This window comes from Caretta caretta, chromosome 1 (genome assembly GCF_965140235.1).
Source record: "Caretta caretta isolate rCarCar2 chromosome 1, rCarCar1.hap1, whole genome shotgun sequence".
NCBI lineage: Eukaryota > Metazoa > Chordata > Testudines > Cheloniidae > Caretta > Caretta caretta.
Genome location: NC_134206.1, coordinates 303,406,442 through 304,559,874, shown reverse-complemented (window position 1 = coordinate 304,559,874; position 1,153,433 = coordinate 303,406,442). Strand labels below are relative to the sequence as shown.

Here is a 1,153,433-nt window from a genome sequence, read left to right as displayed (position 1 = left end):
ACATTGTTTACACCTTACCTATCTTTAAAAGTGAAAAGTTTTAAAAAGTTCAATGAATAGAAGATTGTTGGGGTGGAATAGATCTGGACAAGGAGAAGAAGTCTAGAGATGAATGTGAGAAGCGAGGGGCATATGCTTTTTTGTTACAATATTTTGTTTGCTGTTGAAAAAAAAAATCCAGAACACTTAACATTGTTGGTTTTGTTAAATAAAACAATTTAAATGTCTGTCTGGTGATGTTCTCCTCCTAATACAGCCTGGCAAGAAAATCCTCCAAATATTAATGATTAACCTGTTGAATTGGAGATAGTTCACCTCCCAATGACTTCATAAAGATCTGATTCTATTATCTTTGGTAAATGAAATAACCAAACAATCATTTATTTTCTGATATAGCCGTAAAACTCATCTGAAAAGTTTTCAAAATAAATCACCGTTTAAAAATATATAGCGTGTACCTTCAAAAAATAAAACCTACATCTCTGAGTTGTGAAGAATATGTACTAAGGTTATAACAACCAACAAGAATGCACTTGTATGTAGAAAACCATGATTAAATCAAGTCTTCCTGACTAGTGATTTAAAATCATGATTTAAATCAAATCCACCCTGCCTGCTGTGCTCTTGCCCCGAACCCTACATTCCCCAGGGGAGCCCACAAATATGTTTGGTGCCGGGCCCACGAAAAGTTAATCTGGCCCTGGGGTTAGGGTGGGAAGTTAGTTAGGCCTATTACCTGATTCCTCACTGTCATTCTCCAGTGTAGTAATCCTATCCTGTTCCAGCAGTGAACATGGTCCATCAAATCCTGATCTTGACAGCAGCAGCGTCTGGACACGGTATAGAGCAGCCATCATTTAGCTTTTTGTAATCCCTGTGTGGAAAAGTGCATGGTTATAAAATCTGTTCAGTATTATTAATCCTCCCTCCCCATTCCCTTCTTTCCTATCCTATTCCTAATTCCCTAGTTAATAAAGAATTGATTGTTTAAATTGAGGTCTCTGTGATTATTTCGGATAAGCTCTGATAGATGAGCTATACTGAGGGAATCTTGGGAGACTTCTCTTAGCTCCCTGCAATCTTCTGGAAGTAGGGTCCTGAAGTCCTGAAATAATAAAGACTGCAAAACTAGTATTCCCAACCCACATATCATCTTCCATTCATTATTGAGTTGGTAGCTCCCACTGGACCATAATAAGAGCTTTCAACTACCACTGGCTAAATTTTCAGACAAGCACGTGATGGGTTCGGTCACAGAGACCCCCTTGGGACTGTTCCCTGACGTGCTGAATTTACCTCTGAGCCCATTTTCCCTGCCAGCTTGAGACTCCAGATCCCTACCTTGTTGAGCCAGACATGCTAGCCTGCTGCAACACAGACCCCGGTCTGGTCCATGCCCCCAGAGCTGCAGACTTAGGTGACTTGCTGAGCAGTTTTTGGTTTATCTCCAGCACCCAGACACCCAGTTCCCAATGGGATCCAAACCCCAAATAAATCCATTTTACTCTGTATAAAGCTTATACAGGGTAAACTCATAATTTGTCTGCCCTCTATAACACTGATAGAGAGATATGCCCAGCTATTTGCTCCCCTGCCCCAGATATTAATCACTTACTCTGGGTTTAATAATAAACAAAAGTGATTTTATTAAGAATAAAAAGTAGGATTTAAGTGGTTTCAAGTAATAACAGACAGAACAAAGTATATTACCAAGCAAAATAAAACAAAAACACACAAGTCTAAGCCTAATACATTAAGAAACTGAATACAGGTAAATCTCACCCTCAGAGATGTTCCAATAAGCTTCTTTCACAGACTAGACTCCTTCCTAGTCTGGGCCCAATCCTTTCCTCTGGTACAGTCCTTGTTAGTTTCAGCAGGCATCTTAGGTGAAAAGCAGGGGCTCTCTCATGACTGGGACCCCCCTTTGTTCTCTTCCACCCATTTTATAGCTTTGGCACAAGGCAGGAATCTTGTCTCTCTGGATCCTCAACCCTCCTTCTAAATGGAAAAGCACCAGGTTTAAGATTGATTCCACCATTCTTCCTGGGCTGGCTTACATGAACACAGGAACGCTTTCAAGTAAACAGAGCCATTTACAACCAATTGTCCTTGTCAATGGGAGCCATCAAGATTCTAAACCATCATCAATGGCCCACACTTTGCATAATTACAATGGTATCTCAGGAGTTACACTTTATATTTCTAGCTTCAGATACAAGAATGATAATACAAACAAATGGATGAACACACTCAGTAGATTATAAGCTTTGTAATGATACCTTAGAAGAGACCTTTAGCATAAAGCATATTCCAGTTACATCATATTTACACTCATTAGCATATTACCATAAAACATTATGGAGTACAACGTCACACGTGTGCTTTCTCCTATGCTACCCCCTCATATTTGGGAGGCACTTGCCACAAATCTCCCCAAAACTACCTCATCTCCCTTCAAAACTAACCTTCTGTAATGCTGTCAAAAACAATTTTTTTTGACAAAATGGTTAGGCTGCTAGTGTGCTGAGATTACCCCCCTATTATGCTGATCAATATGGTCTCATTTTTGCCTTGTAGTCCCCCTACTGGTTGGTCTGTATCCATCTGTTGCCTCTTGTCTTGTCCATAGGTTAACTCTTTGGAACACAAACTGACTTTTTGTTCTTCACTTGTACACCAAGCCCAATGGGGTCCTTGTCCATAACTACATCGCCTAGGAACTATGGTAATACAAATATTATATTATTGACAACAGTCAATCCCCTACTACTCTATCTTCCCCGAAGTGTTTCCCATCTCTCCACCATCTTCCACCTTGATGCACAGATTCGTAGGGTATTTGTGTTAGTAAAGTGTTTGCAAATCTCATGGTCAGTCCCCTTCTCAAATGGGGAGAGCATTTCCTGAATCTGTCTCACCATGAAGTAGGAGGGTGCTTTATCATAGATTGCATGGCGGGGGGAGGGCCCCACTGGCTAGTCCCTGCCTCAAGTTGCTAGCATGTGACTCTTCCACTTCACTCCTTGCAAAGAGGAGGACTGCTGCTATGGGAGATCCAGGGGAGCTTGTTCACATAGTCACTATGATTGGAGAGCCACCTTGTTATTCCCTGCTTCCAGAAAGAGGGAGCCTCTCTTGTGGTAGCTGCATGTCAGCTCCCTCATACCAGCAGCCTTTCAGCTACTCACATTCTCCACTGGGCTATGCCAACCCTAACTTCACCTTGCAGGTACATAGTAGGTGCATCCTGTGACGGTGACCCCCATAAGGCTTTATGGAAATATGCTTATGAATGTATATATGATATAACTGGAATATGTTTTATGCTACATATGCCATGTAACATATCTCTGTTAAGGTTATGATCTATGAATCTATTAATCCCATTTGTATGCATGTATAATTTTTGTATTTGTAATTATGAATATTGGCTGTGTACTTGCTACATTTTTAAGTAGCCGTAGTAAAGTATTTGGTCAGTTTCTTGAGAAAGAAATGTGCAAATTAAGTGCCCAATCATAGCACTTAACGAACTATGGATCTTGGAATGCTCCAATCCACATAAGAAGTCTACTTGAGGACATTCAAGGTAACATGTTAACCATGGCTGCTACCTGTAAGTTCTGAGTCATGCATGGACATGTGACTTGCCCATGTGACTCCAAAACTCCATCTTGTAGAGGGGATTGTACAGAGGGGGGGGAGGGGTGTCCACCCACAAGAGAGAGTCTACTTCAGCCCTGGGGAGACCCCTCCATTTTGTCTTCAGCTGGCTCAAGAGATAGCCTCTCCACCCCCAAGGATACCTGAAAGAAACTGGAACAAAGGACAGGGGGTGTGAGTGATTGCTGGACCCAGACTAGAAGGAGACTAGTCTGTAAAAGGAAGCTTACTGGAACACCACTGAGGGTGAAATTTTGTCTGTATTCAGTTTTCTTAGACATAGATTTGTGTTTTCTATTTTATTTTGCTTGGTAATTCACTTTGTTCTGTCTGTTACTACCTGGAAATACTTAAATCCTACTTTCTGTATTTAATAAAATCACTTTTTACTTATTAATTAACCCAGAGTATGTATTAATACCTGGGGAAGGGGGAAAACAGCTGTGCATCTCCCTCTATCAGTATTATAGAGGGCAAACAATTTATGAGTTTACCCTGTATAAGCTTTATACAGGTTAAAACGGATTTAATTGGGGTTTGGATCCCATTGGGAGTTGGGCATCTGAGCGTTAAAGACAGGATCACTTCTTAAGTTGCTTTCAGTTAAGTCTGCAGCTTTGGGGCATGTGGTTCAGACCCTGGGGTCTGTGTTGGAGCAGACTGGCATGTCTGGCTCAGCAAGTCAGGATGCTGGAGTCCCAAGCTGTCAGGGAAAGCAAGGGCAGAAATAGTCTTGGCACAGCAGTCGGCAACCCCAAGGGGGTTTCTGTGATCCAACCCATCACACCCCCAATCCCCTTTAAATCATACCCCTGTGATATCTAACCTCTGATACTGGCTACTCACAGAAATTCCAGATCCTCTGCACCCAAAGGAGCAGTGTACCCCAATTTACCATTTTTACTTTAAACCACCACTCCTGTAAGCTGCACTGCTTTTGTGATCACTTTTAAGATAAAAAGAAGGTTTATGTAAGAAATAGAGATTTAACTAGAAACAGAGTGGGGGATACAAAAGGTTACATTACAAAACAAAATCACAAAACGCAAACCTGGGTCTATACTTATCAATAAAGTAGATTTCCCACTCTTCCCACCCCCAAAGTTCAGTTTGTTGCATAGCTGACTTCTTGACTTCTCAAGAACCAGAATTCAAACCTTCATGAAAACACCCCCACTTCACAAGGAGTTTCCTCAGTGAATGGATATTGAGTATTTCACCCTCCTCTCTGTTGTCCTGAAAACAGTCTTTTGTTTCTATTCACAGACCAGGCGAACCCATCTTGATGTAACATTTTTGTTTTGTTTGGTTTTTTAAACCGTTAAGTAGTTTTGATCATTTGCTGTTGCCTCTGATGGTTTCTAATTCATTGTCTTGTACAGCACAAGGCTAAATTATTGAGCCTTGCATGTCATCCTTGTCTGGCCAGTGATGCCAACTGCCCCTTGCTCAAATGGACCACCACCAAGATGCATTATCTGCTGGTGAGTAATTTCTACTCCAAGTCCATAAATCATACATTCAAAATAAATACAGTACTCTTTAAATGTTACCTGTACATACATCTCACAATGATTATAAATCTTGTGACGCTGCAAGCTTTCTGTAGATATTTTACATGTTATTCTTTATGGATAAATATCCTGGAAGACATATGTTTGGTGTAGTAAGTTTGTCAGGTCTGAAATGAGTTGTTTGCAAAGAACAGGGGATAACAAGGGGTCTCCGTGTCAGTCACCAAAAGAGACTGAAACTTCTGTGTGCTTTTGCACAACATGAATAATCCACTTTAATAGTCTGTCTTAAACGATGGTACGGCAATAGCATTTTAAACTAGTTCCCCTCTGTAGTAGAGCAATAGAAAAGAGTTTGTTAGTGGATGTCCTTTTTGCATATGAAATTCCATTTAAATCCCAAACTTAATATTTCATATCTTAGCCTGTGACTGACTCATCAGCACAGTGCACCCCCTTGCAGTAAGACCCAGCGTTGAAGCAATTCTGCCTTCTTTGATCCTCAGAGCTCCCATGGCCTGGTGTCTTGGTTTGGCTTTCTGTAGTCCACCCCGCCGAAGTATCAGTGTCCTGCACCCACACGACATCATCAAAACATTTTCTGTCCCTCCTGGGCTCCTCTTCAATCCCACTCTTCTTTTAGAGTACAGCGCTCCTGGATTTCTCCCTGGTGTCTCTCAGCGGAACTAAAGACTCAGAACAGAACTACACTTAATCCACTCTGCCCATCCTGGGCTTGAGCTTTTAGTCTCTGTCTGGGGTCTCCCCAGCTCCCTGTTTCTCTTCCAGAACATTAACCCCCAGGGCCAACTACTTGGGGTCTTGCTCCTTTGTCAAGGTGCAGCACAGGAGTTCACTCCCACTCCTGTAGCTTCTGTCTCTCCCTGGTCCTGGCCCTTTGCAAGCACTCCCTTCTCAGGGGAGGATCCCAAGGCCTACTCTCTCCCTAGGCCTCTTCCTCACTGCTTGAGCACCTCCCTTTATGAAGATGACTTAGTTCCTCCCCAGCTGGATCTGCTAATGATTTGTATGTAATACACACCCCAGGTGCCACCAAGTGAGGGCTCATTTACCGCAGTCTCCTGTTAACCCTGTCCACGCTAGGGTGGGGTATATGCCCATCCTATCAGCAGACTTAGTTACTAGTGAAATACTCAGAAGTGATAAGCCTACTGTTTTAATGATAATCTCAGCCTGTTACTTTCCACAGAGAAGAAAACCAATTAAGCATACCGTAACCCACACACTTTCTGGTGGTGTTCTGTCCCATTGAGACCACAAAGAGAGAGAGAGAGAGACTGACTGCTCTACAGCCTTAGCTAACAGCCAGCCAGCGACTTGGCTTTTAGCTCATACAGTAGAGGCCCATGCACTAAGCTCCAGAGGTGCCCGCTGACAACCAGGGTCTGTTGGCGGTACAATAGCACATTTCTTTCTATACAGTCAGCCTGTTTTTTCAGACACTATTTCCTCTGTCAATGGAGGAATGCACACTAATTTAGTTTTGTTTTCTAATGAGCCATAGAGAAGAGCCTCTTGAGAGGGATCATATTTTATTTTTGTCTTTCTTCCATCTGACCCTCCCAAACCCCACTCACCCCTTCTATTTTTGTTACTTTGAATTTCTCTCTAGTATGACAGCAGGGCACGCAATTTCCTTTGGCTAGACAGATACGTGCCCCAGAGAATAAGCATATCGGCTTTTGACATGTACCATGCAGCCTGCACCACCATGACATGTGTCCTTGATATCAGATTTTCAGCATAATTGAACTGTAGGCGACAAGGTAACAAGCTACATTCTGCAGCAGCTATGCTATTAAAATTACTTCAAAACATTTAAGTGAATATTTCTCTCTTTTAAAAGAAGATGGTATCACAGACTGACTGGCTGTAACTCCACATTAACCTACTCACTCCTGAAAAGTACAAGTCTAATTTGGGTAACCATACAAATGAAAGCCTGATAAATACCACTAAGACAGATTTATCTGCTCTGATGTTTGTGGTGAAAATGTACCTTCAATCTCAGCAATGCATAAAAAATAATCCATGGGGGAAGCAATTTTTTCCTGTCTCATTTCAAAACGTCTTCAACAATAAGAACCCAATGGTTGCTATATAAAAGTGTCTGGAGCACTGGGCTGGGAGAAACATATTTGGCAGGAGGGCGGTGGGTTTGGGGAGGTGTTTTGCTCTCCAAGAATTATGCCCTTGGGAAGCTTTTATTTGCAAAGGTAAGTGCTGGTGTTCCTGTAGCAGCACTTACTGATACACAGGGGAGCAAAGGCATGACATGCTCCCAGATACACTTTATCTGGAGCAGAAAGCACTGCAGCAACACTAGCTCTGCCTCACATTTTGTGCTCCCAAGTTCAGCCAGGAAAATTATGTCTGCGTTCTGCATGGGAATGCTATAAGGGAAGGAGCAACTTGTGCCACCTTCCTCTTGTTTTAACACTCACTCAGAGATCGCATAATTTAGGGTATGTCTCCACTACAAGCTCGGGGTGTACTTTCCAGCTTGAGGAGACATACCTATGCTAGCTCTTATTGAGCTAGCATGCTAAAAATAGCATTTAGCCATGGCAGCATGAGGGACTAGCCAATTGGGGTATATACCTAGCATCTCATGCCACAGGGGCTAAAATTCACACCTCCAGCTCAAAATGTAGACATACCCTGCCCACAGTCTCAAACAAAAATTTCTCAAAAGGAAACTGGAAAAAAAAATATCAGGCCAGGTTGTTCTGTAAAATCATTCTGAAAGTGTGTGACTGATGTGACTTGGAAATTATTGATTGCAATTGAATGCAAAGGACCGGATTCTATACTTACACTACTTTACACCTGAAGTGACACCACTGCCTTCAATGGAGCTACTGTGAATTTAAAACAAGCCTAATGAAGAGATTTCAGGTCCTTGTAGTATTCTTGAGCTTGGTGCTCGTGACTCACGGTGACCTGGCTGAAAACACAATTTATGACACTGTCACCAGCAGCGTATGGAAGCCCCCACATCACATTAAAAGTTTGAAGCATCCATTCACTGCAAATTAGCACCCACAGCTTATTCTTGACTTAATCCAAACTATCCATGTTTCTGAATATGAAATTTCTAATTCTATAAGTATTGACTTCTGCCAACGTTTCTGTACTTGCAGTTAAGCCAGAAGTAGAATAATAAGAACCCTTCTCATAGTATTTCAGTAATTTTGCCTCCAGTCCCAACCACAAACAGAAACTGCAGAGGCACATGAATGAAATATTTTTGTGTTAAATTCATAGAGCATTTTCTGACTTCAAAAAAGGTTTGGTCCAAATTTTATTAGGTAAAAGTTTGGATCAGTTCTTATTTTATCCCAGCTGATTCTCTCATCTCTAGGCTCAGCTGTTTAGTCAGTATTAAAACAGGATAGAAATTGATTTAAAGTTGGTGACAGTGCAGGTATCAGAAATAGTTATTTTTCCACAGCTGACAGCAGTAAGCTTTGGAATGCCAAATATAAGTAAAAACTTTAGTTTAATATACCCCATGATTTTTTACACAGCTTTTGAATTTTAGGATTGCTGTGCTGAGCAAAATGGGTGCTCAAGACTTCAAGACATAAACCACTAACTGCCTAGGGATTGAATTTCAGTGGAAGTTTTCCATGAGGGGAAAAAAAGTGCATGATCATGCTCTATATATGATAATACAAACAACAGGCAATGAAAATAGGTCATAAGGGGAGAGAAGGGAAGGAAACAGACATTTTAGAAGAAAAATTCAGAACCTTAAGACCTACCCAGCATTTAAATAAAATATTTCTATGCTTTGAAGCTAAAGGTCAAATTCAGGAATGACTTTATTTAAGGAAGTCTAAGGCCTGGTCTACCCCTAAAGTAGACCTAGCTACATCACTCAAGGCTGTGAAAAGTTTCACGAGCACCATAGTTTCATCAACCTAACCCCTGGTTTAGAAGTGGCTACGAATTCTTCTCTCAACCTAGCTACCACGTCTCAGCAAGATGTATTCATTACATTGATATAAGCATCTACACTACACCCTGACAGCAGCACAGCTGCGGCACCATAGCCATGCTGCTGTCGCGTCGACATGGCCAAAGTGAGTCTAGGGGGAATCTAAGGCTGTCTATACTTGGAGCTAGGGGTGTGATTCCCAGCTTGTGTAGACATACTTGTGTAAGCAGTGTCAGGATGAGCTCCACCCTGACATCTGGTGGTGAGGTGTGGCAAGTTGTGGAAAAGAACTTCAGGGGCTGATCTCATTTGCATAGGCACACCCACCACGCCTCGAATGAGACCATAGCTGCCCAAATGGTCACTTTGGCTGCTGTGGGATCCCCAGTGTCTCTGTTATTGGGGCAGGAAGAATAAATTGTTATTACCCTGATTATGGGAACGGTGCTTGGAACTGTACGTGGCCTTTTGTTATGATGGAGGGATTCACCATCAACTAAGTAGCACTCGCTAGGCAAGGGTCATGGGTTCCAAAACTGTGTGAAGGGAGAGAGGCTGGGGACAAGTATTAATACTTGGTGGCATGGGCCCCTTGGTGAGGGCCTTACATGCTAATTGCACTTTCTCCTCTCTCCACTGTAGAATATCAGAGCTAATTTTGATTTCATTAGAAGTCTAATTATAGGCTGCTGAGCTCACTTTGGGCTGACAGTGCACCAGCACTGGGGCTCCCCTACTACAAGCTGAATTCACCTAAGAGCTGAAATCACTGAGTGTTGTGTTAAGTAGTGGGGGAGCCTGAAGATATATTGTGGAGCAGTTTGCGGGACGGCTGGTGAAGCAGTTCGACGCGGAGCAGTGTGTGGATGGTAGGAGCTGCTTGTGGGCCGTGGAGCTGAGCGAAGGAGTTCGTGGGGCAGCTGGCGGAGCGGAGTGCAGCTGAGCGAAGGAGTTTGTGGGGCGGCTGGCGGAGCGGAGCGCCACTATGGAGCTATGGGGCGGTCAGCTTCAGATCACGTAAGGTGCCTCTTACCCCCGTCCCATTTCCACCCAGGTTGGGAGGTAAAGCTCCGCAGATAAACTTTCGAACTCTGGGGCTGCCCTGACCAGGGACAGAGACTTTTGGGGCATTGGACTTTTGGGACTTTGGGTGATTTGGGGTTGCTGGACTCAAGAACCAAAGGGAAAAGGGCATGCCCCAATTTGCTTGGGGTGGGTTTTTGCTCATGGGTTTTATTATGAATCCTGTTGGTGGTGTTTCCCAAACATAATGCCACATTGTTTCTCTCTGTTATTAAAAGGCTTTTGCTACACTCAGACTATGTGCTTGCGAGAGGGGAAGTATTGCCTCTTGGAGGCGCCCAGCGGGGGTGGTATATATTTGTCCCAGGTCACTGGGTGGGGGCTCGAGCTGGTTTGCATTGTGTTATTGGAATGGATCCCCTAGATATTGAACCCGGCCCTTGTTGCTGCCAACTCTGACGGGCAGAAGGGTTACACTTGCATGAGCTCTCATTCTAGTGTGTTAGCTCAAATTACAGTGTAGCCACAGTAGCAAGGGCAGCAGTGAGCAGTGACATGGGCTAGCCACCCCAAAGTCCACACCCCCAGGATCCAGGCAAGTTTGTACTCAGGGCAAACAGTATAGGCAGGGTGAATGGCGGCATGAGCTACCACAGCTGCACTACCTTTTTAGCATGCTAGCTTGATGACAGCTAGTGGAAGTGTGTCTGTACACACTGGGAATCACACCATGGGACCCGGAGACCCTCAGTATGCCTATATGCATACTGAGCCACAAGTTAAATAAAAGATAGCAAAATCTACAAGAAAGAAAGTCTACAGGATTAAACAAACAGCAGGCAATGTCCTGTTTATGCATAAAGACAAAGAAACACACTGGGTCCTTCACCGAGGAGGCAAGTTGGCAGCACGTCAGTCTCATGAAAGGAGTGTTAAAGCCAACTTGACTGTAAAAAAGTTGCAAATGTTTCAGGTTAAACAATATTCTGTGAGACATGAGTGTGTCTTGCTATTTAAATCTAAGCTCCAGAATGCATGTTATGGTTGTTTGAATATAACCATTTGTTTCAAGTAATAGCAAGTAGACATTAGAATCTCCAGGCTTTGTTAAATAAACATATACCTGATTTCACTATAAACACATCTCAGCTGTTAGTAAAGCAGAGTGGTGATGTGAAGTGGAACGGGTAAGCTTGGATATAGTGTAAATACTGCAAGGGTCCAGTAGACCAAGAGCTAGACATTCCAGGGAGATGTTCAGAGGGCTTGAGAGTTGGAGTGTGTCTATCACTAACCTGTACAGTAACAGCGAGGCCTGGGAGGGAGTGCTTGTGATGCCCTTGACATTGATGACTGACCCACAACTGGCATACACAAGACTTCCTCACTTGAATGTGTTAGAAATGTTAAGAATGCTTATAGGAATTTAATAGAAATTGTAACAAGTAGAAGAAACTAAAAGTATGTATATTAAGCTTTGCTATAGGTATTAAGGTTTGAGAATTAGCATGAGGTCTAATTATTGGCTTAAGTTTGCATAAGTTCTTGACCTAATGTTATGAAATGTAGCAATACGTGCTTTGGAACAAATGAGTGAACCACAAAAGAACAAACGCATATACTGCAGAGTTGCATAAATATTTTAGGTATGTTTTGCAATAAGGTAAACATGGAGCTAACTGCATTGATAGATCAAAACTACTGGGAGAACGATTGAGTCAGTGACTTGTGTCAATGGTTAGAAATCTAATTATAGTCAACCAGAATACCACCTACGAGCAAAGGGCACAAACATCGGTGGATGGAATGGGAAAAGGTGGGTAAGATATGACATTTTGGGGTTCATCCAAGCCAGTAAGGGGTTGGATCACCTTTGCCTGGTACTCCTGATGTCTTGTGGCTGTGCAGCTTTGGTCCAGAACTCTGACCCCAACACTCTGCAGGTAGCCCACAAGCCTCGCCCTGTTTACTCCTTGCAGGCTGACCTTAGTACCCTTCCAGCACCACGTTTGCCCCCAAACTGTCCTACTGCAGGGTTCAGTCTCTCACTGGACCCTCCTAAAAGTGTTAGGCTTGCTGCCTTTTCAGAGACAGTAAGATACTCCAACCTGTTAAAAAAAACTTCACAGAATTTACACACACTGGTGATTTATAATGAAAGCAAAGCAAGTTTATGTGATACCAAATAAAAAGGTAGAAATTGTTACAAACAAATAAAAGTGGGGAAAAAAAATCTATCTAAAATGTAATCTAGCATGATAGTGTCTTTGTTCAAGGTGGCTTCTCTCACCCAGTCTCTTTTCCACATATTACTGGCTGGATCACTCAGAGCCATAAGGCTCTGCATCAAACAAAAACAAACAAAAACCCTCCTTTTGTGGCCTGGTCTCTGTGTTCTGTCCTGTCCTCTCCACTCCACCAACTACCTCTATATTAACCTCCAACTCCTTTTGTCAAGGTTCCTCCCCCACTCTGAACTCTAGGGTACAGATGTGGGGACCTGCATGAAAAACCTCCTAAGCTTATCTTTACCAGCTTAGGTCAAAACTTCCCCAAGGTACAAAATATTACACCCGTTATCCTTGGAATGGCCGCTACCACCACCAAACTAATACTGGTTACTGGGGAAGAGCTGTTTGGACGCGTCTTTCCCCCCAAAATACTTCCCAAAACCTTGCACCCCACTTCCTGGACAAGGTTTGGTAAAAAGCCTCACCAATTTGCCTAGGTGACTACAGACCCAGACCCTTGGATCTTAAGAACAATGAACAATCCTCCCAACACTTGCACCCCCCCTTTCCTGGGAAATGTTGGATAAAAAGCCCCACCAATTTGCATAGGTGACCACAGACCCAAACCCTTGGATCTGAGAACAATGAAAAAGCATTCAGTTTTTACAAGAAGACTTTTAATAAAAAATAGAAGTAAATAGAAATAAAGAAATCCCCCCTGTAAAATCAGGATGGTAGATATCTTACAGGGTAATTAGATTCAAAACATAGAGAACCCCTCTAGGCAAAACCTTAAGTTACAAAAAAGATGCACAGACAGAAATAGTTATTCTATTCAGCACAATTCTTTTCTCAGCCATTTAAAGAAATCATAATCTAACACATACCTAGCTAGATTACTTACTAAAAGTTCTAAGCCTCCATTCCTGTTCTGTCCCTGGCCAAGACGACTACAGACAGACACAGACCCTTTGTTTCTCTCCCTCCTCCCAGCTTTTGAAAGTATCTTGTCTCCTCATTGGTCATTTTGGTCAGGTGCCAGCGAGGTTACCTTTAGCTTCTTAACCCTTTACAGGTGAGAGGAGCTTTCCCCTGGCCAGGAGGGATTTCAAAGGGGTTTACCCTTCCCTTTATATTTATGACACCTTTCAACTCTCTCTCTCTCAAAAAAAACCTCTGCAAGCCTTCTTCAGGGCTGTTCCATGTGTTTGAAAGACGCTTCTGAAATTTTTTTTTTTAAATCAGGTCTCCACCCTCATCTCATTTGAATCACACCTAAAATTCCACTCTGAAGCACCGCGTAAAAAAAAAATCACATTATTCATATTTACACATTTATACCTAATCTGAGTAACTGCATAATCATATCTCCATAATTTATGTCCATCCTTGCCTCTCCTCCTCTTGGTGAAGATTATATCCTCACTGGTCTTAAATCCATCATCTGCATTGCAATCTCTTCCTGCTGTGAAAGCACCTAGTACAGCTGATGTTATGAAGAACAGATACACAATAAATCAGTCACAGCCTCTTTGGTTAGGTGTAGCAGACACACTGTGGGTCAGTCTCCCTATAGATTTGCTTAGAACTACTTGAACTTACACCCACTTACCAATGTATAACTTCACACCTGTGCCACTTACACATCACCTTTGAATTTGGTCCAGGTAGTCTATTCTACTTAAACATTGAGCTGCAAATAGATTTTTTCAATCCAGGGCCAAACTAAAAATATCCCAAAAAAGACAGAGTTCTGTTTCAACCAAAGCTGATATTTTTAGGTTTCTCACCAAAACGGGGTGGGGGGGGGCATTCTTTCACACTGAACCAAGTGTTTCATTTGGCCTGGAATGACATTTTTTACTTTGGGTATTTTTTCCCCTCCCCACTTCAATTTAGTGAAATTTCTAAACAAAACTCTTTTTCATTTTGAAATGTCAAAATTTTCTGGCCAAAGCTATTTACCAAAATCATGAATATTTTGGCAAATTAACTATTTGCCCCTCCCAACCCCCCCCCCAAAATTGCCCAACTCTAGTTTAAAGAGCCAGATGGTAAGAGTGAAAAGTAAGAAAAACAGCTAACAGGAGGGTGCTAGAATTTGTTAAGTTACGTTGCCTTTCACTATAGTTTACGTCTTTTTATAGCATATGTCATGCAGAAATATAGGAACTGTCATACCAGATCAAACCGTCAGTCCAGCATTCTGTCTCTGGCAGATGAAACAACCTGTCCTACAGTTTGAAGAGTGAAGGTTTATAGCCCTTTTAACCATTATCTTTAATAATGGGAGTTCTCCATAATTCCTCTGTAAATGGGCATAAGTGAGTATAAAAGGGAGTCTTATTTGCACTTCCTTATAATTTACCTTTGATTTTGGCTCTCAGTTTCTCTTTTGATGTATGTATCTATCCCCTTTTATCATGATAGGAGTTAAACACATACACATCAAGAGGAGACTATTCTTTTGATTAGTTTCCCCTCAGTGACCTACTCCCACAGCCACTTAGATTTCTGACTCACCCAAGAATATTCTATTCTTCAGGCTCTGTTTTTATTTTATAAGCAATTCATCACTATTTTGTGTGGATTAGACTTTCCAAGACGAAAGCTTCAGCATTTCATTAATCTGCCCTAAAAGGCCCTTTCTATTTGGGATTTGCTCCCATTGTAAGACCTTGTTCTGTTTCAAGACTCCAAGATTTGCCTCAAATTCAAACAAAAGCAGGCATGTAAAGTTGTATTCCACTTGAAATTCCTATGCATTTTCTACGGCATTTGGTTGTCTATTCTAACCACCACTTTTTGCCTCCTTTTCTTTGCACTGGGAAGACAGTTTGGATTATACGTCTAGGGTTTAAAAACCAACATATTTCCTTAATTGGCCTCTTGACACTTTTTCCAAATCTTTGTCTTTCAATTGCACAGCAAAACTGAGTTGCCCTGTGTCTAGAGATACTTGGCTAATGTCATTTCCACTGCTTATAGGACAAAACTCAATGTTAAAGAAAATGTAATGCTCAGTTCTGCAGCTTATACTGTATAAGGTGTACAGAGGTCACACGAATCGCTCCCTGGGCTGAGGAAACTATGCCAAGAACATCCTTTTATTCTTAAGAATGAACATTCTGCAATCACATATATTGTGTCAGGACTTACTGCCATTTCTCCAGTCTAGACAGTTGTCAGGCACCAAACAATCTCTCAGATACTACAGTGATAGGTGCAGTATAAGAACCTAACAAGATAGATTTGATATTGTCTTATCTAGTGAAGCAGCAAGTTGATCTCTACAAAATATGCTCCAGTTCTCTGGTATTATAAACGTAAGCAGGGTCTGAATGAATTCTCCCGACAGCAAGTTCAGGGGGGAGAGACTTCAGGAGCAAACTGTACTAGGTAGGTACTCTATGTAGGTATCTAGCAGACAGGAGTTGTGTAGTTCCAAGTGATCAACTTTGGCTGGTGTTGGGTTACAAATCATTTTAGTATGGAATGCAGGGAGAGCAAAATGTTATCAGTGTTATCTTCATTATATGACAAAAGGGGAGCAGAACTGTGCTGAGCTTGTCCCGATTGAGGGGTCACCCTAAGCTGAAAGGAACTTGTGTAGAGGCTCAAATGCCAGTCCCCTGTGAAAGAAAGAGAGGTGGGGACAGATATCCCAGCCAGGAGGTGTGAACTGTCCCTAAGGGTCCCCATTCTGATTTAATATGTTCCTCCCCACTATTCAAAGAGAGCTAAATAAGCTTCATTAGGAGCCTTTTGTTATGTTAATGTGCTCAAATGAGAGCTGAAATCACTTGTAGTGGGGCAGTATTTCTGCCCAGCCTGCAAAGAGCTGAAAATTACTAGGAGACTGATGTGCAGAGGTCACAGCAGAGAGGCAGGTGACAGCAGAAGGTGACTGACAGTTGACTGGTGAGCAGAACAAGCTGCTGGTCTTCTTCCCCAGATGAGAGGTGAACTCACACAGATGCACCTCTGAACCCTGGGTCCTTACTGACCAAGAACAACCAGAATAGGAACTTTTGGTTGTAGAACTTAACATGAGGCAGAAGGCACTGTCCCACATACTCGAGGGTGGGTGTCCTGCTCAGTTTTAGGATTATGAATTTTGCTTGTGGCATTTTCCCTAATTAATGTCAGGTGACTTCTCTCCTTTCATTAATTTTTTTTTCTACACTCAGACTCTGTGCTTGCGCGTGGGGAAGTATTGCCTCTCAGAGGTGCCCAGTGGTGGTGTGTAGTTTTCCCAAGTTACTGGGTAGGAGCTCGAGCTAGTTCTGTGTTGTATCGATGGAAAGGAACTCCTAGATATTGAACTCAGCCCTGGCTGCTGCCAGTGCCACCTGGCAGAAGGGTTACATAAACATGGGCTTATAGCCCTCAGTTCACCCATTAGGCTTGTGTCTGGCTCAATATTGCTTCCGCATGCTGATTTGGCCTGATTGCTTCAGCCTGATGTGACAGAAAGATTGGCTGCTGACATCACCAATGCATTCTCTCCTCAGGCCTCACTTTGAAGCGGTCAGTTAAAATCAGCATGAGGGCGGCAAGCACTAACGCCCCGCAGGGCCCCCCCCACACACACACACACACAAATATTTCTGTAGGCCTGAATGAAAGCTGAGTCAGGGATAAAATACAAATCAGACCTGGACAGGAGTACAGGGAAATTTCTTTTAAAAATATGTAAAAGATGTGCATTAAATGTGGCTTTAAAGAGAGATCAAGTTGGGGATCTCTAGCCTGGAGGATGGGGAGCAGAGGCTGATTTTTAAAGCAATCTAGCATTAAAAAAGCTTGTAATGGGAGCCAATCATATGACTAGGATAGATGGCAGAAGTAATACTGTATTTATTAAACATACTAGTTCTATGCACTTCTATAGCATCTTCCATTCAAGAATTTCAGAGCACTTTGCAAACGTTGATGCGGGTGAAGTAGTATTATTCTTCTGACTTTGCAAATTGTGAAGTTGAGGCAGAGAGAGATTCAGGGCTTGACTCTCAAAAACTCTGAACACCTGCAGCTCCCATTCACTTCAAGTGAAGCTGTGGGTGCTTAATACTGCTCAGAGTCAAAGAAAAACCTGCAGATGGCCCATGTCCTGGGACCCTGCAGGATGGGAGGGTCCTAGAGCTTGGACTCTAACCTGAGCCCAGAAGTCTACACAGCAATGAAACAGCCCTGTAGCTGGAGCCAGCTAGTACAGGCCAGCTGAGGCCATCTAGTTGTTGTGTAGACATATCCTCGGTGGCTTGCTCGAGGACTCAGTACGTGGAGTGGTCTGAAGAAAAAAAAAGTGTGGGTGGGGTCTCATAATAGCCAAAACAAACATCAGGCTTTTGGTAATACAGTACTTACAATGTGTTCTTCAGTGACGCAGTTCAACTTTTAATTTTTTATTTTGGCAGGTCTGTGACCCCTTGTGATCCCACTCATTTTAAGTTCTGCAAGGATCCATAGGAAAGTCTGTAGCTGAGCTGTGAGGAGAACCCAAATCTCCTGTGTTCCTCTCTTGTATCAGCCACAAACCCAAACTCCTGCCTATTGTCATTTTGACATTTCTATGCATTCTCTCTCCAGCACGAGGCTGGAGTGAGCGCTTCTCAAGCAGTGTCAGAGTTCAAGTAACTCTGATTAAATGAACTGCATTTACAGAAACTTCAATTAAGTTGATTTTAACAATCTGACCTTAGAGCAGGGATTGTCTAAGCATGGTCAACAGGACCAGTGCAGCCCATAAAGTTTTACAACGCAGCCTACAACTGGCCTTAAAAAAGTAAATCTGTGAATACTTTCATCTTTAATGAAAAAGAGCAGCCTGCAGAGACGATAGGTCCCCTTATAACACTTCATGCTGATCTGAGCAGGATGAAAATGAAGATTTACATATTGGTACCTGTAACCTCTGCCAGTCTGTACCTAAGATCAAATTGGAGCATTATATTTTGGAGCCTGTGCTTGCTCTGTGGATATCATTATGAAGCATTGCGTGCTGGGACCTGTAGTTTCCAAAGCCCACACCTGAGTCAGTAAAGATTAGAGAAACTGAAGTCTGCTCCATGCTATACATTAATCACTTGTATAGAGAGGATCTTATGTTTATAAATTATTACTTTGATGGTTGTGTGTATCGTGTCAGTTTACTGGAATCATTTTGCTGTTAGGGAACTGAACCACATCTTCATAACATGTTGAAAATGCAAGTTTGAACATTAAAGGCTCCGTTATTTCACATTAATGTAAAGCTAGGCTGAATAACCACCTCTAATAGGTTTCTGATTAAGACACAGAAAGCAATGTAATGAGCACAGGGTCTCTGCCTTTATTCGTGTCTCCTCCCACACACTTGTCTCATTCCTGTGCCCCTTTCCCAACCGTCAGAGAAAGGGATGTCCAAACCATCAGCACTCAGTCTAAGAAAGCATCACTCCTGCACCTATAGGAACAGGATTAGAAATACACTTTGCACATTTACTAACGCTCTACTCCTAACTAGAAACATCATGAAAGGAAGGATGGTCCATAGGCTAGGACATTAGCTTGGCATTTGGGAGTCCCACGTTCAATCTTTTGCTTTGTGAGAGACTTCCTGTATGACTTGGGACAAATCATTTAGCCTCTGAGCATCTGTAAGTATATTATGGTGATAATAGCACTTCCCTACCTCACCAAGCTGTTGGGAGAACAAGTACATTAAAGATTGTGGCATTTTTATAGTAATGGGGGCCACATAAGCAGGTAAAAATAGATAATCTCCATGATCCTTACAACTCTCCTATGAAGAATGTATTATCCCCATTTTACAGGTTGGGAAAGGAGGCTTCTGAAAGAACAACTTGTCTAAGGTGACAAAGGTGGGCACCAATATTTCAAGGAAATTAAGGAGAATTGTAGAAAACTACAGGACAAGGTTTATTTTTAAAGGGACAAAACCAGACCAAAGACCAAGCCATCCATGGTACAAGAGCACACTTTTGTACTTGAGTGTGTTTTCCTTTGAATGATTACAGCTGACATACAAGATAAGGCACATTCTATACTGATTTGACAGGATGTGTGACAGGCACAAAATAAGGGGCATTCCTTAAAATAGGTGGCTATGCTAAATACCACATAGTTCAGTGACAGGATTTGGATGCAAACTCAGGGGTATCTGGCATTGAGCCCTGCGCTTAGTCCACTAGACTCTGCACTCTCAAAAAGGTTACTGGTACCCTGAAGAGTTATTCAAATGCTTCAAGTTGCACTTAGCTGCTCTGACCACTTCCTGTCATACACCGAACCAGCTCACATCAGAACCAGAACTAGAGATCTCTGCTTTGTTAAGAACTTAAGAATGGGCCTACTGGGTCAGACCAAGGGTCCAGCTAACCCAGTATCCGGTCTTTCAACAGTGGCCAGTGCCAGGTGCCCCAGAGGGAATGAACAGAACAGGTAATCATCAAGTGATCCATCCCGTCGCTCATTCCCAGCTTCTAGCAAGGCTAGGGACATCATTCCACACTAATAGCCATTAATGGATCTATCCTCCATGAATTTATCTCATTCTTTTTTGGACTCTGTTATGGTCTTGGCCTTCACAACATCCTCTGGCAAGGACTTCCACAGGTTGACTGTGCGTTGTGTGAAGAAATACTTTATTCTAAAACCTGCTGCCTATTTATTTCATTTGGTGATCCTTGTGTTATGAAAAGTAGTAAACAACACTTCCTTAGCTACTTCCTCTACACCAGTCATGATTTTATAGACCTCAATCATATCTCCCCTTAGCCATCTCTTTTCCAAGTTGAAAAGTCCCAGTTTTATTAATCTCTCCTCATACGGAAGCCGTTCCATACCCCTAAACATTTTTGTTGCCTCTTTTCTGAACCTTTTCCAATTCCAATATATATATTTTTGAGATGGGGCGACCACATCCGCACACAGTATTCAAGATGTGGGCGTACCATGAATTTATAGAGAGGCAACATGATATTTTCTGTCCTATAATCTGTCCCTTTCTTAATTATTCCCAGCATTCTGTTCACTTTTTTGACTGCCGCTGCAAATTGAGTGGATGTTTTCAGAGAACTATCCACAATGACTCCAAGATCTCTTTCTTGAGTGGTAACAGCTAATTTAGACCCCATCATTTTATATGCATAGTTGGGATTATGCTTTCCAATGTGCATTACTTTGCATTTATCAACATTAAACTTCATCTGTCATGTTGTTGCCCAGTTACCCAGTTTTGAGAAATCCTTTTGTAGCTCTTCACAGTCTGCCTGGGTTTTAACTATCTTTAGTAATTTTGTATCATCTGGAAATTTTGCACCTCACTATTTACCCTTTTTTCCAGATCATTTATGAATATGTTGAATAGGACTGGTCCCAGAACAGACCCCTGGGGGACACCACTATGTACCTCTCTCCATTCTGAAAATGGACCATTTATACCTACCCTTTGTTTCCTATCTTTCAACCAGTTACCAATCCATGAGAGCATCTTCCCTCTTATCCTGTGGCAGCTTACTTTGCTTAAGAGCCTTTGGTGAGAGCCTTTGCTTAAGAGGCTTTGTCAAAGGCTTTCTGAAAAATCTAAGAACACTATATCTCCTGGATCCCCTTGGTTCACATGCTTGTTGACCCCCTCAAAGAATTCTAGTAGATTGGTGAGGCATGATTTCCCCTTACTGAAACCATGTTGACTCTTCCTTAACAAATTATATTCATCTCTGTCTGACAATATTGTTCTTTATTATAGTTTCAACCACTTTGCCCAGTACTGAAGTCAGGCTTACAGGCCTGTATTTCCTGGTGTAAGCGGGGGAATAGTCCCACTATTGTGGGGAACTTCCTGGCTTCTGCACTACCCCGGTGAAGTGGGCTAGCGAAAGGATCTGAGTCCTCGCTCCCACTTACTTTACCCAGTGGCCTCCCTGCCCTTGAGGACTCCCCTTCCACTCTCCTGTTTGGCAGAGTCCTTGTACCCCAACAAGGCTGGGCCCAGGATTCCTGGGGGGCTTGACATGCAACCCTGCTGTGGTCACCTAGGACAGGGGTTAGGGTGTCCCCACTCCAGGGTACTTTCTCTGCACTGGGCACTTCTCTGACCCACTGACCATTACATACAATTTAAAGCAAATGCAAGTTATTCTTTTTAAAATTAATTGATGATTAAATAAGGAAAAATGGAAAAGGATAAAGGAAACACATCAACCTGCTCTGTGGCAGGGAACAACACAAACAGTGTCTCTGGAATGTCAGGGCAGTTCACAGTCTCTTCCTTGTAAGTCCCAGGCCTTCTTCTCAGGCCCTGGCTGTGCTGTAGGGATGCTGTGGGTTGGACACTTGCTCTGGTGATGGCCACATGCTCTCAGGCTCCAGGTGATAGAACCTTTCTTCCCAGTGTCGCCCCCACCCTGTCAGGGTTAAAATCCAAGCCTGGCCTGCAGAGCCTCTTGGCTGAGGTGTCTCCCTGTGCTGGGCCCCCTCGCTCTCCCCAGCTGCTCACCGCACTCAGCTCCACCATTCTGTCTCAGCACTGCTGCTGCTCTGCCTCCAGCTCCCTGGGCTGCTTCTTTGGCCCCTCTGCCTCTGGTTGCTACCAGGGCCGATGCAACCACTAGGCAAAGGAGGCGGTCGCCTATGGCGCCAAGTGGTTGGGGGCGGCAGTGGAGCGGAGGTAAGCTGGGGCAGAGGGGCGGGGGAAGGGCCACCTGCAGCAAGTAACAGGGGGGAGGGGGAGGCAGTGCACAGGAGAACCACTCCCTGCCCCAGCTAACCTCTGCTCTGCCTCCTCCCCTGAGCACCACCCCACTCTGCTTCTCTCCTTCCCAGGCTTGCGTACCAAACAGCTGATTGGCACCGCAAGCCTGGGAGGTGGGAGAAGCGGCGGCATGCTTGGGGAGGAGGTGGAGCAGAGGTGAGCTGGGGCAGGGAGCTGCTGCACACGGCTCCCTGGGCCGAGGGGAGGGAGGCAAGGTGGAAGTTTCGCCTAAGACCTTCCCCTTTTAGTACTGGAAGCTAGCCAACCAAAACACCCCCACTGAATGTTAGTAAGTGGACAACAGCTCCCCTTACACTGGGATCACCTCTGGAGCCCTTTTTAAAAATTGGCATTGCATTAGATATCCTCCAGTCATCTGGTACAGCAGGGATCGCCAACCTTTGGCACGCGGCCCGTCAGAAAAATCTGCTGGCAGGATGGGATGGTTTGTTTATCTGCAGGTTCGGCTGATCGCAGCTTCCACTGGCCACAGTTCGCTGTTCCAGGTCAATGGGGTCTGCGGGAAGCGGCGGCCAGCAGATCCTTCGGCCCACACCACTTCCTGCAGCTCCCATTGGCCTGGGACGGCGAACCGTGGCCAGTGGAAGCTGCGATCAGCCGAACCTGCAGATGCTGCAGGTAAACAAACCATCCCATCCTGCCAGCAGATTTTTCTGACGGGCCGCGTTCCAAAGGTTGCCAATCCCTGGGTTACAGACTACAGTTAGTAGTTCTGCAATTTCACATTTGAGTTCCTTCAGAACTCTTGGGTGAATACTCTTGTTGGAGGTGATTAAAACCTAGAAGCAGTCACAAGAGAATGTGTATAGTCGCTGGGTTTTTTTTTTTAAAGCCGATGATTGGTCTTTTTACTTTATAGGAGCCCTTTAAGTGTTAAAAAATGGGGTTTAAGGTTTAAAAGAAAAAAAGTCACATTGCCTACCAACCAAAGGCCTGCTTCTGAACTAGATTATGCCTTTTGTCTATTTGTCAAAAAGCTTAGTAAGACCTACTTGGGTCTGGGGTGGAGTGCATCACCAGTCAGCAAGCAGGCAGAGAGAGAGAGAGTGAATGAAGCCTGGCTCCACCTCCTCACACTTATTCACTGGTCAACTAATCTGTGCATGAGACTACCAAACTAACTAGAAGGACCTTGCTAGCATGCTTGTCCAAGATGAAAGAATACAAACAAATGCATACATGTAAAATAAATTTGATTATAAATACTCTTTAAGATATTGTTAGGTAATATATGGTGTTAGTAGCACAGGGAAAGTATTTTAAATAGGATTTTCATCTTTAGAGTCCTTTAAAACCCACATATATATCCTCAATTGCCACTCCATCTTCCAGTTTTCCTCGTCCTCGTAAAGAGATATTGCAGCCATTCAACTCAAAATAATGCCAAAAGTGGGGGAAGGGGAGGGGGGTGGAGTAGAGGCAGAACTGCAGAAAAAAAATTCCAGGAGCAAAACACACTGCAATGCTAAAACAGACACACTGAACAATGGATTATACTTCCTTGATTTGTATTATCTGCACATTCTCTATATTTTGATCAATTCATCTTCATCAGAGCACAGCAGCCGACTAGACTCTGCGTGCAGATCTCCCCACCAGAGGCAAGAAGCCCTTGGGGCAGCTGGGCTCCCAGTGGCAAGTTGCGCAAAGTGCTCTGGTGTGTATGCACACCACCAACAGAAGGAGGGTAGTGTGGACACCAGTAATTATTGCAGTGGTTGTTAGTCACCCTAATATAGGTCAACTTAAGATTGTAGTGTAGACATGCTCTCTTAGCTGTGCTCCACAGAGGCAACCTGGTGCAGAGGCATTGCCTCTCTGCTGGCCCAGGCCTTTCTACTTCCCCGTCTTTCTCTGCAGTCTCTCCTTTATAGTAGGCCTTGTTTTCTCTGGTGGATGCAGCTGTGAGTGACTGCCTCCATGACTGGCAGCTGTGTGTGGCTCTCCTCCCCCTTCTGTCTATGCTTGGTATGGGGTTTGTAAACCCCATTACACACAGTTTCTAAAATTTGAACCTAAAAACAATAAAAGTTCCTCCCCACATGAAGAAACTGATCATGAAAATTAATTTGGCCTCATCATTTGAAGCTTTGCATTTCTGTGATGTACTAAGTGGGAATAGTTTTCTGTTTTGGTAACTCTTATAGGACAATGTTAATGTAACACACAATTGAATAGGACAGAAATTGCTTATGCGTTGAGAAAAAGTAACTGGTGGCATGCATTTTAACGCAGCCTTTCACACCCATCTTTTTTAGCTGTGGCATGACACTTTCAACTGAATGTGCCATCTTACCAGCAAGAGGGGCTGTAGCTCTAATGCTTTTTCCAGAGGCACTACCTTCTTCAACCGCCCAGCCAGGGCCCATCTCCGTACCCTCACTGGCCTGGCCAGGTTCTTTGCTCAATCTCCCTGAGCTTCAGCATGCCTCCCCTCACCTTCCACTGGCCCAACTGCTCTTCCAGCCTGCCAGTCACCCAATCTTCACTCCTCCACAGAGCAACTAAACTACCAGTCCCTGCTCTGCTGCTTGTCTTATATAGGGCCCTTCTGGCCCTTTATTGGTCACTCCAGCAGCCCCTCTGATTGGCCACACCACTCTAGGCTGCCTGGAGGACTTCTCACTGCTCTATTCTGGGGCAGGGTGATGCAGGGCCAAGAGGTCTCCAGCAGGGGGCCTTCATAGCGAGTCCACCCTGCCACAGGGCACTCACTTGAGTGCCTCCTAGCAGCTGGCTGTGATACTGCAGTGCTATTCTCACCCCTGGCACCCTCTGTGGGCTGCCAGCCAACCTTGGCAGGTCTTCAGTCCCATGACTCACCAGCCAAGTCACAAAGTCAAAACGAACCCCTTCCAGTGTATTAAAGAGTCCAGCAAATACAACAGTCCATTCCCTTTGAGAGGGTCTTCAATACAGCTGTGGGCCCTTTAAATTCAGCCCATTGTTCAGGCCCAAATGAGCCCTGCTTCCTTTTGTGGTTTATGCTACTTTACCTGTGGGGGAACCCAGGTTCACTCACTACTCTAGGTTATAACCCAAGGACCCTATAAACAGCAACCAGGTACTACTGACCTCAATCCTCTACTGCTAGTTCCTAGAGCCTCTTCCTGCCTGGCCCCTTTTAGCTTCACTCTTATCTCAGGGTTAAGATTCTTAGGTATTTGTTCAAGCTTTCCCCCACTCCCACCTAAGTAAAGCACAGCCAGAAGTAAACTCCAGCTATCCCTCACACTTCCATTCTTGCCTTCTGGGCCCAGGCATGAACTAACTTCCTAAGCCCCTGCAGCTCTTTTTAACTGAGTCTGCTCAGCTCCGATTGGCTGCTTCTGTTAGGCCTCTGTAGGCATGCATGGAGGACCCACATTCACTGCTCCTTTCCTGTCACTTTGTTGCTCCCTGGGGGTGGAACGTAGTAGGACAGTGGAGCCTCCTATAGGGAGCTGCAAAGGCCAAGTAGTCCCTGTCACACTGATCATCTGCCAATAGACAAAATGTTCTCATGGCTAGATCTGTGCACTGAGATCCACATATGCTGAAATTTACATTTCTAAACAAATTTTTTTTTCCAAAGGGCAAGATCTGACACTTACTATCTTCATAATCCCAAGGTTTATTCACAATGAAGCTGAGTTTAAGAAAACGTATGAGGCTATTGCAGGCATTACATATATTTGTTTTAATATATACATTTTGAATAATTCAATTTTCATTGATTTTGTCCTGCATAAGAATTGAACAGAACACAAACATGAAAGAGGAAATGTTTCCAAAACAATGTTATCTTCTGTGTAATTTTGGTGAATGCTAGGGCTGACAAAGATAAAAGTTTTCTCTCAAATATTCTTCAGTGGCAGAGGTACCAAGTTCCATTATTAAGAGAATTTGTTTGGTTTCCCAAGCTATGTTTCCCCTGCTTTCTTTATAACTGTAAAAGGGTAAATAAAATCCTGCTTACAGATGCACATGTGGAGAAACCAGTTTTCTAAGTGAAATAATTCAACATTTTTAAACATATCTAGAGGAATAAATTCAGTCCCAGCTTCTGCCAACATAACCCACAGATGCAGGCCCCATTATTACATTAAACTGGATCAGTTAATGTTGGCCTTTTTCCGTTTGTTTCAAATGACATAAAATAAATACATCAATAAGTGACACCTTAGAGACTAACCAATTTATTTGAGCATGAGCTTTCGTGAGCCACAGCTCACTTCATCAGATGTTTACCGTGGAAACTGCAGCAGACTTTATATACACACAGAAATCATGAAACAATACCTCCTCCCACCCCACTGTCCTGCTTCAGATCAGCGGCACTGCTATGGGTACCCGCATGGCCCCACAGTATGCCAACATTTTTATGGCTGATTTAGAACAACGCTTCCTCAGCTCTCGTCCCCTAAAGCCCCTACTCTACTTGCGCTATATTGATGACATCTTCATCATCTGGACCCATGGAAAAGAAGCCCTTGAGGAATTCCACCATGATTTCAACAATTTCCATCCCACCACCAACCTCAGCCTGGTCCAGTCCACACAAGAGATCCACTTCCTGGACACTACAGTGCTAATAAACAATGGCCACATAAACACCACCCTATACCGGAAACCTACTGACCGCTACTCCTACCTGCATGCCTCCAGCTTTCACCCTGACCACACCACACGATCCATCGTCTACAGCCAAGCTCTGCGATACAACCGCATTTGCTCCAACCCCTCAGACAGAGACAAACACCTACAAGATCTCTGTCAAGCTTTCTTACAACTACAATACCCACCTGCAGAAGTAAAGAAACAGATTGATAGAGCCAGAAGAGTTCCCAGAAGTTACCTACTACAGGACAGGCCTAACAAAGAAAATAACAGAACGCCACTAGCGGTCACCTTCAGCCCCCAACTAAAACCCCTCCAACGCATTATTAAGGATCTACAACCTATCCTAAAGGATGACCCAACACTCTCACAAGTCTTGGGAGACAGGCCAGTCCTTGCCTACAGACAGCCCCGCAACCTGAAGCAAATACTCACCAACAACCACATACCACACAACAGAACCACTAACCCAGGAACTTATCCTTGCAACAAAGCCCGTTGCCAATTGTGCCCACATATCTATTCAGGGGACACCATCACAGGGCCTAATAACATCAGCCACACTATCAGAGGCTCGTTCACCTGCACATCCACCAATGTGATATATGCCATCATGTGCCAGCAATGCCCCTCTGCCATGTACATTGGTCAAACTGGACAGTCTCTACGTAAAAGAATAAATGGACACAAATCAGATGTCAAGAATTATAACATTCATAAACCAGTCGGAGAACACTTCAATCTCTCTGGTCACGCAATCACAGACATGAAGGTTGCTATCTTAAAACAAAAAAACTTCAAATCCAGACTCCAGCGAGAAACTGCTGAATTGGAATTCATTTGCAAATTGGATACTATTAATTTAGGCTTAAATAGAGACTGGGAGTGGCTAAGTCATTATGCAAGGTAGCCTGTTTCCTCTTGTTTTTTCCTACCCCCCCCCCCCAGATGTTCTGGTTTAACTTGGATTTAAACCTGGAGAGTGGTCAGTTTAGATGAGCTATTACCAGCAGGAGAGTGAGTTTGTGTGTGTATGGGGGTGGGGGGGATGTGAGAAAACCTTGATCTATGCAGGAAATAGCCCGACTTGATTATGTAAAGAGTTGTCACTTTGGATGGGCTAGCACCAGCAGGAGAGTGAATTTGTGTGGGGGGGTGGAGGGTGAGAAAACCTGGATTTGTGCTGGAAATGGCCCACCTGTTGATCACTTTAGATAAGCTATTACCAGCAGGACAGTGGGGTGGGAGGAGGTATTGTTTCATGATTTCTGTGTGTATATAAAGTCTGCTGCAGTTTCCACGGTAAACATCTGATGAAGTGAGCTGTGGCTCACGAAAGCTCATGCTCAAATAAATTGGTTAGTCTCTAAGGTGCCACAAGTACTCCTTTTCTTTTTGCGAATACAGACTAACACGGCTGTTCCTCTGAAACCTATCAATAAGTGAAATAGTCATTTAAAAATCAGAATGCTCTGATAATTCACTAGTTTTCAAGGTGACCTTAATTTTAAGAGTTTGCCTTTCAAAGCTTGGAAATTCAGAATGAGTACTCTTAATTCAAGCTTTTGTCCAGTATTGCAAGGGAATGAAAATAGTGCATGGTTATATAATACATTACATGTCTGCAGAGATCCTGAGGGCGGGCACAATATTGTGAGGATATTGTAAGGCTTTAAAAATATGTAAAACTATATCTTTTTTGTCACTACAGCTACTGTTCAGACTGGCTGTCAAGTTCTCAAAAAAAAATTTAAAAATCCAGAACTGTTAGGGGTAATGTTGAAAATTATTGCAGCTTTTTAAGTGTTTCTCCTTTCACGTCATTATACAGGCATTAGACATCTATGTGACACTACTTCAAAATATTTCAACACGCTTCAAGGTATGCCAAAGTTTGCCTAGATTTGGCAATTCAGAGCAGCCTTACTGCATCAGTTCAGAGCAGCCTTACTGCAGCATGAATTGAAAGACCTGATTCAGAAGTCCCCCAGAGACCTATTATCTGTGGATCACTGACACAATAAACCAGAACAGCTTTAAGGGAACCACTCAGGCCAGTCATGTCACTTCATGCACTGTACCTGGGGAATTTTTAATCCATTACTCATTGAAACAATTCGGAGCTGTTCCAGACTGTACTTATGGAACCTTAGGTCGACAAATCTGCACATGCACCATAACTCAGCCTACTAAAAATCCTGCTTACAGATGCATATATGGAGAAACCAGTTTTCTAAGTGAAATAATTCAGCATTTTTAAACATATCTAGAGGAATAAAATCAGTCCCAGCTTCTGCCAGCATAACTCACAGATGCAGGCCCCAAACTGTAGATTCCCCTCCTCCACTGCATCAGTACAAGTCCTGCTCCTCCTACTGCCTACAGCTAACCCTTGCAATCTAAAACGGAGCCGCTGGCTAGGGAGAAGGGTCCCCTAGGAGATGCATTTATTCAGTACACTACCTGGAAAGCCTCTGTTGCAAAAGAAAGGTGCTTTTCCTTGATAAACAAACAGGGAGGGCCATAGTATAAACATCTGCCCTCCTCCAGGGGTAAATCATTGAGGGGTGCAGGTGAAAACACACCCTGTACCAGCAGGGTGAATTTAGCCCACGGGCTTTAACTCACATTTGGAAATATGCACTACCAATTATTAAAATGCTGACACAATGTAAGCTACAGCAGCACAGCATTTTACTTAGGCTAATATAGCAACAGTTATCAACATGATGATTGTTCCCCATTCCTCCAGTTATGACATGAATCCTTTTTTCCCCAAACTATTTCTCCACTCCACAGAAAGAGGTGTTTTTATTAGCTAGTGTCAAGGTTCCTCCCCCACTCTGAACTCTAGGGTACAGATGTGGGGACCTGCATGAAAAAACCTCCTAAGCTTATCTTTACCAGCTTAGGTCAAAACTTCCCCAAGGTACAAAATATTCCCCCCGTTGTCCTTGGACTGGCCGCTACCACCACCAAACTAATACTGGTTACTGGGGAAGAGCTGTTTGGACGCGTCTTTCCCCCCAAAATACTTCCCAAAACCCTGCACCCCACTTCCTGGACAAGGTTTGGTAAAAAGCCTCACCAATTTGCCTAGGTGACTACAGACCCAGACCCTTGGATCTGAGAACAATGAAAAAGCATTCAGTTTTTTACAAGAAGACTTTTAATAAAAAATAGAAGTAAATAGAAATAAAGAAATCCCCCCTGTAAAATCAGGATGGTAGATATCTTGCAGGGTAATTAGATTCAAAAACACAGAGAACCCCTCTAGGCAAAACCTTAAGTTACAAAAAAGATACACAGACAGAAATAGTTATTCTATTCAGCACAATGCTTTTCTCAGCCATTTAAAGAAATCATAATCTAACACATACCTAGCTAGATTACTTACTAAAAGTTCTAAGACTCCATTCCTGTTCTGTCCCTGGCAAGAGCAGCATACAGACAGACACAGACCCTTTGTTTCTCTCCCTCCTCCCAGCTTTTGAAAATATCTTGTCTCCTCATTTTGGTCAGGTGCCAGCGAGGTTACCTTTAGCTTCTTAACCCTTTACAGGTGAGAGGAGCTTTCCCCTGGCCAGGAGGGATTTCAAAGGGGTTTACCCTTCCCTTTATATTTATGACAGCTAGATAAATAAATAATGTTTTATAGGTGTAAGAGCTGTCTCTCCTCACTCAGTAGGAACAGCTGTCTTTTTTATTTATAAGTAAGGTTTCATCAGTCTCAGACATATAAAGCCAGGCTGGATATGGTTACATTTTGTACCATTGTGGTCTTAAAGTCATATATCAAAAGTTATAGATTGTGTATATCCTCAAAATGGTTTCCCCAGCAATTTTATTTTTGGGGTTCCTTTTGCTATGGCAACAAGAAATGACTGCTTATTTTACTGCTTGAATTAATAGTCCATGATCTGAACCATAAAAGCAATAGTTAGATAATATGACTGCAAAAGGGTAAATAAATGTATGTTACACAAGCACAAGGTTTTGCAAGAGTTCATTCTCCGGTGCAAGGGTAATAAATAAGTGCATCACTAATGAGTATTTGTATCCCAGTGCTTATAATGGAAACATTGGCTCAGTTCTAGTCTCAGATACAGGAGAGCATAATAGTGGGTTTGGCAATCTTCTGTTATGTGACAGTTGAGTCAGCCTCAGCTTAGAAAGGCCTGAGAACCAATTTCACAATGTAGGGTGACCAGATGTTCCAATTATACAGGGACAGTCCCGATTTTGGGGTCTTTTTCTTATATAGGCTCCTATTAACCCCCACCCTGTCCCGATTTTTCACACTTGCTGTCTGATCACCCTATCACAGTGTGCCCTTCAAAACCCTTTCGCCCACTCTTGTCCTCAATTCCATGGGTACAAACCACAGTGAAGCCAAGGGGAATTGCTTCTGTGTAGCTGAAATAGAATTGGGCCTTTGACACTCATCTCTAAAGAAATCCTACCAACACTTAACTCCGCTAATCCATTGCTTTTGTTATATAATTGACAAGATACACAACAATGATATTTTAAGACTTCTTTAAACTAGGGACAGACCAAAAACAGAATCTTCAATCTAAAATCCTTCAGATTTCAGAATAATGTGGGGGTTAGATCTGGTTTCCCAGATCTGAACATACACCTCTGATTTTGCTCTACCAGTAAGTTGTCTACCAGTATTTTCTCGTTCCAGTTTAGACACAGCTAAAATGTTGTGAACACGGCTGATCTCGTGGGGTTTCGATGATTTGGGATGGTGGAAATCTCACAACGTCAGCTGATAAATATGTTTTGCCATTTGGGGCCAAAATCTCAGCAGAATGGTGCTCCAGATTTTAGCACCATGTACTCTAAACCTTAACTGGATCCAAGATTTGGCCATGAACCTTAGCTCAAATTTAGTCTGGATCTGAACATTGCCTTCTCAGGCCATTTCTAGTTTAAACCATTTGACATAGAAAAATACAAGTGTGATGGGGTGTATAAACCCCACACAGGTGATGAGGGGCTAAAGAATTTCCATAGGCAAGGCTGGCCCTGCCCCTCCAGACCTGTCAGTCATGTCAAGGGTGGCTTAAGGGCTTAAAAACAGGGAATTCCCAGGAGTTACTGAGAAGCTCTGGGAGAAAGCAGGTGGTGTTCCCAGAATTGTTGAACAAGGCAAGGAAGCATGTGGGGATTGTTCAGGATATATAGGTCTCCTATGATTCATTTTGTTCAATGTACTTCCACTTTCCATTGTTTCTCTCTGCTGGCTTGGCTGTCTCTTTCTAGTCTCTAAGGTGCTCCTCATCTCTGGCTCTCTCAATATTAATGGATGTCACGATGGTCATAAAGGGACACAACACTTTGAATTTCTCAGACAAAATGGCGGATATTGTCCTCTTCAAGAAACGCACTCAGACCTGATAACTACAGGAACTGGTTGAAGGAATGGGAAGGAGAAGCTTTCTTGAGCTGTGGCTCCAATGTCACTGCTGGGGTAGCTGTTCTCTTTTCCTGGGGGGTAGGGGCAGGGAGGTGACAAATCCGCTCTGTGAAGGAGATTGTGCCGGGCTGGCTCCTCCAGGTAGAGACACATATTGGCTGTATTGTTTTTAATCTTTTTACTGAGGTGAGATCATGTCTCCTTTCTGCAGACACTTGCCCGGGCCATGCTTGGCTATGACCCTGATACTGCTAATGTCCTGGGAGGGGTTTTCAATTGCACTGTAGATGATATATTAGACAGGAACCATGAGAAGCCAGGGAACTGCATTTCTCCTGCAGACCTTTGGACTAATAGATGTTTAGAGGTTCTCTCACCTTACTGTGATGCAGTACCCTTGGTTGAAGGCTACTCCCAACAAGGACTCAGGGTCTAGCTTGGATCACTTTTATACCATGAAGACTAATGTGAATATGTTTGTTTGGTCTTCCATGTCTCCCACTCACTTGTCAGATCATCCTTATGTCTCTGTCAGTGTGTCTCTCCCTCTTCCCACCTGTATTTTCCACTGGTGCTTTAATACAAAATTATTACAGGACTTGAATTTTACCCAGATGTCGCTATGTTTTGGGAGCATTGGCAGCAGCGCTGGCCCCTGTATGAATCCCTGAGATAATGGTGGAATGTCAGAAAAGTCCAGATTCAACTGTTCTGCCAGCAGTATACACAGGCTGTCACACAGTCCATGCATCAGGCAATGAGTACCATGGAACAAGACATCTTGGGCCTTTCTAGCAAAACTTGATGTGGAAAGCCTGGTAAGAATCACCAAACCTTAACTGAGGTGCTTCTTGGCAGAGAAGGTGCAAGGAGCCCTGGTTCAGGCCCATTTTACTCAACTTCATGAAATTTACACTCCCACAAGTTCTTTTTCACATTGGAGAAAAAGTTTATGGACCGTCTGCAGATTATTTGACTGACCCTGCTGAGATCCAGAAAGCAGCTATTTCTTTTTTATAGCACTCTGTACTTCCCTCAAGCCTGTGATGTGCTGGCAATGGAGGAGCTGCACCAGGGGCTACTGTGTCTGACTGGTGAGGAACAGCAGTGCCAGGCTACTCACTATCACCGCAGGAACTCTCTGTTGCAGTCCAGCAGGTCTCTAAGGGCCAGGCCCCAGGTATCGATGGGCTGCCATTTGAATTTTACAGACATTTCTGGAGCATATCCAGGAGAAAGAGCTGCCCCTATGAAAAAAAAAAGGGGACCTCTGTGAGAACTGGAGAACTACAGAACTGGAGACCTTTTTCTCTTCTTTGTTCTGCTTACAAGAGTTTATCCAGGGCTTTAGCTAACTGACTGTAGGATTGTCTGGACTCTTTGATACACCCTAAGCAAAGATACTGTACTCCTATACTTTTGATACTTTGTTTTTACTGTTAGCAAACTTTGTAATCTGAATGTGGGACTTATCTCAGTGGACCAAGAGAAAGCCCTTGATAGAGTTAACCATAGTTTTCTTTTAGAAACATCAGAAGCTTTGGGGATTGGGCCAGTGTTCTCTTCATATATTTCTTTATTGTACCATAACATTTTTAGTGTCCTAAAGATTAATGGGGGCCTTAGCTGCTGCTTCCCAGTTCGCAGAGGCATTTGTCAGGGGTGTCTTCTGTCTGGGATGCTATATGCTCTTTTTTGGAGCCATTCCTGCACCTCCTCAGAAGCCATCTGCCTGGCCTTTCTGTGCCAGGGGTGGCGGATGCTTTCCAGTTAATCTGTCAGCCTATGCTGATGATATCTCAGTCTTTAAAACATCTTACAGTGACGTACAGGCACTTTGTGCTTGTTTACAAGTGCATTAACAGGCATCTTCTGCCCGCATTAACTGGGCTAAGAGTAATTTGATCTTACTGGGCTTGGCAATGTAGCTGTCCACCTTTGTTGCCCCAGCAATTGCAATGTGGCTCCTCTGGGATTAAGGTTTGGGGCAGGGGGCGGGGCAGTGTCATTTTGGACCTGAACAACATTTGTTAAGGAACTGGGAGGGGGCCAAGGAGAAGGTGTAAGGCTGCCTTCAGAAATGGCCCTGGCTCCTTCCTAGACTCTCCTTGGGAGGACAGGTTTTGATTGTCAACAACCAATATTGTGGCCTCAATATTGTGGCACCAGTTGTGTGTCTGGGCCCTCCCTTGGGCCTTTTGGACCAGATTCAAAGGCCAGTAACAGTTTTTTGAATACTTACTACTGGTTGCACCCAGCTTTGCTGTTCCTGCTATTAGATGAAGGAGGCCACGGGCTCATTGATTTAATCAGCAGGGTGGAAGTACCTAGCTTTTGTGTCCTCCATCATGCTGAGGGAATGGACTTTGCTGTCACCTATTTTTGTTAAAAGAAAAGGAGGACTTGTGGCACCTTAGAGACTAACAAATTTATTTGAGCATAAGTTTTCGTGAGCTACAGCTCACTTCATCAGATGCATTCACGGATGCATCAGATGCATCACACAAATAGGGAGGAAACTCGCAAGGTAGCCCGGGAGGGGTGGATGGGGAGGGAAGCACCAGATGGGGTGGTGGATGAGGGGAGGAGGGAAGGACAAGGGCACACTACAGTTCAAAACTTATTGAATGCCAGCCTTCCGTTACTTGGGCAATCCTCTGGGGTGGAGTGGCTGGGTGCCCATAGCCTCCTCTTCCCTCTCCCCCCCTCCCCGCATCTGGGTGAGGAGGATATGGAACTTGGGGAAGAGGGCAGGCAGTTATAAAGGGGCTGCAGCGGTGGTCTGTGCTCCTGCTGCCTTTTCTGCAGCTCCATCAGACACCTGAGCATGTCAGTTTGCTCCCCTATTAGGCTCAGCATTGCATCCTCCCTCCTCTCATCACGTTCATTTAACGCTTTCCTGGACTCTGCCATTGTTTGCCTCCATGCATTCTTCTGAGCTCTTTCAGTGCGGGAGGACTGCATGAGCTCTGAGAACATGTCATCGCGAGCGTGGTTTTTTTTGCCTTCTAATCTGCACTAGCCTCTGGGATGGAGATGATATGGGGACCGTAGAAACATTTGCAGCTGCAGGAGGAAAAAAGGGGAGAGTAGTATTTAACAAGATACATTTTAGAGAACAAAGCGAAGACTATGTCACACACTGAATCAAGCGATTCACATTACACAGTACAGGTGCTTCACCTCCCCCCCCGCCACCACGTGGCTAGTATCAGGGAAGAGCCTTCTCAGACAAATGCGAACAGCTCAGCATGAACAGGTCTCCCCCACCGCGTGGCAAAGTCTTTTAGAGTACCTCCAGGAGAGCTTCATGGAGATGTCCCTGGAGGATTTCCGCTCCATCCCCAGACACGTTAACAGACTTTTCCAGTAGCTATACTGGCTGTGAATGCATCCCAAGTCTTCAGGGCAAATTAATCATTAAACACACTTGCTTTTAAACCCTGTATTATATTTACAAAGGTACACTCACCAGAGGTGCCTTCTTCAGCTTCATGGTCTGGGAGCCCGCCTTGGAAGGGTTGGGAGGGTATTGGCTCCAGGGTGATGAACAGTTCCTGGCTGCCGGGGAGAAGAGATTCTCTGCTTTCCTGCTGCGCGCTATCCTCTACCTCTTCCTCCTCCTCATCTTCCTCATCCACAAAATCCTCATCCCTGTTGCGTGAGACTCCCCCCTTGCAGGTGTCCATGGACAGTGGTGAGGTAGTGGGAAGGACCCCCCCTAGAATTGCATGCAGCTCATCATAGAAGCAGCATGTAGGGGGCTCTGACCCGGAGCGGCCGTTTGCATCCTTTGTTTTTTGTTAGGCTTGCCTCAGCTCCTTAACTTTCATGCGGCACTGCTGTGTGTCCCTGTTGTAGCCTCTGTCCATCGTGCCCTTGGAGATTTTGGCAAATATACTGGCATTTCGTCTTTTGGAATGGACTTCTGCCTGCACGGATTCTTCTCCCCATACAGCGATCAGATCCAGTACCTCCCGTTCAGTCCATGCTGGAGCTCTTTTGCGATTCTGGGACTCCATCATGGTCACCTGTGCTGAGGAGCTCTGCATGGTCACCTGTGCTGATCAGCTCACCACACTGGCCAAACAGGAAATGAAATTCAAAAGTTCCCAGGGCTTTTCCTCTCTACCCAGCCAGTGCATCTGAATTGACAGTGCTGTCCAGAGCGGTCACAATGGAGCATTCTGGGATAGCTCCTGGAGGCCAATACCGTCGAATTGCGTTCACACTATCCCAGATTTGACCCAGCGAGGTCAATTTTAGCACTAAACCCCTCATCGGGGAGGAGTACAGAAATTGATTTTAAGAGCCCTTTAAGTCGACAAAACAGGCTTGGTCATGTGGATGGGTGCAGGGTTAAATCGACCTAACGCTCCTAAATTCGACCTAAACTCATAGTATAGACCAGGGCTAAGTCTCCTGGTGGCTCCAGGCATTAGCCTCTCTATGCCTCTGTTCCGCATCTGGAAACAGGGATAGTTGCACTTCCCTACCTCACAGGGGTGTTGTGATGATAAATACATTTATGCTTGTGAGTTGCTCAAATACTAAGGTGATGGGAACCATATAAGCAATTAAGATAAATAGAATAGGAGTACTTGTGGCACCTTAGAGACCAACAAATTTATTAGAGTATAAGCTTTTGTGGGCTACAGCCCACTTCATCAGATGCATCGAATGGAGCATATAGTAAGAAGATATATATATATACATACAGATAAGTTGGAAGTTGCCATACGCACTGTGAGAGGCTAATTAGTTAAGATGAGCTATTATCATCAGGAGAAAAAATCTTTTGTAGTGATAATCAAGATGGCCCATTTAGACAGTTGACAAGAAGGTGTGAGGATACTTAACTTAGGGAAATAGATTCAATATGTGTAATGACCCAGCCACTCCCAGTCTCTGTTCAAATCCAAGTTAATGGTATCTAGTTTGCATATTAATTCAAGCTCAGCAGTTTCTCATTGGAGTCTGTTTTTGAAGCTTTTCTGTTGCAAAACTGCCACCCTTAAATCTTTTACTGAGTGGCCAGAGAGGTTGAAGTGTTCTCCTACCAGTTTTTGAATGTTATGATTCCTGATATCAGATTTGTGTCCATTTATTCTTTTGCGTAGAGACTGTCCGGTTTGGCCAATGTGCATGGCAGAGGGACATTGCTGGCACATGATGGCATATATCACATTGGTATATTCAAGTGACACCATCATAGGACCTAATCACATTAGCCATGCCATCAGGGGCTCGTTCACCTGCACATCTACCAATAATTAAATCAGAATTACACACCCACTCCCCCTTCAGAGTAGAAATATTTTAAAACTTATTCACAGTAGAAGTTGAACCTACAGTGTGGCTCAAGCCAACCTGATGCACCAGAGAAAGTAATTTGCACACATGAGGCAGGACTAGGGCTCTATGGCAAGCCATTTTCAGGCAGCTTAGTGACAGAGTAACTGGGTAGCCCATGGTGACATGGTGTGGCCATTGAACCCAAGCTGCAGCCATGTACTAAAAGTTTCAATCCTGCCCTTAGCAGCTTTTCTGAGAGTGTGTCTTGTACACAATAGTTACTCTGTGCTCGCAATATGCAGGGGATCTTTTGGGAAGTTTTGCCCTGAGAGCAAAGCTTCTGGTTTAAGAGATGATATTTCAAAGTGCTCTAAAATCTACATGTGTACTCAGATTTTTTTGAAAATGCTTGTGTCTCATTGGAATCAGAGCTAGAGATAGTACTACAAATTTGGGGTGGTGTGTTCCAGGAATTCCTCAGAGACAGATCCCCCAATGAGGAGCTGTTTTTACTATTCAAATTGCTCTAAAACTCACATACATAGTGATATTGTCGTGAAAATTGGTAGTCCAGAACAGGGTTCGGGGCAGAGTTTGTGGTGTCAATTTGGGGTAATGTGGTCTAGAGCTTCCTGAGCTACAGTCCCCCTAAAGAGAACTGCTTATAATATTTTCAGATTCTTATAACTTTTTTGGTGCAGAGCTAGGGAAAATGTAAGGTCTCTGTGCTTACCTTGACTAGCTATATATTAAGGCAAAAACTACAGTGTCTTGTCTCCACTAGGATTTTACACTGATTTAGCTATCTGGAGTAGCCAGAGTCTACTATATTCGGGTGACCCTGAGCTGCAGAACAGCTACTAGGGGGGATTGTTCCATCTAGTAGAAGCTGGGGCAGCCTCATGGCTGCTCTAAATTGTGCAGGGGGGCTGAACAAGCCCCCAGGTGCTCCCAGGATTGAGGGGTTGAAAACCCCTGGCCTCGGATGCAATAAAGAAATTACATCACAGGATCAGCCAGAGAATTTCAGTGCTCAAATATCATTCTCTCTAAAATACTATTTCTGGATTGGAATTTCTCCTGTGTACCACTAGTGCATTACATTTTGGTTGATACCTCCACAACAGCACTTTTTAATATTTAAATTGTAGTTTATTTTCGTTTCCATCCAATTTTCATCACTATAGAATGGTTAATGATTCTGTTTTGAAATGAAAACAATTAATTTGGTACTTACTGAATGTACTTTACTTTCTTAATAAAAAAAATACTTACCAAATTGTAAATGGATGTTTTCAATATTTAAATTCCTTGACAGAATTACAACACAAATCTCCAAAGACGCACACATTTGGAAGGAAAATGTTCCAACCAAAATTCACACTAGAATCAAGAAAGAAAACATCTCACTAGAAATCCAGCTGAAGAAGGACTCCTTCACATAGTATTTACTCCATTTTGAAATGTATTTTAGTTACTTTTAAGTATTTGAACAGTAAATTCTAGAAATAAAGGAATTGTATAACTTTCAAAAGGAGTTTTTATTCTAATTTCATTTTACATGCTAAATAGCATAATTCCTGCTTCAAGAAAAAAAAGCACTGCAGAGTTAATTTGGTGCAGTATATAGTTTGGGGCTGAGCTCTCTGCATAATATAATCATTTGTGTTGGTTTTCACACTCCAATAATTACTGAGTAAGCCACAGTTAAACATAACTCTTGCCAAAAGTACTCTTCTTGTGGTAACCAAATAATAGTTACTCCACACAAGTTAAAGTTCCACAGAGGTATACTCAAAATATGCCATGAAGTACAGAATTTTTGGTGAGCACTTTGGGTCACAGACTGTATCTTCCTAAATAGCTGATAGATTCCTGTATTTAGGAAAGAAAGCAGTTCAAAAATGTGATAGGGTGTAGAGAGGTGACTGAACCTTTGAACTGAATTTCCTTAGGAATAAGAAAGAGAAAACAAAGGGAAAGTAGCAAGTTCTTAGCAGCTGGAAAAGAAAGTGGTGTGGGGGGGCAGCCAGTTGCAAAACAGCCACTTTAGAGCTGCAGCTGTTTGGTTCTGCCAAATGTAAAGGGCCAGCCTTAGAGAGGCAAGCTGGGGGAAAAGATCACATAAAATGGTAACTACAACAAGAGTTGTCAACCCAGTAATGAATCATAAGGCAAACAATGTTACAGAGCAAAATAAAAATAGAGAGAAGGAATCCTAACTAAAAATTCCATAGTTAGAAGACTATTTATGGCCCATATAAAAGTACAGGTGGTGTGCTGTCTCCAGAATATTACAATAAATGATAAGGAGGCTGGGAATTTCTTGCTGATTATAGCTCATGAGGGAATAAACAGCAACAGCAAAAGAAATTTTGATATATCAAGAATCTGTTCAGAGAGCTAGAAAGAGAACTAAAGATAAAACTGATGTGATCTCAGAGATCCTTCTGGAATTTCGTGCAAGCAAACAAAGGCAGAGACTGATATTGGGGACCAGAAAGTGGTGCAAAGAGAAGACTTCTGGGAAATAAGCAAGCAGGTTAGTAAATCCAGATTTCAAATGGTCAAGGTATAATTGTTACAGCACTCCCTAGAATTGACAAGAGAAATACTTACTCTTAACTACTGCAGTGCTACTGGATACCAATAATTAAATCAGAATTACACATCTAGGACCAGAACCTGAGCTGGTGTAAGTCATACTGAGGATCTAGCACCTTATCCTTTTTATATTTGCTCTCGATTCAAAAGAGGCAAGGAATTAACTAAAAACAGAGGTTCCAATTCTCCTCTCTCACTGCGGAAAATGAGGAGTAACTCCACTGAAGTCAATTACTCCTGATTTTCATCAAACAGGAGAAAGCGTTCCTCTTTGCTTCACTGAAGTCAATGCAGTGATATTGGTGACAGCCCGTGTGAGATGAAAGTAAGGTCCAGAGGTTTATTTATCTATTTGTCTAAAGAATCATAAATCTTTAGTGAATGATTTTATGGCACTAAGACTCTTAAAGAAAAACCATTACTGAAGTGTAATCTTTTCAGAGAGATTACAATGCTCTCTGAAAAGTAACATGAAATTGTCATTTTGAACAAGAGTCCTCTCTTCCTAGATAAGTTTCTCATTTAGGGATAAGAATAACACTCAAAACATGATCAGAGCATTACCCCAATTGCACCGCTGCAAGTGGAAATGGAACAGAAGTGCGGCAGCCGTGGCAGACACATAGCCATGACAGATCAGTTTCAAAAATTGGCTGTGCCTGTTGCTAATTCAAGCCAAGATACCATCTCCAAACTCTTTAATAAAGGGAGGTTTCAGAGTAGCAGCCGTGTTAGTCTGTATTCGCAAAAAGAAAAGGAGGACTTGTGGCACCTTAGAGACTGACAAATTTATTTGAGCATGAGCTTTCGTGAGCTACAGCTCACTTCATCGGATGATTTCAGTGGAAAATCCAGTGGGAAGATTTTATATACACAGAGAACATGAAACAATGGGTGTTACCATACAGACTGTAACCAGAGTGATCAGGAAAGGTGAGCTATTACAAGCGGGGGGAGGAGGGGAAGAATTGCCACTTTGAGGTCTGTAATCGAGTGACCAAAGAGATTGAAGTGTTCTCCAACTGGTTTTTGAATGTTATAATTCTTGATGTCTGATTTGTGTCCATTTATTCTTTTACATAGAGACTGTCCAGTTTGGCCAATGTACATGGCAGAGGGGCATTGCTGGCACATGATGGCATATATCACATTGGTAGATGTGCAGGTGAACGAGCCTCTGATAGTGTGGCTGATGTGATTAGGCCCTATGATGATGTCCCCGAATAGATATGTGGACACAGTTGGCAACGGGCTTTGTTGAAAGGATAGGTTCCTGGGTTAGTGTTTTTGTTATGTGGTTGCTGGTGAGTATTTGCTTCAGGGTGCGGGGCTGTCTGTAGGCAAGGACTGGCCTGTCTCCCAAGATCTGTGAGATTGATGGATCATCCTTCAGGATAGGTTGTAGATCCTTGATGATGCGTTGGAGAGGTTTTAGTTGGGGGCTGAAGGTGATGGCTAGTGGCATTCTGCTATTTTCTTTGTTGGGCCAGTCCTGTAGTAGGTGACTTCTGGGTACTCTTCTGGCTCTGTCAATCTGTTTCTTCACTTCAGCAGGTGGGTATTGTATTTGTAAGAATGCTTGATAGAGATCTTGTAGGTGTTTGTCTCTGTCTGAGGGATTTGGAGCAAATGCCGTTGTATCATAGAGTTTGGCTGTAGACAATGGACCATGTGGTGTGGTCTGGATGAAAGCTGGAGGCATGTAGGTAAGTATAGCGGACAGTAGGTTTCCGGTATAGGGTGGTGTTTATGTGACCATCGCTTATTAGCACCATAGTGTCCAGGAAGTGGATCTCTTGTGTGGACTAGTCCAGGCTGAGGTTGATGGTGGGATGGAAATTGTTAAAATCATGGTGGAATTCCTCAAGGGCTTCTTTTCCATGGGTCCACATGATGAAGATGTCATCAATGTAGCACAAGTAGAGTAGGAGCATTAGGGGCGAGAGCTGAGTCAGCCATAAATACTGTAGGGCCATGCGGGTACCCATAGCAGTGCCGCTGATTTGAAGGTATACATTGGCCCCAAATGTGAAATAGTTATGGGTGAGGACAAAGTCACAAAGTTCAGCCACCAGGTTTGCCATGACATTATCAGGGATACTGTTCCTGACGGCTTGTAGTCCATTTTTGTGTAGAATGTCGGTGTAGAGGGCTTCTACATCTATAGTGGCTAGGATGGTGTTTTCACAAAGATCACCAATGGATTGTAGTTTCCTCAGGAAGTCAGTGGTGTCTCGAAGATAGCTGGGAGTTCTGGTAGTGTACAGCCTGAGGAGGGAGTCTACCTAGCCAGACAATCCTGCTGTCAGGGTGCCAATACCTGGGATGATAGGGCATCCAGGATTTCCAGGTTTAAGGATCTTGGGTAGCAGAATACCCCTGGTTGGCGTTCTAGGGGTGTGTCTGTGTGGATTTGTTCTTGTGCTTTTTCAGGGAGTTTCTTGAGCAAATGCTGTAGTTTCTTTTGGTAACCCTCAGTAGGATCAGAGGGTAACGGCTTGTAGAAAGTGGCGTTGGAGAGCTGCCTAGCAGCCTCTTGTTCATATTCCGACCTATTCGTGATGATGACAGCACCTCCTTTGTCAGCCTTTTTGATTATGATGTCAGAGTTGTTTCTGAGGCCGTGGATGGCACTGTGTTCTGCACGGCTGAGGTTATGGGGCAAGTGATGGTGCTTTTCCACAATTTCAGCCCATGCACGTTGTCGGAAGCACTCTATGTAGAAGTCCAGTCTGTTTCGACCTTCAGGAGGAGTCCACCCAGAATCCTTCTTTTTGTAGTGTTGGTAGGCAGGTCTCTATGGGTTAGTATGTTCAGAGGTGTGTTGGAAATATTCCTTGAGTCGGAGACGTCGAAGATAGGATTCTAGGTCACCACAGAACTGTATCATGTTTGTGGGGGTGGAGGGGCAGAAGGAGAGGCCCCAAGATAGACGGCTCAAACAGTTCAACTTGCCACTTTTCTTGCAATTATGTCCAACAGCTGAGCACTTCTCCTTTACCCATTCATGCTGTTTCCCACAATAAATGCATCTCACCATGGGTATGGAACCCTGGCTAGCTGCTCTCCTTTGCTTTTGTCTCCCTGCATGTACTTCTGGTGGTACTGTGCCTCCTAGGGCTTTCATTCTTTCTCTTGAGGTTTCTGCTGCATGCACAATGTCTAAGTACCCATTTAATGTGAGATCACTTTCCTGGAGCAGCTCCTCCTGCAGGTGATGACCCAAAGCTCTGCAAGCTATCCTGTCTCAAATTAGAAAGTCTGTCAAAATTACATGTAGCAGCCAGAGTGTGTAAGCCTGTAATAGGGGTCTATCCCCACCCCTTTGGATAGGTCTCTACTGAAAAACCTCTGTTGTACCAGCTTCATTCTACTTTGGAAAGCAATAGGTCCTCAGGGCTTCTTAGACTGCTGTGAGGCTTGAGGTAGTGGTGAGCTTCAGAGTGCTGTCTTCAGCACTCTGAAGCTCACCACTACCTCAAGCCTCACAGCAGTCTAAGAAGCCCAGAGGACCTATTGCTTTCCAAAGTAGAATGAAGCTGGTACAACAGAGGCTTCTCTTTGTTAAGCCCCAACAAAGTAACGTAACAGTTTAACTTTCTGCTGTTGTCCTCCTGCATAGCCAGGTCTGTGTACAACTCAAACTTCTCCTTCCATCAGGTCCATCACTGGACTAGGTTTGTGTCAGCAAAATCCAGGACTCCAGGGACTTCAGACCAAGTTTCATGGCTCACACTGCCAGTTGCTGCCAGAACTCACACTCAGACACATTTCATTCACAAAGCGTGAAGCTGAATGCGTGTTAAGTTGAACAAGTGGCACTGTATTAAACCCCGTGGAATAGACGGCTCTGTCCATGTGTCTGACCTGTTTCCAGCCTCACTCCCCAGGTTCCACTGCTGTCCTTTCAATAACAGTCCCTCCAGGGAACATGGGCCCTCTAACTCCTGTTCCACTGATCATCATACAAAGCAGGGCACAGAGAAGGCCTGTATACTTTGCTACACTACTATGTATAACCCAAGTTATCTAAAGAATTGTACACATCAATAGGTAATGGATTCAGCACTTGCTACTTAAAGACTCTATTACCTGTATTTTATATAACTCCATTGTAATTGCCTCTTTACATTTATATAACTGACAATCATCCTTTGCTTTTGCTCAAAATCTACTTGACAGCTTTCCTTATCTAAAACACTACATGGTTCATACTCAGTGCTGAAGATGTTTTGCCTAGAAACTGATCACCAGATAAATTCATTACCACCCAAAGATCCTGAAAATGCAGAGAGGTTTTGTGGTCATTTAGCAAAAGTACCACTGTGATACTTGGCTTGTTCCCTAGTCATTCATAGGTAGGTCTTATAGATTAGAAGGGATCATTTAGATATTCTAGTCTGACCTCATGTATAAAACAGGCCATAGGACCTCCCTGAATTAACTCCTTCCTTTGTGAATGAGAATACATCTTTTAGAAACCAAATCCAGTATTGATATTTATTCACTTTTAATTTCCAGTGGTGGAGAATTCACCGCAGCCCTTCGTAAATTCTACTGGTTAATTACCTTCGCTCTTAAAAATCTCTGCCTTAGTTCCTGTCTCAATTTGTCTAAAACTTCCAGCTATTGGATCTTGTTTGCTAGACTGAAAAGCCCATTATTAAATTGTTTCCTATGTAGATACTTTTAAACTCTGATCAAGTTACCCCCAAATCTTCTTATAGTCTGGTGGGTCTGTCCACCAACTTGGCGACAAAACAGTCAGCCCCACCCATCTCTGTTTTAGCCTTCTGGGTAGGCTCTTTTATTCTTCTGCTGCACATGTTCAAATGTATGAAAAAGTAACAGAAGTGGCAGCCCTGATCTGTATTGATACTGCAGAGTCCTCTACCCCTGAGTAGCTCAAGAGTCATAGCCCTCCTCTAGCCTCAGGAATAACACAGGATGGGGAGGTGTGAGCAGATGGTAGACCAACCAGCCTCTATTTGTCTCCCCTAGCCCCCTCCATTGCAGAGCTGGGTCCTCACTTATATCTTCCAGCTGGGAATCAGAGCCAATCATTAGCTGCTGCTTAGCTGGATCAGCAGGATCCCAAAACCTGCCTGCTGAGTTTCACCTTAGGGCAGGGCTTGCTGCTCCCTGGCTCTTCAGGCCCATAAAAGGGCAGACCACCCTGCTACACTTCTCTTTGTTAAGCTAAATAGATTGATTTCCTTGAGCCTATCATTAGAAGATGTGCTTTCTAATCCTTTAATCATTCTCATGGCTCTTTTTTGAACTCTTTCCTATTTATCAACATCCTTCTTGAATTGTGGACACTAGAACTGGACAGTATTCAAGTAATGGTCACACCAGTGCCAAATACAGAGGAAATACACCCCCCCCACACACACACACACATTCAATACTCCCCTATTTATACATCCCAGTATTTTATTAGCCATTTTAGCCACAGTATTCCACTGGGAGCTCGGGTTCAGCTGGTTATCCACCATAGAATCACAGAAGTGTAGCACTGGAAGAAATCTCAATAAGCCATCTAATCCAGTCACCTGCACTCAAGGCAGGACTATATAATAACTAGACCATCCCTGGCAGGTGTTTGTCTAACCTGTTCTTTAAAATCTCCAATGACAGAGATTCCACAACCTCCCTAAGGCAATTTGTTCCAGTGCTTAAGTACCCTGACAAGTAGGAAGTTTCTCTCAATACTTCTCTAGTGACAAGCAGCAAACCCCTCCAGGCACTGTTATCACTCAGCACAACTGCATGTGGAGCCCCACACTCAGTTAGATTGGATGAATGCTCCCAAAGCCACTCATGAATCACCCAGAGAAAGTCACTAGCCAATTCCCCCCAGCTCTCCAGCCTTATACCCCACAGCTGTACAGTCTTGCTAATGTATTACCTGATCCACCCTTCCCTCAGTGTGCAGTGGTCATGCACTAGCCTTTGTAACCTGAACTGAGATTTCCCAAGCACTTCAAGCAAAACATAGTGTTTTAGGTAAAGTATAAAACAGATTTATTAACTACAGACAGATTTTTAAGTCATTATAAGTGGTAGGCAAAACAGGTCAGGGATAGTTACCAAAGAAAATAAAAGATAAACACACAAACCTATTTGTGATGACGACAGCACCTCCTTTGTCAGTCTTTTTCATTATGATGTCAGAGTTGTTTCTGAGGCTGTGGATGGCATTGTGTTCTCCACAGCTGAGGTTACGGAGCAAGTGATGCTGCTTTTCCACAATTTCAGCCCATGCATGTCGGCAGAAGCACTCTATGTAGAAGTCCACTCTGTTGTTTCGATCTTCAGGAGTCCAACCAGAATCCTTCTTTTTGTAGTGTTGGTAGGAAGGTCTCTATGGGTTAGTATGTTGTTCAGAGGTATGTTGGAAATATTCCTTGAGTTGGAGACGTCAAAAATAGGATTCTAGGTCACCACAGAACTGTATCATGTTTGTGGGGGTGGAGGGGCAGAAGGAGAGCCCCGAGATAGGACAGATTCTTCTGCTGGGCTAAGAGTACAGTTGGATAGATTAACAATATTGCTGGATTAAGGGAACCACTATTGTGGCCCCTTGTGGCAAGTAGTAGTTTAGATAGTTTAGTGTTCTTTTTCTTTTGTAGAGAAGCAAAGTGTGTGCTGTAAATGGCTTGTCTAGTTTTTGTAAAGTCCAGCCACGAGGAAGCTTGTGTGGAAGGTTGTTTTTTTATGAGAGTATCCAGTTTTGAGAGCTCATTCTTAATCTTTCCCTGTTTGCTGTAGAGGATGTTGATCAGGTGGTTCTGCAGTTTCTTTGAGAGTGTGTGGCACAAGCTGCCAGCATAGTCCGTGTGGTATGTAGATTGTAATGGATTTTTTATCTTCAGTCCTTTTCGTTTGCATTTGCAGGGGACACCATCATAGGGCCTAATCACATCAGCCACACTATCAGAGGCTCGTTCACCTGCACATCTACCAATGTGATATATGCCATCATGTGCCAGCAATGCCCCTCTGCCATGTACATTGGCCAAACTGGACAGTCTCTATGTAAAAGAATAAATGGACACAAATCAGACGTCAAGAATTATAACATTCAAAAACCAGTCGGAGAACACTTCAATCTCTTTGGTCACTTGATTACAGACCTAAAAGTGGCAATTCTTCAACAAAAAAACTTCAAAAACAGACTCCAACGAGAGACTGCTGAATTGGAATTAATTTGCAAACTGGATACAATTAACTTAGGCTTGAATAGAGACAGGGAGTGGATGTGTCATTACACAAAGTAAAACTATTTCCCCTTGTTTATTTCCCTTACTACTGTTCTTGTCAACTGCTGGAAATGGCCCACTTTGATTATCACTATAAAAGTTCCTCCTCCCCCCCGCTTGTAATAGTTCTCTCTTGTTACAGTCTGTATGGTAATACCCATTGTTTCATGTTCTCTGTGTATATAAAATCTCCCCACTATATTTTCCACTGTATGCATCCAATGAAGTGAGCTGTAGCTCACAAAAGCTTATGCTCTAATAAATTTGTTAGTCTCTAAGGTGCCACAAGTACTCCTTTTCTTTTTAATAAAGAGAGACACTGAAAGGAGAAATCAAAAATTTTAAGTGTGAAAATGTGTTTTACAGGAACTGAATTAAAACTATCAACTTCCATAAGATAGAATATTAGCACTTAGTGATATGTCGACTTGCAATTTGTCTTTCAAAAGGGAGGGAAATATGTCTGCATTTTAAATGTTTCAACGATTATTCAGGCTGGCATATACCTTTGTGTTTTTTCTCTGAACTGAGATAGCAAAGTCAACAGTAATATTCCTGGGATTCACAATAAGGCTGCGATCACCAGGCTGCCCACTTTCAGAGAGACTACAATTTACCATGTTGACATTCTTACTAGTGGTGTAGCTGTTCCATCTCATGCAGAAGGAACATACTGTCATGTTAGGGTTTGACAGGTCTGAGGAAAAATTGCACTTAGATGGCATCTTGTATGCAAAACACACTAAGATATCTAACCCACTTTTGCAAAGAGCAACAGAAACATTTTTATGACTATTGACAATGCAGTCAGCATAATATGGATTTTCTTTACAGCATTTTGTCTTTAGGAAACTTTTGGGAAGTTTTAAGATTAAAAATACTGTTTTTCTAGTGCCTAGTCAATACAGAGAAATTAAGGACATTGATTTCCAAGATCTGAAGGCTCATATTTTCTTGAAATCACTTACTCCTTTCAAATGTGTTTTGGGAGCAACAGATTGAACCCAAGGAAGCTTTTCTTTATCCTTCCTGAAAGGTTTTCATTATTTAAAACCTTTCATCCACAGGTTTACTGCCCAAAGTCTAAAATGCCATTTCCATTTGTCCTCTTGATTATCTGAGAAAAGTTAAGGAAACTCAAGCTTATTTATTTTGATTCTGGCATCTTATTAGAATGGCACAAGCCATTTTCAGCCTAGGCTGATGTAAAAGAATGGCCTTTTCTGCTTTACTCTGTCTTGGAAGAGACTAATCCAGCCTTTTTCAGCATAGGTTTTATAGGGTTGCTTATTTGATACATTGCATTGCTATACCATGAGGATAAATATGTTGCCCTACTGAATGCCATTTTCTCATTCAGATGCTTTGCATGATGTCTCTTCAACTAATTGTTTGTCTTGGGTTATCACTGGTGTGATCTCTAGCATCATTTGTTCAATGTGTCTCTGCATTGCTTGTTTTCTGCTTTTGGTTACTGAACGTATCTACTATTTAGACTGTAGCTGAAAGAACTTGCTGGTAATAAAGTAATAGTACTTGGCATTTATATACAATGGGCGCCCTTATAATTTGCTAACAAACCTTGCTAATGCAGTATCTAAAGCAACTGTCAAGTGTTTAAGGATAACTACTTTACAAAGTGAGTAGGCATTATTATCCCTCCTGATAGTTGGGGTATCAGAGGTAAATTAGTAGTAAAGTGATCTGCTTAAAATCCCATAGCAACTTGGTGGCAGACCCAGGAATGGAAGGGACCCAGAGTCAAGAATATGCCCAGTACTGTAATCCACTAGACCAGAGATTCTCCTTTTCACTCACAACAAAAGCCTACAGTTTGTAACCTGATCCAATTTTCCTGACACTCTTTCATTGTTTACTTTCTATGGTTAATGACTAGTGACTGTAAAGGCCATTTGTGTAAAGGCACTCAGGTCCTGATTGTTCGATCTGCTTCCACAGGTGGAGAAGATCCAGCGGATCCATCCATGGAATCATCTTTCTTTCCTAAGACATTGCCATAGCTCTTCCTCCATAGCTCCATGCAGATGAGGTTCTAGAGAGCCAACCCGTCTTGAGCCAGGAACTAGAAGATTAAGGCCCCAGTTGCTCTCCTACTGACATTTGTAGAAACTGAATTTTATTTTTTGTGTCTGTAAGTACTTGCACCAGAAGTGCTTGCACATTCAATCAAGAAACAATACAATATGACTTATCTGATCAACCACAATTCGCCAAAAAAGCTCAGGTAGTGAATCCTTGGTGAAGACTATTCATGATCTCAGAAAACTAAAAAAAAGTGAGCATGACCAGTATTGAATACATTCTAATAACCTTGAGAAAGTCATAGCCTGCTTTCTGTTATTCCACTCGCCAAAAAAGGGCTAATTTTGCCATAGACATTATTGGTTCTGAGTAATTCACTTAGCAAAGCTACCATATGTCATTCGCATAGGGTGCCAGTGCAGTGGTCTACAAGTGATGATGACAGTCTATCACGAAAGTACTCATCTACTTTTAAAATGTCATTATTATTTAAGTGGTGTCATGCACGATAGTCTATCACACCAACAATTTACTCTGCTTTATAGTAACCATAAACTTTCTTCTTAACATGAAACTGGATAAAACTGCATTTATTTTTGTGTTATGTGGGGGAAACAGAATTTTCAAAACCAGTTTTGAATATGCTCCCAGGATTTTCCATTAAAATATATATTTTAAAAGACTTAGGGCCACATTTTCGTCTACATTAATTTACACTATGCCACATAAATGTAATTTACTCCCACTTTAGGGCCCCTTTACACTGCCACTGTAAATGACAATCAAGTCCTTAGGGCATATACTGCCTTAGATCTGTGTGTTAAAATCCAATTGCTGTATGGATGAGATGGTATTTGAATTGATCCTACAAAGGGCAGCAGCACAGACTGCCACTAAGGTATTGGACAAGTCATCAATCTTACAGTGGTGGGTTTTCAAACAGGCCCCTTAAAACTCTCTTTGAGGGAATCCTGTCAGGCTGGTAGCACCCAGTCTCCTTTTTCTCTTCTAGTACAAACCCCCATTAGCTATGCAATGATTCACTGATCTTTCCCACCACTGGCAGTTTCCTACCAGATGTTGCTCTTATGTTGCATTTGGTGGTGGTTTGAAATTCCAATGTGGATCAAAGCTAAATCTTGTGGATCCCTGGGAACACAATGGCTGAAGACCACATGGAAAGGTGTTCTTCACTCTCCATATTTTATGGGCTGAGAAAAAAACAGTTTCTGAGTGACACAAACTGTCAGAGCAGGTGGACTTTACTGCCTTTAGATCCAATTACAGCATCTGGAAAGGGCTTGTTTCCCCGCAGGAAAGGAGGCAAGAGAGACTGTGTGGAGAGATTTCTAGAGAACAGGGAACTTTGGTTTGCCAGGATTATAGCACTCAGGAACACAGACCTGACTTGAAATGGAAAAGAAATAAGTATTTTCCATACTCATGTTAATCTCCCTTTGACTCCACAACTGTAGCAAACTGTCATAGTCCCTGACAAACCCCATAACAGGCGGCAGTCTCATGGCTTGTAAATGCTGGCCAGATTTTCCTAGGAGACTAAGAGAGTTAGTTGGCTAACAATGAGAGGTGGGTGCTTAACAACTTTGAAAATCCTAGATGCTCTCTATGCCAACATGGCTCTGAATATTTGATTTTACAGCAATCATAGGTCAAAATTTATTTCTGATGTGCTGCGAGGAAAGAGTATAGGTATCAATTTCCTTAATACAATTACATGCAAAATAATCAGCAAACTACACTTCCACACACTGGGATTGTTGCATGTGTTATCCCAAAGAGAGTCTCTAGCAACTGAAAAAATGGTCAGGATTGGAGTTTCTCATATCTTCCCAAAATCCATTACTAGGTGGATCCTTGTGTGCGTTACATGATTAGATCAAAAAGATCTCTCTCAAGTTAGTCTCATGTCAGCCATTGGTTTGTGAAATAACATTATCTTGCATCCGATGAAGTGAGCTGTAGCTCACGAAAGCTTATGCTCAAATAAATTTGTTAGTCTCTAAGGTGCCACAAGTACTCCTTTTCTTTTTGTGAACATTATCTTTGTTTTTCTGCAACTTTGGTTTGCTTGCTCAATATGCAATTGAAAGTACACGGTGGTGCTAAACTCGCCAATAACATAAAGAATGGAAAAAATAGATTACCCCCACCACCACCACCACCACACACACACACAAGAAAACAATGGCGATTTATTTGTCCAGGTTGGCGATAATGAAGAAATAAACTTTTGCATCGCTTCAGTTGGCATTTTGCTTGAGCAAAGACTCCAGGATCTGGCCCTACATAGCGGTGGTAGGCAAGTAACTTTTAGAAACTACACAGCCGTTTCCAATCTGCTATGTTTGCCAATAGTGATAATTCTCATTCTCACAACAGGGCAAGTAGCCAAGGCTAACAGGGACATAAACTCTGACAGTTAGGGGTGCTGCTTTTTGAATGATACAGAAGGTAGATTCTGCTTGTCTCTGCTGGATATCAGGTGGAGGATAATGATCTGATTAATCTTCTCTAAAACAACAGAAGATAATCTCAGTGAGCATGATGAATCATTGTGTTCTGGCTCCTTTATGTCAGCTATGCCAGCACAAAGGGGTCATAAGGCCCTAGTATCTGGCCACTGGACAATTCCCTTAGTACGCAAAGAATCCCCACATGGCACAGAGTCCCCATAACAGATCTATACTGCTCCCACTACCACTTCCAACACAGGGGTATTTAAGGAGCATGAGCAAGTGCAAGAAGCTTTGTGCTCCAGCTGTTCCTAAGTGCCTGGACAGCCTTGGTGACATAGACAGGTGCAATTTAGAGCACAACTGAGGCTGTTTTAACCCACTCTGGGGGCCAAATTGGTATAAAGCCACCTACACCCTACCTCTTCAGGTCCTGCACCAAAAGGCATCTCAGCTGCATCCAAGAATCTGTCCTAGTTTCCTGCTCAACCTTCTTCCTCTCAGTAAAATAGATTCTAGTCTCCAAAGGCATGTAAGCTATTACTGGGCACAAAATAGCTACCTCATCTAACAATGCAGTTATTGAATTAGTATTATTAGTATAATTAGTACTATTATTGCAAAGTACTTTGAAACATCCAACATAGGAAAACAGCTTTCGATAAAACCAAATTCTATTGTGTGCCATTTTTTGTTCAATTGTTTAACAGTGAAGTTCTTGAGATACTTGTATCAAGATAACTATGTTAAACTCAATTGGCACAATTTGGAGTAACAAATGGATGCTGTTTCTTCTAATATATTTCTATGGGTATGTCTACACTACGAAATTAGGTCGAATTTATAGAAGTTGGTTTTTTAGAAATCGGTTTTATATATTCGAGTGTGTGTGTCCCCACAGAAAATGCTCTATGTGCATTAAGTGCATTAACTCGGCGGAGTGCTTCCACAGTACCAAGGCTAGAGTCGACTTCCGGAGTGTTGCACTGTGGGTAGCTATCCCACAGTTCCCGCAGTCTCCCCTGCCCATTGGAATTCTGGGTTGAGATCCCAATGCCTGATGGGGTGAAAACATTGTCACGGGTGGTTCTGGGTACATATCGTCAGGCCCCCCTTCCCTCCCTCCCTCCGTGAAAGCAAGGGCAGATAATCGTTTCGTGCCTTTTTTCCTGAGTTACCTGTGCAGACGCCATACCACGGCAAGCATGGAGCCCGCTCAGGTAACCGTCACCGTATGTCTCCTGGGTGCTGGCAGATGTGGTACTGAATTGCTACACAGCAGCATCAACCCATTGCCTTGTGGCAGCAGACGGTACAGTACGACTGGTAGCCATCATCGTCATGTCCGAGGTGCTCCTGGCCACATCGGCCAGGAGCGCCTGGGCAGACATAGGCGCAGGGACTAAATTTGGAGTGACTTGACCAGGTCATTCTCTTTAGTCCTTCCGTCAGTCCTACTGAACCATCTTATGGTGAGCAGGCCGGCGATACGGATTGCTAGCAGTCCTACTGTACCATCTTCTGCCAGGCAGGCAAGAGATGAGGATGGCTGGCAGTCCTACTGCACCATCTTCTGCTGAGCAGCCATGAGATGTGGATGGCTTGCAGTCCTTCTGCACCGTCTGCTGCCAGCCAAAGATGTAAAAAATAGATGGAGTGGATCAAAACAAGAAATAGACCAGATTTGTTTTGTACTCATTTGCTTCCCCCTCTCCTCCGTCTAGGGGACTCATTCCTCTAGGTCACACTGCAGTCACTCACAGAGAAGGTGCAGCGAGGTAAATCTAGTCATGTATCAATCAGAGGCCAGACCAACCTGCTTGTTCCAATAAGAACAATTACTTAGGTGCACCATTTCTTATTGGAACCCTCTGTGAAGTCCTGCCTGAAATACTCCTTGATGTAAAGCCACCACCTTTGTTGATTTTAATTCCCTGTAAGCCAACCCTGTAAGCCATGTCGTCAGTCGCCCCTCCCTCCGTCAGAGCAACGGCAGACAATCGTTCCGCGCCTTTTTTCTGTGCGGATGCCATACCAAGGCAAGCATGGAAGCCGCTCAGCTCACTTTGGCAATTAGGAGCACATTAAACACCACACGCATTATCCAGCCGTATATGCAGCACCAGACCCTGGCAGAGTGATACCGGGCGAGGAGGCGACGTCAGCGCGGTCACGTGAGTGATCAGGACATGGACACAGATTTCTCTGAAAGCATGGACCCTGCCAATGCATGCATCATGGTGCTAATGGGGCAGGTTCATGCTGTGGAACACCGATTCTGGGCTCGGGAAACAAGCACAGACTGGTGGGACCACACAGTGTTGCAGGTCTGGGACGATTCCCAGTGGCTGTGAAACGTTCGCATGCGTAAGGGCACTTTCATGGAACTTTGTGACTTGCTTTCCCCTGCCCTGAAGCGCATGAATACCAAGATGAGAGCAGCCCTCACAGTTGAGAAGCGAGCGGCGATAGCCCTGTGGAAGCTTGCAACGCCAGACAGCTACCGGTCAGTTGGGAATCAATTTGGAGTGGGCAAATCTACTGTGGGGGCTGCTGTGATGCAAGTAGCCCACGCAATCAAAGATCTGCTGATATCAAGGGTAGTGACCCTGGGAAATGTGCAGGTCATAGTGGATGGCTTTGCTGCAATGGGATTCCCTAACTGCGGTGCGGCCATAGATGGAACCCATATCCCTATCTTGGCACCGGAGCACCAAGCTGGCAAGTACATAAACCGCAAGGGGTACTTTTCAATAGTGCTGCAAGCCCTGGTGGATCACAAGGGACGTTTCACCAACATCAACGTGGGATGGCCGGGAAAGGTACATGATGCTTGCATCTTCAGGAACTCTGGTCTGTTTCAAAAGCTGCAGGAAGGGACTTTATTCCCAGACAGAAAATAACTGTTGGGGATGTTGAAATGCCTATAGTTATCCTTGGGGACCCAGCCTACCCCTTAATGCCATGGCTCATGAAGCCGTACACAGGCAGCCTGGACAGTAGTCAGGAGCTGTTCAACTACAGGCTGAGCAAGTGCAGAATGGTGGCAGAATGTGCATTTGGATGTTTAAAGGCACGCTGGCGCAGTTTACTGACTCGCTTAGACCTCAGCGAAACCAATATTCCCACTGATATTACTGCTTGTTGTGCGCTCCACAATATCTGTGAGAGTAAGGGGGAGACGTTTATGGCGGGGTGGGAGGTTGAGGCAAATCGCCTGGCTGCTGGTTACGCGCAGCCAGACACCAGGGCGGTTAGAAGAGCACAGAAGGGCGCGGTACGCATCAGAGAAGCTTTGAAAACCAGTTTCATGACTGGCCAGGCTACAGTGTGAAAGTTCTGTTTGTTTCTCCTTGATGAAACCCCCCACCCATTGGTTCACTCTACTTCCCTGTAAGCTAACCATCCTCCCCTCCTCCCTTCGATCACCGCTTGCTGTGGCGGTTCAATGACAAGACAGCACAGAGCTTTAGCAAGCAAACGGCTGGTCTGCTAACAGGCTTCTGCCTGTCAGCTTTCCACCTTCCCCTTTATTCTTTCTCTCCCCCCGCGCATTACATTCTCCAACAGATAAAAGGAATACACTGGCTTTGTTTAACATTCTTATTTACCAGTTTGTATCTACCGCATTCCTTGCTCTCGGGCCTTGAGCCCAGTCCTGGGAGGCTTCCCACGGTTCATGTCATCTGGGCGAGATTCCAAGGTTGATGCCCTTGAAAGGAGCTGTGTGTGCACAGGTCCAGCACAACACTCCGGGTGTGCCCTGAATGTTGCCAAGCGCATAAATCTTGTATGAATCCTACAGCTTGCAGAGGCAATAAACTCATTGTTGCTTCACATTCACACATTCTTTATTCATTCATCACACAAATAGGGGGATGACTACCAAGATAGCCCAGGAGGAGTGGTGGAGGAGGGAAGGAAAATGCCACACAGCACTTTAAAAGTTTACAACTTTAAAATTTATTGAATGCCAGCCTTCTGTTTTTTGAGCAATCCTCTGTGGTGGAGTGGCTGGTTGGCCGGAGGCCCCCCCACCGCGTTCTTGGGCGTCTGGGTGTGGAGGCTATGGAACTTGGGGAGGAGGGCGGTTGGTTACACAGGGGCTGTAGTGGCAGTCTGTGCTCCAGCTGCCTTTGCTGCAGCTCAACCATACACTGGAGCATACTGGTTTGATCCTCCAGCAGCTTCAGCATTGAATCCTGCCTCCTCTCATCATGCTGCCGCCACATTTGAACTTCAGCCGTGTCTTCAGCCCGCCACTTACTCTCTTCAGCCCACCATCTCTCCTCCCGGTCATTTTGTGCTTTCCTGCACTCTGACATTATTTGCCTCCACGCATTCGTCTGTGCTCTGTCAGTGTGGGAGGACAGCATGAGCTCAGAGAACATTTCATCATGAGTGCGTTTTTTTTTCTTTCTAATCTTCACTAGCCTCTGGGAAGGAGAAGATCCTGTGATCATTGAAACACATGCAGCTCGTGGAGAAAAAAAAGGGACAGCGGTATTCAAAAAGACACATTTTATAAAATAGTGGCTACACTCTTTCAGGGTAAACCTTGCTGTTAACATTACATACATAGCACATGTGCTTTCGTTACAAGGTCGCATTTTGCCTCCCCCCACTGCGTGGCTACTCCCTCAACCATGGCTAACAGCGGGGAACATTTCTGTTCAGCCACAGGCAAACAGCCCAGCAGGAACAGGCACCTCTGAGTGTCCCCTGAAGAAAAGCACCCTATTTCAACCAGGTGACTATGAATGATATCTCACTCTCCTGAGGATAACACAGAGAGATAAAGAACAGATGTTGTTTGAACGCCAGCAAACATACACTGCAATGCTTTGTTGTACAATGATTCCCGAGTACGTGTTACTGGCCTGGAGTGGTAAAGTGTCCTACCATGAAGGACGCAATAAGGCTGCCCTCCCCAGAAACCTTTTGCAAAGGCTTTGAGAGTACATCCAGGAGAGCCGCGAATGCCAGGGCAAATTAATCCTTTCACATGCTTGCTTTTAAACCATGTATAGTATTTTAAAAGGTACACTCACCGGAGGTCCCTTCTCCACCTGCCAGGTCCAGGAGGCAGCCTTGGGTGGGTTCGGGGGGTATTGGCTCCAGGTCCAGGGTGAGAAACAGTTCCTGGCTGTCGGAAAAACCAGTTTCTCCGCTTGCTTGCTGTGAGCTATCTACAACCTCATCATCATCATCATCTTCTTCATCCCCAAAACCTGCTTCCATGTTGCCTCCATCTCCATTGAAGGAGTCAAACAACATGGCTGGGGTAGTGGTGGCTACCCCCTAAAACGGCATGCAGCTCATCATAGAAGCGGCATGTTTGGGGCTCTGACCCGGAGCGGCCGTTCGCCTCTCTGGTTTTCTGGTAGGCTTGCCTCAGCTCCTTAAGTTTCATGTGGCACTGCTTCGGGTCCCAGTTTTGGCCTCTGTCCTTCATGCCCTGGGAGATTTTGACAAAGGTTTTGGCATTTTGAAAACTGGAACGGAGTTCTGATAGCACGGATTCCTCTCCCCATACAGCGATCAGATCCCGTACCTCCCATTCAGTCCATGCTGGAGCTCTTTTGCGATTCTGGGACTCCATCATGGTCACCTCTGCTGATGAGCTCTGCATGGTCACCTGCAGCTTGCCACGCTGGCCAAACAGGAAATGAGATTCAAAAGTTCGCGGTTCTTTTCCTGTCTACCTGGCCAGTGCATCTGAGTTGAGAGTGCTGTCCAGAGCGGTCACAATGGAGCACTCTGGGATCGCTCCCAGAGGCCAATACTGTCGAATTGTGTCCACAGTACCCCAAATTCGACCCGGCAAGGCCGATTTAAGCACTAATCCACTTGTCAGGGGTGGAGTAAGGAAATCGATTTTAAGAGCCCTTTAAGTCGAAATAAAGGGTTTCATCGTGTGGACGGGTGTAGATTTACATCGATTTAACGCTGCTAAATTTGACCTAAAGTCCTAGTGTAGACCAGGGCTATGATTGCAAATTTTGCACAGATATATCATTTCAAACGACATATTTCATAATCGCAAACTCCATACTACGGTTGCTGGGAAAAAATACTATTATTCCACATCCCAGCCACTGTCCTAGGATTAATCCAAAAGAGAGTTTTAAAATCAAATCACTATTATTCTCAGGGATTCAGCTAATATAATACTTTAGAAGTAAATCCAGGTATGGAAAAAGTCAAAACCTGACTGCTTTTATATCTGCTTGACTACATTTCAAGTAACTCCTATGTTGTTTCAGTGTTTAAAGTACAGTTTGGTGATAATCTTGCATTCAAATAATATGAATGATAAACTTGTATCTGTATTCTTATGTTGGAAATAGTTTTATTTCCATTACCCAAAGCCAGCTTTATTTCCATTAAAAATAAATCTGGCCCTATGATTACTTTTAAATAAAATATCCAAAGCTATGTTGATACAAGAGACATTTGCAAGAGGCCACAAGACTTCTGCCTTAGAAGAATTGTCATAGGAGTAAATTATCTTTATACTATTTCCCCGCCTTTCTGCAGTTTTTGTTAGGAGAATAAATGTGTCTTACACTGCATTTTGCCCTGGCTATAGTCTGCAACTTGAATGAATGATCACCAAACTTTTAATGCTTCAGTACTGTGCATGTTTATTCCCATTATATTCTCCCTTTTTTTTCAATTTTGTGAGAAAAATTATAACAATAAAGAGAAAATAGCAGACCATTTATCCATTCCCTTGACACTCTTAAGACTGTGACCAGAAAAGAAAATGATATGAAAATAATTTGTCCTTACACTAAATATAGTGATGAGGAAAGAAATAAGTTTAAAATTAATCAGTTTCCTGAAGAATATGAACCCTTGGTCCATCTTCAGTGCTCTTGACTGCACTTCTACATGTAGCATTATCATCAATTAAAGCTATAGACAGTAATAAAATATTGACATCCGCAACCCTGATGTGAATTGTTAGGGCATGAGTCTGCTTTTGGTCACCACAAGGCTGTACAAGGAGTAGAGAGTTGGTCGTATTTTTTTTCTTTCTTTTTTTTACAAAAGCACAGGTTTAGAAACTATACAATCTGCAAGTCCATGGCTCTGAAATCCAAGGATAGGCATTTTTCTGCTCAGTATACAGTGTAGCAAAATACCTTGTTCGCCTCAGTAGGCTCAGTCCTTTTTAGCCTTGGAAACTCAGGTTTGGGGCAAGGCGAATCCTCATAGGTGGCACAGGGTCCTGCTTCTCCTCTCCTCAGTCAGTCCCTTGTGCTTGTTTTCCTTCCCTTCTGGGGAGAGAGTGTAGTCTCCCTACTGGGAAGGTCTGGTGTCTTTTTGCAAACAGCCTACTGGCAACTTCCCTGCTCCTCTCACTCCCTCACTCTCCCCCCTCCTACCACCCAGGGGAGGGTTTAAAAACGTCCCAAGTAGTTGGAGTCAGCTGAACCGAATTGGTTCCCTAGCAATCCCTTTTCCAGATGAACCTTATTGCCCCGTGGTTCTCTCTCCTCAGTGGATAGGGGAGGGGCCTTTTAATCCCCTGGGGCTAATTACTACTACCCTTTTGTAGCTGTTTGTCCTGGGTTTACCACATATTCTCCCCCCCCCAACACTACGGGGTTGGGCTACTTGGGTCGGCAAACAGTGCACTCTCGACAGGCCATCCACATTGCCATGTTGGATTCCAGACCTACGTTGTACTCTGAAGTGGAAGGGTTGAAGCAACAAGAACCATCTCGTCACTCTGGCATTTTTGTCTTTATTTTGATGCATCCACTGCAGAGGGGCATGGTCCGTGACAAGGGTAAACCTCCGTCCCAGTAGATAGTAGCGGAGGCTTTCTATGGCCCATTTTACCGCCAGGCATTCTTTTTTGACAACGGCGTATTTCCGTTCCCTAGGCAGGAGCCTCCTACTGAGGAAGAGGACGGGATGTTCGTCATCCCTGACCATTTGTGAAAGTACCACCCCCAACCCTACATCAGAGGCATCGGTTTGTAGGATAAACTCCTTTTTCCAGTCTGGAGCCACGAGTATGGGGTCAGTGCAGAGGGCCGTCCGTAGATCTGAAAAAGTGTCTTCAGCCACGGTTGTCCATCTTACTATGTCTGGGCCCCGAGCTTTCGTTAGGTCTGTTAATGGGCATGCCCTAGTGGCAAAGTGGGGAATGAACCATCTACAGTACCACACTAGTCCCAGGAATGCCCTGACCTGTTTTTTTTGGAGTGGTCAGGGCCACTTCTGTATAGCTTCTAACTTGTTGAGTTGGGGCCTCACCACGCCCCTCCCCACTATATACCCGAGGTATTTGGCTTCAGCTAGCCCGAGCGAACACTTGGAGGGGTTTGCCGTCAGCCCTGCCTTCCTCAGGGTATCCAGCACTGCCTCCACCTTCTCCAAGTGTGTCTCCCAGTCGGGGCTATATATGATAACGTCGTCGAGATAGGCTGCTGCGTACTTGCCATGTGGTCGCAACAGTTTGTCCATGACCCTTTGGAAAGTAGCGGGCGCCCCATGCAACCCAAAGGGGAGGACAGTGTACTGATATAGTCCCTCTGGAGTTGCAAAGGCCGTCTTCTCTTTGTCAGCCTTGGCAATGGGGATCTGCTAATAGCCCTTGGTCAGGTCAAGGGTAGACATAAACCGTGCTTTTCCCAATCTGTCAATTAGCTCATCTCTCCGGGGGATAGGGTACGTATCAAACTGGGACACCTCATTCAGCTTTCAGAAGTCATTGCAGAACCTCAAGCTGCCATCCGGCTTAGGCACTAAAACCAATGGACTTGACCATTGGCTATGAGATTCTTCAATGACTCCTAAGGCCAGCATTTTCCTGACCTCTGTCCTGATCTCCTCTCTTTTGGCCTCCGGGATCCGGTATGGCTTGATGTTCACCTTCACTCCAGGTTCTGTGGGGATGTGATGGTGAACCTCAGTAGTCTTGCCTGGCTTTTCTGAGAACACATCCTGGTTGCATTTAATCAGGCTGATCACTTCAGATCGTCGCTCCGGAGTCAACTCCAGGGATATTCCCACTTGGTCGGGCTGGTTGCTTTTAGGGGATGGTGCCCCTACCGCAACCACATGCGTATTTCCGTTCCCTAGGCAGGAGCCTCCTACTGAGGAAGAGGACGGGATGTTCGTCATGGTTTCAGCAGGTTTATATGGTAGATCTGCTCCAGCTTCTGGCGAACCGGCTGTTGGATCTTATAGTCAACTTCTCCTATGGCTTCTATTATCTCATATGGCCCCTGCCACCTGGCCAGGAGCTTGCTCTCTGCCGTGGGTATGAGCACCGGTCTCCCACCTGGAACTTCCAGATCGTTGCTTGGCGATTGTAGTATGTCTGTTGGGCCCCTTGGGCCTTCTCCAGGTGTTCACGCACAAGGAGGGCGACTTGGGCTATCCTGTCTTTCATTTGCAATACATGTTCAACTATGCTTCTCCTGGAGTTCGGCTGCTCTTCCCAGCCCTCTTTGGCCATGTCCAATATGCCCCTGGGTTGGCGACTGTACAACAGCTCGAATGGGGAGAATCCAGTGGAATTTTGGGGAACCTTCCGTACAGCAAACAACAAGTATGGCAGCAGGGCGTCCCAGTCTTTCCAGTCGCAACTAACCACTTTCTGTAGCATGTTCTTCTATGTTCTATTGAAGCGTTCGACAAGACCATCAGTCTGGGGATGATAGACTGACATCCTGAGGGTCCGTATATGGAGCATTGTACATAGGTTCTTCATTAACTTAGACGCAAAAGGGGTCCCTTAGTCCATCAGGATCTCTTTAGGTATCCCTACTCTGGAAAAAATCCGGACTAATTCTTTGGCTATGGTCTTGGACATGGTGTTCCATAGAGGTACGGCCTCGGGATATCGGGTGGCATAATCTAGTATGACCAGAATGTACTGATGACCCCGGGCTAACTTCTCCAGTGGCCCTACTAGATCCATAGCTATTTGCTCGAATGGGATTTCAATAATTGGTAGAGGTACCAAAGGGGCCCTTAGGTGTGGTCGGGACCCATGTAACTGACATTCTGGACAGGAGGTACAATATCGCTGGACAGCCGCATAAATGCCGGGCCAAAAAAACCTCTGCAGAATCTGATCAAGGGTCTTATCTACCCCTAGATGGCCCCCAAACAGATGGCTGTGGGCCAGATCGATCACACCCCTCTGATGCTTCTGTGGGACCAAGAGCTGTTCTACGACTTGCTCTTGGACCTGGACTACTCTGTATAGCAGATCACCCTTAATCACATAATATGCCCTGAACCCTTGATTCTCCCCTCCACGGGGACCCCATTTACCTCGACTACTTCTTTACAAATATTGCTGTATATTGGATCATTGGCCTGATCCTGACCAAAATTCCCAAGTGAGGTCCCCATTTGACCAAACTCAGGGGGATCTACCTCTGTCTCCCCCTCGGGGAAAACCCACGGGGAACAAGGTCCGGCTATTGGGTCATTGAACTCCTGCCCCGCCCCGCTGTCTGTTGAGCCTCTTTCCCCTACAAGCGTAGATTTCTGGTACTGGGTCAAGATCCTCGTTCCCCTCCTTTTATCCGCCCTCTGTTCCCTCCAAGTCTTCTGGGGCTTTCCCAGCAGGGAGAACAAATCCTGGCCAAATTCATGGAAGGCCGCAAGGCGGGGGTTATCTATCTGGGCCACCCCCTGGGTCCCGGTTCATTATTTTCTTCCACCTTCTCCTCAGGGAGCAGGCTATCAAACCCTGGGAAGTCTCATCCGATAAGGACTGGGTAGGGGAGTTTCAGAACTACTCCCACTGTCACCTTAGTAGGGTTTCCAAGAACTTCTATTTTTACGGGGATGGTCGGGTAGTAACTGACATCCCCATGCACACAGGATATTCCTGAGCGTTTGGCCCAGGATAGTTGGTCCTGCCCAACCAGCTTTCCTGAGACCAGCGTGACTGCACTTCCCGAGTCTACTAACGCAGTGGTCTTTATACCATTCATCTTAAAGGGTCTAGTGTATCTATGAGGAACCATCACAACCCCTACTAGACTTATTAGATCACATGGTCCCCCTATATCTCCCAGTTCGCATTGCATGGGCTCTTCTAGATTTGGGCATTGGGCAGCGATATGCCCCAATTCGCCACATGCATAACATCAGTACCCTGCTTGGGGCAGCCCCCGATTTTTCAGGCTACTGTGCTTTATCCCCTGAGCCTTTCTCCCCCTGTTCTCAAGTCGCTCCGAGAGCTGCTCTTCGGCCTCCTTCCTCCCCTCCATAGTCCGGCCTGGTGCTAGGGCAAACCGGGGCCTCGGCGCAGAGACTTGTCTCCAATTCTGGCACCTTCCTTCCCTGGTGGTCCACGAAAGTTCTTGGGCTGCTAGGTGTCTCTCTATGAGGGCAACTAGTTCATCATAAGAGGAGGGATCTTTTTGGCTGACCCACCCCCGTATGTCCGGCAGCAACCCCCTCATGTACCTGTCCAACATGAGGATTTCCACTATCTTCTCCGGCCCCTGGGTCTTGGGGCGGAGCCACTTCCGGGCGAGGTGGATTAAATCAAATAGCTGGGACCTCGGCGGTTTGCTGTCCCGGTATTTCCACTCATGAAAGCGCTGGGCCCGTATGGCTGACGTCACACCTGACCTTGCCAGGATTTCCGCCTTCAGCTGAGGGTAATCCATAGCTGTCTCTGTGGTCATGTCGAAATAGGCCTTCTGGAGCTCCCCACACAGAAATGGAGCCAGGATACGTGCCCACTGGTCTTGGGGCCAGGCCTCCCGCAGTGCTGTCCTCTCGAAGCCAAGGAGATATGCCTCTATATCATCATCCATAGTCATCTTCTGTAAATAGTTGCTTTCCCTCAGCGGCTAGATCCCCTGGGGCCCATGCGTTAGCGTGGTCAGGGCTTTTAACTGGTTCACTACTTCATTCAGGGTGGCTCGATCTTGGGCCGCCTGGTTCATCAGTAATTGATTCATCTCTTGTTGGACGCGTACTGACTATTGCTGGGCAAGCATCTGCACCCTAAGCCGCAGTGCATCTTGTTGGGCCGCAGTGGCCTGTACCAATGCCTTCACTACATCCTCCATTTTTTTATTTTTTTTTTTTTGTGATCTACCCTGCCGTGAGATGGTTTGCCACAGAGCCTTACTCACTCACCACATCCCACTTCTGACACCATGTGTGGCAAAATACCTTGTTCGCCTCAGTAGGCTCAGTCCTTTTTAGCCTTGGAGACTCAGGATTGGGGCAAGGCGAATCCTTATAGGTGGCACAGGGTCCTGCTACTCCTCTCCTCAGTCAGTCCCTTGTGCTTGTTTTCCTTCCCTTCTGGGGAGAGAGTGCAGCCTCCCTACTGGGAAGGTCTGGTGTCTTTCTGCAAACAGCCTACTGGCAACTTCCCTGCTCCTCTCACTCCCTCACTCTCCCCCCTCCTACCACCCAGGGGAGGGTTTAAAAACATCCCAAGTAGTTGGAGTCAGCTGAACCAAATTGGTTCCCTAGCAACCCCTTTTCCAGCTGAACCTTATTGCCCCGTGGTTCTCTCTCCTCAGTAGATAGGGAGGGGCCTTTTAATCCCTTGGGACTAATTACTACCCCCCTTTTGTAGCTGTTTGTCCTGGGTTTACCACAACAGTAAATGTCACATGTTACACTGCTCTGCTTCACTGCTCTTAGGACAGACTTGGGAGGGGGGAAGATGCTTTTTCTGTGGACAAAATTCTTTTGTATTAAAAAAGAATAGTCAAATCTAATTGTTCATAAAAGTGATGTGTTAAAAACATTATTATTATTTTACAATAACCCCTAATGCCACCATGAAAATCAGTTGATGCTAATGAATATAAATCAAAAGTTAGGAATTGTAGAAAATTGATAAGGAAGCCAAGGTATACAATGAGAAACCTACGGCCAGCAGAGTTAAGCACAAAAAGAAGGAGTTTTTAATATATGAGCAACAAAAAATCCTGATAGTGGTATTGGTCCATTACTTGATGGAAATGGTAGAATTATCAATAAAGTGCAGAAAAATCAGAAGTATTTGGGGAAAAAACAGAAGATATAGTCTCATCATATGGTAATTATAATACTCTTTCCATTCCACTAATATCTCAGGAGGATGTTAAACAGAAGCTACTAAAGTCAGACATTTTTTAAATCAGCAGGTCCAGATAACTTGCATCCAAGAGTTTTCAAAGACCTGGCTGAGGAGCTTGCTGGATCATTAAGTTGTTTTTCAATAAGTCTTGGAGCACTGAGGAAGTTCCAGAAGATTGGAAGACAGCTAATGTGCCAATTTTTTAAAAGGGTAAATGGGATGACTCAGGTAATTATAGAACTGTCAGCCTGACATTGATCCCAGGCAAGAAAATGGGGCAGCTGATACGTCTCAATTAATAAAAAATTAATGGAGGGTAATGTAAATCAACATGGATTTATGCAAAATAGATCCTGTCAAACTAACCTGATTTTTTATGAGATAACAAGTTTCATTGATTAAGGTGTAATAGTGTTGACATAACATAACAGTGTTGCATTTGACTTGGGACCACACGATACTTTGATTAAACAACTAGAATGATACACAATTAATATGGCACACAAATGCATTAAAAACTGCCTAACTGACAGGTCTCAAAATATCATTGTAAATGGGGAATCATCATCAAGCAGGTTTGATTGCAGTGGGGTCCTGCAGGGATTGGTTCTTTTGCCAGCCACTATTTAACATTTTTATCAATAACCAGAAAGAAAACAGAAAATCATCCCTGATAAAGTTTGCAGATGACACAAAGATTTGGGGAATGGTAAATAATGAAGAGGACAGGTCACTGATGCAGAGCAATCTGGATCACTTCGTAAACTGGGAGCAAGCAAACAGTCTGTATTTTAATATGGCTAAATATAAACATATCCATCTAGAAACAAAGAATGTAGGTCATACTTGCAGGGTGAGGGACTCTATCCTTTTTGTGAATAGAATGAACAACAACAAAATAAATTTAAAAAAGAATGGTGATCCTTAATAAAATATATTTAAAAAAGAATCCACCAGAAGAAAGAAACTGTTGTTTGTGTTATCAGAATAATAATGTGAAGTGTAGGTGAGCATTAATAACTTTGGCAACAAAGCGATAAAAGCAGGTAGATATATTTAATATGGAAAGTATGATAGCACTATTAAGAATATGCACATACCAGAGTCAGGGAGTTTCCCCCTTCTAATTATGCAATTGATAGTATGAATAAAGGAAGTAACTTTTATTAATTAATTTGTATTCAGTACAGAAAACTAAAAGCTATGCCCAAAGACAATGCATTTCACATAGCAGTGAAAGAGTTTATACCTACTGCAGGAGTCCAATATGGTTAGGCGGATTATAAAAATAGTCTTTAAAGACCAGAACCTCTGAAAATCTGGGTTGCACTTTCTGAAATGAGGGAAAGACACTGCAGTTAGAATCTCACATCTGTCTTCTTGAAACCAGTCATGAGCGAATGGTTTGTTTCAGTAAGCATCTTTCTCCAAAATTCTTTGGTATAGAAACTTGGCTGGAAATACATCAAATAAATACTTTCCTATGAGGTTTCAAGACCATGTTGATTCACACATCTGGAACAATACCACGAGATTACCCAGGTCCTCAAGAAACCAGGCAATGGAGAAGTCATGAAAATGAGTAAAAGAAGAAAGAACTAAGCATTTGAACTCAAAAGAGCAACTCCAAGTACTAAAGATATAGGAGGAAAGTATATCTAGAGAGGAGAACAGGTCTCTATATCCACCAAAAAAATAAAAAGTGATCCCCTTCAGATATTTCTTACTTCTTAGGAGGGAATTGTTACTTTTTTATAGTGGCAAATACAATATTCTAATAGAGGGACATTCACTCCTGTGCACAGGGTCTGAACAAGGGTTATATACACCTAAACCCCCACTTAAGGCCTATCTTTGCTGGCTCTGCATAAAGGTAAACTTAATCTTGAATAGAGAAAAGCAAAGCACATGCCCTAACCTCCTTTCACTGGTGGTACAACAGAGATGAATTTGACCCCAGGACAGTATCTCAGGCAGAATTGAAGGGGGAAAAACAGGATTACTGGGAAAAGGGGAAATTATTGAGGTGGTGATGGACTTTAAGAACTTCGCAAGCTATGTTTTCCTCTGGGTTGAGGAAGTATCTGTATTAATGACATTGCGCTACAACAATTCTAGTATTGCAGGCCTGATTGTGATTTACACTAAGGCCAGTTTGTCCTGCTCTGGCAGTGTAAAGGGACCTAAAATGGGTGTAAATTGCATTTTCACATTAAGGCTCCTTTACAAGGACAAAAAGGTCTTAGGCTTTGTCATCACTGCAGTCTAGCCTCCCCCTGGGCAAAGGTGAGTCATCTCACTTCAGTTTAACTCGACAGAGCACAACCGCACTGCAGAAGAAGCAGTTGAGTTCCAGGTACCTGCTGTCATACCCTGCATCCGCATTGGTGCTATATCCAGTTGTGAGAGATGTAGCAATATGTGGGGTGCATATCCCTGGATGATTCTTGGTGTTACAACTCATTGAGCTGCTCTATACTCACTTTCATAGGGGCCAGGGCTTTGTGGGTTGACTTGTCTATCTCCTCTGAGGATTCTGAATGAAAATAGTGTGGGCCCAGGAAATGAATTTCCTTGCAGGACCCAAGCTGATGTACGGTCACCTCTTTGTGTTCTAAGGTCTGGATCCCACTCATCCTAGGCCCCAGGACTGGAAGCTATTTTTTTATGGAGGCAATGTTACTTTCGCATACCTCTGAGGAAGCTGCCACGAAGGGATGGTGGCCAGTGTTTAAGAGATGACTTTTTGGGTGGAGATGACAGCAGTAGTAGCTTGCTGTTACAAGCACAAAGAAAAAAATGTTGGCACCATGAAGACATAGAAGTGTGGACACAGCTAATGCTGGCTTTCATGTCACACCTCCCGTATACAGACCCGCAGCTATGGATCAGGACCATGAGCATAGAGTGATCGTGATGGAAACATGGGATGACCAGAAGTGGGCCCAGAGCTTTTGTTTGAGGAAAGCCACATTCCTGGAGCTCTGTGGGGAGCTCATCCTGGCCTTGAAGTTCCAGCTGAGAGAAGAAAAAATTATCTAGAAGACTGTTGCTATTGCCTTGTAGAAGCTGTAACTATTGTTACAGATCTGTTCATAATCCATTCAGGGCTGGCAAATCCATGGCTGGTTCAGTCGTCATGGAAGTTTGCAAAGCAATTATTGTTCTACTGCCGTGGTTTCCAAACTCGTTCTGCCGCTTGTGCAGGGAAAGCCCCTGGCGGGCCAGTTTGTTTACCTGCCATGTCTGCAGGTTCGACCGATTGCGGCTCCCAGTGGCCTCGATTCGCTGCTCCAGGCCAATGGGAGCTGCTGGAAGCGGCATAGGCCGAGGAACATACTGGCCGCCACTTCCAGCTGCTCTCATTGGCCTGGAGCAGCGAACCGCAGCCACGATCGGCCGAACCTGCAGACATGGCAGGTAAACAAACCGGCCTGGCCCGCCGGGGCTTTCCCTGCACAAGCGGCGGAACAAGTTTGGGAACCACTGCTCTACTGCAACCCAGGGTGGTTACACTGGAAATTATCCCTTAAATAATTGTGGGATCTGTATGGTGCAGGTGCCTTTGATGACACATATAGAACCATTATATTCCTACAATTTGGAGTGACTACATTCACAGGAAAGAATACTACTCTATTATTATGCAGAGTCTTGTAGACTACAGTGGCAGATTCATGGACGCTCACATAGGCTATACCAGCAATGTGCATGATCCCATGGTGTTTTGCAGGTCTGGGATAGTTCTGATATTTCATTCCCTCCTATTGACACAGGCCTTGTCTACACTGTGCCACAGTGCGGACTACAGGAGCGTGAACTGCAGAGCACATATGAACTAAAAGGTACCTAGTTCATGTTAACATAGTCCTGACTGAATGAGTTCCAAGCTTGGCTAAAACATATTCCCAGAAAAGTAGTGACTAGTTACCAGAACCTTACCACTCCCCAAAGTGTTGAGTTTATATAAAATCAACCAGATTGAACAACAGGACAAGATAGGTATGCCAGCTTCTCATCCAATATTGAGTCCGGTTTAAGGTCATGATTCTAGACTTCAGAGCTTTTAATGGGGCTGGAATTTCTACTGAGTGAAAAATGCTACTTTATTACTTCTCAAAAATGGAGCAACATCAACTGGGTATTATGTTAAGGCAACTACATGTTGCCTTAACATGCTGTCCAGCTCTGGGGTGTTCTTGGTAGTACCTTTAAGGATTGTGTTTGTGCAAGCTATATTTTGCTAAGGCCATGGGTGCAATGCTTTTAACTTTTAAATCTTTTGCACTCATGCAATGCTTTTCTATTAATAAATTGCTACTTTTACCAGTAAATTTCTATAAACAAGTAGTCAATCTAACAAACCTATGTGACACTGAGCTGGAAAGGGTTAAACAACCAGCAGGCTAGGTAACCTAAAGATCAGCCTTTAAGAAGATATTAGAGAAGTATTGAAATAATAAACAGGGCCATTTCTTGTAGATCGTTATCAAAGCCATGTAAGTAGACTAAATCCTTTGAAATGTAAACCTATATTGTCAGAGAATTAGAAGTAAATACTGATTGTATTTTTCTGTGTTTACCTATATCGCTTAGGAATTTAACAATGTGATTTAATAGCGTGTAGATGCTAAACTTCGGTTCCTCTCTGTAATATTTCATTACTGTGTTCTATTGATTCAGAGATCAAAAGGGAATGTTAGCAATTAGATTAAACATGTGGTGTAATGATATCATTGTCTTTATTTCTCTTTGAAGTTTGTAGTAAACTAGCTGTGAATCTTGGAATGGTTAATTGCTTTCTGCTAGTCAATGCAACTAATTACCCGTGTATTCACAGGAAATAGGAGGTTTACTTCAAAGCAACAATGTGTGTTACCTATTTTTCATCCAAGGAATGCCTGCTATGTTATCTGCTGTCAAGAGGCTATCATAGCCAGCCAGAAATATATAAAAGAACTCTAGGGCCTGATCCTGTCATCTCAGATCGGCTTAAATTTTGTTGGGGAAGTACAAGACACAAGACTGAGGTCACCAGTTGTGCCCAGACTACCTGCTATTTCTCATGGAAGAATTTGAACAAACTCTGCACATGGATTGACTATTGGACTTGATGGAATTGATTCTAGAAGAACCTTTTACAAAAATCAGCTGCTCACCATCTCTGCTATTAAATTGACCTAAGGACTTTATTCATATCTGTATGTATAATGACCTTTTAACCATAATAACTCTTTCTTTTCTTTTTTTAATAAACCTTAGATTAGTTCATAAGAATTGGCTGTCAGCGTGTATTTGAGTAAATCTGAAATATTCATTGACTTGGTGGGTGATGTGTCCGATATCTTGGGATTGGTAGAACTTTATATATGGTAGATAAGATTTAAAATAATCCTCTCCGTATTTGACTTGGCTGCCTGAGTGCGAGCCAAAGGCTGGATTGCTTAAGGGGAATTGTATTTTTTGCTTCTGAGTAACTAGAAAGGTATTATAGAAGCTGTTTTGTTGCTGGCTTGATGAATCTAATTATTAGAACAAACTACCAGTTTTGGTGATTGTCTGCCCCATTCTTTGCTGTTTGCCCTGATTGAGGAATCTCAGCGTGGCCTCTCTAGTAACCAGGGTCACAACCTAAATTCAGTAATAAATTGATAGCGCTAGCACAGAAAAGATATATGTGTCTTAAATGAGTTTAGTCAGCAGATCACAGAGTTAAAAAGCATTAATTCATTCATTGCTTGTCTCACGATGAGGCCAACTGCTAATAAAGGCTAAGTAATGTATCTTTGTGTAGCTTTAAGAGCTTCAGTGAAACATAATTGCTAGGTCTCATCATCTTCGAAATGTCAGTTGTAGGAACTGATCCAGAGATGTATATATGTATTATTCAAGTTTTCAGCATTATCCTGACCTTAAAGCAGATTGTTTTTTAAAAATAAGAAAGAAGAGAAATAAGTACACTTCCAGGAATAAGTGATCATCCAAGAACTAATGGGGATGAAGAGACTTAGTGCAGAGTTTTTTCAGATGAACATATCCATTTATTCATCGCCACATCAGGTCATCTGTTCAGTAGTGCTAGCAGGTCATACATCTTTCTGAACCTTACAGTACCTTGAAAGAGTTATCATTTGCCTTTCATGTGGATGGTAAAAACATAGCAATTATTATACCATCTGAGACTTCATGAATATAACTAAATGCTGTAGAGGTTACTAAACAGGCATGCTAGCTACCTTTCCTTCTTGAGCATTGTTCACACACCAAAATTCACAAACTATTTTGCTATCAAAATGACTTAAGATTTTTAGTGCAGTCATAGAAGAAAAAAGGAACTTGCATGAACTGAGAGCCTATAATTTGAAGAACATTTTAAATAAAAGTTTCTGATATTTTCAGATACAAAAGTGAGATTTAATAAATGCAGCCATCACAATGACTCAGGGGATTGCTAATGAGCTATGCAGCTTCCCACCTCTAGGCTTGCTTGTTCAAATCTAGGCAATTCAGTAGTCACGGAAAGTTTTTGAACTAATTCAAGCTATTTGATGGTCTATGTAAATAAGTTTAGATGGTCTCCATCCAGGGTTTACATCACAAAACACACCAGAAAAATTAATCCTTTGCTCCCTTTCTCCATTGCTGTTGACAAAACCAATCTAATTGTCATTTGTTACTCCACCCTTTGCTTCCCCCCAAAACATACAGTTACATTATATCTTGTCACTTCTTTTTCCCTAACATCTCAAAAATCCAACCTTTCCTCTCCACCTTGACTGTTAAACATTAGTCCATGCTCCAGTCACTTCCTGCTTTGGCCTCTGTAACCTCCTCCTCCATGGACTCCTTGAAACGCATATCACTCCTTTCCAATTGATCCAAAATGCTAAAGAGGTCAATCCATAAGGGAAGCAATGTCTGAAACTATCTGTGCAGAGTTATTGTGTTCTAAGTTAGACACCTCAGAGTAGAAATATGCTTTCTAATTGCCTGCAATTTTGGATAAATATGAGACTACATTATATAGGTTCCCACTGGTAATGAGAAAGTCTGACTTATTATCTCTATTTATACTGCAAGTCATAAAAGAGCCAGAATAAATTTTGAATCCCTCAATGCTTGAGACTTTTAGAAGACATCAGATACAGGCACAGGGAGCCTCTAGCTACTATGACTGCAAGTAATTAGCACCATTTATTAGATCCTCCCAAGCCAAAGCTATACAGTACAATTTACAGTGGGTATAAACAGACAGGTTTGCAATTTTAGTGTCAAAAGCATTAGAGCATAGGGGCTCAAATGACGTCATTTCCAAACTTGGTAATGTACAGCCAGCTCTATAACTTCCCCCATTGAAAGAAATTTGACCCTTCTACATCCTCATAAACATTCTATATTAACACACATTTTCAAATGGGCTTCAATTTATCCAAATTTAGTGGCTGATTCAGGCTCAGTCAAAGTCAGTGAGCAATGGGATCCAATTACTTGAGTGAAAATGAATAAAATGGAGACATCTACCTAGCTGATTTGTGAAAGCAATTTTTTAAAAAAAAAAATCAGAGGTGCTTTATGTGGATACAGATGCACATGTAATTCCACACTTCTGATTCAAAGCAGATCTATAGAGTATGCATTCACCTTACTGCAACTGAATGAACAAAGTCAGGTGTCTAAGGACCTATACTCATGCTTTTGCAGTAATTGCATGAACAATCACAACAGTTTGGTAGGCAAATGCAGGCATGTAATTTCACAAACACTTTATCAGCATGAAAATGGACTTACACACACTGAATATCTAGCCTAATTCTCATCAAAAGATGGCAGTTTCAGCCACATAGTACACATTATCTTACAAGGCACTCGCCCTGATCCAGTAAAGTACTGAAGTGGCTAACTTTAAGCATGTGAGTTATCCCATTGGCTTCAGTAGCACTATGTACATGCTTGAAAGGAAGTACAACTTCACTGGATGAGGTTCAGGCTTCTCTGCACCTTGCAGGATCAAGCCCTCAGTGCAGACTCCCATGGAAGAGTATTTGTAGAAGAGTGCACCCGCTGCTGGCACACCCCTCTTGTGCCTGGGCATGGCAGGATCTGCCCCTCTGGTGACCCCCGTTGGCAGTCACTTCAGCCCTGAAATGGTCTGCTTCTTCCTGAGACCCCGTCCTCCAACCAGGTCATACATAGACAAAGCTGAGCCTGACTCCCCTTAAAGGGCCAGGCAACCTGAGACGGTACTACATATTGCAACATTAATTTTTGTAGCATGTTGGGTTTTTCTTGGAGGTATTCTATCCAAGTACTGACCAAACTTTACCCAGAAATGACTTCTGAAAACTGAGATCACTGCCTGAGATTATATGATCAGAGGCCATACTTATGGACACGTGACGAGAAATAAAACATTTTAGCCTATGAAATATATAGTTTTTCTCACTCTGTCTTTGTGGAAAAGACTTATTCTCAAGGGTAATGGCATGACAGTCACCAAATAACCATCTAAATTCAGCAGCCCTTCTCCTTTTTGTGTTCTAACATCTGCAAAATAAAATAAGTCACAGGTGATCCCTCAAGAATTTGCCACTGAACTTTAATAATAATTCTAGCAATATATATCCTTGATGTGGATATCTGTTGTTCTCAAACTGTCGTCTTGATGTCACAACTGGAACATGAGGACAGACAATACTAGATTTAGTCATTACAACATACATCTTCTAAAGAGTACTGTTGATGAGTGGTCTTGCGGGAAATTCAATACATTCAGTGTGTTTACCTCAACAAAGAGAGTGGGATTTCACAAAAGGGCTGAACATTTGGTTTAACTCTGTTTCCATTTAAATCAATGGGCATTACCACTGTGGGCTTTTGAAAATCCCACTCAGAATGTTGATTGTCAAATCTAAGATTGACATACCATTATTTCCTTTTGAACACAGACACAAATCTACATTTAATTACTTGGGCCAACTGACTGTGGCATCCATCATGTTGAAAAACAGAATAATTTATTACAAGAACACTTTGTATACAAATTTTCTTAAAGACAACTTATAGTAAGTTTGAGGAGTAGCATGTTCCGGGGGTAGGAATGAGAAGACATGGGTTCTCTTTGTGACTTTGCCACTGACCTGTAGGATTACCAGTTTTGACTGGATGTATTCCTGGAGATTTCATCACATGACATAATCTTTAATTAAAGAGTAATCTTTAATTCCTGGAGGGTTGGCTATCCTACTGACCTGCTGTGTGGCTTTCATCAAGTTATGCACCATTCTCTGCCTCAGTTTCACCATTAGTAAATGGAGATAATACAAATAAATAATATACATGAAAAGGTAGAGGAGAATATCTGCCAAGCTGAAGAGAAGGAACAACTGTAGGGAGAGCTGAGCTAGTTGGTCCCTTTATTTCTATCTCTGTGTGAAGAGTAGCATATACCTACGCCAACCAATGGAAATGCCCGAGGAAGGAATTTTGCCTTAAAGAGTAAGCAAAATGCCTTCCCTGATTTCCTTCCTTGCTCTCAAGAACTGGTAAACTCCTATAGGACATAATCAGTATGAGATTGGTGTTGATGGCAAAACAAGGGCGGAGGTTGACCTCACAATAAGATAATGAGACAGATTGGAAGTACCAAAATTGACCATGGAGTATTCTTAAAATCATAGTGTGGCCATTTAGTAAAGCAAAGGCTGCAGCGAGAAAATAATCAGAGTGGGAACAGGAATCACATCCTTTCCTCAGTGATCAGTGTTAATGGAGCCATAATAGTATGAAAGAATTCCTTATGGGAAAAAACAAAACAAAACAAAACAAGCACCCTGATCCATTTGTACCAGCATCAATCTTATTTACAGAAACGGTGCTCAGGCGCCAGTCTGCCAGTCTCATTCAGTCAAGACTTATTGATTTCCAATGGCAATTTTGCCTGAGTAAAATTTAAGTTTTAGCCCAAAGTAAATCAAATAACACAGGTACTAAAGGTCTTTCTGAGCCCATATCATGCTACCATGATGTACCTCCATTAACTACAGTGGAGTTACCCCTGATTTAGGGCCTGATCCAAAGCCTGTTGAAGTCAGTGGAAAAAATCTCATTTGTCGCAGGGTAGGCTCAAGGCAGCGTGGCCTAATGGCCGGAGTCAGTGTAGCAGCCCTTTGGTGTCAGACAGCGTGGCCTGACAGCTCAAATCAATAGGACTACCCCCTGTGGAATAGAATTGCCCTTCGTGGCAGGACACTGCAGCCTAGTGGATGGAGGGGAGTGAGTCACCACCCAAGGGTGGCCAGCAGCTGAGGTAGGGGGACCCATGCCCTTCCTACTCCACTGGGTCTAAGCCCAGGACCTGCCTGCAGCAGGGGTAGCCATCACCAGGTCAACCGGGATCGTTCCAAAACACATTGAGTCAAACCCCAGTTTCATACCCAGATCAATGTGTAGTTCCCCTCTGCTGCTTCCTACCTGTTTTTCCACAGCTGGTGGGCTGCTGTCCTTTCAATAACAGTCCCTCCAGGGAACATGGGCCCTCTAACTCCTGTTCCACTGATCATCATACAAAGCAGGGCACAGAGAAGGCCTATACTCTGCTACACTACTATGTATAACCCAAGTTATCTAAAGAATTGTACACATCAATAGGTAACGGGTTCAGCACTTGCTACTTAAAGACTATTACCTGTATTTTATATAACTCCATTGTAATTGCCTCTTTACATTTATATAACTGACAATCATCCTTTGCTTTTGCTCAAAATCTACTTGACAGCTTTCCTTATCTAAAACACTACATGGTTCATATTCAGTGCTGAAGATGTTTTGCCTAGAAACTGATCACCAGATAAATTCATTACCACCCAAAGATCCTGAAAATGCAGAGAGGTTTTGTGGTCATTTAGCAAAAGTACCACTGTGATACTTGGCTTGTTCCCTAGTCATTCATAGATAGGTCTTATAGATTAGAAGGGATCACTTAGATATTCTAGTCTGACCTCCTGTATAAAACAGGCCATAGGACTTCCCTGAATTAACTCCTTCCTTTGTGAATGAGAAATCATCTTTTAGAAACCAAATCCAGTCTTGATATTTATTTCACTTTCAATTTCCAGTGGTGGAGAATTCAGCGTAGCCCTTGGTAAATTCTACTGGTTAATTACCCTCGCTCTTAAAAATCTCTGCCTTAGTTCCTGTCTCAATTTGTCCAAAACTTCCAGCTATTGGATCTTGTTTGCTAGACTGAAAAGCCCATTATTAAATTGTTTCCTATGTAGATACTTTTAAACTGTGATCAAGTTACCCCCAAATCTTCTTATTATCTGGTGGGTCTGTCCACCGACTTGGGGACAAAACAGCCAGCCCCACCCATCTCTGTTTTAGCCTTCTGGGTAGGCTCTTTTATTCTTCTGCTGCACATGTACAAATGTATGAAAAAGTAACAGAAGTGGCAGCCCTGACCTGGATTGATACTGCAGAGTCCTCTACCCCTGAGTAGCTCAAGAGTCATAGCCCTCCTCTAGCCTCAGGAATAACACAGGATGGGGAGGTGTGAGCAGATGGTAAACCAACCAGCCTCTATTTGTCTCCCCTAGCCCCCTCCATTGCAGAGCTGGGTCCTCACTTATATCTTCCAGCTGGGAATCAGAGCCAATCATTAGCTGCTGCTTAGCTGGATCAGCAGGTTCCCAAAACCTGCCTGCTGAGTTTCACCTTAGGGCAGGCCTTGCTGCTCCCTGGCTCTGCAGGCCCATTTAGGGGCAGACCACTTTGTTAAGCTAAATAGATAGGCTCAAGGAAATCAATCATTAGAAGATGTGCTTTCTAATCTTTTAATCATTCTCATGGCTCTGTTTTGAACTATCCTATTTATCAACATCCTTCTTGAATTGTGGACATTAGAACTGGACAGTATTCAAGTAATAGTCATACCAGTGCCAAATACAGAGGAAATACACACACACACCAACTCAATACTCCCCTATTTATACATCCCAGTATTTTATTAGCCATTTTAGCCATAGTATTTCACTGGGAGCTTGGGTTCAGCTGGTTATCCACCATAGAATCACAGAAGTGTAGGACTGGAAGAAACCTCAATAAGCCATCTAATCCAGTCACCTGCACTCAAGGCAGGACTATGTAATAACTAGACCATCCCTGACAGGTGTTTGTCTAACCTGTTCTTAAAAATCTCCTATGACAGAGATTCCACAGCCCCCCTAAGGCAATTTGTTCCAGTGCTTAAGTACCCTGACAAATAGGAAGTACAGTCTTGCCCTGGTAAGAAGCCTGACCAGTGTAAATGTATTACCTGATCCACCCCTCCCTCAATGTGGAGTGGTCATGCACTAGCCTTTGTAACCTGAACTGAGATTTTCCAAGCACTTCAAGCAAAACAGTGTTTTATGTAAAGTATAAAACAGATTTATTAACTGCAGACAGATTTTAAGTGATTATAAGTGGTAGGCATAACAGGTCAGGGATAGTTACCAAAGAAAATAAAAGAAAAACACACAATCTAAATCTTAAACCTTATTACACTAGGCAGTATTTTGATGAAGTATTGGTGATGGATGTTACAGTTCTTAATACACAGGTCTCTCAAGCCTAGACCAGTCTCCTCAGTTGAAGTTTTTGTCTTCTCTGCATTCTTGTTGCTTCCAGTATAGGTGGGGGAGGAGCAAGGCCAAGGCATGATACCACTGTCCCCTATTTATATCCTCAGTCCTTGTGCCTGGAAAATACTAGCCTGGACATGTCCTGGTAGGCTTTGTTGAGTCACAAGGTTGAGCAATCCCCTTGGTGGTCTTGTGCAACTGAGTCCTAGAGTTGAGCAGTCCCCACTGTGTGGTGCTTGGGCAGCCATCATTGAATAGTTAATCCCCTGATTGCAACTCCCCTGCTGATTGGTGGTCATTGAGCATCCTCGCAGGAGTGGTTTGCTGCCTTTGTATGTCACTACCAAACTTACAGCATATTTCAGTGACAACCATACAGCTAAATCTCATAACTTCATACACACTAATGATCTATGTATTTTAATACAAGGGGTCTCGGCAGATCATATGATATCTTACATGGCATACTTTCTGTGAAATATCACAACCACATGTGAATGATCAATATAAGGGTTAGAGTGTTTTGAAGTACAGTGTATCACAATACCACATCTGCTTCCCCCCATCCACACGGCTTCTTACCCTGACAAAGAAAGCTACTAGGTTGGTTTGACATGATTTGTTCTTGACTGTTACTTAACACCTTATCTTCTAGGTGTTTGCAATGATTGCTTGATTATTTGCTTCATTATCTTTCCGGGTACAGAAGTTAAACTGACTGGTCTTTAATTCCCCAGCTTGTCCTTTCCCCCTTTTTATAGATTGGCACTACATTTGCCCTATTCCAGTCCTCTGGAATCTCTCCCATCTTCCAGGAGTTTTCCAAGACAATCACTAATGGTTCAGATATCTCCTCAGTCACCTCCTTCTAGGATGTATTTCTTCACGCCCTGCCGATTTGAAGACCTCTAACTTGGCTAAGTAATTTTTAACTTGTTCTTTCCCTATTTTCCCTCAGATCCTACCTCATTTTCATTCGCTGTTTAACATAGTGACTGTCAATCACTACTAACCTTTTTGGTGTAAACCAAAACAAAAATCATTTAGCACTTCTATTTCCACATTTTCTGTTATTGTCTTCCCCCCTGTCAAGGTTCCTACCCCACTCTGAACTCTAGGGTACAGATGTGGGGACCTGCATGAAAGACCCCCTAAGCTTATTCTTATTAGCTTAGGTTAAAAACTTCCTCAAGGTACAAACTTTGCCTTGTCTTTGAACTTTATGCTGCCACCACCAAGCATGTTAAACAAAGAACAGGGAAAGAGCCAACTTGGAGACGTCTTCCCCCAAGCCCTACACCCCCTTTCCTGGGGAAGGCTTGATAAGAATCCTCACCAATTGGTACAAGTGAACACAGACCCAAACCCTTGGATCTTAAGAACAATGAAAAAACAATCAGGATCTTAAAGAATTTTAATTAAAGAAAAGGTAAAAGAATCACCTCTGTAAAATCAGGATGGTAAATACCTTACAGGGTAATCAGATTCAAAACATAGAGAATCCCTCTAGGCAAAACCTTAAGTTACAAAAAGACACAAACAGGAATCTACATTCCATTCAGCACAGCTTATTTACCAGCCATTTAAACAAAAGGAAATCTCTCCCATTTCTTGCTAGATTACTTACTAACTTAACAGAAGTTCTGAAGAGCATTCCTGACCTGGTCCCAGCAAAAGCATCACACAGACAGACCCTTTTTTTTCCTCCCCCTGCCCCCCCCCACTCCCCTCCAGCTTTGAAAGTATCTTGTCTCCTCATTGGTCATTTTGGTCAGGTGCCAGCGAGGTTATCCTAGCTTCTTAACCCTTTACAGGTGAAAGCGTTTTGCCTCTGGCCAGGAGGGATTTTATAGTTCTGTATACAGAAACCCTTTACCCTTCCCTTTATATTTATGACACCCCCTCAGTGAATAATGGGCCTACCCTGTCCTTGGTGTTCCTCTTGCTTCTAATGTATTTGTAGAATGTTTCTTGTTACCCTTTATGTTTCTAGCTAGTTTAATCTAATTTTGTGCCTTGACCTTTCTAATTTTGTCCCTACATACTTGTGTTTATATTCATCCTTAGTGATTTGTCCTAGTTTCCATTTTTGTAGGACTCTTTTTTTTCTGAGCTTCAGATCATTGAAGATCTCCTGGTTAAGCCAGGGTGGTCTCTTGCCATACCTTCTATCTTTTCTGTGAAGTGAAATAGTTTGCTCTTGTACCCTTAATGTCTCATTGAAAAACTGCCAGCTCTCTCAAACTGTTTTTCTCCTTAGACTTTCTTCCCATGGGATTTTACCTGCTAAATCCCTAAGTTTGCTAAAGTCTGCCATCTTGAAATCCATTATTTTTATTATTCTGTTTTCCCTCCTACCATTCCTTGGAATCACAAACTGCATTATTTCATGATCACTTTCACTCTTAGCTAGTTCCTCCCTATTTGTCAAAATCAAATCTAAAGCAGTCTCTCTTTTAGGTGCTTTCTCCACCTTATAAATAAAAAATACTCTCCAATGCATTCCAAAAATTTGTTTAATTTGTGCCCTACTGTATAACTGACTTTATCTGGTTAAAATATGACCATGTAGATCATTGTTGCAATTATATAACAGTAGTAGCAACAAATCTTGTACAAAATCTGTCATGTAAGGTGTCAATGGAAAAGTTATGATTTGCTGAATATGATTATCCTATTTCTATGCATGTATCATTTTCATATGTGAAATTATGAATATTGACTATCTTTATTTCAAATGTGTTTGCTCCTCAGTAACATGTACAAAGTAGCTTACATCCAGTCTAGCCAGCACATTGTGAATGAATCAGTCAAGCTGATAGCCCATCAATGAATACAGTGGGCCATGGAAGAAGCTTATCCCCACCTGATGGACTTTCCTGTGGACATTCTAGCCAGAATATGGGTAATGGCTCCTGCTATGACTTATCGAAGCATGCAAGGGCATGTGACTAGATCATGTGGTACTCCATCTTTGTGACTGTACTTTTCCACAAAATGTGCTGAGGGCTTTGCTTAGAACAATTAAGTTCCCTTCACATGGCGGAAGCTCTAAAAGGCCCTGGAAAGATCTCCATTTTACCTCTTTCCTGCTCTGATATCTGGACTATGGACTTATACTAATGGGCACATTCTAACCAAGGGACTGAGAACCTTCCACTTATTTGGAAGCAACCAGAGACTTAACAAGTCAGCAGTTTATACTTCAAGCCTGGTCCAATTTGCGATTGTATATATTTGATTTCTTTAAGCAATTTAAACTCTCATCCAGTGATGAGCTGCCAAAATCTTAATAACCAGTTCCCTCCTCACCCCACAAGGGGGTCGTGGTCCACCCCCCACCCCTGTCCCCTGACTGCCTCCAGAACTGGGCAGGAGGGTCTTGTGGGCCACAGTAGTCAGTGCCCACCCCGCCCCTAAGAGCCAGAGGGACCTGCCGGGGGCAAGGTGGGGAGTCCTAACAGTGCTTCCCTGGGGCAGCTCCCAGGAAGCATCCGGCAGGTCCCTCTGGCTCCTAGGGGCAGGGGAGCATAGCTAAGGGAGGAGCAGTCGCTCCCCCCACTGATCATATCAAAAGTGGCACCTTAGATGCCGACTTCCTGGGTGCTCCGGGGCTGGAGCACCCACAGGGAAAATTTGGTGGGTGCAGAGCACCCACCAGCAGCTTCCCGTCCCACACCCGGCCCCAGCTCACCTTACCTCCGCCTCCTCCCCTGAACGCCCTCCCTGCTCTGCTTCTCTGCCCCCTCCCCTGGCTTCCTGCAAATCAGCTGTTCGCACGGGAAGCCGGGGAGGGCTGAGAAGCAAGCAGCAGCTTCTCTGCCTCCCTGGGTCTGAGTGCGGTGAGCTGCGGCGGGGAGCGGTTCCCCTGCATTGCCCCCCCCAGGTTACCTGCTGTGCCGTGGGTGGCCTCGTGCCCCCCCGCCCCAGCTCACCCCCACTCCACCTCCGCCTCCCCTGGGCCTGAGCACAAAGCCGCTGCCTGCTTCTCAGCCCCCTGGCTTCCCATGCAAACAGCTGATTCGCGGGAGGCCAGGGGGGTGGAGAAGCAGAGCAGGGTGGCGCGTTCAGGGGAGGAGGTGGAGAGGAGGTGAGCTGGGGGCGGGGCAGAGTGCTGCCGGTGGGTGCTCTGCACCCATCAAATTTTCCCTTTGGGTGCTCCAGCCCCGAAACACCCACGGAGTCTGCATCTAAAGTGCCACTTTTGGCCGCTTGTTAAATTTAGAAGCCATTTTAGAACCAAGGGACAACTGGTTCTAAAAGGGCTTCTAAATTTAACAGCCAGTTCTAGCAAACCACTGCGAACCGGCTCCAGCTCACCACTGCTCACCTTTCTTTTCTCTTATAAATAAACTTTTAGATATTAGATACTAAAGGATGGGCAACAGCATGATTATTGGGTAAGATCTGAGTTATATATTGACCTGGGTATGTGGCTGGGATCATAAGAACCCTTTGGTTGATGAAATTTGGTTTTAAATAACCACTCATCATTAAGTCTAGTGTCTGGGTGTTGAAACAAGAACTAGAATACCTAAGGAGGCTCTGTCTGACTTGTTAGCCAGTGTGGTGAGACAGAAGTTTACTTTTGTTGCCAGTTCGGTATATCTTATGGAAAAATAACCACGAGTTTTGGGGTGTGCATGCCCTATTTCTCAGCAGTTTGTCCTGAATTTGGTATTCTCAGTTGTGACGCACTGAGGCACGGTGACAATTACCATGACCCCAAGTCTTTTTCGGAATCACTGCTTCCCAGGATAGAGTCCCCCATCCTGTAAGTATATAGCATGCATTCTTTGTTCCTACCTGTGTAACTTTACATTTAGCCATATTGAAATACATAGTGTTTGCTTGACCCAGTTTATCAAACGATCTAGATGGCTCCGTATCAATGACCTGTCGTCTTCATTATTTACGGCTCCCCCAATCTTTGCATCATCAGCAGACTTTATCGGTGTGGATTCTGTTTTCTTCCAGGTCATTGATAAAAATGTTAAATAGTGTAGGGCAGTGGTGGGCAACCTGTGGCCCAACAGCCGCATGCGGCCTATCAGGGTAATCTGACTGTGGGCCACAAGACATTTTGCTGCTGATGACCATCCGCAGGCATGGCCCCCCCACAGCTCCCAGTGACCGCGGTTCGCTGTTACCGGCCAATCGGAGCTGCAAGGGGCCGTGCCTGCGGATGGTCAACATCAGCAAAATGTCTCGCGACCTGCAATCAGATTACCTGGGTGGGCCACGTGTGGCCCACGGACAGCAGGTTGCCCACCACTGGTGTAGGGCCAAGAACCAATCACTGCAGAACCTCACTCAACAATGACTTCATTTACAATTATATTTTCAGACCTGTCGGCTAGCCACTGAAATTTAAAGAATGATATTCCTAAAGTTCAGGAGGAACCTGGTATGGTAAGTGTAATTTTGATTAGCCTTGTCACCTTAGCTAGTGGGCCTCAGAATTGTTCTCCTTGTTCCCTATAAGCAGATTTATTGCATCCTGCAATGTTGACAGGTACACACTGTGCTGCTCTGCAATGTAAACCATATTTCTTGTAAATTTCCACACTGTATTTGTTGACACCATCACCTATAACCTAAACTTTTCAATGTTTGTCACTTATTCCTACACAGTAGATGTGAGGTGACTGCACAATGGAGTTGTAATTCAGTCGATTACTCCCAAGAACAATAATAACCAAAACAACAGGGTGCAAACCCACTTGTACCTTTTCTAGGGGAAGGGCAGGGGAATATAAACTCAGAGTGGCAGACTGAACAGAGTCATTTGCTTCCTCTCCCAACTGCTAAGCAATTTTAATAAATTAAAGACAACTGAAAAAACTGGGCAAGTAAGTTGGGGGGGAACCTACCATCTTCCCAAAATCTGGGAAGCCTGTCAGGTTGTTGTGCAGGCAGGAACACATGTAGTTGCAACAGAGGTGTTTTTTTAGAAATCTGGAAGAGACTCAGATAGTCAGCAATACTTCCAGGTGTAGTGAGACCTCCAATGCCTTCCATCATAGCACCGTCTTTAGCCTCAGAAACACTTTTGAACACCAAAAAGCTCAAGAAGGCCTGACTTGTCAGGAAGGATGATCCAGCAGTTCAGACCCTACTTTAGAACTTGGAAAAGGTGGGTTCAGTTCCTAGCTCTGCCACTGACTTCCTATGTGACTTGGAGTAAGTTATTTTGGCCTCCTGATGCCTCAGTTTCCATCTGTAAAATGGAGATAATAGCACTTCCCTACCTCACAGGGGTTTTGTGAGGATAAATACATACAAGATTGCAAGGCATTCAGATATTACAATAGTGGGAGCCATATAAGTACCTAAAATGGATAGAATTACAAACTTGAATTGGAAGGCAAGGTAGACAATGGCAAGCTCCATTCTTGGTCATAAAATAATGGAAGAACTATTCTGGCTTTTTCATCACCATAAATTATTAAACCTGTTGTGACGCTGACTTGTCTTAATTAGAATTTTGGTTTTAACCTTTTGCATCATGGAGACTTGTTGACCACATCAGTCACCAGAACAACCTTCTTTCACTTACAACTGGCAAAGACTGTGTCCTTCCTATAAGATGATAGTTTAGCCTTGATCATCCATGTCTTAGTTCTTGGCTTAATAGCATGCCTTTTCAATTCAACTATTGTAAAAAATTCTACCTGTGACTGTCTATGAAGACTGCTCAGAAACCCTAACTACTCTAGAATGCAGATGCCCCTCTCCTGAGTGGTGTTACTAAAGGTGAACACCTCCTTATTGATCTATTGCATGTTCTGGCTCAAAATTGAGTCTGGGAAAAACGACTTCATATATTTGTATGAGGATCCAGGCAACAGTAAGGACAGTGACTTGGCGGTGATGTCACTTCCTTTCATCTGTTCTGCAAGGCTTTTCTGGAAGCAAAGGATGACCAGATGAATGGAGTAGTGAAATGGAGTAGTGAAAGTTTCTGGCTGAGGGTATCTGGGAGGGCTTTATTTTTTTGGAACAAAGTTAATTGTGATTTTGTAGTTTTTAATAAAGATTGTACATACATCCATAATGACACTGGGTTAGCTCATTTTAATATAGGGAAGGATTCAAAAGAGTAATCCTATGTCCCCTACATAGTACAAACAGCTACACCATAATGAAAGTATTCATTTTTAGGGAGATTAAATATTAGAATATTGTGTGTGTTAGAATTGGCCTTAAATTTAGGCTTTCTTTTTAAAAAAACAAGTTTTAACCAAACATCAATAAAAATGTGTCCATCCATTCTTTAAAAATGCCAATTGAAACAATATTTTTGAACACACATCCCTCTGCAGCGTTTGCAAGGTAGACATTGCAGCATTGTCCTACACAATGCAGCAATCTTGCAATGTACAGCCTTGCTACAAGCAGCATTGTCCAATGGAGAAAATACAGAAAAAAATGAGGACAACTAGTTCCTATACGTGACTCTTTCATAGACTTGCTCGGTGACCACAAGTAAATCACTTAACGTTTTTGTGCCTCAGTTTGTTTTTAAAGGAGCTATAATTTTCACCTTTTAGAAGTGCTTTGAGATCTCTTGATGAAAAGTGATATTTAATTGCTAATTAGTATCATTATTATTTATTATGGCTGGTGCATGAAACTCTGAGTGAAATTAATGACAAATTGGCTACAGCCAACAGTGAAACTAAGTGCTCTTATCTCAACTTGGAGAAAGAAAATAGGACAAAACGGGGATTGACCAGCATGCCAAGAAAACTAGATTTTTAAATTATTTCAATTTTAATAAACAAAGGCATTATTATTTAGGGTTTAAAATATGTGTCCCTTTAAATGGCTTGTACTAAAGTCAGGATTTTTTAAAATATTGATATTAAGAACTGCCCCTGGATTATGACTTCCATATGTACTTCATGTCTTTTAGCCCTCCCCTACACTAGCATTTTTGGAGAATTCCCCCAACAATACATTACAATCAGGGCAGCTGCACTGGTGGTAACAATGGTGAAAGTACTAGTGAAGACAGGGCTCTGTGGGCATGCAGAGTTATGCATTATCTTTCCACCTCCCTTATTCTGTGCCCTGTGGTTTGGCACCCTTTTTTTTCTTTTGTAGAATTGGGTCTAAAATCCCTGATTCTTCAATCTGATCCTCAAAGGCAGACCTCTATGTCTGTTGGGGCCTTGTGTTTGTGTTTCTAGGAGGTACCAAACATGCTTTTGGGTGCTGCAGAAAGAAATAATTATGGTAGTATTAATAGCAGCAATAATTTAATTCTAGTGATCAGGCAGTAGCAAAAAGTTTCTATGTTTTAATTATGAACGCTGCAGAGGAATAGTTAGGTATTGATTTAGGAGATTACACAAACAGACATAAAACATTTGCCTGGTATTAGTTTTTATTAAATGAAAATTAATAATAAGCCACATCACTATTAATCATAGATTCGAAGGTCCTGGTTCTTCTGTCGGTTATACAGCTGTAAACCAGGAGCAAAAGTTGGTGGAGTTACACTGATGCAAGATCCAAATCAGGTCCTAAAAGCTGTATAAAGCAACACAAAGATTAGTGGATAGCAGATGGAGTATAGATATATTGACTGCTGTAGACTCAGTCGACAATCTGAATTTCCACTGGAAGCAGAATGCCTGAAATTTTATTTTATTTTTTATTTTTTTAGAAATCTGCCCTTTATGTGTATCTAAAAGGTTAACTCTGATCTGCTCTAATGCACTGTGGGAATTGTAGGCAGCACAAATGCTGGGAAACGTAGTCAAACTGTCTTCCTCTTTTTCTTTCTTCCTCTAATGGCTGCCTCCAGGAAGGTAATGCACATACGCCTGGCTTCTAACGCAGGGTGAGACTATAAACTTTGTAGATTAAAGAGATCCGGGGCCGTTCACAGCTCAAGCTCCCCCTTTGCTTTCGGACCCAGAGTTCATATTTTGTGCAAAGTTGTCTGCAGAGAAGCCGATTTTATTTGCCAGTCACATGTTGCTGCACATGACTCTTAAGCTCTGAGAATTTTTTTTTACTCCCTTTACCGCCTCTTCCTCTTTTCCCTTCCACTGTCTATGGCTAGCAAAGCTTTTACATTTCCATGAACAGAACAAATAACTCTCTTGATTTTTGACAGGTGATGACTGAGTGGAGTTCATTGCTTTCTAGATTCCAATGCTAACCAAAAAGGAAATATTAGAGTAATTATAGAGGTTAAGGTAAGTTGCTGTTAATTATTTTAATAGAAGACAAAAACTTGTAGATAATTTACACTGTCCTGTTTTCTCAATCTCTGTGCTCATCTGCCCTTCAAACTCCAGTGTTTGGACACAGGGAAGGGAAATCTGGAAAGGTGTAAGCACAGGGGCAATTTCATTCAGTTTTAGGTCCACTTTTTTAGTGGATGTTAATTGTGGCAATAACATAAATGTTATATCACTGATAAAGCTAATATAATGCATGGATCACTCTAGCAATGCAATCCATTAGGGGATAATTATGAGAAAACTGAAGCACAGTGAGATTTTAGTGACTTGCCCCAGGTCATATAAGAATCTTTGGCAGAGCCAGGAAGAAAACCTAAGGGCTTGTCTGCTTGGGGGTATTGACCAGAATAGTTCCCCATGTGGACACACTTACTTCAGAATAAGAATGGGTTTTTTTTCCTGATTTAGCTTGATCCACTTTGGAAGTAAATTAAAGCTAAACTGGAAAGGCTTCTTATTCCAGAATAGGACATCCACATGGGGACCTATTCCACAATAACTTTTCATTTTAAATTCCCACCCACCCTTATTCCAGAATAATTTCCCTAAAGCAATGTCTTCACTGACCAAAAAGGTGTGTTTTTTCCTGCATTAGCTATCCTGCTGTAAAATCCTAGTGGAGACAAGTCACTTTAGTGTTACTGCGAGATAAACTAGGTAAGATCAACCCTGGGTGAGGAGTTCAGTGCTGACCTTGACTAGCTTCCTCATGTTAAACGCTATGGTGTCTTCACTTAGGATTTTACAGAGAACTCTCTCTGGGTTTTTTATCTTACTCTAAAGAAAATCACTTTTTGTGTCAGTGAAGACCAAGCCTGAATCTCCCAAGTCTCATTCCTGCTCTGTGGATCAATCACACGACAATACATTTCCATACAGATTTGGTGATCATAGAATATCAGAGTTGGAAGAGACCTCTGGAGGTCATCTAGTCCAACCCCCTGCCCAGAGCAGGACCAATCCCAAGTAAATCATACTCCAGTCACATCCAGTGATACTCCAGTGACATCTGTTGATCTAGAGTTCTTGGAAATAAATTTAAAGGAAAAAACCCTGTCATGTTCCTTTTTGTTTTATTTTTAGATACATTTGAAGTACCAGCTTGTCGTCATTGTTTAACCTCCCTTCCAAGACCACCTGATCAGCAACATGGCTTTTCTTGGGAACGCCTCACAACTCTTTTTGGTGCTCCTTTCACTGGTGATTATGCTGCCTGTGGTTGAAGCCCTGGACACTGGAGACGCAATTGCTCTCTTGCTAGGTGTAGTTCTAACTATCATTGGATTCTGTGCCTGTCTAGGCTTGTATGCAAGGAAAAGAAATGGACAGCTATGACTTTTTAAAGAGATGACCTGGTCAAGCATAATCCTAAACTCTACTTGTTACAATTTAGGGTTTAAAACTGAGCCTCAGTTCCCGACAACTTTCAAAACCATGGAGCACAATCCTGCAAATCCTTCTTGCTATGCCATCCTTGGTAATAAAAACTCTTACTGGTAGAAGGGGTTTACAGGATCTGTCTTCATGACAGTAGGAAGATGATTATTTCATATTCCTTGGGATGAGGGGTTGCATTAAAGTAAAGATGGAAACAAGCTATTTGAAGAAAAAATTGCCCAGGTTCATTCACAGTGAAAGTTCATATACTGAATGTAACATTTGTACAATTCGATTTCCGGGGCTAGTCAGCAGGAAGGCAGCCATAAACCTCCTACTCAGGATAATAAAGATTTGGAAATATTGACGCAGTTTTAATATGATAACTAAAGAATAGCCTACTTAGACATCTGTGTGAGTGCAGATGTTCTTTCTAATTAGAATTAATCCCCCTGCAACAGCTCACTTCTGCTGTAATCAGGCTGAGACATGGGCAAAATAGACAAATGTGCAAAACCTTTTCTGTATTTTTATCTGAGAATGTGCGTCCTCTGTAGCTTGGATTCATGTTACAAATTAGAATCAAATTTAATCAATAGCTATGCTTAAGGATTAGACCATGATTTTTCTTTAAAATGTGTATGATATATAGGAGAATATATGTAATACATCGACCAGTCAAACAAGGAAAAGATTTCTGAAGAAAAGATGGAAATGACCAAATGTTTTGTGAATATATCTGTTGGTTCATATACATTTATGTTTTAGTTTTCTTTGAGATGCTCACATTTTTGGGGTTTGTTTTGCAACAATGAAGACTTACATATATTGTTCAGTGACTGGTTCTTTTAATTCTGAGCAGTAGGGGTATTAGAACCAGCTGCTTATGTAACTTTTCCCCATGTGATCAATAAACTCAGTAGATTCTTTGACGTCAAAGTGCCAGTGAACAAGCCCCCTGGACATTCTTGAATGTGCACTGCTCAACACTTGAGTTTACACCCCCTTTCGCTACTCACTAAGGCCTAAATTCTGAACACAGTTGTCCACCTGATCTCCGTGCAAAACCAGAGCTGAAGCTCGTGCCAAAAAACAAAACTAAAGCTGTGGTTAGAATCATACTCCAAAGCTAGAGTGTGTTTCTCTGAGCTTCAGGCATTCACCACATGGTATGTTTTGACTTTGATATGCTTTGTACTGCTTGGCTGGAGGGCTCTGCTGAGAGAGCAACATAGTTGGTCCTGCCAGGCTGATAATGGTGAAGTAGGATCTCTTATGCGACACCCACCCTCTGCTGCCACCAAAGGGGACATCCTTGTAGCACCCTGATTGTAGTCATGGTTTTGGCCCCAAATGTCTGTTAGCAGCTGGCATCTAGCTGCCCTAACTTGACAAAGGGGGTGTAGGCCTGCACAAAGCAGCAGAACGAAGAGTGCAAAGGTGAGCTTTACACCATCTGCAACCTCAGCGCACACACACTACATGTTTAGGAAGCTCAGAGCAACTGGGCTGGTGTTTATGGGAAGCAATAGAAAAGGCTAAAACAGAGATGCAAAGTTGTGCTTTTTACTACCTTTCTCTCCTCCCTTCCGCCACCCCTCCTTCCCCTTCTCCCAATGTCTCTATCAGAGTGGGAGCATAGACAGGGATAAAATGTTCACAAGACTCACTTGACAACCACAAATAATCAGGCAGGTCATATTTTGACATTTTGGAGTTGTAAGACTTCCAAATGCCATTTGTAAGTGCTTTGACCCTTATTTCCTTCTTCTGAGGAAAACAGACAAGAGAGGAGAAAACGTAATTGTTAACGCCATGGACTTGTCAATTTTACTATTCTTCCCTTGTAACTGGGCTTCCAGGTACCACACAGGGCTGACATCACAGGAACAAATACAGCTGCCCCATTAACATCTGACTCTAGGGAGAGATACCCTTTGATTCCATGATTCCCCAGCTCAAGTGCTGTATGGCAATGCAGCTCACAAGGTTGTTCTATTGACATGCAGGTGTTTCTCTAGCTTCCCTAACATGAACCCCCCAGCCCCATTTCTACAAGTCTATTTCTGCACACAACAGAGGCAATGTAATGAAATTTGCATTTTAAGATCAAGGGCCCAAGAGAGGGGAACAAAGTGCTTAAAGCAGCTGCCATCCTCCTGGGCTTGCAGTGTGGGGCCACTGCCTAGCAGTGATGGATGTCCTGGGCATGACCAGGCAGTAGAGCTGATGCTAACGAGCAAATTTCATTGCAGCTAGCTTTTCCCATACACCTCCATCATCGCTTTAACAGGAAATCTCTGATAGCTGGTTCTTACAAAGGAGTTTCACACAATTACGCCATAGCTTTTCCCTGTAGATTAGCACAACCACCACACAATTTGTGTCATGCTATGGGATACCTGGAGTTTTATTCTTTTGCCTGTAGCGGCATGTGCCTAGCTAAAGGACATTCACTATGCATAATGGTGTATTTACTGGGTTATAATGGAAATTAATTATTGCTCGAGAATTAATTTATTAATGGTTTGGCCATGATGTGCTCTTACTCAATCTTCCTGTTTTTCCTCAATTTTTAATAAACTCTTTCAAATAGATTCTACTGTTAATTTGATGATTCAATTCTTACAAGCGGGCAGGGGGGAGGATGAGAGAGAAGTGACTGAAAACTTTAAATAGATGATTCAGCTCTTACAAGAAGGGAAAAGGGAGATGAGAAAAATAATCTGATTTAAACAGTTCAAATAAAGTGGGTTTTTTTCCACATTTTAGTTGATTCAGGGCATCTAGGTAAGTATATTTTAGGTTTACTTGTCATACTGTATGTTTGTCTTTGTCCTATTGCCAAGATACATCAATAATATTGCATTTCATTGTCCACTACCAACATCAAAGCAATTTAAATCCCCTTAAAGGCATGATCCTATTCCTTTGAAGTCAACAACAAAACTCCTCTTAAGTTCTGTGGGCCCTTAATTGGCCGTTGGTTCCTGGGAGACTCGAGTCATTTTTATAAACTGTCAATTTCCAGGATAGCAATGCATGGCTTTCTTAGTAAAAAAAACAAAAAACAAAACCCAGCAAGTAATGGCAGCTTTTCTGATCAGATACCCAAGTAAAAAGACTATTATACTATTTCCAAAGAAAATTATACAGTAATGTTTTATAAATATTATGAGAGGTTTTATAAAGCAATACAAAACAGGTTCTTGCATCTCAGCATTCCACGGTGAAAACTGTGGTCTAGTTATTTAAATACATTTTTTGGGCCTCAGTTCAGTGTGTGGGGGCAGTTCCCTTTCTGCACAGAACAAGTTGTCATTAGTATTTGTTTCCGTAGTGGAGAGCAAAAACAAACTGCAGCCTTGCAACACCCACCTCTTAGTGCACACAATCTACCCCCTAATTAATGTAGAAAGGTTAGCAGCCAGGAGCTAGCAGCTTCCAGCAGGTATTTTCAATCTGCCTTAGCAATAGTATCGCTCAAGATCAGCAACTCCACCGACATTTAACAATCTGCATGAAGCCCACCCTGCAGCTGGACAAGACAGAAAGGCCTTCACTCCTAAGGACCGTCGCTGGGGCAATAGCTTCCAGTGCTACGTAAGACCTAAGTATTATTACTCTATGCTTTACAGGAGCCCTTGAATATTGGATGCAAATACTTCAGCTCACTTGCTTAGCACACTTGCCTCCCCTGAGGTGATAAAATGGACTACGCCACTGCTGGAGCCTTTTGCCACTCAGATAAGCATTGCTGCAACTGCTTCAACACTTACAATAATGCTTTGGACAGCACCTTCTATATGAAAATCCTGTCCTGAACATTAATGAATAAAGCCTCACAATGCCCTTTTACAGATGGGGAAACTGAGGCACAAAGCAAGACTTGGCGTAGTGGTTCATGGGAAGTATGCGGCATAGGTTGTAATGCTGGCAAAGGTCACTGGAGCAAAGAACGCTTTGGCCATGCCACCTCTTGTTTATAGCCCACACCCAACATGCCGCATCCCAAGGAGCACTCACAGGGTACTATCCCTCTGGTAGCCCAGGGACTCGTGCCTTTACTATTACTTGGGGATGGTGTGGGGCTCCTAACTCCTACTGGTTCCCTGCATAGTGTTGCTTACTTGGGCTTTGTGGGAGGGAGGTGGGCTGACTTCACTCTTGATTTATAACAAGACAAAGCATGACTAAATAGAAGAACCATAATAAGTCTATTACTATGGTACAAGTGGTAATTATTACACTACAATATTGACAGTTCCATTCGCATCATAACTGACAAAGGGTTTTTGGGTGGTGGAGGGAGAGCTTGGGTCTGATTCCCCTCTCTGTTACACAAGTAAATTAAGAATAACGCCACTAAAGTCAATTGGAGCTGTGGGTTGTTCAGCACTCCTGAAGATCAGACCACTGATTTTAGAACCCAATTTGGCAAAGCAACTAGAGACACATTTTTAATGGTATTTAGTCCCATTCAGAATAATAACTAAATCCCAATAAAGATTTGGGTAGGTGCCTACTGGGATTTTCAACAGCACCGGGTATCTAAGGCCTATTGAAATAAATCTTCAAATCCTTTAGAAGACAATGTTTTAAGATTCAAATATTTAATGTGACAAGAACACTTAAACTGTTAGCATATATCGACAAGGGTGCATTTATGAAAAAAACTTAAGCAGCCTTTAGTTATTTAGGCCTCTTGACATGCATTGAAAAGTGATTAAAATAGACTGCTTACAGTGCAACTCTCTCAAAGTGCAAGCTAGGGAGAGTACCACAGTTCAGTGACATCTCCTGAGTCTGCACTCAGCTTCCAGGAGAGGGAGAAGTAGAAACCATTAGAATCAAGGATGAAGTTACCTGGCCCAACATCCACCATCAGAACAAACCAGGCCCCTGCAGCTTTCAGGGGGTCTGGGATGGTTGGGGTGGGCGCTTGGGTTCCCAACTAGGTTTTCTAGCCTTTCAGCTACAAGGGTGGGATTGGGAAAAATAATGGCAGCTCTCCAAAATGCCATTCATTCATGGCATCAAAATGAACTGTAATTCCCAAGAGACTGTGCAGCCCACAGACCCAACTTTAGTCTTAAGCCAAACTAGAGCTGAAAGAAATTTTCATAGAGAAATGTGCTTTCATCAAAATATATCTGTTTTAGGTTCACAACATTCTGTGAAATTAGAACAACTTTAAATAATTTCTGAACTCAATGACATTTCCCCCCAAACTTTCTTTAGAATTAGGATGGTTGTGAAAATTATGCAGCAAATGCCTGTGCTCACTTTTCATACTTTTAACTGGGTTGTTCATGATTGGTCATAAGTCACATGGTATGAGTTCTTGTTCTCGGATTGGCTGAGCCTCTGCAGGTGATCTTAAGGGTTAGTAGAAGTCATTTTGACTAATGTCCTCAGAAAGCATGTCTGAACTTAATTCACTCTCTCTGAGTGTAAGTGGCAAGGAACAATTTACTGTTCTGTAGTATAGTGTTGTGGAAAGGTCATTCACAGGCAACCTCCAAAACCATCAAGGATTTGAGGAGATCAGTGATCTTGAGAAGACTGCAGAGGGGCAAGCACATCTACCAAAGATGCAAGGGGGGGAGTAGCAGGCCATCTGTCCTTCCTCACAAGAAGAAATTGCCAGGTCAGGGTGATGGGAATTAGTAAGCTTTTCCACTGCACATGTATAGTAGTCAATTTTCAATCATTCCTAACTTAATTAACTAATCGTGTTAAGTACTGATCAGAGACCTATAGTGGTTGCTGTTAGGATACCACATAGTAACATTTGCTTCCTATTGTAATTATGGGGGAAACTGTGAATCCCAGATATCTTCGTATAATAACAATTGGCAAATAGTGACTTTTTAATTACAATTTGACTGTAGTCAATGAGGTCCTGCTCAAGAAGCCAACTGAGGTCAATGGGAGGCTTTCTGCCTATTTAAATGAGCACTAGATCAGGCTATGTTTCCCTGTCAAGTTGTAGGTGTCACAAGTTCAATGCTTTTTTGATTTATCTAAAAAAAGTGGAAATAATTGTATGAAACACAAAATGTGTGGGGTGGGAGTGGCGGCTGGGTTGGAGAGGAGTGGCAGAAAGGTGGTATCATTTCCACAGGACTCAGACTTGGCTCAAGGGATTTTCTTAAACTCTCCACCCACAAAAATTCACTGCCGGGAGATCAAACCTGGACAATGTAACGGCAAACTCAGATGCATACACAGCAAGTCAGTTTACTTGTACCTTTATGGAGAATCAGCCTGTATTAATGGTGAACAAATCTAATCACAGTGAAAGTCTGTAGGAAAGCTGGCAGCAAAAGCTGTGAATCTATTCAGTCATCATGTCAGACTATGGGGAAACCAGATGTGCTTGCATTCTCCCACTGAGTCTAGTCAGCCTCAGTCCCTGTGGCATTAAACTGTTATGGAAAAGGGAACAAATACAGCATACAGAGACTAATCCTTTTTTTTAGGCTGGGATTTTGAAGGGGCTTATGGGGGCTGAGGGCTTAACTCCCAATGAAATTCAGTGCTTCAGTTTAAACCCTGAAATGCTAATATCTCATTCCTGACAAAATCAATTTTTTTAAAATGATAAAGGTTGCCAGTCTTGTCCTGCATCCAGAACTCCTACTGATAGCAGTGGAATGATCAAGGGCAGAATACGGCCCTTCACATGTGCCATCTGAATCTTCTATTTTTAAAATCTCAGGGCCAGATCCCCAGGCAGTATAAACCACCATAGCCTCACTGAAATGGCAGTTATGCTGCTTTACATGAGCTGAAGATCTGACCCTCAGCCTTTAAATTCATTTTGGACAGCAATCGCACGAGGTCTGATTCTGATTTTATGCTGGTGTGTAACACCATTGACTTCAGTAGAATTACTCCTGATTTGCACTGCTGTGAGATTGGAGCTGGCTCGTAAAAGAGCTACTACTATTTCTCTCTTATTTCTAATTTGACCTACATTTCTACACATATTAGAAAAAATATTTCCCCTCACATATGCACACATTTCAGAACCTGTATATTCAGTTTCAGTCTAAAAGTTTCCCCCCTTCCCAGGATTTTTCAACCGAGAAGGTAGAAATAATCAGAGAAGCCCAGTATCAAAAACATCTCACTAATGTCTATTGTAAGTTGACCCAGAAATATACACAGGTACATGGGTACTGCATATAGATGTACCTTACATACTCAAGCTCCTTTTCTGGGTTATATTTACTATACTCTCAATAACAAGCCAATTTTATTTTAGAGCTTTTCCACATCACTTTCCTTCACTCAGTCTACCTGACGTTCTCTTCATTAAATCTGCAAAGCTTTTTTATGAGCTTTCTTCTTTTTTCTTCCAACTCAGATGTAATTTAATGAACTCCCAGTAACAAATAATCATGTGCACTTCATTCCAGATGGATGAACAAATATGTTATTTAAGCAGTGGATTATAAACGTATTGTACACAGAATCAGTACTCACAGATTCCAAGGGCAGAAGGGACTATTATGATCACCTAATCTGAGCACTTGCATAACACAGGCCACAGAATGTCCCCCCAAAAATTCCTAGAGCGTATCTTTTAGAAAAACATTCAATCTTGATTTTAAAATTGTCAGTGAAGGAGAATCCACCACAACCCTTGGTAAATTGTTTCAATGGTTAATTACACGCACTGTTCAAAATTTACACCTTATTGCCTGCTTGAATTGTCTAGCTTCAACTTCCAGCCATTTGTCTGCTAGATTGAAGAGCCCATTATCAAATATTTGTTCCCCATGCAAGAATTTATAGACCGTAATCAAGTGACCCCCTAAAACTTCTTTGTTAAGATAATGGATTGAGCTCTTTGAGTCCATCACTATAAGGCATGTTTTCTAATCCTTTAATCATTCTTTTGGCTCTTCTCTGAACCCTCTCCAATTTATCAACATCCTTCTTGAACTGTGGGCACCATTGCTGGACACAGTATCCCAACAGCGGTTGCACCAGAGCCAAACACAAAGGTAAAATAACCTCTCTACTTCTACTCAAGATTCCTCTGTTTATGTATCACAGGATCACATTAGCTCTTTTGGCCACAGCATCTCACTGGGAGCTCATGCGCAGCTGATTATCCACCATGATACCCAAATGTTTTTCAGAGTCACTGCCTCCCAAGATAAAGAGTTTCTTCTGTCATCAATTTCCCAGGGATTTACATGCTTAAATCCCATTAGATTTTATGGGAATTAACCATGTAAGTCCCCTGTGCATCCAGGGGAGTACTGACCCTCCGAGTAGACTGAAAGTCTAGAATACCAGGAAAGCGTGATCACCTTATGCACATCACCTTGTTAAATTAATAGTATTTTTCAAGATGAAATCCTAGGAATTTGAAATTGTCCGGATGCAGCAGAGTTGTCAAAATGCTACCTTAATGTATTATGGATTCAATTTTTAATAATAATTAATAATTAATTTAATTAATAAATTGTCAAATAACAGGCTCAATCATAATGTATTAATCAAAGATTATTAATAGAAAATCAATACATCACAATACAGAAAAGAAGATTTTATGTTACCAAACCAATCTGGTGTAGTGATCCCACCGCTCGATCCACTCCCAACTAACTCCAAGAAATTTTCTCCCTTATATACTATGTTCAAGATAAAGAAAATTCCTTTTCCATAACTGATCTACCCAGGAGTTCCTTTTATGATATCTCATATTTCATAATCAATAAGCTAAAGACAACTGCAACCAAGTCATTATTACAGAAAACATCTGTGACAACAAGCAATTCCTATTGAGCTAAAAAACCCTTTCAATAACTCATTATCTCATCAATCACAGAACACATCTGTAATAACAAGTATTCCTTATCAATCACAAATGGTCATTTCTTGGTTTCCTGGACTTTTGGTCATATTTTCTAAAAGTTAGTGGGGTCAGAGCAAGAGATTACACACCTTCCATCATTGATTTAATACATTCTATCATTTGGTCACACTCTAAGGTTCACCCTAAATACAGCACTTTTCGATTATAGGTATGGTGCTTCAGCACTTTGGTTCATTCACAAAAGGGTTCTAGGAACTTTCTGTACAAAGCATGATGGGAGTTTAATATCTACTAACAAATGTATTATTCTGCCAACCAAGCCTTAAAGGTTTAAGACAATAAGAATTGCTTGATCAGGTGTTGTGTATGATTTAGCACACAAGATAGGTTCTTGGATTTAATGGCATAGGATAGGTACAGTATGAGTGGGAATACACACGAGCTTTGTTATGGGCAGTAGTAGTGAAGCCCTTTGTACACAGAGAACTCTATATACAGTTGTAAGCAGAGTCAGGATGAGCTCTACCCTGACATCTGGTGGCGAGTCATGGTGGGTTGTGGAAAAGAACTTCAGGGGCTGATCTCATTTGCATAGGCACACCCACCCTGCCTAGATGGTTACTTTGGCTGCTGTAGGAGCCCCAGTTTCTCTGTTATTGGGGCAGGAATAAACTGTTATTATCCTGATTATGTGACTCAAGGACAGTGGAACTGTACTCGGCCTTTTGTTATGATGGAGGGACTCACCATCAACTAAGCAGCACTAGCCAGGCAAGGGTCATGGGTTCCAAAACGCAGTGAAGGGAAAAAGGTTGGGGACAGGTATTAATATGAGGTAGCATGGGCCCCCTGGTGAGGGCCTTACATGCTAATTGCACTTCCTCTTCTCTCCACTGTGGAATATCAGAGCTAATTTTGATTCTATTAGGAGTATAGTTACAGGCCGTTGAGCTGAATTCACTTTAGGCTAATGGTGCACCAGCACTGAGGCTCCCCCACTACAAGCTGAAATCACAAAAGAGCTAAACTTACTAAGAGCTGAAATCACTGAGTGTTGTGTTAAATAGTAGGGGAGCCTGAAGATATATTGTGGAGCAGAGCAGTTTATTGGATTCATGGGGCAGCTGACAGAGCGGAGCCCCATGGAGAGGTGGGGCAATCAGCTTTGAACCACATAAGGTGCCCCTTAACCACCACCACCCCATCTCCACCCAGGTTGGGAGGTAAAACTCTGCAGATAAACTTTCGAACTCTGGGGCTGCCCTGACCAGGGATAGACACTTTTGTGTCATTGGATTTTGGGTGATTTTGGGTTGCTGGACTCAAGAACCAAAGGGAAAGGACACGCCCCAATTTGCTTGGGGTGGGTTTTTTGCTCATGGGTTGTGTTATGAATCCTGTTAGTGTTTCCCGAACATAATGCCACATTATTTCTCTCTGTTATTAAAAGGCTTTTTGCTACATTCAGACTATGTGCTTGCGAGAGAGGAAGTATTGCCTCTTGGAGGCGCCCAGCGGGGGTGGTATATATTTGTCCCAGGTCAATGGGTGGGGGCTCGAGCTGGTTTTGCATTGTCTTATTGGAATGGAACCCCTAGATACTGAACCTGGCCCTTGTTGCTGCCAACTCTGACAGGCAGAAGGGTTACACAGTTGTTGAAGGGCTGGGGTTTTGCTTTTTATTTTCTAGTGATGTAAAACCATTTTCTGTTTTTCTCTTTGTAACAAGCATACTCCGAATTCTCAAGAATTAAGCCATGAGGAAGAAAATTTAACTGAAAGATAATTTTTTCATTGTGATTGGTTGATCCGTGCCAACTGCTTTCAGTAACTGCTTATGGTCTTATTACCAGAACAGGTAAATGTACAGGTTACGTGAGAGTCAGAAATTTCTATAAGGTTTTATTAGTACATATGTTTCTGTAAATTCCCATAATATGTGTGTGTGTAGAATATTTCCTCTGGATCATGGTAATAAGGAAAGCTCTAAACAAGTGCTTCGTGCAAACAGTCACTGAGAAAATTCTCACACCACCTGCCAGTATAAGCATTTCACTTTCCCCACTATGATTATGGGACAGACACCAAAAAAAAAAGCTATTCCCAAGAAACTGTACAATTGAGCTGTATTCACATGAAACCATTCATTAATGTCAAATCAAAGTCTACTGTACTTTTTGTTTCCTTTTCTTCATTTCAGCTTGTTGAAAGCGATTGCTGTGATCACAAACCTTCCTTTCATGCTTTCCAGCATTGTTCTAGTTCATAAGCCTTAAAGAGTGACTTGGCATGTAGGTTTTTTCATTAAAGAGAATGTTGGCATTTTTTTAATCACACACTGTCAGGTTCCTGATTTTAATGTACTTTACTGTATTCAGTTGTTAGGAGCCATGTTTGAATATACATATGGCCCTGTTTCAGCAAAGCACTTAAGCGTATCCTTAAGTACAACATTAAGGATGAACTCCTGGCCAAAGTGAAGTCAATAGCAAAATTCCCATTGACTTCAATAGGGCCAGGATTTCACTGTAATGTGAAGCAGTCATAAGTCTGAAAATGCCATCATTAAGGTAGCCTGTATAATGTTTACTCTGCCCCATTATAGCTCTTGAAGGGTGTTCCAGCCACACTTGCTAAATCAGTCCACACAGGAGCCTGACTCTGGCACTGCGTCCCTGCCAAATTTCTGGTACCCATCACCTCCTGCAGATGTGCAAATGTTGTTCAAAAAAAAAATCAGAAAAAAATAGCAGAAAGTTTGCATATTTTTCACTCTCTGTATTTGAAAAAGATCTGAACCATTTTATCTGATACTTCCGGGGGGGGAATCCCTCTTGCATTGAGAACAAACTTTCCACATTTTAGCCAAAACAATAAAGATTTGAGAAAGTAATAAGAAAATGAAAAGGAAAATTTAGAATGAAAATGCTTGGGCAAACCTAACTGTATGCAAAGATACATACTTCACCATTATGTGAATATATATGTGTGGGCAAGGGGGTATAAAATGATTAAATATTCTCTGATACCTCAAGTTTACAAAGCATGACATAATGACACATTACATAATAGGGTATGTTTTACTGGGAGATCGCTACAAGTTGTGGATGTGCTGTGAGGAATCAGCATGTTTGATCATCTGATGAGTGTATTTATGGCCAGACGCATGTCCCAAAATGTCTGAAACTGTATTATTATGATTATCACTAATTATTAGTATGTAGATCGCCTTTTTACATTTCATTTTTTAAGTTACTGAATGTGTCCCAGAGACGAAATATATTTAAGAATAGTGAAAATGTGTAAACAGTAAATTCCTTTTTCTTGCTCCCTCCTTGTACACTAGAACCATCCCAAAGAGTCCTTCTTCCTGTCACTCAATGTGCCCGTGCCGAGTCAAATTCTACTTTCAGTTACACCTCTGCTTGGCACCTTCTGCAATTGTGTGCACTTGGGTAAAGTCAGTACTGTTAACCCCAAGAGTTTACAAGCCCCCCCCAAAAAAAATATATAATATTTGTGTCCAAAACCACTGGAGACTCTTTATATTGGCCTTATGGTTTCTGAGCCTTTAAGCCTCACATTGTCCAGATTTTCTTTGCAACCATGAGGGCTAGAACCTTGCCCAGTTTCCACCCAAAAAAATTAAGTTTCTTGCAATATCACAACATCCCAGGTGCCAGGACTTCAAGAAAAAGACCAAATATTGTGAGAGTTGTGATAAAAGCACAAGAGTGAGCAACAATGAAAGTCATGGTAAAATACTACCATCTCTGGTGAGTTGAGTATTCTTATTTGGTAGCATTTTACACTCACTTTCCACTGTGTGTGTGTGTGTGTGTGTGTGTGTGTGTGTGTGTGTGTGTGTGTGTGTGTGTGTGTGTGTGTGTGTGTGTGTGTGTGTGTTACTAGAGACTCAGCTGTAATTTTGTATGTCTACACTTCAATCGGGCCATGTGATTGCAGCCCATGTAGACATACCCAAGCTAGCTGTGACAGAGCCAGCTCATTAAAAATCAGCGTAGCCATGGTGCTGCAGGCGGTTGCATGGGATAGATGCCCCAGTATGCGCCCAGGGTCCTGGGAAGGAGTGTACTAAGGAGGCTATCCCACATTGCTGTGGCTATACTGCCATTTTTAATGAGTTAGCTTGATAAAAGCTAGCTTGGGTATGCCTACACATGCTATAGTCGCTCCTCCAGATTGCAGTGTAGACATACCCAATGCCATTGGAGTTACCCCAGGATAAGCCACTGTAACTGAGGGTACATCTACACTGAATAAGAGGCTGTAATTGCAGCACATGTCGGCATACCCAAGCTAGCTTTAATCTAGATAGCTTGTGAAGCCATGGCAGGACAGGCTTCAGCCTGGGCGGCACAAGCCTGCCCAGGACCCTGGGAACGGATTGAAGGCCGTGCTGCCTCAGCTTTACTCATATTGGTACCCGAGCTAGCCAGATCAAAGCTCACTCAGGTATGTCTCCATATGCTGCAACTGCACCTAGGACTGCAGCGTAGATAGTAGAATATGTAGGTTTTATAATACAGAAGTATTTAGCTAGACACCACCAGAAACCTGCCATATTGCTCCTGAGTACCAAGGAAAGAATATGGCTCAATCTTTATTTACCAGTTTGTAGTTTAAAAGATCAGATCTCAGAACTGGGCATTTTGAGCCTGATCTAGTGCCCACTGCAGCCAATGGAAGGATTTCCATTGATTACATCAGGCATAGAAACCGGCCCTAACCTGGCACTTGGTTAATCACCATTAAATTACGTAGCTGTAGCTAAATTTATGCTAATACTAGTCCAATTAAGCAGCAGTTATTGCCATTCACTATTATTAGGCTAGATTAGTTTCCTGGGTGAGGGCCTAGTAAAACAGTTATCCCTTTATACCATGCCCAAATGAAATAGAAGATGCTGTACTATCATATTACATTTCTGTGGTCTTCTTGGAGCTGTGTGGATACAGTTCCTGATGTGCCATCTCAGCATTTCTCCGATGGCTCCACCAGCTTCTGCAGAATTTAATCTTTCATTGTTTAAGAGATGTCTAGCCCTCAGCCAAAGAGATTCTCTTGTTTTCTGCATTCCCAACAAGCATTGTAACATCTAAAAGTGTCTCTCCTTGGTTTGTGTTCTAAATCATCACATTTCACTCTTCATTCTGTTTGCAGAATATTAAACTATAGCTCCATGTGCCAGATGCCAAGTCTGGGACAGCAGGAAAGGCAGGCCTTTAACATGCAAGTGGTTTGTGACATGTCTAGAGCAGTGCAAAGGAGTGTCCAGGAGAATTCCCCACTATGTAGATCCTAAAACCTAAAGCCGCAACATAGGGGATACACAGGGCTCCCAGCTGGTACTGGACCCCAACATCCACATGCTGCCAACAAAGCTGTGGGGCTTGATTCTTCATCACCCTGGATCTTGTGTGGTCGTTTACACCTGTGCAAACTGAGTGCCGTATAGAGTGGTGTCCTCCTACTCCTGCATTGCATTCCCTCTGCAAAGGTGTCAATAACAGCAGAAGGTAATGGGCAATCGGGTCTGTAGTGTTCTTAACATCCTGAAAATATCAGACAAACTGCCAGGGAACTCAGTTTTATCTAACACCTGGATCTGAACCACTGGCACCACTGAGAGTCAGGGTTTCTAACATGAAGTTTACACCTCCAAGCCTTTGCCATGAGTGGAACCTTAAAGCCCTACCAATGCGGTGGGTGACAGTCTTCTCCTGGTAAATTGCCTTCTCTGGATACAGAAAATACTATTGCTAAATAGTCCTTTTCCCCAGCGACCTACAGTCCCTTCCCTTCCTTCTCTGTGATATCCTGACCCTCTCCTATTCCCTGCCACCCCTCACCAGGGTTGTGTGGAAGGCAGTAGACCTAGGATATATTCCCCCTTGCAGTGATGATGCATGTGGGCGCAGAAGAAGCCAAGCACCACAGCAATCCTTTGGAGCAGGGAGTACTCCCTTCCTAATTCCCTCCAGTGAGTAAATTGCTCAAAAGGAGATGGGGCCAGGCCCCCACCCAACCTTTGCAGCTCCCCACCCCCCCGGCCCCAGCCTGCCAAGCACACTCACCAGGAGAAACACTCAGCCCCTACCCCAGTACACACTAGGAAGCTCCAGAGTAGGTTGAAGTGTAACATCTCCTCTGTGTGTGGTGTAGCTATGTGCTGCCCCAGACACAGGACTGTTTAGCCTCCAGTTTTTAAACAAAGCTCTTTCTTCACATAGTTAACTATTGTCCACTGGGCCTATAGTGGTGTCACACTTTTGTCCACTAGAAGTCAGCCTGTTCGTGTCTCACAACTATTTCTAGGTTCCTTTTTTAAAATCTGTTTTTGTTTCAGATTTGTCACCCTGCTACTCACTGTCAACGAGGTTTCACTGGCATCCGGGCTAGTAACAAATGAAGCACCACCGAATGCTAGTGACTGGCACCCTGTAAGGCCATGACACTGAAGAGTGTACCAGCTGCTCTCTGTTTCATCAGTGGCTGGCTTACTTCCAGCTTTGACTTCCCATTTAGCAAGGTAAGCCCAGTGCATTTAATAGTCTCTGAGTAAGCATTTCATTGAAAACTCAATGTTACATGTGGCCTAGACAAAAAAGCTGTCAAACATAATAGCCAAAAAGGGGTGAGGTGGGCAAACGGAACACAAAACAACCAATTGCACTGGTCAAAAATGAAAATTTTTGTTGACCATCTGTTTCTACAGTTAATAATTTATGCCTTTAAAACCACAGGGACATATCCTCAGCTGATGTAAACTAGCGCAGCGCTGTTGAAATCAACGGAGCTGTTAGATTGATTGGCACTGGCTGGCATAGTATGTAAGTGAAAGAAGATGGGGTGAAATTCTGCCCCACACTCACTCATTCCTGTGCTGTGAAAAGACCAAAGCACAGCAGACCCACTGTGGGGGTGAGAAGGAATGGGAATGTGGACAGGTCAGTGGAGATGTGTGGGCATGGCCAGTGTGTCTGATAGGGTTTGTCTACACAGCATTGTAAACCCTGGGCTGTGGGACCTGGGCTTGCAGACTCTGTGTTTTCAAACCTGTGTTTGAGCACCCATACTGCATGGTAAACCTGGGTTTACAATTGCTGGACCCAGGTCTCACAGGCACATTAACGTGTCCACACTGCACAATGCAGACTGTCTGACTCAGGTCTGTGGCTTGAGCTGCATCCACACTGCAAAATGATAGGGCTTGGACTGGAGTCTCAGCGGACTTGGGCTCTGACCCTTTCCGCTAGCAGGGTTCTAGGACGTGGGTGATTACAGTCTCAAGTCAGAATGATGGAAGCAGCCAGGTCTTGGGCTCAGACCTGAATCAGAGCCAGGATAAGTGTGCAATGTAGACATAGCCTGAGCCATGCATCAGTCCTGTGGGAGTGATGTCACTGGCTGCAGTCACTACAGCCTAGTATCTGCAATGTAACTATGGGGAAGCTCCAAGCCCAGTCTATTGCCCACTTTCAGCCACCCATTTTTTCACATCACCTATGAGACAGACTTTGGCCATGTGTGATGACTATCACCTCTGGGGATCTGGTAATGAACTCAGACCTGTGTTTTGCACAAGTTCTTTTATCTGTATCTATACAGGTTATGGTGCTGAACCCGTGATGGTATACACACATTCCTGTGTGACACCGAGAACAAAGCTAACCAGCGAATCAAATATATTTATAGCACTCGAAAGCCATGTTCTAATGAAGCTTATACTAAAATATGTATCAGTAATTGGATTCATTAAACTTTAGAAGAAAACAAATGAAATAAATGAGTCACTCCTGCTATAAGTCTATTTTTAGTATTCATACGTGTGTTTCAGTGTCTCTCGGTTACTGAGTATGATACTGTGAAGAGTTTGTAGGGTTGGGGCAATTTTATTTTTCTGGGGGGGAGGAGGAAATGGTAGGGGGAGGTTTTCCTGAGCCTCCTATTCCTCCACTACATCTTTAATTACCAGTGCCTTAAATAGACTTTCAGACTGAGGGGACTAGATGCAGCATGAATGCTGTTCTGAAGTTGGTCCACAGGGTTCACTTGAGGATGATGTGAGGGTCTTACTTCTTCCCAGGAAAGAGGTATGGCCTTCGTACCAATCGACATCCCTACAAGGTTAGGCACTCGAGACCTCAGTGCAGATCCTACTGCAGAGCAAGCTGGGAATTTTCCATCAGAAAGATTTCCCAACAGAAAATGCCCTTTTTTGCAAAAATCGATTTTCCTTGGGGAAATTTCAGTTTTGCTGAAAAATGTCAGTTGGACGTTGGGAAACATCAAAATGATGGCTCCCCTGTTCGGGGCTTGGAAGTCTCTTGTGAATTTCACTGGTGTGATATTTTTAACTTAATCTTCTAATAATTTAATGAGGTAGGCTCCAAAAGCCATATGCAGGCATCTGCCAAATCTTAAAAAGTACAGCGCACTCAACAACTCACACTGCACTTGTATTTCTGACATTTTGCCCTGATTTAGGATGATTTTTTGTTTTAAATGTGACATTTTTATGGAAGTGGAATTTCCAGTTTCCAACTAGCTCTATCCTACTGTTTTGCAGCATGTTGAGCCATCACTATGCATTGACCATGTTACCTAAAGATAAAGGTTGGAATAGGATTTGCCAAAATGGGAGCCTACGGTTAGGCTCCTACATCCATGTTTAAATATATAGGCATCTCCCTCAAAAGTGCTGAGCACCCAACAGCTCCCATTGAGCTTAATATGAATTGTTGAGTGCTCAGTACTTTTGAATCAGGCAGGTGCCTGAATATGGATGTGGGAGTCTACCTCATTGAATTATTAGCAACACAAATACAAATATTATAGCATTTTAAAAACCTTTACACATCTAACTGATCAGGAATCCAAAGTGGCCACTACTACAGAAATGTTGCAAAATTTGGCTTTTTTTTAAGTGTTGTTATTATTCACTTCAGGCCAGATCCTCAGCTGGTGCAAATGTCCATTGCTCTGCTGACTTCAGTGGAGTTACACCAATGCGAAGATCTGGATGGCTGTATCTTTTAAAGACATGAATTTTGAATTATCACTCCAATGTGGCTTTGAAATCATTAACAATTCAGTAACTTTTCAATAAATCACAAGTGAGTTACAGACATTGTGGGCTGTTGAATTTTAAAGTGTCTATGTTGTATACGGACACAAGAAAATAAATACTTTGTGGAAAATAACAAGCCTCGTCCTATGTGTGATACTCTGACCTTTCTGCATTTATGCATAACTAAGAGTATGCTGTGAACTAAAATCAGGGCTTACTCTGTATGAACAGGAAGTAAGCGACAAAGAGTTCTCCCTTAAATGTTTTATCTCAATGAAAAAAAAAGTTGCCAAGGCAGTTTTGAAACATTTTCAAGAACCTCCTTAAATATTCTTGAGGATTTGATCCTATATTTATTTTAAAAAAAACCTCTTCATATTATGCAATTGCAATAAACATGTATATAAATTTCCCTAGTGGACATGCATGTAAAGAAAGTAAAGGAGTCTATAGGTAAGAATAACTTATGCTCCTGAAGTGGAGTACAGTAAGAGATTTTTAGAAAATAGCACAGGATCCAGTTGTGTGTTGCGTGTAAAATGTTTGCAAAACAGCATCCCTTCCTGAAGCTTCTACTTCAGATATGTGTGAGACATGTGCCTGGAGAGAGACACTCTCTTTGAAGTATGTCAGACTGTAGCAGAGCCTTGCCTAGGCATTTCAGCTTAGCTTACAATAATACACAAAGGCTGAAAACAGAGATTTGATGCCAGAATTTAGCCCACTGTTTAAAAAGTGTCCTCGTATTTCAGCAATCTCTCCCTTGCACATTAGGGGCCACCTCACTGTCTGACCGTTTGGGCCTTGTCCACCTGTCATTTGTATTTGGATAAGTTCATCACTATTAGTCCCTCATGCTCCAAAACAGGTCTTTCATTGTAAAGACAATGCACGTACACACCGACACCACAGGTGTTTTCCTTACACACCTCATGCATTTACCTTGATTTACATCTTCCCTGCCTTCTGCTGCTTGCATAGTTTTAGGACAGAACTGGTAAATTTTACTACACGCAAGCAAGAAGTATGGCAAACACAGTATAGTACAAGCAGTGTGGGATGTATGGGGCAGTTGGAGTGAAATTCATCCCTGTAGCAAGGCACAGCACAAGACCATGGCACTGCTAAGAGCTTACAAATACCAATCAAATACAATAGGGGTGAAATTCACCCCTGTGCAGAGAGCCCATGCAGGTCTATGTATCACATTAGGCCTGATTAAATATTATTTCTACATTTTAAACTGGGGCTTCAGTGGTACACCGAGTTTATTCTGGCTTTCTGCGCAAAGATAAAATTTCTCTTGGAAGAATTCCATGAGTGGTTTGAAAAGGATATACTTTTGATAACAGTCTTTCACAGTCCACATAAGCAGTAGATACACCTTGTGCTGGCCCTCTGCACTGAGCTGGGTTTTACCCTTGTGGAGCATCTGTGCTATTCTGAAGAAACCCCACAAAACTGCTCTACAAATTGCATTATGGAGAATAAACAGACATCGCAAACATCCAGTTTTCAGGAACATTAGCCAACACCTCAGTTATCCATATAAGCATGGGAATGGTGGAATGAATATTCTGCTGTTTGTGTATTGATAATTTATAGCCATTGAACTGAAATCCTGATCCCAGTGAAGTAACTGGGAGTTTTGCTATTGATTTCAATAGGGCCAGGATTTAACTCCCATGTTTTGATCCTTTGGCTCCATCTGTCATCTTTAGCAGGTTTCAGAGTAACAGCCGTGTTAGTCTGTATTCGCAAAAAGAAAAGGAGTACTTGTGGCACCTTAGAGACTAACCAATTTATTTGAGCATAAGCTTTCGTGAGCTACAGCTCACTTCATCGGATGCATACGATGAAGTGAGCTGTAGCTCACGAAAGCTTATGCTCAAGTAAATTGGTTAGTCTCTAAGGTGCCACAAGTACTCCTTATCTTTAGCAGGATCTGTCTTCAGGCCCTGATACTGTCTCAGTTTCCACTTCTTCCCATTTAAGCAGACTTCACATCGCAGATGGTTTTTTCCCAATAACTCTCCTCTTTTCAGAAATCTGGTTTATTAACATTAAGCTCAAAACAATGTATCTTCCACTCACCCTTCCTAACTGGCTCATACCTTTGATATTGGGTTCTTAGTTCGGTCCCTGCTGAGGCTTTCCTCCTAGCTGGTTCCTGCTCCTTGTAGACTTCTCTCCCAGGCCTTCCACCTAAGAGCTCTGGAGAGTTACTCAGCCTAGGCCTCCTCCCTAGCCCTTTCCTGACTTTCTTCCCACTTTTTGATGGACCACTCACTCCCAGATCTGCTCTTCTTAGAGTCTTCCCAGCCAGCCAGGTTCCTAGTCACATGATGCTGGTACTTTGGTCCCTCTACTGAGGAAGCAGCCCAACCCCTTAAAAAGTCAGCTCACCCTGTGACAAAACATATTCCTCCAAGCATTGGTGTTTGGATTCTGAAATTACACATGTGCAATAAGTAGTGTTAATCTGCATTAGACCATCTTTTTTTATATATTTTCTTACTGTGTGAACACATTACCAAATTGTGTTCTATGAATAAATCCTACCAGTGCGCATATTATAACAATTATATTCAACAATGAGTTATACATCAGCCGACCTGCTTCCTAATCAGAATGTTGAAGATACAGCTGATATGCTATTATCAAAAGTACATCATTTTCAAGCTATTCAGGGAATTCTTCCAGTGTATTTGATCAGTCTATTCAATTTGCCAGATCATAGCAGGCATTTATTTGTCTTTAAAGTTTTTTTAACCATAAGTATAAGAAAAAAGTATTGTTTAACAATACGCTTGGGAACATGTATTTGAATACAGAAAATTAGCTAAGGTGACTATGGAGTAACAATTGTACACCTTGAAGTGATGTAACTTTAATAACGTTTTTAATCACCCACAGAGTCAATTATTGAAGGTTAAAATTAACCCCGTGTGCAGTGCACACACATGTTCTATGCATAAATTGAGCACCAAAGTCCTCAAAATGGGACCGAAGTTGTATATAAGCTTTGTGCGGGCTCTCTTCACAAAGATGAATTTCATCTGAAGTGAATAATACACATTAAGGAGTGGGTTTTTTTGTTTTGTTTTTGCTTTAAATAACCACACTTTTCAGTCGCTGCAGTCCCTTTGGGCCAGACAGTACTCCCACTGAAGTTAATGGATTTTGCCATTGAATTCAAGGTCACTTTAAAAGTGAAACAAATCCCAAACAATTCTGACAGCAGATTAACAAAAAGGACTGCAATCTACTAATGTCAAGATAACTGTATTCTGAAAGGCCTGAGCTACAAATAATGAGCTCAACCCTACAAATCCATCCTAGAAAGGGTTCCCTTTGACTTGAATAGAAGTTCATCATGCGGAAGACTTGCAGGATCAAAATTTCCCCACCAACAATTAGCTGTTCCATAACAGTATTGAAATAAACTAAATTATTTTTGGTAGTTGTTTTTTTTTCCCTATGCTTCTCCCAGATAATCTTGTATAAAATTAAATATGCCAGAGGGCAAAGGGATATGCTCTATGAGGTTTAATCCAAAATCCTCATGTTTTTCTGGTTTTAAATATTGCGATTGATATCCAACAAGTAGAGTGAATTGTACACCCCACAGGGAGAATGGGAATAACGTATTGCAATAGCCTTTGGTCAGCAATGCCATCTCATAGCACTTGCATTTCATTCCAGCGGTTCCCGGCTGGGACATCATCAGACCCTTGCCATATGCGGAGCCTTACAGCTCTATCATCAGTTTAATATTTCCATAGGCACTGACACACACACTGCTGTTTGGATGCTCTGGGGACGCGTTACTGCACTTCCTAAACATTTGGGGGCGGGGGAAATGGTGGCCTGTCGCCTTACCATGAACCGTGCTGTTGTCACTGTAAGGGGCAGGGGCAGTCCTGCAAGTTTTTCATTGAAATCCTCAAAACTTGCTGCAGGACAAACAGACCTACAGTGAGGAGGGAGGGGGGGTGTATTTCCCCATCACCCCTCTGCACCCCTTCCAGCGATTGCCCTTGGCTTGGGGCCCCTCGACCCTTGCTAAAGAGCGAACCAACTGGGTACGGTGTGAGAGCCGGAGACCTGGGCCTCATCCCCAGCAGCCGCCAGCGACAGACCTCTGCCTCCTAAGGGGCTGCAATGTACCAGCCTGCAGCCGGCAGGAAAGGCAGGCGCCTTCCCGGCCCCGATCGGCGCGGGGAGGGGCCAGCGCGAAGGCATGGGCGCGGAGCTGGCCAGCCGAATCCCCCGCCCCGCTGGCTGGCCCCGGCTCCCCACTAACTCCGGCTGGGCAGCCGCACAGGGCAAGGGGGCTCAGCCGGGCGGCGGCGGCGGCGGCGTTCCTGGGAGAGACACTGTGCCGCTGCGACAGGGGAGGACGAGGCTGGGAGCTGAAGGAGGCGCAGTGAGCATGCGCCGCCAGAGCCACTGACTAGGTTCTCGGTCCAGGTAGCAAGGCAAAAAAAAAAAAAAAAAACCAACCACCAACCCCACGAAGCAATTTATAGCCCGCCGACGCTGTAGTGTGTGTGGCTCTCCAGCACCAACAGGTAGGAGGAGAGGGGCTGGAGGGGCGGCGTTGGGGGGCACAGTGCTGGTGCGGCTGCTGGCTTTGCGGGGAGGGGGGAGTGAGCTGCCTCCCCCGGGTATTTTGTCATTCTTATTATTTTATTATTTGCAAACTAAACTGCACCATGGACGTGCCCACAGACCATGCATCTTCAGCCGGGCTCCGTCTGAGCGGCCCAGAGCCGGGCAGGCTGGGCGGGCGCAGGGCAAACGGGGCTGCAAAGCACCCGCAGCACCCAAGGCGCCCTTGCAACCCAGAAGCAAGGCTCCCCCGGCCTCGCTGTGTAGGTGTGTGCATGTCGATCTAGCTGTGTGTCGGGCAGAGAGGGGAAGGAGGGGGAAACTGAGGGGAGAAGGATTTCATGGGTTTAAAACGTTGCCACGATCCGATCAGCCTCTGTTTACACAGCAGTAATCAGGCGCTTTGTGGATGGTAAGAATGGAAGGATACTGGTGGAATTCAGTGTGAATCTCCTTTGTACACCCGAGGTGGCATAGGAAGCACCTCATGTGAATAACGGAGGAGCCTGATCATACTTGCAGTGGCTCTTGTCCCTGGGCTTTGGAAAAGCAGCAGGCAATTTTTGATTGTATTTTATTTTTTTTCTTTTGCATGAAATGTATTCAGTTGCAATTCAGCCGGAGAATTGGTGTAAATCGTGGAGTCCTAATTAACTAAAGGAAGATCTGTTCATTATACCTTTATTTAAGCACAGCCAGAGACAGCCCTTTCAATGGAAGGGAATTATTTCTTGGGTGTGTTTCCTTTCTCTCCTTCCCCTCTCCCCTTCAATGTTTACATTTACCAGGGTTTAATAATAATGTTGGGGCTTTAAAGATAATGTTGGGGGTTTAAAGATTTGTAATAATAAAGGGGGGGGAGGCAGAAGAAGGACGGGGGGGAACCTTTAAAGCACAGTGCTGTTGTCTGTCTAGCATCTGTGTTTATTTCAAACCTAAATGACAAAATCATGGTTTACAGGGGAAAAAACAGTGAATACCATTTTCTTTTACAATGTGCATGAGCTAACACTGTGATTAATGTGCTTTGGTGACTTGGGTTAAAAAGCATAAATTCTGCAGGGTTTCTTTGGGTATGATCCATATCAACACAGCAGCTGCCTCTAAAACATTGACAAATATGTAGATGTAAAATAAATGTAGGTAATGTGCAAATATAAGTGGCCTTTTAGGATTTTTTTTTTAAGATGCCAATGATTATTTCCTGGAGTTATGAACTGGGGATCATTTTATTCATAAAGCCTTTGAGGCATGAACTATAAAATTGTATATTCTACCAAATATAAAGTGTATACCAAATATGATATGTTTGATCAGTTCAGGGGCTATAAACAAGCCAAATCTATGATATTACAAACAAGTCAAAATGTTATACAATAAGTATGCAGGTCATATAAAAAATGCCTCATGGTATATAAAAACAAATAGTGCACAGATTTACAACTTGATTTGGGTCCCCATAAATTAACATCTTTGTTAGCACTTTCTGACATCATTACTTGTTAACTTAAGAACTGATAGCTCACTTTTTTTTTTCAGATATTTTGATGGCATGACAAGTCAGAAAGAAGAAAAGAGGATGTACTGTATGACTAGACACAAGATCTGTTCTGTTTGTGGATTACATTTGCAGTAAGATGTATGGATCTATTTTTCCCTTGTTCTTATATATAGATCATAAGACTTGACTGAGGCAATATCCATATCATCCATCCATCTATGGCGAACTACAGCCATGCAGCTGACAACATTTTACAAAATCTCTCTCCTTTAACAGCCTTTCTGAAACTGACTTCACTGGGTTTCATAATAGGAGTCAGTGTGGTGGGTAACCTTCTGATCTCCATTTTGCTAGTCAAAGATAAGACCTTGCATAGAGCTCCTTACTACTTCCTGTTGGATCTTTGCTGCTCAGACATCCTCAGATCTGCTATTTGTTTCCCGTTTGTTTTCACCTCTGTAAAAAATGGCTCTACTTGGACGTATGGGACTCTTACTTGCAAAGTGATTGCCTTTTTGGGGGTTTTGTCCTGCTTCCACACTGCTTTCATGCTGTTCTGCATAAGTGTCACCAGGTACTTAGCTATTGCCCACCACCGGTTTTATACAAAAAGGCTGACCTTCTGGACTTGTTTGGCAGTTATCTGTATGGTGTGGACCCTTTCTGTAGCTATGGCTTTCCCCCCAGTTTTAGACGTGGGCACCTACTCATTCATTAGGGAGGAAGACCAATGCACATTTCAGCATCGTTCTTTCAGGGCCAATGATTCTTTGGGATTTATGCTTCTTCTTGCCCTTATACTCCTAGCCACACAGCTTGTCTACCTCAAGCTGATATTTTTCGTTCATGATCGCAGGAAAATGAAGCCAGTCCAGTTCGTTGCTGCGGTGAGCCAGAACTGGACTTTTCATGGCCCTGGAGCCAGTGGTCAAGCAGCAGCTAATTGGCTGGCTGGATTTGGAAGGGGTCCCACACCACCAACCTTGCTGGGAATCAGGCAAAATGCAAATACCACCGGCAGGAGAAGGCTACTGGTCTTAGATGAGTTCAAAATGGAAAAGCGAATCAGCAGAATGTTTTACATTATGACATTCCTCTTTCTGACCTTGTGGGGTCCCTATTTGGTAGCCTGTTACTGGAGAGTTTTTGCAAGAGGGCCTGTCGTACCAGGGGGATTTCTAACAGCCGCTGTCTGGATGAGTTTTGCCCAGGCTGGAATCAATCCTTTTGTCTGCATTTTCTCCAACAGGGAGCTGAGGCGCTGTTTCAGTACAACCCTTCTTTACTGCAGAAAATCCAGGTTACCAAGGGAACCTTACTGTGTTATATGAGGGAGCATCTGTAAATCTTTAGCCTTGTGAAACACTACCCTTTATCTGCTAAGCAATTGTGGCCTGTAGCCATGTCTTGAGAAGAAAACCAAGAATGGGAAGTCAGCAGCTATAAGGATTTGGGCAACATTCTGCAGTCTTTGCAATAGCTCACCTATAATCCTATTTGAAACCCAAAAGTGTTCCTGCTGACCACTGGTGAAGGTTTGTAATTAAGAACAAAGGACTGAACCACTGCCCTGAATTCCTTTATGTGGTTGAAATCTAGATAAGGATTGCAGATGCTAAGTATCAGTGCTAAATGCTGTGTATATCACTACATAAAATAAGACCATCAAAACGATTAGCATTGGACATCTTAATAAGTTAAGTTGATATGAGGTTAATGTGTTGATAAAACTAATTTTAGACATCTGAAGACGTTTAAAACATTTCATACAATTATTGTTTTGCAAAGACTGAAAATTGGGGACTCGTAAGTACCGTAACTAATTAAAGATGTGCCATGCATTATTGGATTATCACACTGACAAATCTGTTTGCCTTGTGAGTGAGTTTTGGGGAGCATTCCAAAGCAGTATTTTTGTTCAAATTAGACTTTACTCTTTTTTTCCAAATATATTACTCTTTCTAAGTACCATTTCCTTAACAGTGAAATTACTAGCATTCAACTGTATTCTGTGGTTTTTGCTGATTTGGTATAAAGTTTATTGGCATCTTATTTATGTTTTTTAAAAAGCTAGGTATCAGTCTGTTAGGCAACGTTAGCCTAGGTAATACCCAGTCATAATTGAATGGTCATAATTATACAGAATAAACACATGTTGCCTTAAAGGGTTATCTAGTATCTTCCATTTTGTTTAGCAATGAAGCAAATAAGCAAGGAAAATTGAATCAGTAACTCTGGTCAGTCATTTGGGAGTGCATGAACGATCACATAATCCTCTCTTTCTTTTTTACTGCTATGGTTCCCAAAATCGGTACGCACATCACTGGGATGATATGATATTTTTTCTAGGTGTGCTGCCCATTCTAGTTTGCTCTGAGAAACACAGGCAGTTGATGTATGTTTATATTTTAAGACAGCTGTCATAGGGAGACCGCAGCCTTGGTATGATATCTTGCACAATTTTTGAAGCATTTATTCTACTGAAGGCACAGTCTTGTTTATACTTTCTGCACATTTTGGTGTATTGGTTGTTTTAAATTCTTTAAGTTTTAACTTGTGGAAGCATATAATATGATTTCTAGTATTTTAGAAATACATTAGAGTCTGTGAGTCTTTCCTTCTTTAAGGTACAGATGTGTGGATTTCAATATAAAGTTGCATTTGCCAAAATTTACCTGTGTAGCCTGTTAATTTTCTTGGAATAAAATTTTACATTTTTTCCAGTTTTATACAGTTAACCTTTTTTATTTTGTCAAGTGAGCTAGCATGAGATTTGAGAATGTAGCCATTATGGATTATTATTCTTTGCAGTCACTGTATTCGCAAACTGTAAATGCATGAATGATGGGGAACACAGGATTGATAAATGATATTATCTACAATAGCACTGTTGTGTAGTTTATCATAATTATCCCTCTTATCTATTCTAAGATGTCAGTTATATTTAAAGGTACAACACAGTATTAGACATAAACTTCACAGTTTAATTTTGGTAAGTGTATACATTTGAAGCACAACATCATGAGTCTGTCAGACATAAAGAATGTTGGTTTTCTTAAGGTTTGAAAGAAAAGACTAGTGGTTTTAATTAAATATTGGTGTACTCTGTCATTGTAGTTTTATGACCAGCCGGGTAATCCAAATATACACAAGCAGCAGTCAGTAACTGAAATGCTTAAGTTTGTATGGTAACATTATACAGTGTGTATGTAGCAATTCAGAGAGTTGTGTCTATATATGATCAGACAACTTGATCACAGATTTTTAGTGAGCAATCTGTTTATTTGACCTCACTTACACTTTATACCAAGGTTGATTGGTTGAGAGACATAGTTTAATATACAGATTTGAAACAGAAAAATCACTACACTAATGATTTGTCATTGGACCAGGAATATTGCAGATCATAATTTGAAATGGGACCAAGAAAATTCTAGCAAAAAGGCTTTTTTATTACACTGAAAAAGGCTTTGAAATTAATATGGCTAAAAATTTGTCTAAAATAGCAAAATGGAATAAAAAGTAAATTATATGTTGAGAAAAATTCTGGAAGTTGTCCCACTTAAGTTTACTAAACAGTTGATTGGCAATAACTTTAGTCTGATTTCTATAAAATAGTAACCTTTACAAGGAAAATTGATATTACATATTGTAATAAAGATGTACATACACATAAAACTGTAAATAAAGTTATAGTAGTACATATAATAGGTTCTGAAGATTAGCCAGATAGTTGTCAAGTAAGATACTTTCAAAAACTGCAGATTCAGGCCTGGGCGTGGCTCCTAAGAAAGTCAATTGGTATTTGCTCATTAACATAATTTGGTAGCAGAAGCAGACCCGAACATTTCTAGAACGCTCTGATTCTGGAGTACTAAGAAGGCTGTATTTACTCTGCAGTGGGAAAAAAAACTATTTAAAATTATTTCCCTGGAAATTTTGCAAACAGTAAAGATGTTAATTAAAATAATAAACAACAAACAAGTCTGAAAGCAATTTTTTTGCTAAATATATTTCTTTTTGACATTAATATCCTTTGTTATACAGTTTGATACAATTCTTTGGACTTTAACAAAACATACACAGTTGTGTTATTACTTGACAAGAAGCCAGAACTATTTTCAAAATTACATTATAAGAAGTCCTATGTCAGAGCTACTTCCTTTTATTCTGTCCCATTATAAAGGAACAAGGGGACATTCAATGAAATTAAAAGACAACACATTAAGTTATGTTTTATGCAACATATAATTGCTCTGTGGAACTCACTGGCACATGATGGTATTGAGGCATATATCTTAAATAAGATTTCTATGAGGATTATATGCTTACATGAATTAAAATAGCATGTGCAGGTATTGTAATTCTTGTCATTTTGATCCTGGTTAATGTATCAACCTCATGCTTCAGGATATAAATTGATTGGGCCAAGAAGATTCTCTCCATATTACTGCACAGTTGTCAGAGTTCCTTGTGGGGGCTTTTTGCTTTCCTCTGAAATTCAGGGTTTAGGCCACTGCCAGAGCTATGATAGTAGACTAGAAGAGTTACTGGTCTCTTCTGGTATAACAATATCATCCTACTGTACAGCTGCATGTACCTTTTATTCTCACACATTTAACTTAAAGTTAGCCGTTTTCATTTTAATCTTACTGACGAAGTATCGGAGGAAATCAGCAGGAACAGGCCCCTTCAATCAAAGTGTCTCCAGCCCCACTCCCTTCCTCCCCCTTAATTGCCCCTCTGACCCCTAGGCAGCCTCCCTATCCACCCCATTTCCAACTGCGTTGTTTCATTTCCTTAGTTTCTCTCTGCTCCAGTTCCTGTGCTCTTTTAGGACCATCCCACCCAGTCCTCCACCCTTCTGCCTACTCCCATCCAAATAGTGGATTCACTTGCTGCAGCAACAGGCCCCAGCCATCTGGATTCCCTTCCTGAAGAAGAAGATAGCAGGCAGTAGGTTCCCTGCAGGTATTGCTAGTTTCGGAGCTGTCATTTCCCATTTCCTGGCTAACAGGATCTGGTCTCTGTGCCATGGGGCTTCATCCAAGAAGTAGGTGAACCAGAAAGGAAAAAGTTAAAATAAAAGTAACTTTTTTCCCCAAAATAAAGGAGACCATAATTATTGTTCTGTTGCCCAGGAGACATCTGATTTGTGAAGTCTTAGTTTAAAAACACGTTAAATGGATAACAACATCTAGCTAGTAAATGAAAGCAACATTTTGTACAACTACAAAATATTCTTATAAAACAGCTTTCAATCAATCTTTAGACCTGGAGGGCATAGGAGACCAGTGTGGTGATCCCCTTTGAAGTGTGTTGTGTTTGTTCACTTGCATTGTCTTTGCTCTGCCTTTTATGCATAAGAACATTTACTTTTATTAATACAAGTCCACTGCTGCAGCAGCATGTTATTACTGATGGGTAAAGAAGCTAGTTCGATGACTTTCACAGAGGTGAATTAGAATGTGTATTTTGACTAGAACATTTGTTTTTTTATAAATGTTGACTAAAAGTTTTGGGTTATCAAGCCATTACATAGTTATACAATCTTACATACCAGATAGTGAACTTCCTTCTAATTTATATTCATTGAGCACTATTTAAGTGCATGTTACAGCATTCCTCTAATTGACTTTTCAGAGGAAGAGGAAGGATGTTAATCCTAAAATATTGTTCTCCATTATTACAAGTCAGTATAAAATCCTTTCCTACTAATTACTGAAGTGACTTTCAGTGAGAAGAGTTCAGTGGGCTCAATTTGATGAGTAAGGGTCATAAATTTCCCTCCATTGATGGGACGATATGGCACTGTGCAATGCATATCCCAGTCCCAAATCAAATAGCTTGTATAATATACAACGATTTTCCTAGAATGACTTGGAAGTATCTCATGTGCTTTATATCCAAAGAAAGGGAGCTTCTGGGTCACAGAGAGTCTTTGGCTAGCTAACATGGAGAAAGCATGTGTTTATGTTAGAGATTGCCTCATGATACATAGCAAAGTTCTTTTTTTTCTTATTTAGCTAAATGGTATCAGTATGTAAAAAGATGTTGACCAAAGAAGTGATGCAGTAAGTAACTTGGATCTTTCTTTATTATCTAAACAGGAAACATGGTCTTATGGTAAAAACAATATTTAATCTTTTGAAATTAAATATATCTGGTTATCCATGTAATGCATACAATTGAGATACACCTATTAACAGAAATAATAATGATCAAGATTTTCAAAAGTCACTAGTGGTTTTGGGTGCCTGACATGAAACATCTTAAATGGGCCTTCTTTTTAAAGGGGGGGGGGGGGAAGGGTCTGAATCTACTGAAGTCAAAACCTATACAAATAGTAGGCAACCTTCTGTCTCCAGAGGTTGTGCCTAAGTATCCCCAAATGAAGTGAGTAAACTTCTGCTCCACCTTTGTTAGGAGGCCACTTTTGTTAAGCAACCAAATCTTGTTGATCCCTTCACTGGTTGCTTAAAACAAGTTTCACTTTAATGTAATATCTAGAAATCCTGAGTGTGAAATAATATTGTTGACTTTCTATTGTTGTGTCACCATTTTGTTGCACTGTTATATTTAAAATCTAAGTCAGAGAGCAAAGATAATGACAGAAGAAAGGAGTGAACCATTGATAGAATAAAGACACATGCTTCATGCAATCTCACTCTCCTCACTCCCTCTCTCATTTTAAATGAATGTCAAAGCTACACATTCAAGATCAGCTCATACATTCTGTATTCAAGCAAAACTCCTACTGAAGTTACAACGGTTTTACTTCAGTGAGGAATGCAGGTTTAGGCTTTGAAAATATATTAAAAATAGTCCGGAAAAGTATAATGCACAAGCTCAGGTTTTCATAGCAATGAAAAATATGTTATCTCAGTCATATTACATGTTCTGTATATTAAAGCGTGCATTTAAAAGCCTAACAATCCCAACTATCAAGTACCAGCATGTATGTGCTGTATGGGACTTTAACGTTGTTATGAGAATCTTATGTTTTTTCTGACTCTTTATTTTAACCTTGCAAATTCAGGGCTTGCTAATGTGAATAGTCAAAGAGGATTGTTCACAATAAAAAGCGCTACATTAGTGAGTGTTAGCGGGTCAGGCCCTTAAAATGGACATGGATTGAGGCTGCCCTGGCACAGGTGTGCAAGAGGGAGAAGAGGGCAAGGAAGATTTCACCTACACCCTCATCCCTTGTGCAATGGCCAGCCACAATCCCAATCCTGCTGTTCCCATGATGACATTAATTCGTATGCAGAAGGCCAGCACAAGGCCTGTGCCCCAAGTAAACCCTGTTTTGAGGGATTTACGAGGAGCATAAGTCTGGCATTAGCTCTCTGGCTATTGGTGAATGCTAATCTCCCCACAAAGCAACATCAGCTTTCCCAGTCAGCCAGTGGCAATATGCTCTGCTGTCTGTTGAAAAGTTGAAGAGTGGATGCTTTGTGTCCTCTTGTATCCTTGAAAGTGCTGGAGAGGACTGCCATCTTCGCCTGGTCCTGCCCTGCCCTGCCCTGCTTAGCCCAGCACCACCTGAGCAGCAGCTATATATGTATTTGCTTTTACATCTAACTTCTTTTGCATGTGTGTGAGAGAGAGATGATTTGCCTTTTTGGTTTGGTTTGTTTTATAAAGAGTACAAATATGTATATCTATGGCACTAACTCTCGGGGTATGCGGTGGTGAGTGCATTTGCACATTTCGGTAAACTTCTGCTCTCTTACATACACACACGCCCTACTTCTGAGACAGCAGTATTGTGCCTTTCCTTCCCTCACAGGCCATTCTCTGTAAGGGCTCCTCAGCTTTGAAACTTGCTCCCACTTAGGCCAAAACATTTCTTGTTTGTTGCTCTTAAGGGCATGCTTCCTTGCCTGGGAGAACTCTGGTGGGAGATCATAAAGATCAGAAATACATACTTAGCTGCTGGGTTATGGTTTATGGTAATTACCAGGTGCAGCACCCAGAGCAGTCTGTTTGGTTCACTGTAATTTCATCGGTCAAAGGACACCTACAGCAGAGGATAGTGCTCCTTTTGATGCAATGAGTATATACATGGAAAGTAAACACCAAAAAGAAAAAAAATTCCGTAGGTTTTCAGTTTATCTACTCTGATATAACTGTAGCACTATGGACATAACATAACGACGAGCCTAACAAAACGAAGTTTTACTGAGATGTAATTGCTTGCAACTTTTGGTCCAATTCTGTACTTGCTTCTCAGTAAAGATGAGAGATGATGCAAGATCTTTGTTATTTCAAAATAAATAAATAAAAATGTTCAGGCTTTCCAATCAACTAGTCCTCAGTGAGGACCAGCCACAGAAGGACTTTAAAAGTTCAGCCATTTGTTAATTTATTTATGTGCAAAGATAGTCTGTTGATTTGTATTCAATGTGTATGTGTGTGTGTACACACAAACAACTAAATGGACTTAGCTCAAACTTTCCAAAATAATTCAGTTTAGCTGAGACCAAGCATGGAAGGTTTGAGCCCAAAAGGAGGACATATGAGCAAGTAAAAACAGTTGTAATGAAAGGTGAGGGGCAAGCTTACCTATAGCTTGCTAATGTCTAATCTGTAAGTGATATTTTCGGGCTGTATTGTGAATCCTCCTGCTCCCCTAATTGGATGCCTAAGTGGGTGTAAGGGCTACTTGCATTGCCAGAGGCTGTGAGTGAGGTGCGGGGAATGGCACCACCTAGCTGCTCTTCCCCATCCTGCACAGGTGTGTGGGGAACGGCTGAAGCACAGGGGGAAGCAGAATTTGCACTCTGCTTCCTGCTTTATTCCTTGCTAAGCCATGCCATCTGAAGCCTTTCTCCACAAGCATTCTTAGGTCACAAAGCAGCTTTTTCAAATGGAATTTTTGAAAGTTTTCATAGAAAACATTTCCGAGTCAGTAATTCTCTCTGGAATTTCAATGAATTGTTTCTACTTTTATTAAGAAAAATGAAAAGTGTGATTAAATAAAATGGGTGAAATTCGTCCCTTTTTGCACCTCAGTGTAGGGAATGTCCTGAGGGTTGAAAGATGGAATCCATCCCCACCCTCTCCAGCTGCCATATTGCAGTCGCTCTTGTATTCCAGCTCATAGGCACACACCACACCTTTGCATAAGTGGGATCCAGTGACCTTTCCTAACAGCCCACTCTTATTTAGGGGTGAGGTGAAACCAAGATACCAAGACCTCACTGCCCAGCTGATCTGTCTTTGTTCCTCCCAAGAGGCACGTCACAGGGTGTAAACGGCAATGTGATCTTTGCTTAGTTCTTTCGTGCTGGGGTGAATTTCACCTATTTTGAATATCTCTCGTTAAAAGCTCTCACCACATAAGTCATCTCCACTCATAAAAGTAAGTGAATTTGTCAGGAAGAAGAGAGCATCACAAAAGAGTAGCTGGCCCGTAATGAGTCACAGAACTGAAAGACTAACTGATAAACACAATCATGGTCAGGCACGGCAGTGTGGTCGAGAATTGATAAAATGCTTTAGGAAGCAATTAAATACATGCTGATACAATAATTATTACTAAGACATTTTATTTAAAGGTTCAAAAGCTTGAAGAAATTGGATTTCTCCTTTTGACGTTTCCTTTACACAAATACCTTCCCTCTCTGCGAGATCGGTTTGGCTAACGGGGACACTTTGCATGACATTAACATCTCTTAAACCATGCCATCTAAGGACAAATACTAACTGCTCAATAATGTATTACTTTAAAGCTCAAAAGAGACAATTCCTTCCCAGTCAAACTAACTACAATGGGAACAAACCTCCTGATCTAAAATAACACACGTAAGGCATTAGACATTGGCACTGACACCCTGGGTGTTGTCAGAGTTAGCAAGGATGGAATTTTACAGAGTCCAGACAACTGACAGAAGAAGTGGATTAAGCTAAACCAAATTAAGGCCACTTCAGTTCTGAACGAGAGTGACCGGCCAAGAGTTTAGGGCAGTTTAATTGATCGACTTTAAATTCACACCTTTACTGAATTCTGATTAATTTTCTCAAGTGTCTCCCGGTAAGCAAGCCTAGAGTGTCTAGAAACAGGCTATTACTAGGGGATGTTACTATTTTTTAACAGACTATAATGAAGTATAATTGACATAGGTGCAGCATCACTGCTTTTTGACACAGTTGTGTTAAAAAGTCAGTTGATATGACCTCATTGAAATTATTGGCAAAACTCCCATGGATTTCAAAGGAACCAGGATTTCACCCGTAACGCCTGACGTTCAAAGATGCTGAGTGTTGCTACGGGTGTAGGTGCAGGTGCCCAGCACATCTGCAGATTGTGTCTGCAGGGCCCCATACAGCCTTCATGGAATTCTGTCAGTCTTATCTGTCTGTCTCGGATTTATACTCTGTCAGAGTTCCTATTACTATGATTTATTTGTAGTACCATCAAGTTTAGGGGATCCCTGCCTCAAAAAGTTTACACTCTAATAAGACACAAGACTATACCTGGATACAAACAGATACACAGGGGAGTACAAGGAAACAGTGCGCTAATATGGGTCATCACACTAGGCAGTGGTCTCAGCACACCAGCAGCCTAGGCATTGTCAATTTTTTTTGTAGGCCTCCTGGCAAAGGAGAGTTTTAAATTGGGTGGATAAAAAGGCTCCTCCCAGGCACAAGGGGCAACATGGGAGAAAGCACAAAGGTTCTTGTTTGAAAATGTAACCAGTGGGCGGTGTAGACTGGCATCATGGGCCAACCAGAGACATGACTCAACATTGCAATACTGAATGAACAGTGATAGGTAAGGTAGATGCTGTGAAGATCCTTGAAAGTAAAGTCAAACAGCTGAAGTTGGATGCAATAGAGAAGGGGGAGCCAGTAGCAGAATGACTGGAGCGGAGCTGATGGGTGATGCTGAAAGGGACCAGGTGATGGTTGGGGAGATGAGAGAGAGTAGTGCTTGGCGAAGACCAAGCCAAGTGGCCTTATGGTGAGTGGGTGAGTTGCACCAGAGCTGCAGGTTTAATGAAAAGGTGAGGGCGACGAAAGATGAAGAGGAAGAAGCAGTTAACAGGTCAGATGGGCTGTTAACATGGAAGTTGAAATCACCAGGGGTGAGTGGGGGAGATTGTGAGAAGAGGAAGAGATAGAGCCAGGAGTCAAATTCAGAGAGGAAGGCTGATGGGAAGGAGTTGGGTGGATGGTAGATTATAGCAGTATGGACGGGTTTGGGGAGAAGAGTGGTTTTTGAAAGAGTGGAAAGGAGGACAAAGAAGGGTTGGAACCATCAGGAATGGGAGAGAAGAAGCCCAACACCTCCACCATGGACTGGGAAGTGTGAGAGAAGGAGAGGCCTCCATAAGAGAGCACAGCTGCCGAAGCAGTGTTGGACAAAGGAATCAAAGTCTCTGTGGGAGCCAAGAGATGTAGGGAGAGAGAGATGAAGAGGTTGTAGCTGACTGAAATATTTTTAGATGGGAGTGAGCATTCCAGAGACAGCAGGAGAAGTAGAGGAAGGAAGGTGAGGGATGGGCATGACATTAGAAATTGTGGACCTAGAGATACTGGTGGGGACAGGTGTAGGCGGTGGCGGGAGGGAGGGCCAGGGAGAAGGAGGAGGATTCAGATGTAGGATCAGGATTGGGGCTGGCAAGAGCAGCGAGGAAATCGGGACGGAGAGGGACAGAGGAACTGGAAGAGATGGCAGGAGCTGTAGAGAGGTGAGGATGGGGATGGGGAAATGGAGCCAATGGGAGAAGGAAGGATGGAGGAAGAGGAGGACAGATGCTATGATACAGACAAAGAGTATGGTGAGAGCCATTGGGGAAGGGCAGGTGGCCAAAATTAATTTTAAAAAAAAATCATCCAAGTTTGAAAAATGCTGGGAGGTGGGGGGCAGGGAAAGACACTGGGACAAGAGTGGCTTCCCAGTGCTTGTAGCAGCTCCCCTTCCCAGGCAGCTAGAGTGTGTTGCCTCAGGAAGGGAGAAGAAGATGGCCGAGAGGGAGAATCTGGGTGGGTGGGAGATTCCTGGACAGGACTGGCTCAACAGTGCTTGAAGCTGCTCCCCCTGCTAGTTCTATATTTGACCTCAGGAGTTTTGGGGGTTCAAGGAAGACAGGATTAGATCCATTATTTACTTTCTCTTTTTTCATTTATTACAGCAGGGAATTATATTTCTGTTCTTGCTTTTTGATGTGGTATGAACACTAGTCTACCGACAAACTACAGGTTCTCGGATAGGTGTTCCTATATATTTAGAAGGAGCTAGGCCTGTAATTTTGATACATTTCAAAGTGAATGATAGCTTTTCAGGGCAGTGAAAGTGCTATGCATTTTTGGTGCAGCTTGAAAGCACCTCGGCGTTATATTATCATTATTTTGTATAACAGCAACAGTATGGTCCAGTGAACTGATCATTGGGATGGAAGCCAGCAACTCCTGGATTCCAACTGCAGCTTTGCTACTGACCTAATTTCCAGTGTGACCTTGGACACATCACTTAGGCTATTTTTGCAGCTGTCCACTAATTTTAGGCATCTCAGCTTTTGGGTTCCCAACATGAATCATGCAGGACCCAATTCCCAGGAGAGCTGAGCACCCATAACTCCTGGTTAAGTTAATGGGATCTGCAAGTGTTCATCACTAGGGCTGGTTAAAAATCTCCTGTTGAAATTATTTTCCACACTGTCTGCTTTCCATGCAAAAATTCAGCTTTTCAAAACCCTTTTCAGATTTGGTTTTTTGGACTAAAAGTCAAAATTTTCTATGAAGAAAACCTGATTTTCCAACCATCTCTGCTCACCACCTCTGAAACTCAGGCCCCGAGGTGCTTCAAGTTGGTCATACAAAAAATGAGTGGACCCTTCTAAAAAATTTTGGTTTTAGCCTTTTTTTGTATCTCAGTTTGCCCAATCTGTAAAACGGGGATAATAAAACTTATTTTGCATGGGTGATGTGAGAATTCATTAGCTAATATTTGTAAAACTCTGAAAATAAGAAGTATTTAATACTATCAATGTTATTATGGAATATAGATGATTTGGGATGTTCCGATAGTCCTGTCCTGTAAGGGGGTTTGTCAGTAAAATATGACAGCAACCTCATTAAGGTTGTCAAAGAATTAAAATGTATATATTGCTTACTCATCTGTCACATCATAACTGAACCACAGTTGAATTCCTGACCTCTGGGATAATATAAGCTTTTGCCGTTAGAAAAAACCTGATATATTTGCATAAGCAAAAGCTTTTGGAGTAAAAGTGCTTTTATAAAAGGAGAGGCAAAAAGCATTTCTGAGAGCTAAAGACAGCATTGATCCATGGTGAAATGCTCAAATATAAAAATATCTCTCACGGAAAAATAAAAAATAATTCTTCAGTGGCACCGCAGGTTTTCAGCACATTTAATAAAGCCTTTCTCTCGCCTGAAGAAAGATGGCAGCAGTTGAAGTAGCTGAAATAGAGATATGGCCTCGATCAAAATGAGCTGTTTCTGAGGGCTGAATAAGTAATCTGCATGATTTAAATTATTAAAAGCCTTTTTCAGGTTTCCAGATGTGCTTGCAAAAATGCAAGCTGGCAATTACACATAGTTTTGGCAGAGTCATCTGGACAACTCCATATCTGGAAAATTGTTATAAATAAAAGCAAGTATCAATACCTGATTTTTAAAAAAAATTATAAATACTCCTTTACCCAGGCAGCTATGCTCTCGGAATTTAGAAGGATTTGAGCCGCATTTTTAGTATTTTAATATTTGAAGCAAGATCATCGTGGTGTTCTATTAAGAGCCAGACCTGCAAAAAAATGTAGATTTTTATAGATAATCGGCCAAATGCAATTACTCAGTTTTCAGTCTGCCTTTACTCAGGCCTCTCTCTCTGAGATCCTCATCTCAGTAAGGTCTGAGTGAAATCTGAATGGAGGCTGAACAATCATTCTCCCTTTGTGCATGGACCTGAAACCTTCTGGGCACATAAAGCAGTGAATCATCTGACTCTGCAGCAACATCCCCTTCTGCCCGGATGGTAGAATCCTCTTCAGGTCAGGGGTGGTAAGGAGGGCCAGTAGCAGAGACCGGCAATGAGAACTCTGACTAGAAAGTAATGCAGTCCTAAGCTGTATTAGCTTTCCTGCAGCCCCCTGCATGTAATGAAAGCCCTCGTTGGGGGTGGGGGGAAGTTCTGGGGGCAGCCAATGGGAAGACACTCTGGCACTGAGGCTCTTGGAGAGGTGCTGCCAGGCAGCAGAAGAGAGCTGCAAGAGACCACAGAGCTGATGTGGATGGTCCTAATCTCCTGTAGATCCTCAAGATCCATGTGCATTTTAGAGGTTCCACAAAGTTTAGGGGCTGGACCTACTACTTCTGCCAGCCTCCAATGGAAGAATTTGAATGAAATTCTGTCTGAATGAGCTTACAGTGTTTTGCTGTCCCATGCCTCCTCTCAAAGGTCTTACCACAGCAGGACTTCAAGATTTGGCCAACAGGGACTCTTGTCTCTGAGTTTGCAGTGTCTGGTACTTACTCCAAGTGATTATGCTAGATTCATTCCATGGGTTCTGCCAGCACCTGCCACAGAACCCAGGTTTCAGTTCACTTGCACCTGAGTGTGCACCAGGAGTCAGGGGTTCAATGGCACAAGCTGACCACAATCCCCACTGCTCCAGGGGAGCTAGTGTGGCTGGCTCATCCCGAAGTGTGGGCAGAGCCAGCCAGCCAGGGTGAGGGGCCATACTTGAGGGAGATGAGTGATTCAGCAGCTCTCCTGTACAGCCATTGCCAGCCTGCTCCTACAGAACCTTAGTTTGAGCTGAAAGCTACCTTCCTCTAGCAGAACTTCCAAGGGAGGAGGGCGTCAGCACTGCCTCCTGTCCTAGGGATGAGTTCCTCCTTCCCTGCCCACCATGCAGCAAAAGAGGGAGATCAATATTGCATCCCATTAATTCTGCAAGGTGAATCTGGCACATTTTTACCATAAGCAGGAAGTTTCTTTACTGGATTTAAAAAAAAAAATTGAATTGAATGACCTCATCAGCTTTCGACAAATCTTGAAAGTCATTTTATGTGTATGAGCAAGTCAGTTTGTTTGTTGCAAGGACCCAGTCGAGAAGTGTATGTATCCAAGGCCATTGTGGAATTAAGACTGAGGACTTTAAGCAGGTCTGCATGTGAATAAATAGCATTCATCCTCCTGATGCCCGAAAGGTACAAAGGCAAATCCCACAGAACCAACGCTTTCAGCACAACACTGCCCTCTGGAGCATTGTGAGTCACTCTCATCAAATACCAAACAAAGGAAATAAGAGGGGAAAATACAAGCAAAAGGCCTTGATCTCTGCTGTCAGAATGAATAGCACAGTAAGACAGGTAGTGCAAACAAATACTGCAGAAGCTCTGGAAATATAAAGACATTCATCCAAGCCACGCATACTGACAAATGCATTTCAGCACTCTGGAAGAAGCAGCATGAACTTGGGCATTTTGGATGGTGGAGAGAGGAACCTGCAGCAACATCAATGCTTTTAATTTGGCTTAAAGGTCTTTTGGCAGAAAACTAACACAGCAAAATCAAAGCCCAATCTGAAAAAAAAAATTGTTCTCCCAAGCCCAGTTTCGATGCAGCCCTTTTACAGCGATGCATCCCTTCACAGTTTGATAGTGTCTGTGTCGACTCAAAAATGATATGTTAGCTTGTGCCAGCGAGAGCTTCCCAAAATAAACCTCATCAACAAAGCATTAAATAATAATATCACCTTTTCCTTGAAGTTTAGGTATTCTCTGTGATGTACTTATGAACATTTTTTAAAAGGAACATAAATTATTGATTCTCTATCAAATCTGTCTAACCAGTGAAGTGCATGTAGATTGCAGCCCAGTTCTAAGATGTATTAAGGAATAAGCCACAGCTGCAAACAGAAATCATGAAATTATTAAGATCATGTGAATTTCTTGCGCTTATTCAGGGCCTGATCCTGCAAACGCTACCATGAGCAGTAACACTGACTACAATATGATGTCCATGGCGCTGCTCCCAGTAGCCGACACCACACTCAGGCCGTGGTGCTGGAACTAGGGGTGCTCGGGGTGCTGCCACACCCCCTGGCTTAAAGTAGTAATAACAAACACCAACTACGTGGTTTCCATGGTTTCCAGCATCAGCACGCCTACTATAAAAATTGTTCCTGCACCCTGGCACTCAGACCAGGTCATCAGTATAACTACGTCACTCAGGGCTGTGAGAAATTCACACCTCTGACTGACATAGTTACACTGACCTAACCCCTCATGTAGACAGTGCTGTGTCGATGGGAGAGCTTCTCCCACTGATAGAGCTACAACCTCTTACAGAGGTGGATTCACTAGGCCGACGGGAGAAGCTCTCCCGTTGGTGTAAGTCTTCACTAAAGTGCTACAGCAACACAACTGCACCACTGCAGCTTTTTAAATGTAGACCTGCGCTCAGTAATAAGTGTGTGCAGCACGGGGTCCTAGGATATGAGAACCACATCAGAATATCTGTTTCCTCTTCAAACATTCATACGTTAATTATTAGGGGGATAAAAGATTATAAATAGATATTAGCTGCCAGCAGGAGGAAACAAAAGCCCAAATAATGGCTTGTGAAGAAATGGCAGGATGATTCTGCTCTTACCTCAGTTGAAACAGAGATCATCGGAGGACTATCAAGCTAAAGAGGATGCATAACAATAAACAGGAAAGGCTAAAGAGATGGAGCGTCAGTTTCTTACAGAAAAAAAATCATTCTGGTGAGAAGAAGAAAACTCTGTTCTGAGCAATGCACTGAAGGTCTGATCCTGTGCCCAGTGGGGTTTTCATAGGCTTCCGGGGGCCCTGAATGAGACCCTAAGATACCTGTATGATGAAAGGAAGCAGACAAATGTTGTTACCTCATGAGATTGAGACAAAAATAACAAAACTCCCATAGGTTTCAGTTGGGCCAGGATTTTACCCACTGTGGTGATGTTTCTAAGGCTTAAAAATCAAATGAAAGTAATTAAAAAAACAAAAAGCAATTGTGACTTGAGTAGTTTTGTGGGAGAAAAGAAGAAGGATCATAATGTTCCTCTGAGATTTTGGCTTAGAAATAGAAGAGTAGAAGCAAAATACAAAGGACTCATCAGGAGCATCATGTGCTTTACCTCTCCCTGTTGAGGTATTGTCTCCTGCATGGTGGGAGAGAGGCACAATAGAGTTGACTGTGCTGACATCCCTATGCCAGCTGCATGTCTGCCTGATGGAGCTGAAGTAGTGTAAAGCAACAGTACTCCAAAATTAGAATATGGCCCTTTGCTTTGACAACAGTGTAGACAAGGCCTGTACCTTTCTGGTATTGAGATGCTCAGAACTTTCTTTTAGGAGCAGTATTGTTTTGCGGTCAGTCTCACCAGAATGAGCAATCACATCAACTGGAATGTATTCCACTGGATTTAACTACATTATCTCTTTGGCTGTGCTTTTAATTTATTTTTGTTAGTTTGATATGATTGTACTATTATTGTTGTGAAGTACAGCCAGCTGGCTGAATGGAGTGCTATGTATACCACAGGAGAAAAATGTGCATGTCCCCTGAGCCTTTGGGAACATGCGAGGCCCTGCAGAATGGGTTGACCTTCCCAGGAAAAAGGATTGTCCCCTGCTCGTGGTCAAAAGGAAAAGAGTGCTCATGGTGGAGTTGCTGGAGTGTGGGGGAACAAGTTGCTCAGCTGCTGCAGGGGCGGACAGACGAGAGGACAGGATGTGGGAATGTATTGTTTACTCATCTCGTTGTAACTCATTTATTGGATCTAGTTCTGCACCCTTACTTAGGGGCTATATTGATCCATACCCTCACTTCCAAAGGAGAGGTGTGGGCTCCTGCTCCTAGCTAGCAGGGCTCACTCTTTCAGTCTCTTGCTCTCTTGTTTTTAGTTTCTTTCTTTAATGAAACCATGCAGAAAGGTAGGTGGGTGAGGGGGGAGCCCCTGTGACTAATCTCAGATCTGGGAATGGCTGGATGCTGACACATTCTTCTGTTGGCTCTGGCTTGTTGTTTGAGGGGGATATTTTCCCCATTCTAGTTCAATAAATCCATAAATACTTCCTGAACGTTAGGACTAGGTGCCTGTAACAACTGAATAACCTCATTTTTAGCAAATATGCAACAACCCATTCAGCCAAAGGCAATACACAATACATTGTAGAATACATACAGGAACAGGGTGACCTTGACCAGCTATGTTCAAGCAGCACAACATCTGTCCTTGTCTCCACTATGAGAGCAGCGCTTTTCACAGTATTTCGGCACTGGAGCTCAAAAGTGCAGTAGCTTGCAAACGGGGGAAAAATAGGAACTCCAAACCAAACTTTTTCATATTAAATAAGCTTCAGCTGAGGTTTGGTTTGCGATTTGGGGAATGGTTCAGACTGACTCTCCTTTTGACTGAAGCAGCTTGCCTATCTCCCATCATTAGTCTGGAAGTGTCAAGTACAAAAGGTAGAAATTTGCAATGCAACAATCCATGGCAACACAATCCCGCCTTTCTTCCTGGGATTTCCTTTGCAGGCCATCTTGCAATCAGTGCAAGCTGGTTGGACTTTGAGCACTATGTAGCACCAGATGCAATGATTTCTCACAATAACTGACCTATTGCAACATGCCACCGGTACAGTGTCCTTTCCCCAGCTGTGGCCTGTAACAGACGTTTTGGAAGAAGATTAACCTGGCAATATTTTATTTTCTGGTTCATTAAATATAACAGCAATACTGGCAAAGCTTCCACCTGATGAAAGGTTTGGACTCCAGAAGAAAAAGTTGACACAACATAGGATACTGTATCCTTATCTAATTTAATTACAGCTGGTGCACTTTTGAATGGAGATATTAGATGTCAAAAGCAAAGGCCAGTTCATAACTTTGAGGGCAGGTCTATGTTAGAGAGCTTATTCCTTCACTCTCCCACTTCCCTGGTCCTTCTCACATGAACAGAGAGCAACAATACCTGAAGTCCGAAGGTGCAAACAATTCGATGTTTATTGGGGTGAACTTCCAGCAAGCTTAAATACAAGCTCCTTTTTCCTTACTTTCGAATCCCAACTTACTTCCTCTTTGCCCCTAATTTATATAGTATTATTCTTAGCTATACCTTAACCAATCATTCTACTGAAATTTAACTAACCAATCCTAACATATTGTAACATGATTAGCTAACCAATTATATCCCACCACCTTAATTAGTTTACACCCAGCAAAATTAATTATACAGCAGACAGAAACAATCACAGAACCAGACAGAAACCATGCCAATAAACAATAGCAAAGTGGGAACTATAATGACAAAACAATACAGAAGTGAGGATTTCACATCCCAGCTATTGATAAGTGAGTTCTTGCCAGACAGGATGCTATCAAACTAAGTTTCCTTTTACATTTTCTAGGCACTTCCTTTTCTCTGGAATACAATCCTGTCCTGATAGTGCCTGACAGCCCAATAGCACCTTATTTCAATGTGACTAGTTTGGAATGTGAGGATGTGACTGTTCGCTTCCTAGCTTATGGCTGCCTCTGCTGCTTAGCCAAAGGCCTTAACCTAAGAACAGGGCCTCAAACTGTCACAGTAAGAGAAGGCCCTTACACCAGCAGACAGTGATTTTGATTCTTTCTTTTATACTTCTAGAACTAGCCAAGTGATAAGAATACCCTTAAATTCTTAAAGTACAAGCCTTTGCAGACAGGCCTGAATATCTATATCCTAACAGTCTACACTTAAAATGCTGCATTGGCGTAGGTGCACCGATGCAACTGCACTGGTGTAGCACTTAAGGGAAGAGGGTCCTATACCGAGAGGCTGTGTACATGGGGGATTAGGTTGGTATAATTACATCACTCAGGGGTGTGGATTTTTCACTGATATAAGTCTGAAGCGTAGAGTAGACCTGGCCTCAGCCAGCAGGGCTGTCCCAGTTCCCAACCATACTATTATAGAACCTTCTACTACCAACATTTCAAACAGCTAGGCCCTCTTTTGGGAAAGCTTTTTAATCTCCCATTTTAAACCTTCATTATTCTAAATGTTGAGCAGTCTGAGGGAAGAGCAAATGGATCATCCTCTTCATGGCTCCATTGCAATAAATCAGGAAGACTCACTGAAGCACAGGGGCTAAAGTGTCTGCTGTTGATGGCCCATCCAGTTTTAAAATGTCTGTTGTTCCCAGTTAACATTCAGTCCACTTGACACTGAGCTAGGTTGATCTGCAATGGCAGTTAGCCTCGTCTGGTCACTGCTTAGATATTTTCTTCACTGTTTTAATATATTTTCTTTTTTTGACATAATTTTATTTGTCTTTATATAGGGCCTTTTATCCTAAAGGATTTTAAAGTGCCCTGCAAACTATTAATTTACACCACTATACAGCTTTGGAGCTGAAACAGAGGGTGGTGCACTGGTTTGAATAGTAGCCCAGGACGAGGGAGATCTGGGTTCCATTTCCAGCTGTGCCACAGACTTCCTGTGCAGCCTTGGGTAACTTGCATAGTCTCTCTCTGCTTCAGTTCCCCTTATAATAAAAAAAAAGCACATTTCTTCATTTGTGCTAAGGCTTTGCCCTCATAGAGCGAGAACGATGGTTAAAACCAGGGCTAATTCCAAGTCGAGGGTGAGCCTAAGGCCAATATTTTCAAAGTCCAACTGGGCTCCTAGAAAGGGAGGCATCCAAAATCAGAGGCCACTTTTGAAAAAAATGTGACCTAAATATCAAAGTTAAGGTTTGGCCCAGAAGCAATTTGGGAAGTATAGACATTTATATTGGCTGTAAATGGCAAGTCAAATCAAACCTCTTTCGTACTACTTTGCCTCATTGTGAAGCTATGACATTTGGAGATGTCCTTCGCCCCTTGGAAAAACCACTGCGCTACTGGTCTGGAGTTTAATCCACAGTATGGGAATCATTTAGCTGTCAACACTTTGAACTCCTCCATAAACAGCTTTTGATGACTGAAATACATTTTTCTGTCACTGACATAAAATTGTTTCCAGTAAAAGGCACAGGGTTTGGAGGAGACAAAACTTACACTTTTAATTTCTTATCTAAATAACTTGGGATTGTCTACTATGTAAATAAATTATTTAATATCCAACCAAGCTTGGAAAGAACAAATTCTATTTGTTCTAAGGCACTGGGAGGTGGCGAGGGTTGGGGAAAACAGATCTGAAGAAAAATAGATACTATTAGTAATGATTCCAACATGGAGCATGTCTGCTTAAGCCATAAGGAGAATAGTTTTAAATGTATTGTTTACTCGTATCTATCTTAAAGACAGTCACTTATAAATTCATTTAATTTGAATTCCTACATGGCCTCTGCAAATAAAAAGAATGAATAACCAAATAGAAAATGTTCTTGCTAACTCCCAGCTCTAAATGTGATTCATTATTGAAAACATTACCATTAAAAATGAATTATTTCTACAGAGAAAATAGAAGAGAGAATTTTTTACAGGAATCCATACTACACAGCTCTGAAAAATGTTAATTTCTACTCCAATTTGCATGCCTGTGTAACATATCCTCAACAACAAACATACAGACATCACATTACCATCTATACTTCACTGTAGCCTTTGATTTTTATTTAAAGTGATTTAGTGATGTTGTATTACACCACTGTGAGTTTGGCTCTGGTGGCTACAGTCTCAAGATCAACAGTTACCGCTGCGACTCGTTTCAGATCTAGAGCTTCTAGGAACACATGAAGACCAGGGAAAGTAATACATACAGTCATAACAACAATGTCTAATATCTTTTATTAATTTAATTAAAGTTACTAACAAAGTTATGAATATCCAAGCACAGATAAATCCTACATATATCCAAATTAAAGCTACAGTCATACTCACATCGTCCTAGATAGTATTAGGGTCTGATGAGGCTCGCATGGATTGATTACCAGTAGAGGGATGGTTCCTGCTGGAGTTTTCCTGTAGGGAGCTCAATTTTACCAATCTGGCCATCCTTTTATAATGTGATTCTGACTTTACCTCATATTCTATGCACGTGCATGGAAGTGTCAACTCTCTTTCTCCTTATTTATATTGTGTCCTCCAAGAATATTGGGGTACACCATTTCAATAGGTTGTATATAGTTCCTTTTATTCTCATTAGTACTGACACACATAACCTGTATCCTGTGGTTAAGGCACACGTTAGAAAAAATGTGCCTCTAGACCATTTTCTGATCAAAAATTAATCTCACACAATTTTTTCACAATACCACCCATTGGCATATCTTTTTCGGTAATCTTATGGTGTCAGGTTATTCTTCAGTCACTTACTTATGTCAAACATTTCTTAACGCTAAGACCTAACACAGCTAAGCTAAAATCATACAAGCCTCAGCCTTGCGTTTCAGCCCCACTTATTTAGATACCTAATACATACTTACCTCCTCTAACTACTAATCAATCTTATACTTCTATAATCCTATTACACAACACTCAATAAATGAATGATAAAATAATCAACTACAGCTCACATGCAAAATGGGGATAGAACCCAAGACATTTGACTTCAAAATATAAGCTTCTATTTATTGCTTAATCTAAAGAAAATTCTCCTGTTTGACTATAGTCAGCGCCAATTTGTCACTGCAACTACAGAGCCACAGAAGTTCGCAGGCCTCACAGCTGCAAAAGCTGCTCCATATTATGAAGCAGAATTACTTCCATAGAGGTAGCCACTTAATGAGAGTTTGAGCCTTACACTGCTACCTAAACCTACCCCTTGCCCAAGAATAGAGTCTCTGAGAGCTCTGCTCAATTTCCATATAGAGAAATCTGACCTTCAGAGTGTACTTCTAACTTGCTCATTGCTACCTTTGATGTCCTACCTGAAGATGAGTTCTTACTTGGCTGACTACAACTTGTCAGTCAAGACGACCTGAAGAAGAGCTCTGTGTAGCTCATAAGCTTTTCTCTTTCAGCAACAGAAGTTGGTTCAATAAAAGATATTACCTCACCCATCCTGTCTCTCTATATCTCAGTCAGTCAGGGAAGAATTCTTAAGGGAGCCACAGAGATTAACTGGAGCAGGGTCTCTCAGTCAGGGAGAGGGGAAGCCACCTCAAGCCACAGTAGTTCTTCCCTACCTGCCCACACAAGGCAGAAATTCTGATTAGAGAAGAGGAGGGACCCTGGCCACCTTCCATTAAGGGTATTGCCCCAACAGTGATGGAGAGTGGATACAAATATATTGGCATCTGTTAGAAAGACTGGTTATAAAACACATACTGGTTAAATTGTTTAACAAGTTACCTCTATTAGGGTTCTTACTGTTCTTTGGGTCTATGTTCCTTAACTAAAATACAGACTTGGAGAATTATGATGAATCAAAATAGCTTCTAAAGCAGATAAGAACATTAAAGATGGTTAGATTATAGTGTTCACAATGTCAAAACTGAGCTCAACATGGGATGTTACAATTTTCAAGAGATGATAAATCAGTTCAATTTAAGGTGTCATCACAATCTTGCAGTCTAGGCAGGTAATTTTGGTACTAACATAGAACCATGGATCCTTACATATAGACCCTTATTTACTTCCAGTTAAGCTTATGGGCCAGTGGAATTATTCAGCTTCTCTTATCAGTTCAAGCAAACAATTCTAAGTCGAATTTAAAATTTAGACAAGTTATTTAATTATCAAGCAATGTCCATTTGCTTCAAAATTACCCCTTCCCAATGTCATTCTCATAGCCACACTTTGCCACATATACACAAAAGACTAGGACATCGTAAACCCAAAATATAACACACAGGTAATTATTTTTAAGTTATTCCAATTTATCTGAATTTCACCAGTACTATAGGCTTTGATGCCACTTTGCTGAAAGGTTCAGACAGTGGCAAAATATTTAGCTTACAAGCCGATTCAAAGCTTCTTCCTATTTTTATCTAGGAAGCTGTAGATTCTCTTGGCCACAAAATCTGTGTGAGTTCTAGACCAAAGTCTTTGAAATATTCAGGGGTTCTTTTTCATGTTGCTGTACAGAAGCACAGTTTTCTGTTACAAATAGTACTGAGTTTAGTTAGTGTGATGAATTTTCTCCAGCGTCAACAATCTTAACTGAGTCAGTGTAACCTCCAGACAACTAAGACCAAATTTGTTAGTGAAACACAAGCACACATCATACATTTTAGTCACTCAGAGTGGTTTTAATTCAAGTACAAACTCTTTGAGAAGCAATTAGCTTGATATAACCACATCGTCAGGTAGATAAACAATACACGTACAAAAGTCATTTTTCTACGATCAGTTGGAATTGGCATGAAGGTAGGTTCTCCAGCTTTAGTGACTGGTTTCTCATGATGAAGTTCATTCCAGTGATTCAATGAAGGTGTTATCACACCTGTTTTCCCCTTCTGTTTCTGGATTTCAAGGGGTCTCCCTCAATAGGACTTTAAAAGACAGAGTAAATAGTAAACAGTTAAGTTGTTACCAAGCAGGGAGCACTCTCACTGCTAGGCAATGAGAGTTCCACTCACAGTCTCTCTCATCCTAATGTCTGGCTTCTGGGAGCAACATATTGAACAACACAGGGCATTTCATACAGTTTCTGCTGGGCTGCGTGGCCTGGTTCCTCTTCTTGGCAAAGCTGATGTAGACCAATCAGAAAGTGACCCATGCTTCTGGCAAAGAATTGAAAGGTCTTTGAAAGCTCAGGATATGAGTTGTGTCCCTTCTGATCACCCAATAAGAAAATGAGGTGTCTCTTTTATGGCTTCTTGAACTTTGTGTGGCCTCTATGCTTTTTGCATCAGCACTTTCAATTTCTGCAGAAATGTCCATTTTGAAGTGAGAACAGTGTCTTTGTGTAACATCTCTTCATGCTCCTTGATGGGATTGTCCTTGTTTAGTCTTTCATCATGCAGCACTATAATTTGATTCATTTGCTTGGTCAATCACCAACAGGAGATAGCAGTTAATGAAATTACACAAAACAGCCATACACACTGTCATAAATATAAAGGGAAGGGTAACCACCTTTCTGTATACAGTGCTATAAAATCCCTCCTGGCCAGAGGCAAAATCCTTTCACCTGTAAAGGGTTAAGAAGCTAAGGTAACCTCGCTGGCACCTGACCCAAAAGGACCAATGAGGGGACAAGATACTTTAAAATCTGGAGCGGGGGGGAGCAAAGGGTTCTGTCTGTCTGTGTGATGCTTTTGCTGGGACCAGAGCAGGAATTCAGCCTTACAACTCCTGTAAAGTTAGTAAGTAATCTAGCTAGAACATGCGTTAGATTTTCTTTTGTTTAATGGCTGGTAAAATAAGCTATCTTTTTGTAACTTAAGGTTTTGCCTAGAGGGTTTGAATCTGATTACCCGATAAGGTATTTACCATCCTGATTTTACAGAGATGATTCTTTTACCTTTTCTTTAATTAAAATTCTTCTTTTAAGAACCTGATTGCTTTTTCATTGTTCTTAAGATCCAAGGGTTTGGGTCTGTGTTCACCTGTACCAATTGGTGAGGAGTCTTATCAAGCCTTCCCCAGGAAAGGGGGTGTAGGGCTTGGGGGGATATTTTGGGGGAAGACGTCTACAAGGGGGGGGGGGGTCTTTCCCTGTTCTTTGTTTAAAACGCTTGGTGGTGGCAGCATGTGGTTCAAGGACAAGGCAAAGTTTGTACCTTGAGGAATTTTTTAACCTAAGCTGGTAAAAATAAGCTTAGGGGGTCTTTCATGCAGGTCTCCACATCTGTACCCTAGAGTTCAGAGTGGGGAAGGAGCCTTGACACACACAGCTACATTTGTACCAATACTTGATTATTCCCTACACTTCAGTGATAAAGTTACTAGGATCACTTCATTTGGAAAACTCTCTCTATGCAACTGCCAATCATACAGTTAATGAGCCCTTAAGTTCCTTTAGGCCTTATAACATTTTGGTTGGTTCACTACAAAGATTGACACTTCACACTGGCTTCTCAACATTCCATTTGAATGTATCAGCTTTTAAAATACCAAACAAATACTTTGTAGACATACCTTTGTTATAGATTAGTTATATATCTTATTGATCACATTTCTGTTTAAAATAGAAAGTGTGGTCCAAACTATTTGCAATATTTTGTTATCAGGTTGCCTAGGCAATGAAAGTTCTTCAAACTAAAGGGATCTGTTAGCGAATGCTTTAGATAGCTTCAATTTTCTGATATAGTTTCATAAATCTTACTGGACACATTTTATATTTATTTTATCTAATAACATTATATCTTATACTATATCAAATATTATAGCTTGATCTACTCTATCTCTCTTACAAATTTATAGGCATAAAGCATATTGTTATGATCTGGGTGATTGTTATGAGTTGAGTTAAAATACCATTGAAACTGATAGGTGTGAATTCACCCTTCAATTCACATAACTGTAAACATAAGCCCGACCTAATGTGAAAGCTGTGTGTGAACACACCCAGGAGCGTGTCTGTGTGTGTGTACAGAGAGAGCTCACAGAAACTGAGGTCAGACAAGAATAAACAGCATCAAAGAGGTACCTTGAAGGAGCAGCTAAAAAGCATGTGGTTGACCCCTGAAGAAACCTAAGGAAAGGTTTTTGCGTCAGGGTACAGACTGAAAAGTGTGCTCTTGAAGATGTGAGGAAAGGAAGCTGTTTCCTGCTATATGATTCCTTCTGCCTTCAGAGACACAGGACTTTGTACATTCTTTTAAAAATAAACAAAATTGTATCAAATAAATACCTGACTACCAACAATTTCTACTCCCAACTGGAACACCGACAGGCCCCAAACTTTGACTAGCCTCTCAAGTTGCAAAGAGGCAACAATACTAAATAGAAGAAAAGGGTGAAAGAGGAAGGTACTCCACAATTCAGCAAGAGTTTGTGATTAAGCCTCTCTAGTTAGTTGTTTACAATTACTCAACCTACATTTCCTGTGAACCACAAAAGAAGCATCTGACGTTTGACATGATTTAAAAGCTTAGACCTAAGTTATACCAAGATTCAGACCTATGACTGGATGTCCATAGCATTACTGACTAACAGATTTATTTGGGCATAAGCTTTCATGGGTAAAACAACACTTCTTTAAATGCATCTAAAGAAGTGGGTTTTTTACCCATGAAAGCTTATGCCCAAATAAATCAGTTAGTCCCTAAGGTGCCACCAGACTACTTGTTGTTTTTGTGGATACAGATTAACATGGCTACCCCTCTGATACTGTATAGCATTACTGTTATTGAAAAGCTCCATGTTTTCTGTATCATCACTACACATCTCGTTCACATGATGAGAGTGGGAGCTCCCTCCATCTGCACCCCTCTTTCACTGCATTCATTAACAGAATGTGTTTGAGCCCATCCCATGCAGTGATTAACACAGCAGTATCCCTCTCTTTTCCTAGCAGATATATGATACTAGTTCTTTAAAGGATTGGGTAGAACCAGATCTGTCCCTCCATGTCCTTCTGGGACCATGGAGCTGGAATTAGGTGGCTCTAGGTAATTAATCATTTTAACCAGGTTGTGTGGACCCAATGGTAGATGGAGGGACAGACCCAGAACAGGGAGTAACACCTACATTAATACCCCAACCCTACCCCCCGAGCAGCTCTTGGGTACATGAATGGATGCCTTGGGGGTGAAAGTGCGGCGAGGATTGTTTCATTTGTGGACCTGGCCAGCCTTCCCTCTGAACAAATTGTCCTAGTGCACAGCTGGCTTATGTGCCCAGAAGGCCACGTACGTTTATTTTTTACTATGACTCTCAGATGCCAGTAATTTTTAAGCCTCATAAGGTCTCCATTGGACAGCTACTAGATAAGAACATAAGAACATAAAAATGGCCATACTGGGTCAAACCAAACCATCTAGCCCAGTATCCTGTCTTCCAACAGTGGCCAATGCCAGATGCCCCAGGGGAATGAACAGAACAGGTAATCATCAAGTGATCCATCTCCTGTCACCCATTCCGAGCTTCTGGCAAACAGAGGCTAGGGACACCATTCCTGCCTATCCTGGCTAATAGCCATTGATGGACCTATCCTCCATGAATTTATCTAGTTCTTTTTTGAACACTATTATAGTCTTTGTCTTCACAACATCCTCTGGCAAAAAGTTCCACAGGTTAACTGTGCGTTGTTTGAAAAAATGCTTCCTTTTTTGTTTTAAACCTGCTGCCTATTCATTTCATTTGGTGACCCTTAGTTCTTGTGTTATGAGAAGGAGTAAATAACACTTCCTTATTTACTTTCTCCACATCAGTCATGATTTTATAGATCTCTATCATATCTCCCTTTAGTCGTCTCTTTTCCAAGCTGAAAGTCCCAATCTTACTAATCTCTCCTCATATGGAACCCATTCCATACCTCTAATCATTTTTGTTGCCCTTTTCTGAACCTTTTCCAATTCCAATATATCTTTTTTGAGATGGGGCGACTACATCTGCACACAGTATTTGAGATGTAGGCATGCCAGTGATTTATACAGAGGCAATATGATATTTTCTGTCTTATTATCTATCTCTTTCTTAATGATTCCCAGCATTCTGTTCACATTCTGTTGACTGCGGCTGCACATTGAGTGGATGTTTTCAGAGAACTATCCACAATGACGCCAAGATCTCTTTCTTGAGTGGTAGCAGCTAATTTAGACCCCATCGTTTCATATGTATAGTTGGGATTATGTTTTCCAATGTGCATCACTTTGCATTTATCAACATTAAATTTCATCTGTGGTGGCTAGAGAGCTGCAGGAGGGTCCCCGGCCACCCGCAGGGGCTGTGGAGCTGCAGGAGGGTCCCCGGCCACCCGCAGGGGCTGTGGAGCTGCAGGAGGGTCCCCGGCCACCCGCAGGGGCTGGAGAGCTGCAGGAGGGTCCCCCACTGCTGTGGTGGCTGGGCTGCTGTAGGGCGCCAATGTCCCAGAGGTCGCAGAAAGTCACAGAGTCCGTGACTTCAGCAACCTCTGTGACATACTTGTAGCTTCAGACATAAGCAGACTAAGCAGTTGCTTAGGGCCTCAAGCAACGTAAGGGAGTCCCCTATTCACTTTTTATTCTGGGCATGTCTACACTACAAAGTTAAGTCAATGTAAGACAGCTTACGCCGGCCTAACTATGGAGGTGTGCACACTGCAATGCTCCTTCCGCTGCTTTAACTCACCTGCTACACCAACCTAATAAAACCACCTGGACGAGAGGCATGGAGCTTTTCGCAATTTAATTAGAACGACACAGTGTCAAGGTAAACACTGTTGCGTACATCAGGTTAAGTGGCCTCAGAAGGTGTCCCACAATGCCCACCGTGACCACTCTGGTCACTGTTTGAACTCTGCTGTCCTGCAGCCAGGCACACAGGTGAACACCCCTTCCCCCTTTAAAGTCCAGGGAAGTTTTGAAATTGCTCTTCCCCTTTGCTAGGCTTGGAAAGCAACTGCCAGCTGACCAGGCTGGCTCCACGCAGCAAACACGCTCCTGCCCGGAGTACACAGGCAGTGGTGGATCTCCTGGGTCTGTGGGGAGAGGAGACTGTGTAGGCACAGCTCTGCTCCAGCCTCAGGAACTTGGATCTCTGCAGCAAGATCACTTGGGATATGGTGGAGAAGAGCTATGACAGGGACACACGGCAGTCCCACGTAAAAATCAAGGGGCTGAGACAGGCGTACCAGAAGGCAAAGGAGGCAAATAGACACTCTGATGCGAAGCCACAGGTGCCACTTCTACAAGGAGCTGCATGCCATCCTCAACGGTGACCCCACCTCCGCCGCCAAGAGCCCTGTGGATGCATGGGGGGAGCTGGAGTCACTGGCCACTGGAGTGAACCCAGAGGACGACGTGCTGGACAAGGAAGTGTAGGTGGAGGAGGAGGGTGGACAAGTGACAGGGAGATCCGGTGGCATGGCAAGCCAGGACCTCTTTTTGACTCCTGAGCAGTCTAGCCAGTCCCAACAGTCCCGCTGCGCTGAGCCTGATGCAAAGGAGGGAACGGCTGGTAAGTACTCAGTCTGCTTCAATACTGCAGGAACACATCTGGTCATGTACTGCTTTTTTAATTGGGCTACAAGAGATAGAAACTGTTCCTGTGTTGGTTATTTCACTATCTATTTCTCATTATCCTATACGGCTAGACAGAGGGGACCCTGTGGAAAAGTTTGTTTATGCACAACAGGCTATCCCGTGAATCCTCCATAGAGATCTCGGGGACAGTTTCCTGGAGGTAATCTCCAATCCCCTGCCAAAAAAACAACAAGAAGTCCGGTGGCACCTTAAAGACTAACAGATTTATTTGGGCATAAACTTTCATTGGTATTTGAGGAATTGGTTTTTTACCCACAAAATCTTATGCCCAAATAAATCTGTTAGTCTTTAAGATGCCACCGGACTCCTTGTTGTTTTTGTGGATACAGACTAACATGGCTACCCCCTGATACTTGAATCCTCTGCCAAAGGTTTCTTGGGAGGTGTCAAGGTTCCTTCCTCACTCTGAACTCTAGGGTACAGATGTGGGGACCTGCATGAAACCCCCCCAAGCTTATTTTTACCAGCTTAGGTTAAAACTTCCCCAAGGTACAAACTTTTACCTTTTCTCCTTGAACCTTTATGCTGCCACCACCAAAATGTCTAACAAAAATAACAGGAAAAGGAGTACTTGTGGCACCTTAGAGACTAACCAATTTATTTGAGCATGAGCTTTCGTGAGCTACAGCTCACTTCATCAGATGTTTACCGTGGAAACTGCAGCAGACTTTATATACACACAGAGAATATGAAACAATACCTCCTCCCACCCCACTGTCCTGCTGGTAATAGCTTATCTAAAGTCATCAACAGGTGGGCCATTTCCAGCACAAATCCAGGTTTTCTCACCCTCCACCCCCCACACAAATTCACTCTCCTGCTGGTGCTAGCCCATCCAAAGTGACAACTCTTTACATAATCAAGTAGGGCTATTTCCTGCATAGATCAAGGTTTTCTCACATCCCCCCCACCCCCATACACACACAAACTCACTCTCCTGCTGGTAATAGCTCATCTAAACTGACCACTCTCCAAGTTTAAATCCAAGTTAAACCAGAACATCTGGGGGGGGGGGGTAGGAAAAAACAAGAAGAAACAGGCTACCTTGCATAATGACTTAGCCACTCCCAGTCTCTATTTAAGCCTAAATTAATAGTATCCAATTTGCAAATGAATTCCAATTCAGCAGTTTCTCGCTGGAGTCTGGATTTGAAGTTTTTTTGTTTTAAGATAGCGACCTTCATGTCTGTGATTGCGTGACCAGAGAGATTGAAGTGTTCTCCGACTGGTTTATGAATGTTATAATTCTTGACATCTGATTTGTGTCCATTTATTCTTTTACGTAGAGACTGTCCAGTTTGACCAATGTACATGGCAGAGGGGCATTGCTGGCACATGATGGCATATATCATGCCAGCAATGCCCCTCTGCCATGTACATTGGTCAAACTGGACAGTCTCTACGTAAAAGAATAAATGGACACAAATCAGATGTCAAGAATTATAACATTCATAAACCCGTCGGAGAACACTTCAATCTCTCTGGTCACGCAATCACAGACATGAAGGTCGCTATCTTAAAACAAAAAAACTTCAAATCCAGACTCCAGCGAGAAACTGCTGAATTGGAATTCATTTGCAAATTGGATACTATTAATTTAGGCTTAAATAGAGACTGGGAGTGGCTAAGTCATTATGCAAGGTAGCCTGTTTCTTCTTGTTTTTTCCTACCCCCCCCCCCCAGATGTTCTGGTTTAACTTGGATTTAAACTTGGAGAGTGGTCAGTTTAGATGAGCTATTACCAGCAGGAGAGTGAGTTTGTGTGTGTATGGGGGTGGGGGGGATGTGAGAAAACCTTGATCTATGCAGGAAATAGCCCTACTTGATTATGTAAAGAGTTGTCACTTTGGATGGGCTAGCACCAGCAGGAGAGTGAATTTGTGTGGGGGGTGGAGGGTGAGAAAACCTGGATTTGTGCTGGAAATGGCCCACCTGTTGATGACTTTAGATAAGCTATTACCAGCAGGACAGTGGGGTGGGAGGAGGTATTGTTTCATATTCTCTGTGTGTATATAAAGTCTGCTGCAGTTTCCACGGTAAACATCTGATGAAGTGAGCTGTAGCTCACGAAAGCTCATGCTCAAATAAATTGGTTAGTCTCTAAGGTGCCACAAGTACTCCTTTTCTTTTTGCGAATACAGACTAACACGGCTGTTCCTCTGAAAAATAACAGGGGAAGTGCCCACTTGGAAATGTCTCCACCCCCACCCCACACCCCCAAATATCCCCCCAAGCACTACACCCCCTTTCCTGGGGAAGGCTTGATAAAAATCCTCACCAATTTGCATAGGTGAACACAGACCCAAACCCTTGAATCTTAAGAACAATGAAAAACAATGAAAAAACAATGAAAAACAATGAAAATCAGGTTCTTAAAAGAGAATTTTAATTAAAGAAAAGGTAAAAGGAAAACCTCTGTAAAATCAGGAAGGGAAATACCTTACAGAGTAGTCAGATTCAAAACATAGAGAATCCCTCTAGGCAAAACCTTAAGTTACAAAAAGACACAAAAACAGGAATCTACATTCCATTCAGCACAGCTTACTTTATCAGCCATTTAAACAAAACAGAATCTAACGCGTATTTAACTAGATTGCTTATTAACCCTTTACAGGAGTTCTGATCTGCATTCCTGCTCTGGTCCCGGCAAAAACAACACAGACAGAGAGAGCCCCCCTTCCCCTCCAGCGTTGAAAGTATCTTGTCTCCTCATTGGTCATTTTGGTCAGGTGCCAGCGAGGCTTCTTAACCCTTTACAGGTGAAAGGATTTTTCCTCTGGCCAGGAGGGATTTAAAGGTGGTTAGCCTTCCCTTTATATTTATGACAGGAGGGCTGCTTTTTTTTTTTTCCCCTTGGTAGGAAATTTTGCCAGGCCACTCAGCAATTACTTCAGCAGGCACCATAGCAGTACAAAGGGCTGCAGCATACAGTCCTGATCTGCAGCCACACGCAAGCAGGAGCTGGAAGTTAACCTCAGCAGTGAGATATCAGCTGCAATCATCCCTGCCCCCCCTACCACCTGTGGAAAATAGTGCCAGTGTTCAGGACAGTTGCCTTATGCTCTGGTTCTGACACTGCATGACTACCCCTCCCCTTTGTCCCAACTACCCACTCCCCCACCAGGCCATGCCCACCATGGCTGGGGCTGCCACCGCGCTGTGTGAGTGCCAAGGGGAAGTGAGAAAGATTTACTAGTTACTTGTTTGGATCAAGGGTGTAAGTAATAACACCTCTGTCTACTCTACTGCTGTTTCTTTGGCAGCTGCAGATGTGCCCTTGAAGATCTCCCTTGAGATCGGCTTAGCGCCTCTCTCAGATAAGGAAAGAAAACTGGAAGAGTAAAGCAGACAAGTTCAAAGAGGTGCTTTGGATTGTGAACAGAGAGAATGCAGGGAGGCAATCAGTGAGAAATTGCAGAGGGACAGTCAGGACAGGAAACTGGTGCAGGAACACCAGGATAGCTCTGCTCAAGGAGCAAATAGAAGTGCTGCGGTCCCTGACTGAACTTCAGGCTGAACACATCCATGCACACCTCCCCCTACAACCCATACAGAAGTGCCTTCCTGCATGAATTTGTGAATTTCCTATTCCTTCCCCTTTAAAGATACTTTCCTTGTGAATTTTCTGTTCCTTCCCCTTTAAAGATACTTTCCTTGTGAATTTTCTGTTCCTTCCCCTTTAAAGATACTTTCCCCTGTATGTATGAAGTTTAAGTTACCAAGACATGAATATGTTTTCATGGGTGTGGAATAAAACTGAACTTTTGGGAAGTGAATGAATCTTTATTATTCTCCAACATATGGTGACTCCTGCTAACTTCAGAGACAGTACCACTGCATTTGCAGTATTTTAGTAGTGCACACAGTAATCATTACAAGGGGTAATGTGTGCCATCTATCACCCCACCGCAATTAGGGAATCCCATTTGCTGCAAAACCATCCACTATTCCGCTCACATTGGCCAGAGTCACAGTCCTTTATAGCAGGAGGCTATTAATGGCCCTGCACACTTCATCACTGCAACACCCCTGGTGGATTTTCCCACTCTAAACTGATTCGCAACTGATTGGTAGGAGTCTGGCATTGCCAGTGATCACCACGCACTTCTCCACCGTTAGCGTTTCTCTCATTTTGGTGTCCCTGCTCCAGAGGGCTAGGGTGAGTTCTGTACACAGTTCCAGGAAAGTGGCTTTGCGCACCTGAAAGGTCTGCAGCCACTGCTCATCATCCCATACCTGCATAACAATGCCATCCCACCACTCAATGCTTGTTTCTTGAGCCCAGAACCGATGTGTGCAGCTGCTCTGTGAATGCCAACAGCAATCTTGAATTGTTTCTATCCATGACACACAGCAAGGCAGACACCACGGTATCATCATCATCATCAGAGTTTTAGCTCATGATTAGGCACGTTGTGTTCATAATGCTCATCACAATATTGGAGAGCAGTGCAGTATCCAGAGATGGTAGACTGGCAGTTTACAGGGGCTGTTGAAAAGCGGTGCGAAACATACTAGAAAGCCCATGGAATCCGGGGACGGAAAAAGCTTCATCATAAGCACTGAATCTGCCCCCATGAGGCATTGCAAACCCTTCCCAGAACACCCTGAGGCAAATGGTGGCCAGTTGCACAGTGGGATAGTGACCTACAATGCACTCTGTGTGGATGCAAGAACTGCTAATGTTGACATGCTCTGCTGACACAAGGAGCATAGTGTGGACATGCACCAGCCCTTTAATTACAGCGGTGGCTGTATGTTGACATAACTTAAGTCAACTTAAGTTTGTAGTATAGACATGCCCTGTGTCTTGTGCGTGGGGAAGCCCACAAAAATATTCCTTCTTATGGCCCCCAATGCAGTAGCATCGCCTCTGCTAACATGTCACATGTAGGCCATTTTTCTGCTTTCCTCACCCCAAGTGCAAATTGTGTAAGGATTTTTTTTATTAACTATCTATGTAGATTGGCTTCATGTTGACATTAGTAAAGGCAAGGCTCTGACACAGGGTTGGGCAAACTACGGCCCATCAGACTATTTAATCTGGCCCTCAGCTCCCGCCGGGGAGCAGGTGGCATGACCCGCCTCCGGCTCCTATGTAGTATGTGGAGATGTGGCCAGGCACCTCCGCCCCCGCAGCTCCCATTGGCCGCAGTTCCTGGCCAACGGGAGCTGCAGGGGTAGCACCTGCGGACAAGACAGCACGCAGAGCTCCAATCCCCTGCCAAAGCCCTGATCCAGCTCCCGCCCTCCGAACCTCTCAATCTCAGGCCTCTTGTACTGCAAGCCCCTCATCTCCAGCCCCACGCCAGAGCCTGCACCCCCCAGTCAGAGCCCTCACCCTCCGGTCCCCCAACAGCCTGCCCCATCCCTGATCCCCCTCCCCCCCTGAACCCATTGGTCCCAACCCAGAGCACCCTCCTGCACCCCAAACCCCTCATCCTCAGCCCCATCCCAGAGCCCTCCCACCTTCTCCCCCCACACCCCAACCCGGAGCCCCCTCCTGCACCTCTATCCCCAATTTCATGAGCATTCATGGTCCACCATACAATTTCCATACCCCGATGTGGCTCTCAGGCCAAGAAGTTTGCCCACCCCTGCTCTGACACCTTTTATTTTGAAAATAGTTTGCTATGAGGCGGATTGATTAAACATAAATCTCCATGATTCCTCGTTGCAGTGTCATTCAATTTGACCTTGTTTAGAAAGCATTGCCTATGAAACACCAGTATTACATATAACCCTATGAACTTGTTTCGGGAACGTGTTGTTTGAAATAGCTGGGAAGTTTCTTTCATTCTCTCCTACCAATGGGTAAGAAGAAATCCTAATCAAATAATGCAAATTGCAAAAGTGTCACGCTGTCCTTTCTGAAAGTAATATAACCATCACATTGACTTATTATGAATCTACTAATGGAGCTCTTAACTAAGAAGTGGAATAAACTGAACAGAGAGAATGATTCCAAGTACTTCAAATGTTCGTCCAAAGTTGACTGCTTTATCCTGAATCTTTCAGTTTGAAAAGCATTACAAAGAGAAGGACAGATCTTGGGCTGCAGCTGAGGAGGCACTTAGTATACCTGAGGACAGGCTGGTTTTAAACCATATTTATGTTCCTCCAATCCTGGAGCCATACAGACTCTACATTGCCTAACGCAGAACAACCTGATTTATGACTGTCATAAATATAAAGGGAAGGGTAAACACCTTTAAATCCCTCCTGGCCAGAGGAAAAACCCTTTCACCTGTAAAGGGTTAAGAAGCTAAGATAACCTCACTGGCACCTGACCAAAATGACCAATGAGGAGACAAGATACTTTCAAAGCTGGAGTGGGGGGGGAACAAAGGGTTCTCTCTGTCTGTGTGTTGTTTTTGCCGGGACCAGAGCAGGAATGCAGGTCAGAACTCTTGTAAAGGGTTAATAAGCAATCTAGTTAGATATGTGTTAGATTCTGTTTTGTTTTAATAAATAGCTGATAAAATAAGTTGTGCTGAATGGAACGTATATTCCTGTTTTTGTGTCTTTTTGTAACTTAAGGTTTTGCCTAGAGGGATTCTCTATGTTTTGAATCTGATTACCCTGGAAGATATTTACCATCCTGATTTTACAGAGGTGATTCTTTTACTTTTTCTTTAATTAAAATTCTTCTTTTAAGAACCTGATTGCTTTTTCATTGTTCTTAAGATCCAAGGGTTTGGGTCTGTGTTCACCTATGCAAATTGGGGAGGATTCTTATCAAGCCTTCCCCAGAAAAGGGGGTGTAGGGCTTGGGGGGATTTCTGCGGGGAAAGATGTTTCCAAGTGGGCTCTTTCCATGTTATTTTTGCTAGACGCTTGGTGGTGGCAGCAATAAGGTCCAGGGAGAAAAGGTAAAATAGTTAGTACCTTGGAGAAGTTTTAACCTAAGCTGGTAAAAATAACCTTAGGGGGAGTTTCATGCAGGTCCCCACATCTGTACCCGAGAGTTCAGAGTGGGGAAAGAACCTTGACAATGACAAATAGCAAAACGGGGCTATTATGTGTGCCAAGGATCACCGGAGTCAAGGGACGTTTCTGCCATGCCTCCGTTCCCCTGCATCCATGTACAAGGGCTGGCATATCTAGGGTTTACCATTACCTAGGAGACTCCTATGCCATGGGTATCCTCCAGTGGCTGGATACACCATTTTGGGGGCTGTTATGTGCCAACAGAGCAGTGTAAGGAATCCTGAATGAAAAAAAGGATCGGGCCTATTATGTGTTTGCTCAGAATATTGCAGTTCAGTTCAGTTATTACATGTAATGCATGGCAGTAATGGCTCCATTCTGTGTGAAAACGAGCAAAACTCCCACACTTGTTGAGTGATTGGAATGCAAAACCATAAGTCAGGCCAAATTCTTTCAAATCTTTGCCTAGTTGCTTCAGTACTGGTAAAAGGTTTACTCAGACATTAGCAAAGGTTTGCTCTAAGATCACAAACCTTTTGACAAATCTGGTCTGTATATTAAGGTAAGTTTCACACAGTTTGTAACTTCACTGGTGCAAACATTATGTATAGTTCTACTTTGTACTTTTAAGAACAAAACTCCTTTTGACAAAGTGATGATGTTGTGATTAAGGCACAGGAACAGAAGACAAGAGACCTGCATTTTAGGCCTGGCTCTGGCTCTGACTTCCATGTTAGTTTAAGCAAGTCACTAAGGGCATAATTCTCAGGTATCTACTAACTTTGAGTGCTTCAGTTTTGGGATGCCAGCTTCAGAGACACCTTGGGCCTGATTTTCAGAGGTGCTGAGTGTCACGCTGTGTAGAGAGGCTCATGACTGTGAGTGCCAACCTCGGGGCAGACTGTCAAAAACAGGGCAGACACCCCAAACTGGTGGTATGCTCTGTAATTAGATTTCACCAAGCCAGTAACAAATGTTAACTCCTGGATCACTATAACAGTCTTACCATGGAGTCACAGTCAGTCCCCCTTAGGCTCTCCAGCCTATCTTGCCACCTGGCAAGCTGGATTTAATGAAAAATGGACACTGACACCAAAAATCACAAAATATTCAGGTTGCTTCCAGTTCCAATCACTTACCCCAGATCAGTTGGTACCTAGATCTTACACCAAAGACCATGCTTGTAGCCAATCCTGAAATAAACTATCTAAAGGTTTATTAACTAGGAAAAAGAAATAAAAGAGTTATTTACAAGTTAAAGCAAGCAAACATATGCACACAAATGATTTACCATCTATGGTTCCTAAAGGTGACAGAGATGTAGTAATCTGTCCATTCAAAATGTCTCTCAGGGCAGACTCAGGTAGACCCTGTGGATCTCTGCTGTAGTTTAGTGTCTCTGGCCCTGTGAGAGTTCAAACAACAAAGGGATGGAAAATTTTCCTGTGATCCTGTTTTATCTTTTACATTGGCCTGCCAGTCCATAAGCTGAGCTCCCTGGCACATAGCATTTCCAAGATGTGATAGGACCGTTCACCAATCCTTTGTGATTCCCTGAATGGCCCCTTTAATCTTCATAGGCCTCCTGAATGGGCAGGGAAAACCACCCTTCCCATCGGAGTTCACAAGTTCAGAGCAGAAATTTTTACAGTTATAAAACAAACTTATATTTTGTCTTGTAGCATGAAATACAGACATTACAAGTGAGGTTAATGCAAGCAGCAATTTACAAGCATTTCATAGAGTCTAAACACTAATTACATTCTTATAAGACCAATACCTATTTTGAACAAAACTAACATGCAAGTGAGCTGGTTTGGTTTTCAGCTCTGAGTTTGTCAGTTCTTAGCTAATGCCAAGGGCCTTGGCCAGAGCTGGCACTTGGTTTACCAGTCATTAAGGGCCTAATTCTCATGTATCTACTAATTTTGAATGCTTCAGTTTTGGGGTGCCAGCTTCAGAAATCTTGGGCCTGATTTTCAAAGGTGCTGAGCACCCAAAATTGTAGTTAAAAACAAGGAAACTGCAGGTAATGAGTGTCATGCTGTCTGGAGTAGCTCATGAGTGTGGGTGCCAACCTCAAGGCAGTCTATCAAAAACAGGGCAGACAACCCACACAGGTGTTGTGTTCGATAATTAGATTTCACCAAGCCAGTAACAAATGTGAACTCCTGGATCACTATACTAGTCTTACAAATGGAGTCACCGACAGTCCCCTTAGACTCACCAGTCTACCTTGCCACCTAGACAAACTGAACTTTGTGATGAAAGGTCACTCAATCCAAAGATCTCACACCACATCAGGTTGCTCCCAGTCCCAAGAGACTTACCCCAATCAATTGGTTCCCTAGATCTTACACCAAAGCCAACGCTGGTAGCCAATTCTATAGTAAACTAACTAAAAGTTTATTAGCTAAGAAAAGGAAGTGAGAATTATTGAGAGGTTAAAGCAGGTTAAATATACACACAGGGGAGTCACAGTCTGTAATTCCAAATGGTGGCAGTCATGTAATGAACTGTCAGTTTCCCAGAAGTCTTTTCATGGTACCCAGATTGTCTCTGGGGTTCTCTGCTTTGCATCTAGTACACTTTCCTGTAAGTCCAAACAGTCCAGAGATGAAAATTTTTCCTTGAATCCATATTTATAGCTTCTCCTGACAGAATCACAGGCTGACAGTATCTTTACCCACGTGGGCTTTTCTTTTGATGACTCTAAGTGAGGGACGCACTTTGAGTCTCTTGACCTTCGGTCATCACACACAATGGCCATTCTGATAAAGTCCTTCATTAGCATTCCACAAGGCTTCTTTGATGTCTACTGAGTTATTTAGTACAGGGTTATTTATAATGCAAATGTTTGCTTCTGCATCATAACAGGATATACATAAAACAATGCACGTAATGTCCCATTAGTTTTATGAAGTTTAAACACCCAATACACATATACATTTAACAATCGCTTTAATCTATAGTAATACACAAGTGAATTGACTTGAATACTCTCTACCATGACCTGGTCTGCCAGTGTCACCATGAGTATCTCTGAAAACTAGACCCAGGAATCTCAAGATGGCCACCCCAGAATTGAGGCACTCAAAATCACTGGAAACTTTCAAACATGCTTGCTTTACCCTCTGAATATCTATTTGCCCACCTGTAAAATGGGAAGAACACTTACCTACCTCACATGGGCCTTATGAAGAATTATGCAATAATATTTGTAAAGTATGTTGAGATCCTCAGATGGAAGGTACTGTAAATGGCAAAGTATTGTTATTATTGCTATAGCTTACCTGGTAGGGGTCATGGATGTATAAGAACCCAGGATGAAACTCCCCATTGACAGAGTTAAGATGCCATGCATAGGCGCCGACTTCTACTGGTGCCGGTGGGTGCTCAACCCCCCTGCCCCTGGCCCCGCCCCAACTCCACCCTTGCCCCGCCCCTTCTGCCCCCATTCCAACCCCTTCCCCAAAGTCCCTGCCCCATCTCTGCCCCCTCCCTGCCCCTATTCCGACTCCTTCCCCAAATCCCCACCCCGGCCCACCTCTTCCCCGCCCCTTCCCCTGGGCATGCCATGTTCCCACTCCTCCCACTGCCTCCCGGAGCTTGCTACTGCTGTTTGGCGGTAGCAAGCGCTGGGAGGTAGGTGGAGGAGCAGGGTCGGGGTGCACTCAGGGGAGGAGACAGAAGCAGAAGAGGAGGTGAGGTGAGGTGAGGTGGGGCGGGGAGCTTGCTTGCCGGTGGGTGCAGAGCACCCACTCATTTTTCCTCATGGAGCTCCAGCCCTGGAGCACCCACGGAGTCACTGCCTATGATGCCAGACAGTAACCACACCCAGATATTCATGAAGGGTATTGTGGGGAATAAAGTGCTCTCCTCTGTCTTACAGTTAAAGGTTTGTGTTTCTTTGTGTGAGAGAGTGGCTACCCAAAAGGAGGATAAACACACAGTCCCAGCAGGCTGGGCCATGTGATCTCAGTGATCAGCCTTGGACTAGAGGTTTTTCCAGGTAGAAGTGCAGTCTGAGAGAGGAAAAGGCACAGGGTTTGTTAACCATGAAGATTCATGAGAGCCTGGAGTGGGACAGGGGGTACATCTACACTGCAAAAAACTCCAGGGCAGCAAGTCTATGAGCCTGGGTCAACTGACTCAGGCTTGTGGGACCCATGCTACGGAGGTAAAAATAGTCATATAAATGTCCCCCCTTGGACGGGACCCAGGTTCTGAAAACCAGCCAGGGGAGGTGGCTCTCAGAGCCCAGGTTCCAATCCAATCCAAATGGGGACGCCTACACTGCTGCTTCTAGCCCCATAGCATTAGCCCTGCAAGCCAGTCAGTTGACCCAGGCTCTGAGACTCACTGCTGCAGGTTTGGTTTGTTTAGTTTTGTGCCATGAAGACATACCCGGAGGTGTAAGACAGCTGCTTCTGGGGGCAGGTTTGACGTGCCTTACCTGAGGCTGCTGCAAGTTCTCTATTTTATAAATAAACAGCGTATGCTAAGAAAATATCTGATTCTGTGTCACCAATTTCAGCTCCTACAAGGCTGCAGATTCTGCTACTGGTCAGCAAAGGAGCAATATTCTAAAACACGTTAAAAGTGTTTTAAACAACTGGTCATAAGGGACATGAGTTGTTAACAGATTCTAGAATGTTACTCAGACTGATATTGAGAGGTTACTAGAAGCACATTTTGTGCAACATTGCACTTATTTTCTGCTGAAACCAAATATATAATTAACTTCTACAAAGCTTCAATACTATGCATGACATTACATGATATTACATGACAAAGACCAATACTGTGAATGACACGACATACATTTAAAAAGATTTTGGCAGTGGGAATGGCTAACCCGTGGGGATTTTAGTCTCAGTCCATTTGCTATTCTATTCCCAGCAGAGGCAAAGATTTGAATGTTGTAAAAAGCCCTCTCACCCCTGCTGTCCCTCTAGAGCAGGGTACAGACATGTTAGTAGGACATAGAGCTGTGTCAAATCATCGTAATGAAACCTGAAACCAAGCAGTGATTGGCTTGTTAGAGTTTTGAACAAAGCTGGGCCGAATTTCACAGGGATCTCCGCATCACAGGGTACCTAGCAGTAACACAACTGCATAAGTGACGTTCAGGAGGGACCTGGAGAGAAGGATGCATGAGTCATGGCACAGACAGTCTTTGTGGGTCCACAGACTCTGTGGCTATGCACCCTGAGTCAGGGAGACCTAGAAATGTAAGGAGAATCTCCACACTCATGTCTTCTTTACAGTTAGTTACTAACCCTTTTCTTTATGAAAATGGCTTTGAAACCCTAACTGACATGCACTGATCACTTGGGCTGCTACTGATCACTAATTTTTCCTAAAGATTAAATATGGAATTTTTCATAATCCCCTCACAGCCACCAAGGGATGGTCTTTGGGGTCCAGAAAAATTAGTCATAGATCCGCTGATTTCTGGAAAAACTCCCAGAGCAGTTCACAGCTGCATTGGGCTGTGCCATCCACACTGTCTTTGTTTACTGAGCAGCTCATGAAGTAGAAGGGAAAGAAAGTCATTGCAATAAGACATTTTAAATACTCTGTTAGGTATTAATACTGAATAGGAGAGAATATTCATTGATACTTTTGTCCTTGGAAATGTTTGTTATCATACTCTTGCATCAGGGGTAAAATTTTAAAAAGCACCCAAGTGATGCAGGAGCCCATTGACTTTCAATGAGACTGAGTCTCCTAAGTGCCTAAGTCACTTTTGAAAATGGGACTTAGAGATGTTTGAAAATGTTATCCCATGTCATGAATTAGATTGTAAGCTCTTCCGGGCAAGGACTGTATCTTCCTGTACAATGCAGCTATCATCCTGATTGCGGCCTTTGGGCACCATTGCAAAAGACATAGCATAATAAATGTATCATTATTTTAAATCTTGATTTTATCATCCTTTATTATGTACAAATAATATCACGAGACGTTACTTTTAAAGACAACAGCAAGAAATGTCTATTAGAGCTCATAATAATTGTAAAATGTTTTAAACTTCTGAAGGTAAACATATAAATAAAGTATTTTTCAAATAAAATCTTACAATGAGAATAATCTGTTTCTAGGATTGTGATAAATATTTGAGCATGATAGGCACTGATTCATCACTACTCCAGTCCCCAGCATATTATTTCTTTTATTATATCCATCAGCAGAAATTTCAGTAGGCTAGTTTTCCCCCACAAAATAGGTCTTTTCCATATTGGATGAGATGTAATTAGAAAAGACAGACAGTTTCAAGGACCCAATCATGCAAGCTGTCTCCTGGCATAAGTAATCTCAATCATCGGAATTATCCCATTACTCCCAGGGAGAAGCATTTTCAGGATTGGGCCCTCTGTCTCCACAAAAACTGTTGCATGAACTTGATTGTATATTGGGAATAGGTAAAAAGTTTAGTTTTTCAAAGATGGTTAAAATCACACATGCATTTTGCTTCCTGAAGGGAGGGGAGTAGTTTGCCACCTTCTCTGCAGATTTCTATTTGCTCTTGTATTAACTCAACCTTTAAATGACCCATGACATTCTTCCATGTCTATGCTACATGATGGTTAAGATATGGTACCTTACATTATTTCCAGCATATTGGAGCTGAAAAAGCCTTTTCCACATTTTTTTTGTATACAGTCTTACAGAAAGCCTAACTATATAACAAACAGAACAAGTCCCATCTCCTCTGAAGAGAACAGTATTTTTTGTTCCATCTAACAATGTTCTCCTGTCATTCTGTTACTTCCAATAAAAGCAACTTAACATAAGACAAATAAACAATAAAGAGACAGTCTATATAAAATTTAATAATTCATGACAAATATCTTTCCTGATGTACAATGACAGGTTTCAGAGTAACAGCCGTGTTAGTCTCTATTCGCAAAAAGAAAAGGAGTACTTGTGGCTCAAATAAATTGGTTAGTCTCTAAGGTGCCACAAGTACTCCTTTTCTTTTTCCTGATGTACTAGATAGGAATTCTGATTTGCATACTATCTGCCAATTGCCATTTGCAAATCCTTGGAATGTTTTTCATCTATGATAATAACAAACCTTTCCATTTGTGAGTGTTTCTATGAGAAATTTTTATCAGAAATGGTCCCAAAAGGCACTATATATATATATAGTGCCTTTTGGGACCATATATATATGCTACAAAACTTGAAATGGTTTCCCCATTCTCTTATGGAAAAATAGTATAGAATTTAATAGAAAATGATAACTTTTTTCTATAGGTTTGTTGAACCATTCTTCAAAAATTGACAGATGATGATACCCTTGCTTTAGAAGTGGATTTTAAAATGTACAGAAAAGTTATCATTTCCATTAAATTCTACTAGTTTTTAGAGTAGTTTCCCAGTACTGTGCTTTAATCACAAAACTATTGCATTTTTTTAAAGATGAAAAACGAACCGACATAGTAAATCCTGAAATAGTACAAATTGACCTTCATTGGGATGTTAAGGAGGGACACTTTGTAGGACCCAAACAAAATATTCTTCTTGTGGACATAAATAAAGACTATTATTTCTACATACCTTTAACACAGCAAAGAAAATAGTAGGGAGCAAAAGGTCCTGCAATCTCCATCAAAAATTCTCACTGAAGTGATAATTCAGCAAAGCACTTAAGTACATGTTTGAATCTCTCCCTGTTGAGCAAAATAAATGAGATGAACTTCACGGCTCACTTCAAGACTCAACTTTTCCCAAACCATTTGAAAACAGAGGGGAATAATAACTGATGGGATAGGGAATTTTTCAGGAGAGAGAGAGATTTGTGAGGGAGCCCCTCAATGGCCACTAACAGTGGGCTTACAATACCATAACTCTCATATCAAGCCTGACTACGGTGACACATGTCCCAATTTTATAGAGACAGTCCTGATTTTCGGGACTTTGTCTTATATAGGCTCCTATTACTCCCCCATCTCATCCCGATTTTTCACACTTGCTATCTGGTCACCCTGGGCCTGACACACTCACTACTCACAACATCTTGTTGTCATGCTATGTACCCAAAAGGTATTATATGTAAACTGATGATGAGCTGCTCAGCAATATCACTGCATAGTTTATGTAGGAGTTGCATACAAATAATTATGCATGTGTGCTAGAAATATGTTCTTAAAATATATTTTGGAGACAGCGTATAAATCAATCTGCCCCAGACAAAGGAAAGTGGATTTACTTATTTGACTGGCTTGATTGCATGCAAAGGACAATGAAAATACATTTACATATAAGGTGAGCAAAGCAATCAAGTTAACAAACATAAAAGTGTTTAGTGTGCCCAGCGGAGGACAAAGGCTGCACCCCAGGAAGCCTTGCTGGCTCTTGAGACAAAGGCCATGGACTTTGAGGAAATATATAGGAAGCAAAAAGACATTCTAGTTATCCATCACTTAGAGGACATAGGCTACAGCACCCTCTGTGTCTGTGAAAGTTGGATCCCCTCCACTGGAGAGCTAGGGATGCTGGTAACTTGATGTAAGTAAGAAAAACTCTTAGACAAAGGGTTGTAACGTGCTAAAATTAAGTTTTAGGCACTACAAAGTGTGTTTTGCTTTGTTTGTAAGCATGCCCTGTCTCTTTTTCTCTTGTTTATTAACACTTAAATCTGTGTTCTTTGTTAAGAAACTTACTTTTAGTTTTACAATCAATCATTTCAGTGCTATTATACTGAAGTAGAGAGTGAGACCTCAGCTAACCGAACAGGCTGGTGCGTGCACTGTTGCTTTCTGGAGGCAGAAGAGTAATTTCTGTGAGTTGTCAGTAAGAGGACTGGACACTGCAGAGACACATCTCTGGGGAACTCAGGAATTGGGGTTCACTGAATGTTACCTGGACAAGGTTTTGACTGGCAGAGTCTTGAGGAATTTGCAGGAAAGACAGACAGACAAGATTGTCAGGGAGTTGACATACAGCTTAGCACCAGCAAAACTCTCACTTGCTGAGGCAGAGAGCAACACCGTGGGTTATGGTTCTGCAGTTCTTGTGGAGACCATCACAGGAGGGTTATCCTAAATGTTCCACTGGTATTTTTAAGTAATGACAAGGCCATATATAGCATGTGGAGGGGTGGGTTTTTTTAGCATGTCCTTATCTGAAATAGGTAAATCATAAATAAAACACCTAATCAGATTCTTTATTTTAACCATGTGCTTAAGCGCGTTGCAGACTAGGGATGGAGTGCTGTCCAAAGGCCTGACTTGAGCTAGTTTGCCTGAGCATGGACAGCAGGATTTGACTGTAAGAGTGCAAAGGCTGGTTCTAGGCTGCTAAATCATGTGGGAAGATACATTTCAATCTGAGGTTGATTTAAAAAATCTCCATGGAGTCAGGCAAGGAAACATTTTCATGTCAGGTTTCCCCATTACAATCCTGTGAGAACATGTTTTCATGTAATGTGTTGCGGAGATCATAATGACAAGAGCAATGTGAAAATGTACATGATACCAGAGTTCTTACACCAAGTGCTATTACCATATTGATAACTGCAGAAAATCATTGTAGTAGAAGAACATTCAAATAACAAAAAAATGCTTAAGTATAGCAAAAGCTGGGAGACTGTGAGAGCTGATGGATCAGCTAGATTATCCAGAGTTAGTAAAGGGAGAAATCAAGGATAATAATAAGAATAATTAATAAGAATAATTAATAAAGTGCTTTTGATCTATCGATCTCACAGTGTGTTGGACATTGCAGAGAAGCTAAACAATTTCTTTGCATCAGACCTTGTCACACAGATTGTTGGTACAAAATATCCAGTATTTTCAGGTACCAGAGATGAGGCGCTCTCAGAGAGTAAGGTGAGTGGGGGGGAATAGAATAGCCTCTGCAAAGGAAGATCATGCCTCTCCACTCTACTAGAATTATTTTGTGTGCGAGTGTAAAATCATGGGTAACAGAAAAATGGATGATATTATTTTGTTGGACTTGAAAAAACTTTTGATTAAAGCTACTCACAAGAACCTGCTAAGGACACTAAATGGTGAGAATTGAAATTCTGTCATGGGTTACATACTGGAAAAGAGAGATACCTATGAGTATGAATGAATGGTCAATTTTCAACTTAAAAGAAAGTTAACAGTGGGACACAACAGAGGTCCATACTAGGAATGTTGTTCAACACATTAGCTAATTATCTGGACAAGAGGCTGAGCAGTGAAGTAGCAAAGCTTTTTGATAACAGAATTATCTACTTTAATCAGGAGGAGAAGAGACTATGAGGAACGCGGCTATTGGGCAACATGCTTGCACATGAAATTCATTCTAGGCAAATTCAAGGCAACGTACACTGGAAGGAACAATTTGGACTACTCATATGCACTGATGAATTCTAAATCAACTGGAACCACTCAGGGTCAAAACTAGGTGTTCAGTTAAAAAATCTGCTCATTGTGCACTGGTAGTTAAAGAAGCAAATAAAATGTTAGGTTGTATTAAAGCAGGGGTGGCCAACCTGTGGCTTCGGAGCCACATGCGGCTCTTCAGAAGTTAATATGCTGCTCCTTGACCAGGCACCGACTCTGGGGCTGGAGCTACAGGTGCCAACTTTCCAATGTGCCAGGGGACGCTCACTGCTCAACCCCTGGCTCTGCCACAGGCCTTGCCCCCACTCCACCACTTCCAGCATCCTCCCCTGAGCCTGCCATGCCCTCGGTCCTCCCCTCGAACCTCCTGCACACCTCAAAACAACTAATTGGGAGGTGGGGGAGGGAGGGGAGGCACTGATCGGTGGGGCTGCCAGTAGGTGGGAGATGCTGGGAGCAGGGTGGGGAGCTGATGGGGGGCTGCTGACATATTACTGTGGCTCTTTGGCAATGTACATTGGTAAATTCTGGCTCCTTCTCAGGCTCAGGTTGGTCAGCTCTGTGTTAAAGCATAGAGAATAATACTGAAAATATTATAATGACATTATATAATACCATGGTGTGACCGGGGTCCTAGTGGGGAACCAGCCAGCTGTGGTCACTCAATTAGGGTGAACTGCAAAGAATGAGGCAGACAATCTGCATAAAACTGGTGGATATTCCAATACCTAGATTTACCAAGCCAGCATAAAACAGCTTCTTTATGCCCTCATTGGTTACTTAGAAGTCCAAACAACACAGTTCCCTTCAAGTGATCCAGCCTCAGGCCTCCATCCAGATACCCACTTCAAATATGGTGAACATTTCTGTAAATCTTATTTCATCATATAAAAAAAAAGGTTTTACTAAACCCAAAGGAGCAGACACATTACCTCCTAGGTTAATGACTATTTCAGATCTCACCCATATATATGCTGCAGCCAATTCTTATTAAATAAACTAAAATGTATTAAAAAAGAAAAGAGAGAGTATGGTTAAAAGATCATTGTAGATACAGACATGAGTTCAGTTTATTTAGGTGCAGATTCATAGCAGAGATGGTGAGCTTCGTAGTTGCAAAGAGTTCTTTTAGAATTCAATTCATAGGTCGTAGTCCAATGTCCAAATCTCATATTCAGGGCATACCAGCATAACTGGGACCTCAGTCTTGTGACTCAAACTTCCCCTGATGAAGTCTAAGCAGATCTGAGATGACAGAATCAGGACCCAAGGATCTTTTATACAACTCATGTCTTTTGACAAGTTGGGAGTTCCTCAGGGAACAAAAGGTAATTAGGCCATTTGCTTTTTCCTCCACCATTCACAGTACATTTCAAAGAGAGAGGAATACTGAGATATCCCATGTTTACAATTCATTTACATGATAGGATGTTCTTTTGACTTCTGAATGATCAGAATACAGCATAGACAGGGACTGTTGATTACATTATCCACCCTACTCATATATATGTAAATACTCAAAAGCACAAACATTATCTCCCCACATGTCTTCTGTGGATTACTTATTTTGCAGGATGTTTAACCCTTTCTAGTCATGCCTTACACATGGTATAGCTTCACCCTGACTACTTTTATTACAGAACCAGTAATTAAAACAACTTTAATTTTCAAATACATATCACAGCCCCTTTACAGTGAGAAATGAGTGTGTACATCAAAATTTCAGAATGCTGGACAAAACAAACTAAGGAGTTTTCTGTTAAGTCTGCTTATAGTAGAGCAATTATTGGCATTAGAAATATTAATATAGACCTGAAATTTAATGGGCTCAGAATTCACTCTTGGAACTTTTCAAAGTCAATTCCAGATCTCCCAGTGATTTCAGTGGGACAGGACCATAAACACTACATGGAAGCACAAAGAAAATCAAGAATTAGGGTGATCAACTATCTCCTATTTTAAGGGGTATTCTTCATTTTATGGACCATCCTCTGGTGACTAATGTAGTGAATCAAGTCAATACAGGATGCTTTCTGTTATTTCAGCAATAATCATGCAAAGGATCATGCCCTGTATTACAAATCAAACAAAGCTGTCCTCTGTGTCTTCCATAGGCCTTGGCCACATTTGCAAGTTAGAGCACATTAAATCAGCCCCGGGCACCCTAACTCCTGAGGTGTTCACACTGGCAAGACACTTAGAGCACCTGGACTCTGCAGCTGGAGTGCTCCTGGTAATCCACCTCCACGAGAAGCATAGAGCTTGCAGCACCCTGGCTGAAATGCCAGGGTGTCACTGTGGATGACATGTTGCATTACTGCGCTGTGATTGGCCTTCGGAAACATCCCATAATCCCTTGAAGTCAAGTGGCCACTCTGGTCATTGTTTTGAACTTGGCTGTAGGCAAGCAGATATCCCCTTTCAAAGCTCCATTTCTGACAGCTGGCATGCTTAAATGCTCCGGGACACAAAGCAAACCATTACTGTGAAATGCTCCTGCTGCAGAGGCAGGCATTTGTGCGTTTGTGTGTGTGAGAGAGAGAGGCAGGGGTGGGGGCTGATGTCGGGGTTTCCCCCTTTCCCCCCCGCCACTGTTTGAACTTACAAGTCAGCATGCTGACACACTCTGTGCGCCCCAAAACACACTGTCTCTTCCCCCACATACACACACACAACACACTTCCTGTCACACTCCACCCCCTCCCCCATTTGAAAAGCACGCTGCAGATAGATACCACAATGCACTGCTCTCTGTGGCGTTGCAAGAGCTGCTAATGTGGCCACACCACTGCGCTTGCAGCTGACAGTGTGAACACACAGCAGCGCTTTCCCTGCTGTGGTCTCTGAGGGCTGGTTTAAATCCTGGCACTCTACATCTGCAGGTGTAGCCAGGCCCATAGAGTGAGTTCATAGGTTCATAGATTTTAAGAGCTGGAGGTCATTGTGATCATCTAGTTTGAATTCCTGTATAATACGGGTCATAGATTTCTTTGAAACATAGATTTTCTTGTCCATCATATCCTTGAAACATAGGTGGCCACTCTATGATGTTTCTTCCATCCTTACTCATGTGAGCAAGTCCTTACTCACAAAATAAAGAGACTCCAATCATACAAAAGTGTCTGGATTATAATGAAAGAGCAGTTAATCAATCAGGAGTCTTCCAGTTTGACAGCCTCATAAAGCAAATGAAGACTATGAAAATTCATGTCCTATTAAAAGCCATTGAGAAGCTGTCTTAAAGACAATTCTACTATTATATTTTAATTGTTTTGGTTAATTTAACAGCTTGATAAACACTTCGTTGCATTATCTAAAAGCTTTTTAATTGACAGAATTGACCTTAAAACACCTTTGATTTCTCCAAAATCCTCTAATAGGATTTGCATTTTTTCAGTCTTAATCTCTTTCATGAAGCTCGGCATTCTGCTGTAAAATACAATTCGGCATCAATGAGACAGAGGTCTCCAGTCTGTGAGAGACACTAGCCCCGTTCTCTGAATAAAAGCCCTTTCTATAAGTCTCTTTTGGAAGTTCCTTTTTAATATACATATTCTTATTTGGCAGATATTTATTTAGTTCCCTAGGATTCTAACACATCACTGACATTTTCCTTTAAATGTTTAGTAGTGTCAGCATTCCAAGTTGCCCTGGCTAAAACGCACTCATTTTGTCAGAAATTATTATAGCATACGTTCAAGTATGACAAAAAAATTTCGATTAACTGAGAGGCACAGGCAAAGGGATTTAGCATGAGACATTCTCAAAACTGCTACCTTTCCCAGAAATTAACAAGAAAATGTTATCTTAGAAATTAGCACTTAATCTAAAAGCCTATATCAAACTGGCAAAAAGCTAGACTGAAGTCAGGTCCCCTTGTTAAAATAAAGCAATTAAATGTATATGCACTGCACAGAATAGCAGAATGACAGAAGGGAAACATGATTACTTTGTTAAGCAGTCTGTTTTGCTTAATTGGGGCATATTCACCCCCTTGGGTGCAGTGTGCGTGCAAATTGCATCCCCCTGTGAGCAGCTGTACTTGGTGGGGAATGACTCATCCTGGAGAAGGGAGGCAGCAGCAGTTCCATCACTACTCAATGGGGTTCCCCGGGGGAGAATAGCTTCAGAATCTGCCTCAAGTTCTGTAGGAGTCCTGCCAATGAATCAGTACATCTCCCATCCTGGGTGAGTAGCACCCACTGGAATGAAGCTGCACTCGCCATTCTGCACTAGCCATTTCGGCTGCACTAGCCATTTCTGGACCCCAGGCAGAGCAGAGCATGGGAGCTGCCAGGAACTTGGGCTATGCACCTCCTTTGTAGAGGACTTCCCAATGTCAAGGGCCCACAGATAGAACTGCTGGAGCCTATGAAATGAATCTGGCCTCTAATATGTAGAGCTGATTCTTAAATTTTTACCAATGGATACCTGCTTATCCAGTCTCATTCAGTTACTCAGTAGCTTTTCTCCTCTTTTGTCATCACAGAGAAAGGACACCACTGCAGTAATTGGTCAAAGGCAGTGTTTGTGCAGGTGTTGACTTAGCTTGAAAGAAGAGAGGCAAATTGTGTTAGCTATAGAAAGATTCACCTCAATCCCATACACAGCAGAAGCCTTACAATTCTTGCATTGAAACCGTGACTTTTCATAAGTGGACATTAATTAATGTTACATTACAACAGAGCTCTGAAAGCAGTACTTACAGTTAGGCAAATACACAAGCACAATCAACATGATAAATGTGATCTCAGTGGATATAAAGACAGGTTTCAGAGGAACAGCCGTGTTAGTCTGTATTCGCAAAAAGAAAAGGAGTACTTGTGGCACCTTAGAGACTAACCAATTTATTTGAGCATGAGCTTTCGTGAGCTACAGCTCACTTCATCACGAAAGCTCATGCTCAAATAAATTGGTTAGTCTCTAAGGTGCCACAAGTACTCCTTTTCTTTTAGTGGATATAAAGCAATTAAAATAATTACTAAAAACATCACCATTGTACAAAATATTTTTGGAGTAACAAAAACAGCACAAAGAATTGGCTGCTGCTTTCCCAAACAGAACATATGGTATGAAATCTAAGCAGCCTGGAGTAAAGTTATTTTGAACTACCTGCCTCTAGGTAGGATCAGATTCAAAAATCTGTAATAAATGGAGAAAGAAACTACAATGCAGCAATGTTTTCAAAAGCAGCCTCTAATTCTGGATGTCCCACTGTGTGGGAGCCCAGTTTTAGACACCAAAATGCCCATGTGATTTTTGATCCCTCCCTCCATGCCTCACCAATTTCCAGCCACCAGTCCATGTGTTCCTCTCCCATGCCAAAACTAGGTAGCATGGCTTCGTGCCACCCCTCATGTGCTCCAAGATCTCTATACACAGTCCATATCCTTCTGAGCCCCCTTTCCAAACTCCTTCCGAGGCTCCTGCCTCTCCACATTTTCCCCTGATCTTCTACCTTCCCGCTAACTCCCAAGCTCTGCCTAAGCCCAGTAACTGGAGTCAGAAGGTCAGCTTTTATTTATAAATGTTTCTGCAGTTAACATTGCTCTTTATACTCTCAGAAAAAAATCTTGAGATTATTTTACTCAGCACCATCCCCATTAGCCTTCCCGAAATATTAATCGGCTCTTCTCAGAAAGGCCTACAAAAATAATTGGAGGCCACAGGCCACGCCAGTTCACAGATATGGTAAAACAAAACACCATTACAATCAGCTGAAAAAGTAAACGACAACTACATTTGTAAGCACCAGGGATGAAATCCTGGCTTCACTGCAGTCAGCAGCAAAACTCCCCTTGACTTCCATGGAGCCAGGATTCATTCTGGCACTTTTTACAATGATTTTTCTCATTTTTACCAAACTTCCCAGGAAAACTGTTCTCTAGGAAGAGATGCAAAATTTTAGAAAAATCAGTTTCTTTTTTAGAGAAATGAGGCATGGGGTAAATGAAAATCAGGCTTACAGTGGAGAGCTGGCTTCAACTTTAACTATGAAGCAACTAATATTGGCATCATGGGAATAATCTAACTGCTCTCTCCACTGACCAATTTTAACAAGCTATAAAACTCAAGTTATAAAATATATTATGCCAAAATGATAAGGGCTACATTTCATTATATTTTCAAAGAGTACATTTATTTTTAATTAATTTAATTAATGAGTTAATGTGAATGAAAGTGCTTTAAGGATTAAAAGTGATACGTAAGTGCTCAGTATTATTATTTCTGTTAGCAAGATGAGTTTTTTTAATAAGAGCAAGATCATCACTGTATGTGATACTGGATATGCAGAGGGCCAGTGGAGATTGCAGCTATCTAGTTAATTTATTTGCTTGTTTATAACTGAACATTAAAATTAAATTAAATTACATTTTTGATAGCCACATATTCCTGTGGCTGGATCTCTCAATCTCCTCTCACATAGTTCCTCCTGCAAGCTCCGATACAGGAAAGTATCCCCTTGCAGGATGGCACTTAGGCGTATGGTAAATTGAACTGAATGAGATTTCAGCACAGGCTTAAAGTTAACCAAATACTTATGTGCTGTCTTAAAGATAGGTGGATTTAAGCATGTGTTTAAGTGCTTTTATGAACCGGGTGCTTTTATGAACTTGTTGGGTCTTGTCTTAGGCCCCGATCCTGCATTTAATCTCTCTGGGAATACCTATGTGCTACCGTGGGGCTCTGCATAGATGTAAAGATTAGATTGTAAATTAAATCAGATTATAAACCTTTGTGACTGAGGTCACAGGTAAAATCCCAGTGCTATTGAAGTCAATGACAATGGGAATTTTGCCATTGACTTCAATCTGACCATTATTTCTCCCCGTGAATTTCTTTATGTTTGAACATTACCAGTCTAAATGGGACCTCAATCCTGACTGAGGCATCTAGGTGATACTGCAGTGCAAATATTTAATTCAACACTATTATTACTACAGTATTATGAGGTTTGTCCCATTCGCTGTGTCTGTGATCTTTCTGACATTGAGAAGGATTGTCAGGTCCTATAGGATTTTTATAGGAATGAAACCAATAGAGGTTACATAAAAGATAAATAGGGTTCTATAGCCATTATTCTAAAATCCTTTACTATTAAATAGAGAATTATAACCCCACTCTAGAATTCCACAGGTTGGTTAAAAATGTCTGTAAAGTTGATCATTGTCTATTTAATTCTATAGGACTTTTCCATAGGGTGCAGCACTGGTCAGAGTTGCAGAATGGTAGTACTAGCATCTATTAATGCTCCTATACAAACATGGAAAAAGGCAAGAAGGGACACTGAAAATAGTCCTATTGATTTCAGATACAGTACAGCAGGTAGCTTTTAACTATATCTCTATACTGCATGATTGTAAATACCTGATAACTCCCTTCCAGCACTCATATATGTCTGTGAAACTTGCCCTTACAACATTCATCCAGAATCAAGTAGGTAGCTTTTATTCTGAGGATGATGCAAGGAAAATGAGTCATGACCAACATATCTTTGCATTTTTTCCCTCTAGAGCACCATTCATTATCCATTGGTTCCTAGAAAAGAGGCAGATTGTGGATGGTCCTAACACAGACAAGCAGGGGTACAAAGAGGAGTGAGATGCCCCCTCCAACTCCACTGTGCAGCCTTCCCACATTTGAACTACAATTGTGAGAGCTGCGTGAGCACACCTGCTGCTTTCTCCTGTGCAGATGGATGCGGGGGGTGGGCAGAGCCTTGCGGGAAGTAAACTGAACCTGGTAATGGGTGGACTAGATCACTCCCCACTGTAGCAAGGGAGGGGTCAGGGAAGTAATATAACTGAGGGAAATTTTATTTGCTGGGCTGCTCCTGGGGAGCCAGGCTTAGCTGCATGCCCCTTTTTTGCAGAGGAAGATATAAATTCTCAGTCTAGCCCAGAATACAGGAGAGTCAGGCAACCCACAGAATTAGGTTACTATGGATCATAACAAAAACGTATCTTCCATTAGAATATGATATTCTCAGAAAAATGAAAAGATCTACTTCCCAAACTGACTGTAATTTTCAGATCTTGCACATATTGAATTGGTTTATGGTATATATGTCATATTTAAGACGAAGAGACATCTGCAATATAAGTTGATTTGAACAGTTAAATATATGGCACAGAAGTTACACACTTCACTTTATCCCACACAAGTTTGATTATGCTTCTTTATCTGTGTGCCATAACTTTCATATAGAAAATATGGAATATGGTTGAATTTTTAAGGAGAATATTTAAGCAACTGTACTGCAAACAAGAAGGAATAAGCCTAACTTATTTCACTTATTTTTAAAACTAAAAAGGAGACAGAAAGATGTATCACTTGAAAACTATTAACACCCACACCCCACATGCACACACACACACACACACACAAATTCTAAGGCTGGATGTGTGAGACTACTCTAAAGCTGGGACCTGATCCTCAAAAGTGCTAAGTACTTCTTGGATGGTGCTCAATATTCTTGACTCCTTCAACTAAAATCAGCTCTAAATAAGAAAGGTCTAAGAATTGTCCAGATCATGAGACAAAATTTGTGGGAATGGAAATTGGCTTGTGCCCAGTGTAGTTGCTAACAAGGTAAACAGATAAAAAATATCACAGATTTGTCTGAATTTCCAAGTCTAGTTATGTTGTAACCTAGATCTAAAATGAATGTTTATTCTTAGTTCTAAAAATAAGGAATCAAATTCCCACTAAGTGATAAGTCACAGCAGTGCTTTTATTATGTACATAAAAAGAAAAGGAGTACTTGTGGCACCTTAGAGACTAACCAATTTATTTGAGCATGAGCTTTCGTGAGCTACAGCTCACTTCATCAGATGTTTACCGTGGAAACTGCAGCAGACTTTATATACACACAGAAATCATGAAACAATACCTCCTCCGGTGATTGCATGACCAGAGAGATTGAAGTGTTCTCCGACTGGTTTATGAATGTTATAATTCTTGACATCTGATTTGTGTCCATTTATTCTTTTACGTAGAGACTGTCCAGTTTGACCAATGTACATGGCAGAGGGGCATTGCTGGCACATGATGGCATATATCACATTGGTGGATGTGCAGGTGAACGAGCCTCTGATAGTGTGGCTGATGTTATTAGGCCCTGTGATGGTGTCCCCTGAATAGATATGTGGGCACAATTGGCAACGGGCTTTGTTGCAAGGATAAGTTCCTGGGTTAGTGGTTCTGTTGTGTGGTATGTGGTTGTTGGTGAGTATTTGCTTCAGGTTGCGGGGCTGTCTGTAGGCAAGGACTGGCCTGTCTCCCAAGACTTGTGAGAGTGTTGGGTCATCCTTTAGGATAGGTTGTAGATCCTTAATAATGCGTTGGAGGGGTTTTAGTTGGGGGCTGAAGGTGACGGCTAGTGGCGTTCTGTTATTTTCTTTGTTAGGCCTGTCCTGTAGTAGGTAACTTCTGGGAACTCTTCTGGCTCTATCAATCTGTTTCTTTACTTCTGCAGGTGGGTATTGTAGTTGTAAGAAAGCTTGACAGAGATCTTGTAGGTGTTTGTCTCTGTCTGAGGGGTTGGAGCAAATGCGGTTGTATCGCAGAGCTTGGCTGTAGACGATGGATCGTGTGGTGTGGTCAGGGTGAAAGCTGGAGGCATGCAGGTAGGAATAGCGGTCAGTAGGTTTCCGGTATAGGGTGGTGTTTATGTGGCCATTGTTTATTAGCACTGTAGTGTCCAGGAAGTGGATCTCTTGTGTGGACTGGACCAGGCTGAGGTTGGTGGTGGGATGGAAATTGTTGAAATCATGGTGGAATTCCTCAAGGGCTTCTTTTCCATGGGTCCAGATGATGAAGATGTCATCAATATAGCGCAAGTAGAGTAGGGGCTTTAGGGGACGAGAGCTGAGGAAGCGTTGTTCTAAATCAGCCATAAAAATGTTGGCATACTGTGGGGCCATGCGGGTACCCATAGCAGTGCCGCTGATCTGAAGGTATACATTGTCCCCAAATGTGAAATAGTTATGGGTAAGGACAAAGTCACAAAGTTCAGCCACCAGGTTAGCCGTGACATTATCGGGGATAGGGTTCTTGACGGCTTGTAGTCCATCTTTGTGTGGAATGTTGGTGTAGAGGGCTTCTACATCCATAGTAGCCAGGATGGTGTTATCAGGAAGATCACCGATGGATTGAAGTTTCCTCAGGAAGTCAGTGGTGTCTCGAAGGTAGCTGGGAGTGCTGGTAGCGTAGGGCCTGAGGAGGGAGTCTACATAGCCAGACAATCCTGCTGTCAGGGTGCCAATGCCTGAGATGATGGGGTGCCCAGGATTTCCAGGTTTATGGATCTTGGGTAGTAGATAGAATATCCCAGGTCGGGGTTCCAGGGGTGTGTCTGTGCGGATTTGATCTTGTGCTTTTTCAGGAAGTTTCTTGAGCAAATGCTGTAGTTGCTTTTGGTAACTCTCAGTGGGATCATAGGGTAATGGCTTGTAGAAACTCGTGTTGGAGAGCTGCCGAGCAGCCTCTTGTTCATATTCCGACCTATTCATGATGACAACAGCACCTCCTTTGTCAGCCTTTTTGATTATGATGTCAGAGTTGTTTCTGAGGCTGTGGATGGCATTGCGTTCCGCATGGCTGAGGTTATGGGGCAAGTGATGCTGCTTTTCCACAATTTCAGCCCGTGCACGTCGGTGGAAGCACTCTATGTAGAAGTCCAGTCTGCTGTTTCGACCTTCAGGAGGAGTCCATCTAGAATCCCTCTTTCTGTAGTGTTGGCAGGGAGACCTCTGTGGATTAGTATGTTGTTCAGAGGTATTTTGGAAATATTCCTTGAGACGGAGACGTCGAAAATAGGATTCTAGGTCACCACAGAACTGTATCATGTTCGTGGGGGTGGAGGGGCAGAAGGAGAGGCCCCGAGATAGAACAGCTGCTTCTTCTGGGCTGAGAGTATAGTTGGATAGGTTAACAATATTGCTAGGTGGGGTGAGGGAACCATTGCTGTGGCCCCTTGTAGCATGTAGTAGTTTAGAAAGTTTAGTGTCCTTTTTCTTTTGTAGAGAAGCAAAGTGTGCGTTGTAAATGGCTTGTCTAGTTTTAGTAAAATCCAGCCACGAGGAAGTTTGTGTGGAAGGTTGGTTCTTTATGAGAGTATCCATTTTTGAGAGCTCATTCTTAATCTTTCCCTGTTTGCTGTAGAGGATCTTGATCAGGTGATTCCGCAGTTTCTTTGAGAGCATGAGGCACAAGCTGTCAGCATAGTCTGTGTGGTATGTAGATTGTAATGGATTTTTTACCTTCAGTCCTTTTGGTACGATGTCCATCTGTTTGCATTTGGAAAGGAAGATGATGTCTGTCTGTATCTGTACAAGTTTTTTCATGCAGTTGATAGATTTCCACTCCATACGGCTAAATGCAGTGCCTTGCATAATGACAGGTTTCAGAGGAACAGCCGTGTTAGTCTGTATTCGCAAAAAGAAAAGGAGTACTTGTGGCACCTTAGAGACTAACCAATTTATTTGAGCATGAGCTTTCGTGAGCTACAGCTCACTTCATCAGATGCATACCGTGGAAACTGCAGCAGACTTTATATACACACAGAGAATATGAAACAATACCTCCTCCCACCCCACTGTCCTGCTGGATTTGTGCTGGAAATGGCCCACCTGTTGATCACTTTAGATAAGCTATTACCAGCAGGACAGTGGGGTGGGAGGAGGTATTGTTTCATATTCTCTGTGTATATATAAAGTCTGCTGCAGTTTCCACGGTATGCATCTGATGAAGTGAGCTGTAGCTCACGAAAGCTCATGCTCAAATAAATTGGTTAGTCTCTAAGGTGCCACAAGTACTCCTTTTTTTAAAAAACATGAGAGTGTGATGATTTTAGCTTGTTCTGTTTTTTCTAATCCAAAACAAAATATATATCAGACTATTGGTCATGAATATAGTAATAATAGACTCAGTTCTGCCGCCCTTTTGCACTCATTCAGGAAACACTTGGTTTCATTGTTGAGTAATCATGCTCAAAGCACAGTTACAAGCACAGGTTTTAACCTATTTTGTAATCTCTCTGGGATACCTTTTATAACATAAGGAAAAGTAAACTGTGAACTGGATTGTAAGTTTCCACTAAAAGCCTCAGGCTGGGGGCTTTATCTCTGTTTGAGGAGTTGATGTGTTTTACACATTTCAGTAAAGGTAACTTCAGGTCTCCAGGTTCAGTTTTTGTTGGTCATAGATACAAGCTAATGAAAAAACCTTTCAGTGTTATTATCTCTGTCTGCTACACTGCCCTTGTTATCTAAGCTATAAACTAAGCGCTCAGGAAAGATTTAAAACATTCTGAGTAAAATCCTGGCCCCGTTGAAGTCATTGGAAGTTTTGCTAGTGACTTCTATGAGGCCAGGATTTCTCTCTTGTATCTATTGGCATTTTCAATGGCAGTCTTCTTAACCATACCTAGGTATGTTGTTACATTTGTACGTATTCATTTATATGTATTCAAAATCAAGGTGTTTTATTGAACAATGATTGGCTAAGCTGTTGTGACACAGTTTTATCCTTCTAGGCACTGTTATGTTGCTCTCCAAATGGATTATCGTAAATAGATTTCTATTTTTGAATTTCATCTCTTTTGTCTTGCATCAGAAGCTTAGCCAATCCCCCTTTTTCCATCTATGGTACTTATAGCCCTCAGTACTGTAGTATCAAAGCACATCACAATACCCTTGTGAGGTAGGGACCAGGAAATACTCTTATCCCCATTTCACAGATTCATAGAGTTTAAAACCAGAAGACACCATTAGATCATCTAGCCTGATCTCCTGTATAGAATCATAGAAATGTAGGGTTAGAAGGGACCTCCTGAAATCATCAAGTCCAGCCTCCTGCACTGAGGCAGGATCAAGTAAACCTAGGCCATCCCTGACAGGTGTTTGTTCAACCTGTTCTTACAAACCTCCAATGCAGGGGAATCCACAACCTCCCTTGGAAGCCTATTTCAGAGCTTAATTACGCTTACAGTTAGATATTTTTCCTCTTATCTAACCTAAACCACCCTTGCTGCAGATTACGCCCATTACTTCTTGTCCTACCTTCAGTGAACATGGAGAACAATTGATCACAGTCCTTCTTATAACAGCCTTTAATGTATTTGATGACTGTTATCAGATCATCCCTCAGCTTTCTTTTCTCAAGACTAAGCATACCCAGTTTTTGTAAGCTTTCCTCATAGGTCAGGTTTTCTGAACCTTTTATCATTTTTGCAGCTCTCCTCTGGACTCTCTCCAATTTGTTCACATCTGTCCTAGAGTGTGGCACCCAGAACTGGACACAGTACTCCAGCTGAGGCCTCACCAGTGCTGAGTAGAGCACGACAGTTGCCTCCTATGTTTTATGTACAACATTCTTGTACATACACCCTGGGATGATATTAGCCTTCTACACAACTGCATCACATTGCTGACTCATATTCAGTTTGTAATTCACTGTAATACCAGACCCTTCACAGCAGCACTACCATCTAGCTAGTTATTCCCCATTTTGTAGCTGTGCATTTGATTTTTCCTTCCTAAATGAAGGACTTTGCACTTGTCTATATTGAATGTCATCTTTTTGATTTCAGATCAATCCTCCAATTCGTCAAGGTCATTCTGACTTCTAATCCTGTCCGATAAGGGTAATTTAGCTCTGAAACAGGCTTCCCAGGGAGATTATGGATTCACCTGCACTGGAGGTTTGTAAGTGCACCCACTTTATAGTAATTTCATCTAGACCTCACTTCCTAATTTGCTTATGAGAATGTCATGTGGGACTGTGTCAAAAGCCTTATTAAAATCAAGATATTGCATGACTATTGCTTCCCCCCATTCACTAGGCCAGAAACCCTGTCAAAGAAGGAATGCCATGCTTTGTTCTTGGCAAATCCATGCTGGCTCTTCCTTATAATTCTATTATTCTGTAGGTGCTTACAAATGGATTGTTTAGTCCTTTGTTACAGTATCTTTCTAGGTAACTAGGTATCCTCTTTATTTCCTTTCAAAAAATGACACTATGTTTGCCCTTCTCCATTCCCCTGGGGACCTCACCCGTCTCCCATGAGTTCTCAGAGATACTTGCTAATGGGTCTGAGATTGCTTCAGCTAGTTTCTTAAGTACCCTAGGATGAATTTCATCAGGCCCTCCCAACTTGAATACATCTAACTTATCTAAAGATTCTTTAACCTGTTCTGTCCCAGTTTTGGCTTGCTTTCCTTCCCCCTTTTAATTCCCCAATATTAATTGTTTGAGTATCTGTTCACCATTACCTTTTTTTCTGAAGACTGAAGCAAAATAGGCATTAAACACCTCTGCCTTCTTGATGTCATCAGTTATTAGCTCTCCTTCCCCACTAAGTAAAGGACCTGCACTTTCCTTCATCTTCCTTCTTTTCTTAATGTATTTAAAGAACCTCTTCTTATTGCCTTTTTGGTCCCTTGCTAGGTTTAATTCATTTTGTTCCTTAGCCTTTCTGATGTTCTCAACACATGCCTGTGCTATTCGTTTGTACTCCTTTGTATATGATGTATATCATAGCCCATTAAATTTCACCCAATTAAACTTGTATTTAGCCCAATAATTTGTTTGACTAAAGCATATCCTCCATAAGGGCATCCAGTTGTGATATGAAGACACCAAGAGATAGAGAACTAAGGCACAGAAAGATTAGGTGACTTGTCCAAAGTCACACAGGAAGTCTATGATGGAGCAAGGAACTGAATGTTGGTCTCCCAAATCTCAGGGTAGGTATTCTAAACACTGAACCATTCTCCCTATTCTGACAGTGTGGCAGCTTCTCACAGACTAAGAGAGAAGTTCCTTTGAGAATTTAAAAAACACTGGAGTTGATTTCATGTCCCTAATAAAACATCAAACTGGCAGGCTGGACATTTAGGCCAAAATTTTCCAAGCTGGTTGCCTCAAGTAATGCTTCTAAATACAAGTGACCTATTTTTTAGAGGTGCTGAGCACATGGCGCTCCCACGGACTGCTTTTTAAATGATAAATTGATTTTGGGGAGAGCTACACATGCTCTGAAAATCAGGCTGCTTTTATTGAGAAGCCTAAGTTTAGACACCCAGATTTTCAAATGTTGGCCTTATGTCTTCTGATTATCCACAAAATAGGTATGTAGGGTGTCTTACCCCCAATGCTCTGCCAACACATAACATTCCAAATCTAGAAGAACCACTTCTGCAGGTCAGAAAGTAGGTCAGTTTTCATGCCTATCTGCATTGACTTCCATTTCCAATTACAGGTAAAAGATGCCAAATATAATCTTGGCGGTGGGAAGTTGTTTGTTATGTGGGCATCTGTTATTAAATATTGAAATTAGAATATAGCAAGAGCATCATGCTGTATTGCTGACTATCTGCATCTCACATCCACATCCAGAACAGCACTTCTTAGATGTATGAATCTAAGTGATTTGGAGCATGAGTGCCATTGGCAGACGTGTGGGTTTTTTACCCACAAAAGTTTATGCCCAAATAAATCTGTTAGTCTTTAAGGTGCCACCGGACTCCTTGTTCTTTTGTGGATACAGACTAAAATGGCTACCCCTCTGATATTCACTCTTAGTATCCATTATAGCAAATTCACTTGGCTTGCACTAAGTACATTCAGGCTAAAAGAAGTAAATATGCAAAAAGTTAGAGGAGTCATAATCTGGATTAGTATGGAAATGGTTTTACGGCCTTCAGTAGTGTTATGGTGTTACTATTATGGCTGCATAATCTTACTTCTTTCTCTCTCTTTCTAAGGCCAAAATCATCTGTGCACATAGCCTGAGAAATTCAGCTGGACCATGGAGAACTGCTAGGGGATGAGAGAAGAATCCCTTAAGAGGCTGCCCTGTAGCTGCTACTCCCACTAAAAAACCCTAGCATTCTCCTTCGCTGGGGTGGGGGAAGGAGAAACGTCAAGATGATTCACTTAGAAGTAGATCCTCTCACTTGTGGTTTCTCCCTTGCCCATAAGTGTGCCAGGAGCCCCTATGGAGATGGGCTCCATGGCATGTAGAATTTGTGCTCCTATTACTGGTCTCCTCAGCTCCTACCCCTTCTTGCCCTCGGTTCCTGATATGTGGGTGCAACAATTCTAGCACTCTAATCTTCCCATCGGGTGACATCTGTAGATGTTTTTTGGGTTCTGCAATTTGAGGCTGGTGGGTCACTAGCCTTAGACTGCCCTTTTCTTATTTTTTTTATACAAATTCAGGTTTACAAACTCTTACCAGCAAACCACACTGGAATTCTGGATACGTGGCATTATAGCATGCATCTGTGTGGCATTTATTTTTATCTTGCTTTATAGCTCCTGGGTCAAGACCTTCTTCGCAGGCAAAGTCAAATGTGTAAATTTCCACTGTATGGGGGCCAAGTTTCCTTTTGAGCACAAATCCAGTCTCACAGCCCAGTGCATCAGATAGTGCAATCTGTCACAGTGGAGACAGGATGAACCAAGTAGAGTCATTCTGGGCAGGTAGGGAAGAGATACAGCCATTGACAACTTGGTAGGCTCACAGCAGTAAACGGATTCATTCTCTGCATTGAGGTGCCAGTATAGAGCACTCAAAGCTGACACATTTCAAGTATCATCAGTTCACTGAGGTAAGCAGGCACAGGGACTGTATTCTTCAGTTAAATCACCACTTATAGTTTAGGTTCACAAAACGGTGCCCTTTGAAATCATTGCAAGTAAGTAGATACAGGGAGAATTAAAACAGCTGAGCCCATATCTAGATGGCAGCTTTCCTCCCGGGATCCAAATGTCAACTGAGCAAATGAGTTTATAAAGAGGGTGAGGTGATCTGCAATTATCTACTCTCAGGACAGTAACAATATGGACAATGGGCCTGATTCTCCACGCACTTACATAGGGTTCACACCAGTGTAGCTCCACTGACTTCAGTGCAATGACTCCTAATTTACATCAGCACAAGTGAGTATCAGAGCCAAGGATTTCATGTATCTGATTTCAGGAATGATAATGGTGATGCTTTCTAGGCTCTAGCCACAAGACTTGCCTTTCCACACTGATAACAAGGGGCGTTTTTCTACAGGGCATCCTGTGTAGCTGGCTATATGTGGTATAGTTCCATATGACTTAGGTTGATGTAATGGAGGATGCTGAGATGCCCAGTGCTTGTTAGATATGTGAACTGCATTACGTGTATCTCCATCTTGTCTGCCAATCTCTTTTGCCATACTGCACAGTAAGGCTGCTCCTACAGTGTCTAGTACAGATTGCTGAGCCTACCTTCTAGGTCCTCTCTGCCACAGATTCCACATCCCTCTATCAAAGTAGCCCCACTCTGAAGTCTAATGCCATGCTCCAGCCTGCCTCCTGGAAACCCTGAGCAGTTGTGGCCAGGAGTCCCTGTAAACCTAAACTCCCAAGTTGCTGAAGGAGGCTAGATCCTCCGCATAAATGGCCATGAGAGCCTATAGATCTGCCAGATCTGGAGATGGGTCCAATGGCCTACTCCAGAGCTGCATGACACCCAGCCCTCAATGGAAAAATAGGTGAGGAGCTCTTTGAGGGCATTCTTATGGAGATTTCTTCCTCCAGAGCTCCCTAATGTGGGTTTTACTGCAGGAGGGGATGATCCAGGCAGTTGTGAAACTTCTATTCTTCCACGTGGGAATGTTTTTAAATATTGTGAAGGTCTTTCTTCCATGAAATATTTAACGTATTATTGTTCACCCCACACCCGTGGGAAATACTCAGTATGCAGGAATTGTTCACTAGCCGATCTATTACTGGGTTCTTATCTCCTCCTATGAACACTTGTATATCTTTTTTCTGCTGTTAGAATCTCAGTTAAATTTCCAATAAGATTAGAAAAGAGGCCCTAGAAATGATCAATGCTATTTAAAATAATGGGAGAAGGATTGAGAAGACAGTGCTATCAAAATATATCTACCCTCCCTATTCTGCTAGGATTTGGTTATACTGAAGGATACTTTTTTTGTCGATAAGAATAGCACGTCACTGGCTTTTCAAATTATCTGAAAGCTTAATAGCTGCCTTCTTCTCAGTCTCTTCTGAGTATTGGTGTTTCATTTTCATCCAAATGAGTTCCTTGTAAAAATGCCACATCCCAATGCTACTCAAAGGCTACTTAATATTTGTCTTTTCTTAACAGAACTATGGATTCCCGACATCTGAGGTTTCTTTAATCAGCTCTGGTGATAGCCTGTCTCCCATACTGTTTTCCTTACTACATTAAAAGAAAATGCACCAAAAATCTATTGTCCAGCTGTACTGAAAGGAGGACAGGAGACATTTGATATGGTTTTAATCAGGCCACAACTTTATTATTAGACGTCTGGGACTACCCAGCAGATAAAATGTACAGTGCAGGTAACTCCCTGTTTATTCCATAATTACCTGGGAGGCTTCCACCAGCTCCACCTCTTTTTCCATCTGGGTCCCTCCAGCAAATCCATTGCTTGGATCTTAGCATCCACACACACCCATAGGAGGGTTAAGGTGAGCCTATAATAATGGTGGGTTGGCTCCCTGGTGGACTAATGATAGGAGTCCCCAACCTCCCCCCCCCCCACCCCTACCCCCTTCGTTCCTTTAACCAACACCCTTTTACGTCCTTTTCCAAGCTGTTTATCCAGTCACTGTATATCTTTCCTATGGAGTACCTGCACTGGATATCCACCCTACACTTATATAATGAGTTGCGACATATGGCCTGCCACCCTTCCTGCCACACATGAACAAAGCCCTTCCTGAACCCGCTACAGGGAAGGAGAGGAAACCCCATCTGCACCGAGGCCAATCTGGTAGTAAGGGAAAAATTCCTTCCCAGCCCCGCTGAAAAAAGGGCGGCCAGTGCAATGCCCCCACCTAGTCTTGACCAAACCTGGTATTTCACCATCTGAAGGGGAGGGATGATGGGTGCTGCCTCAGTCTGCTCCATATAAAAGGGGGCTTCACGCACAGGGCTGCCCCTTTTAAACCCTTCCTCCCATCCAGATCCCAGGGGATGAGTCAGTGTCGCCCTTGTCCCCTTTTGCAGCAGTATGACCTCTCCCCCACACCACCCCCCAGCCATAAAACACTGTTCCCTTCATTCAGCTAGCCAGTCAAATTCCATCATGGTTAAAGGTGCATTGTGGTCAATCTGTACATTTCTTATCTAAGTGAAACAACAAGGTTTAGTATGCAAAGTTTTTTCTGTCATTTCTAAATACACACACACAAGATGAAATAAATGAGGCTACTTACATGTGTAAACAATATTCACAGAACTAAGGGTTTTGCAGAATCAGGCCTGATGATAATAAAAACAGAGGTAAAAGAATGAGGATTGTCCAGATATCTCGCACAGTAATGCATTTTCTTACTTTGTCTCTTTTGTGACACTTCATAGTTTTGAAAGAAGAAAGTGTAAGATAATGATTGTGATGTTATTATTAATTATTATTATTTAAACTAATTCAATATTGTGGAGCTAACAGAACAATAAGCAATTGATTATGGACTGTCTGTTAGTCTTATGCATCAGCCCCCGGCTTGCAATTAAATGTTAGTGATAGTCCCCAAAAAGGAGATAGAACTGGTCAGAAAACTGGAATTTCATTTTTGAAAATTGTATTCATTCCAAACAGGAACAAAAATATCCAAATTTTTGAAACTTCCTGTGAATCAAAAATTCCAAAACATCTTGATTCAGAACTGTTGAATCATTTTGTTTTGATAATGTTGAAACAATATAAAATATAATAAATATAATGTATGTTATATAATATATATATTAAAGTTAATATTTTAATCTAATATAAACATCAAATCTAAATTAATCAAAATGCTAAATTAAATCAAAATATTTTGACATTGAAACAAGAAAGCAGAAATGGTTCATTTTGACTTTTTTCTGCCTACATTTTTGTCAAAATCAAAATGTTGAATCAAAATGTTGTGATTTCGATAAAACTGCATTTTCAGAGAGTAAACTTAAGTCAAAATATTTTTGACCAGCTGCAAAGTAAAATGATCACTCAAATATCTGTTCATCTACAAGTTTCAAAGTGTAAAACTTGAACTCATGAATAGAAATGTCCACATGCATCATCATAAATTAATCTTCAGTGGAATGGCCTTCATCCCTCTCAATGCATGTCTCAGGTTTATGAAAGGCAAAGTGTTGCAATTTACAACATAGCTGATATTCATTAGCAAAGGGACAGGCAAGGGTACAGAGTATATTTGACCCTGCTTTATGAAGCAATGTAAACATTGCTGGAGCTGTCCTGTCTTCTCAGGATTTGTAGAGACAAGTCTAACCAAAGAGTGCCAAGCAGACTTCTTCCTTTTGTTGAAGAATCAAATCATATTGGGCTGAATTCTGGTTTATAGTAAGGCTCCTTTATACCTCTCTGGCAGTATAAAGGGCCCTAGTGTTATTTAGAATATGCCAATTACCTGTTTAAATGTAGCATGGCCAAAACAGTAACTGTAAAAAATGGCAGTTACCTCATTTTCTACTCCTTACACCCTGTTTAATTATACAAACCAACTTATTCTTCTATCAGCATGGCAGAGACATTATAGCAATAAGAAATAGTCTGCTTTATGTATGATCAGAATAATTGGCAGGTAAATTCTGGATTTAAGCATTTTTTATACAGTTTGATAGTAGTTGTTGATAGCACCTGATGCAGATAAACTCATCCTTTACTTTGTGATCTAAAGTTACGCTTGCAGTGCTAGAATTAGACAACTCTTGTTATGTTATTTTTTCCTATAAAGTGAACAAATTTGACACACAAATTCTGAAGGTTAAATATGAAACAGTAATATGTCATTTTTACTGAGCAACTTTTGTAACTATAAACATACTTTGTCTGATTTTCATCAAATGTTGCATCCATATAGAATTTTTCATGGATGGAGAGAAGGCTTTGTTTTGAGCCTTGTATCTAAAATATTTAATTATCTTTTCTGTGCCAATGCCAGACATTTGTATTGTATTCATGTGACTCCATCTGGTGGCTAATTTAACAATTCTAAATATGATGTCAGCTTTTCTTTTTTTAATACTCTGTGTAGCTCAGTGGCTAGGCTACTAGACTATAATCTGGCATGTTAGAGGTTCAAATCTTGATAAGGTGGTTGTTTTCATTTTTTAAAAACTCATTTTCCTCTTTGATACCAAAGACTACATTTTGATAAATTACTTTGCCTGAGTCAAATGGAAAAGTAAGTACTACCTAATCTGTTTTTCATTCAAAAGAACCCAACCATGTCAGAAAATAATTCATTAAAGGTTTGTTATCTACACAAAATCAAAGCCCTCTTATGTATCTATTTATGTGGACCTTAACACAGTCCTCTATAAATGCCTCACAAACATTCCTAAATTCATCCTCCTAACACCCCTGTGAGGTAGGAAAGTGTTATTCCAATTTTAATGGTAGGGAACTGAAGCTTAGAGCTAGAATTGAGAGCTTGGTTCTAATTTACCCTAAGGCCATTTTATACCCCCTTAGGGTATGTCTACACTACGGAATTAGGTCGAATTTATAGAAGTCATTTTTTTAGAAATCGGTTTTATATATTCGAGTGTGTGTGTCCCCACAGAAAATGCTCTAAGTGCATTAAGTGCATTAACTCGGCGGAGTGCTTCCACAGTACCGAGGCAAGCGTCGACTTCCGGAGTGTTGCACTGTGGGTAGCTATCCCACAGTTCCCGCAGTCTCCACTGCCCATTGGAATTCTGGGTTGAGATCCCAATGTCTGATGGTGCTAAAACATTGTTGCAGGTGGTTCTGGGTACATATCGTCATGCCCCCGTTCCCTCCCTCCCTCCGTGAAAGCAAGGGCAGACAATCGTTTCGCGCCTTTTTTCCTGAGATACCTGTGCAGACGACATACCACGGCAAGCATGGAGCCCGCTCAGGTAACCGTCACCGTATGTCTCCTGGGTACTGGCAGACGTGGTACTGCATTGTTACACAGTAGCAGCAACTCATTGCCTTCTGGCAGCAGACGGTGCAATACGACTGGTAGCCATCATCGTCATGTCCGACGTGCTCCTGGCCACGTCGGCAAGAAGCGCCTGGGCAGACATGCGTGCAGGGACTAAATTTGGAGTGACTTGACCAGGTCATTCTCTTTAGTCCTGCAGTCAGTCCTATTGAACCGTCTTATGGTGAGCAGGCAGGCGATATGGATTGCTAGCAGTCCTATTGTACCATCTTCTGCCGGGCAAGCAAGAGATTAGGATGGATAGCAGTCATATTGCACCATCTTCTGCTGGGCAGGTAAGAGATGAGGATGGCTAGCAGTCGTATTGCACCATCTTCTGCCGAGCAGCAATGAGATGTGGATGGCTTGCAGTCCTTCTGCACCGTCTGCTGCCAGCCAAAGATGTAAAAGATAGATGGAGTGGATCAAAACAAGAAATAGACCTCATTTGCTTCCCCCCCCTCCTCTGTCTAGGGGACTCATTCCTCTAGGTCACACTGCAGTCACTCACAGAGAAGATGCAGCGAGGTAAATCTAGCCATGTATCAATCAGAGGCCAGACTAACCTCCTTGTTCCAATAAGAACAATAACTTAGGTGCACCATTTCTTATTGGAACCCTCTGTGAAGTCCTGCCTGAAATACTCCTTGATGTAAAGCCACCCCCTTTGTTGATTTTAGCTCCCTGAAGCCAACCCTGTAAGCCATGTCATCAGTCGCCCCTCCCTCCGTCAGAGCAACGGCAGACAATCGTTCTGCGCCTTTTTTCTGTGCGGACGCCATACCAAGGCAAGCATGGAGGCCGCTCAGCTCACTTTGGCAATTAGAAGCACATTAAACACCACACACATTATCCAGCAGTATATGCAGCACCAGAACCTGGCAGAGCGATACTGGGTGAGGAGGCGACGTCAGCGCGGTCACGTGAGTAATCAGGAATAGAATCATAGAATCATAGAATATCAGGGTTGGAAGGGACCTCAGGAGGTCATCTAGTCCAACCCCCTGCTCAAAAGCAGGACCAATCCCCAATTAAATCATCCCAGCCAGGGCTTTGTCAAGCCTGACCTTAAAAACTTCTAAGGAAGGAGATTCCACCACCTCCCTAGGCAACGCATTCCAGTGTTTCACCACCCTCCTAGGGAAAAAGTTTTTCCTAATATCCAACCTAAACCTCCCCCACTGCAAATTGAGACCATTACTCCTTGTCCTGTCCTCTTCCACCACTGAGAATAGTCTAGAACCATCCTCTCTGGAACCACCTCTCAGGTAGTTGAAAGCAGCTATCAAATCCCCCCTCATTCTTCTCTTCTGCAGACTAAACAATCCCAGTTCCCTCAGCCTCTCCTCATAAGTCATGTGTTCCAGACCCCTAATCATTTTTGTTGCCCTTCGCTGGACTCTTTCCAATTTATCCACATCCTTCTTGTAGTGTGGGGCCCAAAACTGGACACAGTACTCCAGATGAGGCCTCACCAATGTTGAATAGAGGGGTCCCTCGATCTGCTCGCTATGCCCCTACTTATACATCCCAAAATGCCATTGGCCTTCTTGGCAACAAGGGCACATTGCTGACTCATATCCAGCTTCTCGTCCACTGTCACCCCTAGGTCCTTTTCCGCAGAACTGCTGCCTAGCCATTCGATCCCTAGTCTGTAGCTGTGCATTGGGTTCTTCCGTCCTAAGTGCAGGACTCTGCACTTATCTTTATTGAACCTCATCAGATTTCTTTTGGCCCAATCCTCCAATTTGTCTAGGTCCCTCTGTATCCTATCCCTCCCCTCCAGCGTATCTACCACTCCTCCCAGTTTAGTATCATACGCAAATTTGCTGAGAGTGCAATCCACACCATCCTCCAGATCATTTATGAAGATATTGAACAAAACCGGCCCCAGGACCAACCCCTGGGGCACTCCACTTGACACCGGCTGCCAACTAGACATGGAGCCATTGATCACTACCCGTTGAGCCCGACAATCTAGCCAACATTCTACCCACCTTATAGTGCATTCATCCAGCCCATACTTCTTTAACTTGCTGACAAGAATACTGTGGGAGACCATGTCAAAAGCTTTGCTAAAGTCAAGAAACAATACATCCACTGCTTTCCCTTCATCCACAGAACCAGTAATCTCATCATAGAAGGCGATTAGATTAGTCAGGCATGACCTTCCGTTTGTGAATCCATGCTGACTGTTCCTGATCACTTTCCTCTCATGTAAGTGCTTCAGGATTGATTCTTTGAGGACCTGCTCCATGATTTTTCCGGGGACTGAAGTGAGGCTGACTGGCCTGTAGTTCCCAGGATCCTCCTTCTTCCCTTTTTTAAAGATTGGCACTACATTAGCCTTTTTCCAGTCATCCGGGACTTCCCCCGTTCGCCACGAGTTTTCAAAGATAATGGCCAATGGCTCTGCAATCACAGCCGCCAGTTCCTTTAGCACTCTCGGATGCAACTCGTCCGGCCCCATGGACTTGTGCACGTCCAGCTTTTCTAAATAGTCCCTAACCACCTCTTTCTCCACAGAGGGCTGGCCATCTATTCCCCATGTTGTGATGCCCAGCGCAGCAGTCTGAGAGCTGACCTTGTTGGTGACATGGACACAGATTTCTCTGAAAGCATGGGCCCTGCCAATGCATGCATCATGGTGCTAATGGGGCAGGTTCATGCTGTGGAACACCGATTCTGGGCTCGGGAAACAAGCACAGACTGGTGGGACCACATAGTGTTGCAGGTCTGGCACGATTCCCAGTGGCTGCGAAACTTTCGCATGCGTAAGGGCACTTCCATGGAACTTTGTGACTTGCTTTCCCCTGCCCTGAAGCGCATGAATACCAAGATGAGAGCAGCCCTCACAGTTGAGAAGCGAGTGGCGATAGCCCTGTGGACGTTTGCAACGCCAGACAGCTACCAGTCAGTTGGGAATCAATTTGGAGTGGGCAAATCTACTGTTGGGGCTGCTGTGATGCAAGTAGCCCATGCAATCAAAGATCTGCTGATATCAAGGGTAGTGACCCTGGGAAATGTGCAGGTCATAGTGGATGGCTTTGCTGCAATAGGATTCCCTAACTGTGGTGGGGCCTTAGACGGAACACATATCCCTATCTTAGCACTGGAGCACCAAGCCGGCGAGTACATAAACCGCAAGGGGTACTTTTCAATAGTGCTGCAAGCTCTGGTGGATCACAAGGGACGTTTCACCAACATCAACATGGGATGGCCGGGAAAGGCACATGACGCTCACATCTTTAGGAACTCTGGTCTGTTTCAAAAGCTGCAGGAAGGGACTTTATTCCCAGACCAGAAAATAACTGTTGGGGATGTTGAAATGCCTATATGTATCCTTGGGGACCCAGCCTACCCCTTAATGCCATGGCTCATGAAGCCGTACACAGGCAGCCTGGACAGTAGTTAGGAGCTGTTCAACTACAGGCTGAGCAAGTGCAGAATGGTGGTAGAATGTGCATTTGGACGTTTAAAGGCGCGCTGGCGCAGTTTACTGACTTGCTTAGACCTCAGCGAAACCAATATTCCCACTGTTATTACTGCTTGCTGTGTGCTCCACAATATCTGTGAGAGTAAGGGGGAGACATTTATGGCGGGGTGGGAGGTTGAGGCAAATCGCCTGGCTGCTGGTTACGCGCAGCCAGACACCAGGGCGGTTAGAAGAGCACAGGAGGGCGCGGCACGCATCAGAGAAGCTTTGAAAACCAGTTTCATGACTGGCCAGGCTACGGTGTGAAAGTTCTCTTTGTTTCTCCTTGATGAAACCCCCCGCCCCTTGGTTCACTCTACTTCCCTGCAAGCTAACCACCCTCCCCTCCTCCCTTTAATCATTGCTTGCAGAGGCAATAAAGTCATTGTTGCTTCACATTCATGCATTCTTTATTCATTCATCACACAAATAGGGGGATGACAACCAAGGTAGCCCAGGAGGGGTGGTGGAGGAGGGAAGGAAAATGCCACACAGCACTTTAAAAGTTTACAACTTTAAAATTTATTGAATGCCAGCCTTCTTTTTTTGGGGCAATCCTCTGTGGCGGAGTGGCTGGTTGGCTGGTGGCCCCCCCACCGCGTTCTTGGGCGTCTGGGTGTGGAGGCTATGGAACTTGGGGAGGAGGGTGGTTGGTTACACAGGGGCTGTAGTGGCAGTCTGTGCTCCAGCTGCCTTTGCTGCAGCTCAACCATACACTGGAGCATACTGGTTTGATCCTCCAGCAGCCTCAGCACTGAATGCTGCCTCCTCTCATCACTCTGCCTCCACATTTGAACTTCAGCCCTGTCTTCAGCCCGCCACCTCTCCTCCCGGTCATTTTGTGCTTTCCTCCTCTCTGACATTATTTGCCTCCACGCATTCGTCTGTGCTCTGTCAGTGTGGGAGGACAGCATGAGCTCAGAGAACATTTCATCACGAGTGCGTTTTTTTTTCTTTCTAATCTTCACTAGCCTCTGGGAAGGAGAAGATCCTGTAATCATTGAAACACATGCAGCTGGTGGAGGAAAAAAAAGTGACAGCGGTATTTAAAAAGACACATTTTATAAAACAGTGGCTACACTCTTTCAGGGTAAACCTTGCTGTTAACATTACATACATAGCACATGTGCTTTCATTACAAGGTCGCATTTTGCCTCCCCCCACCGCGTGGCTACCCCCTCAACCCTCCCCAATCCCTGTGGCTAACAGCGGGGAACATTTCTGTTTAGCCACAGGCAAACAGCTCAGCAGGAACGGGCTCCTCTGAATGTCCCCTGAAGAAAAGCACCCTATTTCAACCAGGTGACTATGAATGATATCTCACTCTCCTGAGGATAACACAGAGAGATAAAGAACGGATGTTGTTTGAATGCCAGCAAACATACACTGCAATGCTTTGTTGTACAATGATTCCCGAGTACATGTTACTGGCCTGGAGTGGTAAAGTGTCCTACCATGAAGGACGCAATAAGGCTGCCCTCCCCAGAAACCTTTTGCAAAGGCTTTGGTAGTACATCCAGGAGAGCCGCGAATGCCAGGGCAAAGTAATCCTTTCACATGCTTGCTTTTAAACCATGTATAGTATTTTAAAAGGTACACTCACCGGAGCTCCCTTCTCCACCTGCCGGGTCCAGGAGGCAGCCTTGGGTGGGTTCGGGGGGTACTGGCTCCAGGTCCAGGGTGAGAAACATTTCCTGGCTTTCGGGAAAACTGGTTTCTCCACTTGCTTGCTGTGAGGTATCTACAACCTCATCATCATCATCATCTTCTTCGTCCCCAAAACCTGCTTCCGTGTTGCCTCCATCTCCATTGAAGGAGTCAAACAACACGGCTGGGGTAGTGGTGGCTGAACCCCCTAAAATGGCAAGCAGCTCATCATAGAAGCGGCATGTTTGGGGCTCAGACCCGGAGCGGCCGTTCGCCCCTTTGGTTTTCTTGTAGGCTTGCCTCAGCTCCTTAAGTTTCACGCGGCACTGCTTCGGATCCCTGTTATGGCCTCTGTCCTTCATGCCCTGGGAGATTTTGACAAAGGTTTTGGCATTTCAAAAACTGGAACGGAGTTCTGATAGCACGGATTCTGCTCCCCACACAGCGATCAGATCCCGTACCTCCCGTTCAGTCCATGCTGGAGCTCTGTTGCGATTCTGGGACTCCATCATGATCATCTCTGCTGATGAGCTCTGCATGGTCACCTGCAGCTTGCCACTCTGGCCAAACAGGAAATGAGATTCAAAAGTTCGCAGTTCTTTTCCTGTCTACCTGGCCAGTGCATCTGAGTTGAGAGTGCTGTCCAGAGCGGTCACAATGGAGCACTCTGGGATAGCTCCCAGAGGCCAATACCGTCAAATTGTGTCCACAGTACCCCAAATTCGACCTGGCAAGGCCGATTTAAGCGCTAATCCACTTGTCAGGGGTGGAGTACGGAAATCGATTTTAAGAGCCCTTTAAGTCGAAATAAAGGGCTTCATCGTGTGGATGGGTGCCGGTTTACATCGATTTAACACTGCTAAATTCGACCTAAAGTCCTAGTGTAAACCAGGGCTGAGTCATGTAAGGAGGTTAACTGAATGAATTGAGAAGAGTGCTTATGCTTTTGCTTTACCTTCTAAGGACAGATTAACACATTTTAACCTCTTTTTTTATAAAACAGAGTATTATTTCATAAAGGAAGAATTGTCATTTTTTCAAAATATTGTACAGCTGTGCTCATTATGCAGTTTCAAGGCCTTATTCATTTATAATAAAGCATATACAAATAGGACACCTTGGTTTTGATTTTTTTATACATGAATCATACTTATTGTGGATCCTATTAAATGCCGACACACACACCCTCACTGGCATGGAGTCACAACAATGACGCAAATTGAACATAAGCATATTGTGTACTTCTGCTGTCTGGTATAGACAGTTCCAACTATATGTGCCCATACCACGCTCTGCTTTGTTGTTGTCTGACCTGTATTGGACCTGCTGTGTCTTCACACTGGAGGCCAGACTGAAAATGAAAGCTGCAAGCACAAATGCCTGTGTAGCTTCGTATACAGGATCGGGGCATTGATTTATGAAACCTTTCCACCCAACGGTGTTCCACGTAAGACTTGATCTATAGCAAAGAAAGTGTACATGAAGTGTTGCCCTTAGACACAATTGGGTCGAGTTGTGCCCATTCACATATTCAAGCCAGGACCACAGGGACCTGAACAGCTTTGGGGATGCACCCGATAGCCTGATTTTCAAAAGCTGTGTGCCAACAATTTTAGGCTTAGTAACATCCACTCAAGGCTCATTGGTAGGTGACAACAGCTTGCAGGTCTTTGGGGGAAGATGGGGATGCGGGTGGGGTGACCAGCTAATAATATTATTCGGCCAGGTTCTTAGCAGGTGTAAATCGGTGTAGCTCCGTCAAAGCAGTAAAGTCACAGATATACAACAGCTGAAAATCTCCCCCATTGGCTCCCATGATTCCTTGGAAAAATCCTGTGACTATAAATCCTAATGTAATAAGTGTATGGTAACAATAGGTGCATCTACACTGGAACTGGAGATGTAATTTCCAGCTCAGGTAGACATACCTGTGCTAGTGTTGATTGAGCTAGCACGCTAAAAATAGAGTGTAGCTTTAGCAGCACATATGAGGGGATGGGCTAGCTGCCTGAGTACATACCTTGGGTCCTGTGCAGAATTGTACCTGAGTGGCTAGTCCATCTCACTGCTGGTACTGCCATAACTACACTACTTCGATCAGAGTTAGCAGGGTATTACACATTTCAGCTCCGGTGTGGACATGCCAAATAACTATGGGAGTCATAGGAACATAAGAATGGCCATGCTGGATCAGTCCAATGTGTCCTGTCTTCCAGTGTCCTGTCTTCCAACCGTGGCCAGTGCTTGATACTTCGGGGGAATGAACAGAGCAATTATTGAGTGATCCATCCCCAGTCATCCAGTCCCAGCACCTGGCAGTCAGAGGTTTAGGAACACCCAGAGCATAGGGTTGCATCCTGACCATCTTGGCTAATAGCTGTTGATGTACCTATCTTCCATTTACTTATCTAATTCTTTTTTTGAATCCCGTTATGTTTTTGGCCTTCACAACATCTCCTGGCAACGAATTCCACATGTTATTGTGTGAAGAAGAACTTCCTTATGTTTGTTTTAAACCTGCTTGTTAGGATATAGATATTCAGTCCTGTCTGTAAAGGTCTATACTCTAAGAATTTAGGTGTATTCTTATCACTTAGCTAGTTATAGAGGTACAAAAGAAAAGAATCAAAATCACTGTCTGACTGTACAAGGCCTTTTCTCACTGTGACAGTCTGAGACCCTGTTCTTAGGCTACAGAGTAGCAGCCGTGTTAGTCTGTATTCACAAAAAGAAAAGGAGGACTAGTGGCACCTTAGAGACTAACCAATTTTATTTGAGCATAAGCTTTCGTGAGCTACAGCCCACCTCCTGTATGAAACTGGGGGGGGGGGGAGGAAGGGGAGGAAGGCAGCAGCCCTTCCCCCCCCCCCCCCCGCTGCCCCTTCCTAACTGGCGCCCTTGCTATTGACCAGTTCAGCATTTCTCCTTTTGGGTAAGGATACTAACTCCCGTCTGTTAAATTCTCTGTGTGTTCTATCTCAGGACAATTTGTTTCTCACAGCCAACTGAAGGTGAACTGCACACCAATTGCAGCTAATCTGTATACTGTCCAATGATGGTTAGCAGAGGGTACTCTGTACATTTATGGTGCATCTCTATCTGCTTAGCTGTGACCAGAATGTCACACTGAACCAGACAGCTATGGATCTGATGTGTGAACCTCGGTTTAATTTGGATGGGTGCACAGCTGGATTTTATATACACAATCTTCTGAAACTCTAGCCCTCTACATTCTTTTGGATACAGACTTATATGTTTGGTACATTGCTCCAATTGTACACCATCATGTACATAAATAATAATAAGGGCACATAGAATATCACTTGTGTGGAATGGACACACTTTCATTTACCAGCACGGAATCTATATTATTAACTATTATTTATCCATCCATGTTCTTAGAGAACCCATGCCACATTTTAGCTTAGAGTTTATACAAAAGAAGCGACCACAACAGCATGTAGAATCTAACTGACCAGAGCATCCTGAAAGAGAAGAATGCCAGATACACTGTTGCTGGAGAGCCTACTGCTGTACCTAAATAACATTGTAGGAACATAAGCCAAAAAAAACGGCAGTGCAAAATATTCTTTGCTTTTACTGAAGTGAAACAAAATGCTGCATCAAATAAAAATAAACAGACAAATCAATAATTTAAAGACAGTAATTTAAATGAGCACAGGATAAAACAACCAGAGGGTGAAATAGAGCCTATGTTATATTGTGCAGCTGTTCTGGTTATTGTGTGCTGTAGGGACTCAACCCTGCAAAATGTGCAGTACTCTCATCTCCCTGGCAATGGAGGGTGCTTAGCAACCTACAGAATCAGGCCCTTGACTTATGCACTGTGTTTTCATAAAGCTTCTCCTCTTGGTCATGCAGAAAGCTAGCAACATCATGAGGGTTTCATTCTCTTTGTTTTTTGTATTGGTTTTCAACCCAGCATTTCTAATCTTTTTGAGTCAGATTCGGTCCTCATACATGCAGTTGCAGTAGTGATGGATGGGTACATACATACATCCAAGAACAGAATCTGGCCTTTTCTCATTAATGCCCATCTTTTCATGCGCACTTTTGTCGATGACAATTTATTCACACAGGTTTAGCTGTCATAAGGTCTGCAACTGCAGCAAAGAATTATAGTTACAGACAACGTTTTCTTTGTTATGTGTTTGCTAATCCAGGGATCTCAACCTGGGGAGAGTATAGGGTTGCAACCACCCTTCCTTTCTTTATGGCTACTTGGGAAAGTGAGTCCCAACACTTTTTTCTCTTGTCACCTGGAGGCATGGTGTGGGAAAGGTTAACCCATGACTGGTTTCAGAGTAGCAGCCGTGTTAGTCTGTATTTGCAAAAAGAAAAGGAGTACTTGTGGCACCTCAGAGACTAGCTTTCGTGAGCTACAGCTCACTTCATCGGATGCATTCAGTGTACACTGAATGCATCCGATGAAGTGAGCTGTAGCTCACGAAAGCTTATGCTCAAATAAATTTGTTAGTCTCTGAGGTGCCACAAGTACTCCTTTCCTTTTCTTTTTGTTACCATGACTGATCACTCTCGTTACAGTGTGTATGGTAACAACCATTGTTTCATGTTCTCTGTGTATATAAATCCCCGCACTGTATTTTCCACTGAATGCAACCTGTTAACATGACTATATTCCTATATTGGTTAATTCTGTGAGTGGGCGTGGCTTGCAATCACGGTCAAGGAGGGACTTTAAAAAAAGGATGTTTTTAAAAAAAATTGCTTGATTTGATAATGAAACCCAGGTCTGGTAGTATTACACAATGCAGTTATGCCTAGTAAAATCCTTAGCAATCAAACAAATTATGCAAAGGGAAGATCAGGTGGTAACAACAACCCCCATTATATATTTTTTTATATAGCCAGCATGTCCCTGTGGCCTGTGCTGCTTCCCGCAGCTCCCATTGGCAGGGAATGGCAAACCACAGCCACTGGGAGCTGCAGGTGGCCATGCAAATGTAAACAAACTGTCTGGTGGCCCACCAGCTGATTACCCTGACTGGCTGTGTGCGGCCCACGCACCGCAGGTTGCCCACCACTGGTCTAGAAAGCCGCAGACTTGTACTGCTGTTTGCAGCTGGGGGACACTTATATGTGCTGGTGTAATGTCTTCCAGACAGAGTTGCCGACCTGCAGGTTCACTCTGGGGAAACAGTCTCCAAACTGAACAGTAGTTGTGATGCTGGTAAAGTAAAAACTATCTATGCCAGTAATAACAAGTATTGAGTGGTGGCTGAAGATGCCCACTTCTGGTATGGAACCAGGGAACTTTATTTTAATTGGCCTATGTTTCACACCTAAATTTCCCATGGTAATAAATGAAAAGATTTTTATATATTGCATCAGTTTTTTATAATGTAATAAAAGCAAAGTTAGAATTGCAGATGGATGCTTTAAAGGCAAAGCAAGCTCATAATGTGAAATTACACCCTGGTGGACTATACCATAGGAGGTCAGCTTGCACCCCCTGGTTCGTACTTTGAGTCTAGTATTAATGGTGGTTCAAATGATTGCAACTACTGTGGTCTTGCGAATGTATTGCTGCGTAGTGAACTTAAAAAAGAAAGCAGAAAAACAGGAATATAATGCAAATATAAAAAAGAAAAACAAAAGCAGTGGAATGTAGGCCAGTCTTGACATGAGTAAAATTGACATGGGTGAGGCCTCATTTCCTGGGAGACAGGATTAGGGAGGTAAATGGAGCCACAGGCTGGAAACAAAATGTTTGTACTAGCTAAGATAAGAGAGAACATCCAGGGAACCATTTACAATGGACAAGATAACAATGGATAAAATAAGTCTGGAATGTAAAATGAGGTAAAGAGTAAATTGTGCACAGACAGTGCATGCTGTACAGGTATTGGTTCCTACAAAGTGACCAAGGCTATCCCAAAACATGTGACACAATGTACAGTAAATGCAATGTAATGTGTAAATGTATATCAAAGAAGAGGTTTGCTGTGTAACTCTGGTTGTGTGGTATGCCCTATTCCCACCCCATATGCTTGAGTCTGATCAACTCAGGGTAGTTTTGCTGAGTGATGAGAGTGGAGTCAAACTGAGCTCCTGGAGACCCAAGTAGAAGGAGTATCGGGGGAGCACCAATAGTTATGAACTGTTGGTCAGAGTAACATATAATTATGATGCCACATATGTGGGGGAAGATCTTGTTATTTCAGGTTGGAACCAGTCATACTGATCTAATTCCTAAACAGGAGTAGTTAATTCTGTTTGAAATATGATTTCATATTTGGAGAAATCACATTTGGACATAAAAACTAACATACAAGTCATATTATGTTTATAAGATGTGCTTTTCATTATCTCTCAGTGAAGAGAAACTGACAACATTGTTTTGATGTGTTAAGCAGGGTGACATTAAAGGTGACTAATAAGAGTATGCTGCCATTACAAAGTTTCAGGTATACTTACTGAAAGCAACAGACTATCCTTTTAAGAATACCCATCTGAAGAACACCCACCTACAGCAAAACTTCAAAGGAAGGGTAGAAAATATATTTCAGGCCAGGATTTTGGAAGTGAATCAAAGAAATATGGATAGCATTAAACCATGAAGAAGCTTAAGGAAATACAAACAAACAAACAAAATGGATTCAATATGTGCAAAAAAATATTGCAATGGATATGGATGAAAAACAAGCCATACTATCTGGGGAAACTAGTGAAACAAAGAAGGTTTTAGAAACACCCTAAGGAAAAAATTACATACAAGAACAGAAAAAAATATGTGGATGTACAACCTAGCCGTGAAACACTTTTAATGTCCTGTTTAGCATTTTATCACTCCCACTATCCTTAGCTATCTAGGCCCTTCCGAGCCCTTTTATTTAAATTACTCAATTCAGTTTTTCATTGTTTAAGACACTTCCCAAGACCTCACTAGCTACTAAATCCTGAGACTGTAACTCTTCTATTTTATCTTCCAGAGTAACACATTTCTTTTTCTCCAAAACTCTAAGCTTATCTTTTATGGTTTTTGCACTTATTTCTTAACTTGGTATACTTGGACTGCAAAGCTGTACTCGGTAAATACCGTCCTTGAAGAACAGCTGCTTTTTACTTTGAATTTATGCAAATAGGTAATAGACACTGTGTTCTCTCCTGACCTTTCAGGATTTTTTTTTTTACTTTGTTTTTTCTTTACAACTTTGATTTGCTCTTTATGCTGTTTGCCTTCTTCTCTCAAGGTGGCACATTTTATTTGTAAAGTTTTAGCCATGAGAAATAATTCTTGTAAAACTGCTGCTTTGATTTGGACTTTTTTTCCCTTAGAATCAACACGGTTAGTAAAATTTACCTTTACAAGCACAATTCAAGCAGGTCTTTCTACTAATCATCATGTTGGGTTTTTTTTCCCTCCGTAGTCAGGTATCACTGATTTTAAAGTATTTAAAATTGTTATTTCACCAGGATGAGTAGGTGTCTTCATAGCATATGCAGTTCTCGTTAGTCCAGAATCACTGTTACATTGTGTCACAGTTTAGAGCAACTGCACCATACTTCCCCTCAGTGGTTCAGCAAGGGTACCCACTCTGAAGTTACCAGATCCCCAGTCATTGCCTTTCTTGGGTGGAGATCCACGTGTCTCTCTCCCTCCTGACTGGAATATATCCAGGCTGCATAGTTCCCTGCCTTCACTCTGTTATTCCCAGCAGAGACAGGTGACCTAAGCACACCTGCTTGCTTTCTCTTCAGAGGCTGATAACTTGTCAGCTGTCTAAATGGGCCATTTTGATTATCACTACAAAAGTTTTTTTCTCCTGCCAATAATAGCTCATCTTAATTAATTAGCCTCTTACTCCACCTTTTCATGTTTTCTGTATATATATATATATATATATATATATATATATATACATATCTTCTTACTATATGTTCCATTCTATGCATCTGATGAAGTGGGCTGTAGCTCACAAAAGCTTATGCTCAGATAAATTTGTTAGTCTCTAAGGTGCCACTAGTACTCCTTTTCTTTTTGCCAATACAGACTAACAGGGCTGCTACTCTGAAACCACTCAGAAAATGGTTAGTCTCCCCTTTATACAGTTCAGGGGTCTTTGAACTGGAGTTTCCAGGAGCAGATAATTACCACACAATGAGTTTTCCTCCCCAGGGCATAGCTTCAAAAGAGTCAATTCAAAGTGGGTGATTTACATTCCTTTTACCCTGAGGAACTTCTTAGGAATTCCACTTCAAAAGGCATTGTTCCAAAAAGCCCTCTGAAGTTCCTAATATCTTCCAGACATTGCATTAGTCATGGTATGTCTACACTAGAAACATTACAGTGACATTGCTGCAGCACTTCCTACAGCAGCAGAAGGGGCTTTCCTGTCCCTGAGGGCTTGTCTACATTTAAAACGCTGCACCTGCACCACTGTAGTGCTTCAGTGATGACACAGCCTACCCCGATAGGAGGGGTTCTCCCATTGTCATGGGTATTCCCCCTCCCTGAGAAGCAGTAGCTAGGTCAGTGGAAGAATTCTCACATCGACCTAGAGTTGTAAACATCAGGGATTAGGTTGGTTTAACTGTGTTGCTCAGGAGTGTGGCTTTTTCACACCCCAGAGTGACGTAGTTATACCAATCTAATTTCCTAGTGAAAACCAGACCTGCAGTAAATTCTCCTCTCAGTTTCAGAGCTGTAGCCAGGTTGATGGAAGAATTCTTCTGTCAACCTAGCAGTGTCTACATCAGGTCTTAAATTCGCTTAACTACATCACCCAGAGTGTGACATTTTTCACAGCTCTGAGCATGTAGTTAAGACGATCTAACTTTGTAACTAACTAACTTTGTAGTCTAGAGTTAGACTACCCTCAGTGGCCTAGAGAAGTTATGTAGATACAATTCCACAATAACACATACACAATGGCATTTTTAATACAATGGTCCCCAGAGGTATTATACCTAATTGAATAAGCTTTAACTGAATTCAATAACATTAATTCAGGATATTGCAGGAAATTATCAGTCAGTCACACATTAGTCATGCTATTTCAGACCTGAAGTAGAATAATCTTTCCCACAGGCAAATATCTCCCAAGTGGAATAGTTCCACATCCAGAGCCCACAGAAAAGGGCACTGGTCAGAATGCTCCTTAAGGTTAATTTGTTTGACATTATTTTGTCTGGCTCTATGCTGCAATGCAAGAAGCCTCTTGTGAAATCAATATATACAACCATTTGCCATAGTGTATGGTACAACTCAGGCCAGTAAGAGATTTAGGAATTGATCCTGAATCATTTAGTTCACCAAAACGCTTACTGACTTAATGTAAGTATGGGGGAATGCAAGAAATGCAGGTCTTGGTCCCAGTTTGGAAGTCTGGATTTTTCTCTGTAAATGTACATTGAAATGGTAGCTCATGCGGCACATAAGTGTCTGACATTTTCTGAGAAGGCAGTGTATATTTTTTCTACATGCATTGCTTAGCATAGGTTTATAGATAGTGATCATTTTTCAAAAATAAAAGTCTACTATCTATCAGAGCTGTTTGTAGTATTAGGTTTCACAAATGTGCACTGTTATAACTCATATGCGTATTTCAAAATCCTAAAAGGGAAAGCAACAATATTTCTGTCTCTAATTTTAGCATGATCTGCTTTTCTTCTGGTTGCCTTTCCAAACACCTCAGGCCAGACACATCAGTAAATTAGATTATGCTAAAATGCATATTAATGAAGCTCAAGCAATGGTTCCCCAAAGGGACAGTAAAGCTATATATAGCTCTTTTTTTTCCTCTTGGTTAATATGCCTTTCAACACATTTAGCTCCTGCTAAAATCCTTCAGAACTGTAAAGAAAATACTGGGAAATGATCAAATAAATGAGTTTCTGATGTTTTTAAAGCATGTAAATGATCCCCTTGTATAGTATTCTCATTTAATGGTGTGCTATTTCAAAAGAAATATGCTAGAAATGACCTCTTTTTCACCTGATGTGTCCTACATGGGAAACTCAATATCAGTGCTCCAGGAGTGGGGAAAGAGGACATGTTCTCCACTAGTTCCTTACCCTCATTTCTGTATTTCCCCCAGTAAAAAATAATGGCTATTATTGTAATTAATAATAGGAGGGCAACAACCACCTAGCACATAGCACTCTCCACAACAGAGTGGAGAGACAAAGTTCTGGTGAAGGACACTGGGATAAATCCCCATTCTTAAGAAAAGAGACATGGAATCTTAAATATCCATGCAGTGCACACAGAACCTCAGTTTTTTAAGGTCTCGTGTAAAAGACTCATACGCACTAAACAGGGAACTCAATTTATCAACCACATATGAATAGGGAAGAGTCAGCCCTGCCAGTATTCAAACCAACAGTATAGGAAATCAAGTTGTTTCAAACCTAATACACGGGCCACTAATTTTGTAGTTGATTGTGCCAGTTGGTCTAAGTAGCTATAGTTAATCAGATTATAAATGGTTGTGGGGTTGATCACCTTTTATTGTCACATATATCTAACATTTGGGTTTGGGCTGAAATTTTTTCATACTTAGCATTAGGGAAGTAATGGGAAGTAATGATGGGCCACTGGACCGGGACTTTGTGATCCAGTTTCTATTTCTGAAAAGCACTATATAAGAGCTAGGTTTTATTATTAGACAAAATATAAATGTATTAGGCCATCTTTGAAGTGAATGATTAAAAAAAGTATGTATAGGTTCCAGTCTATGACTAGGGCTCCTAGGCTTATAGTCAAAAAACCCAATAATAATAATAATAGACCTCTCACTGTGAAAAAACAAAAACAAAAACTGTGTACCTTTTTAGAATGAGGACTAGTGTCACTGCTAGGCCTGAAAAAGAACTGTTTGGAAATGTTGAAAGGAATGCTTATCTGAAAACAGCACCCTGCACGTACACAGTAGAAATGTCTACTGTCCGTGCGGGGGCACTTGTAAATATGCAAACAGATTTCCAACCATGGCTACTGATTTGGGTGCCCAATTTAAGGCATCTCAAGATCAGCACACAATAACAGTGACATCCAAAATCAGGGGCTGCTCTTGAAATTGTTCGCTGAAGGATATTTGTATGCAGAGCTCAGAGTGGGGTGATAAGAATTCAATAAACAGCCACAACAGTATAAATACAAAATGTAAGATCTACCTCTATTTAATTAAATTGTTCCTTTCTCTGCTCTCCATTTCTTTCCCACCAGCCCATTGACACTGAATTCCTTAGCATTCCAAATTCTTGCCCCTCCCATAATGCTTTGCAAATGACAGTGAAATGTGAATGTTTTTAAGTTTCATTCTCAGTGTTTTGTTTTGTTATTTTTAATTATTTTCCCCACAATTAAACACGCTAAATTCCTTTCCCTGTCCTCCCGCCACTGTAATTAGTAGAATTATTATAACACCTAAGAGCTGTAGTCATGGCTCAGGACCCCAATGTGCTAGCCCCCCATTGTGCTCCACCCACACTGAGCCCAGCCCCCATTCCAGAATCATTGTGCTCTCCTCCCCCACAAAACACATCCCCTTCCCAGACACAAGTTTGCAGCCTGATGTTCTAGATTAGGACCAAGAGTTCATGGGTTGAGAAAGTGTGCTGAAAAGGGCCTATTGTTTGCTTCAGAGATGTGAGAGGTTCACTCCAACCCTCTTCCTCCCCCAAGTCCTTCCTTTCTCTCCTATTGCTACCGCATGTCTAGGAGCAACCAGAGTCGGTCTTTTGCAGGGGCTCAGGCTCCAATTCAGTGGGGGTGGGGGTGGGGGTGGGGGTGTGGAGACATAGAATTGTGTGGCTCCTGTCTAAGTAGCTCCAGGATGGGAATGGCTACTTGATTTAAGTCACTCCCAGTGCTCACTCTGGAGCCAAGGAGGTTGGGAAAACTTAGCCCAGCCCTGTAACTTCCATCTTCCAGCATTAACTCTGGCTCTATGCTGGCACACACACCCCAGAGAGTAAAGGCTTTGTACAGATATAGGCAACACTGGCAGCAGCCATACTGATAGTGGGGGGTGAGAAAGGGCAGTTGGCAGCCTGCCCATGGGGGTGGAGTTTCCACTCCATGAATCTACAGGGGTTGGAGGCTACAAAAGGAGGTTGGTTCTATGACTCAAACTCATTCCCCTGAGAGGATTATTAGTTCATGGCTCTCACTTTAGTTGCCTGGGACCTCTGACCCTCTTCTCTATGATTTAGCATGGGATGGTTCAGTATCGCCCTGAAAAGTTAAAATGCCAAAAATTAAGTTAACACATCATCAAGGTGTCATAAATATAAAGGGAAGGGTAAACACCTTTAAAATCCCTCCTGGCCAGAGGAAAAACCCTTTCACCTGTAAAGGGTTAAGAAGCTAGGATAACCTCACTGGCACCTGACCAAAATGACCAATGAGGAGACAAGATACTTTCAAAGCTGGAGGGGGGAGAAACAAAGGCTCTTTCTCTGCCTGTATGATGCTTTTGCTGGGAACAGAACAGGAATGGAGTCTTAGAACTTAGTAAGCAATCTAGCTAGATATGCATTAGATTCTGTTTTCTGTAAATGGCTGAGAAAGTAAGCTGTGCTGAATGGACTGTAGATTCCTGTTTTTGTGTCTTTTTGTAACTTAAGGTTTTGCCTAGAGGGATTCTATATGTTTTGAATCTAATTACCCTGTAAGGTATTTACCATCCTGATTTTACAGAGGTGATTCTTTTACTTTTTCTTCTACTAAAATTCTTTTAAGAACCTGATTGCTTTTTCATTGTTCTTAAGATCCAAGGGTTTGAGTTTGTGTTCACCTATGCAAATTGGTGAGGATTTTTATCAAGCCTTCCCCAGGAAAGGGTGTGTAGGGTTTGGGGAGGATTTGGGGGGGAAAGACGTTTCCAAGCAGGCTCTTTCCCTGTTATATAAAGTTAGACGCTTGGTGGTGGTAGCAATAAAGTCCAAGGGCAAAAGGTAAAATAGTTTGTACCTTGGGGAAGTTTTAACTTAAGCTGGTAAGAATAAGCTTAGGGGGTTTTCATGCAGGTCCCCACATCTGTACCCTAGAGTTCAGAGTGGGGAAAGAACCTTGACACAAGGGTAAAAAGGTAAACTAATGAATTAAGAGGTGAGAAAGTGAAAGAGTCATAGAGCCATGTTATGGTGACTGCACTGCACAAATAGTATTTTTGTTTCCAGTTTCCTTATTAAATGTAATCCTTAAATATTACTCGACATTTTAAATGTTTAGCACAAAAATACAAGATATCTAAGTGAAGGTTATTTGTAAAGCCTTTAAATTGTCATCTTTTTATAATGTAGCATTTAATTGTGCAGTGTTACCATACTGATGTAATTTTTGTGGGTTTAATTTTTTAACAGTTTCCAAAAGTCACAAACATGGTTTTAAAACCACACACCTTGCATAGCAAGTAATATTTCCAATAACACAGCAGAGGAAGTTGCCACACAAAAAAACCTTTATTAATTCTATTCTAAATTACTGATCTATAAGTATAGTTGTGATAACAAGTCATTGCAATGGCAAATGTAAAACTTGAGTTGTATGTTTACTTACTGATCATATACAACATGCACCTCAGCTAACACATCTACCACAATGGGGTTGCTTAGTCAGATTTTCCCATTAATCATACCATGTTCAAATTAAGAGGAAAAAATCAATTTTGAACACTTTGGGGAATAAAAAAATTACTTCTGAAATAATGAATATGTTTATTAAGGTCTTCCCTACATAGCTGCCCAATGGAAAAATAAAATAAAGTGTCAAACCTGCACTTTCATTTAAGCCATGACGCTTGCGGTATCTAGTTGTTTAAGATTTCCATTGTGGGAATAACCGAGTGCCCTTTCAGAGTATGTGATTGACTCTGAGGTGAGCAGCACTCTTTTCCTAAAGCATCAAGGTGTAGAAAATTACCACTACTTGTGTGTTTTTGCTTCTCAGTCCATCTACTGGTGACAGCATGTTAATGGTTTTAAGAATGACATACGGCTCTGGCAGTTTGACTGGTCTCCATTGTGTAGTGCCTCAATCAGTAGCTCAACCTGAGCATTTCTAATAGTAAGAAATATCTTACTTAATAGTATATCACTAATCATCTCAGGCTGGGTGAATTTAAAGTAGATAAACTACCATGGCAAGTGTTAATAATTGAAAAGCCTCCATTTTGCTACATACAAAGACCTGCTCTGTTTTTGAGATCAGCTTATCCTCTCTCTCTCTCTCTCTCAAGACTCTAGTTTTAAAAGTAAGCATATTTATTTGTCTTTTGTTTTGATCACTGTGGCTTATTATGGAATAACTTAGTTGTTCAACATCCCACCTTCAGCCAAACAGCAGAAAATATGTAAAAAGGTTATGGATTCCTTGGATTTCATATCACATTGGGAATGACAGTAAAGAATTAAAAGGGATTTTTACAGTGAAAAAATCTACAGTAATGGAAGGATTCAGTTTACATATGGTAAAAGCTCACGTCTGCCATGTCACTATGAAAAGGAGTTAAAAACACAACTAGCTTAAGCAGAACCATCAAGCTGTTACATATCTTTGGGTTAACACATGGTAACTGCATAGGTGCTGGAACTAGGGGTGCTTCTGCACCCTCTGGCTTAACATGGTTTCCATCATATACAGGATTTACAGTTTGGTTCAATGGCTCTCAGCACCCCACACTATATAAATTTTTCCAGCACTCCTGGATAACTGTCCCCATTCTACTCAGCACTGGTGAGGCCTCAAGTGTATCCAGTTCTGTGCAACACACTAGAAGGAAGATTTGGACAAATTGGAGAGAATCCAGAGGAGAACAACAAAAATGATAAAAGGTTTCCTATGAAGAAAGGTTTACAAAACTGGGCATGTTTAGTCTTGAGAAAAGAAGACTGAGGAGGGACCTGATAACAGTCTTCAAATATGTTTAGCTCTACGTAAGTGCTGATGAGCTAAGGCATAAAGTTAGTGCATATATTTTTGTGACTTTTAGCATAGACAAGTGAGGATGAGCAAGTTAGAGCTTTGTCATAGATAGATGGCTACCTAAGTTCATGCCCTCTTTAAACTTAACAGGTACACCACAAAGAACATGGAAATAACTAGTTAGGCCAGAAATAACAGATGTGAGAATGAGCTAATGGACGTTAACCATAGAATCATAGAACTGGAAGGGACCTTGAGAGGTCATCCTGCACTCAAGGCAGGACTAAGTATTATCTAGACCATCCCTGACAGGTGTTTGTCTAACCTGCTCTTAAAAATCCCCAATGATGGAGATTCCACAACCTCCCTAGGCAATTTATTCCAGTGCTTAACCCCTCTGATAGTTAGGACACTTTTACTAATGTCCAACCTAAACTGCCCTTGCTGCAATTTAAGCCCATTGCTTCTTGTGCTATTCTCAGAGGTTCAGAAGAACAATTTTTCTCCCTCCTCCTTTTAACAACCTTTTATGCACTTGAAAACCATTATCATGTCCCCTCTCAGTCTTCTCTTCTCCAGACTAGACAAACCCAGTTTTTTCAATCTTCCCTCATAGGTCATATGAATACATATGAACATGCCAGCCTATAAAGTAAGCATATCCTGATATTTTGTGAGTGAGGAAATTAAGTTTGGACAAGGAAGGTGGAAATGTAGCGCTCAGGTTCAATAAGAGGAGCAACACACGATGTTAGTTAGTTTTAGTCAGGCTTTAATTTAGCTTCTATAGCCTTTCTATAGCTTTTTAGCTCTCTAGCTTCTCCTAAATTCTGTGCCTCTCACTCACTTGAGTATTGAGGAACCTGGTCCATCAGTTTCTTTTGTCATGCCATAGGCAAGGCTGGTCCTTGGAAGGGTGTGAGTATGTTAATATACAAAGTTTTATCATATATAATACCACATGTACCTCTAGAACAATGTTATTTCCTTTGTAATTCTGATTGATTACTTTCCCATTTGATTATTATTCCATTTATCTCAATAAAAGTCTTTAAGGCTGTATTTTTGTTCTCAGTGTAAGTATCCTTGTCATATATCCCCAGTGTCCTTGCAAAACTCTGTGTAGCCTGATTCTGAGACAAGAATATTATCTTCTGATCAGATTAATCTGTGAGTCTATAACCCATATTATATAAACAATAATATTAATCCCCTAAAACCAGGCAACAGAGAGTTAAAAGGAAACTTGTGGAATTCCCGTCATTGGAGGTTTTTAAGAACCAGTTAGACAAACATCTGTCAGGGATAATCTAGGTATACTTGGTCCTGCCTCAGCACAGAGCACTGGATTAGATGATCTCTTGAGATCCCTTCCAGTCCTACATTTCTATGATCTTACTTTAACTGTTAATCCTTCTGCCCTGACCTTCCTGCTCTCCCCCAATCCCCCTTTTCTGTTTAAAATACTCCACCATGTGCCATGTCTGAATTTGGGCCATAAGGCAAATATTTTCAAGGATATCCACTGCATGGGGTGCCTCCTTTTCGGATTTCTGTGGCCTGGATTTTTAGATATTCTGAGCACTTGCAGCTCGTTGTTGATGTCAACAGGCATTTGGACGGCTCTGTACCTTGGAAAACGGGAGGGAGGGGGATAAATTGTCCCAGAGGCATTCAAAACTGGCTGCCACTTTGGGAAGTTTGTCTCTAAGCTGTTTGGGGGAGGGACTGTGTCAGTTTCTGTGTAACATCTAGCACACTTTTGTGTGTTCACTGTTCAAACGTGGATTCTTGGCACCACTTGCAACAGCTTTGTGCTAACAAAGCAGGGCAAAGAAGTCATAATGTTGTCCTAAGGGACAGTCAAGGATTCTCCCAGTAGAGGGGGATCTTTGGGTGGCAATCAGCCAGCACAGCCAGTTTCTATCCTATCCACTTAGCAAAACACCCTCGCTGGTGCTCAGATGTTCTGAAGATGGGCACTAGTATAAAACCTTAACATAAATAATTGCTGGCACATTCTGGTTTTGTAACAGGTTGTTTCCAAGAGGTTGCTGTAAATAAGGACTGGAAATATGGCATACTTTTTTAACAGTGAAGGTAATTAAGTACTGGAACAACTTACCATGGGTAGTGGTAGACTCTCCATCACTGACCATTTTAAAATCACGACTGGATGTTTTTCTAAAAGATACACTCTAGGAATTAATATGGGGAAGTGTATGACCTGTGTTATACAGGAGGTTAGACTAAATAATCACAGTGATCCTATCTGGCCCTGAAATCTATAAGTCTTATACAGGTTTGATACGTGGAAAGTGTTTTAATTTAATGAATTCCACACACACGCACACACACCTACCCCTCAGGTCAATTATTACATCTTTCCTTTTAATGCACCGGGAGTTTGTTTTTTTGTTTATTAAAGCTTACTCTTTTTTATTTCCTTTAAGGAATGCCTGTATTTCTGCATATGCTTGATCTCGAAGAACTAAAAATGTGTTTTAATACATTTAATTCAGCAGCTTCTATTCTGTCCTTGTTTCGTCTAGTTCTAGGCAGGGGGAGAGAGGAAGGAAGTCAGTTAAGGAAAGACTCAACTCCAGGAGATCAAAGAAGAGGATCAGTCAAGACTTCATGCTTTCCACATCTTATATTTTATTGCAAGCCACTGGGGGCTGAAGCAAAACCTTTAGTTTCAGAGCTCAGCCTTAAAAAGTTCCAGAATACTCAAAAATGGATGGGAGCCAAGAAAGGAGTCTATAAGCTGGAGATTCACAGGAATAATAGGAGAATTAGGAAATGCAACATATTACCCACAGCTGCACTTGCTAGCATGGGAAAGGGAAGATAATAAAATGATGTGTGGGGATAATTAGCTAACACTGTGTTGTAATCTTCAATAGAAAAATAGATCCTTTACAAAGAACTCCCACCTGATATCCTGCAGTATTTATCACTACATGTTGTATTTTGATGTTCCTTTATATGTTCAGATACTTTATGTACACTTAAGATGCAACTGGTATTTAAATGTGTGAAAGAATCATCCATTTTTCTTCAGCACTGTAAGAAGCTCTGAGGACAAAAGCAATTTAATCAGATATATGGGATGATGAGAAGAGGCAGCAAGGGAGTGCCTCTTCATTGCTGCATGAAGAAATAATTAATACCCACAGAATGTCTATTAAATGAAACAGAATTTTTGATTGCTAAACAGTGCAGCCATATATACCAATTTCTGTACCATGCTGGTATTATTACTGTACATTGTTAAGAAAGATGACACAAGCTGAAATTCACTGACAGCGAGTAGGGGAGCGAGAGCTGCAAACACCTTTTTGCTCTGTTAGATCCCACACCAAACTGCTGCAAGTCAATACTTCACTCACATCAATGCTTTCTGATTTCTTTTTTTTGTTGTTTTTAATTTCTGAACTTGTTATGTCAACAAGGCAATTTATATAGCACTGGGGAGTGGATCCTGTTTCAGACCTGAAAAATAAAGAGCAATTGTTAAGAGGTTATTATTAGTCAGGTGCAAAGTTCTTAGAAATTTAGTTTTTCTGCTGGAATGAAATACACATGTTATCACAGAAGACCAAATAGTTAAATAACCGACACATACACAAATGCACTGTAGTAAATACCATAGAGAGGGCAGTGACAGGAGGAAAGAGGGACAAGTAAAGTGACAGATTAGATATATACAGTAACAGAGGCTTTATGGAAACAAAGGTTTTCAAAAACTGGATATTCAATTACTTCAGGGTCAGCCTTAGGGAAAATGGTGCCCTGGGACAACTTGTATTTTGGTGCCCCAAGCCCCTGTCCCCCCCCCCCCATATCTATCTTCCCATCACCGCCTGCCTGGGCTTCCCACCCACCCTCCTGCTCCCTCTCCAGGCTTCCCACCCATTCCCTGGGCTCCCTACACATCCTCCCAACCCCCGATGCCTCCCTGGGCTCTCCACCCACCCCCCCCACTGGTTCCCAGTGCCTCCCCAGGCTTCCCACCCACCTCTCCACCCCCTCTACCTCCCCAGTTTCCCCACCCATTCCCCCTGGCCCCTGCTGCCCTCTGGGCTCTCCAGCCCCCATCGCCCCTGGACTCCACTACCTCCCCGGGCTCCCTGTAGGGGAAAAACTTTGGTGCTTAATATCTTAGGTGCGTCATTTTGAAATGCCCAAACAACAACTGGGAATCCATCGTGGCTGCCCTTCTTCCCCCTCCTCAGGTACAGTTTCCCACCCTTTCTGCCGAAAAGTGGGAAACCAAGCAAACCATGTGACCTATGATCTGCCCCGTAACAGCAGGGCATAAGGGCATGCACAGCTGAGGGAAGGGGCTGCCCTTCTGAGTGGCAGAGTCTGGAGGTGCTGCTGCTGCAACTGTTGGGAAGCACAGCAGACACCTCAGCCCTCTAGATTGCCTCAGAGCACTTAAATTTTGTTGCAGGAGGGTAATTCTCACTTACATGCAGAGGTTATCACCAGCTGCCACTCTTCCACTGAGGATCAACACACCCCCACGACGTCACAGGGGGAGTACAAGCCGAGTCATTGCTGGGGAAGAGCTGTCATTGCCTGATCCCGAGGTCCCTCCTTACCTGTGGGTTCCTCCTACCTGGACAGAGTCCGGAGCTGTCCTGTCATCATGAGGGGCCTCAGAGCTGCAAGATATGGTAGTGGTCCGTTGATCCTCCATTCTCTTACCGGGTCCCGTCCTAGGGGAGGGAACTTACCCTCAATCACAGTCAGCACACTGCCTGTTCTTTATTTACCTTATATCAGTTGTTGTGGGGGTCCTTACCTTATCTGTGTTCTTATTCATTTGGTTTACCATGTTTAGAATTGTTGATAGTTTAATAAATACCTTGGTTGTTTACACCCACACATCCTAGTTGATTTTTTTTTTTTAAAGGGCTAATAACAAACTCCGATGATAGATGCAGGTATTGGGACATTCCCCTAGATTGGTTTCAACATCTCCACCCATCCTACATCACTCACAGGCCCCACTGCCTCCCCAATTGCATTGCCTCAAGCTCCCTTCTGCAGCCTCACACCCCAGGCCCACCCTACTCCTTGCTTCTTAACCACAGCGCCCCCTAACAACAGTGCCCTGGGCGGTTGCCCTTGTCACCCATCTGTAAGGCTGGTCCTGGAGGTCTGTGATACTTTACAGAGTTTTCTGTTTCTCTCCCTTTCCTGGGAGCTCTGTGTGAGCTATGTGCATAATGTTTTTAAATCATTCTGGTTATGATGGTGAACCTTATCAAAGATGTATTACTGTCCAAAACAACAGAAATCCACAACTGAAGGGGAATGGGCTGTCAGTGTTGTGGAATAATGCAACCTCCTATTCATTTATAGTAAAAGATACTGCAATGGGAATCAAAAGATACATGGCATGAACTATGTAATACAAAACCAAAGACAGTTCTAACACTGCAAGCGAAGGCACTAGTTTATCCTGACAGTTTAATAGCTGACATAACAATGAAAGCCACCTGTAAGCAAGACAAGGGGTATAGGGAAGCAGGTATCTGATGATTACCATGTAATGACAGCTCACACAGCAGGGACTGATTCCAAATGCAGATCCTATTGTACTGAAAGACACAACAGTCTCAGCTCAGGCTGATAAGGAGACATTGCAGAAAGTGGAAACCACATGCTGAGGTGATGATCTCCAAAGGAATAGAATTGCTTAAACACAGTTATGGGTTAAGGATAGGAAGTGTTGCAAAACATCAGCAAGATCTTGAGTTTCTGTGTATTACACATTTAAATTTCTGGGGATCTACTATCTAAAGAGGCAGCTGCATGGGGAAAAGGGTCATTACACAAAGTAAAACTATTTCCCCATGTTTATCCTCCCCATCCCCGCTGTTCCTGAGACATTCTTGTCAACTGCTGGAAATGGCCCACCTTGATTATCACTACAAAAGGTTCTCACACACACACACACACACACACACACCCCTGTCTCCTGCTGGTAATAGCTCACCTTAAGTGATCACTCTCGTTACAGTGTGTATGGTAACACCCATTGTTTCATGTTCTCTATGTATAAAAATCTCCCCACTGTATTTTCCACTGAATGTATCTGATGAAGTGAGCTGTAACTCACAAAAGCTTATGCTCAAATAAATTTGTTAGTCTCTAAGGTGCCACAAGTACTCCTTTTCTTTTAACACTAAAAATAGTTTTCTGTTTTTCAGCCCATGACCACATAAGGAACAAATATAGAGCTACCATCAATTTTGAGCTATGATTCACATTCACTCTCATTTTTGAAAGACTGCATATATCAAGAACCATCTGAGTACATTTATGTATGAAAAGTAGCTTGTTTGTACTAAAGGTAGAAAAGTTGGCACTCTTAAAGTGACTTAGAAAACCCGAGAAGCCTGCAGTTGAAATGTACTCTCTCATGGAATTAATTTTTCTCCTTTATTTTATACTGCTTTGTTATTTTAAGGTTGCTTCTGAAGCCTAGGGATTTTTTTCTTTGCTTGTTTTCAGAAATATTTGTTCTTAAACTACCACCACCAAATGACGTGAAAATGAAAACAGGTATGAGTGGTTATATTTTGGGCCAGCAGCTTCAACAAATCTCTTTAATCATATGCTAAAAAGACTAATTAGATGATACCACAATAAGTCTTATATACATAAAAGACTGGTTATCCATATTGAATCACTTTGGAAGAAGAAATTAAGGGCTTGACTACACATACAGTGCTGCAACTGCAATTAATGAAGATGCTACTTACACCGACGGGAGAGCTTCTCCTGCCGATGCAAGTACTCCATCTCCTCGAGAGGTGGTAGCTAAGTTGACAGGAGAAGCCCTCCAGTTGACATAGTGCTGTCTACGCCAGCAGTTAGGGCAGTAGAACTGCATCACTCAGGGGTGTGGATTTTCCACACCCCTGAGCAACATAGTTAAAACAACAAGAAAAGGAGTACTTGTGGCACCTTAGAGACTAACCAATTTATTTGAGCACGAGCTTTCGTGAGCTACAGCTCACTTCATCGGATGCATACTGTGGAAACTGCAGAAGACATTATATACACACAGAGACCATGAAACAATACCTCCTCCCACCCCACTGTCCTGCTGGTAATAGCTTATCTAAAGTGATCATCAAGTTGGGCCATTTCCAGCATGGTCATGGTCTCTGTGTGTATATAATGTCTTCTGCAGTTTCCACAGTATGCATCCGATGAAGTGAGCTGTAGCTCACGAAAGCTCATGCTCAAATAAATTGGTTAGTCTCTAAGGTGCCACAAGTACTCCTTTTCTTTTTGCGAATACGGACTAACACGGCTGTTACTCTGAAACCTGTCATAGTTAAAACAACGTAAGTCTGTAGTGTAGACCAAGCCTAAGTACACCCTTTGGAAGGAGATGAATTCCACACCTAAAGCAGACTGAGTGCTTTATGAAAATGAATATATTCTCCCCAGCTGAAATTCAACATCCAATTTATGAGATGAAATACCTATTTGTATCAGTTTTCTTCTATAAGAAGATATGAAAACCATAGCAATATTATATAGTTTTATTATTACTACTGAAATATTACATTATTTACTATATAAAGAGAATTTAGGGACATATTGTTAAAGGTATTAATGTGCCTGAAGTTGCAGAGAGGCAGTTAGTGTAATTTTCAAAACATACCTGGACCCCTGACTGCCATTGAAGTCAATGGCATCCACTGATTTTTAAAATCCCACCATACTTTCATCTGCATCTTTAGGCACCTGAGTACCTTTAAACAATCTGGCCTTAAGACAACTTGGAAAAATGTGTTATATATCCAAATGAAGCCCAATGTCATTGCATTCAGTTTTTTATCTTATAGTTTATCTACTTTTCTTTGGGTATGTCTACACTACGAAATTAGGTCGAATTTATAGAAGTCGGTTTTTTAGAAATCGGTTTTATATATTCGAGTGTGTGTGTCCCCACAGAAAATGCTCTAAGTGCATTAACTCGGTGGAGTGCTTCCACAGTACCGAGGCAAGTGTCAACTTCCAGAGTGTTGCACTGTGGGTAGCTATCTCACAGTTCCCGCAGTCTTTGCTGCCCATTGGAATTCTGGGTTGAGATCCCAATGCCTGATGGGGCTAAAACATTGTCGCGGGTGGTTCTGGGTACATATCGTCAGGCCCCCGTTCCCTCCCTCCCTCCGTGAAAGCAAGGGCAGACAATCGTTTCGCGCCTTTTTTCCTGAGTTACCTGTGCAGACGCCATACCACGGCAAGCATGGAGCCCGCTCAGCTCACTGTCACCGTATGTCTCCTGGGTGCTGGCAGACGCGGTACTGCATTGCTACACAGCAGCAGCAACCCATTGCCTTGTGGCAGCAGACGGTGCAATAGGACTGGTAGCCATCGTCGTCATGTCTGAGGTGCTCCTGGTCGCCTCTGTGAGGTCGATCAGGAGCGCCTGGGCAGACATGGGTGCAGGGACTAAATTTGGAGTGACTTGATCTTTAGTCCTGCAGTCAGTCCTATTGAACCATCTTATGGTGAGCAGGCAGGTGATACGGATTGCTAGCAGTCCTATTGCATCATCTTCTGCCGGGCAGGCAAGAGATGAGGATGGCTAGCAGTCCTATTGTACCATCTTCTGCCGAGCAGCCATGAGATGTGGATGGCATGCAGTCCTTTTACATCTTTGGCTGGCAGCAGACGGTGCAGAAGATAGATGGAGTGTATCAAAACAAGAAATAGACCAGATTTGTTTTGTACTCATTTGCAAACCCCCCTCCGCCCCTCGTCTAGGGGACTTATTCCTCTAGGTCACACTGCAGTCACCTCACAGAGAAGGTGCAGCGAGGTAAATCTAGCCTTGTATCAATCAGAGGCCAGACTAACCTCCTTGTTCCAATAAGAACAATAACTTAGGTGCACCATTTCTTATTGGAACCCTCCGTGAAGTCCTGCCTGAAATACTCCATAAACCCCCTTTGTTGATTTTAACTCCCTGTAAGCCAACCCTGTAAGCCATGTCGTCAGTCGCCCCTCTCTGTGTCAGAGCAATGGCAAACAATCGTGCATCTGAGTTGAGAGTGCTGTCCAGAGCAGTCACAATGGAGCACTCTGGGATAGCTCCCGGAGGCCAATACTGTCGAATTGTGTCCACAGTACCCCAAATTCGACCCGGCAAGGCCAATTTAAGCGCTAATCCACTTGTCAGCAGTGGAGTAAGGAAACCGATTTTAAGAGCCCTTTAAGTCGAAATAAAGGGCTTCATCGTGTGAACGGGTGCAGGTTTACATCGATTTAACACTGCTAAATTCGACCTAAAGTCCTAGTGTAGACCAGGGCTTTGTATGTGCTTGCATGGTTGAAAAGAAATGCTGACCAAGTAACAGACAAAAGAATACGCTCAGTCTTTTTCCTCTGAAGTTATGAAAATAGATTCCAAGAATATAGGGCCATAAAGATGATTATTAAGGATGATACTGAAAGTGCCCATAAAATGAATGAATTGATAGAAAGATTACAAATGAGTAAGAGGCATATGTCTTTACACATTAGTACAAATCAGACTAGGCCTACACAAAAGAACAAGATTTTTTTTTTCCATCTCATTCATCTCTGTTTTAGCTCTCAATTCCTTAAAGGAAAAGGAAATTATATTATAGCACTCTACATTTTAGTAGAGGATTCTGGATTAAAATTTTTTCTTAATATCCACTTTTAATGTTAGCTAGAAGAAGCAGAAAGAACAGAGGCACTACAGTTGTCCATTTAATTTCCAATAGGGCTCATTTTCCCACCATGCAAAGAAATTACCAGAACCATTTGCTTCTTCATAAAGAATAATTTTATGCAATTAATTTAATCTGTTTCTGTTTGCAAATTGTTTGAGAACAACTATTTTCTTTAATGTGTTACTCAAATTATTCAGGGATTAATTTCAGATAATAATTCACACCCTGAACTTCATTAGTGAGTAGTTTATTGCCAGTAGCTGATGTTAAAAAAAAAATTAGCTGTTTTGATTGAAGATATGTCACATGGTGTTTTTCCGCCTTGATTGCATTAATGTAAATCTGACAGTAAATTTACCCCTGTGCAGATGAAAAAAAATCAGCATTTACTTTCAACTAATATTTTGCAATATTCAGTTAATTCTCCATTTTGGTAAACATTCCTGCAAGTAAACTCATTTGCTAGCTTTGCAGAAAGTGGACACCAAAGTGCACCTGTGTAAACTGAGTGCAGGCCGGCTGTAAGGCAGTACCAAATCAGAATTCTTGCTGCTGTTGCCGGCACCCAGTGCCGAGAGGCTGAACAACAGCTTGAGTGGTTCGTTACCCGGTGTGCTACACCCAATAATCACAACGGGGTGGAGAAGCAGAAAAGTTTATTTGAAGCTTCAAATAGGTACAGGGAGATTTGAATCTCAAATCCTGTACACAGAGCAGGAAGTCACACAGGCTTTTATACATCCTTTTTCCCAGCATACTTATCCAATAGCAAGCTGCCCCAAGTATCCATATAGCTAGCCAATCCAGTTCCCAGCTAGTTCCCCGGTTCTCTATATCATTTGTTAAACTATACATAAAGCTGCTTTATTCAGCATTGTTCTTCCATATCTGCCCTGTTTGGCCTTGCTTAGTTTCAGGCAGTCTGACTCTGCAGCATATTGTTGCAGATCCTCAGCATAACTGCTGTGTGTGCCTCCAGGCAGGGGGGCCAAGGACACTTGGGCCTAGTGCGAGGGGGCTTCATCGACACTCGTGGTCTTCCATCCCCTCGAGTTACCTAGTGGCCATGCCCCAGTGTCCCCAACACTGCCAATGGTGATAGCGTTTTTATACCCCTCCCACACACCTTTTATGACCTCCTTCTTGCACAAGAATAAATTACCACATACAGAGCAAACTTAACGGAGAAGCATGCTCCTAGTGTCTACTTTTGCAATCCACGAAAGAATTATCTAAAGCTGAGCACAGTTATGTTATTAGGACCTCAAGGGCAATGAAGGTAGCTCTGCAGTAATAGTAACTCCCTAATAGCAACATATTCTATGAAATCACTTTTAGTTTACAGCAACTCCTTCTGCACGTAGACAAAAGAGGCAGGAGTAAAAGTACTTCTACCCACCCCGTTGCTGATCCAAAGGGATAAAGGAAGAAGGGTCATGCTGTGTCTTGATGGCATGATCTGGCCCCTGAAGATACGTGGAATATTTAGAAGGACACGCCATTATGGACCTACAAATAGATTCTGGAATTTATTAACAGAAATACAGTGAGGTAGCTTCTATTATATTTGGACATTTTGCTCATCAGTAAGTCATGGCTGGATTAATACATATCGAAACAAACCTGACTTTTCAGATGGAACAAAGGTCTTAGTATCGATCTGTAGGCTTCACAAATTATAAAACCACAAAAAATTAGGCTAAGTGAAGATTGAGATCATACAGAGGTTGTTTATGTAGCTAATGAAAGAATCACACCACACATACACTGTGGTATGAACATTCAGTTATTTTCCTACCTGTCAACTGGCCACATTTCACACAATTTAGAGATAAAGTCTTGCAAGCTTTAGTGATCGTACTAAACACAGTGGTTGCTTTATCTTCTCAAAAAAAGAAGTTAAAAGAGAAAAACAAAGGAAGGAGATTAATATGATCTTGCTTAAAGATTACCACCATCTAGCAGTCTGTAACAGAGCAGAGGTTTAGATTTCAAGGCTAACAACAGACAATGAGAGTGTGGCCAAATTCTTAGCAAAAGAGCAGTAAGGTTCTTTGTTTATTTCAAAATTAGGCAAGGGCTTGAACCAAAAGATCAAATTCTAGCATTCCTGAATTACTGGAAAGTAGAGAAAAGATGTCATCCTGGCTTCAGATCCTGATTTTGCAGCTCAGCCACATCTCTATTTATTAAAGAGGAGCTGCAAAAACAGTGTTTTGATCCCTTATTCCTCCTTTTTGATAGTGACCATCTTGCTGCCATCCCTATTTTGCTGGAAGATACTGGCAAGATCTCTGGAGAACCTAAATACTGATGTCATACCAAGCTGAAACCTGAGTTACAGCTTCTCCTCCCCACAAGAGAGGCTGTCCCCCTCATGGGGGAGGAAGGGAGAACCACAGTCCAGGTTACAAGACTCTCATTTGCCACCTCTCACTTTGCTAGAGGGCTGGAGTAGTGAAGCAAGTATCTGACCTTTCTAATGTAAAAAACAGAATTTCCTTTGATGAAGGAAGGGTCTGAAATTTGAGACAGGAGAGCACCTCACTTGTTTGCCTGTCAATTATGCATGCAGGTAGAGTCTTCTGGCAACTACACATCATGTATCCTTCAAAGTGATCTCTTAAATTAATAGCATCAAGGCCTTAATTAGTAACAACCCCTTTCTGCCTCCCCCAGAGGATTATAACAATTCAATTAGTCTCAGGTAGATCAGTGAGATATGTTCATCCTAACCCAGCACTTTTATGCAGGCAAAACTTCCAGAGAGGTTAGATGAGTTTGATGAGTGCAGGATTGGGCCCACTTGATTGAAGTCATAAATCTATCGTCTTCTTCCCCTGGGCAGGCTACCATCACACAATGCCTTGTCTCTTGGGTCTTGTCTATACAAGAAAAGAGCACCTATTTAACTAAATAGATTTAAAAATAAAATTAATTCATCTGGTCCAAACTCCTACTGTAGATACCCTTGAACCAGTTTAATGCTTGCCTATATTGATTTTCATAGAATCATAGAATATCAGGGTTGGAAGGGACCCCAGAAGGTCATCTAGTCCAACCCCCTGCTCAAAGCAGGACCAATTCCCAGTTAAATCATCCCAGCCAGGGCTTTGTCAAGCCTGACCTTAAAAACCTCTAAGGAAGGAGATTCTACCACCTCCCTAGGTAACGCATTCCAGTGTTTCACCACCCTCTTAGTGAAAAAGTTTTTCGTAATATCCAACCTAAACCTCCCCCACTGCAACTTGAGACCATTACTCCTCGTTCTGTCATCTGCTACCATTGAGAACAGTCTAGAGCCATCCTCTTTGGAACCCCCTTTTAGGTAGTTGAAAGCAGCTATCAAATCCCCCCTCATTCTTCTCTTCTGCAGGCTAAACAATCCCAGCTCCCTCAGCCTCTCCTCATAAGTCATGTGTTCCAGACCCCTAATCATTTTTGTTGCCCTTCGCTGGACTCTCTCCAATTTATCCACATCCTTCTTGAAGTGTGGGGCCCAAAACTGGACACAGTACTCCAGATGAGGCCTCACCAATGTCGAATAGAGGGGAACGATCACGTCCCTCGATCTGCTCGCTATGCCCCTACTTATACATCCCAAAATGCCATTGGCCTTCTTGGTAACAAGGGCACACTGCTGACTCATATCCAGCTTCTCGTCCACTGTCACCCCTAGGTCCTTTTCCGCAGAACTGCTGCCTAGCCATTCGGCCCCTAGTCTGTAGCTGTGCATTGGGTTCTTCCATCCTAAGTGCAGGACCCTGCACTTATCCTTATTGAACCTCATCAGATTTCTTTTGGCCCAATCCTCCAATTTGTCTAGGTCCCTCTGTATCCTATCCCTCCCCTCCAGCATATCTACCACTCCTCCCAGTTTAGTATCATCCGCAAATTTGCTGAGAGTGCAATCCGCACCATCCTCCAGATCATTTATGAAGATATTGAACAAAAACATTTTGTTTAAGTCAGTAACTTACTGATACAAGCAAAACTGATTGGTTCTATATTAAGAGTCTGCACATATAACTAGATTGACTTTTAAATTTATTTGATTAAAACAGGTGCACATTTCTACTACAAAAAGAAAGGTCTCTAAGGTGCTACGAGTACTCCTTTTCTTTTTGCAGATACAGACTAACATGGCTGCTACTCTGAAACCTGTCATTTCTAGTACAGACAGGGCGAAGGACTGGCTGATTCCTCCAGACGTTTAACAGGTTCCCTCTCAACAGCTGCACTATTTCACATACCATGACTAATTACTTTCAAGGACTGTCCTCCTTATTGTGCAAGCTGCACTGCAGACACTTTTCAGTCCCTCTCAAGTGTACCCTTCTGGGGACAATGTTTCACTATGGTCATCCCTCTCTGCTGAGAACTACACCAGTGCTTAATTTGTAATGAAAGAGGTGCCCAGGCTCAAGACAATTTTAAAAATCATAACTGATGCAGCAAGCCCAGAGGTGCTGGGGCTATGAACTACCAAGCCAATAGGTGCTGGGGCTCAGCCCTGGCAAGAATTAAGCTCTGAACTACATAGTCCTTCCATTCAGACTGGAACTCTGAGCTGCAGTCCCCCTGATTCCCAATCACGCTAAGCTGACTGACCCAACTGTGTAAGCCCTTTGAGAGCCTGTGACTAGCAACTGATTATGGTGATTCAAAAACATCTTCAAAACAAAGCATTATTTATTCACCCAATGGTACATACCATGCAGATACAAGGGATACAACACAAAAGGCCTATATGCATATTTCTCCTTACTTAAACCTTAATCTTTCCTTGCAAACTGTAGTAAGTTGCATTCAGTTCAGATACATCCAGCTCTGGCTTGGAGGAAGTAGACTGACAAGAAGCAGCATGCTCTCCATGTGTCTCTCTGTCAGTACCACCTAACAGTCCCTGGGCTCACCCTAAAAACTCACTCAGCGTCCCTTCTTTTCAGAGGACCAGTGTCCCTTAGTGGTTTAATATCCCTTTTGTAGCACCTCTATACACTCAGTTGCCTCCTTTAGCGCTAATCTGTTTACAAGTTTCAATGGGCAGGCCTGGGTTCATCTGGATCCCGCTTCCAGCTCAGCATGACATAACTTTCCTATTCTCCTCACAGATAAATTTACTTGGTGGTGCCTCCCCCCATTTGCTCCTTCCTGGCAAGGTCACCAGGGCAGCTTGGAAGGAAAATTCTAACCACAGGGTAACCCCAGATAGTTGGAGACTCTGAAGGAATCACATAACATAAACACACACAATATAATCAACACAGGTACTGTATTAAACAGGAATTAAATATGACATCAGAGTAAATCAATACTCTCAGGGTCATTAGTGCCCGCCCCATGCTGGCAATACCCATGAATTTCCCCACATATGATCTGATAGAGCAGGAGTAAAATTTACAGTTCTGTTGGTATGCTTACTTCGCAGGGGCTCTTGATGACCTATGACAATGATATCTTCTGTAGCAGCAATAGGCTGGCAGTACAGCTCAAAAGACTGACGTGGGATAAGATGGTAAGTTCCTCCACAGGTTTAATAGACAGTAGGTAACTAAAGCCCTTACCCCATGGCTTGAGGGCAAAGTTCAGGGAATCGGAGGTCTTCAAACAATTTCCCTATCTGACCAAAATATGGTGCACTCCCAACTCCACGAATGATCCTCAGGTTCAGAGCTGAACCAGGACTCCTCAGCAACTGTGGAGGGGCTGACATTCACAGTTGGCAGGTATCCTCTTCATGCAGGAAACAGGCTGCTTCTAAATCTGAGATTTCCCCTCATCATAAAGGGATGCAAGGACCTGGCAACATTTTATTCTATTTTGCATGCGTGTAAAGATTTATGCATGGTGCACAGCAGTGAAGACTCAAGCCCAGTTATTTTAGTTGGAATTAGAACTACAAATAGGGTGATAAAATACATTTCTCACCAGGTCCCATATAGAAGCCAGGATTATCTTACATCTGTGGTTGCATAGACTGAAGAGAGCCAAGTCAGGTACTAGTGAATCAGCAGAGCATGAAAGTGTGAGGACTCAATGCTGAGCTGTGCCAAGTTCATATTCAGACCAGAGAGGAGAACAGTAAAGAAATATGGGTCTAAGACACCTGTCCACTCTCCTGGGCCATCTAGGGGCCAGAATTATCTCCAGCATAATTTAGAACAACTTTAGGGACCACTGTGCGAACCAAGGAGTAGCAGTTTGCTTCTCCTCTTATAGTGAGGCAGAGCAGAACCTGGTGATATTAAACCAGCTGTCTACCATCTCTTCTGTGCTATGGAGACATTGACCCCCACACGGGCTTTGCCACTGATTCCAGATTTAATTACCCATTTGTCACATTTTCAAACAAACACCTTCACTGTGACATTGCAGTCATTCCTATGCTGCCCTTTCTCTCTTGATACCCTTCATGCACATAAACATCTGCAAAGCCACATCATTGTCCTCCTTCAAATACCTCCCAAAACTCTTCCGCTGTGAGGCCTCCAAAAAGCTTGACAATGTTTAGACAGCTGGTATGCTGAGACCACTTCCCATCATGCTAACTAGCATTTTCTCATTGGTAACTTGAGCTCCCACAGTCTGTGTCTTATATCCACCTATTTAATCTTTTCTCATACATAGATTATAAACCCTTTGGAGCAAGAATGTATTTTTGTTATGAGTTTGTATAGCACTAAGCAGAGCAGAGATCTGGTATGGCTAGTGCAATACAAATAAATAAAAATACACCAGCTCTGTACTATCCAAGGATTTCCCTATGTAAATAGGTTTCAGAGTAACAGCCGTGTTAGTCTGTCTTTGCAAAAAGAAAAGGAGTACTTGTGGCACCTTAGAGACTAACCAATTTATTTGAGCATGAGCTTTCGTGAGCTACAGCTCACTTCATCAGATGCATACCGTGGAAACTGCAGTAGACATTATATACACACAGAGACCATGAAACAATACCCCCTCCCACCCCACTGTCCTGCTGGTAATAGCTTATCTAAAGTGATCATCAAGTTGGGCCATTTCCAGCACAAATCCAGGTTTTCTCACCCTCTGCCCCCCCCCCCCCCCCCCACACACACACATACACACAAACTCACTCTCCTGCTGGTAATAGCCCATCCAAAGTGACCACTCTCTTCACAATGTGTATGATAATCAAGGTGGGCCATTTCCTGCACAAATCCAGGTTCTCTCACCCCCTCACCCCCCTCCAAAAACCACACACACAAACTCACTCTCCTGCTGGCAATAGCTCATCCAAACTGACCACTCTCCAAGTTTAAATCCAAGTTTAACCAGAACGTCGGGGGGAGGGTAGGAAAAAGCAAGGGGAAATAGGCTACCTTGCATAATGACTTAGCCACTCCCAGTCTCTATTTAAGCCTAAATTAATAGTATCCAATTTGCAAATGAATTCCAAATCAGCAGTTTCTCGCTGGAGTCTGGATTTGAAGTTTTTTTGTTGTAAGATAGTGACCTTCATGTCGGTGATTGCGTGACCAGAGAGATTGAAGTGTTCTCCAACTGGTTTATGAATGTTATAATTCTTGACATCTGATTTGTGTCCATTTATTCTTTTACGTAGAGACTGTCCAGTTTGACCAATGTAGATGGCAGAGGGGCATTGCTGGCACATGATGGCATATATCACATTGGTGGATGTGCAGGTGAACGAGCCTCTGATAGTGTGGCTGATGTTATTAGGCCCTGTGATGGTGTCCCCTGAATAGATATGTGGGCACAGTTGGCAACGGGCTTTGTTGCAAGGATAGGTTCCTGGGCTAGTGGTTCTGTTGTGTGGTATGTGGTTGTTGGTGAGTATTTGCTTCAGGTTGCGGGGCTGTCTGTAGGCAAGGACTGGCCTGTCTCCCAAGATTTCTGAGAGTGTTGGGTCATCCTTCAGGATAGACTGTAGATCCTTAATAATGCTTTGGAGGGGTTTTAGTTGGGGGCTGAAGGTGACGGCTAGTGGCGTTCTGTTATTTTCTTTGTTAGGCCTGTCCTGTAGTAGGTAACTTCTGGGAACTCTTCTGGCTCTATCAATCTGTTTCTTCACTTCTGCAGGTGGGTATTGTAGTTGTAAGAAAGCTTGATAGAGATCTTGTAGGTGTTTGTCTCTGTCTGAGGGGTTGGAGCAAATGCGGTTGTATCCTATGTAAATAGGAATACTCAGCTGCTCCTTTAGTACCAGAGTTAGGCCCGAGGAATGAACCTTTACAGTCTAAGAACAGCAGCAGTTGTTCACACAGCTTTTTGCAGGACAACTGTATGCCAAGTAAGAAGTCACTAAGTAACAGTTCTTATATATCCACAGTAACATCACTCTGTGACCTTGACACACAATATATTAAACTACAGGATACTGGTAAGTTCATATTTGCCTGCATGTTTCATCAAGGTTCCTCCCCAGGAGACAGGCTCAGAGCTTCCATTTTGAATTAATTATTGTATGGTAAGGCAATTAACTATATTTGTAGTTGCATTTCTGATCACCGCCCTTCCCAAACAGCCCCCCAAATAAAGCTGAAGTTGACCACATGACATATATACTGGAAGGTCACAAAGACACTGAAACTCACTGTAAGATTTCACACAGCAAAATATATTTGGTAAATCACAAAACAGTGAACTTAATCTAAACCTTACTAGTCATAGATAGCCTGCCACAAAGCTGTTCAGATCCCTGAATTCATCACAATGAGTACACTGATATGTTGCCATTGCCAAACTGGCCATCTCACTACAACTCAGACACTAATATTGTATATTTATCTAACCTAGCTGCTGATTTCCAGTGCTCTGATAAAGCTCAGGAAGAGTTTTCTAATATGATGCAAGAGAAACCTTTCAACAAAGAAATATACACAAGCAGCCTTGTTTCTTAAACTTTATCAATTTGCCTTGCCCTCAAATAATCCCAGTCTCTCCCTACCTCAGCCTCCTCGGAGATGGCTTCCCTCAGCACCCCTTAAAGCACTGAGCCTTATTCTCCTGCATCAGTTTTACACTCATGTCACTCTGTGGACTTCAGTGGAGTTGCTACTGATTTACACCAGCATAAATGAGATGACAAGCAGGCACAGGCCCTCTAACCAGTGACTCGGGTGTTTTTGGCTTGATGTCCCGTGCTGGAAGTCTTCCCCGGGCAACATCCCATGAGCAGTTTCTTTTCAGAGCAGGCCTTTGGAATCTAACCACAATCTCCCCTGCTTTTGAGATCCTCAAAATGTTTTTAAAAGAAAGAGAGAGAGCTTTATCTTCAGTATGTTCATAGACATTATAACAGTGTTTCATTCCTTGCAGATGTAAACTGATCCCTTGGGTACAAGGTGTGCCAATTTAGTTTTCCTTCATACAGTTGCCCAGGGTTGGTAGTGAAATTTATGGCTGCAGTTCTCTCCATTTTTGGAGAGGGCTTCTAAAACAGTTAGCACCAATGAGAGATGCTGCTTCCTGGGTCCCACCATGAGCTCCCTAACCCAGCAGCCAATGAGCTGCTTGCAACTAAGCCAGCTCCTCTGCATTGGCTTCTGACCAGAAAGAGCTCTCAATAGTATAAGCGGTAGCACGGCCTGGTAGTATAAGCCTGTCTTTAGGAATAAGGGATTCCTGTATTCTAATCCCAACTCTGACATTGACCATGACCAAAATACTGAAATCACCACCTCAAATTTCCTCATAAAACATGGTTAGCAGCTATCAGTTTAACTGCGGTGTTGTGATGGGTTGGGTCACAGAAACCCCCTTTGGGACTGCCACCTTATGTGCCTAGACTACCCTGAGCCTGTTTTCCCTGCCAGCTTGGGACTTCAGTCCCTGCCTGGTTTGAGCCAGACACTCTTGCCTGCTACAAATGCAGATCCAAGTCTGAACCATGTTCCCCACAAGCTGCAGTTTAAACAGTTTAAGAAGTGCTCCTGTCTCCAGCACTCAGATACCCAACTCCCAATGGGGTCCAAACCCCAAATAAATCCGTTTTACCCCGTATAAAGCTTAAACAGGGTAAACTCATAAATTGTTCGCCCTCTATAACACTGATAGAGAGATATGCACAGTTGTTTCTCCCCCCTCCCCCCCAGGTATTAATACGTACTTTGGGTTGATTAATAAGTAAAAAGTGATTTTATTAAATACAGAAAGTAGGATTTAAGTGGTTCCAAGTAATAACAGATAGAACAAAGTGAATTACTGAGCAAGGTGAAATAAAACACGCAAGTCTAAGCCTAATACAGTAAGAAAACTAAATAGAGAGAAATCTCACCCTCAGAGATGTTTCAGTAAGCTTCTATCACAGACTGGACGCCTTCCTAGTCTGGGCCCAATCCTTTCCCCAGGACAGTCCTTGTTCGAGCTCAGGTGGTAGCTAGGGGATTTTTCATGACTGCAGCCTCCTTTGTTCTGTTCCACCCCCTTATATATCTTTTGCACAAGACAGGAATCCTTTGTACCTCTCTGGGTTCCCACCCCTCCTTCTAAGTGGAAAAGCACCAGGTTAAAGATGGATTCCAGTTCAGGTGACATGATCATATGTCACTGTAAGACTTCATTACCCACGTATACAGGAAGACTTACATGTAAACAGAGCCATCTACAGTCAATTGTCCTGGTTAATGGGAGCCATCAAGCACCACCATTAATGGTCCATACTTTGCATAATTACAATAGGACCTCAGAGTTATATTTCATATTTCTAGTTTCAGATACAAGAATGATACATTCATACAAATAGGATGAATACGTGCAGAAGAACATAACTTTTGCACAGATATGTTACATGGCATATCTAACATAAAACGTATTCCAGTTATGTCATTTACTTTCATAAGCATATTTCTATAAAGCATTATGGGGTGCAACATCACTGACTAAATATGGTAGATGATGGATCAAAATCTGCCCTGACATACACTCCCAGCAACTCGAAAGACTTCAACAGGTCTGCAAAAGGTGTAAATCAGGGCAGAACTTAGTTTCACATTTGTAAAGCATATATAAGGGCTAAGTATTATAATTAGAAAAGAAAATATCCAGACCTGACCTTGAAGAGAGAAGGTGAAAGATGATTAAGAAAGGGAACAGATGTAAGGGGAGGTGGTGTTTTTCAAAGAGAGAGCATAAAAATAAGAACTTGGTGTTCAAATGAGAAAATGAAATTTGGGAAAGACAGACAGAAATTGTTTTATAGAGGTCTACTCTGAATCACCAAGGTCAGCTCTGTCTAAACTCCTCGTGCCCATTCCTAAAAATACTTTTAAAGTTTGCTGTTTTAACTAACCTAATATAGGTCAGCCCATGCTAAATGCATCCAACGAAGACACCCCTTAAAACTCATATAGGACTGTGATCTGACCTGACCTGAAACACTAGCCTCCTAAACACTAGTTAGTTTCGACTTAGTACAAATTCAGCCCATAACAATTATTCTCTTCTTTGCTTACTACCTGACCTGCGCCATGAGAATCTCTATTTTTACTGTTTATTCTGAGCAGTTCTTTAAATACAGCTTACTTGTTAAGATACCTCTATTAGCAACTGCTTTAATAGCTTAATTGTGTTGAACTCTCAGATATACCAGGTTAATATTTGATGCTAATGCTTGATAAGGAAGAAATTTATCATTTGCAAATAGTCGCTATGAGGTTAATATAGAAATTGGAGGTGTCCTCCCAATATTAATGATGAGGTTAACATTTTCCATACCTCTTGTTACCCACTTACTGAATGTGGACTAATAATTGTGACATGCCATAGATATCGTGTCCTACTTTCTACTCTATGTAGTAATTCGTTTCTTCCCCTAGTGACAACATTATCTTAGAAAATTACTGATCTATACAGTACATTGCACATAAGTCAAAAAGATTTTCAGATTAGGTTGCAGGCTCCAGAGGATCCTGCTAGCATCTGCTGATTGCACACAATATACACAAATAAATGAAATATACATTGCAGCTATTGATATAGTGCACAGGGTTTTTATAGCTTATTAATTGTTTATAGAGTACTCCAAATGTGCACAGTGCTTAACATGTGAAGTGACTTGATCCCTGCCTTCTTAGAGGATATAATCTAATTTAGACAGGATAACTTCTCCAGAACAAAGAAGGTGTGGATATGCTGTTTGCGAAGAGATAAACAATGGAAAGCTTCAAAAAGACAGGTTTAACATCTATGCTTAAGATGTGGACATTGATGGCCAGCAGTGAGTGTAGCTATATCAGTGCAGACACCCAAGTGTAGAAAAAGGAAAGTCACGATTTACACCATTTGAGCTTACTCACCACTGTAACTTGGTGTTTGCATGGGTGCTGCAACTCCAATTGCTGGCCACCAACAGCTGAACTGGGGCTAGACCTAAATATAAACAAGGCCTAAATTACATAGGATACAATCTTACGAGCCAGAAAACAATGACTTCAACGAAACAAAAAGGCATCTTTGTGAAGAACGAATTGGCATCAGGGAAATTTAACACAGTAAGAAAGGTTTCAGAGGAACAGCCGTGTTAGTCTGTATTCGCAAAAAGAAAAGGAGTACTTGTGGCACCTTAGAGACTAACCAATTTATTTGAGCATGAGCTTTCGTGAGCTACAGCTCACTTCATCAGATGTAGTGAGCTGTAGCTCACGAAAGCTCATGCTCAAATAAATTGGTTAGTCTCTAAGGTGCCACAAGTACTCCTTTTCTTTTTACAGTAAGAAAGGTGTTACATTCCAAGAAGCAAATTTTGGGGACTTCGGAAAATGTAAGAACATAAAAAAAATTAGTTAATAGCCAAATATGTTAAGCTGATTATCAAGGGCTTTATCAAGTACATTGGGGAAAAAGTAGGTTTAGGGAGGGGGAGGAAATTAATGATGATTCAAAACTGACAGATAATGAACACTGTCTGAAAATAAGTCTGAACAATTGGTAAGAAAGGATGACCCTATAAAATAAATACTGATAAAAGGTAAGTAAGAGTATACCTGGAAAATGTGAGCACCCATATATAAATTGCTCTGGTTGATATGATGGATTAAGAACATTATCCAATGCACCAATAAATATTTTTGAGGGGAAACCCTCTCAAATCCTGAGACTATAGCAAAATAATAAACAAACAGGCTTTTAAAAGTTAGTGGCTAAAGGAAAGTGACAATGGTAACTATAATCCCATAAATTCCGTTTCTATCTTTATTATATGGTTATGCTGGAAGGTATTAACAGCTGCCATCAGTCACAGGCCTGGTTAAAACTGATGGGTGAAATGAGCACTCTTCATTCACAAATGAAGGTGCAGTTAAATGTCCCTTTGCATGGTGATAGCTGAACCATCAGAAGCCACCACCCAAAGCTTGGGCAGCATGGGCTTAGCAGAAGCTAAGGTCTTGTGGTCTGAGGGATTTCCTTGGAGCAGGGCTGTCCCTATCCATATGGAAAGTATGCAGCTGTGTAGGGCACCTGTGTAGCTGCATGCTGCTCCAGCCCCTGCTCCACCTCTTCCCCATGGCCCCCACCCAAGCCCCGCCTCCACTCCAGCCAGCCCTTCCCCTGATCAGGCTCTCTGCACACTCATCAGCAGCGGTAAGTAGAGTGACCCGGACCCAGCCTGCTCCACTCCCCTGGCTCTCAGCCATGCTGCTGGCCTGGGGCTGCGTAGGGCACCAAAATGGCTAGGGATGGCCCTGCCTTGGAGACTGATTGCAAATGCAGAGCTGGGGAATTGATTGGTTGCAGCTGTGTGTCTGAAGCAGAAAGGAAACAGAAAGCCAGGGGAGAGTGAGCAGATAGAGAGAAGCAGTGTAGAATATGGCTCTGACAGGGAGCAGAGACAGAGCTCCTGGTGGCAAAGAACTCACTGGAAGGGAAGGCTTGGCTTTCTGGTTAAGGAAACTGCCTGCGGTTGTTTGTTCCTACTGAGTTCTGGGAACAGGACTTTGTGTACATTTTTTGTAAATGAACAGGATTGCACCAAAGAAATACCTGGCTCCTAATCAATTTCTCCTCCTACTGGGAATAACCTGACAAGGCCCTGAATATTAACTAACTCCTCAGGCTAAACAATATTAATATGTCGTTCTTAAGCTGGTCCTCAGGAAGTATACACGTGAGGGCATTAAATCAAAGAAACAGAATGGTGTGGGCCCTGATACTGAACATAATAGGCCTCCCAGGCACACAAGGCCCCCTGAAAACCCTCTCTCCCAACTACAGAATCTGAAGGAAATAAACTTCCCTGGGGCTTGGGCCAACCCTTGAGGGGAATAAAGTGCTCCACCAACAGCCATAGCTATTCTGCTGTATTCAGATTCTTATACTATGCCTATCACCGCAGTATGGATGCTTTCTAGCTATGCCTCAAACAATGAGTGTAGGGAGGAGTTGTGTATGTATTCCTTGTCAGAGAAGGCAAGATCAAAGTGCTTTCTGCTCTTGGAACAGAAAGTAGTGAGATTAGAGGTGGCTTGTCATTCCTTTGGGAGGCAAATAGCATGGACTGAGACCAGCCTCCAAGAAAGCTTTTTCTCCTGCACAGTCTTTACTCTTTAGAGGATAGCCAGATTTGTTGTGCCAGAGCTGACATCTTCACCTCAGATAAATGTAGTGATTTTTGTAGTCTCCTAGGCCAAGATCTTTAAGAGCCTTGAAGATGAGAACTGAGATCTTGAATTTGACATGATATTTAGTCTGTGAGGAGCAGGTGTAATGAAGGAAGGACAGGTTCAATGTGCTCCCAGTAACTTGTATTCCTGAGGATTCCAGCAGAAGCTCTCCCTTTGTCTTTGCCACCGCTGGACAAATATCACATCACTGGGACTTGACATTTTACAGTTTTGCTCCTGGATACTCTCCCTACGTATGTGTGTGGGTGTGGGGGGAGGGGAGGAGGGGGAAGAGGATGGTATAAGATAGCAGAAGGATCAAGAGGCAGCATGCATCTGACACATTTAATATTGTTTCTCTTTTTGCCAATTAAAAAAGTTTTATATTCTTCCCACTACTGAGCTATGTTTTCCTCTTGCTAGCCTCTATTACGCTAGCAAAAATCCAGTAACCTGAATTGTTAGAAGTTGCCTCCTGAAATTTCATTCCAATGTGAAATTTGCTGAGGACTGCTGCTTTTCTAAGGTCTGGTCTATGCTCCAAAGTTAGGCTGGCATAAGACACCTTGCGTCAATCTAGTTGTGCATGTGTCTATATTAAAATTTGTCTCCCACTGATGTAAGCACCCTATTACAGCGACATAGCGACCACCTCCCTGAGCAGCATTGAGCCATGGTTGATGTACTGAGGTCTATGCAGTGCAGGTGTAGACACCATGTTACATATGTCAATCCTAATGCTCCTCCAGCTGCTGTCCCACAATGCCTGAGACTGATTGCTCTCCTCACAATTGTGCATTCTACTGGCCAGGTGTCATGCAGACCAGAAGACTCTTCCACTCCCTTTTAAAGCCCTGCAAATTTTTGAAATGCCTTTTCTCGATTGTCCAGCTTGGCAAGTACACCTAGCAGTTCTCCCTTGTGTGTAACTTTTGCCCAGCTGACCACGCCAGCCACACGCTCTGCTAAGAGTAGACAAAAGATTAGATCTCCTGGGCTTATGTAGAACAAGAGGCTCTGCAAGCCTTAGAAAAGTGGACGTCTATGAGCAGTTTGCACAGAAGATGCAGGAGCAGGGGTACTACAGGGACCAGCAGCATTGCCACGTGAAAGCAAAGGAACTGAAGCAGGCTACCAGAGGGCCAGGGAAGCAAACAGTTGATCCAGTACCAACCCTTAGGTTGGCTGCTTTTACAAAGCACTGCGTGCCTAGTTGGCAGAGAACCCATCACCATACAACAGATCACTCTAGATGCCTCCAAGGAGTGCGAGTCAGTCCCCTGTGGCCGAGGAGGAGAAGAAAGAGCAGGAGGATGGGGGACATGCGACCCAGAGGGTGGGGATCCAGCTAAGCCAGGACCTGTTTGAGACTCCACTGCAGTCCAGTCAGTCCCAGCAGTCAATCACAGGCAAGTCTGATGCAGGGGAAAGAACCTCAGGTAACTGTGCAAATGTATTTCCCATTACAGTGATGTACAGTTGGCACCCTCCACTTAACAGCTATCGACTTTTCATTAATATACTCGTACCAGAAGAGTTAGCAGTACGAAGAGAGAGATAGCAGTTGTCTGCTTTTCATCCTCCTGTACTGTTAGGCAGTGGGGTGCAATTTGTTTATGTACACGGGGATCTTCCTGAGAGATCTCAATGACGCTTTGATGGAGTTACTTTGCAATCCTCTCTCAAAGGGATCGAGAGATAGCAGCCTTATTTCTTCCTCCCACACCAGTCAGCGATAACTTCAGCAGGCACCATTGCGGTATGCAGGCTAGCACAATAGAGGCCTGAGCAGCTTCGGGATGGCAGCAGCAGCTGGGTTCGCTGTTTTGTCACCCTCAAGAGGAACAGATCAGCTAAAATCACCACAGCCTGTGGAAAATGGTGCCAGTATTTAGTGTCATTGCCCTGTATTCATAGGGTCATGCACCTGAGAAATTCTCTCCTCATTTCCCTCACCCCAGTGGACTGTGCTCACTCTGGCTGGTGCTGTGCACAAGCACTCCAGAACAGAAGTGTCAGGAATCATGTCTTGTTTAAAACTTTAGGGGAGCAAGGGAAGGGAGTACTCAATTTTCTGTTGTGGCTATACTGACAGTGGTACCTCTGTGCATTTATTCTGCAGGTGCTGCCTTTGCAGCCCCTCCACACCCACGGAAGGCCTGAGCCAGATACTGAGGAGAAAGGAGGACTGGGGATGACATGCTCAGCAAGATCATGCAAGCCAGTGCTGCATCAGACCAGGAGCAGAGGGCGTCAAGGGTGAATACTGAAGACTGTATGGCAAAGAACAGAGCAGACACAAGAAAGGCATAGGAAAAGGAGAGGTAGATGCACCAGGACATAATGGGGCTTCTGCAGGAGCAAACAATGATACTGCAGGTTTCAGAGGAACAGCCGTGTTAGTCTGTATTCGCAAAAAGAAAAGGAGTACTTGTGGCACCTTAGAGACTAACCAATTTATTTGAGCATGAGCTTTCGTGAGCTACAGCTCACTTCATCAGATGTATACCGTGGAAACTGCAGCAGACTTTATATACACACAGAGAATATGAAACAATACCTCCTCCCACCCCACTGTCCTGCTGGTAATAGCTTATCTAAAGTGATCATCAGGTGGGCCATTTCCAGCACAAATCCAGGTTTTCTCACCCTCCACCCCCCCACACAAATTCACTCTCCTGCTGGTGCTAGCCCATCCAAAGTGACAACTCTTTACATAATCAAGTCGGGCTATTTCCTGCATAGATCCAGGTTTTCTCACATCCCCCCCACCCCCATACACACACAAACTCACTCTCCTGCTGGTAATAGCTCATCTAAACTGACCACTCTCCAAGTTTAAATCCAAGTTAAACCAGAACATCTGGGGGGGGGGGTAGGAAAAAACAGGAGGAAACAGGCTACCTTGCATAATGACTTAGCCACTCCCAGTCTCTATTTAAGCCTAAATTAATAGTATCCAATTTGGACTCGCCTCCCTTTGTAGTTGTGATGGGATCCCCAGGATACAGCCTGTAACTGAGTACTGCTTTGCCCCCTTAACCGTCTCTCACAATGCTTTGCTAGTGACAAGTAGCAAACCCCTCTAGGTGGTTATCACTTAGCTGGGTGTGGGGCTCCACATGCTGTTGTACTAAGTAGTGTGAATGCTCCCTGAGCTACTCACAAATCACAGAGAAAGGCACCAACAAATGTCCCAAGCCCCCAGTCTTGCACCCCAGAACTGTACAATTCTGCCCTGGTCAGAAGCCTGACCAGTGTAAGTTCATTACCCAGTCTACCCTCTCTCGATGTGGAGAGGACACACACTAGCCTTTGTAAGCAGAGCTGAGATTTCCGAACCACTTCAACCAAAGTGCACACTTTTAGGTAAAAAATAAAACAGATTAATTACAGAAAGATAGATTCTAAGAGATAAGTGGTAGGCACAAAAGGTCAGAGAAAGTTACCAAGAAAATAAAAGGTAAGTATGTAGTCTAAATCTTAAACCTTATCAGATGTGGCAGTATTTGGATCAAGCAGTTTCTCACCCCACGGGATGTTGCAGGTAGGTTAGTTCTTAATACATAGGTTTCCCCTTTAAGCCTGGAACCAGTCTCCTCAGTTCAAGTCTTTCTTCCCAGCATTCTTGTTACTTCTAGTTTAGGTGGTGGAAAAGAAAGGTAAAAGCATGATGCCACTGTTCCTTATTTTATATCCTCAGTCCAGGTGCCAGGAAAACACTAGGCCAGACATGTCCTGGTGGGCTTTGCGGAGTCAGAGTTGAGCAATCCCCCATTATGTGATGCTTGCACAGCTCTTACAGCATTGTAAATCCCTTGTTTACAGCCGCCCTGCAGATGAATGGTCATTTAACAGCCTCCTGGAAGTGGATCCCCTCCTTTGTGGTCACTGGAGAACTGGCAGTGGATGACTCTCAGACTTATTGAAATACATTGTAACAACCAGACGGCAAACTCTCATAACCTCATACACACTAACGATAAGCCTACTTGGATAGAACAATGGGTTTCAGCAGATCATGACCTTTCATATATCTTCTATTTCATACAAAGTAGGCTATGTATCATAATTATATGACAGGGTTAATGTGGGAGTTCGAGGGTGCTGCTTTGAGGTACAGAGTGCCACAGTAGTCCATGGAGAACTCTATTATAGCACCTCCCTAACATTCTATGTGGCATCAAGGGCTGCATCCCTATCCATATCACTACACCCCAGGGGGGCATTAAGGACCACCACAGATTCACGTGTATTGACCTGTGAAAGCCCAGATAGTTGTATTTGTAGCTAAAATTGACATGAATGTTCCTTCCCCTTGTTAAGTTGCATTCCATTAATTTCTTAAGTTAAGGTTTTTTGCTTTTAAGTTGCATAAAGGTTTCTTCGCAGTGTGTTTGTTACTCAAAATTGTATTATTTGGAAAATAATTCAATCTTTATTTGTTCACAACATATGCGGCAGAGTACACAGCAGTTTTGAAAGCAACCAATTACTTATTATACAGTGTGACAACTCAGAGGATCAGTGACAGTGTAACAAACATAAATGTACAGCAAACACCACAACATTAATAGGTGCATTGACTGTGTTATCTTCATAGATGCATACCAAGCACTATACAATTCCTAACAAGCCCCAAAACTGCATGGTTAGGTATAGCACAGGTCACCACACTGCATTGCTATGGCTCACTGTTAAAGTGGTCTTTCAAAGCCTCCCCGAGACCAAGAGCTCCACACTGAGCTCTTCTAATAGCCCTAGTTTCCAGCTGTTCAAACTCAGCGGGCAGCTGCTCCACCTCCACAGCAACGCCTCTCCCCCCGCCCCCCATTCCTTGACAAATATTATGCAGCGCACAACAGGCAGCTATAACCATTGCGATGTTTTTTCCCCCACTGAGATCAAATTTTGTGAATAAAGAACATCTACCAAAAGTACATTCAACTGTCATTTTGCACCTGCTGAGCCACTAGTTGAATCTTTCCTTGGCGCTATTGAGGTGACTGGTGTACAGCTTCATGAGCTAGGAGAGCAAGGGGTAGTTGGGTCCCCCAGGATCACTACTGGCCTTTCAACATTGCCAATCTGCCAGTCAGGAAACTGAATCCCTGCTTGTAGCTTTCTGAATAGTCCTGTTTTCTTAAAGATGAAAGAGTCATGCACCTTCCATGACCAACACTGATGTTGGTGAATCATTCCTAGCAATCCACCAATGCCTGCATAACCATAAAAAACAACAATAGCCCTTTCATTTGATGGACTCTGTGGCCAAGGTGGTCTGGTGCCAAAATAGGGACACTCGTGCCTTCTGTTGCTCCACTGCAGTTTGGGAACCCCACAGCTAAAAATCCATCCACTATGTCCTGTACATAGCTGAGAGTCACAGTCCTGTGTAGCAGGAAACAATTAACAATCCTGCATACTTGCATGACAACAGGCCCCACAGTGGATTTTCCGACTCCAAAATGATTTCTCACTGACCAGTAGCAATCCGGCATTGCAAGTTTCCACAGTGTTATCACCAATTGCTTCTCCGCTGCCAGCACAGCTCTCATTCTGACATTCCTGTGCAGGAGGGCTGGGACAAGCTCAGCACACAGATCCAGGAATGTGGCCTTGTACATCCAAAAGTTCTGCAGCCACTGCTTGTTATCCCAAACCTGCATTATAATGAGATCCCACCAGTCAGTGCCCATTTTTTGGGCACAGAAGCAGTGCTCCACCATTTGAAGCCGCTTTGTAAATGCCACCAGCAATCTTGAATTGATTCTCTGTGTCCCACAGCAATCTATCCTCTAGCAAAATGTCATGTTCCCTGCAGCTCTTCTTGCAGCTTTGCAAATAATGCAGGATTGTGAGTCCTATGCTTGCAATGCTTATGACAATAGTGCAGACCTGTGCAGGCTCCATGTGTCTGTCAGAGATGAAGGACAGTGAAGAGGAATGTATGGATTCATGGGATTTTTTTTTAAAAAGGAGCAAAAATTATGGGATATAGAGGACCTTATGAAATGGAGACAGTTGCATGCTAGGATATTAACCCCTTCCTCCCAGTCACCCCTATGTGACTGGTTTCTGCCCCACCATCATTGCCAAAACTTCCTAAAGAGTGTACTGGACAGTGGCAGGTTGCACATTGGGATACCTACTCATTGTGCACTTCACTGTGCATCCACACAAGCACTCCCAATCAGAGGCCAATTAAGATTTATTGTAGCCTTGGGCCCAAAGAACATTTGGCTCACCCCACATCCTGCCACAGGGACCTACCCCCTGCCAGAGAACCCCACCCCCTGCACCTCCTCTTCCCTCATGGCCTTCCTCCTGGCCTGACCAGAAGCTGAGTGGTGGTAAGAGCTGCCCAGGGAGCCTAGACTACCTGGTGGAGCCCTGGATCCTCCACCTGCCCTGGGCAGCATGTCCCAGGGGGCAGGGACACAGGCAGGTGGAGGGTCTGGGGTTCCCCAGAGTTGCCTGAAGGGCTGAAAGTTGTTTGTAGTGGGGTGTGACAGAGCTCAAACCTCACCACCATAGCACCTCCTGCTGGCGGTTCTGGAATTAGCTCAAGTCCTTCTGCAAGCTGCCCTCCTCCAGTGGTGTCTCACTCGCCATTACTCCCACTTTGCTCTCTCCACAACTCTGGGACCCACATTGCACCCCCACCCCCCTTTGTCCTCTTCTGGGTTCAGCCCTCTAGCTGTGTCTTGCTCTGCTGTCTCCCCCACTTTTGGCGGGGAACCAGCAGTCTATACTCCAGCCGCTCACTTCAGTGGCCTGCTGCAGGCACTAGTCCCTTGCTCCAGGTGCAAACTGCAGTCTGCACTGGCCACTTCCCTCAGGGCAAGTGCAGACAGCCCTAGCACCTTATTTGCTTTTCCTCCAGAGCCTCAGTCTGACAGTAGTCAGCCAGAAGATCCTGCTGCTCTAGTCATGATACTCCTAGGCAGCCAGTCCTTCTCCCTCACAGACCACAGAGAGACTATCCTCTGCTTTGTTGAGCAGCCCTTTATATATGGCCCCTGCTGGTTTTGATTGGCTGCTGCAACAAGCCATCTCCCGATTGGCTCACTTAGTGAGCCCTCCTCTGATTGGAGGGTTCTGCACAGGCTCCCTCTGGCCTGCTTTAACACTTCCTCTTCCTGGTGTGGGGCAATTGCCCCACTACATGGGGGCTGATAGAACCTAAAGACTACCCACTCTGAGAGCCCATTTAGCCAACTTCCATATGTATCATCCAAAACTAGGGGAGCAGCTTATCTAGCTGCTTTTGAAAGCCTTCTATTGTTGCTGCCTCAGTGTATGGCGACACAGAATTTTTAACTCAAGTTAATTGCCAGTTAACTCAAATTAGTTAATATGTTTGTATGTGCTCGTCTGGATAATACAAACCTTTGTTCCTGGATACAAATGTTTAGGTAAACCACAAATGTTTGTGTCCTGGATTCCCAAACATGTTACCTTACTTGAGTTAATTGGGAATCGATTAATGTGACTGAAAAACTTCTAGTCTAGACAATACCTCAGAGTGCATCTTCACTTGAAAAGAAAAGTGTGTTCATAATTTGTGTTAGCTGGTAACTAACATGAGGTAAAATCCTAGACAAGGCAGTTGGTAGTTTTAACATGAGTTAGCAGATGAAGGTAAAGACTATGAGGAAGCCTAGGGTGTATCTCAACCTGCTCATGCATCTGACAACCACAAATCTTTTCTCCTAGTGAAGATGAGGTCTCATTGGCCTGTCGTGGCAAGTCCGGCCTTTTCTGAAATGGAGCAAACAAACAAACAAAACATATTTAAAGTTGGGTATTAGGAAAAGTACGTTGATTTCAGGGCACTTCCCCTAAGTTTATTACCAGTAACCATCTTCAATACCTGAAGTAACGTGTGAGGGAGAAAAATTACATAGACAATCACAGCCTCATTTTTGTAATCTTTTCTCTGCACTATGCATTTTAAATTCCTTTATTCTCCCTTCCGTAATCATATCCTCTAATAGTTTATCATCGTCATCTTCCTTTGAATTCCATCCAGTTTATCAGTATCCTCATAATGGGAGCCCAAATCTGTATACAGTACTTCCAAGTGTAATTTAAACAAAGTTGTATTAAGCAGAATTACCTTTCTTGTCCATATATATAATAGCCTAGTTCGAGGTCCCAGTTAAACCCTTACTTTTTGCAAGCACATTGTGAGCTGTCTAATTTGCTGTCCATCACCTGCAGGTCCTTGTCTGTATTACTGAATTTTTAAACTGGGCCTTAAATAAAAAGAACTGACCTGAATTAGCCCTTTCCCAGGATTTTTAAATTTAGACAATGTACCTCTTTCCCCTCCATCTTCTCCACTAACTCCAGCTGGATTCACAAAGGGATATAGGCACCTAGAAAGTCACTGGAACAACAATGGGATCCACAAAGCCTGAATTAGGCACTTAGGCTCCCTATACAATGAATGAGGAGAGGTAGGTGCCTTAGAATGTGAACCCACAAAAGCCAGCACACTAGTGGGGAGCTGTCTAAGCTAGCCAGTGGGAGATGCCAAGGAGTGTGGTGTATGCTAAACCCAGTCCCTCTCATAGAATTCAGTGCCTAAGTTTGGGCTGCAGGGAGATGCCTATCGCTGCTTGCGATCCACAGCCAAGAAACCCTCTGCTGGAGCTGAACAGCTTAGACACCAAAGCAATTCTTGCAAAAATTGCCAGAGAAGGCACCTCCCTTTCAAACCAGTGGTTAAAGCACGCACGCATAATGGGCAAGACCAAAGTTCAATTTCCCCTCTGCCTGATGGGGAGAAAGGATTTGAATAGAAGGCTCCCGCTCAGGAGAGCACCCTAACTACGGAGCTACAGAATAGTCTGATCCCTCACTCTCTCCTGTTGAAGTGGTTCCACTTTTTATAAATACTTAAACAGTTACTGTGCCAGAGAACAATTAAGAGTGACTCTCTAGTCTGGTGGTTAGGTACCCACCTGGGAGATATTGTAGGCCCGGCTTGGCATGAGTTATTAAACATAAGAGAGGCCTCTTTTTTTTTTTCTTTCTTTCTTTTTTTTTGAAGACAGGATTAGGGAGGAAAATAGATTAGCAGGCTGAAAACAGAAAGTGTGTGCTAACTAAGATAGGTCAGGGAGCTAAGAAACAGAATGTCCGAACTAGCTAAAATAAAAGGATAGAATTCCCATGGAACCATTTACAAAGAACAACATAACAATGGACAAGGTATGTGGGGAATGTAAAGATGACTTAAAGAGTAGGTCGAACACGGACGGTGCATGGACAGAGCATGCTGTAAAGGGATTAGTTCCTAGAACATAATCAAGCCAATACCAAACTGTGTAATGCAATGTATAGAAAATGCAATAAACTGGGTAAATGTATATGAAAGGAAAGAGTTTCTGTGCAGCTTTGAATCTGATGTACACTGCACCCATCCTCTTCATTTAAGTCTGATCAACTCAGCCTAGCATTTCTGTATGCCAAATAAAGATACCCTAGTGACAAAGCCTGAAGTCAAACTGAGTTCTTGGGAAAACAAGTAAAAACAAATCTTAAAAGGAATCCCAAAAGATATGAGATCCAGCATCCAGTCTTCTTCATCCAATGGCTATTTATCCAAAATGGAATGGCTTCAATAGGAGAGACTTCAATAGGAGAGGCCAGTGATTAGGGCACTCTTCTGAAATGAGGGAGAACCCTTCTCAAAACCTCTTTCCTAATCAGGCAGTGCAGGGAATTGAGCCTGTGTGTCCCACATCCTGGCTGAGTGCTCTAACCACTGAGGTAAAAGTTGAAAGGGAGACACCTCCCTACCCAGCCAGATTTTGAATGGGGCACCAGATCAGGCCTGACAGGAAAGTTAGGTGGAGGAACACCTGTCTTCTCCTAGTTTGAGAATCACGCTGGGGCTTAGGCATGAGATAGGCCCCCAAATGCCTAAAGAGGGGCAGCAGCGTGCATGTTCCAAAACAGAAACTTAGGCACTTAGAGAACTTTTACAGCAAAAATTTAGGTGCCAAGTGAGTTTACGCACCTACAGAGTTTAGGTGACAGCCAAGTGGGGGGCTTTGTGGACCGCAGTGGCGCTTAAAACTAGGACTTAGGCATCTAAGTCTCTTTGTGGATCTGGGACTCCTTCCCCACACTCTTGATAATCCCACAGTAACTACCTCTCAAAGATGCTGATGTTGATTGAGCAGAGAAGGTGAGGGGGGATTTTCCAGCACTGTTTCCTCTCCTGTACCAGGGCTCCTGAAGCACTATGGAGAAGGGACAAAGTTGATTATCCCTCAAAAGTTCATGTACAAGTCCACCAGTTCTTCAGGCTGCCTGCTGGAACCATGGCTTGATTCTTCTCCCAAATTACACCCACTACGGCGTTTCTCCATCAGAGGCTGACAGTACTCATGGGGGCATTTCCTCACCCTCTCTCCTTCCCTTCAGAAACTCACATTCTCCCACATAGCTTGAAAACTCCACTCATTAGTGACTAGTGGGAAGCTTTTCTGGACTAGAATGGGTCCCTAAGCTATTAATTTATGTGGAATGTAAGACTTCATTGAAAAACAATTAAGTCTGTAGCCATTATAATATTGCCTATCCCAAGCATGCAACTATTATGTGAACCCTCCCAAATCCTAAGATTGGCTTGAACATCAAGAGATTTTAAATAAGTGCATTTAGTGTGGAGGTTAACCCTTTCCTTTTTGAATCTTCAGAATATACTCAAGTCACAGTTTAAAGCATTTCTCCACAACCATGAGAGCTAGGAACTTATTTTTTTTCATCAGTGAAAGCCAAGATTCTCATATTCACATGAATCCAGGGGCTGAAGCTTTAAGAAAACCCCCAAATATACTAAGAGTTGGCAACACTGGCAGATCATTTATTTCACATCTGGAAGGTCAACTGATGCAACTGATGCAATACTGTCTTTCTGATGGTTCCAGTCTATCCGTTGCTGCTCCTAACCTTTCAAAGCAGCAGCCAGTAAAACCAAGACATGGATTGGTTTCTCTGTTGTTGTTCAGAACCACACAGGCAGCTGTGAAACTGTCAGGAAAGTCAGTTTTATCTTGTTGCTGCTTGGGGAAACAGGCACTGGAGTTATTCGCAAGGAAGGAGAACCAAAAGAAATAAAAGTCTGGGGGATGGGAAAAGTAGAAGAGACCCTTTTCCTCCCTACCTCTAACAGCAGCCACAAAAATCAGAAGCAGACAGAAAGCAGTTCCTCCCCTCCCCTCCTACCCCACCCTTTCAGCAGTATGGGGTGGGTGAGTGACAATGGATACTGACCCATGTCAAAGCCAGGTACATTTGCTAAATAGGCCATATGTGTTTGCCTTTAGGGCCCTGACCCAGGCCATGTTACTGTGGACAAGAAATAGTTTCAATTTCTTTCCCACAACCCTGTGTGTACGACAGGGTGCACGAGGGAGATGACTGGAGCTGCAAGTTTGTAATACACTGATTAATCATCTGGAGAAAAAAAACATGTTGATGGAAATCCCATCACCCTCCCCCTTCCCAGCAGTGTTGGTTGCAGGAGAGTGGGTTTTTCTTCAGGGCACTGACCCTGCAATCTCACAGAGCACCTCCTTCCCATTTGTCTATATCTATTTATTTCCAGTTAGTAGGTTTTGAGTACATATCCTTCCATCTCTCTTCCATCAGCTAAGTTCAACACTCCACTATTGTAAGTTGCAATAGTGATATTAGTTCACAAATCAAAAATAAACATTAAAAAAGCAGAGCTATCATAAAAAGTGTACAGAAAACAGAGCCTGAGATGGTATAACCTTTGTTGCTATCTTTAGCCATGCTATGGTTTCATGTAACCTTTAAGGAACTGATGGCATACTTTATTTACCCTGTATGCCACTGTACGTACTTATGGTACTGTATATATAACTAGAAATGCTGTTCATACACTTTCAGACTGATGGGAAGGTGAAGTCTTTCATGAAGGACTGTTCTTGTGAAACTTCCAGCTGTGTCTTGTAGATCCCAGGAGTTTTGGATAGTCACCCACATGTGGTATTACATTTACTTATAATGGGTAACATGGAAGGTCCAAAAAAGTTAAAATTACACTTAATTTGACCTGCAGCCATGGGTAATAGGCAGAGGAGATGGTTCAGATACCTCCATTTTACACATTTGCTTCTCTATTTAAATTGATTTTTTTCATAGCTCTTGTACCTAAAGGCAGTGAATATTCTGGCTGTAACATCAGCTGCAGAAGCAGCTGTGACTCCAACTGATTTTCTTCCCTGGGGTAAGTATAGCAACAAGATATTTAGATTTGGTTTTTGTTTCACCATAAGCACTTACAAATTCCTGACTTTTAAATAAGTTCTATTTCTCAGGACACAAAATTTGAGTAGTATCCTTAAGATACTAGCTTGCTTAAAGAACAAGATGTCTGATTTTCCAATATCTCTTGTATCTGGTGTCATTATTTACACCTGTGCAAATCAGAATGGTAGCATTCTACACCCACTTTGCATAAATGTAAATGAGGACATACAGTTCGAAACCATGAGGAATCAGTCCTGTTGCATCTGTTCCTATACCACTGAAGTCAGAGGGAGTTTTACTATTGACTTCAACAGGAGAAAGATTGGGGCAGTTGTTCATTTAATAGTAAATTTAGGACTTGTGGATGGTGATAGGTTCATAAAACACTGGAAACAGGCATTTTCTAAGGGCAAATCTACACTACCAGGCTACACTGATGCAGCTAGAGCAATGCAACTGTGCCACTGTAGCGCATCTGGTGAAGACATGCTATGCTGATGGGAGAGAGCTCTCCCATCAGCGTAATTATTCCACTTCCACAAGAGATGGAAGCTATGTCAACGGGAGAGCATCTCCTGCTGACCTAGTGCGGTGTGGATAGTCAATGTAACTTACGTCACTTGGGGGATATCTTTTTCACACCTCTGAGTGACGTAAGTTACATCGACTTAAACAGTAGTGTAGACCAGACCTAACCAGATAATAGGGACAGTACAGGCAATGGCAGTCCAAGTTCCCCCACATTTTGCTGTCTGTGTGCCTCAAGTGTTCTAAAGAGTAAAGTGTTTCAGGAGGGAGAAAGTGGTTTATTTTCCATGCTGATAAACTCCTTGCTGAGACAACTAGAGATGGCAATTGTTCATCTTGGTTTGCAAAACAGACACCTGTCTAGTAGGAATCATCATTGCTAGCTAACATCAAAGACCACTATAGAGCTATCATGAAAAAGTTAATTTAAGTTAATATTTATTAGGAATAAATTTGAATGACTGACCTCAAGGTGAAAGGTAGCAAATCCCCTAACATAGTCAGTCCCGGGAATGGCTACCTTAGGTTAACAGTTGATATTTTTTTTACATAAGATTCTTTTCTAGTTCAGAAAAGAGAGAGCAAGGGAACAGGAAAGCAAAACAAAACAAAAAATAAGGAAACTGCTTAGGGGAAAAAGAGAGACAGCATGGATAAAACTACATGATCCTTAACTGGTATGAAAGGAAAAGTCTGCCCTTATCTCAGTCAATAAAGATGCAAACATTACATTACTAATTAGATGCATCTGTCTTCTATGTTCTGCTCTATTACTTTGTCACTGCTCCAGATTCTGGACTGCATCCCCTAAAGGTGAAACTATCAATACATCTCTCCTTCCTATGCCCTCTAATTGCTCATCTAATTTGCTGGCTATTCTAAAATCTATGTTCCTAATACATGCCTTTCCATGTTTTGGTCCCTCAATTTCCACTCCTTATAGTCTTAAAAGAATATAAGAGAGCAATTTAGAATTCTCCACTTTTCTGATCTCTTACAACTTCATTAGTATCATACCGTTTTCATGTTTTCTTAACATATTGTGAATTTTTAGCACAATACTTTGTTCTGCTGTCACGATGTGTAGAATAATGACCTTTTTGATCTGATTAAATGTTGCAATCCATTCCAGTGGATTGGTAGCTGGTTCCTACAAGAAATCCAGACACCTGCTAATTGCCCTATTATCTGCAAAACTCCTCCAAGTTACTAATATTCAGCTTGAGACACTTCTAAACCAAGCAATCATTGAGTAATTTCCATCTCACTGATCCTATCTTATGTGTTAGGGCTGGTCTACACTAGAAAGTTAGGTATGAAAAATTCAACCCCCTGAGCGACATAGTTAAGATGACCTAAGCCCCAGAATAGACAGCTCTAGGTCAACAGAAGAATTCTTCTGTCACCCTAGCTACCACCTCTCAGAGAGGTGGATTTATTACAGCAATAGAACAACCCCTTCCATTGCTGTAGTAAGTGTCTACACTACAGCGTTACAGCTGTGCCGCTGTAGCACCTCTAGTGTAGGCCTACCCTTAGCATATAGTTAAGCATTAAAACCAATTTGCTGAAACCTGAGAAGATAACTATTTAGTACTAGTTTCAATTTTTGGTTATCTTATGTGATTAATTTCATGCACCTACCTCTTCCACCATTATACGTAGGTAAATCTGTGCAAAGAATTTTTTTTTAGGTCAACTGAGAGTGAATACTAGACTGAAATTACCATTTAAAAGTACTTATTCTTCAATTAGTAAGCATAGGAAGAATGATCTTGTGGTTAAGATATTGGAATGAGAATAAAAATGTTGGTTTCTATTTTTCACTGTGCCACAGATTTATGGCCTGATTCTCCACTGCCTTGCACCTTGTGGGGCAGATTTACCCCTGTGCTGGCAAACAGACACAGAAGAGGCAGTTTGTGTCTCTTCTATTCAAGGTCATAGAATCATAGAATATCAGGGTTGGAAGGGACCTCAGGAGGTCATCTAGTCCAACCCCCTGCTCAAAGCAGGACCAATCCCCAATTAAATCAATAAAATCAATTAAATAGGTCGAGGGTGTGCATGTGGGGGAGGAGGGCAATCCAGTCCTCATTGAGGCTGGCCCCCAGGGAGCTTTGCAGGAGTGAAGAATCACTGGAGCACTCCAGTCCAGAATAGCTCCTGTGCCCAGGATGGCTGTGGGGGAAGCCTAGAACCCTCCTGCACCACACATATTCCCTGAGGGCACCTACATTCAAGCTAGCTAGATACAGGGACTGCAGGGAAACAATAAATTGGTTCTAGATTATTTATATCCACTTGTGAAAAGTAGGTATAACTCACTACAAAATCAGAAAGATAAATTGTTTTATACCACTTTGCACAGGTGGAAATGAAGAGACAAATGTACCAGACCACAGAAAATCAGGCCACCTGTCTTCCCTTGAGGCAATAATGTGACAGATTTTTGTTACCAATTTGCCTGAAGCGTCAGGTGATCAGACTAAGGCCACAGGATCGTTAAGGGAGGAGATGACGGAACACACCAAGTGTTTAAAAATTTTAAAGCTTTATTGATAAAATAATAAAATAACAGCAGAGTGTGCTGGAAATGCTTCACCTCACTTAAAGGAAGGAAGAAAGCATTAGTGCCCCAAGCCCTAACCCACTTTCATACTCACATACACTCGACCCAAAGCTGGCCAAGCCTGGGTGCAACGTAAGAAGAAGACGGGGGGGGGGGGAAGGGTGGACAGGAGTGCTGTCCTGGGCCCAGGTCGTCCGAGGATCCACTGTGATCTTCAAGTTGCTCCAGCTTTCAGGAGGGTTTTAAGTCCCAGGCTCCTTGCGGGGGAGGAGGGGGTGCTTCGTTCAGGGACCTTTGCTTCTGGTGCCCTCTGTGCCAGTTCAAACCAGCTTTCCATGGTGTTTTTAGCTTTTTTAAAACATCCTGGCTCCAGGGACGCAAGGCTTGGCTCCCCCTCTTGCCATTTTGCCAGTGTTTTTAATTTTTGCAGTTTTAGACCTTGTGGGTTTTTTTGTTTTTGCTGGCCTTACTTGCCTTGCTTGTTATGGGCTGGCTTTGCAGGTCTGTTTAGTTTAATTTTTCTTTTTTACGGCTGATTGGTGGATTCCAGGCCCCCCTCTTTCTTGGCAGGCAGCCGAGAGTCAGATGTGTGCCATGGCCTTGAGCTGGCTGGAGTCAGCGTCTTATTTTCGGGCCCAGCAGGAGCGTGGAGTTAACCTGTTTTTTGCTCTTTTCCGTCCCCCGTCCTGTCCCCCCCGGGCCTCTCACGACCTGCAAAAAAATCCTCCATTTCACACTCATTCACACCTTTGACCCTTTTCAAAATACCCTACAATGCTTGCAACAGCGTTAGCAATATACAAAGCTGATCTGCCTTCCCCAGGGGACCCTTTGAGGGAAGGGGCCATCAGGGTGTGACAATAAAAGGTTAAGGCTTAGACCCACAAAGAGACTTAGGCATTGCAATGTTCAGTGTTGCAGCATATAACTTTTAGGTGTCTTGAAAAACTCTGCAATCCAAAAACCCTGTGTTAGGTACCTCAGCTCCCTATACAATGCATGAGGAGAGAGAAGTGCCTGAGAATGGGATCCACAAATGCTAGTACGCTAGGCAGAGAGCCTGCTACACTAGCCAATGGGAGGTTTCAGAGTAACAGCCGTGTTAGTCTGTATTCGCAAAAAGAAAAGGAGTACTTGTGGCACCTTAGAGACTAACCAATTTATTTGAGCATGAGCTTTCGTGAGCTACACTCACTTCATTAGATGTAGCTCACGAAAGCTTATGCTCTAATAAATTGGTTAGTCTCTAAGGTGCCACAAGTACTCCTTTTCTTTTTGCGAATACAGACTAACACGGCTGCTACTCTGAAACCTTATAACTAGGGGTCTACTTCAACTGAGGAGAAATCACACATTTTTTGCAGGTTGGTCACAACATAAATAGCAAATTTCGCAGATGTGTTCATACAGCACACATACACAAGTATTGTACTTTAATACTGTTACCTTTGTAAGTCACCCTGAACAAGGCAGTCTGGTAAATAAATAAATAATTTATTAATAAAGTATAATACTCAAAGTTGCACGTAACGCTTAGAAATAGACATTGATGCTTACCTAAATAAAAGTATGTTTTATTTGTTAAAAGTCAGCATGCAGAATCCACCAGCAGTGCAGTTGACAGCTTCTGACTCCATGGGGTGATACCTATCCATACATTGAGATCACATGTTTTGCATACATGGAATTGGTAGGAATTGTAAGGCAGCATTGTGCTGGCTCGTAGAGATTTGGGAACCAATCAGAAACAGGCATCTAAGCATTCTTTGACAGAGGTGAGAAAAGCTTACGTTTGTTGTCATGATCTTTCTTCCATCCAGGAGATGCTTGAATTAGCTCAGGGTCAAAACACAGAAAAGGCACCGGATTTGGGTCAAAAATACAAATAGCACTCAAAAAATAGGCAGCTGGTTGTTTCAACCGAGGTTGTGACTGATCATACCTGTAGTTTTAGTTTAACTTTTCTGCTATTGATTGGAACACTTCTGATCAGCTCTATCACTTTGTTCTATGCTTTGTGAATCAAAACCTGCCAACTTTCAAACCATGTTAGAAGCTGTATGAACTGGATTGCATTCTCAGCCATGAACTTCACCTGGTCTTCAATGATGCTCTGTTTTAAACAGACTGTACCTGGTGTGATTTCAAGCTCCTTAAACACAAAATTGCCAGTAATATTTAATATTCTTTGCATGGTAAGCAACTGCATTAAATCATAAATTCTACCCTGTAATCACTGGTTCAGGTGGAAGCAACACTGACTGGCTACCATTTGATTGTCCATGGACTCCTTGAATCATAGTTTACGGCTTGGACAATGCCTGAATATTTTTTTGAAAGAAGAATCCAGCATATCCACATCAGGGAAATGTGTGTGCCAAATATCACTGGCCATTGAAAGAATGCGTGCATTACAGGCAACATGAATTTCTTTGGGTATCATTCCTTGTAGTACATCAGAGAAAGTTTTGCACCTATATATTGTTATCAGAGAGAAATGCAGAGACCTTGTTGAAATCTAAGCCATAGTTTACAATAGCCTTTATTACAGCTTGCGATACAGTTGAAAAATTTACTGACTCAAGCTAAACAGGCTCTATTAGGAAAATGGGCGTAGTCATCTTTCCAGGTACAAATAAAATATGGAGTATGCATTTATGCTGTGCATCTGTTGCTTTGTCAGCGACAATTGAAATGGAATCATGTTCCGCCAGCACAGATTTTGTAGACTGAACATGCTTTGCAATTACTTTTGTTAGATAATCTTGGTGAAGCCTGTTTGTACACAGGGAAATGTCAGCATTTGGTACATCACTTAATTTTGGATTATTGATTTTTTCTGAAGGTATGTTGGCAGCAGTGACCAGTAGCTCCACTGTAGCTCCTGTTTTTGGTAAACTACTTTCAGTTGTTCTTTTAAACATTATGGACATGGTCTCTTGCTTTTTGTTCTCCTGTAGCCTTTGCACATGCTTTTCATTCAATATGTGATTCAGACTCAAAATGGAGATCGGTCGTATTTTTCAGAACAAATCCAGAGTCACATTGCAAGATGAACAAAACAATTTACCAACGTCTGCATGTAAGGTTCTTACTTGATCCAAAGCTGAAATGTTTTTTTCTTTTTTTGATTTATTGTCAGCCATCTTTATATGCAACAATCCTTTCACTCAACCTGATGACTGTCATGCTCACTTATCTTCATAAATGTTGACACACTCTCAATCGACAATCTACTGTAATGACGGCCGTGCCCTCTTTAGTCTACATCATGCAACTTGGCAAACACTCTCAATCAACCATCCACTATGACGATTAGAGTGATATCACATGATTATAGTAAACTGTTTTTTCATTGCGGTAATCACAGAAGTTTTGCAGCACATTTTATGAATAATACATATTTTTATTTTGAAGGTTAATTTTGCAAATGGTCCCATATTTCATGAATTCCATGAAATCCACAAAATCGCAAATTAAGTATGCCTCTACTTATAACCAGTAGACCAGTGATTAGAGTATTCACATGGGATGCATAAGACCCTGGTTCAATTCCCCTCTAGTTGCTGAGGAGAAGGGAGTTGAACAGAGGTTTCCCACCTCTCAGCTGCACTATAATAATTTGCTCGCTCTCTCTAGCCCAGTGCATGTTTAATTATTTATACAAAGTGGAACGGCTTCAACAAGAGACATTGAGAGAGACCCACATCTGAATATCCTATAGCTTGGTAGCTCTGAGCATGCTTACCAAATCAGGCCCACCTATATCAGCAGGTGAAATAGGTTGGTCAACACCTATATCCACCTGGTTTGAGGACTGCACTGGTGTTTAGGCATGAGATAGGCACCCAGATGCAACTGAGCAGCATTTTCTCAATTACAGTAGTACCTAAATCTGGGTTATAGGTGTGACGGGTTACCCCCCCATTCCGGGGTGCCACATGATGTACTGGGGTACCACTGAGCCCACCGGTTTCACCAGTCTAGGTTCTCTTACACTGCCCTGCTGAGCCAGGCCCTCAAACCTTCTCCAGCACACACGCAGGTAGGGCCATACTCAGCTACAGAAAAACACAGACACTGAGATCAGCTCTGCGTGGGAAGACTCAGCTTGGGAATTGCCCAGCACTCAAGTGCATACACCCTCTGGAGTGCTAACCCAAAATTGTATTGTTTGTATTGCACAGAAAATGGTACAGAGTAAGCTCATGAAATTTGCTCCCTCCCTCAATGTGGAAGAAGATATGCACAGCTTTCCTCTCCCCCCCCCCCCCCCAGTTATGAATTGCACAAACTGGTTTAGAGAAAACAAAAACAAGTTTATCAACTACAAAGGATAGATTTTAAGTGATTTTAAGGGATAGCAAACAGATCAAAGTAGATTATTGAGCAAATAAAGCAAACATGCAAACTAAGCTTAATGCACTAAAGAAACTGGCTATAAGTAGAAAAATGAGGAGTACTTGTGGCACCTTAGAGACTAACTAATTTATTTGGGCATGAGCTTTTGTGGGCTAAAACCCACTTCATTGGATGCATGCAGTGGAAAATGCAGTAGGAAGATATATATACACAGAGAACATGAAAAAATGGGTGTTACCATACCCACTGTAATGAGACCAAATAATTAAGGTGGGCTATTATCAGCAGGAGAAAAAAAACCTTTTGTAGTGATAATCAGGATGGCCCATTTCAAATAGTTGACAAGAAGGTGTGAGTAACAGTAGGGGGGAAAAATTAGCATGGGGAAATAGCTTTTATTTTGTGTAATGACCCACCCACTCCCAGTCTTTATTCAAGCCTAATTTAATGGTGTCCAGTTTTCAAATTAATTCCAATTCTTCAGTTTCTCGTTGGAGTCTGTTTCTGAAGTTTTTTTTGCTGGAGAATTGCAACTTTTAGGTCTGAAATTGAGTGACCAGGGAGGTTGAAGTGTTCTCCGACTGGTTTTTGAATGTTATAATTCTTGATGTCTGATTTGTGTCCATTTATTATTTTGTGTAGAGATTGTCTGGTTTGGCCAACCCTGTAGTGTCAAAGCAGCCATAAGTCCTCAGGAAGACTTCCCAGGAAGGTGGGAGATTAGCATCTTTAATGTCCTATTGTTCTCCCTAATGGCCCATCCAGATTGCATTCTGTCTGGTGAGCGTTCCCCAGATGTAAACCCACTTGTAATTGTTACATAGTCAATATTCCTAACTTTAGATACATAAATGATACAGGTTTCAGAGTAGCAGCAGTGTTAGTCTGTATTCACAAAAAGAAAAGGAGGACTTGTGGCACCTTAGAGACTAACCAATTTATTTGAGCATAAGCTTTCGTGAGCTACAGCTCACTTCATCAGAGGCATGTAGCTCATGAAAGCTTATGCTCAAATAAATTGGTTAGTCTCTAAGGTGCCACAAGTACTCTTTTTCTTTTTATAAATGATACATGCATACAAATAGGATAATCATATTCAGTAAATCGTAATCTTTCCAATGTTAACTCACAAGACCCATCTTCCATAAAATACATCCTAGATATACTATAATAATCTTATAACAATATTTCTCTGAAGAATATGGGGAGTAACGTCACAATAGGCCTAAGTGATTTGTTCAGTTACCCATCTGTGCAGTGGGGATAATCTTTTTACCTCATACCCATGTTGTGAGGAGAGTCAAATTAAGCCAGAGGTACTATAGGCCCCCTTTCACAGAGTCTTACCTCCTGGGGTCATGTGAATGGATCAGAATTGAAGCTTTCATTTAAAAAAAAATTCTAGCCCTTATGATTATGAAGAAAAGCCTCAAAATGTGAATGAAGCACAATCAATATATTTGTAACCCTTCTGCCCGTCAGAGTTGGCAGCAACAAGGGCCGGGTTCAATATCTAGGGGATCCATTCCAATAACACAATGCAAACCGGCTCGAGCCCCCACCCAGTGACCTGGGACAAATATATACAACCCCTGCTGGGCGCCTCCAAGAGGCAATACTTCCCCTCTTGCAAGCACATAATCTGAGTGTAGCAAAAAGCCTTTTAATAACAGAGAGAAACAATGTGGCATTATGTTGGGGAAACACCACCAACAGGATTCATAACACAACCCATGAGTAAAAAGCCCACCCCAAGCAAATTGGGGCATGCCCTTTCCCTTTGGTTCTTGAGTCCAGCAACCCGAAATCACCCAAAGTCCCAAAAGTCCAATGACCCAAAAGTCTCTGTCCCTGGTCAGGGCAGCCCCAGAGTTCGAAAGTTCATCTGCAGAGCTTTACCTCCCAACCTGGGTGGAGATGGGGGCAGGGGTAAGAGGCACCTTATATGATCTGAAGCTGACCGCCCCACAGCTCCATAGGCCTTCGCTCCGCTCCGCCAGCCACCCCACAAACTGCTTCGCTCAGCTCCGCTCTGTGGCCCACAAGCAGCTCCCGCCGTCCCACGAACTGCTCCACCAGCCAGTCCACAAACTGCTCCGCGTCCCACCAGCAGCTCCCACCGTCCTATGAACTGCTCCACCAGCCTGTCCACAAGGCACTCCAGCCATCCCACAAACTGCTCCGCAAACTGCTCCACAATATATCGTCAGGCTTCCCCACTACTTAACACAACACTCAGTGATTTCAGCTCTTAGGTGAAATTCAGCTTGTAGTAGGGGAGCCTCAGTGCTGGTACACTGTTAGCCCAAAGTGAGCTCAGCAGCCTGTAACTAGACTTCTAATGAAATCAAAATTAGCTCTGATATTCCACAGTGGAGAGAGGAGGAAGTGCAATTAGCATGTAAGGCCCTCACCAAGGGGCCCATACCACCAAATATTAATACTTGTCCCCAGCCTCTCTCAATTCACAGAGTTTTGGAACCCATGACCCTTGCCTAGCGAGTGCTACTTAATTGATGGTGAGTTCCTCCATCATAACAAAAGGCCAAGTACAGTTCCAAGCACAGTTCCAATAATCAGGGTAATAATAATTTATTCTTCCTGCCCCAATAACAGAGACACTGGGGATCCCACAGCAGCCAAAGTGACCATTTGAGCAGCTATGGCCTCATTCTAGGCGGGGTGGGTGTGCTTATGCAAATGAGATCGGCCCCTAAAGTTCTTTTCCACAACTTCACCTCAACTTCCACAACTTCCACCTCACCACCAGATGTCAGGGTGGAGCTCATCCTGACACTGCTTAAATATTGATGTTTGCCTGTGCTGCAAATAACCTGAAAGAGTAGCTCTGAAGGGGTGAATTGCCTCCTAGAGGAGTCTCTCAGGGCCATGGTATGCTTACAGTCCCATTTGCCTTTATCAAGCCCTAGTTATGAGGCTACATTCATCAAGTGTTCCCATATGAACACCACAAGACACCTAGATAAATGAATTATTAGAAAACTCTTTATATTACAGTGGTGAACTCATTATATTATAGTTAAGGTTGTGGAAATGATTCTTTATGTTCAGGCTTTATTAATTCGGCTGCAATATCTGCTTTGGTTTGAGGATTCAACTATGGGAAGATGTTTAGAGAGAGAGAAATGTACACATACCTACTGGTGTTTTTGTAAGAAGGTCAACACACACAGTGAGAGAGGAATGAAAAAAGTCTAGTACAGACATTCTGACTGATATTCCTGCATCCAAAACTGTAGCCATTTTCAAAAACCACTCAACCATTTTACTCATTCATCAGTATTTCCACACTGACATGTCAGATGCTAACATTTCAGAGTTACCTAAGAGCTATTAGCGTATTTGTATTAAAGAGATAAAGACCTGAAATATTAGATTAGAACCAACTGCGCATTTGTAAAATTATTGCAGAAATAGTTTGCGCAAAGCAATAGTTACTGAAAATTGCTGACTGTGTATTGACCCATATCTTGCCACTGAGCATAAAAGATTCAAAATCAGACTTGATAAGCAACTACTGTCAGAAATTATAGCTGCTTATGCCATTCACTTCTGGGACATAGCAAGTACATATGCATTCAGCAATCCCCAACAGTGAAAGCCAAATTCAGATTATAGCAACTTGCTTGTCATCTTCACTTAGAGGACAGGTTTTATAGGAAGAGAAGACTAGTCTTAAAGAATTCACCCATGGCCTGTTAACTTGAAATTTCAGAACGGCAAGCAAGACAGAGTCACTGAGCAATCCTTACGTGCATTCAAGTACAAAGAGGATATAGAAATTTATTTATTTTAAATAAGCCTTCCCAAAACAGTGAAATGAACCAAGTTAGGCACCTAGGGGCCCGGATCCACAAAAAGAATTTTAGGTGTCTAGAAATTCCCTGGAATAATAGTGCAATCCACATAGCATGAGTTAGGCACTTAGCCTCCCTATACAATGAATAGGGAGAGACAGGCTCCTTAGAATGCAATCCACAAAAGCCTGTATGCTAGACACAAAACCACCTAAGCTAGCCAGTGGGAGATGCTGAAGAGAAGGTTGTGTCCTAAACCCTTTTTCTATCATGGAGTTAAGCACCTAAATCCAGGCTGCAGGAAGGTATCTATCAAAGGTGGTGCTAGCCTACTGGGGGACATAAACAGGAATATTTATGGGTGCCTCCCCACACAACACATACTAAAAAAGCAAAGGGGCAGGGGAAGGCTTGAGCTGCTTGGGGCCATAAGAAATCGCTTACTCTGCTTATGCCTAGTACCGGTTAGGATGCCTAGCTCTGCTTGTGATTCATGAACGGGAACTCCCTCTCTTGTAGTCAGGCAGATTAGGTGCCTAAACTGTTTTTTATGAGAATGAGTTAGGTGCCTGCCTTACTCCAGACAAAATAGCTTGAGGTGATAGTGCTTAATTCCCCTCTGCCTGAAGAGGAGAAAGGGTTTGAACAAGGTTTCCTGCCTCTCAGGAGAGGTACGCTAACCCCTGAGCTACGGGATAGTTTGAGAGAGAAGGGGGGCTCCACCAGTCTCTCGTTGAAGTGGTTCCACTGTGTATAAATAATTAGAGTCATTGGGCTGGACCCTGGGTCATCTACCTCCCAGGGGGATGCCCTGACCCATGAACTATAGATACATTTTCTCTCTTTCTCTCTGGGCTAATGACTTTTTTATTAGACAAAAAATGGTCTCAACCACTGATATTATGATATAATATCATGCCCACTATACATTTATTATGGTCCACTATACATTTAAGTGCTAAAGACAGTGATGCAGAGATTACCATTTTAGAACATTTAAAATTCAGCTTCTTCTAATAGTTATTCTGCACATTCAGCATGCATATCAAAGTGGGATTCAAAACAACAAGAGCACAGACATCTTCTTTGCATCCCTCTTGACACCCCAAAGATTTCACACCACACTTGATCATGGAAAGTCTCCCTCCAGCATAAGATAATTGGCTGGGACTTTGTAACAGAGCGACAAATTTCTCCTTTTGTCCCACCCTATTAGAAGTGTAGGACCCTTACAGGGATTTTCAGGTTAAACTAAAGTTAATTTATTGGGGTAAGTGTGGATTGATAGACTCCACCCTGGCTCTAAGGAAAGGAGCGTAGCCCTCTAACAGAAGGAACTAGAATCTGGAATACCTTCAACTATAAATTACAAAATTCCTTTTCATGTATGTTTTTAGTACTGACAACCTCAATGATTCATAAAAAGAAAAGGAGTACTTGTGGCACCTTAGAGACTAACCAATTTATTTGAGCATGAGCTTTCGTGAGCCACAGCTCACTTCATGAAAATGATTCATATTCATGAGACAGGCTTAAAAATTAGATTCTTTAAAAAAAATAATAAATATGGGGTCTTCTTAGTTGCTGGCATGGGGGCTTGTAGGGATAACATTATCAAACATTTCTCCACAATTGTGAGGCCTGGAAACTTACCATTTTTTAAAAAATAAAGCCGAGATCCTCATGTAATAACATGAGAGGAGGTGAGGCTTTCAATACTATGAGACTTGTGATAAAATTGTGAATAGGCAACACGGCCTTTTCTTTTCACCTCTGCTTGGTTATAGACATTTTTTTCTCGAATATTGCCTTGAATGCTTGTTTGACTCCCAAAAGCATTTGAAGTTGTGAAAAGGGGAGGAGGAGAATACTTCCATGACAAAGCTATTAAGCTCTACAACATGGGTTTCATTTGCCATTGCCATACTAAAGGTTCCATGCTAAATATCAGAATTGATTACTTCCCAACACAGCCATCCAGCACAGATCATCTAACATGTTTTGATATGCTGATATTTGAATGTAGTGAGGAAGTAGGGAGGAAAAAAAAGAGGTGGATGTGATCCATAGATTCTGGGAGATATATGTCATTGACAAGTAAGCTGCAAGTTGACATAAAGAACATAAGCATACAATTGCTATGTTATGGGGGCTCGAGTGCTGCCTTTGGAAGACCAGCCTCCTTTGTTTCAGCTACCTGTTTTATCTGATTCTCCATCTTTAGGCCTGATCTATATTACCATAAGAATGTGCTACGAAAACATTTTGAAGTAGGGTCAGCCAGCACAGTTTTGTCCCCTTCAGAGTATATAATAATAGTAGGGTTGTCAAGCGATTAAAAAAATTAATTGTGATTTAGCTCGCGATTAATTGCACTGTTAAACAATATAATACCATTTATTTAAATATTTTTGGTGTTTTCTACATTTTCAAATATATTGATTACAACACAGAAGACAAAGTGTACAGCACTCACTTTATTTTTGATTACAAGTATTTGCACTGTAAAAAAACAAAAGAAATAGTATTTTTCAATTCACCTCATACAAGTACCATAGTGCAATCTCTTTATCATGAAAGTTGAACTTACAAATGTAGAATTATGTACAAAAAAACCTGCATTCAAAAATTTAAAAAATGTAAAATTTTAGAGCCTGCAAGTCCACTCAGTCCTATTTCTTGTTCAGCCAATCGCTCAGACAAACAAGTTTGTTTATATTTTCAGAAGATAATGCTGCCCGCTTCTTGTTCACGTCACCTGAAAGTGAGGACAGGTGTTCTCATGGTACTGTTGTAGTCGGCATCGCAAGATATTTATGTGCCAGATGCGCTAAAGATTCATATGCCCTTCATGCTTCCACCACCATTTGAAAGGACATGTGTCCATGCTGATGACGGGTTCTGCTTGATAACAATCCAAAGCGGTGCAGATCAACGCATGTTCATTTTCATTATCTGAGTCAGATGCCACCAGCAGAAGGCTGATTTTCTTTTTTGGTGGTTCAGGGTCTGTATTTTCCGCAACCGAGCGTTGCTCTTTTAAGACTTCTGAAAGCATGCTCCACGCCTCATCCCTCTTGGATTTTGGAAGGCACTTCAGATTCTTAAACCTTGGGTTGAGTGCTGTAGCTATCTTTAGAAATCTCACATTGCATTTTATGAAATCTGCAGAGAAAGTATTCTTAAAATGAACAACATGTGCTCGGTCATCATCCGAGACTGCTATAACATGAAATATATGTCAGAATTAGGGTAAAACAGAGCAGGGTACATACAATTCTCCCTCAAGGAGTTCAGTCACAAATTTAATTAACACATTTCTTTTTAACGATCATCATCAGCATGGAACATGTCCTCTGGAATGGTGGCTGAAGCATGAAGGGGCGCATGAATGTTTAGCACATCTGGCACGTAAATACCTTGTAATGCCGGCTACAAAAGTGCCATGCAAATGCCTGTTCTCATTTTCTGGTGACACTGTAAATAAGAAAAGGATAGCATTATCCCCTGTAAATGTAAACAAACTTGTTTGTCTTAGCTATTGGCTGAACAAGAAGTAGGACTGAGTGGACTTGGATGCTCTGAAGTTTTACTTTGTTTTGTTTTTGAGTGCAGTTATGTAAGAAAAAAAATCTACATTTGTAAGTTTCACTTTCATGACAGAGATTGCACTACAGTACTTGTATGAGGTGAACTGAAAAATATTATTTCTTTTGTTTATCATTTGTACAGTGCAAATATTTGTATTAAAAATAACATACAGTTTAATTTCAGTTACAACACAGAATAGAATATATATGAAAATGTAGAAAAACATCCAAAATATTTAATAAATTTTAATTGGTATTCTGTTTTTAACAGTGCGATTAAAACTGCAATTAATCACAACTAATTTTTAATTGTGATTAATTTTTTGAGTTAATTGCATGAATTAACTGTGATTAATTGACAGCCCTACACAATAGCTTTCAAAATTGTGCCCTGCCCACAGTGGGGGCAAAACTACCAGCTGAAACAGCTTTGTTTTTATTAAAAATGGTTTCCTTGTATATGCTTTCACATAACCGTCTGCACCCAGTCTTCCCCTTAGCTGTGGTTTTCATATTGAGTGGTTCCACTTTCTGATTTGACCTGTTCTGGCTACAGTCTTTAGTATGTGGATAACCCTTTCTGGTACATTCAGCTCTTTTGCTTGTGCTTTCACAGTTTCTACTGCCCTGCATATTTGGAGAGCTTTTTCTAAAGTTAAATCTCCTTCATGGAGCAAAAAGAAAAGGAGTACTTGTGGCACCTTAGACACTAACCAATTTATTTGAGCATGAGCTTTCGTGAGCCACAGCTCACTTCATCAGCTGTGGCTCACGAAAGCTCATGCTCAAATAAATTGGTTAGTCTCTAAGGTGCCACAAGTACTCCTTTTCTTTTTGCGAATACAGACTAACACGGCTGTTCCTCTGAAACCTGTCTTCATGGAGCAGTCTCTCTCTTAACACATTGTCTTTAATGTCAGAAATGATTCTCTCTCTCACCAGAGAATCTGTCAACTCACTAAAGTCACAGATTTTACTGAGTTTCCTTAGTTCTGTGACATATTGCTCAATCATCTCATCAGTTTTTTGCATGCATGTTAAAAATTTGTGTCTATCAAAGGTTTCGTTCCTTTTTGGCCTTCCATGTTCCTCAGATTTATTCAGTATTTTATTTAACTTCATGCTTTCACCTTCTTCGAACTTAAAGTTGTTATAAATATCCATAACAACATGCAAAAAGATTTATGATTTCACTTCATCATTTTTCTCCTCTACCCCTATCGCTGCTAAATACAATTCAAATCTCTGTCTGGAATTTTTCCAGTTCTCTTCAACATTGCCTGACAATTGCAGACTAGGGAGGTTGCAACACATCCGTTTTGGGCTTTCCCTCCCTCCCCTATTGTGCTCACCAAATACATGCAAAAGCCTCTGTGCCTGTGGCTCCACTTGCTTCCCTGATGCCTCCCTTTGTTTTTGCTTTCAGTTGCAAACACAGGAGTTAACTTCAAAATGTCAGCAGTTTCCTTCTCACTTCTGACACCATGTAACAATTTTGGGGTTCATTAAATAACAAATAAAATGAATGAGAAAGGAATAAAAAAATTAATAAAACAAACTGGAGAGTTTCTGTAGTGAGTGGCTGCACAGAGCCATGCAGTGTTCCCAATCCTTACTTCCAGGGCACATCTCCAAAATCCCACACTCACAACACTATCCCTTATGAGGGAGTGTCTCCAAATCACAATCTTCTCTACAGTGCTCCTATCATTATAAATTCTTTTTAGCTAAACCATTTAATCTGAAAAGGAATATGAATGTCTGTGATGCTGCTATTCTTAGAGAGACACGCTGTACTGTTTTAGGTATTCACAGATTTATTTTATTGGCAGCATGTGACTGAATCAATCACAGTATTCTTGATGGCTCCAAAGATATAGTTATTTTTCCCACCATTCTATATGGTAAATGTTCCAGAATACTTGGCATGCTATTCCTCTACAGTAAACCAAGATGTTATATTCTCTCATCCACGTGTCAGGGCTGCTGCTATCAGACCAGTCTTAAAGCACACAAAGATTCTAATCCATAGCAATTGGGGATCAAAGAATTGTAGGAATGAGTCTATTGTGGAGAATGCTAAATTCATGGTCTCCATTTGTTTAGTAGCAGCAAAAAGAGATACTGTTCTTCTAACCCTAACATGAACATTCTATAATCCTGCATGTGGTGCAGTTACAGGAAAACGGCAATGACTCTCTATGTACATATAACCAATAATCCTGAAGTACCACTCCTACTTGCTGTTTCATTTGTCATACCACCATCCTTCACTGTCATAATTCCCAGTCTCTTAAATCTATTAAGAGAATAACATCCTGTCCTTGAATGCATCCGATGCATCTGAATGCATCCGATGAAGTGAGCTGTAGCTCACGAAAGCTTATGCTCAAATAAATTTGTTAGTCTCTAAGGTGCCACAAGTACTCCTTTTCTCCTTCATCCTGTCCTTGGACATTACAATTTGTTTATTCTTAATAGCTTACACCTTAAAGTGTTAATGAGGGCCAGAATTATCCAACTTTTAAAAAGTTGATCACAGGAATTGTCTCAATCTTCTAAGACACTGAGTTCCTCATGTGGGGTACAGTATGTAGGAGTTATGTAAAATAGCATTTCTGTAATTTTTTTCAAAACATATTGCCTTTTACTTTCCTCAAATGACCCCCTTTTTGATGCTGTATAAACAGAGCTGTCCTGCTTCTATTTTTCCTCTCTCCTTTTCAGCATTAATAGGGAACCACTTGCACCTCGCTAGAGTTCAGAGCGCCAACACTCAATATCATATAATAATAGAGGATATGAAAAGGAATTGGAGAACCTCAGAGGAAAAATCAGACAAAGGAATCGTTAATGCATACCAGTGGTGGGCATTTCCTATGAAGTCCATCCCTAATGAAAGCCAAAATATATTCCCACATACCTCTTGAGGCTCAGGGAATATAGACAGTGGATCTGCACCTACCACACTCTTGCTGAATCTTCTCTCTAGAGCCACCAATAGTTTGAAAGCTATTTGAGGTCGAGCTGACACTCAGCTCCATTTGTCTCTCAGTGGTTACTGCACCTGCTGGAAAGACATTTCCTCTCCCAGTTCTTTCTGGCACTTGTAGTTCCCAAAAATGTGTAAGGTCAACTTATTCAATGAGTCAGCCTGTCATATCTGCAGTACAAAAAATGATGCAGTACACAATAGTAGAGAGATCCCAAATTGTACTGAAACAGTGGTTGTCATTAGTTGTAAATTGGTACCAGTCCTAACATTTCTACACAGGTGCACCTGCTTTTCTATACTGGTGAACCGGAGTCTGTACTTAACTGACCCACACAAAGTGCCTACAATTTAAAGATGCTCCCAATTCTTGGGATACTAATGCTGTCAACTCCATTATTCTTTCTTTTAAATATTTTTATGTTCTCTCTTATTCATCTCCTTTCAAAGTAAATAATCCAAATCTTTTCAATCTTTCTTCGTATGAGAATTTTTCCATGCTTCTAATAACTTTGCTGAAATCCATCTATTTCTGCACTATCCTTTTGTGAGATGGGATAACCACTATTCTATACACACTATTCTAAATGAGGCAGAACCACTGATTTATGTAATGCATTGGTTTCATGCCTTATTGACATACACTATACCTTTACAGTTTCAAAGCTTAAAGAAAAGCCAGAAACTAAAAGCATAAATAACACAATAGACTTATGTTTATATTCTTTGACCTGATGTCAATAGCAAATTGTTCTATTAATTTACGTCTTATTCTTGTTCTTGTATTTTTTTTAATTAATTGAAAATGAGAATATCTGACATCTTCTAGCTAACAGAAAATATAATGGTACATAAACATACTGGTGAGAAACTTGCACTAGTCGATTAAAAATACCTAAGCGAGACTAACAAACTTTTTAGACATCTACTGAGTAAATCTAGATCAACGCCTTGATCTATAAATCAGCACCCTATCTTCAATGGTGGTTGGGTGCAGGTACATGGGTTTGCCTGGACAGCCCTCACTGTAGGATCAGGCCCAAAAGGAAGAAACAAAGGATGTCGCTGAATTATGAGACACTTGCAATGAAGGAATTCCATTTGGGCAAATTCAATTTGGTATCCATTCTTCCAGCTTTGTTAATGCAGAAGTTTATCACCAATACTACCCTGCCTTTAGGTAGAGAAAACTCCAGCTCACAAGAGACAATCCCCTTTTGTCTCTGCTCTGGCTCCCAAGCAGAGAAAAAAAGACTCTAACTGCTTTCAGCTTAAAACCTGCTTTCCAGCAGCCCAAAGGGGGAAAAAATATTTCCTTTTAAAATCTGTGCTTCTGGTTCAAAAAAATCTCAAATTGATCTCAAAATGATTTCAAGTTAATCCCACTGCTCTGCCACCATGTCAAGGTTCCTTCCCCACTCGGAACTCTAGGGTACAGATGTGGGGACCTGCATGAAAATCCCCTAAGCTTATTTTTACCAGCTTATGTTAAAACTTCCCCAAGGTACAAACTATTTTACCTTTTGCCCTTGGACTTTATTGCTGCCACCACCAAACATCTAACAGATATATAACTGGGAAAGAGCCCGCGTGGAAATGTCTTTCCACCCAAAATCCTCCCAAACCCTACACACTCCCTTTCCTGGGGAAGGTTTGATAAAAATCCTCACCAATTTGTATAGGTGAGCACAGACCCAAACTGTTGGATCTTAAGAACAATGAGAAAGCAATCAGGTTCTTAAAAGAAGAATTTTAATAGAAGAAAAAGTAAAAGGATCACCTCTGTAAAATCAGGATGGTAAATACCTTACAGGGTAATCAGATTCAAAACATAGAGAATCCCTCTAGGCAAAACCTTAAGTTACAAAAAGACACAAAAACAGGAATCTACATTCCATTCAGCACAGCTTACTTTCTCAGCCATTTAAAGAAAACAGAATCTAATGCATACATAGCTTACTTACTAAGTTCTAAGACTCCATTCCTGTTCTATCCCCGGCAAAAGCATCACACAGACAGACAGAGAGAACCTTTGTTTCTCCCCCCTCCAGCTTTTGAAAGTAACTTGTCTCCTCGTTGGTCATTTTGGTCAGGTGCCAGCGAGGTTATCCTAGCTTTACAGGTGAAAGGGTTTTTCCTCTGGCCAGGAGGGATTTGAAAGGTGTTTACCCTTTCCTTTATATTTATGACAGGGGGCTTCCCTTGATATAGGGCTAGCAGAACTGTCATATGCTGCCACACAGCAGTCTCTGATGCAGAGAACCAAGGGTGAGAGGTTACATTGTTGGAGCACACTGTACTCTAGCTACTCACTGCTGCTGAATGGCACTTAGGGAGTTATTGCAGGCAGCCATAAATCAGAGCAGCCCAGGCAGCTGCCTGCAGAAGGTAGGTGGGGAGGGACGGGTTGCCTACAGATATCTTGACTTCCACTGGCCTGAGTTGCACCGAGCCCAGAAACAGGAATGTTAGTTCTATAAAGGCAGAATGGATATTTTCAGAGTGTTTATGATGGTCAGAAGGTTCAGAGTAAGGAGACAGACCTGCTAAGGCTTACTCTTTGGGAGAGAGATTCACTTATTTTGAACTGAATTATTTTTAAAGGAGTTTTTACAATTTTCTCCACTGGGGAGGATCAATTTTACCAGGCCTATTTCAGAGAGATGTAAAATCTGACCCATTTAAATTGTCACCGCTCAAATAAGCCTGCTTGTCTGATCCTTGGCACTTGGGTACAATCTGAAAAGTCAATGGTGATGTAAAGAAAAGAAGGAAGAGAGCCTAGGGAGAAAAAGACAAGGTCAAATCTGCAGAATGCAATTTGTCAGAGTGTATTCACTATTATGGCCAACTTTTATCATCTGCTCTCTCTGGCTAGGCTGGTAAGTATCGTGAAAAGATCCTCTCCAGAAGATCTGAGTGTACTTGTCTAGAGACAAACCTAAATCAGTCAACACAGGATTATGCCTTAGAGTTGTAGACTCTCTCAAACTAGGACCATATACAAAAAAGGTGCTGTCTTTGGGACGGAGGGTAGAAACCAATTTGGCCACAGCAAGCCGCAAGAGTTAGGAAGGGGTGGCGGGAGTGCAAAACTTAGCCAAGGAGCTTAGAGCAAGCTCCACCTCTTGTGAAAACTGGTTTGGGATCTTTAAAGTCTCCATAGAGCAGTCAGTACGGTGACTACAGAGGTCTTGTCATCAGAAAGCAGACACACAAGCTGCATGAAACACGTTGTATTTCCCTTGGAATTTAAGGGGATTCTGAAATTTGAACTTGCGGCTCTGGGAATTTTACAGCAGATGCTGAAACAAGTAAGTTATTCCCGGGGCCCCAAGAAAAGCCTTCAGGTGATTGCCTGAAAGACCTGGGCATTCCCACTGAAGTCAGTACAGAACTCCCACAGGGTGTGATGGTGCAGGATCAGGCCCCACTGGATACAGTGAGTTAGGCTGGCTTGAGAGACAAGGTGCATGAGATAATATCTTTTATTGGACCAGCTTCAGTTGGTGTAAGAAACAAGTTTTTGGGCTACACAAAACTCTTCTTCGGGTCTGAAAGGTACTAAGGGCAAGCCTACACTTAAAATGCTGCATCAGTGCAGCTTCACCACTGTAGCGCTTTAATGAAGACTTTATAAGCCAATGGGAGAGCACTCTCCCTTTGGTTTAGTTAATCCACCTCCCTGAGAGGCGGTAGCTATGTCAGCAGGAGAAGCTCCCCCACCAACATAGCACTGTCTGCATGGATTTTTTATACCCCTGAGCAACGTAGTTATACTAATATAGGTCTACAGTATAGACCAGACCTAAGAGTGTCAGAGCTAAATACAAGATTGAACAAAAAGTGTAGTGTAAGTAGCTAGCACGTATTCTAAGGCAGCGTTTCTCAAATGTGGCCACCGTGACTGTATGCGGCCTCCAGGGGCTTTTCTTGCAGCCATACCTTCCTGGTCAGTGATTGCGGGGGGGGGCGCAGCAGCCCCTCCCCCAGGGCCACCAACAGTGGTTAGGCCAGGGGTGGGCAAACTTTTTGGCCCAAGAGCCACATCGGGGTGTGAAACTGTATGGGTAGGGAAGGCTGTGCCCCCAAAACAGCCTGGTCCCCGCCCTCTATCCACCCCCACCCACTTCCCACCCCTTACTGCCCCCCTCAGAACCTCCGACCCATCCAACCCCCTCCCCCTGCTCCCTGTCCCTGGACTGCCCCGACCCCTATCCACACCCCTGTCCCATGACAGGCCCCCTGGGACTCCCATGCCCTATCCAACCCCACCTGTTCCCCGACCCCTGATCGCCCTGCCCCAGAACCTCGGCCCCATCCAACGGCCCCCTGCTCCCTGTCCCCTACCCACCGGGACCCCCTACGCAACTCCGCCGCCCCCTTACCATGTCGTTCAGAGTGGCAGGTGCTTGCAGCCCTGCTGCCCTGACGGAGCCAGCCATGCTGTCCGCACGGCGGGGTAACTATGGGGGTGGGGGGACAGCTGGGGTGGGGCTGGGGGCTAGCCTCCCCAGGCAGGAGGTCAAGGGCCGGGTAGAACGGTCCCGCGGGCCAGATGTGGCCCGTCGGCAGTAGTTTGCCCACCTCTGGGTTAGGCCCTGCCTCCCTCTGGAGACACACAAGCTGGAGGAGCAGGCAGCCAGTGAGTTCCCTACCTTCCTGGGGTTGGTGGGGTCAGGCTCTAGCTCTGGGATGGCTGGTGGCAGCCATGGAGATTCAGGCTCTCTTTCCCAGGCTGTGCGACGGCGGGCTGTGGTTCCTAGCTCACTCCCTACCCCACATCACCCCCGGCCTCTGCTACCTCCCCCAGGGCCAGATTGCCCCTGACCCCTGGTGCCTCCATACCCACCTCCCCCATCCAGGGCTTAATTTGACCCTGGGCTTGCCAGGACTGAGTAATTCTGCTGTGAAAAGTGATATTTGTATGTTTGCTAATAACACTTTTCACAGCAGATTTAGTAGCTAGCAAGTCTTAAAAAAACAAAAAAGCAAAAGAAACAACAAGAAAAAACAAACAAGAACATGCAAAGCGCCTTATTTGTGTTTCTATTCTGTTTAGGTCCAGTAAAGAATAGCGACAACTGTACATTATTTTTATTATTGAGTCTATCCTACATAAATAAATTACAACGATTTGGACACATATATGTGCATATTTGTTTTTCCTAAAGTTAATTAAGTATTTTGGGAAAAATTATCAGAGTGGCCACCAGCAAGAGTTGGTAGCCACACTCTGAGGTCACCAAAAATTTTGTTATGAGAACCCCTGTTCTAAGGGACCATACAAGGTGAAGTGGCCTGTTAACACCTCTGTAGTCACAGGACAAAAATGGGGGTTAGTGAGTTACAGATTGTTGTAATAAGGCATATATCTAGTGTCTTTATTAAAACCAGGATTCTTAGTGTCTAGCAAAGTTATGAATTTAAGCTCCCAGGCTCGTCTTTGAAAGTGTTGTGCAGGTTTCCTTTGAGGATTAGGACTGAGAGGTCAGATATAGAGTGATTGCTTTGTGAAAAGTGCTCACCCACAAGTGATCATTTTCTTGTGCGAGATCAATCAAGAGCATAGTGATTGTCTGGTTTCACCCACATTGTTCTTATTGGGGCATTTAGAGCACTGGAAGAGGTACACCACATGTCGTGATAGGCACTTATAAGACCATGGCCCATACTACATGGGGACCCTTGTGACCGGGTGCCGGGGTTGGACCACACTGAGAATGCTCTCAGAGCAGACAGCAAGAAATAGGGAAGACAATCCACAAAGCTGGTGATTTATTCTATAATTAGGTTCACCAAGCCAGTAACAAAAGAGCTTCTGCAGTACCACACTGGTTAACCAGAAGCCAAACGCAGTCCCCTTTAGGCATTCCAGCCCTTGGCTCTAATGCAGACAACCAATATAGAGAGATGTTAATGCAAACCTATTTCACCATATGTGAGTTTCTTACTAATCCTAAAAAGAAAAGGAATACTTGTGGCACCTTAGAGACTAACCAATTTATTTGAGCATAAGCTTTTGTGAGCTACAGCTCACTTCATCGGATGCATTCAGTGGAAAATACAGTGAGGAGATTTATATACACACAGAACATGAAAAAATGGGTGTTTATAATGCACGCTGTAAGGAGAGTGATCACTTAAGATGAGCTATTACCAGCAGGAGAGTGGGGGGAGGCGAGGGAAGAAAACCTTTTGGAGTGATAATCAAGGTGGGCCATTTCCAGCAGTTAACAAGAACGTCTGAGGAACAGTGCGGGGGGGAGGTAATAAACAAGGGGAAATAGTTTTACTTTGTGTAATGACTCAACCACTCCCAGTCTCTATTCAAGCCTAAGTTAATTGTATCCAATGTGCAAATTAATTTCAATTCAGCAGTCTCTCCTTGGAGTCTGTTTTTGAAGTCTTTTTGTTGAAGAATAGCCACTTTTAGATCAGAAATTGAGTGACCAGGGCGGTTGAAGTGCTCTCTGACTGGTTTTTGAATGTTATAATTCTTGACATCTGATTTGTGTCCATTTATTCTATTGCATAGACATTGTCCGGTTTGGCCACTGTACATGGCAGAGGGGCATTGTTGGTACATGATGGCATATATCACATTGGTAGATGTTGAGGTGAATGAGCCTCTTATGGTGTGGCTGATGTGATTAGGTCCTATGATGGTGTCCCTTGAAAATGTATGTGGACAGAGTTGGCAACAGGCTTTGTTGCAAGGATAGGTTCCTAGGTTAGTGTTTTTGGTGTGTGGTTGCCGGTGAGTATTTGCTTCAGGTTGGGGGCTGTCTGTAAGTGAGGACTGGCCTGTCTCCCAAGATCTGTGAGAGTGAGGGATCATCCTTCAGGATAGGTTGTAGATCCTTGATGATGCGCTGGAGAGGTTTAAGCTGGGGGCTGAAGGTGACGGCTAGTGGCATTCTGTTACTTTCTTTGTTGGGCCTGTCTGGAGTAGGTGACTTCTGGATATTCTTCTGGCTCTGTCAATCCATTCCTTCACTTCAGCAAGTGGGTATTGTAGTTTTAAGAATCCTTGATAGAGATCTTGTAGGTGTTTGTCTCTGTCTGAGGGATTGGAACAAATGTGGTTGTATCTTAGAGCTTGGCTGTAGAAATGGATCATGTGGTCTGGATGAAAGCTGGAAGCATGTAGGTAAGTATAGTGGTCAGTAGGTTTCCGGTATAGGGTGGTGTTTATGTGGCCATCGCTTATTAGCACTGTAGTGTCCAGGAAGTGGATCTGTTGTGCGGACTGGTCTAGGCTGAGGTTGATGGTGGGATGGAAATTGTTGAAATCATGGTGGAATTCCTCAAGGGCTTCTTTTTCATGGGTCCAGATGAGGAATTCCACCATGATTTCAACAATTTCCATCCCTTGTGCTCCTTGGTTTTTTTTGCTGATACAGACTAACACGGCTACCACTCTGAAACCTGTCACTATGATAGATAATATATGCTTATAAACAGGATAATCATATTTAGCAAATCATAACCTTTCAACTTTGTATAAAGATACGCTTTGTATAAATTTTGTTGCGATTATATAAACAGATAGCAACACTGATACAAGTGGTCATTTTCAACCATACAGCATCACAGACCCCACCGTGAAAGAAATCTTACCTGAACCATCTCTTCTGCCCTTCAACCCCCTAACCTCTCCAAGCTGATCATAAGAAGCAAGCTCCCCATAGACCAGGACACACCAACTCAAAGTGACAGCAGACCCTGCCAGAACAATAGATGCAAAACCTGCAGACATATCTCCACTGCTACCATGATCAACACTCTCCCCTGCCCCGACCACAACACACCTTTCAAGATCCATGGGTCCTACACATGCCTATCAGAACATGTGGTGTACCTCATCCAGTGCACTAACTTCCCCCATAACAACTATGTGGGTGAAACCAGACAATCACTAGGCTCGCCAATGAACTCCCACAGGAAAATAATAGAAGACAAAAGCTCTACCACCTGTGTGTGAACACTTTTCACAAAGCAATCACTTGATAGCTGATCAGGCCTCATCCTCAAAGGAAACTTGCGCAACACTTTCAAATGATGAGCCTGGAAGCTTATATTCATAACTCTGCTGGCCACTAAAAAATAATGGACTGAATAGAGACATCGGATTTATGGCTTATTACAACAATCTGTAGCCCATTAACTCCCCCTTTTTGTCCTATGACTGCAAAGGTGTTAATGGGCCACTTCACCTTGAACCATCCCATACAACACGTGCTACCAATCTATTCCACCTTGCATTTGGCTGTGACCTCAGAGTACCTGGCCCAGACCTGAAGAAGAGCTCTGTGTGGCTCAGAAGCTTGCCTCTCTCACCAACAGAAGTTGGTCCAATACAAAATATTATCTCACCCACCATGTCTCTCTAATGTCCTGGGCCGCACACCACTACACTGCAGACAAGGCTGGCTCAGGCAGCTCCGCCTCCGGCCCTGGCTTGTGAGTGCCCCTGCGCTGTCAATGACTGAGGACTACACTTCCCAGCAGGCAGGGCGGGACATCACATGACCACGCATGCCCAGTGCTTGCTCTGACCTGCCGTAGAGACAGAGCGGAGCACTCTCGCCTCCCGGCCGGGCTGCGCACGGAGGGGGAGGAGCCGCGGTAACACCATGGAGCCCGAGCCGCGGCCCGGGGTCGCCGCCGCTGCCGTGACCGTGACCCAGCCCCCGGAACAGGAGAGGAAGCTGGAGCAGGAGAAGCTCTCCGGGGTGGTGAAGAGCGTCCACCGACGGCTGCGCAGGAAGTACCGGGAAGGTAAATGCCGGGGCACGGCTGGGCCGGCCCGCCCCCCGCCCCTGGGCAGCCGCGGGTGGGCGGTTAGAGCTGCCCGTGGGGCCCAAGCAGCCGCCGCCTGCACGGGGCCCGGGGGAAGGGGAGCGGAGCCGGGCCGGGGAGCCGCCCCCTGCACGGAGCCCGGTCTTGGGGAGCTCCCTCTAGGTTTAGCAATTGGGGCCTGGAAGGGTGGGTGTGTGTGTGTGGGGGAGCTAGATCCTTCCCCAATGCGGGGGCCCGGGTCTCGGTTTCATGCCTCTTTTCGTGGCGGCCCCCCACCCCCAATAAACACGGGGGCGGGGAGCTGCAGCCTTTGCATGCAGCTGTAGGCGCTGCTCACAGGCTGGAGCGTTGAGTTTGTGCACCTCAGTGCCCACGGTACTTCATCCTGCAGAGCCCCGCTCCGCTGCCCGTTGGGCTGCTCACGGCTGGCAAAGTGTCCCTTTGTCCTGCGGCCTGTCGTGGCTCCTCTCTCTCCTCCTCCTCCCCCTCACAAAGCTGCTTTTCCTGGCCGAGGAGTGCTCAAATTTCTGAGCTTCTTCCTTGGGATGTGCAGACAATAGGAGTCCTATGGCAACTTCCACTTTCTGTGTGTGTGTGTATATATATATATATATATATATATATATATATATGTGTGTGTATATATATATTCTTACTATATGTTCCATTCTGTGTATCCGATGAAGTGGGCTGTAGCCCACGAAAGCTTATGCTCTAATAAATTTGTTAGCCTCTAAGGTGCCACAAGTACTCCTGTTCTTTTTATGGATAAATGATACCCTGTGATGTAAAAGCAGACTTAATTTATATCAATAACCAAGTGCATTATAACCTGTCTAATCTGCATATCCTCAGTCCCACTCATCCTAAGACTTAATAGCTGATGTTGTAGTGAGCTCCTCCAACAAACTTTTACATTATGAAGTATATTATCTCACCTGACCGGTAGCCCTGGACATATGATCCAGGAGGTCATTGGTAAGAATGCTTGCTTTACCCTCCTCCATGAGAGTCTCAAATGTGTGCACGCTGTTGTGTGGGATTGGGATAGCAGAAGCACCCCAGAAATTAGACAGACCAGTTTGAAGATTTAAAATATGGCAAACTGTAAAGTTGAGATTAATAGATCTTCATAACAAAAAGGACTATTATCCTCTAGTCTGACCTCCTGCAAAACAGAGGCCATACTATTTCATCCAATAATCCTTGCATCAGGGCCATAATTTCTGATTGAGCTACAGTATATATCTTTTACAAAAATATTCATGGAATGGAAACTGTTCTTGTAATAATTAATAATAATAATAAATACTTAGCTCTTATATAGCATTTTTAATTGTTAAGTCTCAAAATGCTTTACATTTCAAACTAGTTCCTGCCTCTTAGTCCGTGGCTGCTTGAAGGCCATCTTGCTGCAGAACTGATACAATGCTGCTCTGTGTGGAGTCTCCCCAAATTCTAAGAACACATGTTTCTTCTGCCTCCTAGCCCAAATTTGCATGTGATTTGGTCTTAGCTATCCACTGGATAGATCTGTCAGCTCTTTCATGCTGGAGACCAAGGAGCCTTGGTTACTCCAGCCCTTCTGGGCATGTCTACACCACATCTGGGAGTGAGCCTCTCTGTCTGGGTCTACAGAGTAAAAATAGCTGTGTGAATGTTGCTTTGACATTGAGGCTCAGGCTGGCACTCGGGCTCTCAAGCCCACACCTATTCCCCTCAGTCTTGAAAGCCCAAGCTACAGTGTCTACAGCTATTTTTAGTACACTAGCATGAGCCCCATTACCGTAAGTCTGTCAACTGGGGTTGGGAAGCTCATTCCCAGATACAGTGTAGGCGTACGCATAGTGGCCATACAAGCTTGAAAGGATTTCTCTCATCTTCCAGGCTGAGGAACCATTACCAACACATACAGCTTAGCTGCTCAAATTGTGTTCTGTTGCCAGGACTTGTGCTTTTGGCAGTTCACACTTTTCTGTTATTTCAGCCTGTCTGCAGATTCAGAAAGACAATGCTGGGTCACACTTAGGGCTTTTCTACACAGAAATGTCATGGGGAAGTTTGTGTAAAATAGCTAGGTTGTGAATTTTAAGTGCAATAGTTATTTGGCACTGACTCCCTGTGTGGACAGACTAACACGGCTGTTCCTCTGAAACCTGTGTGGACACTCTTATTCTGCACTATAAGTGCCTTTTTGTGGATTAGGTTGATCCATTCAGCACTAGCTATTCTGCAGTAATTATTCTGGGCCTTTTCCCTTGTGTGGAAAAGCCCTTAGCTAGCATTTTTAATTGTCATAAAATGAATTTTTTTATGAAAGCTTAAATTCTGCAGAAATCGGGGTAAGCCTGCCTCTGCCCTGGAAAAGATTCTTGCTTGCCACTGGCAAGTGAATATGTAGGGAATAATTTACTGGTACTAATACTGGTGGTCTTATTCAGAATGCACAGTTATTTGATTTTTTTCCTCATGTACTGCATCTTGCACATTACTGAGAACTTCAGGGTCTTGTATTTTGGGGTGGGAGTGGGGAATAACAAAACTGTTCAACAAATCATACTTCTACAGCATGGAGTTTTCTACCCATTATAATCTAATCAGTTGTAATCCTCATGAGTTACTAGCTATCAGTAGTACTGATTCAGTACTATTAGTTTTTCACATTGAAGTTGAAATAATTATCTTCTGTTCAGTTATCTTCTCCACTGCAACTAACCTTCCAAAAACATGCTTGGGAATCTCCCTCTCTAGAGTTTAGCATCTTATTGAACTTACAGTGCCTGAAAATGCTTGCTTTCAGAATTCTGTATTGCCTTCTTAATATCCATTTTGTGTGTATGCATTTTTCTATATATTTTTGTATGAAATCCAAAATGGCAGCTTACTAAAGAAGCAAAAGGCTGGCATACTACCAAATAAATGAAGCATTTCAGTTGTCATGTAAGTGTGGAACATTCAGAAAACAAGGCAAAAGTTAAATCCTTAAACATGTACATCCAACAGGTAGACAAGGCAGTTCACCCAGCTGGCTTTATGCAGGTAATAATGAAGGTGCTGATCTTTTTGATAAAGGCATTAAGATCTAAGAGTGACTAGGCTTTTTTTCTGTATTTTTTTACTTCCACTTGTCAAGCCTTGTTCTGTAAAGCTAATTTCCATCTCATCTGAATGGTATCTAGCAAGCCACACCAAAGTTGCTGTTTCATGGACTTTCCAACAGTACTTGACTTTTAATATATGAAATCACAAGTGGCGCTGTTCTATGTGTAGTTAACTACCACTGAAAAAGGGAGCATGCTCAACTTCCTCAGAGAGAACTGTATAATTACTTGACATAATACAGGTGATTCTCAGAGAATGCACTTTTATACTGTCCTTGCCATTTTAATAGTTACTTTGTTCTGAGAAAAGTATTGAATTAGTACCTTTCTCAAGGTGTTTAGATGAAATTTTTTGCAGTTATACAGACTTATTTCTAATAAGCAGATTTCAGTGCTGATGTGACTGAGACCATTACTGGAATTACTTACTATTGGGTGAATTTAAAAGGCAAGTTCGTGCCTTACCTGACTTGCTTACAGCTGGCATCACTGACCTCACCTTGATTTATTGTCCACCACTTTCTTTTTTTAAAGAATGAGTCAGTGAAAAAATGACATTGGCATGCTTTAATACTACAGGCTAATGCGGGTCTCAACCAGTTGTAAAAGTTTGTGTTTAAATGTGAAAGCAATGTTTGTTTTAATGTGCAGTTCCTAGTTAAAATATAATCTTGTCTAATAGGATGAACGTAACTGAAGAAAGGCTCATTTAACAACAGGTCGTCCGGAGAGCCAGGCAGTTCTTTCAAAAGTTGATACTGTTCTATGAAGTCACTTTGCCCAAAGTTGCATCTTGGCTTATTTCCATGTTTTCTAGGCTTCTCCCATCTTCTATAGCACTGTTGCATGTTAGATCACCCACATTTTGGCTGTTTTATTTGTAATGTGACTAACCTCTAGGATGATTTACCATATTAGTTCTAATTTATTTAATTCTCTTTGTGGCAACATGTCAACCTCTCATTACCTAGCTCATGTGTTAAAACCTGTCACTTTAATCTGGAAATGAGACTGGAAACCATGGTGGTTTCTCTTCTGTAGCTCTGAAACGCTCACCACAAAAAATGCATTTTAATTTTATTTCCAGATCATTACTTTGCATCTCTTCACCAGTACTTCCCTTTTCTGTTTTCAGGGCATGGTCAATCTGACCCACTTCTAGTGCAAGTGTTGGGTTTTGCCTTTGGCTTTTAGTTGGTAAATGAGAGGGAAATGTTGTTTGCAGAAAAATGGATAAGCAAAAATGGTTATAGTCTGCTTTGTGATTTATATTACCCTGCATCCCTGTCCACACATCTGTGAACCATATTTTCTGATTCATTATTAAACAAAGCTTAGAATAGCTTCAGTCTAAAATGACTTTAATATTAGATAGTATCTTATTTAAAATTCTCTTTTTAACAGTTGTTACATGGTTGAATCCTATCAACAGTAGTTAAACACTTCAACCAAATTATCCTAAATTCTTAATAAACTATTTTTATGCACTTCTGCACAGTGACTTCTGCACAGTGTAGACAGTTTTTCTGAAGTTATTAGATGAAAGGGCTGATAGATGAAATCTCCTTCTTCTGAAACATCAGAGATGGCTATGGCTGGAGATGGGATGAGGAGGGCTAGGGCTTTGAGGTGGCACCAAGTATTTTCTGCCAGGTGCTTGGCTGGCTGGTTCTTGCTCATGTGCTCAAGACCTGCCCGTTAACCTTTATGGGATCAGAAAGGAATTTTCCCTATAGATCAAATTGGCAGTGACCTGGATTGGTGAGATATTCGCTGCCTTCTGCAGTGTGTGGGTTGGATCACTTGCCAGGTTTATCTGAGTTTATCTCACTTAATCATTTTCCTGACATTGCAGGGGCTTCGGGCACTGGTTCATCTCAGTCCCTCCAGTTCTTGCCTGTGACACGTAATAGTCTAGTCTATGGGTTGTGATACTTTGGTCTAATTTTGGTTGTTGGATTTAGTGTACAGGTGCTGGATGATGATGGTGACCTGTGAAATACAGGAGGTGAGACTACCTGATCAGGCCGCTGTCTCTAAGAAAATCTAATAAACTTCTAACATGTTTTCTCCCACCCAAAAAAGGAAAAATAAAATTAGATACAAAACACTTGCTTTCAAAAAGCAATATAAATAAAATAGAAAATGAGGAATGAACTTTATATATGCATAAACTTCAGTTATTTTATAACTTCATTTTGTATTAATGTAATCTTGTCCATAAACTCTATTTCTGTTCCCCATCTGAACTGTTTATCTTAGATCAGTGGTTCTCAACCTTTCTAGACTACTGTATCCATTTCAGGAGTCTGATTAGTCTTGCGTACTGCAAGTTTCACCTCACTTAAAAAACTACTTGATTATAAAAGGAGTAATTGTGGCACCTTAGAGACTAAGAAATTTATTTGAGCATAAGCTTTCGTGAGCTACAGCTCACTTCATCGGATGCATTCAGTGGACAATACAGTGGGGAGATTTATATATACACAGAACATGAAACCATGGGTGTTACCATATACACTGTAACCAGAGTGATCACTTAAGGTGAGCTATTACCAGCAGGAGAGTGGGGGAATGGGGGAGAACCTTTTGTAGTGATAATCAAGGTGGGCCATTTCCAGCAGTTGACAAGAATGTCTCAGGAACAGCGGGGGGGGGGGGGGGGAATAAACATGGGGAAATAGTTTTACTTTGTGTAATGACCCATCCACTCCCAGTCTTTAGTCAAGCCTAAGTTAATTGTATCCAGTTTGCAAATTAATTCCAATTCAGCAGTCTCTCGTTGGAGTCTGTTGTTGACGTTTTTTTGTTGAAGAATTGCAACTTTTAGGTCTGTAATTGAGTGACCAAAGAGATTGAAGTGTTCTCCGACTGGTTTTTGAATGTTATAATTCTTGACGTCTGATTTGTGTCCATTTATTCTTTTACGTAGAGACTGTCCATTTTGACCAATGTACATGGCAGAGGGGCATTGCTGGCACATGATGGCATATATCACATTGGTAGATGTGCAGGTGAACGAGCCTCCTTTTCTTTTTGTGAATACAGACTAACACGGCTGCTACTCTCATACTTGATTATACAATCAAACATAAAAATACAGAAGTGTCATAGTACGCTCTTACTGAAAAATTGCTTACTTTCTTATTTTTACCATATAATTATAAAATACATTGATTGGAATATAAATATTTTACTTACATTTCAGTGTGATACTTGAGCCTGTTTTTCACTTTGAGCCTTGTCTGAAGCCCAAACCCAGGCCGTGGGGCTGAAGCATGTAACTTAGCTTTGTGGGGCCCCCGGTCAGTTGCCCTGCTTGTCACCCCTAATGCCAGCCCCACACTTGTGACCCCCCCCCAAACCAATCTCTCAACACCCCCAACCCCTGGGTGCTGCAACCCCCAGATGAGTGGCGTATCCCCCCGGAAGACCTCTTAGTACCCCCTGGTTGAGAACCACTGTCTTAGGTCCTCAGAGTAGGAATGTATTTTGTTGTATTCAGGTTTTAATACCATGCTATTCACTGTAGTATCTGAGCACCTTGCAGTAAGCAGTGTGCTTACACATCTGTCACATGTTGTTTGTTCGCTCATCCTCTTACCAGAGGGAGAAACATGGAATGGAGTTTCTCACTATGGTTGGGTGGTGGTTGTTCAATATACCTGTTGCTCTGTGTTTATATTTGAGAAGGCAAGGTCAAAGAAATGCACCTTTCACTTGGAGGTGAAAGTGGTGAGGTTTATGATAGTCCTTAGTTCCTGGGGGAGTTGATTCCACAGTCTTGGACTAACCTGGGGAAGATTCTGTCTTCTTCCCAGATGAGCTTTACTCTTATGATGGAACTCTCAGCAGTGCCAGAGGAGCAAAGTTGTTGACCAGCATCTTTATCCTGGACCTTTAAATGGTCTTTTAGGTATCCTGGGCCCAGGCCAGAAAGTGCTTTGAAGATAACAACTAAGACCTTGAACTTGATTCATAATTCTATGGGAAGCCAGCATAGAGAGCAGGGGACAAATGTGATTTGCTTATGATAACCTGTGTTGCTGTGGAGCTGCACTGCAGTATTTTGTATCGGTTAGAGCTTCCTAAGACCTGAAGGTTTCACCCCCAGGTATATTGGATTGCTGTAGTCCAGCTGAAAGATGATGAAGGCATGATTAACTAAGGCCAGGTCTTTCTGCCAGAAAGGGATGGTGTCTCCTAGCTAACCAGAAATGGTAAAAAGTGAAATGGAAGCTGCTCCAGGTCAATTAAGACACCTGGGGCCAATTAAGAACTTTCCAGAAGGCAGGGAGAATGCTAGGTTGATTGGGACACCTGAAGCCAATCAGGGGCTGGCTGAAGCTAGTTAAAAGCCTCCCAGTTAGTCAGGTGGGTGTGCATGTCAGGAGCTGTGGGCGGAAGTTGCGCTTTTGGAGAGGCTGAGTAGTACACACCATATAGGCACAAGGAAGGAGGTCCTGAGGTAAGGGTGAAGTGGAGCTTGAGGAAGTGAGGGCTGCTGTGGGGGAAGTAGCCCAGGGAATTGTACATGTAACGTTTCTAAAAGGTCAGCTACCATAGGGTACTGATACTATTAGGGTCCCTGGGCTGGAGCCCGGAGTAGAGGGTGGGCCCGGTCTACCCCCCCACCTTTGCCCCCTGATTAATCACTGAGACTGGGAGACAACAGAGACGGTGCAAGGAAAGATAACTTCTCCTCACCTCCCTCGCTGGCTTATGATGAAAATGGCTCAGTAGACTGTGACCCTTGTCTCTAGAGAGAGAAGGGTTACGTGCAGGGTCACAGTGAGTCTCTGAGGCTAGCGAAATCTGCCAGGAAACGTGGGATCCATGGAGGGAAGGACAGAGCTTTGTCACTATATCTATATATCTAAATCTTACTATGTGTCCCATTCTATGCATCCGATGAAGTGGGCTTCAGTTTATCTGTTTTCAGTCACCTGACTTCACAATAAAATAAAAACAAATTTTCCCCATTTTTTTAAAAAGGATTTCTTTTAACAATGTTAAGTCTTTGACAAAGAATATAAAGTGTATATTTTACAATTTAAAAAAAAATTACAAACAGGAAGGACGGGTTATGTGTACATGCTAGAATCTCTCCTCTACCCCCCACCCCCCAAAAAACCGACCCAACCAACCACAAAAAAAACAACAAAAACCCAACCGTAACCAAAAATCACTTTTGCAGTGCAGCTCATTCTTTCCCTATCTTCCCAAAAATAACTGTGGGGCAGATCTCTTCTTTAAGTGAATTGTTCCTTTTGTAGCAGTACAATCATGTGAAGCTTCTTGAGTAAGTGTCTTCTGTGCAACATTGTCCATGGGCAAGCAGGTTTTATACATAGTTTAGATGGGAAATTTACAAGTGCCTTACTTCCATCTAAATCCAGTGGAGTTGAGTGCATTTGAAAAACTCCCCATAGATACTCTTTGAAGAATTAAAAAGATATTTGACCATGGTAAAAAAGCAAAACAGGAAATTGCAGTAAAATACTGGGCTGTCTGACTTTCTTTAAAAAGAAAAATCTCTGTAGAGATCACCAATACCAAAGCCACTTAAATTTTCTATAGTTAACATATAACATCAGTCTAATAAGCATTACAGCTTCTACATTCTTTTAAAAAACTTAGATTTAAATATCATTATAGAGCCAGTGCTATTCATCTTTTTTTTTAAATCTCACACTAGAAAGAGGGAAATAATTGTAGATACCAGCAGTTCCATTTTCAAACAATAATAGTCATCAGATTCAGAAGTTCATTAAGGCTTTAATTTTTTAGTAATGATTTAATGTAAATAAGCCCCAAAATGTGACTGACCTTGCAACAATAAACGTTTGAGAGCTGGAAGGTGCTTTCCTAAGAAACAAGTTGTTTGTTTGTTTGTGGTTTGCTTGTACTCCTTTTTTTGGATTTGCAGAAGTTAAATAACAAACTATATTATTGGGTTTCTACCAACCTGAACAGTGGCATTACAGATATAACTGCACAAAAAAGGAAGTGATCAAACAAAAAACCTCTTTGAAAACGGAGGGAAAGTACATCTGTAACTGTCAAAGTATGTTTGGTAGAGAAATGTATTCTAAATTGAGATTAAAAAAAAGCACATATCTGTGATTCAAACAATTCTAAAAAAATCCCCCATACCTCCTGTTAAAGACTCCAAAAATAGACAACAGGTGGTCATGTGATCCTTTATGTACTTTTCAAGCATTACTTTTAAATAACAAAGTTATTCCAAGACTTGTATTTTTGGTATATTTGTATTGTTTCATATATAGAATTTCCAAAACTGATATTGCAGGTCGATGCATGATATCAGTTTAACAAGTGCCGTCATTTGCTTTTGTATTCTTGGGTCTGTACTGTACATTTATTTATGCAGTGTGTGCTGAATATGCTTTTGAGGCCCAGCATAAAGTAGTCTGACTACTCATTAAAATATCTTCCATTTGAGCTTATATAAGTAGTCTATTATGAGACATTATAAACTAGAATTTGCATCGGCCTTGGATAACATAAACTGTGCAAAGTTTTTAGCATTGCTCTAGTAGTAGCAGAGCTACTGTATGTAAGGATGTAAATAGCAATTTAAAAAGTTGACCAGTTAAACAATTAAAATTATATTTAATCGTTTAACTGTACCGCGGTAGCTCCGGTGGGCCTGGCACGGCTCAGGCTGGGGTCACTCTGGCTGGGCCTAGGCGCCCACTCCGACCGCTGGGGTTAATGGGTTACCGGTTAACCTTTTACATCCCTAATTGTATGTTTAAAGAACTGTTATACTGAAGTTTTTGCTCTTCTTTCTATGAAGATCAAATTAAAAATAAATAAAATATTATGTCAAATTTAAGTGAGGGAGTTAACTAATGTGGTCATATCAGCTATGAATTTTCTTCTGAAATTTATGGGATAACTTACTGCATAGCCTCAAAAGAGTTTTGTGTTGACAGACAGAGGAATGTATAGCTAAATGAAAGTTTGCTTATATTTCGTTGTCACTATTAGCGGTGTCATCCTTTTTTCAGATAAGATCACAAAATGCAAGTTAAAGTTTGTGAAGCAAATTCTTATTTCACTTATGAAAAATAATCAATATCTAATTACCCTTACTTTTCATGTAAATAATTCTTAAATTATATTCCATTTTGGACAAATATAAAATTAGACAAACTAGTCTTGCAAAATAGTTTGAGCTCCATTGAAATAGTAAGTATGTTGTGTGAGAAGAAGGCAGATGATTAGTAAACTTCTAGAATTTTGAACATGCTGAATGTTTTAAGTGGAATAAGATAGTGGGTAGCATTCCTAATTTAATTAACTTTTTCTCTGCTTAGCCACAGCCACATCTTCAAGTACTGTAGCACCAAGAGGACATACTTTTTGCATAATGCAGCACTGGGTATTTTTCCATCATCGCATACCAGAGTCTTACAGCAGAGAATTGGATAAGTTGTATGTTAAATTTCTCTGATAATGGGGATAGGATGAGAGAGAGTCAATTAGTGGACTATAATGTAAGAATATATTCCATTTTAATCATTTAAATTGTATAAAATGGTGTTGGTACAGTAGGTGGATGTATCTGAAGTCTAGAGTCTGATTTGATAGTTTGACAATAATAAAATGGGTTGTCCGCTCAGACGTTAAGAACAGAGTGGAATTTGTCATGTTGAGTTTTTCTAGGAATTTTTTAACCTAACATTGCCCTCGCTCAGTGGTTCCCCACCTTCTTTCATATGCAAACCTCAAAAAAATTTCTACTGGAGGTGTGCGGATCCCTTTGGAAATCTTAGGCATAGCCTGTGGACCCCCAAGAGTCCACAGGCCACAGGTTGAAAACCCTTGTGCTATGGCAATGACAACCTTTCGTGGACCCCTTAGATAGTAGTCTGAGGTCCCCCAGCTGAGAACCACTGCCCTAGTTGACAATATTTGTTCCCATTTATTGCTGTTCAGCATGTTGTGTAAACTGATATACTATTTCAGTGAGGAACCAGAGGTATTTTTACGAACACTTAAACTGTTCCTTTTGTGGAACACTGAGGCATGTTAAAAATTAGTCTGTTGATTGCAACATATTCTAGTTAAAATCTAAGCAGAACTTTTACAGTATAAATGGGATGTTGCCATAGCTGGGCTTTTGAAATTTGGAATCTCCCAGCAGTGTCATTGTATCCTCACAACTAATAGATGTTGCTTTCCTTTAAAATGGAAAATTAAAGGGGTGTATCTATAAGCATCTTTGTAGAAACATAAAAATGTTTTTAATGTAGCAGTAGGCAACATGCTATGTTTGAGTTTTCTCTCTGGGACCAGCAAAGATACACAGTTTTAGGAATTTTTTTGCGAAATAGTGAAGAGCAGCAGGGAGAAGCTCACACATTATGTTCTGAATCAGCTTAATTGTCACTTTATATTTCTCAGTGACATTTATGGATTTTTTAAAAAAAATAGATGAGATTCTTGAGGACAGTGCTGCTCCAGATTCTATCCAAATCTGTTTTTTTACCATTGTTTTACAATGGTTTGCATCCCTTTTACTAAAATTAAAACAAAAGTATAGGCTAGTAACATGACATATAAATTGAAATAAATGTGTACTACCCCAGTCTATAGTTCTGGATTGCCATAGCAGACTCTTAAAAATACTTCCATAAATAAATATTGGCATAGTGTTGATAGAACGCTATCCTGGCAGCAACATTAATATAACAAAAATTTAATAAACTCCCCTAACAAAACCTTTACCAGAGTTGCCATCCTCAGTTTTGCCCAACTCACATCTTCTTTTATGCACAAAGGAGGTTTACCGTAAGTTAAGAAAATTCTTGGTGTGTTCAAGATTTGAAGTTGACTTTATGTGGATGGTGTAATTATTCAGTGTTTAAATCTAGAGATTTGCAGGGAATGTATTCTGTTCCATAAAACATGCCTAAAATGGTGAATAAGTAATATATTTCTAGTGAAATAAATCACTAAGTGTGTTTTGGTAATTAAATTGATATTTATTGGTTTTGTTTTGTACTTTTTAAAGGACTTTAAGGCACTCTAAAATTGTTACTGACAACTTCTTACTTTCAATTTCTTTTAAGTTATGTTCCGTGTATACTTCAGACTTTTTGCATTTGAATGATCTGTTTTGTGTTTAATAGATAGGGTAATGTTACAGTGCTGTCTCTAAAAGGTTATTGTCTGAGTATCAGTTTTTACTATCTTTATTTCAAGTTGATTAACTTTTTAGTTTACAGTTTACAACACTTGAACCTTCTGAGAGTAGAACGCCTGATGAAATTTCTTACAACAGGGGTGGGCAAACTTTTTGGCTGAGGGCCACATCTGGGTGGGGAAAATTGCTTGCAGGGCCATGAATGTTGGGCAGAGAGTTGGTGTGGGGGATGGGGTGCAGTGTGCAGGAAGGGGCTCAGGGCAAGGGGTTGGGGCAGAGCAGGGGTGCAGCATGTACGAGGGGGCTCGGGGAAGGGGATTGGGGTGCAGGAGGGGTGTGGGGTGCAGCAGGAGGCTTGGGGGGCTGAGGTGCAGGCAGGGGGCTCAGGGTAGGGAGTTGGGGTGTGGGATGCAAGAGGGGTTCGGGCTCTGGCCAGGCGCCGCTTACCTGGAGCAGCTTTGGGGTGGCAGTGGCACGCACTGGGGTCAGGACAGGCTCCCTGGCCCTGTTCCGGGAAGTGGCTGGCACCACGTCTCTGTGGCCCCTGGAGGAGGGGTTGGAGCAGAGAGCACCACACGCTGCACTTGCCTGTGGGTACCTCCTCTGAAGCTCCCATTGGCTGCAGTTCCCCATTCCTGGCCAATGGGAGCTTCGGGGGTGTCCAGGTTCCTTCCCCACTCTGAACTCTAGGGTACAGATGTGGGGACCCGCATGAAGACCCCCTAAGCTTATTTTTACCAGCTTAGGTTAAAACTTTCCCAAGGCACAAATTTCGTCTTGTCCTTGAACAGTATGCTGCCACCAAGTGATTTAGACAAAGAACAGGGAAATGACCACTTGGAGTTCCTAATTCCCCAAAATATCCTTTCCTGTGGAGGCTTGAGAATAAACAAGACGAGCACAAACCAGCGTTGGATTTTTAAAACCCCAAAAACCCGATCAGATTCTTAAAAAACAGAACTTTATTAGAAGAACAAAAACAGATAAGAGAACAACTCTGTAAAATCAGAATGGAAGATAATCTTACAGGAAGTCAGATTCAAAACATAGAGAATCCCTCTAGACAAAACCTTAAGTTACAAAAAGACACAAGAACATCCAGCACAGCGAATTTCACAAGCCAAAACAATTTTCTAGCTAGATTACTTACTAACTGTACGGGAGTTGGAGGGCTTGCATCCTTGATCTGTTCCCCACAAAGGTATCACACAGATAGACAAAAGCCTTTCCCCCCCCCTCCAGATTTGAAAGTATCTTGTCCCCTCATTGGTCATTTTGGGTCAGGTGCCAGCCAGGTTACCTGAGCTTCTTAACCCTTTACAGGTAAAAAGACTTTGCCTCTGGCCAGGAGGGATTTTATAGCACTGTATACAGAAAGGTGGTTACCCTTCCCTTTATATTTATGACAGGGGGAGGTACCCACAGGCAGAAGCAGTGCCCCACCCCAGGAGCCACAGGGATGTGGTGCTGGCCGCTTCTGGGAGCGGGGTGGGTGTGGCAAATCTGCGGGCTGGATCCAAAAACCTGAGGGGCCGAATCCGGCCCGCAGGCCGTAGTTTGCCCATGAAGAAGGCTTACATGGATGGAGAGCATAGTCTGGGGAATGCATTTTAGCTAGATACATGGGATTGGACTTCTGCATCATATCCAAGAATATACTGCTATAAGGAATCTCTCCTGGATCATCAGTTGTATTTTCATTCAGTGACAGAATTGCAAGGACAGGTAAACAAGTAACTGCTTAAAGAATTAATCTTCCAGGACATACAGAACTAGAAAAATGTTATTTTTAACAACCCTGGAGAGAGGGAACCAAACAGAAACACAATTTTTTCTTTTAAAGTAGAGCTGCTGCAGGGACCTGAAAGGCTTGTAAAACTCATGTTATGAGCGGTCGTTATAAATCAGAGTCTCCCGGGTCTGACACTTACATGAGTGATATCTTTTATGAAAGGAATGGGGTATAGAACAGCTTTTTTTTTTAAATAAAGGCAATCCATGCTCAAATAGGATTCAAATTGCATGGGAGGGGAGAGATGGAGACAACACTCACATCTGTACTCGACACCCTATGATGAAATTAAGGAATCCCTACAGAAAAGATGAACTGGAGGCAATGATTATCTGAAGTGCAGAGTTTAATATAAGGGACATGAGAAAATATTATTCAAGGAAGCCCCCTGGACCAGTCCACACAAGAGATCCACTTCCTGGACACTACGGTGCTAATAAGTGATGGTCACATAAACACCACCCTACACCGGAAACCTACAGACTGCTATGCCTATCTGTATGCCTCCAGCTTTCATCCAGACCACACCACACGATCCATTGTCTACAGCCAAGCTCTAAGGTACAACCGCATTTGCTCCAACCCCTCAGACAGAGACAAACACCTACAAGTTCTCTATCAAGCATTCTTAAAGCTACAATATCCACCTGCTGAAGTGAAGAAACAGATTGACAGAGCCAGAAGAGTACCCAGAAGTCACCTACTACAGGACAGGCCCAACAAAGAAAATAACAGAACGCCATTAGCCATCACCTTCAGCCCCCAACTAAAACCTCTCCAACACATCATCAAGGATCTACAACTTATCCTGAAGGACAACCCATCTCTCTCACAGATCTTGGGAGACAGGCCAGTCCTTGCTTACAGACAGCCCCCCAACCTGAAGCAAATACTCACCAGCAGCCACACACCACACAACAGAACCACTAACCCAGGAACCTATCCTTGCAACAAAGCCCGTTGCCAACTGTGTCCACATATCTATTCGGGGGACACCATCATAGGGCCTAATCACATCAGCCACACTATCAGAGGCTCGTTCACCTGCACGTCTACCAATGTGATATATGCCATCATGTGCCAGCAATGCCCCTCTGCCATGTACATTGGTCATACTGGACAGTCTCTACGTAAAAGAATAAATGGACACAAGTCAGACATCAAGAATTATAACATTCAAAAACCAGTTGGAGAACACTTCAGTCTCTTTGGTCACTCAATTACAGACCTAAAAGTTGCAATTCTTCAACAAAAAAAATGTCAACAACAGACTCCAACGAGAGACTGCTGAATTGGAATTAATTTGCAAACTGGATACAATTAACTTAGGCTTGACTAAAGACTGGGAGTGGATGGGTCATTACACAAAGTAAAACTATTTCCCCATGTTTATCTCTCCCTCCTCCTCCTCCCCCCCCCCCCTCCTGAGACATTCTTGTCAACTGCTGGAAATGGCCCACCTTGATTATTACTACAAAAGGTGTCCCGTCCCCTCCCGGCTCTCCTGCTGGTAATAGCTCACCTTACCTGATCACTCTCATTACAGTGTGTATGGTAACACCCATTGTTTCATGTTCTCTGTGTGTTTCATGTTCTCTAAATTTCTTAGTCTCTAAGGTGCCACAAGTACTCCTTTTCTTTTTGCAGATACAGACTAACACGGCTGTTATTCTGAAACTTCTGATTTTATGTAAGAATTCCTGATTAATTCTAGGTTATTCTGGAACATAAACTTTGACACCTCAATGTCAGTCTTAGTACATTCTTTTGAAATAGTCCATGAGACATTTTCATATTGTATTTTTTATTTCCAGTCATCCATGTAGCCCAAATTTGCTATGCAAAATCCTTCCTGTAAATTCCACTGCATTTATAGTTACCTAAGCTTTGATTCATAAATCAGTTTCTGTCCCATCTAGATTAGAAGGTTCATTAGCTTATGTTCTGTAACCAACGTAAGGCAGTCTGCATTTCCATTATAACTCTGAAACTTAAGTGGCAAGCTCAATTAGGTACGAAGTTTGAATATATTAATTCACTGTTAGTGCAGACTTGAAATCCAGATGTGGCAAACACCTTTTGGAGTTTGTCCACAAATAGTGGGTTTTTTCAAGACTTTGCTTTCAATTTAAAGGACATGTGAATGTGCTTGTTCTATCAATATCCTATTCAGTTTGAAGTGAAAAGTATGCTGTTAAGCATATTCAAGTCAGTTGAGGATTTTTTTTGTTAAGGTGGAATTCCAGGGGATGGTTTGAGGTTTATAGAATATCGGGGTTGGAAGGGATCTCAGGAGGTCATCTAGTCCAATCTCCCAATTTTTGCCCCAGATCCCTAAATGGCCCCCTCAAGGATTGAACTCACAACCCTGGGTTTAGCAGGCCAACGCTCAAACCACTGAGCTATCCCTCTCCTCTTTCAGTTTGCACTGTGAATACATTACTTGTCAGGTGGCTAATTGTCTTGCTGTATGTGAAGCCTTTGAGAGCAATGGGAGTGTCTCAAAATGAAGTGCCTCCTCAGTGCAACAATACTAGAGTAAACATGATAAATATGAAAAGAAATATAGAGAAGAAAGGGGAAATCGTGTTTTAAGGAATTCAGCTGTGCAGTATTAAATATTTATCAGTTAAATCACATCTTAAATTTATGCTACCAGGGAGGTGTAGGTTAGGGAAATAAGACATGACAATAAGGTAGACTTTAAAAGCTAGTTTTTAGTTTTTGCCATACTTGAAATGGGCAGAAATATAATTTCTCATTTCCTTACAATTTAAGTAATCTCTTCTCCTATGTCTTTTTTTTTTTTTTTTGGTCTTTTAACACAAGTGTAACCCTTCAAGTGTAACCCTTCTGCCCATCAGAGTCGGCAGCAACGAGGGCTGAGTTCAGTATCTAGGGGTTCCATTCCAATAAGACAATGCAAAACCAGCTCGAGCCCCCACCCAGTGACCTGGGACAAATATATACCACCCCCGCTGGGCGCCTCCAAGAGGCAATACTTCCCCTCTCGCAAGCACAGAGTCTGAGTTTAGCAAAGCCTTTTAATAACAGAGAGAAACAATGTGGCATTATGTTGGGGAAACACCACCAACAGGATTCCTAACACCCATGAGCAAAAACCCACCCCAAGCAAATTTGGCCATGTCCTTTCCCTTTGGTTCTTGAGTCCAGCAACTCGAAATCACCCAAAGTCCCAAAAGTCCAACACCCCAAAAGTCTCTGTCCCTGGTCAGTGCAGCCCCAGAGTTTGAAAGTTTATCTGCAGAGTTTTACCTCCCAACCTGGGTGGAGATGGGGGGTGGGGGGGAGGGGAGGCGGTTTAAGGGGCACCTTACGTGGTCCAAAGCTGATTGCCCCACCTCTCCATGGGGCTCCACTCTGCTCCACCAGCCATCCCACGAATCGCTCAGCTCTGCCAGCCGCCCCCATGAGCTGCTCCAGGCATCCCACAAACTGCTCTGCTCCAAGAGCTGCTCTGCTCTGCCAGCCGTCCCACAAACTGCTCCACAATATATCTTCAGGCTCCCCCACTACTTAACACAACACTCAGTGATTTCAGCTCTTAGTAAGTTTAGCTCTTTTGTGATTTCAGCTTGTGGTAGGGGAGCCTCAGTGCTGGTGCATCATTGGCCCAAAGTGAATTCAGCTCAGCAGCCTGTAACTGGATTCCTAATGGAATCAAAATTAGCTCTGATATTCCACAGTGGAGAGAAGAGGAAGTGCAATTAGCATGTAAGGCTCTCACAGTGGGGCCCATACCACCAGGTATTAACACCTATCCCCAGCCTCTTTCCATTCACTGGTTTTGGAACCCATGACCCTTGCCTAGCGAGTGCTGCTTAGTTGATGATGAGTCCCTCCATCATAACAAAAGGCCAAGTACAGTTCCATTGTCCTTGATTCACATAATCAGGATAACAGTTTATTCCTGCCCCAATAACAGAGAAAGTGGGATTCCTACAGCAGCCAAAGTGACCATCTAGGCAGGGTGGGTGTGCCTGTGCAAATGAGATCAGCCCTGAAGTTCTTTTCCACAACCCAGCATGACTCGCCACCAGATGTCAGGGTAGAGCTCATCCTGACTCTGCTTACACAAGGAAGCCCAGTCCCTGGAGCAGCAGGAGGCTCCCGGGGCAGGTGAAAGTGGTTAGGCTAGTCCTGCTTTGACAGCCCCAAGAAATGGTGGCAGCAACAGCAATTTCACAGACCCAGCTGCCCTGAGCCAGCCACTTAAAGGAAACCACAAACACAGCTCAGTCTTCCTCTGATGCTGCCTAATTTAATCCATTTGAATTCATTCTACATCTACTCTAGACAAGTGTTGTTTTTTCGGGTGAGGGAGAAAGTGAAAGGATCACCAATAAAAGAGTAGGTGAGGGCTCAGAGTTGGGAAAGGGTTTGAAGAGGCATCATTACAATGTTGGGGGCAGGGGTGGGGGAATGCCTAGGGTTAAAACCTTAAAATATGGGAAAAAAGAGGTATGACAAGGCTTAACTAGTTAGGAAAATAATGGCAGTTAGGAATGTGATCAGAAGACAGTGATGAGTGATAATGGTAGAGAGTAAAATTGAGTGTAGTACCACAAAGCTAACTCATCTTCTATTTGTAATCTTTTTTTCCTTGTATTCCCTTATTTTTTTTTATCTTGACTCATCTTGTTGTCCTGTTTCTACTTAGACTGTAAGCATTTCAGGGCAGGAACTGCCTTTCTTGTGTTTGTGTGTAAGGTGTCTAACATACTTCTGAATGCTCTGTAAACAAATAATAAACTAGAGCAACTAATCAAAGCACCAGTAATTTTTAGATAAGCTTCGTCCAGGAGTCTTGTATTTATCATGAGGGGCTTATTAACAGGAGCCCAACTTAGCAAGATTCAGAGTATTGTGGTGAAACAGTTGCAAGACCTCAGTTAAGGTTGTGTTAGAATTTATTAACTACCAAGTTTATTTATATCCAAGCTTGGACTGATCAGTGGTTGGTATTTCTTAAATTGGTTTTGCATAGCCACAAACATGCTTCATTAACCAGGAGAGAGAAATTACAGGAGTTGTATTAGTGTCTTACCAGACAGTGGAGGGTAAAGAAATCTAGGCTATGGCTACACTACAGCATAAGTTGACATAAATGATGTCACTCATAGGTTTGAATTAGCCAGCCCCCTGCGCTACATAACTTATGCTGACTTAAGCGCTGGTGTGGACAGCGTTTTGTGTCGGCGGGAGAGCTTCTCCCACCGACATAGTTTACGAGGGCTGGAGTAATTAAGCTGACGGGGAGCTCGCTCCCATCAGCTTAGAGCGGCTACACCGGGGATGGCCAACCTGAGCCTGAGAAGGAGCCAGAATTTACCAATGTACGTTGCCAAAGAGCCACAGTAATACGTCAGCAGCTCCCCCACCCCGTTCCCAGGGTCCCCCACCCACTGGCAGCTCTGCCGATCAGTGCTGCCTCCTCCCGATTAGCTGTTTCGTGGTGTGCAGGAGGCTCAGGGGGTGGGGAGGAGGAGCAAGGGCACTGCAGGCTCAGGGGAGGGTGCAGGGCCTGTGGTAGAACCAGGGGTTGAGCAGCGAATATCCCCCAGCACACTGGAAAGTTGGCGCCTGTAGCTCCAGAGGCAGTGCCTGTACAAGGAGTGCCGTATTAACTTCTGAAGAGCCACATGTGGCTCCAGAGCCACAGGTTGGCCACCCCTGGGCTACACTAAAGAGCTTGCTGCACCACTGTAAGCTCTCTAGTGTAGCCATAGCCTTACACAGTTTCTCGTTCTATCCTCCGGTGTCTGTTCAGTCCTATGTTGGTACTGCATGAAATGCCTTTTCCAAGGAAACCCAGCAGGAGGAACAGAGGTTGTACCAAAAATCGGGAGTGCTTCTGTGTCTCATCCTACTCAGGCATGCTCTCAGGCTGATGTCTGTACCTGCTGATGTCTTTTATTGCCAACTACACAATTTAACACACACGCACCTCTTAATTCAGTGCTTTTGGGAAATAATGAGAATGAAAGGTGCCATATATATGCTTTTGAGTGTTCTGATCAGCCAGCCAATTTACTAATTGGGGCAGAGTGACTTTCCTGCCATGTACTAGTCACGAAGCAGACAGACAAATCTGTGGTAGAGCTTTTTTTTGTTTGCCCTGTTTCCCCAGTCTCTCTGTTGGATTTAGACTGTATGTGGTCTGCTTCTTGGCCTTACGGCATGAATGCCATCTCATATGAGAGAATGCAAATGCCAGAGTGGAAATATGCCTTATTCTGTTGATATCTGCATTTTATGCCTTCTGAAATCTTTCCAAGGAAAGGAAATTGGCTTAATATCCCTGAACCACACTTGGACAGGCAGTCTGAGTAAACAAGGAGCTAAGCTGCTTACCTTAGATTTCTAAGTTATGCAAGTTAGCAAATTTTTGTATAGTAACTCCTCACTTAACGTTGTAGATATGTTCCTGAAAAATGCAACTTTATGCAAAACAATGTTAAGCAAATCCAATTTCCCCCCATAAAAAATAATGTAAATGGGGGGGTTAGGTTCCAGGGAATTTTTTTTGCTCGACAAGACACCTTATACACACATACAGTATAAGTTTTAAACAATTTTAAACAAACAGTTTAATACTGTACACAGCAATGATGATTGTGAAGCTTGGTTGAGATGGTGGAGTCAGAGGGTGGAATATTTCCCAGGGAATGCCTTGCTGCTAAATGATGAACTAGCACTCAGCTGAGCCCTCAAGGGTTAATATGCTATTGTTAATGTAGCCTCACACTCTACAAGGCAGCATGGACTGAGGGAGGAAACACAATAGATTCAGGGCAGTAGCTGTAAACACTTCCCTGCAAAAACTGAACATGATGATGATCCCATGCTATCCAGCTGGAGCAATGCAGAAAGCCTCCTCCTGACAGCAATGCAGAAAGCTCCCGGGAGCAGCTCCGCGGCAGAGAGCAGGTCAGGAGCAGCAGGGCAATGGGGGGAGGGCCAACCAAACTGCTGCTGGGCAGCTGCCGAGCCACATACCTTACAGGGAATTTAGGGGAGCTGATTGGGGAGAGTGGGCTGCCAGCCCCCTGGTTCTAATCCCCGTGAGGAGGGGCTGCTCTTCCAGAGAATCCTGCAATCAATGGACAAAGCAGGCAGCTGCCAAACGACATTATAAGGGAGCATTGCACAACTTTGAACAAGCATGTTCCCTAATCGATCAGCAATGTAACAATGGAACAACTTTAACTGGGACAACGTTAAGTGAGGAGTTACTGTATACCCACACCTGCTGCAATCAGAGGCCAAATGGGGGAGGGAAAGCAATGGTAATGCTTTGCCCCCTCATGACACCAAAATAAATTGCTATTCAAGGTAGATTATGCAGTTCTTCTAATCATCCCTCTTCCTTGTGGGCTTTGATTAGCAGTAAATAGCTAAGCATCTTGACATGTAAGTTGTCATAAGTAGATTTAATACGTTAACGCTTCTATTGATATGAATGGGAGCAATTTTGTTATATTTTTAGGGTGCCTTTAGACTTAGGGAGATACCACTGCATCAATTTATGCTTGGCTCACGCTTTAAATGTCTTCTTCACAATCTTTAGACCTAGATGCTACTTTCTGGTGACAAACATTAAACACGTATATTATTCTGCTAACACTGTTTTTGTTTTTGTTTAGTGGGAGACTTTGACAAGATCTGGCGTGAACACTGTGAGGATGAGGAAACTCTTTGTGAATATGCTGTGGCAATGAAAAACCTTGCAGATAATCACTGGACAAAATCTTGTGAAGGGGAAGGTCGAATTGAATGGTGTTGCAGGTAAATCTTTGTGTGGTTTAACAAGATAGGATTGTAAACTCTGTCTGAAACTGGCAATCTGAGTCTTCAGTGCAGAGCATATTCTTGCTTTCCGTACTTATATCCAACACTCATGTTCTAATGTGTGGTTATTTTTAAGTAAACACATTTCCCATTATTCTATTTCACTATTCTTAGAATTTTAGCATGTGATGTTCTGAATTTTGATCTTTAAATCCAGATTAAAGCATTCCCAACTAGGTTTAGCAAAACTTTAATGTGTTGAAACTGTTAGCAGCTAAACTTGTTATTAAGAACATGATTAGTACTTGGTTCTAAATCTAGATTTCTCAAAGTCAGGTAATCCTAGAACTGAAAGGGACCTTGAGAGGTCATCTAGTCCAATCCCCTGCACTCAAGGCAGGACTAAGTATTATCTAGACCATCCCTGACAGGTGTTTGTCCAACCTGCTCTTAAAAACTCCAATGATGGAGATTCCACAACCTCCCTAGGCAGTTTATTCCAGTGCTTAACTACCTGACAGGAAGTTTTTCCTAATGTCCAACCTAAACCACCCTTGCTGCAATTTAAGGCCATTGCCTCTTGTCCTGACCTCCGAGGTTAAGAAGAATAACTTTTCTCCCTCCTCTTTGTAACAACCTTTTATGTACTTGAAAACTGTTGTCATGTCCCCTCTCAGTCTTCTCTTCTCCAGACTAAACAAAACCGAATTTTTTCAGTCTTCCCTCATACGTCATGTTTTCTAGACGTTTAATCATTTTTGTTGCTCCTCTTTGGACTTCCTCCAATTTGTCCACATCTTTCCTGAAATATGGTGCCCAGAACTGGACACAGTACTCCAGTTGAGGCCTAATCAGCATGGAGTAGAGCAGAAGAATTACTTCTTGTGTCTTGCGTACAGTACTCATGCTAATACATCCCAGAAGGATGTTTGCTTTTTTTGCAACATCATTGCACTGTTGACTCATATTTACCTTGTGATCCACTATGACCCCAGATAGCTTTCCGCAGTACTCCTTCCTAGGCAGTCATTTTCCATTTTCTATGTCTGCAACTGATTGTTCCTTCCTAAGTGGAGTACTTTGCATTTGTCCTTATTGAATTTCATCCTATTTACTTCAGACCATTTCTCCAGTTTGTCCAGATCATTTTGAATTTTAATCCTATCCTCCAAAGCACTTACAACCCCTCCCAGCTTGGTATTGTCCACAAACTTTATAGGTGTACTGTCTATGCCATTAGCTAAATCATGAATGAAGATATTGAACAGAACCAACCCCTGCGGGACCTCACTCGTTATGCCCTTCCAGCATCACTGTGAACGACTGATAACTACTCTCTGGGAATGGTTTTCCAACCAGTTATGCACCCACCTTAGAGGCTCCATCTAGGTTGTATTTCCCTAGTTTGTTTATGAGAAGGTCATGCGAGACAGTATCAAAAACCTTACTAAAGTCTAGATCTACCCCATCTACTGCTTTCCTCCCATCTATAAGGCTTGTTACCCTGTCAAAGAAAGCTATCAGGTTGGTTTGGCACGATTTGTTCTTGACAAATGCATGCTGACTGTTTATCACATTATTATCTTCTAGGTGTTTGCAAATTGATTTCGTAATTGTTTACTCCATTATCTTTCCAGGTACAGAAGTTAAGCCGACTGGTCTGTAATTCCCCGGGTTGTCCTTATTTCCCTTTTTATAGATAGGCACTATATTTGCCCTTTTCCAGTCTTCTGGAATGTCTCCTGTCGTCCATGATTTTTCAAAGATGATTGCTAATGGCTCAGATTTCTCCTCTGTCATCAGGCCCTGGTGAATTGAAGACATCTAACTTGTCTAAGTAATTTTTGACTTGTTCTTTCCCTATTTTAGATTCTGATCCTACCTCATTTTCACTGGCATTCACTATGTTAGATGTCCATTCGCCACCAACCTTCTTGGTGAAAACCGAAACAAGTCATTAAGCACCTCTGCCATTTCCACATTTTCTGTTATTGTCTTTCTCCCCTCATTGAGTAACAGGCCTACTCTGTCCTTGGTCTTCCTCTTGCTTCTAATGTAGAATTGTAGATGTAATTTGTAGAATGTTTTCTTGTTTCCATTTATGTCCCTAGCTAGTTTAATATCGTTTTGTGCCTTGGCTTTTCTAATTTTGTCCCTACATACTTGTGGTGTTTGTTTATAGTCATCTTTTTGTAATTTGACCGGATTTCCTCATTTTGTAGGACTCTCTTTTGAGGTTTAGATCATTGAAGATCTCCCGGTTAAGCCAGGGTGGTCTCTTGCCATACTTCCTATCTTCCCTACGCAGTGGGATAGTTTGCTCTTGTACCCTTAATAATGTCTCTTTGAAAAACTGCCAACTGTTTTCAATTGGTTTTCGCCTTAGACTTGCTTCCCATGGGATTTTAGCTACCAACTCCGAGTTTGCTAAAGTCTGCCTTCTTGAAATCCATTGTCTTTATTGTGCTGTTCTCCCTCCTACCATTTCTTAGAATCATGAACTCTACCATTTCATGATCACTTTCACTCAAGTTGCCTTCCGGTTTCAAATTCTCAACCAGTTCCGCCCTATTTGTCAAAATCAAATCTAGAACAGCCTCCCCCAAGTAGCTTACTCCACCTTTTGAAATAAAAAAAAGTCTCCAATACATTCCAAGAACTTGTTCGATAATCTATGCTCTGCTGTGTTATTTTCCGAACAGATGTCTGGGTAGTTTGTCCCCCATCACCACCAAGTCCTGTGATCTGGATGAGTTGCCTTAAAAAGAAAAGAAAAAAAAGCCTCATCCACCTCTTCTTCCTGGTCTGTAGTAGACCCCTACCATGACATCACCCGGGTTTTTTTACCCCTTTTATCCTTAGCCAGAGACTTTCAACAAGTCTCTCTTATTTCTATCTCAATCTCAGTCCAAGTGTATACATTTTAATATACAAGACAACACCTCCTCTCTTATAATCTCATAACAGTAATACACTGTTAAGAAATAATTCATAATGTTTTATTTGCAGAGGACTTTTAAAAGTTGGTTGCTTGCTGCTTTTTATAGCTGTTCTGATTTTTTTTTTTTTTTTTTTTTTTTTAAATACAGGTCTTTGCTATGTAATAGTCATACGTTTTAATGACTTCCCAGTGGCTTTGTAAGCATATCAAGTTTTGCACATGGATTTAATTAAAGATGTAGAGTATGAAAATCCATCCCTGTGTTACTTCTCATACCCAGTGTTCCGTATATAAAGTTTTTCTTGCAAAAATGACTTTCTTTTTGTCTGAGACAAGGTGGATGAGGTAATATCTTTTACTGGGCCAACTTCTGTTGGTGAGAAGAGACAAGCTTTTGAGCTACACAGAACTCTTCCTCAGGTCTGGGAAAGGTACTCCTTTTTCTCTTTGTCCACATAATCCCAAACGTCAAACAATATATAAGTGCTGAGAAAATACTTTGCAATTCCTCACTTCATCTCTAGAGGCCAGGAGTTCTCAAACTTTTGTTCTGTGTATCACTGATCTGCAGAGAGGTGATGGGGCACATGATACTGGCCCTTCCTGTGTCCTGCTGCTTAACTGAATGAAAATAGTTTTAAAAATAAATAAATATTTTGATTACATAGAAAAAGAAATTATTGTTGGTACAGTTAGGTATCATAAGTTTCTCTTCAGAAGTGGAAAACTCTGAAAATGTTGGAGGCCTGAGGATCACATCAGGGAATAGAAATTTTATAGCGGGCCATGAATGCCCACAAAATTGGGGTTGGGTTCTGGTTGGGGGTGCAGGCTCTGGGATGGGGCTGCAGATGAGGAGTTTGGGGTGTAGGGAGGTGCTCTGGCTGGAACCGAGGGGTTCAGAGGGCGGGAGGGGAATCAGGGCTGAGGCAGGGGGGTGGGGTGTGGGGAGAGGCTCATGGGTGCAGGCTCCGAGCGGTGCTTACCTCAAGCGACACCCGGAAGCAGTGGCATGTCCTTTCTACTCCTATGCGGAGGCGTGGCCAGGTGGCTCTGCACGCTGCCTCATCTGCAGGCACCGCCCCTACAGCTCCCATTAGAGCACCGGAGGGGGCCATTGGAATGTGTAGGAGCCGGAGTGGGGCCATCCCGCGGCTTCCGGGAGCTGCATGTTGCGGCCCTGACCCTGCGCCCTGGCTGGAGCACCAGAGTGGGTCCGGGCCGTGTGGTGCAGCCCCTGGACAGAGCTCGCGGGCCAGCTTAAAACAGCTCTTGGGCCTTAGTTTGTCCATCCCCGCATTAGGGAAACCATCTATACTCTTCTTTGGTATTAAGAGTGACAGTTATGCAGATTATTTTTTAAACTTTTTCCGCTGCCTAGTTGGGGAGGTTGAAAAATATTTTGAGATTAATTCATAAACTAGATGCTATGTGTGTCTTTCATTTTTGATTATATAATGTTTTTATTCTTTAATTGAAATATTTCTTCATGGTTTGTAAAAAATATTAACTATATGGTGATCGATACTGACTATTTGCAGCTTTAAAATAAGGAGACTGCCTTACCCTGTATATGTGATTGTTTCAGGGAATACCTTGGAAACCTTTAGTTATAGGATTGATACAAGATTTGTCTACTGAATTCCAGAAGCATTTCTGGACCCCATGACCTTAGAGTGCTATTGCAATAAGCTTGAACAATACATTAATCCTATACCCTGCCTGTGCTTTCCTCAGACTCTACTTTTTTTGTTGTGTTCCCACTTCTCTTTTGTATTTAAGACTATAGCTTTGTAATATAAAGGGAAGCAGAAAGACACATTTTGGAAAATAACTCCAAATCAAGTCTTCACTTAGAGGTTTTGTGGTTATAGCAAAATCCTCCTTGTATATAAATAGCATCTACTGGCAAAAGAATGTTTTAGCTTTTATAGCTAATCTGGTTCTGCAAGCAAAATAAGTTATGGCAAAAGCACTCTTTTACTGGTATAACTGCATCTACACTAGGGCTTTTTCTAGCATAGCTATATGGTATCTAACATAGCTATGCTAAGAAAACTTTTAAGTGTAGATGCTTTGGCTGGTTCTGAAATTTACTTATGTTCCTTCAAGAAGGAAGGGGTGAAGTGGGCCCTAAATTAGATACAGATGGAATTTCATGTTGTCTTGTTCGGGGTTTTTTTTTGTTTGTTTGTTTTTTTAATGCCAGTCTGGATTTTCTCTCACTTGTAAGGTGGTGATCAGCAGAACTATCTAAAAATTCTTCTGGCCTAATAAAATCATAAATTGCTTTTCTAATGCTTCAACAGAATCAGAACATTGAACTTGTGGTAATTGATAGAATAATCTCAAGATCTCTCTGTTCTAGTGCAATCCTTGGAATCCTCAATGGGAGAAACTGCATCCAAAGATGTTCTTGCAAAAAAATCTTTGACATCTGTCTCAGTTCATAATCTGTTTTAGACATTATAACTGTCTAAGAACCTGAAATTAGATCCCTATATCAAAACCAATATCTCTCTCAGTAAGAAGAGATGCAAAGCCTCTGAGCTATGAAAAAACAGTTTAAAAAAGCAGTTAAACATTTACTTGTTGTTTATATCATGTGAAACTTGAAGTTGAAAAATCTTCATTGTGTTTTAGAACAAGATTCCTAGTACAAACAAGGCTTTATATTATCCTATATGCTGAGACAATTCCAGCCTTTCTGTTCTTAACCTGGGAGCCTACAATGACCCATGACACAGTCAACAATAGCAAAGCTATATAATAGAGGGAAAAGCTCTGTTATCCAAAGGTGAATCCCTTCTGTGCTCTGGTTGATAGCGCTAATATATGCATATAAACAGTTGTATTCTTGCCCTCATGGGTCTTGATGCTTATAATTAAGTCTTCTCTGCTTTCTGGCTAGTTTACCTACACCTTATGACTGGATTATATTCCTCCTTTCCAATAAGTGTCTTACAAGTACTTGCTAAGCCTCCCCATTTCTGGAGACTACAGAGCTAGTTTGTAAGTGGGGGAAAAGGTTGAATATACTTCTAATTGTAGCTCTGATAAGGATATCTTCATTAGGTCCACATTCCCTCTCCTTGAAAGTAGGATCCATTTATGTATAGATAATACGGAATTTATCCAAAAGGGAAAAAAATCCATATACCTCACATTAACTTAATCTAGCTTTTGACTGCTGCCTCTGGATCAAAACGTCTGGAAGCAATTAAGCCACTCCTCATTTCATATGTGATCTGAATGGAAGATAAATGGCCAAAGACATGAGGATAATAAGTGCCTTATGAAAACTATTGGAAACAATGCATTCTACAGGTAGCATTGTGGGTTTTCCTCTTTGAATATGTATTGTAGCTTTAATATGGGACTTTGTTATGAAACTCTAGTTATTAAGTGTTTGTATCCTTTAATGAATTCCATTTAAAATTCTTTTTTCCTTCATTCTCAGTTTGTCATGCTGCTGCTGAGTTCAAATTAATATAGGTAAACCCCAATAATAACTTTTACAAAAGTCTTGATAATCTCGAAGCTTGTATAATCAGTTTTTAATAATAATTAATGTACGTGCAAGTTTTAGATAACATGTAAACTCAAGGTACCTATAGTTATAAGTATTGCTAACCCTCATTACCACTGGTCTGCTGAAATATTACTTTGGATATTTTCTTTTTTAGTGTATGCCGAGAATATTTTCAAAATGGCGGAAAGAGAAAAGCACTTGAAAAAGATGAGAAAAGAGCAGTTGTTGCATCTAAGACCACTTCAGCCTTAAATGTTCTCCAGAATCCCAAAATTGAAGAACCTTTATCCAACTTCAGCTTTACAAATCATGAAACCATATCAGAGGAGTAAGTTGTAACTTTTTGCTATAATAAAAAAAAGTTTGCAAAAGAGAAGTTTTTCCCAGTCGTATAACATTGACTTCTGTGAAATTGCATTGCCCTAATGTATTTCCAATGCAACTTTTTATAGTTTTTAAAAAAGGAAAGAAAGTTTTAAAAAAAAAAGTAAGTATATATTAATATGCTTCAGAAAATATTTGTATCATCACATTTTTTGGAAGCTAATGTTACAAAAATAGTGGCCCATAATTTATTCTGAGATTGACAGTAGTCTTTTTTTAATTTAAGGAAAAACTCTCATCACTTGTGGAACACTTCTATCTTGTTAATGTTCTTGGTGTGATATATAATACAATTTGGGTTTGGACAAAGGGAACATTTAAGAGGAAAGTGCTTCAGTGGGAAACTGCTGAGTATTTAGCACTCTTGAAACTCAATCCACTTTGCCTAAATATGGACTGGGTGCCTAAGATTACGCTCCTTTTACCAAAAAAAATGGGCAAAGTTCTTTGACATTACCTGTGTACTTCCAAATGACTTCTTAAAGTCTAACTTTTTTGGAACTTCTTGGTTTCCTGCGTTTTTTATTTTTAAAAGTACATAAATAAATAACAAATGCATTACTTTTCTAAGGTATTTTTCCCTCAATATTCTGACTTGTTTTCAACCTTAACTCAAATTAATTTTTTTTTAAACTTTTGGTCCTAGAATAGCACTAACTTTTGTACCTTTTATTATAGTTTAAAATTTCTGCCACCTTATTATAATGGGAAGACATTCATACTGTACAACAAGTATAGTAGAGTAATGAGACTACATAAATATACTCATTCAATTTTAATATGCTTTTAAAAATAAAATTAGTCAATTTAATTTATGTTCTTAAATTCATGGGTCAACTCTTATGACTGCTTAGCTGCCACAGTATTTTGTTAGCAGTTTCAGGAGCGTTTCTAGATCTTACTTCTGTGCCATATCTTCTGTGAACAAGTTGTATGTATTATTAATTAGGGAAATGAAGGGCAGGTTGGTAATGTTAATGAATATCTTGTGTCCACATCAGTTAGTATCTTTGTGCCTTTAACTCTGTTAAAATAACTTGTACATGTCCTAAGTGTCTCTGTACAAAATGGCTAGAAACAAAACAGAAAACAATTTGTTCTCTAATATTATTTTGCATTATGGAGATGTGCAGTATCCACTACATAATTGAGGTTGCAACCTGAGTTCCCATCAGAACCCTGATTTCTCTCCCCTTCTTCACTCCTCCCCCAAATTCAAACTAAGAATTATTCTCTTCAAAATTTTGTTTACTCTGTCTGAGTTACACTTGCTCATCAGTAGAAAATAAGTTAGTCAAGGAGTTAATACAGTATAGCATATAAAATGAAGAGATGTTCACCTAACTTAAAAAAAAAAATCAAGTAGAAATGAATCCTGGTTCATTGTATTTATCTATTAAATCCAGTGAACAGGGCCAAAGATTAGGTGGTTAGACACTTAACTTCTAAATAACAGTTTAAATCAGTGGTTTTCAAACTTTTTGTACTGGTGACCCCTTTCACATAACAAGCCTCTGAGAGCGACCCCCCCTTATAAATGAAAACACTTGTGTGTATGTTTAACACCATTATAAATGCTGGAGGCAATGGTTTAACACCATTATAAATGCTGGGGTTTGAGGTGGAGGCTGACAGCTTGCAAACCCCCCCTCCCCCCATGTAATAACCTTGTGACCCCCTGAGATCAAGTTTGAGAACCCCTGGTTTAAACAGTAATATTGGCAGGTGAATTTTGGGGGGGGGGGGTGAACAAGTTAACTGTTGACTCTTTATCAGCTCCAGAGACAGACTAGAAAGCAGGAGGAGATGGGTCCCTCTCCAATTTTCCTGCATAGGTTTTGGGATGGAAGAGGTGTGAACCCCTGCTCTAGTCCACTCTTCCCAGGGCCCCTGCTCTGTTCTGTCTCCTATTGTGCAGCAGTGTGTGCATGCATAATATTTAAGGTCAGTAAGAATAGAATCTTGCATATATTAAGAGGTTTTCCTGGTGTTGAGGTGCTAGAAAGAACAGGAGGCTTGATTTAGTATCTGAATTAAAGGCTGTTTAATAATGTGGATGTTAAATGAGACCATACCTACTTGTATCATCTCCTTGATGCTCCCTACATCTAGCTAGATGCATAGTTGTTTGTCATTACTTTTTTCTTACGGAGTGATTTTTTTTCTGTCTTCATATCGCACACAATTGCATTTCCATTTGTGAGGATACTATATGAGTTGCTTCTGTCTTTGTCCATCAGAGCTGCAAGTAGTTAATGCATAAGAATTCAGGATTCAGTGCTTGAAATCATGTGGCTCGTAAATGATAAGAAAAGCACTTTACCAGGGAAAGTCCCTCTTACCAGCATTTTGAGTGGTAATAGTAGAGGCAAACCTAAGAACAGTGGGAGTTCAGCTAGACAAAATACTTCAATTATGCGGTCACAACAAAATATCAACTTCCTGTAATTATGCACAATAGATAATCGCACACAGATCCAGCACGCAGTTTTTGAACACTCAGTGGTACCAAGCCAGCCAGTACAACTTATCTGAACAGGCAGTTTGGCGGGATAATGGGAACAAGAGGCACCAGTCTGAATCAATGGTCCATGACACTATTAAGCTGAGTAGAAAGTTGCATATACTCTGTGATCGTCAGCTTTGCACTTAGGTGACCTCGGTGTGACAAATTAAGCAGGTGACTGTGCAGAGAGAATTAAGCTTGAAGGTATGTGTACAGTGGGTACATTTAAGGTTTCTAATGATTAGAGAGAGGAGTAGTTCTAAGTATAATAAATATAAGAATCTCAATTTGTGAGGTTCTTTCAAAAATGACGAAACTTGAGTACCAGCACTGTATTCTGAGGTAACGGAATGCAGCTGCAGACATCCTGTTGTGGGAAGTTTTAGAAGGCTGTCTGGATCGAAACTGCAATGACAGGTCAATTGGGTTTAAAATATGGTTCTGAGCTATCAGAGTAAAAATATCTCCCTAAACAGGCCCTGCGCGTTGAGTCAGGCCTGCTGATTCAGGGTTTTGCTACTTACTTTTTACAGCTGTTAGCTCGGCAGACCCACTAAGGCTAGGGAAGAGTGGGATGGATTCTTCTGCTTCATGAATCAACAAAGTTCCTACTGTAAAATTTTTATTATCGGTGATACGTGTGTTGGAAAGAGTTTTGCTAAGATTCCATGTTCAGAGTCTCTTCTCCCTTGCAAACAGAAGGAAGACTTAGGGCAGGGGTTCTCAAACTGGGGTTGGGACCCCTCAAAGGGTCGCGAGGTTATTACATGGGGGATCGTGAGCGGTCAGCCTCCACCCCAAACCCCACTTTGCATCCAGCATTTATAATGGTGTTAAATATATAAAAGTGTTTTTAATTTATAAGGGAGGCGGTCGCACTCAGAGGCTTGTTATTTGAAAGGGTCACCAGTACAAAAGTTTGAGAACCACTGACTTAGGGGGTAGGGAGGAAGGTAACACTGAGAACACCACATTAATTGACACACCTAGAAGTCAAGTAGCAACAAGCAATAAGGGGAGGGAAAACTACTCTTCCGCTTCCGTTTAGATTTTATATGTTTTATATGTAGCACTTAAAGGATGTTAAATGCTTTTCTGATTTTATTTGTATGTTCAATGGGAAAACACTTCAGTAACAATGACAAAGTTGTTTGGTGTATGTTCTCCTGCAGAACGGCGAATTGAGCAAAACTCAAACTTCTGAAAATTAGTAAATGCATGGTTAAGGTTGCCCTGCACATAGATTAACATGATTTGTTAGGTAACAGTCAACATGTTTTTTGTAAAGGGAAATCATGCCTCACCAATCTACTAGAATTCTTTAAGGGGTCAACAAGCATGTGGACAAGGGGGATCCAGTGGAGATAGTGCATTTAGATTTTCAGAAAGCCTTTAACAAGGTCCCTCACCAAAGGGTCTTAAGCAAAGTAAGCAGTAATGGGATAAGAGAGAAGGTCCTCTCATGGATTGGTAATTGGTTAAAAGATAGGAAAACAAGGGTAGGAATAAATGGTCAGTTTTCAGAATGGAGCAAGGTAAAAAGCAATGTGCCCCAGCAGTCTGTTCTGGATCAAGTCCCATTCAGCGTATTCATAAATGATCTGGAAAAGGGTAAACAGTGAGGTGGCAAAATTTGCAGATGATTCAAAACTACTCAAGATTGTTAAGTCCCAGGCAGACTGCAAAGAGGTACAAAAGGATCTCTCAAAACTGGGTGACTGGGCAACAAAATGGCAGATGAAATTCAATGGTGATAAATGCAAAGTAATTTACATTGGAAAGCATAATCCCAACTATACATATAAAATGATGGGGTCTAAATTAGCTGCTACCACTCAAGAAAGAGATCTTGGCATCATTATGGATAGTTCTCTGAAAACATCCGCTCAATGTGCAGCGGCAGTCAAAAAAGCTAAAACAGAATGCTGGGAATAATTAAGAAAGGGATAGATAATAAGAGAGAAAATATCATGTTGACTCTATATAAATCCATGGTACGCCCACCTCTTGAATACTGCGTGCAGATGTGGTCGCTCCATCTCAAAAAATATATGTTGGAATTGGGAAAAGTTCAGAAAAGGGCAACAAAAATTATTAGGGGTATGGAGTGTCTGCCATATGAGGAGAGATTCATAAGACTGGGACTTTTAAGCTTGGAAAAAAGACGACTAAGGGGGGCATATGACAGAGGTCTAAAAAATCATGACCGGTGTGGCGAAAGTAAATAAGGAAGTGTTATTTACTACTCATAACAAGAACTAAGGGTCACTGTCATAAATATAAAGGGAAGGGTAAACCCCTTTGAAATCCCTCCTGGCCAGGGGAAAGCTCCTCTCACCTGTAAAGGGTTAAGAAGCTAAAGGTAACCTCGCTGGCACCTGACCAAAATGACCAATGAGGAGACAAGATTCTTTCAAAAGCTGGGAGGAGGGAGAGAAACAAAGGGTCTGTGTGTCTGTCTACATTCTGTCTTTGTCGGGGATAGACCAGGAATGGAGTCTTAGAACTTTTAGTAAGTAATCTAGCTAGGTACGTGTTAAATTATGATTTCTTTAAATGGCTGAGAAAAGAACTGTAAATAGAATAACTATTTCTGTCTGTGTATCTTTTTTGTAACTTAAGGTTTTGCGTAGAGGGGTTCTCTATGTTTTTGAATCTAATTACCCTGTAAGGTATCTACCATCCTGATTTTACAGGGGGGATTTCTTTATTTCTATTTACTTCTATTTTTATTAAAAGTCTTCTTGTAAGAAAACTGAATGCTTTTTCATTGTTCTCAGATCCAAGGGTTTGGGCCTGTGGTCACCTATGCAAATTGGTGAGGCTTTTTATCCAACATTTCCCAGGAAAGGGGGGGTGCAAGTGTTGGGAGGATTGTTCATTGTTCTTAAGATCCAAGGGTCTGGGTCTGTAGTCACCTAGGCAAATTGGTGAGGCTTTTTACCAAACCTTGTCCAGGAAGTGGGGTGCAAGGTTTTGGGAAGTATTTTTGGGGGAAAGACGCGTCCAAACAGCTCTTCCCCAGTAACCAGTATTAGTTTGGTGGTGGTAGCGGCCAATCCAAGGACAAAGGGTGGAATATTTTGTACCTTGGGGAAGTTTTGACCTAAGCTGGTAAAGATAAGCTTAGGAGGTTTTTCATGCAGGTCCCCACATCTGTACCCTAGAGTTCAGAGTGGGGGAGGAACCTTGACAGTCACCAAATAAAATTAATAGGCAACAGGTTTAAAACAAACAAAAGGAAGTATTTCTTCACACAACACACAGTCAACCTGTAGAACTTTTTGCCAGAGGATGTTGTGAAGGCCAGGACTCTAACAGGGTTAAAAAAAGTCGATAAATTCATGGAGGATAGGTTCATCAATGGCTATTAGCCAGGATGGGCAGGAATGGTGTCCCTAGCCTCTGTTTGCCAGAAGCTGGGAATGAGCTACAGGGGATGGATCACTTGATGGTTACCTGTTCTGTTCATTCCCTCTGGGGCACCAGCCACTGTCAGAAGACCGGATACTGGGATAGATAGATCTTTGGTCTGACCCCGTGTGGCCATTCTTATGGACCGGTCACGGGCCGTAAACAAAAATTCATGGGCCCGTGACCTGTCCATGACTTTTACTAAAAATATCTGCCATGACCAAAACTTGGGCAGGGGGGCTGTGGGTGCTCTGGGCGGGTGCCTGGTCCGGGGGTGGGGAGGGAGGGAGCTGTGGCGTGCAGCCTGGGACCCCTGCTCGTGCTGGGGGGGGGAAGTTTGGTGGGGCTGGCAGGGGCTTCCTACCCAGCTCCATGTCCCTGCAGCTCCAAGGCTGCAGGGGCCATGGCAGGGGCTCAGCCTATGCTGCTCCTGCCACAACCACCGGCTGCCACAGCTCCTATTGGCCAGGAATCGCAGCCAATAGGAGCTGCGGGGGCAGGATCCACGGGCAGTGCATGGCACGGAGACCTCTCTTCACCCCTCCACCAAGGGGGATCATGCCAGTGGGAGCTGGGGAGCCCCCCACCCTGAGGTAAGCGCCTCCCTGCACTCCCCAACCCCCTCCCACACACCCAAACTGCTGCTGCTTGCCCGGGGGCTGCCCGGCTCAGGCAGCCCCTGAGCCAGCACTAGCCGCTACAGAGGTCACGGAAAGTCATAGAATCCATGACCTTCCTGGCAGACTCACAATCTTAGTTATGTTAACTGAAGGGTGAGTTCACATCAGTCTTAATGAGGTCTCTGATATACCCAGCCATTAGAACCTCTCAGTCTAACAGTACAAGGCAGCAGAAGGAAACTTTTTTGTATGGGTTTTTTTGGGAGAGGGTACTCAGTAACTTGGGAACTCCTTGGTCATATGTCCCCAAATCTGGATCACTAATGCTATCCCGTTCCCCTATGTGTCACACCAAATACTGAAGCAATCCAATTAACTGATCAGATTTTAGAGCATGTAAGAGTTGAGGTTTAAACCATATCAAATGGCAGGAATGGAAATCCTCTAGCTTTTTTTTATTGGCATATTTGCACTGTAAAAAGTGAGTATTTTTATAAATACTGTTTAGTTTGGGTCCCCCAAAGTTTTAGTGGGTGCCATACACTGCCTTGGGTAAAAGTCCACAGATTGAGACAGTTTTGACCCACATCACATCAACAGTTTGATCTCAAGCTCTGGGCAAAAAACCCCACCTGGAAACTTTTTGAAAAATGGCTATGGGGGGCATGTATCTCTGCAACCCCTAACTCAAAATACCCCAAATTTGGGTCATCTTCCCTACCGTGCATCCTCTTGAGGAACATCAAATTTCAAAGGAATCCAGCCAAGCATGTCTATTTTAGAATACCTAAAGAGTTACGGGTGCGCTTTCTGGGGGAAGAGTTGAGCATATTTTCAACAACGTACACCGTATCTGCACATGCTGCCGCTGATTTGAATCTCTTATCAGACATGTTAAGTGTTAATGACTTTGCACTTTATCTAGTGACTGAAGTACAGCTATAATTTTTTAAAAAGTTTTTATAAACATTGGAGTATTCATTCTCCCTGCTAGCTGTTTTTGTGTATTGTGGCTATACATTGTTAATCTTCTGGCATATAAATGTGCATTGTATGAAGACAAGAAAATGGATAACTAAACCCAGCCTCACTGAAGCACTAATGGGCAGAAGAAAAGGATTTTTGGATGGTGGGTCATTAGAATGCTTGTGATGAGGAAACTTATATTTGGTAATTTAAAACAATCTTTCAAGTTTAAAAGCTTCCTCTTTCCCTACCTAGCTTGAGCACTGAAAAGTATGAACATTTGTGCATGTAGAAATGCACTGATTATGGTAACCAAGCAGGAGCAGCTAAGAGTGATAACCAATGGAGATTATAAACTGAAACATGTAGGATAAATTCTTATCACTGGAATGTGAAAGCAGATTTGTTTGTTTGTTCAGAGATTTTTAGAGCAAAGCCTGAGTCTCTCTATTAATAAAATGGGGGAAAATACTAGATGGAGTATCATGGTCTGACCCACCCTGAAGGCCTGAACTCAAAATGCAAAAAAAAAAAAAAAAGAAAAAGTTGACAAACATTCCAGGCCTCCTTAATATCCAGTAATGAAACAAGGACAAAAGTCTTCTTCCCTGCTATTTTGTTTCTTTGCAGGTCCCCTATAACCAAGTTCTTTGGCAATGAATTACCTTTTAGTTTTTAGAAAGCATTTCCTTCTAATACAGAATATTTTTCACTGTGACAACACGTGACCTGAAGATTATAGTTCTTGAAATATAAAACAATTAACTAGAGTCCATAATCTCCTTTGATCGCCAAGTGGTTCAGCTGGTAGTTTACAAATGTAGCTGTTTGCACTAACAAAGTTTGCAGCCTCTTCGAAAACTGTCAGCTGGTCTGCTCTTGTTCAGATGCTGAGGAGGCTTAGTGCACTGGGGCATGAAGTGGAAGAGAGCTGCTTCCTCATCCACACCTTTTAAGGAGATATACATCCAGGAGATCCTGATAGTGCTCTATCAGTTTGACTTGTATGTCTGTAGGGAAGAGTGGGAGATGGAAGGAGAACCCTGACAGTTCCTCCTTAATGTTATTGCTGATATCATATTAATGACATTGAATCTAGGAACAGAATCTTGAAGTGCTGAAGAGGATGAAGATTTTCACAGACCATATAGGAAAGGATGGGAGCGGGGAGAGAGAAATGATCATTAGAAGCAAAAATATTAAGATTGGATTTCTGATTTCTTGTGATAGATGAGATGGAGGAGGATTATGAAAGATCACAATGACCAATAATCAGTGTACATTCTGAAGACTTATATTACAAGCAACACTTTCATTTTTTTAAAATGTTGTGTCTCCATCAGGCCTCTGGCCCATGTGAGAATCTTTAGTCCCATTATATGAAAGATTGTGCAGAACCATTGTTCTCCGTCACACAATAGAGCCTGAAAGTTTTGACTGGAAAATTCTACAGAACACTTAGAGGATGAGGTGCTGTATTCAACAAAATTATCACCTATCACCAACTTCTCCATACCCAGGAGCGGTTTCCCTCCTCACTAAGCAACATATGTTGAATATCAACTGTACATCATTCTCCGTTTCTGCCTAGAGAGAATGCTGTGTGCTCACCCCTTAATCTGCATAAGGCTTCAAAAGATGATGCATCGACACTAACTAATAGCCAGTTATTATACTGTAATAGCCAAGGGGGTTCTCCAGGTGTTCTTAAGAAAAGGAGAACAAACAAATTATTCAGTGGTATCTCTGCCCCTAAAGATGAAGCTTAAATATGTGAAAATGCAATTTAATTCATTTCACTTTTGATTCTGTCATAGAATGTTAAAGGTCAGTGAATACATGAGCTATATAGAATAAGGGTACGTCTTCACTACTCGCCGTATTGGAGGGTAGTGATCGATCTATCAGGGATCGATTTATCGTGTCTCATCTAGACGTGATAAATCAATCCCTGAATCGACGCCTGTATTCCACCTCGGCAGGAGGAGTAAGCGGAGTCGATGGGGGAGCCGCCATGGTCGACTCGCCACAGTGAGGATGGCCAGGTAAGTCGAACTAAGGTACTTTGACTTGAGCTATGCTAATAGCATAGCTGAAGTTGCGTATTTTAGTTCATAAACCGCCCCCACCAGTGTAGCCCAAACCTAAGTTATTTACATTCTTTACAATGGAGCAAATGCTGATATTTATATTTGTCCAAATATAGTTGGTTTCAGATTCTGTTGTGCAGAAAAGCTCTTTGGTTTTAGTTTAGGCAGCAGGTAGACAGGACATTTTCTTCGTTTGGATTAGTTCATTCAAAGTTGAGAAACTGAATGGGAGTTGGAAAAGCTGGAAAGCTTACTTTTCCAATAAAAAAAAGAGATGGAAGAGGATGAGAACTACTAATTCTAAAAATTTGAAGGAAACTGGGTCAGATTTTTAAAGATATTTAGGCACCTGAAAATGCAGATAGCTACCTAATCTGTTTAGGTGCTTTTTGGGGGAGGGGGGAGAAGGACTCAAACTAGAAACCTATCTTCATCTTTAAGTACATAAAGACCCTTGAAAATCCTTCCCATAACTACCAGAAACAGTCAATTCATCAACTACTGTTAATATTTCTTTAATCAGTTTTAAATGCAAAATGTATTTTGATTAAATTTATTTTTTCTTATGTATTCAGCACATGTTAAAAGGTACTTGTGTTTAACAAGAAGCCATTTTAAAAAATCAAACCTAGCTGCAAACCCATCTGACTTAGGCCTGGGCTACGCTAGGGAGGGGGTTCGAACTAAGATACACAACTTCAGCTACGCTATTCGCGTAGCTGAAGTCGAAGTATCTTAGTTCGACTTACCTGGCCATCCTCATGGTGGCAAGTCGACCGCGGTGGCTCCCCCGTTGACTCCGTTTACTCCTCCTGCTGAGGTGGAGTACAGGTGTCGATTCGGGGATTGATTTATTGCGTCTAGACAAGACGTGATAAGTCGATCCCCGATAGATCGATCACTGCCCGCTGATCCGGCGGGTAGTGAAGATGTACCCTCAGATACTTAATGAGGTACCTGACATTGTGACGTATTTATAAACTTGAGTTGACCTCAGAAAAGAATGTTTTCCCTCTTATTCTGTATATAATTTTTGAAAAGCAGCACCCTTTAACTCATTAAAATTTGAGGAAGTCTCATTGATACAGCATACTTTATTTAAATGATTTTAATAGATTCTAGTAACTTGAGGCCTTAATATAACTTCAAATTTAATTTTAAATAGTTTATTTGAGAAAATGTATTTAAATACAAAATCTGATTTTAATCTTAATTTTAATCTTTAATCTTTAATTTAATTTAAATTTAATCAGTTTTGTTATATAGGAGAACAAAAAAAATCTTAATATCAGAGGTGTTTGTGTTTCTGCATGTCTATCAGTATTTTGTGGGAGAGCACTTTATTTTTGTGGAAATTTCTCACCAACTGAGAATTTGTCACTTTCATTTTGGAGTGAATTTTTATCATCTAGCCATTGAAGCCAATGGAAAGTTTCATAGGGCCTTAACTAATGGGACCATGTGTAGTATTAATTCTGTTTTAAAATCTTGTTCTTGGAGTCCTGCAATACTAATCATACTGGCAACAGTTGCAGCCAAAAAAAAAAAAGTCTAGAGGCTCTTGATAAATCCACAGTTCTGTAGGATTAGTAACTGACGTGCTGTTGTGACATGACTAAAGTTGCTGCTGTTACAGAATTGAACCCTTCTCGTATTGTAGATACTTGCAGGGGAAAAAGCTGACAGATGCTATAGTGATTCTTACTGACATGCTGGATAGATAGAAAATACTTTTAAATGACTGAGAATTCATCATGATTTTGGTCCGCTGGGATGCTACTAATATTAAAATTGATTTGCTGTATCTCATTTCTCAGATCTTTTACAGGCATTTTTAAGGAATGTATGCATCGTCTAAAAAATGAACAGTAGTTTACATTCCATAATATAGTTAAACTGCAATAGTTGCAGTTTATCTGTACCTCATGTTTTACTGTATTTTCTAATAATTTTAGAAGTAAACTTTTATGAACTAGTGCCCAGGGGAACTTATTTCAATACTAGTAAAAATACTGAACTTGTTAAAATTCTGCCTTAAAAACAGCTTAAATTTCAATCTGGATCTGATGCAGATAACATCACATACAGGCATGAAGCATTATATGGTGCTGCAGTGGTTCTTTTCATGTGTGGCACTCCCAGATATTCCCAGTGCACCTGGGTATAGTGTTAAAAATGTAATGGAAAATCATACTGTGTGCATAGTACGTACTTTTTGAAACCATAACTTTATTACCAAATCAAATTTCTTCAAACATGTTAGACTTTTCTCACTGAGAATTAAGTGCTGCACCTGGAAAGCTTAGTTTTAAAATCATCCTACAGTTTTTGGTTCATGTAGTACCTGAGCAATATTCTTTACATATTGTGGCAGAACTCCAACCTTGTCCCCGTGGGTCCTGCGCTTCATGCTAGGTTCAGAGGCTCACTGCAACCCTCCACGTAGTCTCTAGGGCCAGGGGTACAGTCTACTGAGCCCTTTTCATCATAAGCCAGCAATGGAGGTTGGTGAGAGAATTCCCACAGTCTTTATTGCTCCTACATGCAATTGGCCTCATGCAAAAGCAGTTTAGCCTCCTGTTCTGACAGGGGCCTGTTTTCCCATCCCAGGAGGTGTTTCTGTAGTGGTGGGTTGAGGGGAACCCAGGCCCACCCTCTACTCCAGGTTCCGGCCCAGGGACCCTAATGGTAGCAGCTGTTGGCAGCCAACCTTTTTGATTAAGAAGTTATGAATACAATTATTAAACTTATAGTGAACTAAGTGTACTAAATTTTACCTAACGTGGGGTACAATAAATGTTACTGTACAAAAATAAAATGGCAGGGATATTTTGTCTGCATGTCTCCACTGGTGCTTCAGAGTTATGATCTATGATCTATAGTTTTCCTCCAAGGTGCTTTTCAGCTTAAAATCAGAATATCAAATGCACCATTCTGTCTTGGTGATGCATTTTTTTCCTTCCTTAGAAAAGGTTGTGCTTAACCTAAATTAGGGGTTGGCAACCTTTCAGAAGTGATGTGCCGAGTCTTCATTTAGTCACTTTAATTTAAGGTTTCACGTGCCGGTATTACATTTTAATGTTTTTTAGAAGGTGTCTCTCTCTATAAATCTATATATTATATAACTAAACTATTGTTGTATTGTAAAAGAAACAAGGTTTTCAAAATGTTTAAGAAGCTTCATTTAAAATTAAATTAAAATGTTGATCTTACGCCGCCGGCCCACTCAGCCCGCTGCTGAGGTGAGGCTGCTGAGCGGGGCCTGCAGCCAGGACCCCGGCTGGCAAGGGGCCGGTAGCCAGAACCCCAGACCGGCAGTGGGTTGAGTGGCTCAGCCCGCTGCCGCTCATGGGTTCCATCCACCGGCTCCTGTCAGCCGGGATCCCAGCTGCCGGACTTGCTCAGCCAGCTGCCGGTCTGGGGTCCCAGACCTGCCCACATACAGTGAGTACCTGCCTCCTCCCTGGTTCTGGCCATTCTCTTCCTCTCTCTCTGCACTGAGCTGAAGGTGGAAGTGCACTGAGCAGAGGGCTGGGGGTGAAGGAGCAGGCTGGGGGTTGGGGTGTAGGGTCTGGCCAGGAGCTAGAATGAGGGAGGGGGCTCAGGGTTGGGGCAGGAGGTTTGGGTGTGGAACGCTTACCTGGGCAGCTCCCATTTGGTGGGAGGGGTGCAGGTGGGAATGTGTGTGGGGGGGAGGTGCTGGAGCTCCCATTTGGTACTCAGGGTGGGGATGTGGGGGGTGCAAGAGTCAGGGCTGGGGCACTCTCTCTCTCTTGTCCTACCCACCCTATGAGTCCCAATTTCATCATGGACACCAGGCATACCACTCGCCTGACCCTCACACTCCATGTTTTGGACAGCCATTGTCTCAGCTGCCAGCCCCCCACCCTCAATGGCCATATTGAGATCCCAGGTGGGGCCAAGAGACAACAAGTCTCCCAGGCCCCTAGCGTAGCATACCATCCTCCTCCAGCTGCAGCGTCAAAGGGGTTGGAACCTCCTGAACAACTGGTGGAGGAAGTTGAAGCTGAGGCAGAAAAGGAAGACACTCTTCAACCTGTCTTTCATCATCCTCGCCTGATGAGGTGGTGATGCCCTCTCCGCCATCCATGGTGGATGACTTTAAATCATTCCAGGACTTTACTCAGAGGGTGGCAGAAGCCCTGCAAATACAGCTGTATGAAGTGGCAGAGCTTCACCGCAAACTGGTGCACATTCTACACTCTTCCATCTCTGCCAGAGTGGCACTTCTGGATCCTGCCAGAGTTATATGGCAGACCCCAGCATCCATCCTGCCAACATGCAAACAGGTGGACAAAAAGCATTATGTGCCGGTGAAGGGCACCGAATTTTTATTTTCCCACCTACCTCCAAATTCCCTCATTGTGGATGTAGTTAATTGGAGGGGCTGTCAATGCCAGTTTAAACCCACCCCGTATTACCAAGATGGGAAACATATGGACCTGTTTGGCAGAAAAACACATTCATCAGCCACTCTTCAGTTCCAGGAAGCAAATTACCAGGCCTTGTCAGCCACATATGACTACCAGAACTATGTGAAACTAGGTTCCTTTATTGATCAGCTCTTGGACTCCCACAAAGACCAATTTATGGCCACAATTAACAAGGGACAGCTGGTCGTGAAAACGTCTCTCCAGTCTACATTAGATTCAGCAGACATGGCTGCATGTTCAATTTCCACGGCCATGGTTATGAGAAGGGCTTCATGGCTGCCTTTGTACAGCTTCCGTAAAGAGATCCAAAGCATGGTGGAGGACCTTCCATTTGAGGGAAAGAAGCTGTTCGCCAAAAAGACAGATGCATCCCATCACATGTTGAAGGATTCTTGGGTGACTCTTCAATCCCTAGGGATATACATGCCGGCCTACAAGAGAAAATACAGCCCTCAGTTGCAGTTTAAACCCCAGTCATCATAGTACACATCTCAATACTCATCACAGAGCTCTTATGAGCCACAGAGAAAGAAATCTAAGTTCCCCAAGCAAAAGCAATCAGGACCACAACTGACTTAGTTTTAGCCCTCAACTTTGAAGCCACAGTTTTATGTGTTGGTCGAGGCACCTGTAGAATACTCTTCTTGCTATCTTACCCTGGAAAACCCCACTCCTCTTTTCAGAGACTGTTTTACCCTGTTCTGCAGTACCTGGGAACAGATAATCTGCAACAAATGGGTGTTGGAAATAATCTAGAATACATATGCTATCCACTTCTCCCTTCCCTGTCCCTCTTCAGGGACCCTTCTCACAAGAGTCTAACTACATCAAGAGCTAAGCCATCTCTTCAGTGTAGGAGCTATAGAGCCTATGGTGGTACATCTTGTTACCCATTCTTGGGCCAGCCAAGAAATAACCACAAACAAAGGTGAACTAGAGCAGTACTGAGGGTTGATTTATTGCTTCCCTTATTTGTGCAATTATACTCACAAACAATGCATTTATGCTGACAGGCTGCAGGTGCAGGTGTTGGTTTCGATTTTGCAGTAGAACTTTCTGGTACCAAAGAGAAAGAGAGGTTGGGGACCCATATTGGACCTCTGAGTGCTCAATAGATATGTCAAAGCACAAAAATTCAATCAACGATCATCCCAGCATTAGAAGGAGATTGGTTCTCAGTCCTCAACCTTCAAGATGCATACTTCCACATTTCTTTCATACCAAGTCACAGGCGTTACCTCAGACTCACACTGGGCCAGGACCACACACTTTTGGCTTCTCATTGGACCCCAAGGTCCTCTCGATAGTAGCAGCCCACTTACGCTCTCAGGGCATAATGTTTTATCCTTACCTGGATGATTGCCTTCTCAGGGCACGGTCCTGCACAGAGGTCCAACGGGTCACTCAGGTCACATGCAACCTGTTTCTAAATCTGGGTCTACAGATAAACAAACAAAAATTGACCTGTAATACCAGTGCAGATCCTAGATTTCATAGGAGCCGACCAAGACTCCATTCAGGCAAAGGTGGTACTCCCACATCACAGATTTGTCAATCTCTCTTCTTTGATAGAAACAGTGCAATCCAGGCCCCAAATTTCAGCCAAGCATTGCCTCCAGCTTCTGGGACACATGGCCACAGACACATCGGTTATTGCTCATGTCAGACTATGAACGAGATGCCTTCAAGCATGATTCAGTTCAGTTTACAAGCCAAACAGAGACAACATAAATAAACTTATATCAGTGCCCACCAGGGTCAAACTATCCCATAACTGGTGGAAGAACCTGATAGACATCTTTACAAGAATCCCGTTTATTCAATCCTCCCCATCTCTACTCCTGATTAGCGATTCATCCCTTAGAGGATGGGGCGCGCATCTCAGTGGTCACAAAATACAGGGCATATGGTCTCTTGTGGAGACACGTCTCCATATCAACCTGCTCAGGTTCCGAGCAGTCAGAAACACGTATGCTCACTTTCTCCCACTGATTAAGGACAAGCATACAAAGGTCATGACAGACTACATGGCCTGCATGTACTATATAAACCGACAGGGAGGTGCAAGGTCTCGTTCCATAGGTTCTATGCACAGAGAATTAGTGCATCTCCCACAGCATCTTAATATCAGCAGCCTACCTACCAGGAATATACAAATCCGTGGCTGACTATCTCAGCCACAAATTCCCACATGAATGGGAGATAGTTGGCTATTGTACACGACATAGTCTGACAATGAGGGACACCAGTAATAAATTTATTACTGATCAGAACAAGAAATGTCCACTGTACTGCTCCAGGGCGGGAATTGGACGACGCTTCTTGGGAGACACTCTCCTTCCTTGAGTCAAGGGCCTACTTTACACCTTTTTCCCCCATTCCCTCTATTACCGAAGGTCTTGTTCAAGATAAAAAGGGAACAATATTATTCTGATCACCCTCACCTGTGTCACGCAAACCGCTGCAACTGGCATTTTGTCCACCAATGACTCTACTGGTCACTCCTTGCCTCCTGTTGCAGAATGAGGGACGAACCTTCCACCCCAATCTGTGGATCCTGTGCCTCAGCGTGGCTTCTTCATAGATTTGGCACATAGAGATATCTCGCTCTGAGGAGGCACAGGAGCTGCTATTACACAGTAGAAAGAGCACTACTCATTGTACCTACCTCCAGGAATGGAAGAGGTTCCAGATCTGGTGCCAACCCAAGGGTGTCACATCTAATATAGCCACCCTACCGGTGGTCTTAGACTACCTGTTAACCTTAAAGAAATCGGGTCTCTCTATTAACTCCCTGAAGGTTCATTTAGCAGCAATCACAACTTTTTACTGGCAGGTAGAAGGCTATTCAACCTTTTGCCACCCAACTACAAAGAGGTTTCAAAGCAAACCTCTTCCCACAACCCAGGCCCCCCACTCCCAATAGAACCTAAGTCTAGTGTTTAAAAGGGCTGACTAGACCGCCATTTGAACCCATGGCCACTTGTTTACTAACTCACCTTTCCATGAAGATGGTGTTCCTCATTTCCATCACTTCAGCCTTAAGAATAGGGGAGATGAGAGAGCCTTGATGGCATATTCCCCTTTAATGTGTTCTTCTCTGATAAGGTCACACTCAGACCACATCTGAAGTTCACCCCTAAAGTGACTTCTGCATTTCACATGTATCAACTTATTCAGCTTTTAACATGTTATCCCAAACCTCATGAGGACAACAGGGAAGCCATCCTCCATATTCTCGCCGTGAGAAGAGCTGTGGCCTTCTATTTGGACAGGACAAAGGCCTTTAGAAAATCTCTGAGACTCTTCCTCTCTGTTGTGGATAGATTGAAAGGTGCAGTCGTCTCAGTTCAGAGGTTCTTCATGTGGGTCTCTGGCTATATTAAACTCTGCTACCAACTACGTGGGGTGATACCTCCATCCTCAATACGCACGCATTCCACCAGGTCAGTCTCCTCATTGATGCCTTCTCAAAGCGTATTCCTATATCTGAGATCTGCAGAGTAGCTACCTGGGCATCTGCGCATACCTTTGCAGAATATTATGCTATTTTAGGGGACTTGGCTACAGATGCCCAATTTGGTGCCATAGTACTGTCATCTCTATCAGCCTCTACTCCAAAGTCCCAGCCTCCAGTGGTGGGTACTGCTTGGGAGTCACCTACAGTAGAGCACCCATAGGGACACTACTCAAAGGGTATGTCTACGCTACGAAATTAGGTCGATTTTATAGAAGTCGATCTTTAGCAATCAATTTTATACAGTCGATTGTGTATGTCCCCACTAAACGCATTAAGTTGACGGAGTGCATCTTCAATACCGTGGCTAGGATCGACTGATGGAGTGGTGCACTGTGGGTAGCTATCCCACAGTTCCTGCAGTCTCTGCTGCCCATTGGAATTCTGGGTTAAGCTCCCAATGCCTGATGGGGCAAAAACATTGTTGCAGGTGGTTTTGGGTCCTTCCCTCCCTCCCTTCGTGAAAGCAACAGTAGACAATCGTTTCATGCCTTTTTTCCTGGGTTACCCGTACAGATGCCATAGCACGGCAAGTAGGGAGCCCGCTCAGCTCACTGCTGCTGTTGTGAGCATTGTAAACGCCTTGCGCATTATCCTGCAGTATGTGCAGAACCTAGCTAAGAGATGCCAGCACGAGGATAATTGTGAGGAGGACATGGACACAGACATTTCTGAAAGCATGGGCTGTGGCAGTTGGACATGGTGGTGACAGTGGGACTGGTTGATACAGTGGAATGCCGATTCTGGGCCCGGCAAACCAGCAGAGGTTGGTGGGACTGCATGGTGTTGTAGGTATGGGATGATTCACAGTGGCTGCGAAACTTTTGCATGCATAAGGCCACGTTCCTTGAACTTTGAGTTGCTTTCCCCTGCCCTGAAGTGCAGGAATACCAGGATGAGAGCTGCCCTGACAGTTGAGAAGCGAGTGGCGATAGCCCTGTGGAAGCTTGCAACACCTGACTGCTACCGGTCAGTCAGAAATCAGTTTGGAGTGGGCAAATCTACTGTGGGGACTGCTGTGATCCAAATAGCCAGTGCAATCCCTGACATTCTGTTATCAAGGGTAGTGGCTCTGGGAAATGTGTAGGTCATAGTGGATGGCTTTACTGCAATGGAAATCCCTAACTGTGGTGGGGCAATTGACGGAACGCATATCCCTACCGTGACACCAGACCACCTTGCCAACCAGTATGTAAACCGCAAGGGGTACTTCTCAATGGTGCTGCAAGCACTGGTGGATCACAAGGGACATTCCACTGACATCAACATGGGATGCCCGGGAAAGGTGCATGATACTCGCATCGTTAGGAGCTCTGGGCTGTTCAAGCAGCTGCAAGAAGGGACTTGCTTCCCAGACCAGAAAATTACCGTTGGGGATGTTGAAATGCCAGTAGTTATCCTTGGGGACCCAGCCTACCGCTTGCTCCCATGGCTCATGAAGCTGTACACAGGCACCCTGGACAGTAGTAAGGAGCAGTTCAACTATAGGCTGAACTAGTGCAGAATGGTGGTAGAATGTGCCTTTGGACGTTTGAAAACTCGTTGGTGCTATTTGCTGACTAGGTTAGACCTCAGCACAACCAACATTCCCATTGTTATTGCTACTTGCTGTATGCTCCGTAATATCTGTGAGAGTAAGGGAGAGACGTTTATGGCGGGGTGGGAGGTTGAGGCAAATCGCCTGGCGGCCAATTTTGAGCAGCCAGACACATGGGCAATTAGAAGAGCACAGCTAGGCATACTGCGCATCAGAGGGGCTTTGAAAACCAGTTTCGTGACTGGCCAGACTACATTGTGTTTCTCCTTGCTGCAAACCCTCCCCCTTTGTTGATTTTAATTCCCTGTAAGCCAGCCACCCTCCCCCCTTTGATCACAGCTGGCAAAGGAAATAAAGTAAATTGTTTTGAAACCATGCATTCTTTCTTTATTTATTAATTTTTTTAAAAAATTGAGAACGGACAAGGTAGCCCGAGTGGGGTGGGTTGGGGGAGGAGGGAAGGACAAGGCCACATTGCTTATTGTAGCCACACTACAAATCCAAACTGTTTGAATGGCAGCCTTCTGTTGCTTGGGCCATCCTCTGGAGTGGAGTGGCTGGGTGCCCGGAGCCAGCCAGCCTGCCCCCCCGCGTTCTTGGGCGTCTGGGTGAGGAGGATATGGAACTTGAGGAGGGCAGGCGGTTATACAATGGATGCAGCAGGGGTCTGTGCTCTTGTTGGCATTCCTGCAGCTCCAACAGACGCTTCATCATGTCAGTTTGCTCCCCCATTAGCTTCAGCATCGCCTCCTGCTTCTGCTCATCGCAGTCACTTAATGCTTTCCTTAGTGCCTCTGCCACTGAATGCCTCCGTGCGTTAAGCTGTGCCCTATCAGTGCGGGAGGACTGCATGAGCTCGGAAAACATGTCATTGCGAGTGCATTTTTTTTCACCTTCTAATCTGTGATAACCTCAGGGACGGAGATGATAGGGGGAGCGTAGAAACATTTGCACCTGGGGGGGTGATAAAAAGGGAGAGTAAAATTTTAAGATAACGTTTCTGAGAACAAAAGGGAAACTCTTTCACAATGAATCAATCAATTCACAGCAGACCGCACATGTGCTTTAGGTACAAGGTCGCATTTTGCCTTTTATATTGAGTGCCTGCCAGTATGGTGACACATCACATATGGCTGGGCAGCAGAATTCGGTTTCCAGGCAGCCATGATAAGCCAAAGGGTACACGGGCTTGTCATCTTACACCTTCATAACATGTGGGAATGGTTTCAAACTGCAAAGCCCTCCTTTCCTGTAGCAAGCAATGCTAGTTGGGTTTCACATTTAAAAGGAGGGACTGTGGTTTTCGGGTGGATGTGCAGCGCGCACCTCCCCTCACCCCACCGCATGGCTATTCTCTGGGATGATCCCTTCACCCCTCCCCGCGCCACGTGGCAGTTCTCGGGAATGATCCTTTTTAGCCAAGCGCAAACAGCCCAGCATGAACGGGGTCCTTTTACTGTTCCCTTACAAAAATTCCCCTATTTCACCCAGGTGACCGTGAATGATGTCACTCTCCTGAGGCTAACACAGAAAGATATAGACCAAATGTTGCTTGAATGCGACCAAAACCCAGGACCATTTGCTGCCATGCTTTGTGCTGCAATGATTCCAGACTACTTGTTACTGGCTTGGCGTGGTAAAGTGTCCTACTGTGGAGGACGAAATAAGGCAGCCCTCCCCAGAAACCTTCTGGAAAGGCTTTCAGAGTACCTCCAGGAGAGCTTAAGGGAGATGTCCCTGGAGGATTCCCGCTCCGTCCCCAAACATGTTAACAGACTTTTCCAGTAGCTGTACTGCCCGCGAATACATCCCAATTCTTCAGAGCAAATCAAACATTAAACACTATTGCTTTTAAACCCTGTACTCTAGTTACAAATGTGCACTCACCAGAGGTATCTTCTCTGACTTGAGGATCAGGGATCCCGCCTTGGGAGGATATTGGCTCCAGGGTGATGAAAAGATCCTGGCTGCCAGGGAGAACGGATTTACCGCTTGCCTGCTGTGCATTCTCATTCTCATCCTCCTCCTTCCTCATCCACAAAATCCTCCTTCCTGTTGCATGAGACTCCCCCCTTGCAGGTGTCCAAGGACAGTGGTGGGGTAGTGGTAGGGTCCCCTCCAAGAATGCCATGCAGCTGATCACAGAAGTGGCATGTATGGGGCTCTGACCCGGAGCTACCATTTGCCTCCTTTGTCTTTTGGGAGGCTTGCCTGAGCTCCTTAACTTTCACGCAGCACTGCTGTGTGTCCCTGTTGTAGCCTCTCTCCACCATGCCCTGTGCGATTTTGGCACATATATTAGCATTTCTTCTTTTTGATCAGAGTTCAGCCTGCACAGATTTCTTCTCCCCATACAGCAACCAGATCCAGTGTCTCCCTTTCGATCCGTGCTGGTGCTCGTTTGCAATTCTGGGGGGACTGCATGGTCGCTTGAGCTGCTGAGCTCACCACACTGACCAAACAGGAAATGAAATTCAAAAATTTCCCAGGGCTTTTCCTGTGTACCTGGCTAGTGCATCGAAGTTCAAAGCGTTGTCCATAGTGGTCACATTGGAGCACACTGAGTTAGCTTCTGGAGGCCAATGCTGTTGAATTGTGTCTGCACTACCCGAAATTTGACCCAGGAGTCTATTTTAGCACTACTCCCCTTGCCGGGGAGGAGTACAGAAGTCGATTTTAAGAGTCCTTTAGGTTGACTGAACAGGGTTGGTTGTGACTGTAGACACATTTATTTTAAAATCGACCTAACGTGGCTAAATTCGACCTACACTTAGCCCCATAGAGTAGACCAGGGCTAATAAGAAGTTGTTGTTCAGTTTGTTCAGCAGTAATGGTTTTTAGAGATGTGTCCCTATGCGAGCTCCACGACCCACTGTCCTCCCCTCTACTTTGGAGTTCCACTAGTTGATTTTGCAGTAGAGAGGGAACTGAGGAGGGTGCCTGTGGACGCTGGCCGGTCTCGTGGCAGGCCGGACGTACTGCTGTTGAAGTTCTCCAATCAGTGGTCCAGGGCCATGTACATGCCTACAGTGGAGCACCCGTAGGGGGACACATCTTGAAGAACCATTGTGGTGAGTAACTTCTTCTTTTGTCCTCCTTAATGTATTTCAAAATGTTGTTTTCTTTTGATGTGGAAGGAAGTGAAAGCACTGCATGTCTCTTAAAATTCTGATATTTTTTCCCTGCAAGAGCTCTCTGCGAAAAGGATGATTTTTTTCCCCCCTCTACCTCAAGCTGTGAGGCCAGTTAGCCCTTGCATAATTGTTTGATCACACTAAACTCATTTTTCTTAACTACAAATTTGTCAGAGACTGTGGAATCATTAAGAGTGAGGTATTTCTCTAACTATCTAATTTGTAGATGCAGCTACTCTGCTTTCTTTATACCTCTAAAAGTCCTTCTTATCATACCATCCAAAAGAGTGCCAAAGCCAAAATCATTTAAAAATAATGGACACCTAAACAGTGATGAAGGTATGACACCTGGGCTGATGCTTCAGAAATTACAAGTACGTAAATTAATTCCTTTTTTATGTTGCAGGTTCAGACTGGGACCGAAGTATGGAGATATGAAACACATGGTCCAGTCCCCCAAAGGTTTACTATCTAACATTTTAAAACAATAGGTGTGACAAAAAGCCCACCCCCGTCAGTGATCAGGGTAATTAGTACTAACTGTGTTAACTTTCTCTTCAAAATATTGTGAGCAACTCTAGTCAATAGTAAAAATGTTCATCTCTAGTTTAGAATAAGATTTTGGATTACAGTCAGGTAGTAACTTTAGTAACTTTATCACCTGTTTGCTATTTTTCCTTGGATGCAGGTTACAAATTTAAGTCCTTTCTAAACATTAAATTAACTTTAAAAAAAAACCTTGAATTGTATAAGGATGATACACATATTGGCAGATTCTGTAATCTGGGGGGCTGTCATACAAAGATAGATCTGAATAGTTTATTTAACTAGGTTGTAATGTACATAGCAAAAATAGTTTTAAATGTAAGTCTAAAATTATTAGACTTATTGGGGGGAGGGATAGCTCAGGGGTTTGAGCATTGGACTGCTAAATCCAGGGTTGTGAGTTCAATCCTTGAGGGGGCCATTTAGGGATCTGGGGCAAAAATTGGGGATTGAAGAGGGGTGGACTAGATGATCTCCTGAGGTCCCTTCCAACCCTGATATTCTATGATTCTAATGCTATATATTTCTGATAAAACAGCAGTGTATTCCAATAATTATCCAAATTATGTGAAATAAAAACTTAAATTCTGCAATTAAGAGTACTGTTGTCATTTTGCTATATATACAGCATTGACAGTGAAGCTAACATTGGACATTTACAGTGGCCTGATTTCTGCCTGTAGACATTGAGACAACACAAATAATAAATCTCACTGTGAGGACACTTTTTTGTGAAACACTGTATACATTTTTTTCTTTAACCTCACTACTTCTAGTTTGTGTGTGTAAAATTATTAGTGTCATGTGTGCATGGTTCTTTACAAAGAGGACAAAAATGCTTCATGTGAAATAATATTTAAACCTTTATGTATTTACTAGAGATTTTATTTATAGTTTGTTTGTTTTGTTTGTTGTATTTTAACCATAGTATGAAACTAGTGCAACTACTACAGAAATCAGACTAACAAAAGCCAGGTTATTCAAAACATACACAGTATTCCTAAATCTCTTTTTAGTTATTGTAACATGTTGGTGTAATATCATCCTCAGCCTTTTCATTTTGGTAATTCTGGTTCAGTCAGTGCCCTCAGGAGAACGTATGTTTGAAAAATAAATTGATTCATATCACCAAGAGTAAAGCATCAGACACAAAACTCAGTATTTATCATGCTGATCAGAATTGTTGCCTTGTGCTCCCTACCTGGTCTCTCCATTGTGTTCAGCTGTTGTCTCTCACCTTATGGTTAGGTTGTACCGTCTTCAGGGCATGGACCATCTTCTTAGCACAATGGGCTGCTTCTAGGCAACTTCAGAGTACAAATAATAAATAATTTTCCCCTCTATTTAGTCGGCACTTAATGTTCTACATAACCGTCTTTTGCTCCAATTGTCTAATTCCAAATATACCTTTTAACAAATAGCATTTGATAAAACTGAATTTCTACTTTCTTAGGTTGCTGCCCCCCTCAGGAAAAATTAGATTACTTGATGTTGGCAGCTGCTTTAATCCATTTCTGAAGTTTGAAGAATTCTTGACTGTCGGTATAGACATTGTCCCAGCTGTTGAGGTATGTAATGTTTACTGAATTTATTTTTAGTTTGAATTATGTATTTTAGGGGTACTTTCTAAAGTGTAAGACTTAAGGGAATATGGGTCTGTTTTTAAAAGCAGGTATTCTGTTTGGCTTCTGGAGGACGGGGGGATTGAGGAAGGAAATATCTCAAGTTTGTTGAAACAATCTAAGTTTATCAATATTATCACATTGGTCAAGCCTCTATAATATGAATCTTTAGTGTTAAACAAGAAACAAAACTGGCAAATCCCATAGACATGCAGTATATTTTTAAAGGTTGTTTCATTTTTCATTAGCTAAGAACAGGAAAGAGAAGACAAATTACTTTTTATCCAATTTATAATATGGTAAATATACTATAATCAGAGCCGTTGGCTGGATGCAACAAACACCACAGAATTTATGGCTGAAGTTAACATTTGTGGCCCCACACAAAATTGCACAGGCTTAATTAAATCTGTGCAACACACAATATCCTTAATTAAACCAGTGCAACCTCTGTGTTTTGGAAAAGTCCTGAAATGTTTTTAACTTGCTGTTATCATTATGTACTGCTTTTGTCTCCCCGTTTTGGCCTTACTTATGTTAGTGAGGATTAACCAGACTCTAACAGAATAACAGTGCCTTCAACAAGAGTGAGTCACAAGAGAGTGGGAGGGAGATGAGAAGATACAGAAAGGCATAGATTTTTATTTTAAATCTTTAACCACATCCACTGACTCCAAGAATCCTGAAGTGAATGAGCAATTTCATATCTTTTATTTTAGAAATGTAATTAGAAGCTAATAAATATTACAACTAATCTTTGTGAAGACAAAGTAAAAATGTAAAAGCAGCCACTGAGAGTAGTGCTAGTCAAATCAGTAGTATGACCAAATTTGATTGAAAACCGAGGGAGTTGTCATATTTAAACACAGTAATATTTCAGCCTTCATATTCTTTGATACTAATCCAGACAGTAGTTCACAGTGGGTGTTAAGTCAGGAATATATAGGATAGATGTGGATTCAGTAACATTAACAGCTTGAGGATAATGCTGTCCTTCAGCAAAGATGTACATTCCGTTGTTTGCTGCTGCTTTGTGTGAAGGCTTATTGTTTGCTGCTGTATAGCAGTGTTTAGGCCGTGCATGCACTGCATATTGATGTGATCACCAGACTCGATGCTGGATCCCTAAAAGGATTTGTGCCTAAGTCAACATTTAAACACTACTGAGATGCTCAGCTCAGTTGCTGCTCAACTGTAGGTGCTTAAGCTACGTTATTCCAGTGAGTATGTGCATAACTGCCTCAGTCTAGGTGTCTGGGTGCCTATCTCATGCCTAAGCCCCAGCAGGATCCTCTAACTAGACATTCCCTGTCTATCTTGCCTGTAGGACCCAATCCGATTGGTGTGCTCCGAGCACTCCTAACCCTCACATAACACGGCTTGTGAGGGAGAAGTGACAGGTATGCCTCACTCATAAGGACTTGCCCACACAGAGACTTGGTGCTTGGTAAGACAGGGTTTAATTCTACAGTGCGCTAACCTGCCACACACTCAGTCACTGTGTGGACCCTGTTGCTGTATGCTAAAAGTTCTGTAGTGTGCTTTTACCTGTTGCTGGTAAACTCTGATGTCTGTTACAGCAGTAGGTCAGATTGCACTAAGGAACTTTAGTGTGCTGCAGCAGCGTCCGCATAACAACAATGTGCAGCAAGCTACTACACTGTAGACTAAGCTTATGTCTACACTACAGCTTATGTTGGCATAATTTATGTCACTCAGTGCTGTGAATAAATCACCCTCCTGCATGACGTAAGTGCTGGTGTGGACAGTGCTATGTTGGCAGGAGAGCTTCTCCCTCTGATATAGCTACCTCCTCTCGCACACACTGCAGTGGCACTGCTGCATCTGTGCAGCTGCAGATATAGACAAGCCCTTACACTGTGGATTGGCATGCACTAAATCTCTTTATAGATGAGCTCTAACTTTTAGCCCAGTGGTTAGAGCACTCTCCGTGGATGTGGAAGACCTGAATTCAGTTCAGTTCCCGCCCACCCCTGCCTCATTTGGTGAAGTTGATTGAACCTGGGGCTCTCACCTCCCAGGTGAGTGTTCTAACCACTAGGCCACAGAGTCATTTCATCTCTCTGCCCCCATACAATATCTAAATCTCTTTGTGGATCTAGCCCTTGGTCCATGAACCCTTACTGTTGGTTTTTTTTCCCCCATTTTAAAAACTAATTAAGGTTATCATAGAAAAATTTGTCTGTGCAAGTCCTAGATATATTTTTCTGTACAATTTAACACTAGTATCCGCTAGTATATAAAGAAATGTAAATTTCCAGACATACTTAGCAAAACTAATTACACAGTCTGAAAATAATCATGCATTTTCAATAAGATCATAGTTCAAGTAAGGTTCTTTGTAATTGCGTAGAAGAATGTGAGATCAGATAGCAATGAATAACTATTCTTGAAAGGATGCCTAGATGACTTATAAACTTTAAGATGCTACTAATGTAACTCATGGATCTTAATCCATGTCAGGCAATAAGAAGTGGAGATGTTTAAGTACTTACATGACCTTCATTATTTGACCCATAAAAGGTGTAAAGAGGCTACTATGGAAACTAGTAATGGGGTGAAGAGTAAACTCTGTCGTGGAGTAGAAACTAGCGGAGACACAGCAAACAAAGCAGGAGTTAAAGGTCAAGTTTGTAAATTGCAAAATCTTAAATGTGGATGCCGTATTCTGAGAATTAGGGTTTTTAGGATGTTAGAGTTTTGTTGCTGTATTTATTACTTTTGTATTACTATAACATTAATAGTAATAAGAGTTCAGTTTCTCCTATCCCTGAGGACTTGACTTTTCTTTCTGAACAATACCAAATGAAAAAACAAAAACGGGCAGGGAAAGGTGAAGAGTGCAGTTAAAAGTCAAAAGATCAAGTAAAGCTTCTTGTTAATCCATTTTCTTTCTTTTTTGGATCAAGTTTTTTAAAGGCAAAATCTTTTTGTGAATCTGTCAGATGGCAGAAAATGTTCTTGGTGGGGAAAAAGAGGTCAGTTGTAGGTGGTAAATTGAAGTTCTCCCGTTCTGTTAGTTTTATGTCTCAAGACAAAACAGAGCATGGCGGTGAGGAAGAAATCACAAGATAGGAAAATGCATTTTTGTTCTCTGGATTGTAGTAAAATTGCAGGAAGAACCTAGAGGTACAATACAACACCTAGTTGGATGCTCTGGGAGCTGACTCAATATCCCTTGTTTGGGGAAAAACTGTTGCCCAAGATGTTATTGTGTTACTCTTCTTTTGTGAGGGAGATTTTTTCACTGAGATCATACTGGCAGCTCAACAATCATTTTTAGCTTGCCAAACCCGTCCCACCAAAGTACTGCAAAGTTAAATTTGCCCTGGCTGGTTATATCAGACTCCTAAGGGGTTGTCTGCATGAGGGAGTTATTCCAAAATAGTTATTTCTGATTAACTCCCGTGTATGAATGCTCTCATTCTGGAGTAGGAGAATTCACATATGGCGTTAAACAGGAAAGGCTAATCTGCTTTAAATTCACACTTTACTTTATACATGAAAATTAATCCAGTATAGACAAACCCTTAAGGCAGAAAGAGGAAACCTAATATACAGGTGGCCTTGCTATTCTTGCTGAGTAAAACCCACCCCTGTGAAGAAATCCAGGACAAGGCCTATGAACCATTCAGTAAATTTAAGCCTTGCGCTGGTTGTCTGCATTAGGAGGCGGGGGAGGAAGAGGTGGAAGAAGCTTTTTGCTTTCTCTCCTCGTTTCTGTCCAACATATAAAAGCACAGTATATTCAGAACTTCTCATTCAGAAGCACAACAGCAGCCAATGTGGAAAATCATATTACATGCACAAGTCTGGCAAGCAGCATATGGAAAACTACAGCGGTTACTGGTTAACTTTTTTTTTTTCTTAAATCCAGTTTGATAAAGCACTCTTAAGTAACAAGTCCTGAAATTGTTTTAAAATTTTTCTCTTTTTCCCTGTTGGTTTTTACTGAGTCTGTCTTTTCAGCATCTGAGACTAACAGGCATCAGCAAATCTGACTAAAGCGCTATTTTCAAAAATATAAATTGCTAATTTTTTGCTAGTGATCGTATGTTACTTGAAGTATGTACAATTTTCAGATGTAAATACACTGAAAATCACAAAGGGGTTATTTTAACTCTTAACAACAAATACCATGCAGTTACCACAGTTGCATCCTATTCTAAATATACTGTGGTAGAGTGATACCACAGATCCTGTAATGTGGCTACCTTGGCAGAAGCTGAGATTTTAATTCCAGTTACTATATATTCTCTGTTAACTTCATGCCACAGTGCAAGCCTGTGAAAAGCAGCTGAAAGATTCCTGGAGCATAATGACATTTTACAACTTTATATACATTCTCTGAGGAAGAAATTATTCTAGACAGACACACAGAAAATCAGAAGAGGAAAAGTCTTAATGTAAACAGTGACAAGTAGCTTTATAACAATATGGTCTCTCTATTTCACACTTTAGTAACTTTTACATAGTGTTTACCATTGAAAAGTGAGCCGTGAGTGTTGAGGTGTGTCCCACATTTTCTTAATATGCCACAATTTTTGCATTGACAGTGTGCAGCTACATTGGGAGAAAGAGAGGATTTTGGCAACTGAGTATGAGACATTTGTGGATTTGAACATTTGGAGATGCAAGAAGACAATGTGGAATGAGCACATTAGATGAATGTTTCTACCAAAATTATCAGCAGCAACACTTTAATCTGCAACTTTTAGAGATGACATCAATTGAGATTAAAATGAGTAGCTCACATTTCTGAGCTATTGGGTGTCAATGCATTGATTCACATTTTGAAGGCTTTCTGTGAAACTATGATAGCTGGCACTCTTACTTTTTTTTGTAGCTTTAGATTCTACAGCACAATTTAGTAGCAAGAGACATTAAAAGGCTTCTTAATACCTAGGGGTCTTTTCATAATCATCACATGCGTTTGCATAATGTTTGTTACTGAGCATAATTTTAATCTATTTTAATATTTTCTCTCACCAGAGTGTATACAAATGTGACTTTTTAAACCTTCAAATTCAGCAACCTCTCCAGCTTGCACAAGATGCTATAGATGCCTTTCTTAAACAGCTGAAAAATCCCATTGATTCTCTACCTGGAGAACTCTTCCATGTTGTGGTTTTCTCACTTCTCCTTTCTTACTTTCCATCACCTTATCAACGATGGATATGCTGCAAGAAGGCCCATGAACTTCTGGTGCTGAATGGCTTGTTGCTTATAATCACTCCTGACTCCTCCCACCAGAATCGCCATGCTATGATGATGAAAAGCTGGAAAATTGCCATAGAATCCCTGGGCTTTAAACGTTTCAAGTATTCAAAGTTTTCTCACATGCACCTAATGGCATTTAGGAAAATCTCCCTGAAAACTAAAAGTGACTTAGTTAGTAGGAACTACCCAGGGATGCTGTATATTCCACAGGATTTCAACAGTGTAGAAGATGAGGAATATTCCAGCACTTCCTGCTATGTCCGATCAGATATTGAAGATGAACAGCTAGCTTACAGCTTCATGGAGCTTCCTGATGCCCCTTATGACTCAGACTCTGGAGAAAGCCAGGCTAGCTCAGTCCCTTTCTATGAGCTAGAAGATCCTATATTACTTTCAAGTTAATGTAACAGTTAAAATGCCCGTTAAGTCCAAACTTCTTTATTGCTTAACAAATTTTGCTATACTAACATGGGCTTGTTACATAAAAAATGGTTTGCATAAAGAAAATGCAAAGGTTTACAGAGTTTGCTATTTTTTTCTACTTTTGAATTTTAAAATTTATTCTTGTACAAAAAGTGAAGAATACACATTTTATGCAGAATGACTCACGTCATAGCATAAATTGCTGTTACTTTCTTTAGGACTTTTCAGAAAGGTACCATTCTTTTCTTCAGTGCTGTGAAGTGTGAATTCTACTTAATTTTGCTAAATGTCTTGTTTCAATATTTTTAATTCTTAATACGGTTGGGTTTATGACACTGGAGTTGGTGGATTTCTGAGAAGTAATTTGCACTTTGACAGTAAATGTGCAAATAAGTTTGGAGTAAGCTGTTTGGTGGTTAAACTTGTCCATTTTTTTTTTATTGAACAAAGTTTGTTCTGTGTTGCAGAAAGTGGTTTCATTCTGGCTAAGCTTGGGCTGAAGAAACTTTAATACTTGCACATTTGGTTTTACTTAAAGATCTTGTTGATCTTTCTATTTCAGTTAATTGAGGTAATGCCAAAATACTGTATTGGGGCATACTCTCCCATCTGTGTACACATGTAAAACCTCACTGGCATAACAGAAGTTAGATGTGTGTTTGAGAGACAAGCCCTGACAAATGCTATAGTACGATAGGTTTAGATACCTTTTTTTACTTCAAAGCTGGAAAGCGTTTGCGATTTTATGATTATAGTAGCACTAACATATCAGTATTGCCCACATTGGATAGTTTTCTGTATTCTCCTGAAATTATATTTTGCACAGTTTTAGAGCAAAATACTTATGGGTGGGGAAAAAATGCTAATAAGTATTCTTTTATAATTTCAGAATTTCCACACAGTAACTCCAGTAGGCCAATTTTAAAAATACTAGGACCCAATTCTACACATATTTAAGGATGTACATACATTTAAGTGAGTAACCTCACTGACCACTCTCTCAAATGTGAAGTTAAGCGCATCCTTAAGTGTCTGCAAGATTTGGGCCCCATTCTAGATAAGGCATTTGGCTGGACACTCTTCTCGTGACTTTCTAAGAATTGCTCTGCAATTTGACACAGACAAAATCTGCTCGGTACACATTCTCAACTTTTTTGTTTAAATGTGTATAGTAAACCTACATCCTTCTGCAGACAAATTTCTGTACTGATGTAATGGTTATTTTTTGTGGGTTTTTTAAAATACTTTTGCTCTCCATTTAAAAAGAATTGCCAAAAATATCAAACCTGGGTACCTGAAGTTAGTCTTAAATCCTTCTACCTAACTAGAAGTAGCTTGAATTAGGTTCTGAAGTGTGGGTTTTAAGACTTTAACTTTAGAATAGGCTTGAAAATTTTTATCCAGTGTTATAAATGTAGTTTCACAAATGATAAAAAATATCTTTAGGCCATATAAAATTAATCTCTTATTCATCAGTCAGAAATTACCAATTGCCATTTCTAGTGTGAATTTTTAGGTGTTTATTATTTTTAGTTTTGTTTTTAAAACACTTCCATGGAAGTTTTGCACTGAAGTTTCACAATTTCCAGCTTCTTGATTGCTTTTTCTTTGTATTCTGTATCTTCTTGGCAATTGGTCCTACTTACACTAAAAATTTCACGAACTGTATTAAGTTGCTTTATTCTTCAACATAAGCTTTTTGTACATCTTGCACATCACAGATTAAAAGAATTCCCTATCATCCAAACTTGATTGCTGTAGTTAACTATGAATGGCACAGTTTATAAACAAAACAAGAATTATATTTAAAAATGTAAACATCTTAAAACTAGATGGAAGTGTTAAATTAGAACTCATGGTAAATTAAGAGAATATTAAAAATTTAACAGAAGGCCCCTAATCTAAATGAAATCCACCATGTATTTTGAATTAAGTTAAATACAACTTGATGTTCACATGTAATGCTTAAAAATTCACTTTTGCTAAACTAAGATGCTTGGAATCAAGACTGCCTTCTTCTCAGTTGAGCACTGCTGGAGTCAGTGGTTATGTTAAAGCTAAATGTTGGTGCTATAAATTCTCAGTTGTTTACAGAAATTACTGATTCTGCTTATACTCCAAAGTGTGCATGAGCTATTTTAATTGGTACTCCTTTTAAGAAACACAAAAAAACTATACAAAATTTATTACCACCTAGCATAAATGTATTTGTACTGGTTAATGTAAATTACACTCCATTTACCATTCATTCAGATGGGGATGGCTTGGAATTCAGACCAAGGTATACTCAACAGAAATAGTTTTAAACATTGAATGTTTGAATTCAGCCTACCTGACAGCTTGGTAACGTTATGGTTGTCAATCAGGGACCCCAGATTATTATAGAAGCTGTGGTTCTTTTTGCTGCCCAAGCTCAATACCTTAAATGTTTTCCAGAAATGGAGGGTTTGGGCTGGCGTGAGGAAAAGTGGCTTTTTGCTACTAAGGCCTCCCAAGACAAGAGAGAGATGTCATGGTCTTCTAGAAATACAGTGTTGGAGGTTGAAGAAGAATGTCGCTAGGTTTTGAAACTCTGCAAAATTATGATTGTACATGATATGGTGAAAGAAGATCCCCATACTCCAGGTGTCAGGGAGAGGGGAGCAGGCATACCACAAAATATTTGTTTCCATTTATGTTGTCTTTATTTCACTACTTTTGTGAACAAAGCACATGTATTAAAAAAAAATAATAAAAGCCTTTTGTAAAGTGTTTTGTTTCAGTGGAACTGTTGTCTTTTCTTGCAAGCTATTTATATTGTCATTAGTATACATTACCACATAAAATTATGATTACTTATAAAACACTTTGAAGAGGAGTATTGAGTTTACATTTTATAAAGTAAGAAATAGTAACTAATGCAAAATTTGGTACTTCTATTTTTTTTTTTTTATAATTTTGCTTCATAGTTAACAGAAACAAACATAACTCACTTCTTTCCTGTCTGCTACATGCCTCCCTTTGGTTTCTCCCTTCCAATCTCTTCCTCACAGTAGATCGGAACACATTGGGCTTTCCTCCACCACTCTGCCCCTTTTACAGAGCACAACCTTGCAGCACCTAAAATAGGTGTTTCCTCTCAGCCATTATCAATCACAGAGGCACTTTCTGAGATGTTTTCTAATGGTGCAGAAGAGAGAGAATGGCAGTGAAGAAAGCAGAATGTAGACCCAGAAGATTGAAAATGCAGGATTCCAAAACCATTTCAGGAAAAATGTAGCGAGTCTTGTCTCAGTTAATACAATGGACTCCACTTAAGAGTGTATTTTTCTGTGGAATTTTAGCAATTCTCAAGCTAAAAGGTGCATAGAAAATGTTTTGAGTGTACATCTCCTTTCTCATACCCACTTGGAAATAGGCTCCCATAACCCACTGAAAGGAAATAAACTGTAAGCACTGGATACATTGTTGGCGTTTTTTGAAGTTTAGAAGGCAAAATTATGAGAGCTGCTCATACTGCCTTGTCCAAGCATAATACATAGCTGAAGTACAAACCAACTTCTAGTGATGTCATTTAAGAATCCATATGAAAGGAAATGCTGTTCCCACCCTGCTAACCTGTAACTGGGTTTTCCTTCACTGATAAAGAGCAGCAAATGTTCTTTGGCTGCTTTTAGTGTTGCTCCCTGCAAAAAACTTTCCATACTTTTCTCCCTACTTGAAAGAGGGGCTTAAACCTTTTAAAATAAATCTCCAGTTCCAACTTTAAACAGCCCTCCTGGGTGTTATCTGCATGAATCAGCAGAATAGCTCTTTATTATAGGGGCCTAGTAAACAACTTGTTTTAAGTTTTGGAGCTCAAATCACTCCAAAGTAAATAGTCTGGTCAATTTTACTCCTTTTCTTTTTTCTTTCTTCTGTTGATGTTTGTTTTACTTGTGAATGATACACTAGCAGACTAACATACCAGAGGGAGAGGTTGCAAGAGACGGGTTCCTTGAAGAACTATTAATTTTTAAAGAGATTTCAGTCACTTGCGCAGTAACCAGTTTCTGTCTTCTCCAAAAATTTCAAGGGTATTCCTGGAGCTGAGCCAAAAATAGGGATAGGGAGTTCCTTTCTCTTGAGACTTCTCTCAATAGAGAACTATCTTTTAACTACTCTGCCAGTTTTAACTAATAGTGGGAAAGGTTACCATAGTCTAGTCTTTCTGCTACACATTCCCTTTCTGCTACACTGTTGAGTCACCTTTTTCAATACAAACTCAAACACCAGCTTTCTGTTCAAAGGCTGTAGTTATTGCCCACACTCTCCAAATATTAAAGGTCCATGCACTTTCTCTCCACTGCATAAATTCCTTATGGAATTGAGAAATCATGGTTGTATAAGCTATACAGAACTTTTAAAACAATATTCCTTTGCTCAAAACTTGATATACTGTTTTGTAACTAGTGATATCCAGCCCAAATAAGCTTCAGACCAAACAACTTTTGCTACATTTTATTAATGTACTTCAGATTTTATGTGCAGGAATACATTAAAAGCTTTCCTTATAGAGAATTTAAAGTATTGGGTGCTTATTGCTTGAATGTTTGTGTCAGCATAGGGCATTTCTAATTTGCATCTTGTACTTAGTTTTTTTTTTCTCGATTTTAGAAAGCAAATTTATTTCTGTAATGCTCACAGACAGCAGACTGATTTAGACTAGAGCACATTTTCTCTATTTGAAGTTGTATCCAGGTTGTAGCATCACCCTGATGTTATGAAATTTTATAAAAACTCTTAAATTACAGCTATATTATACGAAAAGGCCCAGTTTTCTAACAACCCTTATCACTATTAAAAGAATTCATTTCCATGTTGAATACCCCCCTCTATTAGATTGAAGACACTCAACCTCTCAATATGATCACGGATTGCGCAAACTTTGTTTTCTTGAATTCTACACTTGTACATTTATGTATGTATGCTTTGAATACACAAGTTGCATTGCATGGTGATGCTGAATGGGGCAGCTGCTTGCATAATATTAGCATGACAGTGATGTTTTAAACCTTGGGGAATAAATACATCCATGAGCTAAAACAGTCCCTGCACCCTCAGAATCCCACTGCTGAGCCAAGACGGATAGGGGTAGTTACAGTATGCAGTATTGGTCCCAGGGTATGACAGAGACAATAGGGTGAGGTAATAGGTTTTACTGGACCAACCTCTGCGGGTGCGAGAGAAGCTTTCGAGCTACATCCATCTCTTCAGGTAGTATACTGTTATGCAGCTTTCCAATAAATGTCATTCTACTCTTTGAAGGAAGGGCAGCACTTGCCTCCAGGCGTCAGTGGGCAGAGTAAAGGGGGACTGGGCCCTGTGCTTAGCCGGACTGTAGCAAGCTCCCTGAAAGAGGTGGCAGATTTATACTGTATAGCAGTGAGTCGGGGCTGCAGGAGCAGTTTGACCTCGCGAACCCCCCAGGCCGGGAGGTGGCGGCACTGTGGCGGGAGGGGAGCAGTGCTCGCGCCGTCAGCCCGCGTGCTGGGTCCCGGCTTGGCCCCGAGGCGCGAGGGAGATGGGATTTCTCGCTCCCTCACACTCCTGTGCCGCCCCCCTTCCAATCTTGTCCTAATGAGCGGGCGGTGAGGCGGCGGGGAGGCTGCTGCTCCGATCGGGGTGCCCGACTGCGGGGTACCCCACCAGGCCCCAGCCTCTCTCACCGCTGTTTCGGGGACGGGGCGCCCTCCCACGGAGAAACGGCCGGGGCCATCCTCCTCGCCTCGGGCCGCCCGCGCGCGCGCCTGCCAGTTGTTGCTCGGGCGCTAGCCCGTGCCGTACTGCGCTGTTTGAACCCTCGCTCTGCCCGTAGTCTGGGAGGTGCTAACATGGCGGCGGCGCTGCGGTTCTTGTGGGGGTGGAGAACTTCCCGAGGAGTCGGCGCAGGGTGAGTCCAGGCGAGGGGGAGCTAAGCCGCTCCGCGGGGCTCCCGTTGCGGGACCGGGTGGTGCGGAGCCGGCGAGAGGGAGGCCGGGGTGCGTGTGGACAGGAGCGTGGGCGGGGCTAGGGAGAGGCCGGGGCGCGGGGTTACTGGGTCCCCCTGTGCAGAGCGGGGCTGGGTGGCACAGTAGCTACAACGCCAGCAGCCGTGGGCGCCTTGCTGGGGGGCTCTCGCCCATGGAGCTGAGCCTGGGCGAGCGACGGCGGGAAACTGGAGGGGAAGTTTGTTTCCAGGGTAGGCGAGGCCTGTGCCTGTCTGACGTGTTTTCCTTTCGGTTGTACGTTGCTTCTGTCACCGTGTTAACGCAGCGCGGGAGCGAGCCTCGGAGCACCACGTTCGCCTCAGCAGCAGCCGCCGCCGCCACAGAGCTGCCTGCGCAGGGGTGTCCGTTCTCAGACGGCAGAAGGTGCCGGGGCACCTTAGCGCCAGACGATCCCTTTGGCTTGTCTGCCTCATGTGAAGCCCAAGCTAAAAAACCAACCCCGCTGACAACTGAGACACTTCACAATGACAAGCCGTTGTAAATCACTTAACCCTGGCTTCTAAGGTTCCTGTCTCCCTCCCTGAAGAGAGTAGGTCATTACGATGCAGATTCTCCTGGTGGCTATTCAGGGATATCAGGAAGGATATGCTCGCACCCTGTTGCTCTTCAATATACTGTATTGTTCAGACATCCTTGTAACAAGCCTTTGATTCATCTGTGTTGTCTGACTAAAATCTAGTCAACACACAACACACCAGTTTAAAGGTGTGCTTTTAAATCCGTGCAAGATCCTGAGCAGACTCTTAATTTTATTTAAACCTAGATTATGTTGGTTTAACTTTCATTTGTAAATCGATAGAAGAGTATTCGAACAGGAGTATTTACCAGATTAACTAAAGCTTTGTATAGTGTAGGTCTTATAGGTATGTTGTTAGCAGTGTTTAATTTCTGTTGAAAGGTGCCAGGGCTCAAGCAATTGTTTTACATCCATAACTGATGTAGTGAGCCCAGAGTGCCAGGGCTATGGACTGCCAAGCCTAGAAGGGCTGGGGCTAATCCCTGGCAAAAACTGAGCATTGGTCGTTATTATGTATTCTAACTAACACATTTTAGAAGTCTGGTGTAGACAATGCATACTTGATTTAGCGTGTGCTAAACTGGTTGTGTTAAACCTAGTAAGAAGCGTAGGTCAAACTTTCCAACAAGACACCTTAAAAGCCTCGCCTAGATAAGACCTAATTTGGTTTTGAAACCAATTTTAGTTAAACCTCTTCAACTTCTGACTTAGACCTTGTCTATATATAGAAGTCCCCAAACTGTAAGGCGCGCTCCCCTAAGAGGGCCGGAAGAACATTTGCAGGTGGGTGCACCGGGACCCAGGCCATCCCCCACAGGGGGTTGGGAGGGAGTGCCACTCAGATCCACTCTGCTCCCAGCTCTGGCACCGCGCCCAGCCACAGCCCCAGACTACAGTCCAGCCATGGCTCTGCACCTGGCCCCGCCCTCAGCCTTGGCCCCTGGCCCTGGCTCCATTCCAGGTCCCACCCCCAGCTGCGACCAAGCCTCAGGCCCCTTACCCCCACTCCCCAGAGCTGCAGCCTCACTCTTGGCCCAGCTCGCAAAACCTGATGACTGTAACAGAAATGTTTTCATTAAAAAATGAATGCAAATATTCTGTTTTCTTTGGATTTAAATATGAACTGCCTGTGTTTCCAGCTCAGCCATTGCAATAGTTCACAGGTGATGAGAACTGGATACATTGAGAGTACTGTGTAAATAATTAAGTTATATTGTTTAGCCTAGTTTCACAGTCGAAACAGAGCGAAATACAAAAAATAACCAACAGTATAAATATTAATGGGTAAATGAGATTTTTAAACTCTTCCAGTTTTAATAACCTGAAGTGTTAACACAGATAAGGAATATTAAAATACATAGTATATTTAACTTGACCATGTCCTTTTAATAATGATAATGCTGCTCTTTTCCTTTCCCTTCCAGAGAAATGATAATGCTGCTCTTTTCCTTTCCCTCTGCTACTTTTAACCTACCTAATTAAATAAATGGCATTAATAACATTGGATAGAAAGAAAGTAACATCCATTTGTACTGGGGATCAGTGTTATGACTGGGCAGTACATTTTATTAATAATCTGATTGGAGGGGAGGCAATAGTGAGGGGGCTAAATCTGCTAACTATCTAACACCCTGATTTAGACACATTAATAGTTCTTTTGAATTCAGTGGGACTACAGTATACTCTTGATTATCCAAATAGCATGAGGGATATGGCTTTTATTCAGATAATTGGGAGTCTGGATAATTGAGAGGGCAGGAACAATTCGGCAGCAGAGGGCCTCCACCCACAACCAAGAGCTCATACTTCTTGCAATTCTGGCTGGGGGTCTCGGCTCTGCCCCACCAGGGCCCTTTGTACCTGCAGAGATCAGGAGTCACCAGCTCTGCAGCAGTGCAGGGAGGTCTCTGCAGCCTTCTTGCCATGGCCCCACTCTCTCACTCCCTTTACAGTGGGGCTGCAGTCAGCTCCCTGTGCTGCCACAGGGCCAGTGACCTCCCACCAGGACTCTGCTCTGCCCCACCAGGACCAGAGCCTTCCCTGTACCTTGTTCTTGCAGGGAGGGGGTGACCCCAGACCTGCAGCTGTGCAGAGAGACTTCTGCAGCTCTGTTTTTATGGCCCCGTTCACTCACTCCCATGACAGCAGGTATGTAGAGGACTCCCTGCACTGCTACAGGAGCCATTCAGCATTAGGGTGGCCTCCCCTAAGTCTGGGACTTCTCTTCCTCCTTCTTCTTGCAGTCCTGGCTGGAGGTCTCTGCTTTATTATCCAAAGTTGTTATCCAGAGCCCTTCCTTGTCCCCCAGTATGAGATGCATGCTGCAGAGGGCTTGTTTCTTGTGCTGCGGGACAAGGAATGGATTTGGATAATGTGGAGGTTTGGGTAATAGGTTTTCAGATTAATGGGAGTATGTTGTACTTGGCTCCATAAATGTCTTCAGGATCAGCCCCTTAATTGTAAGGCTAGTGAGGAACTCCAGAAGGACTTAACAAATAACATGGGAGATGAAATTCAGTGTAGTCAGATATAGGTAGTGCACATTGGCAGGGAACATTTAAACTGCTCCTGTACATTGATGGGATTTGAACTAGTGATAACCTATCAGAGAAGAAAGATATAGGAGTTAAGGTAAAAAGCTCAGTGAGCTGCCCAACAAGTGAATGATAATAGGTTGTATTAAGAAAGAGATAGAAAATAGTCCAGACAATACTATAATATCATCTACATCACTGGTACTTCCTCACCTGGAATATGGTATCTTACTTTGGGTCACTTCATCTTAAAATACATAGCAGAAATTTAAAAAAAGGTCAAGAGGACCACCATCCCAATAAATTAAGGGTAAAAATTTACAAGGATTTTGTAATTATCCCTAAATCAAGCACTACAAATCCAGGAAATTCAGAGTTAAGGTTACATTTAATAGAAATCCAGTCATGTTAAGCTATTGAAATAAATAGTTAAGATATCCAAACAACCTTAACTGTACCTTAGAGAGAACAGGTGGGTGAGATAATATCTTTTATTGGACCAACTTCTGTTGGTGAGAGAGACAAGTTTTTGAGCTACACAGAGCTGCTCTTCAAGTCTGGGGGTCCCTGTGTAGCTCAAAAGCTTCTCTCTCACCAACAGAAGTTGGTCCAGTAAAAGATGTTACCTTACCTACCCTGTCTTTCTAATATTTTGTGACCGACAAAGCTACAACACTGCATTAACTGTACTTTGTAAGGCATCGAGCAAAACCGTATGATAAAGCCATAGAAATGTAGGGCTAGAAGGAACCTTGAGAAGTCATCTGGCCATCCCTCCATGCTATGGTGAGACAATATTATTAAATAGGGCATTGTAGGGTTTGGTTAGCCCAGTTTAGATTAAACTGATTTAAAGACACATTCCCCCTATGTTCCATTCATGTCATTACTTTCATTATTGGGCATGCTGCTTTGATATTGCCAATGATTTAAAAATATGCAGCATTAACATTTTAAAAAATGATTGATCTTTTAAGGCCTAATTCATCATCAGTACACCAAAATAGCCAGAGTGCACTTGCTAGTTAAACTGTGTTTATAGTGGTTTTACATCGCAAAAACAGCCAAAGTATGCAGGTGAATATGCCCTTCAATTTGCAGTTGACTTTAGGGTTATGTTACAGAGACTGGTGCTGCAGGAAAACCCAGTTCCTGAGTCCTGATATCTCTGCACTTTAAGGGCTCCCTCTTATGTTGCTGCCTTATTTCTTCCAGTAATGCTCCGTCATTGTTCAGGGGAGCCATTCAAGTCCTGATGCCCAAGCTACCATGCAGCTATGGAACCTTTAAAGAGTAGTGGCAATTGGGCCAGTCATATACCAGTGAGAACTCTTGGCACATGTCCAGTCTCTCCCCTATGACTAACTCATTACAAACTCTTGAATTGTTGCTAATTAGCTATAGAGGAAGGGTGCAGATTGGTTTAATTACTGCTGATGTCTCTGAAGTCCTACATGAGAGTTAACCTATCTGTTGAGCTGATCCTGCCTGTAACTTACATAGTCATAACAATTCAGTGCTTGAGTCCTGCCAGAACATTCTGGGACACTTCTCATGATGTTTTGGGTAGCAGTGCCAATACTTGTGTTCTGGAATTTCTTGAGTGCAGCACTCACCTACTATACTTAATTAGACATAAATTAATTAGCCATAATTTCTTCACATGCAGCCTATATTCAAGATTTCTGTGCGTTTTAACAGTATGGGAAGTTGGAAGAGTCTGTTCTATTAAGATCATTTGCAACAAAGGACTGACAGATGTTAGCTTTCTGAAAGGACCTAGTTTTTAATAGTAATCTCCTTTGCCATGATGCCTATAAAAACCAAACATGACCACTGTTAGGCATCTGTTACACTGAGACCACTGGCTGTCACACTGATCAGTATTGTGTTTTTGTGCTCCCTGGTCCGTCTGTATCCACCCATTGTCTCTTGTCTGATACTTATTTTACAGTGACTAACACAGTGGCACTCTGGTTCTTGACAGTACAATAAAAATAATTATAACTCACAAACTAATCAATTTACTTGTAAGTTCTCAGAAAATTCATTCTCACAGAAAGAATGATGAAGTGAGCTGTGGCTCACGAAAGCTCATGCTCAAATAAATTGGTTAGTCTCTAAGGTGCCACAAGTACTCCTTTTCTTTTTGCGAATACAGACTAACACGGCTGTTCCTCTGAAACCTGTCATTCTCACAGAGTAAGTGTGGTAAATTTAGAAAGAATACATATTTTCATACATAGCCTGGATTCAGCCTCAACAATTCAGCTTTAACTATGGAACCTCCATAATATCCTTTTAATACAAATAAATGCAGTAAAAATAAGACAGTTTTAAAATACAAAGAAATATATTTTTACTCAAAATATGATTAAATTAATAGATATTGAAACAAATAGCTGTATTTCAATAGTTATATTAAAATATAATTGATATTTACTGTAGGTAATAATATTACCTAAACTAGCTAGGATTCAAAATTTAAAATGTTACACCAATCCTCTTGTTTCAAGCAACAAGTAGATCGTCACTCGGGGTCAGGAAGAAATTTTCACTGTAGAATAGTAGTGGTCTCTGCTAAATATAGGATGTCCAGAGTACCTGGATCATTGATCAGTTTTGAGAATCAGTATATTCCAAAAATATTTACAAGTTTCTCCCTCACAAAATGTCTCATTAAAATATATTCCCATTCCCCAACAAGATTTGACCAATTAAATTGGACATGGGGTCAATAATGCAATGGTTTACAAAGTGGTGAAACAGTTAGCAGATTCTAAATATAGCAATCTTTATTCTGGGGAAATTTTTCATTTCATAGTGGCAGATAAGTAGAACTTTGATTTTTGTGAACTCAGTCAGTTTGAAAGACATTTGATGGTTATTGGTCTTTTCGCAGAGAATTTAGGGGTTAAAAGGATGGTTTTGTGATTAAGGCCCTGGGCTTGGGCTCATGCTTGTGCTCAGGAGTCTGGAGTATGTTCCTGGCTGTGACATTGAGGAAGTCAGTTAATTTCACTGTGCCTCAATTCTCCATCTGTGAAATGGGGATAATGATACTTCCCTGTCTCACAGTGTGTTGTGGGGATAAACTTACTAATGTTTGTGAAGTGTCCAGATACTTCAGTAATCAAGAAAACCTATTAAGTACCTGTATAAATAAATTATTGAAAAGGTTACTAAAAATATTTAATAAAAAAGTAGGAATTTAGTTTTGTTACCTGAAATAATGTGAAGTGATCATATTGGAAACAACAGATCTGGGTTATGGATTTAGCAAGTTTAATAAAATTTTATTTTTAATATTTTACTGGAATAAGAAGATTAAGAAGCTGTCCATTAACAGATGTTAGAATTTAACAGAAATATCACAGGAATATTCTGAAATGTGTTGGTGACTCATGGAAAGATTGTATTGTCAATTAAGGTTTGATTAGCTAACATTATATTCCTCATTAATTTATTCAAATTACAGAGTAGTTTTTATGAGATGAGACTGATGAGAATTTCAGTTCATATTGGTTTTGAATAACTTTCAATGATCCACTAATTATAGAACATATACTTAAAAAAACCTTACACATTGTATATAGTTGATATTTATTGTATGTTTTTAATTTAGATTGTAAACTCTTTGGGACCAGGAGAGTATCTAATATGTTAGTAAATAAGTTTAAAGTTTGTAATTTAGCACTGACATTTCTATTCATTTTTCTTTCAGGACTTCTATAATCCAGGAATGTTACTGATGAAATGACATTGCAGGAGGTTATTGCTGCACTGCATTTCTTGGATGAAAGCCAAACAGTTACTTTCTGTAGAGTGGGTAAAATCCCCTAATTGCATATTTACATGTGTAGATCACTGCGTTACTGTGTTAGTCACTGTCTCTATGCAGCAATGACAAGGCTGGAAGAAGCAAATAGAGAAGTGAACATGCATTCATCGGTCCGATACCTTGGCTATTTAGCCAGGATCAGCATATTGGTTGCTATATGTCTGGGCCTTTATGTCAGGTGGGAGAAGACTGCAGATGCACTAATACTGGTAATATTTATCCTGGGACTTTTTGTTCTTGGAATTGCCAGCATACTTTATTATTATTTTTCAATGGAAGCAGCAAGTTTGAGTCTCTCCAATCTTTGGTTTGGATTCTTACTTGGCCTCCTCTGTTTTCTTGATAATTCCTCTTTTAAAAATGACGTGAAAGAAGAAACAACCAAATACTTGCTCCTTGCCTCCATAGTTATAAGGATATTGTGTGCTTTGGTGGAGAGGATTTGCGGATGTGTCCATCATCGACCAACTCTGCTGACAACAGTTGAATTTCTGGAGCTGGTTGGATTTGCAATTGCCAGCACAACTATGCTGGTTGAAAAATCCATAAGTATCATCTTGTTGCTTGTGGCTTTGGCCATGCTGATTATTGATTTGCGGATGAAGTCTTTCTTGGCAATTCCAAATTTGGCAATTTTTGGAGCTCTGGCATCTTTATTGTTTTTTCCTTCCCTGAACATTCCCACAAACCCATTTGCCTTGGGCTGTTTCTTTAGTTGCCTGATTTCAGACCCTCTTCTTGATGTCTATTTCAGCGGACTTTCAGTTACTGAACGATGGAAGCCCTACTTGTACCGTGGTAGAATTTGCAGAAGGCTTTCAGTCATCTCTATTGGAGTAATTGAACTTATCTTTTTCATTCTAGCAGCATTTAAATTAGGTGACTTGGGTCTCTGGTATTTTGTTATACCTGGTTTTTCCATTTTTGGAATTTTCTGGATGATCTGCCACATTATTTTTCTTATAACTCTTTGGGGGTTTCATACAAAATTAAATGACTGCCACAAAGTCTATTATACCCACAGGACAGAGAATAATAGCCTTGACCGAGTCATGGCTTCTAAAGGAATGCGTCATTTTTGTTTAATTTCAGAGCAGCTAGTATTTTTCAGTCTCCTTGCAACTGCAGTTTTGGGTGCAGTAACTTGGCAGGTAAATTTATAATATATTTATCTCTTTACCTCCTCTGATATTATAAAGAACTGTTTTCTAACACTTAAGATATCTAATACTTAGGACCCTGCTAAATTAACGGCCATGAAAATCCACCATGGACCGTGAAATCAGACCTCCCCTGTGAAATGTGGCTATTGGAGGGAAGGGGCAGGGCTGGGGGTACCCCAGCTGTGGGCTCCTCCCATTCACTGGGCTCCAGCTGCTAATCAGCTGGGATGGGATGGGACAGAACTTCCTCTTCCCCTGAAAACGGGCATGCGCGGGAGATGAGACCCTCTTCCGGGTTCCTCCCCCAGCTGCTGGAAGCTCTGTGGCTGCTCTGTCTTCAAAGCTGGGCTCTGAAGGCAGCAGCCACGGAGCTTCCTGCAGTCGTAGGAGTTCCGGAGGGCTGGGCTCTGAAGGTAGCAGTCATGGAGTTTCCTGCAGTCGTAGGAGGTTCCGGAGGTGGGTCTGATCTCTGTGCTGCTGGGAGCACCCCAGCCAGGGCCTGCTAGCTGCTAATCCAGGCTGGACTGGAGAGGGACAGGACATCCTCTTCCCCTGCAGGGCTGCTTGAGGCGGGGGGGGGGGAAATCAGCCAGCAATTAAGGCAGCACAGCTGCGGAGTTTCCTGCCTCTGAGAGAGATACCAGGAGTTGGGTCTGATCTCCCCGCAGGGGCCATGCAGGGGAAGAGGAAGTCTTGTCCCTTTCCAGCCCGGCCTAACACACATGTTCCTAACAGCTAGGAACAGGTAAACATCTGAAAACTTGAAATTGACCAATTTAAAAACCTTTTGGCTGTGAAATTGATCAAAATGGACTGTGAATTTGGTAGGGCCCTACGAATACTGTACTAGGGCCAAGACACAATTGAGCAATTCAAATTTTAAAGTGAAACTGCTGGCTTCAAATGCAAATTCTTTTACTCTGGCACTTTTTTCTGTCTGACTATGGCTTAGTGAGGCCACTGAATCTAACCTAATCTGGTATGATTACACTGACAGGAGGTACTAATTAAAGGCTGGAAGAAATATTAAAATAATTTAAAATCTGAATTTGTTTAATTTACAAAGCCACTGTCTTTATTGCCAGAATTTTCACAGCAGACAACATGCACATTTCTATAGCCATATAATACGAATTGAAATATGTTGGTGCGTTGGTCTGGGGACATCTTTTATATGGGGTAGTTTTAATGAAACCAATAAAAGATAACATTTATGTATAAATTTTTCAAGAATTTAACCATATGACTCTTATTAATCTCAATCGAGGACAAACTTCTTAATCCTTACAAACTACTTTGCAAATGTATCCCTTGCATCTTCCCCATGTGCAGATATACTTGAAGATAACCTATATCTTCTAATTATTTCCTTAAAGTACCCACAAACTTTTCAGTTTTGTTTTTTTCTTCCCATTTGACTTTCCTGAATGGAGGAACATGCCTTTTTCCTTAGCAGGCTGAGCCAGTGTACATTTGTCTGAAATATTTAGTCAGGTCCCAAACTGAAGCATGCTGAGTGGTACTGGTACCACAGCAATTTGGGAGCTGGTTTAAGGTAGATATTTTTAAAAGTGGTCTTAAAATGGCCGCTGTTTTTTATATGTCTTCAGCCCCACCCCAAAAGAGCTTATGACTAGCAAGTCACATATGCAGAAATGCCCCTGCAATGCTTTCAAAATCACTTTGCCATCTATTCAGAAGGACCTTGTGATCCTAGATTACCTCTTGCTGCTGACTCATATGAAATGCTTGATGAAGAGGGAAGCAGAATTTTTTTTTAATCAGAGAATCAGTTTTCCTCTGCATCAAGCACATTTGTGGTTTGCAGAGGGAAGCTGGCTAGAATCCTGGTTAGTTTTCCTCTGCAGCACTTCCTTCCATAAATCATCAGTATATAACTACAGTGCAGACTTTGAAGAGAAAAAAGGCGTAGGGGAGCGATTGGGAAGGGATTTAAAAGAGAATGGGAAAAGTGTCAATTTAAAAAGACAACTAAAGAAGAAAAGAGAAAGAAATGCAGTGACAAAGATGAGATGGTGTTTAGGAAGAGATAAATAACACCGGCCGCACAGACATTGGTGACCAATGTAACTTTTTCATTGAGGATTATGCAAGGCACCAAAGTTTAGAGGTGGCCAGTCCAGAGTTTGAATTTTTATAGACTAGTATATGATAAAACAAGTTTTTCTTCACTGCTGAATAATTTTCTGTTCCCACTTAGCCATCTGTGTATTTCGTGGAGTGCTAAGACAACATTTGTCCTTTCTTAAAATCTTAGCGCTACATGGTAAATGTAATGCTACTTTAAAGTATCTTGTTTTCTTAATTTCAGTGTTATAAACAGTTTCTGTGCTCAAAATTAATCTGAGATAGCTATCTATGTTGTATTTATTCTTGAAAATAATTACAACAGTTCTGCAGTTGCACATTTTCAGATACCTGTAATTCTTAAGAGTCATGCTTTACACTTTTATCCTGATAATATTTTGTGCTTGTGAAGGTTCATGAGAACCAAACAGGCCTATTTTTCTTAAGATCGTTGTATTTATTTTTAGTGAAGTTAGTAGAAATTGAAGGGTATTTATTTCAGTATGGCTCAGTTGATCAGATGCACATCACTTGTAGCTGGTAGAAGAAATGTGTACTTGTCTATTCAGTTGGGGAAGGAAGGAATTCAGTTGGGGAAGGAAGGAATAACTGCAGTATCAAAGGGAAAGATATTGAATCAAGTAGTAATGTTCTCTTTTAGAAAATCCAGTTAATTGATTCTAGCCATGAATCGGAGCAAGGAGAAATAACCAGTCATTTATTTATGATAAAGTAACCAGTAAATTAGTCTAAGATTATAAATGCATGTATCACCTACTAGAAATATTTCTACCTTTGTAGTGTGAATGTTTCTTGATAGATCAGCATGAGCTGTTCCCAAGAGGTCAAATACGTGCTTCTGTTTGCTAATTTGTGTTACAGCAAGATACGATAAAATATCACTTTATTGCAGTAGTTCCCAGTGATTTCTGTAGTTTTTGAGGTTGTACACATTTTCAAAGTAATAAAAAACTGCAAAAGTACACCTGTATAAACACTCCACTTACACCTGATCCAGCAATTCAGAACTCTTTGCTGGAATATTGTGTTGCCCTTTTTTTTTTTTTTTTTTTTTTAAATAGCTTTGTGTTTAATATAGTTTAGGTAAACTCAGTGGCAATATAGCAAGTGAGGTGCTACAGCAGATAGGTACCTTCTTTCTAACCGGTTGTGTGTTTAGCCTTTAGCCTTTCAAACAGGTTTTGGGCCTTTATGGTATTTAAAGCTGACATTCAAGTACCATTGTACACACGTTAGTTCAGCGTAAAAGTAGTCACTGATGAATATTTAATCAGTGAAATGTGTCCTACTTATAAATTATAGTTTGATGTTAAGAAGTCAAAATATTTGAGAGGCTCTTTAAAAGGTTTAAAATAAAAGAACAAACTTCCACTTACATTTTTAAAGAAATCCTTGCATAGATAAAGGCCAGTACTGTCAATATGCATTCTCTTTTTTAGTTACATTTTAATTTTCTGCGTATGTTCTTCTTCCTTCCTTGGAATTCTCAACTCCTCACTGTCAATGACTCTTAAAATATATTTAAATTATTATTTTAAGACTAAAATAATTTCGATAACTTAATATGACGAATGAAATTGCATTTAATATTGTTGGCCAGTTAGAATAATTTGGCATCAATTTTATCTGTTTCAGTATAAAAAAGTGGCAACTTTGTTTGAAATTTGGTAAATATAAGCTAGAAAATGCTGCATTTCAGTATAGAACTCCCGTATAAAAATGTACAGAAAGTTTGTTTAATAATTTAGCATTTGATACAGATATGTCTCAATGTTTGCCTTTTGGGCTGCTACATAATGAATAGTACAGATTAAAAATTCAAATCTTGGAAACATACTGAGTTGTCAAAATAATCTGTTATCGATAATTAACTCTAGCATATCGTGAGATCTAGCACTATTGCATGTGGTTGTTAAAATTTGAAAGGGAAGCCATTTTTCTCGGTGATTGAAGAGCTTATCCTGTAATAAGCACATTACGTATGCATTTCTAATGTCTACACATCAAAGAAAATCTCATAGCTGGCCTATGCCAATCAACTCTGGCTCGCAGGGCTTGGGCTACAGGGCTGTTTCATTGCTGTGTAGACTTGCGGGCTTGGGCTGGAACCCAAGCTCTCGGATCCTCCCACTTCACAGGAAATCCCAATATGCTGTTTATAGTTGGCCCCATTTTGGAGGTGAACTACTGAATGATGAACAGGCTGCAGCTTTCAGATAGGGCATGTTGCAGTAGTTTAAACTATAGCAAAGACTCCTTCTGAAAGGAATTCCCAGCTAGTTTAAGAAAAAAGACTCTTGATTACTGTTGTTATGTCCAGGAGCAGCAAGTTTGTTGAAGATCAACTTGCTTATAAAATCTTTAGGGTCTGTTCCTGGACAAACTTACACTTGAGTAACTTTACTCGCACTTCACACAGTTCCTGTGACTTCAATAGAACTTATTTACATGAGTAACTTCACATGTGTGAGTAAGTGTGTGCATAATTGGGTCCTTAGGTCCATGGCCAGACTAGCGCATGTAAGTGATCCAGATAATCTCGCTCACTGCAACCCACAAAACGTGACTAATTTGTAGACAAACGTGCACCTGGGTGAATCTTTTCTTAGAAACTCTTGAATATATATGCCAGACATCGCCATTTGTTCTTTCCCAAAGGCAAGAAATTCAGGATTATTTTTATGGGGTTGAGATAAATGTTATCCCTAGAAGGGATGAATTTAATATTATCAGGATTCAAAAATAAACTCCCTCAGAGAAAGGGAAGTCCTTGCATCACCCTGCAAGCTAATCTACAGACTTCATAGTCCATATGCAAAAATGTCTCTTTCTCAGAAGATTTGAGTGCACAGTGCTATAGTTAAGTTTCGTATTACTAAGACTAAATTATTTTTACAACATGTACTACAAGGCTCTGACAGGGTAGTCTAAATAAAGCTAAGTTTTGATTTCCAGATTAATGGAACAAAGTAAATGGTGATACATTATTCTTGTTTAAGTATTTATTAATTTACTAATTTACAAAATTCAGTAACTTGCAGTATATCTTCCCCTCTCTAGTGTGAATTAGCTAGGTTGTACTGTGTGTTTGTGTGTGCACGCGCGTGTTCGTTTGTTCCTTCGTTCCTACCAGTCTTGCAAAACTGTCATGAAAGCTTGGCGTGAAAATATTTTGATTTTTTAACTTACCCTTCAAAACACATTACTCTCTTGGACTGAGTTATTGAGTTTGCAAAGCTAGTCTATACAAGTATTTACAGGTGGGGTTTTTTTGTTTTTTGCATTAAATTGTCGACTTCACTTTCTTCCTATTATGTATTTTAATATATCTTTCCCTCTGGCTTTTTCAGTCATTGGTTCCTTTCCATTCCCTCATGTTTCTTACCCTCTTTTTCCCTCACATTGTGATCTCCTCCTCCCCCCCCCCCCATTTTGCCAGACTCTTACTTGATGCACGCAATAGCACAAAGCTCTATCTTTTTTTTTTCTTTCTCCAGGAATATAGGGTCAGAATCTAGCTTCTGGGTTGCATGGGTGTAACCGAGGGCAGAATTTGGCTCATATGTCTTTCTGAATCCCCAGTGTTGTCACATGTTGTGTTGTGTGTTATTATTTAATCTGTCCATGCATTTATTTTCCTTAAATGGTAGTTCTGTGTATAGTTCTTTGTAGGGTGACCAGATGACCTGTTTTTAAAGGGACAGTCCCATATTTAAGTCCTCCTTCAGGTGTCCCAACTTTTTTTTAAAAATAGGCAAATTGTCCCATATTTTCTGCCTTCCCTCCCCTCCCCACCCCCCATCAGTACTGGTGGGTCCTGCTGCTGGCCGGATCCCTGCTTGCCAGCTGCCTGCCCACCAGCAGTGAGTGGGGGGGGGGGGGGTCCAGTGATGGACGATGGGGATGGGTGTGCAAAGCTGGTTACGGGGCCAAGTTGCAACACGCAGGACTGCTTCCCCTGCTGGTTCGTCGACGCAGCCCCTTATGTACTCCCCCGTCTCTCTGTCCTCTCCCTGCTTTGCTGGTTCACCCCCTCCAGATCTGCTGCTCCTCCATACCCCGCTCCCCTCGCAGGCAGGGCACGTCCTGCTCCCAGTGCTGTGCGGAGAACCAGCCCCTGGTCGGAGCGTTCAGCTGACTAACAGCCTGGCTGGCAGGCTCCTTCCTTCCCCCACTGCCTCTGTCTGGGTCAGCACCCCGGAAAAGTCCAAGACCTTCTGACCTGGGGCGCTGGCCAGGAGGAGCCAAGCCTTGCATGTGCCAAGCTCCCCTGCACAGCGCTAGGACAGGGAAGCCTCTTTGCCCTTCAGCTAAACTGTGGAGTGGTGGGGAAGCAATTTCCAGCCTGTTCATGCCCCAACCCTGCAGGCTCCACAGCACCACCCAGGCAGGGGCTTAGCGCCCTCTCTACCCCACGCACCTCCACCCTAGGTCCTGCCCCCAGGAAGTGCAAGGTTGCTCTGTCCCCTAGGCACCCTCCCCTGCTGAGCCACCTCTCTGGCTGGGTTCATTGAAGCCCCTGCAGTCAGGTTCCCTGGGCCCTGGTGCACAGTGCATTCTTAGGGCTTAACCCCGTCCTGCCTGCCATGCAGTCGGGGGACAGCGGGTGGCTGGGTTACATCCATGGCCGGTAGCATCCTGGAGGTGTTAGCTATCTTTCGGCACTGTGTGGGCAGGAAGGGACAAGCTGCTTCCAGCCACTAGGGAGCAGGGGGTGGGGGTTAGAAGAGGTGAGTTCTGCAAAGACACTGGCCAGGTCATCACTCCCTCCCCCTCCTCTCCTGCGACTGGAAGCAGCTCTTGTCTCTTCCCTCCCACGCAGTGCCGAAAGGCTGCCGCTGGCCACATTCTGATGAGCACCGGCAGGAATCTGGGGAGTGGGGGCATTTGACCCTGCATGCCCTGCCACATGTTGCCTCGGGAAAGTGGGGCACCAGGTACCAGGAGAGGCAGGTCTGTCCCAGGGACTCAGTCAGGCATGGAGGGCTGAGAGTGCCTGGCAGGGAGGGTCGGGTTGGTCGGTCACCCCCCTGTGTGAGAGAGGTGTAAGAGAGTGTGTGTGTGTCACCTCTCCCAATGTGAACCCTAAAGCCTTAAAGATAAGGTAAATAAATAGAATCCAACTACGCAGTATTTCTTTTTAATAGGGGCTCAGTCAATTTGATGTTAATTTGAACATTTGTACTGCATAGCTCTGATTGATTGCCGTTGAACTCGCTTGAATATGAGTAATTTTATCAGGTGTCCTGTATTCAGCATAGGGAAATATGGTCAGCCTAGTTCTTTTTGACATACCGTATATACTCGTTCATAAGCCGAATATTTTTGGTAGAAAAGTGATGCATCAAAGAGCGGGGGTCGGCTTATAAACGGGTCTACACCAAAATTTGATGATTTTAAACTCTATGAAGTCATTGAATTGAATATCTAATACATTGTTGTTTTGTTTACCTGGAGTGTCTGCAGGCATGAAGCCCCTCAGTTCCCTGTCGCCACGGTTCACCGTTCCCAGCCAATGGGAGCTGCAGGAAGTGGCACGCCACTTCCTGCAGCTCCCATTGGCTGGGAATGGCGAACCGCGGCAGTAGGGAGCCAAGGGGCTCGGTGCCTGTGAACGCTCCAGGTAAACAAAATGTCCCGACCCACCAGCAGCTTATCCTGACGGGCCGGGAGCCAAAGTTTGCCAACCCCTGAAATATAGGATTGGTTTATGAAAAGGGTCATACAGTTTTTATTATTTTTACCTATCCATCTTGGGGGGTCGGCTTATAAACGAACGGGCTAATGAACGAGTATATACGGTACTTTCTGTTTAGCTTATTTCCCTCAGTTAATGCTTTCAAACTCTTCTTTCTTCCTGTTATCTTTATCAACCTTTTCCTGCTAATACTCCGGCATAGAGTACTTTCAATAATTGCTTGCTCCCTTAGATCTAGAATGTCCCATCAATAAATGTCAACCCTGTATGTAAAATGATCTTTGCTGTTAACAAAGGTATATCCCTTACTTATCATTAACAATGTCACCTGAAAAGTTTTAGAATATTTTAAAGTAGAAAGATCATGTTATTAGGAAACATCGCAAATGTCTTATTGTCTAACATATCAACAGTTACTCAGGAAAAAAGCAAATGGGAATTTTTACCCAGTTTGCACATTGCTTGAAATGAGCACACACAAATTATATGCATCCTAAATGTTCAGGAGAGACTGTCAAGGGAAAAAAGAAGGGCAGCAAGAGAAAATGCCCGTTGATGATTTCCCTCTGCACTCTGTTTGCTTCCAGAGTAGTTACTTAAAAGAAAATGGGCACTTCAAGGTCACAGATGTGCTGAGGGCTTAGGCTGCAAGACTTTGTGCCACTACGCTACAAACAATGAAAATGGGTAGAGCAGATGAAAGAACATAAATTGTTTCTGGCTTCACTTATATGTGTGTGCCATCTGTTCTTTTGGGTGCCACAGTCATCAAGTCTTTTGAATTTAGTGATGCAATGACACACACCAGCTGCATGTTATTGAAGGTATTCCTGTCTTAAGATTTTTACTGTCATTATTAAGCTAATCAGATATTATTTTATGTTCTTTCAAATGATCACATATATACATATTAAAATGCCATCAGATCATAGAGAGTAGGGAGTGGCACTGTACCAGAAAGAATCCATAGATTCCAGTGAGAAAAATTTCACAGTAAAATTTTTAAGGATATGTCAAGGTTCCTCCCCCACTCTGAACTCTAGGGTACAGATGTGGGGACCTGCATGAAAAACCTCCTAAGCTTATCTTTACCAGCTGAGGTCAAAACTTCCCCAAGGTACAAAATATTCCACCCTTTGTCCTTGGATTGGCCGCTACCACCACCAAACTAATACTGGTTACTGGGGAAGAGCTGTTTGGACGCGTCATTCCCCCCCAAATACTTCCCAAAACCTTGCACCCCACTTCCTGGACAAGGTTTGGTAAAAAGCCTCACCAATTTGCCTAGGTGACTACAGACCCAGACCCTTGGATCTTAAGAACAATGAACAATCCTCCCAACACTTGCACCCCCCCTTTCCTGGGAAATGTTGGATAAAAAGCCTCACCAATTTGCATAGGTGACCACAGACCCAAACCCTTGGATCTGAGAACAATGAAAAAGCATTCAGTTTTCTTACAAGAAGACTTTTAATAAAAATAGTAGTAAATAGAAATAAAGAAATCCCCCCTGTAAAATCAGGATGGTAGATACCTTACAGGGTAATTAGATTCAAAAACATAGAGAACCCCTCTAGGCAAAACCTTAAGTTACAAAAAAGATACACAGACAGAAATAGTTATTCCATTCAGCACAGTTCTTTTCTCAGCCATTTAAAGAAATCATAATTTAACACGTACCTAGCTAGATTACTTACTAAAAGTTCTAAGACTCCATTCCTGGTCTATCCCCGACAAAGACAGACTATAGACAGACACACAGACCCTTTGTTTCTCTCCCTCCTCCCAGCTTTTGAAAGTATCTTGTCTCCTCATTGGTCATTTTGGTCAGGTGCCAGCGAGGTTACCTTTAGCTTCTTAACCCTTTACAGGTGAGAGGAGCTTTCCCCTGGCCAGGAGGGATTTCAAAGGGGTTTACCCTTCCCTTTATATTTATGACAGGATAGAAATTCCAAATAGCATACCAATAGGGTTATCAGGCCTTTGATCAGCTTTGAATGCACAGTGTTGAGGGAAATCAAAGGAATAACCCAAATCTAATAAGCCAGTAATAATGAGTGACTGTTGCAACTTGCATGGATACTAGTCAAATGTCATATGATGTAAGGTTTAGAGAAGCAATTTTGTGATACCTTAAGTGATTGCTTCTAGGAAGAGCTGGCAAGTTGTACAGTTCAGTGAAAAATCTCTGCTTGCTGCAGCTGGGATTGGAAAGGCAAACATTGTTAGGATGGTTAAGGAATGGAAAGGAAAATACTACTGGCATTGTTGTAATGCATAGTATAAATCAACATTCTGAATCCCAGTGGTATAGCAGAAACAAAAAGAGTTCAGAGATGAGTGATGAAAATGGTCAGGCATGGAAAGGCTTCCATTTAAAGACAGAGTGAAAAGACTGGGATTGTTACATTTCAAGAGGAGAAGAATAAGGGAGGACATGATATGGGCTTACAAAATAATGATTAATATAGAAAAGATAACTCAAGTGGTCACATTCACCCCTTCTCATAATAAAAAAGGAAGGCTGTAAAACTGAGAAAAGGAAATACTTTCTTATACCAGGTATAATTAACCTGTGGAAGGTATTGCCGTGGAACATCATTGAAATGAAGAAAGTAGTAGTAATAATACCACTTAGCACTTATGTGAAACTTTTCATCCGTAGATCTCAGTACTTTTACACAGATAGAATTCAGAAGTGGATTAGACATTTAAATGGATAATGAGAATATTCTTGATTACATTATATAGGATAAATAGATTTCTTACATATATCTTTTTAAGGGGATAATACATACCTTTGTGCGTCAGAGCATAAGCTGACCACAAACTGATGGGAGTGAGAAAGAATCTTCTCCTATAGTCAGGTTATTTCATAATAGTTCCCTAAGGGTTTCTTACCCTTTCCTCTGAAGAATCAGGTACTGGCTACTGTTAAAAACAGGATACAGGACAGAATAGATCACTTGTCTGATCCAATACAGCAAGGATCATCTTTTTGGTTTGTGTTTGTACAGCACCTAGCATGATGAGATCCTGGTTCTTGACCAGGCTTTCAGGTCCACAGTAACATAAATAATAATAATTCCTATGTAAGCCCCTGATTGTGCAAACATTTACACATGTGTTTAACTTGATTTTGATGGGACTACTCATGATAGTAAAGGTAAGTATATGTGTAAGTGTTTGCATGATTGTGGCCTAAGAGTCTTAACTAATATTGCCAGAGATGTGCACTGGGAAGCAGGATGGTAAATTGTCAATTCTCCATTGGATCACTGCCTCCCAAAACACTACAATAGTGCATGTTTTTTGGTGTTTTGAAGAAGTGGGGAGGGATGTGTTTTAAAAAAGTGTTGTTTTTTCAATGTCAAAGCATGTACTGAATTGCTTGAATAGAAATCCACATAAAATAAAATTGCTACATTATGATCTGTTAGAAACCACCAGATGTTGCCTTTTGGAAGAAAGAGTGTTTACTGTAAGGCAAAAATAATTTTTAAAATGTTAAGTTTTAAATAATACAAAAATAACAAATTATGTAAAAAAAATAAATTCAGTAGAAGTGCAGTTCTGAAAGACAGTTCTGGCTTAGACAGATCCAAGGAGAGTGCATAAATGGTGAACAGGCCTAATTGGTGTTACGTTACAAATAACTGTCTTAAAACCTTATCTTCCAAACTACGCATAGCATTATCTGAAATCTTTGTTAAGCTGAGAGATCACGGTCCCAACTGATTACTTGAAAGATCAGTTAGTAATGGAATATCCTGGTCCGTTATTAAATAACTAGTATTGCAGTATTACGCAGTGGGGAGTGAATAATTTTATGTCGTATATGCTGTCACGCTTAGGAGGCGTTTCACACATACATTTTGGCTACCTGATAGTAGAAGGCCACAGCTTGTCACTCCACTGACATACTGAAAAATAATGATAGATTTCAAATTGCTTATAATGGCTGTGTATTGCATGCTGACTCTTACTTTGCAAAAGCACTTATTACCTCATTAAACTCAGTCTACATCATATTTAAACAATTACACAAAACATGTAGAGATTTCTTTATCTCAGAAACCTCAATTTTCAGGAACCAGTGTCGATTTATTTATGCTAACAGCTGTTGCTTAACTTTTGAAATATCAAGGTGAAGTTTCTGATGAATATGGGAACACACATATTTTAAAATAATGTATATGATTGAAGTAATATGTGCAGGGGCTGTCCTCAGCCCCTAAAAGGCATAAAACCACCTTCTGGATATAACTAGATGACCTCCTGAGATCCCTTCCAACCCTGATATTCTATGCATGAATGCTGTGAATATCTGGAGTGTGGGTGCTATAAGATTCCAGTGAGTTTTAAGAGCCAGATATTGCTTTTCTGCATCCGATAAATAATTATCATTTTCAAGTAAAGTGCTTTGAAAGTACCCATAAATCTTCTGTTTAGTACAGTCATATGGTAGAGTATGATACTGAGATATTAATACCAAAGGAGCTTTTAAAATATCAATGAAATAGGCTGATGAATAGTTGAATTTTTATGGGTTTGGCACGTTAAGCACAGTCCAGCCAGCTATGCATGTAAGAGAGTCCAACAGATCAAGACTGAAGGAAACAGATAAATAGGCTGACCCAGGAAGAAGTAGTGGGATGTCATAAAGGAAGAAATTAGCATGTGTTGTGATAGAGAAAATGGCATGGAACAGAGCACTTTGGAAGGAGTGGATTTATAGAGCAGACCCCATTTGTGGGATTAATGCAAGGAAGAAGAAAAATAATAGTTGAATTTTGTATTCCTATTACATGATACAGTGTACTGTCATCTAATATTTGGTATCTAATATTCTCCATCATGTTTACCTAGGTCCCAAATCCTGCAAACACTTATACGCATGCTTAACTTACCACACGTGATTAGCCCCATGGAAGTCAGTGGCTGTAGTCAAGAGCTTAGAGCTAAGCATGTATCTAAGTATTTGCAGGATCAGGGCTTTAGGGTCAAAATCAGTGGTCACCTAAATGGTACAAATGCATATATTTCTGTGGAGTTGTTCCTGCTTATGCTACCAATAAAATTGGCCCGAAGTCTGTTTTTAGAATGCTACACTGTGTAATTAGGTTTATCTTTGGTTATCTGTAACATATAATAATTTGCACCTCATGTTTCAGCACCAAATTAGATTTGCTCAAATAATTTTCACAAATCACTGAGTTTAAAAAAATAAATCATAACTGAAATCTGAACATAACTTTTTTCATTGAATTTGCAAATGGCTATCATCAGACATAAATATATCTATTTTCTTTTTAGCCAAAGAATGGGATCTTCATGAGTGTGTTTCTGATTGTTTTACCTCTGGAGTCCATGGCTCATGGGCTTTTCCATGAACTGGGGAACTGCTTGGGAGGAACATGTGTTGGATATGCTGTTGTGATTCCCACCAATTTCTGCAGGTATAGTTACCATGGTAAATGTACGCACATTGCAACTTCATATTGGAATTAGTGCAGCTGTTACACGAGAGGCAATTCAGTGGTGTAGCTTTTCTTTTTCAACTATTAAATACTAGTTTTGATATTTGATGGCTGTGTTTGAATGAGCATTCTCCTTACCTATCCTCACCTTTCAAAAATAATTTTAATTATTTATACAATACAATACAAATACAATAATAATATTGTATTTACAATACAACTTCAAATTCTGTATACATTTGACTTGCTTTTAACAAGCCAATAAATATGCTAAACCCCAGTCCTGCAATGTACTGCATGAAAGAAACTGCTGATTCCATGTGTTGTATGTTTCAGGATCAGGGCTTTAGATTCTGGAGTCAGTGCAGATATTTTATGTAAAGTGATTTAATAATCTAAGCAGGCAATGAACTCATGCTCAGAACAATTTTATAAACTGTATTAGAATGATTTAACTGAGTGGCAGTACTAAAAATATGTAGATGTGAGAATGATTTTGGATTACTTATAAACTACATGTTATCTATGTATTTACAGCAATTCCTATTTTCAAAATAAAGGTTGCAGTAAAAATTATTTTCTTTGATACTAATAGTTTACCAGCTCATCCAGCTACAAAAAATAGCTTCTAAAGTTGAAACATCCTATTTTAATTTCATTTTTATTCTTATAATTTAAATCCTTCATAAGAGCATTATCTTGTAAATGACACGAGAACTCATGAAATTCATATCTTCCTGAGTGTCCATGGAAATGGGATTGCAAATTGGAATTTGTATGAAAATGTCCAGCTTGCTATGACTATGGATTTAATGGGCAATGAAAAGATCTGGGGTTTTTTGGGGGGGGAGGGGACAGGGGTAAAGGGGGAGGCAGAGGAGGAAAAAAAAAGATTGTGTGCTGATGTTCAGTTGTTAGATACCATGTAAATCATTTGAAAATGCTGTAGCCTTGAACAGATTAAGATTTCCACTGTTCATCTGGTTATTTCTGTTGAGATATATATAATATGTGTGTGTGTGTGTGTATATATATATATATATATTATGTGTGTGTGTGTGTGTGTGTATATATATATAGTAATAACATAAATATGTTTTTAATGGAAGTGTTTACCCATTTAAAAAAAAATTCTCGGAAGTATGCTCCCCCATTTGCTTAACTGTATAAAGGGAGTTTGCATCCATGGATTATTGCTCGGGGTGGGGAAAATGATCTACCCTTCCTCTGACTCCACAGAAGCCCCTGGGTTGAGAGTTTGGAAGGGACAAGTGGTTGCCTAGTTTCAGAAGTGGAGTGACTTATGCTGCTTCCCCCATTGTGGTTTGGAAGACTCCTTTCCAAGGTGGTGTTCTGAGGCAGCTGCAGTCTGAGAAACTCATGAGACTGTGGGGGCTGAGTGGTAGCTTGAAAGAAAGATATTTCTCCGTGGATGCCACTTATGGCCAGTAGAGATGCACAGGTCTGTGGGCTTAGTGATGAAACCACAGAGGATTAAATGACAGTTGTTCTGTCTAGATGAAAGAGATGGTCCAGTGGTTTAGTCCTCTCTTCCCAAGTGAAAACTTTAACACCAAGAGAATTGCCAGGACAGTAAGTGAGTTAAAACTGCTAGAGCTCCTGTGACAGAATGATTGTGATAGGAGTGAATTTGTCCTTCTTGTACATTGTTGCATCTTTTCCATTTAGAATGCAGAAGGGTTTATATCTTATCCACAATAAAATTATTGGTGTCACATCAACTTCCTGAGCTGTGTTCTTGTAATGTCCTTAGCTGCCCACATTCTGCAGCCACCAAACTGAGGGCATAATATCCCACTTGGTCCATTTTTGTGAGGGCTTAAAAAGCAGGTTTAATAAGCTTATGTTATAGTATAAATAATATTATCTTTCTTGTCCTAGATGATAATCCAATTCCTGCATTGTGCTAAATTATTCTGTCACTGGCAGTTTGGTTTCTCCATGGAGAAATGGTAGTAAGGTCGAGAAAAACAGTGTGAGGCACTGGCAATGTTACCCTTTCATAATAATAATAATGAAGTTCAGTTAATAAGCCCATTCTCTAATTGTTCAGATAAAGTATAGGCAATATTAATATTGTATTTACTGTAATACAATTATATCAGTGCAATGTAAACCTATTTAGGTCCTATAAGAGTGAGGAGATGTAGAACCAAAGCAGTTTGGTCATAAAAAAAGAAACTGGTATAATATTATATAAAAGACTTATTTCAAACAAAAGCAATGGGAAAAATGTGCACCAAAACCACTTTTCTTTCGCTTGTTTTGTTATGGCAAGGGTCTTCTGGAACAGAACACCTCACATTTTCACCCTGCAGAGTCTGTGCATCCCTACAGTCTTACTCAAGTGAAAAGATTTGATACAGCTCTCTCAAGCCCTCCAATTCCAGTTATGGAAGTGGTTGAATGGCATTGCTGGAAAGTGATGACTGATGCTTTTTCCCACCTGGAGGCTGAGCACAGCCTCTGGAGTGCTCCCAACGCTTCCTGGCTTGGGAGACAGAATCTGAGTCCCTTTTGTGATGTGTTATTTACTGACATATAAGCCTAATGATTTACGAAATCACATTTATATGCAGTTTGCAATCTAGCATTTAGATTTCAAGCCTTGCAGTGAGTATTTCATCAAAGTAGTTAAACACTTAAATATCAATAGTGAACAAAATATTCCACACAAAGAGAACTGATTTCACCAGTTGCTACAAGTATGTGATGAATACAGTAATAAAACATAACTAAATATTTTTTCTTCTGTTTAGTCCTGATGGTCAACCTACGCTTCTTCCACCTGAGCATGTGCAAGAGTTAAATTTGAGGTCTACAGGCATGCTTAATACCATCCAGAGGTTTTTTGCATATCACATGATTGAAACATATGGCTGTGACTATTCTACAAGTGGACTTTCTTTTGATACACTTCATTCTAAGCTGAAATCTTTTCTTGAACTTCGGACTGCAGATGGACCCAGACATGATACCTATGTTTTATATTATAGTGGTCACTCCCATGGCACTGGTGAATGGGCACTAGCAGGTAACCAGCATTTGGAGCTTTTGATAATACTTTTTTCATTGATAGAACCTACTAGTAGATAATTATTGCTTTATTCCTATGAAATCGTACCATACTATTATTAAAACTCAGAAGTTTCATGTGTGACAGCTACACATGTACATGTGAGCATTCTAGTTCTAAGAACAGGAGGTGTAAAACACAAATGGCTAAAGTTAACCCATCAAGCTTTCAAATAAATTGAATTCCTTGTTGCTTAGTCATCTACAGATTTGAGAGTACTTATGAATTTATAGTTTTAATAACCACAGTAAAAATGAAAAATAAAAGGCTTATGATAGCAATAACAAAGTGAAATATATGTAATTAAATGGAATGTTCAGAGTTCATCAAGAAGCTATATGAAACTTAATGAATTCAGAAGTCTTAGAATAAAGTGGTAATCTGATCTAATTCAATTCATAATGCCCTGGGAAGATGATTTTGTTCAACATTATTTATGAAGCATTTAATACAGGTTTTGTTGGCCGAGCTTGCGAAGCCCTACATATGCTCAAATTGGTGGCATTTGTGTGGATAACTTTTGAATGCCGCATCCAATCAATTACAAAATTTCAGGGAGTGTTCTAGGCATTAGTGGCCAGAACCCTCTTGATTTTGGGGAGAATTGGAAGGGGGGAAATGGGAACACGTGATACCTCTGCCATCTGTTTTAGCAGAAAGTTATCTTCCAGCACCTCTCTAATTATAGATCAAAGAACTGTTTGATGGCATCCATTAGTGTAATGGAAGTAGGCTATTGAAATTGTTGTGTTGAGGTGGGGAGCAGAATTTTTGGTGCAGAATTTGGATCCCTGTAACACTGAGGTCTGATCTACACTTAAAACTTAGGTCAACCTAGCTACATCACTCAGGGATGTAAAAAATCCACATCCCTGAGAAATGTAGTTAAGCTGACGTAAGCTCCAGTGTAGACATGCTAGGTCGATAGAAGAATTTTTCCATCAACCTAGCTACCATCTCTTGAGGGAGTGGACTTCCTACAGCAACAGAAAAACCCCTTCTGTTGCTAAAGCATGTGTACATGGTGGTGTAGCTGCAGTGCCGCAGCTGGGCTGCTGTAGCACGTGGTATAGATATACCTTAAGTATTTTTTCAGTTTTTAAAGCTCTTTTTTTCTTGGAAGTCATTGCCACTTAATTTTTTACACCTATGTCAATTTGTGCCATAGGACCTTCTGTAGGGAAGCTCTGTCTTCATGTTACAATAAAGACCAACACAGAGAGAGAGTGCTGCTTTTACAAAAAATAGAGAGGAAACATGATAAAAAATAAAATATAGAAAGAATAAAGGATTTAAAAGCCATGACAACATTTTTCAGTGGATTTGAATTTTCTTGAGAGGAAGTTCCTCCTAGGTTACCCATGAATGGTTTGCATGTTGGCACACCTCCAGTTTTTTCTCACAGAGATAGTATAAAGCCACACAAAGAAAAGGAGCAATCAGTATTTGTCATGAATCACTTTCATGATCAGTTTCCCATTGTGAGATCTAGGTAAACCATGGTGTGTAGCTTGATTTTCCAGCCTGATAGAACTTTTTTTGAATGCATCCAGCTGTATAAGCTGAAAAGCTGAAGGGTATTTGATAATATAATTGTGTATAGTTTATCCGACAGTGATGTTTTGTGACAGATGGAACAGACAGTCATTAGCTCCTCTAATCTGTACCATCCTCTGACCTCTGGAGCGGATTCATGACAACAATGAAATGTTAACATTCAGATATAGTAGAGAAAGTAGTATCTTCTGGGGGCTTGAACAATGATGTAGCACACCAGTAACACTGTAGTCTTTGTGCTGTAATGACATCTTTAAGGGAGGCTTGCTGTATTTATTAGCTCACTAACAATGTTTCTTCATTGTTGGAAGCTTGGAAGTAGCACAGTGGTGTATAAAAAACTGTTAGTTGGTTATGCATAAAGAATGAGCAATAAAACAGCCTGGGAGGTCATGTTCACTGAGTGAATTCAAAAGGCAAGAATCGGGCTCTAAAGCCTGGTCTGTGTCACTGGAGCTGTCAGTTTAACTGCCTGTGAAACTTGCCGAAGGAGTCAGATGCTGCTACGTATCCATAGGTCTCTTCCACAGCTTGGTGTCTAGCTCTGATGTTGGCTGATCTTGACATACGTGTGAGGGGTTAGCACTTGTATGTATAGGAGGGTCAGAAAGACTTAAGTTGCTCTCTTTTGGTTAGGTCCACAGTACCGTCTCTTCTGAATTATCTATACCCCCACATGATCATGCTGAAATGTAGGAAAGTCATTCATGCGGGCTTTGAAAATGTGAAAAAGTAAGGAATACTTTTTCCTAATTTACATTTAGGGCTTATCTAAATTAGGGAAATTTTCACTAGTGCAAATCCAAAAATCAGATATGCTACACTGGAGCAAAGTGGGACTAAAAGAGGTATAATTTACTGGGTCAGTCACACCACTTTGCACCAAACTAGTGTGTATACACAGTAGGTTTCTGGTTTTTATAAGATGAACCTGACACTGAATTTTGTGGATTTATCTTCTTTGTTTTAGAGATGATTCTATCCCTGTAAATTTGTACTTACAATATATACTCTGAACCTTAACTCCATCCTTAATGTAGTTTTTCTCTGGAAGTAACAGATTACAAATGCATTTTTGCCATCTATCAAAGATAGGAATCTGCAGACAGCTATGATATCCCATATACTCTTGAGTATCACTTGACATTCACTATTTTAGAAGAACATCTCTTCTGGCTACACATCTCCATGACTAATAATAAACTGCCACCTTCTGATAAGACTAATTGGAGTTTAGTTGACCAAAGAAATGGGAGATGTAAGATTTGGACTCATAGCCACATATTCTAGCTGGTGGTGGTTCTTATTGGATTTGTTTCTTTTTATTGGATGCACTTTGGACTCTGCATCAGGCACCTTACAAATGGATGAAATAAATACATGAGTGGAGGAAGAAATTGCTATTTGCAGCAAAATTTATTTTAAAATATTCTAAATCAAGCATCTGAGCAGAATTTTTTTGGTAGAAATTGATCCAGTTGCATGAAGACAGTAAGAAATTAAAATATTGAATAGAATCAAGCAAATATTATAAAGTAAAATATGCTCAGATTTGTAGCTATAGTAAGTCTTATTTACAGCCACTTGAGCTTCACACTCGTGATTTATATGGTCACTAGAAATTCTTGATTTCAAATGCAACCCTTCTCTAAGTTAGGGTATGGTGACTCTATATGTTGATAGTAATCATTAAAGCATTAAAAGGAAATGCTACTCAGATAACAGTCTGGATTGCTGATTGTCCTATAGAAGTGAGCAAAAGACAGGATTTGTTTTGTTATAAAGTTGCCACAAATTAAACACTTTTGAGTGTCTGGTTTGAGTCAGTCTGTACATTTATTCAGAGGTTACAGTAAAGTTTCTTCGTCTTTATCACACATTTTTTCTTGGCTTGAAATTATATCCACTCTGCACCCACAGCTAGGTTGTAAGGGAATTGGCTTTCTCCATAATAGATTACCTGCATCCTTAATGTAAATCCTGAATGTAAAACCTGTTTAAGAAGATGGATGCCACTTTTTCTGACTGAAATATGCTTGTAAAAAGGGCAGATAAAATTACTTTGGTGGCTTTGATCATATCTAACAAAGCATTAAATAGAGTCTAGTTAGTCTAGTTTAAATTGCTGTAAATTCTCATACAACGAATATGCATATTTCAGAAGTCAAGTAAAACCATGCTGTCAGGGGAGAACTACTTCCAAAATAAGATCTAGACCAGGGGTGACCAACCTGTGGCTCCGGAGCCACATGTGGCTCTTCAGAAGTTAATACGCGGATCCTTGTATAGGCACCGACTCCGGGGCTGGAGCTACAGGCGCCAACTTTCCAATGTGCTGGGGGATGCTCACTGCTCAACCCCTGGCTCTGCCACAGGCCCTGCCCCCACTCCACCCCTTCCCCCAAATGTGCTGTGCCCTCTTTCCTCCATCCTATCCCCCAGAGCCTCCTGTACATGCAAAACGGCAGATGATGGGGAGAGGGAGGTGCTGGGGGCTGGAGTGGGGGAGCTGATGCGGGACTGCTGACATATTACTGTGGCTCTTCGGCAATGTACATTGGTAAATTCTGGCACCTTCTCAGGCTCAGGTTGGCCACCCCTGATCTAGACTTTCATATTTTAGCCTTCAGCCTTTAATACATGAACTTGTTGCCTCCTGTCTGATGTACCAAATGCTTTATCTGTTCTTCCAGTTGAGAAACTTTGGTGATACATATTTTGTATATAAATTCAAAGAATTTAAACTCTATTTAAATGTACTCAGATTCCCTGGTGCAAATTGTCTCTAAAGGTGCATTGCTAGGTTAAAATTCATATCTGCTTTAAAAATCTAATTTCCTTACCTCTTCCTACTAATGTCACTTTAGATTAGATTATTAAAAAATAATCTTTTTAAACTAGACCAAAATGTTCAGTCTTGGGTCCTTAATATTGTGTATCTAAATCCTTATTATAGCTTCAGTCTGCAAACATTATAGGTGTGAGTGAAGTTCATCATGTGAACAATCCAATTGAAGTTAGTGTTATCAGGATTTTTTCCTTATGCTCCTCAATAAGTAGCCTGATTTTTCTTAGGTACTGAGTACCAACAGCACCCATTCAATTTATTGTGCCAAAAGTGATCCAAATTGTTAACAACTTTTCCTAATTATAGTCTGTTTTCTTCAAATATAGTTTGAATTTTCAGGAGATGAAACTATACTGAAAGTTTGAAGCACTAATCAGAAAGCTCATGCTCAGATAAATTGGTTAGTCTCTAAGGTGCCACAAGTACTCCTAATCAGAAGTAGTTTTTGAGATAGAAGGAGACAAAGGTTAGATACAAATAAAAGTTTCAAATCATGGTAACTTTTTGATGACTTGTAACTTAAAATCCATTTAAATTTTCTTTAAACATCACAGAAACATTCTCTTCTGCCTTTAGAGAAAATCTATCAATGTTCAGGCCAAATGACTTTTCCAAGGCAAAGGTTATGGTGGTGTGTAAGCAGGTGGCTTACTAATTCTGCTCTAAAATAGGCAGGACATATTATGTAGGTTTAAAACATACCCTATTCTGAGGTTTGAACTTATTAACATAAAGCAAAACATGTAAACTCCAGCTCAAACTTTCTGCCCCTGCGTAGCTGTTCTTCTCCAAGTGCTTGCACATGTCCATTCCATTGTAGGTGTGTGCATGTCCCGAGCACAGTTGACAGAATGTTTTCCCTGAACGGTAACCGTTGGGTCGGCTCCAGCTCTCTCTGGTGCCTCACGCTCCTCATGGAGGCAGCCTTAAGCCTTGAAGTCATGCTCAGTCTTGGCATCCAGCACCAAATCCCCAGTGCAGAGAGCTCCTCCTAAAGGTTGCTCAGCTTAATTTATTTCACGGTAGGGTAGGGTTTTGCTCCTACTTACCTTAATACAAGGATGAGTTAATGACTGCATCTGCAGCATTGAGTTGGCTGGGTTAGTTAGCATCTCTGCAGTGGAAAAACCCTATCACCTTCATAAAAGGTGCTAAAACAGGTTTACTGTTGGAAACTGAAAATTTAACTATACTAAGGTGTATATTTTTCTGCTTTCTTGCAGGTGGCGATGCATTACGGCTTGACACGCTTTTGGAATGGTGGAGAGAGAAGAATGGTTCTTTTTGTTCGCGACTTATAATTGTGTTAGACTGTGAGAACTCCCAGCCTTGGGTTAAAGAAGTAAGAAAAGTAAATGATCTATATATTGCAGTACAAGGAGCAGAATTTGCCAGAGTGGTAGACATTGAGGAAGCAGACCCTCCGCAACTTGGTGACTTTACCAGAGAATGGGTCGAATACAATTGTAACCCTGACAATAGCATCAGCTGGTCTGAAAAGGGCCGTGCGGTGAAAGCAGTGTACGGTGTGTCAAAACGCTGGAGTGACTATACTCTACATTTGCCAACAGGATGTGATGTTGCCAAACACTGGATGATGTACTTCCCTCGTGTTACCTATCCATTGGTGCATTTGGCAAACTGGTTTTGTGGTCTCAATCTGTTCTGGGTCTGTAAGGCTTGTTTTAGATGCTTGAAAAGATTTAAAATGAATTGGTTTCTTCCCACAGTGCTGGACACAGGACAAGGCTTCAAGCTTGTTAAATCATAATTAAAAACCAAAGATGAGTAGAAGTGGGAGCTCTGGGAACTTTCCCACTCTCAAATTTGATTGACTTGCAATTTTTTATATGTAACAGTTTTCTCTGTTGAAGAAATCTTGCTACTTCAGTAGCTATACTCACTGTGTTCATCTTTTTGAGCAATTACAGTATATGCAAAGGGTTGGAAGCTTCATTCTAAAATGAGGAGGATAGGATTATACTATTTGAATTTTGTTACTGAGTTGTATATAAACATGTAAAAGATTTATTAAATATGACCATGCACTTTGGAGACAGAAAGCTGCCTGTGTTCAGAACCAAGAAATTACAGGCTTTAATAAGCTATGGCTCATATGATGATACATGGCAATTATATCCCTCTCAAACGTCAAATACAGGAAAGGAAACAAGCCACTGTTCAAATCATTTTATTATGCCCTCGCACTTCTATGATGGGTTTCAGAGTATTATAGAACAACACAGAGTCAAAAAATAGAAAAACTCAAGAAGCCCTGTAGGTAGGTAGCTGCAAGGATATTTAAATTAATTTACATTAGCATTCTCAGTCCCTGCCTGTGGCCCACATTGACAACAATAGGAGTTGCCCACACAGAGTGAGGGAATGAAATGGATCTTTGTTAGAACATTTTGTGGTTCCAGCCATGTTCTTGTTGACAGCCAACAAAGAGAGGTTTTCAAATGTGATTTTTAAAATGTTCAATATTTTTTCAAAATAAATTCAGTCTCTCAGGTGATATTTTCTTTTAAAAAAGTTAATAGGTATAAGGCATAATAAATGTGCTAAAGGTTTTGTGTGTGTTTACGCGCGCGTGTGCAGTTGGGGGCGGGAGGGATGGGCTATTCCATCAGATCTCCTGGACTTCCATCAGTTTGGCTTTCCCCCAGGTTTCTTATCTGAAATCTCTGCTGTGCCTAGGACCCCAGTCCTGTGGAGTGGTGAGTATAGGATTGGATCTAGGGGGGTGATTATCTTTTTTTTTTTTTTTTTTTTTTTAAACTGAAACCAGACAGTTTGACAGGGAGAGTTGGGTTTTCCCTTTGTTGGGGAAATTAGTCCTCTCCGCCCTGAGTATCCCTCTTTGGAGGACCGGTCAGCACTGCTCCTTCAGTCAGAGATGTTTGTCAGTTTATATGAGGTAACACTCACTCCAAAGGCAGAACTCTCTGGCTCCACAGTACTCTTAGCCTTTGTTCACCTGAAGTGCAGGACACCAAGAGTTGTAGGCTGCTGGGTGGATCCACTTAAAATTGTTTCAGAATAAGTGTGTGTGTGAATAATTTATAAGATTTTGGATTTACATCATTCGTTCACCAGCATTTTAGTAAAAATGCAAGTCATTTTATAAATAAGACATTAGCTGAGGAAGTTGCCTGACATGTAGCTGTGGTTTAAACATCTGAAAAACAATGTTATGAGCTCTGTAACTCTTTGACTTCTGAGGGCTCGTAGCCTGCTGAGTTTTTTAACGTAATGGTCAACTCATTTAGATAATCTGCCAATCCTGGTACATATTAATTTGTAAACCCTACAAGAGAGGAAATATTCTAGTAGTAGTTGTTGGGCACGCCAGTAACCCCAATAACTCATCGCTCCTTCAAACTGTCAATTCCAATGAGTTAAATTCACTGGCAAGTTAGGGCTCCTTCCCTAAATTTCGTTTATTATCCTGTGTTGTGCAAGTTAGTTTAGCAAGAAAATCAGCATTCCTGCCCTGCCACAAAAAGGGAGGGGGAGTTAAGGTGGGTGAGAGACAAATCAAATCATATAAACTGTTAGGTTTCTTTCCATTCAACCATCTCAAAATAACAACTGAGATAATGGTAACTAAGAGAAAGCAATACAGGAACAGAGAACACTGTGTTCCAAAAAAGGGAAGCACTATCTTGATCTTACAGGGCTGGTCTACAAAAGTCAGCTATTTCTGAGTGACAAACCTTGGGTCTGGATGGGAGGGATCTTCAAACAGACAGTTATTATTCTTGGTAAAATGATCATTATTTTGGCTTCAGTTTTGGTAACAATTAATTTAGTTGCAGTAATAGAATGCTCCATCTAGATGGCTCATAGTACCCAGACAAATCTGTGTGTAATGTAATGTAAATATGTAATGACAGATTTAACTTGTTAACTATGTCTCTTTAAAGCCCCATTATTAGGACATAGTAGTTACAACACAAACTTTTACAAGTCAGAAAATTAGAACATTGTAATTCAAGGAAACATAAACATGAATCTACAAATACTGTTGATTTCATCACCAGCCTTAACTCCTCCCCTTGCTTATTCACTATGGACTGGTGGGCGATCCTTTACTGTCTAGTTGCAACTGGAGAAATCTTGTGTTTATATGAACTACATCAGTATATTCTGCTGTTGTACAATGATATAACTGGCTTTCATCCTTGTAGCCAGTAATGGTTGCAGAGAGAGGCCATCATTGGAGAGTTTATTAGAGGTCTATGGCCTATATGTTGTGAGAAGATATAGAAATGGTGATATTTTGTCCGCATATGAAAGTGTGAGATCTCTGACCTATGCTGGAAGTGTGAATGGCCTAGTGTGGGGAAACCTGCCCATAATATAATCATGGGCAGGGGCAGAGGGTAATATGTCAAATAATGTCTGCTGTGGCATGTATGTGGAAGGCAAGAAAGCCTCTACTTAGTGGATTTGTTTACAGTTTAACTACTGGCCTGCTGCGTTATCTCTAGGATAGTGGGGATCGTCTTTAGCCTTTAGTTGAGAGATGGATGGGGGATATTGCTATTGATTAAGAAGGCAGAGGTAAAGTTGGTATTTGGAAACTTAAATGGGTATCTCTAGATTTTCCCATGTATTTATTTAACTACAACATTCTGATTTCCTGAGTTCAAATACTTGCGTTTTAACCTGAACTCAAAAGTCGCTCACTTTCAGACTTTGAAGAATAATAATAGTATTCTAATAATACTATTTTAGATGTAAAGATCTGTTTATAGCTATACTAACTGGACTTTTTGTCTGGAATCTTCTTTTCCCATTGTCCAAAAGAACATGCTGTCCATCTGTTTTTAATCAAAAAAAGAACCACAGGGGTTGGGAGCCTACAGAACTCAAACACATTAATTCTGAGTGGCACTAACTTCCATGCTCCATTGTCTAGCAGCACGAATGACTGCAGAACTCCATATTTCTGTGGCTAGCTCTCTGTATAGGTGCCACAAGATCAGCAGGGATGCAGCTTGAATTCTCTAGAGGTGTTGTGGCATCCAAGCAATTATAGGGCCATGCCCCAACTTCATGTGGCCACCCTCTGGAGTGGGTAATACATCAGAAACCTTATCCCTAAGGTTGGTCAGGACTGGACAGACAATATTTAACGGTATCTCAAGTTACTGATTTTGTTGACAGATACTGGAGCATAGGCGACATGGTGACACTCCTGTGGAACTGTGACCTGCCTAGTGTTAAGCAGAAGTGATTTTAGGAACATTTGCAGTTGCAAGCTCCAGCCCTGCTCCAAGGTCCATGCAGGCAGACCTCATTGAGACTCACTGACTTCAATGGAACTCTGCCTAAATTGATCCCGGTGTAGGGTTTGGGCCATATTTGAATCTCAGTGCCATAAGGTGCTATTTAAATCTGATTCCAAAGAGTATCTCATTTGAGCAAATGCTTAGGAATGAGCAGTATGGCGTCAGCAGGTGACTCAAGATTTGAACTTATTTTGAAGGTACTTGACTTCTGCACTGTACATTCAGCCACTCATTCAAAAGGTGTGTATTTTTACCACAGCTGTGAGCTCACTTTATATTGGCTTGGTTTACATTTCAGTTACCTCATTTACAGGGCACGCTTTGCTGAAACATACAGCTGCACTGATTCCTGAAAACAATTGTCTTGAAATGGACTGCATCTTGAAAATGTACAGTGATGTTTTTCTCTGACTAAACACAGGACAAATCCATTTCCTTTTTAAAAATGTTTGCACTATCACTTCTGTATCTCCACCTTTTTGTTTGTGCTTTGGGAGTTTGGGTTTTGTTGTCTTTAGCTAAAACATTTCCTAGGATTTTTTTTTAACTTATAAATTCTTCTTCCCTTCAGTTCACAAGGTGATAACCTAACAGGGTGATACACTTGAGTGGTTAGATGGCATTTTCAGTTTCTTGCCTGCGCTGGATAGTGTAATTGGATGAAATTCCTTGTTTATAAATGATGATAGAATTTTTGTGTGGGGAGATTCTTTTCATATTTGGTTTTAGATTCTGTAAATGAAATCTGTGTTGTAATATTATTGCTCAAATATATTTTGCTGTTTTGGATGCTCATCTCCATTTCATTTTCTTTTTTTTTTCTTTTCTTTTGTTCACGGCTTGACACTTTAATTTTGTTGTCATGCATTAATCTTCCATTTACTGTAATTTCTCGATTTACATGGTTTTTAAACATGGCTTGTTTCAGTGCATTGTAGATAAAAATCACAGCAGAACTGACTGAAAGTATATCACTCAGTGATGCGCTGCAGTTTGATACTTGAAAAGAAATTAAAAGTAATATTTACTAGATAAAATCATGGACACAAGAATCTTTTTATGTTGCACTATTTTTTCTCCCCCTCATCTCTCAGCCTAATATGAATGCTCAAAGGCTACATCTGCATAAGCATTTTTATTTAGCCTGATTATTCCACCTCTTCTTCACTAACAGCCTATCCCAACTCTCAATTAAAGTCAATGGAGACACTCCTGTTTGAGTGGGATCAAGCCTAGGAGACTGAGTGGAAATCATCAGACAATAGCACTACAGAATGCTGAAGAAATCAAACCTGTTCTGGCGCCCCCTGGAGTGGCACCCGCATGGTGCGGTATAAGGGAGGCTGCTGGCTCCCCCCACCCTCAGTTCCTTTGTGCTGCCAGTGATTGCACTGGAACTTCTGCTGCTCCAGCTAGCTTTCGCTTAGTTCAGTGTGTCCCACGAACGTTTCTCGTAAAATAGTTGGATATAGTTTAGTAATACCCTTAGGGTTAGCTTTAGTTAGTTGGCCCTGGACAGACTCAGCCTAGAGACAGGGTATGCCCCAATCGCCAGGCTTTAAACCATGCGATGGTTCTAAGCGGCCCATTCCCATCAGCGACCCGCATATTAGTTGTTTAAGGTGTCTAGCAGAAGGACACATAAGCAGCAAGTGTCACAACTGTAAGTGGTTCAAACCCAGAACAAAAAAGGAGAGAGACATCTGTCTCAGGGCACCTCTGATGGAGTTGGCGCTGACCCTGGAACCGGAGTGTTAGAGGGCTTATTCCTTCACCCACTTACTTCCCTGGTCCTTCTCGCATGAACAGAGAGCAACAATACCCGAAGTCCAAAGGTGCAAACAATTCGATGTTTATTGGGGTGAACTTCCAGCAAGCATGATTCCAGTTTCCTTCCTTAGTATCCTCCTTCTCAGCTCTGACACCACAGAGCCTTACACCTGTGTCCCTGTTCCCATTCCTACCCTTAGCCAAACATGATTCCAACTTCCTTACTCCCATTCCCATCTCCCCCTTTAGCAAAACATGATTCCAATTTTCTTACCCCCATTCCCTGTTCCCATCTCACACGCCCACATGCCCACCCCCACCCACACCCAGTCACTTCCTCATTGACTACAGATTATATAGTAAAACTTGAGTTCTCCTTAGCTATACCTTAACCAATCATTTTCCTGAAATTTAACTAACCAATCCTAACATATTGTAACATGATTAGCTAACCAATTATATCCCACCACCTTAATTAGTTTACACCCAGCAAAATTAATTATACAGCAGACAGGAACAATCACAGAACCAGACAGAGATTATACAGACAAACAATAGCAAAGTGGGAACTATAATGACAAGACAATACAGAAGTGAGGATTTCACATCCCAGCTATTGATAAGTGAGTTCTTGCCAGACAGGATGCTATCAAACTAAGTTTCCTTTTACATTTTCTAGGCACTTCCCTTTCTCTGGAGGTGATAGGAACTATCAGGACAGGATTGTATTCCTAACAGCTGAATAGCACCTTATTTCAGTGTGACTAGTTTGGAATGTGAGGATGTGACTGTTCGCTTCCCAGCTTATGGCTGCCTCTGCTGCTTAGCCAAAGGCCTTAGCCTAAGAACAGGGCCTCAGACTGTCACAGTAAGAGAAGGCCCTTACACCGGCAGACAGTGATTTTGATTCTTTCTTTTATACCTCTATCACTAGCCAAGTGATAAGAATACACCTAAATTCTTAGAGTATAGGCCTTTACAGACAGGCCTGAATATCTATATCCTAACACGGAGCAGAGGTCTGATTCGGCCCCGAGCACTGCAGCATTGGTACGGAGCATCCCGCTGGTGCCATCTATGAGCCAGCACTGATTCCCCCCACCCCAGCCAAGAAGCCCAAGTGGTCCGCGAGGGGAAGATCTCCCACTTTCCGTAAGGGAAAGGAGAGGACCGGAGGAGAGCCAAGACCCGTGCTCTCAACACCTCCGTCAGGGAGTCAGGCCCCAGCTAATGTCGTGCCCCTCCCATGCTATGCCTGACACACCGGACAGTGATGAGGGCCTCTGTCAGCTCAAAGTTCCGTAAATGCCCAAAGCCCTGCAGGCAGCACAGGAGATCCTGATGCTACCGGTGCCACCTACACCGACTCCAGCAGTACCAGGGTAAACCCGCCTTGGGACCATTTTGAGTGTCCCCGCCTCAGCAGTGCCACTCCCCATCATGGGGAACATCCTACCAGCGCTTGCCCATATGGAGCTGTCATGACTTAGACTTTGGGAGGCAGGCTCAAAGAAGCCCCCTTCGGTCTCCAGACCCTGGGCACCGACAGCGGGATTCAAGGCGCTGCTCACCAGTAACCTGGCAGAGACCTGTGGAGGCACACACACCCCCCACCCCACCCCCGTCGGCTTGAGAGTTGAGACTGACCATCGTGTCTCCAATGCCTCTGCACCGGTCCTGTGGCCAATTGGCGGAACGGAATCATCGGTTACCCGCCAGCTGTCGCCGAGGTGCAAATCCCCTCGATCGGGGAGATTCTACTGATGACTGGCCCACTCTGATTCCCGGTCCTGCTCTAGATCCCAGTACAGGTCAAGTAGCATGAGGCATAGATTGCCGGTCTACTGACGCAGATCCGCTGAATGCCAAAGATCCCCGGGGTCCTGTCGGAGGAACTCGTCCCGATCGGACAGGTCGATGTCAAGGCACAGCAGCTGGCACTGTAGGGAGAAGGGCTGCCAGGCCAGCTGGTCACAGTCACGTCGCAGCATCCACTCCTCTTACAACTCTGGTACTGATCAGGAGTCCCTGGTGCTGGCACCAGTGGTACCATCAACCTCATCAGCACCACAGCTGACCCTGTGGCCTCCGGGCCAATGGCCGGCAGCATGGTACCCCTGGAATCCATGGGGGTTCACCCAGCCTTCCCAGACTGCCTGATCAGTGGCGGGGGGCCTCAGATAGGCCATCGACCGCAGCAGCCCACCCTCTTGCAGAGGTGGAGGCCCCACAGGGAAAGACCCCCCCTCAGGCCCATGAGGAGCTAGGGGAGCAGCCAGTTGGACCACCAGGGGATGTGGTGGATCCCTCAGTGCTGGCTTCATCCTCCTCATCGCCGGATGAAGCGATTACGAGTCCCCCACATCCGCAAGATGATGCCAAGGCTCATCAGGAGCTTTTGAAGAGGGTTGCCTCTAACCTGGGGCTCCAGGCAGAGGAACTTGAGGAGCCATCAGACTCACTGTTCGACATACTTGGCTCCACAGCACTCGCTAGAATGGCTTTACCCCTACATGAGGGGGTATCAAAAATAATTAATACCCTATGGCAAACCCCCTCCTCCCTGACACCCATCTCAAAAAGGACTGAGCGCAAATATTTTGTGCCAGCTAAAGGCCATGAGTATCTCTATGCTCACCCGGCCCCAAACTCCCTCGTAGTTGAGGCCATTAACCAGAGGAAGAGGCAGGGTCAGCCCAGGGCTACGCCCAAGAGTAAAGATTCAAAGAGACTGGATCTGTTTGAGTGAAAAATTTATTCATCTTCCAGCCTTCAGTTGAGAATGGCCAACCACCAAGCCCTCCTTGGCCGCTATGACTACAATATGTGGCAGTCTATTGCCAAATTCGAGGTCTCGGTGCCCGAAGGAAGGAAGGAATTCCTAGCGATCCTCAAGGAGGGCACTGTTGCAGTGAGAGCGGCCCTCCAAGCAGCCTTGGACGCAGCAGACTCCGCAGCTCACAACATGGCTGCGGCCCAGGGTGGATTTGATTTAAATCAAATTGATTTAAATCACTAGTCAGGAAGACTCAATTTAATCATGAATTTCTACATAAAAGTGCATTCTTGTTGGTTGTTATAACCTTAATACATATTCTTCACAACTCAGAGGTAGACGTAGGTTTCATTTTTAGAAGGTACACACTATACATTTTTAAGTGATTTATTTTGAAAACTTTTCAGACTAGTTTTACAGCTATGTCAGAAAATGAATGATTTTCTGATTATTTCATTCACCAAAGTTAATTGAAGCAGATAGTTCACCCCAATGACTTCATAAATATCTCCAATTCAACAGATAATTCTCCAAATATTAATGATTTTTCTTGCCATGTGGTATTAGGAGGAGAACATCACCAGACAGACATTTAAATTGTTTTATTTAACTAAATCAACAGCGTTATGTATTCCGGAATTTTTCTTCAACATATAATATTTTAACAAAACAAGCATATCAATTTTTGAATTTAAACATTCCAGTTTTTTAAAATCTGGTTTGTTTTTGTTAAAATAGTTTTTATCTAAAATAGTTAAATTAAATGTTTTTTTGTTTTTTAAAAAAACCCAAAATTAAATCTACTATGTCAGCCAGGTCAACATGAGAAACTTAAAATATTGACTACTGTAGCTAACTCAGTCGTCGTCACCTTCATTTTCCTGTTTTTTCATAATCTGGAAAAGAAAAACAAGCTTTCCTGCTTTTTCAGGTTCCAAACAATTTCTCAATTTGGAATGAATTATTCCAAAGGAAGAAAATATTCTTTCTACACCGGCAGAAGACGCTACTGCTATTAAAAGTGAGATTATCACTTCAACCGTCTCTGAATCAAAGTGCTTAAGTGACTTCCACCAGTTCACTGGTGTGACTTTCTTTAAAACATCATCAGTAAACATATATTTCTTGAATGGTTCACCCTTAGCTCTGAAGTTTATTATAGTTGGCATTATGGAGGATTGATTGCTGGATGTCCATGTCATAGCCAGCTCCTGTTCTTAAGCAGTTAAGGTTTGACCCTGGTACTGAGAATATTTGCAAGAAAATGAGCTGCAGATAGTGCTTGTCCCACTTGTTTTTTTTAATGCTTGTAATTTAAACTCTGTCATTGCATATTTCTCTTTTTAAGATCTCACTCAGTTCCTTCCAAATTTCAACAGCATCAACAATGAAATAGCTATTTCCCTGCATTTTGTTCGAGGCTACAGAAATAGGCTTCAGGGTACTCAGCATATGTTCAACATTTCTCTTAAGCCCAATGTTGAGAACTTTGGCTGTGACAGTGCCATCTAGTTTTTCACGATTTTGTTCACAAATTGTCATCAGATTAGGCCAGTTCTTGATATAGTGCTCAGAACAGTCCACTACTGAGTTCCATCGCACATCTTGTGGGAGAATTAGCTTGGTTCCTCCCACTTTTTTCAGAGCAGCTGCTGCAAAGTGGTTGTTACGGAAGTATTTTGCAATTTCAACAACATTCGCCTTTATTTCTGAAGTCTGGCTATGAGATGCATCAAATGAGCACTGCAACTGTATGTTGTTAGCTTGGGTCGCTCTTCTAAATAATTTCTTCTCATCTTCGATACATTTGCAGCATTGTCTGTGACCAAACTGCATACTAGACATTTGAATTTTTTTTCACAGTTTGTTATAGCTTTTACTGCTACTTCTTGTAAGTGTTCTGCTGTGTGTGCATTTCCTGATGTATCAATTGTTTCTGTAAGGAAGACATTCCCTTCTTCTGTTGTCACACAAGCACGTACAACAGTATCATTGTGGACATTGCTCCACCCATCAAGACTCAGGTTAACAATTTTACCCTCTAGACCAGTGGTTCTTAACCTTTACTGCAGCCTGCACCTCTTTGGTTCTCAAAATATGTTCTCTCACACCTTATCAAAAATCGTTGAAGTAGGTCAGTTCTTTAAACCTAGATATATTTTTTGTTTGTATATTACAGTAATCGTTAAAAAATGTATAATGTTAATAAATACATAGGTTTGATGAAACAAAGTAGTTGTACTTACATGCCTGTGCTTAATTTGTGTTTTCGATGATTTACCTTCTAAAAAAATCTGGCATGTCTTGCACCCCCAGAAAGAGCATCTTGCACCCCAGGTTAAGAACCACTGCTCTAGACCTTTTGCACGCTGCTCAATTTCTCTTTCATACACTTTATCCAGCAATTTGCCTGTGACATCTGCTCTGTTGGGTGGACTGTATCCTGGTCTTAATAACTGAACCATGTTAATAAAGTGTGGGTTTTCAATCATATGGAAAGGAGAGTTTGTTGCATAAACAAACCGGGCAATTTTTTCATCAGTTACCTCATTTTGTAATCTGCTGGTTCTTACCACAGACTTATCAATGGTGGTTTCTGGATGATGGAGATTTTTTTTCTTTTTGCTACAGATGATATACTGTGGCTATGTGACATACATGATGTGACTGAAACACTATCATAGGCAGATAACTCTGAAACTATAGAAAATGATGGTTATCTTGAAGGTGGATAGTGTTCAGAATCCTGTATGTTGAGGATGGATTCTCCTAAACAGAATAAGTCAATGCAGTTATTTAATTATTATTACCATACCGCTCATTTAGTATTACTCATTGCATTCACTGACACTCAGTACTACTTTAAAGGTGAAATTGTAAAAGGAAGATCTGCCTATTTCAGCTATTTATTTTTTATCACAACTGCATCTAAAATGATAGTACCATAGACTGACAATTATATTTTTTGCTCAAACATGAGAATTCAAGAATAATCCAGAAGGAAGACAGGCAGTCCTTAAGAAAGAAATATAAAATAAAAAAGTTTTCCAACCGGAAGATCTGCACGTTCAGACATGTTCCTTTCATCATCTTCAACGCAGCTTCCTCCTGAGAAGGAACACATCTCATGATCATAGAAGCATAGAATATCAGGGTTGGAAGGGACCTCAGGAGGTCATCTAGTCCAACCCCCTGCTCAAAGCAGGACCGATCCCCAATTAAATCATCCCAGCCAGGGCTTTGTCAAGCCTGACCTTAAAAACTTCTAAGGAAGGAGATTCCACCACCTCCCTAGGTAACGCATTCCAGTGTTTCACCACCCTCCTAGTGAAAAAGTTTTTCCTAATATCCAACCTAAATCTCCCCCACTGCAACTTGAGACCATTACTTCTTGTTCTGTCATCTGCTACCACTGAGAACAGTCTAGAGCCATCCTCTTTGGAATCCCCTTTCAGGTAGTTGAAAGCAGCTATCAAATCCCCCCTCATTCTTCTCTTCCGTAGACTAAACATCCCCAGTTCCCTCAGCCTCTCCTCATAAGTCATGTGTTCCAGTCCCCTAATCATTTTTGTTGCCCTCCGCTGGACTTTCCAATTTTTCCACATCCTTCTTGTAGTGTGGGGCCCAAAATTGGACACAGTACTCCAGATGAGGCTTCACCAGCGTTGAATAGAGGGGAATGATCACATCCCTCAATCTGCTGGCAATGCCCCTACTTATACATTCCAAAATGCTATTGACCTTCTTGGCAACAAGGGCACACTGTTGACTCATATCCAGCTTCTCGTCCACTGTAACCCCTAGTTCCTTTTCTGCAAAACTGCTGCCGAGCCATTCGGTTCCTAGTCTGTAGCGGTGCATGGGATTCTTCCATCCTAAGTGCAGGACTCTGTACTTGTCCTTGTTGAACCTCATCAGATTTCTTTTGGCCCAATCCTCCAATTTGTTTAGGACTCTCTGTATCCTATCACTACCCTCCAGTGTATCTACCTCTCCTCCCAGTTTAGTTCGGGCAACTAAGCCTTGCATTTCTTGGTTGCACTGTTTGAATTTTGCACACATGCCTCTCTTACCCACAGGTAGAGGAACTTCATTAAAATATTCCCAAACTGGGTCTCTTTTACAGCCTGCTGCCAATATAGGTTTTTCCTTCAAGTGAAAGAATGGTATGGTAGATCTCAAATCAATGAAGGCTACACTCAAAGACCTCAAGACTTCTGGAATATGCTGCTCAAACAGTTTCACTTTTGTTTCTACTGCCTGTCCCTCCTTTCTCACATTTATCTCCAGACTACTACTTGTCCAGATCTATCCGCCCCCAACAATCTTCTATTCAGTACACTTTTTGAAACTTCGCACTTTTAGAGAGAGGTAAGGAATTGACTCTGTGCACAAATTTGCAGAGGGACAATTGAGGTCTATTATTTCTCACCTCTATACATTAGTTATTTATTTATTTTAAAAAAAATTTCTGTTAACAAGCATGTTATCTCTGGAGAGACAAATCCAGAGTTTGAGAACTGCAAAACTAAGCATCTTTGATGGTATCTTCTAGACTGAGCACTGAGTCCCTTTGGGTAGATAGAAAGATTAACCTAAATAATCTATACAGAAACCCCTGGAACCCCATAAGATTGGATCTCTAATCCATGAACTATTGGAACTCATTTACAAAACTGTTCTTAAACATTACAATCTACACATCCATGAATTCCTACCTGCCTCCAGGGGTTCTGCTTGGGAGTCACCTAATATGGAATGGACATGAGCAAGCACTCGAAGAAGAAAAGATTGTTACCTTTTCCATAACTGTTGTTCTTCAGAATGTGTTGCTCATGTCCATTCCATAACCCGCTCTCCTTCCCCACTGTTGGAGTTTCCAGCAAGAAGGAACTGAGGGTGGGGGGAGCCCCTTATACTGTGCCATGCAGGCGCCACTCCAGAGGTCGCCAGAGCTGGTTCCCTATGGATGCTGCTAAAGGAAAAACTTCTGGCACCGGTGTATGTGGTGAGCACACACACCTAATATGGAATGGACGTGAGCAACACATCTCGAAGAACACCAGTTATGGAAAAGGTAACTCTTTTCATCCTTAGATGTTGTTAAATGTATTATGCAGTTGGAAAACAAATGTATTCTTCACATAAAAGCATACCCAGCTAATAGCACAGTAACATAAATAGAACAATAATATAAACAGAAATGACTTTCAGGAAGAGCATTCAATTTGAACAGCAGGTTAAAATAGCTCTGCCCTTGCATTTCAGAAAAGGCAGTGGAAGAAATAATCCAGCTGTTGATTAGGAAGTTAAGACACTAAAAAATACAGAGGAAGTATGTAAAACTCACATACGTTTTTCAGAAACAGCCATATTTGATAACCCCTAGATAAAATGCAAGATGCATAAAACCAAACTATATTAATATATAGAATAAAAGAGGGGCAGTGAAGAGTTCTGGATTTTTTTAATGAGCACCTTGGGGCTGAATATGCATGTTCAAGAAATCATACAGGGAAGAAAGGAGAGAACGTGCTAGAACTTTGAAGTGTCATAGAATAAGGATGACAAAGACTGTATGGACACATGGAAGCCTTTGGCAGTGTTACCTGCTTTCCTTGACCCTATCACCGTTGTATCTGAGCATCTCACGATCTTTAATAATTTATGCTCACAACATGCCTGGGAGACAGGGAAGTATAAATATTGTTCCTGTGTTGCAGGTAAAGAGAGACTAAGTGACTTGCCTAAGGTCTCACAGAATGGCTGCAGCAATGCAGGAACTGACTGTGGGGCTAGTACTTGTACCGTCCAGCCATCTCACTGATCATATTGGCCATCTTCTTGATTACGTACACTGTGGCAGGAAAATCTACTCCCAGCATGAAGGGCTCAAAAGACATTTTAAAAAGTTAATAAGGCAAGCAAAAGTAGTGAACAATTGCAGAGACAAGGGTAAGTTAAGTGCTTAACAAGCAAACAGGTAAGAAACGACTGAGTCATTCAGTGATCCTTGTCCCGTTCAGCTGGCTGGGAGGCTGTACTCCCTTAGCAAATATGGACATAGGCATGGTAATCAAGTGTTCATCAATTCTAGGCTAGACTACTATAGCATTCTCTCTCTATAGCTCTTTCCTGTCTATTCCTGTCAACATTGCTATCCCAGCCAGTGAAGAATCCACTGCAAGATCCTGAAGCTAATCTTTAAAGACATCAGTGTCCTGGTTTGTTCCCGCAAAAAAACACCTCTCTGAGCTTGCCCATAGGGCTGTGATCCATGACAATGCTGAAGCTCACAGCTCAACCAAGAGAGGGACAGGCAGTGGAGATGGCAGGGAGTTCTACAGCCGGTGCTCAGCGTGAGCCTGACTTCTGTCCCCTTGAGGCTGCGAGGCTCCAGCCTTTGTACAAACTTCCTTGCAGTGGGGAACCAATGGACCATGCCTCCCCTGCAACCAAAAGAATGGCCCTGTTTAGAGTGGCAACGCCTATGGAAGCATAAGGAGAATAAACTTTTTGGATGAATGCTGCTTTATAAATTGTGTCTAGCACCCTAGATACAAAGACCCTGGGTGCATTATAAATGCATAAGATGGATGCATTAAGAGATGAAAGTGTGTGGGGGTGGCAAACTACATTTACGTGGCTGAAAGCCCTAACACTTCCTTCTGCTTTACAAAAAGAGGCTGAAGAGCTTAGATAAAGGTTACAAAGTTCTTCAGCCTGAGGGAGGGGGGGCAGGAAATATAGGAAGAGGAAGTAGAAAAAGAAATGTAATCAAAGGGCCAGATGCTGAGCTGTGGCCAAAGAAAGATCGATACAGTGTGGGAGGGGGATGCAAATGTGGGTTTAACGTATCTTTGTGTTCTCCCAATCTTAGCTACAGCTGTATTCGGCAAGTGGGTCCTGTCCTATCTCCTCTCCACTACTAAGGTCCCCCAGGCTAGTGATCCCTTTGCTATAAGGACATCCTATCCATACCCTCTGTGTTGGCTGTTGAGAAAGGAGATGTAGGCTCTGCTTATGATGGCTCTATAACACCTGAGGTTTCCCTTACCCTGGGAAATCCTCCAGGGGCTACTTTGTACCAGCACAGGGACACAAATCTAGCCCTCTAGCCTCTACTTTCTAACATTACGTAGGCAAATGGCTTTTAAAGTCATGTGTATAGTACTTTCCATACATAAAATCCAGCTTCAGAACATAGCTGTATGTAGGTAAATGATACCCATTTTATAGAAGGATAAATTGAGGCACAGATTGGTTAAGGACCTTCCAAAGGTCACACAATGAGTTGATGGCAGAACCAGAATGCAAGTCTTTGCTCCCACCTCTGCTCCACATGTTCTGGACCACACTACACAGTAAAGAGAAAACAAAAATGACTGCTTGCTGCTGGCAAGTATTCCAGTAACTAGGAACCATACAGAATTCATTCACCTTCAGAATTAATTGTTCTACTAATAAAATGATGTTTTACACGCTTAAACACAAAGCCCTGCACCATGCGCCAACTATCTCATTTGGTATCTCGGTACCACTGGGGTAGAATGTAAATTAGTTCCAAGCTTTGCCATGATGTTCAGATGTAATTGTTGTCTTCTAAGTGACAAATGGCTTGTCCACACAGAGACTTAGTGCACGGCAAGCCAGCGTGTGAACGTTCAGCGCACTAGCCTGGTAACGCACTAACTCACCATATGGACCCTGCTACAATGTACTAATAGTACCATAGCGTGCTTTGACCTAAAACCCTACGGAACTTTTAGTGTGCAGTAGCAGGGTTCGAAACAGCAGGACGTTACAGGGCACTATTGTACTATTAGTGCACAACAGCAGGGTTCACACGGCCACTTAGCGCACAGCAGGCTAGTGCACTGTAGATTTACACCTGAGCTCACTGCTCGTAAACCACGTACACAAGCCCTAAGGCAAGAGAGATCTAATTAAGAATTTAAGTGAGGAGAGATTTAGTTATGTAGGCCGGGTTATGTCAGGCCTTTTGCCAGGGCGAAGTGAGGAATCAGCGTTGTTTAGGAAAACATCTGATGGCAATATTTCAAAGCTATAGACAAGTTCATATATGCCAGACTTTTAGAGTGATGTAGGTTAGGTCTGTGCTAAATAGTCTTGCGTTTTCTCTGTTTTACATTAGCCTGCTTGAACAATAGTAGCAAATCTCAGCCATTAATGGGGCTGTTGTACAACTGTGCTGTAGTATACTTCCCCTAACCATATGTCCTCACTACCTTAAAATGCTTTCAATGACTTAAAGGCCCTCTTTTGGTATCTCCCCCCTCCATCAGCTAATAGGCATAGGTGGTATTTTTCTCCCAGCTGCTTCATTGCTAGCTTCTGGTTTACATTCACCTACTACCCTTTCTATCTGCAGCAACACCCTCAGCTCTTTTTTGTTTTAGTCTCTCTAACTGAAGCAAATCAATGTTGCCCCAAAGCTTCTGTGTCTTGGGCTTCTGGCTTTTTTTTTTTTTTTGTATGCAGAGTAGGTATAAAGTCTCACTATACAGTGGATACCCTTAGGAATTCAGCGTTTACCTTGAAACAATGCCAACTTTCCAGATGTAGGAGATAGTTACTGTGGAATGGCAACTGCTGAGATTTTAATGTCATTCATTATAACTTGTTATTGATCCTTTTCCTCTGTTTCCTCAGCTGCAGTTAAAGCTCGAAGAAGTCTCATATCTACTTTTTCTCTAAGTTCACCTTCAATATAAATTTACTAAGGCGACGAACCATTCGTCAATCCTCTCAAGTGCTCTGGAGGGGACTTGCAGAAATCAGTCATCAGGGAGACCTGACACACTTGCTTAAATCTCTTTGTTCTAGGGCACCTAGGGACATGTCCACACTGAAAAGTTTAGTTGACGCAAGTTATCACGTGCGTGCAGATGGGGCTGCCTGAGTTGGCGCTGCGTGCCCTCGGCAGGAGGGCTTGTGTTGATGCAAAGCGTGATGTGCCATAAGTACATATTCCAGAGTACCATGTGCTGCCATCCAGCACTGTACCTTTTGGGAAATGTTTGCAAGTTGTTGTGGGATAAAAATGACTTACCCAGGGATCTCTGGGAGCAAGGGGCCATGTTCCCAGCATGCAAGTTTCTCCATCTCATGCCCCCTATAGCCCATAATTTCTGTCTGTAAAAAAAAAAAATCCCACAAATCTGCACCGCATTCCTCTGCCCCTGATAGATGAAGAGAGCCTGTGGAGCTCCGTCCTATTTTACGAATGTTGCAAATAAAGGACACACAATCCTGTATTTGCAGACCCACAGGAACAGCTGCAACCAGGGACAGATTGTAAGGGATATAGCAAAAAAACAATTCATGGGGGTTGGTGGCTTTCACTTCATTTCTAAAGTATTTGCTGGGTTATTATTGTGCCCGTAGCCAAGCAAGTAAAATAGGAAGCGGGGAGCAAGGCATGGGTGGGGCAAAAAAATAAAGGAGAAAATAGCAGTAAGAAAGTGACTGAGTTGCTGTGTGACAGCATGGCAAGCTGCCAGCACCAGAGTTCCCAGCAGTCAGCCGCACTAAGACAAGAGGAGCAAAGCTGTGTGGTAGTTCCATTAAAAAGATTGCAATCGGCCCGTTTGCTGGGTTCCCTTCAAACTCCCAAACTTCAGCCCTGTCCCAAACGCGAGATCCAAAGGCTGCTCAACAGCATGACTTGAGCTTGAACCCCCCCACGGAAGTTCTGTGGTTGTTATGAAGGCAAAGGGACTGAGTGAAGGGAGAGTCATTATTGATGTGTATAATGAAATCCTCTAGAGACGGGAGATATTACAGTGTGGAACAGTCAGTCTGGTCCCTGGAAATTACTGACTTCTCTGAAAGTAGGAGGAGGTCCATAGTGACGAGTGGCATTTAGCAGGATGCTGACTCAGTAGCATCTAATATTTTTGCCTTCATTTTTGCAAGCATAATTGAGTATTATTTCTTATGCATTTAAGGTCAATTTCCTTTAAGATATCTGCCAACCAGTTAAAAAAGTCTCAGTATTATGGATGTCAAGTTATTGTTGATGATACCCTTATTTTGCCCAATGGGAAAATGAAGGTTTCAAGCCCACATTAGACCTGAAGAGACAGTCACTCTGTTAACAGAGAAATCATCAAAATTGCACCCATAATGCTGGTTCAATCTACTATATCAGAATTATCATGGGTAACCAAGAATGAGTTTTATTCTCTGATGAGTCAGTACTTAAAAGCTCTCACTGTGTTTGTTATCACTTCTTTTGTTTGTCAGTTACAGCTGCTGTCTTAATAGTTTCCCAAGGTTTTAGGATATTTACAAGCTTATGTTAGTGATTCATGCTCTGTCTTTATATCAGACACATCCTCCTTAGATCACAAACAGAAAAGTCATTCTATCACTAGTCATTGGGCTGTCAGTGATTAGATCATTCTGGATCATCCATCTTTCATTTATGCTTTTGTTTCTGCTGAGTACAATTCTTAGTTCTGCATGTCAGGTTTCACATAACAATACAATCCCTAGTTCTGGCCGTTAGGTTTTACCAGTGTAAAGTATTCAGAATGATATTGATTATCAGGATGAGATTATCTAATGTATAGGACTGTTGACATTCGGTAGTAATGAACAAGTCATTAGGGTCTAGAAAATTAGCAAGGGTCTAATTCAGCGGCAAGTGTATAGCAGAATGAACTATAGTTTTCATGCCATAGCCACAAAATTCAGGATATTTGCTTTGACAGCCTATAAAGCATTTTTGTCAACCAACCTGCTCCATGATACCAGTCACTGTTTTATTTCTGTTTCAGCTTTTTGCAAACTTCACTCCAAAGGGCACCTAAGACATACATTTAAAAACACACAAAGTTAGGCAATGCAAAACAAAAACAAACCAGAACAGCAGCATTTCTTCCTGCTGCACATCATTTGATCACCAGTCACTGTAGCTTAAAACCCACCCACTAAGGGCTAGATTTACAGAGCGGGGCTAGGTGCCTAACTGCCACTAAGTCCAGCATTTACTGACATTCCCAAAACCACCTCTCAGCTGCCACCTAACCCTGCTGGTGGCTAAAGTCCCCTGGACACATCAATTTCTGCCCCTGGCCATGCACGCAGCCACCTCAGTCCTGCCACCAGGAAGCGGCCCTAACTCCTGGTGGGATTTACAAACTAGGCGTTCCCTGCCTATCTCACCTGCAGGGTCCAGTCTGGTAGGCATGATCTGAGCAAGAGCCCAGTGGTTAGGGCATTCAACTGGGACACCCAGATTCAAATCTCTTTTCTGCTGGATTCATAGTAGGAACTTGAACCTAAGTCTCCTATATTCCAGCAGAGTTTCCAATGATCAAACTATTGCTTATTCTAGGCTGGTGGGGGTCTGGGGCGGGGGCGGTGGGTGTTGAAGATGTTCTACATTGTATAAAGAAAAGGAGTACTTGTGGCACCTTAGAGACTAACCAATTTATTTGAGCATAAGCTTTCGTGAGCTACAGCTCACTTCATCGGATGCATACTGTGGAAAGTACAGAAGATCTTTTTATACACACAAACCATGAAAGTTCCCAGAAGTCACCTACTACAGGACAGGCCTAACAAAGAAAATAACAGAACGCCACTAGCCGTCACCTTCAGCCCCCAACTAAAACCCCTCCAACACATTATTAAGGATCTACAACCTATCCTGAAGGATGACCCAACACTCTCACAAATCTTGGGAGACAGGCCAGTCCTTGCCTACAGACAGCCCCCCACCCTGAAGCAAATACTCACCACATACCACATACCACACAACAGAACCACTAACCCAAGAACCTATCCTTGCAACAAAGCCTGTTGCCAACTGTGCCCACATATCTATTCAGGGGACACCATCAGAGGGCCTAATAACATCAGCCACACTATCAGAGGCTCATTCACCTGCACATCCACCAATGTGAGATATGCCATCATGTGCCAGCAATGCCCCTCTGCCATGTACATTGATCAAACTGGACAGTCTCTACGTAAAAGAATAAATGGACAGAAAGCAGATGTCAAGAATTATAACATTCATAAACCAGTCGGAGAACACTTCAATCTCTCTGGTCACGCGATTACAGACATGAAAGTTGCGATATTACAACAGAAAAACTTCAAAACCAGACTCCAGCGAGAGACTGTTGAATTGGAATTCATTTGCAAATTGGATACAATTAACTTAGGCTTGAATAGAGACTGGGAGTGGCTAAGTCTTTATGCAAGGTAACCTATTTCCCCTTGTTTTTTCCTCTCCCCCCCCACTCCTCAGACGTTCTTGTTAAACCTGGATTTGTGCTGGAAATGGCCCACCTTGATTATCATACACATTGTAAGGCGAGTGATCACTTTAGATAAGCTATTACCAACAGGTGAGTGGGTTTGTGGGGGGAGCTTCCAGTTTACCAGCATCCCCTCTGTCCGCTCTGCACAAAGTGAGTTGGCTCAGCCATGCCCCGTCTACTTATCTAGGCATTTCCACTGCACTCCTCCCTGTGGTAGCTGAGCACCAGGAGTCCTCGTTCCCTTTTTCACAGTATGTCTCCTAAGTTCAGCCAAGGGAAGCACTAAATTCATCAGTATTCAGGGCAGGGAACAGTGCTAGAAACAGATTGTCTCTGTCCAGTCAGTTCTGTCCTGTACGTCCTGTTGTAGGTAGGAGTATGTGAATGTTTACTTACCTTTCTTTCATCTCAGGAAACCATGCATGTGTGCCAGGGCAGCAAGTAGGGGGTTAAATATCACAATTAGCTTTAACAGGCTGTTGTTGATGAGATTTTCCAGCCCAGAAAGAGCCCCCAGCATCAAGAATAATCTAATTTCAGAAGATATTAAATTACTGCTGGTATTTCTTTCTCCCTTTTCCGAACCACACACTTCAAGTCAAGCACCAAATACTAATGCCTGCCTCTCCGCTGGCATTTTACAGATACACGCTCTGAAAAGCCCATCATTTTAGCTTGAATTAGCATTTTAATTAATCAAATACATTTCATCTGATGATTAATGATACTACACAACTGACACTCATCGTCCTCTCTAGTGTGACACAGCATGTGTGCTCCTAGCAGCTGCCAGCTGGTGTTGCTTTGGGGACTGATAGTACAGTATGCTGATCTGTGCAAACAACACCTTCAGAGTAATCAGCGTGCAAAGGCACTTGGCCAAATCCGTAACTGCTATAACTGCTCTGTTGACTTCACTAATGTTACACCAAAGATGATATTAGCCCAGTTCTGAAATGATGTGAATATTTGTTTATTTACACATAACTAAAGCTGTAACATAACTCCATCCATACACCCCCTCCCACACACACACACACACACACACTATCTTAGCAAGGCCAGTTGGTTTCCTTCCCTGCACTTCTACAACTTTCCACTGTAACTAACAGCCATGGGCCAGCCACCCGGCTGAATTCATCCCACCATCACAAGTTATGGCATGTTATAAACAAGTTACCATTTTATTTCCCAATTCTATACAGGTTCAGAGTTATAGCTGGCTACTCGGGGTTATAACAGTGCTTAGCACTTACTGTATAGTGCAGCACTGAAGCACGTGAGAGCCATTAGTTAACACTCATAACCCCATCGTGAAGGCTTATGCCCAGTGTATGGATGAGGAAATAGGGCACAGAGAAGCAAACACAAGCCTGGTGTAAGTGGGTGCAATGCCATTCAGTTTCCTGAACTTAAACCTGCTTAAGCCAGGCCTGAGTTTGGCCCAGGTAGTTTAAGTGAGTTGTTCAATGCCAATTTTAGAGCCATGCTTAGAACTCGGCAATTCCTGGTTCTGTTTGTTTCTCTCGACAATGTGCCATCGCCTATCTCTATCGCGTTTAACTGAGGTGTAGTTTGTTGATGGGGGATGAGGACAACAATCTAAGTTAATCACTGTCCTTTAACTTCTAGTATAGAGCATGATTTGCTATTATCCAACCCATCAGCTCACTAGCTAAGCTAATCCTCTCCACTAAAAGACAGTGTCTTTCTTTGCATGGACCAGCTTCTTGAGCAATAGTTCAATGCATAGCCAGAGTTTCCTGGCTAGAGGTAGACATAGGAGGCTTGATTTTTCAAAACTCTGTTATATGCAGCTACCCCAGCCCCATCAAACTAGGCGTAGCTGCCTCCTTGTCAGATGCCACAGGCTAAGGAGGCATGGAGACTCTCGCCCATGCCTAGGGGTTGCCCCTTCCAGTCTGAGTGGAGGGACCGTCTGGGTAAACTTACACTATCGTTGCTGTTCTGTGAATAAACCCATGCCTTTGGTCTCCAGGCCTCTCTTTTCAAGAGCATGACAGTCACTTTAGGAAACAAGCCAAACCTAGAGTGGGTAGTTTACTTCAGCAAATGCACTACTGGCCGTGTGTTTATTTCATTGTGTGTGTGGAGAGAGTGTATAATGACAGCTATGCCCTGTGCATCATTAAACATTTAGAGGAGAATCTCATGTACAACCCACATGACTCCAACACTTACAACTTTGTGCCATCTAAACTACACTTTTCAAACATGTCATAACTGACAACTAAGCCCATGGCAAGTATGAATTTTTAATATGAAGCTATTTGATTTGCCCACATGAAGAAGGGTTAAAACAAAAAACATTTAAGCCTGAAAAATATCTCCCGATACTCAAATAACTGGAAACCTGGCAATGGAAGATTTATGCACCTGAAAATGGGCTTAGAATGAAATACCTCTTTAGATGTAACCAAAACATCACTACTGCCCTTTATTTGTACACTGACGCTATTCCCTGAATGGCGCATTTCTTTAAAAAAAGCTCCACACCTTTATTCTTTATTCAAATAAGGGTTTTGGTTTCTAAACTGATTCATAGTACAAAGCCATGTAAGTACATTACAAGACAGTTTAATCTGCAAATTGACCTCTTGCTAAGAGCCGTACGGTGGCTAATTCTAAATAAAATCTAATTTGCACCAAACACCCTCACTGAAACCCTCTAATCAGTGTCGTAAAAGGACTTCACAGGGACATCTTGTGAGCAGCAGTGATTCGTCAGACAGCCGCACTACCTTGGGACTACACTGCTTTTAAATAGCAGCCCATGTATTCCTACTTTTTTCCAAAAATGAGGGTTACAGTTTCTTCTCGCCTCAAACAGACACATCACCACTGTTAGAAACCCAGGGCCAGGGGTGACAGTAAGTCGAGTGATTTACCGGTACTCTGGGGCCAGCTCTGGCCCCAGGAAGGGGCAGGGCCCAGGGCAGAAGGGGCGGAGTTGAGGGGGGTCAGAGCCAGCCCTAGCTCACCCTGTAAGGTAAGTGCCCCCCCCCCACCAGGGTAGCAGCAGCAGTCCGGGGCTCCGGGGGCTATTTAAAGGGCCTGGGGCTCCCCTCTTCTACCGCCCTGGTCCTTTAAGTAGCCGCTGGAGCCCTGGAGAAGCAGTGGGGCTCCAACAGCTATTTAAAGGGCCCGGGCAGTAGAAGCAGGGGAGCCCCAGACCCTTTAAATAGCTGCTGGAGCCCTGCAGCTGCTACCCCAAGGCTCCAGCAGCAGGGCTCTGGAGGCAATTTAAAGGGCCCGGGGCTCCCCTCTTCTACAGCCCTTAAATATCTTCCAGAGCCCTGGGGAAGCAGCGGGGCTCCAGCGGCTATTTAAAGGACCGGGGCGGCAGAGGCAGCTGGAGCCCCGGCCCTTTAAATAGCCCCTGGAGCCCCTACTACCCCAGGGCTCCGGGGCTCCAGCCACTGCTGGGAGCCCCAGGCCCTTTAAATTGCCCCCTAGGGAAGCTGGGCTGCCCCACTACGGTGCACCGGCTCTTGCCGGTACGCTCTACCGGGCCGTACCAGCTTACTTTCACCTCTGCCAAGGGCCCTTCCCGTACATTCTTCCTCAGCTCTATTATGCCCAGAAAGATAGTGTTGTTACTATAAAATATGTATGTTACAGTAGCTATACAGCCCACCATTTTCCACTGATTGGGAAAATGGCAGGCAATGTAGACTCAGTTCTGCACCACAAAAGTCAATGACAAAACTCCCATTCATTTTACTGGTGCAGGATAAAGTCTATAAAAGGAAGAGTGAAAACATAACAGTGCCTTGAATTATGTGGGCTTGATTCCTTAAGGTGCTGAGCACCTTCCACAGCCATTAATATCAGTGACTCAGCCAAATCTTGAGGTCCTTACTCAGTTGTTAGCCAAACTCCCATTGCCCCAGGAAAAGCTGAGAACCAAGCTCTTTGGCCAGTTGAGAGTCTTCAGCCCTTTGAAGGAGACACTTGGACACCTCACCAAGCTGGGAAAGGCTCTCTCCTGTCAGGAAGCACCAAAAGAAGATGACAAACCACACCACTATGTTCCATCTGTTGTGTCCCTCACCACAGGCGCCGACTCGTGAGTGCTCCGGGGCTGGAGCACCCCTGGGAAAAAAAAGAGTGGGTGCTCAGCACCCAGCGGCAGCCACACCAATCAGCTCGTCTCCCCCCCACCCAGTGCCTCTCACCTGGGAAGAGGCAGGGATGGGGCCTTGGGGGAATGGGTGGAGTGGGGGTTGGGCTCAAGGCAGAGCGGGGGTCGAGCACCCCTGGGGAAATTTGAAAGTCGATGCCTCTTCCCCTCACTGTAAGCCAAATCCTGAGACTATTCATCAAGCAAACTCCTACAGAGGGAGCTTTCCTGAGTAAGGACTGAGCAAACTCAGTAAGGACCTCCAAGAGTCATCCCTATAGTATCTAGGCACATGTAATGCTTCCTCTTACTGGCAAACCTGACTCTCTTACTGATTTAGTACTGTGTGATTAGTATGACATTCAGAATTAGTTACACAACATTTACCATCCTGCCTGGCACAAACTGTGTGTCATGGAAGCATTGTATATAAAGAGATTTTGAAAAAAAACCAGCAGAGAAAATAACCGAGCAGAAAGAGTTTAACCCAGGATTGTCATAGTCAAATTACTGCTGTGCTGAAGGAAATTAGCTATTGTAAAATGATAATCAAAATGGCACTTTTAAGCAGTTATATAGCGTATTGCATGCTTGACATGTTTTGCAAAGTCAAGTAATCTTCAAAACACCTTTGTGAGGTAGGAAATGTAAACAAAATGGGTGCATGTCAGCTAGGGATTTCCCTCAAGAGATAATACAGTACCGGAAATCAAAAACAGGTTAACATAAGCAAAGAATAACAGAAAACTCCTTGGCCTGGTTCTGGATCCCTGCTTTCCCACAGCCGTTCTCCCTTTTCAATCTCCCAAGCAACCTGAGCGCCTGTGAAGGGGCCCAGGAAGCGACACCTCATTGTAGTTTTATGATCACCATTTTAAAGATGGAGAAACTGACAGTCAAGTGACTCAGTAGCAGAAGGCGTAGTACCCAGGATTTCCAACTTCCAGTCCCTTGTCTAATCTACTAGAACACATTGCCTCAGTATCTGACAGTGGTTTAAATTGCCTACAAAACCTGTATCATGAAAGCTTATGCTCTAATAAATTTGTTAGTCTCTAAGGTGCCACAAATACTCCTGTTCTTTTTACGGATACAGACTAACAGGGCTGCTACTCTGAAACCTGTATCTTTTTTGGCCATTAGACACAAAATATAGCACTGACACTTGAACTACAGTCCAAACCAATATATATCTCACTGAAGGTAGGGATTTGACAATTGCTCTGTGTTGTCAAGCAAAGTAGATTAGGCTGCCAGAGAATACATACGTTTCGAAGAGAGAAAAGGAGTACTAGTGGCACCTTAGAGACTAGTCCTCCTTTTCTTTTTGCGAATACAGACTAACACGGCTGCTACTCTCAAACCTGCCCTTTCGAAGAGAGGTGTTCTAGTAAGCTGGTGCAGCGTCTGGAGAGTGACCCTGCTTGTCTTTATGGCATTTTACAGTTTTTCCTCTTTAAAGGTACAACAATTCACTGCAGTGAGGTAAATAAAGCTCAGTCACAGATACAGACCTTTCTGAAGTAAATGACACCATCTGGTAAAGCTGATACGGTAAATTGCACTGCTATTAAATCTTCAATACCTTGTCTAAAAATGAGTCTTTAGTAATTGCACTGAGTCAAAGCTGCTCCTGAATTCATTAGTCAGAAGGAGGGTCTGTTTATCTCTCCCTGCCATGTCAGACTTAAATGGGATTTTGCTGTTCTCTTCTGTATATGCTCTGACTAGATTGTGCTACTAGCAAGATCCCCCTACCCTTTTAACAGAAAGCCATCTTGGTAGGACACAGTTGTGTGTGTATGAGAGTGAGGGAAAGCTAGTTTTACAGCTAAGTAGGACATTTGCATCTGTCTATGTTCAGACAGATATTATGCAGTATAATGAATAGATGAAACACTAGATGCCATTAGTATTTCTTTAACTGTCTCTCAATTTACAGATGTAACCAGTACTTTCTCAATGGGCGCTGTAGAACATCCAAAAATGAAGCCACATATTTAAGTGCTGTGTAGCACACAAATGTGAGAATTTAGGCTTAAATTAGTTGCGGAGTTTTAGCTCATCATACTAGACAGTCATAAAATGCATTGATTTTGATGTCTCTCTGCTCTTCAGAGCAGCACAGAAAGTAGTTCAGGTAATACTATACTAGTCAGAGTCAGAGTTTCATCAGTACTTTTTCTACATTGCACTGCAAAATTGCTGTCTCCCTTTAGGTTTGAAAATGATAACCTTAGTTCATTGCTATCTGCTAACATAGATCTTACTTAGTCTGGGGGGAGGGGAGGGGAGGGTTAGGATACTATGAATGCAATACTGAATATCACTAGAATCAGCATGGATGTGCCCATTTTCGTTTCCCATTTCCTCCCTGATCCCCGGAGTGTGTCCTATGGCCACAGCTGACAGGGGAACCCTGGCAACACAAAAAATCTTGCAAGACTCTCCAGCCTCCTCCTTTCTTTCCCCTAGGAAAAATATGAAGGTCACTCTCTGAAAGCAAGGTGGAGGTTACCTTGTACTGTGCAGTAACCTCTCCATGACAATGACTCCCAATTCTTTTCCCTCAGAAGGCCCCATAGCTTCAGAGTCCACCAGCATGTAAAGATGTGTTATTTTTCCCTATGTAGTTACTGACCCAAGTTGGATTTAATCTGCCTTTTTGGTCACCCTCCCAGCATATAGTTAATATTAATAGTAGTGTCACTCTGTGACATTGTTTAGATACGTTTCTCTCTCTCTCTCTCTCTAGTTGGCTACCATAGCTCTGATGAAGGGCTAAAAACAATGTCTTAAAGCTTCAGTAAAGCTCTCATTTCTCTACAGGTGATACAATTTTTAATGTAATTTCCAGACAGGCTCCACTTTTAATTTTTGAACTGCTTACGCATGACAATCAGAAGGAGGAAAAAAACTAGATTCTCAGTCATGATCAGCTTGTTTTATAAAAAGACTAAAGGACTTAACATAAAATCCTGTGTTTCAGTCTAATTAATAAGAGAAGCAGACAAGTTGCTGGTCTCTACCAGGATCAAACACATCCCACAATGCAAAGTATCCTGCAGACAACAGGTGCAAGCAAATCAACACCTCAGCCCCACTCAATCAAAAATCTCCCAACGAAATGCAGGTAGGCCTAATGACACTAGATCCCGATTAAAAGCACAGTGATTCTTATGGTTCATCCACTGGTAAATCTGCAAGCTGGCCACACGGCCAACCTCCCCAAATCAGCTTGTGGCAACAACAACCTGGCTTCCCAAAGGATCCTAAGTAAATGAGCCTGGTGGGGCGGGGTAAGAAAAGGAAAGGTAAAGGAAATCATCTGGTTCTTACCTCTGGTTGGCTTCTTTCCCAAGCTATGCTGTCATTTGCTAGTGTTAAAAAGCCAGTTTTTGAGTGATGGATTCACTCTTGTATTGCCAAGATGAGCTTATGTTACACTGGTGATAGAAAGATGTTTGGTTTTCTAGTCAATGGCCCTGCTATGCACTGTAAGTATATGATAGACATTATGTAGATAGACATGAACAAAATTGTATCTTTAATGAAAGTGAGTCACTTTCAAACTGCACACAGCAGGAGGAGCCATAGTACCACTGAGCTCCTTCCATAAGCCACTCCTGTCCCATGCAGAGACATCAGAATGGTTTGTTGGAGAAGCTGAATATGGACCAGTGTTCTGCTTTTCAATCCCACCATTTTGGAAATGGCCACTTTTTGGAACCAAGGGTTCTCCAGCCTGTGACATATAAAAAATGACCCATGTGGCTGAGCTCTTACTATCGTTATGATTTATGGCAGTGCCCACCATGCACTGGGTGCTTTCCAGGCATTCAGAAGAGGACAGTCCTTACTCAAAGAAGCTCATAGTATAAGGACAAACACACAAGTAAACAGGGGTTAAGGGAAGAGGAAAATAAGGAATTTTATACAGGTTAACGAGACCCACTGTAGGCAGCATGACAGTAGTGGGTTTTTAAGAGGGACTTGAATGTTGGCAGGGTACAGGCCTAATGGATGAACTCAGCGAGGTCACATGGTTTATAGAAAGCCATAGGAAAGAAGGCATCTTAGTGTGTGTTTATCTTTATATATATTTGAGTATTTAGAAATTCCAATTAGTATTCAAATATACTTTCTTTAAAAACAAAGTTTCTACATAGCAGCAGCTGTGCCTGAAGCCATTACAAGTGCAGTGCCAGTGTACAATTCTTGTGATGTCACTAGCTGCCTGGAAACAAATGGCAACATTTCCATCAACTTCAATGAGACCAGGATTTCACCCTTTATGTGCTTTCTCTCAGTAATGCCTCATTAAATTGACAGGCCTCTACTGTCTAATTTAGGTTTAGATTATGCACTTACATTTTCATCCACCACTTTTTATTTCTGCATTTGGCCCAACCAGAGGTGGAAAACACTGATTTTTAAACAAACTGGCAGGTGTGATATAAATTCAGTTCTGGGGGATTAAACAAGAGGCCGTTTTAGAAAATTTGGCTTTGTGGGTATTATAGTAAAGTGGGCATCATTGGGTTAACTGGATTACTCAGAGTATTAGGAGATGGTGCCATACTCCATCCCTTCCTATTTCCCTGTTTGTCACTGGGAGTTTCCCCCCTACACACATTTAGTTTGTCTATGATGCAGGTGAATAAAGCAGAAAGTTGCCCAACTTACAGTTCTGTGAGTAAAATATTTGTGTTGCCCTGAGCCATCCCTACTCAAAAAGTATGCCCTTCTCCAGTCATAGGCTGTCATTACCACCATTGGGAGAAACAGGCTTTCAGTTTTCAAACCAAAGTACAGTAAATCCTTGTACTAGAAAATAAAATAATGTTGCAAAAATGACCAGTAAGACTAACTCTCCAGACCAGCTAAAGAAATTGGTCAACTGAGTCACCTGATATCTCATAGATGCCCAGACAAAGTTAGCATGACATTCGCTGCCCCTAGCTTCACATCTACTTTCCTTTAATGTGTAATAAACATAGCTTTGCCTGAAGAGTTCTGGAAACTTCCTGGTCTGATAAGTCTGTTAAATCCAGGTTCTGAACGCTTGAGAATCAGGCCACTTACATGGGTGCCTATCTTTAGATACCCTCAGTTTGAAAAACCTGGCATTACCAGCTGAGAAGTACTATTAAAATATAAAAGGAATTCCAATGCAACTCTGTATAGGGCTCTTGAGAATGGTGTTATGATATAAACTCATGATGCTACGGCAATTTGGATTGAAGTCTGAGAGTCCTTTAAATATAGCAAAATAAAAATTCAAGGTAAAGCTTTACTGCTGCTAAAAAAAAAAGCAGAAGTTGAGTATCTCAGCAGCTTGCAAGACGTACGCAGCAATTTGCAGGATTGGGTTCATATATCACATCAATCTGGTAAAATATTCAAGTAAAAAAGGAGCCCAATCCTGCAGGTTTTACAGCTGGGATAATCTTACTGATGTTAATGGGATTACTCAGGAGTAAGGGCTGTAGGACTGGATTCCCCAATGTTCTCCAGTAGAAACCAACTCACAAGAATGAAGCAGAGTGGGTGAGTATTAATCTATATGTAAGCAGAGTCAGAACGAGCTCTACCCTGACAGCTGGTGGTGAGCTGTCGAAAAGGACTTCAGGGGCTGAGCTCGTTTGCATGGGCACACCCACCCTGCCTAGCATGATGGACTGCTTGCCCAAATGGTCACTTTGGCTGCTGTGGGATTCCCCAGTCTCTTTGTTATTGGAGCAGGAGTAATAAAGGGTTGTTATCCTGGTTATGTGAATCAAGGACAGTAGAACTGTACTTGGCATTTTAAGATGGAGGGACTCGCCCTCAACTAAGTAGCACTCGCTAGGCAAGGGACACTGGTTCCAAAACTCAGTGAATTGAGAAGTAGGTATGTGTATCTGGTAGTGTGGGCCTGTCTCCTTCTGAGGGCTTTAAAAGCTACTTTGACACCTGCTGTGTAATAATAGAGCCAATTTTGGCTCTATTTAGAGTTTTGTTACATGTTGCAGAGCTGAAGTCACTGATACCTGGGTCTAAGCATTAGACCTACTTTGGGCCAGTGGTACACCACCAATGAGGCTCCCCTACTATGAACTAAAAATCCCTAAAGAGCTGAAGTTACTGAGAGCTGTGTTAAGTGGGGGGGGGGGCTTGAAGACAAGTTGAGGAGCGGACAGCAGAATGGCTAGTGTGGAGAATGGAGCGGATGGCTGGTAGAGAGGAGTGGACAGCAGGATGGCTAGTGGAGAGAGTGGAGTGGATAGCAGGGTGGCTGATGGAGAGGAACGGCCAGCAGGACAGCTGGCAGAACGGTGCAGCTGGTGGTGAAGACTGCAGCAGAACCCCATGGAGAGGCATGGCACTCGGCTGTCGACCCAAGCAGCGGAGCATGTAAGATGTCCCCCATGCCTCCCTCCTCTTCCACCCAGGCAGGGAGGTAAACTCTTCAGATGAACATCTGGGGGGGGGGGCTGCACTGACCAAGGACAGAAACTGTTGGGGAGTGACTATTGGGTTGCTGGACTTAAGACCCTGAGGGGAAAAGGACACTTCCAAACTTACTTGGTGGTGGGTCTTTTGCTCATGGTTGGTGCTATGAATCCTGTTTGTGGTGTTTCCCTAACATAATGCCGCATTGTTTCCCTCCTTTATTAAAAGGCTTTTGCTACACTCAGACTCTGTGCTTTCGAGAGGAGAAGTATTGCCTCTTAGAGGCGCCCAGGGGGGTGATATGCAATTGTCCCAGGTCACTGGGTGGGGGCTCGAGCCGGTTTTGCATTTTGTTATTGAAACGGAATTGTTAGAGCTGAACCCGGCCCTTGTTGCTGCCAACTCTGATGGGCAGAAGGGTTACATATACCTTCAAACAAACCACAGTAACACACTAATACTTTTGATTGATCTAAATGTAAGTGGCCATTCTTGCTGGGCCCGATCCACCTCCCACTGAAGTCACAGAATCATAGAATATCAGGGTTGGAAGGGACCTCAGGAGGTCATCTAGTCCAACCCCCTGCTCAAAAGCAGGACCAATCCCCAATTAAATCATCCCAGCCAGGGCTTTGTCAAGCCTGACCTTAAAAACTTCTAAGGAAGGAGATTCCACCACCTCCCTAGGCAACGCATTCCAGTGTTTCACCACCCTCCTAGTGAAAAAGTTTTTCCTAATATCCAACCTAAACCTCCCCCACTGCAACTTGAGACCATTACTCCTTGTCCTGTCCTCTTCTATCACTGAGAATAGTCTAGAACCATCCTCTCTGGAACCACCTCTGAGGTAGCTGAAAGCAGCTATCAAATCCCCCCTCATTCTTCTCTTCTGCAGACTAAACAATCCCAGTTCCCTCAGCCTCTCCTCATAAGTCATGTGTTCCAGACCCCTAATCATTTTTGTTGCCCTTCGCTGGACTCTTTCCAATTTATCCACATCCTTCTTGTAGTGAGGGGCCCAAAACTGGACACAGTACTCCAGATGAGGCCTCACCAATGTTGAATAGAGGGGGACGATCACGTCCCTCGATCTGCTCGCTATGCCCCTACTTATACATCCCAAAATGTCATTGGCCTTCTTGGCAACAAGGGCACACTGCTGACTCATATCCAGCTTCTCGTCCACTGTCACCCCTAGGTCCTTTTCCGCAGAACTGCTGCCTAGCCATTCGGTCCCTAGTCTGTAGCTGTGCATTGGGTTCTTCCGTCCTAAGTGCAGGACCCTGCACTTATCCTTATTGAACCTCATCAGATTTCTTTTGGCCCAATCCTCCAATTTGTCTAGGTCCCTCTGTATCCTATCCCTGCCCTCCAGCGTATCTACCTCTCCTCCCAGTTTAGTATCATCCGCAAAAATCAATCCGCAAAAAGTCAATGGGAGTGCTTTCAGTGATTTTAGTGAGATCTGGATTGGAGCCTTGATTGCATACAGAACCATTTAATATAATTCATATGAACAAATCCAATCATATCACAGCTGTATACAGAACACAGATCACATCAATGCAATCACCAGGTGCCTTTTATAAACAAAACTTCCGAGAAATGATTTTCAATCCTATTAGACATAAAAAAGGCAGGGACAGTTGGCCCTGTGAATGAGACTGTTTTCTAAACAAACAATATTGGAAAAATGTTCAATTACATGAAATCAAGGAAACAAGAAAGGTAGCACAAAATTCAACATTATTTTTAGTAAATTAACTTTTTTTATTTAATCAATTTTTATATCAGAAAAAAGAAACACAATATAGATAGTAAAATTCTATGAAGTGCAAAGATAAAATAATGCAAAACAAAAGTGAACTCATAGATCCATTCTGTTGTGTTCATAATAAAATTATATAGAATAGTACATCAGATCAGAATCATAATAGGAAAGCCATTAGAAACAGCCCAACATTAAATATTCCATAGTGATTGGAAACAAATGGCTTCAAATATTGACTTTTTAGTGAAAAAATGGTCCATTCAGAGAGCCTTAATGTGATGACAAATTGAAATAACAAATTGAAATTTTTCAGAGTAGTAGCCGTGTTAGTCTGTATTCACAAAAAGAAAAGGAGTACTTGTGGCACCTTAGAGACTAACAAATTTATTTGAGCATAAGCTTTTGTGAGCTACAGCTACTTCATCGAATGCATTCGATGAAGTGAGCTGTAGCTCATGAAAGCTTATGCTCAAATAAATTGAAATTTGTGATGACAAATTCCACTGAAGTGCCCTCTGTTGTCTCAGAAATTAGTGGGTCCTGTTACAGACACACTAATGACTGGATGAACTTTGACATCCCCCACTGCAAAACAATTTACATTAATCTCTAGTTAAGATGACCTGTCTGAACACCACTGAAACTGATAACTGCTGGTGATATAAATCTGCCAGAACTGTTGAAGATATGTGTTGCCTTTATTTAGCCTGATTCCCTCTCCAACATGTAATGTAACTCTTCCATTAGAAGTTTGATGATCATTCTGAAATGCATAATTGTCTGAAGTTTTAAATGAAAATTACTGTCAAGATGGAGAGGTTCTAAACCACCAACAGTATTAGACTAGACTAAATAAGAGACATTCTGCTACTGAACTTAATGAAAAAGAAGGTGTAATACTTCAAAAAAATATAGCAATACTCACTTAGCTACATGATAATAATTTACTATGTCATATGTGGGGAAAACAATTTGACCTCTCAATATATAGATACAACCCTGGGGGTCTAGTTCTGCAAGGTATTGAGTGTCCTTAACTGTGGTTAGTTGAAGGTGATCCACATCTCACAGGTTCAGGACTCAAGATTAGCCTAAGCCACAAAGTTCAGATCCTAATTTCCACAAAGTTGATGTGTTCCAATCCATGCTTTGGGTATTATAAAGATAAGGGCCAGAAATACAATAACCACCCTCAGACTTTGGGGAAGTTAGGATCATTTGGGTCCACTGAGAATATAAACATGACAAAACATGAAACAGAGAATTGATCAACAAAGGTTAATATAGAAACAATGTTTTATTTTCTCGTTAATGACAAGTGACAGTTTTACTGTGTATGAGACTGAATGTTAAAATATAAAAAAGCATAACTTGCACAAAACCTTTTGCTCACCAAATCATCCGCACCACCCTGCTAGTGGGTTATGTTGAAAAGTTACATGACCAATTAACAAATATTACTTTGTTGGCTGTTGATTTCATATCTCACAAGTGTTCACAAGTTCTGTACTTCACCTACAAAACAAATCAGCTCTATATAAACCAAACATAAATAGATTTAATGAGTTTCCAAGAGCATTACCTAATTGTGAAAATGAGGACTTGAGGACATCAGGGTCTTATGTTGGAATAAGGGCAATGGAGCATCAGCATCTGGTTACTAAACTCCAAATTCAATTTGTTCCACCTTACAATTATATATAAATGAATTTGAATGAAGCAAAGCTTCTTTTGATAATATTGTTTACTGAGTCAATAATGATATTTTAATAGAGACACTTACAGACACTGAATTTCAAATCATTCATCGAGACTGGAAGGATGGATGTTGTATTAGCAGAATTATTTGGAATAGTAATCTACAGGATCTGATTTAGCATGTAAGCCATAAAATCTCAAAACCCATTTTTTCTGAGTAATAATAAGGACAGGTTTTTTTCTAACTTAATAATATTCACAGAGAAGGGACAAAATGTTTAACATACTGCATAATTCCAAGCATAACACTTTGTTATGGTGAAGTTATGGTTATAGGTATGTATCCGTGTTCTTAGTGTACAATATCCTTCAAGAACTGTGGAGTTATTTTAGTAGAAATGGTTTGACCCATAACAGTCAGGGGGAGCTCTTGAAGGGTCTGGTCTTGTCCAGGGAGTATGAAAGAGCCCTGTCCACATCAAGAGTGTGCAGTTTGGCTTTCCCTTTTGAGTGGGGCTTGGGAAAGAACACTGGGAGGCAACTCTACTGATTTAAATGAAAATCAGAAACAACCTAGGAAGGAACTTGGGGTGAGCCCTAAAAGTCACCTTATCTTTATGGAATACTGTGTAAGGTCGACCAGCCGTAAAGGCCTGAATTTCCCTTTACCCTCCAAGCTGATGGTGGAGGAAGAGGCAGAAGGCCTTTTGCACTGGAACTTTCTTCTTTGGTGGTTCCAACTATCTTCAGGAGGTTATAATAATAAGTAGCGGCCTCTAGCTTTGCGGTTTGGCTTGCTTCCTCCTCAGGGCTGGAGTGTATACACTCAACAAGTGGAGGATATTTCTTGAATCCTGTGACAAATGAAGGGCTTCATTGGTTTGTGCATTAAAGAGTTCACAACTTACAAGTGGCAGATTCGCAATGGTCATTTGGACCTCACTGAGTATTCTAGAAAATGGAAGCTATGAAGCCCTGCATATCACAGTGGAGAGATGTTCAGGCCACTAACTGTCCTTTAGACACTAGAGACTTCAGCTCCTCCCTATGTTCCTCTGGAAGCTCCTCTATGAATTGCAACACTTCGTTCCACTTCAGATAGGCACTATTTTGACAGAAGTGCCTGGTAATTCAAAATGCACATCTGAAGACTAATGGAGAAGTAGACCTTTCTGTTGAACAAGTCCAGTTTTTAGGGTCCTTATTCCTTGTTTGGAGGCTTTTGCTGTTTAGATCTTTCATGCACTACTACCATCACCAGTTACCTTGGGACAGGGTGGAAGTAGAAATATTGAAATACTTAAGAGGGAACTTGATAATGTCTGTCAGCTTTCTTGGACGTGGGTGCCATGGATGCTGGAGTCTGACACAGAGCCGAGCTAGTTCCAGCAACCCCGCATTGATAGGCATGGCAAGCCCACCAGGTGACTGGGGGTTGGGGGTGGGCATGAAAAATAATTTAGTAGCAGTAATTTAAGGGATTTTTATTGCACTACCTCCACTAGAATCTCCACTACCTCCACTAGAATCTCCATGCATCACAAGAGGTCTTGGAAGATCCTAAAATCATCCACCTGGCTAGTAAAAGAGATAACTGCTTCTTCAGGCAGGGAAGGAAGATATTGCTGTTGGAATCAACTGAACTTTTGCCCTGTCCTGGTGCTCTTCATTGCTCTGATGCTCCCACTGGAGCAGACCATGATATAGTACAGGAACTCCTCACTTAACGTTGTAGTTATGTTCCTGAAAAATGTGACTTTAAGCGAAATGATGTTAAGCGAATCCAATTTCCCCATAAGACTTAATGTAAATGAGGGGGTTAGGTTCCAGGGAAATTTTTTTCACCGAAGGACTATATATATATATATATATATACACACACACACACACACCGTATAAGTCTTAAACAAACAATTTAATACTGGTACACAGTGATGATGATTGTGAAGCTTGGTTGAGGTGGAGGAGTCAGACGGTGGGCTATTTCCCAGGGAATGCCTTACTGCTAAATTATGAACTAGCAATTGGCTGAGCCTTCAAGGGTTAACTCTAACAGTCTACAAGGCAGCAGGAAAGAAGGGAGGGCAGACAGAGACACACACCCTGTGTGTGTTTGAGAGATAGAGATGCACATTTCCCCTTTAAGTATGAAGAGTGGGGTCAGAAGTACACTGCCTTGTTAATTAGATCAGCAAGCTGAGACTGGACCGCAGCTGCAACTACTGCCTAAGGCAGCAGCTCCCTCCATCCATGTGTCCCCCTGCTCTATGGAAGATGGGGTAAGTGGGGTGCAGGAGCAGGGGGACACCCTGACATTAGCCCCCCTCTTCTTCCCTTCCCACCCACACAGCAAGTAGGAGTCTCGGGGAGCAGCTCCAAGGCAGAGGGCCGGAGCAGCAGATGGCAGTGGGGGGAGGGACAGCTGAACTGCTGGCAATTGATAGCCTGCTGAGCAGCTGCTGCACAGGGAACTTAGAGAAGTGGGAAGCTGATAGGGGGGCTGCCAGTCCACCCTGGTTCCAACCACCCACCAGCTAGCTGCAAAGGGCTGCTCTTCCTGCAAGCAGTGGACAAAGCGGGCGGCTGCAAAATGACGTTAGAAGGGAGCATTGCACAACTTTAAATGAGCATGTTCCCTAATTGATCAGCAACGTAACAATGAAACAACGTTAACCAGGATGACTTTAAGAGAGGACTTCCTGTACCAATAAACCCTCTTGAGTAGACTCATGATAACTTGTCGGGGAGGGAGCTCTAACTCTGGAGCAGAGGCAGTAAAGGAAGGATTTCTAGTGGGTTTCACACTCCAAGGAGTCCAATTTGTTCAAGACTGTATGTTGTAAGTGTAAGGGGATGGGGATCATGGCAGTGGAAACCAGAATGATTATTTCCCATTAGATCTCTGAGGTCTGGTTTGTAAGGGGGATTGCTGGATACCACAGTATGTTATACTTATAAGAAGCACACGGGATCTTTACAGGGGAGAAGGCAGCACACCGCATTTATTGAGAATACAACAGTTAGCATATGCTTTTCGATCTCTCTCTCTCTCTCTCTCTCTCTCACACACACACACAGTCCTGCCAGTTGATGTTTATAGTTACCAGTCCAGAGTCTAGATCAATCTAGTGGCAAGCCAGATTGGTTACAGAGGGGAGCAGGGCTCCGTCAGTTGCGATCCGATGCTCCTGGAGTGTGGCAAGATGAACCCAAAGTCCCATGGCCAAGCATCCTGTTCTTATAGTCTTTTTTCTCTGTTGAAGTCTATGGATTTTGCTGTGTCAGTTTGTGACCGGTTACTTCTCAACTGGTGTATCTTTTGATGTAAACATTCCAATACACCTCCAAGAGGGTCAACCTGTCCTGGTTCTGATTTAATCAACGGTCCTGTCTTTAGGGGTGTCAGCTTCACCTCAGGGTCGTCAATCTGCCCTTCCTTCATTATGGATGCACATTGATGATTCTCTGGTGTCATTAAGTCTCTTCACTCCTTCTTCCTTGACCATCTGGCTATAACAATGGCCTTCACACCTTACCTTTTCCTGATGCATACATTCCTCATTCACACAAACAGTCTTTTACAGAGACCTTTGGGAATACAGCAGTTTTTATGTTGAGCAAGAAAGGCATAGTAAATTAAGCCTTCCTCTAATCTCTTTGACACAGACACAATACAAGATCCTGTCTCTTACTTACTAAACCTTAAAACAAAGAAATGTATATTTAACTAGACTGCCTAATTTGTAATACAGGTAGGAAACCACAGTAGACATTATAACTTATCCTAAAACAAAACGGTGACCATAATCAGTCATAAGGCTTCTTCTGGTCTGTCCCTGCCTTAACATCAGTACAGACACTGGCAGTCTGTAAGGATGAAATCAAATCATACATTAATTCTCATAATACAATTATAAAATCCTGTAAGTAGACCAGTATGGCTCACATGAACAAGCACGAGGTGTATGGATGAAGGATAGCTCCCTGCTATGTTTGGAAGGGGAGGTGAAAAAATACTTATTTCATGGGGGAGATACTCTATCTGGTGTGCTAGGGAACTCTCAAATACCACTCAAAACCTAAACAGGAAAGCTCCTCAGTACCAGGGCAGTATTAGTGAGAAGTACCAAGTTAGTAGCACTTCAAGAAGAAAGGTTAGAACAGCAGATAAGGACAGCAAGGGTGACTGGTGCAGTCACTGAGCGGATCACTAGGAGTACCAAGAACATCTTTGATACTGAGAAAGCCAGCCCAAGAAACACCTACACTATGGAGGCTTATGCAGGCACTGAGGTTTTTGGTACCTAGAGCACAGGTACTGAGGAGTTAATACCAAGAGAAGTGTACAATTTCAGGCAATACCATCATGAGTACTTGGTGAGCAGCCTGTGCTGAGGCATGTACTGCCCTCCACCTGAACAGAGACATGATGGGTCTTTTGTCTTGTTTTACTAGGCACCAATGAAAGGCTGTGTTTGCTCTGGGAGCGATGTTCCTTCTTATCTCCTTCTGATGATGACTGAGCAGAGAAAATCTTGACTATTCTGCTGGAGTAAGTAGTCTAGAGGTTCGATCTCTTTGAAGAAAAATTAACCTAGGAGTTCAGCGCTGAGCTGCAGCTCACAGAAGCACTCATCAAAACTCATCAAAACTGACTTTTCAGGCTTGCTGGGATCTTTTGTCTTCAGCTCTGAAGAGCCCTCATTTGAGAGCTCCAGTTGAGAAAAGTTGAGGTGGGCCTTCCTCACTTTCTGTGCCCTTTTGTAGAAGGAGCAACAGATGGAGCATCTCTCCGGAATGGGTCTCCTGCTGAGGTGAAAGAGGCATCTAGAGTGCCCATCGTTAATCAGGATAGTAGCCTCACAAAAGTTTTAAATCTCAGGGATTTTATTTCAGCAAGAGTGGCTAGTGGCCTGGTACCATGGGTATCTGGTACCCCTAAACTTTTCTAATTTTCATTTATTCTATGTACATATTTATTTATTGCCAATGGGTGGAACCAAATAATTAGTAACTATACTGTGAGGATTTGGGGAATCTGTTTGATGTTATGAACTACGTGTATGTTTATGCCCTTATAGGCTGCCTGTACTGTAGTCTTGCATCACACTATTTGTGTTAAGGAGAGGGAGCGTGGCCCCTGGGGTCAGCCTCAGAATGGATGGCCATTAAGTACCATCAACAACTGAATAAGCCTTGCCCTAGCAGGGAAATAGGGTGGCTCCAGTCTGTCTAGATCAAACCAGTTATCTCCAACTTGTCTGCAGAGGAGCAGAGAAAGAAAAAACAAAAACAAAAACAAAAACAAAAAACAAGAGAAGGAACAATGAACCCAAGATGTTAGTGCTAGCTTTTAAGAACACAAAGTCTGGGAGGGTCAGAAACACAACCAGAGTTTAGGGCAGGAGTGAGAGCAGACTCCATGATCTGGACATGAACACAGAGTTGGAGGAGTAAGGTTCAAAAGAGACATGAGATCCTGAAAGGACACTGACCAAATCTTGAAGAATGCTCAAGAGTGATGAGGAGACTGAGGTAGGCCTGTCTTTTAACAGCTTTTAACTTTTAACAGCCCAGTCGGCAAGAACCGCCAGAGTCCCTTTTCAACCGGGTGTTCCGGTCAAAAACCGAATGCTTGGCAACCCTAGACCAGACCCAAGGGAGCAGAAAAGCTCACTGATCTAGTGCTTGGATCCAAACACAGCAGCCTGGTGAGTCTTCAACACGGGGGAGCTACGCCCCCCTTAGGTCTCATTCCTGACTCCAACAGACACGGATGGCCAAAATAATCCAATCTTGCATGCATGGGGCTTGTGCGCACCAGAAGTGGAATCCATGTGGATAATCTTTCAAAGAAGAACTAGCAGACATTCTGGGTGGGATTTTCAAAATAATTTTAATGGGAATTGGGCACCCAAATCTCTTAGGCAGAGTTGATAATAGCCTCAAAGAAACTGAAAGGGAACAAATTACAACTGATAAAAGGAACTATTCTTTTACCCACAGCATATTTCACCTGTGGAACTCATTGCCACATTATAACATTGAAACCAAGAGCTTAGTAGGTTTTAAAGAAGGATTATATATTTATATGATAATGAGAACACCTGCATTTACTTTAGAAAGGCTAAAAAATTGTAAGAATTATAAGCCCTTGTCCTTCAGGACATAAATTGGCCACTAACTGATGGGGATTAGAAGGAAACTTCCCCAATGGGTAGTTATTCCATCACTGTCCACTACTGGTGGTCTATAGTTCATTTTGGGAACCTCTGCTCTAACAGGTTTGGCCCTAACCAGGTTTGACCTTTCTTCTTCTGTGATACCTTGGTCACTGATATCAGCTGAGGTGCCCAAGCCAACAGCTCCTTATTTAGATAGGAAGAGGGTGGGGACAGAGGATTTCTGATGAGTGGCCCTCTACTTTGGAACTCGTTTCTCCCACCCAGAGCTATAGTCTGTTCATTCTGCAAGGCCTGCTGGGTTTATTCTCCCACACTGCGACAGCAGAATCCAGATTTGTAGTGCTAGGGGAAATGAAGCTCATATCAGGTTGCACATGTCAGTGAGGTGAAAGAAAATGGACACATCTAATCTGCGCTTCTTCCTTTCATCATTCTAGTTATTCTCCTTACCACGCCTTGTGACGTTATTGAAATGAACTGTGACTGTATACATCATTGTTGCAACCAGGGTCCTATGGTTGCACCAGGTCTTGCACAGAGGAGGTCAACTGGGGTGTCTATGGAAAGGTTGTAGTTTGCTGATTATGATTATGCTGTCTGTATGTGTGTATCATTTTTGTATTTGAAGTTATGAATATTGGCTATGTACTTGTATCTCAATGTGTTTGATTCTAAGTAGCCTCAGTGAAGCATTTGGTCAGCTTCTTGAAAAAGGACTATTCTCAGTAAGTGCCCAGTTAAGAAACACTTAACTGACAATGGACTTTGTGAGACGCCAATCCACATCTTAGCTTTCCTGGGAACATTCAGACTAACATGTAAACAATGGCGTCAGCCTGCAAAAAGCTGAATCATTCATGGACATGTGACTTGCCCAGGTGGCTACAAACTCCATCTTTTTGCTGTGATTTTGCACAGGAGACCAAAGGGGTTTTCGCCCACAAGAGAAAGAATATAAAAGGCCCTGGAAACCGCTCCATTTTGTCTTCAGCTGGCTCAAGAGATGGCCTCTCCACCCCAAAGAGATGCTTGAAAGAAACTAGAACAAAGGACAGTAACTACAGGGGTGGAAGTGATTGCTGGACCCAGGCCATAAACTACAACGTTGGTCTGAAAAGTATTGGGCCCAGACTAGGAAGGAGTTTAGTCTGTGAAAGAAGCTTACTGGAACATCTCTGAGGATGAGATTTTATCTGTAATCAGTTTCTTAATGTATTAGGCTTAGACTTGGGTGTTTTGTTTTATTTTGCTTGGTAACTTTATTCTGTCTGTTATTACTTGGAACCACTTAAATCCTACTTTTTATACTTAATAAAATCACTTTTGCTTATTAATTGACCCAGAGTAAGTAATTAATACCTGGGAGAGCAAACAGCTGGGCATATCTCTCTATCAGTGTTATAGAGGGTGGACAATTTATGAGTTTACCCTGTATAAGCTTTATACAGAGTAAAACAGATTTATTTGGGGTTTGAATCCCACTGGGAGTTGGGTGTCTGGGTACTAGAGACAGGAGCACTTCTTAAGCTGTTTTCAGTTAAGGCTGCAGCTTTGGGGCGTGTGGGTCAAACCCTGGGTCTGTGTTGGAGCAGACTGCCATGTCTGGCTCAACAAGGCAGTGTTCTGGAGGCCCAAACTGGCAGAGAAACCAGGCTCAGAGGTAGTCTCAGCACATCAGGTGACAGTCCCAAGGGGGTTTCTGTGATCGAACCCATCACATACCTATCCTGAGATGAATGAGCCCGATATAGAAACATAGACTGATGGAAAAATGTAGCCTTATTTTTTGGCCAAACCACTTCTTCTTTTAATGATCTGATGGTGTCAATATGGACTTGGTGAGCAGGCTGTTGAAATCCCTATTTGGAGTATGGAAGCAACTGGAGAAGCCATGTGTACTGCAACAAATCTAAATTCTCATCATTTACGCTTATGCCTAATCTGCCCAGCAGATGTGATGGGATGATTCTGTCATAGATGTTTACTGTTTGAGCCCTGACTCATAGTAAGGTGTCAATTACATTGGAGTTAATAAGAAAATATTTAATTTACTAACTGCAAGATCCTATTAAATGGAATATCAGCAATTCAAGCAATAGGATTAGTTAAAACATCAACAACAATAATTGCCTGTAATTTTTTTAAGGAGAAGACAAGTCTACAAATATAAAATCTGGCTCAGCCTTATTTTTCCATGCAAGTCAGATTATTTAAATTCATGAATAATGGATACATCTTTTTTATGATGTCTCATTGCTTTTCATAGTAGAAGAAGACTAGCATTATGCAAATGTAATGTCTTGAAAATGGTCTCTTGTCAAATAGGCATCATTTTCTATTTCTCTGTTGTTAATGTAATTGACAAAACACTCGATACTACTGATTATGCCTTTTCTTGTAAACTACTTATTTTATAGGCATAAACAGCTGTGTTTATGCCTCTATGAATTTCTGATTTCATTATGAAGTTGTCACCATGCTGTGAAAGAGCAATAGGCAGAGTCCTAGATACTCCACTTACCAGCTGGCAAAAGCAGTTCTTTAGTAATAAAGGTATAATTCAATCAACATTTCTAATAGCACTGGAAGATTTCTTTTTTTTCTTTAAATAGTTGATCCCTCATGAAATGTGCTTGGATTTAACAAGTTGATCTGAATGCATGTACTCTTGATTTACATGAATAGTACCTGTCCTTAAACCTTCAAGCAGATGCCATGGGTTAACCGCTTGAGACCTATCCTGTGAGGACCTGACCAAACTCAACTCCCTTTGAAGACTTCTGTGGTACCACTGCAGCTGCCATAAAGTTATACCAGGGGACATTTCATCCACCGGTGGCCTCAAGATCACGGGAGTGGAAAGTTGGTTTACAGCTACTGCTGCACAAAGGGTGTGGCCCACAGGATCTGATTTTCATTCTCTTACAAGTTTTATGCCAATATTACTTGACTTACTTCAGTGGGGTTACACTGTACAAATCTGGTGTAACAGAGTGAAGAATCTAGCCACTTTTGTCCAGGAATTTGTGCTATATATTTGTTATTCATCACTAGAAATATACCAAACCTCCTATACAGGGAACAGATAAATCTCACAATATTATTGCCGTTTTTCACCCTGAGCAGCTAGTTAAATTTTGGGGCCCTGGGGTTGTTCTAGTTGGAAGCAGAAATTGACAGAGTCTGTCTTTGATGCCATCTTGTTTATTTACAAGTAATGTACAAAGTCCTGCTCCTTAAACACACGAGGAACCATGTGAAACAATGGAACCAAAAGAAATAATTTCTTAGCTTACCAGCCCCAAGCCTCTTTAGCTAACAGAACCAAAAGCTCTCTCTCTTGCCTCTCCCAAGCAGGAACACACTATGCTCACAGGCTACTGCTTGGCTTTCTTGCTTTTTGCCTCTGTCCCTCTCTCTGTTCTTGTCTGTCCCCAATTTCTGTGTGTTCTCTTTTACCCTCACCACACAAACACCTGGCCACAATACCCAGTGGAATTCCCAACCCATATGGTGCTAGTTTTTGGACAGACTCTATTAGGCCTTGTTTTAGGTGTAGCCCCTTGTGTGTGTCTTACACTTACCTCAAGTGAAGAACAAGTTAAGGTTGCCAACCCTCCAGGACTGGCCTGGAGTCTCCAGGAATTAAAGATTAATTTTTAATTAAAGATTATGTTATGTGATAAAATCTCCAGGAAAACATCCAACCAAAATTGGCAACCATATCAGCTTGAACGAGATTTTAACTCAGCCTGTAACAAGGTTTAGCTCAGCTCCCAACAACTCCCCCCACCCTCCACATTTGTTTTGCCCATCATCTCTATGAGGCCTAAAATAGTGACACTCCTATAACCCATCCCAAACAGAAAGAAAAGAAATAACTGAACAAATTACAAATGATACAAGCTTAACTATTTACATATATACAGTATCAGAGGGGTAGCCGTGTTAGTCTGGATCTGTAAAAGCGGCAAAGAGTCCTGTGGCACCTTACAGACTAACAGACGTATTGGAGATAGTCTATAAGGTGCCACAGGACTCTTTGCAGCTTTTACATACATACAGTGTCTTTCTGTCGGGATAGTTTCACACCACCAGCATAAAATAATTTTATTCCCACCCAAATCTCTTTGGGGCTTTTCTCTCTCTGACGGACTTTTTTTGAACTACCAAGGAAGGGTCCCCTTTCAATCAACTCCTAAGAATGCCTGTTGCTTCTGTGGAATTTGCTGGCTAATGCAGAAACTGCCCATTCTGTTTGAGTAGGACACTCATTACAGTCACAACTTTTCCAGCCTCAACTTCTACAGCTACATTCTTAGAGTCAGGGGACAGCCAAGATGAAATTCTGTCCTCCTGATAGCATCTCAAATGGTTCTTATGGATAACTTTGGGTTTAGTCCTCAAACCCAAGTGTATCCTGTACACCATTTCATTGATTTGGGTCAGTACTCTAGGCTCCCTCCCTTAACCAGTTTAGGGCTCCTACCTTTCTTTCCCCTAGGATTGTGGAACCAGAGCAGGCCCCCGTCTTTTAAAAATTCCCCCATATGATCTTACGTCATACAGCCTTTTCATTTTGTCAGAGACTATCCTTGAATTTTCCCTGGCAAAGGTGTGAACATTTTCAATTTTGGATTGTAGGCCTTCTACATAATCCAAATGGTCCAAGTCCCTCTGTTCCTCTTCAGGAACTCCACACCAGAGATTTGCTGGGGCCCTTAGCTCATGCCTAAACATTTGGAGTGCTGGGATATGCTTTGTACTCTATTAGCCATCAAAAGGAATGGGATATGCTAGTTCCACAAAACTAGCTAACTGAACCCCCTAAGTCCTATTGAACCTTCCCACCAGCCCATCAGGTCATGGGTGTGCGGGGGTGTGCAGTAGTTTCTCTCAAGAGAATTTAGACCTTTTCTATAATAACCAGCTACCCTCTCAAGTCCCCTGCATTACTGTGTCAATATTGCCCCCAAACCATAAGCACTAGCATCTGTGTCCAATATGAAAGGGGGTTTGAAACATGGAGAGGCCAAGACAGGTGCAGTCACAAGAGCCTTTTTCAACTCTAAAAGTGCTACATCATGCTCTGCTGTCTACTGAAATGGTTTCCCTTTTTCACCCAACCTATGCAGCTGTTTGGCAAAATTGGCAAATCCACAAATGAACCTTCTGTAATAGGAGCAGAGCTCTGTCTTTTGGAGCTACTTCCACTTGCCAATACGCACTTTTAAGATCCAGTGTGGGAAACTAGCCTGATTCTACTACATCTGTCTCATCCCTTTTTGCTACTGGTAACTGGTAAGGTGCCAGTTTAACAGGTTGATTTCCCCTAGTATCACTCTAGTTCTGGATCAATGCAGTACAACCTATATTTTTGTTGGATCTGAAAAACATCTCCTGATTCCTAACCAGAAAGTCTCTTATGCTGTTCTTCTGCTCCCTAAATAAGTGTACAGCACTGCATTAGAACGTGTCCAATAGAAACTCTGAGAGCTCACCTTCCCTCTTGTAGTTTTCTTCTATACTATAATTTACCAGATCCACTGGCTTACATTTTGCTACTGCAGTTCCCTTTTTTATTATTTGCTCTTTGTCAGAAACATTCAGCAAATGAATCAGTTCTTGTGTCAGATCCACAAGAGCTTCAGCAGCTGAGAATTCAACAAAACCCTGGGTCTCAAAACAGATTTCCACTAATCCCCATCTTTCCTTTGCAGGAAAGCTACCACAGCATGTAGCTGGTTTCTGCTTCCAGGAGCAGGATAATTAGTTCACTGCAAACCAACTACCTACAAACCATTTGTCTCACTTGTGCCCTAACTTTAAAGAAAATTTCCACAGACTGAATTTATAAGACATCTTTCCTTTTTGGCACTAATTACACAGTTATTAGCCAAAATGAATCCAAGCCAATTATTATCTCATTTAGCCTTCTTGCTCGAATTTCAGAGGTCCAATCTTCAAAACCACTTTTTCCAGTTTTTGGAGGGGTGTCCTGGCCTCAGTCACTGTCTCTATTTGAGACCAATTAGGTATTTTTTTATCCCCTATTCCCTAGCCTTTTTAGTGTGTCTGGTGTAATAACTTACATTTGAGCCTGTCAACTGTCCTTATACACATCTTCTTATACACTAGTAGCCAACCCCCCAGTTACTGTTGTTGCCCAGATCTATACAAAACCTGTGGGGTTGACTTGTGCTTGCACCAAGCTTTGCCCCTTCACCATTTCCTGAACTGAGCGAAACACTTGCACTAGACACCTGCAACAGTCTTTCATGGCCTGCCTTACATTTACAACCATCTTTCTTTTTGAGGCCAGTTTTGTCACAGTACCAGAATTTAACTGAACTGTGTCCTTTAACTTTTGCATTATTGCCAATTTTCCTAGTTTTACAAACTAAAACTAATAATTTTTTCTAATAAATTTAATAAGGTCATAAACGAGATTGGAATCCCCTCTTTCATCATACATATTAGACATAGAGCTGTACTTACAGGGCTCACAGTGATCAGCTTCCATCTTCCTCAATACCTCAATTTCCTGGTGTACTGCTGCAAGGAAAGGTTCAAGTTTTGTGGCAAATTCCACAGGCTCTTCGAGTGTCTCTGGCCTCCTTTCGCTGATCTTGATTTGCAAGTCCAAGTTCAGCTGAGCATTGATGAATTGGTCCATTGCCTCAGTGGTATCCTGATATGCCAGGAACACAAGTCTCTGCAGGTCCTCTATCAGTTCAGGTGGGGTTTCTTCTAGCCCCATAGCCTGAGCCTGAATCAGCTGACCTGGGCTAGCTGTGGCCGTGCCATGGTTATTTTATTGCAATGCAGACATAGCCTCTTCCCAGCTATTCATTTGGACTATAATGTTGAACTGAGTCAAAGAAGCCTCTCAGAGAGCTTTTCCCTCAAAGTTTTTGCATCACTGGGTCTGGAATAGCCTGGCATTTTCCCCCTGGGCCTCTGTGGATTGCAAAAGGGGTAGAAAACGGTTGTAAATGACCAGTTTTATCCATGTCTTCTGGCTGGCTCAATTCCTCATCCAGGCAGCTGCCTTCCACTGTGATTTGTGACCCTTTGATTTCCTTCAGGAGTTGAATTTTCAGCTCCTTGCATCCTTGCTGCAGCTCATCTCTGTTAGCAAGTTGCAAGTTGGCTAAAGTTTGCCTGGTCTCTTCTATTTCATGGAAAAGCTTCTGGTCTATGATAGTCAGATTGCTGGTCACCTCTTAGATCTGTCTTGCCATTTCAGCCTGGCAGTTGTGCAGCTGAGCTTCCCAACTTGTCTGGACTCTTTGAAATTATTGCTCCAACTGAGATTTGATCACCACTGGAGGTCAACATTCAGCCCTTTCTGGGAATCCTCCACATACTGCCTTAGTTTCTTTTGTGAAGCCTCCAGGTCTTGGTTTAAATTCTTTTGTCCATCCTTGATTTCTGCAAGCATCCCCATTATTTTCTCCATCTTGGTTCAACAAGAAGACCAGCTCACAATTTCTGTTCTTGAAAATTGGATCACACCCCTAACTTGTGTTTCCCCTTTTTGACCCCAGTGGATAGTCAAATTTTGGACCCTGGAGACATTCCAATTAGAAGTAGAAATGATGGAATCTGGTATTTTCTTTGGTGCAATCTTAGTTATTTACAAGGAATGTACAAAGTTCTGCTCCTCCGAATGCAGGAGGAACCAAAAACAAAAGGAACAGTTTCTTAGATCACAGCCAACCCTCTTTAGCCAACAGACCCAAAAGCTCTTTCTTTAGCTTTTTCCAGGGTCACACTGTGCTAATAGGCAGTTGCTAGGCATTCTTGCTTTTTGTCTCTGTCTCTCTCTGTTCTTGTCTGTCCCCTGTTTGTGTGTTCTCTCATCCACGCACCCAAACCCCTGGTCACAACTTTTTTTACAGTGGTTTGAACTTTGGTGTAAGAACATCCTTCGAAGAGCCAGTCAGCAGGAAGACAATCATTCTCCATTGATGAAGTTGTGTGGCAATCACTGCCATGATGACTTTTGTAAACACCCTGAGGTAGAGGAAAGCCTAAAGAGGAGCACTTGATATTGAAAGTGTTCCTGGACTTATAACAAATCACAGAATCTCTTGTGAGAAGGATGTATCGTGATATGAACGTTTGCATCTTGTCGGTTGAGAGTTGTGAACCAGTCCCCCAGATCTAGAGACAGTATGATAGCTGCAAGTATCACCATCCTGAACTTTTGTACTTTGATTAAGGTATTGACCATCCTGAGATCTAGGACTGGTCTCTATCTACCTTTCTTTTTGGGGGAAATGAGGAAGTATGTGAAATAAAATTCCTTTCTTCTGTACTGTGAGGGAACCAGTTCCACAGCTCCTATTGAAGAAGGGACAGAACCTCTTGTTCCAGGAGAGGTTCATGAGATGGGTTCCTGAAAAGGGATGAGGAAAATGGTTGGGAGGAGGGTGTAGATTGGAAATGGAAGTAGTTTCCTGATATTACAGCCTCCAGAACCCATCTGTCAAAAGTAATCTACCCCTGTGATTTGTGGAAATGGCAGAGAATCTCCAAAAGGTGGGAGGGTGTGGGTAGCATGGTGCAGCAGCAGATCTGGAACATGGGAATGTTCATGATCTTTGATCAAGGTGTCAGAATGAATGTCTGGCTGATGAGGACAGTTGAGTTGTCACAGATGGAGCAGTCAAGGATTTTCTTTTCTGAAACCTAGGTTTATTTTTAGGGGTTCTGACAAATATGTAGGAAGAAAATTGAGATGGACTAGATCACTGAGCTGTCTTTTTCTTCCTCTTCAAATGATTCCTCTTGTGGTGGAGATTGATATGGAGGGACGGAGGGAACAGGAGAGCACTCCATCCAAGACCTAGGTGCCTTGGAGAACCACTGGCAGTAGGCTGCCCAAGGATCCCAATGTGCCCATTGAATAGAGCCGTAAGGATGCAAAAGACACATCCAACTGCAGTCAGACCACAGAGGACGTGGAACAATTTGAGGCTGTTTCTTGAAGTGTCCCTCAAGGAGACAAGTTCAGGGGAGTCAAGCCTGGGTTGATAATCAAAGAAGCCTTGGATGGAAATTCGGGAATTAGCAGAGCTGCCATCTGCATAGACAAAAAGGGGAGGCACAGAATGGTTGGGTTTTGGGTTATCTGTCCCTCCCATGTGTACCAGGGAACGGTTCAGTACCAATGATTGCTGAGGTATTGGAGATAACACAGGCTGCAGTACTCAATAAGGGGGAATTCAGGTTCACTGAAGACAAATACATCTCTGGAGAACCTAAACTACTGCAGTGCCAGTTGTATTTGTGCAGAAACCTGGTAAGTCTGATCCGTAGGACCCTGCAGTACTGAGGAGGGGGCAGATTGCACCAGCACCAGTTGAATGACTGGTCTGGGTACCGAAGAAGCAGTTGAGCACCATCTTCCTTGGTGCAGAATTGTTAGAGTCTCCAGCACCTCAATCATGCTTTGATGGTACTGAAATGTGCTTTGGTACTGAGTGATGGGTATCGTGAGGATACCCATCACTCAGCACCAAAGCACATTTCAGGTGTACTTAAGGGTTTCAGTGTATAGTGGCGATTGGTATTGAGGCCACCTACAGTCTAGGTGGTACCCTTCATGGGGTACCAGACCTCCAGCAAGGCAGGTCTTTTTGGAACTCCTTTTGGCCGAAGACTTTGCACCATCACCTGCCCATCTCTCTTTCAAAAGTAATCAAGTTGTTGAGGTTCATGGGGCACTGTGGTCACTGTGGTCACTCGAAGACCACTATACTAGTGGAGAGGGCATTGTCTCTGGATTAGGATCTGATGTGGGATGGAGGGAGCATTCCATCATGTGGAGACAAAGCTTTATTTTCCTATATTGCACGGAATGACTCTTGAATCCAAAGCAGATTTTACACTTCAGTGACATGTGAGTATCCTCTAAACAGTGAATACAGTGCGAGTGGCTGTCACTCACTGAGAAGGACTCTGAGGAAGTGAGGCAACGTTTGAATCCTGGGGCCAGGGCTGGCCGTAGGGGTGGGCAGACTGTGCATGCCCTGCTGAGGGGCACCTCCAGATCAGTGGTGTCCTGTCCCTCCTCCCCATGCTGTTTTTCAGCTGTCTGCAGCTGTTTCTGCTCCTGTCCGGGAGCGACAGAAGCTCCCTAAAAGTGTGCATGTGGGGGGCTACCAGTGCCAAAATAGTGCCCCTGCTCCCCCATGCTACTCCTTCCCCTGAAGCACAGCCCCCGCCACCCCTTCCCCACAAGCCTCTGCCCTCACACTGCCCATTCACCCCGAGCCCCTGCCCTCACTCACTCCTCTCTGCCACCTCCCCACCCATTGCTCACCCTTACAGCTGGTAAAAGTGGGAGGGCATAACCCTCCCACTTTTAAAACTGATGGGGCCATGGTCCCCTGGTCCCCCTGTTCCAGCACCCCTGTTCCTACCCCCTCACCCACGCTTGGAGCTGTCCCTGGCCAAGCCGTTCCCAGGAGCCTCCTGTCTGCTGTTCCTGAGGGGGACGGTGTTGATGTCAGAGTATCCCCATCCCCCTGCCCGTGTATCCAGTCTCCACTGAGCTGGGGTGAGGGGACAGGAGTTTGTGCTGCTTCATCTGGGTCATGAATGGACGCTGCTGGCCTCTGCTGCGGGACTGAACAAACCTTCAGAATAGTGAGTGCTTAAAGTGACAGTGTGCTGTCTCTCACACTCCCCAACACACACACTGTCTCACACACTCCAAAGACACACACTGTCTCTCTCACACACACATATAACATTCACACTCTGTCTCCCACTCTCCCAACACATACTCTGTCTGTCTCTGATACACACACACACACAAAATCTCTCAAACTCCCCCAATCCACAAATCCCGTCTCTTTCACACACCCACTCTCTCACCCTCTCAACACATTCTATTTCTCTCACACTCACTGTCTCACACACTCCTCCAACACACACTCTGTCTCTCTCTCACACCCCCACAAATACACCCACACTCTGCCTCTCTCTCTCTCTCACACACATACACGCTCTATCTCTCACACTACCCCAACACACACTCTGTCTCTCTCTGGTGTGCGCACATGCGTGTGCGCGCACACACACACACCCCAACACACATTTGTATTATTGTTGTTGTTGTTACTTCTTAGTATTCCCAGTTGAAATGCACATATATTCTCTGTAATTTTATTCTTTCAAAGTTTGTTAAGGATTACAATGCTGTCATTTTAGGTTTTTGACTAGTCTGTGCATTTCATAATTTTATTTCTCTCTTATGCTTAAATTTAATTCTTTGAGTAGTGAGTTCTAAAATGCCTAACCTGTCTTGGCTGGATAAATTATCATTATTACTTTTATTGTCATATTGTGCTTTGTCATTCACTATTGAAAGTGGTACAATCAAATAATAGTATCCTACTAGAATGTAAATTTAGCTTGTACTCATCTTAATAGTCCCAGTTTAAAAAAATTAGCTAAACACATAACTTCAGACATTGTGTAGATGAAGGTAGCTTATTTTCAAATTGTATTTTTAGTTATATCTGTAAAATAACTTAAAATTCATATGAAAATAAATGCAGTTCCAAGTATGATACTAATAGCAATGATGGAGTCAAATGTTAGTGAGTCACATACATGGTAAACATAAATGCCAAAATAATTACAAAAATAAATTCCCTTTCTTAACAAAAGAGAAAAAACCCTTAATCACATATGTTAAAAATAAGTAAATATGTTTTTAGTGGAGTGAAAAACAATTAACTAAAATAGAGGAGATAATGGCAGTAACAGAGTGTGTCTCTTAGAGAAAGTAAGCAGATTTTAAGATTTTATTTATTTTTATTTATCTCTACTAAAGATAGTGTGCAATGTATCAAACTTGTATTTCTAATATCTGTGTTAAAGCTTCATTACTGACACCTCAAGGTTTGGGATTGGGAATATTTTGCTGTATTATCTCCTGATAGTTCTAAATTTATATATAAACTTAAAATGTGACTTTAATTGGAGTTTGTATATATTTTTTCTTTCTTTATATAGGAATTAGATAGTGTCCCTGCCAGCTAATTCCTAAGTTATTATCTGCAAAAAAACCCTCGAGTTTTCAGGTGCCTAAGTAGCTCCTGGAATCACACTTAAAGTTGCTCCCCATTGCTCAAAATCTGAAATGGCGCCCCTGGTGAGCCAGAAGTGGCCAGAGGGCTGGGGGAGGGCCATGGGCTCTGGCAAGATGCAACCCCTGTGTGACAGCACGAAGCCCACCTTGAGCCAGACGCTGAGCACCAGGCACCACAAACCACAGCAGCAGTGCAGAAGTAAGAGTGCCCATACACCACATACCAGGCCATCCTTACTTCTGCACTGCTGCTGGCAGTGGTGTTGCCTTCAGAGCTGGGCGCCTGCCCAGCAACCACTGCTCTACAGCTGCTCCGCCAGTGCTTAATTTGTGCCGAGGCTGAGCTCTGGCACTTCTTTCAACACAAATTAAGCACTAGGGGGGGAGGCAGCGGGGCCTAGAGGTGGTGCGGGGTGGGGGTGGTGAAGAGCCTAGAGAGCCTATGGGGACCAGGGGTGATGGGGGGGGACCAAAATACAAGTTCACCCAGAGTGCCATTTTCCCTAAGGCCGGCCCTGCCTGGGGCTTTAGGCATACCCCAAGGAGAAAAGAAAGCCCCTTCAGAGAAAGAATGTTCTTCTCTCAGTGGAGGGAAGGCTAAAAGCCTCAGTTTATCACCCCCCCCCACTAAACTATAAAAGCAAAACTAGTAGAGAAAGCAAACTAAACTAAACTACAAGGAACAAGTAAGGTAAGTAGCTGTGCAAACTCTACTGTCTCAGGCCAAGGCCGCTGATAAGAAACTGTGAGTGGTCTGTCTGTCATGGCCCTTTATACCATTGGTGTGGGGTACAAGAGTAGCTAGGGTGTATGCAGAGACCAAATGTGCATGGCTGCTGAAAATCTCCAATCGAAAGCGCATGGGGGCATCCACACTTTAAGTGGATTACCCATAGGGACATTACTCGAAGAAGGAAGTTTTAACTCAACCCATAACAAGGTTTAACCCAGCTCACAACAGTTATATCCTGGAAATGAAAGGCTCCATTCTGAAAAGCAAGTCTGAAAAATGGCATTGTGCTATTTCAGATTTATTGATTCTTGGTGACTTCCAGATAAAATCTGCTCACATTACACGTAAAATGATGGGGGGGATTTCTAACTGGCAGCCCTGGACTTAACCTGGGTTCTGAAAGGCAAGCTGGGTTCTTTGCTTGTCCTGTATCATCAACAGTATAGATTTTGCAAGCCCAATAATGTCCTTGACTACAATTATTCAATGCCATTGTCTTTACTGGATTTGCATGGTCCCATAATTGGAACTGAGTAAACTTTTCTGTAATTGGAATGGACTAAATCTCTCTTGATTCACAAGAAGGACTAGAATCCAGCTCATGTTCTCAGCTGTGTTTATCCCTGCAGGGATAACAAGATTAATAAAATCTTATTTTTGTCATTGAAGAAAACAAATTTGGTTCTGAATACCCATAGGAAAGATTCAAAGTAAGACAGTGCCATTTTTACACAGTCACTTTTCAGAACAGAAGAGAAGGTTACTCACCTTGTGCAGTAACTGAGGTTCTTCAAGATGTGTGTCCCTGTGGGTGCTCCACTTTAAGTGTTCGTGCACCCCTGTGCTCGTAGTCAGAGACTTTTAGCAGCAGTGCCCGGTTGGGTCGCACATGCATGGTCCCTGCCTCGCGCTGCTGCAGGCAGTTAACCGATGCTGTGCGACCAACCCCCACTCAATTCCTCCTCTACTGCAGAGACTAATTAGTAAACTCCGAAGTAGATGGGAGGAGGGAGGGTAGTGGAGCACCCACAGAGACACACATCTCGAAGAACCACAGTTACTGCACAAGGTGAGTAACCTTCTCTTCTTCTTCGAGTGCTGTCCCTGTGGGTGCTCCACTTCAGACTTCAGAGCAGTGCCCTCCAATGGAAGGAGGTGCTTCGGAGTTGAAGTCGTGACCTCCAATAGTAGAGAGCATCCGAAGGAGGTATCAGCTGTTGCCTGTTGCTCTAAGGCATAGTGCTGTCTAAAGGTATGGGCTGAGGCCCAGGCAGCAACTCTACAAATGTCTGTGACAGGTACATTGTGCAGGGAAGCCGTGAAGGCTGATAAAGCTCTAGTGGGATGTGAGCGAATCCCCATGAGGGATTGGCAGTCGCACTGATGATAGCAGAGTTTTGTGCGATTATGGATCTATGTGGAAAGTCTTTATTTAGAGATGGTGCTCCTTTTGGAGCATTCAGTGATGGATAGAAACAGTCTGGATGATTTTTGGGATGGGTTAGTCCTGTCTATATAAGAAGCAATGCTCTCCGAACATCAAGATTATGAAATGTGTAATGTGTTCTATCTGTGTGGGGTTTAGGGGTGTGGTCTGAGGGAGGCTTTATCCTCAAAGAAGATCCTCTAATCCATAAACCATATACCGACACTGCCAAATTCCTGTTGGCATATTAGTGATACATCTTTCTATGGGGAGATTCTCATAGTCTTCATTTGCTTTATTACCACAGGTTGCATGTGTAGCCGTCCATGTATTTCCTCCTTTTGACACGTCACATCGTGGGATCTGAATAGAATTTGTAAATGTGACAATTGTGATTAGCACTAGTAATACAGAAGGACCTAGACAAATTGGAGGATTGGGCCAAAAGAAATCTGATGAGGTTCAATAAGGATAAGTGCAGGGTCCTGCACTTAGGACGGAAGAACCCAATGCACAGCTACAGACTAGGGACCGAATGGCTAGGCAGCAGTTCTGCGGAAAAGGACCTAGGGGTGACAGTGGACGAGAAGCTGGATATGAGTCAGCAGTGTGCCCTTGTTGCCAAGAAGGCCAATGGCATTTTGGGATGTATAAGTAGGGGCATAGCGAGCAGATCGAGGGACGTGATCGTTCCCCTCTATTCGACATTGGTGAGGCCTCATCTGGAGTACTGTGTCCAGTTTTGGGCCCCACACTTCAAGAAGGATGTGGATAAATTGGAGAGAGTCCAGTGAAGGGCAACAAAAATGATTAGGGGTCTGGAGCACATGACTTATCAGGAGAGGCTGAGGGAACTGGAATTGTTTAGCCTGCAGAAGAGAAGAATGAGGGGGGATTTGATAGCTGCTTTCAACTACCTGAAAGGGGGTTCCAAAGAGGATGGCTCTAGACTGTTCTCAATGGTAGCAGATGACAGAACAAGGAGTAATGGTCTCAAGTTGCAGTGGGGGAGGTTTAGATTGGATATTAGGAAAAACTTTTTCACTAAGAGGGTGGTGAAGCACTGGAATGCGTTACCTAGGGAGGTGGTAGAATCTCCTTCCTTAGAGGTTTTTAAGGTCAGGCTTGACAAAGCCCTGGCTGGGATGATTTAACTGGGATTTGGTCCTGCTTCGAGCAGGGGGTTGGACTAGATGACCTTCTGGGGTCCCTTCCAACCCTTATATTCTATGATTCTATGATTCTAAGACCATGTATGGGGGTTCTGCCATGAAAGCTCACAGTGCTCCCTCTTGTCCGACAGATGTCATTGCCAGAAGAAATGCTACTTTCATAGAATGGTGTAGTAGTGATTATGTCTTCCTGGGTTCAACCGGGGAAGAGGTGATGATCCGAAGGACCACGTTCAGGTCCCATGGTGTAGAAGGCTCACATAGTTCAGGGTATGCATTATTGAGTCCTCTGAGGAAACACTGGGTCAGTAGATGGATAAAGATGGGATGGCAATCCACCTGGGGTGGAATGTTGTGATGATAGGTAGATGGACTTTTATCGAGCTCATGTATAGGTCTGACCATTTGAGTTCTAATAGGTAACGCAGTATAGAGGGTAATGTCCCTGGGATGGAAGTCATCCGTTTTAGTTGGCACCAGGTCTTAACTTGTCTCCCCTTCAGGGTGTATGGGCGACAGTTCATTTCTGTTCAACTGTGTAACTATAGTTTATATCTCATCTGAACAGGTCAGCTCAGGTTCCGTGAGCCATGGAGGAGCCATGCTCTGAGATGGAGTTTCTGTGGATCCAGGACACGGCCTGAGTCCTGGGACAGTGGGTGAGACAGAAGTGGGAGTGAGATTCATGGATTCAAATAGCCTTGTCCTTGATGAGTGGCAGGAATTGGGAGCAAGCGTTGCGGACAGCTTGAAGTTCCAATAGGTTTATACGTTGAAGGGATTCTGCAAGGGATCCCCTATATAGAATGTGGGTGCAGGTGTGCTCCGCATCCCAGGAGTGAGGCATTTGTGGTCTGAATGAAGGGTGCTCCCGTGCATACGTTGGTCAGTTTTGCCCACCAGAGAAGGGAGTCCTTTATTTTGCCCAGTATCGTGGGGTGCATGTTTATGCCATGCCTGTGTGGAACAAAGTACAGCCTTCCTTGTAGGCAATGGATGTTTAATCTGGTGTGTCTGACAGCAAATGTTATGGCTGCCATGTAGTCAAGGAGTTGGGGGCAAGTCCTGGCAGATACCTGTGGGCTATTTCACGCAGTGGGTATGAGGCTGGTGAGAGTGAGAGAACGGTGTCTTGGTAGTGAGGTTATAGCCTTGATAGAGTTGAGGTGGGCCCCAATGAAGTCCAGCTCTTGCACTGTTGTTAGATGCACTGTCGGTATTTATTAGGAAGCCCAGATTCATGAAGAGGGTTACCACCTCTTCAGTGGCTTGCAATGCTGTCTACTGGGTTGACACTTTTAGCAGGCAGTCGCTTATAGTGTATAGTGGGACCATCTGGAATCATTGTGTTTCTGACAAACTTGTTGAATTATTGGAGGTCAAGCATTGGTGTCCATCCACCGGAGTTCTTGTTAGGGGAAGTTGATGGTTGGGATGCAGCAACTTGAGAAGTAGATTGTTGCCCCCCCAGGGACTGTGTCTGCGACCCTGTGAGTCAAATCACCCTGTTGTTGTTTGATTACACTGGCCAGTAGTATCACTGGGGTGTAAAGTAATTCCTCTGTTTCCTCTTCAGTTTGGGGTTCTAGGTTCCCAAGGATCAGAGAGTCACTCGTGAGTCCGTGAGTGAGTGGAGTGAGTCTTCTGTCTTTTTGGTAAATAATTGGGGCTGGCAAGTCTTCCACCGTGGATTGCACCTCTGCGGGGAAGCCAAAAAGATAGAGCCATGAGGCCCTTCTCATTACAACCACCATCGACAACGATGTTGCAGCCCTGTCCTCAGAATCAAGTGCTGCGAATTGTTCTCCCTTGTCCTTGGCAATAAAGTTAATCGATTTGGACATTTTTGTGTAGTTTGTATAGTTGTATTTTGTTCGTCATGTTGCATAGTTGGCTATGCGGAGATGAGGGATAGCCAAGGAGTAAGCCTTATTGCCAAAACTGATCAAGTCTTTTCCAGTCCTTATCATGAGTTGTGTTTCAGGGCTGTTGTTGCATGCCATGTCGCTGGACTGCATCTATCACTAAGAAATTAGGCGCTGAATCCACGCCCTTTGTTGGTACACACCTCCTGTCAGACCTCCCACCAGCTGGAGGGGCAGCCATAGGGGTCCACAAGAATGACCCTTACAAGGTCCATCAGTGCCTCATTCATGTGAAGGGCAATTTTTTTTTAAACAAAGCAGCTGTATGCAAAAAGTCCACTAGCCTATGCTGTATCACCGGGATCTCCTCAAGAGAGATGTCCAGAAAGGGCCACCCTCTCAAATAAGCCATGGAACAGTTTGAAATCATCCCCACTATTAGGGGGAGGAGGCATAAAGGTGTCCTCTGCGGACAATGATGGCAAGTGATGTCCCCTGCAGGAGTGGAGGTTCTTCCTCCTCTTCCCCTGGTACCACTGCTGGTACAGAAGCTGTGGCGAATTACTGTGTGCTGGGTCTGGCCGTGGTGGGCAGTCCCCCTTTGTTTGGGGCATACGACCCATGGAGTCCAGTATGCCCATTGGGATGGGAGCGGCATAGGGGGTCCCCATACCACTGTAAGTACCCAGGGACAGCATAATATGCCCCAGGCGAGACTCCTGGGTTGACTGACTCCTGATGGATAGGAGCCGATGGGGGAATAGCTCCCTGTTCTTCCTCATCTTCCTCCTTCAAATAAGGAGCGAGACAGTGAGTGATGTCGGGGACGCAAGGAGACTTGGTGCCAAGGGTATCATTCTCGTATTGGTACCGCAGATAGGAGGATCAGGGGCAGAGATGAATACCAGAACCCTCTGTCTGAGGAACTGCTGCTGTGATGGTTTGATTGGCCCCTGGGGCTGCCTCCTTGTCAGTGCCAGGGCTGCAGAGAAGGCGGTGCTGCTGGCTGCGCCTCTGTGCATGTTAGGTGCACTTTTGAAGAAGCTGTCTTTTGTAGTAGCACCGCGCCACCATTTGTAGATCGCAATGCGGAGGCACAGGGTTTTGGTTTCACCTTAGTGCCTGTGTCGGAGCCGGCTCTTGTAGAGTCTCTGGCTCTAGCGGTGCCAGGAATTTCAGCTATTTTGGCTCCCAATGCTGACAGCACAGCCGGTGCCGATATTGGATGCCTGCCCGTGGAATGAATGTACATCGCAGTGCAGAGGCACAGGGTCTTGATTTCCCCTTAGTGCCTAAATTGGAGCCTGCTCCTGTAGAGTCTCTGTCTCTAGCAGTGCTGGCAGTGCCGGGATTTTCTATTACTTCAGCTCCCGGTGCTGACAGCACAAACACCTAAAGTGGAGCACCCACAGGGACAGCACTTGAAGCAGAACCATAGTTTAAAGCCTAAGAAAAGGCTGGAGGTGGCATCTTGTGTGGTGTCCATCCACTAAATGCATGGAAAGAAAAATTTATGCTTGGACATGGATGCTATATTAGAAAGAAAGAAATTATAATTCTACCTAGTTTCGGACCTCAAATTAAACTATGAGAATAAGGATATTCTAGCCCACATAATTAGCTGAACAGCCTCCCATATGTCACACTATTGAGCTATTGGTGACTCATAATAGCTATAGTGCATAACAATGACTGCCTCATTTTAGAATATTTTGATAGTTGTACTTTACAGTATGTTGAACATTATGCCTAATATTTTGAAATGAAATTTTTAAAAGAAAAGAGTCTGAGAGGCCCACCACCCCTTTTAATTCATACTGGTGCTACTACCTCACCATACAAAACTTCACTCAGGTGCTCCAGGAAACTACTGTTTGAGGTGGCAGAAGTACTGGTGTCAGAGAGGAATGTGCTACTTAACTTTTTATGGGCACTCACAGGAAAACTGGAGGGAAGGATTCTCTGTCCCAACAGGTAGAAAAGTACGACTCGGGAGCTGCATCATAGTCTAGAGACTTTTTTATTTTAATGACAACGTCCTTCCAGCCTAGGCTTTGGAGGTAAGGAGCATGGTTCCTGCAGTTTTTCTGCTGAATGGAGTGAACTATTTTGAGTAGGAGGTAGGACAGGAGAGACTGAGTTGTATTAACAAGAACTGCTTTTAGCTACTTTTTAAATTAAAAAAATGTAAACACAAATACATTTCATTGGGATAAGATGTACAGCCGAGTCACTGAGTTACTCCTACCACTGGAGTAACACAGTAGATTGGTCTCATACAGAATATACTGTAATTAGCCAGGAAGCCTTTTCATTTGTTTCAGCAATGGTGAATTGGTTTCCTTATCCCCTTCCACAATTACATAGTATAGGATGAAGGATCTGGCTAAAACAGAAAGTGCCAGATCTCCAGGTGCTGCATTCAGTGCATCAGGGCAAGCTGGAGCATAGGTATACTAAGTTCTTGGGAGGTAGAGAGGACTGAGGATCTGGGTGACAAAATTTTCAGAAAAACCCAGTGATTTCTCTACAAATGGACTGGCCAAATAGCCAAATGTTTGACAGTTTCATTCTGGATGCTTTCCTCTGTGAAATATAGGCACAAGGGGCCTCTAATACACACAAAACATTAAAAAGTGAAATAAAAATGTCAGAATTTCATCAAGTTAGCACTGGGGCTAATTTTGTGAAAGGGAAAAGCTAATTTTAAAACCTGTGTACCACAGAAAATATCACACATGATCTTATTTAATGGGAAAGGCAAAGTGTGGCCATTGTTTGAAACTACACTTACAGAGAAATCTTATTTATTGGATTTGGTCTTGCTGGCTTCAGATTTCTTTTGCTCTGGCTTCTTCTTACTAGAGAAATGGAATAGAAAGTACCATATGTCATTTTCACCTATCAATTATTAACCCAACAGCCACAGCGTTTATCTTTATATTGCATTGCTTTACACTCTGATATCAAAATTATAAGGAAATGTTATTCTCATACTTAGAATATCATGTGTTGAACTTTATTTCTTAGTTTCACTGTTACAGTAGAAGATAAAAGAGAAGTGTAAGTAACTGTCAGCAAGTTTAGGTACCACATGTAGTTTTCCCTGTGCCTAATGGACTCCAAAGTCTTGCCTCTCATAGAATGGGATGCTTTTGTTTTTTTGTTAAAAGAATAAAAAAATTTCTTGGTAGGAAAGTAATATGTTTCTGTGTGTGTGTGTGTAAACGTAGTGACTGCACAAGTCAAGGGAGTTCTCTCTGCTCTATCTGAGCATCTAAGAGGCACTCAACAAAAAGTGCCATCAAAGAAGACAAGCAATTACTGCCCCCAGAAACCTGAAGTCATCTCCTGAAGGGTGCACAAGCAACCTGTAATTTGGATTCAGGTGGAGATGGAAAAGTTATTACAGCCTCAACTAAGAGGTAAATCTGGAGAAAAATGAAATTGGTGAGGGTGGCTGCTGGTTGACATTTATGGGGTATATACACATTACATCCCCAAACCCCTTTTACTACCCATGGAGCCCGTCCATTTCCAGAAGCAGTAGCTACTTCCCTCTCAATCCCCTACATAACATTTTAAAAACTTGGTTACAGCCTCAGTTCTTTCTTGCCTCTCAAAAGACATAAATGCTGTTGAGGACCAACCCATTCTGTTATCCGGATCTGTTTTACCCCATTTCCCCTCCAGTGGTAATTCCAGCTAATTCTCAAAGCCCCCACTTTCCCAATGTCCTCCAACTTATTAGATTTGCTCCCCAACATACCACACAGCCTAACAAATTCTTCCCAGTTACCTCCTACAACAAGCCACAGCTGGATAGATACTAGAGGACTGCAAAAAGGGCAAATATAGTACCCATCTATAAAAAGGAGAATTAAAGACCAATTAGCTTAACTTTGGTACCCAGAAAGATAATGGAGTAAATAATTAACCAATTTTTAAGCACCTAGAAGAAAATAAAGTAATAAGCAACAGTCAACATGGATTTGTCAAGAACAAATCATATTAAACCAACCTAATATCCTTCTGTGATAGGGTAACAAGCCTTGCAGATGGGGGAGAAGCAGTAGATGTGGTATATCTTGACTTTAGTAAGGCTATTGATACTGTCTCACGTGACTTGCTCATCAACAAACTAGATAAATGTAGCCTAGACAAACCTGCTATAACTGGGGTGGGTGCATAACTGGCTGGAAAACTGTACTCAGAGAATGGCTGTCAATGGTTCACAATTGAGCTGGAAGGACATATCGAGTTGGGGCCCATGAGGATCCTGGGTCTGGTTCCATTCAACACCTTCATAAATAAGGCTAAGCTTATGTCATGGAGGTCACGGAAGACACAGATTCCATGACTTCCAGAGACATCCGTGACATTTTCCATTTCAGCCCCGGGTTGGCGGAGCTGGAGCTGTCAGCTGGTAGGGGCCCTGGAGCTCTGAACCACCGCGGGCAGCAGAGGGCCCCTACAGCTTCCAGCCGCTATGGACGGCAGGGAGAGCTGGAGCTCTGAGCCACCACGGGCGGCAGGGCCCCCCGCAGCTTTCAGTTGCCATGGTTAGCAGGGGGACCCCGGAGGGAGCTGTCATACACAGTGGCGGCAGGTGCTGGACCCCCACTTTATCTCCCGCAGCAGGGCTTAGGCTCTCATTTCCCTCCTGCCCCCAGTCAGCCCCATTTTGTCACAGTTATTTTTAGTAAAAGTCAGGGATAGGTCATGGACTCCTGTGAATTTTTGTTTATTGCCTATGACCTGCCCCTGATTTTTACTAAAAATTACTGTGACAAAAATCTTAATCTTATTGATAAATGATTTAGCTAATGGCATAGAGAGTACACGTATAAAGTTTGTGAACGATACCAAGCTGGGAGGGGTTGCAAGGGCTTTGGAGGACAGGATTAGAATTCAAAATGATCTTGACAAACTGGAGAAATGGTCTGAATTAAATAGCATGAAATTCAATAAGAACAAATGCAAAGTACTACACTTAGAAAGGAATAATTAATTGCACAAATACAAAATGGGAAATTACTAGGAAGGAGTACTGCAGAAAAGTATCTGGGGATTATAGTATATCACAGTGGTCTTCAACCTGTGGTCCGCAGACCCCTGGGAGACCGCAGACTACATCTAAGATTTCCAAAGTGATCTGCACCTCCATTTGAAACTTTTTAGGGGTTCTCAAATGAAAAAAAGGTTGAAAACCACTGGTGTATCACAAATTAAATATGACTCTGTAATACTATTGCAAAAACCATGAACATCATTCTGGGATATATTAGCAAGAGTGTTGTAACACAGGAGAAGTAATTCTTCTGCTCTACTCAGCACTGATAAGGCCTCAAACTTGAGTATTGTGTCCAGTTCTGGGCACCACACTTCCGGAAAGATGTGGAAAATTGGAGAAAGTCCAGAGGAGAGCAACAAAAATTATTAAAGGTCTAGAAAACATGATCCATGAGGAATGATTGAAAAAACTGGGTTTGTTTCATCAGGAGAAGAGACGACTGAGGGCGGACACGATAACAATTCTCAAGTACGTAAAAGGTTGTTATAAAGAAGAGGATGATACATTGTTCTCCTTAACCACTAAGGACAGGACAAGAAATAATGGGCTTAAATTGCAGCAAGGCAGATTTTTGGTTAGACATTAGGAAAACATTCCTAACTGTAAGGGTAGTTAAGCACTGGAACAAATTACCAGGAAGGCTGTGGAATCTCCATCATTGGAGGTTTTTACGAACAGGTTAGACAAACACCTGTCAGGGACATTTCTATGATTCTATGTTAATCTAGGAATGCCCATATGGTGAGTATGCTGGGACAAAACATGTATAGTTGGGATTATGTTTTCCAGTATGCATTACTTTGCATTTCTCAAGTTGAATTTCATCTACCATTTTGTTGCCCCAACACTCAGTTTTGTGAGAAGGTTTTGTAACTCTTCAGTCAGCTTTGGACTTAACTATCTTGATTAATTTTGTATTGTCTGCAACTTTTGCCACACCTATTTACCTCTTTTTCCAGATCAGCACAGGTCCAAGTACAGATCTTTGGAGACCCTGCTATTTATCTCTGTCCACTGTGAAAACTGACCATTTATTCCTTCCCTTTATCTATTAACCAGTTAGTGATCCATGAGAGAACCTTTCCTCTTATCCCAGGGCTGCTTACTCCACTGAAGAGACTTTAGTGAGGGACCTTGTAAAAGGCTTTCTGAAAGTCCAAGTACATTATAGCCACTCTTGTCCATATTTGTTGCCATCCTCAAAGAATTCTAATAGAATGGTGAGACAGGATTTCCTTTTACAAAAGCCATGTTGACTCTTCTCCAACATACAGGGAGTTCTCGGACTTACGACACAATTTGTTCCTCAGAATTGCATTGTAAGTCAAAACGTTGTAAGTCGAAACCGCTTTTCCCATAGGAATCAATGGTATGAAGGGGAGATTGGTTCCTGAACCAAGGCTTGATACACTATTTTCACCACAGTAACCCAGATTTTTGTACTAAATGAATTATAGATGACTAATGTTGCAACGTCAATGTATTTACTGTACACTGTATTTTGTAAACAGCATTCAAATAAACATATAAACTCACATATACTGCCCAGAATGCTGGCAACACAGGCTCAGAAAGCCAGGGAGAACAGCACATATGCTGAGCCTTAGCCAATCACTGTTCAAGCTTTCTGATTGGCTCCCAGCCCTGGGCTTAGCTAATCAAAAACAAGCGGCAACCCCACCCAGCAACAAGCTAACCTGCTGCCTTGAAGCCAATCATAAGTGACCCCTTCCAGCTCCATACCAGTATAATGCAACCAGGAAGTGATTTCAAGCGAACTTTATGTAAACAAAGTGTCATAAGGGCAAAACAAGCATCGTAGGGGTGAAACGGGCAGTCAATTGAAAAGCGCTGTAAGTGGCATCTGACGTAAATCGGGTGTCATAAGTCCAAGGTCTACCTGTATTGTGTTCATTTATGTGTCTGATAATTCTGTTCTTTACTATAGTTTCAATTAATTTGCCTGGTACTGAAGTTAGACTTGTGAGCCTGTAATTGCCAGGATCACCTCTGGAGCCCTTTTTTTTAAAATCAGCATTACATTAAGTATCACCCAGTCATCTGGTACAGAGGCTGATTTAAATGATAGGTTAGTAGTTCTGCAATTTCATACTTGAGTTCCTCCAGAACTCGTGGGTGAATACATCTGGTCCTGGGGACTTATTACTCTTTATCAATTTGTTCCAAAACCTCCTCTACTGACACCTCTATCTGGGCCAGTTCCTCAGATTTGTCACCTAAAAGCTAATGTGTGGGAATTTCCCCCCACATCCTCTTCAGTTAAGTCTGTGACAAAAATTCATTTGACATCTCTGCAACGGCCCTATCTTCTTTCAGTGTTCTTTTAGCACCTTGTTAGTTTTTGTCTTTTGCTAGTTGCTCTTCAATTCTTTTTTTGCCTGCCTAATTATACTTTTACACTTGACTTGCCAGAGTTTATGCTCCTTTCTATTTTCCTCAGTAGGATTTGACTGATTTCTAAAGGATCTCTTTTTGTCTCTAACTTCTGCTTTTAAGCTGTTGTTTAGCCATGGTGGCATTTTTCTGGCCCTCTTACTGTTTTTTTAATTATTATTTCTGTTGTACATTTAGTACTATTATGGTGTTTTTAAAAAGTTTCCATGCAGCTTGTAAGCATTTACTTTTGTGACTGTTCCTTTTAATTTCCATTTAACTAGCTTTCTCATTTTTGTGCAGTTCCCCTTTTTGAAGTTAAAAAGATACTGTGGTGGGTTTCTTTGGTATTTTCTCCCCTATAAGAAAGTTAAATTTAATCACATTATGGTTGCTATTACTGAGTGGTTCAGCAAAATTCACCTCTTGGACCAGATCCTGTGCACCACTTAGAACTAAATCAAGAATTGCCTCTCCCCTTGTGGGCTTGAGGACTAGCTGCACCAAAAAGCAGCCATTTATGGTGTCTAAAAATTTTACCTCTGTATTCCATCCTAGGGTGCGACATACCCAGTCAACATGGGGCTAGTTGAAATCCCTCATTATTATTGATTTTTTTATTTTTATAGCCTCTCTGATCTCCCTGAGCATTTCACCATCACCATCACCACCCTGGTCAGGATTTCAGTAGTATACTCTTATTATTCAAGCATGGAATTTCTGTTCATAGAGATTCTATAGTAGTTTGATTAATTTAAGACTTATACTATATTTGACTATATGCTTTCTTTCACATATAGTGCCACTCCCCCACCAGCACGATCTTCTCTGTCATTCCTATATATTTTGTACCCAGGTATTACCAAGTCCTGTTATCATTGTTCCACCAAGTTTCTGTGATATGTATTATATCAATATCCTCATTTAATATTGGGCATTCAAATTCACCCATATTAGAATTTAGACTTCTTGCATTTGTATACAAGCACTTGTAAAATCTGTCAATATTTAGTTGTGGGCCTTTATTTGACGTAATTGAAATAGGACTCTTTTTCATGTGACTTTCTGTTCAGTTCCTGCATGTACTTTATCAACTTCTATACTCTTCTCTTTACTAAGATATAGAGAATCCCCTCTAATAAATCTTCCCCTAAGGGATGTCTCGGTCCAAACCATGTGCTCCTCCGCACCTGTTGTTTTTTCCCCAGACCTTAGTTTAAAAACTCCTCTACAACCTTTTTAATTTTACATGCACTCTGGTTCCCTTTTGGTTTAGGTGGAGCTCATCCTTCCTGTATAGGCTCCTCCTTTTCAAAATGGTTCCCCAGTTCCTAATAAATCTAAATCCCTCCTCCAAACACCAATGTTTCACCCATGCATTGAGACCCTGCAGTTCTGCCTGTCTAACTGGCCCTGCATGTGGAACTGTAAGCATTTCAGAGAATGCTACCGTGGAGTTCCTGGACTTTAATCTCTTACTTAGCGGTCCGAATTTGGCCTCCAGGACCTCTGTCCTACCTATCCCTATGTTATTGATACCTACATGTGCCACGAACACTGGCTCCTCCCCAGCACTGCACAAAAGTCTATCTACATGTCTCATGAGGCCCTCAACCTTCGCACCCAGCAGGCAATTCACCAGGCAGTTCTCCTGGTCACCATAAATCCAACTTTCTAGTAATCAAATCCCCCATTACTATTATCTGTCTCCATAGGCACTGACTTCCCCTCTGCCCCATGGGTGCTCGACCCCCTCATACCCTGGCCCTGCTCCTGCCCCACCATTGCCCTCCCCAATTCCACCCCCTTCCCCCAAGTCCCCGCCCCTGCCCCGCCTCTTTACTGCCTCCTCTTCTGAGCACACTGCATCTCCACTCCTCCCCCTCCCTCCCAGAAAGTCCTAAGCACCACCAACAGCTGTTAGGCGGCGGGTGGGAAATGCTGGGAGGGGGAGAAGTGGGGACGTGGCACGCTTGGGGGAGAAGGTGAGGTGGGGGGCAGAGAGAGCTTTGCTGCCAGTGGGTGTGGAGCATCCGCTAATTTTTCCCTGTGGGTGCAGCAGCTCCGCAGCACCCACAGAGTCGATGCCTATGTCTGTCTCTTCCTAATAACTGGGGTACACTCCCCCAGAGGGGTATCCTCAGTGTGAGAGGATACCATGACACCATCATCTGGAAGGTTGGTCCCAACTATGGGATCATTTCCCTCTGCTGCAACTTGATGTTCTCCTTCCCCGAGACTTTCATCCTCCTCCACAGCACAGAGGTTATCAGGCTAGGAGTGGGACTGCTCTATTGTGTCCTGAAAAGTCTTATCTATGCACCTCTTTGTCTCCCTTAGCTCATCTAGTTCAGCCACTCTGATCTCAAGAGCCCGAACTCAGACCAGGGCAACACTACAGACCTCTATCGATATAACATTGTTGCTCATGGCTGTGAAAAATCCATACCCCTGAGCAACATAGTTATATTGACCTAACCCCCTGTGTAAACAGTGCTTTGTTGATGGGAGAGTTTATCCCACTGACATAGCTACCGTCTCTTGGGAAGGTGGATTAACTATGACAACAGGAGAAGCTCTCCTGTCAGCATAATAGCATCTTCAGTAAAGCGCTCCAGTGGCACAGCTCTGGTTCAGCTGCACTGCTGTAGTGCTGTCCATGAAGACAAGCCCACAGTCCCTGAGAGCTCTGAGTTGCTTGCAGCAAATGCACACATACACCACTTGCTCACAAGGCAGGTAATCTTACATGCTGCATTCCGTGCAATAAATTGGATAGCCATCACTCTACTGCTGGACTTCTACCAGCATTATTTTTACTCTGGCATTTTTTTGTTTGTTCTTTGGGCTTTTTGTTTGTTTTTTCTAGGGGGAGGGCTTTATTTTCCTGTGTTTAGAGAATTTTTGTTAGATGTATCTGGCTTTAAACTCCCTCACAAAACTCCCCTGTTTGCTATCTCCTCTGGTTGTTAAGGAGCTTTTTTTTTAAACCCCTGTTCTCCCTGAATTAGCCCCGCCCCCTTATCTAAGAATCCCAAAGGGATTAGGGATCAAAGGATACTAGACCCTCATTAGGAAGGTCTGCTAGGCTCTGCACAGAGCCCTCCAAACAGACTACACTATAAACTTCAATCAAGCAGTCACACGGCAAGCAAGCAAGCACACAACAAACAATGGAGTATGTCTTAAAAATGGAGTATGTCTTTCAATGGAGTATGTCTCAAAAATCCAAATGTACTTTCTAGCCTCTACTTAAAATTTGAATTTAAACCCAATCTTCTCTCCCCGTATCATATATTTAGCTAACTGGATATTTTTAGTATTCACATTCCTTGTTTATCAATTAGTTTATAAATAGTCTTGCAATTAGACTGGGTCAAAACTCAGCTTACATTTTTTTGTGAAAAGGGCTGGTGGTGTCTGTTCAGTCCCTAGTGGTCAGGTGTCCAGTAGGGCAGTGGGATGGCCATTCATTAATTTTGGCCCATCCATGATGTTTCCAGGCTCCCGCATAGCATGGCAGCCTGTCTTCCATGCTGCCACTGGCTACGCACCCAGCAGCCATGCACTCCTACCCAGCCCTTCTGTAGTATAATAAAGTTACAGAAATAGACTGTATTGTAGCTTATGCTGCCTTGAGAGGAATATGACACTTCTCTCCAATTTCACTCTCGTTCAGCTGGTCATTCTTCTCTTGATCTGCAGCTTACTACTTCTGAGGCCTGTAGCTTGCATCAGCTTGCAGACAGCCTCTGAGTCTAAAATATTTAAACAGCAGGAAAGAATATTGCTACTCTTCCCCTTAAGACAACCTTTCCTTACCAAATTTTTGTGGTTTTTCTGGAAATTCGCTCCCTGCTGCACCAGGGAGCAGAAGGGAGAACATTGTCCTCTATCGCTTCTTATGCAATGCCAATAAAATGGGCCCAGTCTCCCCTTCAACCACATATTCAACTCAATGGGAGTTCTGTCCATATACCAAAGGGGAGAATTTGTTCCAACACCCAGCTTGGTCTAGCGACTAGGCCAATGGGCTGAAGCAAAAGATCTGAATTCAATTTTTTCTCTCCAGTGCTTGGCAGGTTGGTTCTTGCTCACATGCTCAGGGACTAACTGATTACCATATGTGGGTTTGGGAAGGAATTTTCCTCCAGGTTAGTTTGGCAGTGACCTTGGGGATTTTTTGACTTCCTCTGCAGCATGGGCGGCCGGGCTATCCCTCGCCCCCTCCCCTTGTGCCCAAGGCCCCTCCCCTCCCTTCTACTTCTCCCTCCCCTGCAGGAGCCCAAAGCACCCCCACTGCGGCCCTAGCGCGGGACAGCTGGGGGTGATAGGGGAGGCGAGGTCCCAGCCCCACTGCACTGCAGTCTCAGTGCCCACAGCCCTTGGGCAGTGCAGTCGCCACGTCCCCAGCCCTGGTGCTCAGGCGGCCAGGTAGTGCAGTTGCAGTGCCCCCAGTCCCGGTGCTTGGGTAGCCAGCCCCAGAGTGCTGGGCAGGCAGCGCGGCCCTGCACCAGACGCCCTGGCGGCCCTGAGTCCCTGCAGGAGGCATGCTGGCCTGGAGGCGGGGCCATGGTAGGCTATTTGGGGAGGCACAGCCTCCCCATGCTTACAATACCCACTGCCCATGCTCTGCAGCATGTCGAGACAGGGTCACTTACTAAGATTATCTGGGTATTTCTCACTTAATCATTTCCCTGCCATTGTGGGGGCCACAAGCACTGGTGCACCTCAGTTCTTCCTATTCTCTGCCTGTGGCACACAATAGTCTAGTCTCCTGTGGGCTGTAATACTTTGGTCTCATTTTGGTTGATGGGTTTAGTGTGAGGGTGCTGGGTGGTGGTGGCCTGTAATGTACAGGAGGTCAGATTAGATGATCTGGTGTGATCCCTTCTGGCTTTAAACCCTATGAATCTATTCCAGGCTCTGTCATGTAACCATGGGCAAGTCATTTTCCCCTCTAGGAACTGAAAATAATGACATTAACCTTTCTTCATAAAGCACTTAAGATCTACATATGAAACGCTCTACATGTATAAGCCAACCCCCTCTCTGCCCAAGTCTTGTGCACACACACATGCACACACACATGCACACAAAGGAGAAGTAACTATTTAATCAATTTGCACTTGCCCACAGAGGTATTTAACCATACTTCACATTCACAGACAAGGGATTATTTTTACCATGCAAGGGTGCCAGATGTTGATGCTTCTGTTGTCTGTGAATCTTCCTTCACAGATTTACAGGATGTCCTCTTTTCTGACCATTCTGAAGCTGCCCGTGTAATTCTTAGAATCCTCTCTGAAATCTCGCTGCCTAAGGAACATATAACCATGTGCAGGATTCAGCTCATTTTCGTACTTCAGCATTGGTTTCACATTTGTGATATGCTAGTTGCAGTGTTTTCTGAATTTTCTCATATAATTCTGTATGTGTTCCACTGTTAAGATAAACTGTAACCTTTCTCTGATTACTTTCACAGAACATAATAGTTAAAGCTCCAATTGTATTTATATGAATATGTTTTCTAATCTAATCTAAATGTAAACCCAGTGACACCTATGGCGATGATAGCACTGTTACAGCAATAGCTATGAAGGCAACTTTGCTTCCCACTCTATCGGCAAGGTCCTTCACATTTGCTTCAGAGATGAAATTATAATCTAAATAAATTGGCATGTTGATTCTCCATCTAATTCTTACATGCAGCTTGGGCTCCTGTTCAAAATCTCCTTGTGTAGCATTTTAGTCTAGATGTAATCTGTGGGTAAAATGGGGCCAGATCAAAAGTTTAGGATCTGCCTGCAGAAAGGACCATCTGCACATGGATCTCTCCCTCTCTGTGCAGAAAAGGGTCAGCTGCTGCCATAGCAGTATTTGCCCCCTTCTCTTGGACTCAACATCTGTACTGTTTCAGGAATCCATGAGGGCAGGGCTGGGAAGTGAGCAGGAGTGGAACTAGGGTGGTGGATGCACATAAACACACACACCACACAGCTCAAGCCCAAACATCTATACCACAGTTAAACAGGTCCTTAGCCCAAGCCTCATGAGCCTGAGTCATCTGACATGGGTCAGCCTCAGGTGTTTAATTGTAGTGTAGACATATCCTTAAAGGATGGGGAGCGAGGGGCCAACTAGGGAGTCCCTTGCAGTGCAGCTCCACTAAGGCTGGGACAGAGATACAGGAACCCAGAGTTGATTCAGAGGCCCAGAGTTCCTCAAAGATGCCCCTATGACCTGGAGGACCAGCACTGATCTTGGAGGTTCATGGTATTTGTGTTTGTCCCACACTGGGGCAAACCCTATCTCTCAATGGAAGAATTCAGGAAAACTCTGGAAGGCAAAGTTCATGGAGTTTCCTGGACCTACATGGGCATTTCCTTGTAAGCAATGGTGGATTAACACATGGGACAATTTGGGGGCCCTAGGAGCACTGGAACCTGTGCAGAAAGGGGAGTGCCACCAGCACCGGAACTGTGGCCCAGCCCCTGATCCTCCTCCTCTCCCTGAGGCCCCGCCGTCTGGCCAGGGTGGAAGCTGGAGCCTGGCCAAGGAAAGAGCTGCCCAGGGAGCTCAAGCCACTGTGCAGAGTCCTGGACCCTCCACCTGCCCTGGGAGGGGGGCCTGAGAGCAGCCTTCATCCCCTGTCTCTGCCCCCTGGCGTGTGCCACCCATGGCAGGTGGAAGGTCTGGGGCTTCCCACAGTGGCCCAGGCACTCTGGGTCGCTCTTAGGGGTCTTGGGGGGAAGAGGAGGGGCAGGGCCCACCTCAGACACCGCCCTGCACTGGGGAGAGGCTGGTGTTTCGCGGTGGGGGAGCTGATCACCCCAGCATGCAGGGTCACGTGCCCCCCCTATATTTCTCAAGATGCCCAGCAGCGAGGAGGCAGTGCTCCCCCTGGCAGCAGCATTTTCCCTGTGTCCCTGCAGCCTGGAGAGGGAGGAAGCAGCAGGGCAGCTGGCTGAGCTCTTCCCTTGTCAATGGGATTCGTTCGCCTTCCCTGATGCTCCACCCCCTGACTCACCTCAGTGAACGGCCTGCAAAGGAGGCAGCAGCAGGAGGGTGGGCATGGCATGTTTCTGGTGCCCCTGGGCCCCTGGGTGTGGAGGGCCCAAAAGTTCTTTGTGCCCAGGGCCCCAATAAATCTTAATCCACCTCTGCTTGTAAGGGCTCAGTCCAAGCCTTTCCTGGTCATCATCAGTACATCAGTATTCTCAGTTTCCGCGTGGTTTGAAGCACTAATATGGTGCAAAGATTTTCATCAGTTGCTGCTCTCACAGTTTTGCACTGATTAGTGGTAAATAGTTTTTTTCTCTTAATAGAATTATACATTTTTTAAATCTCCTAAAAGAGTGTTCATGTGTTTTTTAATCATAGAAACAAACTTCTCTAATTCCTTACATTTTGCTAACTATTAAAAATAAAATACTACTATGATACAAATAAAAAGTTTTATGGAGGAACTCCATAGTTAAGAATTAACTTAGATTTTCACTTCAGGTAGGACTTAATGAAATTCCTTCTTCTATTTCACACTTTAACAATTGAACTTAGGCTTTGTGTACATTAGCACTTTTGTTGGTAAAACTTTTTTCGGTCAGGGATGTGAAAAAAACACATCCCTGACCAACAAAAGTTTCACTGACAAAAGCACCGGTGTGGACAGCGCTGTCGGCAGGAGACGCTCTCCTGCTGATATAACTACCACTGCTCATTAGGGGTGGTTTAATTATGCCTGCGGGAGAGCTCTCTCCCACTGACACAGAGCAGCCACACAGGAGACATATAGCGGCACAGCTGCAGTGGTACAGTTGTGCCACGGTAAGGTCCATAGCGTAGACATAGCCGAGTTAAATCTATCATGGGTCATTCAAATTTTCTAGTGTTTTTCATCAAAAGAAACATTTACTAATGAGCCTTTTTTAAAATTTCCCCTGAAAAAACATCATTTGTCCTTGGGCTCTTAGAGCAAAAAAAATCATGATCATTCTTTAAGCACAAAAAGAGTTATACCTCTAATTTAGTATAACCAATTTGACGTTTGCAAGGAAATACTGGACTTTCTCACCAGTTCTGCTTAGTACACAGAGCCTCTGTCCTTTCCTGCCAGCACCCCAACTCACCCACAAAGGATTGTGAGGGTTAGGTGGGTTCCAGCAAGAAACAGACTATGGTCATGGGTGAAAAAAAGCTGAGAATCACTTTTTGTCCCACGCTTCCAGCTATGATATCTGCAAAGTATTGCAGCTGTCACCCTTTAAGCTGATCACTCCCAAATCTACCTTTCTCCCCCTGAACTCCACCCATTGTAATTTTCTCCTCTCTCACCTTCCCATTCCATCCTCTCCAATCTCCAGTCTATTAAAAAGTTCTTTGGGACAGGGACCAATAGTTATTCTGGTTTATATTCCATAAAGCACCATGTACATCTGCAATACTATATAAATGATTCATAAAAAATAAGAACAGAGAGTGTTATAATGGAAGAAGAACTGGGCTGGGGGAGGGGGTAGCGGTTATTTTTAGCCAGTAACAATCTGTATAATCATTACCGTTCAATTTTAAACCAGAATCCTTCAATGCCTTTCCATATGATGCCCTCTTTGCAAAGGCAGTGTTGTCAAGATAACTGGTTGAAGTGCTACAGACAAACGACCCCGCTCTCTGCCTGGGAAGTAAGTCCATTCTCTTCTCTCTGTGAAATGCTGATTTGGGAAGAAGAGACTTTCTAAGAAACATGAAGTTCTATAATTCAACTGGTTTTAGAAGAAAGGTTTTGGGAACTAATATATTTCTTGAAAAAGTGCATGAGCTGCATTATAAAATCAGTAGTGAATTCAGAACAAACATCTGAATTTAAGTAAACTTAAATGTCCAGTATATTGAAAAATATAACTTACTCTCTATCTTACTTTAAAGTGGTTTCATAGTGGTGCTGATATTCAGACCAGAGTCTAACATTATGTTGCAGAGTGGAAATAATGATAACTAGTTTACACAGTAGCAGAGTCAGCATTTAAAATAGTAAGGGGGAGTCCTCTGGAGAAAGAGAGAGAGTTTCATCTTCAGAAGGAGTGCGTTATTCTTTGGAAAATTCACAGGATTGTGAGGCCTCAAAGATTTTCATTATGACACAGTGTGCAGAGACCTTTATCTTTTATTGCTGGAACATATTTTCCACTGCCTAAAGTGTGGTCCTGTTCCATTGTGGGGGAAACTGACTTAGAAAGGACTGCCCAACTTGCCTTTAACCCAGAATTTGGTAATATCAGTTGCAGGATTTGTAAGGTGGACATATCAAATTCTAGCTACTGACCCTTCACCCTTCTCCATTCCCGCACATCAACATGCCCCCTATGCTGGGGACTGCAAGAGAGAGAGGCATAGATGACGACTCTACAAGCTCTATGCCCACTGGGGAGTAATGGGAGGTTTCTGGTCCCTTTGTGCCAGCTGGGTGACACAAAGGGAACTGGAGAACCTAGCCCAGTATCTTATAATCAAAAAATGTTTGATGGTTGATTAGTTTAAACTTGATTTTAACTTGGAAGACATATTTCATTGTAATTAGTCACTGTATTGAAGTAATCAGTAGATAAGTAAAAACTTTACGCTGAAGTCCACATAGGTATCTATAACTATTTGTAAATACTCTGTGGTGAAGTCAGGGCTTAGTGGTATATTACATTGTCAGGCAATAGATCACGGTGCAATGCTAGGTCTCTCACAGTCTAGCAGGTAGAGACTGAGAGCTCTGCAGTGGTAATATGCTGAGTCCTGGGTAAGAAATGCTTCATGTTTCTCTACAGAGAACTGTTTGCTTAAAGGAGATCTGAAAGGGGCTTCCTCCAGCCCTCCTCAGCTGGAATAAAAGTGGCAGCAATAAAGATCCTTAGCAGTGATGAGGTAGAGCTGGGGAGGGGGGGGAGATCATCAGAGACCTTTGAGGAGAAAATTACAATTTCATTGACTAATTAGCAATAAGTAAATATAATGTTACATTACAAAGAAATATTGTCCATTAAAAATAGTGATTCCTGTTGTAGGGCTTGTGTATACAGAAAAGTTGTACCACTTTAACTATACCGGTACAGTTAAAGTGGTACAACCCTCTAGTGTGGATGCAGTTATACAAATACAAATGTGCTGATACCAGTATACAGCTTATTCAGATACAGGAAGGGAAATAAGCTACTGCAGTATAAGGCACCCTTATAACAGTATAACTGCATCCACACTAGGGAACTGCACCACTATAACTATACAGGTACTGGCAAAAACCCCACATCCCTTACTAACACAGTTTTACTGGTACAAAATCTGTGTGTAGACAAGGCCAACAAAAATGGTCCATTTCTAACATGAGTGATGGCACCATAAATATTTTTTTAAATCTTGTACTACAGGAGGCAAATAAATATTACTTTTCCATCATCATCAGCAGCATATTAGTCTGGAGCAGTGGCCAGCCTAGTTAAACTGAGCTGTCAACACTTGATAGCTGACACAAGTTCCTCCCATTGTGAGGAAATTTCATGTTACATTGCAGATCAAATAAAAAGGATTTGGACCATCTGCTTTGGGTGGATGCCAGGCCATATCTGGAGGGAATGTTTTAATTTGAGGGGTTTTGAGGCAAAGGGATGCTGCTGGCTTTATCTTTTATGACACTGTGCTTTTAATAATGACAAAGGGCCCCTACAACTAGAGCTGAATGACATTTTTCAAATAGTTTATTTGCTGACAAATATAGTTTCGAGTCACCTGAAACCATTCATGAATTCATATTGAGTTCACTGAATAGTTCTGACCAAACAAAAAAAAATTGAAATGTTTTGTTAATGTCAAAATGAAATGTTTAGTTTCGACCTGAAAAATTTGTATCAACTTTCAGTCATTTTGATTAAAAAAAAGGAAACTAACAACATGGCTGGAGGAGGAGAAGTAATATTAAACACAGAAGGCGCAACAGACAGATCATTGCACCAAAGTAGTTAAAAACACTTTCAATGCTCTTACAATCAGATGGTAACTGTGTAGTGAATGAACTTCCAGCCAACAAGTTGACTTGCATTATTGTGTGAGGAACATTGAGTGACCATAGGAATCTATAAGACATCAGAAAAGAAAAAAAGCCACTTAATATTTTTATTAGGATTTACTGTCATTATGTGGGTTCATTTCCTTCCCGTTCTCCCCACAAGTTGTCCCCAAACCAGACAAATTAGGTTATTAATTTTGCACAAAGAAGTGCCAACTCAGATATATGGAGTCTCATTCAAAAAAGAATTAAGTGCTACTAAAAGCTGGATTAATATTTACTTTGATTTTGTATTAATTTATAAATGAATATTATTTTATTATAGTCTCTTTTCAGGTTTTAGCATGTTGTAAGCTATTACACAAGTATTCTACATATTTGGCATTCTTTATCACGTTTTATTTAGTGTGTGTGTGTGCATGGCTCTTCAAGTACAGCTCTAAAACATACATTTTTAGAATAAACTTACATGTGCAATATCAGACTAACTCTCCTGGAGGTAGTCATCTTTAGGTTTTAAGTGTCATGCACATCAATGTTCTAACATTACAGTGAAACAAAGATTGCAATTAAATAAATTGTCACCTATCAGAACTTAGAAAGAGAAAAGACGTATTAGTCAACAAGTCTCTTTCCACGCTATAGCAGAACTTTCTCTACAATTCATTCAATAGATTCACGGTTCAGACAGAAAACGAGATCAAACTACAATATGTGTACCATACCCAGTTACAAACATTTTTTATGCTTTACTACAGTGGTTTGCAGCCTTTTTTCATCCCTACAAATTTTGAATGGAGGTGCAAACCCATTTGGAAATCTTAAACATAGTCTGTGGACCCCCAGTGGTCTGAGGACCTGAGGTTGAAAACCACTGTTCTATGGTAACAACATCATTTTGTGGGCCCCTTACATAGTCTGCGGACCCCCCAGGGGTCTGTGGACCACAGGTTGAAAACCACTGCTTTACTACATCAAGCAATTCTTCCTGCTTATATCAAATGTTGCACTTTCTGTCCTGACTATTCACCTTCATTAATCTCACTGTTTAATTATGGAGTCCCTGGAATGAAGATGTTAATATATGCTCTTTGGTGTGGTCATTTAACTTAACTTTTGTATTAAACTAAACAGAAGATAGTATAAATCATGCTTATTTTTATTTCCCAGATGAAAAACTTGGCTAAACTGGAGTTAAGGTTGACAGACATCAATAACATAAGGGTTAAAAAAAATTAAGAATTTTGTAGTAACAAAAAAAAGGAGAAAATCAGGAAATTCAGAGTTAAAAGTTAAAAGAAATCCAACCATTTGAAAGTATGGTCATGCACATTTGAGGTAACCCCAAACAATTTTAACTGCATTCTTTGCAGTGCTGGCCTTCCATCTTGTAGTCTTCATGGCACAAACATGTACAAAGTGTAAACAAATGCAATGTCATCTTCTCGAGTTTGCGGACAGGATGAAAAATAGTGCTGAATGGTGTGAACTACATCATTATATTATTGTTTTATATTTTATTCAATAAAAATCTCCATTTTAATTTTTTTTCTGAAGATACCACAGAAATTTCTGCCAGAGCACTGCCACATCCAGTGACTTTGCACAGAACATAGGTCCTGCTTGCCAGAGAGTACTTGGACCTTGCACTAGACTCTTAATGAAGATGCTATTTGTTTAATTAGGAATTATACATTTTTGTTTGACTGCACATAGCACAACTGCTTCATCTTTAAAAATACGGCATTCTAATTTTTGAGGTTACTGATTAAAGTGACATCCTTTTTATGGTGGTAGCCGTGTTAGTCTGTATCAGCAAAGTACAAGTACTCCTCATCCTTTTTATGGGTAAGATTGTCACAGATGGTATGTCTATACGCCAATGTAAGCCCAGCGTTTGAACTCAGGCTCAAGCTTAGCCCTCTTCTTCCTTCCCCTGTCTACAAACAAATTGCACTAACTCAGGGCTGGAATTCAGGGTCCCAGGACCCCAAAGGGGTGGAGGGTCCAAGCCTGAGCCAAGCTGGGACTAGCAACTAGCCCCCAGCCATGCCCCTTCCACCCAAAGCCCCCCCTTCAGCCCCCCCCAAACCCCGTACCGTGGCTGCCAGCCCCTACTCCAGGCGTGCCAGGAGGACCAGGAGGGCAGGTGGTGTGGCCACAGCCTCTGAAGCACTGGGAGGGAGGGCAGGCAGTGTTGAGTAAAGAGTACCCTCTGGATTCCCCAGCTGTGCAGGTTTAGCGGACTATGTCCCAGCCACCTACATACGCCTTCATGAGGAAGAGTGAACATAAAACTTCAGTGAGTTTTCTGGATCCTTTGTTCCCCATCTCTGGGATGTCACCAAGGAAAGGTACATTATTTATTATTATTATTATTTATAGGGCCCAATGGCCCCAGTCAATGATCAGGGTCACATTTTGTTAGGTACTATACAAAGTAGTAAAAACCCAGTTCCTGCCCCAAAAAGCTCTGGTCCAGAGTTTTTATTTTCTAGCTTCAGTTCCCAGTGGAGTGTATTTCTTCCGTAACTGCAGAAAGGCCACATGACCCTTCAACACTGAAATATTTAGTAAGATTTAATGCTTCTAAATTCACGGAGAGGCTACTGGGAAATAGCTTTAAAGAACCTGGCCGCTGAACCATTAGATCAAATCTGAGGTAATGAAGGAATGAATCATATTCCAATATAATGAATTATGTTGGAAAAGAGGAATGTTTCAGCTCTTTGATACTTCTATTATTAGTTTGATATAAGTATGAGCTCTCCTTTTATAATAGCTTGGTTCACCAAAAAACAAATGACCCTCATGTCAGTGTATCATCTCAGGAGACCTATTACTGTGGAATCAGTACTCGTAAGCCCTGCTTAAATACAGAGACAGAAATAAATGTTGTTTTTTAGACCAATGTTAAATTTGCAGATTATTCATTCCCTTATTTAGCTTTATTGTAACTGTTCACAAAATTACTGGTTTCTAGATAGAGCAGTAACCATAGCAACCAGACATCATAAATTATATAGCAATCAGAAGCAGGGCTATCAGCCATAAGCAACAATTTCAGGCTGGCAATGTGGAAAAAACAATGGTTATGAAGTATTTGTGCCTCAGCCTTGTCATATTCAGAAGCTGAATTCTCATATGTTGAATTTGCAGTCTGTACGTACAAAGAATTGTTGCATATGTTACTGCAATGATCCGACCTGCAAACAACTGCTAGCAGTAATAAGCAAGAACAACTGAGATCCAGAGCTTTCCTTGGAGATTAAACATTGACTGGGAGGAGTTTCTGATCTCTGGCCAAAGTATTTCTGACCCTGTTGCTGGTTAACAGCCATCTTGCTTAAAAAAAAAAAGTGCTAGGATATTCCAGGGTGCAAGCCACACAAGAGAGGGGCTGTGTCACTCTTGCTTTGATGCTGTAGTTCCCAACCTGGGCCCCTCAGAACCAGCAAAACAGCATGCAGGTCACACCCTGAGTATCTGTGTACAGCTGCAGCCTGCAATCCAGTTACACTTTGATTTTCACCAACCTAGGTTGCCATTTGCAGGGTGACCCCAACATGCTCTCAGTCCCAAATCCTACCACCCCCCCCCCCAAAAAAAAGTGTGTTCTGCACTGTCCAGCCCTCTCCTGGACAGTTCAGATATTTTGGGTCTTTTGCCCCTGTAGGGGATCAATATACAATAGTTTGCTACTTTACATAGAGTTACCCAATTCACAACATTGGATTAGTTTTGATCTAAGAATAAAACAAATTTAACTGGAAAAAGAGATTTTAAGGGAGTACAGTTAAAAGGCATTAAAGTCAGAAACGGTTACAAGAGAAATAAAGATAAAGCACTTTCTACTGCTAAAACTTAAACTACACTTGGTTCAAGGTGATATCCCTTATCGTATGTTCCCATTAACATTGCTAGCCAAATGTTCAGGCCAGGACCTGCTTGCAACTGAACATTAAAGATTTCTTCTGATTAGTAAATCTGTTACTTTGTAGCATCAGTTTAGTGGCAGTCAGGGCCATTCAGAAATAAAGATAAAGCACTTTCTACTGCTAAAACTTAAACTACACTTGGTTCAAGGTGATATCCCTTATTGTATGTTCCCATTAACATTGATAGCCAAATGTTCAGGCCAGGACCTTCTTGCAACTGAACATTAAAGATTTCTTCTGATTAGTAAATCTGTTACTTTGTAGCGCCAGTTTAGTGGCAGTCAGGGCCATTCTGTGATCAAAGGTTTGCAACATTTCTCCACTGCTTGTCTCTCCAGCATCCAGTTCCCCCAGTTTGCATCAGATAGAACAGCTGTAGCTTCTCACCCTGCCAGCTAGCCTGACTCAAAACCAGGGCTCATCTTCCCTGCACCTCTCCAACATGACCTGGCAGCACCTCTCTTTTCTCCTCCCTCATGCCCTCATCTCCCCACATGTGGCACTTATGTTCCATCAACCTCTGCCCCAGGAGTCTTTGCTTCCTCTTCAACTCTGCTCCTCTTTTCCTCAAGCCCTACATCATCTTTATTCCTAGCTCTCAAATTATCCTCTGCTGAAATCTCCCCCTGCCCACTTCCTAGTTTGTGCTGTTTCTAATCCATTAAAATAACTTTTTAAAAAAAGATCAGAAATGGAAGGGCTAAGCTGTGGAAACATTACATAAATAGTTGGTTAAAACTTTCAAAAGTGCATAAAGTATAAGTCCTATTCTCTTAAGTGATTTAGGCAGTTGCCTCACTGACTTTTAATAAGATTTAGGCTCTTAAGAGTCTAAGTCACTTTTGAAAATTTTATCCAGTATCTCATACTTTCTCCCATACTGCCTGTCACATTTTTAGCAAAAGAGATCAGAAAAAGATTCCTGCGAGATCCATTTTACAGTTTATTCAGATGGTCAGATGTACTTTTATCTGGAACTTTCAGATTGCTGGACTGAGGAAAGTGGTGGGAGTTTTCCCTTAAATAATATCCGTTTTGTCTTGAAGCATAAAATGAATAGTCAGTTTTTAAAAACAGTCTCTGACATAAACAAGAAGAAAATAACAATTAAATTAATCTTTATCAAATATGCTGTTGCCACTTCAAGATTTAAACAGGAAGACTTCCCACTTTTTGAATCCTTGCAAGTGTAACAGCCTTGCTGCTTATTTTGGTAACAGTCCTGCTCCCTCACTAGGTGCACTATTCATTGCTCCATTCTGGAACCTGTTTGTTGCCTGGTAATGTAATGCACAGCTACCTTCAGCATTAACTATAGAACCATTCCATTTATATAATTCACTGACCTTTCACTTTATAGGGCTTGATTTCAAGTCACTAGTCAAACAGCTTTTAGCTGAAGCATGTGCTTGGACTGCAGCATATGAACTCTTTTACAAGCCATCTGCACCAGACAACTAGACACACAATAGCCTTTCCTGGAACAGTACTCAGCGCTTGAATGGCTGGAAGTGATCAGGTCTGATCTGTGAGCACTGCAGAATTGAAGAGGATCACAGCCTTTTTTCACCACCCACTAGATTTGTATGTCCCTAGATGGTGCCCTTTCTAGAATTAGTTAGACTCAGGGAGCAGTGACCTTGAAAAAGAAGGTTTCAGAGTAGCAGCCGTGTTAGTCTGTATCCGCAAAAAGAAAAGGAGTACTTGTGGCACCTTAGTCTCTAAGGTGCCACAAGTACGCCTTTTCTTCTTGAAAAAGAAGCAGACTATTGACAAAGTCATAACTTACATAGAGAGGTTTCTGTCTCCTGTTTTATTTGTGTGTGTGAATTTGCAGTCATGTTGCACGTATGTAATGGGGCATGCTGTTTAAGAAACAAAGTTTTCAAAAACAGCATGTTGCTCTTCATCTCAGTCTTAGCAGACAACTACTCATAAAGCTCATCAAACCAAATGACAGGTGATATTTTAGGCTCAAAATAAAAACCTCTAGAACTAAGCAACAATAATTCTCCTTGAAGGTGGTCTATTTAGGTTTAAGGAGAGTTTTAAATTTGGTTCCAGTTTGTGGCTTTAATTTCCACATCCCTAGAAGCAAACAGGATGATTTGAGAATGTAATATTCCCTTTCAAAAAGCTTTGAAAAGAAAACAGATTGATAGACAGCTAAAACCAGCTTCAGAGCTGAAATGAATCTTTTTTGGAGGGAGGGGAGATTTTGAGGGGGTTACTGTATATCAGGTGAGTAACAATTAACAGATTCCACTCCCACCCCAACTTGGTGGTATAACAGCAAAGATCTGTGTTTCTGTCTCTAGGAATGAGAACTTCTATGTAAATTTCCCACTGCCACACACACTCGAGCCAACTTTTAAAACATCACATTTTACCAACATTTAAGTAAGCTGTCATTTTTTCCCTGCCCAGCATTATTGATCGTAAAAGGGAGAGCCATGATACATCACTTCAAATTGAAGACATCAACTGGCTCACCCTCCTAATTTCTTACAGGAGAAATCTCAAAAAAATGCCACAGAGCAAGCTTATTCTGTTTCAGAGGTGGAGTTTGCCCCCTGGCAGAATGAGCTGGGGTTTTCGCCACCAGAATCTTCAGATTCTTTGGGATTGAACAGAGGTCTGTTATATTAATTTAGATGGATTAAAGGGCTCAAAGGTGTTAATGTAACCCAGTCACTGTACAACATTAAATGGTTTTAAACAAAGTTCATAGTTCGGTATACAAAGACCTCAGCCTACTTTTACTAGAGCAAACACACTAAAATTCACACCAAAGGTTAGAAATTTATTGAAACATACAAAAAGAAAAGAATCAAAACAAGGCAAAGAGCACTGAAACTGATTATGCAAAATAGATGTACTCAAAACCTGTCAAAGTCTCTATTTTGAGACACTGAATATTGGCTAAAGTCTCTTATTCAATTAAACAGTCCTTCATAGCAGGGAAGAAAGGGGTTAGTTCTGTTGCTCAGTTCTAAATTGGAAATGTTAGTCACTTTGTTGCTTTAGGCAAAACAGATAGACACAGAAGGGAGATAAGATCATAAAGATGGGGGAAATATGGCTTTTGTTGATGTTCTCAGAATACAGGGCAGTTGGTCAGTCACGGACAGATGCTTTGGGCTGACAAATCAGCCACAACAACTGTTGCTCCGTATCTCAGCTCACCTCCCCGCTCAGGTAAATCATCTGGTTGTTCTGGTCAGATCCCCATCCTTCACTGGTCCTTCTCAGGCTCAGCAGAGCTGGATGGGCTGTCTCATCCCATTGTGCTGGTGTCATGCAGTACAGCTGATTTCAGGATCAGATGAAAAGCCGAGAGAGAGAATGAGAGAAAGAGGGACAGGAGGAAGATGGGGTAGGGGGCAGGACAGAAAGAAGCATACGAGGAAGGGGAAGACAAAGCAGAATCTCACATATATCAGGTTGGGATCCTCATTCATGTAATGATGATGGTCAAATATCCCCACTAGAGTACCAAAGTCTGATGTCACGGCAACAATCCCAACACAGCTGTGGTGATGGTAAAAATTTCCCCGTTTTTCCTCCAAAATCTGTTTATAAAGGACCAAGAAAGGCAGTGGGTGGAATAATCCAGCCTCTCATTATTTTGTCCACCAATTAGGCCTAATTTCCGACACACCAATTTTGGTTCTTTGATTTCCAACTCTCAACTCCTCTTGTTTATCAGTTACAATCTTTCAGTGGTATTAGTAGACCCTTTCTGTTTAAAGAAATTCAGTCTGTCTCCTTCTCACATCTTTTCTTAATCAGTTTCATACAACAGATCATTGTGACAATTCATGAAATTTTACCCACTTTTCACCAAGTAGGCTAACAATTAAAGTAGGCCTGATAGACCACAATTATTACAACAGGTCCTGTGGGTCTGCTCCATCTACAGGACTTCTTGCCCCTCTTTCAAAAACTGGCAGCATTTCCCCTTTCTGGCAGCTGCCCTTAGAACTCCACTCCAAGAGGAGGAACCAATATGAAGGGGGCTCCATGCAAATACAGGCTGAATGCACTTTTTAATACATTTATCATTAGTTATCAGGGAACACTTATGTCACCTGAACCTCACTTTTGCGATCTCCCCACAGATGAACCCTGATCTATGGAGTGTCTGCTGCAGGACCTGTAGCGGGGAAATATGGTGCCACAAAGGTCAATACAGGAAGAAGGATATCCACATGTTGATCCTGGGGGAAAAGTTCCCCCAAAGAGATGTCATTAAGTCTTCTTATTGGCTGGGGCTTCTGATGACACAGCTACTAGGAAAGAAATTAGGAACAAGTGCAAAGAAAAAGGTACCTCATAATGGAATGATGGTTAGAGTCTCTTCTTAGCAAGAGTAAAGCAATAATAAGAAAATTAGCTTATCCTCACTTCAGCCATAACAAAAATAAGTCATTTACTTCTCCTTGCAGTAGCCATGTGCACTAGTACTTACCTATCATAGAAATCATCCATTTTAGGACTATGGAAATCTCCTACATCAAAGAAATTTTTACTAGTTTTGTCCAGTTTATAAGCCTATTGAGAAGAAAAAAATGTAACTGTTGATAGATCATCAATAAATAAAAGTCTAATACAACCATCAGTGACATTTTGGGAGACATGAGCAAGTTTGTAAGGGCTGAGAAGCTAAGGGAATTCGGATTTCAAAAGTCATTATTGGTTTGAATGTATTTATCTGGGGGAGTAGATGGCTTGAGGAATCAGTCACAGGAAATTGGGCCAGTCTAGGTTGCCAGTCAGGGCTGCCCTTAGGCATAGCGGCTGTGTAGGGCACCTGAACATTTGGGGCACCACTGGGTCTTAGTGTCCACTGTCCCAGATCTTCCTATCCCTGTTCTGACCCTTCCTGCAGGCTCCCACAGACAGCTGCAGCAGCCTGGTGACTCTTATTCTGGAGGGGATCTAGTAACTTAAAAGTGAAAAAGCCTTCCTGCCTGCCAGACCTTTTAGCACAACATTGAAATTGTTAAAGAGCCATTCAAGTGGTAATGACAGGTTTCAGAGTAACAGCCGTGTTAGTCTGTATTCGCAAAAAGAAAAGGAGTACTTGTGGCACCTTAGAGACTAACCAATTTATTTGAGCATGAGCTTTCGTGAGCTACAGCTCACTTCATCGGATGCATAATGAAGCCATTTAACAGGCATTTGCCAACCTCCAGGTATATAATGTCAGTTTCTGAATTTACTAACAAAAACAGTAATATTTACTCAGAACATGTCTACAGGATCTTAGTTTAAAATTTGCTTTAAAAATATTTCATTAGTGAGTTGGTGAAGATTATAAAATCACATCTCTAAAAAATCCTTGCATAGCTTTTCAGATGCACAATCATCTTTAGCCTTAAATGCTTGGATCTTCAGACCTATATTTTTTAAATAAATCCTTCAAAAGACCACCCTTATCTAAAACACACATTTTAATTACTACAGAAAAAAAACTTGCTTCCAAAGACTTCCTGTCCTTTCTGTCCATCTCTTTCTCCCTTCACCCCTTCCCCGCACACTCAGTTGAAGAGATCCCTTAAAGGGATAACACCCCTTTCCTTCAGACAGCTGGACAAAGTTTCACTTTCTTTACTTCTGACTATCTGGTGAACTAGTTTTAAGAGAACCCTCCAGCAAAATCAGTACCTAGTAAGATATAAAATCCTTTGTTATGCCTAAAATCTTTGGAAAATATTTTTTAAAGTTGGTGAAATTTCATAAACATGTCTATTGTTATGGAGATCACACAAAGTAAATTAAAGGAGTACTTGTGGCACCTTAGAGACTAACCAATTTATTTGAGCATGAGCTTTCGTGAGCTACAGCTCACTTCATCGGATGCATACCGTGGAAACTGCAGCAGACTTTATATATACACAGAGAATATGAAACAATACCTCCTCCCACCCCACTGTCCTGCTGGTAATAGCTTATCTAAAGTGATCATCAGGTGGGCCATTTCCAGCACAAATCCAGGTTTTCTCACCCTCCACCCCCCCACACAAATTCACTCTCCTGCTGGTGATAGCCCATCCAAAGTGACAACTCTTTACACAATGTGCATGATAATCAAGTCGGGCTATTTCCTGCACAAATCCAGGTTTTCTCACATCCCCCCCAGCCCCATACACACACAAACTCACTCTCCTGCTGGTAATAGCTCATCCAAACTGACCACTCTCCAAGTTTAAATCCAAGTTAAACCAGAACATCTGGGGGAGGGGGGGAGGAAAAAACAAGAGGAAACAGGCTACCTTGCATAATGACTTAGCCACTCCCAGTCTCTATTTAAGCCTAAATTAATAGTATCCAATTTGCAAATGAATTCCAATTCAGCAGTTTCTCGCTGGAGTCTGGATTTGAAGTTTTTTTGTTTTAAGATAGCGACCTTCATGTCTGTGATTGCGTGACCAGAGAGATTGAAGTGTTCTCCGACTGGTTTATGAATGTTATAATTCTTGACATCTGATTTGTGTCCATTTATTCTTTTACGTAGAGACTGTCCAGTTTGACCAATGTACATGGCAGAGGGGCATTGCTGGCACATGACGGCATATATCACATTGGTGGATGTGCAGGTGAACGAGCCTCTGATAGTGTGGCTGATGTTATTAGGCCCTGTGATGGTGTCCCCTGAATAGATATGTGGGCACAATTGGCAACGGGCTTTGTTGCAAGGATAAGTTCCTGGGTTAGTGGTTCTGTTGTGTGGTATGTGGTTGTTGGTGAGTATTTGCTTCAGGTTGGGGGGCTGTCTGTAGGCAAGGACTGGCCTGTCTCCCAAGACTTGTGAGAGTGTTGGGTCATCCTTTAGGATAGGTTGTAGATCCTTAATAATGCGTTGGAGGGGTTTTAGTTGGGGGCTGAAGGTGACCGCTAGTGGCGTTCTGTTATTTTCTTTGTTAGGCCTGTCCTGTAGTAGGTAACTTCTGGGAACTCTTCTGGCTCTATCAATCTGTTTCTTTACTTCTGCAGGTGGGTATTGTAGTTGTAAGAAAGCTTGACAGAGATCTTGTAGGTGTTTGTCTCTGTCTGAGGGGTTGGAGCAAATGCGGTTGTATCTTTGTTATAAGGACTTTGTCCTTACCCATAACTATTTCACATTTGGGGACAATGTATACCTTCAGATCAGCGGCACTGCTATGGGTACCCGCATGGCCCCACAGTATGCCAACATTTTTATGGCTGATTTAGAACAACGCTTCCTCAGCTCTCGTCCCCTAAAGCCCCTACTCTACTTGCGCTATATTGATGACATCTTCATCATCTGGACCCATGGAAAAGAAGCCCTTGAGGAATTCCACCATGATTTCAACAATTTCCATCCCACCACCAACCTCAGCCTGGTCCAGTCCACACAAGAGATCCACTTCCTGGACACTACAGTGCTAATAAACAATGGTCACATAAACACCACCCTATACCGGAAACCTACTGACCGCTATTCCTACCTGCATGCCTCCAGCTTTCACCCTGACCACACCACACGATCCATCGTCTACAGCCAAGCTCTGCGATACAACCGCATTTGCTCCAACCCCTCAGACAGAGACAAACACCTACAAGATCTCTGTCAAGCTTTCTTACAACTACACTCTCACAAGTCTTGGGAGACAGGCCAGTCCTTGCCTACAGACAGCCCCGCAACCTGAAGCAAATACTCACCAACAACCACATACCCCTCTGCCATGTACATTGGTCAAACTGGACAGTCTCTACGTAAAAGAATAAATGGACACAAATCAGATGTCAAGAATTATAACATTCATAAACCAGTCGGAGAACACTTCAATCTCTCTGGTCACGCAATCACAGACATGAAGGTCGCTATCTTAAAACAAAAAAACTTCAAATCCAGACTCCAGCGAGAAACTGCTGAATTGGAATTCATTTGCAAATTGGATACTATTAATTTAGGCTTAAATAGAGACTGGGAGTGGCTAAGTCATTATGCAAGGTAGCCTGTTTCCTCTTGTTTTTTCCTACCCCCCTCCCCCAGATGTTCTGGTTTAACTTGGATTTAAACTTGGAGAGTGGTCAGTTTGGATGAGCTATTACCAGCAGGAGAGTGAGTTTGTGTGTGTATGGGGCTGGGGGGGATGTGAGAAAACCTGGATTTGTGCAGGAAATAGCCCGACTTGATTATCATGCACATTGTGTAAAGAGTTGTCACTTTGGATGGGCTATCACCAGCAGGAGAGTGAATTTGTGTGGGGGGGTGGAGGGTGAGAAAACCTGGATTTGTGCTGGAAATGGCCCACCTGATGATCACTTTAGATAAGCTATTACCAGCAGGACAGTGGGGTGGGAGGAGGTATTGTTTCATATTCTCTGTGTATATATAAAGTCTGCTGCAGTTTCCACGGTATGCATCTGATGAAGTGAGCTGTAGCTCACGAAAGCTCATGCTCAAATAAATTGGTTAGTCTCTAAGGTGCCACAAGTACTCCTTTTCTTTTTGCGAATACAGACTAACACGGCTGTTACTCTGAAACAAAGTAAATTAGTGATCCCTTTTTCTAAAAGCAATGAACATTGTTATGAACACACTAAACCTCTGTGACTGATTAATTTAAAATAATGTCTTTGTTTCAGTGAGTTAAATATGTAGTAATCTGGAATGATTACTTTATGAAGGTTTAAGAGTACATTTAAAATATAAAATCAGCTTAGAAATACTGATTAAGAAAATGTAAAACAGAGAAGAGCTACATCATGTATTCCATAATATCTAATGTTGTATTCAGCAAGACAGCTGACTCGTTCTTACTCCAAAGTTTTTGCAAATAAATCTCTGACAAACTTCAGGGCATATCAAAAAACCTGTGACTAACATTTTTTATTCCCACGTTTAGTGCTTTTAATTAGGTACATTCTGCATGTCCATTCTTCACCATCTGGCATGCAGTGGAAAACATGCTCCATTTTCTTTAGAAAGAAATTGCAGAAGTGTTTTTTTCAAATGTCATTTGCCTCATTTGGGTTCAGGGATTTAACTGGAAGGGGGTGAGTAGGGTGAGGGAGGGAAGAGAGGAGGGAGACAGTGGGGGGAGGGCGGGGACTGGGTGGAGCAGGGTGGAGCAGGAGTGGAGTATGGGTGGGGCCACAGGCAGAAGAGGTGGGCTGCGGAGCTAGCCTCCCCAAGCAGCAGCTTCACCCACTGCCCATGACATCAGGTAAGAGAGGGTCGGCTCCCACACACCCAGCGTGCACTGCAGTCTCCTTAGGCAGGGGCCGTATTCACAGAGCTGAATGTGCCAGCGCCGCACATTCTGCGTGATGGAGAAGGTACAGGGGTCTCTGCAGGGAACTGTGACACTCTTCCACCAGGAGACTGGCCGGGTGACTCGGTATCCTTTGCTGACTCTCCCTCCCGCCCCTGGGCTGCGAGCACGGGTTGCCATCGGGGATAGGGCCCCATAAATCCTAAGGACAGCCCTGTTGCCAGTTATGATGCAGCCCATGTCAGTGGTGATCAAAAGTTGTTACCATGTGAAGGCTGTTTGGTGGCCTGTGGAGATCAAGTGTTGGCCTTTATCCAGTTCCCAGTGGAGCCACACGTCACACAAATCACCACTATAACTGGCACTTTTGGGCAGCCTCCGCAGAGGCACCAAGGATTGGAAAACACGGAGACTGAACTATCCTTTCTTTCCCGGATGTGGCCCCTCCGGGGCAGGATTGGAACACATTGACATGGCAGTTTCAGGAAACTTGCACTACTGTGGCCTATGTTGCATCTGTTCTGTGGAATAATGGGGGACTGCAGTCCCTAGGGCTGATAATCCCTAGAGCTCTATACTCATACAAAACATTTAAAATAAAGTCTTTGTTTACTGTTACTAATTGTACACTAATTACTACAGTATTTAGTGTTATGTTGGATCATATTAAAGAAGTTCTGTGTTAAAATCACAAATGAGTTTGACTCCCCATAGTTTAAATTCCAGGGTATTACTAACGAAGAGGTCTCTTGGTTTTTGGTCTCTTGTTTTTACTGTTTTTCTCCCTCTCTGTGTGAAACTTGCAAGCTGCTAATTGTGTTAGTACATGCTAAAACAGAGTCTGTTCTCAAAGCAATACTTTGTAACAACAACAACTCACACAACAGAGAGAGAGACTCAAAGAGAGACTTTGTAACAACAGAAACAGCACACAGAGACTCCCCGCCCTTTTGTTGTCTTTATCTCACTTTGTTAACAATTGTGATTAAAATAGAGAAAAAGAATGTATGTGGATGGATGCTTGGTGCGGATAAAAAATGAATGATCAGGGAGGTGCCAGCCTAAGAATCCAGTGTCCATCGGCCAAAGAAGGCGTCAAGTGGAAATAACCAGAGGACCCCCGGAGGGCAGACTGGAATCCACCCAACAGCCTCAAGGATGGGAGAACCAAAGAACAAGATAACATCTGGCAGCACGGAGCCATCAGGAATGTGCCATCTGCTGATTGATTCAGCAACAGCATGATGAATCAATTCCCAGAGACTGGCATAGGAAGAAATTCCTATAAAAATGGACTCTAGAAAGTGAGAACTTTGGGGTCTGATTCTGCAAACCAACTTCCAGGAGCATCAGATGAGCATCTGACAAGGCCCTGTTCCCTCTTCGTGTCCAGGCCACCTGGCCAGCGGCTTGGCACGAGCAACTCTAAGGCTGGTAACTATGATAACAACCTTGCAGAACCTGTGTGTGTGTGTCTATGAATGAATGTGTGAATAAATATGAAATTGAATGGAATGTTATAGCTATAACTAACTGCTTACTATGATTCTTTCTGGATTCACAGTAAGTGTGGCATTTTGCCTTACGCCCTTGAATAAGATCCTGCTGGTTTTTATTTTATTGGTATAACATTAGCACATGTTCTTATAGTGCAAACAGCAGCCTTACAAGATTACAAGCACTCTAGCAAATAAATTTGAAACACCTGAATTGTGAGAATTCAGTGATTAGAAGTGTCATACACAGATTTTATACACTTCCTTCCTCTCACAAACAATTCGTCAAATATTTACAAACATAGAAGAATAAAAGAGAAACTGTTTCGTTCTACGGGGAGAGAGAGATGTTAAACTTCAGATGCGAGTGGTGATGGTTTAGGCTCTAATCCACAAAGCACATAAGTACATGCTCAATTTAAAGCACATGATTAATCACATTGAAGTCAGTGGTATCACTCGTGCTTAAAATTCAAGCACATGCTTTAATGCTTTGCTCACTCAGGGCCTTACTTTGGGGTCTAACTATCAAGCCTGTTTTAGCAAAATTCCTTGGAACTACATGTTCAAATCCCATCCAGCAGAGTGACTTCAGCCATTCAGTTTCCCAAGAGAGAAACTGAATTTCATGCAGTTTGTTGTGTCTGGGTTTTACTGGTGACTTAAAAATTGAGATCTTGTCTGCTCTGTATGGATGTTAAAGAACCAGTGGTACTTTTTGTAATGGCAGGGATTTATACTGCTGTCGGGCACCATGCTTTCTCATGATTCTAAAAACTATTTAAAATCACTTATGCATATAGCAAAGGAAGTAGAACCTTTGGTAAGTCTGTGCACTAACCTCAGGTACAATTTTCAAAATTGTCTAAGTGACATAGCCCTGGTCTACACTCGAGTTAGGTCAATGCAAGGCAGCTTACATTGACCTAACTTAAAATGTCACTCCCACCTATGTAACTCGTCTGCTACACCAACTTTAACTCCACCTCAGTGAGAGATGTAGCGCGTAGGTTGTTGTAGTTAGGTCGACATGTCAGTGTAGACACTGTGTTACTTAGGTCAACTTTAGTGGCCTCCAGGAAGTGTCCCGCAATGCCCCACCTTGACTGCTCTGGTCACTGTTTAGCACTCTGCTGTCAAGAGGCCAGATACACAGATACATGCCCTTCCCTTTAAAGGCCTACGAATTCTGAAATCCCATCTCCTGTTTGCCCAGTGTGGAGAGCTCACCTAGCAACTGTCAAGCATGCGTAGCAACTGGACCATGCCAGCTCCATGCTGCAGACACACTCCTGAGTGGAGTACACAGGCGGTGGTGGATCTCCTGGATCTGTGGGGAGAAGAGGCTGTGCAGGCACAGCTCCGCTACAGCTGTAGAAACACTGATATCGCCCAGCAGGTCGCTCAGGGAACGGAGGAGAAAGGAAACAAGAGGAACCTGTAGCAGTGCCACGTGAAAGCCAAGGAGCTGCGGCAGGTGTACCAGAAGGCAAGGGAGGCTGACACTTGCTCTGGTGCAAAACCTCACACATGCCACTTTTACAAAGAGCTGCATGCCATCCTTGGCGGAGACCCAAAGCCCCATGAATACTTTGGGGGAGCAGGAGTCACAGCCACCCCTCCCCCATGAACAGTGATGAAGAGGAGGCGTATGGGGGACAGGTGACCGAGGGGATCCAGTGGCACAGCAAGCCAGGAACTGTTTTTGACTCTGGACAGTCCAGCCAGTCCCTCCAATCCAGCACATATGAGCCTAAAGCAGGGGAAGGAACCTCTGGTAAGTATGCAATTTGCTTGGAAATTGCAGGGACACGTGTTTATTTACTCTTTTTTACTTATGCTAGAAGATGTAGTGAAATAACCAAAAGACGTAGAGTTGCGATCTGCTTCCCATTCCCCTGTACAGTTAGGCAGAGAAGGCCACGCAGAACGGTTTGTTTATGTGCACTTGGATGTCCCATGAATCCTCCATACCTACCACTGCTGGGACTGCCACCATGCTCTATGAATCCCAACGAGAGGTGAGAATATACTGCTTGCAAATTGTGGGGGTCAAGGGGAGTGAGTTCAGTATACTAAGTTGCCATTTATCTTGTGAATAGTACCTCTGTGCATTGTACCTTTTCCAGCCAGAAATGTGGCCTTGAGGGTCTCACCATCCACAATGGCGGAGCAACTCAGCCAGATAAAGAGGAGGGGGGATGACAAATTCAAAGATATCTTGCAAGCCTCTGCTGCTTCAAATACTAAGCACAGGGCTTGGAGGATCACTCATGCTGACAGTAGGGGCAGGGATAAAGCGGAGAGGGGAAAGGCACAGGGAAAGGAGAGAGACATGTACCAGGAGATATTACTGCTTCTCAAGCAGCAAACAAATATGTTGCAGACTCTTGATGGCCTTCAGGTTCAACAGACCCGTGCTCACCTCCCTCTGAAGCCCATTCCACGTGGCATGGAGGGCCACTACATTACCCCTACCAGCTACCATTTCACCCTGGGGGACAGTACAGGCAATCACAGCTGCACATACACGGACCAATGAAAGATGCAGATGGTGTATATGTATGGGAAATGGAAATGACTGTTCTTTCCCCTGTATTTATAAAGTTCCATTCAGTTATAAATGTGTCTGTTTGCATAGGTTTGGAATAATAGTCTATTTATGGAAACTTAATTCATCTTTATTAGCTCACAACATATGCTGGCTGAGGCTGACATCGTTCACAGATAATAGCAATAGGTGCATTTATCATGTTATATTGCTACACGCACAGCACTCATTACAAGGTTTATACAGGGGCACAAAAAAGCAAAGCCAGGCACACTATAGCAACACATATTACCATAACTCACTATTAAATTGGTCTTTCAAACCCTCCGTGAGCCGAATAGCTTCACGTTGAGCTCTTTCTATAACCCTGGTATCCAGCTGCTCAAAATCAGCAGACAGCCGTTCCACCTCCTCCCTGGCAGACATTTTTCTCCCTTTGCTTCACAGATATTATGAAGGACACAGCAGGCAGCTATAATCACTGGGATATTTTTTTCATTGAGGTTCAATTTCATGAGTAGACAATGCCAGCGGCCACTCAAACAGCCAACAGCATATTCAATTGTCATAATGTATCTGCTGAGCCTGTAGTTGAAGTGTTCCCTGGTGCTATCAAGGTGGCTGGTGTATGCTTCATGAGCCACAGAAGTAAGGCGTAGGCTGGGTCTCCCAGAATCACTATTGGCATTTCAACATCCCCAGTGGTAATACTCTGGTCTGGAAAGGAAGTCCCTGCTTGCAGCTTTCTGAACAAAGCTGTGTTTCTAAAGATGTGCATGTCATGTACCTTCCTTTACCAGCCCACATCGATGGTGGTAAAAGATCCCCGGTGATCCACAAGTGCTTGCAATACCATAGAAAAGTAGCCTTTTCTGTTGATTTACTTTGAAGCACGGTGGTCAAGTGCCAAAATAGGGATATGCATGCCATCTATTGCCCCACTGCACTTTAGGAACCCCACTGCTGCAAAACCATCCACTATATCATGCACATTGCCCAGAGTCACAGTCCTTCGTAGCAGGAGGTGATTAATGGCCCTGCACACTTGCATCACAGCAATCTCCATGGTGGATTTCCCAACTTCAAATTGATTCCCAACTGATCAGTAGCAATGTGGCATTGCAAGCTCCCACACAGCAATCCAGGGCCAGCCCACAACATTTTGGCACCTGAGGCGGGGAGCTCAAATGATGCCCCCATGCCCCCTCGCTTGTGCCAAAACTTTGAAAGGTCTCAATTCTGCCTTCTTCCTGTTTTACTCCTCTAATGGTACTGCTCTGCTACCTACCCAAATAAAGGAGAACTAACAACTTAAAATGCCTTGTTCAAAAATTTTAAGTAACACTAACTTTCAAACACCTGAACAGCAAATGTAACTTTTCTTGTCTGCATAGTAAGCACTGGCATTTTTATCTGTTTGAATAATCAAAGTGGTGCTTTCCATGCCTTCTTGGTTGCAAAGATTTGAACTGTTTCCTGAAGGTTCACAGTCTGGGCCAGCTCATGCTTTATTGAGATGGTGCAAGGCCGACCAGCCTCTCCTGTGTCATTGTGGAGCGTAGATGTGTTTTTATTAACTTCAGCTTGGAGAAGCTGCGTTCTCCACTGGCAACTGTTACAGGAAGTGTTAGAAGCATGTGCAAAGCAACAAAAGCATTTGGGAAGAGGGTGGTCATCTTATGTGTGCACATATATTCCAGAACAGCCTTTGGAGTTGATCCTGCTGAAATGTATCTTGAAAGAGCTTTCAGTTCATCACTTAAATCACTCGCATCAATATCGCGCATGTCATCATGTGTCAACACTGTCTCTAGTGCCCTGCATTGCTGGTGTAGGTCTTCTTCAGGTATAGTGAGGAGTTTTGGAATATCATACAACATCCCAAATATACTGCTGTGTTCCTTGAGCTGCATGAAACGTTCTTCAACTGACTGTATTGCACAATCTAGCACCTGGTTAACGAATTCAACTTTGAATTGTTGTTTGGGACCTCTTATGGGATTATCCTGCGCCTCCTAATCAAAATGTCTTCTTCTTCGGTGACTCTTGTATTCTTGAATGGGTGGGAAAATAGCTTCAGTGTGAAGTTCCTCTGCCAACTTCTGTGCACTCTTCAGAACGTTTTGAAATCCGTCTTCTGATCGGTAAGACTGTAGGTATGACTTTGCTTTGTCCAGTTGTTCCATTGCTCCAGATATATCAAGGTCAACACCTTGGAGTCTCTTGCTTACAACATTTATTTCAAACAGTATGTCATGCCACAACACTAAGCCACACAGAAATTTGAAGTTATGTATGTTTCTGATGATTCCATTTCCCTCTGCCACTGTTCTCCCACGAACAGTTCCTGTCATAGCATTATCCTCCATGGTGGCAACTATGGCATCATCTATCTTCCCAATTTGGTGTTTGATAGGCTTTATCGCCTCCGCTCGACTTTCCTATCGTGTGGCACTCAGTGGTTTCAGTGTCAGAGAGGATGTTCCCAGATGTTACTTCAAAATTTGCCATCGATGAGTTGATGCAGAGAAAAATACATAAGATGCTTTGAATTACATTAAAAAATTCAGCAGCCTCACTAGAAGCTGATGCTGCATCACTGACCACCACGTTCAATGAATGAGAACTGCATGGGACAAAAAAAGCTGGAGGATTTAATTCTCAGATCTGTGTCTGCACTCCTCTGTTCTTTCCTCTCATGTTGGCACCATTATCGTAGCCCTGATCTCTCATGTCAGCTATCACAATTCCCATATCTTCCAGCTTTTTAAGAAGCACATTTGTCATACCAGTTCCTGTAGTATCATCAATGTCAGTAAATTCTAGAAAATGCTCTCTGACAGTCTCCACTGCAGGGACATTTTCACTAAGTTCTGTTGTTGTTACAAAACGTACCAGTAAAGTAATCTGTTCTGTATAGCTGATGTCAGATGTGCAGTCCAGAATAACAGAGTAATATCTTGCTGACTTCAGATCTGCCACAATCTTCCGTTTGACTTTTGTTGCCAGTAACTGTGTGATCACATTTTTAATTGTTTTTCCAAGGTAGTGGTGTGTGTACATTTCTTGGGTGGTGACTCTTCTTAGATGCTCCTGGAGTACAGTATCAAACTCAGCCATCAGCTCCACAATTTTAAGGAAGTTTCCATTGTTTGGCACATATAGCTGATCTGAAGTGCCACACAGTGCTAGGTTTTGGGTAGCAAGCATTCTCACAATGGCAATGAGCCTTTTCAGAACAGTTTGCAGTGAAGAGACTCTGATGCACAATCTTCTCTTGATGCTGATCATCTATGGTGGCCTTTAACCTTAGTCTCATCTCAAGCTCTTTCCACCTATGGAATGCTCGCTGGTGATTTGCTGCCTTCTCATGGCATGCCAGATTTCTAGCCAGATTTTTCCTGTCCTTTCTTCCTGTAGAACTCAGTGTGGACGGAACATTAGACTGGAAGAGTTTGCAACAAAAACAGTATGCAGCATTCTGGATTTTTGAGTACATAAGCCAAGGCCTCTCCACTTCGTCACCATTGGGGATTTCACGCCAGTAATGTGTTGGATGGCAACTTCTATTTTCATTGTCTTTGGGGAACATGAAGTTTTTCACTTGCTGTGGCCCATGCCATACAAGGAAGTCCCTCAGGCTACTGCTCAAGTGGGTCCACAGTCCTGGATCATCTAGACTTAAGGAACTAAATGCAGCAGCAGCTGTTTCTTGGCATAGGAGCGTCTTCACTTAAGCACTACAGTGGCACAGTTGCATCAGTGCAGCTGCACCGAGGCACTGTTTTAAATGTAGTCCTGCTTTAGGACTGCAGCTACACCGCTGTAGCACTTCCATGAAGATGCTACCTATGCCGCTTCTCCCATCAGCGTAGGTAATCCACCTCCCCAAGAAGCAGCCGCTGGATCGATGGGATAAACTCTTTCAACACAGTGCTGTCTTCACTGAGATTTAGGTTGGCATAACTGTGTCGCTCAGGGGTTAGGAAAACTGTTTAACGTAAGTAGCTAACACACATTTCCAGGGAACATTCAAGGTGAAGTGACCCGTTAGCACCCCTCCAGTCATAGGGAGGAAAGGAAGGGGGTGGGAAAGCAGTTGGGGCCATTGTTAGTGGGTTAGAGACCGATTTATGGCTCATTACAACAATCTAACAATCCCCCAGCTGCTTCCCCTGCCCCCTTCCTTTCCTCCCTATGACTGGAGGAGTGTAAACAGGCCACTTTGCTTCTACTTATGTTAAACTATCTGTTCCATCTTGTATTTAGGTGCAACACTCTGAGGCTTGGTCTACACTAGCAACTTATGTCAGTATAACTACGTAACTCAGGGGTGTGGAAAATCAACACTCCTGTGTCACTCAGTTATACCAACCTAACTCCCAGTGTAGCCAGCGCTATGTCGATGGCAGGGCTTCTCCTGTTAACATAGCTACCCTCTCTTGGGGAGATGGAGTACCTACACTGAAGGGAGTGCTACTGTGGTGCAGCTGCACCAATGCAGCTGTGCTGCTGCAGGCTTTTAAGTGTAGACAAGCCCTGAGTACCTTTCCCAGACCTGAAGAAGAGCTCTGTCCAAGCTCAAAAGCTTGCCTTTCTCCCAAACAGAAGTTGGTCCAATAAAAGATATTTCCCCACCTTGTCTCTCCAGTATCCTGGGAGCAGACATACCAACTCTCATGAACTGAACGTGAGAGTGGCAATTTCTGAGTAAAATTAAGTCTCACTCATGATCTCGTGAGAGAACTCAAGTGTCAGTGTTTTTGTGTTTGCAGTCAAACAGGAGTTACCTCACCCTAAACAAAGGAAAAAATGGTTACTCCCTTCTTGTAACTGTTGCTCTTCGAGATGTGTTGCTCATGCCCATTCCAATTAGGTGTGCGCACACTGCGTGCACAGTCATCGGAAGGTTTTTCCCCTAACAGCACCTGTCAGGTTGGCCGTGGAGCCCCCTGGAGTGGAGCCTTCATGGCGGTGAATATAGGTCCCTGCCAACCCACTGCCTCCTCAGTTCCTTCTTGCCGGTTACTCCAACAGAGGTTGAGGTGGGTGGGTTTGGAATGGACATGAGCAAAACATCTCGAAGAACAGTTACGAGAAGGTAAGTAAACGAGTGCTTGCTCATGTTGATTCCAATTAAGTGACTCACAAGCCCTACCCAGGAGGTGGGGTTGGAGTTCATGGAATCGCTGACTGGAGCACCGCTCTGCCAAATGGTGCATCGTCTCTGGCATGCTGGGTAATTGCGTAACGAGAGATAGAACTGTGACCACATCACCGCCCTGTAGATCTTCTGTGTTGGGACCTGTGCCAGGAACACCTCCAAGGAGGCCTGTGCTCTTGTGGAATGTATCGTTAGTGTGGGGCCAGTACTTTGGCTAAATCATAGCATGCCCGGATACAGGACGTGATCCACAATGAGACCCTCTGCAACAAGACCGGGAGTCCTTTCATCCAGTCTGCGACTGCCACGAACAGCTGGTTCGACTTATGCAATGGCTTCGTGCATTCAATGTAAAAGGCCAGCACTTGTTGAAAATCCAGGGAGTATACCCTTTGTTCTTGGCTATCTGTGTGAGGCTTCGGGTAAAAGACAGGCAGAAAAATGTCCTGGATGGAGTGGAATTGAGATACAATCTTTTGGAGAAAAGCCGGGTGAGGCCTAAGCTGCACCTGGTTCTAATAGAAAATGGTGTAAGGAGGCTTGGAGGGGAGGGCTTTAAGCTCCGACACCCTCCTTGCTGAAGTAATGGTGACTAGGAAGGCCACCTTCCATGATGGGTAAAGCAGCGAACAAGTCGCCAGGGGTTCAAATGAGGGCCCCATTAGTCTGGAAAGGACCAGGTTGAGGTCCCACACCGGGATTGGCTGTCTGATCTGGGGGTATAGCCTGTCTAGACCCTTCAGGAAATGGCTAACCATCGGGTTGGTGAAGACAGAACACCCAGCCGCTCCCGGGTGGAAGGCAGAGATGGCTGCCAGGTGTACTTTGATGGATGATGCCGCTAGGCCCTGCTGTTTTAAGTGCAGTAGGTAGTCCAGGATAAGCAGTATGGACGCCTGCATTGGAGGAGCGTGACCCTGAAATCACCAGATTGCAAATCTTTTCCACTTGGCCAGGTAGGTAGCCCTGGTGGAAGGTTTCCTGCTACCAAGTAAGACCTCCCTAACAGACTCCGAGCACATGAGCTCCATAGGGTTTAGCCATGAAGACTCAAGATCGGGATGGTGAAGGCGACTGTGGTCTTGGGTGATCAAGTCTGGGACCAGGGACAATGTGATTAGGGCATCCGCCGACAGCTCGAAGAGCATTGTGTACCAGTGCTGGTGAGGCCATGCCGGTGCTACCAGTATGACCACCACCTTGTCCCTGAAGATCTTGAGCAGAACCTTGTGGATGAGTGGAAATGGTGGGAACACATACTACAGGGGGTCTGTCCAGGGGAGGAGAAACACGTCTGCAAGGGAGCCCGGACTGTGATTCCGGAAAGAGCAGAATTGAGGGCACTTTCTGTTGCTCCTTGTGGCAAACAGGTTGATCTGGGGAGCTCCCCACCCCCGGGAAATGCTGTGTATTACATCCAAGCAGATGGACTACTTGTGATTGTGGAAGGATCTGCTGAGGTAGTCCGCCAACTCGTTCTGAGACCATGGGAGGTAAAACGCTTCCAGGTGAATATAGTGGGCTATGCAGAAGTCCCACAGGTTGAGGGCTTCCCGACATAGGCGAGAGGAACGAGCCCCTCCCTGCTTGTTTATGTAAAACATGGCAGTTGTGTTGTCCGTCATGACCTCCATGCAACAGGGCTTGGAAGGTTTGATATGCTTGTCGGACCACCCTCACCTACTTGACGTTGATGTGGACTGAGAGCTCGTCTTGTGACCAGAGACTTGCACCTGTAGTTCTCCCTGGTGAGCACCCCATCCCAGCGCCGACGCATCTGTTACCAGAGACAGAGAGGGCTGGGGCTTGTTGAAGGGGACACTCCCGCATACCTCCTGCGGAAATGTAGAGTATGTAGAGACTCAATAACCTGCACCAGAAGGGTGACCACTGTGTCCAGACTGTTGCGGCCCAGACAGTAGGCCAACACCAGCTAAGCTTGGAGAGCCTAAGCCTCGTATGCTGTACCACATATCTACATGCTGCCATGTGGCTGAGGAGCCGCAAGCAGCCCCTTGCCGTGGTAGTAGGGTACCATCTGAGGCTCTGTATGATGTCTGTCATTGCCCAGAAACGAGCCCCCAGCAGGGACGCCTTGGCCTGGCCTGAGTCCAACACTGCTCCTATAAACTCTACCCTTGGTGTCAGGGATAGGGTTGATTTGTGCTCGTTGAGTAGGAGACCTAACCTGTCGAAGGTGGACCTCACAAAGTTGACTTGTGCCTCCACTTGGCCCCTAGAATGCTCCCTGCACAGCCAGTCATCAAGGTATGGGGGTATACCTGCACCTGCCTCCAGTGGAGGAAGGCAGCCACGACCAACATGCACTTGGTGAACACTTATGGGGCTGTAAACAGGGGAGGACCTTGAATTGATAATGGTTGTGGTTGACCACGAAACTGAAGAAACTTCTGTGGGCAGGACATATCAAGATGTGGAAGTACACATCCTTGAGGTCGAGGGCGGCGTATCAATCTCCCAGATCCAGAGAGGGGATAATCGTACTGAGGAAGACCATGCAGAACTTCAGCTTCTTCATGAAGTTGCTGAGGCCTCGCAGGTCAAGGATGCGTCTGAGACCCCCCTTGGCTTTGGGGATTAGGAAATAACGGGAGTAGAATCCCTTGCCCCTTAGCTCCTGAGGAACCTCCTGCACTGCCCGTGCAGTGAAGAGAGTTTGGGACCTCCTGTATAAGGATATGCTCATGAGAATGGTCCCTGAAGAGGGACAGGGAAGGGTGGTGGGAGAGAGGGGAGGAGCAGAATTGAAGAGAATATCCCACTTCTACTGTGCAAAGGACCCAGTGATCTGATGTTATCTGGGACCAAGCACAGTAAAAGTGGGACAGACAGTTCAGGAAACAGGGATGAGGATCCAGTACGTCAACTGGTGTTCTGTCCTTGGGCGCATCTTCAAAAGGCCTGCTTACAGCCTGATGAAGACTGCGCTGGGCCTTGGCCGGGTGGAGGCTGGGAAAGCTTACACCAGCCATTCCTGCCACGCTTCCTTGAAAAGTCCCGCCTGCGCAGGGGAGGACAGAAGTGCTGCGTGGTCTGCGGCTTAAAGTATTTGTGTTGGATAGCAGGGGTATGCACACCCAATGATTTTAGTGTAGCCTGCAAATCCTTTAGGCTGTGTAGCTTGGAGTCTGTTTGCTCCGTAAAAAGACCTGTGCCATCAAATAGCAGGTCCTGCAGTGTCTATTGCATCTCTGGGGAAAGCCCCGACGCCTGAAGCCATGAGCTTCTCCTCGTGGCAATGCCTGAGGACGGGTGGGTGCAGCCGAGTCCGCAGCGTCCAGTGAGGCCTGTAAAGAGGTCCATGCCACTGCCTTGCCCTCATCCACTATGGCCCCAAACTCTGCCCTGGACTCCATAGGTATTAGCTCCTTGAATTTCAACATGGAGTTCCATGAATTGAAATTGTATCTACTCAGGATTGCCTGTTGGTTGGCGATCCTGAGCTGGAGCCCCCCCAATCAAGCAGACTTTCCAGCCAAAGAGGTCCAGCTTTTTAGAGTCCTTGGACTTTGGGGTTGGACCCTGGTGACCCTGCCTCTCTCGCTCATTCACTGCGGCCACCACCAACAAGCAGGGCTGCGGGTGAGTAAACAAGTACTTGTACCCCTGAAAGGGGAAGAAGTACTTTCTTTCCACTCTTTTTGCAGTCAGGGAAATGGAGGCAGGGTCTGCCACAGAGTTTTAGTGGTGGCTTGGATTGTTTTAATGAGGGGCAAAGTCACCCTTGATGGCCTCTCTGGGGCCAGGATGTCCACCATTGGATCCTCTGGCTCAACTACCTCCCCAGCCTGCAGCCCCATCTTGCAAGCCACCCTGCACAGCAGGTCCTGGTGCACTCGACTGTCAATCGGGGGCAGTCTGGAGGAGGAAGTCCCCGCCACCACTTTGTCTGGGGAGGATGCCAATGAGGCCAGAGGAGGCACAGGGCATTCCTGGACCTCCGGATCCCTGGAAGCGTCTTGCTTCGTACGTGGTCCTCGGCGCTGACTGCGGCCTCGGTGCCGGTGACAGGTCAGGATCTGGATGCATCTGTTTAGCCCACACTGATGTTGTCTCTCAACCTCAAGGAGTGGGACAACTTGCAGCTGTTGGGGGCACTCACAGTTCTGATTCCACCGAGTGCGAGCCCCTGGAGTAAGTGCCCTGGGCTTGGTGATAGGCCCAAAGTGTCCAAAAAGCCCACTGCACAAGCCCCTGCCACTGCACTTGCCATGGTACCACCCCCATCTCCTGCCTCCTGTGACGGTCCGACCTGCGTCGGCTGCGCCGTGAGTAGTAGGACTCCGCCTCCGAGTCCAACGATGTGGATCTGGAGTGCGAAGACCACACCGGTGCCCAGCAGAGCAGTGCCATGGATGGATGCCGTGAGTGTGGTGCCGGAGAGTGGTGCCGTGATGGAGAGCCGTGCCACATGGCCGGTGCCAGGGAATGGTGCTGCTGGGATGGTGCCGCAGTAGCACCAGGGCACAGAGAGACAGAGTTGGGGACCGGCGCTACAGAGATGGAGATGGAGACTGGTGCTGTGCGAAGCGGTGCCACAGGGAGCAAAGCCTGGGGGATGGTGATCTCATCATCACTGCAGCGCCAGAGGTCTATTTCGACTGGCAGGGTACTGTGGAGCCGTCATGGCAATCAAGTCCCGAGTGGCCTCAAAAGTGTCTGGGTTGGAGGGGAGTTCTGGTCCTCTACCTGGCACTCAGGCTCAGGAGAATTCACTGGCACCAGACTCAACGGCCCCCCTTGCAGGGCCAAAGTTGATGGTGCCGACTCCTTGCTGTCGGCGCCGGGTGCTCCTGCGTAGCACACACTCCAGCAGCACTATCCTATGTGGCAGCTCTCAGCGTGGGCAAGCACCCCGTTTGTCTTTGTTTGATGCATATGCGGCACCAGGGAATGAGAGCGGTGCCATGCTGCCTTCAGTGCTGTGGAGCATCGGTGCTGAGTGTCTCTATGGCCAGAGTCCTTCCCTGGCACCGTCTCATGCATGGAGGCCGGGGCACTCTGCATGGAGGAGCTCAGTGCCGGGTCCTGCCGGCCTGGGGATGGTTTAGGATGAAGGGTTGTCTCCAACAGGATCTGTTTGAGCCTGAGGTCCTTCTTCATCCTTGGACAGAACCCTTTGCAGATCTTGCACTGGTCTGTTTGGTGCGCCTCCCCGAGACACTTGAGACAAGAGTCGTGAAGGTTCCGCAGGGCTCAAACTCTTGGGATCGAGGCGTGCCCCAAACTCCAAAGGGGAACAGTAATTTGGAGTGGGGGAAAGCCCCCACTCCTACAACAACTGACAATTAACACTACTAACTAAGAACTTTAGATATTTACAAAAACTAAGCTAAGACTACAAATTAGGGGAGCACTTACGAGAGCAAGCAACTGCAGTTCCAACGACCGTCACTGGCAGTAAGTAAGAACTGAGGAGGCGGTGGGTCGGCAGGGACCTATATTCACCGCCATGAAGGCGCCACTCCAGGGGATTCCACAGCCAACCCGACAGGTGCTGCTAGGGGAAAAACCTTCTGACACTGTGCATGCAGCACACGCACACCTAATTGGAATCGACATGAGCAAGCACTGGTAGAAGAATGTGGTTTCTCCTTCCAAAGTACTTTGAAAGACAATGAGAATTCATTTACATATCAGATAAACAAAGCTATCAAACTAACAAGAGACAGTGTGGCTAAACCCCAGCAGGGAAGAGAAACTTCATCTGAGACAGAAGGGGGGAAGGCCAACCCTCAAATAAGGGACGGACTCCAATGAAAAATAAATCCTGACATTTGAGAATTATAAAAGTGAGCCTTAATTTTACTGAGAAATTCTGTCAGCTGCCCCAAGCACGGCTGGGGCTCCACTCCAGCTGTCAGCCCCAGGGCTGCTGCTCCCCTGCCAGCCTGGGAAGTATGAGAGGGGACTCCACTGCAGCGCATGTGGAGTCCCCTCTCCCAGGCATGGGGAAGGTGAAGAACCCTAAAGAGGGCTGCAGAGAGGTAAAAGCTGATGGAGTGGGGAGGCTGTATTGATGTCAGGTTCTGAGCAGATGAGGTGAGTGCTGGGAGGGTGAACTGAGGGCTGTGGGGGTCGATGGGGTAGGTGGGCTGAACTGATGGGGTGGTGATGATGGGAACTGGGGGACTGAACTGGCGGGGGCTGAATTAAGGGGGGTTGGGTGGGAAGAGAATTAATGGGGGACTGGGAGACAGGACTAATTGCTGAGCAGGAGATGGGCAGATATGGGGAGGGGAAGGGAGCGCTCCTGCAACAGGAGCCAAAAATCATCTTATCCAGTACATGTGAGAGAGTGGGCAACACTAACTGTCACATGCACGTGCCTTGGGGATGGGCAGGGGGAGTTCAAAAATCAAGAGACTGACCTAAAAAACACAATATCATCCTTTTTTAAAAATGTCATGATTTTTAGGCCAATCTCATGATTTTGGGGAGTCTGACTCATGATTTTTGATCTCTTGACGTTGGCAATACTGTAGGAATAATACAGCTATAACAACACTGCATATAAGTGTCTTAGGCACTTCTGAAAATGTTATCCTGTGATTTGTATACAGACCCAACTTTAATTTCTAAACTAAAACAAACAGATTCACACACTGCATCATTCAAAGAATTGACACCTAGTACAAATTATATTGAAAGAAAACTATGGTTCTACTCTAAGAACACTAAAGAAATGGTGGGGGGAGAGGGGGAATCAGCAGAGGATTAATCCTCAACTATCAAATCAAATAAGAGCACTTTCTCTTAATGTGGTATGCTGTGATGGAACTGACATGTTTGATACTTAACAGATCATTTCCTTTACTTTGTGGGCTTGAGCATATCTTTAACATTCCTTTAATGCTATTTTGCTAAATGAGTTACGTTGCACATATCATGCTCAGTAAATGTAAGTCTACTGTGACGGGGCAAGGCCAGATGGCTATAGAAAAGTAGTGGGAGATAGATATATTAGCTCCAGGCTAAACAAATCCCTGGTACCAGGTTAAGTGAAATGGAAGCTGCTCCAGGTCAATTAAGACACCTGGGGCCAATTAAGAACTTTCCAGAAGGCAGGGAGAATGCTAGGTTGATTGGGACACCTGAAGCCAATCAAAGGCTGGCTGAAACTAGTTAAAAGCCTCCCAGTTAGTCAGCTGGGTGTGCATGTCAGGAGCTGTGGAAGGAAGCTGTGCTGTTGGAGAGGCTGAGTAGTACACACCATATCAGGCACAAGGAAGGAGGCCCTGAGTTAAGGGCGAAGTGGAGCTTGAGGAAGTGAGGGCTGCTGTGGGGGAAGTAGCCCAGGGAATTGTACATGTAATGTTTCTAAAAGGTCAGCTACCATAGGGTACTGATACTATTAGGGTCCCTGGGCTGGAGCCTGGAGTAGAGGGTGGGCCTGGGCTCCCCCCCACCTTTGCCCCCTGATTAATCACTGAGACTGGGAGACAACAAAGACTGTGCAAGGAAGGATAATTTCTCCACCTCCCTTGCTGGCTTATGATGAAAATGGCTCAGTAGACTGTGACCTTTGTCTCTAGAGAAAGAAGGGTTACGTGGAGGGTCACAGTGAGCCTCTGAGGCTAGCTAAATCCACCAGGAAACGCGGGACCCACAGAGGCAAGGACAGAGCTTTGTCACACTACATATAAAAATGTTAGCTGTTTTCAATGCAATGCTTTTAAAAAATACATTACATTTTCTATGCTTTCCTCCTCTCCCATTTTTAAGTAGTCCAGTATTCATCTCCTAGTCTCCTCTTCAATATCTCCTTTCCATTGTTCAACTGTTTTCTGAATTCAAATTTGAATATCACTTCCATGCAGATAACATTCAACTGCAGATCCCTTTTACTGCTTTGGCTGTTTACTATAAGCCTGTATTAACCTCATCATTTCTTTGTTCCATTATAATTTATTTCTATTTAACATTTCAAATATTTATATCCCACAAATTCTCTATAAGAACACCCTCCATCATTTCACTCCTCCTCTTCAAAAATCAAATAGTACATTCAGTCCTATTGCCAGAAACTAAGACTCACCCCCAGTTCTTAGGAACTTAAATTCATCTTCAGTCCTCTTATCTTCCACCTTTCCTAAGTTTGTAAGTATTCCTCTTATCTCCTCTGAAACAACTTCCACATCAGAAAATATTTTGACCACTCCTTGGAAAAAACCTCATATTCAAGTTTTCATCTCCCTTTGCCTAGTATCATTTCATCTTTTACGTTCTCTCTAAATCCCAACTTTCCAGAGTTTAATCAGTTCAAAATGCAGTGGCTCATCACACCAATGCATCCTGACAAATTATCATGGATTTCTTATCAACTTCAGAATTTAAGAAAGAAAAAAATCTCCTTTGAAGAGCTACATTCATCACAGGATCAACAATGGCTTCCTTCTTCTTTTGGAGATGGTTGTGGCAGTAAAAAAATGTGTAACCTCTTGTCAGCCAAGGATACCTGTCATGGGGTCTATACACCCCATCATGGTTCACCAGCTAAAGAGTAACGAAGCACCTGCCTGCCTGCTCAGCCAGACCTGACTAAGTCCCATAGCAGCTGTAAGGACAAGAGGGCTGCAAAGTAAGAGGGTGTGGTGGCTGCTAGAGAGGCAGTGGGACTGCAAAGAGAACCCCTCCAGCAGACTGTGAGAAACTGTCTGAGAAGCCAACACTCCAAAGAAGGAGATGCAGGACAAGAGGCTGAGGAAGCCTACAGAGGAGGAGAGGTAGGAAGCAGTTCAGGTAACAGCAAGGGACTGAGAAGGACTGGTTCTGGCTGTTCCAAACAAGGACCCTGAGCCTGAACCCTGAGCCTACTTATTCCAGCCAGTAACTTTTGGAGAAGGCCCTTAAGTTAAAGCCAGGAGACATAGGGCTGATTAGCCCTTGCTAGAGCCTTGGCATTTCTAACTCCCTACCATTCTGAAAGTACGCAGCTCTGATAAATCTTGAGTTTGGTTTTGGTGTTGTATGTTGATAATTTCCAGACTATATTTAAGTTCCTGAAGGTGTTCCTGGCTTTATTGATTTTGTTCCGGATGTCCTGGCTTGTTCCACCACCCTGGCTGATGGTGCTGCCCAAGTATGTGAATGTTTCTACATTGGTGAGAACATAATCCTCTATCCGTACCTCTGGTGATGGTGAGGCAATATTAAAGGTCATGATATCTGTCTTATTGCAATTGATTTTCAGTCCAATTTGCTGGCTGAATGCATTGAGTCGAGTTGTTTTTTCTTGTATATGGTGTAGGGTATGTGATAGGAGAGCGACATCATCTGCGAAGGCCAGGTATTCAAGGAATGAGAAGAGTGTCCCTTTAATGCCTCTTGGCATGTCTTCTGTTGTATGCCGCATTACTCGATTAGTCAATGGCAATGTTGAAGAGGATTGCAGACATGACACACCCTGATGTACTCCTGTTTTGACTTCAAAACTGAGCTCACTGTGATCAACACCACATGTAAAGTTGGAATAGAAGCTTTTGCTGACATTGATTATATGGAAAGGAATTTCATATGCCCGCAGAATGTACCATAGGCTGTCCTGTGTATGCTATCAAAAGCCTTCTCAAAGTCTATGGAATTTATGTAGAGTTACCGTTGCCATTCTAAGCACTGTTCTATTATGTTTTGTTGAGTGAAGATCTGGTCTGTGCATCCACACGCTTTCTGGAAACCAGCTTGCTCTTTTCTGAGAATGCTATCAACTGCCTCTGATATACGCTGGACTATGATCTTACACAATACTTTGCTTGGTACAGATAAAAGTGTGATACCATGCCAGTTATTACAATCGCTGAGAGTTCCTTTCTTTGGTATCTTCACTATAACCCCATTGGTCCACTCATCTGGCACTTTCTCCCTTTCCCAGACTGATGTAAATAGAGGGGCCAGGATAGATGCTGCTAATTTAGGATTTACCTTGAACAATTCTGCATTCAAGTTATCCTTTATAGTGCAGAATGCTGGGGAATGAGAAAGTATGACATGTCCAAACTGTCTTCGTTCCATACAACCTGCCTCAGAAAAATCCTCCATACCTTTTGGCCCAGAACAATCTCAAACTAAGATCTATTGACACAGTGCAGCCAAGAGGATCTGACCACCATCACTGCCAGGAGGTGTTGGAGAGGGATTGGTCATGTGCTTCGGATAGAAACTGATTCCATCACCAGAGTAGCAATAAGATGGACACCTGAAGGCAAGTGAAAATGAGGCCGCCCGAAAACAACATGGCGAAGAGCTGTGGAAGCCGAGCTGAAAAACCTGGGGCACAGCTGGGGAACGACTGAAAGATTTGCCAGAAACGGACAGAAGCGGAGGAGCTTCATCACTAACCTAAACACCAGAAGCGTAATAGGAACATGATGATGATAATGACCATTCTGACAGAGACTACTGAGAACGCAGTCAGGAGGGGTCGAGTCATAACAAGGACTTGATAAACATGGAATTGGGTGTGGTGGCATAAGGGGGATGGAGCCAGGTTGGTGTAGCTCCCCATTTTGCCATAAGGGGTCACTAACAGACAAAGACCCCATATTACAACATCATAGTAAGTAAAGTATGTTCAAAAAGTGGATGGTGCTGCCCAGAAAAGGAGCGTGGCCAGGAATGAGAATTCAATATGTCCCACTCAGCAGCAACTATATATTTTCTTTTTATGTACCTGTTCTGTTCTGTGTCGGTTCTGACACCGTGGCTCATTGTTGCAGTATCTGAGCACCTTCTACTAATGCATTAAGTGACATGATTAGTATCTGTCACATGTTGTTTTCTCATCTTCTCCCTAGGGAAAGAATGTGTGTGGGTTGTGGAGCATTTCATTTTTGGTAGGGTTTGTTTTTTAGAACCAAGTATTTGTAGATACTGCAGAGAAGATGCAGAATCAGGACTGAAAGGTGGGAAGGGGAATGCTCTATCTTAAGTAGTCAACAATATAGGACCAAATTCAGCCTCAGAATTAGCACTGACAGCAATAAAAGAGCTTCCTCTGCTTTCACCACGGCTCAGTTCGGTCCCATGTCTGAGCCACAGTCCTTTTTTTTTTTTTTTTAACACAATATGAGACAGATAAGTTAAACCAGATGTCACTTACCTTTTCATGATCTTTATTCTTCCCTAAAAACTGTGGATCCCCTGTTGCCATAAGAGAATTTTTAATAATTCCCTTTATGATCAAAGTGGAAATATGACAAGGCTTTAGCTTCTGGCTGCAGTTTAAATCAAAAAGCGCTTTCTTCTTTTCTTTCATTGTGTTCCAAACAAGAGCACGAACACAATATACATCCTAGAAAATAGAAAGAGTAACAGTGACTTCAGTTTTCTATATCCTGGAAGACTACTCAGGACTAAATTATGGCTACACTAAAAAAGAGAATGGGAACAAGGGGCCTCTCCTTCCAATTTCTCTGTAGTTAAGGGGTCTGAGCTAGCACAGCTAGTTAGTTATTACCAGCAGACGGTATATGTCTGGGCAGACTAGAGAGGCATGATGCAACACTAACACCATGGGAAGCACCTTTTCTACTAGCAGAGTAAAAGTAGATGCACATTATACCTTACAAAGTTGCTCTTGCTCAGGTGATGCACCTCCTCCTCTCATTCTCTGTATGGCTATGCCTTTATGAGGCACAATTTTGCTCGCAGCCTCTAAACTCAGACTACTGCATAAAGGTTGTATCAGAGCCTTAGAGTTCTTATGAACACTTCTGTATGTCACCATTGTTTGAATTTTACTACACTGTGGGTACTACCCCTTCATTACTGATAAAACTTAGAGTTTATCAAAACTGTTGGAAACTATCTCATTAACAGCAAGGTATAGTTTTAAAAATGGGAAGTATGAACAGCTGATCTCTGGCTGAAACACAGACCAGATCTGCTCTCTAATGCAATGAGAATGAAGCAGGTCACTGATGATGATACAGCAAGCAACGGTCATTGCAGTAACATCCATCAAATACATTAATTACCTACCAAAAGAATACAGATAACAGAAATAAATTGTAACAAAACATTTTCCCAAGACCAATGTCTCTTGTTTTAAAAATAAAACTTCCAGCTCTGCTGTGACAGTTATACAGAAGCAACAGACCATACAGAAAACTGCCATCTGATAACAGTAAAGCAAGGTGAAAAGTTATGAATACTGCTGTTGATTGGCTAAAAATTATGCACACAGCTAGACTGTGCTAAAACACTCTGTTGTTGGTTACCCCATTTCTCTCTTTGATGTGTTCCCTTGACTTGTTTGTTCCATCCACATGTTATATTTGTCTTTCAGACTGCAGGCTCTTTGGGGCAGTGGCTGTCATTTGCTATTTGTTTGTACAGAGCCTAGCACAAAGGAGCCCTACTTGGTTAAGGCCTGTGTGACCCTAAGAGCCCCTCAATGCCCACTGGCAGAGGGCCAACCCTCTGCTGTCATAATATGTACCTAAAAGTGTCAGGGAAGGAATCATATGTAAACTGATGATGCACTGGTCCTGAAAATTATTGTGGGATTATCTATGGGTTGTGTGTGTGTGCTGGAAATATGTTCTTAAAGTGTGTTTGGGAGGCAGTGACTGCACCAAGCCTGGACAAAGGAATGTGGACTTACCTGTCTGACTGGCTTAATTACAGGCACAGGACAATGAAAGTACATTTACATATAAAGTAAACAAAGCAATCAAGCTAACAAGCAGAGGAGACAACTTAGTGAGCACACCAGGGCACCTTCCTGGCTCTTCAGGCAAGAGACAGGCTTTGGGTAATGTAAGGGAAGCAAAAAAACACATTTTAGTTATCCATCACTTAGAGGACATAGGGTACAGCACCCTCAAGCCTGAGAAAGTTGGATCCCCTAGACTGAAGGGCTTGAGGTGCTGGTAACTTGATGGAAGTAAGAAAATCTGCTTAGGCAAAGATTGTAACATGATAAAATTAAGTTTTAGTAATTAGAAAGCGTGTTATTTTGTTTTATTTGTAACCAGGCCTGTCTTTTTTCTTTTGTTTGGTATCACCTAAACTTCTATTATGTAATAATAAACTTTGTGATGTTATTGACATGAACTGTGACCGTATAGATCATTGTTGCAACCAGGGTCCTATGGTTGCACCAGGTCTTGTACAGAGGAGGTCAACTGGGATGTCTATGGAAAGGTTGTAGTTTGCTGGTTATGACTGTGCTGTCAGGATGTGTGTATCATTTTTGTATTTGAAGTCATGAATATTGGCTACGTACTTGTATCTCAATGTGTTTGATTCTAAGTAGCCTCAGTGAAGCATTTGGTCAGCTTCTTGAGAAAGGACTATTCTCAGTAAATGCTCAATTACAAAACGCTTAACTGACAATGGACTTTGGAGATGCCAAACCACATCTGAGCTTTCCTGGGAACATTCAAACTAACATGTAAACAATGGCGTCAGCCTGCAAAAAGCTGAATCATTCATGGACATGTGACTTGCCCAGGTGGCTACAAACTCCATCTTTTTGCTGTGATTTTCTACAGGAGACCAAAGGGATTTTTGCCCACAAGAGAGAATATAAAAGGCCCTGGAAACTGCTCCATTTTGTCTTCAGCTGGCCCAAAAGATGGCCTCTCCACCCCAAAGAGATGCCTGAAAGAAACTGGAACAAAGGACAGTAACTACAGGGTTAGAAGTGATTGCTGGACCCACACTAGGAAGGATCCAATATGTGAAAGAAGCTTACTGGAACATCTCTGGGGTGAGATTTCATCTGTAATCAGTTTCCTAATGTATTAGGCTTAGACTTGCGTGTTTTATTTTATTTCGTTTGGTAACTTACTTTGTTCTGTCTGTTTTTACTTGGAACCACTTAAATCCTACTTCTTGTACTTAATAAAATCACTTTTGTTTATTATTGAACCCAAAGTAATTAGTACCTGGGGGAGCAAACAGCTGTGCATATCTCTCTATCAGCGTTATAGAGGGCAGACAATTTATGAGTTTACCCTGTATAAGCTTTATACAGAGTAAAATGGATTTATTTGGGATTTGGATCCCAGTGGGAGCTGGGTATCTGGGTGCTAGAGATAGGAGCACTTCCTAAGCTGTTTTCAGTTAAGTCTGCAGCTTTGGGGCACATGGTTCAAACCCTGGGTCTGTGCTGGAGCAGACTGGTACGTCTGGCTCAACAAGGCAGGGTTCTGGAGGCCCAAACTGGCAGAGAAAACAGGCTCAGAGGTAGTCTCAGCACACCAGGTGACAGTCCCAAAGGGGTCTCTGTGACCGAACCCATCACCAACTTATTCTTGTTTTGTTACAAAACCATGTCAGAGCTGTATATTAAAGTGTAGTGTGAGTCTTCAACTAACCTAACAGGTTGGTGTGTGCTCTGCCTCTTTAGAGGTAGCAAACTCAGTAATTTCTGTGAATGTCCAGTGAGAGGGACTAGGGAGACGTCTCTGGGGAATTAAGAAACTGAGGTTTCACTGTTACCTGCAAAGCAAGGTTTAGATTGGCACAGTCTCAAAGAGGCAGACAGACTGGTGTATCAGAGAGCTGACGAAGCTTAGCATCAGCTAAACTCTCACTTGCTGAGGCAGAGGGGTAGCAGAGAGGCTTACAGTTCTGGATATCCTGAACAGAATGTCTCAGCCTGTAGGTGCTACCATAATATAAATGTTAAACAACAAATATTAATAATACTCTTTAAAAACATTCTGTACTATTCAAAGTGGCCTTGATTCTGTCAGAGCAATAAGTGGAAGAGCTGCACCATTGGCCCCATTGTTGCTTAAGTAAACGTGATGTTGTTCCAGCCCAGTTTTAAAATATTGAGCTATACAGAGACATTTTCCAAAATACCACTCAATTTGTCACTTAAAATATTCCCAACATTTTACACAAATACCTCCCAACTGTAATGTCACAAGTTAAAAAACAATGCTGCATGGAGGCACATACTAAGATGCAGGCTCTTTCATATACGTCAAATTTGACAGTTCCTACACCAAAAAGCTAGGGCCCAGCACCACAAGGGGACTTAAGCATTGTTAAGCCTAGCTTTTAGGCCCTTAGAAAAATCACAGGAGCAACATTGCAATCCACAAAGTCTGAGTTAGGTGCTTAGACTCCTTGTACAATGAATGGGGAAAGGAGAGGTGCTTAAGATTGGAATCCATACAAGCCAGTACACTAGGCATGGAGCTGCCTAAACTAGCCAATGGGAGATGCTGCGGAAAGGGGTTTGCCCTAAACCCCACCCCTCTCCTGGAGATAGGCACGTAAGCCTAGACTAAAGAAAGGCACCTATTTCTGCTTAGTGATCCGCAACTGGGGAAACCTTCCTTGGAGTTAGGCAGCTTAGGGGCCTGAGTCTTTTCTTGTGAGAATGACTTAGGTGCCTTCCTCTCCACACAAAATAACCAGAGGAATATATGATGATAGTTGTGCTGCCTTTACCCCACACCTTGTAATGCAAGTGATTAGAACGCTCATCTAGGACGGGGGAGACCCAGGTTCAATTTTCCCCTCCACCTGAGGGCGGGGAAGTATTTAAACAGGGTTCTTCCACATCACCCCAAAACATGTTCTTAACCACTGAGCTGGGGATATTCTGATGATACAAAATTATTAAAAGATAGTTAAGACCCCGGCAGACTGCGAAGAGCTGCAAAAGGATCTCTCAGAACTGGGTGACTGGACAACAAAATCGCAGATTAAATTCAGTGTTGATAAATGCGAAGTAATGCACATTGGGAAGCATAATCCCAACTATATACATATAAAATGATGGGGCCTAAATTAGCTGCTACCACTCAAGAAAGACATCTTGTGGATAGTTCTCTGAAAACATCCACTCAATGTGCAGCGGCAGTCAAAAAGGCAAACAGAATGCTGTGAATAACTAAGAAAGGGATAGATAATAGGACAGAAAATATCATGTTGCCTCTATATAAATCCATGGTACCCCCACCTCTTGAAAACTGCAGAGGTGCAGATGTGGTCACCCTACCTCAAAAAAAATATACTGGAATTGGAAAAGGTCCAGAAAATGGAAACAAAAATGATTAGGGGTATGGAAAGGCATCTGTATGAAGAGAGATTAATAAAACTGGGTCTTTTCAGCTTGGAAAAGAGACAGCTAAGAGGAGATATGATTGAAGTCTATAAAATCATGACTGGTGAAGAGAAAGTAGATAAGAAAGTGTTTTTACTACTTCTCATAACACAAGAACTAGGGGTCACCAAATGAAATTAATAGACAGCAGGTTTAAAACAAATAAAAGGAAGTATTTCTTCACATAACGCACAGTCAATCTGTGGAACTCCTTGCCAGAGGATGTTGTAAAGGCCAACACCATAACAGGGTTCAAAAAAGAACTAGATAAATTCATTGAGGAAGGTCCATCAATAGCTATTAGCCAGGATGGGCAGGAATGGTGTCCCTAGCCTCTGTTTGCCAGAAGCTGGGAGTGAGCGACAGGGGATGGATCACTTGATGATTACCTGTTCTGTTCATTCCCTCTGGGGAACCAGGCACTGGTCACTGTCAGAAGACTGGATACTGGGCTAGATGGACCTTTGGTCTGACCCAGTAGGGCCCTTCTTATGTTCTTATGATGTCGGGCTCCTTCAATCTCTCCTGTTCAAACTGTTCCACTTTTGATAAATACTTAACCATTGCAGCACGGGAATGGCCAGGCTCGCTGACTGGGGGGGGCGGGAAATGGGGCAATTGCCCAGGGGCCCGGGCGGGCCTGAGGGCTCCTATGCGTGCAACCACACTGGCCAATCGTGCCGGCCTGGAGCCCCCCACAAAAGAGTGGGGCCTGGAGCGGTCACGTGCACCTGGGAGTGACGGGCAGTCCAGGAAGTGATGGATTCGCCCTGGGCTCCGCCCCCACAGGGTCGGCTCTGGCCCTGGCCCTAGGGCCTGGAATTGCTGTCGGCGGGCCTGGGAATGGTCTGTAGGTCTTCCACCTCCCAGCTGGGTGCCCTAACCACCCAGCTATAGAGTCTCTCTCTTTTTCAGTGATGATTTAAGTATTTATCCAAATTGGAATAGCTTCAGCAAGAGACACTGGGTAGCCTCAAATCAGAACACCACATAGCTCAGTGATTAGGATATTTTCCTGAGAGATGTGGGAGACCCCTATTCAAATCCCTTCTCTCCATGAGGCAGAGGAGGGAACTGAACTCGGGTCTCCCACATCTCAGGACAGTTCTCTAACCACTGAGTTAAACATTGTAAGGTTGGTTAGCATGTGCATAGAATCACACACGACATTTTGAATGGGACCTGATCCAGTAAGCAGCCTCTGAGTACATCTACCAGATTGTGCTCCACAGGTGACACAGGCAGAGGGGTGCCTATCTTCCCGTGGTTTCTGGATCACTCTGTGGCTTTGCAGGAGACCGGTATCCAGATGCCTAGAGGGAGGCAGCAGTGCACATGCCCAGAGGCAGAGACATAGGCACCTAGGGAACTCTTACCCAGAAAATGTAGGCACCAACTTTATATGCCTACTGGGCTAGATGGCAGCTGAGTGGAGGTTTTGTGGATCTCAGTGAAACCTAAAACAGGCACTTGATGGCCTAAATCTTGGGTTTAGGCACCAAAATATCTTTGTTAATCAGGCTTTACAGCCTAAGAGATAAGCTATAACAAGTGGATGAGACAAGCAAATCAGCACAAAGTCTCAAGGGGAAAAATGAGGTAACAGGAATAAGATATGATAGGATAGGAGTGGCTGGGTCATTACGCATATTGAATCTATTTCCCTAAGTTAAGTATCCTCAGACCTTCTTGGCAACTGTCTAAATGGGCCATCTTGATTATCACTACAAAAGTTTTTTTCTCCTGCTGATAATAGCTCATCTTAACTAATTAGCCTCTTACAGTTTGTATGGAAACTTCCAACTTCTCTGTATGTATATATATATCTTCTTACTATATGTTCCATTCTATGCATCAGATGAAGTGGGCTGTAGCCCATGAAAGCTTATGCTCTAACAAATTTGTTAGTCTCTAAGGTGCCACAAGTACTCCTGTTCTTTTTGCGGATACAAACTAACACGGCTGCTACTCTGAAACCAGGAATAGGATATGTTAGCACAGACTAACTTTGTGCACAATTTCCAGAACAAAGGAAAATTACATATGAATAAAACCATGTCCAGTGTGTATTAGGGGCCAGTTCATGTCACTATTACTTACAGGGTTCAAAGGGTCTAACTCAACAGCCTTGTTAGCATCATCTATTGCTTCTTTCAAACGATCTAAAAACGCAGAAAAAAGAGCACAAAATAAAAGTTTAAGAATCATTTTTCCATGACCAGCTATATTTCATAAAGAACCCAAAGCATTAAATGCAATAGCATCATTATGTAGTACTGATACTGTTGATTATGACATCTTCTAGACATGATCTGCTGGAATCCTTCTTCTTCTATGCCCTTCCAAAGATTCTGCATTGCTCTGACCTTGCCTAAGAGTGAAGAAAGCTGGATGTGGTGGCTCCTTCAATCACCTGTCCAAAGCTACTCCTGTGTTTGGCCAGACATATTCAGTGGACAGTGATATGAGATACTTACCCCTCCACAAGGGCTGAGAACACTGTGTCCACATATTACATTTCTTGTCCTTGCCCACCAGAGCACTCAACAGTGAACTCAGTCAGGACACAAACTCAGACTCCCTGTGGGCAACTACAGTACAATACCATGAAGCTGTCATGCTGGCCTTGAGGCCACAATTTGTGAGATTATATGGAGACACACTAGATTCTATTATATATGTGAAATGGTGATTATTCAGTAATTAAAACTAAAATGACTGCCAGGAAAACTTTTCTAAAGTCTCTGGCTTTTAATGGTAGTTTGGTGAGTAATATTTCTCTCCTTATTGAGCAGAGATGCAGCCTACTTATTTTTAAAAGTATAACTCGGATATCAACTAAAATTATGATCCACATAATCAAATGGACACATGAAAGGTAGTGTTGTATAGCTGTTAGAGCACAGAACTGGGAACCAGAACTCCTGGGTTCTATTAGAAACGCTGCAAGTGTCTCACATATTTACCCAGTAAGCTGCACAAAACCCTTGTGAGATAGGTAAGAAAAACAAACCACATAAGAATAAGAGGCTTGTGTGAGCATAAATCCTGATATACAAGTACATCCTGGGTGCAAACAACAAATGCATATGTGGACAATTTTCAAATGGGCTGGTTGGACATTCAGAACATGTGCATGTTGAAGGATGGGTGCTTACAAAGGAGCAGGCAGTGAGCACAGTCAGAGATGCCCATTTTCAAAACTGTGTGGGGTCAACAACTAAAGTTGTAATTCCACTATCTGGAGCACTGATCGGCTGTTACCTTCTAGAGGAACAGCCAGTAGAGGGGGACATAACCCACACTCTGCCAGTGTATTACATAGACATAGGTAGAGAAGGTCTCTACTCAGCCATCCACTGTCTGCTGGATTACCCACTCCTGTTCAAAATATGCAACTGCTGAGAACAGGGGGTTGTATGAGAAGGGTAACAGGGTTTGGGGTAAGAGAGAGTATTAGGCACAGTTTAGGAGGCTGTTGCAGAGAACAGCAGACGGGATTTGAGAGATGCACTGAAGAAAAAAATAAAAACATATAGAAGAGTTAAATGATGCTTAATATTGACTTGGTATAGTACAATCAAACATTTTTGCATCAATCCTGAGGAATTTAAAGCTTTTCCATTAACATTTCTCCAATGAATCCTTATGAACAAGGGCTGACTGCCTTCAGAAACAAAGAGAATGCATTAAAAAGTAATGAATTTGTTTTGAAGGCATAAGCTTGGCTTCAGAACTCATCTTCACAGCTATGACCTTCTCTGCTAGAGAAAGAAATTAAAGAGAAGTGGTGTAACAGCTGAAGTGATAGGTCAATTCCACCTATCACAAACCAATTTACTTCTATTTAATTGAACAAACCCCTTTTTTTAAAAAAGGAGAAAAATCAGGTATGCATCAGTTTACCAATACTAAACTAAAGATGCTACAACCTCCGCCCCCAACTCCCCCCGGCCAATATTCCTCTATTATTTACCCTAAATTTTCATCAGACACCAAGTGTTAATCTGGATGTCACTCAATTTTTGCAAATCTTCAGCTGGGTGTTTTTAAGGCAAAATTAATAAAAATAACTACCATGTGTTTTGAGAGATGAAATAACACTGCTTATCAGTGTTTTAAAAGCCAAATCACAGCATATAGAGTACTAAATTCATTCAGAGATCAAGTACAACATTTCAGAGGAAGATTAGACCATTTGTGATATTTAAGAATTATACTGAATGTACCAGGACAGGGATCGGCAAGTGGCCCATCAGGATAATCCGCTGGCAGGCAGCAAGACATTTTGTTTACATTGACCGTCCACAGGCACAGCCCCCGCAGCTCCCAGTGGCTGTGGTTCGCCGTTCCCGGGCAACGGGAACTGTGGGAAATGGCGGCCAGCCGATTACCCTGATGGGCCACGTGTCGAAGGTTGCCAACCCCTGGATGTCAAACATGTCAAACTCTAAATTAAAGAAGTGCTTAGATAAGTTTTTAAAAGGTAAGACCTTAAGTACTAGCAAGTTACATCCTAATAACATAAGGCTTTCTACATCCTCCAGGAGCTATCTGCACCTATGATCATATTAGACACCCTAAACAATGCTAAATGGCATTTCACATTATACAATGATAGCAGAGTTTCAAAGAAACATTGCAAATGGGAAAAGATTTTGAGTTTGATAGAATTTTGTTTTCACCACTCTTCAGCAGGAGCTACCTGTCGCGTGGTCTCTAACACGTATAAAGAAAATTCTCTTTACACTGAATTTCATTAGATGGAAGATAGGAAACTATCCATAGCTTCTCAAAGTAACTCCAACATGCTTTTAGTACCTACTCTGACTTCCTTTAGAGGTTGCTAATTAACTTGTTTCTCTGCTCTCTGTTTCTACTGCATGCTGTCCATTCTTGGCTTTTCTGTGCATGTTTTCCTTCAACCAATGTCAAGATGGCAGATATTGCAGCATCACACATCATCATCATCAAGGCAAATACCAAAGTGGGACAGCCTTCTTGCATATGGAGCACACCAAGATCAATCTCTAGCTCGGTTGTTCAGACTGTCTGTCACTGGCAATCTTATCACTCTATCAAAGCTTTTGGTAACCCTGTGATCACCCACCATGTAGCAGAATTCTTTGGTAAACACTTCACAATTCGCTGGTCTTCCATCCTAATAATATGTCCCTATCAAGAAACTGCCAAAATTGAAGCAGTGCTGATGGGGGTGGTTTCTGGGTTCAGCTATGAATATCCTCGCTGCTGATCTTGTCCTGCCACTTAAGTGGAGCAGCTGAGAAAGATGACAAAAATAAAAAACCATAAATCTGTCACTCCCCAGCCTTCCTCCACGTTTACACTTCATTGCCTTACAATAAAGTTGGTAAAACCATAGTTCTATACATCTGCAGCTTTGCAGTAAGCTTCATGTCCCAGTGCCTCCACAGGAGCTATCAAAGGGTTCAGAATATGTTGGTGACTGCTTCTATACCTGCAACAATGTCCATCGTGGGCTATCTCAGAACTAAATAAAAATGCCTTAAATTGGGCATCTAGCATGTAGGAAACTGTATATCTTTGTTCTACTTCAGTGTGGCTGATCCAGTCTGAAATGGAATCTAAAACCTAGATTTTGATTACTCTGATACCAATTTTCAGAGTAGCAGCCGTGTTAGTCTGTATTTGCAAAAAGAAAAGGAGTACTTGTGGCACCTTAGAGACTAACAAATTTATTTGAGCATAAGCTTTCATGAGCTACAGCTCACTTGCATGTGTATATATAGGCAATCATTTGGGTATCACCCCTAGGTCGGCTGTCAATGCTCAAACTGCAGGTCTCACAACAGAAATACAGGCTTGACAGGATCCAAGACAAAACTTACAAAGACGAGCCTCTGTGAAGCTCCGCCAGATTTTGGGCCTGTGTGGAACACTAGGAACTTCTGAACCAAAGATAGCAAGAGCCTGTTCATAGTCCTGAAAATATCTAAGCATACTGAAAGTAGAATTCTCCTGGGTCACGCATCTTGAATCAGGTAACAGCCAGTTTTAATTCCTGTTAGATAAAAACTTGGACACATCCAGCTCTGCAGAGCAGGTAGGAGATAATAGAAAAGGCATATGAGAAATGGATAAGCAACTTCTTGTTGACCTTAAGTTCCTCATGGATGGCTATTTAATAGTGCATCCTGGAGCTGGATGATAAAAAAAAATTGATGGTTGTTTTTTAAAAAATTGTTCTTTATTATTTAAATACAGGGATTTTTTTAAAAATAAACCTATTTAAAATTAACTTTGAAATAGCTTTTCAATGTCAAGGGCTAAATTTATTGTAGTCTATTAAAAACATTTAAGAACATAAGAATGGCCAAACTGGGTCAGATCAAAGGTCCATCTAGCCCAGTATCCTGTCTTCTGACAGTGGCTAATGCCAGGTGCCCCACAGGGAAAGAACAGAACAGGTAATCATCAAGTGATCCACCATGCATTCCGAGCTTCGGGCAAACAGAGGCTAGGGACACCATCCCTGTCCATCCTGGCTCATAGCCGTCGATGGAACTATGCTCCATGAACTAATCTAGTTCTTTTTTTAACCTTGTTATAGTCTTGGCCGTCACAACATCCTCTGGCAAGGAGTTCCACAGATTGACTGTGCGTTGTGTGAAAAAATACTTTTTTGTTTGTTTTAAATCTGCTGCCTATTAATTTCATTTGGTGACCCTTAGTTCTTGTATTATACTCCCTTATTTACTTTTTCCACACCAGTCATGATTTTTAGACCTCTATCATATGTCCCCCTTAGTCATCTCTTTTCCAAGATGAAAAGTCCCAGTCTTATTAATCTCTCCTCATATGGCAGCCATTCCATACCCCCAATCATTTTTGTTGCCCTTTTCTGAACCTTTTTCAATTCCCATGTATCTTTTCTGAGATGGGGTGACCACATCTGCACGCAGTATTCAAGAGGTGGGCGTACCATGGATTTATATAGAGGCAACATGATATTTTCTGTCCTATTATCTATCCCTTTCTTAGTTATTCACAGCATTCTGTTTGCCTTTTTGACTGCCGCTGCACATTGAGTGGATGTTTTCAGAGAACTATCCACAAGATGTCTTTCTTGAGTGGTAGCAGCTAATTTAGACCCCAACACGTATAGTTGGGATTATGTTTTCCAATGTGTATTACTTTGTATTTATCACCATTGAATTTCATCTGCCATTTTGTTGTCCAGTCACCCAGTTTTGAGAGATCCTTTTGCAGCTCTTCGTAGTCTGCCTCGGACTTAAGTATTTTGAGTAGTTCTGTATCATCTGCAAATTTTGCCACCTCACTGTTTACCTCTTTTTCCAGATTATTTATGAATATGTTGAATAGCACTAGGCCCTGTACAGACTCCTGGGGGACACCACTATTTACCCCTCTCCATTCTGAAAATTCACCATTTATTCCTACCCTTTGTTTCCTATCTTTTAACCAGTTGCCAATCCATAAGAGGACCTTCCCTGTTATGCCATGACAGCTTACCTTGCTTAAGAGCCTCTGGTGAGGGACCTTGTCAAAGGCTTTCTGAAAATCTAAGTACACTATATCAACTGGATTCCTCCTTGTCCACATGCTTGTTGACCCCCCCATCAAAGAATTCTAGTAGATTTGTGAGGCATGATTTCCCTTTACAAAAAACATGTTGACTCTTACCCAAGAAATTATGTTCAATCATGTGTCTGACAATTTTGTTCTTTACTATAGTTTCAACCAGTTTGCTCAGTACTGAAGCCAGGCTTACTAGCCTGTAGTTGCTGGGATCACCTCTGGAACTCATTTTAAAAATTGGTGTCACATTAGCTATCCTCCAGTCATTTGGTACAGAAGTTGATTTAAATGATAGGTTACAGACTATAGTTAGGTTTCAGAGTAGCAGCCGTGTTCGTCTGTATCCGCAAAAAGAAAAGGAGCACTTGCGGCACCTTAAAGACTAAGAAATTTATTTGAGCATAAGCTTTCATGAGCTACAGCTCATTTCATCGGATGCATTCAGTGGAAAATACAGTGGGGAGATTTATATACATAGAGAACATGAAACAATGGGTGTTACCATACACACTGTAACAAGAACGATCAGGTAAGGTGAGCTATTACCAGCAGGAGAGCGAGGGGGAAAAAACCTTTAGTAGTGATAATCAAGGTGGGCCATTTCCAGCAGTTGACAAGAACGTCTGAGGAACAGTGGGGGGGGGGGATAAACATGGGGAAATAGTTTTACTTTGTGTAATGACCCATCCACTCCCAGTCTTTATTGAAGCCTAAGTTAATTGTATCCAGTTTGCAAATTAATTCCAATTCAGCAGTCTCTCATTGGAGTCTGGTTTTGAAGTTTTTTTGTTGAAGAATTGCCACTTTGAGGTCTGTAATTGAGAGACCAAAGAGACTGAAGTGTTCTCCAACTGGTTTTTGAATGTTATAATTCTTGACGTCTGATTTGTGTCCATTTATTCTTTTACGTAGAGACTGTCCAGTTTGGCCAATGTACATGGCAGAGGGCCATTGCTGGCACTTGATGGCATATATCACATTGGTAGATGTGCAGGTGAACGAGCCTCTGATAGCGTGGCTGATGTGATTAGGCCCTATGATGGTGTCTCCTGAATTGATATGTGGACACAGTTGGCAACGGGCTTTGTTGCAAGGATAGATTCATAGAAACTAAGGTCAGAAGGGACCACTATGATCATCTAGTCTGACCTCCTGCACAACGCAGGCCACAGAATCTCACCCACCCACTCCTGCGAAAAACCTCTCACCTATGTCTGAGCTACTGAAGTCCTCAAATCGTGGTTTAAAGACTTCAAGGAGCAGACAATCCTCCAGCAAGTGACCCGTGCCCCATGCTACAGAGGAAGGCGAAAAACCTCCAGGGCCTCTTCCAATCTGCCCTGGAGGAAAATTCCTTCCCAACCCCAAATATGGCGATCAGCTAAACCCTGAGCATATGGGCAAGATTCACCAGCCAGGTTCCTGGGTTAGTGTTTTTGTTGTGTGGTTTCTGGTGAGTATTTGCTTCAGGTTGGGGGGCTGTCTGTAAGCAAGGACTGGCCTGTCTCCCAAGATCTGTGAGAGTGATGGGTCATCCTTCAGGATAGGGTTTGTAGATCCTTGATGATGCATTGGCGTTTAGTTCGGGGCTGAAGGTGATGGCTAGTGGCGTTCTGTTATTTTCTTTGTTGGACCTGTCCTGTAGTAGGTAACTTCTGGGTATTCTTCTGGCTCTGTCAATCTGTTTCTGCACTTCCGCAGGTGGGTATTGTAGTTGTAAGAATGCTTGATAGAGATCTTGTAGGTGTTTGTCTCTGTCTGAGGGGTTGGAGCAAATGTGGTTGTATCGTAGAGCTTGGCTGTAGACAATGGATCGTGTGGTGTGGTCTGGATGACAGCTGGAGGCATGTAGGTAGGCATAGCGGTTAGCAGGTTTCCGGTATAGGGTGGTGTTTATGTGACCATCGCTTATTAGCATCGTAGTGTCCAGGAAATGGATCTCTTGTGTGGACTGCTCCAGGCTGAGGTTGATGGTGGGCTGATGGTGGGATGGAAATTGTTGAAATCATGGTAGAATTCCTCAAGAGCTTCTTTTCCATGGGTCCAGATGATGAAGATGTCATCAATGTAGCGCAAGTAGAGTAGGGACATTAGGGGACGAGAGCTGAGGAAGCGTTGTTCTAAGTCAGTCATAAAAATGTTGGCATACTGTGGGACCATATGGGTACCCATAGCAGTGCCGCTGATTTGAAGGTATACATTGTCCCCAAATGTTCCAGGTTTATGGATCTTGGGTAGCAGACAGAATACCCCTGGTCAGGGTTCTAGGGGTGTGTCTCTGCGGATTTGTTCTTGTGCTTTTTCAGGGAGTTTCTTGAGCAGATGGTGTAGTTTCTTTTGGTAACCCTCAGTGAGATCAGAGGGCAATGGCTTGTAGAAAGTGGTGTTGAAGAGCTGCCTAGCAGCCTCTTGTTCATATTCCAACCTATTCATGATGACGACAGCACCTCCTTTGTCAGCCTTTTAGATTATGATGTCAGAGTTGTTTCTGAGGCTGTGGTGGCATTGTGGTCTGCACGGCTGAGGTTATGGGGCAAGTGGTGCTGCTTTTCCACAATTTCAGCCTGTGCACGTCGGTGGAAGCACTCTATGTTGAAGTCGATCGTCAAGTGGCCCCACTGGTTGTGTAGCAGGCTTCCTGCTTCTGATGTACTTAAAACATATTTTGCTATTACTTTTTGAGTCTCTGGCTAGCTATTCTTCAAATTCTTCTTTGGCCTTCCTAATTATATTTTTACACTTCATTTGCCAGACTTTATGCTCCTTTCTATTTTCCTCAGTAGGATTTAACTTCCACTTTTTAAAGGATACCTTTTTGCCTCTCACTGCTTCCTTTACTTTGTTGTTTAGCCATGGTGGCACTTTTTTGGTTCTCTTACTATGTTTTTTAATTTGGCGTATACATTTAAGTTGAACCTCTATTATGGTGTCTTTAAAAAGTTTTCATGCAGCTTGCAGGGACTGTACCTTTTAATTTCTGTTTAACTAACTTCCTCATTTTTGTGTAGTTCCCCTTTCTGAAATTAAATGCTACAGTGTTGGGCTGCTGCGGTGTTTTCCCCAGCACAGGGATGTTAAATTTAGTTATATTATGGTCACTATTACCAAGCAGTCCAGCTATATTCACCTCTTGGACTACATCCTGTGCTCCACTTAGGACTAAATCAAGAATTGCCGATCCTCTTGTGGGTTCCAGGACTAGCTGCTCCAAGAAGTAGTCATTTAAGGTGTCAGGAAACTTTATCTCTGCATCCCGTCCTGAGGTAACAGGCACCCAGTCAATATGAAGATAGTAATAATGGGGGATTTTAACTGAGTTTTTTATTTTAATAGCCTCTCTAATCTCCCTGAGCATTTCACAGTCACTGTCATCATCCTGGTCAGGTGGTCGGTAATATATCCCTACTGCTATATTCTTATTATTAGAGCATGGACTTACTATCCATAGAGATTCTATGGTACAATTTAAACACAAAAAATAACTATTGGCTAATTCACATCCCTGAGCAACATAACTTACGTCAACTTAAGTTGTATAGCCTAATCTTCGTATTACTTAAAAAATAACCCTACCACAATAAATCACTACAGTGCACACACAATTCTCCCGCAAGAGAGAGGATATGAGAGAGAAAGAGAGAGAACCACACATGACAGATGTTAGTCACATTGTTTAAGGCACTATTGGAAGGCATTCAGACACTACCGTGATGAGGGAAATATCAGAACCTGAATTGCAAAGAAGAAAATGTGCCCAATTTCCACGTGCACCTAGATGATGTGGAGTTGCCAGACACTTTACTGCCCAAGAGGCTGGGGCGGCAGGGGAGGGAGGGTGTTTTGTTTTTAATTTACATATTCTGCAGTGATCTTTAACTGGATTTGAGTCACAAAGAATAATTCCCAGATAATACTTGTGTTGTTTTTGCTCACTCTGTCCCAACCAGAGCAAAATATGGATCTTTGAACCCCAACTGGCTGTTTTTGAATTCAGAGATACCAGTCACAGTACAACCTAGCAAATGAGACCTCAGTCTCAGTTTGGGACCTCTGGGCATTACTGAAATACAAATAATGAATAATGATATCATTGTGTTATGTTCTATTGTGTTAGGGCGCTCTTCAAACACACAGTAAGAGACAATCCAGAAAAGTGTACAATCTAAATAAACAAGACAGATGAATGGTAGGAATGGAAACAGAAGTACCAAAATAAAAAGTGAAGCAACATCTTCAAAGTCACAAAGCAAGTTTGTGGTAGCGGTAGATGTAGAACCCAGGTCTTGAGTCCCAGTCCAGTGACCTAACCACAAGAACCACTGCCTCTACATTTCATCAGGGCCTCACCTGACAATCATTTACCCATATAGTCTCAAAGTATTTCGGAGTGCATTCACTATCACTGGGTTCACCTCAAAAGAGAACATGGTATTTAGCCAATGAATGTGATTGTGGGTATCTGAATATGTATGTGTTACTGTGCTGCTATATAGTTTTCTTTTTGAAAGCAAGGCAACCCCAAAATCCTGTTGAGACTGTTAGCTTGTTTGATGCCATTCTGGTGTTCACTGTGAGCTGAAAATACATTGAGGGTTATGCATTGTTTTCAAGTTTATGTTTTGTTCAACTAAAACAATCAACCACAAGCCTAACTGTGCTTGCAACAGGACTGTAATATTTTCAATAGGTGGTGCTGGTGAGCCAAGAAATTGCTTAGGCCCAGATACACAAAGGTACTTAGGCATCTAAACCCCAGATTTAGCACCAAAATGCCAGGTTTGACTCCACTGCAATCCACAGAATTCTCACCGAACCCTGTAGGTGCCTAAACTCACCCAGCACCTATATTTTCAGGGTAAAAATTCCCTCTGCCCGTTTTTCTGCCTCTTGGCATGTGCACCTCCTTCTAGGCGTCTGGAACCTATTTCCCATCTAAGCCCCCCAAAAATTCTCAAACCAGGGGAAGATAGGCGTTTAGCCACCTAATGCATGTGCATTGCTGTAGGCATGCTCAGAGGCACCTACCAGAGTGGTAACTTTTAGCCCACTGGTTACCACTTGCCTGGGATGTGAGAGATCCAGGTTCAATTCCCACCTCAACCTGAGAGGAAGAAAGGATTTGAACAAGGGTCTCACACCTCAAGAAAGCACTCTAACCACTGAACTATGGGATATTCTGATGTGGAGCACCCTCAGTTTCTCCCATTGAAGTAGTTCTACTGTGGACGAATAATGAAAAAGCAACGGGAGCAGGAGGACTGGATGCTGGGTCTCCCATTTCCCAGATGGGGCCCTAACTACTGCACTACAGAGTGAATGTGTGCGTGTGTGTGTGTCTCTCTCCTCCCCGCCAGTGAACGTTACACTGTGGATAAATACATAAATAGTCATTGAGCCAGAGAGAGAGAAGCAGAACTAGAAATCCATAAGGGGGGGTGAAGGTAGGGATGAGTTGAGACCTTGTTTGCAAAATTTTTGAACTGCTTCAGTCCTTTTTAATTCCCTTATATAATCTACTATTGACACCTTAAATCAAACACAAACCAAAGGCTTGCCTGCCATCCTTTTTACAGAGAATGTTTTACCTATTTATTTTAGATTTTTTTTTACTTGAACCTTTTTTTTAAATCAAAATTTGTTGAAATGTGGTGTCATTTTAAATAACAGCATGACCACCCATGTTACAAATGGTACGTGTTTACATCTTGTTTTAATACTAGTTCAGTAATCATTAAAAAAAGTACTAGAGACAAATTTTCTGAAGTGGTCCTAAAATCAAGTCTGCAATTTAGTATGCATATTTTCACACCTAAGTTTTTGCATAAGCAGAGTACACTTTTCAGTTATGCAATTTGTTTTAGTGCACTTTCCCACACATGCCTCTGATGGAAAAGTACAGCTGTTGTCTTCAGATTTAATAAAATACATCTCTATTTTGTAACATTATTAAACCTTTTATTTATGTATGCATCAATAAAAATGCTATTAAATCTTGTTGAATTTGGGTTTCTTTGAACAAAGATCCTAGAAAAGGATCCACACATGGACTTTATGCCTGCCTCAATTCACACTGAAATTAATAGGTCTATGGGGAAGGTCCTCCTGTCTGGATCCCTTTGTATTACACAGGTCTTGATTTGATCCTTTGAGCCCAGATAGCTAAATTCTCTCTCTCTTTTTCCCCCAAAAGCTACTGACTTGAAACAGAGAGCTCCTTTTTGCTTTACCTTTATTTTGAGAATTTTGTAAGTGGGATAAAACTTGGATTAAATTTGCTGTTTACTTAGTCTTTTGGGATTTTTTCCCTTTGTTCCTGAAAACTGTAAAGTATTTCTCAATAGTTAATATGCTCCATTCTCTAATTACTCAATCACATTTGTATAGGTAAAATGCATAAGTGCTTACAAACTTTTTAAGTATTTATTTTTTAAATTAATTGTTTTCATTTTACCTCTTAAACTTGCATTTTTATTCCTTTGCTGACCTGCAGATGATGAAGGGACTGGACTGTCAACAAGAACCGATCTTAGAAGAGAAGCCCTCATCTGTACTCAGCAATGGAGCAAGTAGGCAGCTGGCCACTAGGATCCGCATCTATCAAAGTCACACTGTGCTCAGAGGATTTGGAGACTGCAAGTTGCTCTGAGCACCCCTGCTGTTCCGTAAAGTCCACCCTGCTGTCAGCACATAAATCTTTCCTGGAAGGCTGCAAAGCTAAGTGAATGTATATTTATCTCCAGACTCACCCAATATTTCCCATATGCTGCTAGTTATAATAAAAGTGCAAGGCAGAGCAAAAGTATTCCAGAAAAATCTTTCTCGATTTGGAATTATAATGTTTATTTACTAAGTTAAAATAGGGATCTAGGGTCTCTTACCACATTTTACATATGCATATGCTCTTCTCGCAAACAGTGGTGTATGAAGGAAAGTTCTGGAAACACAGCCAACTCGACAGGCAATCTGGAGAGAAGATAGTACATGAACTGTAATAATACGATCTAAAAAGCAGCTTTACAGTACATCCAGCATTGTTACACCAAACAAACCTGTCATTATGAACTTAATGATATTCTTGAGCCATCCACATTAGCACCATTGGTCTTTTATTTATTTCAAATTACTGTTCTTATTTACCTCAGCAGGGCTCTATAAGATTACTCCCCAGACTGCTCAGACTCCTATGGGGATGATTTATGTCATCATTCCAGTGTAACGTTTCCCATAATTGTACTGAGTTTAAAAAACATTAGAACCCAAGGGGCTAGACAAGGAGCTATAACATTAGCAGCATGCTCGTATAAATCAATTTACTCCCTTGGAGGAAAAAAAAAAATGAAGGAATTTAATGAGACTGTACATGAACCACAAAGCCAATGTGCAGTTACCATTAAGAGTGTTTAATCCAAAAGTACAGATGTATCGCACAGATAAATTCAAAAAACAAAAAAATGCAGGCATTTATTTCTATACAATATTATCTGAACAAAGAGCAAGTGAATTTAGAGCCTATGGTGCCAGAGAATTTTAATGGTCTAATTTTCAGTTTGTTCATCAATTTTATGACTATTTTTACTGCTTGTTACTCACCATTGTTTCCTATTTACAAAATCATTTATTATTATTCCTTAAAATATAATTCAATTGCTGTCAATGCCAGTGGTAAAAAAAAAAATTATGACTAGCATGGCAAGATTGTTTCCAATTACCTTAGATACAATTTATCCTGCCAATTAAAAATTTCTAGATTGGAAAGACTTTAGGGTGTGCATGAAATCTCAGACATTAATCTGAACATTGTACATATATATCACATGGAGCAGAATTTAATCAATCATTTCACAGAAAAAGTTTCTGCTTTTTCCATGCGATTTTAAACTCAGTCTATTTTAAAAATATTATGAATTAATAAACTTTGACAAACAGTGGATTCCTGTGCAATTATAACATGCCTTAGAGTATATAAAGCACGAGGTCAAAGACCAAGGGTCAGATCCCAATAAATGCTAAGTGTCTCCTGCAAGGGGCTGAGAGGGCTGCAATTTCCATCAAAGTTATCAGGAGCTGAGGATTGAGCCCCCTTTGACTAATTATCCCAGAAACACATTAGTCACCCGGTCCAGAATGTCCTATTGTCATTAGGAAATGGAATTCAGACATCAAAATTAGGAAAGCAGTTACTTGTCTTTATAAAGCTCAATCCTGTGAGGTGGTGACCGTCCTCAATGCCTACATATTCCAGCATAACACCTCACAGGAGTGTTCAGAACCCATAGGATCAAGTCCTTAACTTAAAGGGCATTAGATGTAGGTATGACATCAATGATTCATAATTATAAAGGGTCCCAACATTTGAAGCAGTCAAGGTCCATCCCTCATTTTCAAATATAGTGACCACTCAGGATTAAACTAATGAGTGGAGGTTGTGGGGGTAGGAAATGGGAAATTTCAGCTTCTTCCTCCCTCCCATTACCTAAAACACCCTCTAATTTTATTCGAAGATGTCTTACAGGTCAATTTCTAATATGCTTAATGCAATGTGCAAGCATAAGATAACCTAATATATTCAGAAAATGGATTATTTGTGGCTCTGTCTGATCTGAGTCTCCAAATGCAGTGGTGTTTATTATACTGGATGATCTCATTTTGATGTACGGTAGCTGTGACTCTAAGATGCAGCTGTCATTCACTTTAGAATAAATATAGCATAATAAAACCACAAGGTAGACACAGGACAGTATATCTTAAAGCACACTCCTTTGATTTAATCATTGGTTGAATTTTTACATAAAAACACTCATTATGTAATGTACATACTTTAAATACTACTGCAGTTTTACCTTAGGGATAGATGCAACATCTATTGCTTTATTAAGCTCTTGCACTGCTTCCTGATGGTGATTCTGTCTTTGGAAAGCTACAGCTAAATGATAATAGGTTTCAAATAGCTGAAATACACAATGAGAATCTCAAATTATTATTGAAGTTTTAGTATTGCTGAGGTTCTGAACATGTTTAGGACCGGTTTTTAATTTGTTTCAAACCAATGAAACTGCTTTTTTACCATTTCTCTTGGGCAATCGTTATTTTACATATTTGTATTCTAAAATAATTTCAAATTTATTCCCTCTGCTACTCCCTAGGTACTATTTACTTTGGGCTAGATTCTTAGCTTAACTCCATTGAAATAAATGCCAGTTTACACCAGCTGAAGGTCTCGTCCTTCAACAATTATCTGGAACGTTAAAATACATTGTCCAGAAGAGAACTATAATATCATTAATATTTCACATTACAAAATCAGTAGTCCCTCTAATAAGCTACAATAGAGATATTTGTAGATCATCTAAATTAATTTAAAATACTGCAAACAACACAAAACTAAGCAGGCCCCATATTAATAAAATGGCACAGTTGTAAATCTGCGGAGGTAAGAACAGGTGCAAACTGTCTCTGTCCTAAAATTCTGCCGGATGCAGCTGTCTCTAAAGCCTGGCTGAGCAAATGATTTAATTCTCAACTGAACAGCATAACCAACACGCATTAATTTATTTCTAAAGACAAGTATTTGTAGTTGCAATGAAGAAACATATGGCAGCTGCACACTGGAGCCAATCTTACAGACAAATAAGGCTACATCATGGTAAAACTCTAGCCCCAGTGAAGAACGATTGCCAGGTGTCCAGTTTTCGACTGGAAAGCCCAGTCGAAAAGGGACACTGGTAGCTCTGGTCAGCACCAGCGACCGGGCCATTAAAAGTGTGGTCGGCAGTGCTGCAGATCTAAGGCAGGCTAATCCCTACCTGTTCTGGCACTGCGCAGTGCCCCAGAAGCAGCCAGAAGGTCCAGTTCCTAGGCAGAGGGCCACGGGGCTCCACATGCTGCCCCTGCCCCGAGCAGCAGCTCCGCACTCCCACTGGCCCCTCCCACACCCTGAACCCCTCATTTCTGGCCCCATCCCAGAGCCTGCACCCTGAGTTAGAGCCCTCACCCCCTCCCGCACCCCAACCCCCTGCCCCAGCCCAGTGAAAGTGAGTGAGGGTAGGGGAGAGCGAGCCACCAAGGGAGGGGGAATATAGTGAGCAGGAGACGGGGCCTAGGGGAAGGGACAGGGAAGGGGGTGGGGCCTTGGAGAAAGGGTGGGGCTAGGATGTTCGGTTTTGTGCGATTAGAAAGTTGGCAACCCTACAGTGAAGTCATTAGGAGTTTTATCATTTACTTCAATGGGGTCAGAATTTAATCCTATGCCTATGAAGACCTGCACAGGGAGTGGGGGGGGGGGGTGCAGCACCTGAGCAGTGGTGGCCAGGGGATACTTGAGGGAACATTACTGCACTTTTTGAAGGCTGTAACCAGCTCTCCCCCAAATACTCTATCTGGTGCACAAAGGGCCCATCCCATCAAACATGTCAACGTGGCAGGGATGACAACACTGCCAGTAGCACTGCTCTCCACCACTACCTTGTGCTCTCCAGCACAACCATGCATCATTAAGCTAACTGCTCTGGTTCTCTCTTTCATCTGACCAGACAGTGTGCTCTCTCAGCTTCCCTGGCACCCAGTCAGATAAATGTGGATCAAACATATAATTCAGTTATATGTTCTTAAAATATAATACATTCACATGTTGGTGTTATCCAAATGAAGGCTCCAATCCTGCAACCAGATCCAGGTGAACCCTTGCACACATATAGTGCCCTAGTGATATCGAGGGTCCATCCACAAAGATCTGATTGCCGAACTGCAGCCTGACATTGTATCATTTTGTAAAACAACATTAGTCCAGTACTGTCAATCCTGAGTGTTCAAAAGTCATGAGCAATGTCTCCAAAAATCATGTGATTTAATTAAAAGTCATGGGGTTTCTTTTTAGTGGTTCTTTTTATTTCCCTTCTGCTTATTGAGCCTTTAGGGTTCCCATTTTCTCTGCAAACGCGACGGTTAGAAACTTTTTTTTAAAAATGAAACCTGAGATTTTCACATAATCACATCACTTCAAAAGCTGGGATTTGAAGATAGACCATCTATTAGAACACTTGTAATAAAACGGCAAGAGCTGACAATCCTGCTTGTCACTTGAGAAATGGTTTTAAAATTACCAGTTGTGAATAGTAAGGACCAGGCTCAAAGTCTTTGGGAAGTTCCTCTTTGCTCAAAGTTTTCAAGAGTGCTGTGTAATGTGCAACAACCTGAAAGCAAAAAACATAAATGGCAAAATGACCAAAAGCCAGCATCAGACTCTGGGAGTTTTTGAGAGTCAGAAATGAGAAGCACTGCAGAGTGCAAAGCTCAGCTCAGCTCCTCTGGACACCAGGCTCCACCTCATAGGCCTAGGAGAGCACTACCTCAGAGCACAAAGAGCCACAAATTAGTGCCACAGCAAGTTATCATAGTTCTGGGTTACCTGCTGTGGCTGGGATGAAGAACACGATGGCTAGTTAAGGGAGTCGGCATAGCTAATGTGAATAAGACACCCCTCCCCCCGGGGGTCTCCCCTCCTGCCCCGACCCAGCCGGGCGCTGCTTAGCCTTGGGGTGGGGGGTTCCCCCAAACCGCCCGGCCCGTGCCCAGCGCCCTCTGGCGGAGGCGGGCGGAGTCACCTCGCTCCAGCGCATGGCCCGCTCGCTGGCTATCGCGGAGATCAGCTGCGCCTCGGCCCGCGCCCGCACCCGGGTTAGGACCGTCGCCGCCGAGGAAGAGGGGAAGGAAACGGAGGGGCTCGAGGCGGCGACTTGCGGGAGCGAGCAGGGCCTGGCCGAGGCCATGGAAGGCGGCCGGACGTGGGCCATGCAGAGTCCAGTGCGGCGACAGGCGGCCCGCCGCGCTGGGCACAACGGGCCGCGTTTCCATGGCACCGGGAGGGCGGGACCGCAGGGCTGTGGGAGAGCTGCGCTGAGGCCTCCCTGCGGCCGCCCCTTCCTCCCCCCGGCCAGCGCGCGCCGCCTCCGCTGACCTGCCCCCCCCCCCCCCCGCAGCAGGGAGCGTTTCACCCCGAGTCTGCCTCGCCCCCTGCGCTCCTCGCCCTGCCTGGGCCGCCCGCGCCGCGCCGCTCCCCGCTGAAAGCCGCTCGGCAGGGTTACTGGCGGGGGGATGCCGCGAGTTTCCTTCCTTCGGGGCAGGGGGAGCCAGTCACTTGCCGGAAAGGCCTTTCCCCCAGGGCAGGGCTGCTGCGGCTGCGGTTCCTAACGCCGGGCAGCGAGGGTGGATTCACTTGATCGCCTCGGGAAGGCGGCTCCATTGGCCGACCTCCGCAATCCCGGCTGGCTTGAGCTCTGCGCTCCCCCCCCTCACTTCCCGCTGAGCGTCGTGGTCTGCCTTGTCCACAGCGTGGCGGGAATATCCAAATGTTGTTGTTAACCTCCTTCTTCTCTTCCTTCCCCCAGCCCCCCAAATATTCACTCAAACCATCCTTCCCGGAAGTGCAGGACTGGGTCCCAGGCTCTTCTAAACCATCGTAAGCAGGATACATTCCTATGCAACAATGAAGGCCCCACGTCATCCAAACTCCTCCTTTCTAAATCTTTGCAAAACAAAATTATTGGAATACATGTGATATTGGCTGACTCTCCTTGCTGTTATTTATCAGGCGGGCTTTGGCAGACCATTTCCTAAATTTCCATAACTGTCTCATCCCACAAACCCAAACACCCTTGCCCGGTCCGCTACCCAGAGGCCACGCCCTGGGCCCCACCCCTGCTCCCAGACCATGCCCCCTCACTCAATCCCCCGACCACCACCCATCACTCACTCACCCTCACTCACTTTCACCAGGCTGGGGCAAGGGTCTGGGCTCTGGGAGGAAGTTTGGTTGTAGGCTTGGGCAGGGGGTTGGGGTATGGGGGGGTTCAGGGTGCAGGCTCTGGGCTGGGGCAGGGGGTTGGGGTGCAGGAGGGGGATGAAGGGTGCGGGCCCTGGGAGGGAGTTGGGGTGCGGGCTCTGGGCTGGGGCAGAGGGTTGGAGTGCGGGAAGGGCTGAGAGGTGCAGGTTCCGGCCGGGCAGCACTTACCTTGGACAGCTCCCGAAAGCGACTGGCACATGCCTCTGGCAGCAGCTCCTAGGCAGGGAGCCACGGGGGTCTCTGTGCGCTGCTCCTGCCCAGAGGCACCGCCCCCATAGCTCCCACTGGCTGCAGTTCCTAGCCAACGGGAGCTGCAGAGTCAGGACTGCCCCCCCTCCAGGGGCCGCAGGGACATGCGGGCTGCTTCCGGGAGCGGTGCAAGACCAGAGCAGGCAGGGAGCCTGCCTTAGCCCTGCTGTAACACCAGACTTTTAGCATTTTGACATTTCCCAGATTGACTGTAGCAGGAGATAGAGCTCAATTCCGGGAGACTCCCGGCAAAACTGGGAGAGTTGGCAACCCTATTACTACCATGTTCCAGTGAAGAAATGGAGAATTAAGCTGTTATTCTGAAGGTTTATCTCTGTTTCATCATTACTTCTCAGTCTAATAAATAACCAGCATGAAGAAAATGAGTTAGTATGCAGAGTTTCCTTAGAAGAATTTAATCTATCATTGTTCATTATTACATAAAAATTGTGTTTTTAATTTATGCTGTTGGAATATTACAGGGATATTCTTTGTCTAGTTTGTTTTGTTATATGAGCAATAGGTGTAAGTGCCCCATTTGTTGACTGCCTCTATCTCCACATTGTTAGTAGCTTGAAGCGAAAGTGGTAATATCTGGAATAATTATTCTTTTACATATCTTTTTTCTTTTAATATCACAGTATTAATAATATGATCCAGAACACATTCAGGACATTTTATTAACAAGCATGATGATGACTCATTCACTCCATTCTGAGCATAACTTTTCTAAACATTTACAAGTTATCCACCCCAGCTGCAAAATTGAAAAATACTTAATTGTGGGGCGAAAAGTCGGTAGGTTGTGATAAAGCATTTGAAGTACTCCACCATTTTTTTTCAGTACCTATAGCCTTGAGATCTGCTCATGTGACACTTTAAAAGGCAAAGTTATCATTTAGGACTTAGGCCTGGTCTACAGTATGCGGTTATTTCGGAATTAGCTGAGTTAATTCAAACTAAAACTCATTCCGTCCACACGACCAAACCGTTTTTTCCAATTTAAAGGGCTCTTTAATCCGATTTCTGTACGCCACCTCAGCAAGGAGTAGCGCTAAAATCGAGATCGCAGTTCCAGGTTACAGGTACTGTGGACACAATTCGATGTTATTGGCCTCTGGGAGCTATCCCAGCATGCTCCCTTGTGACCGCTTTGAACAACACTCTCAACTCTGATGCACTAGCCAGGTAGGCAGTAAAAGCCCCATGAACTTTTAAATTTCATTTCCTGTTTGGTCACCATCAGCACAGTCCACCATCACAGGCGACCATACAGAGTCCACCATCACAAGAGACCACGCAGTCCCGGATTCGCAGATGAGCTCCAGCATGGTCCGAACGGGAGGTACTGGATCTCATCGCATGTTGGGCAGATGAATCTGTTATGGCAGAACTACGTTCCAAAAAAAGAAATGCAAATACATATACTAAAGTCTCCAGGGCCATGACGGAAAGAGGCTACTCCAGGGACACAGAGCAGAATCATGCAAAAATCAAGGAGCTCAGGCAAACGTACCAAAAAAACAGGGAGGCCAACGGGTGCTCTGGGTCACAGCCCCATACATGCCGCTTCTACTGTGAGCTGCATGCAATTATGGGGTGTGACCCTACCACTGTCCATGGACACCTGCAAGGGGGGAGTTGCACGGAGCAAGGAGGATGAGTTATTGGCGGAGGAGGACGACAGTGCACAGGTGGCAAATGGGGAATCCGTTTTCCCCCCTAGCCAGGAACTGTTCTTAACACTGGACCCAATAGCCTCCCCCCACTCCCAATGCAGGCTCCTGGACCACAACCCTGGAGAAGGAACTTCTGGTGAGTGAGAGCCTGATTGGAAAAGGGGGGTGGGAGGGAAACCCAGCTGTGCTGGGCTGTTCGCATTTAGTTTAAAGGGCTCATCCCTGCTCAGAGCCTCATCGGAGCCACAGGGTGTGTGTGCGGTGGGCGGGGGGGCTCTCTTCATCCCAGAGAGCCTGCAGGCCCTCCTTTTATATGGCAAACTCACCAGGCATTGCTTGCTATGGGAAAGGGGGCCTAGCAGTTTGAAAGCATTGAAATGAATGCGGAAGCAGCAGAACTCCGCGTGCCCTAGGGCTTACCATGGCTGCCTGCAAGCTGAATTCTGTTGCCCGGCTGTGTGTGATGGCTTACTTACACCAAAGTGGCAGGCACTTCAGTATAAGAGGCAAAATGTGACCTTGTACAGAAAGAACATGTGCTGTGTACTATGAATTGCCTGTTTCACTGAGAAAGTGTCCCCTTTGTTCTCTAAAATGTATCTTTTAAAATACTACCCTCCTCCTGCAGGTGCAAATGTTTCAACGCGGCCCCTATCCACTCCGTCCCAGAGGCTGGTCCAGATTAGAAGGCAGAAAAAACAAACTCAGGACGACATGTTCGCTGAGCTCATGCAGTCCTCCTACACTGATAGGGACCAGCTGAATGCATGGAGGCAAACAATTGCGGAGTCTCATAAAGCGTTAAGTGAACACTAAGAGAGGAGGGACGCACATGATGAGAGCAGGCAGGATGCTATGGTCAAGCTCATGGGGGAGTAAACTGACATGCTCCGCTGTATGGTGGATCTAATGCGGGAAAGGCAGAAAGACCGCAGACTGCTGCTGCAGCCCCTGTATAACTGCCCTCCGTCCTCCCCAAGTTCCATAGCCTCATCACCCAGATGCCAAGAACACGGGGGGAGAGGCTATGGGGACCCACACACTCAACCCCAGAGGACTGCACAAGCAGCAGAATGTTGGCATATCCAAAATTTTGATTTGGTTTCTGGACTTGTCTTTCCCTCCTCCTCCACCCCCTTTCCCCAGTACCCCCCCTCCCCTGGTCTACCTTCTGATTTCTCTCAAAGTGTTGTGTAATAAAATAATAAAGAATGTTTTTTAAACAATTGTGACTTTATTTCCTTTCATATATATAGTGGGTGGGTAACTTCAAGAGAAACAAACACAACTGTCACACCATACCCTGGCCAGTCATGAAACTGGCTTTCAAAGCTTCACTGATGTGCTGCGCGCCCTGTTGTCTGGCTGTGTGAAATTGGCCGCCAGGCGAGTTGCCTCAACCTTCCACCCCACCATAAACGTCTCCCCCTTACTCTCACAGATATTGTGGAGCACACAACAAGCAGCAATTACAATTGGAATATTGGTTGTGCTGAGATCTAACTGAATTAGCAAATTGCGCCAGCATGCTTTCAAACATCCAAAAGCACATTCTACCACCATTCTGCACTTGCTCAGCCTATAGTTGAACTGCTCCTTACTACTGTCCAGGATGCCTGTGTACAGTTTTATGAGCTATGGCATTAAGGGGTAGGCTGGGTCCCCGAGGATAACTATAGGAATTTCAACATCCCCAACAGTAGTTTTCTGGTCTGGGAAGTAAGTCCCTTCCTGCAACTGTTCAAACAGACCAGAGTTCCTGAAGATGCGAGTGTCATGCACCTTTCCCAGCCATCCCATGTTGATGTCAGTGAAACGTCCCTTGTGATCTACCAGTGCTTGCAGCACCATGGAAAAGTACCCCTTGCAGTTTACGTACTGGCCTCCCCGGTGTTCCGGGCCAAGATAGGGATATCTGTTCCGTCTATCACCCCGTTGCAGTTAGGGAACCACAGCACATTAAAGCCATCCACAATGGTCTGCACATTTCCCAAAGTCACTATCCTTGATAGCAGCTGGTCAATGATTGCGTTGGCTACTTTCAACACAGCTGCCCCCACAGTATATTTGCCCATTCCAAACTGATTCCTGACTGACCAGTAGCTGTTGGGCGTTGCAAGCTTCCACAGGGCTATGGCCACTCGCTTCTCAACTGTGAGGGCTGCTCTCATTTTGGTGTCTTTGCTCTTCAGGGTAGGGGACAGTAAGTCACAAAGTTCTATGAAAGTAGCCCTACGCATATGAAAGTTTCTCAGCCACTGGGGATCATCCCACACCTGCACCACTATGCAGTCCCACCAGTCTGTGCTTGTTTCCCGGGCCCAGAATTGGTGTTCCACGGCATGAACCTGGCCCAACACCACAATGATCTCCCAATCGCCACATGCCGTGCTTCTAGGAACGTCTGTATCACTATTGTAATCTCGCTGTCGTCGCTTCCTCACCCGGTTTTGCAGGTACTGCACATACTGCTGGATAATGCGCGAGGTATTTACAATGGTCAAAACTGCAGCAGAGATCTGAGCTGGCTCCATGCTTGCCGCGCTATGGCGCCTGCACGGGTAATCCTGGAAAAAGGGCACAAAACGTAGGAGAGCATATTGGCAGCGGAAGAGGTGCTGTTCGGTTCACGATGGCCGAAAAAAGGTGGGAAATGGTTGACTTCTGTAGCTTTCATGGAGGTGGGAGCCCAGGACAGACACCATGGAGAAGCTCAGTAGCACGGCAAGAGCGGGAAAGCAGAGTTGGCGGCAGAAGCTGTGCTGCTCGGTTCATAATGGCAGAGCAGAGTTGGCAGCGGAAGCGGTCGATGAGGAAGAGAAAGAGTAGATACGTATAGAGATTACATAGAAAGACGAGAGGAAATGGGAGGTGGATTCATAGTACCAGGAGAGAAGCGGTACACCGTACTGCACCGTCGGCTGAAAGCAGTATGGTGTTTGCATGCCAAAAAGGCACGAAACGATTGTCTGCCGTAGCTTTCATGGCAGGAGGAGCGACTGACGACACACACCCAGAAACACTCGCGAGAATGTTTTTGCCCCATCATGCACTGGGAGCTTAACCCAGAATTCCAATGGGTTGCGGGGACTGTGGGAACTGTGGGATAGCTACCCACAGTGCACCGCTCTGACATTCGATGCTAGCCTCAGTACTGTGGACGCACTCTGCCGAATTCACGCACTTCAGTGGGGACACGCAAGACCGAATGTATAAAATCGCTTCCGAAAATTCAAATAGAATAATTTCAAAATAATTTCGAACTGTAGACATCCCTTAGTCCTGCCATATTAGACTAAGGTACAAAGTAATGAGCAGCACAGAAACATAAGCCTCAGCACAGGCATGCAAAAGAATGGGAAGGCTTCAGGAACTTCCCCAGTACCACTTTGCATCCCGAAAAGGGACCATTACAATGTAGCTGTGACATGTAGTCCCTTCCCATGCTAGCACTCTCATTGGTGCTAGATGCCTGCTTAGTGAAAGGTATAGGACCTAAGAAAGAAATGTGGGTAAGTGCTGCTTTAGCAAGATGAGAATTTTTCTTCATTCCATTTCTCCTTAGACATACTCATTCTCCTCTGTCCGAGTGCTTTTTATCCTGCCCACTTGTAGTAAGGGCCAGATTTTAAAAGGTATTTAGACACCTAAACATGCGGATAAGTGTCAACAGCCAGGTTGTGGGTGCGGTCTGAGCTAGTGGTGAGAGTCAGAGCCAAGAGTTGGAGTCTAAAGTCAACAACCAGAAGCCCGTAACAACAGCCAAGGGTCAGAGGTGGAATCAGGAGCAGAATAGGAATGAAGTAGAAGTAAGGCTGGAGCAAGACAGGCACAGGAGTAATCACAGTTGTAGGCATAAGCATTGAACAGCAGCCAGTGACCTGTTGCTGCTGGGCTTTAGAGAACACCTGCTGGTTCCTTCAGCCAATCAGGCAATTCTGTTGTAACTCGTCTTCGTTCATTAGTCTGTTGGAGACAGAGCTAGCTAGTCCCAAGATCAGCTGCAGGCCTTCATTTGACAATAGGTGTGTAGTGACTCTGAAAATCCCTCTAGGTGTCTGTCTACATCTTTAGGTGCCTAAATACCTTTACAAATTTGGCCTTCAGTGAATAGGTGTGCAGGGCGCTTGAGAATTATCTGTGCTTAGTGCTGAGAATCACACTTCATCTTACTTGTATGTGCACATGTCAGGAGTGGTCCTTAGGGTCCTGACACTGAGCATGGTGATGGGTTAGAAAAGATCCCAGGAGCAATCTGATCTGCTTCAGGAAGATTTTTCTAAAAACTACAAGTCAGTGTGTCATGGGATAGTGTTTTTCCACATGTTTCAATCTCTTTTCAATGGCTTCAATTTTCCATCAAATTCATTCACTTAATAAGAATGTGATCCAACTCTTAGATGTCTGGACCACCAACATTTCTCATCTGGAGTGTTTTGCATCTTCTCTCATTTGGCATTTAACTCCTGCCATAAGTTTATTGCTTGGTCTCATTGGGAAGTGGCAGACTGACTCCACTCAGTCACCCTGCTGCTTAGCTGTTGGGGTGTTTCCTTAGAAAGAAAGAAACCTGAAAAACCATATTTTCCAATCACTTCTCTGCATGTTTAAGTTGTTCATAGTTTTATATGCCATGAGGTTACAAATGAGTTTAAAAAGTGGCCAAATAAGATTGTCTTTTAAATTGTTTGTAGGCGTTTCCTTAAACTGTGGCTGTCTCAGGACTTCTTTTCTCCTTATATCCAATCATGCTTTCTAAAGAACTGGTACAATATTAATAATCCATATGAAAAGAAGGTAATGTACATATATATTGGCTGCTTTTCAAGGGTAGATATCTTGGCCATTTTCATTTTTCAAAATATCAAAGTTCATGTGACTTAGATGCCTATCTACATGTGGCATTCCTCACAGCAGGATCTGAGCTACTTCCCAAGCATTTAAAATTAAATCAATTTATAAGTTATATAAACATGGATGCATCATTTCAGAATGTGCCCTTGTGCTTATTGAGTTTTAGACATACAGGTCTGGGATGTCTTAGCTTTTTTATGTTTTTATTTTTACACATATATATTTGAATTTTGCCTCAGTATTGTACACATACCACTTAGTTGGTCTGGATAATTTAGATCTTAAATGTCACAAAATTAGCATTAGCTGATTTGTTTTATATTTCCACATTAGCTATTGACACTCACTTGGGCCCAAAACCACAAAGGGACTTAGGAATTGCAATGCATAACGTTTTGGCACCTAGCCACCCAGTGGAGTCCATAAACCCTGATTTAGGTGCCTAGGCTCTCTATGTAATGCCTGGGAGAAGATAGGTTTCAGAGTAGCAGCCTGGGGAAAGATAGGCAACTAAGAATGGGATCCATAAAAGCCAACACATTAGGTGGGAACTGCCTACGCTAGCCAATAGCAGATGGCAAGGAGAGGGGTGGTGTGTCCTCAGCCCTGCCTTTCCCAGAGAGGTAGGAACTTAAATCTGGATGAGAGGGACACACATATCTTTGCTTGGGATCCACAGCCAAGAACCCTCTCCTTGAATCCGTCACCTAAGCTGTTTCTTGTAGGAATGGTGGTGATGCATGCAAAGTCCTGCACAAAATGGCCAGGAGGTGGCAGTTTTCCTTATAACTTTTATCCCAGTAGCTAGGGCACTAATGTGGGATGTTGGGAGACCCTGGTTTAATTTCCTCCCTGTCTGATGACAAGGGATTTGAATGTGGGTTTCCTCCTCACAGGAGTGCCCTAACTACAGGAAGATGGGATCTTCTGATACAGGTGGCTCTCAACCTTTCCTCTTGAAGTTGTTGCACTTTGTATAAATAATTACATATGCATTTGGCCAACGAGGATGATTCTATAGTCCAGTGGTAAAGGCACTCAGCTGAGAGATGAGAAACTCATGTTCAAATCCCTTCTCATCAGGCAGAGAGAGAATTTGAACTTTGGTCTCCCAGCTGAATGCCCTAACTATAGAGCTAGAGATTATAAAGAAGGCAGCTGCTGCCGCCGCCTCCCCCCACCAGCTGTTTTGTATGGAGTTAGGCAGGTGTGCTTTGAAAATGTTTACTGGATCAGGCAAGCTAGGCAGGGGAACACCTTGGTTTGAGCATCCCACTGGGGCCTAGGTGTGAGACAGGCACCCAGGCCTCTCTACCAAGTCACTGTGTGCATGCCCAGTGGCAGAATTTAGCAGCTAGGGGAATTTTACAACAAAAATGTAGGCACTGAGGGATTTTTGGCACCTCTAGAGTTAGACAGCAGGGGTTTTGAGGAACTCAGTGATACCTAAATTTGGGAGATTTAGGTGCCTAACGTGTGAGAAAGGCACCTAAGTCCTTTTGTGGACCTGGGTCTTAGTCACAAATGTCTCAAAATTACTTTATTTACATGGTTCTGTCTCCAGCATGAACACACACATAGATCAATATCTCTTTAAAATCAGGAAACCAAGATGTTAGAATGCTATGTGGATCTGCTTCTCCAGTGTTTTCTAGCATCAATCCTCTCCTTCCTGGCAACATAGTATAATTATGTGTGGTACTGCCATTGGTTCCCCCAAGAGCAGCTGCACACTTTTATCTACTTTGCAGGGGATAATTTCTCAGGCAAGTAAGTTTCATTTTCCGGTTTCGGACTGTTAATTGTATATCTTGGTGCAGAGTTGACCGGTTCTGCCCTGTCTTGACTGAAAGCATAATCCTGTTTTTGTTTTTAGTTTGTGATGCTCTCATGTGACCTGGTTACAAAAATCATGTGTCAAGCACGCTTGCGCATCCACACTCACTTGACTAATTTTGTTTCTATCTGTGCAATTAGGGGCAATGTAGGTGGCTGTCCCATATTGTCGGAATGGGGGAGAGAGTGCTAAGAGGACTCACCAGCACTCAGAGCAGCAGCAATAGCACATGGGACTGTGTGCTTTTGGACAGTCTGCTACACAGAGCTGCAGAACTGGCCAATTTGGTTTCACGGAGCATCCTGTACACACGGGGGACAAAAAAAGAGTGTAAAACCAGTTACATAAAGACAATGTTGTGTTAGACTATGTCAGTAGCTACAGCAAAACACAGTTACCTGCCATGATTGCTGATCAAATATTAACCATGTTGTCGGCGGACAAAAAAACTAAGCTAGAGCCAACTAGGAACTGACCACTTACAAATTTAGGCCCCAAGCCTGCAAACACTCACCTGCTTAACTTTAAGCACAAGAGTAGCTGCGCAAACTTCAGTTTGTCAGACCAGCAGTTATAATACACAACAAGCCAACACTAAACTAAATCCACTTAGGTTACAAGGCAGGAAACCAGTCCAGACAATTGGCAAAATACAGTTCATTCAAACTTACGCCAGAGTATGTGGAAATTTAGTGTCATTGTGTGAAGAATAATCTTCATTTTAGCTGTAATTTTCCTGTCCACAGACGGGAACTAGAATTGCCTACAAATGAGGTAGTTCAAATGGAGTTAATCAAAAAGTGAGCACTTAAATACAGCAACTACCTTTAAGATGAAAATTGTGGTGCCTGCATCAAAGGTAGAAGATGCAGGAGTGTCACCTTTGCCCCAAATTGTAATGTAGAGCTTGAGAGCACATAGGCAGGTCTTTGTAGGACATGGAAGCAATTTGCCTTGGAGCAAAGCTGATAGGCACTAATTACACCCTGTTTGATGCCCCAGTGACTGAAGAGGTGATTAAGTAAAAAGAAAAAAAAGTTATACTGTGGTTAACAGAGACTCAAAGGCCTGAACTATAATTTAGCATACTGAATAAAAGTTATTACCTGGTGCTTTGAATTATGCTTTAACCTAATCTGCTCACATTGCTCCTGTACAGAATGAAGGGAAGCAAGGAAAAACGGTGTATTATGCAATACTCTGTGATCAATACTTCCAGTACCTGAGCAAAAGGGATAAATTAATTGGAACAAGAGTTCTTATATCCTTATCTTACCAACTGAGGGTGAAGCATACTAGGAAGCCCTTTCTGTTCCTAAGAACAGTAGCTTTTAGAAAATAATCAATTAACTGATGTAAATCATTACTGAGGAGATAAATTTGATTGTATTCTTCAATTCTATGTGCACCTACAGATCTGTTGATTGGTAGAATTCATTAATCTCAGTAAATAAATTTTATAGCTAGAGGTCTTTGATGAGACTTGGTGTTGTAAAGTGTACACTTGAAAGAGCATTTATCACAAAAGCATAGCATAGGATTATGAAAATAAGGTTAACCTGAAGATCCTAGACAAATAAAAAAAATCACATCTAGGCACTAAATCACATTTTAAGCCCTGCAACTCACCTAGTTAACATTGCCCATCTACAATCAACATTGTGCAGCCTTTCCCCCTGTGACACTGTGTACTTTGGGGGAACACCCTACATCCCCATGTTCATCCTTATAATATGATTGTGTGGTATCCAATGCAAAGTTTGTCATGTCGGGTGTCTTTGGAAGGCTCATGATGCACTGATCATTGTTGTTATAGTAATGTTGTAGTAATGTTATAGTAATGTTATTGGTTGTAATTTCATGTATATAGTTATGAGGATGAAAATGTGTCCCCATGGCTTAAAACAAGCCCAGGCAAAAACTCTCCAAGAGCAGAAGTGCAGTTCACACCTCCTCAGGGCATGTATGGGACAAACCCAGCCCAGCCTCACAGGAACAAAGGACACTGTCCTAAGCAGCAACAAAGGAGCTGTTGGATCCTCGAGTGAGTCACCCCCCTTCCTTTGGTCAGTTTGTGACTATGATGAGGTAATGTCACCTGACTCTGAAGGGGGACGGCAATGCCAGGAGGGAAGAAAGAACATGATAAAAGGGATAGAAGTTTGCCATGCTCTTCCTGTGTCTTCCACCTACATCTACAGACACCACCACCAACAACCGATTGAAGCGCTGATCGAAGCGGAGAGCCTGGCTGAAGGGCAACCAGCTAATCTGTGGTGAGAAGCATCTAAGTTTGTAAGGGCACTGAAAGTGTTAAGATCAGCTCAGAATGCGTTTTGCTTTTATTTCATTTGACCAAATCCGACTTGTTGTGCTTTGACTTATAGTCATTTAAAATCTATCTTTTATATTTAATAAATTTGTTTGTTTGTTCTACCTGAAACAGTGCATTTGGTTTGAAGGGTGTTCAAGATTCCCCTTGGGATAACAAGCCTGGTACATATCAATTCCTTTGTTAAATTGACAAACTCATATAAGCTTGCAGTGTCCAGCGGGCATAACTGAATACTGCAAGACAGAGGTTCCTAGGGTTGTGTCTGGGACCGGAGATATTGGCTAGTGTCATTCAGTTGCACAATCGAAGCAGTGTCTGGCTGGGAGCAGTTTACATGCTAGAGGCTGTGCAGGAACAACCCAGGAGTGGGGGTTCTCACAGCAGAGCAGGGTAAGGCTGGTTCCCAGAGTCGAGGATTGGAGTGACCTAGCAGATCACTGGTCTGGATAACACCAGGGGAATGTCACACCCCCCTCCTTCTCTAGAGTAAAAATAAGATATTAAGTCAGTGATCCATATTGGAGAGCCTAAGAACTATAGACTCCATCAGAAAAAAACACATTAATATTCCACCAGAATAGCAGAATCATGATGCCTCCAGTCATGCCTTTGTACAGAGCAGCAGGTTTCTCCTATTTAATATTAATTAACTGAATAAGATTCTACCATAGAAAATGTCCTAAGAAAATTAGGAATCTCCCAGAACAAAGTATAGTGTCATAAAAAATTGCAACAAAACTGTAAGCACTTACCAACATCATTTACAAATGTAAAAGTCTTTAGTGATTCATCACCAGTTTTAGGACACAATGTTTCTACTTTAAAAACCCATAAAGATACATTTTCCCACATCATCATATTTGGTCCATTTTCCTGTCAACTTCCACAATAGCTTTGTAAACTATGTACCACTGACATGTTTGGGCCTCTGGTCTGGGGTCTGGTAAACATGAAGTTTTCTGATCCCTTCTTTCATTTTCCAAACCCTGGTGTCTGGTGCATCCTCTATATCAACGAGTTATAGCTCTATGCAGGAGCAGGGATGCTGTTTGCTCACACAGGGTTTCAGTGCTGTCTTGCAATGGTGGCTGACAGAGGGTTTCCCCTCCCTCTCCCTTCTCTACAGAAGTGACAAGGTGGGTTTTAGAATGCCAATATCCATATAGATCTTAGGAGAGCTACCAGAGGCAAGGGCCATCTGCACAGACCCTGTGTTTTCATACAGCTGCCAGGAACTCTGAACATTATTTATTCAGAATTATAATACACAAAAAGATGACTATTGTAGGTTCTAGGATCTTTTGCCATAAATTAAAAATAGTCACATAAAATAACGGATCCAGTCACTACTCCTCACCCCAAAACCAAGCCAACCAACCAACCAAAAATATCCAAAGATACCCCCCCACCCACACACACACACACACCTTCCCAGAAACCTGAATAAACAGGCCTTTCAGCATATCCTGATTGGCTAATAGATTTGTGCTATTTCCAGCCCTGGGGTGGGGGGAGGACTATGATCAGGAGTGCAAGTAGGGTGGTACCCTCCAGAATTCAGTATCGGCAAGAAATTTTTAGCTGGTATGGGGTACCAGAAAGACTTGGAGCTAGGCCCACCTCCTGGAGCCGATGGGTGGGGGTTGCGCTCTGCTCCTTAAAGGAGCAGAACATGGCTAGGAAGGGCATTCATTCTTTATATGGATTTAACAGCACAATGCATATGCTAACAAACTTAAACAAAGGCTTTGTTTAAGTTTGTTAGCATATGTATTGTGCTGTTACCTTGGTCAGGAGTCCTCAAGGAGGGAGGGGTGGGACAGAAGGTGTTTAAACAGTGTTTCTGATTCTCAAAAACAACGAGTCCAGTGGCACCTTAAAGACTAACAGATTTATTTGACCATAAGCTTTCGTGGGTAAAAACCACACTTCTTCAGGTGCATGGAGTGAAAATTATAGATGCAGACATAAATATACTGACACATGAAGAGAAGGGAGTCACCTCACAAGTGTTTTTGTTTCTGTTTCTCCACATTAGTCTGAATTATCCATGACATCCATACTGCATCACATCAAGTCCAAATCATTAGAGGAATGCCTCTGCTTGCACTGACCAGAGGATGTTTGGATTCTGATGTCAGCCCAGTTTTGCATTCTGATAGAAGTCAAGTGTTGTTCCCAGTGAACACAGAATTCTTCTTTACAGGCAAACTAGTCTAACATGCTGTCATAAACATACAGCTAAGGGTAGCATAAAATCCCTCCTTTACCTGTAAGGGGTTAAGAAGCTCACATAACCTGGTTGGCACCTGACCAAAAGGACCAATAAAGGAAGAAGATCCTTTCAAATCTGTGGGGGGAGGTTTTGTTTGGGTGGTCTTTTGTTGTTCTCTCTGGAACAAAGAGAGACCAGTGCAGGAAAAACACATTTCCTAAAACCCTACCTGAAATAAGCATCTAAAATTACAGATTGTAAGTAATAACAAGGAAAGGTGTTAGATTATCTTTTGTTTTAGCTTGTGAATTTTCCCTATGCCAACAGGGAGGTTTATTCCTGTTTTTTGGTAACTTTAAAGGTTTGCCAAGAGGGGAATCCTCTGTGTTTTAAATCTTATTACCCTGTAAAATTACCTTCCATCCTGATTTTACAGAGGTGCTTCTTTTACTTTTTTCTTTATAATAAAGTTCTGTTTTTAAGAATCTGACTGGTTTTTAGTCTTCTAAAAACCCAAGGGTCTGGTCTGTGTTCACCTTGGTTTCCTATTTGGTTGGTATATTATTCTCAAGCCTCCCCAGGAAAAGGGGTGAAGGGGCTTGGGGGGGGGGGTCATTTTGGGGAACCAGGAACTTCAAGTGATCCTTTTTCTGAATCTTTGTCTAGTTCACTTGGTGGTGGCAGCGATACCATCCAAGGACAAGGAATAATTTGTGCCTTGGGGAAGTTTTTAACCTAAACTGGTAGAATTAAGCTTAGGGGGTCTTTCATGCGGGTCCCCACATCTGTACCCCAGAGTTCAGAGTGGGAAGGGAACCCTGACACATGCATTTTGTTAACTGGAACTGGAGCAGCAAAACAAAAAAACCCGAAATGCCTCATTTTCTAGCTTTGTGGGTGAGAGAACTACAAGTGAAGATTATAATGCCAGACACTGACGGCCTTAAACCAGCTGCCTCAGGAATTTGCCAAGAACTTTGCTGAAAACATGTTCCTCATCTTAGTAACAGAGCTAAGACTTATCACACATCTGCCCACCTTTATTCGAATGAAGCTTCTTCTGGTCTGACAGCTCAGGCATTGTCAGTTTCTTCCAGAACAATTTACAAACTTGGAACCTAATCCTGTAAACCCTTAATCATTTGATCAATTCCATTGAAGACAATGGGACTATTTGGATGACTATGGACCATGTTTGTAGACTGGTAAGAGTTTCAGGAGTCTGTTCTGTACCTATAAAGGAAGTTGAATCTCCCATTGACATGCAATGTTTGGATACAATACCATAAAGCAGTTTAGGATACACTTCTACTTAAAATTTGTCTTTTAGTAAGTCATACATATGCTGAAATGGCTCCTCACCCAACTCCAATATTCCATATAAACAGACTGAATACTACATATTTGGGGAGAAAGAGGCCACTGGGCTGGGGGCGGGGAGGAGTCACACTGGGAGGTCACATGCCCCTGTCCTAGTGTTCCGCCCCCCCCCCCCCCATGAGTGCAGAACTGTCAAGAAATTGTTTCTACTTGCACCACTGACTAGGATCCAAAGTTGATGGCCTCAGGGGCATGCACAAGGGGGGGCAAGCAGGGGCACAGCCCCCTAATAATCACTGGAGGCATAGAACTCCTCTGGCCCCAGGGTTGCGGGGGCTGCAGGGGAAGGGAGAGAGAGCTCCTCCTGGCCCAGAGTCGTAGGGGGTGGTGGAGGAAAGCAAGCTCCTGCTGGGCCAAGGCAGGGGAAAGGAAGATGGAGCTCCTGTTGGGGCCTGGTGTTCTACCAATAAAATAAAAACCAGCAGGATCTTATTAAAGGGAAAAAGTCAAAATATCACATTTATTGTGAATACAGAAAGAATCATAGTAAGCAGTTAGTTATAGCTATAACATTCCATTCAATTTCATATTTATTCACGCATTCATACACACACACACACACAGGTTCTGCAAGGTTGTTATCATAGTTACCAGCCTTAGAGTTGCTCATGCCAAGCCACTGGCCAGGTGGCCTGGACATGAGGAGGGAGCAGGCCTTGTCAGATGCTCATCTGATGCTCCTGGAAGTTGGTTTGCAGAATCAGACCCCAAAGTTCTCACTTTCTAGAGTCCATTTTTATAGGAATTTCTTCCTATGCCAGTCTATGGGAATTGCTTCATCATGCTGTTGCTGAATCAATCAGCAGATGTCACATTCCTGATGGCTCTGTGCTGCTAGATGTTATCTTGTTCTTTGGTTCTCCCATCCTTGAGGCTGTTGGGTGGATTCCAGTCTGCCCTCCGGGGGTCCTCTGGTTATTTCCACTTGACGCCTTCTTCAGCCGATGAACACTGGATTCTTAGGCTGACACCTCCCTGATCATTCAGTTATTATCCACACCAAGCATCCATCCACATACATCCTCTATCTTTATTTTAATCAAAATTGTTAATACAACAAAAGGGCAGGGAGTCTCTGGGTGCTGTTTCTGTTGTTACAGAGTATTGCTTTGAGTCTCTCTCTGTGTGAATTGCTTTGAGAACAGACTCTGTCTTAGAATGTACTAACGCAATTAGCAGCTTGCAAGTTTCACACATAGAGGGAGAGAAACAGTACCAAAAACCAAGAGACCTCTTAATTAGTAATATCCTGGAATTTAAACTATGGGGAATCAAACTCATTTGTGATTTTAATACAGAACTTCTTTAATATGATCCAACACTGGGGGAGGCTCAGAAGGTACCTCCCACAAAGAGGTCAAAGTTAAATTTTTGCGCACGCCCTTTATGGCCCTTCACAGAAATACCCAGATAACAGTTCTTTCTGTTTTATAAGGTGGGGACTACCACCTGAGCGCCCTGCTGTTTCAGCCATTAAGTACTGCACCAGGAAAGGTAGACAGATCCCAACTCATTTAGGACTTTATAGACCAAAACCAATACTTTAAATGAATGAATAGGCAGCCGGTGTAAATTGTGAAGCACTGTTGTCATTTGCTCCTGGCAAGACATGCCACTTCATGGGTGGACTGCTGAACACCAGCTTCTGGGTCTTCTTTGATCTGAAGTGTAACCCAATAAACAGTACCTTGCATAGTCTAATCTCAAGGTGACAAAGACACAATGATGGCAGCAACATCTTCCTCTTAAAAACAAATCACACCTTTCTGTCCAGATGAGGATGAAAGAAGCCTCCATAGAAACTGCTGCTCTATGATTGTCCAGCAGGAGCTGGGAATACAATAATTCCCACACATCGTGAACTGTAACAACAACCAGCAATCACGCATTGAAGGCTTGTGCTGGCTCTCCTCCTTGTTTCCAGGTGCTAAATTGCATTATAAAACAGCTAAACCTACATCAAATACTGTTCCTGAGGGAATTCTGCACCAAAAAAAAAAAATAATAAAAATTATGTGCACCAATGTTTTCAAATTCTGAAAAATTCTGCATATTTTATTTGTCAATAAATAAATGTGGCCACAGCTTGGCAGGGGGGAGCACAGGCCACTGACTGCATTGAGGTGGGAGATCACCCTAAAGCCCCCCTGGTACGGGAACTCGGCAGCGAGGCTGCACCTGACCCTGACACAGTGCAAGGGCTGGGCCTGCCCCAGAAACACCCTGGGGCCCTGCCCCTCTGTGCCAGGTGCACCAGGTATGGGTGGGCAGGCTCAGCCCAGAAGGATCCAAGTGTGGAGGGGATTAGTGTGGGGGGGATCCAGGTGTGGGGTGAGAGGTTTTTGTGTGGGGCAATCTGGGTGCAGGTGGCTCAGTGGGAGATCTGGATGCACAGGATCTCATTGTGGGGTTCCAGGTGCAGGGACAATGGTACGCTGCAGGGGACCCAGGTGAAGGTGGTTGAGGCTCAGCAGGGGGTCTGGGTGCTGGGGCACTGAGGCTTGATGGGGTGGGGGTCCAGGTGCAGCTGGTTGGGGATCGGTGGGATGGGGGTCTGGGTGTGGTGGGCTCGTCAGAGGGGTCCAGGTGTAGGGCGATAGGGCTTGTCAGGGTGAGGGTTCGAGGGGCCTGCTTAGCAGGGAAGCCCCAGCTGCTGTCAAGGGGATGCCGCATGCCGGGCTCCCACTTCCTCCCACAATTTCCCTATCCCCTTTTCTTCTCCATCCCCCTCCCGTCACTCCCACATTCCCCTTCCCCTGCCCTATTCCACCCCCTTCCTTCCCCCACTGCCTCTTCCCCCATCCCCTCACCCCCCTTCCCTCACTTCCCCCAGCCCCCTTACCCAGCCCCATCGCAGGCACTCTCTGTTGCACAGAAAGCAGGAAGGCTCCCAGCACGCAGAAGGGGAGAACAACTGGCACTAGGACCCAGGAGGCGGCATTCAGCTGCAGAGGCAGTGGAGCAGAGAGGCAGCCTCCTTTAGCCCATGTGACCCCCCCCCCCATGCCTCACTTCTGTTTGGAGGGGGTAATCCCCCCCCAAAAAAAAACGCACCTATGGTCGTCGTCCCAGCCCTCCACACACACACACACCCCGGCGTGACTTCCCTTTGCTTCCCTGCCATTTTCCACAGGAAAGCACAGGAATGCGGGGGTGGGGGTGGGGGGATTGTTGTTTCTGGGGGCGCACAATCCTGCAGAATCCCCCCCAGGAATCAAATACTTTCAAATTGATTTTTCCATGTCAAGGAACGTTCTCCTCTCATGAAATTGGCCTCAACTATGAAAAAGGCTTGAGAACCCCTACCTGTCTATATCTAACTGTTCTTTCTTAGGTGATACTCAGTTTTCCACCTTGTGGATTAGGATAACCGGTTTTTAACTGAGGGGAGTTATAGCTTGAAAATTCTAGCAATTTAGAAATCTCCTTGACATTTTCTGCTGTACTCTGGGGGTGAATGGGGACAAAAGATTCTTTGGGGCATTTAAAAATTTCCCTGCATTTGTTGGTTCCTGAGAATGGGAATTCCCTAACAACACACAATCCTTCACTGCTAGGATTGTACCTTTATTTATAGCCCCGCCTTATTTTCTCTGTTCCTCTGACAATAAAGTTTCAAGGTAGACAAGTTTTCCTTCCTGGCTGCCAGCCTCTCCTCTGCCCAATACGTTAAGAACAGCAATGTATGAAATAAAGCAAATAAGCAGGCTGGCCAAACTATAATTTTTAATGTAAGATTGACACATATATAAACACCAAATCATTCAAAATTCAACCTATTCCATGAGGTATTCTGTTTGTTTATAGTGTACATTGTATTTGGAAATGGTAATCTCTATGCTGTTCCAGTCCCTGTCGTGTAAGTGGTAAGAGGAGATCCATCCTTTGATGATGTGGGGTTTTTCTGTTGTTTTTAATCTGGAACCAAAAGAATAAAAAATACAGCCTGCACCCTACAGGACAACTAAGCAATAAATTTATTTCCTAAACATTTATAATCTAATACAATTACTCCATTTCAACACAATCCCAATTTTCCATTATTGTTAACCTCCAGATTGAACCACTGGAACAATGCACAGCAAATTACTTCTTCAGATTACCTCTTCAAATTTTCTTCACATTTCCAATTCCATTAATATTGTCCTTTACCCTTTGCCAAGCAGTAGTAGATTTTTGATCTTCTAGGTAAGTTTCCCATCAGAAGAGAATCTGATGATGCAGAGTCAGGGTATTTTCTTAGTGTAACTTGTTTATTTGCATCAGAGGTGACCAATGCCCAGCTAGGTGTTAAGCTACCATCATTGGCCATTCACTGGCAGGGGTGTTATAAACAAGAAATATACAATTCACATGAAAGACAGTTGCTCGAGAAGGTACACAATGGGTCTGCCTAAACCCCATGAAACAGTAAGGATCTTTCCAGTACCTAGAGGAGAGTATTAAATAAGGGACAATGACATCACACTTCACCTCTCCTCCCCCACCTACACTGAATACAACAAGAAGGTCTGGAAGACAAAGAAACATTTGAATTGGGGAGCATGGTCCTAACTGGAAAAGCTTTTCAGTTAGCACAGACTGCTGTAGGTTTTGCGGTAAGAGAAACCTTCTGTCAAGGTTCCTCCCCCCACTCTGAACTCTAGGGTACAGATGTGGGGACCTGCATGAAAAACCTCCTAAGCTTATCTTTACCAGCTTAGGTCAAAACTTCCCCAAGGTACAAAATATTACACCCGTTATCCTTGGAATGGCCGCTACCACCACCAAACTAATACTGGTTACTGGGGAAGAGCTGTTTGGACGCGTCTTTCCCCCCAAAATACTTCCCAAAACCTTGCACCCCACTTCCTGGACAAGGTTTGGTAAAAAGCCTCACCAATTTGCCTAGGTGACTACAGACCCAGACCCTTGGATCTTAAGAACAATGAACAATCCTCCCAACACTTGCACCCCCCCCTCTCCTGGGAAATGTTGGATAAAAAGCCTCACCAATTTGCATAGGTGACCACAGACCCAAACCCTTGGATCTGAGAACAATGAAAAAGCATTTAGTTTTTTACAAGAAGACTTTTAATAAAAAATAGCAGTAAATAGAAATAAAGAAATCCCCCCTGTAAAATCAGGATGGTAGATATCTTACAGGGTAATTAGATTCAAAAACATAGAGAACCCCTCTAGGCAAAACCTTAAGTTACAAAAAAGATATACAGACAGAAATAGTTATTCTATTCAGCACAATTCTTTTCTCAGCCATTTAAAGAAATCATAATCTAACACATACCTAGCTAGATTACTTACTAAAAGTTCTAAGCCTCCATTCCTGTTCTGTCCCTGGCCAAGACGACTACAGACAGACCCAGACCCCTTTGTTTCTCTCCCTCCTCCCAGCTTTTGAAAGTATCTTGTCTCCTCATTGGTCATTTTGGTCAGGTGCCAGCGAGGTTACCTTTAGCTTCTTAACCCTTTACAGGTGAGAGGAGCTTTCCCCTGGCCAGGAGGGATTTCAAAGGGGTTTACCCTTCCCTTTATATTTATGACACCTTCTTATTTCACATTTGACTTAGCCTGATTAAGTTTAGCAATTAGATTGATTTTTATCTTTTATTTCTTTTTGTAATCAATTCTGATCTTCTATGCCAATGCCACTTAATCTGTTAAATCTCTTTCTATAGATAATAAATCTGTTTTATGTTTAATCTAAACCAGTGTGGTTTTGGCTGAAGTGCTTGGGGAATCTAAGAACATAAAAACGGCCATACTGGGTCAGAACAAAGATCAATCTAGCCCAGTATCTTGTCTTCCGACAGTGGGCAATGCCAGGTGCCCCAGAGGGAATGAACAGAACAGATAATCATCGAGTGACCCATCCCCTGTCACCAATTCCCAGTTTCTGGCAAACAGAGGCTAGGGCATAGACAACTGATGCCTCCCCATACTGGGGTGACAGAATCTAAAGGGGAAGACACGTGACCACCCCATGTATCTCCCCTGCCCAGTGACCCCCCCACTCTGCACACAGCCCAGGGCTGCCAAGCTCTCCCTACCTCATGTTATCTACAGGACGGAGGGTGTTCTGTCCTTCTCTCCCTGTGCCTCCCCCATGGCATGTTCAGCCGCTCTCTGTGGCAGCCAGGCGGGGAGTGGGACAGAGCTGCTTCTGCCTGAGAGAGCTTGGTTGGGAGGCTGCAGCCCACTCCCTGCCTGGGCTCATCTGCCAGGGACAGGGGCCGAGCATGCCAGCAAGAGAGGGCTCTGGCTCGCTCAGCCCCTGTCCCTGGCAGCAGGGCCTGAGTGGGGGGCAGTCTGCTGCCACCTCAGCTGCCGGGGACTGGTGCCGAGTGAGCCAGATTCCCCTCTTCCTATCTCCACAGCATGCTTGGCCCCTGTCCCTGACAGTCAAGCCCAGGCAGAGAGCAAGCCGCTGCTGTCTCCCAGCTAGGGTCTCTCAGGCAGAAGCGGCTCTTCCCACTCCCTGCCTGGCTGCCAGGGAATGCAGCTGACCATGGCCGGGGGAATCAAGGGAGATAAGGACAGAGCCTCTCCCTGCCTGCCAGGCCATGCTGCCCCTAAGCATCACTTCTGATCTAGGGACACCATCCCTGCCCATTTGATTAATAGCCATTGATGGACCTATCCTTCATGAATTTATTGAGTTCTTTTTTGAACCCAGTTATAGTCTTGGCCTTCACAACAACCTCTGGCAAAGAGTTCCACAGGTTGATTGTGCGTTCTGTGAAGAAATACTTCCTTTTGTTTGTTTTAAACTTGCTGACTATTATTTTCATTTGGTGACCCCTAATTCTTAGTATTATGAAAAGGAGTAAATAACACTTCCTTATTTACTTTCTTCACACCAGTCATGATTGTATAGACCTCTATCATATCCCCCCTTAGTTGTCTCTTTTCCAAGCTGAAAACTCCCAGTCTTATTAATCTCTCCTTTTAAGGAAGCTGTTCCATAACCCTAATAATTTTTGTTGCCCTTTTTGGTATCTTTTCCAATTCCAATATATCCTTTTTGAGATGGGGTTATCAGATCTGCATGCAGTATTCAATCTACTCAGCTTAACAAGAGCTGGTGCATATCCATTTCCCTTTGATGGAATGGTGAGCTAATTAATGAGCTTGCATTGATTAAGAAGGTCTTGAGCAGTATCGGATGCAGATTTCTGGGGTGCAAGGCTGGGACTGGGGGAATTTGCAGGTGTCTCCCTCTATACAGTTCATGAGTGGCTGTGAGAGCCTTCATGTACTTTGCTGAGTGTGCCTCTACACGCTGATGGCTGAACGAACAGAGCCTGGAGGGGTTTGCATTTCACTAGCACAGCAGTGTAGGAGACAGCCTGGGCGAGAGAGTTAAAGTGGTCACAGTGGTTCCACAGTCCAGATTGCACCCTGGGGATGCCACACATGGACTGGTAGATAGGGCTGTCAGGAAATAGTGTTCCTGTCCATCTCATAATTACACTGCATGAGAGAAAAGTTGCAAGGGCTTTAAATGCAGAAAAAGATTAATTAAAAAATCACTATAAATCAAAACACTGAGGAATTATTTTCCAGTATATGCCAACAGCAAACACTTCCCCATGCATTCATGTGCAATACTCACTAGTTAATGGGTGCATCACTCCAGACAGGCAAAATCCATCCTGGAATACCGGGAGAGCCCGCTTCCTACCAGTCTTTTTCAGAGGGGGCAGCAGCTTGCATTCTCTCAGGCCCTCCTCAACTCCTCCTCAGGTAGATTTGTGCTGCTGCTGGTGGTGGTGCTCAATTTACTGAGTGAAAACCTGGTCCCATTGAAGTCAGTGGCAAAATTTCATTGACTTCAGTGGAGCCAGGATTTCACCCACAGAGCTCTGTACTCGGTGACTATAGCACCGCAATTCAAACCAACCTCCTCTGCAGGGATGCAAGGAAGGGAAGGTTGCACCATCTTGTGGACCCACACAGGAATGGATATAATCTGGCTGTTGGCATCACTCATAAGAATCTTGATTCTGACTTTACGTGAGGGTGGCTTACACGTGATCGGACAAGACATCAAATTATCACTGGTAGTATCACAGAATTAATGGAGCAAATTTGTCCCTTGTGCAAATCCGTTGACTTAAATTGAGATAAGGCAGGGATGACTTTAGCCCCTGAATATATGGCCCCTGAGTTTTTCATCCTTCACTTGCATGGTGAGATTAAAACCAGGAGTGCTATTAAATTGCAAAACGTTGATTATTCAAGTTGGCTTCATGGTAGCAAGAAAATTAATAGAAATTGAGAAAGTGCAGGAGAGTACAAGAGTAGGTGAATCTCTTTCTTATAATCATTAATTTAGAAGGCATGAGATGAGATTTATGGGATTTTGAACCTTGAAATATAGATATCAAGAAGGAAACTGTTAATATAACGTGTGCAGTCTGCAGTTTCTCATGGAATATTACATTAAATGTTAGACATTATAGATATCACTTTGAATCTGGTTCATGCTTACCAAGCCATCTCTCAGACTAATGTAAAATTATCAGTACTGGATAGAAGCAGTACTGTATTTTTAATAAAAATAAAATGCGGCCATTTCTGCTAAAAACACACTGTAAGATTAAATGTTATGTCTATGAGAAAGTACTCTGGGTTTTAATACTTCTGTATTTGCTGATGTAACTGTAACCCTTCTGCCAGGTGGAGTCAGCAGCAGCTAGAGCCAGGTTCCATATCTAGATGTTCCTCTTAACAATACAAAACAAAACTGGCTCAAGCCCCCACCTAGTATTCAGGGAAAACTTACCCCCAGCCCTGGGCACCTCTAAGAGGCCATACTTCCCCACTTGTAAGCACTGAGTCTGTGTATAACAAGAGAACTCTCACAGTCCAAGTGTGACTACCTAGAGAAAATGCTGACGATGACCAACATCAATGTCCTCACCCTCCAGGAGACCCACATAGCAAATGAAGAAAAAGCCCATGGCTACAAATTCAATGGCTATAAACTCATAGACAGCAATTACTCATAGCCATCCAAAATATGGGCTGGCAATTTACATAAAACAGCAGATCCATGAACATGTGGTTCTACTTCCAACAGCGCACAAAAAACACTACAGTCTCTATGTGCATTGGCATGCTAACCATCATTAATTTATATAAATTACCTGGTGCACAGTGACCTCAACCAGCTCTGGAGAATGCACAGGACCATGGTGTATTTGTGGGCAACTTTAATAGTCACCACACACAATGGGGCTATGCAGCAAAAAACATTGCAGATGAAGAACTGACACAATGGGCATCAGCAAATGATATGCTCCTCCTTTTCGATGCAAAACAGCATATCAATTTCCTTTCTGCAAGATGGAGCAGAGGATGCTGCCCTGACCTGACATTCATCTCTAAAGATGATACTGGCACACTGACATCTGCATTGCGTCCTCGAGGACTTCCTGAACAGCCAGCACTGATCCCAAATCCCAGTGCTCTACTCAAAACCAGCGCCATGCTGGAACTTCACAAAAGAAGACTGGGCTACTTTCACTATGACTGCGGACGATACAATCTCCCACATTCCCCCAACACAGAAGACTTCGACCATTTTACTGCACTCCCAATTTCCGCTGCAAAGAAAAACATCCCCCAGGGACACAGGTCATTGTACACTTCTTGCTGGACTGCAGAGAGCCAAGAGCTCCTCCACAAATACGAGACCCAGACACTGGAAAAGCCCTTCTGGTGTCACTGGATGCAGCAAGGCAGAAATGGTGGCTTGAATGTGTAGAAGGTCTCAACTTCACACACACTTGAGCAGAAGCAGCTGGAACCTGCTAAGACACCGGGGGCTGCAAATATCACACATGCCACTAGGCTGAAGGTGAAAGCCAATGCCATCGCTGCTAAAATTTGTGGACATCAAAACAGCCAGTGGACAAACAGTACTGCAGACAAGTCCGGCATGAGCTTCAGCAGGTAGTGTCCACATGCGCTCAAGCATCCCAGTGGTCTGGATTGTTCACAAGTAAGGAGATTGATGCAGCCATTGTAGCCATGAAATTGGGAAATACAATGGGAAAAGGTGGTGTTTATCCTGAGTTCCTACATAACCTGGGTCCCCCGGCACAGAAATGGATGATGCAGCTTTTCCTCAACATCCTGGAGGCTGGTGAAATGCCCTGTATGAGGAGAGAAGCCAAGGTCATTGCACTCATAAAGCCTGGAAAACTTGCAGATCACCCTTCTAGTTATAAGCCAATCTCTTTCTTGAGCTTCACCTATAAAATGATCCTGAACCAAATCAGGCCCACTGTGGAGCCTACCCAAGGAGAAAACTGGTTTTCGACCGCACAGAAGTTGCTCTGACCTGGCCCTCAGTACAAACATCGAGACTGGATTCCAATGAAAACTAAAGACCAGTACTGCTTTCATTGATCTCTCAGAGGCATATGACACAGTCTGGAAGGATGATCTGCTACTGAAATTGGCCAAAGTGATCCCCTGCGTACGGATTATCAAGCTGCTCAACACCAGGCTTAGCAGCCAAAGAAGGCATGTATACCTCAGAGGTCAAACCAGCAAGCTGCCCACTTTTGCATAAGGAGCTACCACAAGATTCTGTACTTGCACCAACAAGTACAGAATGTGTACTTCAATGTGTACACAAGTGATATGCCTGAAACAGTAGCACAGAAGTTTACATGTGCTGATGATTTGGCACTCGCACGTCAAGCCCGGAGCTTTAAAGAACTTGAAGTGACCCTTACATCTGACCTTAAGATCATGGAGAAATACTTCCAAAAGTGGCAACCAAGACCAAATCCAAGCGAATTGGCAGTCTCTACTTTCTACATTGACAATACCATCACACAAAACATGCTAACTGTTGAGTTTTATGGTGAAACTGTGCATTATGACCCAAAGCCAACATATCTTGGTGTCATTATTAGCCTGACACTAACCTTTCATGACCACCTCAAAAAAGTAACCTCTAAAGCACACTCGCATCAACATTATTCAAAAGTTAGCAGGAACAAGTTGGGGATCACTTGCCCTGGTTCTGAGAACATTGGCCTTGGCCCTAGTGTACTCATTTCCAGTGCACTGTGCACTGCAATGGACAAGAAGCTGCCATACACAACTTGTGGAAAGGCAGCTGAATCAGACCACTTGAATCATCCTGGGAAATTTAAAATCAACACCCTTACCATGGCTTTCTGTATTAGCAAACATCACACCTCCAGCTATCCACTGAGATATAGCCACAGCACGAGAACTTAAATCCGCTGAAGACTACCCAGAAAGAACTTCCCATCTGGCATGTTATGGATAAAACACCCCAACAGTGCCTGAAATTGTGAAAACCATTAAGGACTACACCGGACCACCTCATGTCTCTGTATCCGGCAAGAGAATAGCAAAGTGTCCAGACCTTATCTGCTGTTCCAAACAAGCACATTATTACTGAACCAACAAGCCACCCTCCTGGTTTTGAACTGCCATGCAGATTTTGGACCACATTAAACTGCATTCAAACAAACCATGGAAGATGCAGCTACTTATAATTCTGAAGAGGGGACTCTTATTCTGGACTAAGGCCATGTCTACACTTACCAGGGATCAACGCTGCTGCGATCGATGCACTAGGGTCAATTTAGCGGATCTAGTGAAGGCCCGCTAAATCAACCACAGAGTGCTCTCCAGTTGATTCAGATACTCCAGCTTCCCGAGAAGAGTAAGGTAAGTTGCCACTGTAGTAAGTCGACCTAAACTACATCGAGTCCTGCTATGTTATTCACATAGCTGGAGTAGCGAAGCGTAGGTCAACTTACCCTGGTAGTGTAGACAAGGCCTAAGAGTGCCCATGCAGGGAGTTAGGTATAGCTATTCTGGAATAACTCCCCACGTAGACAAGCCTTCAGAGGGAAGAATGCCACCTGCGTAACACTAATACCATTTTCTGAAGTGCCTGGGGGTTTTCCTTGGAAATCTCCCCTCCAAGGACTGACCAAATCGAAGCCTCCTTTGTGTGTGAGACATGAGGAGATCACACAGTGAAGAGGCATGTCTGCAGTTAAACCCATTAACTAAAGTTCAGCCAAAAAAAAAAAAAAGAGAGAGAGAGAGAGAGACAGAGAGATGTTTTAGTGTTGTTATACTGCATCTTCATGACAGGAAACATTTGGAAAGAAGATATCATCTCACCAGGAGTGTTTCTGGGTAAAAAAGTTGAAGGAAAATACAGTAACTTCTGAATTTTAATGACATTGTACTAGGTGGAGCTCTGTGTAGAGAGAGGAAATGGTCTGGATTGTGAATACAATTGTGTGTAATTAGGAGCCACTAAAATAACTTTTGTATAAATGATACTGAGTTTCTGAGGATGAAGCATAACTTTGTAAAACGAGAGACCTAAAATTAGGTGTAATGCTTAATGAATAATAGATAGCTGGAAGGTTTTGAACAGTGTCTGTGGAATGCAGAGTTTCTGCTTTTCTATGTTGCTAGTACAAAAAAGAAGCTGTCTTCAGTTCTTCAAACAACCTTAACGTTTTGAACGACACTTCAAAAATCAAATAGAAATGGGAATATTATCTCCCTTATTAACATTTGTGGTGTAGTGTTGTTTGCTGTAGTTTAAAACTCCAAACAGCCAAGGGAAAGCACAGAAAAGGCTAAAGCGCATATAAAGCTGTTAATTAATAGAAGAAAAATAAACTCATTATCTGTGTATCTGTCTATCTCTGTGTATTGCTAACTAGCTAGCTCAGGGCTTTCTATAGCACCTGTCACCAGAGTATCTAAAGTCTGATCTGAATTAGTTACTATAATACATATATCCGAATTTGTGATCAGCTAAATATACATACTTGGTTAAATATTAATTGAACAATGATCACTTATTCAGTTCAAGTACCCACAAAATATATACAGTGTACCTAAATCTGTGATTGTCCAAATATATACACCCGTGGAAATGCCTTGCAGGAGAAATTTCATACTAGTTTCAGAATAAACACAATACAGTATATTAGTTACCATGCTGGCAACCGGCAGGGGACAACTGAGTTCTAACCAGATGCCTTGATTTGACTGTATTTGTAAGGGTATGTCTACACTACGGAATAAGGTCGAATTTATAGAAGTCAGTTTTTTAGAAATCGGTTTTATATATTCGAGTGTGTGTGTCCCCACAGAAAATGCTCTAAGTGCATTAAGTGCATTAACTCGGCGGAGCGCTTCCATAGTACCGAGGCTAGAGTCGACTTCCGGAGCGTTGCACTGTGAGTAGCTATCCCACAGTTCCCGCAGTCTCCGCTGCCCATTGGAATTCTGGGTTGAGATCCCAATGCCTGATGGGGCTAAAACATTGTCGCGGGTGGTTCTGGGTACATATCGTCAGGCCCCCGTTCCCTCCCTCCCTCCGTGAAAGCAAGGGCAGACAATCGTTTCGCGCCTTTTTTCCTGAGTTACCTGTGCAGATGCCATACCACAGCAAGCATGGAGCCCGCTCAGGTAACCGTCACCGTATGACTCCTGGATGCTGGCAGACGCGGTACGGCATTGCTACACAGTAGCAGCAACCCCTTGCCTTGTGGTAGCAGACGGTACAGTACGACTGGTAGCCATCATCGTCATGTCCGAGGTGCTCCTGGCCACGTCGGCTGGGAGCGCCTGGGCAGACATGGGCGCAGGGACTAAATTTGGAGTGACTTGACCAGGTCATTCTCTTTAGTCCTGCAGTCAGTCCTATTGAACTGTCTTATGGTGAGCGGGCAGGCGATACGGACTGCTAGCAGTCGTACTGTACCATCTTCTGCCAGGCAGGCAGGAGATGAGGATTGCCAGCAGTCTTATTGTACCATCTTCTGCCAGGCAGGCAAGAGATGAGGATGGCTAGCAGTCGTATTGCACCATCTTCTGCCGAGCAGCCATGAGATGTGGATGGCATGCAGTCCTTCTGCACCGTCAGCTGCCAGCCAAAGATGTAAAAGATAGATGGAGTGGATCAAAACAAGAAATAGACCAGATTTGTTTTGTACTCATTTGCTTCCCCCCCTCCCCTGTCTAGGGGACTCATTCTTCTAGGTCACACTGCAGTCACTCACAGAGAAGGTGCAGCGAGGTAAATCTAGCCATGTATCAATCAGAGGCCAGGCTAACCTTCTTGTTCCAATAAGAACGATAACTTAGATGCACCATTTCTTATTGGAACCCTCCGTGAAGTCCTGTCTGAAATACTCCTTGATGTAAAGACACCCCCTTTGTTGATTTTAGCTCCCTGAAGCCAACCCTGTAAGCCGTGTCCTCAGTCGCCCCTCCTGGCGTCAGAGCAACGGCAAACAATTGGGCATCTGAGAGTGCTGTCCAGAGCAGTCACAATGGAGCACTCTGATGGGGCTAAAACATTGTCGCGGGTGGTTCTGGGTACGTATCGTCAGGCCCCCGTTCCCTCCCTCCCTCCGTGAAAGCAAGGGCAGACAATCATTTCGCGCCTTTTTTCCTGAGTTACCTGTGCAGATGCCATACCACGGCAAGCATGGAGCCCGCTCAGGTAACCGTCACCTATGTCTCCTGGGTGCTGGCAGACGCGGTATGGCTTTGCTACACAGTAGCAGCAACCCATTGCCTTCTGGCAGCAGACGGTGCAATATGACTGGTAGTCATCCTCGTCGTGTCCGAGGTGCTCCTGGCCACGTCGTCTGGGAGCGCCTGGGCAGACATGGGCGCAGGGACTAAATTTGGAGTGACTTGACCAGGTCATTCTCTTTAGTCCTGCAGTCAGTCCTATTGAACCATCTTATGGTGAGCGGGCAGGCGATACGGACTGCTAGCAGTCGTACTGTACCATCTTCTGCCAGGCAGGCAAGAGATGAGGATTGCTAGTAGTCGTATTGTACCATCTTCTGCCAGGCAGGCAAGAGATGAGGATGGCTAGCAGTCGTACTGTACCATCTTCTGCCGAGCAGCCATGAGATGTGGATGGCATGCAGTCCTTCTGCACCGTCTGCTGCCAGCCAAAGATGTAAAAGATAGATGGAGTGGGTCAAAACAAGAAATAGACCAGATTTGTTTTGTACTCATTTGCCTCCTCCCCTGTCTAGGGGACTCATTCCTCTAGGTCACACTGCAGTCACTCACAGAGAAGATGCAGCGAGGTAAATCTAGCCATGTATCAATCAGAGGCCAGGCTAACCTCCTTGTTCCAATAAGAACAATTACTTAGGTGCACCATTTCTTATTGGAAACCTCCGTGAAGTCCTGCCTGAAATACTCCTTGATGTAAAGACACCCCCTTTGTTGATTTTAGCTCCCTGAAGCCAACCCTGTAAGCCGTGTCGTCAGTCGCCCCTCCCTCCGTCAGAGCAACGGCAGACAATCGTTCCGCACCTTTTTTCTGTGCGGACGCCATACCAAGGCAAGCATGGAGGCCGCTCAGCTCACTTTGGCAATTAGGAGCACATTAAACACCACACGCATTATCCAGCAGTATATGCAGCACCAGAACCTGGCAAAGTGATACCGGGCGAGGAGGCGACGTCAGCGCGGTCACGTGAGTGATCAGGACATGGACACAGATTTCACTGAAAGCATGGACCCTGCCAATGCATGCATCATGGTGCTAATGGGGCAGGTTCATGCTGTGGAACACTGATTCTGGGCTCGAGAAACAAGCACAGACTGGTGGGACCGCATAGTGTTGCAGGTCTGGGACGATTCCCAGTGGCTGCGAAACTTTCGCATGCGTAAGGGCACTTTCATGGAACTTTGTGACTTGCTTTCCCCTGCCCTGAGGCGCATGAATACCAAGATGAGAGCAGCCCTCACAGTTGAGAAGCGAGTGGCGATAGCCCTGTGGAAGCTTGCAAAGCCAGACAGCTACCGGTCAGTTGGGAATCAATTTGGAGTGGGCAAATCTACTGTGGGGGCTGCTGTGATGCAAGTAGCCCACGTAATCAAAGATCTGCTGATATCAAGGGTAGTGATCCTGGGAAATGTGCAGGTCATAGTGGATGGCTTTGCTGCAATGGGATTCCCTAACTGTGGTGGGGCTATAGACGGAACCCATATCCCTATCTTGGCACCAGAGCACCAAGCCGCCGAGTACATAAACCGCAAGGGGTACTTTTCGATAGTGCTGCAAGCTCTGGTGGATCACAAGGGACGTTTCACCAACATCAACGTGGGATGGCCGGGAAAGGTGCATGATGCTCGCATCTTCAGGAACTCTGGTCTGTTTCAAAAGCTGCAGGAAGGGACTTTATTCCCAGACCAGAAAATAACTGTTGGGGATGTTGAAATGCCTATAGTTATCCTTGGGGACCCAGCCTACCCCTTAATGCCATGGCTCATGAAGCCGTACACAGGCAGCCTGGACAGTAGTCAGGAGCTGTTCAACTACAGGCTGAGCAAGTGCAGAATGGTGGTAGAATGTGCATTTGGACGTTTAAAGGTGCGCTGGCGTAGTTTACTGACTCGCTTAGACCTCAGCGAAACCAATATTCCCACTGTTATTACTGCTTGCTGTGTGCTCCACAATATCTGTGAGAGTAAGGGGGAGACGTTTATGGCGGGGTGGGAGGTTGAGGCAAATCGCCTGGCTGCTGGTTACGCGCAGCCAGACACCAGGGCGGTTAGAAGAGCACAGGAGGGCGCGGTACGCATCAGAGAAGCTTTGAAAACCAGTTTCATGACTGGCCAGGCTACGGTGTGAAAGTTCTGTTTGTTTCTCCTTGATGAAGCCCCCCGCCCCTTGGTTCACTCTACTTCCCTGTAAGCTAACCACCCGCCCCTCCTCCCTTCAATCACCGCTTGCAGAGGCAATAAAGTCATTGTTGCTTCACATTCATGCATTCTTTATTCATTCATCACACAAATAGGGGGATGACTACCAAGATAGCCCAGGAGGGGTGGTGGAGGAGGGAAGGAAAATGCCACACAGCACTTTAAGCACAGCACTTTAAAAGTTTACAACTTTAAAATTTATTGAATGACAGCCTTCTTTTTTTTGGGCAATCCTCTGTGGTGGAGTGGCTGGTTGGCCGGAGGCCCCCCCACCGCGTTCTTGGGCATCTGGGTGTGGAGGCTATGGAACTTGGGGAGGAGGGCGGTTGGTTACAGAGGGGCTGCAGTGGCAGTCTGTGCTCCAGCTGCCTTTGCTGCAGCTCAACCATACACGGGAGCATACTGGTTTGGTCCTGCAGCAGCCTCAGCATTGAATCCTGCCTCCTCTCATCATGCTGCCGCCACATTTGAGCTTCAGCCCTGTCTTCAGCCCGCCACTTACTCTCTTCAGCCTGCCACTTACTCTCTTCAGCCCGCCACCTCTCCTCCCGGTCATTTTGTGCTTTCCTGCAGTCTGACATTATTTGCCTCCACGCATTCATCTGTGCTCTGTCAGTGTGGGAGGACAGCATGAGCTCGGAGAACATTTCATTGCGAGTGCGTTTTTTTTTCTTTCTAAGCTTCACTAGCCTCTGGGAAGGAGAAGATCCTGTGATCATTGAAACACATGCAGCTGGTGGAGAAAAAAAAAGGGACAGCGGTATTTAAAAAGACACATTTTATAAAACAGTGGCTACACTCTTTCAGGGTAAACCTTGCTGTTAACATTACATACATAGCACATGTGCTTTCTTTACAAGGTTGCATTTTGCCTCCTCCCACCGCGTGACTACCCCCTCAACCTTCCCTCCTCCCTGTGGCTAACAGCGGGGAACATTTCTGTTTAGCCACAGGCAAACAGCCCAGCAGGAATGGGCTCCTCTGAGTGTCCCCTGAAGAAAAGCACTCTATTTCAACCAGGTGACCATGAATTATATCTCACTCTCCTGAGGATAACACAGAGAGATAAAGAACGGATGTTGTTTGAAACATACAGCAAACATACACTGCAATGCTTTGTTCTACAATGATTCCCGAGTACGTGTTACTGGCCTGGAGTGGTAAAGTGTCCTACCATGAAGGACGCAATAAGGCTGCCCTCCCCAGAAACCTTTTGCAAAGGCTTTAGGACTACATCTAGGAGAACCGCAAATGCCAGGGCAAAGTAATCCTTTCACATGCTTGCTTTTAAACCATGTATAGTATTTTAAAAGGTACACTCACCAGAGGTCCCTTCTCCGCCTGCTGGGTCCAGGAGGCAGCCTTGGGTGGGTTCGGGGGGTACTGGCTCCAGGTCTAGGGTGAGAAACAGTTCCTGGCTGTCGGGAAAACCGGTTTCTCCTCTTGCTTGCTGTGAGCTATCTACAACCTCATCATCATCATCATCTTCTTCGTCCCCAAAACCTGCTTCCGTATTGCCTCCATCTCCATTGAAGGAGTCAAACAACACGGCTGGGGTAGTGGTGGCTGAACCCCCTAAAATGGCATGCAGCTCATCATAGAAGCGGCATGTTTGGGGCTCTGACCCAGAGCGGCTGTTCGCCTCTCTGGTTTTCTGGTAGGCTTGCCTCAGCTCCTTCAGTTTCACGCGGCACTGCTTCGGGTCCCTGTTATAGCCTCTGTCCTTCATGCCCTGGGAGATTTTGACAAAGCTTTTGGCATTTCGAAAACTGGAACGGAGTTCTGATAGCACGGATTCCTCTCCCCAAACAGCGATCAGATCCCGTACCTCCCGTTCGGTCCATGCTGGAGCTCTTTTGCGATTCTGGGACTCCATCATGGTCACCTCTGCTGATGAGCTCTTCATGGTCACCTGCAGCTTGCCACGCTGGCCAAACAGGAAATGAGATTCAAAAGTTCGCAGTTCTTTTCCTGTCTATCTGGCCAGTGCATCTGAGTTGAGAGTGCTGTCCAGAGCGGTCATAATGGAGCACTCTGGGATAGCTCCCGGAGGCCAATACCATCAAATTGTGTCCACAGTACCCCAAATTCGAGCCAGCAACGTCGATTTAAGTGCTAATCCACTTGTCAGGGGTGGAGTAAGGAAATCGATTTTAAGAGCCCTTTAAGTCGAAATAAAGGGCTTCGTGTGTGGACCAGTGCAGATTTACATCGATTTAACGCTGCTAAATTCGACCTAAAGTCCTAGTGTAGACCAGGGCTAAGTTAGAAAGGGCTTAACAAACCCTCTGCAGGCATCAGCTTCTGAGGTTTAAGCTAATCATATTCAATGGAACTGAGCTCAAGACCACTCCCTAGCTCTAAAAGTGTTTTTTTAACCCAGCTGTAACTCAACTTTAAAAAATTCCATTGAGGATACAAACCATATTAACCACTAAATATAGTTGTCTCTCTGCCCACTGAGCAGCACCAAGGCCACAAAGGAGAATTATGAAGAAAATATGTTTTAAAGAAGTCTCATTATCATAAGTATTTGTTAAATATTTTAAAAAATCTGTAGTCAACTTGGAACTTCATAGTAGTCAGTGTGCTGCACAACAAGGACACTAGGCATTTCATGGTCACAGTGGGGATAGAATCCATATCCGCCTGTTCCAAAAGCACCATTAGAGCAAAGGCAACTCATCATTAGCTGTTAGCACTGTGGGGCCTATGACGCACAGTTGAGTAGTTCTGATTTCATCTTACAGAGGGCAAAGGCACACAGGGTAGCTTGTTCATTACAATATTCTAAATTGGTATACTTCTTGTCAATAGCAACATTGAAAGTAAGTTTAAAACAAATGTGATGTACATGTAGAGGACTGAGAGGAACTGAGACTGAGCAAAAATCCCTTGTCTAGGCAGCTATCAAAGAGGCTGATAATGCAGATAACATTGTTCCCTTTTACATGAGTCAGAAAAAAAGATTGTTTATATTCAGGGAATGTAAGTTACATTTTAGAAATGAACAGAGTTCTACTAATTCTTTATTTTTATAAATTATCTTTAAAATATTAGCAATATTGCCCACTCCAAAAAGACAATCAGACCTTTGTCTGCCTGTATATAGATTAGGACATCTAAGGTATAGCCAAGTGCAATACCTTATTGAAGTTCTAGGGAAAATTACCTTTCCTATGATATGGAATGACCTTCAGTTGCTAAGAGTGCAGGTGGAGTTAAAGGCTGAGCATTCATGCAGTCAGAATGCTCACATTCTGCAGGGCTTGATTTTCTGACGTGCTGAATGTACACAACACCAATTGTTGGTCGGGAGCTGTGGGCTCTCAACACCTATGAAAGGTCCATATTGTACGTAGTTGTCACTTTCATCACATAGCATGAGCCATAGCATATGACTCACAGGTAAGGTATGCAAAAAAAAGCACTGGAGAGAGGGCATCATGGGTTTCCTGCTGGTCTTGTACAAGCAGGTGGCAGGTAATGCACGTTGGGCTCCTGCTCCTTCTCTCTTGTAATTGCCCCAACATGTGATTTGTTAGTGCTGTTCCAGTGGCAGCTGTGGGTGCATAATGCCAGTGATACCAGAAAGCTCTCTAATTTACAGACATGTGGTTTGGTATGTTAAATAATTTATAGTCTTGCTGCCACCATCCGGATGCCTCTAAAAGCAACATTTGCATCCCTGCCAGTCTTGGGCTATGGGAGATCTATTAAATGACATGTTAATTCAAACTCTACCAATTTAAAATATGTATTTTGTCAATGGAAGATAAATAAGTGCATGAGAGATTTGTTTCCTGAGCTGCTATGGTCTGAAATTACAGATGACAGTCCCTCTGCAGAGGCTGAGAGAATTCATTTAGATGAAATTATCCCTTCATTTCCTTTCCTCAAACATCTGAAAACCTCCCTAAGTGACATTTGTGCCTCTGTGTCAGGGATAGTATTAAGAATAATTTTCTGTGATTGTCTCTTCTACAGGCAGAGAACTCATTTTAATCGATACATAGTAAGCTGTTATTACAGCTATTTTCTATCTTAATTCAGCTGCCCTTCATAATTAAGTGAATTTTTCTGTTTTTTAAAAGCTACGGTTGACGGCAGATTTCCACCACCTAGTGGAAAACGTCTATATTTTCTACTGAAAAATTCCTGTGCAGTATTTCACCCTTACTGGGGTCTGCTTTAGACTTTCCCATCCCAACAGCCTTCAAGCTCCCCTTCCAGTCAGATAAGAAATGGTCTTTTTTAAAGCACCTTTCTGTTTACAATAAAAATATATACAACTGGCTTTGAAGAGGTCACTATATTACCTACCAAATAGACCACGTGTGTTGGTATCAGAGGAATTGCATGTCCATTTATCCTTGTATTCAGTGAGTTAGAAATTAAGAGCCAAATCATGAAGGCTAAAACACAGTGTGGGCTAGGAGCGAGCAAGCTTCCCCACACAGCTCTACGTATATACCTCATTGCTAAGCTGCAGCGTAGTTGCTATTCTGAGTCCTGGGTCTCTCCTAAACGCATGCTGCCAACTGGAGCTAAGGGGTAGATATGGGCTGCTAGATGGGAGCGGTTTAAAGACAGTGGGGCATCTGCTGCTGAAAGCATTCTCTCTCTCTCTTCTCACTCAGTTCACACAATCACACCATTCTCTCTCACTGCTACCACCAGGGTCTTTATCCCCCTCTAGACCTGGGGAACATCTTCACCCACCCCCTTGGCCAAGGTTGAGGAAGGAGACTCTTCACCTCCCCAGGCTCGAGTCACCTTCTAGCACTACTTCTGAGTGTGAACTTCAGTAGGGAAGAGTGACAGCCATAGGAAGCCTTCCTCCCCTCCACCCAACCCCACTGGGCTGCAAGGAGATGGAGTCTATGCGTCTTCAAATGGGAGCCAGCTGGTGTGGCTGGTGTTTACAGTGATAAGTCACTAGAAATAACGAACCTGACACAGCTCGTGATGAATAGCTAGATAGGCTAGGTGCTGGAATCTGTTACCTTGCACACCAGAAAGGCAGCATCAAGGAGACAAGCCAGAAATTGACTCAAGGGGCCGCACCCGGTCAGGATCACCCAGGATACAGAAGCCAAAGCAGGTGGCAGTTGTCTTGAGAATCAGAACCAGACCAGCGTAATCCAGGCATGAGGATGGACACAAATGGAGACTGGGATCTCCTTAGAGGGAGAAGCAGAACTGACCAGATCCAACCTGAGTGGAACCAGATTAGTCTAGGATATTGGCGAGGACAAGAGGAGACTGTTTATGTTGGACACCTTTAGGGTGATAGATCTTCCAGAGGGAATCCTGTATTTGGGGACGTTATCATAGATACTATATTAGGGCAATGCTGAGTCCAGCCACAGCTCTCACGGGCCTTAGTAAGTGGGAAAAGTTGATTTGTAAAACATAATATTCCTATATATAGTTTCTTTAAGGCTGTTTATTGAATAAAATGGACAGATCTTCACTAACCCTATAGAGTGGTTAGAAGTGTCCTCAGGGTGACTTAAGAAATGCTGCCTCTGTGAAGGTGTGGATAGGGCTCTGACATGAAATTGCTCTGTATAATCAATCAGTATAATCAATTTCAAGTGGTTCTACATCCCCCCAAATCAATGACTATGCCTAACTCTTGTTAGATTAATGACTTAAGTATGTATGTCTGTGTCAGTGATTGCCTAATCAGTTCAGTTGTGCATCTTTCCATCGCTGTGAGCAATTGCTCTGTGATTGGGGAGATGTCACTGTATCTCAGATCTGAAAGGTGGCAGCCTGCCAGTGCACAAACGGTGAAACTGAAATGAAATGCTTTAAATCTAAGGGACTTTTAAAGATCATTTCTGTTTCCTTCCTTGTTAGTCTTCACTCAGCATGGACGCTGGCTGTGAACCTGGGCTCCTCGGGGTATATTCAGTGTCCCCTTCCGGTTCTTGAGCCTAGGATGACAAACACTACAGTGTTTGGGGTGCAGACACAGGACAGTCACATCTTTAAAAAAATACTGGGCTTTTACTGATTTTTTAAACCATAAACATTTCTCATAAGATGAAGTTTTCCAAGCCCTCTCTCTATAGATGTTCTATGTAAACTTGGGACCCTAGAGGACTTGACAATCTGCCAAAAGATACAAAAAACAATCTAAAACCAAAGGAAGCCACTCCATTGGTGTCTCTGGAAAACATACTTAAAAGAAAACAACTAAAACCAAACCCTGATCTGGATGGTAGAGTCACAGATTCTAACGAGTGGTGTTATTTCTTTGCTCGGCTCATAAACACACTCTATCTTTTTACAATATATATTGATCATGCTTATATACCCCCCATCCAGTATCTGGCAGTCTGTGGGGATTGGCTGAGGGGAAAATACTACCCCCTGTAGATTAGGGTGGACACAATACATTTTCAGTGTACCCTGTGACTGACTTGGTCATAGGGGCATCATCCCAACAGGCAGTGCTTTTATCCCTGAAGAGCCCATTTGTTCTCCAGGACCCCAGTGAGGTAGGAGAGTGTTATCATCTATTTTACAGATGGGACACACAGAAGCTAGGTAACTAACTCAAGGACACACGGAAAATCTATGGTAGAACAGGGAATTGAACCTGGGTGTATTATTCTCTAGTCTAGGACACTGCCCTAATCACTGGGCCACCTTTCCTCCCGTCCAGTGCCTTTAGCCCTTTAAATTTCCCCTAATTTATAGCTCATTGTGTGATCTCCACAATACATTCTATGATGGTTTCCAGGTTTCTCTGTTTCCAATAGTTAGGAGTTAGAGTGCTGGCAGTTTTCATATTATTAAAATAAGACACTTTTCCCCATCGCCTTCATTTTCTTTCCATCCTTTTCATTGCTTCAGCTGCCCCTTTCTTTCTCCCACCCATTCTATTTCATCATTTCCTTACTACTATCTCATCACTTCCATAGTTTTCCCAGCCCTTCACTCCCTAACTCTAGCCAGTTCTTTTCACTTGATCCTTCCTTGCCGTCTTCCTTTTTTTCCCTAGAGCTTCTCATGCCCTCCCTTCAGTCAGTTTTTATAAAGCATGGCTGATTCCCCCACTATATACGTCAGGAGTAACACTACCAACTCAATGTAGCTACACTGAAGCAGTCAGAGGAAAATCAGAGCCCATGACTCCTTGATTACAAATTACTATGTCTACCACCAGGTGTCCCTCTTCCCTTAATAGTGAAGAGCCTTTTACAGTAACGACTGGAAGGGGTGGCCAGTTGACAGTTTTCCTCACACACATAGCTTCCCGCCCACATCACAAAGGGGCACTTTTCAACAGGGAAAGAAAGGAGAAGTCTTGAATAATGGAGCACCATAAAATGGTAGAATCACTCCTATAAATACTGCAGACCTGCCACTTTTCCTGTGGGTCTTGTGGGATATGCACTTCGACTTCCTGAACAAGAAGCTGTATGCTATTTTATTTTTCATGAATATGCTTTTTTACATTCCCTTTTAAGCAGCAGTACCCCAGGTCCATGGAGATGGGCTGATGCCTGTCTCTTCAGTACAGTTTTGCAATTATTAGCCTGTTCCTCCTGCTCCTCTCCTTTTTCCTTACACATCACCACTTGCATCCATCGTTGGTATCCTATCTGTATCTTACCCTTTATGGAACTCACCCTACTACAAGGCAAAGGCTGATTCAGCTGACTGATCGGACAGTGCAGGGATTCTGTAGGAACAGTATGACTGTTACCTCCAGCCACAGCTCATGTGTATCCTCTTATGAGTGTATGTTGTTATCCTGGAATTAACCTTATAAAGCAACAGAAAATCTGTTGTCAATTTCACACTGTGAAAGACACTCACACTCCTAGAAGGCTTTCAAATGGTGTATGTTGGTATATAACATTTCTAGAGTACAATAAAATATACATTCTAGTTTCCTTTTGTCTGAGCTCTTTTAACACCCTTTCCAGGATGACAAAACTTGTCTGCCAACAGGATATTTGCAAAACTTTGCTAAGAGGATTTTTAAAAAATGTTTATTAGTAACAAACATGTCTAGGACTCTGATCTTGCACTGTGCATATATTAGCACAATGGGGAAATATGCTGAGCAGGCTGAAGAGTTTAGGGGAGCCTGATACTCCATGAACTAATGAGAGTCTCCCCTTCCTTTTGCAGAGATGCTTAAAGTAAATACTGTAACTTGGCTGCTTGGAAGAAGGAGAGAGAATACCTATGGGAATATAGGGAGACACACATAGGAGTGCTTTGAAATCCAGGTTGTAGGGCTTTCTGATTCTTTTTTTGCCTGTCAGTTTATTCTGATTTCTTGTTATAAACATTATCCCTTAAGAAAAAGGGCTGACTGGCTGTCACAGTACATTTTTCTTGTGTGGAGTCATTTCACTAGGCTTCATTCATCCTCCAAACCTTTTTACAAACTGATTCAGTTATGGGCAGCAACCCAATTGCTGCATCAACTGCCTACTCCCATTGGCTCGGGTGCAGCATCTACTCTGCATGGGAGGAGTTTGTGTGCAGGCAGGATACACATTCGCACAGCTGACGTTGGACCGGATCTCTTTAGATTGCTTCCTTGGGGCACTTCACTTATCCTAGTGAATGTAAATCATCAAATACATGCAAATCAGAATCTAGCTAAAGTCAGGGCTTCAAGTGTGGTGATCCACTCAGAGTAAAACCCTAGATGTGTGATTTTATAATAAGCTCTTCTCCAGTAATCTTTATTTGCTCTCTCACCTCCCAACTAGTTGGGATTGTTTTTAATCCCTTCAAGTACACTGAAAGCTCTGTAAAACTAACATTGTAAGGTTCCTTATCTTACGTTTATAAGAAGAAAATGTTTTCTGTAACTTTCAGCCCTGCAAGATCAGCTTGGGATCTGAGCATCAAGCTGGTTATGTTTCTTCTCACTCATCATAATCACAAATTAAGGTTCTCCAAGCTCAACAACACCTCTTTAACTCCCATGGTTTCTGAGTTGAACTTAGTAAACAATTACATTGATGATGCACATGAAGGTACAAACTCCCCCTGACTTTCTCATAGCTAGCTGAGGTCTGTAAACGTAATAAGCAGGAAACACTTATTTTTGTCATACACATCTGCAGCTATAACTTTGTTTAAACACAGGAAGATCTTCTAGGAAAAAGATAATTTTTTTACAGTCACTGTTCAGAACAGAACCAAACTTTAGCTAGTTTTTTGGCAATTAAAAAATTAACCACAAACTTTTCTTGAGTAGCAAAGAGCTTGGAGTACTTCTCTGAGCCCACTAAAAGATCATGTGCCCCTGCAGGTGTTTTTCAAAGTCAGTTGCGTAATGAAAAAGTTATTCAGATGAAATAACAGTATCGAATTTGAAAAACAAAACCATAATTATTTATAGGGTTTTCAATTGTCCTTCCACCCCATTTGTATGACTGTTTGCTTCTGAATTGTCAATTAGCAGCAGCACAGTGCTGAGAGTATTGCTACTGAATGATCTCATTACCATTCAGAGCTTTTTGCTGGCTCATCAGAGAATCGTGAAGTGCATTTCAACTTCTAAAATGTTGCTCAGAAACCAGAGAAAGGATAGGAAATAAAGAGAGTCTATAAAATCTTTTCCCTGAATTTAGGACTCTGGAACTGATTCTGATATCAAACCACTGTCATCCCATTGACTTCAGTGCCATTATTCTTGACTTTAGCAAAGCTTTTGATATGGTCTCCCACAGTATTCTTGCCAGCAAGTTAAAAAAGTATGGATTGGCTGAATGGACTATAAGGTGGATAGAAAGCTGACTAGATTGTCGGGCTCAACAGGTAGTGATCAACAGTTCGATGTCTAGTTGGCAGTCAGTCTCAAGCAGAGTGCCCCGGGGTCAGTCCTGGGGATGGTTTCATTCAACATCTTTATTAATGATCTGGATGATGGGATGAATTGCACCCTCAGCAAGTTTGCAGATACTGTGGGGAGAGGTAGATATGCTGGAGGGTAGGGATAGGGTCCAGAGTGACCTTGACAAATTGGAGGACTGGGCCAAAAGAAATCTGATGAAGTTCAACAAGGACAAGTGCAGAGTTCTGCACTTAGGAAGGAAGAATCCCATGCACCGCTACAGGCTGGGGACTGACTGGCTAAGCAGCAGTTCTTAGAAAAGGACCTGGGGATTACAGTGGACGAGAAGCTGGATGAGTCAGCAGTGTGCCCTTGTTGCCAAGAAAGCCAATGGCATATTGGGCTGTATTAATAGGAGCATTTCCAGCAGATCGAGGGACATGATTATTCCTCTCTATTCACCACTGGTGAGGCCACACCTGGAGTATTGCATCCAGTTTTGGTCCCCCCACTACAGAAGGGATGTGGACAAATTGGAGAAAGTCTGGCAGAGGCAACAAAAATTATTAGGGGGTTGGAGCACATGACTTACAAGGTGAGGCTGAGGGAACTGGGGTTATTTAGTCTGCAGAAGAGAAAAGTGAGGGGGCTTTTGATAGCTGCCTTCAATTACCTGAAGGGGGATTCTAAAGAGGATGGATCTAGGCTGTTCTCAGTAGTGGCAGATGATAGAACAAGAAGCAATGGTCTCAAGTTGCAGTGTAGGAGGTCTAATTGTTGGATATTAGGAAACACTATTTCACTAGGAGGGTGGTGAAGCACTGGAATGCGTTACCTAGAGAGCGGTGGAATCTCCGTCCTTAGAGGTTTTTAAGGCCCAGCTCGACAACGTCCTGGCTGGGATGATTTAGTTGAGGTTGAGGTTGGTCCTGCTTTGAGCAGGGGATTGGACTAGATGACCTCCTAAGGTCTCTTCCAACCCTAATATTCTATGATTCTTGATTTACACCAGATTCAGCCTCTGTCCCTAGCTCTAAATCCCAGTATCCCTGTTAATCTATCAGAAGAATAAAGACTGTAGAATGTAATGGGTTAAACATCACATTGTTCATTTGATAAGAACAGTTCACTGCAGAGCTGGGCTGCAATCTAAGGATGTAAACATAAAGCATGCTGAGCTCTCCCAATTCCCAAGAACTGCAGAGAGAGCTGTAATCACTCAGCACCTTCCAGGATCAAGTACATTAACAGTTACAGTGAATACCAAGTGAAAGACTTTTTTCTTGAGTCACATAAGCACCAGATGATTCTGAAATAATAGCCAGGAACTTAAATTCCATATTTGGTTGATGCTGTATGTTTTTTTGTTTTAGACATTTCTGTCCAGGCATTGCTTAGTTCTAATTAGAGCTGATCTGAACATGCTCAACTAGATCCTTTTTGTCAAGATATATTGTTTTGTCAAAATGGCAACATTTCACATATGTGTATTGATTTCAATGAAGTTTTGGATGGGAAGGTTTCTGAGATCCAAGGTGGGCTCTCCCCAATGGGAGGATGGTGGGGGCAGGAAGGAAAGAGAGAGAGAGTGCGAGAGAGAGATCAAACACCTGACATTGTCAAACCAAAACCAGACACTGACACAATTGTATTTCACAGCAAACTTTGAAAAGTTTTGTTTTTCATACCAGTATGGAACAAAAGCAAATTTCAAAACCTTGAAAACTAACAAAAACAGAACAGTGTTGTCATTCTCTGAACAGTTATACTTTTTGTTTTTTATTGGGGTGGGGAAGGAGGGACAGGTTTGGAAATAAAGGGGGTATTTGAATTGTGAGCATCACTTACAGTAGAAAGGCCTTCTCAGAGAGGAAGGCCTTGCAATATTTCCTAAAGCTGGTCAGACTGCACTCCTCTGATGTCCTCTGGAAGAGTGTTCCACAGCTGGATCCCCATGACAGACAATGCTTTGTCCCCAGCTCTCACATGCTTCACCCCGGGCTTTGAGATCTGCATGGTCCCAGAGGACTGCAGCTGTTACGATGGTTCATAGATCACAATTTGGTGTTTGATGTAGTTGGGGCTTGATCCATTCTTTGCTTTTAAATTTAGGATCAAGGCCTTAAACTGGCATCAGAATCTGACTGGGAGGCAGTGGAGGGACTTGAGTATGGGCTTGATGGTAGCCTAAGTCATGGAAAGGACAAGCATCCACATACTGTACCAGCTGGCACCTGTGCATCATCTTCTTCGTCAGCTTCAGCTACAATGAGTTACAGTAGTCCAGCCTGGAAGTGACAAACACTTGAATCACAGTGGTCAGGTTCTGGTCTGAGATAAAGTGAGAAAGGTTCCTAGAAAACTGGAGGTGAAAGAAGGTATTTTTTTAAACCGGTGTACCTGGTCGTCCAAGTTCAGTGAGGAGTCAAGCAGGGGTCCCAAGGCTTTGTACCACTTTGATGCATGGGGGCTGTGTGCCTTCGATGTCGTGGCCAACTCATTGAAGTGTTTCCCCTTTCCAGTGAGCATCACTTCAGTCTTGCCTGGGTTCAGCTTGAGCCAGCTGCTCTTCATCCAGGAGTTGATTACCTGTAGACAGTCTCACATTTTAGTAGTGGTGGTGGTTGCATCAGTTGAGAAGGAGATAGATATATAGTTGATAGCTGAGCCCATGGCATTTCCCTATCTGTCCCAGTACTCTGATGCTGAAGAGAAGTGGAGATAGTATGGATCCCTGGGGGACTCTGCAGGTGAGAGCTTTCAGAGAGGATGAGCAGTAATCCATCACCACATTGAGTTCTGCTGGAGAGGTGCAATTGGAGCCACTGTAGTGTTGGGCCATCCCCTGCTATGTCATGTAGTTGGATTTGTAGCACCTTTGTAGTCCACTGTGTCAAAGACTCCAGAGGGGTCCAGCAGTATGAGCAAGGAGATCTTATCTGTGTCCATGACTATGAGAAAGGCATTTTTAGTGTCTTTAGAGTCATCTCTGTGCTGGGCCCTGGTGTCAGCTGGCATAGCTGCACCTGCTCAGACAGCTGTAGCCTCAGTAGCTAGACTACCTGATGGATCACTGCACCTGATTGGTTCGAACAATTAGTAGACTGGCTCTTAAGCCCAGCAGCAGCAGTTCAGTGGCTGCTCAAAGCAATAGCTTCTGTGACTGCTTGTTCCCAGCCTTCTCTCACTTTGGGTCACTCGGTCCTGATCCTAGGCTCTGGCCTTTGAATCCAGTTTTGACCCTTGGCTCCAGTTCCTGATCTCAGACTGCAAACACTAGGCCTGACTCTGGCTCCAACCACTCCAGCCACCTACAACCTCATCTGCTGACACCTGATTTCAACCTTGATTGTGAGGCATCCAGAATGTTGGCTGAGGTGGTTGCTCAGTTATTTTGCCCAGGAAGTGTAGGTTGGAAATGGGAAGATAGTTGGAGAGATCTTCAGGGCTGAGTGTTGGCTTCCTGAGGATTGGGTGAACTACTGCATTTTGCAAGGCGTTTCACAGATGGGCTTCTCTGAAGGAGGTATTGACTATTTCTATGAGTAGTGGGCATATTCTTCACTGGCTTTTAGCAGCCAGGAAGTGCAAGTGTCATAGGTTTTCTCATATGAAGTACTTTATGAAAAGCTGGTTTGATCTAAATATGCCCACATTGACAGAGATTAATCATGAGAAAGTAAGAATAAAAAAGGTGACCTTGACAGAAGGTTGGGTGGGGGAGGAGGAACGGAAAATTACAATAGGTCATAGAAGCAACAAGTAGGGAAATAGTGGAGGAGTCTACTCAACATCTTAGATGTCTGTACACAAATGCAAGGAGTTTGGTTGTGAGGGGCTGGGACAAGTGCAGTCAGGCCTAGTGGATAGTGCAGGAGTCAGTAGCCAGGAATAGGAATCCAGAGTCAGAAGCCAGAGACAACAGTCAGAACCTCAGTCAGGAATCGGAGCCGAGGGTCAGAGCTGGGTTACCTGGAGTGAGGTAAGCCAGGAGCAGGGCTGGAACATGGCAGGGGGTTAGGAACAAACAGGCACACGAGCTATTGTAGCCATGGGCAAAGGCTTTGAGCAGCCAGCACCCTGCAGCCACTGCTGGAATTAAGAGATTTGCTGATCTTCTCAGCCAGTTGGTCTAATTAGGCAGCTCAGTTGTGTCCTAGTTGCACTCATTAAACTGCCTGGGGGTTAAGCTAACAGGTAAACATGCTCTCTGCAGGTTCTTACTTCTGATAATAGGAAATAAACAGAAAGAACTGAAAGTCTTAATACACACACAGCATTATGATGTAATTGACATCACAAAGAGTTGGGGGGATAAATCTCATGACTGGAATACTGGTACAGAGGTGTATAACTTGTTCAGGAAAGACAGACCAGGAAAAAAGGAAAGAGGTGTTGCATTACACATCAAGAATATATACATTTGTGCTGATATCCAGAAGGCAGTGAAAAGCAGACCAACTGAAAGTCTGAATGTGAAGGTAAAAGGGGAATAGAAGGGGTCTACAAAAGGCCACCGAATCAGGAGGAGGAGGTGGATGAGGCATTTCTAGAACAGAGAACAGAATATCCAAAATACAAGACTTGGTAGTAATGGGGGACTTTAACTGCCGAGACATCTGTTGGACAAGTAATATAGCAAAATTAGTCTGTTGATTATACTCACGTGATTAACTCAAAAAAATTAATTGCAATTAAAATAATAATCACAATTAATCACAATTTTAATTGCACTGTTAAACAGAATACCAATTGAAATTTAATAAATATTTATTGTGGTTTTTCTACATTTTCAAATATATTGATTTCAATTACAGCACAGAATACAAAGTATTACAAATATTTGCACTGTAAAAAAAACAAAAGAAATAGTATTTTTCAATTCACCTCATACAAGTACTGTAGTGCAATCTCTTTTTAGTGAAAGTGCAACTTACAAATGTAGATTTTTTTTGTTACATAACTGCATTCGAAAACAAAACAATGTAAACAATGTAAAACTTTAGAGCTTACAAGTCCACTCAGTCCTACTTCTTGTGCAATCAATAGCTAAGAGAAACAAGTTTGTGTACATTTATGGGTGATAATGCTGCCTGCTTCTTATTTACGTCACCTGAAAGTGAGAACAGATGTTCGCATGCCACTTTTGTAGCTGGCATTGCAAGGTCTTTACATGCCGGATATGCTAAACATTTGTATGCCCCTTCATGCCTTGGCCACCAGTCCATGCTGATGATGCTCATTAAAAAAATAATGTATTAATTACATTTGTGACTGAACTCCTTGGGGGAGAATTGTATGTCTCCTGCTCTGTATTTTGCCTGCATTCTGCCATATATTTCATGTTATAGCAGTCTTGGATGATGACCCAGCACATGTTGTTCATTTTAAGAACATTTTCACTGCAGATTTGACAAAATGCAAAGAAGTTACCAATGTGAGATTTCTAAAGATACTCGACCCAAGGTTTAAAAATCTGAAGTGCATTCCAAAATCTGAGAGGGACGAGGTGTGCAGCATGCTTTCAGAAGTCTTAAAAGAGCAACACTCCGATGCAGAAACTACAGAACCCGAACCACCAAAAAAGAAAACCAACCTTTTGCTAGTGACATCTGACTTAAATGATAAAAATGAACATGTGTTGGTCTGCACTGCTTTGGATCATGATCAAGCAGAACCCATCATAAGCATGGACACATGTCCTGGGAGTGATGGTTTAACCATGAAGAGACATATGACTCTTTAGCGCATCTGGCATGTAAATATCTTGCAACGCTGGCTACAACGTGCCATGCAAACTTCTGTTCTCACTTTCAGGTGATGTTGTAAAAAAGAAGCAGGCACCATTATCTCCTGCAAATGTAAACAAACTTGCTTGTCTGAGTGAATGGCTGAACGAGAAGTAGGACTGAGTGGACTTGTAGGCGCTAAAGTTTTACATTGTTTTATTTTTGAATGCAGTTATTTTTTGTACATAACTCTACATTTGTATTAAGTGAATTGAAAAATACTATTTCTTTTATTTTTACAGTATACATATTTATAATAGAAATAAATATAAAGTGAGCACTGTACACTTTGTATTCTGTGTTGTAATTGAAATCAAAATATTTGAAAATGTGGAAAACATCCAAAAATATTTATATAAATGGTATTCTATTGTTGTTTAACAGCATGATTAATCACGATTCATTTTTTTAATTGCTTGACAACCCAAGGCAAAACACAAAATTGTTCTCCATGTCCACTGTTGGTAGGACAAGGAGTAATTGTCTCAGTATGCAGAAGAGGAGATTCAGGTTAGATATTAGGAAAAACTTTCTAATTATAAGGGTGGTGAAGAACTGAAATAGGCTTCCAAGGGAGGTTGTAGAATCCTTATCCTGGGAGGTTTTAAAGAACAATTTAGACAAACATCTGTCAGGGATGGTCTGGGTATACTTGGTCCTGTCTCAGCTCAGGGGGCTGGACTAGATGGCCTCTCGAAATCTCTTCCAGCCTTATTTTCTATGATAGGGTGATTTAGGGCTCAATCCTACATGGTATTGAGCCAGATAAGCTACTGTTAAAGTAAATGGAAGTTAAGGTTGCTCAGCATTTTGCAAGATAAAGAAAACAGCAACGTATTTAATCTACCTCAGAAAGGCTGTAGTGGTTGTATTTTGGACTACCATTTAGTTACCAGATGAGCAGTAACTGAGACCTATATCACAGAGAAGATGAAGTGTTTATTTCCCTGGGGACTCGTGTTGGTACAACATATGTGATTTATATTCTCTCCTGCCAGAAAAATCTATAGGTTAGAAGTGTCAGTTTCACATGACACCACAAGCTGTCCTAATGACTGCAGCGCTTGTGACTAGGGGTTTGACAAATCCACATGTATGGGAACGCCAAATACTAGCATTTTCCCCCACTGGTTTGCATGATGGATGTTTGTCAGCAAGAGACAGAACCAGAAAGCAGTCATGGTAACAAGAAGATGAGTGGGAGAGATTGCATGAGAACTTCATGTTCCATTAAAAAGCAACTGACAGCTGCAGGGAGGATTTGAAACAACTTTTGTGAATGTCATATTTTCAGAGTGTTGGGAAAGTTTCTCCTAAATCCTTTATCACTAAAGACATTTACAGAAACATAAGATTTTTGTTTCTAGGGTTCATCTCATCACACAGTTTATTTCTCACTTGCTGTTATAATTGTCTGTTGGGGTCATTATAGATCTTCACAGCAACTAACTGTGGTGTCCAAAAGAGACAATTATGACTCCAGCTGGGGAGTTAGCAGCAGAAGCTGATGAACTCTTTAAAAAAATCTTGTGTTCATGTGAATGTGTTAAACTAAGTAACGAAAGAAAAGAAAAAACTGAAATAGGAGATAAAGAAAAGTGTATAGCATACATAGGCGTAGTGTGTACTGTTCCCTTCCTAGGGGCTGGACCACATAGCAGATGGGGACCGGCTACCACAACTAACAGAAGAAATTACTCCTGTAGCTCACGTAGTATAGGCCTAGGTGTTTCTAGTGTTAAAGGTATAGGCTTCGGTCCCCTCTGATGACTCCAGGTGAAGGTTATTATGTAAACACACACTGATTATATAGAAGTAGAACTGTGTCAAAGGTATTTTAGTTTTCCATGATGCAATAGCAGGTCTTTGTGACCAGCATACTCTTTTTATTTTGCACTTCAACTATATTATGCATCTTTTAAAAAAAGTTAAAGTCTGTTTAGTGTATGTGAAAGGTGCCATACTGAAAAGCCTGAGGGCTGAAATCTCCTATTTATCCACAGAGCAGGTATGGCAAAGGTAGCAACAGTGCAAGTTCTCTCCTTCCATCCTTCTTGCTATTATCATTTCAATGGGCATCAACCCTAAACTGGCGAGACCACATTTGGGATAAGAGGGCACTTCAGGCTCCAGGTTCATCCTGTGAAGTGCTGCACACTTCCTGGGATCGCCTCATAAAATCAGTCACTAGTACTTGGTCTTTCTGCTGCAATTGGTAACAAATACCACTAAGAATGGCCAATTAATGCCCTTTGTGCAGTGGACATTAGTCTGCTAGGAACCAGACTAAGTCCCACCAGCTCATTGATACAAGAGGCTTTTAACTGCTCTATACCATGTAAGAAAATCAGCAGCACCAAGAATAGCACCCAACCATGTAGCTGAAAGCATGCAAAAAGGGGCAGAAAACATCGTAAAATTCACCTCCCCCAATTATCATAACAAAAGTGGTGACAGGATCATAATGCTTAAACATGCATAAAAATGTAGTTAGTGAAAGATTCAAGGCTTTTGATAAGTAATAAATAGTAATAGTTTAGAGTAGGTATCGCTAGAAATCTAAAATGGCGACAGCAATTTTACATTAGAAAAATCAAAATGGAGGACTCAGACCGAATTGACCAATAGCAGACAGGAGACTAGGGTGAAATAAAGTTCAGCAGGGTGAGGCTGAGTTCACTCCAAAATACTTGAAGGGAGGGGTCAGGAGCAGGATCTTAACTAGGTTCAGCTGGTTCATGACAGGTAAAGCTTATTGGATAAGCAGGGATGGCCCCACTGGGAGGATCTATGCTAATATCTGGAATTGAGAAAGCAGCCAATCAGAGAAGGCCAAAAATCGTATATAAGGCCGAGAGCTGGCTGGCTTGGGTGTGGGTGTGGGAGTAGGACAGAAGAAGCACAGAAGAACAGCAGCGAGCACCAGCGAGAGAGACACAGAGCAGAAGGACCATAGATGGTACGCAGGGATTCTAGAAGGAGAGTAAGTGTAATTCCTTCTTAATTATAAAGAATGCATGGGTATGTTGTAAATAAAGCTGGATGCCTGCGTCTGAATGGATTTTACTCCACCCATTCTACGATTGCATGATCACCACTCATAGAATGTTATTATTTAGTAATGTTCTTTAAGGTGTAATGTTGCTTTATACCTATGCATAAAGGATCTGTGTGTTACATTGTAATAGGTTTAATGTTATATCACAGCATTGTATTAAGGCTTGATACATACATATAAGGGCTCAATGTGTATCATATCATGCAACATTGTATGTGCTATATGGTTTGTGTAGTCTACTGCGTTACCTTAGTATATGATCGCATAACACAATTGCATTGCATTTAGAAATGTGTCATGTATCGCAGTGTATTCTTTCTTGATTATGTGTATTGTAACTGATTATTTCCTTTAAATAATAAATAATAAACCTTTAAATTCCTTTTAATTCCTTTAAATAATAAACCTATTTTGTTTTTAAAGAATTACTGCTTGAGTGCCAATCCTTTGAGCAGAAGGCTGTATCTGTATCCTCTCACAGGTTAACAGAACTAGTCTGTTCTGGGGAGTCCTCTGAGAGTCAAACTCCCTGGTAAAACCTCAGCAATTCCTCTAGGGCAGGCCACCTCCTGTTACCCATTGAAGTGGGCCAAATTAACAACTGGTTTACAGTTACAGGCAGGCAATTATTGGGGATATGCCTTTGGTCCAAATTTTGGGATACATCATTTCACACTTGAATCCACAAACAATTGACAATTGACAGCCACTTTCAGTCATTACCAGCCTGGTCTGGATTTGTCATGTTACAGAATCTATTTTTTTAAAGGTTTTGATATTTTAAACTAAGCAGCATGTTGATATTTTTAGTGAAGCCATAGTAAAACATCAGGCCGTGTGGCAGAATCAGGTATATTTTAGAAGTTGTCATCCTCTTAATACAAACAATATACAAGCAAATGTAGAACTTACTCCGGATAAAAAGACCCACTGAACAGGATCTGAGTTGAACCACTTCTCACTGAAAACTGAATTGTTCTCTAATAGAAAAACAGCCATTTGCTTTTGTGGGTAGTAAAACCTAGAGGCCCTGACCCTGCGACCACGTGCAGACCCATTGCCAGTTCACCCCATTCATTGTAAATTCCAGGAGCCAAGCCTCCTAGCCCAATCCTGCAAAACTTTACTCATATAAACCAGGATCTGGTACTATTTTCTGTGTTAAATTTAGAAGCTTTTAGAAATTTGGGCCCAGATCCTGCAAGATACTTTGCTCACATAGAGTTATTTGCAGGAACGGGGCCGTAGTGAAGCATTTCAGAGTCAAATGCCAGAGCTAAACATGTTGTAACATCCATATATTCAAGCTAGGTGGATGTAAATCTGTGCAGTGTTAGTGGCTCCATTCTCTTCAGGTTGCTTTTCAAGTGTTGTTATAGCACCTGCTAAATCTGAATAATTAAATAACCCACCTGGTTACATAGGAGCAGAGCTGAAAGCAAATGAATAAACTGAGAGAACAGTTTTCATTGCACGGGGGATCTACTGCACTGTTGCTTCCAGCTTTGAACGGGGAAATAAAGAGTTACGAAGATAAGGAGTGGGAGGTTTTTGATCTGTGAAGAGATTTTCTTCCTTCTCCATAATTCCTGATTGGTTTAGATGCTTTAATATCATATTGTTTATATTCTTAAGATCTTCTGCGTTCTTCCTTTCAAATGCTAGTCTGTTTGATATTTCATCCATCTTGTTGCCAGTGTGAACTTTAAAAGGAAAGGACATTATGTTAAACTGGTAACATTTAAACCAAGTGGATCATTGTCATTTGGTGCATCCCTGTGGGAAATTGAATGGGAATTTATTCAGAGACATAACAACATGATAGCAAGTTCACACACAACCTTTTCCAACTAGGTTTCTGGAAAAGTTATGGGCTGACTGAATTCTTTTACAACCTATTTTTGTTTTTATTCTGGTGTAGTATAATGCAATAAAATATACTGCTTAAGAGTCAGCATATACAGTCTTCAGGTGGGCAACCCTCTCATTACCATCCATAGAAGATTTACTTATTTAAGGGTTGTAAGATTTATCTGTATGTCTGGACAGAAAACATTCATACGTCCCTTCGGGCATAGTCCCTAAATAAATCACAGAGACTTAGGACTAGAACCAGAACCCTTCATTTCCCAGAACATAGGCCTCTGAGTTAAAAGAACTCCTACAGCTGTTAGTATTAGTAGCCTCTCATCCTCTCTGTGGAACACAAGAGGATGATATCACTCATTTATTTTTCTATATATATCAGTCCAGTACATTATGTACTTGGGCCTTCTCTAGTTAGACAAAACTTTCCCCGAGGTTCTGAGTTTGATAGGAGCTTAAATCCAACAGCAGGGTGCCAATCCTTGATGACTCTGTCTGCGGATTACAGACATAACACTAGATAAACCTCATGGCTGGGAGAAAAACCTTGGAACTTCAGCTCCCAAAACACAGGCCTCTACCCCTTTGGGTCCATGAAGAACTTCTGTAATTAACTGTAATAGTGGGTCCCTTACCCGCTCTGCCACCTAGTCATTACCCAGCAACATTACGCTTTGAGTTATGCATAATATAAAGCCAATACTTGCAACAGGGACACATCCTGTTTAACCAAATTTGGGGCCATCATAAAGCAATTTAATTGGACTTCCCAGGTACAACATTCAAGATTCCCTGTCCAGCCTTTACTTCCCTGACAGTCTTCTGCTTTGCCAGCAGGCTCTGTCATGAGTCCAGAACTGCAGTTAGTGGAGGCAGTGTAGGGAACAGTGGATGAAAGTTTCCTGCTAAAAGAAGAGTGTGAGGAACCTGTGATGTGCCCCAGCTAGAGCCATGACATGGGGGGAACATCCTGCTGCCAAAGGGCCTCAAGTTCTTATCACCACAGCATCCTCAGTTAGCAGTATGCACCTCATCCGATCTAACACCTTAGCCTGAGCAGTGAAAACCAAACTGTTGGGTCCCTGTGATTCAGGGGTAGCCAGTGGCTGTTGGCTTGGCAGCATTAAAGGCCCTACAAATGGATAATTATCCCCACAGAGGTGATGCTATTAGCCAATTCTGATATCGCATCTGATTTTTCAGGCTCCTTTTGTTTGGGGAATTCTTTGTTCCAGATTATTTCCACTCAGCTGTTAGCACGGGAACCTGAAGCCCTCTCTGAATAACACAGACTGAATGTCAACTGAGCTAAATTCACCCCCTCCCATGTTACTCCATCAGCCTTAATGGAATTACACCAGGAAGAAAATTCTTCTGGAGAAGAAAAGAAAAAGGATGTTTTCAAAACATTCCCCAACAATACAATCTACTAGAAAAGGAAGCACTCTGCTTTACAGTCAACATTTCCAGGAACCACAGCCTAGCACTGCTGAGCTATATTTCAACTACTGTTCTTATCACATCAAGGTTAAATGCAGGTTGTTTAAAATCCTCCTTTAAGGTATGGGTCACACTGATAACCTGGCTGATGAAGTAGCATGGAAAGATAAACTAGCTTTTTAAAAGTTGCCCTGCCAGCCTTGCTTAATTCAGATAAATTGGCACACAGCAGCAGCCCCTCCACAAGACATTTTTAGCTTAATTCATTTCTATACCTTGTACTGAGGGAATGGGTTCAAGGTTGACACTGTTGCAGTGCTAGGAAGAGAGCCAGGCACATCCTTGTTCTGGGGCCAAGTAAGCAAGTCTGAATAATTCTCTGGCCTCCCTGTCAAACCTAAGACACATTCCAGTGAACATCTGTCATTTCCCATCTCAGGAGGTATCTAACTCTCCCATCTTGGGACACCACTTATCCAGGTTTTAGTTTATAAGAAACATCACTAGCCTTCCCAGTGCAGGGCTGCATTGCACAGCCATTCAAAAATGCAACATATTTAAAGGATCCAATACAATAGTGTAGCTCCTGCTTACACAGTGTGGCTTTCTAGCCCGCTCGAGTAGTTAGATCGGAGAGGTTTGTAAGTCTGAAGCCTCAGAAGTGGCTTCTAGTCCCCTTAGCTTAGGGACTAGAACAATGGTTCTCAATCGGAGGCCCACAGGCCACTTTCCGCCAATCAGCACAAAGCTGTGGCCCATGTGACATCCTCAGAGCCATACAGGTAGTATTGGATGCAGCACACATAAAACATTATGGGCTGCATATACGTCCCACAATTGTAAATAGGTTGAGAGCTACTGGACTAGAAGCTCATGCTTTTAGATCCAGAGGTTCCACAGATTCAATGCCTAATGCCAGTTACCAATCCAAGTGTTACAATAGCTTGTTACAATGTAGCTCAATATATTCCAACACTTCCTTCAGTTTACAGGCCACGTTATTTACAAGAATCGTAGCATGCTTTACTTACTTGTTAAGAATATTACAAATGAAACAAGTGCCAAACTGACAATCAAAATAATGATCAGTGTGACGCATGCTTTACTTACTTGTTAAGAATATTACAAATGAAACAAGTGCCAAACTGACAATCAAAATAATGATCAGTGTGACGCATGCTTTACTTACTTGTTAAGAATATTACAAATGAAACAAGTGCCAAACTGACAATCAAAATAATGATCAGTGTGACGAAGAACAAATGTTGGCAACTTATGCTGCTCCATGTCATCAAACTGCCAGTGTTCTCTTCCTCCTGGGCTGCTATGGAATGAAAATAATATTCTGATATGAAATTGATTGGAGGTTATTAGGAAAACAAATAACAAAATGCCTCTGGTTCTCAGCAGAGAGAAGCCAGAATACAGTAGCTCCTCACTTAAAGTCGTCCCAGTTAATGTTGTTTCGTTGTTACGTTGCTGATCAATTAGGGAACATGCTCATCTAAAGTTGTGCAATGCTCCCTTATAACTTCGTTTGGCAGCCACCTGCTTTGTCCACTGCTTGCAGGAAGAACAGCCCATTGCAGCTAGCCAATGGGGGCTTGGAACCAGGGTGGACCGGCAACCCCCCTATCAGCTCCATGCTCCCCTAAGTTCCTTGTGCAGCAGCCGCCCAGCTGGCTATCAATTGCCAGCAGTTCAGCTGTACCTCCCCCCTCTGCCATGTCCTGCTCCTGCCCTCTGCCTTGGAGCTGCTCCCTGAGCCTCCTGCTTGCTGAGGGCGTGGGAGGAGAAGACGGGGGCTAATGTCAGGGTGTCCCCCTCCCCCTTGCTCCTGGACCCCGCATACCCCATCTCCATAGAGCAGGGGGACACATGACGGGGCACAGGATGGAGCGAGCTTCCTGGCAGCAGCTGTGGTCTCAGCTTGCTGATTAACTTAACTAGTCAGTGTACTTAAGAGTGGGTCAGCATACTTAAAGGGGAAATGTGCATCTTTCTCTCTCACACACACAAGATGTGTGTCTCTCTCTGCCATGCTGTCTCCCCTCCCTCTATTTGTGCTGCCTGGTAGAGTGTGAGGCTACATTAACAACAAGTTAACCCTTGAGGGCTCAGCTAATTGCTAGTTCATCATTTAGCACTAAGGCATTCCCTGGGAAATATCCCACTGTCTGACTTCACCACCTCAACCAAGCTTCAACCACATCATCATTGCTGTGTACAGTATTAAATTGTTTGTTTAAAACTTATACTCTGTGTGTGTGTGTGTAGAGAGAGAGAGAGAGTGTGTCTTTTGTCTGGCAAAAAAAAAATTTCCCTGGACCCTAACCCAGCCATTTACATTAATTCTTATGGGGAAATTGGATTCGCTTAACATCGTTTCACTTAAAGTCGCAGTTTTCAGGAACATAACTACAACGTTAAGTGAGGAGTTCTGTACACCAAAACTTTGAGAATGCTCAGAGCCAAGTCCACCCTTTCTGACTTGGATCCATCTCTGTTTCTGAGTAGGATACAGGCACCACGTTATTAATAACTTTAGCCGTTTCCTGGTAAATTGCAGTCCTATTCCAGAAAGGAGATGTGTAAAAATGGCAGTGCTTACTTAACAGATCTGCTCCCTTTATGTATTCAGAGTTATACTGGCTCATCTTAAGCAGCAAAATATTTTTTGACACTTTCACTCCTGATAACCACAGGAGCCGTACAGCTAAGAAAGAGTGAGCAACATTCCTTTCCAAATTGTGAATCATCAACTGACTGGTTGGCTTACACCTGTGCAACTCTGCTGACAGCAATGGGCCTGCACAGGCTGAAAGCCTAATTTGGCCTGCAGAACCCTTATTTCTTGCAATGTAACATGAGAATGAGAAGGGAAGAATCCAGTTTTACTCTCCCAGGTTCAGGCTGAATGGGCAGGGGAAGTTAGACTATATTAGAGCTTGTTGGGACATTTTCTTTAAATATACTGTTTCACTGAAATGGAAACCTTTTTCCAGAGATGTATGGAGTTTGGTGAAGTTTTTGCCTGCCGGGTTTACTAGGTCCAGGATGGACTCTTTTGGCACTTCCAGGAAAACGGAGAGAACAGGAGATGCAAATAGAAAACTGACATTTTGGGGATCTGCAAATGGCCTTTTTTTCCAACACAATTCCATTTTGTGAAAACATTCGGAATGTTTTGGTTTGTTCCTATGCAGAATGAAAACAATTGTTGAGACCTCAAAAGTTGTCATGAAATGGAATTGTCCTTCTCCAGCCAGATCTAGTATATATAAACTGAGCACATTTGGCATTGGGGTGAGAAGTAAGCCCACTTGCCACTCCTCCTGCAGATGCAAGAAGAGGGACTAGAGGACAACCTGTTAGCCACGCCTTCCCTGAAATTTGTGGGGCAAGCCAGCTTGCTGCTCTTTAGAAACTTTGGTGGGTGAAAGGACAGGTCCCTCACGAAAAACATAACAGTTAAGTGTGGGGTGGATATGGGCCTAGGGATAGGAAGGATAGTGGGAACCAGGGTCTGAATCCTCCTCAGAGTTCCTGAACACAACTGAGAGTTTTGTGTGAACCTTAGTTTCCCATTTGGGCAGCATTTGCCCTAGGAAACCTTTTGGGGAAGTTCTGTGGCCTGTGTTATACAGGAGGTCAGACTAGATCTGTGGTAGGCACGGCCCACGGCCCATCAGGGTAATCCACTGGTGGGCCGCGAGACAGTTTGTTTACATTGACTGTCCACAGGCACAGCCGCCTGCAGCTCCCAGTGGCCCATGCAGCTTCCCACAGCTCACATTGGCCAGGAACGGTGAACCATGGCCACTGAGAGCTGCAGGTGGCCATGCCTGTGGATGGTCAATGTAAACAAACTGTCTTGTGGCCCGCCAGCAGGTTACCCTGATGGGCCACATGCACCCTGCGGGCCACAGGTTTCCCACCACTGGACTAGTTGATCACAATGGTTCTTTCTGGCCTTGGAATCTATGACTCACAGTCTAAAATCCCTGTCTGGAAAGAGGACAGATGTGCATCTCTGCTCATAGACAGCTGAAGGCTAGAGGCTTGAGACTAGAGCAGGCAGTTCTTGAGCAGACCACCAAGGGGAGATTAAAGGTGGGTTTACACTGAAGCTTTGACAGAAATCACAGCTGCATATGATAATCTCCTATGAAAAATGTATTTCCAAATTTCCATCAGTGTTGTGCTGAATCTGGTAAGACTCTTGAAGGGCACTGCAATTAAGCTGATGGTGATAAAGAAGAAAAAGGATTGTGTATGCCATAACAGCACATTGATGATGAGTAAACCCAAGGTTTGGGAGTTCACTGAACTAGTCAGAGATCCCTGGAAGTATTTTTGCTGTCCTTTATTGCATTTAATGTGTTCCTGCCTGTGGATAAAGTAAAGCCTGCAGCCTTTTAATATTTGTTTTTTTATTATTATTATTATCATGGCCTCAGCCTTCATAACAAATACAATTTGTACTAAATGCCACCACCACAGATATTGCTTCCTAGCCAGAATAATAAGGCTGGGGGAGCTGCTTTCAGTCTCTCAAGCATTGGCAGCTATCAATAGAATTCTCACAAATGCCACTTGTCTGCTCTGCCTAATGAACGCTTCTTACTAGCCAACTGGCCAAACGTGCCAGCTTACGCTATTGCAAGTAACCAGTGAACAAGGATTCCTGCCAAGCTGCAAACAATGAGAACATTTTATGTTGTGAAGCAAAAAGTAATTGGTGTGGAGCGCCTACCAAAATTAGAAGCCCTTTCTTTTTAAAACTACTTTAAAATTATGGCTAATGTGTTGCCTTAGGTTTGGTTATGTCAGGTCACATTAAGCTACTGAACTAAAGGAATGCCATGCATACTGCAGTACAAGCACTGTTGAAACACCCTTTTGTTTAAATCCAGATCTGGCATTTTCTGTAGAAAATGGTAGCACTGTCCCATTTATTTTTCATGATTACCAGAGGGTGAAAAATGCTCACACAGTCCAAAGGGGTGGAAGCAGTAGATATGGTATAGTTTGACTTGAGTCAGGCTTTTGATACGGTCTCACAGGACCTTCTCATAGACAAATTAAGCCTAGATGAAGCTACGATAAGGTGGGCGCACAAGATGTGGCCAAATTGCGGAAAGTCCAAAGGAGAGCAATAAAAAGGATTAAAGGTCTAGAAAACATGACCTTGGAGGAAAGATTGAAAAAACTGGAGAAGAGAAGACTGAGAGCATGACAACACTCATCAAGTATGAAAAAGGTTGTTATAAAAGGGAGGGTGATAAATTGTTCTCCTTAACCACTGAGGACAGAGCAAGAAGCAATGGGCTTCAACTGCAGCAAGGGAAATTTAGGTTGACATTAGGAAAAAATTCCTGATTGTAAGGGTAGTAGAACAAATTACCTAAGGAGGCTGTGGAATCTTCATCACTGGAAGTTTTTACGAACAGGTTAGACAAACACCTGCCAGGGATGATCTGGGTAATACTGAGTTCTGCCTCAGCACAGGAGACTGGTCTAGATGACCTACACAAATGGCATATACAAATAGTGCAGTCTCTCGGAAGATATTCTACTGGTGTGAGGGCAATCAGATACTTACATAAAACTCCAAGCATTAAAGAAACATCTAAAAAAATATCATAGAGAAAGAGCCAAATTGGTGTACAAACTATACATAGCACTGCTTTCATTTTCTGCTGAAATGCAGCCACCTGTAGGTAACTGTTTAACAGCACCAAAAGTACTGTATAATAATTTAGTCCAGAAATGAAGAATAACATCCATTAAAAATTACAGGGAGAATTTTGGTAGGTAAAGAGAAATAATCTGACACTAGAACTGATTTATTCTGTGCCATTTCTTGTTCTTGTTAAAATGAGGATAGCCTACATTAGACAATACTATGGCAGCTTTCTATCATTTTCAATAGGGGATCCTGGTGTCTGGCCGCTGTACAACCGTAGTAATTAACAGCAGAAAAATGTTCAGCCCCTTGGCTAAGATGTTGATGTCTTTCTAACTCCTCTTGCCTCAAAGCTCAAGTGTCACCTATGATATTTCTCCCAGCATTATCTATAAGATATAAAATCAGTCAAGGTAGTGGCTGAGTGGCTATCTGCATTTTTGTCCTATTTGAAGCCTAGTTAATTGTGACTCTTAATGTACAGCTACTCTTCAGCCAAATTTCAAAAGTACAAATTGTGCTGCTAAACTAAGGAGAACACTACAGAATACTGTACCTACTTAAATAACATAATGTGGAATGCTGCCAAGAAACTGCCGCTTGTAAAGTGCTTTCAGATCACAAAAGAGTCAAACACATCTCGACTATTGCTGGCTAAAAATATTCTTGTTGCCATGTGTGAGTCAAAGATAAAAGTGCACAAAAGCAGTAAAATCAGGAGGATAGTACAATTCTGAATCTGTTTGAAATAAGTTCCCTGAATTAAGATCTAAAGAAGGTTCATCGAATACCTCAGGAAAGTGGCTGGGATCATCAGGTGATAGTCATTCCTTAAAAGCAAAAACAGGATCACAATAATTTTAGTTGCTGCTTATTATTTTCTTTAAGCTTTTATGTGTATTTTAGTAATTGTGAAAATTGCCAGGCAGAAGAGAGAGGTCATCATTTTCATTCCCAGAATAGATACATATTGGGAATGATGGCACAGGCTTCCTACAATGTCCCACCCATGTGCCTCAGACATGATGTGAAGGGCCTAACTAGAAGTGGAAGGGTACCTCAGTTTTAACAGAGAATCCTTAGCCCTGCTGTGGACGCTGCCAACAAGAATCTGGCACTGGCAACTGTCACAGACAGGTTACCAGAGTAGTTAGACCACTGGTCCTATGTGTTCTGTGCACATGATTCCAGTTGTGCTGGTCATTTTTGTCATAGCTATCTCTAATCAGAATTCAATTTCCTTTAAATGCCTGAGTTGAAGTGCACTTATTAAGTCAGATCCTTAGCTGTTGTAAATTGACATAGTGCTGTTGACATCAGTGGAAATACACCATTTGGATTTACACCAGCTGGGACTCTGGCCCATTTTGTTAAAACATGAAGTGCATGTGTTTATATGGTAAATAAATCCCAGAATGATAAGCGTTAGTTTAAATTGTCAAATACATCTGTACATTAATTTCTTTTTTTTTTTTACCTAGTGTATACTGAGAATAGTTGCCAAGCATTATCTGGCATACATACTCAGCAGGTGTTGCGATCCATCAGAACACAGATGCAGTTTGTTTAGGTTGTTTAAGGAATCAACCACATAAAGTTTTCCTTCTTCATTGGTATCAAGTAAGTCAATTTCCAGAGAAGAACTCTCCATTGTACCTAAAAGAAAACATGAATATTGGAAATAATGACTACTATTAAGGGGCCTGATCCTGTGAGGTGCTGAGCTCCCTTAACTCTCACTGAAGTCAGTGGGAGTTGAGGATGATTAGCTCTTTGTAGGAGATATTCAGAACCTTTCAGGATAGGACCAATATGAGCTGTGAGTAACTCACTAGTTAACATTTCTAGTTTATTGTTCGAGATCTCCAAGTGTTAAAGTTCATTGCCACATCAGAATTTTGTAGTATACTGTTCCACCTTTCTAGCTCCTGCATTTATTTAGGTGTAAACTAATACTTATTTGTATAACATCCAAAGCTTGGAAGGTACTTTACAGACCAATAAAACAGGGTAAAATCCTTGCCCCATTGAAGTCAATGGCAAAAATCCCTAGTCTCTCCCCTGATTATCTCACAATGTAAGTACCAGAGATGTGAGATGATAAGTAAAAAGCCCGTAGGAGAGTGAAGGAGAAAGGTTCCCCATGTTTATTTTTTTCCCCTACTGTTCCTCAGATGTTCTTGTAAACTGCTGGAAATGGCTCACCTTGATTATCACTCCAAAAGGTTTTTTTTTCTCTCCTGCTGGTAATAGCTCACCTTACCTGATCACTCTCGTTACAGTGTGTATGGTAACACCCATTGTTTCATGTTCTCTGTGTATATAAATCTCCTCACTGTATTTTCCACTGCATGCATCCGATGAAGTGAGCTATAGCTCACGAAAGCTTGTGCTCAGATAAATTTGTTAGTCTCTAAGGTGCCACAAGTCCTCCTTTTCTTTTTGCAGATACAGACTAACACTGCTGCTACTCTGAAAAATGACAAGCTCGTTCATTTGCTTATAAATACTGATACATCACTGTGGCTTGTTTTTTTCTTGGTTAAACAAATGATTGGGGTCAGGGTGGTCAGGAAAAAGTTATAGCTTGCCATAATTGCTCTTCTTTCTTTATTTTAGATTTGATTGACACCAGAACCTACTTTGAAAAGGGTCTGAGCTGGTAGCATAGGCCTGTGCCACTCCAAAGAAGGCAAGACAATTCTTGAAGAAAACACAGACTATTTCCATGCCTTAAGGTAATTGTTCTGGTATTCTCTGATATATGGCTTAACTTTGGATATGTTTACACTGCATTTAAAAACCCATGGCTGGCCCATGCCAGTTGACTCAGGCTAAGGGGCTCTTTAATTGCAGTGTAGACATTTGGGCTCAGGCTGGAGCCTGGGCTCCAGGGCCCAGTGAGGTGGGAGGGTCTGAGAGCTTGTGCTGCAATTAGGCAGCCCCTTTATCTGAACACCATATGCCTGAGTCAGCTGGCACAGGCCAGCCATGGGTTTCTAATTACAGTGTAGACTTACCCTATAACACCTCCTCTTTGCCAAGGGCTTAGCTCTCAATGCGCACAAGTCCCATGGAAGTGTTAGAAATTTACATTCACAAATTAACAAAATGACATTTAGAAATCACATCCTATGTTTTTAGAGTGGATTACTTCTTATCAATTTTCAAACACCCAAAGGTGTGAGGCTCCAGCCTATCTCGGCTAATAAGAAATTTGAAACTGCAGCTACCAGGGCGCAAAAGAGGCTGCTAGACCAGGGATTGGCAACCTTTGGCACATGGCCCTTCAGGGAAATCCGCTTGCGGGGCGGGACAGTTTGTTTACCTGCAGCATCTGCAGGTTCGGCTGATTTCAGCTCCCACTGGATGCAGTTCGCTGTTCGAGGCCAATGGGGGCTGTGGGAAGCGGTGGCCAGCTCATTCCTGGCCCACACCGCTTCCCGCAGCCCCCATTGGCCTGGAACAGTGAATCGTGGCCAGCTGGAGCTGCAATCGGCTGAACCTGCAGACGCTGCAGGTAAACAAACTGTTCCGGCCTGCCAGCGGATTTCCCGGACGTGCTGAATGCCAAAGGTTGCCGATCCCTGTGCTAGACTAACTACGGACCCCTTCTGATGTCATTGCAGAGGATAAAAACTCTTATTCCCCCTCACCTTTAAGAAAGAATTAGAAGGGATTTAGCTCCCCGATGGCTTCTCTGCTGAGTCTGGGATAGAAAGCCCCATTACTTGGAAAATGTGAATCACGTGTGTGTTTCAACAAATATACATTCAGAGTTATGGGGAAAGATGTCTATAGAGGGAGTAGAGCTGGCCAGAGTCACCCAGGCATACAATCTTTTATCAGGCCTTTACCATACCAAAGCCCGTAAAAGTCTCCTCAACATTACCATTTATGCTGGTAACCTTTCAGGACTGGTACCCACACTACTCTGGGTAACATTCAACAGTACATTTGCTCTAGGCACATGAGACCTTTTCCAGCTCCCTCCTTCTTGACTCAGTTACCAAACCCAACTGGCAAGTTTCCTGACTCACCCTTTCCATAGTATGACATCATGAAGAGCAATTTCCCTCTGTACCAACATTTTAATAAGTGCTGTGGGGAAAACTGGGGCTGTTTCCTGTCAGGCACGCGTAGGAGCAGATACTCATAGCATCATGCCAACCCACGCTGCTCTAGTTCGCTCCCAAAGTTGGGGACACAGCCAAATAACTACTCATTGACTTTCAGTGAGACTTAGGCTCCTAACCAGCTCAGGTGCTTTTGAAAAGGGGCTAGCACTCATAAGGGAAAATAAGACTGATGGCTCTGTAAATACATGAACAGAAAGAGTAAAGTCTTTATTCAACTGAGGGGAAATGACATGAAAATGAGTACAGCTCCTTTTTCTTTTGTCATTCTGAGCAGTTACTGGAAAAATAAAAAAATAAGGTGAAAAAGCTAGAATTGCAACCAATCAGTTCAATCCAGTAGCTTTTATATATGCAGCAGTAATTTCAGGACAGATGACTTCTATGCACTAGAATGTATAAGGTAACAAGTTCTAGTAGCTATATCATTACTATCTTTGGTATCTCCATATGACCACATCCATGCCCAGCTGTACTTCTTATGGGACACAGTTATGCAGCGTTCTACAGATTCACCACCTCTGACACACAAGGGCCTCCCGCTATTTTTAGCTTCAGAAGGGCAGTTGTTTTCCCTGAATGTTTTCCATTTTGGTTAGACTTCCTTGCAACAACTTTAAGAAAGACTCTCCTGAAGACTTCAGCTCTAATAAATGTAAGTAACTGATCTGATAGTTTTAGATATGTGTTACATTCACAAGTTGTAGATTTTTGTAGTTAAGTATTTAGAACCAATTTCCCCACTGTACACTCACTTTCTGTACATACAAACAGCATGCTTTGAATGCTCTGTTTTATTATTTATTTCCACGTCAGCACCTTGAAACAAACAAGATGCGAACACAGATATCAGCGTCACTGGCCTCCTAACTATTAATTAGTTTCACAACAGGGCTAAACTAACCCTCAGAGCTTTTAAATTAGTCATTGTAATTGGTATTTTAATATTGCTTAAAGTCCACCACCTCATAAGCATTAAAATATCATAACTTAATACTTTTAAATGTAAGTTATTTTTGGTAATGTAAAATAAGTACCTAAAAATTCTTAACAAAGAATAAAATCAAGACTAAATGGATTAGCAAAACAATAGAATGAAGTGTAAATTACTTACAGTTTAACCATAGTCAGCTAAAAATTCAGGATGGAAGAAGTCATCAAGTATCAAGTATGAGAAGAAAACTTGCTTTGTAGTTTCCCTCCTCACTTTTAGACCCTGTAAACTCCCACAGGACCCATAAACACAGCTATGAAACTGACTATCCCTTTCAATCTATATTTAGCGTTCATTTTGGCCAAGAAGTCTGGTTTCTATTTAAAACACACACACACACAGAGTTCACTTATTAGACCAGAGTCACTATGAAATTTTAATATTCACTGCTATTATGGTGAGTTTTTAATATGCTTTTGACATGTATCATTTTACTAATATTTTGCACTGAGTGACTTTTTAAAACAGGCTTGATAAACGAATCTAACCAATATTCTAGTTAATGAAATAATTAGACATCTCAAGATACACAAACTACATCCGTTTAATTTATCTTCATAACAAAGTGTGACTTTTTTAAAGTACTCCATACAAAGGACTCTAACAGATTTTTCTGATGTATTGGTTAAGAATGGGCAAAATACTTGCAATGCAAATTTCCATTTTTCCAGTGAACATTACAGACGGTTGGATGTATTTAACAATTGCCACAAGTGGTGCGGTTGATGCCAATACAAAATCAAATAGGCTCAGACAGCTGATCTATGGAGCAGTCCCATATTTCTATAATACCATTTTGCTGTTAGTCTGCATTTTAACAGTGTGAAATTTAGGTCATGACAAGTGCCTAAATCATGTAATCGTTTCTGTAAATGAGGCATGACAAATACTAGAAGTCAGAAGACACATAGTTACACTATCCTCTAACAGACAAGGCACTCAGAACTAAAAGCAATAAAGAAGTGTGTAATCATAGAATCATAAGACTGGAAGGGACCTCGAGAGGTCATCTATTCCAGTCCCCTTCACTCAAGGCAGGAATAAATATTACCTAGACCAGAGGTTCTCAAACTGTGGTCCGCGAACTGAGCTCCATTCAGGTGGTCCGCAGATAGTTCCCTCTAAGGTGCGTGCCTGGGCAGCCACACAGGAGAGAATGAAGGGCCACCCACAGGGGTGAAAGTAACTCCAGACACTTACTGGCCCTGGAAGGGGCGGGGCCTCAGGCAGAAGGGGCAGGGCTAGGGGGTCAGCGTCCCCCAGGCAGCTCTTCCAGGCTGCCATGGCAGCTTTAAGGACGGTGCTTTGCCACGGCAGCGCTTTAACGTCGCTGTCCCTTCCCCCTCACCAGTCAGCAGCCCTGCTGGTACGGACCCTACCCATGGAGGAGGCAAAAGGGGCAGGGACATTAAGCGCTGCTGCACCAGTGCTTTAATGTGGGCTGCATACAGGCCGGTGTGGGTTCGTTCTGGTACACTGTACGCTCACTTTCACCCCTGGCCACCCACCTGATTAGTGGAGCCATGCAGGTGCCTGGACCCTGGAGAAGATGCACATGTAAGGTGAGGCGGTGGCCTTGGGGGGATAGGTGGGAGGGGGCAGTGGGGTGAGAAGAGGGGGTGGCGGGGATTTGGGACATGCAGGGCTGCCGTGGCCAGAGAAAGGCGATGTTAGGATATAGATATTCAGGCCTGTCTGCAAAGGCCTGTACTTTAAGAATTTAGGTGTATTATCACTTGGCTAGTTCATAGAATCATAGAATCATAGAATATAAGGGTTGGAAGGGACCCCAGAAGGTCATCTAGTCCAACCCCCTGCTCAAAGCAGGACCAATTCCCAGTTAAATCATCCCAGCCAGGGCTTTGTCGAGCCTGACCTTAAAAACCTCTAAGGAAGGAGATTCTACCACCTCCCTAGGTAACGCATTCCAGTGTTTCACCACCCTCATAGTGAAAAAGTTTTTCCTAATATCCAATCTAAACCTCCCCCACTGCAGCTTGAGACCATTACTCCTCGTTCTGTCATCTGATACCATTGAGAACAGTCTAGAGCCATCCTCTTTGGAACCCCCTTTCAGGTAGTTGAAAACAGCTATCAAATCCCCCCTCATTCTTCTCTTCTGCAGGCTAAACAATCCCAGCTCCCTCAGCCTCTCCTCATAACTCATGTGTTCCAGACCCCTAATCATTTTTGTTGCCCTTCGCTGGACTCTCTCCAATTTATCCACATCCTTCTTGAAGTGTGGGGCCCAAAACTGGACACAGTACTCCAGATGAGGCCTCACCAATGTCGAATAGAGGGGAACGATCACGTCCCTCGATCTGCTCGCTATGCCCCTACTTATACATCCCAAAATGCCATTGGCCTTCTTGGCAACAAGGGCACACTGCTGACTCATATCCAGCTTCTCGTCCACTGTCACCCCTAGGTCCTTTTCCGCAGAACTGCTGCCTAGCCATTCGGTCCCTAGTCTGTAGCTGTGCATTGGGTTCTTCCGTCCTAAGTGCAGGACGGAAGAAGGTTCTAGAGGTATAAAAGTTCTAGAGGTATAAAAGAAAGAATCAAAATCACTGTCTGCTGGTGTAAGGGCCTTCTCTTACTGTGACAGTTTGAGGCCCTGTTCTTAGGCTCAGGCCTTTGGCTAAGCAGCAGAGGCAGCCATAAGCTAGGAAGCGAACAGTCACATCCTCACATTCCAAACTAGTCACATTGAAATAAGGTGCTATTGGGCTGTCAGGCACTATCAGGACAGGATTGTATTCCTATCACCTCCAGAGAAAGGGAAGTGCCTAGAAAATGTAAAAGGAAACTTAGTTTGATAGCATCCTGTCTGGCAAGAACTCACTTATCAATAGCTGGGATGTGAAATCCTCACTTCTGTATTGTTTTGTCATTATAGTTCCCACTTTGCTATTGTTTATTGGCATGGTCTCTGTCTGGTTCTGTGATTGTTTCTGTCTGCTGTATAATTAATTTTGCTGGGTGTAAACTAATTAAGGTGGTGGGATATAATTGGTTAGCTAATCATGTTACAATATGTTAGGATTGGTTAGTTAAATTTCAGTAGAATGATTGGTTAAGGTATAGCTAAGAATAATACTATATAAATTAGGGGCAAACAGGAAGTAAGTTGGGATTCGAAAATAAGGAAAAAGGAACTTGTATTTAAGCTTGCTGGAAGTTCACCCCAATAATTATCGAATTGTTTGCACCTTCGGACTTCGGGTATTGTTGCTCTCTGTTCATGCGAGAAGGACCAGGGAAGTGGGAGAGTGAAGGAATAAGCTTTCTAACAGGCGACTTTCCCCAGCTCCAGGGCTGGGGCTGCCAGGGAGAGACAGGCCTCCTTCCCAGCCTCAGCTCTGTGGCTGCTGTGGTGGGGGAAAAGACCCCTCTCTTTTCCAGCCCCAGCTCAGGGGCTGCCGCGGTAGGGGAGAGAGGGCACATCCATTGCATTAGAAAGGTAAGACGACTGATATTAAAATATGAGTTGTGTGCTTTTATTTGTAGAACAAAAAATGTTAAGGTTTTTTTTTATATAACGCTTTTATCCAAAGCGCTTTACAATAGTTAGGTAACGGTACAAATAATATTTGGAAAGATCATTAAATAGTACGCCAAGACCCTTAGCAATTTTCAAGTGGGTTGTGGGAAAAAAAGCTTGAGAACCACTGATCTAGACCAGTGGTTCTCAACCTGTTTTATCATTGTGGGCCGCATATACAGCGCACAATATATTATGTTGGCAGCAAGTTGAGAACCACAGCATCACTTCCCCAAAAGCACGCACAGTCCCCTATGCCCAGTGCTCCCACCCACAGCGGGGGCAGAGCTCCTGGCACGGGTCAGCAGACAGGATTGAGAAGGGGAGCCAGGAGCAGAGCCTCACTTAAAACCTGAGGGTACGACAGCAAACCCCTAGTTCCCAGCACCCCTCACCCAAACCTATCCACAGACCCACTCTCCCACCCCCTGCAGCATCCATCAGCTCCCTGTTGGCAGGAATGCTGGTGCAGGCTACAAGACACCGTCTCCTCCTCAGCCAGCCCTGCCCCCTGCCAGCCCAGAGCAGTACATTTTAATGTTTTTAGCACACCGCTGTGTGCAAATTGGGCTGCATGCAGCCTGTGGGTCACAGGCTGAGAACCACTGATCTTGTCCATCCCTGACCAGTGTTTGTCTAACCTGCTCTGAAAAATCTCCTGTGATGCAGATAGTTTAACTACCTTGATAGTTAGGAAGGTTTTTTTTCCTCCTAATGTCCAACCTAAATCACCCTTACTGCAATGTAAGCCCATTGCTTCTTGTTCTATAGTCAGAGGTTAACAAGAATATACCTCCCTCCTCCTTGTAACAACCTGTTATGTACTTGAAAACCATTATACCACTCTCAAGTCTTCTTCTCCATACTAACCAAACCCAATTTTTTCAATCTTCCATCATAGGTCATGTTTTCTAGACCTTTAATCATTTTTGTCGCTCTTCTGGGAGCTTTTTCCAATTTGTGCCCAGAATTGGACACCATACTCCAGTTCAGGCCTAATCAGTGCAGAATAGGTGCTTACCAACACCCCTGCTAATACATCCAAGAATGTTTGCCTTATTTTTTGTTGCAAGTGTTACACTGTTGACTGATATTTAGCTTGTGACCCACTATGACCTCCAGATCTCTTTCTAGGCAGTTTCCCATGTTGCATGTGTGCAATTGATAGTTCCTTCCTAAGTAGAGTACTTTGCATTTGTCCTTATTGAATTTCATCCCATTAGTCCAGATAATGTTGAATTTTAAATCCTGTCCTCCAAAGCACTTGCAACCCCTCCCAGTTTGATATTGTCAACACATGTTCTCTATGCCTGTATCTAAATCATTGATGAAGATATTGAACAGAACTGGTCCCTGAGGAACCCTATTCAATATGCTCTTCCAGCATGACACTGAACGACTGATAACTACTCTGGGATGTTTTCCAGTCAGTTATTCACCTACCTCATAGTAGATCCATCTAGTTCCCCTAGTTTGTGACATCATTCAAGACCAGTATTAAGAGCCTTACTAAAGTCAAGATATACCACATATACTGCTCCTCACCCCGCAGCCTTGTTACCTTGTCAAAAAAAGCCACTAATTTGTTCTGACACAATTTGTTCTTGACAAGCGTATATTGTTACTTATAATAACTACAGCGTAGAACAGCACTATTAAAGGCTATTGAAACAAATTGCTCAGTAAGACTAAAGAGCCAAAGAATAGTATCTGCAGTTGGCAGGAAGTAGAATAAAAGTCAAAGACCACCAACTTGCCTGCTTTGGGGCACACGCAGATCTGCAGGCGGTATCAAATTTATCACAAAAAGATTTGATAAATAAGATGGATCTAGTCTGATGCTGTCAGACAGGACACAACACGAGCCAGACATTTTTCTAACACACTATTTACTGTGATTAGTGACAAAGACTTGAGCCCTTAAAAACTGATTGAGGACCCACCACTGAATCCATCAGTCACGGACTATTAAGAAAAATCATGAAGCAACAACCAGTTAGGTCAGCACACTAAAGAGATTTATTCTCTAAAACGGCTATCATGACCACTCAATTAGAAATAAGAAAAGGAGTACTTGTGGCACCTTTGAGACTAACAAATTTATTTGAGCAAAGGTGCCACAAGTACTCCTTTTCTTTTTACGAATACAGACTAACACAGCTGCTACTCTGACTGAAACTCTGAAACCTGTCAATTAGAAATGTAATACAAACCTAATGCTAATCATGTGAAGAATGCAGATAAAATCATCATTCACATGTTTCACCCTAACTTCCCCTACAGTTGGGCTCATATCTTCAGTTATACTTAGAGAGCCTGCTAAATCCAAATTTTTCCTTCTTATTCACTTATGGCTGTTTGGCAGGTTCCACTTGTCACCAGTCAATTTGAGTTTACCCTCTGTGCTCTTAAAGGATCCTTGATTTCAAACCCTCCTCACATAGATGCAACTTCTATAAAGTGTTTTCAGGTACAGCTTATATTAATTCTCTGAACCATTTTTTACCCATGTATTTAGACTAGGGGTTTTTGACAGTATAAAGGGTCATAAAAATCACTCCTATGACATCATAACAGCTTGAATTTTTAATGTAAGTCTGCCCTAAGTGTTAATGAGTTGTTGGAAAGGCAAGCGGTGTCAGAATTTAGAGTTAAATTTGCTTTTATCTAGTTGAATGATGGTTTGAACACCAGTCATTACTCTATAGCAGGTGAATGTAATAAAGGCAGTTGATGGGAGTTCTCTTTGCTATTCCTCATCTTTCTTCCATTTCTTTAGGTAAGGTGAACTTCACCTGATAACCATATGAATGTTTCCACAGTATTGTCGTGACTAGGATTCTGTAAAGCATCTATCCTGCTACTGCAAGCACCATATTTTACAGAAAAAAAGATATATAATCATACAGCTGAGGTTACTCATATTGCCCTGGATCCTCCAAGTTGACAAGTTAAACAAATTTAAGGCATAAGATTGAGTGGACAGAGTCATGACTGAGCTTTCAGACTAAGTTTGAGCACTCATCCTGAAGCCAGGTCATGCCAATGCTAGTTTTGTGTGAAGCACACTTTTTCAATATATTTTATAGCTACTATATCATTTCTAGCGATAAAATGAAAAACAAACTAAGTGTGCAGTTATCTGATCTCATTTACTATTTAGAAAAGGTGTATAACAACCACATTTTAAAAGACTTCAGTGAGAAAGATTTTTATTCCGAAGATGGAACAGTCTTATACAAGTAAATATGTAAAATGTGTCACCACTTTTAAAGTTAAATGTAGTCAAGTATGTTTGTACTATTTACTACTCCATATTAAGTGCCAACAGCAGGACTTCATGGCACTGGTATAATATAGTAAGGTTATATCTTCTGCCATTTGTCAGTTCAGCAGCCAGTTTAAAATAAGTTAAAATTACAGGGTATAATTGAAAAAATAGCAGCTGTTCCAGAGGCATGTTTGTTCTTGTACTCTGCTCTTCTTATCAAGAAGACTTGCTCTTCTATGTAATTTCATTGCTGTATTAACACCAATCCAAGATGAGCTGGGTCAGACAATTTTGGCAGTTTAATACATATAGCCTTCAGAGCCATCTAACAACTGAATTGTTGCTATATTTACCAAATTTATGAGTGATTTTGATCCAGCATAAGTGTTACAAGTTACATTTCCACCCAATTTTAGATCAACTGATCCTATATACATACAGTACACACCCACCTAAAGCAATTATAACATGCATAACATTTACAGATACTATACATTAGATATTATCCCTGTGCAATGAAGTGTAAGCTATGTGGCTATATAAATTAAATCTCAAATTTCAAGGTTACAACAATTACATTTATAAAAAATTATGAAATTACATAAGTCTTCAACATTGGAACCCACATGGAAGATCTAGAAAAATTCACCCACATCTGTTCTTTTGTCACGACATTTGCTTCTAGCCTTTGTTCGAGCCTTGAATGCTGCAGAGTTGTACAAGTGCTACAAAGTGAAAGAGAAGCTTTAGTCAGATGTTTGAAATATCTACGCCTAAACTAGTTTAAGTTCTTTAAATAATTAGGCTGTAAAGGATTTTAAATTGATTTAAATGTCAGATGGTGTCAGAATTGTGGTACAAAATGAATACAAATTTTATGTCAAAGGTCGGTCATAGGTTCCAAGATTTTAGCACATAATGACCTAATAAACAGATTAAAAGAGAACGACCACTAGATAAGCATGAGTGTCACCCTATGGAAATAAGATCTAAATTTTTTCAAAATAGAAAAGATGACAGACATTCAGGAGTCTAAATGAGAGGACCTTAAGTTCCTAAATTTTACTGGAAGTGACTTGATGGTTTTGAAGTTTTACTGCTTGTCTGGATTCTAGCATTTAACAGATCTGACTATTTCTTCAAGGCTCCCAAACAGGTGTCACTCATTCTGTGAAAAGGACAAAATTCAATTTAACTATGGTCCACAGGTCAAGGAATGATTTAAGACTACATACTGTCCTCGGTGTACAGCAACTTCTCCCAATGTCAGTCATTTAAGCTTTAAAGTTAAAGTTAGAGTTAATTCCCCTACCAAGTTAGTTTTAGTATTCAGATTCAGGAAAACTCTGCATCAGTTTTACACTGATTATATTGGGAAAGTGATCTTCAGAACCCACAAAGCTAGGAAGTATTTTAGATGACTTCTGAATATCATGCAAACCACAAATACGTGAAGTTTGACTGATCTGACCCACAGGCTGGGTGTTTGAAAACATTGCTCCATAACACTGTGTTCTAAATAAATGTGAGTAATCTGACTATGGCTAGAAAACATCTATTCTTAATATTCTAGTATTAACTGGCAAGAAAACCCTCCTCCTGCCTCTGAAAGGTTATACTATACATCCAATTGGTGTGGATCCTAATCCGTTGTAGGAGAGTTTTGGATACCTAAAATGGTACAGTCTAAGTTTTGTACGCATAAATATAGGATGGTCACACTGTTGGAGAGTGCCAAAACAAGGATTACCCAATCACCCTAAAGCCATACAGCACGAATCCTATACTCCACACCACATCATGCATTCTGGATGTCATTTTACAGAAGTTTTGAAGATTTTGTCAGGACCATTTCTCATATATCTCCTCATGAACAGCTAAGTCTCCTAGTTGCCATGAATCCCACTATACAAGCTTTACAGGAAGAGAGTTAAATAACTAATGTCTGAGGTAAGCAGCTTTTCCACAGGCTTCAGTTGTCATGCTCCAGTGTAACATCTCAGGACCATCTAGGGACAGAAACAAGTGCTGTACCCCCACGCAAAAGGGTGTTCAAAAGTCTATACAGCTCTCATTACTAGCTCTTCAGTCACCAGGGTGAACCTAAAACTTGATCCAGGACACAATGTGTTTGTGAAGCACCCCAGACCAGCCATTTTTCATTAAACCAAACATTTGTAGCAGGTTGACTCTAAAATGGCAGCTGTTCAACTGTTCAGGTTTCAAATGTTATTTAATTCTCAAAGGGAATAGGATAGCATGGTAAGAGCAAGTGATACAGTTAAAGGTGTGATAACATACCCTTTCAAAACGGGATATCTTCATTGTTTTAAGAGTTGCAGCATCAAGCATTACTGGTGGTCCAAGTTCAAACACATTCCGAAGAAACTCATTGGACTGAGTAAAAAAATTAACACATCAGTAATCAAGGTTCTATATGGAATATTGTAGCAGCTTTAATCTTGAGATTTAAATTACATGAGTCCATACAAGTAATTTACACTTGTTGAATACGGTCCCCTGCCATCATTTTATTGTAAGTAATCAGGGCTCAATTCTTGCTTGCATCAGACAAATCAATGCTCAGCACAGGAGTTGTCAGAGGCAGTTACAGCATCCTGATTCTGCAATGCCCTGACCTCAGCATCAAAGTTTCTACACTGCCATATTACCCACACTGGGGTGGGCTGGTGTAAACTACACCAGAAGTGATTTCCCTTCTGCAAGGGGAATTTTCAGCTGGCTATTTATGATTACACTGGTCCAGTGTAAAATAACCCTTAGTTTTCTCTTTACAAAATTTGAATTAAAATAGAAAGTTACTTTAGAACCAGTTTACCATAGCTATAATTCAAGACATGTTGCTTTATTCTTAAATACTTCTATTGGGAAACAACTTTAACAAATCATTGGCTAAATTCCAATAGAAAACAGGAAAATTTCAAATAGGCAATAATTATTCAAGTGGCCAGACAGGAAACAGTGTGAAATAACAGCTCACCTGCAAATGATATTGCATCCCTGATCCCAGAAGCTCCTTGAAGGTATCATATGTTTGTTTCTTAACCCAGCAGTCAATATACATGCGCTCAGGTCCAAATTTGACAGTCTCTGTAGGGAAGTCACGCTCCTGTCCAAAAACCAAAGACAAAACATGGAGACTACATTACCAAAACCCCGATTTAGAAAAAGTCCTAAGCAGACAAAAGTTATATAGAAAGCTTACACATGTTAAGAACTAGTGTAGTTTTCCTTTCATCGAGTGATCCTATGTAATAAGGACAAGAATCATGTAGTGAGCTGTAGCTCACGAAAGCTTATGCTCAAATAAATTTGTTAGTCTCTAAGGTGCCACGAGTACTCCTTTTCTTTTTGCGAATACAGACTAACACAGCTGCTACTCTGAAACCCGTTATTCTGTAAAGTAACCTACTATGCATGTATAATACAATTGCAGATTTTACTGGACACAGGTTGATTCAGGACTGAACCTTAAGAGTATTTATGCTGCTACAGGTAACATTGGGAGGTACAATGATGTAAGTATGAATACAGAAGTAGAATATCAAAAGAAATGTTCACTTGGTATGGGCTTTGTCCAGGGGAATTTGATTCACAGCTGTAAATCAGTCAGGTCTCAGTGGATCTTTAAAGATCCAGGCAAGGTCTTAACACTGTTGAAAAGGAAATTTTATAACCCCCTTTAAAATGCTGTGTTTTGATGCAAACCATACTTACGGGTATACATTTCAGATAATGCAACTATGGGTGCCAATATAAGACCTTAAGTAAAGAATGTTCTCTAATTCATTTTTGGGGCTGTTAGTGACTAAGTCACCTTCTTCTGTATTTATGTAACTGGTAATGTAATTACTCCTGACAGTATAAGTCTAAGCATCCCACCCTATCAGTAGTTAGTTTCTTTCTCAGACCAACGTTCACTGCTGAGAACTTTTGATTGTTTGAAAGTACAATTATTTCATTTAGCTGGTATTGGCCAGATTTTACACAGTTAAAGATTCAAGTGTCATCTAACCTACCAACACCCTTTCATTACGAAATGTAAGCTTATTTATCTGGCTTAGTGACTTGTGAACACTTTTCTGGTGAAGAGCTGAAAATTACTGTCCAGAGCTTTTAGCAATGGTACAGTAGCTCCTCACTTAACATTGTAGTTATGTTCCTGAAAAACACTATTTTAAGCACAACTATGTTAAGTGAATCTAATTTCCCCATAAGAATTACGTAAAAAAGGGGGGAGGGGGGGGTTAGGTTTCAAGGAAATTTTATTTGCCAGACACAATATATATAAAATTTAATACCGTACACAGCAATGATGATTGTGAAGCTTGGTTGAGGTGGTGGAGTCAGAGGGTGGGATATTTCCCAGGGAATGCCTCACTACTAAATGATGAACTAGCACTCAATTGAGCCCCCAAGGGTTAACATGTTGTTAATGTAGCCTCACACTCTACAAGGCATCATGATGGAGGGATAGGAGACAGCATGACAGCATGGAGAGAGAGACAGACACACACACACACACCCCGTGTGTGAGAGAGAGACACATACACATTGTCCCTTTAAGTACACTGGCTTTTTAAGGAGATCAGCAAGTTGAGACAGCAGGTGCTGCCAGCAAGCTCCCTCCGTCCAGAGCCCTGTCGTATCTCCACCCTGCTCTGTGGAGATGGGGTAAAGGAGTGGGAGCAGAGGGGGACACCCTGACATTAGCTTCCCTTTCCCTCCCCCTGCATAGCAAGCAGGGGACTCCTGGGAGCAGCTCCAAGACAGAGGACAGGAGCAGTACAGGGCAGTGGGGGGAAGGGACACCTGAACTACCCAGCAATTGGTAGCCTGCTGGGTGGCTGCCGCACAAGCAACTTAGGGGAGCTGATAGGGGGCTGCCAGTCCACCCTGGTTTCAACCCCCACCAGCTAGCTACAACGGGCTGCTCTTTCTGCAGGCAGTGGACAAAGCAGGCAGCTGCCAAACAACATAAGGGAGCATCGTGCAACTTTAGAACATGTTCTCTAATTAATCAGCAACTTAACAACGAAAAACTGTTCAATGAGAAGTTACTGTATTCTGTACGGTTCTCTACAGCAATGTTAACCTAAGCACAGAGATATGCTTTAAGGGACGTAATTCTTTAAGCCCTTCGAGTGGAGCAATTATAAACTGAATCCACACAACAGCTGAATAATGCAAGCTGTTTCTTGCTTACACTGCAAGGCACTAATTCCGCTAATGAACTGATAGATTTTAGAATTCCATAATTCAGAGTTTGGCTGTAAAGGACAAGTCTCTCAGCAGAAAACTCAGTACATTGAATAAAGGGGCACTTAACATTTATATTGCAATATTTTATCCATTTTATAGAAAACCATATATCCAATATGGAAGTCAGGTTTGTATTTCCAATCTAAAATGAGGTTTTTCAGTTGACCGTTGAATCCTTTTTAGATTACTAAGCATGAACCTTTGAAAGATGTAGTTAACACTAATCCTGCCTTAATTCTTAATGAGTTAAGAAACTCAAAATTTAAGTTATGTGGAGCTTATGTTCAAAATTCATCTAAAATTGTAAGAGTTTTTCCAATGGTCCAGTGTTCATACAACTGTTTTATAAATTGTGTGCCACTTTTTGCTTTACAGATCAGTATTTTCAAAGCAATCAAGAGTACCTCTACTGCTCGCAAGACGTCTCTAAAGACAGATCGCTGCTTTCTTTTGTCTACTTTGGCACGGTGCTTGTTTCCATCTGTAGCCAGGGCCTTTAGTTTCTGTGTCAAAAGTTCCATGTCTTCATAAAAGAAATCCTAGTCAGACAAAAGGAGATATTTCAATTTCTGGTCTTTACACCCATTTTCTCTAAGTGGTAATACATCAACTTTTCCCATGGTATTGTCTGTCACTTGGATCACATGAGGCGTTTATAATGTAAAATAAATGTACTAACTGTACTTGAATGATTAAGTAATCAGGATCCAGGTTACCCAAGCATGACCTGTGTGCACCTGCTGGTACAGTTATCAGCTGAAGCATTCAGTGTGGAGCTCCCTCAATATGAAAAAAGCTGCCAACAAGGTCTCTTGTAAGGCCCTTGGATTATGGAACAAACTCCCCACTTAGCCTGCTAGCTAGTGCCTAGATTTGTTAACCCTCTGAACATGCTGTAGCATTACGTTCTCTAACACTTGAAGTCAATGAAATGTTTATTGGCATAGGATAATTATGTTTTGGGGTGGATTTCAGAGATATTGACAGTTGCCTTAAGATGTTTAATGCCATTTATTACTATTAATTTAAGTTTTGGAAAGGGAGCCTGGAGCTTACAAGGGGGACTTCTAATATTTTTAGAAGAATAAATCTGAACAGTTTTTGGAGGTCAGATTAATTCCTAACCGATTACAAGCACATCAACTGTTTTGTCCTTTTACGAATTCCACATTATTTACATTACTCTTTCAAATGGTAGTGTGTTACTTTGATAGCGTGCTATTTGTGGCATGGACCATCTGTTAATTTTTGACCTGTGCCTAAAAAAATAGAACCCTGCACCTTAACTGAGTCTCCTAGGCACTACTATATTTAATAGCTGTCTTCTGTGTGTTTATTTCCTTTGTCATTGCAATTTTTAAATCACATTTTTACCTCAGTCCTCCCAGTCTGCCCCATATACCATACCACACAAATATACTTAGTCTCATCTGATCCTGAGATTAAGTTGGTAAACTTAAAAGTGAATACTGCATGTATTCTTGCATGAATGAGATAAGATTAGCATCAGACGTGTTACAAGGCCATTGGGATAATCCTTTTGTCATAAATTCTGCTTATTATACAAGCCACTGAACTGGGTAACTTACATATGAACTGATGTGGTTTTCTTAAAGGAAGTGTTTTAAGATTTTAAAGAACGCAGATTTATATTTAATCAAAACCAAGTACATTCAAACGAAAATTTCAGTCACTTGCAGCCACAGTCCAAGTGATGAAGAGAGTTCAAGCTCTGGACTCATCTTGCCAGGCCTAAACTTCACTGTCACTGTCAAGCCCTTTCAAAGTAGGCTTCCATAGCTAGAATCTTGCAGTCTCCTGTATTTAGAAGCACTACAAAAAGCAGCACAATTTAGATACTATGTGAAGTTACTGTGCTTGGTATCCTGCCTCATTCACAGTTACCCTTCCCTCTCAGACCATGTTCTAGCTTGGTCAAGGCTGATGTGCTTTGCCAGGAGCACTTCTGGCAGCCCTCCCAAGCTGTGCCCATGGATAGTTGAAGACTAATTTCTTCAGTGCTGTCAAAAAAACAGTTAAGAAGTTAATAAGGCACATTACTGAAGGGTAACAAAATAGATTAAGTCTGTGTTGTAAAGCAAAATTAAAAGTTATTTAAATTTCTAACTATCTGGTGCAAAGGTGAACCACAAGGAAAATATACCTATCACAACCTCAGTAGCACAACATAAATAAAAGTAACTCCTTAGAAGTCTTCCTCCAAAATTGCAACTGGCAAAATGCAAATCACCCAATCTACTTTCAGACGCCAAGAAATTGTTCAAAAGAATCAGGCAAGTCCCATAATGTTTTACTAACCTCTTCATCATTGGGTACCCCCCCTTTGAGGCAACATAAGGAAATAGAAAACCCCCTACTAAAGATACTGTCTAAACTCAAGAGTGCATTGCAACTGTGACAGCACACAGTGATGCTTTCTGGGAGTCCTTGGAACCGGCAGATTTGGACAAGCTGAAAAGGGTAAGGGTCTGTACCGAATGCCCCCCTTACCATGGTTTGTTGGGGTACAAGATGCCAATCTACATTTATTTTCTTTGCAGTTCTTTAAAAAAAAGTTATTTAGATGTTAGTATCAGATTTTGTCAACTCTAGCATTCCAGCAGCCCTGGAGTTATCACAGGGAGATAATAGGAGGGCTAGCACAAGTAAGCTTGTTTTAATTGGAGTAGTTCTAATGTATCTACCTAAATTTCATTCTACTGTTTAGATACTTTTTCTTCATTATCTTAAGTTGTGGAGTGTTTATATGCAACTTTCCCACCCAGAATGTGCACATGGATACAACTAGACTGTAAGAGGTGGTCCTTTGAAATCAGGGATCCTATGTGAAAGAGCATTACACACCACAGTGTTTAGTTTGTAACAATCTCAAAGCAAGAAACCTGTCACAGCTAAATCCATTATACTTACAGCTTCCATTTCTCGTGCCAGTTCAAACAGAAGAGCTAGTGTTTCTCCAGCAGCAATTCTCATGTTGACATCATCACAAGATAACAAGTTTGGAAGTTTGTGTAAGTGCCTAGAAAAAAAGAGCCACATTTTATTAATCTGTAAAGAGTGATTTTTACAATAAAGCAACATTAAGGCAAAGTAACAGATCATTGTAAAAGCTGCCTTCCAGGAAAGGAACATACATTTCAAGTTTTTTCTTCACTTCGCTCACTGGACAGATGGTCAGCAACAGAGTCCATGCTAAAAGTGCACTGATGTGAAGCACTGTGTTGTGGGTGCTAGAGATGCCATTAGTGTCTCTCTCTCTCTGATAGGATTTTGTGAATATGTTTTCCAGACACTCCATAGTTGAATACAGTTCCTGGTTTAAAAGAAAAAGTAGTGTAAGTGGCTAAATTCAATCATTAAAATTTGTGTAAAACTTGATATAAAGGGTTAAGTGTTTATCCTTACAGTAATATCATCAGTGACTATGAAACAGCAAACTCCCAAGCAGGTTGCACACTAGAAATGGAAAAGAAATAAAGCAAGTCAGTATTTCATAGTTTATATTGATTCTACCAGACCTGACAAGATTCCCAAATTTTAAACTTTGGTCTTCGTTACTCCAATATACTTCATTATTGTATAAATAAGTATTTAAGTTCTACACTGAGTGCCCATAGAACCATTCCTTAAACAGAATTAACTCAGACTGAACTGTTCCCTCCTATTTTTTGCTTTTTTACTTCATAGCTATATCTGGTCCACTTTACAACATGCTGCTCTGCATAAGTATTTGCACTTCTGATATATGTACCTCTAAACAAAGAGATACGTTGCCAGACTGAGCTGTTACAAAAACTGTATATAGCCTGCCTTTCACCTGATTAGCTAAATTAGAAGAGGTAGTAAAAGCTTACTACTATGAACTACAAGTTTCACAATGAAATAAAAGGGATGGCTGGTGTCTACACACTGCTGTGGGAAGGATTTTCCAGAATTCTGATTAGTGGCATTTTAAGGGTCTACTCTACATGGAGTCTCACCAGCTCAATGTGGTACACTTTTCCAGTTTCTCGTGGGTACCATTTTCTAACACCCAAAAAGCAATTCAAGCTCCTCCTAAACCCCTGTATTAAACACCAGGTCTGCTTTACTTTTAAAGCAGTGTTTCAGTTGTGCTTTGATGCAACCGTAGTCAAGCTAGAAACCTTTGTTTTGACACTACTTGAGGACAACAAAACAGGCAAACCAGTTGTACAAGACTGAATGCAAGAGTTAAATGGTACTAGCTCAAAAAAACCTCAAGACACTAAAGTTACAGAAAAACCCAGTATCATTAGCAGCAATGGCTACTACTTTGAAGGAGCTTTTAGTTAATAGTTTGGTAGGTGCAGGAACTGAGGCACAGGTGGATTCTCTGAACTTGGCTTTGAGGCTACCATCCCTCCAAAAAGGGACCTTGACTTGAGGAAGGCATGCAGCTTTACACACTTTCCTGCTAGGTTTAATTATGCTTATCCCACAAGTTTTACAACTTGCATAAATATTTGTGGACTCAGTATATTGTTTTGGGAAACATTTAAAATAATCCCAGAAGACAGGCAATACAATAGGAATTCTAGAAGTGAAAGGACCATGCATTGTCTCTGTCATAAATATAAAGGGAAGGGTAAACCCCTTTGAAATTCTTCCTGGCCAGGGGAAAGCTCCTCTCACCTGTAAAGGGTTAAGAAGCTAAAGGTAACCTCGCTGGCACCTGACCAAAATGACCAATGAGGAGACAAGATACTTTCAAAAGCTGGGAGGAGGGAGAGAAACAAAGGGTCTGTGTGTCTGTCTATATGCTGGTCTTTGTCGGGGATAGACCAGGAATGGAGTCTTAGAACTTTTAGTAAGTAATCTAGCTAGGTATGTGTTAGATTATGATTTCTTTAAATGGCTGAGAAAAGAATTGTGCTGAATAGAATAACTATTTCTGTCTGTGTATCTTTTTTGTAACTTAAGGTTTTGCCTAGAGGGGTTCTCTATGTTTTTGAATCTAATTACCCTGCAAGATATCTACCATCCTGATTTTACAGGGGGGATTTCTATTTACTTCTATTTTTATTAAAAGTCTTCTTGTAAGAAAACTGAATGCTTTTTCATTGTTCTCAGATCCAAGGATTTGGGTCTGTGGTCACCTATGCAAATTGGTGAGGCTTTTTATCCAACATTTCCCAGGAAAGGGGGGGTGCAAGTGTTGGGAGGATTGTTCATTGTTCTTAAGATCCAAGGGTCTGGGTCTGTAGTCACCTAGGCAAATTGGTGAGGCTTTTTACCAAACCTTGTCCAGGAAGTGGGGTGCAAGGTTTTGGGAAGTATTTTGGGGGAAGGACGCGTCCAAACAGCTCTTCCCCAGTAACCAGTATTAGTTTGGTGGTGGTAGTGGCCAGTCCAAGGACAACGGGTGGAATATTTTGTACCTTGGGTAAGTTTTGACCTAAGCTGGTAAAGATAAGCTTAGGAGGTTTTTCATGCAGGTCCCCACATCTGTACCCTAGAGTTCAGAGTGGGGGAGGAACCTTGACAGTCTCACACCTAATTAATGGTATATATTGATCATGTAGTCCCAGGACAGAGCTATTAACAGTCCAAGCTGAAGGAAAAACTGACTGACCAATGCCTAGTCACATCATAAGATGTAACCAGAGTTTTGGGATGGAAAAAGCACAAAGGAACCAAGATACTTTACATGATGCCCCAGTTTCCACAGAACATAGCTCTCTATGGTGGACAAAAAATGCTTTGGTACTGAAAAGAATGGTACACACAGAACATGAAGTTTCAGGTTAAGTGAACATCAACATGCACCTCTTTCAAGCCAATTAGTAGAACACCAATTTTCAAATCTCATGCCATCACCGAAAGCTTCTGGCAGCCCAACACCTGTGTACATTAGGGCAGGAATTAAATTATAGGCTTGAATTAACACACTAATGAAGTAATCTGTATTTTGGAAGCAAGGAAAGAGCGAAGTACCAATAGCTTTAAAAAGTTGTACTACCTCTCTTCTATAGCCCAGTACATTTTATACTTACAGCCTGTCTAGCCTGGATACTAGCTGTTCCATCACAGATTATCTTCTTGAGAACTGGTCCAAGGGTTTTAAGGATTTCTTCACTTTCAATTCCCGACCCCAACTGCACACAGAGAAGACATGCCAGCCTTGCCGCCGCGGACTGTTCATCACTCTTACCTACAGATTAAGAAAATTGAGTGATCAATCACCTGTGGATTTTATCCTGCACTGAATCACACATTCATTTAGGGGCTCATAAAGTGAGATCCAGCAATGAAGCATGCTGCATCTTAAACAAAACCCAAATGAAGAAAACAGCACTGGAAACGGTACTAGGTTGTCATTAATTCCAGCTAAAAGGAAGGAAGCAAAAGTCAAGACAATTTTGTAGCCCAATGATCAAAGAGCAATACATGCTCACATCTCACTTAGGACAAGAGAAGCTTAGCTAACAAATGTATGTGATCTACTAAAATTTTCTGTAAAATACTAAGAAGTCTCATCACATCAGTTAACACTACAGTGGTATGACAAATCCGTCCCTATCCTATAGTTCTGTTACCTTCCAGTAGTGTACAAACATTTATTACCTTTCTTTATGCAGCGTTCAATGCTATCAGTTAAAGTCATTCTCCTTTCCAGGATAAATTCATATAGTATTTTAGAAGTCAGAGCATTTTTAAGACCTTCAAGAGCTGCTTGTCTTGTCTTTGCACTGTTGGAGGAATAATACAGATTACTACAAAAGTTTTCATGTAAGCTAAAGCTGAAGGCTTTGCTTTAGTACACTTTTATAGCAGTCTACATTACACATCTACAGGGTGCTGTCAAAATCTACGGAAGACCTTTGAATTAAGTAGAAACATTTAGTACAGATTTGAACAAATCTTCTGGGCAGACCAACTCCTCAATTACAACTTGGTTTATTTTCCTTCACCTCCTTCCTCACCTAGGATGCAGAGGCATAAAAACTTTGGTTGAAGGCTGTGGCATATGCTTAATCCAGCACTGCAAAACTCATGGTAGCTTACCAGCCCAGAAACAAACTCTAGTCACCCATCCTTTATCGTGTTGACATTGTGTGCAATTAATTTAAGTTGCTTTTCTGAGGCAAACAATTTTGCAAGACCAATTTACTTGAACAGAGCATACACAAGCATTTTAAATTTGTATTAGTAAAAAAAAGCCAGGCCTACTTCTCTAGTTTACATCAACCACCACTGACTCCAGGATAGCTATTCCTGATTCATAGGCGAGGAAAATCAAGCACCCAATGTGGATTGCTAAATTGTGATTTTAGTGAGTATGCAACAGAAATAAAGATAGGTTAAGTTTCTATGGGGCAGCAACACATCACTAATTTGTATTAGAGAAGTCAAGTGAAGATTAATGATGCTTAAGAGCATTGTTTCCAAACACCCTATACCTCTTGTCCAATGTAAGGTCAATGAATCCCTTTAACTTGTACTCGAAGTCTTCTTGAGTTGCTTCTTCATCGACTTCAGGTCCTAATGTATACAAGATAATTTAATCCTAATGCACATTACAACGTTCACGTTTAGATCACTAGAAACATAGTATGAGAAGTGACTACTGTATTTAAATATCATATCATCCACCTTTTTTCAGGTAACAAGACCTTAGCAACAAGCGTGGGATACTACAACAGAAGAATGACACCCAGGAGTGGGACCTGGTTATATCCGACTGACACTATCGAAAAGTATTTGGTTTTAGTAGCCAATTTATTCTGAGTTGTTTGTACATGTAGATTTCAGAATGAAGCCGTTGTCATGAATGCAGGGGGGCTGATGTCTTAGGTCCTCTTATTGTTCCTGAGACAGGTGGTGAAAGTTACATGTGAATAAAGGCTTTATCAATTTCCGATTAAATCTAAACTTTGTTTTAGAAATTAGCATAGTATAGTCACAGAATAAAGAAACCACAGGAGCTTTAAAAATCTTATGAAACATATTGTACATTTATCTGTAAATACATTAATGGGTACCTCAAAGTATCTATAAAAATGGGGGTGTCAGTAATGCCCTGAGAACCCCAAATTTTTGGTTATTTGAATGATTATTGCACTATTTGTGACTGAAGATTAGATAAGACACGTGTCAAAATATCAATTTTGTTTGTGAAGAAATTCTTTCAGAAGATGCATAGATCAAAATCTAAAATATACCTTCTTCAGTGAAGCTAGCAGGATCACTGAAGCCACTGCAGTGGCTCATAGTCTCAATGGATGCATCCTCATCACTGAAAGGCTGCACATTTCTATGCTGACCACCTTAAAAAAAAACAACGAACACTTAGTGACTACTTCCATATTTGGAAAACACTGCAGCTCCACATATTGCTGTCCCACCCCGTTCTCCCTGACCCCATGCAAAAAGTAGGGAGAAATAAGGGACTCCCATGTCAAAGGTTGTTTTTTCTCCCTACAGACCCCAGCTTCCATCTCTTCCTGGCCCTACTTAGGGGTCCAAGGTATAAAAGAGTGTTCAGAGAATACTTTCCTAGGCTTAAAAACTACTTATACATGGATTTGTACCAAGAATAATGAAAAGATATGATATAGAATATTCAGTGTACTGCTGGAATTTAGAATTATGGAGGAGCAACACCTTCTGTCAAGGCTGTGTCTAGCTATTGTATTCGATTGGGCTTTCAAACAGCACATGTCTACATTTAGAAAATGTATTCCGCTCACACAGATATAACACCCACAATCAAAGATAGTGGAATTTCATTGGTTTTAATTTTTTAATCTATTTTCATCAAAATTTAATAAGATACAATTCGTTTTTTTTAAACAGTGAATTAACAACTGAGCAAACTACTAAGGGAACTGGTGGATTCTGCATCTCTGGATATCTTGAAATCAGTGAAGGATGCCATTTTGGAAAATATGCTTTAACTAAAGTTATTGGGCTCAATACATGGGTAACTCAATTAAGTTTAGGGCTTGTGATATACAGGAGATCAAACTAGATGATCTAAGGGTCCCTTTTGCCCTTAGACTATGAAATTATGAACATTTTGGATGAAGCCCTGAAACAACCCTACAGCCTTTAAAAGTTTTGCCTGGGAATATTTTATACATGTTCAAACATACACAGTAGTCCTTTACATACAGAGACAGAGCACCACCAAATGCACTAATGCGATGGCAAAATGTACCCATTCAACAAAGAATTGGGAAAATGTTGGAGATGAATTTGACACAGAGTGGCCTGGATACCACTGGAAATACAGTGCACCAAGAACCCATTATCTGCTACTCATGGAACATGTAAACACCACCACCAAGCCATAAGCCAACTAGAAATATGTTTTTAGTATAGGCACAGAGTGCTGTCATGCCAACACATGCAAAGGGAGGTTGCATTCATGGTGGATAAGGCTGTTGCGATTTTCCTAAAATCAACCCCCGACTTTTTCCTTGAAAAAAAAAAAAAGGCAGTAAAAATACCCAAGAGATCTTAGGACACAAAATGCAACTCATTATGTAGTTCATTGCAGTTTCTTTCTTCAGCACCTAGCATACGACAAGATTTCAGCCAAACCCAGTTAAGTCCACTAAATACAAATATGACTGATGCTGAGCTGGCTGTACAACCCATTACTTTTCTTGCAGGATTCTCTTTTTTTGTACTGCAGTAGTGCTATCTAAGTAACATTCAGTCTTAATGTTACCAGAGGACGACAGAATTCAGGATTTCATCTGAGCCCCATTTAAGCTTCCTTTTGTCTTGGTTCAACCAAAACCTTCACATTTGATGTCAATAACGGTTTCTATAGTTATGTCTCCCCCCTGCCCCATTTTGTTCTTGTTCAATTCCAATTTTATGAGCCGCTCAAGCCATATTTCCTCCAATCAAGAAGTTACTAAATAATGATTAGCCATTTCCTTAAATTACTCACTGTGTGCAATAATGGAGGTAATAGAGTAACAGCCGTGTTAGTCTGTATTCGCAAAAAGAAAAGGAGTACTTGTGGCACCTTAGAGAATAAATTGGTTAGTCTCTAAGGTGCCACAAGTACTCCTTTTCTTTTTAAAAAAGGTAATGTTAGCATAAAAATTGCAACTTTCCTCAAATGTCCATCTTTACCCTGTCTCTTTTTATGGTATAATCAGACTGATGATCTTTGCCATTTGTAGGTGCAAAAGGTAACAGCAATTATTCCTTAATTAATCTGATGCTGAAGTACTGCTGGAAGTAGTGGAAGAGATACTCAAATAAATTTGTTAGTCTCTAAGGTGCCACAAGTACTCCTTTTCTTTTTAGTTAAATTACTGGGACTAAGTTTCTCTGACAGCTTAAGTGTTTCATTTGCAGGATGCTCTAAACTCAATGTGTGTTCTTTCAATTTCACAGAGAAAGTTTACTTTAGTGATACAGTTGATTCTGACTGCAATTTGAGATAAACTTTTTTTAATCTGACTACCAAAGCCTGAGAAAATATTTTAAAAATTTACTTTAGGCAGCACTTCATTTCCACTATTCTTACCATATACTTGAACTTTAAGCACATTGAGTGAAATTCACATACTAGTATTTGGTAGTCATTACACATAAATCAGCTGCGTCCAAGTTGTCCCAGTGATCTACATTGTGAACTTATATTGCCATAGCTACACCATGCCCCATAGACACTTAGTGATGCTGGCCTAATAATCCCCAATGTAGACAGGTCAACAGAAGAATTCTTCCATCAACCCAGGTGCCACTTCTTGGGAAAGTGAATTACCTATGCCAACAGGAGAACCCCTTCCTTCTACCAGCATAGGCGTCTAAACTGAAGCGCTAGAGTAGCTACAGCAGTTAAGTGGAGACATACACTCATAGTGAGAAACTACCATCTAGTACAGTGGTCCCCAACCTTTCTGCCAGACACCCCACCACCACCAAGCACCGCAGCCGAAATGCCACAGAGAAACAGCAATGCTTCTTGGCAGCATTTCAGTGGTGGGGTATCCTGCGGGTGCACAAAAATACCCTGCTGGGCACCATAGTGTCCGTAGGCACAGCATTGGGGACCCCTAATCTAGTGCATGGATTCTCAAGATGGCAGGTCATGCACCCCAAGACGGTTACAAACAAGTATTCGGAGCACGGCCACCTTGTCACTCCCATATTCCTACACAGTCTCAGCATGGTAAAGATTGAGAACCACCGATCTAGTGAAAATTATGATGAGACACCAACTTCAGAAAGGTTTCAGAGTAACAGCCGTGTTAGTCTGTATTCGCAAAAAGAAAAGGAGTACTTGTGGCACCTTAGAGACTAACCAATTTATTTGAGCATGAGCTTTCGTGAGCTACAGCTCACTTCATCGGATGCATACCGTGGAAACTGCAGCAGACTTTATATATACACAGAGAATATGAAACAATACCTCCTCCCACCCCACTGTCCTGCTGGTAATAGCTTATCTAAAGTGATCATCAGGTTGGGCCATTTCCAGCACAACTTCAGAAAAAATCAAATACACTGTCCACCTTCTGGAAGTTTTTAAACAATTCACAGCTCCACAATCACAGCTAGTTCACAATTCCCAATAATCAAGTCCCTCACCAATCACGAATGCCTCCTCCGCCCACCAGCTAACAGACAATTCTGGAGCGCTCATTGCCTAGCGGGCATAACAAGGCCCTTACCAGTCTCCTTGGGCTTTTGAGGGGCCGAACTCTGAGCTTTCATTCCCAGGGTGAAACTGAAGCCTAGCAACAAGAACTCCCAGGCACGGTCACTTAATTCAGGGTGACAGATCTGCACATAAAGGGCCCCAGGAACCCACTGAACATTTTCTCGAGCGCCCCCAGCCCGGGCGACAAGTCACGTGCAACACTCCAGCCGCAGGGCGGCGACCCCCGGTTGCAGGCGGAGGCAGCTGGCCAGTCCCGAGACTGGGCCAGGCCATTAGCGGTGACGCCAGCCCGGGGGTTGCTCGCTGGCTTCGGGCACGCCAATCTCTGCTCAGCGGCCGCCAGCGCACTCGAGGGGGCGGCCCAGCTGCCACGGGGCCCTGCCGCCGGCGCCGCGCTGGACACGCAGTTCGCCGCCCGCGACCCCTGGGCAGAAGCGGCTGACGCACGAGTTCAGCAGCAGGCGGTGCGCATGCGTCGGCTGGTGTGTGAGGTGGCGGTTTCCAACCCCGGCTCCTGTCAACCCCGCGGAGATAAGGCCGCTAGCTCAGGCGGCGCCGGGAACGGGGACGAGCAGGTGCCCCCTGCCCGGAGAGCCCGGCCGCGCAGCCAGACAGGGCGGCTCCGCTGGCCTAGGCCCGGCTGCCCCCCACCCTGCCCTCGAGGACCAGCGCATCTTGGGAAATGTAGTTTCGCGTTCTCGGCGCCCAACAGACGAGACTAGGACAGGCGGCAGGAGAAAACTTCCTCTCCCAGGATGCCTCGCTGCTCCTACCTGCTCCGCGCTGGTGATTGCTCCCTCGCTTCTTTGACTTGGGCATGGCCACCGGCGGTGCGCAGCTCCCCTCTGTGGGTCTCGGTCTCTCAGTTCCCCCCCGCCCGGGTCTCAGCGACAATCAGCCGATGGAGGAGCAGGAGCGCTTTTTACTACAGCGTCTCTGCGGGGCTGACTTCCCGGACCGAGGCAGTGGAGGGGATTGGCGGAGGCAGGCGAAGGACAAGGCGGTGGTGGCGGTAGAAATCCCCGTGAAGGCCCGTGAGCAGAATCGATGCATCTTTCTCCTCTCAGACACCTGGAGCTAAAGGCGAAAAGAGGGCGCCAACGCTGCTTTTATAGCCAAACGGGCTAAGGGGGCGGGCAGAGTGATGTGTTGGTGACGTCAACCGGATATGACCAATGACCAGCTCTGGTTTACAGGACTCGTGACTCATACGCGAGAGATGCCGATCGTGGTGGCGCGTTGCATGTTGGGATGTGCAGTCCCCGAAGAGGTCACCACTTCCCTCAGGCTCGTAAGGACAGTCTCCCGCGGCGGCACTGGTAGTGTGGAAGGGCATCCCAGGACACCATTGCATGCTGGGAAATGTAGGCTCAGCCTCTCTGGCGATGGTAGGACGCCGTGGAGCGCACGTCGGCAGTCCCCTTACAGGCGTGTCCCCGTCTGACCCGTTGGGTGGGTGGTGCTGAGCGGAGCGCGCGCAGGCCAGGGAGGAGAGGTTAGGGTAAAATCGGGCTGAGACTCACCCAGGCGCTTGAGTCAGATCAGAGCCTTCTGGTGCTGCTAGGGCACCAAGGGGAGCGGAGTATCAGAGGGGTAGCCCTGTTAGTCTGGATCTGTAAAAGCGGCAAAAGGGGAGGAGGATAGCACCGAGAATGAGGTGAACAGAACGCTCCTCCTTCCCCCTTTCCATGGCTTGTAGCATGGTGTTATGTGTCTTAATTTAGCCCCACAACCCAGCAGTTCCGAACCATAGCACATGTACTGGAGGGTGGTGGAGACGAGTTGGCTGGTCACACGATGCTCCTCTGGCTCTCCTCATTTCCAGCTGCGATGTCGCATTAAAGACAGCTAAAAATACATTGAATATTACACTACTAATATTCTGCTATGGGATTGCCACAGAGCTATTATGTGATCGCGAATGGAAGGAAAGGCAATCCACCCAATTGTGAATGAGAGAGGGTGGAGGCATCTAAAAAGATGTATGCATATGACTGTTCCACCTTGCATTTTGCTGTGACTCTGGGAGTACCTTTTCCAGATCTGAAGAAGAGCTATGTGTGCGACTCAAGAGCTTGTCTCTGTCACCAACAGAAGTTAGCCCAATAAAAGATTTTACCTCACTTTATATCATCTTGTCTCATAGCCTGCAACCAACATGGCTTCAACTACACTGCACACATACAAGAATCTCATAGAGCAATTATAAATGTATCTTGATGTTCTTAATACAATGTACAATAGTTATCCAATGGAAGTGAAATATAAATAGAATATTAATCATGGATAAAGATTACAAAAGGCATAGATCTGCTGGACCAGACAAGGAAAACATCCTTATTGTGTTTATTCTGCCATTAAGGTATCCACAGGCTATTCTATTCTATTCTACATATGGTCTTATACCGCACATCACTGCAGTATCTATCATTTCTATGCCATTTGGGGATGTAGTTGGTTGTGTAGAATTTAACATAATTTAAATTAATATTCTAGTTAAAAATAACTTTAGATCAGTGGCAAATTAACACACGGTCCCACAGAGCCTGTGTCCAGGAGCCCCAGCCAATTTGGGAGCCCGCAAGTCTGGCTGTGGGCCCTGGAATCCAGCCATGGTAGGGGGACTCTGGCCCCAAGTTCACCCATGTGCCATTGCCATAGCCCCCATTGCCTCCTCCAGCCCCAGCCCCAGCCTTCGGCCTCACAGTGGCAGATTCTGTCCCACAGCTGCGGGCCCCAGGCTCATCACCCCTCCTGCTCCGGCCATACCCTTGCCGCTCCCAGCTTCTCACCTCCCCCCACATTGCCCTGGCCCTCACTGCCTCCCTCAGCTCCCTATCCATTCTCCCCCCCCCATCACCCCGGCCCCCACTGCCTCCCTATCCACCTCCCCATCCAGGGCTTAATTTGTCCCTGGGCTTGCTGGGGCTGAGTAAGTCTGCTGTGAAAAGTGATATTTGTATGTTTGTTAGCTATATGGGAGGCTGTGAAAAGTGATATTAACATATAAGTATCACTTTTCACAGCAGCAGACATACTAGCTAGCAAGTCAAAAGCAACCACAAAAGCCAAAGAGATAACAACAAAAAAGACAAGAACGTGCAAAGCACCTTATTTGTGTTTCTATTCTGTTTAGGTCCGGTAAAGAATAGAGACAACTTTATATTTTTATTACTGAGTCTGAAAAACCATACATAAATTATAATGATTTGGAAATGTAAATATGCATATTTATTTGCCTTTTCTAAACTTAATTAAGTATTTTAGGGAAAAGTGTCAGAGCAACTACCAGCAAGAGTTGCAGCCTTTGTGAGGGGCTCCCAATACATAATGGTCAGGTTTAAGAAAACTGGGGGAGATGAAAGAACCACTTTTTGACCTGTGAATGATTGATTCTTATAACACTAATGTTGTCCAAATTATCAGTGAACACATTTGTGTGATGCTTATGGATAATATCTAGCCCTATTCATTTTCTATGTGGAAAAATTGAGCAGTTAATTTAGGCATAATGAACTGGGATATGATTTGCTTCATTATTAATGCAGTGTGTAAACACTGAATGGAGTCTTTGTATTAATTTTGATACCATTATATCAATTTTGATACATTTGTGTTTTTAATGGGACATGGGGAGCCCAAGTGTTCTTTGTGCTCAGGGCCCCAATAAATCTTAATCCACCTCTGCTGTAGATATAAGGTAAAAGATGGAATCTTCTGCAATATTCATCTTGTGGAAAATTCTGGTAAAACTCAAGTGCTTTACTCAGCCTCTTAACTGTACATAAATAGACAGCAGATAACTTTTTTTTAGGCACAACATTTCTTTCCCACACAAACCTGGGTTTATCGCACTGTTTATTTCTAAGTATTTAGATCATAAATGTGAAATCTTGAAAATGAGGATATGCAAATATGGCTGCAGGTTGAAGAAATGAACCCTTCATTTCATGCTTGCAAATCAGTGGGGGTCTTTTTCACACAGTGAAAAGGTTCATGTGGCACATTTGGATTTAGGGGCTGTGTTTCAAGTGTGCCTGATTTTTCTTCATGCAGATTTGTCTATCCACTAATCTGCCACTAATTGCCCCTAATTGTAAAATGAAAAAGTAGCCCTCTGTGGGCTCCCCAGGCAACAACAAAGGATAACGATTCTGATTTTTCTAAAACAAGACTTCAGTTTTTCAATCCTGAATGCTTTGAATGTTTACATCCTCATTACCCATTTACTGTAGCAGTATTGCAGTGTTTGATACAAGGAAGCCAAGAGCTGCAGAACATACTGAAAAGTGAAGTAAGACAGTTAATTACAACATATCTATGAAAATCTTTTGCTAAATTCTGTCTTTTTCCATTTCTGAGAAAAAATGTAACTGCTGTTCTTTGAGAGAGTTGTCTCTGCATATTCACACATATGAGATCCACTCCCTAGCATGCTGAGCTCTGGAAGCCTTCTGGAAAGCTGTGGCTGTTGGGGCTACATGAGTGCCTCCTGGCAGATTCAGAACTAAAATTATAACATGGGCTGTGTGGCTACATCCACTTCACTTTATTTTAAAGCCCTATGAGAGTAGAACAAAGAAGAAAGGAAGGTGGGCATGTAGTGTGAATATACAGAGGCAATACTGTCCAAGAACCTCCGTTTTTATGGAGAGCAACTATTTCTTTTTTTTTGAAGATGACCTCTGCATATTTTTATGTGTGGAAATCTAGGTGGCAGTACAATGCCAGGTTTGATTAAACAAGGGTTGCGAAACTACCCTCCCAAAGTGGGCATTAGATCTGTATGGTATATCAAGAGGGTTGTATTGGATAAATGTGCCACAGAACTCCACGTATCAGCCCTGTAGATTTTTATTGTGGAAACATTCCAGAGGTAAACCATCTTAATCCGGTAGGTGGACAGATCTTTAGGTACTCTCTGCCTAGCTAATGTATTACAAGTCTAAATGCCTAGTCTAATCCACTTGGACAGGCATTGAGTGAAAATGGCATTCTCTTTCCACTGATCTCCAAAGTCTACCACAAATCATGTCTATTTTCTAAATGCCTTAGTCTTATCCAAATAAAAACTTGGAAGACCTCTTGACATCTAGAGTAGAGAGTCCATTTTCTGCTAGATGAGGTTTTCTGAAAAACAACAAATTGGTAGTATGATTCAGAAGGAACTCAGACTCTGGCATAAATTTAGCAGGGCAACTCTGTACCCATAGAATATGATGAAAAGAGGATCAGCAACTAAAGCCTTCAACTCTTTTGCTCTTCTGTCACAGATGTAATTACAATTGAAAATGCTGGACTAGATCATCAGCTGCTGCAAATCGACATGGCTCCACTTGAGTCAATGGAGCTAAGGTGATTTACATCAATTTGGGCTCCAGCCCAATGTCTTTAGTCACAGAAGGAACAAAGAGCAGTCTCCCAAGGGCTCAAAAGATGATATAACCTTCTCAGCACCAGATTAAGATCCCGTAAAGGAACAGGTTCTTTAAACAGTGAGAAGGCATTTACCAGACCTTTCAGGAATAATATGATGGGAAACTGAGTGAAAACAGTAGAACTGTCACTGATGGATCGTAGGCAAAGATGACAGTCAGATGAACCTTGATAGAAGACAAAGAGACTGTGAACAATAAATAGTCCACAATACACTATATAGATGCAGAATCTAGAGAAAGATTGTTGTCTCCTGCCCACAGAGGAAACACTTGTAGAAATGGAAACAAACATTTCAGTGTAGATTACTTTCAGGGCTACTGCAGAGACTCTTGCATTTCCATGGAGTATGTCAGGTCAGACATTGTCAATGTTATATGAACCAAGCCACAAGGTGCAACACTGGATTGGGATGTAGGATTAGAGTGTCACATTTAGATATCAGATCTGTAGATGGTGGTAGGCTCACATGACATACCTAGAGATCAGTATGTCAATACTGTCCAGCCCATGCTGCAGCAACCAGTATGAGCTGAGCTCTGTTTTAGTGTATCTTTTTGATCAATAGTAAGATTCACCTGAAAATAGCACCAAAACATCCATGAAATGAGACAGAATAAAGAAACTCCTTTTCCCAGACTAACAGGAATGCATCTGTGAGTGAATTTCTACCAGTACCTGTTCTGGAGAGGACCTCCACATATCCAGAGTCATCCCCAGATAATGTTCTCTCAGAGCACGATCACATGCTCTGATGACAGTGCTAAGAGCTGCAAAGCAGATAGAGGTGGAGGAGAGGAACCAGAAATTGTAGGAATTGCATGGTGCCTTGACCTCCCTTGGTGGTGAGTTTTCCTCTTCTGGTATGATATTGCTGAAAACTTGCTACTGAAAAATTCTTGGCATGTCTCTTTTTCTTTTTGTTGAACTTGAGGACAGCCAAGAATGGCACCAAAGCATCCTTGAAATAAGCACCTGCTTGAGGCTTAGAAGACATGGAAAAAAGTTCCCTACACCCTGAGTAACTGAGGCAGCTGTGGCCATGTATCCCTTTTATAACCCTCGCTCTGAATGTTTGGTGCTGTGACGAGCTATGCATGCAGCCCCAAGAGGCACTGCTTTCCAGAAGGTTCCCCAACTCAGCAGTGCCTGGGGGCACATCCAGCAAGCAGAAAGATGCAGAAGCCACTTTAAAGGAGAACAGTGCATCTCACAGAGAAACAGTCACAATTATAACAGGTAAGAATGTGGATGCAGTCAGTCTAGCATGGATATCATGTATCTGCCTGCTTAGGGGCATGTCCACTAATCACTTCAGCAGCCAACAAGTGGTTTAAAATATCATCCTCTTACAAGGCTTATTGCTATTTACTATATACACAGCACCAGAGAAATACATGGTCCCTGCCCTGCTGCATTTACAGCCTGAGTTAACAAGCATTTCTGTAGTACTTTATGCATGTGCTTTATCAAAGGTTGAATATTTTACTCGGATGAGATGCCCAAGTGTTTTTTTCTGCCTTTGATATATAAGATACACAGCTTTCCCCTGCTCCACATTTGCACTTGCTCAGCGCTGGCAGACCTACTTTCCAAGGTAGGAAGGTTCAACTAGGATCATGGCACAATCATTTTACATGTGTAGAGGATTTTACACTGGCACACTTATTTCCCCCAATCCTTCAGTCCTTATTCATGACTTATACAGACAAAACTTACTTAGACATCAGTGGAAATATTTCCTGAATAAGTGATGAGTAACCATTGCAGGATTTAACTCTTTGTGTGTACACCATTGTAAATTTCATGTCAGAATTTGGCTTTAAGAAATTGTTACAGTCAATATCAGTCAACCCCAAACTTTCCACCTAACACCTAACAGATTTACTGTGCAAATATCCCTCATATCAAAAAGACTGCACTGAATCCTGAGGTCCTTACTCAGTTTTTACTCAGTACTAAACAAAATCTCATAGCAGTTAATAGGATTTTGCCTGTGTAAGGGCTGAATACATTTGTATGAAAACTGAGTAAGGACCTCAGGACTTGGCTCTGATTTGAAATTACTTGTGGTGTCTTCTTACTGGACAAAGAACACCTCTGATGTTGCAAAGTTTGTAGATATGTTGTCACTGTGTGTCTTTCTTAACTTTGCTTTTCAGCCTGTTTTGCAACTGTTGGTTTCCTAATGTCAACCACTGTTGTTAATTGTTCCTGAAGATGCTTAAAGATTCTCTGAATGGAACAAGGGACAGTTTTAAAGCTCAGAATGTTTCTGTTTTGTAAATTTGTTAGACCCTTGCAACTATTTAATGGCATTTACCAATGGCTCATGCTCCGTTCTCAGCTTTCCCCAGTAACTGTGCAGAGAGACTTCTGCATAGTGTGGAGAAATGTGCATATCTGCACCCCTACAGGATGAACCTAGACTACAGACACTGAAGTACAGATTTCCCAGTCTTGGCTGGCAACTGGCCACTCCTAATGCTCTGCTACTCTTATTCTGTAGTACTTAAGAAACTTCTTTTTTGTAGATTGTCCAAGTTAAAGTTTAAACTCAAAAGCTTTTAACTTCCTTGCCTCAAAATAAGTTGTTGCAAAGTGTATTGCGTTGTATGTAGTATGTATAATATTGAAAGTAAATAATTACAATTTGGAAAAACTGTCTAAGTAACAAACATACAATTCCCTATTGATATTTGAATATGTCTAGCAAGGGGATCCTAAGGGATAAAAAGGAAGAGCAGGCTGTTGAAAAGGAAGGAAGAGAAACAGGGAGAGAACAGAGCTGCCGTATGTCAATATCAGTCTGACTGGTCAGGCATGTTAGTCTCAGTATTGGACATAGGTTCACTTTCCTGCATAAGCCATGAGACTCAATGTGTGGAACAGCTTCTAAATGAAATCATGTCTGCCTCCTTCAAATAGAATGTGTGTCGTCAGACCGAGAAAACCCCTTTGTAATCTACACATAATTAATTTTTTATAGTTTTTAACTACAATCAGAAGAAACATTCTTGAACATGGGAAAGATGAATCACCTACGGGGGGCGGCGTTTGAAATCCCATGCAAATGCACTTCTAATGGATACAATCATATGTATGGTAGCAGAAAATACAAATGGAAATAGCAACAAATCTGGTGTCATATGAACTGAGTCACTAAACACAATAATAGCAACAAGTAATTCAGCCAAAATTCTTTCACCTCTGAGATCAACATATCAAACCAGTCAGACTGATATTGGCATCTAACCATACCTACTGACTGTGTTGTTAAAGGGCCATATCCTGATGCCTTAGAAGTCAATGGCAAAACCCTATCAACCTCATTGAAATCAGTATTAGGACCAAAGAGAATAAAATGATTATGAAAAAAAATAGAGATCCTGTAAAACATACCTTCTATTAATGTAAAAATTTTGGATTTGTCTAATGATGAGGAAGGAGAGAGTCTTTCTTTCTTTTTGTTTTATTTTATTTTCATTTTGAAGTGATTTCTGGAGATTTCATGACTACATATAAAGGCAGATCCCCTTTATCTCCTAGTGCTCAGGAGAACTAACCAATCTCCCAGCCTGGGCAATACAATTATATTTAGACCAAGTGTTCTCAGTCCTTTTCACAGTGTGTTTCATCTTAATAGAGTCTTAGGCTGAGCTTCTGTGCTGCACCTCTAAAAGACACAGCTCAGGACTTGCAGCTCAGAGAGAGGGGGAACTAAAATGGCTTTAAGCAACCCTTTCACGCCTTCCTGATTCTGGGCTACTCTATCTAGGGTCTGGAGATGCCTGAAGAGCGATTTAAATTATAGCAGCCTATAGCAGCTGCTTCAGGCTGTTGCCCAGAATCTACTAGGGTCACCAGGCGTCCCATTTTTAAAGGAACAGTCCCATATTTAAGCCTTCCTGCAGTGTCCCAACTTTTTCTTAAAAATGGGCTAGTTGTCCCATATTTTCTGTCTGTACTGGCAGGTCCTGCTGCTGGCCAGGTTCCTGCTCACAAGCCACCCTCCCTCCAGCAGTGAGTGGCGGGCGGGCGGGGGTGTGGGGGGGAGGGGAACGATGGGGGTGGGTATGCAAGGTTGATGGTGGGGCAAAGCTGCAGCACACGGGGCCAGCCACTCCCCCCTGTTGGTCTGTCAGCACAGCCCCCGTTGTGTGCCGGGTCTGGGCCAGCAGGGCCCTGCCCCCCGTCCCGTTTCTGCCCAGCACTGGCTGCGCTCTGTGAGCTATGGTGGCTGGTGAGTGCGGGCAGGTGCCAGGCAGGGGCTGGTTAGGTGTCGCTTCTGTTGCTCACCCATCAGCCCTTTATATGCTCTCCCTCTCACTGTCTTCTCCCTGTTTTTCCCCTTTGCCCCCCTCCAGCCTGCTGCTCCTACATATCCCTCCTGGAGTGGTGCGTCCCACTCCCAACGCTGTGCCCTAGCTAAAAGAGCCATTTATAAAACCAGAGAGGGGAGGTTGGCTAATGAAGCGTCCTGCAATTGTAGGGCTGTTTTCCGATCCTCAGTACATTCACGTATCTGGGCAGAGTTCCTCTGGGCGGCGTCCACCAACTCCCTTGACACCTTCGAGGAGCGGTGGGCGCTGTCCGAGGTTCTCTGCTCGGTGACCCCCGTCCGGTTCCCTCCATCTGACCCTTTGATTGAGGGGAAGAGCGAGAGACCTCAGCCCCAGCCGTTGCCGCTGTGGATACCATCATCATTGTCACCTAGGAGGGGTCCTATAACACGTGGGTGTAATCCCCCCACCCCAAACTGCCCACCCCGCAGCCATGCCCATCTTGTCAGGCACTCTCAGGAGAGGAATAATCGGTGACACTGGGCGTGGCACTATGTAACTCGAGGGGGTGGAGTGTCGAGGAAGCCCCCCCGCTCTAGGCCACCAGGTAACTCAAGAGGGTGGAAGACCATGAGTGTCGAGGAAGCCCCCCCGCTCTGGGCCCAGGCTAGCCTGAACACTTCTCCTTCCTGAAGGCTGCTGTGTCATACCTTCTGTTTGCTTTTGTTTTGTTGCATAGTTTTGCTTTATCCCCTTTGGTGATTCTTTGTAAGGGTTACACAAATAAAATTCTTTTCTGCTTCAAAAAAAACAAAAAAACCCACTGTGCGGGCAGGAAGGGACATGCTGCTTCCAGCTGCGGGGTGGGAGAGAAGAGATGAGCTCTGCAAAGACACCGGCCAGAAATGTTCCCTCTAATTTTTTACGTCCATGTACAGAATGAATTTTGTTATGTGCACCAATATGCAGGTAATGTGTAGTGGGGATGGGACTGAGGGGTTCAGGGTGTGGGAGGTGGTTCAGGGTTGGGGCAGAGAGTTGGGATGCGGGGGTAGCGGCTCTGGGGGGGGGATGAGGGGTTTGGGGTATGGGAGGGGGCTCAGGCTAGGGGTGAAGGCCCTGGGATGGGGCAGGGGATGAGGGGTTGGGGTGCAGGCTGCCCTGGGGAGAGAGGACACCCCCCAGCCCTCTCTCACTGCAGCAACTCAGGGCTGGGTGAGAAGCACCTTTCCCAGGCCATGGCAGTTCCGGCGGGGCCAGGCTGGGCCAGGCCCAGGGCGGGGTTCCTCTCCCTGGCAGCTCTGGCAGGCCTGGGCTGGGTCAGGCCAGGCCAGGGGAGGGGGCTCTCCTCCGCGCCTGCACAGCCCTTGATAGCCTGCTGCATGGCCACGCAGGAGCAGAGCTTACAGGGAACTCAGCTGGCCAGGTCCTCCCTTCCCCCACTCCTCCCCTGCAGCTGGAAGCAGCTCCCGTCCAATCCCTCCCACACAGTGCCAAAAGGCTGCTGCCGGTCACATTCTGGTATGAACCCTGGTAGAAATCTGCGGAGTGGGAATGTGACCCTGCGTGCCCCTCACCCACGTGTTGCCTTGGGAAGGCATGGCGCCAGGTACCAGGAGAGGTACCTTTCTGGGGGCCCAATCAGGCATGGAGGGCAGAGAGCACCAAGCAGGGAGGGTCAGGTCGGTCGGTCACCACTCCCTGTGTGAGAGAGGTGTATGGGAGTGTGTGTGTGTGTGTGTCACCCCTCCCTGTGTGAGCCTTAAAGCCTTTAGGATAAGAAGGTAAATAAAAAGAACACAACTACTCAGTATTTCTTTTTAACAGGGGCTCAGTTAGCTCAATGTTAATTTGAGCTGCATATTTCTGATTGGTTGCCATTGAATTCACATTAATACAAGTAATTTTACCAAGTATCCCATATTCAGCAGAGGGAAATATGGTCACCCTATTCACATAGCACTGCATGATGTAGCCCTGCCCCTATTATACCCCCTCCCACCCCAACCACACCTCTGGCACGCTCCCTACATTAGGGCTTGTGAGGAGGTCCTCAGAGGACAATCTGCCAGTGTCTTCCTCAATTCCTGCACATGGGGAATTCTCCCCGCTCTTGATCCAATTTAGAGCCCCTTTAATCCTCTTCAGACCATTTATCTGGCATAAAGGGGCCAGAGTTGGAGTAAGAATTTCTCCAGTTGATTAACTTCATTTTAGATTTTCATCTGAACAGAAAGTTTGTCTCCTAGACTACCTCCTTTTCCACTTTTGATTACACAACATCCCTCAGGTAGTTCCATGAACATATTGAATGCTGCTTTTTAATGCAGTTTAACAGCTGGAAATAAAGAGTGGTGGGGAGCCAGATTTACTTTTCACAGACCCAGATAGGATCTTCAGTGTAGTTTAAGAAAGATTTGATACAGGTAATAATATTCTGGTCCTCTGAGAGAGGGCCTTCTGATCCACACCAATCATATGAACAATTAGAGATCCAAAACTCCATTTCCCTGGTGGCAGTATGTGCCCTCCAGAGCAGAATATACTGAATTAAATTTCTGTACAGTCCCAGAGATTGTGATCTTTGCTTTACTAGATAGCCAGCCTCAGGGATACAATTTATGTGCCTCATTTAGACTTCTTCCAAACTGTAATTCTTTTAGATCAGGTTACTTCACATCAAGATAATCAGAGACCCAATTTACATGGGGGACATCTCCAGGCAGTAATAGTGAGATTTTCGAGCAGAGGAGCCCATTACATCTAGATGCAGGGTTATATTTCTTTCACTTTTAGAAAATAAATTGCTTTAAGACATCTATGGTGCTCATACAGTAATGAGGGTTTGGTAGGTCCTATTGACTTTGATGCCATTCTGAAAATATTGACATTTATAAATCAAGGTGAATTAACAGCAGAAGTTGTTTTCAGACGTTATTAACCATTTCTCACAAAGCATAAAGGGTGCTGTCCCACTCAGATTTACTTCCATGGACCTGATTAAGTGTAGCTCCAAAGATTGATACATATTTGGTAGAGGATCCTTCAGCAGTGGCTGCTAAATAATGCTGATAACATAGATCTAACAACTGTTTGTCTTGTGGGAAATACGTATTTAATATTTTTCAATGTAAACAGTCCTTCCATGTATAGGAACACCTAGCTACTGCTCCAGATGCTCAGACACACATTTAAAATACAGTTATATAAACAGGTTACTCTAGGATCCGCATCTTACCTGATCACTAACTTAAATCATATCACCATGATACGGACACGTGATATCACCTCTTGTCTAGCACCTCCTCCTGGTCACTCTGAGGATTATCTCTAGGCCGAGGCTGATACCCCTTCACACACTGTCACAATGTCTCTTACACGTCTGCCACTCCTCTCTCATCCCAAGGACTGCAGCATCCTCTTTGTGACTCAGCCTTCTGGCTAGGTCATTCAAAGTTTTCCCCCCTTCTGGGGTACAGTCCTCCACATTCTCTGTGGCTCCCACAGTGAACTAGGCAATCTTCCAGTCACTGCCCCACTGGTACCACTTCCCCAGTGGCAGATAGAGGAACCCTGTCCTGCCCTCTACTCCGGGTTCCAGTCCAGCGACCCTCAATCCAGCAGTTCCAGGCTTTCCTCTCCCAGCCCCCACTGCTCCTTCCCTGGACTGCTTCCTAGAACTCCTGGTTCCCCTCCTTTATCTGGGTGTATCAGGTCCAAACCGTCCTCTCTCTTCTTAGGGAGTTAATGCTCTTTCCTAGCAGCTGCACCTGTCTGTTGCCAGCTTCGTGGCTTTATAGACCCCGCTTGTTCCCACAGTGCTGAATTTACTTGCAAACAACTCTCTGCTCCCATGCTCCTCGTCCAGATGCAGTCTGTGGAGTTAATAGACTTACCTGGCCACCTTAACCCCTTCTAGTCCTGGGTGGGGTGGACACCCCATCACAATCATCCTGCAGCTAGAAGCATAGTTCTGATCTTCATGACCTCCCAGCAGAGTCCTCCCAGTCTCAGTCAGCTCAGGAAATCAAATGTCCCTTGCTGCATATCCTGAAAATTGCTAAACTAGGAGCTTTGGACTTTTTCAGCCAGGATGGGAAGCTCATGACATCCAACATCAGTAGTTATTAGCCCCAGTGTTCCTGACCATCCGAATGTAAACATTAAAAAAAAATCCTGAGCCTCCAGTTCTAAAAAATCAAAAATAATTATTTTACTTCCCATGTCACTGTAAATGTGGTGGGGGTTGGGCTGCTATTTTTACAAAGTAATTAAAATAATTCCTCTAGCACCACCATCACCCCTGCCATCATTTCAGTGATTGACTTGCTCAGTTCTAAATGAATGGTGGGTGCATAGTAGTTTGCATTGCTGCCATCTACTGTTGTATAGGGCAAACTTCATGTATAACAATTACAATCTTTAAAAAGGGTTCAGAGAAGCAGCTGTGTTAGTCTGTATCCACAAAAAGAACAGGACAACTTGTGGCACCTTAGAGACTAACAAATTTATTGGAGCATAAGCTTTCGTGAGCTACAGCCCACTTCATCGGATGCATGAAAAAAAACAGTCAACCGGTGAGTTTCAAAAGTGAGTTAAAAATAATTTCAGACATTACAGCTGACTCTGTAGCCCTCAGCCAATTTTGGTGGTTTTACATTTACCTAGTTTAAAAATTGTTTTTCCTCTCTTTTGCCTTTTGAAAGGTCCATACAAATGAAAGGGGACAGTGACTATAGTGAAACAGTAAAACTGACTCTACAAGCAGTGCTGTCAAATGTTTTCCAAAAATACAGGTATATTTTTTCTAATCTCTTTCAATTATAGGCTTCTTATGTGTTAGTTATTACAATAGTAGGCAAAAACTTCCACGGGCAAATGTGATTTTTCACTGACCATGTCTCTTCAAGGTCTTTAGTATATGTCCCCTGCAACACTTCTCTGACATCTAACTGCTGCTTTCAGGAAGATTTATCTTCTCATTTATAGCTTGTTAATTTCTTTTAATTGTAGTTATTTCTCTTTGTTTCATATTTCTGTATGAACTAGGAAGGGTGGGGAAAAGGAGTCTGCACCATCCTATGGGTTAGTGTCAATTGAGAGGATATTGATTGGATTCAGACTGGAGCCCCAATCCTGCAAACTCTTACATGCATGCTTAACTTTGTACAAGGGAGTTCTCCCAATAATTTTGGTAATGAGAGAGAATGTTCTCTAATAGTTAGGAAAAGACCCATTAGTAAGGACTGTCAAAGCCTGGATTACTCCTTCTGTGGAAATACCTGTTGGTGGGGGATGGAAAACCCCACAAAGAACCCCTCACTGAGTTTTCCCTCAATTGTTTAATCAGATTTTGCCCCTGGATTCCCCAGAATCTTCCTGGGGTCCAAAAAAGACCAGAATCCTCAAATGCAGGGCCTCCTACAGCTCTTCCTGACAGCCTAGCTCTTCTGGTAATCTGAGATGCCATCAATAGACCTAGATTAGGCTTCAATAAAATACATGTATTATATTAGTGAGACCTCAATAAATTGTAATATGTGACCTAATTAATTTCAGTTGGAGGAGCACCTGTTTACATCATAGCTGTATACAGCCCCTTACCCAACTACATCCTGCCTCAGCCATCCTGTCTAGTATCACACTGTCCAAATGCTCACTGGAACTAAAGAAACATTTGCATAGAAAAAGAAAGGTTTTTCTAACTGTCTGCTACATGCTTAGGTCCCTTGTCTAATCTCTCCAGCTACCTACTTGCATTGGTTCTTTGGCAGGTGCCTTCAAATGTATATTTGGTAAAGTCTTATGACAATGGATTTGATTCCCCATTCTCAGCAGAGCTTGGATGGAGTGGAATGTGTGGAGGAACTGGTTGCTGCTCCCCGTTTCAAAGCTGGCTGGTACTAGTGCAGATGTCAGACATCACAGATATCAAATCCACACCTGCTAAGCAGGTATCAAACCCACACCTGCTTAGCCTCTGCACCACTAAGATACAGTAGCTGGGAAGTTTCTGCTGCTAATACCCCACACTGGAAGCTACACTCAAACTCAACAAGGTCAAATGGCTAACAGACTGCTGATTGGACACCACTGGGTATAAAGCTTCCTGTTTCTGTCCCATGCCTTGTCTGAGCAACTAGTTATCATTGCTTGGTATGGCAATACCCATGCTCCTGTGTTAAAGGAGCTGTTGAACCTTGTCTACTAAAGAATGTTATTGCTGTGTATATCAAACAGCAGAAAAATGAAATGCCCTCAGATTTCCTGAGTTTCATCTATTTCGGTTGACGATTCAGAAGGATCTCATCCATCAGTCTCCTCACTTGCATCCTCCTAGTTTGAAGGTACCATCACAAAATACAGTTCCCTTTTGAAATCAAAAGGGCATGGGCTTGTTCAAAAAAAAAAAAAAAAGCACCCATTGTGATTCCAGTAATTGTGGGCCAGCTCTAGGCCTCCAATACCTATGCTAAGCTCTGCCTGATGTTTAATGAAGTATGTGACAGCAACAGAAATGTCAGCTCTGGGGTTTTACAGACACATGACTGGGTGACTTCAGTGAATTAATGTATTAGAGCCTTTCACCTCACACTTTCTGGTTCAGGTCCCTTGCAGGTTGGTTGTGAATAAAAGCTTCTACTTCAAGTTGCTATGGTGAGGTGAATTGGTCACCTCAGTTTAGTTGTGATTCCTCAGATGTTCATGTCACACAAAACAATACCCCAGCTGGCATCTGTGCATCATTAAAACAGGCTGCTTGTTATTGGTAGATCATATCTGATAGACCCAATCAGCCCTTGAGTTGGCAGCTGTTAATGCTTCATATTTTACTAAAGGCACCATTAGGACAGAGAACAAAAACAAACAATGGGTCTCATTTTATCACCCATACCTCCTGCTAAGTAGCTCTTAAGGCTTGTATACACATTTTTTACTACACTGGTACAGTTAGTGATAGTGGTACAACCCTCTAGGGGAGATGAAGTTATATTGTATAAAGATGCCTTATACTGGGATATCTGTTCCTGTAGGGAAGGGGAATGAGTTATAATGGTATAAACACCTTTATATTGATGTAGCTACTTCCACATCAGAGGCTGCAATAGTATAACTATCAATAAAAAAAATATCACACCCTTAACTGAACTAGTTTTGCCAGGACAAAATCTGTCTGTAGACCAGGCCTCAATCCCTAAGCAGTTCAACTGAAAACATCGGGCCTATTTCTTGTATAAGGTACTACTTAGCACAGAGGTGAGTAAACTATGACCCACGGCCCACATCCGGACCGCAGGACCCTCCTGTCCAGCCTGGTTGGATAGGAGGCGGGGGCTGGGCCACGCCTGGCTGTTTGGGGAGACATAGCCTTCCCTAACCAGCCATCCATACAATTTTGGAAACCCAATGTGGCCCTCAGGCCAAAAAAAGTTTGCCCGCCCATAACTTAGCATGATGGTAGAATTGGGCCCCATAATGAATCTGATTTTCCACTGCCTGACACCTTGTGAAGTCATTTATGACTCTGCAGAGTGGGTGTGAAACATCAGTCTGAGTTGCTAGTATTTTACATATGCGTTTTACAGGTGTAAATGACTACAGTGTGCATGGCAGTGGAGAATCAGACTAAAGAGCTGCAGCTGTAGGGATGCTGCTGCATAACTAGCAATTATTGTCTCATTGTTTCCTTGTGCTCCCCCACCTGTTTGTTGCATCTACCTGTCATCTGTTTCTTTAGGTCTTATCCACAAACCATTTATACCAGTTTAACTGTGTTAAAATTGTGATTACCAAAATAGTTAAACTGACATAGCATCTAGTGCAAATGCAGCTATAATGGTGCCTTACACTAAATATGCTTATTCACACCAACACCTAGCCCTCAAAGAGCATTTGATTTCAAAGCACTTCTCAACCTTTAATGCACTTAACACCCCTGTTTGGTGTTATCACCTTACAGATGCAGCATTGAGGCACAGAGGTTAAATGACTTACCCATGGCAAGTTTGTGGTTCAATTCCCTCCTCTACACTAGCCTCTGAAGGCCTAGACTAGTGTTTTAACTATTACATCATCCTACCTCCACATTTAGTCCCCTTCCCAACAGGACTAGCTATGCTGGTACAAAACACTTATATTGCTGTAACTGCCTCTACACTAAAGGGGATTGTACAACTTGAACCCCATATAGTTAAAGCAGTCAATTTTTGTATTTACACAAGTCATGCTACTTAGACTGTAAGGTATGGGATAGGAGAGAGTGTGTTAAGGTTGAGCACCAAATTTATCCCCAAAATTACTCAAAATTTATAGTCTACAGAAACAAGAAATGATAGGTCAAATCTTAATAATCGCATCTCTTAATGCCTGTTCAGGGACATCACTCCCACTGTTTTAGACACCTTGGGTTCTTGCCTTCCATAGGGGGTACCACAATAAAGACAAGCAAAATCATAATTATTAACTAGGACTATTTTATTATTAATGAAAAGAAAAAACAAACCACAAGCAGTAAACAATTCAGTTATGATTTCTTCTGTCTCAGTGGATTTTATTATTATTAATTATTTGTATTAGTGTGATGCTTAGGAGCCCCAGGCATGTACCAATACCCCAATATGCTAGGCAGTGTTCAAACTGAACAAAAAGACAGTCCCTGCCCTAGAGAGCTTACAATCTACATATAAGAAAAGAGAAGCAAATGGATACAGAAAGGTGGGAGAGTACAAAGAAACAAGGAGACAATATTGTCTAATAGACAAGACAGACAGCAGGGAAGGGGTATAACACAAACCAAAGTTAACAATGTGTTGATGGCAAAAGTTATATTAGTTCCACAATTTGGGGGGGATTTTGGGGTGGATTTAGATAGGAGGGAATAAGCTAAATGGAAAGAAAAGGGAAGGATTGAGGAGGACAGGGCAGGGGAGGAGAGGTAGGTGTGAAGTGAATCTAAGGTGAAGAGATTGAAGGAGGGGAGATTGAAGCAAACAGCCAATCAGCACAGGGTAGAGAGTCAGAAAACTTACTACAATTTTGACTGGAATGTTCAGAAGTCCATGCGTTGGCTGCTTCTGCTTCTCCTTGCTGGAGCCTGTCTGGCTGCTCTGACGTTGATCTCCAAGGTCACATGGTGAGAAGGAGACACCACCCGAGTGCTTTTAACAGACTAGCTTTCAACAGCTTACACCTTAAGATGCTGGTGGGGACATGCTTCTATATGTAAAACTAAAACTATATTATCCCCCAACCAGTATAATAGATAACTGGAACAGTGTATAGATCGGCAAAGGAATTTCATTGAAGGCCAGTGAGTCCTGCTGGTTTATCAGGGGTAACCAACAGTTTTTAAAATGGACAAAGGTGAATGATTTTAACTAAGTCCTATGAAACCAAAGAAAGTATTTAAAAGAAGCCATTCAAGAAGTATTCTTTTCTTTAGTGAATTAAATTAATAAGAATCTTACATTCAAATTAAATGCCACCATAGATTTGTTCACAAGAGCTTTGTATATGTCAAGCTCATTTTTGTTCAGTGTTTGGAGAAGCAGTTCTGTCATTCTTTGACGTGATGAATCACTCATCTTTGAGAATCCAAAAAGGTGCTCCTCGATATTTGTTGAGGTGACACTTAACTCTAACTGCAAGTCACAACAATTCCTAGCAATTCATTTCATGATCATCCAGGTTGATGGAGTATTGTTTAGGTTGTGATCTCTGCCACGACCGTTCTTGTGCTCAGTGCTAGCTAGCTGTAACTATTCAGTCTGAATTCTCTTTCCTTGTCTAAGCAGCCCTGCCATAAGCCTGCATCTCATCTATGCATTCTACTCTTCCCCTGCAGATGTTACCATTTCAGTGGTTATACTCCACAGTCCCTTAGCAGAACAAAAATCGTGTGGTGCCAAGTTTCCCCGGCCAAGAAACACTTCATGATTGAGTTTTTTAGAATGTATGCCAGTGATGTACATCCCCCATCCCCATGAACAGAATCTTTGATTCATGTTGCCTGCCAGCATGCCAATCTGAGATCCCAGTCTGAGTTCCGTGTGTTTTCCACATGATCAGGTGAAGTTATCCTGGCAGTGTAGACAACTTCCCAGTGTGGATAAGTTCACAGCACTCTCTGGACTATACTTCTATACAGTCTCCCTGGTCCTTCAGAAATATACTTAAAAGTGGCAATTCAACAAAAAGCCACTTCAAAAACAGGCTCCAACATAAAACTGCAAAACTAGAATTAATTTGCAAACGGGACACCATCAAATTAGGCCTGAATAAAGACTAGGAGTGGATGGGTCATTACAAAAGCTCATTTCCCCCATACTGTTACTCACATCTTGTGAACTGTTTGAAATGGGCCACCCTCATTACCACTACAAAAGATTTTTCCTCCCTCGGTATTCTACTGTTAATTGAATTATCTTGTTAGACTGACCCCCCCACTTGGGAAGGCTACTCCCATCTTTTCATGTACTATGTATATATACACCTACTACTGTATTTTCCACTCTGGAAAAGTGCATCTGGAGAAGTGGGCTCTAGCCCACGAAAGCTTATGCCCAAATAAATTTGTTCATCTCTAAGGTGCCACAAGGACTCCTCGTTGTTTTTGCTGATACAGAGTAACCTATACCTCTGTATGTTATAGAAACACGTTTTACATCAAAATAAACCAAGAGCTCCTGAAAAGTAAAATATAGTATGAGCATAAGATACTTTTCCTATTAGAGTATAGGAATTAGGAGAGGTAAAGCATTCTTTATGATCATCTTACCAACCTCACATAATTAGGTGAGGTTCTCTTATCACTTTCAAGTAGAGTGAGTCAGGAATTTTTCAACAAAATAGTTTTCCAAAAATTTTCACTTTATCAAATCCACATTTTTTGTGGGAATGTACCAATTAGGACAAAACTTTCACTGTGAAGGTTTTTCAAGTCCAGGATGGAATTTCTGGTCCAAATGAGACAGTGATAGAGGCACACCCCAGGATAGCCCATAGCCTAGCCCTAGAACCTAGGTATCCCACACCTTAATTGAATGCCCTCACCCCCCAGGGTATTTATTGTCTAGGAGCTCTTTTCCCCCCTCTTTCTCTGATTTTTTTTGCAAAGGTCTCAGTTTTACCCCAATGTGGAATGGGAAAATGTTTGAAATCTCAAAAAGTTTTGTAGGATGGGAAAACCATTTCCTACTGTGACAGGATTGAGACTCACCACCTCCTGCTGTTCACTCTGGGAATTAGCTCAGTTCATGCAAAGCATCCTCTGCCAGTGATGTCCCATCCATCTCTTGCCCTAGATTGGCATCTTAACCCACATTGCTCCCAGCACCCTCTTCAGGACACTGCCCACTGCTCCAGTCTCACCTCCTTCTGGGGGTTTGGTGTTATCAGCAGTCCTTCTCTTCACCCCAGCCATAATGGCCAATCACACCCCAAAGTCTAACCCCTTTTGGCAGGGGTCTGGTGCAGTCTGTGATGGCCATTCCTAACAGCCAGGTGGAAGTGCAAGGGGGGGACCCAGGGACCCTTTGGCAGCAGTTTTCCTGCCTGCCCTCTTTCTCTCCCTTTGTCCATCTCTCTCCCTGGGTCATTTCCCCCTCACACCAGCTAGGCCCTTTCCTCAGGGCCCACAGGCCCAGCCCTACTAGTCTCCTCACACAGGAGACATACTTTCATCCTCTGAAAGCCTGAGAGAGACTGCCTGCTCCCTTCCTGGGCAGCCTTTTTATAGGGCCTAACCTAGCCCTGATTGGCTGGCTGTAATATTGGCCCTGATTGGCTCTCTAACAGGCCCTCCCTGATTGGCTGCCACCTTGCACAGCCACTCTGGCCTGTTGAAGCCCAATCTGGCATGGGGGTGGGGCACCGCCGTACCACACCCACCCAGCTCTATTCTCAAGATGGAAAATGCTCAACAGGCCAAATCCATTCTCAGTTACTCGGGTAGAGCTCAACTGACTCCAACAGAATTGCATAAGAATAACTGAGAGCTGACTTTAGACCTCTTTTTTAGAAGTGGTAAGTATTGTAGTTGTATGGAATATGCTGGGTAAAGTTATATCATATTTATTATATAACTTACTTTCTTGATTCATCTATGACATGATTGAGTTGCTTTAAAATATGTGTAATAATAATAATTAATTAATTAAAACCCAGATATTATCTAGAGATAAATGAGATCAGTAGTACACAAAGAACTACATTGTAAACAAAAATAAAAATAAAATATACATGCATGATGCTACTCTGATGGTAGGTAGCTTGTCTAGTACAGTTCAAGGCAAGGCATAGTGATGGACATCAGGATCATAGTTTTCTTTTAGAGCAGATGAGAATGAAGAGTGCACAGATATAAAATATTTATGGAATCTTTTTGTCTTTTCATGTCACTAAGTCTCTGCTGCTGACATCTCCTCTTGGTAAGAAAGCTCGCTTTATCTTGTGCAGACACAAAAAAGAGGGTTAACTATTTCTATGCCAGATATTATTTGCTGATGTGAACAGTCAGAGTGAAATGCTGCAGTTAGATGTGCATTTGTACATCTTGGAAAAGAGGAGTAAATGAAGAACATGTGTTGTTACTCAGCAAGGATTTTCTCTAGGGAGTCTCTCCTAAATGACTAAAAAGCAAGAGCACCATACAACTTCCACATAACTTCACAGAGGAGCAAAAAGGGGAATCCTGCATTGGCTCACCAACTGCTGTTCCTCTGGCCATAAAGATTTGTGATATTTAGTTGTGTGGTTATCTATACTACAAAGGACTGACCCAAATCTCCTCTGCTTTGTGTGTGTCATTGTAGATGTAACAGGGAACTGAGGAACATTTCCCCTAGTTCAGATAGTTAAATCTCTGCTTTCTGGGGTTATCCAAGGAATAAAATATCTCATCTACCCTCCATCTAAGTTGTTTACCCTGACTAGTACCATTAAGATGAGTCTCCTGAAAGGACACATAGTACCTGCCCTACCTATTTTTTCATTCACACTGGAGTTTCGTTTAATGAAGCTGTAACAGGGCAGCCCTTCAGGTACTACAGAACAGGGTGCATGACAGCTAAAGTTGCAGAAGTCAGTGACTCAAGTGGCTGCTATGTGTTATTTAGCTGACTTGTAAATAAAACCTCACACATTTTGGATTTAGAATAATCATCTTAAAGTTTTAAGGGGCAATGCAATGACACCATTTAGGCTACAGTTTAAAGCATGTTAAAGAGAAAGATAAGGGTAAGGTTCTAGATGGTTTAGTGATTTATTTGACTGCAATCTGAACTGCCATGATTATTGTGACATTTGAGATCTTAGGCATTTAACAATGTGACATATGGAAGAAAGCTCTTAGAACACTAATATCCAATCATTTTGGTCCTTTCCCTTTTTTAACATTTGTTTTGCATACTCCTCCTCCCGTTTAATCCTTCATGCTATTCTCTTTGGAGATCCTTAGGATTTATACAGTAAGGTCTCACTGTGTTGTTCATCATTAATAAGGTAACAGTCCTTGAGGATTTACCCTCCCTCAGCTGTCCATGTTTTAAAGAAGCCTAACCATCCATATAGCAGGGTAAGAAGAGTTGCCATCTTTTTGAAATCTTATTTGACGATGGGGACCTAAATGACCCAGAAGCATGAGCATGGACTCTGTAGCCTTCCATTCTACATCACTAGTTTAAATCCAGCCTGCATTATTAGTGGCTGAAAATTGCTACCAACTGTTGGCTGTGTTGTGGTCCCAATTCAGTTCCCAATGGACCACTGTCCAGAAAATACATCCACTACTACTATTATCAGTCTTATTATTCCCCTGTGGTTATGCTATAACAGCCTTATTGTTTGTCCCAGCAGAGAAATTGAGAATTGGATGGGCCTGAAGAATGAACTACGCTCTTGCCCTTAGAGATGGGGAAGACATGCATTGGGGGCAGATGTTGAATTGCAGATGTTGAAATGTCCATTATGCCTTTCCTTGGATAAATCTGGGATGTCAGTTACCATGGTTCTTAGCCTAGCAACTTTGACACACACACACACACACACACACACACTTTATCTAAAAGCTAAAGTATATTGGAAACTGGATCCTAAGGAGATGGGTCCTGCTGACCAATATTGTCTCATTGTTTCCTTGTACTCCCCTGTCTGTATCCATCTATGGTCTTTTGTCTTATACTTAGATGATAAGCTCTTTGTACAGTACCTAGCACAATGGGGTTCTGATCTAATGCTCGGTTTCCTAGGTGTTATGGAAATACAAATGATAAATAGTACTAATAATTAGAAATATGAAAGATTTGATTAGATTCATTCTACAGGACAAATACTTGTTACAAAAAGTTTTAGAGGCTGTTGTGGGATGGGGCCAATGAATTTAGACTTCCTTTATGGTTTTAGGTGCTTGAAGATGCAATCAGAACACTTCCCTTGCTGTGTTTACTCCCCTAATAAAACATTTATTGCTGCAGCATTTTGACACAAAGAATTGCAGGACTGACATTCAAAATTAGAGCTGTCCTGCAATTTTTCTCTGGACAGGTTGACTCTTAGGTTGAAGAAAGAGCATGCCCCTCACAAGCTCTCAAAGTTACAGGTCACAAACAAAACTGTACTATCAAGCAAATGGTATAGTCTCTGAGCAATGACAGATTCCTCATGTGACATGTTTAGTCATTCTGATGACTCTGCTGGAGTTTTAAAATATAAATGTGATGCAGTGAGACAAAACCTGAATTCTTAAAGCTACTTGGATCTGTCCAGAATTCCCTGCAAATATGCCCGGTAACGACAGACGGTCACATGCTGTTTGACTGCACTGAGATGGTGTTAATACTAATCATGAAATAATAAAGCAAGATAATCACATCTCCAGGGTGGAATGGAGCAAGATGGAGTGATTGACATATAGCCTTAATATTCCATGCCTGGGGGAAAAGACAGACATTTTAAAATAATGCGTCAGTTTAACGTAGTTACATTTCTGTCCTCTGAGTCTGAATGCCAGGGTAGATGATTGATACAGCCCATATGTCACAGGAGGAGAAAGAAGATCTAGGTTAACTCACACAGGAAGAAACACAAATATTGAATATCTAATCAAGACTAGTAAATGTGAAACGCAGAAAATAGACCATAGTAACACTATTATCAGAGGCTCAGAATACACTATGTTGAGCTAATATTGTGAATACAATCCTGCAGGAGAGACAACAGACTTGCTTGCCTATGATGGATGGTCAAGTGGAAGTCCCTGTGGTCCTTTTCAAAAAGAATAGAAGATAATGTTGCTCCTGGACCAACATTCCCACCCTCAGTGGTAGAGGTTCCTGTGCTCGAGGCTGCTTGTAACATGTTACTTGATGTATAATGACTGCTGCCTTTGCATAAAGGTCTCCTTCAGTCTGCACAGTCATAGTCCAGATCTGACCCATGAGACATTCAGCAGATAATGGAGAATATGGCTGAGGACTAAAATCAGGGCCCTGGGCAGCACGCTGGAGCTGGGGAGTTTGGATCATATGCACTTTCATGAAAGCTCTATTTTTTCGCCTTATAAGCATAACAAACCCCTTCCCTGTAAAGCTATCTTGCATTGTGCTATGATTATCTTTCATCTGAACTTAGTAAATGCCACTGTCGAGTGACATGTTGTGACAGAAAGAGATAATAGAAGAAGGTTGAACTAAGGGTTAGCTATCCAGCCATCTAACTGTTGGGCATCTGTTGCATTTCCTGTTGTAGGATTCAAAATGCATAGGCTTAGAATTCAACTACTGCATTGTGACAACTGTAAGCCCCTAGAAGAAAAGTCCCATGTCATCTTCTATCTATGAGTCCCATGCAGGGCTGAGCAATGTACTGCCTTGAGCTGGCTTGTAGTGTTTGAATAAATATAATCGTTTTTGACTCTTAATAATGAAAGGTGGAGGGAGCTGTCATAGTCAGTTCTGATCATGAGCACAAGTGATTTTTCAAGGAATCCCCCTCAGATAAACTTAGCTGTGACAGCATATGGGGCACATATGTAAAGCCTGTCCCCTCTCTGCCCCTCGAGTGTGCAAAACTGTGTACAGCAGAAAGAAATGTGCAGAAAATTGCACTGAAATGTTTACACACAAGCGTCATCCCACCATTCTTCCATGTCTCTATCTGTTGATCTAGGGTGTTTCTATAATGTCCCTCACTGTGGTATCTAGGTGCTTTCTGTTAGTGCTCATTTTCGCAGCTGCTGTTCTCTTGGTTTCTAGCACTGCAGCCTGCATTTTTGTATATGCACTTTCCTTGGGTGTTTTGGTACATACTCTTTCCAGCAGCATAGGTTAAAGCTGACAGAGGCTGTTGTAACTTGTACTGATTCTGTCTCTCCCTATGCACATGCAGTAGGGGGTGAATATAAGGGCACAATTGTGCCCTTACTGACATGCTCATTTTCTTCACATGTTATATTTTTAATGCCCCCAGTGCTCACAGGTGTTCACAAAAGGATCTACACTTGGAGGGGCATCATGCCAGTGATATGGTTAGGGTGATCAGATGTCCCAATAATATCAGGACTGTCCTGACATTAGGGGCTTTATCTTATATAGGCACCTATTACACCCCCCTCCTCCTCCGCCCATCCAAAAAAAGTGTCCTGATTTTTCACACTTGCTAGCTAGTCACCCTAGCTGGGTTCCGTGTGCAGCTTTCACTTCCTTGCGTTCTATTTGGTGAAACATCAACCGTCTGCTTCTCTGTGTGGCACACAGTTGATGGGATGAGGCAGCATCCTGTGGGGAACTATGTGCAAGAGAAAATAAGAGGTGGGAAAGGCCATTGTACTCCATGGAAGGTAGTTACTGGACCGTAAATTTCTTGGAGCAGGGATTGCACCTTCCTTTATGTGCAATGCTGAGCTGTCAGCATTTACCAAATTGTAAATAATAATCATTAATATAGAATGTTAGCGAGTGTGAAAGCTGCTCCATGACAGCTGACACATCCGCTGCATCACCAGTGTAGTCATAGAAACTCTGATCTGCAGACAGTCTCCTTTCCCAACCCACTCCTCTCTCTTAGAAGTAATTTACTTCTGAATTGCTCTCCGACATGGATTAACAGCTTTGCCAGATTATGTGCAGCAGTCAGTAGGGTGGTCTCCACCCCACTGTTAACTCAGTGAGTTCAGACCTATATAAGCTGTTTTATATTGTTCACCAGTTTTGATTTCAATCAAGATTTCAGTGGAGAGAGGATTGTTTGATAGCCACTCAGCTGAAACGTATGTTTGAAGTACAATAACATAACCATGTTTCTATGGTGAAAGTCTCATCTTCTGCTCCCCCCCCCCCCCACACCCCCGACAAAGGTAAGGTACAGCATAGTTAAAATATAGCAATCAGCACCTATTAAAACGGTGTCAAAGAGACACTCTAGGAACCAAATATTTTTTTAAATTGCAAATAACAAAGCATCATCATTAAGGCACCAGTTCTTTGCTGAATCAGAACCAAAACTAGTGGTTACTGAGGGTAAGGGTCGTACGCTCAGACCAACATTGTTTAAAACAGAGGCAAAACTGAAACAAGAGTGTCTTCGGTGGATTTTTAAATATGGGAAGGGGCGAGCTGAGTCAGAGGAACAGGGGAATGAATTCCACACCTTAGTGCCAAAGACAGTAAAGCCTCAGCCATTTGTTAATCTCAGGGATGATGGTGGAATCCCTAAAGGGCAGGTGGCAGCAGAGCAGAGATACCGATCAGGACAAGATTTAGGAAGAAGCCTTAAATAAAACCTGATATATGCAGGTACAGTTAAAGGCTAATGTAACTCACGGTTAGTGAGTCATTTCTTCCAATATCAACATCTCATAATATAGCTTTATTGAATTTATTGGCAAAGGTAGGAAATATTCTCTACACAGTGCTTGGCTATACCATAAATGCCTACTAATGGATTAAGATGTAAGGGCATATCCTCTGCTAGGATAATTGGTAGAGCTCCATTGAAGTGAACAGAGCCATGCTGAAATACACTAGCTGAGGAACTGGCCCTAAATCTTCCCTCCTGGTCTAAAAAAAAATTTACATGATGTCTGACTCTGCTACCCACCTGCTTAGCTCGGATTTTTACTTTGTTCTCAAGACCAGCATCTTGATGTGACCCTGTTGCTGCATGCTCTGACTCCTCCCCCATCTGCCTGCTCAGTAAATGTGTATGTCACCAGCTTCAGGCTATTTCCAGAATTTATCCTTACTTTAGTTTTGTCTCGTGGCCTTCTTAATCCCTAGTGTCTGAATTAAAGTGAGTCCAGAAGGCTACGGTCAGGCTACCCTCACCTGAGGGAAGTGGACCATGTCAGCCTCGTCCTTCACTAGTTTTCCAGCCATCTCTGACATCAGTTCCAAAACTGCCCTCTTGATTTTTCTGAACTTACCCTATCACATTTCTCTGACCCCATCTCCAGATGCCCCCTTGCCTGCTAAACCTGCCCTGTTCATTTGGAGAAAGTCCCTCTCCTTTCTCTCACCCTCAACTCTCTCCCCAACCAAGCTAATGAATAACTTCTCTCCCTTGAATTAAATTGTTTCTTTTGCATCAGTGTGTGACTGGCACAAAACTCCCATTCATTTTGCCTTATTCATTATTATATTGTTCCATTGATTTCCCACCTCCCCACACACACTGTAACTAGCTAGTACGCACAGGTATTTGCATCTTTTCTGCCTTTAAGCTTCAGCTTTTTCTTTTTTATCCATCCCGTCTGTATTTGTCACATTCATTTAATAAAAACAGGAGTGGCTTCAAAGTGTCTGCTCTCTTTCCTGCCTTTCTTCGCATAGTGTCTTCTGATAGCGTGTTCAAATGACAGAATCAAGATAAAAACGAAATTGTATTGTAATGCACTTTGGGATTCTATAATGAGGCAGACCAATAGGGTTCAGTACCACACTGCACTCTGCTTCTCCCAGACATGGCCAGTACATACACAGGCACTTTCCATGGGCAAAAAGTAATTTTCCATTCCACAAATATGAAATTCAATTGGCTGTCACTAGTTCCACATATATTTCTCAGGCATCTATGGGCCTTCTTAGCTAAATAACTCTGAATTGCGCACAAATAAAACAGGGCAGCCAGAGAAATTTTTTTATCTATTCAATATACTATGTAATCCCATTTAAAACAAATACTTTAAGAGGTAGCCATTTTACAAGTTCCAGTGAAACCCTCACAGCAACAGTTACTCACAATGTGTCCTTGCGGCTTCAGAGCCTCAGCAAACAGCCATCAGTCTTCAAATAACATGTATGTGTCCTGACTGCAAAGTGGATTTAAAGAGAGCTCTTATAAATAGCTAGTACAACATAAATAGCACATAAAGAAACAGACTTGCTAAGCAGGAGTTAGAAAGGTCTCTTATTTGTGAAAGAGACTTGCAGTCAGCCTGAACTCTCTTCCCCACACACACTACCCCTAATTTCACTCATGGCTTGCCACTTCAATCTTCTATCCCTCTGCTAATGCCAGTGACTGGAACGAACAAACAAAAGCTGCAAGCACATAGCTGTCATTTGCATTTCAGTGTGCTGCAGGCCAGGATGCTGAGCTGGTGTTAACCGGCATAATTCTGTTGAAGTAAATGGAGCTGTGCCCATTTACTCCAGCTGCGGATCTAACCTACTGCTCTATGTTCAGAATTCTAGTAGTCCTGCCTGGTATAGTGTACTGAATGGCTGTAAATCAGAGAGCTATTATTCTAGATTTTCCTTCTCATGATGCAAGCAAACACAAGCAAACGGTGTTTGTCTCTGTGTGCAACTTATTGTAGTTTCTCCTCCCAAAGCCACCTTATTACCTCTAAATGTTCTTAGAATTGATACTTGATTTCATCTGCCAAACTCCCTTTGTTAAACATGTCCATAAATGTCTAGCTGGCATATGCTGAAGCAGTGGGAATGCCCTGCACTGCATATGCTCTGCACTGCATATTTTTTGCATTGAGAAATTTGGCTTTTTTCCACTGCCTGTGTACCAGCCCTGTCTGTGAGAAATAGAATTCAGTGTGGCAGACCACCTGACAGGTTACTGCAGTTTGAATACACAACTGCATTATGGGCCAAATCATGCTCTGACTAGAGCTGTGGAGGGCCCTGGCCTAGCAGATTCACTTTTGTCCTGATGTAGATACAATGCTGATGAGCTTGGGGATCTCCCTGCCCCCAGTGGCGCTGGAGGAGTCTTTACAGTGGGGGTGCTGAAAGCTATTGAACCCAACTGTAAACCCTGTATATGATGGAAACCACTTCAAGCCAGGGGGTGCTGCCACACTCCCAGCACTCGGAATTCTAGCACCTATTCCTTCCCCTTGCATTCAGAGGGATTTGTAGAGAGGGAAATTCCATGACTCTGCAAATCCAGTGGCTATCCTCCCTGTGGCTGTGGATTACACCAGGCGCAGCGGGCTACTACAGACCTGAGGCTTCAGTAACAGCCATGGAGAGGCTCAACTACTACTCCATGGCTAGAGGGAGACAGTTTCTTCCTCCACAGCCCTGCGGATACCAGCATGGTTTACTTGGGATTAGGCACTAATTCCAGGATTGGGCACCCCTGCATAGCACATTTCCTGTCTCTCCTCATATGTACAAAGTTCTGCTTTCAGCTAGACACATGCAACAAATACTGAAGTCAAAGAGAATTGCAGGAATGTATCTTTAAGCAGTATAAGAATTTCTACATCAGTCTGTTGCTTAAAGGCTGGTTTTAACACTATTTGAAATACACCCTTTGTTTTCAATTACTAGCAGGAAGATCAATTTTAGGTAATTCCATGTTTTTAGAGAAATAACAATGGCTGTTACTTAAAAATAACAATGGCTATTACAAATCATCCCAGTGCAACAAAGCCTGTTTCAGGTACCTCCCTGGTTGTTAGGTTTACATTATTCTACTAATAAGAAACTTTCAAAAACATATTTACTTGTAAATATTTTTGGTTTTGTGGGGTTCTTTTAAGTCTGAAATATTCTTAGAGACTTGAAAATAAAATTATTTTTTCTAATAGATTTGTTCTTTTCTGTTCAATAAATACACGTTCCTCTCCCTTGGTAAAATCCACAAGCCATGAAGCGTAACTTGAAATTTCAGTGTCTTTACAGTTGTGGGGAACTTAATAATCCTTCCTTCCATTTGAAGGTGTTTGTAGCAGCAAAAAGGAGGCTGAGGAGATGGCCAGGGAAACTAGGCTCCAACTCTTCATATTCCGGGTCATCCACAAGGAGAGCCTGCCCCTACTGTTGCTGCCTGGCTTCCCCATCCTCTCTGACATCCCAGATCCATTTGCCATCTCCCCAAGAGCTGTGCATCGCCCACTTTTTGAGGTAGAAAGAAGCTATGGAGAAAAACTACATGTTGGCTCTATTCCACAGGTTCAGAGGCCTTTCCTACCTTTTGTCCTCTCCTTCATTCCCCTCCACACAATGTAATGAAGCCAATAACCAGCAAATCCTAAAAGTTAGGAAAGTAGGACTAAGTAAGTGGGGAGTATCAAACACACCAGTGGGTGCCTCAAACTGAAGCTTTGCCCATCACATTGTGCACAGAGGTGTTCAAATGAGCGCACTGGGGAGTGGAGTAGAAAGATGGAACCAAAAACATAACATAGGAAGGGAGAGCCAGGACCCAAACCCACACAAAACAATTACCCACAGTGTGTCCATATAGCTCAATAGAAAGCTGCTGCTCGCTCCTCATCTCATTGCCCTTACTGAGAAAACCCACTGATCCCTGTACATAATGTCATTTGACAAGCTACACAGAACTTGGCAGTTAGGCATGTCTAATATGTTTCCAAGGAAGGCAAATGTAACAAGAGGTGTGTGTCATTTCCGGGGACATCTTTCTGGAAACTGATGAAGGAGTTAATTGAGGAAAATGCTGTGATGGTTCTTGGGGTACTGTGAATCATTTTGTTACCCCTGCCTCCAGCATGAGGGAGTCTTGCTTGTGGTAACTGGGTACTAGCTCCTTAACACCATTAGCCTTTCAGCACTCACACACTCTCGTCTGGACTATGCCAGGCCTGTCTTCACCTTGCAGGTTAACAACAGGTGCACCCCAGATCTCAAGATATGTGTTTGGTACAGTGAGTTTGTCAGGTCTGAGATGAGAATTGTTTGCAAAGAACAGAGAACCCTTTGCCAAAGGTCCATGTACAGTCAAAACACAGAAAAGTTGGATTGAAGTACATTTTAAAAGGCTTTGCACCATTCCTAAAATGACTTGTGCACTTGCATCCTCAGTATTGTGAACTCCAAGCATTCAAAAATCATGAGTCAGGTCCCAAAAGGTCATAATATTGGATTTAGAATTATGAGATTTAAAAAAGAATACATTTTGGGTTATTTATATTTGCCTTAAAAGCAAGGGCAACCATACTGACTCTGGCCATTAGGCCACACAGCCCTAGAGGCAAGGATAGTCATTCTGACTCTGGCCATTGGGCCACACCACCCTGAAAGCAAGGGTGGTTCCATAGAGACTTTGGCCACTCGGTCCCTGCTACCCAGAAGCAGAAGATAGCCTGCCATGCTTACCCGCAGGATTGCAATGCCCCTACCCTGCCCCAAAAGGGGGACAGGATATACTTGCCCTGAGACATTATACCTCATTTTGGGCCTTGGCAGGTTGAGAATTATGAGTTTTTGTTCATTTAAACCAGGTCTGAATCTTTCTGTGGAAGAATCACTCAACTGGTAAAACTTCACATGAATGATTTTATTTTTTGAAATTTGTTTTTAAGATGTCAAGTAGTGTGCCTTGTTCAATATAATATTCCAATTCCTACTGTAGGGAGGGCAGAGATTCTAATCTTTCAATGTATTCTGTTGTATTAGTACTACACACAAGAAAAATGATGACATAGATGTGACAATTATGCTTAGTTGGCAATGGAGATAAAAAATATGGCAATGGGGATAAAATTTCTAATTCATGGAAACTCTGTAAGGAAATCAGACCACGTGGAACAGATTTAAACCAGATTGTGAATAGTGTTAAAGTAGATTAGACAATTTTAATACCAGGTCCCAAAAAAGTAGTGTAAGTAATTATTATACACAAGCCCAAAGAGATAATCATATTCTACATTGGGAGTAACTCCATTGACTTCAGAAGTGTTACTTCTAAATGACATCAGTGTAACTGAGATCAGAATCAGGACCTCTGAGTTCTGAGATGAATACAGCTGGTTTAATTGCTCCTAAACGAAGCATGTGAGCCAGTTTGTTCCTGACACACTATGATGTGCTTATTTTATGATTTGACCAATTGTGACATTTGAAGAGCCCTATTGTTATTTATATGAGCAGTTCTTTCAGTAGATCTGGCTTTGAACTGCTCTTGGAAGCCAGCTGAAAATATTTCATTCAACAGAGGGTGGCGGGGGGTGAGGGGAAGGGGAGGAGGGGAAACTAGCCTTTCATATTATTTATAAATTGCAGCTGGGTGTTTTTAGCTGCCAATAGTCAATATATGCAACATCTTTAATATTTTAGAAAAAAATAATTGCTATGCAGAACATAGTAGTTATATTTGGACCCAGCAGTGAAGGAGATAGACACAAGAGGAACTGATTTAAACATGGCTATCTGCTATGGTATCTTTATTGTTCTGGCAACATGCAGAAGTAATGCTTTGCACTGAATACAGAGTGTCCAACCATTTAAAGGGGCAAGGCATCACATTCCTCCACCTTACTTTAAAATACTTTCCACATATGTATGCATTATTGTTTGCATGACTAACATAAAACACTACATAACTTAACTAAAAATTGCAGGTAGACTACTGCAGACTTCCAAGTTGCAAGGGATTATTCTGAACCAGTACAGGAACTCACTAGCTAACAATGTATAAATACAGGCACACCACTTGTTTTCATACCTTCTTGGGATCATGTGGTGATGGTGGTACAGCTTTGTGGGGTGAATCAGGAACAGTCAGTGGTAAGGAATCAACAGGATCTAGTACCAACATTTATTCCAACAGGACATTCAAATTAGGAGTTGTAACAGGAAGAGATTCCATTGGAGGATCAGAAAATCCTACTGGAACATTCCCAGATGCTGGTACTTGCTGAGGCTACAACTGGTCCATAAGTCATTTCCATAAAGTACCATTGGATAGTTTTACCAAGAACGACAGGTCCTGTGCATTTCACAAGTTCTCCAGGTACCTATTTCACTCGATAACCATAGTTGCAAATCCACACAAAGTCTCCTATTTGAAAATAACGATGATGAGTTCTATATCATCAATCAATTTGCAGAGCCCGGGATTTGGCTACAAATCAGGCAAAATCAGGATGTAGCAGGTCCAATCCATAAAGCAGTTTCTTTGTTGATGTCTGTACTAGTGGTGGGTAACACTTCATCACTTCTTGGAGTTGATGGGAGCTTGGGCAGGGCACGTGTGACAGCCCATCAACATTGCCATACTAAGTCCTTTACGGAATTAAATAGCATAAGAATGAGCTGAAAGTAGCAATGCCCATCATTGCATATGAGCAGCAGATAAAGAAAGAATTCAATGTTTTGGTCCAAAAATTTAAATTAATGGGCAGTGATCCATCAGCAGAGAAGTCCCTAGGGCAGTGTTTCCCAAACTTGGGAAGCTGCTTGTTCAGGGAAAGCCCCTGGCGGGCCCGGCCGGTTTGTTTACCTGCAATGTCTGCAGGTTCGGCCAATCACAGCTCCCAGTGGCCGTGGTTCGCTGTGCCCGGCCAATGGGAGATGCTGGAAGTGGCGCGGGCTGAGGGACGTATTGGTCTCTACTTCCAGCAGCTCCCATTGGCCTGGAGCAGTGAACCGCAGCCACTGGGAGCCGCGATCGGCCGAATCTGCGTACGCGGGAGGTAAACAAACTGGCCCGGCCCGCCAGGGGCTTTCCCTGCAAAAGCAGCGGAACAGGTTTGGGAACCACTGACCTACATCAACCAAACTTGTAATCTCATCACAAAAAGAAAGCAAGTTAGTTTGACAAGATCTATTTTCCATAAACCCATGTTGATTGGCATTAATTATATTACCCTCCTTTAATTCTTTATTAATTGAGGCCTGTGTCAACTGTTCCATTATCTGTCAGTCTGACAGGCCTACAGTTACCAGGGTCATCCTATATACCCTTTTTAAATATTGGCACAATGTTAGCTTTCTTCCAGTCTTCTGGAACTTACCCAGGGTTGCAAGACTTGTTGAAAAGCAACATTAATGGTCCAGTGAGTCCCTCAACTTGCTTCCAAGTGTTTTAAAAGAGCTGACTATCTGTTCCTGCTGATTTAAAAATATTTAATGTTAGTAGCTCCTGTTTAACCTCCTCCGGAGGATTGTAGAGGTGAGGGTTAGTTAATAACTTGCTGTTGGTCTATAGCAGCAGTAAACGGATACTGCCCGTACTGGCTTGGCTGTGCTGACTAGCAGTCCATTCCGTGTCATCCAGCGGTGGGTAGTGGGGAGAAAATAGCAGGTATGCAGTGCATGCTTATGCCAGTGTGCCAGGACCTCAGATCTGGGGAGCTTGCTCCAGGGGCTCTTCCTTCCCTGAATAGGTATGTAGCCCAAGTCATGATCTAGTCCTAAATTTGGGATACTTGGGAAAATTTCTCTTGCCTGGAAGAAAATTAATTCTTGCCAAAGGAGGATTCCCAGCTTTAACAAGCAACTGATTCTTCTTTAAAAGTGACCGGAGGTGCTACTTTTTTTATCCTATGTGCGTATTTGGGCAAAGGCAGAGCATGCCAATTACACTTAATCAGATTTCCCCACTATTTAGTCTTTTTAATAAATAAATATTCTTAAGCCACATTTCTGCAGCTGCCTGCTGAGAATTTAATTTAGTGCCATGGGTATCAATGGTCTTACCAAGCATTTCAGAGGTTTCATAAGCATTATCCAGCTGTGACTGAAAAAAAAATACTTGGAGCCTATCTATCCTCTCAAGGAAACAATTGCTGCATGCATTTCAATACTATCCCCTTCTCCTGTGATGGCAAGGTCATAAGTATCTGGGGCGCTCTGAGAAAGTAAATAGATGGTAAATCCACTGGTCCCAGTAGCAAATGCTGGTGCAGGAAGTTTGAAGCTGGCTGGGGAACCCCAAGGACATGAATCAAGAGGCCAGAATTGCGGATGCCGATGGAGCTGCTAAAGCTCCTCTGCTGTTGCTCCCACGTCTGTGCTTCCCCCATGAAACAAGAACACAATGTTCAAAGAGAAAATTTTTCAGAAGAAGCAGAGGTAGATAGTGGAGCCGAACTTGAAAGGAAAACACAGTAGAAAAGGATATGCTGGCATAAAGCCCTGTTTCAACAGAACAGCTTAACAAACGACCATCCGGCCTGCTCCCTGCCTCAGCTGTTTTCTCCTAACTTGCTTCTGGGCTTTTAAAGCCTGATTTGCAAATCATCAGTGTCCACAGTGCACCTAGCTTGCATGCATGATTACTGGAAATACCAAATCTGCGAGGAGGTCACAACGACTGAGTTTTGCCATTCTGCATGCATTTTTTGCGTGTGGCCCTGAACTTCTGATGATGGGGTGTTTTTCATATCTATTGGAATTATTATTTCTCCAAATGCAGCAGAGAGCTTGCTAGGATTATTACACAACATGTTTTTCAAGAGTGATTTAACCAAAGTTTGATTTTACAATCTGTAACACACTTCAAATGTAATATGTCTCCTTTGCAAAACAAGAGAATATATACTAGTAATAGGATAAAAGTAATATGTGCCACTTGAATTAGAGGTAAGATCTGTGGAGGTAGGAAGTCAATTGTAGAGCTGTCACATGTTTACAATGAAAGGTAAACCTGGGCTGAATGTGCATCTGTAAATTTGCTTATTAAACTGTTTCTCTTACCCTAATCTCTGCCTATCTGTTCTTAGATTGTGCAAACCTCAGAGAAGAGGGGTATTTGGAAAGCATGTAGACCTAGATCCACAAAGGGACTTAGGCATTGCAGTGCTGAGCATCCCAGTGCCTAACTTTTAGGCACATAGAAAATCACGGGAACAGCCCTGTGATCCACAAAGCTGAAGTTAGGCACCTAGTCTCCCTGTACAGTGAATGCGTGGAGACAGGCACCTTACACTGCAATCCACAAAAGCCAGCATGCTAGGCAGGGAGCCACCTAAACTAGCCAGTGGGAGATGCCAATAAAAGAGTGTGTGCAAAGCCCCATCTCTCTTAGAGGTAGGTGCCTAAGTCCAGGCCGCAGGGAGGTGCCTATCTCTGCTGAGCAATCCACAAATGGGAACCTGCTGGAGTCTGGTGGCTTAGGTGCCTAATGCATTGCTTGCAGACATGATTTAGCCACCTGCCATGTGCCACCAAAAGAGCTGGAGGAGGAGCCAACCTTAGAACTTTTGGTCCAGCTGTTAGAGCATGTGGCTAACTTAGGCCTGGTCTACACTACTGCTGTAAATCGATCTAAGCTACACTACTTCAGTTATGTGAATAACATAACTGAAGTTGACGCTCTCCCGCCGGCTTACCTTATGCTTCAGGGAGGTGGATTACAGAAATCGACAGGAAAGCACTCTCCCTTTGATTTAGCACATCTTCATTCTACCGCTTAATCGATGCCACTGTATCAGCACTGATTTAGCTCCATAGTGAAGACATGGCCTCAAGTTCAGTTTCCCCCTCTACCAGCAGGGGAAACAGGATTTGAACAGGGGTCTCCCACATCTCACAAGAGTAGTCACACCACTGAGCTGTGAGATATTTTGAGGGCAGTCTCCTCTGCTGAAGCTGTTCCACTGTGGCTAACTAATGAAAGAACGATTGGAGCCAGGGGCCCATTCTTGGGCTCAGTGACTGTTCCACTGTTGATAAATAGTTAAATAGTCATAGAGTCATTCTCTTGTTGGCCCAATCAACAAGTGGTTAGGGCGCCTTGAGGGAGACCCAACGTCCAGTCCCCTGGCTCCAATCACTGTTTCATTATTTATCCTCAGTGGAACACCCTCAGCAGGAGAGACTGAAAAAGCTCCAATATCACAATGTCCAGGGGTTAGTTATACCATACTCCTGAGACGTGTGGGAGAGGCCCATTCAAATCCTTTCTCCCCATCTGGCGGAGCGGGAGCTTGAAGCTGGATCTCTCACATCCCAGGCAAGCGTGCTAACCACTGGGCTAAAAATTATAAAGTGGGCACCACTGCCTCCTCTTCCCCTGCCCAGATTTTGAATGGGGCTGACCCAGTAGGCAGCCTCTGAGTGTGCCTACTGGATTGGTCTTTGCCCACAACGTAGGCAGACAAACACCAGTCTACCCTCTGTTTGTGAATCATTCTAGGGCTCAGGCAGGAGATAGGCATCTGGATGCCTAGAAGGAGGAAGCAGTGTGCATGTCCAGAGACAGAAACCTAGGTGCTGAGGGAACTTTTACCCTGAAAATTTAGATGCTGAGTGGATTTAGGTACCTTGACAGTTTGGTGCAAGTTTTGTGGATTGGAGGGGAGACAAAACTGGGATTTAGGCACCTGAATCTGGGGTTTAGGTGCCTAAGTACCTTGGTGGATCTGGGCACTAGTACACTGTGGTGCTGCTGTAAAAGGAGTCTTTAATAAGGGTAGCTCAATTTGCATACATTTCAAGCACACCTGTCCAGAGCCGGACTTCTCACGAAACATAGGATCATCTTTAAGCCTCTGTCCATTTATAAGATGTTCATTGCTACAGAACATAGGTCTCATGCAGAGCCTGGTGAAATTCAGTGGTTTCAACTGAGCAGGGGTTGGACTAGATGACCTCCTGAGGTCCCTTCCAACCCTGATATTCTATGATTCTATGAAACCTAAACTCAAAACAAAACCCAGGGGCAAAACAAAGACAAGGCTTCTCTAAAAAAAACCTAGCAACTGTGTGACAGGGAGCTGCCGGCTAACAAGTGAGCTAGCCTTCTGATCACTTAGGCACCAGTTAGTTCCCCTGGAGAAGGCTGAGTGGGGAATATGTGGCTAATTAGCTGACCAGTCTGGAGTCTGACAAACCAATTAGCCATCAGCTGAGGGCTATAAAAGATGACACAGGACAGAAGTAAAGGAAGAGAGGATTGGGTTGGCTGAACTCAGTATGCTCTGAGATTCCCAGGGGAGGGAGTCTCTGGCCCTGGGGGAAAGGGCAAGAAAACACTGTAAATACTTGGCTGCACAAGAGTGTATTGAGATTGGTGGTGGGAATATAAATAAATAAAGTGGAAGTGCCATTCATTGGAGAGGCTGAGAAGTTTCTGGGCATGAGTGGGCGTGAATGGAGTGTGCCCCTTTACAGGCAGGAACATCTATGTTTTCACAGCTCTAGTAAAGTATACATTTATAGAAAGGTATGTGGGGGGCAGATATGAGATGTATTTGTAACCCCCTGTGCATTATGCTGAAAATGGACTAAGTAATGATTTCAAGCTTATTCCTTATTTCCTTTCACTAACTGTAAGTCACATTAATCCCCTTACTCATGTTGAGCAGTATTTTTAGTCTGCAAAGGAAGGTATAACTCAGTGTTAATAAGGATGGCAGAATGTGACCCCATGTGAGTGCACAGAACAGTATGTCAGGGAGGAGAAAAGACTTATTGTATAGGATCCAAAAAGATTCCCTAAAACACAAAGCAAGCCAAAATGACAGGCAGTGATCACATGTGTGTTTCTAATAAATGATTCCATATTGTATCACTGAGAACCTGAATTTGTATCAGCAATTTTCACTGGCTGTTAGCAGATTGTAAGCTGATGGTGCATAATATCCTTGACTTTTGTCCAATATTAGTTATAAATGGACAAAGTGCCTTTTTAGTTCCAATATTTAAGCATTTTAGTGCCTTTTATTTAAAGATCTCAACACACTGTGAAAACCATGAACTTATAACGACAAGCCAGGTTCATTCCCTGCAGCCAACCCAACTAGGATGTTGTTACAAGTGCACAAACACTATTGAATTAATCCTTACACCATGTCCGTGAGGAAAGTGGTATTAGTTTCCCTGTCTGATTAATGATTCAGAGTACTTAACTTATGTCCACGAGGTCAGGCTGTGGTCCAAACTGTCTGAAGGGCAACCTACCTTCTGAGAATGCAGCTCTACAACCTGAATTTTTACCAAGCATAGATCCCTGATCCCTAACTTCTAGCCCTGTGTTTTAACCATCATGTTATTCTTCTTGAAGTCCCTGAACCTGCCATCAGTGAAGTCACCACCCGAACTTCAATAATTTCAATGATGCATAATTGGGCCTATTCTAGAAAATATCAATTGTTGGATAAATGTAACACACTTGTGCAATAACTCAGCAGGGTGTTGTGTCAAAGTTAAGTACATTTTTTAATGAAGAAATTAAAAAAATATCCTTTAAATAATTCAGAAGAGCCCATTTAACTTGCAATAGACTGAATGGAGAAATGCTCTGGCATCAGTCACCAAAACATATTGCAACTCTGGGAAGCTGTAAATTATTTGAATGATCAAATTGTTTTTTTAAATTATCCATCTTGGGAAGTTTGGATTTAACATTATTCTGTGAGATACAAATAAATAATCGTGTAGTATAAAGCCCACATTTGCACACTTTTATGATATATGTAATCTTGTTTTCTTTCCTCCAGTTTGTAGAAACCACAAACTTTGTTCTTTCTCCATCTGGCAGAAGATCATAGAATCATAGAATATCAGGGTTGGAAGGGACCTCAGGAGGTCATCTAGTCCAACCCCCTGCTCAAAGCAGGACCAATCCCCAATTAAATAATCCCAGCCAGGGCTTTGTCAAGCCTGACCTTAAAAACTTCTAAGGAAGGAGATTCTACCACCTCCCTAGGTAATGCATTCCAGTGTTACACCACCCTCCTAGTGAAAAAGTTTTTCCTAATATCCAACCTAAACCTCCCCCACAGACCTTGAGACCATTACTCCTTGTTCTGTCATCTTCTACCACTGAGAATAGTCTAGAACCATCCTCTTTGGACCCACCTCTCAGGTAGTTGAAAGCAGCTATCAAATCCCCCCTCATTCTTCTCTTCTGCAGACTAAACAATCCCAGTTCCCTCAGCCTCTCCTCATAAGTCATGGGTTCCAGACCCCTAATCATTTTTGTTGCCCTTCGCTGGACTCTCTCCAATTTTTCCACATCCTTCTTGTAGTGTGGGGCCCAAAACTGGACACAGTACTCCAGATGAGGCCTCACCAATGTCGAATAGAGGGGAACGATCATGTCCCTCAAACTGCTGGCTATGCCCCTACTTATACATCCCAAAATGCCATTGGCCTTCTTGGCAACAAGGGCACACTGCTGACTCATATCCAGCTTCTCGTCCACTGTCACCCCTAGGTCCTTTTCCGCAGAACTGCTGCCTAGCCATTCGGTCCCTAGTCTGTAGCGGTGCATTGAATCATAGAATCATAGAATATAAGGGTTGGAAGGGACCCCAGAAGGTCATCTAGTCCAACCCCCTGCTCAAAGCAGGACCAATTCCCAGTTAAATCATCCCAGCCAGGGCTTTGTCAAGCCTGACCTTAAAAACCTCTAAGGAAGGAGATTCTACCACCTCCCTAGGTAACGCATTCCAGTGTTTCACCACCCTCTTAGTGAAAAAGTTTTTCCTAATATCCAATCTAAACCTCCCCCACTGCAGCTTGAGACCATTACTCCTCGTTCTGTCATCTGCTACCATTGAGAACAGTCTAGAGCCATCCTCTTTGGAACCCCCTTTCAGGTAGTTGAAAGCAGCTATCAAATCCCCCCTCATTCTTCTCTTCTGCAGGCTAAACAATCCCAGCTCCCTCAGCCTCTCCTCATAACTCATGTGTTCCAGCCCCCTAATCATTTTTGTTGCCCTTCGCTGGACTCTCTCCAATTTATCCACATCCTTCTTGAAGTGTGGGGCCCAAAACTGGACACAGTACTCCAGATGAGGCCTCACCAATGTCGAATAGAGGGGAACGATCACGTCCCTCGATCTGCTCGCTATGCCCCTACTTATACATCCCAAAATGCCATTGGCCTTCTTGGCAACAAGGGCACACTGCTGACTCATATCCAGCTTCTCGTCCACTGTCACCCCTAGGTCCTTTTCCGCAGAACTGCTGCCTAGCTATTCGGTCCCTAGTCTGTAGCTGTGCATTGGGTTCTTCCGTCCCAAGTGCAGGACCCTGCACTTATCCTTATTGAACCTCATCAGATCTCTTTTGGCCCAATCCTCCAATCTGTCCAGGTCCTTCCGTATCCTATCCCTCCCCTCCAGCGCATCTACCACTCCTCCCAGCTTAGCATCATCCGCAAATCTGCTGAGAGTGCAATCCACACCATCCTCCAGATCATCTATGAAGACACTGAACAAAACCGGCCCCAGGACCCACCCCTTTGGATTCTTCCGTCCTAAGTGCAGGACCCTGCACTTATCCTTGTTGAACCTCATCAGATTTCTTTTGGCCCAATCCTCCAATTTGTCTAGCTCCCTCTGTATCCTATCCCTACCTGCCACTGTATCTACCACTCCTCCTAGTTTAGTATCATCCACAAATTTGCTGAGAGTGCAATCCATACCATCCTCCAGATCATTTATGAAGATATTGAACAAAACCGGCCCGAGGACCGACCCTTGGGGCACTCCACTTGATACCGCCTGCCATCTAGACATGGAGCCATTGATCACTACCCGTTGAGCCCGACAATCTAGCCAACTTTCTACCCACCTTATAGTGCATTCATCCATCCCATACTTCTTTAACTTGCTGACAAGAATACTGTGGGAGACCATGTCAAAAGCTTTGCTAAAGTCAAGAAACAATACATCCACTGCTTTCCCTTCATCCACAGAACCAGTAATCTCATCATAGAAGGCGATTAGATTAGTCTGGCATGACCTTCCCTTGGTGAATCCATGCTGACTGTTCCTGATCACTTTCCTCTCGTGTAAGTGCTTCAGGATTGATTCCTTGAGGACCTGCTCCATGATTTTTCCGGGGACCTAGGTGAGGCTGACTGGCCTGTAGTTCCCAGGATCCTCCTTCTTCCCTTTTTTAAAGATGGGCACTGCATTAAACTTTTTCAAGTCGTCCGGGACTTCCCCCAATTGCCATGAGTTTTCAAAGGTAGTGGCCAATGGCTCTGCAATCACAGCCGCCAACTCCTTTAGCACTCTCGGATGCAACGCATCTGGCCCCATAGACTTGTGCACGTCCAGCTTTTCCAAATAGTCCCTAACCACTTCTTTCTCCACAGAGGGCTGGTCACCTCCTCCCCATGCTGTGCTGCGCAGTGCAGCAGTCTGGGAGCTGACCTTGTTCGTGAAGATAGAGGCAAAAAAAGCATTGAGTACATTAGCTTTTTCCCCATCCTCTGTCACTAGGTTGCCTCCCTCATTCAGTAAGGGGCCCACACTTTCCTTGGCTTTCTTCTTGTTGCCAACATACCTGAAGAAACCCTTCTTGTTACTCTTAACATCTCTTGCTAGTTGCAGCTCCAGGTGCGATTTGGCCCTCCTGATTTCATTCCTACATGCCCGAGCAACATTTTTATACTCTTCCCTGGTCATTTGTCCAATCTTCCACTTCTTGTAAGCTTCTTTTTTATGTTTAAGATCCACAAGGATTTCACTGTTAAGCCAAGCTGGTTGCCTGCCATATTTACTATTCTTTCAACACATCGGAAATCTTTCAACACCCAAAATGCACCTGTGGGACTAATAACATACCCCATAGGCCATATATGTCAGCTGTGTTATGCGTGTAGCCTCTGCTAGCAAAGTAGCATAGTCTAATTATAAATTGATGATACCTGGACATCAATGAATCATAGGACTGGAAGGGACCTTGAGAGGTCATCTAGTCCAGTCCCCTGCACTCAAGGCAGGACTAAGTATTATCTAGATCATCCCTGACAGGTATTTGTCTAACCTGCTCTTAAAAATCTACAATTATGGAGATTCCACAACCTCCCTCTGCAATTTATTCCAGTACCTAACTACCCTGACATGAAGTTTTTCCTAAAGTCCAAACTAATCCGCCTTTGCAGCAATTTAAGCCCGTTGCTTCTTGTCCTATCTTCAGAGGTTAAGGAGAACAATTTTTCTCCCTCCTCTTTGTAACAACCTTTTATGTACTTGAAAACTGTTATCATGTCCCCCCTCAGTTTTCTCTTCTTCAAACTAAGCAAACCCAATTTTTTCAGTCTTCCCTGTAGCATGATGGTGGTCATCCCTCTCCCTCAGGCTCGGAGAGAGGCCACTCTGCCTCTCCGTGTCACAGTGGTCAAATTAATTAGCAAGGGAATTAGCAAAGCACCAGTCTGTAGCCCTGGCCCTTTGGGCAGGGCCCAGCAACAATCGGTAGTCTCGAGGTCCTGGTTCTCTGGACAGGGAAGAACAATAAGCCATTTGAAGGCTTTGACTCTTTGGGCAGGGCAGAGCAATAGGCAGTCTATCACCCAGATTTTGGGCTGGGGAAGACAGCAAACAAATACAGTCAGGTTCAGCCCTTTGGGTAGGGCCAAGCAACAGCAGTCTAAAGTCTAGCTCTCCAGCCGGGCAGACAGCAGACAAACACAGGCCGCTCAACCTAAGATGAATAGGCTGCCACCCCAGGGGTGGGATTGGCAGCAGGGGGTAGGAGGACCCAGGCCCACCCTACTCCACCAGATCCCAGGCCATGGCCCTAACAGTGTCAGGGAATCCCACCACTGGGTTGGCAGGGATCCTGCCAAAACATGCTGATTGCGCTCCGACAGCAAAACCAGACTAACGTCTTGTTTCCCTGGGCTACTTCCTACCACAGTCTGGGGATAGGACTCAGTAGTCCAAGGGTCCTCCATGTCTTCGGGGTTCTCAGCAGCAGGCAGTCCTGGCAGATGCTTGGGGTACTCGTCAAATGGCAGTCCCAGCAGCTCCTTGGGGTCCTCCTCCATGGGCAGGGGGTGGTACCACTCGGTCCAGGGGTTAGCAGCAAGGCAGAGGTGTCTGACTCCTTCCCTGACTCTGGCTCAACTGAGCTGGAAGCTCTGCCTCTTATACTTCCTCTTCCACCTCTGTTTCCAGCATGAGGGGTGGGCCTGGCCTGGCTCTGCCCCCCAGGGCCCTCAGTCTTCGAGGGAGGCCATTCCACCTCACTACATTCTCTCATAGGTCATGTTTTCTAGACCTTTAATCATTCCAGTTGCTCTTCTCTGGACTTTCTCCAATTTGTCCACATCTTTCCTGAAATGTGGCACCCAGAACTGGACGCAATACTCCAGTTGAGGCCTAATCAGCACGGAGTAGAGCAGAAGAATTACTTCCCGTGTCTTGCTTATAACACTCCTGTTAATACATCCCAGAATGATGTTTCCTTATGCTACATTATCAACTGTTTGACCAGGGAGGAGTTTGGTAGCTAATATTATTTGCTCATTATTACTAGGGTAGCACCTACAGTCCATAACTATGGGGTCCTAAACCATTGTGCTGGCCACTGCACAGATATAAAAGTTTCTGCCCAGAGAGCCTAGAATCTAAAGAGGAACAAGACAACTGAAGTAGAGGACAAAGGCGGCAGTAATAAATAAAAAAAAAAGGTTGCTTATTATCAAATGTAATACGAATGCTTCCTAGGATTTTTTTAATGAGAATAGTGACTCACTAAAGAGGCCAGCTGTCTAGCTAGAGAAAATAGCTGTTCATTCCCTAAGACAAGTACACAGAAATGAAATGCAAACAAGGATTTCATCCAATTTATCTCAACTCATCTATCTAGATTCTTATAATACATCCATAACTATAGGATCTGAGGAACTGCAGTCATGATATGCAGAATCCTCTCTGGTGGTGTCCTAGCTGAGCTGAGAGAGTGCTTCTCCTTCTAAGAACATGAATTCCCACTATAGCTATTGTTCCAGTGGGACAATGAAGCTGCAGAGCAAAAGGGAATGCTTAGGAGTGTGTAAAAAAAAATGCACCCATGAGCTAGGACTAGATTATGGAACTCATGCCACAAGCGATAATAATGAACCGGGAGCTAACCTCTTAGAACTAAATGGAAAAACTCCATTGCTTCAACCTAATCTTCTCTCAATAACTTCTTCCAATACTCACTCACTTGCACATTCAAGCAAACAAAATAATCCTGTAAATTAAACAAGCTATTTCTCCCTCTGTGTGAAAAGAAAGACAGACAGTTACAATTGGTAGTTCTGTCTTTAAATACTGAAGGGGCACTTGAGGAGATGCAAACATACACACACTTCGTGCTCTCATTGCAACTTTTTGGGGGATCTTTTTTGTTTTGTTTATCCCTTAATATAAAATAAATGCTATTCAGGGTATATGGAAAAACAGGACAAGGATGGGATAAGCAGCCCTGAATTAAGAGAGGATACCAAACATTGTTCATACAAAAGAACTCTTCTAAGAAGGGTTTTGATAGAGCTTTAGTGTGAGACCTTGAAAGAAACTTGCTCTACAGTTCAAGAAAGCACCACTACAAACTTGCCACATGGAGGCAGGAAGGTCCCATCGACAGATGAAGATAATGCACCAGAAACACTGTTCAGCTTTGCCTTGCCAGTCACCCAGGAAAGGCAATGACATTGGTTTACCATATTGTATTAAAGTGTTCTTGGCTTGGTACCAGCAATCTTATCTAATACCGATTGCATTATGCCCTCTGCTCAACCCAGTCTATTCACTGTAAAGAGTTCAGAGCCAATATTAATAACAGGAGGCAGACTTTGGAGGCTGTATCTAGAATAAGCTACAAAGAGTCACAAACATTAGTAGAAACCTTCAATCTTTTGTCTTAAAAAGCCTTGTCAGTGGTAAAAAAGAAAAAGAAACTGCAGCTGATTAATGCTTGTTGCTCTCCTAGGTCACGTGCCCTGCATTAAATTGTATTGCACTGAAGTAAGTTGGAGAAAGATTGCCTGACTTGTCTCCTCACACAAATGGGATGTGTATCTTATGAAGCTACCACAGTGAGCAGAATTCTAAATAGATAAAAATAAAGCACGTGCCTGATCTACCATTACAAGAAAAGACACTGGTGTGCGGTAGAGGTACTGACACTCTCCAGACCCCAAACTAGATAATTCCAAAGAAGCCAAAGGTTGGGGAGGGAAGAAGAAACTAATAATTCCCAGGAAATAAAATAAAATTATATGAATGTATTGCTCAGAAACGTGCTGGGTTGATGGCACTGGAGTTTAATGTCTAGTTAGAGAATATATACAGCTACAGGAGGAGATCTCTGATACTGCCCTAGCAGGTTCAACCCTGACCTGAAGAACCACCTGTATGATGAGAGGCTTGTTCAGAGTCCATGCCGCTTACTTTGCCCATGGCCTCTCTACTGAGCACCAGCAAAGACGCCAAGGAGCACAGTGGATGGAGACCACAAAACTCATTTCTTAAATGAAGTTAGTCCAGTGTAACTGAGATTGGGGTCTTGCCCTATGTTTCACAATGACTGAGTGTATTGGCTGAGTGAGGATTAGTTTTGTTTTGTACCTCAAAGATCATAAAATATTCTCACAGTAAAGAAACAGGATAATCGTTTGGGTGGGTAGAAAAACTGAGTGGCATGAAAAGAAGATGTCAAGGTCCAATTTTTCGTTTAAAGGAACAGGATACTATTAAAAACAGTTAGCTGAGTTAATATTTACTCCTATATATTATTTAAAAACACAGAGGGTCTCACTGATGCCAGGGCTGAATTTAGACAACCCCACTAATTTCAATATTTACTCCTATTTACACCAAGCTCTGATGCCTTGGTTTACTAGGATTGTCCCACTTTTAGGATAGCCCAGTTGATTTTAAACCACTTTTTTCTGGCCCATTTTAATATAAGCAGCTTGGTCTAGCCATCTTTCCCTCCCTCTTCCCTCTGCCACTCACCATTCCCTGAGACTCTGCCTCCTCATGGGACTTACCTGCAGCCTACTCTCCAGTTTCCTGCTGCTTCCTCTCTTACTTCTGCAGTTGGGCCCATCTGTGCCTGGGCTGTGCAGATACTCTTTCTCCAGCTCCCACCCGCAATTCCTAGCTCTTTCTCTGTCAGACCTCAAAGGCTGCCACCTCATCACTGAGGCCTGCTGCCCTATGAAAGGAAATGGAAGTTTCACAGATTGTGCCTCAGATACTCCCTCATCAGCCTGGGTGGCAGACTTCAAGAAGAAGGTGGCTGCGTGGAAACAAAGGAGGGAAAGCAAACTGACTGAAGCAGCGAGGAGACAGTGTTGCTATCAGTCCAGGCTCTGATGAAACAATGCTGAGGAAAAATGCAGAAACTGGATTGTTTACACTGAGGAATTATTTCTCAGAAAGGGAATGTTAAGGCTGAATAGCAGGAAAATCATTGCTTCGGGGCTGTCTATATTGAGACATATTTCTAACTGATTTCTTAAACTGGTTAGAGTCATCACTAATTGGTTTAAAATCTGTCAATTTGAACTGGTTAGAAAATTTCCCAAATATAGACAGGCCCTTAGTGCATAATATAATCACACACAGAAAACCTGTCTCTTGGGAAATTTAAAAGTCACGAGCAAACATACAATCGGGAACAGTCCTGCATTGGCAGGGAGATGAGCCATTGTAATACCAGTAAAAAGAAAAGGAGTACTTGTGGCACCTTAGAGACTCCTGCCAATTTAAGATTCTGTGGGAGAGATTCTGCGTGCTGCCTCTGCATCGACACTGCAGCGGCTGGTGTAATTGGCAGCTTGGATTAGTACCCGTGCTAGCTTTGATTGAGCTAGAGCACTAAAAGTAGCATAGCCACAGCAGCACGGGCAGCAGTACAGACTAGCTGCCTAAGTACAAGCCTGTCTGAGACCCTAGGAATGTACCTGAGTGGCTAGACTGTGCCACTGTGGCTATGCTGCTGTTTTTAGTGCTTTAGTTCACTCAAAGCTTGTGTGTGTACGGTTACCCGCAGCTGGAAATTACACCTCCAGTGGCAGTGTAGACATACCCTAAGGGTACATCTGCACTTGGAGCTAGGGGTGTGATTCCACGTATAACCAGACCTTAAGAGGCACAGTCCAGCACTCACAGCCTGGGTGAGGGTGCTATTAGGATGGCTTTAGCCCACCTTTTATCTTCCTGGATATGGGAGCCGTCCAAGTTATGCCCTCCATCCAGTGCCATGCTATGGGCTGCAGCTCTGCTCAGGATTTCCACCCATGTCTTGCTGCTGACATGCCCCCCGTGCTCCCACCGCGCCCCCTATGCCAGAGTTTGCAAGGAGAGTCCTCAGGAGGCAGCCTTACTGCTTCTTCCCTTGCCCAGATATTGGGCTTTTAAGGCCCTTTTGTGCATCATAAATAGGGCAGCGAGGGGGTGAGGCCACCATAGCTCTGGGCTTGTTTTTCCCCGGGTGAGAGGATTTTGTCTGGGGCTGGAATCTAGTTGCATGATGACATGAGACGGTCCAGCATGCTAGTGAATTCAAGCCATCTGATTGGCTGCCTGCCCCACCTCTGGGGAAAGAACAACCAGTCAGAGCTGCTGCAGTCAGCACTCTCTCCCCTCCCCTCAGCAACCCCAAGCCATTCTCACAGACAGGTGGGAGCTAAAGAGCCCAGCAGCTCAGGATGGCTCTGTTCCCTCCTCCCCCCTCCTCTTATGTGGGCAACAGGGACAGGATGGTGCTTCTGTTCCTTCCCCTGCAGCCCCTAGGCCTTGGAGAGAGAGCGAAGAACCCCCGAAAGAGCATAGGTGAGGCTGGGGGGAGGGGTACTGATCTGAGGGGGGAGTGAACTGCTGGGTGGTGGGGGCTGGGCAGTTGGGGCGGGGGGGGATGGGCAGAACATATAGGGGGTAGAACAGATGAGGCAAATGGGCGGGGGGCGCAGAACTGATGTGGGGATGGAGGGGACAGGTTTTATTTGGTGGTTGGGGGAAAGAATTAATTACTGGGCAGGGAATGGGCATATGTGGGGATGAGAGTTCCAGCAGTAAGGGGCAAAATCCCCTTTCCCAATAAATTAGGGAGAGTGAGCAACATTAATTGGCCACGCACCCACACCAGTCCGTCCGCCCTCACACACACACACACACACACTGGAGGTGGGTAGAGGGAGTTGAAATGAAACAGGACCAAAAAGGGCAATATAACCTTTTTTAAAAAAAAATCTCATGTTTTTTGATCTCTTGGGGTTGGCAATACTGTAGAGGATTGCACCCCAAGACTTTTTCTCATGGTTTATGTTTGCAGAAACAGACCAGTGGCTTATTATTTATTAATACTTTGATAGACTATTTAACTGAAAGCCAGCCTGACTGCACTTCATGCATTTCTCCCCTTTCACTTCCCCCAACTCCATAACAAGTGGAACACTGCGGCTTCCACTTAAAAAGAGCAAATCAAAGACTGTAGCACTGTGGTAAATTTGAGGAGTGACCTTCTTCCGAGCAACAAGTGTGAGAGAAAGGAAATTTGGGGGTAAGTCTCCTTTTACACAGCATCCACTAGAAAGAGAGTCCCTTCCCGCACAGCACTTAGGAGACGAGAGACGGGACACTGGATCTCCCAACTCAGTGCCCTAACCACCAGGCTACAGAGTCATTCCCTCTCGCTTTCTGGTCCAATAAGTCTTTAAGTATGTGTGAACAGTAGAACAACTTCAACAGGAGAGATGGAGGGAACCCCAGCTCAGAGTATCCTATAGCTGAGTGGTTAGGGCACTCACCTAAGAGAGAGGAGCTGCCTGTTCAAATCCTTTCTCACCATTAGGCTGAGGGGAGAATTGAACCTGTAACTCCCATGTGAATGCTCCAATGGATGGGCTAAAAGTTATAAGGCAGGCTTCGACTCCTGGTGCCGTTTTGTGTGGAGTTAGGAAAGTACCTAACTCATTCTTGCAAAAAGTAGCTTAGGTGCCTAAGCCACTTGACTCAAGGAAAGGAGTTGCTGGCTGTGCATAGCAGGCCGTGATGGGTGCCTCCTGGCAACTGTGACTTAGGCAGTGAACTCTGTGAGAGTAGTGGGACTTAGGACACACACACCCTTTGTCAGCATCTCCCATTAGCTAGCACGGGGTGGGGGGGGCTTCCTACCTAGGATCCCAGCTTTTGTGGATCCCATTCTTAGATTCCTCTCTCTCCCCTTTCGTTGTAACAGGGAGTCTAGGCACCTAACTCAGACTTTGTGGATCCCATTGTTGTTCCAGTGATTTTCTAGGTGTTTAAAAGTTAGACATTGCAATGTCTATGTCCCTTTCTGAATCCAAGCCTTTTAGTTACCTCTTAATCTTCTCATTGATAAATTAAAAGATGAACTAAAAGAACTTCTACAAGCTGAATGAATTTATTAAGGAAGTGCTAGAATCCTACTTTATCTATCAGGTTTTATATCTGTGAAGTAGCTACTATAATCCAATTCCCATTTTACAGATCAGGAAATTGAAACACAGAAAAGTGTTTCAATTGTAAGTCTGTGGCAGAGTCAAACTGGAGGATTCCAGACATTGTCATATGCTCTAATCACTATGTGTCACTCCCTCACCATTCCCAATCCTTGTCCTTTTAATTTAGGTATTAATGTTCTCTCATCACATCTTCTCTACAACATAAATGATGCCTTGTGCAATTTGGAAATATTTTATCACTGTTGAGTCAAATCTTTGTGTGAAGGTCAAATCTTTGTGTGAATAAATACAGATATGTTTCAGAAACAACTACAATAGGCAAACCTCAGCAACAGACTTGAGATGTGAAACCAACCAGAAGTTCAGATGTTTATCTGACCTGATCAACTCTGCAACGAGGTGGGCCTGTTGCAAAAACAGGCTCTCTCATGAGACATCCAGTAACTCCTGCAGCTGTCTGTGTTGGAAATATTACAAATCTATCCTTTCCTGCACGCTGTTCTAGCACTTCCAGGAAATATAAAAATGAAAGATAAATTAACCCAACTTTCCCAAAGAAGGTTTGCTTTGGTATAGAAAAAAGTTTGTCAGTAGTTTACCTAAACTGGTTTCACTGCATCATAGAATCATAGAATATCAGGGTTGGAAGGGACCTCAGGAGGTCATCTAGTCCAACCCCCTGCTCAAAGCAGGACCAATCCCCAACTAAATCATCCCAGCCAGGGCTTTGTCAAGCCTGACCTTAAAAACCTCTAAGGAAGCAGATTCCACCACCTTCCTAGGTAACGCATTCCAGTGCTTCACTACCCTCCAAGTGAAAAAGTATTTCCTAATATCTCACCTAAATCTCCCCCACTGCAACTTGAGACCATTACTCCTTGTTCTGTCATCTGCTACCACTGAGAACAGTCTAGATCCATCCTCTTTGGAACCCCCTTTCAGGTAGTTGAAAGCAGCTATCAAATCCCCCCTCATTCTTCTCTTCTGCAGACTAAATAATCCCAGTTCCCAGTCATAATATACAATATCAAAGAATAAGAGGAACCTGCACAAATTAGCCAGTCTCTGAAACGTTGATGTATCTGATTGTTCTTTGTAAGTGAGAAACACCTTTGGCGTGGACTTTGCAGTTTTTAATTGCTCAACCTCAGCACAATCTAAGTCTTGCACTACAGACCTGCCACATTCCGAACACTCTTTTATTGTAGATGTTGAAGAGGGTTGATTAAGTGTTGCTAGAGCTTCATTTTTCTGATAAATGGCAATGCTAGGCCAATATTTTAAACCATTTAGGAATGAAACCTGCCTGGATGGTGAGAGCCTGCCAGCGTTTGGACCCTTGAGTGTAAAGTCCATGTGAAAGGTAGTGCTTTTATTTAATTTCCTTTCCATGATGGAATGATGTTCCTTGCAGTTGCCATGGACCACACTTTCTTTGTGATATAAACTGATAAATAATTTGTCAAAATAACTTGCTCAAATGTGTGTATTTTAAAATAACAATTAGAGATTACTAATATCTTGCTTTGGTTTCACACCTAACCTTTTTTTACTTCACACTTAAAGGTTTGTCTCATCATAATTTCCTGTTTTATATTCATACTTTAAGGTGGGTGTCAGGATACTGGTCACACTTAAATGAGGGTCTTTTTCAGTTCTATTTTTGAACAGATTGCAACCTATTTGCTTTGCAAATACTTCCAGAAGGGAAATACCTGTCATTTTTAGTACTTTCTAATACCTTCTCTGCCATAAGTTATAACAATCTTTGTACTAACTTATGTCAAGAGCCATCTTAAATTAATCATGCTAAATCACAATTCATTTTCTGGAATGTCATTCCAACAATTATTTATATGATAGTTTCAATGCTATCAGGGTCAGGGAAGGTGTCATAGTTCCGCATTTCCACATTTAGTAAATTAAAACCCATTCTTATTAAACACTTCTGTATTGCAGTAGTTGTCCTGAGGCTTCAGCAAGTTTGGGCTCCATTGTGCTAAGTGCTGCAAGTAGAAAATGAGTTTTCTTGTCCAAAAGCAATTAGAATCTGAGCAGCAAGACCTGATGGGGGGATAAGACTATGGGGTGTCTGTCATGGAAGTAAGGAAAGGGAAGATGGGGCAAACCCCACAATTTAGCCTCATGACTCTCAATGAAATTAATGAGCATTGTATGGCTGACTTGCCTAGTTAGCAAGGAAAAGTTCATCCCTTTTTTCTGCCATATCCAACTTTTAGGGGCACTTCCAGGTCAAAAATGGGCACACGATAATCTAAGGGTCAGAAAAATGACCCAATCTGCTAGAGGTATTTCAACCTTTTCATGAGACACGCCCAGCTTCTAGCTTACTTCAGTCTGGACACCCTCCATCTACTCAGACAGTTGAAGAATTTGTGATTTAAGCCTGTTCTGCTATTTAACTGAATGTATTTGCAGTCAAAGGTTGTAGTTAATGCTGTAATGTGATATGCCTTCTAAGAGAGCAAATAAACAAACAAGGTATATTTTGTGATGCATTATCTTTGTTTCTTATGGTTTGTTCACTTAGGACTAGATCCACAAATGGCTCAGCATTGCAGCACCTAACTTTTAGGTGCCTAGCCACCCAGTAAAATCCACAGCTCTCAATGCTCAGACTCCCTATACAAAGCATATGAAGAGATAGGTGCTTAAGTATGTGCTTGTCTGTAGTAGCATATTCTGCACCTGTTGTCAGCAGCTCATCTGCACCAGCATTGACAATGGTTTAAATGCTAATATAGATAGGGCTAAAGCCTCTAACCCTGTGTTGATTGAAGCTAGTCTTCAACAAGAAGGGAATGTGCTGGTGTAGACAAGGTGTAAGTGAATCTTTGAGCACTAGAGAGGACTCATACTGAGGGTGAGTCTCTATTCCCCCAATCCAGGAGGACGACTGTCCTACTATACTGCGTAAGCAGAGATGCAGTTTGGATTCTTTCCAGTCAGAAGAGCAAAGATTCCACCAGGAGATTAGAGGCAGCTCTCCATGGTAGTAGGAGGGGGTTACTCACCAAACTCCAGTGCTACTCACTGTCCCTGCAATCCTGTGCAGTGCTCTCCCTGCCCCCATTAGCTGTCCATCTAACTTTTTTCAAATGTGAAGAAGTAGGTTCTCTTCCTGTCCAAAAGGCAAAATATGTCAAATTATAGGTTGGGTCTAAATGTTGAGTGAGGTGGGGAGGCTCAAAGGTCTTGATAATGCCTATGGCAGAAAAATGACTTTCCTTCTATCATTCTAAACCATCTGAGGAAGACCAGCATTGAGCAGCATCTTTTGATGAACACATTCTCTGCTCTTTCCCTGTTCTCATAATGGGGAGGATTACTTTATTCATGACATAAGATACCAAAGCTGATACCCAAGTAGTGAGTAATATGGTCACTTCTAATTAGTTACCTAACCTGTACCCCTCATGCACAAGAGGAAAAAAGCTATAAAAGCAAATATGAGCAGCTAAAGATTCCCCAAGTGGAAAAAGTCAAATCAGGTCAGGGCTTGTCGCAGAGGAACCTGTCATGGAGAAAGGCTGCAGTAATGAGGAAAACATCAATATTCAATACTAACGGAGAAAAAGAAGGAATATGACATGAAATAGGACTCTTTGTATGGCCTGTGGCATTGCTGTAGCTGCTCATTCTAATGACAGTCAAGCTGAAGACAGTCACTATGGGTGTGAAGATGCAAAGGGTCCAATTTCACTCTAAGTTATACATCTGCAACTTATCGGACTTTGACAGGGTGGCATACATATAAAAGAAAGCAGAATTTGGTCATGTCTACTTCAGTCTCTCTCCTGTAATTTAGGCCAATAATCCTAGAAAAATCAGAACAACACTATTCAAATAGCCAGGAGAAAGGAAAATAAAGAAAGCTTCTTAAATATTTTTCATGTGACTGCTGTGAGAAACAGTATATCCTAATGGACTCTTCCCTTTTCTCTGTGTATGTATAAATAAAATATAAATAATTCAAAAACATCTGATGTAGCTGTGAGTAATCAACATAGCTAAGAAATTCTCCACAGCTCCGTGAATGCTAGGTGTGGCCAAACACCATAACTTGGCTATTATTGTCTGAGATCTTGTATAACTAGCTTACAATTTACTTATGTTGGAGCATAGAGGCCTTATAACAACGAACAGCAGTTTTCTTTCTATCTACACACTAATTTCTTTTGCCAGATCTAGGCCAGTCATGCTACTGTATAAAATAGGAGGATGGGATAACTCTATGCTGTTGAGTAAGTTATTGGTTGTCAAGTGAAGAATGCAGAAGCAATGAGGGGAACTGAAAAACATCTGTTTCTTCCATCAGAGGTCTATTTCAGGATCCCAGAATATCAGTTAGCATTTAACAAGTTCACATAGTGGTTCTAAAACAGTTCCTGCTTAGAACTTCTGGGATTCTACAGTTGCAACCAAACTTTTCAAGCTGTATTCATACATAATTAAAGTAACCACGCATGCTAGGAACTGATTGATGAACAACATGCCAGATAAGTATAATATAGGAACATGACAAATATAATCATATCTTTAGATGAAATGATTAAAATAAAGAACAAATATTATCAGAAATCATATTACATTTGCACAAAGTTGTCAGAATAATTTGTTGGTGAAATACTTTTTGTTAATGGTGTCGAGACATCAGATATTTGTAAACATGGCCTACGTCCACAAGCCTAACTCTCCCCTCTCCTAGCATAGGTGCTTTGGGAGGAGTTACAGCTATAAAAAGGGCAGCTGCAGAGACAGAAGAGGAAGAATGCATGGGAAGGTAGGGTATCCTATCCAGCTGCTGAGTGAACCCCAGGCTATGGAATCTTTTTGTTATCTTTATAACAACTTAATTTGATTTATGCTGATAATGAAATGTGGACTAGATAAGGGAAAAAAAATCCTGCCAATTACCGATCTTACTGTCAAGTCACCCTACCAGCCTTTGGTCTTCTGACAAAGTTATCTGCACCTTTTCCTGTTTTTTTAAAATTCTTTTGTTGAGGGTATGTGGTAGAGGTATTAAATTATTAGAGAATTTGCCACAAATATGATTATGTGCCAATTTTAGTGTAATCTGTTCTGCAATAATCCCTTTGAGAATTTACTGAGCAATGAAAGTGTTCCAATGATACCTGTTTCGTTGTCCAGTATGCATATTTGCAGTAAGAGGTTGTGACATTAGACTTCATATAATTCCAGAGAGAAGTTACAGAAAAGAATTCTCTAGTGGTCTGAAGCCCACTTCCTCTCTATTCAAAAAAGTAGCTCTAATCCACAAAAAAGCTTCCTAAAATGTGCTTCTTAATTCTACAAATTGCCATTTCAGATTTCTCTAGAATCAGGAAGAGCAGCACTCTAGTTTTTCTATCTTAAATGTTATTGATTTCCATTTTGTACAGAGTTGTGTGACTCAGTGTCACATTCCTCCTGATTAGGTAATATTTTGCAATTTCACTTTGAAGCATTTCAGTAAAGTTCTCCTCTTTTCATTAATTAGTACTTTTGATAGCCTTTGCTGTATGTTATATTCATATGCTGTTGTTTAACCAGTCCTTGCTGTTGATTTTTCCATTACTTCAACACCCACTTATCTGTCATTAATGCAAAATCCAACAACTTTTATTCTCACTTGAGAGTGAATGTATGATTGATCCCACAACCAGTTTTCTCAATTTCTATTGGGGGGTGGGGGTGGGCAGAGAACAGCAATTTGAGAAGAGAACTCAGAACCAACTACCCCTGAATGTATGTAATGTTATCAGTGAGATTTCAAAAGCACACACAAGAAACAGAAGTTATAGCACTCATTAATGATGGCCATATGTCTGAATTTATCAGGATGGTCATCGTGTGACAGCCGGTTCTGCTGGATTTTTCTAGCAGTTTCAGTAAAACCAATGCAGAGAATATGGTTGAATCTGCTTTACCCTTTGTTCCACCCCTTTGACTCCTCCCTGTCTGAGTCCCTCCCCTTTCCTCCTATCAGGAACAGAAATTGCCTCTGTGTTTGGCCCATTATGCAACCTGATAGCTGATGCCTCTCAATAGCCTCTTCCTTTTGTTTCTACTGTGCTACTGTTTCAATTTGTAGACTGAGAGGAGAGACTCAGAAAGAGGGATTAGTGGATGACAGGTCAGGTCAAGTGAGCTGCTGCTGGGATCCAATTAAATAATAAGATGGAAGGAACTGAAGTAGACATAATGTGGCAGGGAGGAGAGCAGAGAAGACTGGAAGAAGATAAGAACGGCCATTTTGGGTCAGATCAATGGTCCATCTAGCCTAGCCCAGTATCCTGTCTTCTGACAGTGCCAATGACACGTGCCCCAGAGGGAATGAACAGAACAGGTAATCATCAAATGATCCATCCCCCGTCACCCATTCCCAACTTCTGGCAAACAGAGACTAGGGACAGCATCCCTGTCCATCCTGGATAATAGCCATTGATGGACCTATCCTCCATGAACTTATCTAGTACTTTTTTGAACCCTGTTATAGTCTTGGCCTTCATAACATCTTCCAGCAAGGAGTTCTACAGGTTGACTGTGCATTGTGTAAAAAAATACTTCCCTATGTTTGTTTAAAACCTGCTGCCTATAATTTCATTTGATGACCCCTAGTTTTTGTGTTATGAGTAAATAAAACTTCCTTATTTACTTTCTCCACACCAGTCATGATGTTATAGACCTCAATCATATCCTCCTCCCTAGTCGTCTCTTTTCCAAGCTGAAAAGTCCCAGTCTTATTAATTTCTCCTCATACAAAAGTGGTTCCATACCCCTAATAATTTTTGTTGCCCTTTTCTAATTCCAGTATATCTGTTTTGACATGGGGCGACCACATCTTGAATACTGCATTGAGATGTAGGCGTACCATGGATTTATATAGAGGCAACATGATATTTTCTGTCTTATCAATCCCTTTCTTACTGGTTCCCAACATTCTGTTCTCTTTTTTGACTGCTGCTGCACATTGAGTGGATGTTTTCAGAGAACTATCCCCAATGACTCCAAGATCTCTTTCTTTAGTGGTAACAGCTAATTTAGACCCCATCATTTTATATGTATAGTTGGGATTATGTTTGCCAATGTGCATTACTTTGCATTTATCAGCATTGAATTTCATCTGCCATTTTCTTGCCACATCATCCAGTTTTAAGAGATCCTTTTGTAGCTCTTTGCAGTCTGCTTGGGACTTAACTATCTTGAGCAATTTTGTATCATCTTCAAATGTTGCCACCTTACTGTTTACCCCTTTTCCCAGATCATTTATGAATATGTTGAATAGGACTGGTCCTAGTACAGACCCCTAGGGGACACCACTGTTTACTTCTCTCCATTCTGAAAACATTTATTCCTACCCTTTGTTTCCTATCTTTTAACCAGTTACCAATCCATGAGAGGACCTTCCCTCTTATCCCATGACAGCTTACTTTGCTTAAGAACCTTTGGTAAGGGACCTTGTCAAAGACTTTCTGAAAATCTAAGTACACTATCTCCACTGGATCCCCCTTGTCCACATGCTTGTTGACACCCCTCAAAGAATTCTAGTAGATTGGTGAGGCATGATTTCCCTTTACAAAAACCATGTTGACTATTTCCCAACAAATTATGTTCATCTACGTGTCTGACAATTTTGTTCTTTACTATAATTTCAACCAATTTTCCCAGTACTGAAGTCAGGCTTACCAGCCTGTAATTGCTGGGATCACCTCTGGAGCCCTTTTTAAAAATTGGCATCACATTAGCTATCCTGTAGTCATTTGGTACAGAAGCTGATTTAAATGATAGGTTACAGACTACAGTTAGTAATTCTGCAATTTCACATTTGAATTCCTTCAGAACTCTTGGGTGAATACCATCTGGTCCTGGTGACTTATTACTGTTTAGTTTATTAATTTGTTCCAAAACCTCCTTTAATGACACTTCAATCTGGGACAGTTCCTCAGATTTGTCACCTAAAGAGAATGGCTTAGGTTTAGGAATCTCCCTCACATCCTCAACCACATAGACCAATGCAAAGAATTCATTTAGTTTATTTGCAATGGCCTTATCGTCCTTGAGTACCCCGTTAGCATCTCGATCGGCCTGTGGCACCACTGGTTGTTTAGCAGGCTTCCTGCTTCTGATGTACTTAAAAAAAAATTATTACTTTTTGAGTCTTTGGCTACCTGTTCTTCAAATTCTTCTTTGTCCTTCCTAATTATATTTTTACATTTCATTAGTCAGAGTTTATGCTCCTATTTTCGTCACTAGGATTTAACTTCCAACTTTTTAAAGGATGCCTTTTTGTCTCTCACTGCTTCTTTTATTTTGTTTAGCCATCGTGGCACTGTTTTGGTTCTTTTACTATGTTTTTTAATTTGGGGGTATATATTTAAGTTGAGCCTCTATTATGGTGTCTTTAAAAAGTTTCCATGCAGCTTGCAGGGATTTATCTTTTGGTGCTGTACCTTTTAATTTCTGTTTAACTAACTTCTCAGTGCAAGATGATACCACATCATCATCTGGAGGGAGGGTTCCAGCTATGGGATCATTTCTCACTGTTCCAGTTGGATGTTCTCCTTCCCTGAGGCTTTCATCCTCCTCAACAGCTCAGAGGCTATCAGACCAGGGGGTGGTACTGTTCTACTGTGTCCCGGAAAGTCTCATCTATGTACCTCTCTGTCTCCCTTAGCTCCTCCAGTTCAGCCACTCTGGTCTCCAAAGTCCGTACACGGTCTCTGAGGGCCAGGAGCTTCTTGCACTGAATGCACATATATGCCACCTGCCCATAGGGCAGGTAATCATACATGCTGCATTGGGTGCAATAAACTGGATAGCCCCCACTCTATTGCTGGACTTCTGCCTGCATTATCTTTTTACTCCTGGCACTTGTTCCTTTGTTGTTTTGGTTTTATAAGGGGGTGTTTGGCTTTAAATTTAAAGAATGTTAAGTGTATCTAGCCTCCCCGCCTCACATTCTCACCTGGAGAACTCCATCGCAACTCCCTTGTTAGTCACTCCTGTTTGCTAGCTCCTCTGGTCGCTTAGGAGCAGGCTTTTTAAAGCCCTGGTCTTCCTGAGTAGCCCTGCCCCCTTGTTAAGGGTTGATGGGTGCTAAAGGGGTTAGGGATCAAAGCCTTGTTAAGAAGCTCTCAGCCTTGCCTAGCAGGCCGCTAGGCTCAGCACACACATGGTCAGCACATGTCCACCAAACAAACAGACCACATGGTATATTTCAGTCAAGCATGAAACACACCACAAACACACACACTGTAGACAACAAAGTTACCCCAAGGATCATGTAATCGCTCCTCCTTCAACTGGAGAACTCCCTCGTGAAACTCCCGTTAGCTGCTCCTGTTCACTAGCTAGAGAGGAGATATGTCCTTCACCCTCATCTTACTGAGCACTTCCACCCTCACCCCCAAAAAGATGCATTAAATCCTCCTCCTGTCACCCAGTCACATCACCTTCCCAAAATAACGGTCTTCCCCCTTGCCAAAATAACTCATCTCGCACCCAACACACTTACTCCAAAACTCTTCCACATTACACAACCAAAAGGACAGGTTTCCCTGCAGCAAGTTGCCAAACCAGTCTGCGTGCCCTCTTCCTAGTGAGCAACTTCTCTTAAGCATTTCTAAAGTGTCTGCTTCAATAATACAAGGTGCCATGGTAGCATCTAGGTACTTAAGAAAGATGTCTTGGTCTGGGGGGGGGGCAGGGGGGTGGTTCACAAATCTGGTTATGCAACTCCCATCATAACTGTAATTTTCCTTACATACAGTGATTATCACACACAGTCACACAAAATGTTGCATATGTGCAAGGAAATAGAGCATCTATGGTACTTCCTATGGCCCCCATTACCCTAGTATTTGAACACCTCACCATCATTAATGTAATTACCCTCACAAAAACCCCTGTGAGGTAGGTAAGTGCTATTATCCCTGTCCGTAAAATGGGGCTCTGAGGCATAGAGAGGCTAAAGCTCAGAATCTCAAAGACACCTAGTTCCCATTGATTTCAAATCCCTAAACACCTGCAACAGTACACTGGGTATGTTAACCATAACTGGATTTCTTGACTTGTACATTTAAATTCTCAAACCATAATGATGCATCAGTACCCTCTTGCATTTAATAGGCTTGTCTCCATTAATCATATGCCTAGTAAGATGTGTATGTTGCTTTTGTTACATTAATTCATTTTCATATAACTGAAAGAACTGTAGAGCCATAATTACTATGAGCAAGTAGCAAGTTTGTAATTGAAGAATGGAAATAGCATTTTAAATTATTCTAACAGTGAGCCAGAGTGACTCTTGATTTTCATTTTAAAATAGCAAAAGAAATCTTATACATAAGCCTAAATATCAACAATTGGGGAAAACCTTCAACTCTGGATTATAGAATCAAAGAGCAGTAAAAGAGGCTTTTGCAAAGCTACTGAACATACTATGTAACCAACTGTTCAGTGCACATTATACCCACCGTGCCTCAGGTATCGACTATGTGTGAGTCTGTTACAGCTCTCAGCTACAGAACTTCAGGTCATGCTGAAGAGACTCATGCTTTTAATTCTTGAAATCCCTGATAACAACCAAGATGGTCGTCATTACAAATGCAAACCAAGGCCCTGATCTTGCAAGCACCTCCACATATGCAGATGCTTGTGCTCATGCAGAGCTCTACTGAAGGTGCTGGGACTCCAAGCAGACAAATGAGTTTGCAGTTTTCAGGATAGGAACCCAAGACTGTAAAGTAAAAGCCATGAGATGTACCAGCAACGCCGATTAGATCTTAGAAGTGAAAAATTATCTCTATCTATCTGAAGTTAAATATTGGCATTTGTTTTAAAGAATAGTTTTGTGATTAGGATTCAAACTGAAGTCAGTTTTTTTTTCCATCTGACTTCTAGCAGCAATATATAATATAGCAAAGCTTCATTCCTTCTTCATATGGCGATCTGGGTTCTTTCATCTCTAGCACCAGATGCTCATCAAATGCCAGCCACCACGAATTGCTACACTGTAGATGTTCAGATAAAATAAAACAAAACTGTGTACATAAACAACAATATGCTACTGAGAATTAAATGGAGAAAAAACACAGCATGAATTCAAAAACAAAGTAGCATCCATCAAGATAAAATATTATAAGTTTACATACAGTTTTTATTGCCTATTTTCTTTATTTGGTATTCCCATTCATTTACAATCAGTGTGTTTATAGCAATCATGGGCTAAATCACACAAGTATGTAAGTGAGATCAGATTTTTCCTTTTAGTCTTGCAGGTAGAATGCCTGAAGATTAGTAAACCTCTCTCTCAACATTTAGGCTTTCCTTAATTGTTGTTCTCTTCACGCAGAAGTTGGTTTAAAACACTGCTTTGTCTCAGAGCCTCTAGGTCGGAAATATCTTCACTAATGATAGGGACATCTTCGCTTTGATCCTTGGCTGTCAGTTCATCTTCACTGTCTGACAGTGTACATAGGAGTGTATCATTTTCATAGGTAGGAAAATAATACCTGAAAGTGACAAAATGTAAGAATAAAATATTACTAGAGGGCCACACATTGCATTGAACATGTAGGCTGAGTGCTAGGAGTTAACTGTAAATATCCAACTTAAGTGCAAATGGAAGCCTGACTGGGAGGAGACTGGCTGTCCAGGTGGGGGAGGGGGAGAGGAGGAGGAGGAGGAAATGGCTGGGGGGAAGGCTTTAGTGGGGGACCAAGGGAAGACTGGCTGGAGTGGGGGTGGGAAGGGTCAGTCTGGAGGGGGGCAGTGAGGGATGTAGCTGGGTGCACAGCAATGAAGCGTGTAACCCTTTAGTAAGCTGCTGCCTGTGATGTGTAGACAGCAGCAGAGGGCTCCAGAGAGATTCCTCTGCCCATAGCACCAAATGGATACACTGTGAGCCTGACTTTAATGGAAATCAGGCTTTTCTGGATTTCAGTCAATAAGGTTCTGCCCACTGAGCACCCCCTGAAGTTTTGGAATTGATCAGATGCAGCATTCCAAAGTTATCATGCTCCATACAGACAAATGGAGAAATGCCATCAAGTGAAGCGTAGTGTCACATTTCAATTGGGCAAGAAGTTTGACTCACTGGACCACAAATGGTCAGTCATAGTATATTATGCTGCATATACCAAACAGCCAGACACTTGTTCACAATTGCTGCAAGCTTTCTGCAGATCCCATGGGACAAAGCCAATGCCTCATTATAGAGATTTCTGCAAGATTTGCAATCCCTACCTGAACGATTCTGCAGGGAAAGATTACTTTTTAGTTGTTTTCACTATATATTTTCTCATGCTCTGGTTTTAAAGGGTGGTTATACCCTTATCGCAGCATAGTTGGATTCTTGAGAGTAAAACCTCAATATTTTTTCTTCCCTGGACACTTTTTATTGAAAAAAAAAAACAAAAAAACCCCCACTTTTTTTTTTCCTCATCGCTCCATTGCCTAGCAGAAGGGACAGGCTGGGATTACTGTTGCAGCTGTCTGAGCAGGAGGAAAGCAAGCAGGTGAGAAAACAGCATCCTAGTGGAAGCTAAGCTGTTGTGTTAACTGGACCCCTCCACAACCAGAGCCAGTATGATGAAGCATAGGAGATGGGAACTAAAAAGTTAGGTTGACCCAGCTACATCACCCCAGGGTTTGAAAAATCCACACCTCTGAGTAACATAGTTAAGCCGACCTAACTCCTGGTGTAGAGGGTGCTAAATTTACAGAAGAATTCTTCCATCAACCCAGTTACTGCCTGGGAGGTGGATTAACTATAGTGAAGGGAGAACCCCTCCCATTGCTGGAGTGAATATCTGCACTGAAGCGCTGCAGCTGTACCACTGTAGCATTTTAAGTGTAGATACAGCCATATAATTCTACTGTAAGAGTCCAGAACTTTACAGCTCCCAGCAGAGCCCCTGCAGATGTTTCGGGCAATTAAGCTGTTTTTAAGCCGACTTCTAGCGGGCATGAATCTGCTGGCTTTCTGGGATGGGAGTTATAAAGCATGAAGTGGAACAGAGTATTTGAAAAGTCAGGTTGCTACTGTATCTTATAAGAGCCACATAAGGACTAGGGGAAGTAAGCGTTCAGCTGTCTGAAGCCAGTTCCTTCTTCCTGTTTTTTCACCTGTGTAGCATGTTGTCCCTGACTGTGGCAACATAGCGTTAAGGCATCTGGGACAGCAGTCTGTGCCAAAGCCCCGGGAGTTTCACACAGTGTGGGGACTTACAATTTTGGCTAGGCCTGAGGCAGCTGTGCTCATACCATCACTTGGGCCTGGAAGAGCTAGGTAGCTCTGGGTACCATAGTATTGCCAGAGAATGGACCTTTCAGACCATACTCATCTGAGGCAGAATCAAATAGGAACTTAAATGCTGGAGGAAAAACACAAGTTAGCACGTACTGTGGTTGATCCCATGTAGACCTGGTTGGCAGGAATGTAATGTGTTTGGTCACTTCCATGTGACTTATTAATTCAGTCTTAGACTGAAACATCTCCTTGCAGTTGTAACATCGACACTGATGGATTTCCCTTCTGATGAAGTTCACTAACTTCACTTGCTGATAAAACTTCAAACCTGGCAAATGGCAGAAAACAACAACCTAAGAGATACAAAATACAAAGAAGCACTTGTAATGCAAAGGAATTTGACTGAAGGCATACACAGGCAGAGTCCTATAACTCAGCAAACGTTTATCCCTGTATACTTTTTTGTAGCTGAAGCAGAATTGGTCAGTAATACAACTTAAAAATTAAGGACACTTTGTTTCCCTTCACCGCATGGCAGAGAGCCTTATGGCTTTGGGCACAGGGTGCACTGTGCTTCCTGCCATGTAAAGTGGAAGGAATCCCAATAGCATTTTTGAAATAATGATTGAAGGGGTCTTGTGGCAGAGTCTTAGACCCTTCGACTGGGGATCTGCAGAAGGTTATTCCATGAAAGAACCCAAAATGTCAAGAGGCAATATCAAATACCCGGAGATAGCTATTTCATGGGAAGTATTAGCAGCAGTTCCAAAAAACAGAATAGACTTGGCTGTCCTTTGTCAGCTGGCAAGGCAGCGATTCCATAAAGGAAAACTTAAAATCTGAAAAAAATTAAAGTGATGAAGTTGTTTTCCTGTAGTGTTATGCTGTGGTTTTCCCCACATTAATGACAGATGCTGACAATTACAGTATCTCTTACTCACCATGCTCTGCCTTTATTTTAAGAAGGTCAAATCCATGTGCTTCCTGGAAAAAAAACATAGCTTATTATTATTACCACTACTTCTAGTATTCCAAGTTGAAAGCAGCTCAATGTTTATATAGTCAGGCTAACACAGACAGATAGATTTGTGTTTGCCAGAAATTTTTGTATGTGGTTAGTTTAATTACCATTCTCTGTTTAACATCTAAGTTTCAATTTTGTAGCATGTTTAACTATAATAAATGCTAAGTCAGCAAATCATTGTAGTTAATAAAATGTTATTGCTGCCTCTATTATCTTACCATGTAAACTTGCCAGAGATGGTGATTCACATTCTCATTGTAAAACTTGGCTCCAATGAATTTTCCATAAAGCAGACACTGGAGATGCAATGACAGTATTCTGCACTAAAGAGGGCATTCTCTGATTGCATTTTGCATCATTCTGAATGCAAGTTGTATATTCGTAGTGCAACAGAAGACCCTGATCTCAACAGCGCTGCCACAATCCTACTTTTCACTTCAAACTGATAAAAAAAAATGTGATTTAAACATATTTGTACCTTACCTTCATGTGGAAACATAATTTTTCGGTAGTGTCTGCTTGCTTTTCACAAAACAGGCAAACTGCACAGACAGGATGCTCCTCCCAATCAGACCAGTCTCTATGATGATGAAGGAGACAAGGTGTTTGTTTAATTGAAAAGGGCCTGAAGAGACTTTTTGTGAAAGATAAGATGATGTGAAAGTGTGAGCCAAATTTTCCTCTCACTGAACTACAATAAGTGAAGAGTTTTTTCCTTCAGTCGAGTTACCATAGTTTGGATTTATTATTAATTCTATTATTATAGCGCCTAGAAACCCTAGTTATGGACCAAGATGCCAATATGCTACATTGGTAGAATTTAGTCCCTTGACTAAAAAATTCAAAGCTAGAGGTTATCAAAGGTCAGATTTGGCTTTTAGTTACAGTATTGTAGATTCAGAGTAACTCTACTGACTTCAATATGGCTACTCTGAGCGCAAAATATAGCCAAACACAAATATACAATGTTGCTGGAATTTGGCTCTCAGAACCTGTTCAGGCCACTACTCTAGTGAACTTCCCTGAAGAGAAGTACTAGAGCTCCTTCTTGGGCTACTGGGGCTCTGAACTGCTCTACAATTAACCCCATTTACAGTTAGGACCCTGTGCAGTGGATAGCAGTGCAGGCAAATTCTGTAATGCTTAATCGAATAAGTAAATCGAATCTGGTAAGCTACAGCAAATTGCTTTTTAATTGAATATTTCCATAAAGTCTTTCACACCTTACTGTGCCTCTCTAATTTTTTCATATACTAACAAAAGACACAAATGACAGGCAGCTGGAGTTTTCTCAATTTTATGTACCTATCAAACATTATTATTCCATAGAACAGATTCTTGTTTCTGCTACATTTAGTGCAAGCGCACACACGTTTTATTTAAGCAATAAGTTACATCCAGATCTGTAGTGATACTCTGAAATAATAATACTTAGCACTTATACAGAGCTTTCACCTAAGGATTTCAGAGTACTTTACCTACGCTGATTCATCAAGCTTCACAACACCTATGTGGGGTAGAAAAGTATTATTATACCCATATTTTACATGTAGGTAAACTGAAGCTAAAAATCACAGGCAGAACCAGGAACAATCATCAGTAGTTTTGATGCCCAATCCAGTGCTTTAACCACTAGAAAATGCTTCCTACTTATTAATGATTTCCTTATTCACTTAAGTAGGGTTGAGCATTTGCCAAGCTCTAATAAGTGAAAAGCAATTCAGCCATTTCTGAGTATTAAGAAAGAGAGGGGAAAATATGCTTTATCCGAATTATAAATTTTTTTTTGATGACCCTCATTTGAAACAGTTTTGCAGTCAAAACAGCTTCACATTGAAAGACTAAATGTGGCTTGGAAGTTAGCCCTCCCTGAGAAGTGTCTTTGATGAAGTATTCCTATTTTTAAGAAAGGTAAGAAATGCGATCCGGGTAACTACAGGCCTGTTAGTTTGACATCTGTAGTATGCAAGGTCTTGGAAAAAATTTTGAAGGAGAAAGTAGTTAAGGACATTGAGGTCAATGGTAATTGGGACAAAATACAACATGGCTTTACAAAAGGTAAATCATGTCAAACCAACCTGATCTCCTTCTATGAGAAGGTAACAGATTTTTTAGACAAAGGGAATGCAGTGGATCTAATTTACCTCAATTTCAGTAAGGCATTTGATACGGTTCCACATGGAGAATTATTAGCTAAATTGGAAAAGATGGGGATCAATATGAAAACTGAAAGGTGGATAAGGAACTGGTTAAAGGGGAGACTACAGTGGGTCACACTGAAAGGGGAACTGTCAGGCTGGAAGGAGGTTACAAGTGGAGTTCCTCCAGGATTGGTTTTGGGACCAATCTTATTTAATCTTTTTATTACTGACTTGGCACAAAAAGCGGGAATGTGCTAATAAAGTTTGCGGATGACACAAAGCTGGGAGGTATTGCCAATACAGAGAAGGACCGGGATATCATACAGAAAGATCTTGATGACCCTGTAAACTGGAGTAATAGTAATAGGATGAAATTTAATAGTGAAAAGTGAAAGGTCATGCATTTAGGGATTAATAACAAGAATTTCTATTATCATCTGGGGATGCATCACTTGAAAGTAACAGAGGAGTAGAAGGACCTCGGAGTATTGGTTGATGACAGAATGACTGTGAGCCGCCAATGTGATATGGCCATGAAAAAAGCTAATGAGGTCTTGGCATGCATCAGGTGAGGTATTTACAGTAGAGAAAAGGAGATGTTTGTACCATTATACAAGGCACTGGTGAGATCTCATCTGGAATATTGTGTGCAGTTCTGGTCTCCCATGTTTAAGAAGGATGAATTCAAACTGGAACAGGTACAGAGAAGGGCTACTAGGATGATCCAAGGAATGGAAAACCTGTCTTATGAAAGGAGACTCAAAGAGCTTGGCTTGTTTAGCCTAACCAAAAGAAGGCTGAGGGGAGATATGATTGTTATCTATAAATATATCAAAGGGATAAATACCATGGAGGGAGAAGAATTATTTAAGCTAAGTACCAATGTGGACACAAGAACAAATGGATATAAACTGGCCATCAGGAAGTTTAGACTTGAAATTAGATGAAGGTTTCTAACCATCAGAGGACTGAAGTGCTGGAACAGCCTTCCAAGGGAAGCAGTGGGGGCAAAAGACATATCTGGCTTCAAGACTAAGCTTGATAAATTTATGGAGGAGATGATATGATGGGATAGCCTAATTTCGGCAATTAATTGATCTTCGACTACTAGTGGTAGATATGCCCAATGGCCTGTGATGGGATGTTAGATGGGGTGGGATCTGAGTTACTGCAGAGAATTCTTTCCTGGGTGTCTGGCTGGTGAGTCTTGCCCACATGCTTAGGGTTCAGCTGATTGCCATATTTGGGGTCGGGAAGGAATTTTTCTCCAGGGCAGATTGGCAGAGGCCCTGGGAGCTTTTCGCCTTCCTCTGCAGCGTAGGGCATGGGTCACTGTCTGGAGGATTCTCTGCACCTTGAAGTCTTTAAACCACGATTTGAGGACTTCAATAGCTCAGACATAAGTTAGTGGTTTGTTACAGGAGTGGGTGGGTGAGATCCTGTGGCCTGCATTGTGTAGGAGGTCAGACTAGATGATCATAATGGTCCCTTCTGACCTTAAAGTCTATGAGTCTAAGCGTTCTGATGAAAACTAGCTTGATTTGACTATGTTATGAGTCTTTTCAAATTGCATACCAAGCAAAAACTCCCCATTAACTTGCAATAAAATGGCTATATAACTCTTACTCTTCCAGGTTATCTAGCAATTCTCGGTCATCTTCCGATTGAACTTCCTCCCACGACTTTCCAAATTCCTGGAATTGAGAGATAAAGGAAAAAAATAACTTCCACACAGGTGCCACATGTTAAGAAACAAATGAATGAATGTAAAACTTCTTAAGTCACAGTCAACATCTTATTCTGGATTTTCTCTTATATGTTTGTGGATTTAAATTAAAGTAATTCTTTTAAACATAATTTTATTCACCTTATTCATAATAAAAAACAAGTGAGAGGTCCCCATTTAAAGGAAAGCCATGTTTGCCTAGAGATTCACATTTATGCACAATAAGTCAAAGCTGACTTTCAATGCATACATATGGTTTCCAATTCCACCAACTTACTGGAAGCCCTTTTGGATCTCTGAAGACAGGACTACATCACAACAGACAACCAGTATTAGAGCTGGTTGAAGATTTTAATTTTTTACCAAGTTTCCCCCATCCCCAATGCTGTGAATATTATGAAAAAAACCCCTCTATTTTCTGATCTGTTGCTTACACAGGAGCAAGTCAACATCATGACTATAAGTGAGATGTGCTCCAAAATGCACTAACACAATGGTACTCAATCTTTAACAGTTGGAGGATCATTTCATCATCTGATGGAGTCACAATGCAATCATGGAAAAAGTGTCATAAAAACATAAGAACGGCCATACTGGGTCAGACCAAAGGTCCATCTTGCCTAGTATCCTGTCTTCCGACAGTGGCCAATGCCAGGAGCCCTAAGGGGGAATGAACAGAAGAGGTAATCATCAAGTGATCTGTCCCCTGTCTAGCACAATGGGGCTCCAGTTTCAGCTGGGACCACTAGGTGTGACTGTAATATAAACAATAATTATAGCGCCAGTCCTAGGCTGAAGACTACTGTTCTATATCCCAACAGTTATGCTTTAACTTTCTCTCTCTAGTGTTTCTTTCTCTGAAAGAGTCTTGCCGTCTTCAAAAATAAACCAGAACCAACAATTTAAGTAGTTTTTTTGTACTCATACTTTCTACACTTGTGGTATACACACATCATATTTAATTATCTTGGCCCCAACTTTTTGACACATCTCAGATACATATGGGAAACTTTTAAACAAGGAGCCTAAATATTTGAACATGCCCTGTTCCCTCTATTAAAATACTCAGTCACTCTAATAAAGATATTCATTATTAAGTATACCCTGGTAACAAATGCTATTATTGTCAATGTGGTTTTATTAAAAAAAAAAAAGAAAAAGAAAAGAGAAGAAAAGAAAGATATCCACCATTTAACAGTTTAATGAGAATTTCCAAAGCTGTTACAATCTATCAGGTAAATGGAGCACACACAAACATCTCTGATAGCCCTTAACATGATGCCATTACCATTTACAGAATGAAGATTCAGTAATTAATTCAGAGATGTTACGCTCTAGTGTGTAAACTCTCCAAGTTACAGTGGAGACTCATTAATGTCACCATTTTTCTGAGATAATGTGCAGCTATTAACACCTCTCCCCACATGTTGTCACAGCTACACACCACCATTTCCTATGGAAACTCTGGCTGCCAACACCACAGCCTGTAATGACAGGATAGCAGCTCATGACTGCAAAATTAACAGATATTTTCACAATTTTTCTTCCCTGCTACCTTGAAGTCTATGGGCACAAGAGAGCATCTTCAAAAGAAAAGGAAAAAAAAAATCAAACTTTACCTTTTGGTTAAATGTGATCTGCAAAAAGGGGAAGGGGAAAATAATTGGGTACGACCTTTTGTTTCTTTGCAATGCTTACATAGAAAGCAAAGTACATAAGAGGGGCTTTTTTGTGTGTGTGGTTGGTTGACGGCTAGCTTTTTTACATAAAAAATTCAGGTCTGATCTTCCCTGGTGAGGGGTGAACTGTGAAGCTACAATATCGTAAGAACCAAGAGACTGGGGGGGGGAAGGGACTTTTAGTTAGATTGTTAAAAATTCTTTTTTTGGCTTGTGTGCACATTTAAATTTTAGTGTCTAATGAGCATCTGGCACAAAGGGATGTCTTAAAAAAATTCAACATCCCTGCCTCTTCATCTGAGATGTGAGAACTCTATAAATATCTCCTGAGACCTCTCTAAATTTTTTTTTTTTTTTTTGCAAAACCAGGGGAAAAAACTAGACTTAACGTTTTTAGTAGTTCAAAAAGTAGAAAATACATGTTTTAAAACAGCATTCAGGCCTTTTATTATACCATAAAGAACCACCACCCCCAACACCAAAAAACAAACAAATAAAAACCCAAACAAAACAAAAACACAAGAACAGGTTTTGAAACTTTCTTTGCAGGTCACCTTTAAGGCGCTGTGTAAAATGAGTTCTGTAGACAAGAATGGCTGCATATTTTACTATTCTCTCTCCCCAAGATACAGCATGAATCCATAAAGATGGATTTTTCTGCCATTGCCTATCACTTTCAGATTTCGACAGATGTGGGACTGTGTGCCTAGCTGAGGGAGCATGCACCATCATGAGGAGAAGGGGCCGAAGCACTGGCTTGGAGGGCTTACAGAAGCTGTCAACTGGCATCCAGGGGTTCTGAAGCCACACACTAGTGGAACTCTGCATGGCAGGCACCTTCCCTAGATGCGCAGCTCCTAAGACGCATGGAAATGGAGCCTTTCAGTCCCTTCTTCATCTACATGCGAAGCTGTGTGTGCTCCCCTTCTCCCATACCAGATTTCCCCATTCTTCCCCCCACACCAGAGGTTGTGTGTGTCCCCTTCCCCCATTCGAGGGTCCCCTATCATCCCCCTCATGGCAGGGACTCTATGTGCACTCCTATTCCCCTGACCCCTATACCGGGGTCCCCCAACTTCTCCCCACCTAGCCTTTTGTATACCCTCACATTCCTTCCTCCACCCATTCCATGGTTCTCCGTTCTCCCCCCATGGCAGGGGCTCTCCGTGAGCTCTCATTACCCTCTCTCTACCCATTTATTCACATCCCAGGGGCTGTCTGACCCCCATACTCCCCATGTTAGAGGCCCTGTGTGGCCCCTTTTCTCCCTTTCCCCGTATCAGAGTCCCGCAACCTCCTGCCTGTCAGGGGTTTGTGTGTCCTCACCACCTCCTCCCCCATGCCATGGGCTGTGTGCATACCCACATACCCACGCCAGACCCACCATAATTCTCTCCGTTTGGGAAATAAGTCATTCAAGGTGTCAACATGTTAAAATTCTATTGGGAGAAGAGACAAGCGATGAGATAGGAGCGTTAGGAAGGAAGGGGTAAACGGATGCTATCAACCAGTTGCAGCTGGCAGAGGGTTCATCCTATTTTCCCCCTTTTGGTCTTCCGATTTCCCCACAAATCAATCAGGTCTGGCCACTGATGCCTAGAACATTCCCTGAAATTTTGGAATTGACTGGATGTGATGTTCAAAAGTTACCACATTACAGACAGAGAAATGCCATCAAGTTGAGCACAAGTCCTTCCCAAGCTCAGCCAGCAAGTAGCCAGAAAACAAAACATACAGGGTAACTATTATTTGCAGATTTGGCCGCAAGAAAAAAAGATCAGTTTACTCTTTAAAAAAATATATCAAAAATGACTTTAAGAAATAAAATTCCTGTGAGAGACGTGTATGCATTTCAGCAAATTTTTACAATTTGAAAATAAACCTATTCATTAGAGTGCCATTGCTTTACTCTATGTTAGAGCCCCTGTGAGGGACTAGGGTAAAGCCCTGCAGCAGGACTGGGATCCTGCGGGTCCCACAGGACCTGCTGCCATAATAGCAGGAGCGGGTGGGAGTGGTATTAAAAAATAGTCCCACGCAGGGCTCTACTCTATGGCCTATTGTCAGCCAATTTAAAATTAAATGTGTAACTGATTAGGGAAGTGCATGCCCAATATTTCCAGTCCTCCTGGCCACACTCCAATGGATACACAAGGGGAAGGATCTGCTAGACTGGCTGTGACCCAGCCCCTAAAGACAGTGCTCTCAACCCCCTTCAGGGTGGAGGAGGAAGCAGCAAGACTGCCTACCACCATTCTGTGGCCCTGAATTATGGGTTTTGGGCCAGGCCCTGTAAGAACAGACACCATCAGAGACTGTCAGGGTTTCCCCCCCACCACTGGATCCAGACATTATTATGGAAAGGGCAGAGTGAGCAATGGGGAAGTGGAGTGGAAAAAGCTTCTGGGGAAAATCCTGTTTTTAAAAGGACTATACATGTACCTGTGATGTGATGTTTCCAGGTTGTTTGTCTTATCATGTGTTAGTCTTGTCTGTTTATATTGTAAGCTCTTCGGAGCAGGAGCCCTATCTAATGTGCTCATATAATGCCTACAGAGAGTCCCTGATCCTAAAGGGGGCCTTTGGGATTTTGAAACATGCCTAAATGACTCCGAAGCACAAGTCCTCTTGATTTTCAATGGGATTTGTGAGCCTGAGTCTTCTACCTTTTGAAAATCCCACCCTAATGCAACAAGAATATTAAATACATCATAAATAATCTTTTGATTGTCGCTTAGGTCTGAAATTACAAAGCTAACGAAGTTTCAAGAAAAGCCTCTATCCTTACATAGCTAAAGATCACGTGTACTACTGTATAGTACTATGAAGCAGAACTCAACAAAATATGTGATTAATTATCATGGCAGCACAACAAAAGCCACTTTTAAGTGATGTCAGACAGCTAAGGAATCTTGGTAAATCAGAAGATGACTTATTGATACATGACCCTACATTTACATAAATTCCCTGCAATGTCAAGTAGGCTACTTAAGGCAGGGAAGGACCGATACACAGAAGAAGTAAGCCATAAAATGCCACTTCTCAGTTCAGAAAGGAAATCCTCATAATTAATTACACTATAAATGCTAATGAAGCCAAAAGCATAATTCAGAAAAACAAAGGATATGTTCCTGCTCCAACTGAAGTCAACAGGAGTTTTGCCACTGACTTCAATAGGAGCAGGAATGGGGCTGAAGTTTGTGAAACAATTCAATAAAAGCTCTCAATACATGTGAACAAAAAGACCTATTTAAAACACCCCCACAAAAACAAAAAAAATCTCCAGCCCTGGCCTGACTATAACCATAAAGACCATTTAACACAGTGCTCTGTGAAGGTTCATATGTAAAGCAAAATTATAAAAAGAGCAGGGACACAGATAAAGTCTGCTTTAAAAAGGAATACTTTTAATTACAAAAACATATAAATAGGCTTCCATGTAAATAGGTTAAGATCCAGCTACCATTTCAAGAGGTTTATTGTGTGTATTTAAAAAGGGCTGGAGATTATAATGGTGCTTACTACTAAAGACCCATTTTTACAACACTAAGCTTCACAAACTGACATTTGGAAAGATATTTGCTGTTTCATTCTGAAAACTCTCTAGTTTAAAAAAAAACCACCCCAAAAACCAAAAGTCACATTTAATCAGAAGCCACAAATCTTTATATCAAGCAATGCTCCGTAATGAATGACTGACATGTAATAGCCACATTCTGCTAGCTATATTGAAAGCTGTGAATCTCCTGGACATTTCAAGTACAGCAAAGGGAAAGAACTTTCACAGGGGATGAGAAACCAGAAAAGCTTAATATGGCTTGCCTTAAACAGTTAAACATGCAAACAACGCAAAAAGTTGAGGAACAGCAATGTATGTCATGTCATTATGGAAAACAGGCCCTGGGCAGCTTCAGTTCTGGTGCTGAACCTGGATTCAACTCAAAAACAGCTTCATCACATTACCATTATCACCATGGTCCAAATGTGCACAGTAGGAACTAACATTATGTCTTTGTGAGGACAGGGTAATCCATTGAAACCCCATTGAACGTATTACAGTCTGCACTTCTCTTGAATTTCATTGCCTGTGTAAAAATAGATAAAAAGGCACCAGAGAACACGAAGAAGGCAAGCACCCTTCAGAGTGTAGGAAACGTTCCAACACTTCAGACTGATGCTAAAGGAAACCTTTATCCCATCCCACACTAGTCTGTCATTTGTCATTATGTCAGTAAACGGATTTACAAATGTTTCACAGGGGTTTTTTTTTTCTTTTTTCTTTTAAACAGCATCTGTACTTTTTTGCATCCTTTCCCCTAGAAAGCCGGGTGACCCGGGGTGCGTCTACACAATCCACAGCAGCGAGCCTCCCAGCCCGAGCTGACAGACTTAGGCTAGCGGGCCTTGCCCTAGCGCCCTAACAGCAGCTGCGTAGATAGCACTTTGAAGTTACAGCTCGGACTGGCAGTGAGGCTCTGAAGCCCAGAGGGAGGGGTGCGTTTTGGAGTCCAAGGTCCAGCCTGAGTCGCAACTTCCAGGCACTGTCTACACAGCTATTTTTAGAGCACTAGCACAAGCAGTGCTATCCCAGATCTTTCAGCCTGGGGTAAGAGGCTTGCTGGGGCATCTTTGGACCCTTTGGGTTCAAGCTACAAGGGCTCAAGCGCCCAGGATTCTGAAGGCGAGAGATTTTGGAACCTTGTAATAAAACCGAAGGCAGTTTTTCTGTACACAATAATGGCGCAATGACAAGGTCAGATATTCGAGACCTTGAATCAAGTGCTGTGTAGGAGTCAAAAGATATTGACTTTGCATGTCACTGGGCCTGGGCTGATTATGACATCTTGCACTTCACACTAATGTACTTTTAAGGGGAAAGAAGGAAACCACGGTGTGGTTGATTTTTGTTTTTAAATATATATATATATATATATTTATTAAATAAATATTAAATATATATAAAGAATGGTAGATATTTGGCAGCAGCTCAAAGATTTGAAAGGTTTAAGTATTGGGTAGGGGTAGGCTAGTGGGTAGAGTGTAGTCAAAGATAAATGCTAAATAAAAAAACATGATGTTAAAGTTTGGTATAGAGGTTTTCTTGGCATGGGTATGGGATGGCTGCATTTACCAATGAGAGGCAGAGTCAGAGCAGAGTTATGGTCATTCAAAACAAGTGTCAATAAAACCTTGTTAACACACCATCACAAATATTGTCATGTTACTGAAAAGCTACTTAAAATATTTGAGATTTAGCGTTTTTACAGGACTACTTTTAGCATCCCTCACTCTTAAAGGACTTGCTTCTTAGGCAATGTCTTTAATGCAGCATTAGCCTGGGTGATCAGCATCAGGGTAAGCCTAGCTTGGGTATGAGCAGGCAAACCAAACTACTGTGTCCTCATTAGTGCTGTATTTACCCACATGTGTTGCTAAGACTTCTGGAGACACATCCATGGTTCTTTGTGCAGCAGAAAACTGTGACACTCCATGAGTCTTTCCCAGAAAATTGTGGGAGAACTCACCTATCCTTCTGGGCACATGGGGGAACTATGGGAAGGCACTGGAGGACTATTAGTACTCCAATTATTTACCTGGCATCTTCACTGCAAAGTGGCACCCATGCTCAAACCCATATCTCCAGCTGGCCCAGCTAAAAAAATCACCAAACTCAGATTAGAAGTTTTTGTGTGTGGATGGGAAGAAGGTAGGGAGAACACCCAAGTAAGAACCCCAGCTAACTGCAGTAAAGACATACTCTTATATTTACAGGACTGTGAGTAAGCCATGAAACCTCTAAAATTACCTAACGTAGTGCCTTTAAAAAAACCACAATATCATATTTAGGTCTGATACCTCAGGATCTTGCAGAGCTGGCAGCAAACACTGGGCCTGTTGGGAGCCTGGGAACCCCTTCTTTTCAACTAATATAAAGCTCTCATTTCTCTAGCCCTGCAGATCAGACTTTACTGTAGAGGTGGGGAACCTTTTTTCCGACCAGGGGCCTCTGACTCATAGAAAAAGTCAGTCGTGGGCCACACACAGCCCCACACAGCCCCCCCAGCTGTGGGGGGGGGGAATGGAAGAGGACACGCTGTCTCGGGGCTTCCCCTAGGCTCCAGGGTGGGGCCAGAAACGAGGAGTTCGGGATCTGGGAGAGGGCTCCAGGCTGGGGCAGGAGGTTGGCGGGCAGGAGGGGGTGAGGGCTCCGGCTGGGGGTGCAGGATCTGGGGTAGGGCTGGGGATGAGGGGCTTCGGGTGCAGGAGGGGGCTCTGGGCTGAGGCCAAGGGTTTGGAGTGCGGAAGCGGGTTCAGGGCTGGGGCAGGGGGTTAGGGTGCAGGAGGAGGTTTGATGTCTGGGGTCCAGAAGGGAGTTTGGATGCAGGAGGGGCCTCAGGGTTGGGGCAGGGGGGGTTAAGATGCAGGATCTGGGAGGGAGTTAGGGTGTGGGAGGGGGTTCCAACCTGGGGCAGCGAGTTTGGGGTGTGGGCTCTGGCCAGGTGGTGCTTACCTTGAGGTGGCTCCCGGTCGGAGGCCCAGCGGGACTAAGGCAGGCTCCCTGCCTCCATGCTGCTCCCAGAAGCAGATGCCATGTCCAGCCCCTAGGCGGACGGGCCAGGGGGCTCTGCGCGGTGTGCACTGCCCACACCTGCAACTCCCATAAACTGCGGTTCCTGGCCAATGGGAGCTGCGGAGCCAGCACTGGGGGCGGGCAGGGGCAGCATGCGGAGCTTCCCTGATCGCCCCTGCTCCTAGGGGCCGCAGGGACTTGCCAGTCGCTTCTGGGACTGGCAACCCCAGCTTCCCTCCACAGCGGGGCGAGCTGGCACTCATGGCTCCAGCCCCAGGGGGCAGGGGTGGCTCGAGGCTTTCAGTTAGCGGCGTGGACAGTTGCTGTGGACCGGATTAAATGAAGCAGCGGGCCGCATCTGGCCTGCAGGCCATAGGTTCCCCACCTCTGCTTAGAGCAGTGCTATTTTTACATCTAGAAGAGGCATCACTGCACCTGGACTGAATCTTCCCTGTCCTAGTCCTCAGGCCTCTGTGGTCTTTAGCAGTGGAAGGGGACAAGGGAATGAATTTCACACTGGGGAGGAGAAGGAAATAAATCAAATTGCCAGAGAATTAGGAACAATGATGGCTGTCTGATTACTAGCATAAAGTCTGGGGAAAGAGGGGGAAAGGAGGAGGATTAAGGGGCAGAGAGTAGGTGAGGTAGTCTAAAAGATGCATGAAAAAAATAGTTTATCACATGAATATCAACACAAGTCTAATATTGATATAAAACACTTTATCCACAACTGAAATGCAGCAACTTCTGGGGTAGAACGTGGCAGATTTTGGAACAGCTACTCTACACAAAAGTTAAGGATGGAGCGAAAAACTGCTGTTTATACACAGAAGGAGATTTAGACCAAATGTAAATACCTAGGTGGAATTTGTTAATACCTATCACAGACTACACATCACCTCGGGAAAAATATCCAGCCTTATTTTCTATTCCACTTGAAAGCCACTGATTAGCTTCCTTGCATATACTGTGTAGTCTAAAGAATATTTTCAGCTTAAACCGACTAGAAAACAGACTCCAATCCAACAACATTCTAGTTCGCTCTCCCTTTATTTCATTACTGTATTTAATTTTCCCTCCTGCTTATTAAAGCTGAGATTGAATGCTAATGACTTTAATCATAAAGTGTCTTCAAACTGAGTATTCCTGAGTGTCTTAGAATTCTAAAACATTTATTATTCTGTCATTCAATAATTATCCAAAATATCATTTGATAATTAAGCATATTTCTTAAGTGTCCTTCACTTGAATTTTGACCTTTATGCTAACTGCTTGTTCAGAATTATTCAGTCTTAACAAGATATTTTCTGCAGCTCCACAGTCAATTTACTAATTATATAAAAAGCTCTTACCAAGTAATTAATGATATAAAATCTGTCATATTCTGTATTTTTGGCATTGATTCTGCGATGCTGCTTTTTTCTCATGTGATCTTTAAGTGTATTTTTGTCTCTGAAGGTTTTCTCACAGTATAAACACTGCAAACTAAGATAAAAAGGTAAACAGATTAAAAGACAATTTAACATAGACCGAGGTTCTCAAACTTCATTGCACCGCAACCCCCTTTTGACAACAAAAATTACTACATGATCCCACAAGGGGGGACCAAAGTCTGAGCCTGCCCATGCTCCATCACCCCAGGTTGGGGCGGGGTGGGGGGGGGGGAAGAAGGGAGGGAGAGGATGCCAAAGCCCAAGGGCTTCAGCCCCAGGTTGGGAGCCTATAAACTGAGCCCCGCCACCGAAGGCTGCAGCATTCAGGCTTTGCCCTGGGCGGTGGGGCTCAGGCTCAGGCTTCGGCTTCATCCCCGCAGAGGCTGGGCTCGGGCTTCAGCTTCGGCCCTGGGTCCCAGCAAGTCTAACGCCAGCCTGGCGACCCCATTAAAACGGGGTCACAACCCACAGTTTGAGAACCGCTGACATAGAATATTGCAAAAGTATGTAGTGAGAGCCTGAATGGTAGCCATACAGTGGAAAGATTTTGCGTTAAAACAAAACAATTTAATAATATTTAATTAAACTGAAGAGATATATGGTAAGATTAATCCTAAGAATAAGAGAGCAAGCTAAATGAAAGAGATATTCAAGAATTTATCTTGAGGTATCTTAAAGTGGTGCAGGACAGACTCAGACCATGGCATAGTCAACCAAACACACCCAGAGGACAAGTTAAGAAACTATTAAAATACATACAAAAAAATAAAAGGATGTTATTTATTTATTTTTATTTATCAAAAATTTCCTCTTTGTGAAAAAAATAATTTAATTTTTTGGGAAAAGGCCAGGCCTGATTGAAGAACCACTTTATCATTGTGGAATATGCAGTCTGTTCCTCAATAGATAATACCCCAAGCTCTGACACCCTTCAAGTGATGGCAATGTCTATCAGGAAGGTCATCTTGATGGAGAAGAAATATCTGGATACCTTCCTGAGGTGCTCAAAGGGACGTCGGGACAGGACTTTAAAAACCAAACAGGTCCCATGGCAGCCCTTGATGAATCGTAGGAGGATAAAGATGCAGTTGTGAGAAACTGCTTGAAACCCCAGTATAAAGAGATCCTCTTCCTGCCTGTGGAGGAAAGTATGCTAGGCAACGCAGGCACTTCGCCTTTTACGGTTGAAACAATGAAGCCCTTAGTCAGGCCCATCAGTAAGAATTCCAAGATCGCAAAGGAGAGAAGCTATGTTTCCTGCACCACAGCTTGAACTTCCACCAAGTTCAGGAATGGGAAGAATTTGTGGAAGATTTTCTAGATGCCAGCACAGTGGAGGTTACACCTTCTGAGAGTCCTTCCTCTCATGTGATATTATCACTCAAAACCAGGCAGTTTGTTTTAGGTGTTCTGGCTCTGGGTGAAAAATTGGTCCCTTAGAGAAAAGGTCCTGCCCCTTGATGACTTCTCCCATCTTCCCTTTTTGAGGTCTCTTTAGCCCTCTTCTGCCTCAGGTGCTTCTGGGAAGAGGGAAGGGAGCAGGGGATGAGCTGCCTGGCCTGTGTGGCAGCTGGGCTCGTGTACTCCACTGCCAGCTGGGAGGGCAGGACAATGGGGTCGGAGTGATCCATGTTGAGGAGATCAGAGAAGTTGGCCCTCTCAGCCAGTATAGAGCCATCCATACTACCAGTGCCATCTCCCTCCTGGATAGTTCTGGTTAGCAGGGGAAAAGGAGGCCACCTCTAGGAGACAGCATCTGTGCCTACTGCCCTTGGATCCCTCTCGGGAGAAAAAAAAGAGATCTTGCAGTTCATCTGTATTGCGCATACGTCTACTGGATCAGCACAGTAAGTCTACTGGGCCTCCCCTGGAGAAGAATTGTTATGCCAGATTTGAGTCCATTATGGTAAATCCCAGAATCCACATTTAACTGAGGCTGGTAGTGACAGAAAGTGTTCGGGAGGAATCAGGCTCTAGTGGGAAGGAATACCCTAGGACTGAGAGCTGTAGGAAAACCCTGTGATGGAGCAGCTGGAAACACACTGACTGGGTCATTGCTTACATGAGCTGATAGCAGGCTGCTATCATGGGGGGAAGAGAGGAAGAAGAGTCTGTGCTGCCTACCCCTTGAGGACTTCTCTCAAGTCCCCTTTTGAAGCCTCTCTAGCCCTTTTTAGCCTCAGATAATTCTGGGAATAGAGACGGGTCCAGGGGATGAGCTGCCTGGCCTGTGTTGCAGCTGGGCTCGTGTACTCCACTGCCTGAGTTGGGGGCAATTATATGTCCCAATTTTTTTAAAAAAATGTTTTTGTTCTGAAGCAGAAGTCTGGTAAAACTTCCCACACCTATGGATGCAGAACAAGAAACTGGTGGTCTCTTCACTGTGGCTGGCTATGTAATTACATGAAGGCTGAGAGGCCACTGGTTAATGGATCTCGAGACCTTGTAGACCACAACTGTCACTGGTTTAGTAGGCAAAGTAAGGGAGCTACTGGGACCATGCTGTATTTGCTAATGGAGTAACCCTGAATGTTGAAACATGGCTCATCTCAATGAGTGTTGTCAAAAATTCCTTATTTCAAAGGGGTCTGACAGGCTTCTGGCGTGGATGAACATTAGATGTATTCAAATTTATTCTAATATATTAATTTAGCTGCCACTAACGAGGTTCTCCTATGGATCTTATCACTTGTAAAATTTATGCTACAACAAATTTTTCTAGCACTATAATATTTACATAGATTTATCTGTGCTTTCCATTGGTAGAATATTAACTAATATGGGATACTGAGTAGTCTCTCTCTCACTCTCTCTGGGTTGGTCACACACAAAAGAACACTCTGACTCTGAAATGATGTCAACTCCAACTTACGTGGAGAACAAGCAGCCAAGGCTGGCTTTTGGACTCAGATCTCTCACTTTGCAACATGCAGAATTACCACTTAGTTGGCAGCACAAGGTTTTCTGATTCAGAATCTTTTAAAAAGCACATGATTAAGTCATTTTCAATCAGTGAATCATCAATTACTTCCTAAAACTGTTCCGGTTTCAAATCAAATTTCTTTAAGTAGCCATGGATACAGTAGTTTTTCCACTGAGCAACTGGCTCAGCTGTCTGCTCTCTCACCCTTGCGTGCCACGGGAAACCAACAATTTCCATGTGTACACATGCCTGGTAAGAACAGAGAGATGTTGCTTGCAATGAGGCTCACTTTCGATGTGTGTAGCAACAAATCCCTTACTAGCCATGGTTGTCATCTACTTTCTCAATCCTTATTTGAAAGGAGAGCTAGGGCTTACAGACACCACAGTGGTCACGCCTACATAGCTTTCTGGTTTGTATCACCACAGATACTGGGAGTATTGCAGAGAGACAAGTATCCTAGAGGAGCTAGGAGGGAGTATGAAAAATGCATAGGAGCATGCAGAAGGCTGGGGCCTGCACCATTGGTATACAAAGAGAGAGATAACAGGAGGTAGACAGAGGAGTGCTGCCTTGGGTGATGTAGGAGCTGTTTAGCCAAAAGAAGTTTAAAATAAGAAGTATGAAAACCTGCCTAGAAGTATGAAGATTTCAAAGAAGTATGAAAATCTAGCAGAGAAAGGTATAACATGATCCAATGGCTGGAAGCTGAAGCTAGACATATTCAGACTAGAAACATGGCGTAAATTTTTAACAATGAAGGTAATTAACCATTGGAACAATTTATCAAGTGTTGTGGTGGATTCTCCATCACTGACATCTTTTAAATCAAGATTGGATGTTTTTCTAAAAGCTCTGTTCTCGGAATTATTATGGGGAAGTTCCATCACCTGTGTTATACTGGAGGTCAGACCAGATATGGGGTTCTCCAACTTCATTGCACCACGACCCCCTTCTGACAACAAAGTTACTACATGACCCCGGGGAGTTGGGGCACAGCCCGAGACCTGCTGAAGGGACCAGAGCCTGAGCCCCACCACCTTGGGTAGTGGGAGAGGGGCTGGCGCCTAAGCCCCGCCGCCCTGGGTGGGAATGGAGCTTGGGCTTCAGCCCCAGGTCCCAGCAAGTCTAATGCTGGCCCTGGTGACCCCATTAAAATTGAGTCACAACCCACTTTGGGGTCCCAACCCACAGTTTGAGAACCACTGGACTAGATGATCACAATGGTCTCCTCTGGCCTTGGGATCTATGAATGCATGTAGGCGCTGATACTGTAGCCCTTACTGCACACAAATCTCACCGAAGTCAATGGGAGCTCTGTGTGCATAAGGGTTGAAAGATCACACCTTTAATCCATCACTTAAATCAATGTACATAATACAAGAAATTATGAAGTAGCCAGAATGAAATGTGAAAAGAAAACAGTAAATTTTCTAAGATTACACCTGAGAGAGCAACATCCTAATTTTTAAAGTCCTCCTGAATGCTCACTTACATTTTAGCCCAAATTGCTTTCAAGACTAACAGTAAAATGACTTAAGGCTATTTTTTCCAAAAAGATTACATACTTGTCAAGTTTCTTCTGTAATGCAGCCAAAAATTCATTACAATTTACAATGTTATCGGGCAGCCCAACATTAAAAGCATGATCTCTTGCCATGTGATTGAAAAGAACAGACCTACAAAAGATATTAAAGAACATTGGATATATTTGTGTAAGCATGTGAGAATCACTGAGTTAGTGCTTTACCACACACTAATTGCATTGAAATGTAGACAAGCCAGCATCAAATAAGCAGCAATAATAACGTTTCTGTGGCTGGTAGGGATGGAATTAGTTTGACTTACTGAAGTAGAAAATTTTAATTTCAGCCCTACTGCATGTTTCAGTAACACTTCAATTACTTAGTCCACATGCATGAAATCTGAGCCACTAAATGAAAACAACAACACAATTTTATTTTTGACCTACATTATTATTACAGTTCATCTACTAATTTGTACAGGTGTTTTGAGAAACGTGATAAGAGGTCATTTCTCAGCTTGCTCTCTGCTGGTTATCTAACAAAAAAATTAAGGCTATATTTTAAGAAATACTACTGTACATACTTCTCAAGTTTCTTCTGTAATGCACCCAAAAATTCATCGTGATGTAATGGGGCTTGGTGTAAATCAGAATCAGGCACTACGTCTTTGGAATGGAAGAAATTAATCAAGATGCTCCCTATTAGAAAACTTCCTTGAAAGGTCAGCTGTATTTATTTTTTAATCACCATCTTTTCAAAATATTTAGGGAGGATTTCCATTGAATTTTTAAATTTCATGCAGAGGACTCGTTAAAGTCCTTCCACCTCTCATTATCAGTTCCACATTTTACACACATTTATTCATATGACGATTCATATTTCCTTCTTTTATATATTCCCATACAGCTAGACCAGGGGTAGGCAAACTACAGCCCATGGGCCAGATCCGGCCCGCGAGCCGATTTAAGCCAGCCCCTGAGCCACACCAAGTGGCTCGGCCCTGCTCCGGCCGGGGTACTGGATTGGGGGCCGAGCCACGTGGTACGGTCCCGCTCCAGCTGGGGCGCTAGGTCCAGGGCTGCACCATGTGGCTTAGCCCCGCTCTGGTGCTCCGGCTGGAGTGCTGGGTTGGGGGCCGCACCGCTGAGCCTCTCCCCACGCCCCAACCCCCTGCCCCAGCCCTGATCCCTCTCCCGCTCTCTAAACCCCTCAATCCCAGCCCAGACCACCCTTCTGCACCCCAAACCTCTCATCCCCAGCCCCACCCCAGAGCCCGCACCCCCAGCCAGAACCCAAACCCCTTCCCGCACCCCTGCCCCAGCCCTGATCCCCCTCCTGCCCTCCGAACCCTTGGTCCCAGCCCAGAGCACCCTCCTACACCCCAAACGCCTCATCCCAGCCCCACCCGAGAGCCCACACTCCCTCCTGCACCCCAACCCCAACTTTTTGAGCATTCATGGCCCTCCATACAATTTCTATTCCTTGATGTGGCCCTGGGGCCAAAAAGTTTGTCCACCCCTGAGCTAGACAAACTGACTTTCAACTTCCATCTGAAGATTATTAGATGAAGATCCCTTCAAATGCTGATCTTTAGCTTGGTCAAATCTGGTGTAAGATGGTTTCACAGGCTCCCAATCTCTGGGCTAAACAACACTTCCAGCTCTTAACAGTACAGGGTACAGAAGTCTGGTTCCAAGAATCACATCAGAATCTTTCCCCAGTTCTAGAGCCCTACTGTTATCCACAAGCCAGCTCAGTGGCATATTTTACAATCAGTGAACAAAGGACAGGGTCAATTAACAGTTAATTAAGAGGAAAACAATAGTAAATATGCTCAAACTTCAAACCTGTTTCCTGTGAATTCTTTATCGCAGAACATACATATGCTATGAAAGCTTGTATCATCTCTTTCACGCTGCTGTTGCTCCAGAATTTCTCTCTGGGTAAATAGAAAAAGTATTTGAACACTCAACCTTAAAAAAAAAAAAAAAAAAAGCAAGTCTAGCTAAGATCATTCCATCAAGATATTTTATATTTTGGACGACTGTATATCATATCATATCATATCTTAATAATTAATCGTTAATGCACAATAATGAGAATATACAGCTGAATCTTGAAAGTTAGAAAGATTTCAACAGCATACATAACAGTAGTGTACAATCCAGAGAAGCTCTGAAACTCAAATAATGCAATACAGATTAGATGGAAAGAAATACCATTGACAATGAGATTTTTTTCCTCAGCTGGTTAAATGATCTATCAAGGAACATATTAACTGGATTTACCTCGAGGCCCAAATTTAGGGCATGGCTACACTTGCAGATGTAGAGCGCTTTGAGTTAAACCAGCCTTCGTAGAGCGCAGTAGGGAAAGCAATGCAGTCTGTCCACACTGACAGCTTCAAGCGCACTGGCGTGGCCACATTTGTGGCACTTGCAGCGGCATTAGGAGCGGTGCATTATGGGCAGCTATCCCAGCAAGCAAGCAACTGCAACGTGCTTTTCAAATGGGGGTGGGGTGGGGTGGAGTGTGACAGGGAGTGTGTTGTGTGTATGTTGGGGGAGAGAGAGTGGTTTTTGGGGGGCTGAGAGCATGTCAGCATGCTGTCTTGTAAGTTCAGACAGCAGCAGACCTCCCTCGCCCCTCTCTCTCACACACACAGCATTCCAACTAATGGTTGCTTTGTCTCGGAGGAGATAAGCATCCAGCTGTCAGAATCGGAGCTTTCACAGGGCATTTCCGCATTCCTACAGCCGATTCCAAACAATGACAAGAGTGGCCACTTGACTTAAGGGGATTATGGGATGTTTCCGGAGGCTGATCAGAGCGCAGTAAAGCAACACCTCATTCACACTGGCGCCGCGGTGCTCCAGTGAGGGCGCAGCAAACGTTATTCCACTCGTCGAGGTGGAGTCCCAGCAGCGCTGTAGCCGCGAGTCAGAGCGCTCTACGTGCCCTGCCAGTGTGGACGGGTAGTGAGCTAGTGCACCCGGGGCTCCTTTATTGTGCTGTAACTCGCAAGTGTAGCCAAGCCCTGAGACCCGGTGTAAATAAGTGCAATGGAGTTGTATATCCTTAATTTAAATTTGATCCTCAATGTCTTAACATAAGCACAGACAAGGTGAGGACATTTTTAATAGAAACAGATACCATAAAAGTAGTCTGAGTTCTTACTAGTAGTTATGGGCTTAAAGAAACACATTGGAAAAGTGAAGCTTGACTATCCTTGCCGTTAGCCTCATCTGATTTAGAGTGACAGGTGGAAATTTCAGAACACTGTGCTCACAGAACTTTGCTAGCAGAAAAACAACTACAGCCACCACCACCACCTCATAACAAATCATACTGCGCCCGAAGATAATTGTTATGTTGTTTCACAGTATCAATACGGTAGTTACACTTGAGGAGGCACTTTCATTCTATGCATTTCAAGACCACAAAGTTTGTCATCCTCTGGAAAACATAACCTTTGGGCTAAAATTTCTGATGCTTTTTCTCAGCCCAAATGATGTATTGGCAAGGTACTCATTCCCTGTGCAGAGTGGAGCTGCTGCATTCTTTAGAATGCTTCCTCTCTATGGACAGCCAGCTCTGCTCTCTGGAAAGTGCAGGGACTGTGAATTGCCAATGCAAAGTAACTCAGTGTATTCAAACCACTTTCTCAGACATAAGCCAGGGGAAAATATTAAGGTTTTGCCGCATATCCTGGAAGCCAACTAACTCAAACATTATTGGACCAACAGGTGAAACACATTTGAAGTCTAGAGCCTCACTGAAAACACCTTGTCTCCATCTCCTCAGAGACTGGTCAGAAGTGTCTTATAGCTATTCTCAACTGTTGGAATGAGGCATGGAGGGAGGGAGGGAGGGAAGGAGAGAGAGAGAGAAAAAAAAGAGCATGATTGTCAGGATCCAAAACACATATGGAGCTCCAACATTTTACTGCCAATAAGAAGAAACCCACTCAAGAATTCCAAACTCTTTTTGAGTTCTTGGAATCTGGGACAATAGTGTCTTCTGACTTCCAGCCAACCAATACTCTCAGAGGTTGCAGATAGTACATATCAGCAACCTCGGCTTAAGAGTCTGTCACATCAAAAAGTTTGAAAATGAAAAGCATTCACCACATCACACCATTGGGTGATAATATCTTTCAAAATCAAAACCGTGCTCAATAATGACTCCTTCGAACAGGAAGAGGATGGAGGAGGACAGAGATGACCTGGAGGTCTAAGCATCAGATGTGAAATGCCTTCCACTAGACTCCCTAAAACCACCAATTCACATCCCATCAGTGCTGACTCCTGAGGCAAATAAATGGAGTACAGTACAATCTTAACGGTGGGAGTCTTTCAGAGGAGACTATATGAAATGAAAAGGCCTGTCTGCTTTGCATGGACACAAAATGTCCCATAGCACATGTCATAGGAGTGGACACTGATGTCCTTGGCCAACATGTCCTCCTCCACCCAATGTCGTGCCCCATGATGACTGGCGACTAGCACTACAGAACTTTTAAAACACAGCGGTTGGGATCTGTTAGAATGAAAGACGCTATGTGCATTTTAAACATTTTAAATAAATTATTAAATAAAAGATTTGAGTTTAAACAAACAAACAACAGAATGAATTTCCTAGATAGCTTCCTAACTGTACTCTACTACCAGGAAGACACGGTTATGCAGTATTTGATGTTTAGCTGGATAAATCATGATTCTCACATCACATAAAACTCCTTTTTCTATCTCCTTCAAAAGATAACATACTTACTATTCTGCAGCACAAATCTCATTTTCCCCTAGATAGGCATGTTTGGAAGCTCAAAGGCATTATTTGAAGATGTGAGATATAGCCATTAATACAGCATCACTTTTCTAATATTTTCACTCCATGAAGTTTTTAAAAATCTCATTCAAATCATCCAAACAAAGTATTCACTTTATCATTTTCTTTTGTTATTCATTGTTAGACAGTTACTTTTAAGGCTGAGAAGTGCATTTAGTGCTTGTGAAGGTGACGGATTAATAGCATTGGCTTGAGTCACATATAGTGAGGACAAGGAATTGTGCAAGATTTCCCTACAACTCTGCCAATGCACCCTGTTTTTACAGTCCTGGGATTCTGCTGAATAGAGAATAGTGATTGTACCAAACTGTGTAGCAGTTCTGTGATCTGCATGAAGAACGACTTTTTTGTTTTGTTTTTAAACTTGTGACAAAAGCCAAGGTTTGAACTCAGGTTATGAGGAAAAATGTTGGTGCAGTAATGCATTTCACCAGCTGCATTAAGTTTTGAGACAGTTCTAACTCTTTAGAATATATTTCTGCAATTAAATATGTGTCTTACAAACAGAAGTAAATAACATATTTTAGAAATGTATAAGAATGTTCCAAGACAATTGCAGTACACTATCATATCAGAGTGATGAAGAATGTTTGGGCAATCAAAGTTACTGTAGGAAAACAGGAGAGAACAGATTACAAAATAAATGGAAGTTACAAAACTATAACAAATAAGAATAAATAAAGCTTTCAAGCACAGACACAAATGGGTAGTCCAAGATGCCAAAACCAGAAATATTATTTTCAGGCAATTAATTTACAATATAAATGCCAAGCCCACATGCCAAATGGCAAACATATAGATTTTAATGGAGTCCCCCTTCCTCTTCATTGATACGTTCTATTAAAGAGACAATGTCAATCTGCAATCTAGTCAATTTCAAAATATGCGTTAAAAATAACATCCCCAAATCCCCCAGCCATTTTTTATGATTTTTAGACTCCCTCTCTCCGCTGTTGCTGAGGGAAAGACCCCCGTAAACAACATGGGAAACTGAGTAAACAATTTACGGGACAAACAGATATACATGCAAGGTGCTATCAAATGCAATGTTAAACTGGACAAAGATTTTTTTTCTAATCTCTTTGTGACAGCAATCCTATATGTAGTGTGACAGGATCGGGCTAGATGGCTATCGGAGAGTAACAGAAGGCAGATATATTAGCCCCAGGCTAAGTAGGTCCCTTTTCCCTGGGTAAGGTAACAGGGAAGATTTTTTTTTGAAACAGAAAAGAAGTTTATTGGTAACACTTACAAAATTACCAAAGAAAACAAAACAACTGTGCAATAAAACAATGCAAACAGAAGGTATAACACAGCAGCTTTAAAGAGGGAGAAGTGTTCAGGCTAGCCTGGGCCCAGAGCGGGGGGGCTTCCTCGATACTCGTGGTCTTCCACCCCCTCGAGTTAACTAGTGCCGCACCCAGCGTCACCGATCCTCCCTCTCCTGAGAGTGCCCAGCAACATGGGCACGGCTGCGGGGTGGGCGGTTTAGAGGTGAGGGGGTAGACACCCATGTATTATAGGACCCCTCCTAGATGACAGTAATGGTATCCACAGCGGCAACGGCTGGGGCTGGCGTCTCTCGCTCTTCCCCTCAATCAAAGGGTCAGACGGAGGGAACCGGACGGGGTCACCGAGCAGAGAACCCCGGACAGCGCTCACCGCTCCTCGAAGGCTTCAAGGGAGTCGGTGGACGCCACCCAAAGGAACTCCGCCCGGATACGTGAATGTACTGAGGATCGGAAAAAGGCCCCACAATCGCAGGACGTTTCAGGGGCCAACCTCCTCTCTCTGGTTTTATAAATGGCTGTTTTAGCCAAGGCTAGGAGGAGGTTGACCAGGAGATCCCGCGACTTTGTGGGGCCACGGATGGGAAGTGTATAGATAAAAAGGTGAGGGGAGAAATGAAGCCAGAAGCGCAATAGAATATTTGTGAGGAGCCGAAAAAGGGGCTGCAATCTGGCACACTCTAAATATACGTGCGCCAGGGTTTCCCTCACATTACAAAAAGGGCAAGTATCCGGGATGGGTGTGAACCGTGTCAGAAACACGCCCGTGCTCACAGCTCCATGAAGGAGCCGCCAACGGATGTCCCCGACGGGCCTCGGGACCAAGGTGGAATACAGGCTGGCCCATCGAGGTTGCTCACCCTCCAAAGGTGGCAGGAGGTCCCGCCACTTTGTATCCAGGCGGGACACCAGGGTGTGGGCGTGAAGGGTGTGAAGCGTGAGTGTGTATAAATATTTCCGTGGTGCAATTTGAAAACTGACCGGCTGCAGTTCATGCAGCCGGCTTGCAGTGAAAGGGTGAGGGGTTTGTTGGGATCTACGGGGTAGAGGCCCAATGGAAAGGTCCGGCGGGCCTGGGGTAGAGGATGGGTGGGGTGCGCCCTCGCGCAAGGCTCGGTTGACATAAGCCCGAGCAGCGGGGGTCAAAGCGGCCTTCACCTCCTGAAGTATGCGCCGGGGGGTACAGGGGCTGGAGAGCCCCATGCGCCGAGCGAGCGTCAGGGGATCCAGCCAGTCTCTCCGGTTGTACTCCAGGAGGTCTCTGACCCTCGTGACTTCCGCCAGGACCAACCTCTGGCGCACCGAGCGGGACTCCGCCACCTGCACACGGAGCTGGGGGTTGTGGAGCAGGGGCTCCGTGAGGAGATCTGCTCCCACGGTGGCCGCCACGGACCTGGCCGTTGGAAACAGTTTCCAGGTCCGGAGGAGGTCCTGGTAGAAGACCGACAGCCCGGAGAGGTCTCGCGGAAAACCCCTTGGACAAAGATAAAAGAGCTGCTGGTCATATCGGAGCCCTTGGAAGCAGCGCAGGAAGGCGTGCGCCAGTATGCTCCACGCCAAACTACTTGCACTATAAAAGAGCCTCTGCAGGGCCTGGAGGCGGAAAACGCGGACCTGAGTGTACAGACACTTCAGGCCCTGCCCTCCTTCCTTCAGGAGTAGACGAAGAACTCCAACAGGGGCCCAGTGCATTCCTGACCAGAAGAACTCTAGAATCAATCTCCGGAGGTGGGTCAGGAAACCCGGGGCCGGGGCCAGGGTGTTGAGCCGGTACCAGAGCGTGGACAGGACTAGTTGGTTAAGCACCAGTGCTCTCCCTCGGAGGGAGAGACATCGGAGTAGCCTCGTCCATTTCCGGATCCGCTCTATCACCCCGCCCTCTAAATTTTGCCAGTTCTCCAGCGGGGAAGGGTGCGTGGCGGAAAGGTAAACGCCGAGATAGAGCAGTGGGCCTGCACTCCACCGGATGGTCTGAAGTGCGGGTGGGAGGGAGCTTACCTGCCGCCAGTCCCACACCGCCAAACCAGAGCTCTTGACCCAGTTGACTCGGGCGGAGGAGGCTGCCGAATAGATGGCCTGGCATGCCTCCACTCGCGCCAAGTCGCCCGGGTCCTGGACCACGAGGAGTACGTCATTGGCATACGCCGACAGGACCAGCCGCAGCTCCGGCTCCCGCAGCACCAACCCTGTCATCCTCCTGCGGAGGAGACAAAGGAAAGGCTCGATCGCCAGAGCATACAACTGGCCCAAGAGAGGGCACCCCTGCCGCACTCCTCGCCCGAAGCTGACCGGTTCAGTCAGGGTCCAGTTGAGCCTAACCAAACACTCCGCGGAGGCATACAGCACCTGGAGAAAACTCACAAACTGAGGTCCGAATCCAAACGCCTGCAGAGTGCTCAGGAGGTACCCATGGTCTACTCTATTGAACGCCTTCTCCTGATCAAGACACAGGAGGGCAAACGACAGACCATCTCTCTGCCCGAGTTCCAAAAGGTCTCGGACTAGAAATAGGTTGTCAAAAATGCTGCGACCCGGGACAGTATAGGTCTGGTCTGGGTGGATCACGTCCGCCATCACGGACCCTAGCCGCAGCGAGATTGCTTTCGCTACGATTTTGTAATCCGTGCTAAGGAGTGAGACGGGACGCCAGTTACGTAGATCGCGGAGGTCCCCCTTCTTCGGCAGTAAGGCGAGCACCGCTCGCCTGCACGACAGGAGGACGACCCCGCTCTGCAAGGACTCAGCCCAGACTGTGACTAGGTCTGGGCCGAGGATGTCCCAGAACGCGCGGTAAAACTCCACGGTCAGCCCGTCCATGCCCGGAGATTTATTGGTGGGCATGCGACGGAGGGCTTCCGAGAACTCGGCCAGGGTGAGAGGCAGCTCTAGTCGGTCTCGGTCGCCCACGCTGACCGTGGGGAGTTCCTCCCAGAGCACCCCGCAAGCGCCAGAATCGGTCGGATCCGGGGAGAAAAGGCTTGTGTAGAAGTCACGGGCCCTCCCACACATCTCCTCCGGATCCGTGAGGGGGGTGCCGTCTTCCGCAAGAAGGCAGGTGATGTGTTTCTTGGCCCCCCTTGTTTTCTCCAGGGCATAGAAGAAGCGGGAGCCGCGGTCCATCTCCCAAAGGAGGCGGATGCGGGACCGAACGAAGGCACCTCGGGCCTGGTGGTCCTCGAGGACCCGGAGCTCCTCCCGCTTCTCCTGGCACGCTCCGCAGAGGGACGGGTCCTCGGGGTTGGCGGCCAGGCGCCTCTCCACCTCTAAGACCTCCCGTTCCAACTGCTCTATCGCCGCATTTCGCCGTCGGCTGGTGCCCCGAGTGTAGTCACGGCAGAAGAGCTTGGCGCGCACCTTCCCGAGATCCCACCATCGCCGCACCGAGGGAAAGGCACGCCACTGCTCTCGCCAGGCTAGCCAAAACTCCCGGAAGGACATCACGAAGCTCTCGTCCTCCAACAGGCTGTTATTAAAGTGCCAATAGGCCGGCCCCGGTCTCTCTGCACAGAGGGAGACCGTTATGGTGACTAAATGATGATCGGAGAAAGGGGCCGGCCGAATGGCGGAGGAGTGGGCCTGTGAAAGATGGAAACGGGATAAATAAATACGGTCCAGCCGAGAGTGGTGTGACCGATGGGCCTCCACCCGGACAAAGGTGAACGTGGAAGTGTCATCTGAGTGATGGTCACGCCAGACGTCCACTAGGGAGTGATGTTCAACTATCCCTTCGAGAATATTCGCGGCGGCCGGGCTCGGTTCGGCCCCTGAGCGGTCCCGTTCCTCGAGGGTGGTGTTAAAGTCCCCTCCCAGGACCAGGCACTCGTGCGAATCCAGGGTGCCGAGAAAGTCGGACACCCGCTGATAAAATTGTGGCCGCCTGGAGCTCATTTGTGGGGCATAGATGTTAACAAGATTAACCACGAGCCCCTCCATACGGACTCGAAGGTGCAGCAGGTGGCCCGGCACGGCCTCAGTGACCCCTAGCACCTCGGGCCGTAGGTTGGGGGAGAACAGGGTCGCCACTCCAGCTTGCCAAGTCGCGAAGTGGCTAAAGTATACCCCGTTCCCCCACTCCAGCCGCCACCTGTCCTCGGCGGCCGGGTCCGTATGAGTCTCCTGCAGAAAAACTACAGAGTACCCCCCTTCCCGAAGGTAAGAGAGCACCTGGGACCTGCGGAGAGCCATCCTACAGCCCCTGGTATTCAGGGTCGCAATAATAAGAGGCGTCATGCGGAGGGCTGGGGGGGTGGGGGTGTTCAGGGCCCCGGCGGGTTGCGCATCAACCCGTGACCCATCCCGTGGATGAGTAGATCGTGTCGGAAGCCGCGGGTTCGCTCGTAGGCCGCAGCACCGTGCCTTCCTTGCCCCCTGCCCTCCTTTATAAGGGCCCTTGTGGCCTGGAGGATTTGGTCAAAGTCCCCCCATAGCTGAAGAGCCAGCTGTACCCTATTGCGGGCGCCACGGGTGTGTTCTAGGAACTTCCTTAGTGCATGCCGCAGCTCATGGGGGGGTGGGGTCACAATTTCCGAGGTGTTCCCTGGTGGGACTCTTAATACAGCCTCGTGGTCCACTAAGGCGGGTAGACAGGGTGCGGACCACCGACGGGGCGTCTGACAGGCTGGGGTTATTAAATTCATTTCAGGCCTTGGGGTGGAGGGGGATGGCAGGGAAAAAATTGCCACTCCTAATGGGTCGTGACTAGAAAGTGCAAAGACTGCTCCCTGGGGGGAATCTGCGAAAGGTGGAAAGGAAATAACCCCAGGGGTGGCATTAGCATTGCAAGAGGAGGGGACTTGGGCAGGGACAGGGGTTGGGGCAGGGGCAGGGGTAAGGCTCCGGGTTCAGGAGGCAAGCAGCTAAAGGAAAGTGCCTCCTGAGCAGGGTTAAGGGGTAAGGGAGGGGGCTCCCAATAATGCTAGGCACTGGCTCCATGGTGGTCTTAGCGGCCATGGCATCAGGTGGTGGACCACCTTCTGCAGAGTGCTCGCCCGGGAAGGCAATTAGGGGGAGGGAGCATGGGGAAAGGGGGGCTGGGGTAAGGTTACCCAGCTCGAGGCCAGCCGGCAGTAGATCATCCTCTCCCTGGGTGACCGGGGTCAAATCTAGGGCCTCAATCTCCGCATACACGGGGGGGAGGTCAACTCCTGCCACCCCGGGGGCCTCTCCTCTAGGGCCCACCTCAATGGTTGCCTCGGGGTCCGCGGGGGGTTTGGGTGGTATCCAGGCAGAAGGGGCATCCTCAGAAGTCTCGGAGGGGAGGGTCTCCCGTGGAGGGGGGATTCTGCCCTCCAATGCCAGTCCGTCTTCGCCTCCCGACACCAGCGGATGGATCTCACTCGTGGCCGTGGCGGGAGGCTCGATATCGGTGCCTCCTTTCCTGGTCTTCCGGGGGGCTTCCGCATCGGATGGATGCAGCGGAGCTCGAGCCTTCCGCTTGCCTCGCTTCCCCTGGACTAGGGTCCAGCCCTCCATAGCGTCATCTGGGGGTTGGTTAGCAGGGGTTGTGTCGGGGGGCGGAGGCGATGGTTCAGGGGTTCGGGGGGGTAGCAGTGAGGCAGCATGAGGGGCGGGGGTTTCTCCTTGGGGCAGGCCCTCTCCTATACCCGGTAATATCCTTGCCACACCCTCCTCCATAGGCTCTGCTAGATTGGTAATAGCATGGGTGGAACTCCCTTGCTCGCCCGGGCGTTGTAGGGAAGGCATCTCTTGGGCCCGGACAGGAGCAGCGATGGGTCGAGTAGGAGGAGGGTTGGTTTCAGGTGCCGGGCAGCCAGGGGCGTCGGCAGCGACGGGTCCGATGTCCTGCCGGGTCTCGGGGGTTTCGGGTGCCCCTCCCCCCCGGGCCAGAGGGCAGTCTCTGCGGACATGCCCCGCTGAGCGGCAGAGGTAGCACCGGGCCTCTCCGGTGGAGTAAAAGACCCGATAGCGGACTCCCTGGTAGGGGACTAGGAAAGACCCCTCGAGCACCTCTCTGTCACGCGCCCCTGCCGGCGGTAGAAGCTGCACTTGCCGGCGGAACGAAAGGACGTGACGGAGGGTGGGGTCCTTGCAACCCAAAGGAAGAGGGCTAATAACAGAAACAAGTTTCCCCAGAGTGGAGAGAGCGGGTAACAGGGCAACATTGGGTAAAAAGGGAGGAATGGAGGTGAGGACGAGGCGAACGCCCAGGTCTTCTAGCGGCTCTAGGGGGACAAACACCCCTCTCCACTGCCTCCTGGGCGGCAGCCTCCGAAGCTAAGAAAAAAACAACCTTTCCATACATCTTGGAGGCCGCCACAATAGCCGTAGGTCCTACCACCTTCGCCAACGCCTGCACGTATGTCTCCATGTGGGGCGAGGCGGGCACCAGGAGGCAACGGACACTGTGCCTCCTGGTCAAGGCGGGGAAAGGGCCCCGGCCGCTGGTGATGGTGGCGGAGGCGGGGGGGGGTGAGATGACGAGGCGGCAGGCAGGGGGGAGCCCGTCACCGCCCGGGCATACGTCCTGGGGGCCGGGGGAAGGACAATCGCAGAGCTGGTGGAGGGAAACGCAGGGAGGGGCGCCACGGCTGATGACGAGGCCACAGAGGTGGGGGCAGCCCCTGCCATGGAGGGCTTAGTGGTTTTTGCGGGGCCCTTTCCTTTCATCCCGCCCTGGCCCTTCCGGCCAGCTGGGGGGGGTTTTCCTAGAATCTGGGGGGGCGGTGGGCAAAACAGCAGCAGTGATCAAATTCATTAGCCAGGCCAGGGGGCTTTAGGAAAGAACAGAAGGCAGATAGCTGAGGAGCAAGCAAAGGACGTTCCGTTTCCCAACAGGGGCGGTTCCAGAACAATCAGGAACATTCTGGAGACAATTAAGACAGGCTGATTAGAACACCTGCAGACAATCAAGAAGCTGCTAGAATCAATTAAGGCAGGCTAATTTGGGCACCTGGGTTTTAAAAAGAAGTTCACTTCAGTTTGTGGTGTGCGTGTGAGGAGCTGAGAGTGAGAACGCGGACTGTTGGAGGACTGAGGTGTACAACCATTATCAGACACCAGGAGGAAGGTCCTATGGTGAGGATAAAAAAGGTGTTGGGAGGAGGCCATGGGGAAGTAGCCCAGGGAGTTGTAGCTGTCGCACAGCTGTTCCAGGAGGCACTCTAGACAGCTGCATTCCACAGGGCCCTCGGCCGGAACCCGGACTAGAGGGAGGGCCCTGGTTCCCCCCAAATCCTCCCAACTCCTGGTCAGATACAGAAGGAATCGACCTGGACTGTGAATTCAGAAAAATGGCCAAGCTGAGGGCTGCCGTGAAGCTCCAAGGAAGCAAATCCGCCAATAAGCGCAAGACCCACCAAGGTAGAGCAAGAACTTTGTCACAGTAGCTTGTAAGAAATGTAAAAAGTTTCAGACAAAAGTAAACATTTTTAGATAGCAAACTCTTTAACTATGGGTTTATATTGAGACTAACACAATGAGGTGCTAATCCTGAGTGTGGTGTTTGAGAATTAGAGTCATACAAATAAGACAACAGTGACAGTAGAAATGTTACTCAAGTTGATAGAAGCCTTTTAAGCCTTCACCTTCTCAGTCTATGCACAGGAAAATTCCTGGATATGTTTTCCTCATCACCTACGAACAAGGAGGCTATAGGTAAAAGAAAGATGCAAGTGATATAGAACATCTAAAAATCACCTTTAACAAAGAAGCTAATGTATTCAAAAGTTGACCATAAACATTTTCAGTTCCAGTTCCCTCTTTTCTTGGTCTTTTTGAAAAACCTTCCTAAAGCTCCTACTACATATTGCTCTCAATAATGCTGATCTGCCAATATGGAAAAATTCAACCAGATTATGAGCTAATGTCCACTTTCCATTTAAACGGAAAGGATCAGGGTAATAGCATATAACTGCACAGACCAGGGCAATAGTCTTCAATTGCACCAGTATATTAAACTGGGAATACAAAAGAAATTTGATCACTGAGAAGAAATGTGAAACTTGGAGGTTAGAAAAATGTCACACTTTGCGGTTGTGGGAAGTTCAGAGTCTCTGGCATAAAAACTGCAGTCTCCCAAGGGAGTCTGAGAAATTGCAAGTGTTTCTCTTCTTGGCAGCATTGTTTTGGTAGGAATTATCAGCTTCTCCCAGAAGCACTTAAAATAACTTTTGTATGGCTAGCAGCTTATAGCATGTCTATGAATGAATGACTTTTCCATGTTGCTCAAATGCAATAGACCTGACCTTAACAAAAACTCTAGGAATTGTTGAATTAGAAAAGACAGAAGGTTCAGACTAATGAATAAACATGTGTCATCTTATACTCTCCTTCTTAGTTCCTGAGGATAGATCGCACTGAAGGCCTCAAAATTCTAAAGAAAGAGCTTCAGAAATTCTGAAAAACAGATCTTGACAAGCATTAGGAATAGGGGACAGAAGGTCTGTCTAAAAACGTAAATGACCTTATCACTATAGAGTCTGAGCAAATTACAGTTATTAATGGGTTTTATCTTCATAGCCTCTCTGTGAGATAGGGAAGGATTTTATCCCCATGGTTGCAGATGGGAAACTGAGGCATAGGGTACACTAAATGAGACTAGGTCACACCGGGAATTTGTGAATAGAGTAAGAATTCAGCTGTTTTCTGAGTCTCAGTCCAGCACCTATCCACTAGACTACCCAATTCCTACAGTTGTGGTTAAAGCAAAGGAATGGAGGCTGTTCCTGGTTCTTAAGACCACTCTGTTCTTTTGTTTCCCAGTTCATAAAATAATGATACTTATCCTCCTTTGTAAAGCCCACAGAGAGTAGAGGTGCTATTACTGTTATGGGGCTTGATCCTGCAAGGAGCACTCCAGCTCTGATCCAGCAAAATACTTAGGCATGAACAGTTTCATTGTTAAGCACATGCATAAAAGTTTTCTTGGACTGGGGCCAGAGTGCTCTGAAGCTTGCAGGTTCTAGCCCGTCACATGTTGCTAGACATGGCCCCTCAATCAGTTTCTCTCTAGTCTGAGGCCATGTCCACTTTGAAAGTTTGGTTGACGTAAGTTGTCAGCGAAAGCTGCCAACTTCTGTATATTTCTTGGGCGCATGAACTCTTGGCTGCTTGGTTGGTGCTGGGAGTGTTCACCATGAATGGATGTATTGAGAGAAAATGCAGCACACCATGGGTAGATAAGCCTGTAAGCCCCATGCCGCCATCCAGCACAATGCCTATTGTGGAACATTTCTGCAGTGCTTTGTGGGTTACCAGCAATTCACCCAGGGATTTCACAAAAGTAGGAGTCATGTTCCCACAATACAACTTTCTCTATCCCATACTGTTTGTTCCATTCCGTAATTTTCATGCCATTTTTAAATTCTTTTCATTCCAGGAGCCACTTTTCAGTCTCCACTATGTCTCTGTCAGCAGCATGGACCCTTCAGAGCTCAGCATTATTTTACTCATTGCCAATACAGGACACACAATTCTTCTGTATTTGTGGAACTTCAACAAGCACTACTATAATCAGGTGTGTGAGGAGGAGATGTTCAACAACAATGACTGGATGCTAATGAATAGTGAATAAAAATGCCGGGTTGCTCCTGGCATCATGGAGCACCTCCACATAGTGGATCGCAGTTTCTGAGCCTGAGAATGGAGTGCTGATTAGTGGGATCACATGGTAATGCAGATTTGGGATGACACTGCAGAACTTTTGGATGCGAAAGGCCACCTTCCTGGATTTGTGTGCTGAGCTTGCCCAGCCCTCCTGTGCAGGCACACTAGAATGACAGGTGCATTGACATTGGACAAGCGAGTGGCAACTGAACTCTGGAAGCTTACAACACCACACAGCTATCAGTCAGTGTACAGTATATAATTAGCTGTCATGGGATAAGTTCTTATTGTAAAAAGTTCTTATCTTACCCTACTGGGAAATTATTTTGAAGTCCATTTGTTTAAATATGCCATGTTTCTCACAGAGGAGAAAGCTACTATGTGGTTGTTATTGATAGTGTGATAGCATTTAAACACCCACGTCAGCATCAGAGTCCCATTATGCTAGGCACAATACAAATTCATAAAAGTGATTGCTCTGAAGAGCTTATATTCTGTCACCCTTACTTACAATGGGAAGTAATTTACTCCTTGAGTAGGCTATTGATATCCACCTGCTTGAGGAATAAGATAGTGCTCAAGATTAGCAAGGGTGGCAGAATCTGGCCCTAAATAATATTGGTTAAAATCTTCACAGGCAGAATACATATTTTAAATCAAGATCCCCCAGCAGATCTCTCACAAACTCACCAAGTACCTCTATGTCTAGTGTCTTTCTGTTTAAATAAAAGTTACATTTCACTGCTGACTACTCAGAGAAACTAGGTGTTTATTGAAAAGGAGTACTTGTGGCACCTTAGAGACTAACCAATTTATTTGAGCATGAGCTTTCGTGAGCTACAGCTCACTTCATCAGATGTTTACCGTGGAAACTGCAGCAGACTTTATATACACACAGAAATCATGAAACAATACCTCCTCCCACCCCACTGTCCTGCTGGTAATAGCTTATCTAAAGTGATCAACAGGTGGGCCATTTCCAGCACAAATCCAGGTTTTCTCACCCTCCACCCCCCCACACAAATTCACTCTCCTGCTGGTGCTAGCCCATCCAAAGTGACAACTCTTTACATAATCAAGTCGGGCTATTTCCTGCATAGATCAAGGTTTTCTCACATCCCCCACAGGCAAATGAACTATGTAAAACAGCTTCTAGTTAAAAAATGCAGAGACCGCAACAAGAAGTCATTGGCAGGTTTTTACACTTAATGATTAGGAGTGCTATACTACTACATGGCACAGACTAGGACAGGTAAAATGGGATGCACTAATAGTCAGCCATTCTCTACCAGTCTGGTGGAGAAAATTAATTAGGAAGTATAGGTAACACCAGGCTTAATTATATTCCCAGTTGCATTAGTGTAAATACAGAGGCATAGAATAGAATTCAGCCCTCTGTCTAGACTTTCAGCAGAGATTAGTTGCATGTACTTTGAATCGTGTATTGTATTTCTGACTGGTGGGGAGAGAAGAAAGGGCTACAAAGGTGGAAATATAAAATGCTCAAAATTATAAATATGAAAACCCTCACAACACTATGCAAACTTGCAGTCTCTGGCCTACATCTCAGCTTTCATTATCTCATACAACTATGCTAATCTCTGCATCCAGCCCACGCCCCTTCTCCTTACTACTCATTTTGTCTCTTTTTCCCTACATTACACCATTCTCCATGCTGTCCCATGAGCTTGAAACAACCTGCTAATAATTGTACACAAAACACCTACCTTCTTCTTCAAATCATCTGTTAAGACAGACCCATCTGTACCAATGTTACAGGCAAACAAAATCAGAACAGCCTCAGATTTTCAGAGTCCCTGTCATGGAAAGGTGAGAAAACCTCGGCCTGAGCATTTATGAGGAGTGTGAGAAAGAGCAGCTCCACTCTCAGATTTGGGACTCTCTACTAATTAATGAACAGCCATACACAGAAGTTTTCAAACTGGGAGTTTTCAAATGTACTTCACAAAGTGAGCCAGAACAGGAGTTGCTTAACTAATGATAGTAGGCATGAAAAAAACCTGCTCGAGAATGCTAAGCAAACAGCAAAGGAATTTGATTGGCTGAGAGAAATCGCTGCTGAGCTAATGAGGGTCAAGAGAGGCAACAGAGAGGAGCTGGCTATCTGCCAGCATATTAAAGGTCAGTCTCATAGCTTGTTTGATGTCCAGAGTAGCCAGACTCCATAAGGACAGAGACAGTATTTGGCAGACTACTGGGAGAAGGGCAGAGGGACTTCTGAACACTCAAGCCTACCAGTTTTTTCACACGATTCCCAGCTTGCCACCAATTTAAAAGGAAACTGCAATTATGCATTTCACCTGTAAGAGCCACAAGTGATCAAGACAAGGAAAGAGTAGGCCCATTACTCAATGAGGAGGGAAGACAATAACAGAAAATTGTGGAAATGGCAGAGGTGCTTAATGACTTCTTTATTTCGGTTTTCACCAAGAAGGTTGGTGGCGATTGGACGTCTAATATAGTGAATGCCAGTGAAAATGAGGTAGGATCAGAGTCTAAAATAAGGAAAGAACAAGTCAAAAATTACTTAGAAAAGTTAGATGTCTTTAAATCACTAGGGCCTGATGAAATGCATCCTAGACTGAGTCTAGTCAAGGAGCTGACTGTGGAGATATCTGAGCCATTAGCAATTATCTCTGAAAAGTCATGGAAGACGGGAGACATTCCAGAAGACTGGAAAAGGGCAAATATAGTATAAAAAGGGAAATTACAGACCAGTCACCTTAACTTCTGTACCTGGAAAGATAATGGAGCAAATAATTAAGAAATCAATTTGCAAACACCTAGAAGGTAATGAGGTGATAAGTAACAGCATGGATTTGTCAAGAACAAATCGTGGCAAACCAACCTGATAGCTTTCTTTGATGGGGTAACAAGCCCTGTGGCTAGGGGGGAATCAGTAGATGTGGTATATCTTGACTTTAGTAAGGCTTTTGATACTGTCTCACATGACCTTCTCATCAACAAATGAGGGAAATACAACCTAGATGGAGCTACTATAAGGTGGGTGCAGAACTGTTTGGAAAATCATTCCCAGAGTGTGGTTATCAGTGGTTTGCAGTCATGCTGGAAGGGCATAATGAGTGGAGTCCCGAAGGGGTTGGTTCTGTTCAATATCTTCATCAATGATTTAGATAATGTCATAGAGAATACACTTATAAAGTTTTTGGATGATAACGAACTGGGAGGGGTTGCAAGTGCTTTGGAGGATAGGATTTAAAATTCAAAATGATCTGGACAAACTGGAGAAATGGTCTGAAGTAAATGGGATGAAATTCAATAAGGACAAATGCAAAGTACTCCACTTAGGAAGGAACGATCAGTTACACACATTCAAAATAGGAAATGACTGCCTGGGAAGGAGTACTGCAGAAAGGGATTGGGGAGGCGGGGGGCATAGTGGATCACAAGCTAAATATGAGTCAACAGCGTAACGCTGTCGCAAAAAAAGCAAACATCATTTGGGATGTATAAGCAGGAGTATTGTAAGCAAGACACGAGAAGTAATTCTTCCACTCTACTCTGTGCTGATTAGGCCTCAACTGGAGTACTGTATCCAGTTCTGGGCACCACATTTCAGGAAAGATGTGGACAAATTGGAGAAAGTCCAGAGAAGAGCGACAAAAATTATTAAAGGTCTAGAAAACATGACCTACGAGGGAAGATTGAAAAAACTGGGTTTGTTTAGTCTGGAGAAGAGAAGACTAAGAGGGGAAATGATAACAGTTTTCAAGTACATAAAAGGTTGTTACAGGGAGGAGGGAGAAATATTGTTCTTCTTAACCTCTGAGGATAGGACAAGAAGCAATGGACCTAAATTGCAGCAAGGGTGGTTTAGGTTGGACATTAGGAAAAACTTCCTAACGGTCAGAGTGGTTAAGCACTGAAATAAATTGCCTAAGGAGGTTGTGGAATCTCCATCATTGGGGATTTTTAAGAGCAGGTTGAACAAACACCTGCCAGGGATGGTCTAGATAATGCTTAGTTCTGCCTTGAGTGCAGGGGACTGGACTAGATGACCTCTTGAGGTCCCTTCCAGTTCTATGATTCTGAGACGCTAGCTGCTTGCAGAGGTATCAGGGTAGCATGAGGCATTTGAGGGTGCCATGTGAGGAATGAGCATGGACAAGGCTGGAGTGCAGGATTTGGTGTGACCACCAAAGAGGTGGCATAACTATAAAAAGGAAATGGAGTCTTGGAAGACATGACAGTGTTGTCAAAGACCCAGTGATTGCAAGGATCAGGAGAGACCAGGCTAAAGCAAGGAAATGCTGGAGGCAATCTTTAAGATACTGAGTGAAGAACAGTAAGTACTGCGAGCAATAACCACATAGGTTTTTTTGATCACACTGAGATAAAAAGCGATATTTAACCCTGCATAGGATTCATTGCCCAGCTGATGTGTCACAATACAACTTGCCCTATCTACACCAGAGTTTTAAAACATGTTAAATAAAATGTATTAGCTAATATAGCTTGAAACAACTTTTATCCTACTGTGGACAAACCCTTGGAGACAGAAGGTTTGAATTGAGAAGCAAGGGAAACCAATGGAAGCCATATTAGTTCTGATCTTTTCTTTTGTACAACTCACACAAACCTATTTGTCAGCTGACTCTTAAATGTTGGATTTATTCAGAGGCAGAGGGCTTCGCAAAGCAAAATAACTGTTTTACCTGCAAATAAACACTCAGATTGCAGCAAAGGGAAGTGAAAAACTGGATGCCTTTATTGCTGAAACCTGAGCTGTGACTTTCTTAGCCACAGCTGCAGCTTCAGCTCAGGGTTCAGGCTCAGGTTTTCAATAAAAAGCAGAAAGTCAGGATCTGACATTTCTAAGATTCAGAAAAGGGCAGAAAAAATTATGGATTCTTTAAGTTTCATAAAACAGCAATAAAGGGCACAAACATTTTAATTTTTTTTTCTTTACTTCACAGTTAACCTTTGATAAAAGCAATGTTTGCTTTGGGCCAAATCCTGCACTTCTGGCTGCAGCCGAGGAAGTCCCTAATAGACTCCCTGGGCTATTTTTATTGTGGTATCGCACAAAGGCCCTGATTGGGAGTGGACCTGACTGTATGTAAGCACTGTGAACACATGCTGGAAGACATGGACCCTGCCCCAAAGAATTTACAATTTGGTGTACCCAGGTTCTCTGAACAGATCAGAAGAGGAGCAGGGTAGGGACCAATGGATTTACTATCTGTTTCCCCCTCCCCATCTACCTACCCACTGGTGCTATCACTGCAGTTCCACAGAATGTACACAGCAATGAAGATTTCACATTGTAGGGCAACTCCTGCTTCCTCCTCTGAAGGCACAGAGAACCCCTGGCAGTGAAGCTAACGTGTGTGGGGGGAGGAAGTGGGAAGGGAAAGGAGGATTTGGAGTACTGTGCCAGGGATACACATATTCCACAGGCCCAGAGGATTCATTGCGGCCCAATACTCTGGTGCGCTCTCATGTGACGGTGGGGTGCATTGGGCTAGAGCACTTCTTCAGCCAGTGGGCTAATGTTGCTCTGCAGAGTGGCTAAGAAAAGATACAGCTTCCCTCTCATCTGCCAAGCCACAGCTACTGGGTTGGATGGGGAAGGGGGGCTAGCAAGAGGATTTGCCTTTGTAAGACCTCAAAATGCCATTCTGGTCTTCCCATTTTTTAAACCACAGGATTGGCGTATTATTATTACGCACAGGAAAATTTGTGCTAATGCATATCACATACTTGCGAGAAAAAATTATTCAGCACATTCAGCTCTTTTTTTGCTCTGGGCATATTTCCCACTGGAGTGAACACTGACATACAGCCTGCAGGTAAAACTACGCCAAGAAAATGTGTTTTGTTGTTGTGTTTTTAAACTGGCAATCGGGGAAACAAGCTAAAATTAAGATTTATCTCTGCAGTTTAGCATAAAATACCTTCCTCTAATTCCATACAAATGTACATATTTGATTTTACATTATGTTGTTTCAGTTTCTTAAGGTACTTAGTCCTCAAAATAATTACTTACCAGTCTCTTTTGCTGGAGCTGTTCTCTTAGTAATCTGTCTTCTGGTAAAACATCACATAAAAGAAAATAATTGTCCTGTTCCTCTGTTAAGAGATTAGAAAATAAACGTAAAGGAGACATTTGCAGCTGTTTTGCCCTGTAACATGCTCAACCTTAATTTTTCCCCCCAGCCTCAGATATAATTAGACTGTTTCAGTTAAATATTTAAAAAATTAATGTAATTTTCATTTTAAGAGAACTACAGTTTTATTTTACACTGCTGGAGTTATTTGTGGGTCAAAGCCAGGCATAGCTAGGCAAAATCCCATTAATATAAATGGACTTGCAGCCATTTATACCACCAGTCGATTTATATAAGGCCAGAATGTGCACAGCCTTTGCATAGCTTCCCCACTTCCTTGTGCCCCCTCTATTGTATATAGGTTCTTGTATGGCCCTTGTCACTGTTGTAGCTGAACACGTTCTAGTTGTGTATTTAATGATGCAACTAACATCTGCAATATGTGGTTTGCTCTCTTTCTCTCAGCAGAAGGAGAATTGTGTGTGTGTGTGTGTGTGTGTGTGTGTGTGTGTGTGTGTGTGTGTGGATTGTGTTTTATTTTTATATACACACTGCTATGAGTTTATATTAGAGAAAACAAGACTGAAGAAGTTTGATCTGAACTGGGAGATAAAGCTGGTGAGGTCTGTGATGGTCCTTAATTTCTGGGGAAGCTCATTCAACAGCCTTGGACTGGCCCCTGAGAAAGATCTGTCTCCTGCCCAGAAAGAATGTTCCATGGTGCCAGAAAAGCAGAGCTGTCGAAGCTTTAGATGATCTTTTGCAGAGGCCAGACACAACTGCCGTCTTGGTATTCTTAGTGCACTGAATATTTCCTCCTGTGGTAATAGTTCCCACTGAGTGGGAGAAGAAGTGAGGCCATGACCCAACTGTGCACAAGAGTTGGCCATAGAGGTGTGCAGAGCTGAAGTATTTCAGTGGGTGTGCTTCCCTGCACATTGGGGCAGCTCTGTGAGAACTGTGCCTCCCATTCACACAGTTGGTACCTGAGCTCCCTTTGCAGAGCAATGCTGCTTCCAGGGCTTGATCCTGGAAGTTGCTGAGCGCCCTAGCCCAGATCCAGCAAAACACTCAAGCATGTACTTAGGCTCATTCCTATTCAGCCAGGCATTTAAATCCCACTGAAGTCAGTGGACCTAAGCATGCATGTAAGTGCTGAGCTGAATAGGTAGGAGCTTAAGTATGTGCTTAACTTTAACCACATGTGTAAATACTTTGCTGGACTGGTACCCGGATGCTCACCATTTTAAAGGACTGAGCCTATAGTACAGGCCACAGTGTATCAGGTCAGGAAATAAGCAGGGTAGATAAGGAGCACACTTACCTACTGGAGCTTCTGAATTTGTTCTTATCACACTACAGAAATCTGTGATGGGCTGCTCCGTGAACCTCTTCTTCCAATATAAAATGTATCTAAAAAAAAAAGCGCGTGTGTGTGAAGGAAGAATAGTGTATTTCTTAAACTACTGGTCCGCTGTATCCTACTCCCATCCTTTTAATTCTTATGTCAAAGAGTTTTTTGAATGTAAAATTACTTATCCAATGCTGGTTCTGTAGAGCTGCCATGTATTGCGAGACTAAAGTGAAATTGCTCTCCAATTCATGAAAGTTATTCAGCTTCACTTAAGCCGATTTCAGCAAAAACAGGCCTGATCCAAAGTTCACTGAAGTCAGTGAAAAAGAATTCTACTGGCTTCAATGAGTTTTGGATCAAGCTTCACATAAGTAATGGGAGTTGGTCACATCTTTAGAAAGACCCATCACTCGGTTACATTTTTACTAAAAAGAAATACTTAGAAATTCCCAAAATACTAGATATAGATGGGAGCTATATGTGATATCCATTTACCATTTCCATTTACTTTGGAGCAGGTCCTAAAATAGGAAGATATTCTCATGTTTGTTTCTAAATTAGTGAACTTCTCCTACTCTGAAGTTCTAAGGAGAATGATGCTGCATAACAAGAAACCAGGATGGAAGTTCATCTTACAAGATTGCATTAACAGCACTCCAGTGTTTACTCTTTCTGGAACAGGTTAAGACTCAGAGTTATTTGAGACACATGCAAAAATACAAGACATGATGGAAGCATCAACTTGAGAAACTTGAATGCTTTTATACCAAAAATTTGGTAATGGGCACACAAGGTATAACAATATCTAGTGGCTGGATATTGAAGCTGGACAAATTCAAGTTCTTAACGGTGAAGTTACTTAACCACTGGAACAACTTACCAAGGGTTGTGGTAGATTCTCCATCACTGGCAATTTTAAAATCAAGATTGGATGTTTTTTCTAAAGGATATGCTCCAGTTCAAACAGAAACTGAATCAGGGAAATTCTATAGCTGGTATTATGTAAGCGATCAGACAATAGAGCAGAGGTCCCCAAACTGGGGCAGGAATGTCCGGGGGGGTGCAGCGGAGCCCAGGCCACCCCCCCACAGAGGGTGGAGAGGGAGCGCCACCCAGCCCCACTCCACTCCGCTCCAGCTCCACCCCCAATCCAGGTTCCTGGCCCCGTGCCCATCCCCACCCGCAGCCTTGGCTCCTGACCGCAGCCCAGCCGCAGCTCTGCACCCAGATGTGGCCCCACCCTTGGCCCCTGGCTGTGGCTCCGTTTCTGACCCTGGCTCTGCTCCCGGCCTCAGACCTGCCTCTAGCTGCATCCCCAGCCTCGGCTCCCATATCCCTGTCCACATCCCTGCTCCCGACTCCAGGGGAAGAGTGGGTCGCAGACAGGTAAGGGGGGCACGACGCTGAAAAGTTTGGGGACTACTACACTAGAGGATCACAGTGATTCCTTCTGGCCTTATAATCTGTTAATTATGACTGCATTCATAGGGAAATACGGCAATCCAAGGGCTTGTCTACACAACACTTAGTTTCCAGCAAGCTAGGGTGTTAATCTGCCCTGCACTAATTGTCCACACAGACAGTGCTGCAATGCTAACAGTTCCGCAGTGAGCTTTAATTTATTCCCAAAGCTGTGTAGGTCAAAGTGCACTATGGAAATGTTTGTGCACTGCAGCAATGTCCACATGGATATTTAGCGTGTGGCAGGATAGTACAGGGTTGATGTACACCCCAGTCTACCATGAACAAAGTATTCATGTAGAGAAGCTCCAGGTCACTCTAGTCAGAAACTGAAAGGACTCTCAAAATATTATAACCACATCTCAACTTTAACAAAGAGATAATGAATGTCTCTGCAAGAAATTTGGGACAAAAAGAGTCTCCACTCAGAGAAGATTTTTCTTTTGCAGAGGAACAAATTGAGGCCTGTAGCTAGGCTAACAGAAGTAGAAATGCAGAAAAACCCTTCCTCTGCCACCCACCAAAAAACAAAACCAACAACAAAACCAACTCTAACCACCCTCAACTGGGAAAGAAGATTTCTCCAGAAAATCCTGCAACAATTGCAATTAATGTTTTAGAAAGTTTAAACCAAGATTTTGTTATTATTTATTACTTGAATTACAGTAGGACTAACAAGCCCCAACCAAGACAAGGGCTCCCATATGTTAGGAGTTACTGTACAAACAGATAAGGGACAGTCCTTGTTCCAAAAAGCTAAGGATTTGGTCGGGGCGCGGGAAGTAAACCAGAACAGTCTAGCTGCTAGTTATTTGGAATACTAAAATTAAACATGATCCTGAAAACATATGTGGTTAACTTTACTCATGAGGTGACTCAATGGGACAACTCACGAGCATAACGTGTAACTGTGTGCAAGATCAAAGCCCAAGTTGTCAGTGGAAATTATATTCTGTTAAGTAGATGCTACGAATGTTTTTAAAAATCCACATTGGTAAGTTAAAACATTTCAGATACTATTGTTGTAAGGATCAATTATAATTCTTACAACTGAAAGACAGGAGAAAAATGTTGGTGTTTTTTTCAGTTGGTGTATTTTGTGTATAGCCAAGTTTCCTTGTTGCCCTGAATAGTCATCTTCTAAGAGGAAGGATTCTCCAGGGATTTGCAGGCTAAAATGCTGTGGACAAGAGGTCCCTCCAGCTCCCTCCTACTCTGGCAAGCCCCTTCAATAGCTAAAAAGTCTAACCTCACATTGTAGGAGTAACAGGGCTTCTGCAGAACTGGAGACAGTACAGCAAGCAAGGCAGAGCATGCTGCAAAGTTGGAGGTTCACCATTTCACATCCTGCTGCCACTTTGAATCAGGTTTGGTTCCTTTCCACTTGCATTAGCAGGGAAGAGAATCTAAATAGCAATTTTCTAGAAAAGGTGATTTTAAATTACATTTCTGTAGCAAGAACAATCCCAACAGCACCATTTAATTAGCATTCCTTTAGTGAACACTTCATTTTTTGTTTATATGAAGAAATTAGCATTATCTCCAAAGAAGATTGCAAACAGAAACAAGTGCCGTTATTTGATTTTAGCAATGTTAAGCTTACACTTCTGAACAAATGAATGATTCTTAGGATTTTATGTGGCCTACTTTTCATTTCCCATGTTTCATCTTAATCTTTCACTGTAAACCATGGTATTTAGACATAAATCACTGCTTTGTAAGTGAGCCTGATCACAAGAATCCAGAAAAGTGGGTATTGTGTAAGTGCCAAGACCTACTTTGTTTTAAGTGGATAATTTACCTACTAAAACGTATCATTTCAACAAAGCAAACAACAAAAAAGAGTAGATACGAGCCAGCCTGGTGGCCTAATACCACACAGTACCATGCGGTAGGGTAGAGTTCCAAGCAAGAGATTATACACAAATCCACATCTAGATTTGTGAGCCAGCTGGACCTGAGCTAGCTGCTGAGGGAGATGTAGGAGAGAGCTGGGATGACCAATGATGTAACTGTGGAAGGGATCTCAGTTACACAGAAGTGGCAATACTGCATGGCACAGTCAAGGATAAAGTGGAAACGAAATGGAACAATACAGGCCTAATTAAGGTAAATTGATACGACTTCTTAGGCAACCCTCCCATCACTAAATTCTGAATTACTCACGCCCAGTGATAGAGAACAAGGCAAGACAGAAAGAACTAGCTAGACAGTAGCCATGCAGAGATGGGAATAAGGCCTCAGAATGAGAGGAAGGTAATCAAAAACAGAAAAAAAGTAGATAAACCAAAATGTGTGTCTAACAAGATAGCTGGCCCTTCAAATAAAATCAGGTCCAGCTCTCCTCCTCCAGTCCAGATACACCCTAGTTTGGTGTAATGAGGACAACAGGGGGTCCCTTGGAAGCTATACATGAGAGACACCCCAAAGGCAAGAGAGAACATAGAGTCCAGAAAGAGAGAGCTCAGTACCCAGAGTCCGGAGAGGGAGCTCAGAAGAGCAGAGCTGGGCTGAGAGCGTCATAAGAACAGCCATACTGGGCAGACCAAAAGTCCATCTAGCCCAGTATCCTGTCTTCCAACAGTGGACAATACCAGATGCCCCAGAGGGAATGAACAGAACAGGTAATCATCAAGTGATCCATCCCCTGTCACCCATTCCCAGCTTCTGGCAAACAGAAGCTAGGGACACCATCCCTGCCTATCCTGGCCAATAGCTATTGATGGACCTATCCACCATGAATTTATTTAGGTTTCAGAGTAGCAGCTGTGTTAGTCTGTATTCGCAAAAAGAAAAGGAGTACTTGTGGCACCTTAGAGATTAACAAATGTATTTGAGCATAAGCTGCATCCGATGAAGTGAGCTGTAGCTCACGAAAGCTTATGCTCAAGTAAATTTGTTAGTCTCTAAGGTGCCACAAGTTACTCCTTTTCTTTTTGCGAATTTATTTAGTTCTTTTTTGAACCCTGTTATAGTCTTGGCCCTCACAACATCCTCTGGAGTTCCACAGGTTGACTGTGCATTGTGTGAAAAAATACTTCCTTCTGTTTGCTTTAAACCTGCTGCCTATTAAGTTCATTTGGTGACTCCTAGTTCTTGTGTTAAGGGGAGGAGTAAATAACACTTCCTTATTTACTTTCTCCACACCAGTCATGATTTTATAGACCTCTATCATATCCCTCCTTAGTCGTCTTTTTTCCATGCTGAAAAGTGCCAGCCTTATTAATCTCTCCTCATATGGCAGACACTCCATACCCCTAATCATTTTTATTGCCCTTTTCTGAATCTTTTCCAATTCTAATATATCTTTTTTGAGATGGGGTGACCACATCTGCACACAGTATTCAAGATGGTGGCGTTCCATGGATTTATATAGAGGCAACATCATATTTTCTGTCTTCAGAGAGGGGATGCCTGAAAGAGGGAGTGGTGAGAGTTCCCTTGTTGAGCAGTGAAGCCAGATCAGGTGGGTGAAAGCAGAGGGCAGTCAGGGTATGGGGGGTTCACCTACAAACTTCTCCAGGCCAGAGAGCCATGGCCCGAAAGGGCTGGAGGCTGAAAGCAGCAGAGGGAGATGCCTGCTGGCTCTTTGAGTCAGGGAGCTGAAGCTGGGGGACAGAGAGGGCAGAAGGCTGGGGAATGATGAAGGGGTGAATCTGTTGATGTTTCCAGGCAAAAGCTGAAATCATAACTGGGAAGGAAACAGCAGAGAAACACCGCATACAGAGGGGCTGGGGTGAGGTGTGGTGCAAAACATTGGAGCTGTACCTGAGAGCCGGAGGCATGGTGAGATGCTGGAGCTGTATTTGGTGTGTGGATGGACTGTTCGGATTTGAAAAAGTGCGTGTAGAGGTTGGGCTGGGCTGGGGAAACTCGACTATGGTTGAGGGACTTTCTGTAATAAATTTCTCTCTCAAAGGGCTATTTCTATTCTGAAAACTGGTGTGGAATTACTGGGACTCCAGAAGAAAGGGGAAAGTGAGGCAGACACGTCTGTTCTGTCATAGCCCACTACTGAAGGTGTGCCAGGAGGGCTGCCATACCACACAGGAAAATGAATGTGGGCAGGTGAAAGGACCCTGAGAAGAGGGGAACTAAGTGCGTGAAAGAGGGATATTGAGGCATGGGACTCCTTGCAGGGCCCTTTCTGAGGCTACAAGGGGACACCCTGGAGAGGTCAGCCCTTTGACACAGTGTGCTTTATGAAATCAACAAAACTTGTCAATACAACAAAATAGCTTCATCTGAAGACACTGACATTGCTATTGATTAGCTGGACAACTGGTTTCTTGCCAGTTGGCAATTCCTAAGTCCTAACTACCAATCACAATTACCTATTTGTATGTTTCAAGCAATACACTATAAATAACATCAAACCAACACTGTTAGATAACAGTTTGCAAATGTTCCAAAAAAGTATCAAAAAGTTACATACCAGGTGATCCACGGTACGCATCTTATTTACACATTTGCATGATCTATTTTAACTGAGAAAAATTTACCTTCTGAAATCTGCAACCAGCTTGACATCTGCTATGACAAGCTTGTGTTCAATAATCATGTGCTTCAGAAGTTGGTCTTGTTCTGCTTGTGGAAAATATTCTTCACAGAAAATACAAGGCACAGATGGAGACTCTTCCACAGCAGCTACACCACATGGACTTTCTGGCAAAGACAGCGGCTCCAAAATACACTCACTATCTGAAGGAAACAAAAGCAAAAAAAAAAAAAAAAATCTTTGTTGGACTTCAATTTCTCCTTTAATCTCCAAAATAATCTTAAATAAACCAACATTCTTTCAAAAACCTATTTTGTATGGATGACTCGTAAGCAGTGTAGGTAGAATCAGGAGCAAGGGAAAACAGCTTTTGTTGCTTTAACATGGCTTCCGCCAACAACAGCAAGGAGCAGATTTATTAGCAAGGCCACCAAATGTTTCTTCCTCAAAGGCAGCCAATGGCACCACTTCTAGAGTGGGTTGATGAGGCTCTGACAGCACAGGGGAACAAGCTCTAACTGTGATCCATGACTGACATTAAGGCAGGGTGTATGTGTCATGTAGTATGGTCTGGGTGATATGTGTGTTGGTTATTAGTGCAGGGAAGCTTCTTCCCATAAGTTGGACGCACTTTATTTTCTCAGAAACTAGCCCACATGCTGGTGTGTGTGAGGGATGTGTGTTAGGTTGACAAGGTAGGTGAGGTAATGTCTTTTATTGGACAAACTTCTGTTGGTGAGAGAGACGAACTTTCGAACTCTTCCTCAGGTCTTCCTCAGGTTATAATAATAACCTGATAATAAAAGGTTAGATTGTATAGGGTGGGCTGTTTTTGCATGTGAATTGATCCCTGTTAGTACAGACCATCTCTTGTTTACAGGAACCTTTTAACACTCACTCACTTTTGTATGATTATATAAATAATTTGCCTTGTTCCACCAGGCATCTGTTAGTTTGACTCAAAACGTTTCTTGTCGCACAGATGTGGTTTTTGCTGATGGAGAGGCCTCCACTGGAGGAGCTGGATCTGCTGAAACATTTCTCAGCTGTGCATGTGCTGGGAAAGGAGCTGTTATGACCCACATATTAAGTATTACCTATCAGCTCTGTGTTCTTGGGGAACCAGGGTGCAGTACCCAGCCTGTCTGAGTCATGAAAGACCTTCCTCCCCCCAGACTCTGCTTGAACCAAAACCTATCAGAAGAAAGACTTACAAAAAGCAATGAAAAGGTAGTGGGAGACATACCTAAACCCCTGGGATAAGGATGACAGGATTAAGGAAACTCCCCTAGCCTCATTTGCATCCAAGATGGGACAAGGAGGCATCTCCATTAGCATACAAAATGGAGAACAGAGACTCCAAGGCAAGAACTGCACAGAACTCTGGGAAGCACTGCATGACAGTGGATCTCTGTTCTAGGTGTTAATGAACCCATACCTGCATACACCCAGCTCAGTAGTTATCAAACCAATTCTAGTAATAAATCCTATATTGGTATCCAAAATAGTGAAGCTCCCTAATTGCACTGTGAGCTCCCACAAAGGACCACCACCCATAGCCAGGAATGATCAGCTCCCATTGTCTAGTCCGAACAAAACAACTTTGGTATACTCGCTTGAGCCACCAGTTTACACATAAACAAATCTAGTGTTCTCCCTTGAACCATTGTTGTTTCTCTACAAAAACCCCTAACCATGCTTAAGCTAATATCCTGATGCCTGGATCCAAAATCTGAATCAGTTCCCTGGGGACTTCATCTTCTCCTGAGTGATCGTGCTGGAGGCTCTACCTGTCTCCAACACTCCGGACCCCCAACTGATTAAAGCTTCAAGCAGTGGTGACAATCCAGCTCTTTCTTTCTCTACGTATAACCTTCTGACCCTGACTAGTGTGATCAGCTATAGTTTTCTAAACCTGACTTTTATACTCAAATTTAAGTTAGATTTAATATCATAACTGTTTTGTTTGTTTGGCTCCGCTATGGTTATTACCTGGCAATAAATAACTTTCATAATTAAGCTGGGTGCTTCTCTCTCCCCCCTCACCCGGTGGGTTTTTTCGGTTTCCTCATTCGCTCTGTAGCAACGCTCCTCGTACCTAAGCTAAAAGATCCCTGCAGTGCCCAAAAATCCTGTGAGGTTTGCTCATCAAGTGGGTTACTACCAGAACAATCGTAACGTGAAAACTGGGATAGGGACGTGCTGAACCTGGGACCTATGAGGGTGGCAGCATGGAAGTGCTGCTCAACCCAGTCTGCTGAATCCAGGGGCATATGAGGGTGGCAGATGGAAAGTACTGCTCGACCCAGCATGCTCAGGCGAACTCTATTCCTGTTCGGTGCCCATGGCATAGGAGGCTGGCAGCTTGGAGGTGCTGCTCAACCCAGCCTGCTGAGTCCAGGGACATATAAGGGGTCAGATTGGGAGTGCTGATTAGCCCAGTCCTCTCAGACACGTTCTATTAATGTGTGCGCACGTGAGTCTGATTCTGGGGCTGGAAGAACCCAGCCCTAGAGAACCTAGGTCTTGCAGGATAGCTCCACTGGGAGGGAACTTGCAGCAGGAAGAAGTAGAGCTCCACATGAGAACACAAGTGACACAAGCAGTACACTGACAGAAGACAGAACCGCCCCCCCACCCCCAGAAGAGTAACCCTAAAAAATAAGCATAACCCAAAGTAATGGGCAAAGCCGGTAACATAAGGCATCACTATTTCCAATGGCCCAGTTTTGTACAATAACGAACGGGAACAAGAGCACAGTTAATCATTTATTCAGGGCTAAGTCAACGACTGACCACCTCCTGGTTCATGGGGGTTTAGAGTTCATGGATTGCTCTCAGTAGGTGGATGGACTGGACTTGAAGAAGGGCTGCCTCTTCTCCTTGTCCCACAGCAGATTTGGGCATGCTGGCCCTGCAGAACATCGATAAATTTATCGTCAGTGGGATGATGGGCCAGATCCTCTGCTGGTGTAAATAAGTGTACCTTCACAGAAGCCTGATATACAGCAACTGAGGCCTATAGCAGCAGGCCCTATGAGTTTAACTCAATAAAGGACATCTCAATAAGTTCCATTGGCTTGGAACTAAAAAAAAAACAAAAACGTAGCACTAATTTTCCAAAGAAATCTTCATTACAGAAGAACACCAGTTTCAAAGATACATAGACCGTAGGCTTTAAGCACATGAACATTAGAAAGCAAAGTTAAGTAAATCAGACACAGCTCCTGTGTTCTGGCAAAATCAAGCAGTCTTCTTGACCCTTTTGGCCTGAAGCCAACTTTACAACTTGTTCAGCTGGACGGGCAGGGGAAGAGGGAACCAACCATTTTCTCTTTGTGATTCACACTGCTGCAGGAACAGCACACTGGAAAATGATGCAGCTGTATTTGTGAAGCTCTCTTGATGATTCAGAAATTAATAGATGTATTTATCTCAAAGAAAACTTGCTTTAACCCAGCACTTTACTTTTACATAATACAGAGCACCTTTTATCTGAAAATCTCCTGGTGGATTGGAGAAGTGTAATTAACAAGACTAATAATACTTCCTGATGACATGAGAGAAGGGCCCTTAGGCTTATGAGTGACAAATTTTGGCCTGCACAATAAATAGCTAGTGATTGCATAATCCTAAAGTAAATTGGAATCTGGGATTGTGGACAATCTGTCCTATTAGTAATGGTAAACCGGCAAGAGTTTATATTTTGCTTTTTTATTTTTATTTTTTCTGACTCATGATGTTCAAGAAGCCCAAACTTTCTGGGAATGCACCAACAAGTGTGGCTGAAAAAAGACTGACAGTGAATATGCATTGAATTCAGCTCCCATAATACAATTTGTCCTGTGCTGTGTGGTTGTAAGAATGCAAACACATACACTATAACATCCCTAGGAGCAACAGCATAGCTAGCCTAATTCTATTCTGAAGTAATAATAAGAAAGAAACTTTGGAGTATAATTTACCTGCATGTCAGCCCATCTCTGCCTCATCCTCCTCAATCTTTTTCATAGCCGAGTTGGAGCAGTACCAATGTTTTCATATTGTAGTTTTCATTCTTTTAGGGACAACAGTGTCTACATTAAATGGAGTAGCGTTTCTAGTTTGCTCTCTGTGCATTTATCTGCCCTTTCTGGCTCTGCAGACTAACAAGGAATAGGCTCTGCTTTCCTGACCAAAAATAGTGATTCTACCTGCAGCATGAAAGTTTCTAAGGCTTGTGAATCCTTATAGTAAGTATTGTATTATAGCCTGCAGAATCAGTGACCTGTTTCTGTGGAGGAAAGCAGAGCAATTCCATTTCCTCTGCAGCTGCTGATTCTCACTGATGTCAACAGAGCTAAAGAAGATAGTTTGTCAGCCAGTTAATTTGTGTCTAGGGTGGGCAGACTACTGATTTGTTCTCTTCTGAGTTGGATCTGTTGGAATGCCGCATTTCAACAGCTTGGCCATTTATTTATCTGGACTCTTACCTGATCAACTCCATCACAAGAAACCTGTTTAAAAAGATACATTAACATGGGGGAGAGAGAGTTCTTGACATGGACAAGGAACTGACCTCGTTACTGAGAACAAGGGGTACTTATGAGTGGCAACCATCTGGGTTGGAGGGAGTTGATCTGTGGTGTGCCAAAGGGATCACTAGCTGTGATGTTCATCTTGTTATATCAGTGAATTGCAGGAGGCAAGAAACACAGGTGAACAAATATGCTGATATGTAACTGGGGGAGTAGACTATACAGAGGAAAGGTAATTAAAAGTAGACTGCTAGACTAGAAGCATGGGCAACTGAAGTAGTTTATGGAATTTAGTGCAGAGGAAAATAAAGGAAGGGAACTAGAGATAAATTACATGAAAATATCCTTGGTACTTCTCTGCTGCAAAACACTGAGCAGCAGAATAAATAGGTAGTACAGAACAAAACTCTACAGCCTTCAGCACAGTGCTTAAATGGATTAAAATGTAACCACCACAGGGCACACACATAGTAGTACAAATAAATATTATTCAAAACTCAAACTACTGTTCCAAATGTGGTTCCAGCGGGGTCACCTTATTATAAAAGAGCTGTTAGAGAACTGTAGACTGAGGCGAGGGGCAGGGTGTCGCACACTTTGAAGAGTGTGTCAGCTGGTCTTACTTCACACACCAGGGGCTCTTTCCATCCCTCTATTCTCCACTGCCCCACAGCTCCTTGTTTGCCATCCTCTCATCCCCCTGCTTTTCAGGGACCCCTGCTACTCCCTCCAGTCTTCCCCCTGCCAGGGGTTCTGTGTGATCCCCACTTCCCCCTCCTATACCACTCTCCTGCCACATCAGCAGCTGCGTGCACCCCCATTCCCACTTTCTTCATATGCCCCCCCCATCCCCCTCCACGGCAGGAACTGTGTGCACTCCCATTCTCCCCATACCTGGATTCCCCTTTGACCCTCCTAACAGCAGGGGCTGTGTGCTTCCTTGATCCCTCACTCCATGTCCCTCATCCCTTCCTTCATCCACAGCAGGGCTCCCATGCCAGGGGCTCTGTCTTACCCCCCACCTCAAACCAGGGTCCCCTAATCTCTCCCCCCATCAGGGGTTCTGCGTGCCCCACTCCCCTCCTCAAGCCAGACTAGATCTGCTCTCCATGCCAGGGTCTGTATGCATACCCCTATGCTTCCCATTATTCTTTTTTTCTGGCTGGGACACAAGTCATTCAGCATGTCGACATACTAAACTCTATTGGGAGGACAGGCAGAGCTGAGATGGGAGTATTGTTATATGGAAGGCACTAATGGGTGACATCCACCAGTTGTTTAATCTATAGAAAACAGCAGAAGTGCTTGAGGCTGAGGCTGTGGCTGTGCTAAAGAGCTGTGGTAAAGAACTGGCCCCCCAGTTTCCCCTTTTCAACACACAGCTGTGGACAAGCCCAGAAATAGAAATACTCCCCCCTGCCCCTCCAATTCAGAATCATGGGAAAACTCCATGGCTGTAGAGATTCTACCGAGTCATCCAGCTGGTGGGGTTTCCTTCCTCCAACATAGTGGGCAGACAGCACATCCCTCAGCCCACGCCGCTTCCTGCAGCCCCCATTGGCCTGGAACAGCAAACCGCACCCAGTGGGAGCTGCGATTGGCCAAACCTGTGGAAGCTGCAGGTAAACAAAGTGTCCCGGCCCGCTAGCGGATTTCCCTGACAGGCCGTGTGCCAAAGGTTGCCGATCCCTGATCTATAGAAACAAGAGTTAGATTGTAGCTTCTCTGGGATTGTCTTTTTGTTATATGTATGCACACTACTAGCACAATGGGACCCGATCCCCATCTGGAACTTGTGGGCACTACAATAATACAAATAAGTAGTAATAAGAGAAGAACCAGAGGAAGGAGGCAGAGGCGAATTAAGATTTATTGGGGCCCAGGGCACAAAGAACATGGGGGCCCCCCGCATGCGCCCCCTCCGCCCATGACCCTGCTTCCTGGCCTGGCTGGAAGTCAGGCCATGGCAAGAGCTGCCCAGAGAGCCTGGGCTGCTGGGGGGAGCCCTGGACCCTCCATCTGTCCTGGATGGTGCGCCCTGGAGGGTAGGGACCCAGGCCGGAGGCTGCTTTTGGGCACTCCAGCTCCCCACCCAGGACAGGTGGAGGGTCCGGGGCTCCCCACAGCTGCCCGGGCAGCACAGAAATAAATATGAATGAAAATAAACTGTTCAGTGCACTAAAAATGTGGCCACCTTAAATATGTCATCTTGTCAATAAATTGTTTGGTTCTGAATGAATAACCCTGCTGATACTTGTGGCAGTAGTTTTGGAGCCTGTAGGTTCAGGTGAGTGAGAGTGGACAGCTGCAGCATTATGCCATTACAGCATTATGCCAGAGAACTCTGCCCAAGTGCCAAATATTGTACTAACTAAGACATGAGTTTTTCTATTAAAACAGTGGTTTTAGTCTAGTGGTTGTGTTGGAGACCATCAGTCAGGACTCTTGAGTTCTCTAACTAGCAGTGATACCTGATTCTGTTTGTGTTTAACTGCAGGCAATTCACTTAACCTTTGTGTGTTTCACTATACCCATGTGTAAAATAGGGAGAAGGAGAGGAGCTGGGTGGGGGGCAGCTCCAGGGAGGAGGGAAAGGGGGGGTTAGGGGACAGCTCCACGACGGAGGGAGGGAAAAGGAGAGGGACTCGGGAGTGGGGGGAAGCTCCGCATGGGGGAGACAGGCTGGGGGGCGCTCCACACAGGAGGAATATGCTCACTGCTCACCGGACCACAGCTCCTGCATCCATCTGGTCTGGCCAGGGGGTGGGGTCTCAAGGGGGGAGGGGGAGGAGGAGGAGCAGGGTGGTGGAGCCCCAGGGGGAGGGAGAGGAGGCACGGGGGAAGGGTCGGAGTTCCGGCTTGCGGGGGCTCCCCAATTGACCAAGGCCCCTGGCACTGTATGGTAATCCGCCACTGGAAGGAAGTGATAGTTTGGGTTCGGTTTTCCTTGAGCAAAAGCTATAGAGAATAGCCAAACCTGAGCTGCAAATGGTGCAACAGCTGTAAGAAAGTTAATTCATTTTCCTTACTGGAACATTTTTAGTTCCAATCACGCTAAGTAAAAGCCATTATGCAGATAAAAAAAAAAGATCACCTATTACAGTATATGGGTGTTTTATATCGAGTGTTCCAGACAAGGTATTCTGCCTGTGTAATCCCACACTAAATTATCAGCGATACCTATGATATTACAATCAGGTGATTTTATGGCTGTAGATCTGAAATAATAGTAGAAAACAGGCAGGAATTCACCACTCAAAAGAAGGTTAGCTGCAAATGGTAAAGTCTTTAAGCATTTTCTACTTATTTGTCAGTTAAAGCCCTTATCTACACTACAGGGTTAGGTCGAATTTAGCCGCTTTAGGTCGATTTTAAAATGGATGCATTCACACAACCAACTCTGTTCCGTTGACTTAAAGGGCTCTTAACCTAGACTTTTGTACTCCTACCTGGCAAGGGGAGTAGCGCTAAAATTGACCTTGCTTGGTCGAATTTGGGGTAGTGCGGACGCAAATCAACAGTATTGGCCTCCGGGAGGTATCCCAGAGAGCTCCAACGTGACCGCTCTGGGCAGCGCTTTGAACTCTGATGCACTAGCGAGGTACACAGGAAAAGCCCCGGGAAATTTTGAATTTCATTTCCTGTTTGGTAAGCGTGGCGAGCTCAGCAGCCCAGGTGACCATGCTGTCCCCGCAGAATCGCAAAACAGATCCAGCATGGACCGAAAGGGAGACACTGGCTCTGATTGCTGTATGTGGAGAAGCATCTGTGCAGGCAGAACACCGAGCAAAAAGAAGAAATGCCAATATATTTACCAAAATCTCACAGGGCATGGTGGAGAGAGGCCACAACAGGGACACACAGCAGTGCCGTGTGAAAGTTAAGGAGCTCAGGCAAGCCTACCAAAAGACAAAGGAGGCAAACGGGCGCTCCGGGTCAGACCCCCATACATGCTGTTTCTATAATCAGCTGCATGGCATTCTTGGAGGGGATCCTACCACTATCCCACCACTGTCCATGGACACCTGCAATGGGGGAGTCTTACGCAACAGGGAGGAGGATTTTGTGGATGAGGAGGAGGAGGAGAAGAAAGAGAATGTGCAGCAGGCAAGTGATGAATCTGTTCTCCCCGGCAGCCAGGACTTTTTCATCACCCTGGAGCCAATACCCTCCCAAGGCAGAATACCCAACTCTGAAGCCGGAGAAGGCAGCTCCGGTGAGTGCACATTTGTAACTAAAGAACAGGGTTCAAAAGCAATAGTGTTTAACGTTTGATTTGCCCTGAAGAATTGGGATGCTTTTGTGGCCAGTACAGCTACTGGAAAAGTCTGTTCACATGTCGCTGGAGGATTCCCGCTCTATCCCCAGACATCTCCATGAAGCTCTCCTGGAGGTACTCTGAAAGCCTTTGCAGAAGGTGTCTGGGGAGGGCTGCCTTATATCGTCATCCACAGTAGGACACTTTACCACAGCATGCCAGTAGCAAGTATCTTGGAATCATTGTAGCACAAAGCATGGCAGCGAATGGTCCTGGGTTTTGGTCGCATTCAAGCAACTTTCAGTCTATATCTTTCTGTATTAGCCTCAGGAGAGTGATATCATTCATGGTCACCTGGCTGAAATAGGGGAATTTTTGTAAGGGAACAGGAAAAGGACCCCGTTCATACTGGGCTGTTTGTGCTCGGCTAAAAGGGATCATCCCGGAGAAAAGCCACACAGCGGGAGGAGGAATGAAAGGATCATCCCAGAGAATAGCCACGAGGTGGGGTGGGAGGCAGGTGTGTGCTGCACATTCTCCCCAAAAACACAGCCCCTCCTTTTAAATGTTAAACCCAACCCAACCCATTGCTTGCTATGGGAAAGAATGGCGCAGCAGTTTGAAACCATTCCCACATGTTATGCGTAAGAAGCCAACCCTGCGTACCCTGTGCCTTACCATGGCTGCCTGGAAACCGAATTCTGTTGCCCAGCTGTATGTGATGTGTCACCATACTGGCAGGCGCTCAATATAAAAGGCAAAATGCGACCTTGTGCCTAAAGCACATGTGCTGTCTGTTGTGAATTGCTTGATTCACTGTGAAAGAGTCTCCCTTTTGTTCTCAGAAATGTATCATCTTAAATTTTACTCTCCCTTTTTCTCTCTCCGCCAGGTGCAAATGTTTCTACGCTCCCCCTATCATCTCCGTCCCTGAGGTTATTGCAGATTAGAAGGCGAAAAAAAACGCACTCGCAATGACATGTTTTCCGAGCTCATGCAGTCCTCCGACACTGATAGGGCACAAGCCCAATGCATGGAGGCATTCAGTGTTAGAGGCCAGGAAAGCATTAAGTGAGCGCGAAGAGTGGAGGCAGGAGCGCAAAGAGCGGAGGCTAATGGAGGAGCAACCAGACATGATGAAGCGTCTGGTGGAGCTGCAGAAAAGCCAACAGGAGCACAGACCCCCACTGCGTCCATTGTATAACCGCCTGATTTCCTCCCCAAGTTCCATATCCTCCTCACCCAGATGCCCAAGAACACAGGAAGGGGGGTGGTGGTGGCTCCAGGCACCCAGCCACTGCACTCCAGAGGATGGCCCAAGCAACAGAAGGCTGTCATTCAAACAGTTTGATTTGTAGTGTGGCTACAAAAAGCAAATGTGGCCTTGTACTTCCCTCCTCCCCCACCCCACCCAGGCTACCTTGTCAGTTATCTCACTTTTTTTTAAATTAATAAAGAAAAAATGCATGGTTTCAAAACAATAGTTACTTTATTTCGAAGGGGGGAGGAAGAGTGGTTTGGTTACAAAGAATTAAAATCAACCAAGGGGGGTGCGTTTGCACCAAGGAGAAACACACACAGCAGTCACACCGTAGCCTGGCCAGTCATGAAACTGGTTTTCAAAGCCTCTCTGATGCGCAGTGCGCCTAGCTGTGCTCTTCTAATCGCCCTGGTGTCTGGCTGCTCAAAATCAGACACCAGGTGATTTGCCTCAACCTCCCACCCCACCATAAACGTCTCCCCCTTACTCTCACAGATATTATGGAGCACACAGCAAGCTGCAATAACAGTGGGAATGTTGGTTGCGCTGAGGTCTGACCTAGTCAGCAAACAGCACCAGCGAGCTTTTAAACGTCCAAAGGCACATTCTACCACCATTCTGTACTTGCTCAGCCTATAGTTGAGCTGTTCCTCACTACTGTCCAGGCTGCCTGTGTAAGGCTTCATGAGCCATGGGAGCAAGGGGTAGGCTGCGTCCCCAAGGATAACTATTGGCATTTCAACATCCCCAATGGTTTTTTTCTGGTCTGGGAAGTAAGTCCCTTCTTGCAGCTGCTCAAACAGCCTGGAGTTCCTAAAGATGCAAGCATCATGCACCTTTCCCAGCCATCCCACGTTGATGTCGGCGAAACGTCCCTTGTGATCCACCAGTGCTTGCAGCACCATTGAGAAGTACCCCCTGCAGTTTATGTACTAGTTGGCAAGGTGATCTGGTGCCAAGATGGGGATATGCGTTTCATCTAACGCCCCACCACCAATTAGGGAACCCCATTGCAGCAAAGTCATCCACTATGACCTGCACATTTCCCAGAGTCACTACCCTGGATAACAGAAAGTCAGTGATTACATTGACTACTTGGATCACAGCAGCCTCCACAGTAGACTTGCCTTCTCCAAATTGATTCCCAACTGACCGGTAGCAGTCAGGCGTTGCAAGCTTCCACAGGGCTATCGCCATTCGCTTCTCAACTGTCAGGGCAGCTCTCATCTTGGTATTCCTGTGCTTCAGGGTGGGGGAAAGCAACTCACAGAGTTCCAGGAAAGTGGCCTTACGCATACGAAAGTTTTGCAATCACTGTGAATCATCCCATACCTGCAACACTATGCGGTCCCACCAGCCTATGCTTGTTCGCCTGGCCCAGAATCGGCGTTCCACTGTATCAACCAGCCCCACTGCCACCATGATGTCCCAATTGCCAAAGACCGTGCTTTCAGGAACTTCTGTGTCCATGTCCTCATCAAATCCTCCTCGTGCTGGGATCTCTTAGCCCGGTTCTGCACATATTCCAGGATAATGCACAAGGTGTTTACAATGCTCCCAACAGCAGCGGTGATGGTGAGCTGCACAGGCTCCATGCTTGCCGTGGTATGGCGTCTGCAGGGGAGCAGAGTTGCAGTGGAAGCGGTGGATAACGTCGGTTAGCAGTCCTACTGCACCGTCTGCTAACAGCAGCACCCAGGACACAACAGCTGCTGTGACAGTAAGCTGAACAGGCTCAGTTCTTGCCGTGATATGGCGACTGCATGGAAAAAAGGCGTGAAACAATTCCGTGCCATTGATTTCACGGAGGGAGGGGTGACCGACAACATATACCCAAAACCACCCGCGACAATGTTTTTGCCCCATCAGGCATTGGAAGCTTAACCCAGAATTCCAATGGGCGGCGGAGACTGCGGGAACTGTGGGATAGCTACTTACAGTGCACCGCTCCATAAGTCGATGATAGCCACGGTAGTGAGGATGCACTCCGCAGACTTAATGCGCTTAGTGTGGACATACGCAATCGACTGTATAAAATCGATTTCTAAAAATTGACTTCTATAAAATTGACCTAATTTCGTAGTGTAGACATACCGAAAGTAAGAATTAGCCACAGAACTGCAGCATACACTTGTGACCTACAGTCAAGTCCTGTGTGCAACCGCTCCCATTGTGTTACGCAGGCCAAGAAGAATAGACTCTGTATATGGAAGGATATGTTGCATGTTTCCAATGAGAGAGAACAATAACCTTGCCATGTTTTGCTTTCCTTTGTATATCTGATAATCTCCTAGGGAAAACATTCTTTGGGTAGTGCATTGGAGTTCAAAGTGCTGTCCAGAGCGGTCACATTGGAGCACTCTGGGATAACTCCCGGAGGCCAATACCGTCTATTTGTGTCCGCACTACCCCAAATTCGACCCAGCAAGGTTGATTTTAGAGCTGCTCCCCTCGCCAGGGAGGAGTACAGAAGTCGATTTTAAGAGCCCTTTAAGTCGACGGAACGGGGTTGGTTGTGTGGATGCATCCATTTTAAAATCGACCTAACATGGCTAAATTCGACCTAACCCCGTAGTGTAGACCAGGGCTCAGTTACACCATTTGCCTCTCCATTAGTTTTTACTCATGAAGTGCATAAGTGTGGACACCAGCTCCTTTAGCTAATGGGAAGAGCCAAAGATACTGGAGCAGCCACACTCCTTTCAGAGTTTACACACCAGGCCCGATTCTCCACGGTGTAGTCATTTAGACCTGTACAAATTGAGTGTAAAACACTGCCACTGGTGTGCACAGAGTGCCTAATTCAGCTTTGGTAGCAATTTATACCTAATTGCTCAAGGGTTAAAAGGTCAGATGAGGAGCAAGGGAGTAAAGCATCAGATTCTTTGGCTCCCATTACTGAAAAATTGCTTACTTTCCCATTTTTATCATATAGTTATAAAATAAATCAATTGGAATAGAAATATTGTACTTGCATTTCAGTACTTGCGTGTCTAGTATATAGTGCAGTATAAAACAAGTCATTGTCTCTATGAAATTTTTGTTTCTACTGACTTTGCTAGTGCTCTTTATGTAGTCTGTTGTAAGCCTAGGCAAAGATCTATCGGAGCTGATGTACCCCCTGGAAGACCTCTGCGTACAAGGGTATGCATATCCCTGGTTGAGAATCACTGGACTACATAATCACATAATGTCAATATTTTGTTATTTCTGGTACACTAAGGTTTTAGGTTTAAGTGTATATTATGTAAATAGAGGTGTACAGTATATATTTATAAACCCCTGTGTGAGAACACAAGTATAATGAAACCAAATAAGAACATCTGCTGGAATGTTTAGTGTCTTTCTAATTAAATTCAGCAGTTGAATAAATCAATTCATGAGCAACAAGCTTGGCTTATTATCTCATTAATACAGCTGGTTAATATCATGAGGAGATTAGTAGGAGAACTTGAAATGACCCTAAAATAAAAATGAATGCAACAAAAAGACACAGGTCAGTAAAATGAGTTACCACAATGGGCACAAGGTAAGAGCAGAGGAAAACAAAAACAAAAAAACCCAGACGCATTAAACAGCCCCTCCCCCCAAAACTACCACCTCACATAAGACCAACGGACATCTATTGAAGTGGAAAAACGATCTTTTTCTATACAGTGAGAACATTAATGTCTGTCATTGCGAGCAAAAGTATTTAAATAAATTCTCTAAAGTAAGTTGGCACCAAATGCAAACCTATGCATTAGACACTTTTCTACAAATAGGTAGATTAAAAGTTTTAATAGAAGGGACAGAAAAAAATAAAAAATCTATAATAGGTTAGCAAACACATTGGCTCTACATATGTCTTATACATATTACAACTTCTCTCTGCTGCTGACTTGCTAATACTGAACTGGCACAGCAACGTCCTTACATTTAATTTATAGTGATACCCTTGGAAAAGCTTTTCCATTTGTTATAGAATTTCTTTTTTGTTTTACAGAGTATCAAAGATAGATGATTAACAACTGCCCAACACTATTTACAACTAATTACACACACAGCATGCTATTCCCCCTCCATACAAACAGCACATCAAAAACATGTTCTCAGTGAAAGAAGAATCAAAATACACAGAACAATTTCCCAGCTAGCTATTGTAAAAAGCTCAAGCACTCCTGTCATAAAGGGAAGGCTAACCACGTTTAAATCCCTCCTGGCCAGAGGAAAAAACCCTTTCACCTGTAAAGAGTTAAGAAGCTAAGATAACCTCACTGGCACCTGACCAAAATGACCAATGAGGAGACAAGATACTTTCAAAGCGGGGGAGAGGGGGAGGAACAAAGGGTTCTCTCTGTCTGTGTGTTGTTTTTGCCCGGACCAGAGCAGGAATGCAGGTTAGAACTCCTGTAAAGGGCTAATAAGCAATCTAGTTAGATATGCGTTAGATTCTGTTTTGTTTAAACGGCTGATAAAATAAGTTGTGCTGAATGGAATGTATATTCCTGTTTTTGTGTCTTTTTGTAACTTAAGGTTTTGCCTAGAGGGATTCTCTATGTTTTGAATCCGATTACCCTGTAAGGTATTTACCATCCTGATTTTACAGAGGTGATTCTTTTACTTTTTCTTCAATTAAAATTCTTCAAGAACCTGATTGCTTTTTCATTGTTCTGAAGATCCAAGGGTTTGGGTCTGTGTTCACCTGTGCAAATTGGTGAGGATTTTTTATCAAGCCTTCCCCAGGAAAGGGGGTGTAGGGCTTGGGAGGATTTTTTGGGGGTGGGGAAGACGTTTCCAAGAGGGCTCTTTCCCTGTTATATATTTGTTAGACGCTTGGTGGTGGCAGCAATAAAGTGCAAGGGCAAAAGGTAAAATAGTTTGTACCTTGGGGAAGTTTTAACCTAAGCTGGTAAAAATAAGCTTAGGGGGTTTTTCATGTTGGTCCCCACAGCTGTACTCTAGAGTTCAGAGTGGGGAAGGAACCTTGACAACTCCTATTAACTTGAATTACCATTCCGTCTTAGCTCATGAAGGATTATTTGGCCATTATTTCTGCTCATTAAAACACTATCAATGATACGTGGGAGTTAGTTAAAATGTCCATGTGCTCTAGGAGACAAAACATCTCCTAGCTTCCCCAAGATCAATCAGCCTCTACCCTCTGCAGCATTTCATTGAATGCAAATTAGTACTTCAAAAGATTACTTCATCCTACAGCTAAACCTTGTCAGTTTTATAGAAATTGTACATAGTCTGGAGCATCCACAGCCTAATAGGAGACTTCATTCCAGTCATAATCAGACAGGTTTAAGAAGAGCAATAAGTCACCAAATCCTGATATCTCAGGAAAGAGTTTCCATATAGCAGGAGCTGGAACTAACAGAAATACAACTGTGTTTAATAGCCATATTTAACAGGGCTGCTCTGTTGGGGAGCTTAACATGTTGCAGTTTCATTAGCACTAACAAGTGTTGCTATGGGTACCAGAGTGGAGGCATCAGAGAACCAGTGAATGGAAGAGGTGGAAAATTGATTAATAAAAATCTTAACTGTTAGAAATAAATAAAACAAAACCAATGTGCCCGCCAGTAAGACCATATTTAAAATATAAATGCTATTTATTAATATTACTGACTAGTTTGTTGACTTGCACATGCCAATGCATGTCATAACTTTTTCTTTTTAATTAAAAAAATCTACCTCAACATAGACAAGATACATGTCAAAACAAAAAACATCATGGGATATCTTAAGATTATATATATTATGTACATGTTCCACCCTTAAATGAAACTGACAAATGTCTTTAAAATAAATATTATGAGCCCAACTGTAATCAATACACAAACATTCCTATTCTTCCATTTATAGTATGTTAAATACTTCTATAGACAGAATAATACTGTGCAAATCTGGAGTTCCATAAGTCCACTAACATCAAGGTAGTTACTTAGGATTAGTGTAGCTAAGCGCAGAAACTGATCCGTAGAGAGCAAACAGGAAACAATGCTAAACTGCTCTCAATAAATCTGGAGTAATGCTACTGTATGCAGTGGAGTTACTCTGGTTTTACAACATCATGACTGTGGAGAATTAGACTCACATCAGTTTAAGGTTCAAAGTATTAACAATCTATTACTGATATTTAAGAGACATTTATACTGGAAAACATTAAGACGTATGGTACTCAAAACACATCCTCCTATTACTTTTAAAATCGAAGATATTCTCTTTCCTGTTTTGCTAATTATCAAAAAGATATTTGCTTTTAAATTTTCTCCTTTCATAGCTCCAAAGTCATAGTGCAAAATGTGCCATGACAAACCATTTCCAAGCGCGATACACTGCTGTACCATCTATCACAGTTCAGAACACCTGAACCTATATTCCCCCTTCATAGTTCAGCAAGGGCACCCAATTTCAGGCTTCTAGCTTCCCTCTCCCCATCACTTCTCTTGGGTAGAGAGACACATCTTTCTCCCACTCCTGACCAGGGTACTTCCAGGATGCAAAGCTCCCTGCATACATTATGAATATCCCAGCAAATCACACCATCTCAGCAGGCCTGCTTTGCTTCCCTTCCTCAGAGGCTATAAACAGCATAATTGCCCACAGTTAAATTACCACACAGTTCTTTCTAACCAAGCACATTTATTCTTAATTTAAAAAGCATTATACATAAAACAATAAAAGAACCTATGCACATGCTAATAAGCTTACCAGAGATCAGCCCAACTCCAACAATGGCTCTGGCACGTGAAGTCCTTAAACCCCACCAAGAGGTTTTTCCTATGATCACACATTCATAACTGCCTTGGCTCAGGACGAGCATACTCATGAAAAGTTTAGTCTCTCCTTTGTACAGCCTGGGTCTTTGATCTGAGACTAGGTACAATGGATCTCTTCTCAGGGGATAGCCTCCAAAGGTTGGGTTTTTCCATAACTGGAGAAGTTACATTTGCATACACTTCCCTCTAGAGTTTTCCTGGGAAAACCACTTTAAAAGTTTACATTGTTTCGAATAATATAAAGGACATAACATTTCCCAGGGTTTACATTAGCCAGCTCTCTCCCCTTCAGACCTTACACACAATTCCACAATAATACATTCACATTTACCTTTCTAATACAACAAACTCCAAAAGATACTTAAGTGAAACTGAATTAAGTTCAATTCAATAAATGCTGAATTAAGTTCATTTCAATAAATGTAATGCCCAGTGGCTGAGGCGAGCTAAGGGACAGTCCAGTCAAGCCAAGCATATGCAGATGGTTGGATCCTGTTGGGATCCAGGAAGTGGGTGGGCAGAAGACTGCCTACTGCGAAAAGACCCTCCCCCAGCCTAAGAGGAGGATCCACAGGTCTGGGATTCCAAATAATTGCGGGGGACAACTAAGGAGATAACAGGAACAGGAGTGAGGTCACAGGGCTAAATGAAGGGAACCCAACAGGGACAATGAGCAGAGAACCCCGGACAGCGCCCACTGCTCCTCGAAGATGTCAAGGGAGCCAGCGGACGCCACCCAAAGGAACTCTGCCCAGATGCGTGAACGGACTGAAGAGTGGAAATAGTCCCCAGAATCACAGGAAACCCCATCGGCCAACCTCCTCTCCCTGGTTTTGTAAATGGCCAGGGCTAGGAGGAGGTTGATAAGGAGGTCCCGCGACTTTGTGGGGCCGTGGATAGGGAGTGCATAGATGAACAGGTGAGGGGAAAAGTGCAACCAAAAATATAACAACATATCCAACAGGAGCCAGAATAGGGGCTGCAATCACTCTTCGATAAACATTACTTACCTTCTTTTTTCCAAATAATCTCTCCACAGCTGTCCTCTTCTTGAACTTTGGTTTTAGGTCTGGCTATTGTTTACCTTGTTTATTTTAGGGCCCAAACTTGCAAACAACTAATGGATGTGAATAACTTTACCTACTTGAATATTCCAGTCCCATTAAATTAAATGGGTCTATTCAGGTAAGTAAGGTTATTCATGTCCATAAGAGTTTTGCAAGTTTGGGCCCTTACACTGTAAATTCATGAGGCAACTTATCATCAAGGTTATGCAAGGATGGGACTGAAACCTGGGTCTGGGTGACAACCAGTATCTCTGTGCCACTACCTGATAGCTATGGTAGGGCCACATGCACGGTCACAGAAACCCTCTGGGAGATAAATAGTACAGGAAGTACCCACTCAGAAGGTTGGACTGACTGCTTCCCTCATGGTCCCTGATTGGTCCACAAACCCTATTTCAGCCCAGGAGGAATTCCAGGAAGTGTCTGTGCAATGAGATACATCTCTGTCAATCATAGTGACAGACCTGCATCTCAGCTCACTTTTGACTCCCAGCTTCGACTCCTGCTTCCTGGCTTGGGCTCTGACCACCAGGCCTGACTCCTAGTTCCACCTGCTAGGCCAGACTGCCCATATCCTGCTTGTGACAATATCTTTGTAAAGAATCATGTATGTTTTCAGAATTCAATAAATCTGATCAAATGACGACAGAATTATGGAGATATACAGAGGAGTCACTGGCCCTTCCCTATATTGGTTCCTACCAGTGATGCAGGAACTGTGCAATACTTATCCATCTCCCCCAAAAAACCCCAAAACAAATGTTGAGCCTATGTTACCTGAGAATACTGTGCAGAGGTGAGAAGAGGAAAGGCAGTGTTCATCTACGGTATCTATCTGAAGTGGGGGAGGTGATATGGGTGGGCAAACATTGCCCACACCCCCAAAAGGAAGAATTACAAGCAAACACCCCAAGTTGAAACTCAGAGTTCCAGTTTCCTGACAGGAAAATCCTACACACCAAAAATGTGGACTCTCCCTCCCCTCGCCATGCTCAATTTGGTTACTTTTGATTTTTATATTTATTTCTGATTAGTCAGAAAGTGGTACAGTTCCCTCTTGTTTATCCCTCAGTTAGCGCACAAGCATCACCAACTACGTCATAATAAGGAATATGCACAGCTCAGGTTAAAGTGAACGCAAGTTACCTTTTGCAACAAAAGCAAGCTCATATTGGTTTTTGATGTGCTGCAGAAAAATTGAAGTAACCACTCTTTTCTTAAAAAAAAAAAAAAATGGTTTAGATTCTTGCTGACCTTCCTCATGCAAACTAATACTAACGAGGTCATGGTCTGGACAGTATTAAATAGTTTAGCACCTTGTCAATCCCTTAAAAGCCATCTATTTACTTTTAAATTGTCTGAAGAAGAACACGGTCTCTGGTGCTTAAACCAGAGACTGAAGTTAGGACTAGAGTTCAATTACTGCAGCTGCCGCCAACACACTTTGTGACCTCAGGCTCCAATTCAGCATGGTATTTAAGCAAGTGCCTAACTAAGTTTATGAGCAGTCCCATTGCCTGCACTGGATATTCCTATGTGCGTCAAGTTTGTCACATACTTGCCTATATTGCTGCATCAAGGCCTTAGGGCCTGATTTTCAGAGGTTCCAAGGATCAACAGTTTCCATTTACTGTAACTGGCGAATCAGGGGTCTCAACCCTGTACTAAATAAGGATAACAACACTTGCTGATTTTTTAAACGGCAGTTAACTGTGAAGATTAATTGCAGCAATTAATAACTCTGAAATATTTAGTCATCCTTGGATGAGAGGTGCTGTTATTAACAAAGCTCCCCCTGCATCCCTCATTTAGTTTTTACGAGCTTAGTGGAAAACATCCGTTCCTTATAGTCAGGAAAATATTTTCATTTTCTTCCCAAACACCTTTACCACAATTCCCCAGCAGCGTTCGCCTCCCAGGCACACTGAAATTATTCTCAGAAACCTCAAATGCCTTCTGTCTTGGTTACAGAGTTCTTTACAGTTGGTTCAGGAACTGCTGTGTCATTTTCTCCAAAAGAATAATTTGTTTGCTATTGCTACCTCTAAAGCCTATTATTTGCAGTTTCCATACTAACACCCCAATAAGATTAATATAGATATTCACACCACATAACACCAACCTATCCAGGCACGTTAACAAGATGTCTCAGTCTCTCTCCTTTTCTTTTTCCCATTAGCAGGATTTCTTTTTTCTCTGTTAATACTACTGTTGTTGTGGGAAAGCTAAATTGAAAATGTGAGTTTGGCATTTTAGGCACTTATTTTAGCTGGTGTAATCTCTAATGGAAGTGAGTTCCAATTTTGAGCTAGCTGCTGAGAAGTCCCTGTCTCCTGCACTGCCCTTGTGGTTGACATTTTGATTGTTCCTCACTCAATACAGCCGGTGTGTGTATGTGGGTCAGGCTCATGGAGCAAGAGATGGTCTCTCAGGTATTAAAAAACCCTCCAAAGACTGAAATCTGGACTCAGGCTTTGCATTCAATGAAGAACCAGGGCAGAGAACAGACATTGAGGGGGTAGGCTCTTGGGGATCTATAAGTCAGCTGCTCCTGCATTCTGAGCCAACTGGAGCTTTTTCAGGGGGAGGCGAACAGAGAGAGGAAGTTCACACCTCTTTTGGTTTTACCGTTTCAAATCAATCTATCTTCCATGATCATTATTCAAACTGGATAAAATGGTGAGTGGAAATGGCGGTTCATTATAACATGCACCGACATGTATCACTATGGTACAGCATAATTGCTGCTGTAGTTTAGGGAACAAAAAGGTTTGAATAAATTTCAGATATTACCTTATTTGTATTCTTCAGAAATATACCTAGAAAATAATTTTCAAGAAAGACACCAATTTCAAAGCACAAAATGTTAACAATGTTTTGAAAATATGGGGGATAATCACTGCAGGCTGTGTCAAGTTTCCATCAATGTCTTTCTACTGTGTCACAGAGTATGAAATAAATATTTTTGTAAGTTGTACAATAGTTCTTTATTGCTCTTGCACTTTATAAATTCACTAGATAGAGGAATCTTGCCTGTTTGTCCTAAGTATCTATTTTTGGGAGTGGACTACATCCACCCTGATCGAATTGGCCCTGTCAACACTGGTTCTGTACTTGTGAGGTAACGCCCTTCTCTACATGTGTCATTACATAATGCCTGCATCTGTAATATTCACTCCATGCATCTGAAGAAGTGGTTTTTTACCCACGAAAGCTTATGCCCAAATAAATCTGTTAGTCTTTAAAGTGCCACCGGACTCCTTGTTGTTTTTGTGGCTACAGACTAACATGGCTACCCCCGATACTTGTCCAAAGTATGGTAGACAGTTACAAATATATCAGCTGGTATGGCTCATGGACTGGAATGCTAAAACAATTTAGCTTGACTTCTTCAGGAAACAGCAGGTATATCGTGTTAACATTTAGTGATAAAAATTGTGGAGATTTTTCAAGCAATATTTTGTGGTATAAATAAATGGAGGTTGAGACTCCTGAACATTAAACACTAGTAATAATACAAAAAACTTTCAGACTACCATGAAAATCATTCACAGACAGCACACCAGGCTGTACATTTTCATCACAGGCAAAACAAGATGAAGCTAAAACTCAAGAAAAACATTTTCTGTGGCTTACTTATATACTTTGGTGAAACAAAGACATACCACATATTGATGCACTACTGTTTTATAGCATATATAATCCTGTATTGGCATCCCAGTCAAGGCAAACGATAGCAGTGTGCCAAAATGACAGCAACCTTGATTACTCCTCATGCTGGTTTCATAGCCATTGTCCTTGTGTGGTGGCCAAAAGGTAAGATAGATTGTGCTTCCACTATTTGGGGCTCCAGGGAGCGTGTCTGCCTTTGGTGCAGGTTATAAACTGTCACAAAGATGCAGAATTCTGAGGATCCATCCCTTCCCTTTTCTAGGCCATCCCCAACACATACACTGTATTGGAGTCTGTTGTAGAGCGGAAACAGCGTGGTCAGGTCCAGCCCTGCACCTACTGTACAGGCCTGCTAGGAAGAGAGGGACTTTATGTCAGCTAGTATAGTCTGCAAAGAGCTGACTGATCACACGGTATAACTCTCCTCCGTGGGTGCTTGTAGAAGTTTCTGGAGACAAGGAGAAGGAACCAGCTTTGCTGCCTCCATTAGGAGCCATTACTACCAGACAAAAAAACAAAAAACAAAAAAAACAGCAGCCACCCTAAGGGACTGAAACTGCCCATCACCCTGCACACCCTGAAGGAAGGAGATGGTGTGCAGGCTGCTTCTCCCTCTGGATCCCTGGGCTCGGGGGATTAAGGGATGTGGGCAGTGATGAGCTGCCAGAAGCTGAAGAACCGGTTCCTTCAGTCTTTGGTGGCACTTCGGCAGCAGGCCCTTCAGTGCTGCTGAAGACCCGGAGCGACTGAAGGACATGCCGCTGAAGACCCAGACTGACTGAAGGACCCGCTGCCAAAGTACCGCAGGGTGAGTAGAAATTCTCAGGGGAGCCTCTCCAGCTGACAGCTCAGGCGGGACGGACAGGACGGTCCTGCGAGCCACATGTGGCCTGCGGGCTGGAGTTTGCCAAACCCCTTTAACAACCGGTTCTAAACCAGCTGCAAAATTTAACAACTGGTTCGCATGAACCAGTGCGAACCGGCTCCAGCTCACCACTGGATGTGGGTTTCTGGACTGGGGGAGTCCCTGTGGCTGGGCTCTGGGGGAAGAGTGTCTGGCCAGGGGGGCCCACAGCTGGGCTCTGGGGCTAGGGTGTAGGTATCTGCCCTGCCCTCTCCCCCCGCTGGGCTCTGAGCGGGAGGGGGCAGAGAAACAGGGGTTTCTTTAACTCTTTACTCCTGAGGGAATATTTTTGTGTCTGTATTGTTACAGACATAGTTGCTGACAGGTATTTTGAAATAAATTACCGAAATAATTGAAACTGGTGTGATTATATAATGTTATTTTGACAACTAAAATATGCAGAATTTTTATTTTTTTGGTGCAGAATTCCCCCAGGAGTATTATTTTGCTTCAGTCTTCACTAATAAAGTTAATGGCGACCAGATGATTAACAAAATTAATATTAACAACAAGAAAAAGGAACAAGACAAAATAGGGAAAGAACATGTTAAAGAATATTTAGATAAGTTACATGTATTCAGGTCTGCAGGGCCTGAGGAAATGAACTCTAGGATACTGAAGGAACTAGCTGAAGCAATCTGTAAACCATTAGCAGTTATCTTTGAGAACTCATGGAAGACAGGTAAGGTCCTAGAGGACTGGCGAAGAGCAGACATTGTACCTATCTTTAAACAGGGGAACAAAAATAACCCAGTGAATTATAGACCAGTCAGCCTAACTTTGATACCTGGAAAAATAGTGGAATAAATTATTAAACAATCAGTCTGTAAGCAGCCAGAGGATAATAGGGTAATAAATAACAGCTGAGATAGATTTGTCAAGAACAAATCATGCTAAACCAACCTAATTTCCTTCTTTCACAGGATTACTGGCCCGGAGGGGGGGGGGGGGGGGAAGGGAGGGAGGGAGGGAGGGAGGGATGTGACATCTTGATTTTATTAAGGCTTGTGACATGACATTCTGATAAGCAAAACAAGAGAGATGTGGTCTAGATGAAATTACTATAAGGTGGGTGCACAACTGGCTGAAGGACTGTACTCAGAGTAGTTATCAATGTTTGCTATCAAACTAGGATGGCATATCTAGTGGGGTACTGCAGGGTTCAGTCCTTGATCCAGTACTGTTCAATATTTTCATGAATGACTTGGATAATGGAGCAGAGAGTATGCTTATAAAATGTTCAGATGACTCCAAACTGGAAGGGTTTGCAAGCACTTTAGATGACAGGATTTGAATTCAAAAGAACTTTGATGAATTCTCCCATTTGTCTGAAATCAATAAGGTGACATTCAGTAAAGACAAGTGCAAATACTCCACTTAGGAAGGAAAAAAAATCAAATACACAACTACAAAATTGGGAATAACTGGCTAGGCAGTAGTACCAGAGAAAAGGATCTGGGGGTTAGAGGATGACTAACCGAATAAGAGTCAACAATGGTATACATTTGAAAAAAAGGGTAATATTCTGGGATGTGTTAACGTAAGTGTTGTATGTAACACCCAGAAGGTAACCATCCTGCTCTACTAGGCACTGGTGAGTCCTCAGCTGCAATACTGTGTCCAGTTCTGCATGCCACACTTCAGGAAAGATATGGACAAATTGGAGAGATTCCAGAGGACAGCAACAAAAGTAATAAAAGGTTTAGAAAACCTGAGCTACAAGGAAAACTTAAAAAAACTGAGCATGTGTAGTCTTGAGAAAAGAACACTGAGGGCGGACCTGATTACAATCTTCACGTATGTTAAAAGCGGTTATAAAGAGGAGGGTGATCAATTATTCTCTATATCCACTGAAGGTAGGCCGAGAATGGGCTTCATCTGTAGCAAGGGAGATTTAGGTTAGATATTAGGAAAAACCTAACTATAAGGGTAGTTAAGCAGTCTAGAGTAGGCTTCCAAGGGGGTTGTGGAATCCCTGTCACTGGAAATTTTTAAGAACAGGTTGGACAACCACCTCTCAGGGATGGTCTAAATATACTTGGTCCTGCCTCAGTACAGGGGGCTGAACTAGATGACCTGTCAAGGTCCCTTCCAGCCTCACATTTCTATGAGATCCTAGATTTGTAAACTTCACCCTGGTAGAGGGGAAATTTATGGAGCCTAATTAATCCTATACACTGTGCTATGTTCTGATTAAATATACATGCTAATTAGTATAGTGTCAATGATTCTGATAAAGCTTCTTTTACTTCTTAAATTTTATGGTAGTTTACCAAGGGAGCTAATTTAAGAATGAAATGGAACACATTAAATTGCTACAATCTTGTTTCTTAATTAAGTGGAAAGTACTATTGCATCTTTTTGAAATAATGGGCTGACTCTCCAGAATTACCACTTCTAAACAAAGGCAAGATTAGTAAGAAGAAAACATAATAGCACACAAATATAAGTATCACCTGTATTCAAAGATTCTTTGAATTAAACAGGATCTGTGCTAGCTTCAAACTACGAATGAGCCACGTGGGCAAGGAGACGACACAGGTTTATTCTGCATAGTGTACTTTTAAAATTCATTTTTGGAAACAAAGCCAAGTATCACCTATTGTAATTTGCAAAAGCAAAGAAATCTTGGAAAGATTAAAAGAAATACGAGGGGGAAATATTCCTGTGGAAGTGACGGTTTAGGTAAGGAAGATGAAACACACCACACTCAGTTATCAAAAAGAAAATAAAAGCGAGGTAACAAGACAGCTCAAGAAATTCAGTTGCAGTACATCACAAAAACAGATGGCAACCATCTGAGAGTTTTGGGGTCTCTCAGCCACTAACAAAACCATGTACTGTTAATATTTTACAAATAGGAACAACTATATCAAAAGATGAGAGGGTGCCAAATGTGAAGGTAATGGTGATCATGGGAAAAAATGGTTACCTACCTTTTTGTAACTCTTGTTCTTCGAGATGTGTTACTCATGTGTGTTCCATTTTACGTGTGCAAGTGCCCACATGCACGATGGTCAGAGATTTTAGCCTTAGTGGTACCCGTATGGTCAGCTGTGGCGCCCTCTAAAATGCAACGCTCACGCCTCGGTATGTCAGGCGCCGCTGGCCCTATGCCCTCTCAGTTCCTTCTTGCTGAGAAGTCCAACAAAGGGGCAGGAGGGCAGGTAATGGAATGGACATGAGCAACACATCTCGAAGAACAAGAGTTACAAAAAGGTATGTGTCATAAATATAAAGGGAAGGGTAAACCCCTTTGAAATCCCTCCTGGCCAGGGGAAAGCTCCTCTCACCTGTAAAGGGTTAAGAAGCTAAAGGTAACCTCGCTGGCACCTGACCAAAATGACCAATGAGGAGACAAGATACTTTCAAAAGCTGGGAGGAGGGAGAGAAACAAAGGGTCTGTGTCTGTCTGTATGCTGGGTCTTTGCCGGGGATAGACCAGGAATGGAGTCTTAGAACTTTTAGTAAGTAATCTAGCTAGGTATGTGTTAGATTATGATTTCTTTAAATGGCTGAGAAAAGAATTGTGCTGAATAGAATAACTATTTCTGTCTGTGTATCTTTTTTGTAACTTAAGGTTTTGCCTAGAGGGGTTCTCTATGTTTTTGAATCTAATTACCCTGTAAGATATCTACCATCCTGATTTTACAGGGGGGATTTCTTTATTTCTATTTACTTCTATTTTTTATTAAAAGTCTTCTTGTAAAAAACTGAATGCTTTTTCATTGTTCTCAGATCCAAGGATTTGGGTCTGTAGTCACCTAGGCAAATTGGTGAGGTTTTTTACCAAACCTTGTCCAGGAAGTGGGGTGCAAGGTTTTGGGAAGTATTTTGGGGGGAAGGACGCGTCCAAACAGCTCTTCCCCAGTAACCAGTATTAGTTTGGTGGTGGTAGCGGCCAGTCCAAGGACAACGGGTGGAATATTTTGTACCTTGGGGAAGTTTTGACCTAAGCTGGTAAAGATAAGCTTAGGAGGTTTTTCATGCAGGTCCCCACATCTGTACCCTAGAGTTCAGAGTGGGGGAGGAACCTTGACAGTATGTAACTGTTTTTTCTTCGAGTGCTTGCTCATGTTGATTCCATTCTAGGTGTCTCACAAGCAGTATACCTGGAGATGAACTCAGAGTTCACAGCCTTGCAGCTTGCAGTATTGCCCTACCAAAGGCAGCATCATACTGGAGCTTGCTGGGTAAACACATAATGAGATGCGAACGTGTGGATGGACGACCAGGTGGCAGCCTGACAGATTTCTTGGATCGGCACCTGCACCAGGAAGACCGCCGATGACACCTAGTCGAGTGAGCAGTCACATTGCCAGCGGGGGCACCTTTGCCAGCTCTTAGCAGTAGCGGATGCAGGCCCTGATCCAAGATGAGATTCTCTGGGCAGACACTGGACAACCCTTCATCCTGTCTTTGATAGCAACGAACAACTGTGCTGACTTACGGAATGGCTTTGTTCTATCTATGGAGAAGGCCAGCACCTGTCTGACATTCAGGATATGTAGCCTGCATTCTTCATCCGTTGCATGGGGCTTTGGACAAAAGACTGGAAAGTATATGTCTTGACAAGTATGAAACTAGGAAACGACCTTCAGCAGAAAACCCAGGTGTGGACGCAGCTGGACCATATATAAGGCGGCCCCGACATGAGCGCCCTGATCTCAGACACCCTATGGGCCAAAGTTATAGCGACCAAGAAGGAGATCTTCCAGGAAAGAAGGAGGGAGGAAGGAGCAGGAAGCCAAGGGCTCAAAGGGGGGACCCATGAGCCTTGACAGCACAAGATTCAGATCTCACAGGGGAACCTGGGTCCCGGACATGCGGGTAAAGTTGCTCCAGACCTTTCAGGAACCGCACCATCATAGGATGGGCAAAGACCGACCTGCCTTGAAATGGAGGGTGGAACCCGAAATGGCCGCCAGGCTGCGATCCCTCTAAGCTATGAGCTTGGGTGGCTGCCCAGGAGTGACTGAAGTGCTGCATAGTTGATTAGCAGAGCCGCTCATATCCAGACTTCCCCAACTCACACTCACAGAGTCTCTGTGTCCACACACACACACACACACACACAGTCTTTCACACTCACCTCCCAACACATACTTGTGTTATTTTTGTTTGTTGTTACTTCTTGGTACTTCCTGCAATGCATATATATGCTCTGTAATTTTATTCTTTCAAAGTTATTTTACTGTTTTGACTTGTCTATGCATTTCATAATTTTTATTTCTCTCTTACACTTAAATTTAATTCTTTGAGTAGTGAGTTCTAAAATGCCTAACCTGGCCTGGCTGGAGTAATTATCCCTATTGGTAACTTTTTTTAAAAATATACATTACATATAGGTTTTTTGTTTTTACTGGTGGCGCACATCTGCACATTACCTCGGTGCACATAACATTTATTCTGCACATGGATGAAAAAAATAGAGAGAACATTGCCACCAGGTGTACCCTGACTGAAGATAGCAACAGGCACTGGTGCTTAAGGTGCAGCAAATAGTCAATGTCCTGCAGCGAGGCTTCTTCAGCATGAATGTGTCGATCCGAGGCCCAATACGAGAACCGCTTCTACTTCGCCACGTAGATAGCCCTGGTGGAGGGTTTCCTGCTGCCCAGCAGGACCCAGTGGACACCAGTGGGGCACTCCCATTTGTCAGTACCTAGCCATGCAGTAGCCAAGCTGTCAGGTGCACCGTTGCCAGGTTTGGATGCAACAGATTGCTGTGGTTCTGAGACAGCAGATCCGGCTGAAGAGGCAGCTGCAACGGGATAGCTGCTGAAAGACTCAACAGCATGCCAAACCAGCGTTGGTGAGGCCATGCTGGGGTTATGAGGATGACGTTCGCCTTGTCTTGCTTCACCTTTAGCAGGACCCTGTGGATTAAAAACATCGATGGGAAGGTGTACATCAGCGCTCCCAACTACTAAATCAAGAAGGCATCTGACAGGGATCCCTTCCCTGCAGAGAACAGAACATGAGGCACTTTCTGTTCTGTTTGGACATGAACAGGTCCATTTGGGGAGTCCCCCACCTGTGGGGGATTAGACTGACAACCTCTGGATGGAATGACCATTTGGGGCAACACGAGAAGGTCCTGCTGAGGTGACCTGCCACGACATTCTTGGTTCCAGCCAGGTGGGTGGCTACCAGATGAATGGCATGCTGCACACAAAAGTCCCAGAGGCTGAGCACCTCCTGACAAAGGGCCAAAAACCTGGCACTGCCCTGCTTGTTGATAGAATACATCGCAGCAGTACTGTCCATCAGGACCTACACCACCTTGCCTTCCAGGTAGGCAAAAACACCTGGCAGGCCAAGCGAACCGCTCTGAGCTCCCTGACGTTGATATAAAGGGCTAAGTCATGTTGAAACCACTGGCCCTGAGTGCTGAGCTCACCCACATGGGCTCCCCAGCCCAGATTCAATGCATCCAAGACCAGGGTAAGTGACAGGGATGGGGTCATGAAGGGAACTATTTGCAGCACCGACTTGGAATCCAGCCATCAGTCCAGGGACGAGAGGACATGGCTCAACACCATGACCATTTGTGTGCCTGCAGGGGATATAGTCCGAGACAGACACATTTGCAGAGGTCGCAGATGAAGTCAAGCATGGCTGACCATGTACGCGCATGTGGCCCATCAGCTGAAGGCACGTGTGGGCCATGATGAGCGGGTGGCTATTTATGTGGGAGATCAGGTCCGACACGACTCGAGAATGCGTTTGTGGAAAGAAGGCCCTGGCCTGCAAGGAACCACTCAGATAAACTCTATGTGTTGGACTGGCATTAACGTGGTCTTTTTTGTATTAGCAGGCCCAGGTTGCTGCTGGTGGAACCCACCAGATCGAAGCTCCTTTACATCTGCCCTGGGGACATGCACTTGATGAGCCTGTCATTGAGATACGGGAAGATCTGGACCCCTCAACATCTCAGGTAAGCCGCCATCACTGCCATGCAGTCCATAAACACCCTGGGAGCCGAGGACAGGCCAAAGGACAATGCCATGAACTGGAAATGGTGCCCGGCCACTATGAAAAGCAGAAAAGCCTGAGTCACAATATGGAGATGTGAAAGTAAGCATCCTTTGAGTCGAGAGCAGCATACCAGTCTCCCAGATCCAGGGAAGGGATGATGGAGGCCAGAGAGACTATGCAAAACTTCAACTTCTTGAGAGACTTGTTGAGGCAACGCAGGTCCAGGATGGGTCTTATGCCCCCTTTGGCCTTCGGGATTAGGAAGTAGTGGAAGCAGAATCCTCTTCCCTCCATGTCCTGAGGAAACTTCTCCACAGCCCCCAAGCCCAGGAACTTTTCGACCTCCTGAACAAGGAGTTGCTCATGAGAAGGGTCCCTGAAGAGGGATGAGGAAATGGGAGTGGGGTGGGAGGAAGGGGCAGCCAAGAATTGCAGGGAATAGCCCCAAGCTATTACATCCAGGACCCAGAGGTCTGATGTAACCTGCAACCAGACTGAGCAGTAGGGAGAGAGGTGTTTGAGGAAAAGGCAGGAAGGATCTGGGTGGCTGACTGGGGTGTCACTCTTGGGCACACCCTCAAAATGAGCGCTTTTGGCCCCTTAGATGTTTGGCGGGCCCAGGTTGTGCAAGTGAGTGGGAGGAAGAAGGGCGTCCATAAAACTCACATCCCTTCTTCTTGCAGAGCCCTGGGAGGTTGCCAAGGTCTTGGTGGCGGGAATGGCCAGAAGGGCTTTCTAGCCAACTATGGCGTGTGCATGCTCAATGAGCGTAAGGTGGCTCTAGTGTGCTTCAACCCGTGCAGCATGGCATCCGTCTGCTCAGAGAAAAGACCAACCCTGTTGAAAGGGAGGTCTTGAATGGACGTCTACATCTCTAGGAAGAGGGCCATCGTTTGGAGCCAGGCACTGCACGGCAACACAATTGCTGAAGCGACCCCGAGCCGTCAAGTTTGCTGCGTCCCAGGCCATCTGCAGAGATCATCTGTCCGCTGCAGTACCCTCCTCCACCAAGGTGCCGAACTCTTGAGCTAGACCCTGCAGGAGGGACTCCTGGAATTTTTTAAGACCATCCCAGAGGTTAAAGTTATATCTGCCCAACAGGGCCTGAGAGTTCGTCACCCAAAATTGTCAAGATTGGATTGCTAGGGGAGGTCCCGGGGCATCAACTGCCACTGGGGATGGAGGCTTCAGGGTGGGCCCAAGTGCCTCCACTCTGGTCTCCAAACAGGCCCGTGGAACCAAGCCCAGTGCCACTGGTCGATGCTCCGACATAGCAACCGAGGCGCGCTGAAAAGGAGGCATCGTCCTGACTGGTACGCGCCATGTGCTCCAATAAGGCCACTGTGCTGGCCACTGGCTGTGCTGCCACTGTGGTGCCGCAGACAACAGTGCAGGTTCTGGCAGCCAATCTTGCCGATGGGACCTGGGTGGTGGTCTCAACTGGCCCTCCGTGCTGGAGGAATTACCTTCCAGCAACCAGGGAGGGGCCGTTGATGACTGTGTCTGTTCGCTGCTCATGGCTATTGACGACCACTGACCAGACGGGGGAAACTGTTGTCAGTACCGGGGAGACCGGTGCCAAGATGGGGAATGCTCCCGCTGAGCAGGCAGTCGGGACCGACGTCTGGAGGACGACTGATGTCCAGGAGTAGTATGGGAAGCGCCAACCCCGTACCGGTGAGTAATGCCGAGGGAATCTTGATGTGGTCTTGGCGACTGATGACACGTCTTGGACTTGTCCTGGGACCCTCAATGTGGCGGAGAGGATAGTCACTTCCTGTCCAGCGACTGGCAGTGTTCCCCTGTCCCTTGAGGGGTCTTAGTGGCTGGCTTTTCCTCTTGGAGAGCCATAGCTGAGTCCTGCAGCACCAGAGTCATCAATGGAGCTAGAGGTGAACTGTGTTCTCTCGGCACCTGGGGAGTCTGGAAGGATGATGGTGCAGGCAGGGGTGTGGGTCCCATACCGCTCCCAGGAGTCGGTGGCGGACCTTTAAAGGGGGCTGGGAGCCCCAACCATGGAGGCACGATCACTTGGCTCTGGAGTAACCTGGCGGCCAGGCCTGGGTACTTTGGTCGACGACCCTTAGGCCTTCTTGCTTGGTGCTGGGGAGTGCTTCTTAGCTTTCTTCTTCAGCACCGACGATGTCAAACAGTGCCAGAAGGAGCCGGATGCTAACGGCGCACTGCACACATAGGCCGAAGCACTCCGAGCGAAATGCCTGGACGGCCAGAAGCCGGGCAGAGGGCATACTCCATTAGAAGATCCTGAGGCGGATAGCCCTCTCCTTCTTGGTGCGGGGCCGAACGGTCTTACAAATCCGGCACTGATCCTTAACGTGCGACTCCCCCAAGCACTTAAGACAGCTGCTATGGGCGTCACTCACAGCCATAGCCTGTTGCAGTCAGAGCAGGGCTTAAACCTGGGAGACTGGGGCATGCCCTACCTGAGGCAAAGTCCACGCTGGGACCCTAACTAACAAACATTTAACAACTACTTAACCACTACTGTAACCAAACTATGTACAAAGGCCCTAAGGCATGAAGTTCACAGAGAAAAAACCACTAGCTCTTACCTACGCAAGGAAGGCACTCCAACTAACCACCACGGGCGATAAGAAGAAACTGAGAGGGCATAGGGCCGCTGGCATGATATACCGTGGCATGAGCATGGCACTCCAGAGGGTGCCACAGCCAATCCTACGAGTACCACTAAGGCAAAAATCTCCGACGACCACACATGTGGGCGTGTGCATACCTAGAATGGAATCGACATATGCAAGTGTAATGCCGAAAGACCCTGGTCGTCAGCAGGTGGGATCGAACTGGGGATCTTTGGAGCTTAGTGCATAAGCCTCTACTGCATTAGCTAAAAGCCAGCTGGCTGTTAGCTAAGGCTGTAGAGCAGACTAATTTTATCTCTCTCTTTAAGTGGTCTCAGTGCCACTGGATGGGACAGAATACCACACCCAGGAGGTGTGTGAGTTACACAAGCACTCGAAGAAGAATTATAGATTAAGAAGCTACACTCCAGTATCCGTGATCAGACATGATCTCCAACTCCTGTATCTCTTCTAGCTCTAACATTTAAAGATGAGCATCACTGTTTCATACTAATGAGCTGGAGCCCATTCTAGTGAACAAAGCCAATCAAAAATACCCAAGCATAATGCAGAGTGTAGTTCATTCATTTACTTCACAAGTATACTTTAGCTTTCATAACTGTATCAGACTTCGTAACAGTAATGAAGTATTATGTGAGACCTCATTATAGCCCTCTCCTATTAAATCTTTGATAAAATGTGGTGAGAGATCGCTTTTATTTTGTATATGAATTAACAGGGGTGAGTATTGTTGCGATTCTACAGTACACGTGTTTTTCTTTATACTTCAGGGCATAAAGTGATCACAAGCTGGGTCAGGAAAGGTTCCCTGCATGATACAGTATCGCATAACTGGTGGAATGCATTACTGGAAGAAGGCTTTGCATTCTTATGTAGCACTTTGTATAAGTCTATGCTCCTACTGTTATTGCAGACAAAATCTTTTAGAAGTTTTGTACATTTCAAGAACTGATGCTTTGTGTTACTGTGCAGAATAACCAGAGCTTTTGTTATTACAAATTATGTAGCATAGTATTACTACTCAAACTATTGACTGATTCAAACTATTATAACTGTAATCATTGTTACTGGGGATAGTATATATTTCATTCTCAATTGGTTATAATGAATGAACACATTATTGCTTGAGGTGCCAATCCTTCCCTCCCCCGAAACAAAAGAAAAACACATCCCATAAACATGGACCCTTACTCACATATGAGCCCCACTGACTTCAAAGGGATACTGTGCAGAAGTACAGGACCAGCAACCAACAGAGGCATGCCTGTCTTAAAGTAGTAGAATGCAGTATTTTAATCTTCCCAGATCTAAGGTTTTAAGCATTTAATGTTTTCCATGTGGACAAAAGTCCTCGTCCCCTCTCTCCCCACTGTACACCAGTCCCACTCAGGTATAACTTCCCTCTCACTTCCACATCATATAGACTTGCAGAAGGAGAAAAACTCATTTTTAATAGATCTCATAACATATATCATTTATACACTATATAATTTTTGGGTCCCTTAGATCCTAGCCAAATTTACGTTTTTGGTGTTCACTCAAAAAACTGGGAAATTCCCAAACAAAACAACCCATTAAGTAAGGTTGAAAGTGTGTTTTGTGGAGTCCAACTAACATAAAAAAGCTCCTATATTACATGTAAAAACAAACACACAAAATCTTTAATAAGACTCCTCCCCCAAAAAATATTTTCTAGATTTTAAAAATAATTACTTTTTAAAAAGAGTTTTTTTGGATAACTAACAACTTTAGGCCTGTCCATTTATGCAAGTAATGAGAGAGAATTCTACTAAAAGTTAGAAAGAATACATATTGTTAGCTATTATTGATTCCGTTAGTGCAGTTAAATCACACATGAATCAGCAGCCTGTAATTTGAAAAATATCCATGACAGATTCTCTCTCCTTTAGAGTTGCCAACTATTTAATTGCAGAAAACCGAACACTCTTGCCCTGCCCCACCCCTTCCCAGAGGCCCCACCCCTGCTCTGCCTTGCCCCTTCTCTGAGGGCCCATCCCTGCTCACTCCATCTCCCCTTCCTCCATTGCTCGCTCTCTCACACCCTCGCTCATTTTCACCAGGCATGGGCAGGGGGTTGGGGTGCAGGAAGGGATGAGAGCTCTGGCTGGGGATGCGGGCTCTGGGATGGGGCTGGGGGTTTTGGGGTGCAGGGGGGGACGAGGGTGTCAGAGTGCAGGAAAGGGCTCAGGGCAGCAGTGCGGGAGGAGCTGAGGGCTCTGGCTGGGGGTGCGTGCTCTGGGGTGGGGCCGGGAATGAGTGCTTTGGAGTGCAGGAGGGGGCTGGGGCAGGGGTGTGGGTTAGGTGCAGGCTCCGGGAGTGAGTTTGGGTGTGGGAGGGGGTTTCCAAAATGGGGCGGGGGTTGAGGTGCAGGAGGAGGTTCAGGGTGTGGGTGCCGGGCAGTGCTGACCTCAAGTGGCGTCTGGGAAATGGCAACATGTCCCTCCATCGCCTAGGCAGAGGCACAGCCAGGGGGCTCTACCTGCTGCCCCCACGCGCCACCCCCACAGCTCCCATTGGCCGCGGTTCCTGGAGTGGCGCCTGTGGGCGGGGCAGCTTGCGGAGCCTCCCTGACCGCCCCTTCACGTAGGAGTCAGACATGCCGGCTGCTTCCTGGGAGCCGTGTGAAGCTGGGCAGGGAGGCTGCCAGCCCTGCTGTGCCGCCAACTGGACCTTTAGCGACCTGGTCAGCAGTGTTGACCGGAGTCGCCAGGGTCCCTTTTTGACCAGGTGTTCTGGTCAAAAACCCGACACCTGGCAACCCTACTGTCCTTGTTGTTCAGGAACTACTGTATGGTAGGTAACAGAAGTGAAGACCTGAAGCAACTGAATCGCTAATAAGAATGTCCCAGATTGCATGTCCATTAATAGATACTTAAGATATTATAGTTAGAAGGATAGTTGACTTACAGTTTATTTTTTAAGCTACGGTTATACTTTAAATTCTTAGAGCTTTCAAGCTGTTTGTTATGTTCTGTGAAAAAGCCAATTGAGACCAGTCTGTGCCTAACATTAATGGGAGTTATGCATACATGCTAAGGTGCGAGGAGATCCCCCATTGTTTTATTCAGGCATGTCATCAGAGCAGATACAACACACATTCATGCTATACAATTATCTGTACCATTATGGTGGGGTCATAGACAATACAGACTTGTTTCACAAAGTAAAATAATCCATTACATATTCTACTGAAATATTTAGTCTCACTAAGTTCTCCTGTCACTCATTCAGTTATACAAAAAACACATTGTGGAAGAATGTAAACTAGCCTTGTTGCACTAAAATTCTGTTACTGTAACAAACATTTATTTAAGAAGATGATGCTGGTATTTTGACACAACTCCACATAGAAAAGGGATTTGTTAAACCAATCAGTTTCCACTCTATTAAACCTGCTTTCAGTCCTCTATAAAGGTCAGTGTGTTCAGCAGGTAATAACGTAAGAAGACTTTACTAGATTCCTATAAATAATTTTAAAAGGCTTTTGAAAAAAATATATGAACTAGTTTAATATAAAGAAAGTGCAATATTTTTAAAGGTCCATTTCTGTAATTATATTACTTTAATAATATACAGCCTACTGTATTTAAGTTAATTAGTAAACCTATTTCAGCAGCGATCACTAAATGTTGCTGGTTATAATTGTTAACATATACCACTGTACCAAACCAGTGTCCTGAAAGGTTCTAACAGAGGCTATAGGTAGGAGGGCACTGGTCTGTCTCCCTTCTCAGGAAGGAGGCTGAGAAAGGTACAAGTTTGGAAACGCTTCAAACTGAATGAGATGCAGGCACAGAAATAAGAGAAGTTCCCATAGAGTCAATAGCATTTTGGATCCTTAAGATTAGAGCTCTGCAGTGGGACTGGGATCCTGTGGGTTGTGCGGGACCTGCTGCCATAATTGCCATAGCTGGAGCAGATAAATGTACTTTATTGAGGGTGGGATTGGGTGGGGGAATAAAACAGGCTGTAATTTGTGGGAAAACACGAAATCTTCCATCAGTCTGTCACAAATAGAAAAACTTGCTTTACATTGCTGAAATTCTTTTTTTTTTTAAATAAGGGTTTTAATACTTAAAATTTAAGCGAGGGATAGAAAGAGATTTGATGTCTATTATAACAGGAATTAAAGGTTTTTTTCACATGGCTTAAGCAAGATTTGTTTTATTCTTTTAGTGGTAAAATTGTGTTTGAATTACATTTTTATTAATTATATATAATATATATATAAAAATAAATAAACCAACCTTTTTTTTTAATTTTTTTTTTTTTTTTTTTAGTAGCATGGGGCAATCTGTCTCTCTTGTGGGATTTGCGGGGATCTCAGGTTTTTGCTGGTGGGAGAAGGATAATATTGCAAGAAACAATGCAGGAGCGGGTGGGAGTGACTATTATGGGGTAGGACAAGAGTGGGATAAAAAAATAATTCCGCGCAGAGCTCTACTAAGAATCCCACATGGCATCAGTAATGATGTTTAAACAATTAAGAACATTTGGAGTGTTCACCAGGAGTCTGGGTAAATTATGATGTCACAGGACCTTAACAGGGCATTTTTGGGGCGCTTTGGGTACAGCAATTTAAAATCCATCAGCATTCAAATGCACAGGGCAAGGGGCTTGGGTCCTCTGGATGTTTCACCTTCCATCAGATGTTATTCATCAGAGTTCTAATGACCCCACAAAAGAGTGACAGTTGTTTGCCCAAGGCAAAGACCCATCAGAATAGCTGCAATGTTTTATGCAGCTCACTGAGTGAATTTCTCACCAGTGAGAAAAAAAGTCACTATTTCTTACACCCACACACATTGTGCACACTGGGAGAGGAAGGAGCCCTCCTTGCACCCCTCCGCAGCAGGTTGGAAGGATCCAAGCAGACAGGGGTTGGGAGACTTGGGGAAGTGAGGTGAGACGGTCAGCCAGAAAGGCATGATGGTTGCTGGGAAAAGAAAGTGGTTGTCAGAATGGGCCTATGGTGTGTAGCCCAGGAGTGGGGGCTAGAGGTTTCTAAAGAGAAGAGGAGAAACCTGTACCAGTTTCCCCTAATTTCAGCCACTGACCATCCAATTCCCCTCCCCAGGTTGTCCCCACTCACCCTGACCAGTGCATAGACGTTTCTGTCCCACCCAACCCACCACATTCTGTGCCACTAACCCCTATTACCCGTCTGTCCCCCTAATCCTGCTCTGCCTGCACCTGAGCCTTCCCCTCTCCCATAACTTCTAGGGAGCTTCTGGCACTTTCACCCAACCTCCCCAAATGCAGGAGTCATGCGCCGCCCATGGTGGGGAGATACATAGGAACTGGAAGTGGCAGAAGATGTGTGTGTGCGGGAGGGGGAGGAGGAGGTGAGGGAGGAAGAGCAAAGTGGGAACATGGAGTGGCAGAAAGTGTGTATGAAGGGAGGAAATAGAGAGGAGATGTGGAACCCAGGTGGGACAGCTGAGGGAGGAGAGAGTGTAGCAGTTTTGTTTTAAAAGGGGCATAAGAGGAAAGTACTGGGGGAGGAGAGAGAGGAAAGAATAAAGGGCATCAGGGAAGGTAAGAGATCGGGATAAGTAGAATGAAAGGATTTGTGGGAAAAGAATAGAGAAAAAGGGGGCTACTGGAAGAACAAACAGGAATGTAACACAGTGATCCCAGATAAGAACATTCAGGCACACACTTGAAAGAAAGCGTGGGAAGCTATTAGCTTTGAGCATTCTATATCCTGTCTCCAACAAAGTGACACAGCTGTTCTGCCAGTGCTTGGAATGAAAAGATCAAAAGAACATTAAACAGATAAAAAGCCCTTCTCAGGAGAGAAGGGAGGTGTCAACTGTCAGGAGGACAGGTTGACAGTCTGCAGAGGAGCCTGAACGAGTTGGAGCTTTCCCTGGATCCAGGGAATAGTAAGCCTTAGGAAAGGCAAGCATGTGGACAGTTTAGTTTATTCTTTTTAAGATCTGTTTTCTCAAGTCAATTGGTTCTATATAAATAGTTTGCTTTCAGAAGGCAGTTTGGTTACCAGTTACCAATCTCAGTATATTTTTATTTGTGTTATCATAGCACCTATGAGCCCTAATCCTGGCTCAGGACCCCACTATGCTAGAGTCATGATTAGCACGATCACAAACCCTGAAGAAAAAAAGATAGACTGTAAGCCCCTTAGGGCAGAGGATAAATACAAGACTTTAGACAAGAGACAGATATAGATAGACTGACAAGGGAATACAAGGAAACAATGAGACAATATTGGTCAGAATGATAAGCAGTGGCAGTAGAGTCAAGTCTTTTGTATGAATCATGGTGTGATGCTTCTTGGGAGTACCCAGGGTTGAGAGACACCTCGCTACCAACTGCCCTTAGCATGAGGAAGTCTTGTCTGTGCTATACTGGGCGGAAATGCCCCAAATCCACCAGCCTTTGGCAACACAAACAGTTGCTTCTAGGCTTCTGCAGGCCCTGCTCTCTCTTTACAGGTTAACAATAGATACATTCCAACGCTGGAGTCCTCAGAGCTTCCTTCTGGAGTGCCCAGCCTCTGACTGATTCTCAGATTTGGCTAAGAGGAGATCATTAGTGACTTCAGTGTGAATGTTGAGTTCTTAGTTGAGAGCAAGGGATAGAAGTTAGATTGGAGATGTTGCAGGATGGAAGTGGAGTAGAGAAGCTCCAGACAGCAATTATAAACAGCATGTTCAATGAGTTTAGAAATGAAAGGGAGATGAAGTGGTAGCTGAAGAGGCAAGTGGGGTCAATGGTGGGTTCTTTAAAGATGGGTGATACTAAAGCATGTTTGTATTGTGAGAGGAAGAGTCAGAGGAGAGGTTAACAAGAAAAGTAAGGGAGGGGATGAGAATGGGTTCAAAGGAGATCAGGAGATGAAATGGGGTTACTGGGCGAAGAAGAGGGGTTAGAACAGGAGAACAGATTGGAAACTTTTGCATCTGTGACCATGGAGGAGGACAGAGTTGGGATGGGAGGGAAAAAAAAGCAAGCAAGGAAGGAGAGTCGAGGGGAGAGGGAAGGTCATGTCACAAGCTGTCACGAAGGTCCTCTCGTGAATTGGTAACCAGTTAAAAGACAGGAAACAAAGGGTAGAAATAAATGGTCAGTTTTCAGAATGGAGAGAGGTAAATAGTGGTGTCCCCCAGGGGTCTGTACTGGGCCCAGTCCTTTTCAACATATTCATAAATGATCTGGAAAAAGAGATAAACAGGGAGATGGCAAAATTTGCAGATGATACAAAACTACTCAAGATAGTTAAGTCCCAGGCAGACTGCAAAGAGCTACAAAAGGATCTCTCAAAACTAGGTGACTGGGCAAGAAAATGAGAGATGAAATTCAATGTTGATAAATCCAACATACTGCACATTGGAAACCATAATCCCAACTACACATATAAAACGATGTGTTCTAAATTAGCTGTTACCACTCAAGAAAGAGATCTTGGCATCATTGTGGATAGTTCTCTGAAAACATCCACTCAACGTGCAGCAGCAGTCAACAGAATATGAACAGAATGTTGGGAATCATTAAGAAAGGGATAGATAATAAGACAGAAAATATCATATTGCCACTGTATAAATCCATGGTACGCCCACATCTGCATGCAATATTCAGGATGTGGTCACCCCATCTCAAAAAAAAGATATACTGGAATTGGAAAAGGTTCAGAAAAGGGTTACAAAAATTACTAGGGGTATGGAAGCTTCTGTACGAGGAGAGATTAATAAAACTAGAACTTTTCAGCTTGGAAAAGAGACAACTAAGGGGGGAATAAGGTCTATCAAATCATGACTGGCATGAAGAAAGTAAATAAGGAAGTGTTATTTACTCCTCCTCATAACACAAGAACTAAAGGTCACCAAATGAAATTAACAGGCTGCAGGTTTAAAACAAACAAAAGGAAGTATTTCCTCACACAAAGCACAGTCAACCTCTGGACCTCTTTGCCAAGGGATTTTGAGAAGGCCAAGACTATAATAGGGTTCAAAAAGAACTAGATGAATTCCTGGAGGATAGGTGCATCAATGGCTATTAGCCAGGATGGGTGTCCCTAACCTCTGTTTGTCAGAAGCTGGGAATCAGCGACAAGGAAAGGATCACTTGATTATCTGTTCTGTTCATTCCCTCAAAGGCACCTGGCATTGGCTACTGTCGGAAGACAGGATACTGGGCTAGATGGATCTTTGGTCTGATCCAGTATGGCCATTCTTATGTTCATCTTGACAATCTTCTCTTGAAAGAAATCAGCAAGATATTATGCTGAGAGAGAAGTAGTGGCAGGATGTGGGGAGGGTTTCAGGAATGAGTCAAAGGTGGTGAAAAGTCAGCTGGGATTGAAGGAACAGAATGGCAAGATCTGAGTCTAAATCAGACTTTCTGAGGAAACCACAGTGAATAGCAGGTGACTGCTGCCCTAGGCCCAATCTGAGAGTGGGAGAACTGTGTGATTCCACTCCAAGAAAGGTAATGGCTGAAGGCCTGAGACCTTAGGGGAGGTAGGGACACACTCAAAGAGACCAGGAGGAGTCAAAGGTGCAGTTGGGTCCTGTCACAGTTCTCAGGCTTTCTATACTGGGCAGAAGCAGCCATTTTCAGTGATACCTATGAATGTTTGAGAAAGACAAACTGCAGTGCATCTGCTGTTAAGAGGATGTGAAGAAAGACTGAAAGTCCTGAACACAAAGCATTGCTGTTAAAAACAAAACAACTCTTCATTGGAGGAGCTAGGGTACTTTGACTTCACCATGAGAAAATAACTTACAATAAATTGAAAAAAAATCTAGGTTAGATCTCCGAACCCCAGTGGGAACAAACTTACTCTGCAGTACGGTAAGTGGCTTTAGACCTCTTCCACACCAGAGATTTCAGGCTAACTCTCCTTTTACCAGAGTGCTGTCTGGCTTTTAGGCCTGGTCTACATGCAGTTTTGGTAACAATATAACTACTTTGGTTAGGGGTATGTTTTTTCCCCCACTCAAATTGTTATATTGGTACAACACCTAGTGTGGATGCAGTTATACCAGTATAAAGGGGCCTTATAGCAGTACAGCTTATTCCCCTTCCTTTGCAGTAATAACTATACTGATATAATGCACCTTTTAACCAATACAAGTGCATCCATACTAGGGGTTGGGTTTGTGTAGGGGGGAAAGAGGAATGCATCGCCTTAACTACCAGTATATATAATGTGATATAGCTTTTGTGTTTAGGCAAGCTATATATGTGCTGTGATAGGTGGAGGATAAGCTTGCCAATGGTACCTGTAAGTTTAAAAGCCACAAAGATAGAATGTTCTACTACATGAGTTAAAAGCTGCCTGCTCTGACCGAACTGATTTCTCACTCTGTTAGCATCAACCTTTCATAGTGTGTTTTCTTAAATATATAGTTAGCAAGATCAACATTGGCAGGGTTTCTATGCACATTACCTGTTGTAGCATTAGAAATTATTTTTTTTTCTGTACTTTTCATTTAAGCATCCATTCTCTGGCATGCTTTCTGAACAGCATATTGCCAGTTGTGCTACAGACTGCAGCTGTTTTCATATTCTTTGCTTACCTACCTTTACAACATGTTGTGATGAAGAAATAATAAGTACAACAAGGAGCCTGGTAGCACCTTAAAGACTAACAGATTTATTTGGGCATAAGCTTTCGTGGGTAAAGAAGTGTTTTTTACCCGCGAAAGCTTATCCCAAATAAATCTGTTAGTCTTTAAGGTGCCACCGGACTCCTTGTTGGTTTTGTAGATACAGACTAACACGGCTACCCCCGATACCATTAATAAGTAATGATGATAAAGCTCTGGGACAGAGATCAGGTCTAACTTGGCCCAGGGACCCCCAACAAAGGTCTGCTGCAGTCCCACTCACGCTTTCCCTGTAAGCACCTAGACTCAGTAGAAGGGACAGGGCGCTTGAACAGGAGAAGGGGTCCCGACCCGACACTCAGGAGCGCACCATACTCACCGCCTCTGTCGGCCGCGGCGCCGACGCCTGAGGAAGCTGCCATGCCACGGTTCGCAGATGGACCCAAGAGTGACGTGCACGCATTGGAACGGCGCCTAAACCAATAGGAAAGAGCCTTGAGGGCTCCAGCCCCACCTCCAGAACGCGGAGCTCATCAGGACTTGCAGTTTCCCGGCTCTAAGGAAGCGGGCGCTAGAAGGGGGCAGGGCTATGGTAGAGCCCCGCCCCCCTGCCGCTGTACTCCGCGGGGAAACTACGCTTCCCGGCAAGCAGCGGGGCAGGGGAGGCGGGCGGCCGCTGTGAGTGGCCGGCGGGGGAGCGGGGCTGAGTCAATCACAACAATGACTTCTCGGCTGGAGCCCGAGCAGCGCGGCTGAGCCCCGCCGAGCAGCGGCAGCGGCGGCGGCGGCGCTGGGCAGAGGGGTTGGCTGGGCGCTGCCGCTCTCATTGTTCGCCGAGGGACAGAACCACGCTGTGAGCATGTGGATCCCTACAGAGCACGAGAAATACGGCGTGGGTGAGTGGGGCCGCTGGCACTGGTGCCTTGCCGTGGTGGGGCTGGTCCAGGTGGCGATAAGACTGGAACCCGCCCCGAACCGCCCGGGTGGGGGCATGCCTGTGGTTCTGCCGCTGTCCGAGGAGTTTGCGAGCGGACGCTGCTGGTTCAAGTGTCAGGTGGGGAGGGAGGGAATGGATTCCTGTCATCACACCCCTTTCCTCCCCCCCCGCCCCCCCGTGCAACGAATAGCTGCAGAGATTGAAAATGTGTGTGTGTGTGTGGGGGGGGGGGGGGGTTGTGTTATGAACAAAAAACAGTTGGAAAGCATAAGTCTCCGTAAAGCCTGATCACCTCTGCAAAGAGTCTGTGAGGATTGAATAGCATCTCAGTAAAACAGTCCCGCCGGGAGACTCCTCTTCCCACTAGCCTCAACACCGGAGGGAGGAGAGGGGGAGAGAAAACCACACAGTTGTTTAAAAATGGGTATTCTGCTTAACGGGCACGCTCAGTTTAAGCTACTGCCATCTTTCGAGACAGGCACCAGTCCGCAGTTGTATGTGTTTTTGTTTGTGTGTGTGTGTGTGTGTACAGTGTTTAATCAGGACAGTAGTTTACTTCCTATGCTAACGTTTTGTTTGGCTGTGAAATTGAGTTTATAAAGGTCTGGATTACACAGAGGCAGGGAAATGTGCTTCAGTTTTTGAAGTTCAGGATCCTGTTTGTGAGGAGGAGAGACAGCGTAGCATCGTCCTATTCGAAAGGTGAACAACAAAGGACGTTAGATATTTGACTGATGAATCTGGGTTTTCTCATCTCTTTTTTTTACCTCGGCCCCAGTTACAGAATAGGGAACGTTTCCTCCTCTTTCTCTCTGCCCCCTCCTCTTAGTTGCATACTTAAAACGCATATTTTCCTTTTCAACTATTGAATTCAGCCTGATCACCCTGATACTTTTTGGAAGGGATAAGATTTTCTGCCAGCTATATAAACAGTCCTAACAACAATAAAACAATTTTCAAATCCTAGCAATTTGATAGGGAAATAACCCACTATCGTATCTATAACACTTTTTATTAAAAAAAAAAAAGCTTACTGTATAAATGTTGAAAAAAAATCTATTTTATTTTCATATGGTGTGTGGGGTTTGGGATTTTTTGTTTGTGTGTGTGTGTGTTTTTTTTTTTAGTAAAAACAAAACAAAGTGACATTCGTGGAAGTCATTTGCACTCGGTTATTATTTGTTCAGCTCCGCCTGAGGGCAGGACTCTGGAGCCCATTAAACTGACTTATGAAGTGATTAAAAAGACTCATTGTAGTTTTTGACACCATCTATTAAAACCACTAATACTTGATCGGCTTTGGTGACTCGTCCCGGACAATAGCTACCATTTCACACAAATGTAATCGAGTTCCTTCGCAGATCATTGGCATTGCAAGAAACTGTCTGTATATCCAGGTTATATTTGTACATTGAGTTGTGTATGTTATGGAAAATCCACGAGGAACGTAAAGACTTTGTCTTTGTGTGTGCGTAATGTCGCTCTGTTTAACAATTAGTACAGGAGCCAAGACTCATTCAGTGTGACTATGTTCCATTTGGAGTTGATCCCAGATGTTGCTGTCTTCCAAATGTTAAATCCCACTGATGATCTCTATAATTTATTTTCTTGAGTTCTTTATGTGCCAGGTCACAGCTGGGTTGCTAGATATCGATTAGTCCTCCAGTCCGCTTTCTTTATGAGGATGGGCAGAGGCTTAAAATCCACTCTGGGATTTCCTGGAATGGCATGTAGGATATTACCAGTCAAGTATTTCAAGCTGCAGCACTCCCCTCATTTTTTGTTGTTGAGTGAAGGAGAATATTGCACAGCTGAAGCATATCTTTCTTTTTGTTGTTTACAATCTGAAAAAATGATTGTTAGTAATCTGCTTTTTTATCTACTCCCCCCACCGATAAAACTCAAAACAAAATCATTCCCCCCGTTACTTGAATAATTAGCCTGTGGCTGCTGAACAATTAACTAGTATCCTTCAGTCACATTTTTCTGTGCTAGTAAGTCTTGATTGAGTACTTAACCAAGAGCATCTAGTTGTGAATGCCAGTGTTTGCAGAAATCTTATGACTGCTGGAGAAGTATCTTTGTAATCTCAGTAAGTGTTCCATTTCCCCCACCCCCTTTGGATGACTCAAGAACAAATATAAAGATCTTCAAGCTTCCTTTGCTGCTTATATGTAATGACCAGTTCTATGTTTCTTTTTCACTTGCCTCCAAAAATCCATCCAAAATACTCCTCATCCAGTTCGTGCATCATCATTACAAACTGCTGAAATATTAACTCAGAAATCATTTCACTTGCTTTGGGAACAGTATTTTACAGTCTACATTATATAATCTTTATCCTTGCAAGAACAACACTCTGAGACAAATTTTTGTACTTAAACCGCAATTGCAACACACAGTGATGAGGTGGTATAGGGTAAAATAGTATAATATCCTCCTATGTGTATTACCTGAAGCTTCTTAGGAAGATGATTTTTATATATTCAAAATCGAATATCCTATCTCAAAGACTTGTTTAAACTATTCCTTTTCTGATCACAGGAAATGGTGTATTTCTGAACAGTTATTCTATGTTACTTTGGCATACTAAACTGCCTTGGTAAAATGGGTACATTATAAAATCCCCTTGAGAATCCTGATTAGTTGTACCAAACATATGTATCCTTTGTATGAGTGCGCAGGGCTCAGATCAATGTCAAATCTCATCTGCATTTTCAATCTGAATTTTGCAGCACATGCTGTGTGATCCATGCCTCTACTGTGGCATACCAAAATGGATGAATAACCAAGCAACAGCCACCTAGTTGCAATGAGGGACTGCTGGTAACCAGGTGGCTGTTGCTCACTCGCATAGCCTGGCTGACTCTCACTGTAAGGAGTATTTTATACATGAGTAACACAATCTTCCCCATCTTCTATGTTTATGAAACTACTGCCAGCTAGCTGCAGAGAATTCTTTTTGATTCCTTTTCACTGACCAGGTTGCTTTACTCTCAATTCAACTCATAATGGGTACTGCATACTGACTTGGTTAGTAGCATGTTAGTTATGAGTGATAGAACCTTTGCACCAAGGTTTACTAGATATAAACTTGCAGAAAATCTTAATCTTCTGCTATGAGTTGGAAACTGTCTTAAGGTTTACTCCCAGTTTGGTATGGGGCAGTTTTATCTTTCTCATGTTCTGCCTTCATGTGGAATCTGCAATATGGTGTCCTCCAGGATGCTGTTGATGAAGTTCTATGCAGTATATTTTTCATTCAAGAAGTTCCTTTCTTTCTTGTTTAGGGAGGGGAAACTCTTTTCTGTTTTCTCATGCTGCTGTGTCAAACTGATAACAATACTCAAAAGAACATTGTCCAGTTACAAATAACACTTAAAGCCTAGTCTGAAGAGAGGGTAGGAGAGGTGCAACTTCGGAATTTTTGTGAGTATATCTGAAAGTGGTAGACGCATCTGGTAAACATCTTACACAAATCACAAATAGAGTTGGATCCCATTGGACTTTCGTGAACTACACTGTATAATCGGCTGTAGAAGTATCAGAAATGGTTTGATCAAGACTATACAGCAGGGATCGGCAACCTTTGGCACGCGGCCCGTCAGGGAAATCTGCTGGCGGACCCGGACGGTTTGTTTACTTGCAGTGTCCGCAGGTTTGGCTGATCGCAGCTCCCACTGGTCGCGGTTCGCCGTTCCAGGCCAATGGGGGCTGTGGGAAGTGGCAGCCATCACATCCCTCACCCCCACTGCTTCCCGCAGCCCCCATTGACCTGGTACGGCGAACCGCGGCCAGTGGGAGCTGTGATTGGCCAAACCTGCGGACGCCATGTTAGGGGGCTTAATCCTTCACCCGCTTACTTCCCTGGTCCTTCTTGCATGAACAGAGAGCAACAATAGCCGAAGTCCAAAGGTGCAAACAATTCAATGTTTATTGGGGTGAACTTCAAGCAAGCATGATTCCAGTTTCCTTCCTTAGTGTCCCGCTTCCCAGCTCTGCCACCACAGAGCCTTACCTGTGTCCCTGTTCCCACTTCCCCCCCTTATCAAAACATGATTCCCAATCCCCACCCTTCCTGATTGACTGCAGACTATATAGTAAAACTTGAGTTTTGCTTAGCTATACCTTAACCAATCATTTTCCTGAAATGTAACTAACCAATCCTAACACATTGTAACATGATTATTTAACCAATTATATCCCACCACCTTAATTAGTTTACACCCAGCAAAATTCATTATACAGCAGACAGAAACAATCACAGAACCAGACAGTGATTATGCAGACAAAGAATAGGGAAATGGGGACTACAGTGATAGAACAACACAGAAATGAGGATTTCACATCCTAGCTATTGATAAGTGAGTTCTTGCCAGACAGGATACTATCAAACTAAATTTCCTTTTACATCTTCTAGGCACTTCCCTTTCTCTGGAGGTGATAGGCATTATCAGGACAGGATTGTGTTCCCAATAGCACCTTATTTCAATGTGACTAGTTTGGAATGTAATGATGTGTGGGGCTTTTATCTCCTGCCCCTATCGAATCTTAAAGTCCATCTCTCCAGGTTAGCCACGCTGTATTAAAGATACTCTGTTCCTTCTTTGATAGGTGGACCGCATCTCCTCTCAGAACAGCATGCCAGTTCGCTTCCCAGCTTATGGCTGCCTCTGCTGCTTAGCCAAAGATCTTAGCCTTAGAACAGAGCCTCACACTGTCACAGTAAGAGAAGACCCTTACACCGGCAGACAGTGATTTTGATTCTTTCTTTCATACCTCTATAACTAGCTAAGTGATAAGAATATACCTAGATTAGAATATAGGCCTTTACAGACAGGCCTAAATATCTATATCCTAACAGTAAACAAACCGTCCTGGTCCATCAGTGGATTTCCCTGATGGGCCGCGTGCCAAAGGTTGCTGATCCCTGCTATATAGCTATGGCTATTTCGCACACAATAGATCAGTGAGTAGGCACATCTTTCAAAGCCAATTCTTACTGCTTGGTGCAAACCTGAGACCTGTAATTGTACTAAAGAAAATGCACTGCTTATTCTGTACATGCTGCTTAAAGAGGAGAAAGGAAGTTCAGTTGATTGCTAAATGAGTAGTTAAAATATAAATAATAGATTTACTCCTCCCCCCAGAAATAATTCCACATACTGCACAATGCCAGATCTGTCAACATTTTAGTTTGATAAATTCTGTATCTGAGAATATACTTACATTTTCTAGAACATGATCATTTTATATTGATTTAGTCACTGAATGCTGATATTAGCCTGGGGAGTTATGGGGCATGCGTGAGAGAGGAAGGGAGAGTTGGAGAAAAATTAAGAATAGCTAAACACAGTGTGTCGCTTACAAGTAGCATGCTCACCCAGACAGTGCCGTCATTCGATATAGCACGGTGCACTTTTTAAACTCATACAGATAACATAAGTCCAAAGGGACTTGGCATTTATATTGTGCTGTTGAGCCATAAATCACAGTGCTTCACAAAGTGTGCAAAGGGTGAATGTCTCCATTTATAAAGGGAGGAACTGAGGGGGTTAAGTGACTTGTTGAAAATCACATAGTATGGCCATGGCAAAACTGAGAACTGAACTACCATTCAGTGTATCATGAAAGAATTAACACAACAAAGGCAGTGTACAAATAAAACCAATGACCAGAATTCCGCATTCTTATATCCAGGTGTATTTCAAATTTCAGATATGTCCATAACTCAATAATTTTACATTTTTAAAATATTTTCATCTTACTTAATGTCACTTCATTTGTTGGGCTCCATCAGGATTTTCTAAAGAGCTGTTGCCCAGTGGATTATTCATACAGCACCCATGCTCTGTCAGACTTAAGTTTAACCCATAACTTTCTGTATTTAAAACCATTTTTTACTGATCCAAGTTTAAATAAACTTTTCAGCTCAGAACATATTCAACCAATGATATTGGTGAAGGACAAAGATCAGGGTTGAGATTTTCAGAGCTGGCTAGGAGATTTAGCCACACAACTCCCATTGAAATGATAGAAGTTGTGTTGCTAAATATCAAAGTCATCTTTGGAAAATCTCACCTTAGGTACCTGTGCTGATTCTGGAGTTGCTTAGCAGCCTTCAATACTGTTGATGAGACCCAGATTAACAGATCGCTGGGCCCTAGGCAAACCCTGGCTCCCGTCTCCTGACCAGCTCCCTCGTGCAGGCACTCCTTGCAGTTCCTCGTCCAAAGCTCTGGCTGAGGTACTCGTGCAGGTGCTGGCCGCACAGCAGTGATGAGGAGGAAAAGCCCGGCCCGCCCTCTGCCCGTCTGGGTTTGGCTCCGCCCATCCTCTGTCATGACAAGGGTTAGGGCGTTGGGGCCAAAACTGAGGGAGTGGCATTGCAACCTGGTGCATGGGGGTCACAATGCCATTCACTCAGTTTTGGCCCTGCCACTCTGTCATGACACCAGGCTGGTTGGCCAAACCTGAGTGCACAGTGGGACAAGTAGCGCTACTGTGGGGTTGGCTCCTGTAGCAGTAGTTGAGCCAGACCAGCCAGAGGTGTCTAGGTTGCCTATGCATTAATCTGGCCCTGCTCTTGACCCCGAAGTGTCTGTGACAAAACAACCCAGAGAATAGTATTGGGTGATAGCTCATCAGTAAGGCTACGATTTAGTCACAGGTATTTTTAGTAAAAGTCACGGACGGGTCATGGGCAATAACCAAAAAGTCATGGCCAGTGATCTGTCTGTGACTTTTACTAAAAATACCCCTAACTAAATCTTACCTGCTGATGAGGGGGTGAGGGGGAGAGGGTGTGTTCCAGCGGACGCTGCTGCTCCTGGGGGTGAAGGATGTCCCGGGAGCCGCCGCTACTGCTCCGGGGGGGCGGAGGCGTACCGGGGCCCTGCCACCGCTGATGCTGCTCCTCCTCTGGGTGGGGGTGGCCTGGGGCATTGCTCCTGCTCCCTGACCACTGCTCTGGGGCAGCGCCCGAGACCGGTTGCCTGGGACTGTCGGAGCAGCTGCTGGGGTGGCCTTGGGGTCAGCCACACCAGCCGCTGTAGCTGCGGAAGTCACAGAGGTCCTGGAAAGTCATGGAATCTGTGACTTCTGTGACCTCCGTGAAAGAGTTGCAGCCTTGAAGCATCTCATGTGGGGTGTCGCAGAGTTCTCTTCTGTCATCTCTTCTGTTCATGGTATGTGGGAAGCTACAAAGGGAGATCATGAGAATGTTTTGTCTGCAGTGCCAAAGGTACACTGAAGACATTAACCTCTGTCTGTTTCATAGAATCTGGTCGGTGCCAGTGCTGAACTTTCCAGTGCCCAGGCGTGGATGGGAACTAACGGGTTAAAGCTTAATCCAAATATGAGTGAGGCAATGCTGGGTTACATAACCCAAGGCAGTGGCAGAAGCGATAACTCCCTTCTTGAAATTATGCTTACTTTTCTGTTACTAGGTCCTGTTGAATTCTGGATGTTCAAATAGCAGGTGTGGCTACAATTATTTCCTCCCACCTTTTCTGACTAATAGGGTGTGAACTCTCTTAATTAGATGTGGCTCTCACCATGATATCCATGTCTTTGTCTATCTGGTATTTCATGCAAAGAACATATATCTCCCATGTTCCAGCTACAGCACTGACTTCCAACTTATTTCTTACTATAATTCAATGTTTGTTTTGGTCTATAAAGCCTTTCATGATTTGGGTGCTTGTGTATCTTAGGGAGAACTCAGGAAAGAGACAGTCTGACAGGTAAGATCAGCTGGAACGCTTGAGCCGACAATCCTTAGATTTGAGCAGTGGACGACAAGGTATTTTCAGTGGAAATTCAACTCTGGAATTTTCTTCCCTTTCTCCCCCTGGGTCTGACAGCCAGAACATTTTGATCATTTGGGTTCATTACAAGGCCTGTCTGTTTGTTCAGGCTTCTGCTGTGGCGAAGGATTGAACTGGGAGGGACTTGTTTCCCTTTCTGTTGGTCTGGGAGTTCTTATTGTGTTCTCTTGTGACTGTTAACAAGTTATCTTTGCATGTGACTGCATCAGTGAAAGGTTTATTTGTTTTGGCTTTTTAAATAAAGCATTCTATCTATATGCTCTTCTTCACTTTGCTGGGGCTGCCTTCATGTGATTTCTGCCTCCCGCATTCCCAGGTATCAAAAATCTTCACATTTTGGAGAAATTATTCTCCTTCTAGACAACTCATGTCTTTTGGTTTCTCACATTGGTGACAGTAGCAGTATTAACCACATAAAAACCGTACAACTCAGTCCCTAGTTTTATCATGTTTTATCCCCTTGGTCACAAGCAGCTTGGAAGCATCTTTGCCAATAGTCTCTTTCCTAGAGAAACATATTAGGAAACATAGATGTTGGCAGAAACTACGCACAATTAACAACTGAAAGACATGTGGATGGTGTATGGAGAATGAAAGCTCCAAGGAGTGCCACACTGACCTGACACCTGTGTCGGATCTTTGGATGTCAAGCTGGTACCGTTTCAGATCTCTAAGTGAAAAAGATTGAAGGGGCTAAACTAGTTAAAGCTCCATGAAAATAGGGTTTCTCCATAATAATTATAGTTCTCCAAATGAAGGAGAAGGCAGAGATCTGATGTTTCTAGGATCTTGGCCACCTGAAACTCTTCACTTGTAGACCGTGCTGATCCTACTTCCAGGTGTTGCAGAGGAGTCTGTCCAAGGATTTGGAAGCTACAAATATTAGTCTGTTAAGTGCCTAGCATCAGGGACAAGGAAAGGTACCATTAGATCCTGTAATTTGTAAACAGTTTTTTCTTGATGAGAAAATGAGGCCATGTAAAATATGATTTATGCAGTGAAAGTGATCATTGCTGCTATGGAAATAGAGGCAGAACTATGCTCTTGAAGGAGCTCTTACTCTACTACAAACCACCTGGACTGGGTCAGGAAAAATAGCTGCTGAAGCTGACTGCATGTTTGTGTTCCTCCTTCTGTTGCAGTTGTTGAGGAACACTGTCCGCTTTAAAGATCACACTTCTGTCTGAAAATTGTTACCTGCTTTGTTTCATGTAACAGCTAAGATTGTTACCTGTAAATGAGTAGAGGGGAAAATATCTGTTTACTTTTGTGCTCTGATGTGTGCACTGAGTTAGTGTTTTTTCACACAGCAACAATAAGGGGAACAAACAGTAGGTAGGGAAATGTGATTGTAAAATCACAAAAACGGACAGGAGTGCATGGAGGAAGGTATAGTACTTAAACTTATTTCTAACTCCCTTTAAAAATTGACTAGATCAAGTATCTGTGTCTTTTCAAAAAGAAAAGGAGTACTTGAGGCACCTTAGCGACTAACCAATTTATTTGAGCATAAGCTTTCGTGAGCTACAGCTTCATCGGATGCATACTGTGGAAAGTGTAGAAGATCTTTTATACACACAAAGCATGAAAAAATACCTCCCCCCACCCCACTCTCCTGCTGGTAATAGCTTATCTAAAGTGTTCACTCTCCTTACAATGTGTATGATAATCAAGATGGGCCATTTCCAGCACAAATCCAGGTTTTCTCACCCCCCCACCCCCAAACCCACTCTCCTGAAATGTGTCTTTTCAGTGTTTGGGGGTTTAAGTGGTTGATCTCATGAAAGTTAATGCATAAGTGATAAGCTTGCCTGTCCCCATCTTTTTCCCCAGCAGAGGAGGAAAGGGTACGTGAGAAATGGACTCGAGTGCCTTTTCAGGTGCTTTATTTTGATGATGCTGTCACAGCTTGTCTGTGTTTGATGTTTTTTTATCTAACTGAGCCAGTGATTGTAGTGTTCCATTAAACACTGGAAACAATAGCGAGAAAGAAGAAAGTATTCGGTATGAGCAGCTTTCTTTTTAAATGTGTGATTGGTCTGTGTTCTAGGGAGCAGAAAATAGGAAAGAAAACCATTCTTCTTTAATAATTTGTGTTGAACTCACACAACCTCATATAAACTAACAACTGGAGCTGAGCCCCACCTGCTGAAGGAGTAAACCCAGAAACAGCTCCTGGTATCGCTGTTGGTAGGGTTAAAATGTATCTAACATCTTTTACTCAAACATAGGTTAGCCTTGCCCAAAAAAAAAAAAGAAAAAAAGAAAAAAAGTAGTCTGTACTTTATTCCACTCAGGTAGGGGTAATGAGCAGAGAATATACAAGACACTTTCTCTCCGGAAAATAAGTGTTTATCACACAAGAGGCTGTAGTACTGAGTATAAACTAATCAATGTCCTTACATGAGCTATATGAAAGACAACTGCCTCAACCCAGACTCTCTTCAGAACACAACAGAAACTGCTTTGTATTATACAAACAGTAATGAAAATCAACTGGTTTCTCTTATAACATGATATAGACTATGACATTTGTTGAATAGTTATATTTTATTGTGTTAAAATATTGTTAATGTTTGAATGGATAACAGTACAGTTTAATAAAAAGAGGATTTTTTTAAAATGAGTCCTCTGTAAAGACAATGATATGAATTCCCCATTGTAATAACTTCCTATTTTTGGATGAAGTAACTTCTCTTTTATACTGTCAATCTGTGTAGTTCCTAATGTTATCTCGGATTTCATGAGCAATAACCTGCTCTCCAATTCATCCCATTAAACTAAACTGTCCACAGATGTATGTATGTAAGCTGTAACTATACATTTTTACAGGTGATAAGGGTGACTGTTATAAGGAATAATGCTAATTAACAATGATCATTTTTCTTTCAAGGACCCTACCTGCAAATAAAAATGTACCTGCTTTCTAGTAATAATGCATGCAGCTCAACAAGGTTTACCCATGATTTCTGAAATGGTGCTGCTCATGCCTTGTCCTCACCTACATTTGCAGCCAGCCATGGCCAACTGCATCCATTGTTAACACCCATTCTGAGCAATGGGCACTTCTGCTAGCACAGAGAGGTTAAAGAGTTTGATTTGCAGTCCTCTTTGCTAACTGGAAGTTCAAATTGCTCCATTTATTTTATTTGTGTAAATGACACTGGTTTTATTTTTGTATTTCTAGTTTCTGACAGCAAACTAAAGAGTAACTACTGAGTTTGGTAGTGTAGCAGAAACTTGAAATTCATGGGCATGTTATGTACTGCATTTAATTCACTGAACCTCTATTAATAAGGCTAATAAATTAGGGAAAACACATTATTCACTATTAGTGATGTTAGAAACTTTTGAATCATTCTTCAGTTATTTTATACAATTTTTTTTGTCAAATTTGTAAAATTTCCCAGACAAAAATAGAGTAAGAATCATTAAAAAATACAATTAATAGAAGTGTTGGTGGTTTCCTTCTTACGTTGTACTGTGCAAGGCAGATTAGAGTCCATTCACTATCTGCACTTATTTCCCCAATAAGAAAAAAATGAGAATAATTAATCATTGTAACAAGAGCCAAAATGTCATCACTCTGTGAAATCCTTTCTTCCTCCTGGAACAACAGAAGACTTTTAAAGCAAACAAAATTCCTCTTTTACGGGGCCAGATATAGTTCTACATATTCAGCTGTGTTGAACAAATGGACTGCCCTACCCTTTCCCTCCCCACCTAAATAAGGGAAGGCATAGTAGCTGACCACACAGACTTACTGTAGTTTTTCTCAGCTGAATACACAGTAAAATATTTTTAGCATAATTGTTAGATTCTCAGGAGACTAGTCATTTCTAATTACTAAAGTAACTGGAGATGTAGCACACTTAATTATTCAGGAATTGAATTTCATAATCTTGTGGCGTGAACTTCTTTATTTAAGTGTTTTTTATTTTTCAAAATTACATTAAAAGAAAAAGGTAGACAAATTATTCAGTTGTGTTACATTAATCTGGTGTGTAGTTAAGACTGCATATCCACTTGTTAAGAAAATAATCATTTGAAAATTTATTTCAATCCACTGGAGAAGCAACATTGTTCAAGATGCAGAAAAATGAAAAAATTGAGTTATTTTCTGTTGTCTGTCCCTTGTAAATCTTCAGTAAAGCATAAGTGCCAATTTCCAAGTACAAATAAATTGATCTTTGAAGGCATAGCAGCTTCGGGATCTATTAAAAATTCTCTCACTATTGTTTAGATTTTGCTGGGTATATTTCTAGTTTTTTACAGAATCTAAATCAGATCTTGACAAATTTACTAGAGATTTAACAGCATTACGATTAAACCTACTAATCTGAGGCTGATATGAATGAAGGGCACCCACCAGTTAAGTCCAGAGGCAGGATAATGTTGAGAAGTGCAGCCCTGCAACCATTTGCTGGGAATTTTTTTTCAAGATGCTCTCCATGGACTCTGCTTGAAAGCTTCATTTTTTGCTTCACCCTTCACCTTAATTATTTGTTAAAATCTGCAATCCCCTCTTCTGGCTGTGGAAAAGGAGAAAGTTCTCTCTTTGAAACACCAAAGACTCAAGCTTCCTCTGAGATGTAGCAAGGAGAAAAAGCTCTGCTTCTCCATTGCTCCTGCCAACCTTTGTTTTTTAGGATCCTTAATCTCAGTGAAGAGTGTTGGCCTCTGCTGCTGTTCATGCCTCTCAGCGGAAAAGGTGATGTGACTGCTGTCAGTTTTGCTGCTGCTGCTGCTTGGGCTTAGCCATGAGCAATAGACAGCCCCTAGTTTGGTCTGTCTGCAGACTCAAGAAGACTGTCTACATTTGGTCATGTTCAGAAACTTCCTTTAAAGTCTGAAGGCTAGAAACTTTTTTTTGTTTGTTTTGTTTGGGTAAGGAAAGCTTACATTCTGCGAAACTGATGGCACAGGCCCCTCAACTCAGCAGGGAAAAGGTTCCTACTTGCTACTGGTGAGTAGCTGAGTGGAATTTTCAAGCCTGGACTAAACAACTTATAATGGCAATGTTTGGTTCACTTCTATCAAAGGGTCACTGAGAGAGGTTAAATTTGGGCCTACATCTTCATTTGTATGTTTTTACTCCCTCCTAAACAATTGCCAGTTTTTTTTCCTGCTCTTGCTTAATAAAAATAGAGCTAAACTTCAGAACACTGGCATCATTCATTATGCAAGCCTGTGGGTTTTTTCTAAGAAGAATTTCAGTTTGAATGAATATGTATTCATGCTCTTGTCCTCTTTTGAGTAATCTCATAGTCCTGCATAATGACTGGGATATAGTAGTAGCTCAGCAGCTTGCAGAGACCAGGAACAGCAGTCTGCACCAATATCAGGGATGCCTAACGGTCTGGATTCATCAATGAAAATGTCGTGGATGGGTAGAGTGAGGTTGATAAGGAAAGGTCACATGGTTTGAGACTAGCAGTGGTAAAGGAGCAAAGCAAATTCATTGAACCCATTGCTGGCCAACTAACATTTTCACCAAAAATTCTCACTTGCTGGTTAAATGTATTAAATAGGCTTTTAGTTACAGAGCTCAACTGGAATGTTAATGTGTATGTCTTTGGTTCTCCTAACTCCCTATACAAAATATCATGAATTAAATTATTTAATACCCTTTAATGCACAACCAGTGTATGTAGTCCAAAAACACTTTACAAAGTACAGATAGGGGGTTTCCATCACCCATTATTGATATACAACAACTCTTGGGTGGAACATGGAAGCTTTGGCACAGTTCACTTCAGCACCATATGGTACAACGGATCAGGAAATTCAGAATAGCCTATCAGTCTGAACATGCAGAGAAAAGTAAATAGTCAGAATGTAATTACCCAGTAAGAGAAGTTGTTACGCCAAGGGTAACATGCCTACTTGTGGGTTGGAAACAAAACAATGTTCTAGAGTATCTTTAATGACCAAAAATGAACAGGATCTTAATTTTACAACTTATCTAAAAGAAAAAACAGTGCCCTATGTATCCTCTGGCAGCAATGACTAAGGCTGCTACTCTTTCACGGAGGTCACGGAAGTCACAGATTCTGTGACTTTCTGGGACCTCCGTGACTTCCACAGCCGCATCGGCCACTGCTCCGGTGGCCCCAGGCAACTGGTCCCAGCGCTGCTCTGGAACAGCGCTCTCGGAGCAGCAGCAGCGCCCCAGGCTGCCGCCACTCAGGAGAGCAGCAGCAGTGGTGGCAGGGCCACGGGCCACCCCTACCTGGAGTAGCAGCGGCAGGACCATGGGCCACCTCCCTCCCCCCCCTCCAGGAGTAGCAGTGGCAGCAGGGCCCCGGGACACATGCACAGCAGGTAAGAGTTAGGGGTATTTTGAGTAAAAATCACAGACAGGTCACTGGCCATGACTTCTTGGTTATTGCCCGTGACCTATTGGTGACTTTTACTAAAAATACCCGTGACTAAATTGTAGTCTTAGCAACAACTCATTGGATTGAGTGCTGCCTACCAATGCATCTTTTTGCAGCTGTGACAGGGTCGGGCCAGATGACTACAGGAGAGTAATAGAGGGCAGATATGTTAGCTTCAGGTTAAGTAGGTCCCTTTTCCCTGGGTAAGGTAACAGGGAAGTTCCGGAACAATCAGCAACTTTCTGGAAACAATTAAGGCAGACAGGCTGATTAGAACACCTGCAGCCAATCAAGAAGCTGCTAGAATCAATTAAGGCAGGCTAATCAGGGCACCTGGGTTTAAAAAGGAGCTCACTGCAGTTTGTGGTGCGTGCGAGGGAGCAAGAGGTGCAAGAAACTGAGAGTGAGAAGGCATACTTCTGGAAGACTGAGAAGTACAAGCATCAGACATCAGGCGGAAGGTCCTGTGGCGAGAATAAAGAAGGCGTTGGGAGGAGGCCAGGGGGAAGTAGCCCAGGGAGTTCTAGCTGTCACGCAGCTGTTAAAGGAGCCACTGTAGACAGCTGCAATCCACAAGGCCCTGGGCTGGAACCCGGAGTAGAGGGAAGGCCGGGTTCCCTCCATCCCCCCAACTCCCTACTTGATACCGGAGGAGTTGAACTGCGCTGTGGGTTCCACCAGAGGGGAAGGTCTCTGGCCTGTTCCCCGATCCACTAGGTGGATCAGCAGAGACTGCGGGGAATTGTTGTTCTTTCTTTTCCCCATGCTGGCCAGTGATGAGGCTAACTGAGTGAACGGCAGATTTGAGCCACGAAAGTGGCCAAACTGCGGGCTGCCATGAACCTCTGAGGCGAGCAAATCTGCCAATACGTGCAGGACCCACCAAGGCAGAGGAGGAACTTTGTCACACAGCACTTGGAGTTATTTCTTGGTGGCTACGCGATTGAGGTAGTCTCAGCCTTAAGCTGTTCAGCTAAGTACATCTGAGAAAATCACTTTTTGAGCAGGTACAGCAATAAGCTCCTCACTCCTATAAATGGGATGAAACTTATACTAGAGATGAGGGTTAGTAGACAGTCTTCTATCTTAAGAAACTGCCTCAAAGTGTCTCCAGATGTCCTGAGCACAACTCTGTCCTAGCTCTTATTTTGAATGCTAATTTAGCAACTGTTTTTTGTTGGTCGCTAAAACAGGTTTCACTGTAATGAGACTGTGGCTGATAAAATAGCAAGCTGACAAGTAACTTGAAAATTAAAACTTGTGAATCTGTTTAATTTTAATGATATGGAAATGTTTTGTATTTACTCTTAATGCAGAATAAGTTATGTGGAGATATATCGACATAAATCTCCACATTAAAGGTCTGACAGCCTGTCAGCAATAGCAAGAGTTCATAGAAATAACACAAATAAATTGGGCAGAGCCAAGTCAAAGTGAAGGCAGCATGGGTTTAATACTCCCAGCACCTTTCAGCTGTCCACATTTCACCAGCGTATTCTGAGTTGAAGTACTTTTAAATGAGCTGTCCTAGTCTTTTGAACATGGAAGTTGGAGTTCATAGTTTTATCCCATTGCTTTCTAATTAAATTTGATTTTTGCGGCGTATGCAGTAGCTATAAAAAACCTTGAATCATCAGAATTGCATCTTCTCATAAGGTGAAGCTTGCTAGGCATTATTATTGCCCAGTAATACCTCCATAGTTCTGGAAAGGGATCTCTCTGCCTATTTTCAACTCTTCCTCTACTACCCTTGTAATTACCCCATGCCCTTTCTCTGTCATGGATGGCTTGTGGCAATCCTCCTGGAGCCTGTCAAGAGACTTTATTGTCTGGTAAGGAATTTGTAGATTGTAATGAGACACTCCCTTCTTTAATTCCCTCAATCCCTTTGTCTAAATACATTCCTTCCACAGCATTTTCAGACCATCTTGGCCCAAGATCTAGGAACTGAGCTTAGGATAACCCCTATTTTTCCTCAGTATGTTCGTCTGTTGCTAGACCACAGTGTTAGTCTAGACAATCCTTAATTCTCATGGTTGTTTCATGATTTACAGTGGAAGCTGGCCCGAAACCCTTGTGGAAGAGTGGAGACGTATGGTATTTATTATGAAATATCAATGTGATTAGCGCTTGTAACTTGTCCTTTCTCTGAAAACAAATAACACATTCCTCCCCCCAAAACAAATGCTAAGGTTCATCTTTCTCTTTCTGGGGGGAAATCAAGATTTCCTTGTTTGTTTGTTTGTTTTGTTTTGTTTGTTGATTAAAAATAAATGCCATGACTCATGATGGCGAAGTGTATAGTACCCTTTTGTTTCTCTTGCCACATAGACAACAAATTACACTGCAATCACAGGGCTAGTAAGACACATCTAGCTATTTTTGTAGGGAACTGTTTCTGTTTTATTGACACAACTTCTTTTTTAGACTTATTATGCAACATCTTTTTGAGATGTTGATGAAAATTCAAACAGGCATTAACCTATTCTCTGTGTGTGTGTGTTTTCTTTCTTGGGGGGATTCACATTATAGAGTGAGGGAAAAGCAGGTAAGATAATGCTAGCTGGATCAGTGCTAACTTTCCTACTAAAACCATGTAGGTTTGGGAGAGAGTAGATACTTTAGAGTAGCTGATTATCTACCCACATCTCGTCATTGCCTCCTGCATGAAGAAGCCATGCCCTTGCTTCCTCTTGGATTTAGTGGCTTTTCATTCCCCCGCCTGTGATTTAATATCTGAGGGCCACGTGTTGAGGATGTTAAAACCCCTAAAACTGACTCGCTGCTCTTTATGTAACACACTTTGTAGAAAGTGTATCTGATAAAAAAGGTGATCATTTGCAGCATACAAGTCAGATATCAGATTTTGATTAATTGCCTCCCCACTAAAGCAATAACACTACAGATTTACATTTTCTTGATTGCATGAGGTATGCAGATGAAGACTTGTTTAACAATACTGTCTTGGTCTCTGTAAGGAACTGCATAGGGAGCGACTGTATGGTTCGGGGAAAAGGTAATAGGAGAGAGAGGGGTATTCACCCCTTGATCTTTGGTTCAAATCCAACCTAGGCCAGTAGCAGCCTCAAATCATCATTACTGGGTGAAGGCTATTGCTAAATTATTGTGTGGTATCTGTCCATCTCCTGTTGTGCAAGGGTGTGATACTTCCTTGGAGTACCATCTGCCCTTAGTGTGAGGAAGCCATGCGTGAGCCTGGTGTGGGTCAGCTCCCTGACTCTACCAGACACTTAGATATGTTTATAGTGAAATCAATTATATATTTATTTAACCAAGCATAGAGGTTCAAGTGATAGCAAAATAGAAGTATTGGAAACAAAGGGTTACATATAAAATCATAACGTGCATTCTAGAGTCTGGACTTACTTAACTATATACTTTCATGTCTGAGGGCTTGTCTACGCTATCGTGCGGGGTTGATCTAAGATACACAACTTCAGCTATGTGAATAGCATAGCTGAAGTCAACGTACTTAGATCTACTTACCGTGGTTTCTTCACTGCAGTAAGTCGACAGCTGATGCTCTCCCGTCGATTCCACTTGCGCTTCTTGTTCTGGTGGAGTACCGGAGTTGATGGGAGAGTGCTCAGCGGTCGGTTTATTGCATCTATACTAGATGCGATAAATCGACCCCTGCTGGATCGACTGCTGCCCGCTGATCCAGCAGGTAGTGTAGACAAGCCCTTAGAGAGCAAATATCACCCAATGTCTTTCCAGCTTTTTACAGACAGGCTTGGCGTGTGAACTTCCGCTCATGAGACAAGTCATACTGTCAGCTTGCCTCTTTTGTGAAAGATGCAAGATGTCTGTTTGCATCCTCAGATATATCCGAACAATTCATTATCTTTATTCATAAACAGGATGCCTTCCTGCTTGTTGGTTGTTCTTGCATACTTCTTTTTTTAGATTTCATAGTCTCTTAATCTGCATCTGGCTCAGAGGCCTACACTGTGAGATACACAAAGACCAGTCAGGGAGATAAGTGCCTGTTACCCCCTGCCTGAAACGAACCTGTCTGAGACATGTCAGCTGCTGATTATCTGCCCTAAGAACATGATTTTCAATATAGACACACAATTCCTTAAATATTATCTTTACATACATTTCATAATGATTAGGATGACCATTAGGCTACTGGCTCTTGGCAGAGACCTCAGATGCCACCCTTTAGTGAATTATTATGTATATATCTGACCCACAGGATCCCCGTAAAACTCTATACGCAACCTATGCCATCTGCTAGTTGGCACCAAGTGGTCCTTGGATCACAAAGTGCCCACATAATGAAAACCATCACCATCATTAGTATGAAAGCATCGCCTTTATCAACCTTCTCAATAGTGCGAAACAAATTACATAACTACATGGAAACGAAAAAACCTTTTTTGCCCCTAAAGTCTCACCAGAGCTGAATTGCCAAGCGACCACTTTTGCGTGTAGCATATTCTCATCTACACAAACACTTAGCTGACGGCAAGCTGGGGTGTGAATCTGTCCTTTACCGGCCTGCCGCACACTAAGTGTCTATGTGAATCCTGCTGTGGCACACTAAAAGTTCCATAGTGTTCTTTGCTCTACTCCACTTCAAAATAGGAATCAATATTAGAAGGGGGAAATGAATCCAAGTTAAAAACAAACAAGGCAAATGAAATGCCTCCTGTATCCTAGCTGGTTAGAAAGAAAATGTCTGTATCTGTTTTTTTAATCTTGCTTAAGAAGAAAACCAATGAAAAAACAAACCCACTTAAATATCTTTTGAAATAGTTAACCAAGATATTGCAATACTGTCACTTTTTATTGTACAGATAAAGCATCCTTTTTTTAAAAAAAATTCTGTCAATGGCTAATTTTAGAGGCTCTGTGGTTTACCTGTGCTTACATGTACAACAAATTTTAAGGCTTTTTAAAAATCCAAAACCTCTCCTATTGAAATGTTTGTAAATTATCTCTTCCTGGCTTTTAAATGAACAGAATATTATTCAAAGATTTTTGTGTTTTATACAAAATGATTCTGTAAGGACAGTAAAACAGTAGCCACTTTAATTATAAAAGAGCTGCCCCACAACTAAATTCTTGGTAAATTATAATAGAACACAATTCAGAAGAGCAAGAGTTATTGTCCAGAAGTGACGTTTGTTTGTTGTATTGAGTTAATATCAGTTACACTGTACAACTGCTGGAAAACCTAACTTTCTCTGGGATACGCAATTGTACTTGACTCCATTTTCTCAGACCTGACATGAGGGGAATTGTGCTCTTCTGTGGATTATATTTTAAAGAATGCATAAAACTGTTTAACTCATATATAAAACAAGAAAAATTACATTGGACCCAGCACAATGTTTGAGCTACTGAAGTACTAGCTATCTTGAATATCAGTATAAAATATCATTTTAGAACTAAGATTAGAAGTTCATAATTGCACATTTTTTTTATCTTCCTAAAAGACTGTTTTCTTTCCTTTTAATTAGAATAATTGTAAATGGAGTTTCACATATATTCGAAAGCATCTCTTTGCCCTCCGTTTAAAATTCCTTTAGAAGGCAAACGTTTTATTTTGGTTGGTGAGGTGTGAGTGTGTGAGAGAATTATAATGATGATGGAAACTGGTCTACAACCCTGACAGGTATTATCCCAACCCTTCTGCTCTACCAGTCTCAACTGCTGAACTCGCTTCCAACCCATTATCATACTGAGATTTCAATTTGATGATCCTCCCTGCTGTTGAGCCCATCAAAAAGTGATCAGCCAGATGTGGAAAAGAGAGGAACTTTGATAAAATGGACCAAAATGCAGAAATCATAGAAGAGGGCTAAAATCTTGGATTCTGTTATGTATTGATACTTTGTGTGAGTTTGAAAATATACAATTTTGTTTTAATTTTTCTGATTTATTATTTTTACTTGGAGGTTTGTACCTTGGATCTCTGAAAGATTTGAATGTTACACAGTTAAGCGGCTAACAGTAGTGAGTGTTATTTTTGCTTTCCTCCAGCGTCCTTAAAAAAAATCAGCTCAGTATGTCTGCATCGCTTTGGATGATGAACCTGCAAAAATGGGCATTTTCTTTTCACAGCTAAACTCTCTCTGAAAAGGAAGAGAGGGAGGTAATTTAGTGAGCCTGGTGTTACAACTGTTTTTCAGAAAGGAATCTCTTGAGCCTTTTTAGATGTGTGTCTAATACAAAGCTGCTTGACTACGTGGGTCTTTACACCTCTTTTTGTTCCAAAGGTTAGAAGTAGTACTTCACCACATGGAGAATTTGTGACCCTCTGCAGAGAAATTAATCTCAAGATACCCATAAACACATAATTTATTATAAAAATAATGATTTTTCAGCGATGGTATTGATGTGGATCTTAAATTTTTTACTGTTTTAGAGTATCATGATTCTGAGTGGAAGTTGACTTACCCAATATGAAAGAGGGTTCATGCATATGGGTGGTACGTCATGGTACCAAAGGGTGGTACGTCATGCCAGCCCATAGGAAGTGAAAGTCATGTCATGCTAAGACTTCAAATGTGGCTTTGAAATGCTGCTACCATTACTATAAAATGTTTTGGTACATTGGCACTGCTGAACTATGTGTATTCTTATTATAAATTGGGAGATGGAAACAGGAGGCTATAAAGCCTATATTATAACCTCTTAATTTTCTAACAATCTCCTCCTGAAATGCACTTTATGCTCTTAACTGGCAGGCTTTTGTGGCTCTTGACCTGCAATCGGGACAGCAGAATTTACCATGGAGCAGAGTTAGCTCTTCATTGGTATGGTTGAAGCAAGCTTCCCATTTTTTCTCTTTTAAAATTTTCCCTTTTAAAATTAGGCCACATACCAGTTTCTCCAAAAAATAAACTGATCTTCCTAGAACTTTACACACAGCATTTTATTGAAAGCTTGGTAAAATTTGGAAAAGGAACTTTAACATTTATGGTGATCTGAAAATGTACTGAAGAGTTTTTATTACTCCGGGGGGCATTCTGCGCCAAAAGATTAAACATTCTGCACTCAACATTTTAAAATTCTGCAAATTTTATTTGTCGATGTAACATTACATAATCATGCCAGTTTCTATTATTTTGGTAATTTTATGTAAAAATACCTGTCAGCAAGTATGTCTGTAACAATACAGACACACACAAATTCCCCCAGGAGTAGAAAGTTAAAGAAACTTGTATAACAACCCAGTTCCTGTTTCTCTACCCCCTTTCCCACCCTCCCCCTCAGTCAATATACCCAAACCCTCTCCTCCGCAGAGCCCAACCGTGGGGCCCCCCCAACTCAGATACCCACACCCCGCTTCCACCAATAGCCCATCTGTGGGGCTCCCCTGACCCAGGAATGTGTACCCCCCCAAGAGCCCAGGTGCAGGGCCCCCCTTACCCAGACCGCCTGTCCCCCTCCCTCTCAGAGCCTACGGATCCAGAGGGAGAAACAGCCTAATGCTCGGTCCCAGGCTTGCATGGAGTTTCCTTCGTGCCGCTATCTCATTCCCTCAAGGCGTGCTGGGAACTGCAGCTGCCAGGAATCCTCTAGCTCCCTCTCCCTCCCCACAGCAACGTCTTCTATGTGCAAGCTAGGCTTTGCTGAATGCAGTGGCCCCTAGTGGCAGCTATCAGCACTGCAGCCCATTTCTGTTGGGGAAAGGAAATTCTGAGTGCACAACATTAATTTCTACAAATTCTGCATTGCGCAGTGGCATAGAATTCTCCCAGGCGTATTTTATGGATGTGTTCTTTTTCTGTTTTGTTTTTTGTTTTTGTTCATTATGTATACAAAATGCCTTCACCTAGAAACAAAATGACTTGCCTTGCTAAGGGAAATTGCCTATAAATATTTTTAGAAGGATTAGTAGGGGACTTAAGCCACAAATGTAAAAAGTAAACTAGTAATATTACCAGTTAATGTACATATCAACACCTATAATATAAATTGACCTTGTGTTGGTTTCAGGCTTGCTGCAGCAGCTACAGAGCTGACCCAGAGGTGTGGGGGGCATGAATTGGGGGGTAAGAGACATGGGAAATGTGAAGGGTCAGGACCATGGACAGTGGAATTGGTGGGGGAATCATTGGGGCAGGGATTGGGATCTAAAGATGGATATAGGTAGGGTTAGACTATGAAGGGGTATGGCAGGGTAGCAGTAAACCCCTTTAAGGCCCTGCCAAAATGCTGGCTGCAGCCTGCTCTCTGGCCAGGAGTAGAGATGCAGGTACTCAGCAGGGAGCCCAGCTGCAAGCCCTAACAAGGGCTGGCTCAGAGGAACATGCTGAGCTAAGTAAGCTGGGCTGAGGCATGAGAGGGCTATAAAAGCCCTAAGCAAACCTCAGAGAGGAGGCTAACCTGCAAGGAGACAGGAGAGTGGTATTGCTGTCTCCTTACCAAAGAATCATAGAATCATAGAATATCAGGGTTGGAAGGGACCCCAGAAGGTCATCTAGTCCAACCCCCTGCTCGAAGCAGGACCAATTCCCAGTTAAATCATCCCAGCCAGGGCTTTGTCAAGCCTGACCTTAAAAACCTCTAAGGAAGGAGATTCTACCACCTCCCTAGGTAACGCATTCTAGTGTTTCACCACCCTCTTAGTGAAAAAGTTTTTCCTAATATCCAATCTAAACCTCCCCCACTGCAACTTGAGACCATTACTCCTCGTTCTGTCATCTGCTACCATTGAGAACAGTCTAGAGCCATCCTCTTTGGAACCCCCTTTCAGGTAGTTGAAAGCAGCTATCAAATCCCCCCTCATTCTTCTCTTCTGCAGGCTAAACAATCCCAGCTCCCTCAGCCTCTCCTCATAACTCATGTGTTCCAGCCCCCTAATCATTTTTGTTGCCCTTCGCTGGACTCTCTCCAATTTATCCACATCCTTCTTGAAGTGTGGGGCCCAAAACTGGACACAGTACTCCAGATGAGGCCTCACCAATGTCGAATAGAGGGGAACGATCACGTCCCTCGATCTGCTCGCTATGCCCCTACTTATACATCCCAAAATGCCATTGGCCTTCTTGGCAACAAGGGCACACTTCTGACTCATATCCAGCTTCTCGTCCACTGTCACCCCTAGGTCCTTTTCCGCAGAACTGCTGCCTAGCCATTCGGTCCCTAGTCTGTAGCTGTGCATTGGGTTCTTCCGTCCTAAGTGCAGGACCCTGCACTTATCCTTATTGAACCTCATCAGATTTCTTTTGGCCCAATCCTCCAATTTGTCTAGGTCCTTCTGTATCCTATCCCTCCCCTCCAGCGTATCTACCACTCCTCCCAGTTTAGTATCATCTGCAAATTTGCTGAGAGTGCAATCCACACCATCCTCCAGATCATTTATGAAGATATTGAACAAAACCGGCCCCAGGACCGACCCTTGGGGCACTCCACTTGATACCGGCTGCCAACTAGACATGGAGCCATTGATCACTATCCGTTGAGCCCGACAATCTAGCCAGCTTTCTACCCACCTTATAGTGCATTCATCCAGCCCATACTTCCTGAACTTGCTGACAAGAATACTGTGGGAGACCGTGTCAAAAGCTTTGCTAAAGTCAAGAAACAATACATCCACTGTTTTCCCTTCATCCACAGAACCAGTAATCTCATCATAAAAGGCGATTAGATTAGTCAGGCATGACCTTCCCTTGGTGAATCCATGCTGGCTGTTCCTGATCACTTTCCTCTCATGCAAGTGCTTCAGGATTGATTCTTTGAGGACCTGCTCCATGATTTTTCCAGGGACTGAGAAAGGGAAAGATGCCTCAAAAGCCGGGAGACCCTGGGGAGGGTCTGTGGGGCACTAGCTGTTGGGGGATCTGGGAAGTGCACAAACACTGTAAATAAAGACACTCGGGTGATCCAGCAAAAGAAGTTGTAGAAGATTCTTTATTATACCAGCCTAAACACAGGGCGCAGGCTCAAGAGGGAGAAAGCCTGCGGGGACCCTGTGACACAGGGTCACAGGAGTGGCATGCAGCTTTATTTGGACATTGAATTGGAGTGCTTAGGAGGAGCTCATTGCGGGACTCAAAGGAGGAGAGAGGAGTCTGGGAGGGTGCATGGAACAAGGAATATGGTGACTGAGAGAAGGTTACAGGATATGGTTGCAGGGCACTGGGAGGCGTGGAGTGAGAGTGGTGGACGATGGGGGCGGTGGCTAGAGTGGGTTCTGACAGATTGTACCCCTGTGGTCCTGGGAGTTGGGGAAGGGTGTTCCAGGATTGGAGGGGAATCCACAGAAGTTTGGCGAGTGCTTGTGCAGGTTCTCACTTCTCCTCCATACATCATACTAGTATTTGTCCTCGCTTCATTCACTGCATGAAGAGACAAAGCCCTGCAAGTCTGGCCAAGAATTTGGAGCTTACTGGATCTGAGGGCCATCCTGTGAGTGGTCAATGTCTTCCTTCCTTCCTTCCTTAGTTTCCTGCCACCTCCTGGTTCCTGCACCTAACTAGACCGGCCACTCTTCTAGGGCCCTCTCCCCTGGGGGCTTTCTCTTTGCACCTGCTCCTTCCCCAACCCACGTTCTCTTTCGGACCCCTCAATCCCACTAGATGGGTCATCCTCAAGGGACTGTTTTTCTTGAGGGCTGCTTCTGCCCCACCAATTCCCATGCTGCCTGCTGCTTTCTGGCTCTGCGTTGTCTCTCTTGTCTGCCTTCCTCCAATACCCATCCTATCTGGGTGGTGTAATTCAGACAGGGTGACAAATGGGAAGGATTATGTGGCATTGGTGGAACTGGATCTCAAGTGTTAATTTCCAAACAATCTACCACCTGGGGTTTCTTTTTTTGAGTGTTTTAGAGAACTAGCTAGACATCATTGAAACACAGTCAGTCCTTGACTTTGTGTTTTGTTTTTGTTTGGAATACCTGATTCACTTCTGTTTTTCGTGGCCCTGTGCTTAGCTGTGGATGAGGTTCCCAGATTTGCACATTTTGCCTGACGGGTCAGGTTTAACCAGTTCATGTGTTCATTTATATTGAAGGTACAGTTAAATTGTATGTACAAGCAGTTTTCAGTCTGCGGTATGTTAACTCCAACCAAGAGTTCCTTTTGTTTCTTTGAGTGCTGCTAGTGTGCTTAGTGTTGGTCAAAGCGGAGAAAGATATGATCCTTGTCCTATGGCGCTTACAGTGAAAGGGACTTGCATTCTTTTTCTGGTTCTTCCATACTTAACAATGCAAAATTCTCACTTCTAAAAAGTCACCTGGGAAGTTTTGCCTGAGTAAGGACTACTGTATTGTGCCCTAAGAGTGGCAAAATGAAGAGAGGCAAGGAGATAGTCATATTTCCAGGTTGTATACTCAATTGTTTTTTCATTGGGTGTCTACGAATTGCATTATATAAGGAATAGACAATATTTAATTGACATTGCAGGATCCAGAGAGTTCACCTAACATATACATGACAACAACACAACGTTAGGGTTGATGTGTTTTAAAAAAAAAAAAAAAAAAGTGGTGGGGAAAGTGAATATTCTTTTACTATACTGACTGCCTCTTAACCTGAGTAGTGGGGTCCTTTAGAATCCTAGTGCTAATGGAAAGTCATCTGCAGGTCAGCTTTGAAGCGGTGCAAATGATCCTACTGAAACGTGCTTTGTTTGTTACAAGAAAAAGCTCCTGTTCAGTGTGCAAAAAATTATAACTCCCTGACTACTCATACAATACAATGATGCCTTTCTGGCCTTATTTCAAAACTGTGAAATATAGGGGATTTACACATCTTATATGCCAAAAGTAGGAATTATAAAATAAAATGGGGTGGGATGGGGTGCTTAAGGTGTAAAATATAATGAATGGGCAAGTTGAACAAGGATTGATTATACACAGCTTGTAGGATTTTTGAGGTCATACATTCACTAGGCTGCTGTTTAGAGAGAGTGCTCTGGAAGATTAGAAAGCTCTGGCAAGCAGTTTTATTTAGAGAACAGAGGGGGGTATGTGCCTGTACATATGTATGTACACCCTTGGTATTCAGATGCTGCCACCTCTGGGCCTCTGCAGAGAATGTGATGTGAGATGAGAACTTGCATTAGCATGAATCATGTGTGGAAACAGTGTAACAAATGCCCATAACATTAGCTAAATAGCTTTTTCACTGATGAATGACTGTGGAGAACTTTTAATTGCTGGAATTGTAATTTTTGAAGTCTATTCTGGAGTTAACCTTTGTGAATTTAAATACGCAGTTTAATCTGCTTTGCGTTCTGTCTTGTCACAAACATGTTTTAAAAGTTTAAAGTAACCATAATACAGCTGTGTGCATTGAGGGAGACACTAGTGACCTCAGTGAGGATTGAATTCAGGCCATTTGGCTACTGTCCAAATGCTGCACCAGCTTAGCTACTTGACCACCTGCTTCTGTTTTTCTGTTCCGTTTGCAAATGTAGGATATTAGTTCATCTTCTGCCTTCTCAACTTTGATGTTTTTTGTAAGAAGAAATTAAATCGCTCGAGCAGAGTCTGCACTCTGAGACTACTTCAGTTGCTATGCATTTTGTGTGAAACAGCCATTTGAACTTCCTATAATGCATTTGTCTCATCAGATCTTGATGGTAAGCATAGCTAGGCAATATCATAACAGTGGCCATCCATTACTTTAGTGCAGCGGTTCTCAAATTGTGGGTCCGGACCCTACAGTGGGTCGGGACCCCATTTTAATGGAGTTGCCAGGGCTGGTGTTAGTTTAGCTGGGGCCTGGGGCTGAAGCCCAAGCCCCACCGCCCAGGGCCAAAGCCCAAGCCTGAGCTCCACTGCCTGGGGCTCAGATTTAGGTTTCAGATGAGGGCATTGGGGCTCAGGCCCCAAGCCTGGGGATGAAGTCCTTGGGCTTCAGCTTTCGCCCCCCACACCTGGGGCAGCAGGGCTTGGGTGGGCTCACGCTTCAGTCCCCCTTCCTGGAGCCATGTAGTAATTTTTGTTGTTAAAAGGAGGTCGCAGTGCAGTGAAGTTTGAGAACCCCTGCTTTATGCAATTACATTCTTTAAACTTTAAAAACATGCAGTTTAGCGATAGTGAGTGTTCTTGTCTTGTCAATATGAAAAATTAAAAGGCAAAACAAAATGTAAATCATAACAGGCATCGTGGTTATACACTGCACTCTCTTCACTTGGGAGCCCACCATGTGTAGCAGCCAGAGCAGGGAGTCTGGAGACCCATGTTCTGTTCTCATCTAGGCCGCTGACTTGCTGTGTGACCTTGTCCAGGTCACTTAACCTCACTGAGCCACTGAGTGTAAATGATTATTGCTGTAACCCCAGGCCTGCATGCTCCCCAAGCTGGCATGGTTGGGATATTTCTGGAGGTAGTGTGACCAGATATTGCAGAATTGGGGCAAGAAGTAAAGAGAAAGTTCTGTGGTGAATAACAATCGTCCTTCCCATTCTTTGAAGATTGATATTGGCAGTTCCTGAAGAGCACTCTGTCTTGCCCTCATCATCCATAAATATGGGGGTGTATGTATTTGAATACAATGTGGGAGGAAATGGAGAATCTTCAAGGCTTTGACAGGTAAGGAAGGCCCCTGGGTAAAAGTATACAAAAGGACAATGAACTAGGCTTTATAGTTCATACTGCTGAATTGATTAGTTGGGTGCACAGCTTGAGTACAGAGATGAATACCCAAAGTTTTGGTAATGACTTTATTAAATAAAGATCCCGTATATATGAGCTGCCTCCTTGTGGCTTCTTTAGTAGAAATTTGTCTCTACAAGTCTGGACTGTTTTAATTTTTATTCATATAGCACAAGTGGTGTGCTTGGAGCCAAGGACCTAACTTCCAATCTTCCCACCCCCCTTTTTTCCTTTGTAAAGGAACCTACCACATAATGAAACCACAACAATAAAACAATAAGTTATTAATGAATCTGACCCAGAGTAATTAGGGGTTGTGGGATTGCTTTGAGTGGAGGGCAGATACAGCTGCAAAATTAAGCGGTGAGAACAGATAAACCTAATCCCATGCCTGCAATTTTTATCCTTCAACAAACAGTGTCATCTGGTACAGAGAAGACTTCTGGTATTGTGGGCTGTTAAAGGATTCTGCTTCCTGAGTGACAAAATTTTGTGAGTTTGATAACCTAATGTTGTTCCAATTAAGAAGAGAATTCGTTCCTAAATTGGAAAGCGTGAATAACTGACTATTAGCAGCTCATTCAAGTTGCACGTAGGATTGCCACCTCTGAGGTACAAAAACTGGAACATCTGGGATGATTCTGAGCTCGTAAAACTGGACAGCTGGCAGTGTGCATTGAGCACCCTTACAGATTTCCCTGGACAGCTACCTCAATCAAGGGACAATCTGGGAAACTTGGACCAGTGGCAACCCTAGGTGCACACTGTCGGCTACTTTTTAATAGTTTTCATTCTGCACAATACACATTGTGTTGGGCATGTGACTGAGAAGTAGGTGGATATATACCAGTCATTTACCTTTGCAGGCTGGGAGTAATATTTGGCTTTAAGATTACAAGTAAACTGCTTGTCTTGATTTACCCTTAATAGATAACTGTTAGAGTATCTCACATGAATTAGTCTACTTGGAATTTGAGACATATGACTGCTTAGGAAGAGGTGGAAAGGTGATAAGGGATTTGATTTTCTGTAAACTGTAAAAATAGAACCCAGGTACATTGCTTGTAGATAAATCAGTGATCTCTAGGCCTCAAAATAAATTTGAAGCAAAAAAGAATGAGAATCCAGCTCTACTGTTCATGTCTTGCCTTTTTAATCACCCTGATGTTTGGACTAGTGACACTGTACAGTATCATGAGATACCCTATTCTTCCTTCAGCATTGGTACTGTATTCAGTTGTTAGAAAGCCGTAAGAGGTTAGGATTTATTTTTGTGTGTGTTAGTAATAAAAACTTCAATTTTCTTTACTACTGTCAAATAACACTTAGAGAGAGTGAGAATAGCACCATTAAATAGTTCACCCCATGTTGTCAGAGAGATCAATGCTCTCCATGCCGTTCCTTAGTTACTGTTATTGGGGAAAGAATTACTTTGGTTTAAAGGTTCAGCAGTTTATTTTGTTATGTCACATTAACCAGGATGGAAAATGTCATAAGTGAACTACTTATATTATTTACGTAGTCCAGAGACAGTTGTCTCAGGTCTCAAGCTGTTATACCCAGAGGAGTCTAACCTTCCTTCACTGCATTAATAAATTGTTTGTTCTATTTGTGCATTGTGACAACTTTTATTCAGTGTGAATGGACAGTAATTCATTTTGTGTGTGTGTAAAAATGGTGGAAGCAATTCTATTACTTCAATTATTTCTAGCATTTAAGCTTCTTTAAGGTTCATAGCTAGAAATACCTCATTTTAAAAAGCAGACTTCATGGTAAACAGATTGATCCCAGTACCTAAACAAACCCAAACCCTGTGATTACCCATTTCTGTCAGTCAAACTCAGTTTGTCAGCTGTTGGGGAGAAATGTTCCTTGTTGAGTTGCAGGATAAAATTGCAGTTTCTTCAATTAGATGTTCTGTGCCAAATGGAAACCCTGCCCCCCCCCCCATATTTACCTTTCTTCTCACTGTTTGAAAGACCGTGTTTATAGCCAGGTTGCAGCATATTGGGAATAGCATTACAGTCTGGGGAGATGGAAGGTTTTTTCTTATTTAAAGAGACTGCAGGAGGTAAAAAAAACTGTTTAGATTATATACAACTTCTGAATTCAGTGATACATCTAAAAGGATAAAATTTCTCAATACTAAGTCTACTTCTCAACAACGGACAGCTAGCATAAGCTGTTTCTGTGTTTACTTCCGTCATTGTCAATATTGGTAGTATCTTATGGTTAAAATTGCATTGGGAGCTGCACTTAAGGCAGGACTAAAATTTCTCTTTTCAGACTTTAATGCTTGACTTTAGGCCTTGCCTATGCTACAGGCACTATAAAGGTAAAGCTACGGTGCTGTAACTGTGCTGGCATATCAACGTAGTGTAGACACAGCCTACCAGTGCTGAAGGAGGAACAGGGTATCTCATGATACTATACAGTGTCACTAGTCCAAAAAGGCAAGACATGAACAGTAGAGCTGGGTTCTCATTCTTTTTTGCTTCAAATTTATTTTGAGGCCTAGACATCACTGATTTATCTACAAGCAAGGCACCTGGGTTCTATTTTTTACTGTTTACAGAAAATCAAATCCCTTATCACCACACAATTTCCAAACAAATTTGACAGCTGCTTCTGTTTTCAGATGCTGTCAATCGAGCTCCATGATTATTGTATGATTTGTGTTACAATAGCACCTAGGAGCCCTATACTGGAAGGAAAACTTTGACAAAACTCCTGTATTTCTGTTTGTTTGACTTGGGAGGAGGGGAGAATAGGGGAGGTGGGCAGAAGAGATGAGTTTGAAGTTTCCCAACCAGCTTTGTCCCTGGCTCACTAGCTCTGCTCTGCATGCATGCCTAGTGACCAGGGAGGCAGGCTGGGTGTCTAGGAGCAATGCATGGAGGAGCTGTCTGAGAGCAGGAATTTGGGAGGTGGGAATCATCAGGAGTCAAGTGGGAGATATAGGTGGGGAGGAAGGAGTGTTGAGTAGATATGGGGCTGAAGTGGGGATAGGAGAGCACAGTGCCTCTGTTGCCAGGCATTGGCACTTGAAGGGTTCCCCAGGCACTGCTTTCTTAGCTTCTCAGCACACAGAGGTGCAGCATTTGGGGAGACAAGTGGCTGCATTGAATCACTGGAGCATCAAGGGCTTCCTGTGGCGCTGCTGTTAGAGAGCGGAGACAGCAGTGTCAGGGGACAGAGCCCAAAAAATAAATCCCTCCTCCTTCTCCCAAACCCACCAGCTCTTATATCAGAGGTGGGCAAACTGGCCCATGGGCTGAATCCGGCCCTCAAGCTCCCTCTGGTGAGCAGGGTCCGGGGCTTGCCCCACTCCAGCCGGGGAGGAGGGTCGGGGGCCACTCCACATGGCTCCTGGAAGCAGCAGCATGGCCCCGCTCTGGCACTCCAGCCAGGGAGCAGGGTTGGGAACCACTCCATGTGGCTCCCGGAAGCAGCAGCATGGCCCCGCTCTGGCTCCTATGCGTAGGGGCAGCCAGGGGGCTGCGCTCTGCATGCTCCCCCTGCCCCAAGCGCTGTCTCTGTAGCTCCCATTGGCTGGGAACTGCAGCCAATGGGAGCTGCAGGGGCGATCCCTGTGGACGGGGCAGCATGCAGAGCTACCTGGCCGCAGCTTCATGTAGGAGTCAGAGAAGGGACATGCCTCTGCTTCTGAGAGCCGCTTGAGGTAAACGCTGCCCAGAGCCTGCACCCCTGAGCCTCTCCCCACGCCCCAACCCCCTGCCCCAGCCATGATCTCCCTCCCATCTTCTGAACCCGTCGATCCCAGCCCGGATCACCCTCTGACACCCCAAACTCCTCAGCCCCACCCCAGAGCCCGCACCTGCCAGCCAGAGCCCTCACACCCCACTGCACCCCACTCCCCCGCCCGGAGCCCACACCCACAACCAGAGCCCTCACCCCCTCCTGCACTCCAACCCCAATTTTGGGACCATTCATGGTCCGCCATACAATTTCTATTCCCAGATGTGGCCCTCGGGCCAAAAGGTTTACCCACCCCTGTCTTATATAGTGCTTTTCTTCAGGACATCTCAAAGTGCTTTATGAAGGAGGCCAGGATCATTATCCGTATTTCACAAATGGAGAAACAGAGGCACAGAGATGGGGATATGACTTGTCTCACATCACCCAGCTGGTTGTGGCAGAGCTGGGAATAGAACCCAGGACTTCAATATGGATCACTCTGTTAAGTGTCTCTGAGTATACTGGTTTTCTAATTATATGACCTGAACACTTAACAGCTTGGTCATCAGGCTGACTATTAGTTGCAACAACTGTCTCTGGTTGGTTTGGAATCCTTGAGTTGGCTTCCTGTGCTACATCCACGATCTGTAGAGTTTGTTTTGTTGATGGTTCATTCTAAGGAAAAATCTCTAGATGTCTATGGTTTCTGTTGAACTCTTCACTGTTGGTCTCGATCACATAGGATCCAGACGATTGAATTATTTTTCTTTACAACAGCAGGAGTTCTTCATCCTTTTTCTCCACCCAGTTTGACACAGTCACCAGGTTCTAGATCCTGCAGTTCTCTGAGTGATATCTGTTCTAAAAATGATCATAAACTCTCTCTGCATTTTAATCTGATTTGGCTTCTCTTTTCATGTCTGGCCACTTTGGTGATAGTTTCTTTTCCAAAGTTGGAACAATAACTCTGAGTTAGCTCCTGATGGGATGATGTGCTGGAGTATATCCAGTAGCCATTATCAGTGTTGTTCTGCAGCACAGAAGAGCAAGGAATGGATCTTCCTGCTGTAGCATTTTCTTTGCTGTCCATACAGCTCTCTCAGCTTCTCTTATTTCTATATACTTGGACAAATATTATGACCTCGTAATGATTCCTCTGAATTTTCATGAATATGCATCTAGTTTCTTCAATGGTCTGTCTGGTAGAGCTGTTTGTACACTGTACAGGTCGGCACTGTCTCTTGAGGTTATTTCTACTGATCTCCTTTTAAAAGTTCAATATCACCAAATTTGCGACTGAGTTCTTTTACACTAGGCCCATCATGGCTGCCTGGCTGCAGCTGAGAAGATGGTTGGTCTTAGATGCTTTGATCATGCACAGTCTGAATGTAAAGCTTTTGTCTTAGTTAGTTGTTTCAGTTTCACCCTCCAGCCAGGTTCTGTCTCATCGCATATGATAGATCCCAGAAACAATGGCTTTTGATTGTCTGTAATATTAGTCAACTCCCTGAGTGCTTTGGTATAGCAGACAGCTGCAAAATGTCCACATTTTGTGCATTTAGTACACCTTGTACCTTTGGCTAAACATATTTGTTGAGCTATGAATTTTTCCAAATTTTGTACGTTTAATCTGAAATCTTTGTAGCTTGCCTTGAACTGCCTCATAGCCCAAGGGCTTTTATGATAATGAAACTTTTAGCACTCCTGCTGTGTGTTTACAGCTTCTAAGGTTTTTCAGGTTGCGTCTGCCTTTTATTTTGCTGTTTGACTAGTTCAGTCTGCTTTGCTGTCTGTATAGCTGTGTGTAGACTTTATTTGTGTAGTGTTCAATTGTGTGAGAGGTTTGTGATAACACAGTAATCAGTCTGTCTGATGTTTTCATGATTTGTAGTCCCAAAAGCACAGTTTTCAGCCAATGCATGCAGGGCTCTTACAAAAGATTCAGCATTTTCTCTTGGTTCCTGAATTCTCTGGTGAAAACATATTTTAATAAATGACATATCTGAGCCATAAAGTATACATCAAACATAGCCAGAACTCGTTCATAGTCATCTTTGTGACTGTCTTCAGTAAAGTCAAAGGATTTAAAAATATACTCTGCTTGCTTCCTTGTAACATAAATTGAAGATACCTGAATATATCCAGTTTCCATATGAAGTTTTTTAGCCATGGAAAGTCTGCAAAACGTTGCTTCCAGCCTGTCCATTCGGAAGGTCTCTCAATGCCCCAGACAACTTCAAGTTTGAAGAGTGGCATCTTGATGAGATCTATCCTGCAACCTTTGCATTGTTGCTTGTGTTTGCAAGCTTTGTTGCTGTTTTCCTTCTGTTTCTATTCTCCTCTGGCACTAGTTTATTTCTGACGTCATGTCATGAACACTGTGTACATGGTAGGTTGCAGGACTGCTCCTAGCAGGTCAAGTGTCTGTACCCTATATGGACTGGCTACAGAACTTTCTTCCCAGAGAGATACACCACATATGTTAATGATAAGATCCTTTAATATGCTGCCAGGCATATCTGTTGTATGCTCACATAAGATAACTTACACATGGCACGACCTAGTGGACAAACACTATACCACAGTTTAACATTCTATTGCAGGGTCAGGTTGGAAAACAACTTGACCCTGTTGGGTTCAGGTCAGGCCTAAAAATTAGGCCAGAGCAGATCTCTAATATATGAAGCTACGTATAATGTAACTTATAAGAGCCACATCTAAACAATATCAATCACCAGAACTTACGGTCTGAGATAAGGCAGTACGTTGGACTCAGGACAAGGTAAGAGAGAATGTGGTCTGTCAGTGGTGTAATGGAGACCTTTGAGTTTGATGGGGGGAGCATAGATGAGGTAATGAATGATTCATCAGCTTGTGTCCTTGCTCTTTGTAGTATTGTGGGCTATGCAATCTAACCACCTTAACTCCAAGTTAACAAAATTCTTGTGTATGAATATAAACTTAAGAAGTCCTAAAGTAGCACTGATGGTTAACATACATGTATTAAACTGTACTGTATATGTAGAAACTCTAAAAGGATTTACTTGTGCACTATAAATAACTGAAGCTTGCTATTTTGGGAGAGGGAGGCTATTTTGATAAGTCCTTATGGCACCCCTAAGACACAAGAAATTAAGCACTTATGTTAATACTCAGGGAGCCTGTTACTTTACGTGTGAGTTTGAATCCAACAGCATTCAGAGGAGAGAGTTTTAAATTAGCTTGAATAAATCTCTTTAGACATGTACATGTTCGGTCAAATTATGTTTTCCATTAGTGTTGTTGTAAATCTCAAGGAACTCCATTGGCGATATTTACAGTTATGTAAATCCAGAGTAACAGAGAAAAATTTTGCCCGTTAACGTAAAAACACTTCTAAAACATGTTCATGCATGTGTATCCTAATGCTTTTAAGTACAAAATGTGATATTAGTCAATGTTAGTATAAGTCATAGAAGGTGACAGTTAAGCTGTCGGACACTAAATTAAAGAGCAATTTTTTTGGTATTACTTAGTTATATTTAACACAAGATAATGTACTGTTTTAACGGGCCCTCTTCTTAAAGTTTCATAATTTGTAAATGTCACCTTGTCTGTTGATTAGCAGACAGTTTTTTGCTTTATAAGTGGCATTTTACTGAATATAACATTAATCACGATGTCAAAGTACTGTAGACAAACAAGGCAGACTAGCAAAAGGGAAGATAATTGATAAGAGCTACGGGACTCAGAAGATACTTTGAATTCTCAGGTGATTTAAATGCCTGCACAATGTGCTCCTGAGACACTTGTAAAGTGAGAGCTTTGAAATGTTTTTTTAAATTAAAATATACTTGCATTTCTGCACATGACAACATTTTTTCTGTTTGGGTACAGTATTTCTCCCGATGACGGTGCTTATAGAACCCATGAAATATTCTGTTATGTGGCCTATGGAGATTCAAGAGATCAACAAGATGAAGTATATTCTTTGTATTTAGGAACAGGAACCCTGATACAGATCAGCTGCATTAGAGTCTTCCATTTGTGGGCATATACAATCTGTGCCAATATTCCTCGGAAATATGAGAGAGCCTTTATTTTATGGAGGAATAAATGCCAGCCTCCATCTTTGCAAATTCTTTGCTGAGGACGGTTGTCTTGGTATGGTAGACAGTACTTCGTGGATTGAGTGATAATTTTTATTCATGAAACAGGGAAGTTGTCTTAAACTTTGAACAGCAACAACTTGAAGGAATATGAAAGTGATGTACAGTATTCATATATGTTTCAGAAATGCAGTACAGATAAAGTGGTTTGTTTAGAGAAACCATTTACCATAATACACATGGTCAGCCCTCTCAGAAATCTCTCTCTTCTGGTATTCTGTTGCAATGGAGTGGTTTCTCTTTCCCACTTAGACCACTTTTCTACCACAGATATCATGCCTTTTAAACAGGGCAGTTTTCCCAGAAAAATTAGTTTAGGGACAGGGTGCTGGTAAATACCGATTTAATCGGGAAAGCAGGAAAAATGAAATTATTAAAATATACTAATGAAAATTACAGACAGAAGTGTAGCAGTTTGTTAATAGTTATGCAGTAGTACGGTCTGTTAAATTTTACTGAAAGGAAATAAAATAAAATAAAAAAAGGGAACTGTATGGTATTGCCTCACTTACCTCACACAGAATCTGGAACTTCTGAATCTGGGAATTCCCTGTCCTTTCTTTTAGCAATGAAAATTTACATTTTTGTTCAGCAAACAAAGAAATGGAATTCTCAGACTCAGAAGATTCAGTTTCTGTGTGAGGTAACCTGCTAAACTAACTGTCTAGTCCAGCCCCTGTCTCTTGATCTGACTAGCTGGCTGACTAATCAAAAATATTTCAACATGAGCAAAGGTGGAAGACCACTTCATATGACCCAATTCATGGCAATTTTGATGAAGTTCATTAAGATGGCAAAGAAAAAATAAATGGGAAGGCAGACCGTCCGAGGAAACATTTTGTAACATGTACAACAAGTAACAAGTACAAAAGAGATTTCATGAGGTAATTACTCCTGTACACATGTTGGCCAACCTCTTTTATCCAAAATAGGCAGAAAAGAAGTTTGTCAGCTGAACAAGAAGAATTTGCAAGGTAGTGGTTGGTCAGCAAAAATCCCAACTTTCTGCGATATTTATTTGCATCTAAAGTAGATGTGCCATTAGTGTTTTCATCCACTATTAAGGAAAGAGTTTCCCCTGCAACATGGTGGAAAAATCTGAAGAATGCTGATATTCCATCTGATTTCATACAAGTTGGTGGTGCAGTTGCATTAGCGTCCACAAGTTGAGCAAGCATAGAATCTTAGAATTCATAGAATGAATCTTTTCAAACTTTGGATACATCCATTCTAAACTGAGGAATAGGCTCAGTCTATTCACTACATCAAAGTTGGTCCTCTGCTACAGAAAGGGAGGTCTCAAGTAAAAGCTGGTGTGACACTAGTCATCAATATCATTGTAAAACGCATGTCCAGATGTGGTGTAAGGAGTTGTGTATATTTGCGCTGAAAGTTATGTTCTTAAATTCTGTGTCTAGTTACTGGTCACTAGCAAGGATGAAAACAAATCTGCTGTCAGACAAATGTTTATCTAGCTTGCTATTTACATGTAAATTAAGTATTGTATGTTTCATAATGGGACACCAGTCTGAACTGAATGTAACAAGGTGTTGCAAGAAATTTAAAGAAATGGAATTTCAGAACGGAGAGAGGTAAATAGTGGTGTCCCCCAGGGGTCTGTACTGTGCCCAGTCCTATTCAACATATTCATAAGTTATCTGGAAAAAGGGGTAAATAGTGAGGTGGCAAAATTTGAAGATGATACAAAATTGCTCAAGATAGTTAAGTCCCAGGCAGACTGCGAAGAGCTACAAAAGGATCTCTCAAAACTGGGTGACTGGGCAAGAAAATGGCAGATGAAATCCAATGTTCATAAATGCAAAAAATGCACATAGGATTATGTTTTCCAAATTATACATATAAAATGATGGGATCTAAATGATCTGTTACTTAAGAAAGAGATCTTGGAGTCACTGTGGATAGTTCTCTCTCTGAAAACATCTATTCCATGTGCAGCAGCAGTCAAAAAAGTGAACAGACTCTTGGGAATCATTAAGAAAGGGATAGATAATAAGATGGAAAATATCTTATTTCCTCTATATGAATCCATGGTATGCCCACATCTTGAGTACTGTGTGCAGATGTGGTCACCCCATCTCAAAAAAGATATATTGGAATTGGAAAAGTTTCAGAAAAGGGAAACAAAAATTATTAGGGGTATGGAACGGGTTCCGTATGAGGAGCAATTAATAAGACTGGGACTCTCAGTTTGGAAAAGAAATGGCTAAGGGGAGATATGATTGAGGTCTATAAAATCATGACTGTTGTAGAGAAAGTAGATAAGGAAGTATTGTTTACTACTTCTCAGAACACAAACTAGGGGTCACCAAATGAAATTAATAGGCAGCAGATTTAAAACAAAAGGAAGTATTTTTTTCACACAACACACAGTCAACCTATGCAACTCCTTGCCAGAGGATGTTGTGAAAGCCAAGATTATAAAGGGTTAAAAAAAGAACTCGATAAGTTTCTGGAGGATAGGTCTATCAATGGCTATTAGCCAGGATGGACAGGGATGGTGTCCCTAGCCTCTGTTTGCTGGAAACTGGGAATGGGCGACAGGGGATCGATCACTTGAGGATTGCCCGTTCTGATCATTCCCTCATTGTTCACTGTCAGAAGACAGGATACTTGGGTAGATGGACCTTTGGTCTGACTCAGTATGGCTGTTATGTTCTTATGACTCTCTAATCTTTGATGATAAACTTATTTTTGTTTTCACTATAAGTCTAAGTTCTGTGACATTAAGCAAAGTGATGATCCTGTGTTGAATCTTACAAGCTGGTATGTGCTGTTCCTTTGGGAATGGCAGACCTGAAATTCTGTGAGTGTTCAGTGGCTAAAGGGCTGGACACTACAGGAAACACTCTGAGGATTCTGGGGAGTTGGTGTGTGCACCAATTGCTACCTGTACAGAGAGAGCGAGGTTGGCAGAGGCCTGGAAGGCAATGATTGTGTTGCCAGAAGCTGGTTTCAGGGAGCTGATCCACAGCAGGCACAGAGAAGATTTCCTCATGCTAAGGACGGATGGTGGTGAGGTGTCTCACAGCCATGAGAGAGCATCACAAACACTATTTGGTGCCTTCGGATGTAGACTCATGACAACTAAGTTTATTTTGTTAATAATGATACATCATTAAAATGTTCTGTAATAGAATTCAACTACATTTTCAAGCTACATGATTCCCTAAAAATTCTCCAACATTGTTTTTTAAGAACATGTTTTACTTAAATTGCCAAAATGAGTGATCTGTAGTAACTAAAGCATTAGTCCCCTAGCTAATCTGATCTCATCTTCTTAAACTGTTTCCACTTAAAGAAACACTGCTGACAAAACTGTGAAGGTAGTACTTATGTGGATATGATTCCTTTTCTGACAAAGGTGAATATAAGTGTCTCTGAAGGAAGAATTAAGCGTTAGGAAAGCCTATTTCTCCATCTGTTAACAAAAATCATGCTCTTCAAAGTTGCCATGGAAACTAGCATTGGTATCTCATATTATTACTAATCTGGACATGTTACATGTGAGCATTTGAACTGATTTAACTTTAGAAATTTAACCTTTAAAATTTTATTAGACAAAACACTTTCCTTCCAAATCACTATAAATCCATAATATTTCTGATTGCATTATATGTTTGAAGATTTTCTTAACTGTTTTTTGTATTGACTTCTCCTTTGTGTTTACCTAGCGAACTGAATTTTGCATTTTAAAATCAGATGCGTTCTTCAGAAAGCAGGCCTGGATGTAATGGGAAATCTAATTAGTATTTTCACTGTTAAAAATATTGTGGTGACTTGCATTATGATTTTCACAAAATCCTGGAAATTAGAGATGAGCGAGACTTGGTCATCTGATCCTTCTGCATGTTAGGGTCAGATTGTTTCTTATATTTTCGTGTAGTCATTGTTCAGGGTCACTTTTTTATTCTAGGGGTGGAATCTAATTTCTTAGTTGCTGTAAGAGAAGAATTTTTTGCGAACTAAAAGTTCATAGTTTTGTATTGTTCTACATCAGTGATTTCTAGTCTTACAACATAGGTATTATATCTTAGGTTACATGTTGTACTGCATGTTGATCCAGTTATCAATTCCATAACTGTCGGTGGAACATCTGTTGTAAAGCACTACCAAAAGACTACATATATTTAATAAATACTCAAATTATTCTAAACCAGCTGCTACGAAAATGAATGCATTTTACAGATTTAGACCACTTTACTAAAACTCGAAACATTACTGCATTGCGATTGTCTAAGTCCTGGGCTCTGTATCTCCAATGGAGCCAACTGAAACCACATGGCTTAGCGTGACTCTGCAACTGTGGAGATCTGAGGCAATCTTGAGGCAGACCACCACATGCAGCGCTCCTGTGTAGCATTTCTGTGTCCACTTGACCTTGTCCTGTGCTGAGCAGCTGCACTCAGGAACTCAGGAAGTGGCAGTGAACATTCATGGTGTTGCCTGGACTCTGTAAAATGAGGCTGGAGAGAGTAAATTTCTCTTCACATGTCAGTTGGTAGAGAACACTGTAGATGTCATATTCCTCCAGAGAAATCGGTTATGGTAATCAGCCAAAAGTAGAATGGTGGTGCTGAAGAACCTCTCCTTCTATAGCATTAAGTGGGGAAGGGGACAGACCCGTCCAGTGAAGTCTCACACTTACCAAGAAACCATATGTACTCATGAGCACCTTTCCTGGCCTCCCTTTTCTCCCTGTAGCCATTGCAATAGGTTTTGGCAGCCTGAGAGCCACAATCCAGGGAAGAGGGTAAGTAACAGAGTGGGCAAGGTTTTTCTTTTGGTCCAATGTGTTAATAGGTGTTGGTGCACTCCTGGAAGTTAATTTATTCCCTTGCATCACTGTGGCAGGGGCAGCTTGTTAATTCTACCCTGGATGGAAGAGTGGAAGGAATGATCCTGGGGGATCTAGAGTCTGGGACAGAAGTCCTACAGAATTCTAGGAATGATCCAGTCTAAGGAAAAGGTTTAGGCAGGCCTCTGTATACTACTTGGTTAATAAAGCTAAACCCCAGGAAAGTAGTGAGTTTGACCATACATGTAGTAAACAGAGCAATAAAAACAATAGTTTTTTTTCTTTTTCTTTCCTTTTTCTTTTCTTTAACAACAAAAACCAAGAGAATTTAAGCTGACTCCAAATGATGGTGGTCAGGTCCTTAGCAATATAAGTTACTGAGACCACATCACTCCTGTTCTCTACTCACTCCAACAGAATACTGAGTTGAATTCTAAGTTAGTATTCTTATCTTCAAAGCCACCCGCCAAGGCATTGTTCCAAAGAGATGGTTTCTCATCAGTCAGGTTCCTCTGGAACTATGGGGTAGTTGACCCCGAGGGTGAAAGTTGTGAGTGCAAGAAGCAGAGTTTCCTTGTGGAGGCCCAGTACATTTTGTCTCTTGCGTGTGCATCGCTTACAATGTAAGTTCTTCAGGATGGAGATTTTCTTTCCATCCTGAGCATGTTGGTATTAAATGGCTAATTTGATTTGTCACTTTGCAAGGTGACATAAGATAAATGAGGCAGTAAAATATAAGATATCAACTCCTGTAGAGAATAGATACTGTATTGTATGGTGTATGGAACTGAATACAGGAGAAATACATTCTATATTATGATTCTTGTATAGTCAATAAAGATGACAGGAATTAATAAGTAGAATAGCAGTCAAACAAATTTTAATGGAGCTACGCAGCTGAAGATAAGAACCAAGAGTGGGAGGGAATTGTGTTATCAGAAATTATTATTTCTTGAGTCCTAGGGTCCTATTCACAAACATATGCCTCATACATGGTCAACTTACATGCAAACTGAAGAGAAAAAATCCTCTCTGCGTTGCTATAATGTATTTACATGTATGTTTAGTTAAATCTGGTAAATTGCAGTGAGAGTCAGGCTGATAGCACTGACTAAAATATAACAGTGTTTGTAATAAATACATTTCCACAAATAGCTCTGCCAAAGTATTTCATCTTTGATTTGCTATATTTCAGCTATTTAATTCCATGCAGTACTGAATTGCTACAGTATGTTGGGATTTTGATACAAGAAACTTAATTACTGTCAGTTAAATGAATAATTGTAAATGAATTGCCAGGTTCAGTAACACCTATTTTTGCTGATCAAACCGTTTAAAAATTGTGGAGGATAATTCCTTTGTCTTGTTTCAGGGCTAAAGGTTCATGTATTTTGGATAGCAATAAATTCCTTTAAATCAACCAAAACCTAGAAAGATCAAGGAGTTAACAGACATTTATAAAATTAATCATCTCTCAGCCTTTTACAGTCTGCTTCCATTTTAATGTAAATGTGTAGAAAACACTAAGCATAGTTTCAGTTGCCTCTAGGCTGAAATGATAAAAACAAAAGCTTAGGAAGGTCCATATTTATCACCCTGCTTATTCTGAATTTATTAGCAACTCTGAAAGTTCAGAGGACTATTTTATTATATTAGGTTAAAAGACAGCCTACAAAATGTTCATAATCTTATGAACTAGAAAACGGTTGGCTAATAAGCAAACTGAGTTTGTTTACTCAAGGCTGTAGAATTGGAGGCTTTAGTTACATAGATGTGACAAGCTACTATTTTTCACCTCTCATACTCGAAAATATTAATAATCCAAGAATTAACCAGACCTGATTATCTCCTTTATAATGGGAAATATGTCTTTGTTGGCAATAAAATAACCATTATCTCAATATGAGAAACAGAATTCTCTACCTACGTAGCACTGAGAAGAAAATGGATTTGAGAAGTTGAAATGGACAAGCATGTGACAAAAAGCTAAACGGGTGATGAAATTGTTCATGACTGTTAATAGATCAATGTTGAAGTAAAGCTGCTCTTATTTCAGATGCACTTTAAAATACATGAACAACAGTTTTTTCCCTTGTTTTCATCAGTGTACATAATTAACTTGTAAAATCAAATTATTAGCTCTTGCTAGGAAATGCCATGATCCTTCTATGGGAACATAAGAATTGATGTCTTGAATCAGACTAAAGGTTCATCTCTAACAGAGACCAGGAACAGCTGCTTCAGAGGAAGGTGCAAAAAGCCCTATTATAGACAGTTATAGAATAAGCTGCCTTTAGCGCAAGGAATTATGATGTGAAGTCAAGGAATTATGATGTGATTGGAATAACAGAGACTTGGTGGGATAACTCACATGAATGGATACTGTCATGGATGGATATAAACTGTTCAGGAAGGACAGGCAGGGCAGAAAAGGTGGGGGAGTTGCACTGTATGTAAGAGAGCAGTGTGACTGCTCAGAGCTCCAGTATGAAACTGCAGAAAAACCTGAGTGTCTCCGGATTAAGTTTAGAAGTGTGAGCAACAAGGGTGATGTCATGGTGGGAGTCTGCTATAGACCACCGGACCAGGGGGATGAGGTGGACGAGGTTTTCTTCCGGCAACTCATAGAAGTTACTAGATCGCAGGCCCTGGTTCTCATGGGAGACTTCAGTCACCCTGATATATGCTGGGAGAGCAATACAGCGGTGCACAGAAAATCCTGGAAGTTTTTGGAAAGCGTAGGGGACAATTTCCTGGTGCAAGTGCGAGAGGAACGAACTAGGGGCAGAGCTCTTCTTGACCTGCTGCTCACAAACCGGGAAGAATTAGTAGGGGAAGCAAAAGTGAATGGGAACCTGGGAGGCCGTCACCATGAGATGGTCAAGTTCAGGATCCTGACACAAGGAAGAAAGGAGAGCAGCAGAATACGGACCCTGGACTTCAGAAAAGCAGACTTGGACTCCCTCAGGGAACTGATGGGCAGGATCCCCTGGGACAATAACGTGAGGGGGAAAGGAGTCCAGGAGAGATGGCTGTATTTTAAAGAATCCTGATTGAGATTACAGGGACAAACCATCCCGATGTGTAGAAAGAATAGTAAATATGGCAGGCGACCAGCTTGGCTTAAATCCTTGCTGATCTTAAACACAAAAAAGAAGCTTACAAGAAGTGGAAGATTGGACAAGTGACCAGGGAAGAGTATAAAAATATTCCTCAGGCATACAGGAGTGAAATCAGGAAGGCCAAATCTCACTTGGAGTTGCAGCTAGCAAGAGATGTTAAGAGTAACAAGAAGGGTTTCTTCAGGTATGTTAGCAACAAGAAGAAAGTCAAGGAAAGTGTGGGCCCCTTACTGAATGAGGGAGGCAACCTAGTGACAGAGGATGCAGAAAAAGCTAATGTACTCAATGCTTTTTTTGCCTCTGTCTTCACGAACAAGGTCAGCTCCCAGACTGCTGCACTGGGCAGCACAGCATGGGAAGTAGGTGACCAGCCCTCTGTGACGAAAGAAGTAGTTCGGGACTATTTAGAAAAGCTGGATGTGCACAAGTCCATGGGGCCGGATGCGCTGCATCCGAGAGTGCTAAAGGAGTTGGCGGATGTGATTGCAGAGGCATTGGCCATTATCTTTGAAAACTCATGGTGATCGGGGGAAGTCCCGGACGACTGGAAAAAGGCTAATGTAGTGCCCATCTTTAAAAAAGGGAAGAAGGAGGATCCTGGGAGCTACAGGCCAGTCAGCCTTACCTCAGTTCCTGGAAAAATCATGGAGCAGGTCCTCAAGGAATCAATTCTGAAGCACTTAGAGGAGAGGAAAGTGATCAGGAACAGTCAGCATGGATTCACCAAGGGCAAGTCATGCCTGACTAATCTAATTGCCTTCTATGACGAGATAACTGGCTCTGTGGATGAGGGGAAAGCAGTGGACGTGTTGTTCCTTGAGTTTAGCAAAGCTTTTGACACGGTCTCCCACAGTATTCTTGTCAGCAAGTTAAAGTATGGGCTGGATGAATGGACTATAAGGCGGATAGAAAGCTGGCGAGATCATCGGGCTCAGCGGGTAGTGATCAATGGCTCCATGTCTAGTTGGCAGGCGGTATCAAGTGGACTGCCCCAAGGGTCGGTCCTTGGGCCGGTTTTGTTCAATATCTTCATAAATGATCTGGAAGATGGCGTGGATTGCACCCTCAGCAAATTTGCAGATGACACTAAACTGGGAGCAGAAGTAGGTACACTGGAGGGTAGGGATAGGATACAGAGGGCCCTAGACAAATTAGAGGATTGGGCCAAAAGACATCTGATGAGGTTCAACAAGGACAAGTGCAGAGTCCTGCACTTAGGACGGAAGAATCCCATGCACCGCTACAGACTAGGGACCGGATGGCTCGGCAGCAGTTCTGCAGAAAAGGACCTAGGGGTGACAGTGGACGAGAAGCTGGATATGAGTCAGCAGTTTGCCCTTGTTACCAAGAAGGCCAATGGCATTTTGGGATGTATACGTAGGGGCATTGCCAGCAGATCGAGGGACGTGATCGTTCCCCTCTACTTGACAATGGTGAGGCCTCATCTGGAGTACTGTGTCCAGTTTTGGGCCCCACACTGCAAGAAGGATGTGGAAAAATTGGAGAGAGTCCAGCGAAGGGCAACAAAAATGATTAGGGGTCTGGAACGCATGACTTATGAGGAGGGGCTGAAGGAACTGGGATTGTTTAGTCTGAGGAAGAGAAGAATGAGGGGGGATTTGATAGTTGCTTTCAACTACCTGAAAGGGGTTCCAAAGAGGATCTAGACTGTTCTCAGTGGTAGCAGATGACAGAACGAGGAGTAATGGTCTCAAGTTGCAGTGGGGGAGGTTTAGGTTGGATATTAGGAAAGACTTTCACTAGGAGGACGGTGAAGCACTGGAATGCATTACCTAAGGTGGTGGTCGAATCTGCTTCCTTAGAGGTTTTTAAGGTCAGGCTTGACAAAGCCCTGGCTGGGATGATTTAATTGGGGATTGGCCCTGCTTTGAGCAGGGGGTTGGACTAGATGACCTCCTGAGGTCCCTTCCAACCCTGATATTCTATGATTCTTCCTAACTCCCAATAATTAGAGGTTGGCTTATGCCCTGAAGCATGAGGCTTTACATAACTCTTCTAAACATTTTATCTTTAACTTTTACTGAAGTAACTCTGGTTGCTTTCATTATTCTCATAATTATCCAATCCCCTTTTATATTCTGCCAAATTCTTGGCTTCAGTGATATCTTGTAGCAGTTCTACACTAATTGTTTGTGTGGTCACATACTTCCTTTTGTCAGTTTTAAATTTGCTGCCTTTCAGTTTCATTGACTGCCCATTGTAAATGAAGTACCTGACCTATTTTTCCCTGTACTATTCATTATTTTGAATACCTTTACCATGTTCCTTCTTAAGACTATCCTTAAGCCCTGGTCTACAGTAGGACTTTAGGTCGAATTTAGCAGCATTAAATCGATGTAAACCTGCACCCGTCCACACGATGAAGCCCTTTATTTCAACTTAAAGGGCTCTTAAAATCGATTTCCGTACTCCACCCCTGACAAGTGGATTAGCGCTTAAATCGGCCTTGCCGGGTTGAATTTGGGGTACTGTGGACACAATTCGATGGTATTGGCCTCCGGGAGCAATCCCATTGTGACCGCTCTGGACAGCACTCTCAACTCAGATGCACTGGCCAGGTAGACAGGAAAAGAACTGCAAACGTTTGAATCTCATTTCTTGTTTGGCCAGCGTGGCAAGCTGCAGGTGACCATGCAGAGCTCATCAGCAGAGGTGACCATGATGGAGTCCCAGAATCGCAAAAGAGCTCAAGCATGGACTGAACGGGAGGTACGGGATCTGATCGCTGTATGGGGAGAGGAATCCGTGCTATCAGAACCCCGTTCCAGTTTTCGAAATGCCAAAACCTTTGTCAAAATCTCCCAGGGCATGAAGGACAAAGGCCATAACAGGGATCCGAAGCAGTGCCGCATGAAACTTAAGGAGCTGAGGCAAGCCTACCAGAAAACCAGAGGGGCGAACGGCCGCTCTGGGTCAGAGCCCCAAACATGCCGCTTCTATGATGAGCTGCATGCCATTTAGGGGGTTCAGCCACCACTACCCCAGCCGTGTTGTTTGACTCCTTCAATGGAGATGGAGGCAACACGGAAGCAGATTTTGGGGATGAAGAAGAAGATGATCATGATGAGGTTGTAGATAGCTCACAGCAAGCAAGCGGAGAAACCGGTTTTCCCGACAGCCAGGAACTGTTTCTCACCCTGGACCTGGAGCCAGTACCCCCCGAACCCACCCAAGGCTGCCTCCTAGACCCCGCAGGCGGAGAAGGGACCTCCAGTGAGTATACCTTTTAAAATACTATACATGGTTTAAAAGCAAGCATGTGAAAGGATTAATTTGCCCTGGCATTCGCGGCTCTCCTGGATGTACTCCCAAAGCCTTTGCAAAAGGTTTCTGGGGAGGGCAGCCTTATTGTGTCCTCCATGGTAGGACACTGTACCACTCCAGGCCAGTAACACGTACTCGGGAATCATTGTACAACAAAGCATTGCAGTGTATGTTTGCTGGCGTTCAAACAACATCCGTTCTTTATCTCTCTGTGTTATCCTCAGAAGAGTGAGATCATTCATGGTCTCCTGGTTGAAAAAGGGTGCTTTTCTTCAGGGGACATTCAGAGGAGCCCGTTCCTGAGAAATGTTCCCCACTGTTAGCCACGGGGAGGGGGGAGGGTTGAGGGGGTAGCCACGCGGTGGGGGAGGCAAAATGCGACCTTGTAACGAAAGCACATGTGCTATGTATGTAATGTTAACAGCAAGGTTTATCCTGAAAGAGTTTAGCCGCTGTTTTATAAAATGTGTCTTTTTAAATACCGCTGTCCCTTTTTTTTCTCCACCAGCTGCATGTGTTTCAATGATCACAGGATCTTCTCCTTCCCAGAGGCTAGTGAAGATTAGAAAGAAAAAAAAACGCACTCGTGATGAAATGTTCTCTGAGCTCATGCTGTCCTCCCACACTGACAGAGCACAGACGAATGCGTGGAGGCAAATAATGTCAGAGAGGAGGAAAGCACAAAATGACCGGGAGGAGAGGTGGCGGGCTGAAGAGAGGGCTGAAGCTCAAATGTGGCGGCAGCGTGATGAGAGGAGGCAGGATTCAATGCTGAGGCTGCTGGAGGACAAAACCAGTATGCTCCAATGTATGGTTGAGCTGCAGCAAAGGCAGCTGGAGCACAGACTGCCACTACAGCCCCTGTGTAACCAACCGCCCTCCTCCACAAATTCCATAGCCTCCACACCCAGATGCCCAAGAATGCGGTGTGGGGGCCACTGCCCAACCAGCCACTCCGCCACAGAGGATTGCCCAAAAAACAGAAGGCTGGCATTCAATAAATTTTAAAGTTGTAAACTTTTAAAGTGCTGTGTGGCATTTTCCTTCCCTCTTCCACCACCCCTCCTGGGCTACCTTGGTAGTCATCCCCCTATTTGTGTGATGAATGTGTGAATAAAGAATGCATGAATGTGAAGCAACGATGACTTTATTGCCTCTGCAAGCAATGATTAAAGGGAGGAGGAGAGGGTGGTTAGCTTGCAGGGAAGTAGAGTGAACCAAGGGGTGGGGGGTTTCATCAAGGAGAAACAAACAGAACTTTCACACCGTAGCCTGGCAAGTCATGAAACTGGTTTTCAAAGCTTCTCTGATGCGTACCGCGCCCTCCTGTGCTCTTCTAACCACCCTGGTGTCTGGCTGTGCGTAAGCAGCAGCCAGGCGATTTGCCTCAACCTCCCACCCCGCCATAAACGTCTCCCCCTTACTCTCACAGATATTGTGGAGCACACAGCAAGCAGTAATAATAGTGGGAATATTGGTTTTGCTGTGGTCTAAGCGAGTCAGTAAACTGCGCCAGCGCGCCTTTAAACGTCCAAATGCACATTCTACCACCATTCTGCACTTGCTCAGCCTGTAGTTGAACAGCTCCTGACTACTGTCCAGGCTGCCTGTGTACGGCTTCATGAGCCATGGCATTGAGGGGTAGGCTGGTCCCCAAGGCTAACTATAGGCATTTCAACATCCCCAACAGTTATTTTCTGGTCTGGGAATAAAGTCCCTTCCTGCAGCTTTTGAAACAGACCAGAGTTCCTGAAGATGCGAGCGTCATGTGCCTTTCCCGGCCATCCCATGTTGATGTTGGTGAAACGTCCCTTGTGATCCACCAGAGCTTGCAGCCCTATTGAAAAGTACCCCTTGCGGTTTATGTACTCGGCGGCTTGGTGCTCCGGTGCCAAGATAGGGATATGGGTTCCGTCTGTGGCCCCACCACAGTTAGGGAATCCCATTGCAGCAAAGCCATCCACTATGACCTGAACATTTCTCAGGGTCACTACCCTTGATATCAGCAGATCTTTGATTGCGTGGGCTACTTGCATCACAGCAGCCCCCACAGCAGATTTGCCCACTCCAAATTGATTCCCAACTGACCGGTAGCTGTCTGGCATTGCAAGCTTCCACAGGGCTATCGCCACTCGCTTCTCAACTGTGAGGGCTGCTCTCATCTTGGTATTCATGTGCTTCAGGGCAGGGGAAAGGAAGTCACAAAGTTCCATGAAAGTGCCCTTACGCATGCGAAAGTTTCGCAGCCACTGGGAATCGTCCCAGACCTGCAACACTATGCGGTCCCACCAGTCTGTGCTTGTTTCCCGAGCCCAGAATCGGCCTTCCACAGCATGAACCTGCCCCGTTAGCACCATGATGCATGCATTGGCAGGGTCCATGCTTTCAGAGAAATCTGTGTCCATGTCCTGATCACTCACGTGACCGCGCTGACGTTGCCTCCTCGCCCGGTATCGCTTTGCCAGGTTCTGGTGCTGCATATACTGCTGGATAATGCGTGTGGTGTTTAATGTGCTCCTAATTGCCAAAGTGAGCTGAGCGGCCTCCATGCTTGCCTTGGTATGGCGTCCACAGAGAAAAAAGGTGCGGAACGATTGTCTGCCGTTGCTCTGACGGAGGGAGGGGAGACTGACGACATGGCTTACAGGGTTGGCTTCAGGGAGCTAAAATCAACAAAGGGGGTGGCTTTACATCAAGGAGTATTTCAGGCAGGACTTCACGGAGGGTTCCAATAAGAAATGGTGCACCTAAGTAATTGTTCTTATTGGAACAAGGAGGTTAGCCTGGCCTCTGATTGATACATGGCTAGATTTACCTCGCTGCATCTTCTCTGTGAGTGACTGCAGTGTGACTTAGAGGAATGAGTGCCCTAGACGGGGGAGGGGGGGAAGCAAATGTGTACAAAACAAATCTGGTCTTTTTCTTGTTTTGATCCACTCCATCTATCTTTTACATCTTTGGCTGACAGCAGACGGTGTAGAAGGACTGCATGCCATCCACATCTCATGGCTGCCTGGCAGAAGATGATGCAATAGGACTGCTAGCAATTCGTATCGCCTTCCTGCTGACCATAAGATGGTTCAATAGGACTGACTGCAGGACTAAAGAGAATGACCTGGTCAAGTCACTCCAAATTTAGTCCCTGTGCCCATGTCTGCCCAGGCACTCCTGGCCGACGTGGCCAGGAGCACCTCGGACATGACGATGACGGTTACCAGTCATATTGCACCATCTGCTGCCAGAAGGCAATGGGTTGCTGCTACCGTGTAGCAATGCCGTACCACGTCTGCCAGCACCCAGGAGACATACGGTGACGGTTACCTGAGCGGGCTCCATGCTTGCTGTGGTATGGCATCTGCACAGGTAACTCAGGAAAAAAGGCGCGAAACGATTGTCTGCCCTTGCTTTCACGGAGGGAGGGAGGGAGGGAACGGGGGCCTGACGATATGTACTCAGAACCACCCGCGACAATGTTTTATACTCATCAGGCATTGGGATCTCAACCCAGAATTCCAATGGGCAGCGGAGACTGCGGGAACTGCGGGATAGCTACCCACAGTGCAACGCTCCGGAAGTCGACGCTTGCCTCAGTATTGTGGAAGCACTCCGCCAAGTTAATGCACTAAGAGCATTTTCTGTGGGGACACACACTCGAATATATAAAACCGATTCCTAAAAAAACGACTTCTATAAATTTGACCTTATTCCGTAGTGTAGACATACCCTTAGAGAAGGAAGAGATCTTTTTAATCTCTTTCATAGGGAAGTTTTTTCATGACCCTTACCATTCTTGTCACCCAACCCAGATCACCCTCACTTTTCTGATTGTGTGCAGAACTCAAAACAGTGAGGGTGTACTGATTATTATAATATTTTCAGTGTAATTCTGCAGCTCATTCTTTATGCATCTTAATGTTTGCTTTTTTGGCTGATGTTGTACATCTAGTAGATTACTTCATTGAGTTGCTAATAATGTGTATGTGTCTTTCATGGGGAATTATTGTTAGTTTAGAGTCCCAGTACAGTGTATGAATAGTTAAAAGTATTCTTTGTTCATTACCTTTGTTTTCAAACACTGAATTTCAAATTTACCAAAAATGAGTTTAAAAAGTAGAACAGGATTTACTTGAAATGTATCCCACTTGTTGCTGTGCTTTCCAAAAAATAGCAGTTATCTGCAAACAAGACAGCTTGCTGCCGTGGGACACGAGAGAGACTGGAACACTCAGATCAATAGCTTCCCTTGGCTTAAAGGGAGTGAGTATGTCAAACGGTCAATAAGAATTTTGTTTCAGTGGAAAAGACTTATTTTGGCGTCTTAGTCAAGAATTAAACTGTAAATCTATGCTGGTGCCAATCTAATTGTATCTGTCCCTCTGTACTTCACATCACTTTTCCCAGGAGGGAGCAAACCTAATGAAAAGGTAGAGACTGCTGTGGTGGTAATGGTGAGTGGCTACTTGTAGCAAAAAGAATAGGTAATTGCCCTTTCTTCCATATTTGGATGAACCAGAGTAACAGGAGTCATAACTCTCAGGGTATGTCTATACTATGAAATTAGGTCAAATTTATAGAAGTTGATTTTTTAGAAAGCGATTTTATACAGTCTATTGTGTGTGTCCCCACACTAATGCACTAAGCACATTAAGTCGGCAGAGTGTGTTCACAGTACCGAGGCTAGCGTCGACTTTCGGAGTGTTGCACTGTGGGTAGCTATCCAACAGGTCCCGTAGTCTCCGCCGCCCATTGGAATTCTGGGTTAAGCTCCCAATGCCTGATGGGGCAAAAACATTGTTGTGGGTGGTTTTGGGTATGTGTCGTCAGTTGTCCCTCCCTGCATGAAAGCAAAGGCAGACAATCGTTTTGCGCCTTTTTTCCGTGCGAGCGCCATATTGCTTTCAGCACACGGTGCAGTAGGACTGCTAACCGTCGTCGTCGTCATCCACTGCTTCCACTACCACTCTGCTCTCCTGATGCTATGCATCTACCTCGCAGGTCCTCGATATGACCGTCATCATCCACCGCTTCCGCTGGCAGTCTGCTCTCCTGGTGGTCTCGCACGGCCGCTTCTGCTGCAACTCTGCTCAGCTGCTCTTGTCTCACCATACCACGGCAAGCGTGCAGCCCGCTCAGCTGTTGTGTCTTGGCAGCAGACGGTGCAGTAGGTGCAAAACTGGTCATCCAACCACCGTTTCCAATGCAACTCTGCTCTCCTGCAGACACCATACCACGGCAAGCATGGAGCCTGTTCAGATCACCGCGGCAGTTATGAGCATTGTAAACATCTCATGCATTATCATGCAGTATATGCAGAACCAGAACCTGCAAAAGCAGGCGAGGAGGCGATGGCAGCGCGGTGATGAGAGTGATGAGGACATGGACACAGACTTGTCTCAAAGCACGGGTCCCGGCAATTTGGCCATCCTGGTGGCAATGGGGCAGGCTCATGCGTGGAACTCCGATTCTGGGATCGGGAAACAAGCACAGACTGGTGGGACCGCATAGTGTTGCAGGTCTGGGACGATTCCCAGCGGCTGCGAAACTTTCGCATGCGTAAGGGCACTTTCATGGAACTTTGTGACTTGCTTTCCCCTGCCCTGAAGCGCAAGAACACGAAGATGAGAGCGGCCCTCGCAGCTCACAAGCGAGTGGCGATAGCCCTGTGGAAGCTTGGAATGCCAGACTGCTACTGGTCAATCGGGAATCAATTTGGAGTGGGCAAATCCACTGTGGGGGCTGCTGTGATCCAAGTAGCCAAAGTAATCACTGAGCTGCTGCTATCAAGGGTAGTGACTCTGGGAAATGTGCAGGTCATAGTGGATGGCTTTGCTGCAATGGGATTCCCTAACTGTGGTAGGGTGATAGACGGAACGCATATCCTTGTCTTGGGACCGGACCACCAAGGCAGCCAGTACATAAACCGCAAGGGGTACTTTTCAATGGTGCTGCAAGCACTGGTGGATCACAAGGGATGTTTCACCGACATCAGCGTAGGATGGCCAGGAAAGGTACATGACGCTCGCATCTTCAGGAACTCTGGTCTGTTTGAAAAGCTGCAGGAAGGGACTTACTTTCCAGACCAGAAAAAAACGTTGGGGATGTTGAAATGCCTGTAGTTATGCTTGCGGACCCAGCCTAGCCCTTTATGCCATGGCTCATGAAGCCGTACACAGGCAGCCTGGACAGTAGTCAGGAGCTGTTCAACTACAGGCTGAGCAAGTGCAGAATGGTGGTAGAATGTGCATTTGGACGTTTAAAAGCGTGCTGGCGCAGTTTACCGACTCAATTAGACCTCAGCGAAACCAATATTCCCATAGTTATTACTGTTTGCAGTGTGCTCAGCAATATCTGTGAGAATAAGGGGGAGACATTTATGGCAGGGTGGGAAGTTGAGGCGAATTGCCTGGCCGCTGATTACTTGTAGCCAGACACCAGGGCGGTTAGAAGAGCACAGGAGGGCACGCTGCGCATCAGAGAAGCTTTGAAAACCAGTTTCATGGCTGACCAGGCTACGGTATGACAGTTCTGTTTGTTTCTCCTTGATGAAAACCTGCCCCCTTGGTTCACTCTACTTCCCTGTAAGCCAACCGCCCTCCCCTCCCCCTTTCGATCACTGCTTGCAGAGGCAATAAAGTCATTGTTGTTTCAAATTCATGTATTCTTTATTTATTCATCACACAGATGGGGGATAACTGCCAAGGTAGCCCGGGAGGGGTGGGGAAGGAGGGAAGCACCAGGTGGGGTGGTGGATGAGTGGAGGAGGGGAGGACAAGGCCACACTGCACTTCAAAACTTATTGAATGCCAGCCTTCTGTTGCATGGGCAGTCTTCTGAGGTGGAGTGGCTGGGTGCCTGGAGCACCTCGCCGCCCCCACCCCCTACGTTGTTGGGCGTCTGGGTGAGGAGGCTATGGAACTTGGGGAAGAGGGGTGTTGGTTACACAGGGGCTGCAGTAGTGATCTGTGCCTTTCCTACACCTCAACCATACGCCGGAGCATATCAGTTTGATCCTCCAGTAGCCTCAGCATTGCATCCTGCCTCCTTTCATCACGCTGCTGCCACCTCTCCTGTTGCTCCAGCCGTCTATCCTCTCACACATCCCCCCTGTCCTCGTGTTCATTTTCTGCTTTCCTGGACTTTGACATTGTTTGCCTCCACGCATTCTGCAGGGCTCTTTCAATGTGGGAGGACTGCATGAGCTCAGAACGTTTCATTGCGAGTGCGTTTTTTTCGCCGCCTTATCTGCGCTAGCCTCTGGGATGGAGATGCTAGTTGCAGCATTGAAACATTTGCAGCTGCGGGAGGGAAAAGAAGAGAGATTAAAGTTGAAAAAGACACATTGGCCATTTAAAAGGAGGGGCTGATGTTTTCAGGTTAACGTACAGCACAAACCCAGCTAAACCCCCACACACACCCAATTCTCTGGGATGATCGCTTCACCCCTCCCCCCACTGCGTGGCTAACAGCGGGGATGATTTCTTTTCAGCCACAGGCAAACAGCCCAGCAAGAACAGCCACCTCTGATGTCTCCTTACTAAAATTCCCCTATTTCAAGCAGATGACCATGAATGATATCACTCTCCTGAGGATAACACAGAAAGATAAAGAACAGATGTTGCTTGAATGCCAGCAAACACCGGGACAACACGCTGCCATGCTTTCTTATTCAATGATTCCAGACTGCGTGCTACTGGCCTGCCGTGGTAAAGTGTCCTACCATTGAGGATGCAATAAGGCTGCCCTCCCCAGAAACCTTTTGCAAAGGCTTTGGGAGTACCTCCGGGACAGCTTCATTGAGATGTCCCTGGAGGATTTCCGCCCCATCCCCAGACACGTTAACAGACTTTTCCAGTAGCTGTACTGGCCGTGAATGTATCCCAAGTCTTCAGAGCAAAGTAATCATTAAACACGCTTGCTTTTAAACAGTGTATTATATTTACAAAAGTACACTCACCAGAGCTGTCTTCTCCTCCTTCAAGGTCCAGGAGCCCGGGTTGGGAGGGTATTGGCTCCAGAGTAATAAACAGTTCCTGGCTGTCGAGGAGAACAGTTTCTCCACTTGCCTGGTGTGCGCTATTTTCAACCTCCCTTTCCTCATCTCTTCCTCATCCCCAAAATCCTCATCCCTGTTGCGTGAGACTCTTCCCCCCCCCAGCCTTGCAGGAGTGGGGCAGTGGTAGGGGCACCCCCTAGAATTGCATGCAGCTCATCATAGAAGCGGCATGTCTGGGGCTCTGACCCCGAGTGGGCGTTTGCCTCTTGGGTTTTTTGGTAGGCTTGCCAAAGCTCCTTAAGTTTCACGTGGCACTGCTGCAGGCCCTGGGATAGCCTCTGTCCTTCATGCCCTTGGAGATTTTTTCAAATATTTTGGCATTTCGTCTTTTGGAACGGAGTTTTGATAGCACGGATTCGTCTCCCCATACAGCCATCAGATTCAGTACCTCCAGTTCGGTCCATGCTGGGGCTCTTTTGCGATTCTGAAACTCTATGGTCACCTCTGCTGATGAGCTCTGCATGGTCAGCTCTGCTGATGAGCTCGCCACACTGGCCAAACAGGAAATGAAATTCAAAAGTTTGCGGGGCTTTTCCTGTCTATGTGGCCAGTGCATCCGAATTGAGAGTGCTGTCCAGAGCGGTCACAATGGAGCACTGTGGGATAGCTCCCGGCGGCCAATACCGTTGAATTGCATCCACAGTAACCCAAATTCGACCCAGCACTGTCGACTTCAGCGGTAATCCCGTCATCGGGGATGAGTACAGAAATCTATTTTAAGAGTCCAGTAAGTCAACAAAAATGGCTTCGTTGTGTGGATGGGTGCAGGGTTAAATCAATCAAACGCTGCTAAATTAGACTTAAACTCATGGTGTGGACCAGGGCTCAGTGTATCTATGTAATCCAGTGGAATGAAGGCAGTTTTCCACCTCCACCCTCCCCCTTTCATTTTTTTGACTGAAATTTTACTCTGCTGGCATATTTAGCTGAATTAACCACATGCCCTCCAGACTGTCTCCCCCTCCATGGAGAATGTGTTTCCTTTTCTAATCCATGCGAGAGCTTTTGCAAGGAATTGTTTTCCCTGGGGAAACTGGTTTCTCTTCCTCCATCCTCTCCGGATGTTCGTATTTTGAAAAGTAGTGCACAGCTTGAGCAGTTAGGATGGATTCTCTTACCGCCAGAGGTTTCACCCAATGCATTACCCCTCCACCAAGAGAAGGGTTTTCTCCCCCAAAAGGGCTGAGAAGGAGCTTTCCTGAATTAAAATATCAGACTGTATCATGCATTCTATCACTTGCAGCTGTTTTTTGTTACATTCCAGTGTTTCTCACTCCTTTGTGGGCTCTCAATCACCTATTTACAAGGCAACTTGGGGAAAGGTGTTGTTATATGATTATTCAAGCCCTCATGGAAGCTGTTCCCAAGAGACCACCGTGGTATCTCCCTAATTTTTGACTCTCTAGACCAGGGTTTGTCAACCTCTGGCACGCTGGCGGTCCAGGATGGTTTGTTTACCTGCAGCAGCCGCAGGTTCAGCTGATCGCAGCTCCCACTGGCTGTGGTTCGCCGTTCCAGGCCAATGGGTGTTGCTGGAAGCAGTGTGTGCCGAGGGATGTGCTGGCCACCGCTTCTCGCAGCCCCCATTGGCCTGGAATGGAGAACCGTGGACAGTGGGAGCTCTGATTGGCTGAACGTGTGGCTGCTGCAGGTAAACAAACCGTACCGGCCCACCAGCGGCTTTCCCTAATGGGCCACGTGCTAAAGGTTGCCGATCCCTGCTTTACACCTCTCTTTTCATGGCTTCACTTGGGCTGGAAGATTGAGCAAACAGATGTTCTTTTTTTTTTCTTTTGCAGACATTTATTTTCAACCCCACAAATAAGGGTGCTCTCCAGATCAACACTGGGCTGTGACTAATTTAGAATACTGTGATCCACCTAAAGCAGTCATCCCCTTTCCTCTTTTTTTTGTCCATCAGTATTTTCACCATCTAGAAATGCTTTTTTTTTCTCTCCCCCCCTCCCTTCTTTGGAAGAGATCCTATAAAACGTATTAATCTAAATTATTTGACTCTATTGAGGGAGCTTAGGTCTTTCTTGAGGTGTTTGGCAGTCTCAGGAAAAGACTAAATAAATGCCCAACTCTACTTTGCCAGATCCATTTTCCATATCGATAAATCAGCAAGTTGTGAATCTGATTCTATCACTGGCTCATTTTAGTCCTGAGAGAACTACTAGTTAGTTGTTTCTGTTTGATCCATAGTCACGAGTTTCTTTTATAGCACTGTGTTATCCTTCCTCTGTGATTGTTGGTTACTGTTTGCTTTAGCACGTTATTATGCATCTCTGCAGAGTAATGTGCCATTGCAGGAGAAAGGCAAAAATACATTGTTTTGTAATAGTATTCCTTATATAAATCCATGGTGCTGACAGACCTTCCCAGTGCTCATCTATTCTTCTGTACATGTTTAATTAGGCCCAATCCTGCAAACACTTAGATATGTCTTTATGTGGTGGTAATAGTGGCTTATGGTCTATGTGGTAGACCATGGGGCTGTTGAACATGTATAGTTAAACGTGTGCTTAATCTTTGCAGGATCAGGGTCTTAGCCAGTGTTGCAATAACAAAATCAATGCAATGGTTGAGTTGCTTCTTCAGTTTCAAATTATAATAATTGTTCTAGTTTTATTTTGTTTCCGGAAATTCTCATTTTAGGGTGGGGAAGGATTAGGATACTTTGGTTAATTCAACAGATATTTCAGGAGCAGCTTTTCAGCTTAATTCTGCTGCATCAGAGAGAAATAGTCATTGTTATGACTTTGACTTGCATCCAGAATAGTGGATTGATACTTAGAGAAATCTAAATTCCAGCTAATCTTGTCTTTCTGTAAGGTATTTTATTTGGAGGGGGAAAATCCATTTGAGAGGTGCCTATTTCATTTCTTTGGTTAAAGAAAATCCTTTAACAAAACTGATAATTAGTCTTTATTGGTATACATTATTCTGCCCAGGGGAGATTAGTTGATTGTTTCAATTAGCAGTCTAATACATTTGAAACTATAATTAAGGAAAGTGAAAGAATGTTACTTCATGCACCTGTAGCAAATCTGACTGGTGCCATATATTGAAACAGACCCATAACTGGAGACAGTATATTCTTTAGGATTCATTCTTGGCACTATGTTCCACTTTATCCTCTCTTTAGTTGCAACCTGATTCTTGTCATGGGGAACATTTTCAAAAGCATGAAAGTGACTAAATCCTGTGAGGTTTAGGCATCTACGTCATTAAGGTGTTCTTGAAATCCCCTCCCCACCAAATCTTCATAGTTCTGTTTCTCAGTTGCATGATTATAAGGCAACTTGGTGAAGGTTAGGAATGGAACTTTTGATACTATATTTATTAGCTACCATTTTGTATAAAGGTTCAACAGTTTCTCCCTGAATTCCATAAAGAAGTGCTGCTAGCTCTTAGAATAGATTTCTTTAGGTTACCTGCCCGACCAAGGATCAGATTAAGTGGGTGTATCACTGGCCATTTTATCAGTGATACAAAAGGGAATTATGTTTAACTGGATTACTTTGGTTTACATAGGAGGATTGTAGAAGAAAATGTCCTATATGACAATATTTGGAAGTTAAATTCCAAGACTGCCTACTAAAATAAAAAAAAAATCCTGTTTTAATCAGATGGAGCTCAAAATGTATCCCACATAAAGACAAAGGATTTAATTTTTGCATTTGCACAATATTGGAATGTCACATGTTTATTCAGCAATCAGCGCAGTGCACAGCAGAAGCTGTAATACAAATAAAAGGCAACAAGATATTATGTTGTACTGATGGAGAGAATACAAAATAAAAGGTAAAGATACTATATAAAGCACTGGTAAGACCCCATCTGGAATATTGTTGACATTACTGGATGCTACACCACAGTCAAGATATTATTGTTTTGGGAAAGATCAAGCAAGAAAGAAAAGGAGGACTTGTGGCACCTTAGAGACTAACAAATTTATTTGAGGTAATACCATCTGTGAAAATAGTAAATCATGAAGTTGTGTTTACTCTCTAATCAGTTTTTAAAATTATGGATATCCATACTTTTTCATAGTGGTTAGGGGTTCAAAAACAGGGAATGCCGCAGCTTCCACAGGAACCATCCATAGTGTAGGAGTGAAGCAGACATTCTTTCTTGACAATATACAAATGTTGAGAATGAGGGTGATATTGGTAGTATTTTATATGAATCTTATATGTGTCTCAGTTTCCTTGCTCAATATTATTCTGGCTGAATGCATGGAGTTTGAATCAAAGAAGGTGGAGGGGGAGAACAGGCAGGAAATGAAACAATGACAAATCTCGTGGACCAAGTGGATTAAAAATGGATAATTTAAAAAACAGATTTATTTAATATAAGAAATACATTTTTATTTTTAAGCATAAACCTATTTTAAAATTAATTCAAATTATGGCAAGCTATATTAAGTCTTAAATTTACTACAATCTACTAAAATGATTTAAATTAAATAAAAAAAAATCGAGCATTTTTGCTGCCGTCATTTTAAAGGAAGTCAAATCACTGAACTCATGGGAATCACTGTCTAAGCCCCTGGAACTAGAGTTTGTTGAAGTGCTATACCAGTTTTGACAGCAGTTGCCTCTTTTGCACAGAGAATATTTTTTTCATTTTGGTTTATTTAATTAGTTCAGTTCAATGACTAGTTCATTCAAACTTGAGAAACTGATTGGGAGTTGAAAAGATCAGAAATCTTGTTTTCCTCTTCCAATCTATGAATAAAAACAGGTATGCGGGGATGAGATCTACTAGTTCTAAAATCTTAAAGGACATGGTGACCAGAAGCAGTTAGTTCAGTTCACTAACTACAGATGATACTTCCTTTGTTTAATAAATCAGTTAGTTATAAATACAAAACATGTTTTGTGAAACTTACTATTTTAATTATGTATCCAGCACTTCTAAGTTAGTTTTATTTAACTAGCAAAATAACCCCAGTTTTAAAATGCTACTTTTGTACATTATAATTTAATTCCAATTTCCATCTAAATGCAACTTGACATAAATCACAGGTAAAAATTAATATTAATCTGGTAAATAAGAAATGCATCATTCACCATTTTCTAACATAATTAAATATAAAAATTAAGACTCTGAATAAATGTATGTTAAGTGATATAATTTCTTTCACTATATATATATTTATTTGTCCTCCCGGTTAGCAAAAAAAAAGACCTGAATGAATAATTGATTTTTCAGATTGGTGTACAAACAAACACAAAAAATTAGTTTTTAAACTGAAATTTCTCAGTTTTGCTATCTGAAAAAAAAACAAAACTGAAAATTTTTTTGATCAGGTTGAATGAAACATGTCATATGTCAATGTGAAGCCACATTTTTCTAAATGAATTTGTGAAGTTTTTGGAGAATTTCATATTTTAGTGAAAATTCATCCAGCTCTAGTACCAAATCTGGTAAGAAACCCACAGAATCAGCATCAACATAGCAGTAGAGAATTCCTTTAAAATAGAAGCATCATCTGCTAACTAGGGGGAGGTGCCTCAACTGAAAACTTAGCTTTCTGAAAGTTTCTGAAGGACATAAATTGTTAAGTTCAAATCCCCAAGGTAATTAACCTCCTAGACAAATGAGAGCTGAAGGGTAGCATACAGATAGTAAAAAGCTGGCCTTCAGCAGGGACTAAGAAGCTTTTTGAAGGACTCTAGGATTTTTCAGCATCTGAACACTTGGTTGGAACAATTGAAGCTCGATGCAAGAGGTGTGGGAAGTCATTTCTAAGGAGATGAAGTTGCCATTGGCTATTTCATCGCATTCAGATTTTTCTAGCAATGTCCTGCAGGCCTGTATCTGAAAATTCCTTCTTTTCTGAAGTGAAATGCCTGCCCTGTAGGATGACTTCCATTGACGTCACACACTGTTCCTGCATTTAAAAATATGGACAAAGGTTCTTGCAGGACAGGAGGAATTCAAAGGGGATAGGAATGTGTGGCTTTTTCCTGCTTAGTTTCAGTGATGGTGGCGTGGAGGGAGAGATTTTTTTTACAAGACTAGACTGTACCTTGCATCCTTTTAGCCAGTCAAGAGAACAAAGAAAGGACACTTGATTTTGTTCAGGAAGACAGTGGAACAGGGGTCTTGAGAGGGGAGGGATTTCACAAGATATTGTTACCTAGTGTGCTGACTTCTCCAATTACTTACAACCATTAGTGCATTAACATCAAAGTTGCTTTATCAGACTGGTGAAAGGGTTGTGTCTTTTTCCAAAAGAATGGCAATAGTAATGAAATTGGTTCTAGAAAGAATTGAATGGATAAACCATAAAGTTGATAGGAACACAAGGATGCTTTCTTGGTATAAATAATCCATATGAAAAGGAAACCCTAGGACATGAGTGCCACCTTTTGCTAGGGGAAAGCTAGAATATGTTCCAGTGAAAGAACTCACTGCATTGTGGGAGATCTCAGAAGGAGCCCAAGCTGTCCTCTCCCCTTCCTCCCCCACAAAAGGCAAAGCAAAAACAAAACCCCAGTCTCAACCAGTTCAACCATTCTGGATTGTATTCCTACTATAGGACTCTCATTTATTTCTTGAAAAGGATCCTTTTTTTCCCCCTGTAGGCTTGATAAAACTAAATTGTACATTCCCATAGTGATCTTTCTTGCTTCTTTCTGCTCACTCTCATGGTTTACAGTATCTTCATACCGAAATGTGTGTGTGTGTGTGTGTGTGTGTAATTTTAAAAAATGAGTGATTAATATATTTTTAAGTGTTTGTACATGTGTTCTGGAAAGAAAGAGCTCTAATCCTTTTGTCTAGCTCAAGTTGCATGATACTGTCTTGGATTAATTCAAACCACTGGTTGCAGAAAACTCACTCTAAAACTGAGATATAAAGTAAGATTTGAACTAGATCAGTTTACAAGCTTGTTTTATGATGTCAGCCACCACTTTCCTCCTATTTTTTATGGGTAACCATATTGGCAGCATGAAAAACTTATACACCTTTAAAAGCGGTTTGAGACAAACACATCTGATTGGATATTAAAGATTGAAAAGATTGTGAAAGATTTAGTCCATCTCCCTGCCCCCTAGCCTCCCATCAACATAGGTCTGTTCCATACAGTGCACATGTATTTATAAAGCCTAGTGTTAAATGACCTGCATTAAGAGGCTTCCACCAGTTATCTTGGGAAGCTGTTTTACAATCTTAGATCTCGCAGTTGGGAAAATTTGACTGATAACGGGCCCACACTTTTCCCTTCCTTAGTTTCTTTTCATTACTCCTAGTTATCCCGTAGCATCACCCTAAAAATTCCAAACCTTCACTTGTAATTACACCTTTCACATGTCTGTAGACACTCATTGACTGCTCCCACCCTTGTCTTGCCTCACAAGGCAGGTGACTAGTACTCAGTTCTTTTAGTCTTTCTTCCGAAGGAAATTCCTTCAGCCCCTTGGTGATTTTGTTGCCTTTCTCTTTAATTTGACTTTATTAAAAGATATTTTAATTACAATACTATTACCTTGCATTTGGATTAAAGGATCTTCGATTGCTTTACAGACAATTATGAATGAAACTTCACAGCACCTCTGTAAGGTGAGAGTAGGTGTTTCTCTACTTCCTCTTCCTCTGTTTTATTATATTTAGAGTACAGAAGGAGTATCAGTATCTGAGGCACAGTGAGATTGTGATTTACCCATGGCACATGGTAGAGCCTAGAGCACAGTTCAGTTTGCCTGGTTCCCAGTTCAGTGCTTTAATCGTACTGAGGTGAATAAGTTTTGCACAGGTTCTCCTGCAGAAATGAAGGAGAGAGAGACTACTTTGCACACAGTGATTTGTGGGATTAGGAAATCCAAATGCACTTTGGAATTGAGGTACAACAATGGTAGTTTGCTGAGTAAAAATAATTAGATCCTATGGTGCCAGGAAAACCGTGCTGGGAAATGAGATTAAGGATCTAGCAGAGGCACTTAAAATTCAAGAAAAGTCAACAAAAAGCAGGACACCAAGGCTAATTGGATTAAGGTACAAGGTATTAGGAATGAGCTGGAGGGTATACTGTGCAGCAGAAGCATTAATATACGGGGAAAAGGTATTTGATGGATGAATGCATGCTTTTTCCATTCTGCCCTACACCAAAATCCAAAAAATGTCAAATATTCATCTCCTTCTGAGGTTTGGCTTTATTAACAATAACAAATTTCAGCTCCAGCCATTTTCCCTTCCTTGACTGCTCAGCACATTTCTTAGATCCTCTCTGGTCTGGAATGCCACTCCTTTATATCTGAATGGGGATTGAGCCACTTGCATCAGGGAGTCAGCAGTGCCCACTTATCCCTTGCTAATAGGATGGTTATTTGAGGCAAACTGCCAAGTTGTTGGAGGGTGAAAGCCAGAAATTGGCTGGCACAAGGAATTACTGAGAGACAGAAACAATCAATAGGTGTTGAGACAAGAAGGGGCCTCTGACGAGACTCAGGAAAAAAATACATGATTTAAGGCTTACCATAAAGTTATGTATCTGCAGTGGGTAAGAAGAGGGGGAAGAATATTTAGGCATGGCTATTTTGTCTAAACTGATTATTCAAAATAAGGCTCCTAATGGGGGAGAGGGAAGTCAAGAGAAGTCTGATGAATTTAAGTAGAGTCCCTAGGCTGTGATGGACATACCTTTGAGTTCTGTTAAAAAAAGTTTAATCATCAACTGACTCCATTTATGGGGAGTGCTTTGAACCATATATGTAGAGTAGGAACACTGTCTGAAACCACAAAGAATCTGCTGTATCCTTATATATTATTTTAAAAATTCAAATGTCTGTTAGAATTCAGGAACTATATACACACCTCTTTTACAGTGCAACTGTGAACTGTTAGCAAAATTTTGGCTACCACATGGACCAGCTAATTTGCTTATATCAAGTGGGGTTGGTCAAAGGGTGCTGACTTGTGGATGTTCTACGGAAGACATTACAGAGAATAACAAGCAAAGTATAGGACCTGTGTTAGCTGTCTCAAAACCACAATAAAGTGATTTGTGTGCAGTTATGAAGTATTATGAAATAGGGGGCTTACTCGTTTTGATGTGCAACAACACCATTGGCTGAGGCATATACAAATGATGCACCTGCAAACGAGTTCTGTTTAATGGGGTGACTGAGGCAAGGGTGTCTCCATCCCCACTGCTGTATATAGAGTTTAATTGGGGGATTGTCCTTGGATAGAAAATAGTAAAATTCAGGGATTGTGTGATGAAATGGTCTATAGATGAATGATACTAAAACCTCTGGTAATAAACTGAAAATGTAAAGGAGAGTTATATACCTCAGCATCCTCAAGGTTCCCCCACAAATTTAGACAAGCAAAGGTTGTACTCTTGCATGAAAGATATGCTGAAACTGAATGAAGAGTTTTAGTTTTAAATAGAGATTATTAAGAGAAACTTGGGGAGCAAGCTTCATCCAGAAACAGGGAGAATTTGTAGTCTAAACACTGCACTACCTGTACACGGGCATAGTTCATCAGGGTATTATGTTGCCATGCTGTAGTAATTGTCAGATGCTTTGGGACCTGGACCGTGCCTTTCCTTAGGCTATAAACTGACATGAACATTTATGGCATTGTACTGTATAAATGATGGATGTTCTGAGCTGAAAGATGGTATCCCAAATTTGAAACCATGTTTTTTTCCTACTCTCAGTACACGTGCGTAAGTGAGTGAAGTTTCTTAAATAAGTATTTTCAGGACTGAGTCTTCAGTTTAACTAGTTCCATTTCCTTCACATACTTTTATTTATTTATTTATTGAAGGCAAAAATGGGCAGAGACCCTTGTGTAGATTGTCATGTGGTGATCAGAATTTGGGTCTAATTGAGGTGTCCTACTTAAATTGTCCATAACCTACAGGGCTAATGTGCCATTCCTTCTGCAGAATGACTTGGTAAGAATATTACCTATCTAACAACTGTGTAATCTGGCAGGGTCTCATTGTCTTAACTTGAATCTGAGTACATTGTTTTATCACAGAATGTATACCTTGTTCATCAGACTCCTTCCACTGACATAAAAGCAAGCTTTAAAAAAGAAAAAAAAAACAATTATAGAGACCGCTTAGTACAATTTTATATTAGTCACTAACCTCAGTTCTACGTGGTGCATCTTAAAACATTCAGCCTCCTTGTTTTTGTCTAATATGTGTGACATAATAATCCCCTTCCAGAAAGAGGAACTGGTTAAGTTATGGTCTTGTGCATGCTTGGTTTATAGTGTGAGATCATTAGAAGTCTCTTACTTCAAGGAACTGTTAGTTATATGGAGACTTTGTTTTCTCACATTGTTTTCCCCACTCCATATCTATAGAATGTTATGTTGGGTTTGGTAGCGGGAAACTTCTGTTGAGCTTTCCCATCATTACTAAATTCTTATGTTTATGGTGTATTAACTTTTGATTTAATCTGTACCTTTATTTTATTTTGCTGTTCTACTGTAGAAGTCATATTATCTTGCAAAATTATTCCTGCCTTTCTTGGCTAATCTATTTGCAGTGTCTTCTGTTGCAGTGGTTACATTCAGATGAGCTTTTCAAAAATGCAATATTTCACACAGTACTATGCTAGAGTTTACCTAATAGAAATATTTGCATATTGAAAACTACCTGATATAATTAAAATACTGGTTGCAAGTAAATTTACATCAAAGTAAATGCCTTTCAGTAATAGGATGATCAGAATATCATACCACTTCCAAATCCTGCACCGACTGCCAAGATTAGTGTCCGGGTGCATCTTGGTTGCAGAGTAAAGGTCACTTATAATGTCCTTCAGATTTTGATATGTTTAAGTGGATACTTCGGATGATGGAGGCACATTGTTTTACAGAATATTATTGTGTTTAACTATCAAGTTGAAAACAGTTATTGTTGCTGTTTCACTTCTTTTCTGTCACTTGCACAGTGCAAAGTTTGTGAGACCTGAGAAATAGCCTAACATTTAGTTACCCCCCCTCCCTTTTTTTTGGTAGCAAAATCATATTGTAACTTACAACTGTGTTCTGCGTTATAAGTGATAATGACAGTGCTGATGTTACTGAAGGGGAGGCAGTATAGTCTGGTAGACAGGACACGGGGTCAGGTGTCTGGAGACCAGCACTCTGTTCCTTTCTCTACAACTGTGTGACCTCTGGCAAGTAATGCTCCCTCTCTGCCTCTTATCCCACCCACACTATCCTTTGTTTGTCTTGCCTATTTAGATTGTAAGCTCTTGGGGGCGGGGTCTCTCTCTCTCTCTCTCTCTCTGTTTGTACAGTACCTCACACAATATGGACCTTATCTCGTTTGAGGCTTCAGGGTACTACAGTAATATAAATAAGTGAAGAAAATCCTTTAGATGCAATACAAGAACTACAGAAAAATATGCAATAAAATTATGTGTGGTCATTACTTCTAATACAGACCAATTGACCAAGTCTAAGAAGGAAATACGGTGTACTCTGTGAGGGGTTCTGAGTCTAGCACAGGCACCTGGCACAAAAGTGCAGTATATGTAATGTCACTCCCACCAAGAAGCCGCTTCCTACTTTAATACAGCAGTTCTCTAGTCTTTTCATTCTCACTTGATTTGAAAGTGTCTCTTGCAGACCCACCTCTACCTTCCAGCAACCCAGTGTTCCCTCGGTTCGCTTCTCAAATTGCTCATTCTACAGACCCACTAGGAATGTCTCTATGAAGGAATGCTCATAGAACAGAGTATGAGATCCACTAGCCTCTACAAACTGTTATCCATTGGATGTCACCATCTAAAGATTTCTACAAGTATGTTTTGGGGGTGGTTATGCTCGACTTGGATTCAAACCCTGGATTTCTTTCTCAGTTGCTGTTTTGGAGTTTTAAGACATAATTCAACACTTAAACGCATACTTAATAGGACTCCTTGTATGCATAAGTGTTTTGTGGAATTAGAGCCTAAAAGACCAACCACAAGAAAAGGGGAAAAAACAGATAAATTTATTTTCAAGTCTAACAAAACTGTGGGGTAACTATTTAGATATAAACTAATAACAAATAATCACCATAACATAAAATAAACAGTAGTTTAAAAATAACTGCATACCAGAATAGTTAAACCACAAACTTGTGAACAATGAACATATATTTATTTCCTGAGCTACAGTCACCTATTAAGAGCAATTCTTATCATAGCCTTGTCCCTCAGGAGGCTTGTACTCAGTTTTCTTGTAGTTTACCAGTGCAGATACAGTCAAAGGCTCTATCAGTTTGGGCAGACTCCTCTGCCATACAGAGACCAGTTCAGGCATCGCACATGCACAAGGGCCCTCCACTACTGTTGCATTATTTTGAATGGTTTTGTATCCCTGGCTAATAGCCATTGCCAGATTGAGGCCATAGTTTCTTCTTTCACCAGTTTAAGATAATTGCATCTACTCTCTTTCCAAGATGTGTTCATCTGTTAACCTGCAAGCCCGGACACCCGCCTCCATTCTTGGTAAATTCCAGCCGCAGACTTGCTTTGCTAGTGAAGAATCTAAACCAGTCCAAAATATGGCTTCTGTGTCTCCATCCTTGTTTGTTGCTACTCTGTTGTGAGGCCAATTAAACTCTCAGTAGATATGATGCCTTTTAATATAGGGTATGTGCCTCACACTTTAGGGGAGGAAGAGTATTTAATTGTCTGAAAGATTTAAAAAAAAGACAAAAATTGAATTATACAAAATCAGGTTTCAGAAAATACAAACCATTTGGGATCTGAGGGGTGATGTGTGTGGATTCTTGCTCCATCCCAAGAAGTTTACAAAAATTTACTAGTTCGGATTGTCATGTATTCTTGCTATGTAATGCACAAGAAAACAAAACTATGGTTAGAAGTATCATTGTCAGAAAGGGAAGAGCATTTGGTCAGGAGAGTGAGATTCATCTGTGTGGAGCAGTGCTCAGTGGTGGATGTGGAGGTGTAGATGGGAGTTGAGATTCTGATCCAAGAAGGATTTACGGCCTGATCCAAAGCCCATTGAAGTCAATCGCCTTCCGTTGTCTTCACTGGCTTTTGATCAGGCCATTAAGGCTTGAACTTGCAGGCTCTGGCCCCAATCCAGCAAAGCATTTAACAGCATGGGACTACTCATGTACATAAAGTTAAGCACATACTTAATTTGCAAACTCGAATCAACAAGAAGCAGTGAATTAAGGCCTCAATTCAGCAAAGCACTTATTTGCCAAACCATAGTTTTGGCTACATAATGTTTGCAGGCTGTCTCAAATTGACAGAAGAACTCTGCATAGCTCAAATCTAAACTAATGATAGTTAAAAAAATTAAAAGTCAAAATTAATATCTAACATTTTGAAATTATCACAACAAAATATTTTGGTTGATCCAATCTACATATAATATATATTTTAGATTGTCAGTTAGTGAAAACGTTTGAAATTTTGACATCCTAATTGGGAATGGGAAATTTTTTTGGGTTCTTGAAAATTCACCAGGAATGGTAAAACCATTTCCTGTTAGCTCTAGTCTCCACTTCCCTGGCAGTAGTGAAAATGGCTCTCAGAAAGTTAGCATCCCACAATTCATCCGCTTTTTCCATTCAGTCTTGCTCTTCCCCCCCATGTTCCCATATTCTCTTTCTCCTCAGTGTTGGTAGTGCATGAAGTTTTGAACCTGGGTGGGCCTCTAACTCTCACGTGACTTGATAGCTTAGGAAAGTATCATGCAAATCCATTAATTGGCTCTGATTTGTAATAGATTATGAATTGCTAAGTCTCTGTAGGATGGTGAAATAAGGGTTTTTTTTGTTTTTGTTTTTTGTTTTTTTCTCAGCAGAAGGAATCAGGAGTCATTTAGGGATCCTGCTGTTGGCCTTCCCTGAATTATCTTCACTTCTGGTGGGGAGGATGAATTGGGCTATCAGTGGCTTCCACTGAAGATCCTGTGTTTGTTCTGAGCTGTGACATGAAACATAGCACATGGTTCATTAATGCAAAATGAACTGTGCTTTTAAATCTGAATTCTAACAAAATGGCTCAGAAGTGTGAATTAGTAATTACTTATAACAGTGCTTTGTAGTAATTTACACATTTGAAGTCTGCTATGATTTAATTCATTAATTCAGGTTGCGCATGAACTTGGAAGACTTCACACTGAATATTTTCTAAATGCAAACAAAGCGTGATGTATAAAGAAACTGTACTGTGCAATCTGGACAGGCTGAAGTCCAGAAGTGTGTTCAGAGGTTTGTTTGGGGAGGGAAGAGGAAAGGTGCACATTTCTAACAGAACATTTTTATTCATACTTTGCCTAGTCACTGACGTATAAAGAGAGGTAAATTGACTGAAATTGTGAAATTACAGTTTCTTTCTCTTGGTACTACCGACCATCCTATTTTAAAAGAGCTGAGCCAGGCAATTCTGGAAGGAATGCAAATAAATGAAACCTTACTTGAGTGATTAAAAAAGCGAGGGAAACAGTCTTCTGTATAAACTGCAGCTACTGAAAATTTAGTAACCGAAGGCAACTATTTCATAACAATAAAAACAGATTTTTCTCTCCCTTTGGTGAATGCCATCCAGATGCAAGCCCAGAAATAGATCATGATCTAACTTCCTAAAAAACCCAAAGCAAAACAGGAACATGAATATGAGAAAACAGAATTTTAAATAAGAGACAGACACTAGATTTATTGATTTATTTTACAAGAGGTTTCTCTTGGTTTTATAATCATTTTAAAAAAATCTTTCTCTATATAATAGATCGGGGTGGGGAAACTTTTTGACCCGAGGGTCACATCGGAGTTGCGAAATGGTATGAAGGGCCAAGTAGGGAAGGCTGTGCCTCCCCAAACAGCCTGGCCCCCTATCCGCCCCCTCCCTTTTCCCGCCTCCTGACTGCCCCCTCAGAACTCCTGACCTATCCAACCCCCCCTGCTCCTTGTCCCCTTATTGCCCCCTCCCGGGACCAACCGCCCCCGGGACCTCACCCTCATCAAACCCCACCTTCTCCCTGTCCCCTGACTGCCCCACCCCCATCCACATCCACACCCCCCGGGACCCCCGACCCATCCAACCCCCTCCCCACCTCCCTGTCCCCTGACTGCCCCCTTCCCGGACCCCCATCCCTAATTGCCCCCCACCCCCTATCTGACCCTCCCTGCTCCGTGTCTCCTGACCACCTCCAGAATCCACTGCCCCATATCCAATGTCCCCCCCCACCCCCTTACCATGCCGCTCAGAGCGGCAGGACAGGGTTATTAGAAAGCCTGGGAGGTGGGCGGGCGCAAACTGCACTGTCCGTGCGGAGTGTGGCTGCAGGGGACGGGGGGACAGCGGAGGAGGGGCTAGGACGAGCCTCCCCGGCTGGGAGCTCAGGGGCCGGGTAGGACAGTCCCGTGGGCCGGATGTAGTTTGCCCATCTCTGTAATAGATCCTATGGAGTCTAAAACTTAGGCCATGTGATTTGCTGAAAGAACATCACCAAGTTACACAGGCTTTTTTGTATAGACAAGACCCCCCACTGTGGATAAAACTGTGTCTCACTGTGAATAATAGCCATGCCTGTGTGGGAGGAAAAACTACCAGCCTGGAGCCCACTTTCTTTCATAGAAAAAGCATTCTGTGAGAAAAGGTCCATTACACACATGTACATACAGCTCAAACCATCTGCATCAGAGTCTAACTTGTCCCTTTCTACGTGTTTCTCCTTATTTTGAAGGTACTTACCTCCAGTGTATATCTGTAACTTCCCTTTGTTGGCAGATATTCTGTGCATCTTTTACTTTGTTGTTCTTCTTTCGACTTCAAACATTCACTGCGTCTTGGTAGGTAGGTGCTTCCCTGGGCAAGTGCAGTCAACATCTCAAGAACTGTTTTCAGAGTAGCAGCCGTGTTAGTCTGTATTCGCAAAGAGAAAAGGAGTACTTTTGGCACCTTAGAGATTAACAAATTTATTTGAGCTGGCACCTTAGCGACTAACAAATTTATTTCAGCATAAGCTTTTGTGAGCTACAGCTCACTTCATCAGATGCATCCAATGAAGTGAGCTATAGCTCACGAAAGCTTATGCTCAAATAAATTTGTTAGGGTATGTCTACACTACAAAATTAGGTCGAATTTATAGAAGTCGGTTTTTTAGAAATCGGTTTTATATATTCGAGTGTGTGTGTCCCCACAGAAAATGCTCTAAGTGCATTAAGTGCATTAACTCGGCTGAGTGCTTCCACACTACCGAGGCTAGAGTCGACTTCCGGAGCGTTGCACTGTGGGTAGCTATCCCGCAGTTCCCACAGTCTCCGCTGCCCATTGGAATTCTGGGTTGAGATCCCAATGCCTGATGGGGCTAAAACATTGTCGCGGGTGGTTCTGGGTACATATAGTCAGGCCCCCGTTCCCTCCCTCCCTCCGTGAAAGCAAGGGCAGACAATTGTTTTGCATCTTTTTTCCTGAGTTACCTGTGCAGACGCCATACCACAGCAAGCATGGAGCCCGCTCAGGTAACCGTCACCGTATGTCTCCTGGGTGCTGGCAGACATGGTACTGCATTGCTACACAGCAGGAGCAACCCATTGCCTTGTGGCAGCAGACGGTGCAGTACGACTGGTAGCCATCATCGTCATGTCTGAGGTGCTCCTGGCCACATTGGCCAGGAGCGCCTGGGCAGACATGTGCGCAGGGACTAAATTTGGAGTGACTTGACCAGGTCATTCTCTTTAGTCCTGCAGTCAGTCCTATTGAAACCATCTTATGGTGAGCAGGCAGGCGATACGGATTGCTAGCAGTCCTACTGTACCATCTTCTGCCAGGCAGGCAAGAGATGAGGATGGCTAGCAGTCCTACTGCACCATCTTCTGCCGAGCACCCATCAGATGTGGATGGCTTGCAGTCCTTCTGCACCGTCTGCTGCCAGACAAAGATGTAAAAGATAGATGGAGTGGATCAAAATAAGAAATAGACCAGATTTGTTTTGTACTCATTTGCTCTCCCCCCCTCCCCCCCCGTCTAGGGGACTCATTCCTCTAGGTCACACTGTAGTCACTCACAGAGAAGGTGCAGCGAGGTAAATCTAGCCATGTATCAGTCAGAGGCCAGACCAACCTGCTTGTTCCAATAAGAACAATTACTTAGGTGCACCATTTCTTATTGGAACCCTCTGTGAAGTCCTGCCTGAAATACTCATTGATGAAAGCCACCCCCTTCGTTGATTTTAATTCCCTGTAAGCTAACCCTGTAAGCCATGTCGTCAGTCGCCCCTCCATCCGTCAGAGCAACGTCAGACAATCGTTCCACGCCTTTTTTCTGTGCGGGCGCCATACCAAGGCAAGCATGGAGGCTGCTCAGCTCACTTTGGCAATTAGCAGCACATTAAACACCACACACATTATCCAGCAGTATATGCAGCACCGGAACCTGGCAGAGCGTTACCGGGCGAGGAGGCGACGTCAGCGCGGTCACGTGAGTGATCAGGACATGGACACAGATTTCTCTGAAAGCATGGGCCCTGCCAATGCATGGTGCTAATGGGTCAGGTTCATGCTGTGGAATGCCGATTCTGGGCTCGGGAAACAAGGCTGAGCAAGTGCAGAATGGTGGTAGAATGTGCATTTGGACGTTTAAAGGCGCGCTGGCGCAGTTTACTGACTCGCTTAGACCTCAGCAAAACCAATATTCCCACTGTTATTACTGCTTGCTGTGCGCTCCACAATATCTGTGAGAGTAAGGGGGAGACGTTTATGGCGGGGTGGGAGGTTGAGGCAAATCGCCTGGCTGCTGGTTACACGCAGCCAGACACCAGGGTGGTTAGAAGAGCACAGGAGGGCGCGGTATGCATCAGAGAAGCTTTGAAAACCAGTTTCATGACTGGCCAGGCTATGGTGTGAAAGTTCTGTTTGTTTCTCCTTGATGAAACGCCCCACCCCTTGGTTCACTCTACTTCCCTGCAAGCTAACCACCCTCCTCCCTTAGATCACCGCTTGCAGAGGCAATAAAGTCATCGTTGCTTCACATTCATGCATTCTTTATTCACACATTCATCACACAAATAGGGGGATGACTACCAAGGTAGCCCAGGAGGGGTGGTGGAGGAGGGAAGGAAAATGCCACACAGCACTTTAAAAGTTTACAACTTTAAAATTTATTGAATGACAGCCTTCTGTTTTTTGGGCAATCCTCTGTGGCGGAGTGGCTGGTTGGCCGGAGGCCCCCCCACTGCGTTCTTGGGCATCTGGGTGTGGAGGCTATGGAACTTGGGGAGGAGGGCGGTTGGTTACACAGGGGCTGTAGTGGCAGTCTCTGCTCCAGCTGCCTTTGCTGCAGCTCAGCCATACACTGGAGCCATACTAGTTTGATCCTCCAGCAGCCTCAGCATTGAATCCTGCCTCCTCTCATCATGCTGCCGCCACATTTGAGCTTCAGCCCTCTCTTCAGCCCGCCACCTCTCCTCCCGGTCATTTTGTGCTTTTCTCACTCTGACATTATTTGCCTCCACGCATTCGTCTGTGCTCTGTCAGTGTGGGAGGACAGCATGAGCTCAGAGAACATTTCATCACGAGTGCGTTTTTTTTTCTTTCTAATCTTCACTAGCCTCTGGGAAGGAGAAGATCCTGTGATCATTGAAACACATGCAGCTGGTGGAGGAAAAAAAAGGGACAGCGGTATTTAAAAAGACACATTTTATAAAACAGTGGCTAAACTCTTTCTAGGATAAACCTTGCTGCTAACATTACATACATAGCACATGTGCTTTCATTACAAGTTCGCAGTTTGCCTCCCCCCACCGCGTGGCAAACTCCCACAACCCTCCCCCCTCCCCGTGGCTAACGGCGGGGAACATTTCTGTTCAGCCACAGGCAAACAGCCCAGCAGGAACGAGCACCTCTGAGTGTCCCCTGAAGAAAAGCACCCTATTTCAACCAGACCATGAATGATATCTCACTCTCCTGAGGATAACACAGAGAGATAAAGAACAGATGTTGTTTGAACGCCAGCAAACATACACTGCAATGCTTTGTTGTACAATGATTCCCGAGTACGTGTTACTGGCCTGGAGTGGTAAAGTGTCCTACCATGGAGGACACAATAAGGCTGCCCTCCCCAGAAACCTTTTGCAAAGGCTTTGGGAGTACATCCAGGAGAGCCGCGAATGCCAGGGCAAATTAATCCTTTCACATGCTTGCTTTTAAACCATGTATAGTATTTTAAAAGGTATACTCACTGGAGGTCCCTTCTCCGCCTGCGGGGTCTAGGAGGCAGCCTTGGGTGGGTTCAGGGGGTACTGGCTCCAGGTCCAGGGTGAGAAACAGTTCCTGGCTGTCGGGAAAACCGGTTTCTCCGCTTGCTTGCTGTGAGCTATCTACAACCTCATCATGATCATCTTCTTCTTCATCCCCAAAACCTGCTTCCGTGTTGCCTCCATCTCCATTGAAGGAGTCAAACAACACGGCTGGGGTAGTGGTGGCTGAACTCCCTAAAATGGTATGCAGCTCATCATAGAAGCGGCATGTTTGGGGCTCTGACCCGGAGCTGCCATTCACCTCTCTGGTTTTCTGGTAGGCTTGCCTCAGCTCCTTAAGTTTCTCACGGCACTGCTTCGAGTCCCTGTTATGGCCTCTGTCCTTCATGCCCTGGGAGATTTTGACAAAGGTTTTGGCATTTCGAAAACTGGAACGGGGTTCTGATAGCACGGATTCCTCTCCCCATACAGCGATCAGATCCCGTACCTCCCGTTCAGTCCATGCTGGAGCTCTTTTGCGATTCTGGGACTCCATCATGGTCACCTCTGCTGATGAGCTCTGCATGGTCACCTGCAGGTTGCCACGCTGGCCAAACAGGAAATGAGATTCAAAAGTTCGCGGTTCTTTTCCTGTCTACCTGGCCAGTGCATCTGAGTTGAGAGTGCTGTCCAGAGCGGTCACAATGTAGCACTCTGGGATAATTCCCGGAGGCCAATACCATCGAATTGTGTCCACAGTACCCCAAATTCGACCCAGCAAGGCTAATTTAAGCGCTAATCCACTTGTCAGGGGTGGAGTAAGGAAATCGATTTTAAGAGCCCTTTAAGTTGAAATAAAGGGCTTCATCGTGTGGACGGGTGCAGGTTTACATCGATTTAACGCTGCTAAATTTGACCTAAAGTCCTAGTGTAGACCAGGGCTTAGTCTCTAAGGTGCCACAAGTACTCCTTTTCTTTTTCATCTCAAGAACTGACGCTTTCATTTAAAAAATATATAAGGTATGTAGTGCTCAGCTACTGTGTTGTATCCCTAAGGGAACAGGCTTTGCAATATCTTCAAAGACATAAAACCCCAGGCACATCTATGTATATTGGTTTGTTTGTTCTGTTGCTTTTCCAGATAGACCATTGGTCAGTTCTGTTAGACATACTAAAGACATTAATAGACTGATGATCTAGCATTTAGGCTGTCTTGACAATATTTTACTGTAGTGTGTGTGCTATTTTTGTCAGATTAGCAATATAATGTTGGTTATGGTTGTGTATTATACAGTGATTATAACTGCTATATGGGAAGCTGGGCACAGAGGTCTAGTGCAAAGTGTTAATTTTCAGGAATTAGTACTATTTACCAGGATCACAACTTTCAGTGTGTGATGATGCAGATAAAAGCAAATGATACTGCTTATTACAAACAACCATGAAATATATTGAGAAATTTTGAGAATATCATATGTGTGCCATCCAGTTGTGGAATCATTGCTCACGACTGTGGCCAGTACAATGAGGAAAAATGGGAGAGATAAAGGGGAAGAACATTAAAAATGTAGCTTTGGTGTCTTTCAGGCACTACTAGCATCGGAAGACCTGTTGCTTTTCACCTTAATATAGCAGGGAATCTGGGAACCTGTTGCGTTTGTGTGCTGAGGAAAAATGTTAGTTTCTGAATACTCTTAATTGAAAACACATTTTGGAAATACTGTATTTCACATCCAATATTCGTAGAACTTTTGTTTTTAAACATCCCCATAAATGAAATGGGGACAAGCAGGATTGACTAATCCCTTTGAAATTCTCACTTTTTGTCATGAAAGTGTGGAGCTTCATCAGGACTAGCAAGTGTATGCTAAATGGTGAGAGGTGATCCTGTACCAAACCTGTCATGAGTGGTTTGGTCCTGCACTCAGATATGTGAGGTCATACCCTTGTGCCTCTAGGGAGTCCGTTGAAGACTGATTGTGGGACCTGGGCCTAAATGGTTAAAAAACAAATGTGACTGTATTTTTGTCATAGTGTGGGGTATTTGTGACTGGAAGATTATTTATATAATTTGTGAAGGCTGAATCCAGGATATGTCACTTCAAAGCTGCTTTTGAGAGTGGCTAATCTCATCCTAGAATTGAGCCTTAAAATATGGCTAAAATGATATTCATAGTTTTATTAACAGTTACTCCTGGGGGAATTCTGCACCAAAAAATTAAAATTCTGTGCACAGTATTTTAAAATTCTGCATCTTTTGTTTGTCAAAATAACACTATATAATCACACCAGTTTCAATTATTTTGGTAATCTATTTCAAATTACCTGTCAGCAAGTAAGAATACAGACACACACAAAAATTCTCCGAGGAGTCGAGTTTAAAAAAAACCCCTACAACAACCCAGTTCCTGTTTCTCTGCCCCTTTCCCCCAACAGAGCCCAGTGTGGGGTGCCCCAGCCCAAACACCAGCACCCCCTCCAGAGCCCAGCCACACACTCTCCCTGGCCCAGATAACTGCATCCCCTACTCATCAGAGCCCAGGGATCCAGATGGAAAAGCAGCCTGATGCTGGGTCCCAGGCTTGTATGGAGTTTCCTGCATGCTACCTCCTGCATGCTACCCCTGCATGCTACACTCCTTCAGGGAGTGCTGAGAACTGCAGCTGCCGGAAACCCTCCAGCTCCCTCCATCTTCCCAGCACTGTCTTTTATTTGTGAGCTGGTTTCTGCTAGGTCCAGAGGCCCTTGGTGGTAACTGGCAGCTCTGCAGCCCATTTCTGGCACAGGGAAAAGGAAATTCTGCATGTTCAACATTAATTTTTGCGCAAGTAGTGCAGAATTCCCCCAGGAGTATAACAATATAGTAGCAGCTTGGATCAGCGTATAAGGGGAAGGTACATCAGTAATTAGGAGAAGGAGACATTTGAAGGTAATATTTGAAACTATCTTTATGCCACCATTATCTTGGTTAAAGTAATCTGGATGCGATAGGTGTACTTTTTGAGCTAGGATCAGAGTCGTATATGATATGTATATAATATTTTTGAAGCTGCCAAAGGTATTAATCTATGATTAGCTGTTTTCTGGTAAATACATCTAAGATGATGTACTGATCCTACAAACCCGTACTTAGGTTGCAAGGATTAGGGATGTAAAATACTAAACAGTTAAACAGTTAACTGGTAAGCATTAGTCTTACCGATTAACTGACCCTAACTATTAATCACCAGCCCCAGAGCGGGCTGGCCGGAGCGGCCCCAGCTGTTCCGGTCCACCGACCCCAATCCAGGCCAGCTGGTCTGCCCACAGCTTCAGCTGTGCCCACTGGCTGGAGCAGCCCCAACCCCTCTCCCTTTAATTGGTTAACTGATTAAATGACATAATTTTAATTGTTTAAATGGTTAGCTTTTTAAATGGATATTTACATCGTAAATGAATTTAAATCATAAATGAATCAAACTGTATCATAGAATGTCTATGGATAGAAATTCCATGCTCTAATAATAAGAATATAGTGGTAGGGATATATTACTGATCACCTGACCAGGATGGTGATAGTGACTGAAATGCTCAGGGAGATTAGAGAAGCTATTAAAATAAAAAACTCAATAATGGGGGATTTCAGTTATCCCCATATTGACTGGTACATGTCACCTCAGGACGGGATGCAGAGATAAAGTTTCTTGACACCTTAAATGACTGCTTCTTGGAGCAGCTGGTCCTGGAACCCCCCAGAGGAGAGGCAATTCCTGATTTAGTCCTAAGTGGAGCTGGTCCAAGAGGTGAATATAGCTGGACCGCTTGGTAACAGTGACCATCATATAATTAAATTTAATATCCCTGTGGCAGGAAAAACACCACAGTAGCCCAACACTGTAGCATTTAATTTCAGAAAGGGGAACTACACAAAAATGAGGAGGTTAGTTAAACAGAAATTAAAAGGTACAGCGCCAAAAGTGAAATCTCTGGAAGCTGTGTGGAAACTTTTTAAAGACACCATAACAGAGGCTCAACTTAAATGTATATCCAATTTAAAAAACAGAGTAAGAGAACCAAAAAAGAGCCATGGTGGCTAAACAACAAAGTAAAAGAAGTAGTGGGAGGCAAAAAGGCATCCTTTAAAAAGTGGAAGCTAAATCCTATTGAGGAAAATAGAAAGGGGCATAAACGCTGGCAAATGAAGTATAAAAATACAATTAGGAAGACCAAAAAAGAATTTGAGGAACAGTTAGCCAAAGACTCAAAAAGTCATAGCAAATTTTTTTTAAGTACATCAGAAGCAGGAAGCCTGCTAAACAACCAGTGGGGCAACTGGCTGATCGAGGTCCTAAAGGAGCACTCATAAGACCACTGCGGAGAAACTAAATGAATTCTTTGCATCAGTCTTCATGGCTGAGGATGTGAGGGAGATTCCCAAACCTGAGCCATTCTTTTTAGTTGACAAATCTGAGGAACTGTCCCAGACTGAGGTATCATTAGAGGAGGTTTTGGAACAAATTGATAAATTAAACAGCAATAAGTCACTAGGGTCAGATGGTATTCACCCAAGACTTCTGAAGGAACTCAAATGCGAAATTGCAGAACTACTAACTCGTCTGTAACCTATCATTTAAATCAGCTTCTGTACCAGATGACTGGAGGATAGCTGATGTGACGCCAAGTTTTAAAAAGGGCTCCAGAGGTGATCCCGGCAATTACAGGCCTGTAAGCCAGACTTTGATACTGGGCAAACTGGTTGAAAGTATAATAAAGAACAACACAGTCAGACACATAGATTAACATAATTTGTTGAGGAAGAGTCAACATGGTTTTCGTAAAGGGAAATCATGCCTCACCATTCTACTAGAATTCTTTGGGGGTAGGGGGGGTTGGGTGTCAACAAGCATGTGGACCAAGGGAATCTAGTGGATACAGTGTACTTAAATTTTCAGAAAGCCAATTAACAACGTCCCTCACGAAAGGCTCTTATGCAAAGTAAGCTGTCATGGGATAAGAGGGAAGGTGCTCTCATGGATTGGTAACTGGTTAAAAGATAGGAAACAAAGGGTAGATATAAATGGTTAGTTTTCAGAATGGAGAGAGGTAAATAGCGGTGTCTCCTAGGGGTCCGTTCTGGGACCAGTCCTATTCAACATATTCATAAATGATCTGGAAAAAGGGGTAAACAGTGAGGTGGTAACATTTGCAGATGATACAAAATTACTAAAGATAGTTAAGACCCGGGTAGACTGTGAAGAACTACAAAAGGATCTCTCAAAACTAGGTGACTGGGCAACAAAATGACAGATGAAATTCAATGGTGATAAATGCAAAGTAATGCACATTGGAAAGCATAATCCCAACAATACATATAAAATGATGGGGTCTAAATTAGCTGTTACCTCTCAAGAAAGAGATCTTGGAATCATTGTGGATAGTTCTCTGAAAGCATCTACTCAATGTGCAGCAGCAGTCAAAAAAGCAAACAAAATGTTGGGAACCAGTAAGAAAGGGATAGATAATAAGACAGAAAATATCATATTCCCTCTATATAAATCCATGGTATGCCCACATCTCCATGCAGTATTCAAGATGTGGTCGCCCCATGTCAAAAAAGATATATTGGAATTGGAAAAGGTTCAGAAAAGGGCAAATTTTGATTAGGGGTGTGGAACCGCTTTTGTGTGAGGAGAGATTACTAAGACTGGGACTTTTCAGAGATGACTAAGGGGAGATATGATTGAGGTCTATAAAATCATGACTGATGCGGAGAAAGTAAATAAGAAGTTTTGTTTACTACCTCTCATAACACAAAAACTAGGGGTCACCAAATGAAATTAATAGGCAGCAGGTTTAAAACAAATAAAAGGAAGTATTTCCTCACACAACACACAGTCAACCTGTGGGACTCCTTGTCAGAGGAAGTTGCAAAGGCCAATGCCATTAGGGGTTCAAAAAAGATGTAGATAGATTCATGGAGGAAAGGTCCATCAACAGCTATTAGCCAGGATGGGCTGCAATGGTGTCCCTAGCCTCTGTTTGCCAGAAGCTGGGAATGAGCGACAAGGGGTGGATCACATGATGATTACCTGTTCTGTTCATTCCCTCTGGGGCACCTGGCACTGGCCACTGTCAGAAGACAGGATACTGGGCTAGAAGGACCTTTGTTCTGACCCAGCAGGACCATTCTTGTGTCATCTCTAGTAAGGATTCATATAAGTAAGGATTGCATGATTAAGTCCTAAAGCCATAATTCAGTTAACACTTGCCTACATGTCCTGAAGTTAAAGGGGATTGTTCACATGGGGAGTGATAAGCACATGCAAAAAACTTTGCAGGATTGGGACCTATATTTGAAATATGGCAAATTTTAATATTTATATGTTGTCATAAATATAAAAGGAAGGGTAACCACCTTTCTGTATACAGTGCTATAAAATCCTTCCTGGCCAGAGGCAACATCCTGTTACCTGTAAAGGGTTAAGAAGCTCAGCTAACCTGGCTGGCACCTGACCCAAAGGACCAATAAGGGGCCAAGATACTTTCAAATCTTGGGGATGTGTGGGGGTGGTGGTGGTGGTGGAAGCTTTTGGTTTGTACTCTTTGTTTACGTGGTTGTTCTCTCTTGGGACTGAGAGAGGCCAGACAGAAATCCATCTTCTCCAGCCCATCCTGATCCAAGTCTCCAATATTGCAACCAGTATAGGTAAGCCAGGCAAGGCGGATTAGTTTATCTTTTGTTTTATGTGAATTTTCCCTGTGTTAAGAGGGAGGTTTATTCCTGTTTTCTGTAACTTTAAGATCCTCTGTGGATCCTCTGGGGGATCCTCTGTGTTTTGAATCTGAATACCCTGTAAAGTATTTTCCATCCTGGTTTTACAGAGATGATTTTTACCTTTCTTTTTTTTTAATAAAATCCTTCTTTTAAGAACCTGACTGATTTTTTCCCATTGTTCCAGGATCCAGGGGGTTTGGGTCTTTGATGATTTTGTAACCAATTGGTTAGAATATTATTCTCAAGCTTCCCCAGGAAAGGTTGTGTGTAGGGCTTGGGGAGATATTTTGGGGGAAGACGTCTCCAAGTGGTCTCTTTCCCTGTTCTTTGTTTAAAATGCTTGGTGGTGGTAGCATACTGTTCAAGGACAAGGCAAAGTTTGTACCTTGGGGAAGTTTTTAACCGAAGCTGGTATAGGGGGTCGTTCACGCGGGTCCCCACATCTGTACCCTAGAGTTCAGAGTGGGGAAGGAACCCTGACATGGTGGCAGAGCGGTGGGATCATTTTGAACCAAAAGCACAGACCTGAAGAGGTTTTTTTTTTTTTTTTAAGCTGAGAGCAGCTGGAGGGTTTTCTGTCTATTTGCCTGGAGACAGAGGTTTTAGTTTTTTTACAAAAGGAGTAAACTTTTTTGAGCTGGAGTTTTCTCTACCTAAAGGCAGGGTAGTTAACCTCCTGCAGGGAAATTCACAAGTTTTTTTTCCCCCCAACTCTCAGGTATAGCTAGAGTTAAGCACAAGAAAGCAGGAACATGACTATTAGTGAAGCAGTTAATCAACTAGAGCTGGCCAGATTCGAAGCTGAAGAGAATCAAAAAGAGCATGATAGACAGATGGCCTAAGGTGCTTGGAAGTGGAGGCAGAGGAAGCCAGGGTGGAGGCAGAGGAAGCTGCCCACAAGAGAGCTGTGGAGGCAGAAAAAGCCAGGGGGGAGGCAGAGGAAGCTGCCCACAAGAGAACTATGGAGGAGAAAGAAAAAGAGGAAGCATGCACTGGAGATGGAGAAGGAAGGGCTCAGCAGAATTCACCAACCAACCCTAGCAATTCTTCTCCAGGTACTGCTTCACATCCCAGGAAGTTCCCCACCTACAAGGCAGGCGATGATACCGAGGCTGCCTTAGAAAACTTCGAAAGGGCCTGCCTTGGGTACAACATCTCTACAGACCAATACATGGTAGAGCTGAGGCCGCAGCTCAGTGGACCCTTAGCAGAGGTGGCGGCTGAAATGCCTAAGGAACACATGAACAGTTATGAACTTTTTAAAACCCAGGCAAGAGTCAGAATGGGGCTAACACCCGAGCATTCCTGTTGGCGGTTCAGAGTCCTAAGGTGGAAACTAGACGTGTCATTTACCCAACATGCCTACCACATTGTAAAAAACTGGGATGTCTGGATATCAGGAGCAAGTGTTAAATCTCCAGAAGAGTTGCCCTTCCTAATGCAAATGGAGCAGTTCTTAGAGGGTGTTCCTGAGGAAATAAAAAGGAACATCCTAGATGGGAAGCCCAAAACTGTAAATTGAGGCGGGGGAGATTGGAGCCAAATGGGTGGAGGTGGCAGAAAAGAAGAAACCTAGTAGCAGTTGGGGCGAATATCAGAAGGGGCAACCCGAAACAAAACCCTATCACTGGGGGCAACCCAAGGCCCCACCTACATACCAAGGAAAACCCCAGACACTTTATCGTTCCACTACACCGTTCTCCAGCAACCCACCTCGCCCCAGTGACCAGTTAACTGGGCGACGTTTTAAATGTAATGAGCTGGGTCATGTGAAGGTGAACTACCCCAAGAACCCCAACAGATTACAGTTCATTGCACCGAGGTCACACCAAAGGTCCTCAGGCCCAGATGCCTCCCAGATACCCTTAGAGCGAAGGGAAACTGTGAGTGTGGGCGGGAGGAAGGTTACAGTGTGGAGGAACACTGGAGCGCAAGTGTAACTATCCATCAATCCTTAGTGGACCCCAACTTAATCAACCCAGAGGCCCAAGTGACGATTCAACAAGTCCAACTCTTCTGATTTGCCTACAGCCAAGTTGCCTGTCCAGTACAAGGGCTGGTCAGGAATGTGGACTTTTGCAGTCTATGATGATTATCCCATTCCTGTGCTGCTGGGGGAAGACTTGGCCAACCACGTAAAGCTGGCCAAGAGGGTGGGAATGGTCACCCGCAGCCAGACTAAGCAAGCTTCCATATCTATCCCTGTTTCTGAGCCTTCCACCAGTGCCCTGTCTGTGTTACCAGAGACCCAGATGGAGGTGGTGGAACCGGATCCCCTGCCAACGACTGCAATGGCTGTAGTGGATCTAGTCCAAGAGACCCAGCCAAAGCCAGTCCCAGAACCGAAACTGGCAAAGCAACCAGCACCAGAACCATTGCCAGCACTGAGTCCAGCGCTTGCAACCACGTCTACAGCTCCACCACCAGAGGGCACCACCAAGCCTGCACTGGCAGCAGCAACAGATGACTCTACACAAGAGGCTCAGCCAGAGCCTGAAATACCCCATAGTGCACCAGTGGAAAGTGGTTCACCATCAACGGAAACAGTCGCATCACCTGCATTGCTTCCAGAGGGACCAAGCCCAGGTCCACAATCCAATGAGGAACTGATGTCTCCAGCGTCAAGGGAACAGTTCGAGGCCGAAGAGGAAGCAGATAAAAGCCTCCAGAGAGCTTGGATGGCGGCACGGAGCAACCCACCACCTCTCAGCTCTTCTAATCGATCCCGGTTTGTTGTAGAAAGAGGACTTTTACACAAGGAAACTCTTTCTGGTGGGCACCAGGAAAACTGGCATCCTCAGAGACAGTTGGTAGTTCCAACTACGTACCAGGAAAAGCTCTTGAGCTTAGCCCACGATCATCATAGTGGCCATGCTGGGGTGAACAGGACCAAAGACCGTTTGGGGAGGTCATTCCACAGGGAAGGAATGGGCAAGGATGTTTCTTCCTATGTCCGACCTTGTGAGGTATGCCAAAGAGTGGGAAAACCCCAAGACCAGGTCAAAGCCCCTCTCCAGCCACTCACTATCATTGAGGTTCCATTTCAGCGAGTAGCTGTGGATATTCTGGGTCCTTTTCCAAAAAAGACACCCAGAGGAAAACAGTGCATACTGACTTTCATGGATTTTGCCACCCGATGGCCGGAAGCAGTAGCTCTAAGTAACACCAGGACTAAAAGTGTGTGTCAGGCACTAACAGACATTTTTTCCAGGGTAGGTTGGCCCTCCAACATCCTTACAGATGCAGAAACTGTGGAAAAAGCCTTTGGGAAGCTCATGGGGTAAATCACTTGGTTGCCACCCCTTAGCACCATCAAACAAATGGCATGGTGGAGAAGTTTAATGGAACTTTGGGGGCCATGATACGTAAATTCATAAATGAGCTCTCCAATTATTGTAAATATGGCTCCTAAAATAATTTAAAACAAATGATGACCATAATTTTCAAAATGCTGAACTCAGCTTGAATTCTTTTATTTTATTAGCATAAAGACTCTTGAGAAATTCAGTCTCTGTTTTTTCATTTTAGTGCGTTAACGTTTCCTGTGGACTGAGGCAGAGAGTTTGTCTTTAATGTGGGATTTGCCATCTTTTGTTGAATTGGTTCTTTCCAATTATACCTTGGAAACTTAGGGCATTATTCTCTACTCTCTGCATGGCTCTTCGATTGCACAATGCCTGGTAGTGTTAATGAGAGTTGAGACTAATGTTTTCTCTCTAGTACTTTAAACTTCAGTTACCACCGTCTGCTAGCAGAAATGAGCTGTGCTCATTAAATAACTTTAGAGCTGGTATTCTGGAGTACATTTATCAAATCCATAGGACTCTGCCAGACAAAAAACTACAATGAATTGCTTATACCTCCAGCCACTGACACACCTTTCCCTGAAAACGCTATCTGCTCTGGCTTTTCATTCCATTCTCTTGGGTTCTCCCCTTGATTATTTTTCTCCCCAACTCCCACAGAGACCCTCTAATGCATCCAGATACTTCTCCTAATATGTGCATTGCTCTCACTCTGCTTCTTGCTTCCCCTGGGGAATCTCTCTTCACAAGTGAGAAGACTATTTTAAACTGAAGTACAATACATAATATTTAAAAAATTGGCTTTTGATGTGATTTATCCCAACCTTTCATGTCAGAAGTGTTACAAGTTAACAAAGTAGTTTTTCTTCGTTAGTAGAGGAGGGAGGGAGAAGCTGACTTCTGCTTTGTTTGGTTTGTCTAGGATTTAAAAGTGTATTGTTGGATCATAGAATCGTAGCAGTGTAGGGCTAAAAGGGACCTTGAGAATTCATCAAGTCCAAGCCCCCAGTGCTGAGGCTGGACCAAGTGTATCTAGACCATATTTGACAGATATTTGTCCAACCTTTCTTAAAAACTGCAGTGCAGGGTATTCCACAATCTCTGTGGTATCCTATTCCAGATCTTATACCTTTATGGTTAGAAAGCTTTTCCTAAGTGAGATTTCAGTTAGATTTTGCTGCAGATTAAGCCCATTACTTCTTGTCCTACCTTCAGTGGACATAGAGAACATTTGATCACTGTCCTCTTTATAATAGCCTGTATCATATTTGAGGCTGTTAACAGGTCCCCCTCAGTCATCTTTTCCCGAGACTATTTAAGGGGAAAAGGAGTTCAGGAGGGCTGGCAGTTTCTCCAGGAGACCATATTAAAGGTCCAACTGCAAACTATCCCAATGCAAAGGAAAGACAGGGAGAACATGGCTCCATTGGGAGATTTCAGCTAGGAGCGCAGAAGTAAGGATGCCATGGTATGTTCTTGCCACCCTTACTTCTGTGTTGCTGCCTGCAGAGCTAGGCCCTCAGTCAGCAGCTGCCACTCTCCGGCTGCCCAGCTCTGAAGGCAGCAATGCAGAAGTAAGGGTGGCATGGTATGATATTGCCACCCTTACTTCTGCGCTGCTGCTGGTGAGGAAATGCCTTCAGAACTGGGTGCCTGGCCACCAGGAGCTGCTCTCCAGCCACCACTCTCTGGCCACCCAGTTCTGAAGGCAGCACAGAAGTAAGGGAGGCCTCCCTAAAGTAACCTTGTGATTCCCCCTCCCCGCACCTCCCTTTTGGGTCAGAACCCCCAGTTTGAGAAATGCTGGTCTCCCCCGTGAAATCTGTATAGTAGTGGATAAAAGCACAGAAAAGACCAGATTTCACGGTGAGAGACCAGATTTCACCATCCGTGATGTGTTTTCCATAGTCATGAATTCGGTTAGTACATACGAATCTTCTCAAATCACAAGTTAGAGGGGGAGCTTAGGTTTTAACTTTCCTAGTTTAGCATGGTAGCTAATGCAATCTAACAACACACCTTTTTAGATCTAGTCAGGACAAAATTTATGTTTATTCAAAGTCACATCTGATTACTTTATTGACAAATTATTTTACCACTCCTTACTCATAATAATGCCAACAAGTTATGGGAGAGCAAGCTGAGTTCTAATCATGGTGGAACGTCATGATCAGAATTGTGAAAGTTCAATTGAAGGGCTGAATTCTACCCTCAATTGTACCTTTTGAAGACTTTTTAAGATAGGTAAAATTGAGAGCAGAATTGGACCTACTGAATCTTCCTTTCTGCTACTGAAATGCAAACCAGAAAGAACACAACGTAACTTTCTGGTCTTGGCTTGGATTTGCTGAGCTGTCAGTTAGAAATAACGCTACATATGACTTACATCACGTTATTAAACAGGATAAATGTGATTTAGTAGTCACTATCTGTCTTGATTAAAAGTTCAGTTTTGTGATTAAGAAACATCAACTCTGGGCACTTAGTTAGGGGTAACATAGATAATTCAGTCTTCGTGGTCCATGAATTTCTTGGCCTCTCTGCTGTTTGCTAATTAGTGGACAGCATGGTGCCGAGTTTATAATGTGGGAGGTAGAACTAAGACCCAACAAACTTCTCTCAAACATCCATTAGGTGGGAACAGCTTTCTATATGCTTGCTGAGTTGGGTGGGATTCATACTGGTAGAATAAAGGCCGTGGAGGTCATTATCAGAGAATCATAGAATATCAGGGTTGGAAGGGACCTCAGGAGGTCATCTACTCCAACCCCCTGCTCAAAGCAGGACCAATCCCCAATTAAACCATCCCAACCAGGGCTTTGTCAAGCCTGACCTTAAAAACTTCTAAGGAAGGAGATTCTACCACCTCCCTAGGTAATGCATTCCAGTGTTACACCACCCTCCTAGTGAAAAAGTTTTTCCTAATATCCAACCTAAACCTCCCACACTGACCTTGAGACCATTACTCCTTGTTCTGTCATCTTCTACCACTGAGAATAGTCTAGAACCATCCTCTTTGGACCCACCTCTCAGGTAGTTGAAAGCAGCTATCAAATCCCCCCTCACTCTTCTCTTCTGCAGACTAAACAATCCCAGTTCCCTCAGCCTCTCCTCGTAAGTCAGGTGTTCCAGACCCCTAATCATTTTTGTTGCCCTTCGCTGGACTCTCTCCAATTTTTCCACATCCTTCTTGTAGTGTGGGGCCCAAAACTGGACACAGTACTCCAGATGAGGCCTCACCAATGTCGAATAGAGGGGAACGATCACGTCCCTCGATCTGCTCGCTATGCCCCTATTTATACATCCCAAAATGCCATTGGCCTTCTTGGCAACAAGGGCACACTGCTGACTCATATCCAGCTTCTCGTCTACTGTCACCCCTAGGTCCTTTTCCGCAGAACTGCTGCCTAGCCATTCGGTCTCTAGTCTGTAGCGGTGCATTGGGTTCTTCCGTCCTAAGTGCAGGACCCTGCACTTATCCTTATTGAACCTCATCAGATTTCTTTTGGCCCAATCCTCCAATTTGTCTAGGTCCCTCCGTATTCTATCCCTGCCCTCCAGCGTATCTACCACTCCTCCCAGTTTAGTATCATCCGCAAATTTGCTGAGAGTGCAATCCACACCATCCTCCAGATCATTTATGAAGATATTGAACAAAACCAGCCCCAGGACCGACCCCTGGGGCACTCCACTTGACACTGGCTGCCAACTAGACATGGAGCCATTGATCACTACCCGTTGAGCCCGACAATCTAGCCAACTTTCTACCCACCTTATAGTGTATTCATCCAGCCCATACTTCTTTAACTTGCTGACAAGAATACTGTGGGAGACCGTGTCAAAAGCTTTGCTAAAGTCAAGAAACAATACATCCACTGCTTTCCCTTCATCCACAGAACCAGAAATCTCATCCTAGAAGGCGATTAGATTAGTCAGGCATGACCTTCCCTTGGTGAATCCTTGCTGACTGTTCCTGACCACTTTCCTCCCATGTAAGTGCTTCAGGATTGATTCCTTGAAGACCTGCTCCATGATTTTTCCAGGGACTGAGGTGAGGCTGACTGGCCTGTAGTTCCCAGGATCCTCCTTCTTCCCTTTTTTTAAAGATTGGCACTACATTAGCCTTTTTCCAGTCATCTGGGACTTCCCCCGTTCGCCACGAGTTTTCAAAGATAATGGCCAATGGCTCTGCAATCACAGCCGCCAATTTGTTTAGCACTCTCGGATGCAAAGCGTCCGGCCCCATGGACTTGTGCTCCTCCAGCTTTTCTAAATAGTCCCTAACCACCTCTTTCTCCACAGAGGGCTGGCCATCTACTCCCCATGCTGTGCTGCCCAGTGCAGCAGTCTGGGAACTGACCTTGTTAGTGAAGACAGAGGCAAAAAAAGCATTCAGTACATTAGCTTTTTCCACATCCTCTGTCACTAGGTTGCCTCCCTCATTCAGTAAGGGGCCTACACTTTCCTTGGCTTTCTTCTTGTTGCCAACATACCTGAAGAAACCCTTGTTGTTACTCTTGACATCTCTTGCTAGCTGCAGCTCCAGGTGTGATTTGGCCCTCCTGATTTCATTCCTACATGCCCGAGCAATATTTTTATACTCTTCCCTGGTCATATGTCCAACCTTCCACTTCTTGTAAGCTTCTTTTTTATGTTTAAGATCCACTAGGATTTCACCGTTAAGCCAAGCTGGTCGCCTGCCATATTTACTATTCTTTCGACACATCGGGATGGTTTGTCCCTGTAACCTCAACAGGGATTCCTTGAAATACAGCCAGCTCTCCTGGACTCCTTTCCCCTTCATTAGCAATATCCTGAGGCTTCTAGACTCTTAATTAGTGCTAATTTTACACCTCTAAGAGTGCAGCTTGTTTTCTTGATTTAGTACATCAAGTTTTGACCTTTCTAGAGCTTGTATGGACAAAGGTCTGATATTCTCTGCACACGCTGTTATGTCTTCAGATAAAACTGCTTATATGTGCACCCCTGTTCTTAAAGGGATAGGGCCAATTAACCAAAATATAAAAACTAAAATACAATAATAAAACAAATTATCATAACATCAAAATTCAGATCTAAAATATTTTTGCAATATAAAATCATGTAAGTATAAAATAAAATATAAATATATGTTTCTCTCTGTTGGACCCACAACTTTTAGGCCTAGAGCATAGGTTTCTACTATTCCAGCTAAAGCAGAGGCAACCCTCTGTTAGGGACAACCCATAGGAGATGAGACAACAGCCATATTATCGCTGGGTTATCTAATTATTTGTTAACTAGTACTAGAATGTTGAGTTCTGTTCCTGGATCTGGTAGTATGTAACAACATCCTAGTTTGGATCATCTGCGGGGATTGAAGGTGGAAACTCTATAACTAAATGATAAGCTTCTACCGCCCAACCTAATGGATAATACAGATCAGCATGGGGGGCCAGAAGCAGACTCGTGAACCCCTATATTTATTCTAGCCAATAGAGAGAAACAAAGATCCACACTTGGGTTTATGTGGTTTGGACAGGCACATAATTTGGACCCTTTCTTTTGAAAGGCAGTGTGGCAAAGTAGATGAGATTGGTATACCATATTAAACATGGATTCTGCTCCTACATCAGCTTGCTGTGACTGTGTCTACCTTCCCAGTTTTATAAGCTGCAAAATAGGTCGTTGATGGATGAGACCTTGGGTAATAAGGATTGTGCAGTGCTCAGAAATATTAAGAACAAACAGCATAAGAGCTAGGATTAGAACTCATGGGATCTTGGCTGGTAGCTGAATGTACCTTCCCTTTAGGCTGTTGTGTGGGATAATGTTTCTCTGTATGTGACATTTCAGCAGTTATGTGGAAATGCATCACAGACCTGCAAAATGTGTGAGTGTCATTGGCATGTCCAATAATGCTGTAGTCACCTACATTTTTAATCTGAAGTTAAAAAAATTGTATTTGACTGGCTTATGAAAGAATGTTTGCAGTGTGGTAGCTGTGTTGACCCCAGAACAGGAGAGAGACATGGTAGGTGAGGTTAGACCATTTATTGGACCAATGGCTGATTTCCTTCCCCAGACTTGATGAAGAGCTGTGTGTAAGCCTGAAAGCTTTCGCCTTCCACCAACAAAAGTTGGTCCAATAAAAGATATTACCTCACCTACCTTGTCTCTCACATGAAAGAATATCCATCATTAACATTTTGTTATGGATGAACGCTTTATTTTGGGGGGGAAAAAAGTTCTGCTTTAGGTTTTTTGTTTGACTTAACCTCTATTATATGTTTAATTAAATATTAGTATTGTTCTGTTAACTTTGCAGGTGAAAACATTCATTTGAAAATTAATCCTGTTTCATTTTTAGAATAAAATAGGAAATTTGGCCAGTTAGAAACCAGTTTCATTTTCTGATCATGGTAAGAGCACTGTATAGCCAGAACGTTCAAACTAGCCGCTTTAATATTTACTGTGATGCTACAGCAAAGAATGGTGCTTCCCTGTGAGAAACCCTTTCTTTTAAATGCTCTCTGGAGTCTTGATGAGTTTAGAATTGGAAGTTACTCTTATGCTCAAATTTCTTTTGTGCAGCCCAGGCTAATTAGAAAAGAGACCAGTGACAAGACGTGATTTGTCTTTTTTTTTCTCCTCTCTCTCTCTCTCTCTCGGTCATGAACCCAGAGAGGCAGAGTAAGTTCCTTGAAAGTCATTTTCACCCTCAGTCTAGATAGAGTGTTCAAGAATAATAGCTTCTGAAATATTATTCCAGTCTCTGCAGCAAAATATTCCATGATTGGATGGACCTTTCATGTGATACCTCATTTTGTTAAGAATCTCATGATGAGTATCTGGGATCTGTACTAGCACTAGATTCCGATATTGCTGAGTATCTTGTTTAATGGATGTGATAATGTCTGTTTTCCTTTGCCTACTTTGAGTTGTGTATCTGAGTAACTTCTTGACTCAGAAGAGATTTTGTTTTTTAAAACAAGTGTCTTATTTACCTGGAGTTTGTGATGGAAACAAAATGTTAACAAAAGATCTAGCACAGCATCTTGTATTCTCTTTGGAAGATAAGCACAAGTATAAGGGATTGTAAGATTCTTAAACAAAATGTGTGTGACACAGGCAATGTAAAAGTAGCAGAAATGGGGGAGAAAGCTTCTACTACAGTACATTCTACACGAAGAAAACAGGGCAATGATGCACCATAAATTTTAGTATAGTTGCTAGGGAACCTTAAAGATTATGGGGCTTCCCAGCTATAATGGGTTCACTGGGAACATTGGTGGATTCTCTAGCTACCATGCTGAGACAGAACCCCCCAAAAATAAACCATCCCAGAAAAATTATTAATGGATAAGTAGATTTATTTATATTCCACTCCTTACCATGGTTGGCTGACTGCTTAACCCCCCACCACCCAGGTCTTGGAGAACTTGGGAGGTCCCCAGGCAACTGGCAAGGGTTACTCACATGTGTTTATTCCTATTTTGCCTAGTTGAACACAAGTCTCGTGAATTCAGTTGGCTTTATGTGTTTGCATGTTCATATATTTCATCCCCTTCACTCAGACTTGAAGACACACTAATTTTCTCTTCTGCATACCTACTTCCTGACTCGAATAATCACTGTGAAGTGACTTCTAAGACACGCTTCCTGTAATACATAGCAGGCTTGCAGCAACTGATTTAAGTGCAGATTGGATAATAATCTTTAATTTTTCTGTAGTTAATTGAAAAACTAAAACCATTCATTGCTTTAAAGGCACTGAGGTAAAATCTGCAATATTGTAATTTATGTAGGTAACACTTAGATATTCATCATAAATTTAGTTTGTGTAAATCATGCATTGATTGTAATTGAGCATAATATGCATCCTCTCCAATGTGTTGTCATGCTATTTTTAGCATTACTCTCAGTAAAGTGATCTGCATATCCTTTACTTCATCTGAGATGTCAAGGCTTAATTAATTGATGTTTGTAATTTGAGATCTGTGGATAATAGAGTTTCAAAAGTGCAAACTTGTTGATTTTACCACGACAGTTGCTTAATCTTAAAATGATCCATTAGCCAATTATGGTCAGTGGCATTTACACCACTCTCAAATTGCAATTACATGCGATCAAACTTCATTTTGGTCACAATCATTGAGTAAAACATTGTCTGGCTTCATTTGACACCTAAACATAACAGAACAAAGCGCGACAATAGCACCTCCTGTGTAAGGTAAGTGTGTCAATGCCAGGATAGCTGAAAAAGGTAGATAAACTTTCCTTCTGTCAAGGCTTGTTCTACACTTAAAAATTATATCAGCAAAGTTCTGTTGGTCAGGGTGAGGGAGAAAAACCACACCCCTGGCTGACATAGCTATGTCGACAAAACACCCAGTGAGGAAAAAGTGCTTCTGTCAGTGTCATTTGGGGAGGTGGTGTTCCTGAACCGTAGAAAAACTCCTGTTGGTGTCCACTGTTTCTATGTTAGGGGGCTGTGCCATCATAGATATGCAGATGTAGGCTCCGTATATAGACATAGCCTAGGATTGCACATAAACCTCTGCTGTTGTGAACTGCCATTTGCCTCTCACAAAAATGTAACAGGTAAATAACTATCCAGTTGGACCAAACATGTTAAAGGTATATCCTGCCTCACCTTCCTCTGCATAGCACAGATAAATCTAAAAAAAAAAAATCTTTGATTTATGCAAGAATTATTTGCTGCTGCTGGCTTAATGTTTAGAATGGCAAGATCATAACTAACTTTTTGTAAACGTGACTTGAAAACACCGTGTATGTTTAATATCACTGAAGAAAACTATTACTGCAGCCAGAGACTTCTCACTTTGCTAACTTCTTGCTTATAAAGCATTTCTCCTATAAAACTGCATTGCTGAATCCGAGCTCCACTGAAGACGCATTAATCCCACAACAAATTGCTCTGCTCCCTAGAATTGTTAGAACATATCAAAGGTCCACTTGGTAGTCATCACTGGACTCTACTGTAGTGTTAATACATCAGTTTTCCATTTAATTGCATGATCACTGTTAATTTAATCTACAGCAGATCAATGGTACTGAACTGTGGAGTACGTTATTTTTAGTGAGTAGTAAGTGAATGGGGTGATTACACTAGCTTAATGTTATGTTGAATAGAAGAGAAATCAATTGGCCTGAAAGAATTAACTGCAGAGCAACAATGTAAAATGTGTGACCATTCTCCCCTTCCCAATGAGGTATTTTGTAAAGCTGTGGTCATTCTGCACATTGCATACACAATCTGTGCAGTTATCTCTACATGGTTGTCAGTGCTAGATTGTAATTCCCATTTTGTGAGAACGGAGCCGATAAATCTATTTACTGATTTGCATCTGAAGAAGTAGTTTTTTACCCATGGAAGCTTATGCCCAAATAAATCTGTTAGCCTTTAAGGTGCCACCGGACTCCTCATTGTTTTTTGTGAATACAGACTAACACGGCTACCCCTCTGATACTATTTACTGAATTGTGACTCAAGAGTTCATACGTCTGTCATAAATATAAAGGGAAGGGTAAACCCCTTTGAAATCCCTCCTGGCCAGGGGAAAGCTCCTCTCACCTGTAAAGGGTTAAGAAGCTAAAGGTAACCTCGCTGGCACCTGACCAAAATGACCAATGAGGAGACAAGATACTTTCAAAAGCTGGGAGGAGGGAGAGAAACAAAGGGTCTGTGGGTCTGTCTGTATGCTGGTTTCTGCCGGGGATAGACCAGGAATGGAGTCTTAGAACTTTTAGTAAGTAATCTAGCTAGGTATGTGTTAGATTATGATTTCTTTAAATGGCTGAGAAAAGAATTGTGCTGAATAGAATAACTATTTCTCTCTGTGTATCTTTTTTGTAACTTAAGGTTTTGCCTAGAGGGGTTCTCTATGTTTTTGAATCTAATTACCCTGCAAGATATCTACCATCCTGATTTTACAGGGGGGATTTCTTTATTTCTATTTACTTCTATTTTTATTAAAAGTCTTCTTGTAAGAAAACTGAATGCTTTTTCATTGTTCTCAGATCCAAGGGTTTGGGTCTGTGGTCACCTATGCAAATTGGTGAGGCTTTTTATCCAACATTTCCCAGGAAAGGGGGGGTGCAAGGTTTTGGGAAGTATTTGGGGGGGAAGGACGCGTCCAAACAGCTCTTCCCCAGTAACCAGTATTAGTTTGGTGGTGGTAGCGGCCAATCCAAGGACAAAGGGTGGAATATTTTGTACCTTGGGGAAGTTTTGACCTAAGCTGGTAAAGATAAGCTTAGGAGGTTTTTCATGCAGGTCCCCACATCTGTACCCTAGAGTTCAGAGTGGGGGAGGAACCTTGACAACGTCTTATTGACATGTTTAGTTTTAGATCTTTAAAAACCTTAGATTTCTCTTAGTCTCTCTGTACTCTCCTAACAATGAGGATACAAACACTTCAGCATTTTTAGGCACACAAGTATTAATATAAAAAGCTATCCTGAGCATGTTAATTAATAGTCATATTTCCTCATGATAGTAGAAGGTAGTAACTTTAAAGCGTAAAATAGTGATAACTGCTTTCCAGTATGCTTTTGTCAGTCAGATTTTTGGATGGTATTTAATGTAATCCAGTTTTCTTTCAATCTTTGTCTAAAAGCAATTTCCCTTTTTGAATGACTTAAAAGTGCTGCTTCTTGCTGATTACTTTACGTTTTTTGATGTATAGGCTCTGCTCCCTGGTGCTACTGGTAGTATTTCTAACTTGATTTCAGATCGCAGGGGTGGTGAATGGGATGTTTCCAGTGTTTAGGGATCAAGAGGGCCTGTTCCACATCATCCTCTCTTAGCAGATCTGAAAGGTAAAGTTTATGGCGGGGGTGGGGGGTGGGGATTGTTTGTTTGGCTGGTAACCTGTTACCTCCAAGTGGATAAAGAAGCAGTGAGATTAGAGCAGTTAAAGGGGAGAAAATCTCATCTACAAGACTTTGAATCTTCAGATGTAAAGAACCAGCATGATTCTGTTTCTTGAAGTCCATTAATACACAACTAGCTCTCAATAGGAGGTTAGAAAGAAATACAAGGGGCAGAGATAAAAAGGGGCTTGCAGCATGGTTTGAACTAATGCTGCAAAGGAACATTCATTTTGTGGGTACTTGGAGTGTTTATTACAATTGACTCAAACACTCAAGAAGTTCAAACAGGCTAGAAAATAAGGTTATTTAAAGCAGCAAAAATGGTGTTCAGTATTTAGGCTCGGACTGAACTTATTGCTTTGTAATACACAAAAGTCTGTAATAGGCTTGAAAAATGGTTGTTCAGAGACTAATTGCTGTTTGGTATTTGTCATTATTTTGAAATGACATCAAAGGAGCACATAAGTCTTCTACACTAGCATCTTCATAATGGAAATAGTTTGTAATCCTTTGGAATCCCAGGGCATATATATGTCCTCAGAATTCCTTTGTGTAGCAAAGCTGATTGCATTAGGTTAGAACATTTTTATCATTTTGATAAGAAAGCAATGAAAAATGTTTTAATAAGACCTGTGCAAAGCCTTTGATACAGTAAGAAAGATCTTCTCAAGAGTTCTGCAAACCTACCTTAAGTGCAGTCCACTCTGCAGTGTAAATTTCTAACACATTGTTTCCTTAGTGAGTTGGCATCAATGCCACTCACATTATTAGATAGATGAGACTAATGCTACCAGGACCATTTCAAGTATGCATGTTCTTTAGACTGCATCAATGGATATGTTAACAAACTAAATTAAATTAGGTAAAATTTTACTGAGCTCACAATGTCTCCGAGCTGCTTGTTTAACTTCTTGTCTGTTCCCTCGTACCTTTCTGCCTTTTAACTTGGTAGAAAAGAACACTGTGGTTTCATATAGAAAGCCTCAAAACAATGAGTTGTATGATAGTGGTATGTATGCATATAATGCCCTTAATATCCTGTATACAGCCATCATACCCCTTAGGCATTTTGGACAGATTCCACAGAATTTTTTTAAAAAAATCCTTTTCAGGAATAACAAATTAAAACAGTCAAAGGAGGGAGCAACAATACTAAGCAAATATGAAAATGCAGGAGTGAGAACAAAAAAAATCAAATGGTGAAATGAGGAGTTGAGTGATGAAGAGAAGAACACATGTGCATGCACACACACCTACAAAAATAAATTATTACACTGTATTTATCTGGCTTCCTGGCTGTTTTGAAGGGTTATCTGGTTAGATTCTGGGGAAAAGAGGCCATTTTCATGGAAATCGCAGAGCTCACTGACTTTTACCCGCCCGCACTGTCTTCGGGAGTGGGCCATAGGCACCTCCGTTTAACTTTAATGTCTCATGCCTAGAACAGATCTGTGGGTAATGTAGCACCTTTGTTTAATGCTACATGTCAGAATAAGGATTGTACTGTCTGATGTATGATTGCTTAACAAACTTAGATTTTTGGACAGTGATCATTATAGTGTGATAACACTTTGTTACACTAATGATTCTTTGAGTTGGAAGATAGCGACTAGATAAATAACCAACCGAATTGAAGAAAGACTTGATTTTGAGTGCAATAACAAGGTGAATTTAACCTAGTAGAGTTCTGTAAAGATGATTCCCTAAGAAGAGAGGAGATTTCTGCAATAATATATCTCTGATTTTGAAACAATCAAGCATTAATTCCTGTTTAGGCAATAGGTACACATTGTTGTATAAAACTAAGTAGATATCCCTTATAATATGGTACAAAAACCCTACTTTACCATTAGTATAGGTTTTTTCTTATTTCTTTTACCCATATATGGTGTTTTCCATTAACACGTAAGCAATTCATGATAAAGATCCACCAATTTCTTGTTCAAACAATAATTCTTGTGGACTTGCTTTCTCTTCAAGCTGTGTCTCAAGCACATCTTACAGTTACTTCAGAAGTCCATCTCAAATGAGATAATGCTGTGGCAAATTGCTCTTTCTGTAAAGCATAGGTGGTTTTCTATTTGGATTTAAGATAACTGACCACATCATTGTGTTTTGGTTTTGACTTTTCCTTTCTGAAATACTAGTGAAAGTAGGTGTCATTTTCTCTGCTCCAATGAACACTTATGCTTTTTTACTACTTTCAGTTATGATTGCTATGATATCTTCATTGTTCACAACATTAATTCTTTTGTTGGTTTGATCAAATACTGTAATGCAAGCCATCAGTGTGATGTATTTTAGCAACTGGACTGTGAAAGATATAGAGAAGGGTTCTGCAGTACTTAAAAAAATTGCATAATAGTGCCACTGAAGTTTAGTTCAACCCAGGATGGCAAGAACAAAGTCATTAATTAGTAGTTATATGCCTATCTTAACTGTGTTTTCCATCTACTTACTACAGCAATCAGTGTCATATGAAGAATACTTTAGCTAGATAGTTCTATGTGGACTGCATGTGTGTTGTGTGTGTGTGTGTATGGTTTTTTGTTTGGTTTGGTTTGGTTTTTTTGCCAGTGGTGAGGAAATATTCAAGCAGATGTTGATAATGTGTCATTCATGATTAAAGGCTTCAAAGAGCAGATAATAGTGCTGAATTATATTACAGTAGCACCAAATGATGATAGGTGCTATATGGACATATAGGAAGATCCCTAGGCGTTTATGGCCAAGGTTTTCAAGTGACTAGTGATTTTTGGGTACCCAATTTTGAGGCATCTTAAAAAGCCTGTTTCTCCTGCCCCCACCCCCCGGCAGACGGTGAAGTGCTTTGCCCTTCTGAAAAGGACCCCTTAAAGATGTTTCCAATCTGGCACGCCTTGCTCTAGTCACTCTTGAAAATGTTGGCCTGTGATCTAAAAAGATATAAAGGGGATATGTTGGCACATGCCTTGTCATTTCCTTGGCTCTTAACCAGAATAATCATATAAACTATCCCCATATGTCCCTCTATTTAGCCATTGTTAATTGGCTTATTTGTGGTAGGTATTGCATCAAATCCTTTCTTAAAGAAGGATTTGAATGAGAAGAGAATAGTGGCCTTACGGACAGGCTTAGGGGGCTTTTTCACTTGCGCAGTTCATTTTGTTTTCAAAGTACTATGCCAAGCCCAGTTTGTACATTGAATTAAATGAGTCAAAGCACAAGTGCCAGTATTGGACGTTGGACTGGAGAACACTAGGGTTCCTGTGTAACGTGCATGCATTATTTAAAGGTACTGCAGTGAAAATGCAAGGGCAGAAAATATAATGTTTCTGATGCTCCTATCTGGGCCTCCTCTGCCTATACTTATGGTTCTGGAAAACCCAGGGAAATGCTGCTCAGAAGATATACAGAATGGCCCTTGAACTGAAACCATTTTCTTTTTCCCTAGATGTTGCTGGGAAGGCTTGGCCCTCTGTCTTGCAAGGGAGATAAAACAATGTTTCTACAGTTTGAACCAATAATCCGGGACTGGCGGGTTACTTTCCGACTTTCCTCGTAGGCAGGATTTCTTCAGTAATTTACAGGCCAAATCATTTTTGCACATTGTCAAGGTTCCTTCCCCACTCTGAATTCTAGGGTACAGATGTGGGGACCTGCATGAAAACCCCCTAAGCTTATTTTTATAAGCTTAGGTTAAACTTCCCCAAGGTACAAACTCATTTACCTTTTTGCCCTTGTACTTTATTGCTGCCACCACAAAGCGTCTAACAGATATATAACCAGGAAAGAGCCCGCTTGGAAACGTCTTTCCCCCCCAAATCCTACCCAAACCCTACACCCCCTTTCCTGGGGAAGGCTTGATAAAAATCCTCACCGATTTGCGTAAGTCAACACAGACCCAAACCCTTGGATCTTAAGAACAATGAAAAAGCAATCAGGTTCTTAAAATAAGAATTTTAATTGAAGAAAAAGTAAAAGAATCACCTCTGTAAAATCAGGATGGTAAATACCTTACAGGGTAATCAGATTCAAAACATAGAGAATCCCTCTAGGCAAAACCTTAAGTTACAAAAAGACACAAAAATAGGAATATACATTCCATTCAGCACAGCTATTTTATCAGCCATTTAAACAAAACAGAATCTAACGCATATCTAGCTAGATTACTTACTAAGTTCTAAGACTCCATTCCTTTTCTGTTCCCGGCAAAAGCATCACACAGACAGAGAGAGCCTTTGTTTCTCCCCCCCTCCAGCTCTGACAATATCTTGTCTCCTCATTGGTCATTTTGGTCAGGTGCCAGCGAGGTTCCTAGCTTCTTAACCCTTTACAGGTGAAAAGGTTTTTCCTCTGGCCAGGACGGATTTTAAAGGTGTTTACCCTTCCCTTTATATTTATGACACACATTCTGGGTGTCTTCAGCTTCATGCCAGCACTCTTGCTTTACTTTTTTAGGGAGGAAGGTTAATTTTTTTCCAGTTTTTTCATCCCTTGTCCCCAGCTGGCTCTGAGACTGTTACTGTAATGTTCAGTCCAAAAAATTTAAATTACCATCAAATTAATCATTGTTAGGTTGTTCATATTGTGGTACTTTCTGGGAGCCTGAGGCATGGGCTAGGTGCTGTATAAAGACACAACAAAAAGATGCCACAAAGAACTTAGTCTAAATAATACTTGGACTGTCCCGTAGCAGCAAAACAAACAAAATACCCTTCCTACCCAATCATGGTAACCTGAAACCAGGGGGGAAGCTTTCTTCACTCTGCCCAGCCAATAACCATGTTACCAGTTTTGACTCCAGCTCTGAGGAAAGAAAATTCTCTGATTATTTCAAAGAAAATCAAGAGATTGAAATCCCGCAGTAGACGTTTACTTCATGCTACTCTGACTGCTTCTAGCTCATCTACTTTAAGTGCATTTGCATAGTTTCCTCACCGCTCCCCTTGTTAAAACACTCCTAACTGTGGGAGGGAGGGAGAGGACCAAGAGGCAGGAGGGAAGGTCTTGCATGTATCCTACATGTAGATACAGTGAATAGGCATGGGTTCAGCCTCTTCAGCTTTCCCAAACCCCATTCACTCTGTGGTGCCAATATTGTTAGCAGGCCAATATTGCCATGAAGTGGGGAATTCATCCAGACCTGTACGTTACTCTTGGTTCCTTCCTGGCACTAGTGCTTTATAATGACTTACTGGGCCAAGAGGCCTGATTGTGGAAAGCTCCGCAGAAGGCAAGAAAATTTTCTTAGCTGACAATTCAGGAGATGAGATGTTCCTGTTATTAATAACTATAAATAGGTGAAGAAAAGCTTTTAAGCCCCTCTAGCTCTAGGAATATAGGAATTCCGTCTAGCCCAATATCCTGTCTGCAAGAGTGCCCGGAGCCAGATACTTCAGAGGGAGGTGTAAAAAGCCCTGCAGTAGGCACTGTGTAAAACCCATTAGATCATTTAATCTGTTGTAGTAAAACTGCAGAGAGTATGTAAGGGGATAATCTATTGGTCCCAACTTCCCTTTTCAGAAGCTAATGAATTCTCAGAATGGTGGTAATCGTAATTTTCCCTTCCCTGTTAATTTCAGCTAAAGGAGATTGCTATGCAGATCCAAATAGTGCCCTGGACTGGTGAATCTGAAAATGTAGAAAATAGGATTTTACCTGATAAGTGACCTACAAAGGAGATAGAAATAGGGATTGTTGGCCTCCCCCTGAATTCCTGCTGTATGATGAATAAAGAAAGCTTGAAAAGTTTGGCTTTTTTTGCTTCTTGCAGTTTTATCTTAAACTATCAGGAATGTCAAGCTTGGTTTTCTATGGCTTTGCTAGATGTTTTCTTAGGGGATTCTGTGTAATGGGAGCTTTTCAGTCTATGATTGAAGAGACAGAGGATGTTGAACCTCCCATCAAACAGATCACTTACACTCTCTGTCAGGCATCACTTGATTGATATCCTACCCGTTCTCCTGCCATCCCTAGAGACTTGCAGGAAAACAGGGTCGCCAAAATCTGAATTTCTTGTGTTTGTGTTTTTAAAAGCATGTGTGTGAACACAGTCCGCCACCACTGAGAGTCCTCCCCCTCCCATTCTTCTTTGTATGGGCGGGGAGGGGGATTGTAAGCAAAACAGAAAACTTGTCTTATTATACGTTGTAAAGAAGCCAAAATGGGGCAGAAAGACCTTCCCCTGCATCCCATCCTTTATGCTGTCTCTGAATCTTACATACATCAATTTGGGCTGATCGCCCTCTATGATCATGCATTATTTCATTTCCTCCTCCTGTCTTGGAATAAATCCTGGTGAGCAGCATAAGTGTTTTGGAGTCCACTTAGTTTATTTCCTTTATTAGCTTCCTAGCTAATTTTCTTTATAAAATATTGTAGATGTGTAAGCTTTGTGGGAAGGAAGGTGAAAACTGGACAGTGATCCATAGGCACCAAAACTCTTAGGCTAGCCGATGCTGTACATCAATTAAGAATGTCTGAATAAAATCCTAATTAGTGTGAGTGAGATTAAAAAATCATAGTTATACTTAATCTTTCCTTCGTATATTGTCTCCGAGTTAAAGAATTAATTCTCCCTCATTTCACCTGAAGGTAAACAGGATATTAAGCAATATTATTCTCCACTTTGTTTCTGCTTAATTAAAGCCTTTACACTAAAGTATCTGGAAAGTTTCAGATGTAACAATCTTAACTTTCCCTGTACTAGAAAATACTTTTTATTGTATCTGTGGCAATAGCTCCATTGTGAGCCAGGTAGCACATGCATTTTATTTTGTGTTTTAAATTACCATGGTTTTTTTTGGTGGTTCTGTTTTTGTTTTAGTAAACTGTGAATTGTGTTGGTTGTGAAGGTGTGGATTGATAACCCAGGAAACTGAAGTCTTTTTTTCTCCAGGGCAGGTAAAGTACAGGCACCAAGAGTCCAAGCTCTCTTCCTTGCCAATATGCCCAAACCCTAACCTGGATGGATCTTCTCTAAGGACAAGCGGTTACTTCAGTCTCCATGCCTCTTTGAGACTGCCAATGAGGGAGCCAGTAATTGTTTTTGTGACATGAGTGTCTGTCTGTTCGGAACTCATTCAAGATCACCAATTCATTTTGCACAGGCTATTGAACAGCCATCATGAGGGGAAAGTTAATCACTGTTAATCTTGTAGCTTTCAGATTGATGATTTAGAGGTGAAAAACTCGGTCTTGTTACTCGGGTTCATACAGCCCCACTAGACAGCTTTTTTTTTGGGAACTGAGCGCTTGTTCAACCAGTGCATTTATAATCATTAAATTAATTTATACAAACTGTTGCGGGGGGGGGGGGGGAACGTCCTGTGAATTAATGGTCTCCTAAATCCAGTTAACTCTCTGTTAAAATTATTTTTCAGTTTATAATCCTGCAGGGGGCAATTTCCCTTTTTCAGCCCAATTCTACAATGTGCCAAGTACCCTGAACTCCCATTAAAGTCAGTAGGAGTTCCAGTTGCTCAGTGCCTCACAGAATTGGGCCTCTTGCATCTGTCTTCAGCTATAACAATAGCTACACAGGTGTATCAGCAGGAGACTATAGCTCTCATTATACATGCTAATAAGTACAGAAACTAATGACTATAACCTTTACAAACCTACCGTAGCAGTAATAAACCTTGTAAAAAAGTTTCTCAATTTAATATTGTATTCAGTTGTCATGGGTTCTCCATGCAGAGGTGGTTGTGCACTGAACAATTGCAGTGAAACAAGGTGGTGATAGAGCAGTTATTCAAGGTCTGGGATGGCACTGCTTCAACTAAAGTGTACTTCCCTAGCTCCTTGCTCAACATTGTACAAGGCAAAGTACTTCATGCATCATTCGTGCTTTTATAGATCAACCTGAGTGTACGCAGAGTTTGGTGCACTTATGAGCAAAATTGTTAATTTTGTTTCAGTAATGGTGAGATTTAAGGGATTTGGTGAAGACAAAGCATTACTGCTGACATGGCTAGTGCGTTATGCTATACGGTATTGGGAGTGCCTGTGTAATGTATGACAAGGATGCTTCATAAGCATATATTGCGTAGAATGGACTGTGTACAGTAGAATCTCAGAGCTATGAACACCAGAGTTACAAATTGAACCGTCAGCCACACACTTCATTTGGAACCGAAGTACGCAATCAGGCAGCAGCAGAGACACGCCCTGCCCCCCCGCCAAAGCAAATACAGAACAGTACTGTGTTAAACGTACTAAAAAGGGGAGAGAGGGGAGCAGCATTTTTCTTCTGCATAGTAAAGTTCCAAAGTTGTATTAAGTCAATGTTCAGTTGTAAACTTTTGAAAGAACAACCCAAACATTTTGTTCAGAGTTACGAACATTTCAGAGTTAGGAATAACCTCCATTCCCATGCTGTTCGTAACTCTGAGGTGGTTCTACTATTTTTTGTTACTGGAAGAGTTCTTTCTTTATAAATAATACTAGTGAGGAAAAGCAAGATACGAAAACACATACCTGCTTTTGTGTGTGTGTGTATATATATCTCTGAAACTGGTCTGTTCAAACATCTTTTTTGAGGATTCTTAAAATATTGAGAAACAACAAAAATCAGGTTTCAGAGGAACAGCCGTGTTAGTCTGTATTCGCAAAAAGAAAAGGAGTACTTGTGGCACCTTAGAGACTAACCAATTTATTTGAGCATGAGCTGATGAAGTGAGCTGTAGCTCACGAAAGCTCATGCTCAAATAAATTGGTTAGTCTCTAAGGTGCCACAAGTACTCCTTTTCTTTTAACAAAAATCAGTTTCACTTGTTACATTTTTTTTATTGAATATTCCATGTGTAGACTATATACTACTATTCCTTGTAAGTATTCTCTTAACATTAATCACTAGTTTCACTTACCTTCTTTTAAACCTTTCTGTTCATGTGCAATTACTATATAGGTAATATAGCTACCTAGGGTTTTTTAATTAGTACATTAATAGCTTGGTTGCAATTTGGGGGTGGGGGAACGAGGAAGGTGAAAAAGTCAAGCAGATTTTAAATGCTGAAAAACTTTAGTAAAGAATTTGGTTTGAGTAGCAGCCGTGTTAGTCTGTATTTGCAAAAAGAAAAGGAGTACTTGTGGCACCTTAGAGACTAAAAAATTTATTTATGCTCAAATAAATTTGTTAGTCTCTCAGGTGCCACAAGTACTCCTTTTCTTTTTTAGTAAAGAATTTGTTTGCTTTTGGCTGTGATAACTTTACTAACCTACTTTACATAGAAAATGGGACAGAGTTCAGTTGTTCAGCTCCCTCCTTGCACTGCCCTATTGATTTTTTTCCCATCCCCCTTCCTCACCAGCTTCACATGCAATAAAATCAAACATGTTCGTCTTCTGCACATTCAGTGGTGTCAGGCATGTTGATCAAATGAGAAAAAGATGGCCAAAGTCTTTGTTGAGTACTTTTGGAAATAAAGTAGCAGCATCAGTATGAAGTATGGGCTGGATGAATGGACTATAAGGTGGATAGAAAGTTGGCTAGATTGTCGGGCTCAGCGGGTAGTGATCAATGGCTCCATGTCTAGTTGGCAGGCGGTATCAAGTGGAATGCCCCAAGGGTTGGTCCTGGGGCCGGTTTTGTTCAATATCTTCATAAATGATCTGGAGGATGGTGTGGATTGCACCCTCAGCAAGTTTGCAGATGACACTAAACTGGGAGGAGAGGTAGATATGCTGGAGGGTAGGGATAGGATACAGAGGGCCCTAGACAAATTAGAGGATTGGGCCAAAAGAAATCTGATGAGGTTCAACAAGGACAAGTGCAGAGTCCTGCACTTAGGACGGAAGAATCCCATGCACCGCTACAGACTAGGGACGGAATGGCTCGGCAGCAGTTCTGCGGAAAAGGACCTAGGGGTTACAGTGGACAAGAAGCTGGATATGAGTCAACCGCGTGCCCTTGTTGCCAAGAAGGCCAATGGCATTTTGGGATGTATAAGTAGGGGCATAGCGAGCAGATCGAGGGACGTGATCGTTCCCCTCTATTCGACATTGGTGAGGCCTCATCTGGAGTACTGTGTCCAGTTTTGGGCCCCACACTTCAAGAAGGATGTGGAAAAATTGGAAAGAGTCCAGCGGAGGGCAACAAAAATGATTAGGGGACTGGAACACATGACTTATGAGGAGAGGCTGAGGGTGTCAAGGTTCCTCCCCCACTCTGAACTCTAGGGTACAGATGTGGGGACCTGCATGAAAAACCTCCTAAGCTTATCTTTACCAGCTTAGGTCAAAACTTCCCCAAGGTACAAAATATTACACCCGTTATCCTTGGAATGGCCGCTACCACCACCAAACTAATACTGGTTACTGGGGAAGAGCTGTTTGGACGCATCTTTCCCCCCAAAATACTTCCCAAAACCTTGCACCCCACTTCCTGGACAAGGTTTGGTAAAAAGCCTCACCAATTTGCCTAGGTGACTACAGACCCAGACCCTTGGATCTTAAGAACTATGAACAATCCTCCCAACACTTGCACCCCCCCTTTCCTGGGAAATGTTGGATAAAAAGCCTCACCAATTTGCATAGGTGACCACAGACCCAAACCCTTGGATCTGAGAACAATGAAAAAGCATTCAGTTTTTACAAGAAGACTTTTAATAAAAAATAGAAGTAAATAGAAATAAAGAAATCCCCCCTGTAAAATCAGGATGGTAGATATCTTACAGGGTAATTAGATTCAAAAACATAGAGAACCCCTCTAGGCAAAACCTTAAGTTACAAAAAAGATATACAGACAGAAATAGTTATTCTATTCAGCACAATTCTTTTCTCAGCCATTTAAAGAAATCATAATCTAACACATACCTAGCTAGATTACTTACTAAAAGTTCTAAGACTCCATTCCTGTTCTGTCCCTGGCCAAGACGACTACAGACAGACACAGACCCTTTGTTTCTCTCCCTCCTCCCAGCTTTTGAAAGTATCTTGTCTCCTCATTGGTCATTTTGGTCAGGTGCCAGCGAGGTTACCTTTAGCTTCTTAACCCTTTACAGGTGAGAGGAGCTTTCCCCTGGCCAGGAGGGATTTCAAAGGGGTTTACCCTTCCCTTTATATTTATGACAGAGGGAACTGGGATTGTTTAGTCTGCAGAAGAGAAGAATGAGGGGGGATTTGATAGCTGCTTTCAACTACCTGAAAGGGGGTTCCAAAGAGGATGGATCTAGACTGTTCTCAGGGATAGCTGATGACAGAACGAGGAGTAATGGTCTCAAGTTGCAGGGGGGAGGTTTAGGTTGGATATTCGGAAAAACTTTTTCACTAGGAGGGTGGTGAAACACTGGAATGCGTTACCTAGGGAGGTGGTGGAATCTCCTTTCTTAGAAGTTTTTAAGGTTAGGCTTGACAAAGCTCTGGCTGGGTTGATTTAGTTGGGGATTGGTCCTGCTTTGAGCAGGGGGTTGGAGTAGATGACCTCCTGAGGTCCCTTCCAACCCTGATATTCTATGATTCTATGGTCATATCCAGTCATATTTTTGTTAAAAATATTTTGCATTCTCTTTATGGAAGATCAAGACATTGAGACTAACAAATACTTTGGGCAGAAAAGATTGTTTAAAAGAAGCACAGACTAATGTATGCTGTTAACAATTTTCAAAGTACGAATTTCAAATCTCCATCTAAGTGAATGTCTATTAGCAGCAACTATTTGACATGGAAAATGGGTTTTGATATTCTTTTAATCTTATTTTAGTAACAAAAGAGTGTAGAGTTCTTTAAGACTCAGATTAATTAATAAAAATTAGTGTGAATATTGATTTTATTCTCTTGAGATAGATATATTTTTTTTTTGGAAGTATGTCCAGAAACCAGACCAGCTTGGCATATTTAGGTTTTTTAAAACTTGTGTGCAAAAACCTCGTCCAGAGGGTCTTTAAGTGGAGTACTATAAATAATCAAGGAAACCACATGTCTTGGATCTGCAAAGCATGCATGAAAAATGTGCAGAACTAGTTCAGACTTCCCTTCTTGTGGTATGTAAGCTATTGAAATAAATCTGCCTGCTAATATCTCTGTAGTGAAAGGTAATTTTACGAGCAAGCAGCCTAATGGTGGAAGTGTGTTCTTTATGCTTTACTAAGATGTCATTTATAATCACAACTCTATAGTGCTGAAGATGAAAGAACTGATTTAGTGTGGAATGGTATGTTTGGCTTTTGTCTTTATTTATCCTGTGCTAGAATATACATGAAGTTCAGGTTTCAGAAACTATCAAGGAAACTACGTTCTTAAGTTTGATCCAGTGATTTGTGTGCTGCCGCCATACCACACAGACTGAATAATTATTAGCTGTGGGATGCTGGCTCTAATTTATTGAAAGTTACATGGCTTGTTAACAGGTTTCAGAGTAATAGCCGTGTTAGTCTGTCTTCGCAAAAAGAAAAGGAGTACTTGTGGCACATTAGAGACTAACCAATTTATTTGAGCATGAGATTTCATGAGCTACAGCTCACTTCATCGGATGCATACCGTGGAAACTACAGAAGACATTATATACACACAGAGACCATGAAACAATACCTCCTCCCAAATCCAGGTTCCCTCACTCCCTCACCCCCCTCCAAAAACCACACACACAAACTCACTCTCCTGCTGGTAATAGCTTATCCAAAGTGACCACTCTCCCTACAATGTGCATGATAATCAAGGTGGGCCATTTCCAGCACAAATCCAGGTTTTCTTACCCCCCCCACCCCCATACACACACAAACTCACTCTCCTGCTGGTAATAGCTTATCCAAAGTGATCATCAAGTTGGGCCATTTCCAGCACAAATCCAGGTTTTCTCACACTCCGCCCACCCCCCCACCCCCCAGACTCACTCTCCTGCTGGTAATAGCCCATCCAAAGTGACCACTCTCTTCACAATGTGTATGATAATCAAGGTGGGCCATTTCCTGCACAAATCTAGGTTCTCTCACCCCCTCACCCCCCTCCAAAAACCACACACACAAACTCACTCTCCTGCTGGCAATAGCTCATCCAAACTGACCACTCTCCACTAGCCGTCACCTTCAGCCCCCAACTAAAACCCCTCCAATGCATTATTAAGGATCTACAACCTATCCTGAAGGATGGCCTAACACTCTCACAAATCTTGGGAGACAGGCCAGTCCTTGCCTACAGACAGCCCCCCAACCTGAAGCAAATACTCACCAACAACCACATACCACACAACAGAACCACTAACCCAGGAACCTATCCTTGCAACAAAGCCCGTTGCCAACTGTGCCCACATATCTATTCAGGGGACACCATCACAGGGCCTAATAACATCAGCCACACTATCAGAGGTTCGTTCACCTGCACATCCACCAATGTGATATATGCCATCATGTGCCAGCAATGCCCCTCTGCCATGTACATTGGTCAAACTGGACAGTCTCTACGTAAAAGAATAAATGGACACAAATCGGATGTCAAGAATTATAACATTCATAAACCAGTCGGAGAACACTTCAATCTCTCTGGTCACGCAATCACAGACATGAAGGTCGCTATCTTACAACAAAAAAACTTCAAATCTAGACTCCAGCGCGAAACTGCTGAATTGGAATTCATTTGCAAATTGGATACTATTAATTTAGGCTTAAATAGAGACTGGGAGTGGCTAAGTCATTATGCAAGGTAGCCTATTTCCCCTTGCTTTTTCCTACCCCTCCCGCCCCCCGACGTTCTGGTTAAACTTGGATTTAAACTTGGAGAGTGGTCAGTTTGGATGAGCTAGTGCCAGCAGGAGAGTGAGTTTGTGTGTGTATGTGTTCCCCGGGGAGGGGGGGGGTGAGAAAGCCTGGATCTGTGCTGGAAATGATTATCATGCACATTGTAGGGAGAGTGGTCACTTTGGATAAGCTGTTACCAGCAGGAGAGTGAGTTTGTGTGTGTGGTTTTTGGAGGGGGGTGAGGGAGTGAGAGAACCTGGATTTGGGAGGAGGTATTGTTTCATGGTCTCTGTGTGTATATAATGTCTTCTGTAGTTTCCACGGTATGCATCCGATGAAGTGAGCTGTAGCTCACGAAAGCTCATGCTCAAATAAATTGGTTAGTCTCTATGGCTTGTTAAATTACGTTATGATGAAATAGAGTGACCAGGTGTCCGGTTCTTGACTGGAACACCTGGTTGAAAAGGGTTCCTGGTGGCTCCAGTCAGCACCATTGGCGATGCCACGCAGCGGGGCTGGCAGGCTCCCTGCTAGCCTCCATGTTGTGTGGCTCCCAGGAAGGAGACAGCATATCCCTCCTACGCGTAGGGGCTCCCAGGAGGCTCCGCATGCTGCCCCCACCCCAATTGCTGCCCCTGCAGCTCCCATTGGCCGGGAACCACAGCCAATGGGAGCTGCAGGGGCGGTGCCTGCGGATCAGGCAGTGCACAGAGCTGCCTGCATAGGAGCCAGTGCATAGGAGCTGGAGGGGGGACATACCGCTGCTTCTGGGAGCTGCTTGAGGTAAGCGCCATCCAGAGCCTGAACCCCTGACCCCCTCCCATGCCCCAATCCCGTGCCCCAGCACTGATCTCCCTCCCACCCTCTGAACCCCTCACTCCCAGCCTGGAGCATCCTCCTACACCCCAAGCCCCCCACCACAACCCCCTTCCCCAGGCCTGATCCCCCTCCCACCCTCCAAACCCCTCGGTCCCAGCCTGGAGCCCCCTCCCTCATTTCTGACCACACCCGAAAACCTGCACACCAGCCCAGAGCTTGTATCTCCTCCCAACCCCCTGCCTCAGCCTGGAGCCCCCTCCCATACTCTGAACCCCTTGGCTCCACCCCCCCCAGCCTGGAGCCCCCTCCAACACCTCAAACCCCTCATCCCTGGCCCCACCCCCAGTTGGATCCCTCACCCCATCTCGCATCCCAACCCACTGCCTCAGTCTGGAACCCCCTCCTGCACTCTGAACTCCTCATTTCTGGCCCCACCCTGGAGCCCACACCCCAGCCCCTGAGCCAGCCCAGTGAAAATGAGCGAATGAGTGAGGGTGGGGAAAGCGAGCGATGGGGGCGGGAGCGGGAATGGAGTGAGTGGGGGATGGGGCCTCAGAAAAGGGGTGCGGCATGGGTGGGGCAAGGATGTTCAGTTTTGTGCAAGTAGAAAGTTGGCAACCCTATGATGAAAGCAAGCTTGTAGCTTCCCTTTAGACCTGAGGGGGAAAGTGGCTGCCCAGAGAAACGTGAGACTGTAAATCACAGTTATTTTTCCTGTGTTTAAAAATGAAATCCAGTCTTATGTAAAAATAAATGCACAACAGTATGTGAAAATATTCCCTCATGAAGGGAAGCAATAGCTTTGTGCCTCTGCCTACAGCAGTCTCTGTTGTGTTGTAACAACAGCTTTGCATGAGTATTAGCTTTATCACTAAAGAAAAAAAGTTAAGGCTTCAAGAAATTCCAATGTTGGCTTTTAGATTTTTTTTTCTACAGTAAAATGGACTGATAGACGTGTATGTGGAATTGTATGTGTTCAGTACTGGTATCAGCTAAGAAAATTTACCTGAAATTTAAATAATCAGAGCTGGTTTTGTCTATTGTGCCTTTCTCTGATCCTGGATATTTTGGAAGTCTTTATCCACTTCCTCTTGCAGAAGGCTTGAGTGGAGGAGAATGCTATTTAGTAGCTAGGATTCAGTATGAGAGACTACATCTATAATATGGGTCTGAATGATGCAAGCATGTTAGCAACCTTCTATAAGATATTTCATAGAGCAGGTTAAGAGAGTCTTGAAAGGGAATTTTTGGACAGAGAACGGATTTAAAAAAAAATGGAAAAATACACTTAAACATGAAACTTTCTCCTGCTTGTGAGATATGCAATACAGATTTGTCATGCAAAGACTTAAGGTTTGTCTACACTATAGATATCAATTACTGGTGTAGCTGCACCAGTGCAAAACCTCTGATATAGATGCGCTGCACTGGTGCAAGTCAGTTTTCACCAGAGCAGAATGTGTGCACTAGACGTTTGCACCAATGCAGCTACACCAGTGGCTAAAATCTTAATGTAGACAAGGCTCAAATATTGCTCCTGTTGTAGGAGGTAGGTTAGTCTGACTGTGTCTTAAGTGTAAGAGTGGAAAGACAAACTGGATTCACTGTTGTCTGTCTACTTTTTTTCCTTTTTTCTGAATAAATTCCTACTTAACTATCTCTTTCTCTCTGCCTGGGTAATGATGTTTTCTATAAAGCCTAAAGCCAGACTGATCGTACTGGGTGATGTGTATGACACTAAAGATCTGCCCAAGGATGCAAAGAGCTGTCTCAGAGTGACCTTCTGTGTTGGCTGAAAAATCCATAATTTCTTGCTGTTTTACATTCTCTCCCTGCTTCATGTCTTCCTTAATCTTGAGGGAATTTGTGTAACTGCAACTTTGGGTGCTTAGGATTGAGGAGGAAATGTCTGTTGTGGGCAATATTAACTCATAATGAACCATGGTTTTTTTTTTTTTTTTTTTGGTAGACTACATTCTGTCTGACTCAGTTTGGGAATCTCTAGTCGCCAATGCTGCTCACCTTGTATGTGCATATAAATCAAAGTTGGTGACATGGCAAGCATTTTAGCGTGGTAGAGAATGCAATTCAACAAAAATAAACTTCCAGAGCACCTGAAGCAAGCTTTTGTTGTTGTTCTTTGTTTAACAAGTTTTCGCAGAGAGCCAGAGCTGCTTTTATTATTTGTTACTGTTTGTATTATGGCAGCACCTAGAGACCCCAGTTAGGATTCCCATTGTGTTAAGTGCTGTACAAATATAATGTGTGTGTGTGTGTTTATATGTGTGTGTGTTTATATATATATATATATATATATATGTTTGTACAGCACTTAATATATATAGTGTCAGCGGGAAAGAATATTTATTTTCTTATTTCTTCAAGATACTGTTTTGGAATCTCAGACTCCTATATTGGCCCTTGATCCTGCCTGAGGTATTTGGACATTATTGTAATATATAAATGGAATGATGATGATGATGATTTGTTGTAAGGATGTTTTCTTTATATATGGAAGCCCTTTTCAGGGAGGTGTGCTCCGAAGAGGAGGGCCTTAATGATGCTTTGTTACTTAGTGGACTGTACCGTGCATTTCTTCTGCCTAGCTGGGGGGACAGCATGTACGTGAGGATTCATAGGTGTCAAGTGTTTCGCAGGTGGTGAAGGGCAGCCCTACAGAATGAAATCTTCTATTTATTTTGCAGGGCAGGGACAGGGCAAGTTTCCAACACATACACACTTCCCTGCCAGCATGACTCATCCCTGATCTAGGGGCCGGGGTGGAGGCTTCTGCTTGGGATAATGAGTTGTTCTCCCTCCACGACCCATTGAATTATTGAGTCTATCAGTTAGTGCAAATTACAGTGGTGAGTTAGTGCTGCAGTAGTTGGACCTAAGAACCCACCTAACCCCTCTCAGATAAGGGCCACCAGACATCAAACTGGAGACCTACAGGTGTAGGGCCTTGTAACCTTTTAGCCATGCCCTAGTGCCTAGCGTCCCCCAATACGTGCTAACTGTAGGAAGGTTTTATTTTTATTGTAATCTCACACACACAAACTCTTGTAACGTAACATGAAGTTTGCAAAGTCACCTGCTAGAAAGTTGGAAAATGCTAAACCTAGGTTGGCTGTGCACCCTTAATTCTGTCCCCTTCTACATGTATCTATTATGATACAATCTTTAAAGACATGATCCTGTGCTTTTTCCTCCTTCATCCCCAAATGGGTCATTAGCAGGAAGCTTAACAGCCACAGCACAGACTTCTTCCACTTGCAGTGAAGAAATAACTGGTACTGAGAGAGCCAGGCACAGCCCTGGGGGCTGTGGTGCACAGACAGTGAGATACTTGAGGGTGTTGAAAGTTTGGAGGACTTAGGGCAGCCTCCCCCATTCTACTCCATCCCTTTTTAGCCCTATATTCTGCATTCTGTCCATTATGAGACCGTGCCATACCTCTTCTTCCCGCCCCCTCCCCCAGCCTTCCCCTTCCCCAGGACTGTGTTCTCAGCTCTTCATTCTTTTTTAGCTCTTCATTCTGCCCCCACCTTCCCTCCAGGACTCAGGAATCCTGCACAACAGCAGCCTCTAGCAGCCAGCCAAAGAAACTGAGGCTCTTGTCCATAGCCTAAGGATGTATGAGGATCCACCTGGGTTGTGGGAATGTCCAACAGGATGACCAAGTGTGTGAGTATCACATGAGATGTGTGACCCTTGGCAGCCTGTTTCAAGACCATATTATCTTCTAGGAAAGAAACTGGGTAAACCAAAAAGAAAAGGAGTACTTGTGGCACCTTAGAGACTAACCAATTTATTTGAGCATGAGCCAAATTACACTTTAGGGGTACATTGATAACCAATGCCAGGCTGCTTGCAGCAAAGCTGAGAAAAAATGTCTAGGGTGTCATCAGGGATAAAACTAGGAGTGATGGGTTGAAATTAGAAACAGAAAACTTAGGCTGAACCTGAGGAAAGAGTTGCTAATGGTAAGACCTGTTTGTGTGATTAATCATTGCAGGAAAGTGACTGACTGGCATTTAAACAAGACTGGAAAAAGCACTATAAAAGTATACTGTAGGAAATAACCATGCATTGGCAGGAGGATTGTCGATTCTAGATGACCCAGTGAGTCTCTTCCTTCTCTAACAACTATCATTTACTTAAGATGTAGACCTGGAAAGTGCAAATCTTTCCCAGATGGGTAATTTGGTAGGAGAGACAGCAAGCCGTTTTCTCAGACTTGATTATAACTGTTGGATTGGGTGGCTGTTCAGTCTCATAAAAAAGTAGTTCTGTATATTTAAATGTACAGTTATTTTTATGCTAATCAAAGGGCCTCAGATCAGTTTTGCAAGTTTGTGGCAAACACCTTGTTAGCCAGTGTCTCCATAATTTTACTCATGTTATTTACTAACTACAGCGAGAGGAATGTGGAAAAAAAATACAGGATAGGAGCAAGGAGGCTAAATAGGCAAATGATGAATGCAAAGCAGTTCTTTTAGGTTATTGCCATGTTTTGTTCTTCTGGCTGTGTGTTGAATTGAACTGTATCCTTAATTTTCCACCTCCCCATTTCTAGGCTGATTTAAGTAGTTGATAAAAACACAAATGAAGGAAAACTGAAAGTGCTCCACAGCAGATTCAGTATATTTTGTAATTGTTCATGTTTTAAAGTGACATGTCCGCACAAAGAATAGGTGCAAGCCCTTGTCACTCTGCTCTTGATTGAATGTCTTGCCAGTAGAGGACATTGCCAATGTCTTGCTAGTTAAATCTGCATCATAAAGCAACGAAAGGAAGAATGTTCTTGTGGTTAAGACACGGGATAGGAGTCTGGGGCCCAGGGATCTATTCTTGGCTCAGTCACAGACTGCTTGTCTAACTTTGGGCAAATAACTTAGCTTCCTCATTTTAAATCAAGGATAATTTTCCAACCTCACAGGCTTGTTGTAAGATCATAGTCATTACTTTTGTTTTGTTTTTTTTATTTTTTGTTTAAAGAGCTGGTGCTTGCAGTGGTATTGATGAAACCCTGGTCTTTTAGGTCTACCATGCAGTGCATATATCCATGCCTGTTAAACTCCTTTCCCTGTCTTTATTTTCATCTTCAGTCTCAATTTTGAGATTATTTTGAGACCAATCAGTGGTATCCTTAGCATGTGCAGGACTGCAGACGTAATTTAGATTGCAACTTTGAACCTCTCCCTGCCCTCCCTTCATTTTAGCTTGTTCCTTTGTTTTATGCCCTCTGCATTTGATGTGCTCACAAATGACTGTTTTGGGGGATAGACCAGATGATAACGCTAGCCTGCCTTTTCATATATTCAGCTTGTGTTTTATTCTAAACTTTATTTTTTCCATGAAATAACCTCTATATTCCTCTTCTCCACCAATTTTATCCAGGAAGGATTTGCTGTGGATTTACTGTAGTGGGCATATCTCTGATTTCAAAGCTAGTCTGGAGTGTTTAAAGAATTGTTAACGTCCTCTTTCTCACTTGTCAAACCTTGTTTTGGAGGGTTACGGGGTTGTAAATCATCTTGTGAACCAAAACAGGGGGAATAAAGGTTCAAGATCAACTTAGATATGTGTCCCTCTTCCATTTAATTGTCAAATTATTTATCTTCTTTTTACCCAGGGTTTGACACAAAATGTGAAAGTTCACAATTTCTTCAGCGGGAAGAGGACAAGGAGATATAAAAATACCAGAAATTATCATTCTCAATATTTGACTGACTGGTCTCCTGTAACCTGAAGGTGAAATAGTTGATCCGTAAAATGAATGTGTAACAGGGCCTGGATAGGGAAAGAGGGCTCTTCAGAGTCATCCTGTCATGTCTTTAACCCTTCTCTTCACATAAGGTTCACTACCGTTGAGAGAGAATGACAGAAGCTCTTGTAAACTCCAACAAGAATACAAAAGGGGTTGGAACAACTCTATCAGAGGCAAGAGGGCTGGGATCCAGGAGGTTCTGCAGAAGTTAAAAAAGGAGAAAGTACTCTCTCCGCCTCCTTTCTTTTACAGTTCCCATTTTTTTCTTTTCATCTTGCCATTTTCCCTCATAGTCTTTTCTTTAGTCCTTCTGTTTACTTCCACTCTCACCACCCCACACACTCCACTGATGTCAGTAACTTGCTACTTCCTTCTCTGTCTCCCAACCACCTTTTGTTAATGATCTGTATGTGGACAAAGTCAGCAAAGGGAATGGGTTAGTGGCAGCAATAAAAATAAAACATATTTTAAAACATTGCAATGTAAAAATAGGAAGCCTTAATACAGATGGCGGGCATGGAAATACCCTGCGGTTTCATTTTGTGTTTCTTTTTAGGAATGGTATAACATACATGCTGAGTATGTGTGTTTGAAAGATCCTATTTCCAGATGTCAGAATACAATTTTCTACCATTTTTTGCTGTCAGATGTTTAAAAAAATTAAAAAGGGCTCTCCAAATAGCTTACTTTAATAGGTGAAAAGCAACAGTAGGCACAGAGTTTAATTCTGGGTTATGACGAGCTGTATAATATTCCATTTACCTCACAGAACATCTCACGGTAGGTTCCTTAATTCTACATTGGAGGATATTTTGTAAAGGAAAAATCAGAGAGATTACAGAGTGGTATTCATAAAACCAGAAATCTACTTTGTCACTCAAAATTCCAAAACATGATGGAGGCTTCAAAATTGTAGATAAATGGAATCCCATGGATTGCCTCTTTGAATATTTCAAAAGCTTTTGACAGGTCCTCTCAAAAGAGACTGTTGAAGAAATTAAATTACCTTGGATTAAAGGGTAAAGTCTTGCATCAGTTAGAAACTGATTGTACGGTTTAGAACAGAACTCATCTCGGAGTGAAGAGAAGTCAATAGTATGGTGTCTCAAGCAGTCGATTTTGGGGTCAGTGTTACATGTTTTCAATAAAGATTTGTGGAAGACACAGAGCAACTTGATGAAATTTGTTTATTTCACAATACTATTAACATTAGTAAAAACTACAGTAGGCATTACCAAACTCTCAGATCAATGTAGGAGACGGGGTAGCTAAAACAGCAGACGGAATTAAATAGATAAGTGTAAATTAACACAAATTAATTTAAACTCACACACACACTCTGCTCTGAAATAAATGGATTCTCTCAGGGAGGAGAAAATGGTTTGGGGGAGACCTCTTGAATTGCTCAATGAATGATTATCCCATTTGCAACATCATTTTAAGAGCATATAAGATTATTGTATATACTTCAAAAATGACTAGAAAAATCAGAAAATGTTGCTATGAAGTGATGATTCACCTTCACTTGGAGTAGTGTTTAATTTTGAATCCTCAACTCAAAAAGGATACACAGTATAGGTTATGGATTCAAATCCATCTCTGCTCAAAAGTAAAGTTATGGAAATTGGTTATCTACTGATTCTTTTTGGTGGAACTGTGTGAGATGAGTTGGTGATTCAGCTCAGTTCCTAGTGGGCATGTGTCTACATCCTAAATGCACCACCCCATTTGACAGAAATTGACACCCTCTTTGGTAATTTTAACAGAGAAGCCAATAAATATTTGGGAACCAAATTACTCTTTCCCTTTTTAGCTGGTCCCTGTAGAAGATGAAGATGATTAGTAATCACTTTGCCCCATAAAACGAGCGCCAGGGGACCTTCCAAGAATCTGAAAAAAAGTTAAAGGGTCATGGAAGATGGCATTTTATGCAATATGTAGTTAATTTATACTACAGAGGCTACTACAAGAAGTTATTGAAACAAATAGTTTGACAAGATTTTTAAAAGATTTTAATAATTTAATGAATATTAGTAACATTTGTAGCAACAAAAGCTACAGTTAAATCAGATGGAAGAGAGGTCAAGCTTCCTGCTTTATGGCACCTATTGATTGCCTGCGTGGGTTAGGTAAATACCCATGCCCCCATTTCTGATCATTATACAATGATTTTTATGTGGTATTTTTGTTGTTACTTGCCTCCAGAGCCCCTGGTATTGCCAACTGCAAGAAGTCGGATACCAGTTTGGTTCATTCAATGACAGTCCCCTGGTTTGGAATCTTGAGAACCAATAGAAAATGCGATGAGATCTTTTTGACCCAGTGGAAATGTGACTTTCTGCTGTACCACGTCCTGTTTTATTTCTGCACTACAAACTGTTGAACTGGATCCAAGGTAGAACTGTAAAAATACTCTGCATTATGCCATAGTTGGTTAGAACTCTGACCCATGTTTAAATTTTCTGTTTTATTGATAATAGGAAAACAGAATCTCTTTGTTAGCAGGATTTTTTGACTGATTAAAATAGCTGACTCGTTACACATTAATATTTACTTTAGTTGTGTAGTGCATGAATTCCTTTAATTGATCTCAATTAATGTAATAAAATTGGAAGGGAGGGGGTGGGGTCAGATTGCTATGACTGATGTTTTGGGAAGTAGCAACAACTATCCCTGTGCTGAACGAGGGGGGTTGCTCTAAACACTTCCTGCCTTTGTTCAGGTCATTGCAGCAGGATCTAAAAAAACAGACAAAAACGTAACAGATGGCAAATTGGTATAGGAACCAGACAGACATAGTCTAAGCACAGAACATATAGCTAAAGTGCAACTGCTTTATATTTGTTTAAAAGTCAAGCCACCCATGTGTGCATTGAATGCATGAAATATTGCAGAAGCAGAAAAGACTATCCAAGGAGCAAGAAGGTTGGAGTAGGGAGATCCTAATGGCTAGCTTTACTAAAAGCAAATTTGGTCAAGGTAACTTAATCTTACAATGTAATACAAGGTAACTCGCTTCTTACAATGTAATAAATAATTAACATAATTGTTACATTCACATAAGCGTTTTTCCTTCCCCTGTCTCTACCCTACAAATCTACCTGCATGTAGATCAGCTGCTCTCATGTCTTCTTTGTCCCAGCTAAAGGTAATTTTCAGGAATGAATAGTGCTTTTGTTGATGGGATGTGACTATGACCTACAGAATACTAGACTAGAGCTCCAGGCCTTGTTTGAAATAGAAAATTCGCCACAGATGAAAATTTATTTTTCCTTTAATGTATATACATCTTGAATAGAACTGGATCTGTCATAAAGTCTTGTCTTCATCTGGAATATGTAAATTATTATGTGCAAAAATCTGGTCAGGCTGAGATTTTAGTTACATATGTTAGGAAACTGAGAATTATAGGACCAAATTCTCTGGGTAGGGGAAGAGAGCAGGAAAGTAAGTGATGGCCCCAAAAGCTGTGTATGTAAAGGAGCTCGAGGAATGACTGATGGAAACTTCCTTGTAAGGGAGAACCTTGAATTGTGCTCCAGCCAGGACTGCAATAAAATGGAAGACATTCTAATTCCTTAGAGGATTCATGTCATCAACACATAGCTCCCAGTATAAAGCTATTTGTACTGCATGTCTTGTGACACTTGTTGTAGAATAGACATCACACCAGCATTTGCAACTTGTCCATGGTGGATGAGCTATGCCACTGACTCACTGTGTCTTAGGGCTGGTCCATTTTCTCATCTTTAAAAGGGGGAGCATACTTGTCTCTTACAGGAGGGCTGTTAGGTTTAGTTCCTTAATGTTTGTAAAATGCTTTGAAATCCTCAGACAGAAAGCCTTATAGAAATGCAAAATATCGGCATTATATTTTTAGAAGGACAAAGTCCATATGTTCTGGTTTGTTTTTAAACCTGGCTGGATTTTTGTTGAAGATGGAGAGTTTTCCTGTTTACCAGGCCTAATGGCACCTGTCAGATTCTGTACAAGAGGATAAGATCTTTCCAATTGATCTACTAGGAGAGATAAGCTCAGCTGCAGACACAGACTGATACTGATGCAGAACCCTTTGGGAGTTTTTAGGTAGATGACATCTTCAAATTCCAGGGCTCTGCTGTGGAATCCAGAATGTAATCAGAATTAAATAGCAGAGAACTTTATTTTTGTGCTGTTTGTTATGAATAAAAATGACTGTGCTTTACAAATATGAGCTTTGCTGGGTCCTGGGCTTTCCCATCCCTTGTTAATTACCTGTAGACAGTCAGTCTCTCTCTTCATCATCCTCCCAGCATCTATTATACCTCTAAGTCCTCTCCTGAAGCACTTTCATCTTTGCTATGAAAACCCCTTGAAAGAACCTTAATGAAAAATGTTCACTCATAGGGCTTGATGTGAAAAGTACTTTTTTCTTTCCTTGCCCATTGATTGAAAGTAATTTTAAAAAAGTAAAATTTGTGGCAACTGCTCTCCAAGGTCTCACTTCCAAATAGATCCTCTTCCCACCTCCCCCTCAAAAGTTAATACTTCTGAAATAGGGAGTATGAGGCTTCTGTCAGTTAAGTGTTATATATCTACCTTGTGTGTGAAACTCACTGGGACTTTATCTTCACTGTAGGATCACAAGGACTGCATTGTCTTAAAACCACTTCTGTAATTGTACTTCTTTTCCCCTCCTACTCCATGAGATAATAATGCCTGGCTGAGTGCATGGCCACTTCTCAATGCTGAGCAGGGACCTCTTACAGGGTGGCCATTCAGCTCTCCAGCCAATCAAGCATGGCCATGGGAGTTTTGGATTCCCAAGCTATCCAGAGCCACTCATGCAGCTCTGCAGAGTGGCATGGGGCAGTAGTCCATCTCTGGCCCCACCCCTGCTCCTCACATAGAAAACAACTTTTTCTTTCTAACCCCCCCCCCAAACACCCTCCTTACTTCTTATGATCTTAGACCTTGAAGGCCTAAGCCCTTTGCCTTCCCAGTAGTTCTGTGCATGGCTCCCTTCATCTCCTAGTAACACAGATGCCACCAGCCTGTTAACAGAGAGCAGCAATGCTAAAGGGAGCTGTGCTGTATCGTGGCTGGAGGAGGCAGAAAGATTTGGCTCTGGACCTTGCAACAGAGAGATCCTGTTGCTTGCTATCCTGTAAGGCTCAAAACCCAGGAACATCTGCCTTCGCTGGGCACGAGAGGGAATCTGAAGGAAATAAGGGCCAACAGATTCGGGAAGTGAGAGTGTTTCCTGGCTGGCAGAGGAAAATTAGGTTGAGGTAGAGGCAAAAGAAGGGGACGGCAAACTGTGTTCTAGTCACTTACATATGCAGCATGGTCTAGGGGATAGAGCACTGGACTGGGACTCTGGAGACCTGGATTCTGGTCCCAGCTGTTCTACTGGCCTGCTTGGTGACCTTGGACAAGTCATTTCAACTCATGCTTCAGATTCTCCCTCTGTAAAATGAGGTTATGATTCTTACCTCCTTTTGTAAAGCACTTTGGGACCTATTGATGAAAAGCATTATATATAGCAGTAGCATTATATGCAAATCTCTTTCTCACTACCAGTTCAATAACACTTTGTTGGCATAACAAGCTATACAAGTGTTGTCATCATGTAAAAAGAAGACAGGTCTGTCCGAGTTAGAGTTAGACAGAGTGAATGGGATTTCTCCCCTGCTAGGCTGTTGTGTATCTCTGATTTGATGGCAGGTTGCTATCGCGCATGAAGCTATTTCTGCTTCAGGGTTATGCACAAGTTATCCTCTGCTGTTTTACGGAAGTCTTTGCTTTTTCTGATAACTGGAAGAAACACCTTTCTCAGACTTCCTTGTATTTAGATATTAAATTAAATGTAAATGTCTGTTTCTATTTCCCCTCTGTTTCATTCACTTCACAGTCATTTCTCCCTCAGGTTGGCCTGTGCTTTGTGTCTCCTAGTTTCCATCTCTATTTTCTAGCTGCCGAAGCCGTATTTGTTACCAGTCTGCCTTAGTTTTGTACAGTTCACTGTGGAGACAATAATCTACTGGTGTGTCCACTTTGTGCAAGGATTTCTCATGTTTTGGTTTGACCTTAGCAGCAATTCCTATTTGTGCCTACGTGTTATACTGAGTATTCTTCAGTTTTGTGTAAGGTTATTTTCTTCACTGCCTGGGAGGTTGATATTGATGAGATCTGGCAATGATATAGAAAAGTGTACTAGATTTTCATTGAGATTTGGTGTTTTGATCCTCTGCTGCTATGCAGTGAGGGGAGCATTTGTTACAGGAGTCTGGGCTTGAGAAAGCCCCCATTTCTTTTCTCTCCCTCCCAAAAGAAGTGAACTGAAAATCTCTGCTCACTAAAAGTGCTAATAAGGAAGCTCAGTGGCTTCATCGTGTCTGCCAGCAGTGATAACAGTCCTTCAGTGGTGTCTATGCTGGGAATTTGCCCTTGTTACAGCTGTCACTGTAGCTGCTTGAATTGGTATACCATTTGGTATATCGCTATAAGCTATACCAATTGCTGTTTATAGTGGCTTTGTCTGTCTACAAACTGGACACTGATAACTGAAGCCCCCAATGAGGAATATGCAAAAGGATGGTGGGGGAGTATAGTATCCATAGGTCAGTAGCTTAAGCGGGATGGGAAGAGAAACTCTCCTAGAGAATACAATACCACCAGCCATCACTTACCAGAAGCAAGACGACAGGAGGAACCCCGACCTTATTTTCCTATTTGTTGCCTGAGCTCAGATTTACTTAAAATTTCTTGGCAAACTATTATGCCCAAATATCTGAAGCCAATTCAAAGATTAAAAAGTTGAAACTGATGTGGAAGTCTCTTGGCTGTTATAGCAAAAGGGAGTTACCCTCAGGGATTTATTGTGAAGAAGTTTCCACTTCAAATTCTTCCCTTAACTTCGCTCTCCCTCCTCTCTCACTTTTTTTCTTTGCTCCTTTTACTTTTTTTTGGTAGCTTACCCTTCTAAGCATCAACTTTGTCAGACCTAGACTTCTTTGAACTACAGGTTCAAATTCCACCTGTACTGAGTCTGTCTTTTTCTTCATGGGTTTATGAACTGAGTACTATGTGGTTTACTCTGGTTCAGGTGAAACTTTAAAAACCAAGAGCCAAATTTTCAAGTAGTTACTGATTTAGGTTTTGGCTGCCCAGTTTGAAATACCTTGGGTCTGATTAATGGAGGTGCTGAGCTCTTGTTGACTTCAGTTACAGGGTGGGTGTAGCACTTTTGAAAAACATCAGATACAATCTGTCTGAAGGTGGGCACCCAAAAATCACTTTTGAAAACATTGACCCAAATTCCTCTCTGTCCTTGTTAAACTTTTAAAGATCTCCCACAAGAGCAGGGTATTGTTCTCACTTCTCTACCAGAAACTTCCTTTCCTGGGTAACAGACTTTGTACCATTTTGCTGCTACCCTACAGGCATTTTCTTATCTTCACTACAGTTTTTTACCTTAGTAATTCTCTTACCTTAAAAACAAACAAACAAAAATAAACGAACGAGGAGTCCTTGTGGCACCTTAGAGACGAACAAATTTATTTAGGCACAAGCTTTCGTGGGCTAGAACCCACTTCATCAGATGCATGGAGTGGAAAATACAGGAGCAGGTATAAATTCATGAAAAGATGTGAGTTGCCTTACCAAGTGTGAGGTCAGTCTAACGAGACAATTAAATTGACAGCAGGATACCAAGGGAGGAAAAATAACTTTTGAAGTGGTAATGAGAGTGGCCCATTTCAGACAGTTGACAACAAGGTGTGAGTAACAGTAGGGGGAAATTAGTACTGGGGAAATTAGGTTTTGTAATGACTCAACCACTCCCAGTCTTTATTCAGGCCTAATCTGATGGTGTCCAGTTTGCAAATTAATTCCAGTTCTGCAGTTTCACGTTGGAGTCAGTTTTTGAAGGTTTTTTTTGTTGAAGAATTGCCATTTTTAGGTCTGTTTATTGAGTGATACAACTGCATTTGCTCCAATCCCTCAGACAGAGACAAACACCTACAGGATCTCTATCAAGAGTTCTTAAAACTACAAAGCGTTCTTACAAACTACCCACCTGGTGAGGTGAAGAAACAGATTGACAGAGCCAGAAGGGTACCCAGAAGTCACCTACTACAAGACAGGCCCAACAAAGAAAGTAACGGAACACCACTACCTGTCACCTGCAGCCCCCAACTAAAACTTCTCCAGCACATCATAAAGGATCTACAACCTATCCTGAAGGATGATCCCTCACTCTCTCAGACCTTGGGGGACAGGCCAGTCCTTGCTTACAGACAGCCCCCCCACCCTGAAGCAAATACCAGCAACTTCACACCACACAAAAAAACACCAACCTAGGAACCAAATCCTGCAACAAACTCCAGTGCCAACTCTGTCCACATATCTATTCGAGGGACACCATCATAGACCTAACCACATCAGCCACACTATTAGGGGCTCGTTCAGCTGTGGAATGAGATCCCGTTGTGCTAGAAAGTGTAGAAATACAGAGTAGTAGAAGGTGCCTGCCTCAAAGAGTTGATAATTTAAATAGACAAGACATACCCCTTCCCACACAAGGTGACTAACAAACAGTGTGAATTATATTTTTCTTTTTGTCCATGAAAACTACTTAAATGCCAGTTGCACCTCACTTACCTTAGCTACCGTTTCAGAGTGCTTGATCCCATCTTTTCTCATACAACCCATACAGTGAAGTGTAATGCTGAGAGGTTGGTGGGTTTAGCTGAGAGGAGGAAAGTGAAGAGAGTAGCAGCAGCAAATGCTGTTTGAAAATCAGAGGTGAAATGCACTTAGAGCTCGTAGGGGTGTGCTCAAATGGATAATGCGGAGGGATATGAAAATGGGTTGTCACTTGCAAGTTTCCAACAGAGAGCACTGTTCGTCCCTACGGATATGTATGTGCTAAAAACATAGTGTTTCACAGGAGATAAATATATTCCTGCACGTGGCAAAAGCAGAACAAATCACTAATATGAATACAAACTGTAGTCAAGCTTTTATGTTTAGAGAAAATAATCCCTAGTTTTCTCTTCTAAGCTATCTCTGTTATGGGGATATGAAAAGTGCTAACCCTCTGAGTGTTATATGAAAACTTATTTGCTTTTTCTTTCAAAAGTAACAAGTAAATTATAACCAGAGCTGAAATATGTCAGTGTCTTCATGGTCAGCGCAAAGGAATCCCAATGGACTGGATATGTTGTTCTGTCACTGTGATATCAACTTGTTGAAAGGGCTGGTTTCCTATCTCACTCCTTTAATGGAGTCCGTGACCATAGCAACATCTGTTGGTAGCAGTGATATTACAGTACCACTGTTGCCCAGCCTTCAGCAGTGCTCTGCTTCTGTTGGTACACTGGCCTAGAATACTGCCCTAAATCTGTTACATAGGATTCCTCTAATTTTCCCCCTTTTGGTTTGATGTACACCCCCTCAGGATAATAAACTGATTGCCTGATGTGTTCCGATAGAACTTGCTGCTAATTAACTCTCCCACAAACATTAGCTCTCATCTTTTTTGTTTTCCTTTTTACCCCCATCCCCCGAACCAATTTTTTAGTTGGTTTGTCTATCTGCCTCATCAGTCTGACTCATGCAAATGTAGTTGCCTTAGGCTACCATATTGTTCCCCATAAATTTTTTGCTTTGTATGTGTCAAGGTTCCTTCCCCACTCTGAACTCTAGGGAACAGATGTGGGGACCTGCATGAAAAACCCCTAAGCTTATTTTTACCAGCTGAGGTTAAAACTTCAAGGTACAAACTATTTTACCTTTTGTCCCTGGACTTTATTGCTGCCACCACCAAGCATCTAACAAATATAACAGGGAAAGAGCCCGCTTGGAAACGTCTTTCCCCCCAAAATCCCCCCAAGCCCTACACCCCCTTTCCTGGGGAAGGCTTGATAAAAATCCTCACCAATTTGCATAGGTGAACACAGACCCAAACCCTTGGATCTTAAGAACAATGAAAAAGCAATCCGATTCTTAAAAGAAGAATTTTAATTAAAGAAAAAGTAAAAATCACCTCTGTAAAATCAGGATGGTAAATACCTTACAGGCTAATCTGATTCAAAACATAGAGAATCCCTCTAGGCAAAACCTTAAGTTACAAAAAGACACAAAAACAGGAATATACATTCCATTCAGCACAACTTATTTTATCAGCCATTTAGACAAAACAGAATCTAACGCATATCTAACTAGATTGCTTACTGACCTTTTACAGGAGTTGTGACCTGCATTCCTGCTCTGGTCCCAGCAAAAACAACACAGACAGAGAGGACCGTTTGTCGTCCCCCCCCCCAGCTTTGAAAGTATCTTATCTCCTCATTGGTCATTTTGGTCAGGTGCCAGCGAGGTTGTCTAAGCTTCTTAACCCTTTACAGGTGAAAGGGTTTTTCCTCTGGCCAGGAGGGATTTAAACGTGTTTACCCTTCCCTTTATATTTATGACAGTATGACTGTAAATATAAATAGTATGTTAAGCTAATGTTGGAGGTGCAAATAGTCATGCTGCTGCTCCATCATTAAATTGGTCTGTTTATATTGCAGCACTTCTGGTATGATAAATCACAACACTATGAGGCCTTTGTTTACTGTATACTATGAAGTCACTGAGAATAGATTTTCATTCTTAACTGTTAATTTCTTTTTGTTGGCTTGTGTCTAAATTATAGGCTTTCTAAAAGTTAATACGGTATATAAGATGATGGGCTCGGGCATTGGTAATGAGAGACATTTACCTTTAAGTTCCTGGTTGAAATCCAAAAGTTATAGCAATGTGCTGGCTGTTGAGTGGCTTATGTGAAACGTGTTTGGTCTCAGTCCAGTTCTCTCAGGACCAGTGTCCACATCATCACAAAATCCACTAGCATTAATTAGCATCGTTTGCTAGTAGTTCCATCAGACAAGCCAAGGACGAACTGGATTTGGAGACAGTCCTTCAGATAAAGTTAGAGATACAATGGTAGGGCAGCTTGCATTGCCACTGCCAGTAGTTTACCTGTTCTGTGGAGAAATATCGAACTGTCAGGCTGGCCTTAAAATTCATACAGTAGTTTTGGATCTTAAAAAACACAACCAAACAGTGTTAAAATACACAAATCATTAAAAGTTTTCTGATGTTTTGTTTTGAGATCTCAGTTTAAATCTCTGCTGTGGTGTTTTGAGGAAGTTTTGAGATGTGTTGAGCCCTCATTGAAGCACTGTAGCCTTTATTGCAATGGAGTTACCAGAAAGCACCAACATACCATGAATGTCCAGTGCAGAGAATTATAATGTTGCTTTTTGTGTAACACAGAGAGAACATGTACTATGAACTTAGAAGAAGTGGCTAGGCATCTCAGTAGCCAATGTGCATTTCATCCCCAAACTGTGTGACATTTTAATTTTTCCCCTTTATATGAAAAGACACTAGTGCACATGAAGGAAAATTCATTCCTTAAAAGTAGGATCTATTTTCATGAAAGAAAACAGTGCCTAAAACTGGAAATCATTCTTTTACAAAGTGAGACAAAAACATAGACAATACTTTTCTGCAACCAAACTGTCATGGATTATAAAATCCATTTAAAAGGAAATAAACTAGCCATTGCATGCTAAGTGTTTTCTACTTTTTAAAAATCCGAACCAAATTAAAACAGCAGAATATTTAAACCACTCAGTGGTGACTTGTGGTCAAAATGGGACCTCACCTTTTAATTATGGTGTCACGAATGGGATGCTGTAATATAGAGAGCAAAATCTAAAGCTTTGGGAGAGTTAGGAACCTTCCAAAAATAAGCACCACGAAGGGGGCCTGATCTTAGCAAGGGATGAGTTGGTGTCTCCAATAATCAGAGAGGGCATAAAAGGACAGGTTAGGCTGGGTGCCTGCAAGATTTCCAGACCCTACAGGACTTCTGGGTTGGGCTGACAATCTCACAGAATTTTGAATGAGATTTGGAGCCCTAAAAGGAGCCCTGTGCTCAGGGCCACTTCGTGTTTGCTGGTTTGTCCAGTAGTTAACCCGTCTTCTCTCCGATATCTAGGTTACTGCAAGCTATGCTAGTTGCCACACTGGGGCTGGGAAGGATTTTTTTTCCCCATACCACCAAATTAGCCAAGGTTGGTAGGGGTGGGGGGGTGAGTTTTGCCTACCTTGCAGCAAAACTTTTAGAGCTTGGGCAACCAGAGGGCTTGGATTCTCTGCCTCTCAGAGGGCATCATTTGAGTTTATGTGAGAATCATTTAGTTGTCACAACTCTTATTAGATTCCCAGTGCAGGAACTCACTGATTGAGGCTCTAGATCCAAAAACAGGTAACAGAGTGGGCAACCCAAGGGCATCTACTTATGGGAAGAGGGCAACATATCTAACTCCCTAGGGTCTGGGACACTACCTTAGGGGAACTGCCCCCTCCAGTGCACTTTACGGCTGTGCTGGTGGGGGCAGGGAGAAGAATCCCCTCTTGCCTCAACCCTCTGAAAGGGGTAGGGGTGCCAGCAGGTGGGTGGAGGTGGCCAGAGAACCTCCTAATCTGATGGTTGGTTTCCTGGAGCACAATAAGAATTGGCAAAGGATCAAGGGGGTATGAATGACTGCACTGGGCTGTCCCCTAATGGAAACGGTGGATGTAATTTGACTAATAAAGTTGTGCCTGGTTAAAATCCATACCACGTGTCCTTGCCATTTTAATATGTGGTGAGCACACCAAGAAAAAATCCTCCAAGTTACACCTGAAATGTTAAGTTAAATGCTTTCAACCTCAGAATTAAGTGTGAAGTGGAAATTGATCAGAAGGGATTTACTAGTGGCGAAAAATGTTATATACTGAGAGGCTGATCTTTTTGAGAAGAGAAAATCCATTCAGGATGTTTGTGTCTTACATTTCCCCACTTTAACCCACTGAATGCAAGGAAGACAAGTTATTGTATTTACTTAATTGTGGCATATTAACAATACCAAAAGTGATGTTTCCAAATATCAACCTTTTGCAGTGCAACTCCTTATAGTTCTGAAAGGTAATGATGCTTAATTCTTCTCAGAATTTTGTTTTCTTGTTTTATCATTCTAATCTTATGTTGATACTCTCTCAAGAATTAGTTTTACCACATAATGGTACTTGCTTTGTTTTCAGGATGCACTGAAATTTGAGGTAGGAAAAAAAGTGTGAATATGCTATTTTATTTACAAAAAATTGTCTACAAATAAATCCCTTTGCAGGAGTGTTTCCTTTACTTATAAAATGTTTTTAATTGATGAAAGATGATCCCATTAAAAGTTGGAAAGAGTTAATTGAGAATTTAATCTGAGTTATTGTCATAAATATAAAGGAAAGGGTAATAACCTTTCTGTATACCGTGCTATAAAATCCCTCCTGGCCAGAGGCAAAACCCTTTCACCTGTAAAGAGTTAAGAAGCTAAGGTAACCTAGCTGGCACCTGACCCAAATGACCAATGAGAGGACAAGATACTTTCAAATCTGGAGGCAGGGAGATGGGGGGGACAAAGGGTTTTTATGTCTGTGTGATGCTTTTGCCGGGAACAGATCAGGAAGGCCGCCTCAGAACTTCTGTTAAGTTAGTAAGTAATCTAGCTAGAAATGTGTTAGATTTCCTTTTGTTTAGTGGCTGGTAAAATAAGCTGTGCTGGATGGAATGTATATTCCTGTTTTTATGTCCTTTTGTAACTTAAGGTTTAGCCTAGAGGGATTCTCTATGTTTTGAATCTGATTACCCTGGACGGTATTTACCATCTTGATTTTTACAGAGGTGATTTTTTTACCTTTTCTTTAATTAAAATTCTTCTTTTAAGAACCTGATTGATTTTTCATTGTTCTTAAGATCCAAGGGTTTGGGTCTGTGTTCACCTATGCAAATTGGTGAGAATTCTTATCAAGCTTTACCCAGGAAAGGGGGTGTAGGGCTTGGGAAGATATTTTGGGGGAAGACTTCTCCAAGTGGTCTCTTTCCATGTTTGTTTAAAACGCTTGGTAGTGGCAGCATACGGTTCAAGGACAAGGCAAAAGTTTGTACCTTGGGAAAGTTTTAACCTAAGCTGGTAAGAATAAGCTTAGGGGGTCTTGCATGCAGGTCCCCACATCTGTACCCTAGAGTTCAGAGTGGGGAAGGAACCTTGACAATTTTTATTTCAATAATTTCAATAATTGAAATTTTTTTGAGAGTTTATACTGATCAATATATTTAGAATCAGGATTTAAATATATTTTATTTGTTCTCTTAATACCTTCTAATCAGTGCACTTACATTCATACTGACCATCAGTAAGTCACTACATAAGGGAAAATAAAAACTAGAAGAATTTTAGATTGATTAAGGGTGGTCTAGAAGCCCGCTTCGTTTGCCGCCATTCATCATATACACATTGTAATTTCTGCATAAAAGTATTCTTCTGTTCTAGAGTTTCTGGAGCCTTTTACAGTTGAGGTTCATCAAAATCATGAAAATATGTACCAACTTTGCTTCAAGGTGATTTGCATAACTTTACCCATCATTCTTTGCTTGATGTCAAAATTCTTTAAGCTTGCAATGACCTACTTAAGGGACTTATAGAAAGATTAACATTTCCATTGATTTCTTTGCTTCAGACTGCAGTAGTTTTTAACATTTTATATTTTCCCCTTTTCTTTGTGGTGATAATGGATAGTGTGTCACCATCGGCCAATAATTAACATTTGGGTTTGTATCAGTTTGCTTTCTTTTGACTCCTAAAAAAAACATTGTTTATAATTTAGCATGTCTGATACAGCATTTCAGAAGCAGGTTCATCTTCCCTATAATTCTTCCTGTCAGCATTTCCATTACAAACACCTACTTTCATGGGTTAACACAACTGTAAACACTTCCTCTGGGCTGAAAATAGCCAAACAGTCTTTCCTGAAGCATAAATTCTCATTCCTTCTTCCACCCTCCCTCCACAATCAAATTAAAATAAAATATGAAGTTAATGTGTTAAGAATTAAAAGACATAATAGTAAAAATCAGTTTAAAAGTAGTAAGCCCACGTGCATTTGCTTATTTTCACACATTGGCATATAATTTGTTCTGAAGTATTATAAGCAATTGGTTCAATTTCCTATTTGAAAAATGGAATCCAGCATGGAGCTCTAAGAGAACAAAAAAATTCATCCATAACAAGAGAACTTCTGTAAACAATAAATGAGTCAAAATGAAAGAGAATAAAATCATGAATGGTGTGGAGAAAATGAATGGAGAAGTGTTATTTACCCCTTTACATAAAACAAGAACCTGGGGTGTGGGGGTGTCACCGAATGAAATAGTAGGCAGCAGGTTTTAAATTAATATGAGGAAGTACTTCTTCATACAATGCACAGTCAACTTGTGGCCTTCAGTTGTGCAGGCCAAAAGTATAATTGGGTTCAAAAAAGAAATAGATAAGTTCATGGAGGATAGGTCCATCACTGGCTATTAGTAAGATGGTCAGGCACACAACCCCATGCTCTGGGTGTCCCTGGCCCTCTGAGTGCTACAACTGGATGATGGGATGGATCATTCAATAATTCCACTGTTCTTTCATTCCATCTGAAGCGTATGGCACTGTCCACTGTCAGAAGACAGGATATTGGGCTAGATGGACTGTTGGTCTGACCCAACATGGCCATTCTTAGTTTATCCATACATCATGCCCTGAAAATTATGGGGAACTGGATAATATAAGAGCCAGACCCAAACCACTTCTGGCTTTGATTTGGTAAAACAAAACCAGATCAAGATTTTGCAAAAGCAAAGATCGCACAGGTTTTATTAATTTCAAATTGATAGGCAAATGTACATCTTAAGAATTATTTAAAAGGGAAACAGACAGGGAAAAAAAACCCTCCCAAAATAAAACCCTCCTATTTTACATTAATATTAATGGTGATAGAAACGAGCCAAAACCTGAATATTAAAATGTGAAACATCACTCCTGAAATAGCATGTGCATGGGCTTAGGAGCCCACCCACACAGAGTCACTTGCAGGATCAAGACCTCAGCCTGATATTGTCAGGGTGGTTAAGCACCGGAATAAATTGCCCATGGAGGTTGTGGACTCTCCATCATTGGAGATTAAGAGAAAGTTAGACGAACAACTGTCAAGGATAGTCTAGAAGATTCTTAATCCTGCCATGAGTGCAGGGAATTGGACAAGATGACGTCTCAAAGTCCCTTCCAGTCCTATGATTCTATGATTATTATCTTGATTCTACCAGCATTTACGGTACTCTTGCACTAGTGTACAGTAATTCCATTGAGGTCAATGGAATTATATTCTTGTAAGACACCAGAATTTTAATATGTGCTTAACTCTTGCTATCATCTTTTTAGGGTGTTGTCAATTAAGATCAGTTCAGTTTACTTGGAATTCTAGTGCATCCTATACTTTGGTATTTGGTTACCAGTTTCACTGGGTTTTGTCTGATTTGTGCCCATGTTGGTGGTCTTACTACATTTTTGAAAATTTTTATAATAAAACAACAACAATAACTTGAATTGAAATAAACATGTCTGATTTCTTAACTGGTGCAAAAAATAAAATAAAATAGGATCCCTTTTCTAAGGCATAGAAAAGGTGAAGTGTAAGCAGTGCTATTTCCTAGTAAAATTTATAGCTTGTCTTGCCTGTGTCTAATCCAGTTGAACCATAAAGGCTGCAAATTCTGCAAGACATATTTGAATAAGAACATCCTATTCTGTCATCCTTGAGACCTTCAGTTCTTTTCCAGATTGCAGCCATAAAATCTTCTAATTTCCATATGTTTTGGAGAAAACAGAAGTATGAAAAATCATGATACTTTACTTTGCTGATTTTACTTGCATGTAATTTCCTTTCTGTGATGCATCAGTGGTTTACACATGCACCTTCCAAGGATTAGATAGTGTTAGGCTGGTCACATCATGGTATCTCCTTCTGTCACCCCAAGCAACCAAACCACGCAGTGAGTATAATTATTATATTCATTAACACTGTTGTTTTTTGGAACTAATGAATTTCAATGCAAGTCCAAGAGTGATTGTCGGATAATCTTTTAGATAACCCTACTGAAATGGAAAAGTAGTTCCTTTTAATAGCGTAATTGGAGGGTTAATAAACTGCATATATTTGATAATCAAGTTAAATATAGTAAATGTATTTTGCAAAGGAAATTAAGGGCTTTGTTATAAGCACCAGTTTCTCTTGCTTTCTTCCTGATTTATCTGTATTTATTGGTAGATGAATACCTTAACACCATATGAAAATGTCTGTCTTACTATACTCTTCCATTACTTAGTATACAAAAAAAGGGAGCGGGGACACTGACTATTTACAAATGCATCTGAATTTTTCTAGCTTTAATAGTTTAACAATTGCTTAGTGAGCTTATGCTTGTATTTGTACCCTAAATTCTTTATCATGTCATGATGGGGACACTGGTTAAGAAGCTGTCCCATCCATTCCTAAACCCCTCTTTATCCACGTGAAATGTACTCACAGATTTTGCTTTTGGGCTGAAATCTTGGCTAAGTGAGCCCAAAGCAGTTGGGGAGATATATATATATGGGGGGGGGGGCAGGGAGGAGGACTGAAAAGGGATTGTGGAAGGAAATGGAGGAAAGGAGTTTGATTAAATCTGTTCGGAGAGCTACTTTTGTGATTAATACATAGATTTTATTTGTGCTCACATAACTTCAAGTTTGGCATATGGTTTGCTCTTTGGAAAGAAGCTATTGCTCAGTAAGTCTGAATATTTTTTGTACAGAAATAAGTAGAGTTGCCAACTTTCTAATCACACAAAACTGAACACTCCTGCCTCGTCCCTTCTCTGAGGCCTCAACCCCCACTAACTCCATTCCCCCTCCCTCTGTCACTTGCTCTCCCCCACCCTCGCTCATTCATTTTTACAGGGCTGGGGTAGGGGGGGTGGGGTGCAGAAGGGGGTGAGGACTCCAGCTGGCGGTGTGGGCTCTGCAGTGGTGCCAGAAATGAGGGGTTCAGAGTACGGGAGGGGGCTTCAGGCTGGGGTAGGGGATTGGGGTAAGGGCTCTGGAGTGGGGCCAGGGATGAGGGGTTTAAGATGCAAGATGGGGCTCTGGACTGCGGGGTTGAGCCGAGGGGTTCGGAGTGTGAGAAGGGGCTACAGTTTGAGGCAGGGCCTTGGAGTTTGGGAGGAGGTACGGGCTCTGGGCTGGGGGTGCCGGTTCCAGGGTGGGGGTAGAAATGAGGCGTTCCTGGCCAAATGGAGCCACTGAGCAGGTGCAGGGACAGCGCGCTGAGCCCCCCTGGCCTCCCCAGTGCCTCAGAGTTGCAGAGACATGTCGCCAGTTTCGGGAGCTGTGCAGAGCCAGGTAGGGAGCCTGCCAGCCCCACCAACCGGACCTTTAACAGCCCAATCACCAGTACTGACTGGAGCCGCCAGGGTCCCTTTTCAACCAGACACCTGGCAACCCAAGAAATAAGTGATTAAAAATTGTATACAGCACAAGCACAGTGTTATCTGCCTTACCAATTTTAAATGCATGTTTTATTTAGCTTTAGAACCTACCATTGCAGTCCACCAACCAACCATTCTTTCCACTATCAGGTTCATGCATTTCCACCACTGTCCCTCATTGCCTAATTTAAAGTTGGCATTAGAAGGTCCCCAGTAGACCTGGCAAAACTTTGTTGATTTCTACAACTTTTTATATGCAAGCTCTGGGCTTGTGCCCTGCAGAACGCATTGATATGTAGGCATCAGTTGCCAGACTTATTTGAAAAGTCCAGTTTCAAAAATGGAGAAATACTCGAAGATTTTTATTTTATCTGGATTATTTCTCATACTACTGTTGAAGGGTTAGCTGTGGTCTGGACTGTCAGTGAAAACTGTTGAGAAAATGCAGAGAACTGTGTGTAAATGTGTTACAATTGTTCCTCATATACTGTATGCTGACTATTCAATTTTGTGTGTCTTAGTTACTGGCCCAATGACCAGCCATTTTGTGGTATGGTGGCATATACAATTATCACTTTGATTTTTTTTTATATTGAACTGTTTCACGTGCTTTGTGATTTTTTTTCTAGTTAGTTTTAATCAACATATCACTCACTGCTGGGGCAATTTACCAAAAGGACAGAAAGGCCTCAATGAATGTGAACCTTCTGAAGGCAGATGGCATAACTCTCCTTTTGTTTAGATGTCAGAGCTACAGGGAAGATCAGTGCATACTCCAGTGCCTGACCAAATATTTTATTTTACCACACACCAATAATTAAAACTATGAACACAGCGGTGTATGACTTTGAGGATGAGACATTTCTACAAATAATGCATTTTTCTCAATTTATTTCTAAATTATCTTGTTAGGAGATTGTCTAATCTCTTCTTCCACATTCTTGTCTCAAGCAACAATTGTTTTTCTCAAAATCCTATTAATAAGCCCTACCATTAAACATAAGTAAAATGTACCTTTGCCTTCCACTTACCACATCATTTTTTGGATATTTAGATAAATCCTTTGAGGCCCCTACTGTTCTGTCTAGACTAATTTAAAACGTATCATGAGAACTTTTGTGGCAGATAAAGTCCAGTGCTACAACACGTGAATGATTTCACATTAAGGTAATCGTGGTGTTACCCTGAAAAATGGATTTTGGGACACCCTAGAACAACCTGCCTATCGCCCCCTTAATCTGTCCCTCCCGAAGTATGGGTTTCTGGGGCAGTTAAGGAAATGCTAAAGGATCAGATATAGCCTTCCCATAAAATGGCAGTTTTTTCCAAAAATGAAGTATCTTTTATGAACTAATAATCCCTATTATAGTGTATTCTAAGAATAAAAATCAGACACAAATCCCTTATTGCAAGTTAAAGAGCATCTAAACTACAGTAGCACACTGTCTAAATGATGTGCTTTGCCACAGATGGCCAGTCTGTGACAGATCACTGACAGCAGTTCTTAACTTACACTTTAAATCCTACATGAGAAAACACACATCTCAAGATACACTTACTAATACTATTCTACATTGTGCTTATGCTACAGTATAATTAAAACTAACAGGCTTACTCTGTTTATTGATTCTGCTGCATTGTGTGCTGTTTGCTGCTCTGTGAGCTCTGGTCAGTCAGCATGGTTCCATGTCAGGTCTCTTCAGGAGCCTCTCAGAACTTTCTTTCCAGCAGTTCTTCTCACTGACTCCCAATTGACTAACTGCCTGCCAGCACACTGCCTTTTATACTGTCAGATCTCTACTGAGCATGCTCACCATCAAACATTACCTTATCCCTGTTTATTGCCCATGCTCACTACTACCAGAAAAAGCAGTCCCAAATCAGTCCTGGCTGGAGCTGTTTGATCTCTCCCTTCCCTACTACTGCACATAATTGCTAAGCATTATCTCATTCTTCACATGTTCACTTGAATTGTGTTACCTCAGACCCATGATTACCTCATCATTACCTCATCTGCCCACGCCCCAGATCTAGCTTACTCTGTGGCCATACATCATTTTATATAACTTTTGCTACTGGGCCTACTCAGCCCATAGATACTTCGTGGCCATACCTCATTCTACTCTCAGCTCTGGTCATGTGAGTTACAAAGTCCAAGGGTAAGGGACCTTCGGTTTACAGTTGGTGAAGTGGCTCTTGCTTAAATCAAGTTTGGCAGCATCTGGTCTGGGACAGGCCTGTAAGTCTTAAATCTTTGTTCCTCTTTCATTACGTAGCAGATAGGTATTCTGACTCTGGTCAGGGCCCTGGATTGGCATTCGGGAGACCTGGTTTGAGTTCCTGGCTTTGCCACTAACCAGCTGTGAGACTTTGAGCAAGGTATTTGACTTCACCTCTTTGAACCACAATTTCCCCATTTTTAAAATGAGCAGAATGCTATTTACATTATTTGTAAAGCTTTGTATAAGAGCTAAATGTTCACACCTTGTGGCAATCTTGATTCATGAGTGGGTAGGAGAGAAATATGCTTAAATAACCCAGTGCCTACATATTACACCCAATTCCTCCCAACCCTGATGCTAAAAAGCTACCCACCTTAGGGTGACCAGGTAGCAAATGTGAAAAAATGGGATGGGGGGGTAATAGGTGCCAATATAAGACAAAGCCCCTAATATCGGGATGGTCCCAATAATATTGGGACATCTGGTCACCCTAACCCACCTAGGCATGGACTAAAACCCATTCAGGAGACATCTCGCATTACAGAGTGCTAGTCCATGTAACAGAATGACAGTTGGGTCCGTATTACTTTACATGGGACAGCTCTCTCTCTTTTGTTGTTGTTTGTTTTGTTTTTTCTTCTCAGCCACATCCTCCTGGACCCAAAGAATCCCATACATAGAGTCACGTTTCTGCAGATGTGTTTGGGAGAGAATTGTTATAGTCATTGTTGTTTCTGGTGACTCCTCCAGCATGCTAAGCACTTATTTGTTAGTCTCTAAGGTGCCACAAGTACTCCTTTTCTTTTTATAAAAATGATGGTCCTTCTTCTCTTTTTAAAAATATATATGTTCTGATACTACTACAGTGACAGGCGCAGTATAAAAGAGGGTAGCTGTGGTGTTTGCTCAAACCCTTCCTTCGACAGAATTGTGGCCAAATTTGATCATCATCTTCCTTCTACCCTGGTGTCATAAAGCACTATTTGGCCCTTGGTCAATAAGCTTCCCTTGTATCTTTCTGCCTATATTTTAAGGTTCTGTCTGTCTGTCTCGCACACTCTTGGAAACATGATCTGGATCTAAACTCTCTTCCTGGTAGTTTTTGATTTACCAGTAGGAATTTTTCACAAAAATTTGAACCCCATCTCCTCCAAACTTGGGTTACTAGAAGTTAAGGCTCCAGATTTTTAAAAATGATCTTACAGTTGTTTTTCGAAAAACATGAGAGGCTAATAGTAAAACAAGTATACATTTAGTTTTGTTTTAAAACCTTTAAAAAAGGCTAGACGTATACATGTGAGAACAATAGCCATGTGGCACACCTTTAGAAGAAAAACCGTGTGATCACCTCTTTTAAAAAAAAAAAACTGGAGCCCTAACTTTTTGAAAGATGTGCTTCAGTCAAACACAAGTTACAGGGCTCAATACATGAGTAACTGGGTGAACTACTATGGCCTGTGTTATACAGGATAAGACTAGAGATCCAGTAGCCCCTACTAGCCTTAAAATATATTAAACAAAACTTCTACTTAAAAAAAGAAGTTGGATAGATATAGTCCAGTGCTAAAGAGTTCTGTATCAGAAAATATCACTATGCTAATCATGAGTGATATTTCCAGTGCAGTTTTACTCCTGTAACTGATAGCAAATCAGGGGAGAGCTGGCTCTGTTATTTGAGGTAAAGCCTGTCCAGAAGTACTTTCTCTCAGAAACGTCCCATTAAGTGAAAAGGCTTTTCTTTTGTCACTGTTACACTTGAGAATAATTGTAAAAAATACTGTTGATTCTTGTAATAGAATTAATTTGCTCCTTGCAGTGCTGTTAAGTTTTGAAGGTGGTCATATAGTAGCTAAGATCTCAACTAGAGGTAATTGGTACAGGTGACTTAATTATGTGACTGGCTATGGAGACCCACAATTAATAGTCATGTTTTATTTAAAAATATTACTAAAACACTCGGAGAGAAGAGCTTTAGTTTTCAGTAGTAAATAAATGATTATTTGCTAATAGAGTTGTAGTGGGTATATAGCAAAAATTACATGTCAAGTGTATAACAACCTCATTAAGGCACACAGTTACTTATAGCATGGAAAAAGAATAATACAAGCTAAATAGCTTCTCATGTTATAAATGCAATGGAAAGGACTGCAGATGTGTAGAAATCCAAAATGACGACAAAATCACAGATAAACCATGCTGCTGACAGCACGATGAGGATTAAAGAGTGCCTCAGTCAAAAAAATTTGCTTTTTTCTGTTAAGTGAAATTGTTTGTACTTTTTAATGCAATAAAGTTGAGTGTGAAAGAGAGAAATACAGCCAAGTGTGAGGGGTGAAGTCCATGCTAAGAAAAATGATACCTGGCAAGGCTGGAAAATACTGTCATTCAGAAGTGTATAAACTGCCAATTCTCTCTCCCCCCGCCCCCATTAGTATTCCAGTGACTGTGTCCCAAGTACAGAGTTAAGACCTGCTCTTTGGAAGGGAAAAATAGAGCTTGAAACGTTTTTTTTTTTTATATCCAGATGATATGAGGTCATTTGATGGGCTTTTGTGTTATAAAGATTTTACTCCACAAGATAGGTGTGGTGCTTCTGTGCTATTAGAGAGAATACAGTATTTACTCATTTGCTGTGCTTGGCCTTCTTGGGTAATCTTTACTGCTTGAATAGGAGTAAACATGGAATTTTAAGGGGAAAAACAATGTCCGTAGCCACATTTCTCAGCCTAACACCAGCCACATGGAATTTCACAGCTCCTGTGCCCCTGCTGTTTAATTGCATGTTCTCCTTGAATAACTCTGTTAAGTGATAGAGTAAGGAATAATACTGCACTGTAACTCCCATGACAATCTTCCTTTCCTTTCTTTCTTGAGTGCTTCCAGGTTTAGGCCTGATCTGCATTAAATTGGCTGAAGTATGTTCTTAAGGGGTGTGATCCTGAGCAGAGTAGTTAAGCTAACCTAACCCCCAGTGTAAACAGCACTAGGTTGATGGAAGAATTCTGCCGTTGATCTAGTTCCAGTCTCTCGGGGAGGTGGATTACCTGCGCCAACGGGAGAACCCCTCTTGATGGCATAGGTAGTGTTCAAGTGGTTTGCTGGCCTGTCTTTCCCTAGACAATAAAGGACTAACATGTCATCCATCTCTGTTTCAGGCTCTTCCCTCAGTGTACGGTTTATTAACTCAAATAAAAATCTAGTAAGCTAACCCAAAACAAAGTTATTCCCCAACTATCACAAGCTGCAAGGACGCAGAGGCCTTTCACGACACAACTGTCTTCTCCTGTTCCACAGCCTACCACAGCCATTCTCCCTCCTATAGCGCTCGCTCTCTGCTGAAGCACTTCCTGCCTTTTATAATAATTTGATCAGTGTGACCTGGGAGGTGGGTAATGGATCAGTAACAGGTCAGGCTGGGCCCTAAAAGTGCCAGCCACCCTGTGACATGGTTCATCCCACATAAGTCTCCATCAATATCAAGGGTTCCAAGAAGGCCAGAGTCAATTAGGGCTTTCTGCAGCCTTATACAAAAGAAAAAGATAAGGAGTAGCTTGCTCCAGCCTAGCCAGCCCTGGGGAAAACCATCCTGGGTGTGTATAAATAAAATAATATAACCTGTCCCTATTACTACTTATTTCTCACCCAGTCACTTGGAGGGCCCTTTGATTTGTATCTGAGCCTTTTCTTCTGGGTTCTCATGAAGAACTTCCCTCCCTCCCACCCTGTTTACTCCTCCATTTAGTCTCCTGTACTCTAAATGTAAAGTATAGGTTATTGAGCCAGCTGGGTGCCGTGAGTTTTATTTAGCCACTTTACTGCCTTCAAGTTGCATGGGGTCTTTGCATTCAGTTGCATCTAGCTCACCTTAGAAATCTCTGAGATTTTTGCATAGGCTACAGTAATGCCTACTGTTATGAAGGAGATTGGTCACAGGCAGACTTTCCTGCTGATGAGCTTCATCAACGTGCCTGCAGGCTTCAGAGGCTGTTTGAGTGCTCAGGCCTGTAAGGAATGTTGTTTCGTCTCTATTTCAGGAACAAATATAAACCAAGAAATTTGTCTTTCACAAACTCAGCAGGATCAAAATTGCTGACTTAATCAGTGGTATGAGAAGTCTAAGTGAAGTAAAAGGCTTTAAAAAACTAATATACTTGCCAGCGTAAAAGTCACGGTGGGTAGAATTTCACTGTTGGGAACACTGTTGATGCATGTTGAATTATGCCATATGTGATGATGTAGGCTGGCATCCATTCCTTTTGGGTTAACAATTAAAGCAGGTATTCTACGCTTGATATTATGCTAGAGACAGTGGGGAACTCATTAGCTGGGGGAATCAGAGGGACAAGTTGGTAAAAATTCTGGCGATAAGCAAAAATCTTGAGGGAACCGACCAAACCATTGTGCAAGGGGCGTTCTCTTGTCCTGGAAGTTCCTGAAAATGCTTTGATTGAAAGGAAAAATTGGTATGTATAAGAGTGAACAAAGTATTCTAACAATGCTTGAAAAATAAGGAATTGATGCGCTGTGTCTCATACCTTCTCAGTTTTACAAAATGGATACAGGTATGTCAAGGTTCCTCCCCCACTCTGAACTCTAGGGTACAGATGTGGGGACCTGCATGAAAAACCTCCTAAGCTTATCTTTACCAGCTTAGGTCAAAACTTCCCCAAGGTACAAAATTTTACACCCGTTATCCTTGGAATGGCCGCTACCACCACCAAACAATTACTGGTTACTGGGGAAGAGCTGTTTGGACGCGTCTGTCCCCCCAAAATACTTCCCAAAACCTTGCACCCCACTTCCTGGATAAGGTTTGGTAAAAAGCCTCACCAATTTGCCTAGGTGACTACAGACCCAGACCCTTGGATCTTAAGAACAATGAACAATCCTCCCAACACTTGCACCCCCCCTTTCCTGGGAAATGTTGGATAAAAAGCCTCACCAATTTGCATAGGTGACCACAGACCCAAACCCTTGGATCTGAGAACAATGAAAAAGCATTCAGTTTTTACAAGAAGACTTTTAATAAAAAATAGAAGTAAATAGAAATAAAGAAATCCCCCCTGTAAAATCAGGATGGTAGATATCTTACAGGGTAATTAGATTCAAAAAACATAGAGAACCCCTCTAGGCAAAACCTTAAGTTACAAAAAAGATGCACAGACAGAAATAGTTATTCTATTCAGCACAATGCTTTTCTCAGCCATTTAAAGGAATCATAATCTAACACATACCTAGCTAGATTACTTACTAAAAGTTCTAAGACTCCATTCCTGTTCTGTCTCTGGCAAGAGCAGCACACAGACAGACTCAAACCCTTTGTTTGTCTCCCTCCTCCCAGCTTTTGAAAGTATCTTGTCTCCTCATTGGTCATTTTGGTCAGGTGCCAGCGAGGTTACCTTTAGCTTCTTAACCCTTTACAGGTGAGAGGAGCTTTCCCCTGGCCAGGAGGGATTTCAAAGGGGTTTACCCTTCCCTTTATATTTATGACAAGGTATTTAGGCATGCAACTTTCACTGGCAAGGTCCACCCCACAAGTACAAGATGGGTATAATTTGTATATAGCTCTTCACTTTTGGGGTTAAGATGTGCCAGAGAGAGAATGGGGGAGATTCACTCAGCAAAGAGGCTATTTAGAGTCAGGTTAGGACTTAATAGGAGCTCTGCTGATGAAAGTTAGTCAGAGAAGTGCTGAACTATTGCATTTCCAGGCCAGGTGGGCCTTGACCTCTCCTGTATGAGCCTTGTCTTCTCAAGCTCTGTTGACTTTAATGGACATCAGGTGCTAACCACTAACAAATTGAAAGGTCAGCATTTACTGTATGGGTTAGAGAACAGCCTTTCCTTCTCTCTCTCCTTCCACCAGCAGATGCAAAAAATTCTCCTGTCTAGTTCAGAAGTGAGACAAAGACTGACTGCGGTTTATTTGATTGCAGCACTCTGAATTTTGCATCCTGGTTAGAATGGTCTCTAGAACAGCTTTTTATGTTTGCTTTTAGCTGATTCCAGCTAGAAACATCCGTTGTGTTTATGTCCGTCAGAATTTTAGCCAAGAATCTGACAGAAGATAACCTTGCTGAATTAAAGTAATGAAAGGGGGAGGGGGAGGGAGTACTCTAGTCTCAGCTGTGTATTTGTGCGTGTGCCAGATTTAGTGCTAAACTCATCTCTATGGGTAGCCAGTGCTCCACTAGCATAAGGGACTAAGGGTGGGGAAGATACCATTGAGCTTTTTCAGACAATCAGATGACAGATTTCGGATAAAGCTAATGACTTTGCCTACATATTATTTTTGAGTCCAGATAGCTGATTAGGGTTGCCAACTTTCTAATCTCACAAAACCAAACACTCTTGCCCTGTCCCGTCTCTGAGGCCCCAACCCCCACTTGCTCCACCCCTGCTCTCTCCATCGCTCGCTCTCCCACCTCATTCACTTTCACTGGGCTGGGGCAGGGGGTTGTGGATGGGGCTGTGGGCTCCAGCTGGGGGTGTGGGCTCCAGAGTGGGGCTGGGGATGAGGGGTTTAGGGTGCAGGAATGGGATCAGGGCTGGGGCAGGGGTTGGGGTGCTGGCTCCAGGGACCGTGCTTACCTCAGGCCGCTCCCAGGTGGTGGCACAGTGGGGCAAAGGCAGGCTCCCTGCCTGCTCTGGTTCCGTGCTCCTCCTAGAAGCAGTCGGCATGTCCGGCTCCTAGGCGGAGGGGTCAGGGGGGTTCCTGTCTAATGGGAGCTGTGGAGACAGCACTTGCAGCAGGGGCAGCATGGCCGCCCCTGGACCTAGGAGCTGGCCTCTTCGGGGAGCCGCACAGAGGCAGGGAGCCTGCCTCAGCCCTGCTGCACCGCCACCTAGTCCTGCTTCAAATCCATTGATTGCTTCTCCAACACAACAGAGCCGCTTCCTCCAGTCTAAGTCCCCCAGACAAGGAACTAGTCCGTTTGCCTTAACACAACCTCTCACCAAATCAGTTTTTTAACACCGCCACTACCTCATCAGTCTCAAATATCTTTCAGCTGCTCCATTTGCTCCTGTTCTAGGGGAGGTAGTGTTTTTTGGATAGGGCGCTGAACTGGGTTCTGTTCCCAACTCTGCCACAGCCTGCTGCGTGTCCCTCTCTGCCTCTGTTTTCCCTCCCACCTTTTGTCCTTCTCTGTTTAGATGTTTGGGGCAGGGACTGTTTCTTACTTTACAGTGAGACCCCTGGTCTGTGCTACCATAATACAAATAATCTCTGCCAGGTTGCTGCTGCCACCACCATTGCATGTCTTGTCATCTGTAGTTGCGTATACACATGCTCACAAAGCTAAATTTAGACTCGTGCAACACTGCTTTTCCAGGTCCATATGATGCTTCCTTTCTCTATTCCCTAAAAACAGAGCTAGTGGGGGGAGAGGAGGCAGAAGAACTTGCAGCTAAGGTCACAAGGAGAGGAGGCAGCTTCAGCCTCCAGTGGAGGGACGTAGTGGTGCATGGGCAGGCAGCAGATGTTCAGTATTGTGGATGGCCCTCTGCTGTGCAAAGCAATCAAAGGCCATGAGAGGTGATTAAACCAGATTTGCACTCCCCCAGGCTACAGCATTTAAAAGTAGGGCACAGTATAGTCACCAGAGGTATGTAAGTGTAGGTAAAGTGGTATTTGGGGGATTTCTTTTTGGGGGGATGAGTTGCACATGTAGCAAGAGGGAAGCCTTTTAAGGTATGAAGACACAGGAAAGTTCTCCTCCCTCCCCTTCTTAATTGATGGCATTAACTTAAACGTAAAGAAGCTTTGTGATTTTTGGTATTTGTATCCCAATTGCATTATTTTTGTCAGTGCAGACTCATGATTTTCTCAAACAGCACACACACAAAATACACACACCACATTGGAAATTACAGTAGATGCTTCTCCCTCACAAACTTCTTAGAATCAATTTAGGGAAACCTATTTGGTTTCTCACGCAGTTTATGAAGTAAAAGTTGCAATATCAGCTAACTCCCCAACAAAAAGGAAAGGCTTTACTTGTCAGCTAGGGCCCAGCCCTTACAGCTTTAGAAAGAAGAGGGATTCCTTCCTTTATTTTCCCTGGTGCATGAGACAGGGCCATCTCCAGCAAACATGTTGCAATGCATAAGAGAGGCCGATACTTTGTGTGTGGTGTTCACATCAGAAATGAAACATAGCATATTTTGCAAGTGATTCTTTTTTAGGCTTCTACAAAATGCTTAGCAGCTTTTTTGTTGCATTTTATTTCTTTCAAATATTTACAGTTTGCTCTCTATCAGATGTGCCTCACTTAAGTTTCAAAGTACTGACTGCAGTTAAACGATGAGTTTTATTTATGACAACACATCGTAGCTACTTTACAAAATCATATGGCAAATTCCTGCCACAAAGAGCTTATATGCAGCAAGGAAAGAAAGGGTGATGCATTAAAGCTGTACCATAGATTAGTCAAGACTCTTATGTCCCTGCCTCAAGACATTGAGCACCACCTTGGCATAATCCTTACATGAGAGACTACTTTTTAGAGACGAGCCTGAGAGCCCTTTCCACAAATGCCTTCACATTTTATATATTTTCCACAAACATGGAACATTAAGTGGCAGCCAATTCTAAATGACAGAGAGTACTATAAATGTAGCAAATAAAGCTAACCTTTTTAAAAGCAGATTGACTTTTCTGTGTATAATAGTTTGGGGATTTTTGTGCTTTACTTTAAATTCTCTGCCACTCTGCAATGCACTTTTAGTTTCCTTTGAGCGGTGCTGCTAGGAACACACACTGGTTATATTGAATCTGACCTTGATGCAAGACCTCTGTTAGAATTCTGCCAGTATTCTGGGAATGGAACAGGCAAATGTGCTGGCTCAGTAGGACAGGTGGTAGCCTCCTTTCTTCTTTCTTCTCCATGATACTTTACAGAATACCCCTTTACCAGATGTATCGAGGTACAATTTTGTTCCATCTGTGTTTCAAAAAGATTTCTGTTTTTTTCTCCACTATGTATTAGTTTTAGTTGTTACTTTTCCTGAAAAGTTTCTAATGTTAAAACTTACCTATTAAAAAAATCAAGTGTTTCTCCGATCCCCAAGAATGTATGACATCCAAGAAACTTAGCGTCAAACAAAATCAGTCACAATAATAGAACAAAACAAAAATGTGACAGGATATGTTGGTTTTTGAAGAGCAAATTACAGTCAGTACTATTTGTTACTGTTACACTAAAAGTGAAAAGATCAGTATATTCCTGCAGTTATTGTCTTTGTGTTAATTCCAATCATACTCTGATTTTTATTTCAACTACATTGTAAATGCAGAGTCACTTTTGGTAGCCTTTGTAACCTAAGGACACTTCTATTTAAACAAGTGCCATTGACGAAATGGTCCTGGTCATTCTAGGGAAGTTTTCAAAAGCAACAAAGGGATTTAGGAGCACAAGTCCTATTGATTCTCAGTGGAACTCATGCTCCTAAATCCCTTGGTGCTTGTTGAAATATCCTCCCTACTTAATGTTTTTGTTAGCCCCACATCTTTACAAAAGAATTAGTTGAAAAATAAATACTCAACTCATTTGCTTTAGATGAGTAAGCTATCATTAGCAAATTATTCTCTTACTCAAATATTTATATTAACCTTCATCCTCTTGCAAAAAAGACAGTTGTTTGAGTTTTTATAGATCTTTTTCTTGTAATAGACCTAAATTAGGATAGTCTGTTTCACATAGGCACTATGGAGAAAGACAGGCGATATAAAATCACTAAATTAAACTTCAATATGTTAATTACATTTCTAAAAATAATAAATAAAAGTATATATGCTTAACTAGTGTTCACAGTGCTACAAGTTCAGGCTATGTGGCAACCTTCTGGGCTTGCCTGATGGCCACCTAAGCTCACAGGCTGTTTATAGCGGGAGAAATTATGGCTCTTGGGAGCCATATAAGTCAGTGAATATGGGAGCATTAAAATTCTTTAAAGAGAAATTTGGCAAGAATTTAAACTTTAGAAGTGAGATCGGGTGTTCTATCTGTGCAAAGGCCACAAAGCATACAACCTGTCCCTCCAGCAATCCAGCATATAGGACTCCGAAAGACATTTATTCTGTGGTATGTGCTTGTATATATCCAACTTCCACTGAATCCAATGAGTTGTGTGCAAAGCTGAGGGTGGAATGTGTAATAATATGCCATTGACATAAGTTTCTTTCAAAAGTTTTAGTCTCAGTATCTCTGTGTGTGGAGCAGAATTTTTGAAACTGATGCTGTTTTTAACTACTGAAAACTTGAACCATGTATTTTTCCCTGGGACAATTACTACAACAACAAGAAAGCCCCTCTTAAATTTCTGGTGTGTGAAATTATACAAGCAAATAGTTTTCTGAATTACCAAGTTAATTCCATTAATGTTCCATGCCAGTCTTGGTCATATAAGGAAACAGCAGTTTAAGCTCTGATTAATTCAATATTTGTATGTATCTTTTTACCTTTGATTTTCTTAGTTACAATACAGAACGTAACTAAGCTGAAGTGAAACACAGTATTTCTTTTGTTTTTACAAATACTTTAAAACTTCGTGGGCTACAGAGTTGGGTAATTCTTGTTAACTGATGTTTAGTGCTGGGGGCAATTCTTGTATGACCTTTTAAAATGGGCATGAGATCAAAATAAAATGTTTCCCTAGGCTAAACTATTACTACTTGATGTATCTGTTCTAAAAGATAGGGTTTGTCATGCTGCTTCAGAATCAAAACCTGGAACTTTTAGGTGAAGACTCAGAAATGGATTTTAAATTCTAGTGGTTGTTTACAGCTAATCACTTCTGAAGATAAGTGCAACAAGATCACAAGGCAGGACAGTACATTATGTCCTAATTGGATGTACTCATTGCCTACAGGAAACCAGACAAATAAGTGTAGTCGAGAGGCTGTAAAATGGACACTTAATTTGCAGTTGGGATTTAGAGATTATTGCAGTTCTTTGGCTGAGGTAGTAGCTCATATATGTACATGTGGTTTCCTTTTTCCTTTAGTGTCAGTATCTTTTGTTATGTCTGCCTCTCTGACTTTCTATTCTTTTCTACACATGTTAAGATTCATTCTTTGACTACTATTCTTGTAAGTAGCCTTCTGAAATGCCCCACCAGTCAATTGATCCAGTAGCATGTTCTGGTTTAGCTGTTATCCTAATAAGTTTCTTATGTTTTTCCTGTTAGTTAATGGGTTGCAAAATCAAGCCCTGAAAGATTATTAGCAGTTCAGGGAATCAAATCAGTCTCCTAGGTTAATAAGCTAGTGTCACAACCTGCTTGATCTTACTTGGCATGTTAATTCAGGACCTAGAATCCTGTGTGTGCATAGGGTGATCTAGAGCCCAACTGATACCTGCTGTTTGGGTGAACATCTAGTTTATTACTTCTGGATAATTGGGGTTTCTCACTATTTGGCTTTTGATTTGACTTTTGGATTTTGATCGCAGTTTGTTTTTGTCAGGCTTTACCAACTTTTTTTAAACTTTAAATATGACACTAAGGGGTAACTTGCGCCTTTAGGCACAGCCTAAAGCCAGCACATTTATGTGAATAGCATCACCCAGGAGTAGCCAGGGGAGACACTGAGATTCTGAGGTACAATTTCTTCCCTGTTTCTTATGAGGGGAAGTACTTCACTGTATCCCTTTCCATGTCAAACCCCTTATACTTATTCTAGGGTGTGTGTGGGAGGAGGAGGGGCCTAGCCCAGTCGCTTATATCAGAGAGTACAGTATACAGAGAGCAGGGTCTGTACTCCCCACCAGACCTGGACCCACAGTTGAGGTGGAACTTATTCACGGCCGCAATGGGGTGAGGTGTCATAACTCCCCACCTCAGTGAAGTAAGACTTGGATGCTGTCCTGTTATTGCGTCTGTGAATATACTTTGAAGTTATTTTTTTTTAAAAAAATCCACAATAGAGAATACAATCCTTTTTGATACTGTGCTTCACAAAATGTTACTTGCTTCAAAATGTGCATCTAACATATCCACTTTGCAGGGCTTGAAAATTTAACAAACACAGTATTAGCTGGAGGATTACCTGGTAGCTAGAGGTAGAGGCTTAAGACCATGAGGGGCAGAGGGCTATTAGCTAGGTCGAAGAACACCACACTGGTGAGAAGCTGTACTCCCCTGATTACAGCTGGTACTAGGAAGAGGAAGGATGCATGGGTTTCTAACTGTGTTGTCTGTGGACCATGTCTGGGGCTCCAACTCACATATTTCTAGTTAGTAGGTGCCCTGTAAATTGGAAGCCCACCCCTTCTAGCTGCTAGAAAATGTCTTTCTTTTCTTCCCTCCATTTTGCCAGAGTTGCAATGCTACTGTGAGGTTAGAGTCTTTACTCTTGGCTGAGGTGGAAAGGGATCTGAGAATAGGAAAAAGGTCTCTGCTACTTTCTCTTTTCCACTCTCTATTTTTGGATCTCATCCTTTGTGAATAACTTCATTACCTGCTTTTGTTGCTTTTCCAAGCATTTCCTATCCACTGGGTCCTGAATAGCTTTAGTTACATGGACCAAATATATGTTAATTTCATCTTGATGTTTGGCAAAGGTAGAAGGAGCAATACAAGCATTGGAGCTGTCTGTCTTGCAGACTGAGGAAGTCTGAAATGCATCAGTTCCAATTTGAAAGGATATTATCACAGCTGTAAAGGCTAGAAACTTTAATTTTTTAAATTAAATTATCCAGAAATCAGTGGATTTGGCTCGAGGACTGCCTTTCCACTCATTTTTTTATGAGTGAACATGTGGATTTTTCAAGTTCTACATTTGGCATTCCATTAACAAAAATCACATGCTTTGGTCTTTGTGTATTTGAGGCAGCCCACAACTCCATAATTTTCATTAAATGTCCATGTTAAACACATTCCTTTTCCCTGCTGCATAAAAGTTTTAATAACAAGGAGCACGTCTGATTTTTTTAATGTTGTGATTAACTGCAGTATAATACCTCTTTCAGTGATAGCCAGTTTTCGAGGAACAGTCCCACATGGCTTATCATTGGAGATTGGAGACACAGTTCAAATACTAGAAAAATGTGATGGTAAGTACACAGGTTAAAACTCTCTGTTTTAATAAATTGTTACTGTGCTGATGTGAATTTGAGTCCCATCACTCTTTGTTTAAATGAAGCAAAAATGTACATCTATGCTTGCATGTGTTTAAGCTTGAAAGGATTCGATTTTTTCGTAAATGTCAGTTAATATTGATTTAACTGTGCACAAAGAAACCTATGAAAAAGTATTTCCATTGATAAGAATTGGTAAGAACTGATAACATTATCCCAACTATACATACAAAATGATGAGGTCTAAATTAGCTGTTACCACTCAAGAAAGAGATTTTGACATCAGCTTGGATAGATCTCTGAAAACATCTGATCAAAGGGTAGTGGCAATGAAAAAAGTGAACAGAATGTTAGGAGCCATTAAGAGAGGGATAGATAACAAGCCAGAAAATATTATAATGCCACTATATAAATCCATAGTATGCCCACACTTTGAAGACTGCGTGCAGTTCTGGTTACCCCATCTCAAAAAATATATTAAAATTTGAAACAGTGCAGAGAAGGGCAACAAAAATGATTAAGAGTCTGGAACAGCTTCTGTATGAGGAAAGATTAAAAAGACTGGGACTTTTCAGCTTAAAAAAGAGATGACTAAGAGGGGATATGATAGAGGCAGGGCCTTCCCTAGACCAAATGGTGCCCCAGACGAGGAGAGTCTTCTGTGCCCCCCCTCCATTTGTTAAACTTTTGGAATACCTTATAGCACTATGAGTCCGGAACACCCCAGACCCCCTAAACCCAGCACCCCTGGTGTTGCCTGGGTTGGGTCACCTGCCCCTAAATCATGCCCTGGATAGAGGTCTGTAAAATCATGACTGGTGTGAAGAAAGTGAATTAAGAAGAGATATTTACTCCTTAACACAACACAGGAACCAGGGGTCACCCAATGAAATTAATAGGCAGCAGGTTTAAAGCAAACAAAAGGGAGTACTTCTTCACAGAACGCACAGTCAACCTGTGGAACTTGTTGACAGGGAGTGTAGTGAAGGCCCAACTATAAGAAGGTTCAAAAAAGAACTAGATAAGTTCATGGAGGATAGATCCATCAATTGCTATTAGCCAAGATGGTCAGGGATGCAACTCCATGCTCCGTGTGTCCTTAGTTTCTGATTGCCAGAAGCTGAGAGTGGATGACTTGGTAGATCACTTGATGATTGCCTGTTGTTCGTTCCCTCTGCAGTATCTATATGATGTTCCCCTCTGGTGTTATCTGGACTGGTGATATGCTAGGTCACCCCAATCCTTGACCCTGGGAGCCAGTCTTATTCTGCTCTGCTGTGAGAGCCCCCACTCCTGGGTTGTTTACGCACTGCCTCTGGCATGTAAGCTGCTCTTTGGATTGTGCAACTGAATGACACTAGCCAATATCTCCGGTCCCAGACACAACCCTAGGAACCTCCATCTTGCAGTGTCCAGTTATGCCCGTTGGGTGTTGCAAGCTTATAGGACTTCATCAATTTAACAAAGAAATTGATATGTACCAGGCTTGTTATCCCAAGGGGAGTCTCTGACACGCTTTAAACCAAACGCACTGCTTCAGGTAGAATAAACAAACAGATTTATTAACTACAAAGATAGATTTTAAGTGATTATAAGTCAAAACACAAGAAGTTGGATTTGGTCAAATGAAATAAAAGCAAAACGCATTCTAAGCTGATCTGAACACTTTCAATGTCCTTACAAACTTAGATTCTTCTCAGGTTGGCTGGCTGGTTGTCCTTCAGCCAGGCTCTCCCCTTTGATCAGTGCTTCAGTCGGTTGGTGGTGATGTCTGTAGATGGAGGTGGAAGAGAGAGGAAGATCATGGCAAATGTCTCTCCCTTTTTATCATGTTCTTTCTTCCCCCTTGGCTTCCCCCCCCTTCAGAGTCAGGTGAGCATTACCTCATTGCAGTCCTAAACTGACCAAAGGAAGTGGGGTGACTCACTCGAGAGTCCAACAGATCCTTTGTTGTTGCCTAGGCCAGTGTCCTTTGTTCTTGTGAGGCTGGGCTGGGTTTGTCCCATACATGCCCTGATGGGGTGAGAACTTCCCCTCTGCTCTTGGAAAGTTTTTTGCCTGGGCTTGCTTTAAGCCATGAGGACACACTCTCAGCCTCATAAATATATTCATGAAATTACAACCTATAACATTACTATAACCATGATTACTATAACATTATTATGACAACAATGCTCAGTGCATCGTGAGCCTTCCGAAGACACCTGATATGACACACTTTGCATTAGATACCACACAATCATATTATAAGGATGAACATGGGGCTGCTGGGTGTTCCCCTGAAGTACAGAATGTCACAGCCTAGCATTGGCCACTGTCAGGATACAGGATACTGGGCTATATGGACCATTGGTCTGACCCAGTATGACCATTCTTATGAAATTTTCAGATAGACAAAGTAGAAAAAATGGTACTTCAGAATTTTATTTTAAGAATATTTACTTCGTATATATGGACATGTAATGTTGACAGCTTGTGTTTTAATAGTGATAAAGCTTTTTGAATCTGTGTCTGCTGTCATTAAATAATTATCTGACATACCATAAGCTCCCACAACTGTGAAAATTAAAATCAATAAAAATAAAACAATGCTTAAAACCCATAATATTTGCACAGCTGTGAAAATTTAAATTGATAACTAGCTAAAAATAAGCTTACAAATAAATATTGATTGTATCCATGAAAATTATAATAAAAATTAAATTCTGCCAAGCTTACATATGTTTCTGTATGTCAAAGGAATACTAATGACTTGGTTTTATCTTTGTAACTGTATTGCTTTTTGTTTCTTGTCTATGTTTGTTTAATATCCAGGGAGAAAATAATTGTTAAGCAGTAGGGAGGTCTCATTGTGACTTTGTTTGTGCTCTCTTGGTTTTTCCCAGGGAAGCTTGACTTTCAGCAGGAGGCTTTTAAACTTCATGCCAAATCACAAGTTTAAATCCTAGAGTAGTGTTAAAGATTCCTGACCTACTTCTGTTTTGATATAGAGGCTCCTGGAATAAAAATATTTTTAGACTTGATTTTAATGTATGTACAGAACTAAAATAAAGGAAATAAAACTGCATTTCTTCCATAGAATCTCCTTAAGATCCTACGTAAAGTCAGTTTTTCAAAGCTATATTTTTGTTGTTTAAGATAACATACATTTGTTGGCATAGATGTGGGGGTGTTAAACTGCTGATCTAGTTAGTCATGAATGATTAATCTTTGTCACAAAATGCATTAAATCTGCTTTAATTATTTTGAATTTGGTTCTTTAGGATTTTTAGTATAATAATGTAGCTAATAGCCCTAGCCTGGTCAGCATAATCATAGTTCATAATAGCCGTTAATGGAATACCTTTAATATTCGACACGTTGCTTGATACAAAAAAAAGTAAGATGCATGGTTGGGGTCATATTTGGAGGATATAGCCGAAAATAACCATAAAGCAATTTCAGTTGATACTTTAGCGAGTTAAAAAATTACTTTTCAATGCACAGAATGTACTCAAAATGACTGCAGTCTATTACACTGTGGTATGTAGTAGTCATAGCATTCCAAAAGAAAAATATACAACAAGTTTTTGAAAATGGCAATGGTTTACATGTCTAAAAAACCAAAAATATTATTTCTCCACAGGCTGGTACAGAGGATTTGCCTTAAAAAACCCAAATATCAAGGTAAAAACCCAGATGTTTCTAACTATAATTTGAATTCTTTGACAAAAATGTGAATTCAGTCAAACATGTTCATAGGTGAGTGTAAGAATATGATATTTACCATTATGGGAATGCCACAGTTTGATAAGATACTATGGTATTTGGTGTTTTATATTTTAAAATCAATGTTGACAGAAGTATCCTTGATCATGGATTATATATTTTTTTTAATACTCTCATGTTAATACTGTGAGCCCCTTGAATGTCAAGACCTCTTGGCAAAATTAGCTTTTGTTTAGGCAGCATAAATTAAGCCTGGGGGTTTAAGGGAAAGCTAAATGAAATTCTAGAGAGCTAGCTATTATGAATGAATGGTGAAAATAGTATTGATCAGATGCTTTGACTTTAATGTGCAGACTCAGTGTAGCCTCAGAGCCCAATTAGATAGCTATTGTACCTCTTGCAAATGCACATGACACTTCTTGATGCCAGTGAAAGTCATAATGCTAGAGTGAGATCCCTTATTCTTTCTGATTTTTACACTTTTTTGCATTAAAGTAGGTTCGGAATTAGATTTTGGTGCTGTTGGGTTCTCATTTTTGTATCTTAATCTGGTTTGTAAGACGTTTGCAATTACCCTTGCACCATTTTGGATTTGAGCTACAGCCTAAAGTGAATATTGATTGCATTTGATCATCATGTGCTTACTGTCAGTGTAAGTTTGTACCCTACCAGATGTGTCAAAAAAAGTTATGAATGGGACATCCTAAATACGACTCAAGCTCTGTGAGGAAATGAGCTAGCCATTTGTGCACTGTTGTCACCTTTTGTGGATGAAGGTGCTTTTTGAACTTGACCTTGAAAACGAGTCTTCTTGAAGGCAGCATGGTCTGGTAGTGTTGCTCTGCCAGGCTTCTTCGCTAGCTATTCTACAATCTGTCTCATAGCAAAACGGGGCACCATCAACTGTTCTTAAACCACGAAGGATTTATTTTTTTAAATTTTCCATCTGAACATGTTAAAACTAGTAACGTTTTCCTTTTTGGAAAACTCATCATGGCTTTCTCTTGCAGTTGTTTCTTTAGTGTAAACTTGCCTGCTTTTGTTTACTGCCCTGCTTGTAAATCACAATGCTCTGTAAGGAGTGCTTGGTGGTAGTTAATTGCTGCTGCTTTGCTACCAGAGAATATAAAAGAATACTGTATTCTTGAGTAGATCCCAGATAAACCATGGAGTCATTAAAAATGCTGTGTTTTGAAAATCCATTCCAGATGTCAATTTTAAGATGTCATAGATAAATGTTGTCCACAGACTATTTGTCATTGTCCCCTTAAAATAGGACTTAGTTAACATTTTTACTATCAAAGAGCTATGCTGCAATGTTCTATACATTCTATACACATTTTTAGCTTCGTATTTGAAGTTTCAATCATTTAAATCTATATTATATATACTAAATAGTCACAGTGGGATTTTTTGTCACAAATAGTGTCACTGATAAAACATTGTGCAAGTTTTTCTCTGAAATGGTTAGCCTAAACCAAGGTTCTCTCCTAACAGTAGGCAGCTTGTTAAAACTTTGTGCATTTATTAAACTATTTTCTCTTTCAGGGTATATTTCCATCCAACTATATTCACTTGAAAAATGCGTGTGTTAAGAACAAAGGGTAGGTTGTGATTTTGTATTCAGCTATTTAAGGAGGCTGAGAAGAAGGATCTGAACTTGTACAGATTGTTGTAACATGGCTTCTTTTCAGGCAGGATAAAGATATAATTTTCACTGGTGTTTAACACTGTAAAACTTCAGCTCACTGCCCCCAAGGATTTAAATGAATGTCCTTAAACAGCCTGGCACTTTCATTCAGGCATAAGATAGAAGTCACTTATTCTAAAAATACGTGGAGCAGAAATGGGGAAGTAATTTCTGTGTTGTCTAGTATATGCAGAGAACAATTACTTGTTTTAACTACTGGTGTTACTCAGATTGAGTTTAATAGGCTGGCTCTCTTGTTTAAACACAGTAGTAGCTCCCTACAGGGTTCTGCATAGAATAGTCTATTAGCCATTGCTGAACATTGTTCATTTTATTTAGGGTGTCAGCTGCTTCATGGCAGAACTAGGTTACCATTATTTGAAACAATCTCCTGGCATTCACACACAAAGTTGAAAGGGACAGTTTCAAGTCAGTGTATGCGTTATAAAAAGATTTTACAAATCTAAAATTAATAGAATTGTTTTCATGCTTTTTGTTTTTAAATTACAATAAAACATTTTTTGTTTTAGTTTTGGATGTCTGCTAGTCTATTTTCATTATCAAAAGCAGAGTTAGTAAAAACCAAGAGGTTAGAAATTCTTTCAATTAAAAAAATCCTAACATGCTAGTAAAAGGGAGAGTGACATTTTGTTAAGGTGTCACTTTTAACTTGACAACAACCCATTTAAAATATCCTGTTTATCAGTGGTTATCAGGCCAGCACAGTTATTTTCCTTAGGTGTTTGCACAGTTCCTGAACATTTATTTCCTAGAATTGACCTTCTTTTGTTACATGCATGAATAGAGGAATTATTGATTAAAATTAGCAAAAATAATTTGGAATTACTCATCATGGAAGAGTTCTTGTTTTCAGGGTCCTTTTGACCTGAAAGGACCTGGATAGCATGTATTACACAAATGCTTGAAGGTTTAAAACTACATCTCCCTTATGGGAGGGGAGAATAAGAAAGTGAGTAGAAGGTCAAAGCTCCATGACTGGCAAATAAAATCTTCCTGTTTGGCATCCTCTAACAACTGGAAACCTGGTCAGGACAAGTGAAATTGAATTTCCTATTGCCTGCTGAATGAGCCACTGTCTGCTACGTTTCTAAATTACTATGCTATCTCTGCCCAGCCAGTTACGCCATTCAGTAGGGCTGGTTGAAAATTTTCCACTGAAATTGTTTGTGGACAGAAAATTGGGTGCTTGACAAAATAAAACTCTTTGTTGAAAGTGCACAAAAATGGTTCTGTGTGGAAAATTTCACTTGCTTCATGCCCCAATTTTCCTTTATGGGCTTTACTCTGCAGCCAAATTACCTCTCCCATGATGCTGTGTGGCCAGGGAATCACACGGTGCTCCTCAAAAACTCAACAAAAGGGGAGACTGTGGTGATTCATGGGAGATGTAGTTCAGCCAAGAAGCCAGGCCATAGTTAACTATTGCAAACAGCCTCTTCCTCCTCCTCCAGATTGGACCTGATCCTCCATGGTGTGTGCTGTTTTTACATCTGTGTAACTTTGAACTAATGGAGTTGCACTCGTGTAAAATCAGTGCAACACAATGGAGGATTTTGCCCACAGGCTTTTTTGAGAAACATATTGTTTGTCATTGGACAAGAGCAAGTCAACTTAATACATTTTCCTAGCTAAGGCAAAAACGTCACAACTCCTGTTTCCACACTGAACAACCTTGCTAGCTTTCTTTCCTGAGTCCTTGCTTCCAGTCTATCCCCTCTTTTTATAGGAATTGCATTTCTGGAGTAATTTACGTAAACAGAAGTAAAAAAAAATAAAAGGGGGGGGAGCATGTTCACTTGTTTAGTCACTAAATTATAATAGCACCAACAAACTTTTCTTTTAGCTGAGGAGATATGTACAAACGTGCTTGAAATAATTGTATTGATATAAAGCTATGCGTGAAATCCTGCCCCCTTTGAAGACAATGGCAAAACTCCTATGACTTCAATGGGACCAGCACTTCACCCTATGTTTTTTTTTTCAATTAAAAAGAAAGAAGTCCCAGGGATGTTAATAAATATCAACATTTGTAAGAGAGAGGTTTTATGTTAGCAATAGCAGTGTGGTTTATATTGGTTGTATAATGCCATATATTCTTCTGGATGCCACAGGCAGTTTGAAATGGTTATTCCAACAGAAGACTCCGTTATCACAGAGATGACATCAACTTTAAGAGACTGGGGGACAATGTGGAAACAACTTTATGTGGTAAATACTATATAATATTGCCTCGCTTGAACACAGTTTAAAATAGATTCTGTCACCTTACAAATAATAAAATAAAGTGGTTTGTATTTAGGAAAAAACAAAAGGAAAAAAGTATTCATCCAAAGATCAAATTGTTTGGCTTTTTTCTCCATGCAGGATTTATTTAAACCTCTTTTTTTCCCCCAGTTTTTTTTTAATCCAATATTATGGTTTTCTGCCAGAGACTAACTAGGACATCTGTTCACCGTGTAAATGATAGTAACACAGAAGAATAAATGGGAATGGCTTGATTTGTTATCAAAGTCTAGATTTAAAAATGGTACGTTTTGGGAGCTGTGACTGCATAAATCTGAATGACAATATTAACATGGCTATTAAAAGACAAAGACCAAAAAAAGAGCAAGAACAAGAAGATCAAATGGTTCTTTTTCAAATATAAACAATCAAAAGCCACAAACAACAGAGTGAAGGAAATAATCTAGAACGTAGTAACAAACAGAAGGTAACATGAAAGAACTGCAGTTTCAGTCCATAATATTAATCAAACAAGAAAGTAAAGTGCCACAGTTAGTTGCAGCTATTGTAGGGAGAAAAGGACTCAGAGGAAAAGAGGGAAAAACATTCTTCCAAAATCTGACCCCTTTCCAGCAGCTGTGGCTTTGATTTGACTTTGATTTTGGAATGGGAGGTTAAATTTTGCAGATTGTTTTAAAAGAAAAAGTTTTTGGAGGACAAAAAGTCAAGAATGCACAAGCCTGACCTTGAACCTCCTTTTGAAAGAAATGATGAACAGCCAGTGGAAGGAAAGCAGCTTGATACTTAAGTAAAAAAGCATCAGCCACACTATCAGAGGCTCGTTCACCTGCACATCTACCAATGTGATATATGCCATCATGTGCCAGCAGTGCCCCTCTGCCATGTACATTGGCCAAATCGGACAGTCTCTATGTAAAAAAATAAATGGACACAAATCAGACGTCAAGAATTATAACGTTCAAAAACCAGTCGGAGAACACTTCAATCTCCCTGGTCACTCGATTACAGACCTAAAAGTTGCAATTTTTCAACAAAAAAAACTTCAAAAACAGACTCCAACGAGAGACTGTTGAATTGGAATTAATTTGCAAACTGGATACAATTAACTTAGACTTGAATAGAGACTGGGAGTGGATGGGTCATTACACAAAGTAAAACTATTTCCCCATGTTTATTCCACTCCCCACCCCCCACTGTTCCTCAGATGTTCTTGTCAACTGCTGGAAATGGCCCACCTTGATTATCACTACAAAAGGTTGTCCCCCCCGCCCACCCACCCCCCCTTGCTGGTAATAGCTCATCTTAAGTGATCACTCTCATTACAGTGTGTATGGCAACACCCATTGTTTCATGTTCTCTATGTATTTTCCACTGAATGCATCCGATGAAGTGAGCTGTAGCTCACGAAAGCTTATGCTCAAATAAATTTGTTAGTCTCTGAGGTGCCACAAGTCCTCCTTTTCTTTTTAAGATAAAATGTGTTTCACAAAGTAAAAGTGTGATTGCCGAGCTGAAACAATGACATGCTGCCAGACAGAAGAGAGATTTAAAAATACTAGTACTGAAGGTTGTCAGTTACATAATAAGTACGGCGTATAAGTTAGTTTTAAAAATATTGGCAGGATGGGAGAGAACAGCTTTTATTTTGGCTTGCTGTACTTTTTCCTTTTTTCTTTCTTAGCAAGGACAATTTTTTTGTTGCTTGACTCAATTTGTCTTGTTTATACTTAAAACCCTACAAATTCAGCATGGGTCAGTCTGTGATCTGAGAGCCCTATTATCCTATTTGCATGGGTTGCAAAGAAACCAACCCCTGTAAATTAATGTGGAGGTCTGATTATAGATTAAGTCCAGCCTCCAAAGAGGGCATCCATTCTCACTTACCTCAGCACCTCCTGAGTAGAGTCCAAACTTAGCAAAGCATTGACTTAAGGCCATCCCTATTCAGCAGCATTATATGTAAACATGTGGTTAAGTCCCATTAAAGTCAATGGTGCTTAAGTACATTCCTAAAGCTAAGCATGTGCTTAAGAGTTTCGCTAAATAGGGATAAATGTGCTTCTGATGTGGGGTCTCATTAAGGAGGATTGTAAAAGGTGAAATCACAGCACTACTTGTGGAAAGGAGGCTGACTAAAAGGATAGTTCCCATGGATTCACAAAAATTTGTAATTGTGAACATCCTCCATCCATTTCTATAAAATCTATTGAACCTTTACTACTGAAAGTTTGGAGGAAAAAAATCTGAAAAGCAGTTTTAAAGTTATCATGTTTCAAGGATTTGGTTCATACTTCCAAAATGCCTTGTCCTACACACTCCAAATTTGCTTTGTTGAGCAAAAGTACCATTTTAATACTTTGATGGTTGGGTGGCAGGGGATTGATGGTTGGGTGGTAGGGGAGCTATTCAAAGTTGTATATGATTTAAAGAACTTGTGATAGGATGTACATACATACGGCTAAAGTAGGCCGGGGTTAGCTAGGGGTTTGTTAGGGGCATAAAAAAGAGGCTAAGGGAGAACTCCTAAAGGGAACAGGAAGAGCACTTTGTCCCCAGGTCCAGGGAGGAAACACTATCATGTCCCAGACCAGGAAGCAAGGAGAATTTGGGAAATTGACTGTCATGTTTAAGCAGAAGAAATATATTGCTTGCTGGGGATGATGTAAGATAGGCACTATTTCAGGGTTGGCCAAATTGTGGCTTGTGAGCCACATGTGGCTCTTTTACCGTTGAAGTGTGGCTCACAGAGCCCCCCCCACCCATTCCCCACCTACCAGATGGGGGGGCGGGAAGAGATTTGGGACCATTGCCTTGCAGCAGAGTAGTGGTGTAGGGGCTTCTGCCCAGTGGGGAGGGGGAACTCGGGGCTTCAGCAGGATCTGGGCTGAAGCCCCAACCCCTTTCAGGTGCCTCCCATAGGGCTGAAACAATGAGCTGGGCAGGTGTGTCCCAGCTCTTGAACTTCTGAAAATTACCCTATGTGGCTCGGAGGGTCAGTAAGTTTGGCCATCCCTGGACTATTTGTTTTTTCCCTTATTTGAAGCAGACTATCTTTTGTTGCTATTTTTGGACCCTTAAGAAAATTGACCGATCTGCTGCTGATTCCAGAATTGGTCAGAGTCCAGTAGCATGTTTTGCGGGTTTGAAACCAGGAAGGGGGCCCATCAAGGAGCCCAGAAAGGGGGACAGGGGCGTGGAAGGGACGTGGACCCATTCTTCCCTGACTACAAATGTGGGGCTTCTGGGGAGGTGGGCAGGACTTATGGGGCATGGAGAGGTGGAACTATAGGGCATAGTGGATGGGCATTGAGAGAGGCAGGGAACCGCAGGGCATAGAGACAGAGGACCATAGATAGATTCAGCCTTTTTATCAACATTAAAAGGTTTGTAGATACACAAAACTGCTAGAAGCCCTCCACTTTGCTCATCCCCTCCATTCCCTCCACCATTCTTAACCCTATACCCTACCCAGCTTGAATTTCCTTTTCTTCCCTCCCATCATCTCTTATGAATTCAATAGGTCAGTAGAAGAAGAATGCCACTTTGGGCCTTATAGATCTGTCAGACCAGGGCTCCACACCTGCAGACGCTATACACAAACTCCATTTAAATTTCAGGACCTAATTTTTAAAAAAGGGAAATCTCCCCCAAAGTTTGTTCGATTCAGCAGAAAGTGTTTCACTGGCATTTATCTAGCATGTCCCCAGAATTACATTTTCTTCATGACCGTTCCACAGCTTTATAAAACTCAAATGTTGAATCTGGAAATGACCGATTAATGGCTCCAGCCAGTTCTCCATCATTGACTATTGCCAAGTCTAATTTACATAACCCACCCGACATTAATTATGCCCCCTATAATTAGCTAAAATATAAGCAACGGTTAAAATAACAAACTACTAGTCCATGGTAAAATCCCAATTTCCTGTGTAAAGGATGCACTTCCAACATGCCTTATTAATAATATGTTCATATGTGGTATTCCAGTAAACTACTTCCTAATGTTGACTGCAAAAAAAGAACTATATGGGTTAGTTACTACATAATATAGTTTATAAATATGAACTTGAAGGGTCTTGCATACGCTTAAATGTCATATAATCCACAGACTTTATAGCACTAAACAAATGTAATCATGCTATTTCTGAGAGTAAAAATATTCTTCTACTGTACCCACACATCAGTGAGAGAATTTATACAACTGACCTATCTGAATGTTTCCTGGAACTATGTTCCTTTCACAATCTTTGCATGCTAAAATGATATATAAATTCAACAATGTATGTCTAACAGCATATTTTCAATGCAGAACAAAACAAGGGGCAAAGGTAAGGTACGCTGGGTCATATTGAGTCACAGAATATTAGGGAAATTGACTGGATCCCTAAATTGTTCATTTCTAGACTTAACTTTTACATTTTATTTTTACTAAGGGACCTTATTTCCAAACAGTGCTGAGTAACTGCCCTCTGAAACCCAGATCCCTTTAAGATATCTCCAGCTGGACACTTAAAAATGGAGATGTCCAAAATCACTAGTGATTTTTAGAAAATTTAGACCAGGAAATTTTGAGAAGACAAAATTGTTTCTCAAAAAGAAAAGGAGTACTTGTGGCACCTTAGAGACTAACCAATTTATTTGAACATGAGCTTTCGTGAGCTACAGCTCACTCAAATAAATTGGTTAGTCTCTAAGGTGCCACAAGTACTCCTTTTCTTTTTGCGAATACAGACTAACACGGCTGTTACTCTGAAAATTGTTTCTGTAGACCTCTTCTACACACGTTACATGGTGCTTCAGTTTTTTTAAAGAACCTGTTTTATTGTAGTTAGCACAGACCAGATATGAAGAGAGGGCCTGATATAAAGCCTGTTGAAGTTAATGGAAAGGCTGCTCTTGTCTTAAGTGTTTTGAGTCAGATCTGTAGTGTTGTCTTTGGATAGAGTGGTGCTGTCTAGGTAGCTTGTATCTCTCGATATGTGAACCTTCACCACTCGAACACTTTGAGCAGAGTCGTTTTGGAAGTGTATTTCGTTTTCAGTATATTTAAACCCACAGACAGGCCTATACTGTAATATTTTTATAATACAAAGTGCATCCTCCAAAGTGTACATGGACCTCTTGCTTTCAGGAGTAAATTGCAGCAGTGATTGCCACTTGGGGAAAGTTTGTTTAAAAAATGTGTTTGCATATAAACATAGTACTTCTGCAGTGTGTTAAACTGGCAGAATGAACTGCAGGATTCTGCAGAGTACACTCTGGGGACTTGCAAATTTCCAGCCAAACAAATCCCAGGGGTAGCATTTAAAACTTCCAAAGCTTTATTTCTTCTGCATAGTTCCACTTGTTGGATCAAGGTGCAAGCAGTAAAAGCTTTTGGAACCTTCTGGAAAGCAATGTCCATTGGGGCCACTTGCCCCTCCCTTCCCCTATCATCCTGGTGGGTTCGGTGGGTATAAAAGGGGGAGTGGCACCAACTACCGCTCAGTTCCTTTCTAACTGCTGAAGGTTCAGCAAGCTAAAATTGCACATAGTGTCCTTGATGCTTGCCTCTTGGTTTTTTCTTTGTCCTTTTCTGCCCTTTTGATGCAAATGTTGTTTATAGTTTGTCAGTCAGATTTTTCCTTTAAATGACACAAGGCAATCTCCATCCAGCCTGTGCTTTGTCTGGACCACATCACACACCTTACTGGTATGGTAGCTCACCAGACCTAGTCAACTAAGGTGACGCTGAATAAGTTCAGTGTCACCTTCAAAGAATGTCCCTTAGAAGTGGGTTTGGCTGCTTCTTACACCCCTGCACTGGGGAGGCATCTCAGGCTGGTCACTGTCAAGGTCCCTGGGTGACCTAGGAGACTTGGCTATGTGCCTAAAGTGACTCTCTTGATGCTGGATACAATTTCCAAAGGATCTGGATCCACAGCTTTCAGATTGTGCCACCCAGTGTGGATATGGAGCTACAAAACGCACATCTGGATCCAGCAGCCTAGTGTGGATCTGGGGCTGCAAAACATGGATCCACAAGAGAGCAATGATCGAGTGCTACCAATCCCCTCTCCCCCACAACATCGAACAACGTGTATACAAATCCATGTCCAATAAATATCGCTTTGGATCCATGATAAGAGTCTGAATCCAGATTCTATAGTTAAACGTGAAGAACTGCCAAGCACAGTTGCCAAGAAGGAATCCTGTTGCCTGGGATCCGGCCAGCATGAGGATCTGACATCTTTGACTATTGAGTCACTTGTTTACAGGCTCTGTACCACTGAGGCCCAACATCCACCAAGGTCGGTGGAGTCTGGTGCTACATTTCCAACACCATGATCTTTGCAGAACTGCTTGCCTCACTCAGTGGTGCTGGCACTATGGGTGCTGGGGGTGCTGCCACAACCCTGGGCTTGAAATAGTAATAACAAACACCAAATACGTGGTTTCCATCATCAGCACCCCCACTATAAAAATTGTTCCAGCACCCTGGCCTCACTGATTCTGTGCCCGACAGAGTGGCGTAAAGAAGCAGATCAGTGTGGAGGTCTCGCAACACTGGAAAAAAGAAATGATCAGAGCGGGAATGGTGGATCCCTCGGTTTACAGGACAGTGTTTACACACTGTGTTTCCTGTCTGGCCATTTTCAGATGCACACACTCAATGCCCTGCTTGTCTTCCAGTGTTCCATCTGTCAGACCCTTGCCTTGTTGTAGGTGAGAAGAGGGACTGTCCATTCTTAGGCTCTCTTACTATCAGAAGCTGAAAAAGCCAGTTTACTTAGTCCTGGGCCTGTCAGTTCCCTGAGTTCTGGGTGTGAACTCAAGTTTTTCTCAGGAAAACATGGAAAGGTCCCTGCAGCAGGAAAAGGCTCTGGCAGGGAGAGACTGCAGGGACAGGCTCCAGCAGCTCCATGCTGCCTCCTCCTCAGTCAGTGCCTCCCCCCAGCCACACATAGCTACATGCCACAGTGTGGATGCAGTCTTCTCACTGCAGCATGTAGCTGCACATACTGCACACACTACTGAGAGTGTAGACAAGGCCTAAGTGTTGAGACATCCATAACCTACACTTAATGGTGCATAAGGTTTGTTTCCTGGCCACAGTGTGAATGAAATATAGTGTGTGCCACTGGGCAAAATTTGTCTGGCTGTACTAACTCCCTGAGGTTCATTGTATTGGTCTCTGGGTCCCAGAGACAGAACTCTCTCATTTCCAGAAGTATTCCAGAGTTGTTACTCCTTCTATGTCATATATTTGTCTCTTTACAAATAACTCCGATGGGAGTCAAAGACGACCTCTGTCAATAAAACTGTACCTTACTACTTGGCTTTTCTGTGGCAGCAAGAGTTCTATTAAAGGCTGTCATGACTGTTCTCCACAAATTATTGGGTATCTGTCTTCGCATAGATTTGTCCATTAGTAGAGTGTCCAGAGGGTTCTTTACTAATAGTTTGAACAAACAAGGGTACTTATTTAGGAGATGTATGCTCACTGAAGCCTTGATATATTCCAGACTTAGAAACTTTCTGACAGTGGACAGATTCAATGTTTTTGCTGTGATGTGATAGCTTGAATACCAGGCTATATTTGAGGCCTTGGTCAGGCTATTTGTGACTCTCCTATCTTTTCTTGAGACTAGGAACACTTGAACCACAATGTCTCAGTACTTTCCAGTTTCCTTATTTCATAAAATGGGGAAGAACGTGCCCTCCAGGGAGTTCCCTTATCACTTTCCTGCCATCTGCAGTAAAAATCCTAGAGGATGTAAGGGATTCTTCACTTTGATATCCATCTACTCCAATGTTTGTGATTTCAGTGGAAGATGCAATCAGAATCTGTCTAAATTCTGATGGGATAGCATTAAGGGAGTGCATTACACACATCACCAAAAAGTTTGTGCTAGCCAGTTGTCAGTCAAATTTCCTGTTTGTAAAGGTCAGTATCCTCATTGTATGGGTCCTATATCTCATCTACCAGGGGAAAATGGTGTATTAGTAGATTATTTGAGAAGAGCTTTTCACTGGACAGTACAAGTGCTCTAGCAAGGGGTCCATTTTATATTATCTTGTTCTACAAGTGGGGTAAAATCAGAAAGGGTAAGGCATAAACTGTGTTCTACCTAGCAAGGGACATAAAAAGCAAGAAGAAGAGATTCTATAAGTACTTTAGGAGCAAGAGAATGACAAAAGAAAGTGTAAGTCCTTGTAGTGGGGTGGTCACCCGCTCCTGCCTTAAAAGGCTTAAAACAGCCCGGGGAGAGGGCTGTGGCAGGGAAGGAAAACTGGGGCTGATTGGGAGAAGCAGCCTCAGCCGGGGGTCATGCCCTAATCAGGCTGTGGCTGGCTTAATCGGGGCCCAGCTGGCCCTTATAAGAGGGAAGTGGGCCAGGAGCACACAGAGTCTGTTACCCGGGGTTCTTTCAACCCAAAACTCTTGGTAACTTTTACTCTGTGTGAGGTGGTGTCAGGAAATAAATCAGGGGAGATGCGGCTGTCCGACCGATAGATGGCTGGCACAAACAGGACAACACAAGAGTGCTTTCACTTAAAGCTAAACTTTACTTAGTCTCAAGCACTTATACACACGTCCGCAACGGGTTAGTAAAACACCTCCAACCCTTCATAATTACCAAAGCTGAGTGTGACTCTCGAGTGGCACAGTGGCAGTCCGTCCGCTGGTGGGGAACACAAGATGCATCCAGAGGGAGAGTACAGTCCTGAAGAGTCCCACCACCTCAAACTTTTCCCCCTTATTTATACATTAGTAATAGAATGACATGTCCCTTAAAGAAAACTTGTTAAGCAAGCAGTTCCAATGGGCAAGCAAGAGGCTTCTTCTGATTATCGATTAACCAGGTGTGGGTTTTTCAAGTTTGCAGCCTTGAGGCCCCAATAGACATTCCTGGGGCACATCCTGGTCTTCTAAGACACATGTATCAGCAACTTCAACACAGTTCTTATCAGGAAGGACATGGGGTCAAGCTGCCCTCTCTGGCACCCAAAAAAACCGCTCCCCTCCTGCCTTGGTTAAACTGAGACTGCTGAATGGAGAGTTTACAGCCTGCTGACTTGTATGCTTTTAGCAATAAGCCATAGTGGTTTCAGACACTTTACTGGTTTGCCAAAGTCTCCCCGTACAAGTCTCCACTAGCTGTGGAGGGAGACGGGCCTGGCTGCTGGGGAGCATACCAGGGTACCTAAGGTGAAGCAGGGCTGGGGAAGGCCAAAGGAGCTGGGAGGCTCCAGCTGGAAAAGCCCCAGGCTGCAGGCCTGGCAGACAGCCTAAGACAGCGTACTGGGGTTGAAACAGGGCAGCCCAAGGATAGGTGGAGGGAGCAGGTCCAAACCCCCCTTGCCTCTGATGCCTGGCTTATACAGACTGCAGTCGGCCCCAGTGAAAGGGTGTTAGATGGTGACTGGCAGTCGCCCATAGGCTGAGGCAAGGTGGGGATAGAGGGTGGGGGGTTCCCCGGGGAGGGGAGACCCAGATCTGTGGGGTATTGCCTGGAGGGGCAGCACCCCACGTAAAAGGGCACCGGGGTCCAGGAGGGACATGGGGGCCAGTGACGGTAAGACACCGGCAGAGGGCGCTCCGGGGCTGGTAAAAATTCCCAGACAGCCAGCAGGAGGCACCGCTGGGTGAGTCTCCACCCCGTTACAGTCCTCTATATAGCCTACTAGGAGAGGCAATAACAGATGACCTCAAGAAGGCTGAAATATTTATTGCCTGTTTTGCTTCAGTCTTCGCTAAAAAGATAAATTGTGATCAGATACTTAACACAATTAATATTAACATCAATGGGGAAGGAACACAAGCCAAAATAGGAAAAGAACAGGCTAAAGTATCTTTAGATAAGTTAGATATATTCAGTTTGGCAGGCCCTGATGAAATTCTGCCTGCGGTACTTAAGGAAATAGCTGAAGCAATCTTGGACCCATTAGCGATTAGCTCTGAGACCTCATGAGGAACAGATGAAGTCCCAGAGGTCTAGGAAATATCGTATCTCTTTTGAAAAAGGGAAGCAAAGAGGACCTGAGTTACTTCCATACCTGGAAAGATACTGGACCAAATTATTAAACAATCAATTTGTAAGCACCCAGAAGATAATAGGGATAATAAGTCATAGCCAACATGGATTTATGAAGACCAAATCAATGCAAACCAACCTAACTTTCTTGTTTGACAAGGTTACTGTCCTAGTGGTTGTGGGGAAGCTGCTGCAGATGTAATATATCTTGATTTTAGCAAGGCTTTTGATTTGCTTGAGTAAGGCACATTGCACTCGCATAAGCAAACTAGGGCAATGTGGTCTAGATGAAATTACTATAAGATGGGTGAACAACTGTGCTCAGAGTACTGTAGTTATCAATGGTTCTCTGTCAAACTGGGAGGACGTATCTAGTGGAATCCCACAGGGGTCTGTCCTGGTCCAGCACTTTTCAATATTTTCATTAATAATTTGTGTGATGGGATGTACCCCCTCCCCCCGGGGTGAAGCCTCAAAGCCTTGGAACCACTGTGCACCCAAACCATTCAGCTGGCTTGGCCTGAACTGCTCTGCTCATGATACCCAGCCAGCCCCTTCGGGGACTGTTATCTCCCAGCACGACAGCAGGTGGTGCCACACATCCAACTGAGTCACCTGAGTGCTTTACCTAAGCCACTCATGGACTGACAAAAGCAATTGAATTTGACAGTGAAGCTGTAATGAAATTGTATGCACTACTTCTTAATTTGAGATAGGCTTCAATGCTTCATTATTTAATGCGAGTCAAGCAAAGAGATCTCCTTAAATAAGGCTCCTGTACATATTTATTATGACAGGGATGTGGAATCGACTCCTTTTTGTAGTAAGATATGTGGGCTCTAATTTCATAACATATATGATTAGTTGAACTAATGTATCACTGAATCATCTGTAAATACAATTATTTTAAATGTATTTGCTTATCAAGGTGTTTAGAACTGTTCTTCATTATTTTAACTCATGAGAATCTTTTTCTCTGCTAATTTTTATTTTTCAATCATGGATTTTTCCACACTATATTTCTAATAAAAGTGAAATTAATACATCTCTAGGGCTTTCTTAAACCTCCTTCGCCTCCTTCCCCAAAACCAAAACAAAAAAATCCCTCCTTAAGTTTATAATTTTGTAGGCAAAAACATTTTTGAACATCAACATATTCAATAATACTAGGATAGCCTTTGTACCAAAATGCAGCTATGAAGCATAGAATTGGTTAATATAATGGTTATTTTAATTTCTCAGCAATAGTGACAATTGGAAAAACAAGAAGTTCTTTGGGTCAGGGACCATATTTTTGTTCTGTCTCTGTACAGCATCTAGCATAATGAGTTCTGATCCATGATCAAGGCTGCTAGACATAACAGCAATATAATTATAAAATATCCAAAATATTTATAGAGCTTGGAAGATATTGAACATCAGACTAAAATAATTGTGAGGAAGGTCACATTTTGTGTCCCATGGTGGTGTCCATTTTCAGTGGCATAGCCTATATTTCATATTGGAGTTCAGCTATTTGAAAAAGAGTATATTTCTATAACAAAATTAGGGTCTGCCCTGCTAACACTTACTAAAAGGAATACTGACCAACTGGTGCCTGATAGAATGTTTTTCAGAGTTTTCCATCTGGAAGCAGTTCTGTGTCTTCTAGATATTCTGGTTTGTTTCTATTTCAAAGGACTTGTGCATGAGGATCAAGACCTGTGTTGCTAAGAAGTTCATATGATCCTGTTGCTTAATCTTCTTCATAGCAACTAATTATGATTATTTGGCACCAAAAGTGGGCTAGGTGCCTGCTTTATGCTGTAAATGAAATAAATAAGGAAGACAAAACAAAGCAGTTGGAAGAGGTTCTCGGGTTCAGAAGTTACACATACAAGGTAGTGATGTGACAGAGGATTTTGACTTCTCATGGGGATTGTGCAGCAGGGGCAGCTGATGTTCCTGTTTTTATGAAGCTGTTCATAGTAACAAGGAAAAGGGGAAGAGGAGATACCATGCCAGGATAAGAAGAACTAGCTCTGAACACAATGTTTTTCAAAACTCTGTATGTTACATCATCAGATCTTAAAGATTCAAAGCACTTCCTCAAATAAGGTTCTCCAGACAATATAAAAAAATATGACGACGTTAATTAATGAGAGTTGGAACTGGTGAGGGAAGGGGACTGTTGCTGTCCTTTGGTTTTATGGGAAATGAAATATACTTTGTACTTCTAGAGTGAAGTGTACCCTTATATAAATATACCATTGTGTAACTATGATGGGAAAGTGTGGGGAGAAGAAGTCATAAGGCAATTCAGATAATTCCCTATGTTTGAGAGTCAAGTTAAGCAGAAGGTGCCTGTCAGGAAAGATTTAAAAACATGTACTTATAGCTATTTGCAGTTGACCCAGGATATACACTACCAGTAATCAGGCTTGCCTAAATAAGGACTGAAACGGATTCCTTGCTCCTCAGGCCAGCAAGAAGTAGTGAAGGCTGTGGAGGTAGTGGTTCAAGAGTAGCCTTTAGTGAACACAAGTAGCTTGTGCTTGAAGTGATGTTGAGTCTCTGAATAGATTTGTTCCTACCCTTCTCACCCGTTCTTTGAGGGAGAATCACAGTATGATGGGGCAAAGAGGAAATGAAGCACATGAGGGAGAAGTTAGGGAGGGTCCTAGAAGAGCTTTTGTTCCCCCCTCACAGTGTACCTGTTTGCATTGTTGACCTCCTCAGCTAGTGTATACATAACTGTTTGTTTGTGTATCTGACAGAGAAATGAAGGGGATCTTTTTCATCGACTATGGCACATAATGAATGAAATCCTGGACCTGAGAAGGCAGGTGCTTGTTGGCCATCTTACCCATGACCGGATGAAGGATGTAAAACGGCATATCACTGCTCGCCTGGATTGGGGCAATGAGTAAGTAAGCGTTAATAATAGAAGCAGTTATGGTAACACAGTCATGATAAATGAATCACAGCGCCACAATTTTATGCTCATGGTAACGTGTTAAAATAAGGAACTGGTGTGTGGCAGAAATGCTGAGTCTGATGTCAGCATTTTCTGAGGACTCTTTCCCTCCCATCAATTCTTTTCTGTAAGAGGGGTGGATTTGGACCAGCACATTTTATACTTTGAAAAGAAATGATTTGTAGCTTCACTTTATTTAAAAAAATAAAACAACCACAAAACAAAAAATAAAACAAAAAGCCCAACAAATATTTGCTTTGTCTTGGCACTTACCTAGCAATCCTAGAAATGTAGGGCTAGCAGGGATCTTGAGGTGAAAGGTGACTTCCTTTTTAACACCTTATCAATACATGCAAGGCCATATCCTCACATGGTATGCTGATTCATGACAGCTGAGGTTTTGGTCCAAAATTTTTAGTTTGATTCTGTCATGGGTCAGTTTTTACCTGGGCAGCTTCAAGATATATTAAGAAACAAATAAAAATTATTAAAGAAAACCAATCAGATTCCTGCATTTTGCTTTTACCTGAATATTATTTAGGAGAGCTAAGTAAATCAGATACGCTGTCACCATTTTGATAGCAAACAAGTATTTTTTTGCCTTTGTATTTAGCTAAACTCATACCATATCAAAGGCTTTCACTTCACTGTTACTAACTGCATAACAGCATGAATTCTAGAAATAAAAAATTAATAGCTTAAAGTTTTGATGTTGAATGTGGTTTTAACTTTTCCAGACACTGCTCATGCTGATCTTGACACTATCTTGCACAGTTTGAAAGGCCAGCAAGCTCATCTCTATTCCAGACACGCTGCACGTAGGAAAAATAAACACAATAGGCTACTCTCGACTCAATATTACTTTTGAAAACAGCAGCACAGATTAAAAGCACCTTAGTGCTTGCATTCAAAATCAAGACTTATTTGATGCCCTGTTCTTATAGCTGGCAATGGGGCAAAAGGCTCTTGTGACTCTTTTCTAGAGAGGTGCCAACCGTTGTTGCCTGGCTTGGGCCATGTTTGGCAGCTGAATAGCACAGATGCCAGGAAATGAAGTGTACTCTTAGAGTGATGACATCTGTATACGTATCTAGCTTTCTGCCTCTAGCTTTGCAGCATGATTTTGAAAAATTGAGATTGTGGAGGGAGAGGACAAACTGCACTGAGATTATCCTGCAGCTGACCTGTCGTACATTACTCTTCTTTTGCTGCTGTCTTAATTACAAGGACTTTCTAGCCTGATTTTTCGGAAGTGCTGAGCCACATGTACTCCTGTTAAAGTCAACAGGAGCTGTGACTGCTCAGCACCTCTGAAAATCAGGCCACTAGTTTCTAAAGCAGTGTGTCAATTTCTGCTATAAACTTAACTGGTCATTGGGCAGCTTTTCTGCCATTATGTTTGTTCTTTTTGTGATCCATGAGGAATAAGTATGGTCTGACTTGAAATTATTATGTGAGAACATAAAGCCTGATCCTAAACTCTTTGAAGTCAATGGGAGTTTTTCCAATGACTACAGTGGATTAAGATCAGATCCACATCTTAGAGAATTTGAAAGAAGATAAAGTAACAGGTGATACTTCTCAGGATAAGGGATGTTGAAAGATTAATTAAAAATACAGTAAAAGGGGGCAAAACAGAGAAAATAATTAACAGAATTGGGGAGAAGGAGTAAGGAAGGAAAAAATGAATCCTGATTTGCAGGTGGAATCTTCTTTTGTAATTTTCTACCGTCCTTTTACACCAGTAAATAATTTGCTCACCCATTGTTTAGAAACCAAGGTGATAGGCATCTTAGAAATACTGAGGAGTGGTATTTAGTTTATTACTAAATCGAAGGAGGATATTGTACACTTTACAGATGTTCATAACTACTTAAGTATTACTGCTGGCTTTGATAGAGTAAGCAGATGAATTCTAGAAACAGACACTATCTGCAGAGGGAGGAAATCATCAGCAGCTAGTCTTTATGAAGAAAGATTCTTTTTAATTGGGTTGCTAATTTCATTAGTTTTTGGGTGAATTGGAGAGATGGGAGGAAAGAAATAAAAAGGGAAGAGAAGGAGCATCCTTGTTCATAAGATGGTCAGTCCTGCCAGGCACAGAGAAGTGCTGAGTGCCCTCAACAGTCATTGAAGCCAGCTCATATTGAGGGTACTCTGTACCTTGCCAGATCATTTCCAAATAAATTATTGGGTTTTATTACTAGGTTTTTTTCCCATTGACATAATTTCCTGTTACTCTTCTTTACCTGTCTATATTCCATCTTATCCACTGCCCCTTCTATTTCTCAAGCTAATGGTGTGTCAGCTTCTTGTCACACCAGTCTCTCTGCATCACCAGCAAACTCCCCAAGACTCTGCCAGTCTTCACCTTGCCTTGCAGATAACACCCCTGAGTTTCCCAGAAACGTGTCCATAACGTCCAGCTCCTATCACTTGTCACTCATAGAAATTACCAAGTTTGCTGCCGCCAAAGAGAGTGTGCACACACCAGCCTGTTAGTCAAGGACCCACACTTGGGGGCATTCTGCGCCAAAAAAATTAAAAACTAAAAACTACACCAAAAAAATAAAAATTCTGCACCTAATATTTTAAATTTCTGCAAATTTTATTTGTGAAAATAACACTACATAATCATACCAGTTTCTATTATTTTGGTAATTTATGTCATAATTCCTGTCAGCAAGTATGTCTGTAACAATGCAGACACACACAAAAATTCCCGCAGGAGTAGAGAGTTAAAGAAATCCCTGTAACAACCCAGTTTCTGTTTCTCTACCCCCTTTCCCCCCAGAGCCCAGCTGGGGGGCCAGACAACCCACAACCCCTTCTCCCCAGAGCCCAACTGTGGGGGGCCCGCCAGCCCAGATACCCCCACCTAAAGCCCAACCCTTCTCCCCATAGCCCAGGGATCCACAGGGAGAAACAGCCTAATGCTCGGTCTAAGGCTTGCACAGAGTTTCCTGCGCACCATTGTCTCCTTCCCTCAGGGCGTGCTGGGAACTGCAGCTGCCAGGAACCTCTAGCTCCCTCTCCCTCCCCCCTGGATGTCTTCTATGTGCAAGCTGGGCTCTGCAGAGTCCAGTGACCCCTAATTGTGGCCAGCAGCACTGCAGCCCATTTCTGTGGGGGAAAGGAAATTCTGCGCGCACAATGTTAATTTCTGCAAAATTCTGCATTGTGCAGTGGCACAGAATTCCCACAGGAGTATCACTTCAAGCTTCTGCCATTTCCAGCCCCACAGGCAGGAGGATCCACCATTGACAGACTCAGAGGGTGCTGATCCCTTTGTCCCCTAAGTGATGGATAAAAAAGGAGTTCCCTTTCTTTGTTTTTATAGTCTGGAAAACCTTTGAAATGTATTCTTTAAAAAGTAAACCCAGACAAAGTTCCGCTCCCCTGCTGCGAATTCTTTGGGGTGCAAGCTCCAACCCCTTTTTTCATCATCTGGTCAGCTTGCTTTCTTGATTGGCTTGATCACTTTGTTTATCTTAGATGCAAATGTACTTTCATTGCCCTTGCTTGTAATCAAGCCATTCTGTTTTCTCATCCGCCTGTTAGCTTGATACATGCAGACAGGTAAATCCACATTCCTTTGTCTAGGGCAGGCTTGTTTTATCAGCTGCCTCCAAAAGATATTTTCAGAACATTTTTCCAGCACACACACAAGTCTTTATACACAGCCCATACATACAATCACACAATGATATTCATGACCATAGAATCATAGAAGATTAGGGTTGGAAGAGACCTCAGGAAGTCACCAGCATGTCACCAGTTTTTGTATGATACCTTACAAAACACTGATTGTCTAGTTATTCTGACAACAATGTGGTTGGGTGTGCCCTTTGCTAATTGGCATAAATGGGCTACTGTGGTCACAGTGTCCTATGTCTGGCAGTGGTCTGTACCACATTCTATAGGAAGCCTTCTCGATTTATGTACCTAGATAGTTATACAGTGCTGTACATGTATAGTTGGGAAGTTCTTCTTGACCTTTTCAAGAGATTGGCTTGCACTTTGACGTATGTGATTTGAATAGTTAGGTCACTCTAAATTGTATAGTGCAAATGTTTTTAGTAGGCATAAAAAAGATCAAATCCTTTGAAGCTTACAGCTATAATATATAGCTCTATAGCAGTAGATTCCTTTATTTACCAATCTAGCATACCCTTCAGAGTCATGTTCTTTCTCCCACCCATTTTCTGCTCCAACAAAGCACATATGGAGGTAGAAAGGAAAAAAGAGGGCAATGATCAGCCTCCATATCTATGCAGTTCTTGAGAACACTGCTGAGAATGCCAACATGGGTGTCAATTGTGATAATGAGTTTTGTAATAGGAACATCTGTCCACTGAAAACTGGACAAACTACCAAACCTGGACTGAATTTGAACCAGTGACTTAAAAGTCTAAAGCTCCATATTCCATGATCAGAACCTAAGCCATCTAGTTACACATACCTTTTTTCTTTTCATATTTAGCCTCCTTAGAACCATTATCTCTATTTGAAAACTAAAAGGTTTGATTTATTAGCTTGGATACTTAGGGAAAATTAAGGCTCGGCCAACGGAGGGTTCCTTGTGAGTGCAAGGACCGAGGACACACATTCAGAGGCAGATTTATAATTTGGATGCAGGTTTTGGGGAGAACAAATCAGGGACCAGCTATAACAACCATCATCAGCACCAGCCTCAGAGGAGGCAAGATGAGAATAGGGCTGTAGCATCGCTTCACCTCCCCTTCACTTCATATCAGTAGGTCTGCTATACCTGCTGAACAGGTGTTCCAAATCCTGCTGACCAATACACGGGCTACATCTAAACAAGGATAAAAGAACCACGGCACAGCCACGGCTCGCCAGGTCAGCAGACTCAGGCTCGTGGGGTTGGGGCTTTGGGGCTAAAAATTGCTGTGTAGACATTCAGGCTCCACCCTGGCAGGGTCCCAGAGCTCAGGCTCCAGCTCGAACCCAAATGTCTACACAGCAATTTTTCAGCCCCAGGGCCCAAGCCAGCTGACCCAGGCCAGTTCTGGGTTCTTTATCCCTGTGTAGATGTACCCTCTGTGGCCTCCATAATAAGCCTAACTGAACACATGGTTTTATATTTCAGTGATGTGTGTACATAATTCCAGAAACCCTTTATGCGGGGCTGAGTGGACACAAGTCACTGTGTTTGTCCCCCGTACCCCTTTTCTTAGCAACAGGGGGTAGTGCTTCACATCTATATTGTAATGGGTGATGGAGAAAGAACTCTGAATTCTGTTTCACTTGACAATACTTCATTTGTTGTTGATAATCTTCCAAACCTTTTAAATGTAAGTGAATCTTGTCTTCCTTCCATAAGGGCGCCTTCAACTTTCATAACTGAACTTTGCAGCCATTTCAGTCTTGATAAGATCTCTCTTATGCCTTAGAGTTTATTGATTACTTAATATTGCAATATGTGAGAAGTTAAATTCCCATTGAGTATAAGGGTAGGATGAATAATGCTTTTTAGTTTTCTCTAAATGCCAGATTAACATGTAGTTTAAGACCTTAAATAGAAGTATAAAAATATTGAGAATGATACAAAAGTTGTGTAAAATACAGTGTTTGGTTTTAATGTTGTTAAAAAAACATTGCATACAAAATACTAAGTCCAAGGAAAACTTAACCAGGCAACATTTTGTATAGCAACACTAGATCTACTTAATAGTTAGCACATGAATAAAATGAAAAACTTCACACAGTGGTCACAATTAAAAATTTCTGTGGTTTGAAAGAGATTAACATTTCTCATTTTAAGTACAAGGAATATTTTACAAACTGGAATAATCTTTTAAGTACAGCCAGTGTATATGATTATAGATTGAGAATCCTTTTTACAGTACATCTTTTGCTAGTAGATACCAATATTCTGGTAAAACAGTGATTTTTTTTCTTGCCCCTATATATGAATTTTTAAAATGTAACAGAATAAGAACTCCCATTAGTTAGGCAAAAAAACTTTGATGGTACCCTTGGTGTGCCACAACTTTTCATTGCTATTTTTTTCCTCTGTAAGGGAAACAGAACTCTGGAGCAGATTTTAGTACTTTCTGCTCTGTTGTCTGTCATAATGTGTACTCTAAAACCTCTTCCAGTGGATATTATTCTTAAGGAAACCAGCTGCTTTGGAGAGTGAATGTGTCTATGTTTTCTTTTATTACCTTGAAAAAAGATATAAATGAGTAAAAGTGTTTGTCATATAAATTCTTTTATTTTCAGTTTTCCCCAATGTGCATGAAAACGGTTGCTATTCCCAACAGAGCCAGCACTGGATACTTTGAAACAAAATGTCATGGGACTGATTTGTAGGCGGTCAGGCCTACTAGTCGGAGTTCGAATGCCAGAGTCAAGGGGCAAGACAGGATCAAAACCAGGAACCATGGCCGAATATCAGAACCAAAGTCAGAGTCCAAATGCCAGAGCCAAGGGTCAAGTCAGAGCCAGGAATCAGAGCCAAGGGTCACAACTAGATTACCGGGAGTCAGGGAAGGCAGGAGCAGGGGTGATTCTGAGGCAGCAGAAAGACTGGGACAGGATGTGAACAAGACTGGGTGCAGGGCAGAGTCTATACTGGAGCTGTGGAGGAGATGATCAGGAGCAGAGCTTGGAGAGACACGAGCACAGGAAGGCAGAGAATCCATGGGTGTGGTTGCTGAGCAGCCAGCAAGCTACTGCTGCAGCTGGGTTTAAGAACTGGCCTGCTAGCTTCCTCAGCCACTGAGGCAGGGCAGTCCATCAGGCAGGCGAGCCGGTTTGTTAGGGTTTCAGGAGTACTGAGCAGGCGCAGCTGCAGGGCCTTACTCCTGGCAGAAAGTGACAGTGTGTACTAGTAGGCTGGGCCCTTCCACAGCGATCATAATACACCAGGAGATTGGCATGGATGGAGTTCCAGACCGAAATGCAACAGGATGCACAATGTGGGTGACAGCAGAACAGGAATTACAAATACTGAGTGGTGTGTGAAGCAGTTTGTGTCAAGGAGTATTTTAAATGTGAAAAACCTGTAAAACAAAATAACTTTTTAATTCTTCCCTCCCCTAGTCCATTATCTTTCACCCTTTATTTTTGTTCTCATCATCCTTCCGCTTCCTTGTGTTCCATTTCCACGAGCCAAGTGTGACAAATTCATTTTTTTAAATTAGTTTTTTAAAATGTTTGCATCAAGCCCCAAATTTCACCACGGACCCACCATTAGACACTGCTAATAAGACTGCATGTCAGCTATCTGGCAAGGTTACATTGCCTTTTCCCATCTCAGTGAGAAGGAAGACTGGGAGACGGAGGAGAGAGAGCTTGTGCCCAGACATGCTGGAGCTTAGCCCCTCCTAGTGCCTTAAAGCCCACACGGGCTTGAGCCAAGCAGGGGATTGAGGAGCAAATAGGCACTAACACCATCCCACACACACACCATCTCTGCCCATCCTGGCTAATAGCCACTGATGGACCTATCCTCCATGAATCTATCTAGTTCTTTTTTGAACCGTGTTATAGTGTTGGCCTTCACAATATCCTCTGGCAAGGAGTTGCACGGGTTGACTGTGTGTTGTGTGAAAAAATACTTCCTTTTGTTTTATTTTAAACCTGCTGCCTATTTATTTCATTTGGTGACCCATTCTTGTTGTTATGACAAGGAGTAAATAACACTTCCTTATTTCATTTCTCCTCACCAGTCATGATTTTATAGACCTCTATCATATCCCCCCTTAGTCGTCTCTTTTCAAGATGAAAAGTCTCAGTCTTATTCATCTCTCCTCATATGGCAGCCGTTCTTTACCCCAATCATTTTTTGCCTTCTTCTGTACCTTTTCCAATTCCAATATATCTTTTTTGAGATGGGGTGACCACATCTGCATACATTATTCAAGATGTGGGCGTACCATGGATTTATATAGAGGCAATATGATATTTTCTGTCTTATTATCTATCCCTTTCTTAATGATTCCCAACACGGTTAGCTTTTTTGACTGCCACAGCATATTGAGTGGATGTTTTCAGAGAACTATCCACAATGACTCCATGTCCTGATTAAACTCAGAAATCTCCAACAACTGTGCTGTAAGTTACTGAATTTGTAGGTGCATCTTCAACTATCAGAATCTTTGAGGAGCCCTATAACAAAAAAATTGTTAAAGAACTGTGTCCTAAGAATTTTATGCTAATCGGAGGGACACAGACCTGACTTACTTTGAATGTCACCTGTTCCTGCTTACATAAGAGATTATCTTTTTCAAGAGTTGTCTAATATTTTAAAGTGCAGCTCTCCTGACTGTTTAAAATGTCATCACCTTAATTAAGCACATCTGCACCATGTGTGTATTCAATGTCTTAACTTCTTACATCAGTGACAAAAATAAGCTTCCGCTACATTTTACTTCTGTTAACTCAAGTTTGCTTCATTATTTAATAAAGGCCAGAAATTCAAGTGCAGTTGATAAAGTTGTGTCTATATAAAAAGGAGCTAATGCTTTCACATCTGCTGAATTTTTTTTTTTAACTGTCTCTTTGGGTTTCCATCTGACTTGACATTACAAATCACCTCAAAGTGTGCTATCTGCACAAGAGTCAGGCTGGAATATAAATTAACAATATTATGTAATACTAAAAGCTGTGATGGAACATATCCCAGTGTAAATGTTACACAGCAAAAGGGAGGGAGAAATTATCAATGGACTTATAATTAATTACGTACCTTCACACAATGACCTTTAAAATATATTAGTGGCCAGCTGGAATCCAGGCATGACACCAATTAACATGCACAGTATTAGACATGCTGTTTCCATCAAAATTCTAATATAGGGAAAAACAATGAGTTCAAAATATGCACAAGCAAATAAGGAAAGCAAGAGAGTCCTAAATATAATTTTTTCATGTGCTCTGGAATGTGTGCCCATTATTTCCATATTCTCCTTTACAGGCAGTTGGGGCTAGACTTGGTTCCAAGAAAAGAATATGCTATGGTGGATCCTGACGAGATCAGTATTACAGAACTCTATAGGCTGGTAAGTAGATAGCAACTGTGCTTTCCGGGGGCACCCAGGGTTGTGAGAGCCCTTGCTACCACGTACCCTTAGCATGAGGAAGCCTTGTTTGTGCCTGCTGGGGTCAGCTTCCCAAATCCACTGGACATGGGCCACACAAGGACTCCCTCTAGGCCTATGCAGGCCCTGCTGTCACTCCACAGGTTAGCAATTGGCACACTCCGGCACTTGAGCCCTTCGAGTTTGTACCTGGAGCATCCAGCCCCTGGTCTACTGGACACTTGCAGTATTTACAGATTCACTGCTTCCAAAGAAGCAGTATGTGCCAGCTTACCAGTTCCACTTCAGATCACTGCCCAGTTATAAACATATCAAAGCACTTAGATATGTGTATAGTGAAATAAAGTGTAAGTTTATTTAACAAAACTAGAGATTCAAGTATTAGCAAATAGAAATATTGGAAACAAATGGTTACATAATAAATAAAATCATAACCTGCATTCTAGACTTAATTAACAAGATACTCTTGTGCAGGGGTCAGCAATGTGTCCGTACACGGACACAAGTGTCCACTGTAAAAATTTTGAGGTCCGTGAAGGGCACTCATGGGCGGTTCCCCACAAGCAGCTCCCCGTCTTTGCTATTGCTGATGGAGGCGTGGCCAGGTGGCTCTGTGTGCTGCCTACGTTCCCCCTCCCCGAGTGTTGACTCCCAGTCCATTGGCGGGAACCGTGGCCAATGGGAGCTGCAGGAGCTGGAGCGGGGATATGGCACTGCTTGAGGTAAGCTCTGGGAGCTGCTTGAGGTGAGCACTGCACAGAGCCTGCACAACCCCCACCGTCCCACCCAGCCCTGATCCCCCTCCTATCCTCCGAACCTCTTGGTCCCAACCTGGATCACGCTCCTACACCCCAAATGCCTCAGCCCTACCCCAGAGCCTTCACCCACAGCTGGAGCTCTCACCCCCCACACCCCAACACCCTGCCCCAACTTGGAGCCCCCTCCTGTACTCCAAACCCTTCAGTCCCAACCCAGAGCCCTCTCTTGCACCCCAAATCCCTCATCCCCGGACCCACAGAGAGCCTGCACCCCCAGCCAGAGCCCTCACCCCCCCACACACATCCCAACCCCTTGTTCCAGCCCAGAGTGCCCTCCTGCACCCTGAACCCCTCATTTCTGGCTGGCTGTGACCCTGTTTTCATGAGAAACGCTCTGTCAGTTTGTCTCTGCCAAGGACTCTGTGTGTCCCCTGGCACTCCAAGAAAAAACACATTCCTTTGTTTTTATTCATAAACCAGACACCCCATCCCTCACTGTTTGTTTATTCCTGTAAATTTCCTCTCTTAGATTTCCCGATCTCTCAGCCCACCCTGTATTATATGCCTCATATGCAGTACGTATTGTGAGGCATATAATACAAAAATCCAGACAGGGAGATAGGTGTCCAATACCTACTGACTGAAAGGAACATTTCCAAGGTGTGTCGCTTCCTGGTGACTGCCTTAATTCCAGGACCTTAAGAACATAATTTTTAGTATAGATACATAACTCCTTAAATATTATCCGTATATACATTTCACAGAGATCATGATGACCAGTGGGCTACTGGCCCTCAGAAGAGATTTCACATTCCACCCTTTGGTGAACTGTTACATAGATAGAAAAGGAGTACTTGTGGCACCTTAGAGACTAACCAATTTATTTGAGCATGAGCTTTCGTGAGCTCATGAAAGCTCATGCTCAAATAAATTGGTTAGTCTCTAAGGTGCCACAAGTACTCCTTTTCTTTTTGTGAATACAGACTAACACGGCTGTTACTCTGAAACCTGTTACGTAGATATCGCTCCCAGAGTATCCCGATAAAACCTGATGCACCCCCTATGTCCAATGACAGTTGGCATTAAGAGGTCCCTAGTTCACTGTATCTAATTATCTCTGAGTTTATTGTCTAATTCGGCTGACATTTCAATGGCAATTTTCACTCTTAGTTAATGCGTTCAAAATAAAAAATAATTCTAATGTCTGCGTCAGTATCTTTCTATTGATAACATAATGGAATTTGTCTTGATATCAGAAATTTCTTTGGGGCTACTTTGATATGTCTGTAGTTATGAGAGATGCTTTCATTTGAGTTAAACTTTCCAATGACTCTGTGTGTGTGCGCGTGTGCTCCCCATGTTATGTGGATGTCATATATCATCACTGAAACCAATTCTGGAATGGTTCCATAAAAGCTTACTCATGAGTAAAATCATCTGAGATGCTTTCTTTAATACTGTAACTGGGCCCTTAGTTGCATTCGGCTATGCCAAGATTAATGGAATTGAAATAATATATCCATTGTATGAGTATTGTCACTCTTAATCATATTGGGTTATGGGGTCTCTTCAGCTAATATAATAACATGGATGTCAATAAAGCTATAAGAGACAACTCTCCTTTCGGCTTCTCAGGACACAGAAAGAACAAGAGTACTTGTGGCACCTTAGAAACTAACAAATTTATTTGAGCATAAGCTTTCGTGAGCTCACGAAAGCTTATGCTCAAATAAATTCTTTAGTCTCTAAGGTGCCACAAGTACTGTTTTCTTTTTGTGGATACCGACTAACATGGCTGCTACTCTGAAACCTGTCAGGACACAGAATGATCCATTTTATTTTATGGGAAATTATCATAATTATTTCTCAAGGGGCCTGATCTATACAAACTCCACTGAAGTAAACGGAAAGACTCCAATTGACTTCAGTAGGATTTGGATATGACCTATGGTAATGTGAAATTGCTGCAGTAATACAGATCAGAGTCTTATCTGCTTAAGTTTAAAAACTTTTTTTAAACTAAGTTTTACTCTTGTTAACGCAAATGTATTTCAATAATTAACATGGGCCATAGAATAAAGCACAAATGATAAGATTGGGCCCATATAAATGTGAGCTAGCATATTTACATTTGCTAATATTCTTGTTTTTTACTATATATTCTGATTGTCATTTGACTTGACATTACAGGTCACCTGTTTCATTGTGGTGTCAGTTCAGTATTTGGGTTACGTTTTGAAAACACTGGGTTGGTCCTTCTCAAAGTTCAAAACTGTATGTAGTATTACAGAATCATATTTGGACACTTAATATGAAATATTTTTCTAATTATGTGGAAAGGAAACTGTAATCAAGTGAAGAAAAATGAAAAATACAATTAAGTGGAAAAATGCTGACTACTTCATAAGATTAGCTAAATTAGATAAGAGGAATAAAAGAAATAAAATTAGCTATTGCTAACGTGGGCAATCTTACTAAAATTAGTGATCAGCTAAGAGACATAAATTTTAAAAATAAAAAAAGGAGAAAAGCAAAAGATGTTAGCTTACATTGAGGATTAAGTACTTTGGAAGTGTCAGCTTTTAAAATTAAATGTTTTCATCACAATGTAAGAGACCGAAATAGTGCTACTTGATTTTTTTTTTCCAATCCTGGGTTCTGTTAAAATGGTCAAACTATAAACTGATAAATGAGGTTATTAAGGGAAAAAGCAACTCACCTACAGAGCAGTCTGGCACAGATTATACTATGTCAAAGTGAACCTTTTGGTTTTAGAATAATAACTACAAAGCAACTGTATAGTATATTTTAAGGAGTAATTCTTTAAACCAGATTTTGAATAAAGCTTGGGTACATACCTGCTTACGGTGGTTTTAGGTTCTGGTGGTTAGAAGAAGGAGCTGGAAGTTTAGAGGTTAATGGATTCTAACAGTCCCAACTGAGCCAGTGTGTAACCCTGATTAAGTCAAAATAGACAAAAATCAGTTGGCTCATTGCAGAACAGGTGCTACATCTAAAATGAGGGGTTTGGGATTAAGTAATTACCCCCACATTTAGAATGTTTAACTAGTACTATGTTTAATGTATTAGGCTTTTTTATAAATATTTGAACCTGCTGATACATGTGGTTGTTGTTGATGCCAATATGTAGATGGAGCATCGTCATCGAAAGAAAGACACTCCTGTGCCAGCAAGCAGCCACCATCTTTTTGTGCAGATGAAGAGTCTGATGTGTTCGAATCTGGGAGAGGAACTGGAAGTCATCTTCTCACTGTTTGATAGTAAAGAGAATCGACCAATTAGGTAATAACGTCAATTTTCAGAAGGACTTAGATTAGTGTGTTCCATTAATCTTACATGATGGAGGTAGTTGTGATACATTTAGGACTTGCCTACACAGTGTAGCAATGCTGAGTATGGGGGTCTGATTTCTAAAGAGCACTGATGTGTTACACATTAAATGGTCCATATAGACCCTGCTGATGTCAACTAAAGGTTCCCTAGTTCAGGGGTTCTTAACCTTTTTCTTTCTGAGGCCCCCCCACCATGCTATAAAAACTCGATGGCCCACCTATGTCACAATAACTGGATTTTTGCATATAAAAGCCAGGGCCGGCATTAGGGGGTAACAAGCAGGGCAGTTGCTTAGGGCTCCATGCCACAGGGGCCCCTGCAAAGCTACATTGCTAAGGCTTTAGCTTCAGTCCCAGCTTTAGCTTCAGTGGCAGGGCTAAGGGCACTGGGCTTCAGCCCCATGTGGTGGGGCTTTGGCTTTCTCCTCTGGGTCCCAGCAAGTCTAATGCTGGCCCTACTTGGTGGACCCCCTGAAACCTGCTCGTGGCCCCCTCAGGGGGCCCCGGACCCCAGGTTGAGAACCACTGCCCTAGTTGATTCTCAGACTAATTAATGCACAACATGTTAGTGCAGTTTAGAAATCACAGCCCTGTAGTGTGCAGCACCCCACTCTGCAGACAAGCCCTTAGTTATACTTTCAGAAACAGGTATAGGATGGCCTTGATTATTAGAGGAGCATTAGTAACTTTGTAATACTATCCTAGTTTCAAATTAATTTCTTTTCTCCACCAAGTTCTTCACTTTTTTCAAACATTATTTTGCTTTTGTGTGAGAGATTGGAGGTGTGTGCCTCCACGTGCACATTTGCACATACGGTATTTACTTTGTAACGTGGGGGTCATTTTTAGCTGCTCCTTCTCTTCCAGCAGTCAGATTGCATCCATATTTTGCTGCCACTTCCTCCATAATGTTTCTAAGATCCATTTGCTTTATGTTCAGACTGCCAAAATTCTGTCCAGGCCCTTATCTCCTGTTTTGATTACTGTAACCTTCTGTGGACTCCTTAATAACCATGCCATCCCTTTCCAGTTTACACAAAATACAGCTTCTACTGTCATCCTCCTTTGTCATCACTGTGACAATATCTTCTTCCCCCTTCCACTTGCAAAACTGGCTTCTGTGGTTCTGTGGGGCTCATATTTTTTAATTCCCTGTTTTCTTTTTTAGTCACCTTTTGAATCTGGATCATCAGTATCACCAATGCTGGTAGTGGTGAGCCCCAGAAGACAGCAAGCTTGTGCTGTATGTTTCTCAGAAGGACACAAGAGAAGGGGATGGGGTGGGACAACACTGTTGTGTTGCGGGCAAGATGGGGAGGAGCAAGGGATGGGGGTAGAGCCATGGAAGTGTTGTACAGTGCTCACCCCCATCCTCTGCACTCATCTGGACAGGAGAGAAGATAATCAGGGGATAGGATCATGCTGCATTTTGTCCACACTCAATATACGTGAGCATAGGGAGGGGAGCCCAGTGTGGAAGAGTCTCAAGGGTCTGGTCTGATAGGAAGTGTGTCAAGGACTTTGGGAATGTGAATCATGAAATGCTTCCTGCTCTCCTGGGTACAGACGGAGTGTAGGATGGAAGTGGGCAATGTCTTTCTGCAATGAAGGAATTTTGAGACCAGACTGCAGAGTAAACATATCTTAGGTAAGATGGCACAAAACCTCATGAAGAATTAAATAAGTCACTGGTATGGGATCATTAATAGGATAATAGTTGTTAGTAGCGTGAAAACAAATGGCTTTTATCTGTGAGAATCTTTTCATTCATGGCCGAGGGAATGTTTTGGATCAAGTGGAAATCATGACAGAATTTGACAAAATGACATCTGACCATTTTTGGTAGAAAAAGGGCAAGGAGATGTCTGCCTGCTATTTTGGAGGAAAACCACTCAGAATAAATTGATTCTTGTTGCTAGTGAGATCGCGCAAACATCCGTTACTAGGATCAAAACTGCTAGGTACTATTATGTAATCCTAGACGGCACATCTGACATTAGTCACCTAAAACAGTTCACTGTCATATTGAGAATTGTGGCCACCTGTGAGTTGGAGGCATCAAGGAATATTTTCTGGAATTCATTCCAGTGAATGGCAGAACATGTGAAGGGTTAATTGAGAGAGAGCTTCAGAACTTGAAGGAACATAATGTGGACATTTAGGACGGCTGAAGGCAAGGGTGTGGCAATAGTAGTATGAAATGCAAGAAACTGAAATGCTTTTATGTGAGCATGCACAACTTCTAGAGTTATCAGTAACCCATGTGCCTGCCATGATCTGAACCAGGTTGTTATTGACAGTCCATTCCTCAGAAATTGTGGAGTTGCTCTATAGCTATTTAGAGTAGCTTTACAATCTCTGTGCTTTCTCATCACCTCACTGGCAAATCTTAAAGCATGTTGCCATGATTCCAAAATAGCGTGGTGGGAAAGCAGGATAAACTCTGTGAAAGCAGTTTCCTATGTATTGAAGCGTTTTTTGAGATGCACTACTAACGAATGCTGAAAATATTGAAACCAGTAGAGCATGAACTCCTTGTAGATGTTGCCAAACTGGTAAATGAAGTATCAGTCCTACACAATGTTCCCTCTAATTTTTTTCCTTCCATGTGCGGAATGAATTTTGTTATGTGCACCGATATCGAGGTAATGTGCAGATGTGTGCCACCAGTAGAAACAAAAAACCTAGATGAAATGTATATTTTTAAAAAGTTACCAATAGGGATAATTACTCCAGCCAGGACAGGTTAGTTATTTTAGAACTCACTACTCAAAGAATTAGATTTAAGTATAAGAGAGAAATAAAAATTATGAAATGCATAGACCAGTCAAAACACTAAAATAACACACTTCGAAAGAATAAAATTACAGAGAATATATGTGAATTGCAGGAAGTACCAAGAAGTAACAACAACAATAATACAAGTATGTGTTGGGAGGTGAGTGTGAAAGACTGTGTGTGTGTGTGAGAGAGAGAGAGAGAGACACACACAGACTGTATGTGTGTGAGACAGTGTGTGTGCACTAGTTGCTGGAGAAGTCTATGAGAGATGGTGCATTGTCTCTTTAAGGCACTCACTCACCAGGCTCGTTCAGACTGCAGCAGCTCTCCTGCTCCTGAGCCTTGTCTCCCCCCCCCCCTCCTGGCTCTGCAGAGATGGGATACATCGGTGGGGGGGACACCCTGACATCAGCACCCCCCACCCTCTGTACAGCAAGCAGGCGGGGACCAGGAGCTCCAAGGCAGAGGGCAGGAGCAACATGGCTGCAAGGCAGCAGAGGGAGGGGCACCTGAACACACGGATGTGCGCAGTTCTGCTCATGAAGTGTGTGGCGCTTGATTCGCTCCTGGGCAGCTGCGCAACCATGCAGCTTATAGGGAACACAGGTCCTACACATTCATTATGTGCATAGAAGAATGGTATGATGTGCTTGTTGACCCGAACCATGTCTGCAAGATATTTCAGAATGCTTCAACTAAGGTGTCTGTCTAATTCAGGCTTCTTTGTGCAAGTCGTGATGAGTTAGAGAAAAAACAGTGGAATCAATTCTGATCAACCACCTGCTGATACCGCTAAGGTAGTTAAGGAACTAGATTTATCATTTTAATTCCTTGAAATAAGTAAGAAAAGATCTTTGATTAGGAATGGCAGGATGAGAACGTGCACGATCCAGAACTCTAATTCAAAGTGGATTTCTTCAACAATTTGCTGGGTACAGCATTAGCCTCACTTGTGTGTATAGCTATTTTCTGAGTTCCAACAAAAATGTGGATTTTTCCATTACATCACATTATGCAGTAATCTTTCAGAAAATATACTGAGAGTAAAGTACAGAGCTCTGAAAATGAAATACCAGTAGACAAAACAAATAATCATTCTTACGAAGAAGGGTTGCAAAGTCTTGCTGAAATGATACAGACCTCACCTTGATCATCAGTTTTCTTGTGAAGAATAGACTGCAGCAGGCTTGTTTTCACACCTGTGGTGCACTGCATGTTTTTGCATTTCTGCCTGTTAATGTAGCTTCCGTAGAATGAAACTTGACAAACTTAAAATGGTCAGGACATATTTGAGGGCTTAAGTGAGCCAATAAAGACTCTCGCTATTTGACAGTGAAAGCAGTACAACATAAACTTTCCAGAAACCTTACCTATAATAGCTAAAGGAATTTGTACCTAAAAACGGTAAGAGATCCACTGGACAACTGAAGACTATGGCGCTCCGTGTGTACATAAATGTCTGTCATGCAGATCGGTTTGCAACACATCCATTATACATTTGTTGCTGTTTTGCTAGGGCTGTGGAGTTATTTTTGTTTTTTAAATTGTATCAAAACTCAGGATTTGCTATTTTGATGACCAGTACAACTTAAAATAATTAAGTGACAGCTGTGTGGAAATAGCAAAAGCCCTGTGAAACTGGAGTGGGTAACAGCTGTAGAGATGTGCTTTTTGTCACAGCTGAAAACACTTCTGTAAATATTCCTTAAGACAAAACACCAAACTATTTGGGCTGTTTGAGAAATTATGTTCATAGCTGTGCAAATGGCAGTACTTGCAGGGCTTTGCTGCTTATCGAGTTGAAAGACATTAAAGGCATTAGTGGAATTAAACTGTATTATAACAGCTACTTCCTGATAAATGGACTCTCCATTTGTTCATAATAGGGTGTGTGTGTGTGTGGATTTGGTAGGAAGAGAAGATGCTTTCTGCTGTAAATAAATAATTCAGTGGGACTGTATGAAGGAAGAATCCCCATCATTTTTATATTAGGTGGGTAAGGATAGTGTCTTAGCCACTACTACCCTCCAGAAAGCATTAGAACCACGTGATCTGTACAATGGAATGAAAACTACAGATGCAGAGCACGGATGCCTTCTCTGTGAAAAACAAAGCTATATGCTGGCATATTTTTCTTGTTAGTAGCAGCCTGTGCACCTTGTGTTAACTAGCTGATGCTCGTTAATCAATTTCAGAGTAATGAGTAAATATTTAATAGGATTTTGAAAAAAATACAATTTTATACAAATTGTAAGTAAATAGTTATAGCGAGGCATTGGTTGGTAGTTGTTTATTCATACAAATGTGAATATGTAATGATAGTAAAGTTGAGAAAACATTTTAATTACTTTCTTTTTTAAACATCAGCAGATTTTAAGTATCATTTTACTCAAATGTAAAGTAAGCCCTTTACTCATATGAATAGTCTGAATGAATGATTACAGGGGATTACTTGTTGAAGTGTAAGTCTTTTGCAGATTGGGACTTATTACTCCGAAGTTGAGAGTTCAGTAAACTTGGTAGTAATAAATAATACATTAACAAAGTACACTGATCTGTTATCAGAGACATGATCTGCGCTAATCTCTTAAGTATGAAGTGCATGTGGAGGGAAAATAGAAAAGAAATGGGTGTACTAATGGCAGTATATAGACTATAACAGGGTTCAAAAAAGAACAAGGTAAATTCATGGAGCAGAGGTCCATCAATGGCTATTAGCCAGGATGGGCATAGATGGTATCCCTAGCCTCTGTTTGCCAGAAGCTGGGAATGGGCGACAGGGGATGGATCACTTGATGATTACCTGTTCTGCTCATTCCCTCTGAAGCGCCTGGCATTGGCCATTGTAGGAAGACAGGATACTGGGCTAAATGGACCTTTGGTCTGACCCAGTGTGGCTGTTCTTATGTTCAGTTTCATTCCCCGACTCTTTTGTCATTCATGCAGCACCCAGCTCCCTTTCATGTGGTTTGCAATAGGTCTGTATTTTTTAAAGTTTGTGTTTTTTCTCATAACCTCAAGATTTGACAGACTGTATGTAATTGAAATACCAGTTTAAAAAAGTAGTCAGAGAAAATTAATACCTTTAATGTTTAACAGAAGGGGTTTGCTCTTTTTCTATGGAACACTTGATTTTTTTATAAAATATTTTCTCCACACAAAATGTAGAAAATGTTATAACAGAAGTTTCATTTACCCATACTTTATGAGTAAATTTGATTAAAGGACATTCATTGGGCTAGATTCTGGTCTGTGGCAGTGATTTGCTGAGCACAGCAAGGATGGGTGGGAATTTAGGGAGTTGATTACTACTCCTCTCTTCTCTGCCCTGCTGCAGCCTGGAGTTGCTTAGAGCAGCCTCTAGTCTGCAATCTTCCAGGTTGCTCTTAACTAGGCCAACTGGCAGCAGCCCTCAAGGGGCCATCTTTCAGCTGAGAATAGATGGAGCATAGCATGCTGCAGCTCTACATTCCCTTTCCTCCCTTGACATGCCCAGTGTATTGGGGCTTTAGAAGGTAGTGACAGAAGAACTGGCTATGTCAGCTTTGTGCACACTGGAAATCCCCAGTTGGAGCAATGCAGTTTGTTTCCACTCTCTTTGTGTCACTTGAGTGTCACAAAGGGAGTAGGACAACGAATCCTCCCCATTGTTCATCAATAAAATTTTAGGCATAATGAAACTGAACTTTTTGTTGCATTTTACTAAGGGGAAAAATACATTGTCCCACTAGAAAGTAACTCAGGTTGGTATTGCCTTATTTTTTCCACAAAGTGAATTGTGTTTTACGAGCTACAGTGTTAATTATTTGCACATTTTTAAAGCATTTTGACATACATGGATAGGGTATATAATCTTAGACCTTGATACATGTTGATGATTTGATCTTGTTACGATCATGTCATTTCTGCAAAATTCACAACTGCTGATTTTCTAATCCACAGTAGGTAGGACCTGTAAGTTTCAGAATAGTGCTGGAAGGGTTTGATGTTATCTTCTTTCTTTCCTTTGGGGATACTGAAGTGATTCATGGTATCTCTGTAACATTTCTGTGCTTTGAAAATAAAAAACAAACAAACTTAGTAATATTGGAAAAATGATGGTTTAATAAACTGAGTTTCATATTAAGGTGCAAGAAAGAGTTTGTCCTCTGGCCATAGTGAAGTTTAATTTTCCTCACAATGTTGTCAGAAGCAGAACAGATTTACAATCTAGCCTTTGCATTATGAACGGGAATGAGGGGTTGTTTCCATGACAGGACTGAGAGATTCTCATTGACACAAGTGTACCCTGGCAAGCAAGCCAAACCAAACAATGGACAGATAGAATAATGGTGTAAGAGCTTTAGTTAGTGATTTCATTTGGGAACAGAATCAAGCCCCACATGAATAAATAGGAAATCACCTCATGATGCACTTCTACAGTGTGTATATATAGTCTCTCTTTGGATTTAGATATAGAATGTTTACAAAGCACTTGAGAGTACCTGAATGAAGGGTGTGATACTGAATGTATATTGTATACTGTATATACTGTGGAAATTATTTTTATTTTATCAAGGTTGAAATTTTGTTAATTTTTTTATGATTTCGTCATTGAGAGTTGTCTCATTTCAATACTATGGTTGTCAACCTATACATTTATGGGATTCACATCTTAACAGCTAAATGTGTCCTCAGATGATGGGTGGCTTCTCAGGACCTAGCCCGGTTCATTGTTCATAAACAGTGCGTGTGCGCACACACCCTGGACCCAGCAGGAGAATGAAATTAAAAACTATATTGATTCTCCATAACTTCTGGCTTGTACTACTTTGTTTTTGTAGTCTTGAGTCAGTATTTTTAATCAATTATTCTTTTTGTATGTTATGTTTTATAAGGCAATATTGTCAAATCATTGGTAACAATAGTTAGCATTTATGTAGTACTTGTCATCTTCAAACAACTTAACAAATATTAGCATATTAATTTTTCCAACATACTCTGTGAGATATTGGGAATTCTTCCCATTTTACAGATGTGAGGGCCTGAGCTAAGAATAGGTAAATTGAGTAGCCCAGGATCAGAGCAAGAGTCAATGTAAAAACTTAGAAGTAGTGTTCGGGAGAATCCTGGTTTCTAGTAATTTGAAGGTTTCAGAGTAACAGCAGTGTTAGTCTGTATTCGCAAAAAGAAAAGGAGTACTTGTGGCACCTTAGGGACTAACCAATTTATTTGAGCATAAGCTTTCGTGAGCTACAGCTCACTTCATCGGATGCATACTGTTTCATGCATCCGATGAAGTGAGCTGTAGCTCACGAAAGCTCATGCTCAAATAAATTGGTTAGTCCCTAAGGTGCCACAAGTACTCCTTTTCTTTTTTAGTAATTTGAAGTGACCTCATCATGACAGTTCATTGGAAAATTGTTTTCCCATCCTGCAAAATCTTTTGAGATTTCAAACATATTCTCATTCTGTGATGGGATGAAACTAAGACTTTTCAAAGTTTCTTTTTTGTGAAAAACGAGAGAGATGCCCCAGAATAGCCTGTATCCCAGTGGATAGAGCACTCACCTGGGATGTGATAGTCTCAGGTTCAAGTCCCTGTTCTGCCTTATTCAGACCAGGTAACTAATGCAGTCCTATTTAGAGAAGACTATGTTAATATGAAGTAGGAACCTTTTAGTTCATGCCCATAGTGTCCACAAGGAGGGATTTCAATGCGGCATTTTGGCGCACATACCCATAGTCTGGACTGCGAGGCAGTGTAGCCATAGCCTTGGAACCTTGTTAGCATAACACACTGAGGTTGAAAGAATGCAACAGTTTGTTTTTTGGGTTGATGTAAAATGGTGGATGGTAGTATTGATAGGCAAATATTCAGAAAGTTGAATAGTCCTTTAGCCTTGTGACATTGCGTTCAATGGGAAACATGCAGTATTTTGAATGTGTACTGTTAAGTCTGCATATGGACACTCCTCCATTATGGTGCTAAGTGCTCTGTGGTTATTTGGATTTGTTCTGGGGAGTTTTTGCCCTCATACCAGAACAAACAGATCATTTAAATTAACCTCTACTGTAATTAGGTCAAAATGACAGAGCTAGTAAGTGTTTAACGGGTTACACACACTTAAGAATCCATGACAATTTTGTGGTTATTGCCCCTTTATTTCTCTCTGAATAAATCTGACATCTGATCATAGTGTGTTTTCCTCCCCTTTTGCCACTTGCCAGCTGTGGTAGTTTGTGAAACAGTGTGGCCTCAGCATAGCCAGAGGGACCAATTACATTGGAGCTCTGATAAGACTGATTGTTTAATCAAAAATACATTGATTTTTTTAATCAGATCTTGGAAAAATGCAGCTTATCTGTTTTAATTCAAATTGGTTTTATAAGCAACAAGGGTTACAGTCATAAGTTGGGTGACCCTCTGAATAATTTAAATTATCTACTCTGACTTGGTTAACTTTATGTCTGGTCATCAAAACGTTCCATTACTGCCAAGAATAAGAGACATACATTTGTGTAAGTAAGTTATTTTGTATGTCAGTCATTGAGAGGCACTGTTCCAGTGGATAGGACGTTGGACTGGAAGACAGGAGATCTGGTGTTTGTTCATGGTTTGTCTGACTCATTGCATGTCCTCTGTTAAGGCCTTTTAGCTTTTCTGTGCCCCCAATTTCCCCATCTATAATATGAGGGTTAAAACACCTTCTTTATTGCTTTGAGATCCTCTGATGAAAATAGCTATATCAATGCTAAATATTATTAATTATGTACAGCACTTAAGAAGAATACAGTTTGCCCAGTAGAACACTATATTAATTGTATACGTGTATCAGAGTGAATGAAGTATAGACATTTTTCTTCTCAACAGCACTACATCCATCTAGTGTTATACCTCACATTGTTACCTGAAGGCTATAGTTTAATGTACAATAGCATGTGCCAGTTTATTGCAGCTGTGATTGATTTAATGAGTACAAAGTGGATGCAGATAGTGTTAAACAGGATCTTCCAAATAGTTGTTAACATTTTCTGAGGCAAACCGTACTAAAAGCTGAGCTGTGTGTGAGAGCAGGGTAATCTTGGTTTTAGTATTTTTAGGTCTCTTCAGTCTTGAACTTGCAGACCATAAGTGCTTACATACTACAGTGGTAAGTGCTATAGAAAATCCTAAATTAGATGGTAAGACCCTATGCAGATTGACACAATTATATCTACTCTCCAGATAACTGCTTTATCCCATTTTCCTCAGAGGCTTTTACCTGTAGTTTGTGGAAACTGCTAACACAAATTTAAATTCATAACACATTGCTAACTAGAGATCTCTGCTGCTTTTTTATTTAAAACACAGGCTGCCATCATCTCAGAAACCTGAAATGAAAAAGGGAATAGAGCGTATACACACCCTAAGTCTGTTTGTTCCGATCACAAGTATTCAGTTCTTACATAGATTGGTATGTAAGAGAACAGTGCACCAGCACCTTCCTAAAATCCCAGTTGCTTTGCTGACCCTTAAATCTCTGCAGTATTAGTGTCTTTGTATGTTATACTTCATCTGATACATTGCAGCAGAACGTGCAAGTGATTTGTCTCTTGTTATTTAGTAAAACTTACATTTGCTAACAAAGCACAAAGCTTCCATCTAATCATACCTTTTCTAAACCATTTGGTTTATGGTGTTAGCATTGTCCAAATAAGGTCATCTATTAACACAACAATTATAAGGTAGCAATTCAGAAGGGTGGAGATGTGTATACTTTGTGACTGTGTCAATATGATATGAAAGTCTTGCCAAAAATGGCTCATACCTGTGGACCCATACATATGAGGAGCAAAGATAAATCCCCCTCTTTCCATCACCTTGAACTCCCTTGTTTTATAAATATCATATTGTCCTCAGAAGAGTGCACATTCATAAACTGTATAGACAAATAGGGGTAGGTCATTTATCCTAGGCTAATGAGAGCAAGATGTATTATGCATTTTCCCTTTTGTGCCCTTGGTTATATACTTAAAGGTTACAATACACTTCCTTTCTCAACCATGTAAAAGAATAAACCAGAATTATCATTTAATTATCCCTATGTAGTACTCTCAACTTCACCTTTTTAAGTGGCATTAATATAAATAATTAATCTTTTCACATTTTCCTCATTCTATTTTACAATTACTTTCAAATAGTACTTTTGAAAATCCATTGCAACCTATGAACTGCAGTCTGTCCATTTATCAAAATGTTTCCTTCTTTGCATGCGTGTTGATTTTTTGGTGTAGGATTACTCAAGGGCTGGGCTGTTACCATTGATTTTTTTATTTCAGAAATAAAAAAACATTTCAGCATCTGTGTTTAGGGAGGGAAGCATGTGGAGTACTGCATAAAGAGTTGCATGGATTTTGGAAAAGGAGGAAAAGAGTATGTTGTTTCCACAAAACCTGGTTCAAACTTCCAAACTTTGAGATCCTTCACCTCCCTATGAAAGCCCTAAGAATCCCATTAAATCAAATTTACACATTTTTCTGAGTGAGTATAGGCTGAGAATACTGCCTCCCATGGCCTCAACGGAGCAAGAAGTCTAAGCATGTGTATCCCTTTAAGCTTGTGAGTCAAAGGGACTATCTTTAAAGTTACATATGTTTAAATATCTTACAGAATTGAGGCCTGTGCTCCGAGACCAGGGCTTGGCAACCTTCAGTACGCGGCCCATCAGGGTAATCCGCTGGTGGGCTGCGAGACATTTTGCTGACCATTTGCTGACCATCCACAGGCACGGTCCCCCGCAGCTCCCAATGGCCGGAGTTGGCCGTTCCCAGCCAGTGGGCGCGGGCCACAGGGACGTACTGGCCACCACTTCCTGCAGCTCCCATTAGCTGGAAATGGTGAACCACTGGCCACTCGGAGCTGCAGGGGGCCCTGCCTGCGGACGGTCAACGTAAACAAACTGTCTCGCAGCCCGCCTGCAGATTACCCTCATGAGCCGCATGCCAAAGGTTGCCAACCTCTGTCCTAGACGCTGCCATCTGTGAATGCAGGAGAACAGAACAATTCAAACCTGCATAACAGTACACAACACTTCCTGAAAGCCAGCAGAAGAGATGGGCTGTGGATAGACTGTCCTCAGAAGGTCATTGCAAGACTGCTGGAGCTTATTCTGTAGAGGGCTGAGGCAACTCCAGCAGAACTCTCTTCTCCAAAAGGTTTTTTGTGGTGATAGCTGCTGGAGAATTCGCTACCAGTGCTGTGTTGGTTCCCCAGATTGAGGGGAACATTAGCCAGATGTCCTGACATCACTTCCTCCCATTTTTTTTGAAAGGCGGGAGATTCAGTTAGCTGCAACCAACTCATGCTTTAATGGCCAATATTTCTGTTTTATATATACGTTTTGTTCTCCAACTAGAGATTGCTTAGGCCACCAAAGGGCAATTAGAAAGGGTGATTAGCAGCATGGTGGCTCTTACAAAGGCAGCCTGGCAAAGAAGAATGTCAAGATTTGGTGGTAAAGAATTTCAGGACATAGCTGTCCAGTGCCTTTGATGTCATTTAAATAAGAAATTTATGGTAGAGAAACACAGCAATTTGAATATTTCCTCATGGTTAGTTGATGATGTGATCACCAAGCTCAATGCCCAACCACGAATTTTATTTTGGTCCTCTCTGATGTGTGTGGGGAATGTGGTTACTGCCCTTTCTAGTCTTTTGATATTGTGGCTCTTCTCTCAAATGGTAAATAGGAGAACAAAGTAATACCTCAAAAGAGAGGAAAGAAGTTAACTGCATCTGAGATTATTTTGTAGGTCTAAAATCCAGTTTTGGAAAGCCATTTACGTGGATTGTGTATCTAAATTTGGGCAAGGAGCAGAAAATGTGTCTATAGCTAATATATTTTTAACAGCAGATAATATTTGTACATGCTTTGACCATGTAAACCAGCATCTAAGTGATAAGCATTGTGTTAAATCCAGTGTTTATTGAAGGTTGTGAAAATTTGGAAGAATGTATTGGTTTGTTAATAAACAGCAATAAGATAGGTATTGAAGAGAAGGATTGGCATCCACCACCATTTAAAAGAACTAATGCCATTCCCCCGAGGGAAGAAGTTGTACACTTTCAGTTGTCTAAAAAGAGGCTTCCTGTTTATCATCTTTAATTATCTGATCCTAGTGGAAAAAGATGACTCAACTGGGGTGAACTCTGATTATATAGACACAGTTTAGTCTGAATAATGACAGGTTTCAGAGTAACAGCCGTGTTAGTCTGTATTCGCAAAAAGAAAAGGAGTCACAAGTACTCCTTTTCTTTTAGTCTGAATGTATTTCTCACCAGCAGAAGTTTGCATATGGTTCGGTATTGGTTTTGTGCCTTACATGTCTCAGGGTGAATGTGTGAATACGATTGCTTGTAGAATACAGCGTGCAATAATTAAGAAATGTAGGTACTTTTAATTACCCATCACATGTCAATATTTCTTGTTGCTTAAATATTTCTTTTTCCATATAAAGGATTAAAAGTCTCCCTTTCCTTTCTTCTTTACCTGCCCCCACAAGTCTGTATTAGTTCCCTGTGGGCACCTGCCTGAGACAGAGCATATCTTGGGATTTTTCTGCAACTGGGGAGCTGGATACTATTTGGCTATGTCTGTGCTGTACGGAGTACTGTTGTGATAGCAGACAGCTCAATTTTGTCAATAAGTTTCTCTGTGCACTGTGCAAGGAGTTTTCATTTCATATATCATTTAGCACGTATTGCCCTGAGACTCCACAAATTCAGCAAATATACTTAGCACAAAAAAAGAAGAGAGGAATTTTTGTTTTTGTGTTTTTCTGAGAGTTAAACTCATTAATAATGGATTATATTTTCACTGCATTTTCATAGCTGCACTAATTGCAAAATCAGATAAACTTAATCCTTTACAGAAAGTGAAGAAAAAAGAAAATGTCTATAGAGATTTGTGAAGGGCACAGGTGACATTTGGAAGCTTAGAAATGTAAAGCAGGCTAGTTTGTTTTTTCGGATTTTCTAGAAGGGTTTTTCGGTGGGCTCAGACACATGGCTCACTGTATAATGAATGTTGGTTAAGAAAAGCTGGGCTGTGCGTAACATGATCACTTGTGACTCTATTCCCAAGCTTCCTGCACCTCAGGCCCCTCTTGGTCTCCTGGAGTGTACCCCTGGTAAGGTTTCAGCCTAATGCCATCGCTCTTCTTTCTGGGTAGAATCACAAGATCCTCTGAGATCAGGTCCTGACTGCCATCCCCTATCATGACTTCAGCAGGTCTGACTTACCTTCAGCCTGCAGTTCTGTCCCCTCCAGGGGCAATGACAGTGATATCCAATAACCAAATAGCCTTCTTAAAGCAAAGTATTAGAACAAAAGCCATCTAAAGAAAGCAGATCTTAAAACAATAAAACAGTCTATATACATGCCTTCCTCTCTCTAAGGGTTACCCCTCTCTCATTCCCTAGATCGGCGGAAGGCCCAACTCTGTCTGCCTATTCCTCTGGCCAACTCCTGTTAGTAACCATTAATTTCGGCATTAATAAGCTGACATTTTCCCCCCCTTCAATTGAGAAGGAGTGATTTCAGATGTCCATTATGTTCTTATACATGCAAATTTGAGAACTGTAATGCTCTAGCTTAAAAAGCGCTCTTCTTCACCACAGATCCCAGCGTTTCCCTGTATTGAAACTCATTATCTATAAGCTTCATTTCTGTATTTCATTCTGGACCAGTAGTAATTATGTGGGCTTGGTCTGCACTAGGAAAATGAGTTGAGAGTTGTGCTGGCTAACATGCTTTGATCAATATAATCTCCACTTGGCATCTGGTGTAAACATACCTGTCGTCTTCCACACTGGATGCTAAATGGTATTTACAACATGCACTTAAAACATAACTCAGCACACATACCCAGTTTACAGAAAACCATAGTCTTAAGATGCAGGCATGGTCAGAAAAGTGACTATGTAAAAATAATTTTTTATCATGCAATGGCTTGTTCCTGGGTGTGTTTGAATGGCTACTCACTTTCTAACACCTGGTTGCACTGCAGAGCCAACACAACTAAGTGAGAGTTAACTAGATTCTATTTTGCCTTTCACAATAAAAAGAGAATTGCTAACCAAGATCCAGTTGCAGAATCTTTAGTACTGATGAGTGAGCCAGAAAACACACAACTGAACTGTCCGAACTTAGGCTGAATTTGCAGTGCTAGCTCTTAGAAATAAAAACATCTTTTTTACTTGTAAACAGAGCAAATTTGATGTGGAAGTCATGGGAAGCAAATGATCATAGAACTCCATGATGTAACTTTAATTCACTTTTCTGGTTACAGCTGCACTTTAAATATCTACTGGCAACTCATGCAAATATTTTAAAACCCTGCTATTTAGAAATGATTATGGTTGTGGTTTTGGGTATTTTTCATGCTCTGTTTTTAAGTACTTACGACACTTGCATGAAAACCAGGATCTTTGTTACTTAGAAGTTAATCGGATCCTGCTGTTTATTTCTTACTTTGAATCCACATCCTTTGTAACGTTGCTGGTGGTTGCCTCGGACATGACTCTGATGTCACAAAATGGGATTTTGACTTGAAATAAAACAGCAGGCTGTGATGAATTCTTGAGAAATAAAGCTATTGTTTTTCGGTGGGAAGGAAAGAAAAAACAAAATGAATGAAATGAAAAAACAAAAAGACAGGTGCCCCTTACAACATAGCATCACTTCAAAATGTTTTCATCCCAAGAAGCTGAAAATAAGCATAGCAATTATAATGTTGCCAACTCTTGTGATTTTAATGCAAGTCTTACAACATCTCTTAAAGACCCAGGTTCATGTGATTACAGGAGAAATATAGCTTTTATATTATATTATATTATATTATATTATTATAATCATGACTTGTAAGCCAATCTCATGATTTTTTTTTAGCACCAGACTCACAATTTTTGAACGCTTGGTGTTGGCAATACTGCAAATGAGACATGCAGTTTTCTCAGTGCTTGATATTTTTTTAAGGTATAGAGAGAATGCTGCCTTTCTTTTTGCTTCAGCTAAACGTTGAGAATTCATAGGATCAGCTTGTACTTGTGTTGGGAAGAGAGGAGGAGCTGTGCGATGGTGGTAGTTGCAGGAGGAATTCTAGTTGGCTCAGAAATTCTTCCTAAGATTCTGGGAGACTCCATGCCGAAGCATCCACTCATCTGCTCTTCGAAAGCACACAATGCAGGCTCCCTCTCTTGTTGCATGGCTAGTACTGTAGGCTGGTGGTTGGGCCGCAAAGGTTTTGTCCATTGTTTTAGACACCAGTGTGGAGATTCCCAGGCTGTAGAGGTTTTTAGGCCTGGCAGAGTTCTCACGTGCCTCTGTCTGACAGTTAGGCAGCTCTGCTGGAGTTGTGAGCTATTTCTTGAGTGTCCCAGAATATTGGCTACCATCTTTGCCTGCGACTCCACTTCATTTTCTACACAGACTAAATGGGTCTCTAACACTTCCATTTAACATCCAAGTTACAAATTCTAGTTTTCTTCAGTCACATTTTCTGTTCAAAGAAGGGAAAGAGCCAAACAGCCTCCCCCATTTGGTTTTCAGTATTTTCTGCAGATCATGTATCTGCCCTCATTTATGGATGAAGTTTGCCTGGTATTTGAGCAGGGAAGGGTAATCCAGCCTTTTTTGCCCCTTTGTCATTCTTGATGTAATTGATTTGGAGCTCAACCCAGTGGGTGAAATTCACCTGAGATGTGAAAGGCCAGTGCAGGTTCATCTGCACCCTTTCACCCCATGTACAGGCTGCACTGGGATGTGGGAAGTGGGGTCTATCTGATGAGTAGCTGTAGAGGGTACCTGCTCCCACCCTGTGCACAGTGATACAGATCTGTGCACTAACCCTGTATAGGCCAGCCTGGAAGGCCACTTGGGTGCCCCAGGGAGAGGCTATGGATGCATGTTTATGCAGACCATAGCGCTGTGCGCTACCAGTGTGGAGGGCTGCCATGATTATTCCAACCTTTAGGCTGCAATAGAAGGTGTGTGGCAATTCCCCACTGTTGTCCTGGCTTGAGAATGGACTCTACCATCCCTCACTCTATCAGCTTAGTGTGGACACTTGTACTTTGTGGGTAGAGTGAATTTCAGCAAGCATAAATTTACACTTAATGTTCAGTAATTTTACCTCATCCATAATTATTTTTCCTGTCCACAATTAAGGGTTATAGTTTACCCTCTATCTTTACATTCAGAAAACTTGTACAGATAGCAGTGGGTTATGGCCTTTGATATTAAGTGTCTTTTAAAATTGAAATACAGTGATACATTGTTTTAATACATAATCACTGTTACATAGGTTACAGTCAATGGTGTATTTGTAACTGTTAAAGATGTACAACACACAGTGATCAAACTGTATGCTAAAGCTTTTCTGAATCAGGGTCTAAGTGCTGTCAAATGCATAAAGTTAGAGACTCCAGTGGGCCCAACTCTGCTCAGGTGCAATGGAGATTGAGATGGGTCAAGAACTGGTTACAGCTCACGGATTGTCAGCCGTCAAGCCCTGGCTCAAGTTGAAGATACAAGGGGGCAGTTTTAATTTTAATCTCTAATGCAGGTTCCCTCAGGCACTTTACACCATAGAGCAGCCTGGCTCTACCATATCCATTCCCCTCTCCTTTCTGCCATGTCTCCTAACCACTCTTTCCCTTACGCTTGGTATTGGAGGGTGGTGTCTGGCACGGGAGACTGCAGGAGAGTGTTATGCCAATGGAGAATCTTCATACATTGGGAGAATCCTCCGGTTACAACCCCTTGAGAAACATGGTGGACTTGAGAATCCAGGCCAAAGACAGTGGTGTGTGTTGCTTCCACCTACCCGCGTTTCTTTTCATCTTAACTAACTATTGGTAAAATCAGTGAGAATTTTTACACAGAAATCTCCTTTTTTTTTTTTTGTCCCTTCTCTTTCACAGCATAAGCTGCCATGCCAATAATTAGGTGATCTGAAAGTCCGTTCCATCTCTAATTAGTGGTATTTGTTTTCTGAGCACTTACATGTACAATAGATCAAAATTATATTAATTTATCTTTTAACTCAAATAAGAATGTTATTTTAGTGATGCTTATTGTGAGAGTCATACATATGTATGTGCACACGCATACACCTTTAATAAGAATAGTGTGTTTATTTAACTGTTATGGGTAAGTTATTTTTTGCAGCTCAACTTTGTACCTGTCAGCAGCTATCATATAAGCAGAAATAATTTATATACCATGAAAGAGTACATATGTGTATGTGAAAGGAATGTTTGGCACACCTGCCTACTCCAAAAGCTATTGACCATGTGCTATTTTCTGTAGTAAATGTGTGCGCTACAGATTTGAAAAATCAGTCATCACTGGTTGAGCAGGAGGGTCCTAGCTTTCAAAAGTTTTGTACCTGCTGGAAACACATTTTTGCAATATGCTCATTTGGGGTCTGATGTTGTGTACCCAAATACAATATTGTGTAATTTTCTATGGAATGTTGAGATGTGTTTAAGAAATGACTATTAAATAGTAACCCTCTCTGAGTTACCACAGGAAACTGTTTCAACTCAGGGAAGTGTCCCAAATATTATCTGCCTGTTTTGGATTCCAACAACTCCATCTATGCTTGCTTTCCTGGCCAGAGTCTGTCAGATTCTTCAGTAGCTATGCTGAAGCTTGTGCATATGTTACTTAAAACTATAAGCACTATTGCATATTCTATTAAGTTCTGAAGGACATATTTTGCATGTACTTTAGTGATAAATGAATACCCTGCTGTTGTCAGTGCAGTTTGAAATAACTGCATGAGAGAGGATTCTTGCTGCTTTCTGTAGTATTTCAAGGAATTGTCCTTTCAGTGTTTTGTTTTGATAGAGTGTAAAATGAGGATATTGTTATTTCTTTGATGGAATGTATAGTTGCTTTTGTGTGAGAATTCAGTGAACAGTTTGGTTTCTCATGGGATCTGAACCATGTTAATAGTACTAATAGTTATGTAGCAGGTATACAGAATTTCTTGAAGCTCTCAGTCAGTGTAAACAGTGCAAAGCTGAAGAAATTCATGGTAGGCAAAGTGAAACTTATTTTTTAAAGAAAAACAATGTAAGCTAAACAGGAAAGTGCCAGTGAAAGATCTTTTTAAAATAGTTCTGTATATTGCATGGCCGTATGCTTTATATTTTTAAATTATGATCTGTAATTCACACTCAAGACCAAAGTGCACAAATGAATTCTTCCCAATCCAAGTGCATAACAGTAGATTCCTGGTCACATTCAGTAATGCCTATAATCAGTTCATACCTGTGAACCTTTTAAAGGTTTACTTTAGGGGTCAGATACACTGCTTGGGTTTGTGGGCTCTGCTCCGTTGTGCAACTGAGTTGTCTCTCTTCTCGCTGGTGGTGAATTGTTTGCTTTTAGCCTGAAGAAAGGGCCATGTTCCAGAAAAACAAACCCTGTTGTTTTAATAGCAAGATTTGAAATGATTACATTTTAAATACACTTAATAACAAAACCTCATTTAATTTTAACCACTCACATACATACAGTACTACTGCGTTCATGGAGAAATTACAAAATATGCACCTACAACACAAGTGAGACATCCTCGTAATAATTAGTGCAGGAATCTGATTTAAGTATCATCTGCTGCATTGGAATTGCACTGCCATTTTCTGAACTATTTCCTTTAAACTGATGCTTGCTAATTTAGGGCCAAACTCTGCCAACCTTATCACTGTTGAGTAGTACCGTACTATTTAATGGTCAAATTGATTTAAATGACTCTAGTCTCAGAGAAAGATACTACTCATCATGAGTAAAGGTGGCAGAATCTAGCCCTTAGGTATCAACTAAAACTTGTATTAACTTGTAAAATAGTTGAAATACCTCAAGAGCTCATTAAGGAGTTAATTTTCATAATAACTAGGAAATTTAATATTATACTAAAATCAACAGTATGTCCAAGCCCTATTTACAATATCAAGTGTATTTTCTCATCTTAGGGTACAAATTGAATCCAGATGCTTTTATAACTAAAATAAGATTAAATTAGTGGTTCAATAAAGAATAAAAATATCATATTAGTGGACACTTTTTCAAAGTGACGAACTTTGTACATCCTGACAACCATCTGAAATTGAATCAAGTATCGCGGTTGCTGTCATGGTCTCTTTTAAATGTTGGTGAGCACAGTTATTGGTATCCTTGGGAAAGCTAACAAAATAACACAGGCATGAGTATATTCACTGTTGCTACTGTTATGTAGTCAACATCAAATGTATGGCTTCGGGTGCGGTATAAAAGGCAGGAGTCTCTAATCATTGATAACATCAAATTAGTTGCTTGCTGTAAAATTCAGTAGAACAACAGTAGAAGCAGATGAAACTAAACAGCACAAATTCTGTTTTACATACAAATGTCGTGGGTGATAAACATAGGAAGACATTTGTTTGATATTTCACCACTGACACAAAACATGTACCTGCCTCTTTTGTTTGTACAATATTATGGACTGTATTTCTACTCCTTTGATTGGTTCAGGATGGCAGAATGTGTCATTTTGAGTAGGGTGGGGTAAAAAGATGGATTTGAACTGGATGCCTATGAAAACAAAGGTGGATGACTGATTTTTTTCTTTTTGTCTTAATGGCATGAATGCTACAGATCTAAGGACTGCCCATCTGGGCTGGAAGATCATCAGTTCCATAGAGCAGATTCAGATCAGGACATCTTGCTGATCTTGGTTAAGAAGATGATTACTGCTGATACCATTAATTCAGAAAACAAAAACTTATCTGCTTAGATTGGTACACCCAGGAATGGATTTGTTCTGATGGCAGATAGATAATAAAATGGTAATCGATTTGTTCTTTTTAGTCCTCTGATTGGCACGAACTTTGTTATTTATATTTAGAAGCTACTGTAAGTGCTTAATTACAAATCTGAAAAAAATAAATTACATAAACCCGCTCACAACAGGTAGCAGTAAAAACTTTGCATCAGATCCTGCCTGGCTCCTGCTCCATGCCCTTTGTGGTGGTGTGGTACAAAGGGGCCAGAGAGTTGTCTTTAGCAGTGAGCTGGGATCCCCCAGCATAGTGGGCATTCTAAGGGTAGCAGTGGGCGTGACAGTCCTGAGCTCAGCCAGTTTTGGGCCAGTGGGCCAGTCCCTTTGGGGCTGTCAAACTGCTACAAACTAGAGCTTCACAGTACTAAGCCTGGTTTGATCCCTGGCTCCCCACAGGATGGGATGGGAGGTGAATAGAAAACCACTTCTGCGCACCCCTGAAGCTGATTTTGTAAGTGAACCTTACAAGAGTGCAAATACCAGAGTCAGGGACCCTCATCTGCCAGTAGTTACAGAATGGTTTTAAAACTGGGAACCAACAGCAAATAGTTTTTAGCTACTCTTAGCTGCTGTGAAGGTGTACAGTGTGAGAGGCAGCGTCTCTTAGATAGCTGGTGCCTGACCATTCCGTGCTTGCAAGATTAAAAATTTTTAAATTATATCTGGAAGTGAACAGGAGTCAGCACAGAGAGATTCATGCAAGAGGCATTATGTGCTCATGGTAATGTGCCCTGCTCAGGTGATGAACCGCATTCTTCACCAGCTGGAATTTAGGGAGGGTTTCAGGATATTCCTAACCAGCCAGGCCACATTACAGTCACCCAGCTGGGTGCTGACTGTAGCAGAATCTGCATGAGAAAAATAATCAGTCTCCTGGCACTGTGGACCACCCCAGTAAATCCACAATCACTGTGAATTCAGTGGGTTGATAAAAGATAAATATATATCCTTGGATTGTGGTATAGTTAACCGCTGCCAGCCTTTCTTCTGAACTCTTCCTGCTGTCTTCAAGTTTCATTTCCATCTTATTGATATTAAGTCATAGCAAATTTGCTTCTATCCAGACCCTTATCTCAGTGAGGCATTGGGAGAAAAATTGAGACTGTAAAATTTGGGTTCAGCGTAAAGGAGCTGAAGAGCTATGTATTGATGACACCACAACCCAAAATCTCTTTCTCCTGTGGTGCCAGGCTAAGTTTTAAATAAAAGCTTACCATTTAGTAAGGCTCCAGCCTGGATTGTACATTTGTTTCTTTCATCATAAATTCCCTGCTATCTGGTTAAACATACTTTGTCTTCTGAAGCTATTTCTGTATCTCTCTGACTCATGGTTTCTATATGAAATATTAGTGAAAAATAATTAGTGCAAATTATTTATGGTAAAATCATTTTAGTTGTTACTCTAAAATTCATTTCAAGATACCAAAATCCCAGCCTAAGCCTTCAAAATATTGCTGCGTGCAGGCTAGCACACAGAGTTCTGTAGTCTCCGTGACTAAAAGAGTCAGCAGAGCCATGAAGGTCTCGTTGAGAATTACTGTATGTTTTTGATTTCCCTCTCTGGATTAGTAGCCAGGTTTCAGTTTATACCAGTAGTTGGCATGTAATCTTAATTCAGAATATTCAGAAGTTGTTCTTTTCTCTCACACACCATTTAATATTCTTAGTTAGATTAGTCTGATGTAACTCCAACAAAGATTCTGGGCAGGCACCATTTTGAGAAATGCTTAATTGACTTAAAAGTGCAAGTCCCATTTGAAAGTCAGTTGGACTTGTGCTCCTGCATCACTTAGGCATTTTTGAAAACCTTTCCCAGTGTCCATTAATTACATTCCTGTGACCTCCATTTTGGAGGTCTTAGTATCTCTTTATACCAGGCATCTGTGACATTCTGTAGAACATCTTGCATGTGTACTATCATTAAATGTAATGGTAATATTTTGGATTTGATTTTATTGTTACTGAAGTCAGTGAACCTTTTGCAACTAACTGTTCAATGGGTACACGATTGGGTCTGTAGTGTATGCACATTGTAAGTGTGATAAAATATAACTAACTTTACTCTTGAAATCTGCGTTTTGTTCGAAGAATATTTTAGAAAATTATCTAACGCTTTTTTTCTCAGTATCTATTGTGTTCATTGTTTTTCCTTACTTGAACCTAACCTTACATAGTCTCTACCTAAATATGTCTAAAACCATGTTATACTGAGGAATTTGGCCAGAGTATAAGGAAATCTTTTATACAATAACATGTCATGTGGCATAATATCAAAAAGACAGCCAGATTTGTGTTTAAAAATCATATAATAGGCAATCTGTCTAGACTGATAACACACAAGTAGTAATATAAGTAAATAAGAATCAGTTATGAAAATAGAACAGTTTGTGGCAGTGTTCCTTTTAAAGGCAATCGGTAAACTGCAGATTTGGAGCACATCATTACTTCAGTATTACAGAGGACGTTTCAGTACAAAAATCCCTTGTTGACCTGCTTAAATTAATCTCTTCAGTGTTCGTTATTTCTGTATTTCTTGTCAGAAGACAGCAGAGCTAGAATGTGCACAGCATATTTTAGTGGCGAGATTAGCACTCATAAAAATGCTTAGAAGTCTAAGCTAAAATCAAATGCCCTGAATACAAAGAAAAGATCCTTCTGCTTTGGGTATTGCTGAGCATATTTGCCAGGTATATTTACCGGTGACTGACTGACTGAGAAGTAAAACACTAGCCCCAGCTTTAACTGTCTGGAGTTTTGGCTGATTGAAGCCAAGCTGTTAGATCTCAAAAATTCTGTATTTTCTTTTAGTAAAGCAGTTCACTTTTCTCATTCATTTTCTAACCTGGTTTCTATGAAGAAATCCATGAGGTTTTGTGAACACACATGCCCTCTGTACTTAAAAGTAACTGAATATCAACATTTCCTAACATTTTAAACGGCTGACTGCTCATTTTTGCTCTCTGCTAACGTATTCTAAAGTTATAGTCGGAACTGTAGCTTTTGCTTCATTTTTGTTTAAATCATACCAAGACACTGAACAAAGATTTTACTGTGGAAACTGCATCTAGAGTTTTTTTCCTTCAATCATACTACATTTAAAATGCGTATGAGAAATTTAGCTCTGCATCACCAATTAAGTGTCTATCGCAGTCGGTATATTTCTGTGTGGCATGACAGTGCTCGCTTGCTGGCTTTTAATAATTGTATCCTGAATTACACTTGCTTAGCCTTGCAGAGTGTGTGTGTGATCAGGGCTTGAAAAATCCACACACCTGTGGCAAGTAGGAAGCATTTCTAGGGCAGTGTCTTCGACATCTGCAGAATCTAAATGTAATTTTTTTCCTAAAAATAAATTCCTAGCTCTTATGTTTATGCAAGCAACCTTCCAAATATGAGCTAAGTGTCTTTGGATATCTACAGGCAGGCAGCCCATTGTGTTCTTACCCTGACTTGTTGATTTATATCTCAAGCTATGAGGTGCTGAGTGTGTAAGCGATAACAAGCCGTTTAGCTATATGACAAGGTATAGAGCAGGAATGAATGGATCATCTGAAAGATGAAGTAACATGTGAATGTACAGTAAGCTGTTACAACAGGCACTGGGTTTTGGAGGGCATGCATACTCTTTCAACATTTGCCAGCCTATAAAAACTGTTTGTAAACACCATAAGTCTGCCAAGGATCCAGTTTCCTGGAAGCTGCTGTTCTTGTTTTGGACAATCATTTCCATTTGCCTGCTTTAAGCACAAATCATGCAGTGAAACATCCACAGCTGTTGATACATATGACTGATGGACAGGTCTATAGACTGGAGATAAGGCAGTGAAATTCAGAACTGCCTTGTTGGTTGCCTGGATTAAAATTATATTGACACAGTTCAGATTCATTGCTGGTTGCAGATCATAGAGACAGGCTATGTAGCCGATGTGGGATAAGAACCATCTTTTTTGTTCTGTGCTTGTATGGCATCAGCCACAATTAGATCCTGGCCCATGACTGGGGCTCCTAAGCGCTATATAATACACACAGTAATATTCTTGCTATGGTGAGTGTTAACTTAAAGTTTATTTAGAACCCGGAGATCAATATCTGATATAACAGCACTCTCTTAGTGTATTTCATTTGTATTAAAATGAGCTAATTTTTTTTATAAATTTTGAAAAACACTTCATCTTTTAAATTCATATGCAGCAGAAAACAGTTGAGTTTTGCACAGAATGTTGAGTGACCTTATTTTTAAACCCTCTTTTAAAGTTACCATGGAGACTTCGGCTGCAGGAGATGGCTATATACTAAAGTATGTGTATGTGCTTGAGAAATGACATTTCCAAGTCTCTGCCTATGAAATATACAAGAGTTTAGACTATCCTACGCTTAGCTTCCACTTATTCTGCCATCAAATGGGAAACTGGATAGCTATAAATGGGGAATGTGGTTTAAAGTGAACTACTCCAATAAAAAGTCTAAGTACCTGGGGATTCAAACTGCCCAGGTTGGCTGACTTGTACAAATTAAACCAACCCCCAAATGTAGCTCAGATTAAATATAATTTAGATTAAATGATTGGTCTCCAGATTTTGTGAATGGGGAATGACAGCACGAGAAAGATTTAACTCATCTTCAGGATTTTGTACCTCATCTGGCATATTCCTATAAAAATTCCTGCTGCTGTTTTTAAAAGATATATATTGGTATAAAACATTAGCAAAAAATTTTGGGCTTTGGCCATAGGCAGAAGAGATGGAAACAGCTGAGAAAGCTGTAGTTAAAAATGTATGTGCAGGATGATCTCTTGGTAATTTATTTTATAACTTTGGGGTATCGAGACAGCTGCTTGGCTGGGGGTGGGGGGAAGTGTGGAAGAAAAAATAGATTTTCTGCACATCGTACTATTTGTGACCCTGTTGCTCCACCCTTTAAAAATAGGGTTATGACACATCCCATTAGAATTGGTCCAAAGCATGGAGGGTTCTGACTCTCTTGTAAACTTCCCCCACACACGAATTGCCCGTTTCATAAAGTGAACTTTCCTATGGGCCTGATCCAACTCCTATTACAATTCAATGGGAGTCTTTCCTTAATGTAACAAATGTCCTTTCTCCCTTTTTCATAGGTTCTGCCCCCTCAGTGGCTCTAAAATTCTCTCTTTCTCTCAGCTTTAGCAGAGACAGTCTTAAATTTCCCAAACTCTTTGTTCTGATACTTGTTTCCACAGGAACATTTAGCAAACACTGACAGATTTTAAAGGCAGAATTCTGGAAAGAATGCTTTCCTGACTGCTTCTATAAAGGCTCTTATTCCATAGTATACTAAAATCCATCTAGTCTAACTCCATTTGGGAGGGTGGAAGTTAAAGTTTAATAGTAGGGACAAATATCATCAACATCATCTTACCTATTACCTTTTCCTCTGACAATTTTATTAATCTTTGAGAAAGATACTGATTGAATGCCAGTTTGTGTAATTATGCCAATGCACGCACAGTTAGAATCCTTACCAACATATTACATATCTCCTGTAATAAAGTCCAGTGTACCTAGATTTTATAGTTTTCATATTTCTATGTACCTACATCATTTCACAGGAAGTGAATACAATTCTACAAAATCACAGCCCAAAAAATATTATTTCATATCGGATTTGTTGTAATTACAAGCAAAATATCAACATTCAGTATACTTTTTTTTGTTATCAAGTTCTTAGAAATGTCATTGCTCTATATTTTGAGGAAGATTTCACTTTGAAACAAATTCGGAATGAAGTCTCATTTGCCTTAACATTACTCAGCATACTTTATTTTCTTGCAGCGAGAGGTTTTTTTTAAGACTGAATAGGAATGGTTTGCCAAAATGTCCAGAGAAGCCAGAAAGACATTGTTCTCTCTTTGTGGTGAGCTTTACACATTCTTTATGCTCATTTTGTGCAATTGTGCTGAATATTTTAAATAAAAGATGGAGTAAATTAACTATTGTGTAATTAAATAGTTCAGTGCTGTGTCGGAGCTGTTTGTTTGGCTATTGATTTGAATCCTAATGAAAGATTCCGCTGTGTCACTGTGGCACAGACCAATGCTAAAGGTCTTGCAGAGCTGCACCACACCTTGGGGGACACGAGAGAGAATTCTGCCTATTTTCTGGTGCTTTCCCAGTGCACAGGTACAGCATATTCCTCCCTGCAAGGCTGGCCAGTGCCGCCTCCTCCTTGTCTCTCCTGCACCCAGAGGTAGCTTGGAGACAACAATCCTTGTGCTTTAAAGAGTGTAGGGACTGCAGTCGTGTATCACTGATGTGCAGGGGCTCATGAGGGAGCTCCTTACGTCCTGCCCCTCTGCAACCTGGATGCAGCAAGGCACAGTCTGTTCCATAGCATTTTAGGACAGAAGTTGCCCATACTCCTGCATGGCCACAAATTTAAAGTGTTCAAGAATGTAATTTTTCAATATTGTATTGTAACAAATCCTCTGTTAAAAGTGTACTCCATGTTCATTTATCACTTTCATTGGCACATAGAGTAATATGCTAAGATCTCTAAATGTCATACTTTAATTGTGGGTCAAAAATAATGAGACTCTGATTCTCTGCAGGATTTGAGTAGCAGTGAACTCAGGAAGGACATCTACATCACTGTGCACATTATCCGCATAGGTATGTACGATAGCCTGCCAGCATAAGCTGTACATTTGGAAGGCATTGGGTAGTAAATAAAGGAAAGACAATGTGCTTGAGTTTTGCTTATGGCATATGTCACATTCGCTGATTGTATGTCTGTGTAAGCTTTGAAAAGCATAGCATAATGAATGAGTTTATAAAGAGTTTTAAAAACCCACTCTTCTCTCACAGAGTAATTTCAGGCATGTTGCATTAGTAGAACAACTTGTCTGGAAATTTAGCAGACTTAATAAGTATAAATGGACTGATGACAATGTGTACTCTTTCTTTTACATAGTTCAAACAAATTCAGTGCCCTTTTTGTGGGATAAGGGAAAAGAAACTGCAATGGAGGAGATGTTGTTCCCTTTAAGAAAATTTTAACACATGTTATGAACAAATCTTATTTCCTCCAAAGACGGTGCTTAAGTTCTGTAGAAGTGAAGAGCATGTACTTTATTTAATCTATTTCTTTAAGAAATTGTCTCGTGGCTATATTGAGTTAACTCAAATAATCTTCACATCTTTCCTGAGTATTTCTCTTCTTAGAGATATGCATTGTTGCCTGTAAAATAATGATATAGTTAATGTACAGCACTAAGTGTACCTTCATTTCTTCCTGATTGTTTGAAGAGTATTTTATTTTTGTTGTAATAATCATCTGCAACGCACGCTGGGTTTGGATAATACATACATACCTGAATAAGCAAAATGTCTCAGATCTTTTCTGTATACTTTTTTCTTTTTTATATGGTTGTGATGTATCACCAGGACTTCAAAGCTGGGAGACATATACTTATTTAATGAGTAAGGTGTAGGAAATTGGGTGGTAAACAATTTTGAGGAGAAAATGGGGCCAAATGTTAACTTTTGAGCCAACCAGCCAAGTTGGTAAGAATAAACCTTTAAAATAAGGGCAAGGTAGAGAATCCTCCTTGTTTCACCATTTTTCTGAAATATTGACAATCCAGATTGCAAATAAGAGCCTGCCATTGTGTCAGCAGAGTTTCAGGAAGAGGGTGGAAGGGGGAAGCTAATTCTCTGTTTTTCCATTTTTTTTAGAGCAAGGAAAAAAACCTCAAGTCTTTGCATTTAGATCAGTTTAAGATTCCAGAAAGGATGCCTATGAATTTTGTATGACTGTCTTGATATTCCAGTCACTGCATATGCTATTTGAGTTGCATCAATTCAAAGTCTCTGTCTTCTGATTCTGTAAAGTTGAAATAGGTTCTATGTGTTTCATAGCTCCACAATCAGGCCTTTTGAAAGGTCAATGCAGTTTTTAAGGGCCTTCAGTAGGGAACCCAGAATCTTTTTATTCCAAAGGAGCAAGGAACACTGCAGAGTCATAAATAGTTTGCCATTTGTCAGTGCATAAACATAGCACTGATGTGGGATTATGAGAGAGAGCTATTGAAAGACCAAGGACACTTGCTGAAATATTTGAGATTAAAATAAGATTTGGACAATGTACTTGGTGAAAATGAAAGATTCTAGATTCTAGAGAATAAGATTCTCTCCTAGCTGCTGTGATTCAGGGAAATGTTATGGGGAGGCATTTTCCGACAACAGCTATGACCAAGTGCTTTTCATTTCAGAAACTGGCATCAAACACATATGCACCTGGTAGAAAAGGTGCATAGCTGTCATTGAACAGAATACGTGAAGGAAGGGATTCTCCTCTATTTTCATGCAGGACATGCAGCTGCATGTTGGGCTATTGCTTTGTTCATGCAGTTGGGCTATTGTTTTTTGAATAAAATGGGAAAGAATGTTAGAAAAAGGTCTGGTTTTCATCACTACTTCCTTTTGCTTCTTTGTTTGTTTCTTTATACTTATTTGCTTTCTTATGCTCCAGCATCTTTCCTCTTCTTTTTGTTCTCTCCTCGTCTTTCATCTTTAATAGCTGCTCTTGCATTAGTCCACTTATGCTACTGAATTGCCTCTTATGGTGGCAGCACCTGTCTGCTTAATTGTCATGGCCAGAGACAGCACTTCCTATCAATCACAGGGCAGAGGACTATTAACAACAACTGTCATGAAATAATATTTACAAATGTGATAAGACCTAATGTCTGGTAGTACATGATACCTGAATGCTAAATTTGGTGCAGCATTGCCCAATTGAATATAGTTCCTGGATATTAAACAAGAAGTATATGATAGGGGAGTTCAGGAGAAGGTAACCAGTGTCCTCTCAGTTTTGGACCTTACAAATGCACTATAAGTGTAATGCACTTTTCATATTTTCTACTGTTCTAATTTAAGTGGAAAATATGGAAAGATGGAAAAGATTTGTAACCACTATGCTTGCCATAATCTCATAAAAACCATTAAGTTATCTACAGGTATCAGCTGAGCTGGGCTCTCCCTCCTTTTCTGTGGCTTTAGAAAGAGGCATTTTAGTGGATTATGCATCATATTTGTGTTATATTTGACAGGCCGAATGGGAGCTGGAGAAAAGAAAAATGCTTGCAACGTACAATACCGACGGCCCTTTGGCTGTGCAGTCCTCAGCATTGCAGATCTACTGGCAGGAGACTCAAAGGATGACCTTATCTTAAAAGTATACATGTAAGAGATTCTTTCCTTTTAATTTATTAAGAGGTTTGGAGTCCATTTATATCAGTCTGTACCAAGAAGCAATGGCTTTTAATTAGTGTAAGTAAAGGGCTTTAGTCCTTTAAGGTTGTTTAAGCATTTCCATTCTAATCCCCCATAATATAAAATAGTATATTTTAGAGCTGGTCAAAGAATAGGGAAAAGGTTTGATAAAAAAATCAGAATTTTTCACCATTTTTGTTGCAGTTGAAAAATTTCCATCAACTCTTCATGTTTGTTTTTTCAAAAATGAAAATATGTTATAAAAAATTGCACAATTAAACATTCAGAAGTCAGGAAATATGTGAGTTTGAGGTGCATGTGTTACTTTAATCTGGCCCTGATTGGATACAATTATCAAATAATGCAATAGGATATCATAACATTTTTCTACGTCTGTAGGCCTTCATCAAGCAGATACTCATGCAAACAGTCCTGTTAAGTTTTCAGGATCGAGGCCTGTGTAATTTCATTTAGTGTGCCATTTTACAAGAAACACAGTGAACAATTTGCTGCACACCCTCACTGGAGTTTTCACTGTGCAGCTAAGCCATGCATTCATCTACAGCCAGGTCGTCTTTAGTGCGCACTTTACAAGTTTTGCAAGAGCTCCCTGAAAAATGAACTTTGCTTTCCGATAGTGTGATTTTTCATTTGTTCATAGTTCGTATACACACTTCCTCTCCCTGTTGAACTGCCGCTTTGTACCCATAGGTTTTCAATGTCTGAGCAGTGTTTTGATAATCATGAAAGTGTATTTTGTCTTTCACTCTACTCATACTCCAAAATAGCTGAATTGTTTTTGCTCCAGCTTTCCAATATGATTTTCCTTTGGGCAAAGCCTAAATCTGTAAGACTTGATCCTGAGAGAGGTAAGTTTCAGAACGTTTTAAAAGTTACTGAAAATGGAGGATTAGAATAGAAATGCTTAAACAACCTTAGGCAGAGAAATTGCTATAATAATCTTTATATGGCAATGTGAAGTGTTTTGGGGACTTTTTTGAAATTCCTTGTACTGCCCAAACATCTGCCAAGAGTACTTTATCACTCCAGAAAGAAGTAGGCAGGGCAATCATTTATATATAATGATGCAAAACAATTACAAAACTGCAATAGCAAAAAATGTAAATTATTAACAATGCCATAAGTGCAGGGGACTGGAAAACCAAAACATCTCACTCAAAATCTAATTATTTTAAATGCATGGGTTTATTAAATGGCAGATGAAATTTTGGCTGATAGTAGATAGAAAGAAAGTTCAATTTCCTGGATGCGGTGACACAGAACATAGAATTCCCTGCTGACCTTGAGCTCGATAAGTTAAGAAATATTTTGTGGGATGATCTATTCTAAGAGTATAAACTGAGATACACTAGTCAGACACTTAACGGATTCCTCTTCCACTGTAGTTTAGTACTTGAGTCTTGAAGACACTTCAGTCTCTAAAAAGCAGCCCTTCACCTGTCTCTTATTCCCCACTGTGCTGAATTAGAACTGCTGGAAGCAGTGCTTCTGATGGCAATTTAGTATGACGGTGAACAGGTGGCTGACTTTTATTTTACTTTAATTTTCTGTCAGTCTAGATTAAAGTGCTCTCTGTTGGATACAATGCTGTTAAAGGTATTGGTTGGACAGTTGAATTTCACTTTCAAAGTCTGTGGTTGGTAAAAATAAATGTGGCGTTAGTACTTCAGTTAGATAAAACAGAACAAATTTGATGAGACTAACTTCAGTCTAAATGACCAGAAAAAGTTCTGTGGAATATTTCTCAAATAATGGTCAGATTATGGAATTCAAAATTTTTAATTAAAGCAAATGAAAATGCTATATTTTAAAGTTGCGGCAAGACGCTTTTGCACCTACAGCATTGTTTAATCTATTCAAATGGCTTTCTCCTATAGGCAGCCTCCTATCCCTGTGAAACTAAGAACATAATTTCCTTTGCCCTTTAGTTAAACATAATCTCTACTAGATGTCCTGTTTCTGCTGAGCTCTTGAATGGTCACGTTAGGGAGGTTTCACTGTAATTTAGAGCTGAAGAAGACATTAATACACATGAGTAATTCAGCAGGAGCTGAATTACTGAGTGCCACCAAGGACACCCTTCCACTCAAATTTCCCAGGCAAAGCAAGCATTCCTACAGTGACATCCTCAACCAAAGCATCTGAGTGCTGCCATGACACTGCTCCCTGTTGTGGCAAGCTGTTTCACTGGGCGTCATGTCAAAACCCACATTGTGCCACCAATATGACCTGCTGATTTAGATAAATTTCAAGATGCTAGTTGGTGAGCAGAAGAGGATTTATTTGGAGAGGCCAGTTAAGTTTGTTACAGTGGGTCTGACAACTGTGAGCTCTCATTTCAGATTTAAGAATGTTACCATTTTCATAGGTGCAACACAGAGAGTGACTGGTATCAGATCCATGAAAACATCATCAAAAAGCTAAACGTTCGTTACAACCTGACAGGCTCCAATGCTGGTGAGTGTATGTTGCAAAATGTTCTATTGCATTATTTTAGTTATTTTTTAAAGTTTTACAAATAAAACGTTTTCTTTTTGAAGGGTTTATGACTGTTGTTTTCCACTCACGAAAAAGGAATGCTATTGCTACTGTTGTTGTATTGGTTAAAAACTTGAGGGGTTCCACAGCAGTTGCACATCCTGCCTTTCATCTGCAACTTAAAAACCTAAAAGCACATCACTGAATTCCCTTACAGAAGCAACTGATTAAGAACTTTCATTTTGAAGGGGTGCCAAGTTGCTGTGAAACCTTGATTACAGTCAAGTCTCTAAATTCAAGTATAAGGCTAAATCTTCAGCTGGTGTGAGCTGGTGTTTGGTATCCAACTGGAAGTGCTGCCTGGTCAATAATACTGCTGATCTTGAATTATAAATAGAAAACTGATCATGTTGTTGACATGATGTATCAGAATCTCTAGGCAAGGCAAAGTGGGAGGCCACCACACTGTTCGCAGAACCTCTTGCTGAGTAGGTGAGGGACATACATTTTGTTGGCATCTAAAGCATTTGATATGCCTCCATAGCCAACATCCATAGCTGTCATAGAATCACAGACTCATAGAATCATAGGCTTTAAAGTCAGAAGGGACCATGATGATTGTCTAGTCTGACCTCCTGCACAATGCATCATGAGAATGGATAAAGTAGGAAGAGCAATAAGCAATGTTAAGGGACAGAGACAGCTGGCCTAGTAGCCTTGTAATACTGCTCTGTATCGCCAGACAGGAGACTCTGGGATTTACATGCTTCCTGGAATTGGCAATTTTTTTTTAACCACTATACTCCAGGAAAGCAATCAAACCTCTTCTAGCTGGAAAGAGAGGGTAAGTCTATACTGCAATTAAAAACCTGCACCATGCCCGTGCCAGCTAACTCATGTTTCCACGACTCCGGCTGCGGGGCTTTTTCATTGCTGTGTAGACTTCTGGGCTCGAGCTGGAGCCCACACTCTGGGACCTTCCCACCTTGCAGCATAGGCCAGCTGTGGGTGTCTAATTGTAGCGTAGACAAACCCATAGAAGTATACGACAGTGACTTGGGGTTTATCTACACAGTGGGGTCATGCACTCTACAGGCATGTGATTTGTAAAGCACATGAATGTGATGCACTTTAATTGATCCATGTAGTCCCTGCTGGTGCACACTAAAGGTTCCCTACTGCGCTTTAACAAGTACAGTGCTATTTTTAAGTGCTGTAGGGAACGTTTAGTGCGTACCAGCAGGGTCTATATGGACCAATTAATCCACAGCACATTGGTGCGCTTTAGGAATCACACCCCTATAGAATGCACTACCCCACTGTTCAGATGAGCCCTTAGTTTTTGCTTTCAAATCCTATTTCTTCCATGTTGGTCCTGAAAACACATTCTTTGAAATTTAACTGCAGAAGAAACTCAGGTGAGAATTAATTTTCAATTTAATGTTATGTTTCAGTGCAATCTTGTATCATTTGAAGTTGTAAACCCATAAATTTAGTAGATTAAGTAGGCCTGTACAGTTCAGTTAACTTGATTTGTGAACGTGAAACTTGTATTGAAAAGTTACATGAAACGTGGTCTTCAGCGAGGTGTGAGGGGAAAAAAGCTCTAATGCTCCATTTCATTTTTAAATATTCAAATTAATTGAATTTAAAGGACACTAATTAAGGCTCTATAATTTAATATGAAGCCTGGCTAGGATAGCCGTAGCTTGTCATTTAAATTTTTTTGCAAAAAAATGCATTATGATGCAAAAAGAATACTTGTTTGTGAATTCAGTGTATATAATAAGAAACCTACTTTCTGGGTTCCTCAGATACCGAGCATCACCCCTCTATGGAGGTGGAAGGAAAAAATAGTACCACTAAAGTATTTTGCACTGATACTGGACAATTTGTATTTAGGATGGTGGGCTAGAATTTGGCATTTGGAATGCAATACGCCCTGTAGGACAAATGTTCTTTGAGATGTATAGGGAAAAACATTCTGAAAACAAGAAAGGAATGTTTACTGTTGATGCAAATGTGAATGCCTGCTACTTGGCAGTCAAACTCTCCAGGAAGATTTTATTCTCCAAACAGAATTGCCTGGGTATATTCCTGTGGTAAACCCTTCTGATTGTTCATGCGTTTGATATTGTGATTTGTGGTCTCCCTGTATGTGTCTGGACAGAGTCCACTTTAAATACTGGAGTTTGTTCAGCTGCCAATAAAAGTAAAAGTAATTTACTTTTTCTTAGTTTCATTTGTGCGTGAGCAGCAATTTACATTTCACAACAGAGTCTGCTAACAGAGTAGGAAAGGAATAGCTATTACAGCTAATGCAGAAATGACTAGCACCACCTATTGGAATAAACTGTTGAACTGAAGTTGAAGTTACTCTGAGTTTTGAATATACAAATTAATTTAGAAGAACCCAGGTATCTTGCTCTTTGTTTGAATTATTTCATTTAAAAATGTTCACAAATATGTGACACATTTCGACCATTAAAAATAATAACCATGATATCATGATCCGTAAGCCACTGGAAAAAAATGACACTCGGAAAATTGTAAGCAGTGTAGTTGTAGCCGTGTTGGTCCCAGGATATTAGAGAGACAAAGTGGGTGAGGTAATATCTTTTATTGGGCCAACTTCTGTTGCTGAGAGAGACAAGCTTTTGAGCCACACAGAACTCTTCTTCAGGTCTGGAAACGGTACTTCTAGAGTCAGAGGTGATGTGTTGTGGGGAGAGGGCACATGCGGGGTCATGTGCATCTCCCCCCCCACACACGATTTGCTGCTTGGCTTGTACTGTGCATGCTCACACGGACTGAGGATGCTCAGTAACACTGCTGAAGCCCATTAACACTTCTGCAAAAGGGAGGGTTAGTGGGTTACAGATTGTTGTAATAAGCCATAAATCCAGTGTGACTGTTCAGTCCATCATTTTTAGTGTCTAGCAATGTTATGAATTTAAGCTCCCAGGCTCATCTTTTGGAAGTTTTATGCAGGTTTTCTTTGAGGATGAGTACTGATAGGTCAGATATAAAATGATTGTTTTGTGAAAAGTGTTCACATACAGGTGTTTAGGGTGTTTTTGTCTTTTATCATTTTCCTGTGAAAGTTCATTCAAAAGCATAGTGATTGTCTGGTTTCACCCACATAGTTGTTATTGGGGCATTTAGTGCACTGGATGAGGTACACCACATCACATGTTGTGATAGGCATGTGTAGGATTCATGGATCTTGAAAGGGGTGTTGTAGAGGGTGTTGATCATTGTAGCAGTGGAGATAAGTCTGCAGGTTTTGCATCTGCTGTTTTGGCAGGATCTGGTGCCACTTTAAGTTAGTGTGTCCTGGTCTGTGGGGAGCTTGCTTCTGATGATGAGCTTGGAGAGGTTTGGGGTTCTTCGAAGGCCAAAAGTGGAGGTTCAGGAAAGATCTCTCTCAGCAAGGGGTCCCCATCAAGTTTGGGTTGTGATTGATGTTGCTCCGTATGTGTCCGTGTGGGGTGGTAGGTGAGAACTAGGGGTGTGCAGTCTGAGAGGGTTTTTATTTCTGTATTGAAGCGAATTCTCTTAGGATATGTGGGTGGCCCGTTCCATGATGTGGTCTATTTCTCTAGTTGAATGTCCTTGTTTGGTGAAGGTGGTTTTAAGTGTATTAAGATGTATATCCCGGACTTCCTCCTCAGAGCATATTCTGCAGTAGCTGAGTGCCCGACTGCTTTCTTGGTGTGTTTTGGGGTCATTACTGGATCTATGAATGTAGGTATGGTGACAAAGGCACTCTATCACCTGTGGGTGAACGCTTTCCCCAAAGCAATCGCTAGGTATCTGACCTAGCCAGTCCTCATCCTCAAAGGAAACCTGCACAACACTTTCAGAAAATGAGCCTGAGAGCTTAAATTCATAACTCTGCTAGACACTAAAAATCATGGACTGAACAGAGGCACTGGACTGATGGCTGCTTATAACAATCTGTAGCCCACTAACCACCCCTTTTAGTCCTGTGACTGCAGAGGTGTTAACGGGCCACTCGACTTTGAATGGTCCCTTACAATTGTGCTAACCACTTATGCTAAACAATCTGTTCCACCTTACCTTTTGCTGTGATGTTGGGACTACCTTTCCCAGACCCGAACAAGAGCTCCGTGTGGCTCAGAAGCTTATCCCTCTCATCAACAGAAGTTGGTCCAATAAAAGATATTACTGCACACACTTGTCACTCAGAAAATTGACATTTGTCTTTAAGTTCTTAACGGGTTGTGAGTGACTCCTAATGTAGAGGGGATGCATATTGTTATCAAGCCTGACATTTCTGTGGGCTATATGAAAATATTTATTGTTCTACAGAGCTGTCTTGGTTTTGTTCTGTTCTGTTGGCTGTTCATACTTGCCTGCATTTTAAAAAAATAAACCTTAAAACCATGTATTTTTGCCTAAGATACATTAATTTGAAATCCCAGGAAAGATGCAGGAGCAATGGTTGATGGGATACCTTTCAGCAGCCCATTTGAATCTGTGGAAGAAGCTATTTAAAAATATATAATTCATGATTAATTTAAATAATTCCTCTTGATGTTAAACAGATGGAAGATCTGATATGTTTACATTTTAATCAGTGAGAAAACTCATAGACATAAAATTAATATAAGCAGTAAACAGTTAATTTCAGTTTCTAAACAGGTGGTATGCTTCTGAATAGGTTTGGATAAATTCACAGTTTACAAAAGGTGGTTTGTTTTAATAAAAGTGGGTTGCTCTAAATATTGATATTAACATGAGATATGAGTCTTAATACTGTTTGTTTCAGTTCCTTCTCTGAAAAGCTACATTGGCATTATTTGGTAATCACTGAATCACTCACTAAGCAATAGGACATAACAAACGGTGCTCTTCTGGTGGTTATTGAATACCTTGGGTAGTGGTATCATTTGAGACACAAGGCTGATGGCAGAGTGATTTTTAACCATCTGAGATCCACTGTAGTCCTCAGCATATGTGCTTCATGCAAAGCTTTCACTCTAATAACAAAATATAGATCACTTTTGAAATGATAAATCAGATCCAACCTTTTACTGGATATTATTGACATGAGTATGACATTAGTGCAAGCCAAACAGTCAGCTCCCTTTGTATTCAGAATCAAAAGTTTGGGCTGTTTTACAGTATACCACAAATATCCCTTCAAATGTAGCACCTTGAAAGTGAGATGTGGGAAGTTACAGCATTGTCTCTTTGCTTATTAGATTTTTGGTTAAAATAATGGCTTAAGTATTCTCAGTGTCTTTTAAAGCTTTGAATTATCATAATAATATTTGGGGGGGGGAGTTGTCTGTACCAGTCCTATTTAATAAAATATTATGTAATTTGTTCATTTTAGATTACATTTCCAATATTATGAGTTGAGTCAGTAACTACACCTGTAGTTAAGATTGCCTCACACTTTGTTTTAAATCTGTTTTCAGTTGCTTATAACTTTGCCATACTTTAACCATTAATACTGAAATGTTCCAAGCTTGATCTCTCTGCTTCAGTCTCAGAAAAGTGAAAATGGTTCAAGGCTAGTGCAAAATGGATAATTTTGGCAAACAATTTCTTTGAAGCGGTCTTGTGATTCCATGTTTTGGGACAAGAATTTGAAATTGGGCAGGGAGATAGTTCTGGAATCACAGAAGTGCCTTTTGCTTTCCCTGTGAAATTGGACAACTTTATAAGCCTCTGAAAATCACCCTCTGCACATATTCATATAACCTGTGAAAGGGATGCTGCTAAAATCTCCACGGAATATGCCCCAGCCCCAAAGAGTTTCCTGCATGTCCACACCACTGAGCACGTTCTCTGTTCCTAGTGGGTAGGTAGAGCTAGAATTCTGGATGGGTACATGTTGCAGTAGCCGCAGACATTGCCTACTTTGGCCTAAGGGAAGGTGCACTGCGTTGAGAGACCACCATAAGTTCCAGTCTCAACTGTTCCACTGACTGGTGGTAATTCTGTGCACTTTCACAGCCCTTATTGAATGAGGTCTCATACCCCTACTGTAGGAAGCAACCAAATATCTTTCAACATTTACCTACGGTCTCTAATATGGGAAATCTCATCAACATAGCCCCATTGCCTTTCAGAATGATTTTGCCAAATCTGAGTGCTTGGCTTTGCTTTCTGTTACTATTAGACCACACTCACTTCCACAACCTTCCTGATTCCCATATTCCTCTGCTGTCTAGCAAAACAGTTAAGTACTCTATGAGCAAGAGGTGTTGTGTCCCATTTTAGTAGGTGATCTGCTTAGTGAACAAGTCTGTTACTGCTGCCAGTTACTCTTTTAGCTCAAGTGGTAGAAGTCTGCATACTCCTGAGTTCCAGCCTGCTGATCACCCATTTGCACGGATCAGTATGTCTCCACATGATGTCATTTGTTTTTCAGTTTCCTATTTAAAAAATTGAGGGAATTACACACAAAAACCTGTTAAAACAACATGAAGGATGCACAGTCAATTATTCAAACTTTAGGTAATGCCAGAATGAAAACAACAAGGAGTCCTTGTGGCACCTTGGAGACTAACAAATTTCGTGGGCCCACAAAAGTTTATGCCCAAATAAATTCGTTAGTCTCTAAGGTGCCACAAGGACTCCTCATTGTTTTTGCTGAGACAGACTAACACGGCTCTGAAACCTGTCACCAGAATGAAAGTTACCTTTGTATATATTTTGATGCTAATGGGCATTAGGTGCCCAACTCCCCTTGACTTTTAATGGGAAATTATTATAATGCATGCACACAAGGATATGAGCAACCAGAATTCTGGCATTTCCTAACTTTGAGTCCTTGACTTTGCAACCATAATGTTCCTTTAATGCATTTTATTTATTCTGTTATATAGTTGTGGCATTGGTGTGCACGGTGATTTACAGGCACATAAAACAATGGGCCAGATTAATCTCTAGGGTATCTTCTTTGCTAGTGAAATTACACATGGGATTAATTTGGCCCAGTGATTTTGCCTCAAGGATCTTAAAATCTCAGTGGGATTGATTACAATGAAAATGATAATGCCAGGGTGGGTTGGAGAGGCACAGGATGATGAATGATAGAACATCAGGAAACAGAGGAAAGGGAGTATGATGATCATGCTGGTTTCTTCTGGCATTAAAGACTATGAGATTATGAGTACTGCTTCTGAGGAGCCAGAGTATCTAAATGAGGAATAGAAGCTGTTCTTTCTAGTAGCCATGTTAATACCAAAAGTACAGTTGTGAATACATTGTCTACTGTACTATGCTGTATGACCATCTTATTACAAGTTATGCATACAGCCAACTGAAATAACTGCAGGTACATTTTACAATTAAACAAGTTGACAAAAGAGGTGTTTTCATATTTTATTTCAGACCAGTTCTGCTAATAATTGCACGAGTGAAAAATTCAGTAGATGGCATACTCCTATTCAGTGTGCAAAGCCGTAATGCTCTTGCTCTGATCTGAAAATCTAGTCATATTATGCAGCTACATAAAGAGCCTGCTCCACCATTCCTCATTCACGCAAGTAGTTCCACTTGAATCAAGGCGACTACTCATGTGAATAAGGATTGCAGGATCAGGCCCTTATGTAGCTGCAGCACCGATAATGTGTAGGATTATTGTGAATACCAAGGAACTGCAGTTCTTCCAGGCATTATAACTCACTCAGGATCCTTATCCTTACAATGCCCTAGGATAATGGTATCCCTGATCATAGTTCAGCCCTGCAAAGAAGCATTTATATGGCCCCAATCATGTGTCTTATACATCTCTGTACACCTTTGAGGAAAAACAGATTTACTATTTAAAGATATGATCCAACGTGTGCTTAGTGGACAAAGGAGACTCATAACTTTGAATATAATAGGACAATCAGAAAATTGTCAACTTGAAAAATGGTAGGGTCATGATTTTGCATCACAATACAATTTATCCTATTTGTTTACTCAGATATATTGTATATTATATTCCAGTCTCATGAAGTAATGTGGCTAAGATGTAATTATTCATGTGTCCCAGAAGACCATTAGCAGGTTTGGATAATATAATTATATGAATTTTCAGTGCGCAAGATATTGGGGGGCATGAACTTGTTACAGATAACAGGAAGGTTTGGTAACTGAAGCCTGCATGATTGATGATCAGCTCTGTTTTGAGAAACTCATGATGGGGGGGGGCGCGGATAGGGGTGAAAGAGAGAGTTGGACATGTAATTCAAGCAAGAATGAGATAATTTTAAGTGGAGTATTCAGTAGCTGTACAGTCATAGTAAATTGTGAATTTTTATTTCGTTCACATTAACTAATGAAATTAATTCCTCTGTGGTTGCTTAGCAGCCAGGAAAAAGCTTTTTTGAAGAGCTTGCCAATATGTTCAGATAGATTTGCTGACACCTCATGGAAAATATTGTTGTTTCATTACTTTATGTGGCATACAATACATATTCTGTAGCTTCAGTCTTTTCCTTCCAAAAGCTAGCATGACAAGATCTGAATCCCCCTCACTACCACCACCACCAGATTTTGATGTCTTATACTTATCAAAAGAAGAGAAAAACCTGCATTTGAATCTTCCTCTTTCTTGTTCAGCATCATTATTTATTTAAGTGCTGATGCTGAACAAAGCAACGAGACTGCTTTCCTTTGTGCAAAAACAGTTGTCTATTGCATCTCCAGCTGAAGTCTGAACTGCACCTTAACAACCAACTTATAGTCGTTTTGTAAACAATAGAAGGTATAGTCAGAATCAGGGGAATGCTTTTTGTAGTAGTTGTCTGATGAAAGGAAAGGAAAAAATGCTTGAAAATTCTGTTTTTTAATTACTGATACGTATATTACTGGATTTCCACTCATTAACCATATAAGAAAACATACACAGTGCTAGGTCCACAGCCTTGCTGTCAGTGCAAATGTGGACAGAAAGCTGGAATAAGTTTTTCCCTTAATCCAAAAACCCCTTTCAGCCTCTTTACTTTCTACACAACACTTTGCCTTGCCACCTTTTCAAAGTGAACTGGCAGTTTTTCTGTCTTCAAAAACTCAGTTATTCTCCTCATCTGAAAAGAGAGAAATCCAGATCAAAACCAGAATTTGACTCGTTACATACTAAATATAAATGTCAAATTTTGCCACTGCTTTTGTATTTACCCCTTAGAACAGACACTGCCAATTCCTTGATTGGTTTATTTCGATAAGCCTGAAGGTTGGTGTTCCTCATAAATTTTCATCCTGGTTTCTTTCCAAAGGAGAGGAGGATCTTCTGTCCTTGCTCCCCCATGTCACAGGCCAGGATGGAGTAGTAGCTGAATGTTTTGTTTTGTTTTTCATCCCGTTTTCCTGTCTGTGGGGAGGGAAATGGGAGGAAAGTAAGGTTAGAGCTTCATGGACAAATCATCATTGAGTTTTGGTGTGGTAGCCATAGTGTACTATCTCTGTAGGGCCCTTTGTTTTCAGTTTTTGTTTTTATTTAATTTTCCCCAGGAATTCATCAGTGTTTATTACCACCACAACAAAAACAGGTGAAAATCAGTGCAAAAAACTATTAATAATTTTTCTGAGTAAATAATGGGGTTTATTTTGGTGGACAGAAATACGGGGGAAGGAAAAGTGTTCAGTAGATTAATGCTTTGAATTTTGTTCATGAGCGTGGTTTGCTGCAGAACTAAAGCAAAACTCGAAACACAGTGCTACCTCTGAGCTTAAGAAAACAATATATCTGTAATCCCCAAATAAAACTTTTCATTTGAATAAAAAGTTTACTGTTGTAGACTTAGAACTATTAGCCTATAAAGATTTACATGTAATAATTGGACCATACCATTTTCAGTGCATACACTCTACTTCATCTTCTTCTCCTGTTTTTGTTTTTTAAAAACTTTTGAATACTTCCTTGTGTTCTGAAATGTATTCTGATACAGATTTTTGTTTTCTTCCCATTTTAGTGTATCAAATCTTTAAACCATTATCTGCTAACAGCTTGAAATGTGTATGTGGTGGGGGTGAGATTCATCAGTACGTTCAGAATTGCACGCACTTCAGAGCTTGTGAGCGAGCCTGTTTGTTTATTGTGTGTATCTTCTAGACTAATACATAGCCTTACAGGCAGCTTTGCGTATACACACAGACTAATGTATTATAATACATGTATCTCATGCAATGTATTGTATTTTCCTAATAAAGTAAGTTATTTTTATACATTTGAATGATTCAAAAGTAGGGTGAAAATAAAAAAAAAAAACCTCTGAGTAATACTTTTTGTAAAACATGGGAAATCTTCGGTAAAAATCGGTTTAAACAGAAAACAAAGGGGCTTAGCTATCTGGTAGTAATACCTAACATAGTGCTAATGCAACACAGGTAACAGAATGGAGATCAAAGCTCCTGCTCTGCACTGGCCCTGTGGCTGCTGTCAGGAATCAACATGCTGAGCAAATTGCCTAACATCTGAGTTCAGGCCCTAAAGATAGGAGGCAAGTAGTTACTTTACTTTCAGTTATGCTATTCATGGAGTAAGTACTACTCAATATGGGTAATGGTGGAACAATCCAGCACTAAGTAATTAAAGAAACCCAGTTGTACCAATTGCCATGGAAGGGTTAATTATCGGAAAGTATTTTGGTTGTAATCCATTTCCTGCATTAAAAGTAGCAGATGGTTTCTGCCCAGATTTGAAACAAAACATCTTTGAAGAAAAGCAGGAGCTTTATGAGGAAACCATATCTATCCACGTGCTCGGTCTTACGTGATGTACCAATGAAGATTACAAAATTAATATTTATCTATGTTTACTAACAGAAAAATTTGATTTACTTCCTGCCGAGTCTTAAATCATATGCAGTTTTGCTACTTTTTATTTTCTGTTGTGTTTTGCCTTTTTATGTTATCGTTTCTTTATCCACTCAACCCCATTTCTTCAGTTTTAACTTGCATAGCTACTTGGGTAAGGCCACTGTAAATATACTTTATAGAACATTAACATGATTTTTCAGATCATTTTAGGAGTTTGCCTGAAGTTACAAACGTGAAGCGTCTAGTAAATCTGGAAAATGAGACTACACTTTACCTAAGTTTTAAATATTTGTATAAATAATTGTAAAGTAACACACACAGTTATTACAGTACTATCAAAGTATTGGACAATAGTATGTTTCAGATGATAGAACACTAGCCTCTTGTCAAGAAAGTTGAGTCTCATACCAAGACTTAGTATCAGCATTTGATTAAAAACCCTCTCTTCAGTGCTAGGTAAGGTGGGCAGAGCTGTTGCAGATGTTACTCTCTGTATGAGGCTTCATACCAAGACTTAGTATCAGCATTTGATTAAAAACCCTCTCTTCAGTGCTAGGTAAGGTGGGCAGAGCTGTTGCAGATGTTACTCTCTGTATGAGGCTTGAAACCAGACTCGCTTAAAGAGCAAGGGAGAAACTCTCTAATGCATTCACTAACTTTTCTCTTTCCTAATAAAACAGTCACTGATACACAAGGGCCTAAGTAACCTGCTACTGATCAAGTAATAGCTGCCTCATTTTACTACAGAATCACTGCACAACCAGTGAACTTGTTGAATTGTAAAATGGCTTCAGATACAGTTAATATAAAAGATGTGCAAAACAAAGCCAAATTCTGGCCATAACTAAAGGTGATTTTAATATAGAAGAATAACACAATTTGTAATTCCAATTTATAAATATTGATTTTTTCCCCCTCTAACAGTAACACCTTCACCTTGGGGTGAGAATATACCATATTGTACTTTTTTCCTGCCTAAAAACATTTGATGTTTTCAATTCATTAATAAACAGTTGCATGTTATCAGCTTTTAAAAAATTGATATGCACCATGATGAAAGGAAGGATGATTCCGTCACCAAAGCACTGGCCTGGGCTGTGGGAAACCCAGATTCACTTACTTTTCTGCCAGAAGCTTCATGTTTGATCCCGGACAAGGCACTTAATGTGTCTCTGCCTCAGTTCCCCATTTGTAAAATGGGGATAATAGCACTTCCCTACCTACAGGGATGGTGTGAGAATAAGTATACTGAAGATTGTGAGGCATTCAAACACTTTGGTGACAGAGGCCATGTAATGACCTAAAATAGCTAGATAAAGAGAAACAGAAATAGAATAGATTTGATTTGACATTTTTCAACATACAGTTTAAATCTGTTTAATGCTTTCATTTATCAATGTGAAATAACTCATCAAGTTCTGAGGTAGACTATTACTTTCATATCTCTCCCTTACACAGACTAAATCCATCTGCATGCAGAAGACAGAAATAGATTGCCTAGGATCAGACAGGAAAGGTTCAACAGTGTGTAGATGCCAACTTTGATGCTCTAATAAAAGCCCCTTAAAATTCCTATGCTCTTGATGCAATATTTTTGCTCTTGAGAGATAAGAGTAGGGTGCAAACATACACAGTCAATTTTTCACTTGCTAATGCCAAGAGGAAGAAAATCAATTTAAATCCAATACAGATTAAATTACCGGTGGTGAAGATTATAAACTTAACTAGCTACTTTATAACTGGCCTCTGTCAAAGGGATTTCACAGAAATAGTCAGTATGAGGGAAAGATCTTTTCCTATCCCGATATCTTGGAATGCTCTTAATGAGATTTACAATGGTGACACAACTTAATTGCATGTTTACTGAGAAGCAGCATGTTATTTTGTGGCAGTAATGCAATGACTACATAGTAACTGTTGAAATAGTGTTAACTATACACTAACTTGAATTGATGGGCAGACCTCAAGGTTTAGATCAGATAAAAATCCAAAATTGTAGGGTTTTCCTCCTCTTTTCAGCTTGAGTAGGACTCCTTCCAAATTTTTTTTTTCAGTCTTCTGGCACCATCTATCTTCAAAGCTGCATTGTGGGGTCAAGATGAGGGTTTTTCTTGAAACCTCCAAACAAATATTTCACCCTTTCGCATGAGTCTGGGGCATACATAGTCCAAGACCAACATGAGAAATGAACGTCAGGGGCCAGGATTAGGCAGAACCCTGAAAATAGTCTTTAAATATGGGGGCCAGGGGAGAGAAAGAGAAATGGGAGGGGCAGGGTGTGAGACCTAAATGGGGAGGTGGCTTGTGTTGAGGGAGAAAACCAGGATTTGGTATGGTTGAGTTGTGGAAGAGAGGGATGAGATTCAGGTTCTTTCTTACAATGCCTAGCTCACCATCCCTAGTAAATTCTCTCTCTTTCCCCTGATAACTGTGCAGTAACTTGATCTTTCCACTGTAGGGGGAAGTAGAACATGAATTGGGTGATACTGTCTTGTTTTGTCCTCAGTTGTCTCTGTTCAACAATGATACATAATGAATAAGGAAGCTTATGAACAAGAGAATATGTTAGAGAAATTGTTCAAGTATCATTCATTCTTGTGGAAAGCATTATTTCCATATTGCTGTCAAGGTCAGATAAAGGTGGATGCATTTGTTACACTAGCTTCTGGACATTTTCCTCTTGTGCATCTAACTTTTAAGACTATTTGTACTTTCTTTACACACACGTTTATGTAGGTAGATTCTGAATATTATGGTATTATTCAGTATTATATCAGTTTTAGCCTGTTTACTTTATCCTCTCCCACTCTTTAGTTTGTGCACCTTGTGATAATGTATTAGTTGTTTCTCTTTTTGTGCACATGAGGCGCTAACCAGGGAGGTGATGGATGCCCTCAGCTCCCACTGAAGTGAATGACTTATGGGTATTTTGGGTACCATTCATGATTGATCCCCTAGTGACATTTGGAGTCACTCCCCTAGTAAGTTACACCAGACTTGCTAACAGAATCCATTAAGTGGCCCCTTAGTTACTTGGAGGAGGAATTTTACTAGGTTTTGCAGCAGTCAGAAGAAATTGTATAATTGATACAACTGAAAATCTGGAGTTCTGTACAGAGTACATCAGCAAACTGAATCAGTGTTCACACTGAAAACCCCGCCCAGATTGTCCTCCAAAACAAAGACACTGCTATCTTGCCTTCTAGCATCCACTTAGTCCCTGCCATCTCTTCCCCAGAAAAATCTTGTTCGAAAAGACATGCATTGCAATGTGATCTAAAGAACAACAAATTCTTGCTTTTTCAAACTAATAAGAGAAGCTTGAATGTGTAAATTGGAGGACCCTTCTCTGGAAATATCCTGTCTGTGGGCCCTCCTATTTAAATTGGGAGACTGTTAAGTGCCTCCATTGAATTCTGCTTCCATGGTATCATATGAGGAAAGATGTGGAATCATAGAGGGTTCATGGAAGAGTCTAGGATCTAAATCATATAAAGATGGAGGAGTCTAGGATCTAAATCATTTAAAGATATATGGGTTTCATACAGTTGAAAACCTGAAGGGACCATAGATTACCTAGTCTGAGCTCCTACGTATCACAGGCAGTTAAATACCACCCGAATAGCCCAACATTAAAACTTAATACATTAAACTGAATCTAAAACAAAATCTGAAGCTAGTCTTGCTCATGTAGTACAGGCATAACATTATCCTAACAATAGCAAGACTGCTTAACAAGTGAGCAACGTCATGCTGCACCATCTGAAGTTTGAGTGGCTGAAAGGCCCAGCTCTCAGTAGAGTGTTTTACAGGTATCTAATTTGGAGATGGCAAAGGCTTAGGTCATACTGGGCTATGGAAAGGGAAAGTATACAAAGCAAAAGGTCACCACATTCTGGTAAAAATAAATAAATAAATAAATTGTTGGGCTTGGATACTATCTTGGCATCCAGAAGCAGCTGAGGATCCATGGGATCAGCAATTGCAGAACTGAGAAACTAAAATGGAGCAAAGTCCCTTGATTTGTGAGCTGATGTCATCTCTGTTCATTTTGTCCTAATTTATCAACATCACCTCAGTCTTATTTGCTTTAAATCCCAGCCAGCTCAGTCTCCGCTAAACCCCAGTTCACGAAAGGCAATGGGCAAACCAGTCTGCTGCATCAGCCAGGTCTGACAAAGTAGGGTTTGCCTACACTGCAATAAAAGACCCATGGCATAGCTGCGTCTGGCCTGGGTCAGCTGACTCGGGTTTGCAGGGCCCAGGCTGCAGGGCTATAAAATTGCAGTGCAGGTGTTTGGGCTTGGGCTGGAGCCTGGGCCCTGAGTCCCCATGAGGGAAGTGGGTCTGAGAACCCAGACTCCAGCCTGAGCTTGAACGTGTGCACTGCTATTTTTAGCTCCTCAGCTAAGTCCTGTGAGCCCAAGCCAGCTAACCTGGGCTATGAGCCTTCGTGCCACAGGGCTTTTATTGCAGTGTAGACATACCCATAGAGACTTAAGTCCCAACTGTGCATTGTTTGCTTCTGTGCTTAGTGCTGTAACTGAGGGGTTTGGGTGGCAAAGGTGGCTCTGAGACACTTGAGTGGTTCCATTTTCTGGGGTAGCTGATATGCCCAATCCCCACCCACCCAGTGTCAAAGTCATCATACACAATTTTAAGTTACACTCTCTTTCTAGTCACAGGCAGTGGGAAGCAGAGAATCACTGGAGAGCAATGTGCTCCAGCTGTTCCCCCTCTTCTCCACCAAAACTAATCCCTTGATCATACCTGATGCTCACATCAGGGCTAGGAGTGGGGGAGATCAATAAAGAGACATTAGGCCATCTGATGAGGCACCTCCTGCACTCCAGAGCAGCAGCTTTCCACCCCTTGTATGACATAAAGAGGCATGCAGGTGGCAGAATACAGCAGAGAATCAGACCCTTATAGCTCAGTGTCATTCTCCTATTGGCTAGAGACCCCATAGCCCATACTGTCTCCTCTGATGTCCTCTCATACTCGTTAAACAGAAAGGATGACACAAGAGAATTTAGTGCACCATATAAAATAGCCCTTTGGGCATAGGAGTAATCACCGAAACCTACCCTCTGTGTTCTTTCTCAGCTAAAAACAGAACTACAGTACTGAGTCTGACGATTCTTGCCAGGGTTCATAGATGTGTCAACAGAGCTCCTGAAGCTTATTTTGTATTGACACGTTGCTAGCGTTTATACAGTAGAGTGCTTTTGTTTAATTACTTGCCACTTTTGTGGCAGTTTATTAATTTGCCAGTTTAATCCTTCGTTATATTTTTTGACAAGGGGATTATGTATATGATGTTTTGATGTGTTTAAGAATTAGTTGTCGCTGAAGACTGCTATTTGAAATACATTTAAAGTAGTAGCAGTGCTGAGATATTGTGTTTTGATATCAGTACACAACGCATAAAAGCATCTTTCTTTGTTCTCAATAAATGTGAAGGCTGCAAGATGAATATTTATAGAGAACTTTTCCAGGAAATTATTGCTAAATTAGCTTGAATGATAACTTTGCAGAAAAAAGTTTGTAGAAAAAAGCCACATTAGAGCTGACGGGTTTTAGACAGGATTTTTAGAGTACTTTGTGTCCCTTCATTTTTCCAAGTAGTAGATATAGCTTTACAACTAACAACAAATAAACTACTATCTGAGTGCAGGAATAGTCAAAATAAATATTGAAAAACCATAGACTAGTCAACTGAGGGAACATATTACTGTGAGACAAAGATGATACTAATTCTTCAAGGCAGGTTCAGAGAGCCAATCTTTGTGTTATTCTGGTAATGCCAACATGTTGTGCCTGAAAAGGTTAAGGCTGCTTGTATACTAAAAGTGATTTTCAGAAGATACATTTAATGTACCCTTGCTGTGTAGAATGGCTCCACTAATAGGCTGCTGGGGGGAGACGGGCTTCAATAATAAGTGGTTTCATCTTGAACTGCACTCTTAAGTATTTGTGAGTACACTTTTTCTTGCTTCTACCGAAGGTGAAAAATGTGTACCTTTATGTGAGACTTTAAGGGGCATCTCCATAATAGCGACACTGGATGGCTTACTGTGCCTCCGCACTGCATTGTACCTGTGATTTACCCAGCCCTGGCTCCCAATTTAAAGTCTGAAGTTTTGTGATAAGGTTACAAAATGAGAAAAGCTCATTCCCATTTTCATCCCTGCCGTTCTCCAGCTTTTCAATAATTGGCGATGTCTTACTGGTGAAGTTTTTTAAGCCTTTTCATTTCCCAAATTCATTCTGCTGGTTACTATTGCATAGTGCTGCTGACTTGCTCAACTTTGTCTATTGAAGGAATAGCTAGCACTAAGGAAGTTTTAAATGATCAGTTTAATGAACATACCGATAAGGTTTTAGCTCCTGCAGGAGTTATACCTACAGAATTATTACCAAAAGTCTCTGGGCTTGCTTGGCTGCGGGGATATGTTTCTAACTCTTTCCTTAGGTCTCAGTTAAATCTTGTTTGGACTTTTATGTGAAACAAAATATTTAAGTAATAAGCGGAGGTTAAATAGCTTCGTATGTATTTCTAGTACGATGATGTTAAAGCTGACAGAGCTTCACTTAATGAAGGAGAAAATAGCAGATATTCCCCTTTGGGCCTTTAGTATCTTAATTGCAATTGAAAGATACCCAATCTCACATTTATAAATACTTTATGTATTTTGTAGATTAGGTATAGATTTTAGTTAACATAAAATGCATAAAAACTCATTTTAAATTTTAATGTTCAATTCAGATGTCTTGACTTTGTATCTCAAACAATAAAATGCGAGTATCAGACTTTACATACTGTATTTCTCATTAAAAGAAAAGGAAGGGCTGTAATCAGTAGAGTAAGGTAGAGGTGAGGAAAGCAGAATACTACTCTTGAAATTAGCATAGAAAAATAAATCCACCTGGTTCCCAGATTGAAATGCCTTGCTTTAAAACATGTCTGCTAACATGTTCATTAACAGATTTATCGCATAGGATAGATAGACACTAATGTTTAAAAATGTGCTGGCTCCTCAACTCTAGGGAAGTTTGCAGTGATATCACCTGTGAAATACCGCTTTGTCTGAAGAAAAGATGCCACTGATCCATTGGAGGTGTAAGGAGGAGTTCCTATCCATCTGGTCATGTGCAGCTGTTCTCAGCAGGATTTGGAGATAGTTATATCGAGTGACCTGGATCACTTGGTAACAGGGGCACTGTTAATACAGCCAGATGCAAGGTCATATGTCTAGGAACAAAGAATGTGTGTTGCACTTACAAATGGGGTACTATATCATGGAATGCCGTAGCACTGAAAAAGACTTACGAATCATGGTAGAAAACTAAAAGGAACATGAGCTCCCGGTGCAGTGCTATAATTAAGAGGCCAAAAAAAAAAAAAAAGATTCTTATATGTATAAACAAAGGAATATCAAGTAGAAGTAAGAATGTGGTTTTACCTCTAAACTTTGCATTAGTGAGACCATTACTGGAATACTGTGTCCAGTTCTGGTATCCACACTTCAAACAGGATGTTGAAAAATTGGAGAGGGTTAAGAAAAGAACTACAAGAATGATTTGAGGACTGGAAAACGTGCCTTACAGTGAGAGACTAACCTAACTAATTGGCTCATCTAAGACAAGGTTAAGAAGTGACTTGAAGATGATCTACAAGTACCTACGTGGGGAAGAGATTTCTGATAATAGATGGCTCTTGAATCTAGTGCAAAAAGGCAGATTGAGATCCCATGGTTAGAAGCTGAAGCTAGACAAATTCAGACTAGAAATAAGACACAGTTTTTTAACAGTGAGGGTAATTAATCTGTGGAACAAATCTAGGAACATGGTAGAGTCTTCAGTATATGAAATCTTTTAAATCTGGATGTTTTTTCTAAAAAATATTCGTGCTCAGACAGAAGCTATGGGATCTACTCAGAAAAGCTTGAATGGGAGAGGTCCTTTGCTCTGTATGCAAGAGGTCACACTGGATCATCCTAATAGTCCCTTGTGGCCTTGAACTTTATGAAGATGATCTTCCAGATCCTAATCAGCCAGTGCTTCTTGCAATTAACAGGTGGTGAAATAAGGCTCCACCATTTCCAGGGTGAAGAAATGCCAGGCATACACTCTTGTTACAGTGAAACACCACTTACAAGGAAGTCTTTGTTTTCATCTACATCAATAAGTGGAAACAAGCAGATTAACCTAAAAAGTCATGAAGAACCGTGGAAGATAAAGGAAGGCACAATAAATAAATATACATTCATATGACAGCAGGGCCATCATTCTGTGGGGTTAGGAAGACATAGAAAAAAACAGAAGTAGAAAAAAACTACTTCATTTTAAGAGGGCTTGACAGTATTCACATCCAACCTCAAACCAGTTGAAACCAATCCTTAGGTAAAAGTATTCAGCTAATTTATGAGCTGCAGGCCATGTGGTCAAAAGTGTAATTGGGAAGCCAATGAACCTCCCTTCCTGTACCAGCGATTTGAAGAATCCTCACTCAGACATCAAAGGCTGGGAACAGAGGAAAAGCTATTGGACTTTTCCTTGATAATTCAGATTAATCAGGCTCATGCCTTCAAGTGAATTTGCAGGGGTTGGCTGGCTCCCCTTCCCACTTCCCAACTTGAACAGTACTTTAAATTCCTTTGTGAACCAAAACTCACAGGGTTCGTACACCCTCTGTTTTCCATTGTTTTAAACTGCAATGAATTGACACACAGTTAATTTTAGTGGCAGGATAGATACCGACTGTGCTCATGGTTATCTGTGCTATTGCAATGTGGACACATTAAACACTGTCAGAAATGCAAACACCTGTGTGCTTTCAGAGTTATTTTAAAATCTTTTGAGAGCTTTGTTTGGACAGATGCCTGATTTTATTACCTTTCTAAAAAAACAAGCGGAGCTGGTTAGCAGTCTGTCCAAGTTTTTCATGTCCGCTTCCTGTGCAGCTGCTAGACATTCTCCTCTTAATATGATCTAGGAGTTTCTGTTGCTTGTGGATAGAAATTGAATGTAAACACTTTTTATTCAGAAAACCTCAAACATAAGTGAATAGGCTGTGGGCATAATGAATACAGTTTTCCTTTCTCTCCACTTCACAGCTACACACAGGAATCAGTACTGCAGAATCAGAGCCAGCCTAATGTAAAATGACAGACCTAACAAAAATGTAGAACGCTTGTTCAGTAACTTGTCTATTTTACACATCATCTCTGTTCTGAATGGGAATAATAATCTATGGTAAATTGTAATGCAACTAAATGGGGAGAAATTTCTTGAACCTGAAGTGACAGGTGTGAAAAACTGTTTGCAATACCATACAATGTTATTTTTAGTATTTTTCTTGCAACTCGATTATTGTAAGGAGTGATATTAATTTGCATTTATTGTGTTAAATATTAAGAGGATAAAAACCTAAGAGATTTGGTTTAAGGAAAAAAAAATGTGTACTTGATCATTAAAAAAAAATTGAACTAATTGTTTGCAGGCGGATCAGTAGGTTTCTTTGCACATTTTAACGACCATTATTCTAAGAATACCAAATATATCGTTTATGTATATTTTATGGGGTGTTACTGAGATACTGATTGTGTTAGCTAGAGCTAGACACATTCCAGGGATTTTTGTAAAATTTGCAACACCCTGTTGTCAATGCACTCCAGTTCTAACAGGTTCACTCCAGTTTTTGAACCTCTCTGGACTTGACTGATAATTGTGTGGATGGAGTGGGGGTGAGAGGTGATAGGGACATAGATTAGTGGGGATTGATATGAAGCCATCAGATACGTGGCATTTATGATCTGAGACAGAAACGAACTCAAGTTTTCAGAGGTGAAATTCTAGTATTATCATATTATTATGCCCCAAGTTCTTAACATGCCTGCATTCCTTTTCTTCTGGTATCTTCCTCACCTCTCTCAAATCTGCTGTTGACCACACTCTTCTTAATAACCTACATCACCTGAAGTCTGGCACATTACTGTCCTGTCACTGAAACTTCCTTTCACAGAAAAGTAATATTCTCTCATCTTTATAATCCTTCCTCATAAAACTAATTTTGATAAAATGCAACTTGAGTTTCTCTCTGGCAGGGGTGTGCACAGGAATTTAAATTTGACCACTTTTGGAGGAGCACGTTCTGTGCCCCTGCTGTGGCCCTGGGGCCAGAGGACCTCTGTGCCCGTGTTGTGGCCCCGGGGTTGGAGGAGTTCTGTGCCCCTGCCAATTATTGCGGGGGGACACGTGCCCCTAGTTGCTCCCCCTTGTGCATGCCCCTGCCCTCTGGCCATAGCATGGAAACAACTCTATAGCATATTGTAGTTACAGTTAAAAATCTTGTTTCTTCCAGCTACTCATGGCTTCTCATTGTCTTGCCTAGACTAGGACTTGAGGTCCTGTTGTAATTAACTAGAGTTATAACATTTTAAAATGTTAATGTCCTAGAACAAACATCTGTGGGGTACCTAGATTATAAAAGGTGGTGGCTTGAGTTCACTGATGGTCAACTAACTTGAGTTCTAGCAGGACCCTATATTCTATTTCCTTCAATACTGTGCAGCAGTCCATCCTCCTAAAGTACCCCCAGAACTATGTGCTACTGTTTGTTTCCCTCCTGTCATTGTTACCATCATATTGATAACACTGCTTCCTCCTTGGTGTTTGTTCCACCTTTATATTAAGATGCCTCCTGAGTGGAAATCATGAATTTTAAATTTCAGCCACTATGCTTTTTCTATCTTGCTTCTCTCCTTCTTAGTCTTATTGAATGTACTGTTCAGATACTGTGTAATCTTATGATGCCTTTGTTCACCTTTCTCTGAGTGACTTAAAGCTATGGAAACAACATGGAGTCTGGTGGCACATTTCAGGTGCCACCGGACTCGTTGTTTTTGTGGATACAGACTAACACGGCTGCCCCCTGATACTTAAAGCAATGGCTTTGTCATCAACTTTTTCAGCTAAATATTTAGAGGCATCTCCTCCTCTTCTCTCCCATGCTTGTAAATCAACTTATCACAACTTTCAAGTATGTTGACCATATATCTTATTGCCTTGACTTATTGGTCAGCTCCCAGACTACTGCACTGGGCAGCACAGCACGGGGAGGAGGTGACCAGCCCTCTGTGATGAAAGAAGTGGTTTGGGACTATTTAGAAAAGCTGGACGAGCACAAGTCCATGGGGCCGGATGCGCTGCATTCAAGAGTGCTAAAGGAGTTGGCGGATGTGATTGCAGAGCCATTGGCCATTATCTTTGAAAACTCATGGCGATCTGGGGAAGTCCCGGACGACTGGAAAAAGGCTAATGTAGTGCCCATCTTTAAAAAGGGGAAGAAGGAGGATCCTGGGAACTACAGGCCAGTCAGCCTCACCTCAGTCCCTGGAAAAATCATGGACCAGGTCCTCAAGGAATCAATTCTGAAGCACTTAGAGGAGAGGAAAGTGATCAGGAACATGCCTGACTAATCTAATTGCCTTCTATGACGAGATAACTGGCTCTGTGGATGAGGGGAAAGCAGTGGACATGTTGTTCCTTGACTTTAGCAAAGCTTTTGACACTGTCTCCCACAGTATTCTTGCCAGCAAGTTAAAGAAGTATGGGCTGGATGGATGGACTATAAGGTGGATAGAAAGTTGGCTAGATTGTCGGGCTCAATGGGTAGTGATCAATGGCTCCATGTCTTGTTGGCGTGCGGTATCAAGTGGAGTGCCCCAAGGGTTGGTCCTGGGGCCGGTTTTGTTCAATATCTTCATAAATGATCTGGAGGATGGTGTGGATTGCACCCTCAGCAAGTTTGCAGATGACACTAAACTGGGAGGAGAGGTAGATATGCTGGAGGGTAGGACTAGGATACAGAGGGCCCTACACCAATTAGAGGATTGGGCCAAAAGAAATCTGATGAGGTTCAACAAGGACAAGTGCAGAGTCCTGCACTTAGGATGGAAGAATCCCATGCACCGCTACAGACTAGGGACTGAATGGCTCGGCAGCAGTTCTGCAGAAAAGGACCTAGGGGTTACAGTGGATGAGAAGCTGGATATGAGTCAACCGCTTGCCCTTGTTGCCAAGAAGGCCAATGGCATTTTGGGATGTATATGTAGGGGCGTTGTGAGCAGCTTGATGGACGTGATTGTTCCCCTCTATTCGACATTGGTGAGGCCTAATCTGGAGTACTGTGTACAAGAAGGATGTGGAAAAATTGGAAAGAGTCCAGCGGAGGGCAACAAAAGTGATTAGGGGACTGGAACACATGACTTATGAGGAGAGGCTGAGGGAACTGGGATTATTTAGTCTGCAGAAGAGAAGAATGAGGGGAGATTTGATAGCTGCTTTCAACTACCTGAAAGGGGGTTCCAAAGAGGATGGATTTAGACTGTTCTCAGTGGTAGCGGATGACAGAACGAGGAGTAATAGTCTCAAGTTGCAGTGGGGGAGGTTTAGGTTGGATATGAGGAAAAACTTTTTCACAAGGAGGGTGGTGAAGCACTGAAATGCGTTACCTAGGAAGGTGGTGGAATCTCCTTCCTTTGAGGTTTTTAAGGTCAGGCTTGACAAAGCCCTGGCTGGGATGCTTTAGTTGGGGATTGGTCCTGCTTTGAGCAGGGGGTTGGACTAGATGACCTCCTGAGGTCCCTTCCAACCCTGATATTCTATGATTCTATGACTCTCCTTCTGAAATCCTCATTCATGCCTTATTTTTTTCTTGCCTTCACTGTTGCAATTTGTTTACCTCTAACCTCTAAGGAAGTGGATCTCAAACTTGTGTACTGGTGACCCCTTTCACAAAGCAAGCCTCAGAGTGTGACCCCCACCCCTCCTATAAATTAAAAGCACTTTTTTATATCTTTGACACCATTATAAATGCTGGAGGCAAAGCGGAGTTTGGGGTGGAGGCTGAGAGCTTGCGAGCCCCCCCATGTAATAACCTCATGACCCCCAGTTTGAGAACCCCTGCTCTAAGGGTACACCTACATTGCAGCTGAGAGCATAAACAAGCTAGCCACTGGAGTATGAACTTAGGGGTGTGGGCAGGCTTATACTTGGGTAGCTAATCTGTGGTGCTGTCCATGCCACAACATCCCCACTGCTATTTTTAGTGCTCTGGCCTGAGCAGAGCTAGGGTTGTCTGCCTTCCCAAGCTGGGAGGCATACTCCCAGCTGCAGTGTTAGACGTACCCTAAAAGTCTCAGCTCTCTAGCCTATGCATAATGTTTCAGTTTGCCTTTACACCATATTCGTGTCACTTCTGTCTTTATATGCATTAATTGCAGTGAACTAGTTCAAAATTGCCTTCCTTGTGTTTAAAATTCTCCATGGATGTGTTACAGTTTACCTTGCTAATATTTCCTCTTTCTTCTCACCTTTCTACTTCCTCTTCTCATCTATCAGCTGAGTCCCCTAGTATAAGCTTACTACACTTGTCCTTTAGAATTCTTCCATTTGACCTACCTGTATCTCTCTGCCTTGTCGCTCCTTTTTTCAGATTTTATCTTAAAACATATTTTCCTCCCATCTGTCTATGCCTCTTATTTTTTCTCTTTCTCATTGGCATTTACTGCATATTTGAATATATTTACCATCCAATGTCTTTACCGTTTTTAAAATCTCTTGCCACGTATAGTACATGATTTATGTGTCTATATACTATCTTTTGCATTATTTAATTCTAATATATTTTGGGGTACAGTTTATATGAAAGATGCTACACAAAATAAAAATATTGAATTATATATCTTGGTATGTGTCTAAATGATAGATGCCTTAGAGAGTTTTTCTTTAAGCTTTTGTAGATCAGAAGAGGATTCCTTCAGTTTTAAACAGTGAACTCTGTGAAACACAGAGCTGTACGTGTCTTCTTTTGCAGGAGACAGTGTATACACTCCTTTGACAATCAGTTCCATTCCCAGGTTAAAACTGCTCTTGCCATTGATAGTTTTTAACATCTAATTTTTATGAGCAAAATAGAGTTCTCCAAAGCAAATCTGTGAGATAAATGAAAAAGAAAGATTGCAGGAATCTTTATATGCTAATTGGATTCAAGGTCTTGAACTTTAATTTAAAATGTTTAGGGAGGATAACAGCATTACATGACACACGGCAGTGTACAATATCTGATTATTTTTAGCACCATTCTTCTACTTGATGTGATCTGGGTTCATGGCAAATATCTCTTAGGTTTTCCGGGAGACAACATTGTAATTTTTTTAAAAAAATCTTTGATAAATTAGTGAAATATTTCTTAATATATAAAAAGAATGAGGTTTTGGTAATAGGCTAAAAATTTATGTCTCTAGGTCATGGTTTGGTCATGTGCTCCAGGTTGATGGTAACTGAAAGTCATTACCCCTTCACAGCTGTTCAGTTGCTTATATGGAATTAGTTGGTCATCTCTGTACAGTTCCTAGACAGCAAATGTCTATGACCGAGACAACCAATTCCTGGAGCTTTGTTGTGAATGGGAGCAGTACCTTAGAAATGGAGTGGATGTCATCAGTCTTTTTTGGTGGTGATTTGCAAATGAAATCAAAATAAATGAAAAGGCCCGTTGGTGAGCTGAGCATATTCATATTAACCATTTGCTATTTAGCGAGATGTAACAACCTAAGGTGCAAGCGCACTTTTACCTTGAGGGATTTAGTCACTCATTGATACCAAAATGAACTACCATAAATATTAATGAGCAAGGTGGATGAGGTAATATCTTTTATTTGTCCAACTTCTATTGGTGAGAGAGAAAAGCTTACACAGAGCTGACCTGAAGAAGAGCTCTGTGTAAGCCCAAAAGCTTGTCTCTCTCACCAACAGAAGTTGGTCCAATAAAAGATATTACCTCACCTGCCTTGTCTCTCTGGGGCCGACACAATTACAACAACACTGCATAAATATCATCGAAAATTGCCCGCTCAAAGGCGCTACTTCATGTAGCTGACACTTCATCAAAATAATAAATTGTTATTGTAAATAATAAACTACAGAAGAAAGATAAAAAATGTCTGTACTGGATTAGACCAGTGGTCTATCTAGTCCAGTATTCTGACTGACCATAGCTGATACCAGATTTCTAGGCAATGGTGCAACAACCACAAAATGATCAGTTACAACATAAACTGTTCAGTGGGGAAATTTCTTCCTAATCCCACAGAATAATGGCCCTGCTGTCATATGTGTGTATATTTATTTATTTATTTATTTATTTATTGTGCCTTCCTTTATCTTCTAAGTTTCTTCATGCCTTTTTAGATTTATCTGCTTGTTTCCACTTATTAATGTAGGTCAGGAATTTGTCCCTATCTGCATCTGTATGTGTCTGTTGACACACAAAGTAAGTTCAAGTGTGGCTGAGATCAGGGAGGATTAATCCCTACAAACTGTATCATCCTGACACTTGTCTCAATGATTATATTGAAATTACCAAAAAGCAAACATATCCTTTTTGTTAATTTCAGCTATGAAATTATGCTGGTGCTCCAGTTACATTGTATATTGAAATTATCACTCCTTTCTTCTAGAACCATTATTTAATTGGAAGGAGAGTAATATATTATACTCATTAACCCTTGAGTATCATGTCTTCCAGCAGACACAGAACGGAGCCTTTGTTAGAGTGAATCAAACATACTGAAAAAATGATTGTTTATAACTTTAGCCATTATGAGAGTTAAAGTGTGTTCAACATACAATGTTGTGTTTAAGCAGAAAAGTAGCAGGATTTGGTTTTCTTACATTGTTCTTCTAATTTACCTTGAGCTTTTGGTTTTAATGGCAAGAGTTTCCTAAGCTTTGCTGTGATTAGAAGTGCACTGGTGATGTAGCCATACCTAAAGATGCTCATTGAGACTCCCACATTCTTCCACTAGGTAGTCACCTTCAAAACCACTATACCTTTTGCTCTGTATCAGACAAGACAGTATTTTGTTTGCATCTGCTTTTCTATTAAATTTTCAGGACCACTGCAATCAGTCATGTAGTTTTTCTCCCTTTGTATAGTACTTTCTTAGACAACTAATGCCTTTCAAGTATAACGTTGTGACTTCCTATTTTGTAAATGTTGAGATCAGAGCTTTTTATTATTTTGATGAATATTCAAATACCTTTGTGACATGTCATGATAAAAATATTGTTTAATTATAGAAATACCTCTGTAGAACCTTTGTCAAGATGGGTATTTTTGTGACTCTGCACCTTAATTTTTTTTCTAATATGTTCATTTTTTCTTGGGTTCTCCAACACGCGGCTACCTATTGGGAAAGGGGAGAGTGATGCATTTGTCCTACTGCCTTAAGACACACACTGAATTCTAGTTTTTTGTAAGACTAGGTGGTGATTGGTTTGATAAATAAGCAAATAAAAAGATTAAGTCTCAGCAGAGTATTACTAATTGACATTTCCCAGAAGTGCATGTGACGGGTTTGGTCACAGAGACCCCTTGGGACTGTCACCTGAAGTTACCTCTGAGCCCGTTTTCCCTGTCAGCTTGGGACTCCGGAACCCTGCCTTGTTGAGACAGACACTCTAGCCTGCTGCAGCACAGACCCAGGTCTGGTCCACACCCCAAAGCTGCAGACTTCAACCAAAAATTGCTCAACAGGTCACCTATCTCCAGCACCCAGATACCAAGTTCCCAATGGGATCCAAACCCCAAATAAATCCATTTTACTCTGTATAAAGCTTCTACAGGGTAAACTCATAAATCATCTACCCTCTATAACACTGATAGAGAGAGATGCACAGCTGTTTGCTCCGCCAGGTATTAATCACTTACTTTGGGTTTATTAATCAACAGGAGTGATTTTATTAATAATAAAAAGTAGGATTTAAGTGGTTTCAAGTAGTAACAGACAGAACAAAGTAAGTCACCAAGCAAAATAAAGCTAAAACCACGCAAGTCTAAGCCTAATACATTAAGAAACTGATTACAGGTAAAATCTCACCCTCAGAGATGTTCCAATGAGCTTCTTTCACAGACTAGATTCCTTCCTAGTCTGGGCCCAATCCTTTCCCCTGGTACAGTCCTTGTTAGTTCCAGCAGACATCTTAGATGGAAAGCAGGGGTATTCTCATGACTGGCAGCCCCCTTTGTTCTGTTCCACTCCCTTTTATAGCTTTGGCACAAGGCGGGAATCTTTTGTCTCTCTGGGCCCCCACCCCTCTTTCTAAATGGAAAAGTACCAGATTTAAGATGGATTCCAGTATCATGTGACATGGTCACATGTCCTGTGAGACCTCATTCTTCATTACCCACAGGCTGGCCCACATGTACACAGGAAGGCTTGCAGGTAAATAAACGTATTCACAACCAATTGTCCTAGTCAATGAGAGCCATCAAGATTCTACCATTAATGGCCCACACTTTGCATAATTACAATACAACCTTAGGGTTATACTTCATATTTCTAGCTTCAGATACAAGAATGATACATACATACAAATAGGAGGAATATATTCAGTAGGTTATAACCTTTGTTATGATATCTTACAAGAGACCTTTTGCGTAAAGCATATTCCAGTTACATTATATTCACATTCATAAGCATATTTTCATAAAACATATGGAGTGCAACGTCCCAGTGCATTCTTGTTAGGACTTATTAGATCTGCTTGTCTACGGTTTGAGCTTCTGTGATTGCCTCAGTTACAGACCAATGGTAGCCACCTTGTTACTGCTTGTGTATGGCTGGATGGCTGTCTAGTGCTTACCTGGCGCTCTACATGGAGGATTTTTGTACAACGTTTATCCTTTCCAAATGCATACAACTTCTGACATGGTTTAGAGTTATTGACCTTTGAATTAGAAAGATCATAATGAATTATATAAACTTTCTAATATTAAATACCGTGTTTCTGTTTGAAATAAAATGTTTGAATGGATTTTAGACATAACGTTGCATTATACCATTCTTATGTCTCTTATTTCTTCTCTTCATTTCTAGGTCTGGCAGTTTCTCTTCAACTGTTTCATGGAGACATTGAACAAATTAGGAGAGATTACACATCCATGTTTACTCATGGGGTATCAATAACAAGAAAGCTGGGTTTTTCCAATATTATCATGCCTGGTAGGTTAAAAAGAAAAATAAGAAAGAAATAAAAAAAATTGAAATCATTTAATTTTCAATTCCTTTCCAAAGAAATTCTGTACTTCAACAATTCTCAAACGTCAGCCCACTGGGACTTTAAAAACAGGTCTGTTCGCATTAATGAAATTCAAGTTTAAAGAATGGTCTTTTTTTCCATGCCTTGGAAGTCGCTTCTGCCTATGCCTAGTAATTTGGTGATTTGGTAAAATTTAATCCTAACTTTGTACAAGTGCAAATGATTAAATAGGATGAAATGCAGTGGACTATCAGGCTCTAAGTAAAGTACGGTGTGATCAGTGGAGTTTTTAGGGGCTGTTGTTAAAAGCTGCCATTCAAAATCAAAGCTCATGTAACTTGGCTGACACTTTCCATATGACACTTTGACCAGTCTCTTGTGAGTATAGTGGGTGAAAAAGAAGGGGCAGATAAGTAGCTGCACAGATGCAGATGGTATGTGGTGCTCAGAGGTTTTATTAAAATTAAATGGTATTTTTAACAGCATGTGATTAAACAGGTGTTAAGAAAGGCTGGATAAAGGATTAATATGAATGTGGAGGTGTGAACATAGTAAAATAACTGATGGTGATACTGATCACAATTTTCTCTGGTTTAGCCTAATGATCGGTTGTTTGTACAAAATAAATACGATTTTTTAAAGTTTTTTTTTTAAATTCTATTTTAAAAATAGAATTTATATAGTCAATATCTCTTTGAAAGGAAACCATACTTAAAACCATAATGACCTGAAATATTATTACTTGGATATTGTTACTGACAAAAACCTTGAAATGCGCTAGTGGTATAAATCCTCCTTATGACTCACTGTGGATTGTTAATAGGGACTCCTTTGCCTGTTATAAAGCTGTATCCTTGCACTCTTCAACAGTTAAACTAGAGGCAAATCAAGGTCCCAATTCAAGAAAGAACATGCTTAAATCCATTCCAAATCAGGAATGCACTTCAATAAGATTTAAATTGGAATTTAAGTCAATAGGATTTAAGCACATGCTTCCTGAATTAGTGTCTAAAATCTGGCAGTTGATAAACCATTCTTATGCTTTTACTACCTGTTAAAATATCTGGTATTCAGCATCCGTATTTCAGATTACTTAAATTCAGCATTTGGATGTACAGAATCTGTAGGTTAATAAAAAAAATCTTAAGATTGCTGTGTAAATATTTGGGAAGTTTCATTGCAATATTTAGCAAAACATACCAAACGACTAGACAACACAATGTAAATATCAATTTTACATGTATGTTAATAGAAGAGTCAAATTTAAATATTATGGACTGCTATGTAATTGTATTTATTTGGAGTGGGGTGTTCCATAATTTAAAATAAATAACATATTTTAAAAATTATATAAATGACAACAGTGGGTGTAGTTTTACTGAGGACAAGATAATTCCCAGTAAGGGAAGTATCTACAGCTCATTGCTCATGTGTGAGTGAATGAGCTGCTGCTGCATTGTCACATTGTCTATGACTGTTGTAAATAATTCCTTACTCATTAGATTTTCTCCTTTATCTTCCTGGTGAGGGACAAAGTGATGAACTAACATATTATGAAAAACATGTTATAATACAGCAGCATTGTAGCCAGCTGCTGGAGAAATTTCACAGCTCAGTTTCACAGCTAAGTGTTGTGTGGATTCATTTGAAAGTTGTCTATGTATACATAGATAAATAGATTTCAGTGTGCTCAATAATTGTCTGCATACTTCTGTTTTGGAATCACATAGATTTTGTGAGTCTTTACTGGTGTAAATGAGATTTTTGTCGTACTCAGATAATTACAATACTCTAGTCAGGACAAGTTCCACATTGCTAGGCAGAACAGTACACTGTAGAGAGTGAAATGCATGTAGAAGATTGGTCACTGCGAACGCTGTGGACTTTTTAAAATATAAAGCTCTTCTTTCATTTTTGTTTTCTCTTTCAGCTTATTTTCTTCAGAAATGCTTCTGAGGTTGTGATCAATTGAAATATTAGGGAACATATATACTCATTTCATATTGGAAACATCCATTCATTTTATTGTTTCCTTTCTTTTTGTTGCAATTTAGTATTTTGTTAAGCTCAATCAACTCAAGTCAGTGCTCATAATCAAATCATAGTTGAATTATTAAATAATAGGCTTGGTGTACAGTGTAGCTTAGAGTCTTTAGCACAAATTGCAGTGTCTGCATTGAAAATGCCAAATCTGAAAACACTTTCCCTTACTGGTGCCTTTTGAACTATAATTGCCCTTCATTTTCTATCTTCATTATTCCTTTTCTCTTTGGGGATTTTACCACTGAAAGCAATTATGCATGTTTTTTTAATAAAACAGTGCCTTTTTATGACACTGAAGTCTGATGGGATGAGGCCCCAGAATGCTCTTTCCAGGGCACATGTAATACCGTTTTAAACCCCACATCTTTAAGGAAATGATTCTAGATTCTGATGGACAGGAAAAGCCACTTATATCTCAGCCTCATTCAAGTCATGTGCGGCTTACTAGACTATAGCCGATGAGGAGAAGGAAGTTCTGTGGACGGTATCCTCCATGAAGTCTAACTGCAAATGTATTTTCTAAGTGTAAGTGGGATATTGGGGTAGATTCTGTAAAACTACAGCTTCACACACTTTCCTGCACCTCAGTTTTAACAGTTTGCTGAAGCACAGGCCAGAGTTCTCTTTCCAGGACTGCTCAGAAAGCATTATACAGAGTTAAACTCAGTGTAGTTGTATTTAAACCCTGAATTTAGGTTTTAGCAGCTCCAAGTCACCTTCAAAGACAGAGTACCACAGTTGTTTAGGATATAAATATTTACATTGAATATTAACAAGCCAGACATTTTGAACGGTACTTGAAACGACCTTTAAATAACTGTTTGTTCTAATGAAAGATATTGGGTTGTAATAGTACCAGTGTACTCTTCTATACAGGTTTTATAAACTTTGGCTGTTTGTACAGCACACATTACTGGAATATAAGTCTGATTTGTAGCATCTGAATCACAAAGTGCAGCTTTTGTGTAGTGTGTTTATACTCATTTATTCTACCACACACATTCATATGCATTCTTTCCCTCTGATTTTCAGAGGTGGTTCTAAGAGTAGAGAGGTTTAACCTGCAATGTGTGTCACCAGGACTCTTCACAGCTGGAATGACCACAGAAGTGTGTCTTGGTCTATATCCAAATCCCTCTGTGGGGTCAAGAAAGAGAAAAGTCTGATTTGTGGATGCTTCTTGTGAGCAGTGTTCAGCTTCCCTTTGTTAATGGTTGACTTGTTACTCAGTCTGTGTGATCATAAGGAAATCTTCTTACTGCCATAATATTACAGGTCTGAGACATCTGCACATAAAATAATGTATCCCTTGGATTTATATAGGGTGCTACCTTTCTCCATACACTCAGTTAACTCAAAGAAGGGATTTGAAAGCTCTCACCTCCTTGACCTCTTCCCTTGTTTTTCCCATGAATTAAGACAGAATCACATTTGAAAGCAACTATCTAATAACTAAATCTGACTTCCACAGGCTATGAACTTCTAGGGATGACAAAAGCTCTCCTTCTGGTATCCTCTCTAAGTCCATAAAACACTGCAGTGGACCATGCATTGTTTTAGTGATTGATCTCTTGGCTCACTTGGCAATAACAGGAATCTCACAGACCATCTGTTGACCCACATATTTAGGATGGACACTATCTTCAGCCTAGTAATAGACATAGGGGATATCGCTAAAGTTCCACTCTCAAGATCTGATCACCGCCTCTTCCAGGTGAAGATCAGAACCTTCCTTTCTTCCTTCCCATCAGCTGGTTCACACATAAAAACTTGAATTCTCTAGGTTTTCAACTCACCTGAGGAGAACAGACCTCCCAGCTAGAAGACCAAAACAAGACCAAGACAAGTTGGTACAACAGTGTAATCAATTGATATCCCCTACCATCAATGTCTTGGCCACAAGTTATCTGTTCTTTCTCTCTCTACCCTGAGACTCAGCAGATAGAATGCACAGACAGAAAGATGAAATGTCTGTGCCACAAAATGAATCTGAATCGCTCACTAAGAGTACTAAAACTTCGTACTGGCCTATACCACAGCAGCAAAGGGGGCAAACGAAAAGAGTCATCTACAGGAGTTGTCATCAACACAGCACCATACTGGCCGGTAGCTATTTTGCACAGTGATCCAGCTGATCAATTCAGACTGCATAGTCAAGATATCGGTGCCAAGCATCACCTGCTATGAAACTCTTTCCTCAGACTTTGCTGAAGAAATTTACCGGATACAATGAGAACTAACCAAGAAATAAAGGTGAATTCCTGACCAGACTGCACTACCCACCCCCCACACTTGCCAAAACCCAAGAAGCCCTAAGAAATATTAGAGCGATCTCCTGTGAAGCAGATGTGTGCTCTTCCTTGTTGGTAAAACCATCAAGTAACAGCTATTCCCCCTATTAATGGAAATTTCAAATGCCAGAGAAGTAATAAAAAAACAGTGGTCTACTGTGATATCCTGCTTGGGGTAGCCAGAATTCTGAGCCCCTCTGTTAACCCTCTTAGCCTCAGCAAATGAGAGTTTTGTTGCTGCTAAGCTATGTATCAGCTCCCTGACACACCAGCTTGTCTGCCTTGCAAGCAAACTCTTCAGGACTCTGTCAATCCAAACACTGCCTGGCAGGTAACAACCAGTGAGCCCAAGTTTCTCTCCAGTGTCCAGTCCCTGTCACTGAACACTCTCAGAAATTAAGTTCACTGCCTCTGAAGAGAGAGAACACACATCAGCCTGTTTGGCTAACTGAGGAGTCACCTTCCAGTTTAATAAACAACACTGAGATGGTTTTGTAATAAGCCAAGAATGAGTTTATTAATAAAAAATAGAGATTAAGTAATACTAAGTACGAACAGAAGACAGGAATGGCTACAAACCAAACAAAATACACTTTCTAGTGATTAAAACTTAATTTCAGCAAATTACAGTCTTTGTCCAAGTTCGTCACTTACATTAAGTCTCCAGCAACTTTTGCATTCCCTTCGTGTCTCCAATGCCTCAGCACCCAACATGTGACTGATCGTTTGAGCAGAGCCACCTGTCACCGAGATGCGGATCCTCACGGCCAGAGAGATCCTCCCAACGACCGGCCCGTTCCAGCTCCCAGTCCCAGACTAGATTCCGGTACCAGTCGAGCATAATGAGGCGTAGATCGCCTGATTACCAAGGGCAATCCGCCGAATGTCACCAGTTCCCAAGGTCCCACATGAGGGACTTCTCTCGATCGGACAGGTCTATGTCTAGGCGAAGCAGCCGGCACTGCACAGAGAAGGGCCACTGGTCCGCCCGATCATGGTCGCCTAATAGCGACCACTCTGCTTCCATCTCCGGCACTGAGCAGATTCCTTGACATTGGGACAAGCCTTGCCACAGGCAGTACCATCTACGTCATCGGCACCGCAACCGACTCTGTGGCCCCAAGGCCAGTGGCCAGCAGCCTGGAACCCTTGTTGGTTTACCCAGCCTTTGTGGGCCATCTGGTTGGTGTTCCACCTCCGGGGGAGGAAGTCCCAGAAGGGAAGACCCCCCCCCCAGGACCATGAGGACCCAGGGGAACAGCCAGCGAGATCACCAGGGGACATGACAGATCCTACGGTACCAGCTTCTTCATCATCATCGTCAGATGAAGCTATTACGGGTCTCCCTCACCAAGTTCCACAAGATGATACTAAGGCTCATCAGGAACTATTGAAGAGGGTCACATCCAACCTGGGGCTTCACGCAGAGGAGCTAGAAGAGTTCCTGTTCGATGTCCTTTGGTCCACAGCACCTGCTAGGTCCACACCACCTACATGAAGGGGTATAGAAAATTACTAATGACCTATGGCAAATCCCCTTCTTCCTGCCCCCCCCATTTCAAAAAGGGTCTTCCCTGGCCCCTGCCCAGCTGACTGGACTTGTTGTCTCAGGACCATGGATGTGTCCTACATCCCAATCTCGCCCCCCTCCACCTCTCAGTGTGGATGCTGCAAGGCTGAACCCGGAGGAGCAGACCTGCTCTTATGAGGTTCAGCAGGTCCTCTTGGGAAGTAAGAAGCCTTCCACTAGAACGACTTACCTGGCCAAGTGGACAAGGTTTTCCTGCTAGGCATCAGAGTGCGGTATCTGTACAGTCTATCCTAGACTACCTGTTCCATCTAAATAACCAGGATCTAGCACACTCTCCAATCAGAGTGCATCTCGCAATCATCTCTGCCTTCCACCTGCTGATCCAAGATCAGAGAGTGTTCTCTCATGACATGGTCAGATACTTGAGAGGCCTCAAGAGGCTCTTCCTGCCGGTCCAGGCTCCTATCCCACTGTGGGACCTTTACTTGGTTCTTTCTAGGCTCATGTGCCTGACCTTTGAGCCGTTGGGCCTCTGCTCCCTTTCCCGCCGTCATGGAAGGTCACCTTCCTTGTAGCAGTAAAGTCAGTAAGACGAGTCTCAGAGATTAAAGCCTTGACATCAGAGCCACCATATACAGTGTTCTACAAGGACAAGGTTCAGCTGTGACCACATTGGGCCTTTCTGCCAAAAGTGGTGTCTGCCTTCCATCTTAACCAGGACAGCTTCCTCCCAGAGTTTTGTTCCAAGCCGCACACCACTAGTGACGAAAGGAGGCTGTGCGCCTTGGATGTCAGACGTGTCCTGGCATTTTACCTGGAGTGTACCAAGCCTTTCCGCAAGTTGACCCAGCTCTTCATCACAACAGCGGACAGAATGAAGGGCCTTCTGGTGTTCTCACAGAGGATTTCCAACTGGATCACCACCTGCATCCAGACCTGTTACGAACTGGCTCAGGTCCCATCACTGCTGATGGTCAGGGCCCACTTGACCAGAGCTCAAGCATTCTCAGTGGCCTTTCTGGCATACATTCCCATCCAGGACATTTGCAGAGCCACAACGTGGTCTTTGGTTCACACATTCACAGCACGTTACTCAGCAGGCCAGAGACAATGCTGGGTTCCGCAGAACTGTGTTACAAGCTACACGTCCATGAACTCCTACCCACCTCCAAGAGTACTGCTTGGGAGTCACCTAATATGGAATGGACATGAGCAAGCATTCGAAGAAGAAAAGACAGTTACCTTTTCCATAACTGGTGTTCTTCGAGATGTGTTGCTCATGTCCATTCCATTATCCACCCTCCTTCCCCAGTGTCGAAGTCTCTGGCAAGAAGGAACCGAGGCTGGGGGGTGCGGTGGCACCCCTTGTGCCGCGGCATGTACGAGCCACTCCGGGGAGCGCCAAAGCCGGTTCTCTGTGGATACTACTGAGGGAAAGGTAACTGTCTTTTTTCCTTGCCCAATCATTCTCACTGCCCTTTTCTGAACTTCCTCTAATTCTGCAATATCCTTCCTGAGATGGGCTGACCAGTACTGCACACAGCACTGGAGATGCAGCATTGATTTATATAACAGCATTATATTTTCTCTAATAGTCTCCGTCCCATTCCTTATGCATCTTAAAATCTTGTTTGCTTTTTTGACCACAGCTGCACATTGAGCTGAAGTCTTCATTGAGCTGGGTAAAATGAAACTCGGCTCCCTTTCCTACATTTAATATAGAACCCTGTGAGGGTTCTGTGTAACTTAATTTTTTCCCCAGTAGCGTGCATAACTTCACATTGTGAACATTGAACTTCACTTGGCATCGCATTGTCCATTCACTTATCTGTTAGGTCTCTCTTAAGTTCCTGACAGTCCACTTTTCTAGAAGCTATTGACTCCATAACTACCAATGCCACCTCTGGATTTTTTTCTAGGTGCTTCCTCGTCTAGTCTTTGCTCTGCTTATGTGTAGGAACACATGTTCCAATCAATCCATTCCTCTGCTCGCACCTTGCTCTCCCTTTCTCTGGAATTAAAAGAAAAATGCTTATGTTGAGGCTTGTGGGTTGTGTAGTTTTATGAAAATAACCTCATAGCCTATGATGGATGAAGCTGTAAGGACGTTCTTTATAAGTTATTTTCAATAATTTATGACTTTGTTGAGGAAAAGCGCATGTTTAGCATGCAAGAGCTCAGGTGAATTTAAAAGTAATGCTAATGAGAGCTGTGGAGTAAATTCCCTGATGATTTTGTTGAGCATTTACCTCTGCATCTGCTTGTATATTATTTACTTAATAAAGAACCATTACTTTTATTAAATAAATGTGCATGCAGTGAGAAACAACACACACTTGTGTATTCTTTCATGAAGAAATAGTCTGAATTTTTCACCTTCCAGATGAATCAGACCTCCCTACTTTTTCTACAATTTTGTTTCTTTTCCTAGTTGCCAAGACTACAAAAGTTTTGGGTTTTTTTTAACCTTTGCTAGTAACCTTGTCTTTTTGCGTTAGGTACTCAGAAATGCGTTTACAAGAATATTGTCCAGTAAAACAAACCTGAAATTCCAGCGTCCATAAAACTATTATGATCTGTGGGGAATATATCTTCTGCATTCAAAATCCTGCTCTAATTCCTTTTTTTAAAATCTTCAGTTCTGCCAGACAAGCTACCATTTGTGCAAGTCTTGGGGAGTGGGGGACAGGAGGAGATATACATGAGCATGTCTCAGGATGGATGAGTAAAATGAGCTTTTAATCTCTCTCTCTCTCTCTCTAACACACACACACACACTTCTCCTCCTGCTGTGTTGATTTGCTTGGTGCATTGGGAAACAGGGTAGTGAGAGTAATGGTCTGAGAAAGGGGTTAGAAGAGGGGAGTGCTCAGAGAACTTGTTAATTGCAGCTTTGCTCCTATTATAGCTTGTGGGTCTGGAGAGAGAGGCTACAAAGTGAAATTAAACAGTGTGTCAGAGATCTGGTTGCTTTCACTTTGCTGCTTCTGCAGTTGGAGTGGAGGAGCAGCCTGTGTGTGGTAAGCAAATTCATTTAGCCAGATGCCCCTGACCTCAAGTGCAACCAGGATTTCAGCAAGGCACTGCCAGATGTGTTTCCCTAAAAGACCCAGAGGGAAGAGCACTTCATTAAAGAGACTACAGGCAGAAATAGTCTGGCAATCTACTTCTGCATGAGCTAGCACAGGCAAAATAACAGAATTTAAAGCTAGAACTGAATTTTGTAAATCATCATGCAAAAATCTTTAATTCTATCAAAATGCTGTTGCAAATGAAATTTTGAGGACTCAAAAGCTACTTCAGAATCAATTTATGAAAATTGTTGTTTGAAATCTGGTGAAAAATGCTTCACCAATTTTGACCTGTCCTGGTAAATATGTGTCTAATTTAATTAGTACTGTTGTGGCCTGTGTTTTATTAAGATTATTTTTATTTATTATTGGTTTGTAAATCTTTTATCCCACTTTTGCTTGAAATAATTGTTTTAAGTCTACTAGTTAAAATGATGAATGAGACAAAATTACAAAACTATTGAGTCAGGAGTTCTTTCTTGAATAGTCCATTCACAATGTGCTGGCTAGACTAGATGTAAACTACCGGGTTACTCCAGGAGCACACACATTTGAAATACTGGTACATAGTCAATGCTCCTATCTTTAGATACAAAGGTGATATATGCATACAAACAGGATTATCATATTTGATAGATTGTAACTTTTCCATTGATACCTTAAATGAAATACTCCAGGAGAGTGGGGGACAGCTGGTCTCTAGCTGCCTGGCTTTCTTGTCAATTTCATGGCTCCTGCCGTGAAATTGACAAGACAGCCAATAGCCAATGTAAGTAACACAGTGTCTACACAGACAGTGTGTCACCCTCACTAAACCCCAACCCAACCCCTACGCCTCTTGTGGAGATGGAATTATGTTGGTGCAGTAAGACACTTAAACTGGAGAGAGCAAGGCTGTAGTGTAGATACTAACATAATTAAGGTTTCAGAGTAGCAGCTGTTAGTCTGTATTCACAAAAAGAAAAGGAGTACTTGTGGCACCTTAGAGACTAACAAATTTATTTGAGCATAAGCTTTTGTGAGCTACAGCTCACTTCATCAGATGCATTCAGTGGAAAATACACTGGGGAGATTTATATACATAGAGAACATGAAACAATGGGTGTTACCATACACACAGTAACGAGAGTGATCACTTAAGGTGAGCTATTACCAGCAGGAGAGCAGGGGGAAACATTTTGTAGTGATTATCAAGGTGGGCCATTTCTAGCAGTTGACAAGAACATCTGAGGAACAGTGGGGGGGTTGGGGGTGGAATAAACAAGGGGAAATAGTTTTACTTTGTGTAATGACCCATCCACTCCCAGTCTCTATTCAACCCTAAGTTAATTGTATCCAGTTTGCAAATTAATTCCAATTTAGCAGTCTCTCGTTGGAGTCTGGTTTTTTTGTTGAAGAATTGCCACTTTTAGGTCTGTAATCGAGTGACCAAAGAGATTGAAGTTTTGGTCCGATTGGTTTTTGAATGTTCTATTTCTTGACTTTTGATTTGTGCCCATTTATTGTTTTACGTAGAGACTGTCCAGTTTGACCAATGTACATGGCAAAGGGGCATTGCTGACACATGATGGCATATATCACATTGGTGGATGTGCAGGTGAAAGAGCCTCTGATAGCGTGGCTGATGTGATTAGGCCCTGTGATGGTGTCCCCTGAATAGATATGTGGACACAGTTGGCAACGGGCTTTGTTGCAAGGATAGGTTCCTGGGTTAGTGGTTCTGTTGTGTGGTGTATGGTTGCTGGTGAGTATTTGCTTCAGCTTGGGGGGCTGTCTGTAAGCAGGGATTGGCCTGTCTCCCAAGATCTGTGAGAGTGGTGAGTCATCCTTCAGGATAAGTTGTAGATCCTTGATGATGCGTTGGAGAGGTTTTAGTTGGGGGCTGAAGGTGATGGCTAATGGCATTCTGTTATTTTCTTTGTTGGGCCTGTCCTGTAGTAGGTGACTTCTGGGTACTCTTCTGGCTGTGTCGATCTGTTTCTTCACCTCAGCAGGTGGCTATTGTAGTTGCAAGAATGCTTGATAGAGATCTTGTAGGTGTTTGTCTCTGTCTGAAGAGTTGGAGCAAATGCGGTTGTATCGTAGAACTTGGCTGGAGACAATGGATCGTGCGGTCTGGATGAAAGCTGGAGGCATGTAGGTAGGAATAGCAGTCAGTAGGTTTCCGGTATAGGGTGGTGTTTATGTGACCATCACTTATTAGCACCATAGTGTCCAGGAAGCGGATCTCTTGTGTGGACTGGTCTAGGCTGAGGTTGATGGTGGGATGGAAATTGTTGAAATCATGGTGGAATTCCTCAAGGGCTTCTTTTCCATGGGTCCAGATGATGAAGATGTCATCAATATAGCGCAAGTAGAGTAGGGGCATTAGGGGACGAGAGCTGAGGAAGCGTTGTTCTTAGTCAGCCATAAAAATGTTGGCGTACTGTGGGGCCATGCAGGTACCCATCGCAGTGCCGCTGATTTGTTCTTATGCTTACCGAAAGAAACTACAGCATTTGCTCAAGAAACTCCCTGAAAAAGCACAAGAACAAATCCGCACAGACACACCCCTGGAACCCCGACCTGGGGTATTCTATCTGCTACCTCAGCTCTCATCCCCTAATGCCCCTACTCTACTTGCGCTACATTGATGACATCTTTATCATCTGGACCCATGCAAAAGAAGCCCTTGAGGAATTCCACCATGATTTCAACAATTTCCATCCCACCATCAACCTCAGCCTGGACCATATGGAGCATCAGGCATTGCCACTGCCTCTGCTATGCTGCACTGCACTGTACAAGTTCTGACTTAATTCTCCAGTTGTTTCAATTCAGTGCCTTTCACATACAATAAAATTTATTTAAAAAAGCAAATGGCCATACAGTATGTGCAGCAAATACTCAGGATGCATGAGAAAGTTAAGGCTGAATCATAGACAGTATTATTGCAGTTTCCCCACCTTCTGTTAATTTAATATGGCCGTACCATAACTTCTGTATTTTCAAAGATTTGCATGGAGATGTAACCCCACAACTCCCATTGGAAGTCCATGTGAGAATGTTCAGATCTGTAAGTTCTTCTTCACGTGCTTGCTTATGGCGATTCCATTCTAGTTCTAGGTGAGTGCGCGCCCATGTGCACAGTCGTCTGATATTTTTACCTTAGCGGTATCCATAGGCTGGGCTGTAACACCCCCTTGAGTACTGCGCTCATGTGTTGGTACATTAGGCGCTGCTGATCCTACACCCTCTCAGTTCCTTCTTACCGCCTGTAACAGTTGGTCGGAGTGCTTTGTTTTGCATCACAAGAGCATTAGCAGTTCTTACAGTCCATTGTTCTGTCTGGGGCTGTTAATAAACAAGAAAAAAAATGGACCTTAATTCCATTAAAATGCATATAGTTCATTGAAGCAGTCCTCAACTCTGCTCAGACAGAGCCTTCCTCCCGAGGTTTGGTTCCAAGCCATGACAGACCTGATCCTGTGCATGCAAGCCCACCCTCTCACCACTGCTCAAATTGCCTGTGATTGTTAGGCCACATGGCAGCCTGCATTTGCATAGTCTGGCACACACGGCTCCACCTCAGGCCCCTGCAGATGTGGCTGGCGTCAGTCTATATCCCCAACAGACACAGTGTGAACCGTATGGTCAGGGTCCCGGACACGTACTGCCATCACTCAAATGGTGGTGGAATCCTGCATCGATGTTGGAGGGGATTCCCTTCGCAGCTCTGTCCCCGTTGGTGACTCTTTCATCTTCGAGGTCCGCTTGGCTGCTATTTTGGTTTTCCATCCTCCGCTCAAAGGTAGGTTGGTTTTCATCCAGGTTCCACAAGGGACTCAAGCACCTCTAGACGCACGTTAGGGACCCCGTTCCACCATGGGACCTGAATCTTGTTCTGTCATGGCTCACAGGACCCCACTTTGAGCCTCTGGCTTCCTGCTTTATCCTTCTCCTTTCCTGGAAGGTTGCATTCCTAGTTGCAATATCATCTGCCCGCCAAGTCTCTGAGATTAGGGCGCTTGCCTCGGAACCGCCCTATATGGTCTTCCATCTGGCTTTCCTGCCCATAGTGGTCTCGCAGTTTCATATGGGCCAGGACATTTACTTGCCTGTCTTTTTTCCAATGCTGCATTAGTCGCAGGAGGAGCATTGATTGCATTTCCTATACGTCAGGAAGGCACTAGTCTTCTACATTGAATAGACCGAGCCATTCTGCCAGTCGACGCAATTGTTTGTTGCGGTGGCCAACAGGATGAATGGTCGTCTGGTGTCTGCTCAAAGAATTTCTTCTTGGATCACTGCCTGCATTCACTGCTGCTATGATCAGCAAAGGTGCCCCCTTCGGCAATTGTAACCTCCCATTCAACCAGAGCACAAGCCTTTTCGGCAGCTTTCCTACCCAGGTGCTTATACAGGACCTCTATAGGGCAGCCACCTGGTCATCCATCCACACATTTACATCCCTTTATGCACTTACCCAGCAGGCCCGGGAGAATGCTAGCTTCGGTAGAGCAGTACTGCAAGTCGCTAGACTGTGAACTCTGAGCCCACCTCCAAGGATACTGCTTGTGAGTCACCTGGAATGGAATTGACATGAGCAAGCACTCGAAGAAGAAAAAACACTTACAAAAAGATAGGTAACGGTTGTTCTTCAAGATGTGTTGCTCATGTCCATTCCATTACCCGCCCTCTTCTCTGTTAAAGTTGTGAGCAAGAAGGAACTGAGAGGGCGTATGGTCAGCAGCACCTAATATGCACATGAGCATGGCACTCAAGGGGGCGCTATAGCTGACCCTATGGATATCACTAAAGTAAAAATCTCCGACTGTGCACGTGGGTTTGCACACAGCTAGAAATAGAATGGAATGGGCATGAGTAACACATCTTGAAGAACAACAGTTACAGAAAGGTAGATAACTATTTTTTTAGTGTTTAGGTTTTGTTTTGGTTTTAAAAATTTATTTAGCTATTTCTTCACACAACTCACAATCAACTTGTGGAATTCTTTGCCAGAAGATGTTGTGAGGGCCAAGACTGTAGCAGGGTTCAAAGAAGAACTAGAAAAATTAATGGAGGATAGGTCCATCAATGGCGTCTGTTTGCCAGAAGCTGGGAATGGGCGACGGGGGATGGATCACTTGATGATTACCTGTTCTGCTCATTTCAAATTAAGATTGCACACATTACCTTAATTCTAACATTTACTAATTTAGGAGTGCTTTACTTTACAACTTTAACATTCTTTTAACCTATTTTTTTGTGTATAATACATAGACATATAGAAAATGCTAAAGATTTCTTGAGAGCTTGGCTTCAAGTACTGTAGCATCCCAGTACTGTTATGTCTACAGCATGTATATGTGTTTTGTTGAACTAACTATATCATCTAATAGAAATAAATATTTAATAGAAATAAAATGGGCTATGATGCAATAACACCATCAAAAGTGTTGCATTATAGTGCTTCATATTTGATATTGGCCTTGTGAAGAGCAGCTTGTTGTTTTATCTGCCTGACATTGAGTGTATATTTGCTTTATATGGGTATTTAAGTATAGCATCCATTCTATATGATTCATCCTCCTGACTCAGTCATTTTCCCTTGGTTTTTACCCGTCTTTTACCCTATAAAGCCACGTTGTTCCTCCCATAGCATGAGAGAGATGTATGCTCTTCATTGTTTTAATTACCATTGGATAATACTGAAAAAATTCCATGTTTTCTCCAGTAAGGCAACCCAGATGACTTGGTTTATCTGAGATGTCAAAAACAGGGAGAGTTTCCGGAATGAATTTAGATCAGGAAGCATATTGTCTAAATTATACATCCCTCTGCCCCAGTAAAGTCTGCTGTGGCTCATTCAGCTGATAGCACGTTGATGTTATGAAGGGCACATCCTCCTCTTTTGTCCCTTCTTCCCTGCAATTAGAGCTCCGTGGGCAACAAAAAAAGAGTTGGTTTGGCATTTTGTTAAAAAACTGAAACTTGGACCATGGCACTGAAAGCTTTACAAAAGTTTGTAAAGCTTTTCAGCATGCCAGAATTGCTATCTTGTTTTGCATCAAACTTCTGCATAGTTTAAAAAAATAGAATCAGGAGGAATTCTGTTATTTCAGTTGAGTTACAGATTCATTAGGACCTAACATTTCTGGAACTTGGTGGTATGTGTTTTTATGGAGACAACATACAAAATATGCACAACTCCTTATGAAGTGGAACTGCTGAATTTACAGCAGATGCACCTAGAATTCAAGTTTATCTTTGAAGGAGATGTATACATAGCTCCCACTTCCATGCCAAAATTATTCCTCTCTCAAATCATCTTTTTAATTAAAAAAAGATGAATTTTTAAGTATTTCTCTGAATTTAAAGCTCTTCAAAGTGAGAGACTAGAACCAATACTTGAGTAAACGTGTCCCACACAAGGACCCCACATGTCACACATTTCTGTTAGTTAGCATCCTGTGTTATTTCTAGAAAATTTTATTATAAACTTTTTTTAAAGTAGACAAAGTTTCTGTAAAATCCAGAAATAGCAAGATGTTATATTCCTGGTTTGCTTGCCACTTGAATAACATAATTTAGACCCCCATCTTCATCTTTGTTATGGCATAGTCCTGAAGGGCTAAAAGGAAATTGGTTGTGCAGCAAAAAAAAAAAAGTCTGTACCTTTGTTCATCGGGCCATAGTTTGGATTATGTTTTGGTGGGATGATTTTATTAACAATCTCACATGTATCAGATGACTAATGTAAAAACACTCACTCCTATCACAGTGTCAGCATTTCTGCTACTTGAAAATCGTTAGTCGCATGAAGTAGAATGTATGCAAGGAAAAGTGACATAATATGATGCTATCCTGCAAAGTTTAAGTTGATTGAATCTTAAGATGAACTATTGTAATGATGTATCATCATAGTCATTATTTACAAAATATTTATTTGAATATTTATGACTCTGCAATAAAAAGAACACCTATGGGCATCCTTGATGATTTTTTTAAAAGTACATACCTATGGCTTTGTCGTATAGCCCCATCTGTGTACAGCAAGGTCATGAACAGATGTCATATAGGAATGTGTAGGCTCCCACTGAAGACTTTGCATGACTCTTGGCCCTATTTTCGGTCAGCTTTTTGCATCTGCCTTTTTTGTATTTACAACCTTTATGCATAGTTGCTCTCCATTCAGGTTGTCCTTGGCTGTGTCTTTGAAGTTATCATAGAATCATAGAATATCAGGGTTGGAAGGGACCTCAGGAGGTCATCTAGTCCAACCCCTGCTCAAAGCAGGACCAATCCCCAATTTTTGCCCCAGATCCCAAATGGCCCCCTCAAGGATTGAACTCACAACCCTGGGTTTAGCAGGCCAAGGCTCAAACCACTGAGCTATCCCGCCCCCCCCCCCCGATATCCATTATTTATACCACACGAGTTGACATACAACTTAATGGTATCTTTGAAGTATTTAGAATGATCACCCTTCCTGCTCTTTCTGAGTTGCAGCTCACCATAGAGGACTTTTTTGGGAGTCTGTCATCACCCATTATGATAACATGACCTGTCTGTGACACTCAGTCACACCCTGGAACCCCCATATTCACCACTGTCATGTAATGATATCTTTTGTACAAAGTATGCCTTGTGAGGTATCATTTTAAAAGTCTTGAGCCATTGGATTGTATGTACTATTCTTGTATGTGAAGTTAGGAAGTTTTGTTATGTGTGTATTACTGAAATATATTGTGAGGTTGGGAACACCCACAACCAGCCTTTCAGGTACAACTATGGAGTAGCCAGATGCTCTAATGGCCAATTAAAAGGATTCCACTCTCTCAACGGCCATCCTAGAAGACTTCTCAGAGAGAACATGTAGTCAACGGGGCTGCCTGGTTCCCAAGTCAAAAGCTATAAAAGAGAAGGGAAGTGATATAATCACTTGGCCTCTCCCCGCCCCTCCGCAACTCAACACTTGGAAGAAACATCTGGAGGACAAAGACCTTGAACTGGCTGAGGGTGGTCCTGGGCTGGAAGGCAGTTCCAGCCTGTGTATTAAAGATCTGTGACCTATCTGGACCATCTGCCGGGGTGCTGCCAGACACTGCTTGTTTCAAATCCTATTTCATTTGTAGAACTCAAACTGAGAATTTACTTTTATTTCTTAAGTAACCAACTTTTGATCTCTACGCTTGCTACTTATCACTTAAAACCTTTCTATATCTATTTATTAACTATCTTTCTGTAGTTAATATATAAAACAGTGTATTTTGGTTGAAGGATTTGGGAAATCTCAGCTCAGTTTACCAAGCCTAGTATGTGCCCTCTCCACATCGAGGGAGGGGCAGACTGGGTAATGAACTTACACTAGCCAGCCTTCTGACCAGTGTAAGACAGTACAGCTCTCGGGTGCAAAGCTGGGGAGTTGGGGGGAATTGGCTGGAGCCTCTCTATTGTTGATTCATGAGTGGCTAAGAGATCATTCATGTAACTCAGTTGTGTGTCCCCCTGCCCGTGGATGTCTGAGTAAGTTCAGTGCCTGCCAGCGTTTATGGCTTGACACAGCATCACAGTGTGAGAGGGATACTCCAGGTTGGTGCAGGGTGCACCATGGGGACCCCCTCATACTGTCCGTTGAAGCTGAACTTCAGTAAATCACTGCCTCAGTGCTTATTGTTTAGCTCTTCCAAAGATGTGAATGTTTGACACTTTGTCTTGCCAGCAAACCTTCAGCAAAGACAATGCATGTGAAATTTTTCAAGTTGCTTGATGTTTCTGTCGTAAACTCTCCCAAGTTTCACACCCATGTCACTGCTGCATTGTAGAGCATCAATTTTGTTAAGACTGATGGTATGCTGGTTGAGTATCTCGTGCCAAGGTCTTCTGAAAGCCTGGCTTTCTGTTTGACATTTCTTGATCCAGGGAACTATCACTTTAGATGGTACTGCCAAGCCATTTTATAGTTTTGTACCATCAGTGGAGATATTTGACTCAGTGGTCGTGGCTGAAGGGGCTGCTTGGAAGAGTTCATTTTTTTCCCCAGGCTGATGGGGAGTGCAAACTGTTTAGATATGGGGAATGGTTTTGTGAGACCATCATCTGAGGATACTTGATCAGTTATGTCTTTGTGGAATTAACAAAGGATATTAATAAATTTGGTGGGACAGTCAAATATCTCTAGAATTTTCCAGAGACCATTTGTGCTGACAGTGTTGAATGCTTTTTTTAGCTTAATGAAGACAGCATACAGTTCCATGTTTTGTTGAATGCAATTTTCCTGAATCAGTCTCTCTCTCAAAAAAAATCATACCTGTGGTGCTTGGACCTGATCTAAATTCACATTGGGTCTCTGATAGAAGTTTCTCTGATACTGTTTCAACAAGCCAATTGAGCAAAATACAAGCAAGGATCTTACCACCCTGCTGACAGAAAAAGAATGACACACACTATCTTTACAGAGCATGGTGTATGCGCTGATGAGTTTTGACTGCTGAGTCTGATGCATCAGGGACAGTCCCATAGGTAGGGCACACCCACACACGAGCAATGCTCTGAATCCAAGCAGCAGATTCTTTCCTCCTCTGATGCTGGTCATCACAGAGCATGATCCAGTCCTCCTCACAATGCCTAGCTCCATCTACAAGGTGACTCCACCAACCAGAGCTGCGTTCTGCACTCCTTTCCCAGTCATCCACAGAGATTCCAAAGGATACTAAATCATCTTTGCAAGCATCCTGAAATCTGTGCAGCACTCTACCTCTCTTTCTAGACTCTTTGTGAACTTCAGAGTACAGCTGTACTCTGTACTCTGAAGTTCGCAATCTTCAGGATCCTGTAATCTGGCATTTGCTTGATGTGTCCAAGCCACCTGAGTCTTTTCTTACTAATCAACATTCCCATGAATGACATACCAACACTTCTACATTTGTCACCCTGTCTTGCTATCTTATTTGAAGAATTTTTCACAAGCATCTGATATGAAAACTATTTAGTCTTTTGGTATGTTTGGAATAAGTCGTCCATGTTTCTGAGCTACATAGAAGAGTGCATAAGATGCATGTCTCATAAATATGGATTTTCATATTAGTTGACAATTTGTTACTGTTCCAGATTCTGTCTTGGAAAAGACCAAAGTTCCTGACTGCTTTGCTGATTCTGCTAGTGAGCTCAGCATCCAGATCTACATTGCTGGTAACAGTAGAGCCAAGGAAGAGCCTTGATAGCAGGGAAGCCCTGATAGTAGAGCCCTGATAGCAAGGAAGATAACCTGATAGTTGCCACAATCAGATTCATTGCCTTTATTTTTGTATGGTATAACTATGCTTGCATCTTTTGAAACCTTGCGGAATTTTCTCAATTTCCCGAATATCCTTAATAATTTCATATAGATAGCTGACAGTTAGGAGGCCTTCAAGTTTAATGATTTCACCTGCTGTTCTGTCTTTCCCTGGTGATTTACCTGTCTTCATTTGTTCACAGCTTTTTGCACTTCTTCAGCAGGAGGTAACTTCACAATTTCTTCATGTTTGAGGTGCTGCGTTAGTTCCTCTGGCACCTGTGAGTTGACAGTAGAGGGAAGGTTCAGTAACTCAGTAAAGTGGCACATCTTTCGGAGTTGCCTGTCTTGTCCTTGATTAAGATAGATCCATCTGAATTCTTTAGTGGAGCTGGACCTGATTTCAATGGGCCATAAATGGCCTTCAGGGAGCTATAAAACAACTTTGTGTTGTAACTATTGGCATAATGCTGTATTTCTTCTGCTTTCTTTTCCCACCAGTTATCTTGTAGAACACAAAGCTGTTTTTGAGCCTTGGCTTGCAGGCACTTGAATTTATCTTTGTTTTGATGTTGATTCTTTGTTTTTTCAAGCCATAAATGCATCTCTCTTTTCCTTTAGATTTTTGTTTTTATCATAATTTTCATCCAAGCAATCCTGGTGTCATCTTTGATTTTTGCCTAGAGTTTCTTCTGTTGCTTGGAGGATGGCTGATTTCAGTATATACCACTTTGAATGTGGTTTTGGGTGATGTAATGCTATCAAATTTTTTCCTCTCAGTTTTCCCTGATGAAATGGATGTTTCAAGTTTGCTATGTTCAATTTTAGTTTGATCTGTTTGGCACTGTTTCATGAGTGAAATACCACATGTAAAATGAAAATGGCTCTGGTCATCCTGTGATCAGTCCAACTGTTGGCTCATCTTGATGTCCCTAATGTCTCTTTGCTGTATAATGTCAATCAGGTGCTAGAGCTTTGATCTCAGATGCATCCATGAAGTTTTATATTTGTCAGCTTTCCTAAAGATTGTATTGATAATAACAAGCTCATGTTCAGCACACTTCCTGAGAAGGAGAAGACTGTTGTTGATGATTTTTCTAATACCATAGTTCTTTATTAGACTAGTTGGAGTCTGCACTGTCTTTTGCAGCTCTGGAAGTAAAGTCTCCCTAAGGTATGAGTTTGTCTTCACTGGGCGTAGATTTGAATGTGTCCTCCAAATCAGAATAGAACTGTTCTTTTAGTTCTTCTGTATTTTTTATGGTTGGAACATAAGCACTGATAAGAATCACAAAGCATGAATTTCTAAGGGAATTCATAGAGTCATTAAGTGTTCATTTTTGCCCACAGGTAAGTCTTTCACTGATTTCGGGAAACTGTTTTTAATGGCAAAACCAATGCCATAAATTCTGTTTTCCTCCTTTGCTTTCCCTTTCTGAATGAAGGTATAACCATCTCCTAATTCCTTTGTGTAACCTTCATCTGCAAATCTGGTTTTGCTGGAGGTAGCTACGTGATGCTGCATCTAGCAAGTTACCTTACAGTCAATGCTGTACATCTTTCAGGTCTTCATGTATTATCTCTGTCCTTTAGGATCCGTATGTTTCATGTCAGCACAGTGAGAGCTCTTATTTTTCTTATAGAACAACCTCTTTTTGGATGATCTACCAGTTGTGGTGAACTGGCCAGATTAGAGTAAACTTTAAATAAACTGACCCACAAAAGTATTGTGCTTGATGTTCACTAAACCCTGATAGACAATTTACTGTACTATTTAAGGGGCAATATTTAAATTATGGAACATATCTAACTTTATTCTACAGTTTGGACTCCGCTTGCTATAGGGGTGTAGCCTCAATTTGACTTCTACCAAACCTAGAGGTGAGACCTGAAGAGGAAGCTCCTAAAGTCATGGTTGTGGTCCCTAATTGTTGACATAGTTTCACTGGGAGTTCTGTCCATTTGCTCCTAAACAGCTCTAATTAATCCCGTCCCTAGAGAGAGCCAAAACCAGACTGGCTTTTACTTTGAAACATACACTTAAAAGGGATTTAGCATTCTCATATGGAATTTGCTTCTCTACTTCCTTCCCACAGAATTCAGGTTGCATTAATGTGGTTTGCATTGCCCCTTATACTTTTGGGTTTTATGTTTTCTTTCTGTAGGCGAAATGAGGAATGATTTGTACATCACTATAGAAAGAGGAGAATTTGAAAAAGGAGGAAAAAGTGTGGCCAGAAACGTGGAAGTGATGATGCACATTGTAGACAGTTGTGGCCAAATTTTAAAGGTACTACTTTGACACTAACCGTGAAAAACAAAAAGAGAGTGAAGGCTTGTGTTTAGTGTTGATGCTGAGCAAATATTGTTAATTTAAACTATTAACTATAGTTTTTTTCTCAAAATCCTTTTTTATTTCCTGGCAGATATTATGATTTGTCATATTAACCTTTACCTGAACGTCCTATTAACAGGCCATATTGCTAAACTGCATATTAGGTAAAGATTTGTGATAACTGGCCTCAGAGCAAATATTTTCACTTGTACTATGAGATATAAATTAAATTTGAATTCTTTCTCCTTAGAATAAGCTATTTGCTACCCCAACTACTGTAGTTTAGTCAATCAGTGATAGCTAATACATTTTTGCAAACCACTCACACGGTCTTCCATTTTTGTTGTTGTTTATTTGGTCATAGGTTTTCTGGATATTTTTGTGGTCGCTAACTTTTAATGTTGCAATACTTTAATATTGAGGAAGGTTTTTAAAAATAAAAATGAAAACCTCTGATAAATATGTTCACATTCAAATATATCCTTCAGTTATTTGATGTTTAGAGAAAACGCAACAAAGATTAGCAAATGAAGTAATTTTAATTAATTAATAGTTATTACTATGTGGAAATTAACCCATTAGTTTAAGAGCATAGTTAGTGCACTTAATTATATTGAAAATAGACTTGCCAATTTAAATAAATGGGCCATTCCCAGACCCACCCACTTATTTCTACAATCTCTTAAAAGCCTATAATGGATTTTACATTCCAAAGTGCAAATACGGGAAAGTATCCCTCTTCAGTGGTGCTTAAATACTTTCCTGAATTTGAAGCATAGGCACAGATCCAGCAGAGCACCATGTTAAGTAGAAATGCTTATATGCTTAAAGTTGAGCATTTGCCTAAGTTGTTTACTCAAATGGAACCTTAAGTACTACCTGTCTAAAACGTTCATAGGCACACAAGTGTCCTTGACTTCCCAATATTTTCACTTACAATTCCAGGTACATTTCTTTGAAAATTACCTTTTTTTTGTGATGAATACAAAATGCAGTCTGATGGTGTCTTTATTGCTCCCAGTAGGACTTGGATTAAGACACAAGGCAGAGATGGCTATGCCTCAGCCTGCAGCTTTTATTGAGCACTTTCATTATCAATCAAGTTTCAGAGTAACAGCCGTGTTAGTCTGTATTTGCAAAAAGAAAAGGAGTACTTGTGGCACCTTAGAGACTAACCAATTTATTTGAGCATGAGCTTTCGTGAGCTACAGCTCACTTCATCGGATGCATACCGTGGAAACTGCAGCATGTTGCTGCAGTTTCCACGGTATGCATCCGATGAAGTGAGCTGTAGCTCACGAAAGCTCATGCTCAAATAAATTGGTTAGTCTCTAAGGTGCCACAAGTACTCCTTTTCTTATTATCAATCAAGACTCCCAATCATTATCCTTCCTGTTTTTTCCTGTTCCATTTAAATCATAGCCTGTTAGGTCTGCATGTGTTGAGTCACTTTAATGTTTGACCAAACAGACTGAAGTCCCCTAAATGGTCTCTCACCTGAGAGGAGAATGAGAGGCCACACATGGAATGTGCTAAATCTTTGTACAGTATTAAATCTGGCTCCCATTTACACACTGATGCCACATCAGTGCATATCCTCCCACCCACTTCCAGCTACGGTCAGGGTGTGGTGAGATGTGACCCTGCTAATGCACCAAATCAGAATGGACTTTTGCCAGTTGCAAAGTTGGGACAAAATGAATAAGGCTAAACCTCACCCTCATGTAATAACACTAGGTGAAGCTCAGACATTTGCAGAGCCCACAGCTGTGGTACCTGCTAGCTGCTCTAGAGGAAATCCAAAATCACCACCATCATATCACACAAGAATGGGGCAAATATTCCTTCCCTTCTCCAGATTTGATGGCCAGCTCTTGCCCTTAGCATGCTAGTAAGCACCACTTATGTCCTATATGTAATGATAGATAACCTGAAATTTCAAAGTGAAGAAACTTCCAAAACAAATGGCCCATATTACATGTAAAAAAGTGATAGGGTCATGGGTGCAAAGGATGAAGAGTGTGTTCCAGCTTACTGATGGTAATTTATATTACCCATAGGAAGCGTGCAGCCAGCACAGAGACTGGAACAATAGAAATCAGCCTGCCCTCCTGCTACCCTACAGAGAGGAATCCATAGACCACAAGGCAATCCAAAGTCTGTGCTAACCACCTTCAGGGAATACACAATTACATTCCCCATGAATGCAGGGACACAGTATTACAAGAGAGAACAAGTTTATTTTAGATTATCCTGAAGATCGTGGAGCCTGGAGAACACCAATTTCAGGGCTGTTCTCACGTCAGTTTATAGTTAATCCATCTTTAAACCTTTAACCCAGTTGTTTTCTTCATTAGGATTTTATCTCCTTTGGCTCTGGAGAGCCGCCAGCTAGCAAGTTCCATTCCTTTGTGCTTTATCACAACAACAGTCCCAGATGGGCTGAGCTGCTGAAACTTCCTATTCCTGTGGATAAATTCAGGGGAGCACACATCCGCTTTGAATTTCGGCATTGTTCTAGTAAGCGTTGTTCACGATTTATTGTATTGCTTTGTGTTACAGTTGCATTAAGGGTATTGAATTTCATAACATCTAAACAGCAGAGAGACATGGGGTAAATATTCTTTACCTATAAAGCTTCATGACAGAGCTTTTCAGGTTTTGCAGTCTGCTTTGGTGAAATAGGAAAAAAATGTAATACCTTGAGAAACTGACCTCATTTTATTAAATGGAAAAATGCAACATGAAGGGTGCAAATTTGAACACAAATTCAGGAAATGCAAAATCCAATCCCAGAATTAACTTGGCCAATTGCATAATGATATTTGTTCATTTACACATGTTGCAGTCTAACCCAGTAACAGAAAGTATTGCATATACCTGTAGTGTAGCCATGATAATGTTGTTATTGGAGGTAGACATTTTCTGACTTTCTGGTTTTTATATAACATTAATAATAAAAAAAAAAGAAGCCACTCAGAGCTAAAACACAAGGCATACGCACAGTTGTAAAAACTTTGAGCTGCAAAGCTCAGGTGTGGATCTCAGCTACCCTAGAATTTCAGGATGTTGGGTCCAAGGTTTTGAATTGGGCCCATCTGCAGTAAATTACATCAAAGAAATTACAGGTTCATCGCATATCCTCGAAGTAACTTTTTGGAATTTGGAGAAAACAACACACTCATAACCTTAGGAAGGGGATTTACTTCATAAACATGAAAAGAGACATAAGGTGTGCTGGTGCTAACTAGATGTAAATGGATAACCCGAATATACACATTCACGCGTTGGATTATTTTCAGTTGCTTTGTCTAAGGGCTTTTCTTCCCTGCAACGGTTAGCGTAAGTGCACTCAAGTTACTCCACTCTACTAGCCTAGCTCAAGTGAGAACAACCATACTGGGAAACAACACAGAAGCTACACAGAATGATTGCATTAGCAGTGGATGAGTTGTTGTAACTGGAGCTGCTGCATCCCTATAGCTATAGCACTATTAGCAGAGTGTCAGCAGCACTTAATCCTCAATGACCCCCTTTCTCCACCCCCTTATTCCTCCTGACTGGCCAGCTAGCTGAAGTTTAAAGAACCACTTAACGCAAGCTAGAGATTTATGTGTGTGGGGACAGGAGTTGGGTTGGGGCAACACTCAGGTTATACCTCAAGCTAACAGTGCAGTAAAGAAAAATGCTACGCCATGCAGTATAAATCTAAGTCCAGAATGTGAGTGGTTTTATTTATATATGTTTTCAGCAAAAGAAAAGGGCGAGAAGAAGTTGTTTGGCTTTTCTTTCGTGCCCCTGATTCAGGAAAATGGGAGGACATTGCCAGATGGCACTCATGAACTCATTGTGCACAAGGTAATATCAGTCAGAAATCATTCTGTGATGATTCCTCTGAAAAGTACTCCAAATGCCCAGAGGCATTAAACAAAAGAAGACTGAACTGTTAGCAAATGAGTGATAGTCTTATTGTTAAAATATCCTCTCAACATTCTGTTTATAATTGCAGTTGAACCTCGTTATGTATTTCAATGCAGCATGTACTGTAAAGTCGCAGTATCTCAGAATGTAGATTTGAAGAAAACCTCAGTTGCATAAAGAATTCCATAAAGCTAAAAATTGTCACAATGTAAAAATGATAGCCACTTTTGGAGTATATTTGACCAGGTTGACCCCTCCAGGGCCTGCTATTCTTCAGCAGATCTGCTATGTGCGGTCTGTTTAAATTTTTTCATTCAAATGTGCATTCAAGATTTTATCTGTGTTGAGATGGAATTTGATCTACTCCTAATAAATATAACAACTTGCAATATGTAGGTGCTGCTCTGTTCAAAAAACTGTGCAGACTGAGTAGTGTTTTACACCAGATGTGTGGGTACGATCTAAACGCACAGATCCAATGAGGATTTTCCCATCTATAACAAGAGCTACCCATGAAATCTCTTGTATAGGCAAACATTCTTGGTATGCTGAGATGCAAGCTTAAAATTATTTCTAACTTTGCTGTTTGAAAACTCTATTCATTTTTAATTCTGCAACAGACTCCTCTTGTCCAGAGTTGAGCCGGCTCTGGAGCCAGTCAGTGGCTGAGAAGGCCAGAGACAGACTCTGCTGGAGAGAAGACATAAAGAATTAATAAGACTTGTAAAAACGTTTTGTTGTGTTAGACTCTAGTACCGATAACATACTAGATGTTTAAGTATATTGTTGAAACAGGGTGGTTTAAAATATCAGGTGCTCAGTTTTTCTGCTGTTTCTCTGTGCATTTATAATGCAAATCTAATCTTTGGACATTTGTGCTGTTCTTATAAATGTTTAAACATCTTTAAGAGACCTGTCTGGTTGGTTCATAATTTATTCAATGATATGTATGTGCATTATTTTAAGTTCTGTGTTTTGAGAAGTGCTTGATGAAAGATTGTAGGGTATCTATATAAAATAAAGCAGTCAGCAACAAAGACAATGCAACATTTTGTATGTAAAGTTTTTGAAACAAAAAACATACTGTTTCTAAGAGATTTGGCTTGTTGCAATGCAGTTTGGGTGAGAGCCTCCGCTAGTGAAAATTATCATAGCTCCATTGATTTCAACAGAGCTACCAGTTTGCACAAGATGAGTCCTTTGTTTTTATTCATTGCAATGATTTTAACTTGGTTATTTTCACAGTGTGAAGAAAACACAAACCTTCAGGATTCTAGTCGCTACCTCAAACTCCCCTTTTCAAAGGGAATTCTCCTAGGGAATAACCACCAAGCAATAAAAACCACTAAAGAGTCTTTCTGGATTACGTCTTTTCTCTGCTCCACTAAACTCACACAAAATGGTAAGATGATATGTTGATTATTTAAACATGATGAACTCAAGTGAATTTGATGGGTGGGCTAAATGGGCACTAAACACTAAATGGGCACTAAAGCACTCGTGTTATGACATAAAAGATAGCCGATGCTCTCTTTTGGGGCTTTAAAAAACAGTATTTTTCCTTACTTTTGATGACCGGATGGAAACAAATGGTACATGGTGAACCATTGATTTTATGCAGTTCAAGGATGCTTTTAAATTAACATAATATTGGAATTACGTACGTTATTTTTAGAATGAGTCATCAAAATCCAGCTGCTTTGAAAAATCTCTTAATCTGTTAGTGTTATTTTTTTAAAACATGCTTATTGTAGGCTTCAGGGTAAAGCAGTTTTTATTTATTTAGATTGCTTTTTGCTTATTGCTTTTCTGATATGACATTGCTTTCCCCTCCCTTTTAAGTCAAGGATCATTTAGCGAGTTATGATTAGTTAAAATAACCTTATATTCCTGTTAGTGTTGTGAATATATAATCTATGATGAAGCATACAGGAAGATTTGTGTTTTGAGTTGTTCCACTATACCACATAAGATTCTTGGTTTGGTTTCTGTATGCCTAATAGTACAATTCATGATGGCAAGGAAGTGTGGCAGGATACCTTCTTCGTCTCACCACACTTAGCGCTTCCCCCCTGGCGATGGTGGGCCTGGGGTAATCAGCCCCACTCAGGCACGGTTTGCCTTCCCCCTTCGGTTCTCCCGTGGTCATATTTTCAGGGTAGGCCTGAGGGTTGTCCTAAGGGGTGATCCTTCACCAAACAAAAAGGAAACAGACTCAAAAACAAACAAACAAAACCCAAGGTGGGTACCTTTCGCTGTCTCCTCACTGGTGCAGGGTGTCGCCCTGTTGGTTGCTCTGGGGTGTCAGTCCTTCCCCTGGCAGGCACTCAGGTTTGGCTCTTTCCCCTATGGGAAGGAGCACAGCCTCTCACCCTGGAGACGCTTATTTCCCTATTGCCACTAGCCTGGCAGCAGCTTCTCTCTCTCTTCCCCCTTTCTCTCACCAGAGGAGGGGTTTTTAAAGGCCTCAGGCAGCCTTAATTGGAATCAGGTGTCTCTCATTGACCTGAGGTAACTTCTCAGCTAGTAGGGAAGAGGGCCTTCAACATTCTGGGGCTAATGTATCTACCTTCTAGCACCCTCTTGCAGCCATCCAGCCTGATTTTGTCAGAGAAACTACTCACAGACAACCAGATCCTTTCTTCTCATAAATATTCTTTATGTACACTTGAGACTGTTCTTTGATATCCTCTTTTGGTTTTGCTTTGTGTTTTGTTTTTGTTTTTTAGTGTTTTGGTTTCATTGTTAGTTTTTGTTTTGAGTGCTCTGAAACCAGTTATTACAGCCAGTTCTGTAGAGGTGCTGTGGTTTCCCCGTGGTGCCTGTTCTGCCAGTTGGTGTTCAGCAGGAACACCAGGAAGTCAGTGACAAGTTGAATGCTGTAGACTAGCTAGTCCTCCGTCGTTTTTACATGTCCCACAGCCACAGCCTTTTTCATTTGAAATTTGATAGTTGACATGACGTCATTGACCTTGGCCACCGTGTTCTCAATGTGAATGAGGAGAGAGGGGAACTTACCAGCTTTGTTCAGTCTTGAACCTAGGATACGAGGAATCTGTTAGATCAGTGACTCTGAAGCCAGGAAGGCATCATACTTTTTTACCCAGCTTTTTCACTAGCTTCTTTTTCTTGTTGCGTTTCTTCAGAGCCTCTGTGTTTGTGATGGATGTTGATCGATGTGGCCTCATCACAATGTTGCTGGTCTCCTAGCGCGCAGACTGAGAATTTAGGACATGGGTAGACTTAGGTCTGACTTTACCAGAGAAACATTTATCAAACTAACAAATCAGCTCATGTTTAAAGAGTAGGCCTGTGAAATGTGAGTTTTTCTCTCCTCTTGAGTGCAATTTTTTTTCACCACCATTGACTTTTTCCCTGTTCAAACCTCCATTTTCCTGAAGGGTTTGTTATATTCCTATATCTCTGTTGAGAACTGTTTCATTTTCTGGTTTCTCTTGACATGTGAAAGTGGTTGTCTCTTTTCCCGGTCACCTGGGATTCTCATATCTCATATTGTTCTTGTACTCAGTTCAGTTCATTTATACTTGACTATTCTCTAGTTGTATTTTGCCCCTTAAATGATTTCTTTGAAGTGAACATCTTAGAGTTGCATTTTTTTATCCCCAACAAATCCTTTGTAATGAGAATCAACCCTCTATCCATCTAGTTCTTTCAGAAAAAAAGTGAAAATAAATATTTTCCCTACTGTCTTTAGCCAGTCTCATTTGATGAGTCAAAGATGATCCAAGAATCAAGTTACATTGCTAGTTGCGTCATCCAAAAGTTGCATTTAAACAAAGATATGCTGCATAGTTGCTTGAAGAAGAAAAGTGTTCAGAATTATTAATGGAGCAATTTCAAGTTTTGGCTGAACAAGCTGGCCAGATCATGTTACTGCAGACCCTAGGCAGTTCCTTTATTAGATTATGTAAACTCAGTTTTCATATATAGGTTGCAACTGAAGAATTTTAAAATCTAAAGTGCTGGCATTCTTTCAGCTTTAATCTTCAGTGTATTTTTTGCAGGGGATATGCTTGACCTTCTTAAGTGGAGAGCCCACCCAGACAAAATAGCAGGTTGCCTCACAAAATTAAAAGAAATCGATGGTTCAGAAATAGTAAAGGTATACATTGTTATTTCCTTGTTTCTTTTGCAATTAACTAATATAAGGAAAATAATTTCTTTACATCTTACAAAGAAGTATATTTGATAATAAATTCTTGTTATTCTTCCTCCACTTATAGTTTCTTCAAGACACACTGGATACTTTATTTGGCATTTTAGATGAAAATTCCCAAAAATATGGGTCAAAAGTATTTGATTCTTTGGTAAGTTGTACTTTATGGTTCTGCATAACCATGCTTACAATAAAGATACTTGATAATTTTTAAATAAGATTGTAACACTTTAACAAATGAGAAAAGGGCATTATAATTTTTCTTTTTCCTTTTTTCTTTAGGTTCACATAATAAATTTGCTACAGGACAGCAAGTTTCATCATTTTAAGCCAGTAATGGACACTTACATTGAAAGTCATTTTGCAGGTGCACTTGCATACAGGTAGGGTCCTAACTTTTTGTAACTGTTTGGAATTTTGACAATTATAGGTACTAAGCAGAGCCAGCCATAAAATTAAATTAATAAATGTGTTGAACTTAGTTTCTTCTGATACTATATTTTAATCTCCAAAATGAAGTCCAATAATAGCTGAAATAATTTTAAATGATCAGAGAAATTACTTCTTTCAGTTCTAATATTGGATTAAGAACTAGACTTTGAATAGTCTTCTATCTTTAACTTGAGCATAATGGGTGAAAACCAGATATTGATCTTGGATTTGAACATCAAGTAAAAATAAATAAATAAAGTGCATTCCTCTTTATGTATCATGCTATGGCAAGCTAGAGCTTAAAACTAGAGCCAGTTGAAATTTTTAAATGTTAAATTTCAAAAATCTTGGGGAAAATTTTGCAAAATATTCTGTCCATCTCTCACCCTTCTGCTCCCCTCAACCAGCTCAACTTAAAACCCACTTCTTCCCCAAACTTTTCCAACGCTGATCTCACCAGTGGTGTCCTTTTATTCAGGCCCACCTGAAATGCGGCAATTGGTGTCTGGGTTTTTTGGACTGTAAATTCTAATAACCTTATTATTCATCTCATGATGAACCGCAGCCACCTGGAGGATGTTATATGGCTATATAACTGTTTAGGGCAGAAAGTGAAGATCATGGTGCATATTCTGCAAAGGCTTACATACATGTTTAAATTTATGCCCTGAAAAGTCCCACTGACTTCAGTGGAACTACGCACAATACTTTTAAAGTTAAATATGTGCATGCGTCTTTGTACTATATCCAACTGAAGATTCTTAGGTATTCAGAATGCAAGTATCCACACTGAAACTTGGCCAGGACGCTATGGCTCATAGCCCTATTATTGTGAAAAATACCATGGGATCTTTAATGACTGTAAATGGTTTGGAGGACATTTCTTATGCATCTAAAATCAAGAGAGACTGCTCCTAGCAGTGCAGTACCCCTACCATCATGGTGTTCTACTCTCTCTGAGTATACAGTACTGAATCATGTACATCACTTATTTCCGTACTCTGCTTAGTCGTTGTTGATTTACCATCTAAGGGTTTGTCTACACTTACTGGGGGATCGACACGCGATGATCGATGCATCGTTATAGCGTAGTGTGGATCCCACAGAAAGTAGATCTAAGTATGTTGACTTCAGCTATGTTATTCACGTAGCTGAAGTTGCGTAACTTAGATCGATCTCCCCCCGTAGTGTAGACAAGGCCTAAGTACTGCTCAGGTCCAATGCTGCTTAGTTTTTGTGATCTAATGAGATCATAATCCAAAATCACATGACTTCAGGGAGAAGCAGAGACTATTTTAAATGCAGATTGATTTGGTCTTATGCATTAAATGAGTTTTTGCATCTTTATCAAAAGCTATTTAAGTGTTTATACTTAATACTACAGTCAAATTGTTAATTAACAATCAGATGACTTTGTAGCAGATCTACAATTAAGTGAAAGTTTGGCCCTGTTATTATGTACAATAGACTGCTTTTGCAAGTTGAGCAAACTGGTAATTGCTGGAAGAAGACACCTTGTGTTACCGAAACTTTTTTTGTGTTTATTTTATGAAAGCTATTTGTTCACATTTCAAATCCTAAATTAGTATAGTCCATACTAAGAAATTTGTTAAATAATGCTTTCCACGCTTCTGCACTGTAATCATTTTCCTTTTTATGTTCTAGAGATCTTATAAAAGTACTTAAGTGGCATGTTGATCGAGTAACAGACATGGAGATACAAGAGCATATCCATGAAGTGTTAAAGGTAATAGAAATCATCAGAGACAATAATATACCTGACCAGTGCATTTGTATAGCAGTACTAATTGAAATCAATTGATTTCATATGCATTGTGAGAATTACAAAACCTGTTCAGTGCACTCACACACCTGTTGGGTACAATCAGTCAGTTTATTCGCCCTTCTGGAAACTCTTAATTGTGAAAAGAGTTGATTCATGGTGTTGACTCCAGTAGAACTCGGGAACTGAGGACTCATTTGTTGATTGCAATACGGATAGTAGTTGGTTTCAGGAAACCTTATGTAGATTACACACGTGGTAATTAAGTCTGTGATAAAATAGAAGACTCCTGTGACCAGAAATAGCAATTTAATGAGACAGTCCTTATGTCCCAGACAGTTCTATTAAAACTGGAGTTTTGGTTTGGTTTCAGTCAACCCAAGTTACCATCAGTCACGCTCTCTATTCCTCTTTCACTGCCTCTCTGTCGTCCATTTCCCTCCTCACTTGCAGCTGTTTGGATAAGGTCTCGCCTCACCTCTTACTTGAAGTTGAACATTGTGTTATATTATCAATCTACTTAATATATACTCCAGCAATTTGCAACTTAAGGTCAGTTTGTTTTGTCACTGATGTTGCCTCATTCTCTGGTTATTGTTAAGAGGAAAGCCTTTTTTTGAAATGGGAAAACAAATAACTAGATTTCCTAGTCCTCAATGCCACCTCTTGATGAGCAAGTGCTCCCTGGTGTATAGATTTTATTAAAGGAAAAAGAGTAAAAATTGTTGAGAGGCCTTATTAAAAGATTGGCAGTAGATTGCTGCTAATAAGAAGATTAAAAACTTTCCAGAATTACATGGCATGTTCTCCATACTGACAAGTGCTATAAATACGTTTGAATTATATAATTTCGCTATGTTTTATATTTACTAATTTTAAAGAATAATGAGTTCAATATGATTCAGGATCTTGTGTTTTGGCATTTGTAGGCACAAGAATATGTCTTTAAATATATAGTTCAGTCTCGGAGGCTTTTCTCGCTTGCTACTGGTGGACAAAATGAGGAGGAATTCCGCTGCTGTATTCAAGAGCTGCTTATGTCAATACGATTTTTCCTTTCCCAAGAGAGCAAAGGGGCTAGCGCTTTAACTCAATCACAAGTAAGTATCATGAGTTTACTCTGTTGGATTATTATCGTTACCAATATTCAATGGGAAAATGTGTGTGCGTGTGTGTTTGTTACACAGAAGGTCAAATTCATGTTGTCCTTAGTAAATTGATAGTTCCAGTTTATGCTTGAACCGGTTGTGGCTTTTATAATGAAAGTTTTCTGTACCTCCAACTTCTGAATAGCAGAACTAGGGTTACCTTAGCCAGACTGTCTGTTCTGAATCGGAAAAGGATTGTAGTCTGTTAATACTTGCTCCAATTGTTAGAAGAAATCATAACTGCAAAACAGAAATCAAATTGTGTCTTCACATGATTTTGGGTATTCAGTGTTGCATCATTGCCCAGCTTGTTTAAGCACCTTGAAACCTGGTCTCTTGAACCCCCAAAAAGATTTCTCACTTTTAAAGATTTAATATAATAATCTTTCTAATGTGCACATTGTGCTTTAATCAGATTCTTAAGTTACACTGGGCCTATTAAAATTGACCACTGCAAAAGGCAGTGGTCAAAACACATTGAGAACAACTCTATAAATCCAAAATTTTATACAATGACAGAGCTCTCATTTTTGGGGGAAAATATTGGACACTAGGTATCTTCAGAAAATGTTTCAGTGCATCCCCAGCCCACTCCATGGCATATTCTCCTGACCAAAGATCTGCTTTTCCATGATAGTTCATCCCTTTGAGCTTTTCCATGTTTCAGGAAAAGACAAAATTAGTAGGCAAAGAGCAGAGAGATGATTAGGCCAAATTCTTCCATCAGATCTCATATGAGCAGCTTAACTGAAGTATTTTGGGCAAAATCATATAAATGAGCAACTCTGGGATTTTCCCACATTCCAAGTAGTATCTTTAACTTTCTAGCTGTTTACATCATCCACACTGGGACGAATACTAAAAGGAGATGAGGGTTGGCTCGAATAAGTGATTTTCATTTCAATGAAGTAGGGTCAGAAAGGTAGAAGGAAAGACATTCCAGGTTGTAACTATCTTTATGTAACATAACTTTATTTTTCTTCAGTATTTCTTGTTTATCCTCCAAACCCATTTCTTTCTCCAATGAACTACTAGCTCTATTTTTAGATTTCTAAAGTGCTGTTTCCATCGAAAATAACCTCTTTAAATACTGGAAAAAAATGAGAGAGACACTGTTGTATTCCTTACCTAAAGGAACCTCAATGTCACCTGTTCGTGGCATCTGCCAGTTTCTGTTGTCCTTGTGAGCGAATAACCTCATCTTACTTGTGGCTCGTGTGAAGCCTGTAAGTGATAAAGTATCTGTAGTCAAAGTTCAGTTGTTTTATTTGATAAAAGTTGGGATGTTCATGAGAGAGAAAAACAAAGAACCTTAAATAATAGGCTGAATCGTGTTTTAAAAGAAAATAAATATATAGCTTTAAATCTGAGTAACATGAGGATATTTCTTCTGAAAATCTAACAGATTGATTTGAATGTTTCAAATCTGTATCACATTTTATAACTTGAAATTGAAACGTGAAAATAGGTTTCCATGGCTGCTAAAAGTATGTGATGCTCTTGTCACTGGTCATTCTGTAAATGCTGAAAATTTCAAGGGTGTTTCTATGTATTTAATTGGTATTTTTTAACCTTCTTCTTTAGGCTGTTTTTCTCTGCTCCTTCCCAGCTGTATACTCTGAGCTGCTGAAGCTCTTTGATGTGCGAGAGGTGGCAAACTTGGTGCATGATACTCTGGGCAGCTTGCCAACTATCATGCATGTGGATGAATCCCTTCAAGCTGTTAAACTGCAGTGCATTGGTAAAACAGTGGAAAGTCAACTATACACTCATCCAGGTAAGGTGATAACATCCTGAGCTGCCTTCAGTCAGAAAAACCTTAATGACATCTCACATGCACAGGTCAATAGAGGCAGGGATAAAAAACAGGTTTCATAGTCCTGTTTCTTGAAAGTTACAATTCCCAAAGCATTGTTTTGCAAAGACAGTTACACTAAAAAAGTCGTCTATTTTACACAGTATGGTTAGTAAGATTCCAGTTGTAAAACATGAGACTAGTAATGGCCAAAGCTGTGGTTTTGTTTGAACCATGAGCTAGTGCTGGATAGGTGTAGTCATGTGGAGTTTTTGTTACATTTTAGCTCCGCTAATGTGTCTTTTTGTGAAAGTTATAAGCTTTTTTTATCTTAATGGGAAGTCTTGGAGTCTAATTCTTACACACCCATAAAAGAATTTTGTCTCTGTAAGTATTGCAGGTTCAGGTATTGCCCTACACCAGTTTTATGCTGTTGAGTCTCCACTGAGATCAATGGAGTCACGACAGCATAAAACTGTAGTAACTACCTATATGTGTGGTGCCAGAGTAGCTAAGTAATAGAAAAATCAAAGACGTTAGTAGAAAGAGCAGACTTACCACTGGAAGCAGTAGTTTATGAGAATGGAACACAACCGCTTCCCCATTCATACTGCAATTTCTTCTTGTACATTGTGAAAGTGGCCAACTCCCAGAGTCTGATCCTCCAGCAGCCCCATAGCTCCTGGTCTGCTTTGTACCACTTCAGTAATGCAAACCATATAGAAATCTAGCAGATCCAGCTGCTTGGGGACCCTCTTAGTGTAAGAAGTATGTCACAAGTAGGGCCAGAATATTGCTGAGCTCTGTGTATCCCTGGACACCATAACTGGACTGCTCTAAGTTACGCTCGTGGACAAATCAGCTCCAGTGTCCCTGAGTGCAGGGAGGCTTAAAAACACCTTTGTCAGGGTATACTCTACCCCCTTCTCCCTTTGGCTGTTCCGAGCAGAGCTCTGCTGCAGTGAGAATTTGGCCTATTATTTTATGTACATGGGAAGGACTGAATATGTGTATTTTTGGCTGCATCCTAGCCAGAGTGACCTTAATCTCTCTCTGTTTGTTAGTACGAAATTGAGATGACAATGATACTTACTTTTAACACAGCAAACTTTGGAAAGGCAAAACAAATGGAAGAAGTGGTAACTGGAATTTTCAAAAGCACCTCAGTGACTTAGGAGCACAAGCCCCATGAAAGATGAGTAGGTGTTTTTGAAAATCCCACACTTATAGTAATTTCATGATAAAAGAAAATTGGAACACAAACAAAAGTGGCGGAATATTTCAGAATGATCTGGGTAGAGTAGGAACATTAGCAGTTAGTGCCATGCCATTCAAAGTAGAGACATTAGAGTAATGAAGCCAGAACAAAAAACACAAAACACCGGAACATAATATATATTTTCAATGCTTTTAAGCTGCAAAACATAGGAGAAGCTTTTAGGACATTATTTTTTAATAACCTTAGCACTTTCGGCACCATGCTTAAAACCGCTTAGAAAAACAAACAAATGTCTGAGAAACATAGTTAGAGATACTGGAACAGGTCCTAACGTGCATGCCGGCTGCTTTGCTTTGCTCAGGGGGTGCAAAGCAGCCAGAAAACGAGCCAATTTGACCCCCCACCCAATGGATTCTCCCAGTTTGCCATAGTGGTTTCTAGATCACCCCCATACGTGCCCTTGGGGAGAAACCAATAGATAATGGGTGTGGCTGGGCTATCCCTGTAGCTGCCAGAACAGACTTTGAGCAGCCTTTATAGCAATCTTGACATACCTTTGTAGCAATCTTAAGGCTGCTCTAACATACGCCTTCCATTTTCCAGTCAGCTTAGAACATAAGAACAGCCATACTGCATCAGACCAATGGTCTGCCTAGCCCAGTATCCTGTTTTCTGACAGTGGAAAATGCCAGATGCTTCAGAGAGAATGAACAGAACAGGCAGTCATCAAACAATCCATCCCGTCATCCACACCCAGCTTCTGGCAGTCAGAGGCTAGGGGCACACAGAGCATGGGGTTGCATCCCTGCACATTTTGGCTAATAGCCATTGATGGACCTATCTTCCAGGAACTTATTTAATTCTTTTTTGAACCCTGTTGTTAGAGAGCTTATTCCTTCACTCTCCCACTTCTCTGGTCCTTCTTGCATGAACAGAGAGCAACAATACCCGAAGTCCGAAGGTGCAAACAATTCGATGTTTATTGGGGTGAACTTCCAGCAAGCTTAAATACAAGTTCCTTTTTCCTTATTTTCGAATCCCAACTTACTTCCTGTTTGCCCCTAATTTATATGGTAATATTCTTAGCTATACCTTAACCAATCATTCTACTGAAATTTAACTAACCAATCCTAACATATTGTAACATGATTAGCTAACCAATTATATCCCACCACAATAATTAGATTACACCCAGCAAAATTAATTATACAGCAGACAGAAACAATCACAGAACCAGACAGAGATTATACAGACAAACAATAGCAAAGTGGGAACTATAATGACAAAACAATACAGAAGTGAGGATTTCACATCCCAGCTATTGATAAGTGAGTTCTTGCCAGACAGGATGCTATCAAACTAAGTTTCCTTTTACATTTTCTAGGCACTTCCTTTTCTCTGGAGGTGATAGGAATACAATCCTGTCCTGATAGTGCCTGACAGCCCAATAGCACCTTATTTCAATGTGACTAGTTTGGAATGTGAGGATGTGACTGTTCGCTTCCTAGCTTATGGCTGCCTCTGCTGCTTAGCCAAAGGCCTTAGCCTAAGAACAGGGCCTCAGACTGTCACAGTAAGAGAAGGATCTTACACTGGCAGACAGTGATTTTGATTCTTTCTTTTATACCTCTAACTAGCCAAGTGATAAGAATACACCTAAATTCTTAAAGTACAGGCCTTTACAGACAGGCCTGAATATCTATATCCGAACACCTGTTATACTTTTGGCCTTCACAATATCCCCTGGCAATGAGTTCCACAGATTGACTGTGTGTTGTGTGAAGAAGTACTTCTTTATTTTTGTTTTAAACCTGCTCCCTATTCATTTCATTGGGTGATCCCTGGTTCTTGTGTTTTGTGAAGGATTAATTAACACTTAGAATCATAGAATATCAGGGTTGGAAGGGACCTCAGGAGGTCATCTAGTCCAACCCCCTGCTCAAAGCAGGACCAATCCCCAACTAAAGCATCCCAGCCAGGGCTTTGTCAAGCCTGATCTTAAAAACCTCAAAGGAAGGAGATTCCACCACCTCCCTAGGTAACGCATTCCAGTGCTTCACCACCCTCCTAGTGAAAAAGTTTTTTCCAAATATCCAACCTAAACCTCCCCCACTGCAACTTGAGACCATTACTCCTCGTTCTGTCATCTGCTACCACTGAGAACAGTCTAGATCCATCTTCTTTGGAACCTCCTTTCAGGTAGTTGAAAGCAACTATCGAATCCCCCCTCATTCTTCTCTTCTGCAGACTAAACAATCTCAGTTCCCTCAGCCTCTCCTCATAAGTCATGTGTTCCAGTCCCCTAATCATTTTTGTTGCCCTCCGCTGGACTCTTTCCAGTTTTTCCACATCCTTCTTGTAGTGTGGGGCCCAAAACTGGACACAGTACTCCAGATGAGGCCTCACCAATGTCGAATAGAGGGGAATGATCACGTCCCTCGAACTGCTGGCTATGCCCCTACTTATACATCCCAAAATGCCATTGGCCTTCTTGGCAACAAGGGCACACTGTTGACTCATATCCAGCTTCTCGTCCACTGTAACCCTAGGTCTTTTTCTGCAGAACTGCTGCCTAGCCATTCGGTCCCTAGTCTGTAGCGGTGCATGGGATTCTTCCGTCCTAAGTGCAGGACTCTGCACTTGTCCTTGTTGAACCTCATCAGATGTCTTTTGGCCCAATCCTCTAATTTGTCTAGGGCCCTCTGTATCCTAGTCCTACCCTCCAGCATATCTACCTCTCCTCCCAGTTTAGTGTCATCTGCAAACTTGCTGAGGGTGCAATCCACACCATCCTCCAGATCATTTATGAAGATATTGAACAAAACCGGCCCAAGGACCGACCCTTGGGGCTCTCCACTTGATACCGCCTGCCAACTAGACATGGAGTCATTGATCACTACCCATTGAGCCCGATGATCTCGCCAGCTTTCTATCCACCTTATAGTCCATTCATCCAGCCCATACTACTTTAACTTGCTGGCAAGAATACTGTGGGAGACCATGTCAAAAGCTTTGCTAAACTCAAGGAACAACACGTCCACTGCTCTCCCCTCATCCACAGAGCCAGTTATCTCGTCATAGAAGGCAATTAGATCAGTCAGGCATGACTTGCCCTTGATGAATCCATGCTGACTGTTCCTGATCGCTTTCCTCTCCTCTAAGAGCTTCAGAATTGATTCCTTGAGGACCTGGTCCATGATTTTTCCAGGGACTGAGGTGAGGCTGACTGGCCTGTAGTTCCCAGGATCCTCCTCCTTCCCTTTTTTAAAGATGGGCACTACATTAGCCTTTTTCCAGTCATCCGGGACCTCCCCTGATCACCATGAGTTTTCAAAGATAATGGCCAAGGCTCTGCAATCACATCCGCCAACTCCTTTAGCACTCTCGGATGCAGCGCGTCCAGCCCCATGGATTTGTGCTCGTCCAGCTTTTCTAAATAGTCGCAAACCACTTCTTTCATCACAGGGGGCTGGTCACCACCTCCTCCCCATGCTGTGCTGCCCAGGACAGCAGTCTGGGACCTGACCTTGTTGGTGAAGACAGAGGCAAAAAAAGCATTGAGTACATTTAGCTTTTTCCACATCCTCTGTCACTAGGTTGCCTCCCTCATTCAGTAAGGGGCCCACACTTTCCTTGACTTTCTTCTTGTTGCTAACATACCTGAAGAAACCCTTCTTGTTACTCTTAACATCTCTTGCTAGCTGCAACTCCAGGTGTGATTTGGCCTTCCTGATTACACTCCTGCATGCCCGAGCAATATTTTTATACTCTTCTCTGGTCATTTGTCCAATTTTCCACTTCTTGTAAGCTTCTTTTTTGTGTTTTAAGATCAGCAAGGATTTCACTGTTAAGCCAAGCTGGTCGCCTGCCATCTTTACTATTCTTTTTACACATCAGGATGGTTTGTCCCTGTAACCTCAATAAGGATTCTTTAAAATACAGCCATCTCTCCTGGACTCCTTTCCCCCTCATGTTGTTCTCCCAGGGGATCCTGCCCATCAGTGCCCTGAGGGAGTCCAAGTCTGCTTTTCTGAAGCCCAGGGTCCGTATTCTGCTGCTCTCCTTTCTTCCTTGTGTCAGGATCCTGAACTTGACCATCTCATGTGTGCATACCATGGATTTATATAGGAGCATTATGATATTTATTGTCTTATTCTCTATATCTTTCTCAATGGTTCCTAACATTCTCTTCGCTTTTTTGACTGCTGCTGCATATTGAGCGGATGTTTTCAGAGGATTATCCATAATAACTCCAAGATCTTTTTCTTAAGTGGTAACAGCTAATTTAGATCCCATCAGTTTGTATGTATAGTTGGGATTATGTTGTACAATATGCATTACTTTGCATTTATCAACACTGAACATCAACTGCCCTTTTGTGCCCAGTCACCCAGTTGTGAGAGATCTCTTTGTAACTCTTTGCAGTCTGCTTTGGACTTTACTACCTTGAATAATTTTTTTATCGTCTGCAAATTTTGCCACCTCACTGTTTACACCTTTTTTTACAGATCATTTATGAATATGTTGAACAGCACTGGTCCCAGTACAGATCCATGGGGGACATCACTGTTTACCTCTCTCCATTCTGAAAATTGACCATTTATTCCTACTCTTTGTTTTCTATCTTTTGTCCAGTTACTGATCCACGAGAGGATCTTCCCTCTTACCCCATGACAGCTTATTCTGCTTAAGAGCCTTTGGTGAGGGACCTTGTCAAAGGCTTTCTGAAAGTCCAAATCCACTATATCCACTAAATCACTCTGAAAGCTTCACAATCAAGGCAGTGTAAAGGTGACTTAAAGCCACCTTTCCTCTTCCCTCTCTATCCTGTACTGAGTGCAGCTCAGCCAGAGCAGAGAATCTAGCCTACAGAATGAAATTCAGAGAAAATGGATTTAATTCCCTATCAGGAATTATTGAGGATGCTCTTGCAATTTTATATCCCACTCTAGTCTGGAAATGGTACAATGAGGGCAATGCTCATGATACAATGTTCTTAGTTAAAAGTGTCAGTGAAACTAGATTTGGGAAAATGAATACTCCTTTAAGAGTACAAGCCCCAACAATGACAATGTGGTATTAACGTGAAGAAAGGGTACAAAAGGAATTTAAAGAGAATTTCTGTATCCTAAGATTCATGGATATGAAAGAAATTATTACCAAAATCAGTAATATGAACAGCTAGTATAAATGATAAGGGAACAGAGACAGATCTTGAAAATATATTGTACAGTGTAATTTCGGTCACCAATTAGGGGAAGGATTTCCTGGAGCTCATCGTCTTCACCTCTTTCAGTCCTATAATGTTCCATTCCTGAACATAAATGAACGTAGACCCTCCATCAGCCCAGGCATAGAGGGGAGCCCTCTCTAAGTCTCCATAGGGGAAAATAACATTTTATTAGCGACTAACCAGATTTGTGTAGCACTGAAGTTTGACATTTTTTGCTGCAAGGGCATAGACAACTAGCAGCATTGTTTCAGTAGATGATTGTTTTTGTGACCATAATAGATGCAAAGGTGCAAAGATGACACTAGACTTGTGATTTTGTTGAAATCAGCATAAGTAGTTAATATGCTACAGCATACAGAAAAATCAGACGCTTAGAATTGATTTTGGGATATTTGGACACTTTCAGTCTAAATCCCATGTTATAGCTAACAGATTAGGGAACTACTGCAGAGGTTTCCAAAGGCACAAGTAGCAGTTAAGCTTCAAATTCCCATGGAAAGTGAATGGGACTTTGATGCCTAACTGCTTTGGGATTTTGCAAATCTTCCCCTGAATCACTGTGATGTGCTATGCTGGGGGACTGAAGTGGAGCTCACCATGGTGTTCTCTTGCTATTAGAGCCTGGGAGTTTTTTGATTTCCGGCTCCTGACCTCTCCCCAAGTCTGCTACTGTTTGGTGCTACCATGTCTTCCTGTACTTATGAAGCTAATAGATTTATGACACAGACGCTAGGGCTTAGCTGTGCCATGCCATCGTTCATGAGATCTTCCACTTTTGCAGGGCAGCTGCTGTAGTGGTCTAGCACTTCTGTTTTTTCCTTTTACACACACAGCTTTTACAGCTCACTTTGGGAAAGAAATGAGCACCCTTGCTCCAGCTGAAGGTATGTGGTTAGTGAGTATCACTCATGGAGCCACACATATTGGATCTTCGCCATCTCAGCATGGTGGAGTAGGTGAAGAAGGTAAACCCCAAGGCCATCAGCAAGAAGAACTTATCAGGGTCCTCTGAAGCTGCTTCAAGTTCAGACCTCCACGTAGCCATAAGAAGGGGCAAAGAGTATAGCTGGTACAGAGTGGACTGAGACGCATTTGGAGATAGTACGGACCAGCAGTTCTCAACCCACAGCCCAATTAGCACGCAGCTGTGGCCAAGCTCAGCTGTGTGCTAAAGGCTGTGGGTGTGCCTGGGATCCCAGGTTCCCAGCTGCAGGGCCCCCCCCCGCTGCCTCGTGTGGGGGGTTGGGCTCCCAGCCGGTGCTGTGGGGTTGGGGGTCCAGGACTCCCTGCCAGCCCTGGGGTGTCGTGAGCTCCGGGGCCTGGGGTAGCTGCCTGGGCTGCACTGCCCTGCCACCCGGCCCCTGTGGCCAAGGATAATGTGTAATATGGACCAAACAGGTCAGTTGTCAGCAGAAATCAGGCTACGTTAGCAGGAACAGCCCCCTTGGGGAGAGACCCAGCAGGAATAAGTCAAAGAACTCTTTCAAAAGTAAAGCTACCATCTTACTCAAGGGGAGCGTATCTAATGTGCCACCCCACCTTCTCATGTAGGTGATACACTCACAAGACAAAGGGTCTGGCATCCTCCTCCAGAAAGAAGGAATTGGGCCCTTGCTCTGACCTTCCCCTTTGTTTTCTCCCTAGCTGTGCCTCAGAGTAGGAAAGCCCTTCCAGTCCTAGGGAAACAACCGTTTCAAACAAAGTCTTCATGTCTCCTACTTCACAGTTTACTGTTGGATGACTCTTTGGGAGTAACTGCAGCAAGTGGTTTGCTTTAAAAAGAAGAGATATCTAAGCATTCTCCATGCACTCCAGATTAAACCTCGTTGTGCTACAAGTCCTCACACAGAACCAAGCATCCTGTCATCCCTCTCAGCAAAGGTACGAGAAAAGAAACTCCACCATTCCGGAGGCAAATCATGGAATTGCAAGCCCAGAGGGAAACTTCATAGAGGCAGTAACTTCTCCTCTTCCCGACTGAAGCTTTCAGCGTGACTGCAATGGGTACTGCATTCAATCAGATATCCTCTTGGGAGGAGGAATCTCATACTTTGTAGACACTTGGCTCCACTATACATCAAACAGATGGGTCCTGGTGATCCTGAAGTTGGGGTACACCCTGGAGTTAGGCTCCTTGCCTCACATCTTCCTCATCACATGAGCAGTATCGAGAGACGCAAGGATCTCCACAGGGTGGTGCCTAAATAGATTCCTTTTCTTGCTTCCCTACATTCCATTTCTCTTTGGTACTCATTGTATCATTACAGTGAGAAATTAGAGGACGACAAGGTACAGAATGGAAAACATATTACCCAACTGTTTCCTTTTTGGGACTGATCTTTTTCCTCAATCCATCCCACTGTGGATAGGTTTATCTGAGATTACACTGCCCATCAAAAGAGCATTAATTGTGTACATCATTATATTTGGTTGAAAATCTATATAAATTTAGAGGTAAATCTTTCAGTTATGAAGTTTGTGATGAAATTTGAATATATCTATATCTTTGTAAGTACCTGAAGAAGAGCTCTCTGTAAGCTCAAAAGCTAACCTTTTTCATCAGCAGAAGTTGGTCCAATAAAAGATATTGCCTCACCCATCTTATCTCTCTAAGTACTTACCTGGCAGACAATCAAACACACTTTTGCAACCATCTGACTAATGCCCCTTCAGTTAAAAAAAAATCACTTTTCCCCCCTAACAGCGTTTCTTTTTCTTCACCCAATCTAGTACAACTTTTAAAATGAAAATAATGTTTTATGAAAATTGTCAAATTAGAAATTGAAATGCTCTGTTTAGACAGACCAGGAATGTATGTTTGTTTTTTCAGAATTCCAGTGGGAATTTTTTTTCTTTTTGTGCAACTAAAGATTCCCACACAGTGCTTCCAATCTAATAAATGCAAAATTGAGTGTGTGCAAATGAAACTGCTTTAAAAAAAGTGAATGGCTGCCTTGATTTTCATGCTCCAGCAGAAGGAAAAATAAAATACAAACAATACATACTGAAAAGTTAATTGAATTTTTAAAATTCGTTCAGTCTACAAGGTCTAGGTTGTAATTAGTAATGTAGCAATGAACTAAAAATTCTGCGCACAATATTTTAAAATTCTGCATATTTTATTTGTCAAAATAACACAATATAATCATGCCAGTTTCAGTTATTTGGGTAATTTATTTCAAAATACCTGTCAGCAAGTATGTCTATAAGAATACAGACAACAAAAAGATTCAGGAAATGTTTTTTGTTAAGTGGATTCCTTCCTAGGCATATTAATACAGAACTTTGAGTAATAATTCATTCAAACTACAATACAGAAATGTATTTCCTGCACATCTCAGAAGCAGTGCAAAGGCTTGGGGGAGTCAGGGACAACGGAGAAGCAGAGGGAGAGGAAAGTAACCACTGGGAAGGATCCTGGAAGTGAACCTGGAGGGTTGCTATGTGTGGATGGGAGAAGTATGGAACAGGTTTTGTTTGGGAAGAGGAATTGTTAGGGAGTTGGGGAGCCTCCCCTATGTAAACCCTGGCTCTAGCCTCTCCCATTCAGTCTGGCACATCTGCCTCATCCCTGTGTGTGTCCCTGCACCCCCCTTCACCCTTTCTCCATGTGTCCCGGCACCCAACTCGCCTTGTCCCCATGTGTCCCTGCACCCCACTCAGCCCCCCCACCCCACGAGCTCCATGTGTCCCTGCACTCCCACTGTCATGCAGCGCCTGGCTCAATACTGTCACCCCACTAGTTCCTGTGCCCACACCCCAGTCTGTCCATCCCACTAGCCCTTCTGAACCCCAGTCTATGTGACCCCCAGCAGCCCTGTGTTCCCCCATCTGTTCATATCCTGTGTCTCCTCACCTGGCCCTATGGGCAGGGCACTGTGAGGAAAGCAGCCTATGACCCCTCCCTCTCCACGGCTGGCTGCTCAGCCCTGAGCCAGCTGCCCTCTCTTCTGGCGCTACAGCAGCCCCTGGTGGGTGAAAGGTGTAACTGCAGCACCTCCTGGCAGAATGTATTTTCTGCTGAGAATTAAAAAACTGCAGAGAACCTGAATTGTACGTGTGTGTGCAGTGGCGCAGAATTCCACAAGGAATATTGCAGAGAAAAGGCATAGAGATGCCCTGAGGTTTCATCATCGATTTGGAAAGGTTGATGTCATAAAAATTTTGTTTTTCCAATTTCTGTATAATATTTTTAAAAGTGAGTATTAGCATTTTAAATAGTCAGCTAATTTGGTTTTTGGAGCAGGTTGGGGGAATTAGGACAGAGTGACCAATGGCTAAGGCCTCTAAATATTGTGCTATACCTTCATTCAATAATTTGACTATCTACAGTGGCTGACATTGTACCTGACAGTTGAGGAAAAAAGTAAAGCCTGTAGGCAAAACATACACATTGCTGTGTCTGAACTTTCACAAATAGGTTTTAGTGTGTGACTCAAGGCTGGAGATGATAGTTATCTCATCCTGTTCAGTGATCCCATCAGATCTCACAGCCTAAGGAGATTGTGACGGATCAGTTTTTCGGTTAGACGTTTTCAAGGAACATGTCCTTTAGGTGGTGCAGGAAGTGATCATAGTAACTCAGTAGATGGCACTATTCCCTCTCTCCCTGAGTCAGTCATAGTAAGTCAGCATAGTATTAGATGGCTTTGTGCTTTTGGTGGTGTCATCTTTTATTTGAGGTGTAAAACAAAGGGTCTGGCCATTTATGGCACTTTAGATTTCCAAGGCACTTTTGCAAAAGTAAACTTGTTAAGAAGCCTACTAATAAATAATGAGGGGAGTCAAATTAAAGATGGCTCATAGACGGCTGATGTGCTAAATTTTGCTTCCACATAACACATGAATAATTGGCAAGGATAGAAGATCCTGTAAAACAGTTAAAGAGCAAACAAAGGAGTACAGTACTTGGAAAATGGGTTTTCAAATCCACAGGTCCTTATGACACTTGTCTAGGGGTATGTCTACACTATGAGATTAGGTTGAATTTATAGAAGTTGTTTTTTTAGAAATCATTTTTATATAGTTGATTGTGTGTGTCCCCACACAAAATGCTCTAAGTGCCTTAGGTCGGCGGAGTGCTTCCACAGTACCAAGGCTAGCTTCGACTTTCGGAGCGTTGCACTGTGGGTAGCTATCCCACAGTTCCCACAGTCTCCACCGCCCATTGGAATTCTGGGTTGAGATCCCAATACCTAATGGGGCAAAAACATTCTTGCGGGTGGTTCTGGGTACATGTTGTCAGGCCCTCCCTCCCTCCCTCCATGAAAACAATGGCAGACAATTGTTTCGCACCTTTTTTCCTGAGTTACCTGTACAGACGCCATACTACGGCAAGCATGGAGCCCGCTCAGCTCACTGTCACCATACGTTTCCTGGGTGCTGGCAGACGCAGTACTGCCTTGCTACACAGCAGCAACCCATTGCCTTGTGGCAGCAGACGGTGCAATAGGCCTGATAACCATCGACGTCATGTCCGAGGTGCTCCTGGCCGCCTCAGTAAGGTCCGTCAGGAGCGCCTGAGCAGACATGGGCGCAGGGACTAAAATAGGAGTGACTCGACCAGGTCATTTTCTTTAGTCCTGCCGGCAGTCCTATTGTACCATCTTATGACGAGCAGGCACGAGATGAGGATGGCTAGTAGTCCTATTGCACCATCTTCTGCTGAGCAGCCAGGAGATGAGGATGGCTAGCAGTCCCACTGCACCGTCTGCTGCCAGCCAAAGATGTAAAAGATGGAGTGGATCAAAACAAGAAATACACCAGATTTGTTTTGTATTCCTTTGCTCCCCCCTTCCTCCCTCCGTGAAATCAACGGCTGACAATCGTTTTGGTGGGATCTGTCAGGGCACCTTGAAAAGTTTAATGGGAGGCATAGCTCAGTGGGTTGAGCATTGGCCTGCTAAACCCAGGGTTTTGAGTTCAATCCTTGAGGGGGCCATTCTGTGTGACAGTTGTTTTTCTTTCTCCTTGATGTAAAGCCACCCCCTTTGTTGATTTGAATTCCCTGTAAGCCAACCCTGTAAGCATGTCGTCAGTCGTCCCTCCCTCTGTCAGAGCAACGGTAGACAATCGTTCCACACCTTTTTTCTGTGCAGACGCCATACCATGGCAAGCATGGAGCCCGATAAGATCACTTTGGCAATTAGGAGCACATTAAACACAACTCACATTATGCAGCTGTATATGCAGCACCAGAACCTGGCAAAGCGAAACCGGGTGAGTAGGCGACGTCAGCACGGTGACGAGAGTGATGAGGACATGGACACAGACTTCTCTCAAAGCATGGGCCCTGGCAATGTGGGCATCATGATGCTAATGGGGCAAGTTCATGTGGTGGAACGCTGATTCTGGGCCCGGGAAACAAGCACAGACTGGTGGGACCGCATAGTGTTGCAGGTCTGGGACGATTCCCAGTGGCTGCGAAACTTTCGCATGCGTAGGGGCACTTTCATGGAACTTTGTGACTTGCTTTCCCCTGCCCTGAGGCGCAAGAATACCAAGATGAGAGCAGCCCTCACAGTTGAGAAGCGAGTGGCAATAGCCCTGTGGAAGCTTGTAACGCCTGACAGCTACCGGTCAGTCGGGAATCAATTTGGAGTGGGCAAATCCACTGTGGGGGCTGCTGTGATCCAAGTAGCCCACGCAATCAAAGATCTGCTGATATCAAGGGTAGTGACCCTGGGAAATGTGCAGGTCATAGTGGATGGCTTTGCTGCAATGGGATTCCCTAACTGTGGTGGGGCCATAGACGGAACCCATATCCCTGTCTTGGCACCGGAGCACCAAGCTGGCGAGTACATAAACCACAAGGGGCACTTTTCAATAGTGCTGCAAGCTCTGGTGGATCACAAGGGACGTTTCACCAACATCAACGTGGGATGGCCGGGAAAGGTACATGACGCTCGCATCTCCAGGAACTCTGGTCTGTTTCAAAAGCTGCAGGAAGGGACTTTATTCCCAGACCAGAAAATAACCATTGGGGATGTTGAAATGCCTATATGTATCCTTGGGGACCCAGCCGACCCCTGAATGCCATGGCTCATGAAGCCATACACAGGCAGCCTGGACAGTAGTCAGGAGCTGTTCAACTACAGGCTGAGCAAGTGCAGAATGGTGGTAGAATGTGCATTTGGACACTTAAAAGCGCGCTGGCGCAGTTTACTGACTCGCTTAGACCTCAGCGAAACCAATATTCCCACTGTTATTACTGCTTGCTGTGCGCTCCACAGTATCTGTGAGAGTAAGTGGGAGACGTTTATGGTGGGGTGGGTGGTTGAGGCAAATTGCCTGGCCACTGGTTACGCACAGCCAGACACCAGGGCAGTTAGAAGAGCACAGGAGGGTGCGGTGCTCATCAGAGAAGCTTTGAAAACCAGTTTCATGACTAGCCAGGCTACGGTGTGAAAGTTCTGTTTGTTTCTCCTTGATGAACCCCCCCACACCCTTGGTTCACTCTACTTCCCTGTAAGCTAACCACCCTCCCTTCCTCCCTTCGATCACCGCTTGCAGAGGCAATAAAGTCATTGTTGCTTCACATTCATGCCTTCTTTATTCATTCATCACACAAATAGGGGGATAACTGCCAGGGTAGCCCGGGAGGGGTGGTGGAGGAGGGAAGGACAAGGCCACACAGCACTTTAAAAGTTTAAAACTGTAAAACTTATTGAATGCCAGCCTTCTGTTGCTTTGGCAATCCTCTGGTATGGAGTGACTGGGTGGCCGGAGGCCCCCACACCACGTTCTTGGGCGTAATTCTATTCGTAACATACACTGCAATGCTTTGTTCTGCAATGATTCCCCACTACGTGCTACTGGCCTGGCATGGTAAAGCGTCCTACCAAGGAGGACGGAATAAGGCTGCCCTCCCCAGAAACCTTTTGCAAAGGCTTTGGGAGTACTTCCAGGAGAGCTTTATGGAGATGTCCCTGGAGCATTTCCGCTCCATCCGCAGACACGTTAACAGACACGCTTGCTTTTAAACCATGTGTACTATTTAAAAAGGTACACTCACCAGAGGTCCCTTCTCTGCCTGGCGGGTCCGGGAGGCAGCCTTGGGTGGGTTTGGGGGGTACTGGCTCCAGGTCCAGGGTGAGAAACAGTTCATGGCTGTCAGGAAAACCGGTTTCTCCGCTTGCTTGCTGTGAGCTATCTACAACCTCATCATCATCATCATCTTCCTCGTCCCCAAAACCTGCTTTCGTGTTGCCTCCATCTCCATTGAAGGAGTCAAATAACATGGTTGGGGTAATTGTGGCTGAACCCCCTAAAATGGCATGCAGCTCATCATAGAAGCGGCATGTTTTGGGCTCTGACCCGGAGAGGCCGTTTGCCTCTCTGGTTTTGTGGTAGGCTTGCCTCAGCTCCTTAAGTTTCTCGCGGCACTGCTTTGGGTCCCTGTTTTGGCCTCTGTCCTTCATGTCCTGGGAGATTTTGACAAATGTTTTGGCATTTCGAAAACTGGAACGGAGTTCTGATAGCACGGATTCCTCTCCCCATACAGCGATCAGATCCCGTACCTCCTGTTCGGTCCAGGCTGGAGCTCTTTTGTGATTCTGGAACTCCATCATGGTCACCTCTGCTGATGAGCGCTAATCCCCTCATCAGGGATGGAGTATAGAAATCAATTTTAAGAGCCCTTTAAGTTGAAAAAAAGGGCTTCGTCATGTGGACGGGGGCAGAGTTAAATCGATTTAAAGCTGCTAAATTCGACCTAAACTCCTAGTGTAGACCAGGGCTAAGGTTATATGAGTAACTAGCAAATGAACTTACTGACTCAGTGACAATGAGGGAAGACTGGAGGAAGATCAGAGCAGCGATAATTTTTAGTGTAGGAAAGAAGCTTAATCCTGGCAGAGACTACTATCCCTTAAATCAAACTTCTATACCCTTTTAAAAAGTAGATTAAAAAGTCAGAGAAAAAAATCATTGATCATTCAGAGGTTAATGGAATCATAAGCACTTTGCAGCATGCGTTTATAACAAACGTTCTGGCTAGACCAGGGGTAGGCAACCTATGGCACTTGTGCCAAATGCGGCACGCGAGCTGATTTTCAGTGGCACTCACACTGCCCGGTCTGGAGGGCTCTGTATTTTAATTTAATTTTAAATGAAGCTTCTTAAACATTTTAAAAACCTTATTTACTTTACAGACAACAATAGTTTAGTTATATATTATGGACTTATAGAAAGAGACCGTCTAAAAACGTTAAAATGTATTACTGGCACACGAAACCTTAAATTAGAGTGAATAAATGAAGACTCAGCACACGACTTCTGAAAGGTTGCCAACCTCTGGGCTAGACAAACTTGCTTCCTTTCGTGAAATAATGAGAAACTTAATGAATTAATGGCAGCAGAGGGTTTAGTTTTTAATAATGCTTTAAAAATATCTTAATAGAAATACTAACTTGAGTAGATTTAAAATAAAAACAGTGTCTCAAATATACGTATGTGTGTGTATATGTGTGTATACATATATATAGTATGTGTGTGTCTAGAGTAACTTTAAACAAAGGATAATAACAAGTTCCATCGATCAGAAAGGGAGGTGGTATCTAGTATGACACCACAGAAATCAGTGTTAGGACTGGTCTTATTTAATATCTTTATTAATGATCAGGAAAGGAAGTAAACAGCACATTAGTGCAATTCACAGCTGATACTAAATTGGGAGAAGTCAAAAAAGAAAAATCATAACAAAAGGCTGTGGGCAGAAAATGAGATTCAGCTCGGAAAAATGCAAGTTAATTCCAATAGAGACAAATAATCTGTATTCCACATACTCAGTAGGAGGGAGAAATCTGAAAAGCAGTAATAGTGAAAAAGAGCTGAGCGTGGTAGTGGACAGTAAATTAGATCTCAATTTGGAAAGTGATATAGTTGCAAAAAAGGCCAGTGATAAACCAGGGAGGTAGGAGAGAATAGTTTCCATGTCATTTTGTATACCTATATTATTATGCTAATGTTTTCTGCAAGAAAGTTCCATAAATATGTAATTTAATTTTACATATTTAAAATCACAGTAATGTGTATGTCTAGAGATGATTTCAGCAAAAGATAGTACATGAAATTTTTCTTTTGGTTATGATATGGTATGAAGCTGCTGAAAGCGTCTGATGTTCAGGAATATTTGTATGGATATAAGACACATTTACAGTTTATATATGATTATATTTTATTAAAAGATATATAAAATGAAAAATGAAAGGAGTCCACTCATACCCTTTCTCTCTCCTTGCAGATTCCAGATATATTCTTCTTCCAGTAGTTTTACATCACCTCCACATGCATTTACAAGAGCAGAAGGATCTTACAATGTGTGCACGTATCCTTAGCAACATATTTTGTTTCATAAAGAAAAATAGCTCAGTAAGTAAATCCAGTTATGAACAGTAGTGTTTTTTTTTTAACTTCATTATTTGGGTCCTCGTAATAAAATAAACTGTCGCTTGAACAAAAAGTGACATTTAGAGCATTCTCTAGGAACTGAACCTTGATGAATATGTCAGTTAGATTTTTCATCAATTTTTTGGACTGTTGCAAGAATATTTTTAATCTAGCACTCTGTGTTCTACTGAGTGTTGACACTGTTCCAGTGTTCTAACATGCAGTAATTTAGATCTGTTTTCAAAGACAAACAGAGAAAGATTGTCTGGTTTAAGATATAAATTCAGTTGTAAATAGCATCTTTTTTGTCAGGCCTGTGTTTTAATGATAGGAGCTTTAAAAGAGGCCACCTCCCTGTTTCAGCCCACCTGGACTTGAGGAAGCTTGGGGTCAGAAATGCTTCTTCACTTGCAGCCTGCCCTGCCCTTTTTCCACTGAGAACAGGAAACTAGGGGGATCTTTTAAGAGGGACGCTTATTACAGCCGAGCAGGAATTGTGGACCTAGGGCTGCTTCTCCACCTGTAGCCTGGTCTACCCCTTATTATTGACCTTGTTTTGGTGGGTTTGTTGGAAGTTGACATTCTGAAGATAGTTTTTGTGTGTGTAATGGATGAAGGGATTAAGTTGGATGACCTGTTCATGGAGAGCAGATATGAAAGGGATGTACTGACTGTGTGAAAGATGATGTTCTTAACGAGTTCATAGATGGAGAATAAGAGGACTGTTTAAGAGCTCGGCCATTGAGTGGAGTGAGTAAGGAGGAGATTTGTGGAAGGGTTTAACAGGATTGATCATTTGTGTTGGGTTGCTCTTCTGGGACTGCTGAGCCACCAGTTATGATGGCCTGTCCTAATAGCCAAGATCTGACCCTCAGCCCTCTGGATAGACCCCTCTGGTATAACTGTCCTGCCAGGATCATTGTGCTGTCAATGTGAAGGTTGACCCACAGTGGTTTGGAAGTGTGTTGGGATTAATAGACCACTTATTCATGTAGGATAAGTGAAGAGGATGTGCTGTGGGCTGATCTATGCACTGTTGGAGAGGGATGATCTGATGTATTTGGAGACTGTTTGTGGGACTGTTGGTTATGATGGACTTTGCAGATGGGTCTCGGTGTTCTTATTGAGGCACCTAGTTGTGATGGCTGCATCCCTCTGAGGGCCACCTTAGGTTGGTCATGAAGGTTCAATGACAGCGCTGCATACTGGGGATATGGGGAAGTATCTTGACTGTGAGGGTAAGGTCCCTTCAATCCCTGTGGTAGAGAGAGACAAGGCAAAAAGAAAGTAGCATCATATACTAATCGGTGTAGTAAGTGTGAACCATGCAGGTGCATGGTTAGTCTCAGTTCCTTTGGTCTCACATTATAACAGTTGTCAGGAATGCAAGACATTGGATCTGGATCTTCATTTCAGGCTGTTAAATAATACCGTATATGACTTAATATGGGGCTGTTATTTTGACACATTTTTGTTGGGCTTCCCTGGAAAGGTGTATAGTTCAGCATGAGGAGAAACGTGATCTAGGCTGGTGGGTAGCTATATTTTTTTCATCTGGCTTCAAATACAAGAGATCTTGCATCCTGAAACTATGAATGTGTCCTCCTGGCCAGAGAGTCCAAAGATGGACATAATACACAGTTGGTGGTGTAATGTCCCTCTATGTTATGTCCCTCTATGTTAATTGTTGTCCCTCTCTAATTCAGAGGCTGAGCTGATCATGTTCCTCACTTGAGTCACTGAGATTGATAGTACCTAGACATTTCAATCACTGTGTGTTGTTATCTGTGATGAATTTTCTGGATCAGCTCACAGTTTCACAGCTGCCAAAATAAACATTGGACTGTAGTCTAAACACTCTGGTGTTGGAGTCACGAGTGTAGATTGGAGAGAGATTACTCCTCAGCTACAGACTGACCACTGTTTCTTTTGGTCTGAAGTTGGAACATACTTGTCTTGACAGGGCAATGGAAATGTTTTGATGGTCTGCTTTCAGAAACTGTTGAAACCATTTCCAGGCAGCTTTGAAGGATAGGGTTATTCTTCTATTGTCCACTCTAACAATAATTTGGTAGGAGTTCATAATAATAATTTGTCCTCCCTTATTGATACAGCCCCTAAACACACTGTGTGCTGGCTCTATCTTCACAAGTCACCTGGATTTACAGGTGGAGAGAGAGAGGAAATGGCTAGGGCCCCAGACTCCTACTGTGTCCAAACAATAGCAACATAGAGGATTTTTTTTTGAGTCTTTTAAAGAACACATGCTCTGGCTGTGAGGGAGGCAAAGACAAATTTCTTCACTTCCATCATAGCATCTGCAAAGTCCCATGCAAAAGAGTTAATTCGACTGCTTGGTGAATGCTGGCTGTCTCTATTTGATTACAGAGCAAGTGTTTCTTGCTGTGAAGAAATGTCACGTTATTTTGCAAATAAAATTGCTCAGATAGAGACAGAGCAGTCTACTGCCATGGAAACAGAACAGTGTGTTGCAGGGGAAAAAAGCTTCAATTTCAACTCATTGAGCGCAGAGAGGTGCAGGTGTGCAGCTTTGTGCTACAATTTTGTCTTTCCAGGGTGGTGAGAAAAAAGAGAGCAGTTGTGAAGTACTGGGTCCACAGTTAGCTGAGGTTGTCAGCATTTCCCTATAGAGGATGAGGCACTAGAATTCATGGGGAGATTAGTGTTCAAGAAGCCAGCTCTTTACTCTGGAAATAAACCAGTATCCAATCTCCCATTTTGGGGAAAGGTAACAGAAAACTTGGTGGTTCTTGTGAGGCAGCTGTCTTAACTTATGATCTTACCATAGCAATGGATAGAGATAGTGTCTGCAGACTCTATAAGCAGCTATCTATAAGCAGCTTTTGATACCATTGACCATGAGATTTTGTTGACTTGCTTGTGGATCCTAGTATGGATAGATGAATTGCTCTTAAATAGCTCCACTTTTTGGCCACTCGAGATATTGCCCAGGGATAGTTGTAGGCAATTGTTTCTCTGCCTCGAGGGTTCTTACTTGCAGGGAGTCTGTATTGTCGCCCCTTTTGCTCAACTTGCAGCACTGAGAGAGTGAGTGGTGAGACAGTAGACCACATTGCATTCATTATGCTGTGTCTCCATGTTTGACCAGGCCAGAGAAGTGGAACAAATAACCCAATGTTTATATTAACTTAGGGCTTGGATGCAGGCTAGCTGTCTGTGACTAATCAAACAAGATAGAGACGATATGTTATTGATTTGAGGGAAGCCATCCCACGATTTCTCAGAACTTGTATTTGTGTCCTTGCCTGAGGGAATACAACTGGCAGTTGTAGCACAGGTGCACAAAGAATAACTGGGACCATTCAAACGTTAACATTTACTATCACAATAAGCTGCTTTTTGTAAAAATCAATAAAAGAAATCAACCTCCCAAACTAACTGACATTTAAATTAATGTGACGTTAAGAATGTTGAGTAAAAATAAAATCAGGTCAGGAAGTGCAAAATTGTAGGTTTTCACAGAAATATTAACTAAATTGCAAATCCTAGGAATATGGTGCATATTTTAAGCCAGGCCCTTCCTTATCCCTTAAAGGGCTTCAAACAGGTGCAACTATGCACACCCATGAATTACCTTCAAGGACTGGGGCCATAAACATTAATATATTGTTTCGACAGGGATCACTTGATGGTGCTGTTTCCACATAGTCCTACAAGTTCTTTTTCTTAGTATGCGAGCAACATACAGTCTTTGAAGAAATGCAGGGTTTATTTTGTAATGGGGGTTCTCTTAAGGGAGTTGTTGCCTTACAGCAGAAGAGTTTTTTCCCTTCCTTGACCTCTCTAATGAGAGGTGGAATTCTTGGACCAGAGTGTTTGGGCAGAGATTACTGGAAGACAGGATTGCTTATGTGTCATATGTGATCACCTCTGTTCAAGGACTTGTGTATAAAGTGTAACTAAAACAAGTTACACTAAGAAAATACCCAGATTTTGTGTTGTTGATTTCTTCTCCAATAGGAAATTGACCTGCAAGACCCAAAATCTGCTACCATTTGGCAAATGGGTGAAAATGTAATCAATGATTATATAAAATAAAAATAAATCAATAGGTACATTAATTAAATAAAATGAATAACATCAAAATAATAAAAAATATCATTTGAAAACTAAAATGGGGAGATTGCTACATATGTGTTACGTAGCAAAATTAAAATATGTATTTCCTGGATTTTGTAATAACTGTGCAACTTTAACACTGCACTAACTTTGTTCTTCCTTGTTAATTAACATTTTTGGCCATGTTCAATGGTCTATACTTTGGCTCCTTTGCATTATTCTGATGATGCAAATCAGCTATAAACTTGCATAACTGGCCAGAGATATGTTTGCTTTCTTCTCATCGGAGTGGCGCAAAGTAGCTGGACGTTGCTGGGGTATTTGGCCTTAAAAAGTTGCTATACCCATCTGTTGGTTTTTGGTGGTAGTTTCTTTGTTGATCACATAAAATATTCAAAACAGAATTCTCTCTGCTTTAGATTTTAAATCTCCTCTGTCCATTTCTATGGCTAAAATGTATGAGTGTTGACTAAAAATCTTGGCCAAATAGCTGTCATAAATCATGTACTACTTTCCTTTATACTGTACCTTGAAAAATAATTCTGTTTAATGATGAGTACTTAGGCTCATGTTTTTAATAACTGTCTTCTATATATCAGTAACGTAATTAATTTGAGAACAGTGGATTCAAGTAAATGGAATGACTCTGGTATCTTGGGTGGAAAATATTACCAAGGTTTATAAAGTGCAGTGGCTGTGATGAAAACTAATTCTCACCTCAACTAAACTAATCCAGGTGCTAACACTGTACTAGGGAAAATTCTGCATGTGTCTATTCCTTTTTCAGTAATAGCAAACTGAAAAAATATTTTTCTTTATTTTAGGAAAAATCCGTCTTGGAAGAAATAGATGTGATTGTGAACAGCTTGCTAGATATACTGCTGAGAACCATATTAGAGATCACAAGCAGACCTCAGCCATCAGGGTCTGCGATGCGCCTGCAGTTTCAAGATGTGACCGTAAGGTTTTCATCATAAAACAGACCCATACCAATTTAAGACTGTCACTGGGCTCTTAACTCATCCCACTGTGTTTAGGTGGATTGCCTATGTGTTGTAATGCTCATTGTTAATCAGATTACCTGCTGTTTTGAAAAGATTGCATTAGGCGGGCTAAGGGGGATGTGGGAAGTGAAGTAGATTTTACTTGCTTTTCTGACTTTCAATGGAATTATTAGTGCTGTATGGTTTTATTTATATATATGTATATGTATTTATACATTGTAGTAGTCAAAAAATTAAGGGGACGAAATTCTTCCATTTGACATTCTGTTAGGTCAGTGGCAATTTCATTATGCTGCTTTTATTGACAGTTTAACAGCTTCCTGAAAGGACTAGAACACAGCACTCATGAAGATGAAATAGTTTGGCAAAACATTAACATTTTTACCTCCCAAAAATCCAAATTTTTGACGGGGGAAAAGAATCTCAAAACACACTCACACACCCCGAAGGTATTGAAATCAAAATTAAAATAATAATAATAATAATAAAAATAATTAAAAATAAAAATAAATAATAAAACTAGCAACACTTATCTGGGTCTGATAGTTCTAACATGCTAACTAAAGTCAAGAGATCAATGTTCTGCAGGGAACATAAGTGGTATTTAGGTCAACACTATATAATGGCTGATGTGTTTTAAAAGGTTTTAGTGCAGTCACTGGGATTTTCTCTAAAAGTTAGTGTTCTTGAAATAAAACGAAACTACACTTTGCTCTGCTTTCAAGGAGGTTGTATTTGGGGAGAATAAAATCTTACACAGCAGGGGAAATGTAGTGGCCTTACAAAAGAGCACCTGAGTAAGAGGAGCAGGTCACTTACCGGTCATTCAGCAGAGTTTTCTGTGAAAAACTTAAAGTACCTGGACATTCCTTCTTTTTGATTTGCCATCTCATTAGACCAGCTCCTTACACTGTTACTTTTTATTTTTCCAATGATATAGGGATTCTAGCCTTTCAACTTGAATTCCCTCTGAGGACAAGCATTGTAAAAAAGTATTTAATACTCGTGGAAAATATTTTTCACTTTCTCCCACAGGGAACAAAATTATTGGAAGCATTTGTAGAGTTAACCATGAGTTGACTATCTTATGTTTTACAGTAGCACTGTGTTCCAATTCATTATGCATCAGAGGGATTGTACTTCTAAGATTTCACATTTCTTTAATTTTAAACTACAAAAATGTTCTCTGAAGTTCAAACTTCTTGCATAGGGAAGTTCTGCTTTATCTAAATAAAGGTTGTAGAACTGGGTCGGAAGTGTGACAAAACTCCATTGTAATTGGTTTCCATTAAAATATCCAATTGTTTGTGGATACTGTTTTTTTTTATACAGTACCATAAAGGGCTAATTCATCACTCTATCAAAAATTAGACTCTGAAGGGCCTTGCAAGTTATAAAGTTTTCATTAGCTCTATATGCATCACTAAGGCTTGTCATCATTACTACATGCACCTCACAGAATACTTAATGTGGAGGTGACTCACAGCACAGCATAAGGCAATTATATACATTTATGTGAGAACATCATGCAGTACGGGCTTATGGCAGCACACTGAGCCGGGTTCTTGGAACTATTTGTGGAGTAAGGCACCACCCAACATGAGTACAAATGGTAGAATCTGGCCCAGCATGTTGCCATGAGTCAATCCTGTATCATTAAATGCTCTTTGTGAGGTGGGATATAGGCTTTATGGCAACACAAGTGGCTAAATTCTGTCACTCTTCGTCTCGTTGGGTACTGCCTCAGTCTGCAAGTAGTCTCAAAACTATGTCTCAGTGTTGCCATAGGTCCATCCTGCATTGTGTTTCTGCATATATGTATATTCTGTCTCAATCTTACCTTATGTTCTGCTGTGAATTATTTAGTGCACTCTGTGAGATGGATGTGTGGGGCTTGAAGCTGTGTGCCTGAAAGAAAACTACAATTTCCAGGGCCAGTGATCTCAGTGAAGTTACACCAGCACAAACTGGAGTAATGCAGTGATGTCAATAAATTAGCCCTTTAGGTTGCTTTATGAGAAATGTATCTGCACACAATTAGATTGCTGAAAGAAACCAATTAGAACGAAGCTTTTCACATTTACAAAATACTTTTAAAATTTAAATTAAAGGAATGTGAAATCTTAGAATTACAGTCCCTGTGAAGCATAATGAGTTACAGCCGAGTGCTACTGCAACAAAGTCAGTGCTATATGTGTTAAATAATTTTGTTCTTTATGGAAGAAAATGGAAAATAGCTTGATGAGACTACTTGTGGAAGGAAGGTGACTTAAGGTGGTAGACTCTACCCCTATGCTTTTTAGTATGAGAGGATAAGAGGTACAGACTATGCTTTCAGTCTTACTTACAAACAAAGAAATGAATGATGTTGCTTGCACTCCCTGGTTCTGTGAATGACATTGGCAGGAAACTGGGCCAAGATTTTCAAAATAGGTACCAACGTTAATTTCAGTAGGAGGTACTGAGTGCTCATCACTTTTGAAAATTAGGCCACTTTTTTAGGTGTCTATGGGTATGTCTACACTATGGAATAAGGTCGAATTTATAGAAATCGTTTTTTTAGAAATCGGTTTTATATATTCGAGTGTGTTTGTCCCCACAGAAAATGCTCTAAGTTCATTAAGTGCATTAACTCGGCGGAGTGCTTCCACAGTACCGAGGCTAGAGTCGACTTCTGGAGCGTTGCACTGTGGATAGCTAGCCCACAGTTCCCGCAGTCTCCGCTGCCCATTGGAATTCTGGGTTGAGATCCCAATGTCTGATGGGGCTAAAACATTGTCACGGGTGGTTCTGGGTACATATCGTCAGGCCCCCCTTCCCTCCATCCCTCCGTGAAAGCAAGGGCAGACAATCGTTTCACACCTTTTTTCCTGAGTTACCTGTGCAGACACCATACCACGGCAAGCATGGAGCCCGCTCAGGTAACCGTCACCCTATGTCTCCTGGGTGCTGGCAGACGCGGTACGGCATTGCTACACAGTAGCAGCAACCCATTGCCTTCTGGCAGCAGACGGTGCAGTACAACTGGTAGCCGTTCTCATCGTGTCTGAGGTGCTCCTGGCCACGTCGGCTGAGAGCGCCTGGGCAGACATGGGCGCAGGGACTAAATTTGGAGTGACTTGACCAGGTCATTCTCTTTAGTCGTGCAGTCAGTCCTATTGAACCGTCTTATGGTGAGCAGGCAGGCGATACGGATTGCTAGCAGTCGTACTGTACCATCTTCTGCCGGGCAGGCAAGAGATGAGGATGGCATGCAGTCCTTCTGCGCCGTCTGCTGCTAGCCAAAGATGTAAAAGATAGATGGAGTGGATCAAAACAAGAAATAGACCAGATTTGTTTTGTACTCATTTCCCTCCTCCCCTGTCTAGGGGACTCATTCCTCTAGGTCACACTGCAGTCACTCACAGAGAAGGTGCAGCGAGGTAAATCTAGCCATGTATCAATCAGAGGCCAGGCTAACCTCCTTGTTCCAATAAGAACAATAACTTAGGTGCACCATTTCTAATTGGAACCCTCCGTGAAGTCCTGCCTGAAATACTCCTTGATGAAAAGCCACCCCCTTTGTTGACTTTAGCTCCCTGAAGCCAACCCTGTAAGCCGTGTCCTCAGTCGCCCCCCCTCCCTCAGAGCAACGGCAGACAATCGTTCCGCACCTTTTTTCTGTGTGGACGCCATACCAAGGCAAGCATGGAGGCCGCTCAGCTCACTTTGGCAATTAGGAGCACATTAAACACCACACGCATTATCCAGCAGTATATGCAGCACCAGAACCTGGCAAAGCGATACCGGGCGAGGAGGCAACGTCAGCGCGGTCACGTGAGTGATCAGGACATGGACACAGATTTTTCTGAAAGCATGGGCCCTGCCAATGCATGCATCATGGTGCTAATGGGGCAGGTTCATGCTGTGGAACGCCGATTCTGGGCTCGGGAAACAAGCACAGACTGGTGGGACCGCATAGTGTTGCAGGTCTGGGATGATTCCCAGTGGCTGCGAAACTTTCGCATGCGTAAGGGCACTTTCGTGGAACTTTGTGACTTGCTTTCCCCTGCCCTGAGGTGCAAGAATACCAAGATGAGAGCAGCCCTCACGGTTGAGAAGCGAGTGCCAATAGCCCTGTGGAAGCTTGCAACGCCAGACAGCTACCGGTCAGTTGGGAATCAATTTGGAGTGGGCAAATCTACTGTTGGGGCTGCTGTGATGCAAGTAGCCCACGCAATCAAAGATCTGCTGATATCAAGGGTAGTGACCCTGGGAAATGTGCAGGTCATAGTGGATGGCTTTGCTGCAATGGGATTCCCTAACTGTGGTGGGGCCATAGACAGAACCCATATCCCTATCTTGGCACCGGAGCACCAAGCCGGCGAGTACATAAACCGCAAGGGGTACTTTTCGATAGTGCTGCAAGCTCTGGTGGATCACAAGGGACGTTTCACCAACATCAACGTGGGATGGCCGGGAAAGGTGCATGATGCTCGCATCTTCAGGAACTCTGGTCTGTTTCAAAAGCTGCAGGAAGGGACTTTATTCCCAGACCAGAAAATAACTGTTGGGGATGTTGAAATGCCTATATGTATCCTTGGGGACCCAGCCTACCCCTTAATGCCATGGCTCATGAAGCCGTACACAGGCAGCCTGGACAGTAGTCAGGAGCTGTTCAACTACAGGCTGAGCAAGTGCAGAATGGTGGTAGAATGTGCATTTGGACGTTTAAAGGCGCGCTGGTGCAGTTTACTGACTCGCTTAGACCTCAGCGAAACCAATATTCCCACTGTTATTAATGCTTGCTGTGTGCTCCACAATATCTTTGAGAGTAAGGGGGAGATGTTTATGGCGGGGTGGGAGGTTGAGGCAAATCCCCTGGCTGCTGGTTACGCGCAGCCAGACACCAGGGCGGTTAGAAGAGCACAGGAGGGCGCGGTACGCATCAGAGAAGCTTTGAAAACCAGTTTCATGACTGGCCAGGCTACGGTGTGAAAGTTCTGTTTGTTTCTCCTTGATGAAGCCACCCGCCCCTTGGTTCACTCTACTTCCCTGTAAGCTAACCACCCTCCCCTCCTCCCTTCAATCACCGCTTGCAGAGGCAATAAAGTCATTGTTGCTTCACATTCATGCATTCTTTATTCATTCATCACACAAATAGGTGGATGACTACCAAGGTAGCCCAGGAGGGGTGGTGGAGGAGGGAAGGAAAATGCCACACAGCACTTTAAAAGTTTACAACTTTAAAATTTATTGAATGCCAGCCTTCTGTTTTTTGGGCAATCCTCTGGTATGGAGTGGCTGGTTGGCCGGTGGCCCCCTACCGCGTTCTTGGGCATCTGGGTGTGGAGGCTGTGGAACTTGGGGAGGAGGGCAATTGGTTACACAGGGGCTGTAGTGGCAGTCTGTGCTCCAGCTGCCTTTGCTGCAGCTCAACCATACACTGGAGCATACTGGTTTGGTCCTCCAGCAGCCTCAGCATTGAATCCTGCCTCCTCTCATCACGCTGCCGCCACATTTGAGCTTCAGCCCTCTCTTCAGCCCGCCACCTCTCCTCCCGGTCATTTTATGCTTTCCTGCACTCTGACATTATTTGCCTCCACGCATTCATCTGTGCTCTGTCAGTGTGGGAGGACAGCATGAGCTCGGAGAACATTTCATCGCAAGTGCGTTTTTTTTTACTTTCTAAGCTTCACTAGCCTCTGGGAAGGAGAAGATCCTGTGGTCATTGAAACACATGCAGCTGGTGGAGAAAGAAAAAGGGGCAGCGGTATTTAAAAAGACACATTTTATAAAACAGAGGCTACGCTCTTTCAGGGTAAACCTTGCTGTTAACATTATGGACATAGCACATGTGCTTTCGTTACAAGGTCGCATTTTGCCTCCCCCCACCGCGTGGCTACCCCCTCAACCTTCCCCCCTCCCTGTGGCTAACAGCGGGGAACATTTCTGTTTAGCCACAGGCAAACAGCCCAGCAGGAATGGGCTCCTCTGAGTGTCCCCTGAAGAAAAGCACTCTATTTCAACCAGGTGACCATGAATTACCACTCTCCTGAGGATAACACAGAGAGATAAAGAACGGATGTTGTTTGAATGCCAGCAAACATACACTGCAATGCTTTGTTCTACAATGATTCCCGAGTACGTGTTACTGGCCTGGAGTGGTAAAGTGTCCTACCATGAAGGACGCAATAAGGCTGCCCTCCCCAGAAACCTTTTGCAAAGGCTTTGGGAGTACATCCAGGAGAGCCACAAATGCCAGGGCAAAGTAATCCTTTCACATGCTTGCTTTTAAACTATTTATAGTATTTTAAAAGGTATACTCACCAGAGGTCCCTTCTCCGCCTGCTGGGTCCAGGAGGCAGCCTTGGGTGGGTTCGGAGGGTACTGGCTCCAGGTCCAGGGTGAGAAACAGTTCCTGGCTGTCGGGAAAACCGGTTTCTCCACTTGCTTGCTGTGAGCTATCTACAACCTCATCATCATCATCATCTTCTTCGTCCCCAAAACCTGCTTCCATATTGCCTCCATCTCCATTGAAGGAGTCAAACAACACGGCTGGGGTAGTGGTGGCTGAACCCCCTAAAATGGCATGCAGCTCGTCATAGAAGCGGCATGTTTGGGGCTCTGACCCGGAGCCGCCGTTCGCCTTTCTGGTAGGCTTGCCTCAGCTCCTTCAGTTTCATGCGGCACTGCTTCGGGTCCCTGTTATGGCCTCTGTCCTTCATGCCCTGGGAGATTTTGACAAAGGTTTTGGCATTTCGAAAACTGGAATGGAGTTCTGATAGCACGGATTCCTCTCCCCATACAGCGATCAGATCCCGTACCTCCTGTTCGGTCCATGCTGGAGCTCTTTTGCGATTCTGGGACTCCATCATGGTCACCTCTGCTGATGAGCTCTGCATGGTCACCTGCAGCTTGCCACGCTGGCCAAACAGGAAATGAGATTCAAAAGTTTGCGGTTCATTTCCTGTCTACCTGGCCAGTGCATCTGAGTTGAGAGTGCTGTCCAGAGCGGTCACAATGGAGCACTCTGGGATAGCTCCCGGAGGCCAATACCGTCGAATTGTGTCCACAGTACCCCAAATTCGAGCCGGCAAGGCCGATTTAAGCCCTAATCCACTTGTCAGGGGTGGAGTAAGGAAATCGATTTTAAGAGCCCTTTAAGTCGAAATAAAGGGCTTCATCGTGTGGAGGGGTGCAGGTTTACATCGATTTAATGCTGCTAAATTCGAGCTAAAGTCCTAGTGTAGACCAGGGCTATGGCTGAACTAGGAACTCAGCTTTAAGAACCCATTAAAAAAATCTTGGCTACAACTTCTGTCCCATTTGAAAATCAAGTTGTGTACCATATAGTAACAATGTGGAACTATAAAATGTAATTTTGATGTTGTAGTGTATTATTTTAACTTCAGTGTGTTATCTGTAATATAAAGTTAATATGGGGTCACAGAAGATATGCAGTGTAAGTGATTAGAAGGGTCTAAACATAGAAACAAAAAGAAAAGTTTGCACAGTTCATTTTATTTAAAGAATGTGTATTTGAGATTCATGTTCAAATGTGTTGATCTAGCTGTGATTAAAGTAAGATAAGGCCATTTTTACTTACTCCACTGTTTATTTATGCTAAGTAACCTAATGACACACAGGGGTCTTGGCTTGTAACTGAAGGAGAACAGCAGTCACAGAAACGTGTAGTTGTTTTTTTAAACAGCTAATCTAATCAGACCACCATTTTTTCCTTTTGTACACCGTATTGAGATACATTACATTCATCTTGAATCTCTGCAGATATAATGAAATATAAAATATTTTTAAATATTATAAAAGCTTCATGATCAGATCATCAGCAAGGATCAGGAATATAGGATATAATCTGATCATTTAAAGATGATTTAAAGGATCATTTAAAGATGCTTCCTGTTTACAAGGTACTAGTGGTAGGCTGGGTGATTATGCTTGGGGGGCCGAAGGTTGAGAAACAAACTATCCCAGGCTATTAGTATAATAATCTGAGGCTACGTCTTTCTGCAAAAAAAGGTGTTTACTATCTGAGAGCCCTCTCTGTGTAAAATCCTAGTAGAGACAAGGCACAGGTATTTTTTTTTATCTTGGTGTCACTAGTCAAGATAAAACAAATACCCTTCTCCCTCCACCCCCACCCAGCCCCACTGGGGTTGATCTCGACTAGCAACATCTAGGTAAAAACTATAGTGCCTGCGCACTCTCAACTTTAGTTCGCTATTTCATTTTGCGGTGAAGACACAGCATTAGTATTTCAAAAATTCAAATTTTAAATAAGAGAGGGAAAAATCTACCCAAAATATATGGGCTGGCAAACTACAAAAACAGTGTTTAAAAATACTTCAAAATTTTTTGTCCTTCTTTTTCTCCTTCCTATGATCTCCCTCCTCATTTCCCTCCCCACAGGTAAACAAGAGTTCTTCCCAGAATTGTTGCAATATATTTTTATTTATGTTTTCTTTCAAAAGCAAACAGTCAGGAAGAGATGGAATTTTTGCAATGTAAACTAGATGCATAAATATAGATGCAAGGGAAACAATTCATTATTATGTAAACATGCTATCAGCTTATATTGATTACTTTTTCATGTCATGCTTGTATTGTTTTAGTTGCTTTTGAACTGATTCACGTAGAGGAAATTGCATTTGGAAAACAAAAGTATGTAAGTGGGAAGCAAATCCATAGGTAAAATACGACATTTTAAAGGATTATAGCCCTATTTTTATTAATAAGAAAATAGTACACAAAATATCAAGAAATGTCTTTGAAAATTGTTTCAGCCTTTGCAGTGCTCATTTTCTTTAGATTACTAATTTGTTTTTAAGAGTTTCATAATGTGATTGTTCTGATGTTTTCTATATTTTGGGCTTGAGGTATAACATTTCCTCTCTTGATTTGCATTAGGGGGAATTTGTTTCCTGTCTCTTGTCACTATTACGACAAATGACCGATAGACATTACCAGCAACTTCTTGATAGATTCAGCACAAAGGATGACCTGAGAGTAAGTAACAGATCTTCAGTTTTATGCGTTTAAATGTTCTCTCCTCTTCTTCTTCTTTTTCTGCCTCTGTTCAGGAACTCCCCTGTCTCAGTTCAGGGGTATGTTGATGTTTAAATATAATCTGTTTCTCTGACACACTGATGAGAACTAATAGCTACATAAGTTTTTTCATTCATGTTTACTCAGGGGAATTTTTGTGGCTGTGGGTAGGATTTTGTCGTTTCTGTACTTAAAGCTGGTAGGAATGGGGAAAGGAAAACTATAGAATAGTGTTATAGCCCTTTCCTCATTCTCTAACCCCATCACAGCGAATAAACTAATCACAATCCAAGTTACAAATATGAAAAACCTCCATCTAGGGAGACAAAACTCTCCTGGATTTTTCCTATCAGCCACAGTTTAATTGATGTGACATGGTGCAATGACAGACTGGCAGCTTAAAGAAAATATACTCACACTAGTACCAGATTCAGAAAGAACAGACCTCTACGTATAGCTCATGAAACCCTGTAGATCCCTGACACTGTCCACTATAAGTGCCAGGACCCTCCATAGTGAGTAGTATGACAAAGTTCCTCCTCTACCTTGGTGGATCTTGCGCTTATTGGCGGATTTGCTCACCTTGGAGCTTCACGGCAGCCCTCATCTTGGCCGTTTTTCTGAAGCTACAGTCCAGTTCGACGACTTCTGTGTCTGACCAGGAGTTGGGAGGTTGGGGGGGAACCCGGGCACACCCTCTACTCTGGGTTCCAGCCCAGGGCCCTGTGGAATGCAGATGTCTAGAGTGCCTCCTGGAACAGCTGTGCAATAGCTACAATTCCCTGGGCTACTTCCCCATGGCCTCCTCCCAACATCTTCTTTATTTTCACCACAGGACCTTCCTCCTGATGTCTGATAATGCTTGTACTTCTCAGTCTTCCAGTAGTACGCCTTCTCACTCTCAACTTCTTGCACCTCTTGCTCCCAGCTCCTTGCACACACACCACAAACTGAAGTGAGCTCCTTTTTAAACCCAGGTGCCTTGATTAGCCTGCCTTAATTGATTCTAGCAGCTTCTTGATTGGCTGCAGGTGTTCTAATCAGCCTGTCTGTCTTAATTGTCTCCAGAAGGCTCCTGATTGTTCTGGAACCTTCCCTGTTACCTTATCCAGGGGAAAGGGACCTACTTAACCTGGGGCTAATATATCTGCCTTCTATTCCTCTCCTGTAGCTATCTGGCCCCACCCTGTCACAGTAGATATTATCCTAGCATCTTCCAGTACGACGGCTGACTTCACTCATGTGCACAGGGAGATTAGCATGTTGCTTATGTTTACATTATTTTAATGTAAGCTATTATACTATTGGTAGAATGCCTGAGTTACTTCCATTTTTAATTTTGATAAAGAAAAACCATCATTATTGCAGTTTCTAGACACAGTGGAAGTTTCTTAGGGGATCGTCAGACACAGTGGAAGTTTCTTGGGGGATCGTAGTTTATGCGTAGAGGGTAATATTCACCCCTTCTCCTTGTAGCACTACGCCTGTGTAAACTGTGGCTGTCTGAGGACAGAACTTTTATTATTATTATTATTATTATTTATTAGCATCCTCTTGTCTATGAGAGATGCTGGGAATTGCAGCCTATGGTGTAGATGGTTTTTCAATGTCTCATGTGATTGAATAGTCCAATCCGAGATTTGCACGATCTTTAACAGTTATTGCAAATGTATGTGTCTTGGTTGGGAGCTGCTGGCTTCCTATGGGCTCTTTTTCCTTCAAGCTGTAGGATCCAGCTTCTGTCATGGACTTTGATACCCTGTTGGAGATGATGGCGACACTTGTTACAATCACTTGCCAAGATTTTCCATTGGTCAGGATCAATTCCAAATTTCTTCATATCTAATTTGCATGTGTCTTTATAATGAAGCTTGTGATGTCCTGTTCTTGTTCCATCTGATAGCTCCCCGTATAGCATGTCCTTGGGTATGCATCCATCTTCCAACATACTCAGATAGCCCAGCCTGTGCAGTCATCTTTGCTTGAGCAGAGCTGTCACAGTTGGTAAATTTGCCCTTTGATGAACCTCTGCATTGGTGACTTTATCTTGCCATTTGGTGTTGAGTATGCAGTGGAAACAGCGTAGGTGGAAACTGTTTAATCTTTTCTCCTGATGAGCATAAGTTGTCCATGTTTCCCCATCATACATGAGAGTGCTGAGAGAACACAAGCTTGGAACGCTACGATTTTGGTCCTGATGGTAAGCTTTGAGTTGTTCCATGCTTTTTTAGTTAGTCTGCTAAAGGTGGTAGCAGCCTTTCCAATGCAAACAGTTAGTTCTTCATCCAATGAGATGGATGGTGGTCACTGTAGAACCTAAACAGCTGAACTTTTGGACTACTACTGGCTGGTTTGTATTTAAGGTGATTGAAGGATCTTGTGGAACCCCCTGTCCTAACACAACCATTTTCTTAATGCTGATGATGAGAGCAAATGCCTGACAAGCATCTGAAAGGCGGTCCATGAGTTCTTGTAGTAGATCTTCATCATGGGCTATGACGGCAGCATCATGAGTGAATAGAAGTTCCCTGATTAGCACCTTTTTAACTTTGGTCTTGGACTTTAGTCAGGACAGGTTGAAGAGTTTCCTATCCAATCTTGTGTGGAAATGCATTCAGTCTTTCCTGTCCTTAAACACACAGTTCAAGAGTACCGAGAAGAAGATTCCAAAGAGTGTAGGGGCAAAAACACATTCTTGTTTCCCTCCGCTTTCCATCTGAAAGCTGTCCAAAGTGGACCCGTCAAACTGGACAGTTGCTCTCATGCTGTTGAATGAACTTATAAGACTTAACAGGGTTGGTGGGCATCTAGTATTGCAAATAGACCTACTCTGCTGACTGTGTCGAATGCTTTGGTTAGGTCCACAAAGGCGATGTACAAAAGGCGGATGAGCAAATTCACTCAGTGTTTTTGCCAACCACATCCACACAGGATAGATTGGGCCCTTCAGCTGTGTCTGATAACCAATCGAGGAGTGGAGCCCCAAAAGGAGGGCATAAGGAAGATCTCCTTTGCACTGGGAGAGGGAAGATCTCCTGCAGCGTAGCTGGTTCCAAATATATCAACTCCCATCATTCCTTTGGTACAAACCAATGAAGTCGAGAGGGGGACACTGATACATGGGCAAAGCAGCCAGGCTATTGCAGCCACATCACATGGAGAGGATACTCCATCCTTTCTGGCAGCATGGACACAACACAGAAGGTGGCAGTTACAGGTTATAAACTCTCACTTGATTGGCGTAGAGGAGGGCTCCACAGATCACCTTCGATGGTGGGAAGAATCACTGCGTTCCATTGGTCAGCCCCGCCCACATAAAGCTGACCAGCTCCCAGACAGCTAGGTGCTGACCCAGCATGGTATGTCTGCCTCATGGAGCGCATGGGACTAGACCAAAAATTGAAAGGCAGACCAAAATCTTGCACCTGGCAAAAATAAAAAACCAAGAACTTCCCAGCTTGGAAGCTGGAATGTCAGGACCATGTGTCCAGGATTGACAGACAGTCACGACCTACAATACAAAAGTAGCATGCGGAAGTTAGCTTTGATAGACTATACTGCTGTACTGTGCTGTACAAACTCAATGTTGACATTGAAGCACTCCAGGAAACAAGACTTGGAGATGCTAGTTCTGTCCAAGAGGCCAATTATACCTTCTTTTGACAAGGTAAAAGCAGTGAAGAAAATCATCTGCATGGTGTCAGTTTCACTGTGAGAAACAATTGGGTAAAGCTCCTAAAAACACCCATTGGGAAGTCAGAGCATATCATCTCACTTGAACTTCCAGACGACCATCGGCTCTGTGAACATCATTAGTGCTTATGCACCAACACTCAAATCAAGCCCCAAGGAAAAGGATACATTTAACGACTCTTTGCATCAAGTCATCAAAAGAATACCATCAACTGAGGACAGAATTTAGGGGCAGAGTATGTGGCATCCTTGCATCCTTTCTGTGTTTGCCTAATCCAGGCCATGGAGTGGAACAGGAACTGGAACCCCCCTACATAGGAGCTTCTATCAATTGGATCCACATTATTGTGGACTTATTTGCCACACCCCAAACACCTCCATTCTGGACCATGTGGAACTGGTGAGGAGCCCCAATTTGTGGCACGCAAAGAGTGTGGAGTGTTCTTACACATCCACTCTTCGACCACTCACTCGCTGTGCAGCCGTGGGGGGTCCACTAGTGAGCCTTCTTGGAGTTAGTATATGTTCCTACTTGGAGGACTTCAGTTCTGTAATGAAATGGTGAATCTGCCGTAATGGTGAATAACAGCCAGAGAGTTCACTAAACTTTCAATAGGATTTTACCAGTAATTTCATTTACAATATCTTAATCTAGTAAATTTTGAAAAGTCGTACTGTTTCTGTATGCACTAGTTACTACATGGTGCTATAATAGTTGGGATCCCTTAAGTGTCAGTTCTAACGTTCCATCATACTGGTCAACCCCCAGACTCTGAAAAGAAAGGCAGTAACCCTCAAAATGAGGGACAGCTCACCATGAAATATGAGAGAGAATGAGGGACATAAAATTTTTTATTCCTTAATTTTTTTAAAAAAATGTACACCTATACAAAAGGCCTGGAACATATTATAATGAAACTAAATAATGATTCTGTGAACTAAAGCATACATTAAGTAGAAAGCCATTATTTACAATAAAATAAAAGGTCACAAGGAATAGATGCTTTGAGAGGAATGTTGCACACAATATATCGCTTGGTTGTTTCTGGAGCATGAGAAGGAAGGGAACTCTCTGCAGAGTACACACACACAAATTACTCAATTACTATTGCCCGGCAGATGGCAGGGGTATTCTGTTGCTCATCATCTACTGCCTAGTGGGGGTGTGAAGGGTGTAACACACACAGTATATTACTCTGTCTGTCTTCCCTGAGGTGAGGCGTATAGAATGCAGTGTATATGTCAGGGTTCCTTCCCCACTCTGAACTCTAGGATACAGATGTGGGGACCTGCATGAAAACCTCCTAAACTTACTTTTACCAGCTGAGGTTAAAACTTCCCCAAGGTACAAACTATTTTACCTTTTGCCCTTGGACTTTCGCTGCCACTATCAAACGTCTAAATGGTATATTACTAGGAAAGAGTCTGTTTGGAAACGTCTTTCCCCCCAAAATCCTCCCAAACGTTACACCCCTTTTCCTGGGGAAGGTTTGATAAAAAATCCTCACCAATTTGCATAGGTGGCCACAGACCCAAACCCTTGGATCTTAAGAACAATGAAAAAGCATTCAGTTTCTTAAAAGAAGAATTTTAATAGAAGAAAAAGTAAAAAGAATAATCTCTGTAAAATCAGGATGGTAAATACTGTACAGCGTAATTAGATTCAAAACATAGAGAATCCCTCTAGGCAAAACCTTAAGTTACAAAAAGACACAAAAACAGGAATATCCATTCCATTCAGCACAGCTTATTTTCTCAGCCATTTAAAGGAATCAGAATCTAACGCATATCTGGCTAGATTACTTACTAAGTTCTAAGACTCCATTCCTGTTCTGTCCCCGGCAAAAGCATCACACAGACAGACAGACAGAGAGGCTTTGTTTCTCCCTCCGCCCAGCTTTTGAAAGTATGTTGTCTCCTCATTGGTCATTTTGGTCAGGTGCCAGCGAGGTTATCCTAGCTTCTTAACCCTTTACAGGTGAAAGGGTTTTTCCTCTGGCCAGGAGGGATTTTAAAGGTGTTTACCCTTCCCTTTATATTTATGACAGTATATTTCACAGTATCTGTTCCCTGGGAGATGTCCTTGTCCCCCTTTGCAATGGTGTGACTCAGGGTCCCCTGATGAACCAACACTTTTTGAGCAGGGCTTTGTGCAGAGACTACTAAGCAGGGGAGGAACAAAGGAGAAGGCAGATGAGAGTGGTGGTGGTGACAGCATGGTGCATTCTGTGAGTAGTAGTTCCACACCACTCTACGATTGCTTGGTTTCCTCTTGTGGGAGACTCCATCTCTTAGGATGCTGTGGGCAGAGGAAAGTCAAATGCTCATGGTTGGGCCAAGGGCCTCAGAATCTCATGTCCAATCTCAAGAACCTCCAGTACTTCGAGGGACATCAGCCTGCCAGGGACTTTGCAGTTGCAATGCAGGACTGTGGGACTGCTTTAACAATCAGGGCCAGGTGCTGGAGGTCCCAAATAATGCATGGCCCTTGAGAGGTATGCACCACATTCTTGTGAAAAGTACTATGTATTCTTTAATGGGCACAGTCAAGACTGAGATTAAAGTTTATCAAAATGTATTTTGTTTACAGTTAGAGATGTCTGGATGAAGTTTTCTCTGTTCCATGTTATATTTGTAGAACAAATAAGATGATGTTGAGAGATCATCTCTGGGATGAATTGGTTCAGAAAGATGTTGCTTTCTTATACTGAGATATTTTCTGTGAGCGGTAATCTGTATTACATTTCTTGATTTAATACAAATTTTCACCTGCTGTAGTAGCTGTAATTAGTCCAAGGTGGTAATTAATGTATGTTGTGTAGAATTGGGCAACTAAGTTGGGTAAGAATTTTGTTAAGGTTTATATTCCTACTTAATTTTAAGACACTGTTTTTTGTTGCTGATTCCAATGAGGATTTAGTTTTAGGAGTTTATTTCCAGAGGTTTTGAGTCTGCATGAAATATGGAAATGTATAGTTTATAAGTACTTACCGGGCAAAATGGTTTTGAGTTTATTCATGCTTCAGGAATGCAAAATTGAAAATGTCTAGGATTATTGTTTGAGTGGTGTTTAGTTCTTGGTTTGAAACACATTTGTATTCCCAACCACCCCCTAACCCCGACTCCCCTGTTATTATACAGAGACATTTAGAAAGCAGCCATAGTCAGCTATGTCAGTCCTCAAAGTGAACAGGTCCCAGGAACTTATCTCGAACATCTTTTACTCTCCACGAGATGGACCCTACTCCCATCAAAGTCAATGCAAGCTTTGCTGCTGATTTCACTGAGAATATGTTCAGTACACATGAGCGGCATACCTGCACTTCTGAAATTGAAATAACCCCACAAGTTTTTTTGTTTTTTTTATAATTTCACTTGACTATGACAAATACAACACAAGAAGTTTATAACTCAAAGGAAAAAGTGCAGATAGGAATCAGTATTTTGTGTTAATCTTCTCTCTTTCTCTCTCATTTGATATGTTAATCATTTTGTTTGTCTTAAGTATGCTTTAGGCCAATACCCATCTAAACTACATCATGCCACTTACCTCTGTATTCTTATGTTTGTTTTATTTTGGCCACTGAATGTTCATGATATGCTGTTTGTAGTGTTTAAAAAAAAAAGACAGCATCAACATGAAATCAAGTTTTAAAAAGTAAAAGCACCTATCACCTGATGACATTTCTCTGTTATGTTGCTGATAGCCAGGGTTATCTGAACTCAAAGCTATGGTAACTATTCTCTATTTTCCAGGCAGTGTCCAGAAATAAAGCAGTGGGGGACACAGCACTTGTGTCTGATAAATCATTGGTGCACACAAGAGTGCTTCCACCCAAAAATCCTTGTTTTTATTTAAGCACACATCTAAAACAGCAATTGTCTAGAGCACCTCAGAATATAGCTACTCAAAGTCTGAAGTGGTGGTGAGTGGCAACAGCAGGTTTCCAGTGGCCAGCCTTCTTCCTCGCTGCTGGGGAGATAAATGTCAGTGTCGTCTTGCTCGTAGAAAGTCTAAGCTTCTCCGTGGCTTCTCCAAAGTGCACACACTAACTAAACTCCTTGTAGGTTTCTCCAAACAAAGCACATAACTCAAAATAACTTGTAATAAGCTAACAATTTCCCTAACAGCAGCAAAGAACTCATAATTTTTACTTATCAGCAAAGCAGCTCACAAGAAACTTGCAAACACAAGCACCCAGACCAAGGCCAGCTATCCTGACTCAATTTCATTTGGCAGCATCGCTTTCAAGTCTATGTAATTAAGATTATGTATGTATTTTTGTTTACCTTTCAGTATAATTTTATAGTAGCAGAGCTACTGCTTTCTTTCTCTTTTGGGGGGGCAGGGAGGAGGGACACCAGTAAGTACAAACTAATTATATATAACTTTTAATGTATATATTTTATAATAATGTGTAGGGGCACCAGTCCGGTTCAGAGCACTATTGTGGAAGGACAGTCCCTGCCCCAAAGAGCTCAAATCTAATTTAAGATGAAATGGAACAGTGGGAATTACAAAAACTAGGAAGGAGTGGGAAAGAGGAGGAGGAATAGGAAACATCAATACAAGCAAGCCAGCTATGTGCACAGCTCAGAAGTCCCTGCTGGCCGCCTACCTAACCTTTATCAATTCATAGTTTACCATGGACAAAGTGACAGAGTGGGTATACAGGAGAGATTTGAAGGAGGACAGGATAGTAATTTTACAGACTATGGGTGAGATCTTCATCATTGCTCTGGCCCTTCACACAATGGGTAAGAGGACTGGAGTGATAAAAAGGCATCTTAAAAGTCCCAACTGCAGTCTGGGGAGGATTCTCCCCAGCACAGGCACTGTGGAAGACAGTTCTCGGATTGCCTTCCAAGTACCCCATCACAAGCCCAAGTGGAGAGGGCTGGACTGGGGGAAGGAGTGGCATGTCAAGGATAGGGATGCAGGATGTAGCATTGTGGCCTATAGGATAGCCATGCTCTAGCCCCTAGAGCAGCCCATGATTGGAAGGGTGCAAAAGTGGTTTAAAGCCAATTTATCCCTTTAGCCTGTAGGCTTTGAGTTCTGGGCTTCCCTAGTTTGGGGAGGTTTTTTCCGTGTAAGAAGACTATATGGACCAAAGCTCAAAGGCACTTGTGAAGAAATCAACAAACGACCTTCACTATTTCAAAAGGCTGTGCCTTGCACTGAATCACAGTAGTACACATATTCCATTTGTTGGCACAAAAGAATATTCCTGCTGGAAGAAATAGCACAAAATGTCACATTTGTGAAGTGGCTTGAATCTTGCAGTAAAATATGGAAGAGTTTATATAAATTTCAGTTAGGATTATTAAGAGACAGTGTTTGGTTGCCTGGAGCATAGAAAAAGAAGAAACTACTCCCATGCTGCCAATTAAAATCTGAGATATACGAGACATTAATTATAACTATACTCCAACCAACCAAATGTTACTGCAGTTATACTGCCAGCTGAAATGCTTTTTAAATGTTAAAATCTGTTCCTGAATCATTATGATGTGTTCACTGGGGCTGGTACAGCTGTGTGAGACAATAGCTTATGGAAAAGCAAGTGTATTTGGAATTCTAGATTATGAAATTGATTTGCAGTGAGTAGTACCTGTTAGTAATGCCTCATAAGGATTTTGGAATATAGGGACCATGAAACAGAAATGAGCAATTCCATCATACTTTTCTATCCTATGTCTCCTGGAGGCATAATTCTGACAAAAAATGTGCTATGGAATTTATTTTAAAGTGATTATAGAGTTAAACTGCTTGGCACTAAGTATTTGGGGAGGAGTAGTGCTGACATATGGATGGATTCTAGCAAACTAATGCCCCAGACAGTAAAACACCAATAGCTGAGCTGTAACTAAATGTATACATGTACATTTGTCCCTTTGCCCACAAAACTGTAATGGATCCTTGAGTAAATGTGTTACCAAAATAAAAAAACCTAAACAAAAATTAAAACCAAACACTGTATGATTTCTAAGAAATAAAATAAAAATTATCTATGGATTATTTACTCTTTTGAAGACATTACAGTCTATCAGCAAATATTACAAAAAGCTCAGTTTTGGAAAATGTTTCTCTACTCCTACTCCTCTCCCCTTGCTTCACCTTTTTCCCACTTTTAGCTATGAATTATTCTGGCTTTATATGTATATATTAAATTTTAAAAGTGCATTTAAGGTGCCCAGTAATTAAGGTTTTTTGGACATTTGCAGTTGTGCTTTACATACATATATATGTATATATCTGCAAATTTACAACCTTAATTACTGTATCGGGCACCTCAAATGCATTTTTTGTTTTAATATAATTTGTCACTGGGTTTATGAAACAGATTTGCAATATTCTTGTTTTTTCTGTTAAAATTATTCAATTTAGAAAATAATTGTTCTGGTGTAGTTTACCCAGATTGTAATCAAGGTATCTAAATGTGTTGTTATTTTAAGACCCCTTGAAATCCAAGGCTTGTGTGGCTTTTATGTTTTGTTTTTGATTTGTTTGTTTGTTTTAGGGTGGGATTTTTGTTGTTAACTTAAACATATTTAGAGAGGAAAAAGCTGCATTGAACAAATTTTGATCAGAAATGGTGCGACAAACTAGGAAAATATCTATATTATGTTGTGTGACTTTGTTTTCCATGGTGTATGAGTGAATACAGACAGCAATATCAAAGAAGGCTGTAAAGAGGTGGTTACAGAAGCTGGCAGGAAAGTAAAACAGTGAAATGGATAAGTCAGCCTCACATACACAGCTTCAAAGGAATTAAGATAACAATGGCTGGGCCATCAATTGGTGGGAAAATTCACCTAGCTAGCTCAATCCATCTTTACTCTTCCCAAGGCTAAGCCTGGCATCAGGAAACCTAGCTCCTCAAAGACCCTAGAAAAGGGAGGGATTTTTTGGATGACCTGAGAGACTGGCCAGGATGTACCAGTGAAAAGGCTGCCAATCTGACCAAGATACAGACAGAGGGAAAAGGCTGCAAGCAGTACAGGCTGTTTCTCCCAATTCAGAGATGGGGAATAAGCCAGACCCCTTGATCTCTCTCTCTATGCAGAGAGGCTAAGTTTAGGGAGGAGAATATGCATACAGGTCTCTGTCATTGTAAATATAGTTTCCTAAGCGTTGTGTGTCTTTTGGTCAAAATAAATTAGGTTTTGTTCTGAAGAAGACATTTCTGTCTCACTGCAAACATATGCTATCACAGGATCCCAAAGAGAAACCCTGGCAGGGCCCATCCCCAGTTGGACTTGCTGAATTAGATATGATTAGTATCAAGAAGCTATAGCCAAGGTCCTACTCTGAGGGTACGTCTATACTACCCGTCGGATCAGAGGGGCCGATCGATCCAGCGGCGGTCGGTTTATTGTGTCTAGTCTAGTCTAGTCTAGACCCCCGAGCACTCTCCCATCGACTCCAGTACGGCACCAGAGTGAGAGGCACAGGTGGAGTCGACAGGGGAGTGTCAGCAGTCGACTCACCGCAGTGAGGACACCGCAGTGAGTAGATCTAAGTAAGTCGACTTCAGCTACATTATTCATATAGCTGAAGTTGTGTAACTTAGATCCATATCCCTCCCACCCCCACCCCCAGTGTAGACCAGGCCTGAGAGTGGATAAATTCAGAGAGCTAAAGGCCCAAGGCCTGACCTCTTTGAGGGATTCATTCAGAGAGACCCCAAGAAGGGACAGCTATGCAGCTAGCCTGGTATCCATGACAGATGATGCCCTCCATACCATAAACACAGATTTTTTCAGCATGCTGCTGCGGGGGGGAAAGTCTGGTCAGTGTAATCTGCTGTCAGATTTTTGTGCACTGGCATCTTGAATGTCATCCTTAGCTGCTGTACTCCCCTTTACAGTGCTTCTCTCAGGAACCATCTCAGCTTCAGACAATGTCCATCACCTACCTATTGAAATGTACATCTGGGCATTCAGAACTGTTGGATATCCTGAGCCTGTATCTGCATATAGGGAGCTAATTCAATACAGTTGAGATAGGCAGAATCAAATACTATTGTCTCAAAGTCATGTACTGCATTGATTCTGTTCAGCCAATAATATCCCTCGCATCACATTTTTCATGATGTGATGCTCACTTTGCTTACTAGAAAAATACGGACAGTGTTAAACAAAAGAAGAATGGGCCATTGGAAGTAATGCCCTGTCCAGGAATTTTTTATTTATAAAGATTTGAAAGACTCTCTACAGTGGCTGTTTAATTTTGTCATTTCATTTATCTCACTGATTTAAATTATTTGAGATTACTTAGCTCAGAAATGGTGCTTTGTATCCTCAAAGCAGTTTACAAACATTAGCTATTTTTACAAATGAAAAGAATGAGGCAGAGAGGTAGTGACCTGCCTAAAGCAAGATAGCTGGGGTTAAAAGTCTCTGGCCTACTCATTACTATTGCCCAGTCCTATAAGTGTCCCCCTCTGTTTCTGACCTCCTGCTGCATAAAGTGGAGATTCTCTTATACATTTTAGGAGTGATAAAAACTGGACATGATCATGGAGACATTAAGATCTCTGTAATACTTGGGAAATGTTGGTTTGGCTTGCAAAGTGCTCTTGGAAACACCTCTGTAGAAATGTATGTGTGGAAAACTTGGAATATCTTTGCAATTTCCCCCTTCTGTATGTCACTGTCACTCAAATAACACATTAAATCAATTTCCCTATTTTTAGGAAAAGTGAGTTAACAATCTATTGACATTTCCTTGGGAAGCAAATAAAAAGTGTGGAAAAGAAGTACTCCTGGAAACAAGTGTCACAATATGTTTGTGGTTCTGTTCTTTGTAATTACTTTTATCGTGGTTATGAAAATATTTCTGGAGTTCATTTTTCCTTTTCTTTTTTTTTAACAAAAAGATAGAGTGAAGTTTCCTCTCTTCCTTCCCTAGGATTTCCTGCTGCAAATTTTTACTGTGTTTCGAATACTCATACGACCTGAGATGTTTCCAAAAGACTGGACTGTGATGCGTTTGGTTGCAAACAAGTAAGACATTTTTAAATACAGTATAATTAATGTTCAGGAGGAGTGAATATACTTGTGTGCTATATATAATAAATATGCAAAATTTCCTTTAAATATTTCCATTTACAATATTCGATGAGCACAAAATATTTTTTATAATTCTCCTGATCCTTTCAGTTAATTAATTGTCACATAACAAATTCATGACCTAACTAGTATCCTTTATACTGCTGATAATGAATTGTAATCAGCTCTTTATAACATGGAGCCCTCTTAAATATGTTTACAGAAAGGCAGTTGTTAATAATTACTATCTTTCTTTTCCAAGTTGCAAATGACAAATTATTACAGAACTTCATCTAAATAACTGTTTATTAAAATAATAACTTGGTAATGATTCAGATCTGCTTGTTCCCAAAAGGAAATCAAACTGTTGCAAGAACATTTTTAAAAAATTAGGACTTGTGAAAGTGCCCAAATTGATCTTCTCTGTTCACAAAACAGGTACAGGTACAGCGGTCATAGCATAGGCTTCCATCCACTGCCCTGCTAATATGCCTCAAAGACTGAAATGAAGCCACCTCTTTGCTTATTCTGTTCTTGCACCTAAGAGACTGACAACAGCATGCCAGTTTTTCTGATTTGGATACTGATCACTGGCAGCTGGACTGAAACCACCAAACTAATTTCACCAAGATCACTAAACAGCAAAACATTTTGTTATAATCCCAAGGGTGACACCTGACAGGAATTAAACCATTGCATCTTGTGAAGTGAGCTGGAGCTCACGAAAGCTTATGCTCAAATAAATTGGTTAGTCTCTAAGGTGCCACAAGTCCTCCTTTTCTTTTTGCGACGACAGACTAACAGGGCTGCTACTCTGAAACCTGTCATTATTATTGTTATTGTTACTTATTTGTATTGTGGCAGTGCCTGTAGGCTCCAGTGATGCTGTACAAACTCATTATAGCAGTCTGTGACATTCCCCTCTGGTGTTATCTGGACCAGTGATCTGCTAGGTCACTCCAATCCTCGACTCTGGGAGCCAGCCTTACTCTGCTCTGCTATGAGAACCCCCACTGCTGGGCTGTTCACACACAGCCCCTGGCATGTAAGCTGCTCCTTGGATTGTGCAACCAAATGACACTAGCCAATATCTCTGGTCCCAGACAGAACCCTAGGAACCTCCATCTTGCAGTGTCCAGTTATGCCCACTGGATGCTGCAAGCTTATATGTGTTCGTCAGTTTAACAAAGAAATTGATATGTACCTGGCTTGTTCTCCCAAGGGGAGTCTTTGGCACGCTTTAAACGAAACGCACTGCTTCAGGTAGAATAAACAAACAGATTTATTAACTATAAAGATAGATTTTAAGTGATTATAAATCAAAGCATAACAAATCAGATTTGGTCAAATGAAATAAAAGCAAAATGCATTCTAAGCTGATCTGAACACTTTTAGTGTCCTTACAAACTTAGATGCTTCTCACCACAGGCTGGCTGGTTGCTCTTCAGCCAGGCTCTCCCGTTTGATCAGTGCTTCAGTCACTTGGTGTGATGTCTGTAGATGTAGGTGAGAGAGAGAGAGCATGGCAAATGTCTTTCCCTTTTATCATGTCCTTTCTTCCCTCTTGGCTTTGCCACCCTCTTCAGAGTCAGGTGATCATTACCTCATCGCAGTTCCAAACTGACCAAAGGAAGGGTCTAAGGGCTTGGCTACACTGGCAATTTACAGCGCTGCAACTTTCTCGCTCGGGGTACGAAAAAGCACACCCCTGAGTGCAGCAAGTTTCAGCGCTGCAAAGCACCAGTGTAAACAGTGCACTAGCACTGGTAGCTATGCCCCTTGTGGAGGTGGTTTTTTTAGAGCACCAGGAGAGCTCTCTCCCAGTGCTGTGCTGCGACCCCACAAGCCACGTTAAAGCACTGCTGTGGCAGCGCTTTAGTGTTGCCAGTGTAGACTACCCCTAACAGATGCTTTTGTTGCTGCGTAGACCAGCATCCTTTGTTCCTGTGAGGCTGGGCTGGGTTTGTCCCATACCTGCCCTGTTGAGGTGTGAACTGCCTCTCTATTCTTGGAGAGTTTTTGCCTGGGTTTGCTTTAAGCCATGAGGATACATTTTCAGCCTCATAACTATGTACATGAAATTATAACCTATAACATTACTGTAACAATTACTATAACATCACTATAACAACCGTGCTCAGTGCATCATGAGCCTTCCAAAGACACCCAACATAACAAACTTTGCATTGGATCCCACACAATCATTTTACAAGGATGAACAAGGGGGTGCTGGGTGTTCCCCCAGGGTACAGAGCATCACACAGTCCCTGCCTATTATGGCTCAATTCAGCAATATTTGGTGTCCAATGACTATGTGTCTGTGTGTAAGCATTTGTCAAGCTTTCTAGTGATTTAGGAGACAAACATTTTCCCTCACTTATTTTTCTCACCTGATTTAATTCTCATCTTGCTGAATTTAAATTCCAGTGAGAAATGCTAATAAGCAAGGAACGGATGTGATCATTTATTTCTTCGTGAGATATAAGAAAGATGAGTCTGAAAGGGAGAACGTAGATCTGAGTAATCATGCTGAGGAAATAAATCGAGAAACATGAAAGAGAGAAAAACAGAAGAACCTTCAAAACGAGAACATAGTGTAAGAAAGTGTTACATATTTCAGAAACAGCTGGGTTGGCAGATGGCTTGGCAACAGCTGACATGTAGAAGACTGAGATTTAGGAGTGACCTTGACATTCATTCCCCAGGCTGGCGGTGATCAGATCAGCTAAAGGTGAAGTCTTTCAGCTCTGAAGGAAGGCTATTGGCCCCACCATTATCCTAGTTAGCATCAAGCATTGCTGTTACTGAATTCACATCATGCCATTGATGACTGCCTAGGTGGGAACCGTGTGCCCAGCTCCATCATGAAATAAGATAGATACTGGAATGATGATAATAGCTTATGCTAGGAATTGATGCCATGAGGGAGAATAAGGGAGATAAAAATTCACTTTGATGCTATATCATGTGGCGATTTGTGAAGAGAAAAATATTCCTGTATAAAGGGGTTTCTGGATCGTGACCTTCCACCATTCTGGTAATTTTGGCCTGCACCTCTCTCACTATAAATACCAGAGGCAGCTCTGGTTTGTCTGTGAAACTGGGGGGATGTTCCCCAGGCCTTTTACACTGTTGTGCCTCTGACAGGGCAATCAAAGTGGAGATTCAGAATTCCAACCCTATCCATTGCAATCCTATCTTTTATACCTGCTTTCAAGGGCAGCAGTGAGCCCCTGCTCTCTGTTCTGGCTTAGGTTAAAAAGCCCCAGATGTATTGGTTTCCTAATTGGAACCACCTGCTGAACTCCTCTCCATTTCTTAGTCATGCAGAGCAGGGTCCCATGGAAATCCCAAAGCTAAGAACTTCTCTTCCTGCAAGGAGCCACAGAAGAGTAGCTGAGCCACAATTGCTCACAGCCTGAGCACCATCCTGAGTCGGGGAAGGTACTGAGCGGTTGGGTGACATTCTAAGGCTCTAACATCACCACACAGTCGATGAGATCACTACAGAGATGCCTCTGGAGTTGTGGGGGCAATCCTCTTTAGCTCCTGTAGTTCAGCAAACCCAGCTGTTATCACTGATCAAGGACTCTTCTTGAACTCATTATTCCAATTCACCTCTAATGGGAAGAACTACAAGATCCTAGCCCAGGTTCTTAAGAGCATAATCATTGAGAAATCTCGCATCTTTTCTGACTCCCTTCTTTCCAGAAGGAAAATCTGGGCTCTCTAAGGGATGTTCCCTTGTACTTTGCCAATTACATATTGGCTGGAGAGTGGTGCCAAGAGGCTAAGACATAAAAGGGAATATCAGACAAGAAAAGAGGCTGGTTCTTCATCAATGATGACCATCTCCACCAGAGGGAAAAGTAACCCAATTGCCCCAAAAAAACAAACCACTATCCCCCAACCCACCTGACTAAAGCTTAAAAGCATTCCAGAGCCTAATTTTCCTTCCACAAACTGTGGTTCCTCCCCTGAAGAAGGGAAACTCTTGGTTTTGGATCCTGATAACCCAAAACTGGAGAAGCAGGTGAGAGGCTGTGGTGCTTCCCAGGGGAATCTAGAGTTGTGAGGCTCCTCACTGCCACCTCGCCTTAGCGTGAGGAAGCCTCTCATGGGTCAGGTCCCCAACTTCACTGGCCCCAGGCAACCTAACCACTCCACTGTGGGCTACAGCCCTCGCTGTCACTCTGAAAGTTAGCTGTTGGCACACTCCCACTCTCAAGCCCTGAGTGCCTCTCTGGAGATCCAGCCTGTGGTCCACTGGACATTTGCAGAATTCACAGATCTGCTGTTTCTAAAGAAATAGTCTACCTCAGCTTACCAGTTTCACCTCAGATACCACTCCCCTCAACACACAGCACTTTGATAGGTTCAGAGTGAAGTCGCGTATAAGTTTATTTAACAAGCAAAGAGACTGATGTAGTAGCAAGTAGAAGTATTGTAATGAAATGATTATATATGAAATAAAATCTTAACATTTATTCAGGATCCTAAGCTTAGTTAACTGTATACTCTGATGTCGTATAAAGTAATGCTCACCAAAAATCCTTGTACCACTTTGCAGCCAGGTTGGCTGTGATCCCCCTCTCATGAGACATGTATGCTGTCAGTTGGCATTCCCAGGTGAAGGACTCTGTGTGTTTCTTTGCCCCCCCAAGATATACCAGTCCAGTCCTTTGTCTTTATTCATATACAGGACACACCTGTGCTGTATTGTTTATTCCTTTCAGTTTTCTCTCTTGTAGATTTTGCAGTCTTTTATATAGGCTCTGGCTAATGTGCAAATAGGATACCTTGTACGGCATACGATACACAACTGCTTGGACAATGTCTATTACCTCCTGCCTGAAAGGAACATGTCTGAGATATGTCACCTCCTAGTGATCTGCCTTAACTCCAAGACCTTAAAAAAAATTTAGTATAGATAGATAACTCCTTACATATTATATGTACATACATTCTACAATGGTTATGATGACCAGTGGGCTACTAGCTCTTGCTAGGAACCTTACATGCCACTTTACGTTCATGTATCCGACTTAGGGGGTACATGTAAAACCCTGTGCATGCCCTCTGTGAGTTGGCACCAAGGGTCTGAGTCACAAGAGGTTCTTTCCCCAAACATGTTTAAAGCAATAGAGAGGAAGGTGGTGGCCGCTGTCACGAGACAACCTGCTCGTTCTCTTTCTCTGGCTAACTCCAAGGCAAATATCACTTGTCCAAAACTAAATAGAATTTGCCATCTTTTTTAATTATTCCTCCTCCAGAGAGACTTTAGGAAAACTTGGAAACAGAGGGAAAAACCTTAAGCAACAAGCCCTGAAACTCTACATGGTTCTAGAGTACAAAGATTCTATTTTCCTTCTCCAGGAAGGGTTCAACAAGATTCACTCATCTCTCACTTCAGACACTTATTGTGACTCTGAGTGTCATTTTATCCATCTTTAGCTTGTAGGTCTTCTGGTCTCATTATTCCGTGGGGGTGAGAAAACTTCAGAGTTTCCTCTTAGGGCATGTTTACATTTGGGGAGTGTGTCTGCAGTACTTACGGGCATGCCCGAGTTACCTTTGATCAAGTCATGTCGCTAAAATTAGCAGTGTAGCTGTGGTAGCATATGCAGTGGTACAGGCTACCTGCTGGAGAATGTACTCTAGGTCCTAGATGGCCACAATGGCATGAGCTTGCCCCTTTTAGCAAGTATCTCGATCAGGTATGTCTAAGTGTGCTGTAGACCCACTTCTCTGTAGCAGTGTAGACATACCCTTAAAGGGCCTGAAAAATGAAGGCACCCTCCAGAGTGATTCAGTCCCTCAGTTTGTGGTGATCGGAAGCCCAAGTGATGGGAGAATCAGCCACAACTGGACCCCAAATCCTAACAATGGATAGCAATCCGTCAGGTTAAGGAATACATCCAGGACAGCACAATACATAAGGAATGTGGTCACGGTCAGAAAAGCTCCAGACTATAAACTTCCTAGGGATGAGCAATTGGGACTTAGGATCACTTGAGGAAGGGGCACTTCCTAGTTCAATCAGACAGAAATTATAGTTGGAGCAGCTGCAGCACCAAGGCTAGATAGGCCCTCCCTCAGCTATGTATGCTTGTGGTGGGAGGGGGGAAGGTAAAGGGGGAGAGAAAAGGAACAGCACCCGGGGAAGATATAGCCTAGAGATACTCCCTCAGCAGCAGTCAGATCACCACTGGGGACAGGTGGGAGTCCTGTCTTCTCACCCTCCTGTCCCCAGAGTCAAGTCTGAACTGTATCTAGTATTTTCAGGAAGAGGGGTACAACCACATTGTCTGAGACTGGGGGAGAGGTGTACACATAGAGAAGCTATAGCACATTACAAATATATGTCTTTCACTTATTTTTTCCTCTTTACACATGCAGAACTTCTATTAATTAAAAGCTTCTTGGGTCTTCGGATGCTGAAGGAGCCATATTGGGATATATTATTATTTTACTGCCCTGGCTCCTGTAGGATTTTTCTTTTTTCACTATCTTGTCAGTAATAATGTGGCATCTGATGTGTATTTTCAGATAAGGTCATCTTTAGTTGGATGCTGTCTGCTATAAATCAAAAACAGAGAGGCTTAGGGAGGAGTGTTCAGAGCCAAAGATGATGATTTATGATCAAGCATCCTTTTTATGACAGCTACTACAATTCTTAGTGCTTGAATATCCATCACTGACGAATGTCACTGATTAGCTTTGCAAAATTGCCAAATGTGCACTACCAGAATTGCTGACATATTTTAACTTTGAGAATAGGTGACACAAAATATGAGTGAACTCTTTCAAAATTTAAGAAACTGAGAAAGTTGCAAACAAAAAGAGAAATAATATAAAAATAGGAGAAATAAATATTTTTCAAATGTCATGGGACAGAAATGGGGACATGGAAAAGATCTTGTCTCTTATGTCTGTCACTTCTAATGACTAAACAATGGAATACAATAAAAGCTCTCATTTGATACTGTCTTGTTCTGTATAATTTATATAACTACTCAGACATTAATCTATAATAGATAAATCAAGACTCCATAATTATATATGCAACAAAACAGGGTAATCACTTATAGCTCCTAAGCATTATTGGCAAGAATGTTGCTATTACAAGTGTGTTTTATTCTTCATAATGGAAAATATTATCTTCATGTTTCTATTCTTCAGTATATCATCTGTTTACTACCTAAGTTAACTGAAACTAAGTGCCATTTTAGCAATGCTTCTAATCATAAACTGCAATGGAAGACCATGTGGTTGAAGGACTCCTAAATGTGTTATCTACTTCCACAGAGGAATCCAAAATTCTGCGACATGAATGCCATACTATATGAATGATGTTAATAGATGGCAAGTTTGTACTGTCTGTCAAAAACTAGAAATAACACCGTATTATTCATTTAATTAAATAATCCTTAGGTTAGAATAATTTCCCTTGTCTGGATGATTCAGCTGGTTGGCATCTTTCCAGGGCATTGAACAGCCTTGCCTGAATTCCAGAACTGTCATGTTTCATTAGCGGTGAAGGACAATATTTCTTGACAATAAAGTGAGGTTTCTGTTACACGTTAAGCAGAGATTTTATATTTAAATAATATTCAGGTATAGTATGATATAATTGTGTATTCATCTTTCCACTCCTGATAAACAAGTCGCTTTCATTTAAAAGGTTAGTTAATTTGCAGAAGTCTCATTTGTCTATATGTTATTAACCAATGTGGGTTCTTTCAGCAGTTTCCTAAATGTTAGAAATGCTAGGCATCTGTCTCTTAAAACCCAATGGGCTATTTTTTAGTATGTCTTCAGGACTTACGAAATATGGCAATGGAAGTTCATATTTTTAGTTAAGCAGGTGCTCTGTGAAACAAGCTTTGGTATATTCTGTTTTTTATGTATATTAAGATCCCAGATATATCATTTGACAACTGTACACATTAACTTTTAGAAGACTCTCTTGGTTTACTCTGAACTTAATATGGCAAGGACTGTAATGCCTTTACAAAACCTTCTTTTCATTAATGAAAGCAGAATATACACATGACCCAAAGAACCCAGGTATTCACACACTAGACACAATTGTGATAATCTGTGTACAGAATATGCCATGTAAATATCATTTAAAAACTAATTCACTGGTCAACAATATCACGGTAAAATGTATGTAGCAACATTATATGTAAAGTTATGAATTCCTCCTGAATGATATTACAAGAACATGTTCAAGACCAGATGGCCTTGCCTAGGTAAAGGTGTTAAATAGGTCCGTCCTAAACAGAGGAATGTGGGTTTACCTCAATTTACATATACACAATAAACAGGAAGGTCAAGACAGCAGGGGGAGAAAATTGAAAGAAACAGAACAATTTACATTTGGGAAAACACCAGTTGGGGAAAAGAACGGTATAAAGCTTCTTTCGCTATCAGACTCCATGTCGCCTTCCTCACAGCTTGAAAAATCCATTTCAAAGGTTCACTGGACTATAAAAGAAAGGGTCAGAGAAACCCAAGTTATCTCTTCCATTTAAGAAGACAAAAGAACTAGCACTTTTGGCTTCTGGGCGAGATTCTGACTGAGAGGGCGGAGCTCATCCATTTTTCTGGAAGATTGTGGGTGAAAAAAAACATCTTCAAGAAAGTCTGTATCTTGCTAGGTTAAGTGTTTAGTCACTAGAAAGCATTTTTTAAATTGATCTCACTTAAAATCCTATTTTCTTTTGTTAATAAACTTGTTTTACTTTTAATTTAAACCAATAATGCTGTTCTTGAATTAAAGTGTTAGGTAACTCCAATTAAAGTGGTAAGCTGTACATTTTGTGTGTTTAGCAGAGTAAATGAACCTTATTATTTCTCTGAATGGTCTAAGAGGGAGCTGAACACTTGAGGGAACATGGTTTAGGGAGTTTGGGACTGGGAGTGTGTTGGAGTCACCTTGCTGGTTGTAACCAAGGCCGGTGGAAGCCAGAGTGGGAATGTGGGACTGTGGACAGACTGCTGGGGTCAGAGTTGCTGATCCAGGGCTGGCTGCATAGTACACAGACACTCAGGGTGTGACTTACGTGCTTGTTGCTGACTGAGAGTGTCCCAGGCAGAAAGCAACAGTAGCAAATCATTGTGAGGCACTTAAGGTTAAGCGGAGACACAACCCCTCACTGGTCTGGATTGCTCCCCAAAGAGTGATACTGCGGTAGTTGACAGGATTTACACACAGCTGGCTATTTTAACTGAGCTTTACGCTTCTAAGTAGTTTTAAGTGATTCTCAAGTGAAAGGCTGGGAACAGTCAAAAAAAGGTTACAGTTATATTAATTTTTGTTTGATTATTTTGGGCAAGGGAAATAGAACAAAGGGAAGAGTAAAGACGAGTAAACAGCACAAAAGGCAAGCTGGGAGTTACATCAGCAAAAGCAATGTAAAGCACTCAATACTGCATGGCAAGTGTTGAAACAACCCCTTACGGATCTGGACAGCACATTCTAGAATGCCATGATGATATGCAAGAAAGGAACGTGTCAAATTAGTATTAGTTTCTTCATTATGGCCACTTAAGATTATCCTGCTAGCTCACGTAGGCTATGGTGCTGTAATCCGAGAGATGTACAATAAATTCTTCATAAAAGTATGTTTTGTAATATAACAATATGGCTTACACAAATATATGAAATACTTCTCCACAGTTCTAATTTTGTAGCATGTATGTGTATAAATATATATACATGGGTCTGCAAGAATGTAATTTTTTTCCATGCAAAGGAAGGTTTTCTCTGTTGAGGATTTCTGTACTTGCATTTCATTTTGAAATAATAGAGCACCAACTGAGAATCAGAAGTTGTACTTGAAAGTGGATGCAAGTGGGTACTTGTGAGTGTCATCAGAATAATGTAAAATTGAAGTTCAGAGTTCTTGATATGTGTCTGGAAAAACTCAATGGATGAGAATTGGAGTATTTTCTTGTAAAATGATTGGCAGTTCTGAACATATCAATGGCTGGTGATACAAAAGACCCGCTAAATCGACCGCCAGTGCCATGATAGCCACTCGTCGATCCCCCGGTAAGTGTAGACAGGCCCTTCCAGTGGAACATGTAACAATGTGTCGGAGTCAGAAACTTAGCAAGGAACATGAAAGGCAATAAAAAGAGGTTCTATAAATATATTAGGAACAAGAGAAAGACAAAGAAAAGTGTAGGCCCCCTACTTGGAGGGGAAGGAGAGCTCATAATGGATGATGTCAAGAAAACTGAGGTGTTTAATGCCCCTTTTGTGTCATTCTTTACTAAAAAGGTAAATTGTTCCCAAATACTTAACACAATTAATATTAACAATGAGGGGAAAGGAAGGCAAGCCAAAATAGGGAAAGAGCAGGCTAAAGACTATTTAGGAAAGTTAGATATATTTGAGTTGGCAGGGCCTGATGAAATTCACATCCTTGGTTACTTCAGGAACTAGCTAAAGCAATTTCAGAACCGTTAACAGTTATCTTCAAGGAAATATGGAGGACAGGTGAGGTCCGAGAGGATTGGAGAAGGGAAAACATATTACATATCTTGAAAAGGGGAACAAATAGGACCTGGGGAATTTCTCGACCAGCCAGCCTAACTTTGATACCTGGAAAGATACTGGCACTAATTATTAAACAATCACTTCTTAAGCACGTAGAGGATAATAGATTAATAAGTAATAGCCAATATGCATTTATTAAGAATAAATCATGACAAACCAACCTAATTTCCTTCAGTGACAGGGTTACTGGCCTAGTGGATGCGTAGAAATTGTAGATAGAGTGACCAGATGTCCTGATATAATCAGGACCATCCTGATTTTTTACACCTGCTATCTGGTCTCCTTAGTTATAGATGTGATCTATCTTGACTTTAGTAAGGCTTTTCATACAGTCTCATATGACATTCTTGTAAGCAAACTAGGGAAGTGTGGTCTAGATGAAATTACTAGAAAGTGGGTACAAAACTGGTTGCAAACCTTACTTAGAGAATAGTTAGCAGTGGTTACTTTAGGGAGGCCTCCCTTACTTCTGTGCTGTCTTCAGAAGTGGGTGGCCAGAGAGTGATGGCTGGAGAGCAGCGGCTGGTGGCCAGGTGCCCAGTTCTGAAGGCAGTTCCCCAGCAGCAGCAGCGCAGAAGTAAGGGTGGCAATATCATACCATGCCACCCTTACTTCTGCATTGTTGCCTTCAGAGCTGGGCAGCCAGAGAGTGGTGGCTGCTGACATACCATGCCATCCTTACTTCTGCACCCCTAACTGAAATCTCCCAATGGAGCCATGCTGGCCTCTTCTTATTCTCCCTATCTTTCCTTTGCATTGGGATAGTTTGCAGTTGGGCCTTTAATATTCATAGAATCATAGAATAACAGGGTTGGAAGGGACCTCAGGAGGTCATCTAGTCCAACCCCCTGCTCAAAGCAGGACCAATCCCCAACTAAAGCATCTCAGCCAGAGCTTTGTCAAAAAGCTCAAAAGGAAGGAGATTCCTGACCTTAAAAACCTCAAAGGAAGGAGATTCCACCACCTCCCTAGGTAACGCATTCCAGTGCTTCACCACCCTCCTAGTGAAAAAGTTTTTCTGAATATCCAACCTAAACCTCCTCCACTACAACTTTACACCATTACTCCTCGTTCTGTCATCTACTACCACTCAGAACAGTCTAGATCCATCCTCTTTGGAACCCCCTTTCAGGTAGTTGAAAGCAGCTATCAAATCCCCCCTCATTCTTCTCTTCCACAGACTAAACAATCCCAGTTCCCTCAGCCTCTCCTCATAAGTCATGTGTTCCAGTCCCCTAATCATTTTTGTTGCCGTCTGCTGGACGCTTTCCAATTTTTCCACATCCTTCTTGTAGTGTGGGGCCCAAAACTGGACACAGTACTCCAGATGAGGCCTCACCAATGTCGAATAGAGGGGAACAATCACGTCCCTCGATCTGCTGGCAGTGCCCCTACGTATACATCCCAAAATGCCATTGGCCTTCTTGGCAACAAAGACTCACTATTGACTCATATCCAGCTTCTCGTCCACTGTAACCCCTAGGTCCTTTTCTGCAGAACTGCTGCCTAGCCATTTGGTCCCTAGTCTGTAGCGGTGCATGGGATTCTTCTGTCCTAAGTGCAGGACTCTGCACTTGTCCTTGTTGAACCTCATCAGATTTCTTTTGGCCCAATCCTCTAATTTGTCTAGGGCCCTCTGTATCCTATCTCTCCCCTCCAGCATATCTACCTCTCCTCCCAGTTAGTGTCATCAGCAAACTTGCTGAGGGTGCAAACCGTGCCATCCTCCAGATCATTTATGAAGATATTGAACAAAACCGGCCCCAGGACTGACCCTTTGGGCACTCCGCTTGATACCAGCTGCCTACTAGACATGGAGCCATTGATCACTACCCGTTGAGCCCAACCATCTAGCCAGTTTTCTGTCCACCTTATAGTCCATTCATCCAACCCATACTACTTTAACTTGCTGGCAAAAACACTGTGGGAGACCGTATCAAAAGCTTTGCTAATTCAAAACAACCTTGACAAATTGGAGCATCGAGCTGAAATCAACAAGACAAAATTCAATACCGACAAGTGCAAAGTACTCCACTAGGAAAGAAAAATCAAATGCCAACTACAAAATGGGGGATAACTAGCTAAGCGGTAGTATTACTGAAAAGAAGCTGAGGTTTATAGTAGATCACAAATTGAATCTGAGTCAACAACGTGATGCAGTTTCAAAAAAAAAGCTAATATAATTCTGGGGTGTATTAACAGGCGTGTCGTACAAGGTTGTGAAATCTCCATCATTGGAGGCTTTTAAAAACAAGTTAGACAAACGCCTGTCAGGGATAGTCTAGGTATATGTGGTCCTGTCTCAGCTCAGGGGGATAGACTAGATGACATCTCAAGTTCCCTTCCAGCCCTACATATCTAAGATTCTATGGTTTCATCTTCATGTACTCCACTCAGCTGAATGATTTTTATCTAGTTCCATGTTGATATACACATACAGGCTATTCATAGACACACCTTTCATCAACCACTGAGAATGCACATGGTATCATTGGTTTATCATGTAAACAAGTGAGATGTCAGCTATCGCAACAAATATTTGCATTATTACCATTCTGCTCTCTCAGGAAATCTTAGCAAAAAATCTTTGAAATGGCATTTTAAAATTCTTCTCGAATGTGTATTAAAAGTCTGCTGACAAGTGATGTAGAGAAAAATAATTCTTTCTGATATAAATACATATATGTAGTATAGACATAGCAATGTACTTGCATTCTTTGTGGCACTGTGACTAAATTATAGTTTCCTTTTAAATCACATTTTTCAAGGATTTATTATTTTGGATTTAAGAATTTCCTAGAAGCTGAAATTTTACTTACATTGTAAGCTCTTTAGTGTAGAACTGGTCTTTTTGCTCAGTGTTTGTACAGCACCTAGCACAGTGGGGTTCTGTTACATTAACTAGGGCTTCTAACATTATGGTAATGCAAATAATAATAATAGTAATTAATACATAGGTATAGTTACCCAAGCTTAATTATTTTAATCATTTCATCCAGTGGAATATCCTCTTTCTCTCAAAACTTCTTTCTTCCCAGCTGGTGAAACATCTGTAAAATTGAATAGTGTGCAAATACAAAAATGGCAGGTTTGGCTTTTTTCCCCTCGATGCTTCTGCTCTGACCTCTGATGGTTAAGCACCATTTTCTTCATCCATTAACAGGCTCTTTAACATTCTCTTCCAAAGTAATACAGAGATTACTCCACTGGAGGGGAATTTGGATGAGCTACACAGATGAATGACAAACATGGAATGATATCTGGACAAATAAGAAGCCAGGATGCAGTACAGTTATTGAGAAAATAAATAAATATGGTGATTAGAAGTTCACATAAAACTAGTGAAATTTGAGAACCAAAGATAGTGTTCCAAAAGAGATCTATGATTTTATTCATTCCAGATATTCAGCCACTTCACAGATTGAAAAAAAGGGGTTGGCATTATTGGAGGACCAGTTTGCAAGTTAGGAATTGAAACCCAAATTCTGTAACCAGTGAAGTTCTGAGCTATACTTAGAGAAAAATGTCTTATTCCAAGACCTTAAATCCACCAATAAGGGCACGAAGAAAAATTGATAATTATAGAGAGAGGCTGGGTAAATATTTTGGGTGGAAATGTATGAGCATCTGTGTGTCACTTTGCTTTGTCAAACTCTAACATGAAGAGCTTGGTTTAGCAGATACAACATTGCAAAACAACCCAATGCATTACCACATTGCACTGCGTATGAGGCCACCAGCCAAGAAGAGCCATGAATGCCAATAGCCCATATGGAGAGTGCAGGAAAGGGCCTGCTGAGTCTCTTTGCCCTCTAGGTTCCTATAAAGGATAGTCTCATGGTCAGAGCGCAGGATTGGTACCGAGGAATTCAGGAGTCCCAGCTTTTACACTGACTCCTTCTGTGATCTTGGGCAAGTCACTGAAGTTCTGTGCTTCAGGTTCCCCATCTCTAAAAAATGGACACTAATATTTATCTATCTTTAATAGGTGATGGTGGATTAATGATCCAATATATTTTTAAGTTCTCTGAAGATGAAAAATGCTCTATCCCAAATACTAAGTATTATTTTTTTTAGAACTGTATCACTGTTTAATCAGATACCCCATTTAAGGGCCTTTTACATATGCTATGTATTTGCACTACTTCAGTTTCAATTTTTCATGTCTTTTGCAGTTAGTTCACAAACTGTGTGTGATTACAAATGAGAACAAAGCACTGCAGCCCAGTGTAGTGAGATGCATTGTGACAGAGGGACAGCAGGTGTCAGCTAAATCTTGATTCATTCAAACAGTATGTATTCAGATGGTCCCGGAATATGTTCCATCTTCATAGAGTTCAAAACCTGCACTTTTGTCTCTGTCGCCTCTTCATTCAAGCCAGGTTAGCACTGGAGTGGCCAAAAGTTTCTAACATCTGAGTACTAATGATAAATAATGTGAAAGGAGTTTGGCTATCTCAATCCAGATAGAATAGATTAATATCCTCAAGGTAAGTATCAATATGGTAAAATATCATTATCGCAGTATCACTGCACTCTTGTTGGCGGTCCAAACAGAGAGCCATAGATGTACTTCCTTCAGGTATTTTTGATGCAGATTTGCATTGCAGTGATTTACACTACTACTGCCTGTGTTGTGTCTGTTCTGTCAGCAAATAATGTTTGCAATTGGTGCAATATTAAATATTCTTTCATGCACACACTGAAAAGAATGTTTAGAACAAGTTGTGCTCATTGCATACATAATCATTGATAGGACCAATGTAGATTATAATATATCTATGTGGTTTGGGTTGCACAATAATGTGGTATGTATTTTTCCTGTTAATTTTATCTTGCCACAGCTGTTTTCACAAGCACAGTCCATACAGCTGCACTATACATATTGTCATCAATTTGTTTCTTGCCATATGTATTTTCTGGCGACAGATTGTATTGGTATCCAATTATTCATATATGCTTAGAATGTAGTATTTACTCTAGTTTACACATGGTACCTTGCTTTAGTTTATTGAAAAATGACCTAGTACTTAAAGAATCGAAGTCACATTTTTCCAATTAATGAAAGGTAACACTTCTTTTTCTGTTACCAGTGTTATTATTACAACAGTCCTATATCTTTCGGATGCCCTTCGTAAGAACTTCCTAAATGAAAACTTTGATTATAAGGTAATGCGCTCCCCCAAATTATATCTTTGTTGACATAAGTAGTGCAAAAATTTGTCAATCTGTGGCTCTTTTGATTTTGCGTTGTTACTCTTTGGATTAAATTTATCTCTAATTTCTGAGCTGTTAGAATGCCTGCGGTGTTACCAATCTCAGCTGTTCAAAACTCATGAGATTGGTTTAAAAATTATATAGATATGTGTTTTGTACTTGGGATTCTTTTTGTTTGACTTCTGGTTTTAAGTCTTTAGAGTGCGCTTCTGTCATATTTTTTGGATCAAGGTTTCTTGATTACAGAAAATATTTTCTGTTCTGCTCGTATTTTAAGATTCTCAGAAAATAAAATGAACTTTATTACTTATTCCCTGGCATATTTACCAAAAATATGGCTTTAGATTTTTTTTAAATTCTCTCAAGAACAATTAATATGGCATGTACTGTTAAAATTATAATGCTATGACATGTCATGCTGGATATTGTTAAAGATATTAGCCTGTGTTCAGTGAGCTGTGGTATCTGTAATAACCCATAGCCAGAGTGTTAAATCTCAGTTATAGAATGATATTCAGGGGATTAAAAACAAAAGGCTCAGTGATGGCTCCTAAAAGGTTTACTCATAGGGGAGAGGGAAAGTGACCATACAGTCCAGTCGGTGGTGGTTGGAGGTATTATTCTAGCTGTGCCATGTTATAAGGCAGATGGTCTGATTTTCAGGGGTGCTGAGCACCCAATGCTGCCAGTGATTTCAAGTACAGTGGTGGAGGCTCAGCATCTCTGAAAATCTAGGTCCATGCTATGCCTCTGGAGTCATTGGAGAGAATGTTGGCCTGAAGTACTTGATACTATGAAACTATGTAGCCAGTGCTCCCTTGTGTAGCTCTGCGAATGTGCAGGAGCTAAAGCCCACATCATTAACTGCTAACTGACTGTTCCCCGGGCTTATTTAGCAGTTATTGCTGTCTCCTGCACCTATTTTCCTCTCCTGCATACCTACATTAAAGCAGCTATAATTTGGCCTAGAGCAGGGGTTCTCAAACTGAGGGTCGGGACGTCTCAGGGGGTCACGAGGGTTATTATGTGGGGCGTGGCGAGCTGTCAGCCTCCACTCCCAAACCCTGCTTTGCCTCCAGCATTTATAATGGTGTTAAATATATTTAAAAGTGTTTTTAATTGATGGGGGGGGTTGCACTCAGAGGTTTGCTATATGAAAGGGATCACCAGTACAAATGTTTGAAAATCACTGGCCTAGAATTGCTAATATTTAAAAATGTCATTTCATTAAGAAATCTTTACTTCACAGAAGTTTCAGCAGCTGATCCTCCCAGAGCCATTTGCATGGAAATCAGTTATGGGGCAGTATGCTAACAAACTATATTACCTTGCTTTACTTCATCTTTGCCTTGCTGAGACACTGTAGCTATTGATGCTTGCAAGTTGTGTCAGTAATGAGTAGAGCTGTCCATTCCACTTAGAGAAAACTAAATTCTTTTGAAAGTTTTTGCAGAACAGAATTGTGTCAAAATTTCTGTTTTCAGATCAAAATCATCAGGTTTTAAATTCAGTTCTCTTTGTCTCTGTGACTGGAGAGTCCACCATGGACCCCAGAAACCTTCCCGCCAAAAATATCGTCAAAATTAGGATGTCTCCGCAAAACATTTCAGCATCAACAAAACAGAATATTTGGTTGAAAAAACATTTAATCAAAAATATTGTAACCAGCTCTACTAATGAAGAGTAAGACAAGAGGTACAACTGAAAAATTGCATCTAGAGTGGACATAAAATGTTAGTGCTGAGAAATGGAAAATAACCAAATACCTTGTGTTTATTGTAGATCTGGGATTCCTACTTTTACCTTGCTGTCATTTTTATAAACCAATTATGTCTGCAACTGGAGATGTTCACACCTTCCAAGAAGAAAAAAGTGTTGGAAAAGTAAGTACCAGTCAGGTTCCATAAAATTACTGCAGATCAAACAATTATGTTGTTTAAAAACAGGCTTTATGCAGCATATGGACCTGATCCAAAACCCGATGAAGTAGATGAGTCTTTTTGCTCACTTTAATGGGCTTTGGATCAAGTCCTGTGTGAATTCACAATGCCCCAAGAATAAAATTGTTGACCCTAAGAGCCCCTCAATGCCCACTGGCTGAGGGCCCACTATAGTGTAGCTCATATCAGGCCTGACGCACTCACTGCCCCAAACACACTGTTGTGATAACATATTTAAAAGATGTTTTGTTAGGTATCATATGTAAACTGGCAGAAGGCTGGATTTGAAAATCATTTGTGTGATGTATATATGGGTTGTGTATAAAGAATTACGTGTGTGCTGAAAATATGTTCTTAAAATGTGTTTGGGAGGCAGTGCATAAATCAAGCTTGCCCTAGACAAAGGAATGTGGATTCTCCTGACTGACTGGCTCTATTACAGGCTGGGGAAAATGAAAGTACATTTACATATAAGTTAAACAAAGCCATCAAGCTAATGAGCAGTGCAGAGAGTCTGCACCCCAGGAGGCCTTCCTGGCTCTAGAAGAATAGATAGTGGTTTTAGGGTAATATAAAGGGAGCTAAAAGACATTTTAGTTATCCATCACTTAAATGACAAAAGAGTCAGAGCTCCTGGAAACTGTGGAAGGTGGTTCCTTCAGCCATGTGGGTTGAAGTTTATGGGAGCTGACTATATATGAAAGATTTGCCTGAGACCAGGATTGTACTTTAAGCTTTAGACACTAGAAAGTGGGTTTTGTTTTGTTTGTAACCATATCTGTCACTTTTACTTTTGCTTAGCATCACTTATATCTCTGTTCTTTATTAAAAAACTTATTCTTGTTTTATTACAAAACCAGCTCAGTACTGAGTATTAAAGTAAAGTATGAGTCTTTAACACTAACAGACTAGTGTGTGCTCTGTCTGTTTGGAGGCAGTGAACTTTATCATGTCTGTGAGTCACAGTAAGAGGGACTGGACACTGTAGAGAGACATCTCTCAGAAACTGGGTTGAGTGATTGTTACTTGTAAATCAAGGTTTAGGCTGGCAGAATCTCAAGGAATTTGCTGATGAGTTAGACTACGGTGGCTGTCACCCTGTCTATTTCCAGTGAAGTTCACGCTTGCTGAGACACAGAGTGCCTTATAGTTCTGGGTGTCCAGAAAAAAACATCACAGGATAAAATAAAATTATTAGTTATCTGAGGCAGAAGAGGAAGGAAAAAATCTGAGGCATATTAAGAACATAGATTGGTATCACTACTTTGTTGTATCATTGTTCCTGTTTGTACCTTTAGGGAGCTTGCACTAACAATATGTGGAAATTAATGTTTCTTTATGAAACAAGCCATTTGATTAGATACGTATTGGACATTAGCAAACTTCCTTTTTCCTTTTCTGTGTACTACATCCATCCTAAACTTGGGAAAAATCATTACTGTGTGGAAATCTCACAGTTCACCTTGCTACACAGGAGCCTAAATTATAGTATGAGCTTGTAAAATTATTTCCTAAATAATGTTCTGCTTAAATGTTGGTTTTTTTTAAATATTTCACAGATATGGTGACATGCGGGTAACAATGGGATGTGAAATCTTCAGCATGTGGCAAAATTTAGGTAAGGAATTAAAAAAAAATCTCCTCAATAAAGATTAACAGTGAAACAAAGTAGCACAAAAAAGTTGAACAAAATTTGTAATGAATTTTAGTTAAGACTCCTGCATTATATTACTGGTTCTGCCAGTTTATCTGGGCAAGGCACTACCTTTTTGTTTGTTGGTTTATCCTCCTGGAAAACCATTCTAATTTTTTTTAAAAATGTTAAGAAGTTGAATTAATTGTTTGGATTTGCAAAGTGTTTTCAGATCCTTTGATGAAAGTAGTTTATTTGACATACACCAATCCCCTTGATTGAAACTCACCTAATGCTTTGGATACAAATGTTGGCCACTAGCTCCAATTCTGTTTACTTCTTGGAAAAACTGAGAATGAACATAATGCTCAAATCAAATAATTATCATCATTGTGATGCCTTCTTTCCTCTATGGGAAACTGTTGTTTTCCAAGATTCTGAAAGATAAGAAAAATCTAAATGATAGATTTTGTTTTTTGACAATGGGGTTACATTTGTACATACAAAAATTCTTACCTGTAAGTAAGTGTGTATTCCTCATCTGTCCATCCCAGTAATTTGGGCACTCTTGTTTATTAATTAAAGCTAATACTTTCTCAAAACCATCATCTTCCCATGACTTGTAAGTCAAAAATACCCACTGACAGGTAAAGTATCTGGGAGGAAGGTAACTCAGGAGAACACACCGACTGCTCACAGAACTCCTGTGTGGAGCCATAACAACAACATCAGAGAAGCCAGGAGAAGGAACATCAGTTGCCACTACAATCCAGCAGCAGGATCCAGGAGCTCTACCAGTCAAATGGCCCCAAGACTCTAAGAGACATCCTTGACGGGCCCTCATCTTACTGTGCAATCCCAACTGAGAGACTGTTCTCATACTTCAAGGCTGTGTTTGACTGTGTAGCTCAGAACGACACACAGCGTCCAGGGTACATTCATCCTTTACCCCAGATTGACTCTGCAGGGGGCCAGGAAGAAGACTTCACATCACAGGAAGTAATGACCAGACTTACAAAGACCAAAAACACAGCTCCAGGAAAAGATGGCATTCACTGCAACTTCCTGAAAAAACGAGACCCCAGTTGCCTGGTATTAACTGCCATTTTCAACAAATGCAAACAGTTCCACCATGTTCCCAGCTCCTGGAAGAAAACTATGATGGTGCTCATCTACAAGAAAGATGAGTGAGATGACCCCAGCAACTGGAGACCCATCTCTTTCTGTTCCACCATGTACAACTGTATGCCAGTGGCCTCGCAGCTAGGATCACAGACTAGTGAACAGAGGAGCATCAGCTCCATCCAGGAAGGCTATCTTTATTCCACCCGCTCCTACTTGTAAGTTTAAGGAGCATGGCAGGGCTTGGAAAGGGTCAAGCCAGTAAGCTCAGCACTCCAACTGATCCTCAGACTGTGGCACATCTCACAGGGAAATTAGCTGGGATGTATGTTGGATTGCAGAGGTTGGAAAGTTGGCATTATGTAACTTATACCCCGTCCACTGACGTGCACTGAGCTCAGCTTGAGGATTGAGCCACCGTGACCTGTATTTATTGTATGTCATTTCTAGTGTATTTTTCCTATTATTGTTTCTAAATATGAATGGAAGACGTGTTGTGATCAGTGCAATCTATACGAGGGCTGAAAGACCAGTTGATCAAGGTGATCAAGGTATAGAAATAAAAACACTTGAAAAAATTCAGATTCAAGATCTGCGTGGCCTGCCACTGGGCCTCTGTCTCAGGGAAGCTTATATCCCCTCAAAGTGTAACATATCACAATCCTTTCCTCAACAAACCCATTAATCCCATGAATTCAGACTTCCAAGATTCCAGGCTTCATCATGGATTGTTCAATGAGACCTCAGTCCAACCCCAGCCTGTCAGATCCGCCTCTTCCCCCCCCCCATAGTTCCCCAAAGTCTGAGATGGTATTGAGTGACATCAACAGCAGATTTCTAGTGGCCAGCCTTCCTCCTATCCATTGGAGAGATTAATGGCAGTATCTTCTTACTCATAGAAAATCCAAACTTATCCAAAGTACACTCTCTAACTTATCTTTTTATAGGTAACTCAAAACAAAGCATAACTCAAAGTAACCCCTCACGAGCTGTTTCTCTAGTAACAGAAAAAAACCTCATAGTTTCTACTTATCAAGAAATCAGCTCTTGCAAGAAACTTAGACACAAGCACCCAGACCAAGGTCAGCAATCCTTGTTAGTAACACTGCAGCTGTGCGGAAGTTTTCGTCGCCTAAGCAAGGCCAAATTCTTTCTCATTAGGTGGTGTCCTCACTTCCAGCTTATGGTGGCTCAGTCCACAAGATGGCTGTGGGTTATCTCAAATCCAGTTCTTTCAGAAGAACACCAGTGGTACCAACTTGCAGAGAAAAGGAGTCATTGGTACTGAAAGATGATGTAAGTAATCAGGCACATCTGGTACCACCAAGGGACAGGAATACTATCCATTATCCTCCATCGGGGGTAGATACATTATCCTGGAGGACCTTACCATCTCTGCAAACCCAGAATTGCCAGTGGTGTCGGATCCAGTCCTACCCAGAGAGGTCAACACATCATCAGTTTGCCACTCACAGTATCAGTGACTTGCTGGGACATAGTTAGACCGCCGGTACTGATGGCACCACATGCATTGACGTAGAGGCTTCATTCTTTGCTGATGAATGTGGGATCAGCTGGAGAACTTCACAGCCCTTGTCAAGATAGGAATTCATCCCTGACACAGGCTTCAAAAAATCATGGGCACCTTCCCACTCCTACAAGAGAGACTGACCAACCTCGGGACCAATGGTACTCCCCTCCATGAGCATAGGGTGCTCCAGGGCTCAAGCACCCACTGAAAAAAAATAGGGGGTGCTCAGCAGCCACAGGGCTGGATTAATATTTTATCGATGCCAGCACCTGGACCATAGTCCCCCCCAACTGTTCCACCTCCATTCCACCATTAGGCCCTGACCCCACTCAGCCTGTTCCTCCCTGAGGCCCCACCACCACTCGCATGGGGGGAGGGATGGAGAGGAGCACCCACCAGCACAAATAGAAGTCAGTGCCTGTATCCAAGAGGATTACCCCATTACACCAGTGATGCCTCACACTAGGGTTCCTGAGATCCATATATAAGACATTATGACTACAGAAGGTCAGAATAAAGTCAAAATAGCCATTCCCATCTTTAAAAAAGGGAAGAAGGAGGTTCCTGGGAACTACAGGCCAGTCAGCCTCACCTCAGTCCCTGGAAAAATCAAGGAGCAGATCCTCAAGGAATCAATTCTGAAGCACTTAGAGGAGAGCAAATTGGTCAGGAACAGTCAGCATGGATTCACCAAGGGCAAGTCATGCCTGACTAATCTAATTGCCTTCTATGACGAGATAACTGGCTCTGTGGATGAGGGGAAAGCAGTGGACATGTTGTTCCTTGACTTTAGCAGAGCTTTTGATACGGTCTCCCACAGTATTCTTGCCAGCAAGTTAAAGAAGTATGGGCTGGATGGACTATAAGGTGGATAGAAAGTTGGCTAGATTGTCAGGCTCAACTGGTAGTGATCAATGGCTCCATGTCTGGTTGGCAGCCGGTATCAAGCAGAGTGCCCAAGGGTCAGTCCTGGGGCCGGTTTTGTTCAATATCTTCATAAATGATCTGGAGGATGGTGTGGATTGCACCCTCAGCAAGTTTGCAGATGACACTAAACTGGGAGGAGTGGTAGATAAGCTGGAGGGTAGGACTAGGATACAGAGGGACCTAGACAAATTAGAGGATTGGGCCAAAAGACATCTGATGAGGTTCAACAAGGACAAGTGCAGAGTCCTGCACTTAGGACGGAAGAATCCCATGCACCGCTACAGACTAGGGACCGAATGGCTAGGCAGCAGTTCTGCAGAAAAGGACCTAGGGGTTACAGTGGACGAGAAGCTGGATATGAGTCAGTAGTGAGTCTTTGTTGCCAAGAAGGCCAATGGCATTTTGGGATGTATACATAGGGGCATTCCCAGCAGATCGAGGGACGTGATTGTTTCCCTCTGTTCGAAATTGGTGAGGCCTCATCTGGAGTACTGTGTCCAGTTTTGGGCCCCACACTACAAGAAGGATGTGGAAAAATTGGAAAGCGTCCAGCGGACGGCAACAAAAATGATTAGGGGACTGGAACACATGACTTATGAGGAGAGGCTGAGGGAACTGGGATTGTTTAGTCTGCGGAAGAGAAGAATGAGGGGGGATTTGATAGCTGCTTTCAACTACCTGAAAGGGGGTTCCAAAGAGGATGGATCTAGACTGTTCTGAGTGGTAGTAGATGACAGAACGAGGAGTAATGGTGTAAAGTTGTAGTGGAGGAGGTTTAGGTTGGATATTCGGAAAAACTTTTTCACTAGGAGGGTGGTGAAACACTGGAATGCGTTACCTAGGGAGGTGGTGGAATCTCCTTCCTTTGAGGTTTTTAAGGTCAGGCTTGACAAAGCCCTGGCTGGTATGGTTTAGTTGGGGATTGGCCCTACTTTGAGCAGGGGGTTGGACTAGATGACCTCCTGAGGTCCCTTCCAACCCTGATATTCTATGATTCTATGATTCCCACGTGAGAAAGAACTTCAACCCATGCAGGTATGCTCTGAGGAAGAATCTCAGCAGGCTGAGCCACAGCCCCTGCAAGTTTGTCATTGTCTTCACCAGATAAAGTGGTCACACCTGCTTCACCATCACCACCTGATGACTGTAGGCAATGCTGGGACCTCCTAAAGAGAATTGCAGACACATTCCAGAACCAGCTGGAGAAATTACAGGACACCCCTCATCAGCTATTGGATATCCTCCAGAGCATGGAGGAGATTGCTCAACCAAATAAAAAGGTCATCTTAGAACTGCCATTTGTCTGTACTCCGCCCACAAAAAGATTGATTACAGATATCTACTTGCTATGTTGAGAAGCCCACCTTGACAGATTGGATTCTTGGTGGGTCCAGGTATCCTGTTACAAACAGTTCCTGCTGTTTATTTAGAACTTTCATAGTCAGATCATGCCAGACAACATGACAATATTTTATTATATTAACAAACAGGGAAGAGCAAGGTCTTTCCTTCTCTGAATAGAAGCTGCCGGTCTCTGGAATTGGTGAATTCACCAAAGGATCACACTCTCAACAAGGGAATTACACAATTTGGTGTAAAGAGCATCTTTCTTGTTATGGGAATCACTTTTTGTCTCAAAAGAACAACAAATGTCCAACTAGTGCCCACCAACAAGGTGACTCACAAGCAGTATTCATTGAGGAGGAGCGTACAAGGAATCCTGCTGTATCACAGACTGGAGGACTGCTCTGCTGAAGGACACACCTGCTGTGGAAGCTTATTTGATTTAATTATACCTGTACAAGTGGGTTTGTTCTGGATGCATGGGCTTGAGTTTTCTAAGGCCTGGAGAAATGGATGTAGTTTTTTAAAAGTGTACAAAGTTCCTAGAGCCATGGCATTTATGCACCTTACAGTTAATATAAAAGCAACAATAATTCATGTTAATTTCCTAATCCAATTAATTAACAAACCTGATGCAATCAAAGAATGATTTAATAAATATTTCTGCAAGTTTATTGTAGAATTTTAAACATTAGAGGCTTGGTTTCCCATCTGTGTAACTCTAGCTAAAGTCAATGGAGTTCCACTGGTGTAAATTGGAGAAACACAATGGTGAACCAGGTGCTGGCGGTGCATAAGGTGTTTACTTCAATTGTATATCGACATTTGATAAAGCACCATATTCTAAAGGGGTTTTGCTCTTGAGTTTGATAGTTAACTATGGAATTGATATTCATAAGTAGCGACGTGACCTAGGAGCACAAGTCCCATTGAAAGGAATGAAAATATATTACAAGCAATTTCAATTTACATTGTGACCTGTGCTCCTAAATGACACAGGTGCTTTTGAAAACCTTGCCCTCTACAAAATGTGTTGTCTTTTCTTTCACTACAATTGTTGGTTGCTTTTTCCCCCTTCTCAACCTCTTTGCATGTCTGGCAATTGTGATAGACCAGAACTCTCAAAACAGACAGTATAATAATCCTGCAAGTGACAGAAGCTAAATAATTCAAAGCTACAGGTAAATCTCCTAATTTAACCTCACCTCCTTGTGCAACATATACCATGGGGTATATAAATTTACCTACTATTGGGAGACCTCTACAACATCCAAGTAGAATATAGTAAGTTAATGGCAGAGGTGTCAGCTTTTTTTCTAAAGGGAAACATTTTGAGAAAAACAGTCCAAGCATCCATTTTTTGCAGGCAAAATTTATACTCCCATTTCTGTGCCACAAAATGAAGGGTGGCTGCAAATCTGAGTACTTGTGCCTCCACCTAATGTGAATATGCTCTCAAGTAGTAAACCGTATTTGGAGGGACAAAAATGCAGGAGCAATTTCTACCTGCAAAAGGGAAAAACCTTTTTGCAAAAGATGTTCTTAAAGTAGTCTTAAATAAAGCAATGTCCATTGAACCTTTTACTTCTTCCTCTTCCCCTTCCAAAAAAATGGCATTGGGAGTAAACAACCCAACATCATTCATGAGCTCAGAACTCCATTGTAAAATGTGATGCATCAGGCTGATCCTCTCTTCGGCTCTTTTCTGTGGCTTTTCCTCTTCCTTTTCCTGCTGTTTGTTTGAGAAATAGCACATGCCAGGTGTGCTATCCGCCAACCAAACTGCAAACATTTAGAATGCCATTTCATAATTCTTCATACAATATTGTTTCATTTGGATCGTTTGGTAACTCACGAAGAGTGAACCCAATTCACATTCAGCTTCCTTTTAATCTTAGGGGAACATAAACTTCACTTCATCCCAGCTCTCATTGGCCCCTTCCTAGAAGTGACACTGATACCGCAGCCTGACCTACGGAATGTAATGATTCCCATTTTCCATGACATGATGGATTGGGAACAAAGGCGCAGTGGCAACTTCAAACAGGTACCGTGTGTGAAGCTGTTTAGCAGGGAAGATTGACATTCAAATTTTTCTCAGGCAGCCTTGGCACTGAACTATTAACTTGTTAGCAGAATCTGTGATGGAGCAGGATGGAGAAATGACAACCTTCATTTGAGGGAAGATGGTAGAATTATAGGCTAATGGCTCTTGAAGACCCTTTGGCTCTCTAAGCTCTCCATGGGTTTTTCTGTTCAATATTTTTATGTAGCTAATTTAAGATGGGGATGGGATATTCTAGCCCCATTGAAGTCAATGCCAAAACTCCTGTTGACTTCAATGGGGTTGTTTTATTTTTCCACTTTAGTAGTATATATTGGAAAAAAAAAAGATAATGAAGAAGAAACTCAAGAATGATACCGTGATGGCTTACTGACATAATGTCTGATATCTGTTCACCCAGCCATCAAAAGACTGACTTTTACAAGAAACCAAGTTCTGCAAGTATCCAACTATTCTTGCCTCTCAAGTACTAGCTTAGGCATCAAGTAAGGAACTGCTAAATATGCCATCTGCTCTTTTGGCTCCCACTCAGTTCTTTCCAGCTGCCTCAAACCACTTCACTGTGTTCTCCTTCGTGCTGTTTCAAATGAAGCAAAGCAGAAGTATTTGAAATAATTTCAGGCAATGATAAGGATTGGAGTGGGAGCTGTAGGAGCAGTTGGAGTATTTGGAAACACAAAACAAACTATGCGAATGGAGATGCATGTGATGTAAGTGTTTTGTTCCCCTCACATTTTTTAAACACATTGTTAAAATAATTGTAAAAATGATGATGAAGACTAGTTGAAAAACAGATTCTGCATTAGCAAAGCACTGACTTTCTGATTCACTCTGTATTGATCATTGGCTTAAAGGTACACTGTAATTATGATTCATGATTTAATAGAGCAACTTCAATAATAGACTAGTTTCTCCTCTAGTTTTTCAGTCACTAAGTATCTCTATTGCTGGAGGGGAGGTGATTCTCTTTTGATGCATTAATAAACAAAGCAACCTTGTCTACATTTTCTCAATGATCAATATAGTTACAAATATTTTATGCAATGATTTTCAGCTATAAAACCTTTATTCTCCAACTCTTCTTGACAGATGACTCGGAATTTCAGTGCATCTGCTATATACATTACATTGGAGTCAGGGTAGGTTTTCAGTGTCAGCAGGAGTAACTATAAGCCCCAAACTGTTAATCCCTGGATTTAAAGAATGGGATGTGGGAATCGGAGAGAGTTGGTTTTATATTAAGGTCCAAATAATGACTTGCTCTTGCAGCCCTTCAGTAAGAATTCAGGCAGTCTCGTTGGGCTGCATGCTTTTTTGTTTGACTCTATAAATAGATAGCTGCCTTAGCAGCCGCAAATGCTGCTCAGCCTGTAGGTTGAATCACATTGCTTCATTTAAATTCGTCCCAAAAAAACCTCCGGGATGACAGAAGATGAAGTGACCTATCCTGAAATTTACATTTCTTAACGATAATACTAGGGAATCCATTTAACAAAACCTCTTACAGAAAAAAATCATTTTTTTTCAATTTGCTCAAACCTAATTTAAGTACAAAGAAGCCTTTTATGTGAATATGTTCCAGGTGGAGGCAAAACTGATTGACAAATTGGATAGCTTGATGTCAGAAGGCAAAGGTGACGAAACGTACCGAGAGCTCTTCAACAGCATGTGAGTAATAAATTTGCTTTTAATTCATTCATTGTGTTCCATTTGATGGATTAGCTGCTAAATATCATTGTGGACAAAAACTGCAGAAAGAGCTGTGATCTCGGAATGTTTTTGTCGTTTTTGAAACCTGTGAAATAAAGGCTAGTTGCCTAAATAAAGTAATGTATCTTATTGTATCTTTGATGACTAGTTGTGTCTATGTTATACCATAAACTGTTCTCTATTATCACTCATACTAATTTTAAAACCAGAAAAGCCAAAGATGTTTAGTAGGTGGGTGGGATGCAGTTAGAACATAAATTTTTTTACATCACATTTGTAAAACATGAGCTTAATAAATAGCTGTTTTGTTAAATCATTCTCATAACTAACCAAAATTTGCTATTGTTCAAATAATGTTTCACTTGTTGATTTCCTGATGGATTACAGAATGACTGATAAGATTAATCTCATGTAATAATTCTATTTACAAATGATTTTTAGACATTGCATATGTTTTAATAATTGGTTCATAACATCAGAATCTAATGGTGAAAGAGGACAAATGCTTCCTTTATAATGGAACTCCTAGGACTGCCCATGTGTTATTCCTGGTGACTGAAATTGGTGACCATCACAGACACAAAAACATGAACTGTTTCCCCTCCCACACACACACACCCATTTCAACTTCAACCATGTGGGAGACCTATTTATAGTCACTTTAGTACAATATATATTGTTCCTCCACTGGATTCCATTTTACATGTGTATTTCCCAGTGCTATTACACATACAGTTTTTTTTTAATTAGGCTTCTTCCTTTTTAAATGGAAGGGAAAAGTGATATTTTAGCTTTATTGCTCTAGAATTAAAAACAATTGCATTTATGTCTTTTTGTTGGTACATATGCCAAGCACATAATACTCCTATAATTCCATTGTGGGGAAAAAAACCCATAATACCAAAATAAATGCTTCTGCCCATAACATACAGAGAAGGAAAGGGAAGTTTGAGGTGAAATTACAGCTGAAGAGTATAGTAAAAGATAATTTGTGTAGTAATCGTTCTTTAAACATTAAGATAGATCAAGTAAAAATAATAAAAGCTAAGAAAGTTTTCAGAAATTTTAGTAACAGTGTAATATTTAAGACAACAGCATTAAAGGAGAAGTTCTTTTATGAAGTAATAAAGCCTGCATTTACTCCAGTGCAGAAGCGTGTCATTCACTGATTGAAGTGACTTCTAATGATGTCAGAAAATATATTGGTATCTGAAATATAATTCTTGAAAAAGCTGAGTGTTGAAATTGAGATAGATTTTAAAAGGTAGTGGAAGAATGGTAAAGCATTTTCTAAACGCAGTTACTTAAGAATGATTATGTGTAATTTAATTCAGAAGAAGTCTCATACTACTTTTCCTGACTGGAGGGGTTTAGGTGCATATGGATCTAAAATGGAAGACACTACTGTAACAGGTGACTTGAAGAAAAGGAATCCTGAAAATGTTAAAAGCTTTGAAGTCATTATTTCAAGGATCAGATTCTTAGTGTCAAGGTGTCTGAGATTTTCTTCCATCATCAATTTAAGCAGCTATTATTGGAGGATTTTGTCACATGGCTCCTTGATTTAAAAATTGTGCGCATGTGATTAGACTGAGGTGATAATAAAATGATGGGCACATTAGTTCAAGGAAGTGGAAAGCACTAGCACAGTTTTCAAGTAGTCATAGCTTTGTTTTGGGAAATGGAAGTGCATTCATTTTACATGATCAAATATGAGTCTTCAGATTGCCCCCTAATTTGTAGATGTATGAAGTCATGGGGACACAGATAATCTTCATGCATTTTCTGGACACAGCATATCAATTTAAACAGTATTTGGGTATTTGTCCTGTTCTCTCTCTCTCTCTCTCTGGAGATATTCTGTTTCTGATTCATGCTATCTCCATGTTCCCAGGTTAACTTAATTTTTCTGAGCAATCCATAAGCACTTTTCCACTGAAGACACATCTTGCTTTTATAGCCAAATTATAGATGTCATTGGACATCTTTAAAATGTTGTATGCTTGGGATTTTGATGTTTATAATGAAATATCCTATAAAATGCAAAGGGAGAAGCATTGTTGCTATTTATCTTTTGGCAGGCATCATCCAGGGAGATTTAGAAGTGACCGGAGGGCTGTCTCACAATCACCAACATATCGTTACTAAGGCTCAGATTTTGTCAGGGATATACAAAAATTCATGAAAGCCCATGACCTGTCCATGATTTTAACTAAAAATATCCCTGACGAAATGGGGAGGGAGGAGGGTCCAGCACCCACAGTGGCTGGGGACTCTGGGGTCCCCTTGCCCTCCTCCCCCACCTCCCCCGCCCCAGTGGCTGAGTCACTGCAGAGTCTCCTTTCTGCCCATCATGGCTGAGCCACTGTGGGGTTCCCTCACTGCCCGCCATGGCTGGGCAGCTGCGGGGAGCCCCTCCCACACCTGTGGGAGCTCCAGGGGACCCCACCCACAGGGGCTGGGAGCTCCAGGGTCCCCCTGCTGCCCAGCAGATAGGAGCTGCGGGGGACCGCCTGCTGATAGCTCCAACCCCAGGTCAGAGAATGTCATGGAGGTCTCTGGAAGTCATGGACTGTAGGGCTTAGTCATTAATGAATGGTACTAAAGAGCAGGAGCTGTAGATGTTTTGGTGTAATTAAGGGCCAGTTGCTGTATTTTCTCCCTAATATCATCCAGACAGAAAAAGAACCCCTGATCTCCCTTTAAATTGTTAATCTGAAATTAAAAACAATTGAGGGTTCTAGCTGAATAACGTGAAAATACATGTTTATGTTTTACAAAAAGGTTGACAATTAGAACAAAATCTTTGTGTTGTGCTGCACAGTTGCTCAGATCAGAAGCTTACTTTTAGTTTTTAAGTAATGTATGACTTTTACACAGGCCCTTCCTTTCCAAAAGCCTCTCATGCTAAATAACGTGTAGAAAATTATTGCAACCTTCTGAACTTACTGGGCAAGCCATTCATTTTTATATGATATGCATTGCAAACCGCAACAGATGTGCTCCAGTGGTCTTAAACTAGAGGGCCACACATACTAGAGGGCCAGCTTATTGTACATGTCAGGCACTCCATGTGTCTCCCCATTCTCCCACAAGGTCCTTGTGTGCCACCTTCCCACCCCCTTCTATTTCAGGGACGCCCTGCAGCTCCCCATCCCCTCCTTCATACCAGGGCTCTGTGTGTCTCCCATTCCCTCCTGCCAGTGACATTGTATACTGCCCTATTCCTTCATTCCCCGTTTCCCTCCCCAAGTGCCAAAGGCTTTGTGTGCCTCCATGCTCGGGCATGTAGGAATGATATCAGGAGGGCCAAATCGCACCGGGAGCTGCAGCTAGCCAGAGATGTCAAGAGTAACAAGAAGGGTTTCTTCAGGTATGTTGGCAACAAGAAGAAAGCCAAGGAAAGTGTGGGCCCCTTACTGAATGAGGGAGGCAACCTAGTGACAGAGGATGTGGAAAAAGCTAATGTACTCAATGCTTTTTTTGCCTCTGTTTTCACTAACAAGGTCAGCTCCCAGACTGCTGCGCTGGGCATCGCAAAATGGGGAAGAGATGGCCAGCCCTCTGTGGAGATAGAGGTGGTTAGGGACTATTTAGAAAAGCTGGACGTGCACAAGTCCATGGGGCCGGACGAGTTGCATCCGAGAGTGCTGAAGGAATTGGCGGCTGTGATTGCAGAGCCATTGGCCATTATCTTTGAAAACTCGTGGCGAACGGGGGAAGTCCCGGATGACTGGAAAAAGGCTAATGTAGTGCCAATCTTTAAAAAAGGGAAGAAGGAGGATCCTGGGAACCACAGGCCAGTCAGCCTCACCTCAGTCCCTGGAAAAATCATGGAGAGGTCCTCAAAGAATCAATCCTGAAGCACTTGCATGAGAGGAAAGTGATCAGGAACAGCCAGCATGGATTCACCAAGGGAAGGTCATGCCTGACTAATCTAATCGCCTTTTATGATGAGATTACTGGTTCTGTGGATGAAGGGAAAGCAGTGGATGTATTGTTTCTTGACTTTAGCAAAGCTTTTGACACGGTCTCCCACAGTATTCTTGTCAGCAAGTTAAGGAAGTATGGGCTGGATGAATGCACTATAAGGTGGATAGAAAGCTGGCTAGATTGTCGGGCTCAACGGGTAGTTATCAATGGTTCCATGTCTAGTTGGCAGCCGGTATCAAGTGGAGTGCCCCAAGGGTCGGTCCTGGGGCCGGTTTTGTTCAATATCTTCATAAATGATCTGGAGGATGGTGTGGATTGCACTCTCAGCAAATTTGCGGATGATACTAAACTGGGAGGAGTGGTAGATACGCTGGAGGGGAGGGATAGGATACAGAAGGACCTAGACAAATTGGAGGATTGGGCCAAAAGAAATCTGATGAGGTTCAATAAGGATAAGTGCAGGGTCCTGCACTTAGGACGGAAGAACCCAATGCACAGCTACAGACTAGGGACCGAATGGCTAGGCAGCAGTTCTGCGGAAAAGGACCTAGGGGTGACAGTGGACGAGAAGCTGGATATGAGTCAGCAGTGTGCCCTTGTTGCCAAGAAGGCCAATGGCATTTTGGGATGTATAAGTAGGGGCATAGCGAGCAGATCGAGGGACGTGATCGTTCCCCTCTATTCGACATTGGTGAGGCCTCATCTGGAGTACTGTGTCCAGTTTTGGGCCCCACACTTCAAGAAGGATGTGGATAAATTGGAGAGAGTCCAGCGAAGGGCAACAAAAATGATTAGGGGTCTGGAACACATGAGTTATGAGGAGAGGCTGAGGGAGCTGGGATTGTTTAGCCTGCAGAAGAGAAGAATGAGGGGGGCTTTGATAGCTGCTTTCAACTACCTGAAAGGGGGTTCCAAAGAGGATGGATCTAGACTGTTCTCAATGGTAGCAGATGACAGAACGAGGAGTAATGGTCTCAAGTTGCAGTGGGGGAGGTTTAGATTGGATATTAGGAAAAACTTTTTCACTAAGAGGGTGGTGAAACACTGGAATGCGTTACCTAGGGAGGTGGTAGAATCTCCTTCCTTAGAGGTTTTTAAGGTCAGGCTTGACAAAGCCCTGGCTGGGATGATTTAACTGGGATTTGGTCCTGCTTCGAGCAGGGGGTTGGACTAGATGACCTTCTGGGGTCCCTTCCAGCCCTGATATTCTATGATTCTATGTTTCCACTCCTCCCATGTCAGGAACTCTGTGTTCTCCCCCTTGTCTCACTCTGTTCCCCCATTCCCTCTCCCTCCCATACCAAGTCCCCTATTTTCTCCCCATGCCAGGAGTTCTGTGTGTGCACCCCATTTCCCCTGCCTCTCGTTTCCCCATGCCCCACCAATCTTATTTCTTTTCTTTCTGTCTTGGTGATTCAGGATGTCAACATTTTAAACTATATTAGGAGGATGGGTAGAGCTGAGATGGGGTGTTGCTATACTGGAAGATGTTAATGCCTACCATCAACCAATACTTTGATCTATACACAATTACTGAGTGGTTGAAGTTGCTGGGTCTGCTAAGCAGATACCAGGAGCTCCATCTGTCCCCATTTCCCTCTTCTGGTTTTCTGAATCTCACCAAAATCAATAGGTTTGCCTACTGATGCCTACAACAGACCCTACAATTCTGGAATTGAGTTGTTGCATCATTCAAAAGTTACTGCGTTACAGAGAGACTTGTCAGATAGTAATGCCTCACATGCTCAACCAGTAAATTTAGAGGGAGAAGCCTGAGTAGTGTAAGCTTGAAGCAGGATTGACGTCTGTCACGACCAGGGCATGAGTGGTCAGGCCTAGTGGCTGGAGTCAGGAACCAGAACCAAGGGACAGAGTCAGGAATCAGGAGTCAAGCCAAGTGTCAGAGCCATAGGCAGGAGCAAGCAGGAAAGTGGGGCTGAAGTGGATCGGAGCAGGTACATTACAATTGAAAAAAGTACAGAGAAGGGCAACAAAAATAATTAGGGGTGTGGAACAGCGTGCATTTGAGGATAGATTAAAAAGACTGGGACATTTCATCTTGAAAAAGAGATGACTAAGGGGAGAAATGATAGAGGTCTATAAAATCATGAATAGCGTGGAGAAAGTGAATAGGGAAGTGTTATTTACTCCTTCACATAACACAAGAACCAGGTGTCACCCAATCAAATAGATAGGAAGCAGATTTAAAACAAACATAAGGAAGTATTTCTTCAGACAACGCTCAGTCAAACTGTGGAACTCATTGCCCGGGGATGTTGTGAAGGCCAAATATAACTTGGTTCAAAAAAGAATTAGGTAAGTTCATGGATTATAGATCCATCAATGGCTATAAGCCAAGATTGTAAGGAACACTATCCCATGCTGTGTGTCCCCAAGCCTCTGATTGCCAGAAACTGGGACTGGATGACAGGAGATGGGAATCACTCAATAATTGCCCTGTTCTGTTAATTCCCTCTGCAGCACCTGGCACTGGCCATTGTCAGAGGACAGGATACTGGGCTAGGTAGCCATTGGTCTGACCCAGTATGGCTGTTCTTATATTCAGGAGAGGAGCAAGATTAGAACCAAGGGAGGCACAGAAGTGATGGTGACTGTGGGCATACACATTGAACAGCCAGCAACCCTGCTGCTGAGCTTAAATGGCCTGCTGCTGGCTCCCCTCAGCCAATCAGGTAGGCCAGTCAATCAGTCCATCCTACCACAACCCACCTGACCTCATTAATCTGCCTGGAAGCGGGGCTAGCTAATCCTCAAATTCAGCTGAAGGAGCTCACTCCTGACAACTAATCTTCAGTGCCGAAATCAGGTGGGGAAATATCAGTTCTTTCATCAGTAAGAACTTAATATGGCAAAGTGGTTTTGTACAAGTCTGGCTAATACCAAGATTCAGGACTGTGCGTCTTCTTCTGCACTCTGCAGATCTAACTCATTTTAGCACCCACTCTTTTGTTTCTAAGAGCACAGAGTAAAAAAAAGTGGTGAGGATGGTGCTGAGGTATCGAGTATCATACTCCCCTTTTTAGAGTTACTCCAGCTATGAGTAAAGAGTAGTGAGGCCGGGCAGAAGTGCTCTCAGGAATGCGGAGTCAGGTTCCACTGCACTGCCTGTCCTATTCATCATATTTGCACAATATTTCACAACACTCTTCACCTGTGCTGTGCATAAAGTCCAGTGTCTAACAAGAACTGAATGATGAAAGCAGGCATTCTCCAGGTCGTACAAAAATGGGGAGGGGCTGGAAAGCAGTGATAAAGAGATCACAGAGAAGAGGTATTAAAATAAAGTGTGTTCAGAGTTTCTGATACAACATGCAGGAGAGAACAGAAGCTTAACTGAAATGCCAGTCATCTTTCTCAAATTTTATCTTGATCTTGCCGTGAGAAGCCTGGGGATGTGTTTGAGTGGCTCTTTTGTTATGAATGTTTTCTCTGTGCATTATCTGTGAAAGTAGAATGATGCAAAGGAGAAGACAGGAAGTTGTCAAATTGAAAAGGCAATTTGTTGTTTAAATAAAGATATTTAATATATTCATACATTCTCAAGTAGAAACTGTATAGTGTACATTTATACATATAAATAGAACTTACGTAAGTCAGATATACAATAGACTCATCTTTTTTAGAAAGGTTAGACTTCTGCCATTTTTAGAAGCATACTAAATATTCTTGTTTTTAAATTTAATTTGAAATACCCTCATTTAAAGTAAGGTTGAAAAGCAATGTGAAGAGAGAAATGTAGTCAGTATTGTCTTCTGGCTATACAATAGTCTTGATTCTCCTCTTGTTTCTTATATACAAAAACTGGTGTTAAAAGAATGTTATGGTGCAAAGGTAAGTATTCAAAAGTTAGGAAATGCCAGAATTAAGTTTGTCCGTGCATTCATTCTGAAAAGCAGTGTGGCTAGTGAAAAAGACATGGATTTGCCAAATTAGAATTCTAAGGTTTCCCTTGTTGAAATTGGGAGAATGATACCTGTTCCTAAGCCCTGGTCTACACTGGGGGGGGCGGGCGGAATCTATCTAAGTTACACAACTTCAGCTATGTGAATAACGTAGGTGAAGTCGACATACTTGGATTGACTTACCGTGGTGTCTTCGCCACGGTGAGTCAACAGCTGCCACTCCCCAGTCAACTCTTCCTACGCCTCTCGTGGTGCTGAAGTATAGGAGTCAATGGGACAGCGCTCGGGGGTCGATTTATCGCGTCTAGACTATCCCCATTGGATCGATTGCTGCCCACCAAATCCGATGGATAGTGAATACATACCCGAAGATAGAAGTGTGAGGCCTTGCTCAATGATATGGGCTGTTAAGTGCACAGAATTGGCACCAGACAGCAGTAAGTCTCCTCCTAACTCCCAGCCCTGTATACCTTCCCCTATGTCAAAGGATAGGGAGCACTGTGTATGTAGGAGTTCAATGAGTGCTGAGAGCATGATCAGTGAAGTTGGTATATAAGAGTTCTGTGGGGCTGAGTATGCTCAGTGTAGTTGAAGGTGAGTGGAGCTGGCCGCCTTCCCACTGCAGGTAGAAATGTTCTGAGATTTTACCTACTGAGCATGTGCAAATGGCAGTTTTTTGAGGCTCCTAACTCAACCAAATATTCATCGAGTTTCATGGGGACAGGATCCACTCTCATGCCAAATTTTAAATCTGTGTACCAAAGCACAGAGACACGAGAGCTCTTCAGATAAATGGTTTGGGAAAATGTTTTTGCATTGACAAAACCTCCTATTTTACCCAAACTTCGGTCTCTGAAATGGCTGAACAATTTTTGCTGAAAGTTTTAAAAATCTTAGCTTCAGGCAGAGAGGAAATGTGGAAAATTTGATTCCAAATGGTTGAAATTTGGCAGCGTTATAAGCAACCAAAACCAAGGGTTTATAAAGGAAAATATTAGGGCACCTTCATTATAAGTGTCACTGCCAGTTCCCATACAATATTACTTTTAACCCAGGAAATCTGTTCACTTCAGTGTGTAATCCTAATTTACCCTAGTATAAGGGAGAGGAGAATTAGATACGGTACATTTACCACACAAAATCCTTTGGTTATTTAATATTTAAAGGAATGAAACTATCAGTGCATAAATGGTATGTATTGAGTGGGCAAATGTTAAGTTAAAAGAGAATATTTTTAAAAACCACCTCTCAGTAAAAGGCTTTTCCTATAACAATTACACGACAGTTAAACTGCGTGGGTGCAGAACTATTGTAGAGTGAGTGAGGAAAAATCTATGTTAACAAGTTGGAGGTCCCATTGAAAGGGAATTTAGAGATGCTGGATGTTCTTTTCTAGGTAACAGTCTTCAATAGAGTGGAGCAAAATTTTTCAGTCAAGTAGTACATTTGCCAGAAAATGCAGTTTTGGAGAGACTGAAACTATTTGTGAATTCAGGTTGAATTCGGTGAATAGTTTTGACTGAATAAAAAATAAGAGGAAAAATTTGGAAAAAGTCAAGTTTGTTTTGAGATTTTCTAAATGAATGATTTCAATAGTTCATTTATAATTGACATTTAATTTAGAAAATGTCATTTTGAATGGACTCGAACTAAATGTTTTCATTTTTTCATTTAATTGAGAAAACCTAAAAAATTTCAGTTTCTACTGGAAACAAATCAATTATTTTGCATATATTTTGGTTTAGCTACCAAACTGGAAAAGCAGTTATTCACTCAGCTCTAGTCTTCAATTTCTTTCTGTTTTCTGAAATGTTAGCATGTAACCCACGCAGTCAGCATGTAATGAAATGTAAGAAAACCAAAAACTATTATAAATCTGGGGATGTATCAAGGTTTTAAAATGTTTATACGTTTTATAAATCTGATGATATTTGTATGCATTTTGATTTTGACATGGCTAACTTAGAAATCCGTTTGCTTTGTCAATGCTTCCTGGATTAGAATTCCACTCTTTGGTCCCTATCCTAGGTAAGATATTTGTTTTTAAATTGTGCTGCTTGTGAGAAGAGTCCAAAATTAAATCTGTGAATATTGCAGACATTGCCAAGGCATTTAAGATACTGTTGAAAGTAAAGTGGTTGCCATGGTGACAGATAAAAATAAATGTTGAAATTGCTTTGGGTTTCTTCTTTCCAGCCTACTGAAGAAAATTGAGCGGGAAACGTGGAGAGAAAGTGGTGTTTCATTAATTGCCACTGTAACGCGACTAATGGAAAGGTTACTGGACTACAGGTGAGCAATTGTCACATAATTTATATTGAGAATATGGAAGCATTCAAAGTTCTGACAACAAAATTATCCTGCAGGGTTTTGATAACTGGAACATGGAGACTTTCACCACTAGGTTACAGGTTCAAATCTGCCTCTGGGTTGGGAGTGGCCAGAAGTCATCATCTAACAGCTGTTTCACAGCCTAAGTGAAATTATTAATATTATTTAGTAGTGCCTAGAGGTACCATCCAAAATTAGGCCCATTGTGGTAGACACTACCGGTACATATAACAAGAGACCATTCCTGGCTGAAGAGTTCAAATCTATATAGACAGCACAGACAAAGGAGGGAGAAAGGAAGTATCATTACCCTCATTTTTATTGATGGGGAACAGAGGCACAAAGGATGACTTGCCCAAGATCACCCAGGAAGTCTGTGACAGAACCAGTCATTGAATCCAGATCTCTTGAGTCCCAGCCCAGTGTCTTAACCTCCAGGGCTGATATTTTGTTTCCAGACCCTAAGGCAAAGGTCCACACATCAAAATCTATCATGGTTGTCATCCTTATTTACGGTTTAAGAGAAAAGCTGAAGGATTTAGTTGTCATGGAGACTGAACTCTTAACTTCTAGAGAAATGTCAGTGCTACATCTCTTCTGTGGATAAATAGAACTTCAATCTCCTGGATTGTCAGTCCAGCACCTTTCAAAGCACCGTATTCACTGGCAGTTTTATTTTTCCTTAGTATCTATGTGGGGGTAATTTCCATCATTTTAATGCAAGGCTGTAATGCTTACACTGTTTTCCTTCATGTGTTGTCATTAGTGGCCCTACATAGCTTTATCTTAACTTTTGATCTAGAGGTGGAATATACAGCCCGTGCAAGCAAGAAAAAGGAGACATGAGGTCAAACGCATCTGGATCTGCTTTCTGGCAGTGCAGAATGCCCTGAGGCTGTATTGTTTTAATTAGTTTGCTTCTACTTAATTCTGTTTTATGAAATGTGTTCCTTGTTCAGAGGGGAAAAACTGTATTGTCCCATAGTGCAGATGTTCTGACTTTTGTTACATTTTATTTTTAGGGACTGCATGAAAATGGGAGAAGTGGATGGTAAAAAGATTGGCTGCACTGTTAGCCTGTTGGTTTGTATAATAATCTTTATCTCTCTTTTATACTCAAGCAATTAACCTTACATAGTAAAAACCTATACATTGTATGAGAAGTATATTTTTACTAACCTACTTCTCAATGCACAGTGCAGTCCAAACGGCAGGTGTAATTAATGCCAGTGAATGCACCAAGTACATTTATACCATCAAATATGGATGGTATTTAAATACATACTGTTATAGTTCAGAATAATATCATTTGATGGTCTGACTACAAGTTGCTGATATGATACAATAGTTAGAGCCTGGTAGAATAGGATAAAGTTCAGGATATTTCAGAATGAAGTTGATACAGTTTTCTTGTGCTTTTCTTTCAGTGTTCATCGTGAGAATCCCCCTAGTATCAGCTCATAGGAGTTTAATAGATCTTACTAGAAAGTAACTTTCATAGAAAATTCAAACCAAAGATTTGTACATTCCTGCAAATCTGATTAATTTCTGTGGCTTGTTTAAAAATACACAACAAAGCTCACCTGTATTCCTACCTCTGTCCTCTCATTTTCCCAGCAACAGACCTCAGCTACTCTTTTATATATGAAAAATATTTTTGAGGAGTTGATATACCTATTCCCCTCTCAACAAAACTAGAAAATGTTCCTCTGGGCCTGCTGTTGTCACTTCTCATGGACCTTCATCTCATTTTAGATTTGAGATACACCCTCCCACCATCCAATACTCCAAGAATGTACTGTGCAAATTGTGAATCCCTATTAATATTATTTTTTATTAATTATAATAACCTATTAGTGAGGTATGTTTTGATCCTAGGCCAAGATTCATTGACAGGCTTTGAACTTCTGTGAACTTCAGAAAGTTTCAAGTTTTGTTATGGAACCATGCAACTGTGCTGTTTTAAGTGGTAACTGAGAATTATAGGGCATAAAGACAAATCTAATTATTAGTTATTCCTGGAGAAGTTTTTGAAGGATAAAGGATTTCTTCTATATGAGCACAATACTTTCTAAATAGTAACAGTATACGTAACTTGATTATGGGACAACTTGCTTACTATCAGGTTACCCGGCATGGTTTAAAAGGAAGTAAAAACATTTGGTTATTTGCGTTCTAAAGTCAATTTTTACTGCAAGAAATGACCCATAATTTGTATAAAAAGAAAACACAAAAATAGAGCAAAGCAAACATGGAATACTCTAACAGCATCCTTGAATGGGATTTCACAAACTGTAGTGAAATCAGGCTAAGAAATATTTTGTGATTCCTTCCACGGGGACAATTTAAGCCTAACAATCAGTAGGCAAAACTATGTATCTCTAACATACTCCAAGAATTAACTAATTTTAGAGTATGAAAGGTGAACCTTCATTATGCAGAAAGTACACAAATTTTAAAACACTGTGATGGATGAGCCTCTCGTGCTTTCAGAAGATGTTCTGCGCAAGGTGAAACTGAGGAAATACACTGACTTTAATCACTGTCAGTCAGCAGGAGGCAATGGCACTTCATTTTTATCGGCACTGTTGAAAAGAAACCTGACTTGCAAAAGCAGGAGGGTGGAAATGGCATGGAAATTGAGCTTTCAGGGTCCTACACTGAACCTAGGTCCTACACCTCCAAAGAAACATCCAGAATCTTCTGAGTTCCTGCCTAGAGAAAGTCCATTGCAGCATCTTGTCACAGGAAAGGTCTGTCATTTTGCTTTGCATTGGCACAATCAGTGCTGCCATGTCAATTGTATCTTGGATGAAGGAGTTAGTAATCCACTTATTTCCCCTCCCCATCCCCCCAAGGGTCACCTGGATTTGAAGTTCTCTAAGATGCTGATGATTCTTGAATAGCTGCCCCTTTCTATTTGTGAATGGTGAAACAAGGAAACAGCTACAAGTTTCTTTTTTGTGCCCAGGAAGGCCAATTTCCAAGTTTCTGATGAATGTTCCCCCCCTCATGTGCAGAATAGTTATATTCCAACCACAGAGAAGGTTTCAGCTTGCTTAAGTGCCCTGAGATGTCAGCACAATAGGCTAACATGCTACACAAGATGAATGTCTGAAGATTGCTGAGGGAAGCCTGAGCTTCTGCTCTTAATCTGAAAAGTCAAATTGTCACTCAGCTGCATGAGAGCCATCCCACTTCAGCTTGGAAGAGGAGTTGCTGGTGAAATAAATTCATGTCCACCACAGAGCAATACAAAAAGTCAAGAATTTACTGTATGGCCTTCAGTGAAGCTTGCTCCTCCTTCAGCTTCATGAAGGATTAGGTATTTTTTTCAAACATTTTCTTAGCAGAAAGAATGTGACTGATATACAAAATTGTAAAGCTATGCATCATTAAGTGCAGTGTTTTCGTTTTATGGGACCAGACTACTTACTATTCTTAAAGCTCACTGACTTGATATTATCCATGTAGATTGTAATACACCATTCCCACTGAATGTGGCAATTTTGGACTGTTTCCTAAAGTGTCTCAAATTAACATTCTCCTGTAGTGCACACTGTCACAGCTTTACAGCACAGCAAGTTGTCTTCAGCAGAATTATTGGTCATGTCTGATGAACCCTAAGAGCTATGTCACACCAGACACGCTGTTTGACTCATCAAGTTGAATCGCTAAGTGCTGATTTTTTTAAAGGACTTGTTCTCAGACATCCTGAACCACGTCACTAATATGGGACAAAAACCAGTTTTATTTGACAAAAGTACTGTTTTCAGTTTGGTAGGTGATACAGGCCCTATGAATTTTGAAACCATATCTACTGTGCAGGGAATTATAAGATTTTTTGCAAGGGTCTGTGCTTTACTCATCATGTGATTCATAGAGATACTACCTGAAAAAGGACATTTTTGTTGACATTGCTGCTTTGAAAAAGTGGTGTTGAATTTTTCAAGCTGCCTAGTTTTCTCTGGAAAAAAGTCCCTATTAATGGCTGTCTAATTGCTAAATATTACCTTCTTTGAAGGTGTTAGACTCTTCTTAGACTGCACATTATGGCTTAGAATGATTTGATGAAAAAACATGTCGCATATTTCTCATTGTATTTGCACACATTCTTTTTATTTTCTGAGCTGTTAATGGAGCGACTTGCCACTGTCCATTCCACAGAATGTTCTATCTCCAGTCAGAAATGAGCTTCAACAAAGACCTGAGTAACTTATGCAATACAGGTGCGTGAGGAGCAACAGAGCTCTTAGTCCTTAACAAGTAGAGCCAGTCTGGTATTACAGTTCAGTGCCACGTCTTGTCGTGATCCGTGTGCATGGATACTTGCACTTCATTGGTGTCCTAATAACATTTTTTAATGGGCCTGGTGCTGTTTTACATTCTAGGCACACATACGAGTACAGCTTTAATACTTTGCCTTTTTTGTATTTTAGCAGATGCTCCAGCAGCTGCTGCCCTGCTAGCTGTGCTTCTCAGATTATAGTAATATGGTGGCCTTGAAGGGACATGCAATTGCAGAGCTCGTGTTGTGTCTCCATTTTTATCAGTTAAAAAATATACACTTATTTTTGTAACATTTTACATTTTTTCTCTGACTTCCTACAACAACTTTCTCTGAGATTCGTTCACAGTGCTCCTTCCTACCTTCCTCACTTTAGTGATTGTAACCCACAGTTTGGGACTCTGTGGTCTAGAACAAGAACATTCGCAGTTTATTCCAACAGAGGGGCTCATTGGCAACTTGCCGAGAGCCCAGAAGAGATGCACGATAACGTGGAACCAATCACAATCTTGAATGTGCAGGGGCATCCTGCAGCATCAAGGTTGTAGCCTGTAGTGATATCTTGATCTGAGCAGACCAGTTACAAAATTAAGCGTTGCATGCTGGGACCTGTATGTGCATGCTCTGCAATTCTATCTTCAAGATGACAGCATTTACGGTGTATGGCGTAAGACACCATTCTCCTATTGCTGGCCTTGGAATACCTGATTTAGGGCCTGTACTACTCCGATGAACAGAATTAAATATTGAACATCATGGACTAAAGTTTCAAAACTGCATGCAGGACTTTATTTACGTGACACCCACGTCAATCACTAACAGTGACACATCTAAAAATCCCCAGTAACTCTGAAAACCTGATTCCACATCCTTCGACATAGGTTCAAAATAGAACTTTTTTTTATATTTAAGACGTGGTATGCAATAGTCATGCATCAGTTACCAGTTTCGTGAGCATAAGCCAGAGCTGAAGAAATCACATTTTCTTTCAGGGTTATTTTGGTTTTTACACTTGAATAGTTCTTTGCAATCCTGCCAAAGTCATCCTGGCATTGTGCTATCACACAGTGAAGGGTAGACATACAGTAGCGTAGATGTTTTGTTAAAATATGAATACAAAAGCCAGAGGGCTTTCAATTTTTTAAATCAATGTAGAGCTTTCAATGAGACGTTAAATGGCTTCAGTGGGGCGTGATAGAAGTACAGATGTATTTTTTAGATAGCTGAATCGGTATTTTTGAGTAAAATATGTCAAATAGATAAAACATTATGGGATTTTAGTTCTAGCGGATTCTGACTCTTGTGCAGGAGAATAATTTTAAAAATATTCTGGATATTATGATTGTTCTCAACAAAATGTAAGAGGCCTATTTATAAGGGACTACATGTACTGACCTTTATAGTTTGCCCTTGTAAACACGCAACTTCTTGAAATTTGCATGCGTTTCTGCAACATTAGGTTTGATGTGTATGTTCTGTACACTTAACAATTACTTCCAATACCGATTTTAGCTATTTATTCTACCATTTTACATTCTCAGAAACATTTTGTTTAACCACCTATATCATTTTTTATTGCAGAATTTTTATAAGACTGAACTGAATAAGGAGGAGATGTATATTCGCTACATCCATAAGCTATATGACCTGCATCTGAAAGCACAAAACTTCACAGGTAATTGTTGGTACATGCAACCTAGGAAAAAAAATATTTAGAGTTACATTGTGACTTATGCCCTTTCACGGTCATAGTGAGGTCATAGGCAATAAAACACCTCCTTTAACCCCTTTGCGGGTCACCCGGATCTCAGATTCAGGCAAGTAAAACAGGAGGGGCTACTCGCCAGCTTACTGTCCCCACAGCAGGTGGGCAGCGAATATGCAGAGCCTTGGCTCTATTTCATCCACTTCCCCTACTTGCTGCCCAGAGTAGCTGTGCTACGTGGGGTGGACAGTAATTTACTGCTGGTATAAGACAACAATGAATTTATTACTCTTTCCCATCCAGGAACAATAGGATTGAAAGACAGAATTGTGATTAACCTGTCTCTCTCTGAGTCACAGTGCCTCTTGGCATTACTCCTGGGTTGATGTGGCTTACAACCCACACCAGATTGTGTCTTTAGTCACAGTTTAGCCCATATTGATTCACAAAACTGGCTTGGAGTTAAATGAGGCAACTCCTGATTTTTCATTCTTTCTGTTTAATCGTTCAAAAAGAGTGTGAAGGGTTGAGCTGGTCAAATCGCACGTGTTTGTGCTCTGAGCCTTCACATGTTTCTGTCATGAATGAAGAGTGGAAATACCAAAATTTTCTTTCCTGTTCAGATGAAGTTCTTTGAGCCAATACAACTAGGACATGTATTTCCAGCTGTATTCCATGCACTGCTGTGATTCCATGCAGATAAGAAAAAATGGGGACATTTTGTATTCTTAACACATTTAAACTGATTGTAAAACAGAGAGAGAGAGTTTGGATTTTCTCTAAGTGGTGTATTTCCCACTGTTTGGCACCATTCATTCATTTATAGATTTTAAGGCCAGAAGGGACCATTAGATCTAGTCTGACCTCCAGTTCATACATCACAGGCCATAGAATTGTACCCAGGAAATAGATATTAGGTGCTGGTTCATAGTGTAGTTATGTGGTCACTTCAGTGACCTGTTATTTTCTTAAAGCCACTACATAATTGCATTCCAAAATCTAAACTTCTGTTTAAAAAAAAAAAATCTTTTCACCCTTATGGTTTCAACAATACCCTTAAAAATGTGAAGGAATGTAACCAGTGCCGTTATGTCTGTTAGAGTATTCATGCATCTCATAGAGCCATTGTTTCAAGCAGTCTGAACTGCTTCAATTCATCTGAATGGGGAATTAACTCTGAAGTCTGATATTGTCATTTAAATGTCAGTGTTGTTAACTATGTTGCTGTTGGTTTCAGAAGACACAAAAGATAATGTATTTATCCATTGTTGTACATACGACATTGGATGCACAACAGTAGTATTTATCATTGTTGGACAAGTAGATTCTGTAAAGTTACTGGAGTGGGTAACAAAATATTCTTCTTTCAAGTAGATGCAGCTGTGTACAAAATGTGGGCACACCCAGCACTCCAGAGCCAAAGAAATTTGCCTAGCAGTACCTGTAGGGACAGTGCTCATACTCTGCAGCTCAAACCCCTCCCCATGATCTCCTCAGTTCCATCTCACCATCCTTGACTAGAGCTGAAGTTCTGTGTGGTGTTTTTACCTCATGCTTTCAGTCTGTTTTCTGATTAATTTTTTTTTTTTGTGTATAGTAGTTAGGAGTATCTTAGGTTAAGTTTAGTGTTAGTATAGTACGGGCATTAGCTGCCCTGTGCAGTGACCTCACTGGGGTTCAAGCATTGCCCATTGTCGGGGGCCATTCCCCAACAGCGATCCTCACATGAGGGGCTTGTTGGGTCTCAGTGAAGGACACATTAAAGGCAGATGAATCACTGGTAAATAGTTCATAAAAAGGACTCAAGTGGCAAGAGACTCCCAATATTTCATGATCCCCAAGCCCAAGGAAGGGATGAGACATGTCTTCAACCTTTGCAATCTCAATAAATACATCAGATACATGAGATTCTGTAGGGTAATCCTATTAGCTATCCTCCCCGTCTTAAATCACAACAACTAGTTTTCTGCCCCGGACCTTCAGGACACATACATAGCAATCCTGCCAAGCTTCAGGAGGTTCCTCAACCAATACATCATGCTGCCTTTCGGCCTGTCTTGCACTCCCTGCATTTTTACCAAGTGTATGATTGTAACAGCATACCTCAGGAAGAGGGGAATTCATATCTTCCTGTACCTCAACCACTGGTTATTGAGGGCAGGTCCAAAGAGGAAGTCCTCTTTCATGTTCATTTCACACTACCTTTAGTTGATCATCTAGGTCTCATCCTAAAAAGTGGGAAATTAAGGTTGGTTCCAACTTGAAGAATTGAGTTCATTGGGGCCCTGCTAGACTCTATGACTCAAGAGCATTTCTGCCAACTGACCAATTCCAGGCAATTCCCCACCTATGTCTGGAGCTCCAGTCTCAAACCTTAATCACAGCCTAGGCCATATGGTTGCAGATCCACAGCTAGTCCAATATGCCAGACTACACCTTCATCCTCTTCAGAAGTGACTGAAGTTGGTCTATCATCCGATTCATCATCCCTTGGACAGGCTTGTCCACCAATCCTGGACTCCTTATGGTGGTAAATGATTCAAGATAATGTGTCCCAGGGCATTCCTTTTGCTCAGTTCCCACTGACCAAGACTGTAGTCACCAATGCCCCCTTAATAGGTTGGGGAGCACATCTGGGATTGCTGAAAGTTCAAGGTCTGTGGTCGGAACGAGAAGCTTCTCTGCATATCAATGTCCTGGAGCTTCAAGCCATCTACAATCCCTGCCAGACCTTTCAGGATCACATCAGGGGCTCAGTGGCACTCATCCTCACCAACAATACCAGTGCAATGAATTATGTGAACAGCTGAGGGGGGAGAACACTCCAACATGCTGTATCAGGAGGCAATTAGGCTATGGCAGTTTTGCATTGGGGAAGATGTTACCTCCACAGCCAATCACTTCCCTGGGATACAGAATCACCTGGCGGATCACCTCAGACAAAATTTCTCCCAGAATCATGAATGGTTCCTGAAGCCAGTGTCCTGCAGTCCACCTTTGCAGTTTGGAGTATTTCGATGATCAGCCAGTTTGCCATGAGAGAAATAAGAAATGCCATCTGTTTTGCTCTCGAAGGGGTCTCCGTTCAGGCTCTTCTAAAATCAAAGTAACCCTGCAGCTGCACCCTAAGTTTTTATCCAAAGCAGTTTCTCAGTTTTACTTGAACCAGACCTATATATTCACCAGTGTTCTTTCCCAAGCTGCATTCAACCCCAGAGGAAAAATGTCTTCACATACTGGATGTCAGGTGGTAATTAGCTTTTCATCTGGAGAGGACCAAATCTTTCCACTCCTCATCTCGTTTGTTTGTTTCCTGTGCAGACCAAATGGAGGGTCAAGTGGTCTCTTCACAGACAGTCTTCAGGTGGATAACTTCCTGTGTCATGACAACATGCAAAGTAGCTTGAGCTATGCTGCCTCAAGAGGTGTGAGCCCATTCCACAAGAGCCCAGGCGACGTCCATGGCATTTCTAAGTGACATTCCTATGTTGGACATTTGCAGGGCTGCAACTTGGTCTTCTGTGCATGCTTCTACAAACTACTATGCCATCATTGCTGCATCCAGATCAAATGGCACATTTGGGAAGGCAGTCCTGCAGACTGAGTCCCACCTCCTCTTAGTCTTGCTTGCGAGTCACCTTAGTAGAGTACATTGCTGCATCTATTAAAAAAAAAAGTTACCTATCTGTAACTGTTATTCTGTGATGCCGATGTGTATTCCACGACTGACCCTTGGTCCCCTCTGCATCTGAGTCTATACATCTGAAGTTGGATGTGAAGAAACGGAGGGCATTGGTGTGGTGCCCCCTTATAATGCTAGGGGCTGGGCTATGGCCACAAGGCGTGAGCACTGCCCCTACTGGTACTGTTAGGCAAAGGTCTCCAGCTCCAATATGCTGGGCATGCACACACCTAAGTAGAATACACATCTACATCACACCACGAAGAACAGTTACAGGTAGGTATCTGTTTTTTCAGTTGCCTCACTCCGAATTTAATGTCACATTAGCCTCTGTCGAAAATGAAGAAGGAAATAGGAGATCAATCACCTCCCCTGTATTAAAATACTTTGGGTTTGCAAAATCCCAAACTGATCACCTTGTGTACTAGAGGCCTCAATCCAGCTGGCATCCACTCAACCAAAAAAACTCCAGCTTTTCTTCAGTAACTTGCACATTGTAATTATGAGTGTTCAATACCAAAACCTGTAGTACATTAAAAAGTCATTAGGAGACCGGTTGGGCAAGGTGGAGTTGTGAATAGGGTACATGAAGCATGGATTTCCAAAGGTACAAAGGAGAGAGGATTTCTTTAATTCCACCATACCTGTCTGGCCTCTATATATTTAATGACAGGTTTCAGAGGAACAGCCGTGTTAGTCTGTATTTGCAAAAAGAAAAGGAGTACTTGTGGCACCTTAGAGACTAACCAATTTATTTGAGCATGAGCTTTCGTGAGCTACAGCTCACTTCATCAGATGTATACCGTGGAAACTGCAGCAGACTTTATATACACACAGAGAATATGAAACAATACAGTATTGTTTCATATTCTCTGTGTGTATATAAAGTCTGCTGCAGTTTCCACGGTATACATCTGATGAAGTGAGCTGTAGCTCACGAAAGCTCATGCTCAAATAAATTGGTTAGTCTCTAAGGTGCCACAAGTACTCCTTTTCTTTTTGTATATATTTAATGTGTCAGAGGACTGAGAGGTTGTATTGAGGAGAGTTTTTGGTGACCTTGCTGTATAACTTCAGGGACCTTCTCGTATAATTTGGGCATAATTACCAACTAGAGATATATGGTTGCCACAGACATGATTTTTGTGACACAACTGTGGCTTTTAGGTTTTTACATAACAGGTTTTAATAACCCACTGAGCAAGGCATGTCAATGGATCCTTAACACACTAGTTTCTATACGTATGTCCAATATAGTCTAAGCACTGATTGTGCTGATTTTTTTCATGTTTTTAAACTATTCATTTCTTCTTTTAAGCAATATTTTGCTCAAAATAATGCCTCCATGGCAGTTTTTCATTTTTCTATAGATCTTTCTTTCTTTGCCATGACACTCAGTCAGTCTTATTTAGTACTACGTGATTAAGGAACGACTGGCCTCAGTCCGTGACAAAGAATAGACACAGTCCTTACATTGAAAAGCAAAGATTCATTTGGTCCATCCCCTTGGTTTACATATTGATGTTCGGTGAAAAGAACACACATCAAAAGGTTAGTTTAACCTTGACCCTTGTCAGTTGCCTGGGGACAGGAAGTAAAGTTCACTCTCTTACCAGCACTCCAGTGTGTTACACTTTTATTTCATCTAGTTGTATAGTTTTGTTCCAGGGATGAAGGCAGCTTTCTCTTATTTTCATTTATTTTATCTGTCTTCACAATATGATTTACAAGACTGGTTCACATTCTAATAATTCTTTGTGAGAAAAGGCCTTTTAAAATCTAATATCTAGCATAAATCTTTCCTTCCACAGTTTCCAGTCATGGCTATGCGTTTAATCCCCTTGTGGGTAGAACATGTAATGTTCTAGTTCCTTGTGTGTCCCCTTCAGAGACCTCAAAACTGGAATGAGATAACCTTTCAGTTTCCATTACTCGTGGAAGTGTTTAACCCTTTGAACCTCTTCAGATAGATTTTTCCATATAATAAATCAGCCCCTCTCGTTTGCTTTCTTTTGGGGCATGGGGAATTTATACACACGTCTGCCAGTGGTGTTAATAAGTTACTTACATATAATGCAATTTGTCCAAGAACTCACTAATGCAGATTTGTACTACAGAAATCTTCCAAAGCTAAGTCATTCCATGATGGAAATTGAAAAGGAAAGGAACACTAAGAAGTTTTCTTTGTAGTGCATATATAGATTGAGTAGTTCATTAGCAATAAAGAAGTCAAGCTGTATCAATCTTATAGCAATTAGTGTTAAATACAATTATAAATAAGTATATTGGACATCTTAAATATAAAATTACATGCAAAAATTATATTAAAATAACATTTTTAAGTTGCATAGACAAGCACTCAGAAGTTAAGAAATGCCAGAACTAAAGTTGCCTGTGCTTCAGTCACTACACACCTTCCAAATCCACAACAAATGAAACGTCTGGGGTCCCACAGACAACAGTTTCCTACACTTCACAACCCTTATGCATTCCCATAACATGGCCCATCATGTGCACTGAACTAGGCAGAGGAAAAAAATAGTATGTGATCATGTAATTAAAGACTGTATCCTAATGCATACATACAGGAGGGCCAAATGAAAATTGCACAGGCAACCTTAATTCTAGCATATCCTAACTTTTGAGCTTTGACTTTGCAACCTTAATAATGTTCTTTTAACACAATTTTGTGTGTGTGTGTGTAATTTCCTAGGTTTTTAAAAAAGCAAACCAAAAAAACAGATTCCACTATGAGGATCATCTGCTGGGTTAGAACCTTTAGATCTACATCTCAGTTCTTGCAACTGAAGCTAACAGAGTAACTGATAGAGGATGACAGGTTTCAGAGTGGTAGCCGTGTTAGTCTGTATCAGCAAAAAGGACAAGGTGTACTTGTGGCACCTTAGAGACTAACTAAAACAAGGTGGGTTTTAGCCCACGAAGGCTTATGCTCAAATAAATTTGTTACTCTCGAAGATGCCACAAGTACTTCTTGTTCTTTTTGCTGATAGAGGATGACAACTTATTACTGCTATGTGGACCAGCAGTAGAGGGGAATGAGACATTGTGCCAGAGGGTTTCAATGATATTTTTGACACCAGAGGAATGTTGAATCTTGGGTTTCATTGCAGGCTGTAGGGGAGTGTGCTCTAGTGGGCATAGATCCTTCTGCCCTCATTCCTCCCAGCCCTGATCCCTTCTGTCTTGTACCCTTCAGCCTGCCCCTCTACAAGTTCTGGTTTTTTACCCCAACTCTTCATGCCAGTGACCTCACCACCACCTTCCAGTCCTAGTTTCCTTGTCTAGACATTGCCAGTTTCTGCCCCTCCTCTCGTGTTCTAATCTTTTACATACCCCTTCCCCCACACTGGCTCCCAGTCCCAGTTCCTCTGCTGTTTCTCCCCCTCGCCCAGCTCCCAGTCTGTCGTCTTGTACAGCCACTATCCTTTCTCCCCCCCTTTCCTGGCTCCTAGTCTTCCCCTTTTCTTCCCCGTCTCCTTGACCCAGTCTTTTCCCTCTACTCTTTCTGCCCCCAGGCTCAGCTCCTCACCCCTCTGCATTCTAATCAGTTTGTTCCTCCTCCTTCTCCATGCTGCTGAGGGAACACTGAGAGAACAGGAGAGGCAGTCTCCCTGCTCTCCGTCCAGGTGCCTGGAAGCAGCCAGGATTAGCAATTGCAAGGATAGTCCTGCTCAGCCTTTGCAGCGAACATGCCCAGTGTAGATAGCATCTTTGGAGAAATTAGGTGCTACACTCTAACATGTCTCTACTGAGCATCTGAGAGTTTTCAGTGTCTTATAATTTGGTCATTTTTTATGGGGATGGCAAAAGGCACATATCTGACACAAAGGCCCATCCCTCTGCCAAATTTCAAGTTCATACTCCAAAGCATAGCAGACCTAGAGCTTCTCAGCAAAACAGTTGTAAGAACTTTTTTAACATGGGCAAAACATCATATTTTCCCCTAATCTCATTCTCAGTAATGGCTGGGCCATTTTTGCTAAAACTTGCAAAAATATTCAGCCTGAGGTAGACACCCAGCACAGGAAATTTCATCCTGAGCAATTAAAGTATGGCAAAGTTATTAGCAACTGAAAACAGCATATTATCGTGGGAAGTGTAGAGCAACCTTGTGCTACTAGCGCCCCCTATGATGATTTAGGTAAAGTAGTTGTTCTATGCAGAGGTATAACTTTTTGAGAATATTATGGTAGATAGTGGTTTAAATAACATGGCTTTTGAGGTATTTTATATTTTTCATGTTTACATATAACACTTTGTAACTTGTCTGACAGAGGCTGGCTACACACTATTGCTGTACGATGAGCTATTAGAATGGTCTGACCGGCCATTGAGAGAATTTCTAAACTATCCCATGCAAACAGAGTGGCAGCGCAAAGAGTATCTTCACCTTACAATCATCCAGAACTTTGACCGGGGAAAGGTAAGTGGGTTTAATTATCGATTTTTATCATGAGTGGGTAGTAGGATTGTAAAATCACCTCCAGTTTTCCAGTGTTTATTTCTTATATCCAGTGACTGCCATGTACGTGACTGCCATTTAAAAGTTAGCATTTGCCATAAATTACCACACGTGGTGTCTGAAATACTGTTGATTAGGACTTGCATAGCGCTGTTCAACTGGAAACCTCAGAGAACTTTACAAAAGATGGTGTTTTCCCCATTTTTCAGATGGGGAAACTGAGCCACATAAGGACAGAAGCATGCTGAATTCACACAAGTCAGTGACTGAGTTGGGAATAAAACCTAGGTCTCCTGACTCTTAGGCCTGTCCTCTATCTACAGAACCGTGCTGGCTCCCTTGAATAGCAACTGCAGCAGCAGTAATACTAATGATAATATTCAGAGGCTGCTGTTGGTAAGTTTTAATGGTGACCATAGCATAGTGCCAATATTCAGAAATCTTATCCCAAATTAGACAGAAACCATTGCTTATTGGTGTGAAGACTGGCACAAATATTGGCCGCCAATATTATCTGGTTTAAAATTATACTCTCTGCTTAATTTTTTACTTAAATCTCTCTCCTCAATCATTGATACACAGGTACACTATAATTTTTTGTAACTGGTGTAATATCCGTGTAAATTTTTGTAAGTAGTAGCATTAAAACTAATGTTGAATGCTGGTCAGCAATGAGTCAAACAAGTTAAGGATACTCTGAGCTTGTGAAATTGAAAACTTGTTTTCAACCAGATTGTTCCTCCCCCTACCTCAAAAAAAATCAAGGAAGGAATATTTTTCCTAATTTTTCTACTCTTCTATAAGTAAAATACATTTTATATAGGAACATATAACCAGTCGAATAAATCCCATGTGCCGTGCTGGAGGAGATGGGTATCACTTCATTAGTGATCTCCACCTTCTGCAGTGCACGGTGTGTCTTATCTCAAATGACTCCTTTTATCTGCTAACTCTGGAAATATACGGTTTGATGCCTCAAAGAGTCCAGAAGTTTAGTTAAGGAGTTTTGCCCTTATCAAGATACTGCAGACAGTGGGTATTATGTTCAAGTATGTTCAGTAACTGGGAGTGCAGTTCAGTCACCTACAAAGAAGGCGCTTTAATAACATATTGTGAATTGTCACACAACAGGTGTTGTCTGCCTTATATTTGTTGGCTACTGGGAAATTGTATCAATAATAGAAGATACTTGGAAAGCTATTTGAAATTGCCACAAAGCATGATTCCTCTCTATATTTCTGTAACCTGTTTGTCTACAGTGTTGGGAGAATGGCATCATCTTATGCAGGAAGATTGCAGAGCAGTACGAGAGCTATTATGACTACAGAAATCTCAGCAAGATGAGGGTAATGTACCGGGGTGCATTTTGGTCATTCAGAATAAGGAACTCCCTTTTGATTAGAGTTAAACAAAATGATTCTTAGCCTATTAAGTTTGGCCTTGTAAGCCTAATACGACTAGTATGCAATCCTTACCTTTGATTCTTATTTGTTCGCTATAATGTATATATCACCGGTGGCCAAACTTACCGACCCTCTGACTGACTTCTGGACAATCTCCAGAAGTTCGAGAGCTGGGGCGTACCTGCCGGGGCTTGGGGCTTCAGCAGAAGTGGAGCTAAAGCCCTGAGCCCTGGCAGGTGCTTCCCATAGAGCTGAAGCCCCTAGACCCCCTTTCCAGCTAAGCAGAAGCCAGAGGCGATGTATGGGGGGGGGCACATGGGTTCACCCCCCCCCATTTTTTTCCGGGGTTTGCTGGCTCTGCTCAGTCACATGGTGCCTCCCTCTCCCTGTGCGACAGCTGCTGGAGCCGGCAAGCTGGGAGCTGAGGTAATGGGGAATGGCAGCGGTAAACAGCTGGGAGCTGCAAGGAGAGCTGCTGCTTTTGCTGCTGCCTCTCCCCGTGGAGCTAACACCTGGGAGTTCTAAGGATTCCTGAGGGTATGAAGGGGGCCTGACTCAAGCTGTTGGGAGGGCCTGAACCTTTAAATTGTGGTTCCCCAACGCTCAGCAGGCCCCAGTTCTTCCTGTCAGAAGCCCCTAGCCCTACCACCCTGCCTCAGGGCAGAAGCCTTGAGCCCCTTCTCCCCCCAGTCTGGTAGGTGGAGAATGGTGGGGACATGAGGGTGCTCCACGAGCCACATTTTAACTTAAAAGAGCCACTGGTTGGACACACCTGATATATATGTATAAAGTATTCTGGGATATTTTCAGATTAAAAGTAAATGGATAGATTTTAAATGCTTCCATTTTGGGCAGCCACCCAAAACATTTTTAACACACAAGTGAGTACAAAGCTGTACTTTTGTTGTATTCATATTTCTAGCTAACACTATACCCAATCGCTCTGTTATGAGCAGCCGCCCACCTTCATTATGCTAATTGCTTGAAAAGCCAAGCAATCGATCATTAGTTCTGTATAAATATTTTTCTGAGAACCATGATATTTTTTTTAAAATGACAATTTAACAGTTCAGAACCTAAATGAGGGTTTTGTCCTCTCTCCTATTAGAAGCTTCCTGTTCCACTAAAAGGTTTTTTTAGGAACTCAAAAGCATATTTAATGTTTAGTTTGCTCTATTGGACAGATGGGCCAAACACATAAGAAGCAGCAAACTGAGTACTACCATAAAAATTTTGCCCTTAGTAATGCCTTTTCACAGCATTTTTTATCAAACATCATAGAGCAGACACAGTAAATTTAGTAAAAGTCACAGGTCACTAAATTTACTGTGACTGCTCCATGATTTTCAATAAAACATCTCCTCCTCCTCCTCCTCACTTTGACAGTTGGGCTGGGCACTGACCGTTTGTAACAGCGCCCCTCCGTCCAGACATCACAACCCTAATCCTGGCCCAATGTGGAAGATAGGCTGGGGCCTGAGGAAGAATAGAGAGGTCACCGGGATGGAGCACCACATTACAATGGAGGGGCAGCCAAACCTGAACAGCACTGCACCCCCATGCACCAGGTCCCAATGCCACTCACTGAAGTTTGGCCCCTCCACCTCCTCCTACCCGATTCATGACAGAGGGACAGCTGGGCCAAACCTGACCAGTGCTACAACCCCGCACACCATGTCAAAACACCTAGAATGGGCTGCCAGGTCCAGCCCTGTGGGACAGGAGCCACCACTGCGGGGTGAGTCACAGGCACACAAGAAAAGTCCCAAATAATGGGAAGATTATGCTATCTACCACACTTTTTCCCATCATGACAAACCTACATCCCTAGTCTTGCCTATTTCATTGGTTCTTGACATATCTATGTTGTGAGTATCTGAAAGACTGAAATGCTAAATAGTCATCCAGTACATATACACTGTTGATGTTAATCTGACTTTGTATAAAAATGAGGTTTCTTCATGTACTTTAAGTAGGGTGGCAATTAATATTACTTCTGATTACATTTCTCTCCAAAGTCTTCAATATTAGCAAATTAACAAAATTATATCAATAACTGCCTAATGTTGATCCTTTTCTTTTTATCACTATTTGTAAAATATTGACGGAGAACCTGTCTCTTGAGTCACATCAAGACAAATAGGAAACTTTGAAACCAAGTCACTTCGTGCCAATATTTTGAGTGAAACAACAACTGTGTATATTGGTCAAAGAAAGGATTTTTATACATTTTCTAGACTGGAATTTTCAAAGGAGCCCAAGGAAGTTTAGGTATTCAGCTTCTATTGATATTAAATTAGATTTAGACTCCTAACTCCCTTGGGCAGGATTCTTTGAAAATCCCAAACCTTAATGCCCTGTGCTCATGAAAATGCCCTTGTTATAGCTAGATACTTGAGTAATCAGCAGAATACTTGGGATTATGTTTCAAATTGGGTGTGTATGGGTGTGGTGGTGTGCGTCTGTGTGTGGGTGTGTGTATATAATAAGAATGGAGATGGTAAATTAGGAAGATTAAAGAAGAAAAACATGCACATCTTTATTATTCTAAGAGATTTGTGTGTTGTGATTTCTCACCCCAAAACAAACAAACAAACAAAAGCAAAAGGCAATATCTGTTCTTCCTAAGTGAAAATAACTGCATAAAAATTCTTGGAAGCTTTCAATCCACTGTAAAAGAGTCATCTAGTTCTCCTTATTGCTGATTAGAACTGCAATGTAATTCTAATACCTTGGGGCACTGAGCAGCCTCTTCTCTGTAAAAGCTTTAAGTATAAAACATATATTTCTTCTTCTCAATCTTATTCAGATGATGGAAGCCTCTTTGTATGATAAAATCATGGATCAACAACGTTTGGAGCCAGAGTTTTTCAGAGTTGGATTTTATGGGAAAAAGTTTCCATTTTTCTTGAGAGTGAGTAAATTCAAAATCAAGTTAATGCACTAATTCTATCAGTCATGCTTTCATTCATCTTTTCTTCCCCTACTTGAGAACTTGATTATGTCTTATGCCAGTTCTTCCTTTGTAGGAGATGGAAAACTCCAGGTGTTTTGTCTAAATGGGGTAGCCTCCTAATATTCTTTTAGGGGAGTGAGATGTTTGTTCCCACAGAATGGACAACAGCTCCTCCAAAACCATACATATCTTGAGCTCCAAGTGAGTCTCGGTGTACAAATGGGAGATCAGACCTCGGCTATGGGCTACTAGGGGAGCAATGCTTCCTCAAGAACCTTACTCCCATTTTGCTTTTATTAGTGACTTCCCAGAAACCTGTTGGTGTGTGTTTGGGGGTGGGGGCAAGGGTCTACTGAGCAAAGGGGCAATTAGGGAAAGTAATCAACACCACCCCTTTACCAAGTACAGACTAGGGATAACTTTTTCAAAGCTACCTATGTCTCACTTGTCCTCTTGACTTTAATGAGACTTAGGCTCCCAAGTGCCTGAGTCACTCTTGAAAATGGAACTTGGGTGCCTTTGACTAGTTTTCCCCTTTTGTTGATCCAGTTGTGCTGACTGGCACCTTTGAGACACAGCAAAGACTCCTTCCACTCTCCACAGCATCAATCTCATGGAGTCTGCTCCTCTGTACTCCCCCGCTCACACACTCAAACAGAGCAGTGATCTTGGTAGCCTGCAAGGGAGGACTTATTGGCCTGTGCAGGCTGGTAGGGAAAATCATAGTCTTGCTTTTAGTAGGTATAGTATGAAACTCCTTCCCCTTAAAAGAGGTGACACAAAACACATCTCGTGGGTATATTATTACTACTTGGTTCAAGCCATCTTCACAAATCTATTTTAAAATCTTAGGTTATAAAGAATTTAAGATTTGGAAAATTGGCAAGATTTGTCAATTGGTAGAATAAATCTTACTTAAAAAATCACTGCACGATAGATATTCAGTTGTTACTGATCTATACATTTGTCTCTGCCTTTTTTAATATGCTTTTCCCTGTGAGTTAATTACAAATGACACTGCTAAAGTACAGAGAACAGTTTTACTCTCTGTTGGCTTTGCAAGCACGCTTCAGGACTTACTATTTATATCTGCCTCAATTTTTTTAAGGCAAGTGGCTTGTTAATTATTGTGGTGAAGTCCTTAGATATGTTTGCTGTGGAAAGGGCTTCACTTCTTCAAATGTAAGTATCCTCAGCTATTATTTGTATTTGCACTCAAAGAATATCAGAGTTTATTTCACCAACAGCAATTCACAAGAAAGGCTGGCGCTCTCAGATGCGTATGGTATCTGTTTGTGTTCTCATGATTTTATAGAGATGATTATTATTTTTACCAAACACTGCTAAACAAAACCACTTCAAAAATACAGATAAAACAAGTGAATTTATTTAACATTATTGCTTGGGAAATGGTGAATGTGCATATTTATTCCTGATAAATTGGATAAAATCCTATAATATACAAAGATGAGGCCTTGTCTAAAGTCCTATGCCCAGGGGTATAGGAAGCTGATGAAGAAGAGTATTTCCATAGCACTTATGGGTATCAGCTCAACCATTGTAAACAATAAGTGCTGCATTGGGAATTCCAGCTCCTGGCATCTAATGGTTTATGTGAGGTTCATGTTGCACACACAAATGTTTAAGAAAGCCAACCTGACCTGGTGGTGCAGGGGAACAGTGAGCAGCCATGTGGAAGATTCAGAGTTGGAACTGGCTCAGCTACCCTCATTCTCTCTTTCCCCCTAAGGCGGGGCAGGCCAAATATATCAGACTGGTGATCTGTGCAGTCTTTAGAGGGAGAGGCAATAGGGATGCATTCTGAAGGATTCTTATCCCTTCCCTTTCTCCAAGGTACATATCTATAAAGCAAGATTTAGGACTAACCAGCAAAAAAATTCAGTACACTGCACAAAGGACGTATGACTCTCCTGTTGCCTTCACCATCCATTACTTTACATTACCCGTGCATACTTTCAGCTAGTAAAAACAGTGTTTGCCTTTCAGATCACGGCTTACAGAAATACGTAATGATTAGATTTTCCAGAATGCATCAAGCAATAAAATGTATTTTATATAGTGCAATTACATTTGCTTTCCTTTTGACTAAATCACTTTTTCCCTCTATATATTTGTTTTCTGCTTTTGCCTTTTGTTACTTACCTTTTTCTTTGTTCAAATAATGCAATAAGCATCCCCAGAAGCCCCCTTTTAAAAGTGTGTGTCTTTATTTATTTAATGGTACTCAGTTATTTTCATGTAACTAGCTCTGCTTCTTCTGTACAGAATAAGGAGTTTGTTTGCCGAGGACATGACTATGAGAGACTGGAGGCTTTCCAACAGCGAATGTTGAATGAGTTCCCACATGCCATTGCTATGCAACATGCCAATCAGCCCGATGAGACCATCTTTCAGGCAGAAGCACAGTGTATCCAAACTTTCACAAGATCATATTCTGCAGTTAATTTTTGCACACTTTTAAAAAAAAATTACATTGTTACAGCCAAATTCACGTGTGATGTAATTCCACTGAAATAATTGGAATTACATCAGGAAAGAATTTGACTTCTAACACTTTTTTTTATTCATAATTTCTTCAGGTAAATTATTTCCAGTCATTCTTTCATGTTTCTACATGGTTTTGTTTGTTTGTTTAAAAATCCTTGATGGGAGATCACTTGTTAAACATTTTGATTTCATTTAAATTAGTTTGCAGAACTGTCAGACTTTGAGCATTAGTATGTCAGTTTAAGTTGCAATAATACTAGTTCTTGATTTACAGAGCATGGTATCATAGGCTATGGGTGAAATCTGAAGGAGTATCCATAGTTAAATATTTTAATTTCCATATACTAGATAGCTGCATTTTAGAAGTAACTGTGACTTGTTAAAAGAAGTTAATGGTCTGGAAGCTTAAGGATGTGAACTTTCAGAATTTTTATTTCTTCACGCTTCAGGAACCAGTCTACTTGTTTTGCTGGTGATAAGTTAGTTTGGCCCTTAACTTTTTACATGTAGATCTGCAGATCTATGCAGTGACACCAATTCCTGAAAGCCAGGAGGTCCTGCAGAGAGAGGGCATCCCAGATAACATCAAGAGTTTTTATAAAGTGAATCACATCTGGAGATTCCGATACGACAGGCCATTCCACAAAGGGACCAAAGACAAGGAGAATGAATTCAAGGTACAGTACCATATAGTTTCCTGTACTACTGGTGCTGTATACCATTGTTCATAAGATAATTTATAGTTATGTGCTGAATGAATTAGATAAGAGTAAATTAAATGGACCCTGCAAATAATGGTAAATCAAGTGTCATTTCCATACTCTTCAGATTTTAATTAAAATAAGGAAGACAAACATAAGGCAAGATTGTCACTTGCCCTACATATCTGCACAAGCAAGTGAGAACACGTAAGAAGCCTGCTTACTTCCCTTCACACGCTACCTGCATAAGCTACCTATATAGCTTTGCAGGGGGAGAGCAGCACCCACACTGTTTGCTAAAACAGTTAAACTGGCACAGACTGGGAAGTAAAGTAATCTGTGCCAAGCATAGGGCATAGGTGATTCCTCCTGCGGAAGAAGGGGGAAGCAGGAACCAAATTGTGACTCTTTAAGTTACAATATGGTTCCTGGTCTGAGCTTGTGACATGACAACTACATGCTATCTTTTAATCCAGGTCCAAGCCACAAATTAGTCCCTAATAAATAAATTATTATTAATCCTATTAACAAAAATATTGGTGTGTGGAAAATTCACTCTTGCCTTTTCCAGTACCAACCTTCACACTGACCCACAAGACACTTAGAAACTCTTTCAGCATATGCCTGCCTGGTTATATATATATATGTACCTAGTCAAAGATATTCATCTCTTAGTAATGTATATATGAAATACATTTGTATATCTTGTGCTTCAATAAGGGAATTATTCAAATGGATAAAGTGCATTATCACATGTTGGTATTGCTGTAAACTTAGAGTAAGAACTATAAGGGTAATAAAAAGCACCATAAAAATGAGCTGAATGAATCAGTTGTATATTCTGATTAAAGTTTAGGATTCTTTAATTGTACTACTCTGATGTATTTTATATAAGCATTATATTATATACTGTGGAACCTTGTAATTCAACAGACTTTTATGTCACAATAATGCTTTTAAATTACTTTAAGATATTTCCCTAAAAGGCATTTAATAGTATTATGTGTTTGTGGGTGATGTATGCAATACACTTTGATATATTGTAGGACTTGATAAAGGAGAGTCAGTCACTCTTTTTAAACATAAGTATTTTTCCCATTTATTCCTCATTTCAGGAATACAAAAACTAGAAACTGTCCTTTTTCCCAATAGATTAGGTTGTGAGTAGCTTTCATCTGTAGTCCATTTAGAGAACAGAGACCAGGATAAAAAGAGTATCCTCAACTCATGAGATCAGCAGAAATTAATAGTCAGTTCTAGACGGTAAAAGAGAAAATTGTATATTGTATTCTTTTGGGTGGTCATTTGAGCAGATTTAGCTATTACCACATTACTGCCATTCAATATCACAAGAATGAAGAAATCCATCAGTTAAGAAAAGATCAAACAAACCACTGAAAATAGGGCAAGGTGGCAAAAGCAATGTGCATTCTAGATCACGTGTCTCCAAAAGAACAGCACACCAAATAATTTGCTTTTGTATTTTGCAGAGTCTATGGGTGGAAAGAACAACATTGATCTTAGTGCAGAGTTTACCTGGGATATCCCGTTGGTTCGAAGTGGAAAAACGTGAAGTAGTGAGTATGAAGAGATCTATTAATAGACTCTTGCTTCCAAGTTCATTTTGGATACCGGCTTAGCAACTAGGTTACTTCTTTATATGTACAGCATGTAATAAACCAGATTTAAAGATTTATTAGTAATATCTAGTGTTGCTAGTGGCAGGAATCCATCTCAGCCTGCTTTTTATGCTGAATAAAATGATTTTTAAATCCTTCTATGGTACCTAGTTCCCATAAATAACTGAATAGCACTGGTAGGAACCACGAACCATCATTATGATTGATTCAAACAATTCAAGACAAAAAAACCAAGAAAAATATAGTCAGAGGTGACACTGAATGTCAGCAAGTTATTTTCTTAGAACCTGGTACGACAGTGTTCACTGTTTAGAATATTTATGGCCTAACATGTCTCTTGGTATACTTGAAAGGTAATCTTTCTCAGGGCTCCCATTCTGCTAAAAGTGCCATGGGGGTGGATCCCTCTCTCTGCATGGAGCTCTATTAAAGTCACTGGGTCTCTGCATGGGTGCAGAAACCTGCCTATGTGAAGCTCATTGTAAGATCCAGGTCTAAAGTAGCAACCCGTTACTAACAGCTTGTAATTTATTGTTTTTCTTCATAGTCAAATTTCAGGGAAACTTCTCTAATACATTCAAAACATATTCTGAAAAATAATCCTTCTTGTTTAAAGTTCTCTAGCTAACTTGGCAAGCTTCAGGCCCTGAAGGTTGGCACATGCAAATATTCTCCCTCTTGCCAAAGAAGACAGTCCAATACTAATGGGAAACTAGTCCCCATTGAACGCAGGGTTACTGCTGTACAAATTATTTCCTTTCTTTTTTATGTTGTTATTTTGTTTGTCAGTCTTTCTCTCATCCTTCTGGTATAGTCCTAACTGAAAAACAGCTACTCAATTTAGTACAAATCAAATGACACAATTCTGTGTAAAGCAAGAGAAAATCTGCTAGCCGATTGGTACTGTGGCTGCTGCTCCAGCACACACAAATTCCCAGATTAATACAGCACAGCCCAATATTTTGCATAAAAAATGTCACCTCAAAACAGCAGGAGACCCTCCCGTAGGTACCTTTATCACCATTACAGTCAGTTTTTGCCAGCAATTATAGCTGAAATACTACAGTTTCCTCTATGCTTAGCATAGCACATACTTGCGTTGTCTCAAATACCACTGGGTGGTAACATTTGGTAAATGATGACAGCTATAGAGGCCAGAGAATAGTCTATTCTCTACTCTAGCTACTGAATTATAAAATTTCTTCTGCCTTTCCTGTCTTCTTGCAGTATATATTAGCAGCTAGGGAAACTCCTCTGACCCTTCAGTAAGGCACAGAAATCACTCCGGGCCTGATAATGAGTGCCCTGTTAATTTCACCAGGAGTTAAAGGGCTCAGTATTTTGTAAGTGTTCACCAGCTTTGCAGAGTCAAATAATATGAATTGCTGATGGAATTTGGTCCTTGCTTGTGTGGTTGAAGTCATTCTGTTTTTGACCCCATATCTCACAAGGCAACCCAAGCATGTAGGAATTATCTACAAATATATGAGAAATTAGTAATACATAATAACCTTGTTTAGAGTCTAGAATTCAGCAAAAACAGCCTTTAATAAATTATCTGTTAAATATTTGAGAATTAAGCATGTTCTTGGTGATTTTTTTCCCCCCCAGGTGGAAATGAGTCCCCTCGAGAATGCTATTGAAGTGCTGGAAAATAAGAACCAACAGCTGAGAACTCTGATTAGTCAGTGTCAGACCCGACAGATGCAGAATATAAACCCACTCACAATGTGTCTGAATGGGGTCATAGATGCAGCAGTTAATGGTGGAGTTGCTAGGTACCAAGAGGTAAGCAGTTTATTTATAAAATATATTTTACGGATCTATCGTATTATCTGTTTCATGCATAGTTTTACTAATTTTAAGCTGTTTCTGTCTAACTCTTGCTCTGTATAAGAGCATACAGATGGTATTATATATAATGGATGCAAATAGTACTAATAGAAACTGCATTATACATAATCACCTATACTAAAATAAATATCAAAGGTGATATTAAATGTGTGATTTTTTTTAATTTTATTATTTACATTTGAGTGTAAGTAGCACTATAAAATTATCATAGTGATAAGTAGATCCAGAATTATCTTGCATTCTTTGATGGTTACTTGTTTTTTGTTTTTTTGTTTTTTTGATGGTTACTTGTGAAAGGTTAAGCCACTCTATTTAAAATTAGTTTTATCACTCTTTCCTACATTGTGTCAGCTTCTTTTTAGGTCAGGAGACAGTTTTGAACAGTTTTCTATTTCTTAATGAGGTTGTTCTGCCAATAACACTGTTACATTTATTCCTTAATAAGAAAGGGTGTCTGTGACAACTTGTTCTCCTAGATCTTCTCCAAGTCTTTCAAGAAACCGATCTTCCTGGGAAAGTCTAGAAGGAAACAGTGTGTGCAATTGAAAAGTATTTTGTTTGTCACCTCTAACCTATATTCTTGCTGAAGAATTGTTCATGATCATCATCACGCTTGGGTCACCTTCATGATTACCTTAAATTTTTGGAATATTATCCCTGGGCAGAGTTCTGTGGTATGTTGAAGCTGCAGCTCTGAGTAAAAAAGAAAGGATGTGAACACTACGAGTACTAGCTTGTTCTTGACATTTTCCCCAGAAGTCTTATAAGATATTTCTCTGTGTGTTGGAATCCCCCTACCATAGTATGAGAAGGTGAAGAAGTTGAATAACAGGCTTCAACCTACCCTGGAAACAATGGTCCACACCTAGCCATTTCAAAACATCTCATTTCAGATGCTGTCATCTCTTACACCTCTGGAAGCTGAGAGATAACACAGTGTGACTGAACACCAGTCACAAACTATGGGCCCACTGTAAATTAGTGCCCACTTGATCATTTGCTGCCAGCATCTCAGACTTACACTAAGCCCTTCCAAAGATACTCACTGACTCAGTAATCTGCACTTGGATAGTTGAATGTTGCTAATCACCTCTCTTGCCGTGTGAAAGAAGAAGCTGAATACCACTTTGCCCACTTGACCGAAAGGTCAAAAGCAGTTTAAAGATTTACTGCTCACTCAGTATGTCAGATTTTTGAAGGCAGCAACTGAAGTAAGATGAAGGAAAATGAACCTGACACATTGTTGGGATGTACTGCTAATGCAGAAACAAATCATGAATTGTTAAACTAAAAGTTTTAGCCTGCTGCCTATTCCTCCCCTGTTCCTGTGATCTATGATCAACCCATATATTCCCCTCCATCCCGGGTGACACATAGTTGGTCCCTACCCCTTTTTCAGCTCTCCCCCTCACACACTTTTTTTTAAAGCTGGGGGAGGTGAAAGAAAATGTAAGACCATGAATAAATGAAACTGCTCTTGTTCTTTCTTTTCTAAGAAATAAGTGACCAAGGTAATATCTTTTATTGGACCAACTTCTGTTGGTGAGAGAGACAAGCATTCAAGCTTACAGAGAGCTCTCTTTGGGTCTGGGAAGGTACTCCGTGTCACAGCTAAAATACAAGGTGAAACAGATCTCATTTTATCATCTCATTATTTTTTCTCCTCTTCCTCCATTTCACAAAGGCATCACTCCATAATTGCTTTCCCTTACTTTCTCTTCTCTTCCCTTCTCTACAGGGCCACATACTCAATGTGTCTGTCCCCTTTCCAGCCCTGGATCTTCAGGCCTAAGCTCAGGGTAGACCTGAACTGTGAATACAGGCTCTTCAACAGATATCATCCTCCCTATTGCAGCATCCCTCACCCCAGGATAGGCCAGGACCCAGAAAACAGATTCTTCAGTCAACCCCTTCTTGCAATCTAAGTTCCCTCCGCAGGGCCAAAAAGCACCCATCTCCTATTGTCCATGCTGTTTCTTAACACTCCTCCTTCTTTGGGTGCTTGCTCATGTCGATTCCATTCTAGGTGTGTGCACGCCCACGTGCACAGTCGTTGGAAATTTTTGCCTTAGCAATATCCGTAGGGTCGTCTGTGGCACCCCCTTGAGTGCCGCACCCATGCGCTGGTATATTAGGTGCCACCAGCCTTACAGCCTCTCAATTCCTTCTTACCACCCATGACGGTTGGTTGGAGCACCTTGTCTTGCATTGCAAATGTGTTAGTGGTTCTTTACAGCCCACTGTCTATCTTCTTTGTATATAATTTGTAGGAACTTAGTTAGCCATTAAGTTAAGTGTTAGGTTAGTTTGGTAGTTAGAGTCCCAGCTGGGACTTCGCCCCAGAGCAGGGCATGCCCTGTTCCCCCAGCTTCAAACCATGCTCGTCATGCAACAGGCCGATACCTATTAGTGACCCATGACAGCTGTTTGAAGTGCTTGGGGGAGTCCCAGAGAAAGGACAAGTAAAGAATCTGTAAAAACTTTCACCCTAGAATCCAAAAGGAGCAGGATATCCGCTTGAGGGCCTTCCTCATGGAGGCAGCACTTCTTCCTGTGTTGGAGCCCTCCCGCTCGGACCCCACGCTGAGCACCTTGGCATCGGTACAGAGTGCACCGCCAGCAGTGGGCTCCGCTCAGCACTGTTCCCCCTCGTTGGTGCCTAAGAAGCAGCAAAAGAAGAAGAGCACCCCAGCACCAGAGGGGAAAGGGCCTTTGAGCAAAGGACCTATGTCAAGCCAGGTGCCCACCCCGGAGCTTACTGTGGATACCGCTGTGATCAGACTCTCTAGCCTGGCCAGTGATCTGCCTCCAACTCCCCGGCTTCTCCTAGGGCACTCGTTGCCCAAAGCAGCCCTGGCGGCTAAAGAACAAGCAGGCTGTCTGATACTGCTGTTGCCGCGCCAGACTCAGCTAAGATCCCAAAATTTAAGGGCAAGCCAGTCATGGACCTGCCACATACAGCAGTGGAGCATCCTCTCTGGACCTCAGGCATAAATCCCCATCTCCACAGCCTAGGACCCCGGCACCACTCTCTCCCTACGAGGCATGGGACGCTGGAGTCGAGGCACTGATCCCCATACCCATGGTACTGGCAAGCTTCCCACCAAAGATCGCTGTGGCGCAGGTCACCCTCGCTTACACGGTCTCCCAGATGTCAGTCCCCACAGGGGTGGAGTCACTCCCTATCATGACACCAGTCTCAATCTCCTTGGTACTGTTTGTCAAGCAGGCACCAATCCTTGCCCGCATCTCACCGGTCGCCAACTAGGTCAGTCAGCCAACTCAGGCCTCGACATCTCCGCCTTGGTCGCCGGAAGGGCAATGGTCGGAGTCAGACTGGGAGTTCAGCCGCTTGCCGAGGAGTGGAGATTCTCTGCCGACCCGCAAGACCAGTACAGCATCTGCAGCTGCGGCATGGCAGCAGGGATAGTAGCCCACACAATGGCCATGCTGGAACCCATGGTGTGTGTCCATAATGCTGGTCCCGTATTCCCACCAGTCTTCCCTGGCTGCCTCTGGCACCGGAGTCAGAACACGACACTGACTCCAAAGCAGGGACAGTGCAGCAGGCTTCAACACCCAAGGAGCCATCCCCAGAGAGGGAAGGTGAACCGGCCCCTCCCCCAGCAGTACAATCATCGTCGTCTCCAGATGAAGTGGTGGCAGGTCCCTCCCAAACAGGCAGTCCCCTCGACGACTTCCAGGAGCTCCAGGCCCTCCTTAAATGCTGGCTGCCAATTTGAACTTAAAAAGTAAGTTCGCGGAGGACTCCAACAACCTCTTTAATGTTATATCCTCCTCCGGTGCCTGTCCATGCAGTGGTCCTTACGATTGCCAAATCGCTGTGGCAGACACCCTCTTCCATTCCGCCTACTTCTAAGAAGGTGGAAAAGAAGTATTACGTCCCTGCAAAAGGGTTTGAATATTTGTGCACGCACCCTCCAGCGGCATCACTGGTCATGTCCACTGTTAATGAAAGGGACAGACAGAGCCAAGTCAGTGGCACGCCAAAAAACAAAGATGCCAAGAGACTAGACTTGTTTGGCAGAAAAGTTTATTTGACGGCAAGCCTGCAATTTTGGGTTTCTAACCACCAGGCCCTGTTAGGCAGGTACAATTTTAATAGCAAATTCAAGGAGGCCCTCCCACAGGACCGAGCCCAGGAGTTTGCCGCTTTGGTGGAAGAAGGCACAGCAGCCGCTAGAGGGGCCCTCCAGATGGCCTGGGATGCTACGGACTCACCGGCCAGGGTGGTCGCCTTGGTGGTGGCCAAGAGGCACATCTGCAGTCCTCCAGGTTATTCCAGGAGATGCAGGTCACCATTCAGGACTCCTCTTTGAGGGGGCAGGGCTCTTCTCCATGCTCACGGACACAAGGCTTCACGGCCTTAAAGACTCCTGGGCCACCCTCTGCTCCTTGGGCCTTCATACCCTCAGCAGACCAGGAAGCCGTTCAGCCCTCCACCTCCCCAGTCTAGGTCCTGCGGGACTCCCCAGCTGGGCACCTACAGGAGAAAGGATAGAGGCTAGGGGTCTAAGCCGCGTTACACGTTGTTTTCCCATTCGTCTGCTCAGCCTGGCCCTTCCAGAAACCAAGGAGGCCAGAAGCAGTCATTTTGAGGGTGTGCTTGAGGATGGCTCCTCAGTCAGTTCCCAGGATACGCCCTCCCACTCTTTCCTCAACCGCTGCGCCCCTTCCGGTCGGCCTGGTCATGGCTGACCTTGGACCGTTAGGTGCTCAAAGTAATATCTTCAGGGTACACCCTGCAGTTCGTGACTGACCCTCCCTCCCACCCCTCTTCCCCATCCCTCTTCAGGGACCCGTCTCACGAGCAACTCCTCGTTCAAGAGGTCGAGAACCTCCTGCGCTGGGGGCGGCAGAGGAAGTCCTTCGGGACATGAAAGGAAAAGGGTTCTACTCCCGCTACTTCCTAATCCTATGTCACCTCAACAAGTCTCTCAAGAAGTTGAAGTTTCATATAGTCTCCCTGCCCTCCATCACCCCCTCCTTGGATCTGGATAACTGGTACAGTGCCCGCAACCTGAAGGATTTCCATATTTCCATTTTCCCAGGGCACAGGCACTTCCTCCATTTTGTGCTGGGCCAGCACCACTTCCAATTCACAGTGCTGCTCTTCAGTCTCTCGTCAGCCTCAAGGGTATTCACAAAGTGCATAGCACCAGTGGCCGCTTACCTGAGGTGCTGGGGTGTTCACATTTACCTGTACCTCAACAACTGGCTGATAAAAGGCTGGTCCCGGGATCAAATATGGTGGCATCTTGATCCGGTTTGCTCCACCTGTCGTGACCTGGGGCTGTTAATAAATGAGAAAAAGTTGACCTTAATTCCAGTGCAATGCATAGAGTTCATTGAAGCGGTCCTCAACTCTACTCAGACCAGAGCCTTCCTCCCCGAGGCTCGGTTCCAAGCCATGGCAGACTTGATCTTGTGGATGCAAGCCCATCATCTCACCACCAGTCACGCATGCCTGCGATTGTTGGGCCACAATGGCGGCCTCCACTTACATAGTCCGGCACGCATGGCTCTGCCTCAGATCCCTGCAGGCGTGGCTGGTGTTGGTCTACGTCCCCAACAGACACAGAATGGACCATGTGGTCAGGGTCCCGGACCTGTACTGTCATCACTCACTTGGTGGCAGAATCCTGCATTAGTGTTGGAGGGAGTTCCCTTAGTGGCTCCGTCCCCATTGGTGACCCTCATCTCTAATGCCTCAGACCTGGGGTGGGGAGTCCACCTGGGCAATCTCAGCATGCAAGGCCATTGGTCATGTCACGATCGCTTCCTCCACATCAACGTCGGGGAGCTCAGAGCAGTTCTCCTGGTCTGCCAAGCTTTCCTACCTCACATAGAAAGCAGGGTGGTCCAGATCCTGACAGACAATACAGCTGCTTATGTTCTATATCAACAAGCAAGACGGAGCCAGATCGTCTTCCCTTTGCCAAGAAGCCCTCAGGCTCTGGGACTTCTGTACTACATGACATTCATCTCATAGCTGCCCATCGGGGCCAGGAACGCTTTGGCAGATTGCCTCAGCAGGACCTTGTCATCTTGCCACCAATGGTCCCTCCATCTGGAAGTGGTCAGCATCTTCTACCAGAGGTGAGGGACTTCCCAGGTGGACCTGTTCACACCCAGGCAGAACAGGAAATGACACGTTTTCTGCTCAATTCGGGGGGTCGACAGAGGCTCCTTGTCGGACGCTTTTCTGCTCCCATGGTCAGGGGCTCTGTTGTATGCCTTCCCCCCAGTGCCGTTAATTCACAGGGTCCTCATGAAGATGAAGCAGCACAGGGTGAAGGTGATCCTCATAGTGCCGGCTTGGCTGCGCCAGCACTGGTTCAGCATGGTGCTGGACCTCTCGGTGGCTGCTCTGTTACAGCTGCTGCTCAGGCCAGACCTGCTGTCCCAAAACCACAGCAGTCTTCTGCATCAGAACCTGGTGGTTCTGCACCTAACAGCTTGGCTGCTGCATGGTTAAATGCGGAGAAGCAGGAGCGCTCGGCCGGTGTTCAACAGGCCCTGTTGGACAGCAGAAAGCCCTCCACCAGAGCGACCTAAATGGCCAAATGGAAGCGGTTCACTTATTGGACCTCGGATAAAGGCTTTTTATACAAGAAATGGCTGCCATTTATTTGTGCAGGTGATCTCTGTGTATAAGTTGCATATCAGTTTGTTCAAAAAGAACAGCAGTACCTTTAAATATGAAAATGGGTCTATAACTGTGATACGTGATTTTATTATTCTGTACTGCTGTGGGAAGAGTTGGGGTTTTGTTTTGAAAAACCTGGTGCCTTAAAGCTGTTGTAAACATATCCATCAAAATTTGTTGTGACTTTGCGCTGTGATTATGTTCTGCTCAGGCATTCTTTGTGAAGGAATATATATTGAACCACCCAGAGGATGGGGAGAAGATCACACGCTTGAGAGAGCTGATGCTTGAGCAGGTAAAATGTAGAAAAGACAAAGCAGAGAGCCTGCTGTGTATTCTAGCTGAAATTGATATGTTCCCAGATAAGATATGAAATTGCAGTGTTTAGCTGCTCAATGGCCCTCAATATTTTCTGTATAAGTTTTCAGATAGCCTGCAACTCCCTATAAGTAGGTTTAAAAGTGTAGTTAACTTAATCTCTCTGATCCTCTTCATCCTCTTTTCCTCTGTCCAAAAAAATATAAGTGGACCAGTAAGAGGCAGAACTTCCTTTCATATGATGGCAAGTATTTGTTTTATTTGCATGTTGTTACATATTTTACCACTACGACGGACTGACACTGCTATGACTAAAAAGTATATTGTAGCAATAATACAACTTGTATTATGTTAATTAAATAATTAATTATTTTTAAAAACCATTCCACAAATACTTGCCTGACTAGGAAATAAAAATAGACTGCAACTAAGGAATTGAGAGGATGCACGTTATATAAAAATTTACGATCACTATTTGATCTTTGAACTGTTTTTCTCCTTTTTTCCTGTTATATTTGTTTTTATTGTGTGGTTTGAATTACTTAATGTAGACGTTACTATTTATGGAAAATAAAGATAAATGAGCTGCATAGTTTGTGATGAATTGAAAGGAAGAGAGGTGCTGGGAAATAACATTATTGACTATGTCTACTTTTTATTGTGATATTTTATTTTCCCCTTTGTTTCACCAATAAAATAAAATTTGAAAAGGAACTTTAAATATTCACTTGGTTAAGTGATAAGCTGGATAAACTTTACCTACTTGCTAAGCTGGTCAAAAACATCCAACAAAACATTTTCCAATAAAAAAGGTTTTTTTTGTCAAAATAGAAATTTTCTGCAGGAAAAATCAGTTTTGGCTGAAATTTTCATTGGGAAAAACCTAGATGAAATGTTTTGTTTCTACATGTTGACCCCATAGACTTCCATGATGCACTGCAGTGGCTCAGTTGCAGGGAAAGCCATGATGCATCATGTAAGATGGAGTCCAGCTGGAGAGCAGGGCCCCTACGAGAGAATGGGGCACAAGGGATCCAAGGGTAAACTCCGATGAGGCACCACAACACCTCTAGCAGAAGCAGAAATTAATGTTGACCTGCACTGAAACAAAATGGTTATTTTCACCTGTGATGGTGAAGTCAATGCAGCTCTGCTGATTTACACCCACTGAGATGCTGGCCCAAAATGTCTGCTGGATGCTCTCATTCAAAGATATTACAGCATAATGTAACTATTCTATTTTACATTAAAGTTTATTTGGCTCATCACTTAACCAAGCCAAAGTTTTAAATCCATCTAAGTAAAGCTGAACAAGATAATAAGTGATATGTTTTGGTACTATTACTCTCAAGCCTGGTGGACTTTTGTCCTTCATATAAAGCCACCACATTAATTATCACTGCTCAGGAGATACCTGGTAGAGGAATAACATGGGTTCTGTAGTCATAGCAGGATGTGCATTCCAAGAACTGTGTTTGGACACATCCCTGTTGTCTGCCCAGACCTGCTGGCTCCTTACCAGAGTTGTCATCTCTCACGTTTCTATGCAGTGACATTTCCTTCCCAGTATTGTTTGGGGAAAGTCTTCATTCATATTTTTAGAACTGCTTATTCATACATTTCACACCGAGTCAGGTTTTCTCTACACATTCAACAAAGCCACTGGTATCAAGCCAGCTAAGTTCTTCTGAAAATCAAGCAGCACAAAGAGGAAAAAAGTAAATGTTTTTGACTAGATGCCTGGTTTTGGCCTTAGGCTTTGTTTAATATCAAGGTCCTTCTAAAATATGTATTTCTGTGGATTCATAGCATTGTAACAAGGAGGTTAATGATGGAAAGCAAAAATTAAACTGAAATGCAATGTCTTTCTCCCCTTTTTTTGTGAAGGCCCAGATTCTAGAATTCGGATTAGCTGTACATGAGAAGTTTGTGCCTCAGGATATGAGACCTTTACACAAAAAGCTAGTAGATCAGTTCTTTGTGATGAAGTCAAGTTTGGGAATACAGGTATGTGAGCAGATGTACTGACAGGCCATGGGAATAGCTTAGCCGCAAGGACTGCTTCATTTGAACATGGTTGTTAGTTCTGCTAAGTGACAAAGAGTGACATCTTTTGGTTGCTTGGTTGCATTACATTGTTGTAGCACTGGAGCTTCTCTCCACTTTTTAAAATTATCATGTGACTAAAAGAAAAATAATCATTTTACTTTGTCAAAGGAAAATGTTTAATATCACTGAAAAAAATACTTTAGCTTCTTAGATATTAATATTTAATGCACCTAATTCAAAATGAAAAGGTACAGATAGTGAATTGAAAAGGTATGTCACAAAATGCTTGATGGTGCTTTTCCTATTCTAATTAACCTTTTTTTAACCAATAATTAGGAATTCTCTGCATGTGTGCAAGCTAGTCCGGTTCACTTTCCTAATGGAAGCCCTCGTGTATGTAGAAATTCAGCGCCTGCTTCTATGAGCCCAGATGGTGCCAGGGTAATTCCTAGACGCAGGTAAATGAAAGATTAAATTACCAGGAATTTCTAGTTTTTGGCACTTTCATACAATGTACTAGAACAATTTTTCTCTGTGGTGTAGTTTATCATATATATGCTTCTTAATATATCAGTCCACAGGCATCTGCAGACATCCATAGCAGATAAAAATCACAGTATAATAAATAAACCCAAATTAGAGTAGATGAGATAAGAGATGGGAGTGTTTATTTTCTCTTGGTACCCTATTGATGTTTAATAAATTGGAAAACTTGGAATAGGAATTGACTAAATCAATTTTTTATTTTTTCCTGTAACAGTCCATTAAGTTACCCAGCTGTAAACAGATATTCATCCTCCTCATTGTCATCACAAGCCTCTGCTGAAGTCAGCAATATCACTGGGCAATCAGAAAGCTCTGACGAAGTTTTCAACATGCAGGTACAAAGTATTGCCATAGCTAAGCTAAATATGATCTTATTGTGAGTTTTCTCACAAGAAAGCACTAGATTTATTTACTCACTATCATCTTCTATTTAATTTAGAATTGTGATTGAAAGAGTGTTAAAAGCTTTTTTTATAAACAGACCTTCATATTCTATGTGCTGTCAGCGTTCGTTAGTTATAGAGAATGATTATTATTTACATAACTATAACAGTCCAATTTGAAGATATAAATGCATGTGAGAAAAGTTATTTAAAGCTACACAATCTAACACAAATCCATTTCTTTTCTCTAATCAGACCTTTCGGTCTAATTGTCATTAACACTGCGGCAAGTTCAAAATGTAATAAATTATATTCATATTATTTACATCTGTTTGCTGCTTAGAGCTCTTGGAAAACTAATGTAACAAATTATAACTCTCTGCTCTGGGCAAAACGTTTGTGTAATAGATATGAAGTGTATTTGTATTTTACAAACTTGTATGTATGATGTGATCATAAGAGTGTCTCATCTACTTCCAGCCAAGTCCATCTACCTCAAGCTTGAGTTCTACTCATTCCGCTTCACCTAATGTGACCAGCTCTGCTCCATCCAGTGCCAGAGGTTAGTGCTTGTCCACTAAGAAAATGGCTCTCAATACACTAACCCACTGATTCTCAAATTATTGCCTGTGTGACACAGAATGCAGTTTATTGTCAGAGGAAAGTGAATTGTTGGGAGGGGAACAATTGGATGTCTCTCTCTGTGTTATGAAATTGGCCCACAGAATTTAAGTGATCAGTATTTCAATGCATTTTAGTGCATTAAGTTATCTTTTGGGGGGGGTTTTATATTCCAGCTTCTCCTTTGTTATCTGACAAACATAAGCATTCCAGAGAAAATTCTTGCCTGTCCCCAAGAGAGAGGCCATGCAGTGCCATCTACCCGATTCCTGCAGAACCTTCACAGGTACCCAGTTTGTTAGGGAGATCTATTCACATTTACTCTAATGCATATGATGATAAAGCTTCTTTAACTTCGTCTCTAATTCAGCAGGAAAATTTTATTTTAGAAGAGATGAGAGAAATCAGTATGAGAAAATTTGGGCACTTCCTCATTTGTTAATGTTCAGATGTTTGCAGATAGGACAGATAATTGCCTACCTCTACTGCCTCTACCCACTGTTGTTACTTTTGGTAGGTAGGCATTCCTCTGAACTGGCAACATGATGAATACATTGGGAAAAAGGAAAGGTTTTCTGCATATTTATAGGCAATATTAGTTTAGTAAAATATACAGTACATACCAAAGAGAAGAAACAAGAACTGAAATGTGAATCTGCTTAAATTGATCTACTCTGTGGTTACCATCTGCCCAGTGTAGACCTGGTTTTGATATAAAATCACAGATGAGGGAGATGCAAAGGTCATATAGTCCATCTCCCTGCCATTATGTGACTGTTCTTGTGTGAGCAAAGAAAAGTGGAAGGGCTGTTACAATAGCAGTTGTGCACTGTGAGCTTCCATTCTCCTTCCTCTGAAATATCCTAAATACTGGCCATTGTTAAAGGCAAGATACACTACTAAGCCAATCGCATATGGCAGTTCCTAAATCCTTATGTCATTTCAGAGAGGAAGGACAAATAGGAAAGGGGAGGCGTTTTTTCTAGCATGGGAGTGAGAAGGGAGGAGAGAGAGGAGAAATGAGTTTTCACTTTAAAATCACCATCTTTGAATCCTAAATCGGAATATCCCTATCCTTTTAGTTCTGTGGATTAAAAGGCTTACAAAATGAGGTTTGTACCAGCCAATTTTGAATCCTCATTAATTAAATGCTTTTTATTAACAGGCCTACTTTCTTTCCAGTACTTTTCCCCTTGTTATACATGTAAAAGCACTTCTAGTTCATTCCATCTCCACAGCATGGCCGTCATTATTGCAGAGATTGGGGGAAACTGAAGCTCTTTGACAGGGAGCCCAATGACAGTGGCAAAAAACATCCATTCTGATTCCCCCCAGAAATTCTGCCTCTGACAACATGAAACTCAGTAGTTCTGGTTCTTTTACTTTAGAAATGACTTGTTGCTTTCTCTTAAATTTTAGTTCTGCCTCTCTCTCACTCACTCTCCACCTCTTGGCTATTAAGGTGGTTCTTGAAGAGAAAATATTCTCCTCTTTTCTATTTAAGCTTTTATACCATGCCCATCATCATGATAGCTGACAATCTCAGAACAAATACTTAATCTTAGCCAGGCTGAGAAGCAGTTCTCAGAGACTACAAAATGAGTATTCTCAACTGTTAGCTTCCTGCCACTCTCAAAATGGCAGAGCAGCCAAAGCTGCATAGAGCAAAGACCTGCAGATGTTCTGTATGTAAAGTGGCTTTTCGGTCAGCCATAAAGAAAGAACTGTGCCATTTTTGCTCCCAGCCTATAAACTCTTGCTTTGCCAAGTGGAATGCGGCCTCCGTTCCGCGCTGTACCAGAGATTCACCAAGAGAGCGTGAGGAGCCGCTATGCCCACTCTCCACTCTCCCAGAGGCTCACCTGACAGAAAAATCTCCCAATCTATCTCTACCTTCAGTGTCCCCAGACAGGGTAAGTAGAAAATTACTTTTCTCATGCAAAGAAGCATATTTCAAAGGCAGGAGTTTCAACTATTCCCTCTTCCTCTGATGTCCTTAAAGGGGTTCTAACTTTTTTCTAGGAAAAGGGGCAAGTATCCTTCTCAGAGCCCCTTCCTTCCAGGATAGCAAGAATGGGTCATATTCAGAAAATACAGTTCTAACCCTCTATCATCAGAAAAAATATTCACTCTTGAGAGATTTTAAAGGCCAAATCCTCACACTCCTTACAGAGAGATATCCTTAGCACTTTATAAAAATTAGATACTGATGCGGTCACTAGTCCCTACTACTTTTATTCTAGCACTAGTTTGCATTCAGGGTCTCCATCAGAGCATTCACACTATACTCCCTGGATTTCTTTGTCACCAAGTGAAAGAGTAATTTATACTGTTGTCTTTCAACCTGAAAAGAAGAGGCACAAAGGGAAATGCCTGTTCTTCAAATCCTATGCTGCCAGAGCACCTCATTTGAGGAAGTTACAAGGACTGAGTAGGACCCAAGCTACAGAAGTATTGGACAAGTATTCCTGCCTTGAGTGGCTGTTTAAGACTACATCAATCCATCTACTGACTACCTTTCAGTTCTAGCTGCTTGGTCTCTGGCTGGGTTGTGATGCCTTGTCTCTCTTACCTGTTCTCCATATGAAGAATGTGAATGCCTATTGTTGGTGTTGAAAAGCTCCATAGACACTTGCCCCTGTAATTGGTTTGTTGTCTTTTTTAGTCCTGATTTGCTCCATGATTGGAGTCATTCTCCTACATAAGAGAGACAAGGTGGGTGAGGTAATATCTTTTATAGGACCAACTTCTGTTGGTGGAAGAGAGAAGTTTTCAATCTTCACAAAGCTCTTCTTCAGGTCTGGAAAAGGTAACCAGAGTGTCACAGCTAAATACAGGGTGGGACAGATTGTTAAACATGAGAGGTTAGCACATGTTGCAAGAAACTCCTTAAAATGAAGTGGGTTAAAATGAATTAACACCACTGCAGTCATAGAAAAAAAGAAGGTTAGTAGGTTACAAAATGTTTTAATGATCCATACACCCAGTGTTTATTGAGACCATGATTTTCATTTGTTTACCAGAGTTATGAACTTCAGGATGAGGACTGAGAGGTCAGATATGGAGTATCACTTTGTGAAAAGTGTTTGCCCAGAGGTGGTAGGGTGTTTTTGTCTTTTATCATTTTTTTGTGTGAGGTCATTCAAGAATGAAGTGATTGTCTGGTTTCACCCACATAGTTGTTGGGGCATTTGATGCACTGGATGAGATACACCACGTGTTGTGTTAGGCATGCCTAGAATCCATGGATCTTGCGTGTCGTGTCAGGCATTAATCACCTTAGCGGTGGAGATAAGTCTGTGGGTTGTGGCAGATTATTCAATGGACCCATTGAGCCTTTATCCAGGGGCCCTGGCCAATTGGGGGGGGCCCTGGAAAAATGGGCACCCCAGCAGAAATCCGCCATGGGGCAGCAGAAGCTCAGAGCCGTGGCAGAAGCCGTGGGGTAGGCAGGGGAAACCCCAGTTCTCCGACCCTGGTCCCTGGTAGAAGCGCCAGGTGTGAATAAATTGAACAACTGTCTTATCAAGCTTGAACGAAATAGAAGTATTGCAACTGTTTGGCCTCAAACTTCCATATACTTAAAAATGTAAGCCTTGCAAAAACAAAGCTTAAGCTTGTGGCTTCTGGTCAGGACACACTGCAACCAGATAACAATTTATGCTGACTCCTATGTACTTATCAACCCCAAATTACCCACATTCAAGATCTAATTGGCTACAGAAAATAATTAGGCCTCAATTATACGAACAACTAACAATTGGACATAAAAATTAAATATGCATCAATTATACAACTAGGGCAACCACATAACCAATGTGGCCCTCCCTGATTGGTTGATCTGTTCTAAAACACAGCCATCAGATCAGATAAAAAGAATGAAGGCACGGGACTCTGTGTGTGTGTGTGTGTGTGTGTTTTCGGTAAACCTGACCCACGCTCCCTGAACCAAAGGGACGTGCACATCTCGACTGTCTGTACCAGTGCGGAAAATGGCCAACTGAAGCGTAACCAGGAATATAAAGCTGGTAAATAATAGCTTTACTTATGCTTGTCTTCCGGGCTTTGGTTGTAGCCTGCCAGGACCAGCATATGTAATGTCACTGTTCAGAAACTCGCAAATGGTTCACAATATTACATGTACTGGCACTTGTCTTCAATATAATCTGCCTTTTGTATTAATTCTCATTCAGTGCTGGTCTTTGCTTTTCCTTTTTTTATTTTGTTTATGCTGTTATTGTAGTAAAAAATCATTAAAAGCCTTTCTTGAGGAATAATTAGTAGTTCTTATTTTATATGGACACCACTTAACCTCATTACATCTGTGTTGGGTGATGGGAAGTAGCGAACACCCCAGGGTGAAATAGGGCCCTGAGGCATGCCTCCTTCTTCCTTTATCTCTGCACCAAGCAGGTGGGGTAGGGCAGGGAAAGCCCCAGCACCCGGACCTAGTCCCGGCAGAAGGCCTGGGGGTCAGGGTGGGGAAAGTCTGAGTGCCCGGACCCTGGCTGCAGCCCCAGGATTGGAGGAGTTCTCGCTTCCTGCCGCAGCTTCAGGGCTGGGGCTGTGGTGTGGGGATAGAGCTTTTATGGTCTTGGGGCTTCAGTGAGGGGGAGCCAAAAGGAGCAAACAGGGGAATGGGGCCACAGTGGGGCGGGGCGGGATCATGGGCGAAACAGGGCTAGGGCCACAGGGGAAGGGGTGGAATGGGGTGGGGCCATGGGTGGAACAGGAGCAGGGCTACGGGGGAAGGGGCAGAATGGGGTGGGACCATGAGCGAGGCTGCAGGCAGAAGGGAAAGAATGGGGGCAGGACCACAGGCGGAAGTGGTGCGGCGGGGCCACAGTTCTGCCACCGGAGCCCCTCCACTTGCTCTGGCCCAGGGCCCCAGGAGAACTTAATCAGCCTCTGTCTGTAGGTTTTACATCTGTTGTTCTGGCAGGGTGTGGTGCTGCTTTGAATTGGTGTGTCCTGGTCTATGGGAAGCTTGCTTCTGATGATGTTGAGGATTTGTTTGAAGGCCAGAAGAGGGGGGTTTCGGAAAGATTTATTTCAGGATGTGATCAAGTATGGGTTGTAATTGTTTGATGATTCTCCGTATGTGTTGGTAGGTGACAAGCAGGGGTGTGCGTTTGGAGTTTGGGGGTTTGTTTGGGTGGGTTTTCGGTTGGTGGGGGGTTTTGGGGGTTTTTTTGTTTTGTTTTTTGTTTTTGTATCAAAGCAAGTTCTCTCGAGGTATTTGGGTGGCCCATTCCATGATGTGATCTGCTTCTCTGATGGAGTGTCCTTGTCTGATGAAGGCAGTTATATGGATGTTAAAGGTCTATCTTTGGAGCATATTCTATGGATCTGAGTTCCTGGCTGTAGATAACAGATTTATTGGTGTGTTTGGGATGGTTACTGGATCTGTGAAGGTAGGTGTGGTGATTCGTGTGTTTCTTGTATATAATTGTCTGTAGGGTTCCATTGTTGAAGCTGATTGTTGCATCCAGGAAGTTGATGCTGGTTATGATGTTGTTCCTGGATGCCCTGATAAGCTTCAACATCCTGGACATAACCAAATATTAGTATCTTCCATCAGTAGAAGCTGGGCCAAATAAAAGTTACCTTTTCCACCTTGTCTCTCTCTTATCCTAGAACCTACACAGCTACAACAGCATTCCAAACTACATAACTGTCATTCTTTGTTTCAATCTATCCTCTTTCCTTTGTGTTTCATATGAATTTGTTTCCTTGATCCCTACTAGTGACTTCAGTGCTTTTTCAGCCCCTGGACTTTTCCTTCAGAAAGGAAACCAGATTCTTTTTTTACTTATTGCCTCACTCTCTTGGTAAAGGGCAGTAGTTAATGCTGGAAGAAGATGTGATAACAGGCTTGATTGGTTTTCCCTCACTGATTGTTGGTCTGATCTGCCTTTAAATTGCAGAACACAGCACTCTATTTAGATTTTCCTCAAAAATTAGATCTGAGTTATTTGTGGGAATAGCTGTTTATTTTATTTTCCTGTTATTTAATGTCAAAAAAGATTTCCAAAAAGTGGAGGTGCTGTGTGAATGTTGCTAATAGAAACACCTAGGAGCTTAGAATTATTTTATAGCATTGTATTCCTATGATTTCTGTAGTAATCAATATTCAGGTAGGAGGCAATTGCCACAATACAGGGGATAATTCTTACCCACTATAAAGCTAAGGAACCCTGCTACCATGAAGAGTCAGATCTTGGGCAGAATTAGGAAAACACCCTGTACCAAGGAAATAGCAACATCCTAGACATCACCAAATATTGGTATCCAATTCAGATCCTGATCCTACAATGAAATCTTTGCAAATGGACCTCTATTCCCATTTGCTATCCAACTGAAGTCAAAGCACACAGATTTCACTTCAGGATTGGGCCTTAAGTTGTAATTGTAATGGAGCAGGGAACTTGCTTTATATACTGCCAAAGCCAATAAATAATAACTGTCTCAAATTATTCCAATATGTACACGTTTACGAAAAGGAGGAATTAATCTCAATTTTTTTCTACCCATTTCCATACAACTTTAAGTTCTCAGGGGGGTTACCCCAATATGCCTCTTTAATAAACAAAAAACAAACATACAAAACTACCAGCTCTGTAGACATATATTTGGATTACCTCAGTTTTCAAGATCATTTTCCTTATTTAAATAATTTGGGCCAAATTCTTTTGAACATTTTGTTTTTGCAAAACTAATGTAATTGTATTTTAAAAGGTCATTGGATTGCCATTGTCTTTTCCCATAAAATGCACTGTTCTGAATTTCCAGAGAATGCTGTTTAATCATATCGGAGATGGTGCTTTGCCCCGAAGTGATCCTAACCTGTCTGGCCCTGAGAAAGGTGAGTAGAATCCTGTACCACTGCCAATCTGGGTATCAGTGAAGATACAATTAAAGTTGTCACTCTAGAATGCCACTCCTCCTGACAGGCTGGTGAATAATAATAGTTCCTAGATCTCATATGGCACGTCCCATCCATACATCTCAAAGTGCTTCACAAGAAAAGGACAGGTTTCAGAGTGGTAGCCGTGTTAGTCTGTATCAGCAAAAAAAACCCCGAGGAGTACTTGTGTCACCTTAGAGACTAACAAATTTATTAGGGCGTACGCTTTTGTGGGCTAAAACCCACTTCATCGGATGCATTCAGTGGAAAATATAGTAGGAAGACACACACACACACACACACACAACATGAAAAAATGGGTGTTGCCATACCAACTGTAACAAGACCAATTAATTAAGGTGGGCTGTTCTAAGCAGGTGAAAAAAAACCTTTTGTAGTGATAATCAGGATGGCCCATTTCAAACAGTTGACAAGACAGTGTACCTGTGATCTGAGCCTTGCATTCAGAAGGGCCCAGGAGACAGGAGGGAGTAAGAGTCAGTGATGGAGCAGCAGATGGCAAGGCATTGCTGCTGGCTGTCTGCCTGCTAGCACGGTCTTGAGCTGGCTGGACTGGCTCACTTGGGAGGAAGTTTAAAGGCTCAGAAGTGGGAGAAAGATACATGTTCATCTGGAGGCTAAAGGGGAGGTTGAGATGATCTTGCCTTGGGATGGGAGGCAACCCTGAAGTTTGATACATCCATTTCCCATTTAGCCATACATAATTCACCCCTGCTCCTCCCCACGTATAGTTAGTAATGTTTATATCTGGAATGCTACTGGAACTAGATCTAATTATCTTTACCATATTAAAGTAAATAAGAAACATCCATTATTTGCTATAAAGAAAATATAAATGAGGATGCTTCTGTATTGTTGGAGTAATTACACAGAGCACTAACCTTTTCACTGAAATCACTGTGTAATATACAGACACACTCCAAATGGTTTACAGTAAAACAGATTAATTCAAATCAGACATTTCAAAAGAAAATTATAACTAGCGCCGACCAGGAAGTAGAATTTCCATCCTGCAAAGTAAATTGAGTTTTCTAATATTTTTTCACTTGAATCGGGATGAAAGTTCAAAAACCAGAATTTTTCATGGGACCAAAAAATCCAAAATGTCCAGGCAGCAGAAATATTTTGGTCTTTACAGAATTTCAATTATGCTGGTCTGGGAGCTGAAGAACTGGCCATCTTAGGGAGTTTACTCAACCACGAGGTTGGAGCCTAGGGAGCCAGTTAGCAGGGGTCATGCCCACCTGGTCACTTTTAAAGTAAGGACAGATCATGCTGCTAGATGGAAGTAACGTGTTACCATCAATATGTTAAATGTCTCTATTACATATTAGGAAATAAAAAGACAAAATGGTCTTTTAGGAAATAGGCTGATTACTGTGTCCTGCTCTCAGGGTCAACCCTCTACTGCAGAAGCACTCCTCAGGAGAACTAGTCAAAAAGATTGATAAAAATGTTCTCACTGGAATGCATTTTAATCGGTACCTATTAAAAGCATAATATATGTTATGTGTACTTACGAACAAATGAATATTAAAATGTAAATGGTAAGTTGCCAGGTAAACCTGAATCCTGGGTATTAGGACTGGAAAATTAAATATACAAGAAATCTTATTTTGGTGCTTTAAATACATTTGTTTTAATTTAGTTCATGAATTAGTTGTTCTCCAAGCAAACAATTTCATTATTTACCCCCCTTTGAATAAAATTGTTCACTCATTACAAATTAGTTCTTTGTAATATCTACAGGGAACAAATTATAAAATGTTTTTGCTTTAGAAAGTGTAATAAAATGTCAGGAAATTTTTGTCATTGTTTTGTTTTTTAATGTAGTGACAGGTTATGAGCAATATTTCTGCAAATGGATTACTGTCAAGGTTGGTTCATGCCAATATCAGATTTGTCATTATTATCTGGGCACATGAACATCTGGGTACATGACTATAGAAACCAATTGGATACTGGTTTAAACACACCTCGCTCCCCTCAGTTGTGTATTTATTCCCTGTTCTGTATTTTCTAAATTGTAAGATCTCTGGGGTAGGGACTATCCTTGTGTTGTTTGTACAAATCCTTGTGTTATTTGTACAGTGCCTGGTAGAGTAGGAATGTGGTAGTCCTTAAATGTACTGCAATAGAAATAGTGAATAACATTAACACTGTACTCTAACTTTCACTCCATTCTTGTAAATGAGCACAAGGTCCTGCTGTGTTTCAGTACCACGTTTGCACACAAGTATGGAGGACAGGCAAAGAGAAGAATGGTATAGATAGAGCTTGTGCTCCCTATATGTTGGAAGTGCTTTGAATGTATTGTCAACAGATGGTTCAGCTTAAAAGGGCTTCTACCAATTCTGTAGTCTTTATTTTTTTGAAGGTCGTAGATTTTTCATTAACTAGAGGGTAGCTTTAAGGAAAACTGAAATTTTTAAGATCTCTTTTGGGCCTGCCAGTGTTAAATGTCTTTTTGTCAGACAAGTGTGGAGAACATTATAGTATGAGACCTCTCTGCTTCCCGTCATAGAGAATATTCTATGCTTTGTGCAGTAATCTCTATTCCATGCACTACAATTCAATTAAAGATGCACAAGCCCTGAAAAATGACACCGATAAATACCAAACAGTGATCTTATACAAGTCAAGGGTGCCAAAGTCATCTGCGACCAAGTAAAATTACATATTTAATTAGAACCTTTGGACCATGGATACAAAGTAAGGGTCATATGCTACCCTCACTCCATTTTTTGCTTTGTGCTATTTTTAATGTATTTTAACCTTTTTTATTTCTTCTCTTCATCGGCCTATGTATTTTTGTTCAGTTCCTCTCCCCTTCCACTTTGCGCGCTCTCTCTCCCTCCCTCTCTCTCTCGGTTGTTTTGGTTGGGTTGGTTTCTTTTGTTTGTTTTGTTTTTTGTCTATACCAGAGCAACAGAAGTGTGTTAAAATTGAAGATATTCTTTGGGAATATTGGCTGGAATTCTAGTCAGTTTCCTTCTCCAGTCTTTCCATATATAAAGCGACTCAGAAGAAACTGCCTAGGAACAGTCTGTTTCATTCCACATAGAACTCTTTAAACAGGGAGCCTGTTACAGAGGGAATCTGAGGGCAGGTCTACACTATCGCTTAAGTCGTTGTAATTTACCTTGCTTAGGGGTGTGAAAAAGTCATCCCCCTGAGCAACGCAAGTTACAGCGACCAAAGCACTGTCCACACTGGCGCTGTGTCAGCAAGAGATGCTCTTCCACTGACTAGCTTCTGCCTCTCGAGGAGGCGGAGTACTTATGCCGACAGGAGAGTGCTCTCCCATCAGCATAGAGCGTCTTCACCAGATGTGCTACAGCAGCGCAACTGCATCGGTGCAGCTGCACCTGATGTAGTGCTTCTAGTGTAGACTAGCCCTGACTGTATTCATGGGATCGTAGTCTGTTTCTCTCTGTAGCTGGATCTGCGTGTGCAAAGCACCAGAGTGCTCTTTCAGCTGCTACTGCTGATAAGGTCCAACTTGCTGTACAATCTCAAATTCACCTATCGGCCACGTACATACATTAAGCAGGCCAGGAGTCTAACATGCATGATTTTAAGTGCTTTTTGAAATGCTATTGTAATCATGCAAGTTTTTTCAGGCATGCTGTTAAGTTGGTTAACATGTTAACTCTACATATTTGTAATCTTCATGGACCTAGGAAAGGTGGAGAGGTTGGAATTGAGAGCTGGAAATATTAGCAGATGTGTCAGCATTGTTATTCTCTTCCAGCTGTAAACACCACCCCCAGCAGCTGGAGCCTGGACAATGGGAAAGAAGCTAGGAACATGTCAGAAAGTGGAAAGCTTATGTCTCCCCCTGTGCCACCAAGACCCACACAAACTGGTGAGTATATGAACATTTCAGGCCATCCTCCAATACAAAATGATTTACTTGATAGTTTTGACTCTTTCCACTGTGATTAACACTTAACTCCCTTGGCAGGCTAATTTATCAGTTGATTGCTGTGGATGGAAGACTGTAGAACTGCAGTTGTTCACCTTGTTAACATTCTGTACTCTTGTAACATTCCATTTTCAATATCCTGCATCTTCACTGAATGACTTATTAGAGTCAAACATGTTAATACCAAAAGAGAGTATTGATTTTTTTTTGTCTTTTGACCTTATGATGGTTAGAGGTTAGTAATCACAAACTGGGCACTATGAAAAGAAGGATTGGGTGGTGCTGTATAGGCTGTCATGTAAGTCCATGGTTTCAGTTTCATTAACCAGTTTGCCCTTCAAAAATCATTTGTCAATTTAAAAGAAAAGATATTTAAATGCTACTTTAAGTATGATTATTTTCAAGTGATTGAAGATATTTTCCATTTATCCTCATGCCTCACAATACACCATGGACCTTCAGGCTTCTGACAGAAGCATGTTTTGTCATGTGTTGTTGCTTCTTTAACACATACATATAGAATTTTGTCCTTAAAAGAAAAAGCAAAGGGAGGGGAAGAAAGCATGATAAGGAAATTTTTTCAATCACGTTGCCAGTTAGTTTAGAATGATGTAAAAATTGCCAGGGGAGATGAGTGCATAAATATTTCATGCTGTATGTATTCTCTTGTAAGATAACCTTTGCATAACTTTGAAAACAAATGAAATCTTCTAAAGCATGCACAGCCTTTGAGCAAGATGCACAGAATGGAACAGGGGGAGGTATTGGGTAGTAAAAATTGGATCATCTCTTTTCCATTAACAACGCTTTCCCAAGAATACCTTTGTATCTTTTTTTTTTCCTGTGAACCATCTAAACATACTGGTGACCTTTTGTATCTGGTAGAATTTCTGTGATAAACTTGATTTATGGTTTTCATGAGGGTGGCATTCTAAAATATGTCTAGTTTCTGTGAAATTGAATTGAAACCTTTCTAACTTCACAGCTTCACCAGCAAGGCATGTGGCTTCGGTTTCCCCTTCTCCTGCTGGCAGATCTCCAATGAAGGTACTGGCCTATTCCGTGGGCCTTGTTAAGTCTATGTTGTGTGGTGCATAACTTTTCATTTATATTGGCTGAAGGAAGCAGTTTAGCAGGATTTCCAGAATACACCAACTTTCTTAGCCCGCAGTGACAATTAAGTAAAACCCACTTCATTTTTCCTCTGCCATATGTTGGACTCAATCTTTGGCCCTTCTTCCAGCCCCTTTGCATTGCCTGAGGAAGTTGCCCCTAAGAATCTAATCTAAATTCCATTGATGTAAATGAAAATTTTTCCATCTTCCCAATGACTTCAGTGGGCTTTGACTCAGTCCCTAGATGGGCAGCCAAGAATTCCCCCGACATGGGGTGGGGATGCAGAAAGCCAGCTCTAAGCACCTCTCTCCACTCCACTGCAGTGCTCACAGCTGTCTGATCCTAGTCTGGAACAGAGCAGCTGAGCACCAGCCAGCCCAAGATCAGGGGAACAGAAAGTTGTTTTAGATCCACGTTCCCTCCACGACTATTCAGCTGAGGATTGAGTCTGCTGTGTCTGGATTGTCTCTCAAACTAGCTAGCATAAGTCTAACATATTTAGTACTTAGCAAAACCTTTTGTATGTGTAGTGTCTTTTCTTATCTCTTCAGGTGTTTGTTGTTGTATATTTCATGCTTTAATAATAATACGTCCTGAGTTTATGAGTAAGTCATAATTAAAAACTAATAATATTTCTTACAGGTTTTCAAACCCAAGCTTCTTTCATTCCTTTCTTCATCAGAATTGTGAGCCTCTGGCCTGTAGTAGTGTGTGGCCTCTTAACTTCCAGGACAGTCAGAGGAGAATAAGGAGATTCTAATGGACAGTATACTACTGGTGCCTAATTATTGCAGTGATGGGCATTATATAAAAATGCTTAGGATAAACTAAGTTTTCAGCAAATCACTAGAAGTCTACACCTTTCCTAACACATTCAATTCCTCACAATTCAGTACAATTGCTGTTCTACTGTAAAGAAATCAAAATCAAAAAGGGAAAATTACTGTGATTCTGCTTCCCTGAAGATGTTCTGCTAAAATTTTCCTTCCTGTCTCTTAACTCCTTAGCGTCCGACCAACAAAACTCTGTTAGTTCATGAAGAATTTTGACCCACAAGGATAGCAGTAATGGAGTAGTGTGTGTCATGTTCCCTCTTTGACCATTGTGCACCATCCCCTGCCTGGTATTAATGCTGCCCAACAAACATTGCAAGTCCGATCCTTCACTTATGTCGGCGGCAGAGTTCCCAGGAGAGACCAATTAAAAATATTTAATCATCATTGAAAAAATTGCTCCAGAGAAAAAACAGAAACAAAGTACAAGCACTAAGACACTTTAATAAAAGATCGCTAGAGCTGAGGAGAGAAAAAAGTAACAGTAAAAAAGAGATTGTGAAAATTTTAAACAGGTTTGGTTTTTTGTTTAAAAAAAAAAAAAAAATCCAACCAGTTCTAAAAATCCCCAAATTCTATGTGGGGTAAATGCATAAGAAACCTATTGGAGTAAAATCTACAGCAAACTATAATTATGGGTATTTTTCCCTTCTCTAATGATTCTCACTGACAGGATTCTCACTCCTGGAAGGTGAGAAGCTTCAGAAATATCCCAATAGAAAAATGACATAAGGTAGCACGATATAGGCTCTGCATCAAGGATAGAACTTCATGCCCCAAGAGCACTGACGTTTGAGTGTCGTCATCTGTGCAAAAACCGGTCTGTCTCGGCCAACAAATCCTATATCTGCCAATGTAGGAATCAAGCAGAGCCTTGAAGTTGAGTAGGCTTCATAATATCCTTGCAAAAGATTACAAGTGAACCAGCAAAGCTGGATTCACTCTCCCCACTTCTACAACATCAATGTAGAAAGGGGAAATCTGGAAACCATAATGTGGAGCTGCCTTGATTTGGAGGCCTCAACAGGAGTACATGGGAGAGATCCTAGCCCTCTCTCAGAACCTGTTGTCTTCAACCTTATGGGGGAGGCTCCGCCTTTCTGAGGACCAAGAACTCAATACCTCTGACTTCAGGTGTCCACAGTGGCACATGACTGCCAATAGAGGGTCTGTCTTATATTCTACTCCAGTACTATTGTTCTTGAGGATAAATATTCTTTAAGAGTTGAGGGAGTTTGACCAATCTTGTGCTGAGGAGCTAGGACTCATGAGTGAGAATCTTAGTGGATAATATCTTTAGTAAATAATATTTATCACATATACAATAGCTTGAGCTGGCTCATCACCACTTGGCTTAGGGCAAACAATACTTCTAAACCAGGCTGGTGATGGTGATTTGAGTATATTTCTAATCCTGGAAGTCCTGTGGCTTTTACAAGCAGAAGATGCTAAAAATTTTAAATAGCATTGATGCACACTGGAGAATTTGAAGCTACCTGCACTGTTAATGGTATCTGGTAATAAGTTACGGACCTGAAACCAAACACCGCACTGATAAATGCAGGGGAATTCAATAAAAGTTTATTCTCATTTACACAGCTATCATTCCTGTGTTACAAAATTATTAAGTAGTTAATTTTAAAAAAATCATACATGTAATATTAGATATAACACTGCTTCATGTGTGCTTTTTTTACAGCATGATTCATTGCAAAAAATGGGAGGAAAGCTGTAAATACGTTCTAAACCGGAGACTGAAGTAGCAGTACTGAATGTGATGTAGATACAGTGTTCTGGCAGTAGAGGGCACCGTGCTACTAGTTACACTGCAAGCTATGGATACATATTCCATCGTCAGTACTATGAACGTTTTCTTTTTAAACACTGACAGATTTTTCCGGAGACTGATGATAGGAATACATCATTTTAATATAGCTTACTTCCATTAAAATAAATTGTTGACATGAACAGTATTTGATGTATAGTTTGAAAATATAAGCATTCTATAGACAAGCTTTGACTTGTTTTTTACTGGATCTTAATTCAACCATAAATACATGTTCCGTCTATCAAGCCCCCAAGAATCTGTGCCAAAAAAAAAAAAATCTACCCGGGTTTTTAGTGTTTACATTGCTCTTAATTCTCCTTCACATGAATCCTTCTCTTTATTTCTTTGCAGGGATCCATGCAATCATTTACCCCATCTCCAGTGGAATGTCATTCCTCGGGGCTCATATCCAACTCCCCAGTCTTGTCAGGAAGTTACAGCAGTGGAATCTCTTCGCTTAGCCGATGCAGCACATCAGAAACGTCTGGCTTTGAAAGTCAAGGGAGTGAACAGACTATTCCAAACTACAGTGTTTCTGAGGAGCCAATGAGAAAAGAAAGTAAAACGCCGCCACCTTACAGCGTTTATGAACGAACTTTGAGACGGCCTGTTCCGCTACCTCACAGCCTCTCCATCCCTGTCACTGCAGATCCACCAGCACTTCCACCCAAACCCCTGCTGGCGCGGCCAAACAATCAGGAAAACAGTAGCCGGAGGACTGAACAGCTTCCTCGGCCCAGGCCTCTTCCTCGGAAAGTGTCCCAGTTATAAGAAGTCACTTTTATATGTACTTGCAATGACTTCTTTACCGTTTATGAAATAATATTTAAAAAGATTTAAATACATTTAGTGTAGGCACTTTAATATTTTACCCAATTTTCTTTTAAATGTTTATTAATATTATGTTGCACATTATTAAATAAAATTAATAATTTTGATTGCCAGGTATTACAGGAAGCATGAATGAGAGAATTTTGTTAATTTCAAGGTGGTAAATATGGATGCATAGCTTTTTGATATCTTATGTTCATTTTTATAAAATATAATTTAATTAAATCTAAAACCCCACAAGCTCTCATTTACATTAGTTGTATGCTTTTTACAAAACGTAGGCTATGCTAACTGAGCTAATCACGAGAAAGAAATGCACGCTTTCTAACAACATTGTTTGTAGGCTAGGACATTTCTGCAAGTAGGCTGAAGGTTGTTCCCCTTTCCCCATGAGCAGGGGGTTGGTCAATTTGGTGGTGGTGGCAGAGGAAGAGGAGGGGTTTTAATGCAAGTTACCCCGCAGTAAAAAGTTGTAAGGGCATGGGTTAGAGTGAGTTCTTGAAACAAAATACTACTTTTGTGTTGCTTTTTAAGAGTAACAAATATCCACATTTCATTCAGTGTAGATCACCTTTCTGGGAATTAAGTTCATAGAATCATAGAATATCAGGGTTGGAAGGAACCTCAGGAGGTCATCTAATCCAACCCCCTGCTCAAAGCAGGACCAATCCCCAATTTTTGCCCCCGATCCCTAAATGGCTGCCTCAAGGATTGAGCTCACAACCCTGGGTTTAGCAGGTCAATGCTCAAACCACTGAGCTATCCCTCCCCCCCTTAAGTTGTTTGTTGATAAGCTCTTTAGTCCTATAACAGTAGCTTATCTCCTGTATCTGGTGCACTTCTTTCTTTTTATGGTGCGATTTACCTTTACTCTTTCAGTTAGCCCATACAGGGAAAAAAAATCTCATTAACAGTTAGTTGGAGGTTTTCTCCTGTCTTTGAAAGTTAACTTAAAAAAAAAACCCTCTGTACCAGAAGAACAAATATCCAGATATTCTAGAGGCACAAATGAATGTGTCCCGTTACTAAGGATACACAAGAATCGATACTGATTAGTATCAAATCAATGCAGTGAGTGAACAAATTTAAAGAATAAGAATCACTGGGTATGTATCAATAAATTTTTAAAAGATTCAGGGCATTAATTCACAATTCTGCACAAATTAGCAAAATTCCTAACAGCTCTTCATGTATATTCTTATGAGTGGAGGTTTTTGTTATTGTTTGTTTTGTTTTAACTTAGTTGATCATTGTCATCTTTACTGAAGGAAGATGTAGTAGACAGTTCTAGGTTGAATTTCACTAGATAGCATCCGTAAAGCTATGGAAAGCTAATGCCCAGTCGTAGGAGTGTGGAAAAAGCACCTTGTGTATGTACTTTTCGTAGCTCTCTTTCTTTTTCTTACTGTTTTTAACACTTGGTTGACAACAGATTTATGAACTGTATTTTAAATCATGTTAAAAATATTCTCCTTTTTTGGGGAAGCTCATGTTGATTTTAATTGTTTGCTTTGTTGATTGCTTAACTGGAAGAAAGTGACCACTTTTTATATTCTCTCAATGAAACCTTCAGCAGGTATGTGCTGTTGATGGTAGCTATAGAGGTTTTCTATAATAAATGTTCAAGTATTTTTGTACATAACTGGTTAATTTTAATGAGGAGCGTACCATTATGTGAAAAAAGAAGCAAACAGTTGTGTATGCAGTAAGATTGTTATAATTATGCCAAATACTTTACGTATGGAAAAAAGAATATTTGTACATATGTGCTTTTAACAATAATTCTGCCATATTGACTTTACAATTTTGAATGTCAGAAAAAATTAATATATGTTAAAATATTTATGTTTTAGTGAAAGTATTCATAACTGAAAAAGGAACATATGAATTTTAGCTTTGTATCTTGCCTATTTTGAAGTCTGAAATTCCTTGAACTAGCTCTTGTTTTTGACTATAACATTTTTGTGTCTGTAACCACATTATAAAAGATGTAGAAGGCTACATATTTATGCTGGTATAAAGAGGTAATGCCTGAGATTTAACTAAGGTGTCACAAGTAAGATAACAAAGCTGCTTTGATTTTTTTTCTCCTGTGTAGTTTAATAGATTGGTTGTCTAGTGCTTGAGCACAGTATGAATCAGTGTTGTTTGCTCCTGAAGCCATTTATTTTATTTCTGGCAGTGAGCAGAATTGTTGAATTTATCATTTGCATATATTATTGAAGTCAGCTTTGCAGCAAAACATTTCATGAGGTTTCTGTTTACCCAGATGCTCATATAGGTTGCTGCAGAATAAAGTTACTTGATTAATCTTTATAGTATAATTTGTTTTCCACGTAATAGTTTAATTTCATGACAAACTGATTTATAACCTACTTTCTGCCTTCTTTGCTTCAGCTTGCTTTCTTCTAAAAATCTCCTGGATTGAGTTAGTCCTTTCCCTGCTCGGATCTGTAATGGCTTTGTGAGACAATTGCCAAGACAGTAAAGATTTGGAGGGCATTCACCTGCACTTCTGATCAATGGAGGACTGTAAAATTTACTGTAAGAGTTAGGTTAATTTATGGCAATTTGAACTCCCTGTTTTTA

General features: G+C 42.3%; 9 protein-coding genes and 4 long non-coding RNA genes across 43 annotated transcripts; 6 read left to right on the top strand and 7 right to left on the bottom strand.

Annotated features, from left to right (window-relative positions):
- The first annotated feature begins 86,344 nt into the window (after nucleotides 1-86,344).
- On the top strand, nucleotides 86,345-89,161 carry SMIM30 (small integral membrane protein 30). Of its 2 annotated transcripts, none has more exons than XM_048836110.2 (3): nucleotides 86,345-86,436; nucleotides 86,716-86,797; nucleotides 87,929-89,161. In XM_048836110.2, the coding sequence occupies exon 3, from the start codon at nucleotides 87,995-87,997 to the stop codon at nucleotides 88,178-88,180; it is 186 nt and encodes a 61-aa protein (XP_048692067.1). In that variant the 5' UTR covers nucleotides 86,345-86,436; nucleotides 86,716-86,797; nucleotides 87,929-87,994; the 3' UTR covers nucleotides 88,181-89,161. The 2 variants fall into 2 exon arrangements, with proteins under 2 accessions (XP_048692067.1, XP_048692068.1); XM_048836111.2 differs by having other exon boundaries at nucleotides 86,352-86,404.
- A 21,196-nt stretch (nucleotides 89,162-110,357) lies between these two features.
- GPR85 (G protein-coupled receptor 85) lies at nucleotides 110,358-115,152 on the top strand. 4 transcript variants are annotated; one of them, XM_048836105.2, is made up of 2 exons: nucleotides 110,358-110,729; nucleotides 112,309-115,152. In XM_048836105.2, exon 2 carries the CDS (start codon nucleotides 112,489-112,491, stop codon nucleotides 113,599-113,601), a length of 1,113 nt encoding a protein of 370 aa, XP_048692062.1. In that variant the 5' UTR covers nucleotides 110,358-110,729; nucleotides 112,309-112,488; the 3' UTR covers nucleotides 113,602-115,152. The 4 variants fall into 4 exon arrangements, with proteins under 4 accessions (XP_048692062.1, XP_048692063.1, XP_048692064.1 ...); XM_048836106.2 differs by lacking the exon at nucleotides 110,358-110,729 and adding an exon at nucleotides 110,807-111,036; XM_048836107.2 differs by lacking the exon at nucleotides 110,358-110,729 and adding an exon at nucleotides 111,093-111,181.
- An 89,038-nt stretch (nucleotides 115,153-204,190) lies between these two features.
- LOC142070917 (uncharacterized) lies at nucleotides 204,191-242,200 on the bottom strand. Its single transcript, XR_012666837.1, has 4 exons — nucleotides 241,470-242,200; nucleotides 236,145-236,234; nucleotides 206,261-206,377; nucleotides 204,191-205,145 (listed from the first exon to the last, which is right to left on the bottom strand). It is a non-coding gene; the product is annotated as an uncharacterized LOC142070917 (long non-coding RNA).
- A 22,492-nt stretch (nucleotides 242,201-264,692) lies between these two features.
- Nucleotides 264,693-326,503, top strand: SAMTOR (S-adenosylmethionine sensor upstream of mTORC1). Its single transcript, XM_048836099.2, has 5 exons — nucleotides 264,693-264,921; nucleotides 286,681-286,822; nucleotides 293,453-293,626; nucleotides 317,920-318,034; nucleotides 323,102-326,503. The coding sequence occupies exons 1-5, from the start codon at nucleotides 264,777-264,779 to the stop codon at nucleotides 323,729-323,731; spliced, it is 1,206 nt and encodes a 401-aa protein (XP_048692056.1). The 5' UTR covers nucleotides 264,693-264,776; the 3' UTR covers nucleotides 323,732-326,503.
- On the bottom strand, nucleotides 307,836-329,527 carry LOC142070615 (uncharacterized). 2 transcript variants are annotated; one of them, XR_012666518.1, is made up of 7 exons: nucleotides 329,440-329,527; nucleotides 328,942-329,122; nucleotides 317,668-317,773; nucleotides 310,177-310,341; nucleotides 309,084-309,170; nucleotides 308,723-308,788; nucleotides 307,836-308,163 (listed from the first exon to the last, which is right to left on the bottom strand). It is a non-coding gene; the product is annotated as an uncharacterized LOC142070615 (long non-coding RNA). The 2 variants fall into 2 exon arrangements; XR_012666519.1 differs by having other exon boundaries at nucleotides 317,704-317,773.
- LOC142070616 (uncharacterized) lies at nucleotides 313,148-317,374 on the bottom strand. Its single transcript, XR_012666520.1, has 2 exons — nucleotides 314,674-317,374; nucleotides 313,148-313,740 (listed from the first exon to the last, which is right to left on the bottom strand). It is a non-coding gene; the product is annotated as an uncharacterized LOC142070616 (long non-coding RNA).
- Nucleotides 328,937-364,941, top strand: TMEM168 (transmembrane protein 168). 4 transcript variants are annotated; one of them, XM_048836088.2, is made up of 5 exons: nucleotides 328,937-328,987; nucleotides 336,536-337,803; nucleotides 350,939-351,081; nucleotides 353,883-354,157; nucleotides 359,828-364,941. In XM_048836088.2, exons 2-5 carry the CDS (start codon nucleotides 336,667-336,669, stop codon nucleotides 360,373-360,375), a joined length of 2,103 nt encoding a protein of 700 aa, XP_048692045.2. In that variant the 5' UTR covers nucleotides 328,937-328,987; nucleotides 336,536-336,666; the 3' UTR covers nucleotides 360,376-364,941. The 4 variants fall into 4 exon arrangements, with proteins under 4 accessions (XP_048692045.2, XP_048692043.2, XP_074980531.1 ...); XM_048836086.2 differs by lacking the exon at nucleotides 328,937-328,987 and adding an exon at nucleotides 329,554-329,663; XM_075124430.1 differs by lacking the exon at nucleotides 328,937-328,987 and adding an exon at nucleotides 329,810-329,951.
- A 28,255-nt stretch (nucleotides 364,942-393,196) lies between these two features.
- On the bottom strand, nucleotides 393,197-494,784 carry LOC125630330 (uncharacterized). 9 transcript variants are annotated; one of them, XM_075124426.1, is made up of 12 exons: nucleotides 494,477-494,776; nucleotides 493,976-494,065; nucleotides 491,717-491,824; nucleotides 489,755-489,839; nucleotides 477,396-477,457; nucleotides 470,322-470,513; nucleotides 445,215-445,297; nucleotides 436,784-436,872; nucleotides 434,317-434,469; nucleotides 430,945-431,077; nucleotides 421,085-421,151; nucleotides 393,197-398,385 (listed from the first exon to the last, which is right to left on the bottom strand). In XM_075124426.1, the coding sequence occupies exons 1-11, from the start codon at nucleotides 494,663-494,665 to the stop codon at nucleotides 421,094-421,096; spliced, it is 1,242 nt and encodes a 413-aa protein (XP_074980527.1). In that variant the 5' UTR covers nucleotides 494,666-494,776; the 3' UTR covers nucleotides 393,197-398,385; nucleotides 421,085-421,093. The 9 variants fall into 9 exon arrangements, with proteins under 9 accessions (XP_074980527.1, XP_048692050.1, XP_074980528.1 ...); XM_075124427.1 differs by lacking the exon at nucleotides 393,197-398,385 and adding an exon at nucleotides 414,931-415,616; XM_048836093.2 differs by lacking the exon at nucleotides 421,085-421,151 and having other exon boundaries at nucleotides 494,477-494,775.
- A 43,814-nt stretch (nucleotides 494,785-538,598) lies between these two features.
- On the bottom strand, nucleotides 538,599-561,963 carry LSMEM1 (leucine rich single-pass membrane protein 1). 5 transcript variants are annotated; one of them, XR_012666515.1, is made up of 5 exons: nucleotides 560,877-561,797; nucleotides 556,220-556,351; nucleotides 550,196-550,330; nucleotides 547,113-547,403; nucleotides 538,599-541,472 (listed from the first exon to the last, which is right to left on the bottom strand). XR_012666515.1 is itself a non-coding variant. In XM_075124425.1 (4 exons), exons 2-4 carry the CDS (start codon nucleotides 556,344-556,346, stop codon nucleotides 547,183-547,185), a joined length of 480 nt encoding a protein of 159 aa, XP_074980526.1. In that variant the 5' UTR covers nucleotides 556,347-556,351; nucleotides 560,877-561,963; the 3' UTR covers nucleotides 546,534-547,182. The 5 variants fall into 5 exon arrangements, 4 of the variants coding, with proteins under 4 accessions (XP_074980526.1, XP_048692059.1, XP_048692060.1 ...); XM_075124425.1 differs by lacking the exon at nucleotides 538,599-541,472 and having other exon boundaries at nucleotides 546,534-547,403; nucleotides 550,196-550,327; nucleotides 560,877-561,963; XM_048836102.2 differs by lacking the exon at nucleotides 538,599-541,472 and having other exon boundaries at nucleotides 546,534-547,403; nucleotides 560,877-561,796.
- LOC125630336 (uncharacterized) lies at nucleotides 559,229-579,831 on the top strand. Of its 2 annotated transcripts, XR_012666517.1 has the most exons (3): nucleotides 559,229-559,486; nucleotides 570,098-570,179; nucleotides 572,299-572,383. It is a non-coding gene; the product is annotated as an uncharacterized LOC125630336 (long non-coding RNA). The 2 variants fall into 2 exon arrangements; XR_012666516.1 differs by lacking the exons at nucleotides 570,098-570,179; nucleotides 572,299-572,383 and adding an exon at nucleotides 579,569-579,831.
- On the bottom strand, nucleotides 566,565-584,548 carry IFRD1 (interferon related developmental regulator 1). Of its 2 annotated transcripts, none has more exons than XM_048836090.2 (12): nucleotides 584,371-584,548; nucleotides 580,128-580,232; nucleotides 579,366-579,447; nucleotides 578,530-578,654; nucleotides 577,959-578,116; nucleotides 575,350-575,400; nucleotides 575,079-575,257; nucleotides 574,855-574,963; nucleotides 572,328-572,462; nucleotides 569,642-569,770; nucleotides 568,942-569,037; nucleotides 566,565-567,365 (listed from the first exon to the last, which is right to left on the bottom strand). In XM_048836090.2, exons 1-12 carry the CDS (start codon nucleotides 584,414-584,416, stop codon nucleotides 567,276-567,278), a joined length of 1,305 nt encoding a protein of 434 aa, XP_048692047.1. In that variant the 5' UTR covers nucleotides 584,417-584,548; the 3' UTR covers nucleotides 566,565-567,275. The 2 variants fall into 2 exon arrangements, with proteins under 2 accessions (XP_048692047.1, XP_048692048.1); XM_048836091.2 differs by lacking the exon at nucleotides 584,371-584,548 and adding an exon at nucleotides 583,608-584,025.
- Nucleotides 584,549-645,859: 61,311 nt separating this feature from the next.
- Nucleotides 645,860-738,270, bottom strand: ZNF277 (zinc finger protein 277). Of its 3 annotated transcripts, none has more exons than XM_075124424.1 (13): nucleotides 738,130-738,260; nucleotides 696,108-696,306; nucleotides 690,115-690,203; nucleotides 688,730-688,812; nucleotides 668,845-668,936; nucleotides 667,040-667,150; nucleotides 662,468-662,600; nucleotides 653,460-653,525; nucleotides 652,766-652,833; nucleotides 649,482-649,578; nucleotides 648,916-648,958; nucleotides 648,128-648,302; nucleotides 645,860-646,235 (listed from the first exon to the last, which is right to left on the bottom strand). In XM_075124424.1, the coding sequence occupies exons 1-13, from the start codon at nucleotides 738,170-738,172 to the stop codon at nucleotides 646,052-646,054; spliced, it is 1,383 nt and encodes a 460-aa protein (XP_074980525.1). In that variant the 5' UTR covers nucleotides 738,173-738,260; the 3' UTR covers nucleotides 645,860-646,051. The 3 variants fall into 3 exon arrangements, 2 of the variants coding, with proteins under 2 accessions (XP_074980525.1, XP_048692046.1); XR_012666514.1 differs by having other exon boundaries at nucleotides 646,096-646,235; nucleotides 648,128-648,327; nucleotides 738,130-738,270; XM_048836089.2 differs by lacking the exon at nucleotides 653,460-653,525 and having other exon boundaries at nucleotides 738,130-738,253.
- A 170-nt stretch (nucleotides 738,271-738,440) lies between these two features.
- On the top strand, nucleotides 738,441-1,153,154 carry DOCK4 (dedicator of cytokinesis 4). 7 transcript variants are annotated; one of them, XM_048836083.2, is made up of 55 exons: nucleotides 738,457-738,646; nucleotides 856,185-856,374; nucleotides 887,588-887,671; nucleotides 891,321-891,361; nucleotides 892,952-893,007; nucleotides 895,226-895,322; nucleotides 908,134-908,282; nucleotides 917,281-917,365; nucleotides 921,314-921,465; nucleotides 947,954-948,035; nucleotides 948,730-948,790; nucleotides 951,235-951,367; nucleotides 953,787-953,875; nucleotides 982,636-982,761; nucleotides 1,004,158-1,004,282; nucleotides 1,006,685-1,006,847; nucleotides 1,008,079-1,008,185; nucleotides 1,009,494-1,009,650; nucleotides 1,012,274-1,012,371; nucleotides 1,012,493-1,012,576; nucleotides 1,012,708-1,012,808; nucleotides 1,014,523-1,014,604; nucleotides 1,015,570-1,015,740; nucleotides 1,017,373-1,017,565; nucleotides 1,034,279-1,034,406; nucleotides 1,039,350-1,039,484; nucleotides 1,048,437-1,048,535; nucleotides 1,061,185-1,061,279; nucleotides 1,076,991-1,077,066; nucleotides 1,078,897-1,078,997; nucleotides 1,080,614-1,080,672; nucleotides 1,087,510-1,087,658; nucleotides 1,089,259-1,089,344; nucleotides 1,099,244-1,099,270; nucleotides 1,099,439-1,099,534; nucleotides 1,100,596-1,100,656; nucleotides 1,105,443-1,105,536; nucleotides 1,113,544-1,113,692; nucleotides 1,114,991-1,115,077; nucleotides 1,117,944-1,118,048; nucleotides 1,120,377-1,120,518; nucleotides 1,121,109-1,121,275; nucleotides 1,122,790-1,122,876; nucleotides 1,124,551-1,124,727; nucleotides 1,131,675-1,131,758; nucleotides 1,133,669-1,133,788; nucleotides 1,134,167-1,134,288; nucleotides 1,134,591-1,134,711; nucleotides 1,135,240-1,135,321; nucleotides 1,135,557-1,135,666; nucleotides 1,137,126-1,137,293; nucleotides 1,142,173-1,142,245; nucleotides 1,146,063-1,146,176; nucleotides 1,147,222-1,147,283; nucleotides 1,150,365-1,153,154. In XM_048836083.2, the coding sequence occupies exons 6-55, from the start codon at nucleotides 895,236-895,238 to the stop codon at nucleotides 1,150,782-1,150,784; spliced, it is 5,841 nt and encodes a 1,946-aa protein (XP_048692040.1). In that variant the 5' UTR covers nucleotides 738,457-738,646; nucleotides 856,185-856,374; nucleotides 887,588-887,671; nucleotides 891,321-891,361; nucleotides 892,952-893,007; nucleotides 895,226-895,235; the 3' UTR covers nucleotides 1,150,785-1,153,154. The 7 variants fall into 7 exon arrangements, with proteins under 7 accessions (XP_048692035.1, XP_048692036.1, XP_048692037.1 ...); XM_048836084.2 differs by lacking the exon at nucleotides 738,457-738,646 and adding an exon at nucleotides 853,857-853,963; XM_048836078.2 differs by lacking the exon at nucleotides 856,185-856,374 and having other exon boundaries at nucleotides 738,441-738,646.
- Nucleotides 1,153,155-1,153,433: the final 279 nt, after the last annotated feature.

Bases quoted from the DNA above. Each gene is read 5' to 3' on its own strand.
- SMIM30 (XM_048836110.2), top strand. From the start codon at position 87,995: ATGGCTTTTCTTGGGAACGCCTCACAACTCTTTTTGGTGCTCCTTTCA.
- LOC125630330 (XM_075124426.1), bottom strand. From the start codon at position 494,665: ATGGCCCACGTCCGGCCGCCTTCCATGGCCTCGGCCAGGCCCTGCTCG. The intron at 470,514-477,395 runs GTAAGTAATAGT...TCTATTTTCTAG, and splicing joins AGTTAGACCCTTTGAACCCT to GATGTATATTGTGTTCGTGC. The intron at 434,470-436,783 runs GTAAGAGCATTG...TTCCCAAATCAG, and splicing joins TACACAGTTACCATCTGATT to CATTTCACAGAGAGAAGAGA.
- SAMTOR (XM_048836099.2), top strand. From the start codon at position 264,777: ATGGAGCCCGAGCCGCGGCCCGGGGTCGCCGCCGCTGCCGTGACCGTG. The intron at 264,922-286,680 runs GTAAATGCCGGG...GTTTTTGTTTAG, and splicing joins GCGCAGGAAGTACCGGGAAG to TGGGAGACTTTGACAAGATC. The intron at 318,035-323,101 runs GTATGTAATGTT...TTCTCTCACCAG, and splicing joins ACATTGTCCCAGCTGTTGAG to AGTGTATACAAATGTGACTT.
- LSMEM1 (XM_048836102.2), bottom strand. From the start codon at position 556,346: ATGGAGAGTTCTTCTCTGGAAATTGACTTACTTGATACCAATGAAGAA. The intron at 550,331-556,219 runs GTATGTATGCCA...TTCATTCCATAG, and splicing joins TGGATCGCAACACCTGCTGA to CAGCCCAGGAGGAAGAGAAC. The intron at 547,404-550,195 runs GTAAGTAAAGCA...TTCCTTTTAAAG, and splicing joins ATTTGTAATATTCTTAACAA to TTCACACTGGCAACAAGATG.
- GPR85 (XM_048836105.2), top strand. From the start codon at position 112,489: ATGGCGAACTACAGCCATGCAGCTGACAACATTTTACAAAATCTCTCT.
- IFRD1 (XM_048836090.2), bottom strand. From the start codon at position 584,416: ATGCCCAAGTCAAAGAAGCGAGGGAGCAATCACCAGCGCGGAGCAG. The intron at 579,448-580,127 runs GTATATTTTAGA...TGTATACATTAG, and splicing joins TGCTAGCTTCACTGAAGAAG to GACCTGAAGTCGATGAAGAA. The intron at 578,655-579,365 runs GTATAGGGTGTT...TTCCTCCAACAG, and splicing joins GACCTTACATTGGACAAGAG to TGCAAAGACAAGACAAGCAG.
- TMEM168 (XM_048836088.2), top strand. From the start codon at position 336,667: ATGTGTAGATCACTGCGTTACTGTGTTAGTCACTGTCTCTATGCAGCA. The intron at 337,804-350,938 runs GTAAATTTATAA...TTTTCTTTTTAG, and splicing joins TGGGTGCAGTAACTTGGCAG to CCAAAGAATGGGATCTTCAT. The intron at 354,158-359,827 runs GTAACCAGCATT...GCTTTCTTGCAG, and splicing joins TGGTGAATGGGCACTAGCAG to GTGGCGATGCATTACGGCTT.
- DOCK4 (XM_048836078.2), top strand. From the start codon at position 738,610: ATGTGGATCCCTACAGAGCACGAGAAATACGGCGTGG. The intron at 1,120,519-1,121,108 runs GTATCCAAACTT...TTTTACATGTAG, and splicing joins CTTTCAGGCAGAAGCACAGT to ATCTGCAGATCTATGCAGTG. The intron at 1,134,289-1,134,590 runs GTAAATGAAAGA...TTCCTGTAACAG, and splicing joins AGGGTAATTCCTAGACGCAG to TCCATTAAGTTACCCAGCTG.
- ZNF277 (XM_075124424.1), bottom strand. From the start codon at position 738,172: ATGGCAGCTTCCTCAGGCGTCGGCGCCGCGGCCGACAGAGGCG. The intron at 653,526-662,467 runs GTAAGAGCTTTT...ATTCCCCCTTAG, and splicing joins TTTATATCATTAATTACTTG to GGCTCCTGGCATTGGCCACT. The intron at 649,579-652,765 runs GTAAGAGTTATA...TCATCATCATAG, and splicing joins TTGCTAGATAACCTGGAAGA to AGACTGGTCTGATTGGGAGG.